The 1,153,433-nt window shown below is 36.3% G+C and overlaps 6 protein-coding genes and 2 pseudogenes across 29 annotated transcripts; 7 read left to right on the plus strand and 1 right to left on the minus strand.

Annotated features, from left to right (window-relative positions):
- Positions 1–27,997: 27,997 nt before the first annotated feature.
- Cadps2 (calcium dependent secretion activator 2) lies at positions 27,998–554,646 on the plus strand. Of its 16 annotated transcripts, XM_047562660.1 has the most exons (32): positions 27,998–28,655; positions 150,617–150,730; positions 220,556–220,888; positions 243,480–243,560; positions 251,148–251,384; positions 256,672–256,793; positions 303,079–303,190; positions 331,822–331,961; positions 368,385–368,451; positions 390,946–391,054; positions 392,547–392,747; positions 398,046–398,054; positions 404,184–404,320; positions 406,561–406,748; positions 430,032–430,133; positions 440,905–440,968; positions 443,983–444,106; positions 446,131–446,151; positions 466,025–466,128; positions 467,792–467,800; positions 478,335–478,491; positions 490,221–490,362; positions 490,487–490,606; positions 495,053–495,208; positions 496,640–496,787; positions 497,409–497,423; positions 502,888–502,962; positions 516,546–516,629; positions 516,740–516,772; positions 530,347–530,454; positions 549,171–549,275; positions 554,184–554,646. In XM_047562660.1, the coding sequence occupies exons 1-32, from the start codon at positions 28,317–28,319 to the stop codon at positions 554,355–554,357; spliced, it is 3,930 nt and encodes a 1,309-aa protein (XP_047418616.1). In that variant the 5' UTR covers positions 27,998–28,316; the 3' UTR covers positions 554,358–554,646. The 16 variants fall into 16 exon arrangements, with proteins under 16 accessions (XP_047418616.1, XP_047418617.1, XP_047418621.1 ...); XM_047562661.1 differs by lacking the exon at positions 398,046–398,054; XM_047562662.1 differs by lacking the exon at positions 497,409–497,423 and having other exon boundaries at positions 27,999–28,655.
- Positions 162,378–179,042, plus strand: LOC124990452 (lysosomal Pro-X carboxypeptidase-like; annotated as a pseudogene).
- Positions 193,971–194,885, plus strand: Rnf148 (ring finger protein 148). The gene has a single exon (XM_047562678.1). The coding sequence runs from the start codon at positions 193,974–193,976 to the stop codon at positions 194,883–194,885; it is 912 nt and encodes a 303-aa protein (XP_047418634.1). The 5' UTR covers positions 193,971–193,973.
- On the plus strand, positions 197,358–198,488 carry Rnf133 (ring finger protein 133). Its single transcript, XM_047562677.1, has one exon. The coding sequence runs from the start codon at positions 197,358–197,360 to the stop codon at positions 198,486–198,488; it is 1,131 nt and encodes a 376-aa protein (XP_047418633.1).
- On the plus strand, positions 436,593–437,394 carry LOC124991842 (peptidyl-prolyl cis-trans isomerase A-like; annotated as a pseudogene).
- A 15,265-nt stretch (positions 554,647–569,911) lies between the features above and the next one.
- On the plus strand, positions 569,912–572,214 carry Fezf1 (FEZ family zinc finger 1). 2 transcript variants are annotated; one of them, XM_047562728.1, is made up of 5 exons: positions 569,912–570,340; positions 570,491–570,712; positions 570,921–571,055; positions 571,287–571,419; positions 571,850–572,214. In XM_047562728.1, the coding sequence occupies exons 1-5, from the start codon at positions 569,912–569,914 to the stop codon at positions 572,212–572,214; spliced, it is 1,284 nt and encodes a 427-aa protein (XP_047418684.1). The 2 variants fall into 2 exon arrangements, with proteins under 2 accessions (XP_047418684.1, XP_047418683.1); XM_047562727.1 differs by having other exon boundaries at positions 569,912–570,712.
- Positions 572,215–696,280: 124,066 nt separating this feature from the next.
- On the plus strand, positions 696,281–755,107 carry Aass (aminoadipate-semialdehyde synthase). 5 transcript variants are annotated; one of them, XM_047561426.1, is made up of 25 exons: positions 696,334–696,373; positions 696,771–696,961; positions 705,822–706,046; positions 710,172–710,348; positions 712,905–712,989; positions 715,947–716,014; positions 716,125–716,271; positions 717,192–717,270; positions 717,388–717,515; positions 721,178–721,326; positions 723,495–723,617; positions 723,992–724,103; positions 731,904–731,963; positions 732,136–732,203; positions 734,583–734,704; positions 734,879–735,005; positions 737,610–737,720; positions 737,816–737,924; positions 738,610–738,750; positions 744,199–744,366; positions 748,318–748,413; positions 750,035–750,150; positions 750,811–750,899; positions 751,403–751,579; positions 753,431–755,107. In XM_047561426.1, exons 3-25 carry the CDS (start codon positions 705,837–705,839, stop codon positions 753,547–753,549), a joined length of 2,781 nt encoding a protein of 926 aa, XP_047417382.1. In that variant the 5' UTR covers positions 696,334–696,373; positions 696,771–696,961; positions 705,822–705,836; the 3' UTR covers positions 753,550–755,107. The 5 variants fall into 5 exon arrangements, with proteins under 5 accessions (XP_047417380.1, XP_047417385.1, XP_047417381.1 ...); XM_047561424.1 differs by lacking the exon at positions 696,771–696,961 and having other exon boundaries at positions 696,281–696,373; XM_047561425.1 differs by lacking the exon at positions 696,771–696,961 and having other exon boundaries at positions 696,307–696,396.
- Positions 755,108–768,209: 13,102 nt separating this feature from the next.
- On the minus strand, positions 768,210–940,870 carry Ptprz1 (protein tyrosine phosphatase receptor type Z1). Of its 4 annotated transcripts, none has more exons than XM_047560613.1 (30): positions 940,374–940,869; positions 883,239–883,304; positions 854,798–854,977; positions 852,625–852,776; positions 849,150–849,245; positions 848,616–848,682; positions 842,614–842,771; positions 842,319–842,469; positions 831,813–831,997; positions 829,901–830,027; positions 822,125–822,171; positions 813,584–817,154; positions 808,941–809,085; positions 800,065–800,156; positions 797,324–797,409; positions 794,659–794,679; positions 794,392–794,488; positions 792,267–792,349; positions 790,951–791,085; positions 790,062–790,196; positions 788,017–788,180; positions 786,048–786,183; positions 784,506–784,652; positions 778,412–778,505; positions 778,005–778,078; positions 776,121–776,249; positions 775,151–775,297; positions 771,192–771,334; positions 770,317–770,452; positions 768,210–769,142 (listed from the first exon to the last, which is right to left on the minus strand). In XM_047560613.1, the coding sequence occupies exons 1-30, from the start codon at positions 940,429–940,431 to the stop codon at positions 769,002–769,004; spliced, it is 6,963 nt and encodes a 2,320-aa protein (XP_047416569.1). In that variant the 5' UTR covers positions 940,432–940,869; the 3' UTR covers positions 768,210–769,001. The 4 variants fall into 4 exon arrangements, with proteins under 4 accessions (XP_047416569.1, XP_047416571.1, XP_047416570.1 ...); XM_047560615.1 differs by having other exon boundaries at positions 816,158–817,154; positions 940,374–940,858; XM_047560614.1 differs by lacking the exon at positions 794,659–794,679 and having other exon boundaries at positions 940,374–940,870.
- Positions 940,871–1,153,433: the final 212,563 nt, after the last annotated feature.

Genomic DNA, 1,153,433 nt, shown 5'->3' on the forward strand with positions numbered 1-1,153,433 from the left:
GCAGAACATAAGGGATATTTTTGTTTCTAACAAGTCAAAGTCCCAAAACTGAATCATATTGGACTTTGGGTCACATTTCCCTTGATGAACCAATCACTGTTATGAAGTTGTTCTGACTGGCTAGACCAGAGTCACCTGCCCATGGAGCCAGAAGGGGAGACAGTCCATCCCATCACGTGGACCAAGAGTTGAAGAGGAATAACTGCTCAAAGAAATCATCAGTTCTGTTACCAAAAGAAAGGCAATCCATTTTAAGCAGACAAAACTAGCAAAGGGTTACTCCATTTTTTTCCCTCAGAATCTATACAAGTCTGAGAAGATGAGAATGAGGATTTGATCTTCTGAAATTTGTCATTTCTAATCTTTTCTCTTTGAAGTTCTGTGTACAAATAAATAATGAAGAAAATGACCAACATGATATAACAGAATGCTATGAAATCTGAGCTCTTTTCTTAGCTCTATCAAGTCAAGATTATTTAATATCTCTGATGACCAATTTCCTCATTTGAAAAATGTGGGAGGGAAGGAAAGGAGTGAGAGATTAAGTAAAATGAAAGCTTAACATTCCTATCAGTACTAAAACTTTATACTTTTTGATCTTTTAAGATTCTTGATTAGGCAAACATCCTTTTGCTGTTTCCTTTAAGAAATTATTTTCATTGTATCATACTTCATAGTTATTCAGATATGTGCATGGAAGATGTATTAGATTTTGGGTAAAATAAAGTTTTGCTATCTGCAGACAGATGTAAGGAATATTTTTAATAGGATCATGGATACATATTTTGATGAGATTATTTTTCAAATTTGACTAATACATGATTTGGATGCTTTTGCAGGGAACAATAATGCGTTAGGAGCAAATTAGAGCTCATTATGAAAACATGTTGCACTAATATCAGGTACAGAATTATGTCACCAGAGTCCAGGAGAACACTGCCAAGTAAATTATAATTGTAATTTTTCAGTGATTTCTAAACAGAATGCTATAGAATCTTTGATAGGAAAATAATAATGGTGATCCTTTATTGAACTCTGCTGTGTCAGCTGTTTCACATGTTCTCCTTATATTCTTATAAACTATGTAACAGTGTTATATAAAGTAACTATAAAGTAAAATACATGTATGAGGAAATTAGAGTACAAGGAGATTAGTAATTTATCCTCACTCACAGATCTGGTAGGGAAAATAACAGATTTTGGAAGGAAGGATTTGTTTTCAGGTGTCTCAGATCAGAATGAGTCCCTTGTCTTTCCATCTTTAAGACCACGCCTTTTCGTAACCTCCACAAAGGGAGAGCTTTGCATTCTTGCTTAGTGTCTGGATTCTTGCCTAGTGTTCCCTTTGAAACACCTTTGCCATGTTTGCAAATGAGGGTAAGTCTGTAGTAATGCAGAAATAATATTAAGGGGTTGTGACTTTTATAAGCTGTTATTTACTATCTGGTGCAGTGAAAATTCTTGACATTAAAAAGCAATCTGCCTCTAATTCGAGATCCATAAATGCAATTGGGAGAGGTCTTGCAAAAACTGTTACTAGAATGTCTTGCCTAAATGTAGGATCTGTTTTAAAATAGAAGTATTAATTTATCTTAGTTTTTTATGTTATTCCCAACAAACAATCTTATTTGGAGTTAGATATACAAAAAAACTTAGGCACTGAAAGTTTGTTATTTGTGAGAACTGTGATTGTTGATTGTTCTTTATTTAAGTCTGTGGACATAGATTAGCAGAGCTGCCTTTAAAGATAATTTTGGATGAATCAAGCCCTCAGGGAATCAAGGCAAAGGTTTCCTATGCACATGTTAATTTGACTGTGTCTCACAGTGCCAAAGGCAGTAACAAAACCTACAACAATGAGCATGCTAATAAAGTAGTTGGATGTAGGTACAGGGAAATAAGCTGAATAGGTCACGAGCCCTGGTTCAACCACAAAATTTCTTTCTATTCTAAATTTTCACAGCAATGTGATTATATAAGCTCAGGTAAATCTCAAGAGGTTGAATAATGACTCCCAAGCCAATTGGAATGTTTCCATTTTAGATGTAGTCATTATTTTGGTAATGTCATTGATTGTTTAATTCTGCTAGTTTCTTTAACAGCAAAGGGAAATGGAAACCATTCCTCTAATTGCCAATCTGCAGCTTTACACAGAAACCAGTTGAACTGGAATGAAGGCTATCCCAGCTTTCTTAAAGTTAATGAGGTTTCTCAATCAATCAGCAGTAGTTGCTGAGTGCCTTGTTGAGGGGTGTGCTACTTCAGGTAAACTCTGTTGTTAGATTCTTTAATGTAGAACTATAAGAAGTGCCTCTCAAGAACCCGGAAAATGGGGAAATGAGTTTGCCTTAAGTGACAAACTTTGAAATCAATGCAGAAAGCAGTTGTAAGCAAATTTGCCTCAAAGAGATTGAATGGCTCCCCTGGCTAATTGTAACCTGATTGAATGTGTTATTGAATGGAGAAGTGAGTGTGAGGGTGTTGGGGGGGTGCTGAAAAGCTAAGGTAGGAAGTGAACAAGCATCTAGAGAGGAATCCAACCAAGGCAAGTCTCATGCAAATTAAACACTGGAATATCTCAACCCTAGGAGTAAACATAAATTTACAGAAGAGACTTAATTCTCCTGGTTGAAAATAAGAGACCCACAATTTTCCCTTTTCTTACAGAATTCACTTTAGAAAGCGCCTGAGTTTTTAATCTCCTTTTTGAAATGTACGTAAATCTTTTAAAAATTAAATAAGGCTCTTGATAGTTTAATGACCCAGGAATGACTTTCTCAAGGACCTAGGAAAGAAACCAACCAAGAAGATGGTGCTTTTATCTCCCAGTTTTCATGGGAGGATAGAGCCTAACTTCAGTGGAAGCTGCTTGCAAGTGGGAGGACAACCTGGCGTCAGAAAATTGTATAAAACCCATTAGCTAACACACAGTCCAATTAGCAAGTGAAATGAGGATGAAATGGGTGACAGAGTGTTAAGTCCTCTTACTTGAACAGTGGGTATTCACCTTGAGAACATGTATGAAGTGGATTGTATCTACTTGTCTTCTAAAGGGTAAAATCTTTTTGTAGTCTCTTCAGTGAACAGCCTTAGACTGTTCATTTTCTAATGCTTTTCAATAATGAAATCATTTACTTTCTATCTTAATAGTGAAGTTTTCTAGGTTGAAAGGAGGTTTTGTTTCTAATTTGTTTCCCAATACAACTACCTTTGTTCTGACTTTATGCTCATTTCAAACTCCTGATTAAAAATGATTTTTTTTTCTGAAAAGGTTATGTCCAATGCATTAAATATGTGCAAAATTTGATTTACATGATTATTCCTATTGAGGAATAATAAGCATTTGATTGTATGCATCATTCTCTTTGAGTTTGGTTATTGTTAGAATATTCCCAAAAAAGAGTTCATTCTTAATATGACATTGATATTATTAATTATTAATATTAAGTTCATATCAGTATGAACTTGATATTCTTAATATCAAATTTCTAAGTTTGTAAGTCTGAGAACTTAGTATCTGAAGAACTGCCAAGATTAATGTTATTCTATGAGGAATCTTAATAAACAGGTAACATGCCTTCCCTAATAAACTCCTATAAGTATGCACATTTTCATGCAAGATTTCTTCAACAACAAGAAAGTATCAGACTGCAAAAACCATCTTCCTATCAAGGATTGCTCATTGTTAAAATAAGCATTGTCTGTTCAGGTGTTACTCTTGGCTTGGGACCAGACAGTGATGTTAGGGAGTCTTCAATTTGTTCTGGAATATCCAGTTAATTTATCACAATAGAAAGAAGCTATATTCTCTCAAGAAACAAAAAAAAAAAAAAAAGGAAAAATGAAAACCATTTATTGTGGTGTCCCCTTACTAACATCTCTAAGACAAAGGCTGAGTAGACCGCAGGTGAAAAGTATCACTTTATTTTGACCTTCACATTAGTCTTCACTGTTCCTCAGGTACAACAATGTAATGTTTTTGGTTTTGTTCTTTTAATCAACAATCACACCACTGGCAGAATGCAGTACTTTGTCATTTATAGTTATATTGTACATATCTCTGGAAATTTTACTTCCTCAAAATTATCACTGGGTATCCAGAGTCTTAAGTGGGTTTGAAAGAGAAAGGAACACAATATTCTACGAAATTTCAAGATACTATTGATTATCTGGAGCTGAACTTTTAGCTTAATAACATTTTTTGATCATTGTTCCTTCACTTGAAGCTCTAAGAAAAAATGTCTCATTGCAGGTTAATTTTTCTGTGTTCATCTCTCATTCATCCTCTTAATACCCAGCGTGTCTTTTTCCAGAGAAGTCCATCTTCAGACATCAGTTTGTCTCTACGTAAAATTAGAGTCATGTAAATAACCTCTCCAGTTACCTTACCTATATATTACTTTAGATGCAAAGCCACTGAGATTTATATTCATTTGAATTTTGTGGTACTTGATTTAGATTCAAAGGTATCTTATTCTCCTACTTTTTAATTATTGTTTCTTTACTGAAAAGTATTTTAGTATGTGACTTCCTGGTTTTGATATTAGGTTGAATTCTGGTTATTAAAAATCTTGGTGATATGTCCTGGATTAAATTTTACTTTTTGAAATTAGTATTCATTTTAAAATAAATCAGAAACTGAAAATATTTATGAATATAGTGACTAGTTTCATTTTGGTCTCACTCTTACTAAGAAAAAAAAAAAAGTAATAGATTAGTAGGCTAATAATTTCAAAGGCTCACCCTAACCTCAGTCCCCAAATGAAAAAAACATATAATTGTTGTTCATCATACTCACTGAAGTTTTAAAACAAAATGAGCATTTGACAATAAGAAGAATAATTACCCTATAGACTTTCTTCAAAGTCTTCCATGTATTTTTAAAATGGAAATTAGGCAGGTTAAAGAATGTAAATGTTAAAAAGTCAATCTACATTTCAAGATGCAACTTAATCAGTACTATATCTATATCACATATATACCCACTATATATATATATATGTACACACACATACATGCACACAAATAAAATGTTTTCTCTTTTCTGAATTCCCTGTAGTATTTTGTACATTTCTTATGATTGAGATACATATTGAAATTTCCTTCCCATCATTATTTTCTAAATTCTTTACTAATCTTTTAGTTAACTTGTTTAAAAAAATGGTCTATTTCATCATATGTTGCACAGAATTGGTTACTGAGGTGGCCTTTTGCTTCACCATAAAAGGTCATAGATTTCATTTAACATTAAAAAAAATATGTATGCCTGCCTCCACATCCAAACTAACCTACCTAATTTCTACTGACTCTTCAATTGCAATAACTTAATAATAGCCTTAATAATATATTCTTCTTGCCCTTTTCAGTACTAATCAAGCAACTTATAATGAAGAATGTGGCTCTTATAATTAAAATAGGATCTTCACATTATTACATCATATAATGTGATTTCTTGGAAAAGCTAATAAAATTTTGTGATTTTTCAGTTAACATGTCATTTCATCTCACATTGTTTTAGAAAGTGTTGGAATGTTACATTCAATCATCAAGAGAGTAGGGAAAACTTGAGAATAAACTGAACTCTGCTATATACTAATATGCAGTGGCACTCAGTGGTAACAAAGGTGCCAAGAAAACCTGAAAGACCAAATTATTATTTTATCTTAGTAAACCTGAAACTCAACTGCAAAGAATTCAAATATCCATGTCTGATTACTTCAGTTTATTTCTGTGCTGGCTGATCAAAATTAGAAGAAGTTCATGGAAATAAAGAAAAGTATGTAAGGTCTTTCTCAGAACCAGGATATGTGGGTTACTGCCAGCTTCAGGGGGTGTCATTCATATCCATAGTTGCCTTTGTCTGTCAGGTAACTATATCTGTCCTGAAGAAAAGAAGGTTCTCTCCTGGCAAAAGCACCATCAGGATACAGCAGGGTTGGGTTCTTACTCTAGATACATGTTGAAATCTGGTAATACAAAGAGCTAGACTCTCCATCTTATTAAATTATAGCTTCACCTAAAATTCTATCCCTTATAAAAATATGTGGAAATTCGAATGTAATATTTCCTCAAGAAAACTGGTGATATCAATGTGGATACCATATTTTGAAATAAAATAATAAAAATAATGCATAGCTTTCACAGTTAAAATTTGAAGAGGAAGAACTAATTTTTGGTTTTTCCCTGGTATGGTCTACAATTCTAGTTTCTTCCATTCAAAGTATGACCAGGAAATTTTAAAAATAATGATATAAAATGGGATATGGTTAGAGAAAATACAATAATGTAACAAATAAAGTGAAAAGAAAAATAACAAAAGCCAGGCATGGTGCTGCACACCTATAATTCCAGCAGTTTGGGAGGCTGAGGCAAGAGGATCTCAAGTTCATTCAAAGCCCAGCCTCAGAAATTTAGCAAGGCCCTAAGCAATTTAGCAAGACCCTGTCTCAAAATAAACTATACAAAGGGCTGGGGATGTGGCTGAGTGGTTAAATACCCCTAGTTTCAATCCATGGTAAAATAAATAAATAAATAATAAAATAATAACGAATGTGACAGAGAAAAGAGTAGTTGCCTATTAAATGCTATCACAATCATTGTATAATAAATAGCTGAACTCAAAAACAATGTTAATACAAACATAAAGCTTTGAGAGAAGGTAAAATTCATGCACTAAAACTGGTTCGGCATGATGGAACGTACATGCCTGTAATCACAGCAGCTTGGGAGCCTGAGGCAGGAGGATTTTGAGTTCAAAGCCAGCCTCAGCAACTTATCAAGGCCCTAAGTAACTCAGTGAGACCCTGTCTCTAAATAAAATACAAAAAGCTGGGGGTGTGGCTCAGTAGTTAAGTGCCCCTTGGTTCAATCCCCAGTACCCACCCAACCCAAATTAACTGATTTAGAAGATATAGGAAAGGTTTGCTTGTTGTAAAAGAACTCTTATAGATGGAAGGACAGTTTTATAAATTTAAAACAGGCAGAATAATATAGGTATGGAACAAACCTTGAATAATAGAAAACCAGTAGAAAATCATCTTGTTGTCAAGACACTTTTGGGGAGCTCATTAAAAGATGGAGAATAATGAGGACAGAATTAAGAAGAAAGAAAAGGTGGTCATAAACCAGAAAACAGTAGTCCCTAAAATAGGGAAGAAAATAGTTCATGAGTCAGTAAGGTACAGATTAGAATAAAAGCAATAAATCTGATGGCTGAGTTTGCATCCTAGCTCTGATACATATGTAATTAACAGTTTAAGAGCCAAAATAATGGCCTCTTAAAGATATCCACATCCCAGCCCTTGAAATTTGCATATGTAATGTTCCTTGGCAAAGAGGCATTAAGTTAAGATACCAGAAGGAACTAAGGTTACTAATCAGATAACCTTAAAATGGGGAGATTAAACAAGATTGTCTGAGTAGGTTTAGTGTAATCAAAACAGTTTTAAAACATGGAAGAAGAAGTAGACCAGTAAGCGTCAGAGTGATGTGATGTGTCAAAGACATGTAAGAGAGAACACCATACACCAATGTTTCTTTATTACCATCAGGGAGAACACATATGATATTGGTTAACTAATAAAACTTGTTTACTTATTACAAAGAAATAAAGGGAAAAATTACATTAGTTTAACACACCTAAATGAAAATATCATTTAAAAAAAATTCTGTCCCTGTAGATGAACAGAATGCCAGTATTCTACTTATTTTTATGTGGTGCTAAGAATAGAACCTAGTGCCTCACACATGCTAGGCAAGCCCTCTGTCACTGAGCCAAAACCCCACTCTTGAAAATATCATTTAAAATCCAATTTTTGTTTGATATCCATGGGTGTCACAGAAAGTTCTGCTTCATACTTCATTCTAATGTAGATTTCAGTATGAATAAGAGAAAACACTGAATGATCATAGTTAAATTTCTCCAGATCAATTCTATATACTGTAAACAAGTCTACAACATATAAATCAATCTGTCTGGACTACTTATTTGCGACACATCTGCCCCTTGATAATCTCTGTCTTGCCTGACAAAGTAGTTCCTGAAAATATGAAACTGTTCAATAAAAGTACATTAATTCTTGAGGATCAGCCCTTCATTAGGGATTACACGGATGGACCTACTGCACGTCATTATGGCAAACTCCTGTGAAAGAGAAAAGAAAAGTGAAAACCAAAGACTGTAGATGCGAAGATGCAGAATAGGATGACAGACACTTCTTACTATTAATTCAATAGTATGACTTCTTTTTTATTCCTATACAGTTTAGAGAGGGAGCGATTCAGAATTTTCTGATGATACTTACCTTTCAGTCTTCTTCAGGGTTTCTCTTCCAATTTCCTCAACATGCTGCTAAACATTTAGCACAATAAATAGGCAGTTTTTTTGTTTGCGGCTTGAACCTACCATCTAGCCCGTTCTCCCTTTCAAATACAACCCCATCTAGGCTACAAGACCATCCTACGGGCTCACCACTCAAGTACCTCAGAGGAAGCTGACCTACTCTCCTGCTTCCGGGGTTTTCCTGATTGGTCTAAGAAGAAAAGTGGGCTTCAGTGATTGGCTCAAGCATCCAGGCCTAACCCAATCAGGACATGGTATGTCTCTGGCCGCAGATTCAGTCTGAAGGGGAATGGCACCAACTTCTGGCTAAAAGTGAGAAGCTTGCTGAAGGCATTTGAGGGGGATAAAACAAAACAAAACAAAACAAAACAAAAAATTAAAAGCATCCTTGATTTTGTAAAAGGGCTTCCGAGTCCTTTCTTGCCTTTCTCTGCTGTGGACATGGATGATGTGCCGTAGCATTTCTACTACCATAAAGGAGAGCAGCCTGAGGAATCCAACACTTGGAGAGGAAAGCACAGGCTGGCATACTGAAGAAACAGCCAAAATGACTGAATTCAATGCACCTAAAGTCTGTCTGGCCTCTGGTCTTCAACCACAAAAGCCAAAAAATGTTTTTACTGCCTAAGCCTGTTTGAATTAAATTTACTTTTATGTTGTTTGGATTTAATATTAGCAACAGCAACAGCTTTCGTTCCTTCTCTGATTGGAAGGTCATTGTTCTGCTTTGGTTGACCTCATAAGAGTACGCTTTCTCCAGAGGACTTACTGGTCTTCACATCTTAGGGTAACTCCAATTCAGTCGCTGTTTTATAATGGTAGATTAAAGAATAGGCCAAAGGATTGAAAACATCTTTAGAAACCAATCTTAAAAAAATTTTTTTCCCTTATTTGTCCTTTTATTCCAAGTTAACAGAACTATGAATTTATTTCTCATATTTTCTTTTACTAATGTAAGTAGAGCTTGAATGCAGTACAAAACCAAGAGATTTGGCTCTACTTATCTCCAGTTCTTTGTCTTTTAGATTCATATATGGCTTACACGTAGGACCTCTAGATTCAGTACATACATATGCCTTCTAGATTCAGAACAATTGTTCATAAAAAGCAAGTTGCTGGGAGAGAAAAAGCATATGATAATAACCTACAACTTTGTCTAAATTAAAAAGTAAAACAAGTTGAGTAATAAATGTTGATCATTTTAAATATTAGTTAAATTTAATTAAAAATATCATTAATTAGATTATGAAATTCATAGTGTGCCTTACAGTAAATAGAAAAATATACTTTGTATGTTGTATTAAGTATTTGGAATTATTGCCACATTAATAACTCAGAATATTTCAAATTAGAGAAATTTACACTAGAGGTAAAATAACTGAGAATTCGTATCTCACTTTTCAAGAGACTTTTATTTTTACTTTGATCTTAAACATTATCATTTCAAAATACTTTTGATTTCCAAACAATGTAAATGATAGTTCGGAGGTTATTCTTTTATGATTGGTTCACCAATACTAAGTTAAGTTACTCTCCAGACACAAACTTCGGGGGAAATTATTGACAACTTTGAGGATACTAAGAATTTATTCAGTTGCTTTGCCAGTGGTTCATGGGCTTGATAGTACCGCAGGTTTTGCTGCTAGTCATCTTTTGTATTTTATCTTGCTTCACAGGCGCCTGCTCATATTTTTAAAATGATTTTCTAAGAAAATAATTAATTGATAAATTCAGATAATGCCTCCTCCTAGTAGGCTGTATGGATTCTTCGAAGCCACTCAATCCTCACCTCCTCTGCTTCCCTAGTACTCTCTTTGGAACTTTACAGTACAGCAGTTACCTCATTTTCTTTTAACTTTTTATGTGCTGTCTTCTTCAGAGTCTATGATCATCTCAACAGTAGGCTCCCAGGAATTACAGAGTGGGGGCCTGAGTGCCTAGCACAAAACCTGACCCAAGTGCCAATGAAGCTAATTTCTTATAACCCTAGTTAAATCAAGGTCTTCAAAGGATATGCCTAGTTTCTGCCATTATTTTAACTAAAACATAGAAACAGTTCCCTTTCATAACTTCTCTATATTGTAGTCTAGAATTAGACTCTGCATTCAAATTTCACATCTATTACTTATTCACTGAGCAAGTTTAACAACTCCTCAAGTCTCAGTTTCTTCCGCTGTAAAATTGGTGTCTGGCATGTTTAGATATTTTCACCTACTGTTGAAGCAATGTTTTTTGGATTTAACAGCAGCAGTTACTATTACTTTTATTCTGATTAACTAATGAAATGTTAACTCTCAGCATGATTAGATGTTTAGTTTCAAATAATAATGAAAGTGCATTTTGGGAATGAAGACTGTAAACTTAGGATAGCTTTGGAAAAATTACAGGTAATTTTACTGCTGAAAATTAATAGCATCAACAAGAGGCAGTCATGCCAGGATTGTACTTTTATTGTTCATTGGTTATTGTCTTATAGGAAAGCAAATTTAAAATCTTCAGTTAGTCATCTACTTATTATTTGGATTCATTGGTGTCTGTCTTCAGGGTTTTAGCCTATGAATATCTTATTACACAAACTCTAGAATTCAAATAAACTGTTGAGAGTGATGGGAAAGAATATTAATAGTGTTTTGCTGTTTATTTTAAAATGCTGCAAACTTCCCTATGTTCCCATGCATGATAAATCATTGTGCATACAACTGGATTATGAAATATTTGGATAATGGACCATAAAAATCATCTACTAAAATGCTAATAATTTTATCCTATTCCCCCAAATCATTCTTTTTTCCTCCCAATTTCAGCTATTGCAGGTTTGGTAAACATATAGCATATAGGTAGGTATTCATATGCCAAAAAAATTTTACTTACATAAATGGCAATTCTTCTAAAATTCTCCAAATATGCATATTCGATTATTATTCTAGAGAATCTCATGTGACTGTTGTTATGGTTTGGAGGTGGGGTGTCCCCCAGAAGCTCACATGTGAGACAATGCAAGAAGGTTCAGAAGAGAAATGATTGGGTTGTAAGAGTCTTAACCCAATAAGTGAATTAATCCCCTGATTGGGATTAACAAAGTGATAACTGAGGCACATAGGTTGTGGCTGGAGGAGGTGGGCATTGGGGTTGTGTCTTTGGGGTATATATTTTGTTTCTAGCACGTGAACTCTCTGTCTCTGCTTACTGATCATCATGTGAGCTTGCTTCCCCCCACCACAGTCTTCTGCCATGATGTTCTGGCATATCTCAGTCCTCAAGGAATGGAACTGGCTGTCTATGGACTGAGACCTCTGAAACTGAGTCCCCAAATAAACTTTTTCTCCCCTACAATTGTGCTGGTCAGGTCTTTTAGTCACAGCAGTGAAAAAGCTGACTAAAACAACTGCATTTACAGTAATTCTTTAATAGTAGTCCTTTGAACTATTGAAATTGGAAAAAAAAATTAGCTGGAATTAATAGAACTAGCTCTTCTGTTAAAGGTTTTACTGTGATTTTGGCTGGACTAAAGAAAAAATGAGCTTATTTTGGAAATGAACTTTTAAACTCCACTCTATTCTCTGTAAACTTTCTAAGTTAGAAATAAAGAAAGAAAAACATGTAAGATCAATTTGTAGATTCAAGTATGCCAATTGTGAGAGAAAGCAGATACAAATTAAAGGGTTATGAAAAATAATATCCCTACAAGACAGCTCCCCCCCCAAAAAAACTGAGGAACAGTGTGACTTTGGAGGAGGGAAGGGAAATCAGCCAAACATTAAACCTCTCCAGACACACCTTTTTCCAATAACAATGGGCCCTGTGGGTAAAAAGCAAATTTTCATCCCTTCCTGCGTTCATCCCCAATATCTTCACCAAAAGCAAACATTTACCCCTTCCCAACCACAATGCATTTTGAAGGAAGGAGGCAAATACTGAAATGCTGGGCCCTGGACTTTGACCTTCCCCCATTGCAAATTAGCCCTAAATGGAGGCAGAGCAAATATTGAAACTCTGGGAAACAATGGATCCCAGAGAAAGAAAAAGCAATGGGCAAGATTTGAGTACTCATCCCTCAGGTTCTGGACCCCTGTCTCCCCAGATAATAATGAGTTTCAACGTTTCTACAACTACCTTCCTACGTTAAAGTTCTAACCTGTACAACTAGCCCTGTCTGTCCAAACTGCATGTCCACAGTCTCCAATGAAACTATAAAAAACCACACTCCTGTAACCTGGGGGCCAGCTCCATACCCAGAAAATGGGCCCATTGTTATTGGGAAAAGTTGTATCTGAAGAGGTTTAATGTTTGACTAATTTCCCTTCCCTCCTCTGGAGTCACACTGTTCCTCTGTTTTTCTTGGGGAGCTGTCTTGTAGGGATATTATTTTCCATAACCCTTCACAAACCAACAAGGGTCTTCCAGAGATGCACTAAATTTGGTCTGAATTTCATGAGCTTTTGGAAGTGTTATGGAGTGCGCAAGAATTACAAACCACCACACATAGGGAGCCAAATTGAAAGTGGAAAAAGGTCCTTTAATGAGCATGCCAGGCAAGCAGCTGGGAGCAGGCTAACACTCCAAAGAACTCCCAGCACCTGAATTTTGGAAGTACAAGTTTGTAAAGGCAAAACCCACAAGAACAATTGAGGCACACATAGGTCAGAAAGACCCTGTCGAGACAGATATTTAAATTACATGAGAGAATTGTTTTGATTATACATTTCAGAGTTATTTTGTTACACATCAGGGTCACAGTCAGAGAGGAGGGAAGGTCCTACTGTACTGTCAACATAGATACAGCAGTCAGGAGGCTGAAAAGAAAACATTATAAGCAAGCATACAATGGAGTCAGGTCAGAACAAAATGGCATTACTTTGGTTCTTTTCCATTTCAAAAGTGTTTATACATTACTATGACCCTGAGAATACTTTCTCTGAATTCTGGAGATTATGTGTAAAATATTTAATTATTTTTTGTCAGTATTCAAAACTGCTTTAATGGAATTACATATACTACCTCTAGTATTTTGATTTCATAAGTGAAAGTTCTTTCACAAATTAAAAAGAAAACATCAACCCTTTTGTGTAATGGATCTTTTTTTCTAATGTGTGCAGTTATGGGAATAAGTACAAAGGTGAAAGAAAAAAGAGAAAGCAATGACTATCTGTCCACTAAAGGAAGGCAGAAAGGAGAGGTGAGGCAGGAGTAAGAATTTCATAGTATCTGAGAGTAAAAATTAATAAAAAAATATATTTGATCATGATGCTCCCCATCTTCTGTACAATGTTGATTTTTAAGCACTAAAGTACATTTTTACAAGTATGTGGCAATATTATTGTTCTTTTATTTTGTTTTAAATATTATCTGCCAATAAAATGTTAATTCTCCATCAGATATTTTCTTCATTCCATGCGTCTGTGAAATTTTTTTTATTTTCATGATCAACCTTTATTGAGGTATAATGTATAAGTGGTTTTGACAAATACATGTTCCTCTTGAAACTACTGCCCAGAATATTCCTTGTGGTCCTTTGCAATCTATCTCTTCCTCTGCTCCTGGCCCCAGGCAAGCATTTCCACTTTGAAAGGAAGTGCTTGCATGCAATATCATTTCCACTTTCCAAACACTTGGATATTTTGAAGGACTTTTAAAGACTACTATTGACCTTTGAAGCAAATTCCAATGGAATGTTAGCTAATAAGACACAGAGGATTAAAAATATGCATGTAGAGGTGGGTTCTCCTCTTTTGCCTCTGTATCACCATGAGACTATTCCCTAAATAGCTACAAAGGGAATGAAAGATCAGTAGAGCAGATCTGGAACCAATCTTTTACTTAGAGCACAGCCAGGCATGGGTCAGGTAACCCACAGGCAAGAGAGATTGGTAGATTACAGTTTTTCGACCAAGTTTTAAGAGGTTTGTTCTTCAGCCACCTATGTGGCAGGAAGGATTTGAACCCTGAAAATAATAGGCACAGAGTCCATACCACTCTGCCCCTCTTAGAGGAAAAAAGGAGCTATTTTTAGACATGCAGGTAAAGCTAACCAGTTGGCAGATTAAGTAAAGATCTTTAACTCAGGAGAGTTATGGGTCTGTAATTCAGAGATCTAAAACTTGGTAAATCTTTTAATCTGTGATTTCCTTGTAAGATTTTCATAAGTAGTAAAGTAATAGCCACCAAAGATCTGAAAATGTTTAAAGTGTGATAGAAATACAAGTGTTTTTTACATCTGTTTTGCTTCTTGTTGTATCCTTAGTGCCTAGAACAATGTCTGGTGTGTAGTATGTGCTCAGTAAATACTTGTTAAATTGAATTGAATGAATTATTTTAAAACAGTTCCTTCAGTTCATAAATTGCAAATACACAAAGTAGGTTTATAATTAGGGATGCAATTAATTTCTGTTCTTGAAAAGAACAGGGGAAAAAGTCAAGGAGGTCATTATTCTTATAACAGTGGTATAAAAATTTGTATTTGATATACAGAAGGTGTTCATTTAATTCCTAACCCTACAACCCAACTAATGGTACCCAAACTAATGTTCTGTGAATTCTGATATTAACATGAAATGTCACTGCAGCCCTTTCGCAGGTTGCTCTTTGGTCCATAGAATGTTTTATTAATAGATGGCTATTTTAATTAGTATTTGTTCTTCAGTTTTAAAAAGAGATTTATTTATAAAATACAGATAGTTCAGAAAACAACCAAATGAATATCTGGATTGAAAATTAGTCTACTCTGTTAGGAATAAAATGTCCATTCGTCCTTTTCCTTCACTATATGCCATAAAGCAGGATAACCTGATGATATTCCTCACTTTTAAGACATTTGCATTTAAATGACTTAGGATTCAGGTTAAGGCTATGGTAAGAGTTTGCATTAGGGAGACAGTTGGTTCCTCACATCAAATCACAGAGAAATTCAAACTAAAGATGCTATTTAACTTGTTCTACTTTCTATTATAACCTAGTCTGCCTTTTTATCTCAAAACTTCTCTAATGATTTCCTGAGAAAGTTTTTGATAGTGCAGTTAAAGGGTTACTTCAAATCCAACCTTTTCTGTTAAAATATTAAAGCCTTTGAACAATATTGCATCAGCAACATGAAACCCACTAACAATCTGGAAGCAATAAATTTTACTTAAATATCCTTCATTGTAGTAAGTATCTCATCTTGTGACAGATATTCTCATGAGAGTTTTGAGTGAAACTCTTTTTCAGTTAAGATCTTTTAATAGCTATTCCTAATCCTGTACCATTTCTGGCACTTAATTAGTATGTGCTAGCAATGTAATTTAATATATCAGTGTCATTAATGGGTTACAGGTTATAGACTAAACATAGTATTGAAAGAAAGGAAGGAAAAGATCAATCTTTTAATTACCTTTGCTGTGAATTTTCATCATAATTTCTTCATTTTAGTTCTTGAATATCTATTGTATCTGCCCAAAGACCATATGCTTAAAATTCTTTTTGAAAAATGTTTTGGGGGGTACTGGGGATTGAACTGAGGGACACTCGACTGCTGAGCCACATCTCCAGCCCTGTTTTGTCTTTTATTTAGAGACAGGGTCTCACTGAGTTGCTTAGCACCTCACTTTTGTTGAAACCGGCTTTGATTCTCCTGGTCTCAGCTTCCCAAGCAGCTAGGATTACCGGCATGCGCCCCCATGCCCTATCAATTCTTGATATGCAAAATCATAGAATTGCAGAAAGGAATTAAGTAGCAAGTATAATTTATACCCTGTATTCCTTAGCAGTATCCAGCATAATATTCTACTTGTCAAAGCTTACCTAATTTTATGGTCCCCAGACACCAGAGGAAACCAAAGCTAAATGGAAAGAAGTTAGCTCTATAGTAGGGACTTAACATCTTTTGAAAGAGAAAAGGTGGTATGAAATGCTCAAATTTCTATGGTATGAAGAAGAAATTAAGACTAAGGTGTTATTGTTGAAATCAGATGAAAACAAAAAAAATTAATTACAACAATTTTTAAGCTCAAAATTGCACAGACAAAATTTTGGGAGATGTGGTACCCCATATTATGTGCATTTTATATCTTTATGTATTAGTTAAAATAATTTAATTTATATAAAAGTGCCATTGAAAGAAATGATTGACATGAATTTTGGGTGGTAAAGTGTGTTGTATTTTAACCACAATTATCACATGTATGCATAAAGTAGAAGAAAATTAAATGAAAAAAATTTCTGGGAGACTATCTTAACATGGTTACCTCATTTTTGACTAATATTACTTCCTTATCAATGTGTTTCAATTTTATATCTTGTATTTCTTTCCAATCATTTTATTTCCTCCATTTCCATTGCCTTCATTCATTCTTGCCTTCTTTTAATCTCTACAGTAAAACTGGAATAATTTTTATTCCAAAACAAAAAAAAAATGAATATTACTCTGATGCCTAACAGCCATCATTGCTCTTAGGATAAAGGCCAAAAGTCTTCCTACAGTCCTAAGGGCCGTGGGCTGTCTGCCTCTAGTTCTTTACGCTCCAACTACTCTTTTTTTTTTTTTTTTCTTTCAGGATCTGAGGAAAAAAACCAGTTCCTTCTTGCCTCAGGGCCTTCATGCATGTCCTACCTTCTGCCTAAAATTACACACGCACACACAGTTTTTATTGTTGTAGTTATCAGACACATTCATATTAACAATGTGTCTAATCTTATTTCATCCAAAGAACCCACCTCAACCCCACCCCATAATTTTGAAGCAAATCCCAGAGACACCATGAAGCACTCTCCAGCTCACACTTATCCTGAAGATGTCAGCTCAGGCACCCACTTTACTTCCCTCATTTTGCTATCATACTAGGTCATGTTATATGAACTCTTTGCCCCTGGCAAGTTTAACATTTTAACAATTATTTCAGCATGCATTACATCGTTGTGTGGTTTTTGAAATAATATCTATCTTTGCATGTAAACTCTGTTTCATAAGGAGAAATTATATCAATGATGCTCATCATTCTGTTCCCTCCATTCATCAGAGTGCCAGGCTCAAAGAGAATTATTAATAAATATCCATTGGATTAATTAAGCTCCGGGGATTTCCATAATAAAACCCCCTATCTGTACCTTTGATCCTGGCATTTTTTTTCATGGTCTTCTGACTGATATCAGAAGATTTTCTGTAGATAAGACTTTTCCCTGGATTCCCTTTGTCTTTTAGATAGAGATAGTTATCTTCTTTTTTATCTCTTCTGAAGCACTTAGTAAGGTATTGTTTTTTAGCAGGTCCTGTTGATCTATTTTTAAAATGAATGCACAAACAAAAGTTATGAGTAATATAGATCTTGTTAATCCTTTTAATGCTCATAGGACATGTTTTTTATGCATCATAAAACTATTTCCCCAATAAACAGAACAACTGTCACGGAAAATGGTCTGTGGAAATTTCCATTGATATAAATGACTATTTTTTTATCATGATATAACAAACATTATCATAAAGGGAGTGGAAAATGGAAAGTCAAAATGTTGGTGGACCATGTTAATATTGAAAATGGTTGTTGACAATATTAGCAAATTTTAGTATCTTAAATTTTTTATTCTAAATCAAAGTAATCTCAATTTTGCTGTTGTCTTAGTTACATAAACTCCAAAGTTATTTAAAAAGCTTGAGTAAGAAAAATATATCTGAAAAAAATTTTTTAAAGTTCTGGGAAATTTTTGGAAAGGTAAAAATGCTGTCACGAATGGGTATCACATGTTTCTTAGAATTTTATAATTTTTTTCAAGATCAGTATATTTTGCCAATGAAAATGGTAGCTTACTATGCATAAAAGTTTTTAAGAATATCTATTTGTTAGGTTTTTAATTTTGCAATGTAGTGGTATATAGGAATCTGTTTATTATCACTTTATCATGACTATGAATCTATTCAAAATTATAGCACAATTATAGCATCATCTTGGATTAAGAGATATAATGATGCCTCATTCAGAAAGTGGCACTGTTCAAAGAGAAAATATTCTAAGCAATTGAAAGAAAAGCAAATCTTTGAAATTGAATTTGTTCCCAAATCATAGCAATAAATATCTAAGAGTTCCATGTAGTTATGTAGTGGTGATTTGTTTTCTGCCTTGGATGTACTTAAATAGTTATTATTGCCCTCTTGTCTCCTAATATTTCCTTTCATAAACAGGCTTTCCCTTGTCTTGTCATTTAGTCACTTCCACTATAAATGCTTTCTATCACTTTGACATAAGATAATTCATCTTTAAAAAAAAGGACTACATAACCAGTGTCTACTTATCAGAATGCTTATAAGCATTCTACTTATTAATTGTTTACAAGTAATAAGAGGGGAATGAAATATCACTTTTTTTGACTAATGATCCTAAATAAGAAATAGATCACACAGTTAACATATCTTAAATTACTGTGCCCTCACCGAGTAAATAATTTTACTAAATATTAAAAATTTCTGAGGTATTCCTCCACAGTTCTTCAACATGTGAAAGGAAGTGCTTTCCTGCAATGTCATTTCTAATTTCCATCAAATTGGGATTTTAAAGCAATTTTGAAGACTACTGGTGACCTTGGTAGACACTGATATTGTAAATAATTCAACTACTCCATTTATCTAATATGGTATGTGCAAAGTGACAATTCTTCAGAAAATGTTGGCTGAAATGAGAATTTTACTTTTTTTTAACCTATAGTTGGCAAATACATCTGTAACAAAGAAACTTTAGCAATTAATTGTATGATTTGGGAAAATCAAGTTATTTTTAACATTCTGCTTATAATTACACTCTCAGCTGCACACCATAAGATCTATTAAACATGAAACTCCAACTCAGTCTTCTATCTACATTTATAATAGATGCGTTTTAGCATTCAAGAATCTGACCAAATTAAATTAAAGATACAGCACCATCTTATGGATATTTCTATATTTGTAAAATTTGGAAATACAAAAATCTTCTTGAATTTGGGAATGGAAAAGTTTATTAATAAAAAAGTACTATGAGAAGAAAATGTTGTCATGTGGCTAAGAAAAGTGATACAATACTAAGGAACTCCTGGGTGTACGTGTGCAGGTGGACACATGTGTATGTGTGTGACAGGGATAGTGTTGAATAGAAAGACACAATGGAGGTTTTTTTTTTCTTTCAAAATTAAGAATTCTACCAAGAAGGAAAATAAGCAATTGTTATTAAAATACAGATTTGTAGGTTGTTAAAATATTTACTGTTCAGTCTCTAAAGGACACTGGGACATCACTGAGTATCATCTTGCAATGATTCTATGAAACTACAGAACTATGGAGAAGTGGAAGTGTTCTCACCAGCTGTGAGCCATACTTCCAAAGAGTGCAGAGAAATTGAGAAAGGATCAGAAATGCATCTGTCTGCTGAAGCTGTACAACTAGTTTTGATAAGAAAATCAGGGACTTAATTATAAAAATATGTATAGACTTCTTAATAGTGAAGAGAATTTAACTTTCCATATATGGGGTTCACTCTCTCTCATCCCCATTTTCTCACTCTCACACACACACCACACAAACACACACTCCCTCAGGAGCATACACACACATGCAGGCATACATCTACTTCTATTTGGGTTTCAGTCATTTCCCCCCACAAATAAATTATATAAAAAGAGCAGTATTAACAAAATGATTGTTACAGATTTATTTTTATGTAGATTATTTCTGTGTTATTTACTGTAGAGTAAGATGTAAAAATATGATGTTGGCTACAAACAATTCAGAAATTTTGGCTTTATCCTTAAAGAATAGTACAGAGTCTAATAATGTCTGATTAGGAATTGTGTTTTATATAATGCAAACTCTTAGTTCTAAATGTCCAAATTTTGTTTCAAATATAAATTCACTATCACTTGAGCAAAATTAAGTTATTCCTAGATGTTCTTATTAATAGAAAAATAACATCAAATTGAAAATTCTAACTGTAGCATGAGTATATTTTTATACTTAGTCATCAGATGGGGACAGATATTTTTTAGCTTAAGAAATTCAGGGAAATTTCAGATTTATAATAGTGATTTATAATGTTTAAATTCAGAACCAAATCATGATATGTTTGATTAAAGTTTTCAGGTTACCAAATATAAAATAATTTTATGTCAAAATGAATGTTGTTTATTAATATGGTAGAACAATCTTGTTAATTTATTATAATGCATTTTGAAGGGCAGATTGCATAAAAGTTCATCAAAAACTAGATACCTATCGTTTGAAGGAGAAAACATTTTCAGAACCTATATACATAAGTGTAACAGGAATCACTGGATAAAATTTGTTCAACATAGTTTAGTACTAACCTTTACTTTAAATCAGGTTGGGAGAATAATATTTGAGGTGAATAGTTGGTGAGTGGTTCCAATATGTTTGTTGTGCAATAGTAAAATTAAAGACATAACCTTGAAGACAAGGGGTTCTCAGAAATGGTCTGAGACCCTTTATGGAGAACTTAAAATATTTAACTATTTTCCTAAGAATGCTAAGACTTTGCTAGTCATTTTCACTGTTATGACCTGGCTCTGATGTCACAGAAATTGTGGTGGTCCTACTGCTGTGGCCTTAGCAAGAGTGAAGGCAGTAAACCTAAATGGGCTAGTAATCATGAGTTCTCACTGGTGCATACTCACCGCAGAGAGAAAGAAAGACAGACACACACACACACAAACTCACACACACACCACACACACGCAAAGGGAGTGGGGAGGGGAAGCGGGAGAGGGGAGGGAGGGAGAGAGAGAGAGAGAGACCAGTTTCACTCAGAAATGATCCTGGGTAAGCAGTAAAAATCATTATTTTTACTAAATCTTGACCCTTGGGTTACTTTAAAAAATATACTGTGAGGCAAAATGGCAACTATTACATAAAGTGTTTTTGCATAATGAAGCGGGTGTTTGCAGGTTGAACTAGCTGTGGTTTCATGGGACCCCATTTTTACTTGAGGGAAGATCTGACAGACAAATTGTAATTATTCAGACCTGGATATTCTGCAGACATTTTCTCAAATGTGAATAAAGCAAGCTTGTCACTTTAATGAAAACAACTGACAGTACTGTTGCCAATGATAAAATTCAAGTTTTCAAGTGAAAATTATAGTTTTGTAAAACTTGTATTTGCAACTGTGAGCTCAATAGTTTCCCAGTACTTGAAGATTTTTCTCATGAGATTGGTGGCTATTGATAAACGTGTTTTTTAATACTATGTAATAAAATGTGTCCACATCTGGAAAATACATAATTTAGTGAACCAATATTTTCTGAATGACCAATAAGTTACATTAAAAACGATGCATAGGTAAAAGATCCATTCAAAGCACAAGATACAATAACGGATTTTAAAATACTACCTGACAAGAAAAGTTTACTGATATGTTTTTCATTTAACATTGTACCTAACCTTTAAGATGCTATCACTGTTGAATTTTGGTGTAATATAAAAGAAGAATGTGTATAATTATGTAAAAAGGCTATTAAAATATACCTTTTCCAACTAAATATCTATGTGAAGTTCATTTTTTTTCATCTATTTGAACTAAATTAAATATGGAAGTTGATAGGACATTTCAGATGAAACTATTAAGTCAGACATTAAAGAGATTTGTGGAGTGTAATATAGTACCACTCATCACTCAACATTTTATATTGGAAATACAGTATTTTTAAAATAAAAATATGTAATGTATGGCATGTTACAGGTTTGTTTTTTTTTTTTAGATGAATATCTATTTCTAAATTTTCTTAGAAGTTTTATTTTTCTAGTATGAGGAATATTGATCAATATAATTCATACCCAAAGAAACTTCTTTGGGGTCAGTACTAACTTTCAAGTGTCCAAATGGGTCTTGGGAATGAAAAGTTTGAAAACAACTGATGTAGACCATAGTAATAGTAAATAAAAACACATTAATTTTTCTCCTTAACAACTGTGCTTCACTTTAGTTTTATTTTCTTTAGTATTATTCTTGAAGTAGTATAAGTTTTTTTTAAACAGTAGAATTCTCATCTCTTGAGTGAGACCTTGTTTGAATTCCTAGTCAATCAATGCAATTTTCTGTGTACAGTGTCCTAGTGCAGTTCTTAATATAAAATACACACTCAATAAATGTTATTGACTAGCAAAAAAAATGTGTTTAACAACAAAGTCAATATAAGTACAAAAAACTATGAAAGCTGGAAAGAAAAAGGCTCTGGTTATTTATTGCTTTATCCATTTATGTGCATAATTCCTATTTTAACCAGTGTCAGAAAAATCCCATAGTTTGTGGCTCTCTTAACATTGGAAACACAAACATCCTATCCAAGGCTGACTATCTGTTTCTATGTAGACCATAATAGTCACACACATACATGTATCTTGAATTAGAGCAAGACTTTCCTCCTGACCCTTTGAACACATAGGTCATGATGTGCTTCTACTTTTTTTCCCTCCCTTTGCTGTGCATTCCAACTCACATTTGTTTACTTCCTTCAAATTCTAATGACATGGAAAAATTAAAGGCAGTCGAACTGTAATCAATCACTAATGAATGCACACAGATTTAATAGGAACAAAAGGATGGCAGCTTTGTATCTGAAATCAAACATTCTTATTAAAATTAGGAAATTTCTGAAATCACACATATTTTATTCATTGCTGTGACAAATACCTGAAACAAACACACAAACAGAGGGGGATGCTTTATTCTGGTTTATTGTCTCAGAGGTTTCAGCCTATGGTGGACTAGGACAATTACTTTGGGCCTGAGGTGAGGTAGAACATCATGGCACAAGGGTGTGGCAGAGGAAAGTTGCTCAGCTCTTGGCAGACACACAGCAGAGAGACAAAGGAACTGTCCAGGAACAAGAAATATCCTTTGAGGATACTCTCCCAGTGACCTACTTCCTCCAACTGACTCAACCTCATAAAGTTTCCACCACCTCCCCACGGTGCCATCAAATCATTAATCCATCAGTGGGTGAATGCACTCATATGATCAGAGCCCTTAGGATTCAGTCAACTATTTCCTTAAATCCCCACCTCTGAACAATGCTGCAGTGGGAAACAAGCCTTCAGCACAGGAGACTCTGGGGCACATTTCTTATTGAAATCATAACAGGGCATTAATTTAGTCTGATTGTTTAAGGCTAATAATCTAGAAATTCAAAATCTGAATTGTGTAAAATCAAATAAACAAATAAATAGGATCATTTGCAATTTTATCTACATTATATTTCCATAGTTCTATGACTAAAAGTGAGTTTAATGATAAGGCAATTATGAAAAAAAGTAAAATTCTTGGCATTAACTGAGAGGTTAAGTATTTGCATTATCTTAATCTTCTCAACATTTCTTTGATGTATTTAGTTCTCTCTCTGTGCATATGTGTGTGTGTGTGTGTGTGTGTGTGTGTGTGCATGTGTGTGCATTCTGCTCATTTACTGGTCAATTTGTATAAATCATCTGCATAAATTTTCACCCATTACCTATAAAATGTTGGGGTCTTTGAACAGTTCCTTGCTACAATTCAGATTCTAACTGGAGAAGAAAAGGAAAAAAATAAAGGGAGAAAGGGGGGTTTAAAAGATGATTTCAAGAGGATTATAAAATAAAAATATTTCCTCATAAGGTATAAATACCTTAGTATTTCAAAAACTTTATTGTTTTTATCTTACATTTGTAAACACATACTCCTGTTTTTATTTGGGTGCGACTTTTCCCATATGTATTGCAAAACTGATTTTCCCATTTGCTGTGAAAATATTTCTCTCTGTGTTGTGAAATAATTTTAGTTATAACTATACTACAAAACAGACTGGCCACTTCTATAACACTTAAGAGATAACTTGAGAAATTTTTTTCTCTAACACCACAGACCATATATTGTTTTATTAGAGCACAATTATTTATTTTGTGTTTATGTCTGTTTTATATTTATCCTCTCAGGAACTATATTTAATTGTTTTTAATTTTTAGAACAGTGCATAGCCTATAGCAGATGCCCCAAAAATGTCTTAGTGAAAGAATCACTTCATCTGTGACTTGAAAGAATTAATATTTCCCTTTTAGGTCAAATGCATAAATCAATTATCAACCAGAAGTTAGTCCACCTAAAGGTGTTCAGGTCTCACACCTGTTTCCTTAAAAAACATTGCCAAAACACATTTTATATTTTATCTTAGTACTGTGCATCCATCTTTTCTTAGCATTCAAGGTGTTTCATTAAAAGCACTATAACCTCAATTTGTTTTGATGTTTACCTTTATACAAGTAAAAATAAATCACTGAATAAGTGTTTTCGAAATGGTACAAATCAGTTTTATGTTAGGCATTACTTAATCAACTACTCCAGAACACCAACCAATTAACATTGTTTGAAATAATGACATGAAATGCAACTATATAAGGTATAAATTATGCAAGAACATTAGTGCAAAAATGAAAACTTTATTTAAAATTATTAGGATAGAATTGATTTATATTAATAGGTCTTCATTTCAGGTTTCTTTGCTTCAAACTATTTCTAAATTGGAAGAAAGGAAAGGATTCCCCAGAGTCCCATCTTTGACTCCCATTCTCAATCCGAACACATAATTTCTGTACTTTATCATTTATACCTGTAACTTTGACCACCACCAATATGTTGATGATTTTCTTATTCAGATTTGCGTTATAGGTTTGCGTTTCCAACTGTGTGTAGGATTTCTCTGACATGTTGCATTAGTTCCTCAAAGATCTGATGCTTCTCCAAACCTACTTGTCTTCTACAAGTCCATATTTCATCTATTATTAATCAGGTTACTGTATCCTGGGAAGCATATTCCATGTAACCTTGAGCTTTCTCTGTTCGCCTCTTAAGTGTTCATTCTCCTCTTGTTCTCTGTCTTGAATTCAAGCCCTCATTGTTTTCCCCCATATTTTTCTCACTAATCTCTTGGTAAATTGCCCCTGGCTCCACTGCCCTTCCATTGCTCCAGACTGACTCTTAACAGTTACAGAGCACAGTATGTCTTACCTTACTTAGAACCCTTATGTGAACCCTCATTTTCTGCAGGATATGGTTTACATTCCAAAGCATGACTTACAAGGTCCATCTTGGCCTATCCACTTGTCTCATCTCCCTTATTTTCATATGGATTCTTCACTTCAGGGCAGTTTACTTGCAGTTCTTCAAATGTGGCAAATAATTTCCTCCCATGCAATGGCCCCCTCCTGTCTATTGTGCCTTCACCTCAACAGTTCTGAATCACTTCTTAAGAAGTGTCAAGAATCCTGGAAGTGTTCCCTTACTGTCTCCTAAAGGAGCCGTTTCTTCAATGTATTACCATTATTTCCCCAGTTATTAACAAGCATTGGATTGCAATCTGATTATTTAAAATAAATTATTTTCTCACTTCTCATTCCTTTTTAAAATATTTTTAATTATAAATTTAAATTATATAAGTTCAATAATATTAAATATTAATATTTATTAAATAAATATTTATTGATGTTTATTAATTATAAATATATTTTTAAATGGACACGATAATTTAAAAAAATTTTTATGTGGTGCTGAGGATCAAACCCAGTGCTTCACACATATCAAGCAAGTACACTATCACTGAGCTGCAACACCAGTCCTCATTTGTCATTCCTTACCTTGTAAACATCCTAAGAACTGTATCTTGTTCTGCTAACTATACTAGTATGGGTTCAATGTATATTAGTCTCTTAAGCAATAGGTTAAATTAATGAAAACTCTTAAACATTCTCTTTATTGTCTTTTGAATATTTAAATTATAACTGTTAAACTATTTTCATCTTCCTGGAGAAAACACTTTGTTATTTTAAAAAACTATATGATTTCCCATGGGCTTCTCAAGGTTTGGAGATTTTTGATTTGCCTACCATTTTTGATACAAAGAAAACAATAAGCTATCGCAACAAGTAGTACTATTTAATAAGAGACTGAAAATATACCATAGGTTGGAAAGAAAAGGAAGGACAATAAAGTATATAAAATATATTTAAGTTGTATTCTTATGTCCCTAGAAATTAAATTATTTTAATTATCACTATAATAAACATTTAATGTACTGACTTGTTACCAAGGCAAAGGGCAGTAGAAAAGGCCACTATCTGGAACTAAGGAACTGTGTTGAATCCATGGTGCACTAGTTGAGAGTTCTGTAACCTCAAGTTCCTTATCTGTACAATGGAACTAAAAATAGATAGCAGATAATGTATGTAGAGAGCTTAGTGCAAAATCTGACAGAAAGGGTAATTAACAGTAGTATCACCAGCTTTAGGTTACTTTGATGGCATTCTTAGATAAATGTTTTCACAAAGCTTTGCAAATGAGTATTAGATATTAGGACCTAAATGAATCATATTGGCACTTATTGTTTACCTTGCCATAAATAAAAGTCTTTAAATACATGGGTTTTGGAGATTACCTATTCCTTGGCAGATGGCCATCAGCTTGGTGCCAGGCCTTAGTGAAGACCTTTTGTCACTATCCGACTAGTTAAGCACTGACTTGGAAGTAAAGCTCTCCAAGAGTAAATGCCTCATCTTTCCCCATCTAGAATGTCAGCAAAAGCGGAAGGAAAGCCTCTTTCTTGTGTACCTAACTACTGAAGTGGCCTGAAAAAGCTAAACCTGTTATTTGGTCATGTGTCAGAGCAGCTCAGAGCTGGTGGTGAATTTGTCCGTGTTACCTTCGCTGAGCTTCATCACCTCTCTACCAGCCGGGCCACTGCACTCTCTGCTGTGTGGTGAATACGTTTTGCTTATTTCCTCCCCTGTGAGGACTAAGGACACAAGTTAACAGAATCTCAAAAAGAAACTGCTAGGTGGTTCTGGCACTGAGAAATCTGCGCAGAAAAGGCAGGCTTCAGGTGCAGCTACAAGACGCCCACTTGAGGCCAGAAACGACAGTGACTCTGTTGCGTGCCCCAGTCCACCTCCAGCTCCGCCAAAGGCTAACAGCGCTGGATACCCGGCAGGCGCTCAAATGTTTGTTGAATGTCCACACTATACAAACTGTATTGAGTCAATCACATCCCAACCCAGAAAATAATCGAGCTGTGTTTGAACTGAATTGGTGTCATTTCGCAACTATAAAAATCTATCTTGCTTATTCGTCTGCAGAAATTAAACAGTTTAAAAAGCCTCTTTTTCCTCTCTTATGTACTTGCCCCTGACTTTTATCATTTGCACTTCAATTAAGCATCGAACAGTAACTGAAGGGTGAGAGACTTTTCAATCTCGTCGAAACTGTATTTCGAGGTGAACGATCCGGGTCCCACTTTTTTGCGCTCGGGTTCAACTCTGGGCATCAGGTTCAGGTCGGAGTCACCCTCCCCGCCCCCAATCCCACTCCAATCTGCCCAGAAAGCTTGCGGCAGGGCAAAGATGTAGAAAGGTGATGGGTGGTGGGGTCACAGCAGTCCTAGCAGTCGCAGGTGGGCGCTCACCTAGCTATGCCGCGCGGCCACTCCCTTTGCAAACCGCGCGCCAGGGCACCCCAACACCCTGGCACCTGGGCCCGGGCGGCCGCGGCGGCACGCGCACGCGCACTCCGAGGCCCCGCGCCCGCTCCTCAACATTCCATTCCACGTGTTGCTTGTTGTAGGCGCCACAGGTTCCCCACCTGCGCCCGGGCGCGCTGCCGCTCAGCCTCCCGGCTCTGAGGGACCCCGGAGTCGACGAGTTCGGGGCTGGCCGAGCAATTCCCGAGGCGCTAGGGCTCACCCCCAACGCTAACTCCGCCTATTCAATCCCGGCGGCTCCCCTTCTCCCCCCTCCCGGTCCTCCTCCGGCTCCTGCCCGCCCCTTTCGCCCTGGTGGTAGGAAACACTCCTGTATCTAACTCGACGTGTCCGGAAAGCCCTGGCCAGTTTCCCTTTCGTTCTGCGGCCGCTGCTGCCAGCCCCGCGGCTCTCTCGGACCCGCGGGTGCAGCTGCCGGGGGTAAGACGCCTGGGAGCGGCGACCCAAGCGGCGGGGTCCCCAGAGCACCATGCTGGACCCGTCTTCCAGCGAAGAGGAGTCGGACGAGGGGCTGGAAGAGGAGAGCCGCGATGTGCTGGTGGCGGCCAGCGGCTCCCAGCGAGCGCCGCCGGCCCCGGCTCGGGAAGGGCGGCGGGACGCGCCGGGGCGCTCGGGCGGCGGCGGCGCGGCCAGACCTGTGAGCCCGAGCCCCTCGGTGCTCAGCGAGGGGCGAGAAGAGCCCGAAAGGCAGCTGGACGAGGAGCAGGAGCGCAGGATTCGCCTGCAGCTCTACGTCTTCGTGGTGAGGTGCATCGCTTACCCCTTCAACGCCAAGCAGCCCACTGACATGGCCCGGAGGCAGCAGAAGGTGAGTTGCGGGACCGGGTGCCTCCTGTCGACACTTCTCCCCCGGGTTTTCTCCTGGGAGAGCTCCAGGGCTTCTGCCAGCCTCCTCTGCAAACGGCAGGATACTATGTTTTTGTTAGTCTTTGGGGACAAGGGAATCTTTGGGGGCAAGACGGTGCTTTCATCTGCCGGGTATGAGGCTGCAACGATTACATCTCCTTCTGGCCCGCGCTGACAGGAGCCCACAGCTTCACCATCCGCGCGACCGAGACAGACGGATCGACAGTGGCCGCCCTGCAGTAGTTGCACCTGAGCTGGCTGGGCTATGGTCGGATTGGAATGCAACTCCCATCAACTTCAGTTTCTAACAGCAGTGGTGCATTCCTGTCCACCTAGCCTGGCATGGTGTTACTGAAACTGGGATTTGCTGTGGGTCAAAATGAGTGCGTAGCTCGGTGAAACAGGTGGACTCTGAGCACTTTTCTGTTAGCTAGAGAGATCTTCACTAGGGCGAAGGGGTAGAAATTTTCCTTGGTGAATAAAAAAACAAAGTTAATTTTGTAAGTTAACTGTGTTGCTATACAGCCAGGACATCAAATGCAAACACTGAAGAAGGTACAGCTTGGTAGAGTTACTGTGGGTAAGTCAGTCCTGGTCTGGACAGGCCTAATGAAGTCCACTATTGATGAAAAATAACTGGTGGGTGCAGTTGCTTTGTTTTTGGCCCTTTCCCCCCAAAGAGAAGGAGTTTGTGTCAGGTGAAATGTTTGCCAACATGAGTTCTGAAACAAGACCCCAGGAGTCTGATGCTCTATACAAAGGCAGTGACTCCAATTGCCATAATTGGATAAATGTTTACAATAGAAGCTATCTAGGAAATCTTTTTTAATAGAATGCTGAACCTGGAAATTCTGTAACAGTTCCTTTAGTTTGTGGTAAGAGCTGGAGAACCAGAGAGATTGTAGTTTGCTCAAGGCATACCTAGATGCACAGTCCTTTATTAAAAATTTTCTGAAGTAGTAAATTCAGAATGTGAGACACTTCTCTGAGGAATTTGGACATCCTTTGAATTGACTTTTGAAATATAACTGTAGCTGGGAGTAAATACAGTCTCCCCACCACTTCCTAACGCTCTCCAACCACCTCCCAAAACCCTCTGAGCCCCATTTATCCAACCTGGTTTTTATTGAGGTACGATAAATGTAAAATGCTGTACATGTCTAGTGGATACAACTTGCTGAGTTTGGGGATAAGTATACACCTATGGAACTGCCTGTAATTAACAATACTGTACTATGTGGAATTTTCTAAGAGGGTAGATCTTATGTTAACTGTTCTTTGCAACTTTTTAAAACAGGCACAAACTTCTGGGCACACATTTGTAATCTCAGCAACTCAGGAGGTAAGGCAGGTAAGACTGTTAAGGCCAACCTGAGAAATTTAGTGAGACTCTGTCTCAAAATAAATAGATAGGGCTGGGGACATAGCACAGTGGGTTCAGTTTCCAGTACCAAGTGGGGGCAGGCACACAGTGAACAGCTGTTTTGGGTTTATTCTCTTGGAGTGTTTTTTGGATGCTCCTCAACAGCTGAAGGCTAATCACATAGATCCTTCAGGTAACCCAACCCTCTAGGGAGTTCACAGACAGCTTTAGAAATCTTAAGATCCTCTAGGCCTACTGGCTCATGTTGGAGAAGAGAAACAAATCAGTAGCATTTCCCAGACCAAACCATTTGGTGCGACATGTGCCACCATTCATTCCTCAGGTCAGGGTTGAATGCCTGGTGTTTGCTACTCTACTCCTAGGTGAGACCATATGTCCTCGTTTGTTGCTTGTATTGAGTCTGTTCCTAGGCAGTCACCCATTGCATCTTCTCAACTCTAGGTCAGGCAGCTGCCAACCTCAGTAGGTATTTTTAAATTAAGTACAAATTTTCACATTTATGTTGTAGTATCAGTCCATATATAGTATTGGAAAGCCAACCAGTCTCCAGTTTTACCTTTTGTATTGCACGTAAGCTTGTTTTTAGTGTGTTTAAGTCCAAAAACAATGGTCAGTAGAATTGAGTCTGTTTCTATTTGGAACATTATACTTGAAGATGATTTTGCACTTAACTTACCTTACTAGTAGTTGACTTGTACTGTGAGTACTTGTTGCATTTTGTTAATGGAGACTCTCCCTTAGTTGTTCAAATAGTGCAGATCTCTCTGACTCCTGTTCAAATAGAATCTTTGTTTCTCCAGAAATTATTTGAATTGGCAGCCAGGTGCATTCACAGTACTACTGAGGAGACTACTGATGTAATCTTATCCAGGGATTACCAAAAATAACTCCAAACTTCAAAAAAGAAACAAAGCACCACATATATTTTATGCAAAAATATCTGAATGCTTAGAAATGTTTGTTTCCCAAATGTCGAGATTATCAAGCAAAATCAGATGAACTTTTATGAGTTTTTAAAATTTTTATTAAGGGGAAGGCCCTATAGCAATGCAAAGCTTGTATTCAAAACTTATTCAAAAGGCTCCTCCACTTTTTTCTTTTTACAAAGCATGCTGCTTGCTAAAGGGAGCTGGAGCAATTCTTGGCAGTCAAGTTTCCTCCTAGGACAAAATGAAATGGGAATTTAACTATGTTCATGTGAATTTGACGCACAAGCCAATAATTAATGCCAAAAACTTACTTTAAATCTTGAATTATACAGTTGGGTTATATAAAAGACATAACAGGATAATTGCAAAATCACTAATCCATTGTATATTTTTATTCTGTATCTGCAAGTCATCAGACATCCAGTAAAAAGATTTAATAGCTTAAATTGTTGTCATTGAAATGCATATTGCTGCTTACTCACTTCTCTCAACTTTGAGAATTTGGAGACTCAAACTGAGATCTGAAAGGGTCCTCATTTTGTAAATGAAGAAAATTAATCACAGAGAGAAGAGCTTTACCCTGGAGACCAGGACTAAGGATTCTTGTCAAAGTCCTTTTGCTGTAAGGCTGGATGGTTTTATGAACAGGAGCATAGTCACAGTGTCTTTTTTTTTTTCCCCACTTAACTAAAATCGCCCACAAAACTAGTAAGAGTTTGTGTCCAGAAGCTCTTTGAGAGCTTAATATCTATTAAAATTAACTAAAAATGTGTATTTCTTTGCTTTTGGCTAGGCTATTTCAACTCAGAATAGTAATAGTTTTCAGCTTATGCTAGTCATGTCTTCTGATTGTCTCTAGATCCTGGGGTGAATATGGGCTAGATAATGTGATAGCACCACACTGGGCCAGTGACACTGCCCAAGTGAACATATCTAGGGCTGCATGCATGATAGTATGAAGTCACAGCCATCACAAAGTGTTTCAGTGGTGAATAGTGCTTGAACCCCGTGCTTATTTATTTTCCTTGATTAACTTTGCACCATCAAAGTGCTAACAGTTTTGAAGTTTGGAAGATTCTAGATCATTGGTTAAAGGTGGGATTAGTATTGAAATAAGAACAACATCACAAGTTTGTCAGGTATACTTAATAAAGGCAATTATAGAGATCATTAAAAACCTGGAGAAAAAGTTACAAAAAAAGGGTCTTTGGTGATTAAAAGGTAGGGAGGCTATGATAAGCAAAATAGTCAACATTAGAAGGGGTTAATAATATTCTCTCATAGAGGTATGTTTGCCAATTGCCAGTCTGAATTCAAAACCATATTTAATGTGCGTGTGACTTAGTGATGATAATTTGAGTTAGCAAAGTTCTGTAAGTTTGTAGTCACTGATTTCTCCCATTGTTTTGTTTTATTAGTAAAAGTCCTGTTGAAAAAGAGCCAACTATTAATTTTTTAAGTAGAAAAAGTGCAGTGAGAATTAAAAAGATTAACATGTCCCCTAATAACTACCCATATGGTTCACATGCCTATGTTTTTTTGCTTTTCTATGTGTATTGCCATTGTAATCACAGGAAATGAGCCTTATTAAGTAAACCATTTTATATAATGACTCCTACCACTTTGCATAATTTCCCATGATAATTCTAAATTTGAGAAATATATACAAATAATACTGTGAAGCTACAGAAAATTTTCTTAGGTAAAATTGATCTGCAAAAGAGCATCAGGCAAAAATAGTATTGAGTGCAATAATATGCAGTGGGTTTTTTGCCTCCAGTTCTCTCATCTGAATGTTGTAAAGGTTGAGTATCAATAATTTGAAAATCTAAAATCTTCCAAAACCTGGAACTGTTGGAATGTTGATGAGTGGAAAATTCCAGACCTGACCTCATCTGACCAGTCAGAGTCAAAACAGGCACACTAAAAATAGTGTATAAAATTACCTTCAGTCTATGCGTATAAGGTATATATAAAACAAATGAATTTTATATTTAGACTTGGATCCCATCTCCGACATATTTTTTCTTTTCTTTTTTTCTTTTTTTTTTTTTTTTTTTGGTGCCTGTGTTGAACTCCAGGGGGTGCTTAAACCCTGAGCCACATCCCTAGCCCTTTTTGAGATAGTGTCTCCCTAAGTTTCTTAGAGACTGGCTAAGTTGCTGAGGCTTGCTTTCATGCAATCCTCCTGCTCTGCTGCCTGAGCTGCTGGGATTACAGGCATATGCCACCGCACCCGACTGTCCAATATATCTTGTTACCTATATGCAAGTATTCCAAAATTAAAAAAAAAAATCTGAAATGTGCCTGATCCCAGGCATTTCAGATAGAGACATTGAACCTGTGCAGGAAAGTCACCCCCTTTCTCTCACTTTGGAAATAGACCTTTTTTCCCCCTGCACAAGTCTTCTAACTACTCGGGTGATCCTCAAGTGCACGAGCTTAGGGACTTGAGTCAACTTTATAAAAAAAGAGCTACAGATTTGCAAAGGCTGGGATCACTTTTCTTACAGCTATTGTACCTGAGTGGTATGTTGCCTTACCTTTGAAGCTTAAAACACACTGGTGGCCTGGTACTGAATATTCTTAGCATAGTGCAATGGCATATAAGAACTTAGTACATGTTTGTTAGGATACACACAAGCCTCAGATTTAGTTCATGCCTCAAAGAATTGGTGAAATATAGGGTAGAGGAAAGATAAAGGCAAAATAAAAAAGTCTTTCACTCTTTAGAAACCAGTGTTACTAAAGTACGTTTTGAGACCTCCAGGACTCACACTATTTTTCTAAAGAAAACCATAAAAGAATGAACATACCTGTTGGTACAGAACTGATGACTTCAAATACATCTTCCCACTGTCAGTACTAGACCTCAGAGGCAAGAAAGCAGCATCGAAACCCCACAATATGCCTTCTTTTGCCTGAGGGCTTCCAGTTAACCTGGTAGTAGTCTAAAAAGCCATGCTCTGAGGGATCTGGGATCGTTTATTCTCTGATAAGGGAATACCTTGTCCTCTAGGGAATGAGTCTGAAGCCACCCATTAAAGAAAGTCCTCAGACTGAACTTAAAATGGTATTTCATAGAGACACTTGTTGCTTCACCTGTTTCGTCTAACTCTTCACAGGTGTCCTGAGACCACAGCAGTGAATTTGGTGGAATGAGTTGTGCTAACAAGAACTCAAATGGACTAAGTGGTATTGGTGTTTGCTTCTTTAGGTCAAAAATGAAATTAGCTGTTATTTTGATATATGATTACTGCATATAAAATGAAATAAACTTTTATAATTGTGTGTATGTTCTCTTTGTTTTAAATGGAAACAGCTTCATTTGTAATTTCCTGAGATAAACAACACAGTTTGTAGGTCATTAAAGACATTAAAAAAAATTGATTAAGCTTACTGCCAAGTGATAAAGTATGGGAATTTGGAATAGAAAAATTCTACCAATTATCATAACCTATGAAGCAGGCCTCTTTTAAATTGTGGTGCTTCTTATGTGCACTTCAAATTAATTGAGACTTTTTTGACTACGAAGTAAGACATGGATTACATACTGATGATGCTATTTCAGTTTTTAGGCAGGAAAAGATCTACTGATGATAAGAAGTATATATATCAATGGGACAAATGACATATTACCTAGAATTTGAAGAGTAGGTGGGCATCACATTATGGAATTGTCCCAAATCTCTAACATTTTATGATCACTTTATTCAGGTTGCCTAAAGATTTTTATATGATTTCCTTTCTTAAGAAAAATCTATGATTCTTATTTTTGGCTGCATGTTAGAACCACCTGGAGAGCTTTTAAAAATCCCATTATCCAGGTTGTACCACCAACTAATTAAATCAGTCTCTGGGGGTAAAATCTTAGTTTCCCAGGTGATTTCAAGGTACAGCTAAGGTTGAAAACCACTGTTTTTAAAGAGAAGCTATAGGAAAAATGGCTTATTTTAATCTAGGCAAGGAGAAAGTGTTTGCAATAATGAGGGCAACTACTGAGCACTTAAATGGTTGTTCCATACTATGGAAAAGACAATAGTGATATTCTAAGCAATGAACAAAAAAGGACATCTACGTAATAATCAGGAGTTCCTTGAGTTAGGACAGAGGGAGGCCAGTGTATCTAGACTTGTAAAAGTTCCCTTAATTAGGTCATAAGCTGGAGTAAGCTGGAGGCTGTTAAATTACATTAACACTTGTGATCTATTCATTATAAGACCATGGATAGATCACTACTTTAGCAACAACAGAAAATAAATATTGGATGCTGACCATGAGTGTTGCTTTCCATTCCAAACTGAACTGGGAGGGAAAACAGTGAAATCTCAAAGTCATAACTGACACACGTACCCAACAGAAGAGTCACTTTCTAAGAGGTCTTACAAGAAATTTAATGGGAAGAATGTTTCCTCTGTGTATGCATAGTAATGCATATAGGTTTTTTCAAAAAGTACACTTTAAGCTGGACATGGTGGTGCTTGTGACTTGGGAGGCTAAGGTCAGGAGGATCACAAGTTTGAGGCCAGCCTCAGGCACTTCGCCAGAATCTGTCTCTGATAAAAAAGTAAAAATTAAAAAGGGCTGATTTGTAGCCTGATGGTAAAGAACCCCTGGATTCAGTCCCAAGTGCTAGAAAACAAAAAAGAAAAAAACAACACTGGAAGGCATTCTCAAGGAATTGTCTTATTCAGTAAAATCCCTTAAACTATTTAAAGAAAGATTTATTTATGAACATCTTGATATTTTTCTACCATCTTCAAAATTCAAGCATTCATCAAGTGGACAGTACAGGAAAAGTCCTTGATTTCCTTAAATTGCATTATTAGATTATTCATTGATTTGCACTTGAGAGCTTCCTACTCTGGAATGCATCCTTGTTCTCTGCTTTGCTTCTAGAAACTTTATTACTTCAATTTGTAAATGTTTTGTCTTGAATATCTTCATTTTTTATAACCTTCAATTTGGTGATGAATTTTTACAATGGAAGTGTTACTGGGACAAAGGGTGTGGGTGATTTAAAGCTGTCTTTACCAATCTAATAGCTGAGCTGTTACATAATTTGATCCTTTGTGATTGCTTTGGCGGATGAATGTGTGTCTCTGTGTGGTCTAGTATCCCTTTTCCATATTTCTATTGACATTTTGGTTTTTCTTATTAATCACTAATATATTTGTGTACAATGAATCAAAATGCAGTCTGTAAAAAAATTTTAAAAATATATATAATATATCCTTCATATATATGAAGGATAGTGTTCCTTTGTGGGGAGTATTTCTGTAATCTGCATTTCATTTGGTTTTTAGATACACTTTATTTTTTATTTTTTGAGTCCTGGGGATTGAACTCAGGGACACTCGATCACTTATCCACATCCCCAGCCCTATTTTTTTTTTTTTTTTTAATTTAAAGACTGCTGCTTAGTGCTTCGCTGTTGCTGAGGCTGACTTTGAACTTGTGATCCTCCTGCCCCAGACTCCCGAGCCACTGGGATTACAGGCATGCACCACTGTGCCTGACTTTGGATACACTTTGATTTGTCTTTCCTTAATAACTTCTTATTTCTTATTTATGCTTTTAGACAATAATCAATTACCCATCTGGAATGAAAGTTGGAAGTGAGGTGTTGAATTTACTTTTTCTCATAAATAGTTATGCAGTTGTTGCAGTCTAATATTTTATTAAACTTTAAGACCAAATTGTTATTTCCTTCATAAATTCACTTGTTAACTATTTATTGAGCCAATAATATGTGAGTTTTACACTAACTAGTGTCCTGAGGATATAGTATAGGGAATAAAACCAAATTCTTTCATGGGCTCATGTTCAGTAATTTATATGTAGTTTGTATGTTTCTCCTTGTGAGTTACTTAATTGGATACATTAATTTTTTTTCTATGGATCATATCGTGTAATTTTGTAGTATGATTTTGATTTATGATAACTATATTTTACTAATTTCTGATGGGATTAATTCATTCTTCTGTATCAAAAATTACTCTCATCATTTTTATTCCCCTTTAAAAAATAGCGCACCAGGACAGAATATTTGCTCAGCCTCTTTCTCCTCTTGCACTCTTTCATTTTATGGACACATTTCATCTCTCTGGGCCCTGGCTACTTCTTTTGTTAAGTGGGGAAAACCACATCCCAGAATTCCTGTTGTGATTACACAAGATGATATGTGTAACATTCTTGGTGGTGTGCCCACTGCATGTATATACTTCACTTTAAATGCTCTCACTTTTGTCAATTCAAATGCCTGTTTGGGAAACAATGGTATTTTTACTATATTTGGTCTTCTAGAAGCTTAACATATCTCTTTAGTCAAGTCTCTTATGTTTGGGTCATGTCTTATAGTTTTCATTAAGTTGACCCCTTTCATTTATAATAAGGTTATTTTAAATTATATTTTGTTCCTACTTATCATTTCCTGTATTGTTTATTCAATGATGAATAAATGGCAAAATTTTTTTGTGCATTATAACTATACATTAGTGTGGGGCTTATGCCATTTTTATACATGGACATAATTTGATAGTCTCATTCCCTAGTACCTTCCTTTCCCTCACATTCCCCGCTCCTCTGATCCACTTGTTCTACTCTACTGATCTCCCTCCCATCGTTATTTTAATTGGTGCATTATGTATAAAATATACATATTGGTTATTTTAATTGGTAAATTATGTATAATATACATAATATTTTATGCAGGATTCACCATGGTGTGTTCACACTTTTATGTAGCAACTTGGTAGATTTTGTTCCCCAGTACTTCTCGATGCCCTCTCCTCCTCACCTGCAACCCCTTCTCTTCTATTTGTGTTTTATTTCCATGACATCCCCACTACCCCTCTTTTTTTCTTTCTTTCTTCTTAATTTTTTTTTTTTTTTGCTTCGTTTTCTCCCCCCACCAGCTTCCACATGAGAGAAAATATTTGGTCCTTGATTTTCTGAGTCTGACTTATTTCACTTAGCGTGATGTGAAAACTCTGAATTTTTTTTTTTTTTGTTATAACTCTTCATCTTGTTTGTACACAGTTGACTGTTTTGGTTAGCTTCATCCTTCTAGGTGGTTGAATCATGTGGTGATAGGAATGGCTTTATGTGGTGCTATACAGTATCCATACCTTCCTTGTGTTTTATGTAACTAATTGTTAGAATGTCCAGAACAATATTTGTACTTGTTACCCCACCCTTGTCTTGGTGTAAGCTTTATTGGGGAATGTTTTGGGTACTTCACTGGTGAACACGTTGTTGATGAGGATTTAGGATGAGTATTCTTCATTACTAAATAATTATCTTTTTATTGCATTAGTAGGATAAAAAAATCAGGAACTGATGTTGAATGTTAATCAAATTCCCTTTCTCCAGCAATTGAAGGGATCAATTGTTTAGTTTTGTTGGTGTGTCCATATTGGATTATTGGGTTTCCTGTTATTAAGCCACATTTGTATTTTCAAGATAATGTCTATCTGATTATGATTTTTTGTATATATACTTTTGATTTTTTTAGTTTCACATGCTTTTACTTCTTGATTTTTACACTGATATTCATAAGAGAAGGATCTATTACTTTCTGTTCTGGACCACTGTCATCACAGGTTTGGTTTGAAGGAATAATGATGTTAAGCAAGAAAGAGTTTACTCTTATCTCTCCTCTTGAAGAGTGTAATCCTACTTGTATTTTGGGAAGAATTAATTTATTATCTACATCCAGAACTTAGTTTAGCTTTTTTTTCTTTTTTCTTTTTCCTTAGTCTATTAGAATTCCTTCTTATTTCAGGTTAAACATATGATAACTAAATGTTTTCAGAAAATTGGTCATATTTTCAAGTTTATTAACAAAGAGTTGAACTTATTTTCCCTTATTTTCTCAATATCTTTTACTTTGATTATAGGACTTATTTTAGAGTGTATTCTCCCCTCTAAAAATGTTCATTAGATTTGCCAGATACTATTGTTTTTACAAATATACCTGTTTATAAATTCTACTGTTTCATAAATTCTGTTTCATAAATCCATAATATTGATTATTCAGTAGTTCCTGTCCTAATTTTTTTTTTTTCTTTTTAAGGAGACTTAGGAAGAGGGAATCATAAAGAGTATATTCTTTTCATTTGACTTCTTATTTAGGATTTTATTATATTCTGCTCTGTTATAAGATAATGAAAATTGACAAAGCTATGAATTTACCTCAGTACAGTTGATATTAGCATATATGTTTCATTATGGAACTTATTTTTAATGAATATTCAATCCTCTTTCAGATTTCTATAAAATACTCAATCCTCATTCAGATTTTCTCTTTTTCCTTGAAACAGATAGTTAATCAAAAGAGAACTTCTCTTTAAAAATTTCAACTATTTGAGGATTTTTGTTTTCTCTTTATTAATAGATTTTAAATTTTTGTGTTGACAGAGAATGTGGCTTACTGACTATTTTTAGTGTTGTACTATATAATTAGTTTTAAGTCTTCCATCACAGATCAGTGTGTATTCTGTCATTTGGATTAAAAGTTGGCTATATGTCCAATAAATAACATTTATTACTGTAATCATTCCTGTATTATTGTCTTTATCTGTCATTAACTAAATTATTCTATGTCTTAATTTATTTTGCATTTTTAGTTGTATTTAAGTCATAAATTTTGATGACAGACTTAGCAGTGTCGAGATTCATAAGTGTAAACTTACTAAAAAGTAACTTCCTTTGATCCATTTTATGTCTATATTAGACCATTACTCAACTTCATTCAGGTGTAACACTGAAACTTCTTTTGTGTGTGGGTGTTTATCAGAGACATAAATATCCATATTACACACCCTATTCACCTATGTATGTGCTTTTAAGCATGTATATACACATATCTACATATGCATCTACGTGTGTATGTATAGACATATTTTTGAATATTTTGTATAGAGCAAGATTATTTTATATATTTTTGCCTAAATTTTGCTTTAATAGGGGGATTGGAAACATTTTTAAAAAATTTTAGTTGCAGATGGATACAATACTTTTTGTTTATTTATTTATTTTTTATGAGGTGCTGAAGATCCAACCCAGTGCCTCACATGTGCTAGGCAAGTGCTCTACCACTGAGCCGCAACCCCAGCCCATGAAACATTTTATTCGTCATCATCACTGATGTTTAATTTTATTGCTTTCCCTTTTACTATTTTGTGTTTCTTTTGGATTTTGTTTTATTTCATTTGCAACATGGGCACTCTTTGTTAGTTTTTGAATATATAGGGTGTGCCAGCCATAGTGTGTGCGCATTGTACTTTCTCCTAAGATCCCTCTTGCAGGCTCTGGCTCTGTGTTTCAGGGCACTTCATCTCTCTTCCTGGAGCTAGATACCTGTAGAATGGTAGAATGATACCACACGAACCCTCCCATTCTGGACTCAAGGCTGTGCTTACTGTTGTGATTCAAAGGGCAAAGCACATGTGTTTTAAGAGGCTGCATTTCCAATTTTATTTCTGGTTTACAAAGTTAGTAGACATTGCTTTGGAAACTAGGTTATAGTTTTATCTTTAGTCTACAGTGTTGTTGCCCTTTTGAAAAATATATAAATTTCTGGATCTACATGAATTTTCTTTATTGGAAAGTGGAAAGAAGAAATTCTGCTACCACGAAACTTGCATTCTTACTACTTCAAATGAAGGGAAATATATTCCAAATTTTATTTAAGGAGATGTGTCTTAATTTGGTTCTCTACCAAAAAAAAAAATCTCAAACTCAAAATACTGTTTTAGATATTTAAGAAGTGCTGAATATCATCAAAGAATTCTGAAATGTAACAAGACAACTCAAGCCTACAAGCATGAAGCTTCCATTTTTTTTTTTTTTAATTAGAAGGGTTGTCTGTATTCCTGATCAGTAGTAAGCAAGGGGATTGAGATGAAGACCATTCTTATTCTCACATCCCTGCTTCAACTAGGCTCAGTCTATTTTTACATATTTTATATAATGAACTTTTATTTTAAGCTTTCTCTGAAGAAATAAAACTTTCTATTTATTTATAGTGAAGCTTCATTATTTCAAAAAAATATACCTATGAAATGTCCAAATATGAAAAATTAGCTATGTGATTCAGATATATCACACCATCAGATATTTCCACAGAGTTTGATCCCCAGATTTTGAATCATGAGCTTTGAGCTTTACTTCCCCCCTTCATTTTTATCACCTTACAACCATTGAAGAGAAAAGCAATTTGGGGAAATACAGTTTAATCCAGCATAGATCTTACTGTGAGCCCGAAATCTAATAGGTGAGTTGAGTTGATAATCCTTCGTATAAGTAGAAGTCAAAAAGCCAATTGTTCGGTGCTCAGAGAATGAATGGGCACCAGAGTTAAGTTTAAGGGTTGTCTTATGGATGGTAAATTGTCAGCCATGGCCTTGGATGAAGTGTCTTAAGAAAAGAGAGATGTCTCAAGAAGATTTGAAAAACTGGCCTTAAAGAACTTCAGAATGTAAGGGGAGAAGGAACAACCAGACATAAGAAAACTGGGATGATCTGTGTCATAGAAATTGTGGAAAGAGCTACTAAGCAGAGTGAGTAGAAAATGTTGCAGGTGCTGCTGAGAGGCTAAGATAGATTTAACAGGATGGAGACGACCCCAACATTGGAGATCCTAGAAACTCATTTTAGGTTTCTTTTCACACAACCCACTTTTTCACATAATGACATTCTTAAACTGTATGTATTTTGTGTGCTGAATTCAGCCTTTCTTTCTTTAGCTGGTGAACAGCTTGAGTTTTTACTTCGTAGCTTTCCCACCCAACAATTAAGCTACAGCAGTGTTGCTCTTTGTATAGACTTTTTATTTGGGGGGGATAAACTATATATATTTATGTAAGTATGTATGTAGTTTTATATATATATATATATATATATATACACACACACACACACACACACATACATATATATATACTTATATATATGTATAATGTACCTTGTATTTGTTTTTGTTTTATGAAAGTGAATTGAAAAATAATAGATACCTTTCAGATTTGGTGTAGGTGAGATTAAGACCATGAAATATGCTGCCAATAGTGAGTCTTCAACATCAATGGGGTACTTACTAAGTTTGGTTATTTTCATTTCAATTGCGAATAAAAAAAGCAAACTTAAAGAACTTATGCAAATGTTGGCATACATATATTTAAAAGAGACATGAAACCAGGTTGTAATATATATTTTAGCTCAATAGTTATTTCTCCCCTCCTGCGTCCTTTCCTTTCTGACATTCCCATTTTCAATCCTGTATGTTGTGGGAACCCTATCTGTTGGACAGTAGGGGTCTGGCATTTTTTGGTTCTTTCTCAATTGCTGCTTCTCATCTACAGAATCCAATACTTGTGAAACAGTACTTGCTTTAGCAAATGCTGTGAAGATTGTGTAACTAATTCCTGAAAAGCACCTGGTACAGTGCCTGGCATGATGTAGATGATCACAGAATTTCCTGTTTATACCTTCTAATAATTTACAGGAAAAACATTTCACTCTATAAAGCATTTTAAATTTTAGTCAACAAATACTGAGCAATATTTGAAGAGCCATTTGAACAGTATTGTTTTAGGTTTTGAAGTATGTGTCTGGGAGCCCCTTTGAAGCTGATCCTCTAGTAGAAGAGATGAGTGATCAACAGATATCTGTGTAGACACTCTTGTTAAGGGACAGTGGTGATGGGAGAACCTGCCATCAGTAGCTATTTCAGATAGGGAGGATGGGGACACCTCACGGAGGGAGCAGGTAGCAGGATTTAAGGGTTGAGCTACTTGGAGATGGGAGAGGGCAAGGAAAGTATTCAAGCTGGCTCTAACAGCAAGAACAAAATGCCTGGAGGTGGAATAAGTATAGTTTTCTTATAAACAATACCAAAGAGGTCCAGGATGACTAGAGGAGAGTGCTCGGGAAGAGGCAAAAAAAAAAAAAAAGGTCTGACCGGCTGACGGTGGCTAGCTTATGAAAGTTCTCTAGGCCACAGTAAAATGCTCTGAATTTAAGTGTGGTAAGCCACTGGAGAGTTTTGAACAGATGAGGGAAATGATCTTGTTAAGATTTAAAAAGGACCTTTTAGTCTGATCTGAGAGTATATAGTACCTACATGGAACCACTTTGGGGGATGCTGTTTACTTGGAATTTAAGTCACCCCCTCTAGTGGCCAAGAGTGGAAGCAGGAAGACTAGTTGGGCTTTGCCGGTACAGGTTTGAATAGGGTGATAGCTCCAAGGTGGTATAGATCATAGGCATATTTACTCAGTATTATCTAGCAAGTTCATAAGTACCTTACAGTGAACAATAGGGCAAATCTGTTTTTGAGATGATAGAAAGGCTGAACATATTTATGAAGTTTTTAAAAAATAATAAATATATTCATGTGGTGAAAAGTCTGAATTATGAGGAATTCATACTAAAAAGCAACAGTCAGTTCCTGGCCCCATTCTCGCCCATTTAAGCTCTTACTATTAGTTTCACCCCCATTTTAAATATGAATGGTTTTCATTGTTCCAGCTAATACTTCAAAAATTGAAATACCTACTTTTTTTTTTTTTTTTTTTTTTTTACTTTAACCATTATTTCTACAAGGTGTGAGTGTGTGTGTGTGTGTGTGTGGTGGTGAGGGGGTTGGCTCACTCACACAAGTATCTGGCTCCCCTTTGTTCTACTTGGAGTGTGGTTACTTTCATTTACTGGTTTCTGCTTTCTCCTTATTATAAGCAGCAGAATTTTCAGTTGAGCACGTGGTGGTTGACACTTCTCACTGTCCCTGTCCCTCCTCTTCACTCGCAATAGGACTGAGCATGATTATTCTTCAAGTTGTTGGGTCAAGAAGGTAGCCCTGTGGAACACAGTCCAGCTTTGTTTCTCCCAAATGAAAATAGGACCAGGCCCCTTGAGATCATCAGTTCTAAGAAATTTGTAGAGGTAATATCTCTGTTCTCACAGAATTCAGAAGATGGGCCAGAGACCTCTGAGAAGTCTCTCAGGAGAGTGAGTCTTTCCAGCATAGGACCAAGTATGTGGCTTAAATAATTGTCCCAAAGACTCACCAGTAGCTGACTTGGGGTCAGTTATCCTCTATTTGTCCCAGCCTTTCTTGCAACTAGATATAGCTAAGAGACTAAATTCAGGACAGTGGGTATGAATGGAAATAATGTGTGCAAACCTATGATCCATCCCTGAAGGAGATAAGGGAACATATCTACCCTTTTCTTTTCCCAGTGGCTGCAGTATCAGTGTGGTAGGAGTTAGAATAGCCTTTTAGACAGGCCAAGGATTAAGGAAAGCAGAGCAACAAGTTAGGAGGAATCAGGGATCCTGACAGTTTTTGCAAAGGAATGCTGCCACCCACTTCAGACTTCTGTGTGAGAGAGAAGTGAATGTCTATCATGTTTAAGCTAATTTGTTTATTTTCCTTCTGTAGACATGATGTCCATACTTTTCCTGCTGAGTGTTAATTGCCTGTTACTTGAGACTTTCCCCCTCCTTCCTTCTTGCTCTGTTTCCAGTCCTAGGTAAGATACTTGATGTTCTAACCTACCTTGCAGCTGCAGGTGGCCGTGTGGTGTAAGTTTGGTGTATGGGCAGGAGACAGACATCAGTAGCCTTTCTCTTTCCATTATTCCCTGATGTTCAGAGTCCAAGCAGTCTTGTTGGAGCTGTAGCAACCATCTTGTGACTATGAGGAAAGTACTCGGGGAATTTCTGAGATAATTTCAGACACATGAGTCTGAAACTATTGCCAATAGTACCTGCGTGCAGACATTTTTTTTTTTTTTTCTGAGAGGAAAATAATCTCACAAGGTTGATATTTTATTTTCTGTTCTGTAACCATTATTATAATATCTGCACTTTATGTTGTTGATTCTACAAATTGAAAACTACTTTATGGAGTTCCCATGATCCAGACTGACCAGTTTTCTCTGTGCAATCCCATGGTGTGCTTTGATTTTCTTTTCATGTATTCTTAACTTGTTTGTTTGTTCTTTCTTTCCCAGCCCATGTCCCTTCATTGCCAAGTTACAAATAAGTGGTTCTCACTGGGGACGGTAATACTCCCTTGTAGTAACTGAAGAAAAAATCTTGAGAGTGTTTTTGGTTTTCCAATGATGGGAGGTTGCTATTGGCATTTGGTGGGTAGAGTCAGAGGATTCTAGAAATCTTAAAAAGCACAAATAAGAATGGTGCTTCATCTTATATGGTATTCAATATCCTGTTAAACTTTTACATAGATAAAGACCTTATGATTATTTGAGCCTACAGTATAATTCTTTCTGAAATACAGAGTATCTTTTGTTCAATACACAGAATTTTGTTTTAGATAACTGGACAAATTGAGGGGATACTCAACTTTATTTTTTGTTAGGAACTCTCTTGGATTGCTCACCATTTTTGGAAAATAATGTCACCAACAGCAAGAATGCTTGTGATATTTGTTTTCCCATACAGAATGTTGTGTCAAGGTTTCATTTTCAGTTGTCACATTCTCCTTGATTTTATGGATATATACAAAACCCATTTAGCCCTTATTTCAAAATGTCAGAAATAAAGAATAGTGTTGACAACATTCAGTAAAATATTGCCTGACATTCCTAAACCCAGACTTCTTCATTATGCAAGTGGGTATGTATACCTACTTTGTCTTCTAGACCAGCATTTACATACGGAAACACGCTGTTTCAATTATTTTATTGTTTGTTTCTATCCCAGTGATGAACATTTCTTTGATTTTGAGAGTATCTGTGCAGATACTGTCCAGTTAATTTCTGGTTAGCTAAAAGAGTTATTATTTATCTGTTTTTAAAGGGGCAGTTACCTGATAGAATTCAGCAGGAAGTAATTGTCCCACTCCAAGTGACAGTACATTACAGAGTTGGGCAGGACTTGGGGAACCTTTGAAGGATGGGGAAGCAGTCAGGGATTAAACATGGAGGTAAACCCTTACTGTCTGCAGCCTAAATGGGCACAAAGAAGGACCTGCAGCCAGAACTGGATGGGAGCTTCCACCATGGAACAGGCTAACTGACAGAGAATCTAGTTTCTGTCAAACCCTGTGTGGCAGGGAAGGAACCAAATGAATAAGTCTCCCATCTTTCTCTTCTTTGCCTCTGGTTTTGTGCTGGTACCTCACCAAGAGGGAAAACTGAAGAGAACCTGACAAGTATAGGTGCTGGCGTTTGTCATTCACTAGTCTCTCAAGGACAGAGCAGGGGAGAGTGCAGGGGCCAGTGGATCTGGAGGGCAGAGAGAGAGAGAATATCCAGGATATGGGATGTCATATTTTACTGGGTTTGAGGATCAACCCAGAGCCTAGCGGTAATCTCTCTGCTTTTGATTTTTTTCCCCAGTTATGACCTTCCTGTGGCTGCCTTTTGTGTTGCTCTAATCTAAACCGGTGTTTGGACAGATGTTAAGAGTCATCATTCTCTCTCCGTAATTCTTTTGAATTGGAGTCACTGTTTTCTGATTCTCATTCTGTTTGAACCTTTTCCCGTGTACCTTTGTAAGAAAGAGTATGTGATACATTTTCTGATTCCATGCAGGTCTCAACTCTTCTTTATCTTGCTGGTTAAATTGTCAGGGCATAGATGTCTGGGTTGGACTCATCCTCCTCTGAACCTTGAAGGCGTATACTGCCCTGTTTTCCAGCATCCAGGGAAGTCTAGATTCATTTGGTTTTAAATGACCCATTTATTCTTTTCTCAAGCACTTCTAGTATCTTTGTCTTTGTCCTTGGTTATTCTAAAATGTATATGTGTGTGTGTGTGTATATATATACACACACACACACACACACATACACATATATATACATATATATATACACACATATATATACATATATGTGTGTGTGTGTATCTATCTATCTATCTATATATATATATTGAGTTGGTTATATCTGAAGATAGGACCATGTCCTTCAACTTTGGGATGTTCTTTTATTTTTTTGGGAACTTGGAATAACGGACAGTTTGAAGGGAAAGAATGCATTTGTTGTTCTTTAGGGTGAGACATCTCCTTGAAATCATCCTGTTTTTATTAGAACACATTATAAATCCCAGAATGATCTGCTTGGATAAATTTTTTAATGATAGTGTTAAGACTGTTGTATAAAACAAGCATTTTTACCACCTCTTGATTTGACTTTAGGCACATGGACTGATAGAGTTTGCAGCAGAGAATCAAGGATCATTGCAGCAGTATATTCATATTATCTATGTAATTAAAATATTCCTTATTTAATGTTTTCATTTCTTTGTGACGTAGTAGTTTTTATTTTTTACTCCCCTGTGTAATCATGGAGCCACCTACTGGAATAAGACTCATAAATTCTAAAATGGCCTTGATATGATCAGATGTAAACACCTGGCTGGAGAAATGAATTAAAACAAAGACAAAAAACAAAACTTGTTGCTCATTCTAGCAGTATGACTTTGCCTAGAGGTATTAATCAGATATTGCATACATTAGGATAAGAATAAAAACTGAAAGGTTTTCATGTAATTATCCAATTTTTTAAACAATGAATCCCAAGTTTCATCAATCATTTAACAAATTATGTAAGAACTCTTTGGTGCATTATTCTTTAAAGTAGTATAAACATTGGGTTAACTAAATCCCAGTCACACTGAAAATCTCAAGTAGTTTTAGGAGGAAAACAATAATGGAAGAATAAGGGAATTGGGAGTATATTCTGAAAACAACTTCTGAGGTGTGTGCTAAGGTCAGAGAGAGGTCTGAATTCCATGAGAAACTTTTGGGCAGAAGTTGTCCAGTTCTTTTTTATGTGCATGGCCCTCAGGCCCTGCTCCCTGACCATATCAATTTGTAATGACCTTAGTAGATAGTACCATCTGTGTTTTTTCCCCCAAGAGCCAAATGCATGACAATGAGAACATTTTAACTTTTTATGAAGTGGCTTCTTTTATTCTCATTAAAGACAGTTCTCTTTAGCATATTTTTAAAAAATACTATACTTTCTACTTTTTAATCCTCAGCAGGGACCTCACTGGGTTCCAACTATTTTTGTTCATTTCATAATTACATATTGCTGTCCAGAGACCTCAGAGCAGAATCATTTCAGTATCATCAAGAAAATATATAGTTGAAAATGTCAAGCATACACATTGTGCCTGAAATATTAATGCTTATCAGTTTCTAAGATGTCATTCTTCAGAGGAGGAAGGTTGAAAAGCAACTGATAAAGCACATGTGGATTTTGAAAAAAAATGAGTCGGATTCATTGGTGCTTTTAGGTTGTAGGAGTTTAATCCCATCTTATTTCCATTTCTGCATTTGCTCAGAGACCATCCACAGCCTGAACAAGGTCATACGTTTGCTCATGATGGTGTCCGAATTTGAACTCAGACTCCTGTCTCCATTTTCCTGGGTCTTTGCCTCAGTGGTCATACTTGCTAATTAAGAACTACTTTGTTTTTTTGGGGTGAGAGCTCTTATTTAAAATTGTTTTATTAGAGTATACTGATTCAGGAGTGTGTGGGCATATCATGGGACAAAACCTGTGACCCCCACAGCTTTACTGCATATGATCTAAGCCTGACATAGGTGACCTGGGTATTTTCCATCTCTAGTGTTACCTTCAACAGTGGTTTTATGAAGAGGACTATTTAGGGTTGTTTGGGAAGCTGTTTGAATAGGAAATTTTAAAATGTGGGAACCTCATGATCGGAGTTGGATCGGCTCAAAGGTAAGGAGATCATTGATCTTGTTGCAGGCACATGACCCGGAGTCTTGTTAGAAACAGTTATCTGTTTAACAAATAACCTGCAAGTCTCTTACTTTTTCAGTTTTTACTATCTTTTGTTTCTCTATTCCTTATATATCTCCAGAGTAGACTTTTATGTTTGGGAACATAGAAATAACATATGCCTGTGGTAAAGTACTTGAAAAGCTCAGAAACAGAAAAATGGAGGGGGAGACGGTTGTAATCTGACCAGTTCTAACAGTGAGTGCCGAGCAGTTTGTCTTTATCACTGTTGTTTTCAGGACTTTTTCTCATTGATCATGCCATGAACAGTTTCCTGCCTTGCTTGGTTTTCTACCACTTAGTGTAATACACCAAGTATTTTCCTATTCAGAAAACTCTTGCCAATGCTTTTTTTAAATGTTTTTTTATTCTTCTGTCTTACATACATACCATTAACATTTGCACTGTGATGACCATCTCTGGGTACCTTATGGGGAGATGAGGGGCAGATTTCACATTTTTAGTCTGGTAATAGCTAGTTAGAGTGTGCATACTTTGAGAATTATAGCACATATTGAATCATCGTTCTGTAGAACAACAGTGCTGATATATATAATCCTGTAAATAGTTGTAAGAATACTCATCTCACTGTAGCCATGTAAATCTTGGGTAGTCTTAAAAATGTCTTTATAAAGTCAGTTTCATTTATTTTTAACAAAGCTTATGTAGTGCTTACTATTCCCCTAAATAATTTGTTTGACATCTTTCTGTATTTGATTAACACAAGTGGTATTTTGTTTTACTTTGTTTTTACTTTTTTTAAATGTTAAAATGCAGGACAAATGCCCACTTCTTACTTTTTTTTTTAAGTTTGTAGATAGAATCCATTATTGGGAGGACTCTTATGAGGCAGGTGGGAGTCTAGATTTCACGGTTGGGATGCGTGAGAAGCCTGGAAGTAGAGATTGGTGGGTCCAGGAATACTGGCAGGTGACTGGCAGAGTTCAGTGGTAGTTAGTAGTATAGGGGATGAGAGAATGGAGGGGGAAAGATGGAGAAGAAAGAAGGACCATTAGAGATATTTAAGACATGAATGAGAAACTCTCAAGGGCTGAAAAAGGAGATGTAGAGATTATTCTCAGGATCTTGCTAGTGCCACCATAGGATGTGGACACCATTGGCAAGATGGTAAACAGAGGGTAAGAGAAGGTTTGGGGGATATTCTAGCAAGGGTTATGTTGGTTCTGAACAGAAGCAGGTTTAGTAGTAGTTTAAACCTCTGGACTTTGTTTACAGAACTGGGTTGGTGGCTCTGTGTGCCAACATGCTGCCGCCCCCATGTTTTCCTGGTCTTCTTCCCTGGCAGGAGGCATTCACCTTCCTGGTTGCAACTTCCTGCCGGTGAAGTGTCTGTACCAGGCTGAAGAAAGGGGATGGGTTGTGGACTCTCCTGGAGACCCTTCATGCTGGAAGGGAGCACCTCCCCATATCCAGATCTTTCTGTATCTTACAGACAAACCACGGTTGTTAGGAAGGGTGGGCTGTTAATATTTTTCCTACCTGTCTCTGTACTGGAGAGAAAGAAAGAAGGGCTTTGAAATGGCAGTTAAGCCACCAAGTGTGCCCACAAGGGCAAAGATAATTTAATTTTGGCCATGTTTGTGGAGGAGACTGTTATGTAACGAAAAATCATGCCTTCAATTCAGAAGTTGTCGGGGCTTGAGAGATAGATATAGATGAAGTTCAGATTTGCTTCATATTCAGTCCCATATTTAAAGAACTTCAAAATTCTATGGTTTTCCTCCTATTTCCATGACTTCTCTTGTTCCCTAAATTTCATTCTTTGGCTCTCGTACCACTTTCTCGTCTCAGGACCACAACCTATACCTCCAACCAGAAGGGCAAACTCCCCGTGGCATCCCATCATTCTGGTCCATTTTGACACTTTGTAAAAAATTAATTGCTCTTAGAATTCTTTTGGCTATGATTATAGTATGAATGGGAGGACCCTTTATCTGTGATTTGAAATTGAATTCCAATCTGCATTTCATTGGAATGAAAGTTTTCAATCCCTTTCTCTAACACACATTTTCATATATGAAGGAAGGGATGGATCAGGACTGAATAAATTAATGTGTGGGTAGTTCCTCTCACTTTCAATGACTGCTCTCTTCCTTTCTCCACGATATTGACATAGGAAAGCACTAGCTTCCAGGCAGATTATTTTTAAGGAGTATCACCACTACCACTGAGGAAGATCCCTCGCAGAAATTAGCAGCCCCTTTCTCTAAGGTCTTGCTTTCTTTTCCATCAGTGTCCCTCTCCTGCCCTGCCCACTGCAGATGGGGATCAAAGTCACACCTAAAAAGCTTTCAGACTCTACTACGAACTGCTTCCTCCCCAGGCAGAAAGGCTTTTAAGTAATTTGAAGCCTTTTATAGGTTATATTTGTATGGGTTATATTTTCATATATATCAAGTCAGTCAACATTATCTAATTCTTTTGAGTCCTACACAGATATAATGATGTCCCTTTGTTCTGTGAGTTTCAAGGACACGAGTCCTTTTTGAATTAGACTAAGTGGTATCTGACAGTTGCAGTGTTGAAGCAGTGTTTTCCTGTTGGAGAGTAGGAGAGCATCCGTGTTCCCAGGGTCACTTTAGCATTCTGTTTACACCAAACACTTAGGCAGCACAATATAGCCCTAAGTGTTTTCCTATAGAACCTTTGCTCTGTGCACATACTTGAGGCTGGATGTCTGTTATTGTTTATGCACACTATTTATCTGCAGTAGTAATAAGCATTAGCCTCGAGGATGCTCATGGAAGTCTCTCTTGTCCTTGCATGTGCGTGACACACTGTTCTGGCACAGCTGAGCGGTGCACTGCTTGGTGTGCCATTGGGTGATGTTCTGTAGAAAACATGGATAGTGTTTTAGTCTTGACGCTGAATGGCTCAGGTGTCTCGTGACTGCTTTTTCTGTCCCCTCCCCTTCATTGTCATATGCGGTGATGAGGAGTACTGGTGAAAGCAAGGCTGGCCCTTCTGGCTGTCCTAGGACACTGCCCCCAAAGTGACTGTGGCCTGGTGATGGTGACTAATTGCAGGAGGCTCCTTGAAGGAATGGCAGGGCTAAGTTTTCCACCAGTGACTCCTGAAAGCACGAGGAGCCTCTGGGGCTTTGCTTGGGCTCCAGATGAATGTTTGCAGAGCACTGAATCCTTGTCACAACTATGCTCCTCTACTTCTCTTTCCTTTTCCCACATCCCTTTGCTTGTCCTTACCTGCCCTGTCTTCTGCCATGCCCTCTGCCCCAGCCTGATACCCCTGAGAAGGATTTACTCTGAACAGTGCAGATCATATGGTGTGATAGATGCTTACCTTCAAGATTTTAACTGAATACAACTATATAAATGTGCATTTATTTGTGAATCTTTTAAGGTAGGCGTAGTTAGACTCTAGTTGGGAATACAGTCATTGCCAAATGGTTTAATAGAGGGGATTTAATGTGGAAAATTTAACTACAAAGATACTGAAAAGGCCTAAAGAGCAAATAGGAATCTTATGCAGAGGTTACCAGCTTCAGGAAGCCTTTTCCAGCCATGGGCTAAAAGGACAAAGGAAGGAACTGATGTTGTCTGAGCCAAGCACAGGACTGCCTGGTGAGACCATAACCTAGGCTCCAGGGCCACCTGGTAATAACTGGAGCCACCAAGTGTGTGGCAGACAGGGAGATGCCACATGAAGCAGAGAGGTTGGGTGAGAAATGCCTAAACCTTCTCCTTGTTCGTCCTTCTGCTAGACTCTCATCAGCCTATTGAAATCAGGAGCAGCTATGAAGGGAGACTGGGAACTGTCATTTGCAGGGTTAGGCATGTGAAGGGGAAGGCCAAGAAAAGATGGAAGAGCATACAAGCAAAGACCTGAACCACAGATCAGTGTCTTTCCTTAAATATGTTTCTAAGAATTGTAGTCCTAGTGTAAATCATATCCTGAATACACTTTCTACTGTTTCCATTTTAAATATTTTATAGAAGAAATTAATTTTGGGATAGAGTTTACAAAGCAATCCATACATTTTGTAGTTGCCTCCCCAACTTATTTTCCTGCTTCTGACCTTACTATCCACAATCCTCAGTTGTTCTTTCTCTAAGGAGTATGATTCCTTTATAACAAAAGTCTGATTGCTTCTCTGTCCAGGACCTACAGCAGATTCCATTGTCTCCCCAGGGAAAGTGGAAGTCTACCATGACCCACCTGGATGTCCAGAATCCCCCTTTCTCTACCTTCATCTCCTGCTATTGTGCCCCCATCCCCATGCTCTGTGCTGCAGCTACTCACCACCTTGCTGTCCAAAGAACATGTTTGCTCTTACCTTCCCATGGTCCTTGAATGCCTTCCCCCCAGGTATCCCTCTCTCACCTCCTTAACCTCCTTCACCTTTTCTCAGCCATCAACTTAGTGAGGCTTTCCTTCTGTCCCTAATTAAAATTGCACCCTGCTTCTACCCAGCCACAGACTTGCTACTTTGGTTCTGTTTTGCACTGATCACCTCCTACATGACATATTCATCATCCATCCCTAGTACACACATATACACACACTGAACTATAAACTGCATGAGGGCAGGGATTTTTTGTCAGTTTTGTTCACAGAACAACATCTGGCACATATTATCAACGAGGAATGAATTCAACAGATGTTGAGTGACTCTTCTTAGATATTTAAGGTTTCTTTTCCCTAAACTTTTTAAATTGTGTTAATTACATTTAATGTGACAGCAATAGCTTACCAATTTGATTGTGATGAGTCCTTCCAAAGTTTTTAAAGAAAAAACCCTGCTTTTTTCATTCAGATTTTTGAAGTAATAAAGGCATCCAACTTCACAGGATAGTTCTGCCACTTACTAGCTATTTGATCATGCACACTTACTTATGATTACTTATGGTCTGTAACAAAGGGATAATAATAGTACCTACCTCAGTGTGGTTGTATTAAATTGATACATTATAAAAAACCCACTTTAAATAGTCTGCACAGATAGTGCTTACTGTGTCTTACCTATGATTAGTGTAAGTTTATGTGCTACAACAACCAGGGTAATGCACCCTTGGGTCTCCTGCTGTCATAAGCATCATTTGCTGATGGTCCAGCTGCTGCCCTTCTGTCCACCTTATTTCTGAGGACCTTGTAGCGAGTGAGTGGGCACAGAAGGGACAGGCAGGCCTATCCCCTTGTGATGTGGGATGCCCCTTTTGGATTGCTTTAGCTCCTGGACCCCTGTTGGCCTGGGTGCTCCTCTCTTGGGACTGTGCTGTTGTCCAGTCCTTCTCTCTTTCCTTTCAAGGCATTAGACCTTCTTGTGCTTCTGAGGAAGCTATCCCTCTTTCTCCTGCTTCCTTCTCCAGTATGTGTTTTGCATGTTTAATCTTAGTGTGTACTTCCAGGTGATCCAAACTAATGCACAGGGAGTGAGGTGATTGCAATGAATGATGAAATGAACATGAATGAGTTGAAAAACAACTATCTCTGTGTAGCTATATAGTTTACCTGGTCCAGGTGAGAGTGCAAGTGTTTGGCTGGCTTATGGAGAGCTCATAGAGACCACCTATTAAAATTGTGAGTGTCTTCACTGACCATCGTTTGCTTCATAGCTCCTGAGAGAGATTGTTGGCCTTGTGAAATGAAAGCCCCTGGAAAGCAGACACAATCAATGTTGTTTCTCTGTTGTCCACAGAAGCAACCTATGGTGATATATAAAACTTAAAAATATGTGAAATTAACATTCCGTAAATAATGGGCTACATTTTCACTTTGCTTGAGAATGAATGAAGATAAAGCATTGCTGGCCACTGGGAAGGGCAAGGACTGAGGAAGTCAGAATTCATGAACTTTGCAACTTTGTCAGGGAAGCAGCCTTGGAAATCTATAGCAATGGCATTTCTGATGTCCTGAATTTAAGCTTTCAGAATTCTTGTGTGATATGTGTGTGTGTGTGTGTATATATATATATATATATACACATATATACTTTTTTTTTTTTTTTTTTTTTTTTTTTTTTTTTTTTTTTGCAATGCTGGGGATTGAACCCAGGGCCTTGTGCTTGCAAGGCAAGCACTCTACTGACTGAGCTATCTCCCCAGCCCCAATATGAGTATATTTTAAGAGGCTTGGTACAATGCAAACAAAAATTGTTTATTGATGATTTTTGACCAAGTATATTAAATATAGTTCTTCCAGATATTTTATAGCATACTCTACCATTATTAGTAAAGAAAGCTTTAAAAAATTCAGTAAACATGAATCAATTAGATTTGTGCTTATGAAAAATAGTGGATGACTAGCATGCTTATTAAGTTAATCACTGCTGGAAATGCAAATTTCTGAATTGTCTCTAGATAGCTTAGTCAGGAGACTAAGTTCAGCCTGAATCTCTCTCTCAGCCTTCAAATGAAAACTATAGATGCAGAAGATTAAAACATTTGATAATTATTTGTTAACCTGCCTGGGACTTTTGAAAATAGGTTCCATGCTCACAGATCAGAATCCTTCGTACACATGAAAAGCGGTTGCAAGATATTTCAGAAGCGTTTTTTTCCCCTTTGTGAAATCTTCGGAAAGACAACTTTTGTATGTAAATCTCTGGGTTTCCTTTTTTAAATATGGTTATCTCCTGGGAGTTGTTTGAAGCTGCTAGTTGCTTTGGTGTCTGAAACTCTGGGGGGAAAGTTGGATTATTGCATTTTACGTACACCTGCAAAATATTAATACAGCCTATAAACTTGGAAATATTTATTTTAACCTGTGGTGGCCTCTGAATAAGAAAATGAAGTAGAATAGTGGGGAGCAAAGCATGGCTATCTCAGACGGTGGCTGTGGACAATGGCCTCCAGGGACTGTTTCTCTGTCTCTGAGGAAAAGCTCATCTTCTGAAAACACTGCCTCAGTGGGTGCTCTTCTCTTGGTCATGCTGGTTAGTGGGCTTGAGGAAGGGCAGCGCTTCTGTGAGGGACATTTTTAAACTAGAAGACCTTGACTACGAACAAAGTATGGAGTATTCTAATGCAACTTAGCTATAGGCAAAGTGTTCTAATGGTATTGTATGGAAGGTTCTGTTCAGGGAAATTATCCCATAGTTGTTCTAGAACAATGGTTTGCTTCTGTTATCACCCACTGCAGCTACCTGCATTTTTATTGGCTTTGCTCAAGTGCCTTGAGTCATGGGTGTTACTGAGAACTTGACTACCTTTTCTGCTCTAACCCTACTCCTGTTTGGTGCCCAGCACATTTTTTTTTCTTTCAATATTGCAAAATAAAATTTGCTTCAAGGAGATCAAAGTCCAAATAAGTAACAGTGATGAAGGTATCTGGATTTGCATTGTAACTTTACCATTTTCTAGCACTGTGAGCTAAAGCAAACTTAATTTTGAAAACTAGGTTTTCCCACATGTTAGGTGTATATAAGAATTGGATCTTTTCCGTAGGGTTGTTGCTGATGACAAAATAAAAAATATATTCCAAGTAGATATAACAAAGGCTTAATTTGTTTTGGCCGTTTTAATTCAACAATGAGTGATAGAAGAAGAAGAATCCTAATTAAATGGAAAGCATGCAGAACTGGGCACATAATTACTGAAGAATATAAAAGTCCCACCAAAGTTGAGCGGAGTTTATTACACAAGGCTTCTGATAGTAGCTGAGCATGGAACTAGGAGTGTTGAGAAGAGGGACTTCATTCAGGTTGTAAAAGCAGTGACTGTCCAACTGCAGCGTGCATCACAGTCACCTGAGGAGTCCTTCACAGCACACACTGCTTCCCCAGATACCAGGCAGACTGGGTCAGCAGAGGTGGCACGGGCAAGGCATCTGCATTGTAATAAGCACTGCAGTTTTGGCTACTGGATACCCTTGGAAACTTTTGGTGAGGTATGCTGCAGGGTCCTGCAGAGTCTGGTGTCCTGCAGAAAGGGGTGGCTGTCAACAGGGGTCCTCTAGGAGGTGAGCGAGAGCTTTCCTGTCTTTGCCACATAGTTAGCTTTAGTGATTTTGTGTTTTATTTCTTGAACCTCATCTTTGATGGTGCATAAGCCTGTTCCTTCTGACTTGTTCTTAACTTGGAGTGGAATCACCAGGTGACCCAGCTAGCCCACTCCTTGGCCTATACCCAAAGGACTTAAAATCAGCATACTACAGTGATGCAGCCACATCAATGTTCGTAGCTGCTCGATTCACAATAGCCAGATTGTGGAACCAACCTAGATGTCCTTCAATAGATGAATGGATAAAGAAACTGTGGTATATTTATACAATGAAATATTACTCAGCCATAAAGAGGAATAAAATTATGACATTTGCAGGCAAATGGACGAAATTGGAGAATATCATGCTAAGTGAGATAATCCAATCCCAAAAAACCAAAGGAGGAATGATCTCTCTGATAAGCGGATGATGATACATAATGGGGGGTGGGAGGATGGATTATTTAGAGAAAAAAAGAGAGGTAGGAGGGGTGGGGGAAGGAAAAATAACAGAATGAGACAAACATCATTACCCTATGTAAATGTATGATTACACAAATGGTATGACTCTACTTCATGTACAACCAGAGAAACAAGTTGTACCCATTTGTTTACAATGAATCAAAAATATAAATTTTTAAAAAGATGTAAAAAATAAAAAATGAAAAAAAGATATAAATAACTGGTATACCTCTTTCTTAAAATCATTGGTCCCTATGTTTGGAAAGGTGCCAACATAGTCTTCAATTTCATAACATATCACAATTCCTTTATTTCCATTTTTATACTGAGTATGAATATATATTGTTCATTTATATATTCCAAGGTGGCATTTTAAACACTTCATTTTTGGTTTTAGATTTCTGGCCTTGACCCCTCTTGAATCTAATTAAACTCAACCTAAAGTTTACTCTTGAGGTTTATAAAGCACACCCATTGAGATTCTCAACATTTGTAAAACAGTTACAGTGATTTCTTGGTATTTTAGAGATTTATACCTTTTGCTTTAAGCTGCAATTTAGTATACAATCTTTCCAGCATATGAAACAATTTTTCTTGCACAGGGTTGTTAAATCAGTTTTATGTCTTTTTATTCCTTGGAGTAAAGATGAATAAACTTTGCTCGCTAGATTTGATAGTACCTTTATCACTTAATATTTGAACACCCTCAGTACTACTTTAATTTTAATATGGTTGAATGGAATTTGCAAGATGCAACAACTTTCCATTTAGTATCTTGCTTTCAAATAGATGTTTCAAAAATTTAACTGTGAAAAATCTAGCTGAAATTTATAAACAGCTGGAACCCATCATATTTCCTTACTCCTGAATTTTTAGAATTGTTCCAGTTTTTTACTGGGATGCTGTTTAACCACTGCATTGAATGAGGGAGTGCCTGATCTTGATGTGCAATAATGATAGGATTCTGTGTGTTGTTCTTTATCTTTCAAAGACTTTCTAATAGTATTCCAACCTTTCTTCTTGGATGGAATTACAGGTAGGTGATATAACTTCTCTTGGATGATAACATGGATAATATATCAAGTTCTCTTGTTGCCTGCGATGCTATAAAGTCTCCACTCAACAATTAATTCCAGTCCTGTGTCATAGTCAAAATCTCAAATTGCACTTAAAGTTGAAGATTCTTGCTCCCTAGGTGAGTCTGCTCTAGGCTGCAGCCCGTGGTGGGAGAGCTGTTGCAGTGGTTTGCAGTGGTTTGGTCTAGCTTGCTAGTGTGGTGTCCCTTCCAGGGATGGATGTGGCAAGAGTGGGGAAGTACAGTGACAGGAAAGACTGGTACTGTGTGGAATTGGCATACTCTGTGCTTGGCAAGAGTTTAAAATTAACTTCCTAGTGGATGTGGTCCTGATTTTCGTCACTGTTGTTTTCTGAAGGTTTCCTCCTGTGGTTGTACCGCTCTGGCCCTGTGCTGCTGGCTGTGGCTTTCTTCTGGTTGGTAGGCCATCATATATTGACCCCTTTTATTTTTGAGATCTTCTCATGCCAGGCAGGAGGATGCCTTCTTTGAGATCACACAAGGCAAAATGGGTTCCAGGACCATTTCCCACTTCAGGGGACAGGCTCAGTTTGGCTTAGCGGTGGCAGGGGAGAGCAGTCTGCATGTCTCTGTGCTGCACCCCAAGGTGGGCAGCTCCTGGGTCAGTTCTGCACCTTGCGGGTTCTTAGAATGGATCTAACTGCTGTGCCTGTTGCTTTTCCCTATGACCCGGGGGAACATGTAGGTTGTACTAATGGTCCTCTTAAATCTCTTGAAAGTTTCCTAGAGAATTGAGGGTGAGTGGAGAAGAGTCACTGCATTTCAACTCTCTTAGCTGAAATTCTCAGAGGATTTCTTGACTTCTTCAACTTAGTCCATTTTATACCCTCAAGCTGGGGATTTGGCTGAGGCCCTCAAAATGGTTTTTTAATTACAAAAATGCTTGCTACCTCCTTTAGATCCTGTACCTTATTAAGAAGTACTTACTTGACCTATAGTTTTCACTTCCCCTTTTCCCTCTATGCTAGTTCAAACAACTATAGGAGGTTTGACTTCGCTCCCTTTCCTCTAGGCTAGAACCCCAGCCAGACCATGCCCTGGGTAGTACACCTGTGCTGGAGTTCATCTGCTCCTTCTCCTTCTCTAGAGTACAGGGTGCAAGACACAATCTTTGCAACACTGTTTGGATGGCTTAAATTGGTTGCTTTTGGTCTTTTAATGCCTTGACTACAGTTGGTATCAAAACACTGTTTTCATGTCTCAAAACTAGTAAAATTAAAACTGCCAAAAGCAAGTGAGCACCTACTGTGTAACAGCTATCAAGAAACCTGACTTTGATTAGCATTTTCTATACCCTGAGAACATGGTAGGCACCCATCTAACTGTGGTGATTTAGCTGAATTTATAATATTGTGGTGAAGAATATATATTTATGTCATTTATAAATGATTTATGATATAATGTGTAAAAATTGAATAATAAAGTATGTGACATCTCTGCAAGAGGGTTTTACTTGGGATGGTGGAAAAAGGCACTAATGGGGCTGGATATGTGGCTCAGTGGAAGAGCACTTGCCTAGCGTCACAAGGCCCTGGGTGTAACTCCCAATCCTGTTAAAAAAAATTGAAAGTAGAAAAGGCACCAAGGAGAGAGTGGCATTTGAACTAGGGATGGAGTAGGTCAGATGTTATCAAAGGAGCTGGGTTCAATGGAGACAAGTGCCCGGATGTGAGTGTGGGAGAGTGGCAGGTAGGTTGGGAGGTCTTTATGTAATCTGGTGAGATTTGAAGTAATATGTCTATTGTTGGGGGGAGAAATTAAAATTGGAAAGGTCACCTTGCGAATGACCCTGAGTGCTGTGGCAAAGAAGTTGGGCTTTGTGAAGGCACCACGTGGGGCTGCGCAGGATCTAGAGGGCTGTGCTGCCGGGCGCTGGTCTCTGAAGGTGACGTGGGGCCCCTGTGGTGTCTAAAGCCCCTGATCCACGGACGTGTGAGATAGGTATTTTTTTACTTCAAGCTTTATTTCTCGTTATCCTGACTTTAACCTCTTGTGATAACCCTTCTTCTCCATTCCTGGGATTTTGTGGTAGAGAACATAGGATATTTACTTATCTGGCTTAGATTTTATCAGTGGAAAACAGTGACGGGGAAACCTTATTTGGCATTTTAAAACTGTCAAAAGCACTTTGATCTTGCCCCTACCATGAGTTATGGAGTGAAAAGCAAAACGAGATAAAAAAAAATACATAGCATAGAGGCCTAAGGATAAAATGATTGTTTTTAACCTCTTTTCCTTTTGATGTTGTTGCTTCCCGCCTCTCATCTGTCTTTACCTCTGCGCTTTCTTCAGTCTCTTAAGCACTAGGTGAATCCCTCCCCACACTCAATCTCTTAAACTTAAATATCTGTCTGACCTTTTTAATCATATCAGGCTTCTTGGCTCTCCAGTCCTTCAGCTAATGTGACTTTGGTTAAACTCAAACTGTTTAACTTAGGATACCTTAAATTGAAAAACTTCTCATTTGCATCTAGAGTGTCTTGTTAATCGATATTTGCTTTCAACACTCAGTTTGAGTTCCACTTTCCCTAAATATTTCCAGTGCATTAATGTGATAATGCAGGATATCCAGTGTCATTTTTAATCCCTCCTACAATATTGAACAATATTGAACTTTGATCATATCTGCATTATGGTAGATGTTGTCTGAGAGGGAACCTCTTAGAAATAAAGTGATTGAAAGTGGATCCTCTTTAGATAATTTATCTCTTGGAAATAAGGAGTCTGTTAGTTAATAAAGACTCCTAATTTTCAGCATGTTATCATCGAATATCCTGTTGGGAGTCAAGAACATGCAGTGTGTTTGTTTTAAAACTGTGAAAGGAAATGTTTACCGTGAATTTTAAGAGATGAGTTTTCATGTGAATGTGAAATACAGACCAGTTGCACCTGGGTTTTGTTCCTGCTTTGCCAGTTCACTTGTTCCTGCCTTTGTGACACTGAACCCCAACCTGGACCCAAGTCTCACCTCCAGGCAGGGCTAGTGCTGTGCCAGTGGGGCTGTTGAAGCAGCTGGCAGGTTTGGGTTGGGGTGGTGATTGTGGGGCCTGCGTTCATCTTTGTGCCTAGTTGCCAGGAAACTGGATTCCTGCCTTACTCATCCATGAGCCCTTCTCTGCTGGGCATTCCATTTTCCTCTCAGACTCAGTGTACTCATCTTAAATTCTTTGGTACCCCCTTTGTCAGGCCTTTCATAATGCCTTGCAAGCTTGCTGTCCTCCACCTGGATCCTGTTTTCCTTTGAACTTTTGCCTCCTGGTGACCTCCTTCCTGCCTTTTAATCTTGTAGACTCACCTGCCACTTTAAATCTGCTCTTAGACGCATGGCCTCCTTACCACCTTTTCATTAACTCATGTTCCCTTTTTCTTGCTCCTGTGTCCTGTGTGTTTCTTGCTCCCGTGGAATTCCATGTTAATCTTTCTCTAGTCTGTCTGGTCAGACTGCTCAATTTTCTTTGTCAAATGCTATAATTTGGCATCATGTCAAAACTCTCCAAGGGACTGGACTGTTCAGTAGAGAAGTCAGGCATGCGTTGTTTGCTGTGCATTTAAGAATAATATCCTGTGTATTAAAGTACCAATGTTCTGTCCTTATTTGTCCCTCTCCAGGGAGTATAAGTTTTAATTATCTTGGTAGAAGTTGTCATATGATTTCAGGTCAAGATCTGTCTACACATGGCAGATTTTTCGACTGAAGAATTTAAAGCTCTTAATATGTTTTCACATTTCAACCAAGGATGTGTCAGAAATCCAGGGATAAAACAGAGACTATAAGTCTTCTCTTCTGGTAATTTTCTGATTCATATAGCCCTCTATAGGAAGACTATTTAAACAACCAAACTTTTGGCGAAATGGTTTTTTTTTTTTTTTATAATTTGAGGCTAACGCATTGTTATGGTTTGGTTCTGGAACATCCTGAAGACTCGTGTCTTGAAGGCTTGGTGCCCAGTTGCAGCAGTGTTCATTGGAGGGAGCTCTTGAAAAGGAATTGAATCATGGGGTCTCTGACCTCACCAAAGGAGTAACTTATCAATGCATTAACAATTTGAAGGCAGTATTGGGGTGGTAGAAACTATAGAAGGTCATGCCCTGAGAAAATAGGTCCATAGAGGCCTGTCCTGGAAGGGACTTATCTTGTCCCTGGCCCCTTCCTTCCTCTCTCTCTCCCCTTCCTGGCTGCCGTGAGGTGAGCAGTTTTGTATCACATCCTTCCACCAAGACGTTTCTGCAGTGGAACCATCTGATCATGGACTGAAACCTCTGAGACCATGAGCCAAAATAAATCTCTTGTCCTCTAAGTTGGTTTACTCGGGTATTTGTCACGGTGACAAAAAGTTGACTAACACATGCATTAATGGGCACAGGGCAGTGGTTAAGCTGATCTCTTGATTCCCTGTCCTCTCATCTCTTGTCTCCTAGGAAGTTGCCACTGTAACTACATAAGCTATGACTTGATCATCTAGGTCTCTTCTTTCTGTGGCTGGGAAGGCATTTTATATGCCACTGGTCTACTGTGGTTTTCAGACTTAGGGACCCTGGGATAGAGAAATGATGAGGAATTTGTTGTACCATGAGAGTAGAAGGAAATAACTTTCAGCTACGTGAATGATTGCATCCTGCATCACCTAGCGAAGTAACCCAAAACTGTAATATTGGAGAGCTAGTTTGTAAACTGAACTATTTTTTAAACATAGCATTTAAAGTCAGAGTAGTGACTCTAAATTTCATTGGGACCAGTGATTGCTTTTTAAATAAGAAATAATTTATAATACCACCTTTCTATCTGAAAATAGAACTCACTGATAATATAACTATGATTTAAATGAATCAATACAATGCCCTATCTTATAAGGAAGTAAAAATGACTTTAATAAAGTACCATGTATATCAGTAAGTACTTATTCACAGTCACCTTAGAAGGTAAATTTTAAGAAGCATGTGTGCATATTTATATAGCATCAGAGTATACTAATCACTACTGCAGATTCATATAGGGATATTCTAATGCTTATTTGAATACCTTGCCTGGCCCTATGCTTTTCTGAGTTAGCAAATAACCATTGGTAAATTTTCTAGTAAAACAGTCTTCCCTTGATCTATGCGGTGGTTACATTTCTGAAAAATGGTGTGTAAAAAAACCAAGCAAAAATACTTGTATTTATGTAAATGGGAGTTATCATTAGACTCAAATAATCCTAAGTGGTTTTCCACTAGTGTTGATGTCCTTTAAGTCATTTAAAACCTTAGGTTCCTTTTGTATCACTAGTTCTCACTCAGTTAATGTTAACTATACCCTCCATCCATGGGATGACTGTCAGAAATCACACAGATCTGTAGAATTCCCTTCTCTGAGAAGCCTTCTACTCTAGCCATGTGGCTGGTGGTGCTCACCTGTGTGACCCATCCCGGGGCAGGAAAGAGAGGAGCCACACCTTCGCCATCATCTCTCACTGGTAAGTGTTGGTTATTTGGTGCTAATATTCATGATTCCCACCAAGAGAACATCTCTGAAATTAGATGACTCCAAGGACCTGTCATTTGTGCACATCCTCTTTTCTAACATAAGCATTCATTCTTTGAAATGGTAGTTTTCTTTCTCAAATAATTTTCTTGTAGAGACTTAAAGTTGATCTTTTACCTTTAACATTTGTATCAAAATCTGCATAATCTAGGTTATTATTATGGTGTTAAATTTGAAGTGTTTATTTCTAGGCCTAAATAAAAAAGAATAACAACTGCACCCTGGAGACGGTTGCAGCTAGCTCTGTGACCTCTAAAATTACACTTGTAACTTCACAGTGGACTCTCACAACAAGGCAGACATAGCATGTGGGGTGAATATTAAATATGAAGTCAGAATACTAGAGTACAAATTCTGTTTATGCTAATTATTAGTTGTGAGACCTTAGGGAAGTTTCTTTAACCTCTTCAAAATGTTCCTTCAGCTCTTCATGTTTGAACTCATTTGTTCTTTCAGTCTTTTTATTCTCTTTATTTGTAAAATGCTACTGCATTTTAAAACCCAGGACTTTTGTGTTTGTCTCCCTTTAACTTTGAATCTGAGATTCATAGATGTAATTTGTGTTTTTAGATTGGAGTGCTCCCTTATCTCCCTTGGTCTGTGACCATTTGTAATCTCTCATTCATTCTGCTCAGTACTGCACTCAGCAGATAAAGTTGGTCTAAGCTTGTCATTATTCTTTTAACTTAATAAAACCTACTTGAGGGAGCTAGAGAACAATAAGAAATTTCTTATACTGAAGTGTCTTACAGTACTCAAGGGGAGGGTAAGCTGCCTGGTCTCAAGAGAGCTTGACTCAGGAACTGGAAATTCTTAGGAACAAAGGTAGTCACACTTCATTTTCCTCTCTGGTGTGGCACGGCCTGTCCCCTCTGCTTCTTTCTGGTCATCTCATTCTTAGTTCTGAGGACTGGCAGGTTATTGCTTTAGCTACCTGCAGACTGCCTAGAATCAGTCATCCCTAGTTCCTATGAGAAGGACATTCTGAATGACCTTGCTTGGGTAAAGTGTGCTGAGAGGTAGGAGCAGGATCACACACTCCAAAGGGGTTGTCTTTAAATGGAACAGAGAAGTTCACAGAAGGAGCTGCTGTGGATAGGGTAGATATCCCATGATCATTGCAAATTTTTCCGAATAGCCTGATTTTTTTCTCTTTTAATTTCTAAAGCCCAAGTTAGCAAGGGAATCTGTAGACCTTGTGTGTGAGAAGAGATTGTTTTCTCACTATGTTCCCTCTATGTTGCTTATATCTACAGTAAATAATGGAACTCTTGATTAGATAACTACAATTTCAGTGTATCTTATTGGTCCTCTATACAGAACAGATAGAACCGGGGGTTGCAGGGAGGTAAGAACATAGTTCTGGTAGTTGCTTCTGGAAGAAGGGTGTCTGAGATGCTTTTGGCATGATCTCTTTACAGTAGTCCTTAGCCCTTTAGTAAAATTGGCAGTCATAGTCCAAATGCTCAGATTTGTCTCCCACTTAAGGGCAGGAATGGAGAAGAAGGGAAGGGCTGTTTCTATCCCCATAGTTTTGATCCATGGTTGTGTATTATAATCACTTAGGGAACTAAGAGAAGCCCCATTCCAGACCAAGTGAATCAGAGCTCTGGCTGTATGACCTGGATATAAAAGAAAATCTGCAGATAATTCTGTTGCATAATCTAGGATGAGGATCAGCATCCTATACGTTCTTGTTTTAGTTACCAGACTGGCTCATTGTTCAGCCTACAGTTACCATGTTTTGGTAAGATTTTTAGTTAGTCTATATATCTAAAATGTGGTATTTTATGAATAAGAAGGCTTTATTCATTTGTTAAGCAAATACTGTGTATCTAGGACCTGAATTAATCAAGGTAGGCTCTGTGAAGAGAGTGAAACTGAAACAGTGTTGAAAGGTGAGTATGTGATCAATAGGTGGGTAAGTGTTGGGAAGTAAGTGATGGGGTGAATGCAAAGCAGAACATTTGTGTAAAGGCACTGGGACATGAACTGGCAAATTTGAGGATGGGCCTTAGGAAGGGGCATGTAGCAAGCACCATGAAACTCAGAAGGTAGATAGGACCTGGATGTGCAGAGCCCTTTGCAGCTTGCCAGGGAGCTTGGGCTTTATTCCATACAGTGAGACTTGGTGGAGGGTTTGGAAGAGGGAAGTAACAAGAGCAGATGAGTGCTTTTGGAAGGCTAGTCTGGGCTACCACGAGGGTGACAGTCAGGAGAAGTATAAGGTGAGTGTCATGGCAGGTCTGAACCAAGATGTTTGCTGTGTAGGTGGATGGTGGATACGGAGATGCTGTGTCGGGAATATCTGCAGGATTCCATCATGAGTTGGGTGAGCATGAGGAAAAGGTAGTGATTTATGATGCTTCCCAACTTTGGAGTTTGAGTGACTGGGTGGGTGATGATGAATTTTCCCAAGACGTGGGAAAGCAGAAGAAGTAGCACTGTTGGGTTTGAGATATCCTGTGAGCCATGCACATTTATAGAACTAACTAGCCCTTGAGGTTTTGGTCTAATACAGGCTGAGTCCCAGAAATGGTCAGATATCTGACTCTCTCAGGTAGAGATTTTGTTCAGGGGGTCCAAAGTGATTTGTTGAATTTATTTCTTTTGGAACAGAGGATCCTAACAAGTTGGAAGAGGCAATTCAATAGATCTGAGCTTGCCTGGCAGCCAAATGCCTTAGGAGGCCTTCACTTGGGGCCATCAGACATTGACATTAAGTACTAGTACATCTCAGGTCATGACCTCACTATTTATGTCAAGCATCCCCTCACTCCAAAGTTTGGTTGTAGCTGCTTGGCTCCAGGCAGTGATACCTCATAGGTCAAAGTAGTGGTACAATCCTTCTAAACCTACTATTTTGATAGATTTTTTTTTTTTTTTTTACATTTTGGCAAATATATGTGCAATTAAATTCTGCAACTTCTTTCTATCTTCATCATTGTATATTGTTAAGCAGAAATTTCTTCTTTGTGTATATGGTGGGGAAAAATATCCCATGTAGTAAATGAACACAGACTTTTGTCTGCATTCATTTGAAAATGAGGGTTATCTAGTATTCACGGAAATCATTGCTCCTTCAATGAAGCCTTTTGTTTTTCCAACTTGGATATCCTGTTAATTCTGAAAATCAGCACAGTCTCTTAAGTACCTTAATCATATGAGATTAAAGCACATTTTCCCTTGTGCCTTCTTCACATTCAAATACGATAGTTGTGTTTTGATTTCTGCCCCTGATTATAGCTCCAATTTAAAAACATTTCCTTAGTATTATGGTTGATGAAAGTTGGAGCATGCTCTCTGGCTTATTTCCTTTAATTGTCTGTGGAACAGAATCATGATTGTTCTCAGCTTGAGCATTGTCTGGGCTTTTATTGGATAGTGTAGGTAAATGTTTCCTTTTCCTTCTCATTTTCTTCCTTCCCCTTTATATGTTCAAGCCATATTTTGTGACATAATCATTTAAAAATTTCTAGAATATATTAAAATATAATGTTTTAACCTATCAGCTTTCCATTTTAATTCATATGTTCCTCACAAGCTTGCTTGTAAGCTTAACATACTAAAGATTGTGCCCTTTGTTTTTCATCTACAATACTGGAGGCTTTTTCTACAATGGACTTCATAATAATGAACTTCATAATCATTTCTATATGGTCATATTGTTGGTCGTTTGGACTAGTTTGAATTTTTTGCTTTTTGATATTAAGCATCAAAGTCTTTGTGGTGATTAAAGAGGAAACAGGGGACAGCTTCAGATTGTCAAGGCTTCTTCACTGGATTGTTGGGCAGAGCTGAAACTAGCAAGAGCAAAGTCGCAAACCAGAGCTTGAAGCTCAAGGGAGGTTATATGGGTAGACACACAGTAGGCGTTGCCTGTTGTACCATTTACTCCTGTAGACCCATGTCTTCCCTTGTCCATCCTGCCCCCCACCCCACAAACGGACCTGTGGGGCTCATACCCTCTTTACTAGATTGATTTTAATCCATAAGGTACCGAGTAGAAGCCAGAGGGAGGGAAGAAAGAGAATTTCAAGTCCTCCTCTGGGTCTCTCCTGAGGGCATGGGTGGGCTCCTGAGCCAAAGCGCGTGCTCCTGGTAAGGCAACCAGCCCTGTGACTGTTCTAGGTGTTTCAGGGACTGCTCCTCACCACCTCCTTTCTAGCCTAGAGTGGAAATCCCTCGGGGGGCTGCACCATAAACCCTCCACGTCACCCTGTTTCAAGGGCTGCATCTCTTTTCTTTTGGGACCTTGACTGGTCCTGTGGACACTTGACTTGGAGTGGGATGTTCTGGAAACTACCCCGAGGAGGAATTGGATTTTTAAAGGTGTATTAAATTTGTATTTTGATTCTGGCTGAAGTCAGTCCTTCAGTTCTTCCTTAGAATTGTTTTGGAAACCTGAAAAAGAAGTCAACTTTTCCTTTTTTTTTTTTTTTTTTTTTTTAAATTATTATTGAATGGCATTGCTACCCCTCCCTCCCATATTCAGATCCTTGGAGCTTCCATTTGTTTCAGCTTTGTAATTTCTCCTGCTCTTGAAACAGAGCTTGAGGGAAATTGAATTTCCTTCAGAAACCTAATAAATACTTAATTTTCATTTTTAGTGCTTCTTTGATAAATTGTCTTTAAATTTTATTTATTGGTAGCATGTTCCTATGCTATCACATGTAGATTTAAATTGAAAGTTTTCTGTAGTGGTATGTGATCTGGATATTTTTCAAGTAATGCGTCTCAGTTCTTTGGCTTGGTGATATCTAGTTTATCATACATTAAATATCACACAATGAGATCTTTTCTAGATCTTCTATTATCAATCTGATTTTCTAATTTTATGGAATTTCACCAGAATTTTAATAATTGCTACTCTGTAATTAATGTGCTAAGTAAGGCTAGAGAGCCTTATCTTTCATGTTTGTCATTAGGGTACTTGCCAACATTTTATTTATTAAGTTTGTTAGTGAATTTCTGTTGATTGACTAATATTCTAGAAAATTAGAAGTTAAAAGAGAATTGCTTTTAAGAAAATATAAGATTCCTAATTGTCTTATAACCATGGAATTCAAGTGAATTATAAGCATTTAACTGAAATCTTGAATTATAAAGTTGAGATGTATCATATCAGGATCTCATTTGAAGTAAAGGAGCACTTCTCTAGCGTATTTCTTATTAAATAACTGGTTTGATGGATAATTCTATAACAAAACTTCACTTCAATACTTACTTTACTTTTGTCCATTTATTGATAAAGAACTTGATAGGAAGTAGCTAAGAATTACTAAAAAAAATTTAATTGATTTTTATTAATTAGAAAAATAAGTTTCTAGGGCATTTGAATGCTGGATTTTCTTTGTCTTTCCATGGCAGCTTTAAAAAAAAAAAAAAACCCACTTCAAATATTCAGATTTACGTGTTAGCTCCCTCTCATAGGGACTTGCCATACCTCACAGTTCAATGTGTGTTCTATAGGTCAATATCATACTGACATGTAATTGCAATACACTAGGCATCAAAAATTATTCAAGAAGGAAACATTGCAGTATCTGTTTACCTTTGTATAAGCAATTGCTTATGTTACTCTGCTTTTAACATTTGTACTTGGCTAAAATACTTATGTATGTATAGGAATGTCACAGTGCAAAATGCTACTAGTCCAGGCACAAAGTATTAAAATTATTTTGTGAAGCTTAGAAACAAAAACAAGAGAATTGCTATTTTTATGGTATATGTGCTATTTAGAAGTTTTTCCCCAAGGGAGGCTTGGTGTGACGTGGGTGCCTCTGAGCCCACTCACTCTGCTCTGGTATACAATGGTACAGAAGAGGTGGAGCAAGAAAACCAAAAGGTCTCAGGAGTTGTTGATGGTGGATTCCTTCTCATTTTCTTTAATCACCATCATTCTTTTAAATTCTGTCTTGTGGAATGCCCTGGTGGATGTTATGTGCAGTGGTCTGAGATCATTTGACTTTTATTCAGGATGAAGAATAAATTCCTTTTAATGCTTGCCCTTATGTTACTTTAAAATGTATTTATTTGATGATATTTGGAGATGGTCAGTATCATAATTGAAAAGTAGCTCTGCAATTATATTTATTACACAAAACATCTATGTATACCTGTGATAAATATTTCACCACTTGGCTGACAAAGTGAAGTGATTTTTATTATAAATAGGCTAGAAGACCAAACATGGTTGTTTTTTATTTTTTGGTATTGGGGATTGAACCCAGAGGTGTTTTACCACAGAGCTATATCATCAGACCTTTCTTTTTGTTGTTGTTTTCTTTGGAACCAGGGGTTGAACCTTGAGGCACTTAACCACTGAGTTATATCCCAAGCCCTTTTTAATTTTTGTTTTGAGATAGGGCCTGCATAAATTGCTTAGGACTTCACCAAGTTGGGTGGGACTGACCTCAAACTTGAGATCCTCCTGCATTAGCCTCTGAGTTGCTGAGATTACAGGTGTGGAATATTTATTTTTGTAAGTTAAAATCTTATTGGTATTTTTAGGAAGTGTTGGATACTTTTATTCATTTTTACTTACCGCTGTAAAATGGAATGGCTTATATTATTTTATAGAAAGTTAATTATGTGAATAAATGAAATTCATTTTGTATGCATTATTTACTAACTAAATATGATAAATAGTGAAAGTTACAGTTGTTGAACAGATGAGGAAATAGAGGAACTATCACTTTGTATAATTGACCATAGAACTAAGAAGAATCTTAGTTTTCATCTGGTTTCCTTCATCTTGATTTCCTGTTTTGTCAAAAAATAAAACCAAAGGTAACTTGCATTCTAACACCTAAGGAATGTGTTTTCCTACAACAATCTAAGATTTAGGAAAATTTCTATTTTCAGTACTTTTGCTATTACACTAAAATGCTTATATAGATAACCCAGAGTCGCCTACCTATAGAAAGTGCTTCCTCATCTTTTCCATGTCACAGCACACTTAGAGAAATGATATTTGTGTAGCAATGTCAGGTAAGTGGGAAGGCTATGCCCTTGTTTGGAGCTGATAGACCAGATGAGTCCTGCTGTGCTGCCCATACCCAGCCTGCTGCTGGTTCATTGCTCTGCTGTGGAGTTCATTACAGATCTAGCCAACACAAGTAATGCAAGTCCATCCACATGGTCAGTGCTAAACACAGGAAAGCAGTGTTGGAGCAACTTCAATCATTGAATTATATTCCATGGAAAGGGACTGTGTCCAGGGTAGTTTATCACTCTTTTACTCATACTCCCAAGTGACTTCCTGTCCACACACCAGAAAAACCAGATTCCTTACAGTACCTCCAGCATCTGTTAGTCTGACCTTCAAGTCTTATCTGTCATGTCCGCCTTGCTCTTTCCTACTCCTCACTTGCCTCTGCACTTTTACATGGTTTCCGTGTGTGTTCTTCTTAGTGCTCATGCTGATCCCTCTGCCAGGACGCTCTTCCCCAGACAGATGCCTGGCTCCTTTACCTCCTACAGAGTCCAGCCTCTGTGTGAGGTTCTGTTTAACTCCAACCCTGGAAAATTTGATGTGTTAATTTTCACTTTGCCTGTGCATTTCCAAATTACCCATCAGGAGAACTCAGATTTGTGCAGGTCATTTTTGGAAAAGGTAAACTGCAAAATCTGTAAGTGGTATCAGTTTGTCATTCCTGGAAATTATTAATATCCTCACCACTCAATCCATTGGCATTGTCCTGCTCCTTGAATCATGTCATACCCCCTTGATTCTTGAAACTGTTTCCTTGCTAATTTTGTTAATCTGTCTGTCCCAACTTCTTTTCTTACTATTTTGATGGCTGTTTTTTTAGGGTATTTTGGATTGAACTCAAGGAATGCTTTGCCACTGAACTAAGTCCCTGGCCCTTTTAAAAAATATTTAGTTTTGAGACTGGGTCTTGCTGAGTTGCTTAGGGCCTCTCTAAGTTGCTGAGGCTTGGCTTGAATTTGCGGTCCTCTTGTCTTAGCTGCCGAAGTTTCTGGGATGACAGGTGTATGCCACCACGTTTGGCTGCTGTTCAGTTCCTTTTATAGGGTAGTTTGCCAAGGGTCAGGCTTTGATTTTTATTTATTTTCTGTTTAACCTTTCTACCTTAACTGTCTTACCTGCTGCCTTCATTTGAGCTGTCTGCTCTGCTCCAGGCCTGTCTTGGATGTTTTCTTTCAGGATACACCTTCCTGAGTAGCTTGTAAGTTTACTGTAACCAAACCTGCTCATGAATTTATTCTCTGGTTCCTCGATGTTCTTTGTTTCCTACACCAACTGAATCTTCTTTAAAGATTTGGCTCAAATTTATTTCTAACCTGAAATCTTTCTGGAGTGTTATAATATGATGATAAATTTTTTGAATTCTTAAAGTAATTTATGTCAAGAAATTCATGGCTAAATTAATCAAGGACTTTAATTGTTAAACTATGATTCAAGAACCTCTTATTGCTATCGAAGTGAAGTTTTAAAAAATCTTTGGGTACAAGTTGAACTTCGAGAATTAGAAATAAATTTTCTCTTGTAAAAATATTTTGTTATTTAATTAGCCAGTTCCTTTAAAAAACTAGTATTTAAATATAAAGCATGGCACATATCAATTCTGTAATTCATTCTCAAATTGACCATAACATTTTAATTTTAGTATGGTAGAAAATGGTCAATTTTGGTTGCTTAAAATAATACAACCAACTAGATATCATTTTCATCTACAAAATTAGGAAAATTTTTAAACCTTGTCTGGCATGTGGCCATTAAAATACTGTCTCACAGGATCGTCAGTAAATTAAAATAAAAATATTATGGACAGAGCTGATACCGGAATGAAATATGAAAATATGAGTCATGGTCATGCATTGACAGTAAACCTATCTTTTTCCTTCCCTAGATTGTTTCCCATATTTTCAAATAGGGAATTGGTGTCAGAATATATTGCCATTCTGAAATTAAAGAGGGAAATGCACTCACATGATTTGGGTAGGGGGATAAAACTAAAGAAAAATGTATATTGCATTCTCATCAACTGTCTTTTTAAAAAGCCAGCAGACTCTCATTCTCAATATCAAAATTTCTTAATGTCATGGTAAAGGGTAATTTGGGTGTTCTTGTGTGGATCTCACTGTCTATTGGCAGGTTCCATATTGCAGTGGGATTTCTTGGTTTTCACAATTTTGCCAGACACAGTTTGTATTACTTTAGTTTATATTTGCATAGTAGCATTTTAGCTTCTGTTCATATTTTTACATATGTGATGCTACTTTAGTTGTGTTTAAATGGTAGAACCAGACACAGTACTGTCCACTCCCATGGGTATGCTGGGTGCATCTCTGGTTGCACAGGCAGAAGAGGTCTATTTATGTTCCATTTCCATTTAATGAGGATGGAAGACTAGACCTTGGGAAATATGCCCGATGTCTCCAAATGACTTCTGGACAAGGATGGTTGCATACAATTAATTTGCAGATAAATAGGTTTTGACAGTATATATGCTACCACATTTTTCTTGAACAGTTGGGACAAGCAAAGGACTACCCTACAAAATCATACTTCTGAATGCTGACAACTCAGGACTCTTATAAACTCACATCACTTAGGAATTTTATTTACTGTATTCTATGTGCATATATACATATATATATATATATATGTATTCATATAGTATATACACTTTTGATATTTGTCTTCCTCCAGTAGGTTCCTAACTCCCAATTTTACTAAAGACTTTGATCTAAAAAACATAACTTTGCTAATCAAGGTACTTTTGAGACAGTAACTTGCTTATGGTTTTAAGAAAATAGCAATTTTTGTTCACCTGCTATTCTCCACCATCAGACTAGAATTTTATTAAGAGCAGAGCTCATTTTTTTTCATCTATGTGTCTTAATGTTTGGCATTGCTTAATAAATATTTTTGAGTAAGAGTGAATGAAATATATTCATGTACATAAATTGCTTATATATGTGTCTAAATTTTTCTCACTTTGAGATGGAGATGTTGGTCCCTGACTAGGTTGTCTTTTTAATACTATGATCACTGCTATGAAGTTTAAAGAATATAATACACCTCATCTTACAAATTCAAAAGTCTTTTTGTTCCTCCTGATCTTCTTACTGCATTCCACAGTGTTTTAGAAAGGTGACTGCTCTTGTGCTATTTTGAATCACCTTGGCTAAAATACATTATTATAATTTAATTGATGACTTTTGAGATATAAATCCATCTTTGAGTCCCCATAGAAGAAAATTATTGTTATTGAAGATCTTTAAAAACAACCTTTAAAAAGTTTAGGTTTTATCTTTGCTTCTTGTCTCATTGTTTTCTTAAAAGGTTCCTTGTAAGATACATTTTAACAATGATTTTAAAATGTTTTTAATACATTAGATGATGGAAACTGATGCTTTAAAACTACATAAGAATGTAGACTATTTACATAACTGTCGAAATTTATTATGTGTCTTTCCTGTGAAAATTTTATATAAAGCTTATTTCATGTGGTATGATATAAAAGATAGATGAATCTGTTGTCAGTCTAACATTCATCTGTTTTTCATTCCATAGGATAGTTTACAGTTGATATGTTTGTATGTGGCTTCTGAGTGCAAGGGTAGGGATCTGAAAGGTTGGTCTCCTATTACTGTTTACAGGATTTCTTCCTCTTTGTAAAACACATTTGTAAACAAAATTGATCAAGGATCTTTTCTTTCCAAGTGTGAAGGGGAGAAAATTTGAATGCTATAATTTACCTTGTGTTGAAGGAGAAGCATAACACGTGAGGATTGATTAAAGCCTGTATAAATTTTATATATCATGTTAACTTGTGGTGAGCAAGACTGATCAGGTTGGAGAGTAGGAACAGTGTTCTTTGATGACAGAATACCTATGTACTGTTACTGACCTCAGGCTGAACATACCTGGGTAATAATGGACCAGTTCCTTCTTGAGAAAGAACAGACTAGCAGCGACATCACATTTTTGGTGTCTGACTTTAGTTTTTAAAAATGCTGGTTTAGAGATGAAGAGACTTTTTAAAATGTTCTTTTAAAATTATTTGAAACATCTGCATAATTTAGATCTAGGAAAGGTGGCTTAGGAGGCTAGCAAAGAGACCCTTACAATGTGCTCAGAAGGCAGCAAGGTAGTTTGGGACAGTGTGGTAGCAGGGCAACTTGTATCGTCACATTCAATGAAAGACCACCTCTACCTAGTGTTTCCTGATGCATAGCCTAGAATATTTTTACCTGCTTAAAGAACAGAACTATCAACTGCAAGATTTATATCCATTGGAACTGTCCTTTAGGGAGAAAAGGGATATAAAATTGTTCAGAGTTCAAGGGGGAACAAAAAACTTGTTGCTTACAGACATTTGATCAAAGCATGGCTAAAGTTGTTTCTGTAGGAAGGAAATGATTAAAGAAGAAATCTTGGAGAATTAGGAAGAGTGACAGAACAAAGAGCTCAAGGAAGAAGGATTATACACAGTAGAGTAAACTTGATGACTTCTGTAAATCACATTCGATGATTGAGACAAAATATATAGCACCATACAGTACTCAAAACAATGATACTTAAAAATTGGGATATGAAGGGAATTAAGTGAAAGAGAAATTTCCATGCTCCATTTGAGGTAATAAAATGTTAATCAGCAGAGTGTTATAAGTCATATGTTTGTATAAAATACTCAGTAACTACAGTATTACAAAAATTATACAGAAACACACTTTATTTTTAACTTGTTCTTTTAGATGTACATGACAGTAGAATGTATTTTGACATTATACATACATGGAGTATAACTTGCCATTCTTGTGATTGTACATGAAGTGGAGTTACACTGGTCATGTATTTATATATGAACACAGGAAAGGTATGTCCTTTTCATTCTATTGTCTTTCCTATTCTCATTCCCCATCCCTTCCTTTCATTATTCTTTGTTTAATACAAAGAACATCTAGTCTCCCCCCACCCCACCCCTTATTGTGTGTTAGCATCTGCCTACCAGAGAGAATGGATATTTGGTGTTTGGTTTTTTGGAATTGACTTATTTCACTTACCCTGATAGTCTCCAATTCCATTCATTTACTGGTAAATACCATCATTGCATTCTTCTTTATGGCTGAGTAATATTACATTGTGTATATGTACCACATTTTCTTTATCCATTCATCTGTTGAAGGGCACCTAGGTTGGTTACATAGGTTAACTATTGCAAATTGAGCTGCTATAAATATTGATGTGGCTGTGTCACTAAAGTGTGCTGATTTTAAGTCCTTTGGGTATAAACCGAGGAGTGGGATAATTGGTTCAAAAGGTGGATCCATTCCAAGTTTTCTGAGGAATCTCCATATTGCTTTCCAGAGTGGTTGCACCAATTTGCAGTTCCACCAACAATGTGTGAGTGTACCTTTTTCCCACATCCTTACCAACATTTATTTTTTGCTTGTATACTTGATATTTACTATTCTGAATGGTGTAAGATGAAATCTCAGGGTAGTTTTAATTTGCATTTCTGTAATTGCTAGAGATATTGAACTTTTAAAAATGTATTTGTTGACTGATCATATTTCTTCTTCTGTGAAATGCCTTTTCAGTTCCTTTGCCCATTTATTGATTGGGTTATTTGGTTTTGTGGTGGCGTTTGAGTTATTTATATATCCTCTGAGTTACAGGTGGCAAAGATTTTCTCTCACTCTGTAGGTTCTCTGTTCACCTTCTTGTTTGTTTCCTTTGCTGTGAAGAAGCTTTTTAGTTTGATATCATCCCATTTATTGTTTTTGGATTTTATTTCTTGTGCCTTAGAAGTCTTGTTGAGGAAGTCAACTCCTATTGTGAACACGATGGAGATTTGGGCCCACATTTTCTTTTAGTAGGCTCGGTCTCTGGTCTAATGCCTAGGTCCTTGGTTTACTTTGAGTTTTGTGCAGGATGAGAGATAGGGGTTTAATTTCATTTTGCTACATATAGATTTCCAGTTTTCCCAAGACCATTTTTTGAAGAGGCTCTTTTCTCCAATATATGTTTATGGCACCTCTGTCTAGTATGAGTTCCCTGTATTTCCTGTATTTATGTAGGTTTGTCTCGGTGTCCTCTGTTCTATTTTTGTGTCCATTTTGGTGCCAATTCCATGTGGTTTTTATTACTCTAGCTCTGTAATATAGTTTGAGGTTCAGTATTGTGATACCCCCTGCTTTACATTTCTCACTAAGGATTGCCTTGGCTATTCTGGGACTCTTATTTTTCCAATGAATTTCTTGACTGCTTTTTGTATTTCTTTGAGTAATGTCATTGAGATTTTAATAGGAACTGCATTAAATCTCTGTAACACTTTTGATAGTGTGGGCATTTTGACAATATTCTGCCTATCCAAGAGAATGGGAGATGTTTCCATATTCTAAAGTCTTCTTCAATTTCTTTCTTTAGTGTTCTGTAGTTTTTCATTGTAAAGGTCTTTTCACTTCTTTTGTTGATTGATTCTGAATTTTTTTTTGAGGCTGTTGTGAATGGTGTCGTTTTTCTAATTTCTCTTTCAGTCGATTCATTACTGATGTATAGGAACACAATTGATTTATAGGTGTTAAATTTATATTTTGCTCGTCAGAGAGATACTTTCAAACATTGAAGAAACCAAGATGGAATTCTAAAATGAAAATTTTCAATAATCCATAGGAAATACTGCAGTAAATGAGAAATAATAAAAGCCAGAAAACTAGTATAAACAAAAAATGATATGATACCCTTAAATGTGAACATAGCAACAATTACAGAAAAAACAAATGTTGTAAATACCAACCAAAATACAGAGATTGGCAGAGTAGATTAAAAAAAAAAAAAAAAAAAAAACAAAAGAACCAGTTATAGCTATTTACAGGAAACTCACTTTAAATTTAATGGCATAGGTAAGTTCAAAATGAAAGGTTGGGAAAATTATACCATGCAAACATTGACCAAAAATAGTAGGAATGACTATGTCAATATTTGGTCATTTAGACTTCAGAGCAAAGAAAATTATTAGAAACAGAGAGTCATTTCATAATGATGACAAGATAAATCCTCCTGGTGAACTGATCCTAAATATGTATGTACCATACAACAGCATCTCAAAATGAAATAAAAAGTTCATAGAGCTGAGAAGATGAAGAAACATTCACAATTATATTTGGGGATATTACCAGCCCCCCAACCTTAGCACTGTTAGAACTACAAGCTAAAATATTAAAAAGGTTTTAGAAGATACAAACAGCACAAGCCATCATTGAATATTGATTTAGCCTTACTGGAATAAACCCTGCTAGATCATAGTGTAGAGAACTTTTAGGCATTAATGAATTCCTTTTGCATAATTTTTGCATCTATAGTCATGAGAGATATTGGTCTATAGATTTCTTTCTTTTTTTGGTCTGACATAGCTATTGTGGTAATGCCAGGTTCATAAAATGAATTAGAACTATTCCCTCCAACCTTTTTCTTTCTGGAAGAGATTATGCACAATTGTGTTTAAATTCTTTAAATATTTACTAGAAATTTCCAGCGAAACCATCTGGGCCTGGGAATTTCTTTTTTGCATGTTTTAAAATTACAAATTTAATTTCTTTACTAGTTAAGAGGGCTACTCAAAGTGTATACTTTATATGGGGTGCCTTGTGGTAATATTTCTTTTCTTTCAGTAATCGGTGTTTTTTGTTTGTTTGTTTGTTTGGTTTTTTTTTTTTGGTGAGATGTTAGATTTCTAAGCATCAAGTTGTTTGTGGTATTCCTTTTTTTTTGTACCAGAAATTGAACCCAGGGATTGAACTACATCCCCAGCCCTTTTCATTTTTTTAGAGACAGGATCTCACTGCGACATTTTGACTCCATGGAAGTGTCATAGGCCAGTCTATAAGGGCAATGACTAAACAGACTCCATTTTACCCTGAGACTCCATGTTATGTAGGAAATGCTTCTCTCATGGGAACACACTGCCTCTGTACCCGTCAACAGTTGCTTAACATGACATCTTTGGCAACACAAAATGGCAATTCTTACATAATGAAAAATTGTTCTCTTTTTGATTCCTATTTTCCTAAGCAACATACCATGTCAACAGTGATGTCAACAGTGATTGTCTAGATGTTAATAACCATTCTTTAATTTGTATATAAGTAAGGTTATTTTGACCCACTTCCCTCTTCTGCTAATTACTTTAGATCTCATGATATTAGTTTATGGTTTTGAATCATAGCAACAGACACTTACGTTAGATGTACTGACTCATTGTATAAAAACCCCTACAACCCTGTGGTTGGGGCTGTTCTCCCAATAGCCATTTTAGGGTGAGACAGTCAACTGGCCGGCTAATAAAGACTCAAATTTGGGCTTCTCAGTGGTGATCTGTCTGTTCTTAAGTTGTGCCCCATAACACTCACCAAGTTGTTTAGGGCCTTGCTAAGTTGTTGAGGCTGGATTTGTATTTGTGATCCTCCTGCCTCAGCCTTCCAAGTCGCTGGGATTATAGGTTTGTGGTACCATGTCCTGCTCCCTCATTTTTTAATAGCTGCAGGATCTTTAGTGATAGCACCTGTTTTACTTTCCATATTGGTGATATATATCTTTTGGTCTTTTTTTTTTCCTATTGTTGCCAGAAGCTTATCAATTTTATCATTTTTCTCCCCAGAGATCCAGCTTTGGTTTCATTGATTTTCCTCTGTTGGTTTCTATTTTCAAATTCATTCATCTCCACTCCTGTAGTTTTTGCTTTCTGCTTGCTTTGTATTTATTTTGTTCTTTTTCTAGGTTCTTGAGGTGAGATTGTGGATTACTTGTGACTTTTCCTCTTTCCTAATCAATGAGTTTAGAGCTATACATGATAGATTCCCTCTTGGCAATGCTTCAGCTGTGTTCCACAGATTTTGATAGGCTCTCTATTAATTTTCATTTAATATTTTTAAACTTCTCTGGAGACTTCCTCCTTGACCCATTGATTATTTAGAAATATTTTACTTTGTTTTCAGATATCTGGAGATTTTCCTTTTGTCTTGCTATTAATTTATTTCTAATTTGATTCCACTGTGCTCAGAGAATAAACTGTAAATTCTTGCAAATTTTGTGAAGTTTACTTCACAGGATGGGGTCTATCTTCATATATGGTAGTTGAAATGAATGTGTATTCTGCAGTTGTCATTTTTGGGTGTTGTTATTAGCTGCTGTTGGTTGATGGTATTTTTTTGTGGGAGTTGGTACCAGGGATTGAACTCAAGGGCACTTGGTCACTGAGCCACATTTCCCAGTCCTGTTTTGTGTTTTAATTAGAGACAGGGTCTCACTGTGTTGCTTAGCACCTTGCTTTTGCTGAGGCTGGCTTTGAACTTGTGATCCTAATGCCTCAGCTTCTTTAGCCACTGGTGTTGATGGTATTATTGAGTTTTTCTATACCTGTCCTGATTTTCTTAGTGACTATTAAGAGGTGTTGTTAGAGTCTCCAACTGAAATTATATATTGGTGTATTTGTTTTTGATTTGATGATGTTGTGCTTTATATATTTTGCAGCCCTGTTTTGGGTACCTGCACTTTTAGGTTTGCTATATATTCTTGGTAAATTGAGTCTCATACTATTGTATGTCCTCTCTATCTCTAGTAATATTCTTTGCTCTGTAGACTATTTTATTTAGTACCAATATAGTTACTCCTGCTTTCTTTTGTTTCATGTTTGTGTGGTATTTTCTTCATTACACTTACTTTAAACTTGCCCATATAATTTTTTTTATTTATGTATTTATTTATTTATATGTATTTTTTGTGATGGTGATGATAGGGATCAAACCCAGGAACTTGAGCATGCTAAGCACATAATCTATTGAACTACAATCCCTATATCATTATATTTGAAGTGAACAGCCTATGGTTGGGTCATGATTTTTAATCCACTCTGTCTATCTGTCTCTGGTTGGCATATTTAAACCATTTACCTTTAATATGGCCATTTATATGTTAGGATGTACCACTTTATCTTTTCTGTTTCTTTCATTTTCTATTTTCTTTATCTTCCTTTCCTCTGGGTTATTTGAATGTATTTGAGTTTCATTTCAGATTATCTATTGATCTGTTTATAAAGCATTTTCAGAGGCTCTTCTAGGTATTGCTTAAGCATACATAAATTGATGGAGTTCACTGGTATCAATCTTAGGCCAATTGGAATAAAGAAACCTTATCTCTCCTTTATTCTTTTTACTCTCCCTTCTTTATTATATTTTTAATATTTCCTGTAGGTATTTTTAGAGAAACATGAGGTGTTATAATTTTGTTTCAACATTTAAATATAATTAGGATAACTCAAGCAGGAAAGCCTTTTGTATTTACTTGTATTTTGACTTTTGTGTTCTTTCTTCCTTTTTGATATTGTGGGCTTCTTTTAAAAATACTTTCCTTTTAGAAAAGTCACATAATTTGCTTGCAAAAATATCTCCTAGTTTTTCTTTACCTGAGAATCTCAGAATGTCTTGATTTCCTCTCTCTCTCTCTCTCTCTCTCTCTCTCTCTCTCTTAAGGGATGAACAGGATATAAGATGGTAGATTGACAGCACTTGAATCTGGTGGGTGGTGGTGTTTCTGCCTATCATTCTCTATAGATGCCATTGTGTTTTCATTGGGTGATGGCTAAAGTCCTTGCTCTCCACTAGGCCTCCTCTGCCAGTACCTGGGTAGGGAAGTAGTGCCATCTTACTATGCAGGGGCTGAAGCCAGGCTCCTCCTGTTGTCTCCACTGATACGGGAGACGAGAGCCCCATTACCACATAGGAGGTGTAGTGAATCTGGCCTGCTACTTGGCCTTCTCTTACACCACCAAGGTGGGAGTGTTGGGCACCCTGTTCTGATCTCTTTAGAATAGAATTCTAGGTTCCTGCTTGAATTTTGATGCCATAGATGGGGATGGGAACAAATTTGAATATGATCAGTGTTTTGTCTCAAAGTCAGTGTGCTGGTTATAATATACCATAGTTAAGCAACATGCCAACATTGGGGTAAATAGACAAAGTTTACATTAGATGTTGCTGCATTATTTCTTAGAATTACATGTGATTCTGTGATTATTTCCAAAAAAAGCTTCAATTAAAAATGTTAAAGAATTTAAAGATAAGATTTGAGAAAATTTGTTTCCAAAGCCAAAACTATACAATAAGGTAAATTTATGGAAATCCTTTTTCCAACCTTTTACTTTTTCTCTTCTTTCCTTCTATAGGTAACCATTCTAACACAATTTTTGGTCTCTTTTGTTGTTTCTTTTGGCAGCACTTTTTTTTAAACGATTTAAATTTTATCCCTTCTTATCGCTCCTGAAAAATGGTATTATATTGAAATATTTGGTACCATGCCTGTTCATTTAGTGTTTTTTCTTGGGTAGTCTCTGCATTAGACACAATAGAGATCTTCCTCATTGCATTGAGTGGGTAACCTTAGTTCATTTTCTTTTAAAATTAATGATATGATAGCTTCATCCTTGAATTCTTTCATATTTTTCCCAATGCATTTTGGAAAAGACTACAGATGTGATTTCTGAATCAACAGTAAATTTGGTTGTGATTTTGCCACAAATTTTAATTGTGAAGACCTATAATATTTAATGCTCATTAGGTCTAGACAGCTGCCCCCCACCCATCCAATTACTACACTTTTTCTGGCTGTTCTTATTTTTCTACCTTGAACTTTTTATTCACCACTGAAAGATATCTGGGTTGTTTTCAGTTTTTCACTTTTGGATTACATGTGTGTTATTTATATTCCTATTGTTTCATTGACCAAAAATTTAGTATGTGAAAATGATGGCATTTCTAATCAGTGAGAAAAAGAGGGACTTTTTAATATGTAGTGTTGAAACAACTAGATAGACATATGGAAAAAGGTGAAATTCTTTTGTTTCTCACATAATACGCAGAACAAACTCCAGATTCAGAATAAATTCTAAATATGAAAAATGAAGTAATAGAAGCACTTAGAAGTGGTGAAAACTGTCCTTTATATGATTCAAAACCCAAAAGCAATTAAAAGAAGGTAGTAATGTATTGCATGGAAATAACACCACAGGCAATGTCAAAATACCCAGGAAAATGGGGGAAAGAGTTTTGCAACTATAGATAAAGGTCTAGGAAATACTGATTTTTAAAGTATCCCCCAAAATGTAAAAGATAAAGTTAATAGCCAGATAGAAAGAAAAAGGTGTGAACAGAGTGTTCAAATAAAATTAAATACCAATGGCCCCTAAACATATGAAATATACTCAGTTCCCAATGAAATTAAACTACAATGAGATATCTGGATGTCAAAATTCCAGAAGTTTAGTATATTTTTTGCTGGCAAAGATTTGGGCAAAGAATCACACTCAGCTATTCCATATCTGTAGGATTCAACCAACCGTGGATCAGAAATATTGGGAAAAAGAATTGCATCTGTTCTGAACATGTGCAGACTTTGTCCTTGCAAGTGTTCCCTGAGGAATGCAGTATAACACTATTTATATAATGATGGCATTGTATTAGGTACAACAAGTAATCTAGAAGTGACATAAAGAATACAGAGAGATGTGTTTAGGTTTCATGCAAATGCTACACCATTTTTTTTATATAAAGAATTTGATGATCTGAGGATTTTGGTATTTGTGGGCGTCCTAGAACCAATTCCCCATGAATACTGAGGGATGGCTGTCCTCTTAAACCTTGACCATGAGTTCAGATTCTCTAGTGGCTGTGTAATAGTTGTTTCAGGGTGTTGTGGTTAGGAGCAGGAACATTATGACTATCTGGGCCTTATTCCTGGTATCCCTTGACCTTGCACAAGTTTCTTGTCTTCACTATGTTATGTTGAGATTGCAGGAAATCGCCGAGTTGATCTTAAAGCAGGAGGCAGAACCATCTTCATTCACCAGCTGGTGGGACCAAGGGGCAGGCTGCATGTCTACACCCTTTGACCCCCTCCAGGGGTTAGAGTATACCCTTTATACCACAAGTAAAGCATGTCAGTACATTAATCATAAGTGGCTGTTGCTGTGATTCAAAACTGCAAACAAACATCATGAGATCTAGAATCATAAGCAGAAAGGGAAGTGGGTCAAAAGGACCCTAGTTGAGTACAAATTAAAGAATGGTTACTAATGTCTAGACATTCATTCTCTGACAGGGTACACTGTCCAAGAAAAATGGGAACTCAAAAGAGAACAATTTTACATTGTATAAGAACAGAAACATTTGTGTTTCTAAGCAAGGTGTGCTAAGCAGGATCAGGATGGCAAAGGCAGAGTTTTCTCATGGGAGAAGCATTTCTTATAAGACATGTGGAGTCCCAGGGTAAAATGGAGTCTGTTTGGTTATTGCCCTTATAGCTTGGCCCATGACACCTAAGTTTTGGTCTTTTCATCAGTAAAATGAGGATCAGAAAAAATTTATCTTGAGTGAGTGCTATGACACTTCATTGTATCATCTTTATTATTATTTTAATGTTAAAAGATGTAATTTTCTAGGGATTAGGAAACTTTAGAGTCAGCCATTCAGCTGCAGTATGAAGGAGCAGAATTATATTTTGAGTGTAAAACCTGGCATTTGCAAATCAGTGCCGTTTGCATGTGTAAGTTGTTGGGTTTGGTGAAATCAGAGCACAAACACTGGGCCTCTCCATTGAGGTGCTTGTAGTAGGACCTCCAAAAAGCTTTTCATAAAAACCATAAATGCACCTGATAGCAATACCTTGCTGGAGTAGGTGGTGAGGAACTGGACAGAAGAGGAGGAGGATGGAACCAGCTACCCAGTAGGGACCAGAGACTTTCTCAGAGATCCAGCTTCAGATTTATGTCTATTACAGGTCACGTATTTTCCTGTTCTCTGAGTGAACGTTTAGTGGCATTTCTGTTCTTTGCAACCAAAATATTCCTTCTAGTTGCAGCTGATCCCCATCCTCGATGATTTTAAAGCCCTACTGTTCAAAGTCAGTGGGCAGGCAGGATCAACTTCACCAGAGCCTATTAGAAATTCATAATATCCAACCACACCCCAAGCTGCCTTACCTACAATCTTCATGTAAAAAGCATCTTCTGGAGGTTCCTATGCACATTAAAATAAGGGAGGTACTTTTTTTTTTTTTTCTTTTGTCAGAACTCATAATAAAATTATCTGGGGTGTGAGGGATGAGGTAGGAACAGAGATGTGCTAAATTCTGTGCAACATTGTGCCACTTAATATCTAAATTTAGGAGATAAGTTCTAATATACATGTTTTACAGAGAAGGAAACAGAACAAGGGAAGGTTTTTTTAATCCCCCTAAAATAGAATGGCATTATAGAATTAAGAAATTATGAAGAACTTGAGATGTGGCTCAGTGGGAGAGCACTTGCCTGGCATGTGTGAAGTTCTGGGTTCAATTCTCAGCACTGCACATAAATAAATAAATTAATTAAAGCTCCATTGACAATTAAATATATATAAAAAATTAGGAGATGGCCATCAAATGTTCCTTTCATAATAAGGGTTGAATTTTTTTTAGCACATACCCTTTGATATAAAACAATTGCTTTAAAATTTAAATAAAAATTAACCTTTGAGAAAGACTTCATCTTTTCTGCTAACCCATTGGTTAAGCCTTTAGCAAAATGATTCCAACTGGAGTTGCATTCTGAGATTAAAAAGGAAATGACTTTATTTATCAATGACTGCTAGTTTAGAAGTAACAATTGATGTCTTTTTATAATCATGTGGAAATTCATATGAATTTATTCTGCATTTGCCTTATTGAAGTCTAAGGGAATCTCTGGAATGTGCTGTGGTTTGTTCTTGTAGATCTTATTACTAACCATGGGTGCTTTTTCCTTTAGGTTGGTTTCTGTTAAGTTTTTTGATGTTTCTCCTCAGAGCACATCTTGTGGGAGAGGTAGAAAACTTAGAATTCCTTCCTTTCATTGACTTCTAAATGAGGGTTAATGTGTTGCTCTTTTGTTACAAATTATGGATGAACTTTTCTGGATTATGGCTTTGTGCAATTAGTTCTTAGCAGTTTTGCCAGATGCGAGGTAAAGGCATGATCACTTCAATAGCATTATAGCTCTTGAGCATTACTGGGGACCTTGAGCACATATCTTGCCAGAAGCAAATCAGCTAACATTTTTGGTTGGTTCAGGAGTGCATCTTAAGTGAAGCAGATGAGTTTTGCAGATTGACTCTGTTAAACAATTTTGACTAAAGAAAACAAGCCATGTGTAGAATGATGATTTAATGATTTGCAAAAGTAACATACTCAGACCACTTTGTTGTAACTGTGTTGCAAAGTCTATGTGGGGGTGGGGGGTGGGGGGTGGGGGGGTGAGGAGTGGGGTGTGGGGGATGGTTTGTTTATTTGTTTTTAGTTTCCTTTCTATCTTTTTCTTTTCTTTTTTATTTTTGCTACAAGGGATTGAATCCAGGGGCACTCAACCATTGAGTTGGGTTTGGTGAAATCAGAGCACAAAAACTGTTCATATCCCCAGCCCTTTTTTGTATTTAATTTAGAGACAGGGTCCCACTGAGTTACTTAGGGCCTCCCTAAATTGCTGAGGCTGGCTTTGAATTTGTGATTCTCCTGTCTCAGGCTCCCAAACTGATCTTAACTCCTTTTTTGGCTTTTGCCTGGAAAACTGCCTACTTCATTTTATTTTATTTTTTTTTTCCCTTATGCTTTCTAACGTGGGTTCTAAGTCTTGTGCACTAGTTTCAGGACTAACCTAGGAATAATTCCACATAGCCTGTTACAGTAGACAGACACTTAAAGTGTCTCAAGGAGATTTCTGTTTACCCAAAATACGACAAATTAAGTGAAGCAACTTGAGCTCCATTTGATGGTTGGCATCAGTTTCTTGATCCATAGTGATGTTGTCTATAACAAAAGAAATACTGAAGTGCTAACTCGTTGTACATCCATGTAGTGAAAACATAACAGATCAGTTTAATGTATGTGTGAGAGTGTGGATCAGCCATCTTTTCTATTCAAGGCCTATAGCAAATATTTTACTATATTTTGTGGACCATACCATCTTTGTCTCAACAGCTCAACTCTGACCCTGTAGGGCAAAAGCTTCAATAAAAATGTTACACAAATGAATGGGCGGAGCTGTGTTAAATAAAAATCTGCTTATAGACCCTGAAATGCTAACTTTATACAGTTCTGACACATCATGGATATTCTTTTCAACCATTTAGGAATGTGAAGACATTCTTAGACTGCAGGATGCACAAAGTTTGCTGAACCCTGTTACATTTTGCTTACCCCAAGTGCTGCGTATATATCTCCTTATTTATGTCTCTAGGATTTTGATAGTCATATTCTTAGCATCAAATATTCTTGGTTTGAATTATTTTGATTTTTCAAAATTCTTAAGATGTCAATTGGGAGGCAGAACAGGTTGTTTCTGAGTAAGGACTTTGAGTCAGATTCCACATTCCAGCTGTGTGTGATTTAACTTTGCCTCAGCTGCAGTTTACTCAGCTGTAAAATGGGTATAAGGTTATCAACTTTCCCCTTTGGTCTCTACACACACACAAACACACATGCACACACAGTGTGCACACACATGTTGATGAGGTAATTTTCAAAGCAGAAGCTAATAGAGATAATATTAGTTTCAGACTTCCACTCAAACCTTTATTCCCTCTGGTTGGCAATTTTATGGGACACATTTGTCCGGCTTTAATTTAAGGGAAATTATCTGAAAAAAATGACAAGTCAGTACATATATCATTTTAAAGAAATACCATCTATTAATTAAGAAGTATTTTCCAATATCCCCTTGTGTGTGTGTGTGCATGTGTGTGTGTGTGTGTGTGTGTATGTGTGTGTGTGAGCACATGCATTGCACTAAGAAATGGTATTATGAATTAACACCTTAAAATGTACTGTGACGGGCTGGGGAGATAGCTCAGTTGGTAGAGTGCTTGCCTTGCATGCACAAGGCCCTGCGTTCAATCCCCAGCATCGCAAAAAAAAAAAAAAAGTACTGTGACAATGAGGGTATTTTTCAGAAGTAGTTTTTATTCAGTGAAAGGGAGGCCAGCCTCTGTTGGCCTTCTTCTGTTTCTAGGCATTTAAATCCAACTTGATGATGATAAAGTTCAGTTTTTAAGAACATTTCTGTACTTGATAGGTTCTTAGCATAAATAAGCAAAGTAATTTACAAGTGACAGTGGTTTTAAGTGTTTTTTGGCTAGGAATGATAAACACTCCATTTATGGTAATAAACATTTTGAAATGATCAGTTATACAATTTCACAATAACATTTTAGCAAAAAGGGTTTTAAATGTAATTATTACAAATTAGCATAATTAAGCAGTAAAATTACAGTAAGTTGTTCATATAATTAAACCTAAAAATTGAACTTGTAGAGAAAATTAAAGTGTTTGTTCCTTTTCATGATTTTGCTTCTAATATGTGTTTTAATTGAGAGTGACAAGAGAAGAAAAATACATGAGTGTAGGTTTTGACTTACATCCTCCAGGATGGTTGAAAGAAACTTGGGACTGATGCAGACATAATTAACTTGCACTTTACTCTAGGATAATAATGTTGACTTTTTAAAACTTCATTTTCCCTGCCCATACTACTTTGAAGTCTGATTGAGTGAAGGGAGAAGACTGGTAAGAGGTTGATTGGGCCTGGGTTCTTTTTCCCATTGCTTCCATATTGGCCATGACACCAAAACAATGTAGCTTTGTGGGGCCGTAGGAATAACTGAGAAGCAACACTGAGAACCAATTAGAAATGTCCAGTTAGTGTTCAGTATGCATAAAATGAACAACAGTGTTGGTTCTATAGAGTAAACTTGTACTAGGATGCTATAGTTACTTTAAACATGACTAATGGAAGTAAGTGAATGAAGTTTTATGTTTAGCATCTAGTCTGTCATAATACCTGGAAGACATCAGGGAGTAAATATTTGTTGAATGAATAAACACTATGCTGGGTATGGTGGAGGGAGTCGGAAGTTAAATAAGATATTGGCCATATCACAAATACAGAAAAAACTTTTTGGCAGTACCCATATTATGAATTGTACCTTAACAAGGAGTTTGGAAACATAGTTTTCTGCATTTATCATCCTATAGATGACATTAACTTTAAGCATTTTTTTTGTTCAAGGGCTTTCAATAACATAGCTAACTAGAAGAACTAAATGCTTTGTATTTTTTTTTTTTGTTTTACTTTCTATCAGTGTCATGAAAATCTTTTAGAATAATTCATCAACATTTGTAATCTCCGTGGATATATAATTTTCTCATAGTTAAGGAATTGATTTGCTTCAGAAATCACTTAGCAGGGGCAAGTTGAATTTTTAGTCCTTTGGGACTTCCATTCACTAAATTCCATGAAAGGAAACATACAGGAAGGGGAAAAAGGGGTAGAATCATAGACTAATTTAGGATTGAGAATACTGAAATTCTAAAACTAGAAGAGGAAAAAGAATCAGTAAATGATGTTAGTGATTGAGTAATTAACAAAATGAAATGTGATTCTCTTCAGTTGAGCAAATTGTCTGCCTAATCAGTAGTCCTGCTTGACATAGTACAGTATAAGAAAATGTCCTTGAGAAGACTCATTCTTTTATTTTCATATATAAAAGCCACATTATCTGGTGAAGATATAGAGAAATATATGTTGATATGCTTGAGTAACCATGACATAGGAGAAATCCACAGTAATTTTATCTAGTGTGCATCAAAATAAGGTTAAATTTTAAAATTACAGAAAATTCTTGGGCCATTTTAAAATTGCCAAATTAAACTCAGATTTTTAATTGAGGAATATCATTTTGAACTCCTAGCAAGAGGCAGTCTTAATTTTATGATTGTGGATTTTAAAAATATATTACAAAGCTGCTGCTTCATGCTAAGATGTGTGGGAGCCTATTTTTGTCTTAGACCCTTATTTTTAACTTTGCAATTTTAGACTTTTAAAATCATATGAAACGATTTAAATTAAATATACATATATAACAGCACATGAAACAAATATATGGCTTAATGGTTTATTAAAGGCAAACTCCCTTGTTTTGGTGACAAGGTGATACAGTGACTTGCCAAGCACCCCAGAAGCCCTTGAAGGCAAGCAAACTGCAGTCTTAAATTTAAATCAAATTCTCAGTATGACAGTATAAAATTTCATATATACATACACCATGATATATTATAAATGTACATCATACATATATACACACATTTATACAGCACCATACATATCCACCATACACACATCTCATAAGTCTAATACATATATCTCATAGATTTAATGAAATATAAATACGATCTCCCTGTATTTTTCCTCTTTGTGCTGAGAATACATCAAAACTATGACCAATCTAGTAATAGCATTTCCTGTACCTGCATGGATGTCCCAAAATATTACTTTCCATACATTCATCTGATATCTTAGTTTTTATTGAAGCAAAACATTATTGTGGCAAATGTTAGGTTTTAGAAAATGTCAGAGGGACACTCTGCCTTTGTTAAGAACTGTCTGAATTTGATTTGCTTTACATGTTACAATTAAAACAACTTAGATCTAAGAGGTAGATGGTTTGCTATCTAATTCTTCATATACCTCAAAGCAGCACTTGTAAATATCTGCATGGATCTTCTCTCATAACAAGCAGGTGGTTATATAATGCCTTGCTATTTCGGCAATGTCAAGTCACTGTTACCAACTTTCTTAATGTTGGACCATAGAACTTCACTTCATGTGCTTGAACAGTGAAGCTATCTTGGTGGTTAAGAGTAATAATTCATTCAAGAGAATTCAACAGGGCTGTTTTAAATTAGGGATGCACAAAACTACAAGAATGCTGAAGTTATTGAAACATGAACAGAGAAGGTGGGAAGTTGATGGCACCATTAATGGGAAAGGATCCAATCAGGAGGCAGAAACCACATAGTAATTTGAAAAAGAAAAGTTTAATAAAAACATTATTAACTGCAACAGGTTATGTCACCTGAATGCTTTACTTGTAGCTGGGTGGTAGGATCAAACAGAAGCAAATGCAGGTCCACTGAAGCCAGGAAGAAAAGGCCCTTTTTCTTGCACTATACCTCCAGTATTTTCTGTTGGCAGAGTTTAACACATCACTCCAAAGAAGGAATGCTTACCTCCAGTGATCACCTCTCCTAGCCAAAAGTAAGCATGAAGGATGGATTTGCAGCCAAGAGGCAACAGATTAGTAGCTGTTGAGTATATTCTTCATCTTTCCCATAAATTAACAAGGTCTTTAAAACTTTCCAGTCAACTTATTTTAGTTTAAAATCACTCATCCTTAGACAAGATGCTAAACTAATGAATTTCTTGACTCAACTATAATAAGATAATCACCGAGGAATGAATTTCACAAGTGGTAGTCCTGCAGCAATTCTTAGCACTAATTTAAGTCTCTCGTGGTTTAAATAATATGCATGGGATTACTGTACTAGAATATTTCACAGACTACATTAATGGTAAGCAGCAAGAGAAAGGAAAAATCTTTAGGGTTGCTGATAATAGATGACAGGATTTGGAGTGATTGATTTGTTTATCTAGACACCTTAAGGTATTTAAGTCAGAGTTAAAGTAGCATTTTTGTTGTAAATCCATTACTGTCCTTGATAATATAGTGAAGTTACTAGGGAGGAATTAATTGGGTAATAAATTCTAGATTCTGGCCTTTATTTTCCAATCAGAACATTTTGTTAGATATGTGTTCTTTTTATTCTGTGGGCACAGTATTGGGAAGTCAAGTTATTCTTTAATACCAATTCTAAGTACTTTTATTTCAGCATAGAACTGAGATCATCATAAAACTGATCTATTCTTTCCAAAGAGAACACTAATCTACATCCCAGAAATAAGAAAACATTTATGTAGAGTGAATTCTTGTAAATTTAATTCATAATTTTGTAAAGTACTTACCTTATGAACAGCTCTTGTCAGTGCAGGTCTTATGACATCATGTCTCTGCCACAGTAAGTATATACAAAAACCTTGAAGTCAATAGGGTTAGTATCTTTTATTTCTGCTTTCAGAAATAATCATACAACAAAGGTTTGCATATCTAGGTCTGAATATAAATACAGATAAGAGGGCATGATGTCTTCTTAGTAAAGAGGAAAGTACTATTTTGTCAGGATTCTAGCTTAAAAAATGTGAAACATCTATGAAAATCTATGAAAGCCTTATAGATCATTGTCCTTATTTTATTGCTGTGTTCAAGTTTAAGCACATGGAAGGCTGTTGCAAGTTAGTTATGTGTGCATTTCTCTTTTCCTTGGAGGAGGAGTCTCTTGTAAGCTAGTAGGCATAGGCTTCTTAGTAGCTGGCATGTGCATAATGGTGCTGGCCTCAGAGCAACCATCCAGTTCAGAGGCCCTCAGTTGTGACTTCTCCTGATACCTCCCCTGGTAGTCAATGTAGGCGCTCAAATCATACAGAGAAAAGATGGGCGCATGACATGTCAGTGTAAAACAGATGATTTTGGAAGAACTGTAAGTTAGGTTGTAAGCTAACAAGTATGGAGGGTTGTGATCTTTGGTTCCACTGTTAAAGGATAGTAAAGCATTACTCGACCTACACTATCTGAAACATAATAAGAGGAAGTAAATAGTGATGTATATGAGAATTCTTTTGTCATTCATGCAAGTGCTCTCCTGGGGCTTAGCTATGGGAATACAGAGAAGATTTCAGGACTTTTGTCCTTAGACTTGTAGTTAATAAAAGAGGACAAGATACATACACAAATAATGTAAAACAGGCAACACATCTCTAAATAGATTTAACAGAGTCCTCCCACTGAAATGCACAAGGTTGTGATTATAAGAGTACTCCCTACCGATACCCAGAGTTAATCCATTCTTTTGTGTAGTTTTAATAAGATAAATTATCTAATTTTAAGTGTATGATATAAAAATAGCAAATATGGATAAGAGCTTCTTCAGGCACCATAGTGAATTAGAATGAAAAATGATGGTTGAATTCAAGGCAGGATCTAGGAAATTTTATAAAGAAATTGAAAAGCCTGGCAATATACAGTCATTTAATATAGAGAAACTAGCCCTTTGTGTCCTGAAGGTATCTATGTATTATAATCAAGAGTAATTATTGCCTTTCTCAATGATAATTCAGCAGTAAGAAAGGTTTAAATATATATATATATATATATATATATATACACACACACATATAAATTTTTTTGCTTCATTCTCTTAATTCCACATGTGCTAGTTCTGCCAAAATCCTTGGCATTTTCTTAAAAAGCCATTTAAGAAATATTCTATTAAAAATGGTAAGTTAAATGAGTCTTTTTCTTTAAATCAAATTATCAGCAATTCAAAAATTATCAGCCATTTGCACAGGATTTTTGAGAACAGATGTTTAATTATATTAAGAATATTATTCATGAAAGCAAAAAGATAACCATAATACAGTCTATTCTCATGGTTATAAAATGCCAACTGATGTTTTTCAGCAGTTGTGAATGTGTATTTCAAATCATGGTTTATAGATATGCCTAGTTTCATTTCATAAGAAGTCATTTTAATACAAATCCACCAGTTTGCCCTTGTAGAGAAACACCTGTTTTTCTGATACTGTGACCAGCATGTGGGGAAGGGAAACTGTATGGGGATTGTCAACTTTCCCAAACTAGGGTTCAGGTCCAGAACCATCTTCTGGGACTAAGGAAGCAAAGAATAGTGCGCTGTCTGGGGATGAGTGACCACAGTGGATTGCCCAAAGTGTAGCTGTCAGTTTAAGCAATGTCATAGTGTGAGCCATTTAAGAAAGACAGAAGGGTGGGAGGCCAAACCTAGAGATCCTAAGAATACTTTATTAAGTATCCTCCACCCTACCCCAAGCAAATTCTGAGTCTAAAATATGTATTAGAAAAACTAGGACTTGAGTGTGTCACTTTGATTATTTAAAAAAAAAAAAAGTTCTGATAGTTGTTTGAGCTGCATAATACTTAGTTTGCAAAACACTCATTTTCTTAATTAAATCATTAAAATTTTGAGCTGAATGTGTAGGGTCTGATGTTTTAGAAAGTGTTCAGCTGAAAATACTTGTGACCTCAGAGGCAAGAGCTGCCAAGCCACAAGCTCACCATCTAGTGGTAAAAGGCCACTGTGATTTATGGTTTGTGTCACATTGTCACACGTGATTCTGATAGAAAACACCATAGAAAATGAAAAACTCTTATGTCCCACTGACTGCAGTATAACATGTCTCAGTTCCTAAAATGAAATTCCATAATAACAGACCACTCTCTCCCTTGTTCTTCCTCTTATAATTGCAAGGTGAGAATTAGGGAGGTTTTCTTCTTGTTCCTGCCTTGAAAGGGAAGAAATGAGTCTTCCTGAACTGTAATTGCCCTTTAAAAACCAAATACTGACCATATTTACCTTTTCTCCACCCACTTAAAATTTCACATTTTTTACAAGTGTCAGGTGTATTTGTATGATAGTTAGCTATACTTCTGCAGTTTGGCTTGTTGAGTTCAGTGATGTAGTATTTGGTGGGTTTTTTTTTTTTTTTTTTTTTGAGGAGGTGGTTTATATATGTTGGAACAACATTAACAAGGGAAAGAAGGAGGAAGCAAAAAGGCCCATTTTCTTATCATACCGAAACAGGCACACAGTGATAACAAATGTGTTGAGAGTTTTTTTTTTTTTTTTTTTTTTTTTTTTTTAAGTAATTCAGTTATTTTTTAGAAAATTTAAAAATAAAATGACCTTAAAGGTAAATAAGAAAAATCACTCCAAAACCGATTATTGGTATGATTACAAATAGTCATTGTGTTATACACATCCTTAATAGGTCTTTTGGGCAAAAAAAATGTGCCTGTAAAAATTGGATTGTGCTCTACATTCTATTTTTTTATGCTTTAACAGTTGCCCTTAGTTATTCAGCAGTGTCATTTTAAAAAATTTTTAGTTGTAGATGGACACAATACCTTTATTTATTTTATTTATGTGGTGCTGAGGGTGGAACCCAGTACCTCACGTGCGCTAGGCAGTGCTCTACCACTGGAGCCACAACCCCAGCCCAGCAGTGTCATTTTAAAGACTGCATAGTACTCCGGTGTATTTCATGTATAAACCATGTAGGCTTTTAGATTGTTGGTAATCTTGAAAAGTTCAACACATACTTAAGAAAATTTAAGAACTACAAGTCTATGTGCCACGCATACTCCAGGTCCCTGGAGATGATGAGAGACATGATCCTGAGGCAGGAGGAGCATATGTTCTGATGAAAGTGCTGGAGAGTAAGCAGCCACTGTAGGTATGGAAAAGATGACTGTAGGTTGAGATTGTAATGGTGCACCTACACCTGGGGTGTACAGAGGGCATGTGTGTGCATGTCTGCTTTACATGAGGAAGTCATGGAAGATGTTTTGGTTAAGATCCAGTGAGACTAATGAGCCACTACTGAAGACTTGGGGTGTAGAACTCTTGAGGCAGAGGGAACTGGAAGTTCAAAGGCCCTGATCAGGCAAGGGTTCGATGTGGAAGAGGAAGACCTTTCTCCAGAAAAAGGAAGACCTTGCAGTCACGGATCACAGATGGTATTTCTTTTCCCTTATTGAAAATAAACTAGATGTGTTTCAGTTTTAAAAAGCTAGACTTTTTTTTTTTCATTTTCATTTATGGGTAATTGTAGGCATTTTTCTCATTTTCACGGTGTAGATTCCTCAATGGAAATGTGGAAGCTCTCGCTCTACTTATTCAGATTCTTTTTGTTAGGTTCCTCAGGAATTTTTTTGAAGATAGATTATGTACCTGGGAAACTTTTCAGATGATGAAAAGGTTTTTCTGTTGTGAGAGATTTTCTAAAAAATTGTAGTTATTTATATGTTGATTTTTATCTTTGAATTTTACTCCAGTCATATGAATCCTAACAGTTTTTTGAAAAATTAAGTCTTTTGGGTGTTACATGATTTACATGTTACATGTTACATGTTACATGGAAATCAGTTACATGATTTCCAGTAAAGATGATTTAATTTTTTTTCCCTTTGCTCCATATACCTCTTTTGGTTTAGCATATCCTTTGCATTGACTGAAAACTACAGCTTCTAATTTAATAGTGGCAAAAAATAATAGGTATCCTTGTCTTTTTTCTGATCTAACAGGACATAAAATACTTCATTAACTATTATGTTAGAGTTGCTTGCTGAATATACCATGATAAATGAAGGTCCTTAAATGCTGTTCCTGAAGGTTTTAAAATATTCTTCCTTCCTAATACATTTTGTTAAGAAACACTGATGAATTACTTAGGTCAAATCTTTTCAAGATATTTATTGATATGATCACTTGGCTATTGTCCTTTAATCTGTTAATAGAATAGGTTTCTTTACAACATCTTTTCTGTGTGGTACACCATCTTGGTATAAACCCCAGTGTGAACTTTGTAGAATTTTTGTAGCATTCGTCATAACTAACTTTGGCATACAGTATTGCCCTTGTCTGGTTTTGGTTACTGGGTTATGTGAGTCTCACAGTTGAATATTCATTCTCTATCAGCCTTTTCTATGTATGCCTATATATTTTCATTGGAGTGAATACCACTATTGAATATGTGATCTGTAGATAGTGTCATTATCATTTGAGAACTTACAACAAATATAGTCTCTCAGGCCACATATTTTACCGGCTATATGAGAATCTGCATTTGAAGAACTCCAAGGTGATTTACATGAATTTGAATTTAAAATCTCTGCTCTGGAATTTAATTAGTTTTGATAAAGGTTTTATGAGTTTTTCCCTCAACTCATATCATCTGTTTGTAAAGTAAAAATTTCCAATAATTTATTTTGACAAATTGTTTTGAACACTTCATGCTTTTGAGAATTCTGAGAGGTGAGTTAAATTTTCTGACACAACTCTAAATTTTTCAGTGTTCTTCTAGAGAATACTGGTATTGTGAACCAATATAGGTGTAGGCAGGAATATAACTAGTATGATTGTGGCTCTGAATTATATGTTTTCCTTATTTTAAAGGCATAATATATTCCAGGCACTGAACTAAACAGTAAGGAGTCAAATAATCTCTTGCCTGTAAATGTCACTTGGAGAATGGCATTTTTGGAGTGCCATTTGCATGTGATATTGTTCACTTCCTAGGATGACTGAGTGGTAGGAGTTGCATATCACTTTTCTGAGAAGCTGGAGGACATTCTTTCTAAAGTTACAGCTTGTTCAGTGGCTGAACCAGGAGGTGTTGAACAAATTCTGAGAGAAAGCCAATAGTTGAACATTCTTAAAAGTTTTAACTAGTTTGTATTTTCTAATGTGAGTGCTTGTATTAGTAGCATTTTAATCTGTTCAGACTGTTTTTGACTCATCTGGATTATATTTGATTCCATTGAAATTATTCAAGTTAATTATATATTATGTATTTATTTGTTATAATTATACTTAATAGAGTGTACTTCTTCCTTAATATATAAAAAAAGAATAATACTGCATTTGTATTCTGTTTGTTGCATTATTTGGTCACCACGTTTTTAGGTCATATTTTCATGTAAATTGGCAACATCTCAGAGCTGGTGATTAAATGGAATAGTAACATTCTTGAATGGTAGAAAGATTACACTCTTGAGTCTATTTAGGTTTTGTTTGTGAAGCAGTTTCTGGTTTATTTATCCTGTGATTTGGTGCAAGTGTGACAGTATTTCACAATGAGTTCATTTCTCCAAGTGTGAGGCATCCCTGAACAGATGGTTGGACCTGTCCTCCCTGTCGTGAAGATAAGGCTGACTTCATGGGGGGCACCTCACTGTCCAAGGTAACTGTGTGACAAGTGCCTCCCATATGGGGAGATTTCTTCCCCTCTCTACTCTGGAGTTTGGAAAAATGGAGCAGGAGATCAGGCAGATTTGCTCAAATACTTTCTGTGAGCTCAGGAAACTTCAGACTGACTTTCCTTTCATAGAGTAGCCCCTATATTTTCTTTCTGGAACAAACGCTTGATAAAGTAGAGTTTATAATAGAACAATTCTCTCTAGAACTCCAGAGCAATTGAATCTATCATTTCAGGCAATGGTAGAATTTCTTCTAGCAATTTCAATAAGCAACCCTCATTAAGTCTTTTGTTAGAAAGAGTCTTCTGTAATATTTATTATATAGTAAGAGTAAAATTAAAATGAGTTTTGTGAAGACTAACCTCAGGTTGGCTTGACTGTATTTGAGACGGTATAGGGTCTCTACCTACAGTGATGCAGACTTGGGAGCTGTGACATATATCCGCTGGAGAGTGTCACTCTGATTTTAATAAAGAGCTAACAACATTTCAGCTGATACTTCACACCATTGAATATGTCTGTATGCTTCTTTCAACTCTTCTTCAGGAATAGAAGTATTTTATCAGGAGCCAGGGGCTGGGTGAGCTGAAACCCTGCTTAAGAATTTATGGTTGTTTCAAGGGAGATGATATGCTTGGGAAGCTCCTGGGGGCTTTTTCTCTCCTATTTATTGTTCTCAATAGTGAGAATACCCTTATTTTAAAGATTTAGAGAAGGAGAGAGAAACTCCATTAATTAGAGCTTTGTCATGGTATTGGTGCTTTTATAGACATTTTAAAAGATAGTATAATGATGAATATTTCATATCAAAGCTTTAGAAAAATAATGTTCATGCCAGATGCAACGGCAAACACCTGTAATCCCAGGGACTCAAGTGACTGAGGCACGAGGATCACAAGTTCTAGGTTGGCCTCAGTAACTTACTGAGGTCCTAAGCAACTTAAGACCCTGTCTCAAAATAAAAAAGGGCTGAGGATGAAGCTCGATGGTAAAGTGCTCTTAGGTTCAATCCCCAGTATCAAAAAAAAAAAAATAATAATAATGTTCATAGATAGGGGTTGGAGGCCTGTACCAAGGAGTTTTAATCAATGGAATTAGAAAGGAAAATGAGAGATAACTTGTGAAATCATATCAACCTTTTTTTCTTTACAAGAAAAACAGAAATTCCACTGTTTGGAAGACCGCTAAGTCCAATTTAGTTAAAACCCATCATGCCATACTTGGAAACCCTTTTTGAAATCTAAGTGCTCTAATTATTATTTTTTGTTTGTTTGTTTAAGTGTTAGCATCCTACTTCATTCAGACTGTAATGAAAAATTGCCATGAACTGATTGACTCATTGACAACAGAAATTTATTTCTAACAGCTCTAGAGCTTCAGAAGTCCAAGGTTAAACCTAGCAGATTTGGCATTTGGTGAGGTTGCAATTCCTGCTTCATAGACAGCTATCTTTTTGTTGACTTCACATGGTTAAAGGGGCAAGATGTCTCTCTAGGGCTTCTTTTAAAAGGCCATCAGTCTTATTCCTAAGAGTAGAGCCTCATCACCAAATCACTTCTCGAAGACCCACCTCCAAATATCATTACCTGGAAGATGAGGGCTTTAAGATATGAATCTCTGGGGGTGAGGGAGCACAGATATTCAGAGCATAACAGTTACTTTAAAATGGAATGTTTTCTGGGTGGGTTTTTTTTTCAAACACAGTATATTACCAGGGGATTGGCGATCTCCTCTGCTCACTAAAGGGTGTGCTTCACAAAATACATTTTGCTTGGTAACAGTTTATGGTTTGACTGGCAAACATTGAGTTTGCCTTTTGTTTTGAGATTCCCTTTTCATGTTCAGCAAAGAAGGAAAAAGTGATATTGAAAAAGGAAAAAGGAATTGGTTTGTTGTTTGCTATTTGCATTAGCCACTTTAGTTCTTTTAAAGCATTAGGCATTAATAGAAATTGTATTTTCTTTACCAGTGATGATTTTGTAAAATAATTAGATGCATATAATTCAAATTATTTTAAATGGTTATGTAAATGACATAATCAAGCTAAAATGCATTTATTTATGATTAATCAAACTTTTTGGTAATTTATGATGCTTAGGCTTTTAGTTCTGAATAAATATTTAGGTGGCTTGTTGTAATTAGATGGAAATCTTTTTTCTTTTAATTTAAAAATTTATTCTGAAATTGTGAAACTTATAAGGCTCTTTTGTAAACGTTACTTTATCCTATGGTGCTTTGCTTAGAATTATTCAATCTCAATGAAATGTATCCATAGGGTTTAATCCTAATGCACTTGTTGATGACATTCTGTGTAGTCTTTCTCCAGATGTGTTTGAAAAGTGGTTGTTAATCTGGCAGCTGGTATATTGTCGTACTGGTCTGTCTCACAATGTGTTTGACTCTGATCCTTGCTCAGTTTGGGGACAAACTCAAGATTTATTTCACACTGAGTCAAAATGACCCAAGAAAGAGTATAGTGTTTGAGAGAAGAACTAAAAATAGCAAGGTTTAAGAACTTGTGTATGTCTCTGAAAAGAACCCCATCTCTTCCTAACAGTGGTTTCTCTTGTGTTTCTGTGATATAAAATCTGGAATATAAATTATGTGAAATATAAAATCTTAAATATAAATTTCTATGAAATATAAAATCTGAACTATAAATTCTGTAATATCGAATCTGAATATTAGACAATATTTGTTCAAATAAGGAAAAATCGATTCTTATATAAGACTGTGATGTCAAAATAAGAACTTCAGCATCCGAGCCTCATACGTTACAAATTTGTCTATTGTACTCTAACTCCATTGGTACAGTCTATACAGTTTTTCCCCACTCTGATCAGTATTCAGATAGTTGGGTGACTGCCGTTGATGGGCCCATATATGTGTTTTGGGTAAACCATATACTGAACAGAGTTAAAAATGAGTTGTATCTTTTCCCTTGTTTTTCTTATTTTGAATGCTGCCATTTCCATGCTTATGGTTAATATTCCACAATCCTGTAGTGCTGCAAATTGATGGCTAAGAAAAAGGATAAAGATGGGCTCTCAAGAGAGTGTGGCTCTGTGGAAGGCTTAGATTTTATTACTGTGCGTCTTCAGGTGGTAGATCAATCAGACAGCACCAGTTGTGCATCACAGTATCTTGAAGCGCTGTCTTGAAATGAGTTTCAGACCCCGATGGTGTTCATGAGTTAGCATTTGAAGAATGAGGGATTTGAATACTAGATTTAGGCACTTTACTAAATAGTCTCATGTGGTTCAAGTTGGATGTTTTATTCATAAGAAGAGCTAGTTTGATCTTTATATGTCTTGCTATTTTAAGTCCTGTAGTTCCTGTGTTTTTCCACTTATTACTGTAGAGAGTCGACTGGTGAGAGGGAAGAGAGTTAGCATATTCTTGGGTTATAATAACGTTAATAAAACCCCATATGAGGCAAAACTCATCCATTCAAACAGTTTCTTGTTTTTCCTTTCTATTTTTAATCTACAACCTTATCTTTGCATACTTTGATACAGGGCCTTGTGTTTCTCACCTCAAAATAATTTTCCCAGCATTTCTTTTTTCTTCTGTGAACATTTCAAATTTCTTATATTTCTTTCCCTTACTCTACATTTCTAGTTTGTTTTTCTAGGAAAAGGGGTAAGTGCTGTTTTGATTTCATTTTCTGTGTACTGCTTGTTCATGTCCATGGAGAGTACAGTTTCCATATGTAGGAAGCTAACTGTCTCTCTGCATGGCAGATCTTTCCCCACACGTTATTTTGTTTTCTAATTCGTGTTTTATGTTTTGGTTTTCATAAACAAATTTTTGAAATTATTTGAATTATCAGTGTTTTCTTTTTGACTCTTGAACTTAATCCCAAATAACTTTTGAAAGCATTTGCCAAATGTTCATTTCATATTTAAGTACATGCAGAATGCAGATATATTTAGCTGTACGTTAGTTTCATATGACGTATTATTGCGATTATTAAGTTGTCCTGGTTGGGGTAATATTTGTATCAATGTCTTCTAGGTTTGGGAATTAAATATATCTTAGGGTTAGGCTGTGATGCTGGTTGTAAAGGGCTGAGTGTTTTGTATTCTTTAGCAGATATCCCCTGCAAAACCCCTTTCCTTTTGAGTCCTTTCTAAAGCAAGACAAAGAGAAGCAATTAAGTAGGAACTCTCACTACTAATGACTGGGCCTTTGGAGGAATGAACCAATTAGAGGCTAACCCTTCCTTGAAATGTACTGGCCCTGAGGGGATGGGCTGGTACAATCATACTCTGCCTTTCTGCAAATGAGAAAAGAGTTACAAAGGCACTCTGCCCTGATTATACTACTCTGGGTCACCGTGTTAGGCATTCTGCAATCTTCTGGTCTAAATGATTCCTTGATAACCAAGATCTCTTCTGACATTCCTTCACTCTCCTACCTCCTACCTCCCGTGAGTGATCCATGCAGCTAAGTCAAGGAAGAAGAGCCATTACCATTGCCTCTGCAGTCTGGCACTTTCCATTACCAAGGACATATAGACCATTGCATCCTAAACCTCAGGATATAGAGTTAGAGATAAAGGGTGAGTCCTGCTTGCCCCTATGGAGTCAGCATCCATCAGAGCCAAGGAGTTCTGAGTGTCAAAAGCAAGGGTTGGCAATGGGGAAATGGTTTCCACTGCAAATGCAAGCTTTTCCTCCATCCTGGAGACTGGTTGAGGACTAAGCCCTAGAAGGACAAATCAATTAAGCCCAAACAAGCAAAAAGGACAAAGCAGAGTCCTCTAACCTGTTTTATTATATAAAGCTTTGCTTGAATCTAAACTTCATCATGGAAATGTGGTTTCTGAAAGACTTCTTGTAAGTCTTGCCATACTCAGTAAACTTAAGACCATGATGGGCAGAGCTGCAGTCCAAAAAAGAGAGGTTATTGATTTGTGACTGTGAGGGAGAAAACACATCAGATTAACCACTCATGAAGCTTCCCACGAAACCAAGGAAAGGAGAGTTATGATGGGATTTGTTGAGAATGTGGAGTTTAGGTAAAATTCAAATGAAGCAACTGTTGCAAAGCAAGTGGTGTGGAAAGGGCTGAGCATCTCTGTGAAGTGGGTCAGGGCCCTGTTTCTTTGTGTTCTACAAAGAAGAAAGTGCAATGTCATGTCCAGGGATCTCCTTTCCGAAGCCAGCACCCGGACTTTAAATCAAGGCTACCTCTCCATGTCAAAGGGATGTAGAGGCTCCAGGAAAATGTGGAGCAGTTCATTCTGACTACTGTACTCTCAGAAAAGTTTTTGTTCAGTTTCCCAGAAACAGAGGACTCAAAGGGGTTTACTTTGACACTTTATTGTCTTCAAAGAAAGTGTCGTTTCTTATTACCTTTATAGCTGGCGTCATGGTGTCTGCATTTCCAACCTGATGAATGGCCCAGCAGTGTTTTGCTTGTTGAGTTAATTTTTACTTCTCAGCCTCCCATAGCTTGCTCTTGGTTTCACAGGGGGATATGCATGCCATCTAGTCCTTCAGTACTGTATGTTGGAACTCTTTCTTTCTAGTTGAACCAGGGGCGCATGGACTGAATTCCTTTCTAGTTGTTCTAAGCCGGTGGCTAGACCCTGGAAGGTATCTTGTGAGGATGAGGGGCCTCAGCTCTCATGAGAGCTGCTTTGTTTCACTCCCTGAGTGAGGTGGATTTTTGTGAGTCAATAGCAGTATTCTCTAGGCTGCCAGACCTGCTAATGCCAAGTATCCTGGAATGCAGGTACTATCTTAGGTTTGAATTTATTCCCTTGTCTGGCCCCAGCCTCATAATTGAGATGCTATGATACGTCATGCACTATACAGTTAATTACCAAGGTGAATATCACATGGTTCTCATCCTGGAGTCCACTTCCTCTGGGGGGAAATGGAGCATCATTGCAGTATAATGTAGTCCATATTAGAGTTAAGGTAAATAAACTGTGCTTAGGACAAAAAGCCATTATCAACTGCCCATTCCTAACCTTCCTTAGAATTTCAGTAAATCTGCAGTAATCTGTTATTTGAGTCTTGCACTGGAATATGTCCGGAGAAGTCACTGAAAACTGAAAATGTAGTTGTAATTTACAGGGAGAGAGGTTCAGAATGAGAGCATCATCCAGAAAGTTTTGTAATTGATAAGTTAACTGGTTGGTAGGGCCATGGCTTATTTGACCCCAAAAAAGTAATGAGCAGAAGTCCATGATACTTCTATGCCGCTGTTGAATGGCATTAGGCATGAATCATTACATTTTCACCCCTCCCTCCTTTTTTGAGGTGTGGAGTCATCTTATAGAACCCTTATGAGACCCTGGATATTCAGATGTCTAGCCTTGAATCATTCAGGTGGTATAGTGGAGCAGCAGCTGTTCTTGATGCTCAAATTTCATTCTTGATTGGTTTCCTCCAAGAATACTGAGGCAAAAAGGCCTCCAGTGTTGGTTTCCAAACAGCCCTGTATACTCTCAGGTATACATTTCTTAAATATTTAGCAAGGCCTAAATCGTCTCTGATGTGTTCTAGCAGTAGGGATGCAACTGTGAGAAATGCAAAGACCTTATTAAAATAGAACCTGATTTCTGGTAGGGAGAATGCTTAGGTATGGGAGATGGTGTCATAAGCTGACTTGGTTCCATATTTATCTGTTTCGAAATAAGACTTTTTTGGTTCAGCTCTCCTTTGAACTAAGGGTGACCAAAATAAGGTTAAAAACCATGCTTATAGAAAAAAATAACAGCAGTCTGGTGGTGCTTCATGGTCCTTTACTGAGTTCTTATGAATGGAGAGAACTTGGAAAGTAGCACTTGCAATCCCATATTAAACACCCAAATTTGTAACATCAGTAAAAACATTTACATCTCAAAATTGGAAGACAAAATTATCCACAAAATTTGTGCCATATATTTATCTCACTAGTGGGTACTAGATACTGTTAAATCCATAAATATCAAAATTCTTGGTGAATTCTCACAAGTAAGCTTTCCTGAGGTTGACAAATACTAGTTAGAAGAGAGAAAAGAATATCATTCCCTGTCCTCCAGCTGAACTTCTTTGTTGTATAAATCTACCAGTCCTCAAGTGCACTGCTTATCTGCCTGTGTCTGTAAATCATTTTGACTTTGCTTCAGACTATCTGATCAGTCTGTGCTGTCAGTGTCTTGATGGCTTAATCTCCCTTCTTCTGCTATTGGCATTCTAATGCATGTTATTAGCAGATCTGCCATTTTCCCTGGCCTCTCATCCACCTCCCCAATGGTGATAATTTGCCACTTACATGCTTTGTTAGGCATTGACTATCAATATTGGAAATTTTAAGCCAAAGTTGGTCCACATGATCCCTTCTAAGAATTATACTTGGAATATCTGGATACGATTTATTTCTCCTCCTAGAACTTTCCTGCCTGACTCTTCTGATCCCATAGAACCCACAGGCAGTTTTAAGGAGCTCTTGTGCTACATGGGATTTCGGGGAAGGGAAAAAGTGTGAGGCTTTCTCTAAATGGTCGGGGTTTGCTGAGAAATGAAGGTTGGAACCCCAGGATGAAGAGCCTCAAAGTGGCAGATTGTAGAGGGAGACTGATCTTCAAGATCTGGAGACAGAGGTATGCAAGTGTGCTGGGTCTCCCTGGTCCACTTCCCACTCCAAAATCCAACCAACTAAACAAAACCAAAACCAAGAGGGAGCTGAAAGGATGGACTAGGTTATCTGCACTTGAGAAGTAAGGGGGCCTGAGAGCAAAAACGGCTTTCCCCTGCTGTCTTCTGCAGGGGCCTTGTAAGTACCTCAAAATATCATAGCAGTCCAGAGGTTATGAATCGCATTAGTAAATCATCAGCCAGATTGGAAGGTCAAATGTAGTGCTATTCTGACAAAACCCTTGCTGAGGGAAAAGCAACCTAGATCATTAATGGACGTCTCAGTTTTTCACAATGCAGGTCCAAGTGAGATTCAGATCCTTCAGGGTTCTGATTCTCAAGTTGGCCATTTGTCTGGGTTAGTAACTAGAACTAATGTTTGAGTATTTTCTCCTGAGATTCTCATTGAATTGGTCCTGGACATTATAATAAATTTAAAAATCAAACAAAAAACTGTCCAAGTGAATCTAATGTGATGGCCATCTACATAAGAAGAACAGGGAAAGAGAACAAATGTGAGGTAGGAGTGATGAGGAGACATTGGACATTTGAAAGAAAGAAAAATAAAAGTCAGCTAGAGAAGTTCACTTGTAGCCCCTAAAGGAACCTAAGTGTGATTCTTCACTTAATAATATAGTTCATGAATAAAAGGAAAAGGAAGTGGTTACTGCTGATTCCTGATTTACTCTCTGGCTGATCAAGTGCAAATATATCTCAAATCACAGAGCAAAAGTATGAAAGATGATTAAAAGAGAGATCCTGAGGGGCAAGGGGAGTAAGAGCCTTAGAGAGTAGATCTCAGAGAGCTGAAATGAAAATAATTGGAGTTGAACAAGGTACAAAGGGCACAAACAGGAAAGGTGATAATTACATGAGAGGCAATATTCCTGACCTGCTAAAGAAAGATCTAGGCCTGCAAATTGGGAGGACTTAGCAAGGTCTGGGCTCACTGGATTAGAAAAGACCCATGGCTAGACATATTGTAAAATTCTCAAGTTCTTTAATGACCTAGATGATTCTCCAGGGGTTGGGGGTGGGGTAAAGAAAAAGGGGATGGGAATCAACCTGACATTGTCGTTTTCTTCTACAAGTCAGGTGGAGATGGAGTGCCTGTACATTATTGGGAGAAATGGACCACAATCTAAATTCTCCTTTTCCAACTTAGGTCATTTACCTGCTCTTATGGTTTAGATGTGGTATCCCCCAAAAGCTCATGTGTGAGGCAACGCAAGACGGTTTGGAGGAGACAAGATTGGGTGATAGCCTTTACCTAATCAGAAAAAATCAATCCCTGATGAGATTAACTGAGTGGTGGCTGGAGGAGGTGGTTCAATGGGGGGCGTGGCTTTGGGGTATACACTTTGTATCTGGAGAGTGGAGTCTCTCTCTCTCTCTCTCTCTCTCTCTCTCTCTCTCTCTCTCTCTCTCTCTCTGCTTCCTAATCATCATGTGCTTCCCTCTGCCACACTCTTCCCTCATGATATTCTATCTCACCTCCAACCCCAAAGAATGGAGCCTACTGTCTGTGAGTTAAGACCTCTGAAGCCGTGAGCCCTTGAAAAAACTTTTCCTCCCCTAAAATTGTTCTGCTCATGTCTTTAAGTCATGGTGGTGAAAAAGGTGACTAAAACACTTGCCTAGGCAGAAAAAAAGGGGTGAAGTGAGGTTGGTGATATGTAATAATTCAAGGAAGGTCATCCACATGTCCCGCCTAAGGGTCAATGCTGATCAAACTGTAAAGGAACCTAAATGAAGACATCAAGGTGGGAAAAGATGGAGAGGAAATAGTACAGTCAATCTCAGCGCATAGATGTTTAGGAATTAAACTTGGATGGATGGAGAGAGCTGTCTAGGGATTTGTAATTTCAGTGTAAAATAAGAACATACTAACCTTCCCCCAGGAAATCCAAAAGTAAACTGTAACATGCCTCCAGAAAGTTGAAGTGGTGTCCAAAATGGAGAAGCAATTTAAAAAGATCCTAGAAGAATGAGAGGGAAGACAGAAAAATATTATAAAAGACTGAGCTTATTGGGGGGGGGAAGAGGATGCATGAAGGGTGATAGTAGGAAAAATCATTTTAATGGAAATTGTAATCTTGTTTTTAAAGAATGGAGACATCGAGCTATGATAACAGAGAAAAGGGGGTAACTGCTAATGAAGAGAAAAGCAGAATTTCCAACTTAATGGGTGAGGGTTACTTAATTGGCCCCTCAAAAAAAAAAAAAAAAAAGCAAGAGCAATATAAATTACCAAACACAGAGCAAGATGAAAGGAATAAAACTAGCTGCAATAGTCATTATTTTAAATGTGAACAGATTGAATTACAAAATTGAAAGTCAGGTGTTGGACTGTTAGAGAAATAAATCTGTGCTCATTGTTTTGGTAGTATGCTTAAAATACACATATCAATTAAAATTATACTGGGGAATGGAAAATAAGTCAATAGAGCAATATTAATCATAGAACGTGAGAAGTAGAATAGTAGAGCAATATTAAGTAAAAAAAGACAAATTTACTTAGAAGATGAGTTAAAAATATGGGAGCCTCAAACAACATAGCAGCTAAAATATTTTTTTAAAATGTTAAATAATGACTATAATGAGATCCATGCACACCTAACTTTATTTTACAGCAGTATGTTTGGTACAAGCAAGTACATTTTTATAATCTATTGATGTGTGCTATAACTTCATTGGTCATTTCCAATGAAAGCTAAGTAAAATAGGAATACTAGGAAACTTAAAGCCAATCTTCAGAATACATATTCGTTACTAGTATTGTTTTAGTAACAACCGAGGTATCCAACTGCAATATATTTAACATTTCTTTGAAGATTTTACAAATAAAATAGTATAATAGCAAAGCATTGCAAGAGGAGATTATACTTTTATCAACTGATGTTATTTTGTATCTAGAAAAGGCAAAGGAGTCTAGTCAAAAAATAGAATTATGAGATTTTAAGTTTCTAGATAGAAGGTAAAAACACAAACCAGCTTTTCTTTATTCTGACATTAAACATCAGAAATTAAATACAGGGGTTGGGGGTATAGCTCTGTGGTAGAATATTTGTCTAGCATACCCAATGCCCTTTATTTGATCCCCAGCACTGCCAAAAAAAAAAAAAAAAAGAAAAAGAAAAGAAATGCAAATGTTTTAGTGATAAATTCAACAAGATAAGCAGAACTATGTGAAGAAATCCAAAACTTCCTTGATATGAAATCATATCTGAATAAGTGGATTCTTGTCCTTTGATTCTATAGCTTGAAAATATCAAGTCATCTAAAATATATTTACAGATTTAAAGCTTTTTAATTTCAGGTTCTAATTTTTTTTATTCTAATTGGTTATGCATTACAGTAGAATGTATATGACTCATCATACATAAATGGAGTATAACTTCTCATTCTTCTGGTTGTACATGATGTAGAATCACACCATTTATGTAGTCATATATGCAATAGGGTAATAATATCCCATTCATTCTACTATCTTTCCTACCCCCATACCCCCACTCCTCCCTTCTCTCTCGTCTACCAAATCCAAAGTACCTCTATTCTTCCCTAACCCTGCCCCCATTGTGAATTAACACTCCCATATTGGAGAAAACATTTTGCCTTTGCTTTTGGGGGATTGGCTTATTTTGCTTAGCATGATACCACCAGCTCCATCCATTTACCAGCAAGTGCCATTCTTCTTTAAGGCTGAGTAATATTCCATTGTGTATATATACTGCATTTTCTTTTTCCATTCATCTGTTGAAGGCCATCTAGGTTGGTTTCATAGTTCAGCTAATTTTTGTGGAAGAATAAATGCTTGAGAGAAGAAAATTTATTGGGTGCTGGAAGATCGCCTACTCAAATCAAAGCAGTCTCTAAATAAAATATTGTAAATTCATTATAAACAACATAAGAAAAACTGAATAGGTCAGTGAGACAAAAAGTTTGATAATGATTTTATGTAGAAGAGTAACATGATGTAGGTGATAATTGATTAAGAAAGGCTAGATCCTTCATGAATAGTGTTGACACAGTTGAAGGAAATGCATGTGAATTTTCTTATGTATTAGAAAAAATAAAATACAAATGGGTTAAGACAAAAATGAAAATCAAAACAAAAAACTGCCTGGAGGTAGGGGCTACAAATAGAAAAACTAAAGATGAAAATATTTGACTTTGTGAAAAAAATTTCAAGTGGCAGAGACTATTAAGTAGGTAGACAAGAAGATAACACATTCCCTATAGATGTGGTTAAATGACAAAAGTTTTTTTATAGTCATTATATGGGAAACATCCTTACTAATAGACAAAAAAGGACAAGAGGAGAATGGGAGAGGAAATAAAAAGTTGAGAAAATAAACGGATCAATAAGCTTATGAAAAGATGCAATAAGGAACAAAAAGTTTCCTTTGTATCCATCAGATTATTTTTAGCAAATTATTTTGTTGTTGTCTGCTCTGAGCAGAATTTACTTTCCTACCCTCTGGCTTGGAGTTGATTTTTGTGGTTTGTTTTATCCAATGGAATGTTGTTATGATGTGGGTAAAGGCTTAGAATGTGTTATATGATTGAGCATTGTCCCCTGAGAGCTGTAGATTTCCCACCATGACAAGATTGTGTCTTGGTACCATTGCTTCTTGTGCTCGGTCCCGAATGAGACCAGTGGAACAGTGTGAACCTGTTTGACCTGCAGCCTGAAGCAGAGGCATCCTCCTTGAGGACTAGTGAGTGTGAAAACAGGCTTGTGTGCATTGAGATCCTGTGGTTGGTCCTTATGTAATAATAATAATTATTGAATGATACAATTAATACAGGAAAAATACCCTTTTGTTGTTTTATAGATCTAAGAAATTATATACTCCTAACATTTTAGAAAAAAAAAATCACACTTAAGAAAATACATACAAATGAAATAGAGTCATAGGAACATAAGAAACAAAGAAATAAAGAAAAGTTAATTTGAAGAAATAGCAGAAAACACTGAAACTAATAAAACATTAAATTTATTTGTTCTTTTTTTTAATAATAGAAGCTATTTCACAAGATTGCTGGAATTTTTTAAAGAGTATCAGTCTTTTTTTAAAAAAAGTATCTTTATGTATTCATTTTTTTTTTCTTTTTTTTTGTCACACACAAGGCAAGTGCTGTATCACTGAGCTACAGCCCCAGCCCAAAACTTTAAATTTAATGTTCAGAGGAAGGTTGTGAAGTTTAGTGTAATTGTTAGGAAAGGATTTTCAAATTCAAGAGCTGTGCTAATTTAAAATTGAATTCCAGTAAATTTCAGGAATTTGGCAAGGAAGAGAATTCAAAACCATGTTCATGGTCATATTTCATTAGGGGAAAAGATCGTATATACTATTAGTTCTAGATTGTGATAAGCAAATGAGGGGTTAAAATATGCTATTTTAAAGGTAACTGCTAGTTTAAAAAAAAAAAAAAAAAAGGAAAAGCAATGCAATGTTAAAAAGTAGAGCTTCTCCCTCTGTAACTGAGAGTTTTTTTGTTTCCTAACCAGGGTGATGAATATGTTTCCTCCCCTTGGGTTTGAGTAGAGTTGCTCTAACCCCTGTAAAAAAGATTGGTATTTCCTAACTCCAGGGTTTTTCAGCTGTGACACAAACCCGCTGTGTTTACATCACCTCATGGGCAACCTCAGATCACTCCTATGGGACTTGGAGGCAGAGAGCCCATGTGGATATGAAGCAAATGCTGCTTTCTGTGTTGTGAATAATAACCTTGGTTATCTTTGACCCACGAGGCTCATGTCTTGTGCCTTCATCTATGAGATCATGGCAGGCTAATTCGTTAGCTTGCAGAGTAAAATCTCAATTCTTTTTGTGGGTATTGTGCTGTATGGTTGCTAAATGTTTTTAATATTATTCCTGGATGAAAGCTATAGTGTACCCACAATGAGAACAATTGTTACAAAACTTTATAATGCAAAACACTACAGAAATTGAATATATAAAATGAAAACTTCTAATATTAGTTTATTTTGTATTTTAAAAAATTCATAGTTGAGAGACTAATACAGTTTTTAGAATTTAACATACCAAGTAGGCAAATACAAGTAATTTAGAAGATTTTTTCTATAGTCCTCAAAAAGGTTGAGTATGTATTGAATAACTCAATGTAGGTGTATGCACAGACTTGATATCATCTTATTTAAAAAGGTAATGTAAATTATTAAGTGCCCATGAAACAGTTAAAAACATTAAATGTATATTGTAGACCTCAAAGGAAAGTTAAGTAAATATTCTAGAGCAGAAATGATTGTCTTTATTTGCTTGCATAAATCCATTACTACTAGAAATTTGGAACAACCAGAAATTATAGCCTAACAGAAATTAAACATTTTCCCAAATAATTTTGTGATCAGTGATATTGAAAGTAAAATTGGGCTGCAGGATTGATAAACATAAAATATACTCTTAAACTCTGTAGTAAAAGGTTATGATAAGTGAACTTTCATTAAGCAAAATGATCTCAAAACAAATGAACAAAGAATTCAAGGATAGAAACTAGAGAGGCTTAACTAAATTTTTCTTGGAATGATTCTGGTTCCCACTGCTAAATATAAGCCTGTGTTAACACATCATTCCATTTTTAGAAAAGGAAAAAATCTAACTCTTTACATTTTAAAGGAAATAAATTGGCTTAAGAGGATTTTTTTGTCAGTTAGTATGTTTCCAGAGTGTATATATTTTTGTTTTTGTAGTGAAGATTAGAATAAATTTCAGCAAAATAATTTCTGAACTTCAAAAATCAACTTTTAATAATTTAGTCTTTTAAAGATTGGTAGTCCATGGTTGAAATCTTTATTTTTAAAATCTAAAAGGCTTAGAAGACTTTACTTCAGTGTCTTTGAACTATTTTTCTAGCTATTTCTCATTTTTTTACAACCCTTTAGTAAAAACTTTGACCTATAATACATAAAGTTTGCAGAAGATAGAAAACTTTGCAGAAGGTACATTTATACTCTAGCATCACAACACACAGGGTGAAGGAAAGCTGAGTACCAAACATCAGAGAGCAAAACTAGGAAGATCTAGCTTTCTAATTCCTTTAAAATGGGAAAGGAGACTTAAGGAAAGTGTTACAAAACAGCTGGATAAAGACTCTCAACTACAGTTAAGGAAAGGTAGTTTGCTACCAGTAGTGAAGAAGGTTTAAAGAAAGCATTTTGTATCCACCCTTCTTTGTTATTAAAGCAATGCCCCAAAAAGGAATACTTGCTCTTTGTACAACATACAGGATTGTGTAAACGTATAAAAGTGGCCACATGGAGGCCCTTCCTGAACTACTGGCCTGGGTGCTGAGTCTGCCTTTGGTGCAGAGGCAACCTCTTCATTCTTCTTTTACAGTGTCCAGTGCTAGGTATTAAAGTTATCTATGTTTATCCTTCCCGGTAGCCTGGATAAGGTCTAGACATCTTCATTTTTATATGTCAGCAACTCAGTGCTGATCATTTAGTGCTGTAATTAATAGCACTAAGTAAATGAACATTGATTTTCTGAATCATTTATTTTATTAGGATTGATTTATTATAGGAGAGGCATTGCTTGCTCAAGTAGAGTAAACAAGCTTTAGGCTTTAGGCCAAATAGCCTTTCAGAAACACTCTTCCAGTATCCATGTTCACCAGTATGATAGGAAAAGTGTCCATATCACTGTGTCTTTTATGGGTTTGTGCATGATAGTTCTAAAGTCTTTTTTAATCAACACGAATATTCTTACTGCTTTAGTGTGCTCTCTTTTTCAATCCCAGAGCAAATGGCTGTTTAAGAGAGTTTGCTAACACATATGAATTGTTCCTGCCTTCTCTCCTTTAGTAAGTTCTAACTCTAATAAAGTGTTAAATTCTTGCCCATTTCGTATGGTGTGGTTTTCTTCTATTTTGTGTGGTTTTCCATTTTGACATATAAAATTTTTGTGTATTTAAAGATCATTGATTCTTTGTCATTTCCTTTGCCTGGAAATTCCTTCCCCCTCAAAACTCTGGGTTTTTACCTTGGTTTTCTTTTGACTTTCTAAGGTTAATGTGTCTTGTCTAGGTGTTGAAGAGTCCATTGTAGTTACTGTATTTGCAGTAACTACTGCATGTTCATTTGGGAAGAGGTGTTGTCTAGATTATCATCTAGAAACACATGGTATTTTTTTTTTTCTCAATTTTTAAACTTTCCTTTAAAAGTTTCAATAATTTTTTTTCTTTATACGGAATCTTTGAGTTTTTTTTTAAACATTCATTTTGGATTGCTTTTGACAGAGGATTTTTATATTACATTAAGCATTTTTAAAAAGTATATAGGAAAGGTCTCTTTTTGGCAAATTTTTGTATCCATTGAATTTATCAGACTCCCATATTTACCAATAGCTACTCAGTTAATTAATTCTGGTTTTCTAGATAGACAGCAATATATAAAAGTAAAGTGGCATTTTTATTCTGTTCTGACTTTTAATGGGACTCATCAATTTTTCACCCATTAGGAATGTTACTTTTTATTGTTTTGAGATTTATCTTGTAACGATAGTCCCAAGATTTATTTATTTAATTAAAAACCTGAAATGGATATTGAATTTGACAAATATCTTCTTGGTGCTTATTAAAATGATTTTATATTTTCCAAAGTTTAACCTATTAAAGTCATGTATTGCATTTGACTTAGTGTTGAAGGATAATTATTTTAATTTGCCATTGAAACTGTTCCTTTTTTCCCTTAACTATTTAGTATAACACATTTTTTCTGCAGTTTTCATGGGTTACTCTCGCTTTGAGATCTGCCACTGTCATTCATGTATAATGTTAGTGGTTTCACCTAGTCACTCTAACCTCGTTCTCACCTTTTCTCTTTCCTTCCCTCCTCCAAATCAAGAAGACCACCTCAAACCCGGTTGTACAGATAAATATGTGGTCTCTCTTCCCTGCCCACCTGCCCACTGTTCTTCGCTGTTCCCCATCCAGTTTGTTGGAATGGCCTTCTAAGAGGTCTCGCCGCCTGCTTTTCTTCCATCCTTCCTCTTTGGTCAGAATGATTTTCCCCTAAAGCACAAATCAGAGCATGTCATTTCAATTTTTAAAGTCAATTGGTGGTGTTCCTTTGCCTTCACTGTGAAATTGAAACTCTTTCACCAAGTCATTTCTGGCTTTGACTGCCTTCAGGTCCCCAGAGTTGCCCTTGTTCCAGCCTGATTGTGTCACTTAGTTTCACAGAAACATGATACAAGGTTCTCACAGGCTGGACTTATCTTCTGCCTGGCTGTCTTGGCTATTCCTGCAGTTTTCCTGGTTGACTCAAAATCTACTTCCCACCTTGAAACTGGTTCACTACTTGTGTACAAGTTTGGGTTTCTCTCTTCTACTCCCGTTATATCCTTCCCATTTATATTCTACTTATTGTGCAGTGTTTTAATTAATTTTCTTCTTTCTTCACAGGGAACTTCTTGGGAACAAGAGTTGTGTACCTTGTTCTTTTTATTCCCTGTGCCTCCTAAATAATAAAAAGATAAGTATTTATTGGACAATTGGATGGATGCATAGGTGAACTGGCTGCCTATACCCTGTCTTATAGTAGACCCTGGTCTTTTCTTCTGTGCTATTACCAGAGTGTTCTTTCTACAAGATTAATCTAATCATCTTGCAACAGCATCCTAAGTCCTTTGTTGACTTTCAACAACCTCCTGATAAAATACTTTCAGCAGGATCTCTTCAGATTTCAACTTCCCCAGGCATGATTCCCAGCTCCAATTGTAGTTAGGATTCCCTGGGGAGCCTTGAAATTCCAGGGTATCCAGGCCCTGCTGCAGATCAGTCCCTGCAGCCACAGTCTGTGCCTTGATTCTAATATGCAACAATGATAAGACTTGCCTGTCCACAGCTGCACATTTTACAGCAGCCTCCAGCTACTCCCTCTACAGGGAAGTGCCTGAGGGCTTATGGAGACCTGCCTGGCTTCTGGCTTCTGAACTTTCTGCTGAGACCTGTTTCCTGCTTCCTGGGTCCTCAGGGCTCTGCTGCCCTAGTTGTATGTGAACCTGCTCTAGGACACTGCAGCAGCTTGTGCTGCAACTGTTGGTGCATCTGCCTGACTCCTGGAGTGGCAGCATGGCATGGACACTGCCCAGTGGGTGCCCCCATCCACACTGTGGGCATGCTGGGATCATCAGCATGCAGGCTGGACCATGTTCTTTAGAGCTTTCCAGATATGTGATCCCTATATTTACCTAAACTGTACTGGGCTCTGGGTTGAAAAGGGAAGAGGTTTTTTTTTTTTTTTTTTTTGTCTATTTGTGTTATGTCTTATTAAATGGATATCAAATAAAACAAAGTACATTATGTCCTGATATGTATGGAGTTTGGAGGAGCGAGGCCAGTGACACTCATGAACTGTAGATGCTGTGGTCTGTGCAGATTCCCTCTCATAAGGTTACTTGGTATCCGGCTAAGGTGGAGAGGGATCTTCAGGCTATTTCTTCAGAGTGAGTTTTTTTAATTTAGGGGGTTCTACTAGTTCCTCCCATTTTTACATACCTTTTTTATAACAGTATTGTATTCCTTCCTCGCTGATGTTTTTAAATTGATTTCATGATCTGCATTGTGTAGGTTGGGGGTGAGACAAGGGTAGGAAAGAAGAGAGAAGGAAGAGGATGTGTGGCTGGTTGTGTGTGAACAGGCTTTTACAGTGTTCTTGTTTCAGGGGATCTGTGTCTGGTTCTGCTTCCTTCAGATATATCTGGTAACCTCTGTTGCTGAACTTCTTTATCCCTCAGTTTCTCTGTAAAGCAGAGATACTAGTTCCCATCTCAGGTTGGGTGGATTAAACAAGTCAATGGATGTAAAGTCCTTAGGACGATACTTGACATATAGAAGGTGCTCAGTTAATGCTAGCTGTAATTATATTCATGACAATTAAACTAATTTAACCCTTACAGCAGCCATTTGAGTTTCCTATTACTGTCCCCATTTCACTGGGGGAAGGAGCCTCAGAATTTCAGTTACTTGTCCTGAGGTCACACAATTGACAATCAGCAGATTCAAATTCATGTCTTTCTGATCCCAAAGCCTGTGTCTTTCATGCTATCCCATATTGCTTCTGAAAAAGAGAAGAAGTTGTTTAAACCCCTAATATTTTGAAGTCTGTAGTTAGGAAGGTTTTAGTTTCTATTTTATCTGATAGGATTGCCTGTTGAAAATACTGACTTTGGACAGATAGATGATTGGCATCTCAAGAAAATTATGTTCTATGCATAGAATAATTTGGGGAATCAGGACTGTAGAGGATAAAGAATTGGACCTGCAAAGTGATGGGTTTTGAATGAAAAAAAAACATGTGGATTCAAGGAATAGCATAGACACTGAGGTCACAAGGTGTTCTCAGGATTGTGGCAGCATGAGTCGTGGATCCAAGTGCTGCTTTCCCAAGGCAGAGGTAGCTCTGCCCTGTTATGGATTTGGAGTGAACAGAAATGTTGTCAAAGCTCCATCCAAAGAGTGAAGATGAGATTTGATCTCTAATTTTTAGTTACGGATTTTGAAACTTATTCTTCTGTGTCAGCAGAAGAATAAGAACTAAGTGTTTCCTTATCCAGGAATCGCAGAAGGAAGCTGAATGATTCTAAGGACAGTGCTCCCCAAAAAAAGAGTCCCACTAGTTATGGTTGTCTGGCTCAGTTACTTGACTTTCTGAAACTCCTGCAGTGTGCATCTCACATTAAACATAGACACAATGTGACAGTGCAGTTTGAGTGGCAGCCTTGCTGTGATCTAGAAATATATGCTCATGGCAGCTGTGACTTTTTTGATAGTGGCACTTAGCAGCATATGCTGCCTTTCAGGTTATCTGCATTTTCTATCCTAAGCTCTGTGCTTTGCAACTTGTCATTCTTCATTTGGGTTTTCTTTTTAGAATAAAATGTATCTTCTGTGTTCACTTGTGACTTTATATGCATGAGATTTTTGGGTTTTTCAGTATTGAAATACAAGACATAAAAAGGAAAATATTTGCTTAAAAGCCTAAACATATGGCTTCCAGAGAAACTGTTATTACTTATATAATTATCTACAATATGATTTTCTTCACATGTAAGAAGAAACTTCAAAAATAGCTTCCATTTTATTTCTCTGTGCATAAAATTAAAAACATGTCCTTTTATTCACTTTAGATATTTTGTTTTCAATTTTTTTAAAAAAATCAATCTTCTCTGATACCATCTTAAAGACAACTTTAGGGAAGAAAGCAGGGCATTCTATAAACCTTTCAGGTTTCTCTCTTACTTGACCTTGTAAGCAGGTATTGCTGGGTGTGGTGGTGCACGTCTATAATCCCAGAGACTTGGGAGGCTGAAGCAGGAATATGACAAGATCAAGGCCAGCCTCAGCAACTTGGTGAAAATGTCTCAAAAAATAAAAAGTGCTCAGACTGTAACTCAGTGGCAAAGTGCCCCTGGGGTCAGTTCCCACCATCCCAAAACAACAAGAGAGTAAGCAGTCCTCTTTATCTCCTGTATTTGGTTTTTTAAATTGTCTTCAATCAAATTTGGAAGAAAGTAGGAATATTTTTTAATTAAAATTCCCATTTTTCTAAGGATTATCTTACTTTAGATTTACATATGGTTTTGATATATATTTTTGATATGGATAACTAAATCTTTACATTATTTCACACTTGCTGCCTTGGTGTTCTAGAGAAGTAGCTAGGAAATGAAGTCCATGGCTTTGAACTTGCCAATGCCAAATGTTTATGACTAATATATGTCAGGTGCTTATCTCACTGAGCCAAGCTGGCAATTGCAGAAACTTGCAGGTGCCTGTATTAAACCCTACTTTATTGTGGGAGAGGTTTGCCTTTAATGACCTCATTCCCCTTTGTTAATTTGTGATTGACAGCAGGCAGCAGACAACAACAAAAGCTACACCTAAGACCAGAAACTTATTTTTGCCATCTCTGCCACCTGATCTTAGTTTTTTTAGGTTGTGAACAAAGAGGAATGCAGGCTTAATGTCTCCCCAGTGGAATAACAAGAGGCAGCAGATCAGTCACAGTAAGGATCCCAGAATTCCAGAAGCTTAACTCTTCAGTATAGATTATCTAGGTTCTATGAAATATTTTCTTCAACCTTTTAAATTCTAATCTGATGAACTGACTAAAAATCAGGGAGTTCTTCAAACCAGTGAAAGCTGTTACTATCATATTTTGCCAAGGGTACTTGGAGTTAGATTATTTAGATTATCAATAAGTGAGTAATTTATAGTTAACCAAAATTATTTACACACCATCTTGGGACAGGTCATGGGGAATAAGAGAAAGGCACAGTGTGTGTGCCAGCTGTTTAGAATTAAAGCCTTTGTTGGTATAACTGCATGCTTTTGAATACTTCTCTCAACTATTGACTTTTCCTTTTAGAAATAATCATACAGTAATCCCTCTCCAACTGGGAGGCTTAACTTTCCTGAAAAGCACTGTGGCTGGCACAACTATGGTCTCCAAGGAAATAAGGGGTTAGGGTAACATAATATTTCTAAGCATAGACTTTGGAATCAAACAGATCTGGGTTTAGAATCCCAGTTCTATCACTTATCTGCTTGGGCAGTTACCTTAACTTCAGGATTCACATTTTCTTGCTAATGAAATGGGGATAATAACTTCGACTTCACAGCCTTGTGTGGATTAGATAAGAAAAATGTTTCTCAGTTTAGTGTCTAAAACCCAGGAAGTATTCAATTAATGAAGATCTCCTGACTATCTAGGGGAAAAAATTAAAATGGCATTAAATGTGTATTTGAAAACTCATTAAGTGAAATTTCTAAAAGTATTTGTTTCAGAACATTCTACATTTGATTTCACTGAAACCTACTTTGGAGGGCAGCTTCCTCCTGATTTTATCTTGATTTTTTTAGGGAATAAGGGTTTTTATGAAGTAGTTAATTAAGGGCTAGTCATTTGTTTCTTATATTTGTCTTTTGTTCTTTATATATATTACATATGTGTATAATGTGTACATGCATATGTAACTATATTATGAAAACTTATAAATTTAAGGATTTCTTATAAGGAGCATATTCTTATTTTTTTATGTGTATTATATATGCATACTATATGCATTTCATTTTTAAGTGAGTCCTGTGAAATCAATACTGTTGTCATCCCCACTTTATAGATAAGAAACAGAGCTGTTGAGAATGAGTTATTTTCCCTGCAACTAGCAAATGGTAGAGCTGGAATTTGGCATCAGTTGTGCTAACAGGGCCTGAGTTGTTGTCTGTTTCTCCTTATTCTGATAGCTAGGGTGTCATGAAGTGCTGATGCACATTCTCCCACAATTTCTATGTACTGCTAAGTTTTATCAAAAGCTTTTGTAATAGTCGTGACTTGTTTCAGATTTATTGTCTTTTGCACTGGAATATACCCTTTTCTTAAGTGTTAGCAAGATGGCTTTTCAAAATTATCTTGGTGTGAAATGACGTGTTTCCTGAGCTAAATCTGCCCATATATTGAGAGGGAAAGGAGTGAACAGTTGTCCTCTTTTCCCTACCCATTGTTCAGTGAACATGGACTTTAGGTTCGGGTAACAGTGTCTTTGGATTGGTTTAAGGAGAGTGAAATTTATTTTTTTAATTTTGTTTTATTTATTTATTTGTTTATTTATTTATTTGTTTATTTATTTATTTAGGTGCTGAGGATCAAACCCAGGGCCTTGAGTATGCTAGGCAAGTGCTCTACCACTGAGCCATGTCCATAGCCCCTTGAGAGAGGAGAAAACTAAATGGTATTGGCAAAATGATCATACTTGCAGGAATGTTCTTAAATCAGTGTAAAATATTTTTAGATTACAGTGGGCTAACAGGCACTCTATATTGTATTGATATGACCAAAATTTAAATAATTTAAAAGATTTCTACATATTGTCTATTTACCTTCACAAGAGACAAAATGAATCCAGAGATGGAACAGTCCTGGGGGTTGCTAACTCCATAACCAGCCAGCTCCATGTGACCTTGGGAATGTCACCTGTCTGGAGTTACAGTTCCTCAATCATGAAGTAGAGATAATAAAAGTTAGCCACAAAGGTTTGTTTTGATGATTAAATGAGTTTACATTTCAGCTGGTGTAGTATACCTAAGGCCATCAATTACAAATAGATGCTATTTCAGCTACTGTAACATTTTATTATTTAATATCTTCCTAAACATAGAGGAATGATATGTCACTAAAAATGAGGTACACTTTAGTTGCAAAAATAAAGCTGTTCATGGTATTTTCTTTAGACATTGTAATGTTATTAGTAAAGTAGAAGCTATAAGGAGACCTGGTGCCATGGTCCTTCAAATTCAGAGCCTGGGTGTTTTGTGACTCATGAGTTTCTAACCAGTTCAGCCATCTTCTAGCCATTCATCGTACAGGTATTTATTTAGATTCCCACCATGTTCTAGGCACCATTCTGGTTGGTTTTTTCTACCTTTAGCCTCTAGAATGTGTTTATTAATTTATATGTTTTAATACAGATTAGCGGTAAGTAATATAAGGTGACTGATTCTCCATGACCATTTTTAATCAATTGTCTCAACAAGGAGGGACTACATAGAACTACATATGCTCTTAGACTTGAACTTTAAAAAGCTTAAAATGGAGACACTGAGGCCGTGCTCCATGTAATGTTAACTTAAGCGCTGACTTCTGTCTGCAGTAACATACAACTGTGAACCTTCTAGAGACAGATCTAGGCCACACGGTGTTTGGAGCGCCTGCCCTCTGCTGCATGCCAGAACTTGCAGTTATATATATCCAGTATAGCCTACTTGATATAAGCCAGTACCACGTCAGAGGATTCCCTCAGTGTGTATAAAATTCATCAGTGGGGAGTTAGGGAGTGCCTCTCTGTCTCAAAGTCAGTTCTGATGGTACCAAACTGGGCTGTGGTAGGAGAACAGAAGCCGGAAAGTTGTGGTAAGATGTCTGGGCCATAGTGTTGACTTTGCATTTTGTAAATGGGGAAAATAAGACTTTAGAGAGGTGAAATGATTTAATCAGTTAATGGGACGCCTGCCTTGAATACACTAGTACGCTCCTGTCTCTGGGCTGTGACTGTTCCTCTAGCGGGATCATCCTTCCCACTGATGTTATTTGCATGACTTATTCTCTCATTTGGTCTTATATGCTTAATGAGTTCTTTGTTCCCTCATCAACCCACCTGAGAGAGTACCCTGTCCTCTCCCCCACTATTCTTGTCCCTGGTTTATTTTACTTTTAACACCCAGCAGCATCTTGTGTTGTTAGAGGCTGATTTATTTGCATCTTTGTGTCTCTCCTGCTAGACTGTAAGCTGCACAAGGGCAGACTCTTTATCTCTTTATGATTATGTTCTCAGTACTCAAAGTGCTAAATAAATATTACTTAAATATGAACAAATTCATTTATTAGTCAGATATTTATTACTGATAATTACTGTGTTATGCTAGTTGCCAAGGAAACAGTTATAATAGGATACAATCTCTCTAATCAAGATCTTATTTTCTAGTGGAAGAGAGACAAGTAAAACAGGAATATAGTGTTTTTTCTCCTATGACTGGGATGTGACTAGGGTGATGGGGGAACACACAGGAAGGTCCTCAGCCTTAGGGATCAGAGTAGGCATCTGGGGAAGGTGGTGTCTGAGTGGAGTGGTAGAAGCATCTCTAGGGAAGCGAATAGGGCAGAGGGACAACCAGGAACAAGGAACCTCCAGTCAGGGTGCTGGAGAAGCCAGAGGGCTTAGAGGATTTTAGGAGTTATGACTCTGTGCCTGACTGAGGAGAAAATTGATGAAATAAATATGTGCTTAGTATTTATTTGGCCTCATTGAAATTTTATATATAATAGTACATTGAAAATACTGCTTTTTCTGCTTACATAATTTTGAAATATCTTAAAACATTTCTTGTCTGTCTTCTACATCAGTCTTGTCTTAAATAGAAGCCCTTTTGGGGTGTCTAACAAAGTTCTCCAGAGTTTAGCATAGGGTCGTTCTTGGTTCATTCCATAATAAGCATTATAGAGTGGGTCCTCTGTGCTAGGCACCATGAATTAAATGGACAAAACCCCTGACCCTCTAGGGCAGAGTTTCGATTTTGAATGTTCGGATATAGTACTCTCCGAGTATGAGCATGGTCGTGTTGGTGAGTGTTACCCTCACACTCCTCAATTTGCACAGCATTAGGAAAACCATTTTTACTCTGTTTCTTCGGATTGTTACACCTGGCTGAAATTTCGAAATGTTGCTTATATGCTGCTTTAACTGGATTTGCCTTGTAGTTGTCATGTACTGACTTTCTGTTGTCCTTGCTTCTCTTCCCTCAGTACTCCTATGGAGTTGTATTAATCTTTTTTACTCAAATCACTGTGGGTTCTTTATGTTATTATGCACAAGCAAATATCTGCAACTGGGAGTTGTGTGGGCATTTTTTTTAGTTTAGGGTTTTTTTTTGGGGGGGTGGGTTGGGAGGAGGGTGTACTAGGGCTTAACCCAGGGATTCTTAACCACTTATACATCCCAAGTCCTTTTTATTTATTTATTTACTTATTTTTATTTTGAGGTAGGGTCTCACTAAGTTTCTTACAGCCTAAGTTGCTGAGGCTGGCCTTGAACTTGTGATCCTCCTGTCTCAGCCTCAAAAATCAGATTTACAGGTGTGTGCCATCATACCCAGCTGTTGTATGGTTTGCTTATATTTTGTTTTTCTGAAACAGATGACTTGTTTGTATCCTTAGGGTTTTTTTTTTTTTTTTTTTCCATGCCAATTGTTAGATTGCCCATACTGTCCAAAGGCTTCTGACCATAGCCCTCTGCAACGTTTGTCTGGGTCAGGATCACATCTTTTCTGGTATAAGTGTGTGTATATTTGTGTGTTTCCATCTCTCCAGAGAGCTCCATCTACTCTCTGGCATGGCTGCTCTGTCGGTCACCTTTGAGGTCTTCCTGAAGCTTCTGTTTGCTTTTATCCTGGGTATTTTCGTCTTACCAAGATCCTCCCATCCTTCACTTTCTTGATCTTCCCCATGGTTGGGTAAAACATGACAGCACAATGCCACGTTGCCCATCCTTAACAAATCTGGGCCCTGAGTCATGCAGCTCCAGTCTGGACTGGTTGTCCTCTCAGGTTGTGCTCATCTGTCATCCTAAGACCTCAATATCCTCTTGGGGAAATCTCTTTCCTTCTCATTGTGGTTGATGCTTCTGTTTTCTGTGACCTTCTCCTTTTCTTAGGTGCATTTCTCATTTTGATAAAGCACATCCATCCTTTAGTAGCTTCCTGAGAGATGGTACATGGGAGAAATATATTTTAAATCCTTGATTTAAAAATGTATTTTTTTCTTACACAATTGATAGTTTGGGTTAAGAATTTTAAGTGAAAATCTGTCTCCTTCAAATTTTTGAAACTGTTGCTCTTAGTTTCTGATGAAGAGACTTGAGATCTTGTAATTCCTCACCATTTTATTACAATCATGTGCTTTAGTTTATGTTAATTTTCATCTTTTGTGCTGAAAATTCATCCTTCTTAATCCGGACATATATATGCTTCCTTTCTGTGAGACTGTCTTAAAATATTAGTTAGTGGCTTGTTTTTCTGCTTTCTCGGCTCTCTCTTTGGAGTTCCACTGAGCCTGGTGTTAGTTCATTGATCATTTCACTTTTATTTTCCACATTTTGTCTTACTTTGATTTTCTACATTTGATTTTTTTTAAAATTTGTCCTCCAACCCCTTTATTGAGTACCTCATTACTGTTGTCATATTTTCTTTTTGTTTTGTTCTCTGAATGCATTTTTCATTTCACTTTTTTTGTTGTTGTTGTTGCTCTCTGAATACTCTTTATAGGTTCATTTTCTTTGTGTCATGTTGTATGTTTTATTCTTCAGATAGCATAAAAGACAGTGTGGTGGTAGCTGTTTTTGTCTGTCTGCTAGTCTGTTTCTTCTAAATTGCCTTTTTCTGTTAGTTTTGATTTTTAGCTTTGTATTAACTTTCCTCACCTCTCAGGCAATTCTGGGTTGCTCACACATTTTTCAAGAGTAACGATATTGAAAACAATTTGGAAGCTCTCAGCATGCAGGTGAGGCTCATTGATTTGTAATCTGACTGGATCATTTTGCAGAGAACCTTGATCATCAGATATATTTAGTTTTTTCACTTGGGCATGATCAGGTTCCTCAGAGATGGGCATTGGTCTGGCTGCTGGTGTTCCAGGAGCGAGTAGAGAAGATGCTTGGGGCTTAGTGTTAATTATGCAAATATTCCCTTCATTTCTTACTTTTTAGTATTGCATTCCCCTTTCAGTTATATCTAGGTCTCCTAGACTAGATACCCTCTTTCCTGGAGAAGAGATCCTTATGTTTTCCAGAGTGCTGAGAGGCCAGGGCCAGCGTTGTGGAGCTGGGCAGGAAAGGGAAGGGTATGTTGCATGAATAGCTTCCAGCAGTATGGCCTAGTTTCATACACTTTCTACCCCATACAGCACCAGAGGTGTCTGATCCTGACCTATTCGAAGATTTCAAGGATACTTTGATATTGGTCAGGTTGGTACTCAACTCTTTTCATTATAAGGATAGGATTTTGCACTTGTGAGTTTGATAGTCAGTAGTTGTCCATCTGATTTGAAGTTTTCAAAATTTTGTTGCTGTGAACTCTTATTACTCTCATTCTTACAGTTTGCCTCAAGAATACCTGTTTACTGTTTAGCAAGATGTGTTAAAGTGAATACAATTTACTGTCCTGTATATATTTGCTAAACATGAAAAAAATTATTCACTGAATATATTGATAATTATATATTATTTGTACATGCTCATATATAAATATTAACATATGCAGATTGTTGTGCACTTTTTTCTTTTGTTTTTCCTGAAGCTAATAATGACTTATTTGTTTATAGCTAAATATTCAGTGCTTTATGATACATTTGCATACACAGTTGATTATGGATAATTAGCTTCTTTAGTAATTATGTATGTTTCTTTAGTAATTATATATGTATGCCTGTGTATACAATATGTACATATGTATTGATTCTGTTATATTCTCTATAGTTATTGAATATATGCCTATATAAATATGTAAGATGTGTATACATATATGTGTATACACACTGACATAAATGAAAAATTGTGCTTATTTGGTTTAAAGAAGATTCATATGAGCTGTAGTTGGTCTCTATTTTATATGCTCATTTAAAAAAGTAATCCTATTTAGATTTTGGTTCTTCCTTTTCTAGGTAGCTTTAAACATTTGCTATATAATTTGAATAGAATTAGGTAATATTAAAGTCAAATTATGATAAGTGGCTTTCTTCAGAAATCATGACAATTGGATTAATAGAGGTCTGGGCAGAAAGGAGTTCCATATTACTACAGTCTCATTTCTGAATCTACTCAGTTAATTCATTAAAATCACGAAACTCCTTTATAAATCAGTACAATGACAATGTAGTCAAATGAAATTAAACTTTTCTGCATAATTTTCAGAAATTTCAAAATCATTTTTTTCTGTGAAACCTCAAATGCTTTCTGAGAATTCAGATACATTAATCCTACCATATACTTATATTTACAAGGTTATTTGCATGATAAAACATAGCAAGCTGGCAATCTTTTGTAGTTTTGAAAAATTAGAAAAGAAATGTAGCATTATTAAAATACTATTCCAATTTCATCTCTAACCTTTGCATTTCAGTCCTTCCTTTGTCTTGTCTTTCATTCTGCCTTTTATCTGCTGACATCTCCTTAGTTACTCTAAGAGTGTATGCCTTTTCAATAAAATTATTATTCAGGGCCGTGGTAATTTCATTACATCACTGGATTCAGATTTTCAGGCAAGTATCTAAATATATCTGTCAGGTAAACAAACAGGATGACCTCTGCAGTAGTTTTGTCAAAGGTTCATAAGACTGTAGACTATAGTTCTCCATTTATAAGGAAAAAAAAAAAAAAAAAAAAGACCAAAAGACCAAAATTTTCATCTTACTTATCTTCATAGAAATGTGGTTTCCTGCTGGGTGTGGTGGTGCATGACTATAATCTCAGCAGCTCAGGAGGCTGAGGCAGGAGGAACTCAAAGTTCAGAGCCAGCCTCAGCAACTTAGTGAGGCTCTAAGTAACTTAGTGAGACCCTATCTCAAACTAAAAAGGACTGGGGATGTGACTCAGTGGTTTAGCTCCCCTGAGTTCAATCCCTGGTTCCAAAAAAAAAAATAAGAAAAAGTTTCCTGCTCCAAAACTACCTAAACAAATAAGGAACTCTTCTTTGGGAAAGAGTGTCTCTAGTTTGGTTTCCTGCTCTGAAACTATCTTATTTTTCCCTTAAGGACTTCTAGGTTCTTTTATTCTTTTCCTCCTTGAATGAGAAAATTCTTAGACACCTTTTAGTTGGTACTAAATAAAAGAAAACACATTCTAAATAAAGAAATGCAACCCCCAACTCTTGTTGATGAAGATTGGTTTAAGAAACATTGGTGCTTTGCAGCTTATACTTTTGTTATTAATCCCAAAGGCTTTGCGGTAGAAAAAGAAATAATTTGGGTGAACCCAGTTCTTTCTAGTTCTGAAAGTGTCTTAGCATCCACTCTGAAAACTGCTTATGGAAAGGTCAGTAGACATATGCAAATTACTCCTGCCTCTGGGTTTGACAAAAAAAGCTTTTGGCTCTATGTCTCTGTGTGTCCAATTCCATATACTCTTTTAAAAACACCAAAACTGATTTGATAGGATGTGTCTGTTTAAAAAGTGCCAGCAGGTTTGTTTTTTAAGAGGCTTAGATACTGCAGTTCATGTGGTTTATACCTACATCAGGCTTTTAATTTTAGTATTTGGAATACTTATCAAAAATATTGTTATTTCACACAATCATGGTGCTTTACATCAAATAAAGGAACCTTTCACAAAAAAAGATCTGTGGCTGTATTTGCCTTACTTTACCTCTTTGGTCATTGAAACACCTATAAAAATGTCTATTAGTCTTAATGTGAATGATCTCTACATATTTGTTATCTACTTCAACCTCTCAAAAGTTTATTTTCAGCCTGACCCTTTCTTTGATGCTTTTGGTACATCACACCAAAAGGAGTGAGAAATTCATTTGAGAACCTGTAGGCAATATGAAAATGAGTGAAATTTGGCAGTTTTCCGCAGAAGGAATTTATGATTTCATGGACATGGGATGGTAATATATGTACATGAATAACTGAAATTTTTATTTGAGATACTATCCAAAAATTACAAGGAAGTTATTACCAACGTATAAAGGGAAGCAAGCTTAACTTTTCTTGATTCAGTTTACTTCTAATAATATACTTGATGCTTTTTTCTTTAGGAAATATTAGATTGTGAAGGCATTTTGTTAAATGATACTGGTTTTTTAAACTTAAGTTTAGCACTTGGGGCACAAAATACAGATTACTTGGGGATATCATAGTTATAGGTGTATGGTTACCTCCTGTCTCTGCTAATCTTGGTAGTGGTCTCTGCATTATGTGAATGCACTTAGAAGGACTCTTAGGTGTACTGGGTCTCCCTAGATAAGTCTTGCATAATTTTCACTTTATTTCATAATGAACTTTGTTTTGTGCAGGCAGCTTCATATGGGTAATGACAACTTGTGTGTGTGTTTTTTCCTTCAATTAATACAATTCTTCCTGTTTCCTAACCTGCAATTATGTAGTAGTTGCTCTTTAAAAATCAACTAGAGATTGAATGTCTAAATAAGAGTATTACTCCAAGGGGATTATTCAGTAATTGTCAGAGTTGCTTCAAATGTTAACATTCATGACTACAAAGCATCCAGTCCGGAACTGGAGTTCTGACTCTGGCTTTGTGCATCTTAGCAAGGGATATTCCCATCCCATTCTGTTCACTTAGGAAGGTTGCCATCATTTTAGCATCCTTAGTCCTAAGAGCTAAATGTGGCAGGGACTTAAGTGAGTAGCAGTTGATGAACAGATAAAGAAAATGTGGTACATATATGATAGCACATTACCCCATATGCTTGCATGAAAAAAAGTTGTTTTGATAAAAATAAATTTAAAAAGAACAGACCTGGTTGTGAAATGAAATTATAAAAACATTATTGTTTACAAATGAATGCCTGGGGAAAGGGTCAGTTCCTTCCCTCTCTCAGCCTTTCTTCAAAAAGCCTAATTAACCTTGGGTCCCTACCTTTTGGATTGTAAATAACTACCTTAGGAGTCTGACTCTTGAAAAACAGATGCCTATGAAAAGGGCCCTTTTTTTCTTTTCTGTTTATCTGAGCATTCTTTATGTTAGTGACCCTGCACAAGACCTTCAGTCACCACTTAGAGGAAAGAATTTTTTAAGAAGAGGAAAAAGCCCCAATGATAGGATGGGTCTCAGATGACACCAAATAACCTATAAATGTGATAAACTGTGGATCAGGGCCCAGAATTAAGAGTTTTGTTTTTCTCTGGACCTGCCAGTGTGAAATAAAGTTTGTAGTTCTCCAAGTGCTGCTCGCTGCTTCTCGACCAGCCTGTTTCCCACAACACATACCCACAGTGGAATATAATGCAGCAATAAAAAATAGAATTGAAATCCTGGAGCAACATGGATAGAATTGGAGATCATTATGTTACATCAAATATGCCAGGTGTGGAAAGACAAATAGCATGTGATCTTAATCATATGTGATATCTGAAAAAGTTGATCTCATAGAATTTGAAAATAGAACAGTGGCTACCCAAGACTGTGTCCTGGGGTGGGGAAATACTCATCAGTGAGTGAATATTGAGTTAGTTACGTAGAAGTAAGAAGTTCTGGAGTGCTTTTGCATGGTAGGGTGACTATAAATTACAGTAATGTACTATCAGTTTCAAAAAGCTAGAGGAGAGGATTTTGAAAATTTTTACCATAATGAATAAATGTTTGAGGAGATAAATGTCTAATCTGATTAAAACATTACACAACAAATAACACATGTCAAAACATTATATCACATCCCATTAATATGTAAATTTCCATGTCAGTTAAACTTAAATTCAAAAAAATTATCATACAGAGCATTTTGAAAAATATGACTAAATTATGTTATCAGAAGCTGATCAAATTCTGCCTTTTGGCTGTGTTTCAGAAGTCTCCCACCTGTGTGTGTGTGCAGAGCCTTGCCCAAGAAACATCACTCAGGTTTACCCAGTGTAAAAGTGTCCCTGGAGTTGAGCAGGGTGGCAGTACCTCCTACACTGCTCCTAGACTTGGGATCTGTAGAGAGTTTGAGGAAATAATTTGTGCTCTTTTCTTTTTAATATCATATGATTGTGACATGGTAAACATCAAAGTATTTGGAAATTTAATCATATATCAAGGGCACAAGTATTCTTTAAACATCTCTTTTTTTAAAAATCTGACTTAATATTCATTGCTTAATCTAGTAGCTTGTCCTTTTCAACAAATGTCTCTCTTTTGTTTGATAATAAAATGGATTTAAATAGGATTGAACTTTCTTATGAGCAAATAATAACTATTATATATGCATTTTTAAATGTTCTACAGTCTTGGGATACTAAATAGCAACAGTACATGCCTTGTTAAAACCTCACTTTTCCTAAGTTGAATTTTTCTTTTGAATCTGTAAACCTTGTCTATATGTGTTAAAGTATATTCATGCAGTCCTTTTGAATGCTCAGTTAGTTCATTCTGAAGGTTTTGTCAGTTAAGTTAGTCATCTTTTGAAGTCAGTAACCAACCAATGAATCTAACAGGTGATAAGAAAAGTATTTTTAATACTATAAAAAATTGACCTTTTTGGTCATAAATTTTGGTTCCACTTAATCTGTTTCTGTACTATCATTGTGCTGTGAAACAGTAAGAAATGATGCTGTGCTCCCAGTTTTTCACATAAAAACTGAAAACAGGACAGTAGCAGCTTGGATTTTTATTATATTCATGATTTTAATATAATGAAATGTGGAATTCAGGTAAACTTCTTCATAGGAAGACTTTTTTGGAAGGGAGCTGTGAGTTACTTGAGTTGCAGTGTTTTCAGGATAAGCTATTGATGTCAAAGTGTTTACATATTCCTATCAGGGCAAGATATAAACATGTTTATATAATGTCTTATTGATATTTCCCATTTTCTTTGAACAATGAAAACAGTTTGTCCACAGTAGTTTGTTTCTCTGCATGTATGTGTATGTGTACATACACACAAATAATAGAAAATATTATTTTTCAGGGATTTCATTTGAAAAAGGATATTTTAACACCTGGGGACTAATTACTATGTAATAGAAATTCTTTTGGTTTAATAATCTTTTGAATTAGTGTCTGTGTCATCTGACAGCTTTGTCTTTACTATAAATTGTTCCAACTGATACTCTTTCAATTTCCTTCATTGTTCCTACATACAATAAAATGTTGATAAATATGTAGTTGGTAAAATAAGTGATTTTACAGCATGTGAAATTTTTATAGCTATTTGTTACATGATCTTGAGTTCTTAGGTTTAGTGGAATACTCTAACCTAGTTCAAAAAAGTTTTGAACTTAAAATTTATAACTTTTTGAGCTTAATATGGTTTGATTATGGGACAATATCATCAGTATGGCTGACTTGATAGCTTTGATTATTTGATAATGTTTGCATTGCAAGTAAGACATTTAGGCTGCAGAAAAAAATGCAGTTTGCAGATTTGTATTTGGTATAATCCTCAACACAATGCCTGATTAATGACAAATATTTTTACTTGTTATCTGAAGATATTCTAGCTTAAAAAGGAAAATTGTTTTAGTGTAAAAAAAAATCTGTAAAAGTTAAACCTTGTTAGGTATAAATTTCTAAATGGCATGGTGAGTCATTATGAACTGGGAACTTGGCTTAAGAAAATTAAGGTTATTTGTATTCTTAAGAATGTGTTTCAAAACAGGCTGTAAGAGTTTTTTTAAATAGTAATATTTGGAGACTGAAGTTTGAAATTTCATCTATTGAATAATGTTTAGAAATTTGCATTATATAACTTTCACATTTATAAGTTTAAAAAGTTTGAAAAATATATATCTGAAGCTCTCAAAATTTTTTAATAAATTCTCTTAATTAAGTGACATCATTTATTTTAGAAGCAAACATTTTTATGACTTATTATTCACATTCCTTCGAGAGTCAGACTTTGGTTGACTAATAAAACAAAAGTATTAGTGGATGAAGAAAGAAATACTAATTGTAAAATTCACACAATTCTTCAATTTACGAATACTCATTTAAGAATCAAATAAGAACAACAATAATAAGCCAAATAATAGTAGCAGTAATGATAACCAGAATTATTTTCTATGTGTATAGGACAGAGAAAAAACCAAAAGCAAATTAATTGCAATAAAAATAAACACATGTGTATGCCAAAACACATGTTTTTGATGATAAACATGTTGTGACTAATCTCATCCTACTGAGTGGATGCATTAGTGGGAGGCCAAGGAGAGAGGTGATCGTGTGTAGAACTGCAAAGCCACCTCTTGGGGTGGTAGGAGGGGGAAGTTCCACATTCAGAATCTTTTGCTAGAATGACAATTTCTTAGTTAAGAAAGTTCATGGAGAAAGACATTTAGAAAATGTTCAAATATGATTCACTGTTTTAATTTGGGGAATGTTCTTTAAAACAGTTCTTTAATTTTGGTGACCTGTGGTACTTTGGTTGGGAAGCTGTGTTCTGTGAAATGTGGACCCCTCCCCACCCCATGGTGTCCAGGTAGAGGGAGGTGCGGCCCCCACCATGCCCAAGTGCAAGTAGGCATTTGGAGAGAGAGAGAGAGAGAGAGAGAGAGAGAGAGAGACACACACACACACACACACACACACACACACACACACACACACACTTGAGCTTGCTTTAAATTAGTCCTCTAAGTTTGGGCAGCTGTGACTATTGACCAAAGCCTACTTCTTACAAACTAAGATCATAGGGAAAATCTGCTTTCTTCAATCATAACTGTATTTGAATCCTCCTTTTAAAGTATCCCAGAGTATTTTATACTGTGTTGGAAAACAAGGACTTATTTTTCCCCAAACATCACTAAACTGTTACTTATGATTAGACTTCTTTTTTGTCTCTCTTATCCTTATCAGACTACTTAGTATTATAGTAGGTTTTCAGTAAATATTTGCCAATCTGTTGAATAACTTGAATAAACATTAAATTGCAATATAACTTTTCCAAACAAAATTGAGGCAGTTATTGCTTTAAAGTTTCCCTTGTGTACACATTTAGAAAGCTGCAGGGTAATATAGTAACGGAGAAGTAATGCTGAAATCTTTAGACTTCAACAATGAATAATGTGAGGATGAATTTTTGTGTTTCTTATGTATGTTGCATAAAAAGTATAGTTTTCCTAGAAAAGTAAACTTGGACTTCATTTTACCCTTATTAGATTTTCATTTAAAATGTGCTTGCAAGAAGTTAATTTATAAGTACTATTTGCTTTTAGTAATAACTAACCTTTTAAATTTGGGACCATTGAGACCATTGATCCATGGCCAGAACATCCATTGGTCACTTTCTTGACATCTTTTCCTTTGGAGAATGAATGTTCCAGACTCAGCATCATATTATGGGGTCTCATTCATCTCCCCACTTCTTTGCCTTCCACATTCATCTGTTCACCTTCTCTCCTTTCTCTTTCTTTTCCTTTTTATCTGCCCTACTCAATTCCCAACTCAAAGGGAAATTATTATTATTTGATATGCTCTATCTTTTTAGGAGCAGGTTGTTAGCTTTGCGAACTTCTGTTATGCTGCTCTGTGTGTTAAGGGACTGGTGGGTTCACATATTAACCTATCACAGGAATTTTTACAAGGAAGGGTCTCATTGTCATTATAGGATACCAGTCATGTTGGGAGGCATAGCTGGGTATGTGATTCATGTTTGGGTAGATGTGATGTGTCACAAAACTCACATAGAAGTCTTTGGATTCTGTAAAATTTGCTGATGTTTTGACATTTTATCTACTTCATATAATTCCTTACATTACATGAATATTTTTGGTGCTAAATTCTATTTGTAATTATTGATATATTACTTTAGTTTCTCTATTGATAATATAATTTTGTCCCTACCTTACTTTATAACCAAATTTCACAGTGATATTCAGGCACATTTCAGGGATTTGTGATACTTAGAGTTTTAGAAAGCAATTCCAGAAAGTATGAGAATGAATTATTTATTTATTCTGTAATACAGAAATAATTGAGCAATTCTATAATTTAGCAACATAAATGGATATCTTCATAGGGAAAATGGGTTTTGTTAATAGAATTTTGTGCTAAAGAATTTAAGAAACTAATGCTAGAATAATGTCTTTCAGTATCAAAAAAACTCAGATCCACTTTAGAACAAAATATTTAAGTTTTTCTGTTCTATTTATTCACATCCTAGATTATCTTTCAGTTTTTAGCTTCCTGAATCCCTTTTGAGTCTTCTTGGACATCTGTTTTGTGAATTCAAGTTTTCTCCTATGAGATGGAGCTGATGATACCTCTAAATGCTAATGGAGGGTGACTGAGGACGCTCCCTTCTCAGATTGATCTGGCCCTGTTTCTGTCAGTAGATGGGTAGCCAATGGGATGGACATAGAGGCAGACAGACGGGGTTAGGGCCAAAATGCATGTGCCATAGCCTGAGTCATAGCATTTCACTGCTCCATGGCCTCATTTCTATGTGTTTAATATAGCGTAGGCCTTCTATCTAGACCAGTGTAGGTGGCAGTGTGTGGGACACCTGATGGCCTTGAGTGACAGTGTGCAGTGACCCTTTTCCTTCCCTGAGTTTTTGTTTATCTTTAGAGACTTGTTTGTCTGTGTCTGTGTGCTGAGAATCTTTCCATATTCATTTGAATTATTTAAATTTCTTATGGCATGGACAGTATTCTGTTATAAAATACTTTTCTTGCTTTTTTTTTTTTTTTTTCTGTAAGATTCAGGCAGGTTGAGGTTAGTTTGTATATGAGGATGAGTTCCCTGGACAAGGGTTGAAGAGGAACACACTTTTAGTTTCCACCTGCCTGTGCTCAGTTCTTCCCTCTGGAATAGGCAAGTGAACCTTAGGGGTTCCTAATTTCAATTCCCCACCCTGGAAATGATATTCTTTATCATTACTACTACTTTTTGGGGGGGTAGGGGGGTGATACTGGGGATTGAACTCAGAGGCATTAACCACTGAGCCACATCCTCAGCCATATTTTGTATTTTATTTGAAGATAGGGTTTCACTTGAGTTGCTTAGCACCTTGCTTTTGCTGAAGCTGGCTTTGAACTCACCATCTCCCTGCGTCAGCCTTCTGATCTGCTGGGATTACAGGCATGCACCAACATGCCTGGTCCTTATCATTACTTCTAATGAGAAATTTTGGGGCTATGTATTTTCCAAAAAGACAAAACATTAAGATTCTTAAGAAGTGCTTGTATCTTAAAATGTGATTTGGGATTTACATACTTGTTCTTGATTTTAAAAAAAGTGATCACATGTGCCTCTTAGTGGCATCTCCTTTATTTGTCTGGTTTTACTTTTGCACAGCTTGTTGAGTTCAGCTGTGGAAATTTCCTTTGAGCTTCCTTTTCAGACAGCGCTGAAAAGATTAAGGAGTTGGAGGTGTCTGGAACCATGAGACATTAAATCCTAAGAGACAATGGTAACTGGGCAGAGACACATAAGACAATTCAAAGAACAAATGGAAGATGTTGTCAAAAAGGCATAGAGAGACTAAGGATCAGAAGAAACAATATAAATACAAACATAGGATGCCCAGTTACGTTTGAATTTTAGATAAATAATACTTTTCAGTGTAGATTCCAAGTATTGCATGAGACATACTTACACTCAAAATTTATTTCAGGTAATTGTAAAATACTTGTACTAAAAATAATCTCTTGCTTACCTGAAATTCAGATTCCTCTGGGAATCCTTTATCGAATATAGCAGCCCTACCTGATCTGAAAGAGGGCAAGGGCTTATCGCTTAGACTCAGTCATGTAGCACAGACTGGCCACTCAATTAAACTAGCCCTAGAAGTAATCTTTAATTTGAAATACCTTTTGGTGTGTCTCCTATATAATTTCTTTAATTGTTTGAACACTGAGTGTTGAAACTGACAGAATAAACTCCCATTTGCTTGTCCTTACTGGGAAAATCATTAGGTAGTCTCCTGTTTTTGACCTCACTTGCTGAAAAACTGTGCTAAGAATTTGCTCTTTCTTATCACTAGCATCCCATGCATGAACTCAGAACTGCTTTTAGAATCAGAAAATTGAATGCAAATATTTATGTCAACCTGATCTAGGTGTTCTTTTAATGTTAATCTCAAAAAGGGCTTTAATCTTTTTAAATCTTCACAAATCCTTGAGGTTCCTAATATAAATGTGTTTGCAGTGAAGTCTTGGAGATAGCATAGTATGTTTGCCAGCTAGATCTTATAAGGCCAAAGGAGGAAATAAATATGAAATGGTTTTTGTTTTAAGGGAATAACGTGATCCTTGCATTTTGTCTTTATATACATGGATATAAATGCAAAAATAAGAAAATATGATTTAATTTATTTGAAATGAATAAAGTTGTTGCAGGAAGATTTCTGTTTTAGGTATCAACCAGAGTTTCATTATTCATTAGGGAAACATCTGGTTGGGCATTTGAAGCTCTTGGTCTTGGTATGCAGTTTACAAGTTCAGCCTTCTTGCAGGAAAGGCCAGGACATAGCAGCAGTGCTAACTGCCAGCTTGGAAGCTGTTGCCTACCTTCTCTGCCTCCTTAGCACACCATTGGTTTTGTTCAGATGTCAGGCCCCTTCTATCAGAGGTAGCTGGATTCCTCTCAAGTTCCCAGGTCAGTTGCTTGGTCATGGGAATCCTGGGATTCCATTTCTCTTACCCCATTCATTTCTTTAGGAATGAACATGTGAATGAGTTCTGGTCCATGATGTGTGAGCACAAGTCTGATAGTGAATGTGCCGATTCTGGGAAAGTTCTCATCTCTCTCTCTCTCTCTCTCTCTCTTTCTCTCTCTCTCTCTCTCCATCTTTCTCCCCCTCCCTCCTCTCTCCCTCTCTCTCCCTCCCTTTCTCCCTCTCTCTCTCCATCCCTCCATCTCTGCCTCTCTCCCTCTCTCCTTCTCTCTCTCCCTCCCTCTTTCAACAGGAAAAGGATTGTCTTCAATCCTTGGTGGTAGTTGTGCAAGGATGCTTGCACAAAGTCAGTGTGGATTTTTCAGAGGTGGTACATTTGTGGAAAAAAGCCAGCTCAGAGATGATATAGACAGAAAAACCTGGCTCCTTGGGGACTTCACTGAGCAAGTGAATTAACTGACTCCGGAACCCTTTTCCTTTGGGGCTTCTTGAGATATGTGATAGTAAACTCTTCCCCCTGTAATTGGTTTAGGAGGTGTTTTGGGTTGGAGTTTCTGTTACATCCAGTCAAAAGCATGATAAATAAATAAATGCACCTTATTGATATTCTAATACTGCTTGTGTTAGAAGGTTGGTCAACAGAGATGATGAGCTAAAATCCTCTTACCTTCTGCTTCCCTCTCTCCCTTTGCAGACAGCTATTTCTCATCTGTGACATATCTAGTTTAGAAAGAAAGCAAGAACTTCAAACATTTCCGAGGAGAGCCTATTTGTGGCACATTTTTTTTTCTCCTTACAGTCATTCTGTCAAAACATGTATTGCCTACTGGAAAAGGCCATTGTGTGGCATGGAGCTGGTCAGCATGTTTAAGCTTTTGGATGGGCATGCATTTGTCTGTTGCTGAGTCTTTCTGAATACTTTGTGATGAACATAAAATCACTGTTTCTTGCAAATATGGCTTCAGCATAGGGAAGTTTGCCATGAAATACCAGATGGTACTGAGGCACAAAGTTCTTCCTGCCTGAGAACAACATCATCTGCAAAACAGAGCTACTCATGCTACAGCTCAATAAAGAAATTCTTTGCTGTCTCCTTAGACCTCACTGAGTCTGGTCATGAACATATTATTTGGACAACACACAAGCTATCTTGGAATTCTTTTCTAAGACTGTGTCTGCTCCCTCCTCCCCACTCGCTAATACACTGAAAGAGTCTCTGCTCAATGATCGTGACAAGATACTACCCAGGAAAGTAATCGTGAATGGTGGAATTTCTTCTACTATAGAGGAATTTATAATAGCAAACATCGTACTTAGTGTGGGAGTGTAAATATGACTGGCATCCGTGTTTAAGGAATCTGTACCCTCATCAGGAGAAAGCCCCATAAGCAAATGGTAGATTATGTACAAGGTACAGAAGTGGCACAAAGGATAAGATGGTTTAATCTTGGGGGCATCAGGAGAAAGGAGATTGCTTGCAGGTTTATTTGAGCTAGACTTGAAAGAACATAAAGGGATTCCAGGCAGAGGGGACAGTGTATATAAAGGCATAAAGACATGAACCAGCATGAAAGGATGGTGTTTTAAAAGCTAATGGGGGAAAAAGAAGCATTTACTCACTTCTTCATCCTGACTTTATCATGAGATTGACTTGCTGAACTCGGGGAGTCTATGTATTGACCTGGATATGGAGAATGTGATATGAGTTCAAGAAGAAGCTCTAAGGGTAGCCATTGGGTAAGCCTTGGCACCCAGTCCTGCTCCCAGATTTTGTGAAGTTATCTTTCTCATTTTGAAAATGAAACTCCACCTCACTGGTAGCCGTGGACATTGGAATAATCCATGTAAAGCACTTAGATATGTGCTGAGTATGTAATGAATGGTCAAAAATTGTTATTACTGGTTGTTAAGTTATATTAAGGGTGGTAAAGAGGAAATCATACTGTTGTAAAAAGTTAGTCCTCTCATTGTATACCTAGACATAAACCACTTGAATTTCTTGTGGGAAAGCATTGACTTGAAACTTTGATGACTCATGACAGACCCAGTTCTGATTTTGCAGCTCAGTTACTTGGTCCAGAGTGTGCTGGTCTTCCCATTTCCTGCTTTCTTCTATAGTAAACCTCCAAGAAAGCTTGTTTATGTAACCTCATTGATTTCATCAGACCTTAATGAGTGGCTGTGTGGGGAATGGATGTGACTTGATTGCAGTAAGCACTTCTTAGAATAACTCAGGAGGCTTCTGTTTCTTTTTGAACTTTCTACCTTCACAGTCATCTCTGAATTGCTCATTGCAGGAGAAATTGCTCAGGCTGCCATTTATGATAATAGGTTTGTATTTATTTTCAATGAGCTTATATTACTGTTGTGGATCATTGATGGTTATTTTCTTGGTCCTTTTCCCTCTCAGAGTGGTGAGTGAAATGGATGCTGTCAGTGAACAAGAAGGGTCTGAAAGCAGATGTTTGGAAGATAGTGACCAATGAGCCTTGCCAGTTTTCTCTCTTTTTCTACTTACCACTGTATTCAGGGAATAGGAGAGTCCTGTTGAGTAACTCTTCAGCACTTAACTAGATTATCTTTTCTAAGATGCAGTTGACTGAAAACATCGGGTTGGATAAAAACAGCCAGTAGGGTCAGGGGAATGTAGTGACAGACTAATAACTATGAACTTGGATTGCAGAGGCCTAGGTAAGAGTCTCAGTTGTATGATCAAATTGGTTTTGTTTCGTAATCTCTGAATCTGTTTTCTAGTCCCTAACATTTGGGGAAAGGATGGTGAGTAATAATACCTACTTTACTCTTTAGTAGTGAATCAGTAAAAAATATGGTTGTCTTTTATTACTGGTATTGGCTCTAGGATACCCACATGGGTACCAAAACCCACCAGTGCTCCAAGTCTTTTATATAAAATGGCTTAGAGTTTGCATATAATCTATGCTTACTATCTTATGTGTACTTTAAATCATCTAGTTTTCTTATAATAACAAATGTAATGTAAATGCTATGGAAATAGTTGTACTGTGTTATTTAGAGAATAATGACATGAAAAGTCTGTGTTCAGTACAGCAGGGTTTTTTTTTCCTGAATATTTTGTCTGCAGTTGGTTGATTGTGGGTTCAGATATGGAAGGTTGACTGCACTGAGGCATTGAATTTTGGCCCTTGTTCATTTTCCATTCAGTTTGTCACACCACGTCACTTTGCCCCAAGCTTATGTATGGCAAAGCTTGCCTCTGTGAATGAGGCCTTACCTGTTTTGCATGGTGCAGCATGGTCCACTCATCTATGTCTTCAGTGCCATATGAACATCATATGCATTTATCAATACTAGTGCTGACCAATGGAAATATCATATAATACTAATTTAAAAATATCTAGGAGTCATATTAAGATGCAAAAGAAACATGAAAAAATTTTAAATAATTTATTTTGCCCATACATGAAAATGTTTCTCAAAGTATAGTTGATATAGAGATATTAGCAGTATATTTTATGTTATTTTTGTTGTACTGAGTATTTTAACTGCAAATGTATTTAAAGCTTAGAAAACATCAACTTGTACTAGTACTAGACACATTTAAAATGCTGAATGGCCAGGTGTAGCTCATGACTCCTGTGTTGGACAGCATCGTCAGGGACCCGTCCACTGTTAATTGTTGTTTAGCATTCATTTTAAGATTCATTTTTATTTGGTTTTACAATTGCTGAAGTAAAATGACCATGCATTTCTAAAATATTAGTGGTTATAAAGCATTCCATATGTGTTAATATACTTTTATTCTAGCATCTCATTTCATACAATATCCTGTTAGATGTGCATTATTGCTGTCATATTGTGTAGAAAGAGTTGAGACATTGAGGTTATGGGACTCACTTAAGATCATATAAAATTTGTGGGACTCCTCGATACAAACAGAAGTGGACTAACCATAGAGACCCCTTAATGACTCCACTGCCCATTAGTAATAGTTTTAATAATTAATGAAATAAGCTATATTTGATAGGTTGCTTTTTGATCCATTGTTGAGATTAAGGTTATCTAGAGTTCTTGTAATTGCACAATATACACTGACTTTTCTGTGGGGGTGGTCAGTGTAAGAATGGAGGATGTGGCCATTCTAATGGAATATAGGACTAGTTTCATAGTAGCCAACTGGCATTTATTCCTTCATTCACCACACTGAGAACGTTCTCTGTGCTAGGCATTGTTCTGGTGCAGGTCTAAAGCAGCAAGCTAAAACCAAGTTCTTATCCTAAAGCAATGGAGGGAGTCCTTAAATATTAAATAAATGCACATTGCCCTATATGATACATCAGATGGGATTAGACACCACTTTCCAGAAAAAGTCAGTGACTGTGAGCTAAAAAGAGAATAATATGGTAGTTGGAAGGAATGTAAGGTTTAGGATACTGGTTCAGAACCTTTTCCTGCCAGATGAGGCAAGATGCTTTAACTTTTCAGCTTAATTTCATTATTTGTAACAATGCTCTGCAAGAGTTTTAGAAACATTAATGCAACGTATTGTTCAAAAATACCAAAGTTTAAGGCCGGGTGCTGTGGCATACATCTGTAATCCCAGCTGCTTGGGAGGTTGAGGCAAGAGGGTCACAAGTATGAGGCCAACCTCAGCAACTTAGTAAGGCCCTAAGCAACTTAGTGATACCCTGTCTCAAAATAAAAAGAACTGGGGATGTAGCATGTGTTGTTCAGTGGTTAGCCACTCTGGGTTCAATTTCTGGTATCAAAAAAAAAAAAAAAAGGGCCAAATTTCAGTTACACGAATTGAAAAAGTTCTAGAGATCAGATGCACAGCATGGTAACTATAATTAATAATGATATTTTTTACACTTGAAATTTGTTAAGTAGATATTAAGTGTTCTCAACACACACCATAACTGTGAGTTGATAGATATGTTTACTATCTTAATTCTGGTAATAATCATTTTTTTTGTGTGTGTGTGTGAAAACATCACACTGTTACTTCAAACATGTACAAGTTTTACTGGTTATAATTCAATAAAGAGAAGAAGAAAAATGAGATGTATGGAATGTGCTCAGTAAAACATGGTAGGGAAATAGAGTATTCATGGATTTAACATTCACAATTTAGAATTCACTCACTCCCTACAAGACCATAATGGATGCAGTTTTGCTGAGGTTCAAATTCAACTGAGAGGACAATAAGAATGTGGATGGAAATGGTTTACTTGGCAGCTGAGTGAGCCTAGCCTGGGGCTCACTTGTCCACCATGCAATGGGATTTTGCTGTTATGTACTCTTTGCTTAGCATATATTTTATTATAAAATATGTTAAAGCAGTATTGCACATTTGGGGATTTTTAATCTTCCTCTCAATATTGTGGGATAATAGAATTCAGTCTGCCAAAATAATGTTATTTTCTGTCTACCGCAGGCACTTAGACTCAGGTGCTCACTGCTTGTTGGGGCAGGTTTATTAAATAAGGAGCTTTTCAGATGAAAAAAAAAAAACATATGGGAAGAATATTTTATTTTAGAATAAATTAAGATAAACTTCACCAGCATGTACTATGGCATTTTCCCTCTGTTTGGGTACCTCACTGAGTTTTTGGTGGGTTAGGATTTAGTACCATATTACTAGTTGCTATGTATAACCAGTAAAGCCCAAATAAAAGTAGTCTGTACCTGTGGAGGTTATTGCTCACATAATGGAAAATTAGGAGGTAGGCGTTCTAGGGTGACTGTGCTGCTCCACATCATGTGGTCTCTGGCTGTTTTTGTCTTGCTACCCCACCATCTTGATGGTCAAGGTACAGCTCCAGTTGGCATATCACATTCCAGCTGGTGGGAAAAGAGAAAAGAGGAGGACACAAAAAGTGTGCCTCACCCACCTCTTAAGATTTCTGGGAGACCATGTGTACATTTCCTCTCATCTCACTGGGCATAACTTATCCACTTGATTATATGGACAAAGGAGCCTGGTACTTACAGCCGTAGGTGGGAATATTCACTCAGGTAGAGTATCCCTGATCTGAAGTGCTTGGGATCAGAAATGTTTCAGATGTCAGATTTGAGGGAGGAATGAGATTTTGGACTATTTGCATAGACTATAGGTTGAGCATCCCCAATCTGAAACCCAAATCCTTCCAAATCTGAAGGATTTGGAGTTTGAGATTTTTCAGATTAGGGAGGCATACCCTGTGTCTGTGCTTAAGGAAGAGAGTGTGAAAGGTTATTTGGATAGGACATGACTAATACCAGCGCTACCCACAGGGCTTGTCATGGAGGAGAAGTGCCTGGAGCCCCTCTCTTACAGTTCTGTTGTGCTGTTTGGGGAACTCCATCAATTCAGAAACATGGAAGGCAATGATGATTTTACTCCAATAGTTTGATGTAGATGTTTTGACAGAGTGTTGATAGGAAGGGAAAAGAAAATGGCACCTACCCTTTTGTCGTCTTCTGCTGAATCTAATTAGCAGCCCTGCAGCTATGGCTTTGTGCATTTGAACGAGTGAGTATCTGTGCCTCAAGTGTCTTACCTCTTTGAAAAATCTCTTTCTACCTCTATTTGATGTGTCTGAGGAAAATGCATACCCAGGTTCCATTCCCGGACATATGCCTTCCATGAGTCACCTGCTGCTTTGAATCTCACGGTGACCATATTTGCTCACCAGGATGCTGGGCAGCCCGTATGTGGAGTGTGTAGCCTCTGATGGGCATGCAGACGGAGCAGGCTCCATGTAGCACTGATTGCTGGGTTCCCAAGCAGCAAACTGGCTGGTCTCCTGCTGGAGTACAAGTCCTGGCCTACTTCAGTTGATCCACAATTTAGAATGCAAAACTAGAACGTAATTTGAACATGGAAAAAAAATCGAAGAAATATAAAACGCCTCTGAATTCTGATAAGTGTTTTTCCTGCGGCAGTTATGGATGAGTTATCACAACCATTCTGGATTTCTAAAATTTAGCTAAGTCAGTGCTTGAAGAATTCTTGTTTTAAGGCTGATCTCTTGATTGTATTTAGATATTTGCCAGGGTATTGATGTTCCAGTTAAATTGTACAGTTCAGTTTTATAGAAAAGTTTCTTTTAAAATTGTTACAAAATTTCTGCTGGTCAATTTATTTCTTTATATTTGAAAAATATTCCTTGTTAAATATAGTAATCTGAAGAAAAACATATGAGCTAAATTAAAAACTTAGGGTGAATAAGAACAAAATGAACTCCCCCTAAGAGTGTATCCAACTGAAGCAGTGCACACGATGGCAGAGCCCAGGATTCCTGAATTATTCCTCAACTAGTGGGTATTTTTTTATAATGATTTGGATAATATTTTATTAGTGGATATAACAAAGCTAGCAGAGCTCTGCAGGCATGGGGTGAAAGAATCAGAATTCTAACACAAACGAAAAATCATCAACTGGAACACTGAACCAAATAAATATAGCAAGATGAAGTATGGCTTAATGAAGAACATGTAAGAATGTTTTAGAAGTTTTTGTTGATTATAAGCACCATGTGAGTCAGTTGATGTGACTGCCAAGAAGAATTAATTGGTTTTTAGTTTGAATTAATAGAGTGCTTACAGTGTGGGAAGTCATCCTCCCCCTTATTTCTGTGTTGGCTGCACTATCCTAGGGGAATTGTGATCACTCTACCAGTACCTTTAAAGAGGACACTGGCATCATAATGAGTTTCATTTCCTTAGTGTTAGAGCTTTCAAAGTGCTTTCATGTACTTCATTTTATTTCACATGCTTATTTTGTGGACATCCCAGAGTATATCCTTAGGACCCAGGATATCTGGGGGGAACTAGGAGAATTTATTCTAGAAAAGGGAAGACCCATAAATTAGCCAGTACTCAAGTTCAGATCCTTGAACAGCTATGCTGAAGAAAAAGAGTGACATCTAGGTTGTTTTATCTTAGTACAGAGCTAGGGGTGGGTAGTTAGTACTATGAAACCTGGGGAAGCCAACTTCAATTTTTTTATAACTGCCTAAAGTTGACTCAACAGGTGCCGTCTGTTGTGTGTGTGAGGGGAAGGCTTAAATCGAATCTGAGAGATCAGTTGGTATAGATTTTATAAAGATTAGTATATATTGATTAGGATGTTGAACAGAGTGATTACTATGGTTCTTTTTAATGATTCTCTTTGTCTAAATTTCTTTGAAATTCTCATGTTAAGGAATACAGAAAAGTTCAAGTCTCCTACCTGAAAGGAAAATTGAAAAGTCAACCAGTCTGTTGTCTACTCTCCATGCAGGATAGACTTAAATAATAATAGTAATAATTTTATTATTATAATTATATTGTTATAATATTTTAATATTATATTTATATATAATAATTATATTTTTATTATTGTTGTTATTATTATTATTTGAACCAGGGATTGAACCCAAGGGCACTAAACCACTGAGCCACAACCCCAGCCCTTTTCATATTTTATTTTGGGACAGTGTCTTGCTAAGTTGCTTAGGGCCTCACTAAGTTGCTGAGGCTGACTTTGAACTTGGGACCCTCTTGTGTCAGCCTCCAAGCACTGGGAATACAGGTGTGTGCCACCATGCCCAGCTGATTCAAATTTATATAGTTTTAAAATTTAAACTATTTGTGATAGGATTGCTTTGAGTTTAAAGATAGGCAATCTTCTATTATAGCTTATTCTAAATCTAAATAAAAATTTGAGAAGATTGAGATTTAAAACCCAAAATAAATAAACCAGTGTAGGTTGAAAAATATTTTACCCTTATTTTTGAACTATTCATTTTCTGAAGACTTCCTTCCATAGTTTCTGACTGCATATGGATGAAAATTCACACAAGTGTTCTCATTGTGCCTATTTATGTGAGTGCTACATTATTTTATTTATTGTTCTTTACATTGCTTTGTTCCCCAAGATATCTTGAAAATATTTTCATAAGTACATAGAGAGCTCTTACATCCTTTTATGCAAGTAATAATGTATTGTTTGTAGATAGCATTATTTGTTTCCTATTTATAAATATTAGTTTCCAATTTGTAAATATATAAATATAATTTTTTTCCTGTTTATAAATGTTAGTTTGTTTCCACTTTTGACTGTCAAAGACCATTTTGAAGTATTCTTCATGTAATTAAATTAATGACTTTTGGAGTTTTTAATAAAGTTTATTTTAGAGAATTTTGGGGTTCTCAATGACATTGACCTAGTGTGTAAGGTAGATTGTGCATGTATTTCTTACTCTCACACTTGCATAACATCCCCCACCAGAGTGGCACATTTGTTAAAACAGATGATAGGGAACGTAGCTAAAGGGTGAACTGTTCAATTCCCAACAGTAAATAAATAAGTAAATAACAATGAAAAAAACTCCAGATGATACATTGATACATCATTATCATAGCTTATATTAGGGTTCACTCTTGATATTGTATATTCTGTAGGTTTGGAAAAATTTCTAATGACATGTATCCATCATTATCATGTCACTAGAATAGTTTCAGTACTCTAAGAATCCTCTTTGCTCTGCCAGTTCATCTCTCCCTTCCTTCCTAACTCCAGGAAAGCACGGAGCTTTCTGTCTCCACTATTTTGCCATAGACAGTCTTTTCTGATTGACTTCTCCCATTTAGTAATAGGCATTTTAACTTTCCTTCATGTCTTTCCGTGACTTTGTAGCTCATTTCTTTTTAGTGCTGGATAATATTCCATTGTCTGGTTGTACCATACTTTGTTTATTCACTCATCTGCTGAAAGGCTTCATAAAACTTTTGTAAATGTTCATATTTGTGTGGACAAAAGTTTGAAGTTCTTTTGGGTATATACCAAGGAGTGCAATTTCTGGATCATATGGTAAATTATTTCATAAAGTAGCTTTGCCATTTTGCCTTCCCACTGGCAGTGAAGGGGATCTTGTTCCTCCATATCCCTGCCAGCATTAGCTGTTTTCAGTGTTTTGGATTTTGTACATTCTAATAGGTATGCAATGGTATCTCATTGTTTTACTTTGCATTTCCCACACGACTTATGATGCAGAGCATGTTCTCATACACTTGTTTGCCATCTCTATATCATCTTTGTTGAGGCATGTGATTAGGACTGGACCATTTTTAAATCTGGTTTTTCATTTTCTTTTTGTTGAGTTACACCATTCTTTATATAGCTTGAATTTTTTTTTTTTTTAGATTCATCTTATTTATTTTATTTCTTTTTATTTTTGGTACTGGTGATTGAACCCAGGGGTACTTTGCCATTGAGCTACATCCCCAGTCCTTTTTATTTTTTACTTTGAGTCAGTCTCACTAACTGCTGAGGCTGACCTCGAACTTGATATTCTCCTTCTTCAGCCTTTTGAGTCATTGGGATTATAGGCATGTGCCACCGCACCCGGCTTCAGATACATCTTTTAAAAATACTTTCTCCCAGTCTGTTGCTTGTCTTCTCATTCTCTTGACAGTGCCTTTCATAGAGCAGAAAATTTTAATTATAGTGAAAAGTCTAACAGAGCAATTATTTTTTTCATGGATCTTCCCTTGGTGTTGTATCTAGAAAGTCATCACAAAATCAGAAGCTACCTAGATTTTCTCCTGTGCTATCGTCTATGATTTTAATAGTTTTGCATTTTGCATTTAGGTTTGTGATCCATTTTGAGTTCATTTCTGTGGGGGACATAGGATGTCTGTCTAAATTATCTCTTTGTTTTTGCATGAGAATGTCTACTTGTTTGTTGAAAAGACTCTTCTCTCCATTTGTTGTTTGTTGTCTTTTATCTTTTGTGATGGATCAGTTGATTATATTTATGTGGATATATTTCTGGACTCTCTATTCTGTCTCATTGATATGTTTGCTTATTCTTTCACCCATCCCTCACTGTCTTGGTCAGTGTAGCCTTAAATATTGAAGTAGGATAGTGTCAGTCTCCAAGTTCTTTTTCTTCAGTACTACAGTACTTCAATACTACTTATTCTTTTGCCTTTCTATATTAAATTTAGAATCAGTTTTTTAATATCCAGAAAATAATTCGCTGGATTTTTATTTAGATTGCATTAAGTCTGTAGTCAAATTTGGGAGAATTGACATCTTGACAATATCGAGTTTGCCTGTGTGTAAACATGAAGCCTCTCTCCATTTAATTAGCTCTTTGATTTTTTTTAATCAGTTTTGTATTTTCCTCATATAGATCTTGTACATATTTTGTTAGATTTATACTCAGGTATTTTATATTCAGGGGTGTTAATGGAAATTTTTTCGAATAGTTAATTTAAAATCCCACTTGTTCATTGCTGTTGCATAGGAAAGCATTTAACGTTTTATATTAACTTGGTATCTTTGTATAATTGCTTATTAGTTCCAGGACCTTTTTTTGTGGATATTTTTGGTCTTTCTACAACGATATTCATGTCATCTGTAAAGAAAGCTTTATTTCCTCTTTCCCAACCTGTACACATTTCATTTACTTTTCTGATCTTATTGCTTTGGTGAGGAAATCCATTATTTTATTGAAAAGCAGTTTTAAGAGGGGATATCCATGCCTTGTTCCTGATTTGAGTGGGAAAGCTTCTTGTTTCTATTACATATGGTGTTCTCCATCAAGTTGAGGAAGTTACTTTTTCTTCCTAGTTTGAGAGATTTATCAGAAATCAATGTTGGACTTTGCCAAATGCTTTTTTTTTAATATCTATTGATGTGATTCTGTGATTTTTTTTTCCTCCTTGTTAACACGTTAATGAATTTTTGAATGTTGAACCACCCTTGCATACTTAGGATAAATCATAAATGATTATGATATATAGTTAATTTTATACACTCTTGGATTCAGTTTTCTAATATTCTTATTGAGGATTTTTATATCTGTATTCATGAGAAATACTATTTGTAGCTTTCTTTCCTTATCATGGACTTACAGAGTCTGAGTCATAAGTAGAAAGATATTTCTCATACTAAAGGAAATCTCCCATGTTTTCTTCTAGTTCCTTTATTCTATCTTTGTAAGTTAAGTTTTAATCAATTTAATCCATAACACTGAGTTATGGTGCAATTTATTTTTTCCTTCTGGACAACTACCTGGTCATCCTAATACCGTTCTTTGGACAGATCATCATTTACTATTTTGAGATGCTCTATAGGCATTTTATAGAACATTTTTTATTGTCTTTGGGTCTATTTCTTGACTCTCCTCCACTGGTCTCTGTCTTTTGGTGTATTATATAGTTTGTTTTGACAATGCAAATAACTTTTAGGAAACTCGGCTTTCTGACTTCTATCCTCAGTACTATATTTTGAATTTAATTTCCCTTTTCTCTCCCTATCTTGCCTATGTGAAATACAGATCCCTTCTATATTCTAATAAAGTAGCCATTTGTTGACTGTTCATATTAGTGTAATATTTAATGCCATTTTTATGTGTTAAGTGTAACTGTAGTGTAGTTATTTATAAAAACATAAGCCTGGTATTTAGCCAGGTACCTCTGACGTGTTTGTGAACTATACCAATTTTGTGAGACTTTTCAAGAAGGTGATTTGTTCAATTCCCCTTTTTTTCAATACATATTTACGAATTTTCCACACCATAATTACCAAAATGTAACACTGTTAAAACAGCTGAACCTAAACACTGATAAACTAGAAATTTCAAAGACAATATTTTAGAGGGGAATTTAATGACCAAAATGCCTTTGATAGAAGAAAATCGAAGGGGAAAAGATATAGGTTCTGGTTTTTCAGGAATATTGATTAAATGGGGGAGTTGGGACACCTGACTGTAAAGGTCCTCTCTTGTTCTTTGCCATTTTCACATACATTTCCCTTTCCATTATTTTACCTGGACACTTGACTTGGCAGGTGAAGCCCTTTTCAGTAATTCCCAGGGCTTGAAAACGAAATGCTCTTGGCAGCCTTATTCTCGGTAGTTACTGTGCTAGTCCATCTGGTCCCTTATGTGAACTATGCTTAAAAGTCATGGACTTAGTTTTCCTTGCTAGTAAGCACACGTACAAAATGTCCCTGCTTTCCTTTTCTTCTTATTGTAGAAATGGAGATTGTAACATAATGGTGATGTTCCTGCATTTCAGCTTGGTTTAACTTCCCTGAAAAAATAACCTTAGTAAAGAAATGGAATGGTCTTCTCTCTTCACTACTCAGGTTTTCTTTTTTCTTTCTTTTTTTTTTTCTTTCTTTCTTTTATTTTTTTTTTTTCCTTACACCTGGGTAAAATGGGACACTTTTTTATCAGTATGTTACTACCAGCAACCATTTCTTTACAAACTATCTCGTTTGTTAGTCTCTGAAATAAAACCCGTGTTTTGAAAGAGCTTTTCTCCTTTATATTGGAATGGCATTTTAATAAACCTTTTTGAACAAATTTAAACTTATTTCACATCAGCTTTCTTTTTTTGAAGCCAAGTCATACCAGTTTTGTTTAGCTTTTCTAATCCTTTAATCATTTTATCCTCAGCATGTTTTCAAATGCTTCATATCTCTGTAGATTCCAGAACTGGGCTGAGTTCTTTAATAAAGCCTCATCAGGATGGAATGAAATGAAAGGATCCCTCCTTCGCTGTTTGTTATGTATTTCAAGATGTATTGTTTCCAAAATGAAATAGTTACGCACCAGCACAATGTGCTGCATGGCACCAGACACTCCTCCCGAAGTGTTTGTCCCCATCGGATGAGCCTTGTGCGGGAGCCTGTGTAGCTGCATGGAGATCAGTGCTGAGAAGGTCACCTTCTTGGTTTGATGCTGTGTCCCAGCTATCTTTAAGTTGTTAATAATTTTTTTAATAAGAGGTTTCTTGATTTCATTTTTCATAAATTTTATAAATCAAGTAGTTGACCCTAACCCCATTTCTAACCCACCACCCTCAGTAGTAACTATGGGAGCTAGACCCAGGGTGAGGCAATCTGTTTACAAATTTACATTCCCCTTCCTGGTTCACATCTCCTCCCTGACCCTACTAGAAGATGCACTCACTGCTCACCTGTTGTCTCTGTTTTCCTTTGGATTTGTCTCCTTCTCATTGCTCCATTTATCTCAGGCACTGAGGTATGTTTGTTCATGGAATCCAAACTTTTGGTGCTCAGTAGTTCTTTCCAGAAGATTCTGTCAGGATCTCTTAACCTTTATAGGCTTCCTTCTTACAACCTCTTCTCCAGGGTATTGTCCACTTATTTCCAAAAATTCTTGCCTCCTCTGTTTTCTTTGTTTAGGGCAGCTGGCAATTTTGTACAGTAGTTAATTTCCCACCCAAAGTTTAGATTTTCTCTGTCTCTGCAAAAGACTGGGATACTAATTGCAGGCATTCTGTCTTGGGTAGAAATTTGGATCCCAGTTCCATATCAGGAATCTACAGCGTGTGGGGATGTGGCTTGAAAACATTTTAAACTTGAGCCATAGGTACAAGTAATAAGATATTTTTGTTTTATTTATTTGTTTGTTTTGCCCTAAAGCGAATTCCAGGTGCCAAAATTAATATGTACCTTAACTTTTAATAATCATCTTATGTGTCATACATTGGTTCATATATCAATTTGTATCCTTTTTTTCTTGTAGCTTAACAAACAACAACTGCAGTTACTAAAAGAACGGTTCCAGGCCTTCCTCAATGGGGAAACCCAAATTGTAGCTGATGAAGCATTTTGCAATGCAGTTCGGAGTTACTATGAGGTAAATTTAAGTTACTTTGTTTTGGGTACTTTGTTGCTTTTTAAACTTTTTAATTTTTTCCCATGACTTTCCCATTTTAAGAAATTCCATGGTATGACAGGAAGTCTGTGAGTTTGCAATCTTCTTGAAAGCATTGTCAATTCTATTTTGCAATTTAAAAACTCTAATTCCATAGCCTGGTTTTGAGAGATAAACAGAATTGGAAATTATTCACATCTTTTGAAAAGTAGACTGTTTAGAAAAGTCTTCTGGCAGTGATTGATATTGCTGAGTATAGCTATCTTTAGGTCCACATGTTTAAATTATCCTTTTTAATCAGGATTTCAATAGTAAATTGCTATCTTATACCATTTTGTCCCCTAAGCGTTATAATAATTAAGGCCAGTAACTAATTTCAAGAGGATAAATTGAAACTCTATTTTCTTCTTAAAGGAATAATACTACCAATACAGTCTTGCTATTTCTTCTGGTTTAGCTTGTGACTCATTGGGAATTCTCTATGGATTTCCTATGAGCACCAGTTTTCACACATGGTCATTAACTGCTTCAGTGAGTTGCCAATAGATGTTAAATTTAAAGAGTTCTCTTTTGTCTTAAGCATTTCAGAGTCATTAGGGGAATAGGCTTCTTCCTTTGTGCAAACACTCTAGCCTGTTTCAACTGTAGAAACATGTTAACCTGCAAACATGTATTAGACTAGTTTTAAAAAGGAAAATATGGACCAAAAATGGTCTGACCTTTCTTGAGGCAGGGAATATTTTTATGTGGAAAAATAAAGTAATTGGTTGTACAGATGCTCAGTGCTGTTTGTAAATCATGAATGATATGCATTGGAGGTTACCTAATGCCCCTCCAGAGAAACATCGGTTAGCCTAAGTCTTGGTCTTAAGATGAAAGTCTGGCTTACCAAGTGTGCGTGTGACACACATCTGTGGCAAAAGTGATACACTCAGTAGAACTTGACCCAGAATATCTTAACAAATGTAGGGCCTTCCATTTCATCTTAAGATTCAAGTCTGAGTCTTGCTTGATGAAATCTTGTCCTGAATCTTAAGATGAGATGTAAGGTCCTATACTTGCATCATGTGGTAAAACAAAAGCCAAAAAGTCTGTATTCCAGATAAAGGAAATGAAAGTAATTTGTATACATAGATATGAATATTTTAACATAATAGTTATCTCATTCAGGGTTTTGGTAAATGCATCATGGCACTGTAAGATGATGGTATTCAGGAAATGGAAATTCTGTACTGTCTCTAATTTTTTTAATAAATCTAACATTTTTCTAAAATAAGTGTTTTTTTTGTAGTAAGCACATAGTATAATAAAAGGCATAGGAAAACTGTGCTAATACAATATTGTAACTCTAATGATGAGAGTATCCCCATTGTATTATACCTGCTGATCATGTCCTCATCTGGGTGTTATCAAGTGATTGATTAGAGACAAGTACAAGGTGATCAGGTGTGTAGCATGAAATATGTAGGTTACTGGAAGAAACTTGAGCTATTTAGCCTTGTCACAGATTGGGCTTCTGTTGTACATGGTTCAAAAAGCAAAACGAGGACAGATGGAATCTGAAGTACAGAAGACTTCCTCTCTCTTTCACCAATGTATTTTGAGTGATTTTATGAGATGCCTTTTTGCATCTTGATTGTAGGTCTTTGTATTCTGTAGACCCTTGAGAGTTAACTGGGTCTAGAAATGTAGCTCGGGGGTTTTCAAGATGGCGGACTAGAGGGTGGCTGCATTTCATGTTGCTCCAGGACTCAGGATTCAAAAGAGGAGATATTGAGAGACTTGGGACCAACTCAAAGCCGCCGGGTCAGTCTCTCCCATTGGGGAGGCGTCCCGGATGGGGCGGTAGTCCCGGAACGCAGGGAACTTTGTGAAATAGAGCTTCCCAACGAGACACCCCTCCCCCAGCTGGAACAGTGAACACGGACAACTGGGAGCATCAGAGAGGAGGCCGCTCAGCACAACGCTTGGTTTCAGAGCAACCCGCCGGGCTTCGGCGGCTGCCCAGAGGAGGGGCCGTATAGCCAGGTGATTAGGTGCAGAGGAGGGTCCCAGGACCTAGGTGGCTTCTCGGTGGAAGAGCTGCAGAGACAAGCTGAGGGGTGGAGCGAAGGTTCCAGGACTTCGGGCAGCTTCTCTGAGAAGATGCAGCCTAAGGAGACTTGTCTGCGAAGGGTGAGGCTCCCAGGTCCAGGAGGTAGGTCCGGGCCCCTGGGAACATTGCAGAGGAAGACTGCCCAGCCCAGGCGGCAAGATACACCTCCCCCTGCTGGAGCAGTGAACATGGAAAACTGGGAGCTTTGTAGAGGAGGCCACTCAGCACAACGCTTGGTTTCAGAGCAACCCTCGGCTGCCCAGAGGAAGAGCTGCGTGGCAAGCTGTTTGGACTCAGAGCAACCTCCTGAACAACACGGAGGGAGGGACTGCCCTGAGGAGGAGGTGCGCAGTGAGTTGCTTGGTCTCCAAGGGACCACACAGAACACCGGGTGGCTGCGTGGAGGAAGAGGCATGCAGCGGGTCGCTGGGGCTCGCGACATTTGTACGAGGCTCCAGGTGTGTTCAGAGGAGGGGCCACATAGCCAGGTGATTAGGTGCAAAGCACGGTCCGGGGACCTAGGCGGCTTTCGGTGAAAGAGCTGCACAGAGACAAGCTGAGGGGCGGAGTGAAGGTTCCAGGACTGTGGGCAGATTCTCTGAGGAGAAGCAGCCTAAGGAGACTCGTCTGCAAAGGGTGAGGCTCCCAGGCCCAGGAGGTAGGTCCGGGCCCCTGGGAACGTTGCCTGGGAAGGCTGCCCTGCCCAGGTGGTAGTTGTGGATTAAGGGGAACATCCAGGAGGGGAACTGAGCAGCGAGACCTCCCCACCGGGTGAGTCTTCCCAGCTGGGTGAGGTTTTCCCACAAGGATGATAAAACCAGAGACACAGGCCCAAACAGGCCTTGCCTCAGCCCGCAGCCTAGTTCCCCTTTGGTTGACCATTGGTCAACAAGTGGAGGCACCTCTGCCCACTAGCAGGGAATATACCCCACCTGAAGGCCACCACCCCTAGAGAGGCAGCTTCCTTGGGGAGCACCGCATTATCAACTTCCTCCAAGACTTCAGGTTACTGAAGGCTAAGAGGGGATATACTAGAAATCTTCAGGGACATTATAAGTCAATAGAGGAAATCTGCAACATCTCAGCAGTCCACTTATACTTGAACGACATGAGAAAACAAGGGAAGAAAATGCTTCAAACAAATCTGGATGTTACATCAATAAAATCCAGTGACAGCATGGCAGAAGAAATGTCAGAAAGGGAGTTCAGAATGTACATAATTAACATGATAAGGGAAGCAAACGACGAAAGAGCAAATGCAGGCATTGAATGGTCGCACCAATCGACAGTTAAAAGAGCAAATACAGGAAGCAAAAGATTATTTCAATAAAGAGTTAGAGATATTGAAAAAAACCAAACAGAAATCCTTGAAATGAAGGAAACAATAAACCAAATTAAGAACTCCATAGAAAGCATAACCAATAGGATAGAACACCTGAAGACAGAACCTCAGATATTGAAGAAAAAATATTTAACCTTGAAAACAAAGTTGAACAAACAGAGAAGATGGTAAGAAATCATGAACAGAATCTCCAAGAACTATGGGATATCATGAAAAGGCCAAATTTGAGAATTATTGGGATTGAGGAAGGCTTAGAGAAACAAACCAAAGGAATGAACAATCTATTCAATGAAATAATATCAGAAAATTTCCCAAATCTGAAGATTGAAATGGAAAATCAAGTTCAAGAGGCTTATAGGACTCCAAATACGCAAAATTACAACAGACCCACACCAAGGCATATTATAATGAAAATACCTAACATACAAAATAAAGACAGAATTTTAAATGCTACAAGAGAAAAGATCAAATTACATTCAGGGGGGAAACCAATACGGATATCAGCAGGTTTTCAATCCAGACCCTAAAAGCTAGAAGGGCCTGGAACAACATTTTTCAAGCTCTGAAAGAAAATGGATGCCAACCAAGAATCTTATACCCAGCAAAACTTACCTTCAGATTTGACGATGAAATAAAATCCTTCCATGATAAACAAAAGCTAAAAGAATTTACGAAAAGAAAGCCAGCATTACAGAACATTCTCAGCAAAATATTCCATGAGGAAGAGATGAAAAACAAAGAAGCAAATCAGCAAAGGGAGGAGCTATCCTAAAGGAACTGTCAAAGGAGGAACCAAGTCGTGTCAAAAATAAACAAATAAATAAATAAAATGAGTCAGATGACCGGGAATACAAATCATATCTCAATAATAGAAATGTAGCTCAGTGATAGAGAATATGCAAGGAACTTAGTTCAATCCCCAGTACCTGGGGAAGAGAAAAAAAAAAGTTATCTGTCTGATATTATATTGGTGGTACCTTCAGATATTTGATCTACTTTACTGATCTTTAATACCTGGGATCAGTATGATACCCAACTCATATTTCTTTTTTTCCACATTAGATGACCAAAATAATTTCTTCATGGGGAATAATTTCTTTCAATTAGATAATGCTAGAGTTATATTTTTCATGATGTTTCCATGCATAGTATTCTCTTAGAGGTGTGTGTTTGTGAGACCATATATCAATTTTAATACATGTTCATCATGGATATTACTTAATAGAATACATAAAAGTATATACTACAAAGTTAATAATGATTTTTATATGACTGTATAATTTCTATCACAACCTTTTAAAAAGTCTTATATATTAAGAAGTTAAGAGAATAATTTTTTAAAATTTCATCAGTTTTTTTATCATCATAGCTTTACACATAAGTTAAAAAACAACAAAAACAAAAAAACTTCTAATCTACCTAATTAGACAGACAAGGTGGTAGAGAAGGACCTAAACAGAAAAAGAAGGTGGGAAAAAGCACATAACATGCATAATTATTTATCGAAAGCATACATAATATTTTATAAAAGTTACCAGTTAAAATTTTATGGTTGCAAAAGCTGGATAGATTCTGCTCTATTTTCATTTCTTTTGATTGTAGAGTTTTTCTCTTTCTTCAATCATCTCACTATCTAGGAGAAGACCTAAAATGATCACTGATTCTATAAGTTTTTCTTTTTTTTTCTTTCTGATCATATCTTTTGTTATTTTTGTTTTGCTTTTCATTTTAGGAAACTTCAGCTGACTCTGCAGATTGGTAAACACAGGTTTATTGCAGTTTGTTATTTTCCAAGTTTTCTTCCCTTCAGATAGCTGTGTATGTTTCATGAAATTCAGGTGGACTTCATCCAAATACAGCAAATGACAGTGTGATTTATAATGGATATGGAAAAGGAAATGGTTTTTCTCTTGAAGATTTCCAAAAGACAGTATATAGTTGCTTACCAGCTGTTTTCAGCATAATAGAACCTTTCAAGTTTTCATACAAAAAATGGATATTAGACCTTTTTACCTCTTTCTTGTGTGTGTGAATTGGAGGGGAATACTTGGCTTCATTTACAACTTTTAAGATAGGATGTGTAATGTTTGTTCTCTTCAGGTTTCAAAGAATAGATGAGAATTTTGGTGTTATTTAATCTTTTAAAAATTAACATTATTACCTCACATACATGTATGACTGCATGACCAACGTGATTCTGCAATATATATAATTGAAAAATGAGAGATTACACTCTATGTATGGTCTATCAAAATGTATAAATGCATTTTACTGTCATGTACAACTAATTAGAACAAATAAAATAATTTTAAAAAGAAAAAATTAACAAAGTAGGGCTGGGGTTGTAGCTCAGTGGTAGAGCGCTTGCTTAGCAATGTGTGAGGCACTGGGTTCAATAAAAGCAAATAAATAAAAGCTAAATTCTTTGAAAAAAATTAACAAAGTGGGACAGGGCATGTTGCTTAGTGGTAGAGTGCTTGCCTAGCATAGATGAGGCCCTGGGTTTGAGCCACAGTACCACAAAGGAAAAAAAATTATCAAAGTAGCATTAAAATAAGTCTTGACACACCAAACCATCATTCCAGTTGCTATTCAGATCTTCTGCTGTTGAATGAGATAAATGAGAATGCTTTCAATAAATTAAAATTTTATTTGAGTGGTTCTTCACTTAATATGAAATTTATAAATAATTATTTTATCTCAAAAAAATGGATCTCTTATTTTGACCCTTTTATATCATATTTTTATGCAAAATGTAATCAGATTCTGGAACTCAAGTTTTCTGCTTAAACATTAAGAACACTTTTAAATAGAAGTAACGTTCATATTACAGAACCTAAGAAGTAGTAAAAGGAAGAAAAGTTTCTGTAATGGTAAAACTGCTCTAAAATAGTCTATCAATTATGAAAAACAGGAAAAGAAGACAAATATTTCCTACATAATTCCTACAGACAACTTCTTTTAAGTTTTTCTTTTGTGTATCTATGAAACTGAAATTGTTTTCAGCTTTTTTACATAATGATATATGGTAAGAATTCTTTATTATCAGATGTTTTCCATACACGTGATTTTAAGTAACTTCTTTAGGTGCTCATTTCTAAATATGATTTAATTTCCTTATCATTAGTCACTTAAATTTTCTTTATTTTGGGACTATTAAAATGATGAAAGAATCATTCATATTCTTAAATTGACTTTGAAGAATTTCTACTAGTGTAATAACAGGGTAATGGGTGGTAGCATTGTTTAAGCACTTCATGCAGATTACAAATTGCCCTTGAGAAAAGCACAACAATTTATGCTATCATATCAACAGAGTGCTGGTTTCCTGTATGTTTGGTATTATGAAAAAGTAAATGCCAACCATTGGATTCACTCATTTCTACTTTTTCACTTCCGTATTATTCATTCACATTTCTTCCTTTATGAATTACTTGTTGCCATCCTTTGTCTTTTTTTCCATTTGGATATTCATCTTTTAAATACTGATTTATAGGTCTTGTTTAAATACTACATAGACAACCCTAAGTTAGGTTGTGGTTATTTTTTCAATTTATTTTTTTGCCTTTTGCATTTATTTTTTTGTAAGTTTCCTTTCCTCTGATACTATTATTCTTTTGGTCTGGTAAGAATGAAAGAGGTTCATATTCCAGGTAGAGATTATTCTCCATTTGTGTTTCTTTGGATTCTACTTCCTTTTGTTTAAACTGTATTTTCCTCTCCCTCATTCCAGCTTATCTCCTGTCTTGGATTAGTAATTCTATAACTCAGGCTCCACTTGAGAATCATGTGTTGGTGAGACAGAGTCATTGCTGTGGGCTTCTTTTCTCATCTGCAGATAGGGGAGCATGGCCTCTAAAGCTCTCCCCGCTTGCACACGTCTGTGATTGTTAAAATTTGTTTCTGGGTACTGCTTTTTTGCCTTGTCTGAAATGCTCTTACCTCTCCAAAATACAAGGAATAAAAAAGGGACCATGGTTTGATACTGTACCTTCAGGATAAATCTCCTGATTTTTGGATCTTTTTTCATATTCCTAGTTCCTACTCCAGAAATCAAGGAACCTGACTTTAGCCATCAGCTTCTTCCCAAGGAAACTGGGAACCATTGAGATCCAAGGAAACTGGGACCAACAGCTTCAGCTGCCCACTACCAGCAATCACTTTATATCATCCCTTGTCATACATCTAACTCTTTCCCTAACATTATTCCCCAATGGTTGGCTTGTGAAAATTGAGATACTTTTAAAAGGCATTTTTTGTTTGGGTTATATAACTACTTTACTTTTTTAGTTTTAATACATTGTATTAGTCTTCTGTGTGTATGCTAGAGAGACAGAGTGACTGGGAAGATCAGCATTAAAATGTTTTGATGAAATTTCTTGTTATCATTTTATTTTACTGAAATAGAAAGATTTACTTTTCATATTCCAGGGAATGTTTGGCCTGTCAAAATCTCTTTTTAAACTTTGAAATAATGCCATGGAAAAAGCCTGATTTTTTGTTTTTTTTTCACAGTGAATTGATGATCGCTAAGTAAACCAAGATGGGCAGCCTGTGGCGGGAGGGGATAAAAAAAGGTCAACACATTCATAAATGAAATCCAGTAACCAGTAATGAGAAGTGAGGTTTTAAATTTGCATTGAGCTCTGCAGGTCACATTGTGTTTGTTATTTTTGATATTAGCTGTTTTAGTTCAAATCACATTTTCTTGTATTCTAAGGATTGCATTTGAAATTAAGTGCTCTGTAAGAATCTAGAAAATGGATTTTCATATCCGAGATTCCTATTTCTATTTAGGATATCTGGATCAATGTTGCCTGTCAGAGTGTTCTTGATGGCCTTCATTTCATGATGAAGACTCGGTGATACATATATTGTAGAATTTTTTTTTTTTTACTTGACAATAGTAAATCATATTTTTTGAGTATTTTCCTCTAATTTCTTCATACATTTTTAGAAAAACAAAATAAAACAAAACTGAGACTGTAAAGTTTTCCTGCCCTACCTAGAATATTTGCAGCAGAAGGCAAGCCTAGATCTCCACCTACTTTTTCATCTTCTCTTTCCATGTGTTTCTGAATTCTTATCACAGGGGATGGTCTTTATTTACAGGTAGCCTGTGCAAATCCCCAGTTTATATGAGATCTTGAAATTCAACTCAAACCAAATAGCCACAAAGAAAAGAGGTACATACAACTGACTTCAGAGTCACATTCCCTATTACCAGAACCGAGGAGGGAATGGTTTATCGTTAACATGTGGGCAGAGCTGAGATGCTTATTTTTTTTTTTTTTTCCCACCACATCATAGTCTTTTCTTACTTTGACCTGACACCATGATTCATGAAGAGTTCACACTCCATTTTGCTTAGAACCCTTTGTACAAGCATTTGTAGCTGTCAGGTGGTCAGACCTTCTTGATTCCTTAAACTCTGGCTTAGCAAAGCATATCTTTCTTGAACAAAAACTCCAGGTTGGTTCTTGGAGGACACTGGAGTAGTGTCCCTGCTAGGGCTTTCTGAGCCCATTTGGTCACAGATTCTATTATATGAAATTATTCCTTAGTTAATCATGGAAATGTCTTTTGATTTTACGTGTCTTTCTTCTTGAAGTTGTTTGGTTTCATTTATTTCACTTTAATAAACTATCAGCTTAAGGTCAAGTAACATTTCTTTGATTATCTAAACCTTGTATCTACCTCTTGAAGCAAATGCTCCCTTCTGTAGATTTGGTTTCTTTTTTGGGTATCAGAAAGGTCTTCCTTGTTTTAGAATTAACATTTTTCATCATAGCTTTAGTTATTGTTTTTGTTTTCTAGGTATTGGGGGCAAATAAACCTCTTTCCTTGACTCCGTGATCCTGGAAGTGTAATGAAGTTTTGTGCTTGCTCAGAGGTCACTCTTGAGTCAGTTAAATGTATTTCCTCTGCTTATCTTCCATCACATTTAATCAACTGACCTTTTTGTCATTCAGCTTCAATTTTTAAAGTATTCAGTTGTTTCTTTGGTTTCAGTTGAGAGATCTTGAAGGAAAACATGTGTATCCTTAGCACAGTCACAAGGGATGCCTGTTTCAGCATGGTGGAGTTTACACTTTTCATCTCCTTAGCCTAAAAATGGAGGGAGTAAACTCCTGCAGAGCATAAATCGCAGTGTATGACACTGTGACTAGCTAAAATTGTCATCAATCATCTCTTACATTATTGGTTTAACTTATAAAATTTAATTATTTTTATATTGATTGCATCAAAATATTTATCAAAAGACCTACTTTCACCCAGCACAACATAAAATGTATTAAAGACACCGTCTCTTTGCAGTTTTAAGGTATATGCATTTTTGTTGCTATAGGGTCCTGTAGGATGAAGAATCTCATTTTCATGTGATCATTGGGAACATTCTTTTGCACAGAAATTCAGGACTGTGAAAGGGGATTTATTTAGAGTAATGAGCTGGTGACTCAAGATTTGTTGTTGTGAATAAAGACAGCTGTTTTGGAGATGCCCACTATTTGCACAGACAATATATTATTACTTATAATAATATAAATTTTGTATACAGAAGAATAAGAGACCCAGAATAGCCAAAGTAGTCCTTAGCAGGAAGAGCAAAGCAGGAGGTATTACAATACCAAACCTTAAACTATACTACAGAGCAATAATTTAAAAAATGGCATGGTGCTGGCACCAAAATAGGTGGGTAGACCAGTAGTACAGAATAGAGGACACAGAGACAAATTCACATAAATACAGTTATCTCATACTAGACAAAGGTGCCAAAAACATACAATGAAGAAAAGATAGTCTCTTCAACAAATAGGGCTGGGAAAACTGGAAATCCGTATGCAGCAGAATGAAACTAAACCCCTATGTCTCACCCTGCACAAAACTCATCTCAAAATGGATCAAGGACCTAGGAATTAGACCAGAGACCCTCTAACAAATAGAAGAAAGAGTAGACCCAAATTTTCATCATGTCAGCTTAGGACCACACTTTCTTAACATGACTCCCAAAGCACAAGAAATAAAAGTAGGACTCAATAAATAGGATAGATTCAAACTAAAAAACTTTTTCTCAGCAGAGGAAACAACAATGTGAAGAGAGAGCCTACAGAGTGGGAGAAAATCTTTTCCACACATAATTCCCATAGAGCACTGATCTCCAGAATCTATAAAGAACTCAGAAAATTTTATACCAAAAATGCAAATAAACCACTCAATAAATGGGCTAAGGAAATGAGCAGACACTTCACAGAAGATCTCTAAGCAATCAACAGATAAATGAAAAAAAAACTGTAGTAATAAGAGAACTGCAAATCAAAATGACCCTAAGATTTCATCTCACTCCAATTATAATGGCTATTACCAAGAATGCAAGCAACAATAGGTATTGGCAAGGATGTGGGGAAAAAGGCACACTCATACATTGCTTGTGGGGTTGCAAATTGATGCAGCCACTCTGGAAAGCAATATGGAGATTCCTTAGGAAACTTGGAATGGAACTACCATTTGACCCAGCTATCCTACTCCTTGGCCTATACCCAAAAAACTTAAAATCAGCATACTACAGTGATGTAGCCACATCAATGTTTATAGCAGCTCAGTTCACAATAGCTAGATTGTGGAACCAACCTAGGGGCCCTTCAATTAATGAATGAATAAAGAAACTGTTACATATACAGTGGAATATTATTCAACCATAAAGAAGAATAAAATTATGGCATTTGCACGTAAATGGATGAGTTGGAGATTATCATGCTAAGTGAAATAAGCCAATCCCCCAAAAACCAAAGGCTGAATGTTTTCTCTGATAAGTGTATGATGATACATAATGGTGAGGGTGAGGGGGTAAGGAAAGAATGGTGTAACTTTGGATTGGTTAGAGGGAAATAAGAGGTGGGGAAGGAAAGATAGTAGATTGAGACAAACATCATTACTCTGTGTACCTGTATGATTACACAAATGGTGTGACTCTTTTTTGTGTACAACCAGAGAAATGGAAGTTGTACCCCATTCATGTACTATGAATCAAAAAATAAAAAGAAAAACTTTTGTATACATTTGTGCCATGTATAGGCACCCATTATATATGAGGTGTTCTGCAGGTGCCCTCCAGGGTGGTTGTCTACCTTGCTCTTAAGTACTCTGTACTACACTGAGGCTTAAAAGATGTTGCCAGTATTCCCAACCACGACATGAGGGAGAACCATAGTGAGTGCTGGAAGAGAAGAGATGGTTTCCAAGAGCAGCTGCAAAGTTGCAATTTGCAGCTGGAATTTAAATTGGGGACTGAATTCAGGGGGTCTGTGATTTTGGGTGGGAGAGCATTAGATCTTTGTTTTCACTGAAGTCAGTATTCTCTTGCTTTATGAATGTAAACAACAAAGCACAGCCATACTAGTAGTTTCTGAGCCTTTATCACATGTCTTTCATGTCACATTACATTTTATTTTTGACTATCTCAAAATACTGCTGATGTTCTTGAACTACAATAAAACTATACTGTACTCTTAATTGGGCAGGACTCCTTATATTTTGTTATTTAATGAAATATTAAGAGAATGCTACCATAGCACAAACTTTTTTTAAAAAAATTTAACTATTCCATTTTACCTGCTTTCCTTGGTAATTCTCCTGGCTTCATTTTGTGCATTTAAAAGCATTAACCTGAGAAGGGTTCCCCAGGCTTCACTAGGCTACCAAAAGGTCCGTGCTAAAAAAGAACCTTTTCTGACTTTTAGCATTCATGTTGCAATGAATTGCAACACTGATGGTTTAAACATGGTGTGTGTGTGTGTGTGTGGAGGGGGAAGCAGGTGGAAAAACACTATTGATTTATTTCTACGTAGACTTGAATTCCATATCTGTACGACTCCTAAAACTTACATAACTTCCCTGAACTTTAGTTTTTTCATCTGTAAAGTGGAGATAAGAATGTGCCTGCCTCCCAAAATGGTCAATGATTATATCAATTAATAAACTTAAATTACTAAGCACAGTGCTTGAGCTAAATGGGAGTGGGTATTATTATTACTTGGAGTTTAGCTAACCCCCAGGGATTTGTACAAGTCAGCCTTTAATTTATATTATATGTACTGTTTTCTCATAACCTTGGCTCTTTCAGAGCAGGAAATCTTGGTTTATGTGGTACTGAATTCATGTTATTAGATAATCATTTATTTAAGAACTAATGCGGTTACTATTTTATGCCTTGGAAGTATGATGATAAACGGTCAACTTTGAAAGAGACAGGATGTACAAGCACTTAATTATTAAAATTGTCCTGGCTTTATATAAAGAACTCAAAAAACTTAACACCAAAACAAAAATAACACAAATAACCCAATCAATAAATGGGCATAGGAACTGAACAGAGAGTTCACAGAAGAAGAAATATGATAGGTCATCACTAGCAATTAGTGAAATGCAAATTAGAAATACACTGAGATTTCATTTCACTCCAGTCAGAATTGCAATTATCAAGAATACAAGTAATAATAAATGTTGGCAATAATGTGGGGGAACAGGTACAATCATACATTGCTGGTGGGACTGCAAATCGGTGCACTACTCTGGAAAGAAGTATGGAGATGCCTCAGAAAACTTGGAATGGAACCACCATTTGACCCAGTTATTCCATTCCTTGGTATATACTCAAAGGACTTAAAATCAGTATACTGTAGTGGCGCTACCACATCAATGTTCATAGAAGCTCAATTCACAATAGCTAAGCTCTGGAACTAACCTAGATGCCCTTCAACAGATGAATAAAGAAACCATGGTATATCTCCACAATGGGATATTTACTCAGACATAAAGAAAGATGAAATGATGGCATTTGGCAGCAAATGGATAGAGCTGGAGACTATCATGCTAAGTGAAATAGCCTGTCCCTAAAAACCAATGTCTAAATGTTATCTCTGATATGTGGATGCTGATTCATAATAGGTGGTAGGGAGGTGAGGAGTGGAGGTTCACTGAATTGGATAGGGGCTAGTGGGGGTTGAGGTGGGAGGGGAATAGGAAAGACAGTAGAATGAATTGGAGATCATTTTCCTATGTTCATATATGAACACAAAACTACTGTAACTCCACATCCTATACAACCACAAGAATGGGAAGTTATAGTCCATGCATGTATGATATATCAAAATATACCATCATATATAACTAAAAAATAAAAAATAAAAACAATTGTCCTGGCCCAGTTTGCCAGCTTGGAGTGTACTATGAGTCTGTGTCTCTCTTTAAAAATTTTCCTTTTTTTAGTTGGATAGAGGACTTCAATGTGCTTGCTAGTGCCTACCTCAAAATAAAAATATTAGCTACATAGAAATTGACATAGAGCTTCTCATGAAGCTTAAGATTAATCATGGTAACATATTTAGCACATATTTTGTTTCAGGTTTTAGTTTCAGTGGTATTAAAGTGTTAATATTTGACCATTTTTGGTGCACCAGAAATGTAAGCTTCATGACAATAAAACAAATGGTGTTCAAAACAGCAATAATGAATTCTTCTTGATATCTCTTCTGGGTGGTTTGTTGTGTGGCAGTGATCTGATGAACATCTAGTTTTAGTCAGTGTCTAGATGATTCACGTTCATGGACATTAAAGGAGTTATTTTATTTCTTAGGTATGTATTAAGAGATCCCCAGGAAGCCCATACATATGGCTCTATGAGGTCATCTGTTGTACTTCTATTTCTTAAACTTTATGGTGACGTATATTTAAGAATATACATTTACAGCAGCATTAATAGTATTTCATGTTTTTTTATGTTTTCAAGTACATGGTTTGTCTTCTCAAATCACACTTAGAAATTAACAGTGTTATTTAATGACATGTTTTCTCAATGGTATGCCTTCATTGTCTTTGAAGCAGTTAACTCTAAAGTGACTCATAGGACTGATTGACACCTTTAGTATGATGGTCATAATTATTTTATTTCTACTCAGCCAACATTCAAGTGTCCACTTATTATGAAGAATTGGAACAGTTCCATGAATCAGAAGTAGAAGGCATCCACAAAGTGTTTAATTCAATCATGATGTTTAGGAAATATTACTTTAATAATTCTAGTCTTATATTGCAAGAACTGTCCTTTTTGAACAAGTTCTTTCCTCTTTGAGATGGTTTTTCTGAACTTCATTTTTTAAATTATAACAAATATTTGCAAAGATGTAATTTTTCTTTCCCTAATGGCCTTTTAATCTGTGCAAGATTTGATGAAGCATTAAGTGCTGATCTTCTACTTTTGTGATTTTTTTCAGTCACTTTGGAATATATTTAATCCTTTATATACTGCTGAGATTTTAGCTTGACTGCTGAGTTCTCAGCTCTAAGAATTTCTTTGTTACATAGAGGAATTTAATTCTCCTCCTAGCTAATCTTCTACCTTACTTACAAAATTGTATGCACATCTCCTGGTGTAGCATGGACAGAAGGTGCTAAAGCAGCAATGATTATGTAGATAGACGTGGAGAACCCTTCAAGAGGAAAGGTATTAAATATACTTAACCTCTGTTCATGTGTGTTGGAAGGAAAAAAAAGAGCCCGGTCTCCTCCCCACCCCCGCCCGGTATGCTTCTGTTTTTTAATTTGGCTGAATTGCATGCTCTATTGCACTTGCAGGTGGCATCCCTGGTGTGAACTTGGCCCCCTACTTTCTCTAATAGAAGGACAGACAGAGGAAATGGATGATATTAGCAAGCTCCCAGCATAGGGGAAGGGTTGTGTGTAGGAACTTTCAACTTGCTTTCCTCATACAGAGCTCATGCATCAGGCCATCAGGCCCCCTCTCTTTCCCATCTCCTCTCTCACCCTCCTACTCCCCTCTTTGCTGAGCTGTTTGCATCAGTGAGGCTGATCCCTCAGGATGCTCTGCGGTGACTAGTGGCAGTGGTTGCCTTCTTCCACACCAGAAGACCCTGACTTTCCCCTGCCTGTAAGCAAATATTCAAAAAGGGAAGAGTTCATGTAATGAGGAGGAATTTACATGTTAACTTTTCTTTTATGTAGTTCTTCAAAATTGTGTATGCTTATGATGGTGTAGGACGGTGATCCCTGAAAGTTTTATTATCGAAACAGTAATTGGCCAATGATTATCATCATAAATGCAGCAAGTCCTACAAAAGTTGGAGTTGGTGTATTAATTCATTTTTCTATAAATATAGTGAAATACCTTAAGCTGGGTACTTTGTAAAAAAAAAAAAAGTTTATTTAGTTCACAGTTCTGGAGGTTGAAGGTTATGGTGCCAATATTGGCTCTACTGAGGGCCATAAGGTCAATGGCGTCAAGTCAGGAATGTCGGATGGAGAGAGCACATCACAGATAATAAGGCATGGTAATGGAAGGGCCAGGCTTGATCTTATAACAACCCTTCTTGAGAAATAACTCAGGGTTCAGTGAGAACTACCTTGATCCCTTCCAAGGTCAGTGCCTCTGAGACCTAAGGACCTCCTGCTAGGCTCCGCCTCTTAAAAGTCCACCACTTCCCCACATTGCCACACCGGGAACTAAGCTTCCAACTCTTGAGCCCTTAGCGTGCACCCTCAGACCATCACTAAACCAGAGCAGCCAGGTAGGAAGAAAAGGTAGGACAGAGTTCGATGCAAACATTGATTTTTGGAGAGATTCTGTCAAAGTGGGAACCAGGTTCCTTCATCACTTCTTTTCATTTGTGTCCTGAAGCAGCTGATGATGGCCAGGTTTCAGTGGCCATTGTCCTCTCAGAGATTGTCAGTGATCAGGGCTTCAACTTCTCTGCTCCAAGTTGTTTGGTTCTTTAAGTGTTGTGTTGTAATGCTGGCGCTGTAAAGTCCTCACCATGGCCCTTTTTGATCAGTTCCCTGATGACTTTTATACCTTCATTTCACTAAACTTCCTTATACACACTTCCTTTTTTACCAATGGGGGGTAAAAAAATCCCATTGTTACCTGAATATGCCACATACAAGTTTTCAGTATTCTAGCTCTGCTACCTTATTTGCCTGGGGAATTCTACATGCCTCCTCTTTTCCATCACCTCTGTCTGCTTCTCTTTTGCCCTCCCACTTCCTTTTCCCATGATTTTTCCATGTCATAAACCTTTCCAATATATAGAAATACAATGGAGAATGCCAACATGAAGGCCTTCACATAGGTTAAGGTGTAATGCTTGAATTGTATAATGACAATTTCATAAGCATATAATGTTTAAAGTTTCCACTGAACTATTAATGTGTGTGTGTGCGTGCTGTAAACAGTGTGGGATATGTTGCTCTTGTGCATGAATTAAGTATGCTTTCAGTATTTTCTGCCCAGTAATTTTACTCAATGAAGAAAATTATTATGCTCTCTACAGGGTACATTCTTAAATTTAAAACCATTAGCTAAAAGATGGAAGGGTTGAAAATATTTCAGATACTAAATGTTGTATAGGAGGATTTTTGAAGTTGGGGAGTCGTTTGCTCTCCCTCTTGAGCTGACTTCACTTTCACTGTTCACATTTGAGTATGAAAGTTAGTTGTTGCCTTTTTAGTTCCAAGATAATTTGCAGATAGAAAAATCCAAGTGATATCACATGTAGGTCATTTGTGGTGAATATTCATATGGAGGAAAAATTTCTGCACATATATATGTTTTTAATCCCCATGTGTTCTATAATATTTGTGGAAGTTTTTACATGGTTTTATCTATGTAGTGTTATCATTTGTTCAAAAAATGTAAAATACCTAATTATTTATTTATGGTCTGTTTTTTGTGTGTTTATATCTTCAATTTACACATTTTCAAAGTTGCTAGACTACTGAGGCATTGCTACTAAATATCTGTCATCCTTACTGGTGAGATGGGACTGCACAGAGAAGAGATAACTTCTTAATTGGGTTCTGACAAGCCTATTTGAGAAATTAACTTGAAATGATAAAAAGTGATAATGTCAAATATGTTGAAAATAGCTGTAGGATCAGTCATAGTCTGAATTTTCCTAAATGAATTTTCCTCTTTCTGGGCTCCCCTCAACTCCCATCTCTCCCAAGAAGCACAGTATTAGAGCAACTAATGCCCTTGATCCCTCTCCACCTTTGCCTCCCTCAGTGGTTTACCTGGTAGATGAGGTTGGAAGGGAAAATCAGGCATGCATTCCTTTCATTGAGTGCTTTCTGTTGCTGGGATCCTCAGTGCCGTCTGGTCTGCTAGACCGTTAACTTAGAGTAGACTCACTATGGGAGTCAGGTAGGGCGGTATCTCCTGCCTTTCTGGTAGTGATTGGGGTAGAAGGGTGGTGGCCTTCTTTGTGGAGGGTCGACCACCCATTTGGGGTTACCTGCAGCTTGGGGGTGTGCCAACCAGAACATGAAAGGGAAGGATTATAGGTCCATAATCTTCAAGAGTCTTAGAGCCAAATTGGTTCAAATACCTGAAAGGTAGCACAGTATGTATACCCTTGGTAACACCTGAATGGGGTCTGGAGCAGGCTATTTTCATAAGAGAAATCTTTCTGTATCAATGTTTATGAATAGTCACACTGAATGGATAGGTTGTTAACAGACATTGCTTGAGATCTTTTATGTATTTTTAAAAATTTTATTACATATGTTTCAGTGTAATGTCTGCATAGAGTTTAGAATGACTAAATCAAACTAATATATTAACATATGTTTCATCTTGCATACTTATTTGTTGTGGGCAAGTTGAGAAAATTTAAAATTTACTTTGCAGCAATTTTGACATAGCCAAGTTTTGTTTCTGCTCTCAATGAATGTGTTGAAAATTTAATAACAAAAAAAGTTTTTTATATTGAAATTTATTTGTCATTTAGTAAAATTTATATTTATATGTCATTTAGTAAAATTTCAAGGAAAAAAATCTTGTCACTATTGTTTCTGTTAGGGTCTGGGTGAACAACCTTAGTTGTAGATTACTGAAAACAAACCTAGTGGGTTTTTACGTTGGAAATTTGTACCGAAGTATGTGCTTGGCTTTAAGTTGTACAATTTGCTTCTTTTTCCGTTGTCATTTTTGTTTGGGGGCTATGGATTGTCTGGGGATTTTAAGGTTTATGCTAAGTAAAATCTTGACCATGGCAGAAAATTGCAACTGATTATGTCCAAGGGAAAGGAGGTCTGTTTGAAAGGCAGGATTATTTACTCAGTGTCTTATGGGACTGTGACCTTAGTTTGGACTACGTGTGGAAGATAGGGTTTTTTTGTGTTTATTTGCTACTTCTCAAGGAATAAATACCACATGGGGTATCAAGGAACCAAATAGAGATTCATCCCAGTTCTACCAACTGGGTTGTGGAGGAAGAAACCTTATTGAGGAAGTGAGGTTATGAAGCCTGATCAATCGAAGTAGAGACTGGCTGCCAAAGTCTGGAAGGATATTACGATGCTTATAATCAGTTTAGGATTAAAATCTAAGATGTATGCAGAATTCCTATATATCAGTATGAAAAGGCAAATGATCCCCAAACAAATGAATAAGGAATATGAATAACAATTCCAACAATAGAAAACCTGAATGGCAAGGAAGCTGCTCTTCATGTTGCTGTAATACATTGCCATCAGCTGAGTGAATTAAGATAACAAATACATTTTCATACAGTGCTAGAGAAATCTGAAATCAAGGTATCAGGAAGACTTCAGTCCCTTGAGGATTGCCAGGGGAGAAGCCTGACAGACCTCTTAAGCTCTTAGGACTGATGATATTATTTCAGTTCCATGGTTTGTGGTATAAACTGTAGTGATGCATCTATAAACCAAGGGACACCAAGAATTGCTGGCAGCCCCTGAAGCTTGGAGAGAAACTAAGAGAAGATTCTCCCCAAGGGTCTGCAATAGGAGCCAACCCTACCAGAACCTTGATTTTGGACTTGTAGTCTCCAAAACTGTGAGAGATTAAATTCCTGTTGTGTTGAGTCTTCCATTCTGTGGAATTTTCTTATAGCAGCCCTAGGAAATGAACATACCTCCAACATGTTAAGATTTGTTGAGTTGGGTGACAAATACACAATTGTTTTATCCTTTTTTTTTTTTTTTTACAAATATTGCATCTTAAAAAATATTTTAAAGCAAACCACTAGTTTTTTTAATCTTCTATAATTAAACTTTACGATGGCTTTTATGAATAAAATAGATGTATGCATAATTGGCAAAATGGACAGTGCTCCAAAATTTACAGATGGAATCATAGCTGGTGCTTGTTGGTAAACCCCAACAGTGCATTTCCTGTAGTAAGTCAAGGGTTTTAAATAAAAGGTGGGCAATTAACTCAGCATGGAAAATATTTTTTTGTCCAGTATTCAATATGGAAAATAATTACATATTGGACCTACTCATAGAAAAACAAAGGTACTTGGGTTTTGAGACATTCAGATAAACATTTGGGTCAAGTGTTAGTTATCCACTAACTAGTTGTGTGGTATCTAACATTACTTGTTTCCAGTTTTTTCAGTTTATTGAATGAGATTCTAATAGTATCTATGTCATTGCATTTTGGTGAATTTTAAAGTAGATAAGACATAAAGTGCTAAACACCAAGGATTTAGTAATGACTTAAATTTAATCTTTTGATACCATCCCACTTATTCATTCTTGATTTTATTTCTTGAACTTTAGGAGTTTTGTTGAGGAAATCAGTTCCTAAGCTGACATGATGAAGATTTGGACCTATATTTTTTTCTAGTAGGTATAGGTTCTGTGGTCTAATGCCTAGGTCCCTGATCTATTTTGATTCAGTTTTGTGCAGGGTGAGAGATACAGATCTAATTTCATTTTGTTACATATGAATTTCCAGTTTTCCCAGCGCGATTTGTTGAAGAGGCAATCTTTTCTCCAATATATGTTTACGATGTCTTTATCTACTATGAGATTATTGTATTTATGTGGATTTGTCTGTCTTCTATTCTGTACCATTGGTCTTCATATCTTTCTTGAGCTGATACTATGCCATCTTTACTATCGTTCTGTAGAATAATTTAAGTTCTGGTATTATGCTTCCTGTTTCACTTTTCTTGCTGAGGATTGTTTTGTCTATTCTGAGCCTCTTATTTTTTCAAATGAATTTCATAACTGCTTTTTCTATTTCTATGAAGAATGTTTTTGGAACCTTAATAGGCATGGCATTAAATCTGTGTGGTGCTTTTGATAATATGGTCATTTTGACAATATTAATTCTGCCTATCCAAGAGCATGCTAGATCTTTCCATCTTCAAAGGTTCTCTTCAATTTCTTTCTTTGGAATTTAGAGTTTCTTTAGTTTTTATTGTAGAGGTGTTTCACTTCATTTGTTAGATTGATCCCCAAATATTTTATTTTTCTGAGGCTATTGTGAATGGGATAGTTTTCCTAATTTCTCTTTCAGTTGATTCATCACTGATATATATAGGAATGCAATTGATTTATGGGCGTTAACTTTATATCAATAAATGAAATGTTACCAAACTAAAGAGCTTCTTCACAGCAAAAGAAACAATCAAGAATATGAAAGAGAACCTATAGAATGGGAGAAAATCTTTGCCATATATACCTCTGATAGAGCATTAATTTCCAGGATATATAAAGAACTCAATCTTAACACCACAAAACCAAATAATCCAATCAATAAATGGGCATAGGAACTGAACAGACAGTTCACAGAAGAAATACGATCAGTCAACAACTGTATGAAAAAATGTTCAACATCACTAGCAATTACAGAAATGCAAATTAAAACTACACTGAGATTTCATCTCACACCAGTCAGAATGGCAATTATCAAGAATACAAGTAATAATAAATGTTAGTGAGGATGGGGAAGAAAAGGTACAGTCATACATTGCTGGTGGAATTGCAAAATTGGTGCACCACTCTGGAAAGAAGTGTGGAGATTCCTCAGAAATCTTGGAATGACACCACCATTTGACACAGTTATTGCACTCCTTGGCATATTCCCAAAGGACTTAAAATTAGCATACTATAGTGATACTGCCATGTCAATGTTTATAGCAACTCAATTCATAATAGCTAAGCTGTGCAACCAAGTTAGTGCACTTCAGATGAATAAGTAAAAAAACTGTGGTGAATCTACACAATGGAATATTACTCAGTCATAAAGAAGAATGAAATGATAGCATTTGCCAGTAAATGATGGAACTAGAGACTATCAAGGTAAGTGAAATAAGCCAATCCCCCAAACCCAAAGGCCCGGTATTCTCTCTGATATGCAGATGCTGACTCACAATAGGCAGTGGGGAGGGGGAAGTGAATGGAAGTTCACAGATTGGACAAGGAGTAGTGGGGGGAGGGAAGAGGAATAGGAATGGGAAATATTTTCTTATGTTCATATATGAATATATGATCGGTATAACTCCACATCCTATACAACCTCAAGAATGGGAAGTTATTCTCCATGTATGTATGATATATAAAAATACATTCTACCATCATGTATAACTAGAAAGAACAAATTTTAAAAATTTTAAAAATCGAAATTTTTATTATCATTATTGATACCATTTACATCATGAGTTATTTTTATCCAACCAATTGTAAGAGTGCTATACCTGAAACATTAGCTAGTACGGTTTGTAAGGACACTATACTAATCACCTTGAGAGGAAATAGACTTAGATCTGTGCTTGTCAGTGGATTTCTAGTCTGTTGTTTATCTCTCTTCCTTACCTCTAGTAGCCTAACTTGTATATGTGTTTTTCTTTAGAACCACGAACATGAATAAGCAAAATTTGTGTAACTCAGTTTCTCGAGTTTATCAGGTACTCTTTCTATAACTTTTTCAGTGGTGCTACTAAATGTTTAAATTTTATTAAATTTAATATATAAAAAGAGTAATATATTAAAATATTATTAATATTTTATTATTTAATATATTATTAAATATATTAAAAGAAATTTTCCAAAGCACTTAACATGCAAATGTAAGTAAAGTGAGATAAAGAAAATCAAACTAAAATCTTAAGACATTAGGAAAAATTCAAGCGCAGTAAAGAGTATGGAAGCAGTGATTACTATGTCCACTTTATATACTTTTAGGTAGAGACTGCAACTCCTATATTTTCAAATTAACAATATCACTTGGAATATCAATCATTTAGCTTTCCCACCTGTTATCTCTTTAGTGTAACCTCAGTTAAATAGACACCAAGTAGAACAGTAGTAATTCACCTCTAGGTCTTGCCTAGAATAAGTTTTTTTTTTTTTTAAATGTTAATTATTCTCTTCTACTTTTTCACATGTCATTAAGCACCTCTTTTCTCTGAATCTCAGATTAAATTTTGAGTCATTGGTGACATGAATGTTCTGCTTGTAATTTGACATGAAATAGTATTGTAAAAATTAGTTGGTAAAACAGGGCTCTTTGTCAACATATTGAGGAATATTGTGCCAGAAGATTCAACCAAAAGCTTTGCTGCTTTGTTCTAGTTGTTTATTTTTAATGGGAGGTCTGTGGGTGTGCAGGAACAAAAAAAGATCTTTTGTTTGAAGTTGGCCTGTACCTTCATTGTGAGCTCTACTTTCCTGCTTTCTTTAAGAATCATAAATTTTTCGTTCCCAATAGGCAATAAAATATTAGTTGTTTACCTGAACAAGTTGATAGGCATTTATAGAATAGATCACTAGTGATCAGAGTGAGTGTTAGTATATGAAAAATCAATACCAGTATTTTGCTACATTAACATAGAGACTCCTTTAGAATCACAGGATTGAGAACATCCCTTAAATACTTTGTCATCATTCTTATCTGTTAAGTAAACAAATTATTAATACTCTGAAGTACAGATAATAATGGGTGGGGTGGTGGTGGTTAGCACATCTGCCCTTTATAGGACCCACCCTGTGCTCTAGGTGTTTTAAGTATTTTATGTTGTTTCATTCAGTCCCCATAAGAATCCTAAAAATTTGGTACTGTAATTATCTCTGATTTACATAAGAAAACTTAGATATAGAATTGGAAGTAACCTGTCTAAGGTTTAAAGAGCTAGTGCATTTATAGAATTTAAACCCAGAGACTTGATTAGGAATTACTTAAACCTGTGCAATTTAGCAATTTCTATTCCTGGTAAAACTCAGAAAACTAACTTTGAAAAAAAAAAAAAAAAACATGTAAAACAAAGATTGTATAAAACTTAAAAATTCCATGAGGTCTGAATCAAGGAAACTTCAACTATGTATAAATGTACCACATGAGTTGCTTTAGCTCACTTGAGATATACCAGGAAAAGTCGACCTTGATGTCTAAACTGTACGTTAAATAAGCTATACCATCTTGGGGAACTTTTGATCTTTTAGGAATGGTGTTGTCTGAAGGTTTATTTCCCCCTTGGAATCTTAAAATCCTAACCCCCAAGGTGGTAGAATTAGGAAGTGGAAACTTAGGGAAGTGATTAGGTCATAGAGTATAATCACTTAAATGGGATTAGTGCTCTTATAAAAGGGAACTAGAGACAGTCCTCACCCAAGTCCTTTTGCACACAAGAGGACACAGTAAAATGACACCATCTATGAGGCAGAAAGAAGGTCCTCTCCAAACACTAAATCTGCCTTGATCTTGGACTTTGCCAGTCTCCAGAACTCTATGAAATATATATCTTTGTTGTTGAAACACCTGGTTTATGGTGCTTTGTTGTAGCATCTCCAAGAGACTAATATGTTCTGCTTTTCTGGTACTTACTTTAAACTTAATTGACATATTTATCACATCAAAATGTTATCCTCTTGAATAAGATACAACCATGATCTCATCTATAAATCTTTGGTACACAGAATGAAATATTCATAAGGACAATAAATTGTTTTCTTGTTCAGTGCTCTAGACCTTACACTTAGAATAGTACACGTACTAAGTTCTTGATAAATATCTTAAGTGAGTGAGAGAATCAATAGTGTAGACCTTGAAGAGATGGGTTTTAGATTGTAATATTGCAGGGAATATGAAAAACAATAGAACATACAAGGTCTTTAGTCATGCCAGAGAATCACCTTTGTTCTAACAAACCAAATAAATAATTTTATACAAATCAGTATATTAATCCCCATAGGAATATAAAGGGGTATAGCAAAACTGTACTTATAAAAATTTTATAATTTGATACCACAGTGTCCACACTCTTGTAAGAACTGCAGAGATAAAGGGGTGTCTCCACATCTGATATACCCATTAATCACAGCTAAATAAGCTATTGGGAGATTACACTATGGTGTCCAGCTGGAAAGAAGCTGAACATTTACAAAATGAACCAATACCCCAAAATGCATCATCAGGGGAAAACTAGTTACTAAGAAGGCCTTCACATAAAAGTCCAAGGGATATCTATCCCAACAGATATATAGATCTCAATATATACATTCAAAAAATATGAAAAAGGTAATATGACACTTCCTAAAGTTCATAACTCCAGTAACATACATCAGAGTATCAAAGTAAATGAAATGCTGATAAAGAAATCAAAAGTGATTTTAAAACTGCTCAAGAAATTCTAGGAGAATAAATAGCCAAATGAAATAAGGAAGACAATACTGGACATGATTGAGAAATTCAGCAAAGTAGAGATAGTAGAAAAAAAGTACCAAACAGAAATCTTGGAAAAGCAAAGCTCAACAAATCACATAAAAATTCAGTTGAAAGCCTTAATAGTAGACTAGATAGCTAAAGAAAAAGAAAGAAAAAAATATCAGAACTTGAAGACAGGACTTTTGAAATACTACATGCCTACAAAGAAGAAAGAATGAAGAAAGCATTCAAGATCTTTGAGACACCATTAACAGATTAAAGTCCATAAAATTGTTATACCAAATGAGAACTAAAGGTTAGGAAAACAAGCTGGGTGCTACTGCGCATGCCTATAATCCCAGTGGCTCAGGAGGTTGAGGCAGGAGGATTGCAAGTTAAAAGCCAGCCTCAGCAAGGCAGTGAGACCCTGTCTCTAAATAAAATACAAAAAAGGGCTGGGAACGTGACTCAGTGGTCAAGTGACCCTGAATTCAATTCCCAGTTTCCCGCCCTCCCAAATTAAGAGAACAGAAAACCCTATTCAACGAAATAATGGAAAAATTTCCCAGATTTTGGGAAATACAGGGACATCCATATAGAGGAGTCTTTTTGAATCTCAAATGGACTATGATCAGAAAACAACCTATTGATGACATAGTCAAATTTTCAAAGGTAAGGGCCAAAGAACATGAAAATCTATCAAGACTAGTGACTAGTCATATTCAAAGGCAAACTCACTAGACTATCAGCAGATTTCTCACCAGAAACCCTAAAGTCTAAGAGGGCCTTGATTTTAAGTCCTTGATTTCAACTACCTACCACCCAAGATTAGTATACCCAGCAAAAGTATTCTTCAAAATCAAAAAAAAAAAAAAAAAAGGAATAAAGCCCTTTCGGAAAAATCATAAGCTCTCTTTTCACATTATTGATTTTTTTCCTTTGCTGAGAAAAAGGTTTTTAGTTTGAATCTATCCCTTTTATTGATTCTTGCTTTCATTTCTTGTGTTCTGGGAGTCATCTTAAGGAAGTCTGCTCCTAAGCTGACATGTTGAAGATTTGGGCCTACTTTTTCTTTTGTTTGTTGCAGGTTCTCTGGTCTGATTCCTAGGTCCTTGATCCATTTTGAATTGAGTTTTGTATAGGGTGAGAGAGAGGTTTAATTTCATTTTACTGCATATGGATTTCCAGTTTTCCCAGCACCATATGTTGAAGAGGCCATCTTTTCTCCATTGTATGTTTTCGGCTCCTTTGCCAAGTATGAGATAACTGTATATATGTGGGTTTGTTTCTATGTCTTCCATTCTGTACCGTTGGTCTGCCTGTCTATTTTGGTGCCAATATCATGCAGCTTTTGTTACTATTGCTCTGTAGTATAGTTGAAGGTCTGATATTGTGATACCTCCTGCTTCACTCTTCCTGCTTAGAATTGCTTTGGTTATTCGAAGTCTCTTATTCTTCCAGATGAATTTCATGATTACTCTCTGTATTTCTATGAGGAACGTCATTGTGATTTTAATTGGAATTGCATTGAATCTGTATAGCCCTTTTGGTAGTATGACCATTTTGGCAATATTAATTTCAGCCTACCCAAGAACAGGGGAGATCTTTCCATCTTCTAAGGTTTTCTTTAATTTCTTTCTTTAATGTTGTGTAGTTTTCATTGTAGAGGCCTTTCACCTCTTTTGTTAGATTGATTCTCAAGTATTTTATTTTTGAGACTTTTGTGAATGGAGTAGTTTTCCTAATTTCTCTGTCAGAGGATTCATCACTTATGAATAGAAATATATTAGATTTATGCATGTTAATTTTATATTCTATTTTTCTGAATTCATTTATAAGTTCTAGAATTTTTCTTGTATGAAAAAAGAGCCTCTCCCGCCTTCATCCACGCTGCTGCTACCAACCTGAGCCCTGGGTCACCCAGCCCTCCTGCTCTTGCTCCTGGCTTTCCTGGCACCCGGGACCTCTGTCATCCCCCGGTGGGTACTAAGGACCCTCAGCAGTCTGCACTTGCCAACCAGCCCCGCATCCCACTCTGTAGCCAAGAAGTACTCAGTTTTTTATTTCCAACAGAAGATTGATCATTTTGGATTCAGTAACATGAAAACTTTTAAACAGCGGTACCTGCTATCTGACAAACACTGGGACAAAGATGGTGGATCAGTACTTTTCTACACTGGTAACAAAGGGGACATTGTTTGGTTTTGAAATAACACGGGGTTCATGGGGGATGTGGCTGAGGAACTGAAAGCTATGTTAGTGTTTGCTGAACATCGATATTATGGAGAGTCCCTACCCTTTGATTCCAGGATATCAAACACTTGAATTTTCTGACATCAGAACAAGCTCTAGCTGATTTTGCTGAGTTAATCAAACACTTGAAAAGAATAATCCCAGGAGCTGAAGATCAACCTGTCATTGCCATAGGGGGCTCTTAGGGTGGCATGCTTGCAGCCTGGGTTAGGATGAAATATCCTCACATAGTAGTTGGAGCCCTTGCAGCTTCTGCCCCTATCTGGCAGTTTGAAGACTTTGTTCCTTGTGATTCATTTATGAAGATTTTAACTACAGATTTTAGAAAAAGTGGTTCAAATTGTTCAGTGAGCATCCTCAGGTCCTGGGATGCCATTAACCGACTCTCAAGTACAGGAAGTGGTCTACAGTGGCTTGCTCAAGCCCTCACTTATGTAGACCATTGATATTTGAAGACATCCCAAATTTGAAAGAATGGATTATGGAAACTTGGGTGAATCTGGCAATGGTGAACTACCCTTATGCGTCTAACTTTTTACAGCCTTTGCCTGCTTGGCCTCTCAAGGTAGTGTGCCAGTATTTGATAAATCCTAGTGTACCGGATTCACAGATGATACAGAATATTTTCCAAGCTCTGAATGTATATTATAATTATTCGGGCCAGGCAAAATGCCTGAATATTTCAGAAACAGCAACTAGCAATCTGGAATCCCAGGGTTGGAGCTATCAGGCCTGCACAGAAATGGTCATGCCCTTTTGTACTAATGGTATCGATGACATGTTTGAACTTCATTAGTGGAAACCGAAGAAATATTCTGATGAGTGCTTTAAACAGTGGGGTGTGAGACCAAGGCCCTCCTGGATCATTACCATGTGTGGAGGGAAAAACATCAAATCACACTCCAACATCATTTTCAGCAATGGTGATCTAGACCCCTGGTCAGGAGGTGGAGTAACCAAAGACATCACAGACACCCTGGTTGCAGTCACCATCAAGGATGGAGCCCATCATTTAGATCTTCGAGCCAATAATGCCTTGGATCCTACATCTGGGATGTTAGCCTGTTCCTTGGAAGTTGAACACATGAGGCGATGGATCAAAGATTTCCATGACAATGTCAAAAGGCAGCCCTGAGCAACTTTTGATCATTTTCAGTTTCTTCTTTTATGTTCACTACACCCATATTCCCATTCACTTTGGTTTTCTATGTGTAATAACTTCCCCTCATTTGTCATTACATTTGGGTGCCCAGGTTGAGGTAGAAGAGAGGGTGATGGAAGTGTTGCCATCCCAACAGTGTCACTGCCTGGGTATTGAACCTGCAGGCACCACCTGCAGGAAGAAATCTCATCATGATGCCTCTCACACCATCGGTGGTCCTCATGACTCAAGCAAAGTTCCCCACTGCCTTTCACAAGAGGAGAGTCACTTCCTTTGTTTCTTTGCAAGCAGGCATTTGAATTCTTAGTTCTGAGGTTGAAATCTCTTTTGCCATATGCAAGTCCCTATTCCTACCCACCAAAAAGGAAAAGCAGAAGGTAGATAAAAATGACGTAAGTGCAGCTGGTAGGAAGGATGTCTGATGCCAATCCAGGAAATGGGGGTCATTTCTTTTGTACTTGATTTAATGACTTTAAACTGTGCTGTAAATAAAGGATAAGGTGGACCTTAAAAAAAAAAAAAGAGCCTACAGAGTAGGAGAAAATCTTTTTCACACATATTTCAGGTAGATCACTAATCTCCAAAATTTATAAAGATCTTAATAAACTTTACATCAAAAATAAAAAGAACCCAGTCAATAAATGGGCTAAAGAACTGGGCAGATACTTCACAGAAGAAGATAAACAGGTGATGAACAAATATATGAAAAAGTGTTCATTATATCTAGTAATTAGAGAAATGCAAATCAAAACCACCCTAAGATTTCATCTCACTCCAGTTAGAATGGCTATTATCAAGAACACAAGCAATAATAAGTGCTGGCATGGATGTGGGGAAAAAGGCACACTTGTACATTGCTGGTGGAGTTGCAAATTGGTGCAGCCACTCGGGAAAGCACTATGGAGATTCCTCAAAAAACTTGGAATGGAACCATTTGACCCACTTATCTCACTCACCCGAAGGACTTAAAATCAGCTTACTACAGTAACACAGCCACAACAATGTTTAAAGCAGCTCAATTCACAATAGCTAGATTGTGGAACCAACCTAAATGCCCTTCAATAGATGAATGGATAATGAAACTGTGATTATATATACACAATGGAATATTATTCAGCTATAAAGAACAAAATTATGGCATATACAGGTAAATGGATGCAGTTGGAGAATATCATGCTAAGTGAAATAAGCCAGTCCTCCACAAAACAAGTGAAATAAGCCAATCTTAAAAAACCAAAGGCTGAATGTTTTCACTGATAAGTGGATGATGATTTAAAACCTGGGCTGGAGGGGCAGTAAGAGAAGAATGGAGGAACTTTGGATTGTGTAGAGGAAAATGAGGTGGGGGAAGGAGGCAGGTTAAGGAACAAAAGTGGAATGAGACAGATTTACCCTATGTACATGTATGATTACATGAATGATGTGAATCTACATCGAGTACAACCATAGAAATGAAAATTTGTACTTCATTTTTGTACAATGAATCATAATGCAGTCTGTAAAAATGAAGAAAAAATTATACACTAAGGAAATTCATGACCATTAATTTTGCCTTACAAATGATACTTAAGGGTTTTCTACACCGAGAATGGAAAACAGCTGAATACCATCATGAGAAAATAAGAATAAATCCCAATAGAAGAGTAGGTATAAATATGAGAAATAGAAAAGAATCAAACAATGGAATATTACTCAGCCATAAAGAAGAATGAAATTATGACATTTACTGGTAAATAGATGGAACTGGAGAATATCATGCTGAGTGAAATAATCTGGTACCCCAAAAAACAAAGACTGAATACTCTTTCTGATATGTGGATGATAACCCACAACAAGGGCGAGAGGGGAAGAACAGAAGTCCATTGGATTAGATAAAGAGAAGGGAGGGAGGATGGAACTACGAAAGACAGTAGAATGAATTGGACAAAACTTCCCTATCTTTGTATACGAATACACAACCAGGGTAACCCACACCATGTACAACCACTGAATAGGATCCTAATTAGAATAACTTATACTCAATTTATGTATATATGTCAAAATAAACTCTACTGTCAGATATGTAGAAAAAACAGATAAAAAGAATAAAACATTAACACAGTATACCATCAAACCACAATGATGAATGAGAGGAAGAAATAAATGAAGACTATTCAAAACAACTTAAAAAATCAAGATGACAGTAATAAGTTTATAGATTTCAATAATTATGAGTGCAAATGGTATTCATTTTCCTATTAAAAGATGTGGACTGTCTCAGTGGATTTAAAAATAAGACCTATCAATATGTTGTCTACAAGAAACTCACCTAACTTGTAAAGACAAAGACCGAATAGAAAAGATGGAACATGGTATTTCAAGTGAACGGAATTCAAAAGCAAGTAGGAGTCCTAAATGTAACACAATAGACTTTAATACAAAAAAAAATGCAAAGAGACACAGTAGGTCACTATAAAATGATCAAGGGATCAAATCAAAATATAATTATAAATCTATATGCACTGAATATGAGAGCACTCACTTTCATAAAACAAACACTGTTCGAGTTGATAGACCCTAATACAATGATAGTGCTTACTTCAGTACCCAATCTCAGCAGTAGATAGATCATCTAGGTAAAAAACAAACCAAAACAAATCAGAAAAAACCTCAAATTAAACTCTAGATCAAATGGTCTTAACATTTTCAGAATATTTCAACTATAGAATACACATGCATTTGTTAAGTGCATGGAACTTCTAGAATAGACTATATATTAAAACAATATCCTACATCCTCTCCCATCAAAATGGAATGAAACTAAAAATCAACAGCAGGAGATACTGTAGAATTTGTTAAGACTCATGGAGATAAGACAACATACTTTCGAATGAACAGTGGGACACTGATGAAGTCAGATGGAAATTTAAAAATCTTGAATTAATGAAAATGGAAGTAAAATACAAAAATATGTGGGATACAGAAAAAACAGTACAAAGAGGGAGTTATGAGTGTGTACATCAAAACAATAGATCTCAAATAACCTAATGATGCATCTAAGTGTCTTAGAAAAGAAAGAACACCAAACTCAAAATTTGTATGACAGAAGGAAATAATGAATACCAGAACAGAAATAGAAGAAATAGAGACTTACAGAACAATTCAAGAATTAACAAAACAAATTATTGTGTCTTATGAAGATAAAATGACAAATCTCATGACGAAGACGCATATAAAATTAGAGGTGGAAAAGGAGACATTAAAACTGACCAGAATGGACTGTGTAGATGGAAATGATGGGGTGGGGGGAGGAAAGATAGTAAAAAAGATAATAAAATGAGACAAACATCACTACCCTGTGTACATGTATGAATACGCAAATGGTATGACTCTGCTTCATGTACAATCAGAGAAACAATAGTTATACTGCATTTATGTACAATAAATAAATAAAATGACAGAGAACTTCAAAGGATCATCAAGAAATATTTTGAAAAATTATATGATAATAGGAAAATGTAGAAGAGAGGAAGAAGTTTCTGAACATACATGATCTCCAAAAATTGAACAAAGAATATATAAAAAACCAAAATTGATCAATATCAACTAATGATATTGAAACAGTGATAAAAAAAAATGTCTTAACAAAGACAAGCCCAGGATTGGATGGGGTCACTGCTGAATTTTATCAAATTTTTAAAGAAGAGGTAACATCAATGCTACTCAAAATATTCCATAAAACTGAAGTGGGGGAACCCTTCCAGACTTATTGAGACAAGTGTTACCCTGCTATTAAAAAAAAAAAAAAAAGGACACAAGATAAAAGAAAACCAATATCCCTCATGAACATAGGTACACATTGAATTCAATAGTGCATTAAAATATCATGCACCATGATCAAGCTGGTTTTATTCCAAAGATGAAAGGATGTTTCCCCACACACAAATAATAAATGTAATACAGCACATAAATAAAATCAAGGATCAAAATTACATGATTATATCAGTAGAGGCAGAAAAAGCCTATGATAAAATTCAATATCCATTCCAGATAAGAGTCCTGAACAAACGAAGGATCATACCTCAATATAATAAGGCTACATGTGCCAAGCCCATAACCAACATCACAGTTAATTGGGAGAAACTGAAACGTTTCTTCTAAATGTAGCAAGTGTGTCCACTCTCACTGCTCTTATTTAATATAATATAGAATCAGAAATTGTAGCCAGAGAAAATTGGACAACAGAAAGAAATAAAAGGCATACATATGAGAAAAAAGAAAGTAAGTCAGGTTATCTGTTTGCACATGATATGATTCTATGCACTGAAAAACCTGTAGACTCCACCAAAAGAGTATAGAACTAATAAGTTTAGTAAAGTAGCAGGATACAATCAGCAGGAAAAAAAAAATCACTAGCTTCCCTATATACCAATAATGAATTTACTGAGAAAGAAATTAGAAATGTAGTACTATTCACAATAACTACAAAAAACACCTAAGAATCAACCTAAGTAGGGATGTGAAAGACTTCTACAATGAAAATTACAAACCACTAAGGAAAGAAATTGAAGACACTAACAGAAGGATCTCCCATGTTCATGGATTGGAAAAAATTGTTCAGATGTTCATATCACCCAAACCAATCTACAGATTTAGTGCAATCCCCATCAAAATGCCAAAGACATTCTTCACCAAACTACAAAAAAAAAAAAAAAACCTAAAATTCATATAGAAACAAAAGATCTCAGATAACCAAAGCAATCTTGAGCAAAATGAGCAAAGCTGGAGCATCACAATCCCCAGTTTCAAAGCATACAGCAGAGCCACAGTAACAAAAACATCATGGCACTGACATTAAAACAGGCTGATCAGTGGAGCAAAACAGAGAACCCAGAAATAGGTCCACACATCATCAGCCAACCAATTCTCCACAAAGGTGCCAATAACACAATTGGAGAAAGGACACCTTCTTCAAGAAATAGTGCCAGGAAACCTCACATCTACCTGTAGAAGACTGAAACTTGACCCCTCTTGCTCTGTAAAAAATCATCTCAAAATGGATCAAGACCATAATGTTAAGTCCTGAAACTTTGAAACTAGTAGAGGAAAACATATGGGAACACTTCAATATATTGGCGCAGGCAACAGTTTCCTGGATAGGACTCCAAATGCTCAGGAAATAAAAGCAGAATTGACAAACGGGATTCCATCAAGTTAAAAACAGCACAACAAAGGAAACAATCCACAGACTGAAGAGACAACCTTCAGAATGGGAGAAATCTTTTGATAACTATTCATCTAACAGAAGATTAATATCCAGAATGTATAAAGAACTCAAAAAACTTAATACAGCAAATAATACAGTTGTAAAACACAAATGGTCTAAATGGACACTTTTCAACAGAAGGAATACAGAAGGCCAGTATATATACATGAAAAAATATTCAATACCACAGCCATTAGGGAAATGCAAACCGAGACTGCAGTGAGATTCCTTCTTAACACAGAATGGCCAATTACTACTGCTGCTACTACTACTACTACCGCTACTGCTACTAAATGCTGGCAAGGATGTGGAAAGGAGCAACTATGTAAAACAGTATGGAGGTTCCTCAAAAAATTGAAAATGGTATTATATGATCCAGCTATCCCATTCCTGGGTATATAGGAAAGGAAATGAAGTCAACATGTTAAAGATATCTATATACCCATGTTTTTTATGGCACTGTCCATAGTAGCTAACATGTAGAACCAGCCCAGGTGTCCATCAAAGGTGAATGGGTAAAGAAAAAATACATATACAAAATGGTGTATTAATTTTGAGCTATAAAGAAAAATGAAAATCCTGTCATTTGTAGGAAAATGGATGGAACCAAAGAACATTACATTAAGTGAAATAAAGCAGACAAGTATCATGTATTATTTTTTTCCTTTTATGTGGAAACTAAAAAAAACCTTCAAAGCAGAAGACAGATTATTGGTGTGTAGAAGAGAGTAGAAGAAGAGTGAATGGACATAATCATCGCACATCATAGGTGTGTCTGGATATATCACAGTGAATCCCATTTATACAATTTATACATGCTAATTATTCTAAACATAATTTGAGAGAATAAGCACAACCCTCATAAAAGGGGAAAAAGTAAATTTACATTGTTTTTATTTAACACCTGCTGAAAAATGTCTTAAGGCAATATCCAAATGATTTACTAAGAAACAATAGGGCAAAATGAAGAAAATGCCTATTTCTTTAAAAAGTGAGTGCTCATTTTATTTTAAAAATGTACAGATATGCTACGTATATTTTCGTGTAGAATACAAATACAAGATTTAAAAAATCATATTGTGATGATTCATAGTAGAAAGGACTCAATTTGAACTGAATTACCCAGTGATGCTTTGTGGGGATTGCGGGATTCAACTGCATCTTGCATTGGGAATGGAAAGTATTCTGGTTGGAAAACTCCCTGAAGTTAAGAAATTTTTGCTTTAAGTATTTCTGCTCATGTGATGGCAGAAGTTTCTCTGAGATGCTATCATAAATAATTAATGTGATGATGCAGTTTCCTCCTGCTGATCACCATTGGGGTCCCATGACTTGATATAAAGAGATAGGTCCATATAGATATCTACATATATAGATGTAGATCTATATATCTTGAGATAAATAGACACAGATAGATTCATTCATACAAAAGACAAAGGAGGATTTTAACCCAGTAAAGGTTGACTGCTTATATATTAGAAATATTTGTTACTTTATGGTTACATATTATTCCATATTTAGTACATTTTTCTGGAACAAATGTGGATGGAGTTTATTCTTGACTTTTGGAGAGAGAATCTAAGGCAGATGGCCTCTGATCCTGTGATATTAAATAAGCCTTTTTCTGGACAACTGTTGTCAGAGCAGTTCTTAACTGAGGGAGGACTTGTCAAATCATTGCCTATTCCTTTTTTTTTTTAAGTGGTGGTTGTGTAAAGCAAAGGTTGCAGAAGCTGTTGATATATCTTAATATTTTGAAGGGTAAGTGCTTAAAAAGTCAAACATTTGTCAGGGACCTTGAACATATTTTATTGTGCTAGGATTTGGACAGGAGGAAAAAACAGAAGTTTTAAAAATAAATAATACCACAAGATATTCTAGACCAAGTGAAAGTAAACAGATATAGAAGCATCTAACTACATAATAAGAGGCAAAATTAGTACAGAAATACCATGTCATAGGCACGAGTTGTTTTGATAAGGGAGATTGAGATAGATGGGTCTTGAAGAATGAAGAGGATTTTTTTTTTTTTTTTTAATGTGGGAAACGGAAAACACAAAATCAAAAAGATTTTCTGGGATTGGGAAGGAAGGAAAATCCACTTAGTGAGTATCTACTGAGCACACAGTGTGCTTAATGATTTGTAAATAGATGTGAGATATGTCATTTAATATTCCCAGTGGCTTCTAGAGGCAGGCATTACTTCCCCATCCTACAGATGAGGAAACTGAAGCTCAGCATGCTCACCTTCCCACAACTAGCATGCAGCAGAGACCGGGTTTCCTCTGAGTCTGTCAAATAGCCTGTGCTTCAGTGAACTATTTCTGCAGGTGTGACAAGTCATGCTTTTTTCTTCCTGATTCTTTCAAGAAGGAATTAAATGATCTAATAAATGAGAAAGGGTTTGTGAACTTTGAATTAGAAAAATGTAAGGGATCTAAATAGGAAAACCTTCTTACCTCTGCCCTGTGTTTTCTGACTGCTGAGAGCTCACTGAGTTCACAGTAGGAAGGCAAAGTTCATGCATCTCTCCAGTGACTTTGGTGGCTTAGGAAGACCTAGAGTCTACTTTAGGTTTAAGGACAACTTAAAAATGGCAGAACCCAGAAGCAACCTCCATTTCCATTTGTTCTTCACCCTTGAATCAAGAAGAGGAAGCAGAACAGCCTTTTAAGAGACAGGAACAAGTTCTGCTGGTAATTCAACGATTATGCTTGTGTTTATATTTTTCCTTTTTTTTTTTTTTTTTGAGTATGCTGTCTATTCTCCACCCCCTCATACAAAAATAATGCAGTCTAAATGGTTTAATATGAAGATATGTTTTGATCTAGTCTCAGAGAAATACCACTAAATCTATCCTCAACATTGTGTCTACTTACAGATACTCACCACCTCTTACTCCCTTAATGCAAAGTTTGTAGTGTAAAGTTTTTCCCCATTATCTCTTAGAGGTAGTAATGAGTTTCTACTCTGTTGATTTCCATTTTATATTCTCTATGGTAGATTGAGAGATAGAATTTATTGCTTTCAGTTTAATGTTAAAGTTCTGTAGACCTTGACTTCAATTCATAGTGAAGAAGGGAGTATAATTTATGTTTGATTTATGCTCATTAAAAGTTAAGCAGATTTGATCATATTCTAACCTTTTCACTCAGGTATGTCTATTAAAAAATCAAGTTTTATGAGTAATATACCTGCAGAAGAATTAAAAGTTGAATTCATATTCTAACTGTTCTGTACTCTTACTGAAATGATCTCTTTTATGAAGATACAACTAAGTAGATTCATTGATTGTATGAGGAATATTACAGGTAGAATACAAAATATAATGACATTCCAACCTTCCTTGAGAACCTCTGATGTGTTAGATACTGTGCTAGATCTAGGTATGCAGATAAAAATAAGTTTTGATCTTCATCCTTAAAAATTAAGGATAGTTTTGTAGAGGGCCCTATATCAGCTGCAAGGCTGCATAATGAACTGACCCAGAACTCAGGGGCTTTTTAATAGAGAACCTTTTATTTTTCAGGAGTCTCAACTAGACCTACTCAGATTTCTCTAGGCCCTTAGGACCATGATGGCAGCTCTGTTTGTTTGGGCCCTCACATATTTGTCCATTTATGGATTGATCTAGGGTGACCTCACTAGGACAGCTGGGCTTTCCTCCCAATCACTTCTCCTCCTCTGTCAAGCCAGGCTTGTTCACTTCATGATAGCAGGATAGCAAGAAAGGAAGGTAGCGTGCAAGGCTCCTGAGTCATAGAGTTAGAGCTGACATACCATTGCTTCCAGGGTGGTCTGTTGGTCAGCCTGTCACCAGGACATACAGATTTAAGGGGTTTAACCTCCTAATGGACTTTCTGAATCACATTTCAAGGGAGTACCAGTACAGAGAGGGAAGTATTTGGGGCTGTTTTGCAATGTGTACCATAGGAACAGACAAAGATTTTTTAGAGGGGCAAAGTCTACATGCTAATTGTTGTAATAGGAGCATAGGGAACTGTAAGCTACTGGAATTAAAGAATGATAAATTTCAGGACTAATAGTTGTAGAAAATGAGGCTGGACTAAAGGGAGAAAGACCAGGCTGGAGAGGCATATATGCCATTCCTGGAAGTTTGGGAAGTGCTCTTTGGGTAGACTGAACTAAGTGAATAGGAATGCCATTGTGAGTTTTTTTTTTTTTTTTTTTTTTTTTTTAACTTGTTTTCTGTCAACAGAATGAATTTAAAGTGAAATAAAATGTGTAATGAGGAGTAAGTATGGTTCCATTGCTGAATTCTAGACTAGGATAATGATTTTGATGGCCTGAACAAAGCCAAAGGAGACGTTCATCCAAGCAGGATAAACCTGAACATTGGAATTACTCACACAGACCTTCTTGAGCCAAGCACTGTATTAGGTATTTGAAAAACATCAATGAGTATTTCCTTTCTTTAGTGTCACAAAGGTCTTTCAGAGCTTAGGAGGTCTAATACAACTTAATCTTTTCTCAGGCATCCCACCATTAAGCATGCAGGTTAATAGTTGGCAAGAGTAATCCTGGCTTACATAGCTAAGAAATCATGGCTAGCCATGTGGTGATTTGCAATGTACTGTGTTGGTTTGGGCTACAATTTTCCTCTGATGTAGTTAATCACCACGGCTTTTAATAATAATGTGATTACGTTGGTTCACATAAATAATGAAGATCCTGCGTAAACTTCTGTGATTTTCTGCTTATGTAATGACCTGCCTGGGCCCCATTTCCAGTCTTTCTTCTATCTTAGGTAGCTGAACTTCCTTTTCCTAAATTCAGCCCCATCTTAGCCTGGTAACAGAGCCTAGATCTAGGTAGAAGAGAAATATTCAGGAAATATAGGAAATATCTCCTTGAAGCTTCTGGGTTCAGCTGTCAACAAGACTTGATTCTGGTCTCACCTTGACTTGATTTCTCGGTGTCCCTGTTCTTTGCTTCTGCTCTGTGCATGGTGAGCCCAGCAGTTGTGGCTTCATGAGAGCAAACACCACCTGCTGTCTACCTTTCCTAGTACTTAACTGTGTGCCTGAATGACCTGTCCACATGCCACCTGCACTCAGTTAAGAGCTTTCTGATGGCAGGTATCCTGCATGTGCTTTCTCCCTTCTCCCACCTACCTCACCTAACTCCATCACACACCTCATTCAGATCTACTTTAAAAACTCAGATTCATATGTACTTGACTCTCCCTCCACTCCCATAAGCCTACTGTGTTACTCTGCTTTTGCATGCATCTGTACCTGTGGTGTTCCAGTGTATGAATTTAGAGGTAATTCAGAAGCTCAGAGGTAATATTTGTAACTTGCTCTATTGTATGTTTAGCACATTCAGAACTCTCCTTCCTGGATTCAGAAAGGTTAAGAGGAAAAGTGCATTTGTATTTCAAAGAAACTTTTTCTCTAATTATTGCAGTTATGTCTGAGAGACTGTGTGGGGGCAGTGATTAAATTCAGGAAAAAAGACTATTGTTCATGAGGGTTTACCAACTTGCAATCAAATATAATAAAATTTGAAAGTGAAATCTTGTAAAAATGCAATTTTGTGCTTTCAGAAAATATTTATTATTAGCATTATTTGCTTTTTTGTTGCTCCCAGCAAACCACTTTGAATCGGTATTCTCTTCTCCCAAATCCCATTATGATTCATTTAGTTCTGTGCAGAAAACACACATGGATGTTATTTTGGAGTTAAATGTAAAACAAGTGTGTTTTGTGGATTCCTAGAGAGCTCTCATAATATTATAGCTATGGATTCTGTGACTTTTGGGGCAATTTGATTAAGCCCCTTCAGTTTTTCCTACATCTTAAAGAAGCTACTGAAGTGCAGTACCAATGTATTTAGTTGTTTTTCTCTATCAGAGTAGCGATTCCTGTAAGTGTGAGCATTTCTGCAGTAGAGATCAAAAAGCAGAAAGGGTAGAGGTTAGTTGATTTCCCTTCACCTTATTTGATGATAGTTATAAGGTTCTTAAAATTTTAATTTCAATCTGTTAGTTATAGAATATATACATGTATACACTTAGTTGGTGTATAACTGTTCTTCTCCTGCATAGCTAATTCCCTGCTGAAGGACAAAGCTATGTTGTGTCTGTCCCCTTTAACACAAACTCTGGCTCATGTCAGTACCTTGTGTATAATGCCGTGTTTGTTGTGGTTAATGGTTATTTAAGTGTTATTGTTTTGGTTATATCCAGAAATGTATAGCTTGTAGCTGCCAGTTTGTTTACCTTCTCACCTTCCAGTTCATATCTTTTCCCTTGGTTGCAGAACACTGATATCTTTACCTTCCCTCTAGCCCTGTGCTCAGCCAAGGAAGGGTTTCTCTAAGAAGGATCAAGTATGATTAACCTAAGTCATTCGTAATGATTGCATCTGATTTGCAGGTGTTGCTTTAAATATGGGTTGTGAAGTAAACACTCTAAGTGTCCTTAGTCAAAGAGACACAAAGGAAAGTCTGCTAAGTTTCTGGAAAGTTTTTCCTTACTCTTAAAATGAAATGTGGAAGAAGGAATACCACATTGTGCTTCTGGATAGATAGTTGGAGTAGTAGCCATCTTGGGGGAATCCTGAAGGAGCAAACTTAAGAGGAAAACAAATATACTTCAAGAAGCAGAATAGAAATAGGGAATTTGGAACTATTGGATCAATCAAACCTAGTAGTATTTTTCAGTTGTTTTATTTTTTTTAATGTTATTATTTTGGTGCTCTTTAGCCTACCTGCAAGGTTCAACACCATGAAAACTTTTAAAACTTGAGTGTTTACCAAAAAATTCATGTATTGAGCAAATGTTCTAAAAATAATACACATTACAGTAGCATTAGTCAACCATACTTTCTTCTCTGCCATTCAACCATTCCGGCCCTAGGATAGAAGACTCTTAGATCTAGTACTGATAAAGTGGAAGCAACTGGTAATCATACTTCAGTGACTAAGAGGTTGCTTTAGCAGATCTCTGCAGCTTATTGAGGACATCATCCTTGATGGATGAGTTAGTAGTTATAAAACTCACGGTATGATGAGAGCCCAGACCTTATAGTCCATCAGGATGAATGAGTTTGGGGATGATTCCTTTCTCCCCAGACTCTTCCATTAACCCAGACTTTCTTAATTTTGTTATTGATATTTTGAGGCAGATAGTTCTTTATTGTGTGGGGTCTATTCTTGGCATTTAAAAATGGTAAGCTGCATCCTTGGCTTTTAGCCACTGTTGCCACTATTGCTCCTCAGTTGTATCAATCAAAAACATCTCCAGAAATAGCCAAATATCTCCTGGAAAGCAAAATTACCTTCCTTCGGAACCACTGTGTAATGGTAGAGGATTGTTTCTCATAAAGCATTTGGTCTCAAGGCTCAAGCAGTAGACAGGGGTGGGAGGTCCTGAATACCATTGCCTTACTCCATCAGATTGCGAGGAAAAGATAATAAATTACTAAGTGTTTACAAATTGTTCTTTTTAACAAGAAAACTATCGATTGTGATATGTTTTGCCAAAATAGAGCTGCTACTTAAATTTTTACCCTTCATGGAATCATCAAAATTAATAAAGCAACATCAGGAAAACACTATTTTAAAACCTTATCCCCAAAGGTTAAATAATTATCAATTTAACAAATAACCCCTAACAATATAATATTAAACTACCTTCTTAAGACTTTACTTTGTCACTGTTAGCCAATCAGCCAGGAATTCACATTTCTTTTAAACATGGGAAAAGTCCACCTATACTGACAGTTCAGATTTGAATTGAATCAGATCTAAATAAAATTGTAGGACTGGAGTAATTTTATCAATTCCCATTTTATTTTTAAGAGCATATTTCAACTAAACTGTTGTGGACCAGGGAGTACAAAAAATGATTTTGTCAAAATGACAAATTCTCCCAAAGTACCTCTGTTTTAAAGAAGTTGGAGTCCATTTTGCACATGAGCAAACAGGGCCTTTCTTTTCTTTTCTTTTTTTATCCCTGGGAACTTTTCAGCATGCCAGGTACACAGACTTCCTATATGTATTAGATAAACATTTGAGCAAGTGTTGCCAATTTATTGACTCTCTGAAAACAGACTTTAGGTGAGAATTTAAAAATAGAGAAAATGCTACTCTTTTGTTTTTTAACCTTTGTTTATTTAATTTTTTTAAAATGGGGCAAGAGGGCATGGGGGGAGGAAAGATAGTAGACTGAGATGCATCATTACCCTATGTACATGTATGATTACATGAATGGTGTGAATCTACATGCGTACAACCAAAGAAATGAAAAGTCGCACCCCATTTGTGTACAATGAATCAAAATGCGGTCTTTAAAAATAAAATAAAATGAATATTTCTAAAGGAATTTAAGTTACCTCCTAGGTTTAGAACTCTACAGTGTGTTTTCCTTGTTCTAGGAATAGAGTCCTCAGTTTAACATTTACAACTCTAAACACTTAGCCCTTGCCTCTCCTTCCTTATCACCTCTCCCCTGTCTGCGAGGCTCGAAGCTTGTATTCCTTCAGATTCTTTAATTTGCCACATTCCTTCCTATCAGAGGGTTTTAATGCTGCCTGAAATCTTCTTTCCCATTCTTTGCTTTGGTAACGCTAATTCATCTCGCAAGTCTCAGATTAAATGCTACTGTTTTAGAGAGCCATGCCCTGATACCTAATCTAAGTTTGACCCTTTTTCCATGTATTCTTTGTCTTGATACTTCAAGCTTTGCATTCTGAGCCCTTATCACATTTTGTAGTTATATTTGTGTATGTTGACAGTTTTCAGATCTGTCCTCAGTAATAAAGTCTACAAGGATAGGATCTTGTCTGCTTTCTTCTCCAATATATGCTCGATACTGAGTATTTACCTAGCACACGCGGAAACTGCTTCAGTGAATGAAGTAGAACTGGCAAGATGGGACTGTATCAGACAAACAATGTACATTTATACTCCGTTCCCCTTGTGTTGAATCTTTAGGCCTGGTGAAGGCTTTTCATGTTGGCAGTGGGAATGATTTTCTCTCCCTTCCCACAGAATGGCAGGTCCCATGTCATGGAACCATATATGAGAACTGGTACTTGGTCAGGCATATGTGCTAATACATGAGTGTTTTCTATTTTTGCCTTACAAATAGAAAAATAACACAAAGTGGTCAGATGCTTTTTCATTCTATTCATTTGTAGGAAAAAATTCAAGGTTTTTTTTTTTTTTAAACAAACAGCTTTTACCTATTTCTTGCTTTCTAGTTTCTTCACATTGGTGTGTGTATATGTGTGTATGTTTGTATGTGTCTAAGATCTGTATGCGTGCATAAATCTTGACTCATTGCTTAGCAGCCTTCTGGCCAATAGGAGTTCAGTATGCAGCGCTCTAATATAAACCCCTGGATTGGCTCACTGTCTCTGATGTCACAGTTTCCCCATTGAGGAGTCATAATTTTCTTGAAATCACATTGTACTAATAACAACTCTTGTTATGTTGTTACATTATAAGAAAGATAATCTACCAGAAATAAAAATGCTGGAAGGAGCAAGATATCTCTGTTCCTCACAGACCTTTTCCATTTATGTGCTTTAGTAATCTACTGCCAACACTTGAAGTTAGCTTCTTTACTTTCTTTTACAACTGATGTTATTTTGTTTTCTGCGTTTGTCAGTTAGTAGGCAAATGGAGGAATGAACCCAGTAAGACTTACTCCTTCAACTCATGGGTCTGTTTCATCTCGACTGTGGAGGCTTGGCATCTTTCTACTACTTAGCCTTCCTGACTCTAAAGGAAAAGCAATATGGACAGCTCATCTGAACATAACATTTCAGGTGGGAAATCAGATTATATCAGAACTAGGAGAGAGTGGAGTGTTTGGGAATCATTCTCCTCTGGAAAGGGTGTCTGGTGTAGTGGTACTTCCTGAAGGATGGAATCAGAATGCTTGTAATCCATTGACCAACTTCAGCAGGCCAGAACAGGCAGACTCTTGGCTGGCCCTCATTGAACGGGGAGGCTGTACTTTTACACATAAAATCAACGTGGCAGCAGAGAAGGGAGCAAACGGGGTGATCATCTATAACTATCCAGGTACGGGCAACAAAGTGTTTCCCATGTCTCACCAGGGAACGGAAAACATAGTTGCGGTGATGATAGGCAACCTAAAAGGCATGGAACTTTTGCACTTGATTCAGAAAGGAGTCTATGTGACGATCATCATCGAAGTAGGGAGAATGCACATGCCGTGGCTGAGCCACTATGTCATGTCTCTGTTTACCTTCCTGGCAGCCACAATTGCCTACCTTTTCTTATACTGTGCCTGGAGACCTAGAGCACCCAATTCTTCCACCACAAGACGAAGACAGATAAAGGCTGATGTGAAGAAAGCTATCGGTCAGCTTCAACTTCGAGTACTCAAAGACGGGGATAAGGAACTAGATCCAAATGAGGACAACTGCGTTGTTTGTTTTGATATATACAAACCTCAAGATGTAGTACGTATTTTAACTTGCAAGCATTTTTTCCATAAGACATGCATTGACCCCTGGCTTTTAGCCCATAGGACATGCCCCATGTGCAAATGTGACATTCTGAAAACTTAGAAACCTAGAGCATCTTCTGAAGATATAGCCAGATCTTTTCAAACATTAATATTAGATGAGTTCTCTTACTGCACTTTATATAGAGAGAAAATTTCAACTTCAGCTTCTCAAATACTAAAGAAGGTGAAATTCATGTGTTTTAAAAATAAAACTCCATATCATGCCCACCTATTTGAACTATTGTCTTTCTAATCAGTTCTAATTGGTATACATTTTTGCCCTTATCCAAGTAAGGACATTAATATATGTTGAAAACAATGTTAACCTTTATTTTCAAATCACTTTGACATTGGTGCAATGGGGAATTAGCTCTACTATTTTAAAGTTTCCCTTTATAAGTTAATTTTTGTGCTTTGTTTCCGTATTTTGTTTCATTTGGGTTTGTGATAATTTATATCTCTGCTTAGTAAACTTCATTAGAGGATTAGATCTTGCTTTAATTTGCCACGGTTAATTAATTTTATTAATACTCAGGAAAGGTGGTTTCCAAAGCTACTGACTGGGTGGATAATATATTTCTGAATAATTATTTTAGATGATAGCACTTAGGGTTATGTAATAATAACTAAAAGTTTTAAATTGTTACAGACCCCATTTAGAGAAGTATTGCAAAAATTCACCTCTTTTTGCCAGAGCTCTTTGAATCCTAGCACAGTGAATCATCTATGATAGCAGATTGCCCTGTAGAAGAATCTCTAGTGGGTGCTTGTTCTTCTCCAAATGGTAGTGAATACCTCTGTTTTTTTGATAGCAGAGAAAAGCTAAAAAATGGTTCAGTTGCATTTCCATATTGTATCTTTTGCCTTATTTTTGCCTCTTCCTCTTTTATAGTCACGTGAACACCTATATAATGATGAGAAGTTGAAAGATTGGTCTTGTTTTTGTGAAAATCTCTCTGGATCAGTGCTAAAACCTTGGCTGTCTGACTTAGATGACATTTTATGTCTACACAAGATTCAGACATGACACTGTGCCACAGTTTATTTTTTTAAAGGGAGTTATGTGGAAACTAAATCAGATTAATGGCCTTTGGTACTGTGGGCCAGCCGTGTTATTTCCTAGTTATGCCACCTGTTGTCAAGTCCATAGAGCCCTTTGCTCTTCTTTCCTGCCTCAAGTTACCATGTTGTTAAGTTAAAGCTGTAGCCCTCTCAGCCCTGGGGATGCCCCACTGTCTAGAGGCCGGAAGCATTTATGTTCAAGGTAAAAATGCTTGGCTCTAGTATCTTAGCTGCTGAAAAACAAACATGGAGGTAGAGCCCTCCCCAAAGCTGGAGTTTGTCAGTTCCCATGTCATTCTTTAGTTTTAAAGTCATATTGTGCCCACTGATAGGAGAATATAAAAAAATGTAGGCAGAACTAACAATGACTGTGGGATCTCCCACCGGAGATATTTGTTGAGTTTGACCAAAAATTGTGTTGAAATCATCTCTTTATAACCTTTTAAGCATTGCTGGTTTTAGTGGTTGTGGACCTTGCAGTTTTTCCTTTTCAAAAATCAATAGCTACAATTAAAAAAATGAATTGTGCTCAACTAATATGGTTATATTTAAGCTTTTCACCTACAGCCTTTCTCCTCAGCACCCAAAATGGGGTTAGATTAGTAACAGGGACTACAAACAAATGAACATCCCTTGATGTTAGTCCTTTCTGAGTTCACTCCTATATATGTACAATTGATGTGTGAGAAGGGGAGGCAGAGTGGATTTAGCAGCATACCCTACTTTTCAAAATCAAAACAAGACAAAACCCCAAGAAACTTCTGAGAAAGTTTTATTAGACACAGGTAGTACAATGGTTTATGTGGTTAATAAATAATTAAGGCCAACTAAATTCACATTTGTAAAACTAGTGTTGCCACACTCAACACTCTGACCTCATACTTGGTCAGAGTTCTAGTTGGCAATTCTTTAAAAAAGAAAAATAGTTGTCACTCTGTTGGACATATTTTCTGCACTTGTGATGGAAAAATGTCAGCTGTACAGTATTTCATGTTTTTAAAGAGCATATGTTGCATTAAGTTTGTATCTGTTTTTCAGTTCAGTGTGCTACCTGTAACCATTATTTGTAGCTCAGTGATCGAAGCCGTCTTATAACAATATAGAAACCCTCCATAACAACTTTGGAAATGTATAAGCCAATAAAGTCATAGCAGGCTCTAAACCCTTATCCAATTGGCTGCTTGGTCTTTTATGTCATAATCACATCATGCAATAGTAAGCAGTATCTAAAGTTACAGCGGTGAGACTGGGATGTTTTTTCAATCTAAAGTTTTTCTCTTTCTCTCTCTAATAAAACATCTGAAACTCAAGACATCTTTAAGAATTCTTACAAAACCATGCTGGGAGACGGTGGGTCTTGTTTTCACCCAGAAGATTTTATTTTCTTCCTTCTTTTAAATTGATGGTCAACAGATGTGTAAGCCACATCTTTCTGTTGGGTTGGTTCTTAAGTCACTAGGCGAAGAGAGAGATGACTCTCCTCAAGACTGGCCCTTGGCAAAACAACACTGCATCTTCCTGGCTTGTGAAATTCAGTTTTCTTTGGCTGTGTAGTCAGAACTGCTGCGGAGCGAGTGCAGTGTGGACCGCTTACATGAACATATCATTTCACGTTGGGAATCGCATGTTGTCAGAGTTGGGGGAGACTGGAGTATTTGGAAGAAGCTCCGCTTTGAAGAGAGTGACGGGAGTTATAGTGCCACCAGAGGGAAAAACTCAAAATGCATGTAATCCCAATACCAGTTTTAGCAGATCACAGAACTCGGAGCCGTGGCTCGCACTCATTGAACGGGGAGGTTGTACCTTCACACAGAAAATTAAGGTAGCAACCGACAAGGGAGCCAGTGGAGTGATCATCTATAACTTTCCGGGAACTGGCAATCAGGTTTTCCCCATGTCTCATCAGGCATTTGAAGACACCATTGTAGTGATGATTGGTAACTTAAAAGGCACAGAAATTTTGCATTTAATTCAGAAGGGATTTCATGTTACAGCTATGGTTGCAGTGGGCAGAAAACACATCATCTGGATGAATCACTACTTTGTCTCCTTTATGATTGTCACAACTGCTACTTTAGCGTATTTCATCTTTTATCACATTCGAAGACTTTGGGTAGCAAGGATTCAGCACAGGAGATGGCAGCGATTAACAACAGACCTCAAGAAAGCTTTTGGCCAACTCCAACTTAGGGTATTAAAAGAGGGGGATGAGGAATTAAATCCAAATGGAGATAGCTGTGTAGTTTGTTTTGAACCTTATAAGCCTAATGATACAATTCGTATTCTGACTTGTAAGCACTTTTTCCACAAGAATTGCATTGACCCCTGGATTCTAGCCCATGGCACATGCCCCATGTGCAAATGTGACATTCTTAAAGCTTTGGGGATTCATGTGGATATTGAAGATGGAACAGAATCTCTGCAAGTTCTAATGTTAAATGAAATGCCGGAAACCCTAACACCTAGGGAGGAGGAGACAAATCATGAACCTCCCCCTGCAATAACATCAGAAAAAGTGACCCATGTGGAGGAGTACCCTGCTTCTCCGAACAATGCCAGTCAGCCTAATTTAGTACTGGAAACTGTACATTCCTCGCCTTGACAGCACGACCTTTGAGGAAGTGGATTAAACCTGTTTGTCAAATCAGGTGCTAATACTGACAAGCAGTTTGTCTGTTTGAAGTGTGGTTTTTGTGTCCTTTTCTGTTACTTGGGTAATTTTCTACATTCTTTGTCAAGCCTCACAGAAAAAAAGTTTACTAGGATTATTAGGTTTAATTTTTGACCTAGGCTAAATGTAACTTTTTGCCAAGGTTCATTATTCCTGTGAGTGTACTTAACGTTTATTTCTATGTATACTGCATGTTTAAAATCAAGGGGAAATTTTTTTTTCTTTGAAATATTTTTGTGTATATTCTTGACTTTATTTTTGGTAAGGAGATTACTGATAATATAGTTGCATGTTACTTCTAATACAGAAATCATTTAAGTTTGGAAAACAAACTTTATGTGCTAGGAAGAATAAAATTATCTTTACATAATATAGTACAGTATGTTAGTTTTGATGTGCTGGGTTTTTACATTTTTGGCACAGAAATTTTGCTGTACAAAATTTCATTATTTGATCAACAGTTTTGTTCAAGCAATTAGATTTTATGTGATCTGTATAGTGAGGGCAGTTTTTAAAATAAAATACTAGTACTATTTAACTGAACAACAAATATTCTAGTGCCTGGTATTACTTACCATAATTGTTACATGACTTCAATACATAGAATGAGAGGTTATAGAATTCATATGGTACTTAGTTATGTCTTCCCCTGTATTCCACTTAATTTTTTTGCCATTAAATGTTTAAAATATGCCATATTATTTTGGAGATAAGTAGCACAATGTAGAAATGCTTATTGACATCTTGGGATCATGTTAGTTTTGTTCACTGTATTCCCAAGATCTATTACTATGCTTGGCACTCAAGTATTTTTTAATTATTAAGTGAATAAATGAATAAGGATAAATACTTTTCATAATGTATCATGTGTATCTGTTAAACTGGGCAGTTTATCCCAATAATGCAGCATAATGGAAAATTAGTGCTTAAAATTTTCATCGAAAATCACCATGACAAAATATTATAATAGTCCAGAATTCATTATCACAATTTAGCATGATTTGCATAGCAGGTCAGCATAATTTTAATGAGAAGCTTTGAAGTCTCTTAGGCTAACACTGGGAGTTGAATTATTGGACAGTTCTAGAGAGAAATCTAGTGAAGAGGAATTTTGTGAATCACTTCAAGTTAATCATCCTGGACTTAAGACACAGACAGAAGGGAAGTAGTTGGTTTCAACTGCAGTCCCAAGGGTGACCATGTAAAGGATGATGAGCATGTACCTAGGGCCAGCAAGAGTCAAAACCTACTGAGAACTGGGCAGATGATGAGGTGTGGCTGATGTCTTGCTTGGTACACAGACTTTTTATACCCAACCTGAAAAGGTTCGACCATGTTAATCACAAGAGCTACTCTTTGAAAGAACTGCATAGCACCATGGCTCCTGAATGATTTAGTAGGAACACTCTTTTGAGTGCTGTTTCGAGTTTAATCCTTCCTTAAGTGGCCAAGTCCACACTGAAAAGAGAAGATGTTGAGGTCCCTATGAGAGCCACCTCTGGGAGGATCAGCTCCTAAACCGGGATAAGTGTCATTCTCAGACTGACCACTGTAGGTTTGTCTGGCACTAGGGGCAGGCAACTGATAAGGTGGCTCCAGTGATTTCCTCTGGTTGCCCCAGAGATTTATAAGAGATATGGAAATGAATATGCATGCAGTTCCTGGATCTAGAGTTCTAGGATTGTCACAGCCACTAGCCAGTTTGTGTGGGATACTTATTCTGTGATAACTTAGCACCTGAGGAATTTTTCACTCTGAATGCCATTGTGTTCTCTTTCCATTCTTCCTGGGTACCCCTGTTGATTTCTCCTTTCTTTCCCTTCTTTCCTTTGTATCACTGTCAAGCTTAGACTCAACTTACTCCCATATGTAAGAAATTACCACATGTTCACTTTAAAAGATGCCTATTATTAATGTGAACATTGAATGTTTAACACAATTGGCTTGTCTTGATTTGAGAAATTTCAATGACTGTTAATTAAAGGGAACCTATGGGAAGTGGGAAGGGAGGGTCAAGTCAGTGAACTTGGGAACTGTCATTGCTGAGAACCTCCCACATACAGGTGGTGGACTCTATGGGCTTTTTGTAGCTGTTTCTTATGTGTCAGAACAAAATAGCAGTTTTAATCCTTGTCTTTGGAATGTTGTAAACAGATCAATAAGCCACTTTTTGCTCTGAGTTTAATAACCAGGACCTGGAAATAGCTCTGCCATGTCAAATGTTAGATATTATTCATTGTGGTAGATTTTTACCTATTTTGTGGGTTTGCCACTTTTCTCTTGTTCCTGGTGATACAAATAATATTTATGAATTATTTTGCCCTGAGTACCAGAATTATAATGGGTTTCCCTGGCACTTCTCCTTTTTGGATGATTTTGCATTCTCTGGAAATGAAAATTTGATTTTTTGTCCCCTGATGAGTTGGGGTTGATACTCCTTATAAAAATTAAGCTTTCTTTTTATCAGCACTGGCATAAATTAGATTTAATTTTTTACTAGAGCAAAAAATGTTCTAGGACTGTTTACTGGTGATCAAGTGATGCTGTGGATAAAATTATATATTTTGTCTATTGATTACTTATTATATGACACAGCGGTGATAATGTCCTTGTTTCTTGCTACAGAGTTGGTATCATGCAATTTTTCTGTGGAAAAACATTGATCAACTATTATGTGCATTGCTGTTAGCCCTTGAAATGATTTTGTGAGCCAAGGAGCTGACTTCTTTGATGGGATTTAGGCTTAGGGTACTGTAAAGCAGTCTCTCCTTCTTCTGACTTACTGGGTTTTGAAGCAGCAGGCAGGAATCAAACAGGGAAAAGATCAGAGTTTAGGAAAATGTTCAAGCCAAAAGGGTAAGTCCCCACCTGTGGATTCCGTGAATCAGGTCATTTTAATGGTACTTTTGTCCTCCCATTCTACTGTTTACCATAACCATGTGTTATATTTTTAAAATGCATCAGTTTCTTTGGTTTTATATTTTCTGCATTTAATGTTCTTTGTGATGAAAAATTGGGATTATAGTTTATTACATTTACTAGCACATGAATTATCTTAAAATACATCCCTGATTTTCTAAAAGGCAAGAACTTTGTGGAGAGGGGGAAGGTGGTAATATACTTTTAGGTGGTAATATACAGATGATCTGCTCCCCCTCGCAAGTGTCAGAGATGTCCCCCCAAAATCTGTCCACCCAATCCTTATCTTTTCATAGCTACATCCCAGCTTATCACACACCTCTTTAAAATTACGTCTTCAACATCTCCATGATACTCTCTAGATGATTTCAGGCATTGTAATGAGAAGTCATCATCATCATCATTGATGAATAGGGTCACTCTGATTTCAAAATTTCTCTACACTTATAACTTCCATCTCCAGTTCACCAATATATTATTGCCCATTTTAATCAGATTTTGCATTGCTGTGACCAAGATACCCAACAAGAACAACTTAGAGAAGGAAAAGCATATTTTAGTTCACAGATTCAGAGGTTTAGTCCTTGGTTGGTCAATTCCATTCCTCTGGGCCCAAGGTAAGGCAGCACGTCATGAAGGAAAGCCCCAGCAAAGAAACTGCTCAGCTTGTGCTGCCCAGGAAACAAAGAGAGAATGGATAAAGAGCCACAAGAAAGATGCACTCTTCCAGGGTATGCCACACCCCACCTGCGTACAGTAATGACCTAGTCCATTCAAACTAGGTTGGACTGATAAGATTACAGTTCTCACAATCCAGTTACTTCACCTCTGAACATTCCTGCATTAACACAGGAGATTTTGTGAGACACCTCATATCCAAACCATAACATTTCACCCATGGTCCCCCAAACTTAGGTCCTCTCAAAATACAAAATTAATTTAGTTCATCTCAAAGAGTTGCATAGTCTTATCAGTTTTAGTATTACCCAAAAGTCTTAGTCCAAAGTCTCATCTGAGATTCAAGGCAAACTCTTTACTGTGAGCTCCTGTAAAACTTTAAAGCAAGTTTTACACACACACACACACACACACACTCTTTGTATGTGTGTGTGTGTGTGTATATCCAATATATATATATATATATATATATATATATAATAAATATATATATATATATTATATATTGTAAAAATTACCATTACTATTCCAAAAGTCAGGAATAGGGGCATAGAAAGAAGGAATGATGCCAAAGCAAGACTAAAAGTCAGCCTGGCATACCTGTCCCAGAATCTCACCTTTTACTCCTCTCTATACAAAATACTAAGCATCTCTTTGGGCTCTGTAATCTCTTCAAAAGGCACATCTTCCTTGGCCTAAGCTTTACATGAAATTTTCTGTACTAACTGCAAATTTTTTAAATTCTTTAGTTCTGCTTATGAGTCTCATAGTAAACATGACTTAAAGCTGCTGGCAATATCTATGCCACTGAGTTAATGCTGTGTTGCCTTGAAATTTCCTCTGGAAGATTAATCAGTCTATCATTTTTAAATGAAGCCTCACACAAAGTCTCAGGACATGAGCAAAATGTAGTCAAGTTCTTTGCCAGACTACAACATGAGTGGCCTACAGCCTTGAAATTTCCTCTGGCAGATTTATCAGTCTTTCGTTTTTAAATGAAGCCTCACACAAAGTCTCAGGACGTGAGCAAAATGTAGTCAAGTTCTTTGCCAGAATACAACATGAGTGGCCTCTAATCAAATTCCCAATAGAATCCTCATTTCCCTCCGAAACCTTATGAGCTCAGTCCTCAATCTTGTCAGCATTCTGGTCTTCTGCATTTGCATCTGAATTTCCCATTAAATCCTTCTTTAACTATTCTAATTCTTTTCCAACTTGTCTCTGAACTTTTCCAAATTCTTCCTGCACACCAGCTTCAAAGGCTTCTGAACCACATGTTCAAGTTAGTCACAGTAACAACACTACTCCTGGTACCAATTTCTATTTTAGACAGCTTTTGTGATGCTGTGACTAAACTACCTGAGAAGAACAACTTAGAGATGGAAAAGCTTAGCTGGACTCCTGGTCTCAGAAGTGACCCACCTCCTCCAGCCATGCCCACCTTTATTCAGTTACTTCTCAATTTATTCAAACTAAGATAGACTGATGAGGTTACAGCTCTCACAGTCCAATCACTTTACCTCTGAACATTCCTGCATTAACACAGAAGCTTTTGGACAAGTGGACACCATGTATCCAGAATATAATATGGCCACATATTAGGTTCCGTCATCTTTGAAAACTTGCCAGTACAGAGCATATTTCTCAAAAGTCCGTCTTTGAATTTGCTTGACCTCTCATCTCTACTGCTTCTTCAGGCTTGTTCTTGGCTCTCATTCCAAGCAGTTTTTCTTAACCATTTTTCTTTTCTCAGCTCTTTTCTTTCTCAGCTTCCCTGTAGAACCAATTGCAAAATGTTTTCATTTTACATTATCAAATGCCTCTGAATTATTTGCCTCTAAAACTTTTTCTGCAGGATCATTTCGCCTACTCTTAACCTACAGCCTTCTTTCAATAATTCCATTCCAGATCAGCCACTTATTACTTAAGAAGATGGTTCCTGTTTATTTTCTGATTACAGCATGATCCTTTATTGTTTAAAAATTCTTTCTTAATTTCTTAATTCCTGTTCATATTTCCCATAAAGCAGTACTTTTAAGCTACACATTAGAATCATCTGGAGACCTCTGAGCTGGGACCCAGGCATCAATATTTATAAACTTGTCCAAGTGATTCCAGTGGGCACACAAGATTGAGAATCACTGCCAGAGGGCTCTTGCAAAAAGCCTTGACGCTAGTCAAGTCCACAATTTCACCCTCTGTTTCCTTTAATGTGGTTTGTTTTCATATTACCTAAAGTGTTTACCTAGAAACCAAACTACCAAGGTAGAAAGGGTTAAATTTCATGGAGTTTAGTAAAGGCGTCTAGGAATATGAGCAAATAGATTTCAGTTGGAGAAATAAGGAATATTTCAGGAAATAACATTTGAAGTGAGATGACTGCTGGGTCTGGAAGAAGGTCATTCTAGTGGAGGTAGCAATGTAAAAGACAGTGTATTATAAAAAAGCTTTTAGTGTTCTGTGCAGTTTTGATTCAGGAATTTGAAAAGGAGGAAAGGAAACTCAAGAGACTGTTGGAATAAGTGATGAGGTAAAAGTGCAAACTAAGGCAGTGGTAGATGAATTGGGTAGGGGACCTCCAAGATAATATGGTCCTTGATTATATTTCATTTGCTGATAAGAATTTTCTACTTTATTCTTTTGATGACTAGGGCAACACCAGTTTCAAAGCTTCTCTGTACCCATAAGATTTGTCTTCCATTCATCTCCAGTTTAGCATCACATCATGGATATAGAAGAAGAGACAATGGGTGAGGAAGAGTTGAGGAAGAACGAAGAGTCAATGATGAGCCCAGTGGTTTCTGATTTGGGCCACTAGACAATATGGTGTTATTTGGTGAACAAGTGAAGCAAGTTTGGGGTGAAAAAGAGTTCTGAGTATTCCAAATTTGAGGAAATCATAGAACTTCTGAATGATGCTCAATAAATAGCTAAAAATATACATCTATATACTAATCGAGGGTAAAAATGTTGCCACAGGACAAGTACTAAATTGTAATTTGCTAACATGAAAACTTCATTCACCAATGATTTATACTGGTGTTGCTTTCACTTATATGCAAATTCTTATATTACTATTTTGTGACTCCTAACTTGATAGTATCCTAATTTTCAAGGCTTATGTGACTTTTTTTCTCCCTCAGCAACAGGCTAATGTTAGCAATTTTGATACGGATGGTGTGGATTGTAATAGTAAGGATAGTTATAATATTCCAGGGTACACTTAATTATGTATTTAACAGGTAGAAGCTAATTCAGTAATAACAGTTATTCTGAGACAGGCAATACTAATCTTCCCATTCTTGAGACAAAGAACTAACCCTCTCTGGAGAAGCTGAGTAAGTTGCCCAAATTAAATGGCCAGTATTTGAGAGAATCTGTCCTTGAACTTGGTGTGATTTCATAGCTTATGGTCTTCAACCAAGTACTGTTAGTTAGTTTGATATACAGTTTTTAGGTAAAGTAGAAAGCATTAAGACAAATCTAGTTTTGATTGCTTAAAGGATTGACCCATGGAAGAAAAATCCCAGCTAAAGACATTGGAAGTGCTAGCAGTGGGGTGGTTGAACTTTGTGAGGTCTCAACAGAATTAGGAAAAATAAAGCAGTATGTGCGTGTGAGGATGAAGGGATGTGCCAGGAGCCTCTGAGTCAGGGAAAAGGAAACCCTGAGTCAGTACAATGGGTGTTTTCATTTAGGAAGTCCTGACCAGGCACTTGGCAACTCTTGCATAAAAAAAATGGTCATTTACTCAGGAAGTTTTGATGTAGGCTGCCTTTCTCCTGAAGTTTAAAAGGGGTGAAAAATTTTTTCAGTTTCTTTATTGATAACAGTTCTCTTTGAAAGTTCATGCATTAAAAAGCACTTGCCTCTTGAAAAACATGTTTTTTACATCAAATGGCCTGAATTTATATCCTGTCCCCAGAGCAAAGCCACACAGAGCAGTGGCCAGCAGCCACAGCACCTGGAAATTTTCCTTAGTCCCACGCCAGATCAGCAGAGTCAGAATCTTGGGGGGCCCAGAAATCAGTTGCAGCAAGTGCTCCACCTGATTCTGATGTACATTCAAGTTTAAGAATCTCATCAGAGGGTCAGTTCATTTTTAGCTAGGATGAATCACACACAGCAATAAGTTGTAATTAAAAGTAGTGTTAAGGGAAAGTGCTTATGAATCTTAATGCATATAGAAATAATAGTTGCTATTAGTACACGGTCGTTATAGGGAACATTTAGATTTTTACGTGTATGTTCTAATTAGTTATACATGATAGTTGTATACACTTTGACACATCATACATAAATGGAGTATAATTCCTCATTCTTCTGGTTGTACCTGATGTAGAATTACACCAGTCATGTAGTCATATATGTACCTAGGGTAATGATGTCTTGTTCATTCCTTCCTACACTCCTGCTCCCTCCCCTCCCTTAACTTCCCTCTACCTAATTCAAAGTAGCTCTGTTCTTCCCTAACCCGCCCCCATTGTGAACTAACATCCACATATCAGAGAAAACACTGGGCCTCTATTTTAGGTGTATTTTAAGTGTACATTTGGTCTATTATTTATACATATATAAATGCTGCTTTTTTCTCCCAGTTCTGGTTCCTCTATCTGCCACTACTGTCATAACTACCAAGGGAGTTGTGAGAAAATTAATAGATTTTAGACAATTTGCAATTCCCCAAATTGAAGGATATAGAAAAAAAAAAAAAAAACCCATGAAGGAGGAAGATAGTTTTTAATTCCACCTATTTACTAAACAGCTGAAAAGACATTGTTACTGCTTAGATCTTAAGTGTCTTCCCAAACCTCATGTGTTGAAGGCTCATTCCCCAGCTGATGGTGCTGTTGGGGGATGGTGGAACCTTCAGAAAGTAGGGAAAAATGGAAGGAAGTTGGGTCAAGGGGGTAGGGGGGCTCTTGCAGGGAATTTTAGAAGCCTGACTCCTTTTCCTCTCATTTTGCTTCCTGGCCACCATGAGGTGAACAGTCTTGTGCTCCCCACTGTGATGTTCATTCTTGCCACAGGCCCAAACAGTGGACTTAACCAGCCATGGACTGAAATCTATGAAACCATGAGCCCTTGTAAGTTGATTATCTCAGGTATTTTGTTACAGTGATGGAAAACTGACTAGCAGAGAAATCAACGTACTATAAACGTGGGCAAAATATGAAATTCAGAATGGAAACATGTAAATTCCTAACTGGTTCAAAAATAAGCTTCAGGATTATTGGAGGGAGACTTAGTTTTTCCTTTCCTAAAAATGTAGCTGAAAATAAGTGCAAAAAGTCCTATGGGGCATGTAAGTGGGCCAGATGAAAGGGTGTTTTGTCTACTATTGCATTGGTAGCAGCATGGCTACTAATACAGTTACTGCCCTTTTCTTCTTGATTATGAAATAGCAGATCAATTGGTTTTTTTGGTGAATACTTATTGCCCTGAAAAAATAGTGGTGAACCATACAAAACTCCTTACCCTCATAGAGCTTAGTTTTTAAGTGGGATAAAAATATACGTATTATGTTGGATAATTATAAGTGCTATGTAGAAAAAACAAAACAGAGATCAAAAGAAAGAGTTGCAGATTTAAGTAGAAAAGTTGTCAACAAGAAGATAAATGTTTGAACAAAGACATGAAAGAAATCAATGATCCCATAGAAGTGAAGCATGTGGTAAGGAGAACCACCAGGATGGTAAGGACCTCTGGTCATCTGAGTCATATCTGAGTCATATTAAGCCAGGACGGCAGAGGACAGTGTAAGTGTCCATCAAACGCTTGAAGAATAGCCTTGGGACAAATTTAGATTTTCTTTGTTATTATGGGAGTTAGTACTAAGTGAGAGAATGACAGCTACCTGGGAGACCTTGCCACCTGGAAACAAAGAACTTTTCAGAAGTTATTCCTGCCTGTAGACAGCCTATTCAGAGTACAGTTTCTCTTCCTTAAAGGAGCTTGATAATTGTTTGGATGTCATTTCAGTGGAGGTGGTGGTAAGGGAATTTGAACTGTGGGAGGGTGATTGGATTTATACCACAGAGGGTCCCTCACGAGCCTGAGAATTAGATTCTGGGATTTAAAAACAATAACATTGTTATTCCATGCATAGTTGCCATCTGGTGGAAAAATAAATAACTACAAGAAATAAACTACAAAATCCATTCAACAAATATTGATTCAGAGCACTATATGCCAGGGAAATTTAGTCAACAAGTTTTTGGTTCATTTTTCTTTAACTTAACAGAATGTTTGCTTTTAAGGTTGATTTACTTTCCAAAATTTTTCTTTTTTCATTTATTTCTCAGCTGCAGATCTTGAGTTAACAAAAGTAAATAACATGTCATCCTCAGGATTCATGTTTTTTAAACCTTGTATTTGAGAGGGTAGTAACTCATTCTCTGGTGTTCTGGCAACATTGTGGAAAATATGATTTGGTTTTTAGAAATGTCTTCACTCTGGAAAGCTTCTTGGTCAACTTTGGTACATCACTTATCTTTTCAAAGAAAAGTTTCTTGAAACATTGAGTCAGGTGCAAAAAACTGGTATTGATTGATTTCCAATCCATTATGAAATATTTATAAAATACAAATCATTTGTTTGACTTTCTCTGAAATATATAACAAAAATGTGAGAGGGGAGACTCATTTTGTTTGCTGTACTAAATAAAATCATTTTTAAGCATGTAGGAGGCTTCCAAAGCAACATGCTAAAATTTATTTTCTATACCATTACAATGATGGGAGAAACCCAACCACTTTTCTTCACAGAATAGAAGGTAACCCAACCTAGGAACTTTTAGACTTTTCCTCACATCATGAGACATTAAATGAAATCGCTAAACAAGTGAATTTCCTTATTGTGCAATGTCATGTGTTTTAGAAGTCCCAGTAGTGTCCAGTGATCTACCTCCCTTGTCATATTTGTGTTTATAATGAGTTTCTTGGTAAATTCCTCCCTTTTAGTCTCTCTGGTTACTGGTTAAGGAGAATTTGCCATTGGTTTTGGGAGATTTAGCTGATCAGAGTTTCAAAACATCTACAAAGGAAAACTAAGGGATCTGATATGAGCTGGTATTAGAAGAAAAAAGCTGTGGAACAACTTGAAAATATTGATAAGACAATGGGAATATAGTGTAATTTTTTTTCCAAAAAGAAAAGTTTATACTTCTCAAATCACATTTCTGTTCACCTGGGTGTGGGCTGAGTCCCTATGATAACTGAAGAACACTTCAGCAGTTTGGGCCTTTAGATGTGATTTAAGGGCTTTGGATCTGATATGAGGGATTTGGATTAGTTCTAAGGAAGGGTCTTTTGAGATCAGCTGTTTTGTAGGTGTTAGATAAAGGTCTGGACATAGCTATGTCTCACCTAAATGTTTTTTAGGCAAAAGAGATTATTTTCTGTGAGTTTTAAGTGTGATTTCTTCACATTTGATAAGGGTTGGTTAAATCAGTGGTTTCCAAACCTTTGGAATTCACAGATCAGTAAAAATAGTTCAGGTAAAGCCCTTTTCTTTTTTTAATCTATTTTGTTCCAGACAAGAAAGATCATTAAATTATAACAACAACAACAAAAAACCCTTAATTCACTCTTAATAACTTAATATAACAAAAAATTGACCTGTTGCACTTAAGAGTTTCAACTGTTAGGATATTAAATAAATTGAACTTCATTAAAATTTGCTCTTTGATGCTTGTATTTATTTTATTTATTTTAATCCATGAAAACTCCATTACACACTGTTCAAACACCAACTTTGGGTTCAATAACTTTTCAAAATCCATCACCACTACCAGGATCTAATGATTTCCTTTGAAATTTGAGTATCGAATGCTTCAGACCCTACTGAGGCTTACAAGGTGCAGCTCTCCTTAGTTCACAGTTGAAGCAGGAGACAGTACAAAGCAGGTGCATCTAATACTTCAGAGCGTACAGAGATTGCCAGGAGGGCTCAGAAGAAAGAAAGACCATAAAGCACTGCAATGCTCTGCCAAGAACGTAGAGAATAACAGGAACACAGCCTTTCTCCTAATCTGTACTAGTCCATCCCCTTCCTGCCCTCCTCAGCTCAGTATGCCGAACCGTAAATGGAAAAATCCACAGATTTGATTGCAGTGGTGAAGAGGATACCTCTAGAGTGAGACTAATCTTGGTCTTGACTCCTTCATGCTGTGTCCATGACCACAGCCATGTGTCTTTTCTTCTCTATGCTTTTGACTTCACCCTAAAAAAAAAAAAAAAAGAACTTCTAGTGTCTGCTTTGGTTTGAGGGTAAATACCATTGTCACACATGTGAAGGCCCTAGCCTTTAATAATTTTCAAAATGCAGCTTTTATCTTGTGACTCCCTGACATAAATGTTTTGATGGTTTTCTGTGCTCTTGTGCTGAAGAACAGAGGCCTCCCTAGGCCTTACTCAGCCCTTCCCTCTCCAGCCTCCCCATACCACTGTGCCCTGGGTACCTTCACTCCAACCCGAGGAGTTTTCTAGGTCTGCTTAGACTGGCTGTGTCCCTCTATCCACTATTCCGTGTTCTCTCCTCATACCTAAGGTAATTCAGTCTTCAGATCTCTGTTCACCAACTCAGGGAAGACTCCTTGACCTCTACAATTAGCATCAAAACTTTATTATGAACTCTTCTCAGGAGTGTTTATCAATCCACGGACACATTTATTTGTTTAACCATTTATTCACTCCACTATATAAAAGCTCTGGAAAAACAGCAAACCCATGTAATTTTGAGTGTATTCCCAGCACTGATCATATTTTTCCTAGCACATTGTTTGTTCTGATAAATATTTGTTGAACAACTGAATAAGGTATTGGGAACGGAAAGTATGGAGAATTTTGAGGTCTAAATGAGCAAAACCCTTTCTCAGGAAATATGTTTTTGGGAGCAGTGGAAGCAAAGGCTCAGATGATAGGTGGGGAAGACCTGGATGCGTGAAGAGGCTGGCAAGACTTAGTGCCACAATCTACCGACTGGTTTTTGGTATTCCAAGTGACCTGACAAAAACTATGGGTGCTTGTATTCCAGAACACTGAAAATTATTTGATTTCTAGTGAGACTAAACTCACCACTGCTTCAAAACTTCATCAGGAAGAGGAGAGGACAAGATGCAGTAGCATCAAAACAGCAATTATAGTGTTATTTTAGGAAGCTTGAATGAAAAAGATGACGACAGAGAAGAAGGCAAACTAGATGGGAAAATCACACTCAAGTAATGGGGGAGAAAGATAGCAAAGAGGATCACCAAGGTACCGAAGACCTAGGAAAACAAGTGAAAGCGAGTCACTTCTGAGACTAGGTTAAAACAGATGGTGGCTCCTCTTGCTCTCCATTCCCTCCCCCCATCACGTGACATGTGGGAAGCAAGCTGCCCGCAGCAACAAACTCTGACATGTTTAAGGTGTAATTAGAACATGTAAGGAGAGATTTGGGGTGAAATTGGAGGAAAAAACTCGGTATCATGTCTCCAAAGACGGTGCAGATTATGGAAATTATGAGATAGTATTTTATTTGGCATTATTAAAGGGAAGAAGCCATCTCTTATAAGTGGGCTCTTGTATTTTCTCAACATTTTCCTGGCTGAACACATGCTGGCTGCCTTCCCAGACACCATCTCACAGATAACCACAATGATTTGGCAGGCAGATAATGTTCTTCTTGTCGTTATAAAATCCTTTTGAATCAAAGAAGCGATGCTTGGTTCAGATCAACACAACATGTGGCCAATAAGTGCCTCTGTGGAAATTGTAGGTGTAGTCTTATTTGGACAGCTGAGCAGACTTACCCTTTGCAGATACAGTTTCTTGTTATGGTAATTGTATTTCAATTTTGTTATTAGTTCACCAGGATTTTGTCAAGATATTCACTTATGTCTGTGGTATGTAAGCTGTGCAGATGAATGGGTGGCTGGTGGTGCTCCAAGAGAAGGTCACATCCATGTTGAAATTCACCTGTATAGTATATTGTAGTTTTCTGGTTTTAGTTTCCTTACTCTCACACTGAATTGGTTCTGTGTTCAGTAGCATTTTCATAAGAAGTTACTGATTAATGATTCCACAGGTGTTGGCCAGTACCCACCTGAACTACCAGAGGTTGTACACATGTGGGGTGTAAGTAGAAGTAAGTAAAGAGGTGTTATTGGATTCCCAAGGCCAAAATTCAATCTCTAGTTTTCCTAAAGCTCTGTTACCTTGAAGCAATCACATATATCTTCAGTTTGAACCAGGTAATCTGTAAAATACTATGATAACTACGAAAGCAGACTATGATTACATGGATTAAAGGAGGTAATATATGAGTGCCTCTAGGGAGATGTCATTTTTTTCCATCTGTGAGTGTAATAATATGCTTGGTTCCATGGCTGCTGCTATACCAATATGGTACCTTCTACGTCTACCAGACAGAATTTTACAAGGGATCATGGAGTTCAGGGCAGAACACTGGTATGTGGACACCCCAGGACTGGAGACCAGCTCTGGGAACCACACTTTCCCTGCCTGTCACTTGGTAACTGTCATGAAAAGGATACAGAATTAAGATACTTGATATTTAGTGAGACTGAACCCATCGTCATTACATAACCTCATAACTGATACTACCTAAAATTTTGTTTTAAAAGACAATGTGGTCTCTATACAAACAGCACAGATTGTTGAGATTATTAAGACAATGTAATATTTATTAGAGAATATAAATTTTATGTTCCTCACAAAACTAGTGTCACTCTTCCCTTGTAACGTCACTCACAGTGCCTCTTTTCCTCTGGGATGTCTTTCCAGCTCCCATGTAAATGGACAAACTCTGTATTTATACTGCTTTCTTATAAGTATATTGTGTTAAATGAATAAGCCTTTCTGGGTCATTGATTACATAAATTATTCCAGTGCATTCCATTTCCTCTGGCATCAGATGACATCCCTGTGCCTACCGATCCCTGCTTGGTTCAGTAGTTATTTCTCTCCATTCCCCATTGTGAGCCCTGCCTTCCAAGCTGGTGGTCAGTGTCGCCTACTCACAAAACTAGGCTCCCTCCCTCGGTAACATCATTCATGTGATTCCTTTCCTCTGCAGTACTGTTCTCTCTCCCACTGGCATGGACAAAGTCTGTCTTTATTCTTCCTTCTTCTATAAGCATAAAATAGTTAATTGGTAAGGCTTATTGGTATATGAATTATTTAAATTACACAAGGGTGTGGATAGAGGAATTTAACCATTAGTTGAATCACCCAAACCACTCATTCCCTGCTCATTCAAGGAATATTTTAAGAGTGCTTGGCTTGGTGCTTTGATGATTCAGATAGTGTAGTTAATGAAATGTTTGCTTGACTTCATGGAATTTCCTGCGTAATGAGTGAAAAAGATATGAAACAATTTTTTAACTTAAATATTATTCATATAACATGTAAATGGAAAAGATGGTTCTGTAATCACATGTAACATGAGATCTGGCTAATTGAGTGACTAGGGAAGAAACCTCTGAGGAGGGCCCCTGGGTGGGGTTCTGAGCATTGGCTCTGTATGAGGCACTGAATTTAATAACAGAGGAAGTAATGTGCTCTGCTGGTGCTTACCTTCTTTTTTGGGCAGAGAGTAAATATATATGGTGATGCTGTATGTTGAAACAAAAAAACAAGATAAAGCTCTAAGGATGATATAATTAGGTGATGGTGAGTTGGGCAATCTGAAGTTCCTGAAGGGTCAGTGGAATGAGCTCAGGGATGCAGGGAGAGAGAGAGTTTGGGACATTTTTGAAGTAGGGCCTCAGAGAGGGTGATGATTTTGTTGGAAAACCCATAGACTAAAATAACCAGATTTTTTATTAAAAATATTAATTTGATGCCAGTGAAGAAAAAAACTAATGGAGAAAAGTGATGTTAGGAATCAGGTTGTTGCCAGAAAAACTTGGTGCAGTGAAGAGTCTGTTACCCTCATTCAATTCAGTCCTAGGGAGGGACACAGAGAACTGTTATGGGGATAAAAAAAAGAGGTGAATAAGGATTTGTGAAGAACTTAGGGATTAGAATCAGTAGGGTCAAGAATGGTTTCCCAAACTGATCAGGCAGTTCACAGGAGAAGAAATAGTCAACAAATACATGAGAATATGTTCAACATCTTTAGTAATTAGAGAAATGCAAATTAAAACCACACTGAGATTCCATCCCACTCCAGTCAGAATTGCAATTATCAAGAATAAAAGAAACAAATGTTGGTGAGAATGTGGGAAAAGTTACACTCATACATTGCTGGTGGGACTGCAAATTGGTACAACCACTCTGGAAAGCAGTATGGAGATTCCTCAGAAATCTTGGCACCATTTGACCTAGTTATCCCACTCCTTGGCATATATCCAAAGGACTTAAAATCAGCATATTACAGTGACACAGCCTCATCTGTGTTTATAGCAGCTTAATTCACAATAACCAAACTATAGAACCAACCTAGGTGCCCTTCAAAGATGAATGGATAAAGAAAATGTGGTACATATACACAATGGAATATTAGCTATAAAGAAATAAATGATGGCATTTTCCAGTAGATGGGCGTAAGTGGAGACTATCATGTTAAGTGAAATAAGTCAATCCCAAAATCCAAAGGCCAAATGATCTCTCTGATATGTGGATATTAACACACAATAAGGCAGAGGGAACAATAGAAATTCATTGGATTAGACAAAGGGGAAAGGGGGGAAGTGGGTATAGCAAAATGAATCAGACATAACTTTCCTATATTCATATATGAATACACAACCAGTAACTCTACATCATGTTGAACCACAAGAATGGAATCCTAATTAGAACATGTTATCCTCCACTCTGTATAAGTTGTCAAAATATACTCTACTGTCATGTATTTCTGAAGAGAACAAATAAAAAAATGGTTTTCAAGTCTCTCAAGGATGAAAATTAGCAAATGACACAGCAGGAGGTAAGACCAATATTGAAAAAAAGTTGTGAACTCTGACACTTGTTATGTTTAATGTATAATTTGAACATGTAAGGAGAGATTTTGGGTGATATCAGAGATCCAAGACTGGAGTTTATGTGAGAATAGGCCATGGGAGTTGGTGGATCACACTTTGTGGACGGTGGGCTTTGGAAATATGTGCAAAGTGGAGTGCCCAGCCCTAACTGTTGATGGACAACATAGCATCCCAGAAGGGACAGGGAGGAAACACAGCCTGCTTAGGATTGTAGGCCTTCCTTTCTCCTTTATGCATAGGGCTAAGAAAGCTGTTCTTTTTAGAGCACTGCTCTTCCTGGTGCAAAAACTCTTTCATTCTGGAACTCCTACATTTCAATCATACCATTTCCTGTTTTTTTTTAATTACTAGACATTTATCCATTTTCTAGTTTTCTCCCAGAGTCACCTATATCTTAGGACACCTGTAAGATGCCTCTCCAATCCTCCTCTTTAGCCTGAGAGATTTCAGTGTCTTTGGATAGTCATACTTTCTCAATAAATCTTTATCAAACTCTTACTAAGAGATAGGGTGAAAAATCTATTGCTTTGTAATAAATTTAGCAACTTAAAACACAAGATAAATATAATCTCACCATTTCCCAGGATTAAGAATCTGGAAGCTGGGTATTTCTGCTTATGATCTCTCATGAGTTCTCAGTCAAGCTGTCACCAGAGACTGCAGGCAACTCAAAGGTCAACAGGAACTGAAGAATTGACCTTCCAACTCACTGCCATGGTTCTGGGCAGGCCTTAGTTCTTTGAGAGCTATTAGACTGAGGACCTCAGTTCATGGAAAGCTATCAGACTGAGGGCCTTAGTTTGCTGCTCCTGGCAGCTTGCTTCCCACATGGCATGTGATGGGGGTGGGGAGTGGAGAGCAAGAGGTGCCGCCATCTGTTGTAACCTAATCTCACAAGTGACTCGCTTTCACTTGTTTTCCTAGGTCTTCGGTACCTTAGTGATTCTCTTTGCTATCTTTCTTCCCCATTGCTTGGGTGTGATTTTCCCATCTAGTTTGCCTTCTTCTCTGTCATCTTCTTTTTCATTCACGCTTCCTAAAATAACACTATAATTGCTGTCTTGATGCTAATGCATCTTGTCCTCTCCTCTCCCTGCAGTGGCTGACTGCCACTCTTCATGACTCCTGCAAATCTTCTCTCCTAGGGGTGACCTGTTGATGATAAAAACTAATGAAATCTCTTTTCATTTGATCTGATTTCAAATGTGACTTGATTCTCATATTCTGCTTTTCTTTCCCATTCATGTCCTCCCTCTGTTGCTCATAGGTCTATACTTTCCCTTCTACATCTCTGATTCTATGAATTTCCCTCCAATCAATTCTCTTGCCAACTACTTAAACGTAGCATTTCAAAAGCTTTTGGTTTTCATTCTTTTTGTTTTTAACCATATTTTGTCCTGCCTTCTTCCCAAACTAATTCTCCATGGCACTTCCAAAATCTACCTCCACATACAAACAGAACCCCTCACTCACACACATTCTTCTACCCCTGGTCTTTATTTTTGGTTAGTGGAATCCAAGGACCCCAGTAAAACACTGTATAATGTCAGATTTTCCCTGCCTTAGTTTCCACATTCTGAAAATCAGCTAGATAATGTTTATTATCTAATGTCCACCTTCCTGACCCTTTGTCTCTAGCCCCATGGAGCTTGTCCTAGTTCAAGCTTTTATTGTTTTCCATCTGGTCTTCATCCTCCTCCTTTAACTATATCCCAAATCTTGCTCTGGTTGCTTGTCATCAACCCTTGATGTGGCCACCAGCTATTAGTCTGAAGCACACTTCCCCTATTAAGTGCCCCGGTGACCCACCATCACTGATTCCACGTAATCCGATCGAGCCTGGATTCCCCCCTCGCACACAAGGCATTTTGCCACCTGGTCACTAGTGGTCTGTGCGGCATACATTTTTTCTCCCTCACCCTATACATAATGTCCCTGTGGTAGGAAAGTTCTTATGTTCTTTCAGAAGGCCTCACTGTTCTGTTTTCCATGCTTTGTGTTCCTGTTCTTTTCTTTTTCCTAAAATGTCTTTTATTCTCCCTTTTATCTTCACTCAACTCACAGAGCATTAAAAACACAGATCCCTTGTCTCTGTGCTGAGTCCCTCTCCTCTACAACTCTGGCTTCCCAACCAGCATTGATAACTTCTTTTTCTTTGCCTTGTCTCCTCTTGTGTGGGGCGTTTAAAATTTGTGTGTTCCTTTGGTACCGGAGATTTAACCCAGGGGTGCTTTACCACTGGGCTGCATTTTTTTATTATTTTATATTGAGACAGGGTCTCACTGAGTTTCTGAGGCTGGCCTCAAACTTGTGATCCTCCTGTCTCAGCTCCCAAAGCTGCTGGAATTACAGGTGTGCACTGCCATGCCTATCCCTTTGTGTGGTTTTCTGTTACTGCTCTTAACCTATTTTCTTGCTTAGCCTGTCTCCTTCAGGATAAACAAGTGTGAGCCGCCTGTGGACAGGGACTTTCACTCATTCATTTTTATATCCTCAACACTTAAACTCCGTGGCATGTTTTACCACTTAACAACACATTTGTAATTGGACTGAGTTAATATGGCCTTATATATGATTTTGTAGGGAAAATCAAGTTCATTAGTGTCCTTGCTTCAAAATTATAGTTTGGTTACTTAGTAGAATCTATCTTAGACTATGTTAGGCAAAAGTTGAAAAAATAAAATGCTTTCCAACTTAGATTATCAGAAATAGTTTTTCTGTAATCAGTCTTAAGATATTTATAGTATACTTTTAAAAATGTATTCTTACTGGCCCCACTTTGTATGCATTACTAAATTTCTAGAGTTGATTATTTCAACTTCAAATATTTCCTCATTAAGACAGCAATTCATGGAGCAGTTTAGCGTTTTTGAATCAGGACACAAATCATACAATAACTGAACAGGGAAAGTTTACAATATAAACAATGAAGAAGAGCAGAAAAATTAGCTGGAAAGCTGAAATAGGAGCAGATTAGCCTAGGAAACAAGAACCTGGAAGAGGGTGCCACTTGCATTTCCGTGCCCATTCCCAGGGCTGGAATCCAAACCTCACTGAAGATGGTGTGTCTTTCAGCATGGCAGAAGATTCCCCTGAAATGTGCAGTTGGTACTCAGGCAGCCTGCCCTCTAGGGTTCTGGGGAGAAGTTGTGCTCAGGTAGTTGCTGTTCAGAGCTCACTGAGGCATGATACCTGGGATTCCACACTCAGGGTTCTGGGAAACAACTGCCCAGGGATTAGTGCAACCTACTTCAGTTAGAAGACTAGAAAGAAGAGCCCTTCTTCCAATGTGACTTACCTAGCACCCACTACTGAGTGGCTTAAAATGGTGCTGGTTGGCACAGGCAGGGCAATGAAAAGGTGGATTTGGAGCTGATTAATAGCAGATTGGCAAGTGGCACAGCTCACCTCTTTGCTAAACTTCCATATGTTTAATTTAAGGAATAACTACAGCAAAAGTTTTTATATTCATACATACTTATGTATATAATTTAATGAGTATATATAATTATTTTAAATTTATAAATATGTCATTTATTTTGGCTGCCACTGCCCAACAAGAGTAGTAGTATTCGATGAAGATGAGAACAGAGAGACATCCGTAATGAATTCTGAAGTAGATGATATCATTCTTAGATAAAACATATTGTTGAATATCTTAATTTCATTTTCCTTAACATAGAAATATTAAAAGCACTAGTATTCTCTCACTTAAGAATTGTTTTGTCTTAGAGACAAAAAATAAGACAGACTTTCTAACAGTAGGTAATTGAGTCAGATCTGGTAGAGAGGATGCAGAGTGTGGGTGTGACATACATATCTGCCGAATGTGGAATTTATTATGGCTGCAGTAAATAACTCAACCAAAATAGATGAGTGTCAGGAGTCTTCTTGCCATTGAGTGAGGAAAGGAAACTAGAACCACCTTCTAAAGGAAGAACTCAAGTGCCAGGGGATGATTTGTGGTTGTGCATCTGGGTGTGCAAGATGGTGTGACAAGTGATTCCCCCTTGACGATGGAACATGTGTGCTGCTTACTCACAGAAGGGCATGGTGAGATCGCACAAGTGATGTAGTTATAACCTGAGATGACTTCAGTGTTACAAGTTCATTCTTAGGGTAAAATTTAACATGGATTTTTTTTTTTTGTAAACTTAATAGTAACTGCAGATAACTTGTGGAGGCTGCATTAAGCAGTCATGTAGGCTCTTCTGGAAGAATCTATTCTCATTGTAGGAAGAAGAAAACAGGAAAATGATAGTGTCATGTGACTTGCATAGGATTCTTAGGAATATAAATGACAAAGTAAGCATTTAAGTACTACTACTTAGATCCCTAACTTAGAAGAAAAGAGATTTGAGGCCATGTCTTGTTTCTCTTCCAACATAGCAAAATACCACCTTATTTGTGGCTATTATCCATTTTTTTCTACCTGTGTCATGAGTCTCTCTCTCTCTCTCTCTCTCATATATATATATATATATATATATATATATATATATATATATATATGACTCTCTGATCTACCATTCATTGTATTTATTTAATTTCTTAGCTGGTATTAATGGGTAATTAGAACTATCGATTTCTTAATTTCTTAGCTGGTATTAGTAGAAGGAAGTACTGTAAAGTTTGTTTTCCTAGCATCCATTCTGCCTGGTTAAGACTGTGAGAAGTTGGTGGAGGGAGTTAATGAAATCCAAGATTGGGGCAATGTCCCTAATTTCTTGGCTGTGGAGAAGTTTAAAGTAACAGTTTTATATGATGGTTATTGACTTGGATACTAGATGTACTATAATATTGGCCTTCAAATCCTCTCTCAAATGATAGGTGACCCTTTTGTGCAGAAGAGTTTGCCAGAACCCTCAAATACAGATAGGGAAGTTGGTTTCATATCTCCAGTTACTTTCTTAATCATAGTGTTGCTGCTCTTGTTTAATAAAAATGAATTTATTTCTCACCATTTTGGAGGATGGGGAGTTCAAGATCAAAACACAGCAGATTGTGTATCTGGTGAGGCCCCCTTCCTGTTTTGCAGGCAGAGTCTTTCTTCTGTGCTCACGTCGCACATGGGGAAACTCTCTGGGGTCTCTTTACAAAAGCACTAATCCAATGCACGAGCTCTCCACCCTGTAGGATCTCATTGTAGAGGTGCCCATGACATTCTGGTGGGGGACATGTAGGTCAAGATGGGATCATCTCATAGGTTCCTCAGCACTGTATCTTGCCTCTCTTAAGCATTCCAACATTTGAGAGAGTTTTGAGGCCTCCATTTTGTAATGAGTTACTATATATTACAAAACATTTTGAATAATCGTAGAATATTTAGTTTCAGTAACCCTGACTGATTGCTGAAAACAAGTGACATTAGTGTACATACCTCATTAAAAATGGGTTTTGTTTTGTTTTTCAGGTTTTTCTAAAGAGTGACCGAGTGGCCAGAATGGTTCAGAGTGGAGGGTGTTCTGCTAATGACTTCAGAGAGGTGTTTAAGAAGAACATAGAAAAACGTGTGCGCAGTTTGCCAGAAATAGATGGTTTGAGCAAAGAGACAGTGCTGAGCTCCTGGATAGCCAAATATGATGCCATCTACAGGGGAGAAGAGGATTCCTGCAAACAGCCAAACAGAATGACCCTCAGCACCGTGTCTGAACTTATTCTGAGCAAGGAACAACTCTACGAAATGTTCCAGCAGATTCTAGGTATTAAAAAGCTAGAACACCAGCTCCTTTATAATGCTTGTCAGGTAAGTGCCCTATGGTATTTCCTGTTCCTTCTTACTCAGAGGATGAACATCCAGTGCTCACAGTCTATGGAGATGCTCTGTACTTTCTGTAACCATTTTGCTTGAAAATTAGAAAGAAATTGAATTTTAATAAATCAAATAGTGATATTTGAAAAAAGTATTTTTAATGGAGAAGAATATCAGTGTCTTTATGCAGTGAATGATTATTCCCTTTGCCCTATTTTATGACATCAGATTTGTACCTATTGGGTATATGTGGCATATCCTGAACAGTAAAATGAGAATCATCTGTTGCCTGAAGAACCTTGGCAGTTCATAATGAGTAGGTATTCCTTGATAAAAAATATTTTTTATAAAGATACAATGTTCGTCTTCTGAGTTTTATGAAAGTAATTGAAATTTCATTTTTTTCTTTAACACAGCCAGATATAAATGAATTGAGGATGGTTGTTCAACTATGTAATTTAAAGAGATGACAGTGTTAATAATATATTTTCTCTTAAGTTGTTATTCTAGTCATGCATTTGAAAAATTGAATAAAACCTCATGTTCTGCATTTTTCATTTTTAGATGCTATGATTTGTCTAATAATATGTCCCTTCATTTTGTTTGCTTATTTTGGATATTTAACTCATTTAACTCTGCCTTAATATGCAATTAAAATTGACAAAATTCTGTCATTTTAAAATGCATTTGTTCATTAAGAATTACACTTCTGTAATGTACATGTTTATTTTTAATCTTGTGTCGATCTATCTGTATTCTGTTCATATTTCTTACTTTGCATTACTAATTTGTGGATAATTTCAGATGACTAAAGTAACAGAGTTGATTAGTAGTAAATCGGGGTGGCAGCTCAACCCGGGGAACAATCTATGCACTCACCATATTGTTTTCACTATGTCACTAAGCCTGGTGGGACTTGGTAATAGTTGAGCATGACAAGGTAACATCCTCTATTTTAGAAGATAAGTACAACTAGGACTTTGCAATTTTTAGCTCATTTGTACAGTTTAATGTGGATAAATGTAACAGTATGAAAATTCAGATTAAGACATTCAGTAGATACTTATTGAGAATGTATTCAAGTCAAATACCTCACTAGGTATTAGGGAAACCAAGCTGAACAAAATTTGTTCTCTCTATTCTGAAGTCTAATAGAGCATCCATACCTCTAAATGAATAATTATACATTAGAATTTGTATTAACTGTATAAGGTCATAATATATATTCCTGTATACCTTTGGGTTTATACTTAATAGCTCAGAATATTTTTAAATTAATCTTTTACCTACTTTTAAGATCCCTGCTGCAGCTGAGGTCTGGACCGGCTAATATCTGTCTCCTGTGGCTTGTAACATAAAATACTTCTAATTCAAATCAACACTTACAGTAGTGGGTTTGTTTATTTTTCCTTTCAGTTCCATTAGTGTTTACCTCACTTATTGATATTGTGCTAGGTACACACATATTTATTGGGATTGTTTGAGCTTCTTGTGGAGTTGACTCCTTTATCAGGATATAATATTCCTTTTTTATCTTTGATAATCTTCTTTCCTTTAAAGTCTACTTTGTCTTAAACTAATAGAACTACTGCAGCATTCTTTTGATTTGGGTTGCATGATGTAACTTTTCTACGTCTATTTACTTTTAAATTGGGTTTCTATTTTTTAAAGTGGTATTCTTGTAGATAGTATATGATAGTCTCTTGAGAGTTTCATTTTATTTTGTTTTTGTCCACTCTGATGTATTTTGAACTTTAATGGATACGTTCACACCATTCATAAGATAATTTTGTATGCAACTGGATTAAATTCTACCATCTTTATTGCCACTTCCTTACAATTGCTCTTTGTTCTCTCTTCCTTTATATCTGTCTTCTCTGATTTTGAGTGAATATTTTTCATGATTTCATTTTATATCTTCTTTTGGTATCACACTGGGGCTTGTTTTTTTAATTATTTAATGGCTGACCTCAGTTTACAATGCATATTTTAAAGTAATCTAAGTTCACCTTCAAGTAGCACTAGCAGGCTTCAAATGTAGCATAGCTACCCCATAACAGTGTTTCCAGTTCCTCCCTCCCATCTCTTCTGGCATGTTTTCATTCATTTTAGTTATACTAAGCTATAATCACTCAATATATTGTGAGCATTATTGGTATAAACTGTTGTCTTTTAGATCAATTAAAAAACAAGATTATCTCTTTCTTCAATTGTTCCTTCTCTGATACTTTTTTCTTTCTTCATGTCAATATAATTTTTTTTTGCCTATTTCATTTCCCTTATCTATGCAGTACAGTACTATTTTTATTTTATTTTATTTTATTTTTGATTAACATTTCTGTGAGGACTGGAATACTGGAGATATATTGCTTTAGAAATATATCCCCAGTAGTCTGAAAAAGTCTGTTTCACCTCACATTTAAAAATAATTTCAATGGTTATAGAAATATTGGTTAGCATTTCTTTCTTTTTGAACATGCTGAAAATTTTAGTCCACTCTCTTCTTCTTTGCATAGATTCTGATGAGAAGTCTAGGGGTATTTTCAACCTTGAACTTCTGTAGGAGAAGTGCTCCCCCATCCCACCCCATACCTTCAAGATTTTACCTTCCTCTTAGCTGTCTGAAGTTTGAATGGTGTGGGGTTTTGTTGGTTTTTTGTTTGTTTGTTTTTGTTTTTGTTTTTTTTTCTTAGTTGGAATTTTCTGAGCTCCTTTCTCTATGTATCAGTATTTGTCATCAATGTCTCCTCTCTTCTCTATTCTCTTCTAATTGTCTTTCAGATTGGAAAGTTTCTTTTGACTTGTCTTCATGATCACCCATTCTCAGGTGAGCTGCACCAAGTCTACTGATGAGACATTATACATTTATTAGAGTGTTTTTTATTTCTAGCATTTCCTTTTGATTCTTCCTTGGTGTTTCAACTCCTGTTTTATTATTCATCTCTTCTTGCTTGTATCCAGCTTTTTCCATTGAGGCTTTTAATATATTAATAATAGTAATTCAAATTCCTTATTTGGTAATTACAGCATCTATGTCACATGTGAATTTATTTCAGCTGCTCACTCTGTGTCTCTCCAGATGGTTGTTTTGTTTTGTTTTGTTTTTCCAGATTGTTTTGTTTTGTTTTGTTTTGTTTTTGCATGCTTTATAATTTTTTTGTTGAAAGCCAGATATGTTATATCAGGTAATAACTGAGGGCTTCAGTATGATGATTTATGTTAACCCAACTAGGACTGGTTGGGCCTAATGGTTCTTATAGTCATAGGTATGAGAGGCTTCAAATTCCTCCAGTGTTCTTGAATTCGTCTCCCCTTTTAACTTTGGGCTTCCCTAAGTACTTCTCAAAGAGTCTGTTTTAGCTGTGAACCACTGTAAAGCTGGGTCTTTGTCAGTGTTGTGGCAAGGTGTTGGAAAGAGGGAGTGTTCTGTAATCCCATTAAATCTTAGCCTTTTAGTGGACAGGGCTTTACCTTTCACAAATGCTTCTGTGTCCAGTTGTCGCGCTCCCTCTCACTCCCATGTTTTCATTCCCTTGTGTTTTCTGGATGTTCTGCTACCACATTCACTGTGGGTCCCTGTGGTTTTGGTTTTCCAGTAGCTGAGACACGCTGTGGTAGGGTGGTTTTCCTTTCTCAGTGTTTCCTTCTGGCAAAATCTTTCCCTCTTTGTTAGGGAGAAGGAAGGATCTGAAAGACTTAACAAAGGCTTTTCTTTTCCTCTTCCTGCCATGGTCACATGGGTCTCTTTCTTGGATCCTCACTATGAGAACTTGGTTGACTCATGGGAAGGAAAGTCCACTTCAGTGTGTGGCCCACCTATGCCTGGGACCTTGGAGTTTCTCATTTTCTGTATATAGGAATTCGTCAAAGTCATTAGGTAAGCGGGCCTTCCTGCCACTTCTGGCATGCAGCAGCTTCTGAGTCTTTCTGGATTTGCCCGTTTCTAGATTTGGGGTTAATAGTTGGCTCTGCATCATCAGTTCTCTCATAGGTCTAAGGAAAGTAACTGGCTTCCAGCTTGTCCAGCATTTTATTGTAAGAGTGATGACTTCCAAGCCATTCACTACATGTCTTAGCTGAAACTGGAATTTCTTTTAATCCTGAGATTTGAAAGAAAAACTTTAGAATTATTTTACATAAACTTTAAAACAAAAATGACAAAGTACTCCTATGAGGAAGGGGAGAGCCTTTTTCTAGAATTACAATGATTGTACAGACATTCTGAAAATAAATTAAGAAAACAAGTGAGGTTTTAATTTTTTCCCAAAGGGCATATGTAGATATCTGATATTTGTTCTTTTGTTTTCTTATAACTAAGGTTAAAAAATAAAGGTAAGAAGAGGTGATAAAAATCACATAAAATTGCCTACCCTTTATAGGAAAGGAATAATTTGGGAAGAGAAATAGCAGGAATCAAGGATCAGAGAGAGACTCTACACCTGGCAAAGCTGCTAGAGCCTAGCTCCAGGGTTATATCCCAGAGATTGACTACATCCACTCTTGTGTCAGGAAAGGTTCTGAGACTCCTGTCACCTACCGCAGTCTTCTTTCTGTGACTGTTTACCTGTGCCTGGTCACTTGTTCTTGCCAGCAGTTATCTCCTAGAAAATCTCGAGGATGTGTTCCTTGCTTTAGGGTTAGAAGCTCAGGATGGAGAGCTGCCCTGGAGAGATGTGCAGGACTGAAGAGCCGTGCAGCCAGCTGCTGGGGCTGGATAGAGAGGGGCCGTGAATGAGGCGGGAACTGCGCCAGGGCTGCCACGTGATGCTGACAGTGGTGTCATTGGGTGGTTTTCCTTGTCCCAGAGCTGGGATCTGGGATAGTAAAACAGGAAAATACCTTCTGAAATTGCACAGGTATTGTTGTGGTTTAGATGTGGTGTCTGTTAGCACAAAAAGACTAGGCTGGACGCCAACTTTGTGAAACATCTTAGCTGTTTACTCAGGGCCAGAGTTTCATGCCTCTGATGGATCCACTTTCCTGGTAGAAAATAAGCCACTGAATAAGGAGGGGACTGATTTTATTTAAGTTATACTAAGAGCTGACTTAATGAACGAGCTTCTCAGTTTATGTACTCAGGAATTCAGGGTCTGTTTTGGGTGAAATGGGAGGGGATGTTGGGTCAGTGGTCAGTTTGGGCACTCAGGAAACACGTTTCTGAGAATTTGAATTTTTTTTTTTTTTACTGGGCAATATTTTTACTTGGAGAGGAATGGAGGGTTTGGGGTCAGCATTCAGTGTTTGTCTCTTTCCCTTCAGGGTCCCATTGTATTATCACTGGGAAAGGATTTATTTGAGGAAGGATCAAGGTTTTGACTTCCTTTCTAGGGAATTGTTCTGTCAATCCCTACATATTGGGAATTGAATGCACTGGGAAAGCTATCAATGTATGACTTTCTCTTTCATTCAGTTTTCTCAGGCCTCACTGTCTTGGGGTTTTTCATTTTCAATATCCTACAGTGTTTCCCAAAACCTCACATGTGAGACGATGCAAGAAAGTTTGGAAGAGAAACAATTGGGTTATAGCCTTAACCTAATCAATGATCTAATCCCTGATGGGATTAACTAAGGGGTAACTGGAGTCAGATGGGGTGTGGCTAGAGGAAGTGGTTCACTGGGGGTGTGGCTATGGGGTATATATTTTGTATCTGGAGAGTGGAGTGTCTTTCTTTCTTTTTCTTTCTTTCTCTCTTTGCCTCCTGATGACCATGTGAGCTTCTTCCCTCCACCAGACTCTTCTGCCATGATGTCCTGCCTCACCTTGAGCCCTGAGGAATGGAGTCAGCCTTTTATTGACTGAGATCTTTGAAACCATGGGTTGATAAATAAACCTTTCCTCCTCTACAGTTGTTCTGGTGGGATCCTTTAGTCACAGGAGAAAAAAAGCTGACCAAAACAGAAATTGAGAAGTGAGGTCTTTGCTATGACTAACCTGACCATGTAGTTTAGAAACTTTTTGAGCTTTTTGGAAACAGTAGGAGGAACTTGGAGATGTGTAACAGTAGAGGCCAGAAATGCTTTAGATTGCTGTAAGCAGAGCTTAATGGCCAATTCTGGTGGAAGCTCAGAAGACCAGAATGCGAATAGGACCCTGGACAATGAAGACAGGACTCAAGAGGTTTCAGAAAAGAAAGACTGTATTGGAATTTGGAGAAGAGACCATTCATGTTATGTTCTGGCTGAGAAGTTGTCTGCATTTTGCCTGTGTCCTGAGACTTTCTGTGAGGCTGATTTTAGAAGTGATGGACTAATTAATTTAGCGGAAGAAATGTCTAGGCAGCATAGCATTCAAGCAGTGGCATGGATATTGCTGGCAGCTTTTAACCAAGTTTATTGTGATAATTGGGAGCAGAAAGCAGAGCAGAAAGATTTGGAAAAAGTGAACTTGAAAGGCTGAAGTAAAATTAGGGCTAAGGAAGTTGCAGTTTTAAAAGACTTTAGGACCACTGAAGAAACGCTGAAGACTTTGCCTAGAGACAAGAGAGATAGCTTGAGGGCATCTCAATAGCTGGTAAGACCACACCTATCTCAAGCTCAAGGGAGTAAAGGTGAAAATTCTCTTGAGAAGAGACCAGTGGGGAACCCTTCTTGCATAAGGGGGTCTAGGAAGTTTTTTCAATGTGATCAACCACCCACTCAGGCTGTTGTAGCAAGGGTCCCTGGAAGCTTCGCTACTGCTCGAGATGGTGACCGACTTTGACATCAACCATGTGGTGCTGGTTCTGCAGAATTGCAGGATGCTGCAGTTAGGGGTTCATGGAGTCTTCCATGAAGATTTCAAAGGAAGGCCTGGGAGGCTGGGCAAAGTGCAGCAGGGTTAGAGTCCGTGCAGGCACCCCCTGAGAAATCAAAGTGCGAAGATACGAGGAAGAAGCCCAAGCTGCAGTGGGACTAAGAAATGTCAGCAACATAGGACATCATCCTAGGAAAGCTGCAAGAATTAAGCAGAAACTTTACTTGGGCTACAACCAACATGACCACAGGAACGGAGCTACACAAGCCCTTTGGAGAGAACATCAGGATGCCATGTGCCCCAGATACCAGGCATGGTGCTACCATGACTTGTTTGCCCAGTCAGATTTCGGTCTTGCTTTGGTACTATCCTTTTTTTCTATGCCCCTAATTTTGTGAATGGAAATGTGTACTCTGTACCAGTATATATTGGATACTTGCACATTGCTTTAAATTTTACAGGAGCTCGTAATGCAAGATTGACTTGAGTCTCAGAGAAGACTTTGAACTTGAACTTTGAGCAATCTTGGAACTGTTGAGACCATGGGAACTCTTGGGAATGAACTAAATATTTTCTTTGTCAGATGAGTATGAGCTTTTGGGGGCCAGGGGTAAAATGTTATGGTTTTGATGTAAGGTGTCCTTGAAAAGCTCACATATGAGACAACGCAAGAGAGTTCAGAGTGAAAAGATAGAGCGTGACTTATATCAGCCTTAACCCAAACAGTGACTTAATCACCTGATGGATTAATTGAGTAGTAACTGAAGGCAGGTGGGTGTGGCTGGAGGAGGTGGGGCATTGGGGTCCTGGCTATGGAGTATATATTTTGTATCTGTAGAGTGAATTCTCTCTCTGCTTTCTGATCACCATGTGAGCCCCTTCCCTCTACCACATTCTTCTGTGATGATGTCCTGCCTCACCTTGAGCCCTGAGAAATGGAGCCAGCCTCTTATGGACTAAGACATTGGAAACCATGAGTCCCTAAATAAACTTTTCCTCTTCTACAGTTGTTCTGGTGGGGTTCTTTAGTCACAGCAGCAAAATGACTGAGTAAAACAAGGCTAATAACTTCTTAATGATCAAAATTAAGACATAAAGGAAACTCCTATGACGCTAAAAGATAGCACATGCCAATCAGAGATCATCATGAGAAAAATATCGGTTATCGGAAAAAACATAAAAAAGATTTAAAAAAAACAAGAATAACCCATGCATGTCATAAATTAGATATCAGGGAATTAAAACTATTTCATATTTTGGAATCTTTGGTGTAAGAATAATGTGTACATTCATAGGACGAGTTGTTAGAAGAAAAGGAAAAGAAGTTACAAGGAACAATTTAAAATAACACAGCAGTACAAGAATCTGACATGATCAGCCATCATTTAATCAGATCAGAATAGTACAAATGCAATAAATAGGAAAGATAATCTGTTAGTGAATAAGTCTGATTTCAGAATAATTTTAAGAAAATGCAGAGAATTTCAAGTAAATTTAGCTAGCTATTGTTTTGGAGGAACAGCATTAGGTAATATTGAAGCTATGTATCTCAAAGTCAAATAATAATTTATTCACATTTTTAATGAAAATCGTGTTACTTCTAAATGGTACCAGATAATCTGCTGCTTTTCCTTAAATAGAAATTAACTGTGTTTATTTCAGATTATTTCAAAATATGACATAAAGTAATACAGTATGTTTAAATTAATTAGTAAATTCATTATCATTATTCATGCAGACAATACAGATCAGATGCTCCATGCATTTTGTTAAACGATAGGAACATAGAGATAAGTAAGGGCTAAGTATTTGAGAGGTTCATTTTTTAAGAGATTATGGTGTTGTAAATGTCACAGTTGTGTGACAAATCCCTGGCTCTACCTTTTTGAGATAGGGAAAGGCAGTATAATCTTTGGGTGTCTCATGAAGAAATTCACCAAAATGAAAATTTTGCTCATTTGCTAAGGTTATCTAGGCAGAGATAACAACATGTGCAGACTAGGAACAGTATGGCTATGGGGAAACTTCAAGCCTTTGGTGCTACTGAAGTATTAGGGAAGAGCTGGGCTGTGGTTTAAGATAACGTTCTCAAAGGTAGCCATGGATCTTATAAACTGTAGAGAGATGTACAATCCAAAATGACCAGAACCTGAAGATTACATAATACCATATGGACTCCTGGAATTCTCCTTTTACTTCTGTGTTTAGATTTTAAGAGGATTAACCAACTCAATTTTAAAGCTATCTGGATCCTAATCTTTTCTGCCAAAAGTCACCTTCATCAATGTTTTATAATCTCATTCCATTAACTGAAGAAAACGACTCACCCAGATTTGCTCAAAAGGAGAAGCAAAGTTAATTGAAATCTTGCTCTCTCAACATCCCCCCCACCCCAAATTGCTTATAATCTGAAGACCATAGAAGTGCTTCCCAGTATCACAGAAATGTTGGCATGTTTGTAAGGACAATCAGGACTGTTTGTGAATGGTTACAATGTAGTATTCTATTTTATGATTCCACTTCCCTAAATGTTTTAGCTTTGAAGATGAAGGTTGGAGATGAATTGGGCTCAGTTCATTCACAGCTTGGGCTGTGGGCCTTGGAGTTTAAATAAATCAATAAGCAGGCAGTTGCTGTTTTTCTCAGCCTCTTTCCTGGAAGTCCAGTGAGCAACTGTGAGGCATTAAACTGTAATGAAAACCTCCACTGAAAATGGAAAGATGGAAAATAGCAATGGGAAGAAACAGGACTCTTAGGAGATGGGTCTGCCTCCCCACACTGTGCTCTCATTGTTTTCCATCTAATATGTCACTGGTAATAAATTTTGTTTAACATAGTTTTTTTTTTCAGCAAAAATAAAAGTATATTCTACAGAATTATATATGATAACTTGAAAAATAATGACTTGCAAAAATAGAAAAATGTGTAACTCAAAGTTAGGAAGGGGGCATTGTTTTTTACATATATGTAATTAAAATCTCAAAATTCTTGAAAAAGTATCCAAGTAAATGTTATTAAATGGCAGGTTTTATGTTTTGAGATATAGCAAAGGAGGAATTTAAAACCTTGCACTATTTTTGATTTTTTAAATTCTAAGATTGATAGGAGGAATGGCCATAATATCTATATTTGTGTTTACTTTTTTAATAAATATATTACAATATAAATTTGATGAATTTAATTTTAGTTCAATGAGTTGGAGTCTCTGGTTACTAAGTTCCCCCTCTAAAAATTACATTTTTTAAACCGTTAATGTAATGTTAATATATTCCTAACAAATCACATTTTCTTTTATTGGTGTTGCTTCATTTGACTGTGTGATTTTGTTACTTAATTTCGCCTACATAAAGAGGCACTACAAGAATATTCCTAAATAATATTTATCCCAACTCTTTAATTGAATTTGTTTCTTCTCTCTCTAATATCTCACTGTATGTGAATATAAGGTACATTCAGATACATCTTGCTTTATTTTTAGACTATTTTTTTTATCCAGACCTAGTCTGTGAAAATTAGAATGTTATCCCAACTTTTCCATCTTTTTAAAATAAGAGAATGCAGGTCTAAAAAAAGATTAGGTAAAGTACAGAGTGTCTTCATGAATCTGATATGAAGGTGTTCAGATGAACACGACTTCACTCATTGTACAATTGTTCTTAGAGGGTTTGGTTCTGGGAACTAGATCAGATACCAAACTCTAAACATGACTTTATACTGATAATACTAGGAAAGAAATATTTTTGTTAATCTATGTTATGGCCTATTCTCAACTATATATTAAAAAAAAGGATGATGTGAGTGAAAATGTTTCAAGTATAATAAGCAATTACATCTTTATTTTTTATGGCTTGTTTTAATCAGATTTTTTTTTCACTGTGGCCAAAATACTTGACAAAACAATTTTAGAGGATGAAAAGTTTATCTGGGGCTCAAGGATTCATGGACAGACAACACATATCTCTGAGCCCAGAACATCAAGGCTGAAGGATGTGGAGGAGGAAAGCAGTTCGGAACATGGTGATCAGGAAGCAGAGAAAGACTCTACTCAGATGGGCCAAAATACAAACCCCAAAGGCCCCCAGGGCCCTCCTCCTCCAGCCACACCCTACCTGCCTACAGTTACCCTCCAGTTCATCCCTATCAATGGATTAATGCATTGATAAGATTAAGGTTCTCATAAGCCAATCATTTCATCTCTACACTTGCATTATCTTACACATGAACTTTTAGGGGACACCTCATATTTAAACCATAACAGTTGTTAATGAAAATATTCTATCAAAAGTAAAGTGTGAGATATACTCAAGATTTGATTTCTTCCCTTCAAGGCATTTACTGCAGTCAGCAGACACAAATTAACCAAAGTTTAGTTGATTAGTGTACAATGGTAGGTATGTATGTGTACAACACAATATGAGCCTCAGGATGGCAAGATTTTAACATTGGATAGTTCTCATGGATTCCTCTAGTGTTTCTCAACCATATATGCGTATGAGAATGAATCAAGGAGCTTTAAATACCATCAGATGCCGAGGCCCCACATCAGACTCAGTGAAAACACTTAGTGACGGTGGGACTCAGGGTCTACTGACTAAAATCTTCCTGGGTCGTGGTGATGCACAGTGAGGGTCTAGGACCCCCTCCCCTGATAGTTCCTGTGAGGATTTCATCCGATGATCATATCAAACTGCAGGAGATGCTAGAAACAGTCCAGCTGTGTGCCCAGGAGGAAGAGGTTATTTGGCAGGGTGGAAAACCTCTTCTTTAGTGAAGCTTTAATCAAAGTTTAATGAAGATTTTTAAGTTGTGGTAATTTATGAGTTTGGAAGATCAATGGAAATTTAACAGATGGAAAAATTAGACTGACAAAGGCACAAGGAGAGTAAATGGCTTGGAATATGTTAGGGAGTATGTTGTGTGTATGCTGCTAGAGTAGCAGGAAGGGAGGCTCAAGGATTAGAAAAGGACTGGCATATTAAGAACCTTTCACAGTAGATGAAGAAGCTTGAATTTTTCTTACTCTAGGAAGAATGTCGAGGTAACAGCAAAGGTATGACAGGCACAATTGGGATTTTGAGGAGATCTTTCTCTGGTATAAAGAAGGGCCGCAGGTGACCACACCCTGCCTTTCTCTCCTTCTAGACATGGGCCAGTGATCTGTTTCTTTATGCAAACAGACAAGGATCAGGGGCTGCTTACTCATCCTTCCAGTAATCTTTCAGTTAATCTTTAGGGCTATCGCCTGGCCTTAAATCTTTCAATTTCATACCTCTTTTTACTTTTCTGTTGCCTATGAAAGTCATGGGTGTCCGAATCCCTCTTCAGAGTCTGTTCTCACATTCTTTTGGGTCCATGCCCTGTATTGTGCTTCAGAATTCCATTCTGCTCCAACACTTTGAGACTTTGACATGGGGCGAAATACTGGACTACCTGCTCTCTGGGGAAGGGACAAGATGAAAATCTAGTAGTTGTAGCAGGACCTGGAAATGGTCCCTCTTATCTGATGGAGCCTTTACCTTAACCATGATGTGATAGAACAACTCCAGGTGTTCTTTAACACACTGCTCACTCTGATAAGGCTGTGTTTCAGGGCCTCATTATACAGTTGTCCTTTTTATCATGGAACAACCGTTTTTTTTTTTGTTTTTTTGTTTTTTTTTTTTTTAGTGGGGTGATGTGGATTAAGAAAGTTTTTTTGTACATGCTGAATATAAAATATTAAATGTCTATGTTGATATAGCAAGTGATGATTAGATACACAGGTCTGGAATTTTAATGAGAAATAAAGGCTGGAGGTATAGTTTTGGGAATCATTTGGATAGTATTTTAAGCCATATGTTAAAATCCTTTTTGCTTTAAATGCAAAAAAAATTAAGTGTTTGTATTTTTCCTAATCATCTTAGATAGAACTAAGCAAATTGATCATTATCTTAGTAAGATCTTATTTATGTAGTGTTTGGAATTCCTTCTATCTATGAGCTATAAAGTGGTAGAAAGGCCTCTATTATTGTTGAACATCCAAAACCATGTAATTTCATATGTGTAAAGTGTCTTTATGAATCTGATATGAAGGTCTCTAGATGAACAAGACTTATACCTTAGTCTACGAATCCTTATCAGTGTTGTTTTTTGGTTTTGGTGTTGTTTTTTGGTTTTGTTTTTGTTGTTTTAACTCATCATATAATCATCCCTGAGGGATTCCAGGAATTCCTTCAGAAACCAAAATCTGTAGAAGCTCAGGTGTCTTATATAAAATGGTAAAATAGTTGCATATACCCTACACATAAACTCTCATATACTTTAAATCATCTCTAGATTACTTATAATGTGTAATAGAATATAATGCTATGTAAATAGTTATTATAGTTGTTATACTATTGAGGAAGTAATTATAAAACAAAAATTCTGTACCTGTTCCACACAATTCAATATTCGTATATTTTCAATATTCGTATATTTTCAATTTATAATTGGTCAAACATGAAAGTTGATGCCAAACTTGTGGATAGGAAGGGCCAACCATGTACAGGGTCTGCAAGTAATGGGGTTTGAAACCATACAAATAGATTTGCTCCCCTGTTCATTTTGAGAAATTAGATGGAATTGGAATTGTTGTGTTATTAGATCCACTGAATAATGCCTCAGTAATAAAAAAAAAAATTTGTTATGCATATTTTGAGCATCTTCCCCCTCTCCTTTTGAGGAAAATTAGCTTCTCATCCCACTCTGTGTTGCTGATGAGCCCATGGTAAACTGATGAATGTGAAGTTCCTCAAACTCAATAGACTCAAATGTCATTTAATTTCCTCTTCCATAATCTGGTGGTTCTTATATTAATGTCATGTTCATCCCTCTGACTCATAATCATGTGCACTTTCCTTTCTGAGGCCTCCCACCTCGATTATTGCCTGACCTGCCTCTTTCTATATACCAGCGTCTCATCTGCTGCTGTTGTCTTCTTTCCTCAGCAGTCCCCATAGCTGGACTTCATTACCTCTCACAGGAATCATGGCAGTAACCTCTTACCTGCCTCTTTCTTCTAGTTCTCTATTTGTTGCCAGGTTAACATTGTTGAAGTGCCATTCTGGTCTTGTCATGACCCCACTTGTCATGACCTTCTTCATGAATAGAGAAAGAAAAATGTCTCCCCTTGGTCAACAGCATGAATTTCACTACCCTTGGCTCAACTTTCAGCAGCCTTGACATTCATTCTAGTCCCCACTTGGTTTTCTAATGTTCTTTCCCCTTTCACAATTCTTTATATGACACATGCTTTAGATAACCCAAGTTGCTCTGTGTTCCTAATCCACACCCTGTATTTTCTTAAATTTTTTTTTAACTAATCTTATTCTCTTTGCTTGGAATGTCTACCTTTCCATTCTTCAACAACCAAGAGAAAATTTAGTTTCTCCACAAGCGTTCCTTCTGTGTCTGAGCATTTGTCTTAATATTAGGAGAGAAAAAAAAAATCCATAAGGAATTACAATTGCCCATCATAACCTAGGGTCAGGCATATTCTACTTTGTGTTATCTTTATATGTGCTTCTGTTACCATATGTTAATACCTTGAGCCTAGGATAAGAATTCAATTAATTTTTGAACCATTAATTGTACCATTTCTCAACTCTGTGATTGTGGGAAAGTTGCTTAAATCTGTATGTCAGATTTTGTGTCATTAAAATGGGACAAAGAATTTTCCATAGCATTGCTCTAAAGCTTCAAGTGTTTATGAAAAGTCAGAAGACTTGCTGATACATCATAAGTGCTGTATAAGTTTAACCCTTTTTTAATCTTGATGAACTACAGTTCTAATTTGTTCTGGGAAAGTGAGAAAGCTGCTTGTGTTATATTATTTAGTGGTAAAATCTCTCTATCCCAGTGTTATTTCATTATTAATGTGAATGTAGATTTAACTATTTTATTCAGGTAAATGTAGTTACTGAATAGTTGCTCAAAAATATTAGCTCATTACTTTTGTCCAGGAGATTAAATGTTAATACCAAATGGAATGCTAAAGAATCTTTAATGGTGTGCAAAAATTTGCCAAGTCATAGCTATCATTTGAAGGGTGTGTATGTATATGTATGGATGTGGACATGCATACAAATGGGTCTGTATACCTAGAGAATATATGTGCATATTCTCCAGGTTAAAAGAAGTCCCGTGGTTTTATGTTTGAGGTTAAATTTCTTATGTTCTTGCCTTTGAACACTTTGATCCATTATTTAATATAGTTTAGTTCAGTTCACATAGGGTAATTTTATATCTAATTAGCTCATTCATCTTTTCTCTGTTTTAAGTATTCAAAGGAAATTGTGGTTTGGGAAATGAATTTTTAAGACTCTTAGAACTGTTCTACAAGAATCCATGGTGGAACTGCTATTTCTGAGTCAGATTTTTATGCATAATTTAGAAGGTAGATATAAGGGACTGCTTTAAAGGGTTTGCATCTAGCAGATAGAATGCTACCTGATTTTTTTCATACATAACATCATACAGGGAAATGTGTTACTCTCAAGAGTCTGAGGATAGCTTCATTTCCTTTTTAACTTCATGCATAAACAATACAAGTTACCTTGTAGTTGTTAGCTAATTCTCAATGATCAGAAAAAGGGGGGCATTTTTTGTTTTTGTTCTTGAGGGACATTGCCTCTTGGGAGATGAATCAACACAGGGTATTAGCATCTAAGAATCTTCCCAAAACACATCAAATTATTCTTTGTATCTGCAATAAAATTGAGAATATTTTTTTTAATCTCAACATTTGAGATGAATTTGTTTCATTCCTGTTATTAGGATTAGGCAAAGTTAAAAAAAAAAAAAAGTAATGACTTTGCACATTGTAGTCTGAGGAAGAGGTCATAAATACCCAAGAAGTTCAACAACAAGACAACTTTGAATGCCTTGTCACCAGATAGGCCCTCCTTTATTGCTTAATAATTGATTCTGGTAGTTTCCTCAGATGATTTGGAGATTGATCTGGATAGTGAAGGTAGTAAAGGAGAGCATCCCAGGCAGGAGAAACACAAGTAAAATGTGTGATTTGGAAAATGGAACTCGTTCAATAAACAATGAGTGGATCAGTTTGTATAGAAAGTGCAGTTACCCCAGAGGTTAGAAAGGTGGATTGGTAAAAAACGTGGCAGCGTCCAAAAACTAGGCTATGGTGTTGGTGTCATTCTGTCTTATTCGTAGTCATTTATTCTGATTTATCTACTCCTTCCCTCTCTCTCCTTTCCTTCCCACCACTGAGATTTTAGTCCGATCAAGAGTAGTGAGGATCATATGTAGAAACAGGGGAATGGTGTGGGAAGTGGGGAGTGAGGATCAGTTTGGTTTTTGTTTGAGTTCACTGTGAGAGACCTGGGAGGCAAGGCCTTGCCTTCAGCTGGAAGTGCAGAGCTGGAACTCAGGAGATGAGCCAGAGCTGTGTGCTGTTGATAAATGACTGCAGATGCCCTCAGCACAGCCAGGGGCCATGTACACATATCTATGGGCTGAGAGAATGGGCAGCCAGTGAAAAAAGCAGCAAGAACAATCAGAGTCCACTGGGTAGAGTAGTACTCTATCTTTATGGTAAATAATTTGTAATTCAAGTTGTGGTGGGAAAATAGCAGGATTATTCATGGGGTAAATTAATGTGCTCATAATAAAACTTTTGATCAGCATTTTGAGGTCATGTTACATGGTACTGTCAAAGAATGGACTGTTAGTAAAACACATGATAAATAGTAAAGTGAGTGTTCTTTTGGAATGACAAGTAGGTTTGTGCCAGTTATTTCTTCTGATGTGTTACCTGTAAGTCATCAGATTTATGGATAATATTAACAAAATGGACCAGCTAGGAATTAATCTCAAGGAAATCATGAAATTTAAATAACAGTATAAACCCTAGTCTACTTACATTTTTTTATTCTAATGGGTAAAGATAAATGCTATCAGAAAATTTAAAAATACAATTCATTCACAAAACTATGCTATAATTGGAGTGGGAATTCAGAAAAAGAAATCGAATTGATTTTCTTCTCAGTGGGAGAAAGAAAGGCAAAATTGACTAGGATTAGCCTATGTATAGGCATCATCACAGAAAAACAGAGCTAGGAATCTCCCTTTATAGTGGGGATTTATATAAGGACAGTTATTCTGGTTCTTGAAAATACGTTGACCACAAAGGGAGATAGATGATTCTAAACAGTGTTCTGAAGACGTTTAAAAAACCTTTTTCTTTTATATATGAGGAAATTTAATGAATTCAAGTGTTAAATATTAGTACAATTTAGAGCTTTAGAAGGGTAAAATCACAAGTTGTTTAAAAAAAAAATCTGTTCAATGAAACTTAGTAATTTTTGTACTGTGTTTAAGATTTTCTTAACTGTAAGATAATGGGCTGCAACACAGGCTTCTGGTCCTGCCCGAGACCTCTGCAAAAGCAGGTCTGCTGCTCTCTAAGACCGTCCCCTTTCCCAGTGCTACTTGCATGAAACAGGAGAGAAATTGGGCAAGGGGAAACTAAGAAGTGAGATTCCCAAGTCAAAAGATTCCATTTTTAATATGTTCACCTTTACAAATCTATCCTGATACCACTAGCAAGCAAAGCATCTTTTGCTTTGCTGAATTCCTGCAATACTTGGTCAGTAGCTTTTTTGTGGTAATTGTATTGTTTTGTGTATGGTTTTACTGTTTATTTTGTGAAGAGTAAACTCCTGGGAAGTCTACCACTTTTGTTGCTACTGAAGAATCTATAACAGGAATGCCTTACTGTAAGTACAGAAAAATGTAAATAAACCAAATAAGTGATAGTGGACCATTCGGGTCAGGACTGAGGTTAATGATAGGCCTGGGGAGGTCATTTTCCATGGGTTAAGTTCCAGAAGCCGCAGTCTTTCTGAATGAGAGGATAGAAGCTTCTGTACACAGAAGATTTTCCCAGAGTAGTGTTTCTTTACTTTGTTTGTATTAGCTACACCTTTGAGAATTGTGAGTAAGCTGTAAAATTCAAGCAATTTTCTGAGGGGAAAAAATAAACGCATATTTCTATAAAATCATGCTTATAACTTTAACAGGATCACAGACTCCTAAAGATCCAAGTTGAGAATTCCCTTGCCTGGAGAATTCTGAATGTGGAAATAGTTATCCCTGCATAGTAAGTGGAAAGAAAATAAAAGTACATTTTTTTATACTAAACATTTGTCAAACTGATGAAATATTTTGACAAAGTGGTAAAGTGCTCTGTATGGTAGAAACTAGAGGCATTGTAGAGATTAAATATACTTTGGGGCATCTGTTAGAGTCAAGGTTGAATGACCCTCTTTTTAAAAAACCTATAAGATTTCCTGTGCCAGGAAAAGACATTTGTGAGGTAAGTAATCTATTGTCACATAAAATATTGAAATCAGGAATTAAAAACAAATGAGAGGGCTGGGGAGATAGCTCAGTTGGTAGAGTGCTTGCCTCGCAAGCACAAGGCCCTGGGTTCAATCCCCAGCACCGCAAAAAAAAAAAAAAAAAAAAAAAAAAAAAAAAACAAATGAGATAAAATCATGAAGGCCTCGGTGGAAAGATGACTTGCCATGACCTGCACTGCAGACAGGAGAGCCCAGATGTCCTGATGCATTTGCCTCCCAGCCCAAATCCAGAACTAGGATCTAGTGTGTCGACAGCATCTTAAGTTCTCGTGCCACACTTCTATAATTCATCCACTCCCACTTTCTTTTGTCTTCTTTTTTTGTAGATGCAAAACTATTTATTTAGGTTCTCTATAGGATTCAGAAACAAAAGAGAATTATATTTATTTTAACAGTATTTTGCAACCATACTGACAAAATGAGATGTGCTTGGCAGGCCTGCAGAAGCTCTCTTAACACTCCCTCACACACACACCCTAGCCAAATGCTCAAATACCCGAATTCTGGTCTGCATAACCTCAGCTACTTGGTTCTAGATTTCATTCTTCATGACTGTGAGTGGATTGGCTTTGGATTGTTAGGGAAAGGAAGAAGTCCAAGATGATGCCTGGGTTTGGGGCTCCAGCAGCTGATTAGGTGGGTGTCATCTATGACACAACTTTACTCATGGGTGATTGGAGTAAGGAGCTGGAAATCGAGATCTCCTCTGTGTTCATGAAGTTCAATGTGCCTTTCTTCATGTAAGTTGGATTGGTAAGTAGGCAGTTGGAAATGTAAACCTGAACGCCTATGAGAGGTTAGAGCTGTGGATACATACCAGAGAGTTTTCAGTTGAGTGACTGCTGTTTATGACAATGGGCACTGTGAACAACACTTGGTTGATCAATATTCAGACTGAGGAGAGATCAGAAGCAACAGACCTGAAGCACTCCAATGTTCATGAATGTTAACCTTTCATGGGAGCACATCTGTACTTTCACGATGGAAATTCAAAGAAAATTCTGTTTGCCTTAGTAAAATTTATTTTTAAGCATATGTTAAATGAGGCTCATCATTATTAAAACTCACCAACTCGCTGAACTCACCAAAACTGGGAATTGGCTAGAGGGAGGATGGTGTGGTTATAAAAGGGTGTCCTGAAAGATCATTGTGGCTTTAGGACTGTTCCGTGTCTTCACTATGGTGGTAGATCCACAGTCCTACAGAGGTTATAAATTGTTTAGAACTTAATATGGAGGGAATCTGAATGAGACCAGTGGTTTTATTCAGTCAGTATCCTGGTTATAACATAATGACATAATTTTGTAAGATGTTATCATTGGGGGAAATTGGGAATAGGGTACAATGAGTATCTGTTTATTTCTTAAAACTGAACATGTGAATCTATAATTATTTCAGTTTAAAAAGTCAGCTTTAAGAAACTGTTCATGAAATTAAATTGCATAAACTTTTGGTTTGTTTTAAGTAAGGACTCAAAAGAAAAAAAAACACTAAGATTCTTACATGTTAAAAATAAGTTACTCAAATGATTTAACCTTTTGATTCTGTCTAGCAATACATAAAGCAAGGAAAAACAATTAAATTTTTTTTTGTTTTTATTGCCTCTTATTTTTTGCAAATGTTGTTGCTTTTTTTTTTTTTTTTTTTTTTACAAAATCACATGATCACTAACACCCTTATATCTCTGAAAATTTGGGCTTAGAAAGAGAAGGCAGTAAATATGGTAATTTTTTTTTTTTTACCTACATCTTTGCTAGACAAATGTAATTAAGACATTAATGTATACATACATTTCTTTTGGTAATGCTGGGGATCAAACCCATGGCCTTGCCCAATTAGACAAATTCTCTACCACTGAGCTGTAACATCAGCCCTTCTTTTAACTTTATTTTGAGACACAGGTCCTGCTAGGTTGTCCTTGCTCACCACCACATCTGGCAAGACATTAATATTTTTAAAAGTAGTTAAAAACTGTCTCTTACAAAGAAAACACTAGCAAACCCCAGAAATGACTCAAACAATTCCACTTAAGAGCTGTTAATCTAAAGATATAAATATTTAAAGATGTTACATAGTAGTTTTGGTGAAGTTTGAATAATTGTACCTCTTTAAGGTATTAAATACTGATTTTTGCTTTTTGATTTTTTGGTAGAGCTGGGAGGGGAACTATATAACTTCTTTAGATGCTAGTAACCTTTTATTATTTTTCTATGAAAAAATAAAATATGTATCAGCGTTCAGCAGTGATCAGAATATTCCAATTACGTTTACTGCTTTAAGATATTACTGTAGTTAGAATGTTCTGATATATCATTTTTGTTTTGGAAACATGGACTAAGAGATTTCAGTTATCTGGAACAGACTCTCATCACGCTTTGTTTTCCTTTGTAATTACATTGGTTTTAAACTTATTTCACTTTGGTTTGAGAATAAGAGAAACGTATTTCTGTTCAATTTTGAATCATATTAATCTATTAAAATTAAAAGAGCATCTTTCAAGATGATATAGAAACTCCTTTATAGCAACGACTTACTTTAAGAAAATTCTTGCCTGTTGTTCAACTTATTTTAGAATGAATTTTATTTTTCAAATTTAAATTGGAAGCGTGGTTTTAGAAAGGTAACCATAGGTCTTTTCTTTTCTTTTCTTTTCTTTTTTGCATTTTAAAAATTTCAATCGTTTATTTGACACATAAATAAAAATTTAGAAATGTACGTAATAACAGTTCTTTTTTTCCCCTCAGGCTAGAAATGTTGGTACTTCTTTTCTTTAAATTTATTTTTATTGTAAACAAATGGGATACATCTTGTTTCTCTGTACATGAAGTAGAGGCATACAAGTTGTGCAATCATACATTTACATAGGGTAATGGTGTTTGATTCATTCTGTTATTTTTACCATAGGTCTTTTCTTTATAAAAACAAAAAATATGCCAAAACCAAAATAAATACTCCAAGACCTGTTCTTCTGTATAAAAATAAGAAATAGTTCAAAACCTTGATTGATTTTTGTCAGTCAATCAAGGTGTCTCTGACATGTAGTAGTGCTGGAGACACAGTGATCTTTCCTTTCCAAAACTTGGATCTGATGATGTCGTTCCTCTTGCATAAAGACTTTCAATGAAGCCCCTTGCCATTGGAACCAACTCCAAGTTCCCTGATGCAGTGTGTGAAGAGCACCTGGCCTCCCTCTCAAGCCTCATCATCTGCCCCACCTCTTCTGAGATGCTGTTTGCAAACCCCCCCATGTATGTCCAGTCTTACCTCTAGACTTTTAGTGCCACACTGCACTGTCTTCCCCTTTCCTTGATTCTTAATTTCCAAAACCACTATTTTATTAATTTGGTTTTATTCTACTCATCTTTTTCCAGGTTTCTTTTTTTTTTTTCTTTTTCTTTCTTTCTTTCTTTCTTTCTTTTTTTTTTTAAAGGCAACATGACCAATTTGTAGTTCATCAGCAAAGGGACAAAGATTAGCACTACTGCACTTAGTACTAATCCAATCTTCAGATGGTACCTTACTAAAATATGGTTGTGTGGTCCATGTTTTTTGAGGATGAAAGGGGAATGAATTAAAGTCAAGAAATTTAAATGTTTAATAGCTTCAATTATCATTTTTATATTGAAAAGAAGTTTGAATAAGCGGGAGAAAAAGAACCATGATGAAAGTTGAAAGTTATAGAAATGGTAAGGATTATTTCACTGGAGAAATGAAAATAATTTCCCATGTAAATGAGAATTTCTAGAAAATAATGATAGTATGCTTTTCTTGCTTTCAATCAAACTTAGAACAAGAAAATGGAATTCTAATATAGCCCCTGTCTGTAAAAGTGTAGAACCATGTCTTGGCATTGTGAATCTACTGGTACTAGAATGAAGAGTCTATGAAGACTTAACTGGTAGAAAATTATGTCAGTCAATTGAATGCTACTTTAATAGTTAAGCCCTAATACATACTTTTATAAAAATGAGGAATGGTTTTTAAAAAAAGCACAATGAAGCAAAACATTACTCCATATATCATCATCTAGAATACATCATGGGAATTTGAAAGAAAAAAGGATATTTATCTGTCAGAAGATATTTAGGACTGACTTAACCTGGAGAGAAAAGAATGGCCTGAATAAACTTAGTGATGACTTAATATAACCTCAAGGGAAAAAGGACTTCTTGGCTTAGATTTGTAAACACATTGAGCAAAGAATTATTATAATTAGATTTCTTAGTAAACCGACCCACTGACTCCTAGAGATTAACTTTTTTGTTAACAGAACCCAAAAAGAGGGTAATTTAGCTGAACTGCCAATGCAATTGAACAACTTTCTGAATTCTCAATAAGTAGCCAAGAGAATTTATCAAACATTGTTGAGTCACTTAATCTTTGCTTTAGTCCATATGTCACTGGCATTAAGTAATCACAAATGTATAATTTCTGTTTTGTTTTTAAGCTGGATAATGCAGATGAACAAGCAGCCCAGATCAGAAGGGAACTCGATGGTCGACTGCAATTGGCAGAGAAAATGGCAAAGGTAGATTATTCATGTTGACATACTATACCACATTTTTTTTCCTTATATTGATTTTGGAGACCTGAAAGTGAATTGCATATGAGTAAGGATATCCAGAATAATATATTTTCTCTTCTATATGCATACTCCTTAATTCCAATTACCTGAATGTGTATTATCTAAATGAAGCATACTATCCATTTTAGATATCCTTGTTTAATTTGTGAAATGTGTAAATTTAGTGGTAACTTTAGTAAATTTTCCTAAATGCAAAGCCTGAATTTCTTTAACTGCTAGATCTAGGAAAATTCTAATATAGTACTACACAAAATATTATCAGGAAAAAAATCTCCATGTAAAATTATATGTTCCAAAATATCTAGCACAGTGCTTAGGAGATAGACAACTCTAACATTAGATGGAATGACTAAATGAGTCAAAATGTAATTTGAAATATCTGGGACAGAGTCTGACAGATAAAATATTTTTATATGATATTCTAGTTGTTTTATTTGTGTAATCACTGTGTTTCTGAGAAAAGAAATTTAAAAAAAGACATGAGTTTATTTTTAATACTTAAGGTGTTTAGAGAGAATCAACCTTAATCATCTAAACCATTTGTATTATGAATTGATGAATTCATTTATTCAGCAGTGTAAAAATTGTAATCCTTCCCAATAGAAATGCAGTTATGTTTCTTTGGACTGCTTAAAGTACAAAACAATTCTCCCTTTCTCTTCTACTAAGCAAAATCTCTGCTCTTTCTTTTCCTTTCCTAAAATATGTACACAGCATAATGCACCAGTGTTTAGTTCACAGTTTAACCTGTGTATATATACCTTGTGCAAATATTTCCCAAAACAGTATGCTGAACTTTTCCAGCACTTCAGAAGATATATACGACACACCAATTTTAACAATGAATTTTTTGTGATTCTGCCAAAAAAAACCCTTTATGAATAAATATTTTAAGAATGCTAATATTGTGTTTGTATAAATGCAAAAGTAGTGAAAATATTGAGAAATTGGACCCAAAAAAAGGAAATAGAGAAAAGTGGAGAAGAATAAGGCAACAGGGATGCAGAAGTTTGTGGGAACCAAGCCAGAAATGCGGGGGAAGCATCTCCAGATGCAGATGTAGGATGCTATGAATTAAGGATTAAGGGTTCCATTCACACACAAAGAGCAGTGGTCAAAGGGACAACATGCCTCATAATTGATGTCTAGGGAGACACTGAATCATTCTAGGGATTTTAATGTGAAATTCCTAAGATAGAAATCAAGCTGCTAGGGGCAATTGGAAGTTCTAGAGAGAAAAAAAAAAATGTCTTACTTGGAACACTAGTCTGTTGTGAACCTGGCTGGAAGGGTATTTGTTTGCTTTTCTTAAAGACGTGAGACAGAGAGAGAATCTAGAGATGGGCCAGACAACACGGGTAGGTTCCTGTGCTCAGTATTCATATGCTGCCTTCTTGTATATAGATTATACTTGAGACCAGCACATTGTTATAAGGTGGACTTGCACCTTCAAAGGCCCAACTCAATATGTGATGCTTTCAAATGTAGTTTAAATGATCTTATGAATGGTTATGATATAGGAAAAAAAAAAAAAGCTTCAAGTGTGTTCTCAGTTCCTCTCTGAGAAGGTGTTTTTATAAGCCTTGGCCTGGGTCAATGATGAGCGAGCACTTGAAGGCTTCTCCTTGAAAGGGTCTTGGTGCTTTCAGCAGGAATGGTGATAAAATGGGAAAAATGGGAAGAAAGAATCTCATCAGGTTGGAAGGGGTAAGAATAGCTCCAAAAAGAAGATAACTTCAAAGTCCAAATGTTTTCTCTGATATGTGGATGCTAATTCATAATAAGGGGTGGGGCTAGGAAAGAATAGAATTATTTTATATTAGGTAGAGGGGAAGGGATATGGGGGTAGGAAAGATAGAGTGAAACAGACATTATTTTTTCATGTACATAGATGACTGCATGACCACTGTGATCCTACAATAATACAATCATAAAAATGAGAAATTATACTCCATTGATGTATGATTTATCAAAATGGGTAAATGCATTCTGTCATGTACAACTAAGTAGAACAAAAAAAATTTACAAAAAAAGTAAATAAGAAAAAGAAGATAATCTTTCAGTGGAGATACTGACATAGCAAATTGAGCAAATTTAATTGCTCTCTACTTCAGTTTTACCAAATTGAAGCTGTTTTAATAAAATATTTGTAAGGTGAATTACAGTTGACTATCCTGGTTGCATTATATCCCTATGATAATCCTGTGAATCCACAAGGACAGATGATATCATGAGTTTTATAGACAGTGGAGGCTTAGGAAGATGACTCACCTCACCAAGATTACAGAACTAACAAAAAACAGAAATGGGCCTTGAACCCTGGCCTTGACGCCAGAGTCTGGGCTCAATCCCTTACCCATCCCAGCTGCATCTTCATTCTGATAAATCCAGAAGCATGACTTATTAATATTTAACAGTTGGTAGTCAAGAACACTCCCCTCCATACCTCACAAAACAACACAAAGTAATAGCAATAGAACCTCATAACAGAAATCTGTTTCAAGGAGTAGCAATAGACTTCAGTTTTTCAGCCCAAGGGGTAATTAGGAAGAAGTGGGAAAAATATAGACAGGGTTGGAAAGAAGTGTGGCTAAACCCATGCTTGCTACTTCCTAGCTAAATAACTATAGGCAAATTAATAATTTGAGCCTCATTTTTTTCTACCTATAAGTTCATTGAATAATATTTATTAATCATAAAATAATATAGACAGGCACTGTCTTAGGTACTTGGGATACATCCAGACAACTATACTTGCCTTGGGATACAAGACAAAAATATTCCTGCCATGTCCTGCTGGATCTTGCATTTTATTTGGGAAAGCTGCAGGATAAGCAATAAGCCTGCCATGTCACTAGATTGTGGCAGGTGATCGCTGCTACTTAGAAAATAGATTGGTGGGGGTCCGAGGTATAGGGAGGGGAATTAGGGGTCAAAATTTTTACTTGAGTATGGTCAGGGCAGGTCAGTTCTTGGTAATACCATCTTTCTAGTTATTCCAGCAAAAACAATTGGAATCAATGTTTGAATTCTTTCATCCTCTCATACCTCATGCAAAATTTATCAGGAAATCCTTTTGCTTCCCCTTGCAGTATTTCCAGAATGGGACCATTGTCTTCATCCCCCCTGCCCTTCCTCTGTGGTACCATCATCATTGCTTCTCACCTGGATAATTATTTCCCAACTTCCACCCCAGGGCCTCAGTTACACAGCAGCATCAACTGCATAAAACCTCATGATGTTCCCATGTCATTGAGAATAAAATGAAAAGTTCCTGCAGGGGTCTGCAAAGTCCAGTATGATTGGTTTGTTACCCCTCTGACTTTATCCCCCACTAAACTGACATCCATGCTCAATAAACTCCAGCGACAGTAGCCTCCTTACTCTTCCTGCTACAGGGTCTTTGCTGGGACTATGCCCCCTCTTACAGCAGTCTTCACTGGCAGTCACATGACTTGTTCCCTGGAAAAACAGAGCCAAGAGGGGATTGGATAGATACACTGACAGAAATAAATAATACCTAGTGAGATATAATAAAATAGCTGTCACATATACACACATATTTGGAGAGAGAGATTGAGATGGACTGATTTCAAGGAATCTTCTCATGTGGATGTAAGGAACTGGCTAGTCCATAATCCACAGGGTAAACTGGTAGGTCAGAAAGTCAGGTAAGAGTTGATGCTGCAGTTTTGAATCTAAAATCTGAAGGGCCCACCACCAGCAGGAGGGAAATCCAGGCAGGGTTTCCATGTTGCTGTCCTGGGGCAGAATTGCTGCTTCTTCAGTAAACCTTCATCATTACTCTTAAGATCATTGATTGATTGAGGCCCACACACATGTTGGAGGACAATCTGATACTCTCAGAGTTGACTCTAAATGTTAACCACATTAAAAAAAAAAACAAAAAAAAAACTTAATTAGAAACATTTAGATCAATGCTTGACAAGGCAACTAGTTTCCATAGCCCAGCCATACTGACCCATAAAGTTAATGGTCACACTTCCTCATCTGCCTTTATGTTCAGAGATCATGACCTCTTTGAAAGCTTCTGTGACCACTGTCCTTAGAGTTGCGGTCCCTTCCCATCACTCATTGCTGTCCCCTTCTGACTTCCCCATGCCACTTTCAACAATATGAAATGATTTCTTATTTATTTTATCTGTCTCCTCACAGAAAATGCAGGCTCCATGACAAAAGAGGAATTTTTTCCCTTTATTTTCATGGTTACATCCCAAAGGCCTGGAGCAGAATGCATAGCAGACACTCCATGAATATTTATTGAATGAATGAAAGGACTGAATCTTCAAGGACTGGGATGTTATCTTAGAAAGCCAGGGTTAGGCAGAATTCCTGAATTATTTGTACTACTCCTCCTCTTTTCTCTGTCTGAGGAATATAGTTGAATTGGAAGGGAGAGAGTATACCAGCATGGTAAAACCCTGGGAATCTGCTGTAATTTATATAAAGATAAATAAATAACCACCAAACAAAACAATATACACACACACACCAAAAAAAAAAAAAAAAAAAAAAAAAAAAGTACCACAGTGTAAGCACTTCAGTGTTTTAGTTGGATTCAGATCAACTCTACAACCTAGCTCACTTGAAGCCACAATCTCGAGTTCACAGGTTAAAATTAATACGGATTAAATATCCCTTTTACAAAGTGCTCAGGACCAGAAGTTTAACATTTTGGATTTTTTTCAGATTTTACAATATTTGCAAATGTGTAATGAGAATTTGGGGGATGGGACCCAATCTAAACATGAAGTTTATTTATGCTTCTTATAAACCTTGAGCACTAGCCTGAAGGTAATTTTATACAGTACTCTACTGCACCTGTGTCATGAATGGGACTCATCACACGAGGTCAGGTGTGCGATCTTTCACTTCTGACATTATGTCAGTGTTTCAAATGTTGGAACGTTTTAGATTTCATGTTTTGGGATTTGGGGTATTCTATATGCATAGGCATGGAAAACAGACTGAGATCAGCTTGGAGAGACTATCCAACCCCAGACATCATCTAGTGGAAGGTAAAGCACATTTAAGAAAAAGTGACTAAGGTCGAATAATGGGAAACCTTTTTTGAGCAACTATTATTGTTTTCATGTATACTGTAAGGAATCCCACGGAAACCACACCGGACACGGGAAATCACATAAGGGAGTTTATTAAGCAAACAGAGTGTTTCCCTGCAGGTTAAGGGAGAAAATGAGAGGAAAAGAAAGAAAATGAGAAAGGGCCGGGCGCTAGAGAGAGTGTGAAAGCCAGGAGGATAGAGAAAGTGAGGAGGAGAGACAGAAGGATGAGAAAAGAGGGCAGGTAGCTACAGTAAAGCAATTGAATTCCGCAGGGCTAACAGGGGACCAATATCGGAGAAGGATACTTGCAAGCTGACTGATGAACCAATAGCTAGCTAGGATGTTCACAGATTGACAAGTGGTTGGGAGGCGGGGAAAATGGCTGCACCAGAAAGGTCAGGGGGAGCCGCTTTGTACATTACATATACCATGTGCTAGGGCCACTAGTGTGCCATGCTGTACAGGGAATGAAATTTGAATATTTAAACGATAGTGTATGGGATAGAACAATTAGAAATTAACTCTGGGTCTATTTCCGATCTAATTTAAAAGTTCAAATTTAACATGTAAACTAGTCTGAAGTACAATTGATTTTGTTGTTTCCAAGTAAAAGGCAACATAAACAAGCTAAAGTTAATAAAATGTTGTCAATAAACCTGAAAGATTTAAAAGAGAGTTAAGAGATTATTTTCAGAGAAAAAATAAAATTCTAGTGTAGTCTGTTCCCCAAAAAACTTGAAAATACTGATAGAGCCGTGAATTTGGTTGATGCCTACCAGTTTCCTCTTTCACAGACTAAATGAGGTGCTTTTAGCTAATGCTAAAGAGATGTAGTTTTTTTTTCATGTGCTAAATTTTCCTTAAAATAACACCATGGAAATTGGGGGTCGGGAATCAGTGAATTCTCAGAACTTTCAAATATGTGATATATTTACCTTGTTTTTTTTTTAAGGTTTGATTTTCAAAGGAAAATTGTGATTTATATTCAAACATAAAATGAACAAAAAATAAAATTATTTCTTGTGTAATCAATGAGTAAAATAGCTAAACATTAAAATCAGTCCAAAGAGTATTTAAGAAACTAGGTGTTTGTGGGGGCAGGGAACATTCTTAAGATTCATGGATTAGATATAAAAAAAATGTTAATTTATAACACAAATTTAATTTGTAACGTTTGGATTATTTTACTCACCAAACATTTACTTCTTTCCCAGACAAAATTCTACAAGATAATATGTAACTTCTCTGTCTGGAACTTTAATCAGTAGTAAGCAGCAAGTTAAATTAAGTACATTTCATGCGGTGACCATTGGAAAGGCTTTGCCCACTGACAGTAAAGGAAATGCCAGACATTATTACCCTGTGTACATATATGACTACAGGACTGGTGGGATTCTATATCAGGTACAACTAGAAAAATGAGAAATTATGCTCCATTTATGTATGATGTTTCATAGTGCATTCTATGATCTATGTTTAACTAACTAAAACAAATTTTTAAAAAAGAAGAAATAAAGGAAATGCCCTTTCATTTTTCAGTTTTATTTGAGTTTTAGATGCTTTTCCAGACAATTTTGATATTAGTTCCGAAATTAAAAATCTGTGTGTTTATGGCTTGTTATTTTTCTTCTTTGTCTGTATTGAAAAGCCATTTTGAAACAATTTTGTTTTTCCAAAGGAAACAGAGGTACTGGGTAGTTATGTGTTTTTTCCTGAGGATGCAAGCTTACTGGTTAGGGATGTTGCTTCCAACTCCAGAGGAATATTAAAAGGATATTTAAAAAATCTTCTTTGGAAATGTTAATTATTAATGAAGATATTTAATCTCTCTATAAAAGTATGCAATTTTAGTATGGACTGTATGTAAGTACATTTTTTTTAAGGAATATGTGAAGGTTATATTGGGGAAAAAGAAAACAGGTGGCCTGAGGCTCTGGGACCGATTCAGAAGTGGTGCCAGATGTCCCTTCCCATCTTAGGAAGGACCTGGTGTAAGCCAGCTAGGTACCAGGCAGAGGTGGAAGAGAGCCCTCTGGACCTGTTCCAGTCATGCTAGAAATGCAGGTTTCTGAGGTTTTGAATGATGCTAAGGGAAACTGCAATGAAGGTAGTGATTTTTGGGGGCATTAGGTAATCTTTAGGCATTAGGCAAGCTAGTTCTAAGCTCTCATCCCCAAGGCAGTTTTGTGCAGTGAGGGACACATCACACTAAATGTTTTTCATTTTGCACCACAGTAATCCTCAACAAGATATGTAAGGTACCTTGAAATATAATAAAATTAACAAAGCCTGAGATTTTTAAAATCTGGAAACTAATATAGGGCAGAAACATAAGGAGAATGTCATAATTCTAAGACACTGGAGTGCAGGCATCGTACAAATTTTTATAATAAAATTGAAATATGATTTGTTTTAACAATTTTATTTTAAAATTATTTTTAAGGAAAGAAGATTCCCCAAATTTATAGCAAAAGAAATGGAGAATATGTACATAGAAGAGCTACGGTCTTCAGTGAATTTGCTAATGGCCAATTTGGAAAGTCTTCCAGTTTCAAAAGGTGGCCCAGAATTCAAATTACAGAAATTAAAACGTTCACAGAATTCTGCATTTTTGGACCTAGGAGATGAAAATGAGATTCAGCTCTCAAAGTCTGACGTGGTACTGTCATTCACCTTAGAGGTAAGTGACTTGATTACATCTGGCTGCATAAATGAAGCTACACAGCAAATTCTGTGACCTGTGTGATAATGCTTAGAATTTAAAGCAGTGTTATATGTTTTGAAGATGTTAAATTGTTCTTCATTAGCTTGAAAAACAGATTGTAGACACAAATGAAGGGAAATTGTTCTTTAAACCTAACAGCAGCTGAATGCAGTGTCGTACACTTGTAATCCCAGCCACTCGAGAGTCTGAGGCAGGAGGATTGCAAGTTCAAAACTAGCCTCAGCAACTAAGTGAGACCCTGTCTAAAAATAAAAAAATAAAAAAGTCTGGGGATGTGGCTCAGTGGTTAAGCCCCCTGGGTTCAATCCCCCATACCCAAAAAAAAAAAAAAAAAAAAAAAAAAAGAGCAACAGCAAAAAACCAAAAACCAACAAAACTTAACAACAGTATTAGGATCTAAATAATAAAAAAAAATTGAGGTACAACTTTATTCCAGTTGAAGTAGTGTAAGTTTATTGATACAGTACGTACCAGAACACTTTGGTGGAAATTCAGTTTAAAAGTAAAGTTGAGATTAACCTTGTTTTTAACGTACTTCATTTCTAGAATCAAACCAAGTAAACCAGTTACAACACAATATTAGATCTTATAGATGATGAGAAGTAGAAAATTCTTTTCCAGGATTTCCAGTTTCATTATAGGTGCTGTAAATATTACCAAGAAAAAGAACAAATGTCATGCATTTAAAATTGTGTTCCTCAAAACATCAGTTTCATCCCTTTTAAACAAATCCCTGGAAACTAACACACTGATAATTCTTGATGCAGCTGCTGATGGATACCTCTCATGATTACATTTCTTCTTGCTAATCTAGGTATATGATTATATATAAGAAAATGGGTTTATATACCCAAGCCCATGCATGCACACACATACACACACACACCCCACAAACATCTTTAATACCTCAAAGAAAGAACTTACTTGAAGTACAAAATAAAAGTTTAGAAGTATGAGAAGTATTAAATCATCATTTGTCTTAAACCCCAGCTCTTTTTCTTCCCATATTTTCTGTTCAATAAGTAAATACTAGCAATATCTAGCTTAAATTTATAGCTCTTTCACAATTGTTATTGATGCTTATAAAGCTCCTTCCTTATATTGTTACATTCTCTCTTCACTGGTTCCCAATATTGCTATTTGTATTTGTCAATTAAAAAAGTAAAGCACATACAGTCTTATTTTAGGAGGTAGAGTCTTAGATTTCTTGTTGATGCTAGATCTGCTTAGTGAATGGCAGAAAAGCAATTGTCTACTGTTGTTGTTTTGCTTCCATTTTTTTCAAATTCAAGCTTGAGAAAAAGACCATTCCCTCTCACTTTCTTAAATTCTGGCTTTGTCAGTTAATAGATTAAAACTTAGTGTCAGAGGAGAAATGTGTGACTTTCTTTGAACTCAAGACTTCATTCTGAGTTTACCTAAAGACTCTGCCAACCTGCCTTGCTACTGAGTTTCTTCTCAATCTCTTCCCTTGCATAAAGGTGTTTAATTTGAAACGGCATAGTATATTACTTATGGAATTTCCTCATCACTTCCTGTCACAAATCATGCTGACTCAAAAGGACTAATGCTTTATTTTTTAAAATTTTACACCAAAAAAATCAATAACTTAATTACAACATAAATTTTAACAAGAATTTAGCATATAAATTGATGGAAAATTGTAGAGCACATTTTTGATGTATAAATCTATTATCTACATGTTTAAACATTCAGAACTGAAAACACCAATTCAGAACATTTTCTCATTGTTCAAAAATCTTCAGCAATTATGAAAAATAACTTCTTAGGTGTTCTTTTTTCTCTCATGAAAATAAAATTAGACTATGAATTAATGTATTAGCTAAACTATGAATTGTTTTTCTGTAGCTTATTGTCAGTATGTTGAAGGGAGGAGCTCAGTTTATAATATAAGGATATTAGGAGAATATAAGTTAAAACTTGGATCTCTGTGATCTGAGAAGCTTGCATATTTATCATGGTGTTTTGACAGCCTCTGTTATTGTGTCTATCTTAGGCAGATATTTTGCTACCATAGTATAATACAAATCCACTCTCATGTATTCATAGTATTTTATGGAGGAGTTATATGTCTACCAACAAAATAAAATTATGCTAAGTGACGACTCTCCAGTACATATCTCTAAGATGCCTGAAAGAACAGCCTGCTGGTCTTCTAGCCGCAGGGCCTAGGACATCAGCCAAGCTCATAGTGCTTTGTTCCTCAGACCCCAGATTTCAGCAATGAAAACTCAGAAAGGCAAGCACTTAATCCAATTTAAAGCTCTCACATTTCATTAGTCAGGCTTCAAACTGTTCCAGTGAAGAAGGAGTCTTTTTTAAGAACCGAATAAGGATCTAGGAATAATGTCCAAGGAATTAAAGTGAAGATTTGAAAAACTTGGTTCACATTTCACCTTCTATTTAGAATTACTGCTGATCCCTCCCTTCTCTCATCACGCTCAATTTTTTTCACAGCATTTATTGCCTAACATACAGTTCAATTATTTACTATGCTTACAATCTTTTTTTCTCTTCTGCAGTACGTATTTTTCTTTGTTGGTTTTTTCCTGAGGTATCAAAATCACCTAACCAGTGCTGGGCATACAGCTCACTCAATAAATGTTTATTGAATTAAGGATTTTTATGGTATCAAAAAGCATCCAACATACCAGATTACATTTAAGTCTCTCCATTCAAGAAATCTTCAGAAAGAATAAGGCAGCAAAGCAGAAGCTAACTCTCAGAACACTAAACCGTACAATGATATGTTTAAATACTAAAGTAAAACTAGAAAAGCAAACATTTACCTATGAAGTTATAAGTCTGTAAGACGTACCAGATGTATATAGCATGGATACTGTTGGGTTTACATATTGAGTTTCTTCATTGATATTAGGCTAGCAGTCTTCTGACTTCCTCTGTATATGTAATATATGGTCCCCAATTTTGCCATACTGTCAGCATCAGTATCTCATGAGCTACACATGCTCAATTTATTGTCACATAACTCCTTGGTTGATGTACTGCTCAGAAGCATGCTAAATAGTGTCTGCCTTCTTTTTGCTTCTAAGATAGACAGCTTTGTCTATTTTATCCTTATTACATCAGCCACAGAGAGATTGAGAAGAGAAGATGCACCATAGATCAACTTTATTTTCTGTAGTTCCATTATCAAGTTTTTTCAGGAATTGTTTGAAACAGAAAATTATGTTAGTTGATAGTCCATGGTATTCTTGACTGTCTTTATCACTAGTGATTGAGAAATTAGCTATGTTTCCTTGCTTTTGGAAGATCTGAGTTGAGTTGTTTTATTTAAATGTATAAATTCATCACGGAAGTTACACCTTTTGAAAGTGACAATTCTACAGAATAAAACCTTCCTGGCATAGATGGGGTATTGTCTTGAGAACTGGAAAGCATAATGTCTCCTTTCTTCCTCCTACACTCTGGCTATTAAATACACTACAAAGGAGATTGCAGTGTCTGAACAATAATCCGAAACATGAACCAATGCTTTTAGCATTTTTAGACATGTGGGACATAATTCTGTTGTTTCATACATATTAAGTGACCATCAAAAAATTTATCATTTTTTCATTGGTTTTAATGAAAGTGGAATCATGGTGGTTAAGTCCAAATGTAGTTGGTTTTTAATCAATGTGGTTATATGTTTTATTTATCTTAATTTCTGGTTAGTTTTACTGAAAGTGACCAATTTCAATATTATTAACAACATACTGGAATTATTAAAAATACCAAACTTTGGGGGCTTGGGTTGTAACTCAGTGGTAGAGTGCTTGCCTAATATGCATGAGGTCATAAGTTTTATCCCTAGTATCCCCCACAAAAAAAAATCCTAAGTTCTTTTCCTTATTTTCTTTAATCAAGATTTAATACTTTACCACAATTTCCATAAATATTATAGCATCTGTGGAAGATGGTACTATTCTCCATCAATTTTTCAATAATTCTCTTAGTCTATTTTCACTCAGTCTTTAATTTTATTAATATATTGCTGCACATTTCGAAATCCTAGTTGAGGAAGGAGGCATGTTCTGAGTTTGTTCTTTCGTATTTTAGTGATCAGTTTTCCATGTTTTAATGAAAGCAAAACCAAAATATAATTTATATTTACAAACATAACACTTCTTTTTCTAGAAGTAGAAGGTTAACAATTTTTAAAACAATTTATTTGAAATCTTTTGTATCAAGGTTCATTTCACAATTCTATGAAAATTATAATGTCTCTAGTTATGTATTAAATGATTAATAAGTGATAGATATGATGTTTTTGGTAGATATTTTGGTTGCTACATAGCACGAATATAGTTATTCGTACAAATACAACTTGCAATCAATAATGAAATTAATTCACATACATAAAATGCCTTCAAATATATTTTTTAAATTGTTTTGAGGATTTGCAAAAATTCATAATGCAAATTTTGATTGAAAAAACTATAGAAAATAGCATTTTATGTATATATCCAATAAGAATATACACATTCTTATTGACAGCCTTTTAAGCAAACAAAAAGCCCAGTTTAAAAAATATGTTTCCCTTTCCCACAACAGTTATAAAAGGAATATCAGGTTTCTCAAAATTTTCCAGTGTTCTGCATTAAATTAGTACATACCTTTAATTGATAAAAATTTTTTTCCTCATCAGGTTAGTATTGAAATGCTCATTATAGTTTGTTATATTTTGATAATGTGAAACACAGTGGCCATAGATAAACTTATTTCATAAATCATAATAGTCATCAAAACTATGTGAATATATAAAAGTTCTCTCAGGTATTGGTATCAATGAATTGAGGCAACCTGATCATGCCTGTGGCAATGAACACCATGTCACTCTGTGGAGCTCAGGGTGTATCCTCTTATCTTCACAGAATTTTCATTTGTGATTCTACTTTACTTCATGCTGACTTGCTCTAATTTGTTAAGATACAAGTTTGAAGTTTGTTTACTTTGCTGAGACGAATTCTTAGGATCTTTAACCTTACTTTTATTTTATAGTTATAAAGAATTGTCTCTCCAGGGACCAAACTGCCTCAAAATAGTCATTTCCTATACTTTGGATAAATAGAGGTATTATAAAGAAGACAAAATCCTAGCATTGTTACCAGACAATTTTTGCAATTGGTCTTCATAATTGTGGTTTATGTCACTATTTCTGTGTATTGCTAAATACTATCAACTTGACATATTATTTTAACATCATTTTTTTCTTTAGATTGTCATAATGGAAGTGCAAGGTTTGAAATCAGTTGCTCCAAATCGAATTGTTTACTGTACAATGGAAGTGGAAGGAGGAGAAAAACTGCAAACAGACCAGGCTGAAGCCTCAAGGCCACAGTAAGCTAGTCAAAAAAAAATTATTTTTCTTCCAAATAAACATGCTTTATTTATCTACAAAACTGTAGGTTATTATATTTTGAAACTGCTATTTGACTAGCATTGTCTCACCTGTGTTAGAATTTCTGCTTACCTTTCTGGATAATGATGTTATAATTAGGACCATGGCAGAATCCCTGTGTAGTACAAATAGAGTTCACCATGCAGGTGTGGAGCTGATCATTATGCAGTAAAATGTTTGTAAGTCATTTATAAGGAAAGCATGAGTGTTGCCATGAGTTACTTAAAAAGTAATGCACAATCCTGTTTGAATTATTGGGATCGCACTCTACTAACTTCGCTGTTCTATGTTAATGGTTTTGTGGTGACATAAAGGTAGATTCTGAACCTGGAGTTCTCCGTGGTGACTTGGAATATTTCTGTGAGTAAGCTTGAGTTAGAGAACCAATTAATGACTGCCTTACAAAAATCAGAGTAGAAAAAGAGGTTTTTTTGATGACAGTTTAATGTTTCAATTTCTGGGCATGAGTTTAATTAAATTTGGAAGATGTTCTCTTCAACAGATTCAAATTGGGGAAACATCACAATCTCTGAGAAAAAAAATTAACATGGCTTGAGGGATTCAAATGACCCTGGCCTGTCCCTCCTTTGAACATTGCCTTTAGAAAACATTGTTTTTCTTCCATGTGATCTTTATTTAAAATAGTTTACATTTTCAGAGAGGGTTTTGCCTTTTTATGACATCAGTATGTAGCCTGTGCATCCAGAAATCCTTTGCTGAGGTCCTGACTAGCATTGGTTAGTCACTGAAGATGAAGAATGAACCAGTGAACCAGAAATGTGCATTTCTATAGAAAGAGAAGTCTAGCAGGATACAGCACAGCAGGAGAGATGTGCACAGAGCATTATGGTGTTGAGAAGAAGCAAGTTGACACTTCTTAGCTTGTCACAAAGCCCTACAAGTCTGCCCTGACCATGCTCTTATCACCTCTGGCACTTTTCTTCTCCCTCTGTTCCCCTGGTCCGCTGCCCTTAGTGTGCAGTGGACTTCGTGAAGCCCCTCAAACACCTGCCAGTCCCTTCCTGTCATAGCCCTTGTTCCTCCTCTGCCTGCAATCTCCTTCCCTCTTTGCAGAGCTGGATCCCTGGCATTAGGGAGCTCAACTGAAACACCAGTTCCTGAGTATATACCTTCCCTTTAGATAACCCAGTAAGAATTAGATAATCTCTGGCTCATCATTTTTTTAATGTTTGAACTGACATGTTTCTCATCTGTTTATATTAAGTTTTCCCTTGGATAAAAGAGCAGAAATGTTATCCTGTTTAGTCTAATATCTTAAAATCTAGTAAGCAGTCAGAATTCATTAATTCAGTTGAGTGAATTTATTTGTGTGACTCAGTCACAATAAATATTTGAGAACAATATATTACTATATTCAACAGGTTGTGTAATCATCACCACTGCCAATTTTTGAACACATCCATTACCAAAACCCAACAACAACAAAACACTCTACATTCTTTACTGTCAAACCCAATTATGCAGTTCATGAGAAACTACTAATTTACTTTCTTTCCATATAGACTTGTCTATTCTGGACATTTCCTATGAATAGAATCATGCAATATATGCTGTTATGACTATCTTCTTTCACGTAGCATAGTGTACATGTTGTAGCAGGTCTAGGGACTTCAGTCATTTTGATAACTGAATAATGTTCTGTTGTCTCTACACAACATACCTAGTTTATCAGTTAATTTTGGTTGATGGATGCTTGGATCGTTTCTACTTTTTGGCTACTATGAAAAAAAATGCTAGAATGAACATGGGTATTCAAGAACTGAGTTCCCATTTTTAATATTGGTTTACATATTGGGATACAGAATTGCTGGGAAATATGGTAATTCTATGTTCAACTCTTCGAAGTCCTGCCGAACTGTTTTTCATAGTGACCACATGATTTTACATTCTTACCAGCAGTGTAAAGGATTTTAGTTTCTCTACATTTTCAGCAATATTTCTCTCATATTTCTCTCTCTCTCTCTCTCTCTCTCTCTCTCTCTCTCTCTCTCTCTCTCTCTCTCTCGCTATATATATATAATAACCAATAATGTTAAACATCTTTTCATGTGCTTTATTAGCTATTTGTAAATGGTCTTTGGAGAAATGTCTATTCAAGCCTTTTGACTCTTGTTTAAATTAAGCTGCTTGTCTTCTGATTGTCAAGTTCTAAGAGTTCTTATATATTCTGGATTCTAGACTTTTTCCTAAGATTTTATAATTTTGACTCTTACATTTAGGCATCTGATCCATTTTAAGGTTTTTTTTTTTGTGCATAGTGCATGTAAAGGTCCAACTCGTTTCTTTTGCATGTAACTCTTCAGTTGACCCAGAACCATTTGTTGAAGAAATTTTTCCTTTCTCATTAAATTTTATTGTACCCCTTTTGAAAATCAACTGACCATTGATACATGAATTTATTTCTTGATTCTGAATGTTATCCTGTTGACTTATATGTCTAGTTTTATGCCATTACCACACTATTTTGAATACTATTGCTTTGTAGTAAGTTTTGAAATCAAATCCTTTGATTATGTTCTTTTTCCAGAGGGTTTTGTCTGTTCTGAATTTCCATATGAATTTTAGGATCAATGTATCAATTTCTGCAAAGATTCTGGAAAGCTTTCCAGTTGAGATTCTGATAGAGATTGCACTGAATCTAGAGGATAGTTTGGACACTATTGCAATTTTAGTAATAATCTTCAACCCATGAGCATGGGAGTCTATCCATGAGTTTAAACATTTAATTTCTTTAAACAGTGTTCTATAATTTTCAAATTATAAATGCTGTACCTCTTTCATTATGAGTATTCCTAGTTTAATCTTTTTTCATGCTATGGTAGTTGTTTATTTCATTCTTGGATCATTCATTGCAAGCATATAAAAGTACAATTGATTCTTGTGTACTGATATTGCATGCTGCAATCTTGCTGTGCTCATTTATTAATTTTAATTTTAGTGAATTTTCAAACTTTTTATGTACAAGAGGATGTCATCTGAATATAGAGATTGTTTTATTTCTTCTTTCCAATGCAGATGCTTGTTATTTCATTTTCTTGCCTCATTGTCCTCCAGTGCAAAATCAGTTAGAAGTAGTAGGAAAGACATCCTCGTCTTGTTCCAGATCATAGAGCGAAGTGTATTGTTTTTCAAAATTAAGTATGATGCTAGCTGTAGGCTTTTCAGAGAAACCCTTATCAATTAGAAGTAGTTACTTTCTCTTCCAGGTTTGTTGAATGCTTTCAATCATGAAGGGTGATTGATTTTATCAAAGACTTTTTCTGTATCTGTTGAGATAATTATAGCATTTTTGTTTTTTATTCTAACAGCATGGTAGATAACATTAGACAATTTACAGGTGTTAAACCAACTTTGTATCCCTTGCACAATTTCCACTTGGCTATGATATATGATTATTTTTGTTACTGAATTTGATTTTCTGGAACTTTGTTGAGGATTTTTGCCTCATGGTTATAAGAGATATTGTTCACATTATCTCTCTGTGATGTCTCTGATTATTTTGTGTCAGGATAATAGTGACTTTGTTGAATAAGTTTGGATATAGTCCCTCTTTTTCTATTTTTTTTGGAAGAATTTGCATTCTTTTTTCAATGTTTGATAGAATTCACCAGTGACTCTCTATGAGCCTAAGCTTTTCTTTGTGACTAATTCTCTGATTATTAATTCAGTCTTTTTATGTCTTACAGATTTTTCAGGTTGTCTTTCTTCCTCAGTCCATTTCAGTATTTTATATCTCTTAGAATTTGTCAATTCATCTAGGTTAGCTAATTCATTATCATACAGTTCTTCACAGTATTTACTTATAAGCTTTCTGTTTTTATAAATTTGGTCATAATATTTTCTCTTTCATTTCTGAGCCTTGTTTGGTTATTTTCTCTTTTCTCTCAGTCTAGCTAAAGATTTGCTCATTTTAATTGATATTTTGTAAAAAGTTTGTTTCATTGGTTCTCATGTTTATTTTCTCTTTTTAAATAATTTTCATTTTACATTATTTATATCCTTCTTTTCCTTCAGGTCTAGTTTATTTATTTGATTGTTTTTTAATACTATCTTCAGGTGGAAAGTTTGGCTTTTCATTTATTCTCTTCTTCCTTAACTTGTAATTACAGCTATAAAGATCCTTATCTGCTCTGCCTTAGCTACCCCATATGTGTTGATAGACTACTTTATTTTCATTCAGCAAGGAGATTTTGGTCAGCAAAACATGCCTTTGTATAGTAAAGGAAGTCAATGGAAGAAACTTCTTAGCTGAAGGAAATGATGCTGCAGGAACCACTTCCCCACCCCAGTGACTGAGGGTGTTGAGGCTGGTCACTACTGGAAGCACGCTGGTGCCCCAGCACACAATTGTTGTGAAGCTTTTTAGCGGCATGTACATTCCTTTATCAGATCTACCCGGCTAGTCTGTGAGACTTTGAAGAAGTGAAATAGCTCCCAGAACATGGTATTAGAATGACTCCACATTTCGTTCTACAGAATCTTTTAAAACCATTTTATTTAGGTATAATATACACAACATAAAACTCATCCCTTGCAAGTTAAGTCAAGTGAGACTTTCCACTCGTGCCACTCTCATTACAATTCAATTTTAAAACACAATTTGAAGATTTGTCCTGCCCATTGGCAGTCTATTCCTGTGCCCACTCACAGTTTCAAAAAACCACTCCTCAGGTTTCAAACTCTACAATTTTACATTTCTTGGATATTTCACAAAAATGGAATCATGTAATATTTCGTTTCTTCGTGGCTTTTTTTTTTTTTTTGACTTGGCATAATTGCTACAAAATTTTGTATTTAATTGATACTTAAATATTTGGTCAGTGAAATAAATTGGTTTTTATCTGAGTAGAATCTTAAAATTTTTTTTTAGTTGTAGATGGGCACAATATATTTATTTATTTTTATGTGGTGCTGAGGATCGAACCTAGTGCCTCACACGTGAGACAAGTACCACTGAGCTACAGCCCCAACCCCTGAATAGTAACTTTGACACTGATTTTTCACAAATAATGAAAGTTTGTATAGACTATTATTCATTAAATTTCTAAAATACTCATAATGTACTTATAAAGAGATTCTGGTGATAGGGAACTTGTAAGTAAATAATATAAATGGATATCAAGAAAGAAAATATTACAGCAAGGCCCCAGTAGTCTTTTTGATTACTCTTTCTACAAGGAAATTTGACTAAAATAGCTTTTGTGTTTTTCCATGAACACAGTCAACTTTTAAAGCAAATTTAAAAGATTTGCATTGATAGTTGTTGCCCAGGGGTGATTACCTCACGAATGTTATGTCCGAACTGCTGACCAACTGCAGCTTCTCAGTAGGATGGGTACTTGCATCCCTAATTCATCTTGCACAGCAGGAAAGAGATTCATCATCATCAGGAATTATGCCTCAGACACGTTTTCTAAATTTTATTGCTTCAACAGTTTGTGCTTTGTTGGAGATCAATTGGTTCTTCTGTCTGATACTAATTAAAGTACCTTATTTAGTCCATATTTCCAATAAAGTTAATCAAGGTTTCTAACCGTTGCCTTTCATTCCTGTAGTTCAGATTTCCTGCCAGCAATTAGGTGAAAACTGCATTGTGAGACTGGTGGATAACTTAGAATGTAGGACCAGGGATCCAGTAAAACAGGTTAATGGACAAGTTTGATTTATGAAGAGTGGTTGGTGGTAAAGCAATCTCATTTGGAAAAGTTTCATTTTTCACTTTTTTTTTTAATATAGGAAAGGGAATGCAGAGTGATTGTATTTTCCAGTTGTGGATAAAACTGTATTATTTATGCGTTTTTAAGTCATTGTTTTATGGTCACTGAACCTAGGAACTTCCATTCTCTGTGAATGAGGTGCAGAAGTGCTGTTGCTACCCTTTTATCGTATTTGATCATTGCCAGACATTTCATTAATTCCAGTTTTAGCCCATACCCTTAATGATATCATCTAAAAGGAAATGGAGGATGTAAAAGGAACCATTAGTGGGGGAGGAGAGATTTGTTATGATTTTGCCATAATTTGGAATTTCCTGATGTGTGCTGATTTTTATGGCCCATTCCATTCCCATGATGAACACATGTTGAATACCTTTAGTTAATAAAGTCCTATGCAGCTTCTAGGTAGAGCTTGACGGTAGGAAAATAAAGGCAAGGCCATTGATTATTAAATACAAATAGAGAAAAATATATAGAATGAGATATAACCTCTTCAAAGGTTTCACTATATAATATAGAACCACAATAATAAAAACCAAATGTACTGACAGAACAATAACTTAAATATTGGTTTCATTTATCGTTTAAAAAAAAAAAACCTAACAGCCAGCAGCAGGCAACCCTGTTCTTATGCCACACCACACCCCCTGTCTCCTCTTTGTCTCATAGAGCCATTTTATTAGAAGCTTGTTGGGTCTGCTTCTCCCCTCCCCAGAAACCAATAAGATAAAAAGGCAAGAAGCAATAAGAAAAACTGATGAGTTGCATCATTAGAGAAATGTATTTATGGATATTAGTACAGAATATTCTTATACCTCATGAAAATGATGGGAAATAGTCTCCAGTACACATTTCTGGAAGCTTTAAATTCTTAACCAGAATTTTAATAATCTGCCCAACTATTGAATGATTGGAAGAATGTTGCAGCTACAAATGGAAAACTTATCAGAATGACAAGATACTGAGACAAGTGTTTGAAAGAGGTTAAGTGCATTCCATGTATAACTGAAAGAAGCTCATGATGCTTCTTAAAAGCATATTAGTTTTCATTTTAATTTGTTAATGTCAGAATTATTTTTGAAGTATGATTCTTTGGCCAATTATTTTTATAGACTAGAGATAAATACACTCAATTTTCACATGATACATCAAAAAGTGTGCCTGTTTTTAATGAAGCAATGTGAAAACAAACTGCATACAAGTTTTCTCTTTTCTCATTTCTGCCTTTAAAATTATGACAGATTGCTTCCCCTTATTAAATTCACTAGAAGTAACAGTTCTCCAAGACTGATACTGGTGGCACAGAAGAAAATGAAGCCTAGCGAGACAAACATTGGCCCAACACAGAAATTCATTGAGAATTTATTCATGAGTAAAGGAAGTTCTAATCTGTGGGTCTTCATAATTGAAGCCATCTGAAATAAACACAAAAATGTGGTGGATTAAGATTCCAGATGCTGTCTGAAGAGTACTTCTCAGCTCTAGTGAGAAATAGCAGTGAGGTAGTTTGGAAGACATTTAAGTAATTGTGATTACTGTCATTCCTGTGGTGGATTTACAGCTTGCCCATAACTTCCCCTTATACTATGTGACTTTTTTTTAGCATAGTCTCTTATAGTTGTTATTGCTTCATTTGATTTATGTAACCAGTTACTGAACCAGTTATTAAGTTTGGCAGGGCATAAGTAGCAATCTTCATTTTTATCCTTGTACTATCCTCCAACGCTCTAGGATTTCATTTCCATACCCCCTTGAAGGCATCTTAACAGACATCAAACCTTTCTTGGTCACTTTGAAATTTTAAATGATATGTATAGATATTAACAGTTTCAGGCCAACTTAAATTGAACTTACACATTTCCAAGCTTTATCCTGCCCCTCCAACCCCCCCACCACCCACAAAAACCTATAGTGGGGAAACAGTGCTGAATTCCTTCTTTTCACTGTTCTTGTTTTGCCTGCTCATTTACGCTAGTTTCTACATGTTCTAATTAGGGTTGGGTTTGAAAGAAGAGAAGAAGGGATAAATGTCTTTGTAAGTAGTCCTTCTCTCTCGTTAGCCAGTGCTTTCTGTTATGGCAAATGCACACATAAAAATCTTCTCAGGTGCAGTTCTTAGGAGAAGTCTGCTACCCCACATCCAGGCACTTCTGACAATACACCTTCCCTCACAGAATGATGTACCCTGTGGCTGCCCTCTTTGCTCTTCCTCTGCAGTGACTGCTTTAACAATGTAACCCATGTGTCCTCTTCCTGCTTGAGTTTCATTTCCTTAGCAGATAGCCCATGAGCTGTAAGCTCCTTGAAGACAAGGTCTGTATATAGAACCTCCAGGTTTCCCATGAGCACTAGCCAGTAGTGTGACTTAGTAGTTAGTAATATAATTAAAGTGCTTTAACTAGCATTTATGGTAACACACACAGTGTGTATGTTTATTTATGCGGGTGTGTACGTGTGCCTTCTTTTCCCCATTGCAAGCTCCTATTTCCCTAGAAATTCCATGGAAAACATGTTACCTTTAAAGAGTCAGTTAGTCCTGTTTCTTGGATGTGCTCACTTTAGTCTGGAGTCCTGCCATTACCTCTGGACACGTACTGTTCTGGACAGTGTTTGTTAAATTGAGATGTGAAACCACCTGGATGAACAGACAGCTTCCCAAAGGATACACAGGTACAAGGGACGCTTTAAGAGAACTGACACATGACTCCTCTAGTTACTTAAGTATTATTGTCTAAAGCTCTTTTGTGTACGAAATGGCCTTCTTGGGGGGTTTTCAAGATGGCGGACTAGAGGGCGGCTGCATTTCATGTTGCTCCAGGACACAGGATTCAAAAGAGGAGATAGTGAGAGACTTGGGGCCAACTCAAAGCCGCCAGGTGAATTTCTCCCATTGGGGAGGCATCCTGGATGGGGCGGTAGCCCCGGAATGCAGGGAACTTTGTGAAGTAGAGTTGCTCGGCGAGACGCCCCCCCCGCCCCCCGCTGGAGCGGTAAACACGGACAACTGGGATCATCATAGAGGAGGCGGCTCAGCACAGCGCTAGGACTCGGAGCAACCACTGGGGCTCCAGGCGGCTGCCTGAGGAGGAACTGCGTGGTGAGCTGTTTGGACTCAGAGCGACCGCTTCTGAACACCAGGGGGCTGCCCGGAGGAAGAGGAGAAGCGCGGCGGGTCGCTTGGTCTAGGAGTGACTGCATCAGAGCCACAGGCGGTTGCCAGAGGAGGAGGCGAGTGGTGAGTTGTTTGGACTCAAAGCGACCACTCCTGAACACCGGTGGCCTGCCTGGAGGAGGAGCACGGTGGGTCGCTTGGTCTCCGAGCGACCACTCCTGAACACCCAGGGGGCTACCCCGAGGAGGAGGAGGAAGAGGGCGGGTCACTTGGACTCAGAGTGACTGCCTAGGGCTACGGGCGGTTGGCGGGAGGAGGAGACGTGAAGTGAGTTGCTTGGACTCCTAGTGACTGCGTCGGAAACCAGGCGGCTGTCCGGAGGAAGAGGTGTGTGGAGGGTCTCTGGGTCTCGGAGCTGTTGTACAGGGCTCCAGGTGGTGGCTCAGAAGAGGGGCCGCATAGCCAGGCGATTAGGTGCAGAGCAGGGTCCCAGGATCTAGGTGGCTTCTTGGTGGAAGAGCCGCACAGAGACACGCCTAGGGGCGGAGCGAAGTTTCCAGGACTGCAGGCAGATTCTCTGAGGAGAGGCAGCCTAAGGAGACTCGTCTGCGAAGGGTGAGGCTCCCAGGCCCAGGAGGTAGGTCCGGGCCCCTGGGAACGTTGCAGAGGAAGACAGCCCAGCCCAGGAGGTAGTAATAGGTTGAGGGGAACCTCTAGGAGGGGAACTGACCAGCAAGACCTCCCCACCGGGTGAGTCTTCCCTGCCGAGTGAGGTTTTCCCACAAAGACGGTAAAACCAGAGACACAGATACAAACAGGCCTTGCCTCAGCCCGCAGCCTAGTTCCCTTTTGGATGACCATTGGTCAACAAGTGGAGTCACCTCTGCCCACTATCAGGGAATATACCCCACCTGAGAGTCACCAACCCTAGAGAGGCAGCTTCCTTGTGGAGCACTGCATTATCAACTTCCTCCAAGACTGCAGGCTACTGAAGGATAAGAGGGGATATACTAGCAATCTTCAGGGACATTATAAGTCAATAGAGGAAATCTGCAATATATTAATAACCCACTGATTCCTGAACAATATGAGAAAACAAGGGAAGAAAATGCCCCAAACAAATCTAGATGTTACATCAATAAAATCCAAGGACAGCATGGCAGAAGAAATGACAGAAAGGGAGTTCAGAATGTACATAATCAAAATGATCAGAGAAGCAAACGATGACATGAAAGAGCAAATGCAGGCATTGAATGATGAGATGAAAGAGCAAATGCAGGCATTGAATGATAGCACCAATCGACAGTTAAAAGAACAAATACAGGAAGCAAAAGATCATTTCAATAAAGAGTTAGATATATTGAAACAAAACCAAACAGAAATCCTTGAAATGAAGGAAACAATAAACCAAATTAAGAACTCCATAGAAAGCATAACCAATAGGATAGAACACCTGGAAGACAGAACCTCAGATATTGAAGACAAAATATTTAACCTTGAAAACAAAGTTGAACAAACAGAGAAGATGGTAAGAAATCATGAACAGAATCTCCAAGAACTATGGGATATCGTGAAAAGGCCAAATTTGAGAATTATTGGGATTGAGGAAGGCTTAGAGAAACAAACCAAAGGAATGAACAATCTATTCAATGAAATAATATCAGAAAATTTCCCAAATCTGAAGACTGAAATGGAAAATCAAGTTCAAGAGGCTTATAGGACTCCAAATACACAAAATTACAACAGACCCACACCAAGGCACATTATAATGAAAATACCTAACATACAAAATAAAGACAGAATTTTAAAGGTGGTGATAGAAAAGAACCAAATTACATTCAGGGGGAAACCAATACGGATATCAGCAGAATTTTCAATCCAGATCTTAAAAGCTAGAAGGGCCTGGAACAACATTTTTCAAGCTCTGAATGAAAATGGATGCCAACCAAGAATCTTATACCCAACAAAACTTACCTTCAAATTTGACGATGAAATAAAATCATTCCATGATAAACAAAAGCTAAAAGAATTTACAAAAAGAAAGCCGGCATTACAAAACATTCTCAGCAAAATATTCCATGAGGAAGAGATAAAAAACAAAGAAGCAAATCAGCAAAGGGAGGAATTATCCTAAAGGACTGTCAAATAAAGGAGGAACCAAGGTGTGTCAAAAAAAATATATAAATAAATAAATAATATTTTTAAAATGAACCAAATGACAGGGAATACAAATCATATCTCAATAATAACCCTGAATGTTAATGGCCTGAATTCATCAATCAAAAGACATAGACTGGCAGATTGGATTAAAAAGAAAGATCCAACAATATGTTGCCTGCAAGAGACTCACCTCATAGAAAGAGATACCCATAGACTAAAGGTGAAAGGATGGGGAAAAACATACCATGCACATGGACTCAGCAAAAAAGCTGGAGTATCCATTCTCATTTCAGATAATGTGGACTTCAAGCCAAAGTTAGTCAGAAGGGATAAAGAAGGACATTTCATATTGCTTAAGGGAGGCATAAATCAGCAAGATATAACAATCATAAGCATCTATGCCCCAAAGAGTGGCTCATCCATGTATGTCAAACAAATCCTTCTCAATTTTAGAAACCAAATAGACCGTAACACAATAATACTAGGTGATTTTAACATGCCTCTCTCACCACTGGACAGATCTTCCAAACCAAAATTGAACAAAGAAACCATAGATCTCAATAACACAATCAATAATGTAGACTTAACAGACATTTATAGAATATACCATCCAACCAAGAGCGAATACATTTTCTTCTCAGCAGCACATGGATCCTTCTCTAAAATAGACCATATTTTATGCCACAAAGCTACTGTTAGCAAATACAAGAAGATAGAGACACTACCTTGTATTCTATCAGATCATAATGGATTGAAGTTAGAAATAAATGAAAGAGTAAAAAACAGAAACTACTCCAACACCTGGAGATTAAACAATATGCTATTATATGATGAATGGATAACAGAAGATATTAGGAAGGAAATTAAAAAATTCTTAGAGGTAAATGAGAACAAAGAAACATCATATCAAAATCTCTGGGACACTATGAAACCAGTACTTAGAGTAAAATTTATTTCATGGAGCGCATTTAATAAAAGAAGTAAAACTCAACAAATAAACGACCTAACACTACAGCTCAAAGCCATAGAAAAAGAAGAACAGACCAACACCAAAAGTAGTAGAAGACAGGAAATAGTTAAACTTAGAGCTGAAATCAACGAAATTGAAACAAAAGAAACAATACAAAAATTGACAAAATAAATAGTTGGTTCTTTGAAAAAATAAACAAAATTGATAAACCTTTAGCCACACTAACAAAGTGAAGATGAGAGAAAACCCAAATCACTAAAATTCGGAATGAACAAGGAAATATCACAACAGACACGATTGAAATACAAAACATAATTAGAAGCTATTTTGAAAATCTATACTCCAACAAAATAGAAAATTGCGAAGATATCAACAGGTTTCTAGAGACATATGAATTGCCTAAACTGAGCGAGGAGGACATACACAATTTAAATAGACCAATTTCAAGTAATGAAATAGAAGAAGTCATCAAAAGCCTACCAACAAAGAAAAGTCCAGGACCAGATGGGTTCTCAGCCGAGTTCTACAAAACCTTTAAAGAAGAACTCATTCCAATACTTCTCAAAGTATTCCATAAAATAGAAGAGGAGGGAACCCTCCCAAACTCATTCTATGAAGCCAATAATACCCTGATACCTAAACCAGACAGAGACACATCGAGGAAAGAAAATTTCAGACCAATATCCTTAATGAACATCGACACAAAAATTCTCAACAAAATTTTAGCAAATCACATACAAAAACATATTAAAAAGATAGTGCACCATGATCAAGTGGGTTTCATCCCAGGGATGCAAGGTTGGTTCAACATCAGGAAATCAATAAATGTCATTCACCATATCAATAGACTTAAAGTCAAGAATCACATGATTATTTCAATAGATGCAGAGAAAGCATTTGATAAAATATAGCACCCATTCATGCGCAAAACACTAGAAAAAATAGGGTTAGTGGGAACATTCCTTAACATTGTAAAGGCCATCTATGCTAAGCCGATGGCTAATATCATTCTAAATGGTGAAAAACTGAAAGCATTCCCCCTAAAAACTGGAACAAGGCAGGGATGCCCTCTTTCACCACTTCTTTTCAATATCATCCTTGAAACTCTAGCCAGAGCAATTAGACAGACCAAAGAAATTAAAGGGATACGAATAGGAAAAGAAGAACTCAAACTATCCCTATTTGCTGATGATATGATTATATACTTAGAGGAACCAGGAAATTCCACCAGAAAACTTTTAGATCTCATAAGTGAATTCAATAAAGTAGCAGGATATAAGATCAATGCACATAAATCTAATGCATTTTTATACATAAGTGATGAATCTTCAGAAAGAGAAATTAGGAAAACTACCCCATCACAATAGCATCGAAAAAAGTAAAATACTTGGGAATCAATCTCACAAAAGAGGTGAAAGACCTCTACAATGAGAACTACAGAACACTAAAAAAGATTTTAAAGAAAACCTTAGAAGGTGGAAAGATCTCCCATGTTCTTGGATAGGAAGAATTAATATTGTCCAAATGGCCATACTACCAAAAGTGCTATACAGATTCAGTGCAATTCCAATTAAAATCCCAATGATGTACCTTACAGAAATAGAGCAAGCAATTATGAAATTCATCTGGAAGAATAAGAAACCCAGAATAGCTAAAGCAATCCTTGGCAGAAAGAGTGAAGCAGGGGGTATTGCAATACCAGATCTTCAACTCTACTACAAAGCAATAGTAAGAAAAATGGCATGGTATTGGTACCAAAATAGAAAGGTGGATCAATGGTACAGAATAGAGGACACGGACACAAACCCAAATAAATACAATTTTCTCATACTAGACAAAGGGGCCAAAAATATGCAATGGAGAAAAGATAGCCTCTTCAACAAATGGTGCTGGGAGAATTGGAAATCCATATGCAACAGAATGAAAATAAACCCATATCTCTCACCATGCACGAAACTAAACTCAAAATGGATTAAGGACCTCGGAATCAGACCAGAGACCTTGCATCTTATAGAAGAAAAAGTAGGTTCAGAGCTTCAACATGTCGGCTTAGGACCAGACTTCCTCAACAGGACTCCCATAGCACAAGAAATAAAAGCAAGAATCAACAACTGGGATAGATTCAAACTAAAAAGCTTTCTCTCAGCAAAGGAAACTATCAGCAATGCAAAGAAAGAGCCTACAGAGTGGGAGAAAATCTTTGCCAATCGTACTTCAGATAGAGCACTAATCTCCAGAATCTATAAAGAACTCAAAAAACTCTACCCCGAGAATGCAAATAATCCAATCGACAAATGGGCTAAGGAAATGAATAGACACTTCACAGAAGAAGATCTACAAGCAATCAACAAACATATGGAAAAATGTTCAACATCTCTAGAAATAAGAGAAATGCAAATCAAAACCACCCTAAGATTTCATCTCACCCCAATTAGAATGGCGATTATCAAGAACACAAGCAACAACAGGTGTTGGCGACGATGTGGGGAGAAAGGTACACTCATACATTGCTGGTGGGGCTGCAAATTAGTGCAGCCACTCTGGAAAGCAATGTGGAGACTCCTTAGAAAACTCGGAATGGAACCACCATTTGACCCAGCTATCCCACTCCTTGGCCTATACCCAAAGGACTTAAAATCAGCATATTACAGAGATACAGCCACATCAATGTTCATAGCTGCTCAGTTCACAATAGCCAGATTGTGGAACCAACCTAGATGCCCTTCAATTGATGAATGGATAAAGAAACTGTGGTATATATATATACAATGGAATATTACTCAGCCATAAAGAATGATAAAATTATGGCATTTGTAGGCAAATGGATGAAATTGGAGAATATCATGCTGAGTGAGATAAGCCAATCTCAAAAAACCAAGGGACGAATGATATTGCTAATAAGTGGATGATTGGATGATGACACATAATGGGGGGTGGGAGGGGTTAGTGTTAGGGTTAGAGTTAGGGTTAGGGAGGGGGGCAAGAATGGAGGAAGGAATGACTGTATAGAGGGAAAAGAGGGGTCGGAGGGGTGGGGGAAAGGGAAAAAATAACAGAATGAATCAAACAACATTACCCTATGGAAATTTATGATCACACAAATGGTATGCCTTTACGCCATGTACAGAGAAACAACATGTATCCCATTTGTTTACAATAAAAAAAAAAAAAAAAGGAAATGGCCTTCTTTTCCTCAACCTCTTTTTCAAGGTAACCGTACTCCCACTTTTCAAAAAAAAAAAAAAAAAATGTACCCTTCTCACCCAGCCTTTCCTGTGGTACCTTGTCCCAGTGTGGAAAACCCTTAAGAGCACCATTCAAAAGGAAAAGTATTATTGTTAATTTTTTGAGAAAGTTAATGACTATATGATAAATCTTTTTACAAATTAGCTTCTAATACTTTGCTTTTTTGATTTTTTGGTGTATTGTACTCATATGTGATAGTCGGATTCATTGTGCTATATTCATGCATGCACATAACTTTATTTGATCAGTCTCTCATTCCCTAGAACCTCCATCCTTCCTCCCTAAATCCCCTTCCTCTACCTAGTGGTCTCGCTCCTGTTATTTTTTTTTTTTAATTAGTGCTTTGTAATTATACATAAAAGTGAAATTCATTGTAATATATTCACACATGGATAGAGTGTAATTTGACTCCTTTCATTCCCCAGTTGTCTCCCTTTGCCCTCCTTTCCTCCCTTCCTCTTGATCCCTGTCTCTTCTCTATTGATTTCCTTCTATTTTGGTGAGATCATTTTTTTTTAATCTCTCTGGCTTCCACATGTGAGAGAAAACACACTCTACCTTTGACTTTCTGAGTCTGACTGATTTCACTTACTATGATGTTCTCTATTGCATCCATTTACTAGCAAATGGCATAATTGCTTCATGACTGAGTAAAACTCCATTGTGTATATACACCACATAGTCTATCTATTCATCTGTTGACAGACACTACTTTGCTTTTTATAAAGTTTTTATTGATGCATAACAATTATATACAATAGTGGGTATAATGGTTAATTTGAATTGTCAACTTGATTGGATTAAGAGATGCCATTGATTAAGAGGCTTCTGGGTGTGTCAATGAGAGCCTGTCTAGGAATGATTGGAATGTGGGATAGTACACTGAAGTGGAGCCCCTCCCTACGCTTGGGCAGCACCACCCAATAGAATGGAATAAAAGCTGGAAGAACAAGGAAGCAGATGCAGATGCAAGCTCCAGCTCTTCTTGAATGGATTCTGATTGCTGCTTTGATCAGTTATCTGTGGATGTTGGACTCTCACTTCTTCACTCTTCTGAAGCAGACTCTGCCAGTGATTCTCCAGGTAGTTTCCAGAAGCCTTGGTCTTGGACTAGGGTAGCACTGTTGATCTCTTGTTCTGGGGCTTCTGCTCTTGAACTGCACAGCTGCTGGTTCTTCCAGTTTCTGGTATAATTCCTAGGTTTTTGATCCATTTTGAGTTGACATTTTGCATTGTGATATTTAGTTTCATTCTTCTATAGATGGATAGCCAATTTTCCTATCATCATTTGTTCTCCAACATGTCAATATCCAACAGACAGTAATTAAAAAAAAAACAAAAACAAAAACAAAAGTGTAATTAAATAAAATAAAAATCAGTAGAGTGAGGGAAAGGAACAGGGGGAGGGAGGAGGGCATGGTAAGTACTGGGGACTAAATTAGAACAAATTATATTCCGCGTTTTTATAATTATGTCAAAAATGAATCCTAATGATATGTATAACTAAAAAGAACCAGTAAGAAAAGGGAAAACTAAAGAATCAGATGACTGTATCTGTTTGGGTTCGTGTGTCTCTATTCTGTTCCGTGGGCCTATGTATCTTTACATCAGTACCATGCATTTTTCGTTATTATCGCTCTGTAGTGTAATTTACAATCAGATACTGTGATGACTTTAGAACTTCTTTTATCACTCAGAATTGCTTTTCCAATTCTGTGTATTGTTAGAAATTCATCCTTTATTTTTTAGATTTTCCGATTTAGTGGAATATAGATTTTCCAAATAATTCCTAACGATCCTCTTGGATTTTACTGGCATCTGTTATGGTGTCTCCTTTTTCACATGTAATTTTATTAATTTTGATCTTTTCTCCTTTTCTTTTAGTTAGCTTGGCTAATACCTTATCAGTCTTGCTTATCTTTTTTATATAACCAACTTATTGTTTCATTGATCCTTTGTATTATTTTTTTATTCTCTATTTTATTTATATTGACTGTAATCTTTATTATTTCTTTTCTTATACTGGTTTGAGGATTGATTTGTTAGTGTTTTTCTAAGTCCTTAAGATGTGTCATTAATTTATTTGAGATATTTTTGATAATTTTAATGTAGCTACTCATTGTTATAAATTTTCTACTTTGAACTGCCTCCTTGTACTCCACAGATTCTTGTAAGTTATATTTCAATTTGACTCTAAGAATTTTAAAATTCTTTTCTGTCTGGTTTCTTCACTGATTCCCTCAGTAGTTAGGTGTTTCTGTAGTTTTTCTGCTGTTGATTTCTTATTTCACTCCAATATGATCAGACAAGATGAAAGGAGTTATTTCAGACTTTTTACATTTGCTAAGACTTCTTTATGACCTCAAATGTGATCTAACTGGGAGAAAGTTCCATGGGCAGCTGAAAAATATATTAAACTGCTGTTGGATTAAATATTCTATATATCTGTTAAGTCCATTTCATCTATAGTTTTAACTATATAATATTTTTGTTTTATGTATGGATGACATGTCTATTTTTGACAGGGTTGTATTGAAATCACCCACTATTAATACACTGGGGACTATCTGAACCTTTATGTCTAACAGTGTTTGTCTTATGAAATTAGGTGCACCAATTTGTGGAAGATAAATATTTGCAGTCATTATTTCTTCTTGTTGGATTTTTTTCAGCAAGATAAAAAAATATATATTTTTATCTCTTATTAATTTGAACTTTATGTCTGCATTGTCTGATATGAAAATGACTATACTTCCTTGCTTTTTAATACCTTTCGCATGAAATATCATTTTCCATCCTTTCACTTTCAATCTGTATATATCTGCTAGTGAGGTATATTTATTGCAGGCAACCATATTGTTGTATCTTGTTTTTTAATGCAATGTATAAGTCTTTATCTTTTAATTAGAGAATTGAGACCATTTACATTCAATATTATGATAGAGAAGAATGTATAACTATTTCTCGACATTTTATTTTGTCTCTAATGTATGATTCTATCCACATTTTCATTTGCTGATCTACCATTCCAATGAGATTTATTCATTCTTGAGCTTCCTTTATTGTCTTTATCTTCTTATGTGTGAAGGATTTTTAAAAGTATCTTCTGCAATACTGGTAAGAAGTCCTTTAGTTTATGCTTATTTCAAAAAGTGCTCATTTCTTCATCAATTCTGAAGAATACTTTGCTGGTCGTAGCAATGTAGTTTATTTTCTTCCAGGGCTTTAAATATAGTGTTCTAAGGTCTCCTGCCATTTTGGATTTTTGCTGAGAAATCCATTTATTTTGATTGGTATACTTTGATAAATTACATGGCATTTCTTTCTTGAAGCTTGTAAAATTCTTTCACCTGGGGTTTTAGTATTTTAATGATTATGTGTTATGGGGAGGTTCTTTTCTGGTCTTGTCTATTTGGAACTCTAAACACCTCCAATATCTGAATGTCCATTTCATTCTCCAGGCTTGGAAAATTTGCTACTATTATTTCACTGGAGGGATTATTGGTGTCAATAGCCCAAATCCCTCCCCCTCTCTAAATATCAGTGAGCCTTAAATGAGGTCTCATACTGTTGTTCCAGAGTTCTTGAGTATTCTGACCATAGTTTTGCTTATTTTTTCTTATTGCCTTTGAGTATTCATGATCATATACCTTACCTTCTAGGACTTAAATTATTCTACTTGATCTAATCAATTAGTGGGACTTTCAACTGGATTTTTTATTTGATTGCATTTTTATTTCCAGGATTTCTATTTCATTCTTTTACAGAGTTTCTCTTTCTTCATTGAAATGTTCTTTTGTATCCTATATTTATCCCTTAATTCATTCCTGAGTCTTACTTTCTTTTCTACCATTGTTTCCAAAGTAAACTTGTCAGCTTTGCTTCTCCTTTTGTTTTAGTCAGCTTTTTCGCTGCTGTGACCAAAGGACCTGACCAGAACAACTGTAGAGGGTGAAAAGTTTATTTGAGGGCTTATGGTTTCAGCAGTCTCAGTCCATGGACAGCAGGCTTTATTCCTTGGGGCTGAGGTGAGGCAGGACACCATGGTGGAAAAGTGTTGCACAGGGAAGCAGCTTACGTGGTGCTCAGCAGAAAGAGACTGCACTTACTAGATACAAATATATGCCCCAAATTCATGCCCAATTCCCACCTCTAGCTACACCCTACCAGTTCAGTTACCACTCAGCTAATCCCTACTAGGGGATTAAATCACTGATTAGGTTAAGACTCTCAAAACTCTATCTCCTCCAAACCTTCTTGCATTGTGCCACACATGAACTTTTGGGGGACACTTCATATCCAAACCATAACACCCTCTTTTGTTTTGTAAGCCCTTCATACTGACCTACCCTAGTCAGGGTTTGGAGTTAACAATTTCCTTTCTGTTTTCTGTTCAGTAACCAGAATTTCTGGGTCCCTCTGAGTCACTGACTATCCAGTTTTGTGTCTTAGTGTGTTCCCTCTGTCATCCACCTATTAGATCACTAATAGATCAGCTATTCTCTTTCTGCTTCAATTCTAGATGTGGAGGATTTGAAATTTGCTACTGGTTGCTAGTCATCTTACCAACCTACTGCTTTGCTTTCAGCAAAGTTATTGAAGGATTTATTCAAGTCTTCAACTATTAACCAATTGAAAAATAGTTTTTGCTTATTGGTCACTGTATGACTTGGGGACATTTATAGAGGATGGAAAGAAATTGATTGACATTTTTATCATAATGCTCCCATATACTTATTTTCTTAGAGATTAACAACAGAAAAACAAAAATATGGATTAAAATTGATTCTGAACTCTGCCTCAGTCTAGAATTAAATACTAGGCACCTGTGGGTATATGAACTAATTGAAAAATAGCACTAACCATTTCATTGAGATGCACATCTAAAAAACTAATTTACTTTTCATGTTAATTAATGAATAAACATTTGTAATATATTTATTTTGGATCATTAGAGTCTATAAGTATCTCAAATAAAAATTAAATTCAGGAATTTTATTTCTAGATTCTTATGATCAGAGAAAATTCTTCATATATATATAAATTTGTTATAGATAATTATGATAAAGTAATCAACAAAATGTGTTCATTAGCATAGAATAAAGTCGGTTAAAATTCCAGGTTCCATGGAGAGAGAACGGAATCATAATAAAATTTCAAGGAAAAAAGTGCGAATGCAAATTTTTGTTATAATAGAATAGTACAGGTACTTTCTCAGGACAGTGAGGGATCATATTATTACAATAGTTAGATACCATTAAATCTGTTTAAGAGTGGCATCCTGATTTTGTATTAAGTATTAGTGTTAGTACTGTACTAGAAATTGTACTCTTTGCATCTTACTAAATTTCTGTCACAAATTTCTAGATACCCACTTAAGAATGCATGAAAGATGGTATGTAGTTTTCCAGAATTACTTGAGAAAGTGCATGAGTTTTGAAGACTGCTTTTCTAGGGCCTGCAATGTTTTGGAGCCAGAACTGAGTCCTGAGGTCAGGGGACTTTACTGTTGTCACGTATCACATGCCAACTGCTTAACCTATTGTTATGGTTTGGATGCGAGGTATCTCCCAAAAGCTCATGTGTGAGACAATGCCAAAAGGCCCAGAGGTGAAATGACTGGGTTATGAGAGCCTTAACCCAATGAGTGAATTAATCCCCTGATGGTATCGAGTGGTAACTGTAGGCAGGCAGGGTGTGGCTGGAGGAGGCAGGTCATTGGGGGTATGCCTTTGGGCTATATATTTTGTTTCTGGAGAGTGGACTTTCTCTCTTTGCTTTCTGGTCATGTGAGCTGCTTTCCTCCATCACACTCTTCCATCATGGTGTTCTGCCCCACTTCGAACCCAAGGAATGGAACCTGCTGTCCATGGACCGATACCTCTGGAAACCGTGAACCTCAAATAAACTTTTCTTCCCTAAAATTGTTTTAGTCATAGCAACAACAACAAAAAAAAAACTGACTGAATCCCCTATTCAGTCAGAAGAAATGCTTTTATTCTCAGCCCCTGCTGCCCATATATCTGGAGCACAGTCCAGCAGTCCAAGAGAGGCCTGAGACCTCCTCCATCCTGCTTATGCAGACCTTTGCCCTGATCAGAGCAGCCCCTGTGGGATCAATGAGGCACAAATGTCCTCTGGGGACACAGCAGCAATGAACCCTTGAGTACCCTGTGAAGAGGCAGTGGTGCAGCTTATGCAAAGCATTTGCCAGGATTCTCAGGGCAATAGTTCCCCAGATCTTGCCCATCTTAGATCTAAAAGTTCGTACCCTTTGATTGATGTTTCTCCTTTTCCCACATCCCCCAGTCTCTGGTAATGATTGTTTACTCTGATTCCATGAGTTCAACTTATTTAGTTTCCACATATAAGTAAGATCATAGAGCAATAGAACTGTTCAAGCATTCAAAATTTTAGAGTTTGAAAACGTTAATTTCAGAGTGATGATGGTGCGTACTTATCAGGACAGCATGGGTTTTAGGGAAATAATGAGGCATACCAGAAGATAAATCCAAACATTGACACAATTTCACTGTGTGTCACAGTGAGTTACTTAAGTCACATTGGGTCTTTCTTCTTACTAATACAATAAGGGCAGTAGTGCCTATTTCAAGGATTATTTTTTAATGCAATGAGGTAATAATGTATGTAGGAACATGCAGTCACATTCCTCTGCTTTTACTCCCTTGCTCTCTTTTCTTCTGGCCTTTACTTTTATGCTTACTCATATTTCTCTACTCCTGTGTTATCTTTTCTCCTTTCCTTAAATCTTCTCTCTTGGCATTCTATTTTTAAATCTAGGGAATTTCTAGGAGGAGGCACACTCGTGATGGAGGGTTGAGTGCTCTTGACAACATCAAACAACATTATTTTACAGAGTGAATTGTGCTTTTGTCTCCTGAGTCCTGCCTGAGATTTTTGGCATGGATGTTTGTATTGTCACATAATATTTATTTGGTTAGCGTTTTTTAAAAAGATTTGAGAGTTAGCTTCAATCAAATGGAGGTGGTTTTCAAAATGAATAATGTCCTACTGTCAGTTTTGAAGGAAAAACATTCTTTGGTTGTCATATATTCACTGTCAGCATTGGTTTTGTTTCTCAGTTGATGTCATAGAAGATTTATATCCGCTGTGGTAAAACACAACTGTCAAAAGTTCTCTAGCACTGAGCAGCAGAGTGTCCTACAATTGTTGATGCTAATTTTACAGCCATGTCTTCCATGTTGGCACTGTGTTAATTCACTATGTGCAGGGCACTCAACTGTTACTCGTTCTAGAGCTGTGGAATGGAAATGCACTGGGGACTACCACTAGGGACATGTAGATCAGCAGAAGAAAGGATAATACTAAGTTGAATGTGCCCTTATATTTTTGGGGTTCTTTCATATACCAGGAAATATGAAAGAATTCATAAAAATATCCTGGTATCTCTTATAAATTTATTTTATGTTGCAACAGTGGACTATCTGAGGCTGAATAAAATATAAAGTAAAAAGGTTTATTGAGCCCAATTTTTGAATGTGGAATGTGTGAACAGTGTGATGGTGGTTCTGGAGAGGGTTTCAGACCCACATCCTGCCCTGTGTACACACACACACACACACACGCACACACACGCACACACACACACACACTGCATCATATTCTGGTGGATCACATCGTGGCAAGAGCATATGCTACAGGGAAAGGTAACATGGCGAGACAAGAAGTCAGAGAGGGACTTGGGAGGGGCTGGGCTTGTTCTTTGCAACAAACCCCTTGTGAAAGCTAACCAGGTCATTTGGGAACTGTATCAATTCCTTCTGAGGGTAGCACATTCATTAACCTAATTATCTTCTACTAAGCCTCACCTATTTAAGGTTCCACAGCACTTCCTAGTTACAGTGAGTACAAGGCTCTTAAATGAATCCATCAAGTAAATGTTTGGGGATAAACCATATACAAACCATAGCAAACTCTTTACAGGCCATCAGCAGTGAGAAGAGAATACAGAAACTTTTTCTATAAATGAGAGCATTCCTGCAGCCTTGGTAAACTAGAGATCCAAGCAAAGCAGTAGCCATAAGTGGCACATTATCTCACATCTCTGTACTTTTCTGTATATGCAATACTTTTTCTACCCCATGGACTCTCATTTAAGACCATTTCAACTTCATGTAAGTTTTGTACCTAGGTTTCTCAGTATACGCTTTTTATTAGTAGTATGTTTTACTCAACCATAGTACAATGCCAATATGATATATTGTATATCAGTTTTACTATTAATTCTAGTGATTGGAATAGCTTCATAGAAAAATTTTATTTCAAATCATGGATTTGGAAGATGGCAGAACAGAGCTAGGCAGTGATTCCTGTTCACTTCACAGCATGTAAAGTGAAAGAAAAGCAGAACTGAGAGGTAGGTGACAAAATAAATACTCTAAGACTCAATATTACAAAGTCTGAGACCTGGAGAGACTTGCAGATCAGTTATCAGAGCAGAGAATAAACAGAGTTCCCTAACCCCAAACCTGAACCAGGGGGGCAAACAGGGGAAGGGCCAACAAGGGAGGCAGAAAATCTCTTAAGCTTACCCACTTTAAGACATTTGGAAAGGCAGGCAAAATTTGAAGCATGATGGGGACAGCAGGGTCTGTAAAACAGATCAGACAACTTAAAATCAAATTATGAAAAGAAAGCTGAGCCGGGGGTCCACAGCATGTGTGGAGCCTTCAGCCGTCTAGTCACCCCCTAAAATCAAGGTAGCATCCTCCCACACCTAGGCTGCTGCAAATCAAACCAAGGGAAGTCCCCTGCAGTGAAACAGAGTATTCAAGAAACCTGGGATAGCATTAAGGGGCCAAATTTAAGAATCACTGAAATAGATGAAGGCTCATTGGGATAGACGAAGAATCCTGGAGATGGATAGATGCACAATTTTTTCAAGGAAATATCAGAAAATTTTCAAAACCTTAACAATTATATGTAAATTCAAATACAAATGGTACATAGGACTCCAGATATACAGAATCAAAATAGATCCACTCTGTAACACATTATAATGAAAATGTCTAACATACAGAATAAGGATAGTATTTTATAAGCTGAAAGAGAAAAATGGCTGGTCACATTAGAGGTAAACCAAATTCAGATTTTAACTGATTTCTGAACCCAAATCCTAAAAGCTAGGAGGGCTTGGAATAATATATATCAACCTCTAAACAAAAAAAAAAAAAAAAAAGGAATGCCAACCAAAATTACTGTACCCAGCAAAATTAAGCTTCAGTTTTGAAGTTGAAATAAAATTCTTCCATGATAAACAGAAGATAAAAGAATTCATTACCAGAAAGCTTGCACTACAAAACATACTCAATGAAATGTTTCATGAAGAAGAAATGAAAAATAAAAATAAAAGCCAGAATAGAGAGGAATTACATTAGAATAGTCAAAGAAGAATCAAGTCCAAATTATACATTAGAAACAAGTCAAAATGCAGGAAATAAAAATGATCCCTCTATAATAACATAGGCTGTAAATGGTCTAAATTCTTAAAATATGGTACATTTGCTTTAAAAACAAGATCCAACAATATGCTGTCTGCAGAAAACTTACAGACTAAGATATCCACAAACTGAAATTGAAAGATTGGAAAAAACATACCATTCAAATGGTACTCATAACAAGTAGATTTGCTATTCTCATGTCAGATAAAGTGAACTTCAAGCCAAAACTAATCAGAAGAGACAAAATGTCTCTACATACTGCTTAAGGGAACCATACAACAAAATATAAAGATTGGAAATATTTATGCACCAAACAATGGTACATCTGCATACATAATACAAACACTTCTCAATATTAAGAATCAAATAGACCACAATACAATAATGCTGGGTAAATTTTGCACACCTCCCTCACTACTGGATAAATCATACAAACAAAGAGTCTGTGGAACTACAAAATATAATTAATAATGTGAACTAACAGACATCTATAGAATATTTCATTCAACAATGAATGAATTCACTTTCTTCTCAGCAGCACATGGGAGATTTTCTAAAATAGACCATATTTTAGGTCACAGAGCAAATCTTAGCAGATTCAAAAAATAGAGATAATACTTTGCATCCTATTAGATCATAATGGAAAGAAATTAGAAATCAATGATAAGATCAAACACAAAACCACTCTAACACCTGGAGATTAAATAATACACTTTTGAATGATGAATGGGTAGCGGATGAAGTCAGGGGAGAAATAAATTTGTAGAAGTAAATGAGAATAGTGATAGTATGAAGGCTAACAGGAAAGTTTATAACATTGAGTTCATACATCAACAAACAGAAAGACACCAAATAAATAATCTAACATTACATCTCAGGGCCTTAGAGAACAAATCAACACCAAAATCAGTAGAAGATAGGAAATAGTAAAAAACAGAGCTGAAATCAGTGAAATTGAAACTAAAAAAAAAAAAAAAATACAAAAGCTCAACAAAATTAAGAGTTTGGTTTTTTTTTAAAGAATGAACAAGATTGATAAACCCTTAGCCACACTAACCAAAAGAAAGAGAGAAAACACTCAAATTGACAAAATTGGAGATTAAAAAGGAATTATCACCACAGATACTGGAATCCAGAGGAACATTAGAAACTAGTTTGAATTTTATACTCAAATGAGCTGGAAAATTTTGAAGATATTGACAAGTTCCTAGAGACAGATGATCTACCCAAATTGACCAGTGAAGATAGAAAACTTAAATAGATCAATATCAAGTAACAAAATTGAAGCAGTTATCAAAAGCCTTCCAACAAAGTAAAGCCCAGGACTGGATGAATTCTTAGCTACGTTCTGCCAGACCTTTAAAGAAGAACAAATACCAGTTGTCCTGAAAGTATTTCATGAACTAGAAAAGGAGGGAACACTGCCAAACACATTCAACAGAGCCAGTATCACCCTGACACCAAAATTAGATCACGACATATCAAGAAAAGAAAATTTCAGATCAATATCCTTGATGAACATAGATGCAAAAATTCTTCTTAAGGTACTGGCAAAACTGCATACAAAAACACATTAAAAAGACAGTTCACCATGATCAAGCAGGTATCATCCCAAGGATGCAAGGTTGGTTCAACATACAGAAATCAATAAATGTAATTCACCACATAAAAAGTGCCAAGGTCTATAATCATTTAATTATCTCAATGGATGCAGAACAAGCACTGGAAAAAGGACAGTACCCATTTATGTTTGAGATACAAGAAAAACTAGGGATAAAAGGAATTTACCTCAACATTGTAAAGGCTATACATGCCAAACCTAAGGCCAACATTATAGGAATATTAAAGGAATAGGAATAGGAATGGAAAAGCTCAAATTATCTGTTTGCTGACAACACAATCCTATATTTTAAACAACCAAAATCTTTACTAGGACACTTCTAGAGTTCATAAATGAATTCAGCAAAGTAGCAGGGCATAATATCAGCACTCTTAAATCAAACATTTGTAGTCCAATGATGAATCTGCTGGAAATGAAATGGGAAAACTACCCCATTCACAATAGTTCCCCTAAAATAAAAAGCTTGGGAATCAATCTAAGAAAAGAGGTGAAGGACCTCTACAATGAGAACTATATAACACTAAAAAAGAAATTGAAGAAGACCTTAGAGGATGGAAAGAGCTCCCATGTTCTTGGATAGACAGAATTAAAATTTTCAAAATGGCCATACTACCAAAAGTGCTATACAGATTCAACACAATCCCCATCAAAATTCCAATGAAATTCTTCACAGAACTAGAAAAAGAAATTACGAAATTAATTTGGAAAGAATATAGACCGAGAATAGTCAAAGCAATCCTTAGAAAAAGCAAAACAAGTTATCTCAATACTGACCTCAAATTATTCTACAAAGCTGTAATAACAACAACAACAACAACAATAAAAAAGGATGATACTAGCACCAAAAAAGGTATGAAGACCAATGGAATAGAAAACACAGAGACAAACTAACATAAACACACCCATCTGATTCTAGATGAAGGTGCCCAAAATCTACTGTAGAGGAAAGATAGCCTTTTTAACAGATGCACTAGGAGAACTGGAAATCCATATGTAGAAGAATGAAATTGAATCCCTATCTCTTACTCTGCAAAAAAGTCAACTCAAAGTGGATCAAAAACCTAGGAACTAGATCAGAAACCCTCCAACTCTTAGAAGAAAATACAGGCCCAACTCTCCAACAAGTCGAAATAGGAGCTGACTTCTTAACAAGAAGCCTAGAGCACAAGAGACTAAATAAATAAATAAATAAATAAATAAATAAATAAGATATCATAAATTAAAAAGTTTCTTCACAGCAAAGGAAACAAGAGAGAACCTAAAGAATGGGAAAAGATCTTTCCCACCTGATCCTCAATTAGAGCATTAATATCTGGAATGTACAAAGAACTTAAGAACCTTAACATCTAAAAACCAAGTAACCCATTCAATATATGGGCAGAGGAACTAAACAGATACTTCTCAAAAGAAGAAAAACTAATGTCAATTCATGTATTTACATGAAAAAATGTTCAACATCTCTTACAATTAGGGAAATGCAAATTAAAACTACGATGAGATTTCATCTCAGTCCAGTCAGAATGGCAGTTATGAAGAAAACAACGATAAATATTGGCGAGGATTGGGGGAAGGTACACTTGTACTTGTTGGCGGGACTGAATGAGTACAACCGCTCTGGAAAGCAGTGTGGAGATTTCTCAAAAGACTAGGAATGAAACCTCCAGAGAGAGAAAGGGGGAGGGGGGGAAGGAGAGGAAATTTCATCAAGATGGAGAAAAGATCAGAAAAATAGATGAAGGGGATTGAGGAGGAGAAAGAAGGAATGGGAAAAGGGAAGAACAGTGGAATGAATCTGACTGAACTTTTCAACATGCATTTGTGCAATGTGGCATGATGGGTCCCGGCATTGGGAGTATCCACAGGACACTGATTTAAAAAGAAAAAATAAGAAAAAAACCTAAAGTGTAAATGAATTGAAGAGGGATAGGAGGAGTTGAAAGAGAGGAGTGGGGTAGGGAGGGTGGAATGCTGGGGACTGAATTGGAGCAAGTTGTGCTCTGTGCTTTTGTGTTAATGTCAGGGTATATCCTGGTATGGTATATAACTAAAAAGAATAAAGAAAAATTTTATTTCTGAATATATATTGTGTGTGTCTCTTTATATATACATTATTATACAGATGTTTTCAGTTAGATAATTATATGGAATTTAATTCCATTGGTTGTAATAAGATAGATTGATGCTCTTTCCAAGTGAAATTTATTTAAAATGTATGCTGTACACTCCTATCTCTTATATCCAAGTGGGGTAAAATTCTCATTTAAAAAAAAAAAACAAAACTTTCTTTTGTTTTCCTCACTTTGATTGTGATTCTGATCTGTAAATTATATAATTGTTTTATATATACATCTGTGGCAATTCATATACATGGAGAGACTTTTGGCTTAAACCACCTAAGTGACACTTTTCCCTTACTAAGGCATGTTATATTCATGAGTGTGATTTTCCTCCCGATATCTTATTTGAGGCTTTTCTCACTAAGTCATTTAGTAAGGTTAATGACAAGCTGATTATTTTTAAATTAATACCTTTTGAAAAAAATCATAATGTGTAAGCTTTCCTGTTTGGAAGGGAGCCTCAACATACATCTTCCCAATATATTGCCACCTTTTGGGGTAGCTTTTTGTAGAATAAGACCCATTGTTCATAGTTTCCCACTCCCGGTAAAAATTGAAGACTATCTTTTTAAATATAGGAGCCCTGTTACGTGGAAGATATAGCAGTATATTTCCTGAAGGTTTTGGTTTGTAGAAAGAATATGTTTATGTAAACTTCAGGATTTTTTTTCTACTTATATATCTTTCAAAGTAACACAATAGACTCCAGAAACATAGCTGCAAACATTGGCATAACATGGAAGAACTGGGACAAGTGTGTTTTTCACTTATTTTTGCCCTCAGAAAGATTTGAGACCATCAAAGAAACCATAAAGATGTTAAGTGTAGCAAAAGAAATAAAAATGAAGAATTAGTCAATTCTTAGACAAGTAACACTTTTGCATTGCTGGCTCACATTTCCTTATTATGTAAAATGCAAGATGGATTTGGTTGGCAAAGATTTTAAACCTTTTGGCTTATAAAATAGCAAAATTTTACCTGAAGCAAGTCTGTGAAATTCTCACTGTGTTCTAATGTTTAATTTTCTTCTTTTTGCCATAATATAACTTTGCTGGCAGATGGCAACATTTGGATCATATTGAATTTGGCAAATTCTCATAAGAATCTTCAAAAATTTTAATATTTGCATGTGAAAAATTTTACATAGTTCTGCCAAAGTGGTAGAAATGAAGTCTTCTGCGTTTTTTCTTGTTCTTATGCTTTGAATCACTTCAATTTCAAACAGGGTATATATGTCTAGGAAAAGAACATGAAACAATATTTAGTCACATAAATGTAATTTTAAGGATGTAAAAATTTAACCTGTCATCTTCTACATTTACAAATTTTGTTCTGAAACTAGCGTCCTGAATTTTTTTGTGTGAAAATAATATCAGCAGCTAAAAATCAACATATACATCAACATAGGCAATATTTCCTAAAGTTTCCTTCTGGAAGCTCGAAATGATTGTATCCAGTTGTTTCACAGACAGTCGGTCTTTGAAGTCGACTTATTCTCACAATCTCTCTGCAAATAATATACGAAAGAGAAGTTCAGTGAACTAGCTTATAGATAAGGGCTCATTAGATCTCTAGTAAATGACCCTTTTGGCAAATAGGACCAAAATAGAACTTATTCCAAGTTCAACTCTGAACAAAGTAATGTCATAGCAAGGTTTGGTTGGACTTTGTTACTTAGTTAAGCTCCTACTTGATAGTCTAGAACTAATTTATAATCTAGAATAAGGGTCCGGATTTCTGCTGCTGCAAATGCGTTACTAAAATTGCAGAGGTAACCATCTTTCTGGAATGCCTGGGGCAAGTCTGTGACTTCATGTGATGAGTTATTTTGTGATGAGACTTAACTAACAGATGGTCTTGTTTCCCCCATAAGTGAACAGATTGGTGACTACATTAAAATTTCATCATTAATATTTTCTTGGGCATATCTCTGAATGTTACATGGCTTAGTTTTTCAGAGAAGGTCCCCAACCTAGCCAGTGACCTTTGCTGTTTTCCCACAGTTGGTGGGATCTTTAGAAAGAAAGCTAGTGTGCACCAAGCTGAGCTTGGCTCTGTTGCTTTGACTCCATGGGGTTGCTCTTTCTGCTTACAAAGAGGCTAATTCCTTTATTTAGTTACTATATGCATTGTTTTGCTTTGTTTTTGGGAGGTTCCCCCCCACACACACACAACATATAGCTTCTGTTGGCCTGGACAAAAAGTGTCCATCTGTCTTAATATTCTTTTCTTAAAATCAATCTGAAGATTTACTAATCAAACAGCATGTTCTTATAAATTGATCAAATCACTCACAATATTATAGCACCACTTTTGTAAATTAAGCTATAGTACAAGGAGAATAATTAATCTGATCTAGGAATATGTATCCATATGGTATGGATGAGCAATGTTTTCACAGTAAAATATAATCATTCTCTTCTGTTAGGAGACACATACAATTTCTTCTTTTTTACTTCAATAGATAATTCATATTATAGGTAGTATTTTCTCTTTTGAAATAAATTTTTACAAAGGACCAATACCTGTGAGAGAATACTAATAAATAGCTATCAGGTTCAGAAAGGAAGTTGTTACTGAAAGAAATTTTACAATGCATAGAATATTTTTAATTGCTCATATTAATAATGGACAGAGTGTCTTTCTTCTGTATGGATATCTTCACTTGAATATCTTACAAACTCTATATATTCAACACATTCAAAGTAGAAATACTTGTTTTTTAAACCTATAAATACATTCCTCCCTTTCCATTTACCACTGTAGTATGTAGTATTTCTACATAAAGAGGTGCCCTAGCCAGAAAGTTGGGCATTTATAATTTCTACTGCTTTTTGGTCCTCACACCTTAAAACCTGTAGATTCTGCCTCCTTAACCCAACAAATCTATTTTCCTTACTGCATTATTTTTACCAGCACGTAGTTTGAACCCTGTAAGTTTTACTTCATGAGCTTTCTTTTGCACTCCCTGCCTCCATTCTTGCTTCCACCTCAGTCTGTCACACAGACCTGCTTATGTCATCTCCCTTCTTACTAGTGACTTCTCTTTGTCTTCAGGATGAAGCCTGGCTGAAAGACTCAGCATGACCTGAATTCCTCTTTCATTTTTCCAGCTTAGATCCTACCATATGGGTTTCCTTGCAGGAGTGCTGTTGTGTTTTGATAGGAGTGTTTCTTTATCAAAGGCATTGTACCCTCCTCACAGTCTATTTAGCTTCCCTGGCCAATGGCCCATGAGCATTTCCCAGTGCCTCTAACAGGATGAGTTACTATCTCTGGGGAGAATCACTTGTCCTTTTATTGACCTGCCTTCATTTTATTCTGTACCTAACAACCTACTCTACTTTTCCTTGAAGGCTCAGTTCAAGGTGTGCTTCTCCCTGTGCCCATGACCCACCCTTCTGTAAAACCTGCACGTTCTGTCCCTGGTGTCCTCACTCTCTTCTCTCTCTTTGCTGCTCCTGAAAAATTGGGAGCTCCCTGAGGATAGATGCCAGCTACTGTTCAGTGCTGTGTCTCCAATTACCTGGGTCAGAGAGTGACCTGCATTGTTGGAAGCATTTGCCTTAGTAAGAGACAACACTATTATCTTGAATCTATTAGCGAAGTATCACTGAGAATAGTTCATCCACATGGAGGATACTGATTAATAAAATTGAATATGCACATCAAAACATAGAAGTGCACTGACTAGCCTTCTAGTATTCAGCTTGAGAAACTTAAACCTGAATCTGAATGGACTTAATAGTGGCTAGGAACCACTTTTCACCCTATTCCACCCACTTCACAATTAAATACAATCTGCTAAGCGACATTATACAAATCCCTTTCTGTGACCCAAATTTTCCTACACAAATTGCAAATAATACATTAACATACCATCTTACACATTCCGAACATTTTTGCAGTATGAAAAACAGTAATACATTATTAAAATCTCTGTTACAAATCACATGGAGGTTCTTGGGAAAAAATACCTTTACATATAAGCTAGAATTCAGATGTTCTTAAAGCTATTATAATGTTCTAATTTTAAAAGTATCAGATGTATTTTTCAAAGAGACATCTTTGTGGCAAAGGTAGAATATTTTATTTAACCAAATACACAACTGTGCTTGTTTTCACTTAAAAATTTTCCACCCACATTGCTTACTTTTAACTTTTGCTTATGTAAATAAGCACTAACAAAGCAATAGCTAAAAAATACTCTTTTATAGTTAATCTAAGTAAAAGAATGTTGTAGTTAAAAAAATAGTTAAATATCTACCCAGGCCACTAAATTCCATCTTTTATAAACATGATTTTTGTGGTCAAAGGACCCAGATAATACTCATTAAAATAATGTATAATCCACATCATTCTCTTTAAAAAAAAAAAAAAATGCCAATTCTGTTTTTGCCATGAGTTTTGTAAGCTTCCCTAGAAAAATATGCCAAATATATTTTCCCTATTAAATTAGAATACAAATCCAATTTTATTTTGTTTTATCCAAAGTTAGAAATATATCAAACATTGTTTGATTGATAACCAACCTTCATGGGATATTAAAAGAAAAATTGGAGGTGAATTATTTTCTAACCTTTAAGTAGCATTTGGTTTTACACTATGTACCAATGAACTTGCCTCAACATGTCATTTTTTATTTCAGGGAAGAATTTTTTGTGAATAAAATAACCATCAGAAATTCATCTTAGAAAATTATGTCTACTGCCTAAGCAGACATGCAGCATTTGATTCTTGTGAAGTGTTCTGTAGCAATTCTCTTCTGAAACAGGCAGAGACAATGAAGATAGGATAAGAAAAATGAACCTGAAAAACAAGTGGGAAACAAAGTATCAGAAGTTGTTTAATGATTAAAAAAAAATCTTAAAAATAAAGTTTAGCTCTAAAAATAATAAAATCTTCATTGAATAACATCTGTTGCTTTTGCCTCAAGTTCCCCTTCTTTAGAGTTATCTGAGACACAAAAATTAGGTTGTCAATGAATAATCTTAGATACACACATTTAAAATAAGTCCTTGTGTTGCTTTTATCAACTGTTACAGTCCTGATATGCAGGTATTCACTGAGGTCATAAAATCTTTATGAAACACTATACATTTGCTAAAATCACTGATATTATATTTGTCAAATGTAATGTCCTATTTTAAAATATAATAGTCTTTAGAGTCAGATAGTCACTTCTATCTAATAAATACCTTTTCTCCCTTGAATTGTTTGCAGTACCCATAAAATCCATAAGTCTGAAAGCATGAACTGTTTTGCATATTTTTGTGTTTAGCGATGGTAGCCTAATCTGGAAATATTGTACATCCAAACTGTGAAACTGTCCAGTGTGGCAGTATTTAATAGGAACAGTTCCTACCCTAAGTAAAACACTGTCAAGAACATCCAAATGTTGTGGCCCTGTCCATAGTCCTTGAAGCATGAGTCAGAATAAAGTGTATGTTGTCATTCCTTAATTTATTCATTCAACAAATAATTATTGAATTCTCTTCTATTGAAATGATAACTAAAGTCAGACATGACTAGTAGATGGTGCTTGGTCATCTAAACGGGGAAAGAGCCACTGACAACTATGTACCAGCAATAGATGATTACAATTGAGCAACTGCTTTGAAGAAAGAATATTTTCCTAAGCAAAAACATGACAAAATAGCTTCTTTAGAGTCTCATCCAGTGGTGCAGGTGTAAACAGGGAAGTCTTTCTGAGAAAGCAGCTCTGGAGCTGTGAACAGAAAGACAAACAGTAGTTACCCAGCCTTTGGCAAAGGGGTGCTGGAAAAGTGGAAGTGAGCTCTGCTTGTGAATGGAGCAGGAAGGCATAAATGCTCTAGAGCAGGAGGCTTCTGGAGGAGGGCGGCTTGCGGGTAGAGGAGGCTTGATAGGAGGAGCACATCAACCTTCAGAACCATGTTAAGGATATTCATTTCCTCAGATCATCTTGTTTCCTTTTATTTTTTCCTCTACCTTTCCCAATGATACAATATCAGCACACTTAAGAGTTTTGCTTATTCATAGGCATAGACTTTCTTAGACCTTCTCAGAGCTGTAAATTTTTTATAGAGGATGAAAAAGGGAACTGTTCCCACATCCTGAAGTTCATTGAGAGAAAGTCCTTCATAAATATGGTTCACATTTTTTAAAAATGAAAAAAAAAAAAAAAACAGAAAAACCAAACAGCAGCTCTTCTCACCCTCGTTGTGCGAGGCTCATTAATTTTTGAAGACTGGTTATTCCATTTTGTAGCTGGATAAAGCATATCTTGGGCGTTCTAATCTTTTGATGTTACCTTATTCCTCTTTTTCTGTATTTCTTTTCCTTGGATCATCATTTGGTGGTCAGACCATCCTTAGCTGCTTTACTGGGTTGTACCCAGCCTGCACTGTCTGCCTGGGACTTCCAGCACTCTGTTCTGTTCTGGGTATACCACCACATCTCAACTGTTGAATTGACCTTTTGGTTTCTCTCTGATCATTGTAATTGGCTCAGACCTATACGATTCTTCACCTTTTGTCATTGTCTCCACCTTGTTAATATAATGCTTCTTCCCAGAGGCACGATGAAAAAAGAAAAAAAAGGGGTCACCCTCTCTGCCTGTAGCAACCAAAACAAGGAGAAACACCTGCATCTTGAATCTCAAGAGAGCTAAATGTATCTCTTGACTTTGCACTGATAAATTGATGTAGGAATATCTTTGTTTGAGCTGCTATAACAAAATAACCCTAGATCCAGAGCTGATAAACAACTGACATTTTTTTCTCACTATTCTGGAGGCTGGGAATTCCAAGATCACAGGCATCTTTGAATTCACACTTGGTGAGACCCACTTCCTGGTTCTTAGAGTGCACCTTCTCACTGTGTCCTTACATGGTTAAGTGTCAGGGGTCTCTCTGGAGCCTCCTTACATGGTAGAAGGGTCAGGGGTCTGTCTGGAGCCTCTTTTATAAGGGCTCTAATCCCATTGAGGAGGTCTCCAGCCTCATGACATAATCAACTCCCAAAGACCCTACCTTCTAATCCCAGCTCCTATGGGGTTAGGATTTCAGTGTTTGAATTTTAGGGGGTCATCAACATTCAGGCCATATCAGGCCTGTGCTCAGGTGAATTGAAAACAGACAGGGTGATAGATGTTTTGCTTTTTTATTTTATTTGTTTTTCTAAGTAATTATGTGAGACAGGACTTTTTAGCATTACTGTTGTCTAGATAAAAAAACAGATCCTCAAAAATATTTAACTAACGTACCTAAATTAACTGAGCTTTTGAGCAGGGAGACCAGGATTCAAACCCAGATCTCTTAGATTCCTAAGTTCATAGTCTCCCTATATTTCCCTGTCTTCTCTACTAAACATATAGTAGGTATCTTTTTTTGTTTGTTTGTTTGTTTGGTCTGGAACACACTGGTGGTGGGAGTGTAACTGTAATTGCTAGAGAAATCATCAATGTAGAAAGGTGATGTATTACACTTCTGCCTTAATATGAAGGCCATTGTGTGCTTTTCTCCATGCTATAGTATTTGTTTACAGTTCATGTTCTCCTTTTACCACAGGTTGGAGTCTTTAGAAGCCAGGTCTATTTTCCTTCATCTTTATGTTTTCTTCCTTCTTACCCATCATGGGCATATAATATGTTCTTATTAAATATCCTTCCAGAATTTGCATAAATGAGAACAAGAATTTCAAAAAGAATTTTTATTTAAATGGGCCTTCAAGTAGCATGTAGATAGGTAAACGTTGGAAAAACATACATCACAGCAGTGATTTCCACCACATTAAAATCTGATCAGAGTTCCCAGTTATCTATGAATGTTTAAAAACTGTTCCAGAAAAATCAATTTAAATGTCCTTAAGCTTTAAAAGCATGTCTGTGTACTATTTGTGTTACAAGGTATCTCAAAAGTTTTAGTTGTTACTGACCATCAGAAATCCATCACAGGTGGGGATTTCTTTCCTGGGTAACAGGCCTGTTTGGGCCTCACGGGAAGTAGAAGTAGTGAGATGTGGAGATACAAGCAGCCTCTCTAGTTTACCAGACTTCTCCCAAGGCTGCTTATGTCATGTCAGATCATATCCCACTGAGCAAAGCTGATTCTTGCACTGGGCCCTCTCAGGGAGGATTTGGGCCCTCTCTGTGTGCTGGGTATCTGCTTGCCTCAGTTCCATATCTGTGCTCTTGCTGAACACCTGGTACTTTTGATCTCCCTCTCACAACCCTCTTAGAAATGGAAATAGTCTCAGGAGATTCCACCTTCTCTGGCATCCAGGATACTTGTGGAACTCTGAAACTTCTGTTGCTTCCATGCTACTTTGGTGCAATTGCAGTTCTCTTCATTTCAACTAAAGAAATTATCTTTTAAGAAAGAAAGAAAAGGTTGTTTTATCTGCAGAGAGACCTCAGGAGGACTGTTCTAAGGGGGAATGTAGTAAACCCATGCACACAGTTCAGCCTTCCTCAAAGATGTGACCAAGAGTCTTTTATCCACGAGCCTCTGGGATAGCTGAGGATCATGTGCTCGTTCTCAGTGTAAGCCACTGAGAATCGGATGCACTGACGTTATAGTATTTGGCACATCCGAGAGCTTCAAATTAAGGAAATATAAAGCAAATCATTTTCATACCCTAATATGACTGGTCCCAAAGAAATAAGCCCCCTTAAACACTATCAGATTAAACATTAATTGTTGGTGAATATCCAGCAAAATAAGTACCTGTGATTGATGGACACTGCAACTTACTATTATTAGTATTATTACATATTATTAGTAATATGCCATGCTGATTACTTAGAGACAATTATAACCATATAGTTTGGAACCTTAAATATTTTCAGTTTTTATGGTATTTGTTTTATAAAGAATGTTGTATTCTATTACATTTGAAATGATTTTTTATAGTTTCCAGTTGGATCTAACATGTCTGACTTTTATTTTGGTGTAAAAAGTAGGAGTCAATAAGCTGATATTCTCAAATGTCAAAGTTGAGGATATGGGAATAGCATGATCACAACATATTGGTACATTTCTCTAGATGACTATTGGATATGCAGTATAGTTGTGCTTGTTTCTACATTATTATGTTTTATTTAAGCCTCATTCTGAGAATTTGTATCTGGAGAACACACTTTATCCTATAAAGTTAACTTTCATGTATCAACTCTTTAACATATCTTCCTGTACTTAAGCTCTTAACAATCTTAGATCTCATATTATAAAAAGTTTCAGTATTTTGGTAATGCCTTGGCCATGTAAAATTGTAATGCAAGATGTCTTTTTAAAGATGCTTCAGGTTAATGTTTCTGAACTACCCTACTATGAGTAAGAGAAAAGAAAGTGCTTTTGAGAGATTATGTCTTCCATCTTTTCTGAGACCTGGCTTTGTGGTCACGTGCTTGCTGCACTTCCTTTGAAGAAAATGATACGAGTATTACATGATTTCTCTGCTCTGGATATGGAGACTTAATGGCATGAATACTTCATAAAAGAAACACAGACATTAGAAGACAATTTTGTCCTATTATTCTTGAGGCTTTAGCAATCTTTAGAGCAACAAAATGGAAGCTATCTCTTTGAAAGGAAAAGGGAATGTCTAGGAGACAATAAGGGACAGGAGGAAGGTGAGGCCCAGAGGATTTTTCTCCTATTTTGAAAGTTATTTTCCACTCTGAGCCCTCCCCCAATACTTTCATGCCAAAGTGTGAGATGTATTATCTCAGAGTGTGTGATTTCATCCCAGGAATTCTTATTTCCTTGTCCTGTTTGAAGAAAGGAATAACTTTGTATTGTCTTTCCATCAAAATAAAGAAGTTTTAATCTATGTTTTTGAAAAATCCTCCCAAAAGCCAAGACAGATAAAATTTAGTTATTTTAAAGGATATTTTCTAGTTTTTATATTAAAATTTATATTATTTTGACATTTTATATTGTAAATTATTTCTGAAAAGTTTTTTAAAGATTGGATGCACATTTGTATTGAGACTAGAAGTAATTCTCCTTGTAGTTCTCCTTACCTATTTCAAGTTGGTCTTTCTTTTAATCCTCCTTTTTCCCCTCCTGTTTCACCTCTTCCTTCCTTCCCTTTTTCTTTCTCTTCCCTTTTCTCTCCCTTGCCATATTTTGCTATTAGTAAATATGTCTCTTTCTCTCTTCATAATTTCTAATTTTGTTTGGATTTTAATATTGACATTTGATGAAACTGATTGAAATTTTAATTTTCATAACCATCAGTTTTCCCATGTAAGCATCATTTTGCATAGACTGTAGAGCTGAAGTAATGCTGCTGTGGATGCTAACAGGAATAATAACCTTCTGCATATACTTTCTACATGAAAGGTGCTATGCTCTTAATGATGTTAGCATGACTCATTTTCATTTTCACTTCACTGGTAATACGAGGAAAGTATTAAGTTATGATAAAGTGCTTGCCCAGGGTCCTTTTGCATGGGGAGTTGGTATCTGACCCCAGAAACTCTCTGACTTCTGTCCTGCTTAGACATGTCACTGTCACTGAATGCTATTCTAGGTAAGAAAGTTTTCTTATTATATAGCTGAACTTTTCATGAACTGACCTGTTTTCTTAGAAAACCTTTTATAATTAAGGGCTTTTTAAAACCTTAGTCTGCTTAAGAATTCTTCATCTTTTGTTCTTTTCAATATTTATGTAAAAACAGTTGAATATGTATAAGGGTATCTGTTGTAGCATTGCTTGTAATATAAAGTTTGAAAACAACCACAAGGTCCATCATCAGAAACGTGGTTAAATAAATCATGATATAGCCATCCAAGGGGAATGTCTTACAGTCTTAAGAATAATCACATGACTCCATGTCCTAGATAACGAAGAGTAATATATAGTACATTTAAATGTGTTATAGAACAGCTTGAATACTCCACTTATCTTTAGATGAAGAATAAATGTGCATGTAGGTACATATCCAAGCATATAAAAACATGCATAGACCTAGCCTTGTAGGAGTTCTCACCAGGTAACATGTCAGTGTTACCACTACATGTGACCACCTAATATTTTTAAACTATACATTTAAAAAATTCAAAAATAGGAGTGAAGTAAAAGACAGTAGATGAGATAACTTTTAAGCTATAAATACCTTATTTAATTCTGTAGTACTGATCATAGATCAAGAATACTAAGGTAGATTGAACCTGCTTTTATACGTAGCTTCTCTGCTTTTGGCAGTTCATTCATTTTCTTTGCTTAATTTTCATGTTACTCACTCTTGAATCTGTGTCTTCATTTGCAGAAGTCCATTGAAATCAGAAAGTTGAATTTCCCTACATGAGTTCCTTCACTTCTTACAGCTATCAAAACTGTTATTCCATGATTATCTGCTTTTACTCAGAGTTTTCCATGAAACTGTCTTAACTGCTCATTATTACTCAGAGGTGCTGTTTTCACAAGCATTTGTACTATCTGAGGAAGAGCAGTAGAGCTGAGGAAAGGGACCAGGGAGAGAGAAGGAGGAAAGGGGAAATACTGGGGAATGATGTTGGCCAAATGATATTGCATACATGTACAAATAAGGAACAACAAATTCTACCATTATATACAACTACCAGGCAACAATGAAATTATGTGGAAAAACTATAAAAACACGTGTATTTAACATTATACAAGAGCATTGTGCTTAACATTTTTGAACACTTCGAGTGTTATTTAATTTCTATTTATATAATTAATAGTCAGATATAGTAATTCTATTATTTTATGCCCAATTTTTAGTGGTTAATATTTTTTAATTAAAAAGAGATAACCCTCTTTACTTGTATTAATGTAAGTATTATATTTAGATGGCATGTTTTGCAAGTCCTAATAATGTACTTGTTTTACAGACACACATTTCCAGTATTCAGAATGGCTTTATTCATGGCCATCATGAGCAGGACACTGACTAATAAAAAGTACCAACAGATACAGGCAAGGGATTCAGGATTTGTTAATGTTTAAGTAAAGGAAACCTGCATAACAGTCACTGCAGAGAACAGGGGCACTGTTTTATGTAAATAGTTGCAAATGGCATTGCTTAATACCCTTGATGATACCATCAGGTTTTTCTCAACTCATTTTTCTGATCAGTATCTCACAAGTATTTTTATTCCCTCTTGGATCCTCTTAAGGAACTCAGGAAGAGTACCCATCTTCCTTCTTACCAAATATACATCATTGAAAATAACACATTCATTACTGCTTTTCATGAATTGAGTGAATTCAAATTCAGTTCCTCGAATGAATCCCCCACAAGACTGCAGGAGACCTCAGACCTACTTGAAATCTAGTACAGGAAGCTTTTGGCAGTATTTACTATTTCCCAAGAGAATATTTAAACCAGTGCTATACATATCTGGTGTTTGCATGTTTGGGTCATAAACCAAAAACTTCATTTATGCCAATATTCATGGATGAATATCATTTTAATCTTAAAATATCTAACTTATAAAAAGGATAATTTGCCTATAGGTGGGTTATTTGTTTAAAAATTATAGCATGAAAAATCTTAAGAATTATCATTTATACATTGATAATTGGATTTTTAATATTATCTGTTATGAAGTAGCAATGCATTTGGAATTACATGTCATTGTTCATTATTTAAATAATTCACTCTTCATTATAAAGATTTGGTGAAAAAAACATCATTTTTTTAAAAAGCATTCATTAGTTTGGAAATAAAAAAATCATTTAAAAAAAGAAAATTTAGGTATAACTTTCTTACACAGCAGTAGTCAGATTACCTAAAAGAAATAGATTCATTGGGACTTCAAAATATAAAATGTTATGAAATGATTTAATAAGGAATGTGTGGAAACTGTATAGAAGAATTAAAAAGTGTAAGACCTCATCAACCAATATTTTGAGAGATTTTTACAGGTTTTCCTTTTTTCTAAATAGAAATAAAAGTTGAAAATGTCTGTTTCCAATTTTTTTCTGATGACTATCATAACATATAAAGCAGTATAGCATATAAGTCATAAGATAGATCTGTAGGACATAAAATTCAAAACCAAATCAGAGTTCTTATATAATTTTATAAATATGTTTGACTTTTTAACCAAATGAGATTGGATCAAATGAAAAATTAGAACTATCACTTTATAAGATGATTAAGTTTCAGACAGCTTGAAAATTTAAATAGAATATTTCAAAAGAAATATGGGTTACTATTCATAGTTTCTGGTTAAGGACAGACATTCTTAATAGGATGTCAAAATCAGACTTTTATAAATCAAATTGATTATTTTGACCACCTAATATTTTTAAACTATACATTTAAAAAATTCAAAAATAGGAGTGAAGTAAAAGACAGTAGATGAGATAACTTTTAAGCTATAAATACCTTATTTAATTCTGTAGTACTGATCATAGATCAAGAATACTAAGGTAGATTGAACCTGCTTTTATACGTAGCTTCTCTAATCATGAATGTATTATATATTCATATTATTAATTTTGAGTTAAGGAATTTGAATTTTTTGCTAGTAGTTTTTGATAATTCTTCAGGTCCCAGTTATAAATCTTGTTCTGTAGCTACTAGGAGGCCATGTGAGGTATTCTGCCATTAAGAGTGAAGCACAGGGATGGGAGGGATTGTATATTTCAGTATGTAATAATGAAATTTGTATTATCTGTCGTATCTTATAAATTCCAAGACAATAGGGACTTCAGTTGTTGACACTAGGTTATTGTCCTCCACATACAAGAACCCAGATTTTTTTGAATTAATAAATGGTAAATATTAAGTTTTGTATTCTTTTGTTCCTTAAGCTTCATATCATGTGTGATTTACATCACCTTTGTAACCACCATTATAAATGGCAGTAGATTATTCCATTATCTGCCCATAATTTACACAATCATTTTTCTCATAGTAGAAATTCTGTTTGCTTATTTTCCTCCTGTTATACATATATTATAGTGAATATGTTTCTGTTTATAGTCTTTTCAGTACTTATAATTATTTGGTTAGGATAAATTCCTAGAAATAGCCTTACTGGATGAAAAGACAAGAATGTGTATTTTTTGCTCCTGATACAAATTTCCAGTATGCTTTATTCAATAGGAAATTCATAATTAATGTCAGTTATTTCAGTTGGTATATGAACTACTCGGTGTTTTCATAGGCAAGAAGTCCTGCTGTCTTTGCAAAGGTGCTTTGTAGATATTTTATTCATTTGAAGATTTACATTGGAAGTCTGAATCCTCATAAATAATACATTCATACAAGTAGAGAAAGGCAATGTATTTTGAGTCAAGCAATTTACAGCAGGGGTAATGCATTCTTTCATCACTTAATACTGAGAAAATAGTAGGAAAATAATAACCAGTATTAATTTCTGAAAGTATTTAAACATGCCAATGAGGTAGGAAGCAAGGAAATATCTCAGTGAATAGTAAAAATAGGCCTATTATCTTTTGTCCTCTTTCCTTTTGGGGGGGGCATGGAAGGGCTTGGGTTTTTAATTAATTCATTTGAGAATTCATAAGTATTTTCTAACTGCACATAATTTTAAACTTATTTTTCATAGGAGAAATTATCAAATTTATGCTTCTATCTGTTGAGTACCCCCATATTCATATTCATGCACCCCTTTAAAATTGCACATTTTGTTAAAAGTCAGTGAGGCCCAGTTCTCTGGCCTGTTATAATCAGGGCCTTTGGGTATCCTCACCTCAGCTTCTCCCTGTCTGCAAACACCTTATTTTTGCCTCTCTCATCTGACAGAGGTGGCCACTAGCCCTCCCTGCCCAGGACTCAGCAGCCCAGGCCTTCCTAAGTCAGTCAGTGAATTCTCACAGATTACCTACAAGGCCCCTAATATTTTTATGGATTACCTATCAGGCCATGCCTTGATTGATATACTGGTTTGGGTAATGTATATCTCAGATTCATTTCCAGGGTCTAGATCACCTTCTTATCGATTTCAACTAACTCTTTGTTTTCTAGTGAATACTTACTTATCCTAAAATGATTTGGTACTTAGTCTGATTTCTCCAAGTATGTCTGTCCCTCATCTCCATTCCTAGGATAGTGTTACTTCTCTAATTTTACACACATCTAGTGGTTGAAAATAATCACTATGTTAGGACCATAAACAGCCCTCAAACATGTTGATGAGTGGTGGGACACATTCTGAGAAATCTGTTAGGTAGTTTCACTGTGAACATTATAGAATATACTTACACAAACCTAGATGGCATAGCCTATATACCTCAGCTATTTGGGACCAGCATCCTATATGTCTTCTCTTGTTGACTGAAAAGTTATGCAGCCCATGACTGCATGTATGCACACACATAAATATATGTCTTCTCTGTGTATCATATTTGTAATGTTATATGATGTACTTATGAGATATAATATAGATATTGTCCATGTATCATATAGAATATACATCTATGACATATGTATGATTTTTATATGCACAATCTGTTCTGATTAATTTAGGTGTATGTCAAAGTTTTTTCTAACCTACCAAAAATCTGCAGCAGTGATCACACTTAGAGGTAAAATATTAAAAAATATTTCCTTTCAGCAGAATGACTAATATAAAATTCAGGATCCTAGCTACTTCAGAGTAGTGGAGGGGAAGTAGGAAAGGAAGATGTGACCAAAACCGGACATAATGGTCTGGTACATTCCCCATCATTCCCCATCATAACTTGAGTGGTGAGGTTGTTGTATTTATTGTTATTTTAACTATATCTTATTTTATAGGTACTTTTAAAGCATAATATCATTTTCAATAAAATATTTTTAATGAGTAAGTAGCCAATGTGCTATAGTGGTAGATTGTGGAATAGTTTTTAAAGTTGCTTGTTTGTGAAGGATTAAAGGTAAAAGGTGATTGTTTAGAAGTTCATGGGATCATGAGCCAGCCCAGACTTTTGTAAGTGCATTATTAGTCTTATGCAGTTTAGCAAGCATGAATTAGCCACACATTTCCTTTCATGTAGAACAGCAGGAGAACGAGGTTAAAAGAAAACTCACAAGGTCCCTCGTGATGTAGTTAACAGGGTCAATCAATATTTTTATCTTTGGAGAATTGCATAGTGGAGTATGTTGGGAATTTCAAACGATCATAGAAAGCAATATACATACTTAGAAAGGTTTTTGAAATTAAAGGAGAAAAAATCAATTTCATATATAAGTTTTATAAGGAGAATTTTTTTTTTTTTTTTTAAGATCAGCAAATTCTGCAGAAGACTTGTGGGTACTTACCCACAAGACTATCAGGAACCTTTGATTCCAATTATAGGAAATTGTCTCCAAGGGTAACCTTGCAAATTTAACCATGCAATAAAGAATGACAAATGAAGCAGGGGTGTTATGGGACCATCCTCCAGAGCTGATTGTATTTAAAGTTTAAGTTTCGACACAATAAAGAGAGAATTTTTTTTCTGCTTCTTTATTTTGGTTCTGAGTCTGTATTTGTTTTTATTCCTATTTTACCTCTGCTCTATCTCAGACCACCTTAATTCAATGAAATGGCAAAAAAGGTTTTTGGCTAACCCCTTTCTAGAAATCTAAAATAGAAATTAAACTGCTGCCTCATCCTAACTGAATCTCTCTCTTCCCTCTGGCATTTGATTTTGGTTTCAACAGACTGCATATAGATGCTAATTTCTTCAGTCCTTGAAATGGCTTCTCCTTTACACATATGAGAGCATTACAAATGTTATTATAGGAGACAAACACATAATCACAATAATTCAATTTTTATTATGCTTGATTGTCTCAGTTTTCTAGATTCCACAAACTTTCCAAATAAGGTTCATAAAATAAAATATAGAGAGCTCCATGAAAGTGATAAATTATTTCATTTTTAAAAAACAACATAAGAAAACTGACATTATTATTTGGTGTTTTATTTTTAACATAAATCTTTATTTTGTTCAGTCTCTGATTTATTGTTCCTCTTCTGTGGTGTTTTGCTTAGTGGCATTTTCTTTGTGCTCTGCCAAGTCACATTGCCTGTGATCTCTCAGAATTATGAGAAATATTGATAAGTTTTTTTTAATATCAAGCATGTGCCAGTCAGGTTTGTCAATAAGCTAGAATGAATTGGTGTGTGGTAAAGACAAGATGCTATTAATTAAAAGATAAGCCAAGAAAACATGTTATTTTGTTAGGATGATTTGGAAAGCCAGATGTCGACAGACTTATTCCATTCCTAAGAGAATGTATTGGGAAATTAACTGAAAACCACTCGTTTGTTATGACGCATATTTCTTTCTTTTTGACAAGAACTATAAAAAGGCATATAAAGTAATAGACTTTAGATAATTACCCCACTTTTAAAAATACAATATTTAGTGAAGATTTCCCAAAAGTAGGTGGAGCAAACTCTTCAGTGTGTAAGAATCATTTTCTGAACAACCACCTTTTATATGAAACACCCTTAGCAATTTTCCCCAGACATCTATAAAAAGGGGGTTATAATTTACATTTGAATTAATAAAATGATAGATTTCCCTAGTTACATCTATAACGCTTTACTTTCACCTAAATCCTTATGAGCACACCATGATTTTTTAGTTAAACATGCTAATTTTTTAAATAGCTGAAATAACCGTTACATGCTCTAAAGCTTATTGTCTATTTCCTTCTTGACGGTACCATCTGTCAGAAACAAAAGCAAAGATAGAAAAACCTCACTGAGCCGCAAAGGATTCTCTGTTGCTTAGTGTGCCTTTTATGGAGACACATCGATCTGGGAAAAACGAATGCTGCACTTTAAAGTAAACATCTCTTTTACTTCATTGCAGATGGGGAACTCAAGGAGATTTCACCACTACCCATCCTCGGCCTGTGGTCAAAGTAAAACTCTTCACAGAAAGCACTGGGGTCCTGGCCCTTGAAGATAAGGAACTGGGCAGGGTGAGTGGTGGTCAGCCCTTGTGTGCAGGGCGGCGCAATGTTAACTTTTTTTGGTTCTGAGGTAAGGTGGACCAATAAGCAGTGTGTGAAGTTTTTGTTTATAAATTACATAAATCATATATTTGTAATTTTCTGCAATTCTACTTCATAGATCTAAGTGATTAAGCATAGTGGTCTATGACTCATGAAGTATTGTGAGATGCTTTGTGTGTATAATGGGGACATATAAGCTCACAATCCCCAACTCAGTCATTCTCACACATGCACCTTGGCCACTAAAGGTGAATGGCACTGGCCAACTTGTCTTTCCTGATGAAAGATAATTCCTAGGTGGCACATGTCTTCTCATGGATTAAAAGGATTATCTTTGCATGTGACATTGTCTGCTCTTTATGTTCATTGTGATTAGTGTAATTACAGAGGCCTCTGAAGGACATTTTTTCCTCTTACCTCTTCTCTTTTCCTTACGGGAAGGTCTTCCTAAATACCTATTGACATGAGCAATTTTTTTCCTATAATTACTTCTTTAGATCTAGAATATATTTACCTAATCTCTGTGTACCCCGACTCTACTCAGTATCTGCTGGCGTTAAATACTACTTTTAGGTGGATGCATGATCTTAGCATCTCTCTGTGTGAAAGGTGATCTGCCATCTTTTTACAAAGTAGATATGTTCCAAGGAGTGGGCTGTCAAGCTGCCGTCTGCGGTATGAATCTGTCTTACCCAGATCTGAAGACTGTATTTATAGATAATTTCCAGAGAACAAATCCTCCTGAAATCCTAATTGAAAATTTCTGGTTGTGCTAAATAGTTTTCACAGTGGCAGATGTTGAAGGATACTGGAAGCATTCCTAGTATCAGAAAACTATCCTTGAAGTCAGGATTTCTATTCATCTCAGTTTCTTTTCTTCTTCTACTTCTCTTACACTCTTGGAATTTTTCCACTTTCAGTGTCAGATTTCCTCTTCCACTTCCTTGATATTCGTATTTGTTCATGCCTAAGAGCTATACTGTACTGTTCAGTCATTGATACACTGACACATTCATAGAATGAGTCTTTCAATAAGGCATATATGTAGCATAATTTAACAGAGAAGCATCAGAGGCTATATATCTTTCCTCTGGATTAATGAATCAGCTTTTTATTTAAACTATTATTATATTAATTCACCTTGTTTCCTTATTGTGGCTTTTTTTCAATATTTCACCAGAGCCAACTTAAATCTTATGCTCTAAGTAATTCTTAAGATATTATACCCAATCACTCTTTAAATTGGATGCCTAAGTATATCCACTGTGTATTTTCTACACAATTGCATATATTAAAAAGGTATTATGTTCTCTTAACATCCCTAACCACTAGTCCATAGTTGCCAGTAGTTTCCTCTAACCCCATCTACCTATCAAGATAAAAATGTCTCTAGACATTGCTAGATGGTCTCTGGGGTAGGGTGTGTGTGCAAAGTCACCCTTGTTTGAGAACCACTGATCTGTACTAATGACCTCAGTAGACTCGAAGATTAAAATTACCATTCATGCATCAGTGATTTCAAAGTTATTTTTCTTCCTTGGATTTTCAGATTTTTGTAGAATTAACCTGAATATTAGGTATTTTCAATTGTAAATGACATAGAACTTGTGACTCATACTCCTGTCAAGTCTTACGTACAGGCTATCAAACCAGTGACCTAGATGTCCTATTGTTTCTCCTTTCACCATAATACCCATCCTGTTTCAAATACTGTATGCATTTCCGAAATTTTCCTGAATCCATCCCCATCTCAGTCTCTACCCACCTAATTCAGGGCATCATCATTTCTCACATATTTTGATTGCCTACTTTGGCTTTCCCATTTGCCATCTTGTCACCTCTTATCCAGTCTTTACAGTCATTGTGATTTATTTAAAATTCAAAACAAATAATGTCATTATGTTCTTAAAATTATCCAGTGTCTTCCCATTCATTTGAAATAAAAAGAAAACTTCTCATGTTAGTGTAGCAGGCCCAGTAGGATTTCTCAGGGCGTGACCCTGGACCAGCAGCATCAGCAGCAACAGGGAAGTTGCTGGAAATGCAGATTCTCAGGCCCCCCTCTAGGTCTGCTCAACTGGAAACTCTGGGGGGCAGGATTGCAGTGTATTTTAACTGGCACTTTTGGTAGTTTTGATACATCTAAGTCCAAAGAATCCCTGCCCTACAGGGCTGACCTCTGTCTCCAAGTTCATCTTGTTACAAGCCCCTCTCTTTCTATCATCCTTCCCTCACATTGGCTTTCTTTCTGTTCCTCAAACATCTCTGACTCATTCCTGCTTTAGATTTGGGAGCTCCAGATGTGTTATGGTCTGAGCACATGAGTACATGCACAATTAGAAGAAATGAGTGATCATCTCTGGAGGGTAGAGCTGTTGGCAATGTGTCCTATATATTTATCTAGTTTTATGATTAGAAACAAGAACAACTTGTTTTAATTTGAAGGAAAAAAGCCTTATATGATCTGAAATATCTCATCTAAAATTTTATTAATATATGCCTAGGAACTTAGTTTTTTTTTTGTTTTGCTTTGTTTTATTTTTATTTTTTAATCTGTTCTATTTAATTATACATTATAGTAGAATGCATTTTGAAAAATCATACAAAGATTATTGTTTCTCATTTTTTCTGATTGTACATGTTATAGGATCACATCAGTCATGTAGTCATATATGTACATGAGGTAATAATGTCTGTTTCACTCTACTATCCTTCCTACCCTCATACTCCTTCCCCTCCCTTCACTCCCCTCTACCTATTCTAAAGTAACTCAATTCTTCCCTAGAACCTCCCCACTTATGAATTAGCATCTGCGTATCAGAGAAAACATTCAGGCTTTGTTTTTTTTGGGATTGACTTATTTCGCTTAGCATAACATTCTCCAACTCTTCTTTATAGCTGAGTAATATTCTATTGTGTGTGTGTTTGTTTGTGTGTGTATCACATTTTCTTTATCCATTCATTATTGAAAGACACCTAGGTTGGTTCCATGGTCTAGCTATTGTGAGTTGAGCTGCTATAAAGATTGATGTGGCTTCATCATTGTAGTTTGCTGATTAAGTCCTTTGGATATAAACCGAGGCATGGGATAGCTGGGTCAATGATAGTTCCATTACAAGTTTTCTGAGGCATCTCCATACTGCTTTCCATAGTGGGTGTGCCAATTTTCATTCCCACCAACAATGTATGAGTGCATCTTTTACCCCACATCCTTGCCAACAATTATTGTTGCTTGTATTCTTGATAATTGCCATTCTGAATGGAGTGTGAAGAAATCTTAGAGTAGTTTTGAGTTGCATTTCTTTAATTGTTAGAGATGTTGAAATTTTTTTCATATATTTGTTGATCTATTGTATTTCTTCCTCTTTGAAGTGTCTATTCAGTTCCTTAACCCATTTATTGATTGGGTTCTTTATATATCATAAAGACTAATGCTGCTGCTAGTGAGAGCCTTTCTGACCAGAACAAGCTCCGAGTCCCGGAGCCAGCGCAGCGTACTCCCAGCGTACTCCGGCACGCAAGCAGATTCAGGGACCAGATAGGGCAGCCAGAGACTTCCCCAAGTAGTCTGGACCCCTGCGGTGGGAGGTGCCGTTCAAGGCTAGCTTCTCAGAGCTGACCGCCCAGTGAGAGACTTTCTACATAGAACCAGCCAGAAGCCCCCGAACCAACGGAGAGCCTCGATCCGCAAGCAGCCTCTGGGATCAGGGCAGGGCAGCCAGAGACCTCTTCAGGCGGCTCTGCCCACTCCGGCTGCAGGCTCTCTTCACGGGGCGATCCAAGATGGCGGCCTAGAGGGAGACTGCACCCCCTGTCGCTCCAGAACCCAGGAGTTAAGAAGGGGAGGCATTGAGAGACTCGGACTGAAATAGAGCCACGGGTGAGTCTGCCCACTGGGTAAAGCTCGGCCCGGGTGGCAGGCCCAGATAGAGGTGGCTTATTGGAGCCGGGCAGGGCAGCTAGAGTCTTCCCAAGGTAGCCTTCCACACTCCGGCAGTGGGCTCCTCCCACACGGCCAGCTGCACAGTGCAGGCCCACAGTGAGAGCATTTCAGCACAGAGCCAGTTCCAAATCGTGGAACCAGTAGGGGGCTAGGGGCAGTTTTCTTCGGATGCGCTGCTTTATCAGATTCCTCCAAGACATCAGGCTACTGAAGGCTGGGAGGTGATACACTGGAAATCTACCGGGACACTATAAGCCAATAGCGGAAAACTGCAATATCTCAGGGTCCCACTCACAGCTGACCAATATGAGAAAACAAGGGAAGAAAATGTCCCAAACAAACCTAGATACTACATCAATAAAACCCAATGACAGCACAGCAGAAGAAATGTCAGAAAGGGAGTTCAGAATGTACGTAATTAAAACGATCAGGGAAGCTAATGAGGAGATGAAAGAGCAAATGCAGGCATTGAAGGAGGAGATGAAAGAGCAAATGCAGGCATTACATGATCGCACCAATCAACAGTTAAAAGACCAAATACGGGACGCAAGAGATCATTTCAATAAAGAGTTAGAGATAATGAAAAAAAAAACAAACTGAAATCCTTGAAATGAAGGAAACAATAAACCAAGTTAAAAACTCCATAGAAAGCATAACCAATAGGATAGAACACCTGGAAGACAGAACCTCAGACATTGAAGACAAATTATTTAATCTTGAAAACAAAGTTGGCCAAACAGAAAAGATGGTAAGAAATCATGAACAGAATCTACAAGAATTATGGGATATCATGAAAAGGCCAAATTTAAGAAATATTGGGATTGAGGAAGGCTTAGAGAAACAAACCAAAGGAATGAACAATCTATTCAATGAAATAATAACAGAAAATTTCCCAAATCTGAAGAATGAAATGGAAAACCAAGTAAAAGAGGCTTACAGAACTCCAAACATACAAAATTAGAACAGACCCACACCAAGGCACATTATTATGAAAATACCTAACATACAAAATAAAGACAGAATTTTAAAGGCCGCAAGAGAAAAGAATCAAATTACATTCAGAGGGAAACCAATAAGAATATCAGCAGATTTTTCAATCCAGACCCTAAAAGCCAGAAGGGCCTGGAACAACATATACCAAGCCCTGAAAGAAAACGGATGCCAACCAAGAATCTTATACCCAGCAAAACTTACCTTCAAATTTGACGATGAAATAAGATCCTTCCATGATAAACAAAAGCTAAAGGAATTTACAAAAAGAAAGCCAGCATTACAGAACATTCTCAGCAAAATATTCCATGAGGAAGAGATGAAAAACAACGATGCAAATCAGCAACAGGAGGCGCTAGCCTAAAGGAATAGCCAAATAAAGGAGAAACCAAATCATGTCAAAAAGAAATATGAGTCAATTGACTGGGAATACAAATCATATCACAATAATAACCCTGAATGTTAATGGCCTGAATTCAGCAATCAAAAGACACAGACTGGCAGATTGGATTAAAAAGAAAAATCCAACAATATGCTGCCTGCAAGAGACTCATCTCATAGAAAGAGACACCCATAGACTAAAGGTGAAAGGATGGGGAAAAACATACCATGCACACGGACACAGCAAAAAAGCTGGAGTATCCATCCTCATCTCAGATAATGTGGACTTCAAACCAAAACTAGTCAGAAGGGATAAGGAAGGACATTACATGCTGCTTAAGGGAAGCATAAATCAGCAAGACATAACAATCATAAATATCTATGCCCCGAACATTGGCTCATCCACGTACGTCAAACAAATCCTTCTCAATTCCAGAAATCAAATAGACCACAACACAATAATACTAGGCGATTTTAACATACCTCTCTCACCACTGGATAGATCGTCCAAACAAAAATTGAATAAAGAAACTATAGATCTCAACAACACAATCAGCAATTTAGACTTAACAGACATATATAGAATATACCATCCAACAAAGAACGAATACACTTTCTTCTCAGCAGCACATGGATCCTTCTCTAAAATAGACCATATTTTATGCCACAAAGCTACTATTAGCAAATACAAGAAGATAGAGATACTACCTTATACTCTATCAGATCATAATGGATTGAAATTAGAAATAAATGACAGAATAAAAAACAGAAACTTCTCCAATACCTGGAGACTAAATAATACACTATTATATGATGAATGGATAACAGAAGACATCAGGAGGGAAATAAAAAAATTCTTAGAAGTAAACGAGAACAAAGACACATCATATCAAAATCTCTGGGACACTATGAAAGCAGTACTTAGAGGAAGATTTATTTCATGGGGTGCATTCAAAAAAAAAAGTAGAAATCAACAAATAAACGACTTAACACTACAGCTCAAAGCACTAGAAAAAGAAGAGCAGACCAATACCAAAAGTAGTAGAAGACAGGAAATAGTTAAAATCAGAGCCGAAATCAACGAAATCGAAACAAAAGAAACAATTGGAAAAATTAACAAAATAAATAGTTGGTTCTTTGAAAAAATAAATAAAATTGATAAACCCTTAGCCACACTAACAAACAGAAAGAGGGAGAAAACTCAAATTACTATAATATGGAATGAACAAGAAAATATCACAACAGACACGAGTGAAATACAAAACATAATTAGAAGTTATTTTGAAAATCTATACTCCAACAAAACAGAAAACCTCGAAGACATCAACAAGTTTCTAGAGACATATGAATTACCTAAATTGAACCAGGAGGACATACACAACCTAAATAAACCAATTTCAAGCAATGAAATAGAAGAGGTCATCAAAAGCCTACCAACAAAGAAAAGTCCAGGACCAGATGGGTTCTCAGCCGAGTTCTACAAAACCTTTAAAGAAGAGCTCATTCCAATACTCCTCAAACTATTCCATGAAATAGAAGAGGAGGGAACCCTCCCAAACTCGTTCTATGAAGCCAATATCACCCTGATACCTAAACCAGACAGAGACACATCGAGGAAAGAAAATTTCAGACCAATATCCTTAATGAACATCGACGCAAAAATTCTCAACAAAATTTTAGCAAATCGCATACAAATATATATTAAAAAGATAGTGCACCACGATCAAGTGGGTTTTATCCCAGGGATGCAAGGTTGGTTCAACATTCGGAAATCAATAAATGTCATTCACCATATCAACAGACTTAAAGTTAAGAATCACATGATTATTTCAATAGATGCAGAAAAAGCATTCGATAAAATACAGCATCCCTTCATGCTCAAAACACTAGAAAAAATTGGGGTAGTGGGAACATTCCTAAACATTATAAAGGCCATCTACGCTAAGCCCATGGCTAATATCATTCTAAATGGTGAAAAACTGAAAGCGTTCCCCCTAAAAACTGGAACAAGGCAGGGATGCCCTCTTTCACCGCTTCTATTCAACATCGTCCTTGAGACTCTAGCCAGAGCAATCAGACAAACCAAAGAAATTAAAGGGATACGAATAGGAAAAGAAGAACTCAAACTATCCCTGTTCGCTGATGACATGATTATATATTTAGAGGAACCTGGAAATTCCACCAGAAAACTTTTAGAACTCATAAGTGAATTCAGTAAAGTAGCAGGTTACAAGATCAATGCTCATAAATCCAATGCATTTTTATACATAAGTGATGAATCTTCAGAAAGAGAAATTAGGAAAACTACCCCATTCACAATAGCATCGAAAAAAATAAAATACTTGGGAATCAATCTCACAAAAGAGGTGAACGACCTCTACAATGAGAACTACAGAACACTAAAGAAAGAAATTCAAGAGCACCTTAGAAGATGGAAAGATCTCCCATGTTCCTGGATAGGCAGAATTAATATTGTCAAAATGGCTATACTACCTAAAGTGCTATACAGATTCAATGCAATTCCAATTAAAATCCCAATGATGTACCTTGCAGAAATAGAGCAAGCAATTATGAAATTCATCTGGAAGAATAAAAAACCTAGAATAGCTAAAGCAATCCTCAGTAGCAAGAGCGAAGCAGGGGGTATTGCAATACCAGATCTTCAACTCTACTACAAAGCAATAGTAACAAAAACGGCATGGTATTGGTACCAAAATAGACAGGTAGATCAATGGTACAGAATAGAGGACATGGACACAAACCCAAATAAATACAATTTTCTCATACTAGACAAAAGTTCCAAAAATATGCAATGGAGAAAAGATAGCCTCTTCAACAAATGGTGCTGGGAAAACTGGAAAACCATATGCAATAGAATGAAATTAAACCCCTATCTCTCACCCTACACAAAACTCAACTCAAAATGGATCAAGGACCTCGGAATCAGACCAGAGACCCTGCATCTTATAGAAGAAAAAGTAGGTCCAAATCTTCAACTTGTTGGCTTAGGATCAGACTTCCTTAACAGGACTCCCATAGCACAAGAAATAAAAGCAAGAATCAACAACTGGGATAGATTCAAACTAAAAAGCTTTCTCTCAGCAAAGGAAACTATCAGAAATGTGAAGAGAGAGCCTACAGAGTGGGAGAATATTTTTGCCAACCATACCTCAGATAGAGCGCTAATTTCCAGAATCCATAAAGAACTCAAAAAACTCTACACGAAGAATACAAATAATCCAATCAACAAATGGGCTAAGGAAATGAACAGACACTTCACAGAAGAAGATGTACAAGTAATCAACAGATATATGAAAAAATGTTCAACATCCCTAGTAATAAGGGAAATGCAAATCAAAACTACCCTAAGATTTCATCTCACCCCAATTAGAATGGCGATTATCAAGAACACAAGCAACAATAGGTGTTGGCGAGGATGTGGTGAAAAAGGAACACTCATACATTGCTGGTCGGGTTGCAAATTAGTGCAGCCACTCTGGAAAGCAGTGTGGAGATTCCTCAGAAAGCTTGGAATGGAAACACCATTTGACCCAGCTATCCCACTCCTTGGCCTATACCCAAAGGACTTAAAATCAGCATACTACAGAGATACAGCCACATCAATGTTCATTGCTGCTCAATTCACCATAGCCAGATTGTGGAACCAACCTAGATACCCTTCAGTTGATGAATGGATAAAGAAACTGTGGCATATTTATACAATGGAATATTACTCCGCAATGAAGAATGATAAAATTATGGCATTTGTAGGCAAATGGACAAAATTGGAGAATATCATGCTAAGTGAGATAAGCCAATCTCAAAAAACTAAAGGACGAATGATCTCGCTGATAAGCGGATGAGGACATATAATGGGGGTTGGGAGGGGTTAGCATTAGGTTTAGGGTTAGGTTTAGAGTTAGGCTAAGGAGGGCAGTAAGAATGAAGGAAAGAAGGACTGTATAGAGGGAAAAGAGGGGTGGGAGGGGTGGGGGGAAGGGAAAAAAATAAACATCATTACCCTATGTAAACGTTAAAAATAAATAAATAAACAAAATAAAAAAAAAAAAAGACTAATGCTTAATCTGAGGGTGCAAGTGAATAGCCAAAGCAATCTTTAGCAAAAAAAGTAAAGCAGGAGGCATCACAATACCAGACCTCAAACTATAACAGAGCTATAGTAATGAAAACAGCATGGTATTGGCACCAAAACAGATATATAGATCAGTCATACAGAATAGAAGACACAGAGACAAACCCACATAAATACAGGTATCTCATACTAGACACAGGTGCCAAAAACATTCACTGGAGAAAAGATAGCCTAGACAACAAATGGTGCTGGGCAAAATGGAAAGTCACATGTAACAAAATGGAATTAAACCTTTATCTCTCACCCTTCACAAAACTCAACTCAAAGTGGATCAAAGACTTAAGTACTAGAGAAGAGACCCTGCACCTACTAGAAGAAAGAATAGGCCCAAATCTTCAAATGTCAGTCTAGGATCTGACTTCCTTAACAAGACCCCTAAAGCACAAGAAGTAAAATCAGTAATCAATAAATGGGATGGATTCAAACTCAAAAGCTTCTTCTTAGCAAGAGAAACAGTCAATAATATGAAAGGAGAACCTACAGAATGGGAGAAAATCTTTACCACATGTACCTCAGATAAAGCATTAATCTCTAGGAACTTGGGGGTTTTACATGAAACTTTTTTTTTAATTTTGTACAACATTTGAATTTCAAAGACAAGTAACAAAGCACTTAGACAGGTTTATACCACAAGGTACCACCACATATCTACTAAAATGGGTACAATACAGAGAACCTTATGATAACAATTGCTGGTATGGTTCCGGAACTGAAATTCATTTACTGCTTGTGGAAATGAAAAATTCTTTAGCCAGTTTGGAAAACAGCTTTCCAGTTTCTTATTAAGTTAACCATAGACTTATTGTATAACCAGAAATTCTTCTCCTAGGGACTTACCCAAGGGCTTATGAATTTTATGTTCATACAGAAATCTCATTAAATGTTTATAACAGCTTTATTCATAATTGCTGCAAACTGGAAGCAACCTAGATCCTTTTGACAGGAGAATGGATGAGCTATGGCACACAATTAAATACTATTCAGTGATAGAAAGAAACAAGCTATTGATTCATGCAATGATATACATGAAACTTAAATGGAAAGGAAAGAAATCAGACACAAAAGACTACATAGTGTATGATTCCACCCATTCTACCAAAAAGAAACTATAAATGGAAAACATGAGTGTTTGCCAGCAATTTTCCAAGTGAAGAATGGCTGACTGAAAGGGGGTACATAGGGCACTTTTAGAGTGAAGGACCTACAATGTATGGTACTGTAGTTTAGATGTATCAGTGTATGTTTTACCCAAACACCTTTGCATCATGTACTTAGATGCATGCAAACAACTTTGTGCACATACATGTACTGTTTCAGTTAGCTTTTTTGTGCTGGGACTGAAAGACCCAACCAGAACAATTTTAAAGAAAGAAAAGTTTATTTAAGGGCTTACAGTTTCAGAGGTCTTAGTTCATAGAAGGCCAGCTCCATTCCTTGGGGCTGGAGGTGAGGCAGAACATCATGGAGGAAGAGTGTGGCAGAGGGAAGCAGCTCACATGGTGATCAGGAAGCAGAGAGAGAGACTCCACTCTCCAGATACAAAATATAAACCCCATAGCCACGACCCCAATGAATCACTTCCTCCCGTCACACCCCACCTGTTCCAGTTGCCCCTCAGTTAATCCCACTAGGGATTGTTTGACATTAAGGCTATAACCCAATCATTTATCCTCCAAACCTTCTTGCATTGTCTCACAGGTGAGCTTTTGGGGGGGACAACGTATATGCAAACTATAATACATACACACACACATGGACCAGTGTTACCAAGGAAATCCTACTTGGCATATTGACTGAGGCAAACGAAAATACCTTTATTGCAAAGATAGGGCATAACTTCACTAAAAGGAATGATAAGAAGATTACACAAGAAACCTAACACAACAACAATAATCTGCAAAATGTACTTCATTAAAACAGATAATGAAGATTGACAGTACCAGTGATATCAAGTGCATTTCATGTACCCCTAATAGGTTGTTATGAGATCGACTTACTGAATCTCTGATTTTCTTCCCAAAACTTAAACAAAAATGTACTCAAAGCATGAGGAAACATCAGATTGGGAACCCAAACCAGACTGGGAACAATATAAGGGACAGTTGATCAGTTCTGTTCAGGAATTTCAAAGTTATAAGAATCAAGACTGATTAACTATCACAGATGGGAAGAGACTAAAGAAATATGAATACCAAATGCAATGTGGTGTTTTGGATTAGATCTTAGAACAGGAAGAGGATGTTTATAGGAGAATGGGTGAAATCCATATAATATCTGTAGTTTAGTTAATATAACTGTGCCAATGGAAGCTTCTTGGTTTTAACAAATGATCCATGGTAGTGTATACAGTTTATAATGGAGAAAACTGAGTGGTATGTATGCAGGAACTCTCTCTACTATTTTAATAACTGAAATTATTCTAAAATATGAAGCTGCAATGGTTAATCTGGATTGTCAACTTGAAATAAGAGAAACCTAAGAACCAGGCATGCCTTCAGGGCCCAGCAATTGCTAGTCCACTCTGGAAGAGTGCCTCCCGGGGATTTCCTTTCCTGCAGTATAGGAGGCAATTTCTGAGCCCACTATGTTGCCTGCAGATCCCAAGGTTCCTGGTCTCAGATTCAGTCTCTCCCACCCCAGCCCTTTCAAATTTTTGGTCAGGCACTTCTCTCCTGTCTGGCCCTGCAAGCAGCCAGATTGCAGGAAGGGGAGGAGGAAACCAGGTGAGTTTCTACAACCAGAATTCCCTTGTAAACCTCTCTCCACGCTTGATTTTCTCCTGGTCCCTTAGGCACATTCTCTGTTGTGCAGCATGGGTTTTCCCAGCTTGGTTTTCGAGTCAGACTCAAGTCTGCCAGAAATCAGGGCCCGCAGCTTCAGGCCCTTGTGCCACCAATGCAAATGGTTCCTTCCACTATTCTCCACAGGCTGCCAGGCGATGCAGTTTTTTTTCCCCATACAAGGATATTATGCAGCACCTTACTATTTAGTCTGGCAGTGACTCTGTCTCTAAACTCATTGTATCCTAAGACACTTCGTCCTCCCGAGAATGTTTCTTTAATTTCTTTATTGTTTTACTGTATTCACAGATGGACTGTTCTGAATTGTGCCTCCAGCCCCTGCCATGGCTGGGGCACTGGAGATTTCTTCTTATTTCATTTTAGTCAATCTCCAGAGCCCCCTGTCTGTTTCAAGTGTCCAGTATTAAATTCCAATAAACTCCTCTTAGTTTTTGTTTATTCATCCACCTTGCTGAAAAGCTGCCTGCTTGCTTTTCTTGGTTTCACGCCACAGAGCTGCCAGGGAAGCAAGCTCTTCGCTATCTTCCTTTCTCCCGATAGTTCCTCTCAAGATGATTTCATCCTGAAAAGCTTTTAAAGCAAGATTTACTTAACAGAACTGTATAAAAATCTAAATAATGATTCCATGTGTGTTTTAGTCATCTCTTTCACTGCTGTGCCTAAGGACTTGACCAGAAAACTGTAGAAGAGGAAAGTTTGAGTGCTCACAGTTTTAGAGTTCTTACTCCATAGAAGGCAGCTCCATTTCTTGGGGATCAAGGTGAGGCAGAACATCATGGAGGAAGAGTGTGGCAGAGGGAAGGAGTTCACATGGTGATCAGGAAGCAGAGAGAGAGACTCTACTCTCCAGATACAAATATATATCCCATAACCGTACCCCCACCTGCCTCTAGTTACCACTCAGTAAATCCCTTCAGGAATTAATTCACTAATTAGGTTAAGGCTATAACCCAATCATTTCTCCTCCAAACCTTGCAGTGTCTCACACATGAGCTTTTGGGGGACACCACACCTAAACCGCTATAATGCATAAGCAATAGTTTTTCCATCGTGCTTTTCAGATCTTTCCCACAGCTATTAGAAAAAGAATCTGTTGTGCACAACTGAGTTCATGGTTTTGGTGTCTCCTCATAAAAATATTCTGGGGTTGACGATTCCTCTACCTCCATGAAGATGAGGAAACACACACATCATACTATCTACTTTTTTTTTTAGAGTCAGAACCTCTTTCTAATTTTATTAAATGATATTCACAATAGCAAAAAAGCTAAAAGTTTACTCACCTCTTAGATATATGTTTTGAGAGCAACAATATTCTTGAAATTAAGATTTTAATTTTACAGATGTCTTCTTTTTAAAAAACTTTTTCTGTACTTCTGTGCAACATTTCTTAAAATTAAGATGTTCGTGCCTAATGTTAAAGTGATAGTTGTTTGCATGTTTTATAAACTTAAGTACTATGTAGAAATAGCAGGTAGTGGTTAATTTCAAGTACATTTTAAATATTAAGATAAATTAACCTTAACAATCATTCAATTGAAATGAACTATTATCTTACAAGAAGTTTATAATATCTTAATATGGCAAGTAAAAATTAACGTGTATTTGTCTTTTTCCCTAAGTTGCTTTCTTTTGTCTATATTATTGAACTTTGAAAGAGACCTCCCTGAGGAGTTATCAGAATATGCATAAATTTTTGTTTGTTTCTGAAACCTGACAAGAAAAAGCTATGTTATAGTTTATTCAAATAACTGTGTACTAAGAACATTGTCCTGGGGCCTCTGATTTGCTGTCAGACTAAATTTCCCTTTCTTGTCCCTCTTGTTTTCCTGCATATATTATTTTTGCTTTCTCTCTCTCTCTCTTTGTATAGTTCTGGTTAAGTCAAATTCTCTATAAGTTCCTCATTTATATTTGAATTTTTAAGAGCTACATTAATTCTTTAAGCCAAGTATAATGTGTTTAACTAAATATCACATACATCCAATTGAACCATAGCGTTGAAAATATGTCCCTAATTGCCTTGTGTGTAGGTTAGACATGGTAGAACTTATAATTTCAGCATAGAAAGTGATAGATCAGGAATAGATTTTTAATGTTTTATTAAAGAATTAAACATTTGAATTTTTTACAATTAAGTGTACAGTTAAATTGCTAAAGATCATTTTAGGCCTTTGCATTGGCTCAAACAGAAATTGTATTTGAGAATTTAAAAAGAATTGTCAACATTATCTATATATGAATGAAAAAAGAATCAGAGAAGCTGATAGTGAAATCATAATTATAGGTATTTTCTTCAATTTGAAAGCAAAATTTAATATCCCATTTTATTGAAATAGCCAACTGCTACTTTAACTAGCATATTCATATAATTAGCTTCCAGTTGGAATGGATATTCTGTTACATTTTATGTATGTCTTCTTCTACTTACTGTCTACAGAAGACTTTTATTTTTGTCATTCTAGGAAGTGGTACGGTTTTTAGGAAACTGAAAAATCACAGAAAAATCTCTTTTCTTCTTAAACCCTTCTACGTAACAATTCCTTACATGACTCTATAGGTCAATATCAGTAGCCATGCCAGTGACAAGAAGCAGGACCACAGACAGGTGAAGGACTGGAGATAATTCATATATGGAGCAAATTCTTTCTAAACATTTTTTCTAGCAGCAGTTAATTATGTATGGCTTACAGAACTCTATGACATGTACCAGCTAGTTGTTCTTCAGTAGGTTTATGTCATTCTCTGAGGCTTTGGCCAGGACCTGAGGCATAGAGAGGGAAAAGCATCCCTTACTTTCTCACTGAATGGCCCTAGCAAGTTATAAATAGGCATCTTCCACCATGGTTCCCTGTAGGTGATGATTGCAGCAGAAGTTGACATTTCACTACTTCCTCAGAATAATAGAGGCCTTCCTCTCTCCTGGATAGAACAAATGTCAGGCACATACACTAAACTAATCCCTTTATTTCTAGGAGATATGTATTTTTATTTCATTGTAGTTTTCACAGTACAGTTTCCCTAAAACTTACACTAATGATTTTGAGCATCTTTTTGTATGCTTCCCCAGCATGTACTTATTTTTTGATGAAAAATTTATTCAAAAATTTCCTCAATTTTTAATTGGGTTGCTTGTTATTTTTGAGTTTGGGAAGATTGTAATGCAGTATTTATACCTCCTTTATCACATTATATGATATAAATATTTTTCTCTGAGTTTTGGCTTGTCTTTTCATTCTCTTAACAGTGGGTTTCAAAGAGTGGGAAGTTTTTGAATTTTGATGAAATCCAATTTATGAATTTTTTCATTTATGTCTTTTGCTCTTGATGTTGCATCCAAGAAATCTTTGCCAGATTCAAGGTCATAATCCCCCTGTTTTCTTAAGGTTTTATTTTAATTTTTTATGTTTAGGACTTTGTTCCATGTTTAGTTAATTTTTGTATCTAGAGTTACCTAGAATTCATATATTTGGTATGTAAGTAACAAAGTGTTGTAGCACAATTTCTTAAGACTTTCTTCATTGAATTTACTTAGCACATTTGTTGAAAAGCCAGTTGTTTATATCTGTGGATCTCTTTCTGGGCTCTGTATTCTGTTCCATTGATCTATTTTCCTGTCTTGATGACAACTCCATACTGCTGGATTACATTAGCTTTGCAACATGTTTGGAAATCAGGTGGTGCTAGTCTTCTAATTTGGGGATTTTAATTTTTTTTTTCTCTGTTCTCATTCAGAGTCCTGAGAATTTTAGATCCTTTGCTTTGTCTTGTGAATTTTTTAATCAGATTGTTTTTTTCTGTTTTTTTGTTTTGTTTTGTTTTTTGAAAGAGGGTGATTTTTATTGTTACTGCATTGAATTTGAAGATCAATTTGAAACAATGAACAATTTAACAAAATTGAGGCTCCTGACTCATCAACACTGTATATCCCTCCATTTATTGAGGGCATATTAAAATTTTCATAGCAGTATCTTCTATATTTTAATATATGGAACTTAATTAGCATATTCTTTATCAATGTACTACTGACTATTTTATATATTTTTGCTTCTTCTTAATATATTTAGATCCATGAGAGTCTTAGGAAATTCTCTTTGTCTTATGGTTGCTTTGAACACAACCAGGATTGTTTCAGTAAGAAAAAAGAGGATATTGAGTAAGCATGTAGAAATGTCTTGCATAGGTACATAAGACCGATATTAACCCATTTGTAACCCATAGTACCATGGAAATAAATATCCAAAATAATCAGAGGTTTTTTTTAAATAGATAAATTGAAACCCTGGAGCTAAGGTTGGGATAAGGGTAGATAATCTAAAGTTATTTACTTCTTGAGGTTCTGATGAAATTGACTTAGCTAGAAAATATACTTTCTTTATAAATGAAACACTTTATAATTCAGTTCAATTTTAGCAAAAATTACTTAATGGCTTATCTTAGTTTTATATGATTGATATGATATTTTATCTATAACTAATTAAGAAACAAAACCAATTGTTGCTTCAGGCCATTTCTGTTTTGTTGGTTAATGTAATTCAGCATCAAAAAGAATACTGTAAGTCAGTTCAATCTCTTCATTTTTTGGATGAAGAAATTATGGCACAAACAAGCAAAATAAATTCTTAAATTCATGATGCTATCTAGTTTTTTGTCACCTGTCTAAAGGTAAAGTCTAGAACAAATGATCAATTTTAGCAATAGCATCTATCTAGCAATTTCTGACTCACAGTAAATATCCAATTAATGCTGGAAGAATGAATGAACATATAAATAAATTTCCTGAAGTTTGCCTAATTTGATTTCATTTCTCCTATGCAAAGTTATGGTAGAAAGTCAAATGAGTCACTTTTTCTTGAATTACTGAGATCCCTAATCAGATAATAAGCTGAAACAATTGTAGAAATGATATAAAATTTGGATTCTAATAATATTGAGGATCTACTACAATTGGTCTGTATCCTATAGACCAAACAGAAGCTGGTGGGAACATTCTTAAGTCCATTACTAAACTTTTCTTTTAGTTACTGTATTAATAAAAGAAATATCTCTGCATCTTGAAGTTATTCAAGGTACTTCACTTCATCTACCTTATTTTATCCATTCATCCACCTGTGGACACAAGTTGGTTCTATAGCTTTGCTATTGTGAATAATGCAGTGAACTGGGAATGTAGGCATCTCTGCTACATATGAACTTCCTTTGAGTAGGTACCCAGCCATGTGATTGAAGGATCACATGGTAGTCCTATTTTTAATTTTTGAGGAGCTTTTAAAGTCTTTTCCATAACAGTATAATAGTTTTATTCCTGCTCACAGGGTACAAGAGTTCCCTTTTTCCACATCCTTACCAACATTTGTTTTTTTCTTTCTGATAATAGTCATTTTAAGAGGTATGACATGATAAATCATGTAGTTTTATTTTTTTATGTAGTTTTAATTTGCATTTCCCTGATGGTTAGTGAAGTTGAACATTTCCTCATATATACAGTGAAATACTGTCCAAACTTAGAAGACAATCTTGTCACTTTCAACAACAAGGATGAACATGGAAGATATGCTAAGTGAAACAAGTGAGACAAGAAAGACAAATGCTGCCTGGTGTCATTTATGTGGAATCGAAAATGTCAAACTCAGAGAAACAGAATAGAATGATGGGTGTCAGGGGTGTGGACTTCAAGGGGGTGATGGAATGAAGAGATGTTGTTCAAGAATACAAAATTTCAATTAGGCAGGATGAATAAATTCCAGAAATCTATTGTGCAGCCTAATGATTATAGTTAATAATAATATACTGTGTACTTGAAATTTTCTAAGTAGATCTTAAATGCTCTCACTGCATACATATAAAAACAACTATATTGGTTAATATCAAAACATCACATTATGTTATAAACATATGCAATTTTTATTTGTCAGTACTACCTCAGTAAAGGTGGGGATGGGAGAGAATGTCCAACTCAATTGCCTGCTAACAAAACCTATGAGCTTTTATTTCCTGCTAGTTCATATTATGTAAATTGCATGAGTCAAAAATAAAGTCCTTAAATCAAAAATTCAAGATTCAAAATAGTTGGTTGTTCCACATGGCAAAATGAAAGGTTTGAAACCTGTTTTTGTAAGACATTGACTTACATGGTATTGATGGAACCATAATAGCCATGAATCCACTAACAAGCAACTTTACCTCTCTTTCTCTGCCCACAGATCTTCTCCTCCCCTGGCCTTTGTTCTCTACCACCATTTCATCTTTGCACATACCTTCCTGAATTCATTTGATTTTTTGCAGCAAATGAAAATATACCACACAGAGATTTCTCAACCCCATGCTTTCTTGTCTGTCTTCCTTTTACATAGTTTAAATAACTAATACTCATTTATATACATATAAAATTATTAATTGGAAAGGTTTTTATTTTATCATTTTGGCAGATTATGAATGTTAGACCTTGTGTTGATTCCGTATTCAAATGAAGAATGTGAATTCTTTACTCTTCATAATTGGTTTTTAATATAAATACCAATAGTCACCTATAGTATAGAGGTTAACTAGTCAAGCCCAAAAGGTTTCTTTCTAATTGTATGTTTCATACCCTTAAAGGGTACAGCTAAATTACTCAAGTTTAGACATTATCTGTTTCTCCTTTCTTTCCAGACTGCCAACCTATGTAGTGGATTGGCAGAAATTGATGACTCCAGAATTTTTGTAATATTTAATAGCCAAAGAGTGAGATCTAAGCTAAATTCATTAATATAATATTTGTGAAATAATTTAAGGAATAATGTGTTATATTGAGAGGGAGATGTAAAATTCAAAGTATGCATTGTTATCTGGAAGTGATTTTCCTAAGTTATTCATTTAGCTTCAGTCCCAGATTATTTACGTAGCAAGATAATGCCTGCTTTTTCAAGGCAAGTGAGAATTAATTTAAATTTCACAAAGCTCTCCGAGATACTCAGTTGAAAGGTTCTTCATAAATGGCAGGTATTATAATCAGGCTAGTAAAAAGAAACATAATAAAGCTGCTCATGCAGTGTCCTGTAATAGAAACTGTATTGGTAAGTAAATGCAAAGGTTAGTGCTATTCATAATTTATAACTGAGGGGAATAGATCAAGAATAATGATGCTTTCCTGTCTATGTAAGTCTAAAAAAACACAGATGTAACTATAGCAATGATGAAACTTACTGTTCCATCTAAGGAGAAATATGAAATCAGTACCTCAGAAGCAATGAAATGGTGTATGAAGATGAAAAAAAGGACAATATCTTTAATTGAGTCATGAAAAATATAATAACTGATGAGTTTGAGTATGTCTTTCAAAATCTTCAAAAAAGCCTTTGAAAATAGAAAAAGTAATCCTTGCTCATTTGGTTGTATGGAACTTGAAATTAGCCTCATTGTTATTTCTTACTTTGAGACTTTTTTATTGTAGGGAAAGTTTAAACTTGGCTTTAACTATGTTTATACTAAGTAACAGAAAAATATAGTTTTATAGATTTTGTACAAACATAATCCTTTAAGAATGTGAGAGAAATAAGCACATGAGTGTGCACACACAAAGTAGACAAACTTAATGATAGAAAGTTTCATTTAAAGATAATCTTTGAATCACACACTTAGGAGAATAAATTTAAAAGGTAAATTTAAGGGTTCTTTTTAAGATCAAATCTCATCTTTTATTGTCCATATATTAGTTTGTTGTTGCTGCTTTAATTTAACAGAATTTAACAGAAATTTAGTGGCTTAAAAGAATACACATTTATTACCTTAAATTCTGAAAGTCTAAAACTGGGTTTCAGGAAAGTTGTGTTCCTTTCTAAATGTGCTACATGAGATTCCTTTTTTCTGTTTTCCCCTTGTCCATCTTCTGGAGGCTGCCATATTGTTTGACTCAGGGCCCTTATGTTTTCTAAGCCAGCAATGACTGATCATGTCTTTTTGTGTTACACCATTGCAACACTGACTCTTCTGCCTTCCTCTTCTATATTAATGTCCTTTGTTGAGTATATTGGGCCCACGCGGACAATGCAGGGTCATCTCCTAATTAGCAACCTTGATTCCATTTGCTGGAACTTTGCCATTTGACTCCTGTTTGCTATTCAGAGGTTCTGGGGATTGGGACCTGGGCATTTGGGGGAGGCCAGTATTCAACCTGTGACTTTCCAGAAATGGAAGTATGAGAGCGTCATAGAACTTTAGAGACTACAGTAAATGACACACAAATTCTAAAATTTACTACTCTCATTTCCCGTTATCAAATTTTGGCAGTACTTGAGTTGGCAAGACTTTTTCTCTTTTCACTTCAGTGAAGCATTCATTTAAAGTTAGAATTTTTGTTTCTAATTTTTCTAAGCATCCATCTTTACAACCATACAGCCAAAAAGCCAACAAATAAACACATGGTAGTATCTACAATAGGATGTGAAGGTAACCATGGTTTTAAATGACTTAGAGATTTTTTTTTAATGTCTAATTCAAATGTTGTACCCTTTGGTTAACATCTTCCATTTCCCATTCTGTCTCCTCCTTTCCCACCCTCTGGTAACCACCTTTCTAGTCTGTCTCCATGAAATCAACTTTTTTAGGTTGTGCATATAACTGAGATCATGTAGATCATGTAGTGATCTTTCTGTGCCTAGATTATTTCACTTAGCATAGTACCCTTGATTCCATCTACATTGGTGCAAATGACCGTTCATTTTTAAGGCCACATAATGTTTTATTATGTATTCTATAAATACATGTAATTATTATTTGTCAATTACAAATTATTTAACTTTTAAAAAGAACCAAAAGCGTAATGAGGTGAAGAGATGGACATGTGAACATTTACTATGTATATCAAAAAAGTTACTGTACCCTATAATATATACAATTTCAGGGGAAACAATTGGGGAAAATGGCTTAAAGATGTTGGCTTAATTTTATGGGAAGCACAGATAACTTGCCCTCTCTATCACACAGGAGCCCCTCAGGGCATGTCAAATACTCCTTCAAATGAAAGCATAGTATTAAGTAAAGGCATCAAAAAAGAAACAAAATTGAGAAATAGTTGGCACTCCTTACTTTTCTTTCCTTGCCCTCTCCTCAGCCTCCCATCATACAAATAACAAAGCTCTTCATCTCTTTTACCAAGGTAATGGCAAAGAAGTATATGTAATTGAGAGAATACTTTCTTTTACCATTTCATTTCCGCTCCCAAACAACTTTTCCTATGCAAAAAAATGTGCTATACAGAAGGAAGGAGACCTGTAGTTCTCTGTTAGACCAAGTACACAATGGGTAAGGGGTTGGGAGTTTGATCAACCCCATATTGTAAATTCCAGGATTCTTTTCAGCCTTGAAAATAAAGGGAACTGGATTAAGCCCAGGGACATGAGGGTTGACTGAAGACTTACTGCTGATCTCTTGGTACACAAAAGAGCCTGGTGTGAGGGAGAATGAGCAGGTGCTCCTTGTTTCAGCTAAACGGGACAGGAAGCAGTGACATTATATCAAAGGAGAAACAATTTAGATGAAGCATCCTTAAGTGTATTAAAACACTGGGAAATGTTACTAAGGAAGGATGTAGATCTCTTTGAAAAAAAAATCTCCAATTCATCTTCTCCCCCATGTGAGTTGTGATATCAGAAAAAAATATATGCTACTTATTAACATCTACTAAATACATGTTTGTGAAATGAAGTAAGCTCTGGTAGACCTTTGTTTATACATACGATCTCAAGGTCCTCCTAAGCTTTCTAAAAAGGTGCTTGAAGGGTTCACAAGGAGCAGTCATGAATCTTTGCTGTATTCTAATCTCTGTCAGTTCAATAAAAAAGAGACATGTCAGTTGAACCCAGAAAGTCAAGGTTCCTTAGAGGGATAGACTCTGTTCATCTGGAGAGAGATTCCCTCACACTCTTGCTTAGAACATTTTTTGTTTCAAGGACATTTGTTTGTCAGTAAAAATTATTTTTAATCATAAGCTGAGATGATTTCAACTAATAGCATTTCTAGTCCCTTCAGTCCCTTCTTACTCTATTTTAAACCATGTTTTGACCATGCTGAGCACAGGACTTCTCTCTAGGGTATATACAGCTGGAGAGAGGGGTTTTCTTTACTCAAAGGTATGAAAATTTTATTATGTCATTTTCTGGCTTAAAACATTTTTGACTGTGATTGTATGATACTATGTAAACTCCTTAGCAAAACACTTTTTTTTTTTTTTTTACAGCATATCCATAACCCTTTCTGGTTCCATTCATAAGCACCACCATCCCATTTTCTCTTGCTCCCTGCTGTTGCACACAGTGTCTGTTGTAGCTGAAATAATCTTACTATTCTCTCCCTCTTGAATATGGCACACCACCCTCCTGGCTTTCTTCTGTCCTCTTGGCCTCTGGCCTCAGAGAACAGAGAACAGAGTCCTCTTCTTCATCCTAACTCTTAAAAGTTGGTGTCCCTGAGGATGTAAAGAGCATCAACATAGCAGAAAATGCTATGAGTGCATTGATTGAGTTCTTCTCTTGTCAAACCATGGAAACTGAGGTCCAGGGAACAAGGAAACAGCTGCACAGCCAAGTGTGGGCAGAGCTCGAGAACTTAGAGCTGGGAGGAATGTCAGCATCAGGGTTGCGTGCCTTTCCCTAGGGCCCACTGTGTAAGAATTCAGTTGCAATTGTCCCATGTCTTTATTTCTCATCCCCCTCCCTGTGTCTGCCTTGTAAATCTCATATTCTTTTAGACTTTTAGAAGAAGTGGTAATTCGCTTATGAAGGAACGATTGTAAAGGGGAATAATCATTTATCTAGCCCTTCTTCTTTTCTAGCTTTTTCCTCCTAACATTTTTTTGTTTTTTGGATGTTTGATGGAAAAAAAAAATTGAGAAATTTATAGTTTGAATTCATACATGACAGTTTAGTTAATGTGAAATACACCCAAATTCACATGGGTTGGAGTTAATAAAGGTATAGCAATAGCAAAGAAGCAGTTTAGTGGTACCAGGTGAAAGAAGTGTATCTTAAGATCCTGCAGAACCCTGTCACTCTAAACACATCTGCATGTGTATATTAAATTGACAGAACTTTAAACAAAGCTCAAAAAACTATTTTTTGGTTGTTTTTTAATCACACCTTAGCAAAGATTGCAAGTCATGTTGACATTTTATCATGAAAAAGATGCACTGGCTTTATATTTTAGATAAAAAATCACAAAAAATGTGTCATGCTAACTGACAAGACATTTAATGTGTTGGTAACAAAAATAAGCTAGAAGCAGAAATATATATAAAGGTTAAGGGAAAAAATAGCAAAGAACAAAGTAGTTTGCTCAATAATATAAGAAGTTAACTATTTTGTACAGAGCTATAATTTAATTTAGCTGTGAACTTATGATACAAAAGACTATACTAAATTTTTGTATCTGTTAAATATTTTAATTATTCTGACACTCAATGACAGACACATAAACCTATACATGAATTAAGTCCTATTAAAGTGGAACTGCTTATCATGAAAAACAAATTCTTTAAGCACTTAGGTACTAGTTACAGATTTATGAAGCAAAATACTGCCTTAATATTTCTAGTTAAGATATTACTAAATGCAATAACAAGCAAATGACAACATTTCAGGTGTTCAAAACATTATTGCTCATTTGAGTGTTTACTATGGGTGTTCCAGAGAGAAGGGTGACTTTCTTCCACATGGTGATTCAGGGCTCTGGTATCTTCTGTTTCTTTCATTTCCTATGACTTTGGTGTTCTCTGCATTCAACTGGGGGAGGTGAGAGGAATGAAGAAGATATACCTATGTCTTTTTTTTTTTTTTTTTTTTTTTTTTTGCGGTGCTGGGGATCAAACCCAGGGCCTTGTGCTTGCGAGGCGAGCACTCTACCAACTGAGCTATCTCCCCAGCCCTCTATGTCTTAATCATATTCCCCAAAGTGACACATGTATCACTTCTCTTTCACACTCCACTACCTAGGACTTTTCCCATGTCCCTACTTAGATGCAGGAGGAGCCAGGACACAGTTCTTGACTGACCAGTTGCTTACTAGCAGCAATACTGTATTATGAATGCATGAATCCTATTGAACAACTTGATCTGCCATAGTTTACCCCTCAAGTTACCAGATGGTTTCGTTACCCTTCCTTCTATACATAGAACACATTCAGGGGAAGCAGCCCCCAATCCTAACCCATCCTTTCATTCAGTCCAGCATCTACACCAGGTTTAGCTATTGCTCTTTGCAGCATGACAACCTGTGTACTAAAGTTCATGCCACCTGTCCACTCCACTCTTCCTCCCCATCCTTCCCTAACACAAATCCAGTGTACAGCAATACAGCAGGCACAAAAGAGGTACAGGTATTGAAAAATGGAAAAATGACGAACATGCAGTAGTAATTATCCAATACCAGTGAAGATCCCTACCCAGGAAGTGTTCAAGACCTCTTGAATAGACCTGTACTGTGCGTCAGAAAAGAACTCCTTTGTCCTGTACTATCCATGGCCCTTAGAGCTCTGCACCTTAGGAGCTTATTCCTTGTCTATTAGCATTTACAGCTGAATCATATGAAGGATTGAGACTACTTTCTGTACGTGCAATTTGGAAATATGAAGGCTAGCTTACAGACCATTTTTTAAGACTAAGTTCAGGGTAAATTTTTCTAGTGCAGTTCTTTTGGAAACACAGGTTTCATTGTCTGTGGGTCTGTTTGTTACATGGGCCAGTGATCACAACTTTATCAGTCTGCCCAAAAAGGAGAAACCATGCCAGGCCTTTCAAATGGAAGGAACTTAACACGGGGAATTAACTATACTTACGATAGGACAGAGAAGCCAAACAGAGGATGGCAAAGAAATCCCAAGGTTAGCAACAGCACGAAGCTGCTGCATATCTAGGGATAGAATGATAATAGGCAGAGGTGATGTTATCAGAGCTGAGAGTTCTGGTAATAAAAGACTGTGGCTTCTTTGAGGGGTTTCGTATTCTTTCACCTGGGTGTATGTCCACATAGTGAGCCACTCCCATGTTTATTTAATTGAACAGAGCTGAATCATAACCCCTTTCACTGACTTCAGTCAGAAATACCCATCAGAAAAATAAAATAGGAGAGAAATAATGATATGAAATATTGGGATGATCCTTAATTTGCAGATCATCTATGACTAGTTATTTGGGGGCCTTATGTAGTAACCTGTTGTCAGTATTTAAAGAAGAAGAAATTGTCAAAATTTTGTATATTCATTTCCTGTGTAAGACTTTTATAATTGGAACAATACCAATTTTTAATAAACATAGAAGGAATAATTTAAAAAGAATAAAGTCTATAGGTGGCTCTTGCCCAAATAATTTTTTTTAAGGGATATATGGGGAGAAGGACAGAAAAGCCTCCCAGTTTTGCTAGGAATATCACAGCTAGAGAGAATATGTAGCTCTTAGTCTTTGATCTTGTTGTTACTGCTATTTTGGAATCACCTTGTAAGTTGATAAAACTATTCCTTTGTCTTCTGGTCTAAGCCAAAAGCTATCAACTTATTTTTTCTTTACCATCACTTAAGAATCTTTAAAATGTTCTACTGGATATTTTAGCAGTATAAACAAGGCAATATTAGAGTATGATTGCAATTTTGAAAACAAGGCACATACCATTTTATCTGTTCTTAAATGTCCTTTGTTGCTTGAGAATGTGGATGTGCCAGTCTCAGCAGAGCAAAGACTTTTAGGAAAGGATTGAAAAAAGTCTAAAAATAGTGAATACATTGAACAACTTGCAGTCGAGGATGGTTTGAGAAGGTTTTGTTTGTGATGGTGTTGTCTTTCCGAGGGAGAGTGCCTTGCTTGAAGATTTTCAGTAAATACTTTTACTTACACATGCAATTGAAGGATTTTTGAAAGGAAAAGAAGCAAAAACTTTAGTTGCCTTGTTTGCTTTAAAAACACTGGAAATCCATATGCAGTAAAATGAAATTAAACTCCTATCTCTCACCCTGTACAAAACTCAACTCAAAATGGATCAAGGATCTAGGAATTAGGCTTGAGACCTTTCACCAAATAGAAGAAAAAGTAGGCCCAAATCTCCATCATGTTTGCTTAGGACCAGACTTCTTTAACAAGACCCCCACAGTGCAAGAAATAAAAGCGATAATAAATGGGAGAGATTCAAACTAAAAAGTTTTTTCTCAGCACAAGAAACAATCAATAATGTGAAAAGAAAGCCTTCAGAGTGGGAGAAAATCTTTTCCACGCACACTTTAGACAGAGCACTAATCTCCAAAGCTTATAAAGAACTTAAAAAAACTTTACACCCAAAATATAAAGAACCCAGTCAATAAATGGGCTAAGGAAATGGGCGGACACTTCACAGAAGAAGATATATAGGTGATCAACAAATATATGAAAAAGTGCTAGTAATTAGGGTGGTTTTAATTTGTATTTCTCTAAGATTTCATCTAACTCCAATTAGAATGACTATTATCAAGAACACAAGCAATAATAAGTGTTGGCATGGATGTGGGGGAAAAGGCACACTCATACATTGCTGGTGGAGTTGCAAATTGGTGCAGCCACTCTGGAAAGCAGTGTGGAGAGTCCTCAGAAAACTTGGAGTGGACCCACCATTTGATCCAACTATCCCACTCCTTGGTTTTTACCCAAAGGACTTAAAGTCAGCATACTACAGTGATGAAGCCACATCAATGTTCATAGCAGTTTAATTCACAATAACCAGATTGTGGAACCAACCTAGATGCCCTTCAACTGATGAATATCTAAAGAAACTTTGGTATATATAACAATGGAATATTACTCAGCCATGAAGAAGAATAAAATTATGGCATTGGCTAGTAAATGGATGAAGTTGGAAAATATCATGCTAAGTGAAATAGACCAAGCCCAAAAAACCAAAGGCCAAATATTTTCTCCAATAAGTGCATGACAATATATGAGAGACGGTGGCAGGGGGAAGAGAAAAATGAAAGAACTTTGGATGGTGTAAAGGAAAATGGGGTGGGAGGGAGTGAGGGACAGAAATATAGTAGAATGAAACAGACAGTATCACCCTATGTATATGATGATTACATGAATGGTGTGAATCTACATTGTGTACAACCATAGAAATGAAAAGTTGTACCCCATTTGTGTACAATGACTCAAAATCCAGTCTGTAAAAATAAAAAAGATTTTAATCAAAAAATAAAAATAATAAATAAATAAATAAAAGAAAGTAAATGCCAAAAAAAACCAATAGTGCTTTCATATCTAAACTTCAGGTTTATTTGTTTTCCTGTTGATTTAAGCTAAGAATGACTTAATTTATAATGTGCTGTGCTTTCTTCCATGTCAGCAGGTTGTTTGTTTGTTTCTTTGTTTGTTTTGGCTGGGGGTACCAAGGATTGAACCCAGGGGCGCTTAACCCATGAGCCACCTCACCTTTTGAAAGAGGATCTTGCAAAGTTGCTTAGGGCCTGGCCGAGTTGCTGAGACTGGCCTCGAGCTTGCTATCCTCCTGCCTCAGCCTTCTGAGCCATTGCTTGCGTATCACTACACCTGGCTAGTGCTTCCATTTTAAATGTCCAGCAAGGCTTGGACACAGGTTATGTTTACACAGTGCCAAGACCAAGCGAAATGGTGCCTTGTCTGGGTGGCAACTAGTGTCTGAAGAATGGGCTTTCCGTTCTTGGGTTGACTTTTCAAAGTGTAAAAAATAATCACTTGGTAACTTGGCAGTGTATTTAAAATAATTACTTTGTTTCACTCATTATAATTCATCTCTATGGTTCTGAAAAAGCTTATTCAGGAAGAAGAGCTTTTCTTGGTATTATATTGATCTAGAGTAGAAAATGTGCTATGATCATTCTTGTCCATCTCTAATTGATTTCCTTTAGTACTATTTTATAATGCAAATGTTAAAATATGAGCATATTTGTACAGCTTCAATAATTGGTTTTGGTTTATAGGCATGTTATCAGCAATTTCAATGAATCTTTTTCTGAACTTTCTTGGCCCTAAGAAGTTTTGAATAGTCTTGAAATTATAGGTGTCCATTAAGTATTTTTCAACTGTCAGTTTAACCGTAGTTTGTTGTGCTATTAATTCATTTTAAAGTGACACAGGAAGAAAACATATTTTGTAATAATATGAACACACATACTTGTCAAAAAAAATGTCTATATCAAAAACCCATCTGTTGTGGTAGGAGGTAGTCAAATGGTTTATGAGATAGGTTTGGGCATTGACACCTTCTTCACAAGTAGGAAATGTACAGAATAGATTCCTGTGTCAGTTCAGAGATGATCTGTACCACACACTCCATGCACTTCAATTTTTTTTTTTGTCCTTTTCAGGTGGTATTATACCCAACTTCTAATAGCTCCAAGTCTGCTGAACTACACCGCATGATAGTTCCAAAAAATAGTCAGGACTATGACTTAAAAATCAAACTGGCAGTGCGCATGGAGAAACCACCACACATGAAGCATAGTGGGTAAGTGTCATTTGAAAATATTTTACCCTTCAATTGTTTTATTTCATTTCATTGTATTACTTTTGTCACCTTAGTGAGAGAACCAGCCTATCAGATTTCCACATGGAGTTTTCTCAAAAATATTGATGTATACAGGTTGTTTTCCAGTTTTCTGGATCCATGAAAATATTTATGGGTAAGTACCTGAGTATGTTGTTAGTGTAACTGTTTTTCTGTACACTGACACAATGTTGGGCTCGGTCATTTTGGTGTTACACACTAGTCATAACTCAGACATGCAGAGATAACTGTTGACAAGAATTCTTTACATTGTAGATACAGGAATAGTTGAAACAAGCCCAGTGTTCAAGTCCCCAGAAAAGGTTAAACTTTCAGAGAATATATAAAAACTAGAAGGTGGTTCTGACATAACCCAGGAGGTTGTTCAAGTTTTGACAGAAGAGATATGAGTGTTTGCCTGACATGTGAGTGAAAACTAGATCAATACTGGAGAGACTGCTACTGATGATAAGCAAGCAGGAAAGGGACTGTCCCCTGCGCAGTGCCATGGTCTGAATCAACCTTCGTTTCTGCCGGTGTCCTTTTTCTCTTGTAGCTGGTGAAGGAACAGGTCTGAAATCTTGAATAAAATAAAATGAGTTTTCGAAATCCAAATCTTTCACAGATTAACACTTTAGGACTTAACTACAGCCGAATCCCAGCATGAGGTGTTAGCCAATAGGAAAGAATGGCCACTTTTCTTTTTATGGAGAGAAGCAGTTGCTGAAGGGGCTTGCCTGAGTTTAGCACAGTCTCAGGAGTCTCGGAAAGTACATTCCTGTCAGGACAGATCTGCTGGCTTTGAAGCCAGATCACAAACAGGCTGATGGTTCAAAAGATGAGAATGATTCTTTGGATAACTCTTCGGGAAAACGAAGTTGGGTGCTGTGCAGGGGGCAATCCAAATGTACATACCACCACTGGGATGAGAACATTGCTACACCAGGGTGAGACTGTATCACTTCCTTGATTTGGAGGACAGGATGTACATTTTCGTAATAGCTCATGAAAGGGAAAAAATACCTTGGACCATCACCTCTTAGAAAGGGAACAGTAATTTAGGTAGCCTACATTGTGCCATCTCAAATGTACCGAGGAAGTCAAGTCTGTGACTCAGCTCATAATGCAGATGGAGATCCTGGGACTTAATACTTACAGTTCTTTCATTCATCTATCTACTGCTCACCGTTAATTTATGCAGCAGACAGTTATCAAGGACGTCCTCTGTTCCTGTTTGGAACTTTTACCATGGAATTTGGAGGTGAACACTGGGGAGGAAGGGCATTCCAGTCACATGACACAGCCCATACAAAGGCAGGAGTCCTGGGGGCGCTGTGAGCTAATGACAGGTTTCACACAGTTGGCATGGAGTGCTTTGAGACTAGAGCGGCCACTAGCTCTCAAAGTACTTAGGGACTAGTAGAGTTTCGAGTCAGACATAAAAGAACACAGTATGTTCCAGGAACTGCAGTTATTTCTCTATCATTTTTTGCTCAGTCTCCTTTTCTTTTGATGAAGAGCACAGTAAGAAATGGGAGTCTATCATAATGCCAAGATGGCCCATAATCTACCATGGCCAGTACCATGTCAAATACCCCTGGGGCTTTCAGATTGTTCCCGGAAGGAAAATGGAACATTAAGCAAAGCATAGGGCAAGTTCTGTAGCCTTTAATTCTGAAGAAAGAAATCCCTGGTCTTAATCTAGCGGCTCCTAAATTTACAATGGTCCAGAGCAGGTGGGTCAGTCCAGCCCCCTGTAGAGTATGATTTTTTTGTAGGGGTAGAGTGAGGTGTCACTCTGTTGCACCAAAATAGAATTTGTTTTTATCACATTTCTTTAACTAACTAATGACCTTCATACTGGCTCTGCAATTGACTTCTGCTCAAGACTACAGATCTACAGAAGGGACCACAGAAGGGACACTGAAGAAGATAGGTCATAGTCTCTCAATTTAATCTTAACCTAAAGCTCAAGAGCTTACCAAAGGATTCAGACTAGGCATGCCTCACATTCCAGCCACATGGGTTATTACCTCCCACTGCTAAGAGATTCTAACTGGCATTCTGGACATCTCTGCAGTTGATGGCATGCAAAGTGAAAGAAATGAAAATATCTGAGACATTGTTCTGCTAAGTTAAGAATATTATAGTCCACATTGCAGTTCAACAAAAACTATATTAATACAAAATTAGAAGTGATAATTTACCAGAATTGAACATTTTCAATGTTTCAGTAATAGCAGTTGATCCCTCTAGGCAGGGACAGTTGGAGGTGCTTTACCACAGCATCTGTTCTGGCTTTTCAGTCCCTGTGTGGTGACACTTTTAAATATTTTGAATATTACCCCTGTACATAGCTATATATTGGAAAACATGATTTCAACCACAGCATAACTACATTCATCTTTTCTGCAGTGCTTCTTAAATGGGTTTTACTGAACTACATTTGAGAAAGAAAGTCAACTAACCTTTTTCTTATCAGTATGCAATCATCTACCAAGGTACTAGGAATAGTAGATTAATAACATTTTACTTTGAAGTTGGATTATGTTCTGTAAATAATGCATCCTATAATTAATAATTAATAGATGATAATTAATAATTGAAAAAGAAAAAAGCTGATATTGTTAATATGAATAACAGAAACAAGCTGTTTTTTAAAAAGATGTGTTCATATTTAAAATATGGCACATTCCTCTTAACAGATGAGTTGTTCAGTGGATTAAACAATAACTTAGAGTGTTATGGAGTTTTATCTTGACAGCACATCAGACTTAGAGATCCTCTGGGACATTAGTAGTATAAGGCTATTCTTTTTCAATGAAGTAGGACTCTCATATTTGGACTCTTAGCACATACTCTGTTTTGTGTGTCACTTACCTATGATCTCTGCATTGCTCCTAATTAAATATTTTTATAAATATTATTTATGTTTTCATGTGTTTCCAACTGCACAGTAAGCTTTTTAGGCCTGTTTGAAGCCCCAGTGTCTCCCACAGTATGTAACTGAGGATGATATAACAGCCAGGAAAATGATTAACCGTGTGCTCCTTGGAGTTTTAAGGGGAAAAGGTGTAAATTTTAGAATAAGCTGCATTCATAACTTGAAACTTAAAAGGTTTTAAAGACAATTTACAAGGAATGAGAATGATTTTAGTGTAAAAAATACCTTAAATAAATTAAATGGTGTGTGGTTTTAAACTGCATTTTTAATGATCTATTTTTTGAAGAAGAAAGCAAAGCACATGTGACCTAAAGCTCATGTTTCCGATAACTAATCAGTTCATAAGTATACCTTATAGGTTTTTTTCAAGTTGGGCTAACTTCATGCAAATTAAAATGGATATTTACTTTAGGCAAAAAAGTCTAATGATGATCCCCTCCTTTTAAAACCACATTGGACATTACCAAAAGAAATGTATTTAGCAAAATATTGGATTCATTATTCATTTGGAGTGTTTCGTATAAACTAATTATAGAAACTGTTAGATAAATCTGTTAAATAAATTACCAGCTAGATTTTGAATGATTGCATGATTCACATCCAGTTTTTAAATTTATTTCCTGCTTTTGTGCATAGCTGGGATACAGCAGCATTCTTAACAAATGAACTGTACTTTAGCATAGCCTAGTGGCTAAGTAGCAGCATTAACTTAAAACACAGTTTTGCTGTCCCCATTCTTACTAAATGAAATTATTTTCCTAATTCAAATGTTATTTTCTCAGCTAAAAGAAAAGCAAAATAAGATGAAAGTAATGAAATAAATGACTATTGTGACAAATCTATAACTGAAAAGGAGAAAGAAGAAAATTAAATTGACTGTCATATAAGTGGCAGCATTATGACCACAATCTATCAGAGGTCTACAAACAACTAATTGGTTTTATAGGAAAAAAATGAATAAAAATTTTTTATGAATAGATATATATAGACAGATTTTCTCACAGTCATGAATTGATAAGGTAAAATCTTAGCAAAATCACTATCATAGATACACATTTTTCTTTGTGTTACAGTTTATACTTTTTATATTTTTGTTGAATGAATAGATGGGTTTTTAAATTGTCACTAATAAAACTCTCCTGTTAAATTTATGTCATAAAAATATAAAAGGCTCATCTCTTGTTGTACAGGAAGGACAGCAATCCAGCCTCTGGCAGAAGAACAGAATAAGCAGGCCATGATCCCATGCTTACCCATGACCCTTGCTTGCCCAGAAACAGGGGCAGCTGGACATCTAGGCTAGGACATCACACAAAAACTTCACACACTTAGCATTCAGTCATCACATTTGCACATAAAGTGAAATGACTATGCTCCAATAAAGTTGCATGTTTTGTTTCTGATTTAAGATTTATGTTCTGGCTGGGTGCAGTGATACACCAGTAATCCCAGCTGCTCAGGAGGCTGAGGTAGGAGAATCTTAAGTTCAAAGCCAGCCTCAGCAACTTAGCAAGGTCCTAAGCAACTCAGTGAGACCCTGTCTCTAAATAAAATATAAAACAGTGCTGGGGATGTGGCTCAGTGTTTAAGTGACCCTGGGTTCAATTCCCAGCACCCTCCAAAAAAAAGCAAGAAAAAAAGAAAAGATTTATGACCTGTAACTAGTTTAAGGGACAATATCATGAGCAAAGGGAAGAAAATCTTAATTATGTCTTGCTGGAAATTGTTTGGAAGGTTCAGGTCTTACAAAAAACAAATGTGTTCTTTGCTAGAGAAAACTGTTTTCCTTTTCCCTCTCCCCACCCACTTTTTTTTTTTTTTTTTTTTAAACTATAGTGAAGATCAAATTCAAGACCTAGCACAGTCCAGGGCTAGGCAATCACCTACCCCTGATTTCTTGTTTTAAACCTAGCTTTGAGAATGACTTCCTATCTGATTTTGTCTAAAATAAACATATTTTCCATCTGACCTTCCTCTGAACCTATATTTGAGTCTGTTTGCCTTCCCAGATTCACATGCCTCAGTCTACCCTATCCTGTTGTCAAAGAAATTCTGTGGCTCATAGTCTTGCCAAAACTTTTGGCCACATGCTTGCTAGTTTCTTAAGTCATGATCAATTCTGTTTCCAACTATTTTCCCAAAAAAAGATGCTGGTCTGTGCTCCTCCATAAACAAGTAACTTAGTCATCATGTTTACAATGAGAAGAGAGTAAGTTATAAAGTCAATTTCTTTTTCCACATTCCTTAACATTTGAGGCCTTTTTGTTGTTGTTAAATCATTAATACCTGTATTTTTATTTTTACTTATTAGTGCTTATTAACAAATTAGGTAATAATGATAGAAGTATTTCCAAACAGTTCAATAGTCATTAAATGAAGAATTTCAACTTGTTATACTTCCTGGTTGCTACTATAATAAATACTTGCCTTAAATTTAAGCTCAAACTGCATCTTTTTATTCATCCTTTTAGGATTCTTCTCCAGGAGAGAAACATCTTGACAAGCATTTCTTTTCTTTTTTCTTTTATTCCTCTCATCTCTGATACCCTTCAAAACAGACCATATATAGTCATGGATTATCTTAATTTTCCATACTTTAAGTCATAGTGAAAATTATTTAGAAATAGAATATAAAATAGTGTATATGAAATTTTTGTTACAAGTTAATGTGCAGAATCATAAGAGTTTTATTTGCAAAACAAGACCTTACTTTGTACTGTGTACAGATACAGTAATCCTGTGTTTAATAAAGCATAATTTGTGGACTTGTTTAATGCCTGACCATTATGAGAGGTGAGGAAAAATTTTAGACTTTATTTAAGTATTAATATTTAGTTCATTCTCTGGTATATGTGACTGACTAGTGACTAGATAAAGGATAGATAGATCATGATAGTTATGTAGAGTGAGCTCTAGCTTAAGAGCCAAGACTTGTGGCTTTGGTCTCAATTCTGTCACTAACTTGAATAAGTCAGTACATCTGCCTTGACCTCAGTTTTATCAGTTGCTAACAGGGACTGTGGCCTAGAAAATTCAAAAACTCCTTAGGCCCCAGAACCTTATGATTCAGTAACTCCTTTGCTCCCCAACCTCTCCGTGTTCACAAGCCTCTCATTCCATTGCCATGCCATTATTACGGAGGACACACAGTGTTTGGAGAGAAGTGGCCAAAAGGAGGGCAGCATGGAGAGAGATGAAAAAAATTGGGAATTCATTTGAAACCTCTCAAGGCAAGGGAAGGATGAATAAGGACTGACAGACATCAGGCTAAGAAAGGCTTCCGTTGTATAAGATTAATTTGAAAAGTGCATGCTATAGAATTTAGTATAGTCAGCTAATATTAAAAACAGATGCATATGGAATTTAGAAAGGAAGTACACTAAAATACTCAATAAAACAATGAATGAAATTGAATTTTTTCTCTTTTCCATATCTTCTGTAATGTGGTTATACTACTTCTACAGTGAAAGATTTGCAGTTAGCAATCTAAGAAAAAGATTTTATTTCAGTTAAGGGTAGCTAAATTTATTTTACTAAAAATATGATTATTAAGGAAATTCATTTGATTGTATCCCTTCATATACTCTCCAAAGGATTTTTTATTATATTCTTTAGTTTTACAGACTGCATTTGATTCATTGTACACAAATGGTACATCATTTTATTTCTATGGTTGTGCGCGATGTAGATTCATACCATTTGTGTAATCATACATGTACATAGGGTAATGATGTCTGTCTCATTCTACCATATTTCATACCCCAACCCCTCCTCCCTCTAATTACCTTCTATATAATCTAAAATTTCTCCATTCTTCTCTCACCCCCTACCCCCACTAAGTATCATCATCCACTTACCAGGGAAAACATTTGGTCTTTGTTTTTTGGGGATTGGCTTATTTCACTTAGCATGATATTCTCCAATATTCGTTTATCTGCAAATACCATAATATTATTATTCTTTATGGCTGAATAATATTCCATTGTGTATATATACCACAGTTTCTTTATCCATTCTTCTGTCGGAGGGCATCTAGTTTGGTTCCACAATCGAGCTATTGTGAATTGAGCTGCTATAAATATTGATATAGTGTGCTAATTTTAAGTCCTCTGGGTATAAACCGAGGAGTGGGATAAGTGGGTCAAAAGGTGGTCCATTCCAAGTTTTCTGAGGAAACTCCACACTGCTTTCCAGAGTGGCTGCACCAATTTGCAACTGCACCAGCAACATATGAGTGTGCCTTTTTCCCCACATCCACGCCAACATGTATTATTGTTTGTGTTCTTGATAATAGCCATTCTAATTGGAATAAGATGAAATCTTAAGGTTGTTCTAATTTGAGTTTCTCTAATTACTAGAGGATTCTTGATAGTTGATTTTTTCAAGGGTTATCAGGACTGAAGAACAAAAACTCTGGAGCCAAATTCCATGAATTCAAATCATTGGCCTTCATCATTAGTAGCTATGAGGTCTTGGGAAAGTTATGAAACCTCTCTGTGCCTTAGTTTTCTCAAATACAAAATGCAAATGTTAGCAGAGCCAGGCTCAGAGACTTGTCTGAAGTAGCAGCCCTAATACATACTGTGCTTATTAGGAGAGTGACTGGCTAGCACACAGTAACATGTGGTAATTATTGATAAAACCCTAAAGAAGGCATTTTGAGATACTAGTAAAAGGAGGAAAAATGAAAATTTAAAGTATGAAATGGAACAAAAGTGTCTTCCAAAACCCCCAGCCTCTGACACACCCCCTACTCCTTTTCAAGCCCTTATGGAAGCTGCTGCTGAGCACAGCAGGAGCCTTCCTGGGAGGTTACACTCCAGCCAGCTTGTGTGACTTTCATCCTCTGCCTCCTTAGTTTTCTCATCCTTAAACAACATGGGCTCCCTAACACATCATTAGGTTCCTTCCAGCTCAAAAATCTGTTTCCTTCTTTAAAAAAATCTTTCTTCCATCATTCCTTCATTCATTTAAGTTGACAAAACTGTATTTATCACTTACAACATATTTTGAAACATGTAAACATTACAGAATGACTAATCCAGCCAATTTATATATGCACACATACTTGTTTTTTGTAGTAAGAACACTTAAAATGTGCTCAGATTTTTTTTGTTATTAACTATAATCGCCATGTTTTACGTGAAGTTTCTTTCTTTGAATTCTTTATTTTAAACCTAAAATTGGTCTTAAGGAAACTGAGATGGAAATGTTCATACTCATGGGCAAGAGGGAAATAGTTAAATGATTTTCAAGTCAAATTGTTCTTTAAGATCTTTTCTGTCAACAGGAAGCAGGGTTCATAGTTGGTAAAGTACATAGGCTTTGAGGCTGGACTTGATTTTAAATTGTCCCTGTTGTTTATTTGAGAATTGCATCAAGTTTTCTCAGATCTTCACTTTTCTCACCACTAGTGTTAGACTGTCTTGAGTGGCAAATGAGATGTAGTCATAAAGCATGTGACAGAGCTTACTATACAGTAAGTGTTCAGTTAGCTAGTAACATGCATTATTAATTTTTTTACAATTTTTATTTAAAATTGATTTCTAGCATACATAGAAACATAAAAATTGTACATATTAGTGGGTTACCATTATGCTTCAATACATGTACCCCTTGTGTAATGTTTAAATCAGGCCAAATATATGTTTCCTCAAATGTTTATTATCTTCGTGGTGAAAGTATTCAATGATAATTATATTCTTCTAGTTTTAATATATAATTTGACTTTATCCTGAAACAATGCTTAAAGACAGATGAGAAAATAGAGGGGACAAATCATAATTCCTTGAAAGTATAAAAGTTATAATCTTCATCAGGGAACTTTGCTTAATTATTAAACTGTAAAATTTTATTTGGCAGCCATTTTGGTTGCAGGTGGGGAGTTGTTTCTCTTGGTTTGTTTCTTTTTCTGGAAACATTGTTTTGATTCTTATGTCCAATGGAGAAAAAGGAACATACTACATACAAGCTTTGAACTTTGAGTAGCTGACTTATAGGATGTATCTGAGAAATAAGCTTAGTTTCTAAAGAATATCTGGAGATTATTTCATAGCAAGTGAGAGAAATAAGATAGAACTGTCCCTTTAATTTCAGTCTCATGCAGTCTAACATATCTTTTAATCTTGATGCTTTCAATGCATATTTTGAAAAACTAATGGTACTTTTTGTGTGTGTTAGTGCAATTGCGAGCTTAACTTATTATTATTTTTTTTGCTTAAATCATTAAATAAATATGACTTGATTTATGTAGCTCTGAGCAGTCTATCAGGTCTTGCTAGTTATGGTATTACAATTGCTTCAGTTTAATGATACACAGTTGATCTCAGAAGTTTTTGTATGCCAAATATGTTAGTTTTAATTTCATCTTAGGTATTTGCTGTATATTTTAAATTTTGGTTTCATATGTGCTTCATTTAAGGATAGCGATAAGCCTAAGAGAACTGCTCAATACTTAATGACTAACTGACTTATTTTGTAGTTATTAGAGCACCCAAGACATTCATATACTTGAATAATTCGTCTGACTATGTGTGTTAATGCTTTATGCAAACAGTCCCTGGGAGATTAGTGCTGTCGAGATGCAGGTTCTGAAGTCCTTTGCCACTGCTGACTCTGCGACAGAATGTGCTGCCCCCTCTCCCACAGTAGCCCCTCTCATGAGTCAGGTCTCCATCAGAGGCCATCACTACAGAAAAGCCCATCACTCTGCAGAGTGCCCTTCTCTCCTTGCTACCAATTCTCTCTGCTTTTAACTGGCTTCATTACTTTTTTAAACTCTTGTCATTACCTGATGTTTTAGTCACTGGCTATTATTTTTGGCTAGTTCTACAACCAGAATATAATCTCCATGACATGATCTATTATTGACCAGTTTCCCAAACAAATGTAATTCCCATAGGGTTGGAACCTTGTCTTACAGCTACTTTTAAACCCAATATTCAGAAGGTTGCTTAGCACTTAGTAAGAACCAAATAAATACTTGTTGAGTGAACGAATGAATGTTTTCTAAAGAAAAAAGATGATGCAGAAATTGTGTTCACAATTCTTTCATTTTCAAAGTGTTGAACTGTTCAGATATAAACTTCAAATTATGGTGCCATCTAATTGGTCTACTATAATACAAAAAATTTGGAGAGTTTCAAAATATTTACCGCCCCAGAAGAATTACAGGAAGTTTCACTAAAGTATATATCTCGTATGTCTATAAATCTAAAGACTCTAATCATAAAAATATGTATTTTTCCTAGAACTTAAATTCAAAGTTATTATTCTTTATGTGAGGTTTACTTTAAAAAACTTTTGTAAAGGCTTGTTGTCTGTGATGGAGAATCTATTCTCTAATAGTGTTTATTATCTATTATTTAGACCATTTCTGTGATGTGTTATTAGACTGTAGTAGGAAGTTTTAGTAACATTTCCTGTAGGTGTGAGTATACTCCAGGGTTAGTATTTTTTTTATTTGTAAGAATAATGTGTCATGTAATCAATACTTATTAAATACTTAATGCAAAAATAAACCACCTTAGATTTGAGCTTCATTCACACTGTCTTTTGTGGAATCAATGAAAGTCATTTGCATTCTTTCTACTGCAGTGACCACTGAGTTAATGAAATAGTCACATTTCAGGATGTTTTTCTGTCAATTCTATTTAGTGAATGCTTTTACTCCATTTAAATAGACCTAAAAAAAACCTTGATGCACATAGTCTCCCTAACAATGGACAAGAAGAAGGAGGAGAAATAGGAAAGGAATGAGCGCTGTCATCACCAGAGACTAGTCCTGGACCTAGCACGAAAGAGAGGAGTGGAAGGAACAAGCCAAAGAGCGCACTGACTGCTTTGGAGATTTGCAGAGATTTCAGAGGGTCAGGGCATAGCAGAAGGCCAACATCAGAAGAGATACAGGAGCTGGAAGTTACATAAACTAGAAACCTGAAAGAACAGCATCAGTAGCAGTAATGGACATTCATGACAGCAGACCTGGCCTCTGAACAAGGGAGAATGAGTGAAGGGGGTTTTGGCAGAGGTCCAAGGAGAAGAAAAAGAATCTTAGGAAAATATGCATAGGACAGTGTCTGAAAATACAGAAAATATTGCAAAGAATCCCTTTTTAGAAGTAGTAATGACTTGTCTATTAGTATATTTAATTATGGCTTTCTTTCAAAAATAATAGCATACAGTCTTAAGAGTCATAAGGAATATTGGCCACTCCTCTAGATAATCAGAAGTCTAATTGAATGCAGCATTGGTAGCAAGACATAACATCATGCCACAGCTCCCTAGAAGGCTGTATTTGTAATACCTGAAAACCATTCCAAGTGAACAATACTGAGAAAGATAGGAAGTTTTTGAGCTGGATGGGTGTGTGTTCTGATTATTTAAAAAAAAAAAATCACAACTTTACCATGATTGAATGCCAGTATGCATGGCGTGAACAGAGGAAGCAAAGAATTTATAAGTATTAAAACATCAAATCAATCATCTTGGGATTACCTGAAGAATAGCACATAACTAATCAAACAAGTATGCCTTATTCTCATGATTAAAAGAAAAATATCAATTTGTTTTTTATAAAACATGTCTTTTTAGGGCCTTTGCTTTTTCATATAGTATTTCCAAAAACAAATTTTTATTTCTTCCAACACTGTAGAAGGAATTAGCAATAGTCTGAAAAGAGAGAATTTGATTATCAGCTGTTTCCACCCTTGTGAAATTGGCAACCTTAGCAATTCTTTCAGTTGGAGGGATGTTTAGGTTTATCTTTAATGTTCTACTTCCTCTTCGCCTGTTAGTAATAATACGTCTCTGTCTGTCTCTCTGGTGTTTTCCACAATGAAATTCCTTTTTATTTGTTCTACCAATCCTAATTCAATTTCTATTATAACAACAATAGCAAAAGGCCTGTTTCAGTAACTTTTGTTCTGATTTTCCTATACTCACCTGTTTTCCAAGCCATTCAGAGGTTTAGGAACATTATTTATAATATCTCTACCAAAAACTGCTAGTGCTTCCCCATTGTGTATGGAATTGGATTCAAATTCCTTAAACTAACATTGAAATTCTTCAAAAATCTGGTCCCATCTACTCTTTGCAGCCTTTTTCCCTTCTATATCTAATATAAAATCCAATATCAGACAAATTGATAAATTTATATATCCAGAAAATGCTTTTACTAATGCATCCCTGTTTCTTCCACTCTGTGCTTAACAAAACCCTACCAATCTGGCACCAGGTTACATGTTCACTCACATTAGCACATGGACAAAGAAAGTAGTTTATTTTTCTAGGATTAATCTAATCTTCCTTCATGAGTTAACTACAAGCCACTTCCTGCCCATTCCCCTGGTTGAGCGAACTGCTGGGTCCATTTTATATAACAGTCTATGGCACTCCTGCCTCAAGGAGATCATTCCAACTTTGCTAGAGCACAGTACACAAGACAGATTTGAATTGCACAGTGAGACAGAGGTCCTCTTTCCTAGGTACACTCCTTAATTCCAGCAGCTGGGCTTCCCATCTCCACCTCTGTCACCTCCAGTACACAAACACCTGGCTTTTTCCCTTTCCTGGCTGCCTTGAACTTTTCATATATAGAATTTTAATTAAATTAAATTTTGCTATCTCAAAGAAAATAAGTGAATTTAAAATGTTCTTTTCTTTATATAAGTGTTAAGCCAAACTCCTAATGGGCCCTATAAATGAGCTCCATAAATCCATGCATTTTGCCCTGTACCTGTGTAGTCCCCTTGGGTGTAATTTTTATCGGTCCTCTTCAGCAGTGAAAGAGCAAGGATATAATAAGTATTTGAAAACAGGAACTGAAAAATATCTCTGTTGGTCATCCCTTTGAGAACCATTTGTGTTTATCAGTGTTCATTAAACTAAACAAATATGGGACATATGTAAGAACAATAAAAAGAACTCAGCCCCTCTTAGTGAAAATTTGTATAAGGAAAGCTGGTAGAACCTGATGATCAGATAAATTGCTGTCCTGATGTAGACCATGCTGCAAAGAAGCACTCACTGAACAGAGTGAACAGGACTGGCTGAGAGGACCACAACACTGAAGTGAATCAAGACAGCCACAGTAAGGGCTGGGGAGATAGCTCAGTTGGTAGAGTGCTTGCCTCGCATAGCACAAGGCCCATAGCACAAGGCCCAGGGTTCAATCCCAAGCACCTGGAAAAAAAAAAAAAAAAATAGCCACAGTAAAACTGGAAAGCAATGGTTGAAAATACTGTAAAAATATGGATAAATTTGCCACTCCCCATATCTCATTTTCCATTGATCAGAAACATGGCCTTTTGTTCAGAGAGACAAGTTCCCATGTTTAGCCTTTGCCTTGACCTCAAGTAACACAATTATGAACACCTTACAGAACCTGCTTTTGCCGTCCAGTCTTGCTCTTAGTTATAAGCAACCATGTGTTATTCCCTCAAAAATAGAACCCCTAGACTTACTAAGTAGCATGACTGAAAGAAAGGAAGGTACGCGTATGCTGAAATATATGAATCATTGGTTAAATGAGTTGAAAAATAATTAAAACTTACTAAAAGACATAGTAGTACAGCTTCGTTGGAGTACCTAGAATGTGCAACCCAGGTGCCTAATATAATTCTATCTCTGGGTGATCCTGGGGCAAGTTACTTAATTTCCCTTTGCCTCACTTCTTCATCTGAAAAATGAAATATGCTAATTACCTGTTTCAAAAGGTGCTGCAAGAGTGAAGTGAGTCAATATATCACTGAAGTGCCTAGAACCTTGCTAGCTATCATCAATTTAAAATAAATCGATTTACAAATGAACCCTGTTTTAATTTTATAATATCTATAGCCCATGTAACATCAAGATGTTTTCTTATCACGGTAGTATTATATGTTTCATTAAAACAAATTATCAGAGAAGCATCAAGAAAAGTCACCACAGGGTAGCACTTTAAAAGTATACTCTAATATATAAGAGTTAACTTTTGTGGTTGTATACCAACAGAGAATAAATTTAAAAATGCATCTCTTTTCCTTCATCCTCACCTGCAGTATCGACTGTTTTGTCCATATATCTTTGTTTCTCTGCATACATCTTTGTTATATTAATATATTCACTTTACAGTAATTTTAGATGATTCATATTTTTAGCACTGATTTTTCTGCCAGCATTTAGCACCCTCTATTTATTGTTCTGATCATTAAAGTCATATCATGAATAAATGGGTTAAAAATTATTTTCTAATTAAAATTATCCCTACAACTTGCATTTATACAAAATCAATTGGTTATAATAAGTCATGTAATATGAAAAAATGAACTTTATGATAAAGAGCACAAATTGCTTTAATGATTGATGAATAATATGAGTGGAATGAAAAATTTACTAGGCAAGAAGGAAAAAGTGTTTATTCTGATACCAAATATTCAGTGAATGGATTATAACTGCAATCTTGCCTTTAATGTTTCCCATGGTAATTGTCAGGAAGAGGTATGAAGAATCGTGGGACCTTAATAATATGCCTTACCATTTTAATTGCTGAGAGAAGCAAGAGAATCTTAATTGCCAGGAGACACATCACTAATTAAAGTGTCATTCTACATTCATTCTGAAATAATTAGTTTGAATATTTGTAAGAGCTGAGATATAAATTTAGTTCCAAATTCAGGAACATACCCATAACAGAGTTTGTTAAAATGATTTATGGTTAAAAAAGGTTAACAGTCATAAAATTTTAAATGTTTCTTTAATTTGATACAATTTAATTTTTATTAGATTATTAAAGTTGAAAGAATGGAGTTCACAAGATTTTAAAACTTAGTATGTTTATAAAATCGCTACAGTACTAAGTTAAATTCCTAAACTGCTTTCCGATTTCTGGGGTATTGCTATATTTTTCCCACTACTTTGTTTCTGCATTTATCACAATTTGGGAAAATCTTCTTTTACAAATAAAAATGTCAACATGTGGCTTCCGTATAATGTATGAATTGCAAGTTTTGTTAATACTACATGAAACTTTTGTAAATATAGTTATGATTAGTAGATCTGAAAATTTTAGGCTAATTTCAAATATTTACTAAAATTAATGGAAAAGGACATTGACTCAAAAGAACTTTAAACTTATGAAAAAAGTAAAGCAATCAAATGCAAAGTTTGACTTGAAATATTTTTGGATACCCAGATATCTAAAATCATCATTTCAGTTTTCATCAAAATTAAGGACATATTAGGAAAAGTGAAATCGAGAAAATTGGAAAGAGGGAAAAGTTTTCCATCATGCATTTATTGCCTCATATTTGACCTGATGATTTTAAGATTTACATTTAAATGTTATAAAATTTAAAACACTCCAGTTTTTCTCCTGTATGATTTGTTACATGGCTGCATTTGTTATGAGGCTATTGATAAGTTTGTCTTATTGCTTTATTTGTTTCTCTAGGTTTGGGCACAGAAAATTAAATGCTTACATCCTCATTTCATCTCACACCAGCACCAGCCTCATTCTCGTTTTCCTCTTTAACCATTCCTATCCAGGTCTCATCTTTTGTTCCACTCCTACCTACGTAGGACACTCTATTTTGTAATATACCTTTAAATGCCATAGGTTCAGGTAAAATACATAGTGTTTCTACTTTGGATATATTGTGTTGTAGAAACTCAATTACTTAATTTTGTTTCTGAAGCTAATAGTCTAGGATTTCCTCTAAAGTCTTGTTATTCTCCTTTGCCCTCAAATATGGTTGAGAAAATGGAAGTAAGGCTTTTGCAATACAATTTTTATTAAAGTTGCAAAAGTCCCCAGGAAGCATGAGTTACTTTTACTGATATTAGGCTCAACCTGCCTTTAAAACAAGATCTTTAATTTGCTTAGAAACTTACCAAAAAGTTTTGAATGCATTTAAATGTTTCATCAGTAATAGAATGATAATTGCCTCACTTAAAGAAACATGTGGTAGGTACCAATAAGATAATCCTAACAATTATGCCTTTTCCATAAAAGTCATGTGAACATACCAGAAAACTGTTTTCAAACACTTTTTAAAATAAAACAGGTATTTCTTACCTGTTGGATGATTACCTTTTTAGAGTACTCTTATATTATACTACTATTAAGCAATCTCATGTACCACATGACTTCTTCTATCTTTGACATCAAAATAAAGTAATTGCTTAAAATATATTTGAAGTACCTGGAACTTTATATTATTATTCAGTTCTTACAATTCTTCGTGATAGGTACTATGATATCAGTTTACAGATGAAATTACTGATGTATAAAGAGGTTAATGAATTTATCCAAAGTAATCTAGCTAGTAAGTGACCATGATTAGAATTTAAGTTTGTCTGATTCTAGAGTTTGTTCTCTAAGCTACTTGGCATCACTACCTATAATACAGTGTACATTTTTCCCCTTCCACATGATCACACTAGGTGTTCACTGTAATCAAGGGTTGCCAATGGCCAACCAAACCAAATACTTTGTGAGTGACGCAGCATAAATTCATGTGAAGTGAAATAGGATTATGTGAATCAAAACAGCATGCCCTGCAAAAAGATTCCAAAATATTTTTTAAATGCTCTGCTTGTAAAACATATTTGCAACCAAATTTGGCCCATAAGGTCATCATTTTGCATCTCTTGGTTGACAGAAACTCACTCCCCATTATTACTTTGAATAATTTTGGAGCCTCTACTTAAGTTGTCATATACTGAGAAATATTTATTTTTTTAATGGGTAAGGGAACTTGGTCACATTAATATCGAAACAATTTTTACTGAAATAAGAAAATGAGAGGAATGAAAAAGTAAGCTACTCTTTAAAAAACCTTCTTTATGCACTATATTAAAGTAATGAAGTCCCCATTGCTGTATACTGTTGATACCCTGCCATCTAATTAAATGAACTTTCTGTGGACTCTTCTGTGGTTATTGGACATTGAGGTTTTTGAGGCATGATCCTATTATTCAGTAACTACTTTTCAAACTTTAAAATTTCAAAATTTAATTAGGGTCTTGATTTTAGACAGAATAATTTGGCATCAGTCTGACATTTATTCCTCATCTCAGAATTCTGTCAATTTCTCGCATGATGAATATTTTAATTCATGACTACATCTTAAGCTTATGGCTTTGTGTGAATTATATAAAAAGCAAATTTGAATAATGTCTTTCAGATAAGCGAATAAACCCGATCCCCTCTGTGTTGTTACTTTGCCAAAATATCATTGAGATGCAGTGTTGGGAGGCATTGTTGAAAAGTAGACTTAGAATGTTAAAAGCTTAGAATATATTGATGTAACCAGTTCAGAGCATTTACCTTACTACAAAAGCAAATGGCTTTGATTGCTAAAATGTAAGATTCAGAAACAAAATTCCTCCTGATTAGATAAGAATCAAAATCATCCTTTTAAAAGAACTCAGGTACAATAAATAGAATTTAGATCAACAAATGCTCAAACTCTTAAATCAGTGGCAAATTAGGTAACACCCTGGGCTGGAGATGTGAATATTATATAATGAGGATAATAAAGGACTTGAATGTAATGTGCCTCGGGTGCATGTTAGTAGCTAATTCCAATATGAATGCTTCCCAATCATTTGTCGACTCAGATGCATGCAGTCCACTAAATGGAAATCTTGGACGTTCTCTCATACACCCCATTATTTGTAATTGAACACCTGATTTCTATCATGCAACAAATTAACATCTGCACTGGATCTGTCTTTTATGCATATGGATACACTGATTAGAATTTTGCAGATAGGCAGATACTTGAAAACAAAAAGACAACATTGTGAAACACTTCCAGCCATAATTTTTGATTACATATTGAGAATCGTTTAATTATCTTACTCCATTTAATTAGCCCTTCTACTTAGGTCAATTGCTTTTTTTATTAACATGACATGTTAGCAATTTGTTAATTGGCATAAAATAACATGAGACTTTACTGGGTATTTGTATGAGAAATACATGTGCATAAGTAAGCTAAAGAAAGCACAGAAAAGATAAATGGATTCATTAACCGCCTTACAGCATTTGCCAGTACCACTGATTGGTGCCACCAAATTCTGTGTTTCTGCCCTTTAAACTTCCATCCTCATTTTATGCAGAATGAACTGCCACATGAGTGGCTACGAAAATTTGAGAATATGGGCATAAGTTTAAAATAGAGAAGCCTTTTCTGAAATTAAAAGAATGATGAAAAGTAATGAAACAGACATATAAATGCTAGTTGTGGAAGGGCAATAGATACATCCATGCAGGTAAGAGAATTAATTTAATAAAAAGATTCTATCAGTATCAAACCTCTGGGTCCCACGTCTCTTTACCAGTGTTTTATATTATAAATCATTTCTTATATATCAATAAAGATATTATTGAGTTTACTTGGAAAGAACATTTTATCTTCTTCCAAAGAATCCCTCTAGATTCTGGTACAAATAAACTACTGTCAGCGTCCTATATGGGGAAGGTGGGTGTTCAGCCATGGCAGATTTAACTGCTTGGCCTTATATTCAATTATTTAAGTACAACTTGTTTATTGAACCCTAAATGAATTATTGCAATGTTGCATGATAGAGAACATATAACAACATTGGTTTCCCTGATATTTCTTTCATTCCACTTTATTATAAATTATAAATAAGATTTGTGGTTTCTTCATATCAGTGTAGAATTTATGAGTTTAAAGAGATTTGGGCATTTCTTGACCCAATGTTTGTTTTACAAATAAAACATTAAGGGCAAGACTGGTGAGCCTTTCTAAAAATATTTATGGAGAGAGATGGGCATTTAATTATTTAACCTTTGCCAGAAAATATTCTGGGCAAAGCCCCAGGTTGAGCATTTTAATAAATACAGAGATACATTTACCATGTCCTAATCCTCATGAGAATTATTTTCCTTCTTGTTAGTAATGTTTTCATCCACTTGGGGGCACTAGGAGCAAATTTAAGAAAAAAGAAAAAAAATATTACTTTGCTTGATTTATTTCAGTGAGAAAAATTATTCATCATGTACTATCCAGAAATCTAATTACGTACTTTTAGATAAAATACCTTTGAAATGCATAAAGATGGCTTAGGTTTTTGTTCATTTTTGTTTAAGATTCAGTGTAGATTAAAACAATGGTTCTCAGAGTGTGACCACCAGATCAGGAAGGAGCCTCACTTGAGAACCTATTAGTCATCCAGATTCTCAGGTCTGGTTTGCTGAACCAGAGACTCTAGGGGTGGGACTCAGCAATCTGCATTTTTACAAGCTCTCCATGTAAGGTTTTCTTGCTTACTGATATTAGAGAACCACTAAATGAGCCAAGATACTTTTTTGTTTCCAACTATAGAGAAATTTATAGGGGGTTAGCTTATAAAATATGCTTGCAATACTGTGAAAATCTGTTTCTTAGTAGAGGCTCTATATTAACAATAAATAAGTTAACTGAAGACTTAAGCTTTTTTGTTGTTGTTGTTCATGATTGTACAATTGGGTTTATGAATTAGAACTATTAGTTGACTAGTCACTTTTATTCCAGTCTTCACCCCCCCATACCCAAAAAAAAAAAAAAAAACAGGTAAAAAGTTTGAGATAAATCATTTGTTTTATATTATGTAGAGAAATCAGCCAGTTCCTGTAATTTTTTAACTTTAACACATTGTGATGATCTGAGACATGCCATAAAATGCATGATAATGCTGCTAGCAATATTTTTAACATCTCTATAGTATCTTTATAATTATGAAAAGTGATATATACTGGGTAATATAATCCTTTGGATAATCCTTTCAAAGAATTAGGAAACCAGTAATTACCTTCGTTAACCATTAGGAAAAACTACAATTCAACTGAGACCAGAATTAGGATTTTTTTTTTTAATCTCTAAGTGTAATATTACTATCATGACAACACTCATTCTTTTTTTAATAAATAGTCAGTTTGGTTGCTCTGTTCATGAGAATAAGTTAAATTTACCAGAAGAGAGTATCCCTTGTGTTTAGAGAAGTCCAGACCACTGATTTTCTACACAGAACCTTCTAGAAATCTAGATGACTGGTCTGCGAGGCTGGAACTTGAATTCTGAGCTTCCTCCCACACAAAGGATTCTCTCACACCCTCCTTAACAGTTTGCCAGACCTCAGATAACCCTACCTCCTCTTGTCTTCTTTCTCTTCCTTTTGGACCCTTAATTCTCTGGGGGGACTTAAAGTAGTATAGAACTTCTAAAAGTCTTTATGCTAAGGGAGAATAGAATGAGAAAGTAATCATAGAGAATAGAAGAAACTACCAGTTAAGTTTGCTGTTTTTCTGGTGCATTCTGAGCTGTTCATCTTTGCTAAGATACTCCCTGCTCCTTTCAACATGGCTGACCTGAGGTGGCACCTCATGGAGCTTCTCTACTATGGTACTCTTAAACTTTTCTGCAAATAAAGACCCTTATCTTAACTCCGATCACCAGGGAACTACCTTTTACCTATGCCAGTGCTTTTTCATTCACAACTTATCCATCTAGCACAGAATGTGCCTGGCCCCAGTAGGCAGGGAATGGTTTGGATCTGAGCTCAAAACTGCCTTCTCCATTTATGCAGGAAGTCACCTGAAGAGGAAGGTTCATATATACATAGTAGCTAAAGACCATCCCTGTATAATTAATTATAATGCTAAAGTGAGTCTTGTAGCACAGTCAAAAAGTATAACTATCCAATGAATATTGCTAATTAATACTAAAAGTTTCTGAGATCATATAATACTAAAAGTATCAGAAGTGATTATAAAATGCATTTTTTGTTGTCTGTAGTAATAAATGGTACCAACCTGATAATATTTTTATAATAATGTCAATAAAGCATATAAAGAACAAAATACAATGCTTGAAATTTTGTAAATCCATTTTTTCCAAGTAACTTATTGTAAGGAGAACATTGATGATGAAATACACTGGGAATTTTTATTTTAAGAGTATTGGTGCAGTGTGTAAATATACCATGACATATCAAATATAACATATTCTATAATTTTCTCCCCTTTGCTACTTGTTTTTGCTTTCAGGTAGAGTAAACCTTAATTTCCTTGAATGCTAGTGCAATAAGATTACGTAAGTCTAACTGGAAACTTTTTTTTAATTTCTAACTTGAGTTAAATTTTTTATATTTAATAAAAATTTTTGTTGCTTTTTAAAATAAAGTTCATAAGTATATTTTCATTTGACTATTAAGGATAATTTACTCATATATTTATCTGTCTAATGATCTCTCCCTTCTAAAGCTCCCATGGTAATTTACTTTTCATAATTATCTCCTTCCTTATATTGATTGTTTATGAATAGCTTATCTTCTGTCCTCCATTGCACAATGTAAATATTAAATGAATCAATTATCACTAAACAGCACTAACTCCAAGCTAGGTCTTGCATTATCTGAAGTAAGTTTGTTTTCATGCTTATTCTCCTCCAAGCGCAGAGCAAAGGGGAAAAAAATGAGAAACCTTTGGTGAGTTGAAAATTATTTGGTTTCTAGTTAATTACCATTTCAGTGTAATTATTGTTAACTTTTTAATAGTTCATGCATCATACTGAAAAAGCAGATAGAAATGTGCTAACAGCTTAATCAGACTCCATACTTAGGGATGCAGTTTTGACAAGGATCTTCATATAAGTTTTCATTTTATTTTCCTAGGGAAAAATAACATTCATTCTTGATGGATACTGGACATATCACCAGTTTCTTTTCAGTTCTACTGGTCAGGCTGTGCTACCATTAAAGAGATGGAGGAAAGGGGCTGGGGATGTAGTTCAGTGGCAGAGTGCTTGCCTAGTATGAGTTGAGGAGCTAGATTTGATCCCCAGCACCATAGAAAAAGAGGGAAGGGAGGCAAAAGATATTTAGGCCTTGATCTTCCCGAGGACTGATTTTTTTCCCACTCTATTTTGTTGTTTTAAGAAAGATCTAGCATCACCATCAGAGAGAATTTAATTCTTTTCTGTGAAATAATCTTTTACGAATTTATGTACTAGAGTTCAAATGTTTAACCCTAGTTTTATATCCAGGAGGAGGAGGACTTATGCTTATTTTTGTTTTAAATATAGGGTCTGGGATTGATCCATCTGTCTGTCTATTCCTCCAGACATATACACACACACACATATATACACATGTTTTATATATCTATATCCATACATAGATATTTATAAAAGGATATATATAAATGGTAGAATAATGCTATACTTTACTTTTTTTCCTCCAACTGTGTTTTTGTTATTGTTAATGCTTGGCACTGGGGATTAAACCAGAGCCTCACACATGCTAAGAAGCTGCACCCCCAACCTCTGAATTATGTGTTTCCTACTTTTTTTTTTTTACATCCATATCAGCCTATGAAATGTGTGACTGTGAAATGATCCCATTAAGATAAAAATATTGTGTGATTTGAACTCATGTATATTAGAATGCTTTGTGGAAAAGTTACTGATTCCTTATGTTTACTCGGGCCTTAAAATAAAAGAAAAGGAGCAGTTTTCCAAAGTTGCTCTTTAGAGGAAACAACTTCACAAGCTTCTTTGGAAGTGGTGATACAGCCTTATTTTGACAAAAGTAGCAATATAGATTTTTCCAGTAGGTGGCGCAAGCATTCCCCCATAACAGAAAATACTGTCTATTAAAAAGTAAAGAACTTGGTAATAAAAGCAACACTATTTAAGTAGAATTAAATAACCTTCAAGGCATTTTATTTTAAAAAATGTAAAAAGAAAAGGTTAGAAGAAGGTGCGTGGTAGTTCATTTTGGACATATCAAACTTGTCAAGACACTATCAAATTAACATAAAAAACTTTAATGTGTAGTAGCATATGAATAATCACAGATATCACAAGGTCAGTTTTTACCAAAAATATCTGAGATTTGAAATTATGAATATGTTGTGTAAATGTCAAAGATTTTGTTTTTATATTGACTATCTGGATTTCATTTTCATCTTATCCTACATTCACAGGCAGAAATACTGTGGATACAGATTTTAAGCAAATACATTTTTAAAGTATAATTCTTAAGATGAAAGGAGAAGAATAAACATCACAAAAATCCTAGTACAGTGAATCCTAACCTTATCAGTCATGGCTTATTTTTACTACTGGCTTTATTTTGTTATTCATTTGCCTCTAAATAAATAAATATGTGTGAGAGAAAAACTGGACATCAAAGGATACTTTTCTGTAATAGTCCAGAAAAATTTGGTTGGTTAATAAATGGGACTGTCTTAAGAAACTAAGAAGCCAGGCACAGTGGTACACACCTGTAATCTCAGCAACTCAGGAATCTGAGGTTGGAGGATCACCAGTTCCAACCAACCACAACAACTTAGCAAGGCCCTAAGCAATAGTGGGACCCTGTCTCAAAATAAAAAATAGAAACCCTTGGGGATGTAACTCAGTGGTAAAACACTCATGGGTTCAATCCCCAGTACAAAAACAAACAACAACAACAAAAAAAAAAAAAAAAAAAAAAAAAACCAAAACATTCAGTAGCTTGAAAACCTAATGCATGTCCTCTATAGAAATATTGCTTTTGCCTAATGAATAAGAGGAGGTAGTTTTTGTTGTAATTTGTATGACCTCATAGATAGGGTTTACTTTAGAAAAAGGTATACTTAATTTTTTCCCCAGTATTACAAAATATTTTTTAATGTGGGACAAAATTGAAAAAAATCATCACCAACCCTCCACCCCCAAATTTTTTAGTCCTTCAAAAAAATTAGGTTGAAATATATATCAGGAGGTTCTACTACTAATAATGATGCCTTGATTTACATTGTACTCTATAGTTTGAAAGGCCCTTTCATGTGCATCGTTCTGCTAGATATTTGTAATGATATTTGTCTATTGTTATAAAGGCAAATCTTGCTATTTCTGTTTTACAGATGAGGAAAGTAAAGTTCACACAGGGTACATGGCAGTTTAGAGGGATGTTAGATCTAAGTCATCATATGTGTTTTCATCTCTTCCTTCACTGCCCCACAGATTAATTTTCATTTGTTCATCTCTATTTTGGAAAAAATAAACTTATTCTTTGTCCCCACTTGTTTGCTTCCATATGATGGGATACCCATTGCTGTATTACTCCTGACCTCTCTTCTCTCTTGCCTGTCCCCTTTTCCTTTTTCCTTTACTTACCTAATTGATTAACTCGAGAGCAGAAACTGGACATGAGTAGATAAGCCCTTTATATTCTATTTGTCTTTAAAAGTGAGTTGTCTAAAGGAAATCCCTGTTCTCTGCATCTCCCTGCACGTGTGTGGTGGGCAGAATCTCCCCAGGCATAGGCCTGTCCTGTTCAGCACTGTCCGTGACTGGACTGTCTAGAAATGACATTGAACCTCGTAAGGAAGCCCACTTCTTACATAAGTGAATCATGCTCTTACGGTATTATTTCCATCAGTATTGAAGTTAGTGTTTCATTCTCTGTCAACTCATTTGTCTCCAGTGAATTTGTTCAGAATGCCAGCAAAGAAATGAGGTACCGAATCACTGGTCCTTCAACAATTCCATCAGTGGATTCTAACAAAGCTCACACATCAGAAGGTCATCTTGAAAAGCTTACTAACAGGAGTTGTTTTGGGATCTTTAGACATAATTCAACTTTGTCAAAGGTTCAGAAGCTCTAGGAACCTCTTGTTGGGGTCAGGTGTGATATGAGCTGGATCTCTGGAGCTCCGTGCCTACTTCCGTGGCAGCAGCTCCATATTGCCTTCGTGTTTGATCTTCTGTATTAAGTTAATGATTAGGATAACACTCTGCTACTAAAATTATTTGATTTTTCTTGATCCAAATAAATATACAAAAAAGCAATTTTATGAAAAATTCAGACTACCCAAGGCTTTTTCTCTTCTTTTAATACATAGCATGTAATTTTTTGCTGAAGATTTTCTTGCTTATTTATCTATTTATTTATTTATTTATTTATTTATTTATTTATTTATTTTATTTACAGTGCTGGGGATCGAACCCAGGGCCTTGTGTTTGCGAGGCAAGCACTCTACCAACTGAGCTGTATCCCCAGCCCTTCCATTATGTTTTTACTGTGTTTGTTCCTAGTGACAAAACTAGGATTAGCATATAGTTTATGGAATATCCGGAATAGAAGCTCAGTATCGGGCAATGAGTATGGTGTGTTGAGGAACTGACATGATCCTGGCCCTCAGGGAGGGCATGGCTCAGGACATGGATGTGGGGGAAATGTCCCCATGTCAACTAGTGTATATAAAATGGGTGTAACTCTGCAAGGTGTCAGGAAAGGTTGATCCAAGAAAGGCAGGTGAACTCAGGACGAGAACAAATGGGAAATGTGAGACTGCAGCTAAACCCATTGATGGGAAGTATTGGAAAGGATGAAGCTAAGATGCACAAGACTGAAGGGGTAGGAGAAACAGCACTCAAACACCTGGAGGAGCAGCAAGAGCCCAGAGAGTGTTGGCACAGCAGTGCTTGATGTCAACGTGAGCCAAGAAAAGTATCCAACATGCTCTGCACAGGCAGTTTAGAGATGTGAGCAATCACAGAACTGTTTCTGACCAATTAACATGCCTAGAATGCGTGAGCAGAGTGCCAGAGAAAGATCAACAGGCATCCAAGCCTAGCTGGGTGCTCAGCCTGGGTTGTGGTGCAGCTTATCAAGACAAGCACAAGGGCGCCAGGCAGGGATGGGCACATGGAAACTGAGGTACAATGTCTGAGCTGGAATGACAGCAAGAGTATCTTACTGCTCAGTCCCTGAGTCCTGAAGTAGAATTCCACCATCCTGGACTACAGTTATTATTGGTCACAGCATAAAGTTGAAGTTCAAGTGACATAGCTTAGGTGGAACAAAGCCATTGGGAAGGCAATTCTGAAATATGCTCAGTGTTGAGTGAGTTCAAATACCTTTATAACTAAGTGACAGGAAGATGTCACTCCAGAAGATGGACACGGGCCATTTGTTTCCTAAATCTGAGCTCTTCAGGCATGCCTTCATTAGCTGAGATCAGAGCAACATTACCTTTTAGTAATCAAACATAATCCATGGAGCTTATGATCCAAGTTTTAAAGAAAACTCTCTCTGTTTGAATGTAAATCTTTATAAATCCCTAGCAAAATTGTGGTAGAAATGAAAATGATAATTTAATTATTACTAAGATATTAGTTCATTCTGAACAGAATGTAAAACCTCAGTTATATAAATTTATCGCTTAAAGATGTTAGCAGTAGTTTAGTCCAGATAATTACCAAAGTGTGTGTTAACAGGATTCCTACAAGATGTCCTACAAAAAGAAGAGTCTGCATTTTAGAGACGACATATTTGCTCTTCTCTCTCAACTTTCCTTCCCCAGTGTCTCCTTGGAATTGTCTGCTATAGGCACTCAGAAGTCCTGGCATACAGAACCTCATTAGCTTTGTTTTTCTCATTGTTTCCACATTTATTTGCCCACCAAACCCATTCCTTTTCCTCATAGTGCCTCCTTGAACCCAGATGATCCAAGACATATGCTATAGGAAACACTGAATCCCAAACTGTTCCCTTGTCTTTTTAGAATATAGTTTTTAAGATGAGCATTTCATGTACATATTTCTTTTGAAATCCTCCCTTCGAAGAAAGTAGACTAGATATTTCCATTTACAGAAAAGGAAACTGAGCCCTAAAATGTTTGTTCTAAGTCAGTATTACCTATACTTTGTATAATGTTCAACAATGTTTGATCTTTACTTTGGAAATATTGTTCCTAAAACAGAAGGAATTTTTAAGAGTCAATAAAATGTACTTGGACATATATATACTTTGCCATAATTTTGTTTCTTGCCAAAGCTTTTTGTGTTTTCAGAGAGAGGAGAACACAATGGAGTTTCTTCAAACAAACAAAAACAGGATTACATAAGCGAATCATTGCCATCTAATTGTCAGGTGCCCAGAGATTTTTTGCCAAGAATTTCAGAATGTCCTTCCCTTCTTCCCTTTAGAATGTGTCAAACTGATCCCTGGGGACATTCTACTTTTCACATATTCTGTCCTCTATTGAAGGGATGGTGTATAGACCCAAATATGCAGGTTAGCCTGGTGGGAGTAGAGGAAGGTTTGGTATACTCTTTGCACGTTTTCTTTTAACCACTTCTGAGACATTTTATAATTGGTTTGGAAAACTCATTAATTTTCTTTCACTTTTAACAAAGTAGTTAAGCTCCTGCAGATGAAGGAAAAATAACTTTAAGAGCATGTAAATTGAGGAAAAACATGAAACCTTGCTTTTCCAAAATACACTTTCTCTGGTAGAGTTTATCAAGGCAATGCATGTATTAATTATTTAATTTAGCCCTTCTATAGTGTACACGTATTTCAAGACATGCTGTACACCATAAACATACATTTTCATCAATTTAAAAAGTGAATTCCTCTCAATGTGATCTTTATATAGTTTTATAAATATCAGCATTGGAGAGAGCATGAGCTCTTTAAAAATAGGTATTTAGACTTTTTTTCTGTTAATTGAATTATAAAAGAATGCCAAAGATCAAATGTCAAAGTTTATTATTAGGAAACTATAAAAGATTTGGCCATGCAGTGTAACTTAGTTGTATTATTTGACTTGTGTTTAGCTATTTAATTTCCACAAAACTACTTACCCAGTGTTTCCATTTAACTTTGTGTCTAGGTGACAATGCATTCATTTCATATTGAGTATTGGAATGTTTCCGTCAAGAATGATCAGTTATCTGGGCTGGGGAGATAGCTCAGTCGGTAGAGTGCTTGCCTTGCATGCATAAGGCCCTGGGTTTGATCCCCAGCACCGCAAAAAAAAAAAAAAAAAAAAATGATCAGTTATCTAAGGGTGGAATGGGGTTTGTGGTCTTTTCTTGGCACATTGCCTTTATTCATTTTATAGGTCGTTCTTCAACAAACCAATTTTAAGGTGGTTTTTATACCTTAACTATTATATTTATCTGATAACGCTGATAAATGCTACACTTAAGTAACAGAAGTTGAAACTTCCCCCCCACCTTTGGTGGTGCTAGGGATTGAACCCAGGACCTTATGCATGCAAGGCAAGTACTCTACCAACTGAACTATATCCTCAGCCCCAGTAGATGAAACTTTTAAAAAAGAAAAATGATGGTTTTTACATTACTGGTTCCACAAAATATGATGTCTATAATAAGTGAAGGATTCTCTTTTCCTTCAAGTTTGCTGTTATAAGTCACCTCTTTATATAGCACAAACATTTAACTTCTTGCTTGACCCAGCAGGAGTTTGGGTTTTTTCTTCAGTTCTGATTTCTCTCAGACTCTCACACAATTTTGTTGGGCAGAGATCCTTGGCTTGCACCCCCCACCTCCTGTACTCTTTCCCATAAGAATTCAAGGAGTATAAAGACCAACTGGAAAGTATTTACTTCTAGATTTCATAATGTGCAGGTCACGGTGTTGTCTCGAATCAGTGTCTTTTCTCATACTTAGCTGAAAACAAAACCAAAAGAAAAAAAGAAAAGAAGAGAAAAAGAAAAAAGACTTAATCTTGTGGAGTTAAATAAAAGAATGTAGTGAAAGGAAGGTTCCTTTTATGCAAGCAGCAGAGAACGTGCAGGGATGACTGCAAGTGCCTGAGGGCATTTGGTCCCTATTGGTTTTCACATCAAATGCAATGGTGCCCACAGATAGCCTGTATTGTTGTCAGTTAAATGGGATCATGAGTGTCTGAAAGGTGTTTGAGAATGAACCGAAAATCATTTTCACAAGTGGATGATTACTTCTGCCACATGTTAACCGAACTCTATCAGAATGGCCTAGCTTTTTGAGCCTGCATTAATTGCTCTTTCAACCTTGACTGAGGTTTCTCTTTAAGAAAGCCCTTTCCAGGACTCAACTACTCTATATATTGATTTTTTTTCTTTCTCTATTTTTCCTTGAAAAATGAAGCCTTGTAGAAGAAAAGGCTTTATCATTCAACATGTAGATGGATTGTTCCATTTCTTTAATAAAAAGCTAGACTCATAAGTGATCTGTCAAAAGCAATAGTCCTTTTTTTCCTCAAGCACTGAATAATTCCCATCTTATGTATACAATTATATTTTTCAAATATTCATTAGTGATGATTTTTCATCATAAAGTAAAACCATGAACCCTCACAGCATGGTCTCAGAGCAAATAAATTGTCATATTCTCCTTTCTATTAGAACTGTATGCCACCACTCTAATTGAAGCTAAACTACAATATTTAGTAATGTGTTTGGACAATTTTTGTGTGTTGAGCTACTCTTTGAACAATCTTCAAGTTAGATTTTATGAAGTGTTTTTAAAGTTTTGTTAAATCACTTATTTTATATTACCAGTTTCTATTTCAAACATGGTATAGAGTATGTCAGCTGTGTCCATACTATTAATACAGGTTATATTTCATTCATACCATGATATGAAGATGAGTTAAATCTCAGCTTTTAAAACTAACAAAAGGTGAGTTCTTAAATTTACATGAACATTTTTGACAATGCTTATCAGCAGAGAATATACAATATTTATAGAAAATCACTTTGTTAGTAAAACTCATTTCTGAGGGTTTTGGCAAAAAGGAAGACTAATCACAGATATTACATGTGATTAGTGAATCTATTACTATTCACCTAGTAAATAGGTGAATCTATTTTTTAAATATATTTTCAAAGATTTACTATGCAAAAACAAGCATTTTATAAGCTTTACAGTGTTAACACATGATGATATGAAAGTTGTCTAAGACTTAGCAAAAAGATGCCTAGTAGTTATGTGGATTTTTGTCTTTCTTGAAGTTTATTTTTACCAAATTTTATTTTATTCAGTAAATCTGTTGTTGAAAACCATTTTATTGGTACTAGAATATATATTGTTAATGATCAGTGTATAGCTAAAGGAAAGTTTTTCTTTGCTGTCACAGGACATTCTGAGCAATTTCATAAAGTCTAGTTTTCTCCACAAGTGAAAACTTTTAGAAGAAGCTGTGGTCTATATATTTCCCAGCTGGCTTATTAAGTTAACTTTTAAGGATCATGTTGATACCAGAAATGTATAATTTTAATAAGGTATTATAAAGTCTTATAGAACTATTAATATGGAAGATGAAAAATACACTGTTTACCTTGTTGGTAGTAACTATTTTGACTTGTTAGCTATTTTCTTAAAGAAAAATCAGGTAGGTGAATACCAAAATTCTTTTTTCTTCTCTTGAGCTTTCCCCTACCAGTATATTTTAAATATACAGTAAAAGTGTTAAAGTTAATTTTCTTATATCTCTGATATTCAGGGATGAAATAGGACCTTAGACTAGTTAGAAATCAAAAAAAAGTCATAGGCAAATGAAACATTGAGACACATTTCCTTGATATTGGGTCTTTCCTAGCAATTATTCATATTTCTTAGAACAAATAGTGCTCTCCATTAGAAATAACCCTAGAAAAGGCATTAATACCAGAAGATTATTCCGTGTTTATACTCACTTATGAAACCAAATGCTTCAAGGCTTTACTCTGTGTTAAATCCAAGCATTGTGTCAGTGCTGCTAATTGCTTTGGTACCTAATCCTGTGTAAGAAGAGAAGATTTTAAAGTTAAGCAGGCAATTTTTTCATTCACAGGAACAACTTAATACTTAAGTTGAATGTATTGATGAAAGTAAACACTTTTACCTTGTATCTGAGCAGTTCTTTTTAAATAATCCTAAATACTCTAGTTACAAAAGTATTGTGATGTACTAGAAATATTTCAGTGGAAATATTTAGTGCAAATGAACATCAGAAATATGTGCTTGTGAAAGATGTGCAATAGAATCTTTCTTTTATCCCCTCTTAAATAATTACTGGATCAAATTTAACTTCAGTTAGGGGTTTTTCTCTAGGGCTATATTCTAACAGTGTACTAGAGAATGAGACATGATCATAAAAACTGCTAATATTTGTTATCTCATTTTCCATCCATTTCTGTAACTTAACTGAAAGAATTTTTAAAAGATGAGAAAAAAATGTCTTAAAGGCCAAATTCTGTAGGTTGAGGAAAAAGAATAATGGTGAAAGCCCCACCACCCAAAAAATACCAAATCTTTTTTTTTTTTTTTTTTAAACAAGGTGAAAAAAATTTGCACTACCCATTATGGAATGTTCCTCCTATGTTGCTTGATAAATATTATTTTATTGGATGATATTATAAATCATTTCATCAAACCCAATTAAGTTTGTGTCCCTAGTTTGCAGGTATTTGGGAAGGTCTGATTTACATATTCTTAAAAAGGACTTTTTGACTAAGTGAGATAAGCCAATCTCAAAAAACCAAAGGAAGAATGATCTCACTGATAAGTGGATGATGACACATAATGGGGCGTGGGAGGGGTTAGTTTTAGGGTTAGAGTGAGGGTTAGGGAGGGGGGCAAGAATGGAGGAAGGAAGGACTGTATAGAGGGAAAAGAGGGGTGGGAGGGGTGGGGGAAGGGAAAAAATAACAGAATGAATCAACCAACATTACCCTATGTAAATTTATGATTACACAAATGGTATGCCTTTACTCCATGTACAAACAGAGAAACAACATGTATCCCATTTGTTTACAATAAAAAAAATATGAAAAAAAGGACATTTTGACATGAATTAATCATACAGTAATAACCCAACAGATGACAAAATATTGAGGAAGAACAGATCCACCAACCAAGATTCTGTCCACTTCTAGGACTGGAAACACATTTCTTGGAAAATGTTCTTCCACATCTTTATCTGGAAGAATCCAATTTCATAAAACACTAAGACACTAATTTGTCTAGAAATGCAGAGGATAAGAAAATTTGAAAACTAGGCTTAAAAAAATACTGGATATTTTCATGAAATAGAAATAAGTGACAAGTAAATAGCTATAAAGGATCTGTTTAATTAATACTATTTCCATTGTATATCAAATAGTTATATTTAGTCCTATCAGCTGTACTTTTCCCCCCACAGTATTATGCAGTTATAATTGATGTTTTTTATAATGACCTTGAGATTACTATAGGGTTTCTATATCACTAAAGAAAGATCAAATTATATTTGACTGTTTGAAGTCAAGTCAATTTATTGTATACAAATTCTTTCAATATTGGTTACAGATATGTATATAGTCTATAGAGAATAACTCATTTTTTAGTAAGAATATTAGAACAGTAAGCATAAGGAACAGCATCTATTGTCTAGTAAAATATAATGTCAGGCTAAATGTAAGTTTTATTTTCCTGAAGTTTAAAAATACCTATTGGACCTTAACTACCATAAAAGAAATAATTTATAATGTAGTGCTTAACATTTTAAAAAAACAGTAATTCAGTAGTAATGCTAGGCATGAAGATAGATTAGGAGAGGACATATTTTGATTTTTACAGACGTTATCTAATAAATTGATTATCTGATGATTGCCAAATATTCAAATGACTTTAACTCTTCCTCACTCACTCTCATTCCAACCCTCCCAAATGATAAGATCATTCATCTGTAGAAAATTTAGACTACTCCAGATTGCACAGTGTGATGGTATTGAAAGTTGGAAGCCTATATCTCCATGAAAACCTGTAGAGCTCTCCAATGTCCTCAAGACATAAAGAAAAGCACCTTGTCTTTCATCTCTAGGTTTTAACCTTAGTCACACCAGAAATATTTATAAAGTCATAATCCAAAATATTGAATAATAATATTTTTCTGATTAAAAAATAAGATGTCTATCTCATGTTGCTAGTAGTGCTACCAAGTGGGACAGCCACTCTAGAAAACAGTTTGGCGGTTTCTTATAAAGTTCATCCTACACTTTCAATATGATCTATCAATCCCACTCCTGGATACTTATCCAATAGAAATGAAAACTTTTGCTGACCTCAAGACACAAATGTTTATAGTGGCTTCAATTTCGATGTCCAAATATGTAGAAACTATTCAAATGTCCACCAGCTGGTCATATTGAGGTGAATTCATTCAATGAAATATATGTACTACATAATTCCAATTAAATGGTGTTTTTGGAAATGAAAAAGTCAGAAATCAAATCAATAGTTGCCAAAGCTGGGGTTTTGAGGAGGTGATTAATCATAAAGAGAATGAGGGAACTTGGAGGAGATAGAAATGTTCCATAAGTTGATTGGGGTCATGGTTGTATGACTGTAGAAACATTTGTCAAGTTGTACACCTGAAGCAGGTGAATTTTACTTTATTTAAACTGCTAATAATCCTTATGAAACACAGGGGAAGAAAGATATAGTGCATACATTGTAGAAAGGCAAAAAGCCAAAAAGAAGGATGTGAAATCCATCTTTAATCTCACCAGATAGATATTAACTACAGGTCTAACTTTTCATTGAATTTTCTATATTTTTTTACATGTAGAAAATATGAGCTCATGTGACTGCTTGTTTTATTTAGCAAGAATTTTCTGTACATTAGTAATTTTTTTTGTATCACTTTTAGTGACAACCTAATCATTTGATTCTTAGTTTGCTTTTAGGTTTTTTTCCTCTTCACCAATATTGGTAAACTCTTTTTTTCTTCATTCTTCCCTGGTTGTAAAATATGTCCCTTAAGCCAAGAATCTTCTTTTGTACCCTGGAAAAAACATCTCTACAATGGGACTTAGTATCTGATCCCAGAATTCATGCTTATTGCAAAAAATAAATTGTAATGTGTTGAAGTGAAATCTAATGTATTCTTACTTGGTATGGTTATCTTGCTGATGTATTTCACCCATGTTCAGTTTTTGCATTAGAATTTTATCTAATATGAAAACATTAAGAGAACAAACTAATATATTATTTTCTGTATAACATTTATAACATTACTTTGCAGGTAATGTTTTATTAAATGTTATTATCTTTTCTTATGTTGAGAGCTGGTAAAATTTGTATGACCAGTTAGTTTCTGGGTACATTTGGTCAGTTGTCACTTTTGTACATGTTCAACTGGATTTTTCCTTAAAATGCAACATCCCAAACTGCTTCAGAACACTTACATGTATACCCTTGTTCCAATCCCCAGTTCCTTCTTGTTCTATTTCTTATAACAATTCATTAATATAAATACAGCATTCCCAAATACAATATGCATATGTCTGCCAACCCCTCTTCTATCTGTCTGTAGAGAAATCATAAATTTTCATTCCAAATTTATTAATTCATAATTTTGAATGATGTTGCAGCTGACTGGTGTTTGTCACACAGGACTTTCACTGTCAATAAAACTCACACTAACTTCCTTGTGTTGTTGATAGTTTATGTCACTATTCACAGTCACCCAGCTGCCCAGAGGTCTGCCAAGTGAGACACTTGGAAAGAGCCGAGAAGTGGACTCTGGTCACAGGCAAAGTTTCTTTCAGAAGTCCTCTGTGGCTGCTGGGCAGCTACTGGGCATGTATCCTGTTGGTGTGCTTTTAGAGAGGACAGCTGTCATGTCCACAGCATCTAGCTCCTGAGGTCATTACTGTTAACCCTGTAACAGGAACTTGGGTATGTGCATTTCAAGAGAGGGAAATCATAAAGGAACAAGAAAGAGAACAGCTGAACACCTATCACTAGAACCAGGGAGGAGAAATTAGAGGCTAGAGCAAAGGTGTGCACAGGGCTTTAAGGGGACCCTGAGAAGAAACAGTGAGCAGGTGAGAAGAGTGGTAGATGTTTCTGCCAGTCATTAACAGATTTCACATTATGTCTACAAGCACAGACAATAGTATAAAGGGTAACATGAGTGCCAGAAAGAAGCTCACCAGATTCTCCAGCTAGCTAATGTGCGTAAAAGAAAATACATAATTGATTTGAGCGATTTTGATGATGTTTGCAATGCAAGGACCCAGTTGTTTTTGACTTTTAATAACTCCATTTTTTTTCCTGATTTTGAAAATCTAGAAAATACAGGAAACTTAAATGTACCATAATTACATTACTCAAAGATACTGTTATTAATACTTTAGAATATTCATTTTGTATATATATTTCTTAAAAATTCCAGCTTACTAAGGATGGGTGTAGTACTGAATTCTGCTCTTTTTAGATATTATGCAATGAGATATTCACTGTGTTATTATAAAAGACTAAAACAATAGGAGTGTTCTACTTATTACCTTGCTATGCTACAGGAACATGGTCTTATGTTACCCTCCCCACTGGTAGGAAATAAGAGTGTCCATCCATTTCACCACACCCTAGCCGATGTCCCATTCCATATTACTCTACTTACAGGGAACAAGAAGTATGTTTAGTTTGTTACAAAAGAAGATTATTTTAATAAGAAACTAAAATTCAAGCTAAAATTTCAGCCATGAAAATTGTGAGAGGAGATCTGAAGACTTTAAGCCCCTAAATAAACTGTTTTACGTACAGTGTTTGTTGTTTTGTTTTATTTCTGGTCCAAGGGATGGAACTCAGAACCTCACACATGCTCAGCAAGTGCTCTACCACTGAACTGGGGCCCATGATACTCTTTTTTACCATTTAGGATTACATAAAAATTTAGTTTGAAAAACCCTGCACTTTTAAGCTTTCACTTGAGATAAAGGAATTGTGACAAAATGTTTCTTTAATTTTAAAGTTAAGTCTGCATTTCCACTTTTGTAGGAAGCACATGTATGGTTCCATGGAATAATTTTAAAATAGCTCTTTTCTTGATAAACTCACCCTTGATTAAATTTTAATCTCTTCTTTTACCTTTGTGGATACCTCAGCATATCTCTATACATTCATTAAGGACCAAAGTTCTAGTCTCAAATTATTGACCACATTAATCATTTCACTTCAGCTGACAAGTGCTGATGCAAAGTCAAAAGACATGGTTGAAATGATATAAACTATACAACGTCCTTGTCTTCATTATTATCTGAATTTCATATTTTAAAAAAAAAATGTGAACTAAGATACTTCCATTAAGTCAGGGAAGTCCTAAAATGATGGACCTGGCACATGTTGGAAATCAGCAGATCCAGTCCTGTGGTTTGATAGATGAAGAAATGGAAACACATTGGTGCAGGCACATCTTGGGGTCACCCAGCTGGACAGTGACCCTTCACTCTGCTTCTTGACTCTATAGCTGGCTCCTTCCCAGGCTGCACTATCCAGGCCTGGTCATCTGAGATCTGAAGCTTTTAGTACTATGTCCTCAGTTTGTAGCCTTTGTCTCTCCTAAGAAGTGTGTGCAAGAATAAAATTCCAACTGGTTCTTTGATTATCCTTTGTAACTCCTACTTCGCTCAATTTGTGGTAAGGACTGACAAATTGATAAGCCACATAAATCAATTCCCTTTCAAGAACCTAGAACAAGCTCAGTCATTTTGTAACAGTAGCTGTGTGTCGTCTCAGATTCCAAATGAAAACTGCCTTTAGCAGGCTGGTCTCAAAGATAAACATCCATGGAAAAAATATGATATAAGGAACCACAACATTATTCATGTAAAATGTTATTTTTCTTATTTTTTATACCAGATATCTGTATGCCCTTGGACAGAAGGTTTGGAAAAGATGGAAAAAACGTTACTTTGTCCTTGTTCAGGTTAGTCATTTTTTTTTCCTGTTACATAATCAATTTAAGACATGGTTCTAAAACTTATTGATGTGAGTTATATCTGTCACTATTATTGGGTTCAAAATTAAAACTGAAAAACTTACTACTTAATTCATTTAAAAGTAAAGATAGTAAACTCATTATATGCTAACATAAATAACATTCTATGTCAAATAAGTCTTCCCCAAGTGAAGCAATTTAGTGAAATGAGTGGACTGTTTGGTGCTTTTGTACATCTCTCTGTTGTCTGGCATCATAGAATGCAGCACTATTCTCATATCATCTTCCACGTTCAGTTTGTTGCAATGTCCGATAAAGCATGGAAAAGCCCTACTATACAGTCATGAGCAATTAAATATGAAAAAGCCAAAATACTGTTATAAAAATATTGTTATAAAAATCCTTTTGACCTCATAAATCCCCTGAAATGATCTTTAGGATCTGCAGGATTCCAGGACCATCCCTTGAAAACAGCTGTATCATTCTGATCTTTTACAGATAAATACTAATTCATGAAATCACTCATTTTTATGCAACTATGCCATATGTTACTTACCCACATGGATACGTTTTGAAATCAGGTTGACTGCTATGTTTATTGATGACTAGATTTTGAATTTTGACAGATTCAGAATGTGATTTGGCTGACTTTTTAAATCATAATAACCTTTGCTCATAGAATATACTTATTAAATTAAATTTAGATTAAAGCATAATTTTCCAAGTAAAAGTCATTCCATTCCATGAAAAGTTCATGTTATGCCTTTCTCAAAAGAAATATAGGAAATATCTGAAAAGAGAATCACTTTTGGAATTCTTAGAACAGTCTAAAATCTCATTCATTCCTACAACACATGAAGCAAGCTTGATGTGGTAAAATGCCTAGGATAGAAGATTGTCATTTGCTATCTTTCAGAGTTACCACCATGCATCAGTTGTTGAATAAAATCACCTTTATTAATGTCTCATGACACCATGATTTCTTCTTGAAAGTATAAAAATTCAGTCAAAAGTAGATTTATCTACATGGCAGCCACACAGTCCATTTTATTTCTGATTAAAATGTGGTTAGAACTAATCTTTAATAAAAGACACACACACACACACACACACACACGAGTTAATCTTTTGTTATAAAGTTCAAGCATTTGCTTTGAATAAGTGTTCCCTGTTCAGAGTTCTCTGTGATCATTCCAGTTTCCATGTTCAGTTACTTTACATTGGTGCAAGAATTTAAATATATTTACAAAGCAATTTTAGTGTAGCTCTTTCTGGACATTTTAATCTTATTCCTATCTCATAGATGTCTTACCTACATCAGATTCAACAAGTTGGTCATAGTGATTTGTTTTCGTTGAGTTTTTGTAAAACATTAATCTTCTTTATCAGTTATGTTCCATGCATTCATGTAGAATTTCATTTAATTCCAGAATGTTAGTAGTGTTACTGGCATAAACAGTTTGGGAACAAACCAAACTGCCTCTTAAGAAGCAATAGAGTTTAACTGATAGAAATGTGTAGGAAAGTAGTGAGACAATGACCCTGTAACCAAAATGTCCAGTGGCTCATTTGCTTTAAGCAATGAGTGGAGGACACTTATTAATCTGGAGATCTGGTTAAATAACTGTAGGCTCAAAGAGTTTCTAATGTACTAATGATTGTTCTAATATGAAAATTAGACTTTTGTAGACCAGTTTTGAGATATCATTTGATCACCTCCTGCTTTTGACTGGAGAAAAGTTGTGGCAGGAGGCGGAGGTGGTTGGTCATCTTTTTCCCCTTTTCTTATTTTCTAGCATGTGATCACAAGAATCAAAAGTTACAGACACAAATACTTTGATTATAACCCATTTAGACAGTTTAGAAATGAAAGAAGGAATTATAACACTTTGAGATTGATAATTGGTATGTCTTTGGAGAAAATTACCCATGGAGATAAAAGTCCTCCCAATAACTATAGTGTATATTTTACATTTGAAAAGCAATATCTTGTGTAAATCAAAGTAGATGGTTAACCCCTATGTTCCTGAATTAAAATATAGGCAAAATACTCCCCAAACCATAATGAATTTGGATTTATTCTACCTGTAGTAACATCTTAAAATCAAAGCCATAGTTAAATACTGTGTATGTACATGTACATATATACATATGCACTCAGAGAATCCCATGCCCAAATGTATTGAAATATACATGCCAGTGGTCTGACAACTCTTTGAAGTTTTAAACAATTGAATCTTCCTTTCAATTCCAAATGTAATGGGAAGACAAATTGAATGCACTCTCTTCAAAATCAAGATGGATATGTATGGAGATTCAATGAGAATGACCCATTGAGAGGAACTGGGTAGTTTCTACGAGTATTTGTAAAGACAGCTCTCATTCCATCTGCACACAGCTTGTCGGTCCGTACCTGCAGGCAGCATTATTGAAAGGTGAAGGAGTCATTTTTCGTAGGGAGGACAGCATCCCCCTGCTGTGTCTGCTGCTGCCATCGGCAGAATGGTGCTCTGGTGATAATGCGAATCTCATCACCACTCGTGAGTGTGTGTTACATGAGTGATGTAGCTGGAGACCTAGCCATCAGCCCAAGAATTTGTGCTCATAAAAATTGATTGAGAGTCAGGTTTGACCAGCTGCAAAGTCATTGTTCAAAGTGAACACTCGAGGAGCTACTGAGCAGAAAAGGCTTATCAAAGGCTTTCAAATAAACATGAAAATCGGAAGCAAAAACGTCAATTTAAATCAGAGTCAAGAAAATGGGAAAATAGATTACTCATTAATGTTGGGTGTTTGTTTAGCTTCTTAGGAAGATTAGTTGAGGTTCTTGTTTAGATTCTGACCCTGATAAAATAAAAAGTGAATTCTAAAGTTTTCTAAGAGGCTGCATTTTTTTTTTTTAAGACAAAGGTGAATTTGGTTCAAGCCAAATTTTAAAGAATGTAATTTTGGCAAATATACTTGAAATCTTACTAAAATTAAACTTATATATATTTCTTATTTCCTTTTCCTAAGCTTGTCCAATGGTTTTCTACTAGATTTGGAAAATATTATTGGTATAAAATACGTATGATACTATACTATATTATAGTTCATTGTAATAAAACATTTAAGAGCTTTAAAACTCTATTATTTAACCAAGTGGAATTATTTCTTCTATATTCTGCTAACACGCAAATAATCATATGTCCCATATTGCATATTCTATAATCAATCTAAAAATTCTTGAAGCACTTACCTATGAACATAATTACTATATTTAATCTGATATTTGTTAGGTAATTACTTTGTGGCAAGTACTTACTTAAAGCATTTTTAATGCATCATCTTATTTACTACTCAGAATAAATCCAAGGATTGGCATTATAATTACCCCCATTGTACAGTAAAGAAAACCGGTATGCAGAGGGATTATGTCATTTACCCAAGTTAGTTTAGTATGGGGTAGAGTCAAGCAAATTCAGTTCTGTGAGACTGTAGAGAGTCTTATTTTCTCTGCCATACAGCCACTATTAAATTTATGTATACAACTATGACTGATCTGATGACAGACAGATATATATGATAATCCCTGTGGATCATGACTATTGTGCAGTATAAAACAACATTCCTATGTTAAAGAATCAGCCAGGAGTGCTGGTGGAAACAGCCCTATGTTTGTGAAGGCCACTTTCTGTGTGACATCACTGGAAACTGAAGGAGACATCGATGTTGTCTTGGCCCTGTATCAAGTGTTCACTGCTTGTTGTCGATGTGTCAGAATAAGGACTTGAAGTTGCTGCAAACAACAGCAGGCTCTCAAGACATAATGTTAATTACATATCAGCTGAGTTGGCACAGGATGTAAACAGTCAGCCATGCCACTGAGTGATCAGTACATGCTGCACACATGTGAGAAGCACTGTAAGAAGATGCCATCAAAAAGTACTTTAAACATAAAGAAGTAGCTGCCCCAGACTATTGATTTCTGAAAGAGTCAACACACCTGAGCATCAGCTGCAGGAGACTCCTCTCACGTATTTGAAAATACCACTACTAAGTACAGATTGTGAAGTTCAGTTATATGGTCTAGGTTTAGTCTAAGACATCAGCTGATGTTTGCTTCTGGCAGGAAGATAATGTGAAGTGATCAAATGAACTGCTGTCAGATGAAGAAAGTCATAGGATGGTGACTGTCTAGCTGTGTACTTTAAATTGGACATGCACAGTGGAGGATGAAACTGAACCATTCAGCTTTTATGGTAGAAAATTGGAAGTCCTACCAACACCCTAGTACTGCCACCTCCCTTCTTTCTCATTCTCAAAAGTAGCCATTTAACCACTGTTAATAGCATGGCCTTCTAAAGTTGTATCATTGTGTGTGTGTGTGTGTGTGTAGATGCACACACACAGACACTCCATATGCTTCTGCTCTGTGAATTGCTTTGTTCTCCTTGAAAAACATACCAGAGTGAAGATGCCATATCAACATATAAAAATCTATCTTATAATTTAATTGAACTTTAAGTGAATGATTATATCTTATAATATAGATTTATATAATTTATGTAATAATTGCTCTTGTTTAAACATTTATTTCTTTTTTGCCCACAATGCTATCATCGTTATATGGGTAATTCCTGGATACTAATCTTATATATGTGGGAGTATTCCTATAGAAAAGAAATTACTAATCAAAGGGCACAGATCCTTGTAATTTAAGGAAGATTATAAATCTTTTGATGACCGTTTAAATATTGACCAAAACTTAGGCTGTTTTTTTTCTCAGTTATGTCATTTTTATAGTTAATAATTTTGTTACATTGCATGTTATTTTATCTTTCAAAATGCACATCTTAAATAGAAAAGAAAATTGAAAATTATTTTGGTTGTGGGGTTAATATGGAACCAAATGGGAGAGAAAAATAACTTTTGAATTTAGGTTTCATTTTTAAGATAACTTTTGCTTTCTAATAATTGAGTTTTCCATAGCAAAAAAAAAAAAATGTTGATGGCCATATTAATTTATGTGACTAACCCTGGGACATCAACACACAATACACTTCCTCTTAAAATTGCTCTAAAACATTAAATGGGCATTTTCCTATCTCAAAAGCTAAAATTATAAAAGGGCTCAGGCAAGGTGGAGTGAGAAAATGGCTAAAAAGGGTGAGGGCAATCTCATATGGACCACGTAGTGATAGCAATATGACCGTTTCTCTCTCTTACATATGCCCTGTGTTCTCTTAAAAAAAAGTTGTTCATTGATATTTTCATGATTAGCTCCCAGAGCAGTGTCTGATCCCTCTCCTTTGTACATCTCACATCCACATGAAAAAGCACAGCCCCTGTGAGTGAGAATTGTACAATATTGAGAAGTCTGAATCCAATATTTCTGGTCTTACTGTTTTTTGAAAACTGTTTTACAAGACTTCATTTTAAAATGCTGTGTGCATATGTATGTGTATTATTGTGAATATGCGTGCATTCATATGCATATACATATTTATACATTTTCCACGCAGAGTATGCCTGTCTCCTGATATGAAACATACAGCTGATTTATACCTGACCATACTTAAATGAAAACCTATGTGTCATCTTTGATCCCCTCTTTTCCTTACCCTCATATCAATCCAAAAATGTAATTTATTCTATAGCCACAATAGTGTTCCCATTCATGTTTATCTGCTCTGTCACCATATTAACTGAAGCTGCCATCACCTTCACATGGATGCTACAGTGATTCCTAGCTGTTCTCTCTGCTTCCTCTTCCATCACTCTCCTTACAATCTCTTTTTTATGTTGCCAGAATGATCTATTTGAACCATAACTCACATTATGGCAATTGGCTACCTAAATCTTCCCAGTGACTTCCCATTGCACATACACTAACATAACCATAACCTTGAGACTTTATATATTCTGGCCCCAAACTTCCATGTCAGTGAGCAGCATCGTGACTTCTATTGTTCTTTCCCCAGATTGATTGCAGTGCCAAAGGTAGGAGTTTAACATCTTATAGTCACCAACCCCCCTTCACTGGTATTGCAAATATATACAATAACATGGACTTTGTGTGATTTCTGTGCAAATGAGCCTTCAAATTAAGTCCCCTACTTTCCACCCAGATTGTTTGACTCTTCCTAAACCTCTCTTTGGAAACTTATACTGCTTTTTTCCCCATGACTGCCTCATTCTGCCTACCTATTCAGGAATCAGTTCAAATGTTAACTTTTTATTTTTTTTATTTTATTTTATTTTTTTATTGTAAACAAATGGGATACATGTTGTTTCTCTGTTTGTACATAGAGTAAAGGCATACCATTTGTGTAATCATAAATTTACATAGAGTAATGCTGTTTGATTCATTTTGTTATTTTTTCCCTTCCCCCCACCCCTCCCACCCCTCTTTTCCCTCTATACAGTCCTTCCTTCCTCCATTCTTGCCCCGCTCCCTAACCCTAACTCTAACCCTAACACTAACCCCTCCCACCCCCCATTATGTATCATCATCCACTTATTAGTGAGATCATTCGTCCTTTGTTTTTTTGAGATTGGCTTATCTCACTTAGCATGATATTCTCCAATTTCATCCATTTGCCTGCAAATGTCATAATTTTATCATTCTTTATGGCTGAGTAATATTCCATTGTATATATACCACAGTTTCTTTATCCATTCATCAATTGAAGGACATCTAGGTTGGTTCCACAATCTGGCTATTGTGAACTGAGCAGCTATGAACATTGATGTGGCTGTATCTCTGTAATATGCTGATTTTAAGTCCTTTGGGTATAGGCCAAGGAGTGGGATAGCTGGGTCAAATGGTGGTTCCATTCCAAGTTTTCTAAGGAGTCTCCACACTGCTTTCCAGAGTGGCTGCACTAATTTGCAGCCCCACCAGCAATGTATGAGTGTACCTTTCTCCCCACATCCTCGCCAATACCTGTTGTTGCTTGTATTCTTGATAATCGCCATTCTAATTGGGGTGAGATGGAATCTTAGGGTGGTTTTGATTTGCATTTCTCTTATTACTAGAGATGTTGAACATCAAATGTTAACTTTTTAAATATGCCTTTTCCATTCACCCAACTTATTTTATCTACTGATAGATTATAATATACCTAATAATATGATTCATTATACCATATTCATACATGCCCATAATTATTTCCCACATTTTACTGGCACATTATAGGTGTACATATCAATGGGATTCATTGTGACATATTCATATATGCACAAAATATAACAATATAATTTGGTCAGTATCACTCCCCAGCATTTCCCCCTCCCTCCACACCTCCCACCTCTTGGTTCCTTTGCTGATCTTTCTTTGGTTTTTAGGAGGTCCATCCCACCTTCTTCCCCTTTTTCCTCTCTAGCTTCTGCATATGTGAGAGAAAACATAGGACCCTTAATCTTCTGAGTTTGACTTATTTCACTTAACATGATGGTCTCCAGTTCCATCTATTTTCCTGAATATGCCATCATTTCATTTTTCTCTAAGGCTAAATAAAATTCTGTTATGTATATCTACCACATTTTAATTATCCATTCGCCTGTTGATGAACTCTTAGGCTATTTCCATAGTTTGGCTGTTGTGAATTGTGCTCCTGTGAAATGGATATGCATGTATCCCTGCAGTAAGATGCCTTTAATTCTTCAGGGTAAATACTGACAAGTGCTATAGTGAGTCATACAGTGGTTCCATGCCTAGTCTTTTGAGGAACTTCTATACTGATTTTTAGAGCAGTTGTGCTAAATTATAGTCCCACTAACAGTGTAAAATTGTTCCTTTTTCTCTACATCTTCTCCATACTTAATAGTCTTGATGACTGCCATTGGGACTGGTGTGAGATAAAATCTCAGTGTAGTTTTGATTTACATTTCCCTAATTGCTAATTATGTTGAGCATGTTTTCATGTTTATTTGTTGTATTCTTCTTTTGAGAAGGGTCTATCGAATTCATTTGCCCATTTATTAATTGGGTTATTTGATTTTCTTTGTTTTTTATCTCCTTATATATTCTAGATATAATCTGTCAGAAGCAAAGATTTTCTTCCATTCTGTGGGTTCTCTCTTTACATTCCTAATTTTTATCTTTGCTGTGCAGAAGTTTTTTAATTTGATTCTGTCTCGTTTATTCATTCTTGGCATTATTTCCTGAGCTTTAGGGGTCCTATTGAGAAAGTATTTTTTTAACATGCACATAATTTGAGCAGTCTCATTCCTCATTCCCCAATAAGTTCCTTTTCCCTCCTGTCCTCCCTCCCTACATAGGCTTGTTCTATTCCACTGATGTCCCTATTATTATTATTTCAATTAGTACATTATAGTTGTATACATAAGCTGGATTCATATGGCGCACTCATACATGGCCATAGCCTAATTTGTTAAATAAAGTATCTTCCAATTCCTTCCCTGTCACATTGACCTGTTTATATTTTTCAGAAGACTTACCTCCTATTTTAGTTATACTTTTAAAAAATCTCTTTATCCTTTCTACAATGTATGCTCCATGAATATAAGGACCTTATGTTCTACAAAACCTTTAGGACCTAAAGGACCTTTAGGCTACAAGAGCACTGTGTGGTACATGAGTAGAAACTGACTAAATATGTATTATATAAATGAATAAATGCAAATCATTCTGAGCATTGTTTTTTTAAAAATACCTTTTTTAATTAGTATAAGGATTTTCTAAATCTTTTTTTAGGTCAGTTGGTCAAGACAGTTGATGATAAATATATATTCCCTCAAATCTATCAAGATCTTGAAGATATGTTCATTTTTCTTGATTAAATCAAGCTCCGAGGGTTTTTTTGTTTTTTTTTTTTTTTACTTTTTATTTTTTTTAAATAACTCTCATAGCACCTTTGGCCTCTGCCAAGAACATTTCCAGTACAGGATTTCTAAAACCTTAATCTGTACTGAAATTAGATGGTGGCAGTTGCTAAGCTGCCAGCTGTTACCATGTTCCTCTCCAGAAGTACTGTAACATACAAACATGGACGCTGTGGTCTCCACAATCTCATAGTTAGCCCTTGCACGTGTGGGCATGGACAGGTGTTGAGCAGGTTGGCAACTGAGAACAAAACAGGAGGTTTCCTGTACCAGATGCTGATCCCTCATGGGACCCCCACAATGTCAGTTGCCCTACCAAAAGTAGTGATGCTGAAGCCCAGTTTAATGCCGTACTAAGATTAAAGTCTGTTCATATCCCTCAATTCTCAAAAAGCCCTTTCCTTATGAAGTTATTAAGAATGGATTGGGTTAAGGATATTGAATGTTTATCATTGCTGCACTTCTGTTGAAGGGATTTTCAATTTCAATATAGTAAATTGTACAAGCTTTGTTCAGTCATACACAAGGATGAGATTGGGAATGGGTCAGACCACCTGTTTCTGTGCATTTCCCTGGCATGTGGTGATGAGGCAGAGCAGAGGCTACAAGACTGCCTCTGACTGGGAGCACAGAGAGGGAGCAAGGGCCTGTGGCTCGTCTTTCAGCAGCATATTTTAACCATTAGTGCCGACAGACTAGTCCAGCTTCTCCAGGTCACTCTGGGTGTGGCTGTTAACGAGCAGTTACTACAAGGTGTTATCATTCAGAAGAATTCTCCTGAATTTGCATTGTGTCCACTGTATAATTAGCCTTGGGAATGTGCTCAGCTTGACCTTGTAAAAGGAATGGGTAACAAGTAAGAGCTCTTGGGGTACTAGCAGAATCCAAAGAAGTATGAAATGTGGCATCTTTTTAGGGAAATAAACTCAGAAATCAGTGAATCAGAAGTATTAATGATTAGTCGTAGAATGATTAGTTGTAGAAGTATTAATGATAGAAGTATTAATGATTAGTATTAATGATTAGTTGCTCTGGAGCCAATGTATTCCAAAAGCCAAACTGCACTTTTTCAATTGTTTCACAGGTCGCATTTCCTAATTTTGGCTGACAGCTTTGCTGGTCGTTGATATTTTGTTACGCTTCCATCTGTACTCCTCTCAGTCCAATTACCTTTGACAGATTCTGGATCTGTTCTGTAATTTTTGAGATATTAGAATAAACAAAATACTAAAAGGAGTACTAAAAAGTGTTTTAATCTTTTAAATGGCCATGGGGGAATTCCTTTAAAGCTGGAATTTTGTTTTTTATGTTTTAGTTCATTAAATACTTTGTAACTTGATATTTGAAAATTTATATATTCATGTTAAAAAACAATGCTATTCCTTGAAGATAGTGGGAAATATAATGTTTAACATAAAACATAAAACTGCAATTGAACTTCTAGGTTAAACTATGTAAAGAAAACAACAACATTAATGTGTAAGCATTTTACATCATGTACATTTGACAGCTTATTTTTAAGTCCAGATCTTAAGTGGGAAATAAACTTTTTTTTTTTTTTTTTTGCATTTTAGGTGGTTATACATATCGAATCTGGATTCTTTAACACATGACAGTACAAAGATATCAATAATTGATACGATGAAATTTAGAGAGCCATCAGTTTTTTTGCTTTTAAGGGAATAATAATTTTTACAAGTTTATTGCAATATATATCCAGGATAAAGTCTGGTAGAAATAGACAAATCTAATGTCCAGAACTACACATAGATATATTCCACCTTTTCCTGTGCCTTGGTTTCTCATTCTTTTGCATATTCATCAGCAAACATCTTCAACACCATGGTCACTATATTTTTAGTTTGCCAATAAGGGCATAGAAAGAAGCAGCCCATAAGAGTGGTGGAAAGAAAGACAGAACAAGAGGAAAGAACCAAATAAGGCAAAGAGGCAGAAGAGAGAGACATGGAGAGTTGGCAGTCCTCAGCTCATTTGCAACCTGTCAGCATCTGTCCCTTTACTCTGGTTTATTTTCTGCAGAACAGTTCACCACTCAAAATCATTTCAGTATCTCTTTATTTGTAATTCATTTCCCTCCTGCATTCTCAATCTGTGAAATTAACTTTCCTTTTCTGTCTCAACATTGATGAGACCTCAAAGCCTAAAAGAAAGTTCACCTAGCTGCATAGTGCGTACTTATTGAATGAATAAATGCGCAAATGATTAAATGAATAGAAAAGAGGAAAAGTACCCATAAGAACACAGGAAAATATAGAAAGGTTACACATGAAACTAAGCTCAGTAGTTTAACATTCTGATTAGTAAGGAACAAGGGACTCATTCCCAGATCTCTAAGAGACGTTGTACAAGGATCAAATATGTCCAGATTAAAAGATCATTAGTCTTTAATCTGTTTTGCTAATCTGTCTCTTAAAATAATTTCATACAATTTACAGGTATTCCTAACCTTTTCATCATAAGTTTAAATAACTGTGATGGATGCAATTTCTAAAACAAAACCATTAAATCACTCATAAACATGCTCAATAGAATCTAAATGCCTTTGTGTGTGTGTATATGTATATTCTATATTGTGTGACCAAAGAATTTATTTTTCATCTAAGAAATTTTTCATGGATAAAAGCACTGGAAAGAGATTTTCATGTGCATGAAGATTCAAAAATATACAATTGGAATTCCTGAAAATATTTAAAATTTAATGAAAATTTATATTTAAAAATGTATTGAATATATACTTCAGAGAATAGAAACAATAAAGGGAAATGCATTGACATATTTATTATTCAATTCATTTTTCTCTCCAACAGTCTTAGTAGTTTTTGATTATAGATTTGGTGCCATCTTAAATAATAACCTTGCCAAAAATTAAGAAGTAATTGACTTTTTATTTGGGAATAGAGTTGTTTTAAAGTTTCAGAATGAGAAATATAAAATAATGTAGTATATGAGGAGGAATACCTCCTGGAGTGAGGAAGCTTGTGTTGTAGACTCAAAAGGATGAAGTCCATCTGGAAGATGTCCTTGGGAATCAGCTCCCTCCTCCAGGAGTGCTTAAAAATCACCATCTTAAATGCTAAAAATCACAATCACAATCAATGAAGATTGACTCAGTTTAACTATTCCTTCATATTTAGTGAGACATAAGTCCTCTAGGTGTCATAGTTTCTAATTTCCAAATGTATTTCCTTCAAATCCTCACCTCATAACTGAAATCTGTCATTCTATCAAATTCAACAATAATCCTTTATTCAACTGGTAAATTTTTTGTTGATTAAATAAAGACCATGTAGAATGTTGAGACCGTACTATCAGAAAGTCAATCTGAAATGTCATAACTCAGTTCCAAATATGCTATTTTACAGTATGTATCATATATACGTAAATTGGATTCGGAAAGAAATTACACATTATATTTCGTTAAATTTCCAAAACTTCTTGCAGTTTTTTTCTGACCAATATTCAGTTATTTTGAATTTTGTTTTCCCTTTTCCTCTAAGTAGTAAGATGTCATATACAGAAAGAGCCCTCCACTTACATGAATCAGATGTTTTCAAGAAGGTAAAAAGGCCTTCGTAATAGGAACATTCACTCCCTAATTAGTAGTTTTCCATGTTATCATTGGTTTTTGTTTAATTTTGCTTTTCCTAAATTTCCATAATATTTTGATTGCTTTCTCTGATAGCGGTCAGTCATATCATAGCTGTCTGTGCATCCTGAAAGGGTTAGTTCCTCTATGACTCTCATGATCCTGTTTATTACATACTGGAGCCCAAGACTAACTGCTTGGATATGGGAACAAATTTGGCCTCTGCTTATTGTTTCCCAAATATTTGTAGTATTTAAAAATGGAAATGAGATGTCACTTATAGTCCGTGGAAGAGGGTGCATTTAAGAATACAAGTTGAGTTATTAAGATGTATCATCTTACATAGTCAATATTTATTTATATTTGCCCTGTTTTTACTCATTTTTTTCATTGCTTTTTAGTACTTATCTCATTCAAGAATACAACCACTAATAACTGGAGAAGCCAGTTTATATATATTGTGGAAAGACTGAGTCAAAACTAGGAAATAACAGCAAAGTAATACAGTTAGAAAAGCAATGTAATTATTGTAAGAAAGATTATTTTCTTAATTTTATTTTCACCAGTGTCATTAGTGGCATATAGAAATTGTACTGAATTTCCTATGTTGATTTTATATCCTTTAGGTTAATAAATTCATTTATTAGTTTTAATCCTGTTTTGGTAGGTTGTTCGCGGTTTTCGGCATGTAATATGTTATTGATAAGCAGGGATGATTTACCTTGTGTTATGGTTTAGATTTGAATTATCCCCCAAAAACTCATATGTGAGACAATGAAAGAACATTCAGAAGTGAAACGATTAGAGTATGAGAGGTATAACCTAATGGGTGGATTAATCCACTGATAGGGATTAACTGGGTGGTAAATATAGGCAAGGAAGGTGTGGCTGGAGGAAGTAGGTCACAGGAGGCATGACTTTAGGGTTGTATTTTATCCCTGATGAATGGAGCTCTTTTGCCATAGCCTAAGCTGCTTTCCTCCTCCACACCCTGCCATCATGAAGTTCTGCCTCACCTCCAGCCCAGAGCAATGTGCTGTCATCTATGGACTCAAACCTCTGAAACTATGAGCCAAGCAAACTTTTCCTCCTCTCTGTTGTTCTTGTCAGGTCTTTTGGTCACAGCAACAGAAAAGCTAACTAAAACACCTCTTATTTCCTTCTGTTACTGAATCGCTCAAGCCCAGATTTCCAGTATTATATTGAATAAAAGTGGTAGGCAAACTTATTCTGTTCCAGACCTTTATAACAAAACAAACATAGAACATTAATTTTAAAATTTCTAAATCTAGGTACTAGTCAGTAGAAAAGGTCATAAAAAATACAAGATTCAGCATCACTGTGATCCCAACAGAATTAAAACTACATGACAAAAATATAAGCACAAATTTAAACTTAAAAAGTATACTTTCAAATAGCTCAAGTATAATAAATAATGAATATGATCAATACTTAGACCTGAAGTAATAAAATGCTATACATAGCTTGTGAAATAAGGTTAATATGAACTTAGAATGAACTTATATGCATATGTTTAAAATGAAGAAATACTAAAAATTAATAACTAGGTGAATTTTTGAAAACCTATCAAATTAAGAGGTACTTTCCAAAATGAAGCAATAATAAAGATAGCAGAAATTAAGGAAATTTTTTTAAAAATATGACTAATAAAGATCAAAGATGTTCTTTGAAAGTGCTAAACAAGTGAATAATCCTCTAGCAAAACTGATTATGAAAAGTGGTATACCAGACTACATAATACATTTAAAAATGAGCAAAGTGGGAAAGTCACAGAAAAGAAAACTTCAAATTACTAATAAACATAAAAGGAAATTCTCAGCCTTATTGGTAATGGAAATTGTAAATTCAAATAACAGCAAGATACCATTTCTAACCCATCAAATGCGGCAAGAAATAAAAGGATTCCAAATATCATGTTGGTAAATGTGTTAACACCCAAACCTCTCAGATACTACAGATGTGTGTGTAAGTTTGAAAGCAACATCCAGTAAAGATGAAGATATGCTGCAGCTAGTTGGGGAAACTCCTTGTTACGGTCTCGTGGCAGCCTCACACATGCCAGAAATGAGACTTGCACAAAGAGGCCATCAACAGGACATGGGGTAAAGTGGGCAGTTATAGTACTGGAATATTGGAGATGTACAGATCATCTCAAGGAGGTTGAATGAGCAATCAACAGATACATGAAAAAATGTTCAACATCTCTAGTATTAAGAGAAATGCAAATCAAAACTACCCTAAGATTCCATCTCACCCCAATTAGAATGGCGATTATCAAGAATACAAGCAACAACAGGTGTTGGCAAGGATCTGCGGAAAAAGGTACACTCATACATTGCTGGTGGGGTTGCAAATTAGTGCAGTCACTTTGGAAAGCAGTATGGAGATTCCTCAGAAAGCTTGGAATGGAACCACCATTTGATCCAGCTATCGCACTTCTTGGCCTATACCCAAAGGACTTAAAATCAGCATACTACAGAGATACAGCCACATCAATGTTCATTGCTGCTCAGTTCACCATAGGCAGATTGTGGAACAACCTAGATGTCCTTCAATTGATGAATGGATAAAGAAACTGTGGCATATATATATATACAATGGAATATTACTCAGCCATAAAGAATGATAAAATTATGGCATTTGCAGGCAAGTGGATGAAATTGGAGAATATCATGCTAGGTGAGATAAGCCAATCTCAAAAAACTAAAGGATGAATGATCTCATCTCGCTGATAAGCGGATGAGGACATAATGGGGGGTGGGAGGGGTTAGCGTTAGGGTTAGGGTTAGGTTTAGGATTAGGATTAGGAGGGTGGCAAGAATGGAGGAAGGAAGGACTGTATAGAGGGAAAAGAGGGGTAGGAGGGGTGGGGGGGGGAGAAAAAAAATAACAGAATGAATCAAACATTACCCTATGTAAATTTATGATTACACAAATGGTATGCCTTGACTCCATGTATAAATAGAGAAACAACATGTGTCCCATTTGTTTACAATTAAAAAAAAAAGAGGTTGAATGTCAGAAACATGTTGAGCTTTGTGGGAATAAGTTGCAGAAAAATTATGTACAATCAGTTCACACACATAAAGCTTTAAAACATGTAAAAAGCATTTTATGTAAAAGTTCATTTATATGTAATAAAAGTTTTAAGTGCTGGAGTTGTGGCTCAGTGGTAGAGCTCTTGCCTAGGATGCATGAGGCACTGGGTTTGATTCTCAGCCCTGCATATAAATAAATAAAATAAAGGTCCATTGACAACTATAAAAATATTTTTAAAAAGTTGTAAAATGTATATAGAAATAATAAATAAAATTCAGTATGATTGTTACCTCTGTGGAAAGAGGGGAAGGAAATATATTTGTGTGGGCACAAATTGTTATGTGTCCTTTAAGAAAAGCATATCTATAATTTTATATATTCATATGAAACTAACATTCAACAAAACTGGGTGGTGAGTATTATTGTTCTTTATATTTGAAACACTTCATAATATTTTTAAAATAATACTCTGCTAAATAGCTTTATGGAAGAATAGTAGGACTCAGGATTAATTTATTGCAGTTAAGTAAGACAGTGGGCTTCATTTTAGAATCAATAATAGAAGTTTTTTATTACCATTACCTACTCACTATCTTAGAGGTAAGCAGCAGATGTGTTAGTCACAGTGATTCTGTCACCATGACAAAATACCTGAGAAAAACAACTTGAAAGAAGACAGGATTCATTTTGGCTCACTGTTTCAAAGGATTCAGTCCATGGTCACTTGACTGTTGCTTCTGGGCTTCCAGTGAAGCAAAACATGATGGCAAGGAGCACTTGGTAAAACAAAGCTGCTCACCTCATGGCAACCGGAGAGAGAGGAAGAGGCCAGAGTCAAAATACACCCTTGAGGTTCCTCCCAAGGACCTACTTCCTCCAAGTAGGCCCATCTCCTAGAGCTACGAATCCATAAATGGATTGCTCCACTGATAAGGTCAGAGCCCTCCTGATCCAGTGGTCTCCCAAAGGCACCACCTCTGAACATTGCTGCATCAGGGGCCAAGCCTTCCACACATGAGCTTTGGGGGCACATTCAGATCTAAACTGCAGAAAGAGTACACTGATTGGCAGCATGTAAGATAAGTGAAGAGGAAGAAAAGGAAAACTTAAGTGTAGCAAGATCCACAAGTGCACAAGGAGGCATTGGCCTCATTCTTTTTTAGTGGAACTTAATGTTGCTTTTATTTGCATAATGGTGATAACTTCATTCTTTTTTCACAAAAAAAAAGTAGTTTGGAATTTTTGAAAAAATTTTCAAGGAACACTGGAGTTTTTTAAAACACAAATTTTCAAACAATTTTAAATAGATGTAACAATTTTTTTAAAATTGCATTGCCAATAATAATCAATGTAAATATTTTAATATGCATAGTTCTATATATGTGTGAATAATATTTACCCACAAAAGCACATTCTACATTTTTGCTTTTAGCTTGATTTTTATGGGTTATAATGTACCTAGCAATAGTTCTATGTTAGGGAAAATATCTCTCACCTCTCTTCTAATGGCTCATTGTATTTTTGTACTGTATAGCCATACTATATTGTATTTTAACCAGACTGTTGGTTTTCCAGTTTTTTCTTACTTGTGACACCGAAGTGAATACATTGCACATACATCTTCGATTATGTGTTCATTTGTTTTTCTTGTACATTCAGAAAAGATTTTCTGAATTACAGGAATGCATAGTAAGTGTGAGACTTTGACTCCAGTGTCAGAGTTCTCTAGAAAGGGTAGCAGGCTGGAAACTGAAACAGAAGTTGATGCTGCAGTCTCGAGGCAACATTTCTCTGTTTTTAGTAAACCTGTTTTAGCTTTTAAGACTTTCAACTGATTGTGTGAGATTTACCCACATATCAATAATCTCGTTTTCTTAAAGTCAGCGGTACAAAACACTTGGACAGCAGCACCTACGTTAGTGTTTGATTAAATCACTGGGTTCTATCACAGGACCACACTGATACATGAAGCACAGTCACAGTACCTATTTCCAGATGTCCTTCCTGAAAGTCTACACCAATTTCCATTCCCACAACATCTGTGAGAATGTGCATTTCTCTGTGTGGTCACCCACATGTATCAGCAACCATCTTCATTTTTGGCCAATCCTATCAATATCTCTAATGGAGTGTTGTAGTCAGGTTAACTTCAAGTTTTAAATCCAGATTCCACTGTGCAGTTTAGCAGGCTGTCACATAGAAATTTTCACAAAAATCTATGTCTTTTACTTTGTAAAAGAGCAGAGTCAGCTCCTCCCTTCTTGGAACAGGAAATATACATCTCCCTTTTAAAATTTAACAATATTGCTGTGCACAGTAGCACATGCCTATAATTCCAAAACCTCAGAAGACTGAGGCAGGAGAATCAAAAGTTACGGGCCAGCCTTGGCAATTTAGCAAAACCTGTCTCAAAAACAAACAAACAAAAAACTGAGGATGTAAGGTGCCCCTAAGTTCAATCCCCAGTACAAAATATAAAATAAAAAAATTAACAATATTGATCTCCACACACAACATATCACTACTTCAATCTCTCTTGCTAACCCAGGATAAAGAGAGTGAATGTGAAAAACAGAAGAGAAAATAAAAGAGAAAGCATCCATCTTGGCTGATGGTTCTATCCTGTGTTCTGTGTTTTCTTTGTGGGTTTATAGTTCTTTATGTCTCCTATAGCAGTTCTTTCTTGAATCCATATTTTGTCTGCATCTTCTCAGCCTATGGCTCTGCCTTTTCTGCTTTCCTTATGGTACCCTTCAGTTTAGAGAATTTCTTAATATAGTCCATATTATTTTTTTTTCATAATGAGCTCCTTTTGAGGTCCTCTCGAATATGTCATCATGGATTGAAAGATGTTATGTCTTCTTAATTTCATTTTTTTTAAATGGAAAAGGGGAATATCTAACCACTATTTTCCGTGAAATCCTGTGTGCAGTGTTACTTTGCTCTTGAGGAAGTTCTCACTCCACAGAACATCTTGCTCTCCATGTGGGAACAGCAGCTCCTTCCTCCTATTTTGAGGGAACTTCCAAGACCCTGCTCATTGTAGCCCACATGTGTGAGCTCTTGACCGAAACCAAGATGGTAATACTTTCCTCCCATGGCTACAGAATTTGGTCCAGATACATCCTTATGACACAAACTGGGACAGAGGTGAAATGAAGCCAGTTCCAAAAGAGAGGAATGGAGAGGCAGAGCAGGTCTTCACAGTGTTGAAATGAACTACCTGAAACACTCCCCCTCGCCCGTCCTGAGAGTTTGGTTATATGGGAACCACATTTTCAACTTTAACAGAGATTTTTTGGGACTTGTTTTTTTTTTTTTTTTTCCCCACTTTGGTTGGTTTTTTTTTTTTTTTTTCCTTTTGAACTTAACTTTTTTTTTATTGTAAACAAATGGGATACATGTTGTTTCTCTGTTTGTACATGGAGTAAAGGCATACCATTTGTGTAATCATAAATTTACATAGGGTAATGTTGGTTGATTCATTCTGTTATTTTTTCCCTTCCCCCCTACCCCTCCCACCCCTCTTTTCCCTCTATACAGTCCTTCCTTCCTCCATTCAGGCCACCCTCCCTAACCCTCACCCTAAACCTAAACTTAACCCTAACACTAACCCCTCCCACCACCCCATTATGTGTCATCATCCGCTTATTAGCGAGATCATTCTTCTTTTGGTTTTTTGAGATTGACTGATCTCACTTAGTATGATATTCTCCAGTTTCATCCATTTGCCTACAAATGCCATAATTTTATCATTCTTTATGGCTGAGTAATATTCCATTGTATATATATGCCACAGTTTCCTTATCCATTCATCAATTGAAGGACATCTAGGTTGGTTCCACAATCTGGCTATTGTGAACTGAGCAGCTATGAACATTGATGTGGCTGTATCTCTGTAGTATGCTGATTTTAAGTCCTTTGGATATAGGCCAAGGAGTGGGATAGCTGGGTCAAATGGTGGTTCCATTCCAAGCTTTCTGAGGAATCTCCATACTGCTTTCCAGAGTGGTTGCACTAATTTGCAACCCCACCAGCAATGTATGAGTGTACCTTTTTCCCCACATCCTCGCCAACACCTATTGTTGCTTGTATTCTTGATAATCGCCATTGTAATTGGGGTGAGATGGAATCTTAGGGTAGTTTTGATTTGCATTTCTCTTATTACTAGAGATGTTGAACATTTTTTCATATATCTGTTGATTGTTTGTAGATCTTCTTCTGTGAAGTGTCTGTTCATTTCCTTAGCCCATTTGTTGATTGGATTATTTGTATTCTTCGTGTAGAGTTTTTTGAGTTCTTTATATATTCGGGAAATTAGCGCTCTATCTGAAGTATGATTGGCAAAGATTTTCTCCCACTCTGTAGGTTCTGTTCACACTACTGATAGTTTCCTTTGCTGAGAGAAAGCTTTTTAGTTTGAATCTATCCCAGTTGTTGATTCTTGCTTTTATTTCTTGTGCTATGGGAGTCCTGTTAAGGAAGTCTGATCCTATGCCGACATGTTGAAGATTTGGACCTACTTATTCTTCTATAAGATGCAGGGTCTCTGGTCTGATTCCAAGGTCCTTGATCCATTTTGAGTTGAGTTTTGTGCAGGGTGAGAGATAGGGGTTTAATTTCATTCTGTTGCATATGGATTTCCAGTTTTCCCAGCACCATTTGTTGAAGCGGCTATCTTTTCTCCATTGCATATTTTTGGTACCTTTGTCTAATATGAGAAAATTGTATTTATTTGGGTTTGTGTCCATGTCCTCTATTCTGTACCATTGATCTACCTGTCTATTTTGGTACCAATACCATGCCGTTTTTGTTACTATTGCTTTGTAGTAGAGTTGAAGATCTGGTATTGCGATACCTCCTGCTTCACTCTTTCTGCTAAGGATTGCTTTAGCTATTCTGGGTTTCTTATTCTTCCAGATGAATTTCATACTTGCATGCTCTATTTCTGTAAGGTACGTCATTGGGATTTTAATTGGAATTGCATTGAATCTGTTTAGCACTTTAGGTAGTATGGCCATTTTGACAATATTAATTCTGCCTATCTAAGAACATGGGAGATCTTTCCATCTTCTAAGATTTTCTTTAATTTTTTTCTTTAGTGTTCTGTAGTTCTCATTATAGAGGTCTTTCACTCTTTTGTGAGATTGATTCCCAAGTATTTTATTTTTTTCAAGGCTATTGTGAATGGGGTAGTTTTCCTAACTTCTCTTTCTGAAGATTCATCACTTATGTATAAAAATGCATTGGATTTATGAGCATTGATCTTGTAACCTGCTACTTTACTGAATTCACTTATGAGTTCTAAAAGTTTTCTGGTGGAATTTCCGGGTTCCTCTAAACATATAATCATGTCATCAGCGAACAGAGATAGTTTGAGTTCTTCTTTTCCTATTCGTATCCCTTTAATTTCTTTGGTTTGTCTAATTGCTCTGGCTAGAGTTTGAAGGATGATGTTGAATAGAAGTGGTGAAAGATGGCATCCCTGCCTTGTTCCAGTTTTTAGGGGGAATGCTTTCAGTTTTTCACCATTTAGAATGATACCGACCATGGGCTTAGCATAGATGGCCTTTACAATGTTAAGGAATGCTCCCACTATCCCTATTTTTTCTAGTGTTTTGAGCATGAAGGGATGCTGTATTTTGTCAAATGCTTTTTCTGCATCTATTGAAATAATCATGTGATTCTTAACTTTAAGTCTGTTGATATGGTGAATGACATTTATTGATATCTGGATGTTGAACCAACCTTGCATCCCTGGGATAAAACCCACTTGATCGTGGTGCACTATCTTTTTAATATATTTTTGGATGCGATTTGCTAAAATTTTGTTGAGAATTTTTGCGTCGATGTTCATTAAGGATATTGGTCTGAAATTTTCTTTCCTCGATGTATCTCTGTCTGGTTTAGGTATCAGGGTGATATTGGCTTCATAGAATGAGTTTGGGAGGGTTCCCTCCTCTTCTATTTCATGAAATACTTTGAGAAGTATTGGAATGAGCTCTTCTTTAAAGGTTTTGTAGAACTTGGCTGAGAACCCATCTGGTCCTGGACTTTTCTTTGTTGGTAGGCTTTTGATGACCTCTTCTATTTCATTGCTTGAAATTGATTTATTTAAGTTGTGTGTCCTCCTGGTTCAGTTTAGGTAATTCATATGTCTCTAGAAACTTGTTGATGTCTTTGAGGCTTTCTGCTTTGTTGGAATATAGATTTTCAAAATAGCTTCTAATTATGTTTTGTATTTCACTCGTGTCTGTTGTGATATTTCCTTGTTCATTCAGGATTTTAGTAATTTGAGTTTTCTCCCTCTTTCTCTTTGTTAGTGTGGCTAAAGGCTTATCAATTTTATTTATTTTTTCAAAGAACCAATTGTTTTTTACTTCAGTTAAACTGTTACAATAAATACATACACTTGAAAGTGTGATTCCATGATCATATAAATTTTGTAATACTCCTAATATGTCTCACTCTTGGAACTCACAGTTTATGTTGGCACATAAAAGGCCATAAGAAACCCTGAAGTGGGTCTGGGGTTGTGGCTTAGTAGTAGAGCACTTACCTAGCGTATGTGAGGCACTGAGTTCAATTCTCAGCACCACATATAAATGGATAAATAGATTAAAGGTCCATTGACAACTAAAAAATTATTTTCAAAAAAGAAACTCTGAAGTAATTTGGTCTAGCAATTACAGACTGAGGTTTAACATTAATATTTCTCTATGGTGCTTCTGTTAATACCTCATAGAAACTTGGCCAGGGAATCACTGACCCAGCCCATGCTGGATCACGGCATATAGAAGGCCTAACTTCAAGCCGACGAATGACACACTAATCTCCGAGCTGTGTTTTAAAAGATGTAAAAATATGATAATTTTAAGCATGTTATGTTTTTATGTGGGAAAGAGGCTTTTTGTAAAGAAAAATCCAAGATTTAAGTTTGATACATTTCCTGTGACCAATCTGCACTTTTTGTTTTCCTTGTACAGGTTAGCCAGTATACCTTTGCCATGTGCAGTTACAGAGAAAAGAAGTCTGAACCACAAGAACTGATGCAGCTTGAAGGATACACTGTGGATTATACAGATCCTCACCCAGGTAAGTCTAGGTAGAATCACTTTCCCTGCCATGCATGAACACACAGAATCTTTGCAACTATCCTTTGTCCTGCATTTCAAACTCCACTTGATGAACAGGCTGCATATTTCACTTATGTAACTGGATAAAACTTTTTGAGATACAAATCATGTGTTTTTGAGGGCTATTATCTTCAGCTATAATTCATCATCTCTATTATATTAGTACAAGAATGAAATATGTAAAAGTTACTGTGATGGAAGAATTACATGAGAAATATCAGCAGTGTGTACAGAAACTTCTGGAAAATAAAACTTACAACAGAAATAGGTAAGAAATCGCAAATGAATTATATATTATAGTCTACTGATTTCCTCCCCCAAAACAAATTCTTGTATTTATATCCCTCACTCCACATTAATGTAGTTGAACATCTCTAATTGTAAAAGTCTGAAATCTAAAATGCTCCAAAACTGAAACATTTTTGAATTGCTAACATAGTACCACAAGAGGAAAATACCACATCTGATCTCATGTGACAGGTCATAGTCAAAATGCAGGGGCATTGCAAATATATAAAATTACCTTCAGGCTGTGTGTATAAGGTGGATACAAAACCTGAAAGAAATTTGTGTTTAGACTTTTATCCCTCAGGGACATGTATCACTAAGATAACCCATTAAGTGTATGCAAATATTCCAAAATCCAAAAAAAGTTCAAAATTCAAGGAACTAATTCCAACCTTTAACCTTTACTGGGCCTAGTACTGAACACCTGGTATTTAAGAATAGTGCATGAATAAATAGGCTGTAACTAAAATTAATATAGTATACATAATTTGAATATTGTGATCTGCAGTTCTAGTTCAGTGGAAGAGTGCTTGCCTAGCATGTGTGAGGCACTAGGTTCGATTCTCAGCACCACATATAAATAAATAAAATCCATCAACAAATATTTTTTTTTAAAAATGAATATTAATAAATATGGATGTTAAGAATTTCATGCATAGAGATTAAGAAGTAGAAATCTGTGACCATATTCACTAAATTGTTCACCCCGAAATGAAAAATGTCATCCTCTCCATGGAAGAGTTTTGTTAAAACATAAAATACAACATGAAATAAAAATTTTGACTGATTCCATTTTTTATGTTTAACTCGTATATCTCATGCGTATAGACTGTTAAATATGCCAACCTGAAGAACTGCCTTCTCTGGCATGTCATATTACATTATACATTTCTGCAGATTATGTTTGCATGTCTTCCAGAATGCTACTCTGTCATGGACTGTTTCACAGAGTTATTTTTAACTTCCAAGGTGATATGGAAACTTAAATCTTTTTTGATATTTCCCTTTAAGTCATAGATTGGGGATTTGTTCCTCAACTAAAAATCATTTAAAGCATTGAGATGCTAATATCAAATCCAGTCATATCTATGAGGCCAGTTAGTGAATTACATTAAAATCTGCCAGTGGAATAAATTTGGAATTACATTTTTCTTCCTCCACAGGCCTTCAGGGTGGTCGGATGTTTTTCAATGCTGTTAAAGAAGGAGATACTGTAATATTTGCCAGTGATGATGAACAAGACAGAATATTGTGGGTTCAAGCCATGTACAGGGCCACAGGTCAGTCATATAAGCCTGTTCCTGCAATCCAGACCCAGAAGCTGAATCCGAAAGGAGGAACTCTCCATGCAGATGCTCAGCTTTGTAAGTTTTGTTAAAAAATAATTTGATTATCAATTAATAACCTTAATAAGATATAAAATTGAGGCAAATTTGTTCAGTATTATAGTTTACACCATTAACTGATTTCCTAATTAAATAAAAATAGTTCGCATTAGTAGTTTTAGAATCACTTATCTAATTTTTCACATAAATCTGGAGTAAATGTTTTTCAATCATGGATTTGCCAAGCATTAGGATGTTTCTAGGAATCTCAAGAGCATATGAGTAAAGTCTCCCAGACATTTTTTTAGTTTATTTTAATTTTAACTTATTTTAATTATAACTTATTTTAATTTTAACTTAGGTAAGAAAGGGAAATGTGTTACAAAATGAAGTTTGCATTGATAAGATTCCAGAACACTGAATGATGAAAAATCACTTTCTAGAGTTGTTCTTAGTAACTCACAAAGATAATAGACCTTTTTTTTCCATTGTAAAATGATAAAAAAGACATAAAAGTCAAGTTTCCTTTTCCAAATGCCTCAATATCATGTGATTTTTATATCTAATTTAAATCACAAAGACCTGTATTTTTCATTTTTATTAGTGATTAATAGCAAGTTGTACAATGGTGGTTTAAGCAGTTTCAAACATAGCATTGATAATCACTTAACCCAGAGTTTTAATTTGTTATACTCCTTACAAAACTTCTCTGGTTTTTCCTGTAATAAAGCACTTTATGTTTAAGCAAGTAAGTCGTGACTTTTCATCATCAAGCTGCTTCTCCAGGGTATTAACATCTTGCTCTGCATTACTTTCTTCTTTTACTTTCTATGAATCAAATAACTACTCTCTTTTCTTCTTACACATCCTTCACTATCACATTCCAACATCTTAAAGGCATTTTAAACCAAACAATTAAAAGTGGATGAGTTCTTTCCCCTTATTTTCTTCTAGAAACCATAGGCCATATTAATAATTTATCATTAATTTGAGGCACATTTTTTAAATTATAGTAAGGATTATTTAGGAACAATAAATACTGAGATTTTTAAGTTGATTTAAAATTTTCTAATTCCAACTTTAAAATTGCAGCATTGTCAACTTTAAAAGTAAAATAAAAGGAGCATATTATATATTTTCACTTCTGTCTTTCCCTCTTCCCTACCCCATCCCACCACCCCACCATCCTACATATAGAGTTGGAGAAACAGTTCCATCAAAACTAAGGTTCTGCACAGAAGTGTTTTATTTTCCTACAAGTGAGGATACCATGAATTTCTCTGCTAATGTTGCCAAGGAACTTATGCTCAGTCACAGATTTAAATTCAGTCAGTGCAAGTCTTTGCTCTCCCTCTTCTTTCATTTCATCCAGAGCACATCAAGTTCCAGAGGAATTTTTAAAAACTGTGATGTCAGTCAATGGAAAATCTAGTTCAAGACTGTTTTCAGTTCACAATGGCCTAAGGACAAGATTCTTTTGTGTACAGCTGTGTGTTGCTCATAACCATGGGCCTGCCATGTCTGGTAATGAGGTGCACAGTCTGTGTCTTCCTTGTCACAACTGCAGACACCTTGGAGTCTTACACCATGGCTCTTGCCACAGTGGTGCAAAGTAACTTATCGAGTATTCTCTTGCATACACTGGGAGGCTCACTTCTGTCTCAGCAGAGCCCTAAGCATTACTTATCTACTACTGAAAGAGGCAGTTTGGATGTGTCTCTGTAGCTGTGCCTACATGGGGCATCAGGGTATGAGCCTCCTTGGGGACTCAGTCAATTTTTTTTTCCCCTCTGAATCTTTTTTTTTTAATTGCCTATACCTACCACAGCATAAACTCTAATCAGATCTCTTCCCCAAAGCATTTTTCTCCTTCTGGCTGATCTCTACCCTTCATTCCTCCTGGTTTTGATTCTTGATCTGCAAAACTGAGTATTTAGAACTTCAAGGTTTACTGTGTCTGGTCCAGTCTCTATCCCTTCCCCTATGAGCTACAGGCTTCAGCATTTAGTGTGAACTTCCTTTGTCTTCCTGCAAAGTTGCATTATGTGTGTGGACATCCAGTGCCATATAAATGGGATTACATTATTTCTCTTACTCTATTTTACTTTTCTCATTCAGGTCTACATTTAAAAACTTCACCCATGTTTCTGTGCATGCATATAATTTCAATGTTATTGCTTCATACTCTGTAATAATGGTGTGTGTCTAGTTCATTTTACAAGCATACTCTACATCTTTTTCATTTTTTGCCGACTCTCTCCCCAAGATAAAAACTTTGAATCCCTCCCGATTCTTACCAAAGTAGTATTTATTTGTTCCAATTACAAATGTGAACTCTCTCTTCATTTATTCAAACTTTCTACTGTGATTTTTTTTCCCTAGAGCTCTTTTATTCTTGGTTAAGCTAATTTCTAAAGATTTCAGATCTCTACTGCTGTTGCATCTTATTTTTTATTATAAATGACTCTTGTCCATTTGGAGAAATGCTGTTTTCATGTGCTTGCTTACTATCCATTTGTATTCTTTGGTTAGGTATATTTTTAAATATTTTACCTATTTTGTACTTGTCTTATTTTCTTATTTTGAGTTTTAAGAGGTTTCATTTCTTGACACAAGGTATCAATTATCAGATATGTAATTGGAAAACATTTTCCTCTCTTCCCTGATTTGTCTTTTTATATCTTTTAAATAGTGTCCTTCAAACAGAAGAAATTCTTAATTCTGATAAAGTCCATTTTGTCATTTCTTTAAATAAATGTACCTTGGGTGTTATAACTAAGAAATTTTTGCCTAAACCAAGGTCACAAAGATTTTCTCTTGTACTTCCTTCCAGAAATGTTAAAGTTATAGATTTTACATCTATTTTGAGTTAATTTTTATGTGGTGAGAGTTGTGTGTCAGTAGTTCATGAATATTATTTAGATACCCAGTTGTTCTAGCACAATTAGTTGAAGAGTCTGTCTATCACTTAATTACCCTTACATATTTGTCAAAAAAATCAACTGACAACAAATGAATTAATTTTTAGGATTTTTCTTTCCTGTCCTTTGGTCATTTTGTCTGTCTTGATACTATTACTGCACTGTCTTGATTACCATAATTTTGTAAATTTGCAGTCAGGTGTATAAACTCACCAAACTGGTCTTTTTTCTTTTTCTTCAAAGATATTTTGGCTATTCTATATCCTTTGCATTTTCCTCTTGTATAGAGATTTTACTTTGCGAAGGACTTCCTTTGACTTTCCTTACAATGCAGTTCATTTTGTGATTAATTCTTTCAGCCTCTTTATACATGAAGAAGTCTTTATTTTTTACCTTCATGTCAAAAGTCACTTTTAGTTCTTTACAGATTTTACCTGACTTTCTTGTAACTGGCATTTTGTTTACCCAATAGTAGATGTACTGTCTCTCTGGTTTATTCCTCTGTACATACATCTTTTATTTTCTTTTTTTTTTTTTTTTTTTGTTTTTTTTTTTTTGCGGTACTGGGGATTGAACCCAGGGCCTTGTGCTTGCAAGGCAAGCACTCTACCAACTGAGCTATCTCCCCAGCCCACATCTTTTATTTTCAAGCTGCTTTAAGGATTTCCTCTTTGGTTTGAGCAATTTGATTATGATGTACATGATGTGCCTTGGTGTCATTTTCTTCATGCAAATGTCCTGAAACTTCGCTCTGAGACACACAGGGAAACAGTTGGATCCTTTCAGGCTGTTTTGTTAGGGAGAATCAAGCCGTTTCCAGTCTAGGATTACTTTTGCCGACTTCTGGATCAAGATCCTTCTTAATATTCTGATTGACACCCTATGAAGAGTGAGGCTCTTTATTTTGGCTGCTGGGAAGAGGTGGTATTCCAGGCTCTGTGTGTGGCACTGTCCTCTCTAATGCTTTAGAGGAATTCTTTCCCTGGCTTCAAGAATGGAGCTGATGAATACTCAGCCGAATGCTTGGGAGGACACTTGTAGGCCTTCAGAGTCCTCCAGCTGTGCCGCTCCCTTCTCTGCAGTGTCTTCCCTGCAGACTCCAGCCACCATGACTTCCTGCACTGTCAGCTTCATCTTCTCAACCTGGGGAGATCACTGGACTTTCTGGGTTCTTGTTCCCTGTACCACAGCCTAGAAGTTCTCTCCCAGCAGCAACCTGGGCTGACTGTAAGCCTCACCTTGTTTGTTGGACATCTCTCAGGAATCACCCTTCTGGGTTGCCTGATGTGCAATGTTCTGAGAACATTTTTAAATTTTTTTTTTTTACCAAATTATTAGTCATTTCAGGTAGGGAAGTATATCCGTTCTCAAATATACTACCTTGACCAGAAACAAAAAGATGGGGTTATTCCAAGTTAAAACACAATTTCTCAATTTCAACATCATTGACATTTGGACCAGATAATTGGGGGCAGGGGGTAGAACAGTCTCTGTCCTGCACATTGTAGGACATTTAAGCAGCATCTCTGGCTTCTGCCCACCACTTGTCAGTAGAGTCCTCCCTCCCCAAAGGTCTGACAAATAAAAATATTTCCAGACATTACCAAATGTCCCAAGGTGTGGGGCTGAGGTTTCATAAGAATCACTCCCATTTGAGAACCACTGAGTTACTGAGACTTGATAGTTAGTTTTGTAAAAGTTTCACCCTTATTCACTTGTGTCCAAGAATTTTTCCTTAACATACTGAAGGAAAGGAATGCCAAGAAATGTGCTGAGCTCACAGATATTGTTCACCTTGCACAAATTGGCAGGAGAAGTTACTATGAACCACTGCATAGAGACTATGCCTAGCCAACACAGGAATTAATTACAAGATTTAAGTACTCAATCAGTGCAGATAGCCTTGCAACCTATTTCTAACCAAAGTTGTTTATTTTTTCTATTTGATATGAGTTTATTGTCAAGGCAGTGTTGATCAGGTTACACAGAACTGGATTTTGCCTCTTCTAACTTAAATGTCAGTTTCAATTCTGTTAACAACAGTTCTATCATTCCAGGCCATTAGTAAAGTTTTCAGTCGAAGCAGACTCCTGCCATTTTATCATTCTTAATAAAAGGAAGGAAAAGAGAAAAGAAAAGCAGGAAGAAAGATAGCACATCAGATGAGAATACTGCCTCTGACCTGTCAGAGAGATACTGCTTGTTTGCCAATGATTAGTCTTAGTATTTTCCTTCCTGCCTTGACATCCATATTCTTCTTTTTCTTTTTCCCTGCTCACCTCTTAGAAGCACAATTTTTATACTCATCAGCAGAAATTAATAAAGTAACATAAATGAAAATGACTAGTTACATAAATATGCATTTATGCTTCTAACCCATTTAAATGTGCTCTTTCATTTCTTTGCTGACATCTAGCTGGTAAAGGTAAGTATTATTTTTCTTTTTTTTTCTTAAATGTATTACAATTTCTTTAATGTTATAATATTTGAAGATTATCATGATATTGTTTACAGTATCAGTTTTCTACTTTCTACCCAAAATATCTAGGTTAGCTTTATCTCTTAAAAGGCAAAAATGTCTGTTTACCACAACATAAAAATAGAAACAACCTCTAGCAGGCATAAAGGTAATGGATATGCAGGCATTATAATTACGTGTGAAAATATGGTCAGTATGTGTTAAACAGAAAATGCTAAATTATATAGATGAGATTATTTTCACTATGAAAAAAAGGCCTATTTAAAAAAAGAGTAGGTCGACTTATACCTCTATATTACCTAAATATATTAGCTAAATATTCACAGTTGAGTTTAATTGGAGGCACCAGTTGCTGCTTTATTTCTTTTATTTCCAGAATTTTCTTTGAATTATATATTTTATAACTTTTAAAAAGCTGGTTTTTAAAACTAAGCATATTGAATATTTAAGGTTAATCAAAACAAAACAATAGATTTTTGAGATCTAACTTATTAGAAGACAACATTATCCTTTTAGGATACAGATGATAATATGTGTTTCGAGATTTCTCTGATCAGTGACTCTACTCCCTTTTTCTTGACTCTCAGAATGAACAGAAATTCTAAAGAGGTGGAATAGGGGATTATGCTGCCAAACCTTTTTCCCACTTCAAACATAGTACACTGCCTTGCCAGACTGAAAGGCATTTTTTTAAAACTATCTTTCCTACCTCTAACTGAAAATACCCCATGCCTTTTTCTTAGTTGGATATGTAACATACTACAATATGTATGTTGCATAGCACAGTATAACATAGTTGTTGACTTCCCAATAATAAATTAGTAAACCAGAAAAGCTCCCTTCTATTTGATTTTTGGACTAAATGTTTTTTAAATACTTAAATTTGATTATAAACTTCCATTTAATTTTATGAACTTATTTTCCTGTTGTATTAAATATGTTAAATTCCACACTTCATAGGGAAGCATCAGCCTTAGCATACATTGAACATATTATTTCCAAAAAATGTTCTATGTTGTTTAACTTTGCCTGTTTTTCTGAGTCTATTTTGATTAAAATTGTCACCATGTAAAAATATCACTTATGTTTATTATTTACTGCAGAAAGCAAGATATATCCATCCATATATCAGTTTAACCAACTTAGCCAAAAGAAGCTTAAAAAGTATTTGTGTCAATAACTGATGTGTGAACAAACTCCTAAAAATTGTACTGTGAGAAACCATCTATGTTTAGCAGAATCAGGCTTTGCTGAGCCGTGGGTTACAGAGGTCTGACTCCCAGGAACTGGCAGTCATAAGAGACTATTTCAGATAGCAGTTGGGGCGCGGAGCAGGTGGCCCTGTACAGAGGTGACTCACCCCTGAGGAAATGCTAATTCTCTAAGCAAATGGTTTCCCTAACTCCACCCCATTCTGTTCCTCACAGAAGCCCCTCCCCATCCATGTCCCTTTACCTGTGGGACTATAAATAAAGGTGAAGATGGGCTCCTCCATTTTTTGGAGGCCAGATCTTGGCATGGCCCAATCAATCACACCCATTTCTATTTGAAAAGATTATTGACTCTTGTGTTTATTTGATTAGATAAGTTTCTTGGTGATTAATCAATAGCCAGCACCATCCTGGCAGAAATCCTAACCCTTATTCACGCTGGACGTGGAGAACCCCCCCATAGTGTACTATCAATCACTACTATTTGATCTTCAGCAAGAAACCTGTACACATAAAACAAGAGTATAATAACCTGTGTAAAACTTTAAAACATTAAATTCTTCCTATTAAAAACTTCATGAGTGATATGAAAACAGAAGTGGTGTCTGCTTTTCTGTGTCACTTTTAAATTGCGGTAAGCTTTCAAGTTCTCTGAACTAAAAGAAATACACAACCAATATGAATAGTGATAAATGCAGTTACTACTGCATTTAAAAACAGTACAGTTTTAAACATAGGACAATAAATTACATTTCAGAAGGCTTATTTGCTGCTTAGTTTAGCTGTGTTTTTGCAAGAAGACTCGCTCTTACCTAGTACCCTCTCAGTCTTTTGGTAAGAGCGTCAGCTCAAGACACAGCTCCGTCTCAGAATGCTGAGGAAAGGTCCCCCAGTGTTCCCCTTTCCCTTCTGTGTCTAAAATATCCCACAGCACCAGGAATAGCCAAACAATACAGCATCTTTAGTATTTGTTGCAAAGAAAAGAGAAAAAATTGGGTTAGATTTTTCCCACCTTGCACTCTGTACTCTGGTTTAGAGGCCCTCCCAGGATTTGGATCCTTCATCACACAGAGCTGGTTGTGGTCAGTACCCACCAAATAGCTTCCATCATGCATTGTTTTCTATACTCGCTATTTTCAAGTCAGTGTTAACTCTTTAAATTGATGCAGTCAACCTACTTTTTCTTTTCTCTTGACTCCCACAGCTATTATCCTAATGAAAAATTTAAATTTTCAGGTTTCACTTGAGCAAAGCCTCTGAACTTCTTAAATCTCTAACAAATAGTAATCTTTCTCAATTTGGGTTTTATTCCATCCCCTGATAGCACACCTGGTGATAATACCACCTAAAGATGCTGGAGCATATGTATCCACTGTTACCATAGAAACTCCACCAGTACCCTCAATTACCATGTCCCACATCTGTAGTTAGTCCATAGGTTAATCATGACAATTTCTGACAGTATTGCTGTACATTAGTTAAGCTCATTTCTTGTTGACTTGTTTTGAAAATTTTTCTGCATTGTTTCAGAAGACAAACTGAACTAAACTTTGCCATTATCAGAGAACATTTAAATAGCACCATAGTTTTCAATTTAAAAAATAGTCACCATAATTTCATGTTATGATAAGCATTAATGAAGGCAAGCTGATGTAACCTAATTTTAAAGTCCTGGGTTTGGTTATGCTAATTGATTGAAAGCATGGTTTGCAGGTGATTTCAATGATGCCCCTGGTTGTGGGTTTCTTTTTTTTTTCTTTTGAGGTGCTGGGGATCAAACCCAGAGCCTCATGCATGCTCCTCTGTGTCTTTTAAGAATTAAATGTATATATGTTATGCTACAAGAAAACTATATGAAAGTACTTTTATAAAAATGAGAAACTAGGTAATATTTTAACCATAGCTTATTTCCCATTATACTTTAGTTCATGAGAAACCGTCAAAGTGAAGGATGGGGCAGGAGGAAATGGGGAGAGGTATTTCAAAGAATTCAAAGTAGCTGATTTGTAGGCTGAGCAAGTTTAGAGTTCTATTGTACAATACCAGAGCTGGAGTTAATAGAATTGTATTATATTAGCCAGTTTTGTTAAGTAGTAGATTTTAGCTGCTCTTATCACAAGGAAGTAGGTATGTAAGATAATATATTAATGTGCTTTACTTTAGTAACCATTTACTGTCTTTATGTATCCCACATTATCATATTATAAACCTCAAAATGCAAAATAAGATTTATTTTAAAAAAAGTTTCAGTAGTGTACATTTTTCTTTCCCTTCCTGGATTATATGCTAATGATATGTATTTTACTTTTCAGCATATCACAAACACTAGTTTGCATTGTCATTATTTTTGTTTAAAACAAGGACCAGCAAACTAACCTAACTGCTTGTTTTTTAAAAAAAATAATTTCCCTGAAGCACAGCCAAAAAGAATTATTCCTACACAGGAAGATCAAAACTGTTGTGTCTTTGGTTTATCTTTATTTGTTCATGAATTCATGGAAGCCAATGGTTTACTGACACATAGTGAAGTATCTCTCCACAAAATGTTTAGAATTGTATTTGTCTGACGTAGAGTTGAGATGCTAGGTCTTTACAGCCTGTATTTCAAAGAATACATTTTGCTTTATAAAATTATAGCCCTAGAGGCATTGCAGGTTTGCTATTTTTTTTTTTTTTTAAATTTTGGTGGGTTTATTTGTCTTGTTCTTCAATATAAAGCCTATGTCAATATAAAGCCTATGTTCATGACTTAAATGTCATGAATGTCATTTTATCATTAATCTTATTTTTGGAAAAGTAATTCATTCATGTGTATAATTTGTCACATTAGTAAATGTGTGATATGGAGTGGTATTTCATGAAGAATTCATTCTTTAAATTTTTTAAAGTGATTTAGTTATAGCAATGATCCATAGACACTTTTTCAGAAAGTTGTGTATTTTATTCTTAAAAAATTATATATTTTGAAAAATTTTATTGAAAAAAAATGCTTCTATGAACCTTTATAATAAAAGAAGAATTATGGATTTTTTTCTCTGAGATTTGCTACATATCCTGTTCTCAACAGATAAGCCATTAACGGGCGATATTTTTAACTGCTTGTTATGACCTTCTCTGGTGAAAGAAATAATGAATAAAATTCATCAGAAGTTTTATAAGAATAATAATTATTTCATAAAGGGGATACTAAGGGATTTTTTAGTTAGATAAATAGAAAAATGAAGATTCTAAGATGAATTCCTTGGAACACAGAATAATCTTACAGTATTATAATGTTTGTGGTTTACATTTTTCAATATTCTGCCTAGTCCTTTCATATTATTTCATATTACATACATTTATTAAAAGACTTTCAGAAAAACAAAATATGAAATAAGATGAATTGTTTCATTTATCAATTCAGGAAACTGTTTAGTTTGGTGTTCATTCAATTAGTACTGATTTATCAAATGCATGTGCTTAATTCAGATGGGTAATTATTAAATGTAAAGGAATACATTTAATACATTGCTACTTTCTCCATGGGTCCTAATCTCATACCTTACATCATCAATAAACTGTCATTCATTGCTTTCTTGCTGCATCCACCCTTTGATATCTGTCATTGATGTGGGATATATGTTTGTTGTGTGTCTTTTTTAAAAAAAATATGCTTCTGAAGAGCCTTCAGCTTGAATTATATAGTTCTTCCATCCACAAATATGGCTGAAAGTTGAACTTGACATGGATCAATATGATCTGGGCTAAATATCTAAATGTGACTGATTATGTTAGCATCATGTCCACAGATCAATATTGAGTTTTATTATGAGTCTGACTCTATAATTGGGTTTAATCAATAAACTTTTGTCTCTTTTCCTTTACAGTTTTAGGATTGTACCATGTAGGTTTTAGAAACTACACTTAGCTTACATTTAGAACTCTGCTTTTCTTATGATGACCAGAAAGAGATCTCTCTGTGAATTTTAAGGAACAATAGAGCTTCAGTTTTACCATTGTGAGAAGAGTCCATTTCTATCTTGATAACTGATTGCTTGCTCAATATGCACTGAGTTTCTAACAGAGCTAATGTAGTAACACCCCAGCACTCCTTTGGGGTAGTGTGTGGCTTTTTCTTCCTATACTTAGTAAATCACATTGAAGACTTTGACAAAACATACCATTAATGAAAGCAATCATAAAAGCTGGCCTTTTGATAAACCCGCAGGGTCTACAGGCGTTGAAAGATGCAATCTGTAAAGAACAATAAATTTGGACCTTTGATTGAAGTGCCATTTGGGACGTTATGCTTTGTCTGCATATTTGCACAAACATGATGCTCCCTTTTCATGTCTCTTAAACTTGAAGCTTGAGAGCGTTCATTGCCATTTCTATATTAGAGCTGGTCCCGTTAAAAGCTCCATACAAAAAGAAGACTGGAAGTGATCCAGCTGAAGCTTATGTGTTCATTTCTGCCCTAGTTTGCCATTTCGAAAACAGGCTTCTGGCCATCATTGCTGTTTTTTTATGTACAGACTAGGGTTCTTTTCCAGTCACTTCCTTCAGAAAATACACACTTAAAAGATATCAACTTTTCTTAAAGTTAGAAAAATAAAAACTTATCCTCTGATAGAGATTAGAAGTAGCTTTGAATGAAAGTAGAATTTCTTCGTTCATTTGATTTGTGGATTTTTTCCATGTCATTTTTACTTCAACTTCCAAAACATTGCAATTTATATCAATATACTGAATTCTTTGCATCATATTTTATGTAATAAAAGGTAGTCTGTTTTCATGAGATGAATTTTTGTGTTCTTCAGAAATGTATTTTTTCATTATTTAACCAAAAAACAAATGTACTTTACATCCTTTCCTGAATTTACAGATGCAGACCGTTTTCAGAAACATGGTATGGATGAGTTTATTTCTGCTAATCCTTGCAAGCTTGACCACGCCTTCCTTTTTAGAATACTCCAGAGACAGACTTTGGATCACAGACTGAATGATTCCTATTCTTGCTTGGTGAGTATAAATCTCTGTGTATGGTCACATATAGGTTAGAAAAAAAGATTTTAGAAAGTGAGAAATGCTTGTTATAAAGCAGCATTTTTTTCCTGACTCATTTAGTAACTGTAGTCGGGGTTAAGGATAAAGGATTCCAATCAATTGCTTCTCAATTTGAAAATTATACACTTGAAGATCACTGCTGTGCCGCTCAATAGACAGGAGAACAGACTCAAATAGATGCTGAACTGTGTTTTATCAATCTCTTCAGAGAAGGTTGAGTGAAAAGAGAAACTTTAAATAAAGATTTTTTTAAAAACCTCCGTTACAGGATTTGTTGACACCTGTGCAGACATTTTAAGGTTTAAATTCTATCCACCAGATGTTGATAACTTAAATTTCTCTGATTCTGAGAAGGACTACCTATGTGACAAGGGAGAGAAACAGTGGGGTGAACAATATGATGAGGCCATACATGGCAGAGGAAAGCTCTCGTTTTATGTAGGCTTCCAAAGATAATTTTAATTCCTTAAAAAAAAATGCAGGGGTAATTAAGTAGCTAAACTTCTACATGATATTTGTTGAAAGTGTAGTCAAGATTTGGGATTAAAAATCATAATTTTTAATTGGAAGGAATGCTTGCTACCTCAGAATGTGGGGACTAAGAATCATATATGCCCTTCCAAATACTTACATTGGAAATGGTGATTCCTTTGAAATTTTTCCTGCACAAATATGTCTATTTCTATTAATTCCTGAATCTCTTGGACACTGAACTTAGGAACTTCATGCTATAAGTTATCTTCTCTTTAAAGTAGGATTTAGGACAGTATGTGCTCCCAGCTCATTGAGATACTTAAATAGGAAGAAGTTAAACAATTTATCACAATTTACCATTAATGATGATATGTTAATTCTTTTATAGATTGTTTATTAAGTAGGTCTTATTCTACATATAATTAGACGATTTAAACCTGATCCAACTGAAATTTGGCAATTACATGGAAAATTAAGCTAATTGTAACTTCCCATGGACTAGCACACAGAGAATATCAGTAAGAGACAAGGACCTCTTAGATTCCACTCACGGGGTTGATTACTGAATCATCAAAAATTGTTTTGCTTTTGTTGATGACCCCATGTGTATATGAACTCTAAGGAGGATGCTGCAGTATATCTTCCAGAGCACCCAAAAGGGAGAGAGAGTGATGTGGTTAGAAAGAGTATCTGGAGGCAGGATGACCCTGGGTATGAATCCTGGCTTACCTCCTGATTTGCAGCATAGTCTTGGACAATTCACTTCATATCTCTCAACTTCTACTTGTTTATCTGTCATATGGACATCATAAAACCCACCATACATGATGGTGCTGAATATCAAAAATATAGTATATGTACTCTGTCTCAAACAGTACCTCTACCACCAGCACAATAAGTGTTCAGGGGTCTTTTGTCACCTCTTCCTGCACTTTTCTATTGTCTTCTCTTTACCCCTTTCTCACCCTCCTTTTCCTTCTCTTTCATGGTTGTCCTGATTCCTTTTTATTATTTTAAACTAATGTATGCACCAAGTCTAACCCATCAACACATTGTGTAAACTAATTCTGGTTGGCCCCGTCCTCCAGCAAGCACGAGCAGACTGCCTGCTATTTCTTTTGACATGTTCACCCACAGGTTGCACCTCCTCCCAGGAGGACAAGGTGTTACTACTCCAAAACATGAACTCTGTCATATACACATAAAAAGACTGAATGAGGAAAACATTCCAAATATTTAAGTACCCAGGTAGTACATATACAGTTGCTGGACTTACTGAAATTTTCTTTTAGTTCACTTTATAAACTGCTTTCAGTAGGTTGGCAATTTCAGTGATAGTATCTGCTTTGCCATCTTATTTTTAACTGATTCCTAAAGAGATTGATGTTTTTGTAGTATTCTTTTTTATGTCTGATAAATTTAGATCCCATGAAAAAATTTTTGAATAATTTTCAACGAAAGTGGAGAAGAACAATTTGCCCATGCTTTGCTGCAGCAATTGATCATATTAGATTGTCAGTGTCCCAGATCTCTTTCAAACTGGTGATGCTAGGTCTTTTGAAAGTGACATGAAACATACCTCTAATAAAATAAACATCAGAGGACACTTTCCTATGACTTCTTATAATGCCTAAAACAAATCTTACAAAAACAAAACAAAACAAATCTTACTATAGAATGGGGGAAAAAATGTGTATTTATTTATTTTTTTTCTCTTGCAGGGTTGGTTTAGCCCCGGCCAGGTCTTTGTGTTAGATGAGTACTGTGCCCGTTATGGTGTAAGAGGCTGTCACAGACATCTCTGCTACCTTACAGAACTGATGGAACATTCAGAAAACGGTGCTGTCATTGACCCAACCCTGCTCCATTACAGCTTTGCATTCTGTGCCTCTCATGTGCACGGCAACAGGTATTTTGACTTGCAAATTCACAGTGAAATGTATAGGGTTGACTGGAAGAAAGAGAAAAATGTGCTTTGCCATTATCACCTAGTAACCAATTTAAAATAGCAAACACTTCTTATAAGGGAAAAAAAAACCCACAAAGGAAAAATGTACATCAATATGCTATTGATTTCTGTGGGCTGCACTTTATGATTCTTTTTGGTGGTAAAGTCACTTGAAAAGGAGAGAGAAAATATCTAGAGAGTAGAAGTTACCTTTTAGTTCTTATGTACTGGGATCTGTACAGTTGAAGTGTCCAGATGATTCCTGTCAGAATGCATATGTGTGCCTGGGGAGGATTTGTTAATAGGTGTGCAAAAGATAATGATCTTTACTCTTCTTCTGTGAAATGAATTTTTGTTGATAAAACAAGATAAATTGTGAGGCTAATGCAGAGTCTTCCTAGCCCTTTCCCTAATTTTTACATTTTCTACAAGTATTCCTGTGTAGCAGTTTGAGCCAATGACCTTAACACTGGTTTACCAAGTTGGAGAAACAAAACAAAACAAAACAAAACAAAAAACAAAACAGCAAGAGCACCTAATGTAGGCCTCCACAGCTCCGAATCTTTGAGCTTAAAACCCATCCACGTCTGCTTGTGTTCATCTTATCTCCAGAGCACCTTTGCTCAGACTTCTCATATGAAGGGTGTGCTCCCAACATGCCCTTTTGCCCTTTTTTTAACCATCACTCCATCTTGCCCCCTTCATTCTTCTCACAAACCCATCTAAGCTTCAGGTAGCTGCACAACGTAACAGGCTATCAAGCAATTCAGAATTTAGATTGTTGCACTCAAATGGATACTGACTGTGTGACGCTGGGTAAATTTTATCATCTATTTCTTTCAGATTGCCTAAGAAAGATCTAACAAGGACATCTCTCTCATCAGTCATAAACTGTAGTAGGGATTAAATGCATTAATAAACATGAAACACTTAAAACAGTGCCTGGCATACGAGTGCTCAAAAAGTTTTCACTAGTAGCTTATATTGTCATGACAAGCTACCAGTGTTCTCTTTTTCTCTCTCTGTTACCCTTATCTTGTTTCCAGCTCCTTATTCACTAATCATACTTTTTGAAATGGATTGCCCAAGGACCTAATCCAATTGTCTCTTCTCAGGCTTCACCTTCTCTAATTTTCCTCTTATTCTATTTTAATTTCTTTTTGACCATCCCTTTGCTAAACAGTTCCTATTCCTCCAGATTCCTAAGTGCAGTACAGGTTTTTTTTTGCATCTGTTTTCAAATCTGATTTCTTCTTTCGGAGAATTGTTCTTCTTTGGTGATCACACCCCCTTCCACAGCTTCAACCATGACTTTTTCATTTGCAGATCATTCCAACCCAGTGATTCTCCTAAGCTACAGATCTCTATTAATAATTGATTGATTTTCTGCTGATTTTCTCAACTGTCCATGTATAAAATTTATCACTAAACAAGCTTCTATACCTCTTGTAGCTCCTCACAAAGTACCTGGCATAAAATTAGTGTTTAATAAATATCTGATGAATGAATGAATGATTTCATTATTTGTGTTAAATCTCTTCCATTAACAACCTATTAATTTCTTGTTTACCTTTTTATTTTAACCCCTACACCCAATTTTCTGCCAATATAAATATATCTCTAGAATACCCTTCAAATTTCTCTTTTTTCCATTTCCACTGTATCCTAATTCTCGTCTTCATTATTTTTCTTGTCTATGCATCTTAATTCCTATCTCTACTCCCCTTTTCTTGGCTTATCAATTACCCTAAAATTACAGATTAACTTTTCCATAGTGTTTTTCAAGACTTTGGTGGTCCAGGGTATATAGCTCAGTGGCAGCCTAACATGTGCGAAGTTCTGGGTTCAATCCCCAAACCTGCAAAAAGAGATGAATAAATATTTAATAAATATTTAAGTGATTTCCATTTGATTATTAACTTTTAAAGAGATTCTGAGTCATAGTATTAGCCTCCTTCCACTATCGTCCCATTCTCTCTACCAAGTCTTACCTACACCTAATCAGACTCACAGGGCCTTTTTACCACCATGGAATCTCTCTCTTTGTTCTGATCTTTAATAATCAAATATCACAAAACTCCTCTGTGACTTCTTTTAACTTATTCAGAAGCTAAAATCTTTTGTCTATAGATAGCTCAGGATCTTTGTCATGTGTGACATGCCACATACACAAACACTCCGACACACATGCTGCACACCTCTGCTTGTGCCCTGTGAGACCATACAGTGAAAGCTAAGATGAGTTCTCCTTCACCTAGTGCTCTCCGCGTACCTTAACAGGGTGCTTTGCATACTGTGGGTATGCAGTGAAGATTGGGTCAAGCCCCTGGCTGCTGCCATTTCTCAATCCGCTATAAAATAAAACTGATCTGAGTCTTTGAATTTCTTCAGGCTTTTGTTTCTTTATGACACCTTGTTTGGAAATTGGAAAAATATTGCCAATTATAGTCATTTTTCCCATGATCCCAAATTAAACCCTCTCTATTTCACATATTTGGATTAAAGAGCCAGTGAGAATGTTTAATCTTGGATAGCTAATATCAGGAGCTGTTTTACTAAAACTATTGTCTCTTGTCTCCTGGTTTATTGCAATTCTTCCTGACCAATGGATATCAAGAGGGGTGTCCCAAGTGAGGCTGCACTCTGACATGTAGGGGGACAGAAGAGTGCAGGGGACAGACAACACCAAAGGTTGTATCATCAGACTATTTCCATTTTCAGCACAGAAAAGTATAATTAAACTGTAAATATTAAGTGGAAAACTCATCAAAATGTGTGTGTCCCCAAAATGTGTGTGTCCCCAAAATGTGTGTGTTTGAGACACATTTCGATAGTGAGTTTTTGAAGCTTGGGAGCTGCTGCCACCACCCGAGAAGCAGCCTGATTTGAATCAGAGGTTGCTATAGTTACCTTTATTCTATAAAATGATTGTTTGCTTTATAAAGATAATTTATAATTTAAAGTATGTTTATATGTTCATGCATATTATATCTTATTGTTACACATTAAATCCATTCTCTAAAAAGTTAAAATGTCCCCATATTCAGGTATTGCTGACAGTATTTAGAATAGAAATGAGCCAGTCTCTATTCACCCTTAGGTGGCATATAGCTTAAGAAGAAAAAAGGAAGAAGAGTAGGTTTTCGGAAAATTAGAATCTCACTTTAGTGCACAAATTACCTAAGTTAAGCCAACAGGGTGTTTCCTGTGGTATTTATGGTCTTGTACATGTCATTCAGAATCCTCATGCTGCCGCATGAGGCAAAAATGTCTGCTGGAATCCTGACTCTGAAATTTGTAAACTGACCCAGATTGGGCAAATCACTTAACTTTTCTGATATTTAGAGTTCTCATGTATTAAAAGGGGAATAGTAATGTAAAGGCCTGGATGGATATGAAGAGTATATCTGCAATAATTATTGTTATTTTAATGTACTTCCCTTTGTGTCACAGTCCGCAGGAATGTAAATTATGAAGAGAGAAGAAAATGTGAAAAATAAGCACAGGGTTTTTCTGCCTCATGCTAAGTAGAAATGTTTCAATGTGTATATAATTATACTCTTAATTTCTTTGCTAATAGAATATTCAGGTCTTAGCAACCTTCCCTGTGAAAGCCTCCTTCTCTAATCCACGTCTGCAGCATCTGATGTTAATACAGACTTTTGTTAAAAAATACTGCCAATGTCAAGTCTTTCTCCAGTGTTTGCCATCATCTTTTTTATGATCATTTTTACATCTGTCAAGATGCGCACTCAGAGAGTCGTTTTGCTTGTTACCTGAACCACCTCTGTCAAAAATTAAAAAGGAAGAAAGATTGCCTTTTGTTATTGACAGAAGTGAAGGACAGCAGTGCTGTCTGATGTGAAATTTTTCAGGGAGCACATTCTATTACACAGTGTTGAGCTCTCTAGGTGTGTGCTTTCTGTATGGTACATCTCTGAATAGCACTCAGACATAAAAGAACAGAGTTACACAGAAGAGGCCTGGCTGGTACCAAGACCAAAGAAGAGAGGGAAAAAGAAAGGAAGAAAGGAAAAGTGAGTCAAGGACAGAAGCAGACACACTCCTACAGAATGATAGCCACACCACCCACAGAAACACAGCCACTCACTCAGCCATAGTGCTGCGAAAACTGACAGGAAGGAGAAAAGAGATTTTGAGAGACAATGCACCAGAGGGCAAAGTTCTAGGTTGATGTGTGTGGCTGTACGTCTTAGTTTTGTAAGTCAGGCTGGGGGCGAAGAAACTAAAGCAGCAACACAAAATGGCTTTTATGTCCTGGTTTAATGTAAGACACACAGGATATTCACCCACTCTTCTCCCAGTTAGTTGGGCCATCTTGAGCTGCCGCCTGCCTGACAAAGGCCAGCTCAGATGTGCCAGCTTTTGAGTGGAGAGTACAGGAATACAACATGATTGGAGTTCACACAAAATAACCTCTATTTTCTGTGGATTCCAGATCATACAACAGAGTGGTGGGCACTCTTAATGGGCATCGGGCAAATCATCACAGCAGGCTCCCTGCAAACTTCCCAGGTGCCAACATTTCCTCTTGACTATCAGTTCACAGTGTGTCAACTTCCTGCCCCTAATTCAAGAGACGGTGGTACATTTTTTAGTAAAATCATAGACCTTGCGTCAAATAGGATCACCAAAAGTTTTCACTACTACTGCTTAATTCTGGTCTTGGATGTATGACTTAAATGCTACACTAATCGTAAATATAGAGGTTCATTCTGGGGAGGGTAGGCTTATGAAAGGTCATCCGCATGCAGTGTGACAGATATAACAGATTCTGTCCTACATGCTAAGTACACACAAGCAGGAGGATGTCTATGAGTGCCACCAAAGGATCTTTTATATTCTTTGAGAAATTGTAAGATATCCCTGAATCTGTTTTAATCAAACTTTCTCAGCAATGATATCTGTATTTACCCAACCTCGATTTTAATACTGAAGCAAAATAATTATGGCTTCTTCAACAAAAGGAGAAAGTGAGGAAGAGAAAAGACTTGGCATGTTGGAAATAGCACTGAGCAAGAACTCAAATCATCTGTATTCTTGTCCTGGCTCGTCTACGTACAAGCTATTTGACTTTGAACAATTGGTTCTAATCTGCTTAAGCCTCAGTTTCTTATCTGTTATTGTAATAATCCTACCTGCTATGATTCATAAATAGGTCAGAGAAAATGATGTAAATCCTTTTTGATGATAAAATACTGCTTAAATATGAAGTGGCAAATTTTTACATATAGTGTAGACATTGAACACCTCTTATTCAAAATGCTTGGAACCAGAAGCATTTCAGATCTTGATATTTTTCAGATTTTGGAATATTTGCATGAACTTCACTGGTGGAGTAGCGGTGCTATACAAGTTTGGATTTCAGTGCATTTTGGATTTCAGACTTCAGATTAGAGATGCTTATTATTAGTTAAATAGCATCTGGGAATTGTTCTTGTAAAGACTGATGGTGATCAGGCAGACTTTGAGAGTGTCCCTGTTAGAGCAGCTTATGGTAGATGAGTTTCAGGCATTGCAATTTTCTAGAACCTCTCTTCTCCCACCCATGTTTTTGAGAAAGATTGTAGACCTAATGGAGGAGTGACAAAGACAGCTAAAAGCAAAAGCCAGGAATCTCATTATCCAAGGTAAGTAAGTAGACAGAGTGCATCTTAGGGAGCAGTAACCAAGGCTGCCTGATTAATTGCCTTTGTTTTGTATTTATGCCAAATAATTCCTGATTTTTTCTGAAACACTAGATAAAAGAACCTACTAAAGATAACACAGAGGAAGAGACAGCACACAGGGAACTTTTCAGTACATTAGACATATTGGGTTACCAATGAACAGAAACAAGAGTTAGACCTCGTCCAGGACCACAATGTTCATTTTAACCTTACTTTCTTCAATATCTGTAACTTTTCAACAGTGAAAAACCCACCATCTGCTTATTCATATGTTCAGCTCCAGTGTGCATGGAAAGCAGTTTCAGAATTTGATTCCTGGAGTTCAGCACTTGAGTACAGTTCCTTTAGTCATTAACCTTCCTGTTTCCAGTCAAAATGCTGTTTTCCAAAGTTTAATAAGGCAGCAGTCTTCTCCCCTCCTCTTTATGAAGTTACTTCATACATGCATTACAATATGAATTCCATCCTGGGATCTTGTGATGTCTGGTTAAAGTAGTGTTGGTTTATTTTCTTTTCCTTTTTTTAGGTTTGCACACTGTAAAGCTCACTGCCAGTGCTGTGTGAGTCTTTCAGTTCTACTTGTTTTGACAAAGGCCCCATCATCCATCCAGACAGAATAGTTCCATCATCAAAAGGTTCCCCCCGTGCTCTCTTTGTGTGGCCCAGCATTTCATTGACCTTTCCTCAGTTTATTCTCTCCTTCTACCTTTTTAAGTTATGTTTTTCCTTCCCTATTTCTTCTTTTCTGATATAAGCATTTAGATTAGAATTTCCCCCTAAAGATTGCTTTTACTATATACAGAAACTTTATATGTACAGTTTCTTTTTTGACATGGAATTATTTATAAGTACATTTTAAATTTTCTAAGAATATGAAAGTTTTGTGACTTTTTTTCTTGAGAACTGATTTCTAACCTAATATTTTTTTAAAGACTTATACTCTTTATTTATTTACTTATTTTTACAGACTGCATTTTGATTCATTGTACACAAATGGGATACATCTTTTCGTTTCTATGGTTGTACACAATGTAGCTTCACACCATTCGTGTAATCATACATGTACATAGGGTAATGATGTCTGTCTCAGTCCACCATGTTTCATACCTCTGCCCCCTCCCCCCTCTCATTTCCCTCTACATAATCTAATGTTCAGAGAATGTGGTTGTGTGATACCAGTTCTTCCAGTGTTTTCTTTATGGCCAAATATGTATCAAATATTGTGAATGTCAGTGTTGTTTGAAAATACTTACATATTGTTTTCCTTGGTGCATTACAAATAAGATTTATATGACTCAATTCTTCTAAGCCCTAATATTTTTGCTGATCTTTACTTGGGGTCATGATCAAGGTGAGTGGAGATCAGCTACTGCTTAAGTGGTTTGTTCCCTCTATTTCTGTCAGCTTTTGTATATTTTGAGGCTGTTTTATCAGGTACATTCAAGATTGAAACTGCTAAATCTTTCTGAGAAATGGAAATTATTATCATTATATGATGACCTTTATCATAATAAATAATAATTTATATAGTAAAGTTATTTAGGTGATTATTAATGTAGCTCTCTTTTGGTATTTTGTATTTTTGTTCATACATTTGGCCTTTCTGTGTGCTTGTATTTTAATGTATTTTATAAATTAAATACTTATAAATAAATCAATTTTTTATTTTGATTTTTTTTATTGTAAACAATGGGGTACAACTTGTTTCTCTGTACATGAAGTAGAGGCATACCATTTGTGTGTTTTTTATTAGAATAAATAAACTAAATTTTGATTTAATTGTTTAAGAAGACAATTTTCTTTTGATTAATTCGGTCAACTTAGATTATCACGTTGATTAAAGTAAATTCATTTCTACCATTTTATTTTAGGCTTTCTTTTCTGGCTTATATTTTATAAACTTTGTGTTTTCTTTTTTCTTGCTTCCTTTTTGTTTACTGAGTTTATTTCCTTCAGTGTATTTTTTTTCTCTAATCAGATTACATTTGCCTACAGTTATATACAGGCACATTGTTGAAAATTTAAAGTCATATACTGATCAAAAAATTTCTTCTCCTTCTAAAAAGTACAGGACCATGGCACATTTCATTCCAGTCTCTCCCTTGCTGGCCCACATGCTTACAGTGTCTCATATTTCACCTATATCGTTTCTATGTTATTTCCTAATCCTACAGATTAGATATTGTTTTTATTATACTCAGTACTTGCCTGTGTTTAGTAACTGTCTTTCTTGGTCCTAAAAGCACATTCTTTGCCATTTCCAAAGGGTGCTTCCATAGACAGGGATTTTTTTTCCTGTGGAGTAGTCTTTGTTTCCTCCTCATTTTTTAAAGAAAGTTTTGCTGGGTGTAAATTTCTAAATTGATGGCTACCTTCCCCCAGAACTTTAAAGATCTTCTTACTCCCTATGTTGCAACGTGGAAGGCTATTGCCTCTCATTCTTTTGCGGGTGATTTGTCTTTTTCTCTCTGGAAACTTTGAAGATTATTTTGTTTTTGTGTTTTGTGGGTTCATTTTAATTCATCTTTCTGCATATTTCTTTTCATTCATTCTAACTGGGATATGTGTGGATTTCTAATCTACATTGGGCTAGTGTGCATTTCCATTTGTTTATTCTGATTGAGATATGATTCATGTTCATCATCAGTTCTGGGGTATTGTTATCTTTTTAAATATATTCTCTTTACCAGTTTCTTTCTTCTCTAAAACTGCAGTCACCCATATCTTAAACATGTTTTCTCCTGTGTGCCTTAATGTCACTGACATACATGTTCCATCTGCTTATTTCTCTAGCTACATTCTGGATAATGTTTGCAGCCTGCCTTCTGGGTCAGGAGTTGGCATTTTTTTTTCTGTAAGGGGCCACATAGTGACCATAGTAAATATTTCGGACTTCGGTCTCTGTTACAACTCCTCAACTCTTCCATTGTCATGAGGATGCCATCATGAACTAGGTAGGAATGAGTGTGGCTTGTTCCAGAAAAGTTTTACTGCAGACACAGATGTGGATCACAGTGTGCCGACCCTCACTCTTTTCCATTCTCTTCAACTGTGACATCTTTTTCACTCATTTTCAACCATTTCAGTTATTAAAATATTTGGTCCTGGAAATCCTATTTGGTTCTTTTGTAAATCTGCTTTATTTCTTATTCTCTTATAAGAAATCTCTTATTATTTTCTTGGTTTTGATTCCCTATCTTGTTTTCTTAGATCTTCTATAGTTAATTATTTTTATTCTTATTCTAATTGAATTTCTTGGTTGTTTAAATTTGTTTCTCCTGCTAACATTTTTGCTGTGGTCACTTGTTTTCTTATGCAGCTAGCATTTTTGGTAATACATACATATTCCTGAAGCTTAACCCTGGGAGTTCTCTAAGGCCTGGTTTGAGAATTCTCAATTCCAAAGATTTGCTGTTGGTTTTCCTTGGTAGTATGTTACTAGAGCTACTTAATTTTCTCTTCTTGGAGGTTCCTCGATAACATGGGGAGTACCTAGCTTTACAAGGTCAGGCCAATGATACATATTCTTAGGGGACTCTTTTCACTCAGTGAACCAACAGATGGTAAAAACCGACAGATTTTCTTGTTTGCTCTTCTTTACAAAAATATTGGAGTATCAAGTCAATCCACTCTATTAAAGCAGAAACCACAAGTCACTTCTAAAAAAAAAGTATTTGTACATCTTTAAGAGAACCTTCTGGAACCCTATCTATACTCTCCTCTGCTTCAGGTTACACCTAAGTAACTGCTTCTGATTTGTTACAACTCTGCTAAAATATCATTCCCAAATTGGATCCTTCCCTAACACTCCAAACTAGATCAGATCTTTATACTTTTGCCCTTCTTAAATTTAATTGTACACTCATTGTGTGATTTTTGTTTCTGTTGTCTACTATAAGCTCATTTAGGAAAGGGACCATTTGTATTATTCTTACCTTTTAGCTCATGACCTGACCAGGTGGTCCATAAATATGTGTTAAGTAAGTGAATGACTTTGGATTATTTCTTTACAATTGTTGTATTGTTGATATATTGTGATACTTCTTAAGTAGACTTTATAATTAAGTGTTTTTATTTAATCACATATTTTATGACCCATGAAAAAGGCCCTACCTAACTAGAAGAGTGCATCATTTTACCTCCTAGAACTTAATATAGTAAAATGAGATACCCTTTTTAATGTATAAAATTAAAACCAACTGTACCAGATGGTAAAGACCACAGTTGATGTGGTTGCAGGGAAATTAATAATTTCATGCACTTCAGGTCAGAGTGTAAGCTAAGAGCTCTCTGAAAAAACAACTTTGCAATATCTGTCAAATACCTGAAAATATCATGCATTTAACCTGGTAATATGCTTCCAGTAATTCATCTTGAGGAAATAATCAGGTATCAGATTGTTGAAGCACTATTTATGATAGGAAAAAATAGGGGGAAAGTCTATGTTACTACTAATGGAGAACTGAATTAATAAATTATGGTACATTCATATAATGAAATTTTTTTTCCATTAGAAAGAACATTGGAACATATAAATGATACAAAAAATGTTGACAGTTCAGATTAAGAATCAGAATACACAATATGTTAAGAGATTTACAGAATTAAGACAAGAATGATATTTATAAAATGGTTTGACTAGTCATATCTGGTTGGACATTTATAGGAGATTTTTATTTTTGTCTTTATTTTTCTGAGTTCCTTCTTTCAAATTTACACGTGTATGAAGTCCTTTAATTAACAACACATGTTATTTTTAAAAACTCTAATACTAGATATTAGGCAGAGAGTTATATCAGAGAACCAAACTTAAATATTTTTATTTTCATTTTTATTTTAAATTCCTCTTGGTATTTTGTTTTTGTTGAGTTCTAGAATTGTGTACAGCAGTGATCTTAGTCTGGATTAGGCAAATACCATTTGTCCATTGGGTCCCAGGAGAGGCTGGCTATCCATGCCTTGCTGCCCCTGGCACAACACAAAGATGGAGTCAAAGATCTTGTGTCTTCATCAAGTCAAATTATTACTCTCACTATAGAAGTGTCTACTCTTTTATAAACTCTCCAATGGAATTGGAATGCAGAACAAAATACAAATAAGGAAAGAATTACAGAGGAGGAGTACTTGTAAAATTAGAGAATACAATTTTAAATTTTCATCCTCTAAAATATTTTCTGACAGAAAATCTGTTTCTTCTATCTCAGTGAACAAATAGGGATAGAATTAATATCTTGTGGGTTATAAACTTCAGGGAAAGTAGCAGGACACTAATCATGATTGCATGACCATCTATGAGCATCCAAATGATAGATCATTCTGATTGAAACAATAGGAGGTGTTAGAGGTTAGGAAACAAAAGAGAGGAGATGATTGTTTGCTCCCTCGTCATCTTCCACCATTTCTTATTCTCGTGCTGTGACTTCCTCTCCTTTCCATTCTGTTCACAAATGGATATTGGTGGGAAATACACGAAGTGCAAAGTGACTTTTACCTGCTGTGCTGCAGGCAGAATTGACAATTCAGAAATACCACCCTCTAGGTGTCTCTCCCCTTTTCACTCTCTGGAGGAGGCCAAGATGTCGTACATTCCTCAGAGCAGAAGGCAGGTGAAAAGAAGTCTATAAGAAACTCAAAAGCACCGTGTACTTTGGCATTTGTCTACCCAGTATTTGCAAATTAATATTTTACCACAAACCACCACACTTCTAGGACAAACAAACTTACCTAGTGAGTTGTGGGAGGAAAGAGGGAATTAGGAAAAAAAAAAAAAATCTGTCTCATTAATTTAACCAGAATATTCTATACAGAATTAAGCACTGGTGTATTCATTCAACCCACAAACTTCCTGAGCACTCTGTATCTAGCACGATTCAGACTCCTCAAGATCATAAAACTAAGGATACATGCATCCCTCAAGTGTCTAGAAGCCATCCAGCTCATTAAAGTGGGTAAGAAAACTCCCACAAAAATGTTATTGTTTTCCATAATAGAAAAATGTTGATCCACACTGTGATGATCTTTAAGTAGGAATCTTGGGGAGTGCCTTGACTAAATAATTTTGGTGTGTGCTGCTTAAACAAAGTTCAAGATTTCTCTCCTACTGGGCTTCTGGGACCCCTCAATATGCCACAGTTGCATTTTAGAGATCTTGAAAATGATAACATAATTTTGTATGGTTCAAAAGATATTTAGGACTTGGCATGGAGACCCAAAGCTGTAATCCCAGCAACTTGGGAGGTTGAAGCAGGAGGATCATAAGTTCAAAGCCAGCCTCAATAACTTAGTGAGGCCCTAAGCAACTTAGTGAGATCCTGTCCCTAAATAAAATATAAAAAGGGACTGAGGATGTAGCTCAGTGGTTTATTTCCCCTGGGTTTAATCCCTGGAACAAAACAAACAAAACAAAAATAAAGAAAAGAACAGAAAAGAAAAGAAAAAGGAAGAAAGAAAGAAAGAAAAGAAAAGAAAGAAAGAAATATTTACCACTGGGCATAGTGGTGCATGCCCATAATCCCTACTACTCAGGAGGCTAAAGATGGAAGATCACAAATTTGAGGACAACCTGGGCAATTTAGTGAGACCCTGTCTCAGAATAAAAGAAACTCCAAGATCTGGGATGTAGCTTAGTGGTAGAGCACCCCTGGGTTCAATCCTCATATGTATGTCTCTAATGTACTAATTTAAAAAAAAAATTAAAAAAATTTAATAGGATAAAAACTTATAGAGTAGGGGAAAAAGAAGAGGGAGAGGGAGGAGGGGAGGGAAAGAGGAAGTACTGGGGACTGAATTAGAGCAAATTAAATGTCTTGCTTATATAATTATGTCAAAAATGAACCCCAGTATCATGTATAACTAATGCACTAAAAAAAAAAAAAAATTAAAGGTAATTGTGCCCATTCAACTCATTTTCTTAAAGCATATTACAGGATCATTTTTCCTTATAATATCTTTTAGAAAATGCCAACAGCCAGTGAGTTGTTTTTACTCAAATTTTCCTAAAAGAAATGAATATTGAATGTGCCAAAATTTATTTTTACTGTTTCATGGCTCTCTGAAATTTTTGTTGTACTTTAAAAAGGAATTATAAAACTGTTTGAACTGCAAACTATTCAAACATGTCAAGTGAAGCTACAGGTTAGCTCATATCTTAATATTTAAGCAAATTCCTCATCGGTATTTTATCTTCTAAATTCAAATGCCTAATTTTGCAACTCAGTTTGTTTACCCTTTTTCTTCTATGTTGAACTATAATGCAATTGTCCTTTACCTTTGTAGAAAATAATTTCTTATCTGTTCAACCCCAGAAGCCACCAGAGATAATAGAAAAAGGATTCATAATGTATATCCATCTTGTTCCTGAATTATCTTTTTAAAGTATCTTTCTCAATTTAGAGTTTATGTTGCACTTGTGATAGGAAGAATTGGCAATGGAGAGGAGAGGTCCATTAGATATAACAGATTTTGTTCACTGGTTTGAAAATGCCTTAAACTACAATATGAAAGAATAGCACAAATTATAAAATCCCTTGATCCATTGAGGGATTTTTTTATGTCAATAAATATAATCTTCATGAGCTATTTTTAATGATTATGCATTTCAGTAGAAGTACTGTGTGTGTGTGCACGTGCATGCACGCACGCACATGGGTATGTGTATGTGATGGCTGCTCTAAAATCAGAACATGACCCATAGGCAGATGCAAGGTCAGGCTATTAAGCATCAGTGACAGAAGGTTCTATTGTACACATTCTTCAAGTACAATTAACAAAGACAACTGCATTTACTCTTCAGTATCTTATTATTTAACATCAGAAGGAAGTTCCATGTCATAACTTCTTTGACTTTATCTCCATTTAAAAGTTTATCTACTTGTAATCCATGTTTTATTACTTGTTCAGGTGTTAAACTTCTCTGAGAGAGTGTTCTATTTTTATTGCAATCTTGTAATTTCAATACTTGTAGGCCCCAGGGAAAAACCAAATATATTAAATCTTGATCTACAAGAATACCCTTCCTTCTCATTAGAACCACTTTAATATTTAATTATCAGTCATAGAATTAAACCCCAATTAATATTTGTAACAGAAAATTGGTCTTTTATGTTAGGATTTTAAATAATTACATTTTAACTTGGTCTTTTTATTAATGGCCAAGAGGAATTATTATTTTTATTATCTTAAGAGAAAAATTCTATTCTTGAGATTCAAAGTAAATTATTTTGCTACTAACTATAGTGGCAACTATAATTTTTTTGCTAAGTGTAAAGACATTCTGTCATTTGCTAGAGATCTTTTAACCCAGAATACTAAACTACACTTCCTTCTTCTGTTTGCTTTTGACCAAATTTCCTATTCTACATGAAGCTGTATGATAAAAAAAAAAAAATTGTTCCAAATAATTTACATTGTGCTAATAAGCAATAATCATAATTAGGCTTTTAAGTCATAAATTACTATAATCTTATATAACTGATATATAAGTTACATAAATGGTATATCCTATATACCACTCATTTGTTTCCTCAGCTTATTTGCATTGGGCATCAACAGTATATCAGCCACTGTTCTAGGTGCTAAGGATACAGCACAAAAGAGGCAGACAATAGGTATTTACATCATCTTTGATAGTTACCATATATACAATGCCCAGCAATAAAGTAAAGCAAAGGAAAGAAGGGCTATGGGAGTAGGAAATGACATCTTCATATGATGGTTGGAGAGAACCTCACTGTTGTAAGTCATGTAAGTAGCATGGGTACAGCAAGGGAAGAGCTCTCAGCATTTGCAAAGGCCCTGAGGCTGGTCCATGCTACCTATGGGAGAACCAGCTAGGAGGCAGGGGTGAATAGGCGGAGCAAGGGAGGAGATAGATGAGATCAGACGGGTTAGTGTGAAGAGCAGAGCTCATATAAGGTCTTGACTTTTACATGAAGTGCCACCATTAAATGGCTTTGAGTCAAGAAGGACTGTGATAGAATGTGCTTCAGGAGTCTTACTGTGGTGCGTCACCAATACTTGGCAAAAAAAAAGCGATGAGGTGAAAGACCAAGGAGGCCACAGCAATACTCGGGAAAGCTGATGGGTAGGGCACCGGAGGAGCAACAGTAGAAGTGGTAGGGATGATTGGGTTCTGATATGTTGTAGAAGTCGACGTGACAAATTAATTTTGTCAGGTAGCCTTTTATTTTTTTATTTTTTATTTTTTTATTTATTTATTTTTTATTGTAAACAAATGGGATACATGTTGTTTCTCTGTACATGGCGTAAAGGCATACCATTTGTGTAATCATAAATTTACATAGGGTAATGTTGTTTGATTCATTCTGCCATTTTTTTCCCTTCCCCCACTCCCCTCCCACCCTTCCCCTCCATCTATACAGTCCTTCCTTCCTCCATTCCTGCCCCCCTCCCTGAACCCAACTCCAACCCCAACACTAACTCTTCCCACCCCCCATTATGTGTCATCATCCACTTATTAGCGATATCATTCTTCCTTTGGTTTTTTGAGATTGGCTTATCTCACTTAGCATGATATTCTCCAGTTTCATCCATTTGCCTGCAAATGCCATAATTTTATCGTTCTTTATGGCTGAGTAATATTCCATTGTATATATATACCACATTTTCTTTATCCATTCATCAATTGAAGGACATCTAGGTTGGTTCCACAATCTGGCTATTGTGAACTGAGCAGCTATGAACATTGATGTGGCTGTATCTCTGTAATATGCTGATTTTAAGTCCTTTGGGTATAGGCCAAGGAGTGGGATAGCTGGGTCAAATGGTGTTTCCATTCCAAGTTTTCTAAGGAATCTCCACACTGCTTTCCAGAGTGGCTGCACTAATTTGCAGCCCCACCAGCAATGTAAGAGTGTACCTTTCTCCCCACATCCTCGCCAATACCTGTTGTTGGTTGTATTCTTGATAATTGCCATTCTAATTGGGGTGAGATGGAATCTTAGGTTGGTTTTGATTTGCATTTCTTTTATTACTAGAGATGTTGAACATTTTTCCATATGTTTGTTGATTGCTTGTATATCTTATTCTGTGAAGTATCTATTCATTTCCTTAGCCCATTGGTCAGTTGGATTATTTACATTCTTGGTGTAGAGTTTTTTGAGTTCTTTATAGATTCTGGAGATTAGCGCTCTATCTGAAGTATGATTGGCAAAGATTTTCTCCCACTCTGTAGGCTCTTTCTTCGCATTGCTGATAGTTTCCTTTGCTGAGAGAAAGCTTTTTAGTTTGAATCTATCCCAGTTATTAATTCTTGCTTTTATTTCTTGTGCTATGGGAGTCCTGTTGAGGAAGTCTGGTCCTAAGCCGGCATGTTGAAGCTCTGGACCTACTTTTTCTTCTATAAGATGCAAGGTCTCTGGTCTGATTCCAAGATCCTTAATCCATTTTGAGTTTAGTTTCGTGCATGGTGAGAGATATGGGTTTAGTTTCATTCTGTTGCATATGGATTTCCAATTCTCCCAGCACCATTTGTTGAAGAGGCTATCTTTTCTCCATTGCATATTTTTGGCCCCTTTGTCTAGTATGAGAAAATTGTATTTATTTGGGTTTGTGTCCGTGTCCTCTATTCTGTACCATTGATCCACCTTTCTATTTTGGTACCAATACCATGCCGTTTGTGTTACTATTGCTTTGTAGTAGAGTTGAAGATCTGGTATTGCGATACCCCCTGCTTTCTGTACCATTGATCCACCTTTCTATTTTGGTACCAATACCATGCCGTTTTTGTTACTATTGCTTTGTAGTAGAGTTGAAGATCTGGTATTGCGATACCCGCTGCTTCACTCTTTCTGCCAAGGATTGCTTTAGCTATTCTGGGTTTTTTATTCTTCCAGATGAATTTCATAATTGCTTGCTCTATTTCTGTAGGATACATCATTGGGATTTTAATTGGAATTGCATTGAATCTGTATAGCACTTTTGGTAGTATGGCCATTTTGACAATATTAATTCTTCCTATCCAAGAACATGGGAGATCTTTCCATCTTCTAAGGTTTTCTTGAATTTCTTTCTTTAGTGTTCTGTAGTTCTCATTGTAGAGGTCTTTCACCTCTTTTGTGAGATTGATTCCCAAATACTTTATTTTTTTCAAAGCTATCGTGAATGGGGTAGTTTTCCTAATTTCTCTTTCTGAAGATTCATCGCTTATATATAAAAATGCCTTAGATTTATGTGCATTGATCTTATATCCCGCTACTTTACTGAATTCACTTATGAGATCTAAAAGTTTTCTGGTGGAATTTCCTGGTTCCTCTAAGTATACCATCATATCATCAGCAAATAGGGATAGTTTGAGTTCTTCTTTTCCTATTCGTATCCCTTTAATTTCTTTGGTCTGTCTAATTGCTCTGGCTAGAGTTTCAAGGACGATATTGAATAGAAGTGGTGAAAGAGGGCATCCCTGCCTTGTTCCAGTTTTTAGAGGGAATGCTTTCAGTTTTTCACCATTTAGAATGATATTAGCCATGGGTTTAGCGTAGATGGCCTTTACAATGTTAAGGAATGTTCCCACTATCCCTATTTTTTCTAGTGTTTTGAGCATGAAGGGGTGCTGTATTTTATCAAATGCTTTTTCAGCATCTATCGAAATAATCATGTGATTCTTGACTTTAAGTCTATTGATATGGTGAATGACATTTATTGATTGAAACAAAAGAAACAATACAAAAATTGACAAAATAAATAGTTGGTTCTTCGAAAAAATAAACAAAATTGATAAACCTTTAGCCACACTAACAAAGAGAAGACGAGAGAAAACCCAAATCACTAAAATTCGGAATGAACAAGGAAATATCACAACAGACACGACTGAAATACAAAACATAATTAGAAGCTATTTTGAAAATCTATACTCCAACAAAATAGAAAATTTCAAAGACATCAACAGGTTTCTAGAGACATATGAATTGCCTAAACTGAGCGAGGAGGACATACACAATTTAAATAGACCAATTTCAAGTAATGAAATAGAAGAAGTCATCAAAAGCCTTCCAACAAAGAAAAGTCCAGGACCAGATGGGTTCTCAGCCGAGTTCTAAAAAACTTTTAAAGAAGAACTCATTCCAATACTTCTCAAAGTATTCCAGAAAATAGAAGAGGAGGGAATCCTCCCAAACTCATTCTATGAAGCCAATATTACCCTGATTACTAAACCAGACAGAGACACATCGAGGAAAGAAAATTTCAGACCAATATCCTTAATGAACATCGACGCAAAAATTCTAAACAAAATTTTAGCAAATCGCATACAAAAACATATTAAAAAGATAGTGCACCATGATCAAGTGGGTTTCATCCCAGGGATGCAAGGTTGGTTCAACATCAGGTAGCCTTTTAAAATCTCTTGCTTTAAGTCAACTAAAACTACTCATAAAACATAACTGACTTAAGTTTCTCTCAAGGCTTCTGCAAATATGTATAATGAATCAAAGAACAAGTTTTAGGATTTGCATTGTTAAGGTCTTCTTTAACTGTATGACTGACTCAATAGGAGGCATCTTAATTTAAATTTTAAAATTTACTTGTTTTCCACCTTATGCAAGTAATACATAAGGTCTGATGTAAGAAAGAATATTTCCAGTTTTCCCAGCACCATTTGTTGAAGAGGCTATCTTTTCTCCATTGCATATTTTTGGAACCTTTGTCTAGTATGAGAAAATTGTATTTATTTGGGTTTGTGTCCATGTCCTCTATTCTGTACCATTGATCTACCTGTCTATTTTGGTACCAATACCATGCCGTTTTTGTTACTATTGCTTTGTAGTAAAGTTGAAGATCTGGTATTGCAATACCCCCTGCTTCGCTCTTGCTACTAAGGATTGCTTTAGCTATTCTAGGTTTTTTATTCTTCCAGATGAATTTCATAATTGCTTGCTCTATTTCTGCAAAGTACATCATTGAGATTTTAATTGGAATTGCATTGAATCTGTATAGCACTTTAGGTAGTATAGCCATTTTGACAATATTAATTCTGCCTATCCAGGAACATGGGAGATCTTTCCATCTTCTAAGGTTTTCTTTAATTTCTTTCTTTAGTGTTCTATAGTTCTCATTGTAGAGGTCTTTCACCTCTTTTGTGAGATTGATTCCCAAGTATTTTATTTATGCAGTAGAATGAAATTAAACCCCTATCTCTCACCCTACACAAAACTCAACTCAAAATGGATCAAGGACCTCGGAATCAGACCAGAGACCCTGCATCTTATAGAAGAAAAAGTAGGTCCAAATCTTCAACTTGTTGGCTTAGGATCAGACTTCCTTAACAGGACTCCCATAGCACAAGAAATAAAAGCAAGAATCAACAACTGGGATAGATTCACACTAAAAAGCTTTCTCTCAGCAAAGGAAACTATCAGAAATGTGAAGAGAGAGCCTACAGAGTGGGAGAATATCTTTGCCAACCATACCTCAGATAGAGTGCTAATTTCCAGAATCTATAAAGAACTCAAAAAACTCTACACCAAGAATACAAATAATCCAATCAACAAATGGGCTAAGGAAATGAACAGACACTTCACAGAAGAAGATGTACAAGTAATCAACAGATATATGAAAAAATGTTCAACATCCCTAGTAATAAAAGAAATGCAAATCAAAACTACCCTAAGATTTCATCTCACCCCAATTAGAATGGCGATTATCAAGAATATAAGCAACAATAGGTGTTGGCGAGGATGTGGTGAAAAAGGAACACTCATACATTGCTGGTGGGGTTGCAAATTAGTGCAGCCACTCTGGAAAGCAGTGTGGAGATTCCTTAGAAAACTTGGAATGGAAACACCATTTGACCCAGCTATCCCACTCCTTGACCTATACCCAAAGGACTTAAAATCAGCATACTACAGAGATACAGCCACATCAGTGTTCATTGCTGCTCAATTCACCATAGCCAGATTGTGGAACCAACCTTGATGCCCTTCAGTTGATGAATGGATAAAGAAACTGTGGCATATATATATACAATGGAATATTACTCCGCAATGAAGAATGATAAAATTATGGCATTTGTAGGCAAATGGATGAAATTGGAGAATATCATGCTAAGTGAGATAAGCCAATCTCAAAAAACTATAGGACAAATGATCTCGCTGATAAGCGGATGAGGACATATAATGGGGGGTGGGAGGGGTTAGCATTAGGTTTAGGGTTAGGTTTAGGGTTAGGGATAAGGAGAGCGGTAAGAATGAAGGAAAGAAGGACTGTATAGAGGGAAAAGAGGGGTGGGAGGGGTGGGGGGGAAGGAAAAAAAATAAACATCATTGCCCTATGTAAACGTATGATTACACAAATGCCTTGACTCTATGTACAAATAGAGAAACAACATGTATCCCATTTGTATACAATAAAAAAAAAGAAAGAATATTTTAAATACTTCTGCCATATTGTTTCTCACATATAGTTTCCATGGTTTAACAGGGTTTTTAAAAATCATTTTTGCTTTTCCTTATTTTCCATGAGAATATATGGGAAAGACAGTAAACATGAGAGCTCACTAGTAAGTTCTAAGATAACTCAGTAAGCACTAAGAGCTCTGGTTTTGGATTGCAAGAACCTAGGTTCCAGTCCAGGCTCCCACTTTCCAGCTGGGTAGCCAGCTGGAGAAATAATTGAACCCCTCTGAGCCTCAGTCTTGCTCTCCGGAAAACTGGAGACAGAATTGCTATGAACATTCCATGCTATTCTACATACAAAACAGCACAGTGCTGGGTGCATCTTTGGAATTCTGTAATTTGATAATTGCTGTGTTTGTTTTTACTAATACCAGTGATAAGAAAAATGTTGATGACACAGGTGTTCATATTTATTGGCATAAATTGTAGAAGAAATCGTTTCCTTTAGGCTTGATTGCAACAAAGTTGCCATTCATACCCAGTAATTTAGATTAGAAGGCCACTTCAACAACATTATATTCAGTACTTAGCCTCTTAAAGGCAGTATCCTAAAATAAGGGCATGTCAGTAAAGGCAAACCCAAGTTGTTAAATGTGATATTTAACCCATCTGGTTTGTACCTAGGTTAGTAATTAATTCAGTAAAAGAATGATCCTTCCTTGTATGCAACTGTCTTTATCTTAGTGAAGCTTGACAAAAATGAGCATCCCCTGACTTATTCTCTCGTTTCTCATCACCTGCACCCCTGGCTCCATTCCACCAGTCAGTCAGTGTATGCCAGTGAAGTTCAATATGACAGGATAACGTATTCTATAGTGATAGATCATGATCTCATTTGACATTTCAACCAAACGGGAAAATTCACTCAACTCTATAATCATATGGCATCTGCCAGAGAGCTAATCTAAGGGATAGTGTTGATCATCAGAATAGTGGGCATAAGTTCTTTGCTCTTTTTCATCAAGTTTGTTTGTACAGTCATGTTTAGTGAAATAACCTATATATATATCTTTATCAGTTTTTTTTGTTTTTTTTTTTTTTTTTTTTTTTTTTTAGTGTGTGTGTTGTGGGGGTGGTAACTGGGGATTGATCTCAGGGGCATTTGACCACTGAGCCACATTTTTGTATTTTATTTAGAGACGGAGTCTCACTGAGTTGCTTAGTGCCTTGCTTTTGCTGAGGCTGTTTTTGAACTTATGCTCCTCCTGCTTCAGCCTGCCGAATCACTTGCATTATAGGCGTGCGCCACCACATCTGGTTTCATTAGTTTGTATTGCTATGTAATAGCATCATTTAGGTCTAGTTTTTATCTAAATGCCCAAATTCCCAGATTAATGATTATATAGAACTCTTAGGTGCATTTGTGATCATTGATCATTGTCAATACTTATTCACGTTGCCTTCATTTTTGTGTTAACATTTGTTAAAGAGGAGTTGATTGCAAAAATTCATTTCTAAGTTAACATAAACCACTGGAATTAGCCCACAGTTCATGGTATCATAATTTATACAGATTTTTTTTTAATATATGGGTTTTTTTATATATGGATTTTTTATCCTCCCTAAAATTTTTGAAAGGCCAATATTTAGTTTTTCCATAGTTAATATTCAAAATGCATTCTGAAGGAGTAAATGTGATTGGTGTATTATTCTGAATGCAAAATCATGTAATTGATATTTCCCTATATTAGAAATGAAATATAATTGAAAGAAATGTTTTCAGAGAATAAATTCTAATGGCATGTAAATCTCTGAAGTAACAAATTACTTATTCTCTATTAGAAAAAAATCCTCATACTTAACTGATGCTTTCATAAGAATAAAATGTCATCGTATCAGTGTGATTCAGGTATAACTTTAAAAATTAATTGCTTTGTACTAATTGTTTAATGAGCACTAAATGTATGTGCATGAGCACATACATATACAAAGGTGTGTGTGTGTGTGTGTGTGTATACATATATAATGTGTGAATATGTATATATAATTGGAATAAAGAACAAAAATCTCATTAACCAAGTTATTTTAAGACTTTTCTTTGTTTTTAATATTTCTTACTTCTGTATTTTATACATGAACATTAAAATTAATGCACTGGAATTATAAATGTATTTATTTGGAAATTCAAATATAACCTTGAAAAAAACAAACTAATAGGGGAAAAAGTCTGTTGTTAATTGTCAAATGCAAAAGACTCATTTTGTTGTGCAATACATAAACAATTTGAAATGAATACAAGATAATATGTTTTTTTTTTTTTCTGTGCTAAAAGAGACAGTTAAAATTTACATGTTCAAAACTTGGGGTGATTGCTATACAACCAGAACCTTAAGTTGATACAGAATAAATTTTAATTCCCTGCTATGAGATATGGAGTTTTCTAATTTGTTTTAATTAGTTATACATGATAGTACAGTGTATTTTGACACATCATACATAAATGGAGTATAACTTCTCACTCTTCTGGTTGTACATGATGTAGAATCACACCAGTTGTGTAGTCACATATGCACATAGGGTCATAATGTACAATTCACTCTAGTATTCTCCTGCCTCTGTCCCTCCTCTTAGATGTATTTTATACTTTCAATTCTAATCTTAATAAAAGTTTTCAGTCTTCATACTTACTTTTGAAACTCTTAATGAAAACTCACTGATTCCATAAGGATATTTAGTTAAACATAAAAATCTTGAAAAAAAAATACTTTTCCTCTATATATACTTTCATTCTAATACTTAATGTCCATATATTTAAGAGTAAACATAAATATGTATCCAAAATTTCTTACAATAATTTTTTTCTTGAAATAATTAATATTAAATCTCCAATATATATCATGTTGGGTTACTTTCTGTTCAGAAGAGAACAGTTAAGTCATTTTGACTTACAGTCACTATTTTTTAATATTTCCATTCAGAAGACATTCATTTAATGGTCAAATGTTTGGTATCACTATCAAACATGTTTCACTGCCATTCTCAAGGACTAGTTATTGTTTTCTATAGAACTGGAAAATGTTTATTGTCATCTTTACCAATATGCCTTTTCCTTAATCATTTAAATTTGTAGGGTGTGTGTGTGTGTGTGTAAATATATATAGAAGTAAATACCAATACAAATTACTGAATCTGATTTTCCCTCCCAGGCCTGATGGAATTGGAACAGTTTCAATAGAAGAAAAGGAGAAATTTGAGGAAATAAAAGAAAGACTCTCTTCCCTTTTAGAAAATCAGATAAGCCATTTCAGGTATATATCCTATTCATCAATACAAGTATTTATTTTTGCATATTGTTTAACCTCCTTCTTCCTCCAAACTGTTTGTTATATCTTCCTGCCACTGCTCAAGAATAACCATTAGTCCCTGGTGGCCTACGGGGTGTGATTTGCATTTTTCAGTCTGTGGTCGCCTTCCCAGCCTGCCATTCATTTTCAACCACTCTCAGGTTAGTCCGTCTCCTGCACTAACTATCCACTGTACTCTTGCTTGCCTTGGTATTTTCCCCCCAGCTCTGGTGACCATCGCTCCTCCTCTCTCTGTCACCAGGCAGAGATTCCCAAGTTCTGCCTGGACGGTGAGCCTTTCTCAGTTATTCCAGCAAAGAATGTTCCAAAGTCTGTTAGCAGTTATTGTCTGTTTCTTCACTTGACACTTATCACACAGAATGGCATATATTGCTTAAGTCATTTGTGATCCTTGTCTTTAGATTGTGAGAACATGAGCCCCCATGCATAGCATAGTTCCTCGCTCAAAAACAGAAAAAGAAAGAAAAAGAAAAACATTAGCTTTAATACTAATCAACATTTACAGAGTGAAAGATAAATACTTTGATAATATTCTTTTCCCCTTATTTTTAGTTAGTTCAAAAGAACGTGATGGTTAGAAACACAAATATGCCAATATATTTTCTTTTTCTATCACTTTTTATTAGATCCTATAAAATGTTGCCATGTCAATGTGTTGGGTCTTATAGCATGTCTGCTGTGATGTGCTTTTGTGATATGGAATCATTTCATGTTAATTTATTGAAAACATAAACCTATAAATATACATCCCCCAAACTGTATAATTTACCCATTTGGATGCTAAATGAGTGACCATTCTGAGCCCCCATATCCTTATTTATAATGTTAAATGATACTGAAGTTTGGGCTGGGAGTATAGCTCAGTAGTAGAGCACTTTTCTAGCATGCACAGTATTGGGTTCAATCCCCAATACTGCCAAAAATGTATACATCAATTATTGATATATACACTTATGCTAAATATATACATTTAGCGTCTATTCTCTTATATTTGTCATTCTCAGCTGGAGCTGAGCTGGTACTGCAACCTTAGGGCACATAGATGAAGGAGAGTTTTGGTAGAGTCAGTTATTTAGTTCTGGATATAGACTTGCAATGCATGGGGCAGTCCCACATTGGAGAGTTATTCCACCCAAGAGGCCAGCATGCATAGATCAGAAAACACTGTCCTCAGCAGAAGAGCTGAATTATCTTGTGAACTTGAGAGTTAATTCTCTGCATGAAATTCTTCTAGAGTTTATTTTTTTAATGCATATAGAAAGATCTTTTATATTGGTAGTGATCCATTTCTGCATTCACTGTTATTGAAAGGGTTATTTCTTAGGTGGTGTAGACTCCTGTAAATTGATTTTAAATTTCTTTTAGTGAAAAGCAATGCAATTTTTCCCTTTTTTGCCATTTTTAGGACAGAGCTCACCTGTCCATTGATTATATACTTTATCAGTAACTGTGCACATCTCAAGTTATAGTTACAAGTTACTGCAGTCCTTCCTGCAAACTGGTTTAAAAAATAAACATATATGCTTACTTGCATATAGGTCTCTGGCAGGGCAGTCTTTCAGATAGACTTATCCTCCTCCTTCATAGACTGGCAGCAAGAAGACTACAGAACTTCTCAACCTCACATTCATATATTCCATTTCATTTGAAGGAAAGTAGGAAAAACTGGTGTAGTCTGTAATTCTCAAAATCATGAAAGTTTCCTTAGAATATCCTACAAATTCTATTTTAGGTATCATTTGTCCTAAATACATTATACTCCTAGTTCTGAACTAAAACCAGTAGCTCAAGCAAGTTCATGTACCAGATGCCTCAATCAGTTTCTGATACTCAGGTGGGGTCACTATGACTGAGTTAGATTAATTGGAACCTTCCACCAGCGGGGAATGCAAGTCCCTCACACTGCTACCCAGGATCTACATAGGAAGAGGCAAGTGACAGTAGTGTCCACATCATTTATTATATTTGTCTTCTCTCTTACAGCTCTGTTTCCTTACTTCTTTTATGCTACATCCTCTTTGCTAATTTCTTTGAAGATGTAGGCTACAATCCCTTTTACTTTTGTTTGGTGTAGGATAAGAATTGAAACTATTTGGTCTAGACATTTGGGTTGACTTTTATAATTTCTTGGATGTTTATAATGCTTTTATATATTTTAACAGTTTTAACTTTCCTAAGTTTGTGGAAAACCAGAAAAGAAGAAAGGATACTGAAATGGAAGAAGCTTTAAGTAGCCATCTAGGCAAATTTAGAGAAATAATTATTAAAATTATCTATTAGAACTATTGTATTGTAAGAATTTTTCCAAAATTTCTTCTGTAGTTACTTGTGTTAAAATTTAAAAAGCATATGAATTGCTTGTGAACTCATGTTAAAAAAGCATGGTATTTATCACAACTCTTCTATAGGAATTTGTCTATTTAAACCAAATGATATTCTAGAAATTGATTTCAGAAAACATAATGAGGCAAAATAAACATAAATGAAGAATATCTGGTCAGAGATGGCAGATTGAAAGAAGAAAAAACTGGTAACTTGAACACAGGTCTGACTTAGTGTCCTGACACAACCTGACTGAAACAACAGAACAGTATTTCTCAAGAAGGCATAAACCCACAGGAACAGCAAGAGTAAGAGAGGGGAAAATGGCAAGAAAAAAATTGTGAAAAGTGTTCTGGAGGTCAGATGGATGAATGGGATCTAATGGTATCTAATCCAAGAAAAAAAGAAGCATAAATAGGCAATGTGAAATTTTATAACCACCAAATGTTTAGGAATTGCCAGTTTCTAGCCCCTCTAGAAAATAAGAGTGAAGAATGGTTTGCTGTGAATCTGAGCAGAAGCATTTATATCCCCAGATCTCTTTTCCAACTTAACTCTCCTGCACTGGCAGGAGCCTGCACATACATTCTCTGGAGAGGGTAAAAACAGATGGTACCTGGGCAGGGGTGGCAGAGGAGAGCAAACATAAGGCAGAGTAAAAGGTAGAAATGGGGAGATTAAATACAAAATTATTCTGAAATTCAGAAATCACAAACCACTTTCATGCATATCACTAATATCTTACCCTGGGTCTCTGATGAGCCCAAGAAAGAAGACCTACAGCTATGAACAGCAAAGATATCCACTCACACAGCCCAGCTAGGTTCCCCCTTGCAAAGACCAGTGTCTGTAAGTACCACCTAGACTCCCTTCACTTTTTAATACTATACTTTTGAAAATGATCATATGCCTACATCATCAGACATTTGAGAAAAGCATATACTATGGAAGCCAGAGTCCATTACAAGTAAATGACCAAGGAAATTTTTTAAAACCGCTAGGAATAAAACCAAATTTATATGAGGCAGAGGAAAGCAGGGGAAAGTATTGTTTATCTCCTCAGAGAAGTTTGAAAGGTAGAACATTTGTAAAACAAAAACAAGACAAAAAAGGGAAAAAAATCTCAGTGATAAAATAAGAACCCTTAGAAATTATATGCAAATGTCACACATACAACATGCAAACATACTGTTGAGAGATTTCATCAAGGAACACTTCCAGAAAGTAGATCAGGAATGGAAAACAGGAAACTTGCACCAGAAAGATAAGAAAACTTAAGTATCTGCTTAGGCATTTCATCCTCACAAATTAGAAGAATTCTAGAAACAACTAAGGCTAAAGGTAGAAATCATCAATAAAATTATTCAAAAAGTTTTTCTAGAATTAAAAGACTTTAAGATTTTAGATTGAAAGAACTCATTGAAAACCCAGTAAACTGGACTAAAGATACTCTTCAGGGTATCTTTTCATGAATTTTTAGAAACTTGATGATTAAAAAAAAATTATCAAGTTTTCTGGAAAGAGAAAATAGAATTCACACAAAGAATCAAGAATCAGGATATTTTCAACACTGATGTATTCCATAAATACTTAGTACCCACTGTGTCAGGCAGTGAACAAAAACTAAAGACTCATCTGCTGCTCTCATTTTAAGAAGCACCACTGATCTCCAAAAAACAGTGCATCCATGATTTTATGATTCTGAGGTGTTTCTACATAGAACTCTGTACCAGCAAAAGTTTCCATTAAGAGTAATGGTAGTCATGAACTTAAAAATATGCTTCCTCTATTTCCTATGGTAAATTGTAGAATTCACCAAAACAAAGGAGGAAACAAGAGTTACAGTCATTGAAAGTGGAAATCAGTGTGACAATTTGAAAGAGAAGGGGAAGAATAATGATTAAGAGAAGACCCCCAAAGTGACTGTTGAGCTTAAAGATCAAAGAAACATAAATAGACAATACAAGTAAACATGTCAAGAGACTAAAAAAGAATTTGGAGTTGTATTCATTACATCCTATCAGTTGCCCTGGAATTGGAATTTTATTTGTTTAAGTATATGAAAAGGAAACTTAAATAAAATTAAGAATTATAAACAAAACATTGAGTAAGTCATACAAAGTAACCATAATAAATACTGTATCCCACTTGTCTAGGACATTTTGTAGTAAATGTAGATGCTGAATTTTGGTCTAACACCCTACAAATGATGTAAACTATATTAGACAGATGGGAAGAACAGAATTATGTTTACATTAGTCAAAGTGATAATGAAAAAAAAAAAGTTACTAATGTCCAAAATGGAGAACTGAGGAATTATATTCACCCTCTCTCACCTGAAGCAATTGAAAAATCAGACAAAAACATGGAGAAGCCAAGCACAGTGACACATACTTGTAATCCCAGCAACTCAGGAGGCTGAGCCAGGGGGATCACAAGTTCAAGGGCAGTATCAGCAACATAATAAAATTAGAAAGGATTGGGGATGTAACTCAGTTCTAGAATGCCCTGGGTTCAATCCCTAGTACCAGGGGAAAAAAAGTATGGAAAAAATGTTTTTATATAATATGTAAGATAATAAATAATAATTACAAGAACAGTTTCTGAGGGATGGGGAAAATGAAGCAAGCCTTTGATTTTCCTTGCTTGTAGCCAGGAGAGTTTCTAGCCCAAGGCCCCCAGAAGAAGAACCTAGGTAGAGCCAGCTGGAGTCCAGGGAAGCCAAGGCAGCCAGGCTTTTTTAGGTCAGAGTTCTTAAAAACAGAGAGACAGAGGAGGAGGAACTCCAGGTATTTGCAAAAAGTACCTGAATTCTCCAGCTAAATATTAACCATGGCCTGTGAGGAAAGTATCAAAAGTCTGATAAAGAGTCACACAAAAGGATTACAGGAGGAAATCTCTTGTGCTAGGCAGGGCCAGTAGCGCTTCCAGTTTGTGTTTCCAAGAGTAAATCACCTTCTAATTCACCTTCTAATTGACTTCTAATGTCAGATAGTGCCCCTTTAAGGGCTTTCCCCTAGCAGTGGGAAAAACAAGCCCTAAAATGAACACTGCCCTTCTCTCCTAAAGGTGATTAAAACCAAGACTCAAGAGGATCAAACTATTTCCAAGTAACCTAATTATGTTCTTGAACAGAGGTCAAGAGTGTTTAAAGGAATACAGAAATGTCCAGCCAGTCATAACTGAGAAATGATTCAGAATATAGAAATAATAAAAGAAAAACAGGGCATTAAAAGAATTATCAATATTGTGTGTCATTCATTCAATTAAGAACATGTATGGAAAACCTATACATTATTTTATACTTAATAGTCAAAAACTGAACATTTTCTACCTAAAATCAAAACAATGCAAGCATGTCTGCTATCATAACTTCTATTCAAAATAGTACTGGACATGCTACCCAATACACTGAGGAAAATTGAAACAAATGCATCTAGATGGGAAAGGAAGAAGAAAAATTTTCTATTTGCAAATAACATCATCATGTATGAAGAAAATCCTATAGAATCTGTAAAAGAATTCTTTAATCAGTGAGTTTGAATGTCTTAAGACCTCAGCTAAATATGTAAATGTCAATTTATTCCTATATACCGGCTACTAAAAATCAGAAATTGAAATTTTAAAAGAATATATACAAGGGCAAAAGAAAGCTATAAATTATTTAGTAATCATCCTGAGGAAAGATGTGTAAAACCTGTACCCTGAAAAATAAAAAGTATTGCTGTTAAAATTAAATAAAGGGAGAGAGATCCTTGTACTCATGAGCCATAAGATTCAATACTGTTGAGATGTCAATTCTCCCAAACTGACCAATGGGTCCAATGGTATTGCTATCAAAATCCTAGTAGGACTTTGTATAAGTTAATCTGATTCTAAAATTTATATGTGAATGCAAGAGTTATTTAAAATAAGTATTGAAATGCTGATATGACCTGATTTCAAGATTCATAAAGCTATAGTAATTGATAGCCTGCTACTGAGTCAAGAAATAGATTCACATACATATATGGCTTATTGATTTTCAATGAAGATGCAAAAGCAACTTTAAATATACTTTTTCTTTTCAACAAATGGTGCCAAACTATTGTATGTTCAAATGAAAATCATTCACCTCAGTCCACACCTGGCACCTGATATAAAAGTTAACTTAAAATAGTAAACCTGGCTTTCAAGAGGCTGCTGCAGCCTGTGGCCATTCTCTGTCAGTCATGGTCAACCCTACTGTGTTCTTCGACATCGCCTTCGATGGTGAGCCGTTGGGCCGCGTCTCCTTTGAGCTGTTTACAGACAGAGTTCCAAAGACAGCAGAAAATTTTCATGCTCTGAGTACTGGAGAGAAAGGATTTGGTTATAAGGGTTTCTGCTTTCACAGAATTATTCCAGGATTTATGTGCCAGGGTGGTGACTTCACATGCCATAATGGCTCTGGCAGCAAGTTCATCTATGGGGAGAAGTTTGATGATGAGAACTTCATCTTGAAGCATACAGGCCCTGGCATCTTGTGGATGGCAAATGCTTGACCAAACATTAAAGGTTCCCAGTTTTTCATCTGCACTGCCAAGACTGAGTGGTTGGATGACAAGCATGTGGTCTTTGGGAAGGGGAAAGAGGGCATGAACATTGTGGAAGCCATAGAGTGTTTTGGGTCCAGGAATGGCAAGACCAGCAAGAAGATCACCATTACCAACTGTGGACAACTCTAATACATTTGACTTGTGTTTATCTTAACCATCAAACCATTCCTTCTGTAGCTCAGGAGAGCACTCCTCCACCCCATCTGCTTGCAATATCCCATAATCTTTATGCTCTCGCTGCAGTTCTTTGGGTTCCATATTTTCCTTATTTCCCTCCCAAGTCTAGCTGGACTGCAGAGTTAAGTTTATGATTATGAATAAAAACTAAATGACAAAAAAAATAGTAAACCTAGAAAATGAATGAGAAAAATCTCTGTGTCCTTGGTCTAAGCAAGTATTCTTAACTAAAACACCAAAATTGTGCTTTATAAAGGGAAAACATGTTACCTTCATCAAAATTAACATCTTTTGATCTTTCAAATACATCATTAAAGAATACAAAGTAAGTCATAGAATAGGAGGAGATATTTACATAATACATATTCCATTTCACAAGACTTTTATTCAGAACATACAAAGCTCTTAAATCTTAATTATAAGGAATGAATCAACCCAATTTAAAGAAAGATTTCACAGATGTTTCATCAAAGATATATGATAGCACAAAAGGAATATGAAACATCCCTACTGAACATTATTACTTAACAGGGAAATGGAATCTAAAACTGCAGTTATGTACTACCACACATACCTCTTAGGATAGCTAAAATTCAAAACAAACAAAAAACCTTGACCATAACAAATATTGGCACAGATGTGGAGAAACGAACTCTGAAATGCTAGCTATAGGAATGTCAATATACAACCTTGTTTGAAAACTAGTCTGTAGCCAATTCTTAGAACTTTAAACACGTATCACAGGACCTGGTCATTTCATTTCTAGGAATTTTCCCAAGATAAATGCAAGCCTATTTCTATACAGAGACATTGATATGAATGCTTAGACCAGCATTATTCATAATAACCAAAGGATAAAAACAAACCAAATACTTATCAACAAGGAATGGATAAACAGTGTATTCCTTGCATTGGAATACCACCCAGTAGTATAAGGGAATGAACTGTTGAAGCATACAGCAGCATGCACTAATATTAAAATTATGCTGAGGGAGAGAAACCAGACCCTCAGAGGTATGGTTTGGGTCCAGTATGTTCTTCTCTCCCAAGAACCACATATTGTATATTCCTCCTTACATACAGTTCTAGACATGCAAACCAATCCAAATGACAGAAAACCAATCCAGCAGGGGTGGGGGAGAATATTCAGGGACCAGAAATCACCTTGTTTGTGGTGATGGTTTCACAAGGGCATATATATGTCAAAATTTAACCACATTGTATACTTTAAATGTGTGCAGTTCTTCGTATGACATACCTATAAATAAAGCTATTTTTAAAAAGAGATGCAGGGCTGAGGAATGTGACTCAGTGGTAGAATACTTGCCTAGTGTGTGCAAAGCCCTGGTTTCAACCTCAACCCTGAAAGAAAAAAAAAAAAAAAAGAAGAAAATAAATAGCAAGGACTTCTCCTGCAGTGGGAAGTTAGGATAACATATAAGACTCAAAATCAAGAATTAAAATTATTAGTGTGCAATTTAAGGATGTCAACTTAAAGGTTGACATGTTTTCCTCTAGGAAAGCACAAATTATAAACAAACATAAAAAGATTTCTGTTTTTTACAATAAAAGCCTTTCAGAAGAAGTTTTCTCTTTAGACTATGTGCATACACAAATTTGATAAAAATAAATAAATGCATTTAAAAATAAACAAAAATGATTAATCATAGGGCAGGTCTATGCAGTCTCATTTATCTTTGAGATTAATTTACCAAAGTTTGAATGAGGTTAACTTCAATTTACTCAGATTAGTTATTAAACATGGCTGGATTTTATTTGGTAATGGAGTATTTTCCATTTTGCCTTGCCATTACAGAGCTGAGAGAGTAGTAAAAACTCAAAATATTTATTTTAAAAAGCAGAACAAAATGATTCCCCTTCTTTTAAAACTTGTTTTGTGAAAATTAATTAAACTTCTGTGTAGTTATTTTCTGTACTTTATTGATTCAGGATTACTTGTACTCTGTAAATGTGTTGAATTATTTACACATCATGGGCAGCTAATGCTAATGCAGAACATACCCAGGGAGAACTCAGAGTCCCGAAATGCTAAATGTAATCTGGGGATCAGTAACATTCCATTCATAAAATGTGTCACCCACGGGTTAGTGGAAATAAACAATAGGAAAGACAATGGATGGATTATGCAAATACACTGAAAAGATTAAGCAGGGGGAGGAAACTACAAGAACCTAATTTGTGTTTTATTTAAACATGGATTACGGTTTATAGTATAGAAAATGATTAAAGCTACTTTGCTAATTTGCTAATGCTCTAAAACACCACTGCACAGAGAAAACTCTATTAAAATAAATTAGAGGTGGATTTTTTTTAGGGGGAGTGTATAATGGGGTCAGTAGAAGCAAGGTTAAGGAAAATTTTAACAGTAAATAAAATGATAAACAGTATTCTGAAGGGAAAATTGTGACTATATTGCTTTAATTTACATTTATCTGTGGCTAGTGAATCTTTTATGAAACTAAGACCTAATCCTGAGATATATTCAATTACTGCTTTGTTCTAAAAGGAAGAGAGAAATAAGTCTTTTTCTTTAAAATTATACATAAAACAATCATACTTAAAACATGACTTGGGGGAAACCTGTTCAAATTACAGTATGAAAAAATTTATTTCATTATTACATCTGAGAAAACAAGTCCACTAAATCCCTAAATAATGGAAAAGGACATGGAGATGAATAAACTTCTTTCCAAGTCATGAGTTTGCAGCTTTCTAAGCCAGAGCAAGATGGCAGCCTAAGGGAAGCCCAGCTGCCTATAACCCTTGATTGTGAGGAAGGAGTGATAGTCCTGGAAAGGGATGCTTTGCTGGATCTGGTTCAACAAGCAAAGAGCTGGAGCAAGGTGAATTAGCTCTGATACTCAGTACTCTTTAAGTGAAATTGACCTGAAGAAGGAGTCCCTTGTAAAGAGCAATGAACCTGTTACCCCATTGTGGCAACTGACTTTAAAAGGAGGCCGTTCCTCTCCCAGCCCCCTCTAACCCTGATTTCAGAACATCCCCATTACCTGTCTGCCCTCCAATTGTTGCTATTTAGTTGGACTATGTGGAGCTAGAAATAATTTGGGACAAATAACTGTGCTGACAGATGAAGTTCAGAGGGTTTGTGTGATGTATGGTGAAAGAAGAATTAGTCACCATGGTAGCAAGGTGAAGTATCAGCAAAAGGGGCAAGGGAACTTGTCCTGGAAGCTATGTGTGCAGATGTTTCCATCTCCAAACACACTAGTTCTGGGAAGAAATAGGAGAAATAATTTCATTTTCTCCTAGAGCTTTAATAACAACAAATCTTAAACAAGAAATTATTAGGTAGTGCATATTAATTGTCTCTGTGAATGACCCTTGACACTCTTTTTAATTGTACTCTTTCAGTACATGCTTCATCCAAACTTAAAAACTTTTTCATCACAGTTGACACCTTTTTATTATTTAAAACTTTTAAATCATAGGACTAGGTAAATTTTAGCAGTTAAAAGTTTTCCCGGATGAGTTGATGCTATTTTAAACTCTTCTTGTGGTTTTCTAATAATGCCAAGTAATATAAGTGTGAGTCATCTACCTCTTGGGTATTAAATGTTTGACTTTTTTTCTTTTTTTTCTTTCTTTTGTCTTTAAAGATACTGCTTTCCCTTTGGACGACCTGAAGGTGCTCTAAAAGCTACGCTCTCATTACTTGAAAGGGTATGTTTGGACATTACTTTGTAAACTCTATTTGCATTGTCAGTTGCTGTGTATATTGGTTATTGAACTAGGCACACAGTCTCATTCCTCATGAGTCTACTACAAGAGTTTGTTGCATTTCATGAATTTCTTACCTTTTGTTACTACATTCAGATTCTCCCTCTACCAACCTCTCCCTCCTGGAAGACTTCCCATTGCCATCCTATCCTTTGGATAACATTCATATTTCTACCTCCTTTTTTCTCTCATGCTGCTAATCTTCTTTTTATTTTACAATTAATTTTCTCTGTTTTTCAAGGTCTTTTATTATCTCTGCAACTTTATTTGTACTTCTGCCTGCCGTAGTCCTCAGTGACTGTAAGAGAATATCATTTAATGTGCATAAACAAATCATTCCTATCATTCCTTCCATTCAAAATATGTTTCAGAATTTATTTTACTTCAATTTGTGTGTTTCCTTAAATGGATTCACAAGTTTTAGAAAGTGTTTTTCCCTACAAGATCAATAGTAAATAAGAGTTTAAATTCATGCTAAAAATTCATTTTAAATGTAAGTATAAATGCCTGTCTGTGTGGCAGTTGAGGTCTGAAAGGGAGGTATCTTTTTCATCTGCCCATAGATCTGTTCATATGCTAGTTGGATGCTAATAGTTAAACTGTTTGATAATGTAGTCAGCTCCTTTTCAATATCAGAATTTAAAAGAATTTCTGGGCATCATCTATAGCTCATGATTCAATTATCCTGGTCCTGATTTATCTACTCGTTCTTGTCTCTTTTTCTGCCAAATTCACTCTAGAGATTTATGTTGTTTATTAGCAACTCCACTCAAAGCAGAAAGGCAAGACATTGCTCAGATATTATAGCTCTGTTCCAGTGACTTAAGAACGTGGGAGATGAGGACTAGAACTGATGATTAAAATGAAATCTTCAGATTACAGACGGATTTCATTTATATATCCCTGTCTTATCCCTGGTTGTTGTGCACTGTGTGATAGAATATTATTATAAAATTATATCATGCTAGAATTTTGGTAAGAAAATCTGCATGTAACCCAAGCTTTTCAGAATATTCATTTCATTCTGTTCATTAAGATATCACACATAAAATGAAATCCTTAAAGAGCACTTTACTTTTTGGAACTGCATCCCATCATGTATACCTGGTGCAGTCTCTCTGTGTCCTGGTTTCCATGGCAGAGATTTCTCCTCCTCACAGCAGGGAAGAGTTAGTAATAGCAGAGATGCCCTTGTGCCCTGCATTGACAGGTGACAGGAGGAACAGTGACCTTTATTCTAGTTATAGTCATTAATCACATCTCTTGGCTGATTGAAAGAGAAATGTTAAAGACCATTTCTTCATTTTTTTATGTCTCTTGACTTATTGGCAACTCAGAAAAATAAAATTAAATCTACATGTGCATTCTTAATACTTATGAAACCTTGGAAGAACACAGGAAGGAAGTATGAAAAGAGAGGTTTGTACCTCCCACTTCACCAGAAAATAGGATTCAGTTTTAATCCATTTCAAATTAAGTGCCCAGATCTTACAGAATATGAAATATTGCCTAATTTAAGCCCCAGACTCACCTCTGTGGCAGTCATACATTGTCATTTCTAGTAGCTGTTGCTGCTATTTAAAGTTTATCACCATAGGAAGCCTAATGATAAAGTTTAAAATTCTTTCTATCAAACAAAGTTGATCTTAATGTTAAACTTTAGCAAAAATCACATTTAATAGAGTAGTGCATGTTTAATGCTTGTATGTATTTTATTATGCACAAAAGGATTTTCTGATTACAAAGAGTCTGAAGTGTAGACCTGATTAAAGTTTCAGAATAGCATGAAGGATAGTTGAATTTGATAAGGGGAGAAAATTTTTAAATGATAATTTACCATTTTCAAAAAAGGAAATCTTGCATAATAAAATGTTAAAATATTATCCCACTCTTGAATGATTGAATAAATTAGAGATTGCAATATCCTTAGCGATGAGGCTGATTGAAAAGAGAATGAAGTAATGATTAAATAGATTCTTTCCTGTTCTTTCGAGACAAAAGACTAATAGAATAGTTAGATCACCTACAAAAGCATCATCTTCTTTATATTTTGTCATATATAATATCATTTGAATATAAGCACAAGAAAAATTGTGCTAACTATATGGAATAATAGAGTTTGACTAATAGTATAATCAAAAGTGATTGTGAGCAGTTTCATCATTAAGAAAGTTTTAAAGAAAATGATCAATGAATCATTATAAAAGTGTTTACATTTATATGGCATTTTGAATTTTGGATATAATTGTATTTATTCCTTGCTAATAATAAAAGTTTTTAAGGAAGACTCCAAAAACATTTTTGGAACCCAACAGAGAATAATTAGTTATTTTGTTCAAAACTGCAGGAAGTTTCCATATATTTTAGCCTTTGATATTTTATAAGCATTCATTTCACTAAGACAAAGCAGTTTTCTTCCCCATCTTTTTATAGTTTGTCGCAGTATGTTCAATAGATCACAGTCATTAAGGTTTAATTAGTGAAAGAAGTCCTCTTGATTTTTACAGAGATTGAAAATATGCCTATTCCTAATAGATTTTCTCTTATTATTTTCAAATATATTGCTCAGAAGAACTAGGGCTTTTAAATTAGAGAAGTATAAGACAAACTTTGTTTATTATTTGTCCCAAGTACTGTAATCCTGACCTGAAACAGCTGCTCTAATGGTGTCTTGGGTCCCTGGAGGAAAAGTGACAGTCACACTGAATGGTGTCCTGGCCTATGGGAGGTTTTGATGTGCATAAATGAGGCTTAAACAGGAGGAACCAAGACTGAAGGATTAGGTTCCCAGTTGTGAAGTGCCGACTCTTTACTTACCCCCAAGTTATAGAGGACCCCCTTCCCCCTCCCCAGGAATAGGCGTGTCTAGGACAATTTGTGCCATTTAAGTATTTATTTTATGCAACATCTGTCTTCTATCTTTCTCTCCCCCCCGCCCTTCACTTCTTTCTCGGTAGGTTTTAATGAAAGATATTGCCACTCCCATACCAGCAGAAGAGGTGAAGAAAGTGGTCAGAAAATGTCTCGAGAAAGCTGCCTTGATCAATTACACTAGACTCACAGAATATGCCAAAATAGAAGGTCAGTGCAGTGAGCAATTGCCCAAGTGGCAGTGAGAGCCAACAATGCCTATTAACTGAGTTTTCAATGAGAAGTCCTTTCCTTTCCTGAACAGTCCTGGACCATGGCAAAGGGAAATGTCTCATTAAAATCTCAGCTGGTGAACTGAAGAGCTTTTTCCTATTCATTGCTTTAATATGCCTCCTGGGACTCTGCTTGAATGAAAGACCCAGGATTCGTGCCTAAGTTGTCCTTTGTTCTTATTTTGAGTTTTCAAGAAACCAAAGGTGTTTTCATGGGCTGTATTTTTTGACATTACTTGTAAGTATGTCTAACATTTCAACTGTGGACTCTGCACTCTTTCCCAATCAGTATCAGTGTAGTATTATGTAATTTTATTTTCTATTCTGCAGTGTCACTCAGAGAAGGAAGAAACTTGTTGATTATTGTGAGGGCTGAAAGAAACCTATAGAACTTCCTGTATTGCTTGTGATATATTGATGCATTAGAAAGATTAGATCTCTCGAGGGGACTGTGCACTTTTTTCTCTTTCTTTGGGTTTTAGTCATTAAGGACGCTGATATTTAAAATGTTTAGAGATAAGTAGATTGGAATTTGTGGCAAAATCAGCTTCTATTCATTGATCCTTTGAAAGATTTATCTAAAAGAAGCAGAAAAGACCTCTGGTTCTTTGCTCAAATTACCATAAACTGACTTATGTAAACATGTAGCATTACCTGAGGGAGGAAAGAAGTTTAAGTTAATGTTAAATACTTTATCTAAAAATAAAAAGTGAATCATCCTTTAGAAAAATTTTAGCAATAGAAAATTATGCTTAGTGAATTATAAATTTATGAATTAGTTGATATTAGGATAGCATTGTCAAAATTTAGCCAATGGAAAACATCTGATTATAATTGGTTGTGCTATCACTCCTTTTCTGTCTCCAAATCTGGTCAAGCTCTCTAACAAGCATGTGATAACCAACCTCCTGAGTGATTAACAAAAAAGCCATCTCATCACTATAGCAACCAATATTATATCACGAGAGTAACAACATGACACCTCCTTAGTTACCAGTTTAACATCATTAATTATGATATCATGTCGTGTTAAAGCGAAAGCAGGGAACATTAGATCATTTGAGGAGGGTGGAAGATAAACACGTTGGTTTTCGGTTTTGAATACTCATTCAAATAATTTTCATGTTCAGGAGTATTAAGTGTTCCGAACAGAGATTCAGAGAATTAACATAAAAATAGAAATATTAAAGCCTTCAAATCTGTCAAAGAAAAAAAAGTTTGTGCATACCTCCAATAAGCACAATATTATTTTATACAAATGTTATCAACCTTATCCAAAACACTATGTTTCCTCTTGTTCTTCATTGTTAGCTAACAATTTTTGGCCATTGCCTTATTCAAAAATACCGAAAAGGTACACACTACATTTTTATACAGTCTCCATTTATTTTATTATAGTCATAGAGTCCAGTTTAAAATGAATAAAGAACATTTTATTTGTAAAGACAACTCTGTATTAGCGAAAGCCTATGTAGGACCAAATGGAGGATGAGCAGAGACCACACCTGCCTCACCTCATACCTCCAGTCTAGTGGGAGAAGATTCTAGAAAATGAATCCTAGCAATCTACTCAGGTGGAACTACCAAGCAATCTCCTCTCAAAAAGAAAAAAAAGGAAAAGAAAAACCAACACAAAGAACCAACAAAGTGATGCAGGGCTGGGGTGTAGCTCAGTGGCGAGTGGCTGCCTGGCTTGGGATCCCCAGGACCACACAAGCAAAAATTCTCTTGCTCATTAGCTGAGAAAAACTCTGCTTTTTAATTATCTACTTTCTCCCTCCCTTTTTATCTTTAGAAAACGTGCTTTTGTTTTGTGTCCAGGACCAGGCCAAGACCAAAATCAAATTTACGTTAGAAATAGAAAGGAAAACTTACTTTTCCTTGTTTGATTATCTTCTGCATTACATGAGCATCATGAGTAGTCTTTGCTTTTCTCCTAAATTCTCTTTTCTTATGTTTTAGGCCTGGCAGAAAAGGAAACAGGTAACTGATGTCTCTGCATGCCTACGCCATTATTTCTAACATGGTAGTGTGATTTTTTTGTTGTTGTCGTTAAACTACTCTTTTGAGGTATTACTGACATGCAAAGAGCTGTATTTATTTAATGTATACAGCTTAGATAAATTTGAAGATAAGTATACAGCCATGAAACCATCACCAAAATCTATGCTCTAACTCATTTATCACTTCCAAAAGTTTCCTCCTACCATCTTCATCATTATTATTATTTGTGATAAAAACACTTACCATGAGATCTACCCTCTTAGTGATTTTTAAGTGTACAATACCGTTAACTGTAGGCGTTCTGTTGTGCAGTAGGTCCACAGGGCTTACTCAGCTTGCACAGCTGAAACTTGGAACCCCATAATTAATACCTGCCCCATTTGTCCTTTCCTTAACCCCTAGCAATCACTGTTCTATACTCCACTTAAATGGGTTCAACTAGTTTAGATTTCTCATATAAGGGAGTTCCATGGTTTGTCCTTATGTATCTGGTTTATATACCACAAGTGGGATTGCTAAATCCTATGGTAGTTCTATGTTTTTTTGTTTTTGTTTTTGTTTTTTACAAGAACCACCATTCTGCTTTTTAGACTGTACCAGTTCACATTCCCACCAATAGTACCTAAAGTTTCTCGTTTCCCTTCATCCTCACCAACACTTAGTGTGGTGATAGGCAGTGTTTGGTTTTGATAATAGTCATCCTAACAGGAGTAAGTTGATATCACATTTTGGTTTTGATTTCCATTTCCCTGAAGTAGTATTGAGCATTTTTCAGGTACCTGTTAACCACTGGTAAGTCCTCTTTTGAGAACTGTCTCTGTTCCTCTGCCCATATTAAATTGGTTGTTTTTTATGGTGTTTTGTTTTGTGGGCTGTTGAGTAAGTTTTCTTATGTATTCCAGGTATTAACCCTTTTTTGGATATATAGTTTGCAAATATTTTCTTGCCTTCTGTAGTTTGCTTTTTCATCTTGCCTTTCCTTTGCTTTTGGTGTTTGGAGATTGACAAATGGCTCTCTCTTTTCAGGGCATCTGTTAGATCATTTTGACTAAGGATACTAAAAAGGCTTGGACTTTTTTCAGAACTATTGCTGATGCTTTGGGAAAACATAGTGCTTTATCTCTGTAAAAGTCCAACAGTATTTTTTGATAATGAATTCAAAGCAAAGAACCTGAGGCCATGTTAATGTTATGATTGTGTTTAAAGCTTGGACACTTATCTTATTTGGAAGCAATTGCCAATATTTGAAGGGCTCTTAGAACTAAAAGAGAACACCATCTTCCTTTATCACTCTTGAAAAATAACATGAAAATAAAAAGCATAAATTCTATTATATAAAAGTAAGCAGTTCTTAACTCTGAAAGTTGTTAATCAGGAATAAGCAAAGGTTATGAAAACCCTTATCTCAGGAAAGTGCTCAGAAATAGTTTTTCTCTGCATCTCTGTAATTTTAAAGATTGTATTGCTTTTTTCTTGTATTTAAAGATTGTATTTTCTTTTTTCTTGCCTCTTATGACGATTATCAATAATTTAACTTTATATGCCACTTTCTGTCCATCCTATCTGCCTGCTCTTTAGCCCCTGTGGGCAGAGTCCTTCCTGCCTTCTTCCTAGTATCACAGCAATGAGCACTGTACCTGGTGACACAGACGAGGCACTCAGAATTTTGGAGGCAAGATATAGTTAGTTCCATTTGGAAATAATGGAGCAAGAGACAAGTAATAGACCTTTCTAAGCCTAGTTTCTTCATTTTATTCTTATTTACTTGCAAAGTTGATTGGCTTGTTTTTCACTGATGTCATTCATTAGCACACCTCCCTCCCTCCCTCCCTCCCTCCCTCCCTCCCCTGCCCTCTCTCCCTCTGTCTCTAACTTTTAGCATGGGAAGCCTTTAAAATTATTTTCAGTATTTGACCCTAGAAGGTGACAGGGAGAAAACAAAAACAAAACAAAACACTCAGATTCATCCACAAGAAAGGAAAAAAAAGATACCTTAAAATGTTTGATAAGTGCTCTTTAGGGAAAAACATAATCAGAAAAAATAAGTTATCATCATCCCCACCTAAGACAGTCCATTGCAATAGCGACAATTCCATGCTCTTTAACAAACTTTTCAAAGTTTTATGATGTTAAACGCCACTACACTATTATTGTGTAAATTAAGTTTTTATTCTAGTTTACAAACAAGTCGAGGAGTGTCTGGCTTTCCCTCTGCTGCAGGGTAAATAAGCCAGTCTGCTGGGACTAGACTCAGGCGTCCTGATCCCTAACCTATGAAGTACACTCCTCCTGTGAAATAGGAAGGGGTCACAGTGGACCTCCGTGAAGTGTGAACAGGGGTGCCCTGTAGAGTTGCCTTCCTCTATTAAAGAGAGTGGGGGAGGAGGAGAGGTATCCCCCACATTCCCACTGCCCCTAGATGGAAGTTTTCCCTGCACTCCTATCTAGCATCCATATCACTGCTCAACCATACAGGTCAGCAACTCTAGGAAAAATACATTTATTAATATAATACCTTATATTAGGTAGATGGGAGTGAAGGGAGGAGAAGGGATATGGGAGTAGGAATGATAGTAGAGTGAAACAGACATTATCACCTCATGTACATATATGACTGCATGACCGATGTGATCCTGCAATATGTATAATAATCAGAAAAATGAGAAACTATATACTCCATTTATGTATGATCTATCAAAATGCATAAATGCATTCTACTGTCATGTACGATAAATTAGAACAAATAAAATTTTTTTTTAATTAAATGCTTATTTAGAACAGAAAAATTAACATGATCTCTGATTTAAATGGATGGAGGGGAAAGCTAATCTCAATTGAAGGATGTTCTGAAGTTAACAGGAGTTTCTAAGAAATGGTTTTACCTTCTTTTAGTTGCATTTAGTAGCAGGTTAGCCCTTTAGGATTAACTAGTAGATGTGCTTACAGGAGTGCTTTTAAAAGTGGGTAAAAATGAGAGTATCAATTGCATGTCTAAGTGTTCAAAAGCTTGATGACTCTTTCAAATGGTAGTCTCTCAAGCACTTATGCTACCTAAAAAGAGCAAAATTCTGCCCAAGATGTGTTGTAATTTTGTCAGCTCTTGACTGCCTATGTGTTCCAGAGGTTTTCTGTTTACATTGTTCCATTAGTTACTTCAACAACTTCACAAAATGGAGATTTTACAGAAGAGATCACTGAGACTTCAGGAAAGACATTAGTAACTTGCAGGAGGCCTTGCTATTGTCATTGAAACTCAGCAGATCTGGGATTCACTCCATATATCTCAGACCCCAGGCCCCCCCCCCATCCTATTCTTCCCACTGCTGCTGCAACTCCAAGACTGTCTGCATCAAAGTAATGACATCTTATATGAACACTCAGGCACGACCCAAAAGCCAAGGCTTCCTGTTTGTTAATATTTGTACTTTTTCCAATAACAATACTCTTACTTGGTCACAAGAGCAAAAACTTCTGTGCCAGGCACTATTTTGAACTCTTTATGTGGGTCAAGTCATTTACTCCTTACAATGATCCTTTGCAATAAATATTATTGTTATTATTTTTTTCTTTTTTGAGAAAACTGAACAAGAGAAGTTGTACACATAATTACCAGGTGGATCATTAGAAATCACTATCTAACTGCTTGCCTCTCTCCATCTTTCTCCCTCCTGAAAAGCTTGTATAGTTATATTTGTACTCAGTTAATAATTGTTTTGCTTTTTTCTCATAGATCTCATGATGTCAGGTATTGAAAGTGATTAAAATTTAAAATTGAGAAGTCCCCTCCCAACCCAGACAACACAGTGTACATAGTTCATTCGCCTGGCTTTCTGTCCTATGATGTTAGCTGCATGAGGGTAAGGCGTTTCATGTTTTCCTAACTGCTATCTCCACAGTGCTGAGAAAAGTATACAGCACATATTTGGTACTCCATAAATATTTATCAAACATACAAATGAGTTTATGGCACAAACTGTTATCAGGCTACTTGTAGCAGAAATAACAGCCATAAACTGGCAGGCTGCCTTACAAAAGGTCATTCGAACCAATCACTGAATAATTAAAATGTAGGGCGAAAGCTAACCACTTAAAAAATAATGAGAAAAATAAACCCAAGTTTTATGGTGCTTTTATAAAAGGGAGAAGCAGAAAGGCACTAGCATGACTCAGAAAGGCAGAGGTTCTGGATAGCAGATGTATTTTTGGTGCTAAGTATCTAACCTGCTTCTGTTGTTTTATAATCCAGCATGCTGCTCGGTTGTGACTCAAGTTCTCTTCCATCCTTGGAAATTCTTCAGATCTCCATTGGCAGCATGAGTGTGTAGAATAAAGAGATTCTAAAATTTGGTAATGGATTAAATAAAGCCAATAGACTCTTTCTAGATATCTTCTTCCCTTCTAGGGAATTGTTGGCATGTTTCATGAGAACCGATGGTTCATTTTGAGAACTGAAATTTCTAGACAGCAATTCTTTTTTAATTTGGAAGCTATAAAATGCTATTTGCTTGAATTGGTTTTTTTGTAATACTAATTAAGAAATCTTTGATTTACACGGTAGCAAAATCAACTAGATTTCTTCTTGGTTTAATTATGCTACTAACTATACTAGTTATATAGTGAGATTATTTATAATCTGGAATTCAAAATGACACTGAAACTCTGTTTTCCTAGTTTGTTTTCTTTAGCTCACCTATCTTATTGATGCAATTTAGGCATATATATATTTGGGAGGGGGGTACCAGGGGTTGATTCTGGGGGTATTTAATCATTGAGCCACATCCCCAGCCCATTTTATTTTTTATTTTGAGACAGTCTCACTAACTTACCTAGGGCCTCACTGAGTTGCTGAGGTTGGCTTTCAACATGCAATCCTCCTGCCCCAGGCTCCCAAGTTGCTGGGATTACAGACTTGTGCCACCATACCCGGCAGTATTATTTTTAAAGAAAAATTGATGTGTTCTTCAGTTCAAAGAATTTCTCATAGACAAGAACAGCAATAATCATCTCATAACAGTCCTGCATTCTCCTGAAAACTATGTATCATAGTGTGACTTATACTTGCTACTTCTTGGAGCCAGCCTTGACATGGGATCTTTCACATAAGCTTCTTGGGAATGTAGAAATGTGGAGGTGTCCTGAAGAAAAGGTGGTGTGGATGGAATAGATGAAGTCTTTGTGTGGGGAGGATCTTTTTCGGCCCTCTGGTTGCCAGGTTCCCAGGTCCAAGCCCCAGTGAGCTCATTTTCAGAGTCTCAGTTGAACGAATGGGAAGGCTTCCCCAGAGGGCACAGTGCTGACTTTGTTTTAAAAAAGAAGTTGCACTGTGGCAGTCCTTACGTCATTAGAATGTGTATGCCATCTAGGTAGCATTTTAATTTAGAACTGTATTGTCAGACAATAGTGATAAATAGGAAATAAATAAAAGCTGTCGTTCTTGAGAACTTGTGTGCCTAGAAGCTGAGTGTGTAGACCAAAGGACATAGTTGACGAAAATGTTTGGTTAGCAGTGTCAAATGTTTTGCTAATATTTCGAAGATAACGTAAGAGTTTTCTGTCAAAGACGCTTTATGTTTGCTTATAAATTTGATTTAAATTGAGTACTATGTGTCACCATGAACTGTGGTTTCTAACATTTAAATGCTAGACCAAAATTTAATGTTCCCCTAAACATTGACATCCCTTTCCATAAAATACTTTGTATATTGAAGGAAATTGAATTCTCATCCATAAGAAAGCAAGAATTCCTACCCAACTTTTTTGAGGAGTATGGTATGGACAATGGGACCTTGCTCACAAAGTAAAATGACTGTTTCCAGATCACCTGCTGATTAGGGACAGAGCAGTAGATACAATTAGACTTTAAGACAATGAAGATAAATTACTGATTTTTTTTTTCTTTAGCATATTTGAGAAAATCCCTTCAGTCAGAGTTTTTAGTTAGTAAAGCATTATGTGTATTTATCATAAAAGTTTGTTGTGTGAGCTACACAGATTTAGTTTCTGTGATCATCTGGATAAAAGACTAACCAAAATATATTTTTGTATTATATATAAGATGTGGGTATTGTTCATAAGATCAATGGAATATTTTAATTTCCTAAGAAGATAAATTTTTTTTCTGATAATCATAAGTTTCTTTGATTCCATCATCTAGTATGATACAATGGAAGTGTTAACCTTCAACTAGATTTATCAATATGTTTTTATCAATATATTGAATTAGGTGTCTTTGATACTGCTCCCTGACCACATGACTGTTCTTTTTCTATTAAACATACAGACAAGAAAGTGTCAAGAACATAATCCCCTTTAAGTAGTACAAAAGTAAAACTCATTCACTTGGCCTTTTCCTCATCTGATCTGCAATGAATGAGGACTCCTACCATGTTTATTTACCTCAACATTTCTCCCACCTACTCACTAACCACACAGGAAAATAATCCCACACTATGTAATTTGTGTTCACACTAATTAATTAGCTCATCGCAGTGTTGGCAGATTAATTCCTGTGCATCCCAAGATGTTTGGGGGGAATAATAAGCAGGGCTGCAAGGATTATTGACTAGAGGGGCAAATGAAGACATTATTTGCTCATGTCTGATGAGGCTGAAAGCTCCGTGTGCTCCCTCAGTTTGTGTGGCACAGAGGAAAGTCTGCTGTGCAGTGCCCGGCCTCTCTCTGCATACTCAAGTGACCAGCTGAGGGAAAAGACAAGCAAGGACCAGAAAAGCACCCTTGTACACTGCAGGCACCACCCTCAAGACCTCTGCATTCACTAATTACCCAAAGGAAAGGACCAAAAGAAAGAAGAGGGCTCTGTCAACCTCACACAAACCAAGGAGATGCTTAAGGACAAGTGCCTCTCTCCTCTCCAGTGGGTTCTGAGTATAAGTCCCTTTAACATCATTCCTGCTTTATCTGAGTGTGATTCTAGAAAAGCAATAATATGTGTTACTCTGTTTAAAACTGCTGACAACCCTTCACGTTGCCCTCTGCTTTGGGCTTTCCACCCCTTAAATTGGAATGAATCTAACCCACACTGACTGATTTGTCATGCCTCTGCGGAGGTGTTCTGTGACCTCAACAATGACACTTTTCCTTGATCCACAGTTTCTGTTCATGAGTCATCCATCATGTCCTTTCTTTTCTAACAGAATTCTATTTATTTAAAAAAAATTATTTATCATCCGGTGTGAGTCGTAATAGATAAGGTCACCCTCAGTCACTGCTGGTCGTGGATAATCCCATAGATAAAAATAAAAAACTTGAGTTAATCTTGAATGATGTCCCCCTCCAGGTCACACTGTCACAGGAACTTGATCTTAAGTTTTAATGACACAAATGTTAGGATATTTGAGGACAGACACCTCCTGTCAAACTTGTAAGCATGGTAGGCTTCAGCTTTCTGGCTGTTCCCTGCAAACATATCAGCCTCCACACCTACCCATGTCTGCTGTTCTCTGAATTCAGAGGGTAAAGTATATTCCTCTTCAAAACCAATGCACTCTCCTGTGATGCTGGTTTCAATTCCACCTACTTCTTTCTGGTTAGAGTTTGCTTCATTTTGCACCTCTTCTTTTTCCAGTTGTTTGCGGTTCTTTTTTCTAGATCATTCTTTTTCACTTGTAACCATGGTGTCACCCTAAAACAGGCTTACTTTGGGCCCTATACCTCCTTTTAGCTGCTATCCGAAGAGTATTGTGTACACTCATCTTTATTTCACTCACTTGACTTCTCATGTCACAGGAGTGTGGCTTTCAATCTTAGTAATCTTCCTGGTGTAGGGGTTACACTAGCCTGGAGAGTAACAGGGAGGGAGGGAAGCTTTAAATTCTGATCCTACCTCTCCCTTGCATTGGCTTGGGACAAGCAGTGCCATACCTCTTGCCATTACAATTGGAAGCTGTAGTCCAGGTCACCAGTATCTGAAAGTAATATTAAGAGTGAGATGTCCGTGAGAGCTAGAATGGCCTCAGTGAGTCACCCTTCCCCTCCTCTGCCATTCAGATCCCCAAGCTTAATGCATTGCAACCAAGAAGACTGTTGACCGAGGGCTTCTGCTTTGAGTATAACAGATTAAAGGTGAATCTGTCCACTGGATTTGCCTAATGGATTGGTAGACAGAGGAAATAATCTGTATTTGGTTTTGTATTGACCAGGGCTGTCCCTCCCAAATCCTAACCTCAGACTCCCTGCAAGGGACATGACCAAGCACCACCCGTCATCCCATTCTCAATCCCTCCAAGAGAGCCGGCTCTCATGTCACAATAACTGGATTCCTGAGGAGTACGACTCCTTCAAAAGACAGTGAATTAAATGCTGTGTACCATTGGAATCAATGAACTATATTTAGAGTGAGTGTCATATTTCAAGGGCACAAAGGATGGTACTAGTAACTTGATATAGGAACAAGAAGTCATGAAAATATTGGGTGTAAAAATAATATGGTTATAAGAAAGATAAGATACAGGATGAATTTAGCTGAAGACTTGTTAGCAACCTGGGAAATCAGAATGAGGACAGCAGGAACGGAAAACGTGGTAGAAAATATAAAAGGAAATCTAAGTGGTACACAGAGTAGAAGTAGAGGAAGTCCAACTGCCAGCAGACTCAGGAGAAAAGAACTACAGATGCAGTCTGCAAGGGAAAAAAACTAGAGGTAACAAAAGGCAGACCACCATGGAGGAACATTGTGAACAAGTCCAAAAATGGAAAGTCCGGTTGAAATCAAAATAGTTCTTGAAAAAGCATTTCTCTAAAAATCACAGGAAACAAAAACAGGCCAGCAAACTTTAAAAAAAATTAAATAGTTCTGAAAGACCTGCCCTCCCTGAATCTCTAAGGCACATTGGTTTTGGAGGTGAGTTCTACCCAACATAAAAAAACAAATAATTCCTATTCAAGATAAGTTCCATAAAATGGGAAAAGAGTGAAAGCTCCCTCATTCATTTCAAGAAGTAATATCATCTTATTCCAAACCTGTAAAGACAATAGATCAAGAGAATTATCACAGAGCTATTTCATTATGAGCAAATATGCAAAATTCCTAAATATAATATTAACTCACAATATCCAACTCTGCTTTGGGAAAATAATACATCAAAATCAATGGAATTTATCCCAGGAATGTAAAAGTTGTTTCCCATCAGAAAACAAACAAATTCAAAGGAAAATCCAAATGAATTCAACAGATTCAAAGAAAATATGTGCAACAGTTTAATACTTACACATGATTGAAATCTATACTGTTAGCAACATAAAAAGGAGACTTCCTTAACATTGAAAGCTCACCAGAAAGATCAAATATGAATATTTTACTTAAAGGAGAAAATTTGGAAACATTCCCTTCAGGGTTAGGAATAGTACATATCCTTAACTCAGAGAATCTTGGATAACATAAAAGGAATACAAAATGCATGAATAGAAAGATAAGTCAACCCAACAAAACAGAAATGCCAGAGTCTTGTCTTATTAGATACTAAAAATAAGTTATAAAGCCCATGATCAGGTGGATCACGGATGTAGAATCTGTCCCCTGTGTCTATGGAGACTGGTGGGATTCATTGGTATAAAGGAGGAACTCAGATCGGGGGGGGGGAAAGGGAGGCTGCTTAGGAGGTACTGTTAAAGGGTGGTCCCATACAATGGTTTAAAAAGAATCTGGATTCCCCTCTGATGGAATCTTTCTCTCCAGTGAGATTAGAGATTTCAATATAATGAAAGAAATACTTACCACTATAAATCTTGCATTTTTCCTTAAGTACCCCCAGTGTTTTTTTTTTACTCATTTCTTAGATAATTTTCCAAGTTTGTATTATATCTGAAGCAAAACACAATTATTTTAACTTATGTAGTGTAGATAATAAGTTGAGAATACTTAAATGAATATATTGCAGTTTCCCCAAGATCTGGAAAAATTTATATTCTTCAAAAAAGTTCTCTCTGATGAACAGAGTTCTGTAAAAATTCTCCATGGGAATATAAGCACCCCTGAGAAAAGAAAACATTTGTGCAATGTCTCCTTCAATGTGCTTCTTCCTAGGAATTATTCCCTCAGCCATGATCTATGACACCCTGAACAGCTTTTGTTAGAATCCTTGCTCCTTTCTTTGAAGATGCATGGAAATCTCATTACAAGTGTTCAACACCTGCTTCCTAAAAGGTCTCAAAAAGGATGTCAGTTTGCTCAGCTCACTTGACAGTGTGTCATGTGTTTTTTATTTTTATTTTCTACTTTCGTATGGAATGTGACTCACAGATAAATGCCATCTTGACATAACAAGTCTCCTTACTTTCACAAGCAATTTTGCAGAATTTGTCATTCTCCAGAGCTAGAGCTTGAAAACAACTGATTGGTTACCCCTCGTTTATTTACTAACATGTGTCAACAGGTAAACCAAGTGACATATAACAGCATGGCTCCTACAGAACCTTGTTAATCCTAGTAGTTTAGATATATTAAAAAGTCTTTTCCAATTGTATGAAATCAGAGTAATGCAAACTGACAGGTTTCTACCTCTTTCTTAACAGAGTTTGTAAGTGCTCGAAGTCTGCACAAATGAAACGATAGTTTCAAATTCAGTGCCTGAATTTGAATTATGTTTTGGGTATTAGGGAGGAGGAATCATTATTTGTAAGCTAGAGACAAGATGCAAACACCTAATTAAAAGGCCTCATTCGGGTGTTGGGGTAGCTCAGTGGTAGAGCACTTACCTAGCACATGTGAGGCACTGGGTTCAATCCTCGGCACCGCCTATGAATAAATAAATCAAGGTATTGTGTCCATCTTCAACTAAGAAAATGTATTTAAAAAGACCTAATTGAGGGCTAGGGATATAGCTCAGTTGGTACAGTGCTTGCCTTGTAAGCACAAGGACCTGGATTCAATCCCCAGCGCCAAAAAAAAAAAAAAAAAAAAAAAAAGACCCAATTGAATATATTAATATATATATGTGTATTTTTTTAATTCCAAAGAGGAAAATTCTTAAATATCCATAAGGCAGCAGTGCATACCACATGTTCACAGTGGTTGGCAGATGCAGGACATTAAATTTATAGAAATATTCAAAATGACACTAAGTTCATCCCTATTCTCTGTACCTGGTCTTTATGCTTATCCAACTGGGAGCCTTGACCCAAATGTTAGCATGAAATATGTGATCATTGCTAATGCATGATTTGACTGCCCTAGATGATGTTGATCACATATCAGAGGAAGCAAAGACATATACACAGACCTCAAGGTCTTTTAACCAATTTCTTACCATACAAGGCTGCAAATCTTTTCAAAGGATATCTCTCATCTTCTGGTTGCTGCCTCTAGAAAGCTTCTCTTTGTATCTCCTTCAACTGGCCTCCCAACTGGCAAGCAACACTCTGGAGTTGCTTTCAACTTGCCCAATGCCTACTCCTCAACAGACCATCTTCTCTGAGCCCCACTTACAATTCTGAGACTTTATTCCCCATTGTTTTACTTGAGTATTGGAAAGTAGGCCAAAGAGGGTAAGGGATAGGGGAAGATGTGAGTGTGGAGGTGTTCCTTTTATGCACGAATATGACAAATGACATAGAAAAGATGTCTTTGGTAAACGCAGTTAGAAAGCAAGAAAAAATAGGCATGAGATTAAAATGCTATGCACCTTAAGAATATAATGAATGGTATTGGCGTGGCAGGCACTGAGATTATTCTAGCAATTTTCAGTGCCTGAATTTGAATTATGTTTGGGAGAAATGGATGCAAGAAGTACAAAGAGCAACACACAAGAGAGGGGACCACTTATCAGTTTCAGCTATGGAATGTACCTGTGTGCACGCATATGCATAAGACCAGTTTTTAAAAATGCCTGTTATAAAATTAGCTAGCAAAGTCACAGTGGAAAATTGTGTACAGTCTTTAGAATCTTACAACCTAGTTTTTTTCCCCAAAACTAACCAGAGGAAACTAAGTATACAGGTTGAATTTTTTCTTCTCCTTCAGGCGTCTTAGTCTTTGCAACCAGCAACACTGTGGAGATACATTTTCCCCCATGAGACTTTGCAAACGTTTTTGCTTTGCAAACTTGGAGAGAAACAGGATCTCAAAAAAAGACAACTTTAATAAAACTAAAATCTGGATATCTATGATTCTCATCTTTTATAAATCAGGTTATTGTAAAAGCCCATAACAAAAGATAAAACATTAATTTCTGCATATGTGGGCACATGTAATCTTTTCTGTGTAATGCTATCACTATTACTCCTTATTTTGTGGTCTCTAATTCCCTGCCAAAGAAAGTTTCACACAGTCACTGACTTTTACCTCACATATATGTTGACACATGTCAGTCATGGGTCACTACTTACTGTTGTCTTATGGAGATTGCTCAGTTTAGATCCTGTTCAGCTGCCAAAGGCCTACACTCCAGTAGCTAATTCTCCTTTATTCCACTGTTGACCACTGACTTAAAAATGAATTTATTAATGTGAAAACTAATACTGGTGAAATAGTTAATGTGACTGTGACCACAGAACAATTATTGCAAAGCACTATGTCATTAACATGGCTAATTCCAAGGAGATATTAAGTGAAACTGTTGCTTTAAATGAGAGGGTCATTAAATGAGTTGATCCCAAAGGGCTCTGTGGAAGTAGGAGCCACAGACTTATTGTTTTCAAACAACTGTGGCATTAGTATTCTTATGGATTCCTGAAAACTGTAGGAGGCCCTGCCCTCTTAGATTAATTATGTTCATTCATACATATAGGATTGCCTAAACAGGAACAACCTCCTAGCTGTATAACCCTATAAAAATGTAAAATTCATTCCAATTCTGCAGTCATCTTATACCTAAAATGAGGTTTATATAAAGAAGTAGTTTGATTTCAACTAAAGGATAAAATTTACATAGGGTCACCTTTGTTTTTAATTCTGTTTTTCATAAGCATTAACAGTACTCAAAGTGTGTTTTCTAGGCCAGCATTGAGAGCATCACCTGGCAACTTATCAGAAATACAGATTCTTGGGTCTCACCCAAGAAGGCTGAATCAGAAACTCTGGAGGTGATGCCAGGCAGTTTGTCTTAGCAAGTCCTCCAGGTGGTTCTGATTCACACTGAAGTTGAGAACCACAGATCTATACTAAAGATACTCCATTCATTGATGAAAGCAATATATATCCTAGCACTCATAGAACCATAATGTCATTTAGAGTGCAGTTAGAGAACGTGTCAATGATGCCAGCTTCTCTTTCATCACTCACAGTGAACGTAGCAAGTGTATGCCCCATCGAGTTTTAGGAATTGCCTCCCCCCAGATTTTTGGAGCAGTCTTCTTAGCAAGTTATATACTGTTCCCTCTAGGGCAATAAGGGCAGAGATTTCCCCCAGAATCATCTAACCTACTCACAAGCCCTAAAAAAGTAGTAGACAGGTGGCAGGGAGGGGAGAGTTTGGTCTAATGGGAAGAAAGTATCTGGTTACCTGCCCTACTTCCCTCTTGGGATAAAAAGGTTCATGAGTATTGAGATCTGGCCAGGATTAAGGCTCCTGGGATCCTGGCTGCCCTAGGCTCTGGCACCTCATCACTTACCCCAGGTTGCTTTGTCTGGAGCTGGAGAATAGGAAAGAAAACCTAAATGAAAATTTAGACTTTCCAACTGAGCTATCTGTGTGGGCCACACAAATGGATAAGCAGTGGTACTAGACAAGAGTTAAGATCCAGACTAGGGAGCCAGGAAATATTGCCTGAACCAGCAAAGAAGGCCTAACGGGACCATGACTTATGAATGAACAGAAGGCATCTTACATAGAGTTAGGTAAGACCCTGTCTTTTCTGTTATTTCTGGTTGGAGCAAATTGTTTATGTGCCCCCAGCACTGTGTGCAATGCTGCCATGGGTTTCTCTGAAGACTGGAAGAGGAGGAGGAAGGGGATTCATTCCCCACTTTTCTTAGCTGTATCTGAAGTAGATAATTTTAGCAAGCAGTCCACAGAGAAGCAGCTGACAGACCCTGCCACTGGATGATCTTGGGTTGCCAGGTAGAAGAAATTCAATGTCACATCCTTGGCCCAATTTCCTTCTTCTATGTGATCTGTCAAGGTGAAACCTCACTATTTACAGCTCAGAGAGTGTCCCAGGTGAATGCTTCCATATTGCAATATCTTCTTCCAAAGGGAAGTCTTGCTTTTAACCCCCTAACTGGATGATAATCATTTTCCTGTGTCTTTCTCCTCTTTCCAAACTTTTTCCAAAGTTATTCCTAGAGTCCCTATTTATTTATTTATAGTACTTGAGATTGAATCCAGTGTGCTTTACCATACAGCTACACCCCCAGTCCTTTTGCTTTTGAGACAGACCCTCACTGAGTTGCTGAGGCTAGCCTCAAACTTGTGATCCTTCTGCCTCAGCCTCCTGAATTGCTGAAACTACAGGTGCACATCACCATGCCAAGCTAACCCTACAGTACCTTTTAAATCTTTAATGTCTCTCACCTCAGCTATTTCATAACAGGACTTTCTTGTCCTCTATCCAGTTTTTATTGGGAGGTAGAAGCAACAGGAGAGTAAGTTTTTCTTTGCATGGGAGGAATGGAAAAAGTGAAAGACTTTGTGTTGGACTGCTGCTCGCTTTCTAAACTCAAACACCCACCCACTAAAATAATTTCTTTCTGAAGAACTCTGCAGGATATGCATGAGCAATTTAAAGCCTTCCTGTTGATTCATCTTCGGTCCTATTTCTTGCAAGCTAAAATCCCTGTGATCACATGCTGAGTGCATTTAATTGGCCCTCTGTTCAGACTTCATTACAGAACTTCCTCATATTGGCTAAAAACAGGTAGTATGTTGCCATAGTCTACTTCAGAGTCTGGTTAGGGAGAGAGATATATAGATTCTTTGAAGTCAGAAATATTATCTTGTTCACCATTGTATCTACTCAGTTTGCTAGTGCAGCCCCTTAAATGAAATAAATATTCATTGATTAAATGCAAAGCCACAAACTCTGGGGAGTTGAAAAACCAAATAGGAAATCTGAGTACAAATGCAGGAATTACTTTTTTATATTCCCCACCAAAATCATCATGGCCTTCGTGCAAGAAAGGAAAGAAGACAGGGCCATGTTAGAGTGGGATTGTTATATAATCCTTCAGTCATTGCCATCTTGAGACACTATTTCTTGTTTAGCTACAAGTACAGATGCAGTCTAGAAAAAGTTAAGATCATTGTGTGTATGTGTGTTGAGAATACTTAAAATCTTGTCTTATCAAAATTAATTTGTTATGATCATTACATAATACATGTACATTAAATCATAATTTATACTTTGAACATATGCAATCTTTATTTGTCAATTAAATAGTTAAGATCAAAAGCATTTCAAATTGCTACACATCTGACATGAAAAAAAAGGAGCTGAAGCGATCTCACTGGTCATCTTCCCATGCCCCCTTCCGACTTTTACCATGAACATCATGGTGCATTCATGGCTAGGAACCTTGACAGGAAATGGCAGCAAGGGAGGCAGTCAAGGAGAATGTTCTGGGAGCCCACACCTCTCTGAAGCCTGGGAGCGGAACTAAAGCCTATCAAAACAAAGCAGTCAATCTGTCCTCTGCAACTTTCCACCTCCTTCCCTCTTTTCTACTGGGATATCTTCTTAAAGGTACAGAGGCACAATTAAAAGGAATTGCTTTAAGGAGCCAAGGAGTGTTGCCATAGAAAAATCAAAAATGTTCCAGAATGAAAAAGGATCATAGCCAAGAGCAGTGCATTGAAATTCATCATGAAACCTTGCTGCTTTTGGCGTATTTGTTTTAAATGTCACTATTTGAAATGTATTACAACAATCAGCAACTTGGTGTGAAACTTGAAGAATATAGAGAACATCTGTAATGCTGTGAAAATGTTACTAAAAGAGCGAAAGAAAACACCTTAAGGAGGAATTCTCAAATATTCACAGCGATCAGGTTCTTGAATGGATCTGTTGATAACCTTGTTGTCTGATAGAGTTCCGACTATGAAATGCTTTAGACTTGTTGACTGTAGTCAAATGGTGAAAACCAGGGGTAGCATACACATGTGCCTGATAAAAATACTATTTATTTAAAGTATTAGTGGCCATTACTTTCAAGTACAAAGTTTTAAACCTCTCAGTAAACATAATCTAGGAGGAATAAAACATTTTAGACTATGGTTGAGTTTCACCTAGGACACAGGGTCCGCACCAGAGTTTTTATTTAAGATAGCATCAAATGTAAAAAGCTGATTTTGAAACATTCATACATAAACAGTAATATGTTTCAAGGTGGTTTTTATGATTTTTTTTCCATTATTGCCTACTTGTAGCTAAGAAGATGGTATGTGTGTGTTATTCCTGTGAGAGAACTGAAAATGAAAAATAATTCAAGTCATTGAGAAGATTTTAATCTCATCTCAGACAGCAGCTGTGTGACCTTGATCACCTTCCTCAGCATCTCTGAGACTCTGTACCTGAGAGTCTTGATTCCTTAACTTTCACATTGGGTGTGAGGGTTTGGTCAACAATGTGCTAAAGTATACAAAAAACAAGTTCCTGTTCTGTGATATAAAAATTTTCTTTAATTCTTTCATCTTCACCTTTCCTTGTGAAAAACAAACTGTGCACACTTGTAAAAATACTAAGATAATATCAATCAATAGATAAAACCCAGAATTTATAGGTAGCGTAGATTCTCTAAGCTTGAAAAATCTTTGAATGACTTTGATCCTTCCCTCAAAGTGTCTCTTGTATCTTTGCCTCCTTCTCCATCCCCGATACTCTACTGAATGGGACCCCCAGGGTCCATGCCACATACCCTCACTGAGCCAAAGACATTTTCCTAAAATTCTCTTAATTCCAAAGCCCTGCTAAGAAACATTTGTGCTAAGCTATGTATCAGTAGTCATCCAGCCTGCTAATTATCTTACTTACAGCCTACCATGGTCAACCATCATTCCCAGCACATTCTGGTTCTAACCAGGTAAGTACCAGACATAGCAGCTAGGAGCCACATGAAGTTCAGATCTTCCTTTCACTACTTTTTAGTTGTTGCATTTCATCTCTGCTGTGCATGTGTCCTTATCTGTGATTTATATTGATTAAAAAACAAAAAGACAGGTGTTATGAAAAGCAGTGAGATAACCCACAGGAAGTGGCCGCTAGTGCCCAATAGTGGCTCTCAGGGAACTGTAACCTCTGTGCCTGTCGGCATCTTCTCCTTCCTCTACAATGCACCTCATATGTCATACAGTTCCTCTTCTCTGGAAACCCTCCCTTTTCTTACCCCAGTCATTTGTTATTCCTTGTCAGCATGATGCAACTGGGGTTCATATCCCTGAACCCCCAAACCATGTACACATCCTACTAAATTCTCTTGCAAGAGGGAATTATAACTTATCTTCCCTCTAATGTCACCCAAGCCCGCCTGCTTTCTGCAGTCTCCTCCTATCTCTCACATCACTGATATATGTATTTGCTTCATATTGTTTCCAAACTTTTCTCGAGGACCTTGTTTTCCCCTTAAACAGCCAGAGCCTCCCCCAAGTAGAACAGGCTGTGGAACTAAGTCCTGAGCCAGCTTGACCTCACCCTTGTTTGAAGATGTTGAAATGTTCTTGGAAGAGATGGAGGATTTGACGGTTGATGTCTAAGGATGCTTTAAGTGGGTTTCTGGGTTTTGCTTTGAGATCAGGGGCATGTCTTATACTACTGTCAACTAAAAAGAAAAAGCAGAAAAGATTGACCTGGAAGAAGAGGAAATAGCATTTATTTGGGAAACAAAGAATTTCAATTTGGTACATTGAACCAGGGCCACCCTACATAGTGTCCTCTAAGGCAACTGTAGCCCAGATTTTTCATATGAGCTTTCTACAAAAAGTTGTTTACAGAGGCAGTTTATTGACTGGGCAGAAATACTGAATCACAAATCTGATCTGATTAATTAGTCAGTCATGGTATTCCAAACTGAGAATCGTTGAAGTCCAGAGCATATGACCTTTGTTGTTTAATCCAAGTCCAATGGAATATTCCCTTAGCAGGTGTGCACATCCTCTGCAGTCTCCCAACCCTGCCTTAGAAAGCTGTGGCCTTGGTTACTTCATTTTCTTTCACGTTTCTTTCTACTCCCCACAGCTAAGAGAATTGTGGGCACACTCAACTATTTGGTGTCTGACAGGCTGATTTTCCTAAAGAATCATTGTGTTCTCTGATCCCTGTTGAAGAAGAGCTGTGACTCTCCCTCTTGCAAGAGAATTTAGTAGGATGTGTACATCGTTTGGGGGTTCAGGGATATGAACCCCAGTTGCATCATGCTGACAAACATCAACCCTAAGTAGTGTTTGTCTGCATCACAATGTGTCCTTGGAGAACAAATTAGGATGGAGCAAATGTAAGTCTTCCAAATATAAGGCTGGAATTTTAAGGAGAAATAAATTGAGGGAAAAGATCTGTTGCAGGAAAAATAGGGGGAAAAAAGTGACTCCTAAGGTCCACAGAAGAAATTCTTTTTTCTGAAAAATTGATTTTCCCTTCCATCTGGTCTTCTTAATGGGACAGAGAGAAATAAGGGAGCTTATAAGTCTAAGACAGGGTGGTTTAGATACAGTCTGAGAGTGTCCCCCAAAGTTTCATGTACAGGGAGCTTGGTCTTCAGTGTGGCAGCGTTGAGGTGGTGAGACATTTAAGAGGTAAGGGGGCAGTGATTGGATCATGGTGACAGCATTCTCAGAAGGAATTAATGCTGATCTCTGAGCTAGTTCTTAGAGTCAGTTCTCAGAAGACTGGGTTGTTACAGAGCACGCACTTAGTTCCTTCCTTCTGCATGTAGTCTATTTCTACTTCTCTACCATGTTACAGTGTGCCCAGAAAGGCCTTCCCTAGAGGCCAAACAGACAGGGCTACCCAATCTTGAACTTTAAGCCTTCAAAACCATGTGCTAAATACACTTCTTTTCTTTATAAAGTACCCAGTGTCAGGTATTCTATTATAGCAACACAAAATGGACTAAGACAAGGGTTCATCTTTATTAATTAAAAACTCTGCTCTTTGTATTCAATCTTGAAAGTTTCATTACTCAGAACACATCTAATTTCTGCCAGTTTGTTGTATCTTTGAAATCAACTATTTTGCCTTCTCTTTTTCTGAATTTCAGGTAGTTGTACTTAATCTTCTTGTGGCCTGTCCTTTTTTACACCAATTTGGCTTAATGCTGAAGGAACTTTTAACTTCAAAGAATGTGTCTGCCCTTCCCCATCCCCCTGCCCCTGACAGTTGGAAGGTGGGGTAGGATGGTGGCAGGGAAGCAGGAGAGGAAATCAGTTAATTGCAGGCTGTCAGAGTTGTTTTAGGTGACTTTGTACTTCTTGAATTTAAGATCACTGTGAACTATAGACATTCAGGATGGGAATTTAAATAGCAACAAAAAAGCCTGGGTTTTGCTAATGCCAGGAATGACTCATCTGGTGAGAATGGTATTGAATTGATAATACAATACAGAGAGAAGGAAAAGACTGTGGTATCTGCTCTCTTTGTGTTTCTGACCTTGAGGAGAATTATAACTTGTTTGTTGCAGAAGTTGAGCATCTAATGTGCTGTTGCACCTGTTAGTTCTTATGTACTAAATGGCAAAGCACTTGCGGATCCCTGTGATTGCTTTGTGGGTGAAATATTTTCTTCAATCTGGTGAACTGGGTTTGTAAAATATAATGTATTCAATTGTGTTTCTTGCATCCCTTATTTCTCAAAAGTATGCTTTCTCATTCTATTTCAACACCGCAGTCTCATCATTACGTCTTAGAATATGTTTGCCTTTGTATTTTCAAGGTAACATTGTTTTTGTTTTTCTCTTTCTTTTTAAATATAGAGACCATGAACCAGGCAACTCCTGCTAGGAAGCTGGAAGAGGTTCTTCATCTAGCAGAGCTCTGCATAGAAGTCTTACAACAGAATGAAGAGCATCATGCAGAGGTGATGACTGGTTTAAAGCTCTTTGAAGGCTCTGTCATAGTGGCAGCAGCACCAAAAAAGTAGCCTGATGATACACAGCTGGCCATTCACCTTTAGAAAACTGAGAGCATATATGAATTTCCTAGAAATATAATTTCTGTACATTACAAAGCATACATATACTATAGTTGCATATGTATAAAATTTCGTATCTATTTCTGAAAACAATCTTGTAAGAGCCTATAGAATCTATCCCAGAATGCATAAAGAATATAACCAAACTGGGTGGGGCAGTGACTCTGGAGACTGAGGCAGAAGGCTCATCAGCCTCAGCATCATCATCAGCCTCAGCAACTTAGTGAGACCCTATCTCAAAAGATTTTTTTAAAAGGACTAGGGATGTAACTCAGTGGTAGAGTGCCTCCGGGTTCTATCCCCCAGTACAAAAAAAAATTTTTTTTTTTTTTTACAAAATAAAGCTAGAACACAATCCTACCTTATGAGGCCAAATCACTTGCTTTGACCCTTATGCTGTGATCACTTTAGTTTAGAAATTTAAGTGAATCAACATTAAAATGGAAAATCTGTGATGTTTGAAAGTAAATAGAATAGAAAACATTTATAATTATAGTTGATCATTCTCCTCTTATCAAACTTTTTCATTAAACCTTCATTGTTTGTAATTTTGAAGTTCTAATTCCATATTAATATTCATTACAGTTCTGGAGTGGTTTTTCTTCATGCAAACAGCTCATATTCTAAACCGTTGTAATGATTGTGAGTTTATTTGTAAAAACAAAATTATTTCCTGCTTCTGCTTGGGGTGGGGGAAATGAATGGAACCAAATAAATGTAATAAAATTTAGTGCCCTAACAGTGCTTTTATTCTGGAGAAAGCACAAGAATGAACAAGAAAAAAGATCAGATACATATGAATTTATAGAATATTTATGTTTAATGAAACCTAGTTCTCAAAAATATAAGAAACTACAGGATCTATGTTTTAAGCAAATTCTTGGAAAAGAGTATTCAGGAAAACTTACCATAGGTAACTGAGATTTATTGTATCTGGTTATAAATATGATCATTCAAAACATCTGCTTTTAGCTCACACTGTGGAATCTAGTTTTTAGCTTGCATCTGTCATGTGTGAACTTGTTATGGATATTTTATTTTAAACTGAAGAAACAGCTGCTTCAATAATTTGAAATGAATTCCCAGGAGGATCTTTTCTAAGCTAGTACCATTGCTATGTTACAATGAAAATGATTACATGATAAAATATATGTATATTTTGTCTTTGTCTTTTGTTAAAAGGCATTATCGTCAGAGTATTAGGCCTTTCTAAATTAAAAATAATCCAATTGAAATATATATTTCAGTTGAACAGGTCCCTCAAATACCTTTTATAGAAATAAAAAACTAAATATTATTTAATATACTCCATGCAGTCACTGAGAATGCATGTTGGAGTATAACCTATCAAACACAATTAAAATGTTATTTAATTTTTTGAATCCATGAATATACAGTTGACTTTATTGAAAGAGATGATCATAAAATAAATATCATTCTACTATATGCTAAAATATAGAACTGTTATGGTGTCATCTTTTTATAAAATGCTCTGTAACACTGGCATTTTTCTATTCCACTATGCTTCCAAATTCTTGGAATCCCTCAGGGAAGAGAGGTGAGTGAAATTAATTCCACTGTTTTTCTAGCTTGGGATAACTCTTGTATGTGAATTTAAGAGAAGACCCACTGATGCTAATAATTTTAAAGTCAACTTAGTCCTTTCCTTAGAATGAAAGACTGTTTCTCTTTGAACAACTATAATCTAATCTTTGTTACACTAGTGATGATGTGTAATGTGCCTTATTAACAATCATAGGCATAATTACTTAGATGCTGACCATCTAAGTAAAGTACAACAGAACAGATTTTGATATTTTGGTTTGGGTTTGTGATTTTGATTTTTTTTTTTTAATCCTGTAAGCCAGATAAACTTTTTCTCCAAGTACTACTGGAGAATGAATTTGAGTGATCCCAGAGTCCTCTCCAGAGTGAATTGGTAGACTGCACTCCATACTGAGCTAGTTTCTTTCCTCCATGAAAGAGCACCTGGCTCCGCTCCCTTGTGGGAGGTTAATGTGTCTGCCTCAAGGAGACCTTGAAGTGGCTGTGTGTCAGCTCAGTTCTTTTCATTCTCCTTCCCTGCACAGTGGCAGTTTACTTGACAGGGCTAAGAGGTTGTTTCTGTCCTTCAACAATTTCTCAGTTAAGCAGGCCTCCTGTCCTTCGGATCTTTGACAGTAACTTACTTACAAGGCAGTTTTCCCTTTTCTCTGAAAGCCTCTCCAACTCTCCTCTCAGGTGTTTTTCTTTAGAATTCCTGGTTCCTCCTTAGACGGTTTAAGCTCCTTTCCAGAAAGTCTTCAAGGCTGTCTCCACATTTCAGTGACTAGACCATGTTTGTCCAGAAATTTCAGGCAAACTGATCTGACAACTTTTCATCCAAAAGCCACTTACTCTGACAAAGCTGGGGAGTCCCAGTGCCTAGTAGAGAAGCTGTCGGCTCTCGCCAGCATGCCCCTTCCACACTTATCATCTATCCAGTAAGAAAAAAGACCCAGAAAGGTTGAGCAACTTGCCAGGTATGCACAACGGGTTAGTAAGTGGGTAAAAACCCAGACCAGACCTTAGGTCCAGATATTTTCTAATAAACCACACTGTTGTTTTCCCATTTAAATGGAATGACTGGAGTGATCATCCTGACCCGGTTCTGCTGACAGGTTTGACATGCGGTATCATAGCAGAGATGAAAATGCATAGGGAGGATTCCGATGCCAGCCTCGAGCTGTCCTCTTCCATTCAGTCATTCTCTCCCTGGTCCTCAGGCACATGCCAGGATTCTCAAAGTGCTGAGGGTATCAGTCATGAGGCAAGGGAAATGACAAGATCAATATGAAGGCAGCTCAAATTCCTGCTTTGCTGTTTATTGTTACAGCAAAATTTCAACTTAGGGTTCCTAAAACATTTTAAATATAATGTCCTCCCTCATATGATAGCACCATAGTCAAGGTGGTTTCGGAGTAATTTGGTAACTACAGCGTAGACTTGCTCTCAGTTCACTGCAGATGGGTAATATTTTTTTAAGAATTTAACCTTTATTTTTATTTATTTGTTTTTATGTGGTGCTGAGGATCAAACCCAATGCCTCACCTGTGCTAGGCAAGCGCTCTACCACTGAGCTACAACTCTATTCTTCCCAATGGGTGATTGATCCTGCACTTCAACTGGCTGTGTCCCAGGCTGCCCCAGCAGCAGAGCTGGGACAGGGAGCAGACCTAAGCATGAACACACATATTTGTTATGTACTCATTAACAGAAACATCTATGTTTTAATTTAGCTTCTGAATGAATTCAAACTTAAAGAGAAAAGGTGAAGCGATTTGGTTTTTTTCCCATTTGTTTTTGCATATTTCTCTCCACTGGCATGCATGTCTAGGGAATATGTTCAAATATGCTTATACAAAAGATTGACCATGAATGAAATCTACTATCTCCTTCTAAATGAGATTACAATAATCTTAACAGTTAAACTCATCTTAGTTATATATTATTCACATTTTGATAGCCAGCAAGATAAACCACCTTTCTTGTTTAGAATGGGTTTAAATTTAAGGTTATATTAGTCTCTGAACCAACAGATGTTCCTCAGTTGGGGAAGGATGATCAACAAGCGTCATTCATGTGGCTAGGGTACACAGTAGAACCCCATTTACAGGAGTGATTTCCCAAAGAAATTACAAGGACATGATTGCCCTAGCAAAAATGTTTGTTAATACTTTACTAATTATTATGTGTTTTATAATTTATTTTATTTTCACCTGATACATAAGCACTAGATATATTTATGGGGTATCATGCGATAGTTCAATACAGGTATGCATTGTGCAGTGTTCAAATCAGGATAAACGCAACTATCTCCTGAAACATTTATCATTGCTTTATGGTGAAAACACCCAAATTCTTTCTTTTAGCTTCTTTGAAAACTATCTAAGACATTATCATTATCTGTAGTCACCCTACAGTGCAATAGCACACCAGAGCTCTTTTCTGTTGGCTAACTATACCTCAGTGCCCATGAATCAATCTTCCTCTATCCTCCTCTCCCTCCCTCCTCTCCCAGTCTCATTCTACACTTGGCTGCAACGAGATTCACTTTTTTAGATTCCACAGATGAGTGAGCTCATGCAGGGCTTCCCTCTCTGTGCCTGACTTATTTCACTTAACAGTGACTTCCAGTTCATCCATGTTGTCATATATGCCAGAACTCCATCCTTTTTGTAGCTATTTACACCTGTCATGTGTATGTACCATTCTCTTGATCCAGCATCAGTCGATGGACACTTTGGTTTGTTGGTTGTTTGCCTACCTTGGCTTTGTGAACAGTGCCGCAGTGAACTTGGGGTTGCAGATGTCTTTTTGTCAGACTAATGTCATTTCCTTTGGTCAATAGCCAGTAGTGGGACTGCTGCAATAGTTCTATTTGTAATAGTTCTATTTTTAATTTTTGAGGAAACTCTATACTGTTTCCCATAATGACTGTACTAATTTATATTCTTGTTAATAGTGTACAAACAAAGGTTCCCATTTTTCCACATCCTTACCTGTATTTGTTATCCTTTTGTTAGGAGCCATTCTGACTGGAATGGAGTTTTTGTTTTTGCTTTTTTTTTCCATCTTTTTTTTTTGTAAACAAATGGGATACATGTTGTTTCTCTGTACATGAGTAAAGGCACACCATTTGTGTAACCCTAAATTTACATAGGGTAATTTGTTTGATTCATTCTGTTATTTTTTCCCTTCCCCCCACCCCTCCCACCCCTCTTTTCCCTCTATACAGTCCTCCCTTCCTCCATTCTTGCCACCCTCCCTAACCTTAACCCTAAACCTAACCCTAACCCTAACACTAACCCCTCCCACCCCCCATTATGTGTCATCATCTGCTTATCAGTGACATCATTTGTCCTTTGGTTTTTTGAGATTGGCTTATCTCACTTAGCATGATATTCTCAATTTCAACCATTTGCCTGCAAATGCCATAATTTTATCATTCTTTATGGCTGAGTAATATTCCATTGTGTGTGTGTGTATATATACACCACAGTTTCTTTATCCATTCATCAATTGAAGGATATCTAGGTTGGTTCCACAATCTGGCTATGGTGAATTGAGCAGCAATGAACATTGATGTGGCTGTATCTCTGTAGTATGCTGATTTTAAGTCCTTTGGGTATAGGTCAAGGAGTGGGATAGCTGGGTCAAATGGTGGTTCCATTCCAAGCTTTCTGAGGAATCTCCATACTGCTTTCCAGAGTGACTGCACTAATTTGCAACCCCACCAGCAATGTATGAGTGTACCTTTTTCCCCACATCCTTGCCAACACCTATTGTTGCTTGTGTTCTTGATAATCACCACTCTAATTGGGGTGAGATGGAATCTTAGGGTGGTTTTGATTTGCATTTCTCTTATTACTAGAGATGTTGAACATTTTTTCATATATCTGTTGATTGCTTGTAGATCTTCCATCTGGTTTTGATTTGAATTCCCCTGATGATTAATGATGTTGAGCATTTGTTACATACATTTTACCCATTTGTATGTCTTCTGTGAGGTATACCTATTAAAAATTCTATTGCCATCAGATTATTTGCTTTTTTTACTACTAAGCTATTTGAGTTCCTTATATATTCTGAATATTAATCCCTGGTCAGAAGTGTGGTTTGAAATATTTTCTCCCATTCTGTCAATTGTCTCTTCACTCCCTTGATGGTTAGTTTTGCTATACTTCCACTTTTTAGTTTGATATAAACTCATTTTCAGTTTTGCCTATTGTTTTCTGTGCTTTTTAAAGGGTTATCCAAAAAAAACTTGCCCATTCCAGTGTCCTGAAATAATGTCTTCCCTATGTTTTCTTCTTGTAGCTTCATAGTTTTATCTAATAGTTTTTTATCTTACATTTATGTCATTGATATATTTTGAGGTTTTTTTTAACTGGTGAGAAACAGGGGTCTATTTCATTCTTCTATATGTGGATATCCAATTTTCCCAGTACCATTTATTGGAAAGTAAAAATTTCTTCAATGTTTTCTCACCACCTTTGCTGAAAATGAATTAACTGTAGATGTGTGAGTTTACTTCTGGGCTCTCATCATTCTCTCTCTCTCTCTCTCTCTCTCTCTCTCTCTCTCTCTCTCTCTCTCTCTCTCCCCCCTCCCCCTCTCTTCCCTTCTCTCCCCCCTCTCCTAGTACCATGTTATAATAATTACTATTGCTTTATGGTGTATTTTTAAGTCAGACAGTGTAGGGCCTCCTACTTTCTTTTTGCTCAGGATTGCTTAGTCTATTTGGGGTATTTTGTAGTATTTTGTAGTTCCATATGAATTTTAGGATTTTTTTTAATTCCATGAAGAAAGCCATTGGTGTTCTATAGGGATTGCTTTGAATCCCTAGATGGCTTTCATAGTATGGACATTTCAACAATATTGGTTTACCCAACCCATGAACACAGGATGTCTTTCCATTTCTTTATGACTTCTTTAATTTCTGTTATCAATATTTTATAGTTTTCATTATACAGATTTTTCACCTCTTTGGTCAAATTTATTCCCAGGCATTTAATCAAAATAGCAAATCAAAACTATTGTTAAAAAAAAAAAAAAAAAAAAAAAAAAAAAAACTTGTGATTAGGTTGGAAGTAGTTTTTCACCCTAAATGTCCAAGTCCTTTCTGCTGCCCTTCAAAGAGTGTAACAATTCCTAGAACATGACCTTCCAGCATCACATGGTACTGCATCTAAGTATTTGTATGTGAATATGGCAGAGCCAGAGTAATAACTTAAACACTGGATTGTTTCCAGAGCTTTAGGATCATCTACAAATTCCAAGATTGCAAATTCATCTCCTTTTGGGCAAGGGGAATAAATTCCAAAATTAGGTTCACCGTTTTTGCTTATTTATACAGGCACCTTCCCTTTGATGATTTATTTTTATGCGAGGGAGGGGGTTACTGGGGATTGAACCCAGGGCACTTTACCACTGACCTATTTCCCAAGCCCTTTCAAAAAATACTTTTAAAACTTGAGATAGGACCTCACTAAGTCACTGAGGCTGGTCCCAAATTTGCAATTCTCTTGCCTCAGCCTCCCAAGTTGCTAAAATTTTACTGTATTTTGAGGGTCAAAGAAATCTAAAGCCTGAGACTTCAGAGAAACTATAAAGTTATATTTTAAAAATTAGACCATCAGAGATCTTTCTGATAAGAAATCAAGGGACATTATCAGTGCTCTGATCTGCTAGACATGGATGATTTGTAGATGGATAATGGTGGTGTGCCGTCTGTGGTTGCTTAAGAAGTTACATGTATGAGAAATCTTGCTCCCTAGACTCCAGCCTGTCTGGATTCAATCACTGTCCTCTTAACTACCAACTGTATGACATTGGCAAGTTGCTAACATATAAAATAAGGAGAATTATATCACCTACCTAAAAGGACTATTTGAAGAATAAAATAAGATAGTGTTCATAAAACTTTTAGAACAACATTTGGCACATAGAAACTATTTAATTGATATTGGACATTATTTTAAAAACTCATGAACTCACATTATAAGATCTGTGTATGAATGTCAACACATTTTTAATAACTGATAGCAATATTTGTTTATATTTGTACAGAAAGGAATTTTCATATTGATTTGATTTTCACAATAGAAATTCTGGAGGAGGTGAGGGTAACTATTGTTATTGCTAATTTGCAGATGAGGCAATTTTTGGAAATCCACTCAGAGAACTGATGTCCCTACCTTTGACTACTCAAGTCTCACCATTGCGTTCAAAAGCTTATACTTTACTTCTAGGTTCAGTGTTCATTCTTACCTACCAGTGTTTTTGACTATATTTCATAAAAAGACCAGGTTTTCCAAGTATGATTAGCCTGCCATATATGTTCTTTTCATTATACAAGATTTATCTCTTTTGTACTTCCTTCTTAAGTAAATGAAGCATTGCCTTCTGCCTCAGCCATCACATTTACACTATTTAGTAACCTAGCATTAGAGCCAGTAGCTTTAACCTGGATAGTCATGACTTTGATTGATGCCCTACCAACAGATGCATTTCTGGAAAGCATTTTTTTCCTACCTGATGGAGACCCTGATGCTGTTGACTCTCTGCCATCTCCCAAGAAGTGGTACCCTAGGGAGGAAATGATACAGTCTCTCTTCTTGGTTCTAACCTAGGGTGAGACAACTCCACTGAGTGGGATGGTAAGAAGGCAGAAGGGACAGGTATAGAACTGTTCTGGTGTTCTCAGGGTAGCTGCAACTCTTGCTTTGATTTTAAGAAACAGTGGTTGATTAACACTTCCTCCAGACATCATTAGAACAACTGGCATTCATCAGAGATTGGCTTATATTCATCAGGAACAGCACCATTAGAAGTATAATTGGAGATATAAATATGTACTTCTGCAAAACATAATGAAATTTTTTAGTTGATATCCAAAACTTGAGTCTTAAATTATATTCCATTGTATTTCATTCCTGACCCAGGTTCTGATTTCCAAGTTAACTTTAAAATGAGCTTTAGGAATTTTTCTTAGAGTCCTGAAACAATCCTGACCTAACATCACTATTATTTTCTTAAGTATTGACTGCGAACTGAAAGTGAGATTTTGAAAAAGTCTCTCTGCAGTACTGCATTTTTTTTTCTTTCTTTTTATTGTAAACAAATGGGATACATGTTGTTTCTCTATTTGTACATGGCGTAAAGGCATACCATTTGTGTAATCATAAATTTACATAGGGTAATGTTGTTTGATTCATTCTGCCATTTTTTCCCTTCCCCCCCTCCCCTCCAACCCTTCCCCTCCATCTATACAGTCCTTCCTTCCTCCATTCCTGCCCCCCTCCCTAAACCCAACTCCAACCCCAACACTAACCCTTCCCACCCCCCATTATGTGTCATCATCCACTTATTAGCGATATCATTCTTCCTTTGGTTTTTTGAGATTGGCTTATCTCACTTAGCATGATATTCTCCAGTTTCATCCATTTGCCTGCAAATGCCATAATTTTATCATTCTTTATGGCTGAGTAATATTCCATTGTATATATATACCACAGTTTCTTTATCCATTCATCAATTGAAGGACATCTAGGTTGGTTCCACAATCTGGCTATTGTGAACTGAGCAGCTATGAACATTGATGTGGCTGTATCTCTGTAATATGCTGATTTTAAGTCCTTTGGGTATAGGCCAAGGAGTGGGATAGCTGGGTCAAATGGTGTTTCCATTCCAAGTTTTCTAAGGAATCTCCACACTGCTTTCCAGAGTGGCTGCACTAATTTGCAGCCCCACCAGCAATTTAAGAGTGTACCTTTCTCCCCACATCCTCGCCAACACCTGTTGTTGGTTGTATTCTTGATAATTGCCATTCTAATTGGGGTGAGATGGAATCTTAGGGTGGTTTTGATTTGCATTTCTCTTATTACTAGAGATGTTGAACATTTTTCCATATGTTTGTTGATTGCTTGTACATCTTCTTCTGTGAAGTGTCTATTCATTTCCTTAGCCCATTTGTCAATTGGATTATTTACATTCTTGGTGTAGAGTTTTTTGAGTTCTTTATAGATTCTGGAAATTAGCGCTCTATCTGAAGTATGATTGGCAAAGATTTTCTCCCACTCTGTAGGCTCTTTCTTTGCATTGCTGATAGTTTCCTTTGCTGAGAGAAAGCTTTTTAGTTTGAATCTATCCCAGTTATTAATTCTTGCTTTTATTTCTTGTGCTATGGGAGTCCTGTTGAGGAAGTCTGGTCCTAAGCCGACATGTTGAAGCTCTGGACCTACTTTTTCTTCTATAAGATGCAAGGTCTCTGGTCTGATTCCGAGATCCTTAATCCATTTTGAGTTTAGTTTTGTGCATGGTGAGAGATATGGGTTTAGTTTCATTCTGTTGCATATGGATTTCCAATTCTCCCAGCACCATTTGTTGAAGAGGCTATCTTTTCTCCATTGCATATTTTTGGCCCCTTTGTCTAGTATGAGAAAATTGTATTTATTTGGGTTTGTGTCCATGTCCTCTATTCTGTACCATTGATCCACCTTTCTATTTTGGTACCAATACCATGCCGTTTTTGTTACTATTGCTTTGTAGTAGAGTTGAAGAAGTACTGCATTTTTACTAGGGTTTCTATACTGCTGTACTCAGTGAAGAATTTCAAGTTATTTTCTTTGTCACCCCTGCAGCTCCCAAAGGCAGAAATAAGATATAGTAATGAAATCATGTATATCATTGAATTTTTATTGTTAGCTTGTCAGATATCTATCCTAGTAAATATTTAACCAAAGAGCATCCAAAAATACACTTTTAAAGAACAATACATTCAGTGTACATGGAGTACAACATTCCCAATAAGTTTCACATTTCTATTTTTATCATAGCATTGAACTAGACATTAAAATAGCCATAACTCTCAAGTCTATTATTTATTTATACTACATTTTCTTCTTCAAGCCAGCTTTTCCTTCTATTTACCATTTACTAATTAGTTAAGGGGCAATTTTTACTAATATATCATTATTATTATATCTTTTTAAGACCATGTTCACTATAAAAGTTTTGAAGAAAATAGTGCGCCAGAATTTCAAAATCTGCTGTTCTATGGTTTTTCTCTTCCCGTATAATTTATTGTTAAATAAATTAAATGAAGCTTGAAAATAAAGGTGAACTCTTCCAACATTTTAAATCTTTTTTTCAATGAAAAATTTTAATTTGGAGGATAATGAAAATAACTGTATCACAGAAGTGTGTATGTTTTCTAGTAATTTGGTTAAAAGATAATTATATTGCCTAAAGCTCAAGAGAAAAATTAAAGATCTGAAACACTATTCAGCAAAAACAGTATTAGAAGTGATCCTTAAGTATATGAAGAATTGCTTAAACTTGTTTGTTATTAGAGAGACACAAAGTAAAGGAAAACAGAAATCAGAGAAGTCCCCATTATTTTCAAGATCTGTCTAAAAACTAAATATTATTTTCCCCCATCGAAACAGCAGAAATTTTTTAAAGTGATTATTTCTGTTACCTAAAATGCACAATAAAGTTCCTGGCAGAGTAGAAAGTGACATAGAGAATATACACACACTGCCCTTACAGTGCTTATAGTCCAAGAGGCAGACATAAAATATTCACGTATGCAGTCATGTCCTGTGAAGTAAAGATACCAGATATCAGTGGGGCCATCAAGGAGGACCTAATTTACACTGGAGGGTGGGGAAAATCCTCTCTATGAAAGTATATATTAGACCTGGAGTGGGGAGATTATACTTTGGGGTAGCTATTTAAGGGTTTTAGATTGTACTATAGTAAGTGCATTGGTAAACTAAAAAGGGGATTTAAGCAGAGAAATGTTGTGATCCCATTTATATTTTTAAAAGATTCATATAATGATAACCGGCTTCTATCTGGAGAAATAATGGAAGCAAACATTTTTCCTGGAGAGCATTTTCAATGTGTATAACTCTAAAATGCCCTTTAATTCAGCAATTTTTAGAAGTTTATCATAAGAAAATAATTAGTATTAAATACATAGATTTAAAGATGTTTATCACAGTATCATTAGAAGTTGCAAATCTTTGGAAAAAGCAATTTTGCTGGGAAAATGATTAAATAAATATATCCTTACAACAGAATATTTTGCTGTTATTAAAAGTAAAATAAAAACAATTATAGATTATGATGACAAATGTATTAATGTTTATATCTAAAAGAAATATTGGAAATAAATAAACCAAAACATTTATAATAGTTATGTTTATAAAAGGAATTTTCTTTTCATTTTACATTATAAATTGTCCAATTTATAATTCAATAAATTGCATTTATTCTTATACGTGCAATTGTTTTATAAAATAATAAATGTCATTGTATATTTTAATTGTTTAAGATTTCATATTTTATTCATCAGTGTTAAATTTGTTTATTTAAATATGTGAATCTATAAAATTTCTTCTCACCTTTTGAAACTATTATATTTTCTTTGTCATCGTTTTTTATGAAACTAAGACATGTTGTAAAATATGTTCAAGTTGCAAGGTATTAGCATGTGTTTCTCACAAGTGATGTTTCTGCTTTATTTTTTTATCCTTTTATAGGCATTTGCCTGGTGGCCTGATTTATTGGCTGAGCATGCAGAGAAATTTTGGGCTTTGTTCACAGTAGATATGGATACTGCACTGGAGGCTCAACCACAAGATTCCTGGGATAGTTTTCCTCTTTTCCAACTGCTCAATAATTTCCTCAGAAATGACAGTGAGCACTTGATTTTCTTTTGTATGTGAAATGGGGAGGGTAGGGGAGTGTTGTGTATTTGTATGTGTATTTACACAACCCTGGTGCTGGCCCTAGAAGAGTTGACATGGGCAACTTTAATCTAGGCGCAGACTCCCTGGATATTTTATGGTCTGGGGAAGAACAGGGATGCTGGCATTGTTCCTCAGCTCTGAGGTTCCCCTTATTCCCACCCTCCAGCACTCAGTAAGGACTCATAAGGAGGTACCCTTAGCATTGCAGTATGTAAATTGGAAATCTACAAAGGTTGGCACTTAGAGTCCTTGGACATACTTACATCTCTGAGAGACACCTTAGAAATTTGTCACCATTCTAGAAATTAGTCTGTTAAGGCACCTATGACCATGCATTATGGTATGGCTTCTGGCCTGGCAGTGGATTTATCTCCTCAGATGATGATAAAATACTCCTATGTGATACAACTTGCTCATTCAGAATAAAGAAAATGCGAAGGTCTTCTCTTTAGACTTTTATCCCAGTGCAAAAAAAAAAAAAAAAAAGATTTACAGTTACTCCGGCAGGTGGTCTAGCAGCCAGTGCACCATAGACCAAGTTGAACTCCACCTCCTCCTAACCTCTGGTTCTAGCTTATTCTCCTTGATCAGTACGATGGTCTTCTGTTGTGGATTTTCTTCTCCAGTCCACATGTCCTGTATCATGTAAATCTTCCTCACTTATTGGGTTTTCTTATCCATTACAATTCTTGTTGGTTTCCATTCTTACCACCATTGGGATAGACCTCACTCTCTCTGTGTAGCTCTGGAACATGGCACTGTGAAGAGCACAGAGCTTACCAGGTCACCTAAACCACCCAGACCCCATGGAAAGGGGCCCTTCTTCTGACCATCTTCCTGCAACCCAAGGCTGTTTTGGTCTCCCAGGATCACATGGTTTATACTTTTACAACCTTCTTTGTGTTAAAACTCCAATTCTTTTTCTTTCTTCCCAAAGGGTCACTACTGTATTTTCAAGTTTTAAAACTAAATCTGTAGTTTTACAGTTGTCTTTTAAATAAACAAACACATGCACGCACACATATGTATTACTATATTGGTTTTGGTCACCCTGGTACAGTGTTTCTTACCTTTCTTTGGTTGGTCATGCCTTTGAGAGATGAAATTGTGTGCAACATTGTACTCCCCATGGACATCCCAGGACTTTGACCAGGTTAAGAACCTTCATTCTGGTAGGAGAGGTATCACGTTATAGTAATTAATAACATGGGCTTTGGTGCCAAATAGATTGACATTTCTCTGCCACTTACTACTTGACCTTTGACAATAGCTTAACCTCTGTAAGCTTTAGGCTCTTCATTTGTAAAAGAAGGAAAGTGATAGCATCTACAGGGTCATAGGTGGTGAGGATTAAATAAAATGATAATTCACACATAATAGATGCTAAATAAACATTATAGATATCTTGAGTTTTCAGTCTAAATTTTGTCTTGAGACTTATTCATCTTACACAGGGTTTATTAAACTGAAGAATTCATTAATGTTCACAGTCAAGCAGTTAGTAAAGATGATGAATCATTTAAATAACTCAAAATAATAGAATTTGTTTTATGGAGAAAGCAAAACATTTTGTAGATTTCTTAGAAATTTTCTTGGGGATTCACTACTACAACTTCAGTGTATTAACATTGCTTTTTATATATTTTTAAGAATAATTGAATTATAAGTGCAAATTTTTGGAGCTATCAAAATTGAATCACAAAATTTTAATTTTCTGCTAGTTTTGAAAATATGTCATTCACAAGAGCTTCCTGTTTTGCTCCTGTTTTATAACATTTCTATATAATTAACTACTGAATTCATTATCTTTATGTGCTATTATATTGTACAATGCTCATTCAGAATAAGACTTTTATTACTGCTCTCTTTTGAGCAGTGTCATTTGGAAGGAGAAGGCTAGATCTTGGCTTTGATTTTGTAGTGATTAACAGATTTTTAAAAACATCAATTATTTCTGAGGAAAACAGCTCCTCCATGTAGTGAGATAAATAGAAATGTTCCCCAGTGCCATAATTTCCTTTTGGAACTGGGAGTGCAATGTGATCTAGGGAATTGAAATAGGATGCAGTAACTTTATTCCAAATGCACAAGTCCCTTTTCTTTCCCAAAACCAAGACCACTAAGCAATATTGCAGTAGTTGGTAAACATAATTTTTCTAGCTGTTACTATTACCCTTGATGAAATGAAGAATATTGTTAATAACTATATGTTTTATTACATTTCTTATTACTCAGATGGAGATTTAATTCAAATGTTTCATGTCAACCTCAGCTGTCTCCAAATCTTCCTTTTGGAAATCTATGGGAAAACATTGTCTATCCTTTTAACCACACACCCTCCCCCACATACACACCCCTTGAGAAAAGACCTTTGCATGAAAGCCGTGGTATCACTATTTTTGCCATATTGACCTAATAAAAGTTCTAGTCCAAATCCTGATTAAATACAACTTAAACTAGCCAGGGATACTAGAGACAGGGTGTTCTGAATGTCCACTCTTGGAAAAGGAGGTAATTTGCTGAATAACAGTGTTTAGTTACATAAATGTAAACCTGATAGAGACACAGAGAAAGAGAGAGGAGTGTGTGGTGTGTGTATGTGTCTCAAGCAAGGTATGCTGCTAATTCTATATAGTTCTTAAGTGATTATGACTTATTACTAATAAATAATTAGCAATTAATATTATTGTAGTATTACTAATTACTAATTATCACTAATAATTAGTCTTATGTTTGCTTTTCCAAAATTTAAAATTACTAAGACCCCTAAAACTAATGGAGATATTAATTAGAATTTGTACTTTGTTTGTTGCTTGAAAACTTTGTAGCTGAGGGTTTTTTAAATGGATAATTCAGAGGCTGCCTCCAGTTATTTGCCATTTTTCTTCTATTAAAGTCTTTATGTTTTGATATGTTAAAATAGATGTTTATCATTTAGAGTGTGGAGGGGATCTTAAGCCTCTTCATTTTCCAACTGAGGAAACTTAAGTCTCTAAAATGCCCTGGGCCTGGGCAGCGGCTGGCCAATAGGGGGAACTGGGGACAGAATGGGATTGGAGACCGATCACTTGGCCTCTAGCTCAGTTTCATTCCACAGTAACAAAAGCAGATTGTAGGGTCATTTATCAAATAATACAGCCTTTTTAAGGAACAAGAAAGACTCTCTGAACTCTTATTTTTAACTCAGGAAACATTTATAGGGCAGAGAGTTGTGTGGGTTAGAGGGAGAGAGATGGTTAAAGAGTACAGAAAGGATCAGATAAAGGTATGTATTGTCTCAGCGTACATGTTAGGTAACATCTGTGACAAGATTGAACTAATTAGCAGGGAGAGGGACTCAAGCCCTCAAATTTGGTTTCTATTTTAAAGAGGAAAAAAAAAAAAAAAAACACATTGTTTGGGGCATGTGTCTTTCCTTACAGTTAGTGGTGATTAGAGAAAGTTGTAGCTGTAAGAATCCTTGGAGATGAACTAGGATTTTCCTCAAGGGAAGCATGCCAGCTGCATCACACTTTTAGCAACTGTCCCCAACCTCCCACCCCTCACAGCCTTGCCCACTGATTCCCAAAGCAAGACCGATGAGGAAAACAACTCAGGCTCCTTCCATTTCTGGACATAACCCACTGACTTTCAGCAGTTTCCACCCTGCCTCCTTCTGTCCCACCCACTCCCCACAGCTAAAGAGATAATTAGATGGGCAATCACTTTACATGGTAAGGAAACAATTTTGAAAGAAAGATACATTAAAATTAAGGGAAAATAAATGTTTTCATAATGAAGCAATTAGCATAATAGTTAAACTGTACTAAACAGCTACAAAGCAACATAAATAGAGTCTACCCTGGCATACTATTTTCCACAATGGTCCTGAGAATAGGAATGGCAAGTGACCGCTTCTGACAAATGAAAGCCATCTGCAAATGGCACAAATGATTTCTTTCAGCACTACTGAAAGGCAAACCCTTGGAGCTAGTCACCTTTTAATCTGTGGATATGCTAGCAAGTGGCAAATGACCATTCTATTGGGAACTGATTCCCAAGTGAAAAATACCACAGTGCTTCTTCTTTAATTAACAGCCTTTTCACATTGCTAGCACATTAAAGCCATCCCGAAGAACACCCGTGCTTATATAATCAATGTCACAGTGTCTCTGCCTAAACGAATAATAAATGTTCAGGCTGTACACTAAGTGAAAGCCTGTTCTCCAAGACTTTCACCTTCATAAAGATGGGCTTATAAAAATCAAAAAAGGGAAAAATTGGAATGTGGTCTCATGAGGATAAAAAGGCTAGTGTTAATAATTAACAAGGAGAGCGAAGTGGAGTCAAATTAGCCATAATAGAGCCCAGAGTGACTGGCAAAGTCACCTCTCATTATCAAAAAACTCATTAAGAAATGAAGAGGTGGAAATCCCGCTGGGTTATTCTCACACTTAGGCTGTATCAGAGATTATTTTTCAGATTTCTTTCAAATGAAGAACTGTTAGGTCACTGTATTGTATATTAGGTTAATCTTCAAGCTTTGAAATATGGAGGGCTGACATCTACATGCTATCCCACCTCCGGTGCTTAAATGAGCTGTGCATCTGAAACTCACGGATGGGTGTTTATGGATACCTTTGTGTATACATATACTGGGGACAGTACAGAAAGGCATAGCTTCCAGATAATGGTGAGGCTGTGCACCAGTAGAGTGTTATAGACAGAAACTTTGCAATCATGGCATGACCACCAAAATGTGAAAATTTATTTAACGCTAATCAGCACAGTTGATTGAATTCAAAATTGTATATCTGAATTTGTTTTACTGATCAGAATAACAGAAAAGCCAGGAAGCACTAGCCTTTTTTCCTCAATTGAATTCCATAAATCAACTCTAGTTTCTTTACTACTTATAGACATTTGATTTAACTTAAATCTGCTTTTTATATTTTCTTAGGGTTTAGTGGCTGAAAGATAATAACCTCTAAAATGCCCCTGTGACTTTCACAGCACATTTATAGAAACATTTATAACTTCTGAAGACCATAGTCATCTTGAGGGCTGTTGATCATATTGTTCCCATTAATAGGGACAGATATTACAGGGCATAACCCCAGAGATCAGAAGACAGTGTGTAGATGGAGTGAGATTACTGATTTTTACATTTGGCTTTAAAATTAAATAATCTCATAGAATTTCGATACTATGAGACTTCTTAGTTTATCTCCACCCTAAACGTTGGTTAAAATTTATATTGACTTTTTCCTAAATTAATCCCATAACAAACAGGTGCTCAATGCTGACAATTTACAAATCCCAGGAACCTTGAGTAAATAAGAAATGATCTGCCCTTGCAAACCATAAACTCTATAAAAGATACAAACATGTATATACCTCTAACTACATAGTGCAATGGATTGTGTAAGTCAGTGTGAATAGCATCCTATGAAGTTTTTCATCATGGTTTTAAACATGTTATATTTTAATTTATCACCCCCAAAATAAGAAACTCTATACTATCTGCTTTCCCACTCCTTGTCACTTTTTCTCCCTAGACATATGTGCTTATATATGTGTATGAATTTATGCATTTTACACAAGGGTCCTGAAGGAAAAAGGAGAGCTGGATGAGGTTTTAGGATGTTACTCTGCTAGCTAAGGTATACATTAAATTTTAGTAACTATATAAAGTTACTTAACAAATTTTTCATTAAAAGGAAAATAAAATACCATGTATTTTCTCTTCTGCTTAAAATTAATGGGATGCTCTTGGTTTCCTTATGAGGTGGATTTTTATTGATATGCAACAAGCAGACATTTATTGAGTGCCTACTTAATGTGCCAGATTCTTGGTTGGGTGCTATTCCTGGATCTCAGGGTGTTTTGTTTGGTTTTGTGTTTCCTTTTTCATACTGCTGTTCTAGCTACTGTTCTCCTGATTTTCTCCTGAAACCCATATTTATATAAATTTCCCATGGTAGGTATCTTTCTTCATTATATGCACTTGCCAATATGGAAGGGAACTGATTAACTTTCACACTGTACATGACTTGCTTAGGGCTGATACAATTTATAGTCCTTTGAATTATCATTGTTTATTGCAAAGTCTGTTGATTTTATTGTGGTTGGTTTTATTCTGTTTTGTTAGTCATGAAGTACTCATTCCCTTTTAAAATACCTAATTCAAACTCTAGGAGGAAAAAGTCATTCTTACTAGTAATCCTCAAATGCCAATTGGAAAGGGGTAGAGTAACTTAAAAATGGGTTGTATGGTTTCAAGAGTCAGTAATGTATTTTTTACTGTTAAAACAATGCATGAATTCTTTGGATTATTCATTTTAACCAGTGATTTTTATATCAGCAATAGTTATTAATTAGATCATAATTGAAAACCTTACTATTAAAAACCCATGACAAGTACTTTTGTAAATCTATGACTTTTTGGTATGTAAATAATCAACACTGATTTATTAATTATTGGGACTGTCCAAAATAATTGGGCCTATCTGCATCCAAAGTTTAGCTTTTATTTAAGCCTTTTGCTTTCTGTCATTTCTAATTGTATCATAAGGCCTGATGTCATTGATACTTCATTATTTTCTGACAAGTTAATATTTGGAAACACAGAATCGAGGAGAAAGAAGTGGTTATTTTGATCAGCAAAGTAGGTGCTGATCCTCAACTTACATTGTTGGAACTACTTTTTGAGGCTCTAGAGCAATCCATTTTACTCCCACACCTCAGGTGTAGTGTCAGAAGTGTTCTTAGATGAGGCCACACTGGGAATTTGCCTCTTCCAATGCATTGTTGCACTGGGGCCCTGTAAAGGCTTAATTTAGACAAGTGACAGCCCCCAATCCTAACCCGTCCTTATTAAACCAGCTGGAGAAGATGGAAGCACTCATTCTGGTGCCTCAGGCTACATATTAAGAGGGGCTTTTTGTCAGTGTCTGGTAGGAGTAGGGTGCAAACTGACATATGGGCAGCTAAGAAAAAGAGCATACATTTACACAGACAAGCACCGAGCAGTGTGTTTCTGTAGCCTTGCCTTTTGAAGCCAAATGGTCTCTTTCCTTTCTTTCCACCACCCATGTGTATTTTTCATTTTTTTCTCATTTCTCCTCCCATCTTCCTTTCTTTCTACATCTCTCTATCTCCTCCTTTCTCTCTCTTGATTATCAAAGAAATAATACTGTCACCTTTCTCAAACTTTCAAATGTGGGTTTATGAGTTGATTTAAAAAAAATATAAAGGAACTGTCAGCTAAAATATGAGCCAACTTTTAACCAGAATTCAAGATTAGTTGTAATTCATAAGAAATATAGGTAATCTCCATTTTCTCCAAATTCTACAGAAAAAAAATCATTGCCATTGAGACTGCATGAATGACCAGAGAAAACCCTCCTTTTGCCACATTTATTAAAATAAGAGACATAAAATAAGCAATTTTTATATCCAATAGAATTTTTAGCCCTTTGATTATTCAGTGTAAAATATTTTATATAAAATATGAGGGGCTATACAGGTCTGAGTAGGTTCTATAGCTGCCATTTAATACAGTCTTCTGAGTTAGAGTTTTCTTAGTGTTGTGTTCAAGTAGTCATTCACCCAGCAATCATTTAAACACTTGCTGTGAGCCAGGAGCTTGGCTAGATTCTGAGAATACAGACAGGATCCCTGCCTCAAGGACCTTGTATCCTATAGGAGGAGAGACAGATGTCAACAAATACAGAGGCCACTTCAGTAACAAGGACCACAGTGGAAACCTGTGCAGGGTAGGAAATAAACAAAGGAAATCAGTAACTGGGCCGGGGGATGACAGATTGAAGCATTTCTGAGAGGATTTAAGGATTTGAACTGAGTCATGAAAATCATTATTACTGTACCACAGGAAGTAGGGGACTCAGGCAACAGAAATGAGTGAGTGAGGTAATCTTAAAATAGATCTTGGAGGGCTTTCCGACCATGCCAAAGCTCTTGAAGTCTGTTATGGCTATCCACTGAAAGGTGATATTCTTTATAAGTGGCATTAGCAGTTTAATATTTTAGCAAGCCCCTCTGCTTGAGATTTTGAGAAGATGAATTGGTAGAGGAAAATGTCAAAGCCCAAATTTCAGTTAGAACATCATTGCATGAGTCAAGACAGGAGACAGGAAGACTAGAGTACTGTAGTAGTAGTGGTGATGAAGAGAGAGAGAGAGGACATGGTCAGACACAAAGACCACAAGATACTCAGATCTTGATTGCTGATTGGATGTAGGACACAAGGGAAAGACTGGTGGTCCCAACCTCCATGTTCTTCTGTAGTGCTCAGGTAGAAAATATGTATTTTTACTCTGAGGATGGGAACACAAGAAGAGAAGTTAATTTTTTTGTAAGACAATGAATCCAGTATGTATCAAATATATCCAAAAACAAGTGTTCTTGCTAGAAATACATTTGAGTAAACTCCTGCTTAATCTTAGAACTATTTTAACATTTAAAAACAGGGAGTGTCATTCTTTTTATATGCTTATTTATTATAAGAAAAAATATAACTTCACTGCCAATATACCTAAATTCTTAAAAGTTTAATATAGTAGCTTTTGAATTAATGAGAAACAATGTTCATTTGTCAGGATAATAATTTGTTATGTAAACATGGGCTTTGGTCTTGGTATAGTTAAAAATAATGACAATACCTATCAAGATGGAAAGCCAAAGATTCCTTATATTTTTTAATAATGGTAAATCAGGGCTCAGGCATATATTCTTGTTGTATGGCAACATAAAACTTTCCAGCTTTTAGTAAAGATTGTATTATCAGCATATTGAATATTTCCACATTGTTAACTTATTTTTTTCAGTCATTGAATGTAATAGTTTTCTCAACTTTTTTCTATCGTAACTGTTTTCTTTCAGAATTCTAATCCTGAATATCTTTAAATGCATCTAAGAAATAGTATCATGTGTTAGTCATTTGTAAGATTTTTTATTACCTATAATAATTTACTACATTTATAGGTCTTGAAAAATATCTTAAGGTATCTTGATGTGCTGATGTTAGGTCAGAGGATCAGTACATGGATAGATGATTAGACAGGCAAATAAATAGTTTACGGTAACCTAAATAAAAGAATTGTTATATTATAATCTGTAGAGTTTATCATGGGACTTTCATATCAAATCCTGGTTTTACTGATCAGTGACTAAGTAACCTTAAGCAGTTATCCTAAACTCTCCATGCCTCAGTTTCTTATTGACAATTTTTTTTAAAAAAAGTAATAGTTCTTCCTTCATAGAGTTTTTGTGATGATTAAATGAGAGTTCAGTATCCATCTTAGCACTATTCTTGGTAGTCCAAAAATGCTAAGAAAGAGGAGAATGGATAAAAGTTATTAAGTAAAGATTGAATAAATCAGATTTCCATCTATTTTTAAATTTGCCTATCACAATGATCTAAATATTTTGAGTCAGAATTTTCATCCTTACTGTTTAGCATCCTCATTTAGGTGGTATTTGGTAAAAGTAACTGAATTACATGATATAAAGTACTTTTCTACCTTTATGAATCTCCAGGAATAAATAAAGCTTCTTTCAGTATGCTAATAGAAACATCATTAAAATAGTATTAGTCTTCTAAATAAGACATTTATCATTAAATATGATTATTCCACTTTAATGGGAAATCTATTAGCATCTAGATAAACCAGAAGAGGTGTTTTACCCAGAAAAAATAAGACTAAAAAGTAAAAGAAAAAATTTGTGTTGCATGTCCTCTGGATTTAGAATTATTTCCAATACTGCTTTCACTTGTCTGTAGTTGTCCAGCCTCTGACAAACTTCAGAATCATGTAAATATATTGCAGACATTTTCATATATATGCCATGGTGGTAAATGTCATGTCCTTTGCCCAAGTTTTACAGCACTAAGCTTTTAGTATAGTTTTGCCCTAAAGAAGATACTGTGGGAAGCTTACATAGTTTTGAATATAAGACAAGACTATTGGGGTTGCTAGTAATTAAATTTAGTGACTGTCAGCATTCGTAGCTGATCAAATCCCTAAAAGTAAAAAGCCTGCTAAGAAATGTTTTCCACTCTTCCACCTCTACCACCCATTCAGAGCCACCTTTATCTTGTCCACTGCAGTAAAGAACTGAAGCTTCTCTGCCCTAGTCTTGGGTATATGACTTCATTTTCCAATTAGCAGCCAGAGAGGTCATATCATACCACTCCTCTACTTAATAATAAAAATTATAAATCTTTCCAATCCACCCTATAAAACCCAACTCCTCACCAAGTCCTAGGATCTAAACACTTCCATGAACACTCTTACCCCTCCCTTACTCCACTCATCCTTCTAGAAGAACACTGGCTTATTCCTTGATAAAGTTTTGTGCTGACTGTTTCCTTTACCTGGAAATTCCCCTTCCAAATTCTTCATGGGAAACTCTTCTGTTATTTAAATTCAGTTAAAAATGTCCTCTTGAAGATAATATCTTTCCTGACCATGGGGTAGATTTTTTTAATGTGCACATTTTCACTTTGAGAAATATTTGCAATTTCTAGCACTACTGACCAAAAAATGGCAAATTCTTTATTGAATATTACTTAACATTACTTAGTATTTTCCTACAGAACCTCCATTCTTTCTAGGTGCAACTTAGGCTCATACTGGCCTATGTTTCTATTAAATTGTATCCTGAACATAGAATGAATCCATCTCCTGAAGGAGGTGGGTACACTTGGTCCAGTATTCTTCTCCCAGCAGCACAAATCCTAAAACTTCTCCAATTGCTTTAGGTGGAAAATTCCAAACTACAGTTCATTAAAGGCTAATGAAAAATTGAAAACAATGTATCTGATGTACTGCTTTTTAATACAGATCTGGAGGGAAAAGGGAGGTACTGGGAAAGGAAATTGACCAAATTATTTGGTCAATTTGTTATGTCGTGTACATGTGTAAATATGTAGCAATGAACCTCTGCATTGTGTATAATCATAATGCACCCCAAAATAAACAAGCAAATGAACGAATAAATACATGTATGCTGGAACTGGGCATGTGTCTCAGAAATAAAACTCCTGCCTAGCATGGGAGAGGACCTGAGTCCTCTTACACTGCCAAAAGTTAATTTTTTAAAAAAAATATAGATATGCAAAAGTAGACAAACAAAAAAGAAAATCCACAAATAATTAAAAAGTTCATAGATCAGAATAGATACTCCAAGGCCATAGTCACCTTCCTAGTGAATGAAGCAAGTGTAGTTCTTAGAAGTAATGAAATCTGCTTTTTAGAATTGGACAGGTTTGTCACTTCTGTGATATGCAACCTAGCACAGGGATTCTCTCTGCTTAATTGCTGCACTTACATGTGTCAGGACCTTCTGGGGAGTCAGCAGCTCCCTGGAATATCCAGTAAGTGGTCATGTATCTACGTGTTAAAACTCTTAGAAAGTACAATCGTAACATCTGCCAGGGACATTTTTATAGAAATATAATCTATTTTTATTTTGACAGTCATATACGAAAGGCTAAGAATACTTTGGGGTCAATTTCCATGATATGATATTCAATATTGAGAGAAAAATTATCATCTCTATTGTATCAGTTCTCCTGGATCAGAGACTCTTTCAGAAAAAGTTGTTACACCCCTGCTATCCCAGTGGCTAATATTCTTCCTCTGACACACTGTTTCTGTTTGGCTATTTCAGCACTTTTATGTAATGGAAAGTTTCACAAACACTTGCAAGAGATCTTTGTGCCCTTGGTTGTCCGCTACGTGGATCTCATGGAGTCTTCCATCGCCCAGTCAATTCACAGAGGTTTTGAGCAAGAGACATGGCAGCCTGTCAAGTAGGTATCTTACCTAGTGTCCACAGAGCATCTGCCTCTCAAGCCTGACCTTATGACTTTACACATGGCCATCTGTAGTTATTGCTTATGGTGGTCCCTTCCCACGTTGTTTGTTTCTTTACAGGAATATCGCCAACAGTCTTCCCAATGTAGCTCTTCCAAAAGTTCCAAGTCTGCCTCTTAATCTTCCACAGATTCCTAGCCTTTCTACTTCTTCATGGATGGCTTCTTTATATGAGTCCACGTGTGTATCCCTCACTTATTTCCTGGTGGTGTGTTAGCTACTGCATGGCCTGGGCTGTGTTTGTGCAGATGTGTTTAGATTGCATGGCATTTATCATCGTTGGTTGAAAAATACTATGTTTTTGGTTTTATTTGTTTGAGTCTTTCAAGCTATTAAGCTAAGCTGAGCTTATCGATGATAAATGATGCAAGTTGAAAAACCACACTGATTTGATGTAATTCACCTGTGATCTACAGAACAGGGGTCATTTTGTGACCCACGTTGTCAACTCTTCCCTAAGTGATATAACCACAGTTCTCCTTGTATAGTGTGATAAACATATTTTAAGGGAGCTTAGGTTTAGCTTTCTTACTGCCCACATAATTTATCTTATGCATGTAGAAAGCCATTATAAAAATGTTTTCAGGAATATAATCTTTTCTGTTTATTTTTGCCTGAATGTTAAAAGAAACAGTATTGTACCTTGCAGGGAAGTCCTTTCTTTCCCAGCAGCAGGAAGTTTTATTTTTGTTTCTTTCATGTATCAGTTGGCACATGTTTATCTTTATACATTAAATAAACATTTATTAACTGCACATAGTGATGAGCCTGCCCACTGCAATTCAGTAAGTAAGAGTCATTAAAGTTAAGTTATTGGCTTTAAAATTGATCAGGTCTGAATTTAGATCTTAGCTTATTAATCATAAATCTGTCTTAGCCTCACTTTCCTCAGCTCTAAAATGATTATGGCACCTAATTTAAAGATATCTTTGTAGATATTGGAAAAAACTATAGGAAACTTCCTACATGTCCTAGGCTTTTAATAAATAATGAATATAATTGGTACATCCTAAGGACATAAGAAATAATTATTACTACTGCTACATACTATTATTATTGTGATAACTATCACCAGTTCTTCTCATTTTAAGTTATAACTGTAAAGGTTTAAAAACTATGAACCTCACAGCAAGCAAATTAACTAAGTAACTACTTCACAAATGTAAAATCTCAAGTAGGCAGTAACATCCTTTGCCCAAGATATCACATGAAGTCACAAAGAATAAATATTAGAAGGAGAAAAATAATTTCCATTTATTGAGAGCTTACTCTGTTCTTGGTACGGTGACACATTCTTTATCTACAATTCTGTAAGGTAAGTGCCATTATCTCCATTTTATAGTTAAGGAACTCCAGCCACAAAGATGTTAAGAAAGAAAACTTTCCCAGTGTCTCCCAGAAAGTAAATGAAAGGCAAAATTTGAAGTCAGCTTGCTTGATTACAAAGCCCTTATTCCTATTTAATTTTTTTTCTGCTTCCAGAGAACAGACTGTTTAAAAACTTACTAGCTTTCTCTCTACCCCATCAACAACTGTCAACTCTATACCCAGACTAGTGAACATACAGACAACAAAACAGAGGGAAAGACCAAGAAAGAGAACAGCTTGCAAAACAGCTTGGCAATATCTCTCCAAGTTAAACATCACCATTGGACTTATATTGCCAGGATATTATGTTACATGTGAATCTTTCTCTTACAGGCAAATGCTTTGGGCCATTGTAGTATGTAGAGTCGTGTGTGTGCGTGTGTGTACTCAGGAATTAACTACAAAGTGTAATGAACCTTTCTAAGTGTATGGGTTTGGTACTTCTTTACGCTATTATGTAATTTAGTTCTTCTTCCTCATTCTTCATTAATTTCACATCCTTGATTTTAACCAAGAACACAATTATGGGTACCATTCTATACAATTTAGGTTTTGGTTATTGCCAATTTTTTTTAGCTTTGAGGTTTATGTGAACCACAAATCCCTTATTATTGATGACCCCTTTTTTCTTAAATGCTGAGAATCTCAGGAGAGGAATTATGACAAATTGAGGCTTTATAAAATAAAGTACTTTTTTTCTCTCCCTGTTCTAGGCAAATTTAAAAAATATGTTCTACAAGTCAAACACTATTATTTTAGCCTACCAAGATTGCCAACATTAGGTTCTTTGTCATGATGTCCAGAATTCTCATAATATTATGATATAGTTGCAATTGGATTTTTGTTGTTTTATTTTAAAGAATTATATAAGAAGAAACATTTCCATTTCATGTGAAAAATTAAAAATACAACTCCTGATTTAGTGGGATACACATACACACACACACACTCACACACACATACATATGTATATATCAATTCCCAGGCTGGAGATGTAGTTCAGTGGTTGAGCCAGCCTAACATGCAAGGCCCAGGGTTCAATCTCCAACACCACAAAAATAAATAAATAAATAATAGTAACTATGGGTTTGAAGATACAGACCTACCTACTAGCACATGACTTATGCTAAGGGGCTCCTTTAAAGAAAAAAATTGATGTTCTTCCACATCTTTTTATATATAAAATCTTTATTCTTGGTGTTTTAGCTTAGATGAATACCAGGAAGGTAAATTTCCTGTAGGTATATTTAGGAGACCTCTCAGAGTCCATTATTCACATTTGAATTCTTTAATCTGTTAATAATACCTTTAGGAATAGGTCACTTGATTAGAAATAATTTAAAATGGAAAAGCTCTGAATAAATTGCAGGTTACAGGTACCCACTCCAGAGAAAGCCTATTTATATTTTTTCATCTACCTATTTAATTATAACAAACACTTGTTATCTTAATTACATTCCCAATTAAGTACATTGTCTAAAATCTTGCCATAGCATAAACAGAAGGAAAATATTCATATTCTCTGTAAAGATTTAATTGTCATGTATTTCGAGGACATTTTTAAGTAGCAGTCTGCTTTTACCGTTCAGGATTTTGCTTTGATGATGATTTGTGTTGTCAAAGAATATACATACTTCAAGTTTCATTTCTCCACAGTAAAAAATTGTAAGAAGCAGATTCAGTTCTTCTCCGATTATATCCAATTAAAACATAGATCCTCTAATCTACCAAACTGTACTCTATAGATATACAAAGGGGATTTTGCCTGGTCACTTTTTTCTCTTATTTTTATTGTACATATGCTAAAAGGAGAAGTAAATGTCGTGTCTTTTCAAACATTTTTCACACCAGCATCATCATGGTATTATCTGGTTTTTTTAATGGTCCATTTGGTCCATGTTGAGGTGAGGAGACTTTAGGTGAGTAGTTCTATAGGTTCTGTGCACTGTTTTGCTGTGATTAGTCCCTTGAGAACTTAACTCTGAGGACAGCTTGGCTAGACCAGGAGATCACAGAAATTACCGTCAGAATGGGAGGGGGAAAGCTAGGGAGCCAAGACAAGGCCAGGGTGTAGGGCAGAAACAAAGCTTTTAATTAGCCAGAGCAAGAGGTGATTTCTCTAAACTCGCTAATTAAGATATGTTTAGCTAAATTATGTGGTTATTTAAAATAGCTTTATTTTTTATAAAAGTTTTCCACTATACTCTTATAATAAATGAATTTATTTCTTCTGTTTTCTTTTGCAAAGTAAAAAGTATAAATTTTAGCTTAGTATCTGTGAAACAATGGTTAGAAAGCTAAGGACAAATGAATCCGACAACAGCTTTTTGTTTTCTTTTGCTTTGTTCTCTTTTACAGTTAAGTTTCATAATGTTTTAATGTAGGAATATTTTACTTCCAAAACATGTCTCCCTATTAACCTATATACTTACATAATGGAAAGTGCCAGCATTATTGTTTGCCCAAATATTTTACAAACTCCTCTACAAATTACTTTCATGCATGGTGTGAAAATACAGTCCCTTAGAGTAAATTTACCATAGTAGTGAATGTATAGCAGATCTTGGCTCCACAGTTGGACATAAGGACTTGAAATGCATGATTTTGCTCTGACTTCAGAGCACCCCAAATGTCTTTTCTCTGTTAAGCCACCTTAACTAGAGTGAATTCTAATTATGAGCAAGAATAGCCACAAAGCACTTCAAAATGAGAATAAATGTTTGCTTCCTTACCTGACCTGTCATTTTATTTCCAATACCTGTTTTGTTTTTACTTGTAATGGAGAGATGTCTAAGTTTTGTGCTGCACACCTGTAGACAGAAACCATTATAAGAGAGGCACATGTACAGAAATAAAAGAATAAAGCCAAAGTTGCTGTCATATGAATTTCCTTGCATAAAATATATTCTTTAGAATTTCTAAGAGATAATATTTGTGTATTTATCCTACAGATTGGTAAAGAACCTTAAAAATGTTGTTCTTATATACACAATTGATTTCTTTTCCCTAACTATCCTTTTATCCTTTTTTATGAACTCTTATTATTATATTTATTTCTATTTTGTTCTCCTTGCCTTATTAAAAATTAGAAAGGAAGAATTACAAAGACTGGACAAGGAAATACTGGGTCATTAGAGATTTTATGTGGTACTTTTTTGCTAATAGCAATAGATACAGAATGGAAAATAATGTATTGGTGGTCCACATAGTTAATTGTTGGAAGTTCATGATGTTTTTCATTTCTCCTTTTTCTTCTAGCAATGGCTCAGCAACATCAGAAGACCTTTTTTGGAAACTTGATGCACTGCAAATGTTTGTCTTTGATCTACACTGGCCAGAACAAGAATTTGCCCACCATTTAGAGCAAAGACTTAAACTAATGGCCAGTGATATGATAGAGGCCTGTGTTAAAAGGTAGACATGTATTTTTAAGTTGCTGCTTAATATGCCAGCACCCATAATACAAATTTTCACCAAGTACCTGTTAAATAACTGTCATAGGAAAGAATTCAACATATCCTGCTATTCCAAAATTTAATGGACCTTAGGTTCCCAGACCTAAATTCTGGGAACCCCTGTAATTGATTAAATTGACCTGACCCTTTTTTTTCAGGTCTCCCATTCATTCCCCTAATCGGTAGCACCCATACCACATTAATCATTTCTGTTGTACTTATCATCTCTCTGGGAATACTGTACTTTAAATTCCCAAGGTAACATCTTGTGAGACATACGGAAAAGCTCTGTTAAGTTCTTTATGCATTATGTACTGTATCTGTGTACTGTGAAATGGCATGGCAAATTCAGAGTAGGGTCAGCACCATCATTTTTTTATTGGATTACTCCCTATTTTCTGGTATTCTCTGTCCATACCAGATGAGTTTCATGTATCTACTTACATTCTTTAGCACTTATCCAGAAATAAGGCATTGGACTTTGGATTCTTCCAAATCTGCTTTCATTTTATTTTATTTTTTTTAGAAGTTCTTTCAAAATCAGCATTGCATCCTAATTGGATGAGCATTATTTTTTTTCCACTGCCCTTCTCTAAGATATGTTCAAAAACACTAGAGCAGCATTTTGGAATAACAGTCGAACACTGGTTGGAGCAATTGAATATTCCTGAATTCATTAAACCAAGAAAAATCTTGTCTTTAGAATTATGTTCAATGACCCCATAAGGAAATATTATGGGTTAAATTATTTAATATTTTTAAATCTTCTGTGATTCTATTGTCTCAAATCTGTGGATAGTCTTTACATACTTTAGCAAAATCTAAATTTCCTATAATACAGTTTCTTTCCAAAACCAACCTGCAACTTTAGGTGTTTAAAAGAGAATTTAAGTGACATAAATGGAATTATATGTTTTCATTTTACAGTCTTCTACACTTGCAACTTTTTTTTTTTTTTTTTTAATTTGGTGAGCCCTCACATAGAGGGTTTGTTATATTTCAATGCAGAGAAGTAAGTGATTTTTTTTAGTTGGAAATTAATTCAGGCAGTTAAGTGAGACATATGAGATTTTTCCATTAAGTGGAGTGCATTAAATGTAACAAAAAGCTTCATTTGAGTAGCAGTATTGACTCCATAAAGCTGACAGCCAAAATACCACTTGGTGAAGCACATTTATAAAGATTGTTCTTACATGTAACATTGAAGTCTGACCTTTCCATTTGAGACACTGAAAAGCACATCCCACCCCCAACCCCCAAGCTCTGCCACACTGCTCTCTCCTTATTTGCATGTTCTAAATTAGCATCTTATAGTGTTGATTTCACTTTAACAAAATAGGTGGAACATATGTCAGCATTTCTTACTCTGAATTCATGTTTTAATAACTAGAACAAGAACTGCATTTGAACTCAAGCTGCAAAAGGCAAGCAAAACAACTGACTTGCGCATTCCAGCCTCTGTGTGCACAATGTTTAATGTATTAGTTGATGCCAAAAAACAAAGCACCAAACTCTGTGCCCTGGATGGAGGACAAGAGGTAAGCAGAGTATGTGGTTCATGTGGGAGTGCAGCACAGGGAGTCCTGGCAGGGGGGTCCTTGGCTCATGTCACCTCCTCCTGCTTTATATAAAGGTTGCCTAAAATTTTACAAGCAGCAGTTGGGTTTCAGCTACGCATTCTAGGCATTGTATATTTACATAAACTTGCTTTTTACAAGCAAATGAGAGAGTAAAAAGCTACCTGCTTTGTTTAAACAAATGTAGAAGTATCTAGAGTTTGCATCCATCCAAGCAAGCCACAAAAAATAGCATATGAAACACTTTATTTACACAAGTTTCCATTTATTAAAGATCAAGTAGAAATCCATTTAAAACCTAGGCCTAGTTTTTATCCACATACATTCTATTTATTTTAGTGTGATTTTTATTTTGTTTGGTTTTTTAATTTAGACATATTATTTCATCTTACCCCATGATTAATTTTGGTTCAGAGTGGTGATTGGGTTAAAATGAATTTATTTTTCTTATATTATCTGTTTAAGGTTTAAGTTGACATTTTGTTGCTTTTTTTCCATTATAATTACTTTTTCATCATTTCTTTATTCTTCCCTTATGTTCTCTTTCATCATCATTTTTTTTTCACCCATGGCATGATCCAGGTTGGTTGTCAGTGGGTAAGTCTCTCTCTTTTTTTTTTTTTTTAAGTAAATAACATTCATTTTCATTTGAATTATTATTTTTAGAATTGTAAATTTTTATTTTAGTATTTTTAAATTAAAATAATATATTTAATTATGTTTTCAGGGTTTTACTTCTATGTATGTGTATACAATGTTAACAACTTACTATAACCTAGAAATAACCCAAAGACACATTAAAATGCATGTAAACACATAACAACTTAAGTAGTAACAGGGAATATGTTTCTTGCCTATTAGGCTGCAGAATCTTTCCCCCTAGATTTTTAAAGATAAATTATATAAAGCAAAATTAACTTGCCTTCCCTTCAATGAAAATCTAAATAAATTTAGATGCAGAGTGACTATTAACATTTCCATGCATGAATCTACAGTATATATTTTCATGGATACCAAAAGAATTTACAGTTTGCAACTTTAGATGACATTTAGCATGTATCAGGAGAACCCCTAAGTACTTGTATCTTTCTGAAGATACAACCAAGGTCATTTCATACAGATGAACCTAATTGTGTGCTTCAGGTTCCCAGTATGTAATCAACAGAGGTAGTATGAGAGACTTTCACCCCTATCCATGAAAGGTCATCCCCAGGTATCACTCAGAACCTCTGAAGTGCATGGTTTCAAAACCTTCATGTAAACAGAACTGACTAGGTTACATGCTTTATTTTGTTGTTAGTCAAGATGTTTTAATGTTCTATGAACAGGTTAAATCTTACAAGCCTTACACCTGACACCTGGGTATCAAAGGCGGGGCCACCCTTACTAAACTGACAATTTTCATCCAAGCACAAGGAGTTAGCTAATTGTGGAAAGTAGATAAGAAAGCACATGATTTGTAAGTTTCATACTTACTAACTCCAATATTGGCTTTAGCTATTTGCCTGTAGTTTATATTTGTGTGTACATATTCATATTTCATATTTTATTCAGGATGAAAATGTATTTCTAATACCATTGTGTACAGCCTTACAAACATAAGTGACTGACACATAAATGTTTAGAATGTTCAGTAATTATCATTTTCTGATCACTTACAAATGATTTGTTATCTCTAATTATCTGAATGAGTAGGCAGCTGGCTTGGATACCCATGGCTCTATTCACCCTTCATGTTTTTCAATACCTAGATGTGAGCCTTTGTCTACCTGAGCATATTGTCTTAAGTCTCTTTATAAGCCCATTCTTCTCCCATCCTGATTATGGAATCATCCTGCTTCTTCCCATGAACACTGGGTTTATCCATTGGTTCTTATTTCAACACACTGCAGTACCTGGCATACAATAGGCACTTAGTAAATATTTGTGGAGTGTAAGAACAAAATGACTTATTGTCACTGCTTTGAAAATCCGCTCCTGTAAGAAACAACTCACTCTTGAACTTAAAAAGAAAAAAGACACACACATAAAAATGTCAAACACTGTTCCCTGGACAAGTGATTCTTTACATTAATAGGTGGGTGGTTTTAAGGAGTAGTCTACTGTTCATTATGTCTGCACCTGTACCTTCTCACCAGAGACAATTAGTTCCCCACAACTTTCACACAATTAATATAGTTCGAAATGTGCAGTGTAAAACCATTAGCAACCCTGAAAAGTGGTAAATAAGAATTTCAGTGCAAAAAAAAAAAAATGAGGATTATATAATTTGCTTTTTCTCTCCTCTAAGCATCCCCACCTAATTGTATAGACTTTCCCTCTCTGCATATGCTAAGTTTTGAAATCATGGCACTAGATTCTTAACCAATTCAGGACCATGTAAAAATATATGCAATATAGGTAAACCTAGCAGACATCGTTTCTAAATTACAAAGAAATTACCTCTTTGAAATATCTAGTAAATTTGTTCTATTGCCATTGCTGAGTTAAAAACCTTCCCTTAACCTTACCACAGTGCAGCCCCTGCTCTGCTCCTAAATTACAATTCTGTTTTCTTACATGCCACATGAGGATGCAAACATGCTCTGCTAGACTCAGAACAGGGTTTAATGGAGTGATTAGTGAGCGAATGATCTGCTCATGTGACAGCTGTGTGTAATGAGTCAGCAATCTCAGGCCAATCCCTCAGGGACAGATGTTGAGATCACAAACCACCACCGTGTTTAGAGTCCTTGTTACCATTGCTTCAGAGAAGCAGATGACTGCATGGGCTACAGGCATTCACCTGCTCTCTGAGCCACTTCATCCAATTGGTTCAATTGATTGAGAATAAGGAAGAGAACACAGCAGGGGAACAGTGGCCTCGGCTTCTACAGTTTTTGTTCTAAAGTAAAATACTTTCATTTCTAGAACCAACAATTCAGTGCTTTGAACATGTTTCCCAAGAGTAGAACCAAAATCTTTTTTTTTTTTTTTTTTTTTTTTTTAAGAAAGCTGGGTTCCACTGGCATTTATTAGTCCTCATTTCTTGTGTGTTTGCATGAGAATAGTCAGGTGAAACAATGATATTCACCTGAGTATGGGGAGGGGCGGCATTCCAAATACATCTGGACTTCATTAAGCAAAGATTCCTTCTTGGTTATTTTAATGTAAATTCAGAATCATTTGCTAAAGAAGCAGAGTTTTAACAGTTCACTTTTGAAGGTAGATGTGGAGACAATTACTTTAAGAATGAGCTGGAGTCTACCAGTTATGGTAGATAGGATTGGCAATCCAATTTAGAATATTCTGATAAGAATTTTATAGGTTTTTATTGCTGGGGCAAAACGTGCCAATTTTTTATTGATCAATACTGTGTGTTCATCAAAATGGAAAAAAAAAATCTGTCATTTTTAGCTTAGGCAATGTAAACATCTTTGCAGATAAAGTTTGGTTTTGGTTATTTGTGATCTCTTTTGAGGTGTTTGTCTTTGCAAGTTATCCAGCTCTCCTGATGAACAACTTTCTAACTTACTTTTTTTTAACTATATGTAACATATATCTTGTTATCTTTGCAGAATATACAAATATACAATAGGACTTCTCAGGCCCTGCCCTGACCCATGCCCCCTGGACACCTCTATACAGACAGAGTGTATTCTGGAAGTTCCCTACAGATTTAATATTAGTGAAATCAGATCTAATCAGATAAATTTATAGTAGCAGAACCCCATATTATAAAAATCTATTAAACCTCTTTCTATTTGGGTTTGCCCCTTGGGAAATACATTTAAGATCTGTATTTCTTTGTCTTTCCTTTTTCCTTTTGTATTTGTTTTTGTTCATTTGTTCTCATTCTTCCCTTGTACCCTCCTCCTCCTTCCTCCCCTCCTTTTCTGTTTATGGCTAGATCAGATATTCAAGAAAGCAACAATCTAAGAATGTGTATTATTAGAGAATTTCTTGGTCCCTAGGGTCGATTGGATTTCCCTGCTTTTCAATAGAATGGGTATAAATTCTTTAGTGGTTTTAAGAATTGCCAGAATTAATCCAACCTAAAATTTAACATGGAGAAGCACTATTATTTTTTATCAATAGCTTGATATTTTATTACTTTTGAGTTAAAAAATATGACAAGTCGAGCTGAACATTGAGGCCAAGCATATTTAAGAACCCCTTTGGAGATCTGGGTGTCTCAATCCCTCTATCTGGGGGCACTTTCCATATCAGAGGGAAATGGGAAGCTTGAAGACCATCTTCTGTATCCCTTTCCTGTTTTACCTACCCCCAAAAGAAGCCTGGGCTAGTATTTCATTTCCTCTTGGTACACAGACAAACCAGATCTGGAGCCAGAAAGATAAAGGAGCCTGGCAGAGCTTATTTGCATAAGCTCCTTGCCACCCAGTCAGCTGTACAGATTTCAGCTAGAGCTGGGGGCCCTTTATGCTAGTGTGTCTGTGGGGGGCTTACCCTACCAATCAGTCTAGACACTGGAGTTGTTCAGCTAGCGTCAGATGTGTTCATGTGTTGGCCTGCCCGACTCAGAATGTTATGGATAACTGAGACCAGAGCAGAACTTAACTTCCAGTCATCTTGCTCAGGCTTTTTCTTCTACCTTTTTCTTTATACTCTCTACTTTTCCCAAATTGAAGCTATTCCAAAAGCAAAAGTGTCAGCACTACTGCAACAGAAATTCTCCTGTTTCTTCCATTTGTCATCTGGGGAGCATGAACATGGGCACCAGGGAGGCTTTGGGAGAGTCAGGCAGGCATCACTAGTACAATGATGGAAAAGTTCCATGTTCATATATGTAGCTGACTTCAGACCACTGTCATTATACATGCACACTCACGCTCAGGAAAAGGAGACAATTCAATAGCTCCAAAATTATGCTTCCTTCTTTATTATTTATGCAGGTGGATGATGACCACTTAGAACTGCCAGAGCCCTTGAGGGAGCAAGGATCAGTCCTGAGTATTCCAAAGCAGTCCTAAGTTGATGTTTTGTTCTGTGTGGAAACTTTGAGACATGTTTTCAGAAGAAAAAAAAAAAATAGCTTTCAAAAACTTACATCTTAGGAAACCATTCAACCAGCAGCTGTTAAGTTGGTCTAATGTTTATACTGACCTGAGTACTTTTACTCCATGCATTATGTTAGCTGTTCCAAGAAGCCTTGAACCATCAAGATAGGGTTAGTCTTTACAAGTCACATTTTCTGTGAAGTGGCTATTGGGGACAATCTGCTGTCAGATAATGCTCCTAAAGAAGAATTACTGTTTAAATGGATGTGCCTTCGCATGCCTGCCATGGAAGCCCAAGCTCCTGCTAATTTAAGAATGGAGCCCACTACTATTCTCTAAAGAAAGAAAGAAAGAAAAAAGTCTTTCAGGTTTATTTTAAATACATCTTTTTTTGTATTTATTCCAAGGCGTCTTTTTCATGAGGTAGCTGCAATAAAACTATGGGGAGTGAGTGCCGTTTCATTCCACCTTTTATGGCCTATTAATTTGTTACCATCTATTCACCTTTGTTGATGAAATTTTAATTTTGCCCTTGCTTGAGCATATTGTAAGAATTGTATAAACTGCTGCTCCCCGGGCTGACAAAAAGGTCCTTTTAGTGAGAACAATTGGGAGCTCATTTTATTTCTAGAGCACATTTAAAATAACTTATGAATGAGAGTTGTCAGACATGAAATGCTGTATTAATTAAATCTTTTTCTAGTCTTTTTGCTTCTCCAGCTAAACCAACTCTTTAGAAAAATACATGGCCACCTTAATTACAGAGGAGGAGACAAAAAGTATCCTTCACATTCCTCTGCCTGAATAAGAATAAGAACTCAATTCATCTAAATAATAACCCCATTAGCTGCTTAACTCAACAGTGCACATGGGAAAATTTTCAGACCACAACGTAAAAATGTGTTGATTGGGTAGATCGTTTTCAAGGTTTTGTTCTTTTAACGTACAAAATGACCATTTTAAGTAAGTCTGATATGTCATAACTAGTAGCTTTAGCGCACTTATGACAGAAGTTTTGTGTCCATATCAACTAATGCATCTTTTTGTCTTTCAATATTTAGCAACAGTACCATTCAAAAATAGACGATTTGATTGACAACACTGTAAAAGAAATCATTTCACTGCTAGTTTCAAAGGTAATGTATTATTTCTTCACTTTTTAAAATCAAATTTAAAAATAATCTTCAACTGATAATTTCAGAAATATCTGATATTTCTAAATATCTAATTATCTAATTGGGAAACTGTAGTTTAAAAATTACATTCAAGAGAAGTTGAAATTTTAAGAAAAGTTTGTAAACAATGCACAGGACCCTGGGTTCAATCCCCAGCACAAAGAAAGAGTGCACTTGAGGGAGAGGAGAGAAAAGTCATGAGCCAAAAGAGATTATGAGCACTTCATCAAGAACTTTTGATATTTTTTTTCTTAATGAACCTTGACTTTTTTGCAAAATGTTATCCTTTTAAAAGTAACTTTTTTTTCAGTAATACCTTATTTTGCCACATTCATGCTCTCTTACCATTTGTTTTAATTCCAGAACAGATTTAAATAGTCCTCAGGCCTCCTACTTGGCCCATTTGTTGTGAGCCTAACCTGGGCCCCCAGGTCTGATCTTAGAGAGAAATAGGCAAAGCTGGCAGGATGCTGTCTGGTTCTCTACTCCAAGGATTTCCTGTTTGGTACTTGAAAAGTCTTTGACAAAATCTGTGTTCTTTAATTGTATAAATAGAGATGAAGCATAGGTATGCCAGGTAGTAGGTAAAGGAATTCAAATCCCACTAAGATGTAGCAGACTGCCACAGTGTCTTTTGAGACGGAGGGAAGGAATAAAAGAAGTGAGGAAGAACCTGAGAGCTCCAGGAGCTTAAAGAGGTGAGGAGTTATTGGTTAATGGGTACAAGTTCACAGCCAGATAAGAGGAATAACTTCTAGTGTTCTATTACACAGAGGGAGATTATTGCTATCAATATTGTATAATTCAAAATAACCAGAAGACAGGATTTATAATGTTCTCTTCACAAAGAAATGATAAATGTTTGAGAGGACAGATAACTTAGGTATCCTGAGTCAATCAATACACAATATATAAATATACCAAAACAAATTAGAGCTGAAAGAGGAGAGTATTACAATAGATACCATTGAAATTCAAAGATCATTAGGGAATATTTTGTAGAAGTATATGCCAATAAGTTGGAAAACCTAGGAAAAAATGGACATAATTTTGAACTCATGTGCCATGCCAAAACTGAACCAACAGGATATAAAAATCTGAAATAAATCAACAAGTAATGACATTGTAGCAATAATAAAAAGTCTCCCAAGTGGAAACGGGTTAAAGGAAAACTACCCAGCAGGTGGATGGAAAGGTGGATCACCAGAAAATCAAGCCCTGGATTCCCACCCTACAAGGAGTCAAACACAGCAGCCTGCAACCCTGTACAGTCCACCCACTAGAATGAAATAAAGCTAAGCTTGCCCCTTCCTTCTCTGTGAGGCATCCAGGACAATTTCATTCAAATACAACCTCTCCTTCAGCACAGTCCTCCTAAGAAGTTGCCATTTTGAGAGGTTTGCAATCATAATGACAGTGATTCAACTGCATTCTAGCATGTAGCTGATTAAGGCAGCATAGAAAAAGTTCACCTAGTTGTTTTCATTTTTGTTGCAGAGGAGGAGGAGGGAAGTAGCAGAGAAGGCAGACAGGGTTGCACATCATCTGTACATTCATTTCTGGCAAATTAAGAAATTTAAATGTATCTATGTCAAATGCATCTGGTTAATATAAAATGATATGCTTTAATTAAGTTAGAAGAAGGTATTATAAGGTTCAGCACTGTCCAATAGAAATTTCTGCATGGTCAGTAGAGTAGGTTATAATCATACGTGTCTATGGAGCACTTGCAATGTGTCTAGTGTAACTAAGGAACTTAGTTTTTAATTTAATCTCAGTTGAAATAGCCTCATGTATTTAGTGGCTATTATATTTGGAAATCAGGTCAAAATTATAGTTTTTCCTATGGATTATTTCTCTTACTGTCAAATAGTACTTATTGTCTTTAATTCCTCAGTTGAAAAGTATCAATTAACTTGGTAAGTTGAATCAAACAAGCTTCCATAAGAGATAAAAATAGTGCTTTTTCATTGATCCAAAATACTCTGTGTATTTTTAAACCACCTCATTGAGATATGATTCACATGCAGAAATGTGTACATATTAAGCATGATGAGTTTGGAGATGAGTATACAGTCATGAAAGCCTCACTATAATCTATGCCATAAAGCTATGCATCACCTTCAAAAGTTTCTTCTAGGCTTCTTAATTTATTATTTGGGTGGGAGGGGATAGCAGCACTCAACATGAACTCACTCCTCTTAGCAAATAGTATTGCTAACTGTAGAGGCTATACTATACATTAGATCTCCAGGACTCATTCATCTTGCATAACTGAAACTTTACCCTTTGACAAATACTGCTCCATTTCACCTCCCTGGAAGCCCTGGATATCATCATTCTGTTCTCTGCTTCTGTGAGTTTTGACTCTTTTAAATTCTTCATATAATTGGTGTCATGTGGTATTTTTCTTTCTCTGCACAGCTTATTTTGCCAAACTTTGTACTCCAGATTCATCTCTGTTGTCTCAAAAAGTAAGATTTCCTTCTTTGTAAAGCTGAATAATATTCCACATTATGTGTATATCACATGTTCATTTTCCATTTATCTGTCAGTTGACATTTAAGTTGTTTTCAAGACTTGGCAATTGAAAATATTTCAGTAGACATAGGGGTATAGATATCTCTTCAAGATCCTCATTTCAGTTCCTTTGGATATATACCCAGTAGTGAGATGCTAATTTGTATGGTAATTCTATTAATTCTTTTTAATTGTTTTAGGGATCTTCCACACCATTTTCTATAGTGGCTGTACCAATCTACATGCCCATCAACAATGTTAAAGTGTTCTTTTTTCTCTATATCCTCAACAACACTTGTTATCTTTTAATACTTTTTTCAGTTTCTATTTTGTTTTGTTGTTCTAGGAGTTGAACTCAAGGTCTCGTACATGCTATACACATGCTCTAACCCTGAGCTATATCTCCAGCCCCTGAACCACCTTTTTGTTTTTTTTGTTTTTTTTGGTCAATTAGCCACTGTTTTGATTGAAGGGTTTCATCCATTACATTTAATGTAATTCTGGATAGGTAAAGAATTATGTTTTGCTATTATGTGTTGCAAGACCTTACTAGTTCCAGTTTGTTCATTGCTTTCAGGGTGTTTTGTAGTTCTTTTGCTCTTCTCTTCCTCTCACTTGTCTTCCTTTGTGATTCAATGATTGATTGTGGCTATGCATTTGATCCTTTTTTGTCTTTATCTTTTTGTTACCATGAGACTTACCTAAAACTTCTTATAGTCAGACTGTTTCAAAGCTGATAATAATATCAATTACATACAAAATCTCTGTATTGCACATACACACAGACACATATTATGTCATTGTTATTTTAGTTACTTCTTTTATTGTGTATCTATTAAATTTTTGTGATTATACTTTTAACTTTTATATCAGGGTTAAAAGTGATTTACATTCCATTATTATAGTATTACATTATTCTGCATTTTTATATATCTATCTTTATCAGTGGGATATATACTTCCATATGCTTTATGTTGTTGCTTAGCATCCCTTCTTTTCAATTTAAAAGAACTCCCTTTAGCATTTCTTGTACGCCATGTCAAGTGGTGACGAACCTCCTAGCCTTTAATCCAATAAAACCCTTATACGTCCTTCATTTTTTAAGAAGTTTTTCCAAGCACAGTAATTCTTGTACATGTTGGACAAGTCCCTGATGTTGGTTTATGACAATTTAATTATGTTTCTTTGTGTAGACCTCTTTTGATTCAACCAATTAAGAGTTCTTTGGACTTTATGCATCTGGATGTCCATGTTCTTCTCCATATTTGGGGAGTTTTCAACTATTATTTCTTTAAGTTAACTTTTACCCTTTCGTCATCTTCTTCTCCTTCTGGGATACCTATTTTAATATGTGTATGGGTTTGCTTGATGATGTGGCATAAGTTCCTTGGATTTTCTTCACTTTTTTTTACTCTTGTTTCTTCTTGTTCTTCTGACTTGATAATTTCAATGGCATATCTTAGAATTTTTATGACTTTTTCTGCCTTATCAAGATTGCTAGTAATGATCTCTACTGAATTTTTCAATTCACTTTTATATTCTTCCACTTAAGAATTTTTCTTTTGTCCTCTTTATTGTTTCTTTTACCTCTTTAAAGTTCTCATTTGTTCACGTATGATTTTCCTGATTCCATTTAATTACTGTATTCCCTTGTTGCTCACTGAGCTTCTTTAAGGTAATTATTTTGAATTTTTTTCTCAGGCTTGGATCTGCAATTCTTTGGATGCAGTTACTGAAGTTACTTTTGTTCCTTTGGTGTTGTCATGCTTCCCAGATTCTGCAGCATCCTTTTGGCCTTTTATTAGAGTCTGTACATTTAAAGAAGTAGTTACTTCATCATTTTTTCCAGACTTTACAGCTTGGCTTTAGTAGGTCCAGTCTACTAAAATTTTTATCTGTCTGGATAAAAATTCTACTCAGTCCAGCTAGCAGGATCTTTGTGTGGCTGGCTGCCAAGGTCCATGGACTGGGTAAATGGTGAGTTTATCTCATTATGGAAAGATGAGACATTTTTAATATAATAATTCTTAAATATTACCATGCCAAAAAAAACCTACCTGTGAACTAGTGAAATGTAGATTTCCACACATTATTCTCCAGTTATTCTGAGTCAGAAGTTTGGCAGAGGGGAAATTTGGCATATTTAACTAGCAAAAATGGTGGTGATTTTGATGGACCTGCTCTGAATCAGACTTTTGAATCAAAAGAGGTCTACACCAAGAAACATAATTAAATTGTCTCATTCCAGACTGACATGTAAACTACCTTTGAGGTATAATATATTTAGAATCAAAATAGCCTGTAAGATAGTGTGTTCACATTTGTTTTCATCAAAAAATTAATAGTTTCTTTTAAAAAGAATTATAAAGTACCTACTATAAAATAGCCACTGTTTATGTGTTATTTCACTTAGACCTCTTACTACCTATTCTTAATATCTATGAAATGGACTATCTTATTCTAGTTTATGAATGGGAACATAATTCTCAAATTAGTTTAGTAAACTGACCTAATAAGTGAGAGAGTGAGGAACCAAGCCTCTGAACTTCAGATTCCTACATCTACATCTCCAGGAAAACAGTAAAGAGAAATAAGTCTGTGAAAAAATAAAACATGAAATATCTACATTAACTGCCTTTACCCATCAAATCCCAAGTCCTATCCTAGATATTAAAAATGATATGATGAAATATCATAGTAATTAACTCTATATGCAATAGTTTAATAAAATAGTGAATTTCTAGTATTGTATCACAAATATTTCTTCCCACATTTTAATTCTCTCTGATATTGATAAATACATTTGATACATTTGGATAAATAAGAAGCTACACTTCCTTCTTTATGCCTCCCCTCTTCAATTTCCCTGCATACATCTTATTAGTCCATGTCCTTACAAACAGTATGAGGATGATCCGGGGCTCTCAAGTCACACATAGCTCTCACAGTGTGTGTTCTTACTGAGAATATACTTTATGGTCCATGAAGGTTTTTGGACTGCCAACTGCATTATCATCTCTGTGTCTAGCAACTAGATGCTGCTGGTATTGCTTGGGATTCCATCATTAGTCTTCTTTTGAACTCATTCTACAAATGTCTATGACTTTCACACTCCTGACTTTAACTATGTGCTGGTGATTCTAGACCATATACATATATGTGTGGAATTATGATTTAAAGCCCAAATTCAGACTGAGTTTGAATTCAGACTTTGCCACTGGTTATTTATCCTTGGACAAGTTTCTTAAACCAGAAACTCACTTATAAAGTAGGAATGTGTTTTAGTATATGCAGTAGTAGTATTTATTGAAATATATCGCATTTCTTATAAAGAATAGAGTACTTATTAGTATGAGGGTGTGTTTGTTAGTATTAGTGAATACCGAGTTAATATAGAGAATCTTAGTACAATGACTGGCACATTTTAAGTACTGTTATGTATTAGTTGATATTATTGTGGCTCTTGTACAAACTGTCTTTTGAGTGGCCTCTTGTACATCTCCACAAGCTCAATGTGTGTACAAACACCCACATCACCTGCACCCCAAGTGTTTCTTAGTCTACATTTGCTGTGTTCATTGGTAGTACTGATCACCCATTGTTAAACCTCTTCATGCTAGGTTCCTTGTCATCTTAGACCTCTCAGTCTTTTCACATAGCAAGATACAGGGCCTATTGAGTCAGTCTCCTAAATAGCCCTCTTCTGCCCCGATTCCTTCTCACTGGCACTGTTATCTTCTTCCAGGCCCTCAACACTTCTCCATTTAAATTCTTGCCTCACTGATCTCCACCATGTTCCCCTTCCCCTCAGAAATTCCTCATCCTTTCTGAGTACTTTTCTGAAATACAGATGTGATCATTTCTTGCCAATGTGTCATATTCTAGGTGTTCCCTACTGCTCGTACCATCATTTCCTACATTGTACCTGCAGTGCACCTTGCACTTGAGTTTTGTTAATTTCCCATCAGAAGAGGTTGCTCATATATTTGGGGAACTCTGAGTTCCTTAAAGTTCATGATGATGCAGTGTTTGAGAGTGCAACGTTTCTACCCTTAATCTACACCAGGCCCCTTTGCCACAGAAGTTCTAACAAAATCTTACAGGATACTAATTTTCCTTTGAATTGAATTTGTGTAAGGCTGACCCACCAGAAAAACTTTGCCGCATCACCTGTAAGTGCCTTCACAAGTCTAATTGCTCTTGCCCACGCAACACTGTCACCCACAACTTTAGCTCTAGCACTTCCAGCATCTTACTGAATTACAAATACCCAGGCCTCCATGTCTTTTCCCAAGCCCATCCTCTGCTTGGAGAGTTCTTTCTTCCTTTCCTCAACTGGAAAAGTCTTCTGTGCTCTCCCTCCTAGAAGCTATCTCAGCCTCAGTAAATTTAGCTCCCCACCCAATACCTTCCTATGGCATTTGCCTTGTGTTTATTTGTGTGTCTCTGAATCTCTTGAGAACAGGAATCTCGTTTATACCCTCTTTCTCAGGTGCCATTCAGTGTTTGTTGAGTGAGTGGCATTAAAAAACAGATGAAAGCAAGTCTGAAAAATACTAAGGAAATTTGCTGTGGCATCAGTAGTCTGGTTCTGCTCTGTTTTTAACCCAGAGCATGGAATAAAGGACTTTGCATGCTTGACATGGAATAAAGTGCTTTGACACTTGAGAAAAACATGCTAACAATCATAAAATTATACCCAAACACATATGTTATGTGTCATAAATGCCTATGACAGGGCGAGTCATCTAGTTGGAGGACAGAGTTTTCTCCAGCTGAAGCTGAGTTCCAAAGGATGAGTCAACTAGGAGAAGAGGAATCAAAGCAGCAATTAGGTGGGAGAAACTGTAGGCACCAGGACCTGGTGCAAAATGAAGCTGCAAAGGTGGGGAGAAGCTTGTAGAATGTGCTGAAGAACTTGAAGTCTTCATCCTAAGAGCAATGGAAAGGCACTGAAGGGCTGGGAAGGTGGAAAGTGGGGTAAGGAATGATTCAGCCTTGAATTAAAAGATTCATCTTGCTACACATACCAGACTGGAGAAGGAATAGTCAGAGGCTTTCACTTGGGTTTCTGATAAACTAATCAAAGGAATTAAAGATCTATCATGGACAGTGTTTAGGAATGAGATGAGAAAGGAAAGCATTAAAGATTACTCTTAGGTCTGTGGCTTAAAGTACAGAATGGATTCTAGTGTCATTCATTGATGCAGGTGCCCTGGAAAAGAAACAGATTTGGAGGAAAAGACTGTAATGTCCTTATTGGACATTTTGAGACTGAGCTGCCTTTGAGACATCAGAGGGAGGTGCTGTCAAATGAGACATTCGACCTGGAGTTCAGAGGAGTCACATGGGCTCAAATTATCTATGTAATTTTAAAATTTCAACAATTAAAAATGATTCTGTGTCAGTAGCTACTATTCTCAAACCAAGATGCCTTAACTGGAGCACCCCCACTGCAGAAAAAATGGAAAGTAACCTTAAAAGTGGGGCGGGGAGAAAGGTAGTTACCACCAGAAAGGGTCTTAGATTATGTTTGCCAGGAAAAATAGGAGGAACATAAAAGCTTATCATGAAAGGGTACAGGAAATGTTATATTTATTGCCACCTTATATTAAAATTAGATTGGCCAAAGTGTAGCATAGTCAGAAGAGCAAAACACCATTCAAATCAAAGCTACTTTGTGAAAGGAAACGAGGCCTAGAGCCCTGACCGTGTGGCCTCTTCTCATCAAGCAAGCCCAACCCCCAAAGTCCAGATGAGGAAATAGAGGTCCAAGGTCTCAAGGTAGAATCCACTGTGCCAGGACTTGACCCTGGAGGTACCAAGCCTCTAACCTTTCCAAAACTCCATACAGAACTCAACAAGACCAGAAAGGAAAAGAGCAGAGGCTTCACCCTCCAGTCATGTCCTCACTGTCTCTAGGTTTATCAACCAGCCTTCTGTGACCTTCCTTTGATGCCTGTGTGGGACTAGCTTGGGCACGTAGCTGGGAGGGCAAATGTATACCAGGGAGACAAGAATGGAATTCATCACGTGTAGTGACAAGGATCTAGAAAAACACTGGAGGGCTGAGAGTTAGAAATGGTCAGTGCAAATAGTCAGCAGAACCAATACAAAATATGACAGTTCTCATAATGTATTCCCATAATGAGGAACTGTGAATTCTGGACATGAATGGTAACATCACACTAATGATAAACTTCTTAGACCCTCATTTACCTCATGTATTAAAAAACAAAAACAAAATGGATTTGGAATGAATAAACACTAAGCATATACATATAGATACTTAAGATACTTTGGTATCTATATGTCTATACATACACATACATATTCTTTCTGACAACTTAGAATATTTTTCCTGGGATTCCTCTTAAGAATAACACAGAGAACAAATTTGACCTGACTGCTCTGATGACTTAATGAAACTATCTTGCCAACTCAGCCTGGGGAAACTAATTTGATCAAATTTACTTCTTTGGATCAAGGTCACATATTCAGAAAACACCTGTTCAAATCCAAGTATGTGCTTAAAAGGAATGACACTATTCAGAGCCATTTGCAGACAGGAAATAGAAAGTAAGATAGATCACTGCATTGGGGGAAACAAAGGGAAAAGGAACAATGAGAGGAGACATTGTGGAGAATTTACCAACATCTGGACTAAGTGTGCTGTTTTAGACACTTATGTTATAGACATTGCAGAACAAGACATATTTTGAATAAATATATTCTGTCAAACTATAAATGATTCAGTAAGGTATGCACCATCTGGGAAGAACTTTTAGGAGTCAGTTGCCACAAAGTTTCAAAAAAGTGCATTCACAGTTGGCAAAAGAAGATGGAAAGCAGCCCATTGCATTATATCATTAACATTCTGGGGTTGGGGGTGTGGTTCAGCAGGAGAGCACCTGCCTAGCATGAATGAAGTCCTGGGTTCAATCTCCAGTACTTAAAAAATTAAAAAAATTGATTTGTGAAATAAATTGTTTACTTCCAGTCTGTGATACTGTGATATTCTGGGTCCACATAGAATTTTAACAATATTAGTCCTTATCTTAATTAACACAAACAAAACATCTGCTAATAGGTATCCTCAGTCTATCTCCTCCTCCATGCCAAACAAGTACCTAGTTTTTCATGATCAGTTTTACTGTGGATATCTATCTTTTCTGTGGAAGATTGTATAATTTTCAGTGCATCAATCCCTTGTTTACTTCATGAAATGTCATGGCTAAAATAGCAATAACTGTGTTTTAAACCCAACAGTCTATTGCTTCTTAGAATTTATGTTCTACCTTCCACCCAAATCTTATATCTTGTTAAAATGATTCTTATGTCTTCTTAAAATTTGACAGGAAATTTAAAACATGCCTTGTGACCTTCTTTATGATTCATTCTATCTACCCATCATTTTAAAGTGCCTTCATCTTTAATTTCCTTGAGAGTATGTATCATGAGGCAAAGTCAGTAATTACCCAGACAGATTCTAGGTGTTAAATATTATTTAAACAAACCCAGTACATGGCATACACAATAAAGAGTAGGGAAACAAAGAGACTGCAGTGTTTCATTCCAACCCAACACCCTCAGGAGAACAGAGAGCACAAGGCAAACCCATAAGTATTTATATACTCCCTGAGCTGTTCAGAGAAAGTTCACAGGAAGCAGTTAAAGATTCAGCAATGAAACCCAGCATTTAACAGCATTTAACTTGGAATCTTGCTGTTTCATGCAATTAAACCACAAATGGAAAATATGTCATTATTAATCTTGTTGTTAATACAGTTTGGTTTTGATGGTAGCTTTTCTACCACCTGGGCCTCAACAAATATCTTACAAAAAACACCTTCTGTAGGAACTATATGGCTCACCTGGTTGATCCCAGGGGTACAGCAGCTGCTCACGGTCATGTAAGCACTTAGAGTCCCTACTGTATTTTGCCTCCCCAGGGACTATTTGGGATAGGGAAGAACTCAAAAAGAAGGTTCTGCTATTGTTGAAATGGAGGCAAGGAATATTGTGGCTTGGTTGCAGCAGACCACAGGCCCACACACAGGACTTGCTCAGATTAACCTGTTAATGTACTGTACTGTGAAGAGAATGATGTACTGTAAAGAGAAGTCAAGCCAGACAGGCTGCCAGATGCCTCTGTGGAGAAACTTCTCCCCTAAATGCATCTGCCAGTAGACTTCCTCTCAGTGTATCAGCTCCATTTCTGCTGTTCTGCAGCTCAATTCCTGTGCCACCTTATACAGGAAGTTCACTTTAGATCCTCTGGTCAAAGTCATTCTTTCGCTTCTGCAATTCAGTTACACTGTGCACCCTTCTGTGACCCATAGGGCTTCGCCTTGTGTCATGCCCAATTGTACTCATGTCTGTCTCTTCCACTAGTTTGTATATTCCTGAAGGGAAAGGTCTAAGACTCCTGTTTTTATTTCCTCTCTTAGGTGTTCAATAATAATTATAACAGAATGACATTATTGAGCACTTATTTTTTCTGAGCACATAACCTAGATCACTTCATCTATTCCCTGCAATTCTCTATTGTGATGGTAGAAAATGTGGGTTCTGGAGCATGACCACCTGTGTTCAAAGGCTTTCTCCCCTGCTGTTCACCAATGACCTTCAAACAGGTGGAGTCCAATGGTCTAACAGCCTCAATTTGTTCCTACTTCCATATATACCTCCACAGATTTCATTGAATTAGACCCATTCAATAAGAATCAAACTCATTATTATACCTTGTCACTAAGCCGTCCTATTTAACATACTTATGTTTTCAGACAAATAATGAATGTTGTTATATCAATAACAATAATTCTTTATATTTCTTTAGTATTTTGGCATTTTCATATAAAACACCACCCCTGAGCTTCACATCAGCTTTATAAGGTGAGCAGGATGGCTGTATTTTCCCCATTTACTAATGAGTACACAAAGCAGGAGAATTGAAATGACTTGACACTATCTTATAGCTGGATGGTGACAGAGCTCCAACTTGAACCCACACCTTCTAAAGCTATCCACAGGATTTTTGCCTCTCCCCTGCCTTGTCCCTCAGTACCATTCACAGGTATACACCCAGATTCTCCAGAAGGCAACCAGAGTCAGGTGCTGTGCTGGAGCCTCTGATGCCTCAGGTTGTCTGGTAACCATAGCAATCGTGGTTCTCCTCCAAGTGACATCACCCAGCACACACTTGCTCTCAAGATTCGAGTTACAAGAAATGAGGCATTTTCCACAGAGGGCCATTAAGTTTGGAATTCCCTTCCCCTAGTCTGATATAACCCTGGAGTATTGGTCTTCTGGGTCCTTGTAAACCACATCAAGTTGAGTTAGGCAGTCGTGATTGGTAAGAAATCCTAATGGGTAGGAAGAAAGTGCTAAATTGACATTCAGTTGTGAGCAATTTGTAATTTTGTGTTTTTTGCTGTTTATATCCCATAGGATAACATTTCAAATGAACATAATTCTCCTTCTTATAAAAATGAAACTTTAGTCAGCCATTTGCCTGATTTTGTTTCTGTGTTCTTACATCATGTCGCAAATGATGTGATGGAGAAACCTATAGGGAAGTTTTTGTTTCTTTTGCATAAACTATTTTGCAGTAATTGATCAGCCATAGAGAAAAGATTATCTCCTGTGCACTCACAGTGAGCTGTTTGGTCACCAGAGACCAATAAGCTGTGTCCCTAGAACTATTATCACTTGGTTGAAGAAGCTGCTATGTGAACAAAAACCAACCTTTGTTAATTTCCCTTTTCGTATTTAAAAAACCTTGCCAGCATTTCCCCTTTGGGAATGTATATAATTTGTCAATAGTACGTATCACTTTAGTTCTAAAGAGGAAAGGTATAGGACAGTATATCTTATTAGTTCCCCTTATTCATTGACTATAATAAAGAAATATTTCCCATGTTTTTCCATTAGGGCAAACCTTTTTTTATTTTATAAAAATATAAAATTTTAACTTCAGGCATGGTGGCTCATGTCTTTAATTTCAGCAATCCAGGAGGCTGAGACCAGAATAGCTCAAATTTGAGACCAGCCTGAGAAATTTAGGAAGACTGTCTCAAAATGAAAAGGATTGGGGGCATAGCTCAGTGGCAGAGTGCTTGCCTAGCATGTGGGAGGTCCTGGGTTCAATACCCAGCACAGTAACCAAAAATAAAATAAGAAAGAGGGGGAGAGGGAGAGGGAGAAATAAAGGGAATATAAAATTTGAGAAATGTAAAACACTTTTGAGAAGAATTTTAATTCCCTACCCTCTCCCATCTCACCTCCAACATGTATATTTAACTGATGGAAGAACTGAGGCCAGGAATGTACAGTGCTCAGACTAAGTGGTCAGGAAGAGATCAGAGATAGAATTGGGTTATATATTTTCAGTCTAATGCTCTTTCCACTTTGCCTCTCAGTGTATGTATCTGTTTCAGCTCCCAGACTGCTGCGTAAGTTTCTAGATGCAGGAATGATCCTTAAGGGTCCCAATTAGAGCTGCTTGACAAATGCCCATTAATGACTGTGTTCCAGTGTTATGAGAGCTTGAATGTCATACCTCCCTTTCACTGTTTGTTCTTACTTTATTCAATCTTCTGTGCATATGTAGGAAAAAGTGGAGAGATGGTCAAATAATACATAAAGGAAAGGAATTTCATGAAACTTGACCTTCATTGTTTGTGAGCCCCTGTATTCAACTTGAAAAATGTTTTAAAGAATAATTTTATGAACCTAAGGTTTATTAATGACTTAAATGATCTCATATGTATCGTGACTGGACTCCCATTACACATTATTTATTTATTTTTTAAATGATGCATTATTTCCAGCCATGGGAAAGGATCTTAGACTTCATATTTGGAATGAAAGAGCAAGCAATGCAAGCTAGCTTGACCTCAGCTGTCCGCTGATTCATGGTGGATTTTAGTAACTTGGGAGAAGTTGATTGAGGAATTGTTTGCACTGCTATTGGATTGTATGCTCAGAAACTTTCTAACCACTCTTTATAATCTGTATTACAGTTTGTTTCAGTGTTGGAAGGGGTGTTGTCTAAGCTGTCAAGGTATGATGAAGGCACCTTCTTTTCATCCATTCTGTCTTTCACTGTAAGTATTGGAACAAGTTCTCTTTTGCTGTTTCTCAGCTCTTATCACGGTACTTACACAGTAGTTAAGAATATAATTCTCATAATTATCTCTTTTTTCCCCCATTTAAGGTGAAGGCAGCTGCAAAATACGTTGATGTGCCAGTAAGTATTTGTTTTTTTTTATGCCTTTCCAAACTATATATAATCCTCCCCCGCCATCTTTCTCTCTTATTTTAATAATTATGGTTCACCACAGTTTTATTTCAAATCTTTAAAACAGCACCATTCCCTTAGGGATTAGTTTATTTTCCTTAAGCACTAACCCTCATAACAAGGCTCGGCAAGGTTATTTCAGCACACTTTTTCCATTGTAAGTTGGAGGTTAGCTCACCCTGAGAATATGAACCTGAATTGGCAGAGGAAAGCTACGGTGCTCCAAGCTGGGATAGAAAATGCCTCGTGCCATTATTGGGGGGAAAATGCATTATTGGGGGGATAAATTCTTTATCCTCTATGAAAACCCATAACAGATTTTTTTGTAAGAGTTAAAATAACAATAAAAGCAAATAAGTTAAACCCGAGAACTCATTTTCTAAATATAAAAGTGTTACAAATCAGTATAGTCACTTATTTGAGTATTTGGCTTTTCACAGAATTCTTGGGAAATAATTTGTGACCTGTTAATTTGCTCAGAAATTAAGATGCCATGAGCAGAAATCATAAAACTTACTCAGTCATGATGAAATAATTCATGTGGTAAATATAACCAGGTAGTCAGTACAGCATTTTTAAGTTTATCATCATAAAAATTAATTTTTGCTTTAAATTCTATTATCACAATATGTATGATCAAGGCTGAAGATGCCTGATTTAATCATATATGTCAGTGTATGTACTGATTTTCAAAGAATTAGAGTACAGTAAAAAAAATTAAAATTTAAAACAGAGTGGAATATGAGGCACATCTTGAGGCACATCACCTCTCTAGATCTTTGGAGTGGAGTTTGTTGTTTTTAAAATGACTTCCAAAGAAGCCTTTGCATATTTTTATGCCTAGAATCAAAGGATCAGTACTGGGCAATAAACAGAACTAACCACATGTATAACTATAGTCCTGCAAAGCAGCAGTACCAAATAGAAGAAGGGAGAATGAAGGAGAGTTTATATTTGATATCTTAAAAAGACAAGTAATCGTACATCAGAACTTTATTGGCCTTCCTAACATACAGCACAATGTTTTCTTGATTTTATTTTACTTTATTTTGGTTACAAATAGAAAAGGACATCATAATTCCTCATACTCTTGGGGCTTTTGAAGTTCTTAAATTTTCCCTGTACTAGATGCTTTTATACCCCATAGAATTTCAGAGTTGAGAGAGACAGGAAGTGTTCATTCACTCTCCTTCTCAATGCAGAAAAATCCTCCTCTAATATCCTTCATGAAGATTCATCTGGGCTCTGTCTATTTCGGTGAATGTGGACTCACCTTTAGGCAGCCTGCTACTCTTAAGTAAAATGAGTTGAAATTCTGTACCTCTGTGGATTCTCCCTATTAACCCTGGCCAACCCATCTTTAGCATGTTAGCTCTTCAAATGTGTCATGGTAATTATTATGCCTACTCTTCCCAAATCAAAGGCATGTATTACCTGAGGATCTCTCATTTTTTAGATTAAATATCTACAATTTCTTCACTAAACCCACCAACAAAATACTTATTTAATACATACTAAGTTCTAGGCTCTGGAATGAATGAAGAAAATGCACACTACTTGGCTCTAATTGTTCATGGTCTCAGAATGAAAGAAATAGAATCATAGACATATCATCATGAACACAGATATGGCAATCATACCAGGTACTTTGCCATGTCAGTCACTCCGTTAGATGAATTCCAGGTTGCTGAGGTGATGGTCAATCAAGTTGTCCCTCAGAACAGAACATACTATACCATAGATGTGACTTGGCCATGGCAGATTATGGAAGGATGATTTTCTCCTTCAGACCTGGACATTACTTTTCTACTATTGATGACTTTGAATATTAACTTTAAAACTATGAGCTCTTGGTGGCTGTTAGTCTTCTGTATACTCAAATTCCAACAAGTTTGCTCTTCTAAGAATTCTCTTAAGAAGAATCTCATGAGAAAAGAAAGGTACTAGATCATCACCAATAAAAATGACCTCAACAGAGATCAGAGACCACATGTAAAATGCAAAACTGAAATTACTTAAAGAAAATATAAGAGGAAATATCTGTGGCCTTGGATTTGGTGAAAAATTTTTAGATACAACACCCATAACATGATCTATAAAAGAAAAAATTGATAAATACACTACTCTGCACTGTTAAAAAACTGAAAACCACAAAATATTTGCAAAACACATATTTGATAAAGGTTGTATATCCAAAATCTTCATAGAACTCTTAATATTTAACAATAGGAAAATAAAAGCCCAATTTTTAAAATTGGCAAAAGAAATAAACAGATCCTTCAACAAAGAAGATACACAGCTATCAAGTAAGTATATGAAAACATGCCTAATATCATTTATCATTAGGGAAATGCAAATTAAAACAAGGAGATACCTCATGCACCAATGAAAATGGCAGAAAAATACTGACAGTAAAATGCTGATACATATTTAGAGCAACATTCATTACTGATGGGAAAGCAAAATGGTACAATCATTTTGGAAGACTGTGTGGCAGTTTCTTACAAAGATAAGCATAGTCTTACCATACAGCCCACAAATCATGATCCAAATATTTATCAGTTGATTTTAAAATACATTTCTATACTAAATCCTATGTGCAAATGTTAAGAGCAGCTTTGCTTATCAACAAAACTGAAAGTAACCAAAAATGGCCTTCACTAGGTGAATGGATAAACAGGCTGTATTATATCCATAGAATGCAATGCGATTCAGAAAAAAAGGACAGAAAAAAATAAACTCACAGAACACTGGAGGTAGAATAAATTATAAATGCAAACTGCTAAAAGAAGCCAGTTTGAAAAGACTGAATATTGTGTGATTCCTTTTATATCATGTTCTGAAAAATATAAAACTGTAAGAATTATAAACATTGGTGATTGCCTTGATTCAAGATCATGAAGGATTTATTTGGTGAAGTAAAGCATGTTTTTTGGGAAGCAATGAATCTGTTTTGTATGATACTGTAATGGTAGATGCATAACACTGTGTATATTCATCAAAACTTCACAGCAAAAACAAAAAGTGAAGCAGAATATAAGATTTTTTTAAAAAATCATTTTTCTCATCATAACATTGCAAAATGGAAAGGAAACTAATAAAATCATCATTATAAATATGTGAAATAATGTCACTGAAAGAAGGGAGAGATACTGATCTAAATAACTTTAGAAATGAGCATTACTTATAAAAATAAAGATTAAAAGGAAATGCAAATAAGCATTATACTCTAGATGGTAAAGATTTTCTACACAGGTTAGCAATTCATAATCACTGTATATGTATATTGAAATTAAATAAATGGGTGGTGGGTTGTGGGAGCCAAGTTCTCATTGTTAGGTCAAGAGACAAGCAAAGGAAGAAACTAAAATGATCCTATAATGATTAGAGTTCAGACGTCAGTGTGGACTTATCTTTAGCTTAATAGGGATAGAATTGTTTTATATATAACAACTTTGTAGGCATATGGATGCACATGGATTAGTGTACTTACATAATATTTCTTGGTCTGTTTGCTGAGTCTACCAGTGATGACATTCCAGTAGCAACAAACACACAGAGCACTCAGAATTTGGTTTCTAACGTCCAGTAAAATGAGTGAGAGTTACTTGAAAAAATGACTGATGTTCAAAAATACTCATAGCAAAATGAATCTGAAGCATCATGTCCTGACAGAAAATAAGGAAACTTTCATAAACACCACAATGATGGAGGGTATGTCAGAGGGACACAGAGTTAATGTAAAGAATTACCAATGACCTAAACTAGGCAATTTGAGTAACTGAATAATTAAAATGCAATTGAGTTATAACCCAAAGTATAATCATTAGTTCCAAATTGATAAAAATAAATAATCAACAAGACAAGTAAATCTCCTGTGCAGAAAAATCCCAAATAAAGTAAATACTTCTTCCTGAAGAAGGTGCACACCAACAAATCTCCTCATCTCTGAAGTGTGGGTTTCACGTAGCAACTTCTTTCCAAAGAGTACAGCATGAAGAGGGTGATGGAAAGAGTAGATTCACAGTGGAGAAATCTGACCAATACTACTTCAGTCACTGGATCAAGGTCAACATCAACAATGATAGATCATATTGATGATAGTTATCTTTGATGTGATGTGATAAAAATGGTACTTTATGACCTTCCTCCAAAAAAACCTATAACTCTCCTCTCATCCAGAGAAAAACATAAGACACATCTCAATAGAGAAGACATTGAAATATATATGAGAGTACTCCTCAAAGGGTCAAGGTCATTAAACAAGGAGAATAGAAAGTGGCCTGGTCAAGAGTTGTCTACGGAGATACAATGATGAATGTAAAGTGGTAGTAGAGATGAGATCATGGGACAGAAAATGGATATCAGGTTAAAAACTAAGGAAATCTGAATCAAATGTGGACTTCAGTTTATTCTGTATCAATATATGTTCATTATTTGTAACAAATGTACCATACTAGTTAATATAAGGTGGTAATAAGACAGAAAGTTGGGGATGGAGTGTGTAGGAATTCTCTGTACTATCTCCATAATTTTTCTCAATTAAAAAGTTTATTTTAAAAAGGAGTACTGGTTGGCACAGTGATGCATGCCTGTGATCCTAACTCCTCACGAGGATCTTGGCAACATAGCAAGCCCATCTAAAAAGGAAGGAAAAAAAAAAAAAAAGCACTGGCCTAGGAGTTACTGGTAGCTGTTGGTAGCCGAGTTTTCTTTCCTTTTATGCCATTGAATTAACTGTAAGGCCTTGGGAATTATTTCACATAAGTGAAATTTTACCCATTTTATAGATGATTATATGTGAGTTATGTAATCCACATTAGTCCCTCTGGGACATCTGTCACTGTGAGTTCTTGATGTGGGTTTACATCCATACAAGAAATGACAGAACCAAAAAATATCTCCAAGAAGATGATGAGAAGACAAAGAGCGAGAAAAAAACTTTTGTGGAGAAGGGACAAAGCTGCTTACTATATAGTCACTTGTTGGAAATTGTTTCAAAAGTAAAGAAACACATAAATTGATTCTATAAAGTGAAAATTAAATGATATAAAATTAATTGATGTTCCTACTGTAGTAAAGAAGGACAAATTCATGTTAAAACATACTCAATGAATTTTTATATCGCAGCTGAAGATGCATATGTTAACAGAAAATGACTCAAATCAATTCTTTTAAATATAGTATGTTGTGCACATAGTCTGATGTATCTGTGTGTTATATGCTTTCATGATACTTTTTAGAAAAAAAAATTTTAGTTGTCCATGGTCTTTATTTAATTTATTTATTTATGTGCAGTGCTGAGTATTGAACCCAGTGTCTTAGACATGCTAGGCAAGCTCTCTACCACTAAGCCACAGCCACAGCCCATCATGATACTTTTTTATTAAAAAAAAAAAAATTAAGCACACATAAGAGGCAAAAACAAATATATTCCTGTAAGAAATAAATTCCAGGATCTCACATTTCTTCCAAAGGAACTGGTGGAATCCTTCATGCTCTTTCTGGTCAAGTAATGAGCTGTGACCTCCAGGAGTGTTTGGTTGAGTTGCTCTTGATCAAACAGCCATATCCTGGAGAACAATTCTGTTGAAGTTGTAGAGGTCATGGTCCCATCATAGAACATTGAAACATTCATGTTGAAGAAGACCTCACATATTTTTAGAAAGCAAGACCTGGACAGCATGACTCTGCCCCAACTGTAATTTAGGAGAAGGGAACCCAGACGTGACAGGGAGAGCTGGTATTTTAAATACAGGTACAGGATGAGTGTTCACATTGGTTTTTCCGACAGGTACACCGGGTCAAAATCAAAGATTTAGTAATATTTAAGGATTATACTAAAACTAATGACCAAAAAAATTCCCTACTTACAGGTAGGATGGGGCTTAAAGCAATGTGTGTCCAAAAGTTGTGTGAAAAATCATGTGAGACAATATTGGAATAGTTACTTTTATATGTATATGTATATATCTGATAGAGGCAGATCTATAGAGGCTGCACAGCAGAGGCATTGCAAACAGGCTGCAGAACCAGACTGCCTGTCTTTGAATCCTTGCTCCGTCACTTTGCATATATCAGTGTGACCTTAGGCACTACTTTCTGTGCCTGTTAAATGGAGATATAATTATACTCTTGCAGTTCCTTGTGAATAGTCTCTTTTCAGGGTTCCTGGAGTAGAATTAGTCTTCCATAAATATTAGCAGTTATCATACATTATTATTGTTGGTTTCTATAAATCTAGTGTCTAGATTTTAGAAAATAAACATTCATTGATCATATCCGTATTATTACAAACAAATCACAATTCTTTAAAGAACAACGTAATCTTTTTACTTTCTCCTGTCAAAAATAACCAGAATACTTAAGGGGCCCATCAGAAAACCTGGGGCCCTTATCTGGAAATAATGGCTCATGAAGGAAAAAAGAAAAAGGAAATTGTTACCAGGAAGAAAAAATCTAAGAAGCAATTGCTAAGTTCAATATCAGTGTTCTATCTTAATTAGTAACTTTTAAATATTCTTCTTTATGATGCTTGCCAAAAATTTATAATCTTTGAACTCCTTAAAATGTGACTCAAACCTAGCTTTGTATGATACAGATTTAATGCAAAGTCCCGAATCCAAGTTCAAGTTCCCCCTTTGCCCCTTACTAGTTGCCTCACCTGTAGCTTCCTCTTTCCTACCTGTGTAATAATAATAATCATATAATCCCTGTCAGTACAGGGATTCCCTCACTAGGTTCTTAAGGAGATTCAATGAGCATATTAGTGTGAATGTGCTTTGTAAATATGAAGCACTTTAAAATAAATGTGATCATTGTTGCTTCTGTCTGAGTGAGGCTTCCTGCTTCCGTGCATCCTCTGTAGGTTCCACCCGCACTTCAGAATGGGACTGCTTTCCAAAAGAAAAACCAGATACCTTCCACAGCATGAAAATATTAGATTTCTTTTATTTGCCTCTAATTTTAGAATAGAAAGCAGCTTACATGTATCAATGATGACTTTCAAAGGTATAATTGGTCACTTCCATGATTCTGGTAGTTTTTGTTTTTTCTTTTGCTTTCTTGTTTCTGATATTGTTTATTACTTAGATAAAGGCACCTGAATACTCACTCAGAGCTTTACGTCAGAATGAGAGCCAGGCAGAACTTGGGGAATGGAGCTCCTGCCCAGTGGGAATATTCACCTGCACATCAGGAGCAGAGTCAGAGACTCCCTGTTATAGGAGCCTGCCAGGGAGCTGTGCATTGTGCTCCCCAATGAAGGTTTTGCTTCTGTCACCTTTATTTCCTTGTTTCTTGCTCATCTAGCTCTTCTTTCCTACATGAGGTCAACTCACAGCCTGCCTCTGGCCATCAGCATTCTAGCGCCTCCAGGCTTCCCTTCATTCAAATCAGGAGAGGTTCTAAATGAGGCTGAGTAAACCAATTCCAGTCCATCAAAACTTGCACAGCTAATGATGAATTACTATCCACAGCATTTTAATTTCACTTCTTCAAATCCTCATGCAGTTTTTATAACTGACACCACAACAACTCTAAGTAGATGAGGGAAAAGCTAAAGGACAATATTGTAAACTGAAAGATGAAATGCCTTTGTTGTCATTATGACCATTGCTGATGTGTGTGATTTACATTTCCTTGTTTAGTGCTATGGTATTAGCAGCTAGTCCTCTTAAACAAGATGTTAGTGATCCTTATCATAGATCAGAAATATCAAGAAAGAAACTAGATTTCACAATTGCAAATGAAGAAGGTATAGTAAGCTCATAGATCTCAGTTGAAAAACCTGCCTTTCCTTGAGTATTTCAGGCTAATATCTTAAGTTATTCAGTATTATTTTTAATTTTTAATTTTTAAAAATTTTAAAATAGCTTTCTCTTTGGAAAAATTTTCCCCAGTGATATAACAAAAATATTTGAACATGCAAATACTTTTATCAACTGTTTCTAAACCCATAAATAGATAAATGGTGTCACTACTTAAAGGAAATAGTGTGAAGCACTTCCATTCTTGTTATATGCATGTTAGGAATGAAAACAATATGACTGTCTACGTTACAGGAGCATTAATGATAGCAGATTCTGCGATCAGATACTCTCCTGGCATTATGGAAGAATTCTGCCTTTTACAGACTGCTCAGGGAGCAAACCCTTACTAAAGCAAGAACTCTCTATTATCCTCTTCTTAGAAATGCAGGACTGAGTGAAATGTACATGCTTAAAACATACATATTACATACTCCAAATCTAAAAGTTGTTTTCAGAAGGATTTGAGTGCCATCATCTTTAATTTGGAATTGTCTACTTCTCAATTTGGAGTCAAAAACAAATACATAACAATGTTAGTGGAATATTGAATACTAGTAAATATACAAAAAGGTGACTTTTCAGCCAATCCTTCATTCTCAAAATAAAGTTGGGAATTTTTTAAAATGAGATTTTTTTTCCCCTCACTGTGTTAAAAAAATTAGAAAAACTATTATGAGAGAATCTTGAAAAATTCATATCCCTGTAAACTGCATTGTTTAAATTTCCTTTAAGTCCTTTTAATTCCTCATCCTAGCAGGCATACATATATTTAAGATATATAGGTATAGGTATAGATATAGATATAGATATAGATATAGATTTAAGCTGGCATCAATCTGGTTTGAAGGCTTCTACTCCATTTCCTTTTGGATTTCTGCATGAATACAATATGATAATTCTACTTCATAGAAACTTGATTATTTGGCTTTTTTACAATATAATCATGGGTATACATAAAACCTTCTAATTTTTAAGTGTTTGAGAACATGCAATTTATTTATTTCAATGCTTTTGAAAGTCTTAGAACATTGTTACTCAAACACAGAAATATACAAGTTGATATATAAATGTCCAAGTAATAAAGGATATATTGAACAGTGGAAACAACTTCCCTTTTTAACAATATATAAGATAGATTATGTGTTTGCAGAATTATGTCCTATGTTCCCTGAAGATCAGATACAAAGTACTACTGAATCTTAGATGCTAGAACTGTGCTATAAAATGTTCCCACTACATTTTCAAATTTAAAAGACATGCCTTACATCTTCACGGTGCATTTTTAAATAGCAAGAAATAATCAGATGTATGTATTTCACTGATGAAGCCTGCAGATCATCATGAATGAGAATATCAGAGTTTTACTCCTGATTGTTTCCAAGACAAGTTTTTTCTAGGTTATGAGGAGAGCACTTTTAAATTAAGTCAATTATGCCATAGCTTCTAGTTCATCTTTGAGACTGGAATAGTGTATTTAAAAAATTGTCTCCTTGTTAAACAGACACCATGACAGTGTTTGTGTAGTGTATTGTTAACCTCCAGTGGAAGGTTAAGCGACTTCTTCTGTATCTGTATCTGTTGCTATGAAAAATGACTGCAGTGTTGCTCCCACCTACCCATGAATGGGAAAAGTGAAGATTTGCACCTGTGGGATTAGGTGTAGCAGCAGGAAGTAAGAGCTTCTGCAGCATATAATTAACAAGGAATTTTTTTTTCTCTCTTTTTAAGCAGCATGTTCATCATGCTAGGTTAACTAGTAATTAAAGCTTGGAAAAAATTGCTGGAGTCTGCACCCTTACTTAAACCCATTCACTCACTGATGCATTCAGTTACTTTCACAGCCAGTGTCAGAACAACTCACCTGAAAATATATTCTTCCATAGTTACTGATTTCTTTATACTCATGGGGGAATTTTTTAGATCTTTTCGTCCCTTTACTATAACTCAGTCAAAAATCTGGTCTTTTCTAATCAGATTGAAAGTAATTTAGGGACTCCTCTTTTGACTTGGAGATAACTACCCTCATAAACAAGATGGAGAAGTTTGTGCTTAGTGAACCAAGGATACTGACATTTATTTGGGAATATGAAAAAAATCATTTACTCTCCCTAAATGCTATTTAATACATGGAGTGCTTGCTATATAGTTCTTATTGTTATTTTCTTTTAGTGATTAAGGAAACTATAATTTAATTATCAATTTAGAAAAGATCTCTAAATATAGCTTTCTAAAATACAATTTTCTTGATTTAAAAAAAACTCAAACTCACCACTGATGAAGTTTAACAGGCCGCTTCTTTGAAAGAGTTGTTAGGCCCTTGTACCAGAATTTGTAGCAGTTTTCTATCTCCCTAGTGCAATTGCATACTTTCTTTTCATTTGCACTCTAAAAAACAAACAAAAAAAATTAACAGTATTCTTATCTTTAAAAAAAAAAAAAGCATGCTTGATTCCCTAATAAGATAACATTTCATAATAGAATGAGATGCAGTGACTTTCAAAGTGTGTAAATTTTTCTGCCACGAAACAAGTCTTAGCACAAAGGAGCACTGAACCAGCAGTAATGTCTTCTATCCAAACACATTTGTACTGTACGTAGAAACTGTTTAAAAGGAAAATTACATCTTTTTCAGCAATTTATCAGAGATAATTACCCTCCATGCACTAAATGAAGGATAAAGTGTTTTAAAGAACTCTAATTCTAATTGGTAAATGTCACCAGCTGTTGCAGCGACTCTTACTTGTGTATATTCTTTTAATGATTATAGTCTCATGCCACAAGCTACATGAAAATATATTCACTAGGTGTGAAATTCCCATATGTCACAGTTTCAAGAATAGGTAAACAGCTCAAAGATAAAGGAAGAAATAATGCTAATGAGGAATGTAAAAATTCTAGGTTTTGTTTTCCAGGCAAGTGGATCTTAATTTGCCAAAAGGGAAGAAAAACAATTTCATAAAGAAGAAAGAAACAATTTGTTGAAACTTATTTTAAATGAGGTTTACCTCACACCCTTTACCAGAGTTGATTATGTCCTTAGAAAGTTCCAGAATTGTCTCACAAATTTAGTATTGTACCCCTTGAGTCTGCCAATAAGGAATGGCATCTAATTTTCTTTTAGACTTAAAGGATTTGTTTGTTTTAGATGGTGAAAGATAAACTCTTCCTGGACAGTGTTTCGTGAAGTCTAACATTGTCGTAGAAGTGAACAATGAAACAGCAACCTTGCCCTCATGAATGTGGCCAGTATGTAAAGACATTATTCCCTCTTCTTCCCAGCCATAGCTTCCATTCAGTTTGATGGATCAAGTGATGGACTAGATTAAACTTCCACACACAGTTTTCCTTTGAAAGGCAGAAACAAAAATAGGGTTGGGAGTGGAGAAATGGTGGGGAAGGCAAGCCTCTCATCTACCTGTTCTTCGATGCCAGCTTCAGTGGGCTGTACCCAAAGCCTTGGTATTATATCTGCCATTACACTTTCTTGCCAGACACCTGACTAAAATTCAGATGCTGAGCTAACTTGCTATTAAGTATAGAAAATTGTCCTCATGTCATTTTCATTCTGGTCCAGCATCTTACCTGAAAGTTCTTCTTTTCAGTGTTTTGACACCAAGAGAAATACTTACGGGTTAGTTGCCTCTCAAGTATCAATAGTAGTAATCTGTACAGGTTCCCCAGCTTCCTCACTCAAAAATCTGGTATATAACCTTTCCATTCTCCAAAACAAAAAAGCCCAAGTTTTTATTTATTGTTTTTGTAGTTCCTTACCTTTCAAATACTGGTTATAAGGATTAGGCAGAAAAATAGTGAAGGAGCAAACGTGTTAAGTGGCCTCTGTTAGGTTTGCTCTATTTTACCTATATTCAATATGGATGAACTTGAAGGAGAGACCACTGAAAACATTTATATAAATGGTCATTTCAAATTGTGACTAATTTTATTATCTCAGCCAGTGCAGTGCAGGGTAGCGCATGCCTACAATCCCAGCAACTCAGTAGGCTGAGGCAGGAGAATTGAGGCCGGCTTCTTCAGTTTAGCAAGACCTGTCTCAAAATAAAGTCGAAAAAAGGACTGAGGATATAACTCAGTGGTAAAGCACCACTGGATTGAATTCCCAGGACTAAGTTTTTTGGTTGTTTGTTTACTAATTTTATTATAAAGATCAATGAATTTATGTGGTATATAATTCCCTTTAGGCTGAACATAAGAGTAATTGTGATCCTTACTACACAGAAAAAACTTTAACAAAAAAATTCATAAGTGGAATAAATAAGGTAGTTTATTGCCTACAAATGCATTAGTTAAGAGATAGGCAATTATATTATGGTATATAAAATATTACTGACCCCTCCCAAAAAAAGTGGCAAAGATTTTTTGTCCTTCACTTAAGGAGATGATATTGCCCTCTGCTTCACTCAGATCTAAGACTTGAGTTGTTTTTTTTTCCACAATTAGTTAAATGATCCATATAATCTTCCACCTAATTTTCTTTCAACATTTACTTTGCAGATGAGTCAGTTAGGTTATAAGTGCATCCTATGAGCATGGAATTGGTGCAAGACTGTCTTATTTGGGCATCATTTGTACTATTTTGTTCTTCCATACACTGTTCTCTAATCAAATAAGTCAAAATAGATTATGAATTTACCCCAGATATAGATAATATGATAATTATTTGCATTAGCTAGTGAAGCTGTATGAAATTCAAGAAAAGCTAATGATAAGGTGAAAAGGAAGACTCTTTAGCTACCATTTGGGCTTTTGTTCCTTCCTAGTACTGATTTTGTAGTCTATAAAGAGGAGTAATGTTAACACCCTGCCTCCTCTAACATTTGAAAACACCACATGTTAAGCTGGGTACAGTGGTGCACACCTGTACTCCCAGCAACTCCAGAGGCTGAGGTATGAGGATCATAAGTTCAAGGCCAGCCTTACCAGCTTACCAAGACCCTCAGCAACTTGTAAGACCCTGTCTCAAAATGAAAAGAAGACTGGAGATGTAGCTTCTAGTAAAGTGCCCTAGGTTCAATCCTAGTACCAAAAAAAAAAAAAAAAAGGCCAAATGTTAGCTACCTTTGGTAAGTTAACTATTTCACCTCTTTGCCACTACATAGGAAACCAGTTCATCAATATTCTCATGACATTTCTAGAATAAAACAAATCCTTAAGATAGTATTGATAAATACTGAGTAGAAACACTGGATAATCCACCAAATGTTTTGTTTCACTTTATAATATACTAAATCATTTTTGTCTAATACCTTTCTAAAAATATTTTACCCAGCTTAGTAAGAAAATGTCATATGTATTCTGATATGATTGATAAATCAGCAAGAGATGATGAAAAGTGCATTATAGTTACAATTAGGAAATAATAACTACGTGAGAAAATTTTGAAAAAAAAATCCCTTCATTTATACTGTTTGGCAGATTCACCTTTCAAGAGAGCCTTTAAAAAAGAAAAAATAATCTATAGGCTTATGATTAATCATTTTAATAATAACCTTGACCTCAAGTAGTGAACATCAATACTAAACCATTTTGTTTACTTTAATTGTGGAATTTATTATAGGTGCTTATTATTGTTTTGGTCCTGAACCTATTTTACTCAGGTAATTCTCAAAATTATTTTCCAGGATGTAGTTTGATAATGGTTTCACAAATAAGACCTGATATTGTCTTATTCTCCTTGCTTTTCCCTCACCACAGAAACCAGGAATGGATCTGGCAGACACCTATATTATGTTTGTTCGGCAAAACCAGGATATTCTTCGAGAAAAGGTTAATGAAGAAATGTATATAGAAAAGTTATTTGATGTAAGTAGCTACGCCTGCAAGGTATGCTCGTGTTAAATGTACACTTCAATAGAAAAGTTGTATCTTGATGATATGTTTGCAGAGTCCTTTTTGGCCCTTTTTCTTCTATACAGCTAATACAGTTGATAATTTTTTATTTCCTTGACTGCTGAGGGAAGCCTTAATTAACCTCCTTTTCTACATGAAAACTGTCACCATTAGAATGAGAGTCTCAAAAACCTTCTGAGGTGAGTTTTAACAAGCAAGATGATAATCCATACATGTACAGCTTGATCTCACTTGCCTCAGCAGCATTCCATAAACAGAGCTGTGTGGTAATGGATTTGGTTCGACTTTAAATGTTTTTTTGTTAAACATTTAACATCCTTCAGTTAAACAAGGAAATAAGCTGCAGGAGAGCCAACTATCTGCCACTGTACTGATATTGAACATTTTTATCTTGGTTTAAAGTACTGATGTTTGCTAAAAGATATAACATTACAGTTTTATCAGTTTTAAGGTCTTCATTTAGGCAGGACAACTAGATATGGGGGATTGTGGTTTTCAATACCATAATCACCAACTTTCACTCATTGAGTATCTATACAGGTAACTAAGAGAACAGTCAATTTAAATAACAATGTTGTCATTCACTTGTAATTATTAACCATCGTTCAAAGGAAATGGTACTCCAGTTGCTAGAACATAAGTGCATAACTTACCACAGTGCTGATCGTGAACTGTAGTATTTGCTTTGAAGTGTATTTATTTATGTACATTTTCTCTGCATTTTAGAAATGCTTTTCTGGCAATTTCATTTAATTATGCGACTTAACTGCAAATGTTTTCATAACAGCAATTCACGGGCTTCCTGGTGACACTTCAGCTGTGGCAGTTACAGTAGGTCCCTCTACCTCATCATCTCCGCCATGGTCTGCTCTGTTCACTGTTTGTCAGATTGGGTGGTCAAACTGAATCTTAGCTTTCTGACTTTATGTTCCCAGCCTCTACCCAGGCCATTTTACAATAAAAGTATCATCTGTTTTAATAAGCTAAGTGTTAATATGTGTGAAAAGAATGATTTCCTAAAAGCTTTGATGCCCTGCAGGGGTAGAAAAATTATCATCCATCCAGCTGGCTCTTTTACAAAATACTGAAACCATATTAGCAACTTTTGCTTCCATTTGGTATTGCTCTAAATTTACTAGCATATGTTTCGTTTCCAAGTTCTCTTTGACTTTTTTGCTTATGTAGTAATTTTTTAAAATGTTGAACACACACACACACACACACACACACACGCAATTTGGGTTGATGTTATTTCTATTATGTGTCTTCCTAATCTAGCTAAAGTGCATACACTTAAGGTGAAAATAAGGTAGAGACATTCTACCTTAGATTTGTCGGGACCAAGGAGATGTTTTCTTAACATCATCAATATTTTGTCTTGGTGAGCTATTTACTGCAGAGCTTAGCTATTCTTGCCATCGGTTCATAACAAAGGTAGAATTGTTTTTCTCCTTAAACATATATTCCGCTTAACCTGCTCTTCATTTACTGTATTTTTTTTAGAAGACCATTTATGTGGCAGCAGTAACAAATGGAACTAACTAAAGTGGATGAAAGAAGCCGATATTCAAATAATGCATCAGTTTAGTTGTCCCGGTTATGTGTACGTTCCTTTCTTTACCTAAGCATCTGGCATGGCACTGAGTTTGCTTCCAAACCATTCTTTTCTAGTTCTAAAAGTTGTGTTATTTTGCAAATCCCCAGTAGAACAGTGGACTGTTATTCGTAAAGTAATTGTAAGGTCCTTAAACATCTAGTATTTGAAGTTGCACATTTTTGTTACTTTAATTAAAAATAAAAATAGACCCTAATTCTATTGATATGTCGTCAAGAATAACATGTATAAGGGGGTACTAAAAGCCCCTAATTAGCCAAGACTGAATTTGCCTCAATTACAGTTAGTAAATGAGAGGTTATCAAGTACGTGTTGAAAGGTAAAGTAGAATGTGTATCTTAAGCAACAGATCATTACTGAGAGACATTATATAATTATTGGAATTCCACTTGGCTTGAGCTTAAAATAATATTGTTAGGTGTCAAACAGTTGAAAATAATGACCCTAAATATACTGTTAGCAACCTTAGCTATTACAGATAAAAGATTGAAGAGAACAATTGTACTCAAGCATCTTGACAAACTTTCGCTATTGCAATTAGAGTACTTCCTATATGATAAGTAAATGAATCCTCCTAAGTTCAGATGCAGAACACAACACACACACACACACACACACACACACACACACACCCCTAATACAGTGAGTTAACACATGGTGGTTCTAACCAGCTCAGATAAGGGACTGCAGTTTCTGACCATGCAATAGAAAGATTTAGCTCTCAAGAATGATGCTCTCTTTACTTAAATGAAATTCACTTAATTTTGGAAATACCACACCTAATGCTATTCTTATATAGAACAATGAGTCTGCAAGACAGAGACATTCATCCTGCCCTGATACTTTAAGAAAGAACTCATGTGTTCTACTAAATAATGTTTCTACATGATGCTGGAAAGACTACTGTAAAGTCTGGAACTTTCCCTAACTACTTACGGTGACCTTAGCCTCTAAAACTTTTTAAGGAGTTAAACGTCCTTGATTTTTTTATGGGTTAAATATCCCAGAGCTCAGTTAAGCAATGGCACCACTGCTGAAGGCCAAAACAATGAGCATTGCCCTAAACTTGTGCCCATTGTTTTTGGATGCTTAAGAATGAGAATGGTAAAGTTTTCTATGAACAACCTACACAGTCACAGTCCATGACGAAATCTTCCTGAGCATCTCACACTGCTATTCTGGTTCCAGCCTCTGCAGATCCATAGATAAGCTCTGAGAGTTAAACCCAGGACCTCATATGTGCGAGGCAAGCACTGCACTACATCCCCGGCCCTTTTTTATTTTATGATAGGGTCTTGCTAAGTTGCCCAGGTTGGTCTAAAACTTGCAATCCTCCTGCCTTAGCCTCCTGAGTACGCTGAGATTACTGACATGCTCCACTGTGCCCAATGCTGTTTGGTTTCTTAACCAAGTATTTAAAAAGGAAATGATTAAAAGCTGCCTTATCTTAAACATCACAAATAGGATAAACTTAGATTTTGACATCAAATCTTGAAATATTACAATTCGAATTACCCTCTGAAGGTGATAAGTCAATATGAGTACAAGTAGGAAGAAGGCATTCTCTTGTACCCCTAAGTGATTAAACTTATGAAATGCTTTCTACTTAAAACAGAAAGAACTTCAAAAAAGTATAAACACATGATGGCAGGTTCATGCTGTTACCAGAGGGATATCCCTAATTTTTTCAAGCTATTGAAATAATAAGGGTCTTAACCATCACCACCACTATTTCCTGGGCGATTCCATATGCCAAGAAATGTGCCACGTGCTTCACCCATATTGTTTCCAACCTTATGGGCTCGGTGCTTTCATTTATTTTTTTTAGGTTTAAGATTCTTCCACTAGAGAAGACATGTGATTTATTTAGTATTGTCAAACTTTAAAATTGTCTCTCTTCAGAGTCCATGAGCTCTCAACCACACCTCAGACTTAGAAAATTTGAAATAATAAAATAGTGTGGTAGGACGAGTACTGGATTGGGAAGCTAGAAACCTCAACTCCAACCACAGTTCTGCCATTAACTGGATGATGGCAAGTGGTATCATCTGTCTAAGACTCAGTTTAGTTAGTTTATGTAAACTGAAAATGTTGGTCTAAAGCTCCAGATGGTTTCTGAAACCCTTCCAAATTTTAGACCAATGATTCTTTTTTTTTTTTTAAATTTTAGCAATTTATGACAGAAATGACTGGGTTGGTTGCTTACAGTTTTGCATGCCAGGGTAGCAATTTCTAAGTTCCTTTGTGATAGCCAGGTAAGAGCAAAGTGTCCCACCTAAGAAGCAAGTACACTTAGATGAGTTGGAAAGAGTTTATATAAAAGAATAGTTGTGCCATAAGACATATTGTGCATCTGCCATCATGGTTTTGAAATCCAAATTTAGAACAGGAATTGGAGCTCATATTTTCTGTATGCATACCAAATGTTTCCAGGTAAGCAGAATATTTGAGGCATTATCTCTGCCTCTTAACATTGAGACACATGCTACGTATAAAGTCTACATGTTCCATGTACTTTTTTGTTTAAAAATAGTGCTTTATCTAGTTAAGATAAATCTAAAGGAATCTCTCCTATGATAGGAAAGATCATGTGTTTCCCCCCCAAAATGGGGGTGGGGTTCTGTTTTGCAGTCTCTCTTACTCCATATCCCTTTTCTAACATATAAAAAACATCATTTTCTGCATTCCTTAAAATTTTTGTCAGGTCAAATTTATCTTCAACTTGTCTAATCTAAAAAGAGAAACACTATGGTAAAGATTGTCTAATTCTCCAATTCCATTTTTAGTGCTGCCTATGATGTTTCTTCCCAGGCAGGGCGACTTAATCAGGACATGTAGAACAAGCCATAGGTTTCCATGTGTCAGGAGAGATGCTGGGAAGTTCCTGGAGAACTTTGGTTCTCTGGGCTAGAAAGTGGTGATGAGTCAGAAGTCAGAACTGACATCTACTGTAATTACCACAACATCAACCTCTGCGTTCATTTCCTAAGATCCAGGAACATTACATGTGAAAGCAACTGGGAGCTGACTAAAGCACATCTATGACTGCCTAACTCTGAGCCTTTGTAAGCTTCGGGGCGTTGCCCATCTTGAGTCCCTTGGAACAATCTCACTTTAGCTTTCCTGTTGCTGAAGGCACACCAGGGTGCAGGATCTAATTGGCAAATCATGCAGACTACACATTCTCTTGTGTTATAAACTGATTAAATATTTAATTGTTGAGGAGTTTCATCTCAATGAGATTTTTTTAAATATTGTTATGATATCTTGTGAAATTAAAAGTAATTCTTTAAATGATAGTTAATCAGTTATATTCATCCAAACAGTGTTTCATAAAGAATTAATTTCTAAGGACTTTCCATGAAAAGAATTCTTACTTTCTAGTGAAGAAACTAAATTGAACATTTGGAGCAAGATTGACTTAAGTTATATAAATAGCCCATTTATGCTATGATAAAAGGAAAAAAAGTTGAAAGTATTTCAAGTGAATGTGCATCTCAAAATAAAACTAATTTTGCAATTGTGTGCTCTTACTTGTCTCTACACTCCCCAATAAGAAAGGAGGGGATGATTTAAATTTTCATTTACTGTGAAATGCCCAAGGTTTTTAATGTGAAATTTATTCTGCCTTGGTAGAGCAATGCTACTAGTCTTAACTTCAACTTAGTAGCATGTTAATTTCCTAAGAATAACTGAAACCAACAAAACATGGATAAGATACATGGTTCAGAGACGACCAGATAAAACTTTTTTTTTAATAGTACCAGGCTTTGAATCCAGAGGCATTCTTATCTTTTCCCCATTTTATTCTATATTTCGGGACAGAATCTCACTAAGTGCTGAGGTTGGCCTCTAACTTTTAATCCTCCTGCCTCAGCCTCCTAAGTCACTGAAATTACAGGTGTGTGCCACTGCACCCGGCTAGATAAAACTTTCTTTCTGTAAAACACTTGCTCACTTGTCTTTAGAGCTGATGATGTACTTTCTCAGTCATATTCTTTGAGTGAATTTTTGTGTGTCTGTTATCAGCCTCTTTATTAGAAATGCGGACTAGAACCCATTAAGATGGAAGACTGTTTTTTACCCTCTTACATTTCTTACAATTCTAAGGCATTACAGATATATTTTCTTATAAGTTGATGTTGATTTAAAAATAGCAGTTTTCCTCTTTTCAATGAATTTTCACTTTCAAATTTCTAGACAGTCGTTATATGGACTAAATTAATATAGAGTCCCATGACAGTGTGTTCTCTTTTGGTTTTATTTTGCTATAAAAATATAAAACACTAATTGTTGACCCATTATTCCCAACCATGCTTTTTCTGTCAAAACTCACATACTAATATTATTCCCTTGTCATAACCACTATTTTCCAGCAATAGAAAGGAATGGATAATGCAAATTCAATGATGTATTTGAGGCTGTCTGAAGTAATTGATTTGTAAATATTGTTATGTTATATACTCTGGTACCTTATTGTGTTCTAAAGGTAGATCAAAAATTTGACTAATCTGGGGCTGGGGTTGTGGCTGAGTGGTAGAGTCTATGCCTAACAAGCGTGAGGCCCTGGGTGCAATCCTCAGCACCACATAAAAATAGAAGGTATTGTGTCCACCTACAACTAAAAATATATATATTAAAAAAAAAAAAAAAAACAACTTTGACTAATCTGCCTGTCGTGTTTTCTAGGAGCAGCATGTTACTCCTCTCCCGTCACACATCTTTTAGTTCTGCTACACATTGTCTTCCTGATGCTGTTTGTTTGTTTGTTTGTTTTTAATTGTACATACTCTTGCTTTTGCCTGCGGTGTCCTAACTCACACTGAAGTCATTGGACCACTTTTAAACCTACTCATGGTCAAACCTGTTCTCTCTATTGTCTCATCTGCCTCCTAAAGTGGCATTTGGAGATTGAGCCTGAGCTTTATCCCCCATCAAAGTTTGTTTCTCGGTAAAACCTCTGCTCTCGAATTACAGAATTATAGCTGTCTGGTTCATTTGAGTTAATAATCCTCATTTTAATGTTAAGTTATTATTTGTAAGTGTAAGAATTTATAAAAGGATCTACTTTTGATGTATGGTGTATGCCAAAAGAGCTTTGGCAAGTCCAGACGCCGTTCAGAGAGGCCAAAGGCCCTCATTTGAATCTAAGCTGTTGGTAAATTAAAACCTGAGAAACTTGAGATAAGCGTGCCTAATTGCCTAAAAAACTCAACAAGAAAATGTATTGTAGCTTGTTGATCTTATTTCTTTGATAATTCAAAAGGATCTTCAAGAAATATGTGGACTTCTTACATGGATTCTTGAAATGTGATCGTGGAACACAATTGTCATTTGGCAAATGCCCAGAAGTAGGCATCTTTGCATGAGGCACCTGGACATATGTGGCAGGTCTGGTAGAATCAGCTAATTAACAACACAGGCTTAAACAGGCACCTCATCTGGCAGTGCAGTTAGTTGCCTGATGGTGCTCAGCAGGATTCGGTAGTGCTTTTTATTTTTCTATCCTAATGGTCTGCTGCCCACCTAATTTTGCCTTATTGTCAGTCACTACTTACCGCAGCTTGGGGCCCTCCCAGGAGGCTAAATTATTATCAAAGGATTAGGGAGATGTAGCCTTGCAGCTCTGACATTTCTGATTACTTGTCTATGCCAGAACACTAATTAGCTGTGACTAATTAAGAAAAATGTTCCTGCCATAGAAAACCATTTAAAAGAACTGAGAAGTAGAAAAGCAATTCAAAAGCTGAGCAGTGCTCAGATTTGCTGATGCTCTTTAGATTTTCACTAGAGCCCTAACTCACCTTTAATTGTGCTCAGAAATAAAAAAAAAAGAAGAAAAAAAAGAAATGAAGAAAACTAGAGATTTTTCTTGACTAAGAAAAAAATAAAATTTTTGCTGATTGTCTAAGCTCTTTTAGCAGTAGTAACATTGTCTTTGATGAATGGAAGGCAGCAGAACTTTCATGTTCATCAAGAAATATTTCTAAACGCCAGTTGAAAAATGTGCTTTGTGTTCATCCACCTAAGCCAGGAACAATGACTCAATAGTCAGCAAAGAAATTAGAACATTCTCTCTACTGATTTTATAAAAGTGTTAAATGGATTATAAGCAACACGTTGAGCATTTCCAACCTTATTTAGTATTGATTTCATGCCCCTTTCACCTAGAGAGGGTCTGGAAATTCCAACTCTTGCCGGTAGAGCCTGATTTTAGCACGGTTGACTTTGCATGCCTATACTTCAACTGGCCACTAATGATTTTATTAAAGAAAATGACCAGGTCTCCGGAGACTAGCATCTCCTTCAATTGACCAGTACAGCATCTTCACAGAACTGATAACTACTACTCTCCTTTACTTCAATGCTAACTTCATATGCAAATAACACATGACTACAAGGCCATTTTCTATGGTGACTTTCTCTACTCTCCCTCTGTGAGCCACCTCCTTTGCTAGCCCTCCCCGCCGCCCCCTCTGCAGGATTGGCCACTCGCAAGTGGACACAGCAGTAGCAGCCAGGTTGCCACTATTGACTAAATCCAACCAAAAGAAAATCTGTGTACAGAAGTGGCTTTTGTGGCCAAACACCATTAAATGTGTTGATTGAATGCATTTGCCAGAAACTATATAGAAGAATAATTTATAAAGACACTTAAAAGCACCTAAATTCTAAAGAGAGCCCTCTATTTTCTGACAGACCAGCTCTAGATAAGAGAACACCTAAATTTTGCTGTTTTCATGTAGGCAAAATATTTTGATGGAAAATCCTAACCCCTACCTCACTTAAGTTCTTCATGCCGCATTTTAAACCCATTTTCCCTTTTCCTCTCACTGAAGAACAAAAAGCAGGTAGCCAGCATCCTCTAGGGACTAATCCTTGCTATATATGAAGACTGTTATTAAGGCACCTGTCACCCTTCTCTGCTCCAGGATAAATAATCCCTATTTGTTTAACTTTTCTTCTTAGGTCCCTGTTGTAGCCCTTTAATCATCTTTGTGGTTGTACTTTGAGACTTCTCAAAGTGTCCTCTGTCATGCTCAGGGTTTAGAGTCAGGGGTAGGATGCAGTGTTTGAATGTGGCTGAACAGGATTCTTTTAAGCCTTATTCTACTTAGGCATTCTACATTACTTTCTCGTATTTTGCTCTCCTCATTTCCATAAATTTGGCTCTTTGTATGCCTTATATTTATTTTCATCAACTTTCCTTAGTTACTCCTTTCTGTATATGTTTATTTTATGTTTTTATATATTGTTTTGGTGGTAGATGGACACAATACCTTTATTTATGAGGTGCTGAGGGTCAAACCCAGTGCCTCACACATGCTAGGCAATCACTCTACAACTGAGCCATTGCCCCAACCCTATATATGTTTATTGATGGAGAATATCCATTCAAGCAATGTTTTGCATATATTAAGTCTGGAAAATAAATCTATTTCACTGTTCAATTACCATGTGTGAGGAATGGTAGTGATTGTTGGGATTCAGATGCTTAACAGTGACTTTGTCCCACATAATTAGATATATTTGCCACAATGATTAAATAGGATTCTAATCAAATAGGAAGTTCTACTCCCTCTTATTTCTCATTTTTTCCCATCCAACCTGTACTTATTGATTTTTTTTTTTTTTCAGTACTGGAGATCAAACCTAGGAGCACTTTATCACTGAACTATATCTCCAGCCCTGTTTTTTGTTATTTTTGTTTTATTTTTTTCGCTTAGAGAGAGGGTCTTGTTAAGTTGCCTCAAACATAATCCTCCTGCCTCAGCCTCCCTAGTAGCTGGAATTACAGGGGCATGCCTCCACACCTGGTCATTGAACCTTTTTAAAAATCACACACTGTCCTAGCAGCTGGGAGCACAATATTAAACAAGATAGACAGGTTCCTGCCCTGAAGGTTACTTACATATTTATATCCAAAACCAGTGTTCTTGAGAAATGGTAAAGTTCCACATAGCATGTTGTATTTTTCATCTGCAGAATAAAAATATTCACAGATTTTTTTCAAATGGAAGTACTACAGAGAACTATAATTCAATACCCTTTCAAAATAGACAATAGTGATTACTGATGTTATATATTTATTCTCGCTCTTGTTTCAAGTCGATAATTGGAAATTTTGCAAAGGTTCAGCACCAACAGTTTGGACTTAGTTCCAGAGCTCACAACATTGAATGCTAGGACTTTGAAACAAAACTGTACTCTCCCTTTCTATCTTCCTGGGTTCTTTGCTCAAAAGCCAAGAGAGCTCTCATACTCCCTCAGAGGTCAATGTTCCCACAGCAACAATATTTTCCTGGTGTCTTTCTTAAAAAAACAACTCACAAAGTCAAAAAGTAGAGAAGGTGCCCAGGACACTCACTGGTGAAAACACCCTGAGCAGCCACCATATCTGCATGTATGCCCCACGGCCCCAGATACCCTCCAAGAGTGGGTGTTAGTACCCTGAGCATATACTGAGGTATGGTCTCTGGAGAACCAGTCCAGAGCTGAGCATATCAACCTCACAAGCTCATATGTTAGCATATCTGTGTATGTGTGTGTGTACATGTGGACACTCATATATGTACATAGATGTGGAAGTTTACTAATTTGCAGGACTTCCTCCTTTTTTCACCTATCACCTACAATGAAATTAGACTATCACATTTAAGTTCCATTTTAGTTCTGTGTTGAATTTTTTTAACCAAATGTAGTTGCTTCCTTTTTGATAATTTCTGCAACTTTAGCATCTATTACATTTTCCTATTAATGAAGTTTGATTCAAGCCAGTAGTGAATCTGGCTTGGTTATAAATCTTTTATTTTTCCTGTTGAAATGCTACCCTGATATTTTGTGTATGTCTATATATCTACATATACATACATAGATATACACACATATATAGCATTTTATATTTCTAAATAATTAAAAACAAGTAGTCCTTCAACAGATAGGTAATGCACCCTATGTGCCAGACACTGCTAAGGACTGGCGATATTAATAAAAATAAGGTTCAGTTAATGCCTGTTGGTGTTTATAGCAGATTGAGGCAGACACCTACCACACTGTGCAATATTCTTATAGACACCTGGATAGAGAGCTAGGAGCAGAAAATACGGGAGCACCTAATTCTCCCTGGTAAACAATAATATTGGTTTCGTAGCAAAGATAATGAATGAGCTGAGTCTTAAGGGCAAACAGGAATCTGGCCAGGGAGATCAAGTTGGTAATAAATGTCCAAACCAAGGGACTGGCAGGCCAAGACACCAAAGGTATCCAAAAGTCCAATAGGTAGTAGAGTTGCAGGTCATCAGATTTGCTGCAGATGGCTCCTACAGCAGTGCACCATGAATCAGAGACAGCAAGACAGATGTTTACTCCAATCCAAAAGCAATTTTGGAATGTTTTTCATTTTTTAAAAGTTTGAAATACAAAACCCTTTGAACAGCTAATTCTAATACCTAAGTTTTATCTCCAAACTAAACAGTACTATTCAATTTCAGCTCTAAGACTCCACAATCTTTATCAAGACCCTATATTACTGATTTAAAGTGGAATGCTGACCACAAATTTACATATATTATTCAAAGTGAGTTTTTTAACCAGATGAAAAAAATCATATTGCCTGACTGAATTATTCTTAGAAAATGTCTGTACCCCAAACTGGTACAGACTCCCTCATAACTGGATTGATTTCCGAGTTCAGTCAACCATAAATTAATCATTTCACTTAAAAGATTAACCAAACCAGTATGCATCCCATCACTGGTCACCAAGTAGGGGAGGATGGAACAACTGATTATCTGAAATTTTTACTTTATTTCACTAGTCTTTTTAGCACCAGGAAAGGAGCCACAGAAGAAACTTACAGAGGCACTTGAGTACTTGATAATATATAATATGGCACTGTATGAATTTTAATGCCCTGTACATAGAGAGAGAGGCTCATTTGATATCAGTATTAGTTAGGACATTTTGAATGAAGGGAATTTTGGAATAATGAAGGAATAGTGAATTGAACAGAGCTCATGTAGTTTCTGATTTGTGTAACTTGTCCTGTTATGTAATTTATTCTTCCGTGTAAAGAAGATCTAATTTGTCTAGAACTCTTTCTTTTATTATACTCATGGACTTTTGAAATAGAAAGTATAGATAGAGATCACAAGATAGTATATTCAGCATTCAACATCATTTATTGGGCACCTACTAAATGCCAACACTTCCATGTTAGTGCTTTTTACAGTTTCTATTTCTTAATAGATATTATAATGCTTAGAATTTGCAGAACTTACTAGTAAAATTTAAAAACAGAAAATCAACCCATTTGTGACTTTATTCAACATCAAAGAAAAAGATGTGAAGCAAATAGTTCTCTGATCTGTGTTAAAAAAAAAAAAAATGAAGGAAATCACATATATAGGGTTCCCCCATGCATGAACTAAGGATTTTTCTCCCACTGTTTTTATTGTTGTTGTTTTTGTTGTTGTTGTTTGGTGCCACTGGTGGCACTTAACCACTGAACCACATCCTCAGCCCTTTTTATGTTTTCTTTTGAGGCAGGGTCTCAAGAAGTTGCTTAGGGCCTCACTAAGTTGCTGAGGCTGACTTTGAATTTGCAATCATTCAACCTCAGTCTCCCAACTCACTGAGATTACAGGTGTGTGCCACCGTGCCCAGCACATTGGGGTTTTTTTGTTTGTTTGTTTGTTTTACAGTGGAAATAAGAATATGTTTTTGTGTTTTTAAACATGAGTGGGCATAGCACTTCAAACAACCTTAAGAAGAGAACATGTAAGAGATGAATAGCCTAATAGCCATTTAGCTATTCCTGCACTTCCTAACTGGGAGTGCAGTTCTTCAAAAACTTATTTACATTACCTATTACATCAGTGGATTTACAAATATATCTGGTCTTTGGAAATGTGAATTGCTTCAACCTGCAAGAAAATTTGATGACCTGGTTTGAAACAATGCAAAGGCAGCTCCTACATTTGTGCGCAATCCTGTGTTATAACTGTCAGTGATCTCCAGGAATGAGAGAGGTTGTTTTCTTAGTTTTCTACTAGAAACATCAGATTGTATTGATGGAACAGAAATCCAGGCTGTTTCCTAGGAAGGAATGATATAACATAGTAGTTATAACACAGACTCTGGAGCATATATGTAAATCTCAACCTGCCACCTATTGTACCTGGTGTACAAACTTGAATAAGTGAATTGCTTAATTGAAATTCAGTTTTCTACCTATGTAAGCTTAGTTTTCAGATATACAAAATGGGAATAATAACATCCACTTCATCAAGGTTTTTGTCAGAATTAAATGAAATTTGAACTGATTAACTTGAACTTCCCATAGAAAATAAAGAAAATATCAGATGCTTTTATAATCAGAATTTTTAGAAATAATATCAGTAATAAAAACAACAATAACTAATACTTCTTTTTAAATCTCATTCATTCCTCATTTCATTACTTCATTTTTATAATCTGTATATTAAGAGGCCAAAATGAATAAGTTACAAACAAAATAACAGACCATAGAGTCAGGGAGCTCTAGACTTGCATTTTTCTTTAGTCTGGAAGAATAAAGTTGTATTGAAGCAGCTTGTAAAACCCAAAAGAATAACAATTTGGCTGTTCCTCTTAGTTAATTTTTACAAGAATTACAAACTCATCCTGCTCTTTCCTCTAACAGTCAAATCTAAACTTACGGCAGTTCTATAGGGCATAGGATATTATGTTAAAACTAGAGTCGCAAAATCTGTCCCTACTATTAGAGGTAAACTGAGGTATAGACAAGGCAAGTGACAGGTTCAGTAGTCTAAGAGGGGCTACTGCCCACCCTCCCTGGTTCTTCATTCATGAGTTTTTACTCTCATGTTGACAGCTACCCCTCAGTTGCTGCCAGGTGCAGCTCTGTGTCTGCCCCCTCCCATGAATTTCTCTGGGCCTTGCTGGCAATTTTGGTAGGTGTCGGTTGAGCGCTTCCTGTATTTTTAGCTGTAATAGGCCACTTTCAGTTTTCATTAAGTATAGTCCTTCATCCTATTATAAACCAGCCAAAAAGTCTCACACTTAAAACTTTCAAAATGCTTGTGCTTTGGGGGTCTGTTTTGTGGATCTAGGTATGATAGTTTCAGTGGGATGCTTGAACAGAGGGGGGAAATGATGTCATTATTGTACCAAATTTACCAATAAAAAATTTTTGCATTTGAGTGTTAAGAAATGGGAAGTGACTGAAATAGAGCCATAAATATAGTTATAGTAAGTAGATTGTTGATCAAAGGAACACTCAATGAATAATGGCACATTTATATTTTTAATATACTAGTAAATCCATAAGGCATTCATTTTTCTAAATTTTTGTTGGTCTCCAAAGCAACTAAATGATCCAAAAGGATGGCTTATATTCTCGATCATCTCAAAGCCTGTAGCAGTTAAAAAACAGTGTTCATTCTTTTACTCAATTCAACTTCACATTGAAAAATAACATATTTCCTAAGGTGAGATTTTCTAGGTGTTATTTTATTTCAATACAGTGACTGAACTCTTATAAAATAGCTTCTCTGGAAATAAATGAAGATAATATGTATACATACTGTGGAAATTTAGCCATTCCATGTTTTATTATACTAAAAAGTGTCGGGTTTTTTTTCTTTCTTTTTTCTGTTGTTCACCTATTGAGACAAGCCTAGCTGGAGAAGAATGAAAATAGATAAACTAGTTGCACCAATTCATAATCAATAAAAAGCTAAACACTTAAGCAGAAAATATATCACAGATTTGTGCCCTAGCAAAGCAGCTATTTTTACCTTTCCATCATCATCAGAAGCCGCATTCTGACAGAAATCATTTGGTTGAAGCAGCCGTGATATATAAACCCTATGGGGCCTTGTGATTCAGATTTAGGAATATCAACCACAGAGGGTCTAAAGGCATTGTGCATTAGTATGTATTGAGACCTCTTTCCAGGTGGCAAGCAGCTGGATTTTCGAAAAATAAAACTTCCAAAATAAATGTGAAGGGCTTGTTCCCAGGTGATAAGTGTTATGTTTAATGGAATCATCCTCAAAATGTTATAAGCAAGGCAAAAAGGGAGTTGTGCATATTTAATATATTTGTTTTGTATTTCCACTGGTCAACAGAATAATGAAATTCCTTAACTACTTCTCTTTAACTTGCATGAAGAAAGCACGGTATGTTGCTAAATCTCTTTTCACCAGCTCTGCGGAGAAACAACTTTAATCCTTGTTAGAAAATTGCCGAGTCTGGGACTGACAAAGAGCTCATGCTTGTTCTATTGTTAGTGCTCCTGGGCCCCAAGAGCAGAGCCCTTTACAGCTGCGTGGATCCCGCCCGGCTCAGCTGCACTATTTAGGAGAGGAGGTTTGTCAATTTCTATTGACAATGGAGAGAGTTTTTCAGGGCCTGTAGCAGTGCTGACACAGTTGGGGATCAACGCCAGCCATTCAGACTGCACCCTCTTTCATTGCTTTGGTTTGTTAATTCAAGACTAAAGGTCCACTGAGGGGGTTCAGGGTGTTTAAGAAAGCTGATGAACTGTTTAAGAAAGCTGATGAACTGCAAGCGTTTATAGCCCTGGTGTGGCAATTTCCATAGTCAGTGGCAACTCCTGGCACTGAGGGAGCTGTGTCCTTGTTGACCCTCTTGTTATTAAAAATGCACAAGTGCTGCGCTTCTCAATATTTCAACACTCTTTCATCGTCAATACCACCTTCTGAGCCCTTCAGCTTGTTGCTTGCTCTAAAGATCTTCTTAGATTGGGTTTGAAAACTTCACCTTAAACACTAGATTAGACTGATGTTCTGTTTTCCGTGCTCCTGTTGATTTGTTGAACCTTCCCAGGGCTGGAAAGCAAGTAGCAGCTTGATGGGGAGACGGGCTGCTAATATGATTTACCAGTCTACAGTCATGCACAATAAGTGTGAATAAATACAAGGGTCTCACAGAGTCAACCCTAGCCTTTCCTTTTCTTTTATTTTCGCTTTAAAAGAGATATCTCAAGAAAATGAAGTGAGTAATGCATGCCCTTACAGGAGTTGAATGAACCACAAAAAAGAAAAAAAAACACACACACACATATTTTTTGTTAAAGTGGTAGGCTGCTGTCATGGACTGATGTAGAAAAAAATTGTAAAATATACAGTTACTGCTTTATTCCTGTGTAGACCAAAGCAAAGAATAAAACAGTAATGCCATGCCGTTGGCTTCACTGGGGGTGTGGAGCCCAGTCCCTGTCATCCCCTGAAGGGATGACAGCCAAGTTATTTGACAAAATTAACTTTTCCAAAATGAAAAGGCATTCCCTAATGTTTGGACTTTACTGCACATTCACCCTTTTCAAGTTTTTTTTTTTTTTTTTTTCATTGTTTGATTCTGGAGGTTGGTTTGATTTGGTTCCGTGGGGAGTAACGAAGTCAGCCTAGTTTTGACTTTGAAGATTAAAAAAATGGGACCTACTGTATTTTCAGCTCTCAAAAGAGAGGCACATTAATTTCAGCACCAGAATTAGGAAAGTGCTGGACCTTTCTGTTGGTGGCTTTGTTTCTTTGGGGGTTGGGGGGTTGCCTCCAGTTTCACCATATACAAGAAAGCAGCAATGTAGTGGGAATTTTGTCCTCGGTCGCCTATTCTCAGTGGCAGCTCTGAGCTAAGCTACCACTTTCCCTTAATCATCTGCTCAGTTTAGCTGCAATTCTTCTTTAAAAGCCGAAAATATAGCCTCATCGAACAGGAAAATTATTCCTAGAGACTTTTCCTCATAGAATAACTTGTTGCCTTCAAAGTAAGATAATGCTTAAACATTTTACTCTTAAGAGTTCTCTTTTTCTCTATATTTATTTGTAGGTTATTTTATTCCTAAATTCCTTCTCCTAGTTATTATTTTGGCATTCTGTTTTTAAAGAAGTGTTATCAATAACTTTCTGTGTTACATTAAAGGCCCTTTCAATTATCATGTAATCATAAGTTGCATTACATATAATGAGACATGCAGTTAAATTATTAAATTATAGAAGGGGTTTTTTAAGAATATAAAGATACATATGGAGTAATTTCAAGTATTTTCATTTCCCTCATGCTTATGCAGCTTACCATGTAACTGCACAGTCTTAACAGATCAACTAATAGGTTTTGCAAGACTTCATACAATGTGTAGTAATTTCTGTCCTCCAACAAAATCGAAAATTTTACTATCCATTCCAATAAGACTATAATTTTAAGAGTCTAATCCACTTTGACAACCTTTCAGCTTTCAGATTATTGGGAGAGTGGTGTGGGGTAAGGATTTTAATTCAGCATACTCATTCAGTATTGCAGTCCATACCTGTGTTTACTTGTATAAAAAAAGAACTCAAGAAGTTGAGGCTATAAATAATTTGCAATAAGGAAGTATAGAACTTAAATAAAGTCAGAAATTAAAGTGAGTATGTGCCTATAAAAGATTTTGAGATCTCACATGTCACTAAGATACTGAATTCACTAGCAGTTTATTTTTTAAGACTTTAGGAGTGTATATATCTCATGTTATAAAAGTATTTCTAATATTTTCACATGTCCTGAAAAATAAGAAAGTATTCATTAGGAAGGAGCAAAACTACATACATTAATAACATTTTCTAAAAAACCAGACTATCCTACAATTTAAAAACTTGGCATTTTCAGTTACCCATTTGATTGATAGTATTTAGGAAATCAGTTATTCATTTTCATTTGCTTACCTCATTTTATGCATGTATGTTCAGCAAAATAACAAATTAGTAGAAATAAATGGTGAAATATGAAACTAATTCATTTTTAATTTATATGGAAAATGCCATTTCCTATTATACTGAAATGTATCTGAACAGTGTTAATAAATACAAGTCCAGATGAATTTCACATGTGCCTCCCTTAAGATTTCTCTTAGATATTTACTGTTTTATTATTATTATGGAGAAAAAATATTTAAGACTTTCTTCTGTGTTTGAATATTTAAAACCATGTGTGTGCTCATATATGATCTGTCCTAGCATTCTGTTTGTGTATACAAGCAAGGCACAAAATCACTTCTCTTTTAAAAAATCCTTTGTCATTTGCTAAGTGCTGAATAGACATTGATATTTCTGTTACCTGAATGAGTAGCATTATTCTTATAGTATTACCTAAACCTAGCTTTGTTACTGACTTCCTTAAAAAGTCACCATTCATGCTGGACTGACCTTTTGTTTTTGAAAATAGGAAACAAAATTTCTCCTTTCTTTTTTCTTCTCATAACATTATATAGGAGCAGGAAATTACATTTAGAGGAATTTCAGTGTTCCCCTCAAGGGAGTTGTAGTAAATAGACAAAAAGTACAAAACCCCTAAAAACACTTGCAAAATGAAACAGGTTCTTTCCTTTTATAATCTGGTCAAACACTTCTGTTTTATAATTCTTATATGACACAAGATTTCCATCTTAATACTGTTCCTTTCTGTTATCTCAAAAAATCTTGGCAAATACTTAACTCAGAGTAGATAAAGGTCTGGTTGAGGATTGATGTTTAGTAAGCTGTGGATATTTTTTTTGGCCATCATTCATTCAAAATGTTATTTCTAGGTATTGACGACATGGTTTATCCCATAACACATTTACCATTTGAGTTTTACATATTATGTAGGCTAGTAGGAAATTTTCTTTTGAAAACAATTTACCTGTTATTCTCTGCTGCTTGATTCTCCATTCAGCTCCATAATATGTATTTAGTACCCATTGTTACTCACAAATTACAAAGCAGGCCACTAGGCTGCAAAGTGCAAAAACACTGTTTCCCATGAATATGTTACAGCTGAAAGACTGTAATGTTAATTCATGTAAAGCACAGCCTAGGTCAACTTAGCAGATTTCCTAGCAAAACATGCAATTCTCTTAACAGGAAATTATAGCATTATTGACTTCAAGTGCTGATCTGTGGTCATTTCAGAGTGTTTCATTACCCCCTCATTACCGAATCTGTTAAATGAATACTGTAGAGGTTGTTTTCTTTTTTGTTCTCCCCCCCTCTGCCCCCATTCTTCTTTCCAGCAATGGTACAGCAACTCCATGAAAGTCATTTGTGTATGGTTGGCTGATAGACTAGACCTCCAGCTTCATATTTACCAACTGAAGACACTCATCAAGATTGTGAAGGTAAATGAAATGTGTCTAGATGTCAATTGCCCACAAAGTTATAAAGAATAATGCAGATATTGTCATACCAAACAAAATAATGTTTGATATAACGGAGTGAATGTAAGTACTTAAAAAGCATAACTTAGTAACAGTGATGTGCTATCATTTACTTCCATCTTTACCTGAATTACCAAATAATGGTCTTTTTTGCACTAATAAAAAATATTTGTTAGTGAGTAATCACATTTTTAAATGATATACATAAATCCACTAGCACATTTCTTAAGAATAAAAGTGTTCTCTCATAATTCATTCATTTCATATTCATTAGGATCATGTATTATTATGAGAACTTTGAACTGTATTTGTCAATAGAATAAGGAGAATCTTTGTTATTTTATTATATCCTGGTATGAAAGTATTACATTATCACTGCCTAAATTATTGTGTAAGCACGCCCCATCTTAGACATAAAAGATGAGCATTTTGAGTGTTGAAGATCATCCAGAACAACTAGTGCAGATGTCATGTAAGTTCAACCAGCCATTTTGACCTTGCATTTTCTTGCTCTTCAAGAGAAAAGGTAATGACCCATATATTGTATCTATTGAGTAGGGGCTATAAAATAATATAGTTCTTCAACATGAGTTTTCACACTTTGTAAATTCTAGTGGAAGTAAAAGATTTATCCCAAGTTTAACTTTTCTTAAAGTTGAAACAGAATTCCACTTAGGCTAAAAACATAACTCTATCCTACTGATCAACGGAAGGTCTTTACTTTCATTTTGTTCTTACTGATGTTACACATGTGTGGGTGCTCCTAGACATAATGTGAATTTTGCAGATGTATGTGTATGTACACACATGCACACTGGTTCTCAAAGTGTCATTACAGACACAGCATTAGTAGCATCACCTGGGAACTTGGAACTACAAGTTCCTGGGTCTTACCCCAGACCTATGAAATCAAAAGCTGAGGGTAAGCCCAGCAATCTATATATTAACAAAACCTTCAGAGGAGTCTAGTCATTGCCAAAGTTTGTGAAGAATCACTCTTTTACATTATTTTTTTAAAGTTTCTAAATTTAAATGGTTTCCATCATTGTCTTGGTTCTGCAGTCTAATTCAAACATGAAATTTTTGTGCTGTAGAGACACAGGTTATCACAGATTAGAAGGAACCACAAACAGGAAAATTCTGTTCCAAAGTCAGAAACTGGCCAATCTACTGAGAGGTAGAACCAAATCTAAAATGCCACAATAATAGTTATGGTGATCAGTCCTAAATAACCCATAAAGTAACTATTACGCACAGCATTTTAATATTCTACCCACATATTACTTTCAGTGAACAAAATATATTTGATCCAGAACACTTCTTACCAGATATTATTTATTTTCTAAAAAACTAGAAGCACTTTGATCTGTTCATATTCAGCTTAATTCTCCATTGTTTGTTCCTTGTTTCTGTAAATGTGACATGGAGAGCTTTAAGTGAAGTTTGTTTTTCAAAAAAGAGAATCTCCATAATATGTTTACCTTCCAAAAATATCTATCTGTTCAGGTTGCAGCCCATGTTGTGATTCACATAAGGATTAGCTGGTTATCCTGGCCATCAGCCATATTTTCAAATCAGTGTCTTCTCTATTCAGGATGTCAGAAGTTACATATTCAGCCAACTGGTGTTAGCTGGTAGATTGTTAAGCTCTTTGTTTTGTTTTGAGAACTAAAATCTCCATTTTTTATTTGCCTGTCATTTGTTTCTTCAAAGTTAATCTTTTTCTCACATCTACATGTCTAAATAATTAATGATCAAGCATCAGTGAAATTATTTTCAGCTTTACTGAGGTATAATTGACAAATTAAAATTATTTATACTCAAGGATATAATGTGACTATAGTGAATAACAACATATTGCATATATAAAATTTGCTAAGAGACTAGATCTAAAGTACACTCACCAGTTAATATTTTGTCAGAAAAGGACAAATAGCAATTTTATAAATTATACAGTGACACTTGTATTATACTCTTCTTCATTAAAATCATCTTATTTTATTATAGTCTTCATTATGATTGTCAATAGTCAAAATTGATAAATATAAAATTAGATTTCATACGTATGTTTGACTTTCCATTTTTGCTTTTCATAAGCAATCCCTAAGGCTCAGCCAGTGCTTTCTTGGGCTAATAGATTTAAACAAGTCATAGAGTTCTTTTTAATAATTAAAAATGACTATATTCATAAGTACAATCAGGGCGAATTGATGAATTAATGTCCTAATTGTTTTTTCTTCACTTTGAATATAAACAGTCTTTACCAATTTCATACATAGGTTCATCATTCTTTAGAACCTGTATGGTTTTGTCATTTTCCTATGAATTTTTATGAAGCCATTAAATAACACATGTATAGAATTGTGAAGGCCTGTAAATGGGCTTTCCTTCCACCCAGGTCACATGGACTTGACCTGCATATTACAGCAGAGTTGTACATTCAACCCAGGAGCCAAGCTACTTGACTCTAGCAGTCTCTCTTACTCCTCGCAGGCATTGTCATTCTTCTGTGCCCAAGGAGACCCAGAGGTCATCAAAACATATATGATAGTCACCTCTGCTCTACAAAGACACATACACATAGTTGGTTCACTCATATTGCTGAGAAAAGAAAACAAAATACACCCCAGGAAGATTTCCATGAAAAATTAGTCTCGTGAAATTACTTGAGAAGTTTTAACATCAAAATGATTTATTTGGGAAGGAAGTAGAATTGCCAAATAATAACATTGGCTGTTGAATTTACATTCTTCCTAGTGGTCAAAGGGTATTTAAAAGTAGATAACATTAATCAGCTGCCTCTTTTGCTAGAAGAAAAGAAGACAAGTGAGCAGCACGCTGAGGCAGGCACTTGTCTTAAATAAGAGCCAACAAGGCCATTGCAGCAGCCAGATTGGATATCCAAGTGCTGGTAACATTTTATGAATCCTAGAGAATGAGAGATTGCAGGATGTCTACCTTGTACCTCACCTAACTGCTTGTTACTTGCTAATAGAATAAGTAAGTGGCCTTAATTGTATGTAAATCAAAAAGCCCTTGGGACTACAAAGCCACCATTCAACTTATTTATAATTAAGCTAAGTCTTAAGGAAAATTATTCCAGTAAAACATGAAAGTCAGATCCAAATATACAACAGTCAGTGTGACAGTAGTAATTTATATCAAATGCATCATCTGTGAGTGAATATTTTGTGTGCTCAATGTGGTTTTCATCTGACTACAAAATAATGATAGACTTGAACACAAATCTCTGTGGTACTAATGCCATGTATATTAGTTACTAAATTCTCTAGACAAAAATTTGCATTTAAGAATTACTTCACAGGTTCTGATGTGTGTTCCCTTGAGTTTGAGTATGAGATCCTATCACTTTAGTCATAACAACTTATGACGTAGAATAAACTTATAACTTCCTCACAACAAGCTCATTCAGTTGAGAAAGAGAAAGGTGGTGAATTGTATGCCTTCAAAAACTTTAAAATTTCAGTGAAAATAGAGTTGGTCTCTTAAGAAAATTATGAAATTTAAGGAAATTTTGTCTAAATTGTTTAGACCAGCTGTGTTAATTGAGGGAGCCTAAGATATACTTCATAACTCATGTGAATATACCATTAGTTCAAATGTCTGAGTGTTCTGGTATTTTCTGAATGTTGTGATAGAAGTATTCTGAACACATCTGTTAAGTAAAATCAAGCATCTCGTACTATTAATTTCCAGCTACTAGAATTGTGATTTGGGACCATGAAAGACAATATATCTCCTTCTTATTTAACTCTTTTCATCTATTAAGTGCAAACAACAACCAAAAACAAACAAAAGAAGTGGCTACCAGCAATCATTTGGAACAGAACAGTGACTGATATATACTGGTACTTTGACCAGTCCATTGAAGTTTAGCTACTTAATACTAAAAATCTAAAATAGGACAGTAAAAAATTGCAAAGGATATTTAGCACTGAAGATGGCCTTTGAAGTGCCCCAACTGGATGAAATATCTTCATTTTCTCTTTGTTTCTCTATTCAAGGAAAAAAATGATGATATGCCATCCTGTTTAGTCATGAACAATATGTGAAGATCATCATACTTTAAAAAGTGAACATAAGGGGAGCTTTATAAATTACATATTTTAAGTGCCACAGGAGTTTTAAATAATAATATTTGTTCTATTTTATGTAGAATATGTTATAACATATAAATTATAACTGATTGTCTTATAAAAAATATAAATACTTGTTTTATCATCCTATATATGGAAAATTTTTGCCAGAATTTAGTACTTTTCATTCTAAGGTTATTTCAAAGAGAAAGGGAAAAATTCTTACAGGTATTTAGGTGTACACAAATTTTTATAGAGTGGTACATATAAATACATTTTATAATTCACAAATGCTAAGACTGTGAGTTTCTTTTACTAATAATACACCTTATCCCCTAAAACTCATGCATTTAAAATGAAATGTATCTTTCCATATTAAAGGAAAGGCTTCTTACTTTAAAAACTAAAAATTTATTTTTATGAAAAAAATAAGTATATACATTTATCTTTGTTACAGATTATTGAAATAGTAAATTCTGTGTAATTAGGAATGGGGAAGGAGAGCTAATTTGTCATTTGATAATCACAACATCTTGAACTATTCATAGTGATTGCAGTTTAGGTAGCACTGTTTAAAAATCATTCATCCCACCTTTCTTCCCAGAAATCCACCAAAAAGATGATTGACACAGGCAGCCACAATTTGAATTCATTAGTGGATTTTCCAAGATGATTTTTGAAATGCCACCTGAGTGCATATACTTATACATGTAGACATACACACAAATGTGTATTCTAACTTATCTAAGCAAATTCTCCCTTCTTCCTACAGAAAACCTACAGGGACTTCCGACTGCAGGGTGTGTTGGAAGGAACACTGAACAGTAAGACATATGACACCCTGCACAGACGCCTAACAGTAGAGGAGGCGACTGCCTCTGTTTCAGAAGGTGGGGGACTTCAGGGCATTACCATGAAAGACAGTGACGAAGAAGAAGAGGGCTGAAGACACACAGTTCTGGAGAAGGAAGGAGGACCTAGAATTGTTATTGTTTTGGGGTTTTTTTATTTATTTTATTTTATTTTATTTTATTTTATTTTTGTAACTTGTTCTTGTAATTACATTTGTTGTCTTGACCAAATAAAAATGCTTGTATTTCTGTAAGAAGTAAACCTGGGGGTGGAGTTAAAAGGGAAAATGCCAAGTCTATTTTGGAAGAAGATCCTTCTCGGTGGTATAGCTTGACCTAAAAAGATCTGTTTGTGATTGGAACAGGAACTTTTTTTTTTTTTTTTTTTTTTTTTAGCAAATTTGACCTCTTTTTTTTTTTTCTGTAATTACATCAAAGTAATGTCCTGTGTGTAAAGTGAGATATGTATTTCCCATGATACAACATTGTGAGAAGAAGCTACTTCTGATCACTGCACCAACTCTATTGTACCTTTGTTAAAATGATGTGTACCTTACAATTTATAATTTATGCATAAGGATTGTTTTGTAGTTAATTTACCAGTGTTGTGATGTGTATAAAAACTCTGACCTTGGTTTTCATTACTCTAAATTGGTCTGTAGGTGTTGTCCTGGGCTTAAAGGACTTTCAACTCTAAACATAGACTAGATTATACAATGGCTTGTGTCTTGTTCCATTCTGAACATTTTTTTCAAGTGTAAGAAATCTCAAGGTGTGCTTCCATCAATATACCATACTCCCCTACTTCTAAGTATAACAGCTTGCAGGCAATAAAAATCCATTTGGTCATAATTTCTGTATTTATTAGACTTGTATAGATTAAATGCAGTAAAATATGTTTGCAATATTTCACACCTCCCAAATCTCTGACTATGTGTCTTTGGTTTTTGTGGCATTTGTTTTGTTATGTTTTCAAGTAAATAAGCACTTTATTTTATGTCTAGTAGGTGCACAGATTGGCTAAAATGATTACTATGATAGTATATATCCATAGCAAAGGAAATATTACATACTCAAATAGTGTATATTAGTAATTAATGTTAGCTAATAATTAGTCATGCTTGTAATGTTCACTAGCAATTGGCACTCTTGGTAGTAATTCCCTCATAATATTTTCTTGCCAGGATTTGGAAAGGTAGTAGTAGTAGTATGCTTGGTAATTTCTCTATGAATTTTTATTTTTGTAATTTTTCCTAAAATATACTGGAATATTGTGCTGCTTCATTCATTCATAAGTAATTTTTTTTTTAGATGAAGTCTTAAAGCATTGTCCAAGCTTGCCTCTAACTCTTGGGTTCAAGTAATCCTCCTGCCTTAGCCTCCTCAGTAGCCAGGACTATAGACACATATCAACCCACACCCCCAGCTATATTCATAAGTAATTTTTTTTAATGCTAGTAACCAAAGCCATCTCTACCACTAAACTAACATCCCCAGTCTTTTAATTATGTTTGATTTTGAGGCAGGGTCTTGCTAAGTTACCCAGGTTGACCTCAAATTCCGTGTTCTTCTACATTAACCTCCTGTGTGCCTGGGATTACAGCTGTGTGCCACTGGCCCCCCTTATTAGTAATTTTTCAATGAAGTCAGTTAACACAAAATGAGTGGAAATATCCCTGAATGCATGGAAAGTTATGTTCTAAAACTTTAGAAATTAAATACCTTGAACCTCCAAATGTATTCTCTATAAATGGTGGTTATATAGCCAGACTAGTCCACAAAAATCTGTTGAAGTTTATTATATAGTATTGTTTGGGCTCAACTGTTAAGTCCTGGGGGTAAGATAAGCATGAAGGAAGGTAGTGTCTTCCCCTTGGCTTGGTGAGAGACTAACTTTACCAAGGCAATGCTTTCAAAAGGGATGCCCTCCCTCTACCTTCACACTGGAGACCCTTTACTTCAGGCCCTCAAATGTCAAGTCATACCACCATAAACTTCTCTGTGGTCCCCTTCCCAGGCTTTCTTCTCCAAAGCTCAAATTGTTCTAGGCTTGGAAATTACCTACACTTTGTGTGTGCTGGAGATTGAACCCAAGTCCTGAGCTACACCCCAGTGTCCCTTCTTTTTGTTTAAATAAAATGTCCATTTTCTTGATATTGCTTATCTGCGTGTATTTGACCTATATGTCCTAAAGTGTGACAACTCTACTGGAACTTTTTTTTTTTTTTTTTTTTTTTTAAATAAAGTACTCAAAGAAATGGTCCCTCTGATAGGAATCAAAAATAAAAGGGGAAAGTAGGTGGTACATGGGAAAGTCGGGCCCAGAGGGCCTTTCTGCTTGCTTCTCTGGGCTGTTCAGACTTTGGAAGTTCTCTCCAGATTGTGATCTTTACCCCTTTATTTTTCTACTCAGGATTTCTAAAAACTCCATTCCCACCTTCCACCTGATGTTTTCCTAGCAAGAACGGTAACAGTCCAAGGTAGGTCATAGAACTGCCCACATTTTTCTGGTGACTACCTTATTAAGTCACAAAAGGGGGTGAATAAAATTTATAAAGTAACTTTGAAAAGTGAAAAGTTTTTTGGGGGGGTTTTGCCCAGAAATTCCCTTTGACCTATCTGCAAATTGCTTGAAATGACTATTAATGTCTATTAAAGGAAGCCAAGATTTACATGATGTTATTCTTTTAAAAATACTTTTTAAGAAAAAGAAATTTAATCGACAACCTAACAAAACTTGCAGAATTTTTTGAGTGAATTCATTTTTAATTCAAAAGAAACAGCTCTATCCTCCTAATAATTTTGGGAAAGGGCAAAAAGTGTACATTCTTTGGACAATTTTGTGATTGTTGCAGGAGAAAATAATACCGCCTAATGTCCAAGCGGAGTAGACTTCTTAACCCAACTAGAATAAAAGTTTCCCCAGACATTTGTTGAAGAAAAATAATACTTTTTCCCGGAAAGAAAAAGCAGCACACAGCTCAATGCAAATCTCTCTGAGCCAGCTGTAGGTCGTTCCTGCATTCACGTGTTTTTCCACTTGAATTCCCTTGAGTCTTTACTCATTGTCCCTCACTCAGGAGAAGGGATTTCCTGCTACTTTTGCAACAAACGTGCCTGCAAAGTGTCCTGGGGCTCCCACCCCGCCCCCAGGGTTACGGCCTTGCCTGGCACCGCCCTCTTTCGCCCGGGGGCGACTAGCAGGCAGTGAGAGGGTCCGCGAGCTTCTTAGGGTTGCGTTTGAATGGGAAGGAGGTGTCCCCCCGCCGTAGCTGCTCATAGAGCTCTTTTCCGGTGCCAAAGTTTTCCTCCCGAGAGCAACGCGGCTGGCGAAACCCTGCGGGGATCACAGGCAGGGGCCACTGGCCGCAGGGAGCCAAGCGCGCAGAAGGTCACCCTACTCTGTCGCCCCGGAGCGCGGCCCCGCCTTCCGAGCCTACCCGGCATTTGGTAGAAAGGAGGGAGGAGATTAGAGCAAGAGCTCGATCGCTTTTATTTCTAATTCCCAAAACAGAAAATGGAAATTTCCCGGTCTGGGTCCCTAAAGGGAGGTGATAGATCGATGTTCCTGAGAGATGTTCACGCGCCACTGGCTGCGGGGCCTCTATGCACAGGGATAGCAGCCAAGCTGGCCTTCAAGCACTCTCAGCTCTCTGCAGCAACCCGGGTCTCCCATTGACAGCCCAAGCCCTCCCCACCCCTCTATGGAGTTTCAGTGCTCGCTCTATCCTTACACTGAGTCCCCGCCATCACCCATACGAAGGGGAACCTGGTGGAAGTGGCCTCCTTTTCCCTCCTAGTCCCGCTGGAGGGAACCCTCAGGGAAGGCCTGGGCTAGTTGGCCTCGGTACTTTGCTGCAAATGGAGTTGCGTCTAAGGGCCTGCGCAGCTAGTCACTGGCAAAGAGGGACTGGTAGTATCGACACCCACACCCAAGAAACGTGAGGCTGGGGCAGCTCTAAACCATCACCACCGCCAAAGGAACTCAGGAAGAAACTTTCCCTGGACTATCCCACTATTAGTTGAATATGGGGTGTAAAGCTGTCTGGAAGCTGTTCTCCCCTGTGACAGTAATTGCTATATTTAACAGCAGAGCAAGGTGAGTGCAAAACCCTGAGCCTTGGTTTCTAAAGTCACTTGAGACCGTCAAGCATGGACTTTATCTATTAACAATGAGCAGTAGGCATTGGAGTGATATCTTGTACCGCCCAGAGAAGAGGAGGTGAGATAACACGATCTGTTCCTAAATAAAGATCCCTGATTTAATGGACCACGGTGGGTGTGTGTGTGTGTGTGTGTGTGTGTGTGTGTGTGTGTGCAAAATGTGCCCCTGACAGCAGCATGGGGCACAGCAAAGAGCCCAGGACTTAGAGAGGGAACAGTCTGGGTTTAAATTAACAAATTAACAACAGCCACTCTTTTTCCACATATCTGAGCACTGTGGCCTTGGACAAGTTACTTAACCTCTCTTTAAAATGGACACTCAGTAAGAAAGGTAACTATAAGAATTAAGGGCAAGAAATAAGTTGTGGCTATCATTAACTATTTCTTAGTGCAATGATGGATTCCAAAGAAAGGGTGGGAGGCCTGTCTGGACCAACACACACCAACAGTCTCACCAGTAGTTCTTCCCGGGTTTGACACAGAGTCCTTTTGGATCATATTCAGCTCCTGGAATCCTGACGTGTCTGTGAACTGGATAGAATTGTCCAGTTTCTTGGCTTTTATAGACTGCCAGCTTGCTGGGAGAAGAGGAGGAGACAGGGAGGGGCAAGCCCAAGCTGGTCCCCTGAATGGACCTCATTGCCGTTGCTGACAGCAGCCCCTGAAACTGAAGTTGGGTAGGAGGCAACTGGAGATGTAGAGTTGGCCTGGGGATGATGGTAGTCAAGACTCTGAAATAGGACAAGAAAGATTTTGAAGGTGCCAGACCACAAGTGAGGAATCCCAGAATTTCAACCTGTGACCCCTGCATAGAGTTCAAAGGAATATCAGTGGCAAGATGGTGTTCACTAATGTTTTCTGAGCTATAAGGGAGCATAGAACAGGTGAGCTGTGTCCCAGAACAAGGAAGCAACACAAGGAGGCACTTGCAGATTGTGAGACAGATCTGAGAGACAGAGACAGAAACAGAGAATTGCAGCTACCTGAGTGCAACCCAGGAATGGTACCAGTCATAGCAGAGAAGCATAAAAAGAACTTCAAGAGCTTAGGGTAAGCCAACATCTAGCCCCCCTGTCCACATTGCTAAACTGGCAGAACTTCACGGGTGACATGGAACACCACAGAGGATCAGCATAGGACAGAAGGCTTGCCCCTGGGTCACCACTCAGCACATCTGTGGCTGGGAGCTGCATGCTCTGACAGTGCTGGGGCAAGACATGCAGTGTGGGAGGCAGAAACTGCACACTCTCTAAAGAGGAAGATAAGGTCCCTTGGGTTTGACTGGGAGTCCGGCTACATTTTTAACCTGAAGGCTATTCCCCATTCTAGTTTCCTTTAAAGTAACCAACCTGCGTTCGGCTTCTGAATCCCAAACCCAGGGACTCAGTAGTAAGATGTTTTCGATCTCCCTGTACTTTTCAACTTTACATTGAGGGTGGTTGTATTTGTGTGTTTATTTGTGAGTGAAGGGGAGTCAGGGGAGACAAAAAATAAACATTCTACACTTGTCTTCAATCTTCGTCCACATTGTCTCCCCCTTGGAAGTGATTCGCACTTCCAAGAGGAAGTGAAGAGTTGATTTCAAATGAGAAGCTAATTTTTAAAAAATCTCAGATATTGTAGTAAGTAGTTATTTTCCCAAACTGGCCTGGGTTTGTTGATAGAGCATGTATAGATAGATAATATCAACAGGTTCCTGCAAAAATTGAAAATGGTGTGTTGAAACTCTTTACTTTCTGCCCTGAATCAATTCTGGTTTGCTTTTTAGCACGCCTCCCTCCCCTTCCATACAAGTAACACCTCTGTTGAGTACAACTGGATTAAATGATAAAGGTAATTCTTTAGGGCATTTCCTTAACATGCCAAGCAAGCAAAGCTAATTGTGTCTTTGGAAGGAGATTTTGGTAGGGAAGCAGACAATTTTTATTAAAGAGGGTCTTATGGTGAAAGGTCAGTACTCACCAGGGTCCTAAAAAAGTGGAAAATGAAACAGGGAAAGACCAAATGAGGGAGCAGACTGTCAGAAGGTAGGGGTTTTTTTTTGTTGTTTTGTTTTGTTTTTTTTAAGGTCCTCCTGGTTGGATAGCCTGGTAATAATTTTTTTTTTAAAATACACTTTGAAGTTACAGTATTGAAGAAGCGCATTCATTGTCATTGGTTCAAATGCTATAGTTTTTGTTACATTGTGTGATTACTAGGTATATTCTTTCATAAAACTAGAATAGTCTATGGCAAGTTGATTGATTTTAGAAATGTGTAACTGCTTCTTAAGAAATAAAATCTGCTTCAATCAAACTGGGTTTAAGAAAAAAAGAAAAAAGAAAAAGCTTTTTGTGACAGGTAATTCCTGAATCTACAGAAGAAAGTGTTCCCTGGGGAACACAGGACTGAACGTGGGAGAACAGGCCCTCCAAGGACAAGGGAAGTCCTCGAGACTGTGGGAAAAAAAATCATTTTAGCAAATATATTCCTGTGTGTATTTTAACATTTCTATGTATTTGACTAAAACCTATCATTGAAAAGAGGGGTTGTTTTTAAATCCAGTTGTTTGAAAATTTTGGGAAAGTTTGTCAAACTTTTTAACAAGATGATAGTTTTTCATATGTAAAATGGTTTTATTTTAAAATTTCTTTTCAATCTCAGTGTGACCAAGGAATGAAGGAGGCTTTGATTTAGTCCCACTTTACAGAAAAACAATTCAAAGCAAGAGGGAATTGTCAGTATGGTTTCTAAACAAGGAGTTCACTAGCTGTGTGGCATCCCTGGAGCTGGACAGACCTGGCTAAGAGGTCAACTAAGGGCAGGAAACTGGCATCATTTATTCTAGTGCTCACCCTGACCAGGACAAATTGGTCATGTATTTGTGAACATCTTTCTTCAAAAAGAAAGGTCATTCTTAATTTCAACGGATAATTGAGGAATCCAGCATTTAAAGGATAATGAAAAACAGGGAGGAGAAAAAGGAACTGTTTTACCCTTTATAGAAGCAGCAGTTGGGGGTGAAGGGGAGACAAAATAGGTGGCCCTCATTTGAAAAAGTGGGTGTTTTCTTAAATTCCCGCTAATAGAGTTTTAAATTAAAACCTCTAGAAATCAACCGAAATAACAACTGCAAGCTACGGATGGATTAGACTGTTAGAGACATGGACAATTTCTCGCACAGATTTTGAAGAGGAAAAACAAAAACAAAAATAAAAACAGTAAAATGCAGAAGGCAGAGAAAGAAGAAGAAAAGCCTTTCCCATTTCCAAAGTCGAATGGCTCCCGCGAATGAACAAAAAAGAGGTCAGAGCTCAACTAAGTACCCACCACGGTGCCCCTGAGCTTTCTGCGGGCGCCGCTAGATGCACTTGACGAAGGCACTGCGCAGGACCCTTGTGGCTAAAATACGGGATACTGGAATCCCACAATCCCTGCCCCTGGCTTCCCCTATGCCCGGCATTCCACAGGGAATCCTTAAGAAAACGCTGCAGGTAGGGCTCTGGAATTTGAATTACTGGTGGCATCTAAGTAAAATACTGGGGGGGGGGCGTATTCAAAAGGCATCAAGGGCAATCACGTGTATTTGGTGCGTTTCACTTTTCCATCCTATATTTGAGTTGGCAAGTCAGAGACCTGTTGACAGTGGGGTCTCTCTTTCAATAGATGTTGAGGCTTCATTTATTTAGGAAAATAATGAATTGAATTTTCCTATTAATATTAAAGGATAATGATTTTGTTTAGGATAAAATATTGTCAACCAAATAAAAGGGGAATGAATCCTTTGGAAATCGAGGGACCCCGCTTATTACCATGCCTGCCGCCTTTCATACTCAGCATATGCTCTTACTTAAAAGAAAAAGAATGTTTTGCCATTACTCAGAAATCTTAATCGGCGTCATTGAAGCCAACTTCTCTTTCTCTTTTTTCTCCCTCGTTTCCTATCTTTTCAACAGTGGTGTGAAAGTTCAGATATTCTCCATAGTGAGTAAAAAGCTCTGAAAAGCAGCTAATGTGCCAACACCGGGAACCTATCCAGGTTCATGGTGCGAAAATGGAATATGTGTTGTTGAATTATTATTTTTGTCCTTTAGGTTTACATCTACGCCCTTGTATTATGTAAATTTCTGAGAAGCTGTGAATCGCAGGGTTAGGTAGAGGAGTCCCCCCCTCTCCCAGCCCGCCTTCACAAGCAACAGGAGCCGACCCCATTCAATCTTCCAATGATTCACAGTCACGTTCCTTTCTTCTTCCAGCCTTTTCCCCTAGACTCAACTTCCTTCCCACCCTCCACCTATCGAGCCTTCAACAACTGGAGGCGGTTGCCGAGGCCTAGGGACCCGCGGTAGGCCAGGTTCGTGACGTCAGTCTGGGGCCCCTGGAGGTCACCGCTGGCCGTTGGATGCTGTTCCCTGGTTGCCAGCGTCAAGGCCGACGCGGGGCGCTTCATGCTTCTCGGCGTTTACAGTGCTCTCTTCCTGTGTGAGTCTAATAGCGAAGACAGACCCAGTGTTAGTGAAATTCAAAGAATTAACCGAACTTGAATAAAAGGGAGATGGTAGGCAGAGAAAAAAATAACTTCCAAATTGATTCAAATTAAGAAGGCAATAACAATATTTGAAAACATTGGTAAGATTTCTTAATGACGGACCAAGCCTCTGTTGTGTTGGGATTTTCTTAGCGTGGACCGCGAGTATAGGATCGGGTCTGGGAGAGGCCAAAGGCGGGAAGAGGGGTATAGCAAAGAGCATTCACCCTCACCAAGAAAAGGGCGCTGGCCAGGGCCTGATTGCTTCCGGCGCCTCAGGGGCTGTTGGAAGTGGGTTGGATGAGGCCGCGGGATCTTGCCCTGTGTGGACCGCTGCCCCATCTCCTCTTCCCTAACCACAGTATTCGGGAATGGGAATGCAAGGACAAATTGGAGGGTGGGACCAAGACCGTAAGGTTTTCCGCAGGATAATCTAGTTAGGAAATTGTCTCCCAAGGACCGTAGCAGACACCAACTACTAAGCAACGGTGAAACCGTTTTTAAGAAAGAATTTGAGGGGAACCTAAGTGGACGGGGAAAAAATAAAATACGTTACACGACCATGGACGCGAAAGGTTTTTGGAGGACATACTCTGTTTTACCCTTCCTTTGAAATTAGTTTAAGAATATGGCAGACAGATATAATAAAAAGAAGTTCTCATTCCTTTAGAGGCGCTGCACACGGCCAGGCCTTGCTTTCACCTGACGTCTAGATTAAATGAGCCTTCAGTTATACCCGGAGTCGTCAAATCAAGGCTATTAGCGAATGTTCTGTTCAAAAACTTTTCAAACACGAGCCCTCCTCCATCTGTTACTTGGTCTTTTAAACCAGATCCGGCGCCCCCTCCCGAAACTTTGGAGTGCCAGGCCTTCTCCCAGCCTGGGAGTCTGGAGCGGCCCCAGGACCCGCGGAGTTGCAGAGGGAGGAGGGAGGAGCGCGATCACGCCCGGGAAAGGCCGCAGGGCAGTGACTGTCCGGAAGACCTGGGGCTTCCGGACCTGCTGCGCCCCAGTGCCACGGCGAACGACCCCGACTGCCGGGCGACTAGAAGGCTGAACCGGGCTGCCCAGCTGGACCTTAAGCGCGCAGTGCAACAGGCGGGCGGAGAAGTCCGGCTGGCGGCTACCGCTAGAATTGCGCCCCAGCTTCCCAGTCCCCTCCAAGCTTCTGGAGCCACTGCACCCAGCAGTAGTACGGAGCTCGATCGCCCTCAGCCTTGCCAACATCATTTTAACTGCTTGGAACCGGCGAGCCAGAACCAAGAGATGGAGAGCCAGACCGGGAAGATTTTTCAACTTTTCTGTTTCACGTCGGGCTTCTATTAGATGGCTGGGCTCGGGCAACCCAATCCTGAATGAGGCGGGGCGCCTCTGCTCCTCCGCCAGCAACACGGAAGCAGTCCCCCTGGCAGCCAGGACCTGGGGGCGCCGAGGCCGCGGGATAATGGAAGCGGAGGCGGCGGAGGGCAACCGGGGCGCTCCAGAGCCGAAGGGACTGTTGACTGGAGTTCAGGAGGTAACTGAATTAACAAATGTCTCTTTAGAGAGTTCTGGCTCAAGGATTTTTTAATTTACCTATATTTCCTTCTGTCGTTCTGTAAGTTCATTCTTTGCTCCGTATTATTTGAATTTCTATTATCGACTTTTATTTCATGGGATCATTTAAGAAAGTTTGAAAATAACATCAAACTTTTAAACCTCGTGCGTAGTATCAAAGAAAGAATCGCACTGTGTTGAATATGGTTTTTATTTATGACCACCAGGAGAGTTTTTAAAATTGGGACTGCTGCAAAACTTTAATCTGCCAGTCGCACTGACCAGCTTTTCCTATCGTTGTAGGAAAGTTATCAGTGTGGAGCAAACAGCAAAATGGGGGGGGGGTGATCTTCTAATTGTTCACCTCCCAACTTCCAATTACGCCGTTGTAAATTACACGCAAAACTTTGCTGGTTTTTGTTGCTTGGCTTTTAAGCAGCTCCTACGAAAACGTTGGAGGAATTGGGTTCCTTGTTTATAAACTTCTTTTTCCATCAAGCCCGGTCCTGACTCCGTAGCCTTGCAGTCCGGAGGGACGCGCCTGATAGACCTGTGGGAAAGGGTGAGAAAAATCCCAGCATTAGTGTGGAGGCAGAAACCAACCAGCCCTAGTGATCGCTGTCTGTAATGTGTACTGCCTCATTAACAGCTCTCACGTTGGGGCTCTATGCTTTCTTTTACAAACTGATTTAATATGTAAATGTTGTTTGGAGAAGAATAATTTCCCTGGGTTTAACCGAAATCCTAATATAAAAGAAATAGTAACAACAGAGATCTAGAGACAACAACAGACCGCCCTCCCACTTCTCCTCCCCCAAGAGAGAGCAGAGCTCAGTGAGTTCCCACATTCCTAACCTGTGATATTGTCGCTCATAGGCTATACAAAATTAGATTTTAAAAAATTTGCTGTCAAACTAAAAGCACACTAGTAGCGTCAAATTTGAACTTCCTTTTCATGTTTCTTAATGTGCTAGAAAGTTAGTTACTATTGTATTCTGAGGTACCAAAAAAGAAAAAAGAAAAAAAAACGAGTAAACAAAACAAAAAACTCTTCCTTGAACTATGCAGACCCTTCCTATTTGTGTCTTATTCCATCACTGCTTCCATTACACACCAGAAGAAATAACAAAAGATGAGTCAGAGATAAGGACTGTACAGGAATTTAGGAATGTTTTTTCTCTTCTTAAAATAAAGTGTTGTTTTTGGTGCTATTTATTAAACAGGAAAAAGTGTGGATGCTCCTGAATGCTGGTTGTGATCAGAATAATAATAATAACAATAACAACAAGAAGAACCTCCCTCCCCTCTTTGGCTCAAAGTAGCTAAGAAGAAGCAAAGAGAAAGCTGACTGTTGTTCCTGGTAAAGAGGTGGGAGTCAGGAATGTTTGACAGACCTGAAACCCCTAAAAATAGAAACAGGGACAAATCAATGCATTGGGCAAAATTTTTGTTGACTATGTGACAATGTTTTTCAATTCATTTTTTAAAATTCAAGTGTTTTGTGACTTAAAAATGAGAGATTATTTGGTATTCTATGGTTCTGTTATTTCACTTTTTATCTCAGATCACAGTAACATTAATCGGAAACTACATTTGTTGTGACAGGGTCTTAAGTAGAAACCTTGGAAAATTCTGCAAGTTCTTGAGTAATATCAAGAAAACAGTAAGCACTGAGATCAAAGTTAAATTCCCCGGGAAAAGATAACTTTTAGTCATTTTGAAGGAGTAGAACATTTTTTTCAGAAGTTCCCAATACAAGTTTGTTATATGGCTTCATTATAAAAAACTGTTCTGGCTCCCTTAGGGTATCTCATTCAGGACAAACCAAACACTTAAAATTCGACTTGCACTGGGATTTAGGGTGGAAGGGTAGGGCAAATAAATATTGCCTCTCCATGGCTGGGAAGGGGAGGAACACTTAATCATAAGCTCTGAACCAAAAAAAAAAAAAAAAAAAAAAAAAGAAGGATTATAGGATTCTCCAAGAAAATCCAAATAATCTATAACAGAGTTTCTATTTTGCCATTAACAAAGCAAACAAGTCTGCCTCCTGCTCTTTTTAGTAAATTAAACAATTTAAAAGTGTTGAAGCATTTTAGAAGCTCGAAGTTTGCTACATATGCTTTGCATTTACCGTTTTTGTCATTTTAAAATATTTGGAAATAAACTGAATAAATTGGACAATAAGAAACGCTTCTTAAATTCATTTTGTACTTAAAAGCAATTCTTACTTTATAGCGATGTAAGTTAACACGTTTGGCTTAAGTTTTGAATGAAAATATTAACAAATGTCACAATATCTGTCAGTACTTGGATTTGTAAAGCCCTTCTCCAGTCTTTAGGATCAGCAAAGCCAGAGTTATCTTAAAAGAAGAGCATAATTGATGCGTTGTCATATTTGTTACTCAAATGACACTTTCAGACACTTGTCAAATAGGCAAATCCCCAAAATACCAATGAAAAGCAAACTGTTAAAATATTAACTATACAAAACATGTATACCCCTTAGCCAGTATTTTTCCTTTTTTAAATTTAGTGTCCACAGAAGAAATTAACTCAGGTCAAATGAAGGGGTTTTTGCCGTTGAGGAAAGGGGAGGGGGAGGAGGAGAAAGGAAGAGGGAGGGACACGCGACAAACGTAAAACAAACTGGTGGCATTCAGTCAAGAAGGCCGGTAAGGGTCCGGAGACCGGTGAGTTGTGCAAATCAGATGCGAGCTTCAAAGCGTCCCACAGTCGGGCTGTTTCGTATTTCTTTGCTTTTTTTTTCTTTAAACCTGGGCCTGGGACGAAGGAGTGCAGACGGAGGGGGATTCTTTGCTGTTGGGAAGCGGCAGGTAGGCAAGGGAACCTGATCCGCCCCAAAAGGCAGCAATTAAAGTCTTAACCGCGACCCATCTGTCGTGGGACAGGGACCTCCGCCCACCCCACCCCACTTCCACAAGCAAAGCCTGTCCTTTTGTCTGAACAGGGGAAAGGAAGAGACAGATTCTGTAGCCCCAAGAGCAAAAGAAAAGAAAATTTTCATTTTGGCGGAACCCTAAGTGGTTGTGCCCCAGCGAAAGAGGGCTCCGAAGGGCCTCCTGGGTTGTAAGGAGCCTCTGTCTCCACTCTGCCCTGGTGTCCCATGCTCGCGTTCCTCTTCCCTTTTCACCGCTTCATCTGTTTTCCCAGCTAAAAGCTACCCTGAGACTCGAAAGAACCCAGGCCTAGTGCTAAGGCGGGTCGATGGCGTCAGACCTTTCCCCCATCTGGCCTCTTGGCCGCCTGCAACTACTAATAGGACTAACTCCCCTCCCCCATTTCTTGAGCAAGTGTTTCCCTACCACACACCCAAGTGCTCTGCCTCGCAGTTGGGCATCAGGCGAGTTCCCAGTTCAAGCGCTCTTCTTTTTCACCTTTCTCGGTTCCCAAAGTGGGGCTGAGGGGCCCAGGTCCCTGACCTGGCCCGTGCTGGGAATGGGGTATGGAGGAGGGAATAATTGGAGGTCATTTTCCTCCGTTTGAGGTCCAAGCGCATCTTTGGGTGAAACTGGCTCAACAGTGCAATGGTTTCTAGTCTGCCTTCATCCAACCTCCCACTGCTGACCCATTCCAGGGCTCTCCCAGAAGGCCAACACACCATACTTGGCCAGGCACCTGGCATCCATTCCACACTCACCCAGTCGACAGGCAGATGGCACCTTGGAGCCAGGAGGCTACTTACCTCGGCTTCCAAGCAGTACCTTCCGGTGCTCGCAGTTTAGCGTTCTGGACCTCCTGGGTCTGACTCAGAGAGTTCTGGTCTCCCAGCTCCCTGCAGACCCGGTGCGCGCCTAACCCCGGGGCTCAGCTCCGCGCGTTCGCAGGCTCGCAACCGGTTGGTCCGAGGAGCGTGTGCGCAGTTGCTCTCCGCGCGCTCCGCCTGAGCCGCGGGAACCCGCACATCCGAGTCTCACCTACTGGCGTCTTCCCGGAACCCGGCAAAGCTTTAGCGGTTCGCCCCAGGAATCTGAGTTCAAGCGCCGCAACAGGCAGACGCCTGGCTTGGGGACGTTGCTGGGGAATAGTCTGCACGCTCTCTTTGGGAGGTACAGGCGTGGCCGCGACTCCTGGCTACAGTAGTTCGCCCTACTCTCTGCACCGCTGAGCTCAGACACCCTAGCTGCCGCTTGCACTGCTTCGGGAAAGCATGTGGACACTGGCAGCCAGGATGGGGATCAATAAGTTCTATTTCCCCTCTCCGTTCGACATGGTGTACTTAAAACGCGCAGCTCGGAGAGAGCTCTAGCTGAGCGCAGGTTCTTTAAAGAAATGCTCTTTCCGGATTCTCAATTGAAACTCATGGAAGCGCGCGCTCGCGTGTATTTGTGTGTATCCGGGGTGGGGTCCGATCCGAGTCAGAGTTTCCTGTGGTGTGACACCCGCTTATTCCTTGCAACTCCTCGACTTTGTGGGCAGGAGTGCATCTTTCCCAGGCCTGTTGCCACCGGCATCGCCTTTACAAAACCACAAACACATAACAAGTCTCCCAAGGCCTTTAATTCTCAGGGGCATTTTGGGAGGCCAGTTACCTGCTGGCTTCTTCCAAATGGTCCAGACTCGGTTCGGGCCTTGGAGACTCTGGGATGCCAAGAGAGTGCCACCCCCAGCCCTGGAGGAAGAAGAGGACCGTGGAAGAGGCGACATGGCCCCCGATTACAGTCCAGCGGAACCAAGCAAGGAAACGTCGGATTTCGCTGCCAAAGGCTTCCTGGCCAAGGCTTTCTGAATCCTGGCGTTTGATAAATATAGCCTGGCATTTGCCCCTGAATTAGACTCTGTTTCCTTATTTAGCCCTTGCACAATGATTTTAGATGATGTCACTTAGAGCTAAACGAGAAAATTGATCTCAGATTTGCTTGGCCTCTAAAGCCTGGTTAAGCAGATTGAGAATTAAAAAGACGGAGGAAGCAAGGGGGAGGGGTGGCTAGAGGGTAGTTAAGTGTGCGCGGGCGAGTGCGCTAGCGAAGGGGAGGGCGCGGCGCGATGGTGGGAGCGCTCCCGCCTCTTCTGGGCGGAGGAACTTGGCTCACCAATGAAAAGTAGTCACGGACTGCAGAGGAAAAAAAAAGTTTTCCTGTTGACTGTTGGAAGCGAATTGAGCAATTATCTAGTTTACCTTCTCCTCTTGGAAGTTAACGATTGGCGAGATCTTGGCTGCGTTATTGACACAACACTTTCTATTGATAGAAATAAGTAGTGATTGTCCCCGAGTCATTGGTGCGCCAAGAACTCTGCGATGGGCTGGCAGGAGTCCATTGGGCTGGGCAGGCAGGTTCGGCTGGTGATGCTGGGGAGGAGGAGGAGGAGGCTGCTGGTGGTGATGGTGCCCGTCCTCCGCTCCGCAGGTCTGTGACAAGCAGGGAACAAGGCAACGACCGCGCAGCCCAGCCCCGGCTGTCGGACGCTGGCGACTCAGACATGGACAGTAGCTGCCACAACGCGACCACCAAAATGTTAGCGACTGCTTCAACCCGGGGCAACGTGATGAGCACATCCAAACCCTTGGCTTTCTCCATCGAACGAATTATGGCGCGCACCCCCGAGCCCAAGGCCCTGCCTGTCCCTCACTTCCTGCAGGGAACCGTGCCCAAGGGGGACCCCAAGCACTCTCTGCATATCAACTCGTCGATCCCCTGCATGATCCCCTTTGTGCCTGTGGCATACGACACGAGCTCCAAGACAGGAGTGACCGGCTCAGAGCCGAGGAAGGCGAATCTGGAGGCCCCGGCGGCGCCCGCGGTGGCGCCCTCAGCACCAGCGTTCAGCTGCAGCGACCTGCTCAACTGCGCTCTGAGTCTGAAGGGCGACCTGGCCCGCGACGCACTACCGCTGCAGCAGTACAAGCTGGTAAGGCCGCGTGTGGTCAACCACTCTTCCTTCCACGCCATGGGCGCCCTGTGCTACCTGAACAGAGGTGATGGCCCGTGCCACCCGGCAGCCGGCGTGAACATCCACCCGGTGGCCTCCTACTTTCTCAGTTCCCCTTTGCACCCGCAGCCAAAAACATATTTAGCCGAAAGAAATAAACTGGTGGTCCCGGCGGTGGAGAAGTATCCTTCCGGAGTAGCTTTCAAGGACCTGTCCCAGGCTCAGCTGCAGCATTACATGAAAGAAAGCGCCCAGCTTCTGTCAGAAAAAATTGCGTTCAAAGCCTCAGATTTCAGCCGAGGATCTCCTAATGCCAAGCCCAAAGTTTTCACTTGTGAAGTGTGCGGAAAGGCAAGTACTCTGAAGAAGGGGAATCAATTTCAATCTCTCTCTCTCTCCCTCTCTGTCTCTTTCTCCCCTTCCTTTCTTCCTTATTATTTTGGGGGTAATTGTTTGTATACACTTGTTATACTTCCTCCCCTCCTTCTGTCCAGTTTCAGAGTGCTCAATTTCTGTGTGCTTGTTTGGCTAACCTGTTCTATGTGTGTTTAATTTTAAGGTCTTTAACGCGCACTATAACTTAACCCGTCACATGCCGGTGCACACAGGAGCCAGACCCTTCGTTTGCAAAGTGTGTGGAAAGGGCTTCCGACAAGCCAGCACCTTGTGCAGGCACAAGATCATTCACACGCAGGTGTGTTCCTCTGTCTCACATTCACCTGGTATACTTTGGAACGCTGAAATGACCGATAAAACCTTACTCTTTAGCATAAGATTTGTTTAAATGTGCTATCTGAGGAGTTGCAACATATCGTTTGCCTTTGTTTTCCTTAAAAGTGTTAGAGCATCATTGTTTTGCCTGCAGGTCTGCACGTAATAATAACAAAACAACTTAATTCCTCTGTTTTTCCTCCCTCCTGCTTAGGAAAAACCTCACAAATGCAACCAGTGTGGTAAAGCATTTAATAGAAGTTCCACTTTAAACACGCATACCCGAATACACGCTGGCTACAAACCGTTTGTGTGTGAATTCTGTGGCAAAGGATTTCATCAAAAAGGTATCGAACCCTGGAGATGTTGTCTCTCATGGCGGTTTTAGCCAAAGCCATACTTAATCTTTCGGGAGATTTTAGAAAATGATATTTAAAGTGCAACTAGTTACATGAGGCATAGGTTGCCAATTCTAAGACCCTACCCCGGAGTCTGATTAGTGTTAGAGAAAGGCATGGTTCATATGCCAAGGGGATCTTTCTTTTCAACCGCTGGTTCTTGTTTTATGTAACTGAATTGATAAGTGTGTATTAGAATGGAGAGGAAAGGGCCTTATCGTTGACGTTTACAAATAAACTTAGGGAATCCAGAAACCTGAACTGGCAGTTAGAGCCATGGCGGCCCTGGAGCTTGCCTGACTAATCTTCGATGTGTCGCTCCCTCCCCTGCGTTTCAAACTCCTTTCAGAATCACCTCCCGGTCATTTGTTTGTTTCAGGGAATTACAAAAACCACAAGTTGACCCACAGCGGGGAGAAGCAGTTCAAGTGCAATATCTGTAACAAGGCTTTCCACCAGGTTTACAATCTCACCTTCCACATGCACACCCATAACGATAAGAAGCCTTTCACCTGCCCCACGTGCGGCAAGGGCTTTTGCAGGAACTTTGACCTCAAGAAGCACGTCCGCAAGTTGCACGACAGCAGCCTGGGGTTGGCCCGCGCGTCCGCTGGAGAGCCCGGCAGCGACCCGCCTCCGCCCCCGCTACAGCAGCAGCAGCCCCCAGCGACTCTGCCACCTCTGCAGCCTCCGCTGCCGCCCCCTGGGTCTCTGCAGCCCGGGCTTCACCAGGGCCACCAGTGATCGAGGCCAAGTTTCTTCCCACCCCCAGCCGGGCCCCTACTGTGGGGACAGAAGCAGACTAGAGCCAACCTCCTGGTTCCAGCTCGTCTGCAGAACCCGGGGCATGTTGGACCCCACACTTTGGGGCGCACCAGAAACCTCTGCATTTCTTGGCCTTTGGCCTCTTGCATGCACCTGCTAAATGGTTTTGTGTATTATATTCTATATAGGCACTAACAATTATGAGAAATTTGGAGGGTTTTATGATTTTCTTTTTAATTTGGAAAGACTTCATCTCGGGTGGAGAGATGGTGTTTGTTTTGTTTTTAAACAAATTTCTGCTGTATTTATTGAGATCTGTATTATTCTACCCGGGAATGCTGCACCATTTAATTTTATTATTGTATATATTTCCATTGTGTCAATTCTGCCGTCTCAAGATGCCTGCTGATTGTTTATCACTCTGTCCTCCTTGGAAGTAACAACATTGTGTGTATGTTATATATACACACACACATAAATGTGTGTGCCTGTAAAGGTGCACCACACATTCGTGAGCTCATAGGTACACATACACCCATACACAATAGATAAGGGTGGTTCATTATGAATGAATTTAAATTTTGGTTTTGATTTTTGCACGTGAAAGTTGATTCATTGACTGTTGGAAATAAATACTTGGAACATGATTATTTAATCAACAAACTTTAGGGCTCTTTGTATTATTCAACTAAAGATCCCTGGTTCTGACCTTGTCTCCTCCTTTTTTTTTAAAAAAAAGTCCAACTTTGGATTACTATCAAATACTATGTTCTGAATATTCACAAAAGCAAATGGTCTCTGCAAGTGGTTACAGCTTTGGGTAAGGTTATGAAATTTAGTAAAGCGCAGAGGCAGGAAATGTGTATTTTTCTATCAGAAACATGACTTTGGTTTGGGCCTTCTGACATATTTGTAGTGCACAGTAAAGGAAGAACAATATACCTAGGAGTCGTATGTTATACACATTTCCACCAAAGCACCATAATATCACTTTGAAAGGTGTCTATTGTTTGCTTCCTGAGGCACATACTGACTTGTACACTGCTGGCGAAGAGAGCTCCATGTTTTTCGTGTGTATATGTTTATAGACGAATATACTCCCATTCAAGGAGGAAACATGGATGAAAACCAAACTGTGGCGGGTGCCAGGTCCTTGAAACGCTTCAAGTGTTAATCAGCAGCTCTGCTGTGAGCTCGGGCTCTGGTGTTTTCTAACTGCAAGTCTCTCCTGTTTTCTTGCCAAAACAGTGAAACAACTGCTAAAGACTTTAATTAAGAGGGGTAATTAGTTCAGATTTATCAAAGCCCGGTTGTTATACTATTAGCTGCTCAGTAGAAGCTGCCAGACAAACTCACAGCCCAGCACAGTAACCCGCTGCAGCGGGGACACATCCTGCGAGTGAAGACCAGAGGAGCGGGCATAAGGGGTTCCTGCCTCGCCGCCCGCGGTCCGGGCCGCCCCGCCCAGCCTGGGGTCGCAAAGGTCAGCGCCGTGGGTGTGTCTGTACCCCTCTCTCCGCCCACGCCTTCCTGCCAGGGCTGTGGGCTGCGGGAGTTCACCCAGGACCCAGCTCAGGCTTCCAGCGCCCGAGTACTTTCTTTTCTTACCTGGATCCAGGTCAGCCTTGCCTGCCCCAGAACCTCCCGACCACTGCAAGAGGAGTGAGGTGTGGGGTTGCAGTGGTGCCTCACTTTAGTGCGTCATAAGGTGCCCAAGGAAAGGTGGCGCGCGGGGCAAAAGACAAGAGCAAAGGCAGGAAATGAGTAGAAGGCAGTGCTGGGGCTCGGAGACAATTTCCCTGGCAATCCGGGAAGGATTGAGGACTCAGGGGAGGGGGGCAAGAGTGACCTACTAGGCTGGAAAGTGACAAAGGCACCCCGCAGGGTGATCGCGGGCAGCGGCGCGAGCGAGACTCACAGGGACATCTGAGCAACGTTTGGCCGGGCACCTACGGAAGAGAAGGCTTGGGGAGCTGGGGAGTACTGGCGGAGGGTGAACTGGGCAAGGTACTGGAGAACAGTGAGGTCTTGACGTCCAGTGCTGGTTCCACAGGGCACGCCCTGTGGGCACTGTGACAAATGCTAGCCAGGATTCACTAGCTCTAATTCCGACAGTTCTCTTTTCCTGGTCTCACAGCTCCACTTTGTTCTCTGTTGAGACCCAGTCAATGTTCGATTTGACTTCTGAAAGCGATGGAGCGTTTGGGAATTCCATCATTGGATAAATTCGGATCCCCTCATCCCTCATAAGCACCTTTTCTCTCTGAATCCGACCCGCCAACTTGATTATCTTGTCCCAGGCTCTGGCCAACACTCCTTCCCAAGTGCCAGCGCAGTAAAGGGGATTTAGGCAACTTCCTCAGAGGTTATGGGTAACTACCTTTTCCAGGTTGGACCTTGAAAGCACTTTTTTTTGAGTAAGAAGAATGAGATCAGGGATCATTATAATTTGCAATGCATGTATTCAAGTTAAATAGCAGAAAATACCCTTTGTTTCTTGAACTTATTCCCAATAAGCATTTGAATTTATTCTCAAAACCCAGCATGTAATTCCTCTGAACATTCAAGGTGAGATTGCACTGGAAAACAAAACGAACATTGTTGAGGAATGTTTACTAAAGCAAAAAATACCTCCAGTTAGGGCATATTTAAGTGTGGTGTTTCCTAATCCATGCCAGTGTGCTTTGACATAATGAAAAAAAGTTTTTCACAGAAGAATGTGGTTGTGACAATGTGGGAAGAAGGAAGAAAGGAGAGAGGGGAAGGAGTAGGAGAGAAGAAAGAGAAGGAAAGAAAAACTGAAAAATAGAGGATCTTTTGTAAAATGGAATGGCTTTCTGTAAGATCTGACTTGGGATAGTTCAATAGTCCCAGGAAAGGTAGGCGAAAGGAAATTGTTGTCTGTGGGCTCATAGATTGGAGCAGCCTGGAGTGTTTCCATCAAGTAGAGGAGGCCAGGGGAAATTCTCTAAAACTAAGCACTCAGGAGAACTACTTGTCAGGAGATGAGTTACCAGTGAACTCTGATTTGACATAGCTCTCAGAGCTTACTAAAACATCAATGAAGATCTCCTTTAAAAGAGTGTGCATTTAGGGATTAAGCTTATGGGGGTAATTGTTTAGGTGGGACACTTAGCTGTTAGTCAACTGAAGTTCTTAAAATTCTCCCCCCTCTGGCAAATACTGAAAGGTGAATTTTTCCTCAACTCCTAACCTATATGTGTATTCATACCTGTGGGTGTATGTCTTTGTGGGTTCATGTAGATTTTTATGCTTATTCATGAAACAGGTGCTCTATATATAGGAAAGGCAACTTGGCTTTGTCCTAGTGCCTCTTCTTTCTGCCAGACAGTGGGCAGCAAATTCTCACATGTTGAGTTAGACTGAGAGGTCAGTGTCCCTATTATGTACTGAAGGAAATGATTTATTTTCAACTTCCTCCATTGGAGTTAACTTTTGTATAGAAGAAAATGACTCCTAGGGCCATGAGAACCTATTTTATAAATTGCATCCCAATGGGGACTTACATTTTGCTCAGTTTTTAGAAATCAGAATATTACAGAATGAAATTAACAATGCAGGTAGTTAATTTCTATTTTTAACAAAGAACCAAATCCAAACCCTGATCTCTAGTAATCTCTTCACAAAGGTTATAATTTGTTCAGACTTCTAAAATTTTAGTTTGAGAACAAGTTATTATTTAAGGTTAGGACTAAGTTGTCAAATTTCAGTAGTAAATGTGTCTTAGGGGCCTCATCAGAGCAATTACTTGTTGGAGAGGTTGGAAGCTTAGTGAGTTTCTTATGGAACATTTATCCTTTCCAAACTTGGAAGAAATTAATCTACATGATGCAATGGAGTCATAATTCCCAGAAACCGTGCATCCTGTTTAATAGACTTTTCCCTTATTTTGGTGGGAACTATTAATGTCGAAAATTATTTTACTAGAACTACTGACAATTTAAAGAATTGACGAGCATGTAACTGTGATGAGTGTCTTATCTTTGTAAAAGTATTTATTCCAAACATGGAATTGTAAAATATAAATGATCTCAGTTTTAAAATTGGGGCAGAAACAAAAAATGTTTTCTTCATAGCTTTATAAACCTTGTATTGAGTAAATCTTTGTTATTTATGAAGTTTATTTTAAAGGATCATGAATTACTTTATTACTAAACACAGCACATTTTAAAGAGCATGAAAATTAAAACCAACTAAATCCCAACTGGTAAGAATATGAAGTTGCTGGCTCCCAAGCAAAAAAGTAATTTTGAATCAAATAAAACATTGAATTTTTGCTACAATTTTGCTAAAACTCAATTACTCTCACATGAAAAGTTAAGCTTCCATTAGGCTCATTAAAAACTGAGAATTATATTGCATTTATAATTAGAAGATAAGTTATTATGAATTTATTGCTTCTAGGAATTAATGTATATGTCCATTCCAGCTCCAGGGCAAAGTACAAACAAATAAAAATATAATAATCAACATACTGGTCATTTGTGTACTCTTGGTGTGAAAGCAATTGCCAATTTAAATCAGTCTGGGTAAGCTCACTCCATGCAATACAGAAGGGGATGCCTGGTGTCTAAATGACCTAATAGAAAAATATCTCTTGTTGTTATATTTTTCTGTGTATTGTAACATGTTACCCATAATGAGCTTTAAGGAAAAGTCAAAATTTATTATGCAGTAGAATAGGAACAAAATTATCACAAATAACCAAGTATATTTCCTGTTCAAGACTGATGTTGTATTGATGTCCCATGAAATCATACTGTTATTGGACTTAGGGAGCTTAAGTTACTAAGTAAAGATGGAATAAAATTCTGCCAATATAAATCTCCCCGCTTAATATTTTGCTGTTAAACAAATGTTGCTCATGGGTATGAAGATGTGGGAATGGAAAGAGAAAGCATCAAGTATCATTTCTATCTAGAGCTAGAAATCTATCACAAAATGAACAGGAGCCCTCCAACTTGATTTAACTCTATTCTTGATACAAATCTTACAGACTTTAGTATGGAGAAATTTGGAAGTTCAGCCCATTGCATGACCCTCTAATCACAGTAACAAAGAAGGTAATGTCTTCTGATAACCTGCAATAGAAATGTAATTTATCAATTAAATGTGAACCAATTCTGGAGTATGTGGCTTTGCCAGAGTGAATAACCATAATAAACATGACAGATTGAATGGTTTAAATAGCTGAAATTTATTTTCTTACTGTTCTGGAAGCTAAAAGTTCCTGGGTGATAGCATGACCTTGTCCTGGTGAAGGCTATCTTCTGGTTTGCGGAGGACTACCTTCTTGTTGCCCTCTTTTTTGTGTCTGCTGGATGGATAGGTGGGACGGGAGAAAGAGAGCAATCTCTTCATTGTCTCTAATCCCATCAGATCAGGGTTCCACCTCATGATCTCATATAATCCTGCTTACCTCTGAAAGCCCCATCTCCAAAGACCATTGCATTCTGGGTTAGGACTTCAACATACACATTTTGAGGGGACACAATCATAAGCAGTCAGTGAAACATCCCAAAAGTGTACTTTGTTAACACAGAGCTCTGAATTAAGATGGACTTACATTTCTTAAAAATAAAAAAATAAAAAAAAAATTGTGGGAGGAATTCTACAGGATAAGCAACTCAACAACCCATTTTCTTCAACAAATAATTATAAGAAGGATAAAGGAGGGGAAGGGAGAAGGGGAGAGAGAACAAGGAGAGAAAGAAAACTTATTAGTTAAAAGAGATTTTAAAAACAGAATAATGGATTGCTATGAGTTAATCATTTCAAGTGTAATTCTTATTTTGATGATTCTTATTTCAAGTTTAAACTGTAAAAATTTAAGTCACTTATGATAGCTGAGACTACTGGGAACTTAAACATTGAATGTTTAATAAAATTGAGGAATTATGTTTACTCTTCATTTGTGAAAAAAAAATTATGATTTTGTTAAAAATAGATCTTTTGGAGCTATGTATTCAGTTATTTAAGGATGAAATGATAGATGTCTTAGATTTACTTAAAAATGACACGGAAGAAGGGAAGTGGATATTGGATGGATCAAATAAGAATGGCTATGAATTGACAGGTATTGACTTTGGATGGTGATAAGAAAAACTGATTACTGTCAAATTTAAAATTTAACATAACAAAAAGTTTTAAAAGATCTCTTATGGTGAGCTACCATGCCACAAAACATTTTTTTCCTAAATATTCATAATGTTATTGAAATGAGTATTAATTGCATTTGTTGGCAATTATTCTTTTTGAACTGATTGCAAGATTAGTACCTTTACAATGTAGAACATTTGTAGATATGTAGACATGTCTACAATGTAGACATGTTTGAAAATTAAGGTGAAATAAAGTATGTAGAAGAATTTGAAATAGGAAAGGAGATGGAATTTTTGATGTCTTTCAATAATTGTCAGTAAATAATACAAAGGAAGGGAACCTACAGATCTGTTACTCTATTGAGAAGAAATGAAAGTTAAGAATACACAGCAATATATTGAAAAACTTACATTGGCTAGGATATATATGGAAGAAAAAGAGGTGGGGGTTATTGAAAGGCAATTCTGCACATAAAAGGGAAACCATTTCAGCATTGCACAATCCCTTTGATCCCCAATTCTGGGATGTATAGGAGATGATGGAGAAAATAGGAATTAAAATTCAGTCCTCATTCATTGATTCATCAATTCAAATTGCAAGGTGCCTTCTTAGTTACCAGGGATGGGTGTTAGTTAGTGTTTTGTTGCTGTGACAAAATAAACAACCTATAAGTAGGAATAGTTAATTTTGGTTCATGGTTTCAGAGGTTTCAGTCCATGGTCAGCTAGCTCCACTGCTTTTGGGCAGTGATGAAGCAGCATATTATGGTGGAGAGCATGAGATGGAGAAAAGCTGCTCACTTCTTGGAGTCTGGAGGCAAGAGAGGACCAGGTTCAGATCCTAATATCTCCTAACACCTGCAATGACCTAACTCCTTTCAAGTGGGCCCCACCCCCTAAACATTCTACCCACCTCCCAGTGGCACCACCTATGGAGGACATTCAAGATCTTAGCCGTAACAGTATGCAATAAAGAGTAGGATCCAGGGATGAGGGTATAGCCCACTGACAAAGAGTTTGCCCAGTATGTAGGAAGCTCTGGGTTCAGTCTACAGCACTACTAAACAAACAAGCAAAGACTGGAATTGCATTTCATGTTTCTATAATTGATATTTCAGAAGGCAAAATGAAAAGCAGTGATTACAAACTCTTTATAAGAGTGAGCACAGTTGTAAATGTCTATATAATGACAGTATCTTCAGGATAGCTCTGCCCTTTATTCACTTAGACCAGTGGTTTTCAATTAAGGGTGATCTCCCTCTACCGACCCCAGGGGATATTTGGCAAAGACTGCAGATTTTTGGTTGTCACACTGTAAAGGAGATGAAACTGCTATTTACTGAAAAGAGACCAGGGATCTTGCTAAGATTCCTAAAACGCATAGGACAGTCCTCCATGACAAAGGATATCTGTCCCCAAGATGTCAGTAGGGCCCAGTTTGAGAAATCTTGATTTAGAGGTTCTGGTTCCTGAGACAGGTTTAGATAGGATCAGTTTGGCCCCTTCAACTGACCTATTTTTCTGAGTACTAATTTGTGATCTATTCAAGCATGGTTAGAGCATTAGTTTTGATTTCAATTCAACTGTCTTAAAGTTCACTGGATTTTTCCTTCGTAGTGTCTAAAATGCTTTCAAACCTATGTAGTCAAATTTTATTTCAGAGATATTTTTTCAGTTCTACAATGTCCATTTATTAATTTTTATCATTTCCCTTTCCTTCTGTAAGGATTCTTCATCTATTTACTTTTTATGTCTCATGTTTTCTTTGGAATTATTGAAGATTTTTATAATAGTTTTTAAAAGTATTTGACTGCTAATACCAACATCTTTGTCATTGTGGGATCTGTTTGCGTTGCTTATTTTCTCCAAATTTTGTTTCACATTTTCTTTCTTCCTTGCCTGTCTATTCATTTTTTATTGTATGCTAGATATCACAGATTCTGAATTTCTGTGAGAGTTATGCATAGTCTGTTGTTCAATGTTGTTCAAACAGTTGCTTCATATGTTTTGCCAGTTTTATATTTTTTTATTGTAGGTGAGTATCTCTGATGCTCATTATTCCATGATTGCAGGAACTGAAAGTTTATTAACTTTCTTCTAATTTACTTGCTTCAAACCACAGGAAGTGTATGTTGAAAGCACCATGAGGATTGTTTTCCTCAGGAAGGGTCTGTGACAAGGCAGGTGACTAGATGACTCTGAAGTAGGCACCTGTGAAAAAGTAAACAACTTTTAATGTGTGCTTTAAATCTTCATTTTTGACCTTGTCTATCTTGACAGATGACTGGACAATGTTTGGAGCAGTATTCATCACATAGTAGGTGATTAAATCTTGCTGAACTTTTACCAGATCATTAGTATGACTACCACTGTTGATGGGAGGGTATAAAACCAAGTAGCTTTGAGAAGGAAACCATTTTAATACCTTTAATGAGGGCCGGAGATGTAGTTTAGTGCTAGAAAACTTGCCTGGCATGTGCAAGAAGGTTCTGGGTTCCATCCTAGCACCAAAACAAAAAAAAAAAATTCAATGATAATATGATGCTAGTATGCTGTTATATGATTTTGAAGTTTTAATGTGTATGACACCATTTGGTTTTATTTATTTATTTATGTATTTATTTATTTATTTATTTATTTTTGGTACTGGGGATAGACCCCAGGGGAGCTTTAGTACTGAGCCACATCCCCAGCTCTTTTTATTTTTTGTTTTGACATAGTATCACTAACTTGCCCAAGTTGGCTTCAAATTTTGATCCTTCTGCCCCAGCCTTCTGAGTCACTGTGGGATTACAGGCATGCACCACCAGACTCAACTCATTCAATTCTTTATTTAAAAAATTTACATAAGAAAAACCAAGTCTAATGGCACCATCTTACAGGTGAATTATTTGAGGACTTCTGAGGTGAAGAGACTTGCTCAAGGTCACTCTGTTAGCAAAAGGCAGAACCAACAAAAGATTTGAGCCTGGCTCCCGTCCTCTGACCAAAGAACAGGTCACTTTAAGCTATCCTAATAAATATATTGGAATCAACAGTATTGATAATGAATGTTATGGCATACAAAAAGGGTACAGCTTATTGGGGACAGAATTAGAACCAGAACCAGAAATAACTCAACTTTCTAATAAACATTAATCAATGGAAACTGACCTTTGTTTTTCAATAACCCCATACTTGGAAATAAAATAACACTCTTAAACCCAAAATTTAGTTAAACATTGGGAGGAACTTCCAGATAAAGTTTCTATATGATTTTATATCATTAACACAATTTGGAAAGTTAAAGAGTCTTTACTGTTTATGGTAGAAGATGGAATAGATTGTGATTTAGGTGGATGAATATTCTTCACTTTTGAAATAATTTAATATTTTCATGTATGTATATTAGTCCCCTTATCTATGTTTTCACGTTCTACAGTGATAATTGCCTGTGGTCAACCACAGTCCACAAATTTTAAATGGAAAATTCCAAAAACCAGATAATTAATGTCTTAAATTGCACAGCATTTTGAGTGACATGATGAAATCTTTCAACATCCCATTCCATTCCACCTGGGACATGTATCATCCTTTTATCCTGAGCACACACTACCCACCCATTAGCAGCTTAGTAGCCTTCTCAGTTAGCAGATAGATGCAATATTGTGTTCAAATAGCTCTTATTTTACTTGATTCTGGCTAGAATGAAGTGGATATCTCTGATCCAGCAAGCTACAGAGTTGACTTTGTGAGGCATGATCCCATTCTCAAAAGAAAGGTGGATTTGAAATTGGGCATGATTAAATTCTAGAGCAGATGTGAAAGAGTTCATTCTTGCTTTCATGCCAACTATATTTAGTACATACATGCCTACCTCTGGTAGGCATTATCTATAACAGTTGACTCAGGAAAAAAATGGACCCTAATTTAAGGATCCTTCTTCATGATACCCTGATTGCAGGACAGTTTTCACAGTGGCCCTGAACAATCCACCCAGTTTCTCTTCCTTTCTTGCTTGCAGTTTCCAATAACTATAGAATGTGCCAGGAATAATACACCCTGAGATGAGGAGGAATTGGCTGGAACAGTCTTGCTCTGCTCTTTTCCCTCCTGGGAAAGGAGGTCTACAGTGCTTTCACCCAGTGAACCCTAGGATATAAATCCAGGGCAGACAGCTTTGTGAGGCTCCTTAATTGTATTGTGATGTGGGACACATCTGCCCTAAATGACTTTCCTGAGCCTTGGGGGACTGACTTACCATGAATCCTAGGCTTCTACTGTCCTTGTTGCTTATCTGTGAGGAAGGAAGCTTTTTTCACTCAACCTGTGTGAGTGTCCTGCCTCTCCGAACCCTTGCGAATAGTAGAAATTGCAGTGTAAGATGCAGTGCACAGAAGTAACCATTGCTCAAGTGGACCTGCTTTCCACTGATACCAGTAGGAATTCAGCAGATGAAGCATTAGAATCCCAAACAGGGAAAACCTTCAAAGACAGTGATTAAGAGAAATCCTCTCTTTAGGAAGAATATTGAGAAATATATCTGTTTGCTGACTTGAAGAAGCAATGGAAAGAAGCATAGACATATATTTACTTTAAACAGCAGCTAATTATTTGCCTATGTGGCTAAGGATAGAGCAATAACACAATTGGAAAATTTGTGAAAAGGAGATACAGAAAGCAAATAGATAAATTGACCTTGCTGAATGGGCTCAGCAAATGAGGACATTACATTCCTTATCATTGGTCACTAATGGGAATCTCAATGATGACATATCCTGATTATCACATAGAAAAGATAACCTGTCTTGGGAATATCAATTCAATCTCTCTCCCCAGTCATCCCAATACTTGCCCAGTGGATTGATAAAGTGATCTTGGTGGCAGTGCTAAAAGTTGTGCACAGGCTCAGTGGACTTCCCGTTCGCCGAGACTGATCTGAATTTCATGGCTAAATAGCTTTCATGCCAGTACTAGAATCTAATGCAGAGCCTCTGGTTTTATGCTGTAAGACCAGACATGTACCTGGCAATACACTGATTACACTGGACTCTTTTCTCATGGAGGACAGCATGCTATTTTGGTACAATGAATATTTATTATGTACACAGATTTGTCTTTCCTGTACACAGTATTTTTGCAGGCATATTCATTCATGATTTTTCTAAGTTCCTCATTTACTATCATAACACATGACTTTCTTTGTCCAAAAGAAATTTTATTTTACAACAAGAATATGGAAACAGGGCATACAAATTTGTGTGGTTTTAGTGGTTTCCTGTAACTATTATCTGAAAGATAGAGATCTACGAATGTTGTTTTGGTTGTAGACTCAATTACACGTCAACTGAGAGACAACCCTGCTAAAAATGGTGTAGAAGTCCTACAAAAGACATTGTATATTCCAACCCAACAAGCGATAATTGATGCTGCTTCTCCATGCTACATTCCATATAACAGAGAGTTTTGAGTGACTTTTTTCATTATTACTCCCAGATTTTTAGTTGCAAAATTTTGTTTTCTATCTCTGCAACGGATTTAAAATTGAGAGTATTTAGTTTCCACAGCAGTAATGCTGTCATCAGTGGACACCATCATTATTCCACTGAAATGGAAGATTGACTTAGCAGTTTAGGGCTTATGTTATTCAATAATCAGGCAAAGACTTGGGCTATTTTACTGTGCAGGAGGGCTGCTTTTTATTATCAAGAGGAAATAGGTTGCTGTTGAGTAATTGGGATTAGAGAATAATATATAGAACCCAAGAGATTCTCTGAAGTGTCTTTTAATATTTTTATGTTCAGTGACAGAATTTAATGAAGAATTACAGCAAATGTAAGTGGTAGTATCAATAAAACTCACATTCTTGAGGAATAGTGATTACTTCACAATCATAGGTACAATTGACCATCTGAGGTACTTGCTGAAAATGAATGAGAATGGAATCTACAATGGAAGAGGGGATTTGGAAATACCAGCTATGACCACAAGTCCATTTGGAGAAATTACTATAGCAGCTATGCATTTTCATCCTTGTTTTGTTATGTACATAACAAAATATGTTTATGTATATACATATATATACATAAATATATATACATACATATTTAACCAATTCCATCATTTCTTTTCACATCCTCCTTTATATGTGCTATTTTTGGTTAAGTTTGTAATTGTATCAGGACATTAAGGTGACTGAACTAAAAGAGATATGTATAGGGAATGATATAATTTGGACTTATTGCATTTTTAAGGAGAAAATAAAGTTATTTAGTTTATAAGAGTTTTAGTTGTCTTATGTCAGGCAGGAGAATGTTGCAGTTGTTTGGATCTCTAGTACGTTAGACAATTGTGTGTGAATGGTCACAACATGAGGTGGACTCTGCTGGATGTTGTATTTGGCATCTTTTTTTCTACCCTGTTTCTCACTGTAGTGTGGGTGATGGAAGATGAAGGTGTTTCTGAGACTTGCTTACCACTAGAGTACATATTTGACTTAGATTCTGCCAAAGAGGCATATTTCAGTGAGATTTGGAAGACTGAGTAGAGTGGTAAGTCATTCTTTATGGAGAGACTGTGCCTGAAAGGCAGGCTTAGTAGATGTGAATCTTTGTATCTGCTTGACTTCACACATCATTGGCTAGTCCCTGTCCATGTGAACATGGGTGATTGAAAGCTGGCAACAATTCTGACAGCCTAGTGCTGTCCCATGTCTTCTGCTTTGTCTGTTCAGAGTATGAAAAGCATCTTTCTGCTTTAATTGCTGCATACTAGAAATACTGAAATTGTTTTCTCTGCATTGAATACAGAATAATGCTGGAGTTGTGATAGACAAATAAAAAACTGAAACAAAAAAGAGATTCCAGAAACTGACCCTCAGATATAAAGAAACTTACTGGCACTGCAGCACAATAATGAAGAAAGGAAAGACCATTCAATAATAGTGCCAGATCAAAGGGTTAACATATGGAAAAAATAAAATTTGATCCTTTTATGGTTTGGATGTGAAGTGTCCCCCAAAGGCTCACATGTGAGACAATGCAGGAAGGTTCAGAGGAGAAATGATTGGGTTGTAAGAGTCTTAACCCAATCAGTGAATTAGTCCCTGATGGGATTGATTGAAGTGGTAGGGTGTGGCTGGAGGTGATTGAAACTTGCATGTGGCTCTTGGGTATATAGTTTGTATATGGAGGGTAGAGTCTCTCTCTGCTTCCTGATAATGTGAACTGCTTACCTCTGCCATGCTCTTCTGCCATGATGTTCTACCTCATCTGAAGCCCCAAGGAATGGAGCAGGCCTTCTATGGACTAAGACCTCCGAAACCTCAAATAATCTTTCCTCCTCTATAATTGCACTGGTCAGATCCTTTTAGTCATAGGATTGAAAAAGCTGACTAAAATAGATCCCTACCTCACACTATATATTGGAATCATTTCCTAATTAACCAAGGTCTGACATGTGAAAGAAAGCAATATTAAAATGTTTACTATATCTTTTAATTTTTTCCTTTAAGATTTTGGAAAAAGAATTCATGGAAATTCTGCTGTATTGAAATCAGAAGACATTATAGACAGTAAAAATGTTATAAACTAGAAAAATTTACTTATAGCACATATAATACCTAAAACATTAAGCACATACAATTGGCTAATAGAAACCAACATATAAAAAGAAAAATAAAAGAGAAATGACAAAGTATGGGTAAAGTCTTAAAAAGGAATTACCCAGAGTAGGAAATAAAAAATACCCAGATATAAGTGAAAAGATGTTTGACCTTAGCAAACATTAATGTGCAAATGCTTACCATAGAGCAACCCATTTTCATACCTATACAATTGAAAAAATTAAAAGTTTTGCAACATCATGGCTGGTGAGTATGTAGATTATCCACAGCATATAACCTCCTGATGGAAAGTAACCACTTTTTTTTCCCTCACTTTTAAGACATTTTGGCATTTATGTAGTAAATTTTTTCTGCACATTTTCTTTTCATCCAGACATGTCCCCATTAATTGAGAATGTAAGGTCCTAGAGATTTGTATGACCCTTCATAATAGCATAGTTATAATTATAAAAACCTAGGAATGCCCAAACATCTATATGCAGGAAAATAATAAATAAATTGCAGTGTACTTATGCAGTCTAACAGTAGTCAGTAGTGAAAATAAATAGATAATTGCCATATGCAAATTTTTTTTTGCAAAACTCAGGAACATAATTTGAATAAAATGCAGGTCTTTGAAGAATTCACATTGTGTAAACCTTGATTTAAAAAATTTAAAAACATATCTGGCAAAACTATATGGAAACAAGAAATAAAGAACAAAAAAATTAAAATGGAAAGTGGTGTTTGATTTTTAGCAAATAATTTTAATAGCAACTGTTCATCAGGCAATTGAATGGTCACTAAAGGAAGATGATGACAGCTAGTACAGCCTCAGCCTTAAAAAAGCACCGATTCCTGAATCACCATGTGGATATGGGCTGCTGACCTACCAGGAACCCTTAATTGGAATGACATATGAACTTATTTTGTGGAGCTATTAAAGATTTTTGAGTCACATAGACTTCCCAACTTCAATACAGAAATTGGAACTAACACAGGAGTAGGGTATTGTGACCAAACTGTAAAACATGCCATTGATTTAGATGGTGTGAAGCAAGAAAACAGACATTGCAGCTGTAGAGTTGGAAGCAGTTTTTAAAATGTAGTGACAAAAAAAATTGGTAGACCTTCTACTGTAATAAATTAGAATAGTAGAAGTATTACCCACAGAATCAGAGTACTAGTATATGTTGGATTTTACCTGCTGTATTAGAAGAAAGAGAGAACTTAAGCAAGATAAAGAGAATAGAGAGATTGTAAATTTGGGTCATTGCCAGATGACAAGTAAACCCTAAAGAGCAGGCATGGGGAGCCTCTATTTTTCCAACTGAGATGGTTGTTTCAGGTGGCACAAGTAAATAGAGAAAGTGGCATTTGTGCAACAAAAATGCAAATCATTTAATCAAATGTAAAAGTTATATATAGAAAATTTGTTTGGTTCTTACTATAATTTTCTAGAACAAACTGTCCAGAAGTCTACTAAGTGTTTGAGGAAACTGTATGGCAAGAGTCTATTCACCAAAAAGGTTAATGGCTATTATGGCTCATATTTGAACAAACATAAACAAATAGCAAATGTGAAGTTAAAACACTAAATTCCAAAAGTTTATATGACACACATTTCATGAAATGCATAAATATCTGAATGATAATTTGGTTATGAATTTTAAATGACTTAATCAAATTCCTGTAATTTGCTATCAAAATATGTGTTCAACAGACAGTGTTGCTTGCCTATTTTTTTTTTTTTTTCTTTTTCTTCCATACTGAAAAACATGATTTGGCTCAGGTGTTCACATTCCAACTTGTAACTTAATTTTGCTTAATTTGTATTATCATGTTTCACTTTCCTTGCCAGGATTTTGTTGAGAGTGGGCAGCGGGGTATTGGTAAATGTTTATCAGACTCTCAAAAAACAAAATACCCTGATTTGTAACATTTAGCAAAATCCCTGGTGTAAATAATCCCAGTGTGACCAATTCAAGATACCAAAGTGACATCAACTGGCTCACAGAATTCCTGGGAATTTAGCAATTGGCTTTTGCCAGCCAGTATGAACCAGCTCCCCATATATCCTTGAAGGTGGACAGTTGTCTGGGTCCCTGCCAACAAGAAACAAGGACAGTCTTCTGGGAATTACTCTGAAGAAAGTTCACATTATTCATCCAAAGAGTCACAAGAAAATACCAGTCCTTCTCCTGGATATTTTTCTGTTGTTTTTTTTTTTTTAATTGTGAAAACATATGCAGCAAATTTGAAAGAACTTTGCAGTAAAATATGTACTCATCACTCACCTTGTATCATTATTATTTTCCTAAGCATATCACATATCAATCCACCTATTAATCCCACAGTTCATCTTATCTCATAATGCATTTCAGAGAGAGTTTCAGAGATCAATACCCTTCTCCAAAGATACTTCAGTGCCTTTAATACTAATAATAGCTTTCTTCTTTTGAAGTTAAATGTGTAAAGGAAATGTAAAAATCCTAAGTGAACAAGCACATACACTTGTGTAAACCAAACCCTTCTGAGTTAATTCCATATTCTTACCAAGAGACAACTCTCCTGTTTTTTTCTAACACAAATTTTGCCTATAAACTTCATTTAAATATAATCATACAATATGCACTTTTTGTAAGATACCTTTTACTCAGCATACGATTTTTGAGATCATTCATGTGGTCATGTGAGACAATGTGGTCTCACAATTGCAAGTAGTAATCATTAGTCTTTTAATTGTACAGTGGTATTTCATTGTATGACTGTCCTATAGTTTGTTTATGCATTGCCCTGTGATAGGCATCTGGGAATTTCCCTGACCCCAATTTTGGCTCTTTTGAATAAAGCTACTATAAACAGTTTGCACAAATCTTTTTGTGAACACATTTTTGTTTCTCTTTAGTAACCACCTAGAAGTGGTATTATTGGTCTTAAATTTTTAAGAAAGTGTTCTCCAGAGTGATTGCAACATTTTACACTCTACCAAAAATATATAGTAATCCCAATTGTTCGGTTTGACCTGTATTTGATACTGTGAGTCATTTTGAGTTTAGCCATTATAATGGGTATATTGTGAAATCTCATTCCTTTGGTGATTAATAAATGTTGAGCTCTTTTTATTGTGATTGTTGACTGCTCATATAGTCTTTTTAAAAAATGAAGCATTTATGTAAATATTTAGGCTATTTTTTTACTGGGCAGTTCATCATTGTAGCAGGTTGTAAGAGTTGTATCCGAGATACATATCTCTGGTCTTTTATCAAAAAATATGTCTTGCTAAATATTTTCTCCAAATTGTATGGCTTGTCTATTCATTTTCTTAAAGTTGTCTTTTGCTAAGCAGTTTTTAATACTGATGAAGTTTAATTTTTAAATCTATTTTATTTTATTCATTTTTATGAGAACCTTATTCTTACTCCTACATCATGGAGATCTTCTCTTGCTCTCCTTTTAATGTGTTATGTTTTAACTCTATATTTAATAATTCATTTTCATTTAATTTTGGAGTTTGACATGAGGTAAGGGTTGAGGCTCATTTTTTTTACAGCACCATCTGTTGAAAAACCTTTCTTTTTTCATTGGATTTCTTTGATGCCTTTGTTGAGAATCAAATAACCCTATAATTGTGGGTCTACGTGTGGGCTTGGTGTGCTGTTCTGTTGACATATGTGTCTACTTCTATTCTGAAAGTATACTCTCCTCATTAGGGTAGCTTTATAGTAAAACCTTTCCTATTACTTTATTCTTTTTACAAATTGCTATGAACATTCTAAGACCTTCAGATTTTTTACATCTATTTGAGAATAGCTTGTCCAACCACACTCAAAATCCTGCTAAAATTATGTTTGGAATTGTATTGATTCTGTAGATCAAGCTTGTGAGATAGGACATATTCACAATATTGAGCAATTCCAAAGTAAACTTGTCAAGAAATAGCCAAGTAGAACAGTAAGGTAACTTGTTTTAGACAGCTGTTTATTTGGGGTACTGTTCATCTTCAAATTGTATCAAACCATTATAGTATAAGGGCAAGAAAAATATTCTTTTTTTGCACCATGATTCAAATGACACAGACTATCAGTGTTATTAGCAGGATTTAGTAGACTTTGTGGAAGGTCAACTGCCAACTTGCAAGTTTTTACCTGATGTCATCTAGGCTGATCCTGGAGTTTGGCCCTAAATTAGGAAGTTTTGAGAGTCCATGTAGCTTCTCTTATATCTGATAACTTTTCATAAATTCAAAACATGAAGAAAGATCTGTCAAAGACCCAGTTATTATTTATTTATTTTTGTGGTACTGGAGATTGAACTCAGGGGTACATTACCACTGAGCTACAACCACAATTCTTTTTTTTTAAAGTTTTTTGAGATGGAATCTCATGTTGCTAAGGCTGGCCTCAAACTTGCAATTCTTCTGTCTCAGCTTCATAAGTCACTGATTACAGGAGTGTGCCACTGTTTCTGGCCAAAACTCCAGTTTTCTCTTTTCTTTCTTTCACTCTTCTTTTTTTTGTACCAGGGATTGAGATTGAACCCTGGGGCAACCTTGGAGTGCTCACCCACTGAGCACTCTCCCCAGTTCCTTTTTATATTTTATTTAGTGATAGGCTCTAGCTACATTGCTTAGGGTCATACTACATTGCTGAGTCAGGCTTTGAACTTACAATCCTTCTGCCTCAGCCTCTGGAGCTGTTGGGATTATAGGCATGTACCTGACCAAAGACCCACTTTTTGAAATCACCTTTATTGAAGTATAGTTTACAAATTATACAATTGACCCATTTAAGGTGTATATTTTAAATATTTTTAAAAATTATGTTTATTTATTTATTTATTATGGTACTAGGGATTGAACTCAAAGGAATTCTGCCACTGAGTTCATCCTTTTTTTATTTTTAATTTTGAGACAGAGTCTCACTAAATTGCTGAAACTGGCCTTGAACCTTTGATCCTGCCTCAGCCTCCAGAGTAGCTGGATTATAGTATTCATGTGCCACCCTGCATAGATGTAATTTTTTTTAAAGAATAAATTCGTAGAGTTGTGTGACCATAACCAAAATCTAAGTTTAGAGTCTCAGACTTGGAGTGGGGAGGAAAGGAATACTCTTTTCCTTGGATGCACCTGCCTGGAGTATAGCACTCAGAGTAGAACTTCCATAACATGGAGATAAAAGACTGCACCATAATTTAAATGACACAGACTATCAGTGTTGTTAGCAGGATTTAGTATACTTTGTGGAAAGTCAACTCCATATGCCTGCCTTTAGGACAATTTCCAGAGACTTTATATATTCTCTGAAGCTATCTATATATCTATATATCTGTATATATGTGTATCATAACATGTATATATGTTATGATGAGGATGTGAGTTGTCCCTCTAAAGCTCACATATGAATCAATGCAAGAAGGATCAGAGTACAAACGATTGGGTTGTGAGAGTCTTATCCCAGTCAGTGAATTAATCCCCTGAAAGGGATTAACCGAGTGGTTAATTGAAGGCGGGTAATGTGTGACTGGAGGAGGTGGGGCATTGAGGGTCTGGCTTTGGGGTATAAATTTATATCTGGCAAGTGGAGACCTCTCTCTCTGCTTCCTGATCATCACGTGAGTTGTGTTCCTCTGCCACACTCTTCCACCATGATATTCTGCCTTACCTCCAACCCTGAGGAATGGGGCCGGCCTTCTATGAACTAAGACCTCTGAAACTGTGACCTCTCAAACCTTTCCTTCTCTACAACTGTTCTGGTTGGGTCCTTTAGTTGCAACAGTGCAAGAGCTGACTAAAACATACGTATACATATATAAGATTGATATATATATATATGTATGTATTTATACACAAAATCATATAGTTAATATGTAAATATATACATATTAATATTAGATATTTATATATAAATACCTTTACAAGGGTATATATTTATATATTAAAATTATATCTAATTTGTGGGTACATAATTATATATTGTCTCTATATTATTCATGTATATTATGTATGTGTATATTATTATATTATGCATAATTTTGTGTATACATAATTATATATGATTTTAATATTAAATATATATATATATGCCTTTATGTATAATTTTAGGGGATGCCACAGGGGATTGAACCCAGGGGAATGCTACCACTGAACTACATCATTAGTCCTTTTTATTTTTCATTTTGAGATAAGGTCTCATTAAGTTGTTGAGGCTGGCCTTGAACATACATCCTCCTGCCTCTACCTCCCAAGTGACTGGGATTACAGGTGTGCTCCACTAAGCCCAGCTACATATACGTTTAACCAGTTAAATGGCTGGGTTTTTGAGAGGTGGGGACTCTGAACTTCTTACTCTCATTCTGAAATCCCCAGTGTTTTGTCATTCTTAAGAGATTTCTTCCCCAGGTTAAAGGTAGAATAACCATGGTTAAATTTTTGACCACGTCTTCTGTCCTTTACTTCACTATCTTCACAGTGGCATTTCCTCAGCTCCTAAAATATAAGGAAAGATCTCTGTAGTTTTTTGTAAGTATTTGTTGTTGTTGTTGTTGTTTTAATAGGTCTCTTTAAGAATGACTGTCTCTTAGCTGGGTGTTGTGGCACACACCTGTAATCCCAGTAACTCTGGAGGCTGAGGATCACAAGTTCAAGGCCAGCCTCAGCAACTTAGTGAGGCCCTAAGAAACTTGGTGAGACCCTGTCTCAGAATAAAACATTAAAAACAAGAGGCTGGGGATCTAAACAACTTAGTGAGAACCTATCTCAAATTAAACCATTTAAGAAAAGGGGCTGAGCATGTGGCTCAGTGGTAAAGCACCCCTCAATTCCAGCCCTAGTTCCAAAATATAGAAAAGAAAAAAAAAAAAAAAAAAAAAACCATGGTAGCATACCAAGCCCTCTCCCTCCTCAGGGTGTTTGCTGGGCCATTTGTTCTGATTGGAACTGTCACATTTCAACCCTTACCTCCTTAATTCCTATTTTTTGAATCTCAGATTAGGTATCAATTTTTTGAGGAATGAAGATTTCTTTTCTTGACTCACTGAAATTACATCAGCTACTCATTTATGGTGTTGCAGCTCCTCATAATTTTTCTTCAGAGTGGTCTCTTATCACAAAGTATAACAAGTTCTATGAGTGTTTGGCCTCTCTCCTCCCTGCTACACAGTAAGCTTATGATGACAAAGATAAGGTCTATTGTAACAAACTATCACTGGGCAAAATAAAAACTGTGGACTACCTGATTGATTGAATGCATGTACCTGCATGCACACACACCACACACACACACACACACACACACACACACACATACACACAACTTTTCAAAATGTGTCCATTCTTGCTCTGTGTGACTGTGTAAATCTGCCTGCATCCTATCCAGTATGAGTATCTTCTCATAAAGGTCAGAATTGATATGAAAAAGTGTTTTAGTGTACTTTTTTGACTAGTGTTTGAATAGTGTTTACATAGGCATTGGACATTATGTTTTCTTGGCATGCATGTATTATCTGTTTATGTTCTTTGTCCATTTTTGCAGCTGCTACCTCTTGCTGGTCTTTTCCTCTTTCCCTAAGAGGAACTACCTCTGCCAGAGAATGGAACTCTTGCTTATGACCCTCTCCAGTCAGCTTCAACATGCTGTCGCACTTAACCAGTCCTGTTTAAGGTTGATGCTCTCCTGGGCTAACGAGATGTCAAGTCACGGGTAACATCTTTTCCCTGTCAAGGATTTTTGTTTGTTCATTTTTTTTCTGCGGCCCTCTCCGTCTACCAGCCTCTACTGAGTTTCCTGCTAATTTCAATTCCTGTTAAGTTCCTTTTTTAATGAATGTTTGCACAACTTTAGAGTTTGTTCTTCTCTTGATTTCTGTTAGCATCTGTAGTTTCTGCCTCTCTTTCTTTGTTGATTTTTCATGAGTTCTGCCTTTCTCCAAGCTTCTCACTTCCTTTTTCTTGTTTGGCTGCTACCAAGAGCTCTCTTAGACAATAGCCTTAAGAACCATCTGGTTGCATTTGATCTTATATGGACAAAAGGGCAGGTCATAAAATAGAGAAATCTTGGGGAATTATAGTGAAGTACTATTTGCTTAGTACTACTCTTGCAGTGTAATTCATGTCAATCAATATCAATTCAATTAAAATGCTCCCCTATAGGCTAGGAGACAGAAATTACTACGGAATGTGGAGGAGAACTTTGGATTGCCCTGACTGCCAGGCTCTCTTTCAATCCTTCATTTACTTCCTGATGTTGGCATTTTGAATTAGTGGATGTGGTTGAAATCAGTGATCTGAGGCTCCCCTATTTTGGGTGTAATTAACATTGAATTCCATTTGGACTATGGTCCTTTACTAATATTCTTTGTGATTAGCAATGACCTCTTTTGATACACACCCTCTTATTCAAAAACACTCATGTATACTTAGTTCTCACTTAATTGTGAGCTATTCTGTGTTCTCAGCAGTATTTCTTCCAAATTTATAGCTGACAGGGCTCAAACCCCTAAAGGATGACATGAAATTCTGGAACCATGTATAGAACATTGATCTGCAACTCCTGGTGCTTTGGAGAAGTTCGACAAGTGTGTCATTTTCAATTGATTTATTCAACATGCTCTTGGTGAACTTGTACTAATATGGTAAAAACTGAAGTGAATAAAATTAGGACAAAATATGGATTTTGCCTTCAAGGAAATCACAGCTTATTACTTGTAGGAAAAATTCTTCTAATAGAATATATACTATGATCTATTCTGTGATAGGAGTACAAAGGCTTCATTCCTTCATTCATCCAATAAATATTGAATGCATAGTAGAAGATGTAGTTGGTGCTGTGAATAAATATGACAAGAGTTCTATCCATAAATAAGGGTAAAGGAGAGGTTATTTTGCATTTTCAGAAATTAGGTAAGCCTTCCATGAAGAGATATATTTAAGATGGTTCTAAAAGAAGAAGTAATATTTACCCATGTAGAGGTGAGAGATATTTCAGTTAAAGGGAATAAAAATAGGTATGCAGATTGGAAAGGCCAGGAATATTCACAAAAATGCTAATGAATTTTCATTTGTTTTTGAGTTTAGAGAATAGAACAGGTAGAATGAGAGGAAAAACTAAGAAGTTAGCTTAAGGCAGATTTTGAAAAGCCTTATTGCCCATCCATCCATGCATGCTTCCATGCATCTACCCATTCAATAAGCAACCCAATGTGAAGTTTTTATGGGTGATATCCAGATTACAAAGGAACCAGATCTGCAGTGGAGTATAGAATATTTCTGAATATGTAGCTTGAATTGTGTTTACCCAGCACTGTTAATTTTTTAAGGGAATCAAATATCCCGTCTTTACTTCTTCAGGCTGTGACTTCTTTAGAGATGGATGTTCTTCACTCCTGAGAGTGAAGATCAAGACTCATAGATTCATGGATGTTTATTTTGTACTTTGGATTATAATGCAATGCTATTTTATTTACTTTACTCAAATGATTCCAGCTTTTGTGATTGGGTGATCTTTGGGTTAGCTTCTGTATCCTTTTGATTTATTCTCATAATTGCATGTTTCTGTATAAATGAGTGCACATGTGTTCATGTGTTTGAGTGTTTCCTTATGGACTGGCACTATAGGATTTCCAGGTTCATCTTGTATATTTCCTGTCCTACTAGTAGATTCAACTAATTTATGTTCGAGGAGCCCTTTTATTCTTCCTTTTGTTGGAGAATGGTATTGGAAATCAAGATTTGGGCAATAGGTGTGCTTTTTGCTACTAGGCTGTCACTGCTTACAGTCCTCTAAACAGATAGTGCAAAAGATAATATGTGTTCATATTAACTGGTATATATACTTGAGGGGAGTCATCCATGACTTATGTGAAAAACAGATGAAGTTTGAGCCATTAACCAGGAATATCTGGCTTCAGAAACTCACAGTTAGATATTGACTGATCAAGATGGCCTGAGTCCTGCAGCACTCTCCATTAGCTCACTGCTCAGGTTGGAGTACAAGCATCCAGATGGGAGTGACCTACTACAACCAAATGGCCTGATTACCTCCACACTCCTATCCTGTTTTTCTTGAAGAAGCTCCTAATGGTCCCCTTTGATCTGTACTACTATAAATAAAGCAAGTACAAACTCCTTCCTTTGTTAGAGCCAGACCCTTCTGGATAGCACAATCGGTCACTCCTCTGCTTCAAAAATATTCTTGCCGTTTTGTCTTTATTTCTGATATATATATTTCTTGGCTTTAATTTTGCAGCCAGCCCATCCCTCCCATGGGAACCCTTTCCCTCAGGATCTTGTGTGAGATATATACAAAACTAGAAATACTCCTATATGTATCTGTATACATCTCTATCAAGCTAAACATGAATTCATACTGATGTCTGAAACTTGAGGTGAGTACAATGTGGATCATTCCAAGACTTCCCTCTTTTAATATTGTAGTCTTCCAAGAGTGAGGAACTTATTTCCATTTGTTTATTTATTCATCTATGGAGATTTCTGAATTGGTAACCCAGGCAGCAGTGGCAAAATGTTTATGAATAATCCCTTTTGTTTTTTGTCTTACAGCATCCATTTATTCCCAATGCTTCTTAGATTTGGCATTTTCCCCCATCTCATTCAGTGAGGTAGTTTTGTATGTTTGTTGTAGAGTTAGAATCTCTTGTACCAGTTTGTCTGCCTTCCTGGGATTCCAAAATCTAAGTTTTTTTTTTTTTTTAATTGTACACATTAAAACTTACTCCTTGTGTTGTATACTTCCATGGGTTTCAAGAAATACATATTATCATGAATCTACTGTCTTAGTACTGGACAAAATCTTTCACCATCCCCAAATCTCTTGTGCCTCATTGATTCAATTTTTCTTTTTCTTGAACCCCTGGAAACCATAGAAACCAAGCATCAATTTCCAATCATTGGACACAAATTATCTCTCCATTAATTTAGACTTCCATGATTTCTTTCATCATGTGTTATAGTTTTCATATGTAGGTTATGTATATATTATATTATTTCCATAACAGTATTTAACTTTGGTGACATTATACATGATATTTAAAAATTAGATTATAATGTTCAATGTTGATCTATTAAAAATTTTTTTCTCTTGTCTATGAACTTTTGCTCCACAGAAATTTTGTCTCAGAATATTCTTTAGAGTTTTCTTAGTGGATAACCATGCCATCTGAGAGAACAGAGTGTTAATTATCCTCTTCTAATCTATCTTTTTGTTTCTTTTTCTTCTCTTATTGCACTAGCTAGAATACTAGTACAGTGGTAGAAAGGAATGACAAGAGAGATTATCCTTGCCTTCTTGCCTTGTTCCTGATTGTTAGAGAAAAGTATCAAATCTCTTACCATTAACTTTGATGAATATGAATATGAATTCATATTCATTTGATGGATATGAATGCAGTCATATTCACTGTAGTGATTATCCTCAAGATAAAGAAATTTTTTTTGTTTCAAGATTTCTGAGAATATTTTTCATAAATGGGTGTCAGACATGTCAAATACTTTTTCTGCAACAATTAACAGAATCATGTGATTTTTCTTTTAGTCTATTAACATGGTGGATTATATTAATTAATTTTAAAATATTGAACCAGCCTTGGGTACTTAGAATAAATCCCATTCAGCTGTGGTGTATAATTCTTTATACATAGTTGGATCATAACGTACTGTTAAATGATTGGAGAGGGATAAAAATATAAACAAAAGCCATCCACTACCTAAAAGGATCTTATAATCAAAAAGAATAAAAAGACACAGTGAACTACAAACCAGAGCATAGCAAATATTCTAGAAGAGGGAAACCCTCATAGGTTTTTAATGTCAAGAAAGATCAAGTCTGGTTTGGAGGAGTTAGGAGGCACATAGGTAAAATGTCGCTAATGTAGAATTAGAACTTGAGACTTGGAAGGAAACTTTGGGTCATCAAATTCAAAGCCTTTTTGTTTCTTATAAATGAGATAGCATGCAGTCTACCTCTTCACAAATTAAGGGCTGGGATTTGATCTTGGATATGTCATCCCTCTGTCAGTAAGATTTACTCTGCCTCCCCCAGTCACCCACTTAAATAGGTAACATGAATCTGTTTTACTTGACTTTTAAAGATACTTATTCAGAAAATGAGCATGCCTTTTTCATTGAATTTCCTCATTCCTTCAGTAAAAGAAAACTGGAACACAAAGTAGGTATGGAATTGCCTAATTCTACAATTGAGTAACTCCATCATGTTCTTGAGCCTCAGCCCCATAAAGCCAAACAAAGAAAACATAATCCCCATCTGCTACAATCTGTAGCTACCTGGCTTCTCCCTGCGGGAGGTAATTCCCAGTTGACGCATCCAGTACTCTTACCTTCTCTGCACCAACTTGCCTTTTGGGTGTAAATTAACTCTTTTTATCTAGACTTGGGCCAGTTTTTTTTTTTTTTTTTTTTTTTTTTTTTTCCTACAGAAAATTTACAGAGAAACTTAAGTTGAAGTTCACCTGTGTTTGTTCTTGGAAATTTCCAGAAGTTCACTTTGCCCTAAGGACATTTTAAATAAGGAATTTAAAATGGCAAGGGTTCAATTTTTAAGGTTCTTTAAAATGAAAACAGTACGTGTCCTACTTACTTTATATTATTGCTGATAATTGGGTCCTTTATATCAGAACCAAATGCCACAGGAAATGGATATTTCTATTGATCTCATATAGAAATCAATTTTCTAGAAATAATTATTATAATAATGAAGATAAAAACAATGATAATGGCTAATAGCTATATTTATTCTTACAATATGCCTGGTTCTTTATATATATATAAAATTTTACTTAATCATCTCAACCACTCCAGGGATTGTTATTATTGTCCCCATTTTAGAGAGAAGTAACATTGCCTTTAACATGGTAATTGTGCAGGGTTGCATGGTTGGTAGGTAGCAGAGCCAACCTCTCAGCTTCAGTCGAATGCCAGTCATTCAATTTTCATCACAGCGATTACCTCTTTCCATCTACCTTTGATTATCCTAGGTCCTTGGACAACACCCATCCCCTAAACACACACACACACACACACACACACACACACATACACACACTCACTCACTCACCCACCCGAGTGGTTCCTGATTTTCCTGACATTCATATACCTCTGCAATGACATTCAAATACCTCCACAGTCTGCCACCTCCTCCACAATCTCTTCCCCACACAAACTCTTTAATCCAGCAAAGCAATCAATTCATTTTTCCCCTCTCTATAAAATCTTCCCCTTTCTCAAGCAACTCCTTTCAACTGCAATGCCCACCCCACCTCCTCATCAACTGTCTACATTCTGGCTGGGTCAGCTCAAAAGAAAAACTTCCAAGGATGGAGAGAAGATAGGCAGAGGGTGGCTGAGCCCAAGGTGAAATGAAATAATGTTTTCTTTTATTGATTTACCAATGTTTCTCTTTTAATTTCTGGAGAGCCTCTATTGCATGCAAAATGTTAATAGGAGTTGAAGGTCTCTTATTCACACAGCTCCAATCTATTCTGCAAATAAAAAGCAGTGAAAATGATTCATGCATGAATAATTCCCCCAAACCTTTGCTTATTGAAATGGATCAGAGATAATTACCAGGTTGGAGGATTTGCATCCACACAATTTTCTAGTCTCACAAACATAATTTTCTTTAAAATGAATAGAAAATATTTGCTCTTTTAAATGCTGTTGTGAATGGTGTAACTGTGTTCTTTCTGTATCTGCAGAAATGTGGTTGCACCATCCTCTGCTGCTGCTGCTCATGGCAGGGAACTTCTCTCTCCCTCTCAGTCTCTTCACTTCCATCTGTATTGTCTCAGTATGGAGATCTGTGTGTCCTGCTTATTGCCTCCACGAAGAAGTCAGTATTATCTCAACATTCTGGCTGTTTTTAATTTCTTCCTGAAAGAGGACTTCTTATTCATATGCAGGGTGGGAGGCTGAAGGAGGATAAGGGTAACCTGTCACATCTCTGATTTATTGAACCACTTAACTTTTAGTATTTAGCTGAAAGTCACAGGAAATTTTAAGCAGAGCTGCTGTCAGAAGTGGGTGGGGACCAGGGTTTTTTGTCTGTGATCCTTCTGAACCATCTGGAATACACATGAGATTCATTGTAAACCATTGTCTTTCCAAAGCATTAGGCTGTTGTTCCAGGTGTGTGAAGTGCCTCTATGGCTTAGGTTTAATACTTGCTTTTCATTATGCCCAACAGCTTGGTCCTTTATTCTCTGAGGGATGTGTTTTCAATACCACAGGAGATTTCTTTGTACCCAACCAAATGAATCTTTACAAACAGCTCAACTGGTGTAAGGCCTCAGGTGGGCTTAAGGGACCCACAAGAACAAGGTTTATGTGTAGGCACAGGGGTATTCAAATATGGCATTATAATAAAGGCATTTTGAATTTCTCTGTTCTAGAAAACAAGTACCCCTCCTCCTGAGACTAAACAAGTGATTTTAGGGTTCCTTGAAACTGTGTTGAAATAAAGAGAAAGTGAGGCATAAGCAAAGCAAATGAGGATTTTGTTCAAGACTAGAGAGGAAATAAGGGGAAAAATTAAGGAAAAAAATAGTGATGTCTATAGATGAACTTCTAGAAATGTAGGACTTTTTACTGCTCAGAGTTAACACATGCTCTTTAAATTAGCATAAATAAATAAACAGACAAAATGAACTACCATTGTGACATATGACAATATTGGTGAATTTTAGGAACATGATTTTAAATGAAAAAGTCTCCAGAGATGACAACCTGAATGATACCTTACAGTAACCCTTTTTTAAGTTATAAAATACAACACATGAAAAGTGAGCCAAGATACCCTTTTTATATAATTAAAAGCAACCACGAATGTAATGCTATAATAAATACATCAAAATACATACATAATAAAACTATATTGAAAGGAAAGTAAGTCAACAATGAACACAAGTTTCAACTGGGGGACAGGGAAATAAGATGAACAAGGATCCCGCAGGGATTTAAGTTATTGTCATTGTTTCAATTTTATATTGGGTAGTGATTTTCACAATTGTTTATTTTATTATTAAAACTAGCAAGTGCACAACAAACAAATAAAAAAGAGCCTTTTCTGTACAAATGGCAAAGTCTATTCTGAATTTAGGATTATGATTAAAGCATTTTTGTGCTTCTGAGATTCATTAAAAAATTCTGGAAAAGGAAAGGAATATTTGCACTTTGAGTAACATCCTCCAAATATGGGTGTTCCTATACTGTCTGTATCTTCTTTTTAGTATTTTGTTTTTAGTTGTAGGTGGACACAATACCTTTATTTTATTTTTATGTGGTGCTGAGTATAGAACCCAGGGCTTCACACATGCTAGGTGCACTCTACCACTGAACCACAAACCCAGCCCACTATCTGTGTCTTTGCCCCAAATATTGGATGTTAATTACCCTCCCTGCCTTAAACACACACACACACGCACACACACACACACACACACACACACACACACAGTGGGAGAGAAAAAAAGAGACTCAATTTCAAAAGCTAACCTTTGGCCATTTGGGAACTATCCTCTCCTTGCTACAGAAAAATAGTGAGATGGTAGTGTTTTCTACATGTTCCAGATAAAAGGACCCCCTGCGTTTAGGTAGTGGAGTGACAGTCCCCCAGAAAACACCACCAAGTCCACTAGAGCTCAAGGTGTATGTCTCCACTTTTAAAAAGAGAACTAAATATGCAAATATTAAAAGAGATAACCTGCATTTCTAAGAAGGACTAACATTTCTCCCTGCCTTTTCACAAACTTTCTAAACTATAGGTCTTTTAACACAGACTCATTACATTGATTGTTTTTATTAAGGCTTGCAGGTTGGGTTTCCCGGGAAACAGACTGAAATGGAGATCTCTGTCCAGGTAAGTCACTGGGATGTGCTCTGGGGGAAACATGTGAAGGAAGTTGCACCAGACACAGGGAGATGTTGAAAGATGATGTAGTTGCAATAGCTAGCAGCCTCAACCCATCTCACAGTGTGCTCTGAAGTGGGGATATTTCTTCAGAGATGTCTTGAATTAAGGCAAAGGGGCTAAGCTTTGGAAGATTCCTTCTCCCAGGGCTGCCCCCTTCCACAGCTGATTTTGGAGAGCATTTCCCTGTCACCATTATCTTTCAGACCCTTCTCCTTCCCCTTAAATAAGAATATAGTGCCTCACACACTGAGCCAGCCTATCTTTGAATTAGGCTTAGCCTTTTCCCACCTCTGTCCTTGGACCTAAGGTGCCACCCACTGTAAGTGTGAGCTGAGGGAAAGCTATCTTTGCAGTACTGGTGGATGTCAAAGGAGTCTGGGTAATCTACTTGTGCATTTTACTGTGCCCTCTGGCCTTACACAGGACTTATACTATTCCATCTTGCTGTGGATAATTTGTTTCTGCAGATTCTTTGACCTTCCTTCCCACCCTCCCTCCCTCCCTCCCTCCCTTCCTTCCTTCCTTCCTCTCTCTCTCCCTCTCTCTCTCTCTCTCTCTCTCTCTCTCTCTCTCTCTCTCTCTCTGTCTCTTTCTCTCTCTTTCTCACCTCCCTCCCTTCCTTCCTATTGCCTTTCTTTTCGTTGTTGTTGTTGATGTGTGTGTGTGTCAGGGATTAAACCTAGAGGCACTTAACCACTGAGCCACATCCCCAGCCTTTTTTTATATTTTATTTAGAGACGGGGTCTCACTGAGTTGCTTTGGGTCTTGCTAAGTTGCTGAGGCTGGCTTTGGACTTGTTATCCTCCTGCCTCAGCCCCCTGAGCTACTGGGATTACAGGTGTGCACCACCATGCCCTGCTACTCAAGGTTTCTAAAGGTATGATTCTCCTATCAGAACTTATCATAAAGTCCACATGGCATCATTTCTCAGCACAGGTTCCTTTAGTACTGGGTTATATGATCCCATTATCAGGGCTGTTGCACTACAGGCTGTCTGCTGCAGACCCCTTTCCTTCTATGGATCTCATTAAAAGCTGCCAGCCTTTAACTTCACTCTGTACAAGGGTTGGAACAATAATTTCAAATGTGAAATATGCTGTCTCTAGACTTGATAACCGATAATTCTGATATACTCCAGACCCCAGAAATCCAAAAAAAAACTTTGCAGATGTGGTGGACTTATGGGTCTTTATAAGGTTTATCTCAAATCCTCTGGAGCACATTTGTTTTACCAAAGCTTCCAACATACTAGCTATTTTTGTTCATCTGATCCAATTATCATAATATCAATGATGTATCATTGTGTATAATGTGTTATTATAATTGTTTGGTTCTGGAATGTCCCCCAAAGTTCATTTGTTAAAGGCTTGCTCTCACCTTGAAGTTTTTGGGAGGTGGTGGAATAGTTAAGCAGTAGAGCCTAGTTGGAGGTCTTGGGTCACTGGGGGCATGTCCATAGAGGGGATAACAGGACCTCATGCTTTTCCTTTTTTTTTTTTTTTTTTTTACTATAAACAAATGGGATACATGTTGTTTCTCATGGTGTTTGTACATGGCGTAAAGGCATACCATTTGTGTAATCATAAATTTACATAGGGTAATGTTGTTTGATTCATTCTGCCATTTTTTCCCTTCCCCTCCACCCCTCCCACCACTCTTTTCCCTCTATACAGTCCTTCCTTCCTCCATTCTTGCCCCCCTCACTAACCCTAACTCTAACCCTAACACTAACCCCTTCCACCCCCATTATGTGTCATCATCCACTTATTAGCGATATCATCTGTCCTTTGGTTTTTTGAGATTGGCTTATCTCACTTAGCATGATATTCTCCAATTTCATCCATTTGCCTGCAAATGCCATAATTTTATCATTCTTTATGGCTGAGTAATATTCCATTGTATATATATACCACATTTTCTTTATCCATTCATCAATTGAAGGACATCTAGGTTGGTTCCACAATCTGGTTATTGTGAACTGAGCAGCTATGAACATGGATGTGGCTGTATCTCTGTAATATGCTGATTTTAAGTCCTTTGGGTATAGGCCAAGGAGTGGGATAGCTGGGTCAAATGGTGGTTCCATTCCAAGTTTTCTAAGGAGTCTCCACACTGCTTTCCAGAGTGGCTGCACTAATTTGCAGCCCCACCCGCATCCTCGCCAACACGTTGTTGCTTGTATTCTTGATAATCGCCATTCTAATTGGGGTGAGATGGAATCTTAGGGTGGTTTTGATTTGCATTTCTCTTATTACTAGAGATGTTGAACATTTTTCCATATGTTTGTTGATTGCTTGTAGATCTTCTTCTGTGAAGTGTCTTTTCATTTCCTTAGCCCATTTGTCGATTGGATTATTTTCATTCTTGGTGTAGAGTTTTTTGAGTTCTTTATAGATTCTGGAGATTAGCGCTCTATCTGAAGTATGATTGGCAAAGATTTTCTCCCACTCTGTACACTCTTTCTTCACATTGCTGATAGTTTCCTTTGCTGAGAGAAAGCTTTTTAGTTTGAATCTATCCCAGTTATTAATTCTTGCTTTTATTTCTTGTGCTATGGGAGTCCTGTTGAGGAAGTCTGGTCCTAAGCCGACATGTTGAAGCTCTGGACCTACTTTTTCTTCTATAAGATGCAAGGTCTCTGGTCTGATTCCGAGGTCCTTAATCCATTTTGAGTTGAGTTTCGTGCATGATGAGAGATATGGGTTTAGTTTCACTCTGTTGCATATGGATTTCCAATTCTCCCAGCACCATTTGTTGAAGAGGCTATCTTTTCTCCATTGCATATTTTTGGCCCCTTTGTCTAGTATGAGAAAATTGTATTTATTTGGGTTTGTATCTGTGTCCTCTATTCTGTACCATTGATCCACCTTTCTATTTTTGTACCAATACCATGCCGTTTTTGTTACTATTGCTTTGTAGTAGAGTTGAAGATCTGGTATTGCGATACCCCCTGCTTCACTCTTTCTGCCAAGGATTGCTTTAGCTATTCTGGGATTTTTATTTTTCCAGATGAATTTCATAATTGCTTGCTCTATTTCTGTAAGGTACATCAATGGGATTTTAATTGGAATTGCATTGAATCTGTATAGCACTTTTGGTAGTATAGCCATTTTGACAATATTAATTCTTCCTATCCAAGAACATGGGAGATCTTTCCATCTTCTAAGGTTTTCTTTAATTTCTTTCTTTAGTGTTCTGTAGTTCTCACTGTAGAGGTCTTTCACCTCTTTTGTGAGATTGATTCCCAAGTATTTTATTTTTTTTGATGCTATTGTGAATGAGGTAGTTTTCCTAATTTCTCTTTCTGAAGATTCATCACTTATGTATAAAAATGCATTAGATTTATGTGCATTGATCTTATATCCCACTACTTTATGGAATTCACTTATGAGATCTAAAAGTTTTCTGGTGGAATTTCCTGGTTCCTCTAAGTATATAATCATATCATCAGCAAATAGGGATAGTTTGAGTTGTTCTTTTCCAATTCGTATCCCTTTAATTTCTTTGGTCTGTCCAATTGCTCTGGCTAGAGTTTCAAGGACGATATTGAAAAGAAGTGGTGAAAGAGGGCATCCCTGCCTTGTTCCAGTTTTTAGGGGGAATGCTTTCAGTTTTTCACCATTTAGAATGATATTAACCATGGGCTTAGCATAGATGACCATTACAATGTTAAGGAATGTTCCCACTATCCCTATTTTTTCTAGTGTTTTTAGCATGAAGGGGTGCAGTATTTTATCAAATGCTTTTTCTGCATCTATTGAAATAATCATGTGATTCTTGACTTTAAGTCTATTGATATGGTGAATTACATTTATTGATTCCAGATGTTGAACCAACCTTGCATCCCTGGGATGAAACTCACTTGATCATGGTGCACTATCTTTTTAATATGTTTTTGTATGCGATTTGCTAAAATTTTGTTGAGAATTTTTGTGTCAATGTTCATTAAGGATACTGGTCTGAAATTTTCTTTCCTTGATGTGTCTCTGTCTGGTTTAGGTATCAGGGTAATATTGGCTTCATAGAATGAGTTTGGGAGGATTCCCTCCTCTTCTATTTTCTGGAATACTTTCAGAAGTATTGGAATGAGGTCTTCTTTAAAGGTTTTGTAGAACTCAGCTGAGAACCCATCTGGTCCCGGAATTTTCTTTGTTGGTAGGCTTTTGACGACTTCTTCTATTTCATTACTTGAAATTGGTCTATTTAAATTGTGTATGTCCTCCTCGCTCAGTTTAGGCAATTCATATGTCTCTAGAAACTTGTTGATATCTTCGAAATTTTCTATTTTGTTGGAGTATAGATTTTCAAAATAGCTTCTAATTATGTTTTGTATTTCAATCGTGTCTGTTGTGATATTTCCTTGTTCATTCCGAATTTTAGTGATTTGGGTTTTCTCTCCTCTTCTCTTTGTTAGTGTGGCTAAAGGTTTATCAATTTTGTTTATTTTTTCGAAGAACTATTTATTTTGTCAATTTTTTGTATTGTTTCTTTTGTTTCAATTTCGTTGATTTCAGCTCTGAGTTTAACTATTTCCTGTCTTCTACTACTTTTGGTGTTGGTCCGTTCTTCTTTTTCTAGGGCTTTGAGCTGTAGTGTTAGGTCATTTATTTGTTGAGTTTTACTTCTTTTATTAAATGTGCTCCATGAAATAAATTTTCCTCTAAGTACTGCTTTCATTGTGTCCCAGAGATTTTGATATGATGTTTCTTTGTTCTCATTTACCTCTAAGAATTTTTTAATTTCCTTCCTAATATCTTCTGTTATCCACTCATCATATAATAGCATATTGTTTAATCTCCAGGTGTTGGAGTAGTTTCTGTTTTTTACTCTTTCATTTATTTCTAACTTCAATCCATTATGATCTGATCGAATACAAAGTAGTGTCTCTATCTTCTTGTATTTGCTAACATTAGCTTTGTGGCATAATATATGGTCTATTTTAGAGAAGGATCCATGTGCTGCTGAGAAGAAAGTGTATTCGCTCTTGGTTGGATGGTATATTCTATAAATGTCTGTTAAGTCTAAATTATTGATTATGTTATTGAGATCTATGGTTTTTGTTCAATTTTTGTTTGGAAGATCTGTCCAGTGGTGAGAGAGGCATGTTACAATCACCTAGTATTATTGTGTTATGGTTTATTTGGTTTCTAAAATTGAGAAGGATTTGTTTGACATACTTGGATGAGCCACTGTTTGGGGCATAGATGATTATGATTGTTATATCTTGCTGATTTATGCTTCCCTTAAGCAGTATGAAATGTCCTTCTTTATCCCTTCTGACTAACTTTGGCTTGAAGTCCACATTATCTGAAATGAGGATGGATACTCCAGCTCTTTTGCTGAGTCCAGGTGCGTGGTATGTTTTTCCCCATCCTTTCACCTTTAGTCTATGGGTATCTCTTTCTATGAGGTGAGTCTCTTGCAGGCAACATATTGTTGGATCTTTCTTTTTAATCCTATCTGCCAGTCTATGTCTTTTGATTGATGAATTCAGGCCATTAACATTCAGGGTTATTATTGAGATATGATTTGTATTCCCGGTCATTTGGTTCATTTTTAAAATTTTATTTATTTATTTATTTTTTTGACACACCTTGGTTCCTCCTTTATTTGACAGTTCCTTTAGGATAATTCCTCCCTTTGCTGATTTGCTTCTTTGTTTTTTATCTCTTCCTCATGGAATATTTTGCTGAGAATGTTCTGTAATGCTGGCTTTCTTTTTGTAAATTCTTTTAACTTTTGTTTATCATGGAATGATCTTATTTCATCGTCAAATTTGAAGGTAAGTTTTGCTGGGTGTAAGATTCTTGGTTGGCATCCATTTTCTTTCAGGGCTTGAAAAATGTTGTTCCAGGCCCTTCTAGCTTTTAGGGTCTGGATTGAAAAATCTGCTGATATCCATATTGGTTTCCCCCTGAATGTAATTTGGTTCTTTTCTCTCACAGCCTTTAAAATTCTGTCTTTATTTGGTATGTTAGGTATTTTCATTACAATGTGCCTTGGTGTGGGTCTGTTGTAATTTTGTGTATTTGGAGTCCTATAAGCCTCTTTTTTCTTTCCCCCCCACCGGAGTTTGAACTTATATCTTCTTTTTTTTTAAATTATTATTATTATTGTATATAAATTGGATACATGTTGTTTCTCTATTTGTACACGGAGTCAAGGCATACCTTTTGTGTAATCATACGTTTACATAGGGCAATGATGTTTGATTAATTATTTTTTTCCCTTCCCCCCACCCCTCCCACCCCTCTTTTCCCTCTATACAGTCCTTCTTTCCTTCATTCTTACCACACTCCTTATCCCTAACCCTAAACCTAACCCTAAACCTATGCTAATCCCTCCCACCCCCCATTATATGTCCTCATCCTCTTATCAGCGAGATCTTTTGTCCTTTAGTTTTTTGAGATTGGCTTATCTCACTTAGCACGATATTCTCCAATTTCATCCATTTGCCTGCAAATGCCATAATTTTATCATTCTTCATCCTATAAGCCTCTTGAACTTGATTTTCCATTTCATTCTTCAGATTTGGGAAATTTTCTGATATTATTTCATTGAGTAGATGGTTCATTCCTTTTTTTTTATTGTAAACAAATGGGATACATGTTGCTTCTCTGTTTGTACATGGTGTAAAGGCATACCATTTGTGTAATCATAAATTTACATAGGGTAATGTTGTTTGATTCATTCTGTTTTTTTTTTCCATCCTCATTTCAGATAATGTGGACTTCAAGCCAAAGTTAGTCAGAAGGGATAAAGAAGGACATTTCATACTGCTTAAGGGAAGCATAAATCAGCAAGATATAACAATCATAATCATCTATGCCCCAAACAGTGGCTCATCCAAGTATGTCAAACAAATCCTTCTCAATTTTAGAAACCAAATAAACCATAACACAATAATACTAGTTGATTGTAACACGCCTCTCTCACCACTGGATAGATCTTCCAAACAAAAATTGAACAAAAACCATAGATCTCAATAACACAATCAATAATTTAGACTTAACAGACGTTTATAGAATATACCATCCTACCAAGAGCGAATACACTTTCTTCTCAGCAGCACATGGATCCTTCTCTAAAATAGACCATATATTATGCCACAAAGCTAATGTTAGCAAGTACAAGAAGATAGAGACACTACCTTGTGTTCTATCAGATCATAATGGATTGAAGTTAGAAATAAATGAAAGAGTAAAAAACAGAAACTACTCCAACACCTGGAGATTAAACAATATGCTATTATATGATGAGTGGATAACAGAAGATATTAGGAAGGAAATTAAAAAATTCTTAGAGGTAAATGAGAACAAAGAAACATCATATCAAAATCTCTGGGACACTATGAAAGCAGTACTTAGAGGAAAATTTATTTCATGGAGCGCATTTAATAAAAGAAGTAAAACTCAAAAAATAAATGACCTAACACTACAGCTCAAAGCCCTAGAAAAAGAAGAACGGACCAACACCAAAAGTAGTAGAAGACAGGAAATAGTTAAACTCAGAGCTGAAATCAACGAAATTGAAACAAAAGAAACAATACAAAAAATTGACAAAATAAATAGTTGGTTCTTCGAAAAAATAAACAAAATTGATAAACCTTTAGCCACACTAACAAAGAGAAGACGAGAGAAAACCCAAATCACTAAAATTCGGAATGAACAAGGAAATGTCACAATAGACACGATTGAAATACAAAACATAATTAGATTGTTCATTTCTTTGGTTTGTTTCTCTAAGTCTTCCTCAATCCCAATAATTCTCAAATTTGACCTTTTCATGATATCCCATAGTTCTTGGAGATTCTGTTCATGATTTCTTACCATCTTCTCTGTTTTTTCAAATTTGTTTTCAAGGTTAAATATTTTGTCTTCAATATCTGAGGTTCTGTCTTCCAGGTGTTCTATCCTATTGGTTATGCTTTCTATGGAGTTCTTAATTTGGTTTATTGTTTCCTTCATTTCAAGGATTTCTGTTTGGTGTTTTTTCAATATCTCTAACTCTTTATTGAAATGAGCTTTTGCTTCCTGTATTTCCTCTTTTAACTGTCGATTGGTGCTATCATTCAATGCCTGCATTTGCTCTTTCATTTCATCGTTTGCTTCTCTGATCATTTTAATTATGTACATTCTGAACTCCCTTTCTGTCATTTCTTCTGCCATGCTGTCGTTGGATTTTATTGATGTAACATCTAGATTTGTTTGGGGCATTTTCTTCCCTTGTTTTGTCATATTGTTCAGGAATCAGTGGATCATTAAGATATTGCAGATTTCCTCTATTGACTTATAATGTCCCTGAAGATTGCTAGTATATCCCCTCTTATCCTTCAGTAGCCTGAAGTCTTGGAGGAAGTTGATAATGCAGTGCTCCACAAGGAAGCTGCCTCTCTAGGGTTGGTGACCCTCAGGTGGGGTATATTCCCTGATAATGGGCAGAGGTGCCTCCACTTGTTGACCAATGGTCATCCAAAGGGGAACTAGGTTGCGGGCTGAGGCAAGGCCTGTTTGTGCCTGTGTCTCTGGTTTTACCGTCCTTGTGGGAAAACCTCACCTGGCAGGGAAGACTCACCGGGTGGGGAGGTCTCGCTGGTCAGTTCCCCTCCCAGACGTTCCCCTCAATCTACAACTACCACCTGGGCTGGGCTGCCTTCCTCTGCAATGTTCCCAGGGGCCCGGACCTACCTCCTGAGCCTGGGAGCCTCACCCTTCGCAGACGAGTCTCCTTAGGCTGCCTCTCCTCAGAGAATCTGCCCGCAGTCCTGGAACCTTCGCTCCGCCCCTAAGTGTGTCTCTGTTCGGCTCTTCCACCAAGAAGCCGCCTAGGTCCTGGGACCCTGATCTGCACCTAATCGCCTGTCTATGCGTCCCCTACTCTGAGCAGCCACCTGGAGCCCCGTACAGTCACTCCAAGTCCCAGCGACCCGCTGCATGCCTCTTCCTCTGGACAGCCGCCTGGTGTTCCGACGCAGTCACTAGGAGTCCAAGCAACTCACTTTACATCTCCTCCTCCCGCCAACCGCCTGTAGCCCTAGGCAGTCACTCCAAGTCCAAGTGACCCGCCCTGTTCCTCCTCCTCCTCGGAGTAGCCCCCTAGGTGTTCAGGAGCAATTGCTCCGAGACCAAGTGACCCACCGCGCTCCTCCTCCAGGCAGGCCAGCGGTGTTCAGGAGTGGTCGCTTTGAGTCCAAACAACTCACCACTCACCTCCTCCTCTGAGCAGCCACCCAGAGCTCTGATGCAGTCACTCGTAGACCAAGCGACCCGCCACATTCCTTGTCTTCCCGGGCAGCCCCCTGGTGTTCAGAAGTGGTCGCTCTGGGTCCCAACAGCTCACCACGCAGCTCCTCCTCTGGCAAGCACCTGTGGCTCTGATGCAGTCACTCCGAGTCCAAGCAACTCGCCGCACTCCTCCTCTTCCTCCAGGCAGCCCCCCTGGTGTTCAGAAGTGGTCGTTCTGAGTCCAAACATCTCGCCACGCAGCTCCTCCTCAGGCAGCCGCCCGGAGCCCCAGTGGTTGTTCTGAGTCCAAGCACTGTGCTGAGCAGCCACCTCTGGAAGTTTTCTGCTTAAAGCTCCCTGCTTTCATTCAGGGCAGTGTCTCTCCAGTTTTTTGAACAATTTCTGGATGTTCAGGAGCTGGTCCTTCTCCCTAGGGATCTTCAACCCCTGTACAGCAGAGCAACCTGGGGCTCCTAAGTAGGAGAGTGAAGCCTAGAGGTCCTCATGCTCTTCCTATTTCTTTCACTTCCTGGTCATGAGGTGGGTGGTTTTGCTTTACCACATGCTCCTTGCCTTGCTACAAGTCCCAAAGCAACAGAGCCAAAACAAATCTTTTCTCTTTGTAAGTGGATTATCTCAGATATTTGTTATAGTGACAAAAGGCTGACTAACACAGTTGTCATGCAGAATGTCCAGATGACCCAGGCATCTTTGGGCTGTGTTATGGCAGAAGGTTCTCACAGCCTGTGAGAAAGATAATAAGTGTGTACTGTTGCCTGTCTCACATAGATTCAAATTTCTTCTTGTCTTCCATGACAAGTATGGGAAAGATTGCATTTGCCAGACCAGGGGCTACATAGCATGAATCTATAATCATATTACTCTGCTTCAACAAATATTTTTTTATTTGGTGCCACAGTTTCAATTCCAGCTACTTCTGGACTGAATTTGAAGATATCTACTAGTGTCCTTCAAGATCAATCTTTGTTCTAGGAGTGATGATGGTGAATTAAAGGAAAATATATATGCTGGGAACAACCATGCTTCCAACATTTAGATTTTCAGGGTGGTACAAATCTCTGCCATTTCTCCAATACAAACATACATGCATACATATGTATATATTTAGTATGTTTGTTTTTTATTTATGTATAATTCACATATAATAAAATGCACAGATCTTAAGTATTTAGTTCAATAAATTTTGACAATTGGTAACAACTGTGTAACCAACTGCAATCAGGACACAGAATACTTTAATACCTGTGAAAGTTCTCATGTACCTTTTTCAAGCTATTCCTACTGCCCTGACCCCATCCCAGGCAACCAATGGTTTACTTTCTGTCCATATATTGCATTTGGTTTTTCTAGCATTTCATATACATGCAATCATATGTTATATAACTTTTGTAGCTGGCATTTTTCTGTCAACATAATGTTTCAATATTCATCCATATAGTTGCTAGTATCAATTTTTTTTTTTTTTGCTTCATTTGCTACTGGATAGTACTCTAATTCATGAATATATTGTAACTTTTTTATCCATTCTCCTATTGATGGACACTTGAATTTTGTTCAAGTTGACTCTTGTAAGTAAATCTGCTTTTAAGTTTCAGGTACAAGCATTTTGTGGACATGTTTTCATCTATCTTGGATTAATATTTAGGAGTAGAATTGCTGGACCATAGAGTAGATGTTTAGCTTTTTAAGTGACTCTGCAAAGAATTTTCCAAAAGGGTTATATTCATTTTTCACTATCACTGGCAATGTTTGAGAGTGACAGTCACTCCATATTCTCATCAACATTCGGTATTGGCAAGTTTTTTCACTTTACTCAATACATGAAGTGGAAATGGTACCTCACTGTGAACTTAAGTTTTGCATTTTCCTTATGTTTGATGGTTTTGAACACCTTTTCATGTTACACTGGTGTTATGATTTAGATAGGAAATGTCCCCCAAAGGTTCATGTGTGAGACAATGTAAGAAGGTTCAGAGGTGAAAGTATTAGTTTATGAGAGTTTTAACCTAATCAGTGCATTATTCTACTTGAAGGATTAACTGGGTGGTAACTGTAGGCAAGTAGAGTGTGGTTGGAAGAGGTAGGTCTCTAGGGGCATGACTTTAGGATTTATATTTTGTCCCTGGGAATGAGAGCTCTCTGCTTTCTGATTGTCATGTCCTGAGTTTCTTTACTTCACCATACCCTTCCACCATGATGTTTTGCCTCACTTGGGCACAGAGCAATGGGATTGGCAGGCTATGGACTAAGACTTCTGAAACTGTGTCACCAAATAAACTTTTCTTTCTCTAAAATTGTTCTTGTCAGGTCCTTTGGTCACAGCAATGAAAAAGCTCATTGACTATACCCCTGTCTTCTCTTGTTAAGTGTTCAAGTTTTGCCCACTAAAAAATTATGATTGTTTCTAGATGAGTTATAGTAGATTTTTAAAAAATACATTGTGGATTGTGGCTGTGAGTTTTTGTTAAGAATATTTTCTGAGTATTTTCCCCAATCTGTGGATTGATTATTCATTTTTAATGTGTTTTTGATGGGCAAAAAATGTTCTTTTAAGAAAATCTGTTATTTTTTCTTTCATAGTTAGTGTTTTTCATGATCTAAGAGAAATTTTGCTACCTCAGTTACAAAGAGATATATGTAACTTTTTTTCCTAAAGCCTTTGTGGGTGTAGCTTTTACAGTTAGGTCTGCGATCTATTTCAAATCAATTTCTGTGTATAAATATATAGAGGTCTATTTTTCCCATATGTTTAACCTACTCCATAATCGTTGTTTTAAAAACTTTTATTCTCCCATTGAATTAATCATACATGCACTGGTCTATTTCTGGATTCTCCCTTCTTTCCATTGAGCTATTTATCTATGCTTAGGCCACTATAATTGTTTTAATTATTGAAGCTGTAAAATCATTAAGTCAAACAGTATAAGTCTTACACTTTGTCCTTTATACATTGCTTTGGATATTCCAGGTTCTTTGCATTTTCTTATAAATTTTAGAACTAACTTGTAAATTTTTATAAAGGTAGAATTTTGACTTAGATTATATTGAAAAGACTAGGAAAATATATTTAATATTAAGTCTTTTAATTTTCAAGTGGGATATGTCCTTTCCTTTTATTTAGTCTTTTTTTAGCTTTTTTCAACAATGCTTTGTCAATGGCAGTGTAGATGTCTCACCCTTTTTTGAATTTAGTCCTAAAAATTATATGGTATTTTTGATGCTATTATAAGTGACATTTAGAAAATATATTTTTAAATGGTTTGGAAATACAATTTATTTTGCATATTATTTACGTTTTATATTCAATCACTGTAATAAATAAAACTCATTAATTTTATTTTTTGTTTATCCAAAGGGTGTTCTATGTATATTATCAAGTAAAAATGTTAAGCCAATATTGATTTTTGGATTAAATCCCACTTGATCATGTTGTATTATCTTTAATAAGTAGTGATGAATTTGATTTGCTAATATTTTATTAAATTATTTGTGCCTTTATTACAGAGGATATCATTCTATAGTATTTATTTATTATGATACATTTTCAGATCCAGCCTCTTAAATTGACTTGAGAAGTACTTCATTCCTTATATTTTATAAAATAGTTTGTATAAGATCAGAATTATGTCAGGTTTCTCCAGAGAAACAGGATCAATAGGACATCTATCTATCCATGTACATATTTTCCTATGGATTTAGATAGAGATGATAAAAACAAAGAGAAAAAAGACATTTATTGAGAGAATTGAGTCATATGGTCATCAATGCTGAGAATTCCCACATATGCTATCATTTGCAAGCTGGAGAAAAGGAAAAGCAAGTGTTGTAATTCAGGAGGCCCAAGAACCAATGTCTAAGGACAGGAGAAAATGGATGTATTATCTTGAGAAGAAGGTAAGGAGAGTTCTTCTTTCTCCTCATTTTTGTTCTATTTTGGATCCCCTGAATAGATGCCCATCTACATTGGTGAGGATGATCTACTTTACACAGTCTACTGATTCAAATGTTTTTTTTTTTCCAAAAATGCCCTCACAGACACACCCAGAAATAACACTTTACCAGATGTCTGGGAAGCTATTAACTCAGTCAAAATGACACATGAAGTAAACCATCACAAGTTATTTTGTCCTTAAATGTTAGATAGAATTCACTGGTGAATCCTTTGGAGCATGCAGTTATGTAGTTGTGTTTGTTGCAAAGTTTTGGCTATAAATTCACTTATTTTAATAGCTGGAAAATGGTTTGATTTTCTAATTTTTTTTGTTTCCATTTTGGTAAGTTGTATATTTCAAGCAATTTGTTCATTTTCTTTATGTTGTCAAATTTATTCACACAAAGTTATTCATAATACCTACTTTTTGTCTTTTAAATATTTGTAACTTCTGTAGTGGTGTCTCTTTTCACCATGATACTGGTAATTTGTATGTCTTCTGTCGTTTGATCATTACTCCTAGGGTATTATCAACTTATTTACTTTGTGCTAGACAAATGCTCTACCACTGAGTTATATATCCAACCATATGGGATTATCAATCTTTTAATACTTTTGTTTCCTTTTCTCTATTGTGTTTATTTGCTATTATATTGATTTTTTCATTCTTCTTGCTATTTTTGATTACTTTGGGTTTAATTTTCTCTGCCTGAAAATAACTTTTTAAATTGGAAGCATGATAATTGATTTTGCACTTATTTTCATAATATAGTCATTTATACTAATACATTTCCTTCTAAGCACTACAATAATTATACCATAAAATTTTTGATATATTACATTATGACACTTTACATTTTAAAATTTATTTTAACTGATGCACAAAAACATAAAGATTGTACATATTTATGGGGTACAATGTGATGCTTTGATGTATGTGTACATTATATACTGTTTAAGTCAGGATAAACATATCTATTGAACATTTATAATTTCGTTGTGGTGAAAACATTCAAAATCCTGCTAGCTTTTTGAAATATGCAGAAGATCATCATTATGTACAGCCATCCTACTGAGTGTGTACATCATGATCTTTTAATGACCAGACAAAGTATCTTCCATTGCTTTTTACAACTTTTTCTTGACCCATGTGAATCATTTGGAAGCATGTTGCTTAACTCCCTAATATTAGGAATTTTCTAGATGTCACGTTTCTACTTATTTCTAATCTAAAACTACTGTGGCTAGAGAATGTGTTTTATTTATTGAGACCTGTTTCTTGGTCCCGTGTACGACTCATTTTGGCAACTCCTTCTTAGGCACTTTACAGGAAAGTGTAATGTGCAGTTTGGGTTGTGATTTTCTTTCAATATTAATTTGCATGAATATGGCTAATAGTGTAATTCAAATGTTCTGTAGCTTTACAGACTTTTTGTTTGTTTACTTTTTCTACTACTTACCAAGAGAAGGCTCTTAAAATCCACAACTACGATTGTGGATCTGTGTACTTTTTCCTCCTCATTTTGTCATTTGTATTTTATATACCCCTCAGCCTTACTGCCTTGTTTTTGGTAAAAAAAAAATTCTTCATACTCTATTTTATCTTCTCCATGGTCTATTTAGCTATTGCTCTGTCTTTTATTTTTAGTGTGTGCTCCTGAGATTATAGTTTGCATCTTACCACAATGTTCTTCAAGTAATGTGTTATTACCTCATGAAAAGTAAGAATCTTGGCACGGTATGATTATTTTTACTTCTTTTCTGGTCTTCTGTTCCTTATTGCTGTTTGTTTTATTTCTGCATATGCTATAAACACCTACTTACTAATATTTAGTATATTCACTTCTAATAGTCAATAGCTTTGAAATCAAATTCAAGACGCATGTCTCTCTCTGTACATATTATAATGTACTTTTATAATTCTGGGGGGGTTCTTTCCCCTTCTTCATTCCAGACTTCCATTTGATAGCACTTTCCTTTTGCCTGAGAAACTTTTCATGTTTTTTTTTTGTTTGTTTGTTTTTTTGGAATAGGTCTTCTACAGATAAAGAGAACTATCTCTGTTTTGTCATTTAAAATTTTTTTATTTGTTCTAATTAGTTGTACATGACAGTATAATGCATTTATACACTTTGTGTTTTATCATTTTTGAAGGATACTTTTTCTGAATGGAATTCTAAGTTGACAATTTTTTCCTTATAGCACTTTAAAATATTTTTTCCAGTGTCTTTTGGTCTTTTCCACTAGCTATCTTATTGTTCCTGGTGAGAAGTTGCCATCCAGTTTTTCTCTCTGTAATATCTTTTTATTTACTCTAGCTGCTTTTTAGGTGTTTTATTTATCTTTGTTTTTAAACAATTTGACTATGATCTGTGTGTTTGTGTGTGTTGTGTGTGTGTGGGTGTGTTGTATTCTGCGTATGGTTCACTGAAATTCTAGGGTGCATAGATACATTTTTATGTTTGGAAAAATATTAGCAATTACCTATTTAAGCATTTTTTTGTTGGTATAAATTTTTTTTATTATTGTAAATTAATGGGATACATGTTGTTTCTCTATCTGTACATGGAGTCAAGGCATACCATTTGTGTAATCATAAATTTACATAGGGCAATGTTGTTTGATTCATTCTGTTATTTTTTTCCCTTCCCCCCACCCCTCCCACCCCGCTTCTCCCTCTATACAGTCCTTCCTTCCTCCATTCTTACCACCCTCCTTATCCCTAACCCTAAACCTAACCCTAACCCTAACTCTAACCCCTCCTACCCCCCCTTATATGTCCTCATCCGCTTATCAGCGAGATCATTCGTTCTTAGTTTTTTGAGACTGGCTTATCTCACTTAGCATGATATTCTCCAATTTCATCCATTTGCCTGCAAATGCCATAATTTTATCATTCTTCATGGTGGAGTAATATTCCATTGTATATATATGCCACGGTTTCTTTATTCATCAACAAGGGCATCTAGGTTGGTTCCACAATCTGGCTATGGTGAATTGAGCAGCAATGAACATTGATGTGGCTGTATCTCTGTAGTATGCTGATTTTAAGTCCTTTGGGTATAGGCCAAGGAGTGGGATAGCTGGGTCAAATGGTGTTTCCATTCCAAGCTTTCTGAGGAATCTCCATACTGCTTTCCAGAGTGGCTGCACTAATTTGCAACCCCACCAGCAATGTATGAGTGTTCCTTTTTCCCCACATCCTCGCCAACACCTATTGTTGCTTGTGTTCTTGATAATTGCCATTCTAATTGGGGCGAGATGAAATCTTAGGGTAGTTTTGATTTGCATTTCTCTTATTACTAGAGATGTTGAACATTTTTTTCATATATCTGTTGATTGCTTGTATATCTTCTGTGAAGTGTCTGTTCATTTCCTTAGCCCATTTGATGATTGGTTTATTTGTATTCTTGGTGTAGAGTTTTTTGAGTTCTTTAGAGATTCTGGAAATTAGTGCTCTATCTAAAGTATGAGTGGCAAAGATATTCTCCCACTCTGTAGGTTCTCTCTTCACATTACTGATAGTTTCCTTTGCTGAGAGAAAGCTTTTTAGTTTGAATCTATCCCAGTCATTGATTCTTGCTTTTATTTCTTGTGCTATGGGAGTCCTGTTAAGGAAGTCTGATCCTAAGCCAACAAGTTGAAGGTTTGGACCTACTTTTTCTTCTATAAGATGCAGGGTCTCTGGTCTGATTCTGAGGTCCTTGATCCATTTTGAGTTGAGTTTTGTGTAGGGTGAGAGATAGGGGTTTAATTTCATTCTGTTGCATATGTTTTTCCAGTTTTCCCAGCACCATTTGTTGAAGAGGCTATCTTTTCTCCATTGCATATTTTTGGCCCCTTTGTCTAGTATGAGAAAATTGTATTTATTTGGGTTTGTGTCCATGTCCTCTATTCTGTACCATTGATCTACCTGTCTATTTTGGTACCAATACCATGCCGTTTTTGTTACTATTGCTTTGTAATAGAGTTGAAGATCTGGTATTGCAATACCCCCTGCTTCGCTCTTGCTACTGAGGATTGCTTTAGCTATTCTGGGTTTTTTATTCTTCCAGATGAATTTCATAATTGCTTGCTCTATTTCTGTAAGGTACATCATTGGGATTTTAATTGGAATTGCATTGAATCTGTATAGCACTTTTGGTAGTATGGCCATTTTGACAATAGTAATTCTTCCTATCCAAGAACATGGGAGATCTTTCCATCTTCTAAGGTTTTCTTTAATTTCTTTCTTTAGTGTTCTGTAGTTCTCATTGTAGAGGTCTTTCACCTCTTCTGTGAGATTGATTCCCAAGTATTTTATTTTTTTCAATGCTATTGTGAATGGGGTAGTTTTCCTAATTTCTCTTTCTGAAGATTCATCACTTATGTATAAAAATGCATTGGATTTATGAGCATTGAACTTGTAACCTGCTACTTTGCTGAATTCACTTATGAGTTCTAAAAGTTTTCTGGTTGAATTTCCTGGTTCCTCTAAATATATAATCATGTCATCAGTGAACAGGGATAGTTTGAGTTGTTCTTTTCCAATTCGTATCCCTTTAATTTCTTTGGTCTGTCTAATTGCTCTGGCTAGAGTCTCAAGGACGATGTTGAATAGAAGTGGTGAAAGATGGCATCCCTGCCTTGTTCCAGTTTTTAGAGGGAATGCTTTCAGTTTTTCACCATTTAGAATGATATTGGCCATGGCTTAGCATAGATGGCCTTTACAATGTTAAGGAATGTTCCCACTACCCCAATTTTTTCTAGTGTTTTGAGCATGAAGGGGTGCTGTATTTTATCGAATGCGTTTTCTGCATCTATTGAAATAATCATGTGATTCTTAACTTTAAGTCTGTTGATATGGTGAATGACATTTATTGATTTCCAGATGTTGAACCAACCTTGCATCCCTGGGATAAAACGCACTTGATCGTGGTGCACTATCTTTTTAATATGTTTTTGTATGCGATTTGCTAAAATTTTGTTGAGAATTTTTTGCGTCGATGTTCATTAAAGTTATTGGTCTGAAATTTTCTTTCCTTGATGTGTCTCTGCCTGGTTTAGGTATCAGGGTGATATTGACTTCATAGAACGGGTTTGGGAGGGTTCCCTCCTCTTCTATTTCATGGAATACTTTGAGGAGTATTGGAATGAGCTCTTCTTTAAAGGTTTTGTAGAACTCGGCTGAGAACCCATCTGGTCCCGGAATTTTCTTTGTTGTTAGGTTTTTGATGACCTCTTCTATTTCATTGCTTGAAATTGATTTATTTAAGTTGTGTATGTCCTCCTGGTTCAATTTAGGTAATTCATATGTCTCTAGGAACTTGTTGATGTCTTCGAGGTTTTCTGTTTTGTTGGAGTATAGATTTTCAAAATAACTTCTAATTATGTTTTGTATTTCACTCGTGTCTGTTGTGATATTTTCTTGTTCATTCCATATTATAGTAATTTGAGTTTTCTCCCTCTTTCTGTTTGTTAGTGTGGCTAAGGGCTTATCAATTTTGTTTATTTTTTCAAAGAACCAACTATTTATTTTGTCAATTTTTTGTATTGTTTCTTTTGTTTCAATTTCGTTGATTTCAGTCTGATTTTAACTATTTCCTGTCTTCTACTACTTTTGGTGTTGGTCTGCTCTTGTTTTTCTAGGGCTTTGAGCTGTAGTGTTAAGTTGTTTATTTGTTGATTTCTACTTCTTTTGTTGAATGCGCCCCACGAAATAAATCTTCCTCTAAGTACTTCTTTCATAGTGTCCCAGAGATTTTGATATGATATGTCTTTCTTCTTGTTTACGTCTAAGAATTTTTTAATTTCCCTTCTGATGTCTTCTGTTATCCATTCATCATATAATAGTGTATTATTTAATCTCCAGGTATTGGAGAAGTTTCTGTTTTTTATTCTGTCATTTGTTTCTAATTTTAATCCATTATGATCTGATAGAGTACAAGGTAGTATTTCTATCTTCTTGTATTTGCTAACAGTAGCATTGTGGCATAAAATATGGTGTATTTTAGAGAAGGATCCATGTGCTGCTGAGAAGAAAGTGTATTCGTTCTTTGTTGGATGATATATTCTATATATGTCGGTTAAGTCTTAATTGTTGATTGTGTTATTGAGATCTATGGTTTCTTTATTCAATTTTTGTTTGGAAGATCTATCCAGTGGTGAGAGAGGTGTGTTAAAATCGCCTAGTATTATTGTGTTGTGGTCTATTTGATTTCTGGCATTGAGAAGGATTTGTTTGATGTTTATGGATGAGCCACTGTTTGGGGCATAGATATTTATGATTGTTATGTCTTGCTGATTTATGCTTCCCTTAAGCAGTATGTAATGTCCTTTTTTATCCCTTCTGAGTAGTTTTGGCTTGAAGTTCACATTATCTGAAATGAGGATGGATACTCCAGCTTTTTTGCTGTGTCCGTGTGCATGGTATGTTTTTTTCCCATCCTTTCACCTTTAGTCTATGGGTATCTCTTTCTATGAGATGAGTCTCTTGCAGGCAGCATATTGTTGGAATTTTTCTTTTTAATCCAATCTGCCAGTCTATGTCTTTTGATTGATGAGTTCAGGCCACTAACATTCAGGGTTATTATTGTGATATGATTTGTATTCCCAGTCATTTGACTCATTTTTGTTTTTTGACATGATTTGGTTTCTCCTTTATTTGGCTATTCCTTTAGGGTAGTTCCTCCCGTTGCTGATTTCCATCATTGTTTTTCATCTCTTCCTCATGGAATATTTTGCTGAGAATGTTCTGTAATGCCGACTTTCTTTTTGTAAATTCCTTTAGCTTTTGTTTATCATGGAAGGATCTTATTTCGTCATCAAATCTGAAAGTAAGTTTTGCTGGGTATAAGATTCTTGGTTGGCATCCGTTTTCTTTCAGGGTTTGGTAAATGTTGTTCCAGGCCCTTCTAGCTTTTAGGGTCTGGATTGAAAAATCTGCTGATATTCTTATTGATTTCCCCCTGAATGTAATTTGATTCTTTTCTTTCACAGCCTTTAAAATTCTGTCTTTATTTTGTATGTTAGGTATTTTCATAATAATGTGCCTTGGTGTGGATCTGTTGTAATTTTGTATATTTGGAGTCCTATAAGCCTCTTGTACTTGGTTTTCCATTTCATTCTTCAGATTTGGGAAATTTTCTGATATTATTTCATTGAATAGATTGTTCATTCCTTTGGTTTGTTTCTCTAAGCCTTCCTCAATCCCAATAATTCTCAAATTTGGCCCTTTCATGATATCACATAATTCTTGGAGATTCTGTTTATGATTTCTTACCATCTTCTCTGTTTGGTCAACTTTTTTTCCAAGATTAAATATTTTCTCTTCAATGTCTGAGGTTCTGTCTTCCAGGTGTTCTATCCTATTGGTTATGCTTTCTATGGAGTTTTTAACTTGGTTTATTGTTTCCTTCATTTCAAGGAGTTCTGTTTTTTTTTTTTTTTTTAGTATCTCTAACTCTTTATTGAAATGATCTCTTGCTTCCCATATATGCTCTTTTAACTGTTGATTGGTGCAATCATTTAATGCCTGCATTTGCTCTTTCATCTCCTCCTTCAATGCCTGCATTTGCTCTTTCATCTCCTCATTTGCTTCCCTGATTGCTTTAATTATGTACATTCTGAACTCCCTTTCTGACATTTCTTCTGCCATGCTGTCATTGGGTTTTATTGATATAGTATCTAGGTTTGTTTGGGACATTTTCTTCCCTTGTTTACTCATATTGGTCAGATGTCAGTGGGACTCTGAGATATTGCAGATTTCCTCTATTGGCTTATAGTGTCCCTGTAGATTTCCAATGTATCACCACCCAGCCTTCAGTAGCCTGAATTCTTGGAGGAACTTGATAATGCAGTGCTTCCGAAGAAAGCTGCCCCTAGCCTGCTACTGGTTCCAGGGCTTGGAGCTGGCTCTGTGCGGAAAGGCTCTCACTGGGGGCCCTGCTCCGAGAAGCTGGCTGTGTGGGAGGAGCCCACTGCCGGAGTGTGCAGGGCTACCTGGGGAAGACTCTAGCTGCCCTGCCCTACTCTGATAAGCCACCTGTATCTGGACCTGCCACCCAAGCCGACCTTCACCCAGTGGGGGAGACTCACCTGTGGCTCTATTTTAGTCTGAGTCTCTCAATGCCTCCCCTTCATGAATCCTGGGTTCTGGAGTGACTGGAGATGCAGTCACCCTCTAGTCCGCCATCTTGGATTGCCCATCCTCTTTAAGCATTTCTTTTGCTCCATTTTCACTTCTTTCCTCTGGCAGTCAAATTATATGTTTATCTGTCTCCTGGATATTGTTCAGGTAATTTCAGGTGCATTGTTCCATTTTTTCACTCTGCTTTTAATCTTTGCATTTCTATTGACTCATATATAAAATAACTAGGCACTGTAGTGCCCACTCTGTATTATAAACCATTGATTTAATTCTTAATTTTAATGCATTCTTCATCTTTAACCATTTTATTTATAGTTTTCATCTCTGTTCTAAGAATATCTATTTACATATTTTGTGTATCTTTTTATTTTTTTAGCATATTTATGAAAGTTACTTCAAAATATCTTATGATCATGTGATATTTTAGAATCTGAGATACCTTTTAATCTTCTATCTCTTGATTTCCTCTTTTGGTCAGTGATCACATTTTATTATTCTTTTTAAGTCTTACACTTTTTCATTATTTTGCCTGATTTTATGTATAAGAGAATGGTAGAAACTGAGATAAATAATATGATGATCCTTCTTCTGTCAAGTCACCAGTATGGACCACTAAGAACTGTATTTTATAGTTGAATTGCATGTGGGTTTTATTGCAGCTTTAGCTAAATTCTATTCACTTCTGCCTTCTAATATGTTAGCATCAACATCAGAAGTTTCCCTTTAGCAGTGCTTGCTTTCTGTGTTAGTAAGCTTTGTGTCTCTGTGGCCAAAAATACCTGATTACTTAGAGAAGGAAAAGTTTATTTTGGCTCACCATTTCAGCAGTCTCAGCCCATAGTTAGTTCACTCCATTGCTCTGGGTCTGAGATGAGACAGAACATCTTGTCGGAAAGGCTTGACAGAGGAAAGTTGCTCAGCACACGCAGCCAGGAACAGAAAGAGTGAGAGGGAGGAGCCAGGAACAGATATAGTCCAAGACCAAGCTCCCAGTGACCTACTTTCTTCAACCATGCCCCGCCTATCTACAGTTAGCACCCCAAAGTCCATATAGCTATCAAAGGATTAATCCACCCATGAATCAGAGCCCTTGTCACGGCTAAAACCCCCATGTTTGAACCTTGCTGCACTGGGAATCATGCTTTTAACACATGAATTTTGGGGGCGGGGGGACATTCCAGATCCAAACCATAACAGTGTCTGACAGTGCCAACGTTTTCCACATCTCTGCTTCACAGTCTTATTGCCAGCTTTTGGGGTTGCTGGAGAGCACCTGTGGGGAAATTTCTCTTGGTTCTCTTGTACTCTTGGTTCCCTTTCCTTCTTTATGCCTTGGTAGAAGCCTGTGGAAAGGTGCTAGTTTTGGGTAGGTGCACACTTACTCTTGGCTGGTGCTCCTCAGGACTCCAGTTCATATGTGTTGCTACTAGAGTCACATTCAAGTTTCAGCTGATCTTCCCTCCGCATTGTCAAGAGTACATTTCCCTTCTGGCTTCTCTTTCTGGGATGGAAGCTGCTCATCAATTTTCTATTTTTTATTTTTAACTCTATACAGGTTTCTCTGAGTCCTTAGCTCTCTTGCTAGTTAAATAGAGTCAAGATCTTTTTAGCCATTTCTTGTTTGCTCTTGGCAATAGGGTTGAAAGGATGGTCTGTGGTTACTTTCTACAACTTAGTGGAAAGGGAAATCCCAAGCTTTTTATTCACTATCTCAGTTTAATGAGGGAAGATTCAGGAGCTTCCATCCATTATTCTTTGTCACAACTTTTAACCTACATGAAAAGGGATAAATGTATTAATTTTTCCTAGTACTGAGTGTGTACATTTAGAGATCAGAGAAATAACCATTGGGTAGGTTGGGAGTCAGTTGGACCCAGTGGACCCACCAGTCATCAATTGAGGTCAGAACCCCATTTATTACTTGTTTTCTATGTGCTCTGACATTAACATGGAGCTCTAGTGGCACTTCAAGTCCCTGGGCATCCATTTCAACCCCGGCCATTTGTCCAAGAATCCTGAAACAAAACCAAAACGTATAAAAATCAAATTATGCATTCCATTTTTTCTGGTGTACAGCTTCTTAAGTGATAGCCTTAGGATCCTTTGGGGGAAAGATCAGGAGAGTTATTGTCATGTATCCGTGTCAGAATTTGAAAGGTTTTCTCTTGAAATACCACCCTCTCTATATTATTCTTTGTTTAAAGTTACAATAAATGGGAAATGGTAGAGACAGAACATGCTAAATATTTTTTGAATTCATTTATTCCTTGTGAAATAAAATAATAAGTGTCATTGAGATGTTTTATTGTGGCTTCTGACCTTTTACCTAGGGTAGGATTCTTCAGTTGTTGGATTCTGGGCTGGGAGGTGATACTGCCCTCTCAGGATGGGAATGGACCACAGTTGAGGTTCTTGAACTCCCAAGTAAGTCTCTGTTGCATTAAACTGCTACGTCCTAAGTATGGAAAATTATGACTCCTTTTGATAGGTTTCTTGGAGTGCCCTACTTCAGCAACTGCTTTATGTAACACAGAATCTAGTCATCACTCATTTCCTTGGAAAAATTTCTATTAACGAGGACTCTAGGCAGAAAACCCAAAGGTTAGATTTGCATATTTTCTATACAAAGAGGGAAATACAATAGGAAATTTGCAAATCTTATACATTCTCTTCCTTTTTTAGCACTATGTAGACTATCTTTTGGAAAAGAAACCCACAAATCTTAAAGCAATAGACCTTAGTCCTAGCCCAATCTATTGATTCCTTTTCCTTCTCACCAGTGGAATAATTCTGTGACTGTCAGAAGTTCACTCATTAACAAACATTCACTGAAAGTTCATAGTGGTCCTAAGTGTTGGGGATACTCTGATCAAACAGCCAGAAGTCTCAACTGCCATGGATCTTACATTATGGGGAGGCAGTCAATAAATAAGGGAGTGTGTGAGATGACGACAAGAGTGGGGGAGAGGGATTCCTAGATTGTGCTGATGTTGGTTAGAATATTATGTAAGATAGTTAGGAGGTAGTTAATATCACTCAAAGTGACAATGAAAAGTCTCTGAAGGACAGTCTTAAGAAATCTGAAGTCCCTTGAAAGGAATTCTTCTAAATATCCCCATTAAAACCTAAATAGCAAACTGCAACCAAAATCCAGGTACTAGGATCCCCTGACCCACGCTTCTTGCATTATGTGACACTGTTACAAGGACTCAAAATGTATTCACTGAAGCACTGTATCAAGTGATGTGGTGTAGCTGTGAACTGTTGGCAAACAGGAGTGGCAAACAAATTAGCTTAACAAGTCCTTATTGATTACCTACTGCTCAGAGAAGATCACTAGTCCCCCAGGGATCAGAAGAATACACACTGGGTTTCCTGCCTCTGCAAACCTGACATGGAATAGAGGTAGGGGGAAGCACAAGCAAGGAAAACAAATGTTTTGAGGATGCCATCCAAACAGTGCTGACACAGAAATACAATCAGGGGTGTTCTTAGGACGGTGTCTTTTGCCAAAATTCAAATGACATTCTTCACAGGCTTGCTGAGTGAAAGAGAAGTCTACTCACTCACCTTCTTTTCAGCGTTGCCCACGCACATGGATTATCATACTGTCAACAGCATAATCTAATAAGGATGGCAGTGCATTCTCTTTTGTTAGCTGGCTGAAACCCAAGGATTGTGCTGTTGAATACAGAAGGGCACACAGATGGAAGTTCCATGCTGTCCTGTAATTGCAAAGTAGACTTACACCTGAGAGTCCTTTACAGAACAGCATCTATTACCTGGGGATAAATTGGGATGAAACTTTTAAAAATAATATGGAATGGACCTACTGGTGAAATTTAATTGTTACCAATTAGATCTAGCCGAAGGAGGACTTGTATGAGGTGCTGAGACTTACCTAACTGAGACTTACCTAGCTGAGACTTACCTAGCTGAAACTTACCTAATTGGACTACAGAAGTAAAGCTGTCATATTCAGGAGAGGTAAGGCTGTTGTTCTATTCAAGACAGAAAGGACTTGTTTTAGGTATCAGTTTTTACACTGCCTGCAAAATAGTAGCTAAAATCTAGACATTACACTGCCTCCCTGTGTTATTTATCCTGATGTCAGAAGGAACAAAAAGACAATTCAAAAGGTGTTAGGAAATAGTTCCAGCTTAAAAAGACAAAACAAAACAAAACAAAAAAAAAACAGAAAAAGAAAATTCAGAAAGCTTAAAATATCTTTTATTGCAGCAAACCAGGCTATTTATTTGATCAAACAAGTCCATTAAGGAACTATCCAGCCAAATCAGTTATTTGTCCTTGTATTGTCATAAAAACTTATAACTAAGATGCTCTGATATTTGTGTTTGATACTTTAAAAGGACTTGGTCTTTTTACAATTTTTATTGTTTTGACTCCACTTTTTCCTCTTGGCTTTAAAAAAAATGTGTTTATAACAGTCCAAGATATTATCACACATTTACCTTTCATCAGGAAAGTTTCACCTTTCATCATGTTTCCTGTTTAACAGGAATTATGTAAAGCAAAAGAGTGATGAATGTATTCTAGGTTTCATAAAGCATTGCTGGAAGGTGGCAAGAACCCAATATTTAGGGCTTACACTTAAATTCCATACTGACTTTGCATTTAATTTTCAATAAACAAAATGAACCCTGTGGGATCTCCTATTTAAAATTTCGACTTATGTTATTATATGACTTTACATATATACACATGATATTGCATACACATGTTTGTGAATATATGTGATTCCCCGCCCCCCATATTACATTTCTTGATTGTGGGATGTTTGTGATGTCCTAGGTTTTTCTATTAAATTGTCAAGTGCCTGCTTTTTTTAGTTTGAATTAATTAACTACTTAGGATTTACATAGCTAAACTGTCAACTAAAATTTGGTATAGCATTTTTGGACTTTTACAGGAAACTTTTATTTAAATTGTTTCAAGGTAATCTATAATAGGTATCAGACAAAACAGCTTCTGGCTAAATTCAGAAAGGTCAGATTCAGAGGAGAACTTGTCCATGCTTCATGGTTTCAGGCACCATTGGGATCAGTTTAGTCTAATTCTGTACAGGCTCAGAATTTGTTCAGAAGACATAGGGCTAGTTCTACCTCTCCTAAAGTTGCCTTAATGAACCATGGTGAATTGGAATAAAAGACTGTTGGGCCTCTCTCTTTGAGTCACACTCTGCTGAGGGCATGGAGAGAATTTGCCTGGCACTAGTTTGAGGTAGTATTCAGCTGTGTTGGAATTAACAGGTTGTAATCAGTAAGGTTCAGCTGTTGTTGTGTCACCAGTGATGGGTGCGGAATGAACTGGGCAAAATTGTCCAGCATGGTGGTGGTGGTGGTGGTAGTGGTGGTGTGGGATCTGTGAACTGACAGAAGATGCTTAATTAACACAAAACTGGCTGCCAGCAATCTCTTCCTCTCCCGCTCCCACATAGGCAGTATGGGATGATGGGTGGGCACCTGATAGGGTCTGAGTCATCATAACCAACACAGAGTCTTAATTTTTTTTTCTATTTTCCTTTATTAAGGCCGGGGAGAATAAGTCAATCCCCAAACCCAAGCACTCAGCGGAGGGCTTGGAAGACATGGTGTGTGAAGGAGATGGTGGTGAACTTTGGGAAGTGCCTGAAGGGCTGGACCATTGTTTCCGGGACCCAGCAGAACAATGACCAGGATATGGAGAAATTGACACCAGGGGGGAATTTTCATTTCTGATGTCAATAATTTAGTTCATGTTATTTGTATTTTTTTCTTAGAGAAACTTGTTTTGTTGCTAGTAAACTTGTGATTTTAGCAATTGCAGGAAGATGAGGGCCAGCTCTGTTTTATACATTTCATCTTTATAGAGCAATATACTGTAAAATACAGTAAGCCAAAATAATGGATGCTTTTCATTTTCCATAATCAAAACTAGCACAGAGAAGTTAAGTTATTTGCCCAAAGTCACATAGCTGCTAAGTGCCAGGAAATCTTGTTCTACACTCCAAGTTCTTAGTCACTACACTACCCTGCTATGAAGTGGTAGGTATGGAGGTGGGTGGAAGGGTTGGGGCAATGGGTCTATTGTAGGAAGAAAGTAATGGAGATGTGTCACAGAAAAACCCAGAAGGGTTTGATGTACACTCGTCTCTCAGGCAGTCATATACAGGATTCTTACCTGGGAGACAAATTGCATCAGGGGCCCCCCGACCCCAAATCGCTTTCTAAGTCCAAGATTCTGTGACCTTAAAAGAAGGTAGAAGAATGCAATATAAAGTGAACAGAGGCTGGTGAAGTGGGCGGGAAGAGTGTCTTGGAGGTGTCAGGCAGGTTCCCATCAGGAGTGAGTGAACCACAGAGTTTAGATTCGCAGAAGGCAATTTTCCTGCCTGTGTATGAATCTTGTTTCTACCACCCCTGGCCAGGGGTGAAGAGACCCTGCTGAAACTGCCAACTTCAGAGTGAGCTCACTGCTCTCTGTTCCTTTTTTGTTCCAAAGCTCTAATGGTTACTGAGATCTCCTTTTGATTTTAGCAGTGCCTGGTCTTTCTGCAACCTTTACATGCTGGTTTTGGCTCCATCGCTCAGGCTCATTCAGAACATGTCAAATTCATTTTCTACACCCTGGCCTTTCAACCCTTCCTTTCTGTTTCTTCTGGTGAATTCTTGCCAGTTTCTTAGTTTTCTTCCCTGTGTGAAATGACGTAAGGTCTTTCATCATTCTGGTAATTTTCTTCCAAGTAGGAAGAAAATACTGCCACTCTCCCTGGAAATGTGGTATCTGAACTGAACTTAGCATATTCCTCATGGTTTGACCATCATAGAAGGGGGCGAGATGACCATCTCTTCCCATTTGGACTTCATTTGTGGACCCTGAGATCTTGCCAGCTCCTGGGCAGCCTCTTAATACAGTGGACTTGGAGTGAGCTTGTGATCAGTAAAAATCCATGAACCATTTTTATCTATGCACTTCTCGTCTATATGTAAACATCTTTTAAAACAAGGGCATGGCATTATATTTTATGTGACATATTTCATCATTTAGGGTTAGCTCATCTTTTGGTCTGTCTTGGGTATTGATTCTGTCACACACCAATCATCAGCCCTCGAAGTCGGGCTTTAAACAAATGCTAATCAACCCAACATCACTGCCCTTATCTATCTCATTAAAACAAACAGAAGGCAGGTCAGAGCCTGAGGTACAATGCTAGGGGTCTTTAATCAGAAGCAGTTTTCTTTCTTTCTTTTGAAAGAAATAGATCTATACAAGTCAAGACAAACAGTTGTCCTGAATTTTAACTAAAAAGAGTCCTGGCAGGTGTCTGGAGATTCCCACAATGACCTCTCCATCATCCTCTGCACCTGTGTGTGGGTTTGACTCTCAGATGAGTCCTGAGCTGTAAGTGTGTTCATGGGTTCTGGGAAAAACCAATGAACAGTCCATTGTTTTGGGACTTTGGACTAATAATCCCAACCTGCCAAGATGCTGGGATATGGGTCCTTCCTTTTCTTGCCTCTTGGTTAGTTCTCTAGGGGCACAGGCAAATCTCTTTCAAGTGCACCCTCCCCTTGGCTGTCCCAGAGCCTTGCATGGTGATTCCCAGGGCACTAAGTTTCCTTCAAACCATTCTCAGCCCCAGTTTCTGTGGGCATTGGTGCACCTGACTGCAGTCACCAGGAATTTCCCTGCCAACTTCCCTGCGGCTCTCTGCTTCTCACGATCTTCTTCAGGTGTCCATTAGAAGACCATCCCTCAGCAACAGTGAAATGTCAATAGTGGCTTTACATTTTGACATCTAGCATTTTCTTTTCTCCACAGCATGCTGAGGGGACTGGGGGAAGAGGAAACTCTGTTGGGCCTTGGTGGTACTAAGCATAGTCCCACACTCCCTCTCCAAACTTCCTTTTGGAGTTTATACACCCCTGCTCTTCAGGATTTTCCAGTGGCCCTTAATTTTATCTGGTTTTCACAAAACTGCCCTGAATCATCACACTCATCAGCCAGTCTCAGGTCCAGTGTTCCATGAAATTCAAGTTATTTTCCAAACAAATCAAGAGATGTGTATGACTTCAGAACTCCACACATTCTGTTTTAGAGATTTTAGTTTTCCAGAATTTGTAGAAAACTTCTCGATGGGCACAGTTGAATAGAAAAATGATGTGAGTCATAGATGTAAGACATGTCAACAATTTAAAATGTTATAGTAGACACATTTCAAGAAGTAAATGTAATAAAATTAATTTTAATAATATCTTTTATTTATCCCAAACTCCCACAATGTTATTATTTCAACATGTAATCACTACAAAATATTGAGATACTTTACATGATTCGTTTAATAGTAAGCCTTCAAAATTTGGTGTGTATTTTATACTTACTCTGGATCTCAGTTCAGATCAGCCACATTTCAGATGCTCAGTAGCTACAGGAGGCTAGGAGCTACCACACTGGATGGCCCAGCTCTGTATGTTAGTTTAGCTTCATTTTTATTTATGCCCTATTTGTACAAATTGCAACTCTGATTGATAAAGAATTCTATAAACTTCTCCTAAAGTGGTATACGTTTATCTTTTTACCTTGTTTGCTAATCTCTATGCTGTCTTTCAGGATTTCACCTTTAAGCTCAGAGTTTTCATGCAATCATGTATTTTCTCATCACTATACCATGTCACCTTTTTCCACATATAGATTTAAAAAATAAAAAACAAGGAAGACATCTTTCATCTTTACATGGCATTCTCCCTGTGTACATCTGCCTCCAAGTTTTCCCTTTTTATAAGACTGCCAATCATATTGTACTAAAGGCCTACCTTACTGCAACATGACTTCATCTTAATGACATCCTAATGATACTATTTACAAATGAGGTCATGTTCTGAGGTACTAGGAGTTAGGGCTTTAACATGAATTTGTGGGGAGGGAGGACATAATTCAACTCATATGGGATGAGATGTGATATTCTAAATAGTTCTATTTATAACTGTTCCAAATAGTTTTGGAAGAGAGTATCTGCAAACTTCTTTGAGATTGCTTCAGCTGAAGAAAATTGCTCAAGTTCTGGGCTCTTTCCATGGCTGTACCAACCAGTGGGTATAAGTTACCCACCCCTTTATCCTAGCTTGGAACAGTTCACATGGATGATTCCAGCTCCAGAGCTCTCTGGGTGGTTGGATGAGGCCTTCATTGGAACTGTGTCACAACTCAGCATCTCCCTTTGCCTGACCTTGGCTTCTGTTTTCTTCCTTTCCCTGGTGTTGATCCTAAGACCACCTCCTAGTAAACCTCAGCAGGTGAATCCCTGTCTCAGAGTCAGTTTCCAGCCTGTAACACAAGGTAGCATTGATCACAAACCCTCACATTTCCAAGTGTCTTAATATCTAAGCATAACACCTACCTGGGTCACAGATAAGTCTACCACCTTTCCTGTTATTTTCCACTGGGATTTCCTGACTGTTAACCTCATATTCTGCTACCTGTGTTATCCTTAACATACTTCATAGCATTTAGCTAAGTCATAATGGTAAGTGGGTAGTTCATTGAAGACACCATACAGGGAGAGGAAAAGTAGACTTTGGAGAGTGTGGTGGTAAGGAATAAAAATGGAAATGTGTTAAAAATCGATCAGCTGCCTTGTTTTAAAAAATGGCACTGATGAAACAAAACCATCATTTCCTCTTTAAATTATATAAGAATTACATTTTTGGCTGACTTCCAACCCAGATTAAAAAACTAAGATATACACATGGGAAGACATCTGGGTCATTAAAAAAACATTTTGAGGTGATTGGACCCAGGGTGAGAAGCCAGGGTTGCTGTTTTCTAGTGTTGGGAACTTGAACAGTTTCCTTAATTTTTTCTGAGCTATTATTTCCTTGTCAGAGAATTGTTGGTATACTGTGTGGTTTAAAGTAGGTATGTATAAGACACATGGTAGTCTTGTCTCATGCTGGCAAATCAAATAATAATAATAATATAAGCAATAACTACTTTTTATAGAAGTACAATGATAACTTATTTCAAACAGCTAACATGGGTATTTAAAATGTATAGATATGGGTTTATAGCAATGTATAGATTATTCTAGAAACATAGCGTACTGTGGCTTATACTTTTAAGATACTACAGATGAAGTCAGATCTGTGCCAGCAGTGCCAGGATTGTGCTGAAGGATCAAAGTATTTTTGTTTTTTCTTTTTGTTTTTGTAGTGTTTCAAATAGCATCTTCACATCCAATTTCCTGAATTGTCATTTCAACTGTTTGCTGTAAAAGAAGTAAACTATCACTTGAAGAGAATGTACTATATAAAATGTATTTCTAAGAAATGTGAATTTATTTAAAAATTCTGTTAGCACTCAATTTGCTAGCAAAAAACATTATTTCATGTAAGTAGCTGTCTCAGGAATGGAAACTTCTCCATTAAGTGCTAAAAGATTTCACATGGTACCAAATTATTGAAAAAGGCTTTTGAAAGAATACCTAAAAGCACCAATGACACAGCTTATTCTGCTTGTGCGTTCAGAGTTAGAATAAAGCTTTCGACAATATTATCAATGTGCTGACATTGTTATTAAAGGCCCTTAACCTTATGATGAAGCAGTTGAAGAAGGTTTACTTGTTCGTCTGAGAATCAAGTAGGAAAGATGGTTGGGTGTCAAGGTTTTCAGGTGCTTTTTTTCTTAAACTAAAAATGATGTTGGGAAAGACAAAGAGTAGAATGATAAAAGCAGATGGTACCTGTGGAGATAAGTCCTCCTGTTATCATTAATAGTGAGAAGAATCTCTAGCCATGGGTAATTTTTTGTGGTTCACATTGTTTCTAAGCAAAGCACTTGCATAAAATTGCTTTTTTCCTCTTGGAATTCATGTTACTTTTCTAGAAGTGATAAAGTAGCCTGTTATATAAACTTACAATGGATGTTTCAACAGCATCTCACATTTCCTCATGTGAGCTCACATGGGTTTTAACAAAGGGCATTGTTAAACCTGCATTGTCAGGTCCCTCTGCTTGTGAAGGGACTCACTTTTGGGAAAGTAACATTCTGGTTCACATCTCTGTTTTACTTTTTTTTCTGGTTCTTTTACAAATATTTAAAGTATATAAAGAAAACAAAAATGATATAGATATAACATTCAATTAAAAATTTTAATTAAATAAATTTGCATTCATGTGAGAAAGTTACCATGGGGCTGTAGATGTAATAGTACTTATGAAGACAATGTCTGTCAGCTGAGTGATTCACATGGATTAATTTTATGGTTAAATGTCAAAATGTGCATTGATGTTACATACATTCTTTTTGTATGCACACAATGTTACATGGTAACAATCCTTATATCCTCCCACACAAAACAAATAAATAAAAAGAAAGAAAGAGATATGGGAATAAAAAGCAAAATCTTCTTCTCATTCCTAGACATTCTCTTAATGGTAGCTACTATTCTGATAACTTTTAGTGTATTCTCCCTGGAAACTATTCTATATGAAAATAAAAGTACATATTTTAAATATCTTTTCTTAAAGTTTTAAAAACTAAAAAGACAGTATAGGGCTGCTAGGCAATGAAGCTCTAGAGTTAGAAATCTGGGTTGTTCTTCTGTCTCTTCAGATGACCAGTTACAGCTTCAGTTTTTCAAACTTTCTGTACTTTAGTTCTTAAATATGTGAAGTGGGGCTAATAAAACTCAGAGGATTCTTTTTAAAATTAAATGTCATTCATGTAAGTCATATTCCTGGTGTGTAGCACTCAGTAAATGAGAACTATAATTTTTATTTATGAAAAAGTGATATCTCAATTCCTATTTAATTTTAGTTAGCTTTATGTAGTCTTATTTTTAACTTTCTACTTTTTAATTTTTTTTTATTTTTACAGCCTGCATTTTGATTCTCTGTGCACAAATGGGGTACAACATTTCATTTCTATGGTTGTACACCTTGTAGAGTCACACCATTCATGTAATCATACATGTACACAGGGTAATGATGTCTGTCTCATTGCACCATTTTTCATATCCTCATCCCCTCCCCACTCTCATTTCCTGCTACATAATCTACAGTTCCTTCATTCTTCTCTTACCACTATCCCCCACCCCCATTATGTATATGAAATTGGTGCAGCCACTCTGGAAAGCAGTATGGCGTTTCCTCAGAAAACATGGAGTGGACACACCATTTGTCTCAGCTATCCCACTCCTCGGTTTATACCCAAAGGACTTAAAATCAGCCTACTACAGCAATGCAGCCACATCAATGTTTATAGCAGCTCAATTCACAATAGCTAGATTGTGGAACCAACCTGGATGCCCTTCAGCAGATGAATGGGTAAAGAAACTGTGGTGTATATACATAAAGGAATGTTTTTCAGTCATTTAAAATTTTTTTTCTAAATCACATTGCTTTAGTTGTCTCTTATAGAGAATAGATAATTTATTCTATTTTTCTTTTTGTGATACTGGGGACTGGACCTAGGGGTGATCTACCATTGAACAACATCCTCAACCCTTTGTAGTTCTTTATCTGAGGCAGGGTCTCACTAAATTGCTGAGACTGGCCTAGAACTACTGATCCTCTTATCATAGTCTCTGGAATTACAGGTGTGTACCACCACACCTTGCCAGATTATATAATTTTAAATATTTACTTCATATGAGAAATTTCACTTTAGCAGGTTAACTTATGCCACTTATATTTATTGACATAACAAATGGATTAGACTGGTTTTATTTCTTAAAGTAAAATTGCTAATGCTTTTTCCATAATGTTTCTTTTGCTGCATGGACTTTTTTTTTTTTTTTTTTTTTTTTTTTTTTTTTTTTTTTTTTTTTTTAATGGCCTGCATGTCCTTCTTTTGTAATTTGGACAGTTATTCTCTATTTTAAATCTTTTATGTAGCTATCTAACTTTAAATATTATACTTAATCTTCCATTTTTATATTTAGCAGCTTTAAAGAGAACTCCTGTTGAATAAGAAAATCAGCAATCATAGCTTAGCTTCAATTCTTAGCTCTTTTTTCTTCTGCCTTCTAAATGTTTGCCATATTCTTATTTTCAATTTCTTTTGATAATTCCTTTGACATTTTTTACATAGTTAAATCTTGATTTATTAAAACAGTGAAAATTTTATTCAGTGCAAAAATGCTGAAATTATAGAATTTGTTCCCATTTCCCTTCTAAAGTTGTTCTGGACATATTGTTATTTTTCGTAGTGCCAAAGTCTAAAGTCTTCATTTTGTGTAATCACATTTCTCATAATTGTATGTCTTAGTGATACAGTAGATTCAGTGCTCATAACAAATATTTGACCCCACAAGTTATTTTACAATGGTAGTTTTTATGGTAGTTTTTAATAAATATTGCCTTGTGATTTTAAACATTTTGTTATTAATTGCAAACATAATTGCATTGTCATGCATGAAAATGTTGTTGGAATGATATCAATTCTTGAAACTTCTTGAGCCTTGCTTTATTAAAACTTATGGTCAATATTTTACTTGTATTGTTTGTGCTTGAGAAGAGTTTGAATTCTCTATTTTTTAATTGGAAGGTTCTCCATGTATCCAGCCTATTTTGTTGTTCAAATCTCTTCTATCTGCTGGATCCTCAATAATAGAGCTGTGTTGAAATCTCCCTGTCTGGTTGTGATTTGTCCATTAATTACTATGATTTTAGCTAGTTTTTTCTTGTTGATTTTGAAGCAATTTTACTAGGTATATAAAAACTAAAAATGTAAAGAATCTAGGTTAATTGAAATTTTAAATATTTATATAGTAGTATTTTGTAAAACAAATCACAAAGTTTTGTTTGTTTTAAAGTCTAATATTAAAATATCTATTGAAATTGTCTTCTTGATTATTTTTTGCCTCATATAGTACTGAATCTTTAGCAGTTTCTGTCATTTAATTTCATGCTTTATACATGTCTCATTTACTTTTCATTTTTCTTTTTTTGTTTTGTATTTGGTTTTTACTCATCACATATTTTTTTTCTCTACTAGCTTGGAAGCTATCCATGCTATTTTTCTTTTACTGGTGGCTATTCTTGAAGTTGTGCCATTTACATTTAATAAAAACACCCAAATAATTCCTAACTCTCCCATTCTGAAGAAGGATCTTAGCACATCCTAACTCCAGTCACTACTTATACAGATTTGTCTGCAATTGTAACTCTTTTCCAATGTGATTCCTTCTTGCCTGTCTTCCTTCTGGACTTGTGCTCCTTTTTCCTGGAGGACTTCCTTGAAAATTTCCTTAGTGGAGGTCTGTCACTTGGTATTCTTTATTTTTGTTAAAAGAGCTTTCACTAGGTGTTCTTTCTTTCTTTTTAAAATCTTGCCCCAAAGATAACACTGACCCAGGCATGTTCTTAGAAGGGAGCTTTGATGCTCTACAATTCTAGGTTTCTAGTTCAGTGCATGGCTTTTACCCCACCATGCTGTGGATGTGTTACCCCTGTTCTCCAGCTTGGCTGGCTGCTGTTGGTTTGTCCTTCATTGCTTTCCTACATTTGTTTTACAAATGTAAAGTTCTAATTGAAAATACTTCCATCTTCTTGTTTTCCAATTTCATTATAATATTTTTAGGCTGTACTTTGGTATATTCTGCTTAGAGTTTTTAACATAGGAGACTTGGATCTTTTATCCAATTTTGAAAATTGTTAGTCATTATTTTTTCAGATTTTGCAATCTCTTGATCTCTTTTTAAACTACAAATAGATTATGCTTTGAACTTTCTTATCTCTTAATTTTCTTTTATATTTTTCATATTCTTGTTTGTTTGTGATACATTCTGGTTATTTTTCAGCTTTCTTTTCTGTTCTTTGATTCTCTGCCAAAGGTATTCAATATGTTGTCAACCCATCCTTTAATTGGTAAATGTACATTAACTGTCAATATTCTAGTACTTGGGTTTAGATTCAATTTCAAAGGGTTCATTTTATTTTTAACATAAAATAAGATAACAAAGGAAATTCTGCAACTAGTGACATCTCAGACATTTTAAATAACTGGTTTTCACATTTAAAATACCTATTTTTATTTTTAAAACTATTTTCTTCTGTGTTAGTGACCTTTTTGTCATTGTGATTGAAATAGGTCACAAGAATAACTTGGAGGAGGAAAACCTTATTTTGGTTTAGAGTTTCAGAAGTTCAGTGCATGATCAGCCGACTTCATTACTCTGGGTTCAACATGAGGCAGCACATCATGGTGGAAGGACCTGGCAGAGGAATGCTGCTCCTCTTATGGTAGCCAGGAAGCAGAGAAACGGAGGGGAAGGGCCTGCAGGGAGGATGAACCCTTCTAAGGAAATTCCCCAGTCACCCACCTCCTCCAGCATGCCCCCTCCTGACCCTGGCCTACAGTTACCACCGAATTAGTTTATGCCAACTAGGATGAACTGGTTATATTACAGCTCTCATAACCTAATAACTTCATCCCTGAAAATTCCTGCATTAACACAGGAGCATTTAGGGGATACCTCATATTCAAACCATAACACCCTCCTAGTAATTTTGTATTGTGGATCCTAATTTCAACTTATTAAACCCTTAATTGTCTGAATTTGTTGTTCATTTAAAAATGTTGTTTGTTCTTTGTGTGGCTTGTAATAATAAAGGTCAAAATATTGATAAGGTGGACTATATTAAAATCAAGAACTTCTATTTACCAAAAAGTCATTAAAGAAGTGAAAGTCAGGATTTGGAGGAAAAGAAGGAATTTCTTTATATCTACATATCTGACAGAGATGTATCCTATGCATGTAAAAATATAAAAATCAATAATGTCAAATTAATAAGTAATTGTGTGAAGAACTTGAACATATATTTTACAAAAGAGGGTATCCAAATGGCCAATAAACTTATAGTAAGATGCTCAACTTCATTATAATTCAGGAACTTTTAAATTTTATATAAATTAAAATAATTCGATATCATTCACATCTGCCAGAATGGTTAAAGTAAATTGGTCTTTGCATGTTACATTTTAACATTTACTGTTTGTTTCCTGGATAGTGTATTAAATATGTTTTGTTTGCTATCTTGTTGAATATTTACAATAATCTGTAAGTTAGAAATTAAACACCTTTTGTTTATGAAGAATTAAACTCAGAGAAAACCAAATTATTTGTCCAAGAGCACTCATCTAATGGTATGGCTATGCATTCCTGCCCTGACATTGTTAATGCTCTAGATCAATTTTTAAAAGTCAAACAGTCTGTAGATTGAAGTCTTCCTTCTGTGCCACTTGGAAGAAAGGGAAGGAAGAGAATGCTGATCACAGATGGCATTTTGGTGGGTGTAGAGATACATCTAAGGTTCTTCACCCTGGAGTTAGTACTTAGTAGCTGAAATATAAATTACCCTTGACAAGCAGAGGTCTGGGGTTTTTTCCCCTTGAATTTTTGAACTTAGTGAATGAGAAAAAAGTCCAACAACTACTGATAATAAGAAATATTTTATTAGAGTGTTTTTGCTGGAATTAATTTCTAAAAAAAAAAAAAAATACTTGGGAAATGAATGCTGTTCTGTATACCTCTTCTGTCGACCACAGAATTCCAGCCAGGAACTGGGCTTCCAAGGCTGTGATAAATACTTGCTACTGTTTGTCTTTTGATGCCTTATACAGGGAGGCAAACTGCCTCACACTCTAAAAGGATTCTCTTTCTACTATGAAACATATTGTCTGACATTACATTAAGTAGCTTGAAAATACTGTAACCACTGATGCATGGTTGTTGTTAAAGTATCTTAGAATCAATGAAAGAAATTAATAAACCGAAAACCCAGTCTTAGGAGAGATCTTCTCATGATTTTCTAGTAAAGAAAAAATAAATTAGCACTCTCAGCAGGGGGAAAGCAATAGATTGTGTGGAATGCTTTTGACAAAGAAGAACTTCACTCTCAATGTTAATTTAATTTGCATGAGCTTCTGGAGAAGTCATTTATCACCATACTATGCATATATCTTGGATAATATTTATGCATTCTATAGAAGCATTTAGCAAAATATGCTACTATCTCTGGGACATGAATTCGGAATAAGTAAATATGGGACACAACTGAAGGAAAAATTGAATAAAAATTTAGTATAATTAGTCCACATATCATTGTAAGGACTGATTCATCAGCATTAAGTTCAAAGTTTGAGAGCAAGAAATTTTCAGCTGTTTTTTTTATCCTCTCCTTGTGTTATTTGGATGTTCTGAGCTTCTCTTTGATTCGCAAAATGCATGCTGTTATCTGTATGCTAACTCCATTTTCAGCAGTCATGAATTTGAGGAACTAGATAACTTAAAAAGAAGACGAACGCTGATTTGCCTTGCAGAATCTGAGCAATATTACTGATGTCAGCAGGAACGAGGGTATGGGTATAAGTATTCTTAGCTTAGCTTCCAGATGGATGTGCTGAGCAAATAATTTAATCAGGGAATGAAAGTCACTGTGGGAATTTACCATTGGCTTTCCACCCCAACTGGGACTCTAGTGTTGTTAGGAGTCCTCCTCCCTCACTCCCTTCCCATCCTTGTGAGTTTCATGTGGCTCTCTGCTTAAAGGACAGAATGTTTCAACCTTTATTAAGTGTTTTGGTCTCTTTTCCCACCTAACTTTAAAGTTGGGCAAGTGACTAAGCTTGGTTAATCACTAGATCATTTTCTTGCCTTAATCAATATAGTTGCTTAATACAGCTTTTATCAAGTTTCCTTAAACTATGCCACATTTATGAATTAACCTATATGTTCATAGAAAGTTCTGGTAAATAATAATGAACTAATTTATCACATTTTATAGGTTAAGTGAGAGAGAATGAGAAAACGACTCCACTATCAAGGGAACACTTGTTTCTCAAGAAACTAATGAGTTCATGAGCCCCAATATGCCCTTTTGTTTTCATCCTCAAACTGTCCCTGACAGTCAGAAGAGTACTGACCAGTGTGAAGGCATAACAGTGGTAAACCATGTTCAGGAGCACTTTGCAGTGTGCACTGGCAGCAGTTCCCAGGATTACCTGGGAAGAAATGAGAACTGGGTGAAATAAATGGAGGGACAGATTTGGGTCTTTGATAAAAACATAACATGTTCATAATTTGGGGCAATTCAGATGGGAATTAACAGTGTTTTCTTTGTAGTTTTAGCAATTTTCATAAATCATATTTAGCAAATCTCAAATGCCAGGAGGCTAAGGATAATTAATAGGAGGGGCAAAGCCCTGCAATGGTTTCTTTTTATTGGAAAAGAGCTGCTCTCCCACCTCTGCCCTTGCTGTCAGCTATAGATAGGTGGACAATCGACCTTTCTCATTCTGCATGGAATTCCAAATTTAGGTTAGAATTCCTCAATGTTCCTAAAAGGAGCTTTTAAAAGTCTATTTCACAATTGACGAGAATGCATTGTTTGAAACCTCCTTAATTTTACTTCTTGTTCATTTTTTTTCCATTGAAGTTTTAAAGAAAAATGGAAGTTCTAATTCTAGTCTTTTTATTTGGTGGTAAAACACTTCGGACTGATGAACCGATTGATTTACATGAACATTTTTAAAATTCCTGAAATTTTCTTGTGTCCATTTTCACCCACAGTTGATCATCTTTGTCCAATGTTAACATTTGGGACTTGATTCTGAAAATAGTGTTCGCAGAAAACCAGATGTCCGAATGGTAATGAGACTGGTCAGAGACATTTAGTAATTGGAATTTTTACCCTTTAGTTTTCTGTTTTAGTGACACCCATGTGGTTTCATTGGTCAATCCAATAATCTGGTTCATTTATGTTTTTTTTTTCCTCCAAGATATAAAATTGTCTGCATTAGAAAATGCTGTAAGTAGCAGTAGGATCTGAGCTCCCTGCTGCCATTTGAGTAAATAATGTATTTTTAATAAAAAGATTGTGTAATTTAAAGGTCACACTATAACCATTCACCTTATTATTTAATATGACTTGTTATCAGAGATGGATTTAGCAGTGACATCTGGATAAAAAAGATCCACAATTTGGATTTTCATCTGTTCCCCTTGGCAACACTTCCTGCGAACAGTGTGAACGAAATTCCAAGACTAAATAGCCAATGGCATATTATGTTTTCCAGCATGCTGAGAACTAGTGAGTGAACAAAATTAAAGCTCTCATGGTTTTCTACAAAAGATTTAATAAATAATTTTCTAGTACAAAATTGAAGTTGAAAATAGCCTTCATGACATTAAAAAAAATACTGGTACCAGGTTTAGAGTTAGGAAAAATAAAACACCAAAATTATGTTGGTGTTGCCACTGGCACAATACAGTTAAATATGAGTGAACTAATTTTAATTGCAACTAGTATATGTTGAATAGTTATTGTTGGCTAGCTCTATAGAAGTTAATTCATTCAGTTTATACAATAGTCCAACTACAGTGGGTATTATGAACTCCATTTTACAGATGACAAACTGAGGTAATAGAGGTTGAGATTTGTGTAGTACAGGAGCCAGGGTTCCAATCCAGTTCTGCTGACTTCAGAGTCCAGGCTCCTGATGATGCTGGTCAATGAAAATGTTAAGTTTCTTTATTTGTTTTTGTCTACATATTTATCACTCCACATATTTATCATTTTCTTCAATTAAACAAATTTTTCCCAATTTTCATGTACATGCACACATTGCTTTTATTTTTAAACTTTATTCTAGAAGAAGTATAGATACACAGAAAATTGCTGCCCTAAAACTCATAAGGAGGCACTGTGCACCCTTTACCAGCCTCTAACGGGAACATCTTGCATAACTAAGTCCTCCTAATGAAATGAAGAAATTGACATTCATACATCTCACATAATTTTTGATTTCATCAAATTCATAAGAACCTTTTGTGTGGCATAGTTTGTGATAGGTTTGTAATGCCTTTCAACAAAGGGAAGCTCTTATTATTATCTTGCCAAATTTCTCTCTTTTTTAATTACTCTGACTTTTATAATTCACTCACTTGAACTTTCCCCACCTTATCAAAATACCTTTTAGTATTCTCTTGTTTATTTTTTAGAATTTACTTTTGTGTATGGTGTGAGGCAGAACCTAATTTAGTTTTTCTCCAAATGTATTGGCAGTTATGATATAGCCAGCCCTTGCCTACTGTTTGAAGTGCTATTTGTGTTATATAAATTCATTTGTTTTACTACTCATTGCTTTATTATATTTTTATTTTAGTCTAGTACTACAACAAGACTGTGAAATTTAGATATGATTTTCAAAAGTGTATAAATATTGCTCTTTTAACATGGAAATAATACCAACTGTGGTTATCAAGAAGGAACAACTTCACGTTCAGCACAGGGGTTCAACTCATGTGCTTCTGGAGACCAGGCAAGTGACGGAAATGTAATAAGGTCAGTGGTAAGTACATAAAGATTGGTTTATACCATCAAAGGGCAAATGTTTGTCTTTCCTGAAAATACTCCCATTGAATGTTTTGTATTTGAACCAAAAACCTCCTCAAGCTTTATCATTATTAACTGTGAGACTTTGAGGAAAGTTACTTAACCTTTCTGAACTGGTTTCCCCATTCTAAAAAAGAAATAATACTTACCTACTGGTCTGGACTAATTATCACATGAAATTGTACATATACAAGTACTGTGTGTAGTGCCTTGTATGTGATTTTCATTCACTGGATGCTATTGGATTTTAAGCAATGATTTATTAAGGGAGAGAAACATGTCTTGTGATCTAGATAAGGCCTCTTTTGGCACGTTAAATCCAGGCAGCTAGGAAATTTGTAAATACGAATTCATGAGCTTTCAAGTGTAACCTGTATGGGTTACTATTTGGGGAATGCAAATGACTATTGTATGTAATTCTTATAAGTTTGTAGTCTGATGAAGACACAGATGTTATACAGTAGAGGATGCCTTTCCTCTCCTACCTTTTGCTTTAGTAAGCTTTTTCATCAAAAGACCTGGCAAGAACAATTAGAGGAGGAGAAGTTTATTGTTGTGCTCATGGTTTCAGAGGTCTTAAGTCCCAGCCAACTCTACAGCTCTTGACCCAAGGTAAGGCAGAACATCATGGCAGAAGCACGGTGGAGGAACGTAGCTCAGAGCATGGTGACCAGAAAACAGAGAGAGCTTCACTCACCAAGGACAAAATATATACCCTAGTGACCTACCTTCTCCAGCTACATCCTACCTGCCTAAGGTCATTACCCCATTAATCCATATCAGTGGATTAATCCACTGACCAGGGTACAACTCTTATGATCTAATCATTTCACCTGTGAATGTTCTTGCTTTGTCTCATAATGCACTTTTGGGGAACACCACATATTTAAACCATAACACGTTTTGAGGACTTGCCCACTCAACCCTCAATTCATATGTTGAGCTGGGGTACACTTGAAGGCAGGCATGTATGTCATAAGCTTGGCCTTTGGACACATCCTCTTTCTAGCTTTTGTGATTGCTCTAAATCTGGGCACAGGACCCATATCAACTACATGGGTTCTGAGACTCTTCCCAGAGCTTTTAAGAAAGAAAATCTTTCCATGAATGGTTATGCTAACAAAATTTAAGTCTAAAGCTATTCATGGGTCCAAAAAGTAAGTAAATAAATCAGTAAAGCATGAGAAGGAAACTAACATGGAAGGCAGCAGAGCTGGAGGGAGAGATCAAGGTTGATGCTATCACTGAAACTCCCATATTCGGCTGCGCCTGTGTTCATCACTTGAACTTCCCACTTGCCTTTCTGGTCTAAGTTAATTTGCGCTGTACTTCAGTTACTTTCAACCAAGAGTCCTAACCCATGTAACAAAACAATACAGATGTGAAAAAGCCTGCGAAGAAGCTCAAAAAGCCACACAAACAGTCCATCCATGAGGAATCTGGGGTTCCATTATCTTTCTAGGCAGAACTGTTCCAAATCTGGTTCACACAATCTAGGGGGGATGTTTTGAGATGGTAAGCATTGGTATAATTAAAAATATCCTTAGAGATTGCAGTTCCATTGACCCTCAAAGATCATGGAACCAAGATTTAATATAGGGAATGTCTGACTTATAACCAGCCTATATTCTGCACCCTGCAGTTTCAGTTTATGTCCTGAACACTTTCAGCATACTTTCTTGGGGGAGAGAAGAGAAATGAAATTGAACAAAAATATGGAGTAGGACAATTTTGGTGCAAGGATTAAGATTGGGTGGGGCAGTTGTATAACACTGCAGGAAGAGTGGCCTGCAGAGCTGAAATCTCAGCGTCAGATCACTTTTTCACTGTGAGACATTACATCTTTACATGGAGACGATGATATCAGACGTGTGTAATTGTGCTTAAAATGGACATTAGAACTCACTAGCTGAATAGATTTTTATCTGTGAAATCCATTAGTAAAACTTCCCAGCCCAAATCCAAGGCACAGAGTTGCCAAGTTATGATACAGGTGAAGTGGAAGGGACAAAAGTATCTGAACCATAGAGAAGAACAAACCTTTGTGGCCTCTATTGGGCAACATAAGAGGGCACTAGGACTCGATCATGACCTATGCTTAGGTTGGAAGTTACTAGGGACTCAACATTCTCTTTGGTAAAATGGAAGTATTATAATAATAACTATTGTGTCTGTTGTTAAGAACGTCTAATAAGGTAATGGCCATAGACCAGGGCTCCTAGGTACAAATACGGATGCTCAGTATATGTCTTTAATGTTATCATTGTCATCATCACCACCATCATTATCCTTGTTAATATTGGCTTTACTACAACAGAGATGACAGCTACTTTGAACAAACTTCTGCTCAGGAAGCAAGTTCAATGTAATCTAAGGACATTTGCAGCCTTATTTTTTTCCCCCTTGTTTCTACAAGAACATAATAGATGATAAATATCAACAGTATCTGCCTTCTTAATCTGGCTCAAAGAAACATACATCTTGGTGGCTAGCAGTTTGTCTCCCGTTTTGAATTGTAAGTGCCACAGCTAACAGAAACCTCTCTCTGTGAGAACACTATGTTCTTAAACTCGTTCTGTTGTTCTCCACAGTTCCCGTACATCCAGATGAAGTGTAAACTATTCAGTTCGTGGCTTGTTACAGAAATCCAAATGTCCACATATTTGGAAGCACTGACTTGTATACTACAAAGCCAGAATATTTAGAAGCCAGGATGAGGATTTCCCCCTTTGCACTTATTTAGAAAACAATACAAACCCTAATAGAGTCTAGACCCCGAGTTTCCTCAAAGACAACCAGTTTCCATATTCAGGTGGTTTGCAAGAGAAACCATATTTATATGTGTAAATTCATATGTATATCGAAGTACAGCATAGGAAAATGAATGCAGATTTTGAATATAAGCTTAGATTTGACTTTCATATATGAAATCTGTGAGGTTACCATAGCTTTTGAGACTCATTGTCCCCTTTTCAAGTTGGAGGTGATCTCTGTTTTGATTGGGGAACATGTGGGGTCATGTCAAAGCACTGTGATTTCCATGTAGAACTCAGGGAGAACTGGGGTGAGATTTTCCTCACAGGGAGAGGTGGAGTGCAGACATGGTGAATAGGAGAATCAAGGAATCTGCCCAATTTATGTGTCTTATGCCTTATGGTCTAACAATTGCTCTTTTAGGCCTTTGCCTACATACTTATGACTCACATACGTTCAGAAATATTTATGCAATGCTGATGGTTAAGATATTATTATTTTAAAAGTTCTGAAACAACTCCAATGTCTTTATGGTGGGTATTGTTTAAACAAAGCACAGCAAAATCATTCAGTGAACTGCTGTGCTGCAGCTAAGGAAAAGAATGAGGTAAGCCTGTACGTAGCAGTGTGGAAAAACGTCCAAAGATGCAAAGTTATTCCAGTAATTTGCAGAAGAATGTTATATCATAAATGTTATTTTATGACACTGTCAAAAGTACATCCATACCAAACTGTCAATAATAGTTTTTTCCTAGGAAGAGGCAACTACTTGGAGATTTCACTTTGTTATCCATTTTAGAAATGATGGAATTCATTACTATGAGTGTTTAAATTTTGCTATAAGGATGTGTAAAGATTTAACTTTTCCAATCAGGGAAGAAGAAGAAGCCGGTGGAGGACTTTGAATGGCAGAGTGACATACCGCATTTAACAAGATCTCTGTGGCTGCTGTGTTGAGAGTAGACTGAGGGAGGAAAGGTGGTAGCAGCTTGATCAGTTATGAGGTTATTGAAATAATTGAGACAGAGAAATGCTAGTGGCTTAGACTAGAGTTACAGAAGAAGGAGTGGGCATACAGCAAAGGGATTGGATGCCATATGCTTTGGAGGTAGAGTCAACTGGGTCCAGCAATAGACTGGATTCTTCAATGTGGGGAAAAGAGAGGTATCAAGGATAATTCCAAGTATTTTTGGCTTGAGCAACTGGAAGGAAGCAGTTTTCCCACAGGACTCTTCTTCTGCCTTCCATGCAATATACTCTTCTGGTTTTCCTCCTTCTCCTGAGCACATTTTTAGTATTTGAGAAGACTGACTATGATGCACAACCAGTCAGAATGTAAAGTACATTTTTGGATCAAATGTGTAAATTGCCATCAGAGGGAAGAGGAAAGAGGAAGCCTGAGCCAAGAACAAATGCATCTTAAAGGTTTACTACCTTTGATATGAAAATCAAAGGATGACTTCATAGACCTCAGCAAGACTGAGAAAACCCATCAAGGGCATGAAACATCCGTGTAAACACTCAGAGCAGATTATCCAAAAGAACAGGTGGTTATCATAAACGTTAGATATTTTTCCAACCTGAACGTAATTGGAACTTGTTTGCATTATTTTTTGTATATGTGCTCTGTGAGTTTCTTAGCATTTCTTATGACTTATGTATTTCAGCAGCTTTCCTTTGGATCAATCAGATTTTGAGTTTAACTATTCATTGATGTTGTTTTGTAGAGTTCACTTTTAGTGTATGCACTTTTGAATTGTAGTTTTTATTTATGCATGTAATTTTGTTTCTTAAGTTACAAACATACGGGGCAAGATGTTGGGTTTTAGAATTGACTTGGGGATCAGGGTGAGTTGTACTCAAAGTATTTAGTTCTTTACTAACTCTTACAACTTAAAATTTTACTGCTGTGCCCAGGTTATCAAATTCAACGAAAACCCAAAAAGGTAAAATTTGGCGCCATCAAGTGGTAGTATTATAAATTGCAGTATAAATCCAATTGTGAGGAAATGACTTCAGATTGTAACTAACTGCAGTTCACAGCAATATCAATAATTATGAAAGAAAAAGAATATAAATTTGGAATTACACTTAACTGAAACATAAGACAATGCAGCTGAAAAAGCAAGAAAATAAAAGAATGGTAGCACGTTCTGGAGTCCTTCATTTATAAAATGGTAATGTGCTACCTACACAATGTAAAAACTGAAAAATTTAATTTTTTAAAGATCTAAATACCAAATGCATACAACGCTTTGGAAACTACTATAATAGATAAATAATATTTTTATATCACACTGTATTAGATAGCATCTTTTTGTGTATTTGAAATTTTTTTGTGTGTATTCGATTCAATTTGCAGAGCCTTGCAAAAGTCTGAATTTTTGAAAGTCATTCGCAGGTAAAAATATGGGGCACATCTCCCCAGATGCCAAAATTATGGGTGAAAATCTTTACTGGGTAGAAACTCGTGGTATGCACATACAAGCATTTTATTGAAATAACAGGAAGCTTTTGACTGCCCACGTAGTTAAGAAGTATACATATTACAAACTTCTGACAAAGAGACAACACTTAGCAAGACTACATGGTTAGGACTTGTATTAGTTAGGGTATGGGTTTGGCTGTTGAAAAAGACACCAAAATAACAATTGTGCTTTAAACAAAATAGAAGCATAGCCTCTCTTGTGTCACTGGCTGAGTAGGCAATTCAGGTTTGTGCAGCTGTAGCTCCAACATCGTCTGGGACCCAGGCTCCTTCTACCTGTAGCCTTGAACACACAGCGTCCGTCTCCTGCCCTGCAATGGCTGCTCTGTTGCTCTGCTCATGCACAGCATTCTCTACACTTATCCACATCTTCAGTACCACACGAGGAAAATGGAGTAGAGGAGGGTGCTCAGAGTTGGTTGCTAGGAGTCATCTAACTATGCCCCACATTTGTGCCACTTTTCTCTGAAAAGTTCTGTCCCAATGAAATATCTGATACAAAAAAAAAAAATAACAACATAATCTCTTATTAAGAAGACATTGATTGATACACTTATTTACACTAATAAATGTATCAATTATTTCCTTCTTAACTTAAGAAGGGAAGTGAACCAACACTATTAACCCCATGAAGCCAGTGGCTCTAAGGCAGTGATTCTCAACCTTGGCTGTATGTTGCTCTCTCTTCAGGAGCTTCAAAAGTACAGGTACTTGGATCTAGCAATCCAAAATTCTAGGGTGGTCTATGGTGTGGTTTGGATCTTAATATGTTCCTCCCCATGTGAGATTGAGAATCACTGTCCTAGACACTGTAGACACCAGGGTCCCCTCAGGAACTTCCAAAAGCACATCTGTACTCTCTTACCACCTGCCTCACTTCATTATACCACAGTTAATCTGGGCTGGGGTGCAGGATCTGTATGTATTTTTAAAAGTTCCCCAAATAATTCTAATTATATATTGGGGGGAGAGAACACTATTACATCAGGCAAATAATTACTTTCATGATTTTTTTGGTTACTCTATGTATTCACTCTTTTACTTGAATTTATATAGATATTCTGTTGGATTAAATGGTGATTTTTACATAGGTAAATTATAGCCATATTGAAATTTAGCCCCCCTCATGTGAGCACCACATTCATATCTCAAACTTCTCTAACTAGAATATTAAGCTAGTGTCAACAATAAAATTATCATTTTATATATTCATGTTTAGATACAATTTCCTAACATTTTCAACTGTTAGGTATCTAAATAACTTGGTTACCTTTGCATGGCAGAAAGTTTTCTTTGTCATTTGAACAATAAACTGACAATTTTATTGTTGGAAGCTCTCTTCAGAAGCCATAACCTTTGCTACACTTTGGATATTCTTGGTAGAGCTCAACATTTCCTCTTTCCATAGTCTTATATACCAGATAGCCCAGACGATGTCATCTGATTGTTGCAGTCAGGTGTACTTTTAATCTCAGAAATGTGATCCAACTAGGAGGTTAGCCAAGAAGCCATTAACTGGTCTCATCTTTCTCCTTCGTATGGAATTTATTTGGGTTGTGCTTCCCAATCATATAAGGAGGTTGACTCATGGATTACCTGGAACATTTTTAATTTGAGGACTGAATCACAGACCTGTCTGTCCAAGCCTCCTTCAGCTCTAGCTCCTGCTCCTTGTGCTAACCTCACATGCAGGAGCACTGCTGACAACACTCGTGAGGGTGGGGCTCTGCAAAGTAAGGGGCCCCCAGGGATGTGCTTACTGCAAGCGACCTTCAAGTCAGGGTTCTCCAAGGGAGCAAAACAAAGCAGCGATTCAGAAATATCTTTAGAAAATACCTATTAAAGTCTGTAACTAACACGACATCTAAACACACATGACTGTCATCCTCTGTGTGAAGATGAACAGCCTGTTACTTCCTGTCCTGGAGCCCCTCCAAGGACTTTAGTGTATTGATCCACCACTCTACAATCATCATATTTTTATCCATTTGATCTTTCATATCAGTATATAAGTATACTATAATATTTCTCATCTAAAATCAAATAGGTTTTCTTTATGCCACATCTCCCACCAGCTTCCCCCATTCCTGTGCTCCTCTTGATGGCTACATTTCTTAGAGAAATGGACTGCTATATGTCTCCATTTTTCCTGTCTTTTCCATTCTGTATTCAGTCTGCTTTGTAAGGATTTTGCCTCCATCACTTAATTTTTTCCAAAGTCAGAAATGACCTCTCCACTGTTAAATTCAATGGCATATTTCAAGTCTCCCTCGATCTATAAAATTTTTAAGTATTTATTTTTAATTGACAAATAATAATTGTGTATGTTTATGGGGTGCAATTTGATCCTTGTTCTATGTCCACATTATGGGAAGTTTCAAGCAAACTAACACATCCATCACCTCGTAGATTTATCTTTTTGTGTGTGTGTGATAACACGCTAAAAATCTATTTTAGCCATTTAGTAATAGCAATATATTATTAACCATGGTCACCATGCTGTGCGATAGTTCACCAAAACTTAGTCCTCCAGTTGAACTGAAACTTTTCTGCTTTAATCAAGATCTTCCCTTTCCCTTCCTCTCTCCCTCCTCCTTAGCTCTTGGGTACCCAGCTTTCTACACTCTGCTTCTAAGACTTCATTGATCTTTTTATTTATTTATTTATTTTTTAAAATTATTTTTTAAATTTAGATTCATTGTACACAAATGGGGTACAACTTTCGTTTCTCTGGTTGTACACGAAATAGAGTCACACCATTTGTGTAGTCATACATGTACATATGGTAATGAGTTTGTCCTATTCTGTTATCTCTCTTTCCTCTGGCAACCTCCCCACCCCTCATTTTCCTCTATACAGTCCATCCTTCCTCCTTCTTGTCTCCGCATGCCTGTTATGTATCCTCATCCACTGTCTTCATTGATCTTGATCTATCAGAAGCATCTGGCACACGTTCCCTATCTTATTGGTTGCTCTTTCTCATCTTCCTTTGGTAGATCTTATTCATTTTTGCAGATCTTTTATTTTCTCATTCTTAGACAATTTCCTTCTCCCACATTCACTCCTTAGGTGACCTTATCCTTTCCCATAGCTTGTGCACTATTTGGGATGATTCCCAGACTTTTTTTTCTTCAGTTATGCCCTCTCACCTGGGCTTCTTACATGTAAATCCAGGTATTTAGTGGATACCCATATCTATATAGATGTTTGGGAGATATTTCAAACATAACATTGCTATAAACAATTTCCTTAAGATCTTTTCAATCTTGCTTTCTCCTTCACAGTCAAAGGCAGTTCCAGTCTTCTTGTTTCTCAGTGAAAACATCTTACAGGCTTGTTGACTCTTCTCTTTATCTGCATCCTAAATCCAACATGTGAGCAAACTCCATTGGTTACATAATTTAACTGCACTGTATCTTTGTTCAATCGGAGAAGCAGAACCACTCTTAGATTGAATGGTATCCTAAAAGGATTTTTTGTAGAGATTTTACTCAAAACCATTGTGGGAGCTGGATCTGGATAAGACTGTTGTTATCACATTTAATACTGGATCATAAAATTCATTGCCTACGTAGTTAGGAAAAGAAATCCATGTGCATGTGCACGTGGACTGATTGATTGATCTATCCATCTACAGATATAGGCATAGATAATCTGTCATTAATCATTCATAAGAATTTCTTCTGACCCACCCTACTTCCCTTATATGAAAGGAAATGCTGGAAAATGGTCAAACTAGCCCTGTTAAAAAACTACAACAGTCTAATCCTAATCATTCCAACCAATGGTGGAATTCCCACATTGGTTCCCTGATCCATAAAGTGAAGATTATTAGGATAGAAAAGAGTAAGCAGAAACCACCACATATTCTCAATCTACTCTTTTTAACCGTACCCATTGTCGTTACCTGGTCCAAATGATCTGTATCTCTCACCTGGACTATAGTAATATTTGATTCCTTCCTTCAACCTTTGACCTTCTGTAAGTACCAAGAATGACATTTTTTTAAAGGTGGATCAGTTCATGTCATTTACTTATTCCAGATACTCCCATGCCTGTTCATTAGGGTTAATGCCTCCATTGCTCACATGGCATATGTTTTAGTCAGGTTTTCATCTCTGTGACCAAAAGACCTGACAACAACTTAAAGGAGGACAAGTTTATTTTGGTTCATGGTTTCAGAGTTTCAGTCAATGGAGGGCTGACTCCTGGACCCAAGGTGAGGCCTAACAACAGGGTGGAAGGGCACGGTGGAGAAAAGTAGCTCAGGGTGTGGGAACCAGGGAGACAGAGAGAGAGAGAGAGAGAGAGAGAGAGAGAGAGAGAGAGAGAGAGAGATCGATCTACTCACCAAGGACAAAATATAACCTGAAAGGCACATTCTCAGTGAGCAACTTCCTCACACATGAACTCTTGGGAGACACCTCATGTCCAGACCATAACAGTATATTTATCAACTCATTGCCCACCTCCCTACCAATGAGACTGAATGTAAGCTCCTTGAATACAGTGACTCTGCTTTGTTCACAGTTGAATTCTCAGCACATACCACAGTATCTGGCCCACAGTTGTCACTCAATGAATTTCTTTTGGAAAGAGTGAATGAGTGTCCCTGCAGGGGAGTTATACAGTTGTCCACTGTCTGTGGGTAAATTTAACACAGAGCAAAGTGTTATAAAATGCATTGAGGCTGAACATTTAAGCCACATCCTTTATTCTATTTTATATTTGTTCTAATTAGTTATACATGACAGTAGAATGCGTTTTGGCATATCATACCTAAATGGAGTATAACTTCTCATTCTTCTGGTTGTATATGATGTAGAGTTACATGGGTCATGTAATCATATATGCACCTAGGGTAATAATGTCCAATTCATTATAGTATCCTTCTTACTCCCTTACCCCCTCCCTTCCCTTCACTACCCTCTGTCTAATCCAAAATATCTCTATTCTTCCCTAGGCACCCCTCTTATTGTGAATTAGCATCTGCATAATCAGGAAAACATTCAGTCTTTGGTTCTTTGGGATTGGCTTATTTCACTTAGCATGATATTCTCCAGTTCCATCCATTTACCAGCAAATGCTATAATTTCATTATTCTTTAAGGTTGAATAATATTCCATTGTGTACATATACCACATTTTCTTTATCCATTTTTCTGTTGAAGGGCACCTAGGTTGGTTCCATAGTTTAGCTTTTGTGAGTTGAATGGCTATAAACATTGATGTGGCTGTGTCACTGTAGTATGCTGATTTTAAGTCCTTTGGGTATTTACTGAGGAGTGGGATAGTTGGGTCAAATGGTGATCCCATCCCAAGTTTTCTGAGGAATCTCCATACTGCTTTCTATAATGGTATATTCTGTCTTTTGTCAATAACGAAGTTCATGCTTCGAACTCTGTCAGATTCCTGCATATAGGTGTGGGAAAAGAGAGAAGAAGGGGGAGTTATTTATTGGTCTCCTAAAGTCATGATTACAAGTTCCAGAAAAAATGAAATAAATGCAAATATTTCATTTATAGAAATTTAACTTTGTTTCCTAAATGATACAAAAATCATAAAAATGTACATAATTTTGGGGTACTATTTGATGTTTCAATATGTGTATGCATTGCGTAATGTTTAAATCAAATTAAACATCTTCTCATTTATCACCTCTTTAAAGTAAAAACATTGAAGATCCTTTCTTTCTGACTTGTTGAACTATATTACACATTCATATCATCTACAGTTACCCTGTTGTATAATGGCACACCAGATCTTGTTACTGACTACTGACTATAACTTAATATCCATTGATCAACTTTTCCCTGTATTTCCCTCTCCTGATTCTGCCCAGTTACCTGTAACCACCATTCTACTCTCAATTTCTATGAGATCATTATTTTTAGTTTCAACCTACAAGTGATATCTTTTGGTACTTTGTCTTTCTGTGCCTGACTTATTTCACTTAATATGATATCCAGTTCCCTCTGTGTTGTTGCAAACAACAGGATTTCATTTCTTTTTATTGTTTTGTGTATAGATATCACATTTGCTTCATCTACTTGGTTGTTGATGGACACTTACATTGTTTTTATTTTTTGAGTATTGTGAATAGTGCTGCAATAAAAATACTAGTACAGATGTCACTTTGGCAGACTAATTTTATTTCCTTTAGATACATACTCAGTAGTGGGCTTGCTATCATATGGTTGTTCGGTTTTTTAAGTTTTGAGAAATCTCCATAGTGATATCCATATTGCCAATTTACATTCCCACCAACAGTGTGCAAGGGTTCCCTTTTCTCTGCATCTTCATTGGCATTTACTATCTTGGGCATTTTTGATGATAACCATTCTTACTGCAGTGAGGTATGTCATGGTGGTGTTGATTTGTATTTCCCTAGTGATTAGTGATGTTGACCATTTTCCATAAACATGTTGGTCTTTTTGTATGTTTTCTTTTAAGACATGTCTATTTACGTCTATTGCTTATTAATTTTTTTTCCATTTTTTTTAGTGCTGATGTTTAGGGAACTCTCCCTTCAGTTCCTATATGGAGCTAACTATAGCTATGAATTTTCAGAGATCCCTTTGCACATCCCTGAGCTCTACATGACCATAAAGTCAAGCCTTTACAGAAAGGAAGGAAGCTTTAACATTGGGAGTTTTAAACTCTCAAAACTGCAAAAACTTAATTTCCAGCTACCATAACTCAAGTTCCGTAGGGCCAATAGATAGGGTGCTTGCCTAATTGTAATTCTTTACTAAGTGTTTTCTTGTTTCACGTAACATAAATAAGTTTGTCACAAAGTATGTTGTGCAGGGAAGAAAGGAGATTGGGGAGGAAAATAGGCACAGCAAAAGCAGTCTTTTGCATTTACCCTGTAAGGCATTGACTGTATCTAAAATATTTTGTACTTCTTTTTCAGTTATGCACATACCTTCTGCTTTCAGAATACTTTGACAATTATAATCAGAGAGAAAGAATGGAAGTTCTAAAATAAAATTGCATGTATAAATCACTTGCATCAGAATATAAGAAATCTCCACCAAAGTCATTTATTACTTGCATTGTTTCAAAAGCAACTGCATATTTTAATTGCTGATAAGTGATACAACTGACAAAAAGATCATCAAATCTAACCTAAAGTCCTTTCCAAGAGCATCAATCAATGATGGTGCTAAGAAAATAGAATAGAAAAACTGTTCACCTTGTAGCCATTATTGCATATTCAGTACTGAGACTGCTGGTTTGGTAGTCATTGAAGGATTTTTTTTCCTTTGAAAATGTGAAAATCAAGGTAACAGTTTATTGTCAGACTTTTGTTGCTATGGAAGTATCCATTATCTTGGAACATCTAATACAAAGGAAACAAATAGAATTAGTGGAAGCATAAATGGAATATGAACTTGTGACCCCTTCACTGCAGCTAGAATGAGTCCTCTTCTTTGCTTTTCCCAATAGATGATCCAAAACTGCTCTGTGAGGATATAGGATGGCATTTGGTGGGGATGTCTGTTAGCACAACCTGGGGGGAGCTAAGCCAGGATTCAACTGCCCATTAATGCTCACACAGGGTTTCAGTCTAGACAGTGGGGAAGGAAGAGGAAAAATTCTTGAAAATTTTGAATATTTGGCTTGCCAGAGTCAATATGACTTTGTGTCTTCGGGAACGTTGGGTGAAAGATCCCAGTTTTCATCATTTTCTTGGTCCTTGAATTGAATCTAGGTATGAGTGAGACATGTCATAATGATTACATGAAAGCTTGATTGCTCTCATTAGTAGCTGATTGTGAAATGATTCAGACAGCATCTCTTCACCTCTACTAACCACTCCACCCTATTCTCCTATCTGGCTCCTGGCCACTGGCAGTTGATTCCTACCTCGCTACAAATCTTAGGTCTTAATTCCTCATTCCGAGGAGCCATTTTGATCATGTTTTTGAATCTCTCTGTTGAGTGAAATTTCAGAATTCAACTTTTTAGCTAGTGCAGCTCCAGAAAGAATAGGAGTACAAAGAGGGTGGGCAAGCAGGGCTTCTCCAGGCTTCCCTGGGAATAACCCAGAAGCAGGTTACCTTGGTGCAACTGTAAAGAAGTTGCATGTAAATTATGGCATTTGCCAGTAAATGGATGGAACTATCATACTAAGTGAAATAAGCCAGTCCCCCAAATCAAAGGCCAATATTCTCTGATATGTGGATGCTGACTCACAATAGGTGGGGAGTGGGAGCGGTGACAGAATGTTCGCTGGATGGACAGTGGGAATGGGGGGAAGGGAGAGGGCATGGGAATGGGAAAGACAGTAGAGTGAAGGGACATAACTTTCCTATATTCATATATGAATACCCAACCAGGGTAACTCCACATCGTGTACAACCACAAGAATGGGAAGTTACACTTCATGTATGTATGATATGTCAAAATACACTCTACTGTGATATATAACTAAAAAGAACAAATTAAAAAAAAAACATTCCTAAAAAAAAAAATAAGAAGTTGCATGTGCATGGGAAACAGCATGTTTGAACTCCACTTGTTTGTTGAAAGGTGATTAAATTGTACGGTAAATAAAGTTCTGGCATTGCCCTATACCTCCATATTTAAGCACCACAGCTTCTAGTAACTTGTTCTCCAATGTGATACCCTTAACTGACCATCAGAGGGATCTGATGCTTAGACCTGCTAGCTGCACTGGAAATGGTAGGGTATGTTACCTATGCTACAAAACCTTCTCTGATTTGTCAGTTAGTGCTCCTATAATTAGGGGTGAGAGAAACCCAAACCCGAGTTGGCTTAAGTGAAGAGGAATTTATCTACTACATGACAAATATAAAGGAGCAGTCCTAGCTTCAGACTCACTTGGCTTGAAGAGCTGGCAAGCAAGCTCTATCCCTGCCCTGTGGCATTGCTGCATTCCACAGGTTAATGTAACTTTCAGGCAAGCCATCACTACAGAAGTGAGATTAATGCAGTGGTCCCAACTTCACTTCTCATTCTGAAGAGTCCTGGGATGGTTTTTGTCAACAGTAGAAGACCCTGGGCTCATAAGGTGTAATCGAAGTGAAGAATGGGGAATGAGTGTTAGATGGCAAAATCGCAACTGTCCACCTCCCAAGACTCAAAGAAAGTCCGGAGCTGAATCTCTCCTACCTTCTACTTCCACCTTGGACTCAATTTATAAGTCATATTTTCTATTGTTTCCTTATCCCTCTAAGTAGCTACAATGCATTAAAGAGAGTGTATATGGTATTGTATGTAGAGTCCTGCACACCAGTCTTAACCTGTTATTAAGTTTTGGTAAACATGTTCTCAGTGCCCGGGCATTATTAGATAATGCCTGTCTGCAGAAAAAAATTACTAGAAATGCCTCTGTTTCAAATATGATGGGCATTATTCTCTTGGTAACATAAAATTTTGAGAAAGCTGTTTCTTGTTGACTCTCACCCATATAATACATTGGGAAGCCATTGTTTTTGACATCACCATTGTGGCCACATGACTCTAGCTGGTAGAAAGAAAAGAAGAGATGAGAAGGCACATTTCTTTCTTTCTTTCTTTCTTTCTTTCTTTTTTTCTTTCTTTCAGATTGCATGTTTTTATTTACATGAAAACCTTTTGTGAAAAGATAAAATTATAAGTTCAGGAAACACCAGTGGTTATCAGGGAGAGAGAGAATATGGGCAAGAGGGACTGACTTGAGTTTTCTTTCCCTAAGTCCAATACTGAGACTGGCAAAAGGCACCCTTGAAGATCAAGTCCCCTAAGGGTCCTAAGCAAGAGTAGAATCATCAGAGTACAACAGGCCTCCAAGGACAAGGGTGCTTTTTCTGACATTTTTATTAGGAAGGCATATATGTTTCTTAAGAGCCTCAACCCCAAAGGAGGACTCTCCACTCACATTTCACAAGTGTAGGTGAAAGTGGGCTGGGAAATACAGTTCCTATCCACCTCACCTCAGGCTCTGTGTACACCACAGTGTGCAGAGAAGTGCAAAAGGACACATTGTTTCTTTAGAAGCAAAAACTGACTTGTATAGACACATAGCACTTAGCAGACAACAAAGTTTATGTTTCTAATGATGATGGGAACTCATGGGAGGGAGCTACAACTCATTCTGAAAAGCACAGCATTTGGTTTCAGATTTTAACCCAAGTGCTGGGTGTATGATGTGTTGGAATCCCTCCACATACTGCCACTCCTCCAACCAGGCACAGGCTGAAGCCTAGCAATTGCTGCTTGCCTCTCTTGTTATTCCTTCCTTCTCAGGGAAGGTTCTGCTTCCTTAGAATCTCCTGGTGTGTCTGATACAAAGGCTTGTTCACGTAGGTCTGCATGTCTGTAGGAATTGTCAGCAGGTGCTTCTGGGACAGGTCTGCCTCTAAGGTCTGAATCTCCTTTCTGACCTTTCCCTTTCTCTCCTACTAATGCTCATCCTGAGTTTATTCCCAAGACTGTCAATCTGACTCTGATTTACTTTCCTTCTTCTCAGAGCAGACATTCAATGACCACATAGTGCCATACTAACATCCATTATTCCCTTCAATAAACCTTAGCAGTGAGACCATATTGCACAAGCATTATTTACAAGGAGATACTGAACTATGGCATGAGGATCTCTCCCATAAAATTGGAACAAACTAGATTTTTTCAATTTTGTAATCTGTTAATTACTTTTACTTTTTCCACTAAGCATTTTAGATTTTTATGTAGAGTAGCATGTTTCCTTTCTTTTAAAAGAGTGGGACTCAGCAGCTATCCATTTTAATGCTTTTATGTCCTTCTGTAAAGGTGCCACTTACTCAAAGCAAATTTATTCTTACATGAATCTTATAATTCTAAAATAAGGGCAGAGGGTCATATCCATCCAAGGTGAACTGTTTGCAATGTTATGTTAACATAGCAAATGCTAAAGTGTATTTAATTTTAAGTCCTCAACTCATATTAGTTAATAATCTCTAGCAGAGAAGGTAAGCCTAAATGCTTGCATATTAAAATAAAGAACAGGCTCTTCTAATTGTGGAAATCTCAAGGTTGGAAATTACGATCCAGACCCAAACACCTTATTCAATGCTAGATCACCTGACTGCTTGGCTTTCCTTTGTAACTATCCTTGCAGTTATAGCCAAGGAATTTTGTTACCAAGAGGTTTGTGACAGTGGTATGAACAGAACAAAGGAGGTGAGGGCAGGCTCTGTGAGAAGCTCTGGGACATGCTTTCTGCGATAAAGCAGAGAAAGGGGTGAGGGACACACACACACACACACACACACACACACTCCCAACGCACTCATGAAAGTGGTTGGGGAAGATCTGGACTTTGCAAGAACTGGAGATGGTTATATAATTTGAAGAAACTTCTTTTTTGGGGCACTTTTAAAAATTATTTATTTTTTACAGACTGCATTTTGATTCATTGTACACAAATGGCGTACATCATTTCGTTTCTATGGTTATACATGATGTAGATTCATACTTCTTTAAAAAAAGAATATAAAGCTGGGCCCAGTGGCGCACGCCTGTAATCCCTGTGACTTGGGAGGCTGAAACAGGAGGATCAAGAATTCCAAGCCAGCCTCAGCAACAGCGAGGTGATAAGCAACTCAGTGAGACCCTGTCTCTATATAAAATACAAAATAAGACTGAAGATGTGGCTCAGTGGTCGAGTACTCCTGCGTTCAATAAAAAAAAAAAAAAAAAATTAGTGTATAAATATATATTCACAAAAGTGAATAGTTTTATTGAATGAGAAAATAAATCACAAGTTACAAACTTTAAAAAGATGGTAAATACTAAAAATTTAATATATCAAGAAAATAACATTCTTCTCAAATACTTCTTTCTTTGTAATTTTGATCTTGTGGTCATGTCTTCATATGAATAACATTTGATATAGAAAGAATAGGAAAAAATTCTGTATTTTCCCCCAACATGATTAACTGAAATTTATTTTTTATTAGTTGACAGGCATAAAATATGTAACTTTAGAATGTTTTGTGTGTTACTACAAGTTTATACTGTATAATCATAGAGACTGCAATAAATTCTATTTAAGGGATTTCCATTAAAAAAAAAGACAAAAAAATGTACTATGCATGTATGGTTGTACAGCCAATGTGTTGTCAAAGAAGAGTTTCCATCTTCCATAAGATGTTGATGCAAAACATAATTCTTTACTTAAATTTTACACGTATTACAATTGGAAGTATTTTCCAATGACTGGCTCTGGCCCCAAACCCTTCACACTTAAAACAATATCCACCACCCACATCTTGTCCGAGAAGCTGAAGGACATGTTCCTGTCTGGATACGGTTCCCAGCCCTGTACGTGTGTGTCAGAACTCAGATGTTTTCACAGTGCTAATGAGAATATTTCTGGAAGATGTAGCCAGAAATAACTATTTATGGAAGTACTCGTGAAACACAAACATATTAGACTCAAACTAAATATGTTCAATTCCTTTTTCCCTTAGCAATGCCCCCCAAATGCCTGTGGCTACTGCGATACTGCTGTACCAGTGTGGCAAGGGGATGGGACAGGTCGGAAAGAGAAAGCTATCTGAATTCACTGAAGTTAAAATATCTACCTTTGTGAATTAAGAACACACACACACACACATTGTTAGAATCTATGCCCAGGAGCAGTCAGCCAGAGAAACAGAATCAGAAAGATATATTATATTGAATTTATTGCAAGGAATTGCTTTGCATGAACATGGTGAATCAGAAATAATGAGGGCAAGATGGAAGTCACAAACACGGCAAAATCTGCAGCACACAGATAAAATATCTTCATGACAGAAGCCTCAAGTATGCTCTTAAGGTCTTTCGATTGATTGAATCAGACCTACTCAAGTGTTATGGCTTAGATATGAGGTGTTCCCCAAAAGCTCATGTGTGAGGCAATGCAAGAATTTTCAGAGGTAAAAGGATTAAATTACGAGAGGTGTAAACAAATCAGTGGTTTAATCCACTGATATGGATTCACTGGGCAGTAACTCTAGGCAGGTAAGGTGTGGTTAGAGGAAGTGGGTCCCTCGGGGGTGTGCCTTTGGGGTTTATATTTTGTGCCTGGAGAGTGGTGCTCTCTGCTTCCTGGTTGCCATGTCCTAAATTGCTTTTCTCCTTCATGCACTTCTGCCATGTTGTTCTGTCTCACCTCAGGCTCAGTGCTAGGGAGTTGGCCAACGATGGACACTGAACCGCTGAAATCATGAGCCCAAATAAATCCCCCACGACTGTTCTTGTCATTTTTTTTTTTATCACAGTGACGAAGAAGCTGCCTAAAACAAATTATCTAGAATAGCCTTCCTTACTTTAAGTCAATTGATTATGAACTTTAATTATATGTATAAAATGCCTTCACAGCAACACCTAGACAATTGTTTGATTAAATTCCTGAAGACCATAGCCTAGTCAGTTGACAAATGAAACTGACTATCATAGGGATGTTCCCAGACTTGGGAAGAATCACTTAGGCTTAAACTTTTCTCATTTGAGTTGAGTCTGTACCTGGAGGGGCACAGAGAATGAGAGGAAATGGGTAGAGAAGATCATCCAGAACTGTCTTGCAATTGTGGGTCATACGGTGTCTTGCAGACCTACCTATATATCCTAGTTTTTTTTTCACTTGGTTTTTGAGATGGGGTTTTTCTATATTGCCCAACCTGGTCTTCAGTTCCTGAGTCAAAGCAATTCTCTTGCTTCAGCATCCTAAATAGGGGATCTATAGGTATGTGCCACCATGTCCAGCTCACCTGGATTGTTTACTTCACAAAATTTAAAAAAGTCTTAGAGATCTATTTAGGTTGAATTTATAAAAAAGGTTACATTGGAGGGGCAGTAGCTTAGTGGCAGAGAGCTTGCCTAGTACATGTAAGGCACTGGGTTTGATCCTTAGCAGCACATAAAAATAAATAAAATAAAGTCATTCTGTCCATCTATGATATCAAAAACAAACAAACAAACAAACAAAAAATGGGTTACATTGCATAACTTAGGATGATTTAGTGATTGACTTCTGAGTAAGGGAAAATTTATGATAATACTGCATGGTACATCACACATCAGGAACATAGAATTATTTGCTTCTATTAATATGTACTTGAAGATAATAAGGGTCAATACCTATGAGAAGACTACTTATGAGAAATTGTGTTAGTTCTCAGTTCTCACAAAGTTTCCTAACTGAGTTTTTGTTTTTGAAAGGATAAAGGCTTTGAGAAATCAAGAAGGCAGTAGACAATTACTGGATTTTTGAAGGTAATGTTTTTTCTGAAATCAATCACTTGATGGCATTTTCCTTATTGAGTTAAAAATATTTTAAAATAAATATCAGAAACATGAATAATGCTTTTGACACATTGAATATTGGGGAAGAGGCACTTAGTAGGGTTTGTCTTGTCTTGTTTGCTTTTTTTTTGGAGTCTAGTAAGAGTATTGTTTATAAGAGCCACAGCAATAATTACAAGTGGCAATGTTCAATATGTTCAAACCTTGGCTTTGAAATGTTGGTAAAACTGTTTGAAGGATTGAATTTCGTGCCTTTAGTTCAAGGGTAAATAGGCTCTGCTACTTCATGGGAGGAAATAACATCACTATTATCTAAAGTATGTCAGTGGATGCTTTGGTGAATTGGTATCATCAATTCTTTCAGTTTGCCAGAGTTTGTTTAGTTTTTGCCTTACATTACTTTTACATAATTTTTAATTGTTAGATTTTTCCCCAGTCTACATAGACATATAGATACAACTGTTCAGGGAGAAAAGTGTATGTACATACATATATCACCAAACCCAGATTAAGAACTTTTCCTACATCTAGATTCCAAGCATTTCTTTTCTTGTAGCCACATAACCAAGACTTTGCAGGATGGATTGAGCAGGCTGTGTTTGGTTTGATGGCCATCTTTTAGAGATTATCAAACCAAGGTTGAAGCCACCAAAAAAGATGCTCCCAAGGTGGAAAGATTACAGTAGAGTGCGAATGGTAAGGTAGGCAAACCAGCTGTCCAAAAGAAGCAGAAGAAGGAGAAGGAGGAGGAGAAGGAGGAGGGGGAGGAGGAGGAGGAGAAGGAGGAAAAGAAGAAGATCCTGATTTCACAGTACTTGCCAATTTCCCTGATGCACTCATCACAGTAACTTTCAAACTAACAATAACTGGCTTCCAAAACCCTAAATATTTGAGGATCAGAGCCAGCAACAGAGTTCCAGACAGCTGTTAAACACCACTATTCATTTCTTCCTCTAATTAATTAGAAAAGCACCTATTGAGTATCTACTATGTGTTACCCACCATGCTGTGCCTTTATTAGAATGAAGAGGTTGATTAATATGACCTAGTCCACTAGGAATTTATTACACATTCTCTCTCTTGAAGAAATTGCTTAAAATTTGGGAGGCAAAATGCAGGAATGAATAAAGACCTGGGAAGTTTATACCAACTCATGATGTGGAACGTAGACACATTCATTGGTAATATTCAAGAATACATTGCAATGAACATCTGGTTACAATTTTGTGACTTACCTTGAAACTTGTTTCTGATGATTTTGTTTTCACCTTAAAAATATTACTAGCTGTCTAAGCATGTGACACATGCCTGTCATCCCCGAAACTTGGGAGGCTAAGATAAGAGGATTGTAAATTTGAGGCTAGCCTCAGTGACTCAGTGAGACCTTCAGCAACTTAGGGATATCCTGTATCAAAATAAAAAAATATAAAGATCTGGGAAGTAGTTCAGTGATAAAGTGGTCCTAGGTTCAACTCTCAGTACTAAAAGAAAAAAAATGCTACTAGCTTGGTGTGGTGGCACATGCCTGTAATCCCAGCTACTCAGGAGGCTGAGGCAGGATGATCACAAGTTTGGAGCCAGCCTGGGCAACTTAGTGAGACTTTGTCTCAAAACCAAATAAAAAAGATGGGATGTAACTTGGTGGTGGAATACTCACTGAGTGCTGTGGTTTGGATCTGGAATGTCCCTCAAAGACTCATGTGTTGAAGGCCTGGTCCCCAACACACCAATGTTCAGAGGTGGGGTATTTGAGAGGTGCTTGGATCATGAGGACTCTGGCCTCATGCATGGATTAATGATTTGATGGTATTATTGGGAGTTGATGTAAAGTAAAGGAGGTGGGACCAATTGGAATGGGACCTTGGGAACATGCCTTCGGGTCCTATATCTTGTCCCTGATGCTTTGCTCTCCAGGTCTGTTTCTTGGCTGCCCTGAAGTAAACTTTGGTCCACCATAGTCTTTTACTAGGATGCCTTGCCTCACCTCAGACCCAAAACAATGAAGTCCATCAACTGTGGAATGAAACCTCTCAAACTGTGAGTCAAAATATTCTCTCCTCTTGCAAATTGTTTTTCTCAGGCATTTAGTCCCAGTGATGAAAATCTGCCACACCCAGTATGCTGAGGGCACTGGGTTCAATCCCCGGTACTGGGAAAAAAGAAACACTCACACACACACACCAAGAGCAAGTCGGCAAACAAACAAGCAGCAACAACAAAACCCCTCCTACTACCTGATAATTAATTTTACTTTCTTGGTGTTTAAATGAACCTAGGAATCAACTCACCTGGAGTGCTCCTCCTATTCCAGCACTCCTGTTGAAATCCTGGGGTTGGCACCTACTGTTGAAAGTATTTCCCCTTGGCCCCACTTCTGCCCCTGTTCATGGGTGGGAGAGCTCTGTATGATGCTGCAATTTTACCTTAGAGGAATTTTCAAGCAAGTCCTCTTTACCTCTGTCTTTACTCATCCCCGAAGTCATTTCACTCCATAGGAGGAAGAATCACAAACCCAATTCACTAGCGTCTGATCACTGGGCTAAGGTTAATGCCCTTGGGTGTCACACTGTCCTCACAAGAAGCAGAACACTGGGCAGATAAGATGAATCTACCTTCTCATGCATGCGACTGGTTGGGTTAGCGGGTTGGATGTTTGCTTTGCATGCCATCTCTCCCTCCAACAATTTCCCCCTCCATTCCAGTACTCTCGAGAGAGAAGAACTCACTTCTACTTTGAATCTAAATTGTATTTTCTAATCACCTTTTCCCTTTAAAATACATGGTATATGACTGGATGTTATGAACAATTTTTGTTTAGCTACTGAATTTTAGAATATATTCTCTTATCAAGAGGCCCCAGAAGGGTAGAGGGGCCGTTAAGTATGATGTTAGCCTGGACTTTTCGTATTAGCCTTTATTATGCTACGGTAGTTTTTCTCTGTTTCTGATATGTTAATTGTTTTTATCATGAAATGCTATTAAATTTTGTCAACTGCTTTCTCTGCATCTATTAAGATAATCAGGTAATTTTTGTCCTTCATTCTGTTACTGTGGTATATCACACTGATAAAAGTTACGTTGAACCATACTTGCACCCCAATGACAAATCCCCATTGACTATGGTGTATGATCCTTTTATGGTCATGTTGAATTTGGTTTGGGAGTGTTGGAGAAGCTCTCCTGTGCTTGAGAGGGATGTGCACCCAACCATGGCTGGCACATGTTCTGTATGTCTCTCTCACATGCTTTTTGTCAATGGTGTTGCCCAAGACTGCTGTTTCCTTTTTGATTTTCTGTCAGGATGATCTATGCATTTTTATTGTACCTGAGTCTTAATTTATAAAGGTGACTGAGTAATGGCATGGAGAGGTAAATGCCAATGAAGAAAGGTTTTATGATGATTCATGTATTAGATTTACCATCTAATACATGGCCATATTATCCAATACGATCTGTAGATTCAATATAATCTCATCAAACCCATAATGACATTATTTGCAGTAAAATAAAAAAAATTTGAATGTTCATATAGAACCATTAAGGACCCTGAATACTTAAAAGAATCTTAAGCATAGAAAGCAAAGTTGGAGGCATCATATTTCCTGACTTCAAAACATATTACAAAGCTATAGTTTTCAAAACAGTATGTAATAAAACAAAACAGAAAACTGAGGTGGATTAAATGTGGAATGTCCCTCAATGTTCATGGGTTGAAGGGTCCCCAACATCAGTGTTCAGAGGTGGGGTTTTTGGGAAGTGAATAGACCTGAAGGGCTTTAACCTCATTGGTGGATTAGTCCATTGACAACTGATTGGACTACTTAGAGGTGTAGAAAGTGTAGGCAGGTGCCCTTGAGTGGGTATATCTTGCTTGTGGTCCTCTGCTTCTTGGCTACTATCAGGTGAACAGCTCTCCTCTGCTTTCCCTTCTGCCATGATGTACTGCCTCACCCCAGGCCCAAAGCAATGGAGTCAGTCGACTGCTTTTTAGTGTTTTTTCACATCTCTGACTAAAAGACCCAACCAAAGCAATTGTAGAAGTGGAAGAGTTTATTTCAGGGCTCACAGTTTCAGAGGCCTCAGTCCATAGACAGTTGGCTCCATTCCCCAGAACTCAAGGTGAGGCAGAATATCATGGAGGAAGAGTGTGGCAGAGGGAAGCAGCTCACATGATGATTGAAAGCAGAGAGAGATTCCGCTCACCAGATACAAAACATAGACCCCAAGCTACATCTCCAATGCCCACCAATTCAAGCCACACTCTACCTCCCTTCAGTTACCACTCAGTTAATCCCATCAGGGGATTTATTCCTGACTGGGTTAAGGTTCTCTTAACTCAATCATTTCTCTTCTGAACCATCTTGCATTGTCTCACACATGAGCTTTTCAGGGACACCTCACATCCAAACCATAACACTGACAATGGACTGAAACCTCTGGAATCATGAGCCAAACAAATCTTTCCTCCTCCAAGTTGTTTTTCTCAGATATTTGGCACAATGACGAAAAACTGACCAACAGAAAATTCAGAAGCAAACCCACGTCTATATGGTGAAGTGATCTTCCAAAAGAGTGCCAAGACTATAAAATGGAAAAAGGATAATCTCTGCAAAAAAGGACTTTGAGAAAACTGGTATCTGTGTGCAAGATAACTAAGACCCTTATCTTACACTGTAGAAAATAATCAACTCAAAATGAATTAAAGACTTTAATTTAAGGCCTGAAAGGGTAAAACTCCTAAAAGAAAGCAAAGAAGAAGTTTTATAACATTGAATTTTGTAAATGATTTATTGAATGTGACATCAAAAGCACAGGCAACAAAAGTAAAACAGACAAGTGGGACCACATGAAATTAAACAATCTTCTGCACAACATGAGAAACAATCTACAGAGTGGAAAGGTGACCTCTAGAATAGGAGAATATATTTGCAATCCACCTATCTGCAATCCACAGATTAATACAAAAACTTAGGAACTACAATTAAATAGTAAACAACAATAGCAACAAAAGCAAACAACCTCCAAATAATCTGGCTGTAAAAATGAATGTAGGACTTGTACAGACGTTTCTCAAAAGAGGACACACAAATGGCCAACAGGTGAATGAGAAGGTGCACAACATCTCAAATCATTAGAGAAATATAATCATGGTCACGATATCCCCTTACACCTGTAAGAATAGCTATTATCAAAAGACAAAAGGTAGTAAGTGAGTATGTGGATATAAGGGAATCTTTGTCCACCATTGTTGGGAAGTAAATTGGTACAGACATTATGGAAGCACTAGTGTTACAGTTTGGATGTGAGGTGTCCCCCAAAAGCTTACATGAGAGATAATGTAGGAAGGTTCAGAGGAGAAATGATTGGGTTGTAAGAGTCTTAAGTCAATCAGTAAATTAATCCCTGGTGGGATTAACTGAAGTGGTAGAGTGTTGCTGGAGGAGACTGGAATTGGGGTGTGGCTTTAGGGTATATATTTTGTATCTGGAGAGTGGAGACTCTCTCTCTCTCTGCTTCCTGATGATGCAACCTGCTTCCCTCTGCCAAGCTCTTCCACTATGATGTTCTGCCTCACCTGGAACCCCAAGGAATGGAGTTAGCCTTCTATGAACTAAAACCTCTGAAACTGTGAGCCCTCAAATAAACCTTTCCTCCTCTGCAGTTGTGCTGGTCAGATCCTTTTAGTGTCACGGTGAAAAAACTGACTAAAACAACATCTTAATGTTTATATATATATCACATTATTATTGACCATAAATCAATGTCTTTAGGCAGATCTCTCAAGTTTATTCATCTTTCTTGACTGAAACTTTATGTGCATTGATTAGTAACCCTCCATTTCTCCCTCCTAGGAACCCTTGATTACTCCTCTCTTTGGTCAAATTTTGGAGCCTGACATGATGGTAGATGCTGTTGAAAGAGTATAGAGTTTGTCATGCAAATGAAAAAGCTCTAGAGATCTGCTATACAAAATGAAATGTGCAGATGGTTAACAATATTGCTGACTTTAAAATCTGTTAGTAGGATGAATCTCATGTCATGTATTTTTGTCACAATACTTAAAAAAAAAAGAGTTATGACTAGGGATGTAGCTCAGAGGTATAGTGCTTGCCTCGCATGCATGAGGCTCCCTGAGGTCCTGAGTTTGATCCCAAGCATTGAAAAAAAAAAAAACAAAAAACAGAGATAGAGGGAACCTGGCTGTGCTAGAGTACAGAGATAGAGGGAACCTGGCTGTGCTAGAGTATGCAACGTTAATGAATTTATATGTATAAAAGAGAAAAGAGGTGATTAGATGAAATATTATCTGCGTATGGATTAGAAGGAGACTTACTGTGGTGGAAAGAAAGGACTGTTTTGAGTGCAAATGATGAAAGTGACAAATAAAAATAATACCCGTCTCTTAAATGCAGAAGAGGCTGAGCTATCACATTGGAGACAGGTGCCTGACACTGTTACTCACACAGGTAGTGTGAATCTGTCCTGCTAACTGGTGCCTGAACCTCTGGTTCAGTCACCAGAGAGTCTTGGCTGCACCAGTTGCTCAATCTCATATAACAACATATATCTATAGTCACACAATGATTTCCTTAGCTTTCTGTATTTGGATCCAGTCTTGTTAAGATCATGGGACAAATTCCCCTCACATCTTCCATGTGAGCACTCCTGGTTTCCTACTCCTATATGTTCCTCCATCTCTTCGGTGATTAATAAGGTTTATTTTACATTCACATGTCGGGCTTCATGACCTGGATAACTCTGTCTCCAAGATATGGAACTTCTAAATACTCAACTTGACCAGTAAACTTTCAACTTCTTCCAAGGCCATTTTATTGATGGACTAGTTTTTAATGTCCCTTGTTAATGTCTTCTGTTTTTGACGCTCTTATTTTTAATCTTTAAAAATTCTCTTTGGGTTTCATTCACCTCCTGAACCAGAGCAATATCAGAGTAAACCCTTTCAGAAACAGAATGGCATTAGGTTCTTGGCCTTTTTTGCAGTCCATCATTGCCCTCCCATTGACAAAAGTTGACTCTTGTAAAACCTATCTGTTTGTAACCCTCTTGTGAGTTTTCAGGCTGGAGTGAATTTTCTAATCATACTAATGATGTCAAAATGCCTGTGGGGGCTTCCATTGTTACTGCGTGATCTCCAATTCTAAGCAACCCCTTATTGCTCACTTTATAGCAATTATTTCTGTTTTCATTCTCTCTAGTTTTTTTTAACTCAACTCTTTTATTCCTTACTGTCACTAAATTCTCTCTTACCTCACTGAGGAGATTGACTAGGCACTATGTTACTATACTCCTGTATATTTTAGCTGTGCTATTTATTCCTCCTCAGTAGGTGTCCCCACTTCCATTCCAAGTTTCTTCTCTTCTTCTCCATTCTCCATCCCATCACTTCAAATTTCCTCCAGGACTCTATGAAACCAATTTTCCACTTTAGTAAAATTTTCATTCTCTTCCTCTTCAATCATATTTTCCCTGAAACTATATATATTCTCAGGGGTAGAGTAACTTAAACAGTTTTGCTCAAGTTCCAGTCTGATGGGTGTTGGTGCACTCCACTCTCACTGGACGCAGCTTTAAGTCTGGACAGAATGCCAGGATAGCTATCTGAAGATTCTGAATGGTAAATAGTAGATGGTGGCTTGAGAAGAATCAGAATTTGAAGTATGATGGAATCATCAATAACTCTATCTTTTTTTTTTTCCTAATCTCCTGTACTCCTGGTCTGTAATTCAGGCCACCTGAAACCTAGAAATGAGCCGTGACATGGTGAGGGGGATCGCTCTAGGCGAAACCTCTAGATTAGGCATGAGGAACAGGAGTAAAGATCTTTTTGTTGGGTCTCCTAAGTGACTCACTCTGAGGGGGAGGAAACTTCCTTGATTGGAGCAGCAGTGCTACCAATATCATGGGCTAACCCCTTTTATTCTTTTCCTTTTGTTCTGTCTTGTCGCTTGGTCCTTTATAGTTACAGGAAATGTGTGGCAGAGAGGGATACATAAAACTACAGATTTCTGACCTGAGGACTAAAACAGTGGAGCCTTAGGTAAGTAGAAAATACTAGGAATAACCACACTGAGCTGTTTATGAACTGCTGGGCTCAGACCTGAACTGCATGTGAACAAATCTGATCCTAAATATCATGCCGGACTTTAAGAACTGAACGAAGTATGTCCCAGACTGACCACTGGGTGGCATACCTGAGACCTTGAAAGTAGAACTGACTTTGAAACCACAACACATGGAAGACTAACCTGAGCTTGTTTTAGCTGGATCATTTTCCAGATAAAACGAAAGTGTGAACGTTCTCCCTGACATTTAAACCAGACCCAGACTGTGAAAGCTTAGTATTCAAATATCAAGATTCAATCCAAATTACCTGTCCTACAAAGACTAGAAAAATCTCATGGCACCGTAAAAGAAAACCAAGAGATGCCAAAACTGAGATGACACAGATGTTGGAATTAGCTGACTTAAAGTAACTATTATAAAAATGCTTGAAGAGAAAATGGGAGAAACTCTCTTTAAATGAATGACAGCCAGGTGTGGTGCTTACACCCACAATCCCAGCTCTCTGAGAAGCTGAAGCAGGGGATTGCAAGGTCAAGACCAGCCTGGGCAATTTAACAAGGACCTGTCTTGAAAGAAAATTTTAGAAAGGACTTGGGGTCTAGCTCAGTGAAAGAGTGCTTGCCTGGCTTGTGTGAGAGCCTGGGATTGATCCCAGGCACTGGGAAAACAGAGAGAGAGAGAGAGAGAGAGAGAGAGAGAGAGAGAGAGAGAGAGAGAGAGAAAGAGAGAGAGAGAGAGAGAAGATGGAAAGTCATACCAAAGAATATGATATAATGAAGAACCAAATAGAAATTCTAGAAAGAAAAAATACAATAAAAAAGAAAGACCTAACTAGATAAGATTAATAGGAGAATGGAGATGACTGAGGAGAGTCTGTGAACCTAAAGTCAAATCAATAGAAATAGTCCTTCCTGAGCAACAGAAAAGAAATAAGATTGCAGAAAAATGAACAAAGCAGCAGGGACCCTCGGAACAATACAAAAATAACTAACTTTATGTCATTGGAGTAGCGAGAAGAGAAAGTGTGAGATGAAGAAAAAAAAATAGTCAAGAAATGGTGACTGCAAGGTTTCCAAACTTGGCAAAAGACATAAAAGTGTGCAGATTCAGTATGGTTATTCAGTTAACTCAGAGGATAAACTCAAAGAAATGTGTACTCCCACATGTAGTTAAACTACTGAAAACTAAAGTCAAACACAAGATCTTGAAATCCCCAAGAGAATGATGATACATTATTTTCAGGGAACAGTGAACTGATTCCAATGACTGAATCAGAAACTGTAGAAGGGAGAAAGAAATGGCAAAATACACTTGAAGTACTAAAAGAAAAGACTCATCAAACCAAAATTCTATCTCCTGTAAAATTATTCTGCAGAGGGTTGGGGCAATAACTCAGTGTAAAGTTTAACATGCCCAAGGCCCTGGGTTCGATCCCCTTCATGCATGTGTGTACACAGCACACAAATTTTTGAAATAATTTTATTTAATAAAGTAAAATTAAATATAAAAAATAAAATTATTAAAATTATTTTATTATAAAATTATTATAAAAATAAAATAAAAAATATTTTATTGAAAGAATTAAAATAATTGGTAAAGATAGAAAGAGCCAAAGAAAACATAGGATATCAGGAATGCAGGAAAAACAACAGAATTGGTAAATAGCTATAGAAACATAATGGAAATTTCCCCTCTTTTTCCGTTCTGTGAATTATGTTTGATAGTTGAAAGGAAGATTTAAGATCAACACACAAAAACCACTCATGTTTCTATGGATTAGCAATAAAATGAAAACTGACATTTTAAAGATGCCTTTTTAGTAACCCTCAAACTTTATACTTGAGAATGAAGCTAACAGAAAGTCTATAGGACCACTAAGAACAACAATTGCTGATGAAAGAAATAAAAAAGGATCTGAATAAATACAGAGATACTTAATTGTAAACATTCAGTTCTCCCCCAAATTGACCTACAGATTTAATGCAATTTCAATCAAACTCTCAAAGACTTTCTGAGATATAAATATTTATGTATAAAATCTAAAGAACTATAACAAAAATTTTGAAAATGGAGAATAAAGTTAGAGGAATCGCATTATTATAAATAATAAAATTTATTATAAAGACATAGCAATGAAATTGGTAGGGTATCCTCAAAGAAAGAGAACCCTAAATCAATGGAACCAACTAATCCAGAAACACATCCACACAAATGCTGTCAATTTATTTTTGACAAAGTTGCAAAGGCAATTCAATAGTGAAAGTGTGGTATTTTTAACAAAGCATACTGGAACAATTAGACAATCACATGCAGATTAAAAAAAAATCACTGACATAAAACTTGCATGCTATGTAATAATTTAAATTGAATCATAAATCTAAATTCAAGACTTAAAACCATAATTATTTTTTTTTGGTTTGTGTAACTCATATTTATTATTCTTAGCACAATGTAAAATAAAGACTCTGAAGGTAAAAATACACAATTTGCAAAAGTGAAGATACTATTAGTAAACAAACACTGTGAAAAATGTTCATCCATGCTAATAATCAAGAAATGCAGATTAAAGCAAAATGTTGAGAAAAAATTTGCACTTTAGACGAGCCAAAAATATTTAATGACAAAACCTAAGTTTGATTAGAGAAAAATTGCTACATCTTTGACTGTTTCTGGCATTGCAAATTTTTTTGTACAACATTTTGGGGAAACAATTTGGCAATATTTATTTTGAATCCATGAAGTTATTCATAACTTTTGACCCAGTAATTGGATCCTTGAGATTCTGCTTACTTGATCAGAGTTTTTTTTTTTTTTTCAAATTTTATAAAAATCCTGCAAAATATTCAATGGTATATTATAACAGCAATGCCTTGAAAGCAGTCTAGTTGTCCAAATGTGTCTTTTTAAAAAATGTATTATTATTTTGATTCATTGTACCCAAAAGGGGTACAACCTTCATTTCTCTGGTTGTACACGAAATAGAGTCACACTGTTTGTGTAATCATGCAGGTACATAGGGTAATGATGTTTGTCTCATTCCAAATTATCTTTCCTTCCCCCTGCTCCCTCCCCACCCCTCATTTTCCTCTACACAATCCATTCTTCCTTCAGACTTGCCTTACCCCCTCCACTTATGTATCATCATCCACTTATCAGAGAAATCATTCGGCCGTTGGGTTTTGGGATTGGTTTATTTCACTTAGCATGATATTCTCCAACTGCATCCATTTACCTGCAAATGCCATCATTTTATTCTTCTTTATGGCTGAATAATATTCCATTGTGTATATATGCCACAGTTTCTTTATTCATTCATCTTTTGAAGGGCATCTAGGTTGGTTCCACAATCAGTTATTGTGACTTGAGCTGCTATAAACATTGATGTGGCTCTATCACTGTAGTATGCTGATTTTAAGTCCTTTGGGTATAGCCCAAGGAGTGGGATAGCTGGGTCAAATGGTGGCTCCATTTTAAGGTTTCTAAGGAATCTCCATACTGCTTTCCAAAGTGGCTACACCAATTTGCAACCCTACCAGCGATGTATGAGTGTATGTTTTTCCTCACATCCTCACCAACACCTATTGTTGCTTGTATTCTTGATAATAGACATTCTAATTGGGGTGAGATGAAATCTTAGGGTATTTTTGATTTGCATTTCTCTTATTACTAGAGATGTTGAACATTTTTTCATATGTCTGTTGATTGCTTGTAGATATTCCGTGAAGTGTTTGCCTATTTCCTTAGCCCATTTATTGATTGGGTTATTTGTATTCTTGACATAAAGTTTTTTGGGTTCTTTTTAGATTCTGGAGATTAGTGCTCTATCTGAAGTGTGTGTGGCAAAGATTTTCTCCCATTCTATAGGCTCTCTTTTCACATTGTTGATTGTTTCCTTTGATGAGAAAAAGCTTTTTAGTTTGAATCTATCCCAATAATTTATCCCTGCTTTATTTCTTGTGCTTTGGGAGTCTTGTTAAGGAGGTCTGGTCCTAAGCTGATGTGTTGAAGATTAGGATCTGCTTTTTCTTCTATTAAATGCAGGGACTCTGGTCTAATTTCTAGGTCCTTGATCCACTTTGAGTTGAGTTTTGTGCAGGGCAAGAGAGAGGGATTTATTTTCATTTTGCTGCATATGAATTTCCAGTTTGCCCAGCAGCATTTGTTAAATGCTATCTTTTCTCCATTTTATGTTTTTGGCACCTTTGTCTAGTATGGGATAACTATATTTATGTGGATTTGTCTCTATTCTGTACCATTGGTCTACCTGTCTATTTAGGTGCCAATACCATGCCATTTTTGTTACTATTGCTCTGTAGTATAGTTTAAGTTCTGGTATTGTGATACCTCCTACTTCACTCTTCTTGCTAAGGATTGCTTTGGGTATTCTAGGTCTCTTATTCTTCCAAATGAATTTCATAATTGTGTTCTCTATTTCTATGAAGTACATCATTGGGATTTTTAAATGGAATTGCATTGACTTTGTATAGCACTTTTGGTAGTATGGCCATTCTGACAATTTTAATTCTGCCTGTCCAAGAACATGGGAGATCTTTCCACCTTTCTCAGGTTTTCTTTAATTTCTTTCTTTAGTGTTCTGTAGTTTTCTGTTAGATTGATTCTCAAGTATTTTATTTTTTTATTTTTTTGAGGCTATTGTAAATGGGGTAGTTTTCCTAATTTCTCTTTCAGAGGATTCATCACTTATGAATAGAAATGCATTAGATTTATGAGTGTTGATTTTATATCCTGATACTTTGCTGAATTGATTTATGAGTTCTAGATGTTTCCTGGTGGAATATTTTGGCTCCTCTAAATATAGAATCATGTCATTTGCAAATAGTGATAGTTCAGGTTCTTCTTTTCCTATTTGTATTCCTTTAATTTCTTTGGTCTGTCTAATTGCTCTGGCTAGAGTTTCAAGGATGATTTTGAATAGAAGTGGTGAAAGAGGGCATCCCTACCTTGTTCTAGTTTTTAGAGGGAATGCTTTCAGTTTTTCTCCAGTTAGAATGATGTTGGCCATGGACTTAGAATAGACAACATTTATAATATTGAGATATGTTCCTACTATTCCTATCCCTATTTTTTCTAGTGTTTTGAGCATGAAGTGGTGCTGTATTTTATTAAATGCTTTTTCTGCATCTATTGAAGTTTAAGTCTGTGGATGTGGTGAATTAAATTTGTTGATTTACAGATATTAAACCAATCTTTCATCTTCCTGAGATGAAATCCACTTGATGGTGGTGCACTATCATTTTAATATATTTTTGTGTGCAATTTGCTAATATTTTGTTAGGAATTTTTGCATCAATGTTCATTAGGGATATTGGTATGAAGTTTTCTTTCCTTGATGTGTCATAGTCTGGTTTTGGTATTAGGGTAATACTAGCTTCATAGAATGAGTTTGGAAGTTTCCCTCCTTTTCTATTTCATGGAATGCTTTGAGGAGTATTGGAATGAGTTCTTCTTTGAAGGTCTTGTAGAACTCAGATGAGAATTCATCTGGTCCCGGACTTTTCTTGGCTGGTAGGTTTTTGATGTCTTCTTCTATTTGATTGCTTGAAATTGATCTGTTTAAATTGTGTATGTCCTCCAGATTCAGTTTGGGTGGATCATATGTTTTTAGAAACCTGACGATATCTTTGAGATTTTCTATTTTGTTGCAGTATAGATTTTCAAAATAGCTTCTAATTATGTTTTATTTTTCAATAGTGTTTGTCGTGATATTTCCTTTTTCATCACAAATTTTAGTAACTTGAGTATTCTCTCTCCTCTTCATTAGTGTGGCTAAGGGTTTATCTATTTTGCTTACTTTTTCAAAGAACGAACTTTTTGTTTTGTCAATTTTTTGAGTTGTTTCTTTGTTTCAATTAAATTGATTTCAACTCTGACCTTAATTATTTCCTGTTTTATATTACTCTTTGTATTGATCTGTTCTTCTTTTTCTATGGTTTTGAGCTGCAGTGTTAGATATTTATTGTCTTTTTCTTCTTTTATGAAATGCACTCCATGCAATGAATTTTCCTCTTAATACTGCTTTCGTAGCGTACCAGAGATTTTGATATGTTGTATCATTGTTCTCAATTACCTCTAAGAAATTTTTTTTAATTTCCTTCCTGATGTCTTCTGCTATCCATACATCATTCAGTAGCATCTTATTTAATCTCCAGGTGTTGGAGTAGTTTCTGTTTTTTATTTTATCATTGATTTCTAATTTCATTCCATTATGATCTGATGGAATACAAGGTAGTATCTCTTATTTTTTTTTTTTTTTTTGTATTTGCTAAGAGTATCTTTGTGGCATAACATATGGTTTATTTTAGAGAAGGATCCGTGTGCTGCTGAAAAGGAAGTGTATTCCCTCATTGATGGATGTAATATTCTATATATGTCTGTTAAGTCTAAATCATTGATTGTAACATTTAATTCAATACTTTCCTTGTTTAGTTTTTGTTTGGATGATCTATCCAGAGGTGGGAGAGGTGTTTAAAGTCACCTAGTATTATTGTGTTGTAGTCTATTTGGTTCCTGGAATTGAGAAGAATTTGTTTCACATACATGGAAGTGTCATTGTTTGGAGCATAAATATTAACAATCATTATGTCTTGCTGATTTATGCTTCCCTTAAGCTGTATGAAATGTCCCTCTTTATCCCTTCTGACTAACTTTGGCTTGAAGTCCACATTATCTGAAATGAGGATGGATACTCCAGCTTTTTTGCTGAGTCCATGTGCGTGGTATGTTTTGTCCCATCCTTTTACATTTATTCTGTGGGTATCTTTTTCTATGAGATGAGTCTATTGAAGGCAGCCTATTGTTGGGTCTTTTCTTTTTAATCCAATCTGCCAGTCTATGTCTTTTGATTGATGACTTCAGGTCATTAACATTCAGGGTTATTATTGAGATATGATTTGTATTCTTGGTTATTTTGACTTATTTTTGTTTTTAAATAAAAGAAACTTGGTTTCTCCTTTATTTGGCTATTCCTTCAGGGTAGTTCCTCCTTATGCTGACTTACATTGTTGTTTTTCATTTCTTCCTCATGGAATATTTTGCTGAGAATGTTCTGTAGTGCCAGCTTTCTATTTGTAAATTCTTTTAGCTTTAGTTTATCATGGAAGAATTTATTTCTTCATCAAATCTGAAGGTAAGTTTTGCTGGGTATAGGATTCTTGGTTGGCATCCATTTTCTTTCAGAGCTTGAAAAATGTTGTTCCAGGCCCTTCTAGCTTTTAGGGTCTGGGTTGAGAAATCTGCTGATATCCTTATTGGTTCCCCCCTATAAGTAATCCGATTTTTTTCTCTCTCAGTCTTTAAAATTCTATCTTTATTTTGTATGTTAAGTATTTTCATTATAATGTTCCTTGGTGTGGATCTGTTGTAATTTTGTACATTTGGTGTCCTGTAAGTCTCTTGTATTTGATTTTCCATTTCATTCTTCAGATTTGGAAAATTTTCTGATATTATTTCATTTAATAGATTGTTCATTCCTTTGGTTTATAACTCTGTGCCTTCCTCAATCCCAATAATTCTTAAATTTGGTATTTTCATGATATCCCATAATTCTTGGAGGTTTTGTTCATGATTTCTTACCATCTTCTCTGTTTGATCAATTTTGTTTTCAAGATTAAATATTTTGTCCTCAATGTCTGAGGTTCTGTCTTCCAGGTGTTCTAGCCTATTGATTATGCTTTCTAGGGAGTTTTTAATTTCATTTATTGTTTCCTTCATTTCAAGGATTTCTGTTTGCTTTTTTTTCAGAATCCATATCACTTTATTGAAATGATCTTTTACTTCCTGCATTTGCTTTTTTAACTGCTGATTTATGCAATCATTCAATGCCTGCATTTGCTCTCTTATCTCATCGTTTGCTTCTTGACCATTTTAATTATGTACATTCTGAACTCCCTTTCTGACATTTCTTCTGCCATGTTGTCATTGGATTTTATTGATGTAGCATCTAGGTTTGTATGGGACACTTTCTTCCCTTGTTTTCTCATATTGTTCATGTATCTTCCTGCTGGGAGTGCAAATCTGAGGTGTTGCTGTTACTCCGCCCCCCCCCAAAGACTTATAGTGTCCCTGCAGTTTTCCAATACCTCACCCTGATGTGAGAGATCAATATTAACAGCACACCATACAAAAAATATGCATCCATAACTCACACAGTCCTTTTTAAGATATTAACCATATTGTCTTAATAAATAGAGATTATGAGTTTGATTATTATCTACCACTTAGCCAATAGGTTTGCAATAAGGACCACAATTTCTAATGGTGAACAAAGTGGATGGGGAGGGGTGTAGGATGAAATGTTAATGAGTTAAGAAGTGAGTCTATAGAGGTACGGGGTCATAAGAACAATGAAAGCAGACTCAAAAGAAATTGGTCACTAGCATGAGCAGCAAGAGTCTCTAAGGAAAGAGATAGGAGGAAAATTGAGTGAGAAAAATAATTAAAAAATAGAAAAGTAAGAATAATAGTAACAATACTACTAATAAAAACAATTCTCAATAAAACTATACTACTATTCAAACTTCCTAGTCTTCAGTAGCCTGATGAATGAGAGGAACTTGATAATGTGGTGTCCCAGGAAGGAGCTGCCGGGACTAAGGACAGTAGCATCCAGGTTGGGACTAATCCATGATAGCAGCCAGAGGTGACCCCATGTGTTGGTAGGTGGGGAGCCACAGTACAGCATGGAGACCATGGGCTGGGTCTGGGCATTGCTGGAACTGTGGGCTGGACCTCAAAACCATTATTTTTAGAAGTATATCTGGGAGAAAAAAATCTTTATGTCCTGGAGTTAAGCAAAGAGTTCTTGGACAAGATGTCAAGAACATAGTCAACAAAAGAAAGAAAAATAATAAGTTATAATTCTTCAAAATTAAAATTTTATTCTATGGAAGATATTGTTCAGAATAAAAAGACAATTAGAGACTGAAAGAAAGTATTTGCAATCCAGATCCTTACAAATGTCTTATATCTGGGATATGTAAGATCCCTCAAAACTCAAGAGAAGAAAATCAATTAAAAACGTGCAAAATACTTGAATATTTTGCACTGAGTAGGTTATATGAAAGGCAAATAAGCACATGGAAATGTGTTCTACATCACTGGCCATTGGAAAACACAAACTAAAATCATGGTGAAATGTTGCTCCCTGTCGGGCAACAAGGTCCGGTATACCTCCTCAGGGCCCGCCTGAGGAGGATACAGGGCCGAGCAGGATGATGAGTGTCGGCAGCAAAGGAAACACACCAGAACCGGGAGGTCTGTCAGTGCAGGAGGCACAGCAGGAATCTCGTTTATTGAGGAAGTCACACAGCTTTTATGTAGGGTGGGGGCTAGGCGGGAACCAATCAGCTTAAAGGTCAGCAAGGCATGCGGGGGGTCACACAGGCGAGAGTCCCATAGGACTATATGGCAAGCACGAGCTGATCACGTTCATGGAACTGTTGTTAACCAATCCCTGACGGTGGTCCAGTTTATCGTCATTAACTTTTGAAACCGACTTTGAGGCCTTGATCTTGCTCGCTCGCCAGGGAGTAAGGAGTCAGCCTGAGTTAGTTAATGTGTCATTAGTCCCAACAGTGAAATTCTGTAAATATCTACTGGAATATCTAAAATGAAAGTGACTGAACATTCGGGTACTGGAACTCTTATAAATTGTCAATAGGAATGAACTGTGGTGGAACCACTATGGAAAATAGATTTTCTTTTTAAGGAAATAGTTTCTTATAAAGTTAAACTTCCCTTCTGACCCAGAAATTCCACTTCTAGGTAGAATAATGAAAATGTAACAATGTATATACATGTTTGCAGTACTCTGTTCCTGATAGCCAAAGTCTGAAAATAACCCAGTCTTATCTACCTATTTATTTATTATTTATTTATTTATATGCAGTGCTAGGGATCAAACCCAGGGCCTTGTATGTGCTAGGTAAACACTCTCCCTCTGATCTCCGTAGCCCCTCCCAAATATCTTTTAGCAATTGAATGAATAAAAAGAACTCTGTAATAGTCACACCATGGACTATTACTCAATAATAAAAAGGAACAAACTCTCAATATTTGCAGCAAAGTGAATGAATTTCGAAGGCATTATGTTCAGTTAAAGATTACAAACACTATGAATACATTTATAAGTTATCCTTGAGGACACAAATCTATAACAACTGCTGTAGTTAGGATCTGGAATGTTTTCCAAAGGCCTGTGTGTTGAAGACTTGGTTTCCAACCCCTCATGCTACTGGTAGGTGGTAGAAAATTTGGGAGCTGGGGCCTAGTGGAATAAAGTTACATTGGGGGTGTTTTAGTCAGCTTGTGTTGCTATGACTGAAAGACCTGACAAGAACAACATAGACAAGAACAAGTTTTATTTTGGCTTACTCTTTCAGAGGTTCACTTCATGGGTGGCCAGCTCCATAGCTCTGGGCCTGAGATGAGGAAGAACATCATGGTAGAAGGGTATAGTAGAGGACAGCAGCGAAGGCTGTAATAGCTAGGAAGCTGAGAGAAAGAGCGCTCCACTTACCAGAGACAAATTATATACCCCAAAGGCATGCCCCCAGTGAACTAATTCTTCCACCCACACCCTACTTGCCTGTATGGCAGATTCATTGACTCCTCAAAAGAATATTGGACACCAGAAGTTCCCAAACTGGTTTATTCAGGGAATGGGTTCCAAGAGGAATTAATAGCTGTGATGAGAAAAAGACTTTTCAGCTTAGTTGTTTTGTTTGTTTTAACCAAATATTTTCCAGATTCTTTAATATGTTTTTGTTTATGGTAGAACTCCAAGAGAGTAATGTACTATATGATATCACCCAACCCTTTATGACCAAATCACCTACTGTTCTTGCATTGAATAACACCTCATTGAGATGCCGATATCAGCTCTGGAAGTTATAACAAAATACCACAGACTTTGTGACTTAAATGACAGAAGTTCATTTCTCAACAACTCTGCAAGGATGGTCCAGACACTGCAGATTTGGGTCCTTGTGAGGGCCTGTGGTCAGCATCCTCTTCATCCTCACATGACCTTTTCTCTGTGTGTGCTCATGGACTCGCTTCCTCTTAAAAGGACCCTAATCTCATCTAAAGTAATGGCCCTGTCTGCAAATACCAACACACTGGGAGCTAGGACTTCAGTGTATGAATTTTTGGGAACTGAAACATTGAAGTCCATAATACCAGTGTTCCTTGGACCACAACTTGGAAATAGCTTCTGTTTGTTTTTATGGGAATCATCTTTATGGGCATATGATTTACAAATGATTGAAAGTATGCATCTCAATTAATTTTACAAATGTATGCAGTCAAGGAACCTCATCCAAACTCAAGATATGAAATAGCTCCTTCAACTCAAAGTTTCCTGATGCCCTTTGTAGTCAATCACTTTCCCTCAACCCTGGACTCCTGGCAAAAATGGATTTGCTCTCTTTTGACTATAGTTTTTCCTTTTTTCAAATTTCATACTAATATCTTCTGTTGTATGTGTTTTTTCTTTTTGTTTGACTTCTTTCACTTGAAATAGTACTTTGGGGGCTTTGATATTGTTATAGGTTAAGTACTCCCCTTCCTGCTCCTCCACCTCTGCAGTTTTTGGTTCTTATATCACAGTTTATTGATCAGTTCACTAATTTATGGACATTTGAGTGATTTCTAGGTTTTGTTTCCTTTTTTTTTTTTTAAATCAAAGATCTTACACAAGCTAGGCAACACTCTATCACTGAGCTACATCTCCAGCAGTTTTTATTTTATTTTGAGAGAAGTCCTAAGTTGCCCAGGATGACCCCAAATTTGAAATCCTTCTGCCTCAACCTTCTGAGTAGCTGGAATTACAGGTGCAGTCCACCTGCCTGATTTAGGTTTTGGCTCTTAGGAATAAATGTCCTAGAGACATTCGCCTTAAAATCTTTTTAGGAACATAGATTTTTAATGTCTCTTGGGTAAACATCTAGGTGTGGGACTTCTGGCTTATATAATAGAATATGTTTAATGTTATCATAAATTAACACATTGCTTTCTAAGTTGGTTGTAGCATTTTGACAGTCCCTTTAGCAATATTTATGAGTAAGAATTGCATCACCTCTTTACCAACACTTGGTTTTGCAATTCTATGTGTGTAGTGGGGTGTCTTTCTGATTTTAGTTTCCATTTCCCTTTTGACTTGTGATATTAAAGAGATTATTTGCCATTATTTATTGGTGAAATGTTTTTAAAATATCTTTTGTTCATTTAAAAACATGGTCAGGGTGGGTGTGGTGGTGCAGGCCTATAATTCTACTGGCTTGGGATGACTGAGGCAAGAGGATCATTCTTTCAAAGCCAGCCTCAGCAACTAAGGAAGACCTTAAGAAACTTAAGGAGACTGTCTCAGAATAAAAAATAAAAGGGGCTGGAGTTGTAACACAGGGGTAAAGTGCCTCTAGGCTTAATCCCTGGTACCCAAAATAAATAAATAAATAATTCATTAATTTTAAAAACATGGTTAGTTTTTCATTGTTGAATCACAGAAGGCCTTTATATATTCTAGATACCAGTCCTTTGTCAGACATGTGATCCTTAAGCATTTTCTCCCAATCTGTGGCTGGCCTTTTCATTTTCATAAAGTCTCTCAAAAAAATTTAAATTTGATGATATCCAATTCATCAATTTTTCTTTTATGACTTATATTTTATTTTTATTCTATGAAATCTTTGCTTGACTGAAGTTCACAAAATTTTCTCTTGTTTCTTCTGGTTTCATAGTTTTAGTTCATATAGTATGCCATTTTGTGCATTATCTCTTTATGTTATGAAAGGTCCCACTTTATTTCTGAATATTTTTGTTAATAGTCCTGACTCTGAAATCTACATTTTCTGACCTTAGTAATTCTACTTCAGAGTTCATTTTATTAGTGTTTGCATCACATATTTTTCCATCCATTGTTTTAATCTGAGTTCATATATTTAAAGTAGATTTCTTTTTATATATCATGGAGTTATGTCTTGCTTTTTAATCAAACCTTACAATCACTTTACATTGAAAGCTTCAAACATTAACATTTTATATAATTATTAATAGATTACCGTTAGAGTTTACCAGTTTGTTATTTGTTTTCTGTTTATCTGGTCTGATCCTTGTCTCATTTTTTTCCTCAATTTTTCTGCTTCTTTTTGGATAATTATTTTTATAATTTACTTTTCCATTTATTTGTCTATTTGTTGGTTTTATTATTCATTATTTTATTTTAGTGATTGTTATAGAGTTTACCATATGTGTCTTAAACTAATCAGTTTTTCCTCAAAGGATGTTGTATTAGTTTACACATAATGTAAATTTAAGATCCTAATGATGATACACTTCCATCCCCTCTATCTTTTGTGTTGGGACCCATATCAGAAGGGCTTTTGCCTATGTAAGATAAAAGCTTTCAAGGACCATTTGTAGCAGGCAGCTTCTAAAATGGATGAGAAATTTTGTAGAAAAGCAAATGCCTTATTAAAACAAAACAATAGACTAATCTAATCTCCACTCTACTAGTTATTTTTTTTAGAGATTAAGAACATGAGCTCTGGAGTGCCCCAGGGAGTGGGCCCCATTATAGCCTCTTAGCGGGGGTGTGAATGTTATCCCTGAATCTCTTTAATCTTCAATTTCTCTTATAAATGAAGTTACAAATTATCTACTTATTGGGTTGTTGTATGGACTTAATGAGATTTTATAAATTTAACATGCAAATTTGACACATAGGCTTTTAAATATGTTTTCTTCTTATTTTATTACTATGCAATGCATTTTTTTTGTATTTTGCCATTATATTACTGTACTCATCATACATTATATTACTGGGCTTTAAATTTCTTTCTTAGAATTTTCGAAAGTATTCATTATGTTGGGCATGGTGGCCTATTCCTATAATCCCAGTTACTCAGGAGGTTGAGGCAAGAGGATCTCAAATTTAAGACCAGTCTGTGCAACTTAGCAAGCTCTCATCTGAAAATAAAATAAAAAAGACTGGGGATGTAGCTCAGTGTTAAGAGTGTTTGCTCAGCAGGTGTAAGGAGTTGGGTTTAGTCCTCAGTACTACAAAAAAGTACAAATGTGTGGACACACACACACCCTCATAGTCACATAATATTCTTAGATTCTGACCTATACCTTTACCCACCCTCTTTTTAAACCACTTTTTGTTAATCATATATCTTTTTTCCCCCATAGCAACTGCTAGGATTTGAATTTTAGTATACTTCATGATCATTTTCAGCATATTTTTCACTGATGTTCTATGGAAAACACTTAGGAATTCATTTATTTCCTATAATTTATGTGTGTATATATACATATATCAATATATATACATATACATGTCTGTATATCCATATATATAAACATAAATTATATATACACACATATGCATATGTATATAATTTATATATTAAAAATAGTGTAGCTTAGTGGTAGAATGCTTTCCTAGTATACTTGAGATTCTGGCTTCAAGTCCTAGTATTGCAAGAAAAAAATATAGATGCAATTTCTAAAATATGCAAATAATACATTTCTGCTTTAGAAATTTCAGCACATAATTCAGTCTTCTCCATGGAATGAAAATAATATAAACTACTGCCAAAATATTGTTAGGACTACTATGTCAAGAATTAAAGTAAAATAATTAAAATCCTCAGTTTATATTGAGGTATTTTTACAAGTTTACATAAGCCCCATCATGTCTGAGTCTCTAGAAGCAGATCAGATGATGGATGAAAGAGGAAAGTCTACTTGTGCTTATCCAGATAGAGCCTTTCAATTGAAATGGAGGTCACTAGCAGGATGCTGGGCTCACTACAATCCTACCTTGGTGCTCCCATAGCTTGAGTGTTCTTTCCCTTTCCCAACATTCCCTTTCCATGCCCTCCTTCCCTCACTCCCCTCACTCCATTTTTATGTTAGATAGAATCATGCAGTTAAACTTGATTTCCAGTCATGGGTAGCAAAGTTCTAGAAGCTCTTCAGTTAGAACTCATTAGCATCCATAAATATTCTTTCATGTTAACATCACAGTGTATTTTTGTTCCAGGGTCTGTGTTATTTACATGAATAATCCACCCTGTGGCCCCCAATTTTGCTCATTACAGGTGCCAAAATTCACCAAAAAGAAGAGTATTGAAGGGTTTTGGGGAGGGGAAAGTAGAGGGTTACTAATCAATATGCATAAAAGTTTCAGTCAAGGGAGATAAACTCTAAAAGATGTACCTTAAAACATTAACCTATAGCCATATAGGTTAAAAACATTAACCTATAGCCAATATATAATGTATTGTGTTGTAAATATAATATAATGTATTATGCATATAAATTTATAATATATAATGTATTGTATATATAAAATATTAAGAGGATAGATCTCATGTTACATGTTCTTACGAAGTAAAGTAAAAAGATGGTTCTGACTAATACAAGAATGCAAGAAAGAAATAAAAAAAAAGGATAGAAAGACATAAAAAAGGAACAATATAAATTTTAAGGCATACTACTCATAAAAGGAAAAAAATAAGTATTTATACTAGTGTCAGGGAATAAAAAGTTCACATATAATCTAGAAATTATGTTAGTAAACATATATATTATTATCAAAGATTATTTCTACTTATAATTGTATTAAATAACATAATAAATTATATTCTAAAATTGATAAATTCTGCTCTACCAGAATTACATAAGAAATTATTTGAACTCATTAAACCTCAATGGGAAAATATAATCAAAGTAAAATAATTATAAGGCACATTGGCATTTGCTGAAGAATCTTATATTTAGAAGAGGATCCAGTTAGTGGGGTCTCGGGCCTATGCAATAGAGAATCTTACATATATGTGTTTATATAGTTTTTCATATTAATTAATTTAGAGAGATAAATAGTGTTGTTTTTATTCTGTAAAGAAGATTTATGTCTTCTCAACCTAAATGTATGTATAATTCAGGCATTATAAATTAAAAACAAAAATTTTTAAATTTTCTGTGTGTCCAAGAGTGCTGGCTTTTATCTGAATGCTCCATGATGTCCCTTTTCCAAGTTTGTCTGGTTTGTTCTTTTTTCCAGGAGGCTGACCTCTATGGATTACAGCCTCAGAATTTCCCTTAGGATTGGGAAATCAATGGATCAATAGGATTTCCTGTTGAATTGAGAAATCAATGGATCTAAAGGATTTCCTGTTGAGTAGCAGTGAGATACTCTGACCAAAGTTTGGAGTAGAGGAATAAAAGGTGAAAATGAACACTTCAAATGAATCATTTTTTCTTTTTTCCTGCTGAGACCCTGGCTGGTGATGTTCCTTGAAGTGACCTTAGTGGGAAGACCCCAGAATGGGATTCTAGTATTGGGAAGCTTACATACTTGAGTGCATGGATAACCTTATTGTTGAGAGGATATAGGGTGCAATGTGTTATGCAGTGGCTTTACCTTACTGCATTACCACTGAGGATGGTGTGCTGTGGAGTACAGGGGTTAGGAGGAAATGGTGAGAGATCAAAAACAGCTGTCATGGCAACAGTGAGGTGGATAGTAGGGGTCTACTGGACAGTTCTGGCTGTTTTGGGGAGTGTACGGAAAGAATAAATTTAAAGAAAAGGATAAATTCAAAGCACTAGTCAATGGAAAAAGGTAATAGTTGGATAAAGTCAGAAATGCCAAGGACTTAGATTTTTTTTTTTTTTTTTTTCCAGGAAAGAAGCTTTGAATAGTTCCATCAGATAAAAATTTTGCTCAGCCACTGTGTTGGTAGAGGATAAGGGCACGGATGTTGAAGGAAAACTATTGTTATCAGTTTAGGCCTTGTGACCAGTTACAGAGCAACTAGTTTTAAGTTAATTAATTCCCCTCTTTCCATCTTGTGTTTTGTAATGAGGATTAATGTTTGCTTCCCCGACCCATGCTTTGATCTATACCAGAGGGGCCCTTTATCTTGAGCGTCCCAGGAGACTGACCTCTAGGAGTTCCTTTACTAGGGTTCTCTTCTTCTTTGGTTTCCAACTGGGTTTGATCAAAAGGAGTCAGTAACAAAGTACTCAGAGGTGGGAGAAGAAAGATTCTAGGACATTTTCACCTTTCTCCTACCTTTGCTTGGTGATCGCTGTTGGCAGTGGCTGCGTTTTATGGTTACAACTTCTGTCCAGCAATGCCTTTATTGTGGTTCCAAACTTTTACCAGGTTGTGAAAACACTATTCCCCATTCTTGCCTTCTTCTAGATCCTGGGGTGACAATGATTTTCTGCTCTTGCTGGTCCCTGGGTGTTACATCAAGACACTATTGTTCCCTTAACCTCACCCATATCTCTTTGGACAATGCTTTCAGAGAACTCAATTACAACCTTTGGGCTTGCTAGTCCACTCTCTGGTACAACAAGGAAGGGAGGAAGGAGAAAATGGGAGGGACCAGCCCAGGGTGGTCACTGTCATGGAGATGCAGCTGCAAGTGGTGAGGAAGATGCAGCTCAGGAGGTAGAACAAAGAATTCAGTACACGAAATAGCTTCTGTCCACGAAATAGCTTCACTCTACGTGATTCTGTTTCTGAACAAATTACTAAACGCTGGTTCATTTACTTCATACATTTGTTTGTTCATTCACTTATGAAATGTTTAATGAATGCTTTCTATGTTTTGGGTCCTGGACTAAATACCAAGGATTAAAAAGGTAAATAAGATACATTCACAGGGCTTACAACCTACCGGGAACTGAAGACAGGTGTGGATGTAGTTGTAATCCATTGTGACTCCACATCTTTATCTTGGATAAATCTGAAGATACCCAAACTAAATATGTATTAGACTGAACTCGTTGTTTTCTTTTAAGAAGTTTCTTTTTTCTACTCTCCACTCATGAGTAGCATGGCTATGATCTTTTTGCAGGGAAAAATGCTGTGACTCCTTTACTAATGGCACTGGGTTTTTCCTTGACCCAATGGAGTAGATTCTCTTTTCACCTATTTTAAAATTTATCTTTATTAGAGCATTTTTCTTATTTGTGATTCTGATTTATAGCCAAGGCTGGGACATACAGTACTAGACAAAAATTCACCCTAATTCAAGACCATAATTGGTCCTTAGGGAATGGAGAGAACTGTATTGTGTGCGTGATTTTTTTTTTTTTTTTTTTTTTTTGTTGTTGTTTTGTTTTGTTTTGTTGTTTTTTGTTTTTTTGGTGAGGGGCTGTGTGGAGTTATGTGGTCCTTGTTTGAGATGTCAAAGCTACAGCGTGCCTATATTAGCACGTTTGCTTTTTAGGGGCTGACTCATGTAGATTGAAAGAGAGACAGAGAGAGAGAGAGAGAGAGAGAGAGAGAGAGAGAGAGAGAGAGAGAACAGCAATGTCACTTCGTTATGAATTTCTGATAGGAAGTAAATGCACAGTTTGTGATTTTGTAATGTATTCTATCCTGTGCAGGTAACTCTCTGTTACAGTCATACACAACCCTCTTTACAGATGCAGATGAAGTAAAAAACTTCAACTTTGGCCCATCTTTTACATGAGTCCTGTGAGTAGGAGTTTGTCTGGGAATCAGAATACCCTAGTGGATAAGGGAAGCCAGAGTTATAACCAGGAAGCATTTCTATGTAAGCAGTTGGGTAAATGGCCTAAAGAGACATCAGAAGAATGGGACATGATCTTCAATATCTCAAACAAATAATTGTTATTTATTTTTCTATAAAATTTTGAATTCATAATTTGGCATATTTTATTAAAAAGATCATTCAGAGAGTGTTTCAGGTCCCCTGAATAGGATTTCCCTTCGTGTCTGAAGTAGGGATATGGATACTTTGCTAGCCTAGGCAGTGACCCTTTTTCCTTGGCAGGATCTTTTTTACTTTTTTATAGATTCCAGAAATGTCGTCAGTCTTCTGTTACTGTGTCATTGTTGTGGGCAGAAACCAACAACCAAGTTATAGTTTCTTTATATTGCTGTATCCCTTAGAGATTTTGAGAAGAAAAAAAATGATCTCTTAGTGGAGACCTGGGAAATTCCTTAGTATCTGGAGGGAGTCATTTAAAAACAATTTCTAAAGTTAGCTCTTGTCCCTTTATTTTGCTGCTATCCATCTATTTCATCTGAGAGTGATATTTTCTGACCTTTTTGTAACATTCTAGAAGTTACTGTACCTGCTGTATCTTGTATAATATTATTAACAATGATGCCTTTTCTGAGTAGGGTTCATCAATTCTCTATGAACTTTTTGTTAGCCTACCAAATGAGGGACCATGAGTTACAGACTCGTCAGGGATCAGGCAGTTAAAAACGAGCATGTCTCAACTCCTTCTTTTCTTTTCTTTTCTTTTTTTTCTTTCTTTATTTTTTTTAATCTTCCCCATATTTTTTGTGAGATATTCTTGCCAAATAGGTCTGTAGAAACTAGACTGTTTCTCCAAAACCCATAAGCAAATCCTGAAGTTATTAGAAATCACTGCTCAAAGCATAGATCCTGTAAAAGTAGACTCTAATGGCATTGAGAATGAATGATTGGTCAGCCTCGCAAAGTGAACTTGATTTCAAATTCCTACCTGTGTATTTACTTTATGTCTCCTTTTCTTTGTTCATTCCATAAGTTATTTAGTTGTGTGTCCTCAGATAGTAATACATGAACTGTGATCCCAGCATTAACAAACTGGACCCTGGGTGTTTTCAGGCTATATTAGTTTCCTAGGGCTGCTATAACAAAGTACCACAAATTGGGTAGCTTAAAACAACTAAAATGTATTGTCTTATAGTTCTGGATACCAGAAATCTAAAATCAAGTGTTGGCAGGGCTATACTCCTTTCAAAAACAACATGGAAGAATCCTCCTTTACCTCTTTCAGTTCCTGGTGGCTCCTGGAATCCCTTGGCTAGTGGTAGCCTACCTTCAGTTCCTATGCCTGTCTTTACTTGGTCTCCTTCCTCACATCTGTGTGTGTCATTTTCTGCCTTATAAGGACACTTTCAAATGGATTTAGAGCCCACTCAAATCCATATAATCCCATCTTGATTCTTAATTATATCTGCAGGGACCCTATTTCCAAATACATTCATATCCAAAGGTTCTAGGTGGACATTATTTGGGAGGGACACTATTAAGCTGTTACAAAGCTGTTGAACCTTTTTAGGTGCTAGGGACCCAGGTCCCTTCCCATCTTGGGAGCTGATATTTCAGTGTCCAGTGTCATGGACTCAGTAGGGAGCACAGCCAGGCTCACAGGAGCCACAGATTCCAAAACAGCCAAGAAGCAAAGGACTTGAGCAGCAAGGGCAGCCTGTACCCAAAAGAATCAGAAGAAACAGGGGAGGTTGTATTCAACTGGAATGATTTCCTGAACTTAATTCACTTCTTAAAATTCAACTGAAGTGTTCAAAGATTTGGGTGTTTTCACAAAATCTTTATCTATTTTGAAAGACTTCGTTTTCTCTGTGGCAGCTCATTCTCCTTGTTTCTCTCACTGGACACAGGAATCCATCTCATGCAACTTTCTGGGCGTCTCTGTCCATGCCAGGTCACTGTCCTGAGCCTGATTTCATCCTCTCATGATTATAAATATTTGCTTATGATACATCATCTGAAGGTTTCATAATTTATTTATAGTATCCCATTGATTATAAGTTAGTCTGTTTCTAACTTGGGGCTATATTGCACTCTGATGGACAAACATGAATATATATGGAATTGCTGTGTACCAGGTTATACAAAATTTTAAGTTTCTTAAATATGATATGACTTGTCAAATTTCCTTCCATAAAAAGGGTAACTTTTCCCTACAGGAAATTTTTTGCAATGTCTAGAGATATTTCTGGTATTACACCTGAGGGTTGATCTAGTTGTTGAAAGGCAGGGATGATGCTAAGAACATTCCAATGCACAGGACATCCTCCCTTACTATCCCCAACTCCCAGGCCAGCAAAGAATGTTCTGACCCCAAATGCCAGTAATGCTGAATTTGAGAAATCCTATTTATATCCCCATGTGTGGGAGTCATCAGGGAGGCCAGGACTTTCAGGTCTTCCTTCATTCCTGAACTCCAGTGCCCATGTAGTTTTGAACATATCCTTCTCTGTTCCATCTCCTGCTCCTACTCGTGTCTTAACAGACTGTCATTGTGTCCTCTGAATTCGAGGTTAATCGTTAGTACGTCCTCCATGTCTTCACAACCTTCTCTGAATGATCCCTTTACCATCTTGCTGTCACTGTACCTGATGTTTTCCCCTGCCACCCTCTTAAATGATGGCTATTTTCTCTGTCATACCCTTCATGCCACAGAGAATTAATGGGGTTATAGCTCATTGTAGTTTTGACTTGTAATTCTCTAATGGATAAGAATATTACATTCATTTTCATGTTCTTCATGTCCACTTGTATTTCTTCTTTAGAGAAAGATCAATTGAAATCTTTTGCTTATTTTATTTTTTAATGATTTATATACAAAAATCTTTATATATTATAAATATAAAAACTTCCTTTATCAGATATGTGTGCAAATGACAAGACACAAATGCCTGCGCCTGTCCTGAGCAGGACCAACATAATACCACCTGGCAGGAGCTTCCTCACTTGCTATTCTTTTTCTGTTCCTTTCAAATTCAATTACATCTTTTTCTGAGGAGCTATACAGATGGCAAGTACCACAAGAGTCAGTTCAACATCCTGGGTACATTGTCCACCTTAAGCTTTCTGCTACGACCTTGCCTTAGTTGTGATTATTTTCCTGAGTTGCTACTTCTTACACTGAAAAAATATTTTTTAAAATTTGTTTTTCCTTCTCATCTTAACAGCGAGATGAACTATTGTAAGAAGCTGATTTCATTTAGTTTATCCAGACTTGGACTAGAGGGACAAAGTTCTGGCTCTTCTTATCTCTTAGACCCAGCAGTTTAACTGTTCCCAGCTTAATCTCCAAAAGTTTACACAAGTTTATATATCTTCTATTTTGTCAGGAGAGTCTGGGGGAGTAACACTGGTTTTCTTCCTTGATTGGTTACATTAGACCCATCATATGTTACTGAGATTATATCCAAAATTTGTATTCCTCAAATTTGCTTATATTACTACAGCACATAATTTTCATGTGACCCATTAAATGTAGTTATGTGTTGCTGAAAATTTAGAAGTGCTGGTAGACTTATAACAGCTCGTACTAAGTACATGTTGATGGGCAACAAGTGTGTTGAATTGCCCTGCATGGGTAACTCTCAAGGAATACCCTGAGTCCTGAGGAGTTTTTGAAACATTAGAAACAATAAAAATTGACCCTGGAAATTCAAATGAAGTTGAAATTTTCTTCCATATTTTTTTTTCCCAGGAAGTGGAGGTGAACTAGGAATCAATATTCAATGCTTCTTTCATATGAAGGTGTTGGGTATTGATAGTGATATGGTGATAGGATAATCCCCCAGGATATCAATATCTTCACACAACCTTGGTACAGGAATTCCAATTTAGATTTAACTGTGGGTAGTTCTGCTCTTGTCTCACCTAAATGGAGTTTCAAATTCCTTGAAGGTTGAAAAGGTAGGCTTCATTCCCAAGATAATTTGGGGATTAGAGCAACAATAGCAATTATCTTTTAAAAATTACTCTTACCTAAACTGCTTATTAAAAAAAAAAAAAAAGTTTGAATTTACACCTGTACTCTAGAAGATCATTCTCTTTATAAAAAAGCAGAATAGTTTACTATTGTGGATTGATTATAGTAATACTATAAAAATTACTCTTCATATAAGAAGTAAAGAGTTTTGAGAAATAAATAGACATATCCAGGAAATATCAAATTCCTTCCTATTTTCTCCTTCTCCCAAATGCCTTTGTCTTGTCTTTTTTTTTTAAATTTATTTTTATTGTAAACAAATGGGATACATCTTGTTTCTCTGTACATGAAGTAGAGGCATATCATTTGTGTAATCACACATTAAAACATAGGGTAATAGTTTTTGATTCACCTCTGTCTTTTCTTTACGACAAAGTTGTTTAAGAAAGAGCCTGGGCTGTGAGTGCATTGCAAGGTGAGGGGAGGATGAGACTGGAAAAAATAGTGAACCTGCTATGGGTTGGATATGAAGAGTCCCCTAAAGATTCATGTGATGAAGACTTGCTCTCCAGTGCAGCAATGTCCTGGGGTGGTACTTTTGGGAAGTGATTGGATCATGAGGGCTCAGATCTCATCAGTGGATTAATCCATTGATAGCCGAATGGACTGCTGGGAGGTGTTGGAAACTATGGGTGGTGGGGCAGGGTTGAAGAAAGTTGGTCATTGAGGGCATTCTTGGACAGTATATTTTGTCATTGGCCCCTTTCTCGTCTTACTGTGCTTCCTGGTTGCCATGAGCTCCACCACGCCCTTCTACTCTGATGTTCTACTTTATGTGAGGCTCAAAGCAAAGGAGCCTGTCAACCATGGACTGACTCCTCTAAAACTGTGGGTCAAAATAAATATTTCCTTCTCTAAGTTGTTTTTCTCAGGTATGTATCACAGTGACAAAAAAACGTACTAAATCAATACCCCAAAATTTGCTTACCTATATTGAGATCATGCATCATTTAATCTTGACAACCCCATGACATTCCACACTCTACTGATGGAGGAAAATGAGGTTTAAAGAAGCACAGTGACTTGCTAGTGAGTGACAAAGGAGGGATTAAGTCTAGGTTCCATTTACTTCATGCTTAAGTACCCTTCGAGACCTCTTAAGACCTCTTAGAGAGAAGAAAAGCAAGGAACAATTAAAAAAGAGGGAAATCGAAGCTGGTGAAAGAGAAAGAAAAGCAGTTTGAATGACCTACAATAAATCTTCCAATTTCAGGAACATTGAGTCAGCCCCATGTAAGTGGCAGGGGTCATTCATATTGAAGGAGTCTGAGAGGTTGACGGTACAAGCTGAGTTGAGATATATTCAAGGTTTTTTGTTTTTTTTTTTCCTCTCATTCATTGTACCTTTTCATTGAGAAGAAATTTCTGAGACCATCGCTTATTACAGTTAATATCACTGGGGAAAATATTCAAAATCTCCTACTTTAAAGAATAGCATTTCTCATGCATATGTTTTTTAAAATTTCTGAGATACCAAATACCAAAAATGGTACTTGACAATCACTTGATTAGTGTACTAATTCACAAGCAGTGGAGGGTCAACCAGAGGCATTTGGGTGTGGGCAGGTAATGCCACCCCACCAGGTAATCTCTGTGTGCTTAGGAAGTGCCTGGGTTCTTTCTGCCACCCACAAAAGTGGGAAGACTTCAGAAGACTGATCAGGAATTTGATTATGTGAAACTAAAGATACAGGGGAGCATTCCAACTTTACTTCCAGAGAAAATTCTAATTTTCTCTGCAATTATAGCAGTGGAGTTCCAAGAATGTTCTAGGCTCTGAATTTTTTGACATGAAAATTAAGTCGCTAAACACATCTGTTGCAGGCATAGAAAAGAGTAAGTGGTGGAGAAAGTTGTAAAAACAGTAGGTAAGATGGCTATTTTCTCCTTGTGGGCAATAGCTGGGCTTCAGGTAGTTCTTCCTAGTGCTGGGGCTAGTCTTGTGAAATACATTTTTTTTTTTTTTTTTTAACCTGTAGGACTTTTCAAGACCCTGAACGTTGCCATACACAAAGTCCTATTCCTATTAAGTGGGAGTTCACCTCGTTCAATTTCTCAAATTGTCTGCTATTCGGATTCCACAATTGTTCTAAGAACTGTCATCTGACTTTATAGACTTATACAGGCTATGAAAATCCTCTGAAAAGTGTAAATCGGAAGACTTATTCGCAGGTAACTTTTTTGCAGGAGTTGTGCACATCTATTTAGCGGGCAGTGCCAGACTATTTTCGTCCTTCTCTGTGCGCGCTTGTCTCCTTTCACCGGCAGTTACAAACCTGGTCAGTAACCGTCCAGAGATCTCGATCGGATCCCCAGCAGCTAAGCACCCAGGTCAGAGATCTGGCTCGCGGATGGACTTTTGGGGAGGAGCAGGGGCAGGGCATGACCTAGTACCTGGCAACGTCGCTGATTGGTGGAGGAGAAGGTTGTTCCCTCAGGGCGGTCTCTGATTGGCTGCAGGAAGAAGAGGCGTGACATCCCCCCCGAAGTTGAGCAAACACCTCCTCCTCCACGGCCCTCCATCCCAATTTCTGCTGGAAATTCGGAGCCCATTCGGTTCCGACTTGGGAGCTCAGGACAGCAGGGAACCGGTAGGCGTCCCAGGGCGGACAGGGTGAGGAGGGAACCGGGGGAAGGATAAGCTGATGGGGTGGGAGTCGGGGTGGGCGGTCAGTCTGCAAGATGCATTTTGAGATTGCCTGCCCGATTCCAGCTGTTTGCCCGAGTCTCTCGGGAGCTCGACCTCCTGGATGCAGAACCGGGGAGGCTCGGCGGTGGCCGGGTCGAGCGAGGGAGAGAGGGTAGCGAGCGCCTGAACCTCCCTGCCCAGCCTAGTCTCCTACGGTTTCCCTGCTCCGGAGGGAGGCCGGTCCCCGCGGCTCGGGAATATCTAAATAGGAAGGGGGAGGGATGGCGATTCGCATTTTTTTTTTCCTTTTCTTTTTCTTTTTTGGCTGGCGGTGGTGGTGCTATTGCCGGGGAACAAAGGACTGATTGATGGTGAAGTTGCGGAACGAACACCTTGTTAATTCTTGGACTGAGTACTTCTTTGGGAACAACTAGGGCTGGTCTTTTCTCTTGGAGACCGAGATCCCGCTGTGCCTTGTCCTTGCTCTAGAAAAGATAACGGGGGTGAGACCGCTGGGCACTCCTGAGCTCTGGAGACCCTGTGCAGGCCGGTGTGTGATCGCTCGCTCCGGGAGGGGGATCCGGGAGGGCCTGGATCGGGATTGTTGGCTCTGACTACTTCTCAAAACTGAGATGTGCGTTTCAGGCATTGATTTCGGGGGCGGGGAGGAGGGTGGGGAGGGTGGGGAAGAGGGAGGGAGGGAGCGGGAGAGAGGAAGAAAGAAGGGGGGCAGGGATGGAGAGAGAGAAGGAAAGAAAAAAATGAATTAGTTTAGTAACTGAAAAAAGTTAACTTTTTTTTTTTTCTTCTTTCTGTTCTGTTGCTGGGGATTGAATCCAGAGGCTCTCTACCACTGAGCTACATCCCCCAACTCTTTTTATTTTTTATTTTGAGGCAGAATCTATATAAGTTGCTGAGGCGATTACCCTCCCTTAACTTCGGAGTACCTGGGATTACCAGCGTGAGTGAGTCCAAGTCCAGCAAAGAGTAGCATTTTTGATATTCATTAGTTACTGGAACGTGAGGAAGATATATCTGTGATTATGCCCCATGTAGGCTATTGATATGAGCAGTGACTTTTCAATACTTTATTAGCAAAGCAAGAAAAGAAAGCACAGGTGGCACTTAAGTATGTCTTGATTTACCTATTTTGTATGTACACTCCATGAAGATGAGCGATCCTAAGTCATCGTAGGACTATATGACTTTCTGGCTATGTAATCTGGTTACCATTCTGCAAAGTGACTTAGGACAAAGATTGTAGGTGATTTATGGTGTAATTTTCCCACTCTTCCAGAAAGTCAAATTTCTTATCCATCTCCTTTGTTGTTGGTGAAGTATAATCAGAACTTTAATTTGATCTATTTGCAATTGAATTATTTTTTTCTGATTAGTCTTTTAAGTGTTAAAAGACCTTGGTTCAGGATTATCAAAGTAATTTTGGTTTGTTGTTTCTGCTTAAAAAAACATTTTATTTTTCCAAAATTTCTTTTATTAAATTTCTCAGAGATACGACAACCACAAATAGTGGTAAATTTCCTAAATGAGGTCACAAAAATATTCTATGTGATTCATAGAATCATAGAAACACTGTGTATTTGGAATGGGAACTAACCAAAAGCAGAGTTTACTATATTCATTGAATCTAAAATACCATCAATTGTAAGATGCATCCCTATTTCAAAGATTCTCTAATATGAAAACATGGGTCTAAATGTGATGAAATACAGTGTTAAATGATAATTGATTTATCTTGAATATTCATGCCTAAAGGGTGGAAGAGCAGCCTTACTCAGCTCCAGGTTTTTTTTTTTCCTCTCCCAGGAAAACTTAAGGGAGTGAAAGTGAATAATTACCACAAGGTGACAGCACAAGAGAAGGTACTATCTTCTGCTGGTGGTTAGGTTGTGCTCACATTTGAGGAATGAGTGGACTTGGAGTCCTTTACTTTTCTTAATATTTTTTTGAGTGTTTATAGCATGTAAAGTCGTGCTCAGCACTTTATGCACATTATCTCAATTAAACTTCACAACATCCTTGAGGGATAAATGTTACTGTGACTTCCATTTGCAGATGAGGCTCAGACAGGTTGTTTTAGACTGAGCACGACCAAGCTCTGGCTCCTGATCCATGTAGATAGTGCAAGTAGCGTAGGCAAATGTCCAGTTTTCTTCCACAGTGTTTTTGGTGTTTTGTTTTCCTGTTTAGTGTACAGGAAACAGAAGACTTATTTATGTTCTAAAATTCTATTGTATTTGTAATTCTAATCTGTTTGTAATCCACTTTTCTGAGTTAATATAAGCTTAATAGAATCAGAATTTTAGAGCTGAAAGAGACTTGAGTATTGTGTTCCAGTCTGGATGAGGAGACTGAAGTCAAGAGGAGGAACCCATGGCTAGTTATGCGTCACAGAACTGAACTTTCCCTCCAAACCACAGTACTATAGTATATTTCATAATGTTACTTGGTCTCTGAAATCTTGGCAGAGAATAGACTATTGCTTTTTTTGATGGAGGAAGGTGGTTTTGGATCACAATTTCATGTGTTTATCTTATTTTCTCTGCTGCATAGATCTTCATCATGTTTATTTAAAATTTCTCATTTATTTATTTTTTAATTAAAAAATTAAATGATACATAAGATAATAAAATTATACATTTAATGGGGTGTTATGTGATATTTCAATACATGTATATGTTCTATAATGTTTAAGTCAGGTTAAACATATCTACCTTCTCAAACATTTATCATTTCTTTATGGTGAAAACATTCAAACTCCTTTCTTCTAGTTTTTGGAAGTACATATTGCATTATCTATAGTCATTGTATTGTGCAATATATGTATTCATTCTTTCTAAAAATGTTTGATGTTTTCCTATGTGCTAGTCCCTGGGAGTACAGAAGTGAATAAATATCAATCCCTACCCATTTACAGTTTAGCAAAGAGGTGGACAAGCAAGTAAGTAGTTTGGATTGCATTACCATTCAGAGATAACTTTGTCTCAGTGGAGCTAAATTTGTGGGTTAGAGTCCAAGAGAGTCTTGGATCTTTTGTCTTTGCCTGACTGAGCAGCTAATGGGCTTGAGAAAATATAAATATTCTCAAACCAGAAGAATTAACACTAATAGACCTCCTCTCAAGTCTGCCTTTTATTTTTATTTTTATTTTTTTACTTCTGGGTAGGTATTTTACAAAGAGACTAATGTGGAAGCATCAGAAGAATGTACCTATACAACAGGAAATGATGGTATGGAGGGCAGTGATGCTGCAAAGTCCACCCCTAGTTCTAGCAAGTCTTGGAGTTCAGAGAGATTTGAATTAGTTCTAGGTCATTACCAGATGCTTTGTTATCTCTGGAACTCTTTTGAACCTCCCAGGAAAATTATGGTCTGGATGTTGAATATGTAGTGTAGACCAAGACTCACAGGCTTGCAGCTGCACACACTTATTTAGAATACCTGGGCTTCATGGGAGCCCAAGACATTTTAAATATACATTTTTTTTGAATGAACTGGAACATAAATATAATTTGTATTTCTTATCCCATTAATTTATTTTCTTCATCTGAAGACTACATTAAACCTTAGTCTCTTAATATTTAATCAAGATGCACTTCTGATTATGATGAATAATTGTGCATCTAGAAATCTCCAAAGTGATTTGATAGTTTTGGTTTGAGTCACTGAATTATGTTGTAGTGGAATTGTTTCAAAGATCTGTAATAGATGGATAAATAGTACTTTCCTAACTACTGGGGTTAGAGAGAATATTGGACATTATTTTCTTCAATAATGAATGTGCACTCCTTTTCTTTTTGGTGTGATACTCAGAGTTGAACCCAGGGCCTCACACCTACTTGGAAAGTGCTCTACCACTGAGCTACACCCCAGTCATGTATACTTTTTTTTTTTGTCTCAGTGGAAGTGACAAATTAAGAGGAGTCATGCCTGGCCCTTTTTATTCTTAAGCACTTGTATTTGCTTGCACTTTGCTCAGGTGGTTTGTAAGTTTAAAAAAGGGTTCTGGTTGAGTTGATGCTATGGGAAAGAACTGAAAAAACTTAAAAGATTTTTGATGTTTGATGAAAGAATAACAAGTTCCACAAAGACCTTATCTTTCTTCATCCACCCATCTCTCTTATGAAAAGTGCACAAATCAAATACCTAATTTTAAGGACAGGTACAACATTAACAATAACAGAGAGACCATAAAGCATAGTTGATGATTGATAATATTTTAAAACTTATATTAACTAGAATAATGGACCATGTTATTTTGAAGTATGCATAGATATGGCTTGGAAAATATTTTTTGTAAAACACGGAAAGCCTTTTATTTCTAGGGGCCTCACTACCATCATTCGTAATAAAAGGTTTTAGATGGTCTTCTTTAGGGGTGTGTTTGCACTCTTACATTTAATTATAATTATTAGTTGATAATTCATCATCAGATTTTGGTTGGTATCATTTAAATAAATAGAATGACCCCATCCTGTTCCTATAAGACCCTGTGAAAATGGGCAGGGCCTGGATTGCTGCTGCTGATTTGTATCTTTACCAAGTACTTAATGTTATGCTATGTACCCCTTAAGGACACCCAAAATATGTTTTGAATCAAGGAAAGCCAAGAACACTCCTCCCATGACAAATGGGCAAAAGATTATTTTTTTGTTAACACTGTCAGGAAATGTTCCGGGTTTTACTTTATTTTATTTAAATATTAGATGATATTCATGCTAAAAACCAATGAATACCTACTTTATATTAATATATGTATTGTAAAAAAACACCAAGCTAGCCAGGGATGGTGGTGCACACCTGTAACCCCAGAGATTCAGGAGGCTGAGACAGGAGTATTGCAAGTTTGAGGCCAACCTTAGAAACTTAGCCGGATGCTATCTCAAAATAAAAACATAAAAAGAGCTGGGGCTATAGCTCAATAATAAAATGCCCCTGGATTCAATCTCCAGTACTGCAAAAACAAAACAAAACAAACAAAAGCCCCAACCTATTCACCATCTGAAAGGACCTTCTTAACCACTTCTGTTCTGAGTTTATATTATTCTCCAGATATGCATTTATATACATACACCTTATATACTCTTCTTTGATTTCTTCATATGATTTGGGATAATGATGCATTCAAGGACCAGGAGATAGGGTGTGGGCACTGAAAGCAAATGGTGGGATACGTATGGAGTATTAACCTCTGTCTCTCCTATCTATCATCTATCATCTATCGTGTATCTATCTCAATAATGATTGTTTTCCTCCATGTTTCTCTTGAAAAGAAAATTCTAAGAACTAAGAACTTGTAAGCATGACCCTGCATTCTCATGTGTACATTGCAAATTTAGGCTAAGTCATATATCAAAAGGAACTCCCAAGTTTTCCCTCCTTGACAGATGGAAAGACTACTAAGATGGTAGAACTTAGCAAGTTGTCCCATTCCTGCTGAGAGGCCCTACCCACCGATTGTCTTCCTGACTCAGTGTATCTCTGTGCAGTTGCCTGTAATATTCCTATGACTTTAGAGAGATCTCAAACTCTTGATCAATTCTAGGTAAGAAGGTATATCACAGCACTGTTCTCATTTCACTAAACCATAGAGAAGAAATATTTTACCTTTACTTTTATATTTGAAAAGTTGACCTCTATGTGTAAGAGAAGACAGAGTTTTCTGGAAAAAAGGGACTTTCCTACTACCCCTGTTTATGTGACACTCTCCCTCTCTTGCTTTTCTGTATCCTCTTTAAACATATTGCACACTGAAATCAGCACTTGGCACTATCAGTTAACCTTGCTAGAGTCAGTAGATGAGCCAGAATCTTTCTGACTTGCTTCATTGAAAGTTCTGCAGAACTATACATTGTGTTTACTTCCTGATCCTCTTGAAAAAGACCACGTACAAACTCCAGGACAGGAAAATCCAGAACAGCTCACACAGGTATTTCCATGAAATGCCAGGTGCCCATAGTGCAATTGCAAAATTCTCACTGCTACCTGTTATCCACTTCTGGATGACCTTAGGTAACTGGAAAATTCTTTGCTAAAACCAAGTTTCAAGGTTCAAGAGGTTGTGAACAGTAATACCTGCTACAATCAAACCTTTTTTCTAAGCACCCAGAAATCTGGACTTTACCTTGGCAGGAACTCAGGAATGAATTTCAATGTAATAGAGGAAAAGGGGTCAAGAGAAGCACTGCATGCTTTGGGGGAGAACTGATAACTTACTGTGACTGTGAAGTCCATGCCATATGGATCTGATTTCTTTCTGTAGCAAGAACTGGCTAGAATAACAGCATGTGTCAGATCTACGTGGTGTGGGGCTGGAGGCTTTGGAAAAGAAGAGAAAGTCCCAGGCTTTAAGCAGTAACCTAGGAATCCTGCTTCTGTTGAAAAGCAACTGACTCAGAACTGTTCCTGTTCAGTTTCTTCATCTGTACAATGGGAATAATAATAGTATCTACTTAGTAAGATTTTTGCAAGAGGGAAGTGTGACAGTATCTAAAGTGCTCATAATTAATGCAAACTATGCTGTATTTGTTTTAGACGTGAAAGTTACAGAAATGATCTTTTTACAATTCTTTGTAAAAAATGAAAGTGAAAGTACTTTTCCAAATGAATCCCACAGCTCAGCCCCTGCCACTTCTTTTCTTAGTTACCCTAGAAAGTGTGACTTTGCAACTACATATGCATGGTGTATGTGTGTCTGTCTGTCTCTACATATGCATGGTGTGTGTGTCTGTCTGTCTGTCTCTGTGAGTGTCTTTCTCCTGCTGCCTCTACCCTGACCCCAGACAAGGGATCATGTGTATGTGTGTGTGTGTGTGTGCGTGTGTGTGTGTGTGTGTGTGTGTGTGTGTGTGTGTATGTTGGGGGTGGGCTCCATTTAGAGTCAAGAATTGCTACTCAGAATAGAAGATACAGGAATACAGGGTCATATAATCACCTATAGGTTCCCAGCCTAGACTGGGAAGATGTGCCTGTGTGTGTGTGTGTTCAAAAGATTCACTGTCTTTGCAATTGGTTTTATTCAGGAACAAAGACATTCAAGTTCCATGGGACATCGCAGGTTCTCCTTTGACTTGTGGGGACACTATGTGTCTTATTTATTGACTGAGTAATATTGAGTTTAATATAGTAATATAGAGTTTAATACAGTCTCTTATAGGAATAAAACCATGTGACTAAACAAAAAATTAGATGTTCTGTAACAGTTTTTTTGTTGAAATGTTAATCATCTATTTTGGTATCTACCTTTTAATCTAGTCAAAGCCTCAACTAATCATTACAATTTTTCTTTCTGTCTTCAGCTTTCTCTGTTTTTGGAACTCTTCTTGCTAAAACCTTTTCAGGTGAATTCCTTGCTGTTTTGTTCTGTTCTCTGATTCTGTTGTGCAGTATCTTATAAGTTGACCATTTATAGGCAGCAGGTAGTTGTTTGTCTAAGGAAATATAATTTTATGCTTAAATGTTTGGCCAGAACTTTGCTTTTTAGAGATTGAAGTCTGATATAATGGAAAAACATTTCATAAATGTTTTGCTAAGTACTGCCAGTAATGGGTAGGGCATTTCTAGAAGGTGTAAAATTATGGGTAGAGAATTTCTAGAGGATATGCAGTTTACATCTTCCTATTCACAGTTTTAACCTCTAAATGATCCAGCAAATCATCATCTGCAATGACATTTGACTACAGAATGTATGTAACACTTTGAGGAGAGAGAAAGAATAAATACTGCTAGATCTAAATATTTATGCTTAAAAAATTATATAAAATTTACTATGTGTAGGATATTTTTAAAATTTTTTATTTGTTCTTTTTAGCTATACGTGACAGTAGAATGTATTTTGACATATCATACATGCATGGAGTATAACTTCCTATTTTTGTGACTGTACATGTTGTGGAGTTAACACTAGTCATGTATTTACATATGAACATAGGAAAGTCATGTCCTATTCCTTCTGCTCTCTTTCCTATTCTCAAGTGCCCTCACTTTCCTTCATTCCCCTTTGTCTAATCCAGTGAACTTCTTATCCCCCTTACCCCATTCTGCTTATTGTGAGTTAGCATCCGCTTGTCAGAGAGAACATTCAGCCTTTGGTTTTTGGGGATTGGCTTATTTCACTTACCTTGATAGTCTCCATTTCCATCCAGATACTGGAAAATTCTTATTTATTGACTGAGTAATATTCCATCATGTATATGTACCACATTTTCTTTATCAATTCATCTGTTGAAGGACACTTAGGTTGGTTACATAGCTTAGCTCTTGTGAATTGAGCTGGTATAAATACTGATGTGGCCGCGTCACTAGAGTATGCTGATTTTAAGTCCTTTGGGTATAGGCCAAGGAGTGGGATAACTGGGTCAAATGGTGGTTCCATTCCAAGTTTTCTGAGGAATCTCCATACTACTTTCCAGAGTGGCTGCACCAATTTGCAGTCTCATCAGCAATATATGAATGAATCTTTTCCCCCATATCTATAGGATGTTTTTGTCTGACCAAATGAGTGGAATTTTGCAATCTGGAGGGCATTGGAAAGCTGAGGCAGGCTGGGATTAAATCCAAAGGATGGACAACATGGTATGGAGAGAAAAGTCAGTAAGGGGGATCATGTTGAGTTCAACAAGAGGGAAGAGTGAGGGGAAAGCAGGAGGTCCAAGGTGGGGGCAGTTGGGGGCAGAGTGACTTAGTCTAACCTGGTTTGGTTGGTTAGTTGCTTTCTTTACATTTACAATTTGTTGAGGACCAGCGCTTTTGTAAAATTCGGTAACAAGGAATGACTAGGAAAATGGTCATGTGACGTTACAGTTTATCAAATGCTTACTTTCTATTTCTTCTCACATCTCATTCCCAATAAGGAATTCCACTGACTGACATCAGGTGGCAGAACACACCAAGTAGCACATGTCCAGGAAAGGGTCAGAGATGAAGCTGGCCATTGGAGGCACACTGGTATTAAATTGTGAAGAATCTTATATGCCATTATCAGAATTTCAAACTTTATGCCAACAAAATTTGGACCGGTCTATAAGAGTTGCTTTCTGTCATCTTCCTGGCTTTGCATAGTAGTTAAAGACTTTTGTGCTGAGTACATGTTGGTGAAACATATTTAGAAAGCTATGTCGACTTAGTTATTGATTAGTGTTGCATAGTAACACTCTGTACTTACTTTGGAATTAAGTAACTCATGTTGGGGAATTTGGGTCTGTTTAGGTAAAGATGCACTTCATATGAAGGTTGCCCCTCTCTTCTTGGCTATCTTCTTGTCCCCATCTCTTCTTGTTACATTTCACCCACCTTTGGGTTGGCAGTTTTACAGCAGATTTCTAAGGAGACCAGAACTTATCTGTAAGCCCTCCTGTCCTTCGTTGTCCTGCTGTCTCATGTTGCCTTCACAGTCAGCAGGTTTCAAGATGCTTCGAGTACAGAGGACCAACCTGGGCCCACTAAGGGTCAGCCTCTCCAGAACCCTTCACCACAGAGCCGTCATGGCCCTCAGACGGGAGGATGTCAACGCCTGGGAGAGAAGGGCCCCTCTGGCTCCCAAGCATATCAAAGGGATCACCAATCTGGGATACAAGGTCTTGATACAGCCTTCCAATCGGCGGGCCATTCATGATAAGGTGACTGTTTTCAATTTTTAAAATATATGCAAATAAAATGAACTTGTGTATGAAAAACACAGAGCATCTGAGTGAAAATAAAATATGCTAGTGTTGCTTTAATTCCCTTTTCTTTTTGCTTAAAAGTGTTATTTTTTACTCCATTCTGTGCTTTTTCCAGCTAAGGGTTAAAAGGTCTGCTTTTAGATGTTGATGTTTTGTAGTCTTTCTGTCCGTCAAGTGCCACCCCAGTTCTAGCAGTAGAAAGACCAATGTTGATTAAGACACCATTCTTGAACCCAGGAAATGCTTCTTTGAGAAGAGTTTTATCTCAAGAATGTGTCTTTCCAGGCACTTTGAGAGGCCCTTTATGTTCAGCATTTGGCTGGGCGGAAGTATTCCTTAATAATCTTATGATAGGGGTTAGATTCTTATTCCCATTTCAGGAATATGCATTATATAGCTATTCCTTTCCTAAATCATTTGCAAGTAGATTGCAGACATTATGACACATCAGTCCTGAATGAGCAATAAATCATTTCCCTACATAACCACTATGAGCAGTAAATCATTCCCCTACATAACCTCTATATAATTTTCACACCTGAGAAATTAATAATTCCTTGAGAACATCTCATATAGTCGATGTTCAGAGTTCCCATTTCAAATATCTTTTAGTTTAATTCAAAGATTAACTGAGGGTCATTGCATGTTATAGCTATGTCTCTTTAGTTCTTTTGATCTATAACAGTACCTCCCTTTCTGATTTTGTTGTAATGACATTGACTTTTTCTGGGAGATCCAGGCTAGTTGACTTGTAGAATGTTTTGCTTCTGGGTAGAACTAGTATGGTTGTTTCCTTGTGATTATATGCAGTCTAAACACTTGTGTCATAAATTTTAGCAGAGCATGTTTTTCACACCATAACACATCGAGGTACAAAATATCAGATTACCTCCTATGAATGCATGATCATGGGCCAGGAATGTGGCTCAGTGGTAAAGCACTTTCCTGGCATGCTTGAAGTCCTGGCTGGGTTTGATATCCAGTACTGCAATAAACAAATAAATAAATGAACAAATTTAATTTTTAGAAATGGAATGCAATAATTAATTAGCTGAACTGGTTACTAGGAGAACTCTGTATTGTGAAAATCTCTTTTATCCTTTATAGTCACTGACTCATCAGTGGGGTGGTAGTTGGAGACCTATGAAGTTCCTAACCCCCAAAAACTTTTCAACTAATGATGTTAGCATGCTTACCTGCATTAGTTTTTACACGGAGGTTTATAAAGTGATACTTTTCTGATCTTGTCACTCTTAGTGTATTTGCTGACATTCTTGTTTAGAAAAGAGATTTTTCTTTGTTTCTCCTTTAAATTTTGCTCTTTTGAGTATCTTTATGAAATCATGGATGCTTTTCACTCAATCCATTAACCATTATTATTATTATTATTATTTGCCCAAATTATCCCAAATTTGATCAGCAAGGGTTCTTTTAAGGGGTTTAAGGGGGCTCCTATGTCCTATGTTCTTTGAACATGAGTTCTTTCTCTCTCTCTCTCTCTCTCTCTCCTTTCTCTTTTGTGTGTGTGTGTGTGTGTGTGTGTGTGTGTGTGTGTTATGTGTGTTACTGTGAATTGAACCCAGAGACTTGCACAAGTTAGGCAAGTGCTCTACCAATGAGCTGTATCCCTGAGCCTTTTTATTTTATTTTGAGGCAGGGGCTTGCTTAGATGCCCAGGCTGGCCTGAAACTTGTGATCCTCTTGTCTCAGGCTCCCTAGTAACTGAAAGAGTTTTGTACCAACATTTCTGGCTTGAATGTATTTATTGTAACTGAGATATTGTTGATTTCAGGCCCTTGTAAGGTTAGAAGCAAGTAGAAGTGCATACATACACATTATTTAATCATGAGTTAACATTATTTATAATCAAAATTTAACATTTTAGGGTTTTCTAATCTTTAAATTTGTTTTCCCCAAAAGTGAAACTCTTAATCCCTTATGACATTAATGCATATTTTAAATTTTTCCTATATTATACATAATAGTCTCAAAATCACAATACTATTATTATAGTTAATAATAAGTCCATTAAATGAGGTTCAATATTTCTTTGAAGCCTTCTTTCTGCCTTTAAAATATATCTCACACAGTATATTGAGCATACTGTTACTAGGAACTTTAGAGTTTATCTTTGTGGTTACATTGACAAGCTAATGCCACATAGATTTATATGTTTTATTTTTATTTAATTTAAGTGTTTGCTTTATTTGATCTAATTTTATTTTTCAAATTGGTTTAACATGTACATGTTTCAGAGGTTCAGTCTTGACTTCATCCTAATCCCCCACATCATTCCTACCTGCCTCAGAGTCTTCTTTAATTTCTGATCTGTCATTTCCTTGTTTCTTTTTGTCAAAATAAGCACCTGTGTACATCTATTTATATGTGTCCATATTCATATTTCTCCTTTGTTTTTATAAAAAAGCCTGCATATATTATTTGCACCTTGTGTGTACATGTATTTACTATGTAAATGAATCATTTATATACTCTTTTGCACCTCTTTATTTAGTCAACAACAACTTATCTTGGACAAGAGTCCATGTCAGTTCAGAAAGATTTATTTCATTCTATTTAAATGCTGTGTGATAAATATGGCATTGCATGGGTTTATCATGGTTTATTTGATCAGTCTAGTATAAATGGGCAATGGAATGTTTCCAGACAACAGATAGAAATGATTTATTCATTTTTGACTCTCCTATTCATACATACTTTCTTTTGAAGTAGATTCCTAAAGATATTTATCTTCATTTTATTTAAGTGCCACCACAGATGCTTTTTCAATTACCCCTGGGTCAAGCCACTCCTTTATTTAAAATTCTTAGGCAACTGTCTATTGCTTCCATGTACTAAATATGCTATCTCAGATAAATGGGTAATTTCAGATTTTCCATAGGTAAAATAGGGATAATAGTCATACCTACATCATGGGAATTTTATGAGAATTTAAATGAGATAATTCATTAAAAAGATTAGCAAAACCCATAGAACATTAATGAATATCAATTATTGTTATTATTCTTTTTTATGCAATAGAGCTCATATTAGCCACGATGATATTCAATCTATTTTTAAAGTGATTCATTGATATGCCCTAAACATCTCTTTACATTCCTACCTCCACATTTGAACATTTTCTTTAACGCTTCTTATTGATATTACTACCTTGTATTTCCCATCTCCATCTCTCCAAATCCAGTCCAGTCTTTTAAATTAACTTTAATTTTCAGTGGGGGAATTATATCAGTATCCATTAAACTAATATATCACTTATATTCGCTGACCATAATATTATTTTGAATTTGTCCTCCTTTACTGTGCACCTACTGTCTTTTAACAATATTTTGTAAGTTCCTTTACAGGACGGATCTTGTTTATCTTTGTGTTTTATCATCTTATGTCTAGCACAGTCCACTGTTCAGATTAGAACAGTAATAAATACTAGAACCAGAGGAGTGAAAAATAAATGTCAAAGTTATACTTGTTTTTTAAAAACTACAAATAAGTAACAAATCACCATTTGACATTTAATGTTTCAGTGTATTGTGGATACAGAATATACACTTCTCAAGTGTGTTTAAACCACATGTGCTAGAGGTTGTAATCAAGCTATAAACTGCCTTTTTTTTTTTTTTTTTTTCCTTTTCTTTCTTGTTTTTTCTGGTACCAGGAGTTGAACCCAGGGGTGCTTAAACACTGAGACATATCCTAGTCCTTATATTTTTTTTTAATTTTGAGACAGGGTCTGGCTAAGTTGCTGAGGCTGGCTTTGAACTTGTGATTCTCCTGCCTTACCTTCCCAAGTCATTGTCACCACAGCTGGCTAAGCTGTTCCTAAATATGAGTATTTGCTGAATTCTCTAATTGGTCTTTTAGCTATAAAAGTCAAACATAATAGATTTATCTTTAGCTGGAAATTCAAGTATTAAACGTCACTGTCCTATTATTAGTACTAATCCATACAAATTTTTATTGCTTCAAAAGTTTGAGTCTTATTTGCTCTACTTTTTATTAGAGAAAACATGAATATCACAAGTCAGAGGGATAACCTTTAACCTTTAACCTTTGCATTTCCAGGAATACGTCAAAGCTGGTGGCATTCTTCAGGAGGACATTTCCGAAGCTTGTCTAATTTTGGGAGTTAAAAGACCTCCAGAGGAGAAACTAATGTCCAAGAAAACTTACGCATTTTTTTCCCACACAATAAAAGCTCAAGAGGCCAATATGAACTTGTTGGATGAGGTTCTAAAGCAGGTAATTAGAGACCAATATGCATAAGTGTTAATGTAGGAAAATAATATTTTACTTTAAATTCAAAGTGAGGCTTTGGTTTTCTTCAGCATCTAGCAAATCTGTCACGTTACTTACTCTCCTCAAGGGGAGAGGTGACATAGGACGTCGTGCCTGAATAGTCCTACTGCTCTTCAGGACTTATCTGCTGTACAGGTTTGGAGTTTGTAACAGGAGTGATCAAGCACATTTCATTCCTTTTATATTCTGAAATAGAAAAACTGAAGAAAACTTTTTCCTCAAAACAGTTACCAATGTTTGAAACCAACTGGACAGACACTACCACATAGAATTTTAGAGCTGAAAAGAATAATCATGTGCTCTGTCAGAACTAGCAGCTTCTTAAAATACATAAAGATCATTGAAAAAAAATGTCTCCTGGGTGCCTACAATGTGTCTGGCACTGTTCATTGCAGTGAAAAAGCAAAATAGTAAATTATCTTCACCTTTACATACTTATGTTCTAGTGAGAGGAGACAGAGGACAAATGAAAAAGACAACTTATGTGTCACTTGGCAACGTGTGTACAGAGAAACAATGCTGAAGGAGAATAGGAATGTGGATCCTGGGGAAGGTGACACTACTGGGTTACACAGGGTGGTCACAAAGGGACTCGTGAAGGTGGCATTCGAAAGCAGCAAAGGACTAAGCCATGTCCTTCTGGGATGAGTCTTCCAAGTAGTAAGAGTAATGTTAAGGTTCAGGGTTTTTTTTGAGTGGACAGAGTGGGTCATGTACTAAAATGCTTTTTAGTCTGTGATAATAGTTGGAAGTGGGAGGAGAGCAAAATTGATTAGATGCCTGTTAGTCAATGATAGTCTAGACTAGGCTGCAAATGGTGGTGGCTTGCACTTGGTTGGTGGAAGTGGAATTCTGACACATGGAGAATCCTGACACCTGGACAATCCTGTGTTTCGGAGTTGACTCACAAAATTCACTGGTGAGATGAAGGTGGAATAGGAGAAAAAGAGAGGAGTCAGGATGACTAAGGTTTTGACCTGTGCTACTTGAAGGGGTTCCATAGAGAGAGGAGGTGTTACTGCAAGAAGAGCAGGCATGGATGGAGAGGTCAAGAGTTGAGGTCAGGACCTGTCAAGTTTAATGCCTTTAGACATTTAAGGGGAAAAGGTAAATGGACTGAGGACACCAGTTTGGAGCTCAGGTGGGCAGCTTCTGCTGACAGATTTGGAAATTGTCAGAAACTATCTATAATCATGGGATTGAAAGAGTGCAGTGAATGAGTGGAGATAAAGAAGTCCTCTGACATCCCTGTCCTGAGGAAGGATGTTAGAGCATTAGAAAAAGACTAGCACCTGAGGATGGGAGAGGATGAGAGAGCTCACAGCCAGGAAAAGTAATAGGGAAAGTGCATTTCAAACAGGAGAATAGAATTATTTCCTATTAATTTCAAATACACTAGAACTGGGTAGTAATTTGCAGTGTTTCTGAAGAACAAATTCAAAAGTAATTAATGGAAATCATATTAGAAGATGATTATTCCATTTCAAACTAATCAACCTTTAGAAAATACTTTAGAGAATTTTTTGTTATATGACTTGTTCATTACAAGAAAATTAATAAAAACAGATCCAGCAGGCCTACTTTTTGGCAGTCCTTTGTAACCAATTAGTTAGAGTTGGATGCATGTTAAATGTTCTTAAATTCAGAGACATGATTAAAATATATTTGTGGTGCTGGGAATTAAACCCATGGTAGGCACTGAATTCCATCCCCACCATGTACCCCCCAGAAAACTTTTTATTTTGAGACAAGGCACAACTTCTTAAAGGAAGCTTACCTATAAAGGGGTAGAAAGAGAAAAAGAGAAGGAGGGGGAGGCTAAAGAAGAGAGAGAGAGAGAGAGAGAGAGAGAGAGCGAGAGAGTGAGAGAGAGAGTTGTATAGGAACTTGGGAGGGGCCACTGCTGTTACTTTTCAGGTAGAGAAGATCTGGGAGTATTTAGAATAACTGAGGAGTAGTCATTCTAATAAAGAGGGATGATGCTGGAAAGAGATAATGATAGTTTAAGAAGAGTGGACTTGGAAGACCTGGAAGAAACTTGAGATTGCCTCACAGTAATGACCCTCCGGAGGGATTTGTTTTCCCTGGGACCAGAAGGAAGATTGAGAGGATGAGTGTGGCTGTAGATGTACAGCATCTATAAATACACCATCTATAAATGTATAGGTGTACACCATCTATAAGTAGATGGTGCCAGGCTTCTTAGGGTATATGTTTATCAAAATGTGAAAGGAAATCCTGTTTTGGTTATCTCCTTGTTCATCATCAAGGGCCATTAGCAACCTCTAGGACCATTCTTTCATCTCTAATTGTAGAACTACAATTAGCTTCTTGATCTGACATTTTCTGAAGATTTCATGGTGTACTTGATGGAAATTTAGCAAGTCAAGATATATTTTGAAAGAAGAAAAAATGGAAAACACTTTTAATATATGTTCTTTACTTATTGCAATTGAGCTTAATAGGTCTGGTTGAAAAAAATTTTTGCCCTTTCTTCAGGAAATCCGACTTATCGATTATGAGAAAATGGTGGATCATAGAGGGATACGAATAGTGGCATTTGGTCAGTGGGCAGGCGTGGCAGGTAGGTATGCCAGGCTTTTATGTCACTTTCTAAATTGCCTGAGGAGCAACTGTGTTTTCCTTTTTCTGTGGAAAGGGAATGTGAGTGTTTATTTCCACTGATAAAATTAAAATGGGAGGGTGCTGAAGGCTGGTGAATGTTGGAGGATTAGAGGAAGAAGATAAATCATTAAAATATATTATTATAAATGTTGAAAAAGAAAGTAGGTAAATGATAACACCTATGAACAGACTGGGGCATTCTAAAATGTTTGAAAGGGTAGAAGGAGAGATCAGTTTGGTGATGGGACATTGGAAAGTAGAAAATTAGGAGAAAAGAGAAAGGGAATAAAGGTACAGGGGCAGGAACCAACAAAGGAGCTTTCTAGAAGGGCTGAGAGCTGGAGTCTTGGAAAAACCTCTGCTTGACTTTTGTCCCAGCTAGTACTTTGAACTAGGTCTAGTTGAGAAACACTATGAAGTCATGACTCCCTCATAACAGAATACTGAAAGATCTATTGAGGAAGGTCATGACCTGGAGATTTGTTTGACCTTGTTATATGAAAATAGAAGACTCATTGTGGTTTTCTGTTTCATCTGGACAGGTTTGCTTTGTTTCTTGAGGTCAAACTCTTTTTAAATGGCATTTCTCAAAAAAATTTGGCTAATAGTATATTATTTAGTCATGTAAAATGTAAAAGGGCCTGGAGTCCTAGTATACTTTTATACATAACATTGTCTACCATTCACTCAAATGATTCTCCCTCAAATATGCTGAAAAACTTTTGAAGACTCTATACTTTTAGAAAGTAATAATTTCAGAAAATTCATAATTTTTCCTATTAGTATACCCTATCTACCTGCTTCTGAAATAGTAAAAAAAAAAAAAAAATCAAACAAAAATTTGAAACTATAACATTATTTTCATTTAAAACCAATTCAGTGGCTTGGAAGGCTAAGGTAGGAAGATTGCAAATTCAAAGCCAGCCTCAGCAACTTAGTGAGGTCTAAGCAACCTAGCTAGACCCTTTCTTAAAAACGAATAAATAATTAAATAAATAGTTCTGGGGATGTGACTCTGGTTAAGCACCCCTGGGTTCTACCTCTGTTACCCAAAAGAAAAACAAACAATTTATTATTTCCTCTTTAACCCTTCATATTTTTCCTTACCTAGTGCACAAATAAGTTCTATTAAAGTAACAAAAAACTAAATTTTATAGTACAGAAGGACTTATGGTAAGACCTCTGTTGATTACTTTCCCCAAACATGATGAATTAGACAGATCCTTGAAAGATACAAATTATGGGGGCTATCTGCACATGCAAGAACCTGGCCTTGGCTTTGATTGCCAAAATGGCAACAGCAACAACAACAAAATTACCAAAACCACCAAAAGAAAAAAAAAATAAACTAAGAAACTTGAATATCAGTGTATAAAATAAATTCTACTCATAGGTGTTTTTGAAGAGAAATGCAGTATTTTATATAAGCAATTTTTTTTGTATGTGTTCCATTCATCATAGCCTGGAAATCAAATGTCCGTCAAGAGAGAATGGATTAATAACTGCAGTGTGACTATAAAATAGAAAACTTCAGCATTAAAGAGGAACAAAATACTGTTACAGATCTCAAAACCATTATACCAAATGAAAGCAGACACCCAACAAGCGTGTATGCTTATTTCATTGATATGAAACAGTAGAAAAACTAGTGCATACAGGCAGAAATAGTAATAGTTGTCTAGGACCAGGACCTCCAAATAGACACATACAAAAGATGATTGGCTAGGCGAGAAATTGAAAAGAAAAATTCATGTTGGAGGTACAGACTTGGGGTCATCCACATAGTACTTGAAATTTAGAACTGGTTGAGATGACTTATAGAGAAAACATAGCTAGTGAGGAGCCCAGAATGGAATCCTAAGGGTGACTAACATAAAAAGATGAGCATAGGAAGAGGAGCCCACAAAATGGCAGGCTCAAACATTTCAAGTTAGGGATGCTGATTAGAGAGAGTGTTTCACTGAAGAAGATGTCTACAGTACCAAACACTTCTGGCAAGGAAGTGGAAATCAGAAAGGTGCCTACCAACTTAGCGATTTAGATAACTAACTGCTGGTGAATTTGATTTTGATATGGGAGAGATGGAAGCATGTTTACATGTTAATAAGAATGAATAAGTAGAGAGGGAATTCATTCAAATAGAGGAAGGATGAGTAGATTGGACAAAGGGGAATAAGGAGGAGAAAGAAGGGACAGGAAAAGAGAAGAACAGTGAATTGAATCTGATTGAACTTTCTTATGAGTATGCATGGATGTAGCATGGTGAGTCCTGGCATTGAGTGTATCCATGGGACATGAATTTGACAACAACAACAACAATAACAACAAAAAGTAAACTGTAAATGGATTGAAGAGGGATTGGTAGAGTGGAGGGAGGGGAGTGAGGGTTGGGGAGCATTGGGGACTGAATTAGAGTGGGTGGGGTCCCATGCTTTCGTGATTATGTCAGGGTATATCCTGGTGTTATGTATAACTAAAAATAATAATTTTTTTTTTTAAAGGATGAACCAGTAGAAAGGAATAGGTAGTGGTTCAAGATAAGGGAGTTGTTCAAGAGTAAATTCCCTGTGGATAAGGGAAGGGATGGAATCTTTAGTTAAGGTGGAGAGATTAACCCTGGGTGAGAAGAGGACACCCCACTTTATCAGGATCAACAGTAGAGGGATAAATGAGATTCAGCTGTGTTAGGGCATTGGCTGACAGAAAACCAAGGAGATAGATAAGATCTACTGAGACCCCTTCCAAATCTGAGCTACTATGTCTATGCTTCCCTAGGCACTGAGCTTGTGGACAAATGGGCAAAAAGAAAAATTTATCCTTTCTCTTGTTTAATGCCTGTGAGTAGAATTTTTTTTTTACACTGATATTCAATGTCCCTCAATTAATGGTCTTTCTGTTGGTCTGATTCTGCAATAGGGATGATCAACATTTTACATGGAATGGGTTTAAGGCTTCTTGCTTTGGGACATCACACACCTTTTATGGTGAGAGATATTTCTTTTGTTTATTTTTTTTGAAAATATACATAACATTTTAAGAATAGGAAAATATGTCAGCTACTAGACTAACTTGAATTGCATGTGCTTGCTTTCAGCATCTTGGCATGGCTCATAACTACAGGAATAGCAGCCAGGCCGTGCAAGCTGTCCGTGATGCTGGCTATGAAATATCACTGGGTTTAATGCCAAAGTCGATAGGGCCCTTAACATTTGTGTTTACAGGGACTGGTAATGTATCCAAGGTAAATTTCACCTGTCTTCCTTCTGTAAAGTGATCAGAAACTCTGAAGTTGGGCATTTTGTGAATATTTCAAATAGAATGAATGGACATTCTATTTTCAGTTCTTCTAATTACCTACATACTTTTCTTATAACAAAGAACAATAATGGTCCAAACATTTCTTTGCTTTTAGTTGATTCTCAGCTATCAGAGGTTTGGAGTACTCTTTCTTTCTCTCCTCTCTATCTCTCCTCCATTTTCACTCCCTTTCTTCCCTGAAATACTAATTGTTAACTGTGTAATACTGTTCTTAGGGTGATTTATTTTTTCTTCATCACTGAAATGTCTAAAAGTTTGGGGGTAACTCTAGGACATACATTTTTCAAGACTACTTGGCGTTTTTGCCAGTAAGCTATTAGGAAGAGTAATTCAAGACTGGAATTAATACTTCCTCTTGAGGTGGTTTTTAGAATATATTTGTAATTTCCCAAAGAAACTTAAAATTGAAAAATAGACCTTCAGTGAAAATATGTTACAAAGAAGACATCTCTGCAAATACTATATTGTGAGGTAGTCATCAGAATTTTTCTTCTGTAGGAAATAGTTTTCCCATTTGCCATAATTTCTGCAATGGATAAAAAAGTAGAATTAGAAATATTGTATTGTACCTACATTTCTACACACTATTGTTTCTTTTCTGAGTAACTTTAGTTAAAAAAAAAAAAAGGGTCTAAAGCCCCTTCTAATGCATGCTTTCAAAACTGGAATAGAAGTTGGTTTTCAGGCTGTGTGCAAGAAGCTCATCTGTACTTTTATGCTGCAGCTCTGGTAGCAGGGCCAGGCAAGTTCAGCTATAAAATTGTGGGGAAAACAATTGGAATTTTTGCAGGAAACTGTGTTGGCTCTTTATATTTTAGATGTTTGCTCATGCCTTATTTACAGGGAGCTCAAGAAATCTTTAATGAACTGCCCTGTGAATATGTGGAGCCCCATGAATTAAAAGAAGTTTCCCAAACTGGAGGTAAGGGGAGGGGGAAGATTGTCTTTACCTTTTTATAGTATTTGCGTTATAATGTTTTATCACCATGAGTCGTTACCATGTGTCATCCAGTTTGCTAATTTCTTTTTCCTCTGCAAGACCTCAGAAAAGTGTATGGGACGGTGTTAAGTCGACATCATCATCTTGTCAGGAAAACAGATGGTGTGTATGACCCTGTAGAGTATGACAAACATCCTGAGCGGTACATAAGTCGTTTTAATACTGATGTGAGTATCACATTCAGCTTGGGAGTTGTTGCTTATGGTGCACTGTAGTTAGGTTCTCTTCAGGAGAGAAATTATGAATGTGTACATTGGTTTTCACTTCTTCATAACGCTTGCTGTGAGTCCTCCATGTATCATGAGTTGGTCTTGAGAATTGCTGGCTTTTACTGGTATTCAGAGTGGCCCTTACTTAGTGGTTTTGGGGTTTCTGTGGGCATGCTCTTTGGTTTGATGTCTGTTTCTACATCAGGTCTGCATGTGCCCCAAAACTTTTAACCATTTTCTATGGATTGCTTATTCTGTCTAATCCAGGATTAGTTACTCCTTTTGCAAAGTACAACGTCTATGAGGTTTAGACATTGGTTTATCCCTTCTGTGGCCACAAATTGTGATCATAAACTCAGCTTGTGCATTAGCTTTCCATTGCTATTTTAAAGAACACCAAGTACAGACTAACTTTATAAAGAATAGCAGTTTATTAAGCACAGTAGTTTGGCAGACCAAATGACTTGACTTGGACTCTGGTGATGGTCCCCATCAGCTGCATCACATTGTGGTGGGAGAGCAAGTGTCCCTCTGTCCATGCAGCTTCTTTCCCGTTCCTATAAAGCCACCAGGATTTAATCTTGGGGGCTTCACTATGTTGGCCTAATCCAATCTACTCAATTACTAAAGGCTCCTACTATAAATACCATGGTTGGATTCAGTTTCCACTCTCTGAAAAGCAATAATGTAAAATGGAGGGGTTAGACTTCTGCATGAGTTCAGAGGAATGAACCATGTTTAAACCATAGCATTCCATTTCTGGCTTACCCAAACTCATGTCCTCACATTCAGCATTTCATCCCCAATGGTTCCAAAGGCTTAACTCGCCCAGCATTAATGCAAAGTCCCAGTTGCATCTGGGACTCATGGCAAACTCCTCCAGCTAAATACTTCCAAGACAAAATGAAAGGATAGGCCCAGGGTATACATTCTATTCCAAAAGCAGGGAACAGGCAAGCAAAAAGGGATAATTGACCTGAAGTAAGACTGAAATCCAGCAGGCAGGCATTAAATCCTAAAGTACCAAAGTCCAGCATGGCAGGCACACTGGGACCTGAGTTGGACCCCTAGGGCCTTGGGCAGCTCTACCCAGCTGACTTTGTTGGTCCACATGGCTGCGCTCATGAACTGCACACTGATGCCTGCAGCTCTCCATGGCTTTTGTGGCATGCTGCCTATAGTTCTCCTTAGCAACTGTTGCACATTTTGGGTTGCTCTACCTTTCTGGGGTCCCTTCTTTGGTTCTACTCCCACATCCCCAATAGGCATCATACTATCGGGGGTCCCCAGAGGGACTTCAGCCCTGCATAAAATTATTGTCTGGTTTCCCAGGCTTTCCTTTGAAATCTCAGAGGAAGCCTTCATGATCCCATAATGCTCCACTTAAAGCACTCTTGACTTTTTCTAGCCTGCTCCTCCAAACTCTTTCAACCTCTGCCACTCAGTTCCAGAGCTTCCTAAACATATCTAGGTATAGTTACAGTAAAAATTGCCACACTCAGTACCCATTTTTAAAATTTAGTTAGCTTTGCATTACTACAACAAAATACTGGAATCAACTTATTTTAAAAGAGGAAATATTTATTTAGCTCACAATTTTAGTGGTTTAAGCCCAAGATGGGGCAGCCCCATTGCTTTGGTTTCAGGTGAGGACCAATGACAGTTGACAATGGTGGAAACACATGACAGAGTGAGCACCACCATCTTGACTTGGAATAGAGAGAGAGAGAAGGCAGAAGGCACCAAAGTCTTTTTTTCTTTTCTTTTTTTTTTTAATTTGTTTTTTAATTTTACAGATTGCTTTTGGATTCATTGTACACAAATGGGGTACAACTTTTCTTCTCTGTGATTGTGCACAATGTAGAGTCATACCATTCGTGTAATCATACATGTACATAGGGTAATGATGTCTGTCTCATTCCACCATCTTTCATACCCTTGCCCCCTCCTCCCTCTCATTTCCCTCTACATAATCTAAAGTTCCTAAATTCTTCTCTTCCCTTCACCCACCCCCACCTCCACTATGTATCATCATCCACTTATCAGAGAAAACATTTGGTCTTTGGTTTTTTGAGCTTGGCTTATTTCACTTAGCATGATATTCTCCCAAAGTCTTTTTTACTTGGGGTACTGGGGATTGAACTCAGGGGCACTTTACCACTGAGCTACATCCCCAGCTCTATTTTGTATTTTATTTAGAGACAGGGTCTCACTGAGTTGCTTAGAGCCTTGCTTTTGCTGAAGTTGACTTTGAACTTGAGATCCTCCTGCCTCAGCCTCCTGAGCCGCTGGGATTACAGGGCATGCACCTCACTGTGCCCAGCTGAAATATCCCCATTAGGGGCACACTCCCAGGGACCTAAAGACCTCCAAATAGGCTCTATCTCTAAAAAATTCTATCCCCTTCCAACTAGTGCCATGGGCTGGGAATAAAGCTTTTAACACATGGGTCTCCTGGGGCATTCTACATCCAAACCATAGGAGCCAGACATCTTAAAATGCACGATTGCTTACAAAGGGCCAGAGGGAGATAGTGTGGCTACATCATCATTGTACAAGAGAGCTACTTACACATCAAGTCCTTCTGATGGGGACCCACTGTGTTTCTAAGAAACACATTTTATTTAATTATCTATTTATTTTTGGCACTGGGAATTGAACCCAGAAGTGCTTAACCACTAAGCCACATCCCAAACCCTTTTTTATTTTTTATTTTGAGACAGAACCTCTCTAGGTTGCTGAGATAAGCCTTGAACTTGCAATCTTCCTGCCTCAGCCTTCCAAGTTGCTGGGATTAAAGGCATGCGCCACCATACTCAGCTTAAGAAATCCAATTTTATTTTTTGTTTTGTAGCTATTAGTCATTAGTCATGAATTCATCCTCTTCAAAATAAACTAACAAACTAAAAATTAAGCACACGAAAAATGTACATGTGTATTGTGAAAACAAATGCTCTACATAATGTTTGATTCTGGCATGAAATTTAGCTACGATAGCATGGACTGCATGTTACAGAGAAGGACTCTTACCTTCAGTTTGAGATGCTTGAGTTTCATGCAAAATGTTTGGGACTAATTTTAAACTGAAAAATTTTGAATCTAGTAAATTTCTACCCACTCATATCCCCTGTCGTGGAGGTATGGTGACTGGATGTATCCCGAGACTTGTAATGACCTAGTTACCATGTATGCAGTACATTTCTCCATTGAGTTACAGATGTTATCTGATTTGATCTTTACAGCATTCTTTTGAGGAATGGGGTGTATATTATCCCCATCTAACAGGTAAGGAAAACAGAGCCCAGCAAAGTTGAGGTGGTATGATTTAGATCATACTCCACTGGTATTTGTTCTAGGTTACTTTATTTTCTGTTCTTTGCTATGCAATGAACAAAACTATTAGTGTATTTATTATGTTCATATTTTCCTGTGTAATAGGGGTAATTCTAGTTTGAAATCTGGGAGGGTATTATTATCTTTGCTTCAAAAGGTTGTCATTGGCCTGGATAATAAAAACATTCATTAGAAGTAACTATTTCTCCGGGATTTTATTGATAGATAGCACACTGTATTGAAATAAGCTATTTCCTGTTTTGTCGAACGTGGAATTTCCTTTGCAGATTGCACCCTATACAACTTGTTTAATTAATGGAATCTACTGGGAACAAAACACTCCTCGCCTACTAACCCGCCACGATGCTCAAAGTCTCTTGGCTCCAGTCAAGTCCTCAGTTGCTGCTGTTGAAGGGTGCCCTGCATTACCTCACAGGTAAGGATTTTACTTCAGCACTAATGGCAATTTTTGGTAGCAGTCAAAATTATAATGTTCCTACATATCAGAGAACTTGGTCGTTTATGACTGACTTGCCCTCTTAGCGTCATTTGGCACAGTTAACCCTCCCTCCTTAAAACTCTCTTCTGACTCCTGCCATTTCGTAAGGATCTTGAGGGGAACCTTCTTGGAAGTCTTCCCTTGCTTCCCCATTCCCATCTCTTTCTCATGTTTTTCTTTTCTTTTTCCCTCCTAAATTCATGATCATTTATTTTCCTGTGTTTTCTTTTTCCTATGAGAACTTAATTTCCTTAAAGATAGGTATCATTTCTTTTGGCCATAAGCACTGGGCACATTGCCTGATATAGAATAGGCATTCAAAGAATTATTAAATGTTGAATAAATGAATGAATGAATCAATCAATGTTTGTGGAACAACTTGTCTGCCTAACACTGTTAAACTAAGGGATAGAGAAGAGTAAAACGATGGATTTGCTGCTCTCAGGCATGCAGCTGCCATTAGGCACAGGATCAGAGTATCAACGATATCACCAGTTTTTAAAGAAAGTGGGAGCACTAGTAACTGAACACCAGGGTTCTCCCCTTGGTAAGTGCAAAGCTCACAAGCACAACCAGAAGATAAAAAAAGTGAAGAAAAGTTTCTTACTGCAGTTAGTAAGGAGAACACTGGGGATAATTCCCTGAGCAAAGATAGCAAGGGTCATTTTGGGAAACTCGTGTATATTCATATAGGAAAGACTTGGCATCATCATTCTATGTGAGACATGCTCAGTTTGAGGTCATCTTCCTACATTGCATGTTCAATAGATGGAATGGGAATGCCTCTGGACAGAGAAGTTAATAATATAATGAACAAAGTTAAGGTCACCTAAAAAGCATGGGTCAGAATGATGTGCCAATTTTGGCTAGTTCCTTAGAAGTTTCTCTGCAGGACCTTATGTGAAACAAACAAAGAGATAAAAAACATCTTTGAAGTTTTATTAACAGTCATTTAAAAGGGCAGCAGACCTCCAGGCCTATAAACATAGAAAAGTGTCCCTAACATTACCTTTCTTGTGGCTAACACACTGGACTGTAAAGCAAGGTCTTACAGGGGAGAAATGAGGAAAAGGAGAATTTGAAGTGATCGGATGGGTAAATATGGAACCACTAAAGTATGATAAAGTATAATTATTTTTTACAGGTAATATTGGGAATATCTATCACCATTTTATTTTATTTTATTTTTTTATTTTTACAGACTGCATTTTGATTCATTGTATACAAAATGAGTGGGACAGTCTATCCCTGGTATACATTTATGTAGGCATGTGGTAATTGGAGATTGTATAGGAAAATTATGACCAACCTCTGAAGGCTTTCAAATGCTAGACTAAAACTTTTGTTCATAATCTTAGAGATTTCCATGTAATTACATGTACAATTATATAGTACAGTCATTTGTATCTAGGGGGGATTGTTTGTAGAACTCTGTGAATATCACTATCTGCAGATGCTCAAGTCCCTTATATAAAATAGTGTGCCCTTGGACATAATCTATGCATGTCTCCTTTACACTAGATCACTTATGCTCCCTAATACAATGAAAATGCTGTGTAAATAGCATATTATTGTTTGCTGAATTGTTTGGGGAATAATGACAAGGAAAGATATTTTGATCAGAGGTGTAATTTCTTTTACAAATATCTTTGAGTCTTGGTTGAATACATGGATGTGGAACCCATGATGTAGAGGGCCCACTGTACTAAGCAAGTGAAAGTAGTGTATTTGAACCTGTATGATTTATTTAGAGATGGTTAACTGGGTTAACTTTAACCAGTCTGCTGTCAATGATTTCTCTAGGGAAGGTATTTTTCACTTTTATTTAGTTTCTCATTCCCTCCTTTTCTCCTTCCCTCCCTCAATTCCTTCTTTTTTTCTTTTTTCTTGTAAAGACTAAACTATATACTGGGATGATTCTCTGTATCCCAGAACCTCACAGTGTCTTAAAGACTGAACTATAGGAAAAAGGGACCATGTGCCTGGAAAATATTTGGCATCCGCATTGAACATTGTTCCAAGCATCTTTCATTTCTATTCATTATTAGTCTTGTTGGAAGCTTCAGAATTCCATCCTCTTGTCTAAGTACTGATATTGATTTCAGACTTGTGGCAATATGTGACATTTCAGCGGACACAGGAGGATCTATAGATTTTATGACCGAGTGTACTACCATAGAGCATCCTTTTTGCATGTATGACGCTGACCAGCATATTATTCATGACAGGTAAGTTTGTTAAAGCTGTTAGATGGCGAGAGATGAATAATAATACATCACTTCCTTACCTTGATATACGAATCTAAAGTACTCCGTTTTACTTTTTTTTTATGAAGGCATGCATATTTGGAGAGAGACACTCAAGCATATTAAAATTTTTGATGGAAAAACTACATGCAAATTTGAACACTTCAATACATATATACTATTTAAGGGGGAGATGGATTACTAAAGAAGGAAAAAATTTTGTTTATATTCTTAGATAATTTTGTACAGAATTACAAATACTAATGAAGCAAATATAGTGGAGGAGATATCAGGAGAAGTTAGAGCTTACAAATAACGTTTTTGTACATCTGAATAAAGCATATTGCTTTTCCTAGTGTTGAAGGTTCTGGGATTCTGATGTGTTCAATTGACAATTTGCCAGCACAACTTCCAATTGAAGCTACAGAATACTTTGGAGACATGCTTTACCCTTATGTTGAAGAAATGGTAAGCAGATTCGTAGGCTAGCAACATCGCTGGCTTTAAATAAAATTGTGGAGCAATCTTATGAATGTTCTGGTCTTCTGTCTCTAAGAAATCTGTTGCAAAATGAAATGCCAGCCTGTCCCCAAAGTACTTACTGATACATTTTTATTTTACATATTCTGCGTACTTGGTTCACAAGGAACAGAAGCATATCACTGCCTTCAAGCTTATTTACTTTAGTCTCTTGTTACAGTTTGTTAAGGTTGTTCATGATAGGAGATAAACCTTGATTTGTTGTTATTATTTTTTTCAGTAGTGAGGATTAAACCCAGAGGCACTCTACCACTGAAAAACATCTCCAGTCCTTTTTATTTTTTTATTTTGAGACAAGATCTTGCTAAGTTGCCCAGACCAGTCTTGAACTTATGATCCTCCTGCTTCATCTTTGAGAGTAACTGGAATTACTACCATGTACCAGCAAGCCTTGCTTTATTTTCCAATTCTTGCTGTCCAGGTCAATTCATATCGAGGTATTCTTACTGTGCTATGACTAAGAGATGTGAAAAGTAAGATATACAGGAAATCATATTGGTGTTAGCCAGTATTGCTTAATAAAGCAACAGCTTTTGTGGTGATCTTACACTTTCTTCTGTGATCAGTGATGGACTACTGAAATACTGTGTTTTCTAAATTCCATTTTCTTTCCCAAAGAAAGTCTCACTTTGGCATTTATCTTGTGCTTGTACCGTTGCACTTTTCTTGCTAATTGCTGTCTGCCTGTGGCAATGATTCCAGAGTTGGGAATGGTGACTCTTGCTCTTCTCACACCCTCACTCAGGTGTTCTCGGGCCAAGATGGGGCGATAGTCAGTGGAGCCAGAACAAGTCAAATTTCCAGTCTACCATCACCATCTTTGAATAACCCATGAGCTAAGAAGAAATAACAGAAAAATTTAGAAAACATTTTTAGTTCAAAAATATTTAAACAGCATATCGAACTTCGTGGGGCACAGATAAAGTGGCACTATTTTCTTTTAAATAGTATTCCACTTTGACCCTTCTTTGTTTTCTCTCTTGAAAAATGCCAGCAAGAAGATGCAGCAGCCTTTGGAAAATTCAGACAGGCAGTGTTATCATGGTTGGGTGCAACACTGCATCTTCTGTGTGCCAGGCAGTGTTCAAAAAACTGGTTCCATTTTGACTCTGAATGCTCATAAGAACCCAGTCAGGAAAGTGCCATTGCTAAGACCATTTACCAATTAAGAAACAGAAGCTTAGAGAAGTTGAGACTGTGAAGAGTTCCTGATGGGTGCTGGACCTGCGATGTGTCTTGGCATTGGTGTTGAGGGATTAAAGTAGCAGGAGAGTACATATGCCAGGTTCTCTGGGAACTATCTACTTGCTTTATGGCCTTGAATAGAGAACTCACTACCTTTCTGAGCCTCAGACATTTCCCTTAACAAAAGGAAGTGCTGGTAATATATTACCTTAATGTCTCTGCAGTCCTAATATTCTGAAATTGTAAATGTTTAAGTGACTGTAGAGTATATGTACAGAAAAAATTAGTAAATTTTCCCAGATGCTTGCCTTTTTTGATGCTTTCCATTCATTTCCTTTTAGCTTGATTTCCTTGCAGACTGAACTTCTTAATTTAGCACTTTTTAAAGTACTGACTTGCTGGTAACAGATTCTTTTGGTTACCCTTTATATTAATAGAGAATGTTTCATATTCTCTTTTATGCTAATAAGCCCACCCTGTGATTTAAAAAAAAATCAAATATTGTATTTTCAGTTCTAGAATTGCCATATTTTGGAAGTTTTCAATTTCCTTGTTAAGAAGTTCTATCTTTTCATTTCTCTTGAGTGTATTTTTGTTTATTCTATAGAGCATAGTCATAAAAACTACTTTATAATCTTTATTTTTGTCCTTCTTATCTGCAGGAGGAATATTCTAAGACCCTCAGTGGATACCTGAAACCATGGATAGCACTGTTATGTTCTGTGCTTTTAGTTATAGATATGTACCCATGTAAGGGGGTTTTTGTTGTTTTGAGATTGGCACTTGCTATTTTTCCAGGCAGGTCTTGAACTCTGATCCTTCTGCCTTAGCCTTCTGAGCCACTGGGATTATAGGTGTACACCACCACATTTGACTCTGACATAGTTTAATTGTTAAATCAAGCATAATAAGATATTAATAATAACAACCAGTAATGTAATAGAATAATTATAAAAATATACTGTAATAGTTATATCAGTGTGTTCTCTCTCAAAATTTCTTATTGCCCTGTACGTGGTCGTTTTCTTGTGGTGATGCCCATGAGATGAGATGAAGTGAGGCAAATTGCCTGGGTACTGTCACAGCAATAGAATACTACATAAGGATTACTTGAACATGAGCACGGCAGTACCACCTCAAATGATCCCATAACCAAGATAGCGTGACCTTCAAGTGGGTAGCATACACGGTGTGGATAGAGAAGAAAATGGGATGATTCCCTTCCCTGGTGGAATGAGGAAGGACAGTGTGAAATTACCTCATGTTTCTCAGAATGGTGTTTGATTTAAAACGTATGAATTGTTTATTTCAGGGATTTTCTAATATTTTCAAACTGTGATTGACTAAGGGTAGCTAAAACCATGGAAAGTAAATCCATGGATAAGGGGGCTCCATTGTATCTTACCTTGCAACCTTCAGGGTAAACTTGGGATTGAACCTTGTGGATTGTGTCTTCCTTTGAGAATGGGTCATGTTTTTCTACTTGTCATAAATTGAGTGATTTGGGGCTGTGTCCTGAATGAGATAAATATTTTGCTGTGGAGATTCCGGATTGTTATAATTCTCTGAAAAGTGTTGATCATTAATTTTTTAAAGCAATTATTTTGGTTAGAGGCTAAAAATTCTATCTCCCCTGTGGAAGGGAGCAGTTCAAATAAAACTTCAGCTCTTTTATCTTTCACTGGCAGGCCTGTAGTCTGGCCTTTACTTCCTCAATTTAAGGTCCTTAGAGACTCAGAGAAATTTACATGGAAGCTGGACAGTCCTTTTACTGATTCTATCTTTTTTGATATTTATCCTCTTACACTGGAGACTGTGGTTGCTGTGGGCCCCCTCATTGTGACTTTAAATCAGAAAGTTGGTGCACTTTCAACATGTTTTCACCCATCACTCTGTGTGGTTTGTCCTCAAAGCAGTGCCCATATAATGGACAACTCCATTATTGCTCTGGTGCTTCCTCCATGTTTTGATACTTCTCCACAAACTGCTGGCTACTCTTCATTCTCTGAAGCCCCCAGTGTAGTTTTTTTGTTGCTTGTGTTTTGTCCAAAGCTCATTTTTGTTATCTGTAAGAATGGTGGTCTCCAAGAGCTTAGTCTATACCTAAAACAAAACTCTCTGGTCCTGAACAAGTATATTGAATCAAGTTGGCTCTAGCAGAGTTTTAGTGTAGCTGGAAGAGCTACTAGAGAATCTTGGCCATAAGTCATATTTTTGAAGACTAAAATTAAGGAATTCAGCACAATTCTTACCTTATTAGTTTAGGTTATAGAAGATATTAAATATTAATGTGTCTTGTAGATGAAAATGGCTATTAATTTCTTGGCCTATCTTTTCATTTCACTGTTATAACATCATCTTCCACTCAAAGAAGTTGTAACAAGCCTTTTTAAATTCACAAATTATGTCTCAAAGTTCTAAATGTAAGTTTATTTCTATTGTACTTTAGAGCACACATTTTTATTCTTGTTTGTCCTTAATAAAAATTGTCATTCACTCAGTACAGTTCATCTTTAATGGATGTTAGGAGAAAAACAAATCAGCTCCATGAATTTGCACTAAAATGTGACTGAGAATTAGTCCATGTAACTCATTATGAGAATGAGTGTATTAATAAACACAATTTTTATTATAGACAAAATATAAATACAAATTTTTAATATTATGTGAAATAGATCCATATAAAATTCAGAATTATCACTGATAAGTGATACATAAGAGTACGACATGATAACATCACAAAGAAACCCCTGGGAACACTACATAAGTCAAAAGTAGAACATTATTAGCATCCCGGAAACCCCTGTTCTTCTCCTAGCACTATTCTCTCTCTTCTTCCTAAGCGTACCCACTATCTTGACTTCTAATGGTGGACAAGTTTTCTGTCTTTTGAAAGTCATATAGATGTTCTATGTACCAATTCATTAATCTTCCCTTTGGCTGTGTCACTTGCTGACTGAATTATTAACCTTAATTTTTAAAATTTTATAATCTAATGGAAATTTCTATTTGGTCATTTAAAAAGTTATCCCTTCTCTAAATTATCTATCTTGTCTTTTTTGTTTCTTGAAAATGCTAATCGCAGTTTAAATTTATATTTGATAGTTCCAATTAACTTTTTGGGTCTGTTTATATTGTGTTCTTTTCCTTGGTTTTCAAAATCAGTTCTTATCATTTAATATTCCTCTTCATTTTTGGATTGCATGATAGATACTGCATATGTAAACTGGTGAAGATGATTTGAGGTTCTGGATGTGGTGTGATTTTCCTTCAGAAATTTTCTTTGCTTCTCCTAATCTATTTTAGGAAAAAGTACCTCAATTTATTTAGGGATGAAAGTAGTTCAAAGCTGTACTCCTGTCCTTTGAGAACAAATGATTTTCAATTTATGGTTTATTTTAGAATATAGTCTTTTAGTATTCTACATGAAAATTTTGTGTTTATTAGAATTCCTCTTCAACAGGTCTCAAATTCCAGTTTTCATTACTCTATTATTAAAAGTCATCCAAAATCTCTTCCCAGCTTTTCAGTCTTTCTGCATTCTTCTGCTCAAACTCTTAACATTTCAGACACTACTTTTCAATTGACAAACGCCTAAAGGAGACAAAAGAGGTCGAATGTTGGGCTAACTCCTTTGGGCTTTGTTTTCCAAGTTAAGGTGCATCAAGTCATCAAAGCTTTTTGAGCCTAAAATTTGAGGCTTTTAATGTTTTACTTGGTTTTCCTCACAATTGCTGGATAGAAAATATACATTTAAGAAGATATTTGTACCTGTGTGAATCCAGTGGTTGGTTGATAGAATTTTAGACAGTATGACAATGTTAAAACTGTCAGTGGGTTGGGAGATTTTGTATTACACTGAGGCAGGTGATATTGCTTGGGTATCTAAACCAGCTTCACAAAACTGTTTACACTTCTTATGTTATACGTACCTATAGTTCTCCAGATAGTAGCAGAGAGATCATCTTAGAGCCATCTATCTCAGATTATCTTTAAGCAGTGGCGTTCTGAGAACAACAGTGAATGTCTCTATTTCATAGTCTTGATATGTGTGTATTTGCTTACCAATAAAAAATTCAGTATATTATCTATGTAGTCTTCTGATAACTGCATTGGAACTAGATTTAGAATATATTCACTTTCCTCTTTCTCCCTAGGTTTGTTTGTTCTTTCTTTCTTTCTCTCACTCTCTTTCTTTCCCTCCCTCCCTTTCTTCCTTCCTTCCTTCCTTCTTTCCTTCCTCTCTCTCTTTCTTTTTTCCTTATGAAATAAGGTTCACCCAAGCTCTGTTATATTGCAGGGTATGGGCTATCACTTTGCAAAGCAATGTGGAGATTTTGTTTCAGTTGCATTTGGTAGATTTTTATTGGGTATTCATGGAACAAGGCCTGTCTAGAGATAGAGAATCAAATATGGCTTCTGACCTATAGAAGCCTGGGGTCCAGGAAGAGGATGAGGCAATAGTACAAGTCTGGCATAAGCTGGGGTGTGATAGCCATCATAAAGACGCTAGTGAAGTTGTGGACCGAGAGGCAGCTTCGTGTTGAATCAACTCAGGAAAGGTCTTATGAAAGAAATAACACTTGACTTGGCTTGAGTGGCAGACATTTTATGTGAAGAAGATGCAACAAAGGTGAGAATTTTCACTGGGGAGAGGTTCTATGAGTGGAGTTGTCAAATCTGAGTAAAGATGAATGTGTTACTTTTATTTTGTAAAGAGTCTTGTTTATTTTTAATTTTTTGGTATAAAAATCTTAAACACTAAGACAAATAGCTTACTATTAATTTAGGAAACAGTGATGGGTTATCAAAAATCTTATATGTAAAAGTGACAAGACATACCCTATGATTTAGGACCCTTGTGCTTGAGTTTTGTTATTGTCAAATTTTAGAAAGGGAGACAGTTAAATGCAGTAATTGAGCAGACTTTTGTTGTCTTCTGTGTTTGCCTTTCTTGTCAACTAGTTTGTTCTCTTGGGTGAAAATTCTATTTAACTTTAAATGACTTATTATTTCGTGCATCTAATAATTTGTTTGTTGAATATTTGCCATTGTATCATGTGGCAGGCATATGGTAAGATGCTGTGTGCATATCTTGAATATCAAAATCTGGGGGCAGATTTTGATAAAGGATTCAGAGAGGAGATGATTCTTCAGTTGTATCTTGGAGGAAGAAGAGAGGGAGTTAGTTCCAGGTAGGCATTGACATGCTGTTTAACAGAACTGGAGTGTTGGGTGTGAGACCCAGAAGAGCTGAGGCTGTAGAGAACCTTCTATCCCATATAGGGAGCTAGAGAATTTATATTAAAGGAAGCAGATAGCCAGCTACTGAATTATTTTAAATGGGTTTAGGAGAATCAAAGAGGTATTTTAGACTTGGGAGAGACAGAAGAAGATGAGGCAAGAGGCAGTTCTCATGGTAACACATGATAACACTGAGACCCAGATAAGGCTGAGGAATTAGAGACAAAGGGCAAACAGAGGGAAGTACACACACTGAGTCATTGACCATATGCCAGATGACATTAGAGCCACATATTATTATTTATTAGCATCTTCTGACCTGTGGTCAGTATTCCCTAAGAAGGGAGTACTGCAGAGGTGGTTGAGAAGGAATCAGTGGGAGGACCCCAGGTTTGTTGGCTCCGTGAGCTTCTCACAGACCACTCTGGCTTACAGATACACATCTTTTGTCTTCTAGAAAAGTTTCTGTATTCCAATAGACAGCCTGTATGCCTTATGATGTAGATACATGAAAGTAATTTTTTACTTGTCTTAGCACAGTAAATAAATCCTCTGCTGCTTCTCAGTACATTTTTCTCCCTTTTAGTTGGGTAAGACCTCTAGAGATTGCCTTCCCTGCCCATCAGAGATAATAACACAGACTTATATGCCCTCTATTGCTTGGCAGTGTACACAAGATCAGATATCTAGGAAGAAAGAAGAAGGACTAGAAGGATGGGATGCTAATATGAGAGATGTGACTTTTGTCATTGTCTGACTCAATCTTGGGAGACAGTGGGAGGAGAGTATGGGTGACTTTTGAGTTCTACTTCCTCAAGTCTTTTTCGCCCCCACTTTTGAGATGCTGATGTACCTACACAGAGAGCTAATACTGCAGGGTGGGTGGGCTTGCTGACTGCAAAACCCCATTCTCTACTTCCAAGGGATCAGCTTAACCCTTTGGAATGTGGTAGAGGCTCACAGAGGGAGGATCTCTGTACCATAGGTCTAAAACTTGTGGTTATTTATAACCTGCTCAATATGAGGCATCTAAGTGGTTGGAAAAGAAGTTTTTTCTTAGTAAGCAATGATTGCAGTCAAATTTCAGTTTTAAAATTTGAATTTGGATGGAAATATCTCATTTTTGGGAGCAGAATTGATTACTTATAGAAGATTTCTACTACCAATTATTTATAGTGATCTTCAGAAAACTGTCATAAATTCTTTTAGTTTATTGGCTACTATTTTAGTATGGATACAAACACCAAGAAGTTGCCTTCTCAATGTCATTTGTCTCTTATGAATCTCTTTTTCTTTCAGTTATTATCGGATGCATCACAGCCTCTTGAAAGTCAGAATTTTTCTCCTGTGGTGCGAGACGTAAGTTCTATCCATGAATGTATCTTCCGAATACCATCCCTACTCCCCTCTGTCCTTTGTTCATTCTCTCTCCCTGTCTGTCCCTTTGCCTCTTCTCTATTGGTTGCCAGCCCATATTTGTAGGACTGAGTTGCTGCACACTAAAGAAATTTCTTGTGTCATATACATTTAGGCAGTGATCACATCCAATGGTATATTGACTGATAAATACAAATATATCCAGAAACTTCGAGAGAGTAGGTAAGTACTATTCAAATTCTATTGTTTTATACAAGTATTCTTATCTTGGATTTGATAGTATTTTAAAAAATTTCAATGGGAGTTCTTAATTTGAGGCTTAAATAGCATGCTAATTTTGATTCTGTTGTCTCCATAAATGTAGAACATCCAAATGAAGTGACAGACTGAAACTATTGTGAGTTCCTTTTCCTTGAGGAGCAAGATAGTGTTGTTTTGGCTGTGTAACATCCTATGTGGACTTGTACTTAAGGAAGCAAAAGTCCAGAAGGGATATCATTTGAGTAGCTCCTTGTTCTTCTGGTAGCATTTCACATATTTTGATTCCTCAGTTATTTTCTGAAAGGAAAAAGTGAGAATATTAACTCCATCGTGGTGCTTTTTCAGTTTGGATTTTAGCTGAAAGTTGGGATTTTCTTTTGTCTAGTGTGATGTTCTGGAAAGTGGGCTCTTGGGAAATAGTGAAGAAAGCAAATGGTGACAGGTAGTTTTCCCTAGGGATTCCCATTAGGAGGAAGGTGCCACACAATGTTTTGGCAAATCCATCCAAGAAAACGGTTCTCTTAGGTACACAACCAAAGCTCCCGTTTCCTTAATTGATTTTTCTTCTCAGTGTCTGAAAACATTGACACTTCTTCAGAATATTCTGATTTGCTCTAGCTGATTACACTTAGTTTGTGTTTATTTCTGCTCCACTGGTCTCTTCACATTTAAAAACAGAATCCATGACTGAATTCTCGGGAGAAATGAGTGATAAAATTAAAATATGTCTTTTCAGTGTTCCTTCCTACAAGAAGTGAATAAAAAGATCTGCCCAGATCAAGTATTTCAAAGTTATGTCTTTCCCACACGTGTCCATTTGCTTTATTTAATGTGGCAATGAAGCATTCTGACAAAAGAGACCAAGAGTAATTATTTTTAAAAAGAAGCTAGCTCTATAATGCCATAGGAGAATTTCCTTTAAGGGCAACTTCACATGTTTGTATTCTGTAGCTTCCTCTATCCTTCTATTCTCATTATCTGATGATATCCTTTACTACCTACACCAATGACACAGCTAATATGACCAAAGACAATAATATCTTACTCTCATGTACCACATTTCATGTGGGAGCAGGTCTCCTTGACTCCAGCTATTGGGGCTTCCTGCCACCTTCCCCAGTGGATTCTTATGCCAAGAGACTGATAAAGAAAATTGTGATTTGAAAGGAAAATTTACCTTCTTTTGAATCCTGTCTGATTCTTGTGTTCCTTTCATCCCTCGGCCCAGTGATTATTCACCTGGAACCAGGGGTCTGGGGATATTGATGAAGTGAACAGGGTTAGAATCTAGAAGTGAGTGCTTTAAAATATATTTTGAATATTTTCTATTTGCACATAAAAAGTTTGAATTACACAAAGTATAGAAAATATTGTAGGAAGAATATACAATAACCAAATAACAGTAGTTCTTTGGGAGGTGAAATGGAATGGGAATAGTAATAGTTAGGGAGAGCTCTTCTAATTAGTGATATGTGTATCTTATGAGTGAAGAGAGGCAGGAATGTATTATCTTTATATTTATTCATTTGTTAATAATGAAAAGGTTCATGGACTATAGTTTGAGAGACATCCTGGCCTAAAGATTCCAACAGCTTCTGGCACCAGGTTGCTTCCATGGTTTAATGTTGATATTTGGGAATTTGATTCAGAAGAAACTTGAAGAGTGCCTTCCATATTTGAAGCATTAATGGGTTTATAAAGATGTCTTTGTCATTGTTGTAGGAAAGAGAGGCTTTTTTCTTTCTTTCTTCCTTTTTTTTTTTTTTACAAAATAAGGTTCAAATTCTGACAGAACAAACTGTTCAGAAATGAAACTCCCTCCTGGAATTAGGCTTAAGTTTCTACAGTAAAACCATTGCATTTGTAATTTTAGAGCTATGACTTCGACTGTTCTCTAAAGATATGACAAAACAACTTCTAATGTGGATAATACTGATCTCAGATTATTGTCTCTTTGCATTGTTGTGAGGACCAAAATCAATATTCAAAGGAAAACCCTCAGCATGACTGATCATACTCCCTGGAAGGAGAAACAGTGAAGTCAACCTAGAGTTATGAGTAAGCCAAGAAGTGGTCCAGTGTCTGCACTGGAAGGCTATAGACACAGGACATCTCAGAGATGTCAGGCTTTTCTCTTCATGGCACAAAATCTAAAATGGAAATGAAAAACCTTGGTATAAGGAATTTCTGTTGAGGGTCTTATTTAAGTAGTGTGGGAAGAAATTATTGCTTCATTGTTTCGGTTTTACTTTGTTTTGGGGACAGCAAGAATCTGCTATTTAAAAAGCCTACAATTTTAAATGAACCCCCCTCACCTCTTTTTTTTTTTCCCCCCCACAGAGAACGGGTTCAGTCACTTTCAATGAGTACCAAGAAAAAGGTCTTGGTTCTTGGATCTGGCTATGTCTCTGGACCTGTGTTAGAATACCTGTCAAGAGACAGAAACATAGAAATAACAGTAGGTAAATAAACCCTCGTTTTTTGTGAAGAAGAAAAGCTAGTGTGAATTTTAGATGATAATTTTGTTTCCAGAATTCAAAAAACTATTTTTTGGAGATAATGCAATGTATGCAATGTATGTTCCAATGTCCAGTGGAAGGAAATCTAAAAATTGGACTTTTTTATTCTCAAAATAGGCTCTGACATGACAAATCAAATAAAGCAGTTAAGTAAGAAATATAATATCAATCCTGTTAGCATGAACATTTGTAAACAAGAAGAAAAGTTGGACCTCTTGGTGGCAACACAGGATCTTGTCATCAGGTACTGGCGAGAAAAGAAGTTCATATATATATATATATATTTTTTTTTTTGATTGTTATTTCTCTTCCCTTATTTTCTCTTTGTCTTTCTCCTCCTCCCCACTCCCTTTCTCTCTTCTCTTCTCTTTTCAATTGAAAAATGCATCCAAAAGAATGCACAAAAAATATATAGCTCAGTGAATTTTTAGAATGAACACATCCACATGAAAAAATAAATGGGAGTAGTATCCCAGGATTCCTCTGTGCCACTTTCCATTCATCAACCCTGTCCCCTACTGTAAATGCTCTTCTGGCTTCTAACATACCGATTAGGTTTTGTCTGTTTTCAACCTTGATGTAATTGGAATCATTCAATAATCCTTCTTTCATTCAACATTGTGATTTGAGAATTGTTTGTTATTGTCTGCAATTGCTTATTTATTCTCATTACTGTGTAGTACTCTATTGTATGAATATACAACTGTTATTTACTTGACTGTTGTAGATATTTAGGTTGTTTCTGGATTTTGTATTTATGAATCATACTGCTGTCCACATTTTAGTGTTTGGTTTTTGGTGACTATATAGACCACTTTCTGATAATTCTAAACCTGGAAGTAGAATTCCTGGATCATGAGGTATTCAGATTACGTATGTTTGTGTCTGTTTTGTCCTCTGAGCTTGGAAAGCTTAAATGAAATAGAAGGTTCTCCTATAACCATTTTAAATCTTACCATGGGAACATATTGTCCAATATAGTGATTATTGCTATTTAATAAAGCAGATCTAACTTTATAGATCTAACATCTATTTATAGAGATACATGAGATTAATGTTAGCTTCGAATGTCAAAGAGAACAGTGATTCATTCTTAGAATACAATTTTTCCAAGACAGGAGGAAGAAAGTTACCTGCTCACTGATAGTGATTAGCTAATAACATCCATAGTTAGATCAGATTCAAATTGTTATCTTTGGAGGAAGTTTTGTAATGTCCACTTAAAAAAGTAGGCTTGGAAAACAGATTCAATGAAAGGTAATTCTGATTACAGGTGGGAGGGTATGCATAACCTCTTGATATTTTTAAATGTAGGCTCACCTACAGCACTTAAAAGGTTAATTACTTTAGACATATTTTATATAAATTAATTTTTATGAAGCAAAAATTAACTAAAGATAAATAGATCTTGTCTGGAAGTGATATGACTATTATAAGAAATTTTGATTCGAAATTGAGTAGTCTAACCTGAATAGAACAAAAAGAATTTATCACACGTGGTTACTTAAATATGTTGTGTTTTTTTTGACAAAACATAAAGAAAATAACATTATAAAACACACTTGGAAGGAAATCTGAAGAAAGATGTGACAAGATAATCTACAAAGGCAATCTATTAACATGAAAAATTCAAAATTAAGCAAACTAGTAGCCTTAAATAGCAGTTAGCTTAGCAAAATCTGTTTTATGATTAATTTTTTTGTACTTGGTGAATTTTTTTTATGCTGAATAGTGGTGACATCATTGAACATTATTATCTTATATTATTCCTTAAACAACATTTTTATTTTTTAAGTTGGAAAAGATATTTTAATATAAATACAGTGATAGGGGCTGCAGAAATAAAATGGGCAAAAAATGTTTTACAAATAATTATAATAACATTAGATTCTAATTGTTTTAATTTTAAAAATTTTAGTTTTTAATGAATTCATGTAAAATAGTAATCAAATTTGGTTAGTTTCTTTGAAAATTCCATTTCCTTTTTGTGTGTGTTTTTCAAAAGTGACATTTTCAACCTTTTTGAATTAATTGAGTTAAAGTCAAGCAACTCAAGTTATGTCCCACTGAGTGCTCACTATGTCACATTCAAAAGAACATTGGGTTCTAATCCCATTTTCCAAAAATCAAAACATCAACTGAAGTTCTGTCCTCTAGGCCTTAAGTGGAGGATTGTAATCACTCCTTTTGTTCCATATAACTTAGGAACAAACTGAGGGAAGAGGTGGAGGTTAAGTGATGGTCACTGGGGAGGCTTTTAGATGCGCCAGCAGGATGAATTTATTCTATAATCCACTGGGAGTCCTTGGTCATTTCTGAGAGAATTGCTTTGGGACTGAGTGTTAGTACAGATCAAGATGCATGGAAAGGGAGGTGTGTTAGCTTTTCCCAACAGTGACAAATATCTGAGGAAAGTAACTTTGAGGAAGAAAGATTTGTTTTGGCTCAGGATTCCACAGAATTTGGTCCATGGTAGACTGGATCCATTGCCCTGAATCTGAGGTGAGGCAGAAAACCATGGTGAAAGGGAAAGACAGAGGAAAGCTTTTCAGCTTGTTGCAACCAGGAAAGAGAGACAGATGGAGCAAGGACAAGACACGCACTTCCTCCATCCATGCCCCACCTGCCTATAGTTTTCCACCATCTCCCAGTAGTCCATCAGCTCTGAATGGATTAATCCACTGATGAGTTAAGAGCCCATTCAATTACTTCCCCAAAGCCTCTGGACATTGCTGAACAGGGGAGCCAGCCTTAAACATGTGAGCTTTTGGGGGACATTTCAGATCCAAATCATAACGAGAAGGTTGGAAAAGAGAGTTTCTGATTCCTTTCTCCCTCTGTTTTTAAGCTTGTTACCTTATGTGTTGCATCCTGTTGTGGCCAAGGCATGCATCGCAAACAAAGTTAACATGATCACTGCAAGCTACATCACACCAGCGCTAAAAGAATTGGAAAAAAGGTGTGTTTCGACCATTTCCAACAAATTAAGTGACTCTGTGGCTTTGTTTTTCCTTTATGTCCAACTTTTTGTTGTTCTTCTTTCCCCTGTTGCAGCGTGGAGGATGCTGGAATCACCATCATTGGTGAATTGGGATTGGACCCTGGACTTGATCACATGTTGGCAATGGAAACAATTGATAAGGCCAAAGAAGTGGGAGCCACGGTTAGTCCAGTCTATGCCCAAAGATCCATTTAGAAAGACTTTAAGAGGTCGTTTCTTGAGTACAGAAACAATCTTTCTGTAATTCTCACGAAAGATGCTGCTCCATTATAGCTCATCCTTTGACTAGGAATTTCAAATAAAATTTTGTGTCTGCAGACATATATGTAGAGTTAAATAATGTCTGAGTCTTAGGTAGCATCTAATTTTTAGACAAACAGAATATTTTGGCTTCATAAAGATTTTAGATTGCTTTGGAGGTTCTGTGATATAGTTTAACTTGTGAAAGTGAGAAAAGGTCTTTGGAATATCATCAGTGTGTTGGAGTATGAGATATTTGCATGACAACATACTATTGACTATGTTGTTTTAATATTCAAAGTATATAAATTTGAATATGAACTGAAAATGTCAAGGAATAAAGTTTAATTTTTAAATGAACAAAATGCTAGTTACTCTCTCTAGAGATTCTTTTTTCTTTTTCATGTATATCAAATATAACTCAGTTAATCAAGTACTGCTTGACGTCAAGGACATATATTTGAAAGCTTTAGTAACTTTAAAAGAAGAAAAAAGTTACAGCAAATTTACCCCATTCAAATCATTGCCCTCAGTTGATACTTTAAATTCATTATTCTCCCTAACTTATTGTTTATTCTCCCTAATCCATTAATGCCTTAATTTACAGATTGAATCTTACATTTCCTACTGTGGTGGGCTCCCAGCCCCTGAACATTCAGACAACCCTTTGAGATACAAATTTAGCTGGAGTCCAGTGGGTGTTTTGATGAATATCATGCAGCCTGCTACCTATCTGCTCAATGGAAAGGTAAAGAAATATCTTTGAAGCTTTAGAGATACAAACCTGCAATAACTGCCTAACAAAGTCCAAACTCTCTCTCTGAGTTGCTGCTGAGGTCCTCTAACAATGGCTCTGAGGCCGACCCCCCATTGTGTCTTCCTTCCCAGCATACATCTCCTGTACCATTTAGTGTGGACTTACTTCCCAGCAAAGCATACACATTCTTCCTTCTTTGTCTTCTTGCAAGTTGCTTCTGGAAATTCATGTCTCATCTCTATACTCATACATTCTGGTCATCTTTGTATTTACTTCGGCATGACAGGAACTTACTGAGTAGCTGCTGTTGTTGGCCCTGGGACGACAAACTAAAGGCTGTCACACTGAATGCAGTTCCCATCCTCAGAGAACTCACAGCTGGATGGGGCTTTCTCTTTGAATGGTGGGTCAGGGCAATTCCAGAAAGTAACTAAAATTTTGTTGCCAGCTGCCTTGTAACAACATAAGAACTCCCTGCATTTGAAATTATTTTCACCATTTTATGTAAGGAAACTGGCTCAGAGAGAATGTTCAAGGTCATCAGCAGGGACTCAAAGCCAGTTCTAAATGACTTCAAAATCTTTTCTTTCCCCTTTTCTAGATTGTTTCCTGTCAGGAAAAAAAAAAAAAAAATAGACACTAGAATAAATAACTATAATTTAAGAGGAAGAATTTCTAAAGTATACTAAACATGCCACAGAAATACAGATGAAAGAATAATTGATCTGGCCTAAGTGAAGTGGTTGGTAGAGAGAGAAGGAAAAGCAATGGAGAGAAAGCTGAGTTCAGCCTCACTCAGAAGGTGCCATTCAGGCTGGCTGCTGCGATTCATGGAGATCTAGAAAGGAGAAGCCAGTTATAGAGAGTTAGACACAGTGACAGAGCCAGTATCTAAACCACATTAGTCTGTCTTTGTAGTGAATTCTGTACCCTAAAGAGAGACTCATATTTGGGAAGTGGCTTCCACTTATTTGGCCTTATTGATTGTTTCTATTGCCAACATCTGATCAAGCCCAGGTGGATGCTGTTATCAGCCAGGTCTTTTGTGCCTACGATGTACAGCATGGTCATAGACTTGGCTGCATGTCGGAACTACCACGAGAGTTTAAAAACTATGGATGCCTGGACCCTATTCCTAAAGATTCTGATTCACTACAGTTTTAGGATTAAAAAAAAAAAAAATCTCCCCAAGTGATTCTAATTTGAGAATCAATGATTTAATGATCAGAAGACTACAGCTGCACTTAGAATACCACTAAATAAGCAGGGCACTTTAGGTCAATGTGGGAAGGATATACCCAGTGCTTCAGGCTAAGAAACCAAGTGCTGGCTTCCTTCACAGTGTCACCAAAGGCCAGGCAGTGGTTAAGTCCACTGGACATCAGTTTCTGCATGTGTAATGTGAACACTGAAATTCCATCTAGTTTTCCAATTCCATGAAGCATGAAGGTTTGGGTCAGAACCTCAGTCTGATGTTCTCCCAACATGTTCTCCCATGTTCTCAGTCTGATGTTCTCCTGTTGCATTTGAGCAGCAATTTCTAGCTTTTGCAATCTGGGAAGAGATTGGTCTATGTTTCTTATAAGCTAATTTTAAGACTGGAAAAAAATCTTTCTTCAATTGTGTAAGATTTTTATTTTCAGGAGGCCATCTAAATGCGAGGGAAGATCAGAATGAAAGGCTCAGCAGAAGGCCTAGTGGGTGGAGCAAGGGACTGGATGTCCATGGGCCTGGTTTTTTTCCACTATGGGCTAGGTGGACTTTGAGCTTCTTGTCTAAAGAGGACGATAATATCAGCTTGCACAGTGTTCTCACAGTATGACTCAGTGAAGTCCTAGAGATTGCAATTTGCTTAACAACTGGTTGACAGGCGTGTCTTAAGCTGATATCAGCAAAATTAATGGTCATGAGAGCTCAGGAGAAGCAAGAGGTTATTCTCGGGCAGTGGAAGTCACATTTGTTGAATTTGAAAGGAGTTCTTTTTCACAGTTTCCTGGCACTGTGGGGAATTTAAAAGAAAACACGATACTTTTCTTTGCTAAAATAATACTTTTTTCAAGGTCCTGCTTAAATTTCCTCTTACAGACAGAGCTTTTCCATTCACTATTCTTTTGTCTCAATTCAATCACATGTCAGAAGCTTGACATTTGATTGTCTGTATCTAAGAATTTTCTGGGTGTTGTATTAGTCACTCAGTAACTCAAGTGTATCCAGTCTGTCTCCCAAGCCAGATGGTTAAACTTCTTTAAACCTCTCTTGTATTCTTGTCCTTTCATCCACTCTGCCACCATCACTTCTACCACAAGGCCAGCCTTAAATGACACACAGAATCATAAGGAGGGAACCAACTGACCTCTGTAGCTTCTGTTTAAAATCGAGGTGTCAAACTTTTCCAGCATTTAGAAAGTGGCCTAGGAGTTAAGATGTATTGTTTCATGTCCTTGCAGTAAGTTCCAGCCACTAGTACTAGTTCTAAATTCTAATCAGATTCCTAACAAATCTGATTTCCTTCCACATATTTGGAGATAGTTATTTTTCTTCTCCTAGTTTCTCTTTCTCCATGGGTGGTGCTTTGTTTTCCTGTCTTGGGAAGGAGGTGCTTTGCTTTCCTGTCTTTGTCCTTGTCTTATGTCTGGGCAGGACATGGCAGAACTTTGCCATCATCTCCTACAGCTTCCTCTCCCAATCTATCCCAGATAAACACATACTCCAAGTAAAAACTGCTTTCTCTGCAACCATAGCTTCAAGGTAAGTTTTCTAGGAGTTTTGCTTTCCTCTGCCTGAAAGTACCTGCCCTCAGCAACCAGCATCTCTTTTTAGGAAATTAGGACAATCATGGTTCTCCCACTGCCCACAGGAATCCATAACAGCATTTTTCAGATGCTACACTGGGGGCACAATCTGAGGTGATGTACTGGGTCAATATCCTTTCAAAATGCTCATCCAGAAATAAGCACAATTAAGAGGACAATGTGATGAAATAGAAAGTACATGGGCATTGGGTTGGGTTAGACTGGATTCAAATTTGCTCCTTAGTGACTCTCTCAGCCTCAGTTTCTACCTCTGAAAAATGTCATTGCATAGGTGAAAGAGAAGGTACCCAAGGCACCTGAAATACAATGGGCCTGGTGTAAATGACTGTATGCTTCCTGTGTTAAATTCCTTGTTGTATCACTTGAGCAATTTTTACATCACACCAGTGGACAGTCAGGATTTCCAGGACTTTAGTCTATAAGCAGGTGACTTTCTGAAAACCTATTGGAATGAGATATAATCCATATTTATATATATGTCAAAATATACTCTACTGTCATGTATATCTAGAAAAAACAAATAAAAATTAATTACATAGGAAAAAAAGTCCTTGTTGCTTAGTGATGAAACTTATTGTGGTTATTTGAATGTTTGATCTAAAACATATGACAGTGCTTCTTAATGAGTAGGATATGTATTTGTGTGTGTGTGTGTGTGTGTGTGTGTGTGTGTGTGTGTAAAACATTTGGACTTAGAACAGCCTACAACAGCAATGAGTAATGAGCCAGATTCTGCTGGAAGTGGGTCTTGGATGTTAGTATTGTCAGAGAAGAAAGAAATGAAATGCATGCTCTCTGTGAAGTAGATACATCTTTCTGTCTTCATTCAAGTCATTACTTAAATATTAAACATGACAGGGTTTATTATTGAACCCGTAGAATGTCACTAGAAATACAACTCTGAATTGATACAAGTGGTAATGATTACCCTGTAATTTTCTGGATCTGGTTGCGTAGCCAGCTGTCAGTCTCTCTAAATGAATCATTACCATTCAGTTTACGGTTCCTGATTTTCTTCCCCAAAATTTCTTGATGAACTTACAAACTAGCTGATTTATTTCTCATTGGTAAAGTACTGGACTTTCACCTTTTATCATCTTTATTCAGTTTTTCTTTTTAAAACATTTCCTAACCTTCTAATAATTAAATAGAACTTTCGATTGCCATAGGTTATAGAAGGGAGATGGATGTTGAGACCCTAAAAGTCAACATTTGCCTTCTTTATTTGCTTTCAAAAATTTTAGAATCATATTAGAAGAATTTTGTTTTGAACAAATAGTATAGAAGTGATCTTTCTGGAAATGGTTGGTGGAGCATCCCAGAAGCATTTGCAAGAAAATTAAATGGAAGGCATTCCTCACATCTTTCAGATTCTCACTCTTGAAATAGTAGACTGCCTCTGGAGGCTGAAAAGTGAGCATTTTAACCAGAGAGACTCCACCAATCCTGACACTGCAGTCTGGGCAGCACTTTTCCTTCTGGGCTTCTGCCATATTTAGATGAGTTGTTGATTGCTCATACTAAGGCACTTGCCGAGCCCATCTGCAAATAACTGTGGGAATCATTAAGTGTAGGCAAAACATTTCCTTTGGGAAAATTCCTCCTGAGTCCCTCCTGAGGTCCCCTGGAAGCCCCTTTGTGCAGTGTTGAGGGCGCAGCTTTAGAGATGTGGTCAGAGATTGCATCTCGCAGTGCAGCCAGGACAAAATCCAGCTCACTAGGAGCCCTGATCTGAAGTCTCAGCCCTGATTTGATCACTCCAAGATTGCTTTCCATTATCTCTAGGATAAGCGCAAACCCCACAAACTAAAAGAAAATGTAATCCTCAAATTAAAGACAAAACAAAACAAGAAAAGCCTTACTGCATTTTGATTGTGTGTGGGGGAAGAGGTACAGGTAAAAGATGTAGTGAGATATCAAAGAGCTTGGGGATCCATGATTAACTTCTTCTCATTAGCCATAAGATTATGGGCAGGACTTATTTTGAGTTTCACTGCATTCTCTCAGCATTGTCTTTGTTGTGAAGGAAGGTCTCCCCCAAACCTCACCTGCCCTTTGCCATACGTAACATGCACACTAATTTTTATGTACAAGTCTGGCTGTGAACTCTTTATAGTTCCTGCATCATATCACCCTCAATGTTCCTGGCACTTGGTTGACATGTAGTAAATTTTCAATGAGAAAAGGCGTGGATGGAAGACAGGGGTTGCTTCTGACTCATCACCGTCCTTATTCTCTCCACAGTTTGTGTGTTCCCTGGCACATACATAGTAGGTGCTCAACGAATGCTAGCTGTGTGAATGGAAAGTGTGACTCATGCCTGACAGGGCATTCAGAAGGAGCATAAGAGTGAAAAAAAAAAAGAATACAGCCATGCCGATTTGAGCATAGAAGCTGTTTAAATGAGTTTCTGTTATTTTTAGCTTAGTGTTATCATAATTCATAAATTTATTAAAAAACATAAATTATGATAACAATGACACTGCTGGACTCTGGGATGCTGATTATGGGAGTTTTGTTAAAATTTTATTTTTCAAACTTCTATCTTTTCTTTGGGGTATGCAGAAGAACCCAAGAGGGAACAAGCTCTGCTGTAACCCCACCTGCACCTCTTTGATGTTCCTAGGTCATGAACGTCGCAGGAGGGGTCTCCTTTCTGGACGCGGTCACTTCCATGGATTACTTCCCAGGACTGAATCTGGAAGGCTATCCCAACAGAGACAGTACCAGATATGCTGAGATCTACGGCATTCCATCTGCCCACACGCTGCTGAGGGGGACACTGAGGTATAAGGTAAGCAACTGTATTGTAGATTAAACACCTTGCCAGTTTTGTAAGTGGCATGTATACTTAATTTTCCTTATTGATCAAAGTAATTGAGATGATAAACCAAGTTAGAGCCTCTCTTCTTTTTTGATACACAATTTTAGGAGAACTAACTCAAAATCACAAAGGAGAATGTACTGACTCATTAGCAGTTGGGGGCAGGCAGAGGCCAGCGTCAGGCTTGTGAGATTGGGAACCAAGTGACCTCACCAGACTCGATTTCTCTTTACCTCCCAGCCCTTCTTGCCGGGAGTCCCTGCAGTCTCAATTTCCACACAGTGGTAGGAAGGTAGCAGAAGTTGTAGTTTCTTTCGCTCATCTTGCTAATCACTAAAAATGTGATTTTTGTCTCTTTAGCTGGGATTTATTCCTGAGGTTGGTAGAATAAAAATATGGTTTGTCATTCGATATCTGTTTGTCTCTAGAGATCAGGGTGGAGACAGTCTTATTGGAAATACCTGAATTGGGGCTGGGGCAAGAGACAGGGTGAGAGGGACTTCCCCAAAGCACATCTGAAACATTTTTAAACCACCAAATGGGTAATACAGTCTAGGAGAAAAAATACACATGTCCTTTACACATTTATTGATCACAAAAGAGCAGTTGCAAGTCTGATTGGATCAGGACAAGCAGTGTAACAGTTTCCTAGCATAACATATTGCCATAAGCTGAATGGCTTAAAACAACAGAAATTTATTCTGTTACTGTTCAGCAGGCCAGATGTCTGAAATCAGGGTGTGGGCAGGGTTGCCCTTCTTCTGGAGGTTTGCTATGTGGTCATATCAATCCATCTTTGCCTCCATCTTCACATGACCCTTGATGTTCTCTCCTCTTCTCCTAAGGACACCAGCCATTGGATTTAGGGGTCATCCTAAATCCAGGTTGATTTCGTATTGAGGTCCTGAACTTATTATATCTGTAAGTATCCAAAATAAGCTGATATTCGGAGCTCTGTGTGGCCATGAATTGGGGAGTTTTATCCTGTTTATCAGCTGCTTTGCATCCTTAATTTAAGTTCTTCCCATTCCTCTCCCAACATGCTTCCTAACCCCAATGCCCCAGGTTCCTGGTGACCATTGTTATTCTTTATCTCTTCATATTTGGTATTTGACATTTAGAAAAAAAGACTCCACATATAAATGCGATCGTATAATATTTTTCTTTTTGTCTGACTCATTCACTTAGCATAATGTCTTCCAGGTTCATACTCTTAATTATTTATTGTTATTATTATTATTTGTGGGCTCAGGATTGAACCCAGGGCCTTGTACATACTAGGAAAGCACCTTATCACTTGAGCTACACCCACAGCCCCTGTTTATTTTTAAATAAATGACAACCATTATATTTCTTGTTAGAGCATCTATTGCTTCTATGTCTCTTAGCATTTACTTCCTAGTATCTTCAGTTATGTTTTTATGTGTATTTTTTTGTGTCCCAAAAACGATTATAAGTTCTCAGAGGGCAGGTTGGTAGTCATACTCTCATGAGTGTGATGTCCTCATTGTCCAGAGTTAAACAAGATGTCTGTGATAAGGTTCTAAAAGACCTATAAGCCATGGCTCCCCTGCAAACTGTAGGCACAGCAGAAATTCTTATTTGAACTAGCCATGCCATCCCTTGATCTGGAAGATTTCCTCATCTGTTTTTCTTCAATTAGTTCAATATGTTCTATTTTTGGAGGGGGAGTCCAGGAGTTAGAATTTCTGGATAGCTTTCAGTATCGTCTTTTGCCAAACATGCAGATTTAGGAATAAAGGATCTTAATAGATTTAAGAATTGACTAAAACCCTGAAGAATGTGTATGGATGAGTGCTAAGTCCATGAAACCCCTGAAGATGGAAGATGTTGCAGAATTGCCCTGGGCAAGCTATCACAACCTTCAACAACTCAAATACACTCTCCAGGATTGGAGATGAGACACTTGTCATTCAAATATGTCAGGGAGGCCTTGGCTACCCTCCTCTGCCTGCCTGTCATTTGCTGTCCTTCCAGACCCAGTGTGACACCACCTTCCCCTGGGATCTTCCTAACTCCTTCCCCTCGAGTCACCCCTCTTCTGTCTATGCCAGTTTCCACTCCTTTGTGCCCCCATGACTGTGTCCACTCTGTCATAGCACCAAATAATATTCCATGGTAGCTTGGTCATCAGTGGTCACTTATATTGATCTTTGTTTGCCAGGCGTCATTTGTCTGACTTATCTGACTGACCAGTCTTCTGGTCTGCAGTTTCTTCAAGGATAGGAAATAAGGTTTCCGCCTCTGAGGCTTCAGCTCCTGCCACGTGGCAGCTGTTTGCTCAGTGTTTTTCAAAGACTGCGTATATGAATGACTTCATTTCTGGAGGTCTCCATGAAACTATCTAGGGCTGGGGATGTGGTTCAGTGTTAGCGCTCTTGTCTCACATGCATGAAGCCCTGGGTTCAATCCCAGGGCTGTAAAAATAGAAACAAAATAAAACTTATATTTCTGAAATTAAGAAACCCTAGTACCTGTGGGATTACTGAAGCAAACTTGCATATTCCTTTTTTGTCTTCCCTCTTTGTACAGCTAGAAGATTATGACATTTCATCATTTAATGATCAAATCTCTGATGGCCCCAGGAACTATTATTTATTTTAAAAACTTTGCCGCCGAACGTTACTTTCCTCTTTCTCCTTTAGCAGTTATTGCAGCAACTACCGAGGTCCCTGTTTTAGGCCTCCATTCCCCTCTGATTTGCACACAGAACAAACCACTGTGGTTTTCGTTTGTTTGTTTGTTTTACCTCATATGTCAAATCAGAATCTTATTCAGTCACTTGTTCTCCTTAAGCAGACTGAAATGCTAGAATGCAGGAAAATGGCATGAGGGCATGGGAACAAAGGATACACACACAGTAATAAGTTGTGATGATATAATAAAATAATTAAATATAATTTTCCTGTTTTCTATGCCTGTAATTCAGCTGAATAGACACAGTATAACGTGTTAATTGCCACAATAGAGGTACGTACAAAGGCTGTAGAATTCAGAGATGGGAATGTCCACTCTCTTGGGGTCTCAGAAGTATGTTGAGTTGGATCCTAGGGAGAAGCAGACATTGCACAGCTGAAGAAAGGTGGTTAACATGTTCCAGGCACAGGAGCTTCAGGTGCAGAGACCCTGATCTCTAGAGGAGCCCAGTGTGTTTAGGGATGGTGAGAGGTGGTGAGTCAGGCTGCAGGGACATGTTGTGATGGGTTTTATATAATATACCAAAGACTTCAGACTTAACCTGAAGGACGTATGAGGAACTTTAATCTGAGTGGTGATATGATCATATGTACATTTTATATACTTGAGGGTAGTGGTTCTTAGTCAGTAGAATGGATTATCTCCTTTGGGGGAGATTCTTATAAGTTCCTTCTTCCATGATAAGAAAGAGCAAAACTAACTGTTCTATTACATAATAGTCTGCTGAACTGACTATATATATATATCACACATGGAAATTTTCCCTTATGCTGTCATTACTCACGGTTCCCAGGGTACACAGAAACAAAAATTAAAGACCCAGGTTTTGCAAAGTATTTTATATAAGCTAGTAGGATTTTTATGACTCTATTGATCTTGCAGGTGATCGTACCCATAGCTGCAATACAAATGACTATTTTCAGTCTGTTTTCTAAATTAGTTACAAAGATAGATACTCTTTTCAAAAAAAAAAAAAAAAAAAAAAAACCTGACAGTATTTTCTTTTTTTTTTTTTAATTTATTTTTATTGTAAACAAATGGGATACATGTTGTTTCTCTCTTTGTACATGGAGTAAAGGCATACCATTTGTGTAATCATACATTTACATAGGGTAATAGTTTTTGATTCATTCTGTTATTTTTCCCCTGAAAGTGTTTTCTTATAAGAGAAAACTTTCATGCTTTTACTAATTATTGTTTCAGGGATATTCAAAAGCTTTGAATGGATTTGTAAAATTGGGTCTGATAAATAGAGAGGAATATCCTGCCCTTCGACCTGAGGCCAACCCTCTCACATGGGTGAGTGTGGCTCCGGAATTGTGTGCTGTCTGCTGCTCTCCAGAAAAGCTATCTGAAATGATCAGATGTGTAATCTGCAGCTGAAGTAGGAAGATAAATCCTTGCCCTAAAGGTCTGTTTCTGTTCACCACTACTGGAGGATGGAAAGGGCAAGGGATTGACCCACTAACCCTATTTTCTACATCAACTTGTACCGTTGAATCACTCCCTGAGTCCTGAAATAGATCTACATGTTTTCTGCCTTAGGCTTTGGGATCCTCCAATTGTGTGGTGGTAGGAGGAGTCACTTGGGCCCCTGAATATAATAATCCAGGAGAGATGCTGGTGTATTACAGAGTCGGAGTCCTAACCCCTGAATTCCACCAATCTTCTCCTTTGGCCATTCATAACCATGAGTAATTTGAGTTTCAGTTACTCAGTTAATGGCCATATCTTTGGTCTTGGAGTTGGAAGGAACTTTGGAGACTTGAAACTGAATGTAAAGTGTTAACTTGTTACCAGCTGATCATTCAACTTACAGTAATGTGCCCATATTTCAGCAGAAATGCCAACAGAAATGTACCACAAGAGAAGAGGACTAGTGTTTCAATGCAGTGTTTTTTGTGCATCTGTAAGCTGTTTTAAGTTTTGCCTATCATAAATTTACCTGTTGGACAGTAGTGAGTAAATATCTTTAGGGAGCCCTTGGGTTTAAGGCAGCTAGGTTGGGGAGGTTGGTGCAGGCATTCTTAGGGTGGACCCAGTGTGTTGTTTGTTGTAGTCTAGAACAGTGGTTTACAAACTTTTTTTGGTGAAGGATTACACTGTAATTTTCAACTTTAGGGGGCTCTGTGGAACCATTCAGTTCTGCTGTGGGCAATACATAAATCAATGAGCATGACTGTGTTCCAATAAAACTTTTATTTACAAAACATGTGATGAGCCACATTTGGCTGGTGAATCAGCTTTTTGACCCCTGATCTACAGCATGACTTTCCCTTTGGAAAGTATGGAAAAAGTTTTGTTTAGAAAGTAGAAACAGCTGTGACCACTGTTTAAGTGTTCTTTTGATATATATACTTTTTTTTACCCTGCACGATCTTTCTCATCTCTTGAACCTACAAAAGAACTCTGGTTGCTACTGGCAACCGCAGCAGCCAAGTCCCTTTCACTTTATCCTGGCCAAAACTGACTGCTGGAAGGTGGGGAAGAATGGGTGAAAATTGTAACAGAGGATATGTGAAACCTGGAAATATGCTGGCATTTCCTTTCCTTAGTATTGAGTGTTTACACTGAAATATCATTCTGAATACCATGCATTTATGGATGTGTAGGGGTGCAGATACATGTACGTTGTTGTTTCTAACTCAAAATTTTGAGGTTGAGTTCAATGTCTTAATGGGATAATTTCTCAGATATTTTGTATTTTATTTTATTAGGAACTTATATTTCTATCTTTATTTTTTTCAGTTTTAAAAATTTGTTCTAATTAGTTACACATGCACTTTGACACAGCATACTTTAATGGACTATAACTTCTCATTCTGCTGGTTGTACATTATGTAGAATCACACTGGTCATGTAGTCATATATGCACATAGTGTAATAATGTCAGATTCATTATCTTTATTTTTCTAACCAGAAACAACTCCTCTGTGACCTCATTGGAATTTCACGCTTCTCTACATGTGATGTGCTTAAGGAAGCTGTTCTTGAGAAATTGGGAGGGGACCTGACTCAGCTGGAGGCTGCCGAATGGTAGGCACCCACCATTTAAGTTAGAGCAAAATATATTGGACCAATGATTACTTGGTATTTTCTAGTCAAAGAAGGGTAAAGATACAAACAGGCATTTTACATCTGCTTTGGGTTAACTAGCTGTTCTAATGTTGGTCCATTGTAGAAGGATTAGTGTGTACCATGCTTACATGGGGATAAAAAGTAGGTAAAAGGAGCAACCAAATGACACTTAAAATTTGGAAAATACTTGTTTTGAAACATTTTCCCATTCATTCCTGAACAAAGTGGTACAATTTTGCTTTTCTGTAGGAGATTCTCTGAGTATTCCCCCAGTACTTTAAAATGTTTATTCATATAACTGCTGTGCATTATGCAGGTGTACTTAAGGTGAACAGCTAATCTGTAAATTATTCTCACAAAAAGCTTTTATACAATGTAGATTTACAATGCACCATTTCTGCTCTGCCACAAGGAGCAGTTCCTGGGGGTGTCTGGGGATGACTCCAAAGTTTAAAACATTGCTATTATCATTCTTTTATAATTGAGAAGAGTCCTAGAACTTGGGCAGTAATTTGCAATTCTGCCCTTTTGAGATAAAATTTGTTACGCTCTTTTCTGCTTCCCAAACAAGAACATGCGTAGGGCTTGAATTAATGCAGCACCTCTTATACTTTTCAGGTTGGGCTTACTTGGGGAGGATCAAGTCCCCCAGGCTGATTCCATTGTGGACGCACTCTCCAAGCATTTGGCCTTGAAGCTCTCCTATGGTAGGCTCTGAGTCTTAGAGAAGTATCCCTGAGGACAAGTCATACAATAGAGTCAGAGGATTAGATTGGCAGGAAGAATAGGGTGGTGTGATGTGAAGGAAAGGGCACTTGAGCTGTTTATCTAGAGTGTGAGGATATTAGATAAGAATGGACTTGGGTACTATGAGAAAGAAAAAAAATAGCTGTATTATAATTTATTAGGAAAATGCTAAAGGAGCATTCTTGGAATTACATGTGTGGCCTCTGCAGCAGTGTCCTTGTGACTGTATAGCTAGTGATACTGACCTTGAAAAATCAACACAATCAGAGTTTTAATTTCCTTGAATTTTCCCCTTGGTCTTTGGTCTGAAAAGCAGTAGGATAATGGTCTAATGACCATGTACAATGGGAAGGAAAGCATGTGAGAGCAGAAGGGGTCAGGTAGGAGCAGAGATACAATAATTGAATTATAATGAGTTATTTGAGTTACAGTGGCAATTCAAAATGTCTTTATTTATTTTAAGGTCCTGAAGAAAAAGACATGATTGTGATGAGAGACAGCTTTGGAATCAGACATCCTTCTGGACATTTAGAAACGAAAACTATTGATCTTGTGGTTTATGGAGACTTTAATGGCTTTTCAGCAATGGCTAAAACTGTGGGGTTTCCCACTGCCATGGCAGCCAAAATGTTGCTTGATGGTAAGTTCTGTTCATTTAAGGGCTGATTCTGTCTTGGTATCACCTCCAAGTCATTCAGTGCCTGGACATAGGATAATTACTCTTGAACATAACACTGGCATTGACTGTAAGTGAGCCATCTTAGAAGATCCCTTACTGGGTTACCCTGTGGAGAGTGAAGAACATTGACTTTGGAGTGAGACTGATTTCCACTCAGCTCAGTCATGAGTTAGCTGTGATGAGGTGTCACTTACTCAGCCCCTCTGAGCAGGTCCCACATCTTGAAAGTGGGTAATGCTATCCCTGATTCATAAGGTGATTGTCTCCTTTGAGTGAAATAATATATCAAGTTCCTACCACATACAGGGACCCACAAGGAAATGTTGATTTCCTTCCTATATGAATCATATTTTATTAAACTTTGTGTTTCAGTCAGTATGTTGTCTATACTCTATATTTAAGATTATGGATGCTTCTTGAATTACCATAGGCTTGCATCCTGATACACTAGTTGTATTTTGAAAATGTCTTAAGTTGAAAGTGCATTGACTGCATCTAACCTAATGAACATCATAGCTTAGCAATTCAGTTTACTATAGAGTATCAGGTGTTCCCTCTGGTGATCTTGTGGCTGAATGGGAACAATGGCTGGCTGCTGCCACCCAGCATTGCATGAGAGTATCATATGGCATATCACTAGCCTGGGAAAAGATCAAGATCCTAAGAATGATTTATAACAAATGCATATATTCAATATAAATACGTTGATTTATATTGAATACACCATAATAAAGTAGAAAATCACTATGTTAAACCATCTGAAGTCTGGGACCCTGTTTTAGTCAGCTTTTCTGCTGTTGTGGCTAAAAGATCTGACCCGAACAATTGTAGGGGAGCAAAAGTTTATTTGAGGGCTCACAGTTTCAGAGGTCTTCATCCATAGAAGGCGGACTTCATTCCTTGGGGCTCAAGAAGAGGCAGAACATTATGGCAGAAGAGTGTGGCAGAGGGAAGCAGCTCACATGGTGATCAGGAAGAAGAGAGAGAGGTCTCCACTTGCCAGATACAAAAATATACCCCAATGCCACACCCTCAATTCCCACCTCCTCCAACCCACCCTACCATTTCAGTTACCACTCCGTTGATCCCTATCAGGGATTAATTAACTGATTGGGTTAAGACTCTCACAGCCCAATCATTTCTCCTCTGAAACTTCTTGTCTCACATATGAACTTTTGGGGAACACCTCACATCCAAACCATAACAAACCCTCTATAAATGAATTCAAATTTCATTTCTCCACTCTTCCTTTATGATCACATATGCATTCAATATGCATTACCTCTGAATATAATACTCCCTTTGGACTGCTGAAAGAAGGAAGGGAGTGGAAAACATCAATGTGTTTAAATGTGAAATATCAAGCAAACTTATCTACAAAGCATATCAGATAATGTCAAATTAAACTACGTACTTAGTCTTTAAGGATCAACAGTGAAGAAGTCATAAAAGCTGGAGTCATTTTGGACCTTAAGGAAAATGCCTAGATTTACTGTTTCAGCCATCCGAACAGGTACCAGTGGTCAAATAATCAGATTGGTTTCTATTCATTCTGGCAGGAATTAGTGCAGCTAATGACACTGTCCCTAAGTTCAGCTGTGTTTTCAATCCAAAATTCACCCCATTTTCTTACAATGAGTTGACAAAGTAATGATCTAGCAGGGAACATGTAAGCAGATGTTTCAATAATGCCAGGTCTCCGACCATCTATTATGTTGAGTTTACTGCTGAGGTGAGACCTTCCCTCTTGCCGGGGAAATGAACTTTTAGCACCATCCTTAAAATGATAATCGCACTTTTATTTTCTTCCAGGTGAAATTGAAGCCAAAGGCTTGATGGGGCCCTTCTCAAAGGAGATCTATGGGCCAATATTGGAGCGGATTAAAGCAGAAGGCATTATATATACTACACAGAGTACAATTAAGCTATAATTGGGAATTGTATTATTTTTATCTTCCCAAGAAACACAGCTCTCAACATTTGTGTGACAAACATGACTATAAATATGCTATTTTATAAAGTATAAAGCATGATATATTTTGATTAAGCTAATACAATGGCTTTTGAAATGCAAGTCTCTATTTTAATATGAATTTTTTTAGAATAGAATGTTAGTCATTACCAGAGAAATTTAATAATTCTGCCATGTACTTTTTCATATGTGTGTAAAAGGGATAATGATCACACTGTTAATTTATTATGCTTCCTTTTTCTTATAAGAATATATTTTCCTATGATCAGCCATGAAATTTTACTGTTTTAGTCAGAAAAATTCCTCATGTAGTTATATTTTTATATTTTTAAAATTGTTAGAGGGGCTGGGGAGATAGCTCAGTCGGTAGAGTGCTTGCCTTGTAAGCACAAGGCCCTGGGTTCGATCCCCAGCACCCCCCCCCCCAAAAAAAAGAAAGAAAATTGATTGTTAGATATCTTTAGATTTCTTATCTACAAACCTTTTAAAAGATGCTATTTCATGCCTTTTTTGTAAAGTTATGATTTATTCAGTGAATGTCATTTTTTAGTAGGTTTCTCTTGAGTGTTTGGAGAAAGAAATAGATGAGATTAAATCACAATCCACATTGATCCCTTCATTAGGCACAGAAAATTTATTTAACAAAATCCAACACCCTTTCATAATAAACACACACATACATACTAGTAATAGAAGGGCACTGCCTCTACCTGATAAAAGATATTTTTTAAAAACTCACAGCTTGTATCATGTTTAATGGTGAAAGACTGAATGATTTCCCCCTAACATCAGAAATCAGACAAGGGTACTTACTTTTACTACTACTATTCAAACTGTACTGGAGGGTCGAATCAGGGCAATTAGGCAAGAAAATAAATAAAAGACATCTAGATGGCAAAAGAAGAAGTAAACTCTATTTGTGGATGCTATGACCTCAGGCATAGAAATCTAAAGGAAATTCAGAGAAAATCCAAAGACTTACTCAAAACAAAACAAAAAATTATCATTAATAAATGAATTCAGTAAAGTTGCAGGACACAAGAATATCATGCAGAAATTGATTGTATTTCTATAAAGCTTCAACAAATTCACCAAAAATGATGATAGGAAAACCATTTCAACAGCATCAAAAAGAATAAAGTAGTACTAGAGTTGAGAGTCCAGAAATGATGCCTACATTTTGATTTTCTGAAAAAGGTGCTAAGACAATTCAATAGAGGAAAAATATTCCTTTTCATCAAATGGTGATTAGAAATGTGGATTTCCGCTTGCAGATAATGAAGTTGGAACTCTACCTCACACCACACACACAAATTGACTAAAAATGAACTTAAGGCCTGAGTATTAAGAACTATCACAGTAAAAGTCTTAGAAGAAAACAGAATTAAACCTTTGTGATTTTAGTTAGCAATTGCTTCTTTTTTTTTATTGTAAACAAATGGGATACATGTTGTTTCTCTGTTTGTACATGGCGTAAAGGCATACCATTTGTGTAATCATAAATTTACATAGGGTAATGTTGTTTGATTCATTCTGTTATTTTTTTCCCTTCCTCCCACCCCTCCCACCCCTCTTTTCCCTCTATACAGTCCTTCCTTCCTCCATTCTTGCCCCCCTCCCTAACCCTAACTCTAACCCTAACACTAACCCCTCCCACCCCCCATTATGTGTCATCATCCACTTATTAGCGATATCATTTGTCCTTTGGTTTTTTGAGATTGGCTTATCTCACTTAGCATGATATTCTCCAATTTCATCCATTTGCCTGCAAATGCCATAATTTTATCATTCTTTATGGCTGAGTAATATTCCATTGTATATATATACCACAGTTTCTTTATCCATTCATCAATTGAAGGACATCTAGGTTGGTTCTACAATCTGGCTATTGTGAACTGAGCAGCTATGAACATTGATGTGGCTGTATCTCCGTAATATGCTGATTTTAAGTCCTTTGGGTATAGGTCAAGGAGTGGGATAGCTGGGTCAGATGGTGGTTCCATTCCAAGTTTTCTAAGAAGTCTCCACACTGCTTTCCAGAGTGGCTGCAGTAGTTTGCAGTCCCACCAGCAAGGTATGAGTGTACCTTTCTCCCCACATCCTCGCCAACACCTGTTGTTGCTTGTATTCTTGATAATCGCCATTCTAATTGGGGTGAGATGGAATCTTAGGGTGGTTTTGATTTGCATTTCTCTTATTACTAGAAATGTTGAACATTTTTCCATATGTTTGTTGATTGCTTGTAGATCTTCTTCTGTGAAGTGTCTATTCATTTCCTTAGCCCATTTGTCGATTGGATTATTCGCATTCTTGGTGTAGAGTTTTTTGAGTTCTTTATAGATTCTGGAGATTAGTGCTCTATCTGAAGTATGATTGGCAAAGATTTTCTCCCACTCTGTAGGCTCTTTCTTTGCATTGCTGATAGTTTCCTTTGCTGAGAGAAAGCTTTTTAGTTTGAATCTATCCCAGTTATTAATTCTTGCTTTTATTTCTTGTGCTATGGGAGTCCTGTTGCAGAAGTCTGGTCCTAAGCTGACATGTTGAAGCTCTGGACCTACTTTTTCTTCTATAAGATGCAAGGTCTCTGGTCTGATTCCGAGGTCCTTAATCCATTTTGAGTTTAGTTTCGTGCATGGTGAAAGATGTGGGTTTAGTTTCATTCTGTTGCATATGGATTTCCAATTCTCCCAGCACCATTTGTTGAACAGGCTATCTTTTCTCATTTGCATATTTTTGGCCCCTTTGTCTAGTATGAGAAAATTGTATTTATTAGCAATTGCTTCTTAATGACACCAAAACACACACATACACACGTGCGCGTGCACACACACACACACACACACACACACACACACAAAGATAAATTGGACAGAATGAAAGTTAAAAATCCTTTTGCTTCCAGGGACACTATCAAGAAAGCAAAAAGAAAACACTCAGAATGAGAAAAATATTTTGTAAATCACATATCAGCTAAGAGAGGAACATGTAGACAGAATATAAAGAACTGTTTTAACTCAATAATTAAAAAGTCAAATAATTTTTTAAATGAACAAAAGATTTGAATTGATAGTTCTTTGAAGAAGATATAAAAGACCAATAGTCACATGAAATATTCTTAACATCATTAACCATCAGGAGAGAAAACTCAAATCCCCAGTGAGATACCACATTGAAGTCACTAGAATAGCTATAATAAAGAAGAGAAAAAGTGTTGACAAGGACACCAGGACATTGGAACTCTCAAGCTGCTGGTGGATAACTAAGATATGTGAAAACATAAGTCCAATCAAAACCTGTAGGCAAATGTTCATAGAGGCATTATTCACTGTGACCCCAAAACTGGAGCAAGCCAAAAGTTCAAAAAAGTAAATAAATAAACAAAATGTGGTATGTCTGTACAATGGAAGAGTATTCAGTACTGCTACATGAGACAACATAGATAAACATGGATATATGACAACTGAGTAAATGTCTCCTGAGCCATTTGAAAACGTGCCAAGTGAAGGAAGGCAGAAACAAAAGGCCATATATGGTGTGGTTTCATTTATATGAAATGTTTAGAATAAGCAAGTCCATATAGAGAGAAAGTAGATTAGTGGTTATCTACTGCTGGTGGATTGGGAGGAAAATGGAGGGGCTGTTAACAAGTATGGGGTTTTCTTTTTGGGGTAATGAAAATGCTGTAGAGTTGATTGAGGTAGAGGTGGCACAAGTCTGTATATACTCAAACCCACTGAACTGTACACATTGTGTGAGCTTTATGGTAAGTGAAATATATCTTAAATTGTTATAAGAGTACAAATCAAATACATTTTTTGCTCCTTGTGGGAAATTCTCTTGCTTTTAAAGATATAAATGAATCACCTCTTTCACCTTTATGGACTGTGCTCAGATCCTGGTATTTAGAACAAACCAATTGTGCCTTTAGGGTAAGCAGGTTTTATACAGGGAGAGGATACATGACAACTGAGTAAATGTCTCCTGAGACACTTGAAAAGGATCAAAATGGATTAAGATCTGGTCCCATCTGTCCTAAATAATATATGGAGATCACTATTCCATTAATAAGACATTTTTTATTAAAGATTTTAAAAAACAACATTGAGTTCAATACAATAAGGAAATTCAACATCTGTCACATTGATTCCATCCCCAATCTGGAACAGTGTCAAGATTGGGAACTGGGGAACTGACATCTTGGATAGGGTGGGAATCTGTGAGTTCTCAATATAACTAACTGCTTTGGGTTTTATGGTAACAACCAGTGATCAAAGGGGTATGATTAACAAGATGATCAAATGTCAGTGTCGGTGGTGATGACAGTAAAGGAAATGTCAGTAAGCTTGAATAAAGTGAGATATAATCAAACACTGTATTGCCTCTCAAAATTTTTCTGAAAGAAATTTTAATAGTAAAGTAATAGTATAATAAATAATAAATTATTTCAATATAAATTTAAATAGCAAATTTGTCTCACAAAGTTAAAGTCAGTGGTGACCTAGGGAGGAGTGAGTGAGTTATAATAAGCATATAATTCCATCAGGGGTCACCCAACTTATTTTTTTGTAAACAAATCATGCAATAAACCTTTTAGACTTTACAGACCAATGGTGTCAAAATTGCTCCTTTGTGCCTTTGTAGTGTGGAAATAATCCTAGGTAATGCATTAATGAATGAGCATGACTGTGCTCTAATAAAAGTTATTTGCAAAATCGTATGATGGACAGACTTGGACATCAAGGCAAGTTGTGGACTCTGGTTCTAACTATACTGGTAGACTTAGTCCGGGTACCTTCCAGATCTTTCTGCTTCTTTTAGTTTCTTCCAGATAATACCAATAAAGCATTTGTATTGTCCAGTTTTCCTTGTTTTAGACTTGTAAGACCCTAGATCACACTAGATACAGTGTGACTGGCCCTGTGATACCTCAGCTCTTTCCTTCTCAATAAAACATGGACAACAGCAACTCACAGGATGGTTATAGAGGTTAAGGAGATGATGTAAGAGAAATGTCTGCCACCTGGTAGACATGAAAAAGTATTAGTGTTCTTCCCTCTTTTACAATGACATTTTTGTCTGATGTTTATGTTAAGGTTAATGAGATTTTCAATCTCATGGATACCTTTGGAAGATTCCTTAAGGACCCAAGCTGCTCAAACAAGTCATAGATGTATGTAGTCCATAGTAAGGATCTTAAAGTGATTGTAGAGAAGCTGGGCACAGCAGCACATGTACACCTATATAAGCCCAGCACCTCAGGAGACTCAGGCAGGGGGACTAGACAACTCAGTGAGACCCTCTCACTACATAAAATACAAAATAGGGCTGGGATGTGGCTCAGTGGTTGAGTGTCCCTGAGTTCAATTCCTGGTACGAAAGAATGAAAAAGAAAGAAAGAAAGAAACAGAAAGAAGGAAAGAAAGAAAGAAAGAAAGGAAAGAAGGAAGGAGAAAGAAAGAAGAAAGAAAAAAGTGGTTATAGAGTGAAAAAATCCCACCAACCTTTTCTAACTTTGTAGAAAATTTGTCTCACAAAGTTAAATGACTTGTCTAAGATGACAAGACTTAATATTGAAATTTGATCATCATTTGAGGATACCCAAAACCTTGATACAATTTGGAAGCTGCCTGGTTTATGTAACACCTCTAAGGGTGAACAACTTACCAGGGCCACCATTATGGCACTTTTTTGAGAATTAGATAACTGCATACTTTCTACAAGACACTTTTTGGTCAAAATAATTGTCCAAAAATAAATGACTAGAATAAAAATTTACTATCTGGAGATGGAAAATCATCATCATATAGAAATCTTCAATATCTATGATAGGGTTTTTCCTCTTAGATGCTGTGCACAATTTGCAGAGTAATGCAAAATCTTATCCTGTATTTTGCACGATCTCTCTTTACAATGGCTCACATTTGTTGATTGTGAAGTGCAGCTTCATTTACTATAGCTGCATTCCACAGAAAGAATCCAGGGAGAAAAACTGGCTGTTCTGGAGCAGTATGTGCTTGTCACTGACAGCTGATTTAATAACTTCCATTTTCCAGTTTTGTTTTAGTGTTAATACTCATTTCCTAAATTTTATTAACTAGCAAGAACGATAAAATGTGGTATTGTGAGTTCTAATTTGTTACATGAAAAATTACATCCCCCCAACTGAAGTTGTTGGTTTAGTAATACAGGTTTCTAGTGCTTTCCAGTTCTATGTTGGTGGATAACAAATTCGTAAACACTAGAATCCCACTTCCAACCAGAGAGTCTCATGAAGCTGTATTGATATTGCTGTCATCTTTGATTGATGGAAGATGATTCTGGGGAGTTGCCAGACACAACTAGGTCTACTCAACTCCAATAATCCTACTTCATTCCTTCTGAACCTGGTTCAGGGTGAAGCTGGCATAGGGTAAAACAAGTCCTCACAGAAACCCAGTGGCCCCAATAAATAAAAAATACTGTTAGAGTAGCAAATTATTGATGAAAAAAGAGATTCATTCTCCTTAGGTTAAAAAGAAGGGAGTCAGGGTTGGGGAGATAGCTCAGTTGGTAGAGTGCTTGTCTTGCAAGCACAAGGCCCTGGGTTTGATCCCCAGCACCACAAAAAAAAAAAAAAAAAAAAGAAAAAAAAAAAAAAGAAAAAGAAAAGAAGGGAGTCAAATGCGAGTTGGTAGAGGAAAGAAACTGGAATAGATGAAACAGGGGCAAGAACGAGAGAAAAGATGAGAGAACAGCATTTGCAAGGACATGAATTGTTAAAATAGTTTAGTAAAGTTAAAAATACTTGGCTGGCATAGTTCTTCTATTTCGTTTATAGACTATGAAATTTGAGATTTAACATTGACTGAAATTATGCAAAGATTTCAATATGTAAAATGTGCTTAATAAAAATGGTAGTTCCATGCAACTTCCTGTCAACCTGCTCATATGTTAAATGTTGGTGTTCTTCATATGCTTCCTGGCCTCTGTTTTCTTTCTGTGTACATTTCCCTACTCTGCATGCATCTTATCCTTGAATATCTTCCTTGATATCATTTATGTCTCTAATGAATCCCAAACTTTCTCACCTAAGCTTTAGACTATGACATAACTATCTCCTGGACATCTGGCTTTCCCAGACTCCTTCAAATCAGTGTGTGTTTAAGATTCTATATTAATCACTAGAGTTTTGCTATGGGGCCATTCTAGGAATTTCCCCCAAGACAGTTCTTCCACCTGATTACCCATTTCAGGAAATGGCAACCACTATCTTCCTGGTTGGGCTTCCTAGTTACCTACTGGTACCTAATAATCCTTGATGTTTCCTCATCTCTACTCCCATGTTCAACAAACCATTAAGTACCTTGACTCTATACATGTCTCTCTACTCATGTTCACTAACCTCTTTCAGGCTGCTGTTGTATTTTATGTGGATCATTGTGATAGTATGTTACCTGGCTTTCTTGTCTTCAGAATCATTCTCCTGATGTCTCACTCCATACACATTAGTCTTTCCAAACTACAAATACCGTTATGTTCTCCTTTAGTTAAAATCCTGCAGGAGTCTCCACATTTCTTTCAGGATACAGCTCAGACTCAACTAGATTCTCTAGGGATCTGCATAAATGTTCCTCTCATCTTACGACTTCCCTCATCCCTGCAAAATATCATCCAGCTCCAGAATTCTGTTCCCCTCCCTCAAGATGCTTTGATCTTTCAGCCTTTTCTCATGATGTTTCTTTTACCAGAGACGTTCATCTCCCTTGCCCTTTATTGGGCTAACCTCTAGCCATTCTTCAGATGGTAGCTTAGTTACTACTCTGAGGATTTACCAGAATTCTGAGTTAAGAATTTCTAGAGCAGCTTGTGCCATTTTTTTAAATAACAAATCACTCTGATATAATTGATTAGGAGCACTTGGAAATGTGTGGAGGATTTTTACTTGACACAGAGACTGTAAGCAGAGTGCACATGAATGTGGTGGGCTAGGGCCTGAGATAGTAAATTCCTACGGGGAAATACTCTACCATGACCAGTATTAACTCTTACCCATACACCTGCTGCACTCACACCTTCTTGACCACTTTGTTACACCACATAACTCCAACTTTCAGCATGTATTTGCCCCAGGACTTTCTTTGGCCATGTGCACAAAAGTCTAGAAATGCCAGGGATTGGGACTCTCCCATCCATTCTCTTCAGTCAATCTATGGAAGTTGAAGCATCCCTCCTCAGTTTTTCAGGTGGCATAACTAGGATGTCCTATTGTCTCCCAGAATTCTTCATGGGGGTTTTGTTCTAGTTGTCCACCTAAGTAACTTGTGTAAGAACACAACTTCATCAACTGTCTTCCTTTCCTTGACTTATCTCCTTGCTGACAGGTATTTTCTGGGATTACCTACCAAATATACTAATTGTTCTTAAAAACCTTGTCCCAGATTTTGCTTCTCTGGAAACCCAAACTAGAGTTTATTATACTGTAGTACAAATTCAACACCTATCATGATACCTGGTAGAGTAGAAATACATACATGATATGTATGATACTTACATATATATACATATCAGAATGGTATTGTTACAGTGAAAATCCATTGAGCCATGCTGGGGTGGCAAAGGTGGAAGTGGAGATAAGTGGAGAAAAAGATGTTTTTACTTGTATGTAAGGAAACTCTAGGTTATTTTTTAGCATTGACAACTAATGTTAAAATGGCAATTTTCTCTATTATTAGTTGCTTCTAAGCGATCTTGTTGACATTTTCCCAAAGCATGAGTGTGGGCAAATAACATCAATTTATGGTATTTGAATCAGTCCCAACTATTGAAACCATTGCATCAAAATAGGTCAAAATTGGTTTATGGTCAACATTACGGGGATTAATGTGAAACTTTATGATTCTAAAAGATTTATTTAGATGCTGCATTGAGAATGAGTCAGAGAAGTGCAAGCGGAAGACATGCTCTAAGGTTACTATAGTAGTGGAAGAAAGAGAAAATACTAAAAATAATGAGTGGATAGTCATAGCAGCATTTAGACATTTCTTCTCCAGGCTGCTAAATCAAGGTTTGGAGCAAGGAGCAGAAACCTTTTTAGGTATTGTAAGAACAGGATATTTAAGGCACTAAGACGAAGAACTCACACTCAAGCTGGGATCCCATGGTGTTATGGTTTGGATGTAAGGTGCCCCCCAAAAGCTCACATGTGGGACAATGCAGGAAGTTTCAGAGGAGAAATGATTGGGTTGTAAAAGACTTAACCTAATCAGTGAATTCATCCCAGATAGGATTAATTGAAGTGGTAGGGTGTGGCTGGAGGAGATTGGAATTGGGGCATGGCTTTGGGGTATATATTTTATATCTGAAGAGTGGAGACTGTCCTCTCTCTCTCTCTCTCTCTCTCTCTCTCTCTCTCTCTCTCTCTGTCTCTCTGTCTCTCTCTGTCTCTCTCTCTGTCTCTCTGTCTCTCTCTCTCCTTCCTGATTATGCAAGCTGCTTCCCTCTGACAAGCTCTTCCACCCTGATGTTCTGCCTTACCTCAAGTCCCGAGGAATGGAGCCGGCCTTCTATAGACTAAGACCTCTGAAACTGTGAGCCCTCAAATAAACCTTTCCTCCTCTGTAATTGTGCTGGTCAGATAACTTAGTCACATCAGTGAAAAAGCTGACTAAAACACATGGATAATAAGCTAGAATCAGAAGTTAGTGGTCTTACTGTCATGGTACCAATATCAGACACTAGCACTTACTGCAGACAAACCATTATCTCCACAATCTTGCTCATCTGCAGTGGCCAAGTATTCAAGAAGATGGTCCCTGTCAATTTCTGTCTTCTAAATCTTGCAGAAGAAAGAGTATCTACAAGGTGGCCAGTAAGTCAGAAAACATAAACAAATATATAATAAGTGGTCTAATATTATATTACAATTCATGGTATAATATTATCTGTTTCCAGATTTTGTGGTTCCTGTATTTGGTGAAACACAATTCACATCCAGAAGCCTAGCTTTGGAGGACTTAGGTTTTATATGTATATAGTTTATGATGTTCTAGGCTTTGAAGTACAAGAAGTACTCTGGTTATGATTGCTGTGATAAAGACTACCCCAAAATGTAATGGCTTAAAATGTCAGTCATTTATTTTGTTCATCAATCTGCAGTTTGGGCATGGTTCTGTGTGAACAGCCTGCCTCTGCTCCATGGTGTCACCTGGAGTGTGCTGACTGGAGGCTGGAGGATGTATTTCAAGATGGCTTACTTACAGAGCTGGCTAGTCAGTTCTGGTTATCAACTGGAGGCTCAGCCAGGGTAGTGGGCCAGGACCTTGGTTTCTCCAGGGGCTGTGTGGGCCTTGTCACAGCATAGTGGTGCTATTCCAGGAGGGAGTATGTCACAAGAATGGTTTGGAGGCTGAATTACCCTTTGTGACTTGGCCTTGGAAGTCACACAGTATCACTTTCCCTCTAGTCGCACGTCCATCAAAGAATCACATGTGGGAAGAAAGATTGAGGGAATTTTGGGAAAACACAGTCTGTAAAAGGAAGTCTTTCTAGAAGGAGAGTGACAAATAGGTGGATTCTGTGAACAAACAGTCATGACTCCAGTCTTTCTTATTGTCTTTATCAGTCTTTCCTCAGTGGCCTTACTTTTTTTCTGTGTCTCTTGTGTCAGCTTAGAATGTGTTATGGCTGACAGAATGTCAAGAATATAAGTTCTTGTGTATGCAATGAGAAGTTTCAATTTCATAACTGTTTTTCTTATTCCCACTTCAATTTTTTAAGAATGAATATGTTAAGAAAAAAAATTAGTAACTTAAATTTAATGCCAAGGTGTCAAGATTATTAAAATTGGTCTAGTGTGTTTCATTTATATGCCTCAACATTTAAAGTTCTGTACTCTAACACACCAACAATATACTAATAAGGAAGAGACTTGCAATGTACCAGAGTATTTTACAATTAGCCAATTAGTGGATGATGACCAATAATGATTTATAATAATGTTTTATTTATTTTGACTAATGTGCAAATATTCTTTCCCTAAAATGTTATATTTAATTGAAACAGAATTCCTTTCCAATATCAAATTGTAATCTATCTGCTTGTAGAGAGATCTTATTTTCCATGTTTTGTATATTAGAGAAATAATCTAAGTCATAATGTTTGATAACAAATTTGAATTCAGATAAGAAATATAAGAACTTAGATTCATTATGTAATTTGAACATGTATGCTTTACATACATAAGGGCACATATTAAGTATTAAGGTGCATAATTAAAGATTAGCTTTGATTTTTATATGAAGAAGCTGTCACCATAACTTCTCAGAAAAAAGTATTGCATTGGAACTAAGAAGGAATTTGTAGTTCTTATGGATGTAGCTAAATAATTATACTTAATACTCTTCTGATATTGCAAAACTGCTCTCCATGATTTAAAATTGGAGATGTCTCTATAGGACATCTTTTTCAATTGGACTAATTAACAAAGGTGCTATAAAAATGAAGAGTAAACATTTTGTCAGTAATGGTAAATTTATTACATTGAGGAACATTACCTACAGAGTGTCAGGATTCCAAGGATTATAAAAAGAGAGTAGCTTTATCCTAGATAAATATCCATCCATCCATCCATTCATTCATTTATTCCTTTACCTAAAACAAGTGCCTTTAATGTGTCCTGAGTATCTTCAATGTGTCAAGTGTTGTTCTAGGGATGGGGATACAAGACTAACAAAAGAGAAAAATACCTGTAGCCATTCCATACATGCTAATGGAGGAAACAGACAACAAGGAAATACAATATATGGTGCAGAAAACAAAATGCACCACAGAGAAAAAGCAGGATCAGGAGACGAAGAGGACTTGAATGGGAGTGAAGAGAGGCGTTCAGCTGGTACACAGCACACTTTCCTGTGATGGTCAGTGCTTAGTGCTCTGAATACCCTCCTTGGGAGGAGGGATGCTATTCCAACAGGCCAGTCAGATAATGCCACTCTGAGGAGGTGACGGTTAGTAGAAGCTTGAACCTCTAAGTGGAACAAGCAACAGGAAACCTAATACCCCACCAGTGTGGGTGTGTCTCATACAACTGTTTTGAAAAATGAGAGTATTAAGGCACATAAAAACACTCATCAGTTTACTCCCCAAATGACACACAGGAATTGGTCCTAGGAAATAATTCTAAACATTGCAAAAGCTTTTTTACATAAAGACATGTTTATCATAATATTGTAATAGAAAGAATTTGAAAGATTCTGAATAGCTAACATCAGGAAAATGAATACAAGAGCCATGGTACATCTCCAAGAGAAGGGTTTCTCAACCTTGGGTCTATTAACTTTTTGTGCTGATGAATTTTTGTTGCAAGGGCTGTCCTGTGCATAGCAGATTGCTTAGCAGTACCTCTGATTTCTACCCAGCAGGTAACACTAGCTCCCACACCCCAGTTGTGATAATCAAAAATGTCTCCAGGTACTGTCTAATGTCTCCTGGGGTAGTTTTGCTCCTGGTTGAAATATTTCACTGGAGAAAATATTAGGCAAAAATGACAATGAGCGGCTGATAAATTGTGTGCAATAGGCACATTTAACAATATCAAAGGAATAATCAAAATGCATTCACAATGAAGTCACAACTATGTAACAGAAATATTAAAATGAGTGGGTAAAAGCTGTGAATGTAATAGAACAATGGGTGGAATTTTTGTAATGAATGGAGATAACTGGGTGAGACTTACCTGTTTAACTTATCTGGTTTCATTATTTCTACCTGTCTCATAACTGATGCTTCGTTTTTAAGTTTCAAGAAAAGAGGGAAGATTACCTTTCTTGAAACTTCTTTTTAATTTGCTTCACAATGTATTTATTAGAATTTGTGTAAAAGTGCTTAATTGTTATAAATGTTATTTACATAATTATTTTCTCTTGAACAAGATTCTGCAAGGCACACCACTAGGAAATAACCACAAAAGAAAAGAAAAATTTCCATACCCTCTCAAAAGCTGTTTGTTCATGGGACAAAGACTATGAGACAAAATGATGATGGAACAGAATCATAAAACAAGAGGACTAGCAGACAAATTAGAAAAGCAGCCAAAGAGTTTGTCTTTCCTGGTTGGGTGGGAGGTGGGGAGTGTTGGTGAGAAAGAAGCACCTTCATTCTTTGTTTTGTATTTTAGCCATGCAAAGTGCTTGCCAACATTTTGGGATTAGCAGGATGCATTATTTGTTGGAATTCTTTCCCCTCTGAGTAAGCACATGCGTCTGCATGCACACACACTCACACATCCACAAAAATAAAAAAATAAAAATAAAAATAAATAAAGGAGAGGGAGCCTCTATTCTAAGGACTTGGTGAAAACTTCCTGATATTGCTTGAGCAAAGTGGAGGCCCTCAGAGGTGTAGTTGCTATAGAGCAGTCGTTCTCCAATTTTAGATTGCTGGGACTCACTCTCAAAGTTTCTGACCCAGTAAGCCTAAGATGGGAATACAGGACATGCATTTCTAATAAGCTCTCAATTTCTGTGATTTCGGTTTCAGTATGTTCTTTCAAGGGTTCATTTGTTGGAAGCTTGGTCTCCAGTGTGGTGATGTGGGAGGTCATGAAACTTTTAAGATGTGGGGCTTACTGTAAGGTAATTAGGTTATGGGGTTATAACATCCTTAGAAGGGATTAATGCAGTTCTCATGGGACCCTGGCTAGTTCTTGAGAATGAGTTATAAGAGTGGCCTATCCCTGTGACTTCACTTCTCATGTGTGCTCTCTCCACGTCATCCATGATGTGACATAGCCAAGGGGGTTTTCACCAGCAGGCTGAATTGATGGGACCACCTGATCGTGAACTTTCAGTCTCTAAAACTGTAAGCTAAATAACCTTCTTTTTATTATACACTATCCAGAATCAGGCAACTCGTAGCAACAGGAAATGGACTAACATTCCATGTTTGAGAAACATTGGTTTAAACAAAACTTCTCTGGCTTCCAGTTCTGATCTTTGAGCTTGGAGGTCAGTGTCCTCTTTATTAGATGATACTATAAGACAGTACTGGCTGAGGCAGGGGATTGCTCTCAGTATCAAATTATGATTATTACTAATGGTTCTGTTTTCCTACACTTCTGTTCCACACAGATTTTAGATGATGATTTGCCTTAATGTAGGTCCTCTTAATCTTTTTCCACCCTGGAATTTATAACCTCCTGTCCCTGGTTTTCAACTCCCTCTCTAGCGTGACCTTTGCTTATAATGGGTCTCTGACAAATCTGCCTGCTTTTAACCTCCCGCTTGGATCTAAACCAAAGGTTCCCAACATTTCTTGGAACATGGTACCCCCTAGTTTCTCAGTAACATTTTCATAATTCCATGTCTTAGTCTTTTCAGACTGTTTCAACAAATATCACTCACTGACTGGCTAATAAACAATAGCAAATTAATTCTCACAGTTCTAGAAAGTGGGAAGTCCAAGATCAAGAACATGTTGCTGGGTTGTCTGCAAAAGTGCAAAAGTTTATGAGACACAGTTGGAACCACAGCACTCCAATCTCATCCCTCCAGTCTCTTTTAACTTCCATCATCTGATTGGTCCTCATGTCCACAGTTTCCTGGCACACATATCTCAGCTCAACATTCCAAGAGTAAACACAAATTGATGGCAATATTTATATTTATTTTTGCAATTTCTTGGATAAAAACCATTTAAACAATGTTTGGTAAGGTGTTATTCTCATAAAAACATCTTTTGAAACAAATGTATTTCTATTTTTCACAAAAGCTAAAATTACATGCTGAAACAGAGTTAATTACTTAGCACAATATGATACCAGAAGATTTGTAGAGTAAGAATAATGAACTACATCATTAAACTAAACAATTACACTGAACTAGAAAACTGACTCAGTAGTAAAATATAAAAATCTACAATTATAAATATAAATTTGGTCCATGGAGACACTAGAGCAGTATTTACAGTAAGTATTAGATTATTCCTACTTCAGGTGAATACTGCAGTTGTAAAATGTTGAATATCACAGGGAACAGAGTGGTTTATTTACAGACTACTATATTAAAAGTTATATTTCTAGCAAATCTGATGATTGCTACAAATACAGCTAAAAATTTGACACTAAAAACAAACATTTTCTGTAATTGGGAATTCCTAATATCTATAAATTGAAATTTTGTTAAAATCAATATGGAAAAAAATACCACAATTTTATTCTTAGAAATACTGTAAAATTTAATCATTTTAGTTCAAACATAACAAGTGAATGACAAGAAGTCTTTCAAAAAGGCACACGTTGTTAATTATGTAAATTTGGCAGCAGAATCCTATGTCATGAAAGTTACAAAGTAAACAAATAACAGAACTGGACTGATTTTCCTAATTTTAGAAAGAGGAAAATAATGCTCAGTTGTGGGCTTCCCCAACTCTTTAGCATTAAACTAAAGACTCTAAGCTCTCAGCTATATTTCCATCAGCCAAAGCTGCGCCATTACTGTCCAAAGAGGTGGATGGATTCTCTTCCTGCCTTGTGCTGACAAGGCTGAGGACCACTTTGTAGAGAAACTGATACTGTTCCTAGAGAATGGAGAGAGGGAAGTTATAAACAGGAAACTCACTGAAAAACACATTTGTAAAAAGAAGGACTATTTGCAGATAGGCCAGCACTGATCATGGAAGGGCATTCTGTTTAGGGTTTGCTATACTCAGCAAAGATACACAATGTTCATTATTGTCTCTTTGTGATTATATTAAAGTAGCTTTTCGATTAGTGAACACTCATTGACCTGGAGAGTCAACCCTCATACATTTGCCAATGATAAGTACTCTGTTCCTAGTCATTTGCTTCTTGGAATCAGAAGGTTATGTGATGAAGTTCCATCGACTCATGGCAAAATGCTTTGGCACTAATTCACAAATAAATTGCTTATTTTCTCTTCCCCAGCTGCAATGACATCAAATGGTTCTGTCCATTTATGGAAGTTATCATCTGTGATATGCTGTCAGACCAGCAACCCAGGCAGAATGCAGTCTTTCCACCATCTTTTTATTAAGCACTCTTCACATTCCCTCAGCCTGGCGGATCCTATGCTCTGCTTTGAGAGAAAGTGTGTGTGCGTTCTGCTGTGATCTTGTTATAAGGTCCTTAGCATAAATGGCCAAGAAGATGAAGATGAGCCTATTACTTCTGCACCAACCTTAACTTTTCCCTTTATGTTATTTGCACTGAGTTCCCAATTGTATTTCTAAATGATTTCCACAATAATAAAAACTTCAAAATTACTGGTTGAGACAGGTTACCAGATGTGCTATGTCTCTTCCTTGAATGTACATATTTTATCTCTTTTTAAAAGCACCCAGGGATCACCCATTTGTTAACTTCAGATACTGAATTTGGCTTGAGAAAAAAGCCAATGGCTCTAACATTTAGGTCTCTGTGGTCTATCAACTGTTCTAGGATGAATAGAACTTGAGTTCCAGAAAAATAACCACTTATTTTGCTGGGTAAGTCCATTTGTGGGTATTTCAAATGCAGATATTTTTGAAAATTATAATAAGTCTGGTAAAAAGGCACACGAGACATAAATTTTTTTAGCCATCAGATTTCTGGAAGACAGCCTTGAAACTCAGCTGAAAGCCACATGTTAATGTTATCACTCAATGTGATCTTTCTTATACACAGTAAGATTTCCACAGTCTCAAGTAAGTAATACCTTCTAACAAATGTTTGGTTCAGTGCTCCATTACTTACAATGTCAGCGAAGACTCCTGGCCTCATCAAATTGATCATCTTGGCTACCTGGTAAATATCCACGGAATTCTCCTTTTCAAGTTGGTGCATAAGGGTCGTCAGAGCACAGAAAGTTCCTGCTGTCACTCCTCCATGCCTTGGAAGAAAGAGTAGGAACAAAAACTCTATTCAGATGCAACAAACATTCACATTCGGAATTCACAGAGCAAACAGTCTTAAAATTTTGCAATAAAAACAAAAATTTAGTCACTTTTCCCTACTTTTGGGGGCATAGAATTATAGTTTAGTTGGAAACTTTGCCAAGAGTTCATGACATCAGCAAATGAGATAATACAAGTTTAATATTTGCTTATGCATTGGCTATTTTACGCTATAAAAAGACACAGATGAAAAATTAAAAGATAACCACAATTACAATATGTATCTAATATATATGTTATATATAATTCTAGTAGTTTTGCTTGTTTGTAACAGAAACCCAGACAAATCTATAGAATAAAGATATCTCTTTCAGATAAATAAAAAGAATGTTGATTTTACTCCTGCCTTAGGAAACTAGTGGCTGAAAAATATCCCTATGGTTAGATATTTCCTGTAAAAATCCCAATGTGAAAACGGTCTCAACACAGAGTTCTCAGCGTAAAATGCAAGAGCAGATTCTTAGGATGGTGCACACAATTTGACTTCATTAGGAGCTTGAAGTGAAGTGAGAAGTGTTCTGTGTTACTCTTGCTGATAGTAAGTGGGTAATTCACCCTGGATGAATCACTACAGTGATTCACAGCCCAAAGCATTAGATTGGCTGGAAGACAGCAGAGGTATTCATAGACCCAGAGGAAGTTCAGGATTAAAAGGATTGAAAGTGTAGCACTTACTCATCATGCACAATCATGGGCCCATCCCTGTTGGCAGCTTCTTCTTTGATAATACTTATGAGTTCAAAGGTTTTACTAATGGGACTATCTGGATTTGGCCATTTGGGACACTGAAAATGCCTCACTTCCAGTACATAATCATCCTATGAGAAAAAAAAGAACAAATTAGTATTTTTTTCCTGTTCTTTGCTTTTTATTTTGGTGGAGGGGATACAGGGGATTGAACACAGGGGCACTTGACCACTGAGCCACATCCTCAGCCCTTTTTAATATTTTATTTAGAGACAGTATCACACTGAGTTGTTTAGCACCTCACTTTTGCTAAAGCTGGCTTTGAACTCCCGATCCTCCTCCCTTAGCCACCTGAGCCACTGGGATGACAGGCACATGCCACCATGTCTGGCTTAAATTAGTATTTTTTTAAAGAAAGCAATATTGGTTATTGGCAGTTCATCATGAGTGGAATAACTGGGGAAAATTAGGAATACTGTTAGGTAATAAAATCCAATGGCACGAGTGAGCAGCAGCAGCTGCAGCATGTCTCTTTAGCTAGGAAGGAAGAAACAATTGTGGTGTCACATTTACTGGGCATAGATTTAGTCAGTATTTTTAAATTTTAAAAGTAAACCTTATCGGTGTCATGCCAATGTTGACAAACCATGGAAGGATGCACCACAGATGTCTCTGTGCTGCTCAATTTAAAGTTACCAAAAGAAATCTTCGGTGCTAAAATTTGTTTGGAAAATATCACAGAACTCTTCAAACACCAGCAATACTTAGACTTCCCTAAGGGAAGGAGGAGATCACGAGACAATGGGAAAAGACTTGTGAGGAGGGCAGAGATCTAGGTTCAACTCCATTCTAGTTCTATTTCTTGCACAGGAGACTAAACAGACATGTAACTTGATTAAATCCCTTAAGCCTCTGACCTTAGTTTCCTCAAGTGCACTGAATAACATGATACATTTAAAAATAACTACCAGAACCTAAATTTTGTATGGCAAGTGAAAAAGGGCCAAGACAGTCAAGATTCTACCAAAGAAGAAGAAGAAGAAGAAGAAGAAGAAGAAGAAGAAGAAGAAGAAGACGACGACAGAGCATTAGCTCATCAGATATCATAAATTATTACATGCTATCTGGATAAAGACCCTACTATTTTGGCAGAGGAACTAAGAGACCAGTGAAATAAAATAAAGATGCTAGAAGCAAGACCATACACAGATAAAAACTCGATTTATGGCTGAACAGACATTGCTGATCCATAAGTAATGCAGAAACAAGGATTACCACATATAAAATAATGAAATTGGATCCTTGTTTCAGGAAATGTAATGTAAAAAATCGATTCTAGGTAGAAATATAAAATATTTCAAAAGGATGTAGAAGAGTAGTATCTTTAGGATTTCAGGTAAGGGGGGATTTTGGACACAAATTATGATTTCTTTAGAAAAGAAAAAAGATTATTAAATTCATACAGATTAAAATTAAAAATTCACATACCAAAAAAGATCATGAAGAAAATAAAAAATAATCTAATAACAATCTGGGAGAAGGTATTTGCCACGTATGTATCTGAAAAAAATTAGTGTCCAAAATATCAGAATATCAAAAGACTTTCAATAAATAAATAAGTAAATGATAAAGAATCTAGAAGAAAAATGGACAAAAATAATGAACAGCATATTACAAAAGATAACATCTCAATGGCCAATAAATTTTTGTAAAAATAATCAACTTCATTTTCAACAAGCAAAAATGCAAATTAACACCACGATAAAATGCCATTGCATTCCACCACAAGCAGTTTGGGGATGGAAAAATTCCAGATCACTCATACACTCCTGATGGGTGGGAAGCTTGGTAGAACCATTACTTAGTACAGCTGACACAACTTGAAGATGCTCCCATCTATTCACCCAAATAAGGGAATTTCCAGGAATATGCAAAAGAAAATTTTGCATAAAATATGTATAAAATATACATTCTAGACCTGTTTGTGATAGCAAAAAAACAAAACACAACAGACACAACTCCAAACAGACAAGTAATAGCCCAGATGTGGAATAGAAAAAATATATTTTACAAACTGGAATGTTAACAGCAGAAATAAGTGAATTTGAGTTATACCCCAATTACATGGATAATGTCAGCAACACTATAATGAGGGAAAGTCACACATCTCTGAAAACACACGTGATATAACTTATGTAATGCTAAAAAAACCAAAAACAAAACCCAACAACATGGTGTTAGGAAAACATCAAGAAAAGATGAAAGTACAAAGTAAATCAAGAGGGCACTAAATTAATTCAGGAAGAGGCTATTTCTGAAGAGAGGGTGTGGAATGTAGTGTGAGCCCGGGAGAATTGTCCAAGGTAAAGGACATGTGCTTTCTCCTGAACTCGGTTGTGAGCACACAATTTTCTGTTTCAATTTTACACTTTGAGCATATATTAAAATGTTCTATTAAATATGTAATATTTAACACATTTAAAAAATAGCCCTTATAACAAATAACAGACCCCTACCTTTGAGGTCAGTAGTTGAATCCAAGCTTCCTGGACACTGAAATCAATCCTGGTCTATTCAGAATAGACTTTCACCTCCTATTGACCTCAAATGCTGTGATATTTGGTGAATAGCACTTAAAAGTGCCTGAAGTTCAGGGAGCTGCCCACCTTAGTCTTTCCTTCTCTCTTAATCATGATTTTAGGAATGCATCCCATCCTTGGGTTAGGTTCCTGGGTGATCAAGGTGTGGATAACAGGTGACTCCCATAGATGAGAGGTACTCAATTGAGGGTAATCATGAATGAAAATTCTTATTTATTTACAAATAATACTAGGAGGAGAAGAGCTGTCAATTTCCCAAGGCTGAGTTAGGCATCAGACATGATGAGTGATCAGTAAATTGGAATGACAAGATAAAGTTATCTCATAATTTTTATTCTTGTAATAAGCTTTTTAACTAACTGGAGAGAACAATGCGAGGAAGGCATGAGAGAGGGAAGAATAAAGGTTTTGCTAAAGTGGTAAGAGTATAATCATAGGTAGAAACTAGCTTGCCTCTCGTTTTCCAATCAAGGAAGTGACTGATTGCTCCTCTGCTGGCCTAGAATCAACACATTCTTCTTCTTTTTTTCTTTAACCGAGTAGGACACTATTACATTGACATAATTGTTCACATTATTAATCCATCCGCATCATTGATTATATGTGTTTTGGTCATCATATATTTGGAGAATAGAGAACTTCTTCTACAGCATATGTGGTTTATCAGTTTCAGAATTAGAGTAAAATGTAGCATTTAAACTAACTGTTTTTCCTGAGATGACACTCTGAATCTCACATGCCTAAGTCTCTTCATCTTTTAGTATTCTACTATAACTTTAAATAAGTAATTATTGACAAATAACCCAAATGGATATTTTCTATGCAAGTAAAAATTTATTAAAACAACATACTATCTTGTTGATAGCAATCGTGTTTTCTATTGTTTATTATAAAATCCTAGTTTATTGTACTGAACATTTTCAAAGCATTTTTTCACTTATCAACTCATTGTATGCTGGCAGAATGGTAAGTTTGGGTAGGTAATATTTTCCCCATTTTACTTAGCAGAATATAAGGTAAGAGTCTATCTTAAAACACAAGAATGAGAACTAATAAAATTACTTATTAATGTGTTTACTTTAAACTCAAGTTCTTTTAGCAACAGAGTGGAGTAAAAGGCAGATCTTTGATTTCTTGGGTGTAGAGAAGTTAGGAGTTGTGTAGTTTAGTGGTGACTAATTGTTTGATTCTATAATGATTCTGAAAATGAAGGTTCTCAGTAGTGGAATATTGATTATTTGAGTAATTATCTCAATTCACAAGAAATCAGAATCAAAGATCCTTAAGTCAGCATGTGTTCAAAATATAGGTAAAATGAAAAGTTTGTCATTTAACTTGTGTCCATACCTGTGTAGCTTCTAGAATAAAGTCTTGAATTACAAGTTTTTCCTCATTAGACAGACATTTGTGTTCTTCAGCCATAAGAGTGACCTTAAAGCTCTCACAATTTATAGGCTCATCTTTATTTGGCCAGTAAACAAATTCATCTTCTGCCTGGAAAGTTAAAAACCAAAGAAGAGTCTAGCTTTTAGTAAAGTCTCAAAAGTCAGATTATAAAATAAAGTTAATTGGTTCAATCAATTCAAATTTTACTTTAAATCTCTAAATTCACTTCTGAAATCTTTCCAATGTCTTAAACCAGATTGATGTGTAAAAATCAAATATTACATTCAAGAACCCAAATTTTTGCTATGTGATTTTGTGCCCATAGCTTAGCAATGCCAATAGTAAGCTTAATGCTTCCATTACTGACAAGTGAGTTGGGAAGATTTAGGTAATTTTAAGAGCTCAGCAATTTCTAAACAACAATTTCTAACAACTTTAAAAGCAAAAACTGAATAAGTATATATATATGCAAGTCTAAATGAAATATTAATTTAGTTTTGGTTTCTGGGTTCTCCAAACACAAATAAAGAATAATGGATGTGTTCTGGTTTTCTGATACTAAAAAAGCCCTATGTATACTAGTTTACTTTATTCCAACTGAATCTTTTTAAAAAGATTTTTTAAGGACCTCCTTAAATTAAGGGAATCTCCGAATTTCCTAAGAATATGACTACAATCTAATTTCCTTAAGCAGTGTCACAAGTACACATATTGAAGTTAATTTTAATCTGCTTTCATTTAACTATGTCTTTTCACAGAGGATAATGTATATCCAAACAAGTTCAACAGAAGGGAAGGTATGATTCCAATGATATGAGTCTGTTAGTTAAAAATAAAATTACTTTCTTTGCTTATTGGTGTGGCTTTCTGAAGATTGTGAACTATTATTTTCCATGTAAGGAAAGAACTAAACATGAACTAAGGGACTTACCATGTTTTGACCATCAGGGATCATAACCACCAGCTGGGCATTATGATCCCATATCATCCTCCAGAAATCCTTGATGGTATGGAGAAGAGGGTGCTGGGTGATGATGAATTCATTGCTCTGGTAATAACCCTACAAAAGCAAAGAAAAGGTGAAAAAAAAAAACAAAACTCTGGCATATGACTTTGAACATTCAAAAAACATGTGGTAAGTTCATGGAGCTTAACCCAAAGTTGTCTTTTAAATTATAGATTGTGTTTACAAATAACAATGCGGTTATTATAGCCAATACTTGCAGGGCACTTCCTATATGCTAGGTACAGACAGTTTTCTTCCTCTTAAAAGAAACTTACTCTTTATGACAATATTATGAGACAGGAACTGTGATCCCCATTTTACTGATGATTAAATGGAGGTATAAGAAGTTCAGTGTCATGGTTAAATTTAAGAGTTGTAGTCTAGTTTACCTATCACCTACAGGACCAGACTTATCAAAATGGCATGTGGAATGTGTTTCCTACATTAGATAGAATGAAATTCTACAGCAAAATTTAAAATTCTTCTTTTCCACAAACTCCAGGGTCAGAAAGCCAAATTGTACATGTACAACAGGACACCTTCAGTATCCACTCACTCTGGTTGCCTCTGTAAGACATGAATCAGGAAGACTCCTCCCAGATTTTGCTGCAGAAACCTGGAAACTGGTATCTTCAGATTAATCATAATTTCTATGCTGTTACTTACTAAAATCATGGCTCTTCTATCTCATGTTCTGAGTTCTTTCAGATCCTATGCCTAACCCCTGATGGGCCCCACCCATCACACATCTACATATTTTCTGCATGGATATTGCTCAGTAATGTCTTCGCTGGATGAATAGAACAGATGTTTGGAATGGTAATTAGGGCTCTGTTTTACTGTCCTGAAATGGTAATGAAGGTCACACAACAACTATGTTATGGCTTAGATATGAGGTATCCCCCAAAAGCTCATATGTGAGACAATGCAAGAAGGTTTAGAAGTGAAATGTTTGGGTTATGAGAGCCTTAACTCAATCAGTGCATTAATTCCCTAATAGGGATTAACTGAGTGGTAACTGAAGGCAGGGTAGGGTGTGGTTAGAGGAGGTAGATCAATGAGGGGGTCATGCCTTTGGGGTAAATATTTTGTATCTGGTGAGTGGAGTCTCTCTCTGCTTCCTGATATAGTGTCCTGAACTGCTTTCCTCTACCATACTCTTCCACCATAATGCTGTGCCTCACATGGATCCCTGAGGAAAGGAGCTGGCTGTCTATGGACCGAGACCTCTGACACCGTGAGCCCCCAAATAAACTTTTCCTCCTCTAAAGTTGTTATTATCAGGTCTTTTGGTTGCAACTGCCAAAAAGTTGACTAGAGCAATCTACTCAAGCACCCATCCCTCACATAAATGCAGAAGGAAAATATTTTATCTTTAGAAATCCGGGTCCCCAAATGAGCCCTGAGTGCAGGGCTAGAACAGTGCTGTACACCTGGAGTGGTAATTTCAGTAAGCTTGGGCTTTGCGGAAGCAGATGCATCCTGGGTCTGCCAACGGGCTCTGCACTGGTAAATAAAATGGAGCCTCTTAGCTTGGCAAGTGTGAGTTTTATATCTACTTATCAGTCATGAATGATGAGTTTGGGTTCCTGCATATCCTTATCTGTCCTGCTAGGGGTTCTTCGGTCCCAGCACACAAAAACATGGAGGAACACTGATATTCCTACTTGCTGCAGGAGTCTGTGAGTCTGCAATCTCCAACTTATGCCCACTAGAGTTGCTGCCTCTGCTGCCGTCACTGCTGTTGTGGGCAGCCCACTTTGGTGTGGAATTCTGCTAACAGTCTCCCCAGGGATGTCTCTGACTCACCATGATGTAGGAGGCATTGATGTAGTCCGTGCCTTCCCCACTCAGGGACGAAATGCCAACCCTGGATCGCTCCACTGGAACACAGAGCATTCATTACAAACAACCACTCTCACAGCACCGTCCCATTCTCCCTCAACACCCAAGTGCAAAATATAGTTCCATTTCCCAGAATGGGTGTCTGTGGTCCTTAAGCTATCCATTAAAATACGTTTTGTGTTTAGATAAAATGAAGATTTTATCAGTCTTTTTCTAAATGGTTACACATTGGGCATAATTACAACAGTATGATAATAGATCTAACATATAATAATTAGAGTGAATGACATTTGTCTCAAGATATACAAATATTGCAAATTAGTTACTATTACTGTGAAAAAGTTGATTTTCCCAGTTTCAAAGTAACTTACCTGGGATAATAGAAGAAGTTCTGTTCTTTTCCCTGTTGCATTGTTTCAGGGCTGTAGAATAGTCACTCTGCTGTATATTTGATTGGCTTAGGAGCTGAGCAAGAGAAAAGTGTGGGTTATTTCATTGAAATCAGGGTATTTCATTTAAGTCACCCAAATAAGCAAGCATGCGTGAACATATGCCCTGACCAAGATGATACTAACATACTGGATTGACCTATTTTCCAAGGATTCCTTGAATTAAACCTGGTTTTAGTGAATTCCCTGGGGCATCTGTGCTTTATACCAGGGGAGGTGAAAGAAGCAGAGAACCCTCACTAGTTCACCTTTCAGCACCAAGAGAATCTTCCTTGTAGCTTACTCTACAATGTGTGCCCCGTTTCCTTTACTTAAATCTCACACAGCTGTTCGGAGGTAAATTACATTGTGTGGTGTGCATGTGTGTGCCTGTGGGTGTTAGATTCTATTAATTGCTTCTACTGCTGTTTAGTATTGCAGTACACAAGTCATCTATATTCTACTCATCTAGTCCCCACCTAGTGTTTGAGATATTTCCAATGTTTAGCAATTTCAAGTTTTGTAGCAATGAATATCTCTTTCATGTTTCTTATTGTGCACATATGTAAAGGCTTCTATAGTGAATTAGCAGTCAAGGATGTTTAATTTTTAACACTCTTATAACAATAAATAAATAGAAGGACAAACAGTAGATTAGAGGAAAGGGAACGAGGGGAGGAAAGGTGCAGTACTAGGGATTGCAATGGAGCAAATGACATTCCATCATGGCCAAATGAATGCCATTATTATGCATAAACATAATGCACTAATAAAAACACTAAAAACAGTCTGATAGATGAAAAACAGCATGTCATGGTTTTGATTTGCAGTTCCTTCATTACTGTGAGATTGTGAATTTTAGTGCTCATTAGTCATTTAGATTTCTTTGATGACTGCCTTTTCATATTTTTATTTCCTGCCACTTATTAGATTCTTGATGTCTTGAATATAAATCTACACAGTCTGTTAAAAATCATGAATGTGTTCTCTTCAGTCACACAGATTCACAGTCCATTTTAAAATGTTTTCTTAAAGAGTTCTGTAAATTATGTTTTTAAGAAGTCCTTCTCTACCCTGAAGTCATCAAAAGGTAGTTTCCAACATTTTCTTACAGTAGTCATGAAGTTTTGCTTTCACCTCATCCATTTAGAATATATTTGAATGTTTGAAGTGTGATAAAGATATAATTTTACTTTTTTCCACATAGAAAATTTCCCAATGCTAATTATTGATTAGTCTGCACTACCATCTCCATCTCATAAAAGATTTCCTTTGACACATCTTCCTTTGGCTGTTTTGTTGGTCTATAATATTACATACATATTCTTCCATGTACAGTACAACAGAATTTTTCTTCTTTAGTACAAGTAGAAGGTTTTTGGGTCTCTACCTTCCCATATTAAATTAAAATTTGTTCATTTTCCATGAAAAACCCTGCTGGAAATTTGAGATACATAAACTTTTATATTCAACTTAAGGAGAATTAACATTTTCACAATACTTACATTTATTAATAGTGTGTCTGTATTTGTGCCTAATTTTACACTCCTCAGTTCTATTATAAAACTCAGTTCAGTTTTATAATTTTCTCTATACACTAATTGCACGTTTTGTTAAGTGATATTTTTTTGAGACCCTGGAGTTGTTTTTCACAATTGGGTGTTTTCTGTTCTAATGCATTTTCTAGTCACTCATAATTAATAAATATTGATTTTCACAGATACTTGTTGAACTCTAATAACAGATAATATATTCACTTTTGTTTCTTGGTGTTCTATGCAGACAATCATATCAACTGCAAATCCCTTTGTACCTACATAGCTTATTTTTTTGTTTAACCTAATTTCCAATATAATGTTTGATAATGGTATCATAGCTGACAGCCCTTGTCTTTTCTTGAATCTGTTCTGACAATTCCCAACTTTAATCTTTTATGTCTGGTGTTAGTTTTAGTTTTATGATTCACACCTTCTAGAAAGCTAATAAAAACTTCCTTCCATTTCCAGTTTACTAAGAATTTTGTTAAAAATGCTATCTAATTTTACTGAATACTTATTCTGCATCTATTGAGAGGGTCATATAATTTTTATACCTAAATATATTTATATTCACTAAATCATCAGTTCATTCTTGGAATAAACTCTATAAACTCTACTTGATCAGGATATTGAAAAAATACAGATAGCTCAGTTGGTAAGAGTGTTTGCTTCACAAGCATGAGGCCCTGGGTTCAATCTCCAGTACTGAAAAAAAAAAAAAAATACACTGCTGGATTTGAGTCGGTGATATTTTAAAAAGAATTTTATTGACATTGCCCTATAAGTATCCTGTACTGTCATTGCATTGTTTTCATATCAAAATTTTATTTGTCCAGTAAAATAGTTGGGATAATTTGCAACCTAAATATATATATATATATATATATATATATATATATATATATATATGTTTCTTTTTTCCTTTTTCTTTCTTTCTTTTTTTTTTTTTTTTTTTTTTTTGGTACCAGGGATTGAACTCAGGGGCACTTGGTCACTGAGTCACATCCCCAGTACTATTTTGTATTTTATTTAGAGAGAGAGTCTCACTGAGTCGCTTAGTACCTCACTTTTGCTGAAGCTGGCTTTGAACTTTTGATCCTCATGCCTCAGCTTCCCAAGCTGCTGGGATTACAGGCCTGTGCCATACCACACAGCTACAACCTAGATTTTTTTACCCTAATGTCTGGAAATTTTTGTGCCCAGATATTAAATTTTGGGAGGTCTGGTTATATTTTCAAGGTGAGATATTTGTAGGAATTGTGCTATGTGGTGCTTCTTTTGACCTTTAATCCTAAAGATTTTATAATTTCCTCTTGAATATATAAATTATTAAAAAGGATATTTTTAGAGTCCAAATATCCACATGTGGGGGTGGGCAACTCTTCATTGACATGTTCTAATTTTACCATACTATTTTCTGGAAATATGGTTAGTATGCTGCTATAGGTTCTTTGAAATTACCTCCCCTCCCCTGAGCATCTGTTTAACATTTTTACAAGCTAAGCCTAGGTAGAATGTATGCAGGACACACACATGCACTCTCTCTCCTCTTTCTCTTTCCCTCCTCCGTGGAGGCAACAGCATCCACAGGGTGCTCCAAGGCCTCCAGCCTTGGAGTCTGCACATCCATTACTATGTGCACCCACTTAGGTTTTCCTGCTTCTGAACATTAAGTCCAAGTTCTGAATTCTAGCTCCTTGCACCTACTCAGATCTCTGCTTCCTCAATTCCCTCCATTTCTAATCAGTTTTAAAAAGAAGCTCATATGTCTATCATTAAAGCATAAACAAAGAATCAAAAAATAAACAAAGCAAAAAACCCCTCTAATCCCATGGTTCCTTACAGTTGTTTTTATGATTCTCTCCAGAGTACAATTTTTAAAGAGATTTGTAGTTGTTCTCTTTAATTCCTCAAATGAATTCAGTTTTTCACTCCCTGTAATCTGGTTTCAATGCTTTATGTCCCTAAATAGCTTTGGCAAAAGGTCATGAATATCCTCTTGGCTACATTCAGTGGCCTTCCCCATAATGAATTGATTTCTCCATTTCCTTCTTCTTCAAACATTATTTTCTTTGGATTCTCTAATCTCACATAGTCCTAAATCCTCTTTACCTTTTGATTCCTATTTTTAACCCATTCTTTTGTAGGATAGCCATTCACTAATTATAGTTTTCCTTAAATAATCTCTCCCAAACCTTCAAGGAAAAACATCTCATTTCCTGCAAGGTGTCATGTATTAAAATCTAATTCCAACTGTGAAGTATTAAGAGGGATAAGTAACATGAATGTTTAGATGAGGGGCCTTTGAGAGGTGATCAGGATTAGCTAAATTCCTTAAGGAGGAGCTCCCATGACTGAATCCTGGGATCTTTAAAAGAAGAGGGGAAAAGACCAGAATACAGACACACATACATACACACTCATATTCTCTCTCTCTCCTTCTCTCTCCTTCTTTATCTCTGGGACTCTGCTAATAAGAAGGCCATACAGGAGATGTGGCCTCTTACATTCTGTACATACAAATCCTAAGCCAAATTAGCCTCTCTTCTTTATAAGTAGCTACCTCAGGTGTTTCATTACAGTGATGAAAAGCTGATGAAATGCACTTTCCAATTACCTCAAAATTAGGTAGATTTAGATGTAAGCTTAACCGTATTATTACCCACCACACACCTTAAGCTTGCACTTCTTCTTCCTGAATTCTCCCTGTGAATATTACCACCTTCACTTACGCTGCAGGATTCTGAGTAGTTATGCTTGCTCCTTTTCCCTCCCCACTGCGGAGTCCCATAAATCACCAAGTCCTGTGATCACCTCAGTAACATATCCCATACAATTCTTCCCTAAGTAGTATCCTTACTTGTTCTTCTACAGTACCTTGTTTTTACTTCTATAATTGCTCTTTTCGTACTGTTTTGTGTTTGTTTCTTTTCTTATCTGTATCACCCATTAGACTGCAAGCACCAGGAGAGTAGAAACTGGGTGTGCCTTTTTAAAATTAATGTTTCTATTCTAGTTAGTACCAAACACAAAAGCCTGGGATCTGATGGGTAGCTGACAATTATTCATGGAATAAATAGACCCACAATTTGTTTCAAGGAAATTTTTCTATGGATAAACTTGAATGAATAGGACTATATACATACACACTTATATTTCCCTACTTATCTTGTTAACAGGAAAGACAGTCAAATATCTCTCCTTTTCATGGGACCTTAAGTCTTTATTTTCACACTGGATTATTCAGTTTAAATCATATCAAATATTTTATGTAATTGTGTAGGGGTAAATCATATTTAAATGAGAATTCTGTTGAAAGTAAGTGGTATAACATTAAAATTAGGTTGTTAAGATGACTCTTCATCTACGCAGAAGCCATCCTAACAGGCTGATTTTAATGTTTTACATCTCTTTATTATCTGTTTTGGGAATCCAAACTGCATGTTTTTCTCCCCCGCCCCCAAAGCATTTCTTTATGACTCAGGTCTGGCTGAGCAGAGCAGTTGTGTTTCTGATAGCATGTTCTGTGTTTAGTGTCCAACCCAGTTTTCCTCATACCCCCAGGAGCACAGAAGGTAGTGATAAGAAGGCAAAAGGCCTGAGGGAGTCCATGGTGGCTAAAACATGCTGTTCCTGGCTAGGGAAAAGAGAGAAGAAAACATAGAATCTCAAAGTTTGTTGACTCTCCTGGTTTTTTTTTTTTTTTTTTTTTTCCCAGTGTCTTCTAAATTCTTCCTATATAGTCTTTCTTCAGGAATGAACCTTGCCTCTCTAGGAATCCTGAGAAATAAGAGGATAGTACAGAAATAATATGGAACAAAATAACAACCTTCACTCCAAAAATTTATGATTCTGCAAATCTTCATGTCTCTCCTGCAGTTCTGATAATACCTGCTTTGCAACATCTCTGCTTACTGATTTTGGGAAGCTGGAGAGCTAGTGTTGTGAGACATACGGCATCAAACAAAACATGCCCTCTCGCTGGCGAGCTGCCTTGAGACAGGCGAGTGGGAGAAACTGGGGTAGAAGAAGCTATTGTTCTGGTGTGGCCTACTCTATAGTCCCAGGGTTTCAAGTGAGACATAGACTTTTCCAAAGTGCAGTAGGAACAGCTTGAGCCATAGCACTTGTGTTAAAGTGGTCTGGATTTTTTTTTTTTTCTTCAAGTCAATAAGAGCACTTATATGCTTTGTATTATGAGTTCTGTCTGTTCGTTCTGTTACGCTCTATACCCTCCTTTCCCAGGCCAAGTCTGCATTTATAAAAGTTACTCTAGGGTTTCTGAGAACTTTTCCTCTTGCCACAAAGAATTAAGTTTCTCCTTGAAATTTATTGTGTGGTGCTATAACCTGGTGTAAAGAACAAGATGATTTGAACACAAAGCTATTGCATCAACAAAACTCTCAACCTGTCCACATAGCCTTGGTCTCAAGTCAAATGAGAAGATGTGGGGACATTTAGTTCTGTGGTGACAACCAAGAGGCATCCAGGGAACTCACTTGGAATTGCTTCTCCAGTTTTGTTTTGCCCGTTGGTCCTGGAATGAGGAGTGCATTAACATAGGCGTGAATGTGACTGTCTGGCACCTCTGTTTCTTTACTGAGTATGGCCTCAACCAGTGTATCATGAATGAAGACATATTGTTCCTGGCAAAACAATGACAATAGAAACATTAGTTCAGATATTCTCATATGTATCTAAGTATGAAACTGGTACCCTCCATTGACAGACTAAAAGAGTTTAACAAAATGGTTATAGAGGGGAGAACCCACAGAGATTGCTCATCAGACATGGCAGGAAGTCAGATAGAGGATAGGAGGTGACTCAGGAAGAAAGGATCTCTTCTGTTCCTCACCTCTCTATTTATCATACATTTTCGTTTGTGGGTAGAAAGCAGGAAGATTTGGAGAGGCAAAGCAGCATCCCCTGCCATTCCTTGGTACCAGACATTTCTACACTTCCCAGGAGGGCTTTCCTGACTCCCATACTTCAGACAGTCTTCCCCTTCTGACCACTCCAACTCTCCTTGTAGCCTGCCATGTATAATTTGTTTGATTTTATCTACAGTTTTTAATAGTTCTCTCATATTTCATGTATGGAAGTTCCCTGGTCTTTTTTGACCCAAAAGTCATTCCTTGAGGGGAGTATGGTTTGGTTTTGAAGTCTACTCAGTCATGTTTCTGATTTTTTTTTTCAAGTTCACATCTATGGTTTTCAATTTAAATTCATTTTTATTTATTTAGAAAAAGCAAAATAAAATACAGGTTTGCAGACTCTGGCCTGTATTATATATGGTCAAATTATGTGGACCTAAAAAAAAAAGCTTTAGTGTCACTCATGCTTTTAAAACAGGAAAATGAATCCATTAGTTTGGTATATGTATGAATAATTTGAGGATTTTGATAACAGGATAAGTATTGACTATTCCACTGACTCTTGTGTTACTAGTGTCATCTTAAAGATATTCTTCAATTGGTCACAAAACAGACAAAATTTAACTAACCCATCTGTAACATATCTGTTGTTAACTGGTTATGTGGATTGAACTGTGTCCCCGAAAAGATACATCAATGCTCTAACTCCTCAGTACCTCAGAATGTGGCCTTCACTGAATATAGGGTCATTGAAGACCCCATTTGGTCCCAAACTGTTGAAAATACGCTTAAGTAATTAGTTAAGATGAGGTCGACTGGGATAGCATGGTGACTGGTTTCCTTGTGAGAAAAAGGAAGTTTGGACGCAGAGGGAAGATACCAAGTGAAGACTGAGGCAGGGATTGGAGTGATGCCAACAAAGACCTGGGGCCACCAAAAGCTGGGAGAGTCAGGAAGTGATCCTCCCACTAGCTTCTGAAGGAGCATGGCTGTGCCAACACCTTGTTTCCAGACTTTGAGTCTTTGGAACTGTGAGCTAATGCATTTCTGTCGTTTAAGCCACACAGTCTGTGTAGTTCATTATGGTCATCTTAGGAGATGAAGACATCTATGTTTTAGTGACATTTCCATACCTTAAACGAATAAAGATATATTTTTAAACCATACCTCAGTTTGCACCAAGTAATTTCTTTGTGAACGAATGTGTTTTAAGAAGCCAAATACATTGACAGTTCCCTCGTGCTGAATCTGTTGCAACATACTGTCTAGCACAATATATGTGCCTGTTCTTCCAACACCAGCACTGAAAGAAATATTTCAATGTCAAACAGATTACTCACACAGATTGATTAGAATAATTTCGTTCCCCAAGTAATGAGTCACATGATAAATTTAATAATCTAATCTTGTAAACAGTTTAAAGTTAAGCATAGTAATTTGAGCAGCAAATATGAAAAGTTTCCTTTTGAGATTTTTTGCTGTGGATGAAACTGCAAAATAACCTATTTTGTGGGATATTTTTTTTTAAATCGACAATTATATTTATTATTCATTATACATTACACATTGAAAATAGCATGTATCAGAGCACAGCAAACAGACATTTAATCTGAGAAAAATGAAAGCATCGACTTCACTACATTCTGAAAAGCAAAGGTCCTTGGGTCTGTATTGCCAGGCAGACATGTTTACAAAGGTTTCTGCATTCATGGGGAAAAGAATTTGATGGAGCTTTCGGCTGAAAATATCATTGCAGTGAGATTGTGAGGATAAAGCATAACTTCAGTCATTTCTAAAGGGCCATTATTCATCAACTTCTTCAAAACCTCTATCAGGGGGACAGAATTCATAGACAGGGATTCTTTTCAAATGTTTCAACACGTACGAAATGCTAGAGTGGAAAATTAGCACCTGCTTTGCACAATAGCCTGGGCCTTCTCCATTTGCCAAGAAACAATTCCTGACCTTCAGAGCTATTTTTCCTGTGTTTTCTGGGTTTCCTCAGAGTATCCTCAGGTGAAGAGATTAAAAAAAATCTCAAGATCAGTCTCTCAAACTTTGTCTGAGAATAGCTCCTGAGATAGGTAATTAGACTGTGTCAGATAAGATATACACCAAAGGAAACACTTGTTTCTGCAAAAACACAGATACTGCTTTGACAAAATACTGCATGTAGAAATGAACTTGATTTTTTGTGGACATAAAGCTCAGTACAGTCAGCATTCTGAGAATATTAATTACTGTTATTTTAACTGAGAAATATTAGATGAAAACATTACCTTTTTTTTCTCTCTCTCTTTGTAATGTCATTCTTGCAATTTATCAACCCAATCATGGAAATTGAAGTTCTTGGACAATGATAAATTGATAATATATTCAATGTGATATGTTAGAAAGAACTTAGGAAAAGGAGAAAGGGATTTTGATCCCAAATTGTTGAATAATATATTCAAGTTATTTTGCCGAGTTCCTTACAGTCTGCCTGCTTTGGCTTCTCTAATGTAAACCTGGCATAACAATTCTAAAACAGAATCACTTTTAGGAACAGGAGGTGAATATTAAGCATTTTTTATCCCATGGTGTTATAAGAAATGTTTAATAATAAAAGTATTCCACCTGTTTCATACAGTTAATAAGTTCCTATCCAACAATCAAATCAAATAATAGACATCTTAAAAATATATGGTGATAAGCAGATGATGATGATCCATAATGGGGGGTGGGAGGGAGGCAAGAATAGAGGAAGGAGGGAATGTATAGAGGGAAAAGAGGGGTGGGATGGGTGGAGGGAAGGAAAAAAATAACAGAATGAATCAAACACCATTACCCTATGTAAATGTATGATTACACAAATGGTATGCCTCTACTTCATGTACAAACAGAAACAAGTTGTACCCCATTTGTTTACAATAAAAAAAATAATTAAAAAAATATGGTGTTCTGAAATACTCAGCAATCAAATTCCAAGTCTTAGCATTAACACTTCCTAGAGATTTATACTTATGAAAATGGGCATATAATTTCATCCCTCTCATTTCATGAAATCATTCCCATTTTGGCAAAATCTGTCCCATCGATTTCCTCTTTGTTGGCATAAGCTATTCTGTGAATTCAGAAGCACATCTCTGAGACTTACCTGCAGTGTACCACAACAGGCCCCACGGCGTGGCGCTTGGCGTGGGCCGCCTTTCTCACGAAGGTCAGCACCGGCAGTGAGTACTCTGGTACCCCCATGTCAGGCCACTGAGTGTAGTGATATTGTGTGACCACGCGCCCACTGGGTCTTCCTTTCTGGGAGCCCTGGAAAAGTTTAGACAGCTAACGACAGTAAGAGGCATGCAGAAATGCACGCACATGTGCACAATTCTTAAATATCAGTTCAGGATTCACAGCCTGACCCTGGTGTCTATAATGAAGCAAAAAGAGTGCACTGCCATTTGTGATGATCGACTGTGTGTGCCCATTTGGCTAGCTATGGTAGCCAGCTGTCGGGTCAGAAACTAGTTGCAACAGATGCTGTTGTGAAGGTATCTTTAAGATGTGATTAACATTTCAATCTGTAGACTTGAGTACAGCAGATCACCCTCCATAATGTGGGTGGGACAGATCTAAAGACTAAAGAACAGACACGTTTCCTGAAAAATAAGGGATTCTTTCCAAGACTGCAACACAGAAACCCTGCCTGAATGTTCAGCCTGCTGCCTTGATGAATTTTAATCTTCAATCACAACATCAACTCCTACTTGAATTTCCAAGCTACTGACCTGTCCTACAGATTTCAGAATTGGTAATCCTCCAAGGCATTTGAGTCAATCCTTAAAAAAACTCAGTGATCTACTGATCTTTCTGTCTGTCCATCTGTCCTATTGGACCTGTTACCCTTGGGAATCCCAAATAATACGCTATTTTTCTGGCTGTTTTTTCTCTTTGCTGATTTTAATCTCCACTCCTTTTAGCTGGATATTGTGATTCTGTCAGAGCTGTCCTGTCAAGTGATGACAGGGGTCAGGAATTTTGGTTTATACATCATACCCCCTGAAATCACAGGTACCATAACTAGTCTGGCTTCAAAGCCAGAGCTGACATTTAGTTACCTAGAAGTCACTGGGATTGAGGTGTAGCTGTGATAAGAACTCTGACTGCCTTCAACTCTCCCTCTCTATATTTTTTACCCTTTTTTGGTTATATTACTCATTCATTCAAGAAGAACTGAAATGTATTATATAATTGATGATAGAACCTCATTTGTTTTGTTTTTAAAATTATTTGCAATTGATGAATTAAAATGGTATTAATTTACGGTGTACAAGGTAAACATATTTTGAACTACGTATACATTGTGAAATGCTTATAAAGTTAATTAACATATGCCTAACCTCATAAGCTTTTTGGTGAGAATACTTTAAATCTACTCTCTTAGAAATTTTTTAATTATATAACACACTGTCATTATCTATAGTCACTATATTATTCAATAGATCTTTTGAACTTATTCCTCTTGCTATGGTTTGGATATGAGGTATCCGCTGAAAGGTCCTGTGTTAACTACTTAGTCCATCCTACTCTGAATGGACTAATTGGCTGATAACTGTAGGCAGGCGGGGCATGACTGGAGGTGGATCACTAGGGGCATTCCCTGGAAGGATTTGTCTTCCCTATGTTCCCCTTCCCCTCTCTCTGCTTTCTGGCTACCATAATTGGAGCTGTTCCTACACCACGCCTTTCTGCCATGATGTTCATTGGGCCCAGAGTAATGGAGTCTCCTGACCATGGACTGAACCCCTGAAACCATGATCCAAAATAAACTTTTCCTCTCCTAAGGTATTCTTGTCAGGCATTTTGGTCACAGTGATGAAAAGCTGACTAACACACCTCCTACCTGAAATTCTTACCTTTGACCAACTTCTCCCCAGGTCTCTTAACTCCCAGCCCCTGGTAGGTAACCCATTCTCTCTGTTAATCTGAGTTTGACTTTCTCAGACTCCACATATAAGTGAGATCATGGATTATTTGTCTTTCTGTGCCTGGCTTATGTCACTTCATCCAAGTTGTCACACATGACAGGGTTTCATTGTCCTTTGAAACTGAATAGTATTTCATTATATGTATATACATATACACACCACATTTTCTTCATCCATTTATCTTTTGAAAGGGTTTGGCCATCATGTGTTGACTCACCTTTTTTATCTTTGTGTTTCTTAGAGTAAAATTCCTCACAGTGTAATAGGCAAGTACTTGAACATTCTTCTGATTAACCAGAAAGTTCCCGTATTCCTCACTACCATCAGTAGGCCAGTACTGGTCACATTTTCTCTGCAAGAGAGACGAATGAAGACGCTAATTAACATTTGTACATTTCAAATGTTCAATGTAAAAGTCACTGCTGAAATGAGTAGAGGTTTGAGACACTGAAAGGAATGGCTCGGTTACTTATCTAAATGTTGTCTTCTTTCTACGTGATTGCAAGTTAGCTGTAGAGGTGACCAGACACAGACTCACAGAAAGGAAAGAGGGTTCAGATCTAGTCCATTTATCCCCCTTTCAGATGAGGAAAGTGAGGCCAGATGTATTGAGTTATTAGAGAGCCAACACTCAAATTCAGGTTCTGTGAATTAAAATTGACTTCATTCTTTGTTGCTTTTCAATGGGTTGCAATTACTATTTCTCACAGTATGAAGAATGCATTTAAGAAGCAGATAGGCACTTGGGACTTCTTCTTTTGAGACATATCTTTTCAGTTTGTTTTTTGTTATTTTATTGATTAATTTCTGAAAAATCTTTGTATATTCTGGGATTTAATCAATTACATTTTATGTATATATATATACTTTTAGGTATATATGTATATGTATAATATGCACCAATAAAAATTATTACAAAGAAGCATATAGCTTGATTCATAGTGAAACTTATTGACCTGTAGTACTGTTTCCCTTTAATTATCATACTTGCTAGGCAGTCCTCGGCTTTCATAACTTTTGTTGCTTTCTAATGCTGACTCTATTAAAACAAATTGAAAATGCCTCTAATTGCTCTCTAGGGGATGATGTTATAGATGACCACTTACCCTTCCTTTCTCCACGAGGTTTGTTATCATGACAATCACTTCTACATTATGCTCCCATATCATTCTCCAGAAGTCTTCAGCTGTAGATTTCAGTGGCCCTTGGGCAGCTATGTAAGCCTTTGGTCTGTTGTAGCCCTGAAGAAACAAATAATTAGTTATTTCTTACTAATGGATTGCATGCTATTTTAAATAGTAGAACACTTATGTCTTTGAGGTCAGCATCCTTTTCTCTAACAGAAAATCTTAAAAAAATAAATAAATTCACAAAGCTTAAAAAGTTGATAGTACTAGCAAGGACAGCATTTCTTTCTGAACTATAATTTCTATAAAACCAAGAGTTCTCTTTACTTTGACAAAGCCTTGATTCCCTGCATCTTTATTCCAAGTGCATTTAATCCAAGTTTATTAATTATGCCTAAAATCTGGTTCTTCACTGCCTGTTGAGGCAAGGCTGGACAATTTGGTGAAAGCCTGTATGAAAAAAAAATAAAATAGGACTGGGGATGTAGCTCAGTGGTAGAGTGCTTACCTAGCATGAGGGAGGAACTGGGTTCAATCTCCAGTTCCAGCAAGTGTGCTGCTTTGAGATGTATTTCAGGAAATGGGGCTCAGTTGTCTACAAAGTTAAGAAAGCTTGAGTTGTGACCTTCTTCTTCTTGGCAATGCTGAATAGGGCTAATCATTAATAGCTATCTGTGATTAAGCACCGACTGTTGAACAGGATACTTAACAAACATTAACCTAGTCTTGTATCTGTGCAAAATGAAAGCACCATCCCTGATTTAGAGATGAGGTACTGAAGCTACTTAGTGAGTGGTCTACAGTTCCTGAACAGTGCCAGTTAGTTCAAAGAAATTGTGTATACTGAAGAGTAGCCAAATTTATATAAGCTGATAACTGGTTTGATAATCAAGTGTTTGCTTATTAATCAGTATTGCCATGGAAATTTTTTCAGCTAGGATTTCTTGACCATCTACTATATGCATAGCATTGTGCCAGGAGTTACTGGAAATTCGAAGTAAGCACTAGTCTTGGCCCTCACATGTTAGGAGTTATAAATCTTTCTGAGTATACACAGTCCTTGAATATACATTCTTGGTCTGAATTTCCTCCTTTCCCCAAGAGATAAACTAGTTATAATAGTGTTAATCAATCTGAAATCCTTTGTTATAGGATCTCTTGAAGTTATTTATTAGTGATTTGTAACTTTTATTATATATCAAATAACATGTGTTACACACTGGTACATGTATTGCATTATGGTATAATACATTTAAGGTCTAATTTCCATAACATTTCAAATCATACATACTTACGTCGACATAGTTGGCATTGATGTAATCAGTCAGTTTTCCATCTTTTTCAGCAAGCTGTGCAAGCTTAACCCTGCTATGATCATCTGGAACAAAAAGAGAATAATTTCACTAAGGTACGGGCTCTTCTTCAGGATGAAGGTCTATTATATATGTGTCATAATTTATTTCACACAAAATCAGCAAAAAATAATTCATTTTAATAGACTTGGGGGGAATACTGAAATGATAAAGATAACAAAGACAAACAGAAATCGCTGCTTTCAAGAAATGTCTAATGTGGTAAGACCAGGATACACCCGAAGGCAACACACAGCTGTTGGGAGAGAGGCGCACCACCAAGATGTGAAGGGAGAAACCATGTTGCTGCAGGATGATAATAAAAGTTTTCACAGAGGGTGGAACCTAAAGTTGGCATCTTAGATAAGTGATATAGGGGCTGTGAACAGCAGAGAGTCACTCAAGGAGAAAAAAGAGTGATGGAAGTTCCAGAAAGCCAGGGGGAGGGTGGCAGCAGAGGCGATCTGAACAGGAGGCTGGGAAGAGTCCATGGTGAAGGAAGCAGAGGGATCCCTGGGAGTGCCTGTGAAGGGTGACCACAAATGGCTCTTTCAAGGAAAGAGTCACAAAGAGGACTTCCATGAAAGGAGATAGAAGGACAGTAGTCCAGGCACAGAGGAAGTGGATCCGGCCCCGTCGATTGAAAGGGGGTGAAAACCCTGAAGTGAAACACAGTGTAACTATGGTAATCCAAATATGTTGAATTAGAGTCAGGAACGAACTTTAGCTCTGTGGAGAAACTATACTCATCTGCAGGAGATACTTAATGGAAAAGTGTTACAGAGGGAAACTTGGTAATTTCTAAGGAGGAAGAAGTAAATACAGATCAATTCATAACAAGTTACATTAAGACAGAAAGTATAGTACTTCTCTGACAGTAACAGTTCACATTGGTAGAGAGAGCTTATGTGAAAAGAGATGCCCAGCAACAGAAAGACAGATCTGGACAACAGGCTGTATTTTGGTATCGGTTCCAATATTTTTAGAATTTCTAGTTTGTTTTCTTTTTCTCTAAAACAGAATTGTTATTACTTATCTTGCCAGGTTGTTTCAGGGACTCAATGAAATAATATATTTATAGTGCCAAGCAAACAATAGGTGTTCAACAAATGTTCATCTCTGTCCCTCTTAGTTACCTGGTGGGTATTTTCTATTTAGCTTGTAGAGGGAAGTCTAACTATCTCACACTGAGAAGCAACCAAGTTTTATGTGCAGTCAGGAGAGTTGTTTCAATTGAGGAAAACAAACATACAGGAGAGCCCTCTATAAAAATAAAAGTTGATGTAAATCTGTGAAAAGAAAGGTAGTGTCTATGCACACTATTTAAGAGAACATAATAACAAGAGTGGAGGGTGCAGTCCTATGGGCTTCCAGAACTTGAGTGGAAACAGAATTCAAACAGCCCAGCTAGGAATTCAGTGCTCTTTGAAGCTAGGGAGGAGGGATCATGAATATGAGTTTCAAGAGAAGGAGAGAGAAGTATAAAGCAAAATAAGAATGAACAAATGTAGAAAAGAAGTGCTATAAGAAGATGGAATAAAATCATAATTTCATAGGAAAAAAATGAGTACAATTTCATTAATGGAAAAAGTCACAGATTTGCTGACCAAGGAGAAAGAACAGCTAGAACAAGGAAGGAGTCAAAAGACCCCAGAAGGAAAAGGAGGAAATAAATTAAGGTAAGAGGGAAAAAAAAATTTAAATGGAAGCCTAAAGATAATGTGATTTGGTTAGTAAGTTCACATAAAAGTGAACAGATCCAAATGAAAATAGGACCAGGGGTATAAATAACAGCAGAAACCACAAGAAGAGAAGCACAGTGCACAGGACCTGAAGAAAGTACTATGTTAAAATTTGAGTGGGTTCTGTTTCAAAGAAGCAGATGTCAATAATTGCAGGATGCATTGAAGTTGAAGGCATAGAAGGCTATGTATTATTAGACCCAAGTCTTATGCCCTGAAAACAAAGGTCCCAATACAGTCACACTGATCTGCCTTCTGATGGCTTTGGCACATTGACAGCACAGCAGTGCTGATGGTGAGGTCAGCAAAGTCAAGGACGTACTTACAGGCAACGATATTGATATAGCGGTTCTTGTGCTTGTTGTCAGGGTGGTTGGAGCTGTCTGCTGTGATACCTAAGTCAGCAGTACAGCTCTGCACTTCCTGTAAAAAATTGCATGTAAACCATTTCAACACATATTCTTTCCAACAAAATGCCTTAAAATAAAATAAGGGAGACAAAACAAACAAAATAATCTATCCAAAAAAAAATTATTTTTACATGTTACAACTACTTCTTGGCTAAAAGAAAATGCAGTGAAATAATGCCTTACCTGGTAAAACTCTTTCAGTGTCTAATGAGGGAATGAATGCCAAAAAAGTAAAGAAATCAAATTCCACAGCACACGACAAATGAGAAAAAAAAGTGTTCATATTAGGTTTACAATGGAAAACTATGATCATGCAATAAATACATTTGTCACATACTAACAAAACAGAATGTTTCAAACAGTAGCATGCAAATCAGAATGTCTAACAATTTGAAACCTTAAAATAATGTGAAGGGGAAAAATAACACTTTTAAAAGGGAACACTGGTACAGTATGAATTTTTAAAATGAAGATGAGAACCACCACATATTCCACCGCCCGTTTTTGTCATAGGGATTGGATTTGCTAATATTAAAATACAATTTTATCTTACTACCATAGTTCTATTTGAAACTCTGAGTTTGTGATACACTTTTTTTTCTTTTGGTGGTTTGAGTTGTTTTAAACAGTAAATAACTTCCTGTTAGGTGGTTTATAATATGGTTGTCAAAACGTTAAAATTCTCCTAAAAGGTTTTTTAATCACATATATTATGCCATTTTGAAACAAAATTTAGATAGCATTATTTTATATATATTTGATTAGCATCTCTTTTATATTTAAAGTTTGCTGAGTACAGAAAAATAATTTCTGCTACTTTTTATTAAAAGAATTTAAGTGCTTTTCAGAGATGTTTCTTATCTAAATGCATTAGTTTAGAATTTATAATTATTTGGTATTGATAACAAAATGAAAGCCTATAATTTCTGAGAAAGTATATACCCAAAATGAACTGGATTCATTAGCAAATAGGCCAGTATCTCTCCAAATTAGTTTTTAAAGTCTCTTTTGCAGCAAGTTATCCTGAATGATTAAAAACAATTTATGAACCACTTAAAAGCTGTAGCATCATTAGTTATTAAACTAAATATTTAGTTAATAAAATGTTCTGTCAAATAGGACTGTGAGCTAAAAGCAATGAAATTAAGAAAAAAAATTTTGAGTAAAAATGCAAAGTTATTTTTTCAATTTAATTATTATGGATCATTTAATAATATTTAAAATTACTTTATAGTTGTGCAAACTGATCTGCCTTTGGATTTATGCTGTTACCTACTTAGATTATAAATTGTCTATTCTTAGAATTTTTTTTAAACATTTAGAAAATTAGGCTTATCTTTCACATATTTTTACTGCTGTTAAAATAATTTTATTTCATGTTAGCCCAATAGTTTCTATCATTTAACAATGCAGTTAACTTAGTTAACAAACTGAGTTAACACTGCACCACCAATAATCTTTGGTTTAGGTAAGAAAACAATTTGATGTTTTAAATAAGTAATTCTTCATAGTATTTCAGATTTCTCTTCTATTTCTTTTTCTCCTTCTTCTTTTCTTTTTTTTGGTGACGTGGGGGTGGGGGGGAATTGAACCCAGGGTACTTCACCATTGAGCCTCATCCCCAACCCTTTTTATGTCTTATTTTGAGATAGGGTCTTGCTGAGTAGCTTTGGGTCTCATTAAATTGCTAAAGCTGGTCTTGAAATTGCAATCCTCCTGCCTCTGTCTCCAGATTTGCTGGGATTATAGGCCTGTGCCACATGCCAGGCTTCCTTGATTTCTTAAAGTTTTCTAATTTAACTATGTCTTAACTGATGTGACTCCTGAGAAAGTCGCACAGTGCAACCAGGAGAGTAGATGAGAGGAGAGTAGATCCTGTGATGACATCAGAGCTCAAGGCCCTTCTAAAAGGGAGGTCCACAGAGCACACTGGGGCAGGGAAAGACAAAAAGGCAATACTAGGGTGTTTCCTGGAGGGCATAGCTCTGTGGAGGCTGAGGCCTGCTTGCTTGATGACAAGCATATTGGAAAACTGCAGCCCTGGGTTTGAAATCCCAGTTCTCTACATATTGGTTGTTATTTAACTTCTATGGAGTTTGATTCCATCATAACATGAAAAGAAATAATAACTCCCAGAGTCGAGTGAAGTTTGAACATGGAGGCACCCAGTCAATGATATATCCAGCATGCTCACCAATGGTTGCTTTCATGTTTTGTGGTGGTTATTGTTAACTTTGTACTAATGACTCCCTATTTTGAAAATATACTTAACTGATATTTCAGTAGGTCATAATAAATTTGCAATAAATTTCTCTACCCTTCCCATATAAGAATATTTAATAGAAAATCACTGAAAGAGTTTTCACTGATTATAAGGCTCAAATGTTTTTTAGAAATGCATATTTTCTGGAGATGTGATTTTACTTTGTATAATAAGAGTCTTTTGCATTTGCATTGGTGTAATACAATTAGGGATTTATATGAAGTTTAGCTGAAAATCACGAAGTTTAGTAGTTTAGTATAATTTATATAATTTAGAAAATTAGAATCAGTGTTACTAATGCAGATTTAAAAAAAAGAATACTAAAGATCTGCACTTAATGGGGGAGAATTAGCAATGTTTTTGATATTTCCACTAGTACAAGTTGACTCTTAAATGGAAAATCAATTTTCTAAATTATATGGTAACTACAAAACAGCTCCTAAACATGTAAGTAATTATGGAACTAATATTTCCCCTAGAAGTGAAAATAGTTTCAGTGCCTTGAAGTCAAGAAATAGCTTACTGCTAAACCTTTTAAATTTACTATTTTCTATATTACTCAAAACAGAAATATTGAAATCATACCTCAAATTCTTCAGTAAACCCACTACTTGCATGTAAATCTGCAACATGCTTTGGAAAGTGCTTAATTGGAATTGCTCCAACATCATCTAAATGAATAAAAAAAAATGGTGTTAGAAAGGATAACTCAGAAGTTAATGTGTCTCTCATTAATGTAGCTCCTTCTAAAAAAACTTAAAAATTCAATTATTCTTATAATCACAAATAAATCTGTTCGAATTTAAAGCAACAATTACCGGTTTTATGTTTATTTTCCACCAATCATAACCTATATTTTAGAAATTTAATTTGATCAGAAATATCTTCCATACACAGTCTAAAGAGAAAACAATTTGTTTTCAATGTTAACATATAAATACCACCCAAGCTTCACTTCTTATTGATGCACTCCATCTCTTTATGGAAAATTCTGTTTAACAAGACTGGGGATTGTATGTAAATTCTGGGGAAAAAAGCAGAAATAATCTATATATTTCCAATTTTACTGTACTGCAATTTCAGTTTTATAAAACAGTACAGTTGTATAGTCATATGTTTACATTTGAAAACTTTTTTTCCTCTGTAAAAAAAATACTTATATGAGAAAATATTCATTAAGGATAATGTCAAAAACCTTTGGAACTTTTAATCTGTAATATTTTAAGAATTGTAAGTTGAAAATATGCTAAATAAACAAAGTCAGTGTATCTGTTAATTAATTGTGAAGGGGCTAAATTATTTTAACTCTCCTTTTTTTTTCTTTTCTCTTTACCTGGAAACACCTTCTGAGATTAAACATGTTACTAGTTCACCCTATGCAATTTCACAAGCAATTTCTCTGACAAGGAAACATCAAACACATTTCATGAGAAACAGTTATTTACATCAACAGATGTTCAGCATTTAGGCCATCTAATATTTTTAAGCTTCAGTTACCAAGAATTTGTTGATTTAAAAAAAATTAGAATCCATCTGTTCTCTCTCATAATAAGTGGACCTGAATACTAAAATTGAATTATCCAGGCAGGCTTAAGAAACACTAGATGAAGGTGCAATTCCACCTTCACACCTACAGAAGAATTTTGCCTGGAAGTAGCTTTTATAATTAGATAAGAAAACAGAAATAATTTGTCACACCTAAATCATTAGATCCAGTGAATGTCCTTCAAATCCACTGATATTTCCTACACAGCCCCCCTTTCACAAGCAGACTAGTTTTTATCATCAGCCAGGTATTTTTGTAATTTCTTTTATTAATTGGTCTGCGGACAAGTGAGAGTTACATATCTTTTCACTCTCTGATTTTACATGAAAATTCAGGTGATGAAGAGTGAATCCCGCGAGCTGGGCAAGTGAAAGAAGGACACTCCCTTGACCACTTCTCTTCTGACACTCAAAATGGGGATTTTGAATTTCCTTGACAAGGTCCTGATTTTAAATTGCTGCATTTTACTTATTATTAATAAACTATGTTGGACTTTGGATAATATTAGTATTAATTTGCAAACCCCATGCAGATGGGGTATATAGAAGAGATATGTTTGGAAGTGAAGGGAGTGAAATATAACTGATAACTAAAAGCTGTCAGTCTTAGAATTCTGAAATGTTAATGAAAAATTATGCCATTCTAAAATAAATACATAATATTTTAGTATGAACTAGAAAAACAAATAGAACAGTGGTGGTTGAAGACTCTGAGTTAATCAAAGAAGAATACCAGCAACCCTTTCAATTCCTATGCTGATAAAGCAAAAACTTAAGAATATAAATAATGTACACTCTATATAATAAATATAAAATATATATGAATATAAAACATTAAGAAAATATTTCTGATTTTTTGGGCATGAGATTTCAAAAGATAAGATCAGGAAGAACTTTGGCTTTTAACAATAATTTAGGGAGTGTCAAGTTGTTTAAAAAGTGACTCCTATAAATTGACCACATCAGCAAATTTTTCCTTCTATATCCTTGATTTGGTGATTAGCTTGTCCCCATTCTATGCTATATCCTCCAGTACAACTTTCATAGTCACATACATCTACACAACTCGTTTTTTATTACCCCATTTCATTCTGAGATGTTATACAGTGTTAAATAAATAGCCGATGTCTTTCTTATCATGTGAACTCTGGGTTTAGTGGACATTTTACTTTCAAAAGGCACCTGGCTAAATTTTGAATACTATTTTCCAGGTAAACTCTGGTGAAAATACTGTCTTCCCAAATATTCAACTGTTCAACATTGAGAAATTTTTTAAGTATCTCAAGCAATTATATATATATACATATATATAGTTTGTGTTCAGATTTTTTTCCACCAAGATTACCATCATTTTATAATTTTTTTTCTATGTAGTTAAGAAGTTTTTTCTCATACAAATGATCAGAAAAGAACTAGGTTTCAACCCTATTTTTTGTTATTTCCTCTTGCTTACATTTACTGCATTGATTTAGTCTGACCTTTCTTACTGATGAATAGAAATAACTAATAACTTATTGCTATGAGTGCTTGTTTTTAACATATCGCATTTGAATAAATAAAAATTATCTTGTCCTATCATCTGTATGGTTAAGAATGTTTAAAATAACAACAACAACAACAGGTTATAAACCATGATACATGATGTAGTAAATACTTTGGGGGAACACATATAATTACAAATCTACATTAAAGTCATTTGCAAAGCACCTCAATAAAAGGAAATCTTCCAACACTGTGCTTTTCACACAGCACCTACTTGTGGTCACAACTGAAGCCATTACCTGAAATTGGAAAGATAGGTGTTGGAGGTGTAGATATAACTCGAGGGGATGTACTGTCCTCTAAATAAAAGTGTGCTGTCTGGAAGCATTTTCTGAAAAGATAAGAAAACAATTTATACTACTAGCTGCATGGATAACAAGATGACTTCTGAGATTCTTGAAAAACATTATGTAAGTACCAGATTGAAAAAAAAAAAAAAAAGTAGACATATGCCTAGAAAAGCAATCGCTGGTTCTACATGTTTTAATAAAACACAAGATATGAAATAACAATATAAATATCCAAATGTATCTCAGTTTTACCTGTACCAGATTCAGAAAAGCAAGCAGATACCAGACATGCTGAAAGCAGACATGGCATTTGAAGTACAGCTGGAACCAAATAGTACTTTGCTGATATAGGAAACATCAATGCTCTATCACCTAATTCCCCCACTATTGCTAGAACCCAAAGTCTCACCCACTCTGGACAGGACAAGAGTGGAGAAGAACGTCCAAATCTGTCTTCTTTCAACATTTAAGTGACCATGTCCTTCTGAGTTTATTCAGCTGATAGTAAAAGACAGCAATCTATGATCATGTAGAAATGAAACTGCATAGGGTAGGTGACATTTGATGACAAAAGAAGGCAACTCTAGACTATATGAGAATGCAGAAATGGCAGAACTTAAGTGAGGAAATAATGAGCACAAAGCTGAAAACAAAGGTGATTTTATTTCCAAAAGATGCTAGTCTTGATGAGGGTTTTGAGAATGAATATATTTGGAATCAATGACAAGGATGACCTATAACATCACCTACATCTATTTTCATTCAGATAATAAGTGTAACATCTGGTAAGAGCAAACTATGAACTATTGAGAAGAGCAAAGAACCAACTGCTGCTATAAACAAATGCCAACCATCCTTAATATAAGAAATTTAGGTAATTAAAATGCTAATGACAAATATGAGCTGTTTAGTTTATTTGAAGTATTATTAATGAATGGTTAACTTTAAGTAAATACCTGTTTGAGTATAAATGCAATGCCAATCTCACTTTCCATTTTACATAAAGCCAGATTCATTCTTTTTTTCTTGCTTTCTTTTTCTTTCTTTCTCTTTTCTTTCTCTCTCTTTCTTTCTTCCTTACTTCCTTTCTTTCTTTCTTCCTTCCTTTCTTTCTCTCTCTCTCTCTCTCTCTCTCTCTCTCTCTCTCTCTCTCTCTCTCTCTCTCTCTCTCTCTCTCTCTCTGTTTCTTTCTTTCTATTTTTAAGATGAGTTCTTGCTATGTTGCTCAGACTGCTCTGGAACTCAGTCTGCCAAGTACCTGGGAGTATTGAAGTATGCCACCATGGTTGGCTTACTTTCTTATTTGCTTATTTAATGGAACTGGGCATTTAATTCTGAGCCTCTAGTATGCTATACAAACACTCAACCACTGGGCTACATCTGCAATCTTCTATTAAATTTCGAGACAGAGTCTGACTAAGTTATCCAGGTTGGCCTTGAACTTGACATTTTTCTACCTCAGTCTCCAGAGTAGATGGGATTACAAGTTCACTTTCTATTTAAAAATTTTTAAGCTTATATATACTGATAATCACTAAGATAACATTTGTTCTTATGTAGTGACACACCTGAACTTCAGTATTTTTCCAGTTAATCAGTTCCCTGGATAAAATTCTTGAATTGCTCTTCACTGTAATTGAACTGATATCCAATTATTTTAGCAAGGGATGTACAGCTTTTCATAACCTAGACTCCACCAACTTCAGTAGCTTTATCTCTCATGACTCTCACCCAGTCCACTGGTCTTCTTTCTTCCTCAAAGAAGTTCTATCTGCTCCATCTTAGGGCATTGGCTCCTCCTGCCCTTTCTGCCTGCCTGTCTCCTTCCCATAGTTTTTGCACTGGCCCAAATACTATTTGCTTGGGAGCACCTGATCATGCTCACTAAAGGTGTTAGCCCATCCCTCTAAGTCATTACCTTTTACCCTTTTTTCACTTAATTTTACCTGAAATAATTTTATCTGAAGATGTTCCTCTACTTACCATGATAAACTCATTGTGAGTTAAAAACACTATAAGTTAAAAATGTATTTAACACACCTAACCACCAAACATCATAGCTTAGCAGCACAGGATGCTGAAGAGCATGTTATTTATGTGATTGTGCAGCTGACCAGGAGCTGTGGTTGTGTCACTGTGCCTGTCCCAGCTGTGCCACCTGTTCAGCTTCTTAACAGAGAGTTGTATATATAGCTAGCCCACAAAAAAAAAAAAAAGAAAGAAACCCAACCAAGATTTGAAATCTGAAGTATAGTTTCTACTGAATGTGTATTGCTTTTGCACCATCATGATGAAAAAGTTCACCATCATAAGTGAGGAACCCTTTGTACCATTATTTATGTATTCATTTAGTTGTGCATGTTTATAGTTGGTCTCTTATATTAGAAAGTAAGCCCCCAAACACAAGGTACTTTATTTTAATCATTGCCATGTTAGTCCTCATTGCTATCATATTAGAGACACCAAAAAGTATTTGCTCAATTGATGAAATGCTTTAGGTAGCAAATAAGTAGTAAAATCATATAGCTGATGACCTTAATGTCATAAGCAAGAAAAAAAAAAAAAACCCTAAAGCAATGATTTCCATAGCAAAAAATCAGTCCTCTGCTGGGATAGTGTTAAGCCTTTGTTAACCAAACCTGAGGGAAGGACATAGATTAACAGAACATGAGAATATCTGCCAGAGATAGCAGATGGAGGAAAGGAGAGAATAGCAGATTGAATAGGAAGGGGAGAGATGTGAACCATAAGTCTCATGATGAAGAAACTCTCCAGTGACAGTCCAAATGAGCAAAAATGCAACCAGACTGGAGCAGAACTACAGAGGAAGTTTGACTTATCTGTGCAACCATGGTTAGCATGTTCTGATACATCAACATGGAAACACTGAAATTAGGACATGATTTTAAGATCAGAGAATTAAAAGCCCTTTGGTAGCTCTGAAATATAGTTACCCAAGCAGGTGGAAAAAAATTTTAAAGTGATAACATGCTTTAAAGTATTTAGTGCAATTCACAGTTGATATGAAAATCTCTTTAACAGCTTCCCTGATTTATGGTTAAGGTCCAGTTTGAATTTCTTCCATAATAATAAGCTAACTTTTTTATGAGTCTTTAGTTGCTAGACATAACTCACTATGACTGGCTGAAACCCATTCCTTCCTAAGTTCTTTCAAATTGTACATGAAGAGTAGGCCTTCCTGTCCCCGTAAGGGCACTTTCTCTTGATAATCAGTGTCCCTGTTACTTTTACTCATTGCCTCCAGATCTGTATTTTACAGATTTTTAGATTGTGGAATCCAAGATTTTCATCACTCAAATTCTACCTATTGGTGGTCCTCGCCCTCTTTGGTTTTCCTCTTTGAAATTTATATTCCAATAACACAGACACATGGTAATTTACGGAATCTGTCATGTTTTCTTCTAACTCAGTGTCTATCCTCCCTGCTTTAAACATGATTTTCCTTCTGACCAAAATGCCTCACTCTCCAATACACCAGGCAAACAGTATCATCCTTCATGACTGTTAAGAGGTATTTTTTAAAGCGGAAGAATCATTTCTCAAGCAGATTCTATTTCCAATGCACCACATGCAAACTTTCTTCCCACATCTCCCAGCCCAACTTCACACTCGTCTACATAAAGACGGTTCTGAAAAATTTACCTAATCAATCCAAAAGTGATCTTCATTTCCTGGACATTATTCTACATTATTTTAAATATTTTTCTTAATTAGTAGTTAGGATAGTTATTTTAGAATATACTTGTTTATTGCCTATATCCTTACTGCAATTTTCTCAAATAGAGGGCTATGTCTCTTGATTTGATATAAAGTCAATTCTTACTTACAGTGCCAGGAGTTCAATTTGTTCAATTATATGCATTTTTAGTATCAAATAAGTCTCATCAACCATATGTTGTTCAGCTGCATCCTAGAATCTCTTGCCTACCTAAGTCTTGGATGAAATAACTTGAAATGTCAAAACACTTGGGAGAGAAATATAAGGTTTATAGGTGGAGAAGGATGGATGGATGGATGGAGAGAGACAGGTGAACAGAGGATGTGCAATAACTCTGAAAGAACAGAAAAAAAAGGCAACATCTGATAAACTATAAAAAAGTAAATTAAAAAATATTAGCATTAAGGCTTAACATGTTGCTTATGCTCATCTTAGTAACTGGATAACCACCAACTCTATTTGTTTTTGAATATGTGATTAAATCTTCATTGGTTTTAGAAGATAAGTAAGTCCAGTCATATTACTTGGCATTAATTCTCCTCAAAGAACCTTCTACATTTTACCAAAAAGCTTGTAAGTGGAAAAAATTAAAATCATATAGGCTAATTTATGGATGAAGGGCATCTGCATATTGCTTACCCAAGCAATACATACTTTACAGTGTTGTCTTATATGAGAAGTGATATTCTACTTAAAAGGCATTATGGCACCAGGAGACCTCCACTCTGAGCTAGTAGATACTTTCCAGGACCCACAAATTTGAATTTAAGATCAAGAATGAATTCATATTGCTTTTCTTCCCATTCCTCCCAGCCCAAACAACTGCACTGATGGAAAGTTCTTTTTCTGTATTTGATAATGTGCTTTTTTTTGGATACAACTTTGGAATTTTATAGGTTCTAACTCCTAAAAAACTCAAAATCTGCCTTTTTATTTTTATTTAAAAAGAACTTTTTGAAAACCTTCCCTGTTGAAGTTATTTTGCCTCTTTGAAGCTTATGAGTTGGCTCATGTAAATTATACCTTAAAACATCTGGAAAGTACTTTGAAGGCATATTATTTAACATATGACAAGACGGTATCTATAGTCCATCTGTTCTGCATGTGCAGTGAATGTCTTCACGTCTATGTGCTAAGTGTTGATAACTGTGTCTCCTGCTAATTATCACTCAGCCACGATGGAAAAAGTGATGACTGTTTTCAACTTGTAGATACAGGTCCTATCAATCAATGGTAATCCGATTATTTAATTTACACCTTTTCATCACAGTATTTAGAATTAAAAGCTGGAAATGTGTAATTATTATTCCTTTTCTCAGGATTCTTATAAAAATATGAAACAATGTTCAGGATGCTGCATCCATTCACAGAACCCTTAAAGAAGTTTACTGCAGACTTAAAGGTGATCTAGGGAGTCCAGACGGCAGGCAGAAAGAGGGAACTAAATCATAGGTGGGTAAGTGACTTGGCTAAGATCATATAGTAAATTCAAGGAAGATTTTATCACCTATACTTTGTTCTGTCTTTCTGCTAAAATGTGCTTCCTCTCAAAGTTCATACAAAAATACAGGGTAACACCTTGAGCTAGGTAAGTTAGAGGAAGATATTTCTTTTACCACTTTGAGAAAATTTTCTTCTAAACAATAAGGATAGAAAAAAATGTTTAAATATTTTCTTCTAAGAATTCTGTGGTTTTAGCTTTTACTCTTAGGTCTATGGTCCTGTTTCAGTTCAGTTTTTTTGTATGATGTAAGACAAAGGTCTAATCTGATTTTTGCATGTAGATATCCAATTGTCCTTTCAACAAATGGAGAAAGGTCTTAGGACCCTTGTCTAAGATCCATTGGACATAAATATAAGTTTATTTCTGAACTCTAAATTCTACTTCATTGATCTATTTGTCTATTCCTTATGCCAGTACCAGGCTCTGTTAATATGCTGTAGTTTTACAATAAGCTTTGAAATTAGGAAATGTGAATCCTTCCTCCTTGTGAAATTCTTAGGAGAGCCAGGTGCAGTGGCACACGGATGTCACAGCTCTCATTTGGGAGACTGAGACAGGGTGGCTAAGCAACTCAGTGAGATCCTATCTCTAAAAAAATATAAAAAAAACGGCTGGGGATGTGGCTTAGTATTTAAGCATCCCTGGTTTAATCCCCAATACCAGAAAAAATCTCGTTGGAGAAATTATAGAAGAAAGTCTTTATGGCCTTATTTTAAGTGACACCTTCTTAGATATGATACCAAGAATATGAGCAATGACAGAAAAATGAATGAATTGACTTTTATCAAAATTAAAACTTTAAAAGATATCATCAGGAAGGTGAGAAGATCATCTAATAATGGGAAAAATAATTGCAAATCATATAACTTATAAAGAACTTGTATCTAAAATATATAAAAATATTCACAACTCAATAATAAAAAGACAAATAACCCAATTAAAAAACAGAAAAGGATTTAAACACACATCTCCCAAGGAAGCATACACATATCCAATAAGCACATGCAGAAATACCATTATTAGTCATTAGGGAATTAATAAAATAATTAAAATCATTGAACTGTACACTTTAAACAGGTGGTTTTTTAGGATATATTAGTTTTATCCCACTGAAGCTGTTTTTAAAAGCTGTTTAAATATGTGAGTTGGAAAAACTCATAAGGACTGTTACTCTCATACTGTTAATTGATAAGTCATTGGATTTGTATCCTTTCCATAAACTGGAGTTTCCACAGAGGTCTAAAATGTTTCCATCTTGCATTACTTACAACTGAATCTACACTAGAATTTGAATAATTCCCACATATCTTGAAGAATGAACTACTGTTATTCAACACTAATCCTAGTGTATAATGATTGAAAAATTTACATTATATAGTGAATTAATGTTAAACAAATGTGAGGATAGATATTTAACAATATTTAACAATTGAAATGGGTAGGCCAAGAGTGACAAATTTATCAGAGCAATTTATAGAGAAAAATATACAACTAAGCCACCCAAAGTGCTCACCTTTTAAACTATTGTACTCTCTTCTCAAGACATATAAAGTGCTATTTGTGAGGAAAAGAGAAACATCTATTGGTGAGGTTCAAATTTGTATATTTTCAACTAGCAATTTTATCTTTTCCTCACATAATGTAAATAAGAAGACCCATTACTAATAGAAGATCAAAACCACTCTAGATTTTAATTTTCCATATGTCATATCAAATAAGACACTAATTTTCAAATTGCACAAAATATACTTGAAATACCAATAGAGTTCAAGAGACTCATTTTAATTATTTAAGTATTTTAATTATTAACCACCTGACTTTTTTTTTTTTTGGAACTTCACTATTTACCATGAAAAAGAATTTGGTTTATTTTCCATCTTATTTGTAATTTAACATCACTTTAAATTAATTAGTAAAAAAGGTTTGGCAGAGAAAATCAGTTTAGATAGAAACTAGCAATCTGAAGAAACATAATATCAAAATGTGGTAAGAAGTTTGGTCAATAAATCCAGTGAGAAGTAGGTACACAATCAGATAAATCTTGCTGAACAAATGTTTATGGATTATGTACAATGTTCAAAGCTCTCTGTTGAGCACAGAATCTTCTGTAAAATGAGACAGTCAATTATAGGAATCCTTGGGCAGACTTAAGAAAGTAGCTTTGTCTGCATCTCCTTATGAATAAAATGGACTCCTAACCCATGAGTTAACAAAATATGATCTGGTCTCCATTATTCAAATTCTACTATGTTCTGCAAAATAAGCGAGATAGGAAATACAGTGGGTCATGAAAGCATCCTGCTTTAGCCAACCAATGACCAACTACACACGACTATGTGTTTTAAGATTCGCCATATCCAGCTCTTATCCACTTCCTGGTCCTCAAGCCTGCTGTACCTCTGCCTGGAATGCCCTTCTCCTCCACTTCTGGAATCCTATCTGGATGCATTTTATTTGACATTTACCTGCCCATTCTGGCCTCTCAAGATCCTTTGTTCTCTGACCACTTAGCATTAGGTTTCAGTTGCTAATCACATACTTTTGTGTAATGTTTTATAAATTCTTCATAGAAAGTTCTTCTTCTCAAAAAATTTCTTGAAAGTGGTGACTCTCATTCTTTTTTTTTTACATTTTCCAATAGTAGTTAATACACTATTAGAAGCATGGGAAACAGTCAAGTACAATGAATATTAAGAGAATATATTTTGGGATAACACATAAAAAGTGGTGTTACGAATTTATAAAATGATCCTGCTAAACAAAAAGTAATTAATTATAGATCTGAACAAAATTCTCTTTTAAAACAGGAATATACACTACTAAGCTAGACCTTTCTTAGTTTACAGATATGAATGCTTATATTGCAAAGTCCTTGTCTTCCAACAGTTCTACTGACTTACATCACATCCTTAGGAAATTCAGTAATGAGCTCTGTGTTCTGCTTGCTACAGGATGGGAAGCTTATGATGGGTGCAATTATCACTGTCTCTTAATAGTATTAATGGGTTATTGATGAGAGTGAAGCTATATTTTATTCTTGAAGCAAATTATGAATAAGTTTAAAGGTCCATGAATTTTAATAAATTCATTAACTTTAATCCCTGCTTATATTTATATTTTAATTGCTTGGTTTTTACTTTTGTGCACAGGTTATCATTTTTCATCAGTATGCAGTTGACATGTATCTTGTACAAACTGTTATTAAAAATATTTTTACCACATCCAAAAATTGTGTTTTCCTAAGTAAAACTTTTAGATTGCAACATCTGCTAAAAAGGTTTGTGTTAAATGCTGTAGTAACATCTGAATGTTAATTAGGTTAGTATGAAAGTGCAACCATCAAAACACCGTAGTAAATGTTAATTGAAGTCAAACTTCCTCCATTTTACCTTTATAAGTTTAAGTATACAGAACAATCAACCCTTAAATTATTGTGTCTGCGGATTCACAAATTTGCTTATTCATAGCTACCTGAATAAATTAATGGTAGCTCTGCTCTAATATGCTTTGAAGATCTTTAGATGAAATACAGGCAAAATCTCAGCTTTATGAATGAAATTTTCCAAGAGACACTCGACTTACCTCCAGTAGATGAAAATACCCACAAGAGCCACAAGACAGATGAAAGTCAGGGCGGACACGATCACGAGGGGCATAACTGCCTTCTTCTCAGACTCCAACCCCTCAGCTAGACCAATACGAGACTCATGGCTACTATTACTGGCCTCTGTAGTCAGAGAAAATCGAGAAAGTTGACATTTAAGATGAAGGATCTGTCACAACACTTTTCTATGGATTAGCTACAACCTTCACTGCTGTTACTTACCTTAAAACTCTGACTCTTTGATGTAAAGAATGTCTACTATTATAAGAAAAAGACGATTTAAGTAAAAGGAAGTTTAAAAAGTAAGGCAGGATATAAAGCTGAAAAACCATGATAACCCAGCAGAGATTGGCACCAGGTGGGGGTGCAATGGCAAGATGTCCTCCTAATGCTGTCTAGAAAAGCTTGCTCACAGGAGGACAGAAGCATGGAAATGAGAAAACCACCCAGTTTAAAAAGATGATCATGAAAACAAAGGTATTTACTGAATCTTCATATATGATCTTGATCTTCTAAAATTAATCTTAAGGAATTATTTAACCTTGTAATAAGGCAAATAATTGGAGCTATTACTATTTCATGAAGAAAAACATCTTAGGATTACATTTTATATATTGAGATAATTTTCAATGAAGCAAACTATATTAATTGTAAATATGAGTTGGTTTTAAATGCAATTTCAAATGTCTTTCTTATTCACTGTTTTCATCTATCAAAATGAAATACTATTTATTGCATGAGAATTGAAGGAATACATATATCTAAGAGATTCATTTCAAATATGCAAGTGTAAATCATGAAAAAAATCTGAACACATTCCTTGAATTTTAAAATGTGCCAAATGGCTATTTTTGTGCCCAGTCAGGAACCATTACTGAAATATCACTTTGAAAATCATTGCAACTGAGATATCCTTCCAAGTAACTAAAAGACTTTCAGAACTACGAATGTCAGTGTCTATGACAATCCTTCCCGTCTGCTCTTTAGGAAGCTGGGAGAGCTTTTCTAACCTGGTGTGCTGATGTTACTACAAATTAAGAGTCCTTATCTTTTCTATTTTTGGAAGAACTAAATCTAGGTTCCCCATCAAAGTTTAAGTGCTTCCTACACAGTTGGCACATTTGATGTTTTATACCAAGTCTACTATTAGTGACCCAAGACAGAGGGAATTGATTTGATCTCAAATATTTAAGAGTAAGAAATTTGAGGCTGATAGAAATGCACATACATGGCATTAAAATACATTCTAACTACAGAAAACTTAAGTTTGAACATAATGGTTTTCTTCTGTAATTAGGTATGATGGCAGAGAGGGCCAAGAATTAAATCCACTCAGACAGGAAATGTATTAGAGGAACATAAAGACACCATATTTCCCAAAATGTTTGTTTCCATAATTGTAAATGCATCCATTAGAAAAAAGTGGAATTTCAAAACGTGACTAAATATCATACAACTGTATAAAAAGTGAAAATACTGTAAGTCACCCAAACCCTGTGCTATAGTTAATATTCTCATAAGAAAAGCCAAAACTTCAATTTTTATTAGGTCAACCAGAGACTCTGGCCATTATGTATTGTGTGGAGACTCATCTGAACATCTAAATAATTTGTTGACTGCAGTGAAAATTTCCTTATGAAATTAAAGCAGCACCTTGTTTTATACACGGTCATCTTCATATTTTTCTATTGTAACTGTTGTTACCTAAATGGAAAGTAAGTTTTTGGGTAATAAAAATCCACTTAGCAAGGTCCTTGATGCCTAGTAATTACATATGTGGTTAATTGTATTATCCATAGCAGTCATTCTTAACTGTGATCCTGAGAATAGCAGTATCAGTATGACCTGTAACTTGTTACAAATGCAAATTTTGTGCTCTCCCAAAACCCACACCAAATCTTATGAATCTGAAATTCTGTGGGTAGAGCTAAAGAAATTATGTTTTGACAAGTCCTCAAGGTGATTTTATCTACAATAAAACTTGAGAATCAATGATGTAGATTAATGTATGAATAATGTGAGCTTATATAATCTCACAGGTCTTTGATTACCAAAAACATGCATATCAACATGTATAGGGGTATATGTATAGAAAAATACATATCTCATTCATAATAGATTTTTGTGAACCCACATTCATGAGATGTCTGATCATATTTGATATATATGGAAGATACATAACACTTAAAGTACACATAACATTTATATGCAAGCATTATATACACACATGCACACACATGTAGTCTTATATATAGACTTTGCTCATAAATTCTCTGGGAAAACTGATCTTAAGTTCTTTTACTGAGGAGTTAGTATGATAATTGTATTGTAATTATATATTATGCAATCTAGGTACTTTATGCAAGATGGCATACCACATGAAAGTACAGACAATCAACTGGTTGCTTTATATACTGAAACAAGGAACAATCTGCTGTATTGATTTAATTTTCATTTTGTTGAAACTAATGTATATGCTTTGATGTGACTCGGTAGTGTATATGAATTCCCTAAGTGGTAATTATTTACTAGTAGGCAATCAGGAAATAAAGAACTAAGCTTAATATATTAAAATGTTATGAGAATATAGCAGTATACTTTTGGTATTAAAATTTAAGTGTCATATATAATTTATTGTCCTCAATAATGGAAGCATAGTTTCTAAGAGACAAAAACTAGTAAAACAAGTTTTTAGGCTAACTTTTTAATTTAGTCTTTGTGCAACTTGGGTTAACTAATCAAGTATTTTGGATCTCTGTTTACTTATTTATAAATACCAGATACTAATATTTGCTGTATTTGTATTATTTTGAGTAATAGATGTTAACAATTGTTCTTTATCTTAGAAATACACCGTACATTTTAAGTCTCAGATTAAGGGATATATGCAGTAGTGAGCCAGATGAATGACCTATGATTTTTACAGATGTAGCTTCAAAAACATGAAAGAATTTCTCATAGTCTTATTATATCTTATTTACTTCATTAATTATGTTACTTAATGATACTGGATGTTATATTCATATTGTTTTTTCCTCATTAGTTGGGGATCACACTCTTAATAATTAATCTAATTTGTTCATTGAATAGCAAATTAATTGTATAAGTCAATAATTCTAGGTTTAACATATGTATATATATATATATATAGTCTTTTTATGATAGTATAATATAACAAGAACATATCCATGTCAATACCTAGTAAGAAAAAAATTGATGAATTCCTAATATTTCTCTTTAAAATAAATCTGATAAAATTTTTTTAAAAAAACAAGTACTATAATTGAGGACAGAAAACAATTCATATATAAATGACAACACTAATGAATATAGTAATCTATGGACTCATTATTCATACTCACATATTAGTTCCATGTGTTTAAACTGAAATGCAATGTTAAATAGGTAACAAGTCAGAATACAGAAAAACTTCTATCAAAACATACAAACTTTTAATTGGTGCTTCAATGAAAGAAAAGTACACTAATTCAAAGGATGAAAATAATGAAGAGGAAAAAATATCATAATGAGTTTGGTCTGTATCCTGGATTATAAATACTCACTTTGAGTCAGTAAGAGTGTAGAATATTATATTAGCCTATCTTTTGACTAAAGATTTAAATGTTTTCATTATTAATTAAAAAATACCTTGTTAATAAAAGCAAATTATAAAATCCTTATTATCATCAATTCAATGAAATTATCTAGTAATTCATGTGTTTAAGTGACTGAATCTTGCTTTTCTTCCCATTGGCATTTAAAGCAGACATCTGTATTATATATGCAGTAAGTCATCTGCTCTAAGAAACATCTGGACAATAAATCAATTTGCATAAAATACATTAACAAACAAAATGCATCTCTCCAGAAAATGTTCTAGTGTTTTACAACTTGTCATACAATACCTATACATACTATGCATATTAATATCTATTATCTAACTTTGAAAGTTATATAACAGCAAGCGCAAAGTAAAATGCATTTCGTTGGTTTACACTGCCCTCTTTAGGCATTTAGGCAACATTAAGGGATTCAACAGCAACTTAAAAGGAATGTCAAAAAAATTTTTTTAACTTCACTGTTAGTTTTCAAAACTTAAGAACATTTCTTCTTAAAGTTCCCCAAATTGACAATGATGTGTAATTTTTTTTTGATTCCTTTACGTGGGGCACATCAGAGAGAGGTGCTCGTATCATGCTATTATAAAATTTTATAATTCATTAGAACTAGTTTTACAATTATTTTAGAACACAAGTAAATATGAAAATTAAAATCATCTCAAAACAGCACATTCTGATCTTGTTCTAAAAGCAATATACTAAAAATGTATTATCCACACATAATTGCTCCCACACATAACAGGCTTCTGTAGAATAAGAAATACTGACAATACATAAAAATTGCTTTATGTATTTCGGAGAAAATTAAGGATCAAAATGTGTTGAATATTCACTTGAAAAATGAATAAACCATATTTTAAAATCTGTAAATTGACTTGTTGATGTTTTCATAAAAAAAGATGATCTGCTGTTTTACCAAATTTCTCTTTTTCCATGCTTTTTCTATTTTACTCTCCGAGCAATAAAACCACCACACCTCTGTCCTTTTGGTCATAACTAACCTGCCTCTGAATTGTTGAACACTTCTGAGTGTCCACTAGTAGCAGATGGTGTGGAGGACCATGGGGATCCAGGGGTTATTTCTGAGTCGCCTGCTTCCGGGACCCCATCAGCATCTCTTTCATTAACATCTGGAAAACTGAAATCTGTGGATGTCTCATTATCATTAAGGCTATCTGAGGCCCCTTGCCCTGAGCCACTCTCTTCATCACTTGTCAAAACGGCCCATGCTTTAGATTCTGGGTTTAGAGGAAGCAGGGCACTACCAGTCTGAATGTCCAAGTCCTCTTTTCCATCATTGTGCTTGTGATTTAGCACATGGGTTGGCGGGGATTTATCAGGACTTCCGTCCACACCTGTTTTACTCTCTGAGGTTATACCTGTAACTTTATTTTCTTCTTCAGAATTCTCAGAGAATGAATGTAAGATTGGATTATTTTGATGCACAAGACTGTTCTCCTGGGTGTCTGAGTCATTCATTACCTTTTCCTGGGATTCTCTATAGGATAAGCATGACATACACTTATTCAGGGACAAACCATCACTATCTCTGTCATCATAATCATCATCATCATATTCAACATCATCTTCACCACCATCCACTAAATCAGCATCGGATCTGGCATTATGGGTCAGCTTAGAAGTAGCTGTAGAAGGAAGCGGCAGCTTGGCTGTGGTCACAGAATCATCTCTGTTGGGAGAAACAGCTGTAACCGAAATGTACCCATTTCCTAAAGGAACAGAATGATGAGTTGAGACAAGCGTATCAGAAACAAGTGTTGAAGTACTAGCAAATACCTCATCAGGAATAGAAGAACTTTTGGTGGAGGCGAAGACTTCATCAGAATATATAAGTTTATTTATGAGTGTATTTGGTGGGTCATCAATTGATAAAACTGGGGTAGCAAATGCATGCCTTCCTTTTATGGGGAAGGCTTGGTTAATCTCCAAATTAGCAGTTTGGAATAACTCATTATTATTGTACAAAGAAGGTACCTCTTGCCGGGAACTTTTGCTTTTAAGCAAAACTGTTTCAAAATATTTCTCATTTGTATAAGACACTGTTAAACCTTGAAGTGAAGCAGAGTGCATATTAGAAGAAGGCGATACATCAAAACCTGGTACAGATGTAGAGTGCAGCGTGCTTTCACTTGAAGCAGAATTTGTTGCCTTGAGATGCAATATTGCAGAACTAACTTTATCAACCTTGGGGGTTTCAATCAATATTGGATCACTAGGCACAGTTGGAAGAGCAGTTTTAAGCAAGGTATCAACATCAGAAGCCTGAAAGGAAGATTGTAGCAATACTTCAGTATTAAAAGGAGATGAGGCCTCAGAGAATAAAAGCTGAGTTGAAGGAGATAACATTTCACTAGAAGCAGGGTCAGAGGGTGCTGGCTCAGAGTTTGCACTAAACACAGGTTTAAGTGAAGTGTCACCAAATGCTTGAGATACAGTATGTGTAGGTTGAACTGGAACTTGACTAATCTCATGATCGAAAAACTTAGTGGCAGTATAACCATGAGACCCTGGAAGCATGCCTTTTATGCTAGAAATGGGAACAGAGGTTTCTTGTAAAGGCACATTCAACTTATTGACATTATCGTACATGTTGGGCATGACTGTGCTTTCAGAATGGTAAGCCATCTCACTGAAAGAAGAAATTTGCAGTTCAGTCTCATTTCCATACATTATTTCACTTTTAGAAAGCAGCTTATTATCATCACCAAACACAGATGTTGTATATGTAAATTGAGCTACAGAAACAGGTGAAGAAATGTTAAGGGCTGTCAGCCCATCTGTGTCAGGTAAAAGAAATTCACTATCAGAGGAGGCTCCAGACCATTCCCCATCACCAGAGAGGACATGAGTAGATTGCAGTAATGATACAGTTGGGGTTATTAACGAAGGCTTAGGCATCAATACATGGCTAGGGCTGCTAAATAAGGAACCCTGATAAGATACATCAACAGAATCATGCACAGGTATTGCAGAGCTGTAAGAAACAGTGAAGACGTGTTGGGAGCCCCCATTATTAGATAAGGCATAGGAAGGTTCAGGCCCTGAAGAACGTGCATGCACCATGACATCACTGCTGGATGGTTCAACTTGAGAAAACATAAGCGTTTTATAAAGGACACTAGATTCACTACCAAATTCCAATGTCTCCGAAGCAGCATGAGTAGTGGTCTGATGTGACAGCACATCAGAATATTGAGCAAGGCTGGGTTCTAACAACACATCACTCCCAGCCACTGGCAGAGAAGCATGCAAAGACACCTTATCACTCTCAGTAGCTGAAGTAACTTGTGGAAGGATCTGAGAGACTGTATGCAGATGGCGGAACAATTCACTACTGAAGGAAGCAGAGGAAAATGGAAGCAAAGGTGCACCGTCATAGGAGGACAGGATGGATTCAAATGACACATCGACACTGGGGAATACAGGCGCAGCATGCAAGGCCGAATCACTACTTGAAGCAGCAGGGGTAGTGTTGAGGATCTGATTGTCAAGCAACAAAGGGGTGACTAGAGGAAAGACTTCACTACTGTAGGAAGGTTGAAGAGGTGTCTCACCATTATATACCGGCTGAGTTGTCTGCGAGTGTACAACACTGATGGTGGAGACGGAATGTCGTCCGGAGGATGGAGTGAAAGCATGGGGGGTTACCTCAGTCGGGAGGTAGGCAAAGGTAGAATAATGTGGCATTTCTAAATCTGCGACGGAGGGAGCCTGTGACACCACAGGGCCTGGAGAAAAGGACTCACTTGTCTTCTCCATTTCATCAATATGTATCTCAGTGTCATTAGTGTGGAGGAAGCTCTCTCTGCCCGATCCAACATCAGGCTGTGCTGACACATCGGTGGAGCTAGGAAACCACACACTTCCATCAATGGAAGGATCCTTTAGTGATTCTTCTGAACCTGATGAAGCTGGATCTTCTGAAGCATTTCTGGCAGTTTCTGGTTTAAGGATATCATATGTGATTGCCTCTGGGCTTTCTGAAGAAAATATGTACCCATGGGATATGTTCTCAGAGGCAAAGGGCAGAGCAGAGGTGGCAGGACTGGAGCCTGAAGAATCATCTGCTCCAGTATCAAGCTTGAAACTGGTCAAAAAACTGTCCTCCTCACTGATATCAGTAGACACCTCTTGAAAATCTGTTATAGAAATTGCATTTAAAGATTCTGCAGTCCCAGACAAGTTTATCTGTGGAAATCTAAGAAAAGTCTCAGAGCCATCATTTAAAGAAGTCGAAGTACCTTCCACAGTATGCAGTGGCAGCTGGGTCACAGTCTGAGGAGTCAAGGAAACACCTTTCTCTGTGACTAGTTCAGCAACTGGTTGGGAAGTGGAATAGAAAGACATCTTGGGAATATCACTCTTTCTAGAAAACTCGCTTCCTCTTGTTGGAGCTCGGTTGGTCTTGGCCTCATTGTACTTGGTCCCTATGTGATTATAGTGTGTCGTGGTGGAAGTCTGGGGTTCCTTTTTCCTTATTTGATTTGTGGAACTGTCTCTACTGGGATTCACCACAGTTTCTTCTTCAGTGTCCTTTCCTCCTTCTTCCTCCTTTAAAAAGCAAACAAGATTTCGTGGCACATAAGAAGAAAGAAATGAAATCCTAATAACACATTTTAATGCTAATCAACACTTGTGGGATCTTGGGAAATTTTATCCTCACAGAGCACATATTCTATTCTATTCTATTCTATTCTATTTTTTTTTCTATTCTATTCTATTCTATCCTATCCTATTCACCATACTTCTGCCCTATACCTACTACCATCCATCCTCTATGGAAAGTAATTAAACCCAATGAAAACCATTAGTTTCAGCAACTGGTTTTATTTTAATGGTATGGAATGAGAGAACTAAATTAATAGATATTACAACTTTAAAAAGGAAGACTCTTAGTAGTTGTATTTATATTGGAAGTTTTATTTAAAGTTTTATTTATGGTATTTATTTTCTTATTTCTAACTTTTTTTTGTTCAGTTGATTGGGCAGCAAGCTAAATAGCAACTAGCTTTCTTATAATATAAAATGGCAATGAACCTATGTTTCAAAGATCAAAATAATTAGACATTGAGAATATTTAATTGTGTATATTCACAATAAATTTTTCAATCATCTTATGGGGAACATTTAGGATAGAAAGAAGAGGCTTTGTTTTCCTTTTGTTTAAATATTTTACACTTAAGATGTAAGCAGATATTTTAAAGGCAACTCATTAAAATATAATTCTAGTACAAGTTACTTAACTTTTCGTTTCCTTTTACAATAATCTTTCAGGAAGCCAAGTCTTCTCTGTACACTTAGTGTAATGGCCCTGGAGTGTTCTGGCTAGAAGTCAACCAAGACTCATGCCTCTTGTGTGTGTGTGTGTGTGTGTGTGTGTGTGTGTGTGTGTGTGTCTGTATATAAAATTGGGAACGTTATGTCTTGTCATATTTTTTAAAAAGTAAATCACCAGAGATACTTTTTTAGTTCATGTGGAATATTATTTTGTACAATATCTTTGTATTTCAAAAATTGTTAAAATTGTTATGTATTAGATTTTATGGCCATGTTTCTTAAAAGAAGAAGAAAACAAAACAAAACCAATACACACCAGTTAATGAGAACTTGACCAGTATCAGCAGAAAGAACTTGAATGTTCAACCATGAGTGCTTGTGGGCATGTGTCTGACGTATGTGCACCGTATGAAACTGGCTTCCGGGCTTAATGACTGCTTCAGTATTTGGTTAGTTGTATAGTATTTTCTGAGGCATAAGTTGCAATACCTGAACTGAAATTTCCTCACTAGTGGTATTTCTTCATAGAATTTTGCATTCTGTTTAATAACCTTGTTCACAAGGACAACCTGTGGAATTTCACCAATTTCCTGAAAAAAACATTCCCCTCATCTACAAGCCTAAACAATTAATGGAAAGAAAATAAGAATACTTTGCCTCGATTTGCTTTGGGTGAAAATCTGGTGGTGTCAGTTATCTCTTCTCTCCTTAAAAGATCTACAGACTTTTGTTTTATAATTGGATCCAGAGTTTTGCTGAGGATCAGTGGTATGCTTAGCAGTGTGGAGTTTCCAAACTCTTCCTCATTGTATTTGCGAATTGAATATTTGCCTACTCTCTGTGGTCACTCCACAATATTAACCTCTATCAAAACTCTATTTGAACTTTTTTTTCCCTAGACCTTCCCTCAATCTCAGCAGATGGTCTTTCTGTTTATAGAGAATACAGAAACCAACAAACAACATCACACCTCCTCCTAACACTAAAATCATGGAACAAACAAGTCTCTCCTGTCCCTGCCAATTTGCTGCAGCTGAGATGTTGCTTCCCTTACTTTTCAAGGCTAATTCCTACACCTGATCTTAAAATGTATCCTCATCTCTTTAGACATTGAACACACTTGAGTATTTCCCACTATTTTGAGTTTTCTCAAATTACCAAACCAATCATTCTCATTAGTTTAAATGAATTCTAATCTCTCTTATTTAAAAGGAACATAAAAGAAACCCCTGAATTATGCATTTCATTTTACCTTTCTTTTTCTCTTCTTAACTAAATTTCTCCAAAAAACATGCCATCTATTTTGATCATATGATCCAGTAATTTCTATGGACCCCACAGAGATTTGTTTATAATCCCACACAAACACACTCTATCATATCCACCAAAACTCTGTAGATTTCCACAGAATTTTTACTAAAACAAAGCTCATCTCCTTATCTCATTCTTGGCGGGGGACTATATACAAACCCAGGCATATCCTTCATTTTTTTTTCTCTAGATTTTAAACTTTATGAGGTACAGTCAGACAGACCTCTTGTAATCTGATATAGGTGACAGACTATTTACCAAGTCTTGTTTATCTCTGAGGTCACGGTACCCTGTGTTAGCATTTCAGAAAGATATCTCGTTCATGCTCTTTGATTATTTCATATATACCTGACCACAAATATTTTGGTTGATAGTCTTTACTATAAGGTCTTATGGAGTTGTGAATCTCTCTTCTACTGTGGTTTTGAACCTGCAATCATTCATGGTTTCCATTTGTATAAATTTTGGTTTAAGTCTTGATCATGCTGGAGGTACTATTGTCCTCAAAGTCATACATTTCTATTTGTAGAGGATCTAAGGAATATCCCTAAAACTATTCATTTCCATACTCAGGGTCTGGAAGCAAGTATAGATACATTCCTCTTATTTGCCAGTCTCTGTCAATCATTCTTGCCTGAAGCAATGGAAGTAAATAGTAGATGAGTTTGGTAGTGTTTTCAACCCATCTCAGAATCATGCTCCAGGAAAACACATAATAACTGACATGGATCTGCTCCATTTTAACCCTTTATTACAATAGCTAATTTCAAGAGCATGAAGAATACCATTTTCCCAAGTTTACTAATGACTGCTCCTGTTCCCCTCATGCTAAATCCTAGTTTATGAAGTGTTAGCTGACTTCCTCTCCCTCAATAGTGCCAAAGTATTTGACTTGGTCTTTCAAAGAATGTGAGCTGCTGCTTCTCTGGGCAGTACCACCATGGTAGAGCCTCATAAATGTCATAGCTGTCAAAAATAACTTTTTTATAGGTCACAGCCCTTCTCCACAAGAAAAGATAAGTTTTGATTCTATTCTGCCCTCTTAGAGGTGTCTCCTTCTGCAGCATGCTGCATATTCTCCACGTCTCCATTCCACTCTGCCAGGAGGTAGGTGGCAGGAGAGGGAGGTTATCCCCCAGGAGGTTTTGCCTGCCTGGTCACTGGTAACTTTGTCCCACTACCAAGCATCTGCTGAGCTACTCTCTCCACACCTTCTTCTTGCTATTCAGGCTTAATGCAGTCATGAGTCCCTGCTATCAGTAGTCCATGTTTATAGATCATTCCTTGTTGGATTCCACTAACTCTTCCCTCATGTTTGTGAACAGGCTTTTTATTAAACTAACCTCAGTGCCTATTTGAATGTGGCGTCTGTTTCTCATTGGGACCTGGGCTGAAACGCCAAGTTATTTCCTTTCCTCCTTCTCAAGAATCTTTCTTTAACTAGAACAAGGCAGCATACAGAATGCAATATAAAAACGCCTTCACTTTCCTTTCTAACAGGAAGATCTGCTTATGTATCTGCGATGCATGTAACTGGTGAGACCTGAAGCACTTTGATGTACGTGATCACTGCTATTTCCACTCTAGAGTGTCATGACAAAAATAAAGGCAAACCAAGTCACATTTATAGCCTGTTCACACAGCTAAATGTTATGCTAGAAGTGAAATTACATTTTATGTAGAAATTTACCAGTAATTAACATTGGAAATTTTCAAGAAACTTTTGTAACTTTATGCTAAAGGCAGCTATGGTGGTAATATCACTTGAAAAATAAATAGGAAATTGTGAAAATGGGAGTTACGAAGAAAAATAATTGATCATTCCTTGGTTATGTCTAAAAAGTTCATGATGTGCATTACATTTCATTGAGATAAAATTCTAAACAGAATATCATTTACTAAATGGCACCAATCGCTGGAACAAGGGTTTGCTTCAGTGAGTTGGAACAAGTTGAATTGACAACACAGCATGAATGTAATTTACTTTTCCCTTTTTTGATTTGGTTCTGTTGATCATTCTTAGGCACACACATATCCATATGCCTCTGCAGAGGTATGCACCACACACACCATATGTTAGCTGAATTTTAAAAACTCTTGTTGGAAGGTGGACTGGTTGAATGGTAAAACAATCTCTTGTAAGAGAGAATGCCCATAAGATACATAAATTATTGAGGTAACTGCACCTGTGAACACACAACCTAATTGCAAATTATTGCTATATGATAGCAATCACTGTTACACTTTATCAGCTCCTAAACAATATGTACATTTGCCCACATTCATAATGCCATCAATAGTAGCACTGGGATTGAACAAATAGTTTCAGTTATGAACAGCACATCTGGGCTTAGGATGAATATAAAATTCATTTAACAATTATGTTCTTTCATTTTACAATTATGATAATGTTAATATTTGCAGATATTCTCAAATAACCATATTTCCTTGGAGACATTGTGCTAGAAACAATTACTCAATAGTCTGAATACAAATAATCTAATTAAATGGGCAAAATATACATACAATTTATTTTTGATTCATATTTATTAAGATTTTACCAATCATTGGTTATTTACAAATAAACTATCAATATTAAGAATAAAATACTATTTCTGCTAGACAAATTTGAGAAGTAAAAATTTCCAATTTACAGCTATTTCTCACAGTCATAATTGTTTTTAAAGTTCACTGTTTTATTTCATTATCATCAAAAACTTCAGATCTCTTTTTTGGCATTAAATTAATCAAAGCATATTCTAATTTTTTCATAAAAGAATCATGTATACCAATTACATGATTATAAAGCTTAGTCACTAACTCAACAAACAATGGACAATGTGACATTAAATTTTATTAATGCAACAGTATCTAAATAACAATTAAAAATCAACTTTAATTTTAAAATATTTGAATATAAATATCTAAGATACCTTGATTATTTCTTCAGTTCCAATTAATTCAGGAAAAAGGTCAAATTCTACAAAATTAAAAACAAAGTTATTAAAATTTATATTAAACTATTTTAGCCTTGTGGATGAAAAGGGGGAAAACCAAATATTAATGTTAGCTTTGAAAGTATAGAGCCTTTCAAAATGAATACAAATTTCAATTTCAGTTTTCAACACTACCCAACACTACATAATATAATCCTATATAAACTTATATGTAACTGGATTCAAAACCTTGATCTTTCTCTTGCACTATTACCCCCAAGACTTATGGAAATACAGAAGGAAAGAGAGGACAATGAGACTGATTTAACTAAGTGTAAAGGAACTTATCATCAGTTCAGCTACTTTTGTCCTTAGCAAGGCTGATAAAAGCAGTTGGGGAAATGCCAGGAATTTTCTGGAGAACTGTCAGGATTTGTTTTCTTATTTGGTTTCCTCTTCCTTTTAAGTTCTTCGGATTGATGGTCAAATAATTCTTTTTCACTCTTCAATGTGGACTCATTTTTTTTTGTACAGTGTGCTCTATCAGGTAAAATGGACAGTGTTTTCCCAGGTTCCAGCCTAGGTTGCAGCAGGAAGCAAAAAGCAGAATGCTTCTAGTACCTTCTCTCCAGGAAACTCTGCTTTAGCGCTTTGTATGCAAAGATTTCAATAAGCAGTTCCATTCAAGTCTGTTCTTCCCAATCAACCAGAATCAACAAATTCTAGCACATGGATCTCTCAGCTAAAACAAGACCTGTCAGAAAATGTTAGAAAAGAGAAGAGCTGGTTCTCTAACTCCCATAAGAAATCTAGCCACATCACCAAATTACTAGGATTCAGAGAAAATTTCTGAAGTTTTCATCTGAGCTGCCTGGGTCAGTAGGAAGATAGAAGCCAGAGTAACTGTGAGGGTTTGAGCATTATCATAACGATGCTCTTCTTATACATTTGGTTTCATTGAGTATCAGATCATCTCCAGTTTATGCTCTGCATTCTCACAATACTGCTTATGTTCTGACTGATGTCTTTACCTGTCCTCAAAGGAAATGCATATTCTGCAGAAATGTCAAGGCAAAATTGAACTAACATAAAATATTTCTCATACCCAGACTTGTTTTCCAACACAGACTTTCCTGAGTTCCTTTTTATCAGAAAATTTCTAGATGTTAATAAAAATAAAGGTAAAAATATAGTTATATGTGTTAATTATATTTAGAAGAGAATTCAAGTAAAATACTTAAGTGCACCAAGTTCCCAAGATTTAGGTAAAGTTAACATTCTTGACAATTTAGTTATTATAAAGTTACTTACCATAAATTTCTGTGCTATAAAAGTGAAAATATTAGCTAGAGACAATCACTTATAATTCTCAGTTTTTGCTTGTTAAATTGACCAAGAAAGAGCTTGGAAACTTATTTGTAACATTAGTGCTTTCCTTTTTCTGTATTTCTCCCTATAAAATCCTTTTCTCACCCTATATTTTTATACTCTTCATTCTTTTTTATGGTTTTATTAGTGCATTAGAGTTATGCATAATTAGTTGGGTTCCTTTTGACATAATCATATATGCTCTGAATTTAATTTGCTCCATTTCAGTCCCCAGTGCCTCCTTCCCCACTTCCTCCTCCCTCTCTCTATTCTCCTTCCTCTACTCTACAGGTCTTCCTTATATTTAATTTATTTAATTGGTTTATGGTCCATATTCTTAAAGTTCTCTAACTGAAATGATTTCAATAGTCTCAACCACTGTATCTTTGCAACTGTCAAGAAAATCAACAGATGTGAATTTAACAATAATATGCAACTAAACTGTGATAGAAATAATCATTATGATTTTCCATAAGCTACTACTAGAGAAGTTCATGCATGTAAAGATGTCCAAATTCAGCGCACAAGACAGACCTAATTTTACCAAAACTACTTCACAATAGAGAAACTCTTCATGTATCTTTGAAATATTTTAATGCTAGAAAGGACAACTCATAATTAAATATAGTTAGTGATACATATAGAGTTTTCTCAGTTCAAGAGGCTGCAGAAAATAATCTCAATCATTTTGCATTCCTTTCAGCATGCATAGCATGTTTTTAAAATTTAAAAATGGCCTAACTTCACCTAACTACATATTTTTAATGAGCAAAGGTAATTTTCTTTTTTAATTGTCAGGGTCAGAGTGAGGTATGTTTAATTACCACACTGATAGTTAATTTCCTTTTCTTTCAATAGTCTCACTCTGTATTGCATTTGACCCATTTTTACCCTTTTAATACAGCATAAGTAAGTATATGGATTTTGGTTCCTACAAATTAAAATGCAGAATTTTAATTCACTCATATCTCCTAAGAGTCCTAATGATATCTGCTATCACTGAGTTTGTTGCTTACTGCAATTAAGGATTAAGAAATTTTCTTTGGACACTTTTAAGCTTTGGGGCTTCTTATACTTTTGATCTGTAATGTCCCCCAAAGTCTCAGGCATACAGAAGTGGAGCTTTTAGGTAATGATTGGATTTTGAGGGCTGACTTTATCAGGGGATGAATCCATTGATAGCTCCTGGGAGGTGGATCACTGGAGGTTTGCCATGGAAGGGTTTATCTTCTTCCAACCTCTCTCTTTCTTTTTGCTTCTTTGCTTCCACTGAGCTGAGCAGCTTTCCTCCACCATGTCCTTCTGCCATAATGCTCTGCATCACCTCAGGCCCCAAAGCTATGTAGACTGAATTAGAACCTCTGAAACCATGAACCAAAACAAACCTTTCCTCCTCCAAGTTATTCTTGTCAGATATTTTGGTCACAGCAATGAAAAGCTAACACGGGTACGCAGATTTAGGCATAAGCAACCCTCTGAGATCCTCTTGGTTCCACGACACTCTCAGGAGTGATCACCCCAAGGGCAGGTGGCTTTGTAGTGCTCAGTATAACCTAACTTTGAAGGATCTTCATTCTGGTTCCAACTGGACTCAGATCATTCGAACCTCATTTGAACGTACTGCAATTCTGAGGTCTCCCAGGAACTCTTCAACACTTTCACTCCCCAGATCCGGGAGACTTTTGTTGAGCTTCTTCAATGTTGAAATACAATAAATTTGAAAGACTGTTGGGAAATGATAGTTCTGGGTCTGAGAGTTCAAGACACTATACCCTAGACCTGAGGTCCAGCTCTGGCGATTGGTAGCAGGTCTCCTATTGGGCTTCCCTCTCCTGCAGTTTCCTCATAATGATAACTGATATTTCAGTAACCACTGTTCAGCCTCAGAATATAATAAAGAGTTTAATATTATGCTGTATTACATAATTAAAGTGAATATTTTCACTTTAGTTAAACAGACTCCCTGAAGGCTAGAAAAAAGTCTGATATTGAAGACCATCCATGTCTGCTTTTTTTTTTAAGTAAACACTTAAAATTCATAATCATATTTCAGTAATAACTGACCAAAAGCTGTTGACTTATTCAGAGTTTGTTTAGGGCACATATAATGTTAGTTTCTTTTAAGAATAGTACATTAGGAAACAATATGACATGACACAAAAAAAGCAACACTGACGTATGTTGAAAAGCAAAGCTTATTTAATAATTTGACAGTAAGCTGAGTTTCACAGTGTAAAAAGTAAGAGCAATGTAGACTGTAATTGCTTCAAACTACGATTTTAAATATCATTATATAATAACATCAATAGCATAGGATGGTGCAGGTAGATTAAAGACAGATGTATAGTGATTTGACAGGACAACTGTATACAACTGAAAAACACACAGTAATAGGGAAAAATGTTGGCTTAATTTCATCATGCATTTAAATGGAACTCATATACTTATCAAGGCCCCAGAACATATATTTAAACAATGTCCTCTATAAATAAATAATCTACATTACAGAAGAGAAATGAACACAATTATCTTAGTTACAATGAGATAAATATGTTATGAATTACTCATTCATATGTGTAATTTTCTAAAATGTTTTTCAAAAGAATATACATGTCTCTTCATATTAAAAAGGGTTTGTTGAAAAATTTTAATTAGTTTCTGAACATGGGTTTATACATTTATTTTAGAATAGTAATTTGAAATAATACTGAATGTTTGTTTATGGTGATACTGTTGAACACAGTAACAATATAATTAAGATGTAGGAACAATAAAGTTATCAAACTAACAATTTAAGTGCAGGATTTATTCATATTAGCAAGTTAAGCGCAGTTTTGAAAACTGAGTTAGATACTGATTAAAATATTTGAAATTTATGAAAGGATAAGGGCAATTATAAATTATTTCCACGATTTCTTTTTAGCAAAAGTATGAGCACTACAGATTTAGAAAATGAACAAGAAAATAATTCAATAAGATAATATTACGAATGTAATGGAACACAATGATTAACAGAATGAAATAGTACTAGTAAAAACTATAAAATAATCAGCACTCACAAGTTTCTATGTTAGCTACATACATTATAAAACTGACTAATCTTGTAGGCACCAACCAAATGTGTTTTACCAAACCTGAAGGTAGTATTTGTTGACTTTTACTGTTTACTGTGATGTCTACCATACAAATAGTATTTAAGGTAATCTAGTTTCCATACTGACTTATATATATGTGGATTGAAATTCTATTGCAGTCTTAAAAATCAAAAAGGATAAATTGTAAGAGAACAGATAATCATCTGCAGTTTTAATTTACATTTCTCTTTTTTAATGAGTGAAGTTAACTATCTTGTTTATTAATAGCAAATTTTATTCCCTTTTTTATGTTTCAAAAGGGTTTTGATTTTGTCAATTCACATGTTAGGAAAGATAGCTCTTTGTGATACGAGATTTAAATATCTCCCTTAGTTATCTTTTTTTTTTAAAGTTTATGATGCTTCTTTTCATAAAAAAATTGATTTTTATGTAACAAAAAGTACCAGTGAAATAATTTATGACTTGGGGATTTTGAGTCATGAAAGGTTAGACAGTTCTTGCTAACTCCAGATTTGTAAAGAAATAATTTTCAACTTTTCTTAGTATTATTTAATGGTTGTGTTATTTAAAAAATATCTTTGGTACATATGGAATTTATCATGGTATTTGAGGTAAGGCAGGGATATTACTTTACTTATCCCTACAATATTTATTGACTACTTCTTTTTCTCAGTGATTTGAGGTGATTTCCTCTTTATACATTCAATTTCTATGTGTATCTCTGTGTACTTACTTCTGGGCATTCTGTTTTGCTAATAGACCAGTATGATACTCTTAAATTATATAGGCTTTTAAAAATGTCTTAATGTGTTTTAGTGTTGGTCCCACTTCTATGTTTATTTTTTTCACTAACTTTAGCATAAGGTGATATAGCTTAAAACTGTTAAGTTTTCATTGAGATTTTGTTAAATTTACAAATTAATTTACACAATAATATGGTCCTTCTATTTGTAGAAAGGCAATATTTTGGCTTCAGTGGTATTTTAATTTTAATTTTTAATAGGTCTCATTTTTATTGATAAACATTATTAATATATTTTTGTTACTGTTATATATGAAATCTTTTCTTCCATTAAATCTTCCAAAAGATTGTTTGAATATATGTAAATTACTGATTTTCGTATGTTGATTTTTCACTTGGTAATCTAATTGAGCTATCTTGCATATTAAAAAAAAAAAGAATAGCGAAATCCTAGACTTTGGGTGAAATGGAATAACTAATGAAGGATTTTTTTGATAGAAGTAGTTAGGAAATAATCTATGCAAGTTTGTAAGCCTGGGCTCTTAAGAGGCATATTATTTCTAAACATCACATCAAATAACATCTTTTACTATAACATAATTACTATAAAGAGTGCTTTAAGGGAAATAAGGCATCCACGGAGATCAAATTGTGTGTCCAAGCTAGCATCTCATTATAACAATGTTCATTAGTGTCTTGATCCTTTGAATAAATAGAAATTAAGTTATAACATTTTGTACAAAGTGAAAATACTACGAATGATAACAATAGTGTTGTTCTTTATGCCAACATACACTTACTCAAAAAATTCACTCAGAAATTACTTCTATAGGAAATATACATTTGATCTATTTTTCATATGCAATAAGCTTTTCAAAAATAAAAAAGAACAAATATATTCACACAGTTGAAAATTCTGGCATAGTGTCTAGAGTAAATAAGTATAAATAGTCTAAACTAATTAATTTTTATTAATTCCCAGAAAATTGTTTTATGTACAGAAGCTAGAGCAGCATGTTGAATTCAAGATAGTAAAAGAAAGTGAATACCTTCAATAGAATTCATAGTAAAATGTGCAAATAAGGGTAGAGGAGATTTTCATATGCTATATTTTTATCTATTCATATGGAGTATTGGCTACCATAGTCAATGGTGTGATGCTAATTGTATTTTCTGGGTAGATCAACATGGGGAACTTTGGGTAGTATTGTCATTCAATGTGGTGGCATGATATGGTAGAATTAAGCCATAGTCAGATCCTTGGACACTCACCTTTTATAAGATCTAGAGTTCACCTTCCATTTAAAACTAACATGATTTTGAAAAAAAATATACAAAATAAAGGCAATAGCAAAGATGATTATGTCCAGGTCATGAGGCAGGCCATGATAAACATTATATTGCCATCATGATTGTAGAAATAATCATTAGCTATCAATATCAACAGGAGACATGTTGGCTAGGGTTGTAGTCTGTGGTTTGGAAAGATACCTATTATAACATTTAATGTCTATGTACATATTCTCCAACTTAAAAAGCCAACTAGCTGGAAGAACTCTGGCAAGGTGATCAATGATCATGTACTTTATTTAAGCTCATGTTGGATTAAAGTCCCTACTATAGCATTTAGACAGCAAAGTCAAAGCACATCAGTTTTCCTTCTGTACATAAAACTGAAATATGGTACCATTAATATAATTTGTAACTATTCATTTACATGATAACTTGTAAACATTTTAATGAGTAGCTTCATGATAGGAATGATCAAAGAATATCTACACTTACATATGCATATATATGAATGTATACATATGTTTATACATACATACACATATATACACACTTCAATTTTAATATTTGAAAACTGTTTATACTGATGAAAGGGAAACTATGTAAATTTTTAAATGGTCAAATTTTGATAGCCAGCACTTAATCCAGTTATTGCATATGCTTTGAAATCAAAAGATTTCCCCATAATTTTAGAAAAGATGCATGCAAATAAAACACAACCAGAAACAATTTTTGTTTTGTTTAGGTGAAATACTAGGGGCAAATCAAATAAGAGAAAGGCACCCCTTGACCATATTACAGAAATATATAAAAATATCTAAGATAAACCATCAAGATGCTTTGTACAGATGTTTCAAATGCCTCACATGATCTTAGGATCATGTACATACTTACTACAAAGTACTTTGGGAGCTGAAAAAGGAAATGAACACTAATGAAATCAGTTCTTAATTATCCAATATAAAAGTCTAAATATTCATATAGCAATTTGCATTTGACAACAATTACAAAATATTATAAGTAGGCTTGTTGTTCTTATTTTACAAATGGAAAACTTCAATATTTAGCAGCTATTTACTGAGTATCTTGCACAGATTTGCTGAATGCGAAGTAGTCTCATGCCTCACAAAATTACCTGGTGATCCAGACTTAAGAGAATATTATTTTGCCCATTGGCCAAAAGAATACAAAGTCTGAAAAAAGCACCAATGTGTTTAGTAATTAAAACAGCCTCATTTTTATTTAGAATATATAAAGGTATTTCAGGGAAGCACTTACCAGCATCATTGGCAGGCATGTCAACTATCAGTTGGTCGCTGTATTTTCCATATAAGCCGTTAGTGCATATGGCTACTATTTGAAGGACATAACTCATGTTGGGTAGTAAATTATTGAGAATAGCACCCTAAAAGAAAAATGTTAGTAATTATCCATATGTGCTATTCTAGATGACTCATATATTAGATAGCTGTCCCAGAAAACTTTTTCTCTTTTTTCATAGAAAATACATTTTATCAATCAAAGCAAAAGCTTATACAATGCTGTTAAGTTGACCTTGTGATATTTGTGAATTATGAAGATATTGGGAAGTCAGGTATTTTTTAGCTTTTTTATTTCCCAGAATTAGTTTTAGAGAGTTTCATAAAATGAAACCAAATTCATCAATGAGAACCATAAACTAAAAATTAATATTTTAGAGAAGCATGCAGTATTTGCAAATAAGGAAAAATGTGAAAAATACAATGATAAACTAATGTTATCTTTTTATCCTAAATATATATACTATATGTGTGTATACACACACATATACACACAAGGCACTAACATTATCTTGTTCATATAATTATGAAATAGAAATATTTACTCATAAATTCCACAATTTTCCCATGTCTGAGTATCTCTGGATTCTAGACAGCTAAACTAAAATGCTGTTCAATTCCATCTACTTTGTCCATACACTATTTAACATGATAACAAGAACAACTGTGTGTAAACGCGGGCTCAATGATTTGCAGGGCTCCAGCTGCTTGCATGTGCAGTCCAGTGTCCTTCCTCCTGCAGGGGCAGCTTCCTGATTCACATACAGACAAGGGTTTGTGAGCCCACCCCAATCCATGGCCAGCTCTTCCCTAGGAAAGCAACACTGAATGCTGAGACGCTCAGGCCACATAAGGAATCTGTACTTTATTTTCTTTGATCAGTGTGCATGGTGGAGGGAGCAGGGTGGATCTTTGGGTAGAATTACCTATCTTGTAGCAACCCTAAGTTCTGGCTCAGTCAGCACTTCACATGTTACCTAGAAATACGATGTAAAGAAAAGGACTTCTGAGTCCCTTCTCTATTATTCCTGTCCTGGGACGGCGTGATAAAGGAAATGATACATGACTCTCAGAGCACTGAGATTCTGAGCCCAATTCTGCCCACCACTCTGAGGACTCAGCCAGGTATTTAACAGTTTTCCAAGTGCTTTTACTTGTAGAAAGAGGGCACGCTAAATGGCCTCCAGTTAGTAAGACTTTCGCATAGATGTAGTTATTCTCATAAGGTTGTGTGCAAAGTCATGGTCTTTTGTATGTAATTCATTGTAATTTTGACATAATTTAGTGTAGCTTCTGTTTCCCCAAGGGACCATCACATAAAATCTAAAGCAATCGAGGGTAAAAATATCATGCCCTTCAACAGATGAATGAATAAAGAAATATAATTTATATATATACACACAATGGAATATTACTCAGTCATAAAGAAGAAGAAAATAATGGCATTTGCAGGTAAATGGATGGAGTTGGAGAATATCATGCTAAGTGAAGTAAGTCAATCCCTCAAAACCAAATGCTAAATGTTTTGTCTGATAAATGGATAATACATAATTGGGGGAGAAGAGGGAAGGGAAGAATGGAGGAACACTGAATTGTGTAGAGGGAAATGAGGGATGATGAGGGGGTAGGGAGAAGAAATGATAATAGAATGAGACAAATATCATTACCCTAGGTACATATATAATTACACAAATGGTGTGACTCTACTTCGTGTACAACCAGAGAAATGAAAACTTGTACACAATTTCTGCATGAAGAATAACAAAAAAAAAAAAAAACGAGGGTAACAATACACAAGCATCTGTAAGTTCTTACCTTGGAAATTAATCTATAATGCTACCACACATGAAAACAATCAATCTTATAGTTACCAAATCTTGATAGCCATCTGTCAAAAATTCATGCTTGGTTTGGTCTTCTCCCTCCAACTGCTGGTACACAACTGCAAACTTCTCGATCATGGTGTCATAGACAACTCGAGGTCTTTCCCAGGTAACAAGAAGGCTGGTATAATTTTCTGGGTCAGCCTGCACATTTTCTGGTTCTGAACTACAAACTTCAGAGAAAAAAATCAGTAACAGTTATTGATAGAACTGTCGGCCTCTAGGACTCTAAAAATTAAAACATATTCTGTGAAGTTTTTTGTTATATATTATTTCAATATAAGGCATAAAGTAAGACTTTAGCATGGAACTTTGGTTTATGCTGGCTTTCTCTATCGAAAATTGTATCAGTAAGTTTTTCATTATTGCAACAAAATATCTGAGGAAAGCTATTTTATAAAGAGGAAGCTTACTTTGGCTCACAGTTCTGGAGGCTGCAAGTCCAAACAGCAAGGTATAGGCTCTGTTGAGGGTCCCCTTGACCATATCATGTCATGGCAGGAGTATATGTGTACCTCTGTGTCTGTGTTGTTCCCCTCACTATTCTTATAAAGTACCAGGATTCAATCATGAGGTTCTGTGATTTAATCTGACCACCCCACAAAGGTCCTACCCTTAAACGCCATAGTCAGTCACCCTCTCAATAAGACTCTGAGGATTAAACTCCTGCATGGATTCAAGGCAATGAACTACAGCAAAAATACTCTTTCCTTCCACAGAAAAATACTCTTTCTCTCTCTGTTCAATTCTATCTTTCCATTCAGGAAAGATCTTGATCAAATGTTTCGTACTCTAAGGCACACACTGTTATCTCGGCAAAAGCGATTCTCTGTCATCTTCAACTGTTTTGTTTTCCATATTATTGCTTTATTTGCACATGTTCATACTGCATTTTTTCTGAATAACATACCTTAAGATTGAGCAAATAATTCCCAGGAATTTAAAAATTTGTCTTTCTTGAATGCATTTGTACTGTCAATGGAATAACATGGAGGAGAAAAATTGTATACTTTAATCATACTTTGCTAATGAAGCATAGTGTAAATGCAATCCCTTCACAGGTTAGACAGATTTGAAAAACAGAGAAAAAGAAAGCTCTCCCAGGACAGAGATTAGCTAACAAGCTCACAGTCTTTGTTGTCAGATGCTACCTGAAGTTATAAAGCCACTAGGTGAGACTGTGCAGTTGACTTAGGCCAACCCAATCATTACACATACCAAAGCTACAGGGTATCAATGAAAACATGCCAGTAACTCTATTTGAATGTGACCAGCCTTTTTAGTCTGCAGTTTGCCTCATGAACACAGGAGGGCACCCACAACTAACAACTGACTACGTACATTGAAACATTTTATATGCAGTATTCTGTATTTGCAATTACAGCATATGTATCCTGCATTCACAATGGAATATGCATGATTCATAAAAATATGAATATATATATTTTAAATACATGGATAGTTGAGTTAGAAACTTGATTTTTCACTGGAAATTTTTATACTATTTTGTTGTTAAGTAGGTCTTAAAGAGAGGTGTTCCTTTGGGAATAAGAGAACAATTCTTTTGTTGTCGAAAATATGAATTGAGACTAAGAAAATGTCTTTTAATATAGGTTTAGACAACAAGCATCATGTTATGCTACCTTGAGACATTTCCACTAGTGTCCAACAGGTGGCAGAAGACCATCAAAACATCAAATAGCTGTTTACATAAGCTAGCACTGGAAAAACAGGACTACTTCACTCTTGCTTCCAATGAACACCAAGTCCATTTTTAGGATGTGGAAAGCAATTCTGCACAATATAATTTGTAGACTTTGTTCTCCTAAAAATCTATCCCTTTTTTCTTTTGGAAAATGGGAACGATTTAAAATGAATTATACTCTTCAAGTTAAAACCATTTTAAAATTCATTAGTTACAGGCACACACACAACACATAAAAAACTTAAGGAAAATGCAAAAGTATTAATTATAAAATGACCAAAAGACTACTTTCTAAACAGCATAAACTACTTGGGCTGGATGTCTATGTTTATCTTAATAGCAGCAAACAGAAGATGCTTCAAATAATATGAACCAGTATTAATATAAAGTAGGAATCCAAAAAGAAGCTTATATTTCTTTGCCAGCAGGTTTTATTCCTTTGCTTTCTTTCCTGTAAATCTTTATTAGTTTTTAAAAATAATCTGAACTAGTATTTTAATTAGAAATTTATTTTGAAAGCATTCCTTTTTCCAACAGTTCAGTAATACATGATAAATCTGCATCTTCTTGTTTAGTTGATTGAATACAGGATTTTATGGGGCAAAGACTATATGTACTTCAGAATGTGTTCAAGTTTAAAAAGGTCTTTCCTGTCTGCAGTCTATGATCTTGCCAAAGAATTGCCCTCCTACAAGTTAGGACTAGATCTTTTAAATCACAGTCTGGTTCATCTCATGTCCTACTTGGCTTTCATGCATCAAGCTGGGCAGTGACCCATGGGGGAAGTGAGTCACATGCACTAAAATTTCCAGGCTTTCCCTATATTTCCTGTAGAAATTCACCCACTTATCTTATTAGAGGAATGTATACTCTCTATAAAATATATATACTCTGGATTGTAATTGAGTAGGAATTTCCAGATAAATGGAAATTAGACATCATTAATTATGGAGTTAGACATCAAACACAAGACACCAGAACAGAATAATAATAGAATATACTTTGTTTGATAATGGGGTGTTGGGAACTCTGCTGAGGTCTCACGCCTTCTTCAGGACACATCTTGCACTCTGATTCCTTCTACTAGCTACATTGATCTGGTCACTGTTACTTGTCTTTAGGGAGCACTGGCCAGGGAGAAGAGCCTGGTTCCTGCAGGCCTCTGGCTCATCCCAGGGCCCACGTGAATTACAGAGTTCAAGGAAGTGCTTCAGAACCATAGAAGTAAGTGCCCAGGATCCTCCCCACAAAGTTCTCCTTTATTAAGGAACTATAAATGTCCTGGTTTAAGAACATTTTTGAATTGCATCCTCTACTGCTAGATTCCAGGCACTATTTATCTGGTGCCAACCACTCTTGATATACAGATGCAGAAGGTGCTATCCCTCCCTTTGAGAAACTCAATCCTGTAATAGATTTCTAACCCTTAAATTTAGTAAGTGCTAAGATGCAATCTATGTCTTTAATTTCTACATTTTGTATTCTGTTCATAGGGGAATGCAGAATAAATTTGTAAAAAAAAACTCAGCAACTTAGACAAAATTATGTTGTGTTTATCAAAATCATACTTTCCACTGGAGGTTGTACAGTTTCACCAACTTTTAGCTGGCATAAAGTGCTATGGTTTATCATTTATGCTCTTATTACTTATATCAAAAAAGAACACCTAGTTCATAGGAATGTACATGACTCATGGAAAAGGTTCCAAAAGATTAAAAAGCAAAGCACTAAGTGTTATGAGAAAAAGGAAAAAGCAGAGACAAAAGCAAGAAAAGAAACGGAGGGGAGAAATACAACAGCATTCCTTGGCACTGAGGAGGCATATCTCATGGTTTATCAAGGAAGCTGATGCAGATGGCCAAGGAGTTTCTGGGTTCCCTTTGCCTCCCTTGCTCTCCTGCCTGCCCTGGAAGAAACGCAATTTGCTTTGAAGGTGCAATCTGACCTGCATGTATTAAGACTAAAAATGCAGGTGGACAGGAAAAAACAGGGTGGTGATTCCTGGGGAGCAGCAGAGAAAGGTCCTAATTACCTAAGACTATTCTGGGTTTGACCCACCTATTTCCCATTAATATAATACTCTGTATAATTTAATATATTTCATGACAACTGTACTATATGAATGGACACTTGGAAATCCACCACATCCTTATTTGATGTTTATGAGCCTTATTAAAAAATATCCTTACAGGTACATTAATAACTACTATGAGAGACACTTAAGAAATATAGACCCAGAAGATAACCACAAGATTGAAATTTCTTCTCTGGGGAGTGGGGTCGGTGGGTATTGGATTTTAATTAAGCTAATGTAAACATTGATACGATGTTAAATATATTGAATTAGGAAAGTTCTATACCTTTTCAAGATGGTTACATCAGTCCCTTTAGATAAAAAGTCAAAAGAAGTCTTTCAAATTTTACCTACTTCTCAATCTCTTCCAGGGACACAGCATTACTTCCTCAAAAGCTCAATTTGTAATACATAATCTAAGGAACAAATAATCTTCATTTCTCTCTTCAGGTTATAATTAGGGTATAGTGTTTTGGTACATGTGACCTTAAGAATGACTATTCACAACAGCTGACCTTCAAGAATGTTCATCTACTAAAGTATAATTTATCACGACCTTTTTTCAGGAAATGGTAGAAAATTTCTCTTAGTTCACATACTTAGGCTGAAAAGCCACCCCCATCATGCTAGTATGCCTTGAAAAACATTTTATATTTTATCACTTTAAAAATAGTTTGCATTAAATATATTATGGTGCTAGCAAATGAGATTTGAAGTATACTATATAATTCTATTCAACAAAGTATTTTAAAATGCCTTGAACATGGAAAATCTGAATAGCACTGCATAGTCACTCTGATCTCTTGTCTTTTCATCTCTGCATCCACATGACAATAATACTAGTTCTCAGTCAGGTGCACATCACATCCAAGGCACTGGATTGCTTTGCAAACTCGAGAGTTCACTCAAGTCTCATGGTAATCCCATAAGGAGACCATTTTTAATTTTTGCCCTTTATAAAAGGTAAAGAAACAGGGTTGGAGAGATTAAGTAACTTGACAATTTTTACACAATCAATAAGTAGTGGTGCTGTGGTCTGAAAACACATGTTGACTGGGCTTTAAAAGACCAAGCTTTTTCTCCACTATGCTTCACCCTGCTTTTATACTGGCAGCATTAGGAGGATGGCGTGGAGGCATCTGGGGCTGCAGGGTAAGGGATAAAGTCTTCACCTACTTTACACTTTTACCACGTTCACATTAGTATTCACACTCAGCACATATTACTTAAAGGATGGCTTTAATAACTCCTTCAACACCAGATGGTTCTATTTAATTCCCTGATGCTGAAAAATGCCTTTCTAACAACTGGTAGCTTTACATAAAAATGAAAAAGTAGAGGATCAAAATTCTGGTGAAATGTGAATTTACTTACAAACATTTATTGAGTGTCCGCTGTGAATGTAAAAATGAACAAGGGCTCATCTCTGACCTCATGGGTGCACATGAAGTGCAGATCTCACATGATTTTTTTCAATGATTTGCAACAGATATGGCAAAATTCAATTTTTACAAAACATGTTTATTAAGAGGAAGATAATGACAATTTTCATGCTGGCTCTCACTTATCTCTCAGTCAAAATGAGGATGTTAGATATTTAAAATTGTAAAACATATAAATGTAACTTGAAAGTTCAAAACTGAAAAACTGGTTTCATAAATTTTAACCACACAGTGGGATAACCCATAAAAATAAAAATGCCAAACTAAAGATACATTTATGTCACTATGTAAAATATCAATGAACAGACATGTAATAATACAATCACATTTTTGTGAGATACAATGTATTTTTAACTTAAGAGAAAAGTTTGGAAGACTATTCACCAAAATCCTCAGGGTGGCTATCTCTGAATGGTGACATTATAGGGAATATTCATTTTCTAATGTGTGTTTATCCATGTTTTCTACCCTTTTTCACGTAATAAAAACTTATTTTCCAATTAAATATAGTAAAGATTAAATCCTGAACATAAATTCAGTCTTCAATTCTTATTATGAAACTCAGTTGTAAAAACAGAAGGGAGATGGTATGTCCATTAATAAAAGAACTATACAGGAATGTGCACAAAGCGAATAATAATAAATGTTTATTGAATGAAAATACTCATGGTTGAAAGAGCAAGACTTGTTCCAGTTTGTGAACAATAGCTGAACATTTCTACAGATTCACAACTCTCCCTTTTCTATTACAAATAAATAGTAGCTCGCTTTTTATTATGATTTCAGTAAATGCAGAATGTTATACAATGGGAAATCTGCAAAAAATATTATATAATCATCTTAATATACTGAATGTTCATTATTATTAAATATAATAATAATTTTAACTGAATATTCAGGGAGTTAAAATGGAGAAAGTGAATTATTAAACCATTTCTTTTTCCTCAGTCACTAGAAAACGACTTAATTTCGTTATGTCATGGACACTATGTTTTTATAATGAGAATCTTTCTTTCCCTGGAATCATCTTTAATTGTGAATATGAATTACAGCAGTACCATATCTTTTGAGGGCTTTGAATATTTTTAATTATTTAAAGGGCACCTGTCTGGATGTCTAAGGCCATTGGTCCCTCCTGTGCTTGATGTCACCAACACACATGCTCTTTATATCCCCAGAGACTAATAAGTAAGTCTTGGCCAATTCTTTGATTCACCCATTTGCTCCTCCTTCGTCTATGGGTCCAGGGGATCTTACTACTGGACAGGTACTTTATCAGGTGCTACAGGTAATACTGAGATCTGTCAGGTAGAGATCCATCAAGAAACCAAGACAGAGACACACATACCTCTGAAGCAAGGAAAGGCAAAACAGGAGTGGGGAGCATAACAGGAAGGAGACTGCGATGGTTCAGCACAAAGGACAACTTTCAGAGATGGAGAATAGGTACGGCCTTGTGATGAGTGGCAGCATGAGTCAATTAATATTTGACAGTGGCTCACATTAAATTAAAATGATAGTTGACTGAATATTTACTTGCACAGCTGAGACACATCCAACTGATAGAGTCTGAGTTTTCTAATAGGTAGAGGTCACTGTAACCTCTACCTATCACATATTTTTTACAAAGACTGAAGCTTTAAAATATTAAATGAGCACACAAGTCTGTGTGCCACATTTTTTAGAAAGGCATTCTTTCCAACTTCTGGTCCCTCTTGTGGTATATCTTATTAAGCATAGGGCCCTTTGATTGCTGAGCTCAATGGGATGGGAATGGGTAAGCAAGTTTTGAGGACCCAGGGTCAAGCTAATTCTTCCACCTTAAAAAGAGGTGAAGACTGGGGTAGGACAAGGGTAGCAGCTGAGAATCTTCAACAGAAACTGATCAAAAAGCAAGGTCAGAAAGATCTGAGGATCAGTGCTCTGGGATCCAGCAACAAAGACTGCAGAAGAGATTTGTGTTACTTAATTTTAGAATATGAACAGATGATCTTAAAGACATAAAACTTTAATAAAAACTAGTACTGGCATTGAGCATTTTTGCTTATCCTAAGAATATACGATAAAAAAAAATAATGCTTTCTGAGCAATGTTTTCTAAATCATACATAGATTTCTTGGTGAGATGCCTAAATCTTTAGTCACAATACAAACATATCAAAATCCCTGCTTAACAGAACTTTCCTGGGGACTCTGGGCAAGTGCTATATCTAGGAATAAATGCACAGCTGAAAAAGCCTATGAATGTACATTTTTATTTTAAAATTTATTTTTTAAAAAGTCTGCATTTTGTAAGTCACTTCAATTTAAATGAGTGAGTCTATTTTGAATACCTTTTTTTCCCAGGTTAACTCTGCTACTTTTAATTATTGTGGAACCAAGCCACAGACAAACAGGCAATCAATAATCTCTTCTTACTCTGACAGCTGTAAGAGTGTTGCCACAGGGATAGGAAATTCTGTGACAACACACACATGTGGATTGTGGGAATAAGTTCGATTCCCACAAGCTCCACTCAAGGAAATTGCTTTCATCCTTTACAGGTCCCATCACAGATTTATAGAACTTGAAAGACCCAAGTACTTTAGAAAGTGTTGCTCCTGTGTTTGACCCTAGGATAAACAAAGTACTCTAAAGCCAATACTATATGTTTTAAGTTTCATATCTTTCAGGTCATCAGTTTTTATTATAAAATCAAGTATGCTGAAATTACATTCCTTTATAAATATAAAGCATGATGGAGAAAGCTTTGGGAGACTTTAACATCAGGGACCCCAGCTTCAAACACTGAATCCATCCCTTTCCAGTTGTGTTACTTTGAGCAACCCACTTAACATCAGCTCCCCAAACTGTAAAACGAGAAAAATGAGTCTGATGTCACTAAATGAATGATGAGGTTTAAATCAAATATTCTATGCTTTATCACCTGGTAAAGTCACATAATATGTTGATAGCCATTATGGTTTTTGCTATTATTATTATAAGCTTTTAACATTTAACTATGAAACAATGATGATCTATATTAATTCAGAACTACATATAAGTGTACACATTAAGTAGTGCAGAAAGAACCCATCAAGCATAATCTGATATGTTTTTATTACATGCAAATGGATTCTTTTAGGCATGCACTGAATGTTCAGTAAATGCAAGCTTTACTTAGCTCAGCAATAGAAGAGATAAAATACTCAGTTACTTGTTTCCCGGGGCTCAGAGTTCAGTGGGGGAAGCAAACAAGCATGCAGGTAGGTATCTGCCATGGTGAGGTGCTTTGGGTAAAGTTTGAATGCACAGAATATGGAAACACCTGTGCACACTGCACAAGTGTAGCTGAGCATCATTCACCTTATACTCTATGGGCAGGGTGCATCCTCAAGTATAAATTCCTATGCCTGGGCCAGAGCCAGACTTGGAGAGTGCACTCTTCTATCTTCAGGAAGACAGATGGAGAGGGTAAGCATTAAAGCTAGTAAGCACCAAACAGGACCTACCATGCAATAGAAGTTTGGGTCTTATTCTAGAAAAAATGAGAAGCCACTGAAGGGTTTTAATAAAATATAATTGAGAAAATTACAGGACAAAAAAGAAATATTATTTGTTCATTTTGCTATTTGGTCTACTGTATTTTGGAAAAAGAGGAGGTTAAATCTACTTTCTTTTTGTAACAATTATCTGTTATTTACCCAAAAAGATATTATAGAATTTGGTATTGCTGGTAGAAATATAATTAAATTTCCTTACTTTGGGGCAATTTAATTTGAAATTTAATGTCACATTAAATACAGTCATTCATCATTGTTGTCTTGATCTCTATTTTTCTTTTGTTGAAGGACCAACAATTCTCACAAATACTACATTACAACACTACAGCATGCCATTTTAATGCCCAAACTTCAGAAGAAGCTATTAATTTAACATTATACATGGCAAAAAATACAGCATAGGGCTGAGATCAAAGAAGATCATCTACTTGTAAAGACTTTAAGTCCCCAAAGCAAAGGCCACTTCAACTATTTCTTTCATGAATGAATATAACCTCAATATAAATGAAAAAGGACATGTCAGCAGATACATCAGATTGTGTCCTCTGGACATTTCTGAAGGTTTCTGACTGCTGTGTCAGTTTCAAAAGACACAGATGACACTCTTGAGACTATCCCTCTATCCCCACCATCCCTGGCATTGATTCCATTGGCTGGGTTGGACCAAAGTAAACTTCTTTTCTCCAATGAAGGAAACTGAGTGGAGAACTCATTAATAATTCAACACATTCATTTTCAACACCTATTAGGTGCTAAGTTCTTCCTTGGATGCTGGCAACACAGTGAGCACTCTAGATGTCCTTCAATTGATGAATGGATAAAGAAACTGTGGTGTATATATATATATATATATATATATACAATGGAATATTACTCCACCATAAAGAATGATAAAATTAAAATGGCATTTGCAGGCAAATGGATGAAATTGGAGAATATCATGCTAAGTGAGATAATCCAATCTCAAAAAACCAAAGGAAGAATGATCTCGCTGATAAGTGGATGATGACACATAATGGGGGGTGGGAGGGGTTAGTGTTAGGGTTAGGGTTAGGTTTAGGGTTAGAGTTAGGGAGGGTGGCAAGAATGGAAGAAGGAAGGACTATATAGAGGGAAAAGAGGGGTTGGAGGGGTGGGGGGAAGGGAAAAAATAACAGAATGAATCAAACAACATTACCTTATGTAAATTTATGATTACAAAAAATGGTATGCCTTTATTCCATGTAGAAACAGAGAAACAACATGTATCCCATTTGTTTACAATAAAAAAAAAAACAAACACCAAATCACAAGTCAACTAAGTTCAAATGTATTTCTCTGAAGGAGGTCCCCTCATGACCCCAAGCACAAGGATCTCCCCAAACTCTGAGCACCTCTATCTCTTATTAACTTTTTCTTACAGCTCTTGCCTGGGAAGATTCTATAAAGTGAATCTGGAGGGCTGCATGTGGCTCTGTGGCTTTGTTGCTTATTACTGTGTGCTTTGGAAAAACTGCTCAGTTTTTCTCCCCTGCAGAATGGGGTTATTCATATGGGGAAAAATAAATTTTTCTGGTTGCCATTTTGGAGATGTGGTAACTGGGATTCAGAGAAGTTAAATATTTTACCTGACATTATAAAGTCAATTAAAATATTTCTAAAACCCTAAGTCCTGTATATTTTTCATCATACCCAAATTACCATCCACACTGAATCTGTGAGGGTAGTTGAAAACTTCTATTTCAATACATACCCGCTTCATGAATTTCTTCCTTTCCAGTGTATGAGGAAAACACCTGCCTAGAGAACTTGTACTGTTGTTCTCGAAAATTATTCTGTAAGTAGTCCATCAACATGACATAACCCGACTGTTGCATTGTGAGAACTTCACAAAATACAGCCAACTGGAAAGAAGATCAAATAATTTAACATATCTGCTTCAGAGTTATCAGTAAACTCTTTAAAATAGATACTCTGTAATAAAGCTAGAAAATAACTCTTTTAAAAATGCTTTAAATGACTTCATCTATGTGAGTTTCCAAGATTACCTGGCTTTCCGAGATGCTAACTGTGTCTTTAAAAACAATCCATTCCACAGTGTCTGTGCAGGGAGGAGATGTCAACGAACCATTGTAAATATAATACTTGTCAGTTGAGTTTGGCAGAAGGTTCAGCAAAATGAATGGATCTAAGGCAGCTTGCTTCCCTGCAAAGCAACAATATATATCTCAGCTGGAATTTCAACACTGGAATTTGGCTAGTTAAAGCTTCTAGGAAATAGAGACACACGCTTTGTTATGCATATAATCAGCATTGAAATTTTAAGAACTGAAATTTAAGAACATTTGTGTGATAAATCTAGCATACTCTAAATTGCCTTAAATATATCACTGTAAAGTGTGAATGTCTTATCTTTGCCATATGATGCCCAAGAGAATATTTTATATAAAAAAATATTCAGAAATCATAGGATCGTCTCAGTAGATAGTTATATCATTTGATAAAAATCAAAAATTCCAGTTTGAGAAGTACAAAAGCAACTTATTTTATTCAAAAGGCTAAAATGAACATCATATTTTAGGATGATTTATTGAAATCTTCCCCCTAGAAATCAAGACTGAGACAGGGATGTCTTGCTATCTCTGCACTTTTAACTCTGAACAATCATGCAAGCAAAAGAAATAAAACTTACAAGGATTGTATGGGAATAAATGATGCCAGAACACTCTGAGAGTAACATAATTGTGCATGTGAAATATAGAACAGAATTTACAGGCCATTAGAATTAAGTGAATTTAGCAAAGACACTGCATCCAGGACCTATACACAAAAACCAGTTGTATTGCTATGTACCAGTATCAACTAGCAGAAAATAAAATGTAAAGCAATATGACTTAAAAGGGCAACAAAATATCAAATACTTACAAATAAACCTAATAAGTGAGCTATAAAATGTCTATACTAAAAAGCATTCTTGGGAGAATTAAAAAAAAAAAAAAAACCTTTAAGTTAGAAATACCATGTTCATGGGTTTGAAGCTCCAGTGTTGTGAAGGTGTTGCTTTTCCCCAAATTGACTAATGGATTGAAAAATCATCTTAATAAAATTCCCAGAAAGGTTTGTGTGTACATGTTTATTTTAAATAAAATGCTGATTTTAAAATTTAAATAGAAATGCAAAGAAAAGTTGAGACAATCTTGAACAATAATAAACATGTTGGAGAATTTTTTTTATCATGTTTTTCTAATCAAGTTTTTCTTATCAATTTTTCTTATCAAGGAAAAGCTATCACACAAAGCTGTGAAAACCATGATGGTGAGATACTTGCGTAGAAATAGGCAAAGAAACAATGGAACAGAATAGAGAGCACAGACCTACACATATGTGGTCACTTGTGTGACAGAAAAATCCCTAGGTTGTACAGAATGGAGGGACTTATTAGTCAGTGCTTTATCAATTGACTATCCTTATGGAAAAAGTGAATTGATTTCTTATTTCAGATTATAAATACAAATCAATTCCAAATAGATTATAGATTTTTAAGTGAACAGAATAACAACACTTTGAAAGAAAAACAGAAAATTATCTTCATAACCCTAGGGCAGGCTGGGATTTCTGAAATGACACACAAAACTATCATGCATAAAAGGACAAAATGATAAATTTTAGTACCTAATAATCAATATTTATTAATAGTCTCTAACAGAGTAAAAAGGTAAGTCAGAGTAAAAATTTATTCTGTATACAATATACACATACACATTTATATATGTATACTATTCTTATCATACTTGTTTATATACATATGTATTTAATCTTACATATTAACTTGTATTAAGAGTAGAGTGTTCCTAGGCAAAAATTGGTAGAGCCTTCCTACATAGGCTGCCTGGCCTTAGAACGTGAAACAATCTAAATTTATATGTCTCCTTGAATAGTCCCATTTTTATTTCTGTGTCTTTCCAACTGTGCTTGTCAACAGTCCTGCTTTGGCCATCTAGCCATTTGTTACCAGCCCTTGCTCCTATGGGAGCAATTTGCTTACCAGCCAAATCTCTCACTTATTTACTGCTCCTTCTAACTACCCAGTCCAGTGCATGTCCTTTGCTTCGTCTAAGAGATTTAGGTCATCATAAAATAATTACCGAAGCAAATTTAATCTAGTCTAAGTGAGGCAGTATGGTGTAAGGCAGTAGTGACACCCTTGTTACAGTCACCTGGGGAGCTTTAAAACAGTGCTAGTGACTCAGACTTTACTCTAGATCACTTGACTGTAAGTCTCTAGCACTGGGGTCTGAGTTTAAGCATTTTCACAGCTTCCTTAGATGATGCAAACATGCAGCCAGAGTTGAAAACCCTAAGTAAAATGAAGTCTTTGCAAGGTTTTCGCCTTTCAAATATCACTTCTTTGTGACAAATAATTGAAGATGGAGTCAACTGGTTCCAGTTTGAATTAAAGACTGAGTCTTAGAAATTTGACTGAATTGACAGCATTGTATACATATGACTTAAGTCTAGTTTAATCCACTGGAAGGTTCACATTTAGGTTGAGTTTGATGGATTAATAAGTTAACTTCTAAACTACGTTCCCTCTTTCAATGTCAGAATTCAGACTCAGATTCAAGTTCATGGAAACTGAGAACATTTACTGTGTTTATTCTGACGATGTTCTAGTTTCTGACACACATTTTTAGTATCTCAAAATTTTTGTGATTTAAGTCTCTCTTCTTAATGCTCAATGGACTATGTTTGTTCATTCTTATGCAGAAGACAAAATTTATCTTACAGACGTCTTATGGAAGTGAGAGTGTGGAAAATGCTAATTAAATAAAGAGGCAGAAATGGACTCACTGCTAAATTATGCAGGGAATGAACTGATGCCAGGATTGCTAGAAGCCAAAGGAAGCAGAGCAAAGGTGAGACCTTAGTAGAGTTGGAAAGTAGAGAACTTTCTTAAAATTGGGAAAGACATTAGGGGGAAAAGTTAGGTGGGAAAAAAATAATCATAGGAAAAGGAGTTTTAGTTTTCTCTTCCCTCTTATCAACATAGAAGCCATTTTTCTTGACTCTGTACCTCAGTAGCAATCATCTGACCTCCCTTACAGATGTGTTAACAATTTCATACAGTTTGTTGTTATTTACACATTTGTCCTAAGCTCCTGTTCTAGCCAGGACTTTCAATGACAGAAGTGTCTTTCAATTACTCTATAATCTGACTTGGGGGGAAAAAAAAAAAAAAAACAACAAACAAAAAACATGAGCTTCATCTAAATAACTGCACAAGGGAGAATCACACCTGAGCCAACGCTGCTCTATTTGGGGCCTGTCCTTCATTCATGCAGTTACCATTCGCCTAATCGTGTGTTTCAGGATTAACCACCCAACTGATCATATCCTTCCATGGGGAGGACGCTAGTGAAGGAGGAAAGATGGAGAGGGAAAGAAACAGGAAGAAAAAGACAAGACCACAATGTGCCAGGCACCCAGGAAGAGCAGCTAAAGACTTGAAACCAACTCCTTTTACTCAGGACAATGTTATGTAAGATGGAACCAAATCAAAACTGTTCGTGAGGATTTTTTCAATGTATAAATTCCTGGGTTGCATTTGTGGCTGAGAAGGCACCACAGGCCATTCTATCAAGATCTCCCAGTTGAGAGTCACTAATGCTAACTGGATGTGTCTTGCAATAGGAAAGAGTTCAACTAACAGGTCTCTTTTTTGGTGATCTGTGATTGGGGAATATTAATATATTATTATATTCATATCATGCAAAAATCACCATTTCTCTCTCCACTCCATGGAAAGAATAATGTCTGACATAGAGTAGGTATGGTGGAAATAAAGAAAAGAAAAAAAGAGAGGGATGATAAAGGGAAAGATTGATGGGATTTGGCTTCTAGGGTTGAATGGAGGAAGTAAACAACTATCTCTCATAATAATAAGATATACTGTGTAATCTGAATGATGGTGGGAAAGCATTTTTTTTAATAACTCATACTGTATGGATAAGGGCAGGAAGTTAGTGCTTCCAGAGTCTCTTTCTAAAGACAAGAACTGTCTTCGATTCTCAAGGTTCCCCATGGCAATGACTGAAAGTCAATACTGGGAAGTCTTTGGTTTATTGGGCACTAATAATTGGGAGAGGGTCTGGGACTCCCTGGGAAACTGCAGGGACACCAAGTCTGCTGAAGGGGAGGATGGTCTGCATGGGGCTCGACTTCCTAGAGACAAGGAGCAGGATCCGGAAGATGGGAGGTGAGGGAGGCTGAGGGAGGCAGGCAGAGCTGTGCTGGGGTCTGATAGACAGACAAATCACAGGGCTAGATTTAATTCCAGAAATATCAAAATAGAAATGTTTAACTTTAGGAGGACTTAGTTTGAACAGATCAAACCTAATAAGCATTCAAATGAAACTGGCAAGTATTTCATATGTTTCGAAACATATAACTAATATAAATCTCCTCAATATAGTGGCACATATTTTTAACAGACTAAGACATAAATCCTGGTACTACCACCTACCAACTGCCTAGCCGGAGGAACTTTGATGGGTCTATTGCAATATTAAATAGGGAACTGATAGGCATGGAAATAGCTGGGTTTGGGGTTTGGGGAAGTTGGTGCACAGGTAAGGCAGAGAGATGAAAGACAGACGGAAAGCACAACAGTAGCTGTCCTCAGTCAGTTTTAGATACTATTAATTCTGCTTTCAAATTAAGAGCCAGGATACAGGCAGAATAACGCTGTTAGGGAATATTTTCAGGGAGGGCTCTGTGGCAGTGGTGGCTCTCATGAAGTGCTTCCTTTGAAGGCCTGCGAAGGGCAAATTCTAAAACAGAAACCTTAGTCAAAAGAACAGAAGTAAATTCATACTTAGGCACACCCCCTCCCCCCAGAAACTTCCAGAAATAACTGAAAAGGTCGTTAATGAAAGTGAAGTTCCAAGTCAGGATTAAGTCACTTTTGTCATCCCCACAGGCTGGTGACAAAGCATGGAAACATTCAGAATTCATATTTTGTATGTTTTTTAGTGTAGGAATTTAAACTAGCTGCCTTCTTTCAGTCTGGATTGAATCCACTTTCTGACTCACTGAGAAGGAAAAAAGTATAGCACATAGAATTCAGCATTGAATTCTGCAATCTAGTTGGATGGAGGGAGAAGTCAGCTTCGCTCTGCATTTGATTACACCTTTCAAAAAAAAAAAAAAAAAAAAGGAAACCACTGCACTCCAGGGGTTCGCATATTCCTGACTTCTGAGATGTTCAGTCAATTCAGATCCTCACATGTAATTGACAAAGAAGAATCAATTTTAGGCCAGTCTTCTGCATTTGAGAAAAGAATCTGTATGAGCTTTGTTTCTGATTTCAAATTTTGCAGCTTCCCAGAGAGGAATAATCCTCGTTTTATTGATAACTCAGGGCAGCATTAATATCGTGTGTGTGTATACTTAATAAAAATAGACTAACAATACTACTAGTTTGCAGTCTACTACCAGTGTTGTCAAAAGCATTTGCTGTGACAAATGATAAGATCCATGAGATAGCAGAACAAGATCAAAGTATATTGTATCTTGTTCTAGGTAAGCCTTCACCTCTTGCAAAAATCTTATCTCCTTCTTATAAGCAAAGGATTTATGAAGAAAACCACCAGGGAATAAATTTTAACTTGAATAGCAATTCCTTTTTCACTTTAAAATATGGTTTTGTAAAATTAATTGGTTGCATATTAGAACTTAGAGTCTTTAAGGGATATATAAATGCAGAGGCAGAATAGATAAATACTTTTAAATGCATAACGTAATTAGATTGTTTTGAAAAATAAATTTAGAACACTTTAAGTTCCTACTTACAATATCACCAAATTTTTTGATAAATTGTCTTTCATCTACTGAGAAACATATAAATCATCAAGTGTGAGAAGCAAGACACTGTTCCTCTGTAAAAACATACAGTTTTCCACCTTTGGGATGAATAATTTTTGTCATATTGTAAGAATTCATATACATCCAAAGTAGAATCTTGCAAAAGATATTTCTTGAAGTAGCTTACCAAAACGACTAACACTCTCAGCTCCCTCAATGATGGCTTTATAATCCAAATTTTCTTCTATGCCGACCTGTTAAAGAAGAATGGCATTCTAAAAACATGATGATTGATTAAATGTTCAATAAAAAGTAAAGATTAATGAATTCCATTTCAAGTGTCAAAAAATGTGTTCCAAACACACACTCCCCCCCCCCACAGGAAGGTTAAAAACACATAAAACAAACAGAAACCAGGTAGCTTACATTTACTACTTAGTAAAATTTTAAGTGTCCTGATTCACAGTTACTGCTACTTAATTATGACACTTTATATGTACTATTTAGCAAATCCGTGTACTTATAAGAATTTGCTCCAGTTAGAAGAAACCCACACAAGTAATGAATATAAAAGTCCCTTTGTATTCCTCAATATCACTTAAAAAGATGACTACCAATTACCACTCTAAGTTTATAACACAGTATGTCTTAATATTTTACATCAATATTTCATGTGATTGAAAAAGGAATTGTTTGTTCTGAATCTACATACGATGATTACCTCAAATAAAACGGACACAGCTCTTAACCTCCCTTTTCCCTTAACTGCTTCGTCAAAACTTGAAAATCGATCCGCATCAAAGCAGTAGATTTGCATCTATAAAAGTAACAATAGTTTTATTATGTACAAGGCATCACCAAAGTCAGGGAAGAGACTTAACAAGGGACCAATAAATTCAGTTTGAAAAAGTCTATAAACTATATAATTCTTTATTTTGTGTATTTTGAAAATATTTTATCAATTATAAGTAGACATAATCACAGTCATGAAGGAAATACAAAGGTAGACATATCTAGAATAGCAATTACCATTTTGAGATTACCAAAGGGCATTACAGTAAAAATGCATTAGAACAATTATCAAGTGTAATAAGTTATCAAAGGTTATTTTAACTATTTTGCTAGAATTCATTTTTTCTTGATGGTCTGGAGATACCATTTTGTATATTTTAATACTGTGTTTTCTATTATTGAAATTCTCAAGGACTCTGTTTCTACCTCAAAGATACAAAATGTTCTAGGTTTCCTATTTTAAATCTCCTCTTGTGCTGTGAAGCTATCCTTGCTGATTTCTACTTTTGTCTACACGCCTGTCTGTAACAGAATCTAAGCCCAATTATAATTTGGTGCTCCTCAGGATGTGGGCTTGGAATTCAGGTAACTTAGCTAGGCAGAAGTGTAATTCAGGTTAAGAGCAGAAGACTCAAGGGTGGGTAGTTCTTTGATGGGAGAAACTGTGTGTGAAGCAGAGGATGGTAGAGGCTCCAGCTGTGTGTGTGTGTGTGTGTGTGTGTGTGTGTGTGTGTGTGTGTGACCAATGTCTCTTGAGAGAAGGGTTACAAAGCTGACTCCTGAAGGATGAGCAGCTGTAGCTAGAGAACAGGTGAGGCTGGAGAGGTAGGGAGGGCATCGCCAGGGAGGTCATCCCAGCAGTCTCTGAAGCACTTTGGTTAACAGGAGCAAGGTGGGCATAGGGATAGACAGAAAGAGAAGGACTCGAGAGAGAGACCAGGGACAGAGACCAGTGACAGAGGCATTCAACAATCCATGCAAAAAACAATGGTGGTTTAAACTCTATTCTGACCTCCTGCATCATTTGGGGTGAGAATTGAGAAGACTTGATTGTGGGATGTGGGAGATTAAAAAAGAAAGTAAGTCTAGATGCTCCTTGGGGTGCCTGCTTGCAGAGTTACATGCAAGTATTTTTTTTTTAAATGTTGTATATCTATATTGTAGAAGAAATGGATTCAATGAAAGTATATTTACAAATAAAATTTTCAAATACATATCTGTGTACATCTCTGATATTTTTTCTGTGTAGCAACTGCTAGATATGGAATTATTGAATTTAAGGATGTAAATATTTTAAAGTAGGAAACAATCCTAATTTGCCTTAATCATACACCATACTGGGTTTTATTATTATACAAGGAAGAGAAATAAAATTTTCAAAAAGTTTGAAAAATAAAAGGAATTGACTAAACAACCTTAACTAAACTAATTACACATATATATATGTAATTAGTTTATATATAGACTGCATTTTGATTCATTGTACACATATGGGGTACAACTTTTCATTTCTATGGTTGTACACGATGTAGATTCACACCATTCATGTAATCATATATGTACATAGGGTAACGATGTCTGTCTCTTTCCACCAGTTTTGATACTCCCGCCCCTGCCTCCTCTCACTTCCCTCTACTTAATCCAAAGTTCCTCCATTCTTCTCTTAACCCCCACCTCCCCACCCCCATAAAGAAGAATAAATTATGGCACGTGCAGGTAAATGGATGGATTGGAGAATATCATGCTAAATGAAATAAACCAATCCCCAAAAACCAAAGGTCAAATGTTTTCCCTGATAAGTGGATGATGATACAAGTATTTTTGAAAAACAAATAGCAGGGAGGAGAGAACTGCTGGGAAGTGATACTGGCCAAATTACATTGTTACATTGTGTGTGTGTAGCAATATGTAGCAATAAATCCCATCAATATGTACAACTGTAAAGCACCATTAAAAAATGTGGGGAAAAAATTTAAAAAAAACAACAACAAACCAGCCATACTTCTGAGGACAAGTCGAGAAGCCTTTGAATTAAAAAAAAGATGAGGTTTATTACAAAAATTATGTAGTATTTATTTTTATTAACTGGGGTTTTTGTTAATAGTTTTTTTAAAAATTTTATCTTTGTTTAAATGGGCAATATTGTGAGAAAGTTAAACTCCCAGACGTAAGATGTTATGTATTTAAGGAGTTCACTTTTATTTCTTTGACAAGTCAAATTTCATAAATATGCTTTTATTTAAAGACATTTAATATACAAAACTCTCCAAACTATAACCCATAAATTAGAAGGTGCTTATTCACATTTAAAAAAGGCTTTTTTAGCCTTTTAGCGATAATCCATCCTAGTTTTAGTAGAAGTTGTTAACTTTTGAATTATAAGAGTAATGCAGTCTCATTATGGGCAATTTAGGAAAAAATGAGGCTTTTAAAGGAGAAAATAAGAGACATGTATAATGACATCACCCAGGAAAAATCACTGTTAAGATTTTTTTGGTTTCCCTCCATTATTCTTTTTAAGAGTAATTAATTTGTTCTCTCATTTAATCCCCATAGCAATTTTTAAGACAGGTAGTACTACTACTATGTCAATTTCACAGAAGGAAAAGGAAGCTTAGGTAGGTTGAATAATTTGATTAATGTCATGTGAGTGATGGTGGAACCAGTTTCAAACCTAATCCCTTTCACTCGGACTATATTCCCAGTCTCCATTCATGTTTTATAAAATTAGAAACATAATATCAGATATGCGATTTTATATTTTTTAAAAGCATTAATGTGATGAACCTTTTGGCATATCATCCAAAAACATGATTTTTACAAGACCTATACTATTCCATCATAATTCATGTAAACATTCTTTTTCTCCATTTTTTACTATTGTAAATAAATCTTTACGTGAAAATTTAAAAAAAAATATTTTTAACTGCTACAAATTGAAACAGTGAATATTGAGAATCAATCATGTAAAGTTCTTAATAAAAATACTTTCCAGAAAACCAACCAATGTAGACTCTCTCTCAAAGTATGAAATACTTATTTTAATGTACATATTAGTTGTTATATTTATTTGCTTAATTTTAAAGCTTAAGTTTTTTTCTCATTTTAATCAAAAGATTTAAATGAAAGAATTCTCCAATATATTTATAAAACTCCCCCCTTTTTCTCCTACATTCATTTACTCATCAACATTATTGATCACCTACTATGTGCCATTCTGGGTACTTGGGACTGGAAAATCAAAGATAGAGCATATACTTAATGAGCTTAGTCTGCTGAGGAAGGCAGATAGCAATCAAGTCATCAAAATATTACTATAAATTGAAAAATAATCAAATTATATACTAAATAAAATCTTCTTGATTTAGAAAATAAAATTATAACCAGTGGAATCAGCAACTTACCTCCAGTGGAAATTTTTGTCCTTCTAAACTATGTTCTGATCCATCAGATGATGTATTGCATTTTCCCCAGTGAAAAGTTATTTTGCTGGCTTTGAACACCATTTCTGAAAGTCCTCCACTGAGTCGGTAGTCATTAGTGAGATTAATTTCCACTAAACCAAACAAACCAAAAAAAAAACAAAAAAACAAAAAATGAAATCGCACCTAAGTTTCTGAAAATTAAAATGATAAATTTCAACTAAATTTCCTTCTATTTAAGATATATTAAAAAAATCATTTATTAAATAGATTTTAAAAGTTGTTAAGTTGTTCTGGAAGCTCAGATTTTTTGTCCTGCACAGTTTACTTCATGGACTTACTGCTATCGATGTAAAGAAGGCTGGAGAGGTAACTACCAAGTGACTCCAACAGCAGAGGTGGTGATTCACCACCGCCCCTGCTTGGTGTCCTGGGGCTGGCATTCAAAGTGCCACTTCCCTAAGGCATTTGATGGTAATGAAGGGACACAATAAAGGGAGAAGGAACAGGGCTCAAAGAAGGAAAGCCCTCTCCTGGAGGGGCGCCCACTGGTCACTACTCTTGCTCAGACTGTTGCTTGGGTTCCATCTCTGTTCTTCCAGGCTCCAGCCCAGGCTTCACCAGGCTCCAGAGCCTGGGTCTTCAGCTATGGCAAGGAGGGTGGGAAGTCCTTTCCTTCTAAGAGGTTTGAGTCATACCATGTTTGAAACCAACTGGCCACCATAAGAGTCGTAAACTTCCCTGTATATGAGTCCTGCAGCAGAAGTTATATGGCTATACTTTAAGAGTCACTTGGAGAATAATAATTATCTTGAGAGCCTGGTGCAGAACTCTGAAGTCTCAGATTTAAACGGTCTTCACTCTGCAAGGCACTCTGTTGGTCTCTAGGAATACACTAATTATATAGGTTCCACTAATTATAATAATAATGATAAAGACGACCATGACAACAGCAACAACAGGAGACATGCATCACTTAGATGTCCATGCCCTGCACTGCTTTATGTGTATCAACCACTGGATTCTCATAGAACCCTAGGTACCAGATGTCATTCTCATCCCTGTTTCATAGATAAGGAGAGGGAATAGCAGACAAGGAAGCAACTCTTCATGTTGTCATTTGAAGGGTCAAGTAGTGAGCCCAAGCAGTGTGGCTTAAAATAAAATAAAGCAGAGATCACCTGCCTTAAAGTCTTGCAGTACCCTTAGAAAATGGTATCAAAATGTCAAGATTCAGGACAATACACTTTGTTATTTAATTTATAATCTAACATGTAAAAATCGTCCTAGTTATTCATTAAACAAATACTGAGTGCTTATTATGCATCAAGCACTGATATAGAAAAGTTCCTGCCCTCATGGGACTTTAAATTAAATTATTATATTTAAATAATTGTACTACCTAGATATGGAAAACAAAGAAGAAACTTGCTAACGATAAACTCCCCCAACAGGGTGGCCATTATAATTTAAATATTTTTCTAATTTATGTTAGATGTGTAGTTTTTTTTAACATGACCTCCTGTTATATGGTTTATTTAAAATATACTATCAAAAAAATTAAGTGCCACATTTTGAAAATTATTTTGTCCATGTATATTGGATTGTAAAACTGTCTTAAAATTTTAAGATGCTTTTTAAAGAAAACAGTCTCCAAAAAAGGCACTTAACAAGTGCTATCTAAGGATGGTTTACAATGTTAAACTTTATATACAGAAGGGCTAATAATTTCTTTTCTTAAATTTCAATTATAGTCAATTGCTTTTTCATATCCAAATACTTAATATGGTATGGGGCTGAGCAGCAAGGATCAAGTTGTATTGCCCATGGAAGGGAGGTCTGGATTGACTACGTGACACAGTGATGGAGTTATTAAATTACATTAGATATAAACACATTATTACATCTCCAAGTGGAGGATCACTCTTGCTAAGCTACTGCAAAACATGACATGATGACACTCTTCATTTTATTATTTTATACAGTTTCAAAATGTCGCCTACATCTCTAATTTTCTCTTTTCCATCTGGCATCTTCTACTGATGATATCCATTCAGTTCACAGTACGTCATTCCGGGGAAATAAAATGGAACCAACCTAAACATATTCTAATCTGGAAAACATATCAAAGACCAACAGAACACAAACCCTGTACCTGTTTTCCCAGTATTATGAATAAATGTGCTGTCCAAGGATGCTTTATCCCAACCCTGAAACTTCAGTTTCTTAAGATTCACATTCACTTGTGTAAGATCTTCATCAATATTGATAGGAGACTGTTTTGGACTATTACATGTTGGATATTTTTTTCCCCAATTTTTTTGATTCAGTGCTCCTAGGGAAAGGAAAGAATAAAAAAGTTAGTTTCTAAAATCACCACGCAAAAACTAAATTTTATATTATAAAATATTTAATACATAAAAAAAGTACAGTAATAGGAAAAATTGGATATCTCAGAAGTAATTAACAAAACAATTATGCCTGGATTTAGATTCTGGGTTTTAATATGGGATGTTCTTTTTTTCTTTTGAATCCCATGGCCTATGGAACAACCATGTCAAGTTTATGGTTTGACAGTGGTTTGATTCAACCACACATTGTTTCAGATGACTAGGAAGTCTAGTGGTCACATAAGGCAGCCAGTACCAGCCAAGAGCTCCAGAGTAAAGTCCAGATGGTAGGAATTAGGTTCTGACATCCTTAGCTAGCTCCCGATGGACCCACTGTCATTCTTGCTATTGAATGATCTGGCTTGACTTTCATCTGCTCTGGACTTAAAGTAGAGAAACATAATCATCAGGGGATCCCTGAAGTATCTCCCTTCCCATCCACTTTCTTGCTGGTCATAAAACCTACCAGATCTTATTGTATCACAGTGAGAAAGGTCAAACAGGGCCTCTTATAAAGATCTATGTTTATAGTGAAGTGAATTTTTATCTGTTCCACAGAATGAAGAGTCTTCTGAACCCATACTTCCCTAGTTGCCTGCTTTCCCCCTACAGAACCAGGAACCACATCCTGTAATCTTATTTCACTTGACCTTAACTTAGAACCCTAAGAATACTAACATCAGTCATGTTTTTTGTTTTGCTTTGTTTTTGTTTAAACTTCTATTAAAATACCTGAAATGGGCTGGGAATATAGTTCAGTTGGTAGAGTGTGTGCCTTGCATGCACAAAGCCCTGGGTTCAATCCCCAGCATCACCAAACAAACAAACAAAACTGAAATGCTGTGGGTGTAAGTCTTAAACTCTTCTCTGGCTAAACTCTAGCATTTCTGCACCCATCACAAGAAAGAGCAGAATGGCAGCACTGATTTCAGCATGAAACTGTTGAACTTTCAGAAAATAAGCATGGGTAAGATCCAAATTTTTCCATGATTAAGGTTTAGGAAAATTGTAAGTAAACAAATCTTTTGTACAACCCAGGTCTTCCTCTTTCTGTGAGAAAGGAGTCAAAGAGGACTAATTTCAATGCAGGCTCCACCTAATGGCCAGCGCTCATACTGTAACAAAGCTCATTTGCATAACTTAGCCCAGGAAAGAAATAAGAATTAGTCACACTAGGAAATTGCCTACAAGGCCTGGGAGGAACCAGGTGATACATCTCACAGTTGGGTATTTACCAAAACCAGTAAGTGGTAAAAACTTAAAGCCTGGCTCTATTTCTAGAGTGTTTTGAGTACAGTGTGCTTTAAATATGCACAGTGATGCATATTTGGGCTTCTAGGAATATTTCTAATGATTTGAGTAATGAAATGTTGATTTTGCTTGTAAATAACTTTGACATGGGGACAAGAAAACCCTGCTTATTTTACTAATGTCAGAGTAAGACGAGCAGAGAAGCAAACTATAGTATGAATCACTAAGGTCCTTTCTATTACTCATATTTTCTATTACAGTACAAAAAATTCCAAGCACGCTTTGGAAGTGTCACATAGTAATGATGAACAGAAACATGAAATTTTAAGTTTCTGATGACACTGAATGTGATGTATAGGCCTATTCTTTTCTATTGCATTTCCTGATATTTCCACTTGGATTCTAAATGGCATTTCACACTTAGCATATCCAAACTGGAACTCTGGGTTTCTGTTCTGAAGCAAGCTCCTCCTGCAGTTTTTGCCAGCCTCTGAACTTAGAAGCCATCTAGAGGTCCCTGTGGTCCCTTCAGTAAGGCCTTTATAGTCTGCCTTCAAATATATCCCTAATGGGATCATTACTTGTCTATCTCACCACGCCATTCCAAGATACTGTCCTCACTCACCTACCTGCTATTCCACAAGAACATCACCAACACTGAGGTTGACAGGAGAGTCAGGGCCATCAGAGCCTTACAAAGTCACAACACATATTTTAACACAATCCCCAGGAGATCCCGACACAGGTAATTTTGAGAAGCACAGGCTAGGTAGAGTAGGCATTGTTCATCCTCACCCTCAGCAAACCCGTCTCTGAACATCTACAAAAGTAGGACACTAATGAATGTCAGCAGATTATTACGGTGATTTACCCACACAGAGGACTGCAGAGTACTAAATGGGAGCTCTAGAGAACTAAGATAAAGTGTTCATTTACATATTCATCCATTTCCTCATCCATTTGTGTATGTACCTGGATTAGTACCACTCCCGTAAACTTCCTGTGCTAATGTCTATTGAAGCATTTAACTGACTGTATTTTGTCCATGAACTTGTCTACTTCATCTACATGCAATTGCCAAACTGAGTTTGGCATATCGCAGAAAGAAATTAAACGTTTGTGAAATCATCTTTGTGCATAAAATGAATGTATTCAATATTTGCATACTAGGCACCTTTTTTGCCAAGGGGAATGCAAAGCAATTTCAGACTCTGTAGCAAGTTCATTTGCTTGCTTGTTTATTATATGCAAGAAGGAGAGAGGTGCACTAAGTAAATACACAAATACCCAGAGCAGTAGCTATGATGAAGGAAAGTAAACAAGGACAGCAAAAGCACACTAAGGCAGGCCTTAACGAATGGAATTTTGACAGAGAGGAGAACACAGAACACGTCCCGTTGAGTGTTGAGCTGAGTGAACTTGGGGTGCCAGAAAAGTTCAGGCAGTGCTCAGAGAGCAGAGGGCAGGCCAGCTGAGTCCAGAGAGCAGAGTGGATGCCAAGGGAGTCTACAATGGGAGATGGGATGCGGACCAAACGGACCTGCACAGGCTGGTGGGTAGTATGCAGGCTTGGCAGTGGAAGGGGCTCAGAGCTGCCTGGTCAGGGATTAGGCAGGCAGGGTAGGTGGGAAGGAGAGGCTGCAAAATGAAGACTCATTTTCATAGACATCTCTACTTGTCTTGTGTTTTTTACAGCATCCCTGTGCTTATATTTGTTTTCTATTTTTTTATAAGTACATATAATAGTGAGACTCATTGTTATGCATTTGTACATTCCTGTCCCTATTCGAACTACAATATGTCTGTCTCTTATTCCTATTGTAATTTCAGCACCACTCTTAGAGCCCAGCACTATTAAGGATTAAATAAACATTTGCTGAATGAACAAAAGCTTCAAGAAGATATTGAAGAGTTACCCACCCTTCAAATTATGCACTGCTTACATTGACTAATTAGTGTTGTCAAGAGGAACACATTTTACAAAACATTCTGGGTGGGCAAATATTACACCACTATTCATCAACACAAAAATGTGAAGTGAAGAAAACTAAAGAGTAAAATAATATACCAATACATGTTTTCGAATATTTGAAGAAAAAAGGGAGTAAATAGTTGCAAATAAAAGGAAGAAAACAATATTCTTTCCCTCCCTTCTTTTCTCCACTTGGTCTTCTCTTTAAATATCAGATAAATGGATAAAATAATATTATATGAGGTACTCAGAAAAGGTTCACTGAAAACTCACAGAAATACAAAACAAATTCAAATACTGATTTCTTTGCAAGGTTACCACATATTTCTATTATTTAACAAGATTTGAATTGGTAGACTTCCAACTGGTCTTTAAAGAACAAGATAGTATTAAGAAAACCTCAAATAGTTCTTACTCTTAATTACTTTCTTGTACAGTTTGATATAAGAAAAAGCTTATGTCTCCACATTTTCATATATAAAAATATTCTGAAAAGGAAAATTTAGCTGTAACATTGAACTAAAGACCTAGTAATATTTGTAGGATCTATTCTTGACTTGTATAAACTTCACTCCATAAAGCATAACCTTAAAAATTACTGTGGACTTGCTTTCTATATGCTAACAAATACACCAAATAGCCAAAATTACAAAACCATTTAAACAGTATAAATCTATCAGCAATGAATCACTTGTATCCAAATTTTAATGTATGCTAATATAAAAATGAAATTGGTCAGTATTATTTTCAATGAAAATACAGCATAGAATTTAGAGCTCCAAAAAGATGGAAGGATGATGGAAGTAAGAAAACATTTTTCAGATGCAGAAATTTAGCTGGTTGAGAAAGGGGATTTCTCTAAAGAAACTACAAGCTAAAATTACTGAATAACAAACTTGATATAATTATCTATCACACTAGTACATACTGTCACATAAAGTAACTCAAGAAAGGAAGGAGGAAGTCTGAGATAACTTCCCATGTTCAAAACAGGAATGCACAGGTCAGAGTACCTGTCTGTGTTTTGGACCAGAGAGAGGTTTCTGGAGCCAGAAACAGCAAGCAGCTGTTGAATGCTGATAATGGCTATTAGAGCTGCGCCTAAGGCAGATCAAATGCAAATATAGATGTGAGCCTGTATAGTCAAGAACTGCATTCACCTTTATTACCTGGCCCAATGGGAAACTCCCATCAGTAGAACAGAAAATCTTCATGAGCCTAGTTGAAAGATTAAATTGATAGGGGGTTACTTATCAGAGAAGGTAGTTATCCACATATTTAAGAAAGTTCCAGCCTAAATGATCCTATAGCATTATCACATTTAAGAAAATCTTTAAGTTCAGCACAAGTAGGGACGGTAACAGACCAAAAAACTTTGCACAATGTTCCTGTTTAAAATTCTAGAACTCTTTCAAGTTGAACATATTTCAAATAAACAAAAACCTACAAAACAGAGGGAAAAAAATGCTCTGTACTGTGATAGACTTAAGTTTCTTGAACAACACAGGGAGAAAAATAAAGACAGAAGAAGAAAAAAGGAACTAAGGGCATTGCCAGGGTAAAATGCTATTATTTAAAAGATTAGTAATCAAAAACTGACAATCTGTAGTCTGCTAATGAAATAAATAAACAGAACAAATACAATGACATCATAATGGCTCATAATGAATCCATCACCTTAATCAGAAAATAAAGCAAATCCTACAATAAAATTTTTTGTTATGAGAAGAAATTATGGAGGTACAACAGAATTAAGGGCAAAAAGAGAATACCATCATGTAGGATTTAGGAACATTTAGGAATCGTCGTCTTTGGGAGTGAGGAAGGAAGAAGAACAACTGATGACGTCCTAAGTCTTAATAGAGCATACATGAGTGTATCATGATACCAGTGACTTTGGTAGGGAGTATGAACAGAAAGAAATGTTTGAATATGGTTTTGGATCTCTGGACTTTGCATATGGTTTGGGACCTCTGGATTTTGAGATGTTCAGGGTTGTTCATTAGTCAGTCAAAAATACATGTCTGGGAGCCATTGAGAAATCTGGACTACAGGTACAGACTGGGGAATATCAGCATACAGGTAGTATAGCACTATCTTTTGTTTTTTTAACTTTTAGAGGTACCCACTGAAATATATTGAGAGAAAAATTGCATGACAATTAATAATAAAAGAGGAGAGATGAAAAGATGAAGAATAGGATTTTCTTTAAAACAGGGGATGCATAAGTATGTGATGGGGTGCACTGAGAAGAGAATTATTATTTTTATTTATTTATTTATTTATTTTTGCGGTGCTGGGGATTGAACCCAGGGCCTTGTGCTTGCCAGGCAAGCACTCTACCAACTGAGCTATCTCCCCAGCCCAGAAGAAAATTATTACAAGAAGGAATTTGAGATTATGGGAGGTCAACGATGAAGTCTCCAAAGAGGGGCAATGCAGAGCATGGATAGAAGATTATTAGTCTAGAGAGGAAAAGAAACACGGGAACATCATGGAAATACAGATTCACATGGATCAAACTACACTTAGAACATGAGAATAAGAAATCCAATCGTTCATGCCCCAGGGTTTCTGTTTCAGGCAGGATCACATGACATGGAAGGAAGAATCTTGGGAGTAGAGCTGACATCAGTTGAAACCCACATCACTCACATAAGCCTCAGCTACCTTTTGTAACAGGAATAATAATCTCTACCTCTTGGATTCTGTATACTGAATGATTTAATTTAGGTTGATGGGCTGGCAGATGGTACAGACTTTTTCAACCCATTTCTCTATTTTTTTCAGTCACTGTGAAAGAGAGGCAGGTGGGAAAATAGTCTGGAGAAAATAGTGAAGAATATAAAGGTGAACCTTTAAGACTGATAAAAATTATTGAGGTCTCTGGTGACGTGAGAGATCATGACCTTGTATAGGCTTCACTCAAAAGTATATATTTTTTAATTTATTAATTTAAAAAATGTTCAGCAAGGTCAATAGTCCTTGGGGACAAACAGAGAGGGAAGGTGGGTACAGTCCTAAGCAGAGGGCAGCAGGATGGGATGGTGAGAGTATAAAGATCAGGGAACTGGAGATTCTGGCAGGAGGGTGTTGAAGTTCCCCCACCCCCATCGCATGTCTGATAAGGAGAAAAATGTAATTTTAAAAAATCTATTAAATAATTACAACCATGGCTTCCTCTGTCACTTTTTCCCTTTAAATTATGAAACAAGAGAATGATAGTGATGAAGTCCAATACTGACAGTAGTGTTTCTGTTGCCTGTAGCCTGATAAGTATTTAATCAATACTGGAAAAATCAACAGATGAACTTGAACAAACCCCAGGAACCACCTGTTTTTCTCATCTCCATTGGCAAAAAGGAAGAGAAGGCCCAGAGTTTAGGAACTCTGTGATTCACATTATGACCTTTACCTTTGCCTGGTTTTGTCTAAATGAGTCCACTATTTCAATATTTAGTGTTTAGATAAAAGGCAATGTAGATTGATTCTTTGTAGGATTTTTTTTTTTTCCTGTAGCACTTTGCTATCAAGTAACTTCCCTCAATGAAATGCAGGCAAACTCTGTGTAGAAAGAGAAGAAAGAAAGGGAAAATTTTCTTTTCTTTGTGACTACAGTCTGGTGATTATGAATGAGACAGCAAATATAGAGCCAAGACATAAGCCTGGAAATTACCCTTTGGATTGAGAAATAAAAATCCTTCTTGTAGAAGAGCCCTGAGAGCTGCCTTAGAGTCATCAGTTTTCCCCCTTTTCCAATAACTGATAAGCCGAGTTCACATAGCAAGAAACCTTCCTACAGCATAGCTTTATTGGTTTAGTTAAAGAGCATGTTGCCTAAAAGACCAAAGCTTCTGCTTAATTCCTATACAGAGCCACAGGCTCCCTTCTGTAAACACTTATCACAAAATGCACTCTTGTATAAAATTTCCTAGATTCGTGTTGTGAGTCACAGACGAGGACCAAAGAAGAATCTGTGAATCCATTATGGCGGGAATAAATCAATTGCCTCTACCAGAGATTATTTTGTATTATCCATAGGTCCTATTCAAATGCGTCTGCAGGCAGCCTTTAGTTATGTATTCACTCATTCATCAAATTTATGAATGCCTTGTATGAATCAGAATATATATCTTAGTAAATAAAGATCTAAAGGTAAAGTGTCCACTATCAAGGAACTCAAGTTCTAGTGAGGACCAAAGACTAAATTATAATATGATATAATAAGTATAATAGCAATATGCATTTTGGGACAGTAACTAATAAAGTATGTGATCCAAATGGGACACAAAATAAAAAAGGTTTCCTGGATAACAAGATACTTGGGATAAGTCTTAAATGATGGCTGAGTAACTGAAGGCAAGGAGGAATTCAGGGTGGAAGGTATTCAGGAAGAGAGAACATCATCAGCTAGGAAGACAGAAGGTATGGGTATTTAGAGAGAATGGCAGGAAACTCAATCTGTACTCTCAGGCATAAAATGCAACCAGGTGAGGGACAGGCATAGAGATAAAGGGGTAGATTGGTGGCTTTGCATGCTGGGACAAGGACTTTGAAAATTTTTCCCATAGGCTACTGGAGGTATTTAAGATTGTGGGTTTCATGTTCATATTTAAGTTTTATGGTGGTGATTGTGTTAGAAGGTCAGGGAAGACAAAACTGAGGGCAGGTAGATCCATTAAGAATAGGCTACATGAAGACCAATAAGGATCTAAAAAAAGCACAGATGAACAAGGAAGAGGTAGATGGAGAAAGATATAGAGAAAAAACTCAGAACTAGGGCAATGACTGGTCTCGAGGGTCGAGAATTGAGAGGTGGTGAAAATCACTAGGAAAAATCACCTTGGTGACTCTGGTGTAGGTGACTGAGGACGGTGGAGCCATTATTCTACTGTCAATTCCTATGAGATCAGCTTTTCCAGATTCCACATGAGTGAGGTCATGTGGTACTTGTCTTCCTATGCCTGGCTTTTTTCACTTCACACGGTTTTCTCCACATCCATTCATATTGTTTCAAATGACAAGATTTAACTAGATAGGAGAAATAAGTTCTGGTGTTTAATCCACAGTACCATGTATTAAGAAAGAAACATAGAAAAATAATTTTCCATATTTTCACCACAATGTTATGATAAATGTTTGAGGAGAAGCTAAATATGTTTACTCTGATTTGAATATTACAAAGTACATACATGCATCAAAACACGAATACACAATATCCTATAAATATGCACAATTTTTATGTGTCAAAATAATTACTGAAGGATGATTGATCTCCTTAAACATGCATATTGCTGAGTAATAATAGACTTCATGTGAGAACAAGAATCATAGGAATTCTTTATGACAGAATAAACACTTCTTAAATAATAATAGAAAAGGCAAGAATTGAAAAAAACTATCAAAGAAATAAAGAGCTGTTTGCCTTTTGTATAAATATATATTTTCCCTCTCTGGCTACTCTACTGTGGTCCTTTCAAACCAAGTGAAAATTCTATAAACAGATGCTCATATCATTTGAAGAAATTATGACTTAGAATTTATTTCATCATGAGACATCTGTAATACACCATGCAATGGAAGCAAAAAGAACCTATGAAATATAAAAGAACCAGATGACAAAAAATTATTACACAAATTAAAGACCTGCAATGAGAAAATTAAAAATGTTTAAGTGATAATTAATCTATACTTCTATTTAAAGATAGAAAATTTGTAATTTAGTTTTTAAAGTCCTAAAGTTAACTTCATGAATTTAGTTAGTTTTTAAAATGTGATATTAAACATCTTGTCTACTGCTATGTTTCTAGTCTTTCTGTTTTCCTAAATCTCCTCTTATTTTTCAATTAGTCTCATTCAGGAAATTCCTACAAAAGCAAAACAGAAGCCAGAACACTGGCCCTTTCACTTTTTCCTAAGTTATTTCTGAATAATGATATTTACAAATATTGTAATATAAGTATTTCTGGTACATGGCAATTTAGAAATGAAATAAGATAAGCTTATAAACAATTTATTTTGCAAAAGATTTATTGCAATAGTCCATTAAATTAGCATGAGTCCCTAAATTTTAGAGTATATATACATAAAAAAGGCCAAAGGACAGAAAGACTTAAAATTGAAATATTAGGAGTTACTGAGAAGAAACTATTTAAAAAAATGCACTTGCATAGTTTCAAAAGTATCTTAGCTTCTTTCGACCTGATTCAGCCCAGTGGAAGATTTCTTAACCATCTAAACAATAGATTGAAGTGGATTCTCGTTTTGGATGAGCAGGTTCCCTGCCTCTGCAAAACAGTGATGGTTTGTCAGGCAGCTGGATGGAAGGAAGTGAAGCAGTACTGAGAAGTGACAGAAACCCTAAAGAGGGCTTCAGCTTCCATAGGCAGTGGAATTGGAGGAGATGGAGCAGCAGCTGCATTTGAGCCCACATAACCTACATCTTTGAAAGACTGGGAAACACAGCTGACACTGAGAAACAGCCCAAGTAGAAGTCAACAATGCCTTTGCAAAAGAGCAATTTTTTTTTTTTCCCCCTCTGGTTTAGTTAATGCAATAATGAAGTTTTCATATACGCTACTACCAAGTAATAAATGCCACACTGCTAAAAAGTGTTGAAAACTGAGTCATATGAGGACAATTACTCATTTTTCACTGCTCAAAATAAAACATTTATAAGTTAAACTAGTAATATTGATAAGGCCTGCAAACCAAAGAATTTTTCTTCAAAGATGTGATGTTAGGTAGCATGAAGGTACAACTAGTTCAACTACAAAAAAAGACACTTGCTAGCCTTTGTTTAAAAAATCTAACTAAAATTTTGGGAGTTTCAAAGAAGTTGACCCTAGTCCATATCTCTATAGAAATTGGTAACCTGGCTTAGCATAAAACATTTGTTTTCAACTAATGTGCTGTTTCGGCAGAACTCTAGAACACAAAGTGGAATAAACCTGCTAGATCTAAAATCCAATTCAATTACAATTCATCATGCCTTGCACTGATTCATTTGGATCTATTAATCTTCTAAACTATATTTTAAGAACTATTCTTCTGATACCATGTTCCAGGGGTAAATGTCTAGGGACTTGATAGGTAAGTGAAAAATATGTTCTTCTAAATTCGATTTTATTTGAATGGTCTGATTCTATTCCCTGGATCTTTGGAGGTCTGCTACTTGTCTCAGTTACTATTTTTTAAAAAATACTTTCTAGGTTTATAAAAGCAATCAGAAGTTTTCCTTGTTGCATCTAGGGTGCAGAAAAAGAAGGCATAGAGATAAACTAAAGTAATATAATTACAAGTAGTTACAGTAAAGACATATGCATGCCATTAATTCCCTGGGAGATCAGGATGGGTTTTCTTTCGTTTTGTTTGAGACTGGATCTTCCTATGTTGTGCAGGTTGGTCTGGAATTCCTGAACTCAAGTGATCTTCCCACCTCAGTGCCTCAAGTACCTGGGACTACAAGCATGGAGCACTGCACCTGGCTATTTAGGATTGATTTTGAAAAGGAGAAGTTGAATGTAGAAAGCTGCCTACATGTTCCTGAGGCAGGCAGGGCCACTCTAGCTTTCTACTTGAGTCAGTTCACCAGTCCACTTGATTGAGTAGAGAAGATGATGGGGTGGAGAGGTTTCATTCCAAGTCACCTGTTTGGGAATCTTTTGGGGACCTTTCTTTGCCTCTCCATCTATGTCTTGCATTGGAGTTCTATTCCAATTTCTACCAAATTAAATATATTTAATTCTGATTTTCCTGGTTTCTGAATCTAGCTTATTCATAATAGAATCTCAGAATTTGGAAAAAGCATGCTGGTTCACTTTCCCTTCATTGCTTGACCTTTCTATACCACATGCTTAGTAACAGGTTTTTCTGCCTCTGTTTAAACATCTTTGATGTCAGGGTCCTTTTATTTCCCTAAGCATACCTTATTCTTATTTTGGATTTTCTAATGTTAGTTATTTCCTCTACCAAAGTAAGTTCCTTGTAGCCTTTACATTTCTCTCTAAATCATAACTACTTGGGACCTTACAAAAATATTTATTTTTCTCCTTGATAGTATATAAATACTGACACTGTAGTGTCCTAAGACTTATCTTCATGACAGACTTAAGGCCACTCCTTGTGCATGAAGATCTACCAACAGGGGGCTTCTTTTCAAATAGTCCCCAAATATCTATACTTTTGGTAAAATTGGTACCCAGAGCTGGACATGACATTCTTTAAAGAAGGAAACAGGGAGATAAAGATGAGTTCTCTAGGTCATAAAAGATGCCTGTAACTTTATAGTAAAAAGAATAAGTCATATTTTTACAGTGCTCTCTTAGGGAAGTAGCACAGTATAATGTTGAAAGAGTGGGTTGTGAATTCAGACTCCCTGGGTGGAAACCCTATTCTCACAACTTACCAGCTGAACAATTTTGGGTCTCTGTACCTCTCTGCTCATCAGTATTATCACCTTAAAAATACAGAGCATATTAGGACTAACCTCACAGGATGCCATGTACTTCATTCTGTGCTTTTAAATGCAAACATATTTTTCTATAAAATCACAATGCAATCATGAAAATAGAGGAACTAACCTTGATGCATTTATAGCCTACAGGAGGAAACACAGGGCAAGCCATTCGTATCTTGACATACACCACCCTTTTTCTGTCTCAGAGCCTTGGCACTCATGAGGTTCTTGTGTGAAATATCCACCCCTCTTTTCATCAGCTCACTCTTTTTCTTTTTCTCCTATCTCAGGCACGATGTCTCCCTTTTGGAAAGACTCTTTTTCATCTCTGCTACACTATGATCTCACATCAATATGTTTATTCTTTTCAAGATACTTAACATGTTCTGCAATTATCCACTTGCTTTTTTGTTTTTGTCTTTCTCTCCCCAACAGAATGTAAGTGAAATCGAAGCAGCACCTTATTCATCCTTTCAGCTGCTGCACACAGAGACTAGTACTGAATGAACAAGTTGAACGCCATATATAATTGTTGCTTTCATTGTTATTGACATTTATCCTTTCTCCTAGTTCTCAAGAGTGCTCTCTCAAGCAGGCAGATAAATGAATTCACATTTTCAGAATAACAGAAACATACATCAAAATGCATTTCATAAATATGAGGGGAAACATGGTCACTAAAATGGACACATCTACTACAGCTCTCTAAACATTTCTCAATAGCTACACAGAATTCAGTTCAATGAAGCATGAAACTGCATTTCATGTGCCCTAGTTTGCCGTATTAGAAAAATTCAGTGTGCACATTAAAAGGAAACTCACAGAATCCAAAATGATAATATTACCATGACATCTATTTAATTCAGTCTGAATTTTGCTTCCCCAAAATATTCTAACACAGGATAAGGATCAAAATCTTACAGAATGACCACAAAAACCCTTCTTGCAACATCTTGCTTCTACTTACCTTCACCAGAATTGAGATGTAAATAAAGGAAAGTGCAGACTAAATGATATTTTTTCTGAGACCAATGCATTACTTTCTAATACAACTAATGTAGAATGTTTAGAATTACTAACTGAATTATCTTTGTTTTTCATTTAAAACCAGAGGATGATTCAATAGCTGAAATAAGTGTCATCTTTGGTGCATATTTGTGAGTTCTGTGATAATATCTTTCCCATTTTTTTATTAAGCAGTTAAAATACACTTGCACCGTCAATATGACAGATCAACACATGTGACTATGGAGCAAACTCTAGAGAAGCTCTATTTTAGCCATCCCCAACTTTTACTTCTTTTTAAAAAGGTAAGTCCTATTAATTGCTTGCTCAATATCTTTTGAAACAATTTTAAACTTACAGAAAAGGTTCAAGTACAGAATGAAAGCTTATTTTTATTGAATCATTTGAATGGATGGTACCAATATCTCACTGATACTGAATACTTCAGCCTGTGCATCTTAAATACAAGGATATTGTCCTACATAACCACAATACACTCTTCAAAATAGGGAAATTAACATAGATGCATTAGTACCTTCAAGTCCTTATGCATTGTTCAGATATTGTCAACATGCCTCAATAAAATCCTTTATGGCAACAAAGATTGCATTTAGTAACATAGGTTGCCTTTAACTGTAATGTCTCTTTAGTCTCTTTCAATCTGGAACAGTTCCTATCTTTTCTTCACTTCATGCTGTTGACACTTTCGAAGTCTACACCTATTTGATAGGATGCTCCTCAGTTTGAGTTTGTTTGATGTCTCCTCATGATTAGACTCAGGTTCTGCATTTTTACTGGGAATGTCACAAAATGATGCCCTTTTCTTCTCCCTGTGTCTCATTTAGTGGCACGAGCTATGTGGACCATTTCTGTAGTTGCTCACTTTGATCACCTGATAAAAGAGGTATCTATCATGATTTTTCTGCTGTACTATTCTCTTTCCCTTGGAAATTAGAAAGTATTTTGTGGGGAGGTACTGTAAAACTTATCACTATCTCATTTCTCATCAAGTTTAACATTTTCAGTTCTTGACTTACATTGGTTTGAACTACCCAAAGTTCCTAATTTATTTAATAGAATACAACCCATTACTGCAATCATTTATTGGTGCTCTATGGGACATTTTCACTTTTATCAGCTGTCTCTTTTCCATGAAATGGAATAAGGACCCATGTTTTTAGGATTAGTGCAGGAGATAAATCCTTCCTAATACCCCACGTTTTTATGAGAGTCTTTGAAATCCCTCTCAGACTGTTACTCAAGTTCATTGTCTGCTGGGGAATGCTTGTGGTCCAGAAAAAGTTTTCATGTCTGGAGCTATCACTATATATAAGAGCATCTGGGAAGGTTCTGAGATCCTCATCGTGGCCATCAGTGGCTCTACATAGTGGCTCTACATAGGTCCTCTTCCCCTATCTCTGGTTAAAAGGAAAATTCTCATTTCAATTTCAGGAGGCTCAACTTTCCCTGACGCATAGGAGATCAGGACATGAGTATTTCTCAGGTTTCTCTGTCACTAGCAACCTGACCAACATCTAACTGTACATAAGGATGAGTGGGGTGCAGAACTTTCTGTGAGTAAAGGAGATGTCATCATCAGGGCAGGATGCCCTTCTGAATCCTTCTGTGAGGGTCCATGGCTATGCTTCATGATAATAATTTGACCAAAATGACAATCTGCTTCTTACAAACTTTTGAGAAAAATTTCCTCTCACAAATGCTAACATTCTTCCCAGGGTGGTGGAGACAAGAGAGTCTTTAAACTGCAAAGGGATAGTTCCTGGCTAAGGAAGGAGAGAGAACTCCTCTGCCTGCATGGGACAAGGATTATGACATTATGCTTGCCTCACTGCCTCCAGGGTGTGGATGGGAAAAGGTACAAAATACATGGGAGTAGTTTTGGCTGACTGCAAATACTATGAGAACTCAGATGAGTTCAGTAGTTTTTAGGAGTTTCCCACAAGTCATTACCAGGTATGACTCTATTAAGGCTAAACCTGGTGGTATATTGTGAATCATCCAATATCAATGGGAAAATGAAGTTCAAAAGAAGTTTAGGCTTGTAATCCCAGCAACCTGGAAGGATGAGGCAGGAGGATTCTAAGTTATAGTTCAGCAATTTAGTGAGACTATGCCTCAAAATGAAAAATCAGAGTATTGAGGGTGTAGCTCAGTGGTAGAGTGCCCCTGGATTTAATCTCCAGTATCAAAAACAACAACAAAAAAAGGAATTTACAAAATTTTCAAATTTGAAAATGTACTGATTTACTTAAAATGAGAAAATGGTTGACCTTAGAATTTTTATAGTTCTTCATTTACTTATGGCAATGGCTTTAATGTCTACAATTTTGGAATATCTCCAGTAGATAGTAGTCTAAAATAAGTGTACTCAACATGTATGAATAAGATGGAATCTTTATGCAGGAGAGCTTAACAAGTCACCATGAATCATTTCCTTTTCCCACAGATATTTTACAATTAGACTTCTATGAGCTCCCCTCCTTTCCCTTTTTCTCTCCTTCCCTCTTCTCTCTTACCTTTTTCTGCTAGCAGATAGGAGTATAAATTAAGATGTGTTCAGTGAATGAAAAAAACAGATGAAATTCTGTAACAAATGCAGGCTCTAATATCCATTGCAAGATTTTCAAACAAGTCTTCTGCTAAAGTAATGGACATGACAGATAACTTTTTATAGACAACTATCAAAATTTTCAAGCATACCCCCCCAAGGCTTAGAGACTAATTTCTGAGAAAAATGCAGCCCAATAATGGAAAATGTAATTTGTATGTGTAACAATAAAATCATTTGTCTTCTAGAGTTGACATTATTGACTTGAAAAGTGATGATTACAGGAGTTATTAAACTTTAAACAGCTATTGCAGAAAAGAATAAATAACAACCAGTATTTATTAAACAGAAATCCAGAAATAACTTCAATTCCATTTTAAAAGTTTTAAATGGATCACTAAATTACATTACCAATAGCCAATTTCATTAGGAGAAAAATATTAATGAAACAGAGTTTATAAGACCCATATTACTGACGTTTAGAGACTTAAAAAAGGAATACAGGAATGGAAAATATAATCTCAATATTATCTGGACCCAGGATCTTTTGAAGCCAAGGAAATAAAAATTACCTTTTAAAAGTGTATGAAAGAAAACTTTCCTTGGAAATTATTAGGATAAATATTCTCCTTGGAAATTGTTAGGAGAAGTGCAGGGTAAAGATAGCTTGCAGGCAGACTCACTAATGAGAGACTCCCACTGGACTCACCTAGGCCAGGAACTTCTCTATGGTAGGCAAAGAGGCTCCATCCAGATGGGAAAATTAATGCAAGTTCATTAACAACTGTTCAATAACTTACCTGATCTCTTACTAATGCAGATAAAAGGCTTTGAGAAAAACATCTCACATTATTATATATTATATAAAAACAATATACTACTATTTTATGTCAACATACCTCATCCAGTAAGCTAAAGGGCTTTCCTATGTATAAATGCATTAATGCATGTTTTCTTTTTTACTCTCTCATTCACTCATTTTTCAATATAAGGTCACATAAGCTATGATTGATTTATATATGAGATACTCCAATATTAGGCTCCTGATATTGCAGCATCAAGATCAGTTGAAGACTTCTTAGATATTAATTTGTGACTTCCATCTCCTACCGACTGAATCAAAAATCCTGGGATTTGGGACTGGCAATCTTTTCTTTTCAGTAATCCCTTTAGATAATTCTGATAATTTCTGAAATTTAGGAACTATCAGTCTAGATTACACCTATCTAGATTTAATGTTTCCCTCTTTCCTTACCATTATAATTGCTTATTTGGGAATTTCATTTTGAAAAGAGGAATAAGCCATAAGAGTGTAGGAGTATTCTGATTAAGAAAATGGAAACCCTAAAGTGTAAATACAAACACTTTTTAATAGAGATAGATACTTGATGTGTCCTCATATATTGTGGGTAAACATGCACTATACAACTATCTGACACTTTAGCATAAATTTCAACACTATGAAACAGATAATAAATAATTGTTCAGGGATAACCTATACAATCCTAAAATATATGGATTTCAAAATATCTTGTAATCTATTCTAATACGGTCCAAATATGGTGCAAGCCTGCATATAGCTAGTTGGCAAAGTTTAATATTTATCTGGCCAACAGCTGCTAGCTGTTTAATTGCTTAACATTAGGAAATTGGAAAGTGGTGTGATTATCTATTTAAGGCCAAATATTAATTAGGATCAAATAAATATAGTTCCTTAGATCTCTGTGGTATCTAATCTATATAAACATCTTGCAGTGATCACTCATAAATGATTAAATGAAGGCCAGATACATTAGGGGAATTTGCATCACATGCCAGGACATAATTTTCTACTCAATTTACTTTAAAAAAATGTTGATGGCATAAAAACACATCAATGGGACTTAGATTCTAAATCAACCTTTCTCTCCTGTGCTCAAGCAAGAATACCAATCACCGTTAATGAAAAGAACTGGAGAGGTTTTTTTACAATTTACCTAAATATGCACACTTTGAGGGCAAAGGATCATAATTAAAATAATAGAACTTCCTCCCTAAACATGCTCTGAAATCTTATAAACAGATCCTGAACAGGCTTTCTTCATTATCTCCATAGAAATTAAGGAAGTAATTATTCTCCTAAAAAGGGCACAATAGGGGCTGCTCTCTGAGGATGAACTCTTCTCCTTGCAAAAGAGAATGGGCTCTGTCAATGGACACTTACATAGAAAATGGTGACCTGGAATGGGGACTCCTCTGAAGAACAGTCAGTAACTGTCCATCATTTTGCAGAAGGCTCTGACTTCCTTTTTGGGGGCATATCCTGGCTATGGGTTACCTGCATAATTGTTCTGACTTCTTTAAAATCTATACTTTCTGGTAAATAATGTAGAAAATGTGACTGAGCTGCCAGTGATTCAGACAATCCACTATGAAAAATTGATTCTCACTGAGCTGGGATAATGATCCTGGATTGTGAAACTAATGCAAAGTGAGAATATTGCACCACAGCAGAGAAGAAAATCAAGTTGTGTGATACTTTAAGTGCCCTCGGTGGAATCCTGGCTAGATCAAGTCTGAGTAAAATGCAAATGTATAATAATATGGCCATTTTTCTAAAAGAATATTATCTATTCCCACACTAATGAAAATGTATTACCTACTCCTTAAGGACAAACGTGATTAATAGAGCATTTCCAACTTCATTGATCATTAAAGTCGTTCACCTGGGACAGTAAGGCAGATATAGGACCAGACAACAGTACTCTCAGCCACATAAACCAGTACAGGCTGGGGAGATATGAGAAGGCTGAAGATTTTCTGTGAAGCAAAACAACTTCTTAAATTGCCCCTGAAGTCAGAACTAATTTAGTTAAGTTTATATTATATTAAATAGATATTTAAGTTTCCGTTTCCCTAACTCAGTTATAAAGCAAATATATATATATTTAGTGTTAAAAAAAACTATCAAATACTGCAAGCAAAAAGATGAAAATAAAAGGCAGTCACATTTCCACTTTCCAGTCTTAACACATTCCTTAAAAGAACACATTGAAGCTGGGCACAGTGGCACATGCCTGAAATCCCAGGGACTCATAAGTCCAAGGCAGGAGGATCACAAGTTTGAGGCCAGTCCCAGCAACTTAGCCAGACCCTGAGCAACTTGGACTCTGTCACAAAATTAAAAAATAAAAAGGACTGGGGAATGTGGCTCAGTGGTAAAGCACCCCTGGGTTCAATCCTAAACCCCACCACTACCACCACCCACAAACACCTGGAAGCCAGGGGTGGTAGTACACACCTGTGATCCCAGTTATTTGGGAGGCTGAGGCAGAAGGATGGCCAAGTTCAAGGACAGCCTAGGCAACTTAGCAAGACTCTGTCTCAAAAATAAAAATTAGAAAATAAAAAGGGGCTGGGGATGTGGCTCAGTGGGAAGTGCCCCTGAGTTCAATCCCTAGCACACTAACTCCCTGCAAAAAAAAAAAAAAAAAAGACACAATGATAAGGCAAAAAGAGACTATATTACATATAATGGCTTTGAAAGCAACATCCTTTTGAAAAATACCTAAACAAGAATTCAAAGCCTAACAGCTTTATGCCTTTTGTTATTCCCCCCATCATTAAGATAAATGTAGATGCAGTCATATGAATTCGCAGGATAGAACACTGGGAATCAAGACCCATGCTCAGTTTCCAGTCCTGTGCTCATGTTGTGGCTCTGGGCAAGTGAGTTCATCTCTGCTTCTTCATTTATAAAACAAGTACACAATCTGCTATGCAGCTTTGTTCATTCATGCATACACCTTTGCTGAGTACAGATTACGGCCACATTCTGAGAAAGGGAAGAGGAATAAAGTGTGGAACCAGCCACATCCTAGGTTGCAACAAAGGGTGTATGCAGGGACAGGACATTAAAATATGGGCTCTTCTCCAGCTTGAGGAGAAGCTTCATGTGAAGGAAGTGAACAGGTATGGTGTTCAGGAAAGATGGCAAAGAATAACTAGAATAACAGAGACCTTCTTCTAAAGCATGTTTATATATATATGTATATATATATATATATATATTTTTTTTTTTTTTTTTTCAGTGCTGGGGATTTAACCCAGGGTCTGATGCATGCTAGGTAAGTACTCTATCACTGAGCCACATTCCTAGCCTGAAATTTGCTTTCAAAATTTGCTTTCGAAATGGCTGGAACTGTGGGAAACAGAGGGAAAGGTAATTAAGATAGATGGAACAGGATAGGTGGGCAGAAACAGATCATTTACGATCACTATATGCCATACTGAAGAGTCCACTTTTTTATTCTGTAAGGGATGGGGAGCCACTGAAGAGATTTGAACAGAGGGCTCATATAACCCATCTGTACTTTAAAAAGAACCTGATATAAGTCCTCAAAATGCAGAAGACTTATTTTGCTTTAAGTAAGAGCTTCATTTAGCACTTTATATGAACCAGGCACTATTCTAAGTGCTTTGCAAACACTGACTCATTGAATCTTGGCAGCGCCCTTTGAGGTAAGTACTATTATGATCTCTTTTTACAGATCCGGAAACCTGAGACAAAAGAAGGTGACGCCTAAGGTGGAGCCCAGGTTTGCAGTCAAGCAGTTACTTTCTGACTTTAGAGCCGATATTCTTACCAAACTAGCAAATGAACTAAACTGGCTTTATCAGAATATGTTCACGTCGTATCTCATGGTGAACTCCTTAAACTTGTGTGACGAAATCCATTAACCCTATCTACTTGAAATTCTTTCCCTTTTGGAGTAAAACCTGCCATTTCCCTATCTTTGAGACTTTCTGACTAATTCTTCCTCTTTAGTTTATTATTCAAAATGTTCATGTAAAATCATGCCAAACATCCCTTAAATACAAATGTCAATAACTAAAAGTTCAAGTCACTGCCAATCAAACAATGGTATTATCTAGAATTCTGGCTAGGATGAGGATACCAGAAAGAATTCCTGGGGCCCCCAGGAGCTTGTCTTGTCATGCTCTAGTTTTCTGTGCAGAGGTGGGAAGAACACTACAGATGCTGGAGCCTGGTAGTTTGGGTTTCCCCTACAGGTCTCAGCACAAATGCTTTCTTTATGCCAGCAATCTTCACCTATGTTGACTTAACCACCATTTATGTTGTAGCTCAGTTTAAATTCCTTTTCTCAGGGAAACCTTTTCTGAAGTACATAAGCTATTCCAGGGCCCCTGGACCTGGTATCACCTCAATCTACCACATACTCTTAAGATCACATTTTGTTCTCATTATTGTTTACATGTTTGTGGTTAGTTCCATTTATCACTGCACCCCAGAGTCTAGTACAGTGTCTGCTTCATGTTACACAATCAAAGAGCACTGGTTAAACTAAAGTGTTTTTCCTTTGGATAGAGCCAATAGGCCAACAGAGAGTCACTCCAATTGCCTGGAACTTTGGATGAGCTATGTGTGACCAAAGTCACTGTCAAGTTCTCCTACTTGAAGACTGGCTATGGTATATCTTGAAGACATGTATGTAATGAGTTATAACTGAAGGAGGTGAGATTCATTTTTGTTTCTGCAGTTTCTTGTGGGGCTGCCTGTGATGTGTAGTGCATGTGTTTAATGCTTATCCAATAACAACACTGTTTTCTCTTTCTACAGCCTTTATGCAAAATATTTCTGAGTTGGAATAAGATTCTGTTTTTAATTACATTTATCCAACAGAAGATATCAATAGCAGTTACTTCTGGAAGATGAAATTCTAGCTATTTGTTCATGTATATGTCTATATGAACCTATGATTTTTCTTAAACAAGCATGTTTTTGTAGTGAGAAATAAGTGAAGTCGCTTTTACTGTAGGGAAAAACATATACTCTGCTGACACTTATGATACTCATCAGGAAAGATAATGGCTCAAATCGTCACACTTCCTAGGTCTCAGCATTGAGGGAAAATGGTCAAATAGTCATTAACAGCATTATCACACTTGGTCCCCTTAGTCTGGGTATGGTGTCCTCCTCTGTTTGTCATCAGAAGTTATCCTACTAAGTGGGACAGCTGAATAGCATCTCCTAAGGAAATAAAGGCTATCCCTTGAGGACAAGAATCTGATTTTAAGTTCAACATTGCTACTCTTACCTGGAGACTCTCAGTTCCTACCCTGGCCATGGGAGGCTGTTTAATCTACCTGAATTCCTCTACACCTCAGCTGGCCTGGCTCCATGTGTCTGCCTTGGAACACTCAGTATCATAATTTTCCTTCTCCAGTTTCTGACTCTTTCAGAGAGAGCCCACAGTTGCGTGGGATCTTTTGTTTGCAGGACAGAGTGTGCAAGCATTTGAGAATGAGGAGGTTCTAGGTGAAGAGTGACCCAGAAGAGTACCCAGGACCATCAGAGTAACCCTGAAACCCTGCTGACTTTAAGCGCTGCTCTACTGTCAGTTCCGCCACCATGTTTCTCCCCCAGTCTCCATAACTCTCTCTCCAGGGCCCCCTATTCCCTCTTCTTTGGTTTCTAGCTTCCATCAGGTCCCCTGTCCTCAGGTTATCAGACACTATTTCATAGGTCTGAACTCTGCTACTAAGTAGGGTTCAAGTTTTCCTCCCTTCCTCTGGGACCCTAAGCTTGTACAATCTAAAGAATAAATCTGGGCTGTTGTTATCCACGTATTAGAATATTCTGATAGGAAGCTCCCTAAAGAGTCTATTATAGTTTAGATGTGGGACCTCTCAGATCTCTGCATTCCATTCAGTGGAAGATGTAGCTGTAATCTAGTCAAGGGGCCTCTTAGTTAAACAAAAAAGACTGCAAGGTTCAAACAGGAATGTGACATTCATAAATGGTAGGACAGGTAGACACTCATAACTACTTTACTCCTGAAGATATATATCAAATAGAATCCATCAAAGTTAACTATATCTGAATCTATTTCAAAATAATTTGGGGGATTCCATGACTGAGTCATTAAAACATATTTCACTTAAAAATATATATCTGAATATTTGAAAGGAATCATTTACATAGTCTCATCTTTTTGCTGTTTAAAATCTCTTGGTTTTAAGAGTCAGAATTACCACATGGAAAACATAGAAAACTGAAAATAAATAAGTCTTGAACTTGTCTTTTACTGATAGAAAAAAACAGGAGGGTGGCATAGGTCAGCTGAAAAGTATCATAAATGTATTTTGTCTCAGAGTTTAACACATTTAAGATAATTCTGTGTGACAAAAAAAAAAAACAAAAAAAAAACTGCAGGCTGATCTTAGATTTTTAAATTAACCATTGAATTTTCTCTTCCCTTTTTCTTTTGCTGAAATATATCCATTCATAAAGTAAATCACTCCAGACTAAGGGACACAGAGGATGAAATACAGGATGTCCAGAAAGGGAAGAGGGACAATGAATCCTAAGGTAAAGGTAAACTGTTGGAGCACAGATAGGAGAAGCATCCAGGTCTTCTCATAGTGAGCTGCAGGGGACTTGCCCAGTTGACTGAAGACTACTAAATGCTGCCAGCAAGAGCAGCTGTGAGAATGGACTAGAGAACGAGCACAAGTTTTACTTTCTTCATGGGGAAAACACAATGACATATAGTTTTACCCTTGGACAAAAATAAGGAATGATTATTTAATTTTGATGCTATTCTGCAATCTTTATTTTTTCAATTCTAAAAGTGATAGTTGCAAACAAAAATTTTAAAATATACTTATTTTAATCAACATATAAATACACATATATATGTCTGTGTGTGAGTGTGTGTGTTTTATACATCAAGTTGTTATGAACTATTTATACATTGTGCAGTGGTTAAATCGAGCATATTCACACATGCACTACCTTAACTCTTTATCATTTTTGGAAGTTAAGAGCACTTAATACTCTCTTACCTATTTTCAAGAATTTTAAGTAAGTGCGGAATTTTAGATCATTTACTGAACCCCATTCAACCTCTGCAATGAGGCATACCCAGTCATCACATTTAACATAGGAGAAGTCAGCCAAGAATAGAAATCTTAGGTAAACTTTTAAAAACATGCAGATGGTAGGAGATACCTGTTCACAATAAGCATTGGAGCAGATCAACTCCTTTTAGAAACTCTTGACAGATTGTTAGATGGGTCCAGGCTTGTTCAGTCTGCTGGAGCTCAAGTTAAGACACTGCCAAAATACCACTCACTTGGATCAGCAGGGAACAGTCCTTTCTCAAAGAGCTTCCCCACAACAATGGCAAGCATGTATTTGATCCATACACAATTAAGCAGGGAATTATTCAAAAATTTTTACAGATGAGAAAAGTGAAATGCCAAGCTTTTAGCAGCCTGAACTGTCTGCAGGTTAGTGATGACCAGGAAGGTGAACCCTGAGTGTCATCATGCTCTGATTAGATGTCTGTGATGTCCTCTAAGACTCAGCCAAGTGGAGAGTCTGTCCTGACAGGTAAAGACATGAAGTCATAGATCTTATCTAACTACCTTGTCTTTCTTCACTAAAACTAATTCAGATAAGAAAAAAATATTCTATGTCGACAATCGTCAAAGAAAAATTTTGCCCAAAATAAACAGTGCATAGCACGAAGTGAGGATCTTGCTCCTATCGTCTCAGTCACTTCTATGGCCTCACTTGCAGGGTTCGCCCTGCCCAACAGGCTGGTGTATATTTCACTAGGCCTTTCCTCTATCCCCATAAAAATATCAAATTTTAAATAGAAGTGGGATAATTCTATAAGTGGCATTCTTGTTTTTTTTTTTAACTTTTGAGTTCAACATGAGAAATGAACAATCTGTTTAATATACAGAGTAGTGAATTAAAGAAGAAAATGCAGTATGTTTAAAGGCTATTTCAGATCCTAAAAGTAAAGAAAGGCATGACATGCCAGAAAATTAGTCATTATTTTACACAGATTCAAATTTTTTGAGATAAGTTTGGTCTACTTTCTCCTAGGTCAACAGAAGAAAAACACTGAACTAACTACATCCAAAAAAGAAAGAAAAGAAAAAAGAAAGCCAAATGCTAAATCACACTCTACATAATCTTTTATATTACTCATTTTTCCTAAGTAGCATCTTCTACTCATTATAAGGCTAGAAAGACTATTCAGACAGGATATTCTGTTTGAGGAAATAATCGGTTTGCTGTTTAAGCCTCCTCATTCTAGGGTTTCCAGTCAATTGCAATGGTGAGTCACATGTGTCCAGGGCAGCCACTCTTTGTTACTTGTACCCAATGAAACTCTTTAACTAAAACCTTAAAGGTGCTTAGGTATAATACCACTTAAGAATACATCAGTAGAAAATTTTTAATTACAAGTTGCTTTACAGAATGGTAAAAAAATAAGCAACATCATATTTTTATAAGTCCAGGGAATAGAGATTATATTTCAGTAGGGATTGCTTCTATGAATGGAGCAAAGTACATCCATTTCTGATGAACTCATCATTGTCTGAGGATCTAATCAAAGATCTAACAAGTCAAGGAAAAGGAAGACTTTAACATCTTCCATGATAATCTTGAGTATGTGTTTCTGATGTTAAAAAAAAAAAAAAAAGACAAAATACTTAGATTTTTTTCCCCCACTGAATTGCATTTGTTTTGGCATTGCTGTAGAAAATATAAAATTACTAAGAAGAATGAAATTTGCTTTCTGAAAGCCTTAAAAGGAATAAAGTTATTATGGAAAGAGCCAAATCTTAGTGCTGACATTCCCAGACATACAGTTCACTCGACATTACATTGGCAATAAGCCTGCCTCATCCTCCTCTAAGAACTTTAAAAATGGGATGGTCGACTATGTTCACCAACCCTATCATTTCTTAGCATAATTACAGCATACATCCTGAATAGAAAAGTTGTTTTAATCTATGTAAAAAGCACAATGAAAAGAGTAATGCTTTTCCACCCTCTATTTCTCCACATCTAGTAGGGATTTGTATTGTTACTTCACATATTATAATTGTGTAATCTTCCATAAGCAACCTTAGCTGAAGTGATTCCATTTAAATAATGCTTAATGTGTCACGCAATATTTTAAAATGACATGCAGTAGCATGATGAGCTTGCTTCCAGAAAGATGTTGTGATGTACTTACGATTCTTAATTATGGAAGTCTCTGTGTACAAATGCTAAAGTACTTTTTCCAAGAGTGCAGCTAATCAGATAAATTTAAATAATAACACAATACAAGAAGGAACACAAATATTTAGTTCAACAAAATAAAACATTACAGATGAAATTAGGACTACATGTGGTCAAGATCAAGGTACTTGAGCCATTCACAACATTAATTACATTTAAGAATCTTAAAACCATTTATCCTGAAATTCTTTTTTAATTTGTTTTTTATTTATACAGATTGCATTTTGATTCATTGTACACAAATGGGGTACAACTTTTTTTCCCCCTATGGTTGTACATGATGCGGATTCATACCATTCGTATAATCATACGTATATATACGGTAATGATGTCTGTCTCATTCCACCATCTTTCATACCCCCTCCACCCCCCACTTCCCTCTATGTAATCTAAAGTTCCTCCATTCTTCTCTTACCCCCCACCCCCCTTACCCCTATTATGTATCATCATCCACTTATCAGGATATCCTGAAATTTTTTACAATTCATATACTTTTTCATTTTTTAAGTGGAATAATACACATAGATATTGAAGATACTAAATATTTTTATTAAAATGAATAGAGATAATAAATGTTATAGTAAATAATTCAAACACTATAGGTTTGGCTTGGGAGTAATTTCTTGAGAGAGATACGCTTATTTAGATAAAGGATTTTATTTTCTTCTTGGTACTTTAGGAATTTAGACAAAATAAGGAAGTCACACTCAGTTGGAGCTAAACAGTTGTAAAATGTCCTCATCACTGGTCTCTTCCTAGGAATGTCAAGTATTCTAGAAGTTATTTCCAAACCATGAGGAGACATTAGTGTATGCAATTTGTTTTTAAAAATTTTGTTAAGCATTCACCCTCACTCCAACTATAAAACAATTTCTTATGAGACCTGCCAACCCCCTCCCCCAGCAAATGGTACTTTTTAGTTTCTCCTTTTGGTCAGTAGATTGAAAGGAACAAAAGAGCAAGATGTGCAACTTCATTCTAAAGCACAGAACTGTGCATTGTGTATGCACTGACCCATTCAAGAAAGCCTGGCCAACTTACAGGTGCCATATCTATACTCAGCCCATCCAAAGGAGGAATTCTGGCTGCATCTTAACATAATAGGATATTGTACAGAGGTATGCGCTGCTCCCATTATATCTACTGAAATCCACTGGAGAAACTGCTTGCTTCTCCTGGCTGGATGAGGCACAGCCAGCTGTTCTGGGACCTCAGGCTGATGGGAAACACCACTACCATCACTCCATTAGTCAACATACCTCCACTCTTGCTTTTGAGAGTTTTGAGAAATGTAACTCTCTCTCTCCCTAGGATATGGTTCCTCTCTATTCTGATTCTTGGCTTAGTGGTGATATAGAGAGTACACTGAAGCTTGATTTGAAGTTTGATTTTTATTTTATGCATATAATCCTGGTAAATATAATAGTTCTCTGTTTGCAGATTCATTGGTTGGAGAAAACCTCATTTCAGTTCTACCTCTGAAACTTGGAAGTTTGTTAACAAAACTAAACCAGGCTGCCATGGTTAAATAATAAAACATGCATTCAATCTAATATTAGGCAGACATTAAGTACCTTGATCAGTAGGAGTCATCACTAAAATGAGGAAGTGCTCAAAAACAATTTCAAGAATAAATTGGGTGCATAACCCTATGTATAAAATGTACAAACCTAAGATAATAAAAACTTCCAAGAGAGATCTGTAATTTTTCATACAATATACCTGAAAGAAGTAAAGTGATATTTATATTCACTTTTGTGCTTGAACATATATTCTAAATTTTCTACAATAAATAATTACTTCCTTTAAAATAAGAATAAATAAATAAAGAAAATGCATGCCTATCTACAAAATTCATCATGCTGCTCTGCTTCATCTATGCAATACTGTCCAAAATGGACAGGTTCATGGTAAAGCCCTTCTAATCTGGTTCTAATGCTCAGCACTATTCCAAGGGGGCCATTAAATATATTTTGGTTCCTCCAGATTTTCCACCCATGCTTTTCCTATCAGGCCTAGGGCTTCTCTTCAACCCAGGGTTTCAGACCATGGTTTCTGGCTGTAACCATCTGTAGCCAAATTCATGATGTTCTAATCCAAGTCTGTAAACTGACAAAATTGTTTTAGACTCTGGCTCCAATAAACTCAGCCAGAGTCAGAGGGAAGCCCCTTGTAACAGTGAGAGTCTCATCAACATTTGTTAAATGAGTAAAACAGTCACTAACCTGATCATATCAATAATAGCTAACATTTTTGATAGCTTTCTATTTAAAAGGAGGCTCTGTGCCAAATGTTTTATACTTCATTTATCTTTTTATGTTCAGAACAAAGAGCTCTCCATTGCACAGATGAAAACAACTGAGCCTCAGGTGGGTTATGTATATTTCCAAGGAGATGTAGCCAGTAGGCCTGGAATTCAATTATATCTGATACCAATACTCTCTACACTACCAAATGTGCTTAAGGAAATACCACCAGGAATCATTTTATATTTGACTCATTTCATTAATTAACTGGAATATCAGGTAACTAAGCTAAACTAATATGTTGAACTACAGAAAATAATTTCTTTTTTAAACCAGGCACAGTGGTACATGCCTGTAATCCCAGCAACTCAGGAGGCTGAGGCAGGAGGACCACAAATTCAAGCCCAGCCTCAGCAACTTAGTGAAACCTTATCTCAAAATAAAAAATAAAAAGGGTTGGGGATGTAGCTCAGTGACAGAGCACTCCTGGATTTGATCCCAGTACCAAAGAAAGAGAGAGACAGAGACAGAGAGGTAGACAGATATTTATACATAAAAACAAATATAAAACTATAAGCTTCTGCTGAATCTAATTATAAATAATATGTTTACCTGTATAGGACCAGCCAATCTCCTCAACAAGTTTTCTCTGTTGTCTGTAGTATCCATAAGTCCAATCTATAATCAACAAAAATCAAGTGATCAATTTGCAGAAAAAACACATGCCCCCAAATTAAAAAAAATATAAGATACCCAAACCATTTAACAATAAATGACTTGGTTTGTGATTATTATTTTTTCCAATATCTCCTTTCAATTCCAACCTCCACCATTACAGATAAAATTGCCCCTGTTCTGGTAGTTACTGAGCATTTAAAGAATACCAAAGTTTGGGCAGGGACAAAGAACATATTCTGTGCAAATAAGGAGTAACTTAGGGGTATAATCCCTAAGAGACTGGGTCAGAAAAGACAGCTTGTTATATCCACAATTTTTTCTTACCATTCCCTAAGTTTAATATCCAAAATTCTGTTGATTAAAGATAACTTTTGGGTTTCCAACCTAAGTTTTATCTGTAAATGTTTCTAAGAGCCCCAGAAGTTATCATGGTTTTAAAATTTGCTTCCCTTCTAATGTAAAATAAAATTTGATGTCTTGAGAAAATTGGAATTAAAATGTGTGTATGTCAGCCAAGAGAAAGGTTATGTTAGACATTGTAAGTGAATTTTTCCCTGGAGGAACAGAGATAGATGCCTGATAGAGTAAAGCAGAGGAAGTTTAGGGTATCACAAGAACAGTGGATGCTTCAAAACCCAGAGAGACAGGCTCCAGGTCTAGAACATGGCTCAAGGAATAAAGGAAGGAAGACAGCCAGAAGCCAGAGTCTCATTGATTAATTCAAAATTTTTCTTGGAACCATTCCTGCACCCAAAAAATAGGCCCCTTAATCCCAGACTGTACTAACATTAAGACTCCATTTCAGCTACACTGTGGATAAAATATTGGCTATGTGTGGAACCTGACCAGTAATGACAGAACTGTTTCTGTATAAAAGGCTACAAAAAGTTTATTAATGAACTTGTGGAAGGTACTCATTCATAAACTGGGGTTCTGTCAATTGAATACACCCATTTATATACACGCACACACATATTGTATTGATTTTTCTCACTAGTTGGGGAAAGAAACTATTTCTTATTTACTGGGAATGGTTATTTTTTTCTTTATTGACAGTTCCCAATTATTTCTGGAGTGCAACTATCATAAGGACCTTTCAAAAATTATTTTTCTTTCTTCCATGTTATGTACTGTCTAATTACTACAATTTGGTAATAAATAAGTTTAAAACCATTTTATAAAAGCCAAAAGGAAGGGCAACTATTAGAAATGCAGTCAGAATAAGTTGATTATTAAAAGTCAAAATCAACCTTGGAGAAATAAAGGCTTTATTTGCATTTAAACTTTTTTGCTTACCCATATACCTAGGAAAATACCCTACTGGCTGTATTGCATACTTCAACAGCTTTGTCTTTGTAACAATATTTCTATTAAAATACAGTTTACATACCACACAACTCTCCCATTGAAGTGCACAATTTAATGGTTTTTAGTATATTTACAGAGTTGGCAACCATCTGTACATAAATTTAGGACATCTTCATCACCCCTAAACAAACTCTACCCTTTAGCAGCCACTTCACCAGGCCCCACACCACCCCCGGTCCAAGGCGATCATCTGCTTTGTCTATACAGATTTGAGTATTCTGGACATTTCACATACACAGAATCATATAATATATGGCCACTTGTGAATAGCTTTGTTCACACTGCACAGTGTTTGAGACTCATCCATGTTGCAACTTGCACCAATTCCTTTTCCTTCCTTCTTTTTTACTGCTCAATAATATTGCATTGTACAGTGAGTAAGAAAATTAAATTCCCCTCAACTTGACCAACCTTAGACAGGTTTCTTCCTGACTCTAGGCCCCTAATATTTCTGTGCACAGTTTTTTCCTTGGAAATGCTGTAAATGTGAATTCTTTCTCTGGTTTGTTGAGATGTAGATATTTTTAAGAGTCAAATCATTTTTCAACCCTGAAATTTACTTCTTAAGGACCCAGGCACCATGTTTCTGAAATATAATCAAAAGGGATAGTAACTTTTCTTCCTAGTTTCACTGGGAGGAGAGGAGCCTAATTTCAGTGAGGATCCTTGCTCCAAGTGGCAAAAACATGTCTATATTTCCTTTGGATAAAGTTAATTAGAAAACAAAGATGGCCTACGACTTCCCCCAAAAGTTCTGCAGTACTTTTCAACTAGCTCATCCCAGTTCTTAAAAATTCTCAGCCCCTCTGTGTCACATGAGTTGAATTCAGAATGGGTTCTGGCTTCTCTCCACTACTGCAATAGCTTTGCATAAAGTCTTCCTTGCCTGCTCAAATTTTCTTGGTACAACTTTTGTTTTGACCATGGATATACCATATTTTATTTAACCTTTCATCAATCAGTGGTTGCCTGGGTTATTTCTACTTTGGGCTATTCTGAATAATACTGGTATGAATAGTCATACATATATTTGGTTTTCTACTTAAAACATGAAATATTGGACTCATAATTTAATTTTCATATGTAGTTGTCTCTTAAAGTGTAGTTCTTTAAGACTAAATAACTTCTGGGAACAAGTATTTTTTCATGATAAATGAATATATATGACTAAAAGTTAGAGTGAGTCTTTAGGCTAATTAATTTAATTCAGACTGTTAACAGTTTAGAAAAAAAAAAAAATTCCTATTTAAGAGACAAGGTAATTGTACCAAAGAAATGTAACGTAGCAACTGACAAAAATGAAAACTACAATGCCTAGCTCTGGTCCCCTACTCCACTGGTCCCTCCCCCAAGTAGTGAGAATTCTAACACTGCTCAGCTATTATTAGTTACTCTATTATTAGTTACTCTAGCCTGAGCAAGAACCCCTATGGCATGTCAGACTTTGAGAGAAACAAAATAAAGAAAAACAATACAAGCCAAAGATTCACTAGCAGGAATTACCTAGACAGTAAATTACAGAGAACTAACTGCATACTTAATTGGACCTGGCAACCTACTGGAACTTTCTGCTGAAACTTTAAATTGACTACAGAGAAAATATTTGTTAACATTTTTTAAACATCTTAAATGTAAATATTTTAAAGATGTAAGACATTTTTATCATTTAAATGCATTTTGATGGCTTCAAAAGATCAGATACCACACAGAACTTATATTTAACAATTATTTGACTGAAATGAATACAACAGTAAGCTCTTGCTTTAATGATTCATTCTGAAGAATGATAGCAAAATATCAGTCAGTTCCTAGCTTTCCTTGCAGGGCTTTATTGCTGCACAATGAGCATTTGTCCTTGGTTTCTAATTACTTACATTAGGAAAGCCTTTTCAATAGAAGATTCCCAGGTGTTGGTAGCTCTCTTCAGTTCCTTTATGCATTGTTCCGTTAATTGTTACTTCAAACAATCCGTTACACATTCATATGCTAATTACATGGTCCTTGGGCGTGAGAGAGTACCCCACTTTAAAAATTCTACTTAGAGGTCTGATAGATGAGATGCGATAGCTCCAATGAACAAGAAAAAAAGAAGCTACATTCACTTTTTTTTGTTGCATTATATACTTTGAAAACCAGTAAATCCTATGTAAAACAGAATCTATCCAAGTGCTTACACATTTTAAAATCCATGAAAATAAATAAAATAGATACGGAATGACTTTTTCCTGTTTCTGTAGATTTTAGTGTCTTTAGTTTTTACACTTTGTTTCTTTCCATTAAAAGTACTTGCCAGTTATATTTTAGTCTGCCTCATAGTGACAAAAGTAGGAAAGAAATTTCAGAATGGGATTGCACACATAACACACAAGAAGAATGTATACGTTAATGAGTACTTTTAAAGCCTATTCTAAAATTTGTCCTGAAAAAAAAATATTATTCATGAAGTGGATTTTGAACTTGCTAAAAAAAATGAGAGAACTTTGGTTATAGTAAGTTAGGTAGCCCTAAATGTTCCTGTTCCAAACCACTGCAACTTATATTTACCTTCAGCACCTATATAAAAGCAAATAGGAATATACTTACAAAGCACGAGCATATACAAATACATGTATATATTTCTTTATTTTTCTTTACACTCATGTAAAGGAAATAAAAGAGTTAATTGATAACAATTAGATTTTCTTAAGTTTTAAAAATTTCCCCCTCCCAAGTAAAACTGAGGGTGCTTATTTCCTTCTAAAAATATCACTATAAATATTTGAACTATAAAATTATTTCTGATAGTGCCTTCACCCTAGAGAAAGTTTTTGCTTTGTGTTGATCGTCGATTTATAATTTGCATCCTACTACAAATTCTAGGGGTAATGTTCTGACAAAGCACACAGGCACACAGTCACATACACATTGTGATGCTATAAAAGTGCTTAAAATATGAAAGGGAGGAGGGATAGTGTGACCTTGAGAAAAAGACATTTCAGGGAGAATATTTAACTACAGGTTTACACCTGAAGTCTAGGATTACGAATGTCTCAAAGTGGACTTGCCCATAGTATATAATACTTCCTATGTTCTCTCAGTTCTTTAAAGAAATACTAAGGATATTCAGAAGAGGGGAAAGGGAGATCAGTTGGTGATAGGAATCTGGAAAAGTGTTGAAGAAGGGAAAAAGAGATGGACCTTTGAAGCCCTGAGTGAGACTGAACACCCTCCAGAGAGCAGAGCTAAGCACCCAGAAAGGCACAGGGTGGAGCCCAAGGTCAGAGGCGTCAGCTGAGCCCTTGTATAGGGTCTGCATACTGTAACTAGAAACTTCAGTTTGGTGACAGTTCACTGTGATACAAGGTCATAGAATCTTCACAATTTTAATTTCCATCCTCTCTTTTTAAAAATGAGGAGGAAGTCTACTGAGTTGACTTAAAGGTATTGAATGCATTTTACATGTTGAGTACATTCTGAAGGAAAATATCAAAGAAGAATAGGAATAATATGATAAATTTTTTAGCTGAACTGAAAGGAGTTGGGTGTGTGTTTGTAAAGAAAGAAGAATGACTGAGAAAGATGGAGGGGGCTGGAAACTTCTGGAGATAGTCCAGTGTCCTCAGAGTGATTATCATTTGACATCAGGCATGCATAGGACTGACGTGGTAATAGTAAAATGAAAGTTGACAGTGACAACATTCATAATTATCACTGGAAATAAAATAAGTACTCTCTCTGAGAAAAAAAAATGTAAAGTAAAATCAGAAACAGGAGTTCCTTCAAGAAGAGAATCAGCTTTGGATGAAAGTACAACCATGAACACGTGGCCTGGCTATTGCAATCTTCTACGTGCTCAGAAGTCCTGTTGGAACTGTCTTTTTCTCTCTGATAAGAAACCTGAGTTTCTGATCCAAGTGATCTAGACCAAAACTCTGATTAGCTAAAAAAGGCAAACTTTCCAATAAAATTAAATTCACCCATAAGTAGAGTTTGCAATATATATAGCAGATTTTCTCTGTGGATTTTTTCATCATTCAATCTTAAGGTTGACTTTCAGTCACATTAAGTTATCATATAGCCTGTCCTTACCAATTTGGAATGTCAACTTTTATCCAGTAAATATGCCAAGACATTTGTGAAATATGATGCAACTAATTATGGAACTCAGACACTATGGCTTATTTAGGAAATAGTAATAGTTCAAAGATTATTCTCACTGTTAATCACTTCCGCTGTAATCCAAGTCCCTAAAAACATTCTGCTTTTCAAAATATACACATCATTTCCCCCTTAGGTCATCTGTTTTCCAATTTCAGCGGCTTTTCAACATTAGATAGGTTTCTCATCTCTGCAAAGGTTTAAACATAATGGTACTTCCAACAACTTAATGTCAAGTAGGGGACACATTATATCCATATTATTCTGAAAAAAATAAGTTTGAGTCCAGTTGACCTATTTCAGGATAAGATTAAAGAGATGAAAAAGTTAATGTTTGAGGCACGATATGAAAAAAACCCCAATGGTAAAATTATCAAAGGAGATTGAAAGATTGAACACAAAGGATAATGTAAAAAAACAAAGGGAGTCATTTCTTCCATATGCTATTTCAGCAGTGAGAAATTCAGTTAAATACCTACATCTCATAGGACTAAGGCAGAGTTCAGAGGTGAGCAATTAAATGTTGTTCTTTAGACAATGACTATGAATGCTTTCCCAAAGATTATCTGAATGTTGGCCATATGTTTACCAAATCTAAACTTTTTAATGAAAGTTCAAAATATTCACAACCTTGTCTTGAAAAGTAGCAATGCATTTTTCTATATTAGGCAAGTGCTTTTAACATAATGTAATTTATCTATATGTCTAAAGTAGACTTTTTTTAAAGATGCTAATTTTTATCTTTATTACATAATAATAATGCATGCCTATTTAAGAGATCAAATTAAAATATGCAGAGAAGCAAAAATTATTTTAAAACTCACAATTTTATTTCCTATATATAACTCTTATTTACAATTTTGCCTATGTTTTTATAAACTTTATGAGCACATGTAATAAATTTCTAATTAACTGAATGATCTATTCATTTGGTAATGTGCATTTTATACAAAATAATAAATCACTGACCTTTTTTGAGTTAATGAATATGGTTTCACAGAATCATAAGCATTTACTTAAAGAATTCTCTACATTTTGACTATTGGGATTAAAAAGTTGATTTAATTTTGGAAAATTTATTTCTTGGAATTAAATAATATGAGTGATGATAATCTTCATTCAGCTAGCCTTCCTTGAACTTCATAAATAAAGTCTGCAGGAATTTACCACTTTTTCCCTGTCAAACTTCTAGCACAAGACCAGAAAAGCACTTAGAGAGCAGAAACTCCTGTTATCACACAGAACTATCATTATAGCCACCTAGCTTTACATCCGTAACAGTGAATCTGTTGCACCACCAGAGAAAAACCAAATTGCTGATACATAGTGATAATGAAAACAGATATGGAAATAACATGCTAAAAAAGAACAATTAAAAGAAGGAACTAAAAATGACATTACAAGTGGGGAGAGAAATAAATCTGTATATGAAAAAGCATAAAAAGTTGGATAGAAAACATGGGACTTATCAAGTTACAAGAGCCATGTGTTATAATATTTGTTATATATTATTATATGCTATTATCTGTACAACAATAATGTGTTATTATCTTGCAATATAATTAAGATTGCTGCTGTGAAGTCTTATGCCCACGTGTTTGCACTGAAATCCAGGGTTCAGCAAGGACATCTGCTGTGCCATTCTATGATTGGGACACTCAGGATGTTCTGGACAATTGGCACCCTGATGTAATCAATTAGAGGATACAATGGAATTCCACTCACATTTACCATGAATGGCATAAAACACAGAGAAAGTGAATAAGTAAAAGATAGACTTATTATAAATATAAAAGAAAATGTGCATAAATGAAGAGACCACAATCTTCAATAGGAACACTGAATTTGGGGAAGCTATTAACTCTTTCAAGACAAATGAATAGATCAAATCTCACTGTGATGTTTTTATTTGAAAAAATTATTCTAAAGTTTACATACAAAGATAAATGCGAAGTAATAAAATTTAGAAAAAGTGAAATAATATGTATTTGGTGAGCCAATTTATCTTTAAAATGATTAAGTGACAATAGATCAAGAAAAAAGCACAAAGCATTAAAATTGAACTTAGTGTAGATGCAAGTTTAATCTACGATAGAGCAAACATCACAAACATGTAAGGCAAGAATGAAAGTTCAACATACTAGGAACACTGGCTATTTGGAAAAAGAAGTTAAATCATACTTCATACATACATCAAAATAAACTACAAGTGGATTAAGAATGTTTTAAAAAACAGTGAACAAAAACTATAAAATATGTTTTTATTTAATTTATCATAAGCTGGGGAATGACTTTCTTTCTTTCTTTCTTTCGTTAGTTTTAGGTGGGCAGCATACATTTATTCGTTTATTTTTTTATGTGGTGCTAAGGCTGGAACCCAGTACCTCACATGTGCTAGGCAAGTGCTCTGTCACAGGGCTAGGGTCCCAGGCTCTGGGGAATGATTTTCTATGCATGCAAAAGGACATGAAGAAATATTCAAAGCTTTGGTTACCTAACATTTAAAGCTTATATAGGAAAATGGTTAATAAATGCAAATTATACATGTTGCTATTGTTAACTAATATACATTAAACAATATAACAATATATTCTAAACATATAGTTTTAAAAATGCAAATATAATAATAAATCTATAAAGAACTGTTAGACTTTGAGTATCAGAATGTAAAATAAAACTGAGATAGCATTTTGCTAGTTGTCAAAAGTTTATTATTATTTTAAACAGTATTCAATGATGCTCAAAAAATCTTGAGTTGTTTTCTGACATACAGATGGGAAAAATAACTAGTAAAAACTTTCTGGGAAGTCAGTTGGCAAGAGTTATCAATATCCTTAAAGTGTGTCATATTCTTTTGACACATTAGGAGTAGGTTTTAAAAAGTTAACACAGGCAAAGACAAGGGATTACGTGTCAAGATGTTTACCGCACTGAAAACATAAGGAGAACAACTGGAAAATATGTTGATGTACAAAAATAGGAGACATTTAAATAATTAGGTAATGTTCATAATACAAAATAAATGAGAAACCTCTACAATTATATTTTGGGGTACTGGAATGTAGCTTGGTGGTAGAGCACTTGCCTAACATTGATGAAGCCCTGGGTTTGATCTCCAGTACCACAATTAAAGCTTGTCCTTACAAGAATTTGCAGCACAGATGTAACATTAACAGCATTTTGATGTTAGGCTTAGGAAATCATAAGCACATGGTAGGCATGTAAGCACTTTGGCTACAGATAATTAAAAACAAGTGCAATAGCAAATAAGTGATGTTGCAAATTTGCAGGTCATCTTATGATGCTCAGATTAACTGGCTTCTCTAGTTGTGGGTAAACCTTGAAACACCCTTATTTTCATTTATGCCTTATTTCTAAATCAACATTCTTGCATAGATAAAATTAAACATAAGTGCCAATACTTTAAGCAGGAAAATCTGGCAGCTTTATGTATTAGAAACTTATTCTGAAATAGGTGTGGACCATATGTTAAAATTGTTGCCAGTATGTTGACTGATTGGTTATGTAGTTATGTCTGGGCAAGGCAGATTTTCTGGACTCCTTTCCAGGGTATTGACTGAGAATTCATTTTGTTATGATTTCCATTTAGATTATTTTTATTAGACTAGAAAAAAATCTCTATTCACAGGGAGAATTTTTTAATAGTAAACATATTTTTTCCAACATATTTTTAAGATTTTTTTTGACTTGTCAATATCTTTTATAAAGTGAAAATACCACACACTGTTTATTGCTTATTAAGCCCAATTAAGCAGGCCAATATTTCAAAAAGAAATCTGGGGGAGCCTGGTAAATCTGCCCAATTGTAATTATTAAATACATGTAAATATTTTGTGCCTCTTTTCACTTCATCCTAGGGTCAGAAGAATGACCTTTGAGTGTTGAACTTGAACAAGTCACATCTCCGTGCTTATGTTTCTACAAATGTGAAATAGGGGTATACAACTCCTCTTTACTTATCATGATACAGTAACAAGAGACAGAGCATTGTGCAACCATTTTAAGCTCTTTGTAAAAAATGTGCTTATATCAACACATATCATTTCCCAAATTTGACTTTTCAGGTATGCCTAGTTTTTAAAATTTCAATAAAGATACAAAATCAAAAAATTCAGCATATATACATTTGCAGAGTATATGCTTGCTCACTCACAAAATTATTTGCTTGTTTACTGGTGCTATCTGGTTCTCAGTCTGAAGTACTCTTTAGTCATTAAGATAAGAATGGACACTCAACACACACAGAAAATGTCAATCCTTAAAATTAAATGTTGAACTGTTTTTCCCTCAAGAATGACATGAACACTAAAAAACAAAATATTTAGTTTTAATTAAGCTGAGCAGAATTACCCTTATCCAACTACCTCACTGCATTTCAAAATGAACACATTTTTAAAAGAAAATTTCTAGAACATGGTCACCTTCCTTTTTTTGGAAAAGCATGGGAGATTACTCTTAAAGTTTGTAATGTTTACATTTTTGAAGAACTTCTTCATTTTACAACCACTTTCTCTACTAGCAATTTTAGGAAATTTTAATGCTTTGATGACATCATTCATTAGCTGACTTTCAATGGTTAGTAAGCTCCTTGCTATGTTATATAGTCACTGAATTTTTCATAACTATTCATTTAAAAAAGATTACAACACCCTACATGTTTCCTTGCCAACAGACTAGCAGGTGACAATTATTATTCGTTATCTCGTTTTTATCCATTGTAAAGTTTATTTGAAGTGAGTAGAATCTGCTCAAATCCTATTGATATGTATGAGGCCTGCAGAATCATTTTATTTGCTTCACTTTCCTCTGCTTGATACTTACACTCTCCATCCCACACCTGGGATGGGATGCTCTGCCCAGCATCCCTCTTATACTCTTAACCTCTCATGTAGATAAGTGCATTATGCTTGGAGTGTGGTGTCTCCAGGATCCTCATTCTGTGGACCACCAAAGTTGGCCTTAGGAAGAGATGATTGGATTCAACCACCAATCACAACACTCATCTTCAAGTCTTGCGATTGGTTACCTCTCCTGGCTGACGTCAGCATTTGGTTAATGGCCCCCTGTTACAACAGATGTTCCCAAGTTTTGGCTGAAATGTGAATGCTCTCTGCAGTGGCAGATGCTCAAAACTGTTCATTAGGTTGCCTAGATAGCAAAGGATTTTTGCATTTCGAGGATCAATATTTATAAAGCATTCTTGTTCAGCACATAATTAATAGCCTTGGAGAATACATCTCATTAGTTACATTTTACACACAATTGCAAATGGTTGGCCAGGGGTTGGATATTATTTATTTTGGAATAGTTAACTCGGTTAGAACAAATGTGTTTTCTCTCCAGGTTTACCGTTTCATTTGTGAGGATGTCAAGAGACCCAACAAGTTAATGCAATGCTTTTAGCCTGGATTGCAACCAGGACTCCGCTGGCATTTTGCCCTGAAGTTACTGGGCCACTGGGACACCTCAAGATAATTAACATACTCCTGCAGTGTCTAATGTGATAATGGCGATGGTTAAAGAAGAAAGAGTATCTTCCAGAAGACCACGGGGTAGCATTTTTGCACCTCAAGGGAGCTAGCTCTGTGGGCAAGTCAACGTTTCTATGTCTAAAACAGAAAGTGCTTTTAGCAAGGACTTAGGCCTTAGAATTTATGTATGATGTACTATTAAGCCACAAGATATTAAAATAGAACTTACATTTCCTTCCATATATTTTTAAACATCTCAGTGACCATACATTTCTGAAGCTTATGCTTCTGACATTAATATCAGTAATGGCAAATAATTTTGATGCATAGTGTTTAATTGATAATCTACTATACATATAGCCAAAGATAAATTGATTTAACCTTCAAAATAAAATCTCAGTGATATGCATTTTGTGCTCAAGGAGGTCATGAACTAGCAGCATAGTGCCTGAAGTTCTTTAACATGTCATTCAAGTTCACTGACAAACTAAGAAAATGTTGACTACCAACATGCAAATCATTTCAAACTACCTTTCTTCAAACCTCAGAAACAGCTTACAGAAACCCTCAACCCCTTTCATTTTTAAATGGTATCTATGTACCTCCAACTAAAATGGCTTGCTTCCTATGATAGAAGATGACAGCAATATTTCTCATAAGGATTAAATTCTCAGAAGCTTCTCTAGTTGCAAACCAAGAAGCATTAGTAGTTTGGCATTTCCCGGGAAGAGCCCCGGCCAGCCCATGTACATTCATTTCTCCCTGAACATTTCTAGGTGAGATAGATGCCAGAGAATGCGCTGATCCTCCTGATGGGAGTGTCTAGAGGTTTGGGATGGTGGTCCACATGAAGGGAACCAGTGGTGTTGCCCTGACACAGCTTTCTCATTTCACACGGAGCTCCCAGTCACCTGAAAGGAGCTTGTGCACAGTATATTGTCATGTTCTGGTGGGCCATGCTTACCAGGGAGAAAGACCACTGCCACTTCCTCAGCACATCCAACAAGAACTAACGTAATTTTATCAGCCTTTCATGTGACGAGGTCCATAATGCCCAGTCCACTAAATTATTTAGGAGGAACTGAACAGTGGTTCAGGTTACAATAACAAAACCCTAGAAAGTTTTTTAGATGTAAAACCAGTATGGTGCCTAGCACATGAGTGAGTAAATTAATGGACGTCACCAGTCTCACATCATGTTCAATTCTAGGTAAGGGAGGTAGAGCAAGCACGCAGGAAAAAGTCTTCAGGAAGGAAACAGCATTGAGGATTTTATTTTATGGTCTTTGACAATCCCATTATGTTCTTATTTTAATCAAAGATTTTAAAATTTGTTCTTTAAAATACCACTGACCACCAAAGACATTTCAACAAAATAAATAAATAAGAAGGAAAAGAGAGAGATTAATAGATGGTTTATGATTTTTAATGAACTCGAGTCTCTGAATTCAAGGCATGTCTTGGGGATTTTTCACAAAAACAATCGATCTTTTTCATGGCTTAATGCTGCTGCAACTTCCTGCACACAGCCAGCAGATTGCCATGGACACACACTGGGATGCCTTTCACTCTCTCCACATCTCCAGAGGTTCATATTTGGGGACAAAAAGAAAGAGCATTGGTATCCTTTCTGCACATCATGCTTACTTGGGACATTAGACAACATACCTTTGTAATACAGATTACTGCCAGAAGTTAATGGCATGCTTAAAAACTATCTCCACGTGAACAAAAAAGTAATGCTTAAAAAATCCTGAAAATACCAAGTATCCATTAATCAGTCAATTAAGGCAGTGGTAAGCACACATGTTGTCAGAGGTGAGAGAGGCAAGGCCAGGTTTTTGCTTCTCTTGTGTTGGCACTGTACAAAGAGGTAAAAAGGAAAAGTATCTGATTAGAAACTGAATACAGACTGCTGGATAAATCCAGGCAAGGTTCCTGTTTTTCCCAGAAACTAGATTATTTTTGCGAGAATTTTATGAATGACTTCCTGAATTATTTACTTAATCTGTCCGTGTAAATAAGTGGAGAGTAATTTTGGTCAAATATTCAACAATCTGAAATTTCATTCAATCTTATTCCACTGCACTAAAAACACATCCATGAAAAAGAAATGATAGAAAATTCTTCCCGTACCCTACTGTGTAAGGTAAGGGAATTCTCCAAATCTCTTGATAAGCAACCCCAAGATAAGCTTTCATTTCACAAGCATCTGAGTGATAACTTGTAATGTTTCTTTAATTAGCATAGGATAAATGTAGCATCATTTTAAAAAATACATAATTGCTAAATAAACTAATCAATTCAATGGACAGGACATAGGAGAGGTGCAAAGTCAATCAAACATCCAGATGTCTCATCTGTTCCATACACCTTGCTGGAGTTAAAGAGGAAAACTTTCTTGGGTCAGTTCCCCTAATGCAGGGCTTCTCAAATTAGTTCATATCGTGGTCCAGTAAGAAACTGATCATTTTTGCAGTGCCCTTGAGTGGCACACAAGAGCTGGACAGATGGATTTTAGGCATAAACAACCAGGGACACCAGGGTCTTGCCACCCTCCAGCTCCTTCCTGTCTCAGGGCCCTTGCTCAGCTGTTTATTTACCTGATGTCTCTACTTTCTCCTTTCTCTGCCTCCTCACCCCTGCAATCCCTTTTCTTCACGTGATACCCTAATAGCACTCCTCTGATGCACACAGTCTTTCTCATAGTTATAACTGAGTCATATTTTGTTTGATATGTTGTAGTTCTTCCTTTAGTACGCTAGCCTATGAATTCCTTGAGAATTCAACATTCTATCTTGTTTCCTGCTATATACTGGACACCTAACCAGCCACAGGTTTTGGTGCTCAGTAAATATCACTGAATGAACTACCTGTAGGATTTGCATTCTCAGGGGCATATTTCCTGCCACTTGTAATTCATTTAACCCTCTCTGTTCCTCTACAGAGCAGTGACTATGCTTAATCTCCCTTTAGGGTTAAGAGCTGACTCAATATTTTGTTATCACCATGAAAATGGAAGCTATCACATAGTATATTTTTCAGGTTCCCACCTCTCAACATTTAACTAACTAACTTCTACATTCACTGACAGACCTTTTTCCTCGAGTCTTGTAGAGAAAAGTGTCCCCACTCTTTCCTATCCTTGTCTCTACTCTAGGATTTCTTGAGCTACAACTTCTCTCTCTTCACTGATTTTTCTCTTTGGCTCTTATAACACACTCAAGTCCTGCTACCCTAAAACCACCCTTCCTCTCCCACTTCTACCCAGTGAGCACTTGGTACAGGCACTTCCATACACTCCTCCAATGGCAACTGCCATCCTCCTTCTGTGAATGTATACCTGTGTATCTCCCTTCTGTCTGGGGATCACTTTAAGAGCTTAGAAGCCAGCAAGCTACTTGTTATGTTTTGGATTTGAGATGTCCGCCAAAAGCTCCTGTTAATGCGGGAATATTCAGAGGTAAAAATGATTGGACCGTGAGAGCTATAACCTAATCTAGTTTGAATGTACTGACTGAGGATAACTCTAGGAAGGTGGATGTGGCTGGAGGAGCGGGGTCATTGGGCTCATTCCTTGGAAGGGTTGTTCTTCCCATGGTCCCTTCCCCAGCCCTCTCTCCACCTACCCTCCCTCACTCTGCTTGTCTGCTGCCATGAGGGGAGTAGATTTCCTCCTCTGGACCCTTATTCCTGGATGTGTTGCCTCACCTGTTCCAGAGCATTGGAGTCAACCATCTATGGACTGAGATCTCTGAAAATGTGAGCCCCAAATAATCTTTCTCTCCTTAAGTTGATCTTGTTGGTGTTTTGGTTACAGAAACAAAAAAGCTCACTAAAACACCCTTCAATCTCAATAGGCACAGAACAAGTATTCAATAAATATTTAACACAAAATTGACTAAAAATGATGACTGAATACAGAATGAGTGTAAAGCCCCGCTAAACACATTATCAACTTAATAAACATCACTAGTGTCTCCCATGCTTGGCTGCTATCAAGCAGCAGTGGATGGGGACAGAGTATTCATAATGAAGTGCAGAGTTTTCATTTTTTCATATAAATTAGTTGCAGTTAACAATATATGAAATTAACTTCAAACTGCCTCCAGGATTTACTAGGCTTTCTTGACTTTATCTAACACTTCCTTCTGTTCAATTATTGAAATCTTCAATTATACATTAACCCTGTCAGATAAAAAGGAATCTGTTTTCATATGATTGGAAAATAGTTCATCATGATTTTCTATTTCAAATGTAATTTCTGCTTCCCTTTTCAGAATAGCTTTACTTCTTGATTAGTAGCTTGTGAACAGAACTTTAATTAATTCTTCCCCTTTAAGTTCTTCCTGGGCAGATTTGCCATTGAAATAAGTGTTGGAAGGGACCTTACAATGGTCTAGGTGCCTACAATATCAGATAGTTTGTTGAAATACTAAATTGCTCATCAAATGAAAAGTATTTCATAGATATGCATAAAAATGAAGCAGCTTCTAATATATAATTCTTTGTCTTATATGATGTACATGATAGATCTTGAAATGTTCAATCATGAAAGAGAGCCACAATCAATCGCTTGAGCGGATTTGGGTTTACACTGCAGACTAGTTGAGGGAAGGATAGTTTCCTCTGAGCTTTTCTTCTTCCTTTTCAAACTTTCCCTCAGCAGTCCTCAGCAGGGGGAAAGGTCTTGGAAAGTTTGGTCTTTCACAACCATACCTTTGTACCAACCCCTGCCACACATTTAGGATTCAAAAGAGGGAAGAAAACTGAAAGGGCAAGGAAAAGAAGTTAACAGTCAGAGACAGCAAGAGGGCCACTGTGCATATCTGCTAAAGATGGGCATCAGAATTTAGGCATGCAGAGCTGTTAGATATATTCAGCGTAGAAATACATGTGTTAATATGGAAGAAAGGCACAGTGTCTACATTTAGTTATTACTACTCCTGGGGCAAGAAAAAAATTATTTGATTGAACTGGCTGATTAAAATACAATGAGATTAATCTATTTTCAATATTTTCAAATATAGTCAGAGTGAAAATATAAAATTTCTACCTGAAAGCTTAAACCCATGAAGGTCATAACTATATAACATAAAATGATAACTACATGAGGAAACACTTCAGAACATGCTATTCATAATAAAAACGAATATACCTTATCTGTTAATTAAAAAGTAATTAATTAAAACAAATGTAATGCTTTTTAAAAATTTGTTCTAATTAGTTATACATGATAGCAGAATGCATTTTAATTCATTGTACATGAATGGAGCACAACTTTTCATCTCTCTGGTTATACATGATGTAGCATCACATCATTTGTGCAATCATCCAAGTACCTAGGGTAACGATGTCCATCTCATTCCACCATCTTTCCCATTCCTTGCCCCTGTACCTCCCCTCACTCCCCTCTGCCCAATCCAAAGTTCCTGCATTCTCCACCGCCCCCCAATATAGATCAGTATCCACACATCAGAGAAAACATTTGGCCTTTGGGTTTGAGGGACTGGCTTATTTCATTTAGAATGATATTCTCCAATTCCATTCATTTACCTACAAATAACATAATTTTATTCTCCTTTAAGGTTGAGTAATATTCCATTGTGTATATATACCACAGTTTCTTGATCCATTCATCTACTGAAGGGCATCTAGATTGGTTCCACAGCTTAGCTATTGTGAATTTGAGCTGCTATAAATATTGATGTGGCTGAATCACTGTAGTATGCTGATTTTAAGTCTTTTGGGTATAGACCAAGAAGTGAAATAGCTGGGTCAGAGGGTGGTTCCATTCCAAGTTTTCTAAGGAATCTCCATAATATTTTCCAGAATAGTTGCACTAATTTGCAGCCCCACCAGCAATGCATGAGTACACCTTTTCCCCCACATCCTCGCCAACACTTACTGTTGCTTGTAATCTTTGTTATTGCCATTCTGATTGGAGTGAGATGATATCTTAGGGTAGCTTTGATTTGCATTTCTCTAAATACTAGAGATGTTGAACATTTTTTCATATATTTGTTTACCAAATGTATATCTTCCTTTGTGAAGTATCTGCTCAGTTAATTAGCCCACTTATTGACTGGATTATTTGTTTTGCTGGTGTTAAGTTTTTTGAGTTCTTTATATATCCTCAAGATTAGTGCTCTATCTGATGTGCATGAAACTTTATTCATGTTAGTGAAATGTACTTCCATAAAATTGTTATCGACAAAAATGTAATGAAATGTTCTTTTAATTGAAACAAACACTAATGCATGACTACAACAGCAAACCCTTCATTAATGTTAGATATGAGCTTTTACATTCCAAAACACAAAAGAATCCTCATTTTGCAACTTACAGTCAAGCTAAATGATAAAATTTGTTTGAAAACTTTCTTTTACTGTTGATGTTAGCTGAGTCATATCATTCTTCTTTCCCTTACAAATCCAGAACTTCTATGAGTTGAACTGGAACTTAAATATTTTTAATTCCTTTTCTGCCTGACTATGAGTGCTATTCACTTCTAACATATATTAGAGTCCTATTTTTAGCTCACAAAATTAATGAAAAGTTGGTTTTAGAAATAATCATTTTCTCAACTTTATGTCAATCCTATGCTCAAAACCTATTTCAAACCCATTCACTTCTTTCCATTTATCTTGCTTATACCCAGATTGAAACCACCATCTAGTTTTTGAGACAAAGCAATTACCCCCAATGGTATCCCCTTGTTTTACCCATGCCTCCCTTTTTTATTCTCTTCTTTCCTTTACTCCTTCCTTCATTTAATTGATTCATTCAACCAGGATATACTGACTGCTTACCATTGAACAGCTTACTGAACCACTGAGTCATTCATTAAATTGACAAGTTTTCCATTTACACATTTAACATATGTAGAAACTGAGGACACACTGCTGAAAACCCAACCAGCAAATGACATCCTGTCCCTGCATAGCTCATATTGTGGCAAAGGGAAAAAGAGGGTCAGCAAGAAAGATATGATCACACACCATGTAAGAGGGTGAGAAGCACAATGGAGAAAAGTTTTCCAGCAGATGAACAAGCAAGCACAACTTCAGACAGGGGAGTCACAGGAGGCCTTACTGAATAAATGGCATTCCAAGACTCAAAGGGACCGGTGGGTATCTGGAGGACACCTGAGTGAAGAGCCATCCTGGCACCGGTGCACAGTCCCCAGACAAAGTCAGGCCTGGTGTGTGAAGAACAGCAACGAAGCCAGAATGGCAGAAGCAGAGAGAGGGCAGCGATATTAATAAGACAAGAGGTTGGAAAAGTGAAGACTGCATTCACATTTCTGTGCAAACTTCCAACAGTACTTCTGTCCCTTTTAAAAAGCATTCAGTCTTATCAAATAACGCATGCATCTAACTTAAAACTTCAAGAACTTTTATAAAACAAACGTGGAAAATAGCTACCCCTGTCTCATCTCATTCCTCCTCTTTAGTAGTTTCCCAGAGGCCATGAGTCTCAAATCTTTTCGCTCTTTTCTGTAATTTAACTCCATAATTTTAGATAACACAATTTTATTTTGATTCCTTGACTTATGAATTTTAGATATTACATATTACCTTTTTAATATGCATTTGCCTTCTAACTTAAATAAATTCCTTCTCTCTTCCTCAAATTTCTAGTATAGATACCATGTTTTAGAAACATTCAACAGTATCATTATTACTCATGACTACTGAGAAAAGTAGTGTTCTCTTTTCTAATCAACTTTTTCTTTTCCTTGCAATTAATGCATTTTTTAATTTGATTCGCTTTCTCATTACCAATTGCTAATTATCCTCAAATCTATAAAGCATCTCTAAATTCTGAAATGCATCCAGCTCTCAGTATTGTCTGATGCAGTCAATGAATTAGTAATACATCATTCACAGTCCCCACCCTTGAACCTTCCTATTCCTCTCTGGGCTGGTGGCAGGGCAACCTGCTGCCTCCCTTAGATACACAGTTTTCCTTCATTCTGACCATTGTTTCACTGGTTCCAACTCTGGCTCCCTGAGTCCCATGAATCCTCTTTATTGGTTTATTTCCTTATTTTAGTTGGACACTAGAGCACATCCTCCAGCAGCTTCTGAGAAAAAAATATGCATAAGACGAATGTTTTGAATTCTCTTGTTCTATCTTCACAATTCTAGGTTGAAAATAATTTTTGCCTCAAATTTTTCAAGATATGCATTGCTCCATTATCCCTTAAATTTTTAGTACTGATGTTAAGGAATTGAATGCTTTCCTTATTTTCAGTCCTTTCCACACTGAGCCTTTTTTCTTTTTCTCTTTAAATGTTCAGAATCATCTCTCTGATGCTAGTATATGGAATTTTCTTAATGATATGCTTTTGGAATCATTTATCACTGACTGTGTTGCATCTCTTCGTGCTTTCCAGTAGAAGCTCGTGTTCTCCAGGAATAGAATATTTTCTTTTTAAGAACTATTTGTTTTATTTTATTTTAGTTTAACATATATTTTTTAGTTACAGATAAACATGATACCTTTATTGTATCTGTTTTTATGTGATGCTGAGGATGGAACCCAGTGCCTCACACAAGCCAGGCAATTGCTCTGCCATTGAGCCATAACCCCAGCTCCTTATTTTGTTTTATTTATTTATTTATTTTTGGTACTAGGAATAGAACCCAGGGGCACTTACCCACATCCCCAACCCATTTTTGTATTTTATTTAGAAACAGAGTCTCTCTGAGTTGCTCAGGGCCTTGCTTAGTTAGTGAGGCTGGCTTTGAACTCATGGTCCTCCTGCCTCAGCCTCCCGAGGTGCTGGATTACAGGGATGCCCCACTGCACCCAGCTCTTTTTTTTATTTTGAATTGACACATAATTAAATATATTTATAAGGTATACTGTGATGTTTCAATACCTGTATACATTGTGTAATGACCAAATCGGGGTAATTAGCATATCTGTCACTTCATACATCCATCATTTCTTCCTTTAAGAACATTCAAACCCTCTCTCTGGCTACTTTAGAATATCAAATACATTATTACTGATTGTAGTCACCCTGCTGTGCAAAGCACCTATCCCACCTAAAGTAGTATGCACAGGTTACCAACCTCTCCGTCTCCTCTCCCCCAACTCTACCTGATATTTCTTCTATAATTTTCTTATTTTTGTTTATTTTTTTCCTTTTTCTGTAACTATATTAGTTGAATATTAAAGTTTCACAATTGATCATCGACTTTTAGTCATCTTCTCACTCTTATTGTCTACATTTTGGATTTCTTTTCTATTTTGAGGAATAATTTCTACTTAATAGCTTTCATTTTACTTCATCATTTCTTCATTATTTAAAAAAACTATCTAAGGACTCTTGTGATTTTATGACATTTTAAAAGTGTCTTGTGCTTATGATGGCAGTCTTGATTTTTCTCCCTAAATATACTAATTATAGCTTTTATGAAATTTCAATTCACTTCCTGCTTTGTTTCAGTTTTTTTTCTGAGTTCCTTTTTTAATTGGTATTTATTTAGTTGGTTGTTTTGATGACTTTAACCCTGGAAACTTGGGTGAAATATCCAGTCATTCTTGACTGAATATTTATTATCTAATAGTAACATAGAAATATATATTACTATAGTATATATAGTATATATATATAATATACTATTTATTATCTAATAGTAACATAGAAAAATATAGAATGAAGTATTTGGTTTGGGTGAAACTGAATGGGATTTGTCAAATGATGGGCTTCATTACAGGATGATTGCAACATAAGGTGAATTTCCAAATATCCACATCTCTTGTGCATTTGCTTTTGGCATTCTGGGACCAGGATGCAGGAACATAATTGAAATCCTCGCATCTGACACTTGACTTTCAGCTAATTCCCCTACTGCAGTCCTTACCCTATGTTACACATCAATCTCCAAGACCAGACATAAAGGGAAAGATGAAAGTTTAATTTGAAGACAGAATAAGAGCAAACAAATCGATTCAAAAATAACATTAGCACACACACTGAATACACAGAACAATCTGAAGTGTCACAGTAACAGAGACTAAACATGTCTGCTGAATATCCTGCCAATCCTAAGTGAGTTTCCATAAAATAAATCTTCAAGCACCAATGATTATTCCATGAGAAATCCACAGTATGAATTTTTTCCATGCTGCAAACTAATTTGTTTTATATGTGCACTTTCTCAATCCTCATCCAAGAGTATCTCACATTTGTTTGAAAAACATGAGTAGTACTATGACTAGTGCCATACACGATGCTATTCCAGCCTGAAATGTGCTTACCATGAACATTTTTAGGTTCTAAATGGTTATTCAATGACCTACTTTAAAATCTCAATTTATTCAAGTTTCTCGTTTTTAGCAGGTGCTAATCTAAAGTGCTGGCTTGTAACTAAAGGGTAATGGAAAGAGAACATCATTATAGAAGTAAAAGACAACACTTCAGAAGACAGGAGTTGCAAGACTGGGAGTACTAACATCTGGAGCCAAGCCAGGAAAGCTGAGCAAAAAGGGAACCTGAGACAGAAACTAAAGCCAGAAAGGAACCCAACACTGGATACATCAGCATTCTGAAAAAGGAACAGGAAAAAAAAAAAGATTCACAACTACAGATGATGGATGTATGGTTTATATTATTGTCCAGTGAGATTGAGCCCACATTTGATAAGATCTGCTATTTACAAGGCATACACTCAGCTACCGCAGGGGTGGTGGAATTAGGCAGGAATGCAGCTGGCAACAGGTGGCTAAACAAGGTTGTGTCTATGTGGTCAAATCATCAGATCATAACTACCTAACCATCACAACTTCACCCCCCAAAAGCTTGAAGAGAAGGCACTGGCAATTATCCTATAGGTAAACAAGGCACCATTTCTAACATAAAACATGAAGTTACTTGGGAACAGTTGTCACACTTGACACGTTAATGATTAAAAGCTTTGGTTCTCTCTTTTTGTTTATTTTGTTTTCTGTTTTATTTAGATACCAGGAATTGAAGCAGGGGGTGCTTAGCCACTGAGTCACATCCTCAGTCCCTTTAATTTTTTAATTTTGAGACAGGTTCTCAACTAAATTGCTTTAGGATCTCCCTAAATTGCTGAAGCAGGGTTGAACTTGGGAGCCTCCTGCCTCAGCCCCTGTCACTGAGATTACAGGTATGCCCTACTGCGTCTGGCTTTGGTTCACTTCTCTCACCAACTATTTAACTTCTTGTTTTGAACACAAAGACTGATTACCTAAACTGGATTATAATTGTGCAATGGGACAAATATATTTTGAAATAAGTCAGTTTAAACCAAGAGCATGAAGTCATCAAATGGTGAGTTAGTTTTACTTTCATTTGAGAACTAGTACCTTACAAAAATTATCTGAAGAACTGAGAATCTCATTAAATTGTACATTTGAAAACTAGTACCTTATAAAAATTACTTGAAGAATTGAGAATCTCATTAAATTGTACATTTGAAAAGAAAATTTATATTTGTGCATTTTTAAAGTGTTTTATTTTAATCAATGTTTTAAATTAGTGTTTATTAATTCTATTCATGAAATTTATCCATTTTAATGTGAAATTTAAAATATAATGCAATATATGTGAGATAAGTTAGATTGCTGAAATATGGTAATATATTTAGTTTTGAAAGAGTTTGAACTGGGATTTTTCCTCAGATTTTATCAAATAAACTACAGATTTTATTAAATAAACTACAAAGAAACCATGGTTATTTTCTAATCATTTGAAATATTCTTCTAATCCTATAATTAAATTACACCATATGAAAATTTGGAAAGATGCTGAGATAACTCTTAATGCATAGTACTGAGCCATCATGGAATAATACATTTTAACAAGTATTCAGTATATAGGTATGTATTAATAAAGAATATAAAGCATGTGATTTTCACATATAAAATAAATGCTAAATATATGCTCAATGTTCATTCAGATATAAGGTAAAATTGATGACAGCATTATTCTTCACAATTAAATTCATTTTGAGCATATTCAAGTTGTTTGTTGTGGTGTACAGATCTTCATTAATGCTAACAGGATTTAAAAACATGCCAATTAATTTTAAATCACTTTTTAGAATTGTCATTACACATTTAATAATGGTAACATAATTTAACCATAGTTTTTTTTTTTACTTGCATGATATTTGTAAGTAAAAATCATTTATCTTATTATGTAACTTCTTTCTTTTCCATCATATTATTAATTATCAAGGAAACAATCCTGTGAATAATGTTTATTGGAATAGTAAGATATTTAGATGTGTAGACAAAACACTCACACAAAAAGAGACTTAAGTTTTCCATTCCATTACTGCACTAAAGAATTAAAACTGGGAAATATTTTGGGGAGTGGGTATCTCTATAAACATAATATAGAAGTTTTCTGCTATTATAAATTGTCATCTTAAGAATGTAATAACATCATTCCATATAAGTACTGAGTACAATGCAAGTTTATCTTCCAAAAGTATGGATTATATGTTTCATTTTTTTTAAAAATAGGATGAGTAAAACTTGAGAATTCACTCTTTTCACTGATACCAGGAAAGAAAATTCAAGCAAATCACTGTCCAAATGGCACGGAGCCAGTGGATGTCTTTAACATACTCTGACACGCACTGTCAGAGCCTCCGTCGCTTCCTCTTCCCCATCCAAGCCCTCTCCCGGAAACTGAGGGACACCATCACCTGAAACACGTTCAAACAAACCCTATTTTAAAAAGCCTCAATGCTGAATCAGGCACCTAACAAACAATGACAATCCTTAAACTATTCTTTACAAACCGTGGAGCTTAATTTGAACCACAAAAGCCTACTTTAAGACATTGGATCTGAAATACTGAACTATATCTGCTACAGTTGCAACAACAGATAATATTTCATAAATTTCCTCTCATTAAGCCTCCAGTTCATAAGAAGACAATTCATATAATTTTATTTAAAAGCTGCTATTAAATAAAAAAAAAATGAAATAGTCAGGTTGGATGTCAGAAAGCAGTTAATACTCACCTACATGCTTCCGTAAATCTAAATATAAATATTTTGAATCCAAAGGTTTACAAGGCAGGAAACATTCCCAGCATATTTTTGTATCCCTAATATAGTCAAACTCAGATCTTGTTATTTTGGAATAATTGTTTTTTTTTAATGGAGGCAGAATCCTTTTTAAACTGTTATCTCCAGGCTAAGTTCTAAGATCAGAGATTCATGAATAGAATTAAGTTCTCCTGTTTCTTAGAAAAAAGTACCACTGAAACATTACAGGGAGGATTAAAGTATTACCATATGTGCAGGCAGCCACACTTCTGAGAAGCAAAGTCTCATGTAGTCAAGGTCCTTTGAAAGCCTTTTGTATAGTGGAGGCAATTGAAATGGAAAGAAGCCCCCTCAAACTGGCTATAATCAGCATCTTTTGTAAATTATGCCAGAAATCTAGGAAAGGGGCAAAACAAGGTGACAGAGCAAACAGTGAAAGGGAGAGGTAGTGGGTAACATGATTAGGTGTTCTATAGCAGAAATGCTTCCAGGTTGATGTGTTGCACAACCATATAGATGAGGCAGTGTATTTACAGAACAGGTTTAAATATGAATTCATTTCACAGAGTCTTCTATTTCCCTTTTTTTTTTTCTTTTTTCTTTTATTTCTTTCTTTCTTTTTTTTTTTTTTTTTTGTACTGGGGTACGGGGGATTAAATCCAGGATGTTTACCACTGAGTCACACCCTTAACCCATTATTTATTTATTTATTTATTTTTATTTTGAAACAGGGTCTTGTTAAATTGCTAAGGACCTTTCTAAGTTGCTGAAGCTGGCCTTGAACTTGCCATCCTCCTGCCTGGCTCCTTTTCATTTTTTAAGTCCAGATGGTCACCATTTTGTAAGTATGCATGTGTAAAGATGAGAAACCGGAGTCACTGCATGCATTGACTGCAGATTAACTTTAAGGAACATCTCCTATTTGAGTCACATTTCAGACTTCGATTTCCACTTCTTACAGAATGTTCAGATCTTTCTGAACAATTCTTATGCCCCAACCCCATTTCTGCATGAATTTGTTGTAGACTGAGATCAGAAGTGGGGAGAAGCTCCCTTCCCCATTAGCATCATAATCGGCAGTGGTCCCTGGTGTGTCTTCTCATAAAGCCTTGGTAGTGCAGAGAGGGATGCAGCAGTTAAAACTGACTTTTGCAGGATGTGGTCTCTTGGGAAGTCCTGGGGAAAATACTGCTTCTAAGTAATATCATCATTATTGGTTGTTTTCTATGGGATATGGACCTCTTAGGCACTTTGTTACACCCAAGAATCAGTGGTTCAAAGACAAGAGAAAAATGTCTTCTTCAATATCTAGTTACACAATTAAATTATCCATAGTTCATTTGATTAAATCAATATGAAAAGCACATCCTAAGGCTCAAATCAGTGAAAGTTTGAAATATTTTAAATATTGTTGATTCCTTAATGTCATTATTTTTCTAGGTAATTGGCAAAACAATGCTGGAGTTTGTTAAAACAATATGGTGACAAGGGTTTTTTTGGTTTTTTTTTTTCTATCCAGCATAAACTTCTCATTATTTTTAGAAACCAAATACAAATTCTAGAAATTAGAGAACTTATTAAAATTCCAGACATTCTAGAAAGCTATCCTTTCAAATTCTACTAGACAAAAACAACTGTGTATCTTCTGACTATAAGGCCCATTGAAATTTTATTACTGAGGAATCGAAGTACATTTCCTGATTCAGGAGAATGATGCCAAAATGCTGAGTTTACTCATTGTGTTAAAATAAAAAATAAAAATTTAAAACTCAAAATTATTATCCCATTAACTACAATCACCTATGATCCTGAAATAAGCTCATGACCTACAAACCTGGAATAAGCTCATGAAGAAAGATGACACATAGCTGATATTCTCTAAATACCAGTAGAAAGAATGAAGGAACAAGTGAAAGAAGCAGAAGAAATTAAATTCAAAGGATTTTCTGAAAATTATGAGATGATATACCTGATCGTATTACAGTCTTTAAATCACATAAAATGTGGTGTCTAAGACTTTAAGAAGAAATCTTGAAGAAAAAAAAAAAAAGGATCGCAAATTAGAGAGTAAGACCTTTGATTATAAATTACATTCCCGGTATTACTCTGTTAAATGAGTCTGTCTTGAAGTCTTCCCTTATACTTCTCCACATAATCTCCTGTTACGGTTCTCCATGTGCTTATTAGCAAGAGGGCACACCGATCTCCGATTCCTCCAGAAGGGAAAGAGAGACAGGGAGACACAAGGGTGGTTGTGTTACTTTCTGGGTGTCCTACTTGAGAGGTGGGCTGGCAGCTGAGAGCACTGGCGCAGGAAGAGAGTGTGCTGGGCACTGCTAGCGATGAGGATGGAGGACGATGGATCACAGCTGGGACCAGGGCTCCCATGTCAGATATCTAAGCAGTGTGACCCTCATGGGCTGGTCTAAAGAAAAGGAGCACATCCCCAAGAGATTCTGCTTTTGGAACCCACCTACAGGGGCCAATATCTCCAAAATGTGTAAAAACCAACAAGAGGGAGGACGGGGACCTGGCCAAGATGAAGTTCCTCTCTACACCTCCAGTTCCTCAGGTTGGAGTACGGGATGGGTAAATGTATGAATTTAGTTTGAGATTAATTTTTTTAAACAGAACTGGACTTTTAAAAACCGAAATTGACCAGAAAATTACGGAACCTGCCCAGGATGCCACTGCAAGGTGGGAAAGTGGAATTCAGGCTAGCCTGGTTGGACATGATGATTATGTAAAAATAAAAATGCTTCCTAATCACATTCCATTGAGTAGATGCCCCTCAATAGTTACAATTTTGCTCAGAAATAACAGAACACTCGGTTTTTCTTTACTTTATTTGAAAAAACCTGTAGTCTTAAATAATTCAGAACAGAAATCAAGTGTTTTAAACAATGATAGAAATCTGTGAACTTTACCTCTACCATTTTTAAAACTAAACAAATTTAACAAATTCATAAAAAAAAAATAGATTGTACATAGTAATGAGGTGCCAGGTAATATTTTGATACAAGTATACACTGCATAATGTTTTAATCACCTTAAACATATTTTCTTCTCAAAAATTTATCAATGTTTGAAAACATTCAAAATTTTTTCTTCTAGCTTTTTGATATATACAGCACATTGTTGTTATTTACAGTCATCCTACAGCACAAGAGCACTCAGAACTTCTTACTGCTATTTAGCTGTAACTTAGTTTCTACTAATCAACTTTTTCCTCTCCCTTTCTTCCTCCAAAACTTGCCAGTCTCTGGTAAATACCAGTCTACTCTCAACTTCCATAAGATCAGTATTTTTCAAGATTCCACGTATGGATAAGGTCATACAATGCTTATCTTTCTGTGCCTGACTTATTTCACCTAACATAATGATCTCCAATTTCATCCATGCTGCTGTAAATGATGGGATTTTATTTCTATGCTGAATGGTACTCCACTGTGGATGTGTGCCACATTTCTTTATCCATTCATCAGTTGATGGACACATAGGTTGTTTATATTTCCTGGTTACTGTGAACAGTGTTACAATAAACCTGGGAGTACAGATGTCTCTTTGACATGCTGATTTCATTTCCTTTGGATAAATGCTCAGTAATGGGATTGTTATATCTTATGGTAGTTCTATTTTCCATTTTTGAGGAACCTCCATACTGTTTTCCATAATGACTGTACTACTACATTTTTTCCATTGTTCAAAAAATGAACTTTATATGTAAATAAATGATATTGCAGTTGATCAATGCTAACTAGAGAATTCTTAGCAAATTCCCACCTACCAGGAAAAAAGAATATGCATTTTTATTTAATTGGATAAGTTCATTTTAAAAATCACCATACAATATATGATATATGATACCTGACTAGAAAGAAACAGCTGCTCAATCTTAAGTGATGCTATTATAACTGGCATTGCACTCCTACCAAGTATGACACCAGTATTCCAGGAGGGCAGGGGACTAGAAGGTCTTGTTTGCCCCTGTATTCCCAGCAGTCAGCCCAGTGTGACACATAAGTACTCTATAAGGAAAACATGCACAGAGCTTTCAAAGAGGAACTTGTGTTAGGTAGCGGTCACCTCTGACCTTTCTGCCACGTTACAAAAGTAAATCTGCTAATTTATCAACATAAAACTGCATGGCTACGAGTTCCTGAGAAGTACAGAAAGTGGTATTATAAGGTATTTGCTTCATTGTGGGCATGCAAGGGAGTTATTATAAATAACCATTGATAAATTAACTAAATAAACTTTCTTCATGTCACTGAGTTATAAAAGGTTAAAGAAATTAAGGATAACAAATTACTGGGTCAAAGGAACTTTTCATGCCATGATATATGCATTTTCCTAGGAATGACTCCTAGGAAAATCATTTCCATACACAGCATTTTAAAGTCCAAGTAATTTCTAAATCCTAAAAACACCCACCTGAATGAAAATATTAAGATTAATTATAATTAAATTCTGATTTGATTTTGTGCAATATTTCCTTCATAAAATTTTAGAATATACTAGTTGAGACATTTTTGGTAACCATATAATTCTATAATATTTGCTGAACCATTTCTTTAAAAAGTGATCTATACTTCATATCCTGAAACAGGCATACAGAAAAAGATTTTAAGGTCACATTGTTCTGCTTTCCCAGCTACTAGCAATTTTAACAAAATACAAATTCTCTGCAATAAAATTTACCAAACTTTAACTTTTATTACTTTGCTTCTAAGTTGACATAAACTCTTCCCTATTTTTATTTTTTTCCTTACTTTGAGTAGTTTTGGATACGAAGGTGAGATTACTGACACACATAACACTTTTCCCTGAATCATGGAAGAGCCTTCTTAAAATACTGCTCTTTGTTACTACTTTTCATTCTCAAGAAAGAGGCACTCAGAATCTGAAGGTCTTCATGCCTTCAGACACAGAGAATGGGGTACATACATAGACTTCTCCTTGGCACTCAGACCCTTCAATCCAAGCTCTCCTACTTAGCTACATCATATTGGGCAAGCTCTCTAACTTCCCGATGGCTCATGCCCATTGTAAAACACATACAGCACATCTTAGAGCTATATTGTTACAGTTGAATTACAAGATAAGTGAAAAATACTTAGCAATGATTGGCACATAAGTTATGTACAAGAAAGAATGGTCATCAAACTTATTATTGGACTTTGAATGCAGGAATTTCATTGCCATTTTTTGTATCCCAAACACTGATCATATTGCCTATAAAAATACCTAAACACATCTTCTGCCTCCTGGCATGTCCTTTTAGTCTTTTGTCCTTTTTCTACAAAGGTGAAGATTTAAAACCAGGCCAGGAGAGGCATCTAAATGGATTAGGGCCATGTGATTTACCTGATCCATATCTCAGAATGAACCAGTATATCAAGGCTATTTATTGGTTCTCCCTACAGACACAGGGATGCTCCATATCTCTTTTCCAGACCAGCATCTTTCATATCATGTAATAAGCTTGTGTCTGGCACTGAGGAACTTCACAGAGAACAGGAAGAGAAATGTATAAGCAATTGTCATACAGTGGGATCCAGGCAATCGGTGGGATCCAAGCAAATCAATAACAGAAGTATATTAAAACGAGGCAATTTCACAACAGGAGTAAAAGCCCTCTTGGTAAAGAGAGAAAGGCATCAGAGACAAGGCATAGTTAGTGTTCTGCTGTGAGGGGTGAGAGGCCTGGCCTGGGTTGTACTGGTTTCCCCAGTTGCCAAGGCTCTGACATTTGTTTACATTTATGACTCTGTGTCTTTGGCATCTAATTTCAGTGTACTCTGTTTACCTTAACCATGGTCATGTTTCTTACTTCATTTCAGCTCCCAAACTTGACCTCTCCACTCTGAAAACCAAATATGGGCTCTTGACACCTGTCTCTCAGGTTTCAATGCCTATTCATGTGTCCTGGTCTGACTCAGTGAATGACCATCTAACCTCTGCTCAGACTTCCACCATGTGAATACTTATTGAAAGTCCAGAGTTTTCTTCAGAAAATCGATCTTGATCTGTCCCATGAGCAATGAAGTTCCCAATGTTTACCCACTGAGAATACTGAAGTCACACTAGAGAATGAGTTTCCAAGACACAGATGGTATTTCCAGAATTTTCCTGTACTTAAAAAACTCTTTTGTTTTAAGCCCCAAACGATCTCCAACAGGGCATAAAATGTACCTTTAACCTGTGTCTTCCATGCAATATTGTCTCTGGGGATTTGCCAAGCTCCCGTGAAAAGCTGCTTCATAGTGCTGGCCTGGCCTCCACAGAGCTGTACAGTACCAATCAGATTTCCCCAAACTAATGTAAAGGTCTCCGTTTGTCTCAAGTCTACAGCTCCCCATTCTCTCTATGCTCAGTTCTGACTCCCAGGTGCTCCAGAATCCAAATTTTCTCAAGAACTCCAGAAGGAGAGAGGGGGTGAGAGAGAGAGAGAAAGGAAAGAAAGAAACAAGGAAAGAAAAAAGAAAGAAAGAAAGGCAGTCTTAATTATCATTCTGTTCAAATGAAATTTGAACTTTCAGGAACTTCAAAGATAGAATAAAACTGATAACAAAAAATAAGATGTGAACTTACATAGGCAGCAAAATTTATCTTTCATATTTCAGTGTTACATATCAAATATTACAAATATAATAGCAAGAAAGATGCAAAATATATATTTGAGAGATCTATAAATAATGTTTGAATAGATTTGCAAGCATTAGAAAGTAAAAACAGTGTGAGTTTTGATTGAAAATAGAGTCTCTATGTGAATTGGGCCATGAACCTCAATGCCTGGTAGGATTTGCAAAGAGGAGGAGGAATTAGAGACATGTCGTCATCACTATTGCTTCAATCCAATGAAAGCCATTAGTGATAAGGGCTTTTGAAGCTGAAAGATTTTTACTATCCTGAGAACTGAACATTAAGATAAGCTGGGGGGGAGGAAAATAGTGGTGGCATAGTTTCCTCTAGAAGAATTTAAGTGATAGCAATAGTCTGAGGCTTTATGATAGTGAATAAACAGAAGTGTTAGAAGGGGCCGTGAGCTCTCTCTGTGTGCCATCTCAGGTCAACCCCTCCTGTACTCCACCATTAGCTATCTTATTCCATGCTCTGCTTCATTTCTTACATATATAAGTTGCATTAAATTTTTCCCTTAAAGTTAATTCACCTCAACCACTTACTAAAATCTGCCCTGGACGTTTTGGGAGATTATAAGCAAGAACATAAAAGACTTCTCAGGGTAACAAGACATTTTTCTTTTTAAGGTAACATCTACCCTGGTCTGGGAATACTTGTAAAGATAAGAATGCAGCAGAGCTTCTTGGGCAGACTTCTCAGTTTCCTCTAATGAAACACATTCAAGATGATTCCATCACCTACCCCATGAAAGTGTAGTAATGTAAATGAACTTAACACTCTGCTAGCAAAAAAGAAAATGCTATTTTTAGAAGAGAAAAAATAGTAAAGTTTGACAGCAAACTTCAGCTTCTCATGCTCTAGAAAATACAACTTGAAGATAAACCAAGTTTATATGTGCTATATTTACATCATATCCACTGGTAAACAGCAGTTGAAAAGATTTCTAAGAAATTCCTTTAACAGCAGAGACACCAACTGAAATGTGAGCAATGACATCTTTTTGGAATGGGTAAATATGTGTCCTGCTTCTTTTGAATTTTTTCCTGTGGGTCACCATGCATACAGTATGAACAAACAGCAAATTCTTCCATGGTTAAAAGAGATCTCTGAAGGAAATCAGCAATGGGTAAGATCCACGCAAGCTGCACATATTCTTGGATGTGTCGAAATGCTTCGCGATTCATTGTTCTGCTGAGGGTCATACTTCCTTGTATGACATCCTTTCCTTCCATTGCATAATTTAAATGTGCACCAGAGTGCTATAGTCTATGTCTCCTAGGTTGTTATTTTCTTACTTCCCTAGGGAAAAGTTCATTTTTAAATTTTTGTGAAATTTAAACCAGGTTCAACCATGGATCCATCTCAGTATTGAAAGGTTTTAGGGGGAAAAATGGTGCTAACAACTCTAGTTGAATGACTGAATGAATAAGAAAGTCATGAATGGAGAAGCTTGACGTACATGTCATGGTGTCTCTCTGCCTTTCTAGGTCACTTACTCTTCTCTACAGAGAACAGCAAACATCCTGACTGTATGCTGCTTTGTGAAGGAGGCAAAGAAAGCTGCTGTGCATAGCTCTGGGTAGAGGAATGGTGTAAGACAGGCAGCAAGACCACACCTAGGAACCACGGTGAACTGTGGGCATTAAGATGGGCAGTGGCAGAGTGCAGACTAAAACCAACCAAACAGAGCTGTGCGCTGTGAGGGAAGAGGAGTGGACGAAGGGCGGCAGAACCAGGACAAATGCCCATAGCCCTGAAAGCACCACAGCAGCAGGAAGCCTAAACCAAATGTGTCCACGTGGAAAGCCAAATTCTGGCCTTTGAAGAAACCATGTTACATTTTCTTCCATAGAGAGTAGTTCTTAGACATGGGTATGCAAAGATAAACTTAGGACTGGGCGCACTGGCGCACGCCTGCGATCCCAGTGGCTCAGGAGGCTGAGGCCGGAGGATGGCAAGTTTGAAGCCAGCCTCGGCAAAAGCGAGGTGCTAAGCAACTCAGTGAGATCCTGTCTCTAAATGAAATACTAAATAGGGCTCAGTGGTCGAGTGGGTTCAATTCCTAGGACCCTCGCCCCCCCAAAAAAGATAAACTTATGCCAAACTTATTTTAACCTTTACTGCTACTACTATTTTGAGTAAAGCCCGTTTTCTCTGAAGGGTAGAGGGGTTAAAGGTTTTGGAATAAGCAAATGTGGGTTCAACTCCTGGCTCTGCCTCCTTGCACTTGTGACTGTACAGAAGATAACAGATGAACATTAATAAGAAAGATAATAAGATCTATCATAGCATTATAAAGGTTATATGAAAATACAAATAAAAAATACCCACAACTATGACTGTCTCGAGAAATGATTATGAGTAACAATATTAGCCAAGGTGGTCTCTCTCTTTATAGAAGCAAAGTTGATTATTAAATAAATCCACAGTCAACCTCAATTCTGCAATATTTGCCTTCTATAATTGGCTTATTTGATTTCCCTCTTTTTAAGGGTTAAAAAAATTCCAATATAGGCATATACCACATCACATTTTCATTCATCCATTGATGGACATTTAGGTTATTTCCAGCTCTTTACAATGGTGAAAAATACTAGAGTATCTAAAGTAGTCATCCTCTTAGAGAGGAGATTGGTAGTTCCAGGGCTTGGGGAGGGGAAATGGGGCACTGTTATTCAAGGGGTAAGAGTTCCAGGTGCAAGATGACAAATTTCTTGATACATTCTGAATAGCATTGTGCATAATTATGTAATACTGTATTACACAATTAAATTTTTAAGAAGGTAGATTTCATATTATGTGTTCTAACACAATATTTTTAAAATCTATTTTATACTTAAAATAGAATCTTTGATGTTAATGTGCTCTTCTTTGAAAATGTATTTTTTAACCTAAGATTTTAGAGAAATCAGATGAGAGATTTTGTACATTAAAAAGAAAAAAATTTGGGTTTTGGGGGAGGAGTAGGGAAGACAGGAAGTTAATACCCATGTAATACATAGCAACTTCCAAAATAAAATGCTGTTGACGATTAAAAAAAATGTATGTTATGTCCTTAATTAACTGTGGTCATTGAGTTCAGCATGAATTGCATAGATCTGATAACCAGTGAGGACATCTGCAGCTGCGTAATCAAAATAAAGAAATGGAGGTTTGTTTGGAGGGAAAGGTGGGCACGTGACTAATCAGTGTGTGGAAGAACTAGATAAGGTACAGAAGGTGCGAATACTGGCCCTCCAAATGCAACCTCAAGTGTTACGACCTGGGGAGGGTGGAAGGGGAATACATCAAAGACGGTGTTTTAGTCGGCTTTTTTACCACTATGACCAAAAAGCCTGACAAGAACAGTCAGGGAGGACAAGTTTACTCTGAGGCTCACAGTTTCAGAGGTCTCAGGCCAGAGACAGCCCACTTCATTGTTCTGGGCACAAAGTGAGGCAGAACATCATGGTGGAAGGATATGGTGGAAAGCTGGTCAGAATGCAGCACCAAGAAGCAAAGGGAGTAGGAGAAGACAGCTCCACTTTCAGAGAAATGCAAATTAAAACAACTCTAAGATTTCCTCTTACTCCAATTAGAATGGCTTTTATCAAGAACACAGACAATAATAGATGTTGGCGTGGATGTGGGGGGAAAGGCACACTTTTACATTGCTGGTGGAGTTGCAAATTGGTGCAGCCACGCTGGAAAGCATTGTGGAGAATCCTCAGAAAACTTGGAATGGACCCACCTTTTGACCCAGTTATCTCACTCCTCGACTTATACCCAAAGGACTTAAAATCAGCATACTATAGTGACATAGCCACATCAATATTTATAGCAGCTCAGTTCACAATAGCTAGATTGTAGAACCAACCTAGATGCCCTTCAACAGATGAATGGATAAAGAAACTCTGGTATATAAACATAATGGAGTATTACTCAGCCATAAAGAATAATAATATTATGGCATTTGCAAATAAATGGATGGAGTTGGAGAATATCATGCTAAGTGAAATAAGTCAATCCCAAAATACCAAAGGCCGAATGCTTTCCCTGATAAGTGGAGAATGATATATAATAAGGGTGGGGGTGTGGGGAGTGAGAGAAGAATGGGGGAAATTTAGATTATGCAGAAGGAAATGAGGGGGGATATGAAAAATGGTGGAATGAGACAGACATCATTACCCTATGTACATGTATGATTACATGAATGGTATGAATCTATATCGTGTACAACCATGGAAACAAAAAGACATACCCCATTTGTGTACAATGAATCAAAATGCAGTCTGTAAAAAATTAAAAAATAAATAATTTTTTTAAAAAAGTATACCCCAAAGGCACGCCCCCAATGACCTGCCTCCTCCAGCCACACCCTACTTGCCTGCAGTTACCCAGTCAATCCCTGCCTGTCAGGGAATCGATTCACTGATTAAGCTAAGGCTCTCATAACCCAATCATTTCACCTCTAAACTTTCTTGCATTATCTCACACATGAGATCTGGAGGACACCTAGTATCTAAACCATAACAGAGGGGAAAGATGCTAAGACAAACTTCTTATTCTTTGAGATTTTCTAGGGTATCTGAAAACCCCTCTTTTGAATTTCAAAGAAAATTGTTTTCTAAGGCGGTCTGGTGTGTAGTTGCCAATGTCTTCTACATCCTTTCCTCATAGGCCAATCTGAGTCACCATGAAGACTCTCAAATGATCTTTTAAGGCATAAAGATCGTTATGAGAGTAATAATATATAATGAGAACTCATAAAAATGTAGCAATGGTTATATTAAACCATCTTACACGTTAAGCTTTTATAACATAGGATGTACGAAATCTCTACTCTTTCTTGTAATTCACTTTCCCTTAACTATTATCTCATATGCACTCCAATAACCATATTCTTAAAAAAGTATTGCTACTTTTTGAAGAGGTGGTCTGCAGGAATTCTAGTTAGGTATTAATCCACTGCCAACTTCCTGAGTGCCCACAATTTCTTAAAATGACCAGAGTTCAAGTAGCTGTATTCAAAAGAACGTAACTCGATCATCCATCCCATACCACGTGAGGACAGGGTGGAGAAAACGTACAGGAGAGACAGAACTGATTTACTCGTCTCATGAGAGTCACAACCAGGCTATGTTAGACCCATGTCTATATTTATGGGCCCTAAAACCAGATGTATATGCTCTGTTTTAGAAGAAAATTAAACAACATGCCTTTTTAAAAAGATCTCAAAATAACAAGATTCTTAAACAAATGATAACAATTTATGTGAATTGAACAAAGAACACATTTTACTTCTGTTTTCCACACTCTAGGGGAGGAATTTTTTTTTTTTTTAATTAGTAAGAGTTAACTATCATGACATCTAAGGTATATCTCACTTTTGTGGTCTCTGCACATGCAGAATAATAAATCGCAAAATATTTAGAAGTTATAATGTATGACAAAAACAATTAAACATAAGATAACCTCCCAAAATCTGATCAAGTATATCAAAACCCAAGGGAATGGTGGAGAGAGATCTGAAATATATGTCCTTAAGATAAAGAGTTCTTTTAAGGAACAGCAGGATGACAACTCAGTAGGATAATAGGACTAAACATTTGTACAAAATGCAATCTGTAAGAGACATGCTAACAAAAACAAATAAAAATGTTGTTTAATCATATTATTCATCAAACAAAGGCAAACTAAAACAATAGCAGACTTTATGTTCTTTGGGTCTGTAAAGTATCTAATGTCAAATAGGGTTTGGCAAAGAGAATTTTCTGTACACCTCTGAAATATGCATGAACTGATACCTGTTTCCAGAGTGGTTTGACAAACTGGATCAATAGTCTTAGGGATACACATAGCCTTTTGGTCAAACAATTTCTTTTAATAATTTAGTCTTGAAAATGATTAGACAGTAAGAGTCAAGGACTTGACTAGAAGTTAGAGTCTCAAGTCCATCACCCATTTACTAGCCCTGTGATCACAATCAAGTTATTTAACATCTTCTCATTTAACACCTTCTAAGTCTTTATTTCCTAAGTCATAGCCCTGAATGAGGATAGGGTTGATGCCTAATAACATCCTTACATTCAGCTGAGAATACACATGTAAAATAATTAGCAAACTACCTGGTACTTGGTAAATACTCAGGAAATCTTATAGATCTTTGAGAAGTCCTTCAATAGACGAATGGATAAAGAAACTGTGGTATATATAGACAATGGAATATTACTCAGTCATAAAGAAGAATAAAATTGTGGTACTTTCAGGTAAATGGCAGAAGTTGGATAATATCATCCTAAGTGAGATAAGCCAATCCCATAAAATCAAAAAGTCAAATGTTTTCTCTGATAAGTGGATGCTGACACAAAATAAGGATGTGGGAGTAGAGGAAGAGTGGAGGAACTCTGGATTGGGCAGAGAGGATTGAGGGGAAGGGACGGGGCAGGGTGTGGGAAAGAAGGTGGAATGAGACGGACATCATTACCCTATGTACATGTATGATTGTACAAATGGTGTGACTCTACATCGTGTACAACCAGAGAAATGAAAAGTTGTACTCCACTTATGTACAATGAATTGAAATGCATTCTGATGTCGTGTATAACTAAATAGAACAAATTTTAAAAAAAGAAGTTGTTGTTACAAGCAAACAAACATGGAAGTACAGAGGAGTTTACTGAGGCTTTATGAATATCAGCAAAAAAGTGGTCAGAACAGAGTTTAACAGAATATAATTTTAACAGGATTTTTAATTGCCCCCTTGATTTACCATGCTCCCTTGTTGCACAGTAGCAAAATGGCAGCTGGCCATCCAGAGTCAACACTGAGCTTTCCAGTCTTAGTCACATGGTTGAATGAAGAATGCAACTTCTTCTCCACTGGACTTTAAAGGGAATGTGCAGGCCCTGCAAGGTCACCATCTCTCCTTCCAGTCCATGGAATGCCAACATGGTTTTGGACCATTCAGGATGTGCAGAAAAGGATAAGACCCAAGGGACAGTGGCAGATCAAAGGGCTGCAGGTTCCTACACAATAGTGTGCAAACCATCTCCACTGACTGTAGGAATGCGGCCCATCAGTCTGGACTGATAAGGAAAAGTGAAAGAAATTGTTTCTTGGTTGAACCACACAGCAATTTGCAATTTATGTGACATGTAATGAAACTATATTTGAACTAGACAGTAAATAAAAATGATGGTGTTTATGACATGATAAAATTTTTCTCTATATTTTAAATTCAAAAGGCAGATCACTCAAAGATTTGTATAGGGAAATCTTTAAAATATATGCTTTCTCCCTCTCTTCTGTGCTCTCTCTTTCCTTCCCTCTATCCCTCCAACCCTTTGTGTGTATACTTAGAAAATATGTGTGAGTGTGTGTGTGTGTGTACTTAGACAATGTTAGGAAAAAGTTAAGTTAAATTGTTAAAAATACTGATCTTTTTGGTTTATGGGTGAAGTTCATACTGTTTCTGAACAGATTTCCCTGATTGTATATTATTTCATAATCATGAAGAATCATTTTCAAAAGAACAAAACAAGGAAATCACTACAAAACAAAATGTTGTATATAAAGGATAGAACATTTTAAAAAGTCTTAAACTACTATGATATATATTACTATGATATTTATTTTGGCACAAATCACAACTGCTTTATCAGAGAGTTTAGAGTGCTAAGAGTCCCCACATAACACTTGTACACAAAATGCTTGCAGAACTTTAAAATACAGCTGGCAGAATGGTTTTTCTCTTTATGGAATTAGGAAAACCAAATTGAATATTTGTGAAAAATAATCATGTTGCAAATACACAGATTTTAATATAGTTAATTACTTAATTATTTTGACTCTGGAGAGAAAGTTGATATATTTTATGCAGTATAATGTCTCAACTGGTCAGAATTCTACCTCTTTCTTTCATAGGTAAGGGCTGAATTTTGAAGAATCCAGGGTACAACTCCAATCCCACCATCCTGCCTTCCTTCTGCAACCATTAAATATGCCAGATCTGACAGAAAAGAAGTAACCTTGAGGTGGAACTTTCTATTCTTTTCTCAGCAATACTAAAAGATGTAATATGAGAAAGCAGGTCTCGTGTCTTGCTATTTATTAAAAAAATAGGTCATACGCAAATAATTTTATGTGCATACAGGTTGCCTTTCATATAAGAAAGACATGACATATATTTGATATGGAAAACAGGTTATCTAAGTATCCTTTAAGCAATCACTTCAAGGAGTCATTCAACCAGGAGCGATCCAAACACATTTTATAAGGTTGGTTGCTGCATGTATGTCCACAGAAAATGTAAAAAGTAATTTAAGAACTGTCTTTCAAAAAAAGAAAATCTGTATTTTCAATACCAAGTAACAGTGACAGAGACATTGGAGGAAGCTGTTTGGTGGGGGTGGAAGAAGGCTGCTGGTGGCAGATAATGCATTTTGAGGTTTGCTGTGGAGCAGAATTCAAAAAAACAGGCAGCAGTAGCAGCAGCAATTTCCCTTTTGACAACTAGAAAAAAATTAAAGCAGTTTATTTGTTAATGTCTAGGAGAATTAAAAATATGGCTGAGAAAAGATAAACACAAAGAAAAAACAGTCTTTTGCATAAGGCAAAAAACCAGTATGTGAAACCATGAGGATGCACAGATATAAAATAAGATGAAGAAAGGAGGTTGAAAAATAGAATAAGATTTCAGATAAGGCTAAAAATGGACTGTATGAGGTTTTCATGGTCATTTAGTAATTATAAGAAAAAGTTTAAATTATGTATTGCAATGCAAACTAAACAAAGAAATAGTGATATAAGTCAAAACAAGAGTCACCCAAAAGCAAACTGAAAAAGAAAAATGTTTTTCTTTTTTTACCTCTTATGTAGGTAGCCTAAAGGCAATTTCATACAATACTTTTAACAACCTTATGGATCAAAGAGTTTCTAGGTGTGGAATTTTCCATTTGTGGCCAAACATGTAAGTGCTTAGAAAGTTTTAGATTTTGGAGCATTTCAGATTTTGAATACTTGGAAGGTGTTTTATGTATTCATTCAACAAATATTTACTGAGCACCTACTGTGTACCAGGCACCCCATGCTGGCGACTGACACTAGACTGTTAACACAGGGTTGATGTTCTAATGGGGAAATATAATACGTTAGAAAAAAATATACAACTGATGACAGTTAAGGAGGAAAATAAGAGCAGGAGACAGAGTATGTGGGGGAGGGAGGTGGTACACTTGTACTATGGAGAACTGGGGAGTCCTCAAAGAAAACATAAGAGTGAGCAAAAACCAGAAGAGGTGAGGGTGGGTCATAAACAATGATAAAAGAGACAGATGTAGTGGCACATGACTTGGCAGCTTGGGAGGCTGAGGAAGAAGGATCACAAGTTCAAAGCCAGCCTCAACAACTTAGTAAGACCCTAAGCAACTTAGTGAGACCCTGTCTCAAAAGAATATAAATAGGTACCAAAATAAAAGAAAAAGAGAGAGAGAGAGAGAGAGAGAGAGAGAGAGAGAGAGAGAGAGAGAGAGAGAGAGAAAGAGAGAGATTAAAAGAAAGGCATTTCAACCAGAAGGAACAAAAACAAAGACCCCGAGGTGTCTCAACTATAGAAATGGTGGTTTCTACTCTGAGTGAAAAAGGAAACTGGAACGACATGATCTGGCTTATATCTGAACAAAATCCCCTTAGTTTATTTGCGAAGCAAAGCAGGGTTGGGAAGCTGGTGCAATAATGCAAGTAAGAAGTAATGGAGGCTCAGAGAGTGAAAGATGGTCCAGGAGATATACTGAAGTTTGCAGACAGTTTTAATACAGGGAGGTGAGAGAGGGAAGAATTAAAGGTAGCTCCACAGTCATCAGCCTGAGCCACTGAATGAAGGTGCCATTTCCTGAGATGAAGAAGACAGAAGTTAGGAGTTGGGGTGAGAGGAAAGTCAGGAGATCAAGTTGAAGTGCAGCAATTGTCTAAAGGGACATTTGGATACATGCCTTTGGAGTTCAGGTAAGAGTTCTGGCCTGGAGATATAAATTTGAAAGTCACTGACGTTAAGAAGGATGAGATAGGTTACACAGGAAACCGAAGAGCCTCTGTTAGTCAGCTTTCCATTACTGTAAAAAAAAATAAATAAATAAAAATACCTGAGATGATCAAGTTCTACAGAGGAATGGTTAATTTGGGCTCACAGTTTTGAAGGATACAGACGATGGTTGGTTGATCCTGTTGTTTTTGGTTTGTGGCAAAGCTGTGCTTCACGGCAGTGAGTGAGCATGTGGTGGAGCAAACTGCTTACTCATGGTGACCAGAAGGCAAAAGATAGGAAGAGGAAGAGGAAGGGGCTGGATTCCCAATGTCCTCTTTGAGGACATACCGCCAATGACCTAACTTCCTCCCATTAGGTGTCTTAAAGGTTCTACCACCTCCCAATAGCATCACAGTGGCGGAGTATCACACCTTTAACGTATGGACCTCTAGAGGACAATTAAGGTCCATGATGTAGCACAACCCAAGACATGAGTGTAGGGGACTCCAGTGTTGGGAAGTTGAGGTGATGAGGACCAACAGCACAAGACAGAGAGCCAGTGAAGCAGGTGGCAGTGAAACTGCAGGAAAACCAGGCAAGTGCGGTGTTCTGGAGGTCAAGGGAACAAAGTGTCCCTGAACAACAAAGTGGTAACTGCCAAAAGCTGTTCATAGGTCAACAGAATGAGGACCAAGAACACAACTACGGGGTACAGCAATGTTGAGGGCACTGGGAAAATTGATAAGTGCAGTTCTTGGGGAACAGAGGAAGCAGAATCTTGTTGACAGCAGGTTCAGGAGTAAGTAGAGGGCAGCACGTAGAGACTCTGACTATGGCAAACTCCTTCCAAAAGTTTAGCAGTAAATGGAAGAAAAGAAATGTAGAAGACAGGATTCGTTTTTGTTTTCTTTTTTTTTAATGACAGAAACAACAAATGTTAGGGCGCACTCATTTTATCCACACTTTCTGATGCATTTGCCTTATCACATGTTAAGCTAATAATTTGAAAGAAAACATCAGTGCTTTAATTAGGCATGGATATAATGCAAAAAAAAAAAAATAAAAGAATAATTCTATGACTAAAAATGTGACTGAGCTGTAAGCACTCACACAGTCTTGCCTCAGGATGGCAGATAGTCCCTCTAAAAAAATTCATGGTAAGCTGGGGTCGTGGCTCAGTGGTAGAGCGCTTGCCTAGCACGTGTGAGGCACTGGGTTTGATTCTCAGCGCCACATAAAAATAAATAAATAAAACAAAGGTATTGTGTCCACCTACAACAAAAAAAATTTTTTTAAAATAAATTCATGACAGCTTCGCCTAATTCTCTAATATTTTATTGCCCCTCTGCTTTTTCATAGAAGATAATTTATTATCAAATACTTTTGAAGTAATAGTAAATTTTTCAAGAAACAGAAACTACACATAATTTTTGACTAATATTGCCTCCAGAGGACCAAAACTATAAAGGCAAATTTTTTGCAAGGTTCCTTGTACTCAAAGTTTGACTCAGATCTCATTTAAAATAATTTTTAAAAATTAAAGTCTTTTAAAAGCAGGATGAAAATATCCCTCCCTTAAAAATTAATGTTAAATCTACCCAATTTCTCTCTCTGCTCATAATTTTAAAACTTCAATAATTTAATTCATTTCTTATATAATTGTGTCTTAACCATGATTTTCCCAAATTAAGTCCCACAGGAACCTTGATCATACTTATAGCTCTTTGCCAGTTCTTAATTAGATCAAATAATGCTGCTTCTAGATAGTAAAATTATAGTTTTTGAACTTCTAATCACCTAATTAATATTCTGTCAAGCATCAGTACTTCAACAGTCTGTTTTTCAATGTTCCTTAATTAAGCATCTGAGTATTATAATTATTTTCCTCTGATGGGTTATTTGTTCTTATTTTTCTTAAATTATAATGATTACATTTTGTCCTGGGCAGTTTGAAAGAAACATTTAAAAATAATTTCAAAAACTATTGATAATCCAATATGAGTCCAATTCATATTAAGTTAAAAGTACTATTCTTTTCAGTTTAAGTGACTGTGTGTTTTAGTGGATGTTTTGCCCATTTTAATCAGGAAACAATAAGTTTCTGTTTTTCCGAATTGCATTTTCTTATTGTTGTTCTTGTTATTCACAGACTCCTGTTGTTTGCAGAAGTCTATCAATAATTTCTATCTGTATATTAGCCTCATTACAGTCCTTGCTATCTTTTCTGGACAGAACACCTACTTCTACAGTACTCCATTAGACATTTGCCCCATCTTGATAGACTCTTATTTTTAACCATCTATTTTTTCATAATCTCTTAGTTTTCTTGTCTTTCCAGGGACTCTCCTGCTTTACTATAAACAATGTCAGCAGCCCCAAGAGGAAAAACTGATTCTTGACACACAGTGTTTGGTTTGAGAACATTTCTCATAGCCTCCCACACAGGGCAGAGCATAACTCTGACATATACTTACATGTTTCAAGACTTAGAAGTGTCAAGAACACGGACTCTCTGTTCTAAGGAAAATAACTTTTCCTCTACTAATCTCTTATGCTGCTGGAAACTGTTAAAGCATTAGATTCACGATAAAATGCTGACAATACAGCCATTGACAGCATCAGGTAACCCATGGCTGTGAAATACACGGCGCTTTCTCCAGGCTTGAATCGAACAGGATCTCACATATCTCAGATCTTGTTCTTGGTAAAAAGGGATAAAAGGAACTGAGAGAAATGCTCTTGGCTGGCACTGGCTGGGGTGTTGGAGGGATGAAGAGGTGTTAGCGAGAGGGATCCGGTATCGTTTTGTTTCACTAAAACCCTGGCTTGACAGGAAACATAGGGAAAACTTACCCAAAGAAATGGTGCATCCGCTGTGCAGGCCAAAAAGTAGATTCTCCCACCGCTGCGTAGAATAAAGAAACTTATAGTTCCCTTTCTCTCGTGTTTCTGGCCACAGTCATCTTTCTTCCCTTCTTCTGCATTCACTATTGTACTCTATTCCACTCACTTAATTTTCTTTCTTAAAACTCTGAATGCCAAGAGTAAAAGCCCCGAGGAAGTCGTCCACAATCGTGTGCCAATTCAGTCCAAAATCTATATAGACTCTTGGACCCGGTAAAATGAGAATGTGATTTGATTGACCTACTTTTACTTTACCTTTTTAAAAATAAGAGGGATTGAGTGAATTTGAGGGTGAATTGAATTCTAATTCCCAACGCTGCCAATGTGATCCCAAGTTTCTGAGTCTGCTAAAGAGTGTGCTGAATGAGCCGAGGTGGTGACCACATTTAACATTTGACTGGAGAGAGCCTAAGATATTTCCTGATTTTAAGAGATTGCTTTGGAAGGAATTTCACTCATTTATGCCACAAGGATTTCCTAAGCACCTAATATATGGTCAAGTCTTGATAGCTCAGTAGTTAAATATCTTGAGCTCAGACTCCCTCAAGAAAGAACAAGCCCTGGAAACAACAGTAATGCAGAATGAGGGCTGCCATTATAGGTGGGATGGGAATGGATGCAGGAGTGGCCGTGTGTAGACGAAGGTGTCACAGAGGAATTAAGACAATCAGGATGCATGAGGCCAACAGCCACCAGAGATATACGCAAAGTTGGAGTCAGAGTGAAGGAGCACACGTGGTGTGGAGGTTCAAGGAAAGCTGGACAGATTGCCTGAGATCAGGTTCTGAAGCACTTTACATAACCTGGTAAGGGAGACATATGATATCAAAATGAGCCTATGTGCCCTTCCCAAGGATGAGTAGTATAAACTTAAAATCCAATCCATTATTTTCTCAAAGATTTCCATGGTTGAATCTTGCATATGGCTATTATATTTCATTATTGAGGTCTGTGGCAGAAGAATTTCTTTCTGAGAATTAGAAAAATGTACTGTTAAAGGAAAGTCCTTCTCCTAGGACATAAGTCCCTTCAAGTATTCCAATATCCACTGCCCTAAACTAGCAAAGTCTTTTAACATTGCCCTAGGAAAAAGCAATAATTTATGTCAATTAATGGCTGCAAGATGTCTACTGAACTGTGTACCAGCAGACTGAGAAGGATTTCTTAGGTTTATAGCATACAGGTTTGTTGCTATTTTCATGGCCAAGTGGGTGCGTGATATTTAATACTATGGAAATTTCCACCTTTGTTTTGATCAATTAATATGTGTATATGGAATTTTCAGGTGAATAAAGAAGAACACACAGATAACATTAAAAAAAAAAAAAAAGCTGCTCATTCTTTGTTACTGAGTATAAGGAACCCATGAGGGTTAATCAGTGGGAACTTAAACTCAGTTGAAAAATCTTAAGTAGGGTTAGAAGTGCACATATTAATAATTTCTCATTGAAACTGCGTGATCCAGCATATTGTATTGCAACAGAATGCAATAATCAAGCATAATTACTTCCACACAAAAAGCCCATATTAATCTTTTCTTGATGACCTATTTTCAGTGAGTTTTCTCTAGCAGCGCAATCACCCAAACAAATCTCCAGCAGGCTGTGTACTATAGTAAAAATAAAAATTTCTCCCACTAAAAAGCCAGCAGTCCCCAATTTATAAGTGAAAACCTGCTGCATAGAAGTAAACTCTGCCAGCAGAAGACCCAACCTGCCTCACAGGGAAAGGTTTACAGGCTGTTATCATTTCAAAGAGACTATCTGGCTGAATATTTTATCTTCACTTGCCTGAATGTCATGGAGTCCAATACAACTTAATCACTTGTCATGTTTGTAGAAATGAGTAGTTTTTTTTTCTCCAAATTGACAGATGCTGTAGGATTCTAATTTAAAACCGTGAAGGAAGAAGAAAAAGAGGATATCTTGCAAAGTTCCTTCCAAATAGGGAACTGGAAGATTTTCCTATGGGCATTTTACCATGGGTAGAGGGGTTGGTATAAAATCTTGAATAATTTATTGAGGAACATAGAAGCATCTTGTGTTTTCTTGATTTCTTCTGCCAAGAATACTGAATAGTTAAAAAAAAATAATGACAAATTAAGATAAGAATAAGTTGGAATCACAGGCATGACAGAAGAATCACTGGATAATTTCTTGTGGGGAGGATGTTACCCAGACTGTGCTGTATGTTAAAGGACTTAAGGGCCAATGTGCTCTAGCCACTCTGGATAATTAAAAGCGATTTCACTCTTTACTCTTCCTTCACAGGAATCTATCCTGCAGACAGCATTGCCATCTATGTTCAAATTCTTCAGAATAGTCAGAATCATGTGTATACTAAATCATTCTTTGAAATTTTATCACCAAAAAATTTAGCTTTATCACAAAATAGCAGCTGCCACCTTCAAATATTAAGCCTCAAGTTGGGACAAGCTTAATTGCAGGAATTATGTGACATTTTCCTAGCAGTAGGTGTTGAACAGAAAATTCACGAGTATTTTAACATGCATGTGTTGCTTATAGATTTTTCTAGTTGTACGATTATTTTAAATGCAATAGGGTGAGATATTGAGAACTAAAGGCATTTTGGAATAGAGATGTAAACCCTAACCAAATTCTGCATTCAAGTTTCTTAAGTAAATAATCTGAAGCAAGTAATGTAGGTTTTTTGTTTTGTTTTGTTTTTGTTTTTGAATATAGAAAAAGATGGGAGGAATATAAAAGGACTGTATCAATTCAATTAAATAGCAAATGTTCACATTCAAAAGAAAAAAGTGCTACTTATATGCCAACAGGAGCTTTTTAAAAATGAATTCATATCTTTATTTTGTGTCTCCTTTTTTCTGACTTTCCATGACTTAAAAACTGAATCCCGTCTAGTATTCATTATGTTATTCTCTATTCTGGTCTGCTCCCACCAGGGTATATTTTATATCTATAACCACATTAACTCCTCAGAGACAAAAAGTATTTCTTAAAGTCCAAGTGCAGTGTCACACACACAGTAGCTACTCAGTGAACATCTGCTAATTGAGTCTCATTGGCCTAAACTGGACCCAACTTCTTTGGAGAGAGACAACACTGTGTTCAAGTCACAGGAAGAAGCAGGTATTCTTCCTGACCCTTCTTTATGCGGGAGACAAGAAAAAGTTTGGCTCAAAATAATCAGGAATGTGCTGCAATTAAACTTAATACTTTTCACAAAGAAGATAATCTTTTTTTTTTTTTTTTTTTGGCAAATTGAACTCAGGGCTCCACTTTCTAGGCTAGTGCTTTACCACTGAGCCACATCCCCAGCTCCAACAAAGAATATAATCTTTTAATGTTCCAAATAAAGCAATATCAGTTTTAAGCAGCAGATATATATCATACATACTCACTTGGACATGTATACATATATCCTTATTTATATATATACACATATCAATAATTATAACATACATAAATGGATTTAGATGACTAAGCATTATATGTCATTTCTCCACTCTGAAAGCCATTGAATGAAATTTAATGCAACTAAACCTTTCTAAAGGATAACCCCGTCAGTCATACATTTAATTAGACAAAAGTCTTGCATTCAACTCTTTATCACACAATAAATCTATATTTTTTCATTAATTAATAAAATATGCTTACATTTCAGTCTTTGACAGTTCCCACTTTGTCCCATTAGATTCATTATTTCACCTTTTCATGTGTCCTTAACATATCTGTCTTAAGGGATACACAGTAGTTAACAAAATCCTCTAGTATTTTCATAAATTAATAGAAAAGTTGTTAAAGTCAAATTTTAGAAAATCTGGTAAGCCTCATCTGTGCATTATTTTCCATTGCACTGTTTTTATGTAAAACACAAATTGTAAGCCATTTACAAAAATACCAGTTCATGAGATATGAATGGGACAGGTTATAAGCAATCTGAACTCACAGGTATGAAGAGAGGCTCTGTATTGGCAGACTGCTGGCTGAAATGCCACAACAGCATGTGTGCTCATTGTAGGAAATACAAACCCGAGGATTTTAAAGGTGAATGAAACAAACAGTTGTGAGATGGGCACTTGATAATCCTATCCTGGCTCAAATCTTTACATCAAAAAAAAAAAAAAATGAAATTTGTTTTAGTTTAGTTTATGACTGTGATTTATATTATAACTATGATTTATAATATATTAAAAACATATTATATATAAACATATTATAATATAATATATATAAACATATTATAACTATGATTTAGTTATAATAAATCATTTTAAGCAACATCATTTCCTCTTACTGCTATTCAAGATACTGAGTTAGAGGAAATGTCTAACTTTAATTCCTACAAATTTAGATTTCTACCACTTAATAAATAAGCAGGCTTCAAGCCACCCCCCTGTAATTCTCCCTCTTCTTTTCTATCCTCCAAGTTACCAACTTCTGTAGAACTGTACATACTTGTGACCTCCATTCTTCCTTCCTGCTTGTTTCTCAGACTCTCCTTGTTCCCTGCTACAGTCTTTACCTGACGAGAAAAGACACCTCCTTGCTGATCAGCCCAGCCTCATTCTTCAGAGAATGGTATCAGGTCTGATCAATTACACAAACTATATATGTATCAAGTGGGGTAGTATATTTGAAAATACTTGGACATAAATGTAGTATCGAAAGAGGACATATTATACTCCAAATAATCTCTCAAGTTTCCACTGTGACTGCTATGAGCTAACAGTCTTTCAATCAAGCTTCTGATTCCTTGTCTCTCTCTGGTTCAATCCACCCTAGACTCTGACACCTGCATCATCCTCCTAACATAAAGGTATCTGCTAAAGCCAATTCACTGCTCCGAACACTTCAATCATTTTCCACTGAGTAATAGAGAAATGTCAAGTTCCAAACTCTTCTATCAGTCATTGGAAATCATACCTATTATTTGAGATTGTGACCACCGCACACCCTTCTAATTAATTATTCCCTCCCTCCAGACACCACATTCTGACTTTTATTTATCCATGTTTTCTTGTATCTCCTCCTTTTAGTCCCGATGCCCTTTGCCCCACAGTGACCCCTGAGGCATCTCCATCTACCTTGAAGAGTATATACCCACCCCATCACCTCCTAGAAACTTGTCCAAAAGTGCATTTAAGACTAAATATAACCCCACACAACTCATACTCTCATACCCTGCAAACTCTTTGAGAGCTACTTATGTGTGGATTTTTCTCTCTTGTGAAGATTTAGTAGACCAGTACAGGAATATTGTACCTTGGGAAATAGTTACCATGAGATGCTCAACAAAGATTCACTGAATTAATATCGTCACTGTTGAATATTAAGGTATTAGAGTGGATATTTGGACACCCAGAAAACTTCACTGTTATCTTTTAAATCAAGTTATTAGTGCTTTTCAAACATAATACAAGCAAATAACCTAGATCTGAAAAATAATGGAACTTTAAGAAACAACACAGATAAAAATGGCTGAATTGAAAAAATACATAGCTAAATCTTGAATCTATTTCCTATGGAGGAAATAACTAATTCTGACAAATTTTGAAGGGGAAAAAAAAAAAAGAAAAGAAGCAAGAAAAGAGAATAGTAATAATATGTATTATTGACAAAATGAAAGACATTAATGTCCCTGTGTTCTGATAAATGGCACTTGAAAGCCCTCTCCAAGGCTACTTCCCCTGTCCTGCCACCTGCTGATACACCTGAGTCTCTGGACCAGCTCCCAGACGGTCTGGTCTTCTGAAGTCTGGCTTGCAAAGACTATGGGGACAACCACTATCATCCATACTCCTCCTTCTAGGGTTGCTCAGAAACTGAAATTGCCTTATAGTGAGAAGAGAGGGATGGGAAGTTTTCTAAGGCCTTTGTCCTGTGGCACTGGTTTTGTTTTAAAATAGCATAAGACTTGCCAATATCTCTACCTTAAGAAAAATGAACCAAGATTAGTAGTACCATGAGGCTGACCTAGATTTGTGGTTTTAAACTCTGGTTGTATTCTGTAATCACTTGGGGAATTTTAAGAAAATATCCATGCCTGGGCCCAGGACCCACACATTGTGACATCCTGATGTGGTACCTGGACATTAGTACAGTTTAGAAGTTACTCACGGGCATTAGTTAACTCAGGGTGCTATAACGAAACACCATAGACCGGTTGGCTGAGACAATGGACTTGTTTATCACAGTTCTAAAGGCCGGAGAGTTCAAGACCCAAAGGTTGGCAGATTTGATTTCTGGTGAGGGCCCACCTCTTGGTTTGCCTTCATACCCATGTCCTTGTAAGGAGAAAGAGAGTGCTCTTGTTTAATCCTCTTATTTTAAAGGCACTAGTCCAATTCATGACAGTTCCACCCTCAAGAACTGTGTTTACCCCACAAAATCACCATATTGGCAGTTAGGGGTTCAACAGATGGATTTCTGAAGGGATGCACACATTCAGTCCATAACACCAGGTAAGTCCAAAATGCAGCCAAGACTGAAAGCTCCTGACCTAAGTCAAAGGCTGTCGACCTTTCTGTGAACTGAAACAAACATGATGCAAAATCCCACATGTTCTTCTATGATACCCACACCTGTGTGGCAGCAGACACATTTAGATAGCCTATTCAAGAAAATGTGTTAGGATACAAGTGGGTAAAGAATCAATTATAGAAATAATTTATAATCAGATGACAATATGATTGAAAGCCAGGAGAAAATCTAGAAAGTTCCCTATATCTGCTCAGCATTTTCTGAGCATGAATTCAGGACTCTAGTTGTGACCACAATCTCTTAAAAGACATCAGGTCAAAATAGCACCATTTTCATTTATTCCTACTCACAGTGCTGAGTTAATCAGTTCTGAGAAAAGTTCAAGTTCAGTTCAAGACCCATCTTTAGGTAAACATGTTAGAGCTTCAGGATTAAAGAAATAAGCAGGGTGCGGTACTGATCGGTGAAAGAGTAGAAAATTATGGAGTAAGTACTAAAGAAGGCAGAGAGAAGGACAGAAGGATTCTCCAAGAATGGAAAGGAATCTGTAGCCTAGTCATTATTATATATATTTTAACAGAAAATTCTTCTTCCTTATTAATAATTTTTTCCAAAATATATAAGAACTATACTGTACAAAATTTCTCTCTTCTTAATGCATTCATAAATTAACTCATATTATCGAACAAGACCAAAAATTTCACAACCTCCAGGACCCTGAATAATTGAGTTTACTTTAATATCTGTGGACAAGTATTAGAAAGAAGGGGGAAAAAAGGGAAAACCAGGCTATTTTAGCCCAATGGAATTTTTAGCAGAAACATCTGTTAAACATACTTTAAAAATCATGTTAACTACAAAGCCTTCCAAATTATACTAATGCATTAAAAGTATTTTTACTATAATGACATCAAATAGCATTCATCTCCTCCCTGTCAAATTCTTCATCAAGATGCTGAGGAGACTATTTCATTATCTTAAATTTATGCTCAATGGAAGTGAAGATAAAAAGGAAGAGGAAACAGCAAAACACTAACATAAATAAATAAATAAATAAATAAAAAGGAAGGAAGGTAGGCTGGTTGATAAAAAGAAAATCAAGCAAAGATCCTAACAAAAAGAGCATGTCTCCTTTTTTCTGCTTTTTTCACCTGTGAGACTAACTTGTCCCAGCCTCCATTCCACTGAATTCAACTCAATTCAAATATTTGTTGAACTTCTGCTCTGTGCAGGGCTAAGGCAGGTGCTGAACCTCAATCATTTCTAGGATCAATGATGAAACTACAGACAAACTCTAAATGCAGGAGCATCTACATGACGTAACCGCACTCTCCATCATTTGCCTGGTTTCAAAGCTGTCTCTCATGCCACCTTGACTAGAGAGGACTTATCCAGTCATGTGGATTTGAAATGACCATACAGTCTTCTCGGGTTCAAGGTGCTTCATTTCTCATTACTGACCACTCTTCAGCCCACTGCCCTCTCCTCCCCCAGCAGCACAGAAGCACCCTGTGACTTGATGCCCTGATACCCCGGGACATAACCAAGAGGCACTGGGACAACTCATCTACAGTTAAATGATCCCACAAGACCGCTACTGCCACTACACCTGCAGTATCAGTTATGCACAGGTGTGTCTGGATCTAGGTGGTGCTTATATGTATTTCTGAGATAATCAATGAAAGTGAAGTTCTGGAGCCAGAAGTGCCATTAAAGACAGCTCAAAGTAAATGCTGAGCAAACTCTAGGATTGGGATTAGTATCAAAAGAAAGAAAAATCAGCGGACACTGGCCAATCTCAACAACAAAAAGCTAATGCTGTGTAAGAAGCTTCATACTACGATCTTTCTAAGACTTTATGCCTTAAGGATTTATTAAGTACCTGCTTCTGGGTTCTAAGTCCAAAAAGCCAAAAATAAATGAGATCAGTCTTTGCTCTCATGGAGCTGGTCAGTGGGTAGGGAGAGACAAACAGATGAATTGCAACACAATATAGTGGGTTCTAATAGTACAAATTATGGAAAATATGCTGTGGGAACAGATCACTCACTCCCAACCACCAGCTGTTCAACCACAGACTATAAAGGCTACAAAGTGGCCCACAGACTTTCTTCACCTATTGCTGCTTTATCAATGGCCACCATGTTTCTATGATGTTTGTATGGCTAACACGACATAAGCCAAAAATAACCCCCATGCTTCAACACTTCAAATAATTTCAATGACTTTAGAATTTTTTCCAGTTGTGTGGACTTCTCATGAGTGCTGCTATTCATCCCTTTGTCAGCTTTTGTTGTTGTTGCTGTTGCTGCTGCCATTGCTGCTGTTGTCCTCAAACAGCAACACCTTCTGAGTAATGGAAATGCTCTACATCTGCTCTGCTCCTTCCAGCACCTACCATAGCTACGTGGTCTACTGAGCCCTGAAATTGTAACTGGGGTGATAAAAGAAGTGAATTATTTTATTTTTATACATTTTGAATTAAATTGCCACACAAACCTAGTGGTTATGGTACTAGAGAACATCATTTTAAAACTGAAGATTTTAGGATTGTGAAAAAAAGAATAAGATAATTTTTCCCTTCATGCCTACTATGATATGCTATACATATCTCTGAAGATTACAAATACAGATGGAAATTGGTTTCCTTCTGTAACCTAAAGTTCCTTCTAGGGATTACTTCCAATAAGACATTTAAAGTTAAAGCACAATTGAAATATATATATATATATATATATATATATATATATATACACACACACATATATATGTACATATATACACATCTTATTTAAATTGGCTCATTTACCAGTGTCATTCTTGATGGAGTGGGAAGCATTTTAAAATATTTGAGAGTTAACACTTTTAACACATTGAGAGATATTTGGAAAAGATGGTTATCCTCAAGTAGTTGTGAACTGAGAAAGTATTTTAAGTGAGATTTAAGGAAGATCTTCAGTTTGGGGACTGGATCAGATTGGCTGGATCGCAGGCATCACATATACAGCACTCCATGTTTATGCACTGCTAAATAAGTGCCTGCAGCAAGGTACCTGGTAGATGTCAGCATTTGGTAAACAGGCAACAGATGAGTAAAGTAGCACCCATGGGACTGTTTTATGTCTGGACCGTGGGGGTTCGGAAAAGACCGTAAGCATTTGTCAAAACCTTCAACCAGTATACTGAAAAACAAGGTAAATTATGCCTTGAATTTTTGAAAAGGAAAAAAAAATTAATAGGGCTCACATGGGAAAAGTCACAAAGGGGCTCCGTTAAGAAAGCAATCAGGACTGTGGAAAAAAGGCAGCATCACATCCTGTGTAAACAGGTTTGTAATTCCTAACAGGAAGCTGACCTGGAGATGAAAATAGACAAAGCCTCAGGTTCTGGGTCAGAAGGAATATTCAGATTGACATTGGCTGTGTGATGTTAAGTATGTCATTTCACGTCTCTGTGCCTGTTTCCTCGTGTACAAATCTCCTGACTCAAAGTACTTTTGGGGGCGAATGGAATGATAAAATGGATAGAAACTGTTTAGTCTTGGGACTGCGCTGGATAAATACTGGAGTAGATGGTAACTGGAAATAAAGCACAAGCCCATTTTCTTCATCTGACTTAGGGGGCTCCATTTCCATGCTATAGTCTGAGGAGCTGAGAAAGGCACAACAAGCAAAGCTCTCAGGTTAGACAGAACTCAGATCATTTTAGAGTAAGGGCACTGGGGAAACACAGCTCATGCTTCCTGGGGTGCGGAGGGAACCCAAGATTTTTCCAGAAGCAAAATTCCCAGAACATAAAATTTTAAGCAAGATTCTTAAGCTCTAGTGCAGATATGAGAACAGAAGTGAACTCATCAATGGAATGATTTATCTTGGCAAACTTCCTTGAGTGGAAGCAACTACAGTCTGCATAATAAGGAGGAAGAAATGAAATGAAGAAAATTGCTACTGTCCTAATCAAAAGCAAATTAATTTTCTGAATGGGGACTAGTTATTGGGAATTGAGGATAAACACTTTATATTTGTGACAATTTTGGAGGAAAAATGACCAAGCTGAGAATCACAACCTGTTGAATTCCACTGACTCCATATCAAAGCTAAATGAAGTTATTAAATCTTGTAGAAGTATTAGAGACAATTTGTATTTGGTATGGCTCCCAAATATGCGACTAAAAAATTGGGATCTGATTCATTACATATTTAATAACAATACTTAAATATCTGAATTTAAAGTAACTTATAGTACTATAAGTCACTTAAGTCAAAGATCCTGAGTTCTCATTAATGGAAAGAAATGATTCCTTAAAAGCTTTCAAAACACCTGCTCTCCTCTGTGACTCACTGTTAAGCTTCCTTACAGGAAAGCCACTGCAGATTTTCCCATAAGATACACCTGTTCTGTGGTCAGGGAAATATCTGTTTCAGTCCATTCACTCTGACGATAAATTTTCTGCCTAGACAGTTGTTTCAAAGAAGCAGTGCCAACTACCTGCTCAATTCAAACCATCAGGACACTTTGGGTGCAGAAAGTGATGCTGTCTTGACCACTCAGGCATTCTTAATTGCAACAACAAACACCTACAGCTCCTTCCTGGATAATGGTAAGAATGCAGACTAATGCTCAAATTGGATCAGAGCTATCACCCTGCACAGTGAGCCCCAGTCAGTTCTCTGACTTTAAGTGAGCACCCATTACAAGTGCCAGGCTAGATGACTCTAAGGACAATGAAGATGAGGAATAAATACATCTACAAACACAAAAATAGGCGTTAAGGAAAACATAATTGAAGCGGAGACTGAATTTATAGACAATGTGCTTCATTTTCTGAAACACTGTACCCCAAGATCAATATATTCATCCCATTTAAGATTGCCAAGGCCTCCAGGTCTGTTGGCAACAGTGTGAAAAGTCAACTTTGTTAAAATGGTGAGGAATACAAAGTAGTCATCTTGTAGTCTCAAAAAAACAAACAAACAAACAAACAAACAAAAAACCACTTTGAGTTCTAATAGAAGCTTACATTCAATGTCATTATATAAGTTTGGGATGAACATCTTCAACAGGGAATTGAATACTTTAACCTAAAATTTTATATTATCAAAGAGTTAAGGAAAATGTCCAATAAACTCAAATCTATATAATTAAAACACACTACAAATAATAATAATAATGCTTTTCTGAGGGGAAAAAAAAACCTTTGCAAAGGTGGTATAGTCACATAATGGAATATTACTCAGCCATAAAGAAGAATGAATTACTGATACATGCTATAACACAGATGAATCTTGAAAACATTATACTAAGTGGTTGAAGCAAGATAGAAAAGGCCACATTTTGCACAATTCTATTTGTATGAAATGTCCAGAAGGCAAAACTATAGAGACAGCAAGTAGATTAGTGGCTGGCAGGAGCCAGTGTCACAAGGAATGGAAAATGACAGCTAATGAGCATGGAGTTTCTTTGGAAGATCATTAGAATGCTTTGGAATTAGATATTAATAATAGTTGTGTAGCTGAATTAACCACTGACTTGTATACTTTAAAAAGACAAATTGACAAGTGAATTTTATCTCAATTTTGAAAAGTTCACAGTATACTCAGCATGTGGTTTGGGTGAGGTACAAAGCAGTACTTTAGTTTCTTTCCTTAATACTATGCGATTTATTCAAATAATAATTCAAATATCCAAAGGATCTGACTCTGTTGTTAAAAGAGATCCAAAACAAAAATGTAGAAATGTAAATTCAACAGGTGTGTATTCAAAGATCACAGCACTTTTAAAAATCGTCTTCCCCTTTCCAGAATCAACCTTAAGGTTTTAGAGTCACCAGGAACTAAGATTCCCCTGCAAATCTTATATGTCAACTGTGTGCACAGCATCACCCCTGAGCACTTTCAGAAAGCTTTTGGAATCTAAATTATGTCAATGAATGTAGTGGGGTTTGGGCAGTCACCCCCATATTTGCAATGCATTTCTTATTAGACAGATCTTGAAAATAATTTGTAAAGGTCACTGTGTTTTCATCTCCATCGGATGAAAACGCAGGCTTAATATCGTCTTTATTATGAACAATCTAAAATTTAAAAAGCGGGATTATCTGACTAAAAGGAGTTAAATGTGTGTGCCCACAAACCGAGGCATTTTGTAATTTTCAGGTTAATGCCTCCAAACCATATGTTACATTCCATCCTGTCTCAATATCCTCATAAAGGAAAAAAAAAATTAACATGCAAAAATCCAGTCTTACGATTATTCTGCAAAATGACAGGAAAACCTAATTCTGCTTCCCAAGCAAATATTCAAATTGGCTATTTCGGAAAGCAGTACCAGTGGAAGGCGGTGATAAAAGTCGAATCCATGTACAAATCCATCAACCTGCAGTTCTCCTCTGACTTTGGCAGCAGGGGCAGAATGCTGATATTTTTATTGAAACTTTTTTTGTTCTAAGTGACTGCCCAGACTTGAATGTGACTAAATTGAAAGTATTAAAAACACTGAACAGTCAGGTCGGTGCTTGTTCTCTGAGTACTCCCTTTCAGGTGTGTGTGTGAAATGCACGACAGACACGTGTATCTTCCATTTAAGTCCATAATACCCGTGGCATAAAAATGAACCGCAAAACGCAAACAGTACGTAGCCCCTCGGCACGGTGGTATTTCTGCTCACTTATTTGTCTCCTGTGTATCTAAGAGGCTCGGTCCACACTTTGCAAAGGAGGGACGAGAGCGGCGGGGGCAGGGGCCACAACAACGCACCCTCTTTTCCAGGGTCCTGAGTCGCATCCCCGCGGGCAGAGGGAAGGTGCGGGAGGCAGGAGCCGGGGAGGGGGCGCGTGCCCCGCGCAGCTGACATCCGTCCTGCCACCGCCAGCACCGCGGGATGCGAGGTGACGGTCCCCGTTCTCCTCTTGCTCTAGATGGCGGCGGCAGCGAGTATGGGATACTCTGACGTCCCCCCACCCGCGTCCCACCGGGCCGGAGATGGAACCCCACCGCGGTCTTATCACTCACCCAGGCGGCAGACACAGAGCAGCTGAAAGCAAGCGAGGAATCGCTTTAGGATTAGCATTTCCAGACGGTCCGGCGCCCCTCAGCGCGCGGTTCCTCTGCTGCTGGGGTGGAGAGGGCGGGGGCGCGGAGCAGTGGTCTTGTTTTATCCTCCAGGGTCCGGACTGATGGGAGACTGCGTGTGCGTGTGCGCGAGAGAGAAACAGAAAGAGGGTCCAGAGGGAAAAAGACGCGTGGTGGCGCGGGGGACCAGCAGCCACTAGCCCAGGCGCATGTCGCCGGCAGGGCTGGCGGGCGGGAGTTTGCCTCGGTCGCGGGTTGCGGCGGCCGCGGTCTGAGCGCTCGGAGCGCAGCAGCTCTGAGTGCGGGTGCGCGCTCGGGCCGGCGGTGCGCGCCGCGGCGCCCGGTGGGGGCGGGGGCGCAGGACCGCGGCGCAGGGAGCGTGCAGCGCACCCCGGGTCGCGCGCGGAGGGCGGAGGGGCGCGGCTGCCGCTCAGGGTCGGGATCCCAGAGTTGCGATTCACAGACCGACGCCCCTCCCCCTGTCTGCGGCCAGTGGTTTCGCTGCCCTGGAGTTAGTGGAACCTGCTGGGGTTTAGAATCTTCGCGGAGAAAACGTCTCTTCATTAAGACTCCTTCATCCCTTAGGAAGAGAAGAGGAGGCCAGACCCCTATTGTCCCGCACAGCCAGAGGTTGACCTTTGGACTTCACCCCTGGGAATATTTTTCATTTTATTGTTGTCCTCTCTGCAGATGCTAAGTGGGTCCAATCAGAAAGTGGTGGGGGCGCCTGGGTAAACTGGGTTCTCCTCCCCTTTCCATTTTTCAAATAGCTCAAGTAGTTCCAGACCCCATTGCCTCCAGGGCCGTTTACTGCAAATAATCTCCAGCTCTGATTGTGACCAGTCTGACTGCCCTTTCCCTAGACCCCAATCAAACTGTCCTGCTGTGCACAGCTGCTGGGGACGTTTCAACACTGTAGTGGTCTTGCTGGACAGAACTACCCAGTGCCTCCTCGCACGGGTTCGTAAGGGAAGATTTTTAATTGCCTGATTGAAGAGTATACAAAAGAAATATAATACACGGCTTCTTCTGCTGCCTCAGAGCTGGAAATGCCACCCTGTATGTGCTTGTTTCTATGGTGGCGTTTGTGTTTGTAAGTAGACTACAAGAGCCTTGATGTTAGGGAGTTTGCCTGTAGTATTATAACCACAGTTTCTAGAAGAGTGGGAAAAGAAGTCAGTAGGTGTTTGTGGAAAGGAATTGAAGCCTAAAGGAATGATCATAAGAATTGGTGGTATCCTCCAAGAACGTCAATACTGAAAATTTGTAAGATTTTTCACCTATTGATATACTTCAGTTATCAATACATTTTCAACTTATAACATACCTGTTTTAGAACCCTTTAGGAGTGTGATAAAAGACACAGAAAACCAAGTTGTGGAAACATACATTGTGTTCTTAGTAACAGTTTGATGTAGGTATCTGTAAGGTATGTACTCCAGTGTTCTGGTCTCATGTCAAAAATATGGTATTCCAGTTTTACAAAATTGAAAGAATACTTATTGCATACGAAATCGGGTTTCAAATGTATTTCAGCTGCTACTGCCAGTTTTTACGAATTCCCACAGCCTCTGAACACTTGGCTAAATGTGCAGAGATAATGATGTAGCTTGCTAATGCTTCAGGAATTGACTGCAGTCGAGCAAGAACAGATTTTGAAACTATAGTTTTTATTCAGAAATGTATATCAATATTAAGAAGTTGACCCTCAATCTTATTCTGCCCATGAATAGAAATGGAAATGCTACAACTTTTACAAGAAATATAATAGAAATTGACAATTGCTCATATGAGTTTCCACATAGGAAGAAAAATTTGAGTCATTTTCACAAGGGTAACAAGAAGTGTGCATATAAAATGCACTGAGTTCAGACAAGGTGTTTTATTGAATGTGGACTAGAGAAGTCAGGGAAGATTTCCTAGATGTATGTATTTATGAAAAAAGAACTAGCAGGACAAATTGATGTCAAAGCAGGTGGGGACAAGAATGAAAGAAGCAGAGGTCATTCGTTATTTTAAAAACAGTACAAATTAAATTTGATCAGATTAAAAGGGTTCATATTATGGCAAACACTGATTTCCTAGTGGAGCAGCCTATACCTGAACTACTAAGTTGCTTCAGCAGGATGATAAATACTAAGGAAACTAAGGAAATATGTAAGGCAATATGAAAGAAACTTTATAAAGAACTTCAACTCTTCAGAAGAAGCTGTTTGCTCAGGGGAATGTATGATTTTTCCAGGTCCTAATTATCAAGGCTTCTTCACCAGCTTATTTATGAGAATGATTTAATTTCAATATTAAAAATCCATTCTTTCTCAGCTACCTAGTAAGTCACATTACTATTCATTCTTTAGAGTTAGATCATCAAACAAAGGCATTGTTAAAATTTTCCTTAATAAAGACGGCAATGAATCTATGGCCTCTGCTAATTTGGTTCTGAGTTAAGATTATCATCATCTACCTGGGAAAGCACAAAAGTCACCTTGAGGTAGCAATCACCTTCCTATTAAGGTTTGTACAGGGAATGATGGCAACCAATCCTATGAGACTCTGTGAGAGTAATGGAAAACTGACCTGGAGGACCAGCTGATGTGATTCTGATAGTCCTGAGGAGTAGTGTGCAAGGTTGAGGTCCTTGGAAAATAGGTCACTGAAACAGCCCAGGTGTGGGGAAGAAAAGGAGTCATAAGAAAGGTGGGAATATCAAAAAGGTACCTAATCTCACATTTCACAATTTTATTGGGGCCATGGTCATTTTTGAGATGTGTTACCTAATCAGTTTACATTAGCTCTTGTGAGTAGAAGTTATAAACCTGCAAAACCAGATGCCTTCATTTAGAGTCTGAATATGTGTGTATATGTATATGTAGACAGAGGGAGAGATAGTGCATTTATATAAAGTAATACCTTACCTTGGTGAATTAGATTCATTTGCTTCTCATCTGTATACCATCCTGGAGCATTTTATAAATTCAAACTCATGTAAAAGACAAAGCTCTGGAGTATTATTGTTCTCAGGATGTATAATTTACCATTTAATATGAAAAGTTTAAACAAAAAAGAACTGATTACATCAGATACACAAAGGTAAGGAATATTTCTGGAGGTAAAAAATGGTTTAATAACAGGATTTGACGGAACTTTCAAAACTCAAAATGTTCATAGATAGAATAGATTTGAGGTTCTTTAAAATTTATTCTTTAGATTCATTTGTTTACCCAACACATTTCTGTGTGTGTCCATTATCATGCACAGCTTAAGTATGCATTACACTATCCCTACCATACAGGGACATGCAGTGTAATAGGAGGAAAAGACATTACTGCTACAAAATGTCTTTGCATAGAACTGGTAATTAAAATAGAGGATACTCAGTTAAATTTAAATATCTAATAACCAATAAATAATTTTGTAATTACTAAATTCAATGGATAATTTTTAGTATAGAGAAAAATGTTTAATACAAAACAGTATTTAGTGCACTCCCATGCAATACTTGGGGCTTGCTTATATTTAAATAAAATCCATTGTTTACTGAAATTTGAATTTAAGTGGGTACTCTTTTTATTTGCTAAATCTGGCAGTTCTTCTTTGGTGTATCTGTGAATTGTCTGAATTAGAGTTGGTCATTTGTAATTATGAAATGTCTGTGTATTCTCATAAGCTTTCTTACTCCACACATTATTTCTAGAACATCTCTAACATGAATACAGGTAGATACACATATTTACTCTGTTTGACTCTTAAATTCAGTGGTAGTATTATAAGGCTACAGAATATTGTAAAGTGACCGCATAAAATATGGAATAAAAGAGGAAGAAAAATATCTGAGTTTCTTATACTATGATAAAAATCGTTGGTCCTATTTGACTCTGATAATTTTTTTTAATCTATTGTCATTGAAAAACATTTGATTATGCTATGGCAAAATAAATAAAACTATTATGGATAATTACCATGCACCAAAAAACTTTTTAAAAATATTGACATAATCTTAGTAGTGGTTACTAAAAATATACATTTGGGCAAAAGTCACTAAATTGAATCAATTAAATGTTTATAGTTTATAGTTTATTTCTTTAGAAGTAAAAAATGGATTTTGCAATTGGAAGGTGTTTGTCAGAACTAGATCTCATTTTACAGGACACTGCATATTTTAGATGGTGAGGAATGATTTATCTTGTATTTTGCATCTTCCAAATTTTATTCACATCTGATTGACACCATGGCACCTACTTAGAATTCTTGTGTGAACTCTTGGAAAAGACTAAAGAGTAATTTTTACTTTCTGAAGCATAGTCAAATATTTTATCTGGTTTTGTCCTACTAGGCATTTTCTACTAAGAAGAAATTCATTCATACCTCCCTGAACTTTGCATCTTTATTTCTAACTGTCTTTTTCTGTGTCAGGCATAAAACAGGTCAGAGGGTTCTCATTGATAGCTCCAGAGCTGAGAAGGCTGTGGCACCCTGAGTCCATCTGAAGGAGATATAATTATGTTTGAGAGGAAAACCACAGCTTGGTACATACTTAACCTTTTAGTGTCTTGTCATGATTCACTATAAGATAATTTAAACTTATTATATTCCAACTACATAATTCAGTGACAAAATTGTATTATAAAGAGCACAGAAAGATCCTTGTTTCCATGTCAGGATATTTGGTGTAGTATGAAAATCAGGATGATTTTTCCTCTGAGTATCAATAGAATAATCTTTTACATATTTTAAACTTAAAATTTGGTTTAAAAAAAAACCCATAGACTTTGAAAAATATCTGTGGATGAATGTTACTTAATGGATAGTTTTTCTCTCTTAAAAAGAAATCATGTCCTTTAGGTATAAACCGAGGAGTGGGTTAACTGGGTCAAAAGGTGGGTCCATTCCAAGTCTTCTGAGGAATCTCCATACTGCTTTCCGGAGTGGCTGCACCAATTTGCATTCCCACCAGCAATGTACAAGTGTGCCTTTTTCCCCACATCCTCACCAATACTTATTATTGCTTGTGTTCTTGATAATAGCCATTCTAATTGGAGTAAGATGACATCTTAGAGTTGTTTTAATTTGCATTTCTCTAGCTACTAGAGATGTTGAATACGTTTTCATATATTCCTCGGTTTATATTCAAAGGACTTAAAATTAGCACCAACAGTAATATAGCCACGTCAATGTTTATAGCAACTCAATTCACAAAAGCTAGATTGTGGAATCAGCCTAGATGCCCTTCAACAAATGAATGGATAAAGAAACTGTGGTATATATACACAATGGAATATTATTCAGTCATAAAGAAGAATAAAATTATGGCATTTGCAGGTAAATGGATGGAATTGGAGAATATCATGCTAAATGAAATAAGCCAATCCCCAAAAAACCAAAGGCCGAATGTTTTCTCTGATAAAGTGGATGATGATACATAATGGGGGTAGAGGGTGAGAGAAGAATGAAGGAACTTTAGATTACATAGAGGGAAATGAGAGGGAGGAGGGGCAGGAGTATGAAAGATGGAATGAGACAGACATCATTACTCTATGTACATGTATGATTACACAAATGGTATGAATCTACATCATGTACAACCATAGAAATGAAAAGTTGTACCCCATTTGTGTACAATGAATCAAAATGCAGTCTGTAAAAATAAAAAAAATTAAAAAAAGAAAGAAATCATGTCATCATAACAAAGATCCTAAGTGTGGTCTACATGGTAGACTGGCTTATAATCAACAGAAATCTATTTCTTGCAGTTCTGGAGGCTGGAAGTCCAAGATGAAGGAGTCTGGTGAGGACTAAATTTCTGGTTCATAAATGGGTAACTTCCTGCTGTCATCTCATGTGGTGGAAAGATAAAGCAACTCTCCGTGGCCTAATTCAGAAGGACACTCATTCCATTCGTGAAGAATCTGTGCTCATGACCTAGTTACCTCCCAAAGCTCCACCTTCAAAACTACCACATTGGGGATTAAGTTTCAAACTATGAATTTGGGGGGGTCAGGTGGGGCACAAGCATTCTGTGCATAGCAAGTCTCTTAAGTGTTTGATGTATTATGAAGTTATCCGGATTTGAAATTTTTCTTTTTCTTGTAGACTTGTCCATTTTAATATATTATTTAAATTAAGGACATTAACAGTCTTTTTGAGACTTTCTTTATCTTGAACTAAGGTTTTTGTTTGATTAACCTATTTTAAAGTACTTTTGAATTTTTTTTTTCAGTAGACTTTATTTTTTTGAAAGTTTTAAGTTCACAGCAAAATTGAGTGTAAAGTACAGAGACTCATGTCTTCCTTCCTGGTATAGGGGCACAGCCTTGCCCATTATTAACATCCCACGTCAGAAGGGTACCTTTGCTATAGTTGAGAATCGTACATGGACACAGTTTTTTGTTTTTTTTTAACTCCATATCCATAGTTTACATTAAGATTGACTCGGTGCTGTATACCACATGCATTTGGAAAAATGTATGATGACATATATCTACTATCATAGTATCATAGAATAATTTCACCATCCCAAAATCCCCTGTGCTTTGCCTATTCATCTCTCCCTCCCCACTAGCCTCTAGCAACCACTGATTTTTTTATTGTCTTCATAGCTTTACCTTTCTCAAAATGTCATATAGTTGAAAATGATACTATATATACTCTTTTAAAATTGACCTTCTTTCTCTTAGTAACATGCAGTTAAAATTTGTTCACGTCTTTTCATGACTTGATCACCCATTTCTTTCTATCATTGCATGATGTCCCATTATCTAGATGCATCACAATTTATTTGTCCATTTCCTTGCGGAAGGACATCTTGATTGTTTCTAATTTTAGTACTTATGAATAAAGTGACTATAAACATCTATATTCAGTTTTCATGTGGACATCAATTTTCAACTCATTTGAGTAAATACAATGGTTGGGGATTGCTGGATCATCCGATGAGAGTATGTTTAGTTTTTTAAAAAGCTGCCAAATTAGCTTCTAAATGATTGTACCACCCTGCATTCTCACTAGCAATAAATAAAAGTTCCTGTTACTCTATAACCTCATCAGCATTTGATATTGTCAGTGTTTTGAATTTAGACAATTCTAATAGGTATGCAATGATTTTCATCATTGTTTCGATTTTTAATTTGCTAATGACATATGATATGACATTGAGCATATGCTCATATGCTTATTTGTCATCTGTATGTTTTCTTTGGTGAGGTGTCTGTGCAGATCTTTTCCCTATTTTTAATTGAATTTTTGTTCCAATTTTGATTTTTTTAGCTTTCATTTTGAAATAATTTCGTACTTAGTGAAAATTTATAGAAATAGTACAAAGAATTGCTGTGTATTCTTTATTCATATGTTCCTGTTAACAATTTGCCTGTATAATTCTCTCTTGTTTGCCTTTTTCTGTATGTATATCCACATATCTGTACCTTTTTCTCTATCTACAAACTACAGAGTCCTTCTTTGAAAAGTTGTTGAACTGTCTAACTTGCTTCATCAACTACTCTACAGACAATTTTCCTTTGGTGATTTCTTGATCTTACCAAATAAATTTTTGCTGCTCCTAAAATATTGTGTTAAATGACTAATTCATGATCACTTAGGTAAGAACTTATTGATTATTAGGAGCCATCTTGGGTTATCCATACTAGATCCATGCTGTTTCCTTAGAAAAGTTGCTCATGATTTTGAACATGTCTATTCTCAGATATGACTCACTTCCTTCCATCTTTCATTCACTTGTTTCTGGCACTGTCCCTCTTGAATTGAACTTTGCATCTGCCTTCTTACTAGTGTACCATGCCATTAATATTTATGCTTTATAGATGTTCAAATTCAAAATAATCTTTCTAAAATAAATATCTAATACATATTACCCAGGAACCTGTATAAGTGGTTGTTTCTAAAGATTCCAAAGTATAGGCAAAAAGCATTAATTGGGTCCTATAATGGGAGTCCTTATTTGAGGAATATATAAGCCAGCAGTGTGTTCATTGTTGGTTGTACTAAAGTAACTGTTCTAAGAGAATAGTGTTATTGGAATGGGGAGATGGCGTTGGTCATAAGCTAGTGATCATATTTCCACTTCTACACATCTTCTCCTTTCTCTTCACCCCAAGACCATCTCTCCCATGGAACACAATGGAAGAATCATGCTCTTCCTCTAAGCTTAATTTAAACATCATTATCTACTTGCTCTCTAGGACTTTAAAAATTCTCCACAATACTTAAAACAGGAAGATGTATAACACAAGTTGTGCAAATTAGAGTGTCAGCATTGGATTGGATCATTGAAATGAGTTCTATTTCAAAAGTACAAACATTTCTAATAAATGGTCATTTAGATTTTTTTTTTTGCCTATCTTCAGTCCAAGATAACTCACAAGCACCCTAGTAGATGAAGCATTATATTTTTGAACACATTGAAAACCAGATGTTCACCTTTATATTTAGCCAAAATATCCTCTACCACCCATTTGATTTAGGAACTCAGAACAAATTGCTTCCCTCTACTTAAGAAAGAACTGTTTTCTTCCAACCCTAGAGGATGAGATCTTTCTTTTGCTTTATGTTCATTCTTCTTCTTCTGAATTCCCTCTTTTGGAGTCCATGTTTCATCAGTTCTCTGAATCTCCTACTCCCTCTTTATTTTTCTCATCAAACTTTCTCAATCTTTTTCAATTCAAAATGTCTCTCTTGCCAGTGTGGTAGCATACCCCTATAACTCCAGTGACTTGGGAGGCTGAGACAGAAGGATGGTCAATTCAAAGTCAGCTTTAACAACTAAGCGAGGCCATAAGCAACTTAGTGAGACCCTGTTTCAAAAGAAAAAACAAAAATGGACTGGGGTTGTGGCTTAGTTGTTAAGCATTCCTGGGTTCAATTCCCAGTATGCCCTTCCCACAAAAATCCTCTCTTGACCCCATGTCTCATTAAAATATAGCCCCAGAGACATCTTCTTTTACAATTGTCTTTTAAAAATAAACTATAAGCCTATGTCCACTTCTTCATCTCCTATTACCTCTTCAAAACACTAAAATTAGGTTTCTACCTCCTTCATTACATTAATAGTTCTTAATAGTTATTTTTAATGATGTTGGTGATTGACCCAAGGTCCTCATGCATGCTAGGCAGGTGCCCTACCACTGAGTTATTACCCAGGCCCCAGTAGTGGTCTTGAATAGGTAAAAATATTGCCTTTTGACGGTTCTACATGTGCATTGTACCCGAAACTAAAACCTCATCATTCCTCAAAAACTGATGCTTTAGGTAGTCCACAAAACCTGACATTTCCTTGGTACATCTTTTTCCATCATTCCCATCAAACAGTCACCAAATCCTACAGCTTATTCTTAAATCCCACAGGATTTCTTACATTTCTTTACATAATTGATGGATCTGGCTTAGGTTCATTGCTTAGCATGTATTCACATACATGAACTAACACATGGAGGGAGTGCAACTATCAAAGCAACACCAGCTACTTCTCTTGTTCTAAGTTCCAATTAGCATCTTTGATGTTTCTGACAGTTTCTGGATGCTTAGATATTAAAACTGTGGAGGCATCCCTTTTCCCTTAGCAGGCAGGTTTTTGATAACAAACTTAGACAGTTCATAACCCATTTGCCTTTACTTGGAGCTAATTTGGTGACTTTTGAGTTTGCAGTTCCTTAACAGACAACTTGGGCTAACAAGCATCCTAGAACACCTCCAGTCTATTCTTGGCCTATTGTGATTTTCTATGCTTCTCTTCACAATTAGTTTTTACTCCCTGATTTCATTCATGCAGAAGACCACCAAGACTTGGAGACTTCAAACTTTCCTTGAAGTTTTCAGCAGCTGTATTTGACCTTCAGTTGTTTTAAATTTTGAGAGCTGAGAAACATTTCTATTTGGGGGATTTTGCAAAACCTCTATATTGGCTACTGGCCATTTTCCCCAAGCATCCCCTTTTCCTACATCATTTCCAGATAGCTTCTCCTATATCTAAAAATAGAAGCAAAAGCAGAGGAGGCCTACACCCTAGAAGGTTTGCTCATTACTCTCTTAAGAAAGGCTATAACTCAAAGAATGTACAATTGAAAAGCAAGTTTCCAGAAAACTAATTATTGACTTTCTACTTTATCTCCTTCCATCATAGCAGTGATTATGACCACATTTACATGGCACCTATTAGGCGCCAAGTGTTGTTCTTAAGGCTTTACATGTAATTGTTCAATCCTCAGAGCAAAGCTTTGAATTTGTTCCCATTACAATCTTCCCAATCTCACAGAGGAGCAGGCAGAATAATGTCACATATATTGTAAGTGACAGACTAGGGTGTGAACCCAGATAGTGGTGTACCAGTTCTCACAGAATATTATCTACGCTGTCTCTCCTTGAGGACACTTAGGAGATTCAACACCAATTAATTCCTTGCTAGACTCAGAAAAGGTGACTCGTGTGGTTAGAACTTGTGCTTACTTTTCTTTCCCAAAACATAGTACATTTTACAAAGCTGACTTGTTGTCAAATATTAGTTACAAAAACAGCATGTAATGTGAGAAATAAACACCATCCTGAAAATTCAAATGTGCTGACTGCCCAAAAAGATTATTATGAGCCTGAGAAGGATTTCTGGTTTGTGTTTCTATTTAATTACCAAGTAGAGATATTTTAGGACATAATCCCTCAATGAATTTAGGAAATCAATATAAGAGAGTTGAGTCGAAAGAAATGTGACCTTCCCAGGGAAAGGTTGCATGGTATGACTGTCTCCAAAGTGGTCTCACAGCTGACCCTTGAGGTGGCCAGCCAGTGAAAGAATTGATACATGAAGCCCAAGTGGACTTTCAGGGTTTCAGCTTCATGGAATCCACTCCTTTTAAAATTCAAATGAGCACCTTGAGTTCCTTCCTGAATTGGTGCAAAAAGTCACCATATAGCTAGACTGTAATGATTATAAAATTCACCAAATACTTAAGAAGACTGTGAGGTAATCGCATTTCTGAAAGGAAAATATAAAACATGATGTTAAACATCACAGAATGTTCCATGTAACTTTCCAAGGAGGGCATTCAACTCCATGGCTCCCTCCTCAGTTTCCAGCTAATGCCACTCATTCTTGCAGCTCATTCTTTCTAGTGACTTTTTTTTCAGCCCTTGTTTGGGTGAGACATTGTTAACACAGTGGAGGAAAATGTCCTCTCTGCCCACAGGGATCTTAAAAGTTAGGGGATGTTTTAATTGTCTTTTAACTTAGTGCTAATTAGCATTTTTAATTACTAGTTAGGACTTTGTTTGAAACTCTGCTTTCTAGACTAGGCCATGGAACTTAACTTTATAAACCCAAAGTCCCTTAAAAATGTTTTACCTAAAAAACAGTCTTCTTTCAAAGATAAATTCTACCTGTCATGGCATCTGGATAAATCTTTTGAAATAGTCTGTGAAGTTAGAATGCCCAGGTGGAGCCAGGTCTTGATACATAGTAAGAACAAGAACTGAGGAATAAAAGATCAATTGTGGTGGGTAACACCAAAGCACTAAAATATTGTACAAGAAAAACTTCTAAGACCTTCACACTAATGAAATATCACAAAATGTTATAATAAACAAAAATTTAAAAATAAATGATAAGATAAATGCAATATGTGAGGATCTTTACATTTATAGAGATAAAGAGAGAGAGTCTTAAAGTTACTAAGAATGAAGATAAAAGAATAAGTGGAAATCAGTAATATTTGAATAAGAGATACATAAGTGACAAGGTACAGAGGTGGAAAAAGATGAAAAAAGCAGCTTTAACAACACATAACTCATGTTCAAACAGAATTTTAGAAGTCACATAGACAATACTGCTAAGACTTTATAGAAGTACTTCTAAGTGTGTGAAAGAGATGAGCAAGGCAGGCAAGCTACCTGAGTGTCAATAGGTCTCTGCTCCTTCACAGCCTGCATAGTTGGGTCCCCTTATCAAAGTCCTCAAAATGAAGAACACAGCGGCAATATTAGGACTATCAAATTTTTTTCTTGCAGCTTCCAGCATCTAGTTAGTTTCCAATATCTTACCAGGAAAACAGCATATAATAGTGGTAAGATTTATCCTTTGATTATCTCCCAATTCTATGCCAAATATTTTTTAATGTCAACTTCAATCACTCCCAAACCCCACAAATGTGCTCTATCAGTTTCCCATTTTGTAGCTAGGTCCTAAGGCTCTGAGATTTGTGTGTTACTGAGGGCCAAGAAACTGGTGGTGGCAGTGGCATTTGGAATTAAAACTTTGGGTTTCTTTCATCCTATCGTGTAACATATTTCCATAGACACATCTTGAACTTAGTCAGCCATAGGAATTCATCTTTTCCAAGGAGCAGTACTTAACACTCCACTTAGCACTGCAGTTCAAACAAAATTGACAAGTTTCCTGCTAGCTTTATATTCCAGTGAAAAGTGTTCTTTGTAGCATTCATGCCATATATCTTACATCAAAAACTTGTATTTGGAAAACTGAAATTTGAAAATCCATTGGACGTCTTTAAATAATGTGAAGGAAGGCCTCAGAGTGAGGGCAAGTTAAAATAACAAAAACAAAATGGAAAAGTGAATATATCAGTTAGGGTGGACTAAATTATATTGCAGTAACAAGGAAAATTTGACTTACACTTATTTCTTGTTCACCTGAAGATTTTAGTGACTTTAAGTGACTGACTTTCTGAGGTAACTGCCTTGAATATGGTTGGTCAACAATCCAGAATGCTTTGATTTTGGAGTGTCTCTTTCTTAACAGGAATTTTCACAATTTCAGGTAAAGACAGTGCTAATTAGTCTTGCAAAACGAACCAGCACTTTAAACCTAAATATCTCCACACAGATAAGACTTACATCACCTTTTTCCCAACCCATTGACTTTCCAGTGAGAAATAAAATGATTGTCATAGATGTGTCCCCCACAGGTGGGGTAGGATGGGTTGGTATGCATGCACCTGTGTGTGTGTGTGTGTGTGTATGTATAGAATATGAGAGTACAAAGTAAAATAACATGAAGGATCCTGAAATCAACAGAAGACACTCTTTTATAATTGCATAATGGTTTGATGATTGTTTTGTTATCTTAGGTTCAGAAAGTTAAAATTTATTCTAAAGTCTTTCAGGGAAAAATATGTAAAATCTTCATTTTCAGAGCTGAAACAGCTCACAAAATGTTAACCCACATCCTCCATCCATCTTTGAGATGTTGCTCCATTCCTGAAGACATTTGTGGGAGGTTGAAGAGGATGTATGAATAAGAGTAAAGGAATCAAAAACAAGAAAGCAAATAGTATGTATTACCAATTCAAATCCCTGCTCTGATTCTTTCTTACTTTCTTCATTTGTAAAAAGAAAACTGTTGAATGCATTTATATACTTTAAGTTCACCAAGACAGGAGCTCTCTTCTGCTTTTATTCATAACAGTACTAGTCACTGTATCGCTGTTTAAAAAAATGAAAGGCACACAACAAACAATCTTACCACTTTTAAAGAAGCCAAAATTTCCTTCTTTCTACAGTCAAAATATAGTTTTGAAAAGAACTATTCTGCAAACAGGAACTAGTACAGATAAAATCTGAGGAAAGAACAAGGTCTTGCAGATTAGTTGAGGGTCACTGTGCTCCTCTTGTTTGTGTCTAAAGCTAACATGATCTAGGTTAGATTGAAAAGTGAATTGGCATCCCAGATTTTAGATACTTATTACAGTTTATTGAAGAATATGTACTCCTGGAGTACACAGTACAAGATATCCCCAATATGCTATACGCTCTTTTTCTCATTCCTTGCTGCTTCTTGACCAGAGTCAGCAAATTTTTCAGACATCTTCATTTATTAAACTTTAAGCCTATCAAGTCTATAAATTCAATATCAAATGCATTAAAGCTGTTATCCTCTACCCTACCCCCACAAGGATGGATACAAGTGTCTTGGTTGTGAGTGTTCTCACCATATTTTCTAAATCTCCTAAGAGACTTGACTTCTCTGTGCTTGGGACAGATCAGAGGAAGGTGGTAAGTACCTCCTCCTCACTTACCTGTATGATGATACCATTGTACACATGGTGGTGCTTACCCCTTCTCTATCACTGCTTAACTGTTGTGCCTTTTGGAGGCAACCAAAGTCTAACTCTTGAGGGTTGGGTGAATGTGTGCATGCTTTAGAGTCTCGCCATTATAAAGTTTTCTTATATACATGATCAAGAATTTCTCTACTTTCTCCACTGAAAGCTTATAGCCCTTGGTCTACTCCAGAGACCCTTGGCTGGTTGGCCTCAGGGCCAGGTGAGCCTCTCTCCTGGGTGAACTTCTGGCACGATGGCTGAAGGTCAGCCACTTTTTTAGTTGCCCATTCCAAACCCAGGTGTCTGAAGTGGAAAATTGCCCTCCCTCCCAAAGATTCCCCTATCCTAATCTCTCAAACATGTGACTATGGTATGGTACATGCAAAGGTTAAGGTGGCAGATAAAACTAAGGCTTACTAATCAAATGACCTTAAACTAGGTGGGTTATCCTGGATTATTAGAGTGGTTCAGCTCATCACAGCGCCAGTAAAAGAGATAGAGGGAGGCAGAAGAGTAAGTCAGATTGATGTAATGTGAAAAAGACTTAACTGGCTATGGTTGGTTTTGAACATGGAAGAACAGGGTCACCAGCCAAGGAATATGAGTGGCCCCTGAAAGCAGAAAAAGGCAAAGAAACAGATTATTTCTCAAAGTCTTTGGAAGGGAAGGGAGAGCTACTGACACCTTGAATTTTCTGAGTACTTTCTCTATTAAAAACTTCTCTACCCTATTCTTGGATGAATGTTGACCTGATGTTGAGTTCTAAGTTGAAAATAATTTCTGCTCAGAATTTCGAAGTCATTGCTGTTTTATATTGGCTGTCCAGGAAGCTCATGAAACTTCCAAAGCTGTTCAGTTTCTTTATCTTCCTGCCCTTCCTCCTCCCTCTCTCCTTCCCTCCTGTCAGTCAGGTCCTACGATCCATTTTATGGATATTTATTTTTTAGTCTTGAAGGTATTTCTTTCCATCCTTCTGCATTTTCATTATCTGCATAGTGGGTTTCCAAGACTGATCCTCTAATTTTTCTTTTATGTGCTATCTTTTCTTTTTCTTTGTTTCCTAGAGTTTCTCCCCAACTCCTGCACCTTATTGTCTGTCTTACCTTTTTTTAAAAAAATTCTCATTTTGTTCTTTAAATGTCCTTTAAAGATAGTATCTTAAGCCAGGTTCAGTGCCCCAGGCCTGTAATCCCAGCATCTCTGGAGGCTGAGATAGGAGGATCGAGAGTTCAAAGCCAGCCTCAGCAAAAGTGAGGCACTAAGCAACTCAGTGGTAAAATACAAAATAGTGCTGGGGATGTGGCTCAGTGGTCTTGTGCCCCTGAGTTAAATTCCAATACCCAAAAGAAAAAAAAAGAGAGATAGTATCTAAGTCTTAGTCCATCAGTTCTGCATTTTACCATTTATTTTATCACTGCTTACTCTCCCCTGACCCACTGCTCTGCCACCAGGAGGCTACAACCTTCCATCTCTACCAAGTTGAGTAATAGGTGGTAATCTGAATGTGTAAGAAAGGGAGAAGATCTAGGATTCTAGTTTTTTTCCTTAAACAAACTTTGAGCCCATCTATTGTCTATTTAACTTAATTTACTGAGGTACTTCCCAACTCCACCATATTTTTCAATTCCGTTTAACTGTCAAGGGACATTTAGGGATTTTTTGTTTTGTTTTTTGTTTTGTATCTTGAATATTGTGAATAGTGCTGCAGTGGACAGGGGATAGCAAATAACTTATTGAGATTTTGATTTCAATTTTTTGAGATAGATAGCCAGATGTGGGATTTCTGAACCATGCGATGGTAGGTCGAATTCTAATTTTTTTGGAACCTTCATAATCTTTTTCATAGTGACTACACCATTTTGCCTTCTCACTCACAATGTTTAAGGTTTACTTTTCTCCACATTCTTTCCAACATATGTATCTTAATTTTTTTTCTTCTTATAGCCATTCTGATAGATCTGAGGTGATATCTCTTTGTGGTTTTGATTTTCATCTTCCTGAAAATTATTAATACTAAGTATTTTTTCATATAACTATTGGCCATTGTGTGTCTTCTTTGGAGAAATGTTTATTCAAGTCTTGAGTCCATTTTTAAATAGAGTTGTTGGTTTTAGAAATAATATGTTGCTTTAAATATTGTCTTTCCCCAGAGCACTTAGTGTTTTCAGGGATTTATGGTGAAAATTGGGTTGTTTACTAGCTTTCACCACTGCCATTTTAGGATTTAGTTTTCTCAAAATTGGCAAGTTAATTAATGTTATCCTGATTTGCAAATTCTGATTTTTCTTCATCTGTCCACTTTTATATTGTCATTTCTTTAAAAATACCTATTAGCTATTCGTATTAGGCCTCTATAAGGAGTAGGAAAATTTATTTGCATGTTCAATTTCCCATATTTAATATCTTTAGTTGGAGTATCAGTCACATGTCTTCATGAATGATTCACTTAGAATCATTCTCTCCACACTGGTCACTTTGTTTTGGGGGGGAAAAAAAAAAAAAAAAAGGGCAAACAGAAGGAAAAACTTCTCAATACAAACACTTCACTATACAGACAACTGAGCACTATTCACCTGTCCCCAGTTGGTAGACCCAGAATTGGTTCTACAGTTTCTTAGGAAATGTCATTAAGGGTTCAATTTTGATTGGAGGTGATTTGTTAGAATGAAGCATTTAATTTTGGGCACTGGTCTTTACCTAAATTCCTAGATAATGGGACCATTTTATCCAACATTCTATTATTTATTACCCAAGAAAAGTCTTTTTTTCCTCTGCATTAAATTATAAAATCGTTCTGAGTGGTCAAGTGGTTAAAGGTAGTTGTTTGAGCTATATTTCTTTCACTTCTACCTTTTAAGTTTGTATGACCTCGTCCTCAGACATAAGAGTACAGATGCTTCTTTGTTATCCTCAGGAGCTTATGTAGGTCTTCAAATGAGGATTACGCAGATCTCAAAAAGCATATCATTTCAAGTGCGTATACTATCAGAAATATTTCATAATACATGCTTCTGTGTGATCAATAATGGAATATTAATTTAGCACTTGAGGAAAAATACAAAGCTTATATAAGACCATCAACCCAAGAGATTACAGTTAATATATTTTGAAGGACATCCATTTTTTTCTAATCCTTTCTATATTTAATAGTTTAAAATAATTGCAATACTAGTTGTAACCCCTTGAACACACACTCACACTAACACATGAGCACATTACAAATCCTCAGTAGACAAGGTTAAGTGACAACATAATCAACAATTCACGATTCTGTAGTATCACTTCCTTTTTTAAATGTCTCTGATTCCATTTAAAGAACTTGACTTGGGACTACATCTATTTCCAGCAATAATCATTTTAATTCCTTGTCATTATTCTTTCCTCTTACATCATTTTGAAAAAAATTCAAATGAGTATATTTTTCTGCATAATGGAAAATAGACTTGTTGCTCTATTAATTTTCTCTCTTTTTTTTTTCTTCAATTCCCCTACCTTTTTTTCCTGACTGGATGGTACTATTACATTTTCCTCAATGATAATATTATGCAAAAGATAACTCAAATCACTTCTGCCCCTAATGCTTAGAGCTAATTTCCATCACCACTTACTTGTCTTACAAACTTAACTGCAGGTATGATGGTAGAAGTTTCTTTGTCTTACATGTCTTGTATATGACTATTTTCAATATTTTATAATATCATTTTCTGCAAAATATTTAATTGGATGGAGCTTTAATTTCTGGAAGCTAATAAAATCACAGTGAAATCAAATGAAATAAAATTGTTGTGTTGTACTGCCTTAGATCGATTTGTATTAGGGTGCTAACTTAACAAGCTAAAGCTTCAATATTTGAGGTGATGATTTCTAAATATTGTAGACAGTCAATCAAGAAAAAAAGAATCATAATGGGAGTCTGGAATTGAGCCATTCTTAGTCCTATTAAAAAGGAAGATTGAACTGTTGCAGATTGGAATCAATTAACGATTTTTCTTTGAATGTGATAGCCAGAATTTGTAACTAAAGCTCTAGGTGGGCTTTGAGACACAGAGACCCATATGGGCACAGTCTCTGTTACTTGCTTTCTGTAAACTCGAACAGTTTATCTAATCCTTAGTTCCCTCCTTGATAAAATGAGAATAGTAATATTTATTTTACAGGATTCTTATGAGTGTTAAGTGAGATAATTTTTGGGAATATGATTTGTAAACGTTGAAGTCCTATGGAGACCCATATGGCATGATTGCTTACTGCTTTCCATAGGAAAAGGGTGTGCTAGGCCGCACTGCAGGGTCATGTGATACAGTCCCTGAGAAAGCATGTGGTCAATGAATGGCGCTACTTTCCTTGTCCAAGGAAGGAAAATGTTCCTTCACTAATGAGTATAATACACCACAGAGATTCCAGCACAACATATATACATACATACCTATATGTGTGTATGTGTATATATGTTTATATATTGGGGGGGCAGGAGATAATCGTAGGGAATATTTTGAAGTTCAGACAATTTTAATTTGCCAAGGATTTTTGTAGAATGGCAACTATGTTCAAATGGAATATGTGGCCAAACAGTTTCTCCTTTTCCCCAAAATAAGACTAGTAGGTCTTATTAAGATGAGTAGGTTCCATTCTCTGTAACTGAACTTTACTGATTCAGCATTTTATTCCATTATATTTAAAATATATTAAGATCAATATTAATTACAATATTTTGCTGTTTATAGAATAAAACATGTACGTAAAAATTAGAAAAGAAAAAATCATCTACTGACCATAACATCATTTAGCATTAGCATTGTTGTATTTTGGGTGCATTTTCTTCTGTTTTTAGCCTGTATATCCACACAGCAACATTTTGTGGTGTATTTAAACCTTTTTAATTGCATGGAGTATGCAGAGTTTTGTGGATTGGGGCATTTACTTAAAGCCTCATTTTTAAAAATCCTTTTCAGTTTTGGAATTTATGACAGATTGATACAGAGCAGCCACCACCCATTTCTGAGTGTAATTTAATTGTTCTGGTTTAGGAAAGTGTCTGATTTAACTATCATTGCAACTAGTTAAGGCTAATTTCCATTTTAACCCGAAAGTAAACTGAGGAAACTGCACACTTTTCCTTCCTTCTATCCCTTTTTGATTGTAAAAAAATATTGTATTTTTTAAAATTCAAAAGCAATAACAATATAAACAATCAAAACACTAATCAACAAACAAAATATCATTTTTGTATGTAGATTTGTTATTCCCTTTTTATCACCCTTTTTGTAAAGTTGCTATTGTAATACAAATACAATTTTATATTCTACCCTTTCTTCTTTTCAAATTCACTTCAAATTTTTAAATATTCATTTTTTCCTTTTTAATTCACACAAAACTATAGACTTTTATACTTTACAATGCAGGGTTCATAACAAATGGGCTATTTGCATGACATTCCCATTGAATATCATAAATTTATAAACACTTCCCTATTGAGAGCTTCTAATTGATTGTTTCTAATTTTAACTATTATAAATAATGTTGCAGTGGAGGACTAGATACATAAAGGTATCTTCTTTCAATTTTCTTTTCCTTAGAATAAATTATTAGAAACAGTATTATAAACTAGGTGTGGTGACTCATGTCTCTAATTCCAGCAACTCATGAGGCTGAGGCAGGAGGAATGTAAATTTGAGGCCAGACTCAGTAACTTAGCAAGACCTTGTCTCAAAATAAAATGAAATAAAATAAAATAAAATAAAATAAAAGGGTTGGGAATGTAGCTTACTGATGAAGCACCCTGCATTCTAACTCCAGTACCAAACAAACAAAACGACAAAAAACTAAAACAGGATTATACACCCATGAGCATGCTCATTTTTAATAGGATTTCATTATGAAGAGATATCTAAAGAAGGCCCATCTGTGTGGAGGAGGGAAAAAAGAATGTACATGCAAACTAATAGAGATGTAAAACATTCTTTGAGAGTAGGGAACAATTTTTTTGGTCCTAATTTTTCCCACAGACTTAAAGGCTAGGAAGACTCCTCTTTATAACATGATGCCAATCCAAAGCAGGGACAGGAAGTGTGGTGGAAGTTTGGGGGACACTTCTCCCTCTAGGTAGATTAAAATGGAACTTCAACCTGGTTTCTATGCAACCTCTGAGAAGGGAGGACAATGTTACTGAAGGTATGTCTTTCTAGAATTATGTAAAATTTGAAAATTCCCCTTCTTTTCAATCATTAAACATTGCCACTTTTCCTCAGTAATATTCGGTACAATAATTAAAATTAGTAGGGATGTGTTCATGATTGAGAGCGCAGAGGACAGAATGAAGCAAGGGACTGTGTTACTCTTCAGAGTCCAGGAACATGATATAAGGGCAGAAAAGTTGGTGAGATGAGCTGACTGGTCTTCTCTGTTTGAGGCCAGGACCTTATACCTCAATCAAGGACATCTGGAGATTGAAAGTTTCTCAAATAAACAGCCAAATCCCATAATCTAGGTAAATGGTATTTTTATATTCCCAAGGATTTTAAATCCATTAAAATATTTTTACTGCATTTACACTAGCATTTTTAACTTAAGTTATGGCTTTCTTCATGAGCTTTCTTGGCATAGCATATATATCTAAAGTAGTATTTAGCATTGGAGACATAAATAGGTACAATCATAGTATATCCAAAATTGGTTTAACACCAAATGCCTAGCAACAAATAAAAAACCATCAGATTGAGAAGAAATATTCACTTAGACATTGTCAACTCCAATAAAAATATTTATTACTTGCCTTAGGCATGGTACTAGGTACCATGAAGAGAAGAATGTATACACCAAGAAGTATAAATGGTATCTCACCCTCAGGGATCTCTTTCATGAACACTTTTTGGACATTTCTTTGAAACATCATATATGCATGCATTTAAAAGATTTTTATTCTCTATAAATATAGCACGGGTATGTTGGACTCATTAATTATAAATATGCACATAGACAAATAATCAAGACCTTATGTAGCATCACCTATAAAATTCTCATAATGCTTTGGATTTTTGGTTAAGAATTATGGACCTTTTGTTATCCTGATGTGCTGATTTTTTCAAGCTGTCATTCAGGAAAGGTGAATTACAAAGGACAATGAGGCAGGTTCACATTGTAGGTGAACAAGAAAAAGTTTATATGCCTGTTGAAATTATTTTAGAGCAAATTTCACAATGGTAATTGTGCTTCAAGGTAATCTCTTTTATGAGTCAAATCTAAAAAAAAAGAATTGAATGTCATATAGATATTATTTAAAATAAATGCAAAGTAGGTTACAATATATTACTATAATATAGGGTATACTACACAAAATAAGTATAAATCCTTGATAATTAGTAATATGTTAGAGTTGTAAAAAATGAATATGATTATGTACTTTTTTTTGAATGTCAGAAATAAGGCAAAAATTATGGGATAATCCTGCAGTATTCATTCAATCTCATAGATGAGGATAGGTTCGTAGTTTCAATATAGATTACCCTTAAACATTATACCAGGGACATATGAACTTCCTTTGTATGAGTAGAGGGAACAATAGTGATAGCTCAAGGTGTGGTTGCCATGTCACTATACTTTATGAAGATAATAGTGAAAACCATCATATGGTAAGATTATATTTTTAAAGAAGCTATTACTTTATTAACATTGATTTGGGAAATTCTCAATGCAACGAACTATGTCTTAATTTAGACCATTAAAATTTTTTATTCTAAATTTTTCATCTGAAATATTTGTTGAAAAAAGGCATTCCCATTCCACTTGAAAAATAACAGACACTACTCCTTAAATGCATTTAATTTTGTTTTCTGAAAAATACAATAAAGTATTAAATATCACTTAGCATAATAATTGTATCATGTAAGGTTTGGTTTTTTAAGCAATGTGATGACCAAATATAATGTATGATCTAAGCAGAAATTGCATTACAGCCAGTATTGATTCTTCCTAAAATTAAATTCCCAATTTATTTTTGGATTTGTTATTATCGAGGCTTTAATTATGTACAATTAAACACGAGATGAACAAAATGAAGCATTGCCCATGCTGACAGTGCCTTTTCTGACTTGTGTTAATTATGACTTATTGTACTGACTTGCTTTGTTTTTAAGAAAAATTGAAGAACATGCCAAATATGGCAAAAATTTACTGTGGATTGGGCGATTGTTGCAATTTAAAAATACTTTACACTTTCCATATCAATTTATACAATATTTCATAAAATGAGAAAAGAAGTGATTATGCCATAATTTATTATAATTTGCCACTGTATTATACCTTGTTATACCAAAATTCATATGCATACAATATTTTTATTACTGAAGAAGAAATGCCAGAGTCTTCAAATTACTATGATATATAGAGTAAAAAGAGGAAACATTGTTTATGATCTATGAATAAATGGGGGAAGGGAATAGCAAAAGGAAAAAGTTCTGAAATGTTTGGTAAAAAATGAGCTTACCATCTGTATTAGTTATCTATTGCTGCCTGACAAATTATCCCACGTTTGTCAATCTAAAGCAACCAACATTATTATCTCACAGAATCTCTGAAGATTAGACTCCAGAAGTGGCTTTGCTGTGTGGTGTTGGCTTAGGGTCTTTCATACAATGCAGTCAAGACATTCGGCACAGCACTAAACTCTGAAGATCTGAGTAAGGCTGGAGGATCTCCTTCCAAGTTCATTCACATGGCTATTTGTAGGAGCCTCAGTCCCTCACCATGTGCTACTTTTTTTTTTTTTTTATTGTAAATAAATGGGATACATGTTGTTTCTCTGTTTGTACATGGCGTAAAGGCATACCATTTGTATAATCATAAATTTACATAGGGTAATGTTGTTTGATTCATTCTGTTATTTTTTCCCCTTCCCCCCACCCCTCCCACCCCTCTTTTCCCTCTATACAGTCCTTCCTTCCTCCATTCTTGCCCCCCTCCCTAACCCTAACCCTAACCCTAACACTAACCCCTCCCACCACCCATTATGTGTCATCATCCACTTATTAGCGATATCATTCGTCCATTGGTTTTTTGAGATTCGCTTATCTCACTTAGCATGATATTCTCCAGTTTCATCCATTTGCCTGCAAATGCCATAATTTTATCATTCTTTATGGCTGAGTAATATTCCATTGTATATATATACCACAGTTTCTTTATCCATTCATCAATTAAGGACATCTAGGTTGGTTCCACAATCTGGCTATTGTGAACTGAGCAGCTATGAACATTGATGTAGCTGTATCTCTGTAATATGCTGATTTTAAGTCCTTTGGGTATAGGCCAAGGAGTGGGAGAGCTGGGTCAAATGGTGGTTCCATTCCAAGTTTTCTAAGGAATCTCCACACTGCTTTCCAGAGTAGCTGCACTAATTTGCAGCCCCACCAGCAATGTAAGAGTGTACCTTTCTCCCCACATCCTCGCCAACACCTGTTGTTGCTTGTATTCTTGATAATCACCATTCTAATTGGGGTGAGATGGAATCTTAGGGTGGTTTTGATTTGCATTTCTCTTATTACCAGAGATGTTGAACATTTTTCCATATGTTTGTTGATTGCTTATATATCTTCTTCTGTGAAGTGTCTATTCATTTCTTTAGCCCATTTGTCAATTGGATTATTTGCATTCTTGGTGTAGAGTTTTTTGAGTTCTTTATAGATTCTGGAGATTAGCGCTCTATCTGAAGTATGATTGGCAAAGATTTTCTCCCACCCTGTAGGCTCTTTCTTCGCATTGCTGATAGTTTCCTTTGCTGAGAGAAAGCTTTTTAGTTTCAATCTATCCCAGTTATTGATTCTTGCTTTTATTTCTTGTGCTATGGGAGTCCTGTTGAGGAAGTCTGGTCCTAAGCCGACATGTTGAAGCTCTGGACCTACTTTTTCTTCTATAAGATGCAAGGTCTCTGGTTTGATTCCTAGGTCCTTAATCCATTTTGAGTTTAGTTTCGTGCATGGTGAGAGATATGGGTTTAGTTTCATTCTGTTGCATATGGATTTCCAATTCTCCCAGCACCATTTGTTGAAGAGGCTATCTTTTCTCCATTGCATATTTTTGGCCCCTTTGTCTAGTATGAGAAAATTGTATTTATTTGGGTTTGTGTCCGTGTCCTCTATTCTGTACCATTGATCCACCTTTCTATTTTTGTACCAATACCATGCCGTTTTTGTTACTATTGCTTTGTAGTAGAGTTGAAGATCTGGTATTGCGATACCCCCTGTTTCACTCTTTCTGCCAAGGATTACTTTAGCTATTCTGGGTTTTTTATTCTTCCAGATGAATTTCATAATTGCTTGCTCTATTTCTGTAAGGTACATCATTGGGATTTTAATTGGAATTGCATTGAATCTGTATAGCACTTTTGGTAGTACGGTCATTTTGACAATATTAATTCTTCCTATCCAAGAACATGGGAGATCTTTCCATCTTCTAAGGTTTTCTTGAATTTCTTTCTTTAGTGTTCTGTAGTTCTCATTGTAGAGGTCTTTCACCTCTTTTGTGAGATTGATTCCCAAGTATTTTATTTTTTTCAAAGCTATTGTGAAAGGGGTAGTTTTCCTAATTTCTCTATCTGAAGATTCATCGCTTATGTATAAAAATGCCTTAGATTTATGTGCATTGATCTTATATCCCGCTACTTTACTGAATTCACTTACGAGTTCTAAAAGTTTTCTGGTGGAATTTCCTGGTTCTTCTAAGTATACAATCATATCATCAGCAAATAGGGATAGTTTGAGTTCTTTTTTTCCTATTCGTATCCCTTTAATTTCTTTGGTCTGTCTAATTGCTCTGGCTAGAGTTTCAAGGATGATATTGAATAGAAGTGGTGAAAGAGGGTATCCCTGCCTTGTTGCAGTTTTTAGAGGGAATGCTTTCAGTTTTTCACCATTTAGAATGATATTAGCAATGGGCTTAGCATAGATGGCCTTTACAATGTTAAGAAATGTTCCCACTATCCCTATTTTTTCTAGTGTTTTGAGCATGAAGGGGTGCTGTATTTTATCAAATGCTTTTTCTGCATCTATCGAAATAATCATGTGATTCTTGACTTTAAGTCTATTGATATGGTGAATGACATTTATTGATTTCCTGATGTTGAACCAACCTTGCACCCCTGGGATGAAACCCACTTGATCATGGTGCACTATCTTTTTAATATGCTTTTGTATGCGATTTGCTAAAATTTTTGTTGAGAATTTTTGCGTCGATGTTCATTAAGGATATTGGTCTGAAATTTTCTTTCCTCGATGTATCTCTGTCTGGTTTAGGTATCAGGGTAATATTGGCTTCATAGAATGAGTTTGGGAGGGTTCCCTCCTCTTCTATTTTATGGAATACTTTGAGAAGTATTGGAATGAGCTCTTCTTTAAAGGTTTTGTAGAATTCGGCTGAGAACCCATCTGGTCCTGGACTTTTCTTTGTTGGTAGGCTATTGATGACTTCTTCTATTTCATTACTTGAAATTGGTCTATTTAAATTGTGTACGTCCTCTTCGTTCAGTTTAGGCAATTCATATGTCTCTAGAAACCTGTTGATGTCTTTAAAATTTTCTATTTTGTTGGAGTATAGATTTTCAAGATAGCTTCTAATTATGTTTTGTATTTCAGTTGTGTCTGTTGTGATATATCCTTGTTCATTCCGAATTTTAGTGATTTGGGTTTTCTCTCGTCTTCTCTTTGTTAGTGTGGCTAAAGGTTTATCAATTTTGTTTATTTTTTCGAAGAACCAACTATTTATTTTGTCAATTTTTTGTATTGTTTCTTTTGTTTCAATTTTGTTGATTTCAGCTCTGAGTGTAACTATTTCCTATCTTCTACTACTTTTGGTGTTGGTCTGTTCTTCTTTTTCTAGGGCTTTGAGCTATAGTGTTAGGTCATTTATTTTTTGAGTTTTACTTCTTTTATTAAATGCGCTCCATGAAATAAATCTTCCTCTAAGTACCGCTTTCATAGTGTCCCAGAGATTTTGATATGATGTTTCTTTGTTCTCATTTACCTCTAAGAATTTTTTAATTTCCTTCCTAATATCTTCTGTTATCCATTCATCATATAATAGCATATTGTTTAATCTCCAGGTGTTGGAGTAGTTTCTGTTTTTTACTCTTTCATTTATTTCTAACTTCAATCTATTATGATCTGATAGAATACAAGGTAGTGTCTCTATCTTCTTGTATTTGCTAACATTAGCTTTGTGGCATAATATATGGTCTATTTTAGAGAAGGATCCATGTGCTGCTGAGAAGAAAGTGTATTCACTCTTGGTTGGATGGTATATTCTATAAATGTCTGTTAAGTCTAAATTATTGATTGTGTTATTGAGATCTATGGTTTCTTTGTTCAATTTTTGTTTGGAAGATCTGTCCAGTGGTGAGAGAGGCGTGTTAAAATCACCTAGTATTATTGTGTTATGGTCTATTTGGTTTCTAAAATTGAGAAGGATTTGTTTCACATACATGGATGAGCCACTGTTGGGGCATAGATGTTTATGATTGTTATATCTTGCTGATTTATGCTTCCCTTAAGCAGTATGAAATGTCTTTCTTTATCCCTTCTGACTAACATTGGCTTGAAGTCCACATTATCTGAAATGAGGATGGATACTCCAGCTTTTTTGCTGAGTCCATGTGCATGGTATGTTTTTCCCCATCCTTTCACCTTTAGTCTATGGGTATCTCTTTCTATGAGGTGAGTCTCTTGCAGGCAACATATTGTTGAATCTTTCTTTTTAATCCAATCTGACAGTCTATGTCTTTTGATTGATGAATTCAGGCCATTAATATTCAGGGTTATTATTGAGATATGATTTGTATTCCCGGTCATTTGGTTCATATTTAAACTTTTATTTATTTATTTATTTATTTTTTGACACATCTTGGTTCCTCCTTTATTTGACAGTTCCTTTAGGGTAATTCCTCTCTTTGCTGATATGCTTCTTTGTTTTTTATCTCTTCCTCATGAAATATTTTGCTGAGAATGTTCTGTAATGCTGGCTTTCTTTTTGTAAATTCTTTTAGCTTTTGTTTATCATGGAATGATTTTATTTCATCGTCAAATTTGAAGGTAAGTTTTGCTGGGTGTAAGATTCTTGGTTGGCATCCATTTTCTTTCAGAGCTTGAAAAATGTTGTTCCAGGCCCTTCTAGCTTTTAGGGTCTGGATTGAAAAATCTGCTGATATCCGTATTGGTTTCCCCCTGAATGTAATTTGGTTCTTTTCTCTCACAGCCTTTAAAATTCTGTCTTTATTTTGTATGTTCGGTATTTTCATTATAATGTGCCTTGGTGTGGGTCTGTTGTAATTTTGTGTATCTGGAGTCCGATAAGCCTCTTGAACTTGATTTTCCATTTCATTCTTCAGATTTGGGAAATTTTCTGATATTATTTCATTGAATAGATTAGTCATTCCTTTGGTTTGTTTCTCTGAGCCTTCCTCAATCCCAATAATTCTCAAATTTGGCCTTTTCATGATATCCCATAGTTCTTGGAGATTCTGTTCATGATTTCTTACCATCTTCTCTGTTTGTTCAACTTTGCTTTCGAGATTAAATATTTTGTCTTCAATATCTGAAGTTCTGTCTTCCAGGTGTTCTATCCTATTGGTTATGCTTTCTATGGAGTTCTGAATTTGGTTTATTGTTTCCTTCATTTTAAGGATTTCTGTTTGGTTTTTTTTCAATATCTCTAACTCTTTATTGAAATGATCTTTTGCTTCCTGTATTTGCTCTCTTAACTGTTGATTGGTACTATCATTCAATGCCTGCATTTGCTCTTTCATCTCATCATTTGCTTCCCTAATCATTTTAATTATGTACATTCTGAACTCCCTTTCTGTCATTTTTTCTGCCATGCTGTCCTTGGATTTTATTGATGTAACATCTAGATTTGTTTGGGGCATTTTCTTCTTTTGTTTTCTCATATTGTTCAGGAATCAGTGGGTCATTAAGATATTGCAGATTTCCTCTATCAACTTATAATGTCCCTGAAGATTGCAAGTATATCCCCTCTTATCCTTCAGTAGCCTGAAGTCTTGGAGGAAGTTGATAATGCGGAGCTCCACGAAGAAGCTGCCTCTCTAGGGGTGGTGACCCTCAGGTGGCGTATATTCCCTGCTAGTGGGCAGAGGTGCCTCCACTTGTTGACCAATGGTCATCCAAAGGGGAACTAGGCTGCGGGCTGAGGCAAGTCCTGTTTGTGCCTGTGTCTCTGGTTTTACCGTCCCTGTGGGAAAACCTCACCCGGCAGGGAAGACTCACTTGGTGGGGACGTTTTGCTGATCAGTTCCCCTCTTAGAGGTTCCCCTCAATCTACAACTACCGCCTGGGCTGGGCTGTCTTCCTCTGCAACGTTCCCAGGGGCCCGGACCTACCTCCTGGGCCTGGGAGCCTCACCTTTCACAGGCGAGTCTCCTTAGGCTGCCTCTCCCAGAGACTCTGCCCGCAGTCCTGGAAACTTCGCTCCATCCCTAGGCGTGTCTCTGTGCGGTTCTTCCATCAAGAAGCCACCTAGCTCCTGGGACCCTGCTCTGCGCCTAATCGCCTGGCTATGCAGCCCCTCCTCTGAGCCACCACCTGGAGCCCCGTACAATAGCTCCGATTCCCAGAGACACGCCACACACCTCCTCCTCTGGACAGCGGCCGGGTTTTCGATGCAGTCACTAGGAGTCCAAGCAATTCACTTCGCGTCTCCTCCTCCAGCCAACCGCCCGTAGCCCTAGGCAGTCACTCCAAGTCCAAGTGACCCGCCCTGTTCCTCCTCCTCCTCCTCGGGGTAGCCCCCCGGGTGTTCAGGAGCAGTGGCTCTGAGACCAAGTGACCCACCACACTCCTCCTCCTGGCAGGCCACCGGTGTTCAGGAGCAGTCACTTTTAGTCCAATCAACTCACCACTCGCCTCCTCCTCTGGCAACCGCCTGTGGCTCTGATGCAGTCACTCCTAGACCAATCGACCTGCTGCACTTCTCCTCTTCCTCCGGACAATCCCCCGGTGTTCTGGAGCGGTCATTCTGAGTTCAAACAGCTCGCCACACAGCTCTTCCTCTGGCAACTGCCTGTGGCTCTGATGCAGTCACTCCTAGACCAAGTGACCTGCCGCACTCCTCCTCTTCCTCCGGGCAACCCCCTGGTGTTCAGAAGCGGTCTTTCTGGGTCTAAACAGCTCGCCACGCAGCTCCTCCTCAGGTAGCCACCCGGAGCCCCAGTGGTTGCTCCGAGTCCAAGCGCTGTGCTGAGCCGCCTCCTCTAGGATGATCCCAGTTGTCCGTGTTTCACCATGTGCTACTTATGACATAATTTCCCCCAGTGGAAGTGATCCAAGATGGGTGCTGCAGGTTTCTTATAAACTGCCCTTCACATTGTCTCACCTTCCCTTCTACTGGAGTCTTTTTTTTCCACAGACAAGCCTGGGCTCAATGTGAGAAAAGATGACCCAGGACACCAGAAGCAAAGCTTACTGGGAATTCTTGAATAGGGTCACTGCCACAACTTCCTTCATTTATTAATGTACTCATTTATTCCTTTAAAAACATTCACTACGCCCTTCATATGAGCCAGGAACTGTGCTAGATTCTGGAGATGCAACAATAAACAATATACATGGAGACAAACAAGTACCAGGCATTCCAGTGATTACAGCTATGTTAAGGAAGCCCACAGACTATCTCACAGGCTCTCAAAATATTTTGCATTTTCCTCTACATAGCCCTGGGGATTGTCTGACTCCCTGAGTGTGGGAACCATTCCTACTTCAACTACTATACTTCCTCTTCTCTGATGATTTTCACTTTCTTTCTACTCCCTTACACACTCCATATAGACCATATACTTCACCTTCCAAAGCACTAATTTAAGCAACCCACTCTTTCATCACGATTGATATTACCAACTTCTTTAATTGTATTAGGAGTTTGCTTCAACACTGTTGTGATTTCAACTTCATTTATTCCCATTCCTTCTTCCTGTAAAACTTCTGTCTTCCTTCCCTCCCTAAACTCTTTGTCTCTACATGTCCTTTTAAGTTTCCTACTGCCAATATCCTCACTTCACCTCTCCTTGTCTGCAAAGGTCCAAATCAAGATGAACCAATTATCTCATTTATTTATGCCTCTATGTGACAGAATACTACAAGAGAAATCCAAAGCAGGGTAAATGGGTTTCACCATAAATTTATAATCATCAAACTCAAATGTATCCTATCTGTGCCAGGAACCTGATCTCATTTTTCAAGCCAGTTTCTTTCACTATCAATTACAACTATGCCATTCCATTTCCATGGTCCTTAAATATCTGATCTGGTTTCCACCCTCATACTCTTAATTTACAGGGAAAAAAAAAACTTTTAGAGAAAGTTGCTGGAGTTGCCTCAACTTTCTCCCACTATATTCTCAGATGTCATTCTGGATGCACCCATGGCCTTCCCTCTTTCTGCTTTAGTGAAAGAAATGCACTGCTTGTTCTATCAAAGATAAATATCTCCAGGGTCACCTGGATTCATTCCTTGCTCTAGGTCCTGACCCTGTCAATTACTATCTGTCTCTTATTTCATCTCTTACTCATTTGCATGTTTTCCTTCACCATCACAATTTTTCACTCAAGTCTGAGATAATATTTTCCCCAAGTTTAAAATAATTAAAGCAAATTCTTGAATGTCACATCTTTCAAACCTTTGTTTTCCCCACTTTTCTCATATATTCGCACCTCATCTGTTTTCCTCATAGTTGGATTTTGTTAAAATTAACAGTGTTGTCCATGTTGCTAGCACCAACAAATGTCATATTCTTTCTTGAATGCTATCAACTTTTACATAGTTAGTTATTCCCTCTTTTTTGAAATTTTTTTTTCCTTTGAGTGCAGTAATATTGCATTTTCTTGGTTTTACTCTTACCTCTATTGGAAATGTTAATCCACGTTTGTTAGACTTTCTTCCTCTACTGTTTGATTATAAAATACTGGAGTTCTTACTTTACTTCTTGTTTTCCTCTCTGTGTGATCATTCTCTCCTGATAGATTAAGCTACTAAAAGCTTCTGTAACTCATGAAACCCCAATTTCAGTGGCTTAATCCAAAGCTAACATCCCTCTCATATAGTCCAATGTACACCTTGTGAGTTAGTAAGTCTTCTATGAATGTACCCATAGTTGGAAACTTCTTTTGTCTTATGGATCTTCTATCTTACAGATTATAAGAGATTTTCCCCTATTGTCATTAGATGAAAAAAGAAAAACCAGGAGGAAGATATAACAGTGTCTTATCCATTCTAATAAAGAAGTCATACACAATAGATATTGCTCTGGTGAGACCTAGTAACTTCTTACCACCTAGATACCAAAGGATTTGATAATGTGGTTCCTGGCTTGCTGTTGCTTCCCATGGAAGTCACTACCCTTTGCATGAGGTTGAAAAGTCTTTGATGGTCAACTTAATTAGTGGAAAGGCGGACACTGGGAATAAATTAAAAACAATATTGTAAAGGTGTCATATTTCCCCAGATGATCACAAATTATTATGACACCAATAAAATAACGACTATTTTTAAAACTAAGTAAGCTGAATTCTAACAGTCATATGGAAAAAGTTAAGATTTAGGAATAATCAAAGTCTGAGAAAGAACAATAAATAAGAATTAGCTCTACCACTCTGAACTATCAAGCTACAGTAATTAAAAATTTTGGTACTGACATAAGATTAGATAGATTGATAGAACAGAATTAGAAGTTCAGAAATAGCCTGAAAATATATGGGAAAGTTTATATGGGAATTCACCATATATTGAAGATGGCATTCCTAATCTGTGGTTTAAGAAAAATGATTATTTAACAAAATGGTATTAGTAAAAATGGCTAGTTATCTGGCCTAAGAAATTTAGTTCTCTGCTGAATAATATCTGAAGGCAACAGATGATATCTTAAAAGTATTGGAAGAAATCATAATTTAATCATTTCATAATCTTAGAAATTAGGATTCACAAGTCTAGAGTCAATTCAAAAATGCTAAGTGCAACTGGTCAGGTTTGTGGATGGCTCAATTGTAGTAGAGTCAAAGGACACTGCAGTGATGGTCGCAGTCATCAGGCAAACACAATCTGCACACTTTGCTCAGAACTTTTGAGAGTTGACAATAGACTGAAAACTGCAGCAGCAGGTAGAATTCCCACATTCTCTCATAGAGGTTTTCTTGATAAATGGTTCCAAGTGAATAATAGACATTTTGATTAAAGCATCTCTTTCAAATGGACAACTTCTAAGATACATGCTTCCTTTGTAATTTTTTGCAGTGTTAAATAACCTGAGGTCCTAGTGAACAATGGAGCTCCTGTAGACCTCTCAGTGAGAGACAGTTTTTGGAATGAGCATTGTTGGAGCAATACAATTAGGAAAGATAGATGGAGAATGTGCTAGCACAATGAACAAGCAAAAATTATTCTTATACCTTAAACTTGATGGTTGCTGAAGCATTAAAAATGCTAGAATACTAACATGTCTATGAAAGTTGTGTCGTAACAGGATTCCTGCCACAATGCCTAAATTTAAGCGAAGTTCTACCTAACAGAAGATCTAGGCCAAATGGTAAAGAGTAAAAGAAATTAGTAGTACCAAGTACATAACTTGGTCTTATTTTCTACTTTATGAAGGATTGTGAAATGCAGTCAAACATTGGCCTTGGACAGACTATTTAGTTTTAATTTTTTTGTGTTAATTTTTCTAGAGATAAAGCTCTTAACAATATCATATTGGGTGCTGAAGAGTTACAAGGAAAAGTTCCTAGATATCATTTATTATGAATAGAACCATTCAATACTACTTTTAAAAAGGGTTTCACAAGTAATATTTTGAATTACTATAAAACATATGGTGGTTGAGATATGATTTCACTTAGAATATAGTAAGATTGAAATCTTTAAAATTCATAGGTCAGCACTATTTTAAAGAGGACAATCAATGGAACTTTATATGATCACATTTAATTTATTATAATCACTGTAATCTCTGATTTTATTACAATAGCTATAAATGGGATAAGATATGCACATTTCATATTGCCCTATAAGTTTCCTACTGACATGACTGGATGAAATTGTTGAGTACTTTTGTATAAATGGAATAGAACTGGGATGTGGTGCTCTGTCAGATTAAGCATTATGTAGTGTTCTTAAAGATTTTACTTTCACTGTGAGAGTTACAGTTCAGGTCCTTGAATCAAGTTGGACATTGTCAAAAGCAGTCCTATCCAATAGCCTTCTCTGTGGTGATAAAAATGTTCCCTATCTGCACTGTCCTATATGATAGCCACCTGCCACAGATTGCTCTTGAGCACTTCAAATGTGGTCAGCCTATCTGAAAAACTGAATTTTTTACTTTATTTATATTTAAATTTGAATTTAAATAACCACAAATGACTAAATATTGCACTATTGGACGGTGCAAGTCCACGGCATTGACTCAAATGGAAGTTTAGAATTCATGGATGCTGGAATTTCAAACTTCATCTGCTCTTGCAGGGAGGCAATGTCGCTGATTGCCAAAAACAATTCTGAGAAAGGTAAAAGAGGAGATTATCATTTGTTGACAGAATCAATGGGAATTGGAGGTTAAAATGGTAACATGGATTTAAAAATAGCTGACATCCATAAGAGAGTATGTGCAACACAGCCGAATGTTCAATTACCAGGGATTCCAATAAAAATTTAATGGAAGTCATTCAACTATCTCAGTAGTGAAGGAAAAGCTATAACATGTAATGAGCAAACAATTCAAAAGCCTCAAGCATCTAAAAATAAAAGACCTGTTGCAGAAATGGTTCAGATTCCATAATAAAAAATGATCCAAATTTCTTGAACCAGGTAGATGTAATTTTTAAAATTTCAGGCAAAAAAGGGAGTAACTATTCATCACTTAGATGAAGATACATTTTCTATATTTGCACCAACATGTAGAGTCATGCATATAGCAAAAATTTTCTATCTGTAAAGATAACTAGAAGCTGCACTTAAAATCTGAAGAGGTTTACACTGACACAATAAGTATAATAAACACTAGAACAAAAGTAGAGCTGTAGTCAAGCATGAATGTAGTACTTACTACATAACATTCAGTTTGGTCATGAAAACATTAACTATTCTTTGTCTTAAAATGAGAAATTGACCAAGAAAGGAAAATAAAATTTGAGGGGTATTATCTGACTGAAGAAACAATTTTAAAATAATTCAGTTTTCTTCTATAACTCTTGTCAAAACTCTAAATAATCAAAGCATTTCTATTTCTAATTGAAGAGACACCTCTTCAATTACTATTGAATTCTTTTTTCCCATGCTTTCTTAAATAATCACAGGGTAAAATTCACCACACTGAAAAATACACCAATATTTCAGGAGCATCTTCTCATTTGTGGATTTATATGTATAAGAAATAAATTTGTGAATATTTGTTAAAATGAAATAAAGAAATTAATAGATTATGGAAAGCTGAGCATGGTGGCACATGACTGTACACCCAGTGACTTGGGAGGCTGAGGCAGAAGGATTGCAAGTTCAAGGCCAGTGTCAGCAAATAATGAGACCCTGTCTCAAAATAAGATAAAAAAGGTTGGGGTTTAGCTCAGTGGTAAAGTGCCCCTGGGTTCAATCCACAGTAATAAAAACAAACAAACAAATAAATAAATACATGTTATAGAAACAAATTGAGCAGTGTTAAAAAATCTGTGCAGTGTGGAAACAAAACAGAAATATTTGCAATATCATCAATAAACTCTTATGAGTAAAAAATAGCAGTTATTTAATTTAAAATCAGGTGACTTAGCAGATTAACACTTGAAAAAATAATCAGTAAACTGGAAAATAGACAGAGGGAAATTACTGATTAAAATAACCCAGAAAGAAAGGAATGGAAGATATAAATATTTATATATTTATGGGTTAATAAAAACATAGGTTAAAAACAAATTTACATTGAAATAATGCACTCTGATCTGCATTCAATACCTTTTTCTTATATGCAGGTCAAAAGAAAAAAAAAAAAACTGATCTAACAATTCAACATGTCATACCACAAGAAGAAAGAGGGTACATAAACAAAAGTCAGCAGAAAACAAGCATTGCAAAATTAGACCCTCAATGACACAGACAGTGTAATGATGAGAAATGAAATATAAAATAACTTATAAACAAATTAAAGACATGAAACTACAATAAGCAAGTAATAATATTTAAAATTATCAAGCAAATCTGAAAAACAAACCAGAACATTCACAAATAAAAACATGTACAATCACTAAAACTGCAAGATATATCTAAAGAGATTATTTAAATTTCAGTAAGGAGACACAAAGAGAAGGAAAAGAGAAAAGTTAAGAGACATGGAAGGAGCTGGGGTGTATCTTAGTGGTAAAACGCCCACCTAGCATGCTCAAGGACAAGGGCTGAATTCTCCAGCCCTGTAAAGACGAACAACAACAAAACACATGGAAATTATAATACGAAAAGGGTGTATGCACGTAATCTGAGTTTCAGAGAGAATGAAATGCAAGAATGGGAAGAAATAATATTTGAACAGCAAATGGCTGAGAATTTCTAAGAATTGAGGAGAGAAATACATTCTTACATTTAGAAAGCATCTCAAATCCAATAAAGATAAATAAAAATGCATTTGATTCTAGACTTGTTTAACAAACTGCAAAACTACAAAAATAAAGACATTAAAAACAACTGAAAGGGAAGAAAACTTATTACCGATGCAATTTCAGTTAGATTCACAACAGATTTCTCAAAAACAGCAATAAAATCCAGAATATAATAATGTCAATTTAAGTTTAGAGAAAAGAACTATCAACAAAGAATTGTTTATTCAAGCAAATTCTCTCTCAAAACCAGGAGAGAATTTTTTAAACAAAGGGGAGTTTGTTATAAGTACACATTCTTAAAATGAAATATTACAAAAAGAAGAAAACTGTCTCTCAGACTATGAAAAGTCTGAGATGCAAATAGGAATGGTAAACAAAGAAATTGAAAAATGTGGGTTAGCATCAAGTAATCAACCCAAATTATGTCTGTTAAGGTTAGTAAACAATTAGAAAAATTTGTTTACTGGGCAAAAATTATCTTAGATAGTAATTGTGCTACAGTTGTCAAAGTGCGATATATTAATTGTATGTTAAAAGAAAAGAATGTAAGTATTGATTAGCTTTGACCTCGTTGAATTAAATGTGCAAGATAATTTTTAGAGTACTTATTAATAACAAAAATGAATATATAATATTCTCTCTTCAGAAGAGAAGAAAAATGAAATTAAAATATCACACTAGAAGATAAAAAGATAGGAAAGAAATTAGTATTCCCAATCAATCTAAGTGGAGTAACCCCCCCTTGAGTCCCAGATAGAGTTAAAAGATAGAAATTGTTGAGTTATATGTTACCTACAAAAGATATACATAAGACACAATGACACAGAAAATTAAATATGTTTTTAAAGATCACCTTGTAAATTCAGGTATTTCCCTTTTCTTTCCCTTATAAATTATACAAAAGAAGTAAGGAAAACAAAAACTAAAATTGTACATACCAGTTGTTAAATTTTGTGTCGCTGTGACCAATATACCTAATAAGAACAATGTAGAGGAGAAAAAGTTCATTTTGCCTCAAGGTTTCAGAGATTCAGTCCATGGTCACCTGACTGCCTAATTCTGGGCTCAAAGTGAGGCAGAACATCATGGTGGAAAGACATGGCAACAGGAAGCAGAGAGTGCTCCACTCATCAGGGACAAAATATAAAAACCAATGGCATCCTCTTCCCAGTGACCTATCTTCTGCAGTCATACCCTACTTGCCTATAGTTACTACTCAGTTAATTCATATTAGTGGACTAATTCACCAATTAGATTACAACTCTCATAATCTAATAATTTCACCTGGGAAAATTCTTGCATTGGTTCACACTTGAGCTTTTGGGGGACACCTAATATCTAAACCATAACACCATTTTTTTTTTAATTAAGCAGAACAAATCCCCTAGGCCCCCAAAGTGGTGAGAGGACTGGCAAAGAAGTACAGTGAACACAGATAGGAAGCATGGAAGCACAGACCTCTCATTTTCCAAACTTGAAAAACAGTGACGAACATACCTGTCCTAAATCCCTTGTCTGCAGCAACTGAAATGCACTTCACAAACTGTTTTTATGACCTTCCTTTGATCTGATTTCCTTCCAGGAATTAAATGAGGCAAGGTTAAACCAGGAACCACACCTTGAAGAAGCTACATTTCTAGGAAAGTGTGAGTGTGTCTTCAGCTACAGTGGGAAACGATATTTAATTAAAATACTGCATTGCTCACATTCATTTGGATGAGAAGAAAAATTTCTGAAGGTTTATAGTTCCTCTTGCTTTCCATCAATGCTGGATTGACTACTTAATTTGGGGTATTTGTTTCAAATTTATTAAAAATTTTAAAATGGTGACACCAGGCACTAAACCAAACATAGAACCTTCTTGCACAAATAAATTGAGGTATTGTACAGGTTGTTTGTCCACGAAGATTGGTCTCAATGAAATTCTCTTTCCTGCTAAAACCCCATCTCCTTATAAAGTGGAATAAAATGAGCCAGCATATGATTTAATCAGAGACAAAAAAAAAAAAAAAAAAAAAGGAATGAAGGAGAGTTGGGGGGAGTCACAAAAGGAAAACCCTCACCGCAAAGTGTTGTGATGAAACACCAAGAAATTGTCAAATGTTCACCATGAAATACAGAAAACATTTTAGAAAGTGCAACTGCACAAATGGTTGAGCATTTGACTCTTTGTGGAGCTTTGGGGAGAAACAAATATCAGATCATGGAACGTGAATTTGCAGAATGAATGAAAAACAGTCACATAAAAACCATGGGAATTGGAGCTGGGGTTGTGACTCAGTGGTAGCGTGCTCACCTGGCATGCATGAGACCCTGGGTTCAGTCCTTAGCACCACGTTAAAAAATAAAGATATTGTGTCCACCTATAACATAAAAAAAAAAAAAAAAAAAAAAAAAAAAAAGCCATGGGAATCAGTGGTTCTCAACTTGGCTGCATACTGTAACATCTGTGGAGATTGTAGGTCACAACAGTGGCCCCCAAACCATGCTTACAGATCTTTCTTTAAAAGTTTTGTGCTGGGATGTAGCCAATGGTAATTTTCAAAATATCCTAGGTGATTTTAATGGTCAGCCAGTGTTGACAACCACAATATAACCAAAGACAAAGTAGAATGTGGGAAAGTTAATAACAAAAACCTAGGACGGAAAGGAGAAAGAAGATGGGAGGTGTCATAATGCACGATTTCCCTTGTTATAGTAGCTGATGACAAAAAAGTATACATGTAAAATTAAATAGTATAAATATATAAGCATGAATGCAAAAGCTAAAAAAAGATATAAAGATATTAGAATTAACTAAAATCAAGTGGAATGGGGTGTAGATAAAAGTATATTTGTTTTTGTCAAAAGGAAATTATAAAGATATTACCTGAAAAGAAATAAAATAAATTTAATAGAAAAAGTTAAAAAGATAACCAGTAGTACAAAATGCATTATTTTTCAGTTTTCAAAAGAAATGTACACAAAAGTAAACAACAGTGAATTATCTTTTAAAGATATGTAAACAGCTATGCGTGGTGCTGAACCCTGTAGTCCCAGCAGCTCTGGAGGCTGAGGTAGGAGGATTATAAATTCAAAGTCAGCCTCAGCAATGTAGCAAGACCCTAAGCAACTTAGCAAGAACCTGTCTCTAAATAAAATATAAAGAAGGGTTGGGAATGTGGCTCAGTGTTTAAGTGCCAGTGGGTTCAATGCCTGGTACCAAAAAAAATTTAAAAAAGATAAAATAAAAAAGTAAAAAATAAAAATATGTAAACAGAAAATGATAACAATAATATAACAACTAAAACCATAGATCTATCATATTGATAAATGTAAATTATTTTAACTCATCTATTAAAATAAAATGACTAATTTTTATTATATCACAGGTCATAAATCTATTCTCCACAAAAAACTTAATTTTTTAATTAAAATAAAATGATGGGTAAAGAAAATCTAATCAATGAAAAACAATAAAAATAGATTTTCCATGATAGCTAAAAAGATAAGGAGGAAGATATTTAAATTGACATGTGCATAATTTATATAAAGATAATTATAAAAATTCTCCTGAGATATATATAGCTGGAAAGACTAAAACATCTAAATAAATGGAAATGAGCTACCATTATAAACTACAAATACCCCATCCTTAAAGATTTTAATTCTCTCTGGGTTAATAACCTTGATAATAAAGTGCCAATGAAAAGTACCAATAGGATACTTTTTGAAGTTCGATAAGCTAATTCTAAATTTTATATGGGAACATAAGCAAGAAAGGTATCCAGGAAATTTTCAAAATCAAGAAAAGGAGAACTAGTCTTTTAGATACCAAAACACTGAGAAGCTACAATAATTTGAAACCCATAATACTAATGCATGAATTGGCAGAGATCAAAGGAACAAAATGGAAAAGTCTAGAAATAAATCCAATTTCAAATGAAAACTTAATATATAATACATATGACATCTCAAATGGTAAATTAAAAAGATGAATTATTGTTCAATAGAGGCTGTGACAATGGGAAAACCATCTGAAGAAAAATAGAAGGTGTGAGCCTGTACCTTACACTAGGGTAAATTTCACGTGGATGAATATTTAAATATTTAAAAAAATGAGACCATTAGCGTGATTTTAAAGTTTATTTTTAAAATAATTGAGGACTGAGGATTATCTTCCTAAATATAACACACAGCAAAAATATCTACACAAGGAAAGAATAATGTTTTTTTTCCGTGCAAAAGAAGACTATTAATAAAGAAAAAATAGATGTATGAAATGGAAAACAACATTTGCAATTCATATCACAGATAAAAAGCTTTTCACCGACTCTGCCCTGCCATGAGAAAATGGATCCTTAATCAGTAAGACCAAGTCTTCTTTTATGGTTTGGATAAGTGACCCCCAAAAGGCTCATGTGATGAAGGATTTGTCCTCAACCCATGGCACTAGTGGGAGGTAGTGGAACTTTTAGGAGGTGGGCCTACTGGAAGGAAGTTAGTTCGGTGGGGGTGTACCTTTACAGGGGATTGTGGAACTCTGTCTCTCTTTGCTTTCTGACTGCCATGAGGTGAAAGGCTTGCTCAGCTTTGCTCTTCCGACTGTGATATACTGCATTGCCTCAGGTCCCAAAACCAATGGGTCTGACTGACCATTGATTGAAACCTAAACTGTGAGTCAAAGTAAAATTTTCTTCTTCTTTTCAGTCCCAGGAATTGAACCAGAGGTACTTAACCACTTAGCTACATCTCCAACACTTTTTATTTTTTTTATTTTGAGACAAGTTCTCATTAAGTTACTTAGGGTCTTGCTAAGTTGCTAAGGTTGACCTCAAACTTGCAATCCTCCTGCCTCAGCCTCCGCAGTTGCCGGGATTATAGGCATGTGCCATTATATCCAGTTCTCCAAATTTTTCTCTTTCTGAGAAAATATCTTAGATATTTGTTATAGTAATGGAGAGCTGACTAACACAACTTGATAGAATGATGAACATATAAAAAGTCATATAACTTTTTTCCAAGGTTGAGAGGATTTTTCAAAAACTGGTATCTCCTAAGTGTAAACCTTTCCCACGCTAATGCTACCCTGGTCTGTGCTCATCAAGGTGGACAAAGGTACCCTCTGCCCATTATTACCTGGTCTCACACACATTCTCTCCACACCTATTCTCAAACCCTAAAGACAAAAAGGATCCAAAGTCCAATATTCAAAAAATACAAACCTTTAATAATCTATCATTATCTGAAAAAGAGTAAAGCATAGAAGACTGAATAATAAGCAATATTCAATAACAAGATTGCCTCTTTATTTCCACTCCAAAGAACTGAGAGACCAGGGCATTTTATACCACTCTTTTTTTCTGAGATTGTGTTGAGTTTCCAGACAGAGCACTCAAAAATAAGGAAAAAATACTAAAATAATTCGGGATGTAGGAAAGTAGGTAAAATTTTAATTCACAAATAGTTTTATATATAATTTTGTAAGCTAGACTCTAAAAATTATATTTGTGTGAGATCCTAGGAATCTACAGTCCTCTCTGTCAGGGGACTGAAGGAAAAAATGTTGAAGACTGATTATAATATTTTATTTCATACATTGTATTCTTTCAGTTGATTTTCAATAGTTAAAAATTATTTAACCTAATTTAAGCTTTTTTTCCAAACATTGAATTTACACTGATTTTCTTCTTTTTTATGTCATTGATTTCAGCCATTTTCATGTATGCATTCATTCAAATATTTGTAGAAAGTATTTTATAGCCATTCCTGTTTTAATTCTCATAGAAGTATTTTTAAATTATAAATCAAGAAGACATGGATTGTGATTAAAATTTAATTGAAAAGTATGGAATTGATAGCAAATGAAGATAAGATATATGAAACTATTGAAAGTACTTTATAATCCAAAAGGAACTTATTCTTCCATTTAGATTAGTATGCACATATTTTAGAGTACACACCAATTTTAATTTTGTTCATTTTAAAAGCACATTTAACATAATCTCTACAAAAAAAGCTCATTTTTTCCCTGACATTAAGAAATTAATTAGTAAGTTTGGCAGTCTTGGTGCAGTACTTAAAATAAAATCTGTTAATTTGTGTGTAGAGCATATTATTCTTTTGTGTCCTGAACTGACCACCTGTTATTTTATAATATAGGTATATTTGTTCAAAAGAGAAAATTATGCAAGTCATCTAAATAGTCCCTACCAGTTTATTGCCCCTGACTTTGTGCACAACAGATGAACTCCATGGATGAAAGGAAAAATTCATGCATTTTGAAGTCAATTTTAGTAGGAATTCTCAAAGGAAAAACAAAAAAGTATTAAGGGTATATAAGAACACAAGCATATGAAATTACACTTCAGACTTGTGGGTCAAATATAAATATTTTAGAAGTACATAGGCAGAAATACATACTTTCCTTGAGAATAGTTGGGAAAGATACGTTTTAAAATTGATAACATATATATTTCTATGTTTTTAAACAGCATTGTATTCTTTTGGTTCATAAGTTTGTTATTCTGTTTTAAAAACTGTGTTTATCTGAGCTATTTATTTCCACTAAGGTTCTTGTTCTATGTTTAAGCAAAAGGGCACATCAAGTACAATTCTACATTTTTATATTGAAGGGTGACTAATCATGTCCTTCTCTCCTTGTTCACACTTTGCACTAGGCAGAAGAAATGTTTTGTAAATCTAGAACATATGTGCCATCTGGCTTTGGTGTACATAATTCATGCACTAAAAGGCAGTGTAGTTAAAAATATCTACTTTGGAGTCCAAGAAACTTTCCTTTGTCACAGGCTCTGGGAAGAGGGGCTAACTATTTACCATGTCTGGGCTCAGTTTTCTCGTCTGTAAAATGACTATGCCAGTACTTACCTATAGATTGTGACATAGAGTAAAGAAGTCTAGAAAGCTGTTAACTTAAAATCGCTACCCGTATCTTGTAGAACCGAGCATAAGTTGACTATTGGTTAAGTTTTTAACTTCTGTGTAAATAAAATGTAATCATTAACCAAAGTCAATCCTTATAAAAAGAGAAGAATTTTTTCCTATTCTAAAATCTTTTATGAGTTGGTGCTAGTATCATATAGTGATATTTAGAGGGACAAGTGAAATTCTTTCTCCTTGGTGATTGTGGTAATATTGCCAATATCTAGGGCTGTCTTTGGGATGTTAAGCAACCCTGCCTACATGGTCCTATCATACTCTCCCATGTGAAAGATACTCTGTAGACTGCATAAAACACCAACTGGGGTGGGCATGTCCTGTGATTGCTCAGGATTTGTAGCTGTATTGACTGCTTGCTATAAAATGGTACTAATAAACGCATAATATGAGCTACACATGTTACAAACTGTCTAGTAGTTATATTTTTTAAAAAGTGAAAGTATAAAGGCAAAATTAATATAAATAATAAGTTTTGGCGATCCAAGATGGCGGCCTAGAGGGAGACTGCACCCCCTGTCGCTCCAGAACCCAGGAGTTAAGAAGGGGAGGCATTGAGAGACTCGGACTGAAATAGAGCCACGGGTGAGTCTGCCCACTGGGTAAAGCTCGGCCCGGGGGGCAGGTCCAGATAGAGGTGGCTTATTGGAGCCGGGCAGGGCAGCTAGAGTCTTCCCAAGGTAGCCTTCCACACTCCGGCAGTGAGCTCCTCCCACACGGCCAGCTGCACGGTGCAGGCCCACAGTGAGAGCATTTCAGCACAGAGCCAGTTCCAAATCGTGGAACCAGTAGGGGGCTAGGGGCAGTTTTCTTCGGATGCGCTGCTTTATCAGATTCCTCCAAGACATCAGGCTACTGAAGGCTGGGAGGTGATACACTGGAAATCTACCGGGACACTATAAGCCAATAGCGGAAAACTGCAATATCTCAGGGTCCCACTGACAACTGATCAATATGAGAAAACAAGGGAAGAAAATGTCCCAAACAAACCTAGATACTACATCAATAAAACCCAATGACAGCACAGCAGAAGAAATGTCAGAAAGGGAGTTCAGAATGTACGTAATTAAAACGATCAGGGAAGCAAATGAGGAGATGAAAGAGCAAATGCAGGCATTGAAGGGGGAGATGAAAGAGCAAATGCAGGCATTAAATGATCGCACCAATCAACAGTTAAAAGACCAAATACGGGAAGCAAGAGATCATTTCAATAAAGAGTTAGAGATACTGAAAAAAAACCAAACTGAAATACTTGAAATGAAGGAAACAATAAACCAAGTTAAAAACTCCATAGAAAGCATAACCAATAGAATGGAGCACCTGGAAGACAGAACCTCAGACATTGAAGACAAATTATTTAATCTCGAAAGCAAAGTTGGCCAAACAGAAAAGATGGTAAGAAATCATGAACAGAATCTACAAGAATTATGGGATATCATGAAAAGGCCAAATTTAAGAATTATTGGGATTGAGGAAGGCTTAGAGAAACAAACCAAAGGAATGAACAATCTATTCAATGAAATAATATCAGAAAATTTCCCAAATCTGAAGAATGAAATGGAAAACCAAATACAAGAGGCTTATAGAACTCCAAACATACAAAATTACAACAGACCCACACCAAGGCACATTATTATGAAAATACCTAACATACAAAATAAAGACAGAATTTTAAAGGCCGCGAGAGAAAAGAATCAAATTACATTCAGAGGGAAACCAATAAGAATATCAGCAGATTTTTCAATCCAGACCCTAAAAGCCAGAAGGGCCTGAAACAACATTTACCAAGCCCTGAAAGAAAACGGATGCCAACCAAGAATCTTATACCCAGCAAAACTTACCTTCAAATTTGACGATGAAATAAGATCCTTCCATGATAAACAAAAGCTAAAGGAATTTACAAAAAGAAAGCCAGCATTACAGAAAATTCTCAGCAAAATATTCCATGAGGAAGAGATGAAAAACAACGATGCAAATCAGCAACAGGAGGCGCTAGCCTAAAGGAATAGCCAAATAAAGGAGAAACCAAATCATGTCAAAAACAAATATGAGTCAATTGACTGGGAATACAAATCATATCACAATAATAACCCTGAATGTTAATGGCCTGAATTCATCAATCAAAAGACACAGACTGGCAGATTGGATTAAAAAGAAAAATCCAACAATATGCTGCCTGCAAGAGACTCACCTCATAGAAAGAGACACCCATAGACTAAAGGTGAAAGGATGGGGAAAAACATACCATGCACACGGACACAGCAAAAAAGCTGGAGTATCCATCCTCATCTCAGATAATGTGGACTTCAAACCAAAACTAGTCAGAAGGGATAAAGAAGGACATTACATGCTGCTTAAGGGAAGCATAAATCAGCAAGACATAACAATCATAAATATCTATGCCCCGAACATTGGCTCATCCATGTACGTCAAACAAATCCTTCTCAATTACAGAATTCAAATAGACCACAACACAATAATACTAGGCGATTTTAACACACCTCTCTCACCACTGGATAGATCGTCCAAACAAAAATTGAATAAAGAAACTATAGATCTCAACAACACAATCAGCAATTTAGACTTAACAGACATATATAGAATATACCATCCAACAAAGAACGAATACACTTTCTTCTCAACAGCACATGGATCCTTCTCTAAAATAGACCATATTTTATGCCACAAAGCTACTGTTAGCAAATACAAGAAGATAGAGATACTACTATCAGATCATAATGGATTAAAATTAGAAATAAATGACAGAATAAAAAACAGAAACTTCTCCAATACTTGGAGACTAAATAATACACTATTATATGATGAATGGATAACAGAAGACATCAGGAGGGAAATAAAATTCTTAGAAGTAAACGAGAACAAAGACACATCATATCAAAATCTCTGGGACACTATGAAAGCAGTACTTAGAGGAAGATTTATTTCATGGGGTGCATTCAAAAAAAGAAGTAGAAATCAACAAATAAACGACTTAACACTACAGCTCAAAGCGCTAGAAAAAGAAGAGCAGACCAATACCAAAAGTAGTAGAAGACAGGAAATAGTTAAAATCAGAGTCGAAATCAACGAAATTGAAACAAAAGAAACAATCAGAAAAATTAACAAAACAAATAGTTGGTTCTTTGAAAAAATAAATAAAATTGATAAACCCTTAGCCACACTAACAAAGAGAAAGAGGGAGAAAACTCAAATTACTAAAATTCGGAATGAATAAGGAAACATCACAACAGACACGAGTGAAATACAAAACATAATTAGAAGCTATTTCGAAAAACTATACTCCAACAAAACAGAAAACCTCGAAGACATCAACAAATTTCTAGAGACATATGAATTACCTAAACTGAACGAGGAGGACATACACAACCTAAATAAACCAATTTCAAGCAATGAAATAGAAGAGGTCATCAAAAGCCTACCAACAAAGAAAAGTCCAGGACCAGATGGGTTCTCAGCCGAGTTCTACAAAACCTTTAAAGAAGAGCTCATTCCAATCCTCCTCAAACTATTCCATGAAATAGAAGAGGAGGGAACCCTCCCAAACTCGTTCTATGAAGCCAATATCACCCTGATACCTAAACCAGACAGAGACACACAGAGGAAAGAAAATTTTAGACCAATATCCTTAATGAACATCGATGCAAAAATTCTCAACAAAATTTTAGCAAATCGCATACAAATATATATTAAAAAGATAGTGCACCACGATCAAGTGGGTTTTATCCCAGGGGTGCAAGGTTGGTTCAACATTCGGAAATCAATAAATGTCATTCACCATATCAACAGACTTAAAGTTAAGAATCACATGATTATTTCAATAGATGCAGAAAAAGCATTCGATAAAATACAGCATCCCTTCATGCTCAAAACACTAGAAAAAATTGGGGTAGTGGGAACATTCCTAAACATTATAAAGGCCATCTACGCTAAGCCCATGGCTAATGTCATTCTAAATGGTGAAAAACTGAAAGCGTTCCCCCTAAAAACTGGAAGAAGGCAGGGATGCCCTCTTTCACCACTTCTATTCAACATCGTCCTTGAGACTCTAGCCAGAGCAATCAGACAAACCAAAGAAATTAAAGGGATACGAATAGGAAAAGAAGAACTCAAACTATCCCTGTTCGCTGATGACATGATTATATATTTAGAGGAACCTGGAAATTCCACCAGAGAACTTTTAGAACTCATAAGTGAATTCAGTAAAGTAGCAGGTTACAAGATCAATGCTCATAAATCCAATGCATTTTTATACATAAGTGATGAATCTTCAGAAAGAGAAATTAGGAAAACTACCCCATTCACAATAGCATCGAAAAAAATAAAATACTTGGGAATCAATCTCACAAAAGAGGTGAAAGACCTCTACAATGAGAACTACAGAACACTAAAGAAAGAAATTCAAGAAAACCTTAGAAGATGGAAAGATCTCCCATGTTCCTGGATAGGCAGAATTAATATCGTCAAAATGGCTATACTACCTAAAGTGCTATACAGATTCAATGCAATTCCAATTAAAATCCCAACGATGTACCTTGCAGAAATAGAGCAAGCAATTATGAAATTTATCTGGAAGAATAAAAAACCTAGAATAGCTAAAGCAATCCTCAGTAGCAAGAGCGAAGCAGGGGGTATTGCAATACCAGATCTTCAACTCTACTACAAAGCAATAGTAACAAAAACGGCATGGTATTGGTACAAAAATAGACAGGTAGATCAATGGTACAGAATAGAGGACATGGACACAAACCCAAATAAATACAATTTTCTCATACTAGACAAAGGTTCCAAAAATATGCAATGGAGAAAAGATAGCCTCTTCAACAAATGGTGCTGGGAAAACTGGAAAACCATATGCAATAGAATGAAATTAAACCCCTATCTCTCACCCTACACAAAACTCAACTCAAAATGGATCAAGGACCTTGGAATCAGACCAGAGACCCTGCATCTTATAGAAGAAAAAGTAGGTACAAATCTTCAACTTGTTGGCTTAGGATCAGACTTCCTTAACAGGACTCCCATAGCACAAGAAATAAAAGCAAGAATCAACAACTGGGATAGATTCAAACTAAAAAGCTTTCTCTCAGCAAAGGAAACTATCAGAAATGTGAAGAGAGAGCCTACAGAGTGGGAGAATATTTTTGCCAACCATACCTCAGATAGAGCGCTAATTTCCAGAATCTATAAGAACTCAAAAAACTCTACACGAAGAATACAAATAATCCAATCAACAAATGGGCTAAGGAAATGAACAGACACTTCACAGAAGAAGATGTACAAGTAATCAACAGATATATGAAAAAATGTTCAACATCCCTAGTAATAAGGGAAATGCAAATCAAAACTACCCTAAGATTTCATCTCACCCCAATTAGAATGGCGATTATCAAGAACACAAGCAACAATAGGTGTTGGCGAGGATGTGGTGAAAAAGGAACACTCATACATTGCTGGTGGGGTTGCAAATTAGTGCAGCCACTCTGGAAAGCAGTGTGGAGATTCCTCAGAAAGCTTGGAATGGAAACACCATTTGACCCAGCTATCCCACTCCTTGGTCTATACCCAAAGGACTTAAAATCAGCATACTACAGAGATACAGCCACATCAATGTTCATTGCTGCTCAATTCACCATAGCCAGATTGTGGAACCAACCTAGATGCCCTTCAGTTGATGAATGGATAAAGAAACTGTGGCATATTTATACAATGGAATATTACTCCGCAATGAAGAATGATAAAATTATGGCATTTGTAGGCAAATAGTCAAAATTGGAGAATATCATGCTAAGTGAGATAAGCCAATCTCAAAAAACTAAAGGACGAATGATCTCGCTGATAAGCGGATGAGGACATATAATGGGGGTGGGAGGGGTTAGCATTAGGTTTAGGGTTAGGTTTAGAGTTAGGCTAAGGAGAGCGGTAAGAATGAAGGAAAGAAGGACTGTATAAAGGGAAAAGGGTGGGAGGGGTGGGGGGGAAGGGGAAAAAAAAGAAACATCATTACCCTATGTAAACGTAAAAAAATAAATAAATAAAAAAAAAAGTTTTGCTTTATACAACAGGTCCTAAACATTACTATTTTACATGTAAAATAGGAAAACCTTATTGAGATCTTTGCATTCCTTTTTGCAAAGATATAAGTTTTTTGCATCATCTAAGTTCACTGTGTATTTTATATTCATATCTCAAATCTACTCAGAAAGGTCACATTTAGGGTGCATGATGGCCTCCTGTGGCTAGTGATTTCCACATTGGACAGTGCAGATATAAATGGCTACAGCTGAATCTGGAAGAAGCAACCAGAGAATTCGATGGAACAGAGACTTGGGGACTATAATGGAAATAAAGAATATGACTAATCTATTTTAAAGAATAATGTGGTTACACAGGGAAAGATAGTCTCATTCTAGAACTCATAAATGGTGATGACTTATTTAAAAAAACTTTCCAAAGTATGCAAAACTAGGCAAGAAATGCTTAATCTGGCACATGTTATTTCACCTTTTAAAATAAAAATGTGACCACATAGAAACCAATAAACTTAAGAGCAAATATCATAAAATATTACTATAATGTCCAACTGAAATTGATCATAAAGGGACATTTATATCTTAGACCAGAGAAGGCTCTGGAAAACAGCACAGTTGTCTTTAAATATTAGGCCTCTCAGAAGATACCCAACAAGAATGCTCTTTGTTGAAAGAAAACTACGTGTTAAATTTATATTGAAGAATTTCTAATAGCAACTCCTTTGCTTTCCTTTAAGTTTAATGGCATAATCTCCTGTCTTGCTGAGAATTGACTTCCTATAGTTCCATCTTGACAGGAAGATGTCTCAAAGTACTCAAATTCTTTATTCTGTAATTATAATTCTTGTGTCTCAATCTCCTTCTGGAAAGAGCCCCCATCTAAATGTTAGGAAGTCATTAAGAATTCATCTCCATTCCATCTTTCAAATCTCTGCCAAGATTGCTGACAGAGTGCCAAATGGCTCTTAGTTGTTTGTATTTCTGGGCTGAGCTGAGCAGACGGACATACACTGAGTCTTTATTTTCCATTATAGATTCTAAGCTATCTGACTTCCTATCAGATTTGAAATGTTGATGATGTCTACTGGTTTCATTAGCAAAAGCAGTGGAAAAAAAATGAGTAATAACATATGAAAAATGTCTACAGTGTAATCACATTACAAACATAGATATTTCATTTCTTACTACTTATCCTACTCACAATTTGGAATTTATTGTCAACTGGTTATTGAATTTTTCAACAAATATGCTTCTCCATTTTGTGATGTTAACTCACCATGATTTTGACTTTGACTGTCAAAAGTATGGAAGCATATATAACATAATAAATAAAACAATTTTGGTGGCTTTATTTTGGCTCTTCATTATTAAGAAGATGTGTGTCATTAGGGAAAGAAAAAATAGATATAGTTTACATTTTATTATAATATAGATGACTAATTGATATTAAGATATAAAAGGATGGTTTTCCTTTTGAGCAATCTGTTTTCTGAGATTTTGAATAATTGTATCTGTGAACATTGTATTATTCATAATAAAACCCTGATATCCTTCCTTCTACCTAAAAAACAAAAAGTTCATTACCATCAAGCAATGCTGGCCCTGTGCATTTATCAAGTCATGTATAGTTAATGATAAATGACCTATAGGTAAGTGACAACTCTCCTTATGGAGATGTTTAGAGTAAAAAGAAACAGCTTACTATGAGGGATTACCTAATCCCTCTTTAATTCCTGTAAAGCCTCAACATAAAAATAACTTGAATGAATGCCAAAAGGGTCACAGTTAGACATGACCTATGTCAATTTTTTTTTTACATTGGAAGCCTGCAGAATGTACATAATGTAATAAAATAACCAAATGACTATAGGGATATCTTCTACACAAGAAAAGCATCTTCGAATGTATACTTACATGCTTCTTTTGAATAGTCCCTTTCACCCTATATGTCAAAATAACCATTCAAATATAACTTTACACTTTATAGTGTAAAGTCACTGGAGTATGGATGTCAGGTAGCCTGAACATACTATAAAAGAGATTAAATAAATGAAACAACTAATTTGCAGTTGCACTTTTTCTATGGTTCTTTCAAAGGGCAAAAAGTAAGCTATGAGATACAAAGAGTATTTTACTCAACAAAAATTGAAACAAAACATACTTCTATATAGAGATATGTGTATGTTAAGGGAAAGATCTATGTTTATATGCTTTTGTGTATATACAGTGTATTATATATGTATCAGTATGCGTTTACCTGTAAATGTACATATGTGCATACATACATGCACACACAGATGTGTATATATCTTTATCTATTTATATAACTATAGCTGTAGCTATCTGTATCTATACAGATTTCCCTGCCCCTTTCAAGCATAAATACATCATGGGCCAAGCCGAGCACTTTCTGCTTTGCAAGGTCACTTTTTATGTAGATTACTTGGAAAATTACTGTTTGCCTCTCTGTGTGACTTCCATGAAATCAGCATTCAGCAGGCCTGGCTTCCTGGCAAACAACAGAACATTCAGCTCATATGTAAGGAAAGAGATTCCACCAATGAGTAGGGAGGGCACAGTGGGAAGAGTGACAATTCTGGTACAAAGGAGCAAAGAACGGTGATTCAGAAGGAGGGTGGGAGAGCAAAGCCTGCCTCCATGCCTGCCACAGCACAGATTCCACCACTGGCACTTCCTTGGCAGATAACCCACCAGGGCACTGACCTTGGCAGCTTCACAGAGGTAACCTTTATGTGCAGAAGAACTGTTTTTCAACAATGTCTCCAATATGCTTGCCATGAAAATGCTTCTTTTTCCCCTATGAAAATGGGACAAATACATGGAAAATCACGTTTTAGTTTTGCACTCTCCTTTTTACCTCCTGTCACGGGGGCAACACTCATATCTCACTGTGGAGAATTTCTTATATGCCTTATGTGTCCTTCATAGTCCTCAAAGATGTGTAAACAACACTTAATTACAGGATACAACAACCATGCTCTTGTTAGCTGACTACATTTTCCTTTCAGTTCAAGACCATAGAATAACTAGTCCCTCCTAATAACTTTTGTAAAGATTATTCTGCTGGATGATCTCATTCTCAATGGGGTCGTCTCTACCTGGCATGCTGCCCATCCTTGTGGCCCTTCTTCCATCCACACACCACATTGTAAAAGTCACCTTGATGCTGGCTTCCTGTTTACATTTATATGACCATTAATGGCCTGTAATTTATAATTCTCATTAATCATGTGCTGATATTCGTAGATGTGAAAACATATATGGCACCTTGCTTTTGAAAAAGAAAGTAGGAGGAAGTGCTATACCCTTGCAGTTTAAAGTTTTAGTTCCATGAGACAGGACAAAAATGAGAATCTAATTTTGTTTTTTTGATGATTATTGGAAGACTAGAAACAGTCCTGGTTTCTGGAAAGAGGAAAACACATATTCGAAGAGTTTACATGCCTGTGCATGCATAGTAGTTTGCCAGCTAAGACTGGTGGTAAGCCCATTCAGAAACCTCAAGTCATAACTCCTTTGGGAATAAAGTGCTATTGTGGTTGCTAGCTTCAAGTCAAAAGGGCTCTTTCCCTTATAGCTGGCACCAGGCTCAGTAATGAATCACTTGCCTTTTTATGTTTTTGCTCTTATTTGTTGGAGATTGCTTGCCATGGTTGGTGGCTCTTTGTAATTGATAAAAGCAAAAAATAGCTGCTTTAGAATCAAATAGCAAGGAAGAAAAAGACAACACTTTTGCTTAGGATTGAGTTAAACTATTTAGTTATGGTAGTCAGGAGTCGAAATTTAGTTTCTGACTTTGTATCTCAGGTATCATTGTCTTTACTTATAATAACTAGATCATGCTATAAATCAAGGAAAATAGTTTCAACTAAATAACCAAATACTTTTAAGACAAACTGAATATGACTCCATTTTGGGAGAATATTTTCGATAATAAAATAAGATTACCTTATATGTACACCTTCTGTAATCCATACAGCACTTTATACACTTTTAGTACTTATCGCAATTTTAATTAATAAATTATTTGTTAGTTATTTGTTTATCAGTATACTTTTCTGTGCAAAATTAATCCCTGAGGATAGGACAAACCCACCTTAATCAGTAATATATCCCTATCCCTAATACATATTAGGTATTTAATATTTTATAATCAATTAATGAATAGCTAACACAGGATATATAATATAAGGTTTCATTACATTACATGCTTTAATAACAAAATTATTCAAATTTATCCCTTCCTATCAAAATATTGAGAAGTGGTAAGAGCAACACAAGAGGAAAAAAAAACTGATGAAGTTTGGAGCAGGAGAAATTTACTATGTGATTCACAGGAGAGGAGATCAGAGCAGGCTGCAAGACAGGAGATGATAGTTGAGGTAGGGCTTGAAGCTTCAAGAAAAATGGAAAAGTTGAGGAGCTAAAAATACAGGAGATATTGGATAGAAGAAACTGTTTGAAGCAGAGGGCTACTATATGGCAGTTGATGGAAATCATGCTGGTGACAATAGATGGGAATCAACTTGTTAAAAACTTTGTCTAAAAACCCAGAGGGTTTACATTTAATTTGTCCTAGAGGAGTAAGGCAGGATTTTTGGCCAGTAAGTAACGTAATCAGAGTGAGGTCTTAGGAAGACTAATCTGGGAACAATGTGAAAAATTTGTTGGAGTGTGAAGAGGAAAATAAGGAGGTGAATTAGAATGCAGAAAATAGATAAGAAGAATATAAAGTATGGTAACAGAGGTATGAATGGAGATGATAGTTCAAATAAGACAGATGATATAATGGGCAAAAAAGATACTTTTATTAAGTAAACATTTTGATTGGGGAGAGTGATCACTTGGCTGCTTTAAACACTGGTTAGCAGGTTAGTGATAGTATGATAACTGAAAATGTGTAAAAGGAAACGATGAACAAATTTAGATGATAAGATGACTAATTTAGTCTTAATCATGCTAGTTTAGAGTCATGGGTGGGAGATTAGCTTAGAAATTGGAATTTTAAATTTAAAATCTCAGTAGTAGTGCAAAGCAAGAACTGTGGGAAATGCCGACACAAGAAACAGTAGACAGGTCAAGTGGGCTGAAGGTGAAGGTCATTGCAGATGAGAAGGTGAAAAAATTCTTTAGTTCTAGAACAGTCTGTGGGGATAAGGGTGAACCAAAGAGCAGATGGGAGAGAGGGTTCTTCACCTGTCTCCCAGATCCTGGCCTCTGTTTCTAGCTATATATCTAGAAGCATGGTGGGACTATGAATGAAATATAATCAACCACTAAATATTTACTGAGATTTCACTCTATGCAAAGCATGGTAATAGGCTCTGAAGGGATGGGGGGAAGTATAATTTCCTCCCATAAGAAGTTTATAATCTAGTTAGGGAAATGTCATTTATTTAATCACTGATCATTCACAAATGTGAAGCAAACATTTACCTTGTACTAGATGCAGCTACTCTTCTCTCCATTCAGAAATCTCTTCTATAGGTTTAATATTTCAGTTCTTTCAACTACTTCTTTAAATAAAAAAGGTGGCATCAGATTATTTTTCTTACTCCTTGAGTTTTTCCTCTGATCACTTTCTCACCTCAGGGTCTTCCCACTGCACTTTCCTCCAGGTCTCTATTCCTAAGACAGGTATTAGTGGCATGGACTCAAAATTTTGTCTCAGTCCTAAAAGAAAATATCTATTTGATTGTAGTTCTTGATGACTCTGACTCTGGATGTGTAAGGCTGTCATAGATTCCATTTGCATCCTTGATATTCAGCTCAATGTGAAATCTAGCTTGCTGAGAGTTCATACCATGATGTCATTAGAACACTTAGGATTATATGAACTAAAAGTCCCATTTGGATAGGTAAAACCAAATGGAAATTTATTGGTTTAAATCTGAAAATTTTGGTCACCATTTTTTTTTTTTTTGAGGTAAGAACACTTAAAGTCTACTCTTCTAGTAAATTTAAGGTATTCAATACAATAGTATTAACTTTGGTCACCATGCTATACAATATGTTTCCAGAACTTATTCATTTTATAACCAAGAATTTATACCATTTGACCAAACTTTCCTCATTTGTCCTACTTCCAAGTCTCTTCTACCCTGAGTTCAACTGTTTCAGATGTCACATGGAAATGAGGTCATACAGTATTTGTCATTTTGTGTTTGACATTTCACTTAGAATAATGTTTTTCTGGTTCATCCATGTTGTAGCAAAAGGTGGAATGTGCTCCTTTGGAAGATGAATAATATTTCTTTGTGTGTGACTGTGTGTGTGTGTCTGTGTGTGTGTGTGTGTGCCTGCACATATACAAACATATCATAATTTCCTTATCCATTCATCTACTGATGGATACAAATTATTATACCCCATATCTTGGGTTTTGTGAATAATGGAAGTGCAGATATCTCTTTAATGTGCTGATTTCATTTCCTTTTGATATATATACAGAAATGGGACTGCTGAATCATATAGTAGTCACTTAGTTCATTGTTGGAGGAACCCAGAAGCTCTGTTCTATTCTCCATAAAGGCTATATCAATTTACATTCCCACCAACCATGTACAAGCCTTTCCTTTTGTCCATCGCCACTTATCTTCTGACTCTTTGATAAGAGCCATCCTAACAGATGTGAGATGACATTTCATCATGGTTTTTATTTGTATTTCTCTGGTGATTAGTGATGCTGAGCATCTTTTTACTTTACTTAAATGCTCATGATTTTTATTTCTTAATCATACCTCATTTTGGAATGCAAGATAAAATGATTCTAGGTAAAGTTGCATATGGAGGTTCAAATGACAACTGCAGGACCTGTTTTCTCTCTGCATGTCTGAGCTCCACTTCCTGTCTGTTGGTTCCACTATTAGACAGTCTGTCATATCAGTAGGAAGATGGCTGTTGTACAGGTCAAGTCAGTGTCCTTCTAGTTTCAAGTTCAGAGGGAAAGGAGAATCTCTCTCTCATTCTAAGACTCAGTGAGAAAGTTAATGAAAGAAATAGGTGCAAGATGAGAAGGGGACAGGAAATTATAAACACAGAAATCATAAGTTCCCCAAATAACTACAGATGTGTTATAGATTGCATGTGTCAGGAATATGATAGTAAAAATAGTAGCTAGAAAGGATATTAAGACAATTTTTTAAAAGATAAATGACTAATAGAAGAGAAAATAGAGATTAAAGAAATGTTAGAAAAGAAAGAAGGGAGATAGAGAGACAGTGATATTAAATGTTTAAAGTAATTTTAAAATGAAGCTTTATTTATGAGCTCACGAAATTTGCATTTTAATGCCCTGGTGACTTGTAAGCACACTAAAAGATAAGACCTAATTATCTAAGCAGGTCAAGAAGTGATGGGATCTATTATCTGTAGGCAGGTAAATCTCCTCTGACACCAGTTGGAGTTAAAAGAAGACAGTGATATATTTAGTAAATGATGAAATGAGAAAGATAGATAAATAGAAAGAAAGGAAGAATTGCATTTGTTGATGTTGCCTGATGTTTTCACCTGTTATTAATTTAGGGACAGAAATCATATGTTTTGTGTTAGTCTGTATGTTAACTACTTTACTTCTGCTCTATGATTTAACTCTCAACAGCAAATCTATGGGGTTGATATTATTATTCCCTTTTCATCTTGAGAAAACTGAACTTACAGAAAGTGATTAACATGTTGGGAATCACAAAAGTGGTGAGGCCAGAGTGTGAAACCTCAGGAATCTGGCTCCAAATATCCAGTTTCTTTAGCATAGAATAGAGATCAGTAAATTTTTTCTGTAAAATGTAAGAGTACAGATTTTTGGATTCGTGGGCAGCCACATTACTCTGCCACTGTATTGCAAATGTAGTCACAGACCACATACATATAGTTAGTATGTCTAGTTTCATTAAAACTTGACAGGTAAATATGGAAATTTAATTTAAGGAAATTTCTAAGTCAAAAACTATTATTTTTGATATTTTTCCCAACCATTTAAAAAATTCTTACTTTGTGTTAGGGTTTAGATATGATATATTCCCACAAAATGCATGTGTTAGACAAAGCAAACATTTTTAGAGTTAAAATGATTGGATTATAACAGACTTAACCTTCCTGTAGGCAGGTAGCATATGGTTAGAGAAGATAGGTCAATGGAGGCATGCCTTTGGGGCTTATATTTTGTCCTTAGTGAATGAAGCTCTGTCTGCTTCCTTGTTGCCTTGTTGTTCCTGAATTGCTTTCTTCCTACCGTTTTACCATTATATTCTGCCTCACCTTGGACCCAGAACAATGGTGTCATCTGTCTATGGACTGGGACCTCCAAAAACATGAGCCAAAATAAACTTTTCCTTCTCCAGAAAAAGTTATCTTTTATTGACTGCAAAGCAAAAGCTGACTAAAATACAAATTGTAGAAATTGGCATAGAGAAATGGGGTCATCTCTGTGACTAACCTGACTATCTGATTCAGAAGCCTTTGGATTTGAAGCTGGTTTGTGGGGGGAGAAATTTTGAGAAGTTTAGCAATGCAAAGTGGAAATGCTTTAGAATGTTGTAAGTGGAGATTAATGGGCAATTCTGGTGGAAGTGCAAAAGACCAGAATGCCAGTAGGACTGTGGACAGTAAAGAATAGGCTAATGAAGTTCCAGAGAAGGTGAATGGAATTGGGAAATGGACTAGAAGCCATTTGTGTTACATTCTGGTTAAGAAGTTGTCTAGAGTCAGCTCATGTTTTGAGATTTTCTGTGAGATTAAATTTAAAGGCAATGAAATAATTTAAACTGGTGAAGGGAATTTCAAGGCAATACAGCATTCAGGTAGTAGCTTGGTTATTACTGGCAGTTTTCAGTCAAGTTTACTGTGATAAGTAAGAACAGAAAGCAAAGTGGAAAGATTTGAAAAACTTGCAGCTTGCCATAAAAGTGTGAGTAAAAATGGGGCTAAGGAATGTGTGACTGTTAGATTACAGTCACTAAAGAAATGCTAAGTACTTTACCCAGACACAAGAGAAAAGATGACTTGACTCAGGAATTGGAAATCCAATACCCATCTCAGCACAGGAATATAAAAATAAAAATTCCTTTGAGAAGAGACCATGGGTGCATGCTGCTTACACAGCAGGGAGGGGTATAGGAAGTTTATTCACCATTCTGTGATCCAAGAACTCAGAGGCTACTTTATCTGTGATCCCAGGAGGCTTGAGATGGTGGTAGACCTTGGCATCAACCACATGGTGCTGCTGGTTCTGCAGGATTGTAGGATGCTAAAGTTAAGGGTCTTGGAGGCTTCCATTAAATTTCAAAGGAAGGTCTGGGAGACCATGGAAAACATAGAGGGTCAGAGTCCTTGAAGGTAGTCCCCGAAGGGTGATGCATGGAGATATGAGAAGGAATTTGCAGCTGCAGTAGAAATCCCTGATATTAGGAGATTCCAGTAACATGGGGCATCTGCCAAGAAAAGCTGCAGAAATTAAGCAGACAGGTCAAGAGAAAGGCTGTGTGAGCTGCAAATAGCAAGGCCATAGAGGTGGAGCTATGCCTCTTCCGAAAGAACCTTACAATGCCATGTACTCCAGAAGCAGGACATGGAGCTACAGGATTTGTTTTCCCAGCTGGATTTCAGTCTTACTTTGGTCCCATTTCTTCTTTCTATGCCCCTCTTTCTCCCTTGTGGAATGGAAACGTTTACTCTGTGTTATTACATATTGGATATATGTAAATTTCTTTTAATATTTATAAGGAATCACACTGAGTTTGCCTTGAGATTCAGAGGAGGTTTTGGACTAGGAGTTTTGGGCAATGTTGGAACTTTTGAGACTATGGAAACTGCTGGAAATGTACTAGATGTGATTTGTACTATTAAATGGGCAGAATGAGCTTTTTGGGGGCTAGTGGCACAATGTTATGGTTTAGCTATGAGGTGTCTCCCAAAAGCTCAAGTGTGAGACAATTCAAGAATTTTCAGAGGTGAAATGGTCAGGTTATGAAAGCATTAACCTAATCAGCTGATTAATAGACCATTATGGATAAACTGAGTGATAACTGTAGGTAGGTAGGGTATGGCTAGAGGAGGTAGGTTTCTAGGGATGTGCCTTTGGGTTATATTTTGTCCATGGTGAACAGAGTTCTCTATTTTCTTGTTTGTATGTCTTGAACTTTTTTCCTCCTCCCTGCCTCCCACCATGATTTTCTGCCTCACCTTGGACCCAGAGCAAAGGAATTGGCCATCTATGGACTGAGACCTGTGACACCATGAGCCCCAGAAAAATTTTTGTCCTCTACATTGTTTGTTTCAGGTCTCACTTGCATCATTTCTGTTTCTAATGAGAAACTATAGTTATTCTTATCTTTGTACTTTGTACAATTTCTTCTGTGGTTGTTTTTAAGATAATCTGTTTTTCACAGACTCAATTTTTTTTTTTTTTTTTTTTTTTTTTGTGGTACTGGGGATCGAACCCAGGACCTTGTGCTTGCAAGGCAAGCACTCTACCAGCTGAGCTATCTCCCCAACCCAGACTCAATTTTTGAGGCTTTTCAGTTTGGTTGGTAGGAACAAGCACTATTGAGTGAGAAACAGGCAATATTTTCTTTAATTATTGGGTGGTTCTTCCCAAGTCTCCTGTAATTTCCTCAATGCATACACTAACTGGCACAGAGGTGAATATGGAAGGGAATTCCTACAGATCTTCAGAGACTGCAGTGTTCTCTTTGTATTCTCTATGTTGGAAGCTCCCCTTGAATGGCACACTTTCCCAAGTCCTGTAGATGCCTTTATCACCTCAGAATCTCAATTTCATCTCTTCAACTCAGGAAGAGTCTCCACCTGGTTTCTTCTTATACTACAGTCTATAACTTACCTCACATCACTCATAAAGATTTCCTCATTGTTTCTCCTCTCTGAGGGATATCAATGACATTAGTATTTTGGAAACCATTGTTTTCTTTATATTGTCAGTTTTTGTTCTTTCAGGTGGAAGGATCAATCTAGTTCCTATTACTCTCTTTGAAAGGAAGCAAGTTACTTTTTATAACAGAGAAATAAATTCATGATTTGAAACAACTGCCTCAGAAACAAATAGTGAAAAATACACTGTGATTCAAGTATTGCCTGTACTTACAAGCTCTTTAATTCAGAATGGGAAAAGTGAGAAAACTAAGATAAACAAAACCTTTCTTATATTGTGCTGTATGAACTGTTGTTTTTAATGAGATGTTTAGGTACTTAAAATAATCTGCAATATCTTCTGAGACATCAAAAATGGTACACTATTTTGGGCAAAGATTTATGGTTCCAAATTATCTTTTGTTCTGACACATAATGCTTGTGTTGTATATTCTCACAGGAAGAGAAGCTTGCATCATTTCTGTGCTATTTAGAATAAAGTTCAGCACTTACTTTCCTAAGTATCTTAATCATTGAAGTTTATTTTCTCTTTGTCTCTGTTTCATCTAAGTAGGTGTTTTTTCAAAATTTTTATTTGTTATTTTTAGTTACACATGACAGTAGAATGCATTTTGACATGTCATTATATATGGAGTATAACTTCTCATTTTTGTATTTGTACGTGATATGGAGTCACAGATTGTGTATTCATATATTAACATAGGAAAGTTATATCCAGTTCCTTCTACTGTGTTTCCCATTCCCATTCCCTTCCTCCCACTCTGCCCTGTTCAATCTGGTGAACCTCCCCTTCTCCCCACAAAATTCCCCTGCCTATTTTGAGTCATCAGTGAGAACATTTTGCCTTTGGTTTTGGGGATTGACTTATTTCACTTAGCATGATAGTCTTTGGTTTCATCAATTTACCAGCAAAGGCCATAATTTCATTATTCTTTTTTTTTTAAAAATTTATTCATATTAGTTATACATGACAGTAGAATGCATTCTGACACATCATACATAAAGGAGTATACTTTCTCATTCTTCTGGTTGTACATGATGTAGGATCACACTGGTCATGTTATCATATACACACCTAGGGTAATAATGTCTGATTCATTTGACTATCCTTCGTACCCTCATATCCCTCCCCTCCCTTCACCCGGCTCTGCCTAATCCGAAGTACCTCTATTATTCTCTGGCTGTCCCCCACCCTTATTGTGAATTAGCATTTGCATATCAGAGAACATATTCAGTCTTTTGTTTTTGTGATTGACTTATTTTACTTAGCATGATAGTCTCCAGTTCCATCCATATACTGCAAAAGGTCATAATTTCATTCTTCTTTAAGGCTAAGTAATAGTCCATTGTGGATATGTACCACATTTCTTTATCCAATCATCTGTTGAAGGGCACCTAGATTGGTTCCACAGTTTAGCTATTATGAATTGATCTGCTATAAATATTGATGTGGCTGCATCATTTTAGTATGCCAATTTTAAGTCCTTTGGGTATATACTGAGGAGTGGGATAGCTGGGTCAAATGGTGGTTCCATTCTAAGTTTTCTGTGAAATCTCCATACTGCTTTCCAGAACAGATGCATCAATTCACAGTCCCACCAGCAATGTATGAGTGAACACTTTTCCTTACATTCTCACCAACATTTATTGTTACTTGTATTCTTGATAATTGCCATTCTGGATAGAGTGAGATAAAATCTCAATGTATTTTTAGTTTGCATTTTTTTAATTGCTATTGATGGTGAACACTTTTTCATATATTTGTTGACTGATTGTATTCCTTTCATGAAGTGTCTTTCAGGTCTTTTGCCCAATCACTGTTTGGATTATTATTATTTGTGTATGTGTGTGTGTGCATTAAGTTTTTTGAGTTCTTTATATATCTTGGAGATTAGTGCTCTATCTGAGGTATAGAAGGCAGAGATTTTTCTCCCATTCTGTAAGCTCTCTCTTCATGTTCTTGATCATTTCCTTTGCTGTGTAGAAGCCTTTTAGTTTGATACCATCCTATTCATTTATTCTTGATTTTACTTCTTGTAAGCTGACATGATGGAGAGTTGGGCCTACTTCTTTCTCTCATAGGCACAGGGCCTCTGGTCTAATGCCTAGGTCCTTGATCCACTTTGAGTTGATTTTTGTGCAGGATAGAGGTTTTGTGTTTTGTTTTGTTACATATGGATTTCCAGTTTTCCCAGCACCATTTGTTGAAGAGGCTATTTTTTCTCCAATGTATGTTTATGGCACCTTTGTCTAGTATGAGATAACTGGATTCTTGTGGGTTTGTCTCTGTGTCTTCTATTCTGTACCTTTGGTCTTTAAGTCTGTTTTTGTGCTAATATCATGCTGTTTTTGTTACTGTAGCTCAGTTGTATAATTTAAGTTCAGGTATGGCCATACCTCCTGCTTTACTTTCTTGCTGAGGATTGGTTTGGCTATTTTGGGCCTCATTTTTCCAAATGAATTTCATGACTGCTTTTTCTCTTTCTATGAAGAACCTCATCTGAAGGAGAATTTAGGAAAACTATCCCATTCATAATGACCTCAAAAAAAATCTGTGAATAAATCAAATCAAAGAGGTGAAAGACCTCTATAATAAAAACTACAGCTCTCCATAGAAAGAAATTAAAGAAAACCTTAGAAGTTGGAAAAATCTCTCATGCTTTTATATAGACAGAATTACTATTGTCAAAATGGCCATACTGCCAAAAGTACTGCTATACAGCTTTAATGCAATCCTTATTAAGGTTCTGATGACATTCTTCTAAGTAGTTTTTATTAGCTGACATTGACAGTTAAAGTGAAGATCATGTACTGAGTTTTATATTTTAAGTTTCTTGTTCTTTTGTTTTTGCAAAACCTTTTTGTTATTGAAAACTTTTAATGTATTATTTCCTCCAAAGTATTTTTTATAAAATATTACTAAATCATATTCTGCACTTCTAATACCAGTATGAAGAGGTATTTTGCATTTAAATACTATAATGTAGTTCATTAAATGGTATTCATATAAAAAAGTTTTATATATAAATGCAGATATATAATTTTCCCCTTCTCTAAGAGCAGGGTCAGTGTGTTGCTAGGCAACAATGACTGCACAGCAATCGATATATAAAATCCTGGTGGGCATTAGCTTTTGCATGTGTTTTTGCTTTTAAAGGCGAGATGTTTCTCTTCTTTAAAGAAAATCTCTTAACAACAACGAGTACATCAAAGAGAGATGCAGAGCAATTAGTAATGATAACCATATTTAATATAGCCAAATTTAACATTAAAAATACAAAACAAATATTTATATGCCTTTTCATAAGTGATGAAGAATCCATAGCTATTTTGTGTGAAGAGACAGTGTTTGGTTAACTTATAAGGTGCATATTGATAGAACTGTCACCACGGTACTCCTTCTCAAACAGATAAGGTTACTTACAATCAACATTTTTCGGTTTTGTTTAATATCACAGATGTCACCTTGTTAGTTGCAAATCTAGTTGTGTAGTGTACAATTACATATCTATGTTTTTCAACTTCTCACTTTTTAAAGTGTTAACACTAGGCTAACAACCTGTTTACACATTTGGAGATTGGTGCATTTTAGTCCCATTTTCCTCAAATGCTTGTTTTACTTTGCTTTATTTTGATTGATGATTACATAAAATATTTACAGGATATACACATATATTACTTTATTTGAAACTGTGAGCTGGGGTGGACAATTCATATTGTCCACATTTTTTAGATGAGGAAATTGATGCACAGCAGTTTGAACAAGTTGATCATGTTCCTGCAGTAAGTAGTAGAATATAGATCTAAATAACATAAATGTCAACAAAAACACTAGTAATCAGTCTATTCAAATTGCCATTCCTTTATAAAATGTTCAAATTTTTAGTTTAAAAAATAAATGGTTACTGTGCAAGGTGGGTGCACACCTTTATTCTTAGTGGCTCAGGAGACTGAGGCAAGAGGTTTGATTGTGGGTTCAAAGTCAGCCTCAGTAATTTAGTGTGACCCTAAGCAATTCAGCGAGACCCTGTATCTACAAAAAACATAAAAAAAGGACTGAGGATTTGGCTCAGGTGTTAAGCACTCCTGTTTCAATTGCTGGTACGAATAAATAAATAAATTATTGCCAAAATATTACAAAATCACATGTGAACCCAGGCTTCAAATAGGATTTTGGATTAGTGTATTTAAGAACTAATAGGTGAGTTTGGGTAACTCACTTTTTCTTGCTGTTTTTTTACCTTTATTTTCAACACCACTTTGCTTTGCTTGTTGCTTGTTTATACATAATTAACACATAACAACACTTTAATGCTACTACACTTAGGACTTTGTAATGGTCTTACCATGCACCCTAATATTAATGACAGTGAAAATTTCCAAATAAGTGCTCAGAACACAGGAAATTATAGTGTAGTGTGAAGTGGTTAAGATCACCATAAACTTCAGTTGTAGTTAGAAAGTGATTAGATACAATTACAGATCAGAAGACACAAAAAACACAAATAGGCTTTAAATTTGTAGGTCTTGAGGAAAATTTATTATTCCAAGCTATAATTATGTTTTAAGATATGACATTTGGTCCCTATTTGTTACAAATGGGAGTCAGGTTTTATAACTGATTAACAAATATATCCACCATTTCCTTAAACTGGTGTTGAAATACATCACCTTGAATTTTGTGTCCAGGGCAAGAGGCTTCACCCAGCTGAAAATATTTTGTGCAAGAGAGGAATGAAAAGGGAAGGAAACTGTGGAAGAAAAAAGGACATTGGTGGTGGATGTCATAGTGTGTCTAGAATAGAGAAAATACTTTATAAATACTACTGCAATGTATTTTCCTTTTTAGTGATGACCTTATTTCTGCTTGAGTTTGAGGGATGTTAAAAAAAAAAGTTCCTCAATCAATACTCTTTTCTCATTTACCTTTCTGCCTCTGCTGAAAGGCTACTTTGATACATTTCTTTCTTTTTAGTTGTTGCAGGAATATACTATTAAAAATCATTCATCTGGAAAATATCCATTCTAAGACATCTATAATAATTATCACATTTATCACTCTCATAAATACAAAAGGAAACAATAATTTAAATTGTTGAGTTCCATTATGTGGGCTAAGAATCACACGCATTTCATTTTTAAAGGAAACATTTCAACATCGGTTTGACAGAGTTGCAAAGAAATTGGTTTCAACAAGTCATGTAAAACATGGACAATTATTTTGAGACAAGAAGACCACCAAGAGATTGCCAATCCTTATCAAGAAAAGTCCACTTCAGATCTTCAGATTTGCAATTTCTTTCCTAAGTCCATTCTAAATGTTCTCTCAAAAGGTCCCCAATTTATTCTCTTTAAGCATTAACTCACAAAGAAGTGTAAAAGTGTGTAAGCAGTGGTATCTTTCTGTATGCCATTTTAGTTATTCAATTATAAGACTGTACAATAAGCCAAACATCAAAACTAGACTTACTGATTATGCAAGGGCTCTTACGACGTAAGACCAGTGTAGGAACTGCTCAAGACTTAACTTAATCCTCTAATCTGATGTAATTCAATTCTAAAAGTACTATAAATGGTTATGATCAACAATTCCAAACAAATGCAAGCCATGATTTCTACCTTCAAGCAGTTTAGAGTTTATCTGACAAAATGTGGCATGTCTAACTTAAGACAATTTTTGATAATTCAATTTGTACTCTAGGAAATAGTGGCAAATAAAATAAGGTATGATCGCCCACCGCCCGCGGGGACAATCACAACGTGTACGCTTTTCTTGATCACAGGAACCAAAAAAGGGCTTTATTCCGCAAGTCTCAGACTTATATTGAGAACATCAGCCTATCAGAGAGTAGACTACCAGGAAAGTCAGTCTATCAAGGAACAGTCTCCAGGCAGATACCAGGATCGCCTCATGTACAACAGTCAACCAGAGTTACTTCCTAAAACTTGTTTATGAGTGCAGCTATGTCTGGCAAGCTGCCAGGCGCCATCTTAGAGATCAGGCCACGTGCGGCTCTGGGGCCCTCAGAGCCCGCCCCTGACAATAAGGGTTATATTATTTCCTCATTCCCATCACAAACAACACACACACACACACACACACACACACACACACTCACAGACCCTACTTTGATGATTTGGTAAAAGTTAAAGTGCAAGCAAAATGCAAAAATAAAATACTTTGACAGAAGTTTCTTTTGGATAGTAAATGGCCTGAGTAGTAGAGGAAATCAAAGCCGAATGTGAGTTTTGTGTGTGTTGAGAGGAAAAACGCGGATTATCAGGGATATCAAAAAATTGTGATGATGGTTGGTAAACATATATTGCAGACAGATGTAAAGGCTGTTGTACAGTGAACAAGATGTTTTTTTGGGGGAAGGACAGTCCAAATGAGGAGATGTGCATCTTACATAGCTTTTGAGACTCTTGAGAGGACTATGTAGAAGAATAACACCTAACCTCAACATTATAACTTTTAAGAAGTCATGGCAAAATTGCTATGGTGGATAGGTTACAAGCTCAGATCACATTTTGGGTCAGTGCTCTGGAATGTATTCTCAGATGAGTTAGGGGGCTTACTAAAGCTCAGTTTTATTTTCAGAGGTTGTTTGTGACTGTATTAAGAGGAAGTACTTGACCTCTGGCTGGAGCACTTTGCAGAATTGAGAAATGGCAATGCTTACGGTGAAGACTTGGGGAGCTTGTCATATGTTGTTTCTTGTTTTAAATTTTGATAATGCTTTTTCCCTACACGTAGTCCCTCTGTAATTGGACCCAAATGTTGGAAGCTTGGAGAAAGATAAGTGATTTTGTGACACATTCCAAGCTGCAATTCAAAATGAGGCCGACGATTCCAGATGACTATAGCCTATAAATGATACTCCAGAAATCAGTGACTGTATCAGTGAGGGCTCTGAGAAGGTGCCTTGGGTGCTTTCTTGGGGGTGGTGATAGGGGTCAGAGAGGGTTTCCGTTCTTTTACTTTTACTCCAAATATGAAGATTCTACCTTTATATGTTGTATATGCATGGATTATGTGGGATATTCTACCATTACATGATTTATATACATGGATTATGTGGAAGTTTTTACTTTAAAAAAACATTTCGGCCTCTGGTTTAAAAAAAGACACTTAGTCAAATGTTAAATGTTTAATTACAGCATTCTTAAGCAAGGCATTGAATCATTGTTATAAGAAAGTCTAAATATTTTTTTAACACAGATGGCTCACATTGGGGATGGGAAGTCCTTTTGCTGTCTAAAAGTCACTTTGTCCTTTAAGACTTAAGAAAAAAATAGTTCAAAAGTCCATTGCATGTCAGAGACAACAATGTCAATGTCTCTGGCAACAATTCACAACACTCACTTTTCTCCTTTACTAAAGCCTTAGCTCTGGGGTTACCTTCCCATTCAATTCATGATACTGAGTCTCTGTTCCAAATCTTGTATGTGTCTTTACTTTTAAAGCTGAATGTTCCAGCTCAACACCTATAAGGGCTTTCATTCCCTCACATATCACAAGATTAATTCTATGAATGTGGCATACTTTACTTAAGGTTTAGGCCAGCAAGAAGGAGCACAGTGGAAAAAGACTTAATATTATGTTAAATCCTTCTTAAGCAAGCTCCTTCAAATAAGAAAGTTCTCCTGTCATTTCCACCAACAGGAAATTTTTATCTCTTTCAACAGATCTGTCTTCAAATTCCTTATTACATTTTCTGTTTTAATCTCTTCATTGTCTTCTCACTTTCCTCCACCTAACAATATTCTGTGTTCATGGATTGTAAGAATTAGTATCACATAAAATGATCTACAAATTAGTGCAATACTTTTCAAAATTTCAATGATATTTTTCACAAAAGTCGAAAAAAATACTAAAATTCAGATAGAACCACAAAAAAATTCCAAGTAGCTACAGGAATTTTGAGTACAATGACAAGAGTTGGAGGAATCACACTAATTTCAAAATACACCACAAAGCTATAGAAATCAAAATAGCCTAGAACTGCCATAAAACATATAGACCAATGTAATAAATAAAGAGCCCAGAAATAGTCCCATGCATTTATGGGAAATTAATCTTCAACAAAGTTGCTAAGAATACACAATGGAAAAAAATAGTCTTTTCAATTAGTGGTACTAAGAAAACTGGATCTCCACACACAGAAAAAATGAATCAGACCATCTCTCAAGTTATATGCAAAAAATGAACTCAAAATGATTGAAGGCTTCAACAAAGATCTAAAATTGATAAAGCTTTAGAAGAAATAGGAAAAAAATTATTTTGACAGTGGCTAGGCAATTATTATTTTTTTTGTATATAACCCAAAAGCAGAGGAAACAAATGCAAAAATAGACAAATGGAATTTCATCAAACTTAGTGCCTCCATGGCAAAGAAAACGTCAATAAAGAGATAACCTACTTGATGGGAAAAGATTTATAAAGCACACATTTGATAAGGGGTTAATATCCAAAATAAATAAGGAACTCAACAGTAAGAAAACAAATAATCTTTTTAAAAATGGGCAAAGGACCTTACTAAACATTTCCAAACAGAATACATACAAATGGTCAATGATTATAACATACGAAAAAAAGTTCAATATCTCATATCTATTAGAAAAAAATATTATAAAAAAATCAAAACATTACTAGTATTGGTGAGAATGCAGAAAAAAGAACCCTCCTGTATTGTTGGTGTGAATGAATGGAGCCATTATTGAAAAGAACATGGAGATTTCTCAAGAAATTAGAACAGAGCTACCATATGATTCAGGTAGCATAATATTGGAAATATAGCCTGTCTTAGCCTGTTCATGTTGCTATAACAAAATACCACAGTCTGAGTAATTTATAAACAATAAAAATTTATTTCTCACAGTTAGAATTTGAGAAGTCCAACATTAAGGCACTAGTATTTAGTGTCTAGTGAGAGTTCTTTTGATATATTCCCATGTGGAAAAAGGGCAAATGCTGTGCCCTCACATAGCAGAAGGTAGAAGGGCTAAAAAGAACCTAAGGAGAGATCATTTTCCCTCTCTTATAATGACATTAATCTACTTGTGAGGGATCTCTCTGCCCTCATGATCTCCCATCTAAAGTTCCCCCCCCATTGCATACTGTCACATTGGTGATCAAGTTTCAACATATGCATCTTGCCGGACACATTCAGACTGTAGCATTTCCAAAGGAAGTGAAATCAGTATGTTGACTTTCTGTGTGCATTAATCACAATAGACATAACATGAAATCAACTGATCAACAGATAAACGGATATATAAAATAAGCTATACATATACAATGAAATACTCTTCAGCCTTAAAGAAGAAAGGATTCTTAGGTGACCTGGAGAACATTATGCTAAGTGAAGTAAGCCAGGCACAGAAGGACAAATATGTATGATTTCACTTATATGTGGAATCGAAAATAAGCAAACTCGTAGAAGTGAAGAGTGAATGACAGTTGCTAGGAAGAAGGAATGGGCAATATTTGTCAAAGGGTACAAAGTTTCCGTTGGAAAGGATGAATAAAGCCTGGAAATCTATTGCATAGCAGGCTAACTATGGTTAATAATAATCTATTGTATACTTGAAAATTGCTAAGAAAAATTTTTTTTTTGTCCTGGAGGTTGTACCCAGGGGCACACAACCACTGAGATGCATCCCAAGTCCTTTATTTTAATTTTAATTTTTGAGACTGGGTCTTAACTAGGTTGTCCAGGCTTGGCTTGGACTTGTGATTCTCCTGCTTCAGCCTTCTGAGTTGCTGGATTATAGTTGTGCACCACTGAACCTTACTAAGAAAGTAGATCTTACATTTTCTTACCACACAAAGAGATATGATAACTACCTGAGGTGATGAACATGTAAATTAACTTGATTATAGGGTTCACAATGTTTATATATATAAAAATATGATGTGCACCACATACAAATGTATGTAATTTTTATTTGTCAATTATAACTCAATAAGGCTGGGAAAAAGATCACATCATCCTATAATAATAAGAAGCACTAAAATGAATCATAGATATGCTCACTATTACTGAATGAGCAGGAGGAAAATGTGTTCTATGAGGGGTGAGGACCAGAATTTATATCTTATTTATAAAAAGGTAACACTTTTCTGCACATAGCTTTAGTAAACTGAAAACTGCAGAGAAGCAGGCCAGTATATTTTAGACTCATTTGAGCCCTGAACATCTACAGAAATAAATCTAGGTTCTTCTTTTGAGATTTTCTGCTAGACTGTATCTGGAATGAACTGATAGATCATTCACTGGCCACTCATCTAAATCCATTCCTGGATACCCTTCTAAAGATTGCTGCTTCAGAATAATAATCTATTTATTCTTAATAATAATTTCTTCCATATTTGAAGAGACTCTTACCTTCAATGCTAGTAAAATAGTACTTCCTGTTATAGTACGATGTCTTTCAAGTTAAGAGGTTACACTTTGGAAAAAGTATCTCTGAGCATAAATACCATGACCTCAGAGCCGAGCTTGGGAGGATACTCATTCAAGGGCTTAGCATCAAATGAATAATTGCTGAGCCACTAAATGGGAAAACAGCAATAGCATTAACTAACTTTTGCATGGTTCCATCAGGCAGACTCTAATTGGAACCAGCCTTAGGCATATATGACAGGTGCACTGAAGTCCTGACAGTCTCACCTAAGCCCACAGAGAGAAAAAAATTGGTGACACCCTCTTTCTCCTACTCAGGAGCTCTTAAGATTGGGAACATGGACTCATGTCTATAGCGATCAGCTGTTGGGGAAATCCTTTGCAAACCAGGGTGTCATGAATTGGAAGGAAACAAAAACCACTTGGATCTGAGCCTTGGATATATTTGAATGGGAGGAGAAAGGCAGACTGAGATGGCTTGGGGAGGGATCATCATCCACCATCACCTCCTGCTTTTTGGCTTTGTTACTGTGACCATCATTCCTCTGTTAGGCAGTTTACTCCAGTTCCTCCAGTGACTCCCCACTGTAGCTGCACTGATGGAACAGAGGCCTGATTGGGGAGGGTGTGCTCAGGAAAACACATTCTCTTGCTTTATTCCAGACTTTGTCAGCAGGTCATCTCTTTGAGGGCTCCCCAGGCCACCATCTTTAGTCCTTTTGTCCTATTGTCCCAGGTGTAGAACACCTATAAAAATAAAGTATGTAATACATCATTTTATGATACATGATATAATTATACAATAATGATTTTATTACATAATTATAATTTAATATTAACTGATATTAATTAGTATAATAATATAAATAAGCTCTAGATTAATATTTAGCTTTAAATAATTAAATTCTGGCATTTGTTGGTAAATGGATGGAGTTAGTTAAGCAAAATAGACCAAACCCAAAAAACCAAAGATCAGATGTTTTCTCTGATATGCAGGTGTTAATTTGCGATAAGGCAGGGTGGGGGTAGATAGGAAAAAAGAAAGTTACTTTATATAGGGTAGAGGAGAGTGAAAGGGTACAGGGTACGGAAAGGGGTACGGGGGAAGAAATGATAGTAGAGTGAAACAGACATTATTATCTCATGTACATATATGGCTGCATTACCCATGTGGTCCTGCAATATGTATAATCAGAAAGATGAGAGATTATACTCCATTTATGTATGATCTATCAAAATGTATAAATGCAGTCTACTGTCATGTACAACTAATTAGAACAAATAAAATTTGAAAAAAAACTAAAAAAGGAAAAAGATTTCTGACCTATCTTAATGCACCCAGGTGAATTTCATTGAAATATTCGCAGAGTTAAAAACCTGGGACTTAGTAAGCATACCTGCACCTCAATTACTCTACATCCTTAAGCCTACATTCTGTTTCTTTTAAAAATTTTATCATTACTCTGTGCCTATCTGTGCAACTCAAGTCAACTCCTAAAAAGTTTTGATCCTACAAAACAAAACATGACTTGAAGTTTCAGTGCTTTAAAATCTTCTGGTGCTTCTTCCTCAAACATATTTCTAGGACTGTTTCTCCACTGCATCTTTGTGGCAGATGGTGTAACATTTATTTGAATGATTCTCCCTCTTGCTCTTGCTATAAATGGGGCCAGAGGAGACTTGAAAGGGAGTTTGCTTGAGTTTCTGTGTCACCTTACAGCTGCTCCTAGTCCTTGAGGTTTCCACCACTTAAAAAGAGCTGTTATATCCAGTTACATAATATTTAGAGGCAAATGTTTTCTAAATTCATTTCTACCTCTGTTAACAGAGAAAAGAGTGTGCAAGAGTTCAGTTGGAGACTGGCTGCTTTCCTAAACTAAAATTGTCCAAATGGCACTTCCTGATGAGTCATGGAGAGTCTATGGGCAGGGTGTTCACATGTCATTACCAGGGTTACTGAAGCACTCTACCATTGGAGCATATTTTCAGCAGCATTGGTTCTAGATAGAGACAGATGGGTTAGCTATTTTGTTTAATTTGATGGCCCTCAAAAGGCTAGTCTGAATACAAATTTTATTCATATTTATTTGATCTGAAATTCCTGTCATAAATACCTTCCAGAAATGCACATCTTCTAAATAAATAAAGAAGTGTTTTCCCCTAACCACTAGGGTTACAAATTAGCTGACAGACACATTAGCAAGGGTTGGTTACCTGATCAATAATTCATCACATCTCTGTTCAATCAGGGGAGCACAAATATCTGACAGGTGAAGGAGAAGTGGCAGTTTTCTATGAGAATTAAATAAAGCATTGTGTATAGAGTACTTGGATTTTAGAAAGTGCTAAAAAATAGTTGTTCTCCTTACAATAGAGAACAATAATAGCTAGACTAAGTGACTATTAGTTTTCTAAACCAGGCTGGAAAAGGTCTTTATGATATTGATTTTTATATTCTATGCAGTTGTGATGAGAACCACAGACATTGCTGCCATGTTTTCCCTGCATCCCCAAGAACTCTTGAAAGGAAGTCTGAGGTGGTTTTTGCCTTATCATTTCTAAGTCTAAAACTATTCATCCTGATGTGAACATGATTAATATCAGAGAAGTCTTGGATATGAAGAAGAGAACACAAAACATCTGATTATCTTTAAGAATAGTTGTGGTTTATTTTTTCTGTTCTAATTACCCTGAATGATTAGACAAGGAAAAATAATTCTATATGGGCCATGACATGACATCTCATTTCCTATGAGAGATAAGATACAGCTTCCTCTGGAAAATCAACAAATAAAGCTACTTTCATTATACTTACTGGTATCATTTGCTCTTTAAAGCAGCTAACATAGGATCTTTTCATCTAAAGCTCTTGTCTTTGGGAAAATTCCTCAACCTCTGTGAGTCTTGATTTTCTCACTTGTAAAATGAGCGTAATACTGATATTATCTACTTTATCAATTGGTATCAAAATCAACTGGGATAATATAGGAACACATTCAAGAAACAGTGGTGAAATGAGATGTTTTTAGTTATTTTGTGGTGGTACAAAATGTTTAAGATAGTCCCTTCCCTCAGGTAGAGAGCCAGAGGTATAAACAACAGCTCCTAATAATAATGAGCACTGTAATGCAGATACAACAGAAACTCATCTATCTACCAGAACTGCACTGATGGAAAATTGTCCAACAAAGTTCACTTTTAAGTAGATTATGAGAGTATACACATATGTGTTCATTTTAACTCATACACATATGTATTCGTTGGTCAATTTTTGATGTTTTGTGTTTCCTTGAGTATGGATCTACCAAAAGCTGGGCTCTGTTTCCTTCATAAAACATACCTACAAGACAGTATGTATACTTACAGGTAATTACAGCTGTCTTGAAGTAGAATGAGCCCTTAGATACTTGAAAAGCAGGTACACTTGCAAAGACACTTAGAGAATCATGTGGTTTGAGATACATACCATGGAGAACATGTCATTTGCTGTCAGATCATAAAGAGTTCAGCAGGTCAGAGGAATGAAGTGTCTGTTGAAGGGTTGAGGGCAGAAGACTTTCAAGGCACAGGCATGTGGCAATTGGAGAAGAATCATCCTAATACCTACTGGGGAAGAGTGCCTGAAGGATGGTGTGCCTGAGAAGAACTGAGCATTATTTTAACCATTATGTCCAATTCTTCAACAACTGTGCCCTATTGATGAAGGACCACCTGATATTCTTCAATAGTCAACTCATCTTTCTGTTACCTTGCCAAAATTTCTGAACAGGTTCATCTACCAAAGCTCCTCACATATATGGGAAATAAAGGAGGTCAAGAAGTCCATCAGTAAGGCATCATTCACCATGGGTGGTGCAGGACAGTGAAAGGCTGTTTTTCTTGGGGTATGGAAAAATACAAGCATAAGCTTCCGCTTATCATCCTGCTGAGAAATTGTGATCCCAAAAAAGATGTTGCAAGGTACCTTGTTTTGTTGGAAGGTTGACCTTTGCCCACCACACCTTCCTTTGTGCATCCCTCCTTACCTAATGTCTTGCTCCTTTTTCAATCTGACCTCAAATGTCCCTATGTAGAGACAGTGTTCCTCGACCTCTATTCCACTGTCCCTTGGTCTGATCACAAGACTCACTCTTTTGCCTTCCCATAGCTTATTTCCTGAACCTCTGTTAAAACAGTCCTTTGATTTTTCCCCTGGGCATATGTCTTCATCTGCAAGTGGATTGTAAGTTTTCTAGACACAGGATTTTTATTTTCAAGACTCTTTTTCCCCCAAAAGCATCTTCCATGGAATAGTCAGTAGTTTCATAGTAAGTATTAATTTGTTCAACTGAAAGTATGAACAAGGAAAGAAAGGTATGAAGAAGAGGTCCCCATAGCCTGGGGGAGAAACATAGTGTCACACAGGGAGTATGCTCCTATAAATGATGGCAATATTTGGAAGAATAAAGAATTTGGAGGAGGGTCTAGTGTTTATGTACAAAGAGATTTAGAGGACTATAAAATAGAAACTTTGAGAAAAGGTCCGAGGAACTGGGATGGTTTGGCATGGCTGTTTAATGGCTCTAACAGGAATGGAACAAAGAGGAATATGACAAAGTTTATCTAATTTTCTTCCACAGTTTCTTAATGTCAGGATCTTTTCTTCTTCCTTCCTCCCTCTCTCCCTCCTCCCCTCTTTCTTTCTTTCTTTCTTTTACAATGTTTTGAGGTCACTCTGCAGAAATAAAGAGATCAATGCTATTTTACAGGTCAGTAGGATTTTCTTAGGCTGCACAGGATGTGAAAATGTACATCAGTCAGTGTCCAGGCATTGTCCTTGTGACTGAATTTCATTTAAAAATTAGATGATATGGACATAGAGACATCTTTTTTGAAGACATCTCTGCATGCTCTTCTGGTCTGTTATATGTGCAGGCCTTTACCTGTCCCTCATCTTTGTGTGATTTACATAAAAATGTGTCTAGTGACCATGATTGCACTGAACTTGAAGGGACATTGCTCCCTCTTGATGACAGCATTGATCTATATGAGGAAAAAAGAAAGCCAAGAAAGCATTGCACACTCACCTGGGATGTGACAGTGGCACCTGGAGAACATTTCCACTCTCAGAAGGGGAAGTTGACCCATGTCTTGGAGATCTGGAAGAGTGGAGATTGGGTAAGGTCACCCTTAAAGAGCAGTTCCTGCAGTCTTCACTTGTACCCATATAACAGATATTACTTAAAAAGTCACACAACCATAAGATGTTTTTCACATTTTAGTGTTACTTTTGTCTTAAGAATTGATAACTGTTCATAAATGCAGTTTTGCTTTTATTATAGGGGGAAACCTTAACTTGTGTGTGTGTGTGTATGACAAAGAGACATGGATGTTCACACACACACATGCGCGTGTATGTGAACCCTATCTTTATTTGTTGTTGGAAGACAAAGCCTCACAGCAGAGAATGAAGAGGTACCTTGACCCCAGAGTTAGCTGAGTGCAGAGGAGAATCATTTGCATAAACACTTTTCCCTTCCCGGGGGCAGATTTGAGGCTGTAGCAGGAGGGATGAGGAGAGAGGATTATTTCTTTCACTTCCGCAGCATGTTGACCTCACTCTTCCCTTGAATGAGCGAGCCTGTGGCGGTGCCAGCATTCATGGCTTTCCACAGCCTGAGCTGCACAGAGAACCACAGCCATTTTCCCTAGAATCAGCCCCCAGCTGAGCAGCATTCTGCCCTGGTTGCTTTTTTCCCAGAACTGCTGTAATACAAAATGACCTGGAACTAGACACGAAGAACAAACACACTTCCTCAATCTCTTTCTCCTTCCACAACCCCACCCAGGACAGTCGCCGTGATGCGTTCTCCCCCTCCTCTAAGCACAAGCCTTTACTAACGGGTGATTTACCAACCATTTTAAGTTTGTTGATGGCAAAAGAAGTTAACATTCTGGCAGCCAATTCCTTGGAATAGAAGGAGGACTATGTTTAGATGAAGACCTCAACAATAATCAAAAACATGAATCAAAAAACTAAACAAACTCCCCAAAACCAAACAAACACCCTGGACCGATTAAATTAAAACAAAGGGAAATTACTTGGGAATCCTTCTTGATTCAATTTGAATTTTCAAAATGACAAACGTTATTCATAAATGTTTCAAGGTTCGCTTTGATGCATATTTTATCAACTTTGAATGCATCACAAATTTCTCTTTTAATTTAGTTTTTTAAAAATAGTAAAACTGAGACAGACTGTCTTGCCCAGATTTAAAGGGATATTAGTTCTCCCCTCACATCTTCTGTCTGGTCTTGTGAGAGCGGCCCATTGTGCCCAAGTACAACAGTTTCTTTGCAGTGCTGAATCTTAGACACTAAAGACAGCCTCTCTTCAATGGGGTTACTACAGGGGAAAAAAGAAAATTTCAGTGCCTCATAGAAGGGACAATCTAATCCTCTTTGCTGGTACATCTGCTGTGGCAGTTTTGCTCTGCAAATCAAAAGACATCCCATTAATTAAAGTTCCTTTTCCTTTCTTTCATTTTTATTCAGCTTGTGAAATGTGACCAGTATTCACCAGGAAAAAAAAAAAGTTTCAGGCCACTTTACTCACAAATATTCACCCAAAGGGTGTGCACTTTGTTTTGTTGTCTGATTTCCGCTTACTGTTCTTCCTCCTATTTTTTTTTCTTTTTTTAATTTTTTTAAGAAGGAGCCCTTCTCTGGCAGAGTGCAATACATTCAGAGAGCTTTACAAAACAAAGCTTTCAGCTCTGAGTCAGCAACAAACTCATCTTTGTTCATGTGGTTCTATTAAGGAAAGAAGGCCAATTTTATGCAGGTTTCTATGGCCGCCTTGACAAAGGCATCTCTCTGTGTGCAAGCTCTCTGGCAGGGACAGCGGACTCTGAGATCATCGTTTTCAGCAATCACCAGCTGCAATGATGATCAGAGAAAGAAGATCATAAACTGGTGTATATACTGATTTTCCTGAGAATACTGAAATACGAATTCATTCTCTGATAAGCAGTTAATAAAGGCAGCTCATTGGCTGCTTTCGCATGGACAACCCTATGCCTCTTCTACATTATCCTTGAGCTTTGATTGGATATGCACTTTTTCATTTGTCTTTAGCAGGAAGTGAGGCTTATTTGCATTTCCCTGGGTTTCTTTGGAAATTCTCAGGAATTCTTGTCCTTCATTTGATGGTGTTTTAGTGTGTTTGAGATTACAATATATTATAATCTCACAGCGTGTCTCCAGGTATTTAACATTCATTTAGCAAGACAGCTAGGGTACTATAAGATTCCCAGTTGGGTCACAGGGATATAGTTTAAGATTTCTAAGATATAATTCAAACCTTCCGAATAAACGAAATAGTTCCAAACTCTGGAGGGAAGCAGTTTTTAAAAAAAAAACATCAAAAATGTGATCTATTTGGCATGAGTTTTAACAGGATAGAGTTTGGAGATGTGGAATTAGAGAGAGCAATCTATGCTACCATTTCCTTAAGAGTGTTCTAAGAGAGGTTCATGCATCCTTAATTTAAAAGAAAAGTTTTAGATTAAATAAGTTTGGGTAGGAAATGCTAGCTTTACAAAATGACACTTAACTGTAGGCCTTCTCAGAACCCTAAGTATACTGAAGTACATAGTCATTTTCTAAAAGATTCCTTTTATTCCCTCTGCCCTCAAAAGATCCTCTACTTGGACTTGTGCTCCAAAGACAACACTTTGAGGAAATGCTGAGCAAGGTCGTTGGGGATTAACAATGGAAGGCACCTGAAGCTCCAGCTACACTGGTTGGTAATGAAGTTTGCCAGAGGAATTTCAGACATATTTATTTTAATATGTGTATATAAAATATTTATAGTCCAATGCTATCTGAAACTAGCTATTCAGAAATCAATTACAATGTGAAATAAGGTAGCGCTATGACCCCCCTCCATAAGAAAAATGCTATCTTTTTACAGATGGGAAACCTTAGGAGACCTCAGTCGGCTTATGTATACACTGGTTTTAGGTTTCTCATTGCAGAGGCTCCACAGCTTGGAAGAAGAGCCACGATGGAATTTAAATGACAAGCCAGGGCTGCTTAAGTATACAGAAACCTAGAAGTAGGTACCTCGTCGAACTTTCTCAACTCATGTCTACTGATTGCAGATGCCATTAAAAATAGTTTTGCTATATTTTAAGTATGATTTACTTTTTGTTACCTGAATTCTTCTGGGGAAAACTTTTGTTCATTCTTATTTTTGTTCTTTCAAGCAAGAGATATTTATTGAGGGCAAACGTACAAGATAACATGACAAATATGGTGTTTGCTCTTCTGGAACTGACTGGTTAGGGTAGAGAAAGGAGAAAAGCTGTGTTTCATAATTTCTAGTGATAGGATGGTTTGTTCATTTTACAAAAAGGACCTCTATATATTTATAAGAAATTGGGACAGAAATTAACATTTTGAAAGATCAATGCATTAGACTCATCCTGAAACTTGCCTAACCCAGGGAAGTCATTCTGACAGGCATTAGGCCAACACTTTATTATTGTACTGTGGGACAGAAATTTGTGATGGGTAAGGATGAGTCCTTTGAATTATTTGCCCAGAATTCCTGAGCAACTGTTTCTGTTTTTCAGTGACTGATGAGTCACAGTTCAGATGAGATACAATCAATGTGCCAATTGTTGCAATAAAACAAGGGCGATTTCTACTTTGGAATCCTTGACACAAGTCTAAACTCATCTGGAGTTGGAAAATAAATCCTAAAGACACATACCTCAGGACTCAATGTTCTACAGCACATAAAAGATCTTTCTGCACTCTTGAAGCAAGTTGGGGCTTGGCTTAAGGGTGTTTTTGTAATGAAAGAGGGCAAGAAAATGGATGAACTATGGGACACAATGGTGATGCAGAAGCTGGGATGAAAGAGTTCTAAATTGTAACACTTACCACTTATAACACAATTTAGGGGAAAAAAGTCATCTAGGCTTCTAGCTCCTCAGTTGGCCTGTGGACTTTGGTCTGACTCCTTCTCTTTCTACCTTCAGCTCCATCCTGCAGTTTGAGAGGTTGTACATATGTGTGGACATTCCAGATTACCACAATCAAGTTCTGTTCTTATGCCTGCAAATAGCTGGCCCTGGTCTATCTCATGGCTCTAGGGTATGCACATCCACAATGAGGTCTGCCCCTATAGATATGATGGATCAAATGGGGGTGGGGGGAGATTATAGCCCTAGAAACAGCATTTCAGACAGCTGGACAGAGCACTCTGGGTCCTTGGAGAACACAGCATGTTCTCTAAGTGGGTTACTGGTCTAGTTCTGTGCATGACTATAGACTTCTCCTGTAGTGGTGGATGGGGTAGGGTGGGAGTCTGGCACAGCAGCCTGGGGGAGGTCAAGACAGAACCCTCTAGGCACATCTTTCAGGCTTGGTTCAAGGATGCTTCCAGCTGACTTTGCAGGCCTTAGTAAGTATTTGGTTTTTTATGTAGCAGAGACGGGAAGACATTTAAGCATTTAGATTTGCATTTTCAAAGTCTCACTCTAGCTACTATTTAGAGAGTCATCTGGAAGACAACTAGAACAATTAAGAAGCAGTTGCAGAGTCATTAACAAGAGATGATCATCTCCGTGGGTTCTTGTGAACACCCATCCCATCAGTTACTGATGAAGGAGATGCCCTCACCTTTTAAAAGACCCCGGGGACTCTAGAAAACAGATTCATCTATGGGAAGAGGACAAAGTGAGAACTGAAAACTCCTGCTTCCATGCGACTTGCCATCTACATTAGCACAGCTTTATTAGTCAGCCCTCTTCAAGTTAGTGAGTGGATCTAAACTGTCCCTCAAAGGCTCATGTGTTAAGGCTTGGTCCCCATGTGGTGCACTTTGTGAGGTGAAGTGGTGGAAATTTTAGGAGGTGGGGCCTGGTTGGAGGAAGTAGGTAACCAGGGGTGTATAATTAAAAATATGTCCTGGCCTCTGTCTTTCTTAATCTCACACTCCTTGTCTCTGTCTTCCATGAGGTCAGCCACTTTGCTTCAACACATGCTCCCTGCCCTGGTGCTGCCTCACCATAGGTACAGAAGCATGGAAGTCTTGTGACCATGGACCAAAACCTCTGACATCATATGACAAAGTAAATCTTTCCTGCTTTTAAGTTGCTTATGTCAGGTATATTGTCACAGCAATGGAAATCTAACTAATACTTCTCCTCACTAACATAGTTTTACTATTCCACCAGTTTTATCAGTATGACTTTATTATTCCAGGACACTCTTTCCCAGGAAGTAGAAGTTGCCAATTACTTTATTGTTTGCTCACAAACTTCCTAGGGAAAAATATTTTTATATTCATAAATATGTTTATTGTAGCCTTATGCTTGATTATTTCCTAAAAGAAAACTAATTTTCTTTCAGAACTTAGAAAAAAATTTTAATGAATGTTAGAGCATTCAACATATTCTTCAAGACTCTTTAAAATTATCTTTTAGAAAACCTCACTTTGCTGTCTCCACCAAATTTAACCTATTCTAGTCTATCATGATTCTTTCTTTTTTTTCAGGGGCGGGTACCAGGGATTGAACCCAGGATCTTGGGCTTGCTTGGCAAGTGCTCTGTCACTGAGCTACATCTCTAGTCCCATATCATGATCATGATTCTTACCCAGTTTCCATCAAATATTCTGCATTTAGTGATCATCTTCTTAAACTAGTTTTTAAATCATGTAAATCTCCCATCATTTCCCTCATACCGCAGGGATACTAAAAGTTGCATTCTCTTTTCTCTGTGCTATGGTTTAGATATGGATTCAGTTTGTCTCCCCAAAGGTCAGTGTATGGGAGAGTTAGTCCTTGGTTTGGTGATGATGGAGAGACAGTGGGACCTTTAAGAAATGGGGATCTAGTAAGAGGTCTTAATACCATTGGAAGCATGCCCTTGAAAGAATTGTTGGACTCCAGTCTCTCTGACTTCCTGTTTGGCAATATTATCTTTTCCTCACATGTGCACTCTTTCCATGATATGGTACAGATAAAAAGGCCCTCACCAGAGCTGAACATGCCCTCATATCTCCAGAACTGTGAACTAGATAAACCTTTTTTCTTTATGAAGTTAGCCTGCCTCAGGTGTTTTGTTAAAGAAATAAAAAAGGACTAGTATGCCTCCAAGGAATAAACTCAGCTATGTCTTATTATCAATGTATTTTGATAATATTTATAATGTATTTTGCAATCTTGGCAACTTACTGAGATCTGAAGAAGACCACATACTTCTGCAAACCACATTCCTCAGTCTAGAAGTAGTACATTCCTCTGAAGCACCTTGAGTTTTCAGTTAGGGAGTCTTGAACGGGGGCTTCCTATTTCTTTGTTTTTTCTTTTACTTTGTCACCTCAAATTTTGATTTTATTTTGTCTTTTAGGAATAATAAGACATTTTAAGGAGTGATTTGATAATCCAAACAGATGTGAAAACTTTTTTTTCTTGCTGGCAATTTACCTTATTCTGAATAACACTCAATTTGTTTCTGTCCTTGTCATATTTTGGTGTATGTCAGTTAATCTAAAGGTCATGCAAGAAAGGACAGGTTTGGGTCTTATAAGTCTGTTCCTCAGGTAGCTTTGCAGACTGAGAAATTCAGAAGGTTTGTATACAGACTGGATTCCTTAGGACAAAATATTCTCTAGGTGAATGATACCTTATCAAAACCCCTTGGGAAATTTCCTTAGTCTTGTTTTGTCTGGTTCTGGATGAAATCTCTTCTAAATCATCCCACCTCCTGGAAACTTTAAATTAGTCAGATTTGTGATTGGAGAGGTCTGCTTCTTTGGTTTGGTCCTTAAGATACAAGCGTTATTTACAACTGACTATTTCCACACTCTGATGCATTTGTCTCTGTCCAAATTTCACTCTGCACCTTTCGCAGTCAGATTCCTGCTTCTTATGTGTATTTATGCTATTACCCAAATTCAGGTAACTGTCCTCCTAAATAGCATAATTTCACCAAGGATAATTTAGAATGACAGAATCTACTTTGAGGATCTTTTTAAGATTCAGATAATATTGTAGAAATAACAAATGCCAAGAATTGTATTCGTACTACATTTTCAAATTCTATTGTTGATCTTATGAAGTTGGCATTTTTTATTGTGGTAAAACTATTTAACCTGACATATTCCCTGTTAACAAAATTTTAAAGGTATAGTACAGTATTGCTAATTGACATTGGAACAGAATAGAGTCCAGAAAAAAAAAAAACCATGCTTCTAGGATCAACTTATCTTTGACAATCATGTCAAGAACACATAATAGGGAAAAGACAGTCTCCCAACAATTAAGTTTAGGAAAACTGGATGTACATACAAAAAAAATTAGATTAACCTCATACCATACACAGAATTGTAATCAAAATAAATAAGGAACTTAAATCTAAGTCCTAGAACTACAAAAATTCTAGAGGAAACCTATAGATAAAACTTTGTTGTATTGGTTATGGCAAAGATTTCTTGAATGTGATACCAATAATACAGAAAACAAAACAAAATTAGGGAAATAGTATTGCATCAAACTAAAGAGCTTCTGCACAGCAAAGGAAACAATCAAGATTGAAAAGGCATCCCACAGAACTGTAAAAAATAATTGCAAACCATATGCAATTATTATTAGAACAACTAATATTCAATGTACATAAGGAATTCTTATAAGGAATAGCAAATACACAACAACAACAAAGACAAGAAACTCTATTTAAAAAGTGGCAATGGATTGGAATAGACATTTCTCCAAAGAAGTCATACAAATGGGAAATATGTGTAAAGAAAAAAAATTTATATGACTTTTTTAATTCATTTTTAAAAATTTTTACAGACTGCATTTTGATTCATTATACACAAATGGGGTATGGCTTTTGATTTCTATGGTTGAACACAATGTAGATTCACACCATTCATGTAATCATATATATACATAGGGTAATACTGTTTGATTCTACTATCTTTCTGTCCCCCACCCCTTCCCACTGCATTTTCCTCTACACCATCCAAAGTTCCTCCCTTCATCTCTTGTCCTACTCTGCCAGCCCCCTCTTTATGTATCATCATACACTTATCAGAGAAAACATTCAGACTTTGGTTTTTTTGGGATTGGCTTATTTCACTTAGTATGATATTTTGAACTTCATCCATTTACCAGCAAATGCCATAATTTTATTCTTCTTTATGGCTGAGTGATATTCCATTGTAATATTACAGTTTCTTTATCCATTCATCAATTGAAAGGCATCTTGTTTGGTTCCACAATCTACCTATTGTGAATTGAGCTGCTATAAACTTTGATGTGGCTGCATCACTGTAGTATGCTGATTTTAAGTCCTTTGAGTATAAACTGAGGGGTGGGATAGCTGGGTCAAATGGTGGGTTTATTCCAGATTTTCTGAGGAATCTTCATACTGCTTTCCAGAGTGACTGCACCCATTTGAAATTATACCAGCAAAGTATGAGTGTGCCTTTTCCCCACATTCACACCAACACATTATTGCTTATATTCTTGTAATAGCCATTCTAATTGGAGTTAGATGAAATCTTAGGGTGGTTTTGATTTGCATTTCTCTAATTACTAGAGATGATGATCACTTTTTCATATATTTGTTGATCACCCATATATCTTCTTCTATGAAGTATCTGCCCAGTTCCTTAGCTCATTTATTCATTGGGGTCTTTATATTTTTGATGTAAAGTTTTTTAAGTTCTTTATAAATTTTGGAGATTAGTGCTGTGTCTGAAGTGTGTGTGGAAAAGTTTTTCTCCCACTCTGTAGACTCTCTTTTCACATTATTGATTGTTTCCTTTGCAGAGAAAAAGCTTTTTTAGTTTGACTCTATCCCACTGATTCTTGCTTTTATTTCTTGCACTATGGGGGGTCTTGTTAAGGAAGACTGGTCCTAAGCCAACATGATGGAGATTCAGGCCTACTTTTACTTCTACTTGGTGAAGGATCTGAGGTCTAATTCCTAGATCCTTGATCCATTTTGAGTTGAGTTTTGTACAGGGTGAGAGAGTTTTAATTTCATTTTACTGCATATGAATTTCCAGTTTTCCCAGCACCATTTGTTGAAAGGCTATCTTTTCTCCGTTGTATGTTTTTGTTACCTTTGTCTAGTATGAGATAACTGTACTTATGTGGATATGTCTCTGTGTTTGCTATCCTGTACCATTTGTCTACCTGTCTATTTTGGTGCCAATACCATGCTGTTTTTGTTACCATTGCTCTATATTAGAGTTTAGGTCTGGGATTGTGATACCTCCTGCATCACTCTTCCTGCCCAGGATTGCTTTGTCCATTCTGGGTCTTTTGTTTTTCCAGATGAATTTCATGATTACTTTCTCTATATCTATGAGGAACATCATGGGATTTTAATAGGACTTGTGTTAAATCTCTATAGCACCTTTGAAATTATGGCCATTTTGATAATATTAATTCTGCCTATCCAAGAACATGGGAAATCTTTCTATATTCTAAGGTCTTCTTCAATTTTTTTCTTTAATGTTCTGTAGTTGTCATTGTAGAGATCTTTCACCTCTTTGGTTAGATTGATTCAAGTATTTTATTTTTGGGGGGGCTATTGTGAACTGAGTTGTTTTCCTCATTTCCCTTTCAGATGTTTCATCACTTATGAATAAAATTGCTTTAGATTTATGCACGTTGATTTTATATGCTGCTTTTTTGCTGAATTCATTTATGAGGTCTAGAAGTTTTCTGGTGGAGTTTTTTTGACTCTCTAAATATAGAATGATGTCATCAGCAAATAGTGGCAGTTTGAGTTCTTCTTTTCCTATTTGTATCCCTTTAATATCTTTTGTCTGTCTAATTGTTCTGGCTAGTATTTCAAGCACGATATTGAATCGAAGTGGTGAAGGAGGGCATCCCTGTGTTGTTCCAGTTTTTAAAGAAAATGGTTTCAGTTTTTCTCCATTAAGAATGATGTTGGCCATGGGTTTAGCAAAAATAGCCTTTACAATGTTGGGGTATGTTCCTACTATCCCTATTTTTTCTAGTGTTTTAAGCATGAAGGGGTGTTGTATTTTGTTGAATGCTTTCTCTGCATCAATTGAAATAATCATATGATTCTTAAGTCTATTGATGTGATGAAATACATTTATTGATTTCTGGATGTTGAACCAAACTTGCATCCCTGGGATCAACCCCACTTGATCATGGTGTACTGTCTTCTTAATATGTTTTTGTATGTGATTTGTAAGGATTTTGTTAAGGATTTTTGTGTCTGTATTCATCAGAAATATTGGTCTAAAATTTTCTTTCCTTGATGTGCCTTTGTCTGGTTTGGGTATGAGGGTGATACTACCTTCCTAGAATGGGTTTGGAAGAGTTCCCTCCTTTTCTATTTCCTGGAATAGTTTGAGGAGTATTGGAATGAGTTCTTCTTTGAAGGTCTTATAGAACTTGGATGAGTATTCGTCTGGTCCTTGACTTTTCTTGGTTGGTAGACTTTTGATGGCTTCTTCTATTTCATTGCTTGAAATTGATCTGCTTAAATTATGTGTGTCCTCCTGGTTCGGTTTGGGAGGATGTATGTCTCTAAATATTTGTCGATGTCTTTGAGATTTTCTATTTTGTTGGAGTATAGATTTTCAAAGTAGTTTCTCATTATGTTATATATTTCAGTGGTGTCTGTCATGATCCTTCCTTTTTTATCACAAATTTTAGTAATTTGAATTTTCGCTCTCCTTCTCTTTGTTAGTGTGGCTAAGGATTTATCTCTATTGTTTACTTTTTCAAAGAACCAACTTTTTGTTTTGTTAATTTTTTGAATTGTTTCTTGTGTTTCAATTTCATTGATTTCAGCTCTGATTTTAATTATTTCCTGTCTTCTACTACTTTTGGTGTTGTTCTGTTCTTCCTTTTGTAGGACTTTGAGATGTAATGTTAGATCATTTAGTTATTGACTTTATATTCTTTTATTGAATGCGTGCCATGCAATGAATTTTCCTCTTGGTACTGCTTTCATAGTGTCCCCGAGATTTTGATATGTTGTATCATCATTCTCATTTACCTCTAAGAATTTTTTTTATCTCCTCCCTGATGTTCTCTGTTATCCATACTTCATTCAATAACATACTATTTAGTCTCCAGGTGTTGGAGTAATTTCTGTTTTTTATTTTGTCATTGATTTCTAATTTCATTCCATTATGATCTGAGTAGTATCTCTATTTTTTGCATTTATCAAAGGCTTCTTTGTGGCATAACATAAGGTCTATTTTAGAGAAGGATCCATGTACAACTGAGAAGAAAGTGTATTCTCTCATCAATGAATGGAATATTCTATATATGTCTATTAAATCTGAGTTGTGTTATTGATTGTGTTATTGAGTTCTATGGTTTTTTTGTTTAGTTTTTGTTTGGAAGATCTATCCAGTGGTGACAGCAATGTGTTAAAGTCACCCAGAATTATTGTGTTGTGGTCTCTTTGATTCCTGGAATTGAGAAGGATTTTTTGACATACATGGATGCGTCATTGTTTAGGGCATAAATATTTATGATTGTTATGTCTTCCTGATTTATGGGTCCCTTAAGCATATGAAATGTCCTTTTCAATCTCTGCTGACTAACTTTGGCTTGAAGTACACTATATCTGAGATAATGATGTAAACCTCTGCTTTTTTCCTGAGTCTGTGTGAGTGGTAAGTTTTTTCCCATCCATTCACCTTTAGTCTGTGGATGTCATTTTCTATGCGATGAGTCTTTTGAAGGCAGCATATTGTTGGGTCTTTCTTTTTAATCCAATCTGCCAGTCTGTGTCTTTTGATTGATGAGTTCAGGCCATTAACATTCAGGGTTATTATTGAGATATGATTTGTATTCCCAGTCATTTTGGCTTATTTTTGGTTTTTAACTTGACTTGGTTTCTCCTTAGATTGGTTTTTCCTTTAAGGTAGTTCCTCCCTTTGCTGACCTACATCATTGTTTTTCATTTTCTCCTCATGGAATATTTTGCTAAGAATATTCTGTAGCTCAGTCTTTCTATTTGTACATTCTTTTAACTTTGTTTATCATGGAAGGATTTTATTTTATCTTCAAATTTGAAGAATAATTTTGCTGGGTGTAGGATTCTTGGTTGGCAACCATGTTCTTTCAGAGATTGACATATGTTGTTCCAAGCCCTTCTAGTTTTTAGGTTCTGGGCTGAGAAGTCTGCTGATATTGGTTTCCCCCTATATGTAATCTGATGCTTTTCTCTCACAGCCTTCAAAATCCTATCTTTATTTTGTATATTAGGCATTATCATTTTAATGTGCCTTGATGTGGATCTGTTGTGATTTTGTACTGTTCTGTAAACTTCTTGTAGTTGATTTTCCATTTCATTCTTCAGTTTGGGAAATTTTCTGATATTATTTCATTGAATAGGTTTTTCATTACTTTGATTTATATCTTTGTGCCTTCCTCAATCATGATAATTCTTAAATTTGGTCTTTTCATGATATCCGATAGTTCTAGGAGCTTCCGTTCATGATTTCTTACCATCTTCTCTGTTTGGTCAACTTTATTTTCAAGATTAAATATTTTGTCTTCATTGTCTGAGGTTCTGTCTTCCAAGTGATCTAGTCTGTTGGTGATGCTTTCCATTGAGTTTCTTATTTGGTTTATTGTTTCCTTCATTTTAGGAATTTTCGTTTGTTTTTCTTTTGAGACTATCTCTTTTTTGAAATGATCTTTTGCTTCCTGCAGTTGCTCTTTCAACTGCTTATTGGAGTGATCATTCATTGCCTGCATTTGCTCTCTTATTTCATCCTTTGCTGCACAAATCATTTTAGTTATGTATTTTCTGAACTCCTTTTCTGACATGTCTTATACCATGCTCTCACTGGATTCTATTAATATAGAATCTTTGTTTTTTGGAACACTTTATTTTCTTGTCTTTTCATTATGTTCACAAATCTTTCCCTCTAGCAGTGTAGATCTGGGGTATCACAGTTTCCCCCCATAGGCTTATAGTGACCCCATAGATTTCCAAAACCTTTTCTTTAAGGGGGAGATCAATATTAGCAGTGCCCAGAAGAGATAATATGCAGCCCTAAACCAAATAGCCCCTATGAAGACATTAACAATATTGTCAAAATAAACAGAATGAGTTCAATTATTATCTACAGTACAACAAATAGATTTGCAATAAGATCTGCAGTTTATAATGAGGACAAAGAGGACAGTTGTAGGATGCAACTGTCAGTGTGACAGGAAAAGAGTATATAGAAGTTCTAGGTTGTAGAAAGAGTGAAAGTGTAATCAGAAGAAGTTGGTTGTTAACATGAGAAAAGGGGGAAAGAGACTCTGAGGGAACAGGTAAACAAAAGGAAAATAGAGCAAGAAAAGTAAAGAAATAAACACTTAAAAATTTTCAAAAAGGAGGAAAAAACAAAAGAAAAAAATCTGCACTATAACAGTCATATAGTATTCCAACCTCCCAGTCTTCAGTAGCCTGATGCATGAGAGGTACTTGGCAATGAGCTTCCAGTCTCCAGCAGGCATCTCAAGATGGGATTTGTCCCACCTAAAGATGGGTCCTACTGCTTCCAGGATAATCCAAATGGTCTGGTGTTTTCCATCTAACATTTCTACTAACAGAAGAACTAATAGATAATGGGTATGAATCTGAAACCTCTGAATTTTACATTCCTATGACAATTCTAAATTTCTGTATAAAATTTTCTGTCCTATAAGACTTTAGAAAGTCTTCCATAGTGGTTCTAAAATCAAAGGGAGACAGACAAGAACATTAAACTAACATCGAGAGCTTTTACTATTCTGAGGAGTATTTAAGAAGTAATTAAACTTTGGGGAAATGGTAGAAACAGGAAGGAGAAGAGAGAATCAGAGGGAGAATTAGTAGGAGAGGGAAGCTGAAGGACACAGGGTGGGGGAAGAAAAGTAGTAGGGCAAAAGCTTTGAGATATGAGTTGTGATTTAAAGGGAAATGAAAGAGTTTCACAGTTCTCTTTAACTTTGGCAAATTAGTTTCTTATGAAAGCAATTTTGGAATCAAAAATTTTTTTGAATGATTACCAATCAAACATATAAACAATGGGATATTTTGAGTTTTTGTTCCCTTTGTGTTCTAAAATGCCCATTAAACAGTCATATAGGAGATCCCAGATGGCGGATTAGAGGGAGGCTGAGTTCCTTGTCACTCCATAACTCGGTTTCAAGCAGAGGATACCTGTTTCTCGGACAGTAAAGGCAAAATAGGATGATGCACAGACCTATGTCACAGTAAAACAAAGCTATTCAGAGTTTGTAGATGCTACAAAAGACCTTTTGGAGGCTTTCCCAAAACCTTGCCACTGAAAATGAAGGGGATCTAATTCACTCCTGCAAGCAAAGGAAGGATGGGTCTACAGACATTGGAAGCAGGTTCTTAAGGGGGTGTGGTATGAAAAATGATGGAATGAGACAGACTTCATTACCCTATGCACATGTATGATTACATGAATGGTATGAATCTTCATCATGCATAACCACAGAAATGAAAAGATGTACCCCATTTGTGTACAATGAATCAAAATGCAGTCTGTAAAAATAAATAAATAAATAAAAATCATTACCACACACACACGAAAAGTTTAGATAACTTCTTGATTCAAGAGTAATGCCTGAAATAGGTAAAAATTTAGTTCTGCTTTATAATATTTTAGTTGGTTTACTGGATAATTGTATTTAACTGATACCTAGATAGATTGTAAAGAACCCAAAACCCAAAACCAAAAAACAAAAAGCAATGCAGCAGTCCAGATGGCAAGAAATCTAAAACTTCATATCACCTTGTACTTAGAAAAGGAAGTTCCTGTCTCTACAGAAATAACAGGTGGGGATCCTTCGTTGAAGATGGCTTTTGAAACTGAGCTTACACAAAAATAGAACTCAGAAGCAGACTAAGATACAGAAGGTACAAATTTGGAAGTTAACTGTCTTTCACAGGTCTTCCACCTAAATATCCTACTTTTCCTTTTCTTTAGTTCATCTTAAGGATTTACAAACTACTAACCTCATGGTACTTGGTACTGGACCATTTTTTAAAAAGTGGTACTGAAAAATAATACTATTTGATTTCCCTTGAGCTAGTGTCCAAAACTGGACCATTGGCTCACTCCCAGTGACTGGTGTTGAATTCCTGTGCAAAAGTCAATGATTTCTACCTGTAACCTAGACAGACACTTTATATTTTTGGTAACTTGATTCCTATCTTCAGGATATTCTCTGCATCACCCAGGGAACTTTTTGACCCATGGCTTTGCCCTTTTGACCAAAGTTCACCCTGTGCTTTAAGGTGGGCCTGGAAAGCAGAGAATTGTGCATGGTGTGATTCATAGACTAGCAAAAGAGTCACCAAGAGAAGTGCCACTTGGGAAATTCATGAAATTGGACAGGTGTTTGTTCAGAATTAAGTTCCTTTAGCTATAAAGACCTCTTGAATGGAAGCATATACTGCTTTTCAGGAGGTCTATTAGTCTTACATTCCTGAAGACATCTTCAGTATCTTTATTATTACTAGAAAGTATTTGAGAAAAAAAAAAAAACATAAAAGATTTCTAATCTGGCTACTAACCCTGTATCTGGTGCTGTGAGACCTTTGGTTTGGGGTTGGCATCTATTCTCGTAGTCTACTTTCAGTTCTTTTGTTTCAGAAGTGGACTACAAACTCTGATCACAGTTCTTCTCTTAGGGTTCAGGTTGTAATGTTCAGATATGTGATCTCCAGCATTCAGGGTTTGAGATCATTCTGAGTATTTTTCTTGGTTCTAACAACAGTGGAATCCGTTTTGACATAATTATAAAAGCATGGAATATATCTTGTTCTACTTCAGTCCCCAGTATCTCCCTTTCCTCATGCCCTGCTCTCTTCCCTCTGTTGATCTTTCTGCCATTTACCTGTACCTATTTTTAGAATTAGTTTCTGTGGTTGTACAAGATGGTGAGATTCCTGTGTACATGGCAATGCTATATCAGATGTTGAACAACCACCTTGACACTAAATGATTCAACAAAAAGAAGAGGAAAACATGACATGGTGGAAGTTGAAGCAATCATCTTTTGGAACTTAATATGTTATATCATGACAACTTAAATAGTAGTGAAAATTCATATTGATCACATCCCCAGGTATTAAAGGACCCCCTGACAAATCGGGCTGAAGAGTAACTACATGAATAATACCAGGAGTAGGACTAAAACCATCTCCACCCACAGTGCTTATGGTCTATATAAACATCACTTTATTATTTGGCTGTCTTCATTAACATGACTTTATTATTTTTATCAACATGAATTTACTAATCTAGGAAACTCTTTTCTAGAAAAATTAAAGGTGCAAATAAGTTTATTATTGGAGAGTCACTATTTGAAAAAAGTTTAGTCTTGAACACCAAAATTATTGACCCTTGTGACTTGTGCCATTCAGTTGTACAAGAGTTTCTAAATTAGGGTTTCTAGAAACCCACTTTGTAACTCCAAAGTACCAAAACTGAATAAAAGCATCTTTAAAAATATAAAGTTCTTATAAAATCTGGTAAGAAAGTGTGAAACCTGTAAACCCAAAAATAAAAGGCTATGTTAGCAATATCCTTTCTTGGGATTTATTAAAATGTTATAAGATATGTTATCAATGTTTCTCCTTGTATATTACATTTAAAATTAGACAACTTGCAAAATTGGGGTAAGGAAGAGGTTGGTGACTCCTGCATTTAATTTATAATATATTTTTAATTCTTAACTGAATATGTTGCAACCATTTATTTACCTGTATTCCTTACAGACATGTTTTGATAACTAGAGTGATTTTTTAATTTTTTCATTCTTAAGCCAATAATTTATTTAATAACTATCATGTGCACTGATAATGTTCTGCAGTGTAGAAACAAATCAAGTAAAACATAATTCTACCCTCAATGAAGAAAAACGACTCAGCAATGAAGAGTTTCTGCAGAAAGGTAAGTGTCCTGATAGATGTACTCAGAAGAGCTACAGAAAACAGGACAACTCTCTATCCACTCTGAGAGGTGACCAAATCACCCAGAGAAGGTGAAATAAGAAATGAGATCTGAAAGATTAGTTTCTATTGTATAGGAGACAGAGAATTCAGCTAAATAAGATTCTCAAGCCTTAAAGTGCATATGAAATATCTAAGAATTTTGTTAAAATGCACTTTATCCATTATTTATGGAGTACCTAAAATTCCAATTTCTGACAAAACCTCAGGTGGTGTCAATACTGCTAGTCTTGGACTGACTTGGAATAGTAAGAGACTAGCAGGCAACCCCTAATGATTATTTGCTCTAAAACACTGATTTTTCAAATTTCACAGCAGTCAACTTTTTTCCACTTCTCGTTTTGTAAAATTGGACTATAAATTAAATACAGTAAAGTGCACACATTTAAATGCAGTGAATTCACACCCACACACACACACACACACACACACACACATTCATGCACGCACATCAGGTATTCTCTATCCAGGTCAAGATAAAGGCCATTTTTAGCACCTTATGACAGTTTTCCCAGGCCTCCGACAATTGGACAACTCCACGAAGATAACCATTATTATGTTCCCTATCAAAACAGATTAGTTTTGTCTGTTTTTGAACTTCATACAAATGGAGTCATGTAGTATATATTATTTTGTGTTTGACTTCTTTTACACAACGTATCTGTGAGATTCATCCTAGTTATTGTTTTTAACAGTATCTTGTACTCTTTAACTGCTGTGTGAAAGAAATGTGGTATTTCTTGTTTATTGCATATCCTGACACATATTTCTATGTGAATTTAGTTTATCCATTCTCTTGGTGATGGACATTTGAATTGATCCCAATTTGGGGATATTTTGAATAAAACTTCTATGAAGTTTTGTGTGTATGTTTTGGTGGACATGAGTACTCATTTCTGGTACAGTAACTGAGTTGCTAGGTCACAGAATGCAAACACTGACCAAAATGTCTCCAAAATCACAATTTATGCTCCTACCAGCAATGGATTCAATTTCCAGTTATTCCTTATCTGAGTCAATGCTTAGTACTGTCTTTCCTTTTAGTTTTAGCCTTATTGGTGTAACTCTGATTTTGATTTTGATTTCCCTAATGCCTATCAATGTTTAGACATTTTATATACTTATGAAAACTGGTATCAATACTAACCATATGGGGGGAAACCCCAAGCAGGCTACAACAAAAAATGGATAATATTAAGGCAAAATTGACAGTACTATAGAATTAGAGTAAAAAAGAATATCAGCAAGTAAATGTTGTAATTAATACATGCTGTATAACTACTAACATACAATTCTACCAGAAAGTTTTCAGAACCTCAACTATCTGAAGGGATGTGTCGAGTAAGCCTTTACAATATTTTCAAGCATTGTATAGAAGCTGGGTTTCTTGGCAGAATGCTGCATTAAGGCCATTTAGAAAGCCTTTCAAACAGGGTAATTTTTAATGAATGGAAAATGTTAATAAGACTTAGTAACCTACTTCATGGATTTGAAAATAGTTAGAGATCCTTTTCTATCTGTCATTGGGTCCCACTTAGAAGACAGGATCTAAGGAAGAGTTGACTTCCAAAAGGAACCATTGGGATATTTTCTCAAATAGATTTAGTACCATGTCTTCAATAGCTATGGATTAATAAGATGGAATCCTAAAATTATTCACTTGGAAAAATATCCTAAGTTATCCTGTAACAACGTATGTTTAGAAGGTAGTAGCTATTTGTGTTCTGTGTACACTAGAACATATCAGCAGCTCACTTTTGACCACTCTATTGAAGTTCTTTGAGAAACCTCTGGATATTTTGGTTATAGTTTATTTTAAACTTATAGTTTACTTAAAGAGGATTTGAGCTGTATTTTTCTGTTAAGTAAAATTTTGGTTTGCCCTAATTTTACCAACTCTAAAACAAATTTTAAAAATCCAGCTGTCTTTGTGAGAGGCCAAGCTTACAGTTAAGGAAACTGTTTAATGAGTTAAAAAAAATTCTCTTATGAAAACATACTGCTATCCACAAGCTTTATATTATAGGGAGTTTATTCAAAAAAATGGTAAAAAGAATATAATAATAACAGTAAGTGTATTATCACCTCCTCCATATCCAACAGACACTGAGAAAAGATTGATCTATTGGAGAACATACAGGAAAATACCCATTAATGTGGACATTATTTCTAAAGTTTAGCTGCCAAATGGATAGCAATATGTGTACAAATAAGCATTTAAAAAAAAATCAATGAATAGTTTCCTTAACAGTGTTATAAACTCCATAGCTTAGCCTCTGACAAAGAGAGCTAGAATTTTAAAAAAAAGAATTACTTGAGAATTGCTAAAATCAAAGCAAACCAAAATTTTTTCTTAAAAAAAAAAAGCAGCTCAAAAACCCCCTAAATAAGCCATTACCAAAATACCCAGAGGTTTCTCCATGAGCTTCAGGAGGATGGTTTAAACTGAACTGCCAAATAATTTCAGAAGCTACAAATAGGAGCTAAATTTCTAGCATCAGGGACTGTCCCAGTATTTTCCCCAAAATCTGATGTGACACAACAGAGTAAAATGTATTTTCATTATCCCCATGAAATAATTACCAAAACCAGCCTAAAATTACTGTTTGTAGCACCCTATAGACTCAAGACCTCCCAGCGAAGAGTGTGCATAAGTTTATGACCACAATATAAATTTTTGTTCTGAAATCTTCTGTAAAATTGTAGATACTAGAGAAAGGAAGGTGGTTTTGTGTGCAACTGGGGTATTATACAAGATGCTCTGTAGTTCCCTAGACAGACAACCTAGGAAATTTTGTATTGTCTTCCTTTACTGTTTGAAATATCTTTTTGAAAATGCTTCTTTTTGGCTTTAATACATGTCCCACTGACCATGATGTTGACTCAGCTGCTGTGCCAGAGAGGCTCCTGGGAGCAAGAGGACATCCCCAAGAACTTGGCTTGCTTCATTTGCCTAGTTTTGTGGGGATGTGGGCCTATATGCCATGCTGATGAATGACATGGAGAACCTCAAGAAAATAAGTGAAACAAAGTTGAAACACTTTGATGCTAGTGTGAAACACACAAGGGGAATCTGAGGGACTGTAAAATGTGGACTGCATAGCTGTTAAGCTGACCTCCTCTGCACAATGAGGCATAAGAAGAACAGTGTCTGCTTTAGATAGGTGTATATTTAGTAGCCCCATGGACACCATGAACTGCATCCTAAACACGGACTTGATTAATAAAGACGAAGATCACTTCAGAGCCAACTTCGAAGAGGCCAGAAACATATTAGAAAACAAGACTAGATAGAAGAAATCCTCTAAAGGAGTATTAAGCACTCTAGGGAGTATTAATACACAGCTATTGAGAGATGAAAATAACTTGTCCATTACACATATATTATGGAAGAGAAATGTGACATTAATAGGCAGCAGCTGGAACTTTTCTGGTCAACACACTTGAATGTATGACTTAAGTCTGTGGGGTGAACCAGGAGTCCATAGATCACTGGCTTTCCACATTTATTGCTGCTGAAAGACCACATGGCAAAGCAGATGAAGGGATAAATGTCAGAAAAACCAACAAACTTGTACCAAGAAACTAGAAAGAAATGAGTTCGGAAACTTACCAGAGCAATTAATTTGTAATAAGATACAGTGAGGAATGGTAATATATTCATTTTTAAGAACATTTTTTATACCCAAAGGTTTTCTCTCCATGATATTTAGTTGGAATTTTAATTATATAAACAGCTCAACTGTATTAAACACATACTGCATTTTGTTTTGGTTAATTTTTTTTTCTTTTAGAAGTCAAGAAAACACACTTCCTCATTTCCAGAGAGCTTTATAATATTGAGGTAGAGAGTGGGCAAGGTTTTGTTTTGCCTTTGAGGGTTAAAGAGTTGATATTTAGATCTTTGTAATATGGGTGGTGCTTGGAGTTTTAATTAAGTACAACATTACCAACTAAGAAGAGTGATTTTTAATTCTGAAAGCAAACATTTCACATCCATATGTGCTTGTCAACATTTTTAATAAAGTAAAATATATTTCCTCCAGTGGAGGATACAATAAGACGTGGTATGATTAAAAATCCCCCCCACTATGGGACTCATTCCATCATGTATTCAGCACATAGTAGGTACTCAATAAATGCTTGATAAATGAGTAATTATTTTAACTACTAGACTATGGGGGTTCTCAGCCACAGTCTGTGTGAATGAGAAAAGAGTTAACTGCCAAAGAACAATGTTGGCTATAAATTGATCAATTACCTATAAACTTATCTAATCAATAAACACACAAGAGTCAATACTCTTTTTAAATGAGAGGGGGCATGAGGGATCCAGCCATACCAGATCTGACCTCTAACACCGTGGAGTAGCCCAACCTTCCCTTATTAAAATCACACAGGTAAAGGGGGACCAGATGGGGAGGGGCTTCTTCTGCAATGAACAGGATGGGGTGGAGTTAGGGGAGCCATTTACTCAGGGAAACATCATAGGACCAGACAGGGAACCACTCCCACACAGTGCCACATACTCCCCTGCCATCTGGGACAGGCCTCTGTGACTGCCAGTTCCTAGAATTCAGGCCTCTGTGTCCCATGGCGCAACCACATTTGATTCTGCTAGTTAAGGATGGCTCCCCACACCAGCTAACACTCCCTAGATATAAAAAGTTGATATTTAAATGACCCAATGATAATCGATACTCAGAGAACGACTACACTTGTTTAGAGATGAGGAAATAATTTTTAAGAGGAGCCTTTCAAATTACTGAGCATATTTTGATTTGAGGAGGGTTTTAAAAATATCTTTTTTATTCCCGGCTGCTAGCTTAGTACCAGTTGTGTGATAGAGGCTCAATGAATGTTTGTTGAATGCATGAATAAACTGGGCATTTTAAGTGTCATTTATTCATGTAAAGTTATACATAGTTTATTTACATTTACGTTTATAATGTATTTGCTTAATAATATGGGATTGCCAGCAATATATAGAAGTTACTTTTGATGACTGCTAAGCAGGAGATCCTCAAGGAAAATTCAAAAACAGTCTACATGAGAAGTAGAGGAAATTTTGCTGTCTCGGGATAGATAGCCCTGCAGTCACTAGAGGGCCAAAGATAGAAGTAATAAGCATGGCCAGTGATTATCATGGGCCAATGTAAAAGACAAAGGAGGGAATTTGAGGTTGTGGGGTAAAAAAGCCAACACATAAAGGGGATGATTAAGACATATGTGGGAGGGGAAGGTTTCCTTGATTTGGGTAGAGCAAGGGTATACTGAAGAATAATGAGATACTTGGTTAGAAAATATGGGGATTGTGGACCCTGCTGATGAAGGCCTTAGAAGCCAGACTCAGGAATTTAATGAGATGACAGACACAGGCAAGAGAAAGTGTTTCTAGGAGAGTGACCTGATGAAGACAGAGTTTGGAAAAGACAACCCTGGAAGATGGGTGCATGATAAAATGACAGCTCAGAGGACAGGGACTTAGGCAACTCTGGGGAGGTTCAATGTATGAGGTAGGGCTCACTAGACAGCATGAGTGGACTGATGGACCATGGCAGACTGAGGGTGTGAGTTAAGGATAAGGGTGAGTGGCTGGGTTTAAGACTTGTTTACACCCAGCTGTCACAGAATGCAAAGGGGCATGCCCTCTGACATAAGTGATGAGCAAGGATGAAAAGCCAAGATAGGTGGTAATTTGGGGAATTACCAGTGTAAGTATAGGTAAGGATGTTCAGAATGGAAAGTATATAAAAAGGGGAGAACAAACTTAAAGTAGGCTTTGGTGTCAGTCAGGAAGAGGGAGGAGATGGGAAAGGGTGGAACTGTAGTTGAGAAAACGAGAATATCATGTTTTAGGAGAAGGAAGAACTCAAGGAAACTAGGTCAGCCATAGTCGAGGAGACTGAAAACCAAGTTGGACATGCGCTAATCTGAGGGAGCAGAGGGAGAAGAAATTAGTTTCTTTCTTTTTAAAACAGATTTTTATATTTCTTTCTGAAAATAAGAGGGTAGACACTGAACTATTAATGTTTTCAAAAATGTGATTACAGTTCTTAATATAAAGGGGCCATATAATGATGTACAAACTGGATCCTTTCAACATGGCTACAGAAATCGATGCAATGAAAAAATACGATTATAAACCTCGGATGCTAAAGATAAACAGTCCAATTCAACTTCAGAATGGAGTACAGAGATATGCATTACCTTTGTGTGACAATAATATTTTTTAGCGAGTTCTTTGCTTGCTGGTCTATTCTTCATGACTTGATACAGAGCCCGATGGAAATGTTCTGTTCCATGGCTTAGTTTTGAAAGGACTAGAAATGAAACAGAAAAAAATAGTTAATGGTGTGGAAGACTGAAAAAATATTCTTATTTCTAAGCCCACTCAAAATACAGGGGACAGATACAAAACCAAGTCTAAAGTTGAAGATGAAAGAAATTGAGACATATTCCTCGCTCTGTGACATTGATGTTTACAAAGGAGGTTAAAAAAAAGAGTTCTGTGTTTTTTTTTTTTTAAGAATCATATTTATTTGATGTCAAATTGTTAATTGCATTGGCAAGCAGTTTTGCACTATATGGTAAAACATGGGTGTAGTGCTCAGTGGGTTGCCCAGCGAGTGGACACAGTGCGGCAGGTCCGCAGCTGCTGATGCAGTGCTCTGCCTACGTGGACCCACTGGGTGTCGCTTGGCCCTGGCAGGCAGCAGGCAGGTGTTGGGTTTGTCCTGCAGTCTAACTTTCGCCTGGGGCCGGGTTGCCTATGACCAGCGCACCCTACGACCTCGTGGGGCTCCTTCCTGGGCGGCCAGGCACAGGACTTGCCTGCGGGGAAAGGCAAGGAGGTATGACAGCACCCCCAGCTGTCATTCTGCCATCCTAGCCAGCCATTGGTCCACCTGTCAACTTGTGCTCGGCAGCCATTGGCTTAACCCATAGCCTGGGAATTTCAACTCTCTCTCTCTCTCTCTCTCTCTCTCTCTCTCTCTCTCTCTCTCTTCAAGGCTGACACTGTTCATCTGACCTAATAAAATCTCTCTGTGTGAGTTCCCTGCTTCAGGAGTGGTTTGTCTGGGCGCCTTTTCACCTTTCAATGGGTTTCTACTAAGTTGTTGATTTGCCATCACTTTTCTTACTCAATTTTTTTGGTAATGTAAGGTTAAGAAGGCTAGGAAATATTTGCAGGTAACTTTGTGGCAACATTGTTAATGTATGTGACAGTGTTCAACATCTACATACGTAACTGGTTTATTAAACAGTTTCATCCTGGTAGGATATAAGAATGAAACGATTTTATGTTTTCTCCATTTCAATCCTGCTTTGTTAAATTGCTCTTTTCAGTCTTAAAATTATCTTAGGTCGTTTCCATAGCTTCCCGTCCACTCCAAGGTATTAAAAATCAGTTCCATTCTAGAATGACATACATTCAGTTATGTGCCAAGTCATCGCCCTTCCTTTTGTATCTTGCACTTGCCTGGTAGTCTAAGGAGTTCACACTGTGGAGGCCTGTGTGGGCCCCATTCTTTATTTCCTTCCTTTTTCCAACTCTGTTCCTTTCCTTTGTGTGTTTACCTTTTGCCTCCCACACTGGAGTCTCAGAAGAGAAATATGACAAAGGGCTGATGTTTGCACCTGCATTCCAAGGCTTACTCTTCCTGGAATGTGAGTATGAAGTTTTACAGAGTGCCACTCAGATTTTGACTCTGGGCACATCCCACATTACAAGGTTGCTGGGATCTTCTGATTCATGATATTCGTTAGACAATTCAAGCATGGATACCAGATGCAATTTACACCTGCGTAAATAAATATAGGAGGCAGACAGGTCTAATAAAGCCCTCTTACTGCTGTCTTTCTCCGATTCCATTTTTTTTTTTTTTTTTTTAACTTTGAAAGCACAGAAAGTAGATCTCCAATCCTGTTGGCTAAAGAGAAAGTAAATGCAGTCTTTGCTGTGGGGCAGATTAAACCAAGTCCAAGGAACTCTCTTTACTTGACTTGTAGTAGTGCTGAAAACACCAAGTCATTCCCTTTCCCTGTTGCTCTTCAGGCAAGAGGTGACAATAGCTCCCCACCCACTGTAGCTAGCTGGCAGAATCCATAGTTACCGCCTGCTGGCTTCACTTCACAGAGTCCTCATCCCTGTACACTTTTCTTTCAAACTGTCCTTCATAATTTGTCAGAATGTGTCATGTGTTTCCTGTCATAACTGACTTAAATAAATGATAAATACAACCTCTAAAACTTCATACTACAAATAGGTTAAGGTGAAAATGTGACTTCGACATATTATCTGATAAAGTACACATTGAAAAGTTACTAGAAAGGGAGAGAGAGAGAAATTTCAGAATAAGACAACTTGGATGAAAGTCTGTGATGTGGGATACATGAACTCGTTTGTAAAGTGGTGTATACACGTGACTACTTCACGGAACTGACATGAAATTGAAGGAGGCATAAAGGTATGGAGTAGCTCACATTGAAGAGGGATTTATTCAGTCACCTATTCTATTCTGGGTGCTAGGTTCTTCTGTACTGTCAAGTTTTATATACATACAAGCTAACGAAATCTCAATATGATATATAAGAAATATCTTGCAGCCATGAAAATATTCTTCATGTAGAACCAGGAAGATCAGACTGGAGAAAGAATAACTAGATCATTCTAGTCTCCTTCATTTGCTTCTATTGCTGTAATATTAATTTCATCTTAAGTATCTAGTTCACACAATCTAGGATTTAAATTTAACAATGCAATATATTTAAGAATGAAATTTTCATGAAGCTATTTTTGTATAGGAATAAAAGAAAGGAAAAAGAATATCAAAACAATAAGGTGTTGAATGTTCTTAAAATGCCAATCAATAGCAAAATAGAATAATTATGTTGAGTCCCCCAAACTTTAAATATTTAAAAGTAAATTTCAAAGGGCAAATCTTAATTCTTGAATAAATTTTACTTCAAAAAATGTATTAAACTTCTAGCGTTGTAAAGTACTGTGCCTAGTGTGTGGTGAGATAGTGAAATGAAGAAGATAGAGTCATGATTTGAGTAAAATGTAAATACAAGTAAGAACTAAATAAATTCTATAACTAAGATTATAAATGTCTAATGAAAATGCCAGAAAGGGCACTTGTTTCCTCTTGAAGAAGAGGTGATAGCATTGCACAATAGATAGCTTCTATAAATTAGTAATTCTAGTTAAGAATTTGTCTTAATGAGAAATCTTACACTTTTAAAAATATTTTTTTCAAATCTATTTATATAGCCCATTTTATAGGGATGAAAAGAAAATATTAGCTTTAATATTACTAAAAAAATTTCAATATCTGGTGTAAATGAATACTCATTTCTCTGAAAAGATGTTGACCTAATAACAATCAATGTCATTCTTGCTTTAGAGGTAACACTGCAGAGAAGGATGCCCTCTTTTCTACCCAATATTTCATCTAGGACCCCAGCTCTGCCTTGCAAATACAAAAGGAAAAAAGTTTCTTCATAGCCACATAGGGATCCTTACTTCATAAGCTCAGTGCTACACCAAAATCTGAAATAATAATAATAATAATAATAATAATAATAATAATAATTAATAGACTCAAATATTGCAGGCCACTATGGTAAGATTATAAATATAAATCAAACTCACTGGCATTTGTGGGTCTGTATTCACATATGTGTTCCTGTATTCAATCTATAATCATCTATATCCATCTATCTTCAAATATGTGATGAAATTTCCATGTTTGGAAATTTGTAAGTTTCAGAAGGGATGTTAATCCTTTAACTGCAGGAACTTCTTAAAGCTCCATTTATATGAGTCAAGTATATAATGCAATTGTATGAGAAATATGTTTAAAAGTGAACCTCTTGGAGTTGCAACTGGAATTTATTATTATGAATGTTTCTAAAATATAGAGTGTAAATTTGCTCTATATTTGGAATTACATTTTATTGTACTTACTTGAAGAAAATATGTAAAAAACCTTTGTATAAAATGAATAATAATATTCCTTTTTGAATATATATTCAATATATTTTTGAGTATATAAATTTATTTATGCACTGCTTTTTGCTTAAAACAAGGGAACACTTGCATGGTCATTGAATTTTAGGATCTTGAAAAGCCTTGATAGCAATGAGGAGTTTCTCATTTTATGTATGTGGCCAGGCAAAATGTGTGTGTGTGTGTGTGTGTGTGTGTGCACGCATACACATTTTGGAGGAGAAGTAATTCACAGCCTTCCCTTCTTTTGTCTAGGATAAAACATATTGACTTTGCCAGTTTATCATCCCTCCTTCTCCTGCCATCCACAAAAACAAGGCTACAAGAGCATTCTCTTGAAAGACTGTATTTTCCCAAAATGCATGGGTAGGTGCAGGAAATGTGATGTGCTGAGAGCTCTTGTGAAAGACTCTGGTGACCAGGGAAGAAATGACATAGGGAATTAGGTAGCATGAGCAAGAGGCTGGGTTCTTTTGTGTTAAGACTGTGAGATTAATCTAGGCACTTCAAAATATTTTTAAAAAGACAAGAAAGAGGATTGGAGGATTCTAATCAGTATGTGTATGGTTCTACTCTTTAAAATATTTATCTATTTTTTCCAGAATGTATTTTCCCTTCCTGTGAAAAATCTAAACTGTTAAAATTATAAAAACCTCACAGATATAGCAGACATAAATTTCTAGAAATTCTAGAAATTGCAGAAAGTGTGGGGAAATATGTGCACTGTTGGGAACATAAAATTAGAGGAACTGGACAATTATAGTCTTAAAATGGTACACATCCTTTAGCATAGCAAATTAAATTCTAGAATTTATTCCAGTAAATAACAATGCATGTGCTGAGAGATTTACCAATAAGATATTCTATAATTGTTGTTTTTAAGAGAATATTATCAAAGAAATAGATTAATAAATATATCAAAACATCTATGTAATATATAGTAGAATTCAGCTGCTAAAAAGCCTACTATAGATAATTGTAATATGTTAGGTATATAAATAATATGTTATTTCCATGTAAGTATTCAAACAGTATGTAAATAGCAAAATAAATTAATGGTCCAGATTACTATTTTCAGGAATGGTCTTCTAGATAATAAGTACATATCCCCCCATGACATCTAGAAGGAGGACTAAAAGAAATATTTTTTAAACCTTTGAAAAGTATGAAACATTAATGGATGGGGGGCGTGGGGTTATGAGAAGAATGAAGGAACTTTGGATTGTCTAGAGGGAAATGAAGGGGGAAGGGGCAGGAGAAGGAAAGATGGTGGAATGAGACAGACATCATTACCCTATGTACATGTATGATTACACAAATGGTGTGAATCTACATCATGTACAACCATTGAAATGAAAAGTTGTATCCCATTTGTGTACAATGAATCAAAATGCAGTCTGTAAAAAATAAAAAAATAAAAATAAGAATTTTATATGGTTCAAGATTATAATGTTATTTGAAAGAGACACATAGAACGTAAGATTGAGGTTAAGGAAATGGATTAAATGTACTGTGTACACCCTAATCAAAATAAAGTTGACTTAACTATCTTTATATCAAGTGATATAGAATGGAAAATAGAAAGTGTTATCAGAGACAAAGAGAGTCAACTAATGACTGAAGTTTTATTTTGCTTCTCTATCATAACTTAAAATTATACACCTAAATGCAGTAGCCTCTGAATATAGAAGCCATAAGGAAAGGTAGAGGAGAAACAGATCCATAATCACAACAGGATATTTTAGCATGACTTTCTCAGTGATTTAAAAACATTCAGAGGAAATTTTGGAAAGAAGATGTTTAAATCTACTGATGTATACAACACAATTAGCAAACTAATTAAGGAATGAGTGTAGACTACTGTTTCCAACAATTGCATAATATGCTCATGCTAGTCAGCTTTTCTTCACTGTGACAAATACCTGAGGAAAATAAATTAAAGGTGAAAAGATTTGACTCTTGATTTCAGAGTTTCCAGACCATGGTCAACAGATTCCATTACTTTGGTCCTGAAGCAAGGCAGAACATGATGGCAGAAGGAAGTGGCAAAGGAAAGCTGCTCACTTCATGATAGCTGGGAAGCAGAGTGAGAGGAAGCAGGTTGGGACAAGGCATAGTCCCCAAGGATTATAAGCCCAAGGACCTTCAATTATCTTCCACCTCCTACAGTTTGTGACACTTTCCAAAAGTTCATTCCGCTATGAATGCCTCAATGGATTAATCCATAAATGAGGTCAGAGCCCTCACGATCAAATCACTTCTCCAAATCCCCATCTTTGAACACTGCAGTACTGAGAACTAAGCCTTCAATCAGATCTTTGGAAGACACTGTGTATCCACGCCATAAAAATGCCTTCTATTTAAGCAATTATGTTAAAAATAAATTTGAAACAAATAAGCAGGAATCATCCAATTTAAAAAGCAATGAATGGAAGATTTTTTAAAAATTAGAAGCTGACTTAAAATTGGAAAAAAAACTTAATGAGTATACAAATAGTAGAATGTAGAATACACTGTATATGTAGAATATACAAAGTCATATCACATATAAATAAACACTCAAGAAGTAGATTCACCAAGTAGTTAACAGAGATTATCATAAGCAACTCTTTCCTTTTCTTTTATTTTTCTATTTTGTTGATATTTTTCTGCAATTCAAGGCAGATGGTCACAAAATATTTGTTTAAATTTTTTTGTAAATAAAAACTTATTTTTCCTTCACAAAACAAAAATAAGTGAAAAATTCTAATGAATTATATGAGGCATTATCTCCCTAAATATAAGGAAGAAATAATCTGTCTGAGCTTCAGATCAGTTTTTTAGTTTAAATGGGTATCAGGCTCCATGCCAGACCTACAGAATCAGAGTATTTGGGGGTGGATACTGTGATTAATATTTTGAGAACCATTGAAATAGGAGGAAAGCGAAGATGGTTAGATACAGAAAAGCTAGCAATAATCTCGATGATTGACATTTATAATAAAAGCGGATGAATCTTCTTCACTTTAATCCACTGACATGGCAAGATGAGTCAATTGTAGATATAGAATCTATTATTTTTCTGTCATATTCACGGAGCATTAGAGGTTGATTTTGTGATTTTAGAACTAGAACTCCCTAATGGAATTAATTTTGCCATTCATACATTGCAGTGAAATACTTAGTTTTAACCTTCATATTTCTGAAGCTTGAATTCAAAAGGTCATTTTGTTATTATTGTTATTATTTCAAGCCTACAGGACTCGACATTTGGGTGCTGAAATTCTTAACTGTACTAATCTTAGGTATATGCCTGTCTCTATGCTTTTCTAAAGACTAAATATTATTCTTTGGAATATAATTTTGAATGCCTTGGAGGAGGCAGTATAAACAGAGTCTCTAAGTAATAGAAATTAAATAATTTATTTCCAGTTTCTGATAAAATACAAAGATTTTCTTTCACCTGATCCTAAAAAAATATAGCCAAAACCCAAATGAATGAGATCTTATTTTGCCAGAAATTTGTATATTTTGGGTAAATAGAATAAGAGACTCAAGGACAGTAGGTCAACACATACCCAATGCAGTTTAGCAAAAATAGTGCAACATTGTGCTTAACAACCTCAGTTCTAGAATCAGATGGACCTGGATTCAAATCCTACCTTCCACACTTATTAGTGATATATTGTAGGGTATATTAGTTAAATTTCATTAGCCTCAGTTCCTCATTTTTGTAATAGAGTTTACCATGTAACTCAAAGAGTTGGTTACAATCTAGCAGAGTGTCTGGCATATAGTAAATGTTCAATAAATATTAGCACCTCATATTTCCATTCTCCTTTTAGTCAAAGATGTGTATTTATATCTGTGTCAGTCTTTCTTAAACACCTGTCCCAAAAGTTCATTAGTCGGGATTCTTCATGGGGAGAATTTTGTATTCAGCAATGTACCCTTATCCATGGTTTTACTTCCCTTGGTTTCAGGTATCTATGGTCAAACAAGGTCTCAAGAAATTAAGTGGAAATTCCAGAAGTAAACAATTCAAACTTTTAAAGCGTGTGCCATTCTGAGTAGTGTAAAGAAATCTTGAGTCATTCCTTCTGTCCTGCCCAGGACATGAATCACCCTTTGGTCCAGATTACCTACTCTGTAAATGCAACTCAAAAACTAGTTCCTTAATAGTCATCTCAGTTATCAGATTAACTGTTAGGGTAATGAGAGTGCTTATCTGCAAGCGACTTTTATTTTACTTAATAATGGCCCCAAAGGGCAAGAGTAGTGATGTTGGAAATTTGGACTTCCCAAAGAGAAGCCATAAAGTACTTCCTTTAAACAAAATGGTGGAAGTTCTCAAATGTATAACATACACAGAAATAGATTTTAGCTACTTTTGTGTATGTTAAAATTTATAATTTATAAGTTAAAGTTGATGATAGGTATGTATGTATATAGTCCTTTAGGGTTCAGTACTATCCCTGGTTTCTGGTATGGTACATATTTCCCATTGATAAGTGAGGGACTGTTGAATGTAGGAAAAAATTTTTGGTAAGTGACTTGGGGCAAAACTCTTGTTTTCCCCAGAATTCTATTCTAATTCTAGTCACGTTACCCACTTCTGTTAGCCATATCCATTCCATCTTTTTCCTTTCCTAAGCCTCCCTTTCACATTTCCTGTCCTAACATGTGGCTTTACACATGATGTGATATTTGGCATTCTTTTGGCTTTCTTGAATTTCACTTCATACTCATCACTAAACTCTACAAAGCTTTGTCCTTGAGTATTACTGTCTTTAGGAGATGTAGAAGCATTAGTAATTTTAAATACTTGCCAATCACCTGTGATATGCATGATCATAGATAGTCACACACTATACACATGTCCACAGCTGGCCTTACAGGCATGGGGTGAGATGGGCAAATTTAAGAGGATTCTGTACCATATTGCCCTGAACACCTAAATAGTCCCTGGTCAAGGACACCAGATAGTAACACCCATGAGGAAGTTGGGCGGGGGGATGAGATTTCACCAAAACAGTAGTTTATAAAAGCTTGCCCTTTTCCCCCCTATTCTTCTTCACCACATTTTCATATTGCATGAAGTTTAGTATCTTGCATTAGAGTTGATTCAGCTGATTGACTGTGAGAAAGTGGGAAAAAAAAAAAAAAAAAACAGCTCGGATTTTCTTCCTCATTGAGAGTGACATGAGATGCCAAGAGCATTTTAAAGATCCATATGGTTGATGAATTAATGAAGAAACAACAATTAAATTGTGGTTATTTATCATGTAATCCATAGACACAAACCATGACACTTGTGACTATTAGTTATTGCCATTCAAAAATGAATGACAAAGTTTTAATGAATGCTAACATCTTCCTAGAAAGACTGTCAACAACAACTTCGTTTCATGAATTCAAAACATTCCTTTTCTCTAGTTCCCTTTGCAGGCTACAGAAGGGCCATTCTGAGGAGGATTTGTGTCACTAAGTATAAGGTCATCAAAAGAAGGACTTGGATGGATATAAAAGTCAACAATAGTAAAACACTTGACTTTATTCTTCCAGGGACTGGTTCTAAGAAGCTGCAAATACCATAATTCCTTGGGACCAATTAGGCTTTCTCCAGTCTTCTGCTGAGAAAATGCATTTCATCTCCATTTCCAAGTCCTCACCCATCATATCAGGATCCTAGGTAACTGTGTGGCTTTACTGGGGACTACATCCTTGATATCAAGGTCTTTCTTGTTGGTGTTCCTTTTCTATCATTGCATACTGAATGGTATACTCACAGTCTCTTCAGGTGTGCTACAAATCTTTACTAAATATAAGACAGTCAGGGGTGTTAACAAGATTGGCTCAATGCCATTCATTCTCCACCTATGCATGGATCTCAAATGTGCTCCCACTAAATCTGATGACCACTGGGAACCACCCTGGGAATTCTCTCAGTTTTGCTCATTGTGACTTACTTCTCCACTTCAACCTTTTACCATGGTTAACCTCACCAAAGCCTTGTGGTATTGTGGGACAAGGATTTGGAAGTGAACCCCCTATTATGGTTTGGATGTGAATTATCCCCCAAAAGCTCACATGTGAGACAATGCAGGAAGGTTCAGAGGAGAAATGATTGGTTGTAAGAGTCTTGACTCAATCAGTGAATTAATCTCTGATGGGATTAATTGAAGTGGCAGGGTGTGGCTGGAGGAGACTGGAAATGGGGCATGGCTTTGGGGTATATATTTTGTATCTGGAGATTGGAGACCCTCTCTGCTTCTTGATGATGCAAGCTGCTTCCCTCTGCCAAGCTCTTCCACCATGTTGTCCTCACCTCAAGCCCTGAGGAATAAGCTGGCCTTCTGTGGACTAAGACCTCTGAAACCATGAGCCTTCAAATAAACCTTTCTTCCTCTATAATTGTGCTGGTCAGATCATTTAGTCATAGCAGCAAAAAAGCTGACTAAAACATCCCCTTTACTCAAGACCTTCTCAGACCAACAGCCCTCACTCTATACTTAGACCTCCTTCAAAGACTCAAGTCTGGGCAGAATTTTGTGTTTCAATTACCCCAGTGTTCTAACTTCTAACCCAAATTCTCATGATATTTTCTCTATTAGGCCCAGTTTATTTCCGTGGTCAGGATTTTTCAGAGTCAACTTCTTTTCATTCTTTTTTCAGTCCCCAATTTCACTGGACCTTCACAATCATTCCTAAGCTAGACTTCCTTCTGTTTTGTGACCTCAGTCCCTGGAGAAACTCTGTCATTCTGAGTCAGAGATTCAGATGTCTTCTTTTAGAAACTAGATCTTTCAATGATAATAAAGCTCATTAGCCTTAACATGGAGGAAAGAGGTAAGAAGCTGAACACATCAGCAGAATGTCAGCTCTGTGGAGCCCATCTACTTAAATTGTCAGGTCCTCCTCTAGTTTTCACTGTGAGCATTCTGTCTTTGCTCTGCTGAGGATCAAACCCAGGGCCTTGTGCATGCAAGGCAAGTACTCTACTGACTGAGCTATCTCCCCAGCCCTTGAACTTGACTGTTAACCTCCTTCTTCCATTTATTTTTGGTCCTGATGTTCAGGCAACTTCTTGAATGCATCTTGTGTGGATCACAGGTAATAATTTGTTTTTATTTATTTTTATTTTTATTTTTGTTTGAAAGAAAGAGAAACTTATTCCTTTGGTAAGTAGGCCAGGTTGTCCTACATCTTCCTTCCACCAGTATGAGACCTAAGGAATAATATCTTAAGTATTGATTTTTGCATCTCTTTGACATAAAGCTATGGCGACGGTGTATTCTCTTTCAGAGAGTTGGCAAAAGCTAAGTGTATGTGAGATAACTTGATAAATGGGGCAGTGTACAAATATAAGAAGTGTGCAAGTGTGCAAATGGAGTACTCCTGCTCAAAGTGCTACACGCCAAGGAAAGCCTCCATGTTAAGTTGACCTGCTATCCTATTTCTAAGACAGACAATAGAGATTCAAAGCAAAGGCTGTGCAAATGCTTCTGGTTATTGTATTTTGATAGATTTTAGCCAAGGAACTGTTTTAGAGGAATCAAGAGCAATGAGGTAAAAGAAAGGGACTTATGAAAAGGGTAAAGTCCAGAAAAAATTAGAATCTGTACATGGTGATGCTGTTACTCCATCTGACCCTCTGTTTAACTGAATCATGTTTCTGGAATATGATCAGCTTAATGAGAGTCCTTATACCAGGATCAGTCTCAGGCAGGTGTTTGTAGTTCCAGCCTCTTCTCTTCTCTTTCAGGGTTTGCATATTTGATTATGCTGAAGCTATAGTATTTCAGGACTGGATAAAGTCACCAAATTTTCATTCCAGTCTCCTTGGCTGAAACCCTTGAACACACTTTGTACCTCCATTATCACCTGAGGAGGATGTGACGCTCTCTAGGGTTTCTTAGACAAATGTCATGTCTAAAATGTTCTGCCAAAGCTGTTTGCCTTGAGTCGAATATACAACTTATGTCAGATTATATGTGGGTTAGTGCTTGGTGAGATAAGGAAGCATTTAACAATATTCTCATTTTATTTAAATCCTTGGGATCATTTTATCTCATAAATAGCACTACTCTAAAGGAGCAGTAGTAGAAATGCAAATAAATGTCACAGCACCTTGATGTTTTGACCTCCAGGAAATTTATCTAAGAGTGAGAAATTATTCTGAGGATCAAACATTTCCTTAAGCAACCATATTATCCTAATGTTTTTTTTTTAATTTTCAAAATTATTTTTACTTTGAAATGATCTGTGCAATAATATTTCTTACATACATATTTAGTGTAGCATGTGACTTAGCAGTTATTAAAGGCAGGAATCCATTGAGCAAATTGGTAATGGAAATCATTACTAAGTTTCTTACCACAGTAACATTAGTTCCTTTAATAAATTCAGTGGAAAGAAAAATATATAAAATCTGATGTGATTTTTCCCCACCACAATGTATTTATTACTCTTTTTTATTAATCAGATCCTAGGCTGCTCTTACTATCTTTAGACATTGGGAAAGTTATTAATTTCTGCACATCTTAGTTTCCTTAGTTGCTAAATGGGGCGGTTTTGAAGATTAAGTATTTTAATGCACGTGCAGAGAACATGGTGAGCTCTCCATAGATACCAGCTATTATGATTATTGCAGACAGGTAGCTTTTACATAACATTGCACAACCTTTGTTAGAAAGATTTTGTATGTTTTTTTTTTTTTTTTTTTACTTTTTAAAAGGGAGATTGTTTAAGAAGCATTTATTAAAGCAGTTTTGGTATAGTAGTTAAGAAGATAGCTCAGCTATACAGTGCTTAAATGTTTTTTTTTATTGTAAACAAATGGGATACATTTTGTTTCTCTGTACATGGCATAAAGGCATACCATTTGTGTAATCATAAATTTACATAGGGTAATGTTGTTTGATTCATTCTGTTATTTTTCTCCTTCCCCCCCACCCCTCCCACCCCTCTTTTCCCTCTATACAGTCCTTCCTTCCTCCATTCTTGCCCCCCTCCCTAACCCTAACTCTAACCCTAACACTAACCCCTCCCACCCCCCATTATGTGTCATCATCCACTTATTAGCGATATCATTTGTCCTTTGGTTTTTTGAGATTGGCTTATCTCACTTAGCATGATATTCTCCAATTTCATCCATTTGTCTGCAAATGCCATAAATTTATCATTCTTTATGGCTGAGTAATATTCCATTGTATATATATATATACCACAGTTTCTTTATCCATTCATCAATTGAAGGACATCTAGGTTGGTTCCACAATCTGGCTATTGTGAACTGAGAAGCTATGAATATTGATGTGGCTGTATCTCTGTAGTATGCTGATTCTAAGTCCTTTGGGTACAGGCCAAGGAGTGGGATAGCTGGGTCAAATGGTGGTTCCATTCCAAGTTTTCTAAGGAGTCTCCACACTGCTTTCCAGAGTGGCTGCACTAATTTGCAGCCCCACCAGCAATGTATGAGTGTACCTTTCTCCCCACATCCTCGCCAACACCTGTTGTTGCTTGTATTCTTGATAATCACCATTCTAATTGGGGTGAGATGGAATCTTAGGGTGGTTTTGATTTGCATTTCTCTTATTACTAGAGATGTTGAACATTTTTCCATATGTTTGTTGATTGCTTGTAGATCTTCTTCTGTGAAGTGTCTATTCATTTCCTTAGCCCATTTGTCCATTAGATTATTTGCATTCTTGGTGTAGAGTTTTTTGAGTTCTTTATAGATTCTGGAGATTAGTGCTCTATCTGAAGTATGATTGGCAAAGATTTTCTTTTTTTTTTTTTTTTTTTTTTTAAAATGAAACATTTATTTATTTATTTATTTATTTATTTTTTTATTTTATTTTTTTTATTTTACCTTTTTTTATTTATTTATTTATTTTTTTTTACGTTTACATAGGGTAATGATGTTTATTATATTTTTCCCCTCCCCCCCACCCCTCCCACCCCTCCCACCCCTCCCACCCCTCTTTTCCCTCTACACAGTCCTTCTTTCCTTCATTCTTACTGCTCTCCTTAGCCTAACTCTAAACCTAACCCTAAACCTAATGCTAGCCCCTCCCACCCCCCATTATATGTCCTCATCCGCTTATCAGCGAGATCATTCGTCCTTTAGTTTTTTGAGATTGGCTTATCTCACTTAGCATGATATTCTCCAATTTCGACCATTTGCCTACAAATGCCATAATTTTATCATTCTTCATTGCGGAGTAATATTCCATTGTATAAATATGCCACAGTTTCTTTATCCATTCATCAACTGAAGGACATCTAGGTTGGTTCCACAATCTGGCTATGGTGAATTGAGCAGCAATGAACATTGATGTGGCTGTATCTCTGTAGTATGCTGCTTTTAAGTCCTTTGGGTATAGGCCAAGGAGTGGGATAGCTGGGTCAAATGGTGTTTCCATTCCAAGCTTTCTGAGGAATCTCCACACTGCTTTCCAGAGTGGTTGCACTAATTTGCAACCCCACCAGCAATGTATGAGTGTTCCTTTTTCACCACATCCTCGCCAACACCTATTGTTGCTTGTATTCTTGATAATCGCCATTCTAATTGGGGTGAGATGAAATCTTAGGGTAGTTTTGATTTGCATTTCCCTTATTACTAGGGATGTTGAACATTTTTTCATATATCTGGTGATTACTTGTACATCTTCTTCTGTGAAGTGTCTGTTCATTTCCTTAGCCCATTTGTTGATTGGATTATTTGTATTCTTCGTGTAGAGTTTTTTGAGTTCTTTATAGATTCTGGAAATTAGCGCTCTATCTGAGGTATGGTTGGCAAAGATATTCTCCCACTCTGTAGGCTCTCTCTTCACATTTCTGATAGTTTCCTTTGCTGAGAGAAAGCTTTTTAGTTTGAATCTATCCCAGTTATTGATTCTTGCTTTTATTTCTTGAGCTATGGGAGTCCTGTTGAGGAAGTCTGGTCCTAAGCCAACATGTTGAAGTTCTGGACCTACTTTTTCTTCTATAAGATGCAAGGTCTCTGGTTTGATTCCTAGGTCCTTAATCCATTTTGAGTTTAGTTTCGTGCATGGTGAGAGATATGGGTTTAGTTTCATTCTGTTGCATATGGATTTCCAATTCTCCCAGCACCATTTGTTGAAGAGGCTATCTTTTCTCCATTGCATATTTTTGGCACCTTTGTCTAGTATGAGAAATTTGTATTTATTTGGATTTGTGTCCGTGTCCTCCATTCTGTACCATTGATCCACCTTTCTATTTTGTTACCAATACCATGCTGTTTTTGTTACTATTGCTTTGTAGTAAAGTTGAAGATCTGGTATTGCAATACCCCCTGCTTCACTCTTTCTGCCAAGGATTGCTTTAGCTATTCTGGGTTTTTTATTCTTGCAGATGAATTTCATAATTGCTTGCTCTATTTCTGTAAGGTACATCATTGGGATTTTAATTGGAATTGCATTGAATCTGTATAGCACTTTTGGTAGTATAGCCATTTTGACAATATTAATTCTTCCTATCCAAGAACATGGGAGATCTTTCCATCTTCTAAGGTTTTCTTTAATTTCTTTCTTTAGTGTTCTGTAGTTCTCATTGTAGAGGACTTTCACCTCTTTTGAGAGATTGATTCCCAAGTATTTTATTTTTTTCGATGCTATTGTGAATGGGGTAGTTTTCCTGATTTCTCTTTCTGAAGATTCATCACTTATGTATAAAAATGCATTAGATTTATGAGCATTGATCTTATATCCTGCTACTTTACTGAATTCACTTACGAGTTCTAAAAGTTTTCTTTTAGAATTTCCTGGTTCCTCTAAGTATATAATCATATCATCAGCAAACAGGGATAGTTTGAGTTCTTCTTTTCCTATTCGTATTCCTTTAATTTCTTTGGTCTGTCTAATTGCTCTGGCTAGAGTTTCAAGGATGATATTGAATAGAAGTGGTGAAAGAGGGCATCCCTGCCTTGTTCCAGTTTTTAGGGGGAATGCTTTCAGTTTTTCACCATTTAGAATGATATTGGCCATGGGCTTAGCATAGATGGCCCTTACAATGTTAAGGAATGTTCCCACTATCCCTATTTTTTCTAGTGTTTTGAGCATGAAGGGGTGCTGTATTTTATCAAATGCTTTTTCTGCATCTATTGAAATAATCATGTGATTCTTGACTTTAAGTCTATTGATATGGTGAATTACATTTATTGATTTCCGGATGTTGAACCAACCTTGCATCCCTGGGATGAAACCCACTTGATCATGGTGCACCATCTTTTTAATATGTTTTTGTATGCAATTTGCTAAAATTTTGTTGGGAATTTTTGCGTCGATGTTCATTAAGGATATTGGTCTGAAATTTTCTTTCCTCGATGTGTCTCTGTCTGGTTTAGGTATCAGGGTGATATTGGCTTCATAGAATGAGTTTGGGAGGGTTCCCTCCTCTTCTATTTTATGGAATACTTTGAGAAGTATTGGAATGAGCTCTTCTTTAAAGGTTTTGTAGAACTCGGCTGAGAACCCATCTGGTCCTGGACTTTTCTTTGTTGGTAGGCTTTTGATAACTTCTTCTATTTCATTACTTGAAATTGGTCTATTTAAATTGTGTATGTCCTCCTGGTTCAGATTAGGCAATTCATATGTCTCTAGAAACATGTTGATGTCTTCGAAATTTTCTATTTTGTTGGAGTATAGATTTTTCAAAATAGCTTCCAATTATGTTTTGCATTTCAATCCTGTCTGTTGTGATACTTCCTTGTTCATTCCGAATTTTAGTAATTTGGGTTTTCTCTCATCTTCTCTTTGTTAGTGTCGCTAAGGGTTTATCAATTTTGTTTATTTTTTCAAAGAACCAACTATTTATTTTGTCAATTTTTTGTATTGTTTCTTTTGTTTCAATTTCGTTGATTTCAGCTCTGAGTTTAACTATTTCCTGTCTTCTACTACTTTTGGTGTTTGTCTGTTCTTCTTTTTCTAGGGCTTTGAGCTGTAGTGTTAGGTGGTTGATTTGTTGAGTTTTACTTCTTTTATTAAATGCACTCCATGAAATAAATCTTCCTCTAAGTACTGCTTTCATAGTGTCCCAGAGATTTTGATATGATGTTTCTTTGTTCTCATTTACCTCTAAGAATTTTTTAATTTCCTTCCTAATATCTTCTGTTATCCATTCATCATATAATAGCATATTGTTCAATCTCCAGGTGTTGGAGTAGTTTCTGTTTTTTACTCTTTCATTTATTTCTAACTTCAATCCATTATGATCTGATAGAATACAAGGTATTGTCTCTATCTTCTTGTATTTGCTAGTATTAGCTTTGTGGCATAATATATGGTCTATTTTAGAGAAGGATCCATGTGCTGCTGAGAAGAAAGTGTATTCGCTCTTGGTTGGATGGTATATTCTATAAATGTCTGTTAAGTCTAAATTATTGATTGTGTTATTGAGATCTATGTTTTCTTTGTTCAATTTTTGATTGGAAGATCTGTCCAGTGGTGAGAGAGGCGTGTTAAAATCACCTAGTATTATTGTGTTACAGTCTATTTGGTTTCTAAAATTGAGAAGGATTTGTTTGACATACATGGATGAGCCACTGTTTGGGGCATAGATGTTTATGATTGTTATATCTTGCTGATTTATGCTTCCCTTAAGCAGTATGAAATGTCCTTCTTTATCCCTTCTGACTAACTTTGGCTTGAAGTCCACATTATCTGAAATGAGGATGGATACTCCAGCTTTTTTGCTGAGTCCATGTGCATGGTATGTTTTTCCCCATCCTTTCACCTTTAGTCTATGGGTATCTTTCTATGAAGTGAGTCTCTTGCAGGCAACATATTGTTGGATCTTTCTTTTTAATCCAATCTGCCAGTCTATGTCTTTTGATTGATGAATTCAGGCCATTAACATTCAGGGTTATTATTGAGATATGATTAGTATTCCCGGTCATTTGGTTCATTTTTTAAATTTTATTTATTTTTTTATTTTTTTGACACAACTTGGTTCCTCCTTTATTTGACAGTTCCTTTTGATAATTCCTCTCTTTGCTGATTTGCTTCTTTGTTTTTTTATCTCTTCCTCATGGAATATTTTGCTGAGAATTTTCTGTAATGCTGGCTTTCTTTTTGTAAATTCTTTTAGCTTTTGTTTATCATGGAATGATTTTATTTCATCGTCAAATTTGAAGGTAAGTTTTGCTGGGTATAAGATTCTTGTTTGGCATCCATTTTCTTTCAGAGCTTGAAAAATGTTGTTCCAGGCCCTTCCCAGCTTTTAGGGTCTGGATTGAAAAATCTGCTGATATCCGTATTGGTTTCCTCCTGAATGTAATTTGGTTCTTTTCTCTCACAGCCTTTTAATTCTGTCTTTATTTTGTATGTTAGGTATTTTCATTATAATGTGCCTTGGTGTGGGTCTGTTGTAATTTTGTGTATTTGGAGTCCTATAAGCCTCTTGAACTTGATTTTCCATTTCATTCTTCAGTTTTGGGAAATTTTCTGATACTATTTTATTGAATAGATTGTTCATTCCCTTGGTTTGTTTCTCTGTGCCTTCCTCAATCCCAATAATTCTCAAATTGGCCTTTTCATGATATCCCATAATTCTTGGAGATTCTGTTCATGATTTCTTACCATCTTCTCTGTTTGTTCAACTTTGTTTTCAAGGTTAAATATTTTATCTTCAATATCTGAGGTTCTGTCTTCCAGGTGTTCTATCCTATTGGTTATGCTTTCTATGGAGTTCTTAATTTGGTTTATTGTTTCCTTCATTTCAAGGATTTCTGTTTGTTTTTTTTTCAATATCTCTAACTCTTTATTGAAATGATCTTTTGCTTCCTGTACTTGCTCTTTTAACTGTCGATTGGTGTGATCATTCAATGCCTGCATTTGCTCTTTCATCTCATCATTTGCTTCTCTGATCATTTTAATTATGTACCTTCTGAACTCCCTTTCTGTCATTTCTTCTGCCATGCTGTCGTTGGATTTTATTGATGTAACATCTAGATTTGTTTGGGGCATTTTCTTCCCTTGTTTTCTCATATTGTTCAGGAATCAGTGGATCATTAAGATATTGCAGATTTCCTCTATTGACTTATAATGTTCCTGAAGATTGCTAGTATATCCCTTCTTATCCTTCAGTAGCCTGAAGTCTTGGAGGGAGTTGATATTGCGGTGCTCCCCAAGGAAGCTGTCTCTCTAGGGGTGGTGACCCTCAGGTGGGGTATATTCCCTGCTAGTGGGCAGAGGTGCCTCCACTTGTTGACCAATGGTCAGACAGAGGGAAACTAGGCTGTGGGCTGGGGCAAGGCCTGTTTGTTCCTGTGTATCTGGTTTTACTGTCCTTGTGGGAAAACTTCACCCAGCAGGGAAGACTCACCCAGTGGGGAGGTCTCGCTGGTCAGTTCCCCTCCTAGAGGTTCCCCTCAATCTACAACTACTGCCTGGGCTGGGCTGCCTTCCTCTGCAACGTTTCCAGGGGCCTCGACCTACCTCCTGGGCCTGGGAGCCTCACCCTTCGCAGACGAGTCTCCATAGGCTGCCCCTCCTCAGAGAATCTGCCCTCAGTCTTGGAACCTTCGCTCCGCCCCTAAGCGTGTCTCTGTGCGGCTCTTCCACCAAGAAGCTGCCTAGGTTCTGGGACCCTGCTCTGCACCTAATCGCCTGGCTATTCGACCCCTCCTCTGAGTCGCCACCTGGAGCCCCGTACAATAGCTCTGAGTCCCAGAGACCCGCCACACGCCTCTTTCTCTGGACAGCCGCCGGGTGTTCCGACGCAGTCAGTAGGAGTCCAAGCAACTCACTTCGTGTCTCCTCCTCCTTCCAACCGCTTGTAGCCCTAGGCAGTCACTCCAAGTCCAAGTGACCCGCCCTGTTCCTCCTCCTCCTTGGGGTAGCCCCCCAGGTGTTCAGGAGCAGTCGCTCCGAGACCAGGAGACCCACCGCGCTCCTCCTCCAGGCAGGCCCCCGGTGTTCAGGAGCGGTCGCTTTGAGTCCAAACAACTCATCACTCGCCTCCTCCTCTGAGCAGCCTCCTGGAGCTCTGGTGCAGTCACTCCTAGACCAAGGGACCCGCTGCTCCTCTCCTCTTCCTCCAGGAAGCCCCCCCGGTGTTCAGAAGTGGTCGATCTGTGTTCAGAAGTGGTCGATCTGAGTCCAAACAGCTCGCCACACAGCTCCTCCTCTGGCAACTGCCTGTAGCTCTGCTGCAGTCACTCTGAGACCAAGCGACCCGCTGCGCTCCTCCTCTTCCTCCAGGCAGCCCCCCCCAGTGTTCAGAAGTGGTCGCTCTGAGTCTAAACAGCTCACCACGCAGCTCCTCCTCTGGCAACTGCCTGTAGCTCTGGTGTAGTCCCTCCGAGTTCAAGCGACCCGCTGCGCTCCTCCTCTTCCTCCGGGCAGCTCCCCGGTGTTCAGAAGCGATCGCTCTGAGTCCAAACAGCTCGCCACGCAACTCCTCCTCAGGCAGCTGCCCGGAGCCCCAGTGGTTGCTCTGAGTCCAAGCACTGTGCTGAGCCGCCTCCTCTAAGATGTTCCCAGTTGTCCATGTTTACTGCTCCAGTGGGGGGAGGGGCGTCTCACCGAGCAACTACTTCACAAAGTTCCCTGCGTTCCGGGGCTACCGCCCCATCCGGGACGCCTCCCCAACAGGTGAGACTCACCCGGCGGCTTTGAGTTGGTCCCAAGTCTCTCACTTTCTCCTCTTTTGAATCCTGCGTACTGGAGCAACATGAAATGCAGCCACCCTCTAGTTCGCCATCTTGAAACCTCCCTTTTGTATGTTTTTAAGATTTAAAAATAAATAAATGTGAGTGTAAATCATTCTATTTTTAGAATTAATCCAGTTCTAATCAGTGTTTTGCCTTAGCCAAATAAAATCTACTTTTCAATTAGAAACTATGTTTCCAATTGTCTTTAGTTTTAATCATTTTGGTGTTAAGTGCTCCCAAAACTTTTTTGCATGCCTGCTATGGGTCAGGCATTTTCCAAGTATCTTTGGGAGATTTAAACATGAAAAATACCATCACTTTCTTTAAGCTGCTTATTATTTAGTGGTAGAAATAGGTACACTAATAAACAACTATAATAAAAAAAAGCAGTGAAAAAATGCTTTCAGGGAAACAGATTAAAACAGTCAAGAAAGAAGGGGAAGCATACATATTATATCATTAGAGTAAGGAAAATCTGTGTACATTAGCAGAATTTTTGTTCACAAAGAACCTTTTAGGCAGAGGGAACTAAGAAAGCAAAAGCACTTATATGGAAATGTGTGAACTTGTTCAAGGAATAAACATTAAGTGTTTGACATTGAAGGCATAGTGCTGGAAGGGGTAAGTTCATAAAGGTTTTGTGGCCTATCTCAAGACCGATTACGTCCTGACTGAAAGGGATGAGGGCAGGAAGAACATGCTCACGGCAGCTTGGACTGCAGAGGTGGGAGCAGCTAATGAAAATTTTGTAGAGATGGAAGCAGGACTTCATAATGAATGAGATGTAAAGAACAAATAATAAGGATGCCACTGCTAAGATAGGGACAATGAAGGTGTAGTGCAGGATTCATGAGCTATGTTGAGTTTAAACAGTGTGTGGGATTTCCTGATGACTACATCTAAAAAGGCATGGAAAGCCTGGGTGTGTCTGGGGAGTGGCTGAACTTCGGTGATTTAGGAGTCACCCTCAGAGTAGTAATGATGAAGCTATGAGAATGAATAGATGGAAGTCCACCCATAATTCCAACCTATACTGTATTTCAAAACCAGGTTTAAAAATTGACTCAATTCCTAAAGTAAGTTATATCACTTTAAGTTTTTGCGTTATGATCATTGGTCTCATTTTCTTATGTATTTATCATTTATAGCTTATGATTTTTATGTTCTCTTTGTCTCCTTCTGTCTTTTCTCTCTCCTTCTCTCCATTCCTTAATAACTAAATTTCTTTGTTCTTTCTGATCCTTTTGTCTTCTAATACAATCAGAAATGAATTTCTAATTTTTGGATGCTACTCCATGACACCCTGTATGATTCACTAAAATGTTCTGAACATCAGTTTTGAAAATATGGAGATTTATTAATTTATTTTGACAGATGCTTCCAAAAACCTGCAATCTACAACTCCAGCCAAATTTACACTAAAAAGATTTTGCCCTTTCTGAATAGACAAAAGTGTACTTTTCTCTTTTGACATAGTAAATATTCAGGAAATATTTATTGTATACTGACTGTGTTCCTGGTACTAAGAATTTTAACTGAGCAGCACATGTCCTGAAGTTTTAAGACAGGGTGACAATTTGGTGCCTTCATTTCAGGCATTGGATTTTCCATCTCATTGCATGCAAATGCCCTTGTCCTGTAGTTAAAATTTTTCATTGATCACCTATAGTTCATTGGATGTTTGGACTATGCCATATTACCTTAAAGCAGATGGCCATGATTTCTCTATATTTTAAGGAGACATGTAAACATAACTTGTAGAACTTGATGCATCATGAAGATGACCAACATGCCAAAATTTACAATTCTTGAATTTTTTCTTATTGTATCTTTTTATCTTAATGACAACGTTTCTTCTCTGTGCCAAGCAATAAATATTTAGTGGATCTTTGGTAATCTAAATTTTCTTTTGAAATTATTATACTGGAATTTGAGAAAAAGGAAAGAATCTTGATTGATTTTTTCTGTGCCTTTGAAAACTTTATTAGAAATGTAGAAGGTGTGCAGAAAAATAGGGTCAATGTGAAATCCAGGAACTGTTCCCTTTCTTTGCAGCTCAGAGGGCAATGCTGTTCTGTGGCTAGTTCTGGGTAGAATGGAGGTAGTTGCTGGAAATGGATTCCTGACAGAGGGAATGAAGTCCTCAGGTCCTTTCCCTTGGTGTGGTGTACCTTAAGACTCCTATCTGCCTGACAGACTCTTCCCTGTAGCTCCTGGTTGCAATGAGAGGGGAGTCAGACATTATTCCCTTGTCTAATTTAAATGACGAGGGTTAATATGTTGCAGTTTAAAATAACTTTTATATTAAAGGTCTTTATTTTCTTTAATTTTCCTTATAAACCCTTTTTGGCTTAAAGAGAGCCATAAAGAAAATCAGGAGAATAAAGAATTATGTGAAACTACAATAGTTTGTAACTTTCCTTAAAATGCATAAAACTTGAGCACCACAAAGTATGCTGTGAAGCAATATTTGAGAAGAAAATGACTTTTCACAGCAGGGCGCAAACCTCTGCTCCTAGAAGACCTTGTTGTTAGTACTTATTCTCAGTAAAACCACTGCATTGTATTCAACTTACAAAACAAAACACAACCCCTTTACCTCTTTCTCATCTCCAAAATAACCCATTCTCACTTGGCCATGAAATTTGAGAATGGATTCAAGGATACTGAGTAGATAATAACTGGTTTTATATTTATGCCCTACCTTTCTGTGTACTAATAGGCAAAATGTTATTCATTGGTTGTTCTGAACTTGAATTTGATGGTATTTTGATGTGGACTATACAGAGAAATTGATTAGAAAGCTAAAGTGGTAGATTTGAGAGAGAATAGGATTTAAAGTCAGGAAACATAGTTTTTAGTTCTATCTACTACATTTTCTGTTTGTGTGACTATAAAAACATCTTTTGAACTTGCTGAACATTAGACATCTAGGTTTTTTAAAGTAAGATTTATAATGATTATCCTTCTACTTTTCACATAGAATTGTTGGGTGGATCAAAATTTAATGTATGTGAATGCTTTTAGTTACCACAGGATGTTATTATTAACAATGAGTTAAAAAGAATACTGTATATTTATTCAGAATAGGAATTTGGTTTGGAGCTTATAGTTAATTTTGCATTACCTATGAAAACTGTAAAAAAAATAAGGAATAAATAAATATAATGACAAAATTTCATAGGAGAGGTTCTGTGTAAAAATGATAACATTTTTGAGAATGTCACCAAATTGCTTACATATTATATATACTACTACTGAATTTAAGTAAGTCTCTAAATCTAAATAAGATTATTTGCACATATTCCCATTTTCAGATTTGTGCATAAGGAATTAAACAAAATGGAAAAAAACCCTTAGTAAAAAAGTTTCATTTGTATGCTCATTTGTGGTTTGTTCATTTAGCCTGTTGGTCATTTGGTTCATTGGTCCCTGATATTATTTGAAAGATCCAAGTAAGAAAGATAAAGTTGGGTTTTGAGTCAACTCAAGCTAAAATTAATAATGGATTAAAAGGAAACATAAAGATACTCTAACTAGCTTAGTTTCCTAATCGGTAAATATGAATAGCCTTTCTGAAAATTTGATTATTTCAATGTTTCGTGATTGGTTTGTGGACTCTTGAATGTTTATTTAAAATGTACCTTGCTCAAATTACTGACTTTCTGGAGTAAAATGCATCTTCAGTACAGGCTAATATACTAAGTGAGTCTTGAGCATATTATCTTGTATATCACCCCATGAGTCTGTAAATCTGTGCCAACATTTGTATATGTGCTCCAGTTTTATTCCCATGATCAGTCACTCTGGGAAAGTACTGGTGGGGATGGGTAGCAGAGAACATATATTATGAATTATACATTTGGGAACAAAGGTTGCATTTAAAGGTTCATCATTTTAATTTGATAAGTTTAAAATTAGGTCAATCACTTATAATTTAGGAAAGTATGTTATAAATTAATTTGTATTTTGTGGTTCTAATTTGAGACCACTTGATAAGATAGCAGCATGCACACAGATTGCAACTTATTATTAATGAAAGGATGGAAGATCAGCTGTTTGGCCAGATTCCATTAGGACTATCCTATGATACAATTTTTACTCTTCTAAGTGAAATACTTTGTGTCTTGGAAGCTTGACTTTACCCTCTGCTTGAAGCAGCTTCTTCTCTTCCCATCCATAGTGCACTCATCAGTTAACACCTTGCACAGTACACTTCATGTCAGTCTGCTTCCCCCAAACCCAGCACACAACAGTGTCCACCCAGATCTCTCTGGCCCCCTGTTTAGACAGCTTTGTTCCACAGCACAGCTGCTGGTGCACCAGGGTTTGAGAGTGCTCTTCAGTTGCAAAAGCATGCTCAGTTCCTGCAGGTTCAAAAAGAAAACATGGGAGGGAGTTGGGACTCATCCTCAACTAATAAGGATGGAAATGATAGGGAACTGGTGAATGAGTATCCTAGCCTCCTCAGCCCCCAGTGGGAAAACTGAGAGATGTGTACTTCTATCCCTCTGAGGGTTCTCAGACAGGTTTAACTTCAGTTGCCTAGAGTGATGTACTGCTCATTCTGATACTCTGTCATGACTTGGCGCCTTTTCCTGTCTTACTCTCCCCAACCTCCAATTACCTTCCTACACTCATAATTGAATTTATTGCACCCAGTCCTTTTCAGGGACTGCTTAGGGAGTTCAAACTAAAACAATATGTAAGGCTTCACAGTCTTTGATGCATCCCATTTTAACTGTATAGTGTTATATTGTTATAGTGTTACTGTCTACCTCATTCACTTTTTCATTGTTTAAATAATTTGAGTTATACATAATATATTACACTGAAAACAACAGCACAGGACTGCTCATGTAGCCTAATGGAATAGCACCAAAGAGTTGTAGGAATGCGTTCTAATGGTTCTACTGCATCTGGTCTCAGTTCATCTTTAAAGAACATACTGAAATTAGTGATTAAAAAAATCCACAAAACTCATTATAGATATTTCTTTCTAAAACTGTCTTTTATTTATATACCAAACATACACCTACTTTGTTTTTTGCAATGAAATATATTCTTATTGTGAATAGTTTAATAACTTATTAGAAAGGGAATATGTTCAAATTTTATGAGTTATTATATTTGTTTTCCTTTAATCATTTTATTTTATTTATCTTTTCAAACTAGGAAAAGGAAACCTAAAAGAAAAAATACTTTTTCTTAGATGTGCTAAGCTAAGAAACCTAAACTTAAATGGAAGATAGTTTGCATGCCAAGAAACTTAAAATAGTAGATTTTCTATGATCTTAATTTAAAGTACATCTAAAAAAAGAAACCTGAGTTCTATTGGCTATGAGAAATATAATTTGGTAGGTCATTTTATCTAAGAAGAAAATATATAATTACCGAATTAAATATTTAAATTGGTTTCTTTAATCATGCATTTATTTCAAGATGATGAAAAATTATAAATTTTATCATCATAATGAATCATGATATTTTAGTAATTTTAATAGGAGTTTGGGAAAGAAGGGAGATGTCTTCTATTATCTTTTTGGTCCCATGTACCCTGACTTTTAAAAAAAAATTAGCTGAAATTTATATGACATAAAATTAGAATTTTAAACTTATATTCAATGGCATTTAATACATCCAAAAATTTGTGCAATTATCTATCCCTATTTCAAAACATTATTATTACCCCAATGAAGATTCATACCCATTAAGCATTACCTTTCCTTTGCTCAGCTCCTAGCTCCTGGCAATCATAATTTTTTTTCTCTTTAAAGATTTACCTATTCAGGACATTTCACATAATTAGAATCATACAGTATATATTCTTTTTTTCTAGCTTCTTCTTGATGTTTTTCAGGTTCCTTCATGTTGTAGCATGCATCAGTATTTCATTCCTTTGCATGACTGAATATTATATATACATATGTATATATCACAGTTTATGTGGATATATATTTATCACTATTTGTTTATATATACTTACATATATACACATACATATATAGAGGGAGATCTCACTATTTGTTTAAGCATTCATCTGTTGATAAAAATCTGACTTATCATCTTTGGGTTACTGTTAATGGTTATTGTTAATAGTGTTTCCATTAATATGTGCATACAAGTATTTTTTGAGCACCTGTTTTCCATTCAATTTTGGTAGGTTTATAATTAAAAGTGGGATTGCTGGGTTATATAGTATTTTTATGTTTAACCTTTTGAGGTCTTGCCAGTGTTCCACAGCTGCTGCACCAGTTTACATTCTTAACATGAGGTTATGATTTCGCTATATTGTTTTCAACACTTGTTATTTTCCTTTTATTTTGTTTTTGCTTTTTGTTTTAGCCATCCTAGTGCATGTAAAATGCTAACCTCATTGTGGTTTTGATTTGCCTTTACTTAATGATGCATGGTATTGAACATCTTTTCATGTGCTTACTGGTCCTTTGGTATCTTTGAAGAAATGTCTGAAGTCTTTTATTATTTTTTAATTGAGATGTTCATCTTTTTCTTGTTGAGTTGGTAAGTTTTCATAATATTCTGAATACTAGACCCTTATTGGCTATATGATTTAAAAATATTTTCTTCCGTTTGGTAGGCTGTCCTTTTAATTTCTTCATAATATCCTTTGATGCACAAATGTTTTTAATTTTGATAAAGTCCATTTTTTTTAGTGGTTGTAGTTGCTTGTGCTTTTGGTTTCCTATCTAAGAATCCATTGTTAAATCCAAAGGCATAAAGATTCACTGCTCCATTTTCTTCTAAATGTTTTATAGTTTTAGTCCATATATTTAGATCATTGATACATTTTCAGTTAATTTTCAAATATGGTGCTAGGTAGGGATGCAATTTTATCCTTTTGCATATGGATATTCAGTTGTTTTTATTTCATTTATCTTGGCTCCAATCTTTATCTTTTTCCTTCTTTGGACTATGTTTGGGTTTATTTGACACTCCTGATTCCTTACAGTATGAAATTTTTGTTTGTGATCTTTTTTTCTTTTTTAACTTTTGGCTATAAATTTCCTCCTAAGCACTCCTTTTGTTGCCTTACATAAGTTTGGGTTGTTTTGTTTTCCATTTTAATTTGTGGGGAAAGGAAGGATAAGGATTATAAATTCATTTTTGGCTATGTTGTATTTGAGGTACCCCTGAGACATTAAAGTAGAGGTGCTGCTTAGGGAGATGTCTTTGCACCTGGAATTCAGAAGAAGAGCATGGACTACAGATACAAATTTGGGAACCATTGGAATATAAATAGAAGTCACATGGGTAGATAGTAATTTAAATCACATGAGTGGCGAGTGAGAGACAGAAAGTATAAATAAAAAGGGGGAAGCCCATCACAAATGTCAACAGATGACAAGTGAATAGGGAGGGAGAAGCCAGCAAAAGTGACAGGAAAGAAATGCCAAAGGACTGGGAGTGAGAAAAGGCGAGAAAAGAAATGGAATTCTGTAACAAATGGTGCAAAAGATGCTGAGATGTTGACAAAGTAGGAGTGGAAAGTTTTCTTTGGTTTTTGTGACTTAAGGTAAATGGCGGTTTCAAAGGTGGCAGTTTCAAAGGCTGCAGTTAGGTCGAGCAATGAGGGAGGTGACCAGCATGGAGGGTGTGAAGATCCTGAGGAAAACACCATATGAGGAATGAGGGGCACATGATGGCAGGGGAGTAGTAGCCCAGGGTTGAAGGAAGCCTTTATTCAATGCAGTGATTTTGGTGAAAAGTCGAATGCTGATAGGAAGGAAGAAATATAAAGGGAGAGGTGAGATTCTAGGGCACAAGGAATAATCAATATCATGCCATTCCTGAGAAACCATTCTTTATTGCCTTGTCAGATGGCTTAATTTTCTGTCATTTCTTCGACTAAATTTAAGTTCTTTGGTGACAGGTCATTTTCCTGTTTGGATAAATGCTCTCGACTCCAAAATCCATCCTCTACCCACCTCCCACACACATCCACTGTAGACACAGTAAAGACACACACATGTATTGCATAGTGATTACTGCACATAATGGATACTTCATAAGCAATTGTTTCTCTCTTGGTGCATCAAAATATTTTAAGGCTCGTAACCTTGAAAAGACATTTCTCAGTGACTCTCGTCAGTAGCCTTCTCTTCTATCTTAACAGAACATGATAGACTGTGTTTGCATTCTCTCATTAGTATTCAGCAGCAATGAATGAATACTAAGTTCTCACTGAATAATTTAATTCAAAATGTTTACCCTTTGATGAGCAAGTACAACCTAACTAGACAACACCATGGGCTGAATCTATTTTCACAAGTCATTGTGTTCCCATATTTAACACTTTAAATACCACATGTGACTCTGAGAAACACTTTTGAAAAGCTGCAAAGTGATAGAGGACAGGCAGATGCAAGTGGTGGGAACGTGAGGTTAAGGGAATAATTCTAGAAACTGGGCCCACTGTGCTGACCCCCACATGCTTTCTTTTCTAAGACACAATTTACCTGCAGCCCTGCCTGGCTTAAATGGATAGATATGTCACATTATTCAGCAAACTACCTGTTATCTGTAGACATGAAATAATTCTGATAAGAGAAGTACAAGCAACACTGATGGGGCGTTGGGGGGGCTTTTTGTGACACACAGACTAGATCCTAGAATGTAGAGACATAAAGATAATTCCTTTTAATTCTTATAGATTTTACTGTTAAGAATCCAAATTAAACCAGTTAGCGTGGGCTAAAGGAACCTGGAGTTGTCATGGCAGTGGGGACTTGAAAGTCTGATGTCATCCTGCTGTCAGTCAAAAGTCAAGAGGTGGACCTGGGCAGGATTCCTGGAAACTTCTCTGGGATCCCTATTAAAACTGGAGTGCAGGAAAGGCACACTGTCCCTCTCCTCTCTGAGATGACCCACTCTCTTCCTTGAGAAAGTCCCCTTTTTCCCTTACCTATTCCTTCTAATTGCTCGTGTCTGTTACTCTGAGCAACATGTCTGAAATTTCTCTGACTTGATTAGAAGAGTCGGGATTTGAAAGGGGACCTTCACACTGCCTCACTTTCCCAGAAGGCCCAAGATCTTAACAAAATGAAATTCCAGATTTCTGTTGGTGCATTCACTCCCCTTCTCCCTATTTATTCCCCTATCCCCTCCAACCTTACAGTTGCTACTGAAAGCCCAACTGAGGATTCTTGGATCACTGTGTTTGCTCTCCATCCTGGTCTCAGATAATGATGTCTGGAAATGTTTTTATTGTATGTTTTTTTTTTTTTAAACTCTAGCTATATTTTTAAAACCCTACAGTTGCCCAAGCATTAGAATTCACTACTGAGGGGGCCCTAATAGAGGTTTTATAATGAGTAGGAACAGTGTATCCAAACAGATTCAAGTTTAAATCTTTCTTCTGCCATTTAAAAATTCCCAGTCTGGGAGGAGGGTCTGCTTCAGTGGCAAAGCAATTGCCTAGCATGTGTAAGGCCCTAGATATGTCCTCCAGTACCGCAAAGCAAAAATAAATGAAAAAACTCCCAGACTTGGACAAGACACTTAATGGAGCCCTAATTCTTTGTTTTAAAGTAAGTATGTCCACTTTATCTGATATGAGGATGGATAGCCCTGCTTTTTTATTGAGTCCATGTGCACGGTATGTTTTTTCCCATCCTTTCACCTTTAGTCTGTGGGTATCTTTTTTCTATGAGATGATTCTGTTGAAGGCAGCATATTGTTGGGCCTTTCTTTTTAATCCAATCTGCCAGTCTGTGTCTTTTGATTGACAAGCTCAGGTCATTAACATTCAGGTTTATTATTGAGATATGATTTGTATTCCCAGTAATTTTGGCTTATTTTTGGTTTTTAACTTGACTTGGTTTTTCCTTTATTTGGCTATTCCTTTAGGGTAGTTCTCCCTTTGCTGCCTTAAATTATTGTTTTTCATTTCTTCCTCATGGAATATTTTGCTGAGAATGTTCTATAGTGCCGGCTTTCTATTTGTAGATTCTTTTAGCTTTTGTTTATTATGGAAGGATTTTACTTCGTGGTCAGATCTGAAGGTAAGTTTTGCTGGGTATAAGATTCTTGGTTGGCATCCATTCCATTTTCTTTCAGAGCTTGAAAAATGCTGTTCCAGGACCTTTTAGCTTTTAGGGTCTGGATTGAAAAATCTGCTGATATCCATACTGCTTTCCCCCTGAATGTAATTTGATTTTTTTTCTCTTACAGTCTTTAAAATTCTATCTTTATTTTGTATATTAGGTATTTTCATTTTAATGTGCCTTGGTGTGGGTCTGTTGTAATTTTCTACATTTGGTGTCCTATAAGTCTCTTGTATTTGATTTTCCATTTATTCTCCAGATTTGGGAAATTTTCTGATACTATTTCATTGAGTAGATTGTTCATTCCTTTGGTTTGTTTCTCTGTGCCTTCCTCAATCCAAATAATTCTTAAATTTTGTCTTTTCATGATATCCCATAATTCTTGGAGATTCTGTTCATGATTTCTTACCATCCTCTCTGTTTACTTACCTTGTTACTTAATGGCCGTCAAGATTTGATTCATGGTTATTACAGTTTCTTTCCTCTTCTTCCAACTTCACCTTCATCAGGGAGACCTGTGGTTTCAGTTCCTGGTCTCTCCTGGAGTGCTCATTTTGGTTGATTTGTACTTAAATCTGTGATGTGCTAGAGAAAGGACCTGGGCCATTGTCCTCATTCCTATTTATGTTGAATGCAACATATTATGTTGTGAAGATTCGCTGACTATAATGATGACAACTTTACTTGACAGATGATCTTATTCTATTCTTTTATCACTTAAAAAGTGATGTTTATTAATATCTAATTTTCATTTACGTGCCTACTTTGTGAGAGGTGCAGCACAGATAATGCAAAAAAATGCCCACTTTCTGGTCTTAAAAGAGCTTATTTTCTAAAATGACAGAAAGTTTTCTGCAGCCCTGGAGGGGTAAGCGTCTGCCTGCAGTGGTGTCACTATGGATCCAGTGTGCTTCCTATCCCCATCCTATATATACATCCAGTCTGTTTCATGTGCACCTTAAAGACTCCTGTAGCTCCATATGGACATATTAGGTCAGCCTGTAGTGCAACCTGCTTGTCTGCAGGGTTTCTTGCAGGGGCAACTTCAGGTTAAGTAATTTTTCCCACCTGGGATTCTTGAAGGAAATAAATCTATTGAGTTGTAGGATGGGGATCTTTCCAGGGTCCCAGAAACAGAAAGAGTCTCCAAACCACAACTGAAAGAAGGCTGAGAAGACAGAAGGAGTCGGAGCTGAGAACTCATAGGGACTTAAGGGACAAGCCTGACTTTCAAAAGCCTGGCTGCAGATACAGGCCAAGAGCTATTCAAAGCTTGTCACCTAGCAACACAAGACCAGCTAATAAAAGGGAGTTGGAGGCTTTTCATTTTCCCAGACTGCAGGTAATTTTTCTGGGGAGTTTGGAAACTGTTCCTTGTATTTTTTTTCCCTCGAGCCTAACATTTGCTCTGCATGTTAATTAGATGATGGAATTTACTGAGTTCCTCCCTGGATGCTGAGTGATATCTTTCAGAGGTCTCTCCCTCCAGCAGTGTGACCACTGATGCTATATTTAACATTGAGCACTCAGGAGTAAGCTAGTAAACATCACTTAATGCAGAGTAGCAGCGGTGGTTGCATATATTTCTGAAATAACAAGGCAGATGGAAACCAGGAGCTGTGACAAGACAGTGGTAAATAAAACATCAGTTGAACTTCTTAAGAGAAATAAATCTCCAAAGAGTAATGGTATCCTACACTGTGGAAATATTGATAATTCCTAGGTTTCACTCTCAGGTGACTAAAGAGGCTATTGGTAGCCAGACTAGGAGAACAGTTATGAAATATGCAAACTCTCTGTTGTGCTTCTCAACCTACAGTTGCTCAGTTGCCACCCACAGGCCAGAGCTGATTTGCAAAATGTTATTGGTCCCCAGTAGCTATGGAAATTGAGAGTATTCATGGACAATATATTTTAGCAACTGAACAGAGTAATTTAGTATCTATTGTATCTAATTTTTTTCTAAAATCAGGGCTTATATTTCATGTCTTTATTTTGTAATAATTCACTTCTATTGTATTTACATAAAAGTATTGTTTCGTGATGGATTAGAAATTAAAAGCACAGAAAATATTGACTCTTTGACACAGTTTGAGAAGTGTTGCTCTAGGCTAGGTGTCAATAAGCTTTCCCACAAAGCACAGATACTAAATTCTTTATGATTTCTGGGCCACACAGAATCTCAGCTACAACTAGTAACTCAACTGTCACAGTATAAAGATAGTTGTAGACAATGCATAGATGAGTGGACATGGTTATATTCCAATAAAACTTTATTTACAAAAATAAGCAGTAAAACCTGCTCTAGTCCAGTGTGTCTAAAGCTTGACTGAGCAATCAACTCATGCTGGTTTTGATTCAGCATTTGTGGAGTAGGCCTTGAGATGCTACATTCCTGAAAATCTTATGGCTGCTGGTGTTGTTACTTCTGGTTCATGGACTCACTCTAAGTGTGAAACCCTGATGAAGGAATTCTAGAGATGAAATTCAAAAGAGAGATGGAGTCCACACTGCTATTTGCCAGCAGAGTAACTGTGAAAGAAGTTATTTATCTTTCAAACTTCAGTTTTCTTATCTGAAAAATGGAGATAATTTCTATCCCAATTTCTGTGAAATTCAAATGAAATTATGCATGCAAAAAGTTTTATAAAGAACATACAAAGTCATGCTAAAAGATGTAATGAGGATACGAGGTTTTTCATTACTCTTAATTTTCTTTAAATAACTTCAATTTAAAATGAAGATATGTGTGCAAGTTAACTTTAATCCACACACTAAGAAAGTTCATTTTTATTTGACATACTCTAGTCATAAATACACATTTGTTTGTGGTTAATTAGCATCTGAAGGACTGTTATTCTGAGTACATGCCATAGAGGTGTCTAAGGGAAGCAAGTCAAAAAGTGCTATGTAAATATGCTTTAGAGATCTTCTTACTAGTGGCATTAAATAACCATTTATTATGAAAATGAATGCAGTTCAACAAATGATTAAAAGACCACAGGCATGAACAGTGTATGTGTAATGAACCAACAAATCCAGCAACTTTAAACCTCAACATGAGCCATATGTGTGAAATCAGCTTCCCGTCTTTTCCTCCACTCAATGGAAGCCAGCTATGCCCAACCAAAAGTTGGCCAGATAATACAGTCAGAACAACGTTGTATTTTGTTCACTGATGGGACTCCTCCTTGCTAGGTTTTTCTCAGAATTCCTGAAATGACAACAAACCAGGATCTGACAGAACTTACAGAACAAGCTATATGACCTGTTTTGTTTTTTGTTTTTGGTGTCTGCTTACAAACAAATCTTTGTGAGGGTTAAGATACAGAGTAAGACTTGCTTTCAGCTGCATAGTGATGAGGTTGTAGGGGAAGAGGTAGGTAGACAATCTATCTGATTTCTCAAACCTAACAGTTGTGATGACCAAATTGTCTTAGGCAGCCTGCCACATAGGTACTATTAATATCTTTATAACACAGAATCCTGCTAGAGATTAACATTCTGTCCCCTTTTTCTAAAGGAAGGTATGAGAAAGCCATACCTTCTTTAGAAGAAAGTTACTGAGTTACTGAGAGAAGCTGTACCTACTGGGTTGGAAAAGGTAGCAGAAGAGCAACTTGTGTTATTGAAGATAGTTGTGCTGAGAAGGACCTGGGTAGAACAATTGGCTCTTTTGTCTACAACCCTGAGTTGTAATAAAACCCTTTATGCTCAGCACTTGCAGAAAATTGGCTTTATCTAGAAAGGAGAGGAGAGCAGTTCTTCAGGATTTAAAATGGAAAAACTGAAACATTTGAAAAAGAGATCTCTTGGGGAAATAGAAATGAGATTTAGGTTCCTAAAAGTGGAGGGTTGCTGAAGCAATTTTGACATAACGTTCACAAGCTAGTGATGGCCTCAGGATGTGGCTTTGAGGGTGAAAACAAGGAGGTACAGTCAACCCGTGAGCTGTGGGCTGGGAGGAGGAGCACCGTTAAGAACTTAGCCTCCATCTTGGTCTTGAAAGCCTATATTTGCAGCCTCCTTTATGACGTACTCTCCAAACTCTTCCTTGTATTTGTAAGTTCAAGTAATCTTAACCTTGGGGACAAAGTGACCTGTGAAGACTGAACAAGGTATATGCTGTGTTTTAAAACACCTCTGATCACTTGAATGTGGTTGGTATGAATTTCCATGGAGGAGAAAAGGGAGGGATTCTTGGTGGATGTGTTGTTAGGCTCAACAACTTTCCTGAAGTTGGCTGGTAACCCGAGGGTGATAACCTCAGCTGAGGCCAGCTAAGAGTTGAGGGCTAAGAGCAGCAAATTTGGGAGATCAGTTGAAGGATTCTCTGGGCTAACTCAGTCTAAAAGAAAGGGATCCTTCATCTACAAAGGCAATGTCCTGGGAAAGGTCACTATCACCAAAGTAAGAGGAGTTTTCAAGAGTGATACCATGTGGCAGTAAAAAGAAAAACTGCCTTGATTGAAGTCTCTATTTTCCTTCTAATTGGTATAAAAGTTGAACAGATCCCTTCCTTCAACTTCATCAACTGCATGCCATTTGATAGAGGAAGACATAACTCTGAAAAGGAAAATGCCTGAAGATGAAGAGGATGGGATTTTACAACATATTTAGAGAATATGGGAGAAGAGACCATACTAACCTCCCTCATTTATGACAGGGTTCATAAGTTTGTTGTAGGAATCAACTGGAATATAAGATGTTTAAATCCTTGAAAAGAGAAAAATCATAGAAGTAATAAAGTTATTTAAGTGCTATATATTACAATTAGTATTAGAGGTTGTTGTAGGAATTCAGTTTGACATGACTGTAACCATGTTGTCATACCTGCCATGATTATTTCTGGGAAACCCTGGTGGGTTTTCTCTGCATGATTTTACAGCACACTATAAATAAACAAAATCATTAGTGTGCCATGTGGAGCTTTATAATTAGGACCTCAGCACTGTGAGCACCAGAATTATACATGATATTAGCTGGAGGTAAACCAAGTACTTTCCACCCTGGGTGAAGCCACTTTTGCCCTGGTCATTTTATAAGCCCCTTCTTCTGACCTGAATCATAGAGGTCCACTAGCCTTGTCACCCAGGATCATGCCTCTGTGAGTAAGTCCCTAATAAATTATACTCCCTTCACAAAACTGCCACTCCTGGTTTTGTCTGTTCCTGTCTCTAGTCTCATGTCATCTTGTGTCCAATTCTCATAAACTAGGACCAAATTGTTCAGGAACAGATGGCAATTTTGATTTCAGATAAATTAAGTGCCCTGGGTAAATGTTGTCCTCTTTGCCTCAATTTTTGCTTTTAAAATTCTGTATCTGGAGGATTGTGATGGGTTGAACTGTGTTCCCTAAAAAGGTATGTTCAAGTACTAACCCCCAGTACTCTTGCATGTGACCTTATTTGGCAATAGGGTATTGGCAGGTATAGTCAAGTTAAGATGAGGTTATTAGGGTGGTTCCTAATCTAAGGTGACTGGTATCCTTATGAAAAGAGAAGAGATAGAGACAGAAACTTTTGCACACAGGGAAATGCTATGTGATGATGGCAGCAAACATTGGAGTTATGGTACCATAAACCAAAGAATTCCTGGAGCTACCTTAAAGATGGAAAATGTAAGAAAAGATCCCTTCCTAGTATGGTCCTATTTACAATGTGATTTTAGGCCTCTAGCCTTTAGATCTGTGAAAGAATAAATCGGGGTTTCTTTAAATGACCAAGTTTGTGGTACTTAGTCAAGGCACCCCTTAGAGAATTAATACAAGGATGATTCATTTTTTAAAATGGAGAATTTTCCTATCTCTCAGAGAAAATGATGTCAAACACAAAGTACCGATAAATGCAAAAGCATAAAGTCTTTTATATGCATGATTATATAGGATGATTTTGGGAAATGAGCTTAATCAAAGCTAGAAACTTTTTGTAGCAGGAAAAAATGGCAGCTTCTGGGATAGTTCAAGGAACCCAATATATGGAACTTTCTAGCCTAGAAGGGAAATGAGATGGGACATCATTCAAGTATCGTATTCTTCAAAGCTTCCTATTTACTTCTATCCCCCCTATTTTCTTATTTCCTCTTCTCTGCTTTTACCCCTGACGTAGTAACCCCTAAAAAGATTTTTCCTGCTTTGCCATGTCTTTAGTATGGTTGAAAATGAAAAATGTAGTTTAAAAATCTCATTATTTGAAAGAGGACTAACATTTCCTAGAAAGCTGTCCTGGGGCACTTTTCTTGAGAGTTGCTTTCACCCAAGGTAAGCAAATGCAGAAAATGGCCAAAATGCCAGTGGTACCCGGGGACTCCAGTAAAATCTCCATTCTTACTGTTTCTTGAAATGAGTGGGTGAATATACTAGATGATGGATTTCTTCTCCTGAGGTAGTGCCGAATTCTTGGGTTCATTGAGAGGAGAAACTGAGTAACCAGAAAGTCAGCACCAAGCTGCATTTCATGGGGAGGAGAATTGAGGTCTGTCAAAGAAGGGAATGTAGAGTCTCCTGAAAAGAAAAATGGGGTCCAACTTCCCCTCCCTATGCTCACTGCCCTTCACAAAGCTGCCACTCCAAAGTGAGAGGGAAAGCTCTTGGGGAAAGAAATTGAGAAATAAGTTCTAAAGACTGAGATAGAAATACCAGCAAGGAGATCTTTTGAGTTGGTTTCCTAGCAACACAAAGCCAGTGTGCTTTCAACATTTTGTTGTCATTCCTTGAAAACAGTGACTCCTGAAAAGAGTTTGAGCAATAACTAAAAAGAGAGGAAAGAACTTTTTAGCAGTTAACATTTTATTCAATTCCTGTATCTTAAACAAAAAAAAATAAATTATTATAATGTATTTTACTAATAATGCTGCATGCTCATTAATCCAAGTCTTCTCAATAATTAATTAAAGAAAAAGATGTGGCTCCACACAAAATTTATAAATAGGAATACTGTTATTTAGGGTTCTAGTACTATGAGCTGACCTAAATCAGTTTGTCCATTCACAACTGTGAGATCACAGAGGCAAACTAACATTGAAGACCTCCTCTTCCATATCTTCATAGCCAAAAGGAATTGAAGCAAATCGGAACAAATCTGCCATAATTCAAATCTTTGTGAGCAAGAAGACCCCAAAACATTAACTGCGCTATTCTTTCCATTCTCAGAAAGTTCCAGTTCCCTGTCTTTGCATGCACACAGGCATTTTTATGAAATGTTCATTCAAGACAGGTGAGAGCCAAGCTATTTTAGTAGCAGAATTCATTTAACCTGTTAATCAGTATTCAGGTAAGATCTTTGAATGAAATCTGCAGTATCCTGGTACTCAGCAGCCAATTGTAATCCTAATCCCAGGGATTCATGTAGCCTAAACAAGGGTGAAGATGCATGTACAATATTTCCAACCAATTCACAGATCTTAGGTACCATTCATTTTACCAATTAAAAACTATTTCTAACATCTTTTGTGCAATTAATGAAGACTTAGATACAGAATGTTGAAACTTACAGAAGTCACCTGGGGAATATAATTTGACTTTTACAGATATTAACAAAGCATCCTTAAGCCATGTGTATATGATTAGAATATACACTTAAAACATTTGCTAGGTCAGTCCTCATCTTTAGGGTGTACATAAAGTTAATTTATGTACATTACTTAATATTACTTAATTAAATTATTATAATTTAGTATCTAGTCCCCTTATTCCTTCAAGCTGCTCATTTTTCTCTTATTAAAATTCCTCAGGTCTTTATTTAAACAAAGAATAATTAATAATAGCTTTGAACATGTGCATAGGAGAGGAGATAGACATAGAACCCATTTTTATCTTAAATATTTTATATATAGAACTGAAGCTGGGAAGTCAGCACCTTTAAGTCACTTAGCACCGGCCCTGCTACACTCAGTAAATGAATCTGCTGCTGTTTCCACTGTCCCATTAGCCAAGGTACATACTTAATGCATCTCTCTTTTTTGCCTTGTTATTATTATTATTAACACATGTTAATTATATGAATTAGTGGACTTCACTCTGATACTTCAACACAGGCCTACATCATGCATTGATCACGCCCATCCTTCTCCTCGTACTAGCCCTAGTAATCCTCCTTCTTTCAGGTCAATTTCTTTCTTTTTTTTTTTTTTTTTTTAATTTCCACATATGAGAGAGATCAGGTGATACTTGTCTTTCTGTGTCTGCTTATTTCATGTAACATGATGTCCTCCAGTTCCATCCATTTTGTTGCAAATGACAGGATTTCATTCTTTTTTAAGCTGCATATTACTTGATGGTGTTTGCATACCATATTTTCTTTATTGATTCATCTGTTGATGGGCATCTGGGATGATTCCACATCTTAGCTTTTATGAATAGCACTGAAGTTAACATGGAATGTATCTTTTTTTAAATGATGTTTTAAAAGGAAGGTTAGTGATAGAATTTAGATATCACAAGAAATGCCCACAATTTTTTCATCTTGTCAGGTAATATTTACCTTGTTGAACTGACCAAGACCAGAGACCAGCGCATGGAAAGTGTTATGTTTGGAGACACCTGTCATGCTAATTAAGCAAAATTTGTGTATTTTTACAGATCAGAAAAGTAATTAATTCACAATGAAAAACACAACTGCCAAGTAAAACTATATTAACATTAATTTGACCCATGTAATTTCTCCCAGTGGGCAACTATTGAGAAATCAAATGATAAGTTCCGATTGAATACACAGTAAGAAAAGGGGGTGGAGCTTAGTTATGACATACATGTTTTATGCCCTTAGGTTCTGCTGGGCTGATGGATCTCCATTACAGATATACACCTGCCACAAGGGCTATTTTCTCATGCAGACCTGAGAGGTAACTTCATGTTCCACTTCCATAGAGTGTGGGTGGGCACTGCCAACCATTGTCTTCAGAAGTCTCATTTTTCCATATTTTCACAGCTAAGATTCTCTCTTCTAGGAAATTCCTCTTTAGAGATAAACATTAAGGTGAAGTCTGATGGTTCTTGTGACCCAGCGACTTTTTGTATCTGTTTTTATATAGATTTTATGGTTCAATTCACATGGTAACTTCATTTCTGACAGAAAGAGTTATTATAGTCATCTCTTGTGGCACCATGTACTCTTTAAGGTGGTGATTATTCTTCTAATCAATATGAAAGATTGGCATAAATGCTTTGTGATACTAGAAATGTAATTTTAGAAGAATTGCATTCAAGATAATGACTTGTCTAGGAATCAATACATATGAGATGAATTAATGAGTAATAGATGCTCATACTGGTTCTGGCATGAACCTGAAAAAAAGTAGTGAAAGAAAGGCAGGGGAGTCTTCAGATAACAAAGGTAATCTGACATTGTCATCTTTGGCTTGGAGCCCTGACACTAAATCCACACTAGCTAGCCTGACTCAGTTTCCATGCTGTCAGCAGGTAGGGATCACACCCAACAGCTCCCTATGAATCAAACAGTAAATCACAGGGAAGGATCTGGGGCACCCAAAACAGCATGAAATGATTCCCACAGTTTCCTGTCCTGCAGGTAGAAATCTTCCCTCTTTCTTCTTCCCCAGTACTCTAGCACTAAGTTTTTCTTTTTGGTTTCCTTTCAAAAGAAGTACACAGAAAGTAGCACAGTGTTAATGAACGAGAGATATCATGAAAAAAGATAAAAGGGTAAAAAAAAATAGAGGAAAGAGCTTTGAAAATTAATTAGAAAAGAAGGGTAAATAGTATTGTTTAATCCCAGAGCTGTATGTAACCTACTTTTGAAGATTATGTGTGCATTTCAAAAAAATTCTGTAAAATCAGTTTTATTCTATCACATTATTTGCTTATCCTTTGAAATATGATCTTCTCTTTAGAAGCTTTAGCCTACTTGATAACTTTACTACATTTTCAAAATGCACTGTGATACTGTGTTTTTTGCTTTGTTTCTAGAAAGAGCCATGGTTAAAAAAAAAAAAAAAGGAACAAATCTATTGTTTCAGTTTTTGCTTTAGCTTCGTTTGTCTTAATATGCTCTTGGGTCTTCATCAACATTATGCTTGCTCTAGATACATCCCTTTTTTGTAATAGATTTAGTTAATTTGGAGCTAGCCAGGGTTATCTGGAGTTACCTGTTAATAACAAAATCAAAAATTTTAATCAAAGTTCATAATTTTCTAGAGAAACTAAAAGTGACAGCTTTCTCTATAATGCCAATTGAGCCAGTGAGATGCTTTAAAATGCATATCATATCATTGCATTTTCCTGTTTTGAACTCTTTGGTGGAATCCAAGAGGTGCAAAATCAAGGACACTCTGCTGCTTAACTTTCCAGCCTCACCTTTCATGGTTCCTCACCCCTGCTCACTGTTGGAGCCATATTGAAAAGTCGTAGTCTCACAAGTGTGCCACTCTTATTGTCCCCTTCCTGTCTGTGCACCTGCTGTTTCCTTTACCTCATTTTTCTGGTTCCTCATGATACCACCTCCCCTTCAGCCATGAACTTTTCCAACCTTGTATTATCACTGATCACACAGGACTGAAGCCAGCGGATTCCATCCCCCAGAAATATTGTTGAATAAAATAATAAATGACAGAGGGTTCTCAAAAGACTAGGCATGGAACCACCATATGACCTAGCTATACCACTTCTTAATATTTACCCTGAAGAATCAGTCATCTTACTACAGTGATACATGCATACTCATGTTTGTAGCAGCCCGATTCATAACAGCAAAACTAGGGAACCAGATTAGGTGTCCATCCATGGATGAATGGATAAAGAAAATGTGGTATATTTACATGATGGAATTTTATTCAGCCATAAAGAAAATTAAAATTATGACATTTTCATGAAAATGGATGGAATCAGAGACCATCATGTTAAGTGAAATAAGTCAAACTCATAAGGTTAAGAGTTGTATGTTTTCTTTCATATGCAGAAGCTAGAGAGAAAAAAGGAAAAGAAAAGTGGGTGGATCTCCTAAAAATCAGAGAGATCAGCAGAGGAAAGGGACCAAGGATGGGAGGAGGGGGAGGGGGAAGTAATGGAGAGTGATATTGGCAATTTCATTGTTTTATTGTGTGCATGTATGAATATGTAATAATGAATCCGATCAATATGTATAATTATACAAAAAAGAATAAATTAACACTTCATTATTTTTTAATGGCTAGGACTAGAAATTTCTGTTCATCCCATCATACTCCATGTTTTGGGTGTGAGTAAACTCCTCATCAATTTTTATAATTTTCTTGCCCTCTAAATAACATTTAATCATATATTATAGTTTTAAATTCAGTTCAATTAGTTTTAATTCAGTTTTAAATTGAATTAAACGTAACTTAATTTAAACATAAACTTTAAGAATTCATTCATTCATCAACTGTTTAATAAAACCCTTAGTCTGATGGATCAGTGTTGATTTTTTGAACTAGATTTGGAGAATACCTTGCTCTCATAGCTCCTTTCTTTTCTTTCTTATTTTTCTTCATTTCAAGTTACTCCATACAGATATTCATGTAACATATCAAAAAGTTTAAGGGAGCAAAAATAAAAAGTATATCTACCCAATTCTGTTATTTTCTCAGGAGAATTAACTATGTAGCTTTGGGGAGAGGGGTTGGGGTTGGAGAGGTTTCTGATAAATAGACTATTCAGAGTTTGCAAGTGTTTACCACTAAGAAATTTAAATTGTGGTGAATGAACTCATTTTTAACCAGATACTCTATATTTTAAAATGTGACTCTTGATCCATATGTTAAAAAAATCCTGCCATATTGCTTGGCTTTTAAAAAAACATCTAGTAGTTGCAAAGCATTTTCTTTTGATTATGACTTAAAGTTATGCTGTATATATTTTTTTATAATCTGTGCCACCTAAAAACTGATTCAAAAGTCAATTACTGTATTTCTTTGATCCTAAGACAGAATTTTGGATGGAAAGTGGAATATACTACTCCATTTAATGAATATACTGATTGTAAGACTCAGCGGCAGTTTGGGAACATTAAATGCATAAAAATGAGCACTTTGAAATCAAACAGATAACATGTATTTTTTTTTTCTTACTGCCAGAAATAAAGCCCAATTATGTGGTTCTTGTTATACAAGTATGTTCTACATTTTTCCATTTAAATACATAGAATGGACAGACAATTTCAGCTGATTTCTAAATAAGACCCAATGAAAGACTTGATTTCTTCACAATGAAGAAATGGCAGAACTTCAAATGGCAACTGCTATGGTCTTATTGGTTTTCTGTCTGCACATGTATAGGTTATGTTGCCTTTTGGCCAAGCATTTCAGTTTTGGTATTCTGCTGCCAAGCCATCATTTGGATATAGCACATTTTCTATGATCTGTCATTTCATCCAGAGGTGTATCAAAGCTCAGGAATAATTCCAACATGGAACAAAAACATTATTTTTGGCTCAGATTTATCATATTTAAGTATTATGTTGATCTAAAGTTGGACTTACTCTCATGCATGCCATTTATTTTATGTAGTGATCAGTTAGACTAGTGTCTTACTATTACCTTAGTCTGATGTTTTTCAAAGTATAGGGTAAGGACTGCCCCATATCAGAATCCCCTGGATACTGACAGAAATGTTCATTCCTGGGAAACCAAGTCAACTGCCTACATGCAAGTAGCAAAGATTGGGCTCTGGACTATGTATTTCTAACTAGCTCTCTGGGACCCTTTAATGCACACCAAAATTGGGAAGTTTGGTGTAGTGCAGCCTGGAGTTAGAGTGACTGATTCTTATTTAAGAGCAGGTTTACTGCAGGCAAATTAGATATTCTATTTGTGCTTCAGTGTCCTCCTCTGCAAAATGGGATAATATCAGAGCCTTCATTATAGGGTTGTTTTCACAATCAAATGAATGAGTAGTTGTACATCACTTAAAACAGTGTTTGGCATGTAATAAACATTATTTACATGTCTTTCTGAATTTACAGAAACCACAGATAAAGAACAGATGCTCATTTAACAAATATTAAGTGAATGCACATTGTGTGCTGAATTCTCATCCCAAGCTGCAAATGCTTGCCATTTACTTGGAGGACCAGCATGCAAGCACACATACGCTTAGCACTGTGTGTACTAAGACCTTTAACAATATTGCCTGATTCGTGGCCTCAACCCTAGGAGCTAGGTAATATTACCCTTCTCCTTTTACAAAAGAGGGAACAGTCATAAAGTGGTTAGGTAACTTCGCCACGTTTGGACAGGTGCTAGGAGACCAAACTGGTAGTGAAATTGAACAGCCTGACTGGGCCATGCACTCATTTAACCTTACTGACCTGACAGGTGTATTCCATTATAATGACTTTTAATGATCAAAGCCATAATTTAAATGAGGATCTATCTAGAAGTCAAGAAGGAACTGAAGTGTATAGGCTTCAAATTTAGTAAGTGGATAGGATGCGCTGCTGGACTTCCCAGTAGATGATGGGGAGCGGGCCAGGTGGGGAGAGGTTATTCCTCCCTTCAAGTTTTTCATGGATGCTATTATCATGCACACTAAGTGGAGAGGCTCAAACCTTATATTTTAAGTAGATACAAGTTTAATTCAGAGTAAAATCTTTTTAAATGCTAGTAAATGAAAACTCAAACACCCTATTGGTGCCAAATACCTAGGTTATGTCTGTAATTGATGTCACCAGGTAGTCAAGCAGATTCACAGACATTTTGGGATTGGGCTGTACTTCATATTCTTTTCTATTGAAAGGAGAAAGTTATTGAAGGTGTGGTAACTATGAGTAGTTCCTTGTATTTATATTAAAACTTTCTCTAAGATGTCAACAGACTTTTATTCACGCACACTCCCTTTCATTTTGGGGATGTGTGCTTAGGAGTGATGCTAAAAATCAAAAAGAGGAATGAGTCAAGTCTAAGTTACAGTATGACATTTGCTCACATGTGGGATGGGCTTTGCAGTTACAGGCAAAAGATTATGTGAGGGAGTATACTCCTTTGCCTCCAAAGATAACTGTGTTTTCCCTGGCTACCTTTGAAATACCTTGGTAAGGAGAGAAAAGAGAGAGCCTGGCACAGTGGCACATGCCTGTAATCCCAGTGACTGGGGAGGCTGAGGCAGGAGGATCCAGATTCAAGGCCAACCTCAGTAATTTAGCAAGATCCTATGCAACTTAGTGAGACTCTGTCTCAAAATAAAAGTAAAATGGACTGGGATATGGTGCATTGGTAAAGTGTCTCTGGGTTCAAACCCCAATATCAATAAATAAATAATAAAGAGAGAGAGAGAGAGAGAGAGAGAGAGAGAGAGAGAGAGAGAGACTGAGGATGTCTTCAGTTAAATATTTGGTTAAACAGGAGGGTATCTAAAAACCAGCTTGCAGGAAGGAGACAAGAAGAGTAGAATTTTTACTTGCTGTTTGGCACTGGGATTAAAGCATACAGTTAGTAATCTCCAGATTTCTCTTAGTATGAATTGCATTAAGTTTAAGAATTTATAAAATAAACAAGTTAGTTTTGCAGGAGTTATAAAGACTACCAGGTGTCTATAAAAGTGTATTTACCAAAAAAAAAAAAAGCTCACTTAAATTTAAAATTAATGTAAATGAAATGCCTTTGAAAGAGTCATGAAATATGCATAGTTAGTAAAATGAGGACTTTTACTACTTATATATATGATGTTATATATATTCACTATATGTATATTTGTGGATACATCTATATATGATATATATTTTAATTAAATCATTTTATGAAACACAAAAGATATATTTTAAAGAGAAATACATGAGAAAATATTTTTTAAAATTTTTGAGTGGCTCAAAACTATATTGCTGCACCTAAAGTGGCATTTGTTATTATTTCAATGCCATTGAGTGTGTCTTGTTATTTTGGGAAGTGTTCTATGCATGGAGACAGCTGGTTTCACCAGGAGCAGATTGCTCCCAGCCCCCACAGGAATCACTGCTCCACTCTACTGCTTCCTCAAGGGTGTTGCCATGTGGACAAAGTACCACCAATTCCAAGTTTTTAAAGGGGTTTCAGAAATCTACATTTTAATGCAAAATTCTCTGAATTTTAATTTTACCTTACTTTGAATATCAGATAAGCAAAATAAAATATTTTCATGCTGGGCAAAGTTCACCTATGATCATCTCTGGGTGAGTTTTTCTATAATTTATTCAAGATCAGTTGTTCTTAGAAAGCAAAGATCATCTTTACTCTATACATCCTTTCCTTCTATTGTTTTATTTTTAAGATAAATTCAAGTCCACTTAACTTGTCATGGCTCTTCAGTGCTCACAATCAAGGCTAAATTCCTTTAGTGAAACACAGGGCCTATTTCCTGCTCTGTGTTCCACTCTACCTTCAAATGTAGTGGTCCTTTCATAGGGTGCTCTTTTTCTCCTTATCCTCTGATTAGTTTATGCCTAGTATTAGTACTGCCTGGAATGTTATCTATGGTGTGGAGTCTTCTAAGTGCTGTTGAACAACTAACCAGAATACAGAGGACAGGAAGAACACAAATATACAGCTCTCACTATAACTGATACCTATTGACTGGGTTTGACTCACTCAGTATCTTAAAAATAAATTCAATAAATATTATTGAGCCTCTACTCCATGCCGCTTAAAATGATAAAGATACAAGCATGGTCTCTGTCTTCAAGCTGTTCACAATCTATAACAGACCTGCCATCAAACAACTGGAATACAAGCACTTTCATGGAATTCGTTAGAAGTTGCTGATGGAGAACAGAACAGGAAAGGCAGGAGGACCAGTGCCGAGAGGTGATACTTGAGACAAACTTCAAGGATGACTAGATGCTTTTCATGGGGCAAGAGGAAGGGAAGGCATTTCAGGCAGAAGGAAGAGAAATTTCAAATAGAGGCTCAGCATGTGCATATAAGAAAGTATGGATTAAGAATATCACGTTGTTTGCTAAGATTAGAAGTTCATAACACTGTTTAGGTGACCACTGGCATTAAATTATTACTGTTGCATTGTGCTGTTGTTTATATAGAAGTTGGCTATACATGCTTTTCCTGATTTTTTCTGTCATGAACTATGAGCCTCTTAACTGAAGCCCTTCATGACTCCACTAATATCTAGTGCTTTCCAAGTGCCTGGACAATATGCAAACTAAACGACCATCTCCACTTACCCAGTGTTTTTGTTTTTTTTGTAGAGTCTCTCTTGACCAATTCCTTGACTCAAACCGTGGACATGTCCATACCACTCTCACATCATTCTGCTACATCAAACCTCACATTTCTTTCAGAAATATTAAATTAATTTGATGAAATTTCACTACAGGTGATTTGTGGAATTAAGATATCTGGTGTTGGTTTTTTGTATTCTTTAAATTAAAAATGATTCCTTGTCACATTATTTGTAAGTAACATTTGGTTTTCAATGAAGTATGCAAAATACCCAAAGCATTAATAACAGCCCCTATGAATGAGCTTTGCACTGTAAACAAAACCACACCATCTCCTGTTACACTCAAATAATTGAATGCATGAGAATCATGCTGCAAAGTACAAAAATTTTGACATATTAAGAATTGTATTCAATTAACATAATCAAAACTAGCATCAGGGAGAGGATTCAAAATGGCACCCAGTACTTGCCTGCTTCTCCATGATATAGAACCAAAACAACATGTATATAGCTGCATGTTGAGGTGGGCGATCATAGGAGAGCATGGGATCCCCAAAATGGAGTCAGTATTCAAGTATAACTCAGAGATTTGGGATATTAGAACAATAAGAGAAATAAAGCACCTCAACACCAAGTGCTCAAGGCAGCTTGGCAGGGGAGGGACAGACATCTCATTAGGGGAGTAAGTGAAAGAGACAGACTCTTAGTGATCTTCACAAGTGCAGAACCCCAGACCTTGCAAGCATACAGTCTTAAAAAAAAAAAAAAAAAAAAAAAAAGACCCTGGTATCTGCATAGTGAGCTGGAGATGGAGACTTTCTCTGCATTTCCCAGGGTATTCACAATGAGCCATCTTGAAGGTCCCTTTGTTGGAGCTTACTGCTCTGGGGATTCAAAGTTCTTAATTTTTCTATTTCTGAAAATAGAAACATCAGGCTGTTCTCTGCACTGGCTCTGAAAGTTTCTGCTTTTCGAGACAGTTTGAACCTGGGGGAGTAACTCTGACACAAATCCACTGAGATTGCAGTGAGATGGAAAGCTCAGATTGTGATGCAGAGAGAAGGGGAAAGTACTTCAATTTAAAATTAGTGGTGTAGGAGACCTTCTATGAGAGCCAGAAACACACACCTGAGAAAAGACAGCCTCTTCTGCACATACTCCTGGGGAAACCGCATATCCACAAGTAGAAGATTGAAACTGAACTCCTGTTGCTCAACCTGCACAAAAATCAACTCAAAACAGATCAAAGACCTTAGTGTAATACCCAAAACTTTTGAAACTACTAAAAGAAAACTTAGGGAAAATACTTCAAGGTATCAGCACAGGTAATGATTTCCTGGATAGGATTCCAATAGCTCCAAAACAAAAGCAAGAACGGAAAGATGGGATTCCATCAAATTAAAAAGCTTCTTGCACAGCAGAGGAAACAGTAAACAGAGTGAAGAGACAACCTACAGAATGGACCAAAGACTTTGTCAGTTATTCATCTGACAGAGATTTAATACCCAGAAAATAAAGAGAACTAAAAAACATTCAAACAAACAAGTAATCAAATTGAAAAAAAGAACAAAATGATCTGAATAGAGATTTCTCAAAAGAATAAGCACACATGGACAATCAATATATGGAGAGAGGTTCAACATCTTTAGCCATCAGGGACATGCAAATCAAAACTACACTGAGATTTCATCTCACTCCAGTTAGAATAGCTGTTATCAAACACAAACGAACAGATGAAACTAAAAGAAAGATGCTTCCAAATGGTCTAGTTTTCTGGAGACATTTTCCAATAAATTTTTAATTTGTTTATGGATTCCTTTAGTTTGAGTATTTCTGCTTGATTTTTTTTTTCAGAATCTCTAACACTTTATTGAAGTGGTCTTTCACCTCCTGGATTTTCTCTGCGATTTCACTCCTTACACTTTCTTTTACCTTGCAGATCAGATTTAACTATGAACATTCTCAAATCTTTGATATTTCTTCCACTGTGATGTCAATGGATTCTATCATTGAAGTATTTTGGTTTGTTTGGGGGGATTTGTTCCCTTGCTTTTTCATGTTGTGTGTCTACCTATCTAATAGTATGGAACTGAATCAGTAGAGTTTCTACCCTGTGGACCTAGAGTGTCCCTGAAGGTTTCCAGTACCTCACAGTTTAGGGGGAATCAGAAAATAATAACACCCAAAGCAAACGATCAAAGAATTAAACCAAATAATTCCTACTATGATGTCTACAATATTGTCACAATAAACCAAAATGATATGGTCAGTTATTTCCTACAATAAAAACAGTAAGTTTGCAAAAAGGATTTAGGATTTCAAATGATAAGCAGGGAGAGAACAGAAGTGATGTAGTATGTGATGATTACGAGGAGAGAAGATAGAAGTAAAAAATTAAAGGATGTGTGAAAGAGAAAACAATAGAGATTGGCTGTTATCAGAAGAAGAGAGAGAAAGAGAATCGAAGAAAACAGATAAGTGAGAGAAAAAAATAAATAAAATAAAAATTTTTAGGGGCTGGGGTTGTGGCTTCGTGGTAGAGCACTTGCCTAGCATGTGTGAGGCCCTGGGTTCGATTCTCAGCACCACATATAAATAAATGAGTAAAATAAAGGTTTATCAACATCTAAAGACATTTTAAAAAATATTTTAAAAATAAAAATATAAGAACACAAGAACAAAACCAAAATAAACTAATCAAACATCCTAGTCTTCAAAATACTGATTCATGAAAAATTACTGCTTATAAAAGTGCAAGAAATGAGAAAAAAAATATATAAATATGTGTAACTGTCCATGAAACATTCAGGTCACAATTGAACAGAGAAAAGAAAAAATAAAATAAATGAATTTTTAAAAAAGATCTTAATGAAAAGTTAAAGAATTATCTGTTGGAGTTCAAAAAATTCTTGGCTTCCCTTCTCAGCTGTGTTAGCTGGGGTTACTGGAGTGTGAGAGGAGATCCTGTAGGTGGTGGTTAGGCTTAGGTAAGTTCCAGATTCTTTGTTGAATGGCGATTGATCTGAAGATTTTAAGTGCACCTCCAGGGCCCAGCAGTTGCTGATTCATGCTAGGAGACTGCCCCCCAGGAAGTCCCCTGGGTTCCACTCATACAGCGGAGGTGCCAATCCTTCACCTCAATCCTCTCCCTCAATCACCCATGGGCCCTGGGTTTAAAATGTAGACCCGATTTTCCATCATGTCAGCTTAGGAAGCAACAAGACTCCTAAAGAATTAATAAATGGGATGGTATCTGTTATGGTTTGGATGTGAAGTGTCCCCCAAAAGCTTACCTGTGAGACAATGCAAGAAGGTTCATAGGAGAAATGATTGGGTTTGAGAGTCTTAACTCAATCAATAAATTATTCCCCTGAGAGGGATTAACAGAGTCATAATTTAAGTGGTAGGGTGTGACTGGAGGAGGTAGGAAATGGGGGCATGCCTTTGGTATATATATTTGTATCTGGCAAGTGGAGACCTCTCTCCGCTTCCTGATCACCATGTGAGCTGCTTCCCTCTACCACACTCTTCCTCCTTGATGTTCAGCCCCACCTTGAGTCCTAAGAAATGGAGCCTGCTGTCTATGGATTGAGACCTCTGAAACCATGAGCCCCTAAATAAACCATTCCTTCTCTTCAGTTGTTCTGGTTGGGTCTTTAGTTATAGTGGTAAAAAAGCTGACTAAAACTAAAAATTTCTTCATAGCAAAGGAAACAATCAAGGATGTGAAGGGAGAGCCTAAAGAATGGGAGAAAATCTTTGCCACCTACACCTCTGTTACAGCATTAATCTCCAGGATATATAAAGAACTGAAAAAACTTAACACCAGGCTGGGGATAGTTGGTAAAGTTCTGCCTCACATGTGCAAGACCCTGGGTTTAATCCCCATCACCACACACACACCAACCAAAAATCAATCAATCAATCAATAAAAACTTAACACCAAAAAACCAAATAACCCAATCAATGAATAGGCAAAAGAAATGAGCAGGCACCTCTCAGAAGAGGAAATGCGAATGGTCAACAAATACATAAACAAATGTTCAACATCTCTAACAATTAGAGAAATGCAAATTACAACTACACTGAGATTTCATCTCATTCCAGTCAGCATGATAATTATCAAGAATAGTAACAATAAATGTTGGTGAGGATGTGGAGGAAAATTTTCAGGTACATCGTACATTGCTGGTGGGAATGCAAATTGGTGCAACCATTCTGGAAAGCTATATGGAGATTCATCAGAAAACCTGGAATGGAACCATCATTTGACCCAGTTATCCCACTTCTCAGAATATGCCCAAAGGACTTAAAATCAGCATAATACAGTGACATAGCCACATCGATGTTTATAGCATCTCAATTCATAAAAACTGAGGTATGGAACCAACCTAGGTGCACTTCACAGATGAGCGGATAAAGAAAATGTGGTATAAATACACAATGGAATATTACTCAGTCATAAAGAAGAATGAAATTGCAGCATTAACTGGTAAATATATGGAACTGAAGAATATCATGGCAAATGAAATAAACCAATTCCAAAAAATCAGTGGTCAAATATTCTCTTTGATACATGAATGCTAACACACAATAAGAGAGCGGGAGGGAAGAATTGAAGTTCATTGGATTAGTCAAAGGAGAATGAAGGGAAGGGATAGGGGATAGAATAGGAATGACTGTAGAAGGAATAACTTACCTATGTTCATATATGAATACATGACCAGGGTAACTGCACATCAAGTACAATTACAAGAATGAAATCTTAATTAGAATATGTTAAACTCAGACATCATTACCCTATGTACAGGTATGATAACATGAATGATATGAATCTACTTCATGTACAACCATAGAAATGAAATGATATAGCCCATTTGTGTACAATGAATCAAAATGCAGACTGTAAAAAATAAAAAAATAATTTAAAAACATTTATTCTATTTAAAACAGAAAACAGAAAAAAATAAGTATGCCAAAATGCATTATACTGACTTGTATAACTATTTAGAACAAATAAAAAATAAATTTAAAAAATTTTGACATAAGAAAAAAAGAATACATTATTATACTCCATGTATGCATAGTATGTCAAAATGCACTGTACTGTCATATATATGGAAAAAGAACAAATTTTAAAAAAGAAAATGCTGGCAAAGATGTGGAAACAAAGGAACCCTCATCCACTGTTGGTGCAAATATAAGTTAGTACAGTCACCACAGAAGACAGTATGGAGGTTCCTCAGAAAACTAAAACTAGAACTACTATAGATCCAGCTTCATCACTCCTGAGTATATTTCCAAAGGAAATAAAGTCAACATATAAAAGAGACCTGCATACCCATGTTTATTGTGTCAGTAGTTTCCATCACCAAGATAGAGATCAACCTAGATGAATGGATACAGAAAATATGATATGTATGCTATGTGAAATATTATAAGTCATAAAGAAGAGTGAAATCCTGTCATTTTCAGGAAAATACATGGAACATCATGTTGAGTGAAATAAGTCAGACACAGAAAGACAAGGACCACATGTTTGCTCTCATATGTGGAAACTATAAAAAGATGACCTGAAGGTAGAAGAGGGACTACTGGAAACTGGAAGAGATAGAGAGGGTCGAAGTGAGGGTGGACATGAGCAAGGCACAAAATGTGTATGTGTGTAAACGTCTCAGTGTAACCCACGGATAGTGTGTGCTCTTCATTTCTATGTTAATAGAACAAAACACACAAACTAATATCAGCTTTTGGTAACCAGGATTTAAGCAGCAAAAACTCCGAAGTTGCTTAGCTCTCAAAATACATGGTTTCACCTGCAAAGCAAACCTCCCTAGGGCGGACTGAGTCAACTCTTGTAAAGGTGGTGAGCCATGCTGTTGTCATTCATAGTTGTCCCCATTAAATTCCCTTTCAGAACTAGGTCGAGCATTGGTGGCACAAGGCACAAAATGTCCCTCCGTAATGGCTGGGATAATTGTTAGCGGTGTATGGCCACTTCCACCCTTGACTCTCCCCTTTTCTTCTTTTCACATAGTTTTTTTCTCCATAATACACCTTTAGCCTGCCAGTAGGGCCAGAGGCATTAATTTGCTCTGATCGTGAACCTGGGTTAAATTTCTCTTGCTACAACATTACAAATCCATTGAAGACAGGCACCATATCTCTGTACCTTGGCCACCTACGTGTCTCCATGCCTAGCAGAGGGGCTGCCAAATTTACACTCAATACCTCAACAAATATTTAATTAGATGTGAAAGGAAATTTTTTTTTGAATGGTGGAAGCTAAAGACGTTAAACTACAAAAATAATGTGACCAAGGAGGCAGGATTTACAGGTATAGATTTGTTGCCTTTTCCAACCAATGTTCTAAAAGGAAGCCACAGTTCCAGAAATTAGACTGTTCTACCCTGGGGCCTCCTCAGGCACTTAGGAAATGTTTTTATTAGGCACTTAACACACTTGAAAACTGGCTGGGTTCTGATGGTGGTTCTTTACATCTTTAAAAAATGCTATAATCATGGATGGAAATTTACACAGTTAACTCAGATAGTGTACCATGCCACATAGATAATATACATGCTACACATAATATATTTTATACATATATTTTTAATGTTTCTAGATGATCTTGACTTCACATGGGCCTCAATATGTTATAGGGTAGGGTGAGAGAATAAATACAACTTCTAAATGCAAGAAATGAAAGGAATTTGTTACTTAACACATTTATCATGATTGTGGGGAGAACCCTTCATATTCATTCTCAGTATTTTTCAGAAATACAATATATTATTCATTATAATCACTATGCTATACAAGAGATCTTTTGAATTTATTATTCCTATTAACTGAAAATTTTGACCATCTCTGGAACCACAACCCCAGCCTCTGGGAACCGCCATTCTATTCTTTACTTCTGTGAGATCAGTTTTGGTAGATTCCACATATGAGTGAGATCGTACAGTATTTTTGCACAGTATATTCAAAACATCACCTGATACAGGGTGAACATATATAACTTCATCTGTAAATATAAGTAAGTAAATAGATAAGAGTAAAGACATGCCACTTTTCCTATATATGATCATTCCTCCTTGTGGAAGGTGTACACCCTTCATCTTTCATATTTTTTCTATCTCTGCCTTTTACAGATGCCCTCTGGTTAAAGACAAAAGTTAAGTTTTACTTGCCTTGTGATGAGCATGGGGCCTCACACCAGTGAGTAGCCAATGATGTGGTACTTTAAGGTACCACGGGCTTTGGTTGGAGTTCACAGCTGGGAAATATTGGCAAAGCTCCCGCATTATTTGGCCATCTCTGCTGCCTTGTACAGATCTGCATGTGCCTGGCTGAAACTCCCAGTCAGAACATTCATTTCAGGCGTCTCAGTCTCCAGCCACCATTTTTATTTTAATGTTCCTGTCCCAGTTTGGGTTTCTACAAGGCTATTGCCTTCTAAAGTCTTACAAGGAAGTTGGATTGAAGCCTTTCCCCACATCCCCCTCAGCCCTCCTGTTAAAAGCTAAGCACCCCTCGCCTTTCTTCATGTTTGAAACCTGAGGGTGGAGGTGGGGCTCAAATGCAGTCCACCACCTGACACTTCCCTCACCCCCTCTTCTCTGTCCCTCCTCCTCTTCCTTTAGGTCCAGAAAAGTGTTTCCACTATTGTATCTCATAAACTTTCATAGTGTCATCTACTCTTCTTTCTGGAGTTGGCAGGTAGAGAACATGATTTACAGAGAGGAATAAAAGCACATTGATTTAACATTTTCCAAGTATTATACACACTGTATTCATTTTACCCATGAGAAAGCTAAAGCTCAAAGAGGTTAAAGTAACTTGCTGGCAAAATGGCAGAGATTCAATTCAAAACCTGACTACAAAGCATAATAATAGCCCCAGATAGCTTGGAGATTTTAAGTGTTTTAATTCAAAGAGCTTCTTATTTCTCTTTGCAAGTTGCATCACCAGCTATTGCTTCTTATCAAATTTAAAACATTATTTGATATTACTTCTCCAATCACATAGAATGTTGGGCACATGAGACCAGAAGCAATTGCCCTAATTAATTAATTTGACAAAACACAGTTTATGTGTTAACATGAATTAATGATTAGGTGAAATAAAAATCTAAATTAGGGAAGTAAATCTTTCACTTTTACTCATGGTGAGGAGACTTGTTTCAGTTGAGTATTATCTCTGATATAAAAAATATTGGCATGATGATTATTAACAAGATTTGTTACATTTGATTCTAAAGAGAAGCAGAGAAACTATTTTTACATTTTAAAAGCCACTGACTGGAGAATAATGAACTAGGATCATCTTATTTAAAAAGTAATTGACTTTAAGTTTTTAAAATAGAAATATAAGAAAAATAATCACCTTTTAAAAAAATTAATAACTTGGTTTTTCAATGTGTATAACAAATAGGCAAGAAATAGATTCCCCTCCCCCAGGTTAACCCAGACTAATGTTAACAATAATGTCACAAAACCATCACAAAAGCAAATGTCTCTGACTTTGTCCCCACCACATCCCAGGGCGTGTTGACTCACTCTTTAAGTTAACTCGACTTGTCCTGATTCCATGTGTCCTCCACAATCCACATCTCATGGTGACCCTATAGAACCTGCTGTTTCCCTAGTGATGGTTCCTGTCAAGATCACACAATCTTCCTAGGCCCTGTTGCTCTCCTAAAGCCCCCTCTGCTGTTTTACTTGTGATACGGGAGCCAAGACCTGCTAATGCCTGATGTCTCAGGGACTTAGCCTACGGCTCTTGAAGCCTGCAGTTTCTAGAAGGTTGCCATTTCTCAGCACAGTCTACTCAATGGGTACTAAAGCTGCTCATGCTCTGATCTCAAGACACCACGGAGCTTTTGTTGAGGCCAGACTTTTTACTTACTACACTTTAAAAGTAAACTTTTAAAAGTAAAACCTGTACGAACCTCATCAAGGAATGGTCTGAAAATAGACAACATACTCTAAGAAGAGCTACCCAGTCACTATAATATTTATCTCATTATCTATTATCCACATTTACCTCAACTCTTTCCTCTGTTTAGTACTTTTCTGGAATGTTTTTCATTTACTTATTCAAAAATAACTTCTGTAAGCTCATCTTTGGTTCAAGTGAAGACCTCTGCTGTCTTTCTTACTGATCTTCTACTTATATTTACATCTCCCTACTGGATATTTCTATTAGATATCCTACATCTTTCTTGAATTCAGCATGCATGGATTGAAATCATTATCTTCCTTGATCTTCCATCTGGATTTCCAGTTTCAATAAACAGAACCTCCTTTCACCCTGTTATGTATTCAGAAACCTAAGCATTCCTGTTTTTCTCTCTTAGCCTAGTCTGGTCAAATCTATTTTCTCACAAATCCCATTCTTCTTCCTAAACATATATTACATCCCTTCACGTCTCATTTCCACTATCTAATATCAGGGCATCACCTCTTGTCAAGACTTCTGCAATAACTTCCTAGTGGTTCTCTCCACACCTTCTCCTGCCCCTCCCCTCATATGCTGTCTACATTGTGCAGCCAAATGAATCCATCAAAAAATGGAGGAAGATCACCATGTCCTTGTTTATGACCTTGAATTTCTTTGTTTTGTTCTTAATCCCAACCTGATCTGGCCATAATGACATCTTTTCCCCACTTAAAACTGCCATGTTCTCTCTCATCTCTGGGTTTTTAAAAACACTGTTTTCTCTGCATGAAATGATTAGTAAATTTTTGTTGAATGAGTGACTAAGTAAATAAATTCCTAGAATAGAGCACATTAAAGACCTCACGACAAGCAGATTCCTTGAATCTATTATCTTCAACTAAACAACTCCATCACATTTAAAATGTATTTTTTAAAAGATGCATTTCATGTTTTATAAACAGAAATTTGAACTGAAATTGGTATTTTCATATGAACTTTAAAGATTTGTTTTGAAGTCCTAGTAGGAATATTCAGCTAATTTTTTTATTATTGAGTATTGCTCTCTGACTTGAGTGACATCCTGAATATGCAGCCAATGCCTATGGCAGGATGACAAATATAGGACAGTGAGGGAATCACTGGACATCTTTCAGCCAGTCAAATCCCTTGAATCAAACCTGGCATAAGTGGAGTGACAGATGTCACTGTCAGATTGCTTTAACACCCTTGATATGACCTACCACTAGATGTTCTAATTTTGCTTTTAAAAGCCTGAGTAATCTTTACAAGTTTGGACAGTGAAAAGGAGAAAATAATTGTATGACTTGGCAAGGCCAACGGCATGCAATCCATCTAGGAACAGACTTAGAAACTTCATCTTTCACAAGAGCATCTGGCTGCCATCTACAGGAGGCTGGGAACACGCCAACTCTGATAATTACATTCAGCTTGCCCACCTTCCTTCATCACTTCAGTTGGATGACACACATTCAATTCTGTTCAAAAAATACCATGCATGATTGCTAGTAAATTCTACAAGGCAACTATCTTCCCTTAGAAATTGTATCATTTTACCAATAAGTAAGATAATTACACAACACATCCAGAGCAGTAGCTTAAAAATGACAAATTATGAGACAATGAAGTTGCTAATTATACTACTCATGAAATTTTGATATCTTAATTCACATTACCTTTCTAGTTTATTAAAGAAGTACACATTTGTTTTATCCTATCTGAAATTTTGATTTGGTTTTATGGTAATTAGGTATAAGGTCAGTAAAATTCACATTTAAATATGTGTTATATTTAAATGTCCCCACAGACACAAAAGCCCACACACACAGAAGAGATTTTATTTTGTGTAAACCGTATTTTATAAAGCCTAAAATGAAATTTAAACAGCAGAGAAACATTTATTACACTGAAGTATAAAATAATTATGAAGCAAAATATGTCCTTTTATTTATATTTTCCCTTACCTACTTATATTTACAGGACTTAATATATTTTATTAAGAAGTTTGACACATTTTTTGTAATAGTTTTTGTTTCCACAATTTACACATTTAAAAAATTAGCTTTATACTTCCATGTTATTCTGAGAGTTATTGAAAATGGAAAATCTATTCTATGGTTGGCTATAGTCTCAGAAGAATCCAACTTTCAAGGATTGGAAAACTGAGGGAAGCATGTTGAGAAATAATAATAATCAACATTTATATAAGCTTTGCCGTGTACAAGGAACAATTCTGGTGATTTGCCTATACTAATTCACTCGGTTCTCACCTTAACTCAGTGAAGTGGGTTTTTCTAATATTCTTATTTTATACATGGAGAAATGGAGGCACAGGTAAGTTCACATGGCTAGCAAATGGTAGAGCCAATATTCAAACTCAGGGAGTCTGGCTCTGAAGCTCACGTTTTTCATTAGTATCATGCTATACTCCCTGTTCTCAGACGCACCATGAGAAGCAATTATTCTTCTTAAAAAGAGATAAATATCCCCCAGTGAATTTGATGTCAGAGCTGTGAGGATGACAGTTCTGTGAGCTCTTGACATCCTTTCAATAAAGCTCTGCTTTATCAACCCAAATCAGTTGCAGACTAAACAACAGACTGACAAAGGAATACATCTTAAACAAGTCAAAATTAAACATGTCCCCAAATATTCCACTGCTAATAGTTGACTGATACATTCCCCAGGATAGAAAAATGATCTGCATACTATGGATATGAATTAAACTATGCTCCCTTGAAGAGGTGTTTTGGGATACGCTGGCAATGCCCAAGGAGAACTGGCATGGTAAAGAGGGAAAGCAGATAAGAGAGTAAATGGTGCACATAAAAAGCAGACTGATCCTGCTGGAGGGAAAGAGAACAAGAAGTGAGGATGATCCAGAGCATTCTGATCCAACTGAGTTTTGAAAAAGATGAAATAAAGACCAAATCTCCAAATACATTGGAAAATTTAATTTAATTTAATGGACATGATGTTTTGAAATATATATTTCAGCTGGACACATTTTTAGCTCTATTCCATGACTTACAGGATTATGCTATGGAGGGTGAGGGGGAGAACCTATCATTTCTAATGCTAAGATGTGTCAGTGAATGGTGTATATGAATAAATACAGCAAAGTACTATCTTCTCTTTTACTTTCTTCGAAATGCTCTAAGAGTCAAAGATGGAATTATATAAAACAGACTCCCAGGTTTGGACAAATATTGGACAATAGCTGGGCTTTTATGTTTTATTAAAATAAGATCAGAACACAAAAATTATAAGCCCAATAAAGTTAAAATGAAAACTCGTAAGGTGAAACCACATTGTGACATTTTTGTACTTGGTTGCTTTTTCTATGTGTTATATTTAAATGTCCCCACAGACACAGTCCTATTTTGGGGATTTTTCTATTTGCTCACTTGAAATGTTTTCTTTGCCTGTTTCATGGATCAGTATTTAAAGGCATCCAATGGTTATAAAACTGCAACTTTAAAAAGACCTGTATTGGCTGGTTTCCTAGGGGTATGGTTATGTGATTAGATGAATCCAGCCAGCACTGTGCCCTGAATGTCAACAGTCCTCAGCTGTGTCAGAAATCCAAAGAGAAAATGTGTTCCACATATCTAAGGATAACTTGGCTTCTACCACTCTGCAATTTGAACTTAGAGATGTCAATAGAGGTGCCCCAGCTGTTCTTGCCTGCCTGAATGAAATAGGAATGACAGCCAATTTCAAACAGATTCAAGGATCAGAACCTACAAAATTTTAAAGAATAGATTCAGAAATTTGGGTTATAATGAGAAATAGCCAAATAGTTAAAACTGCTAAACACAGTTTCAATATGTTTTTTTGTGGTGATGGCTAGAAACATCAAGGCCCCTAAATAGCCTTCAGTATCATAAGAGTGGAAGAACCCAAGCTCTTGAAAAGAAAGTAATACAGAAAGCAAAAGGAAATGAGGTTTGCTTTTGTACCCTTTGTGCAACCACAAAAAAGAAGGAAATGGTTGTCCTGATCATTAGTAAGAAGTGATGTGAAACTATGAGCGGACTCTTGATGATTTTCATTGCTCTTCACAATTCTGAAATCAAATAACTCAGGGGAAAAGGAGAAGACATGTTTTAATGCTGTAATTTTCCTTTATCAATTAGGATGGACAAATTAGAGAAAGACTTGTAAGACAAGTGTGGCTCTATAAACTGAACATTCTTTCTCTCTAAAAATATCCAGTAGGGTCGAAGACAAAAGAAGTGCCTTTCTTAGTGAAACTAGAAGATAAACTGCAAAATGGTTTTAAGAGCATCTAAAAGTTTCCAATTGAATGTATAAACTAAGTATGAACAAGTGAAAAGAAGGTGAGGAGAGACTCCAGTAACAAAAAGTTTCATAAATTCCCAGAAGGAATGCATTTCCTGAAGGTGATGGGCGTACTCTAATGTACAAGAATATGGACCCTTTAATGGAAAAAGTGAGAGCAACTGAGTGAGCAATTTGAAGTCAGAAATCCCTCATGATGAGTTACATTTAGAGAAGCAGGGGAGATCTACAACAAGAAAATTTACATGGGCAGGAAGAAGTTTATCGCTGTGATTACTTACAACAAAGCGTTGAAGTTCAGAAAGGTAAGTATTCTGGAATTCTAATTTGCCATGGCAGCCCAGAATCTCCTGGAAATAGCTATCCAACTCTTTCTAAAGACAACAAACAATAAAATTAGGAAAGAGCTGAGGTAAGTTACTTGAAGGCAAATATAAAAATTAATTAGCGTAGCATTCACATAAGAGGCTAGGAAGAAAAATAAAGAAAATAGCAAAATTTAAAACAGATGAAGCATATCCCAGGGGAAGAAAAGTGTTGGACATAAAGCAAATAAAAAATGTACAACAAAATTTTTCTCTGAATTAAAACAAAACAAGCAAACGGCAACAAAATAAATGAAGTAATTGCTTTTATGAAGGAAAACACAAGAACAAAGCAAACTTGCAAACTAAAGAAATATTATGAGAAAGCAGAGAAAGAGGAAATTATGTTGGCTACCCTTAGGTAAAAACAGGAAAAATAAAATCAACAATGAAATTTTAAAAGTGTATATTGACAAATTGACACTAAGAAAACAGTATGAAACATAGAAACAAGAAAAATAAAATTAGACAAGATTAAAGAAAACATTTTAAAAAGACCAAAATGATGCCAACACACTTATAGTTGGAGTTCTTAAAAATATTCCTTATAGAATAAATATATTTAGTCGTAATTCAAGAAATTTTCTTGAAATTAAAATACTGACAATTTTTTGAAATCAGAGAAAAGACCAAAGATATATCTATATCTATATATAGATAGATAAAAAGATGTGTGTATGTATATGTATGTATATATGTGATATGACCATATGCCTGGGAAAAGTTATCTAGAAAAAATAATCTAGGGGCCAAGATGGCGGACTAGAGGGCAGCTGCATTTCACGCTGCTCCAGGACGCAAGATTCAAAAGAGGAGATAGTGAGAGACTTGGGACCAACTCAAAGCTGCCGGGTGAGTCTCCCCTGTTGGGGAGGCGTCCCGGATGGGGCGGTAGCCCCGGAACGCAGGGAATTTGTGAAGTGGAGTTGCTCGGCGAGACGCCCCTCCCCCGCTGGAGCGGTAAACACGGACAACTGGGATCATCGTAGAGGAGGCGGCTCAGCACAGCGCTTGGACTCGAGCAGCCGCTGGGGCTCCGGGCGGCTGCCTGGGGAGGAGCTGCGTGGCGAGCTGTTTGGACCCAGAACAACCGCTTCTGAACACCGAGGGGTTGCCCGGAGGAGGAGGAGAGGCCCGGTGGGACGCTTGGTCTAGGAGTGACTGCACCAGAGCCACGGGCGGTTGCCAGAGGAGGAGCTGCGTGGTGAGCTGTTTGAACTCAGAGTGGGCGCTCCTGAGCGCCGGGGGACTGCCCGGAGGAAGAGGAGGAGCGCGGCAGGACGCTTGGTCTGGGAGTGACTGCATCAGAACCACAGGCGGTGGCCAGAAGAGGAGCTGTGTGGTAAACTGTTTGAACCCAGAGCGAGCGCTCCTGAGTGCTGGGAGGTTGCCCGGAGGAGGAGGAGGAGCGCGGCGTGTTGCTTGACCTGGGAGTGACTGCATCAGAGCCGCGGGCGGTTGCCGGAGGAGGAGCTGCGTGACGAGCTGTTTGAACTCGGAGCAGCTGCTCCAGAACACTGGTGGCCTGCCTGGAGGAGGAGAGCAGTGGGATGCCTAGTCTGGGAGTGACTGCATCAGAACCACAGGCGGTTGCCAGAGGAGGAGGCGAGTGGTGAGCTGATTGGACTAAAAGTGACCGCTCCTGAACACCGGTGGCCTGCCTGAAGGAGGAGCGTGGTGAGTCACCTGGTCTCAGAGCCACCGCTCCTGAACACCCGGGGGGCTACCCCAAGGAGGAGGAGGAGGAACAGGGCAGGTCACTTGGACTTGGAGTGACTGCCTAGGGCATGGGTGGTTGGCGGGAGGAGGAGACCCGAAGTGAGTTGTTTGGATTCCCAGTGACTGCGTCGGAAACCGGACGGCTGTCCAGAGGAGGAGGGGTGTGGCGGGTCTCTGTGTCTCGGAGCTATTGTACAGGGCTCCAGGTGGTGGCTCAGGGGAGGGGTTGCATAGTCAGGCAATTGGTGCAGAGCAGGGTCCCAGGAGCTAGGTGGCTTCTTGCTGGAAGAGCCGCACAGAGACACGCCTAGGGGCGGAGCGAAGTTTCCAGGGCGGCAGGCAGATTCCCTGGGAGAGGCAGCCTAAGGAGACTCGCCTGCGAAGGGTGAGGCTCCTAGGCCCAGGACGTAGGTCCGGGCCCCTGGGATCGTTGCAGAGGAAGACAGCCCAGCCCAGGTGGTAGTTGTAGATTGAGGGGAACCTCTAGGAGGGCAACTGACCAGCGAGACGTCCCCACCGAGTGACTCTTCCCGGCCAGGGGAGGTTTTCCCACAGGGACGGTAAAGCCAGAGACATAGGCACAAACAGGCCTTGCCTCAGCCCACAGTCTACTTCCCCATTGGATGACCATTGGTCAACAAGTGGAGGCACCTCTGCCCACTAGCAGGGAATATATGCCACCTGAGGGTTACCACACCTAGAGAGGCAGCTTCTTCGTGGAGCTCTGCATTATCAACCTCCTCCAAGACTTCAGGCTACTGAAGGATAAAAGGGGATATACTAGCAATCTTCAGGGACATTATAAGTTGATAGAGGAAATCTGCAATATCTTAATGACCCACTGATTCCTGAACAATATGAGAAAACAAGGGAAGAAAATGCCCCAAACAAATCTAGATGTTACATCAATAAAATCCAATGACAGCATGGCAGAAGAAATGACAGAAAGGGAGTTCAGAATGTACATAATTAAAATGATTAGGGAAGCAAACGATGAGATGAAACAGCAAATGCAGGCATTGAACGATCACACCAATCGACAGTTAACAGAGCAAATTCAGGAAGCAAAAGATCATTTCAATAAAGAGTTAGAGATATTGAAAAAAAACCAAACAGAAATCCTTGAAATGAAGGAAACAATAAACCAAATTAAGAACTCCATAGAAAGCATAACCAATAGGATAGAACAGCTGGAAGACAGAACTTCAGATATTGAAGATAAAATATTTAACCTCGAAAACAAAGTTGAACAAACAGAGAAGATGGTGAGAAATCATGAACAGAATCTCCAAGAACTATGGGATATCATGAAAAGGCCAAATTTGAGAATTATTGGGATTGAGGAAGGCTTAGAGAAACAAACAAAAGGAATGAACAATCTATTTGAAGAAATAATATCAGAAAATTTCCCAAATCTGAAGAATGAAATGGAAAATCAAGTCCAAGAGGCTTATAGGACACCAAATACACAAAATTACAACAGACCCACACCAAGGCACATTATAATGAAAATACCGAACATACAAAATAAAGACAGAATTTTAAAGGCTGTGAGAGAAAAGAACCAAATTACATTCAGGGGGAAGCCAATACGGATATCAGCAGATTTTTCAATCCAGACCCTAAAAGCTAGAAGGGCCTGGAACAACATTTTTCAAGCTCTGAAAGAAAATGGATGCCAACCAAGAATCTTATACCCAGCAAAACTTACCTTCAAATTTGATGATGAAATAAGATCATTCCATGATAAACAAAAGCTAAAAGAATTTACAAAAAGAAAGCCAGCATTACAGAACATTCTCAGCAAAATATTCCATGAGGAAGAAATAAAAAACAAAGAAGCAAATCAGCAAAGGGAGGAATTATCCTAAAGGAACTGTCAAATAAAGGAGGAACCAAGATGTGTCAAAAATTTTAAATATGAACCAAATGACTGGGAATACAAATCATATCTCAATAATAACCCTGAATGTTAATGGCCTGAATTCATCAATCAAAAGACATAGACTGGCAGATTGGATTAAAAAGAAAGATCCAACAATATGTTGCCTGCAAGAGACTCACCTCATAGAAAGAGATACCCATAGACTAAAGGTGAAAGGATGGGGAAAAACATACCATGCACATGGGCTCAGCAAAAAAGCTGGAGTATCCATCCTCATTTCAGATAATGTGGTCTTCAAGCCAATGTTAGTTAGAAGGGATAAAGAAGGACATTTCATACTGCTTAAGGGAAGCATAAATCAGCAAGATATAACAATCATAAACATCTATGCCCCAAACAGTGGCTCATCCATGTATGTTAAACAAATCCTTCTCAATTTTAGAAACCAAATAGACCATAACACAATAATACTAGGTGATTTTAACACGCCTCTTTCACCACTGGACAGATCTTCCAAACAAAAATTGAACAAAGAAACCATAGATCTCAATAACACAATCAATAATTTAGACTTAACAGACATTTATAGAATATACCATCCAACCAAGAGCGAATACACTTTCTTCTCAGCAGCACATGGATCCTTCTCTAAAATAGACCATATATTATGCCACAAAGCTAATGTCAGCAAATACAAGAAGATAGAGACACTACCTTGTATTCTATCAGATCATAATGGATTGAAGTTACAAATTAATGAAAGAGTAAAAAACAGAAACTACTCCAACACCTGGAGATTAAACAATATGCTACTATATGATGAATGGATAACAGAAGATATTAGGAAGGAAATTAAAAAATTCTTAGAGGTAAACAAGAACAAAGAAACATCATATCAAAATCTCTGGGACACTATGAAAGCGGTACTTAGAGGAAGATTTATTTCATGGAGCGCATTTAATAAAAGAAGTAAAACTCAAAAAATAAATGACCTAACACTACAGCTCAAAGCCCTAGAAAAAGAAGAACAGACCAACACCAAAAGTAGTAGAAGACAGGAAATAGTTAAACTCAGAGCTGAAATCAACGAAATTGAAACGAAAGAAACAATACAAAAAATTGACAAAATAAATAGTTGGTTCTTCGAAAAAATAAACAAAATTGATAAACCTTTAGCCACACTAACAAAGAGAAGACGAGAGAAAACCCAAATCACTAAAATTCGGAATGAACAAGGAAATATCACAACAGACACGACTGAAATACAAAACATAATTAGAAGCTATTTTGAAAATCTATACTCCAACAAAATAGAAAATTTCGAAGACATCAACAGGTTTCTAGAGACATATGAATTGCCTAAACTGAACGAGGAGGACATACACAATTTAAATAGACCAATTTCAAGTAATGAAATAGAAGAAGTCATCAAAAGCCTTCCAACAAAGAAAAGTCCAGGACCAGATGGGTTCTCAGCCGAGTTCTACAAAACTTTTAAAGAAGAACTCATTCCAATACTTCTCAAAGTATTCCATAAAATAGAAGAGGAGGGAACTCTCCCAAACTCATTCTATGAAGCCAATATTACCCTGATTCCTAAACCAGACAGAGACACATCGAGGAAAGAAAATTTCAGACCAATATCCTTAATGAACATCGACGCAAAAATTCTCAACAAAATTTTAGCAAATTGCATACAAAAACATATTAAAAAGATAGTGCACCATGATCAAGTGGGTTTCATCCCAGGGATGCAAGGTTGGTTCAACATCAGAAAATCAATAAATGTCATTCACCATATCAATAGACTTAAAGTCAAGAATCACATGATTATTTCGATAGATGCAGAAAAAGCATTTGATAAAATACAGCACCACTTCATGCTCAAAACACTAGAAAAAATAGGGATAGTGGGAACATTCCTTAACATTGTAAAGGCCATCTACGCTAAACCCATTGCTAATATCATTCTAAATGGTGAAAAACTGAAAGCATTCCCTCTAAAAACTGGAACAAGGCAGGGATGCCCTCTTTCACCACTTCTATTCAATATCGTCCTTGAAACTCTAGCCAGAGCAATTAGACAGACCAAAGAAATTAAAGGGATACGAATAGGAAAGGAAGAACTCAAACTATCCCTATTTGCTGATGATATGATGGTATACTTAGAGGAACCAGGAAATTCCACCAGAAAACTTTTAGATCTCATAAGTGAATTCAGTAAAGTAGCGGGATATAAGATCAATGCACATAAATCTAAGGCATTTTTATATATAAGCGATGAATCTTCAGAAAGAGAAATTAGGAAAACTACCCCATTTACAATAGCTTCGAAAAAAATAAAGTATTTGGGAATCAATCTCACAAAAGAGGTGAAAGACCTCTACAATGAGAACTATAGAACACTAAAGAAAGAAATTCAAGAAAACCTTAGAAGATGGAAAGATCTCCCATGTTCTTGGATAGGCAGAATTAATATTGTCAAAATGGCCATACTACCAAAAGTGCTATACAGATTCAATGCAATTCCAATGAAAATCCCAATGATGTACCTTACAGAAATAGAGCAAGCAATTATGAAATTCATCTGGAAGAATAAAAAACCCAGAATAGCTAAAGCAATCCTTGGCAGAAAGAGTGAAGCAGGGGGTATCGCAATACCAGATCTTCAACTCTACTACAAAGCAATAGTAACAAAAACGGCATGGTATTGGTACCAAAATAGACAGGTAGATCAATGATACAGAATAGAGGACACGGACACAAACCCAAATAAATACAGTTTTCTCATACTAGACAAAGGTTCCAAAAATATGCAATGGAGAAAAGATAGCCTCTTCAACAAATGGTGCTGGGAGAATTGGAAATCCATATGCAACCGAATGAAACTAAACCCATATCTCTCCGAGATTAAGGATCTCGGAATCAGACCAGAGACCTTGCATCTTATAGAAGAAAAAGTAGGTCCAGAGCTTCAACATGTCGGCTTAGGACCAGACTTCCTCAACAGGACTCCCATAGCACAAGAAATAAAAGCAAGAATTAATAACTGGGATAGATTCAAACTAAAAAGCTTTCTCTCAGCAAAAGAAACTATCAGCAATGCAAAGAAAGAGCCTACAGAGTGGGAGAAAATCTTTGCCAATCATACTTCAGATAGAGCACTAATCTCCAGAATCTATAAGGAACTCAAAAAACTCTACACCAAGAATGTAAATAATCCAATTGACAAATGGGCTAAGGAAATGAATAGACACTTCACAGAAGAAGATACACAAGCAATCAACAAACATATGGGAAAATGTTCATCATCTCTAGTAATAAGAGAAATGCAAATCAAAACCACCCTAAGATTCCATCTCACCCCAATTAGAATGGCAATTATCAAGAATACAAGCAACAACAGGTGTTGGCGAGGATGTGGGGAGAAAGGTACACTCTTACATTGCTGGTGGGGCTGCAAATTAGTGCAGCCACTCTGGAAAGCAGTGTGGAGACTCCTTAGAAAACTTGGAATGGAACCACCATTTGACCGAGCTATCCCACTCCTTGGCCTATACCCAAAGGACTTAAAATCAGCATATTACAGAGATACAGCCACATCAATGTTCATAGCTGCTCAGTTCACAATAGCCAGATTGTGGAACCAACCTAGATGTCCTTCAATTGATGAATGGATAAAGAAAATGTGGTATATATATACAATGGAATATTACTCAGCCATAAAGAATGATAAAATTATGGCATTTGCAGGCAAATGGATGAAATTGGAGAATATCATGCTAAGTGAGATAAGCCAATCTCAAAAAACCAAAGGAAGAATGATATCGCTAATAAGTGGATGATGACACATAATGGGGGTGGGAAGGTTTAGTGTTGGGGTTGGAGTTGGGTTTAGGGAGGGGGGCAGGAATGGAGGAAGGAAGGACTGTATAGATGGAGGGGAAGGGTGGGAGGGGAGGGGGGGAAGGGAAAAAATGGCAGAATGAATCAAACAACATTACCCTATGTAAATTTATGATTACACAAATGGTATGCCTTTACGCCATGTACAGAGAAACAACATGTATCCCATTTGTTTACAATAAAAAAAAAATAATAAAATAAAAAAAAAAAGAAAAAATAATCTAGAAAATAGGATAGATAATAAAAATGTATGAAAGTTATTTTATAGAGTCAAGCAAAAAGATGACATTATTTAAAAACGTGACCAAATTTGGCTTCCTCAACCTTCATATCACATTATACATCAGAAGGCAATGATTTTTCCTCAAAAAAAAAAAAAAAAAGTGAGAAGACTACTTTTTATCTAGCCAAATTGACTTCCAGGAATAAAGTCTAAAGACAAAACATTTGTAAAATGCAAGAAACCAGAAAATATTATTCCCATGAGTCCTTCTTGGGAGAAATGTTAGAGAGTAAATTTAGTTATCATGCCCATTGAATATATTTAACAATAGAATAAAGACTGAGTCAAAGCAGGGTATACAGTGACACACCAGTGTAAATATTATATCCTATAAGTTAGAAATATCACTGAAAGAAGGAGACAGACCACATATACTGATTATCTCATATCTAATCACTGGTAGTCAAAAAACATTCAATATTGATAAAGCAATAGAAATAAAAATATCAGTACCTTGGACAACTATAAATAGTCTAAATCCACTTATTTTTTAAAAAAATTCAGATTAGATCACAAAGCCAAACACAGCATAGTATACACTGAATAACCCTATAAATATTCCAGTGGTTTTGTGAATAAAAACCAAGGTAACAAAGTATGCAGTCTTCATATATGTAAGTGGGATATGGGACACCCTATGTAAAGAACACCCCTGAAACAAAACTGGAAATAAAATGATGACCAAGGCTATATTTTGCAAGTGCATAATCAGGAGTCATGAGTGAAGAAAGATGTGCTCTAATGATAGTGCATGCAGTTCAAAATGAAAAGAAAGCACGGATGAATATCTACCAAACACAAGACATCATCATTTGTCCAACAAAAACTGCACATGTACCAGGGAGAAATAGTAATGCATTACTAACAGGAAACAAATTTACCACTGTTTGTCCATGACAGGTCAATTAAGCACACAAACAAATAAATATTAAATATGTATACATATAATTAATTGGCAAATTTTAAGCACTATTTTTAAAGTAAATCTTTATAATATTTACAATAAAACAGCAATAATTTTTGAAAAGTAGTAATTACACAGTATCAGAGTACTAACATTATATCTTAAAAATAAAATCAAAACCAAAAATTTCTGCCTCCTAGGGGAACAAAAGAAAGCTTCAAGTTGGTCACATTTGGCATCAAGATGGGTCCTGTCTTTGAGGTTGCTGGACGTTAACATGGATAACACAGGACTAGATACTAAAGGAAATTACAGAAGAGATCAAAAGTCCAGGGGGAAATGCACATTTGCCCACACAGATAGTACTGATGTGTTTTGTGTTATATTAAGCTGTCCACTCTCATTCCAAAGGTAGTGATTTTCACTGTTGATATGGAGAATCTTAGTGCTTTACAAAAAGATGTGGAAACCAAAGGTCACCTAAAAACTGGAATTAAAGTTTCATTAATTAGCCATGGTGATGGCAGTTGTAAAGCATAAACCAAGGTGTATGAAAATTTAGGAGAAAGGGTATAGAACCATGGAAACCCCATGGCATAGGGACCTCCAACTCTTCCCTTGAAGAGCTTTCTCCTGTTCAAAGGGTGGAGAGCTGTTAACAGAGGACTTTATTGATTTATTCAAGATTCAAAACTCAGTTTATCAAACATATTGAAGTAAATTAAAATGGCTTCCTCTTGGTCTCTTTTTATGGGTTTAAAACTTAGGAGACTTCCAGTTATGGGAAAGGCTAATTCGAGGTCATGGTGGGCATGACATATATGAATTATTTGTATGTATATTTGGATCTTTGGAAGGAGACAAATATATGAAAACATTTTTGTATAACTATTTTTAATGTGTTAAAAATACTTCAAACTTTTATAATTTTAGGTATAAATATTTGTAAGTATACTGATGAACGGGTTTAACCTTAGGATACTATAATGTGCAAATTTGTCTTTTGTGAAACAATTAAAAATTCCATTAAAATATGATTTGTTATTTATCTTCTATCCTCTAGGTTCAGAAATAATATAAAGAGTTTTAAAAATACAACACAAAACAAGAAATCACAAACTGAAATAGCAGAGTATCTTAAAATAATAGTTAAATCATTATAGATATGCAGGAAGACAACCATATAGGAAGCAAGAAAGAAGAAAAAAAGAAGCAGGAATTCAGAAAGTCATAAAAATTTGACCAGACAAACCACTAGCTACAAATAAGAAAATATAGAAAATAATATATATGCAAAATAAGAAATGATAATAGAAAAATAACCATAAACAAAGGAAATTTAAAGAATCATTTTTAGAAGAACTTTTCTTATCACTGTGAAAATAAGTCTGAAGGTAAACTGAACAATTTTCTAGGAGAATATAGTATCTAAATTTGACTCTTAAAAAGGTAGGTAAATTTTAAAGATATTTCCATTTGTTAAATAAAGGAAGTTGCTCAAGAACTACACTATTCAAAAATATGAGGCTTAAAATTTTTAAGAAAATTCTTCCCTAGTCCTTAAAGAGAAATAATTTCAATGATTTCCAAACGTTCCTAAATCAAAAACAAATACAAAAAACTCAACCAGTATTACACACAGAGGAAAAAGATTTATGGGCTAGTGTAAAAATTCAAGGTAAAATACTAACTAAAAGAACTCAATAAGCCAGGTACTCTGGCACAGGCCTGTGATCACAGTGTCTCAGAAGGCTAAAGCAGAAGGATCAAGGGTTCCAAGCTAACCTCAGTAATTTAGCAAGGCCCTAAGCAACTCAGCAAGACCCTATCTCAAAATAAACAATGACAACAACAAAAGCAAAACAAAACAAAACAAAACAAAAAAAAAACAAAGAACTGGGGATGTGGCTCAGTGGTTCAATCCCTGGTACCTAATGAATAAATAAATAAATAAAAATAAATTGAACAGCATACTTAAAAATATTCCTTTTCAGGTGGAGTTAATTCTAAGAATACAACAGTGTTTTAAAAACAAGAGATATAAAGAGATGTATTATAATACTTCACTATAGTACTAAGAAAAACATCACATGATCATTTCCACAGATTATAAAAGGAACCAATGAATTCATAATTTATTCATGATTTTAAAAAATAAAAGCCTCAGTAAAATGGTATCATCCTCGACATTATAAAATATATTTCCCTCAGCTCAAAATCAAGTATTGACTGAGGATGTAGCTTTTGGCTGAGGAAGAGTGCTTTCCCAGCATGCTCAAGGCACCGAGTTTAATTCCCAGTAAAACACACACACACATACAGCAAGTACTGAACTTAATGGAGAAATATTAGACATGTTTTCATTAAAAGCAGAAAGTAAACAAAGATTCCACTCTGCTAGTTATTTATGGCTTCTCAGTCCAAATTCACCCTTCAGTACTTGCTTTGTAATAATGTACAGGATGCCCAAAGCATTTCTTCTTTACAATGAATATGAAGCTAAACTTTGTCAGTAGAAGGCACTAGAGAAACACTGCAGGAGGAAAGGGGCTTTTCTTGCTTATACACAGAAAGCCCTTGAAATTCTCCCAGTGTAGGGGAAAATCTTGGGTGGTGCTCTTCCCCAATAGCACCAACTGGAAGACTCACAGTGGCAATTGATAAACTGACCTCCTTCCCCAACCCTTCTGCTGTGGAAACACCACCTTAGGCCTTGTCTCTGCAGTGTACTCCCTAGGTGGACTTACCCACCAGCATCAGATCACTTGACCCCTGAGAACTGTTTTTTGCCTGTGTTCCCACTCACACCTGATGATCTCAAATCATCCGCACCCTGGAAATGTGTTTCCTTCTCTTCCGAAGACTGTGGATCAACTCTGGGGCTTGTTCTCCACCCAGGGGTTTCTAGCGACACATCTCCATGAGGTCTGGCAGAGTTAGGGAGAGATTCCTTCTAAGTCTGCCCTTCCTTGAATATTTCTCACAATACCAGGTTACTTTTAAGAGTTTTTTTTTTTTTTTTTTATGTCTTTGTAGTTCCCTTTTGTCAGAGTTTATATCATTCTTTATATTAAGTGTCCCATTTAAATTACTGTGTAGTTTGTCACCTGTTTTGATTGTCATAATTATTTAAAAAAATACACAGGTCAATGTAATCATAAAAAATAAAAAGGCCTCAGAAGACTAAAACTTAGAAAAAGCATAATACTAGGACAATTTATTGATGATGTCATTGCTTATGTCCAGAAATCAAGACAGTCAAGTAAAAATGCTACAAAATTGAGATAATTCACTAAACCATAGGTCATTAATTAATATTTATCATTGATTTTCTCATATAGAACAAAATGAGAAATCATATGAAATAAAAGAAAAAATGCATTACAATAAAAACTAAAAAGAAAATTCTTCGGAATCATTCTAATAAGAAGATATAAAACTCAAATGAAGAAAAATTTAAAATATTATTGTAAGGAACATTAAAAACTTGAGACCCAGAAGAGCCACAGCAATGCTAAGCAAGCAAAGCAAAGCAGGTGACATCATAATACCTTACCTGAAATTACACTACAAAAACAGCATGATATTGGCATCAAAATAGAAATGAAGACAAATGGAACAGAATAGAAGAGAGAGAGAAAAACCACACATCTATAGCCATCTGATATTTGACAAAGTTTCCAAAAAATATATCTTGAAGAAAAGACAGCCTTTTAAACAAATAGTGCTGGCAAAGCTGAATGGCAGTATGTAGAAAAAGGAAACTAGACTCCTACCTCTCTCCCTGCACAAAACTCAAATCGAAATGGATCAGAGATTTAGGAATTAGACCAGAAACTTTACAACTGCAAGGAGAAAATGAAGGGCCAACACTCCATCATATAGGTGCTGGCATAGACTTTCTTAACAAGATCCCCAAAGTGCAAGAAATAAGAATCAATAAGTGGGATGACATTAAATAAAACACATCTGCACAGCAAAGGAAGCGATCAAGAGTGTGAAGAGAGAACCTACAGAGAGGGAGAAAATCTTGGTTAGCTACTCCTCTGATAGGAGAGAGATTAATATCCAGAATATACAAAGAACTCAAAAAACTTAACATCAAAACCCGCCCCCCAAAACAAAACAAACAATCCAATCAACAAATGGGCAATGAACTAAGCAGAAACATGGACTATCAAATCAATGGCATTGGACCTTTTGAATAACAACCAAGTAAAAAAAATAGGGTCCATATCTGATACTTCACACCAAGAAATCTTCAAATGGAAAAAACATTAATGTTAAGAAAGTTTAAATACTATAAAAAGTCATAAAAGAAGTATTCTATAGCTTCAAATGATAGGGAACCTCTGAAACTCTGACATAAAATTCTTGAAAGCTATAAGAATTTATTAGTTGCCCAATAAGGTCATCTCTGTAAAAATATACAAAAGCAAATACTGTATCATGAAAACGCCAGATGAAAAATCAAAAGAAATAACAAATTGGGCAAAAGTCCTTTCAACTAATTTCATTAGCATAAGTTCCACATATACAAAGTGTTGCTGTTAACTAGTAAGGAAAATAATAGCAACCTAGAGGAAAAAAAAAAAAGATGTATGGACAGAAGTTTAATAGAAAATGAACCACAAGTGGCTCTTGAATATATAAAAAGATGTTTTTACTCAGAAGTATAACTGAAAACCATATTGAGATGTGGTTTACTTGTCAGCTTTGCAAACTAAGTTTCAAAATTTGGTAACACTGCATTGGTGAGGATATAGGAAACAGGTCCTTACATATATGATTCATGGTTGGCAAATGGGTACTATATCAAAGAGAGCAATCTTGGCAGTGTATGGTAGGATTGCAATAATTTGTAATCCAGCAATTCCAGTTCTAGGAACTTACCTGAGAGTTTTAATTGCACATGTGCAAATGAAGATGTGTAAGGACATACATATAAAACACTGCAGCTTTGTAACAGCAAGCATTTGTAAACAACCTATTATTCACCTATACAGAACTAGTAAAATTATATTATATCCCTAATTGAATATTATTTAAATATTTTTATAAGAGCAAACTCATGTGTTAATGAGGAAAGATCTTGAAGATAACTTTAATGGGGTAAAAAGGTCAAGTCCATAGCAGAACAATGCACTACCATCAAGAATTACTATTGTATGCATTTTCTTTGCTTAAATGATAATTGCTGAAGTGAAAAGAAACTAGTGAGGGTGGTTACACACAGGAAAAAGACAGAAACAGTTGGCACACAGGGAAGTAAAGAAAACTTTACACCACTTAATTTTATACTTTTTCATATCTGTTCCATGTTTATTAAATAGTATCAGTTTATTAAATAAAATGATTCTTAAAAATCAAGATAAATAATCCCAGTCTGCCACAATATTGCAAAACTGAATTTTCTGAAATACAATCTAGTTTTGTTACACATTTATAAGCCTGAAGTGGAGCAGCTTACATTTACATTTTTATATTTATTTCTTGGGCTCTCCACATTCTGGGTTCCACTGAAAATATGCTCTCAGAACTCGCAATGGGTCTTCTAATTCCCAAATCCAATAACCACTTTTCAACTCCCCTCTCCTTTGAATCCCTGCAGTGTTTGATGCTGCTGTCAGTCCCTCATTATTAAAACACTGCCTCTTTGTTAGCACTTCACTATCTACTGGAGTTCCTGCTCTTAGTCTCTCTAAAGCACAGGCTCTCCTCTCATATTCACTCTCTCTTGAGTCCCAGTAACAATAGGATAAGATGAGATTTTCTTTCAATTGTCTTTCCTGGTCAAATGCCCTATCATCCATGACACTGGCTGGGGTTTGTAATATTGTCTTTGATTTTTAACTGTCAAAGAACCTCTTGCAAAAAAACTAAAGATCACTTTTGGTGGGCAGGAAACTATTCATTTCCCTAAAGTCAGTATTCTCTGTGTTGAAGGTGGCACAAAGGATAATTAGGAATGGGGCAAGGACTTTGAGAGTCAGCATTGGGGTTCAGATTCTGGTACTGAATTTCCTGGGTTCAAATTCCAGCCTCATTTCTGGCTGGCATGTGATTTCAAGTGAGTTATTTAAATTTAGTATGGATGAGTTTGTGAGAACTGTACATATCTTATTTGCTTCTCTCTAAAAATGGTGGGGGCATAATAGTACCTAATTCACTGGACTCTTTGGCAGTATTTATGAGACAAGAGATGTAAATCATTTAAAAATCATTCCTCAATAGTACATCTATTACTAATAGTCCATGTAGAAAATTCTAGAACACTAAGTTCATAGTCACTAAATTTGACTTCCGATCCCATTTCTGCTGATATCTATGCTTTGTATAAATTTTTGGTTTTGGTTTCCTGAATATAAAATGAGAGGCTGAAATGTACTCTCTAAAATCATTTGTCTCTAATTCTAAGCACCCAGCTGTTTTGAGGAACAATGTTTTAAACTTGTCTACTTTAATGCCGAATGACCAAAGTGCTGCTTTGGGTATAAATTAGAAAGCTTTTCTGAAGGTCAGAATTAATAGCTTCACAATGTTAGAAACATACAAGCTTGTTTCATGAAGACACTTAGTATTTTACTAATTTTTAAGCACAGTAGTCACTTCCTTTAGCACAGGAAATGAATCTTAATCATAAGGGATGAAATGGCTCTATAAATTGAATAGACGACTAATAAACCCAGGCTCTTCACAATTTCTAGTATTGAGGAATAAAAATTAAAATTGTGTAGGTTATAATTAAGTCAATTGATAGACAATTACTTACCTCATAAAATGTGTACAGTTAATGTATATGTAAGTCAGCTTTTCCTCAAAATGCCTGAGAAAAACAATGTAGAGGAGGGAAGATTTATATTGGTTCATGGTTTTAAAGGTCTCAGTTTGTGGTTGGTTGGCTCCATTGCTTTGAGCAATGAGGCTTGGCAGAAAGTCATGGAGAACAGGTATGGTAGAGGTCATCTCATGGCAACGGGAAAACAAGAGATCAGAGAGCAAGGGCCAGGAACCAGTCATGCCTTTCCCTAGGGACCTGCCTTCTCCAACCTGGCCCACCTCCCATAGTTTCTGCCACTTTATTAATCCATGGATGAAATCAGAGGCCTCATGATCCAATCACGCCCCCAAATCTTTACCTCCCTGAACATTGCTACATAAGGGATCAGACCTTTAACACAACAGCCTTTGAGGGATATTCCAGATCCAAATTATAACAGTATGTGTCAGTTAAAAATTGTTAAAAATAAATAAAGTATTTATTTTGACATCACTAAGTTGAAATTTGACAATTAGTCCTAGGTTACCTCAACATTATTTTTAAAAACAAGTTAACCCTTAAATCTTACATTCTTCAGTCCTCTTGGCTTAAAATTTGAGGCTCTATGTTTGATGTTGTTCTGTTTTACTGCTTATGATCAATACAGTCCTAAGCCCTGGCCTCTCTTCTCTTTCACTGCATTGCTACAGCATTTAAATCCTCTTTACATCTCAACCTCTAAGCAAGAGACCAGCTGACTTTGGTCTTTTCATTTTCAACCAAATACAATATCCACTGCTAGTTACCTCTGTCTTTAAATCACTTTGCCCTAATACTTATATCTCAAGAGCTCATATTGATTTGTTACTACCTGGTTAGTAAGTCTAAATTTTCTGTCAGACTTTGAAGGCTCTGCAGACTTAAGCCTTCTTTAATGGATTTTAATGGATCTAGCTTCTTTTCTTACCGTCTTCTAGATCTCTGCTTCCTCTACCCCATGTATTTCTTTCCTCCTAGTCTCTGTTCAAAATTTTCTCATTCCTGATTTTATGCAGGAATTTGATGCTCTTCTTGAATAGCTCATTTTCTATCTTTTCCAACTATGCATCCATCATCCCCACCCTTTATAACTTGTCAAGTCTTAATTTTGAATAAAGATTTACATTTTTATTAATGTTCTTCTATGCATTTGGTATCAATAACTCACTCGAACTACTCTCCAATTATTTTAGGTTACTGCATTATAAGAAATTTAAATGGGCATCATGATGTGGCAGAAAATCTACTTACTTTGAGGAGTATATGACTTGAATATAAAATCAGTTCTTCTATTGACCAGTTGTGTTTCTGTTGACAATCATTCCCTGGGCTTCACAAAGTTGTTATAAATATTAAATGAAAATGATGAAAGGCTGTTTTTGTAAGCTCAAATGCAATGCCAGTACTTTTGTTGTTATTCATGTTATTTCTATGTGGAATAACACATCCTAAAGTGTTATAGGTGGTCTGTCAGGAGATATTAATAAGTATATGGAATATGCTTCAGGGATTCCCAAAGCTAACTATTAAATTAAAAAAGAGAAAATTGGAATGAAATGTAAAGCCATGGGATTAAATTTCAACCCTAAACATTGAAATGAATGGCAATTCTTATGAGAACAAATTCTCACATGGAAACGATGGGACACTGTTTATTCGAGTATTTCCCAAAGAAACATTAGTGTCAGCTGACTGCACCCATGGCCAGTTACAAGAGACCTGCCCTAATTGCATTGTGCTGTTACTGATGAAAGATCTATTTCTATGAATGGGGGAACCTAATTAGGGTCTCGGCAGAATAATTCAGATTCTATATATTTTCCCTGTGGTCATTCTGTGTGGTATCCACAGGCAACTACTTTGAAATCACTGGAGACTTAATCTATTGGGGAAGTTTAATGGGAAATGCTAATGACCAGAAAATGTTAATGAGTCAGAAACATATATTCTCTTCTAGCTGAGATGAAAAGCATCATAAGAGAGTAATTAACCTTAGAACTCACAGTTTGGTTGCTAAACTATTGTACCTAATTTAAGAATATATGATAGAAAAGTAAAACTATAAAGTACTTGAAAAAGTCATTTACTTGTTGAGCATGTTTTGTTAAAAAAAATGAATAAACTCTAAATATTCTTGAATAGTCTCTTCTAAAATTTTCACAGTACTTTAACATATACTTATGCTCAACCCAGGAGTTGTGCTGAAGTAGTAAGTAAAGTGGAGTTCAGACAACACTATGAAAGGCTAAGACCTAGTAAATATGACAAGAGAGCTACCTGTGTACCCAAATTCTGGCTTTTCTTTCCAGAGTTTAGGTCTGTGGTACAGAAGCAGTTGCCTGTATAATAAATATCTCCCCTTTGTCTAAGTAGGGCCCTGTGACAAATTCTATTTAGAGGAATCTGAAATTTGAAGCTATGGGTTAAACATAACAAAAAGTAATGAATTAAACATAATCATAAGGTGAACAGATTAAAGAACAGGTTGACTGTGATATGCTGAGAGTTGATAGAGACAGATTTCTAAATATAGCTGTATAATTGCTACAAGATTTCATTAATACAAATATATACATAGGGGGGCAAGAACGGAGGAAGGAAGGACTATATAGAGGGAAAAGAGGGGTGGGGGGGTGGGGGGGAAGGGAAAAAAATAACAGAATGAATCAAACAACATTAACCTATGTAAATTTATGATTACACAAATGGTATGCCTTTACGCCATGTACAAACAGAGAAACAACATGTATCCCATTTGTTTACAATAAAAAAAAAAAAAGAAAAAGAAATAGAGGGCCTCCTTTGGCCCTTTTCCCAACAACGAAAAAAAAAGAGTCAAGAAACAGACTCTCCCCCAGAGCCCCTGGAGGAAATGGTGAACACCGGGATTTCAGGTTTCTGCCCTCCAGAACTGAGAGGGAGAAAAAATAAATGCTATTTTAAGTTAAAAAAAAAAAAAAAAATATATATATATATATATAAAAATTTCCCAAACACAAATATTCTGAAAAAGAAGGATAGGCAACATCCTGTTGCCATTGTTACTACTTCTGTTCTACTTCCTGAAAATTCTTCCCTTCTAGCCATGCACCTGCTGCGTGGGTCAAGGTGCAACCTCTTGAAACTCAGCACTTCTACAGATACTCTAAACTCTCTGAGTCTACTATGTGTTAACAGATCATAGTTCTATACGTACTTCAAGTTCATGCAGCATAGAGATTTTATTGAAATGAAACATTTTTTTTCTTTTGTATGTGTCATTTTATTTTTATCAGTGATCATAAGCCTGTGATCTTAATTTTAAATTAAACAAACTGTAAGTATCCTGAAAATGAAACTGTATGAGCAATTAGGGTTAGATTTTTTTTAACATGAGAAAGTTACACACAAAACATAACAGGGAAAGCACAATGACTTCTACGTTTTCATAGAATCTTATTATAAAACTATTATCCTTTAAATAGTGAGGGGAAAATTCCTTCTTCTGAGCTATTCTGGAAGATTTAGCCAGAACTATTTTTTGTTTGTTTCATGGCTACCTATTTTGAAAATAATCTTCTATTTTAGCCATTACCATTGTTTAGAAAATCAGATATAAAAATCTAAGAAGCAGCAGAAGAGTATGGGGGAAAGGGAGAAGAGGAGGGAGGAAGTATGAGAGGAAGAAAAAAGTTAATGACAAAAAAATCTAAATTGTGAGTTGCTTTCTTGATGTGTTTTAATAATAAAAGTATAAATTATTTAACTATGTTGTTATTAAATTCAGTAAAACTGGCTTAAGAGAAAGACTGGGATGTGACCTGAGAGACTTTCTTGATTACAAGACCCTCAGATGTCCTTGGCTATTGAAGATAGTAGCTTCTCTGCTAAACAAACAAGGATTAATTATTCATTTCTTTACTAGGGAGAAATTCATCACAATTTTAACCAAAGGAAGAAAGTGAAAAGCAAGGAAAAGGGCTATTCAGAATAAATGACCCAAGCATTTGAACAGGTGCTGTTCCAGTTGGAACTCTGAAAAAAGAATTAGTATTAAGTGCATGATGTGTGTGGTGGGATTGTGATTGGTGGTGGTCCGGGGTTGCTGAAAGAGAAGTCAGTGAACTAGAAACTTAGAAATTTGCTATTTAAACCTAAGTCCCGGAGACATAATTCTAAGGATGAACTTGGTAAGTTCAAAGAAGCTTTGGGTCAGAAAATAGACCTCTGACAAAGAGGAGGGCTTTCAATAACTAGTTCAGAATTGCATCCTTTTACATTTAAGTCCTTAAAAGAAAAGATAATTAGATCTTAACATAGATTCTGAAGGATAAATGCAAAATTTTTCAGGAAATAGTTACCCATCCTTTTAAAGTAATATTTAATTTAATTATACAATTACAACACAATACAGTTGGTTTTATGGTTTAGATGAAGTGTTCACTGAAAAATCATACGTGAGACAGTGTGAAAAATTTCAGAGGTGAATGATTAAATTATGAGAGGTCTGACATAATCAGTGGATTGATGTCCTGGTATGAATTATCTGGTCAGTCATTAGGCAGGTGGGGTATGGCTGGAGAAGGTAGGTCATTGGAGGTGTACCTTTGGAGTGTATATTTTGTTTCTGGTGAGCAGGACTACCTCTGCTTCTTGGTGGTCATGTCCTGAGCTACTTTCTTCCACCACACCCTTCTGCCACGATGTTTTGTCTCACCTTGGACCCAGAGCAATAGTTGGCCATCTCTGGATTGAGACCTCTGAAGCCATAAGCCCCAAATAAACTTTTCTTCCTCTATATTGTTCTTGTCAAGTGTTTTTGTCACAGTGATGAAAAAAGTTGACTGAAACAGTTGGCATATATATATATATATATATATATATATATATATATATATATTAGGAAATACAATGACCCTTGGTATATCAGTCATTGCTTCATTAGGAACCAACTTCAAAACAGTATTTAAAAATATCTACCACATAAAAATTTTAACTGCCAAATAATTATATATATATTTACAATATGATGTTTCAATTATCTACCACATATCCATTATTATACTTTGTAGAAGGATTAAACTAATTAAAATATCTATTACTTCACCTACTTTATATTTTTTATTAGTGAGAATGTTTCGAATCTGTTATTTTAGTAATTTCTACATACACTATATAATATTAACTATGGCTACCATGCTGGGCAATAAATAACTAAAATGTATTTTTTCTGTCTAACTGAAATGCCTAACCCATTGACCAATATCTCTCCTTTCTCCATCTCATCCCCACTTATAGCCTCTGGTAACCACCATATACTCTCTGCTTATATGCATCTGACTTTATTTTTATTTACTTATTTGTCTTTATCAAGAATATAACCCATTGTTGTTAACTATAGTCATTATGTTGCACAATAGGTTATTTCTCCTAAATGAAATTTTGTTATCACTTAACCAAAATCTTCCCCTCCAACCCCAACCATTCTAGTCCCTGGAGTTCCTGTTATTTAGGGATCAACATTTTTAGATTCCACACATGTAAATAAGAACATGTCATGTTTATCTTCTGTGCCTGGCTTATGTCACTCAACATAATTTTCTTCCAGGCCCATCCATGTTGATGCAAGTGTCAGAATTTCCTTCTTTTTATGAATGAGTAGCACTCCATCATGTTTGTGTACCACAATTTCTTTATCCATTTATCAGTTGATGGATAATTAGTTTTCTTCCATTTCTTGGTTATCATTCATCATGCTGCAATGAATATGAGAGTGTACATGTTTCTTCAACATAGTGATTTCATTTCCTTTGTACATATACACAGTAGTAGGATTATTGGATTGCAGGATATTTCTATTCATATTTTTTGAGAGGCCTCCATACTGTTTTTCATAATGGCTATACTAATTTATATTGGCACTGACAGTATGGAAATTGTCACTTTTTTCACAACCTCAGTTATACTTGCTATCTTTAGTCTTTTTTAAATAATTTATTTATTTCAATTCATTGTAAACAAATGGGGTAAAACTTATTTCTCTGATCGTACATGAAGTAGAGTCATACCATTTGTGTAATCATACATGTACATAGGGTAATGATGTTTGACTCATTCCGTTCTTTTTCCTTCCCCAACCCCTCCCACACCTCTTTCCTCTATACTATCCATCCTACCTCCATTCTTGCCTCTCTCCCAGCCCCCATTATGTATCATCATCCACTTATCATCATCCTTTGGTTTTTTGGGATTGACTTATCTCAGTTAGCATGATATTCTCCAACTTTATCAATTTGCCTGCAAATGTCATAATTTTATTCTTCTTTTATGACTTTAGTCTTTTTGATAACAGCCTTTTGTACTGGGGTGAGTTTATAACTTACTGTGGTTTTAATTTCATTTCCTTTATGATTAGTGATGTGGAACATTTTTTTCATATACCTGTTGGTCATTTGAGAAATGTCTATTTAGATTTATTATTCACTATTTAATTGAATTATTTGGTTTTTTGCTGTTGAGTTTTTTGAGTTCTTTGTATATTCTGGATATTAATCCCTTTGTACATGTAGAGGTAACAAATGGCTTTCTCTCAAAGTGTAGGTTTTCTCTCACCTTGTTGATTTTTTCCTTTGTAGCACAGAAGTCTGTTAGCTTGATGTAATCCCATTTATTTGTTTGTTCTTGTTGACTTTGGGGTCTTGTCCAAGAAAATCCTTGCCCTCTCCAATATTCTGAAGAATTTCCCCATTTTTAAAAATAAGTAGTTTCATAGATTCAGGCCATATTTCTATCATTAATCAAATTTGAGTTGATTTTTGTTGCTGGCGAGAGATTGTTGTAGTTTTAGAATATATTTTGAGGTCAGGTAGTGTGATGCCTCCAGCTTTGTTCTTTTGCTCAAGATTGTGTTGGCTATTAGGGGTGTTTCGTGATTCCATACAAATTTTAGGAATTTTTTTTGACTTGTGTGTAACATGACATTGGAATTTTGAATTTTGCATTGAATATGTAGATTACTTTGGATAGCACAAGAGTTTTTAACAATATCAGTTATTTTAATCCACAAACACAGGAATTCTTTCAATTTATTTGTGTTTTATTTATTTCATGAATGGTTTACAATTTTAAGTATATAAATCTCATTTTGGTTTAAATTATTCTTAAGCATTTAATTTTGTAGCTATTGGGTTGTTCTCTTGATTTCTTTTTTTTTTTTTTTTGAGATGGTTCATTTTCAAATAGTTCACTATTAGTATATGGAAATGCTATCAAGTTTTATATGTTGATTTTCTATACTGCAACTTTACTGAGTTTATTTGTTAGTTATGACAACTTTGGTGGATTCTTTAAGGTTTTCTGTGATTTGTGATGGGCTGTCAGATTTGGCTCCTTGGAAATGTTACAGGCCAGGCTATATGGACAATGACCAAACAGACTCCATTTTACTCTGAGAATCAATGTTATGTAGGAAATGCTTCTCCCATGGGAACACCCCACCCCTGTACCCATCATCATTTACTTAGTGTGACATGTTTAGCAATACAAAATGACAATTCTTATGTAATGAAAAATTGCTTTCTTTTGATTTCTATTGCTCCTAAACAATGCACCATGTGAACTGTGATTGTGTAGATGTTAGTAACCATTCTTCAGTTTGTACTTAGTTAAGGGTTGTTTTGACCCACTTCCCCCCTCTGTTGATGATCTCGTGATGTTACTTTGTATCTTTGAATCATAACAACAGACACTTATGATTGATGTGATTTTTGGTATAAGAACCCCTACAACCCTATGATGGGGCCTGTTCTCCCAATAGCCATTTTTTGGGGGCATTGTGTGAGACAGTCAATCGACTGACTTAATAAAGACTCTCAAATTTGGACTTCTCAGTGGTGATCAGTCTGTTTTTAAGTTGTGCCCCACAACGTGAATAATATCACATTGTCTGCAAACAGGGACAATTTAACTATTTCCTTTCCAATTGGATACCTTTAATTCTTTCTAGTGCCTAATTGCTCTGTCCAGAACTCTGGGGACTATATTAAGTGGAAGTAGTGAGACAGATCCCTCTCATTTTGTTTCTGATCTGAGAGGAAAAGTTTAAATTTTCCCCAATAAGTGTGATTTTAGCTGTGGTTTTGTCATGTGTGGGTTCTATTGTATCTAGGTACATTCTTTCAAGTTCTAATTTGTTGAGCATTTTTATCATAAAAGTGTGTTGAATTTTTTCAAACAGTTTTTTATGCATCTACTGATATGATCATATGGTTTAAATTCTTCATTCTGTTAGTTTGGTGCCTCACATTGATAGATTTGCACATATAGAACCATTCTTGCATCCCTGCAAGGATTTATCCCACTTGACCATGGTATATGGTCTCCTTAATGTGCTCTTGAATTCAGTTTACCACTATTTCATTGAAGTTTTTTGCATGTATGTTCATTATGTATATTGGCACAAAGCTTTTGTATGTTGTAGGGTCCTTGTCTGGTTTTGGTATCAAGATAATGCTAGTATCAAAAATAAATTTGAAAATATTCCTTTGTCTTCAAGTTTTTGGAAAAGCTTGAGAAAGATTAGTCTTCTTTAAACATTTGTTAGAATTTAGAAGTGAAACCATAAGGTCCTAGGTTTTTCTTTGGTGGGAGTTTTTTTTTTTTTTTTTTTTTTAACTAACTTTATTTCCTTTATTGGTATTTATTGGTCAGATTTTCTGTCTTCATGATTTAATCTTAGTAGATTGCATGTATCTAAGAATTAATCCATTTCTTCTAGGTCATCCAATATGGGGTGTATAATTGTTCATGATAGTCTCATATTACTCTTTGTAGTTCTATTTTTATGAATTGCAATGCTCCCTTTTCTACTTGTGATTTATTTGAGTCTTCTCTCAGGAAATATTTTTTAACGATAGCCATTAGTTTCAAGATGATAGGCTATAACAAACACACATCTTGTATACTCCCTAAACCAGATTATTCATTTACCTACTAGGAATATTTCAAATTGATTTAATGTAACTAAATATGATTTAAATGTTACTAGATACAGCCAAAAATACTTCACTTCATCAGGTGCACGTGATGGAATGGAATTGTTAATTGACTTAAAAATTTTTTGAATTTGTTTTAATTAGTTATACATGACAGTAGAATGCACTTTGATTGACTTTTCAAAAGCTCTGAATGTAATGTGTTAGTGTTAGATGGTGAACTGTTTTTCAAGTTGTTACAATATAATACAACAACATTGACCACTGACATGAGAGCCTTCTAAAGAAGCACTCTTCCCTAATCCCAAAAATGTCTCTTTCAGCACAATATCTGTCAGTTAAATCTCATTACCTACCTTCCTAAGTTTCTAACAGAAAGAATTCCAAGTGTGTCAGAAAATTATCACACAACTTTAATCAATATCTGTAATCACAGTATTTCAATGCAACTGAAGATAAAAAACAATTCCTTAAAATGAGAAATATGACCTTTCTTGAAAGGCAAAATTAGTGGTAGATTTCAGAGAATGGATATTTAACTACTTGTTCTTTCCATGTTTAAGAATAATAATAAATCCTTTTCAGGCTTTTCAGTTTGCAAAATATATTATCATAGTCATCACTTCATTTTATCATAATTCATTATTCTCTAAAAGGTTGTGAGGAGTGTAGTCCAAGATCAGCTCTATTTTTTACTTAGCTATGAATAGTGGCCCTTAATTAAGTTAACTAGGTTAACTCCGAATGCTACCAGAAGGATCTATTCCTCTTCTGATCTTTCTTGGTAGTTCACAAATAATGTTCATCATTTGAAATTGTCTCTTAGAATGTCCTTGCAGTGTTACTTTTCAAATTACTAGTTGTAACATCTGCTTAAGTGGACCCACAGCAGTCGGTTGGGATTCTAGCATTCATCACTTCATGCACACACCAATTGGACCATGCATGGGAAACCTTGCTTTGAGAAATTTAAGCTGGCTCTGGTCCAGTGCTCTGTTGGTCATGATGTCCTCTGACTTCAGAGTTAGCTTTAATGATGTTTGAGTGAGAATGAAATTACTTTGATAGTGCGATGTACAATGGAGGAGAATATATTTGGCATTGATCCTGCTGAAAATACTTTAAATGTTTCAGAAAAAAAATTAACGTTTTGTTTTTTAAAATTTCTAAGGGGAATCCATATTTAAGACAAATGCAGAAAGCAGGCTATAAAATATTTAGAGTTGGTGCTTAGCAAAGAATTGATTCAAGGTAAATGAAGCATTTTTAAAAGTGCTTAAAGGAGGAAACTATAAATAAAGTGTGTGCTGAGGCAGTGAAGGAAACATTTTCACTGATTAGGGACTGAATAATCTTGGGTTGGACACAAGCTTGTGAGTTTGCCTTATTTGTCTTTGTGATTTGGAGAAGAGAGGTGAAAGCCGTAAGAACAGTTTGGGAGCCACTTAAAAGAGGTTGTATTTCTTAGATAATTAGGACTAGAGAGTGGAAAGTTAATATATTCTATCTAATTAGTCTAAATTGCAGCAGGCAGAAGTAATAAATTGAAAGCCGGCCAGAAAGTTTTGTAGCTTCTAAACACTGGAAGCATTACACACACCGTAGAAACTTGAAAAATCCAGATTCTGAGGCTTCTACCCAGATACTGTTGCAAAAGATTTGGGGCAGGAAAACAGAATCTGAATATTTGGTTTAGAGACAGATGTTCTTTGGAACACACATTTTAAAAACAGCACTAAATAGTATGATAAATTTATCATTCCCTATTAAAACAAGAAAGGAAGCTGGTTCAAAGAGTAAAATGAATGAAAATTATCATGAGATATGAAATGTAAATTTGCTAGAACTGCCAAAGTTCTGCAAGCAAAGCAGCTGTGAACTTCAAGTATTTATAAGTAGACATTTGCATATGTGCACAGGGCATATACAATGTTCCTTTAATTTTTGACTTCTAGTGTGAGAACCATTATGACAACTTCTGATATATACATACATGATGTACATGTGGGTGTGGTGTGGTGTGGACTTTGGTGACAGAGTACCTGGATTCAAATCCAGGGCCGAGGGTAATAACAATGTGGACTTGGCAAGTTCCTTAAACTCATTGTGCCTCATACTTCTCATCTGTGAAAAACGCTGATAATAATTACATCAAGGAGATTACTGAGGAGAGTATATTATTTAATATAATAAAATGCTCAGAAAATTTCCTGGAATATCATAAGCTTTCAACATTTTCTCATTATGGTAGTAACTTAAGGGAAATAGATAGCTGCTGAAATTAATTATATTGATGGACTATGATGATAGATTTGTAATAAACCCAAAATGTGAGCTCAGGAGGAGAGTAAAATGAATAGAAGAAAGTTAAAATTGGAGTGAAAGCTGAACCTCCAATCTTAAGCATTATCTTCTTCTTGCTTCTTGGTATATTTTCTTTGAGCTAAGCATTTAAAAAAATGCTTATTCTTTTTTTAATGGAAGAAAAAAAGAATAGCTATAAATAATTTAAGGATACTTCTAAGTTGTTTCCTCTTTTCTTTGGGATCTATGCTTTTCCTATTTTCTATTTTCCACAATGTTGTGTTTGCTGACATCCTGGTAAAAGTAATTTTTCAGCTTCACCCTCTTCTTTCCTGTATCCCTAATAGTTAGCATAATTTTTAAAAATTGTTTTATCTACAATAAAAGGGAAAAACAAAATTCACACAATAATGCCTTCTTGCTTAGTTTCATGGCTCAAAGGTAGACCATTTGAGAATGAAAGACTTAGAGACTCTGTGTTTCAGAACAAATTAGCCTGATAGTCATCACTTCATTTTTGTGGTCGAGTGTCCAGTTAGGAACCAATACTGCACTTACAAGAGAGATGTACTTCATTAGAAAATGTAGCAGCAGAAAAACTAAAAAATCTGGGGTCTGACACAGTTTTTACAGGATGAATAAAACCTGGGCAGATGAGCCTTCAGAAGTGAAGCTAGGAATTGAACTGAGGTAATAGATTAAAACTCAAGGAGAACCCAGACTCTCTTTTAACAACATAAAACTGCAGAAAGGCCAATAGCAAAGACCTGCCACAGTCACACTGGATAATGGAATTCCAGGTCTGGAGGAGTCCAGTTACAAACTTTGTTGTTTGGGGCATCTATAGCCATTGAGAGCTTCCTGCTTGGACCTGAGTTGGCTCAGGAACTAGAATAAGATAGAGACTTCACAGTGAACCTTTCAAAGATTAGGTGGGTCTCCTGAACTTTGTCGAATAGAACAGAACCAAGATGATGTCTACAATGCCACACTGGTATGTCATAGTGTAATTCAAGTAATAACAATGGGTCTTGCCAAAAACAACAAATGGACTTTGAAGAAGATATTGCCAGTGAAGAACCACCACAATATAGAGATAAGGCATCCCAAACGAAAGGATTACCCACAACTTCAAGACATGTATTTTTTGTTACATAATTCCAAAAATTTTAAGAGCAGTTATAATAGCTTTAATAGAATAACATTTAGTTTTTTTCTAATTAACTATACAAATTAATTGCTGAGAGAGATTTTAGAAGAGAGAAAATGCATTATTTTTATTAGAATTAAGATAAAACCTAAAATTAAGATTGATAGTCAATGCCTTGTAGTTTAAATGACCATTTTCACCTGAATTTCATGTCAATTAAATATTAAAACATCTTTTTTTCCAGGACATAACAGTTCTCACATTTAAAGAAAAAGTGTATTATATTATTAATAGAGAACAACTCTAAAACAACATCTTAGATGGCGCAGAGATGTTCCCTTCTTTCTTGATTTCTTTCTTAGTATTCTTCTAAAAAACAAAAGAAACAACAACAAAAACAACAAAATACTGTTCTTTATGCTAACTCAGTACCTAGGAAAAAATTTGGACTATAACAATTCAAGGCAAACACTAAACTTCATGATATATTATTGCAGGTTTTTCTGTTGGCAAGAGGCAGGGATGGTTGGTATTAACGGCAGCATGACAGTCTGAAAGAAAACCAGCTCGTGGCATTATGAATCATAGGGCTTTAAAACATTTATAAATGAATGAAAAGGCTTGCGGCTGACATGAATTATGAGTCTCATTATGGCACTGTAATTTCTCCAGCAATGCCTCAGAGGGGCATGACACCTCCCAAGAAAAGTGGTTAAGACTTCCATTACATTATTTTTCTACTGGTAATTGGCTATAGTCAAGGTGGAATATAGTCTGTATCCCTGGGGTACACATGGCAACATATCCCTGCATGTAAATGTTTCCATCAGTAAAAATCCTGCAAGGCTCTTTCTTCTAAGGGCCAAGCATTACAGTTGACCTTCAAGAAATAATAGCAGGCCATAGCATGAGGAGTACATTTCAAATCTTTCCATTTCTTAAGGTGGCACTTGATAAGCCAAATACATCTATTGTTTTCCACTGATCCAGACTGACATAAACTTAATAAAGATAGTTCTATGAAAAGAACACAGATTATTTAATTATAAGGGTTGTGAAAAGGAAAAAAATTATGAAGCATTACTTTATTAGTGCAAATATATGTACTCTTAGCATTAGTACATCTTAGATTTTCATCATCTCAATACAGCCCAGGTTAAAATAGCTTTACTAATTGGGTAAATTGGGGAAAAGGACTATGAAATAAAAAAGAAGCCTTCATTATCAATCATTTCCAAGAAAAATTTGTATTATTTCCTAACAAAACAGCATATCAAAGCATGGATTTAAGCCATAGCAAACATCTTTACTTTTGAATTTTTCATTACATTTATGTATATATAGAATTACCAAAAAACCAAATTTTGTTTGGTTAGCTGTTCATGTGTTAAGAACTCCTCCAAAGGCACACTGATATGAACATCTATCTATCCATCCATCATCTCTACCTACTGCAATGAAGACAAATGTAGAATTACTGTGATTCCAGTATGTGGCAAGGATACTGACTAGGAATGCTAAACTTCTCCCATCTTTTACTTTTTCTCCTAGGACAAGAGGTAGACTTTAGATTGCTGCCATTGAGGTAGGGTCATGGCACAAGTTCTGGTCCCTGAAAATGAGTAAGGTGATGTTTGTCACTTCAAAGCCTAACTTAGGAGAACACCCTGGGTGATCGTCTAGTCACTCTCTTTCCTTGCCAGTTGAAAAGGACTTGGCAGAGGACTTCAAGGACTTACAGAAGGGGAAAGCTACTAGGTCAGAAGGATCCTGCCCTGAAGGATTAACTACAGTATTCTTTGCTGACCCACATTTAATATAATGCAACTAATTAATAAACATTTCTTATTTTAAGACATTGAAATTTTAGGATCACTTGGTATCGTTGTTAGATTATACTGCCCAGTTACTACTCATATGTGTGTTTATATTTAAAATATATGAAAATATGAAAGTAAAGTATTCCTGTTTAAGTCACAGATCAAAACCAACACTGTATTTTCCTTTCTTCCTTAGCCATATGTTATAAGAAAGTCTTTTCAGAGATGAATGGATTCCATGTAATAGAAAATAGTGCCATAAGAAAGATAAACTGTTGGAATACATTAAGAAATTCTTAGAAGAAAACAAATTCAGGAAAGTGGTCTTGGCAGATACCTAAAAGCACAAGTCCAATCACAATTTGTATCCCATTCTCCCTCATTTTATCCCTGGGTCCTAATTTTCTACTACTGTCCCAACTTCTTGGTCTTCTAATCCCATTACTATTCCTAAGTATTAGTATTCCATGTCTGATTGTACAACTTTAGAACAGTTCTGCTCCCCATTTTTCTTCCTATTGGAAAAAGACTTTGGTTGGTTTGCTGAATGACAGCTACAATTAGCTTAGCATGTTCTTTTGGATTTGCTACATTAATCAGACTAACTTATAATATATAGAATATGAAAGACTGTTTTGCAGTCATTAATTCCTACATTTTTCTCAGTGTATAGATCTGAGTTCATTTTTGTATCCACTAAAAAAAGTCAAAGAAAAGAACAAAATAATATTTTTACCCTGAAAACTGCCATAGAATATAACCTCCTTTGGATGTTTTTAAGCTACAAGAGATGAATTCATAAAACATGCATATGTTTTAAGAACTGTATCTATAATATTTCTAATGACTTCATAAAACTACAATGACTCATTTTTAAAAATCGTGGGTCAAGCAGGTCACACGTTTTTCTTTAGGAAAAACTCTACTTGATTCCCAGGAAGCATCCCCTAAAATTTATACCCTGAAGTTCTTAATGTGACCTTATTTGTAAATAGGATCACTGCATAGGTAATTGGTTTTGGTGAGGTCATACTAGAGCAGGATAGGCCCCTACTCCAATATGATTGATGTTCTTCTTTTTAAAAATGGAACTATTGGACACAGGGAGAATGGCATGCATAGAGGGAGAAAGCCCAGGTGAAGATGAAGGTAGAGATCAGGAGAGGAACACCAAAGATCACCAGAAAACCAAACACACTGAAAAGATGAAGCCTGAATGATAAGATTGAACTGGTTGTGAAAAACCAGAGGAAGAACAATTTTCGAGGCAGTGGAAAATGGCGATCCTAAAGAAGGAACATAGGAGGTATTCCAGGAACAAAAGAAAGAATCCCTGGCCAGATCTTAGGGGGACCGGCACAATCTGAACTCAGGTGTCACTTTTGGTGAGTCATGGGAGAGAGCTTGGATTTTATTCAAAATATAATGTGAAGTGTTTAGAAGGTTTTAAGCAGAAGATGACACAACCTGACACAGACTTTAAAAGGTTGAAACTATGGGAAGTTAAGACTAAGAGAAGGAAAACCTGCTTTTGTAATAGTAAAAATGAGTGATGATGGTGAGTCTGACCAGGACAATCTCAGTGCAGGTAGCAAAACAAATAGGATATACAGTGAGGGGCAAGAGAAGGGGAGGAATAAAAATGATGTGTTGGGTGAAACTAGTCATACCGCGTGGGTAGTGGCACATCAATGAGGGAGGGAAGGGTGAGCAGGATCAAGTGGGAGGGGTAAGGGGAGAATGGTAGGATCAGGATGCAACATTTTATTTAAAATGTCTGTGAAATGTAGTAGAGATATCAGGGTACAATTGTGGGGAGAAATCAGACTTGCAAACATGTATTTGAAAGTTGCCAATTTTTAGATGCTACATAATTTCAGACTGGATAAAATCACCTAGGAAGAGAGTATGTTTGGAAAGGAAAAGTAGCCCCTGTGCTAAGCTATGTAGTAAACAGTTTTTGGAGGTCTGTGAGAGAAGGAGCTGAGGAACCCAACTGAAAAAGAAGCAGCCTTTGAGGTGGAAGAAAATTCCAGAGAAAGTGACATCATAAAATCTGAGATGAAAGATCTTTAAGCTGGAGGCCAAAGACTCCTGAATAGTTGAGTAAAGTAAGCATTTAGAAGTAGTGATTGGATTTGGAGAATTTGGATATATATTATAAAGGATGCTCAGATGTTGAATAATGACGGAGTTGGTATCATTTAGCTGATGGTACAAGGAGTACTGCAGGTAGTGAAGACAGAAAAATACTGCATGTAAGAATCTCAACAAGGTTGGACTTTTGAGAAAAAAAAACAAAAACAAAAACAAAAACAAAAAAACCTGCCAAGGAAGAATTGTTGCTTTTTAAAAATAGTGTGTCTGTTTCTTTGTTTTTTTTAAATTTTTTTTAGTAGTAATGAAGATTTTTTAAAAAGAAAAATTGTTGTTGACTCTGGGGATCAAACCCAGGACCTTACTCATACCAGACAACGAAGAGTTTCTTTTTTTATTTTTTTATTTCTGGCAGAAAGGAAATAGTTTTCTTTATTCCCTCCAGCATTATTGACTTATAACTGACAAAAGTTGTAGATATTTCAGGGGGGGCAACATGACATTTCAATATACATATTGACTTAAATTAGTATAAAATAAAAAGACATTAATAAAAAATTAGTATGAAATAAAAGGGAAAAAACTGAATGTCATTTGCAGACCTGGACAATTCAGTGTGTTTTGTTTGCCCTTTTGGGATTATTTATAGAAATATATAGCAGAATCAGCCCCGTCTTGGTCCTGGGAGCCCTGCAGTCAGCATGTTTTCTTCCAGAGATGGATTCACTTGCTTTATAGTTTTATGGTAAGAGTGGAGAATTTTTTTCCCATTAAAGTATTATTATCTGCTTGTTATAGAAAATTTAGAAAACATAAAGCATTTAAAAAAATGTCACATGTGTTCTTATCACTCTAGAACTACATGGTTATTATCTTGTATTTCCTTCCCAGAGAAGATTCAATGATGAGTTTAATGGAAGCAATATCAAAGGTCTTAGGAAATTAAAAGTCAATTATTTGAAGTAGCAAAATAGCAAACAACAAATATCAACAAAACAAAACCCCCGTTAAACATTCTGAAGTACCAGTAGTAGCAGGAAGGTTAAATTATGATCTTGTCATAGAATGGAAATACCAAGTGACCATTAAGAGTCATATTTTAAGAGAGTATTTTCTGCAATGGAAAATATTCCCGGTGTGATGTTAAGGCTATGGTGGTGGGTGGGGGAAGCCAGTGGTAGAAACAAGGACTTATGGAGATGCAGTGGGAGGAATGTGCTTGGGTTACTGAGGAAGCCCAGGAAACTGGACTTCTCAGACTGAGATTTGATAAAGGACATTATGCCTGGTTGAGTCTTGAAGACTTAATAGATGTGAGCCTGATGAAGCTGGCAGGGAAGCATCCTTCCTGACTTAAAGTATGCATAAAGGTGTGGAATGGTAAGTTGCAAGGTAAGAACTGCAAACAGTCCAGTGGTATTAAAGCTCAGGAAGGAAGAAGCTGGAGAAGTTTATCAATTGTTAAATTTCTCTGTGGATTTCTCAGAGCCCAGTAGTGCTGGGTACCACATTACTTTTCTTTTCATTTTTAATTAATTAATTTATTTATTTTATTTTTACAAACTGCATTTTGATTCATTGTACACAAATGGGGCACAACTTTTCATTTCTGTGGTTGTACACAATGTAATTAACACCAATCATGCAATCATACAAGTACATACGGTAATAATGTCTGTCTCAGTCTACTGTCTTTCCTTTCCCCATCCTCTCCCACCCCATTTTCCTCTATACCATCGTAAGTTCCTCCCTTCTTCTCTTGTCCCACCCTGCCAGCCCCCTCATTATGTACCATCATCCATTTAGCAGAGAAAACATTGAGACTTTGGTTTTATGGGATGGGCTTATTTCACTTACCATGATAGTCTCCAACTCCATCCATTTACCAGCAAATGCCATAATTTTATTCTTCTTTATGACTAATATTCCATAAGGAATATTACAGTTTCTTTATCCATTCATCAATTGAAGGGCATCTTGGTTGGTTTCACAATCTAGCTATTGTGAATTGAGCTGCTATGAACATCAAAGTGGCTGCATCACTGTAGTATGCTGATTTTAAGTCCTTTGGGTATAAACTGAGGAGTGGGATAGCTAGGTCAAATGGCGGGTTTATTCCAAATTTTCTGAGGAGTCTCCATACTGCCTTCCAGAGTGACTGCACCAATTTGAAATTACACCAGCAAAGTATGAGTGTGCCTTTTCCCCACATCCACACCAACATATTATTGCTTGCATTCTTGATAATAGCCATTCTAATTGGAGTTAGATGAAATCTTAGGGTGGTTTTGATTTGCATTTCTCTAATTACTAGGGATGATGAGCCCTTTTTCATATATTTGTTGATCACCTGTATATCTTCTTCTGTGAAGTATCTACCCAGTTCCTTAGCCCATTTATTGATTGGGGTCTTTACATTTTTGGTGTAAAGTTTATTAAGTTCTTTATAAATTTTGGAGATTAGTACTGTGTCTGAAGTGTGTGTGGAAAAAAATTTCTTCCACTCTGTAGGCTCTCTTTTCACATTATTGATTGTTTCCTTTGCTGAGAAAAAGTGAAAAAACTAACAAGTTTGAATCCATCCCATTTATTGATTGTTGCTTTTATTTCTTGCACTGTGGGGGGTCTTGTTAAGGAAGTCTGATCCTAAGCCAACATGATGGAGATTCAGGCATGCTTTTTCTTATACTTGGTGAAGGGTCTCAGGTCTAATTCCTAGGTCCTTGATCCATTTGAGTTGAGTTTTGTACAGGGTGAGAGATAGGGGTTTAATTTCATTTTACTGCATATGGATTTCCAGTTTTCCCAGCACCATTTGTTGAAAGGCTATCTTTTCTCCATTGTATGTTTTTGTTACCTTTGTCTAGTATGAGATAACTGTACTTATGTGAGTTTGTCTCTCTGTCTTCTATTCTGTACCATTGGTCTGCCTCTCTATTTTGGTGCTAGTACTATGCTGTTTTTGTTACTATTGCTGTATATTAGAGTTTAAGGTCTGGTATTGTGATCACTTCAGCTATTCTGGGTCTTTTTTTCTTCCAGATGAATTTCATGGTTTCTTTCTCTATTTCTATGAGGAATGTCATTGGGACTTTAATTGGAATTGCATTAAATCTGTATAGTGCCTTTGGAAGTATGGCCATTTTGATAATATTAATTCTGCCTATCAAAGAACACAGGAGATCTTTCCATCTTCCAAGGTTTTCTTTAATTTCTTTCTTTAGTGTTGTGTAGTTTTTATTGTAAAGGTCTTTCATCTCTTTTGTTAGAGTGATTCCTGAGTATTTTTTTTTTAGGCTATTGTAAATGGAGTTGTTTTCCAAATTTCTCCTTCAGAGGATCCATCACTTATAAATAGAAATGCACTAAATTTATGTGTGTTAATTTTATATCCTGCTATTGTGCTGAATTTATTTATTAGATCTAGAAGTTTTCTGGTGGAGTTTTTTGGATCCTCTAAACATAGAATCAGGTCATTGGCAAAAGAGTGGTAGCTTGAGTTCTTCTTTTCCTATTTATATCCCTTTAATTTCTTTGGTCTGTCTAATTGCTCTGGCAAGTGTTTCAAGGATGATGTTGAATAGAAGTGGTGAAAGAGGGCATCCCTGTCTTGTTCCAGCTTTTAGATGGAATGCTTTCTGTTTTACTCCATTAAAAATGATGTTGGCCATGGGTTTAGCAAAAATAGCCTTTACAATGGTATGTTCCTACTATCCCTATTTTTTCTAGTGTTTTGAGCATGATGGGGTATTGTATTTTGTCAGATGCTTTCTCTGCATCTATTGAAATAATCATCTGATTCTTAACCTTAAGTCTATTGATGTGATGAATTACATTTATTGATTTCCAGATGTTGAACCAACCTTGCATCCCTGGGATGAACCTCACTTGATTGTGGTGCATTATCTTCTTAATATGTTTTTGTATGTGATTTGCCAGAATTTTGTTAAGGATATTTGTGTCTATGTTCATCAGAGATATTGGTCTAAAGTTTTCTTTCCTTGATGTGTGTTTGTCTGTTTTTCATATCAGAGTGATACTAGCTTCATAGAATGAGTTTGGAAGGGTTCCCTCCTTTTTTATTTCACGGAATACTTTTAGGTGTATTGGAATAAGTTCTTTGAAGGTCTTGTAGAACTTGGCTGAGAATCTATCTAGTCCCAGGTTTTTCTTGGTTGGTAGGATTTTGATGGCTTCTTCTATTTCATTGCTTTAAATTGATCTGTTTAAATTGCGTATGTCCTCCTGGTTCAGTTTGGTTGGATCATATGACTCTAGAAATTTGTCAATGTCTTCAATATTTTCTATTTTGTTGGAGTATAGATTTTCAAAATAGCTTCTAATTATGTTTTGTATTTCAATAGTGTCTGACGCGATATTTCCTTTTTCATCCCGAATTTTAGTAATTTGAGTTTTCTCTCTCCTTCTCTTTGTTAGTGTGGCTTAGGGTTTAACAATTTTGTTTATTTTTTCAAAGGGCCAACTTTTTGTCCATTTTTTAATTTTTCTTTTGTTTCAATTTCATTGATTTCTGCTCTAATTTTATTTATTTCCTATCTTCTACTTCTTTTGGTGTTGTTCTGCTCTTCCTTTTCTATGACTTTGAGATGTAATGTTAGGTTTAGTTGTTGACTTTTTATTCTTTTCTTGAATGTTCTCCATGCAATGAATTTTCCTCTTCATACTGTTTTCATTGTGTCCCAGAGATTTTGATATGTTGTATCATTGTTCTCATTTACCTCTAAGAATTTTTTTATCTCCTCCCTTATGTCTTCTGTTATCCATGCATCATTCAATAGCATATTATTTAGTCTCCAGGTGTTGGAGTAGTTTCTGATTTTTGTTTTATCATTGATTTCTAATTTCACTCCATTATGATCTGATGGAATACAAGGTAGTATCTATATTTTTTGTACTTACTAAGGGCTGCTTTGTGGCATAACATGTCATCTATTTTAAAGAAGAATCCATGTGCTGCTGAGAAGAAAGTGTATTTGTTCATTGATGGATGGAATATTCTACATATGTCTGTTAAGTCTAAGTTATTGATTGTGTTATTGAGTTCTATGGTTTCTTTGTTTAGTTTTTATTTGGAAGATCTATCCAGTGGCGACAGCGGTGTGTTAAAGTCATCCAGAATTATTGTGTTGTGGTCTATGTGATTCCTGAAATTGAGAAGGATTTGTTTGATGTACAGGGATGCACATTATTTGAGGCATAAATACTTACTATCATTATGTCTTACTGATTTGTGGTCCCCTTGAGCAGTATGAAATATCCTCCTTAATCCCTTCTGACTAACTCTGGCTCGAAGTTCACATTATCTGATATGAGGATGGATGCCCCCACTTTTTTACTGAGTCCATGTGTGTGGTATTTTTTTTCCCATCCTTTTGCCTTTAGTCTGTGTATGTCTTCTTCTATTGATGAGTCTCTTGCAGGCAGCATATTGTTGGGTCTTTCTTTTAATTCAATCTGCAAGTCTGTGTCTTTTGATTGATGATTTTAGGCCATAAACACTCAGGGTTATTATTGAGATATGATTTGTATTCCCAGTCATTTTGGCTTATTTTTGGTTTTTAACTTGACTTGGTTTCTCCTCTGATTGACTTTTCCTTTAGGGTAGGTTCTCTCTTTGCTAACCCACATTGTTGTTTTTCATTTCCTCCTCATGTAATATTTTGCTGTGAATGTTCTGTATCACAGGCTTTCTACTTGTAAATTCTTTTAACTTTTGTTTTTCATGGAAGGATTTTATTTCCTCTTCAAATCTGAAGGTTAGTTCTGCTGGGTATAAGATTCTTGGTTGGCAACCATGTTCTTTCAGAGCTTAAAATACATCATTCCAGGCCCTTCTAGCTTTTAGGGTCTGGGAAATCTGCTGATATCCATATTGGTTTCCTCCTGTGTGTAATCTGATGCTTTTCTCTCTTGCAGCCTTAAAATCCTATCTTTATTTTGTATATTAGGCATTTTCATTATAATGTGCCTTGGTGTGGATCCACTGTGATTTTGTGCATTTGGTGCTCTGTAACCCTCCTGTAGTTGATTTTCCATTTTAATCTTCAGGTTTGGGAAATTTTCTGATATTATTTCATTGAATAAGTTTTTCATTACTTTGGTTTGTATCTCTGTGCCTTCCTCAATCCTGATAATTCTTAAATTTGGTGTTTTCATGATGTCCCATAGTTCTTGGAGCTTCCATTTATGATTTCTTACCATATTCTCTGTTTGATCAACTTTATTTTCAAGATTAGATATTTTGTCTTCATTATCTGAGGTTCTGTCTTCCAAGCAATCTAGTCTGTTGGTGATACTTTCCATTGAGTTTTCTATTTGGTTTATTGTTTCCTTCATTTCAAGGATTTCTATTTGGCTTTTTTTGAGAATCTCTATCTCTTTGGTGAAATGATATTTGCTTCCTGCAATTGTGCTTTCAACTGCTTATTGGAGTGATCATTCATTGCCTGCATTTGCTCTCTAAACTCATCCATTGCTTCACAAACCATTTTAATTATGTATGCTCTGAACTCTTTTTTTGGCATTTCTTCTACTATGCTGTCATTGAATTCTATTAATATAGAATCTTTGTTTATTTGGACCACTTTCTTTCCTTGTTTTTCATGTTCTTCACAATTCTTCCCTTCTAGCAGTGCAGATCTGGGGTATTGCAGTTTTCCCCCATAGGCTTATCATGACCCTGCAGGTTTCCAAAACCTCTTCTTTAAGGGGGAGATCAATATTAGCAGCACCCAGTACAGAAAATATGCAGCCCTAAATCAAATAGCCCCCATGAAGATGCTAACAATAGTCATCAGTTTAATTATTATCTACAGTGTAACAAAAAGAATTGCAATGAGGTCTACAGTATCTAATGGTGGGCAAAGAGGATGGGGAGGGGTGTAGGATGTAACTGTTAATGGAATAAGAAAAGCATATAAAAGTACTAGATCATAGGAAGAGTGAAAGTAGAATCAAAAGAAGTTGGTTGTTAGCATGAGAAAAAGGAGAATGAGACTCTGAGGAAACAGGCAAACAAAAGGAAAATAGGAAGAATGAGAAAAATAAAGACATAAAAACTTAAAAATTTTCAGAAAGGAGAAAAAAATCTACACTGTAACAGCCATATACTATTCAAACCTCCCAGTCTTCAGTAGCCTGATGCATGAGAGATACTTGACAATGAGCTTCCAGTCTCTAGCAGGCATTTCAGGATGGGATTGGCCCCACCTAAAGAGTGCAGCTTCTGCTTCAAGGATAATCCAAAATGGCTGCACTGGCTTCCAAACATGTTGGCAAATGGGAAGCTGTAGTGCAGGGCATGGGTGCCAGGTTTGTGTGGGGTGCAGTTGGTTGGGCCAGGGGTCCTGCAGGTCCTGGTTGTTGTCCCCAAAATGGCAGCATCCACATGTAACCAAACCTGCGGGTAATGTGACAATGGACTTCCAGGCAACAGCAGGCAGCTGGTGATCCTCTGGCAGTCTGCAGGCTATCGGCAGATGACCAGCAGGTGGACCTAGGGTGGTGGGTGATGAGTAGGTGAAAGGCAGTCAATGGGCAGGCACGAGGCAGACAAATGGGCAATGCCAGATGATAGGCGGCAGTCAGTGAGCAATCTGCACTCAAAAAGTAGTCTGTATGTTGGCAAACTGCCAAAGAATTGCTTTTCAAGGAAGAAATTAGATTGCAGAAACAGGAGGTCCTATCATAAAATAACTTGTAGAGCTATTTAAGGAGTTAGAATTTTAATCCAAGTACATGGGAAGAGAAACTAATTAAGTGGGGGATTATGTATTTTGATTTATGCATACATGAGTATAAAACCATTTTATCAGACATTTCAAAAAATTCAGTATTACATTTCCCTTGTAACACATTAAACTCATTGAAGTTAAACTGAACTTAAAACTTGTCAACTTAAAAAAAAATAGCTTTAGAAATAATATAAATGTTTAATTTTATATACTTTGGAATTTAGGATACTGGAGGACATAAGAAAATATTTTAGACTCAACCATTCTCTTTCAATAGGCCATGGTAGGAGATATCTGTAAACCTCTCTTTCTTTTTGGTTGTAAAACTCCAATGAAATCAGTTGAAGAGAGAAATCGTATTGCCAGGTCATCACTGGGAAGTATTCTTTTTTCTGTGCTTACACAATTTTAGTGTTTTAAACTCTGGTTTCTGATCATCAACTCTCTCAAAACCATAGTGAAATTTTCATGATGATTCAGTTTATGAAAATGGATGAGTTACATTTTATGGATTATTGAAGAAGCATAACAGCCATGCTTTTTGGTACGTAAACCCCAGAACCTGGAATAGAGTGGATACCTACCTCTCAGAGCTAACTGCCAGTCTCTGACGCTGACGCTGACGCCCCTGCGCTGCTTTCTTTCACCCACTTCCCCTTCACCACGTGCCGATGACCTTCACAAGAGAAGAAAAGGCTAATATCAGGTTGGTTTTCTAATTGTTTTTAAAGAACATAATAAAGGACTCCTACGTGGGCACAGCTCCTGTTGGTCTCCAGCTTCTAACTACATACTATTTTTTTCCCTTTTATTGATTCATTTTACTTGCACATAGCATTAGGATTCATTTTGACATAATTATAAAAGCATGGAATATAATTTGCTCTAATTCAGTTCTTCCTCTTGTCCTCTCCTCCTCCCTCTCCTTGTTCCCTTACCCGTATTCTATTGATCTTTCTGTTAGTTACATAGAATTTTTGTTTGTTTTTTGGTTAGTGTCTGTGGATGTATGTGATGGTGAGATTCAGTGTCATATTCAGGAATATGCATAAGAAAATTTGATAAAATTTATTCCACTGGTCTTCCCTTATCCTGTTCCTTCTCCCTCTCCCTCAGTCCCCTTCATCTAATCCACAAACTTTCTTCTATTTTGATGAAATCCCCCCGACCTTTTTCTCTTTTTCTCTCTCTCTCACTAACAACCCCACTTATTTTGGACTAGCTTCTGCATATCAGAGACAACATTAGACCTTTGAGTTTCTGTGTCTGGCTTACTTCACTTAGCATGATACTATTTTAACTTACTGTACACAATTAGATCTACTCTTTGATTATGAGTGTTATCACCAAAGATTAGAAAATAAAGCTTTATCTAAAATAACACTGAAATCTTTTCAGATAAAACATCATCAAACTATGTATTTTCCTTGGATAATATTGACAAATTAGGTTTAAGCATATTTGGTGGTAGTGATGATGAGGGTGATGACGATTGTTATTAGGTTTAGGTCTACTTGGTGAATATAGAGGGAAGCCAGACTGTCTCACTTCAAATTCCTTGTCTATTATCCCTAGCTGTGTGAATCTGGGAACAATCCCTTAACTTTTCTGTGCTTTAATTTCTAATCTATAAAATAGATAAAAATAATGCTTACCTCTTAAGATTTTTGTGAGGATTAATGCATTACTATAATGTGAAGTGACAGTATGTGACCTGGCATATTGTTAACACACATAAAGATCACATAGATGGTTAGGCAAGAACTGATATATGTAACTAAATGTTGGTTTCATTCTTTGTTTAGTTTACCAAACTCAACCTATATTTTGACTTCCAAAATATTTGCTTATCTTTCTTCCCGTTTTCACACTTCTACTGCCAAATTTTCTAAACTGGATCATGACATCCATTCCAACATTTTGCTACAAACCTTATAGGACTATTGACTGGTGGTTATATTATTCTCCTTTTTGTATATCAGATTAGAATACACAATACTTCAAAGTCCACACAATACGCCTATCCAGTCTACATTTTCAATGTACAAATAACTCTTAAGAAATTGAAATTATCATTTAAAAAACCATGTCAAGAAATAATTCTTAATTATTGAAATAAAACATTCAAAAATATACCAATTTTGTGTTTAGTAAACCTTTACTGTCAAGATTATCTCTTCATACTCACTGAGAAAGGGATGAGTTTGAGAGAACATGTATACTAGGTGAACATTATAAGCTGTCTAATGGTTCTTTGACCAATCAGTATAACCAGAAGGAACCCCCTTCTCATGGCAGTGGAGATACAGCTTCTGTCCTGTACTCTGAACAAGTTGAACTGAGTGGCATTGAGAAAAGAACAATCACATAAGCTGACATTGTTCACTGTTGTGTGCTGCACAGCAGCGGGCCTTAAATTGGTCAAATTTGTTATTTCTTTCTTTCTTTCTTCCTTTTAAAAGAAAAAATTCTAAGACAAGGAAAGTATTTCCTGAAAACATTTAAAAAATAATAACAGAGTGAGTGGAATCAATTCAATCTATGACTAAGTGAGTCTGTAGTTTCCAAGAAAAGCATCCCGGTCAAATCTTTAAGTAAATGCTGAAGAACTCAGTAGAGGGGATCATCTACAGCAGCAAAATATGCCTAGGGTTGGTGAAGATCTCTCTCACTAAGTAAAAATGAATTTTTCATGATAAGCTTCATTTTTTAAATATATTTTTATATGATGATAGTCCTTTATTTTTATTCATTTATTTATATGCCATGCTAAGAATCGAACCCAGTGCCTCATACATGCTAGGCAAGCCCTCTACCACTGAGCCACAACCCAACCCAAGTTTTATTTTTAAAGTTCAAAAAAATCATAAGCTGAATTCTTAACAAATGATAATTAATTAGTTACAAATTACATATGATTCTACAAATATGTTGCATTTAATGATTGATTACTCTTTATTTTAAATGGAGAAAACATTGTTATTCAAATGAAATCTGGAAAACTTCTGTCAAAAGACAATGTCTGAAATAAACCAGTCTACTTCAACAGAAGTGAAAAAATTATTAACTAGAAAAAAACTTGACATACTTTAAATGAATGCAGTAGCTATGAAAAACTTTAACAAATATTTTCCTAGTAGTTTCCTAAAGACTAATATATAAAATCTAACATAAAATGAAATAATATTTGTGGAAAGCAAATGTTATTCAAACAAAAAGTAATTGGCCTGGAAGCTTTTGATAAAGTTAAATGCTAATAATGATTTAAGAAAAAAAATTACCAAATAATAATAGAAATTTCCTTAATTTGGTTAAAATCATATAACCAAAATATCACATAAAAAATCTATAATAAACTCAATGGAAACTCAGGGTGCATTCCTTTTATTGTTGAAACTGAAATTGTTGACCATTATATAGGAAAGTCAATTAAGTGTCATGGGATTCTGAGGTGAAAGGATAATCAACTTTCATTCTTTTGAATATCTATGTAGCAAAGCCAATGGAAACAACAAATAAAATAATAAGATCCTGGTTATGACCATAAAGAAGAAAATAAGAGACACGTTATAAGGATTACAATTTTGAAGAGAAAAAGAGTTGACATTTATTATTTTCATTATGCATTTAGAGAAGTCAACACAAGCTAGTAAAGATAACACTAATAATCCATGGAGTGTTATGGCAATAGAGAGACAAAAATATCATCAATGGATGCTCCTAACTGATGCTCATTAAAAGCACAGACCTGGGTGGCTGTGTATAAGACCTTTTGAACATTTTTGACAAACTAACCAATATAATGATATTGGTTGGTTGGTTCTATTGTCACTGGATACAGTGGGGAAAGGAAAAGATGAACTCAGGAATTCTAATCCCAGCTCAAATGCTGGATAATTTATCCAAAAGCTTCTACATATACCCTGAAGGAAATCCTTTTCTCCTGTATCTCCAGGACCCAGATTGCTAAAAAAACAAATGCAGCATTTCATAGTGCAATTGGTTGAATTATAACATAAGTTGAACTCCCAGACTCTTAGGCAGCCTGCTGTTAAAAATTGAAGGCATTGATTAGGAAAGAATGGAATTCTGTAAATTGGAATGGGGATAAGTAGAAGTATTCTAATGAGCTTAGGGACATTCAGCCTCTAAATTCTGATAAGCTACCTTTGCTAATGAAAGAGGCTGCCCCAGAGTAGCAGCCTGTCCTTAATCTTGCATTGCTGCCTGAAGAAACAGTAATGGCTTCTCCTGAGGAAACAGTAATAGCTTCCCCAGAGACAGAACCATGCAAAACAATCCGGTTCTTGGGACCCACCCATTACCTCTCTTTGCCTCAAGACTTATAATTAGACTAAGCAGGTCACTAAAGGTGAGACACAAAATGTTGTCCATCAGTAAGTACACTCCCCTATAAAAGAACCACTTTAGTTTTAAATCAATAGATGTTTGGGAAACCTGTGTAGAAATGGAATACTGAATATGTGTGAGATAACGTTGGCAAGAAAGTAAAAGTTAGATTAGGCTACACTTATTGACAAAAGTAGGGCCCACGAAGCAGAGATCCTACACTTAGTGTTATAGCAAGGAGAGGTAGAAAGAGTTCCAATCTCTTGAAACAGAGACCAAAGGTAACCCACAGTGAGTAAGTCAGAATTAATGGGCCACTCTTGGTTTAAAAAACTTAAAGAAGAACAATTTAAAGAGGAAAAATTTTAAAGATTAAGGGAGACAAATATTTTAGAGTGGACCTGTCATTTAAGATTAACTCATCCACACAGGTGAGTCCAGAAAACATTTCTTTTAACACTTCTGTGAGAAATAAATTTGTGAGAGGCCCTGGTATTCTTGAAGAGCAATGTGATTGTTCTTCTCTGTGGGTCAGGTCTTATATTGAGAACTGCAGTCACTGAATTGCAAAATTTAAATGCAATGGGATTAATTGGATCCTGGAATGCCCAGGGTCAAATGGTGGTACTAAAACTACAAAGGGAAGGTGATCCTGCCTATCATAGTGGAGAGCAGAAGCAAAGCAGCAATCAAAATATTCTGACTTGAGCAGACCTATAGCATTGGTTAGTGGTTCGTGGTGTTCCTAGTTGGAAAACAGGTAGTAAGCCTACTAAATTTTATTTGATATCTATATGCAAAAAAGTCCTAAGCCAAGTGAACAACAGTCTAATATGAATCATAAAAACTGAGAGTCAGGACCTTTCAAATAATTTCTAATTTTAAATTTTATTCAACTTACAGACCCAAAATCCAGTGAAAAAAGGGGAAGGTGCATCCCCTTGAGATAGGATCCCGATATACTTCCAAAAATGTGTAGTTAATCTTTCTCCCAGATTTCCAAATGGACCTATGGCCTTTTACCAGAATAACTATATTGGGGGAAAGGGAAATGATTATACTTTTGGGGGTTACTAGAATCTAGTTTTGAACTGACACTAATTCCAGGATACCCAAAATGTCACTGTGATCTGCTAGTCAGGGTAGGGGTTTCTGAAGATCAGGTGATCAATGAATTTTTAAGTCAGGTCCATTCATAGTGGATTCAGTGGGTCCACAAACTCATCCTGTGGTTATTTTCTCAGTTCAAAAAGGTGTATTTGGAATGGATAAACTCAGAAACTAGCAGAATCCCAACATTTTGTACCCTAGCTTGTGGAGTAAGGGCTATTACTGAGGAAAAGTCCAAGTCGAAGTCACTAGATCTGCTTTTATTTTTAGGAAAATAGCAAACCAAAAGCCATACTCCATTCCTGAAGGGATTAATGATTAGTACCACCATTAAGATCTTGAAAGATGTAGTGATTCACATCACATCCCTATTCATTTTGCATATATGACAGATGAAGAAGACAGATGAATCTTGGAGGATGACAGTAGTTCATTGTAAACTTAGCCAGACAGTGACTTCAATTGCACCTCATATACCAAATGTGGTTTCATTGCTTTAGCTAATTGGTACATGCCCTGGTACCCCATATGCAGTTATTTGTCCATGAAATGATTTTTTTTCCTCAAACCTGTCAATAAGGAACACCAGAAGAAATCTGCTTTCAGATGGTAAGGCCATCAATAAACCTTAACTGTTCTATCTGAGGTGTGTGTCAACTCCCTATTTTAGTTCACAGGGATTTAATCCCTTTTTCCTCCATAAGATATCACACTGGCCCATCACACTGCTGACATTATGCAGATTGGACCTAGGTAGCAATGACTCTAGACTTACTGGTTAAGACATTTGCATGTCAGAAGATAGGAAATAAACCCAAGAAAAATTCAGGGAACTTCAATCTCAGTGAAGTTTCTAGAGGTCCAATGGTGTGGGCCTGTCAGTATACCCTTTCTAAGATGAAGGATAAGATATTGTATCTGGCCCTTTGTACAATAAAAAGAGAGGCATAATACATATTGGGTCTCTTTGAATTTTGGAGGTAATATCCTATTCATTTGGATGTGTGATTCTACACCATTTACCAAATGACCTGAAAAGCTGTAAGTTCTGAATGAGGTCCAGGGCAGAGAAGGCTGTTGCAGAGGAGGCTCAGCAACAGGCTGTGCAGGAGGCTCTGCCTCTTGGACCATATGATGCAGTAGATCTCAGGATATTTAAAGGAGACAGGGATGTTCTTTGGAGCCTTTTCCAGGTCCCCTTCATTGAATTGAAGTGTGGGACCTTAGGATTCTGAAATAAAGTCCTGCTGACATTTTCTGTAGATAACTACTTTCTTTTGACAAACATCTTTTAAGCCTTAATATAGTCTAAATGCTTATCCATGGACCAAATAACCATGAATTGACCATCATGAACTCTGTGTTTTCTGGCTCTCAAGTCATAAACGTGGACATTCACAGCAGCACTCCATCATTAACTGAAAGTAGTATATATGTGACTGGGCTTGAGTAGGCCCTAAAGGCTCAAGTAAATTTGATATTTTGTGAAAAAGGTCAATATAAGGTAATATTTTCAAGATGGGAAAAAGGAAATTATTTCTTGTCAAAGATACAGGAAACACTGAACAGAGAAAAGATTGCTAAATTAATTAGTTCTCAAGAATTTTTTTGCATAATCGGTGCAACCTCTCTGGAAAACAGTATGGAAGTTTCTCAGAAAACCTGGAATAGAACCACCATTTGACTCAATTATCCCACTCCTCAGTATATACCCAAAGGGCCTAAAATCAGCATAGTATAGTGACATGGCCACATCAATGTTTATAGCAACTCAATTCACAATAGCTAAGCTATGAAAAAAACCTTGGCATCCTTCAACAGATGAAAAGATAAAGAAAGTGTGGTATATATACACAGTGGAATATTACTCAGTCTTAAAGAAGAATGAAATTATGGCATTTACAAATAAATGGATGTAACTGGAAACTATCATGCTAAGTGAAATAAGACAATCCCAAAAAGCCAAAGGCTGAATGTACACTCTGATACTTGGATGCTAACACACATTAAGGGCATGGGGATAGTGTATTGTATTAGACAAAAGGGGAATGAAGGCAAGAGAGTGGGATGTGACTAGGAAAGACAGTAGAATGAATTGGACATAACTTTCCTATGCTCATATATAAATACACAATCAGTGTAATTCCATGTCATGTACAAGAGCAAGAATGGGAAGTTATACTCCATGTATGTGTAATATGTCAAAATACAATTCTACTTGCATGCATAGCTAAAAAGAATGAATAAAAAATAAGGAATTTTTGTGCATGAAAGACACCATTAAGAAGGCTAACATAAATTTCAAAGAAAGGGCACATTGCTACTCTACACAGCAACATTAATAAAGCTCACAAACATAATAATGAGCCACTGAAATAAGTCACATAATTATGTAGAGACAATAATACCACTCAATATTTCAGAAATGAACAAAATTAAACTACATTGTTTGAAAGAGCACAAATTGGTGGCAAATTAGAAAGAAGAGAAAATAAGTGATTATTTAAATTATATATTTTTTCAAAATGCTCATGCTGGACACTGTTTTAGTGCCCTACAAATAAAACCTTGTGTTTTCATTATTACAATTTTTACCTCTAGTGGATATAGCATTACAACTGGAGAGAAGCACATGGGAGCCTTCATAGATGCCAGCAATGTAGAAACAGTTCTTCACTTGTGCAACTCCTTTATTCTTAAAATATTCACATGTGTTTTATGTTCTCATCTGAATCTTGGATGGAGTAGAAACCATTAAAAAGAGTGCACGAGTAGATGAGCCTAGCAGAGTACTGTAAAGGAGAGAAGAGTTAAGAGAACTAGAAGATAGAGATGAAGGAAGGGAGGGTGAACAGAGAGAAACTGGAGACAGTGAGCACATATGTGAATGAGTGTAATAAATGATATTCATGAAGCAAAAATTGACAGGAGCAATTTGAAACGAGGTCAAGGAAAAGGTTATAATAAGTTAATAGTGAATTTAAAGAGATGTTGGTAATAGCAGTGATGCTAACACTGAGCATAAAAGAGGGTTGATTATTTGAAAATGAAAATGAAGAAGAAATTAGACATAAAAGAATTTGATGACTCACTTATTAACCCCAAGATTTTATATATGTGAGGCTTAGACAGTTGGTAGCCACAGTATTTCAATAAACACTTTGTCAGTTGAACATGGTCTAAATAGTGTCATTTTCAATGATTTTGTAAATCAGTACCAATGCCTAATATTAACTAAATTCAAAGGTTCTGCACTTTGGACCCAAGTCTGTGAAAGTCAAGAGCAATCTTTCTACTAGATTGGAAGCATTTTCTACTGGAAGACAAAGTCTCATTTCATAAGTATAAATTATTTTTAAATAGAAAATAACCCTGATCTTACTTAGAAAGTTAGATTACACAAATCACAATAGTAAAGAAATGACTTATAAAAGCTATCTTAGATCTAGCTCAGAGTTCACATATTAATAAATAAACTGATTTCAAAGGAAGAGGTTTATATTTTCCTTTGAAATTTTGATTTTACCCTGGTACAGGGGTCCTGGGCTCTTTTGCTGTGCAGTTCAGCTCCCATTCCCACACGTGGTGATGAATGCAACCGATCATCCTCTCCTGAGCTCCGCATATTTTGGACTCTGAGGTCACCCAAGTGGGGCCCTCAGGACTTTCTCACTTGGTTCTAAAACAAGGGCTTGGAACCAGGATGAGAATGATGGAGTAAAGGTCTGAACACTACCAAATTTAGCCCTCAGAAATTTCTGGACCAGCAAGAGGAAGATCAAAGTCAGCCCATGTGACTATTTCCTCTATTTTGCTGGCCCATTAAGAGTTGCAAGGGGAAATGGGTAGAGCGTAGGAAGGATCCAAGTATACTGCTGAAAAGTTTTACTATTATCCATTCTCCCAGCCTTCTCCAAAGGGATACCAAGCCTTTTACCAGGGTAACTATGCAGTAGGGAAATAGTCAGACCTTTCCGGTCTGAACACGGGCTCTGAACTGACACTGACTCCAGGAGACACAAAGCATCACTGTGGTCCTCCAGTCAGAGCAGGGTTTTACAAAGACCTGGTGATCAATGGAGTTTTAGACCAGGCCCATCTCAGTGAGGATCCAGTGAGTCTCCAAGCCCATCCTGTGTTAAAAAGGTAAAATTGGAATAGATGCACTTAGCATCTGGTAGAGTCCCCATGGTGTTTCCCTGTGACAACAGCAATGAATCCCCAACAATTCAATACTAGAAGTGCCAGATGACTCCAAGCAGTAGAAGGACCTCCACCTGCTTCCTCAAGGGGGCATTGTTGACCTGAAAAGTGAATAAGGGACCACTGAGCCTCCTCTACTCTTGGATAGAAACTTATCAGCTGAAGGTGAGTCTGTGACAAGACAAAAAAAAAAATAATAATAATAATAATAATAATAATAATAATAACAATAACACATTCAAGGACTTTCACAAGAGGAAGCTCATGAGAGGAAGAACGCAGAACTAAATGACAATCCCACTAATGAATCACAGCTGTTGGAGGAGACTCAGTTATAGGCATCTCTGCCCTTCCTGTACTTTTAAAAATTACACTAAAATTTAAAAAAAATTCATAACTGAGTTGGAAAGGTTTTTTTTACTGTTAAAACTCAAATTAGTAAAATGGAAAATCAAGTTGAAAAACAATATCAAATGACAGATTGTAAGAAAGATTGGAATTATAAGGGATAAAGTTTTATTTATTCAAGAGAGCCAAGTTATTTATAAACATGCGTTCTTCAGTGATGAAAAAGACAACGGAGAAGAGATAATCAAAAACCCAACAATAGATCTTCTGTTTTCCTGAGGTGAATGGAAACATAAGCCTGGACATTAAAAGTTTTCACTGGTGGGGAGGGAGTGGAAAATGCTGGGAAGTTATAGTGACCAAATTATATTATTATATTGTATACATGTATGAATATGGAAAAGCAAATCCCATCATTATGTACAACTGTAATGCACCAATAAAAAAAAAATGTTCTCACTCACTGCCGGGTGAAATTGAAGAAAACACAAAACCAAAGAGGAAAATCTCACAAGCTTCCAAAGAGAACTAACAAAATACAGGTGTATCCAAAAAGAATCAAACCATTACTAGACTTTGGACATGCAACATTAGAGGCAGAAAATGGAAGACTAAACTCCTAATGACAACAAGAAAAATAAGCTTCAACCAAAGATTCTCAGATCTAGCTAAGATAGCACTTAATTTGGAGAGAGAAGAGCTCTGTGAGGATATGCAGTGATTCAGAGAATATGTGAACCCAGAAAGTCATTGTAAAAGGACTCTGATTGAACAACACAGTAATGAGAATATATACATGTATTGGTTTTCTGGAGCTGCCACAATAAATTCACACATATTGGATGACTCACAGTTTTGGAGACCGGAAGTCCAAAATCAAGGTGTTGGTAGTGTTCCTCTGCCTCCTGAGCCTCCAGGAGAAGCTCTCCTGGGCTCTTCCAGCTTCCGGCCTTCCTTGGCAGAGGCAGTGTGACTCCAATCTCTGTCTTCATCTTCACGTGGCCTTGCTCCCTGCATCTCGGTCTTCATATCTCTCCTTTCTCTGATGAATCCATCATTCATTGATTTAGGATTCACCCTAAATACTGAATGATCTGATCTTAAGAGTCATGATTACTTATATCTGTAAAGAGCTTATTTCCAAATAAGGTCACATGTGTAGGTACTGGGGGTTAGGACTTGGGCCTATCTTTTTGGGTCCACTATTCGTCCTATTACAACATCTCAAAATAAGAGATCACATTAAAGAACAAACAGTAATTCGTTACAACAGTGACTGGGTACTTATAAAGTGCTGAAAAGATGCAACATAAAACCCTAAGTAAAGGTTTTTAAAATAGGAATTTCTAGACTGCTGCAAGAGAAATTCTAAAACTAGTTTAGAACTAAAAATACTATTCTATCTCAACAAAACCTAGGAGTAGAGAAAAGGGAGAACTAAGGGAAGCGAATATGTTTCAATCTGCTCATGTGTTAGGGACAGTGAAAGCAGAGGGGAAATAGAAAATCTTACTGAAGAAATAGTTGGAACCTTGTTTTCATATGTCACTCAGTGCTAGATTATGGGATTCAGAAAATAAATGGGAAATTTGATGTACTTCAATGAAAAAGAAAAAGAAATGAGTGACAATTTGATCAACTTCCAAATTTAAAAAAAAGAAAGAAATAAAAAGGGAAAGCAATACTGTGAAAAGCAGCACTACTGTGAAACAATAACACAATAAAATGAAAAATAAAATATGTTAAGGATATAATTAAAACTGAAGCTATGTAAAAATTAGTATATAAATTTAATATGATTACATTTCCAACATAAATTTTCAGAATATTGAATTTCTTTAAAAAGGCATTTTTTAAACTTTAATTAATTAATTTATTTTTTATGAGGTGCTGAGGATCAAACCCAGTGCCTCACATGTGCTAGGCAAGTGCTCTACCACTGAGCCACAACCCAGCCCCCACAATACTGGATTTCAAAAACAGTGGTATTTATTATGAAAGAATAAAAGTCACTGGGAGGAATAAAGACCTTACCTAACCTTAACTGTCACAATATAAAACCATCGAAATAAAATAAAAGTAAACTAACATAATGTAAAGTCATTGAAATAAAAAAAGTATAAAGCTGATGCTGGGAAAAACAAATCAGAGGAATAACATAGAAAATGAAGATATAAACTACAGAATTTATGATAAACTACTATGCAACAATATTGCTATATCAATTTAGTTGAAGAGGGTGGTTCATTCATTAAATGGTAATGCACAATTTCCCATTTAGAAAAATAAAGTTAAACTCCCATCATATGATACATGCAAAACTCAATTTCAGGAACATGAAGAAAGAGCCTACAAAATGGGAAAAAAAACTTTGCCAGTTAATCTTCTGACAGGGGATTAATATTCAGAATATATAAAAAATATCAAAAAATAAAATGCCAGACAAAAAAACCCCAATCAATAAATGTACAAATAATCTAAACAGACATTTCTCAAAAGAAGAAATATAAAGGGCCATCAAATAAGTGAAAAAATGTTCAACTAATTTAGCCAATCAGGGAAATGCAAACCAACACTACATAAGACTTCATCTCACATCAGTTATAATGGTAATCATCAGGAATACAAATAATAATTGCTGGTGAGGATATAGGAATAAAGGTACACTTATGCATTGTTGTCGGGACTCCAAATTAGTAGAAACACTTTGGAAAGCAGTTTGGAAATTTCTCAAAGGACTAGGAATGGAACCACCATGTGACCCAGCTAATCCATTCCTTAGTATTTATTTATAGATCTAAAATCAGCATACTATGGTAATAAACTATAATCATGTATACCAGTGTTTATAGCAGCACAGTTCACAGTAGCCAAGTTATGGAACCAGTCTAGGTGCCTATTGATAGATAAATGGATAATGAAATATGGTACATATACACTATGATGTTTCATTCAGCCATGAAAGAGAATAAAATTAGGTCATTTGCTGATAAAAGCACGGACTGTAGAACATGATACCAAGTGAAATAAGCCAGATTCAGAAGTCAAGGATCAAATGTTTTCTCTCAAGTGTGGAAGGTAGAAAGAGAGAGAGACAGAGTGAAAGGAATAAAAATGGGATCTCATACAAAGAGAAGACAGACCAATTGAGTAGAAGAACGAGATTGAGAGGAAGAATTTTAGTCAGCTCTTTTGCCGCTGTGCCTGAAAGACCTGACAGGAATAATCATAGAGGATTAAAAGTTTATTTAGGGGTTCACAGTTTCAGAGGTCTCAGTACATAGAAAGCTGGCTCTACTTCTGGGGGCTCAAGCTGAGGCAGAACATAATGGCGGAAGAGTGTAGTGGAGGGAAGCAGCTCACATGATGATCAAGAAGCAAAGAGAGAAACTTCTTTCACAAGATGCAAAATATATACCAAGGGCATGCCCCCAGTGCCCCCTTCCTCCAGCCATGACCTACCCACCTTCAGTTTCCACTCGTTTAATCCCTATCAGATGAATTCACTGATTGGATAAGAGCTGTCATAACTGAATCATTTATCCTCTAAACCTTCTTGCATCATCTAATATATGAAATTTTGGGGGACCCCTCACATCCAAACCATAATAGGGAGGGAGGGAGAGGACAGGGTAAAGTACTGAAGGATGAAATCTACCAAATTATTCTGCATCTATGTAAAATCCTGCTTTTGTATATACATTTAAAATGAACTAATTAAAATTATAATAGTATTAGTAATAAAGCCAGAATTGGGGACAGGCAGTTAGTGTAGAAATAGGGGATTGGGTCAAATCAAGGGAACAGAGGCCAAGAAAGTCATCTGCTTCTGGAAGCTGGAGACTGCCCCTGGGAGAATGTAATGTCAAGGATCTCCGGAGCCCTTTGATTATCAAATTTACCTGCCCTTGTCAGGGACTACAGACAAAGAACAGCTAATTAATGCTCCCTGGACCCTTACCTGGCTGAATCACTTTGACTCTCCCCCTGTCCATCAGCTTCTCACTTTATGCATCTCACCTGCAAAACCAGGCCTAGTCATGTAGGCAGGAAGGAGAGATAAGGGGGGAGAAAACTGGAGAACAAAAGAGACCTTAACCTATAAAAGATGTAGGGCATGCTCACTTCTTGGGATTCTAGAACATCAGCCATTACCCCCTTCTTCCCCCTGGGAGAAGTCTGTATTATTACTACTTTTAAATAAAACCTGCTTAATATGTTGGCCTGGGCATGCTTCTCTAGCATTCAAACTTCAACATTAGAGGAAGCAGAACTCTGCCAGTAAATGGTGGTATCAGTAATAGAAAGAAGATCAATAGAATGGTACAAGTGTAGCAGGAGGAGAGAGAAAGGGAGGGAAAGGGCCAGTATTGGGGCATAAAATTTATCAAATTATGTGCATGTACCAACATGACATAATGAATCCCACTGACATGAATAACTTTATGCATCAATAAAAATAAAAATAAAACTTTCTTTATCAGCACTAAAATCCAATGTAGACACATGTTTATATAATTTTAATAACTTGACACAATAGTGGAAGCAAAGGTAATGGACATATGAGAGGAAAAGAATATTTTCAGGGTAGAAGAAATATAAAGAATAATGATATATATGATATACATAAGGTTTCTATATTTTGAAGAGAAAAACAGCATCATAGAAAAAGAAGTAAAGGATATGAATAACCAATGTCTCAATGCTGGTGGAAACACAGAAAAAAATATTTTCATGTATAGATGGCAAAAATGTGAACTGCTACATCTGTGACTATTACTCTGGTACTGTAAGAACCCAGAACCACTCCCGACGTGGGAACTCACGCAAGAGAGTTTAATAAGCAAACAGGCAGAGCGTCTCCCTGCAGGGTAAAAGAGAAAATGAGAGGA

The sequence above is a fragment of the Sciurus carolinensis genome, chromosome 8 (genome assembly GCF_902686445.1).
Source record: "Sciurus carolinensis chromosome 8, mSciCar1.2, whole genome shotgun sequence".
In the NCBI taxonomy this organism is placed as follows: domain Eukaryota; kingdom Metazoa; phylum Chordata; class Mammalia; order Rodentia; family Sciuridae; genus Sciurus; species Sciurus carolinensis.

Coding starts and splice junctions, on each gene's coding strand:
- Cadps2 (XM_047562660.1), top strand. CDS start 28,317: ATGCTGGACCCGTCTTCCAGCGAAGAGGAGTCGGACGAGGGGCTGGAA. Junction 440,969..443,982: donor CGCTCTCATTACTTGAAAGG/GTATGTTTGGAC, acceptor CTTTCTCGGTAG/GTTTTAATGAAAGATATTGC. Junction 490,607..495,052: donor GCTTCTTTATATGAGTCCAC/GTGTGTATCCCT, acceptor TTTTTCTTCTAG/CAATGGCTCAGCAACATCAG.
- Rnf148 (XM_047562678.1), top strand. CDS start 193,974: ATGAACCCAGTAAGACTTACTCCTTCAACTCATGGGTCTGTTTCATCT.
- Rnf133 (XM_047562677.1), top strand. CDS start 197,358: ATGACTCTCCTCAAGACTGGCCCTTGGCAAAACAACACTGCATCTTCC.
- Fezf1 (XM_047562727.1), top strand. CDS start 569,912: ATGGACAGTAGCTGCCACAACGCGACCACCAAAATGTTAGCGACTGCT. Junction 570,713..570,920: donor CTTGTGAAGTGTGCGGAAAG/GCAAGTACTCTG, acceptor TTTAATTTTAAG/GTCTTTAACGCGCACTATAA. Junction 571,420..571,849: donor CAAAGGATTTCATCAAAAAG/GTATCGAACCCT, acceptor TGTTTGTTTCAG/GGAATTACAAAAACCACAAG.
- Aass (XM_047561424.1), top strand. CDS start 705,837: ATGCTTCGAGTACAGAGGACCAACCTGGGCCCACTAAGGGTCAGCCTC. Junction 716,272..717,191: donor GGACTGGTAATGTATCCAAG/GTAAATTTCACC, acceptor CCTTATTTACAG/GGAGCTCAAGAAATCTTTAA. Junction 738,751..744,198: donor CCTATCTGCTCAATGGAAAG/GTAAAGAAATAT, acceptor TGATGTTCCTAG/GTCATGAACGTCGCAGGAGG.
- Ptprz1 (XM_047560613.1), bottom strand. CDS start 940,431: ATGCTAATCCTAAAGCGATTCCTCGCTTGCTTTCAGCTGCTCTGTGTC. Junction 792,350..794,391: donor CTATATCAATATCGTTGCCT/GTAAGTACGTCC, acceptor TTTTTGTTCCAG/ATGATCATAGCAGGGTTAAG. Junction 778,506..784,505: donor AACTGGAGAAGCAATTCCAA/GTGAGTTCCCTG, acceptor TCTCTTGCTCAG/CTCCTAAGCCAATCAAATAT.